The sequence below is a fragment of the Pristiophorus japonicus genome, chromosome 5, assembly GCF_044704955.1.
Source record: "Pristiophorus japonicus isolate sPriJap1 chromosome 5, sPriJap1.hap1, whole genome shotgun sequence".
In the NCBI taxonomy this organism is placed as follows: domain Eukaryota; kingdom Metazoa; phylum Chordata; class Chondrichthyes; family Pristiophoridae; genus Pristiophorus; species Pristiophorus japonicus.
This window is the reverse complement of record NC_091981.1, coordinates 305,208,235-306,361,667: the sequence shown is the minus strand read 5'-3', so window position 1 is coordinate 306,361,667 and position 1,153,433 is coordinate 305,208,235. Positions and strand designations below refer to the sequence as shown.

Here is a 1,153,433-nt window from a genome sequence, read left to right as displayed (position 1 = left end):
AACGTCTGCAATTTGTCAGTGCTCGCTCCACCATTCCACGGACAGAAGGTGTGCAGTGTGTCAGTGCTCCACCATTCCACGGACAGAAGGTGTGCAGTGTGTCAGTGCTCCACCATTCCATGGACAGAAGGTGTGCAGTGTGTCAGTGCTCCACCATTCCAGGAACAGAAGGTGTGCAGTGTGTCAGTGCTCGCTCCACCATTCCACGGAGAGAAGGTGTGCAGTGTGTCAGTGCTCACTCCACCATTCCACGGACAGAAGGTGTGCAGTGTGTCAGTGCTCACTCCACCATTCCAGGGACAGAAGGTGTGCAGTGTGTCAGTGCTCCACCATTCCACGGACAGAAGGTGTGCAGTGTGTCAGTGCTCACTCCACCATTCCACGGACAGAAGGTGTGCAGTGTGTCAGTGCTCACTCCACCATTCCACGGACAGAAGGTGTGCAGTGTGTCAGTGATCGCTCCACCATTCCACGGACAGAAGGTGTGCAGTGTGTCACTGCTCACTCCACCATTCCACGGACAGAACGTGTGCAGTGTGTCAGTGCTCACTCCACCATTCCACGGACAGAAGGTGTGCAGTGTGTCAGTGCTCGCTACACCATTCCACGGACTGAAGGTGTGCAGTGTGTCAGTGCTCCACCATTCCATGGACAGAAGGTGTGCAGTGTGTCAGTGCTCACTCCACCATTCCACGGACAGAAGGTGTGCAGTGTGTCGGTGCTCACTCCCCCATTCCACGGACAGAAGGTGTGCAGTGTGTCAGTGCTCCACCATTCCACGGACAGAAGGTGTGCAGTGTGTCAGTGCTCGACCATTCCATGGACAGAAGGTGTGCAGTATGTCATTGCTCCACCATTCCACGGACAGAAGGTGTGCAGTGTGTCAGTGCACCACCATTCCACGGATTGAAGGTGTGCAGTGTGTCAGTGCTCGCTCCACCATTCCACGGACAGACAGTGTGTCAGTGCTCCACCATTCCACGGACAGAAGGTGTGCAGTGTGTCAGTGCTCCACCATTCCACGGACAGAAGGTGTGCAGTGTGTAAGTGCTCGCTCCACCATTCCACGGACAGAAGGTGTGCAGTGTGTCAGTGCTCGCTCCACCATTCCATGGACAGAAGGTGTACAGTGTGTCAGTGCTCCACCATTCCATGGACAGAAGGTCTTCTGTGTGTCAGTACTCACTCCACCATTCCACGGACAGAAGGTGTGCAGTGTGTCAGTGCTCCACCATTCAACGGACAGAAGGTGTGCAGTGTGTCAGTGCTCACTCCACCATTCCACGGACAGAAGGTGTGCAGTGTGTCATTGCTCACTCCCACATTCCACGGACAGAAGGTGTGCAGTGTGTCAGTGCTCCACCATTCCATGGACAGAAGGTGTGCAGTGTGTCAGTGCTCCACCATTCCACGGACAGAAGGTGTGCAGTGTGTCAGTGCTCACTCCACCATTCCACGGACAAAAGGTGTGCAGTATGTCAGTACTCACTCCACCATTCGACAGACAGAAGGTGTGCAGTGTGTCAGTGCTCGCTCCACCATACCACGGATAGAAGGTGTGCGGTGTGTCAGTGCTCCACCATTCCACGGACAGAAGGTGTGCAGTGTGTCAATGCTCACTCAACCATTCCACGGACAGAAGGTGTGCAGTGTGTCAGTGATCGCTCCACCATTCCACGGACAGGAGGTGTGCAGTGTGTCAGTGCTCATCCAAGATTCCACGGACAGAAGGTGTGCAGTGTGTCAATGATCGCTCCACCATTCCATGGACAGAAGGTCTGCAGTGTGTCAGTGCTCGCTCCACCATTCCACGGACAGAAGGTGTGCAGTGTGTCAGTGCTCTACCATTCAACGGACAGATGGTGTGCAGTGTGTCAGTGCTCACTCCACCATTCCACGGACATAAGGTGTGCAGTGTGTCAGTGCTCACTCCACCATTCCACGGACAGGAGGTGTGCAGTGTGACAGTGCTCCACCATTCCACGGACAGAAGGTGTGCAGTGTGTCAGTGCTCACTCCACCATTCCACGGACAGAAGGTGTGCAGTGTGTCAGTGATCGCTCCACCATTCCACGGACAGAAGGTGTGCAGTGTGTCAGTGCTCACTCCACCATTCCACGGACAGAAGGTGTGCAGTGTGTCAGTGCTCACTCCACCATTCCACGGACAGAAGGTGTGCAGTGTGTCAGTGCTCGCTCCACCATTCCATGGACAGAAGGTGTGCAGTGTGTCAGTGCTCCACCATTCCACGGACAGAAGGTGTGCAGTGTGTCAGTGCTCGCTCCACCATTCCACGGACAGAAGGTGTGCAGTGTGTCAGTGCTCCACCATTCCACGGACAGAAGGTGTGCAGTGTGTCAGTGCTCCACCATTCCACGGACAGAAGGTGTGCAGTGTGTAAATGCTCGCTCCACCATTCCACGGACAGAAGGTGTGCAGTGTGTCAGTGCTCGCTCCACCATTCCACGGACAGAAGGTGTGCAGTGTGTAAGTGCTCGCTCCACCATTCCACGGACAGAAGGTGTGCAGTGTGTCAGTGCTCCACCATTCCATGGACAGAAGGTGTGCAGTGTGTCAGTGCTCCACCATTCCACGGACAGAAAGTGTGCAGTGTGTCAGTGTTCACTCCACCATTCCACGGACAGAAGGTGTGCAGTGTGTCAGTGCTCCACCATTCCACGGACAGAAGGTGTGCAGTGTGTCAGTGCTCCACCATTCCACGGACAGAAGGTGTGCAGTGTGTCAGTGCTCCACCATTCCATGGACAGAAGGTTTGCAGTGTGTCAGTGCTCCACCATTCCACGGACGGAAGGTGTGCAGTGTGTCAGTGCTCACTCCACCATTCCATGGACAGAAGGTGTGCAGTGTGTCAGTGCTCACTCCACCATTCCACGGACAGAAGGTGTGCAGTGTGTCAGTGCTCCACCATTCCACAGACAGAAGGTGTGCAGTGTGTCAGTGCTCACTCCACCATTCCACGGACAGAAGGTGTGCAGTGTGTCAGTGCTCACTCCCCCATTCCACGGACAGAAGGTGTGCAGTGTGTCAGTGCTCCACCATTCCATGGACAGAAGGTGTGCAGTGTGTCAGTGCTCCACCATTCCACGGACAGAAGGTGTGCAGTGTGTCAGTGCTCACTCCACCATTCCACGGACAGAAGGTGTGCAGTGTGTCAGTGCTCGCTGCAACATTCCACGGATAGAAGGTGTGCAGTGTGTCAGTGCTCACTCCACCATTCCACGGACAGAAGGTGTGCAGTGTGTCAGTGCTCCACCATTCCACGGACTGAAGGTGTGCAGTGTGTCAGTGCTCACTCCACCATTCCACGGACAGAAGGTGTGCAGTGTGTCAGTGCTCCACCATTCCAAGGACAGAAGTTGTGCAGTGTGTCAGTGCTCACTCCACCATTCCACGGACAGAAGGTGTGCAGTGTGTCAGTGCTCACTCAACCATTCCACGGACAAAAGGTGTGCAGTTTGTCAGTGCTCACTCCACCATTCCACGGACAGAAGGTGTGCAGTTTGTCAGTGCTCGCTCCACCATTCCACGGACAGAAGGTTTGCAGTGTGTCAGTGCTCGCTCGACCATTCCACGGACAGAAGGTGTGCAGTGAGTCAGTGCTCACTCAACCATTCCACGGACAGAAGGTGTGCAGTGTGTCAATGATCGCTCCACCATTCCACGCACAGGAGGTGTGCAGTGTGTCAGTGCTCGCTCCACCATTCCACGGACAGAAGGTGTGCAGTGTGTCAATGATCGCTCCACCATTCCACGGACAGAAGGTCTGCAGTTTGTCAGTGCTCGCTCCACCATTCCACGGACAGAAGGTGTGCAGTGTGTCAGTGCTCCACCATTCCACGGACAGAAGGTGTGCAGTGTGTCAGTGCTCCACCATTCCATGGACAGAAGGTGTGCAGTGTGTCAGTGCTCCACCATTCCAGGAACAGAAGGTGTGCAGTGTGTCAGTGCTCGCTCCACCATTCCACGGAGAGAAGGTGTGCAGTGTGTCAGTGCTCACTCCACCATTCCACGGACAGAAGGTGTGCAGTGTGTCAGTGCTCACTCCACCATTCCACGGACAGAAGGTGTGCAGTATGTCAGTGCTCCACCATTCCACGGACAGAAGGTGTGCAGTGTGTCAGTGCACCACCATTCCACGGACAGAAGGTGTGCAGTGTGTCAGTGCTCGCTCCACCATTCCACGGACAGACAGTGTGTCAGTGCTCCACCATTCCACGGACAGAAGGTGTGCAGTGTGTCAGTGCTCCACCATTCCACGGACAGAAGGTGTGCAGTGTGTAAGTGCTCGCTCCACCATTCCACGGACAGAAGGTGTGCAGTGTGTCAGTGCTCGCTCCACCATTCCATGGACAGAAGGTGTACAGTGTGTCAGTGCTCCACCATTCCATGGACAGAAGGTCTTCTGTGTGTCAGTGCTCACTCCACCATTCCACGGACAGAAGGTGTGCAGTGTGTCAGTGCTCCACCATTCAACGGACAGAAGGTGTGCAGTGTGTCAGTGCTCACTCCACCATTCCACGGACAGAAGGTGTGCAGTGTGTCAGTGCTCACTCCCACATTCCACGGACAGAAGGTGTGCAGTGTGTCAGTGCTCCACCATTCCATGGACAGAAGGTGTGCAGTGTGTCAGTGCTCCACCATTCCACGGACAGAAGGTGTGCAGTGTGTCAGTGCTCACTCCACCATTCCACGGACAAAAGGTGTGCAGTATGTCAGTACTCACTCCACCATTCGACAGAAAGAAGGTGTGCAGTGTGTCAGTGCTCACTTCAGCATTCCACGGACAAAAGGTGTGCAGTTTGTCAGTGCTCACTCCACCATTCCACGGACAGAAGGTGTCCAGTGTGTCAGTGCTCACTCCACCATTCCACGGACAGAAGGTGTCCAGTGTGTCAGTGCTCACTCCACCATTCCACGGACAGGAGGTGTGCAGTGTGTCAGTGCTCACCCAAGATTCCACGGACAGAAGGTGTGCAGTGTGTCAATGATCGCTCCACCATTCCACGGACAGAAGGTCTGCAGTGTGTCAGTGCTCGCTCCACCATTCCACGGACAGAAGGTGTGCAGTGTGTCAGTGCTCTACCATTCCACGGACAGAAGGTGTGCAGTGTGTCAGTGCTCACTCCACCATTCCACGGACATAAGGTGTGCAGTGTGTCAGTGCTCACTCCACCATTCCACGGACAGAAGGTGTGCAGTGTGACAGTGCTCCACCATTCCACAGACAGAAGGTGTGCAGTGTGTCAGTGCTCACTCCACCATTCCACGGACAGAAGGTGTGCAGTGTGTCAGTGCTCACTCCACCATTCGACAGACAGAAGGTGTGCAGTGTGTCAGTGCTCGCTCCACCATTCCACGGACAGAAGGTGTGCAGTGTGTCAGTGCTCCACCATTCCACGGACAGAAGGTGTGCAGTGTGTCAGTGCTCCACCATTCCACGGACAGAAGGTGTGCAGTGTGTCAGTGCTCCACCATTCCAGGAACAGAAGGTGTGCAGTGTGTCAGTGCTCGCTCCACCATTCCACGGAGAGAAGGTGTGCAGTGTGTCAGTGCTTCACCATTCCACGGACAGAAGGTGTGCAGTGTGTCAGTGATCGCTCCACCATTCCACGGACAGAAGGTGTGCAGTGTGTCAGTGCTCACTCCACCATTCCACGGACAGAAGGTGTTCAGTGTGTCGGTGCTCACTCCACCATTCCACGGACAGAAGGTGTGCAGTGTGTCAGTGCTCGCTCCACCATTCCATGGACAGAAGGTGTGCAGTGTGTCAGTGCTCCACCATTCCACGGACAGAAGGTGTGCAGTGTGTCAGTGCTCGCTCCACCATTCCACGGACAGAAGCTGTGCAGTGTGTCAGTGCTCCACCATTCCACGGACAGAAGTTGTGCAGTGTGTCAGTGCTCCACCATTCCACGGACAGAAGGTGTGCAGTGTGTAAGTGCTCGCTCCACCATTCCACGGACAGAAGGTGTGCAGTGTGTCAGTGCTCGATCCACCATTCCAATGCAGAAGGTGTGCAGTGTGTCAGTGCTCCACCATTCCATGGACAGAAGGTGTGCAGTGTGTGAGTGCTCCACCATTCCACGGACAGAAAGTGTGCAGTGTGTCAGTGCTCACTCCACCATTCCACGGACAGAAGGTGTACAGTGTGTCAGTGCTCCACCATTCCATGGACAGAAGGTCTTCTGTGTGTCAGTACTCACTCCACCATTCCATGGACAGAAGGTGTGCAGTGTGTCAGTGCTCACTCCACCATTCCACGGACAGAAGGTGTGCAGTGTGTCAGTGCTCCACCATTCAACGGACAGAAGGTGTGCAGTGTGTCAGTGCTCACTCCACCATTCCACAGACAGAATGTGTGCAGTGTGTTCGTGCTCACTCCACCATTCCACGGACAGAAGGTGTGCAGTGTGTCAGTGCTCCACCATTCCACGGACAGAAGCTGTGCAGTGTGTCAGTGCTCACTCCAGCATTCCACGGACAAAAGGTGTGCAGTGTGTCAGAACTCACTCCACCATTCGACAGACATAAGGTGTGCAGTGTGTCAGTGCTCGCTGCACCATTCCACGGATAGAAGGTATGCAGTGTGTCAGTGCTCACTCCACCATTCCACGGACAGAAGGTGTGCAGTGTGTCAGTGCTCGCTCCACCATTCCACGGACAGAAGGTGTGCAGTTGGTCAGTGCTCCACCATTCCACAGACAGAAAGTGTGCAGTGTGTCAGTGCTCACTCCAACATTCCACGGACAGAAGGTGTGCAGTGTGTCAGTGCTCGCTCCACCATACCACGGACAGAAGGTGTGCAGTTTGTCAGTGCTCCACCATTCCACGGACAGAAGGTGTGCAGTGTGTCAGTGCTCACTCCACCATTCCATGGACAGAAGGTGTGCAGTGTGTCAGTGCTCCACCATTCCACGGACAGAAGGTGTGCAGTGTGTCAGTGCTCACTCCACCATTCCACAGACAGAAGGTGTGCAGTGTGTTCGTGCTCACTCCACCATTCCACGGACAGAAGGTGTGCAGTGTGTCAGTGCTCCACCATTCCACGGACAGAAGGTGTGCAGTGTGTCAGCGCTCCACCATTCCACAGACAGAAGGTGTGCAGTGTGTCAGTGCTCCACCATTCCAGGAACAGAAGGTGTGCAGTGTGTCAGTGCTCGCTCCACCATTCCACGGAGAGAAGGTGTGCAGTTGGTCAGTGCTCCACCATTCCACGGACAGAAGGTGTGCAGTCTGTCAGTGATCGCTCCACCATTCCACGGACAGAAGGTGTGCAGTGTGTCAGTGCTCACTCCACCATTCCACGGACAGAAGGTGTGCAGTGTGTCAGTGCTCACTCCACCATTCCACGGACAGAAGGTGTGCAGTGTGTCAGTGCTCGCTCCACCATTCCATGGACAGAAGGTGTGCAGTGTGTCAGTGCTCCACCATTCCACGGACAGAAGGTGTGCAGTGTGTCAGTGCTCGCTCCACTATTCCACGGACAGAAGGTGTGCAGTGTGTCAGTGCTCCACCATTCCACGGACAGAAGGTGTGCAGTGTGTCAGTGCTCGCTCCACCATTCCACGGACAGAATGTGTGCAGTGTGTCAGTGCTCCACCATTCCACGGACAGAAGGTGTGCAGTGTGTAAGTGCTCGCTCCACCATTCCACGGACAGAAGGTGTGCAGTGTGTCAGTGCTCGCTCCACCATTCCACGGACAGAAGGTGTGCAGTGTGTCAGTGCTCCACCATTCCATGGACAGAAGGTGTGCAGTGTGTCAGTGCTCCACCATTCCACGGACAGAAAGTGTGCAGTGTGTTAGTGCTCACTCCACCATTCCACGGACAGAAGGTGTGCACTCTGTCAGTGATCGCTCCACCATTCCACGGACAGAAGGTGTGCAGTGTGTCAGTGCTCACTCCACCATTCCACAGACAGAAGCTGTGCAGTGTGTTCTTGCTCACTCCACCATTCCACGGACAGAAGGTGTGCAGTGTGTCAGTGCTCACTCCACCATTCCACGGACAGAAGGTGTGCAGTGTGTCAGTGCTCACTCCCCCATTCCACGGACAGAAGGTGTGCAGTGTGTCAGTGCTCGACCATTCCACGGACAGTAGGTGTGCAGTGTGTCAGTGCTCACTCCACCATTCCACGGACAGAAGGTGTGCAGTGTGTCAGTGCTCGCTCCACCATTCCACGGAAAGAAGGTGTGCAGTGTGTCAGTGCTCCACCATTCCACGGACAGAAGGTGTGCAGTGTGTCAGTGCACCACCATTCCAGGGACAGAAGGTGTGCAGTGTGTCAGTGCACCACCATTCCACGGACAGAAGGTGTGCAGTGTGTCAGTGCACCACCATTCCAGGGACAGAAGGTGTGCAGTGTGTAAGTGCTCGCTCCACCATTCCACGGACAGAAGGTGTGCAGTGTGTCAGTGCTCGCTCCACCATTCCACGGACAGAAGGTGCACAGTGTGTCAGTGCTCCACCATTCCATGGACAGAAGGTCTTCTGTGTGTCAGTACTCACTCCACCATTCCATGGACAGAAGGTGTGCAGTGTGTCACTGCTCACTCCACCATTCCACGGACAGAAGGTGTGCAGTGTGTCAGTGCTCACTCCACCTTTCGACAGACAGAAGGTGTGCAGTGTGTTCGTGCTCGCTGCAACATTCCACGGATAGAAGGTATGCAGTGTGTCAGTGCTCGCTCCACCATTCCACGACAGAAGGTATGCAGTTTGTCAGTGCTCCACCATTCCACGGACAGAAAGTGTGCAGTGTGTCAGTGCTCACTCCACCATTCCACGGACAGAAGGTGTGCAGTGTGTCAGTGCTCGCTCCACCATACCACGGACAGAAGGTGTGCAGTTTGTCAGTGCTCCACCATTCCACGGACAGAAGGTGTGCAGTGTGTCAGTGCTCACTCCACCATTCCATGGACAGAAGGTGTGCAGTGTGTCAGCTCTCCACCATTCCACGGACAGAAGGTGTGCAGTGTGTCAGTGCTCACTCCACCATTCCACAGACAGAAGGTGTGCAGTGTGTTCGTGCTCACTCCACCATTCCACGGACAGAAGGTGTGCAGTGTGTCAGTGCTCCACCATTCCACGGACAGAAGGTGTGCAGTGTGACAGTGCTCCACCATTCCACGGACAGAAGGTGTGCAGTGTGTCAGTGCTCCACCATTCCACGGACAGAAGGTGTGCACTGTGTCAGTGCTCGCTCCACCATTCCACGGAGAGAAGGTGTGCAGTGTGTCAGTGCTCCACCATTCCACGGACAGAAGGTGTGCAGTGTGTCAGTGATCGCTCCACCATTCCACGGACAGAAGGTGTGCAGTGTGTCAGTGCTCACTCCACCATTCCACGGACAGAAGGTGTGCAGTGTGTCAGTGCTCACTCCACCATTCCACGGACAGAAGGTGTGCAGTGTGTCAGTGCTCCACCATTCCATGGATTGAAGGTGTGCAGTGTGTCAGTGCTCCACCATTCCACGGACAGGAGGTGTGAAGTGGGTCAGTATTCACTCCACCATTCCACGGACAAAAGGTGTGCAGTGTGTCAGTGCTCACTCCACCATTCGACAGACAGAAGGTGTGCAGTGTGTTCGTGCTCGCTGCAACATTCCACGGATAGAAGGTATGCAGTGTGTCAGTGCTCACTCCACCATTCCGCGGACAGAAGGTGTGCAGTGTGTCAGTGCTCGCTCAACCATTCCACGACAGAAGGTATGCAGTTTGTCAGTGCTCCACCATTCCACGGACAGAAAGTGTGCAGTGTGTCAGTGCTCATTCCACCATTCCACGGACAGAAGGTGTGCAGTGTGTCAGTGCTCGCTCCACCATACCACGGACAGAAGGTGTGCAGTTTGTCAGTGCTCCACCATTCCACGGACAGAAGGTGTGCAGTGTGTCAGTGCTCACTCCACCATTCCATGGACAGAAGGTGTGCAGTGTGTCAGCTCTCCACCATTCCACGGACAGAAGGTGTGCAGTGTGTCAGTGCTCACTCCACCATTCCACAGACAGAAGGTGTGCAGTGTGTTCGTGCTCACTCCACCATTCCACGGACAGAAGGTGTGCAGTCTGTCAGTGCTCCACCATTCCACGGACAGAAGGTGTGCAGTGTGTCAGTGCTCCACCATTCCACGGACAGAAGGTGTGCAGTGTGTCAGTGCTCCACCATTCCACGGACAGAAGGTGTGCAGTGTGTCAGTGCTCGCTCCACCATTCCACGGAGAGAAGGTGTGCAGTGTGTCAGTGCTCCACCATTCCACGGACAGAAGGTGTGCAGTGTGTCAGTGCTCAACCAAGATTCCACGGACAGAAGGTGTGCAGTGTGTCAATGATCGCTCCACCATTCCACGGACAGAAGGTCTGCAGTGTGTCAGTGCTCGCTCCACCATTCCACGGACATGAGGTGTGCAGTGTGTCAGTGCTCTACCATTCCACGGACAGAAGGTGTGCAGTGTGTCAGTGCTCACTCCACCATTCCACGGACATAAGGTGTGCAGTGTGTCAGTGCTCACTCCACCATTCCACGGACAGAAGGTGTGCAGTGTGACAGTGCTCCACCATTCCACGGATAGAAGGTGTGCAGTGTGTCAGTGCTCACTCCACCATTCCACGGACAGAAGGTGTGCAGTGTGTCAGTTCTCACTCCACCATTCCAGGGACAGAAGGTGTGCAGTGTGTCAGTGCTCCACCATTCCACGGACAGAAGGTGTGCAGTGTGTCAGTGCTCACTCCACCATTCCACGGACAGAAGGTGTGCAGTGTGTCAGTGCTCACTCCACCATTCCACGGACAGAAGGTGTGCAGTGTGTCAGTGATCGCTCCACCATTCCACGGACAGAAGGTGTGCAGTGTGTCAGTGCTCACTCCACCATTCCACGGACAGAAGTTGTGAAGTGTGTCAGTGCTCACTCCACCATTCCACAGACAGAAGGTGTGCAGTGTGTCAGTGCTCGCTCCACCATTCCACGGACAGAAGGTGTGCAGTGTGTCAGTGCTCCACCATTCCATCGACAGAAGGTGTGCAGTGTGTCAGTGCTCACTCCACCATTCCACGGACAGAAGGTGTGCAGTGTGTCAGTGCTCGACCATTCCATGGACAGAAGGTTTGCAGTGTGTCAGTGCTCCACCATTCCACGGACAGAAGGTGTGCAGTGTGTCAGTGCTCACTCCACCATTCCACGGACAGAAGGTGTGCAGTGTGTCAGTGCTCGCTCCACCATTCCACGGACAGAAGGTGTGCAGTATGTCAGTGCTCCACCATTCCACGGACAGAAGGTGTGCAGTGTGTCAGTGCACCACCATTCCACGGACAGAAGGTGTGCAGTGTGTCAGTGCTCGCTCCACCATTCCACGGACAGACAGTGTGTCAGTGCTCCACCATTCCACGGACAGAAGGTGTGCAGTGTGTCAGTGCTCCACCATTCCACGGACAGAAGGTCTGCAGTGTGTAAGTGCTCGCTCCACCATTCCACGGACAGAAGGTGTGCAGTGTGTCAGTGCTCGCTCCACCATTCCATGGACAGAAGGTGTACAGTGTGTCAGTGCTCCACCATTCCATGGACAGAAGGTCTTCTGTGTGTCAGTGCTCACTCCACCATTCCACGGACAGAAGGTGTGCAGTGTGTCAGTGCTCCACCATTCAACGGACAGAAGGTGTGCAGTGTGTCAGTGCTCACTCCACCATTCCACGGACAGAAGGTGTGCAGTGTGTCAGTGCTCACTCCCACATTCCACGGACAGAAGGTGTGCAGTGTGTCAGTGCTCCACCATTCCATGGACAGAAGGTGTGCAGTGTGTCAGTGCTCCACCATTCCACGGACAAAAGGTGTGCAGTGTGTCAGTTCCCACTCAACCATTCCACGGACAAAAGGTGTGCAGTTTGTCAGTGCTCACTCCACCATTCCACGGACAGAAGGTGTGCAGTGTGTCAGTGCTCGCTCCACCATTCCACGGACAGAAGGTTTGCAGTTTGTCAGTGCTCGCTCCACCATTCCACGGACAGAAGGTGTGCAGTGTGTCAGTGCTCCACCATTCCACGGACAGAAGGTGTGCAGTGTGTCAGTGCTCCACCATTCCATGGACAGAAGGTGTGCAGTGTGTCAGTGCTCCACCATTCCAGGAACAGAAATGTGCAGTGTGTCAGTGTCCCTCCACCATTCCACGGAGAGAAGGTGTGCAGTGTGTCAGTGCTCACTCCACCATTCCACGGACAGAAGGTGTGCAGTGTGTCAGTGCTCACTCCACCATTCCAGGGACAGAAGGTGTGCAGTGTGTCAGTGCTCCACCATTCCACGGACAGAAGGTGTGCAGTGTGTCAGTGCTCACTCCACCATTCCACGGACAGAAGGTGTGCAGTGTGTCAGTGCTCACTCCACCATTCCACGGACAGAAGGTGTGCAGTGTGTCAGTGATCGCTCCACCATTCCACGGACAGAAGGTGTGCAGTGTGTCAGTGCTCACTCCACCATTCCACGGACAGAACGTGTGCAGTGTGTCAGTGCTCACTCCACCATTCCACGGACAGAAGGTGTGCAGTGTGTCAGTGCTCGCTCCACCATTCCACGGACAGAAGGTGTGCAGTGTGTCAGTGCTCCACCATTCCATGGACAGAAGGTGTGCAGTGTGTCAGTGCTCACTCCACCATTCCACGGACAGAAGGTGTGCAGTGTGTCGGTGCTCACTCCCCCATTCCACGGACAGAAGGTGTGCAGTGTGTCAGTGCTCCAGCATTCCACGGACAGAAGGTGTGCAGTGTGTCAGTGCTCGACCATTCCATGGACAGAAGGATTGCAGTGTGTCAGTGCTCCACCATTCCACGGACAGAAGGTGTGCAGTGTGTCAGTGCTCACTCCACCATTCCACGGACAGAAGGTGTGCAGTGTGTCAGTGCTCGCCCCACCATTCCACGGACAGAAGGTGTGCAGTATGTCAGTGCTCCACCATTCCACGGACAGAAGGTGTGCAGTGTGTCAGTGCACCACCATTCCACGGACAGAAGGTGTGCAGTGTGTCAGTGCTCGCTCCACCATTCCACGGACAGACAGTGTGTCAGTGCTCCACCATTCCACGGACAGAAGGTGTGCAGTGTGTCAGTGCTCCAGCATTCCACGGACAGAAGGTGTGCAGTGTGTCAGTGCTCGCTCCACCATTCCACGGACAGAAGGTGTGCAGTGTGTCAGTGCTCGCTCCACCATTCCACGGACAGAGGGTGTGCAGTGTGTCAGTGCTCGCTCGACCATTCCACGGACAGGAGGTGTGCAGTGTGTCAGTGCTCACTCAACCATTCCACGGACAGAAGGTGTGCAGTGTGTCAGTGCTCACTCCACCATTCCACGGACAGAAGGTGTGCAGTGTGTCAGTGCTCACTCAACCATTCCACGGACAGAAGGTGTGCAGTGTGTCAATGATCGCTCCACCATTCCACGGACAGGAGGTGTGCAGTGTGTCAGTGCTCGTTCCACCATTCCACGGACAGAAGGTGTGCAGTGTGTCAATGATCGCTCCACCATTCCACGGACAGAAGGTGTGCACTGCGTCAGTGCTCACTCCACTATTCCACGGACAGAAGGTGTGCAGTGTGTCAGTGCTCTACCATTCCACGGGCAGAAAGTGTGCAGTGTGTCAGTGCTCCACCATTCCACGGACACAAGGTGTGCAGTGTGTCAGTGCTCACTCCACCATTCCACGGACAGAAGGTGTGCAGTGTGTCAGTGCTCGCTCCACCATTCCACGGACAGAAGGTGTGCAGTGTGTCAGTGCTCGCTCCACCATTCCATGGACAGAAGGTTTGCAGTGTGTCAGTGCTCCACCATTCCACGGACAGAAGGTGTGTAGTGTGTCAGTGCTCCACCATTCCACGGACAGAATGTGTGCAGTGTGTCAGTGCTCCACCATTCCACGGACTGAAGGTGTGCAGTGTGTAAGTGCTGGCTTCACCATTCCACGGACAGAAGGTGTGCAGTGTGTCAGTGCTCGCTCCACCAGTCCACGGACAGAAGGTGTGCAGTGTGTCAGTGCTCCACCATTCCATGGACAGAAGGTGTGCAGTGTGTCAGTGCTCACTCCACCATTCCATGGAAAGAAGGTGTGCAGTGTGTAAGTGCTCGCTCCACCATTCCACGGACAGAAGGTGTGCAGTGTGTCAGTGCTCCACCATTCCATGGACAGAAGGTCTTCTGTGTGTCAGTACTCACTCCACCATTCCATGGACAGAAGGTGTGCAGTGTGTCAGTGCTCACTCCACCATTCCACGGACAGAAGGTGTGCAGTGTGTCAGTGCTCCACCATTCCACGGACAGAAGGTGTGCAGTGTGTCAGTGCTCACTCCACCATTCCACAGACAGAAGGTGTGCAGTCTGTTGGTGCTCACTCCACCATTCCACGGACAGAAGGTGTGCAGTGTGTCAGTGCTCACTCCCCCATTCCACGGACAGAAGGTGTGCAGTGTGTCAGTGCTCCACCATTCCATGGACAGAAGGTGTGCAGTGTGTCAGTGCTCCACCATTCCACGGACAGAAGGTGTGCAGTGTGTCAGTGCTCACTTCACCATTCCACGGACAAAAGGTGTGCAGTATGTCAGTGCTCACTCCACCATTCCACGGAGAGAAGGTGTGCAGTGTGTCAGTGCTCACTCCACCATTCCACGGACAGAAGGTGTGCAGTGTGTCAGTGCTCCACCATTCCACGGACTGAAGGTGTGCAGTGTGTCAGTGCTCACTCCACCATTCCACGGACAGAAGGTGTGCAGTGTGTCAGTGCTCACTCAACCATTCCACGGACAGAAGGTGTGCAGTGTGTCAGTGCTCCACCATTCCACGGACAGAAGGTGTGCAGTGTGTCAGTGCTCGCTCCACCATTCTACGGACAGAGGGTGTGCAGTGTGTCAGTGCTCGCTCGACCATTCTACGGACAGAGGGTGTGCAGTGTGTCAGTGCTCGCTCCATCATTCTACGGACAGAGGGTGTGCAGTGAGTCAGTGCTCGCTCGACCACTCCACGGACAGGAGGTGTGCAGTGTGTCAGTGCTCACTCAACCATTCCAGGGACAGAAGGTGTGCGGTGTGTCAGTGCTCCACTATTCTACGGACAGATGGTGTCAGTGTGTCAGAGCTCACTCAACCATTCCACGGACAGAAGGTGTGCAGTGTGTCAATGATCGCTCCACCATTCCACGGGACAGGATGTGTGCAGTGTGTCAGTGCTCGCTCCACCATTCCACGGACAGACGGTGTGCAGTGTGTCAATGATCGCTCCACCATTCCACGGACAGAAGGTCTGCAGTGTGTCAGTGCTCGCTCCACCATTCCACGGACAGAAGGTGTGCAGTGTGTCAGTGCTCCACCATTCCACGGACAGAAGGTGTGCAGTGTGTCAGTGCTCCACCATTTCATGGACAGAGGTGTGCAGTGTGTCAGTGCTCCACCATTCCAGGAACAGAAGGTGTGCAGTGTGTCAGTGCTCACTCCACCATTCCACGGACAGAAGGTGTGCGGTGTGTCAGTGCTCACTCCACCATTCCAGGGACAGAAGGTGTGCAGTGTGTCAGTGCTCCACCATTCCACGGACAGAAGGTGTGCAGTGTGTCAGTGCTCACTCCACCATTCCACGGACAGAAGGTGTGCAGTGTGTCAGTGATCGCTCCACCATTCCACGGACAGAAGGTGTGCAGTGTGTCAGTGCTCACTCCACCATTCCACGGACAGAAGGTGTGCAGTGTGTCAGTGCTCACTCCACCATTCCACGGACAGAAGGTGTGCAGTGTGTCAGTGCTCGCTCCACCATTCCATGGACAGAAGGTGTGCAGTGTGTCAGTGCTCCACCATTCCACGGACAGAAGGTGTGCAGTGTGTCAGTGCTCGCTCCACCATTCCACGGACAGAAGGTGTGCAGTGTGTCAGTGCTCCACCATTCCACGGACAGAAGGTGTGCAGTGTGTCAGTACTCCACCATTCCACGGACAGAAGGTGTGCAGTGTGTAAGTGCTCGCTCCACCATTCCACGGACAGAAGGTGTGCAGTGTGTCAGTGCTCGCTCCACCATTCCACGGACAGAAGGTGTGCAGTGTGTAAGTGCTCGCTCCACCATTCCACGGACAGAGGGTGAGCAGTGTGTCAGTGCTCGCTCCATCATTCTACGGACAGAGGGTGTGCAGTGAGTCAGTGCTCGCTCGACCACTCCACGGACAGGAGGTGTGCAGTGTGTCAGTGCTCACTCAACCATTCCACGGACAGAATGTGTGCGGTGTGTCAGTGCTCCACTATTCCACGGACAGAAGGTGTCAGTGTGTCAGAGCTCACTCAACCATTCCACGGACAGAAGGTGTGCAGTGTGTCAATGATCGCTCCACATTCCACGGGACAGGAGGTGTGCAGTGTGTCAGTGCTCGCTCCACCATTCCACGGACAGAAGGTGTGCAGTGTGTCAATGATCGCTCCACCATTCCACGGACAGAAGGTCTGCAGTGTGTCAGTGCTCACTCCACCATTCCAGGGACAGAAGGTTTGCAGTGTGTCAGTGCTCCACCATTCCACGGACAGAAGGTGTGCAGTGTGCCAGTGCTCACTCCACCATTCCACGGACAGAAGGTGTGCAGTGTGTCAGTGATCGCTCCACCATTCCACGGACAGAAGGTGTGCAGTGTGTCAGTGCTCACTCCACCATTCCACGGACAGAAGGTGTGCAGTGTGTCAGTGCTCACTCCACCATTCCACGGACAGAAGGTGTGCAGTGTGTCAGTGCTCGCTCCACCATTCCATGGACAGAAGGTGTACAGTGTGTCAGTGCTCCACCATTCCACGGACAGAAGGTGTGCAGTGTGTCAGTGCTCGCTCCACCATTCCACGGACAGAAGGTGTGCAGTGTGTCAGTGCTCCACCATTCCACGGACAGAAGGTGTGCAGTGTGTCAGTGCTCCACCATTCCACGGACAGAAGGTGTGCAGTGTGTAAGTGCTCGCTCCACCATTCCACGGACAGAAGGTGTGCAGTGTGTCAGTGCTCGCTCCACCATTCCACGGACAGAAGGTGTGCAGTGTGTAAGTGCTCGCTCCACCATTCCACGGACAGAAGGTGTGCAGTGTGTCAGTGCTCCACCATTCCATGGACAGAAGGTGTGCAGTGTGTCAGTGCTCCACCATTCCACGGACAGAAAGTGTGCAGTGTGTCAGTGTTCACTCCACCATTCCACGGACAGAAGGTGTGCAGTGTGTCAGTGCTCCACCATTCCACGGACAGAAGGTGTGCAGTGTGTCAGTGCTCCACCATTCCACGGACAGAAGGTGTGCAGTGTGTCAGTGCTCCACCATTCCATGGACAGAAGGTTTGCAGTGTGTCAGTGCTCCACCATTCCACGGACAGAAGGTGTGCAGTGTGTCAGTGCTCACTCCACCATTCCATGGACAGAAGGTGTGCAGTGTGTCAGTGCTCACTCCACCATTCCACGGACAGAAGGTGTGCAGTGTGTCAGTGCTCCACCATTCCACAGACAGAAGGTGTGCAGTGTGTCAGTGCTCACTCCACCATTCCACGGACAGAAGGTGTGCAGTGTGTCAGTGCTCACTCCCCCATTCCACGGACAGAAGGTGTGCAGTGTGTCAGTGCTCCACCATTCCATGGACAGAAGGTGTGCAGTGTATCAGTGCTCCACCATTCCACGGACAGAAGGTGTGCAGTGTGTCAGTGCTCACTTCACCATTCCACGGACAAAAGGTGTGCAGTGTGTCAGTGCTCACTCCACCATTCCACGGACAGAAGGTGTGCAGTGTGTCAGTGCTCACTCCACCATTCGACAGACAGAAGGTGTGCAGTGTGTCAGTGCTCGCTGCAACATTCCACGGATAGAAGGTGTGCAGTGTGTCAGTGCTCACTCCACCATTCCACGGACAGAAGGTGTGCAGTGTGTCAGTGCTCCACCATTCCACGGACTGAAGGTGTGCAGTGTGTCAGTGCTCACTCCACCATTCCACGGACAGAAGGTGTGCAGTGTGTCAGTGCTCCACCATTCCACGGACAGAAGTTGTGCAGTGTGTCAGTGCTCACTCCACCATTCCACGGACAGAAGGTGTGCAGTGTGTCAGTGCTCACTCAACCATTCCACGGACAAAAGGTGTGCAGTTTGTCAGTGCTCACTCCACCATTCCACGGACAGAAGGTGTGCAGTGTGTCAGTGATCGCTCCACCATTCCACGGACAGAAGGTTTGCAGTGTGTCAGTGCTCGCTCGACCATTCCACGGACAGGAGGTGTGCAGTGTGTCAGTGCTCACTCAACCATTCCACGGACAGAAGGTGTGCGGTGTGTCAGTGCTCCACCATTCCACGGACAGAAGGTGTGCAGTGTGTCAATGATCGCTCCACCATTCCACGGACAGGAGGTGTGCAGTGTGTCAGTGCTCGCTCCACCATTCCACGGACAGAAGGTATGCAGTGTGTCAATGATCGCTCCACCATTCCACGGACAGAACGTCTGCAATTTGTCAGTGCTCGCTCCACCATTCCACGGACAGAAGGTGTGCAGTGTGTCAGTGCTCCACCATTCCACGGACAGAAGGTGTGCAGTGTGTCAGTGCTCCACCATTCCATGGACAGAAGGTGTGCAGTGTGTCAGTGCTCCACCATTCCAGGAACAGAAGGTGTGCAGTGTGTCAGTGCTCGCTCCACCATCGCACGGACAGAAGGTGTGCAGTGTGTCAGTGATCGCTCCACCATTCCACGGACAGAAAGTGTGCAGTGTGTCAGTGCTCACTCCACCATTCCACGGACAGAAGGTGTGCAGTGTGTCAGTGCTCACTCCACCATTCCACGGACAGAAGGTGTGCAGTGTGTCAGTGCTCGCTCCACCATTCCATGGACAGTAGGTGTGCAGTGTGTCAGTGCTCCACCATTCCAGGGACAGAAGGTGTGCAGTGTGTCAGTGCTCCACCATTCCACGGACAGAAGGTGTGCAGTGTGTCAGTGCTCACTCCACCATTCCACGGACAGTAGGTGTGCAGTGTTTCAGTGATCGCTCCACTATTCCACGGACAGAAGGTGTGCAGTGTGTAAGTGCTCGCTCCACCATTCCACGGACAGAAGGTGTGCAGTGTGTCAGTGCTCGCTCCACCATTCCACGGACAGAAGGTGTGCAGTGTGTAAGTGCTCGCTCCACCATTCCACGGACAGAGGGTGTGCAGTGTGTCAGTGCTCGCTCCATCATTCTACGGACAGAGGGTGTGCAGTGAGTCAGTGCTCGCTCGACCACTCCACGGACAGGAGGTGTGCAGTGTGTCAGTGCTCACTCAACCATTCCACGGACAGAAGGTGTGCGGTGTGTCAGTGCTCCACTATTCCACGGACAGAAGGTGTCAGTGTGTCAGAGCTCACTCAACCATTCCACGGACAGAAGGTGTGCAGTGTGTCAATGATCGCTCAACCATTCCACGGGACAGGAGTTGTGCAGTGTGTCAGTGCTCGCTCCACCATTTCACGGACAGAAGGTGTGCAGTGTGTCAATGATCGTTCCACCATTCCACGGACAGAAGGTCTGCAGTGTGTCAGTGCTCGCTCCACCATTCCACGGACAGAAGGTGTGCAGTGTGTCAGTGCTCCACCATTCCACGGACTGAAGGTGTGCAGTGTGTCAGTGCTCCACCATTCCATGGACAGAAGGTGTGCAGTGTGTCAGTGCACCACCATTCCAGGAACAGAAGGTGTGCAGTGTGTCAGTGCTCACTCCACCATTCCACGGACAGAAGGTGTGCAGTGTGTCAGTGATCGCTCCACCATTCCACGGACAGAAGGTGTGCAGTGTGTCAGTGCTCACTCCACCATTCCACGGACAGAAGGTGTGCAGTGTGTCAGTGCTCACTCCACCATTCCACGGACAGAAGGTGTGCAGTGTGTCAGTGCTCGCTCCACCATTCCACGGACAGAAGGTGTGCAGTGTGTCAGTGCTCCACCATTCCACGGACAGAAGGTGTGCAGTGTGTCAGTGCTCCACCATTCCACGGACAGAAGTTGTGCAGTGTGTCAGTGCTCACTCCACCATTCCACGGACAGAAGGTGTGCAGTGTGTCAGTGCTCACTCAACCATTCCACGGACAAAAGGTGTGCAGTTTGTCAGTGCTCACTCCACCATTCCACGGACAGAAGGTGTGCAGTGTGTCAGTGCTCGCTCCACCATTCCACGGACAGAAGGTTTGCAGTGTGTCAGTGCTCGCTCGACCATTCCACGGACAGGAGGTGTGCAGTGTGTCAGTGCTCACTCAACCATTCCACGGACAGAAGGTGTGCGGTGTGTCAGTGCTCCACCATTCCACGGACAGAAGGTGTGCAGTGTGTCAGTGCTCACTCAACCATTCCACGGACAGAAGGTGTGCAGTGTGTCAATGATCGCTCCACCATTCCACGGACAGGAGGTGTGCAGTGTGTCAGTGCTCGCTCCACCATTCCACGGACAGAAGGTATGCAGTGTGTCAATGATCGCTCCACCATTCCACGGACAGAACGTCTGCAATTTGTCAGTGCTCGCTCCACCATTCCACGGACAGAAGGTGTGCAGTGTGTCAGTGCTCCACCATTCCACGGACAGAAGGTGTGCAGTGTGTCAGTGCTCCACCATTCCATGGACAGAAGGTGTGCAGTGTGTCAGTGCTCCACCATTCCAGGAACAGAAGGTGTGCAGTGTGTCAGTGCTCGCTCCACCATCGCACGGACAGAAGGTGTGCAGTGTGTCAGTGATCGCTCCACCATTCCACGGACAGAAAGTGTGCAGTGTGTCAGTGCTCACTCCACCATTCCACGGACAGAAGGTGTGCAGTGTGTCAGTGCTCACTCCACCATTCCACGGACAGAAGGTGTGCAGTGTGTCAGTGCTCGCTCCACCATTCCATGGACAGTAGGTGTGCAGTGTGTCAGTGCTCCACCATTCCAGGGACAGAAGGTGTGCAGTGTGTCAGTGCTCCACCATTCCACGGACAGAAGGTGTGCAGTGTGTCAGTGCTCACTCCACCATTCCACGGACAGAAGGTGTGCAGTGTGTCAGTGATCGCTCCACTATTCCACGGACAGAAGGTGTGCAGTGTGTAAGTGCTCGCTCCACCATTCCACGGACAGAAGGTGTGCAGTGTGTCAGTGCTCACTCCACCATTCCACGGACAGAAGGTGTGCAGTGTGTAAGTGCTCGCTCCACCATTCCACGGACAGAGGGTGTGCAGTGTGTCAGTGCTCGCTCCATCATTCTACGGACAGAGGGTGTGCAGTGAGTCAGTGCTCGCTCGACCACTCCACGGACAGGAGGTGTGCAGTGTGTCAGTGCTCACTCAACCATTCCACGGACAGAAGGTGTGCGGTGTGTCAGTGCTCCACTATTCCACGGACAGAAGGTGTCAGTGTGTCAGAGCTCACTCAACCATTCCACGGACAGAAGGTGTGCAGTGTGTCAATGATCGCTCCACCATTCCACGGGACAGGAGGTGTGCAGTGTGTCAGTGCTCGCTCCACCATTTCACGGACAGAAGGTGTGCAGTGTGTCAATGATCGTTCCACCATTCCACGGACAGAAGGTCTGCAGTGTGTCAGTGCTCGCTCCACCATTCCACGGACAGAAGGTGTGCAGTGTGTCAGTGCTCCACCATTCCACGGACAGAAGGTGTGCAGTGTGTCAGTGCTCCACCATTCCATGGACAGAAGGTGTGCAGTGTGTCAGTGCACCATCATTCCAGGAACAGAAGGTGTGCAGTGTGTCAGTGCTCACTCCACCATTCCACGGACAGAAGGTGTGCAGTGTGTCAGTGATCGCTCCACCATTCCACGGACAGAAGGTGTGCAGTGTGTCAGTGCTCACTCCACCATTCCACGGACAGAAGGTGTGCAGTGTGTCAGTGCTCACTCCACCATTCCACGGACAGAAGGTGTGCAGTGTGTCAGTGCTCGCTCCACCATTCCACGGACAGAAGGTGTGCAGTGTGTCAGTGCTCCACCATTCCACGGACAGAAGGTGTGCAGTGTGTCAGTGCTCGCTCCACCATTCCACGGACAGAAGGTGTGCAGTGTGTCAGTGCTCCACCATTCCACGGACAGAAGGTGTGCAGTGTGTCAGTGCTCCACCATTCCACGGACAGAAGGTGTGCAGTGTGTAAGTGCTCGCTCCACCATTCCACGGACAGAAGGTGTGCAGTGTGTCAGTGCTCGCTCCACCATTCCACGGACAGAAGGTGTGCAGTGTGTAAGTGCTCGCTCCACCATTCCACGGACAGAAGGTGTGCAGTGTGTCAGTGCTCCACCATTCCATGGACAGAAAGTGTGCAGTGTGTCAGTGCTCCACCATTCCACAGACAGAAGGTGTGCAGTGTGTCAGTGCTCACTCCACCATTCCACGGACAGAAGGTGTGCAGTGTGTCAGTGCTCCACCATTCCATGGACAGAAGGTTTGCAGTGTGTCAGTGCTCCACCATTCCACGGACAGAAGGTGTGCAGTGTGTCAGTGCTCACTCCACCATTCCATGGACAGAAGGTGTGCAGTGTGTCAGTGCTCACTCCACCATTCCACGGACAGAAGGTGTGCAGTGTGTCAGTGCTCCACCATTCCACAGACAGAAGGTGTGCAGTGTGTCAGTGCTCACTTCACCATTCCACGGACAGAAGGTGTGCAGTGTGTCAGTGCTCACTCCCCCATTCCACGGACAGAAGGTGTGCAGTGTGTCAGTGCTCACTTCACCATTCCACGGACAAAAGGTGTGCAGTGTGTCAGTGCTCACTCCACCATTCCACGGACAGAAGGTGTGCAGTGTGTCAGTGCTCACTCCAACATTCGACAGACAGAAGGTGTGCAGTGTGTCAGTGCTCGCTGCAACATTCCACGGATAGAAGGTGTGCAGTGTGTCAGTGCTCACTCCACCATTCCACGGACAGAAGGTGTGCAGTGTGTCAGTGCTCCACCATTCCACGGACTGAAGGTGTGCAGTGTGTCAGTGCTCACTCCACCATTCCACGGACAGAAGGTGTGCAGTGTGTCAGTGCTCCACCATTCCACGGACATAAGTTGTGCAGTGTGTCAGTGCTCACTCCACCATTCCACGGACAGAAGGTGTGCAGTGTGTCAGTGCTCACTCAACCATTCCACGGACAAAAGGTGTGCAGTTGGTCAGTGCTCACTCCACCATTCCACGGACAGAAGGTGTGCAGTGTGTCAGTGCTCGCTCCACCATTCCACGGACAGAAGGTTTGCAGTGTGTCAGTGCTCGCTCGACCATTCCACGGACAGAAGGTGTGCAGTGTGTCAGTGCTCACTCCACCATTCCACGGACATAAGGTGTGCAGTGTGTCAGTGCTCACTCCACCATTCCACGGACAGAAGGTGTGCAGTGTGACAGTGCTCCACCATTCCACGGATAGAAGGTGTGCAGTGTGTCAGTGCTCACTCCACCATTCCACGGACAGAAGGTGTGCAGTGTGTCAGTGATCGCTCCACCATTCCACGGACAGAAGGTGTGCAGTGTGTCAGTGCTCACTCCACCATTCCACGGACAGAAGGTGTGCAGTGTGTCAGTGCTCACACACCATTCCACGGACAGAAGGTGTGCAGTGTGTCAGTACTCGCTCCACCATTCCATGGACAGAAGGTGTGCAGTGTGTCAGTGCTCCACCATTCCACGGACAGGTGTGCAGTGTGTCAGTGCTCGCTCCACCATTCCACGGACAGAAGGTGTGCAGTGTGTCAGTGCTCCACCATTCCACGGACAGAAGGTGTGCAGTGTGTCAGTGCTCCACCATTCCACGGACAGAAGGTGTGCAGTGTGTCAGTGCTCGCTCCACCATTCCACGGACAGAAGGTGTGCAGTGTGTAAGTGCTCGCTCCACCATTCCACGGACAGAAGGTGTGCAGTGTGTCAGTGCTCCACCATTCCATGGACAGAAGGTGTGCAGTGTGTCAGTGCTCCACCATACCACGGACAGAAAGTGTGCAGTGTGTCAGTGTTCACTCCACCATTCCACGGACAGAAGGTGTGCAGTGTGTCAGTGCTCCACCATTCCACGGACAGAAGGTGTGCAGTGTGTCAGTGCTCCACCATTCCACGGACGGAAGGTGTGCAGTGTGTAAATGCTCACTCCACCATTCCATGGACAGAAGGTGTGCAGTGTGTCAGTGCTCACTCCACCATTCCACGGACAGAAGGTGTGCAGTGTGTCAGTGCTCCACCATTCCACAGACAGAAGGTGTGCAGTGTGTCAGTGCTCACTCCACCATTCCACGGACAGAAGGTGTGCAGTGTGTCAGTGCTCACTCCCCCATTCCACGGACAGAAGGTGTGCAGTGTGTCAGTGCTCCACCATTCCATGGACAGAAGGTGTGCAGTGTGACAGTGCTCCACCATTCCACGGACAGAAGGTGTGCAGTGTGTCAGTGCTCACTTCACCATTCCACGGACAAAAGGTGTGCAGTGTGTCAGTGCTCACTCCACCATTCCACGGACAGAAGGTGTGCAGTGTGTCAGTGCTCACTCCACCATTCGACAGACAGAAGGTGTGCAGTGTGTCAGTGCTCGCTGCAACATTCCACGGATAGAAGGTGTGCAGTGTGTCAGTGCTCACTCCACCATTCCACGGACAGAAGGTGTGCAGTGTGTCAGTGCTCCACCATTCCACGGACTGAAGGTGTGCAGTGTGTCAGTGCTCACTCAACCATTCCACGGACAAAAGGTGTGCAGTTTGTCAGTGCTCACTCCACCATTCCACGGACAGAAGGTGTGCAGTGTGTCAGTGCTCGCTCCACCATTCCACGGACAGAAGGTTTGCAGTTTGTCAGTGCTCGCTCCACCATTCCACGGACAGAAGGTGTGCAGTGTGTCAGTGCTCCACCATTCCACGGACAGAAGGTGTGCAGTGTGTCAGTGCTCCACCATTCCATGGACAGAAGGTGTGCAGTGTGTCAGTGCTCCACCATTCCAGGAACAGAAGGTGTGCAGTGTGTCAGTGCTCGCTCCACCATTCCACGGAGAGAAGGTGTGCAGTGTGTCAGTGCTCACTCCACCATTCCACGGACAGAAGGTGTGCAGTGTGTCAGTGCTCACTCCACCATTCCAGGGACAGAAGGTGTGCAGTGTGTCAGTGCTCCACCATTCCACGGACAGAAGGTGTGCAGTGTGTCAGTGCTCACTCCACCATTCCACGGACAGAAGGTGTGCAGTGTGTCAGTGCTCACTCCACCATTCCACGGACAGAAGGTGTGCAGTGTGTCAGTGATCGCTCCACCATTCCACGGACAGAAGGTGTGCAGTGTGTCAGTGCTCACTCCACCATTCCACGGACAGAACGTGTGCAGTGTGTCAGTGCTCACTCCACCATTCCACGGACAGAAGGTGTGCAGTGTGTCAGTGCTCGCTCCACCATTCCACGGACAGAAGGTGTGCAGTGTGTCAGTGCTCCACCATTCCATGGACAGAAGGTGTGCAGTGTGTCAGTGCTCACTCCACCATTCCACGGACAGAAGGTGTGCAGTGTGTCGGTGCTCACTCCCCCATTCCACGGACAGAAGGTGTGCAGTGTGTCAGTGCTCCACCATTCCACGGACAGAAGGTGTGCAGTGTGTCAGTGCTCGACCATTCCATGGACAGAAGGATTGCAGTGTGTCAGTGCTCCACCATTCCACGGACAGAAGGTGTGCAGTGTGTCAGTGCTCACTCCACCATTCCACGGACAGAAGGTGTGCAGTGTGTCAGTGCTCGCCCCACCATTCCACGGACAGAAGGTGTGCAGTATGTCAGTGCTCCACCATTCCACGGACAGAAGGTGTGCAGTGTGTCAGTGCACCACCATTCCACGGACAGAAGGTGTGCAGTGTGTCAGTGCTCGCTCCACCATTCCACGGTCAGACAGTGTGTCAGTGCTCCACCATTCCACGGACAGAAGGTGTGCAGTGTGTCAGTGCTCCAGCATTCCACGGACAGAAGGTGTGCAGTGTGTCAGTGCTCGCTCCACCATTCCACGGACAGAAGGTGTGCAGTGTGTCAGTGCTCGCTCCACCATTCCACGGACAGAGGGTGTGCAGTGTGTCAGTGCTCGCTCGACCATTCCACGGACAGGAGGTGTGCAGTGTGTCAGTGCTCACTCAACCATTCCACGGACAGAAGGTGTGCAGTGTGTCAGTGCTCACTCCACCATTCCACGGACAGAAGGTGTGCAGTGTGTCAGTGCTCACTCAACCATTCCACGGACAGAAGGTGTGCAGTGTGTCAATGATCGCTCCACCATTCCACGGACAGGAGGTGTGCAGTGTGTCAGTGCTCGTTCCACCATTCCACGGACAGAAGGTGTGCAGTGTGTCAATGATCGCTCCACCATTCCACGGACAGAAGGTGTGCACTGCGTCAGTGCTCACTCCACTATTCCACGGACAGAAGGTGTGCAGTGTGTCAGTGCTCTACCATTCCACGGACAGAAAGTGTGCAGTGTGTCAGTGCTCCACCATTCCACGGACACAAGGTGTGCAGTGTGTCAGTGCTCACTCCACCATTCCACGGACAGAAGGTGTGCAGTGTGTCAGTGCTCGCTCCACCATTCCACGGACAGAAGGTGTGCAGTGTGTCAGTGCTCGCTCCACCATTCCATGGACAGAAGGTTTGCAGTGTGTCAGTGCTCCACCATTCCACGGACAGAAGGTGTGTAGTGTGTCAGTGCTCCACCATTCCACGGACAGAATGTGTGCAGTGTGTCAGTGCTCCACCATTCCACGGACTGAAGGTGTGCAGTGTGTAAGTGCTGGCTTCACCATTCCACGGACAGAAGGTGTGCAGTGTGTCAGTGCTCGCTCCACCAGTCCACGGACAGAAGGTGTGCAGTGTGTCAGTGCTCCACCATTCCATGGACAGAAGGTGTGCAGTGTGTCAGTGCTCACTCCACCATTCCATGGAAAGAAGGTGTGCAGTGTGTCAGTGCTCACTCCACCATTCCATAGACAGAAGGTGTGCAGTGTGTCAGTGCTCCACCATTCCACGGACAGAAAGTGTGCAGTGTGTCAGTGCTCACTCCACCATTCCACAGACAGAAGCTGTGCAGTGTGTTCGTGCTCACTCCACCATTCCATGGACAGAAGGTGTGCAGTGTCAGTGCTCAATTCACCATTCCACGGACAGAAGGTGTGCAGTGTGTCAGTGCTCACTCCCCCATTCCACGGACAGAAGGTGTGCAGTGTGTAAGTGCTCGCTCCACCATTCCACGGACAGAAGGTGTGCAGTGTGTCAGTGCTCCACCATTCCATGGACAGAAGGTCTTCTGTGTGTCAGTACTCACTCCACCATTCCATGGACAGAAGGTGTGCAGTGTGTCAGTGCTCACTCCACCATTCCACGGACAGAAGGTGTGCAGTGTGTCAGTGCTCCACCATTCCACGGACAGAAGGTGTGCAGTGTGTCAGTGCTCACTCCACCATTCCACAGACAGAAGGTGTGCAGTCTGTTCGTGCTCACTCCACCATTCCACGGACAGAAGGTGTGCAGTGTGTCAGTGCTCACTCCCCCATTCCACGGACAGAAGGTGTGCAGTGTGTCAGTGCTCCACCATTCCATGGACAGAAGGTGTGCAGTGTGTCAGTGCTCCACCATTCCACGGACAGAAGGTGTGCAGTGTGTCAGTGCTCACTTCACCATTCCACGGACAAAAGGTGTGCAGTATGTCAGTGCTCACTCCACCATTCCACGGATAGAAGGTGTGCAGTGTGTCAGTGCTCACTCCACCATTCCACGGACAGAAGGTGTGCAGTGTGTCAGTGCTCCACCATTCCACGGACTGAAGGTGTGCAGTGTGTCAGTGCTCGACCATTCCATGGACAGAAGGATTGCAGTGTGTCAGTGCTCCACCATTCCACGGACAGAAGGTGTGCAGTGTGTCAGTGCTCACTCCACCATTCCACGGACAGAAGGTGTGCAGTGTGTCAGTGCTCGCCCCACCATTCCACGGACAGAAGGTGTGCAGTATGTCAGTGCTCCACCATTCCACGGACAGAAGGTGTGCAGTGTGTCAGTGCACCACCATTCCACGGACAGAAGGTGTGCAGTGTGTCAGTGCTCGCTCCACCATTCCACGGTCAGACAGTGTGTCAGTGCTCCACCATTCCACGGACAGAAGGTGTGCAGTGTGTCAGTGCTCCAGCATTCCACGGACAGAAGGTGTGCAGTGTGTCAGTGCTCGCTCCACCATTCCACGGACAGAAGGTGTGCAGTGTGTCAGTGCTCGCTCCACCATTCCACGGACAGAGGGTGTGCAGTGTGTCAGTGCTCGCTCGACCATTCCACGGACAGGAGGTGTGCAGTGTGTCAGTGCTCACTCAACCATTCCACGGACAGAAGGTGTGCAGTGTGTCAGTGCTCACTCCACCATTCCACGGACAGAAGGTGTGCAGTGTGTCAGTGCTCACTCAACCATTCCACGGACAGAAGGTGTGCAGTGTGTCAATGATCGCTCCACCATTCCACGGACAGGAGGTGTGCAGTGTGTCAGTGCTCGTTCCACCATTCCACGGACAGAAGGTGTGCAGTGTGTCAATGATCGCTCCACCATTCCACGGACAGAAGGTGTGCACTGCGTCAGTGCTCACTCCACTATTCCACGGACAGAAGGTGTGCAGTGTGTCAGTGCTCTACCATTCCACGGACAGAAAGTGTGCAGTGTGTCAGTGCTCCACCATTCCACGGACACAAGGTGTGCAGTGTGTCAGTGCTCACTCCACCATTCCACGGACAGAAGGTGTGCAGTGTGTCAGTGCTCGCTCCACCATTCCACGGACAGAAGGTGTGCAGTGTGTCAGTGCTCGCTCCACCATTCCATGGACAGAAGGTTTGCAGTGTGTCAGTGCTCCACCATTCCACGGACAGAAGGTGTGTAGTGTGTCAGTGCTCCACCATTCCACGGACAGAATGTGTGCAGTGTGTCAGTGCTCCACCATTCCACGGACTGAAGGTGTGCAGTGTGTAAGTGCTGGCTTCACCATTCCACGGACAGAAGGTGTGCAGTGTGTCAGTGCTCGCTCCACCAGTCCACGGACAGAAGGTGTGCAGTGTGTCAGTGCTCCACCATTCCATGGACAGAAGGTGTGCAGTGTGTCAGTGCTCACTCCACCATTCCATGGAAAGAAGGTGTGCAGTGTGTCAGTGCTCACTCCACCATTCCATAGACAGAAGGTGTGCAGTGTGTCAGTGCTCCACCATTCCACGGACAGAAAGTGTGCAGTGTGTCAGTGCTCACTCCACCATTCCACAGACAGAAGCTGTGCAGTGTGTTCGTGCTCACTCCACCATTCCATGGACAGAAGGTGTGCAGTGTCAGTGCTCAATTCACCATTCCACGGACAGAAGGTGTGCAGTGTGTCAGTGCTCACTCCCCCATTCCACGGACAGAAGGTGTGCAGTGTGTAAGTGCTCGCTCCACCATTCCACGGACAGAAGGTGTGCAGTGTGTCAGTGCTCCACCATTCCATGGACAGAAGGTCTTCTGTGTGTCAGTACTCACTCCACCATTCCATGGACAGAAGGTGTGCAGTGTGTCAGTGCTCACTCCACCATTCCACGGACAGAAGGTGTGCAGTGTGTCAGTGCTCCACCATTCCACGGACAGAAGGTGTGCAGTGTGTCAGTGCTCACTCCACCATTCCACAGACAGAAGGTGTGCAGTCTGTTCGTGCTCACTCCACCATTCCACGGACAGAAGGTGTGCAGTGTGTCAGTGCTCACTCCCCCATTCCACGGACAGAAGGTGTGCAGTGTGTCAGTGCTCCACCATTCCATGGACAGAAGGTGTGCAGTGTGTCAGTGCTCCACCATTCCACGGACAGAAGGTGTGCAGTGTGTCAGTGCTCACTTCACCATTCCACGGACAAAAGGTGTGCAGTATGTCAGTGCTCACTCCACCATTCCACGGATAGAAGGTGTGCAGTGTGTCAGTGCTCACTCCACCATTCCACGGACAGAAGGTGTGCAGTGTGTCAGTGCTCCACCATTCCACGGACTGAAGGTGTGCAGTGTGTCAGTGCTCACTCCACCATTCCACGGACAGAAGGTGTGCAGTGTGTCAGTGCTCACTCAACCATTCCACGGACAGAAGGTGTGCAGTGTGTCAGTGCTCCACCATTCCACGGACAGAAGGTGTGCAGTGTGTCAGTGCTCGCTCCACCATTCTACGGACAGAGGGTGTGCAGTGTGTCAGTGCTCGCTCGACCATTCTACGGACAGAGGGTGTGCAGTGTGTCAGTGCTCGCTCCATCATTCTACGGACAGAGGGTGTGCAGTGAGTCAGTGCTCGCTCGACCACTCCACGGACAGGAGGTGTGCAGTGTGTCAGTGCTCACTCAACCATTCCACGGACAGAAGGTGTGCGGTGTGTCAGTGCTCCACTATTCTACGGACAGATGGTGTCAGTGTGTCAGAGCTCACTCAACCATTCCACGGACAGAAGGTGTGCAGTGTGTCAATGATCGCTCCACCATTCCACGGGACAGGATGTGTGCAGTGTGTCAGTGCTCGCTCCACCATTCCACGGACAGACGGTGTGCAGTGTGTCAATGATCGCTCCACCATTCCACGGACAGAAGGTCTGCAGTGTGTCAGTGCTCGCTCCACCATTCCACGGACAGAAGGTGTGCAGTGTGTCAGTGCTCCACCATTCCACGGACAGAAGGTGTGCAGTGTGTCAGTGCTCCACCATTTCATGGACAGAGGTGTGCAGTGTGTCAGTGCTCCACCATTCCAGGAACAGAAGGTGTGCAGTGTGTCAGTGCTCACTCCACCATTCCACGGACAGAAGGTGTGCGGTGTGTCAGTGCTCACTCCACCATTCCAGGGACAGAAGGTGTGCAGTGTGTCAGTGCTCCACCATTCCACGGACAGAAGGTGTGCAGTGTGTCAGTGCTCACTCCACCATTCCACGGACAGAAGGTGTGCAGTGTGTCAGTGATCGCTCCACCATTCCACGGACAGAAGGTGTGCAGTGTGTCAGTGCTCACTCCACCATTCCACGGACAGAAGGTGTGCAGTGTGTCAGTGCTCACTCCACCATTCCACGGACAGAAGGTGTGCAGTGTGTCAGTGCTCGCTCCACCATTCCATGGACAGAAGGTGTGCAGTGTGTCAGTGCTCCACCATTCCACGGACAGAAGGTGTGCAGTGTGTCAGTGCTCGCTCCACCATTCCACGGACAGAAGGTGTGCAGTGTGTCAGTGCTCCACCATTCCACGGACAGAAGGTGTGCAGTGTGTCAGTACTCCACCATTCCACGGACAGAAGGTGTGCAGTGTGTAAGTGCTCGCTCCACCATTCCACGGACAGAAGGTGTGCAGTGTGTCCGTGCTCGCTCCACCATTCCACGGACAGAAGGTGTGCAGTGTGTAAGTGCTCGCTCCACCATTCCACGGACAGAGGGTGTGCAGTGTGTCAGTGCTCGCTCCATCATTCTACGGACAGAGGGTGTGCAGTGAGTCAGTGCTCGCTCGACCACTCCACGGACAGGAGGTGTGCAGTGTGTCAGTGCTCACTCAACCATTCCACGGACAGAATGTGTGCGGTGTGTCAGTGCTCCACTATTCCACGGACAGAAGGTGTCAGTGTGTCAGAGCTCACTCAACCATTCCACGGACAGAAGGTGTGCAGTGTGTCAATGATCGCTCCACATTCCACGGGACAGGAGGTGTGCAGTGTGTCAGTGCTCGCTCCACCATTCCACGGACAGAAGGTGTGCAGTGTGTCAATGATCGCTCCACCATTCCACGGACAGAAGGTCTGCAGTGTGTCAGTGCTCACTCCACCATTCCAGGGACAGAAGGTTTGCAGTGTGTCAGTGCTCCACCATTCCACGGACAGAAGGTGTGCAGTGTGCCAGTGCTCACTCCACCATTCCACGGACAGAAGGTGTGCAGTGTGTCAGTGATCGCTCCACCATTCCACGGACAGAAGGTGTGCAGTGTGTCAGTGCTCACTCCACCATTCCACGGACAGAAGGTGTGCAGTGTGTCAGTGCTCACTCCACCATTCCACGGACAGAAGGTGTGCAGTGTGTCAGTGCTCGCTCCACCATTCCATGGACAGAAGGTGTGCAGTGTGTCAGTGCTCCACCATTCCACGGACAGAAGGTGTGCAGTGTGTCAGTGCTCGCTCCACCATTCCACGGACAGAAGGTGTGCAGTGTGTCAGTGCTCCACCATTCCACGGACAGAAGGTGTGCAGTGTGTCAGTGCTCCACCATTCCACGGACAGAAGGTGTGCAGTGTGTAAGTGCTCGCTCCACCATTCCACGGACAGAAGGTGTGCAGTGTGTCAGTGCTCGCTCCACCATTCCACGGACAGAAGGTGTGCAGTGTGTAAGTGCTCGCTCCACCATTCCACGGACAGAAGGTGTGCAGTGTGTCAGTGCTCCACCATTCCATGGACAGAAGGTGTGCAGTGTGTCAGTGCTCCACCATTCCACGGACAGAAAGTGTGCAGTGTGTCAGTGTTCACTCCACCATTCCACGGACAGAAGATGTGCAGTGTGTCAGTGCTCCACCATTCCACGGACAGAAGGTGTGCAGTGTGTCAGTGCTCCACCATTCCACGGACAGAAGGTGTGCAGTGTGTCAGTGCTCCACCATTCCATGGACAGAAGGTTTGCAGTGTGTCAGTGCTCCACCATTCCACGGACAGAAGGTGTGCAGTGTGTCAGTGCTCACTCCACCATTCCATGGACAGAAGGTGTGCAGTGTGTCAGTGCTCACTCCACCATTCCACGGACAGAAGGTGTGCAGTGTGTCAGTGCTCCACCATTCCACAGACAGAAGGTGTGCAGTGTGTCAGTGCTCACTCCACCATTCCACGGACAGAAGGTGTGCAGTGTGTCAGTGCTCACTCCCCCATTCCACGGACAGAAGGTGTGCAGTGTGTCAGTGCTCCACCATTCCATGGACAGAAGGTGTGCAGTGTATCAGTGCTCCACCATTCCACGGACAGAAGGTGTGCAGTGTGTCAGTGCTCACTTCACCATTCCACGGACAAAAGGTGTGCAGTGTGTCAGTGCTCACTCCACCATTCCACGGACAGAAGGTGTGCAGTGTGTCAGTGCTCACTCCACCATTCGACAGACAGAAGGTGTGCAGTGTGTCAGTGCTCGCTGCAACATTCCACGGATAGAAGGTGTGCAGTGTGTCAGTGCTCACTCCACCATTCCACGGACAGAAGGTGTGCAGTGTGTCAGTGCTCCACCATTCCACGGACTGAAGGTGTGCAGTGTGTCAGTGCTCACTCCACCATTCCACGGACAGAAGGTGTGCAGTGTGTCAGTGCTCCACCATTCCACGGACAGAAGTTGTGCAGTGTGTCAGTGCTCACTCCACCATTCCACGGACAGAAGGTGTGCAGTGTGTCAGTGCTCACTCAACCATTCCACGGACAAAAGGTGTGCAGTTTGTCAGTGCTCACTCCACCATTCCACGGACAGAAGGTGTGCAGTGTGTCAGTGCTCGCTCCACCATTCCACGGACAGAAGGTTTGCAGTGTGTCAGTGCTCGCTCCACCATTCCACGGACAGGAGGTGTGCAGTGTGTCAGTGCTCACTCAACCATTCCACGGACAGAAGGTGTGCGGTGTGTCAGTGCTCCACCATTCCACGGACAGAAGGTGTGCAGTGTGTCAGTGCTCACTCAACCATTCCACGGACAGAAGGTGTGCAGTGTGTCAATGATCGCTCCACCATTCCACGGACAGGAGGTGTGCAGTGTGTCAGTGCTCGCTCCACCATTCCACGGACAGAAGGTATGCAGTGTGTCAATGATCGCTCCACCATTCCACGGACAGAACGTCTGCAATTTGTCAGTGCTCGCTCCACCATTCCACGGACAGAAGGTGTGCAGTGTGTCAGTGCTCCACCATTCCACGGACAGAAGGTGTGCAGTGTGTCAGTGCTCCACCATTCCATGGACAGAAGGTGTGCAGTGTGTCAGTGCTCCACCATTCCAGGAACAGAAGGTGTGCAGTGTGTCAGTGCTCGCTCCACCATTGCACGGACAGAAGGTGTGCAGTGTGTCAGTGATCGCTCCACCATTCCACGGACAGAAAGTGTGCAGTGTGTCAGTGCTCACTCCACCATTCCACGGACAGAAGGTGTGCAGTGTGTCAGTGCTCACTCCACCATTCCACGGACAGAAGGTGTGCAGTGTGTCAGTGCTCGCTCCACCATTCCATGGACAGTAGGTGTGCAGTGTGTCAGTGCTCCACCATTCCAGGGACAGAAGGTGTGCAGTGTGTCAGTGCTCCACCATTCCACGGACAGAAGGTGTGCAGTGTGTCAGTGCTCACTCCACCATTCCACGGACAGAAGGTGTGCAGTGTGTCAGTGATCGCTCCACCATTCCACGGACAGAAGGTGTGCAGTGTGTAAGTGCTCGCTCCACCATTCCACGGACAGAAGGTGTGCAGTGTGTCAGTGCTCGCTCCACCATTCCACGGACAGAAGGTGTGCAGTGTGTAAGTGCTCGCTCCACCATTCCACGGACAGAGGGTGTGCAGTGTGTCAGTGCTCGCTCCATCATTCTACGGACAGAGGGTGTGCAGTGAGTAAGTGCTCGCTCGACCACTCCACGGACAGGAGGTGTGCAGTGTGTCAGTGCTCACTCAACCATTCCACGGACAGAAGGTGTGCGGTGTGTCAGTGCTCCACTATTCCACGGACAGAAGGTGTCAGTGTGTCAGAGCTCACTCAACCATTCCACGGACAGAAGGTGTGCAGTGTGTCAATGATCGCTCCACCATTCCACGGGACAGGAGGTGTGCAGTGTGTCAGTGCTCGCTCCACCATTCCACGGACAGAAGGTGTGCAGTGTGTCAATGATCGTTCCACCATTCCACGGACAGAAGGTCTGCAGTGTGTCAGTGCTCGCTCCACCATTCCACGGACAGAAGGTGTGCAGTGTGTCAGTGCTCCACCATTCCACGGACAGAAGGTGTGCAGTGTGTCAGTGCTCCACCATTCCATGGACAGAAGGTGTGCAGTGTGTCAGTGCACCACCATTCCAGGAACAGAAGGTGTGCAGTGTGTCAGTGCTCACTCCACCATTCCACGGACAGAAGGTGTGCAGTGTGTCAGTGATCGCTCCACCATTCCACGGACAGAAGGTGTGCAGTGTGTCAGTGCTCACTCCACCATTCCACGGACAGAAGGTGTGCAGTGTGTCAGTGCTCACTCCACCATTCCACGGACAGAAGGTGTGCAGTGTGTCAGTGCTCGCTCCACCATTCCACGGACAGAAGGTGTGCAGTGTGTCAGTGCTCCACCATTCCACGGACAGAAGGTGTGCAGTGTGTCAGTGCTCGCTCCACCATTCCACGGACAGAAGGTGTGCAGTATGTCAGTGCTCCACCATTCCACGGACAGAAGGTGTGCAGTGTGTCAGTGCTCCACCATTCCACGGACAGAAGGTGTGCAGTGTGTAAGTGCTCGCTCCACCATTCCACGGACAGAAGGTGTGCAGTGTGTCAGTGCTCGCTCCACCATTCCACGGACAGAAGGTGTGCAGTGTGTAAGTGCTCGCTCCACCATTCCACGGACAGAAGGTGTGCAGTGTGTCAGTGCTCCACCATTCCATGGACAGAAAGTGTGCAGTGTGTCAGTGCTCCACCATTCCACAGACAGAAGGTGTGCAGTGTGTCAGTGCTCACTCCACCATTCCACGGACAGAAGGTGTGCAGTGTGTCAGTGCTCCACCATTCCATGGACAGAAGGTTTGCAGTGTGTCAGTGCTCCACCATTCCACGGACAGAAGGTGTGCAGTGTGTCAGTGCTCACTCCACCATTCCATGGACAGAAGGTGTGCAGTGTGTCAGTGCTCACTCCACCATTCCACGGACAGAAGGTGTGCAGTGTGTCAGTGCTCCACCATTCCACAGACAGAAGGTGTGCAGTGTGTCAGTGCTCACTCCACCATTCCACGGACAGAAGGTGTGCAGTGTGTCAGTGCTCACTCCCCCATTCCACGGACAGAAGGTGTGCAGTGTGTCAGTGCTCCACCATTCCATGGACAGAAGGTGTGCAGTGTGTCAGTGCTCCACCATTCCACGGACAGAAGGTGTGCAGTGTGTCAGTGCTCACTTCACCATTCCACGGACAAAAGGTGTGCAGTGTGTCAGTGCTCACTCCACCATTCCACGGACAGAAGGTGTGCAGTGTGTCAGTGCTCACTCCAACATTCGACAGACAGAAGGTGTGCAGTGTGTCAGTGCTCGCTGCAACATTCGACGGATAGAAGGTGTGCAGTGTGTCAGTGCTCACTCCACCATTCCACGGACAGAAGGTGTGCAGTGTGTCAGTGCTCCACCATTCCACGGACTGAAGGTGTGCAGTGTGTCAGTGCTCACTCCACCATTCCACGGACAGAAGGTGTGCAGTGTGTCAGTGCTCCACCATTCCACGGACATAAGTTGTGCAGTGTGTCAGTGCTCACTCCACCATTCCACGGACAGAAGGTGTGCAGTGTGTCAGTGCTCACTCAACCATTCCACGGACAAAAGGTGTGCAGTTGGTCAGTGCTCACTCCACCATTCCACGGACAGAAGGTGTGCAGTGTGTCAGTGCTCGCTCCACCATTCCACGGACAGAAGGTTTGCAGTGTGTCAGTGCTCGCTCGACCATTCCACGGACAGGAGGTGTGCAGTGTGTCAGTGCTCACTCAACCATTCCACGGACAGAAGGTGTGCGGTGTGTCAGTGCTCCACCATTCCACGGACAGAAGGTGTGCAGTGTGTCAGTGCTCACTCAACCATTCCACGGACAGAAGGTGTGCAGTGTGTCAATGATCGCTCCACCATTCCACGGACAGGAGGTGTGCAGTGTGTCAGTGCTCGCTCCACCATTCCACGGACAGAAGGTGTGCAGTGTGTCAGTGCTCCACCATTCCATGGACAGAAGGTGTGCAGTGTGTCAGTGCTCCACCATTCCAGGAACAGAAGGTGTGCAGTGTGTCAGTGCTCGCTCCACCATTCCACGGAGAGAAGGTGTGCAGTGTGTCAGTGCTCACTCCACCATTCCACGGACAGAAGGTGTGCAGTGTGTCAGTGCTCACTCCACCATTCCAGGGACAGAAGGTGTGCAGTGTGTCAGTGCTCCACCATTCCACGGACAGAAGGTGTGCAGTGTGTCAGTGCTCACTCCACCATTCCACGGACAGAAGGTGTGCAGTGTGTCAGTGCTCACTCCACCATTCCACGGACAGAAGGTGTGCAGTGTGTCAGTGATCGCTCCACCATTCCACGGACAGAAGGTGTGCAGTGTGTCAGTGCTCACTCCACCATTCCACGGACAGAACGTGTGCAGTGTGTCAGTGCTCACTCCACCATTCCACGGACAGAAGGTGTGCAGTGTGTCAGTGCTCGCTCCACCATTCCACGGACAGAAGGTGTGCAGTGTGTCAGTGCTCCACCATTCCATCGACAGAAGGTCTGCAGTGTGTCAGTGCTCACTCCACCATTCCACGGACAGAAGGTGTGCAGTGTGTCGGTGCTCACTCCCCCATTCCACGGACAGAAGGTGTGCAGTGTGTCAGTGCTCCACCATTCCACGGACAGAAGGTGTGCAGTGTGTCAGTGCTCGACCATTCCATGGACAGAAGGTTTGCAGTGTGTCAGTGCTCCACCATTCCACGGACAGAAGGTGTGCAGTGTGTCAGTGCTCACTCCACCATTCCACGGACAGAAGGTGTGCAGTGTGTCAGTGCTCGCTCCACCATTCCACGGACAGAAGGTGTGCAGTATGTCAGTGCTCCACCATTCCACGGACAGAAGGTGTGCAGTGTGTCAGTGCACCACCATTCCACGGACAGAAGGTGTGCAGTGTGTCAGTGCTCGCTCCACCATTCCACGGACAGACAGTGTGTCAGTGCTCCACCATTCCACGGACAGAAGGTGTGCAGTGTGTCAGTGCTCCACCATTCCACGGACAGAAGGTCTGCAGTGTGTAAGTGCTCGCTCCACCATTCCACGGACAGAAGGAGTGCAGTGTGTCAGTGCTCGCTCCACCATTCCATGGACAGAAGGTGTACAGTGTGTCAGTGCTCCACCATTCCATGGACAGAAGGTCTTCTGTGTGTCAGTGCTCACTCCACCATTCCACGGACAGAAGATGTGCAGTGTGTCAGTGCTCCACCATTCAACGGACAGAAGGTGTGCAGTGTGTCAGTGCTCACTCCACCATTCGACGGACAGAAGGTGTGCAGTGTGTCAGTGCTCACTCCCACATTCCACGGACAGAAGGTGTGCAGTGTGTCAGTGCTCCACCATTCCGTGGACAGAAGGTGTGCAGTGTGTCAGTGCTCCACCATTCCACGGACAGAAGGTGTGCAGTTTGTCAGTGCTCACTCCACCATTCCACGGACAAAAGGTGTGCAGTATGTCAGTACTCACTCCACCATTCGACAGACAGAAGGTGTGCAGTGTGTCAGTGCTCACTTCACCATTCCACGGACAAAAGGTGTGCAGTTTGTCAGTGCTCACTCCACCATTCCACGGACAGAAGGTGTCCAGTGTGTCAGTGCTCACTCCACCATTCCACGGAAAGAAGGTGTGCAGTGTGTCAGTGCTCGCTCCACCATACCACGGATAGAAGGTGTGCGGTGTGTCAGTGCTCCACCATTCCACGGACAGAAGGTGTGCAGTGTGTCAATGCTCACTCAACCATTCCACGGACAGAAGGTGTGCAGTGTGTCAATGATCGCTCCACCATTCCACGGACAGGAGGTGTGCAGTGTGTCAGTGCTCAACCAGGATTCCACGGACAGAAGGTGTGCAGTGTGTCAATGATCGCTCCACCATTCCACGGACAGAAGGTCTGCAGTGTGTCAGTGCTCGCTCCACCATTCCACGGACAGAAGGTGTGCAGTTGTGTCAGTGCTCTACCATTCCACGGACAGAAGGTGTGCAGTGTGTCAGTGCTCACTCCACCATTCCACGGACATAAGGTGTGCAGTGTGTCAGTGCTCACTCCACCATTCCACGGACAGAAGGTGTGCAGTGTGACAGTGCTCCACCATTCCACGGATAGAAGGTGTGCAGTGTGTCAGTGCTCACTCCACCATTCCATGGACAGAAGGTGTGCAGTGTGTCAGTGCTCACTCCACCATTCCATGGACAGAAGGTGTGCAGTGTGTCAGTGCTCACTCCACCATTCCACGGACAGAAGGTGTGCAGTGTGTCAGTGATCACTCCACCATTCCAGGGACAGAAGGTGTGCAGTGTGTCAGTGCTCCACCATTCCACGGACAGAAGGTGTGCAGTGTGTCAGTGCTCACTCCACCATTCCAGGGACAGAAGGTGTGCAGTGTGTCAGTGCTCACTCCACCATTCCACGGACAGAAGGTGTGCAGTGTGTCAGTGATCGCTCCACCATTCCACGGACAGAAGGTGTGCAGTGTGTCAGTGCTCACTCCACCATTCCACGGACAGAACGTGTGCAGTGTGTCAGTGCTCACTCCACCATTCCACAGACAGAAGGTGTGCAGTGTGTCAGTGCTCGCTCCACCATTCCACGGACAGAAGGTGTGCAGTGTGTCAGTGCTCCACCATTCCATCGACAGAAGGTGTGCAGTGTGTCAGTGCTCACTCCACCATTCCACGGACAGAAGGTGTGCAGTGTGTCGGTGCTCACTCCCCCATTCCACGGACAGAAGGTGTGCAGTGTGTCAGTGCTCCACCATTCCACGGACAGAAGGTGTGCAGTGTGTCAGTGCTCGACCATTCCATGGACAGAAGGTTTGCAGTGTGTCAGTGCTCCACCATTCCACGGACAGAAGGTGTGCAGTGTGTCAGTGCTCACTCCACCATTCCACGGACAGAAGGTGTGCAGTGTGTCAGTGCTCGCTCCACCATTCCACGGACAGAAGGTGTGCAGTATGTCAGTGCTCCACCATTCCACGGACAGAAGGTGTGCAGTGTGTCAGTGCACCACCATTCCACGGACAGAAGGTGTGCAGTGTGTCAGTGCTCGCTCCACCATTCCACGGACAGACAGTGTGTCAGTGCTCCACCATTCCACGGACAGAAGGTGTGCAGTGTATCAGTGCTCCACCATTCCACGGACAGAAGGTCTGCAGTGTGTAAGTGCTCGCTTCACCATTCCACGGACAGAAGGTGTGCAGTGTGTCAGTGCTCGCTCCACCATTCCATGGACAGAAGGTGTACAGTGTGTCAGTGCTCCACCATTCCATGGACAGAAGGTCTTCTGTGTGTCAGTGCTCACTCCACCATTCCACGGACAGAAGGTGTGCAGTGTGTCAGTGCTCCACCATTCAACGGACAGAAGGTGTGCAGTGTGTCAGTGCTCACTCCACCATTCCACGGACAGAAGGTGTGCAGTGTGTCAGTGCTCACTCCCACATTCCACGGACAGAAGGTGTGCAGTGTGTCAGTGCTCCACCATTCCATGGACAGAAGGTGTGCAGTGTGTCAGTGCTCCACCATTCCACGGACAGAAGGTGTGCAGTGTGTCAGTGCTCACTCCACCATTCCACGGACAAAAGGTGTGCAGTATGTCAGTACTCACTCCACCATTCGACAGACAGAAGGTGTGCAGTGTGTCAGTGCTCACTTCACCATTCCACGGACAAAAGGTGTGCAGTTTGTCAGTGCACACTCCACCATTCCACGGACAGAAGGTGTCCAGTGTGTCAGTGCTCACTCCACCATTCCACGGACAGAAGGTGGGCAGTGTGTCAGTGCTCGCTCCACCATACCACGGATAGAAGGTGTGCGGTGTGTCCGTGCTCCACCATTCCACGGACAGAAGGTGTGCAGTGTGTCAATGCTCACTCAACCATTCCACGGACAGAAGGTGTGCAGTGTGTCAATGATCGCTCCACCATTCCACGGACAGGAGGTGTGCAGTGTGTCAGTGCTCAACCAAGATTCCACGGACAGAAGGTGTGCAGTGTGTCAATGATCGCTCCACCATTCCACGGACAGAAGGTCTGCAGTGTGTCAGTGCTCGCTCCACCATTCCACGGACAGAAGGTGTGCAGTGTGTCAGTGCTCTACCATTCCACGGACAGAAGGTGTGCAGTGTGTCAGTGCTCACTCCACCATTCCACGGACATAAGGTGTGCAGTGTGTCAGTGCTCACTCCACCATTCCACGGACAGAAGGTGTGCAGTGTGACAGTGCTCCACCATTCCACGGATAGAAGGTGTGCAGTGTGTCAGTGCTCACTCCACCATTCCACGGACAGAAGGTGTGCAGTGTGTCAGTGATCGCTCCACCATTCCACGGACAGAAGGTGTGCAGTGTGTCAGTGCTCACTCCACCATTCCACGGACAGAAGGTGTGCAGTGTGTCAGTGCTCACTCCACCATTCCACGGACAGAAGGTGTGCAGTGTGTCAGTACTCGCTCCACCATTCCACGGACAGAAGGTGTGCAGTGTGTCAATGCTCACTCAACCATTCCACGGACAGAAGGTGTGCAGTGTGTCAATGATCGCTCCACCATTCCACGGACAGAAGGTATGCAGTGTGTCAGTGCTCGCTCCACCATTCCACGGACAGAAGGTGTGCAGTGTGTCAGTGCTCTACCATTCCACGGACAGAAGGTGTGCAGTGTGTCAGTGCTCACTCCACCATTCCACGGACATAAGGTGTGCAGTGTGTCAGTGCTCACTCCACCATTCCACGGACAGAAGGTGTGCAGTGTGACAGTGCTCCACCATTCCACGGATAGAAGGTGTGCAGTGTGTCAGTGCTCACTCCACCATTCCACGGACAGAAGGTGTGCAGTGTGTCAGTGATCGCTCCACCATTCCACGGACAGAAGGTGTGCAGTGTGTCAGTGCTCACTCCACCATTCCACGGACAGAAGGTGTGCAGTGTGTCAGTGCTCACTCCACCATTCCACGGACAGAAGGTGTGCAGTGTGTCAGTACTCGCTCCACCATTCCATGGACAGAAGGTGTGCAGTGTGTCAGTGCTCCACCATTCCACGGACAGAAGGTGTGCAGTGTGTCAGTGCTCGCTCCACCATTCCACGGACAGAAGGTGTGCAGTGTGTCAGTGCTCCACCATTCCACGGACAGAAGGTGTGCAGTGTGTCAGTGCTCCACCATTCCACGGACAGAAGGTGTGCAGTGTGTAAATGCTCGCTCCACCATTCCACGGACAGAAGGTGTGCAGTGTGTCAGTGCTCGCTCCATCATTCCACGGACAGAAGGTGTGCAGTGTGTAATTGCTCGCTCCACCATTCCACGGACTGAAGGTGTGCAGTGTGTCAGTGCTCCACCATTCCATGGACAGAAGGTGTGCAGTATGTCAGTGCTCCACCATTCCACGGACAGAAAGTGTGCAGTGTGTCAGTGTTCACTCCACCATTCCACGGACAGAAGGTGTGCAGTGTGTCAGTGCTCACTCCACCATTCCAGGGACAGAAGGTGTGCAGTGTGTCAGTGCTCCACCATTCCACGGACAGAAGGTGTGCAGTGTGTCAGTGCTCACTCCACCATTCCACGGACAGAAGGTGTGCAGTGTGTCAGTGCTCACTCCACCATTCCACGGACAGAAGGTGTGCAGTGTGTCAGTGATCGCTCCACCATTCCACGGACAGAAGGTGTGCAGTGTGTCAGTGCTCACTCCACCATTCCACGGACAGAACGTGTGCAGTGTGTCAGTGCTCACTCCACCATTCCACAGACAGAAGGTGTGCAGTGTGTCAGTGCTCGCTCCACCATTCCACGGACAGAAGGTGTGCAGTGTGTCAGTGCTCCACCATTCCATCGACAGAAGGTGTGCAGTGTGTCAGTGCTCACTCCACCATTCCACGGACAGAAGGTGTGCAGTGTGTCAGTGCTCGACCATTCCATGGACAGAAGGTTTGCAGTGTGTCAGTGCTCCACCATTCCACGGACAGAAGGTGTGCAGTGTGTCAGTGCTCACTCCACCATTCCACGGACAGAAGGTGTGCAGTGTGTCAGTGCTCGCTCCACCATTCCACGGACAGAAGGTGTGCAGTATGTCAGTGCTCCACCATTCCACGGACAGAAGGTGTGCAGTGTGTCAGTGCACCACCATTCCACGGACAGAAGGTGTGCAGTGTGTCAGTGCTCGCTCCACCATTCCACGGACAGAAGGTCTGCAGTGTGTAAGTGCTCGCTCCACCATTCCACGGACAGAAGGTGTGCAGTGTGTCAGTGCTCGCTCCACCATTCCATGGACAGAAGGTGTACAGTGTGTCAGTGCTCCACCATTCCATGGACAGAAGGTCTTCTGTGTGTCAGTGCTCACTCCACCATTCCACGGACAGAACGTGTGCAGTGTGTCAGTGCTCCACCATTCAACGGACAGAAGGTGTGCAGTGTGTCAGTGCTCACTCCACCATTCCACGGACAGAAGGTGTGCAGTGTGTCAGTGCTCACTCCCACATTCCACGGACAGAAGGTGTGCAGTGTGTCAGTGCTCCACCATTCCATGGACAGAAGGTGTGCAGTGTGTCAGTGCTCCACCATTCCACGGACAGAAGGTGTGCAGTGTGTCAGTGCTCACTCCACCATTCCACGGACAAAAGGTGTGCAGTATGTCAGTACTCACTCCACCATTCGACAGACAGAAGGTGTGCAGTGTGTCAGTGCTCACTTCACCATTCCACGGACAAAAGGTGTGCAGTTTGTCAGTGCACACTCCACCATTCCACGGACAGAAGGTGTCCAGTGTGTCAGTGCTCACTCCACCATTCCACGGACAGAAGGTGGGCAGTGTGTCAGTGCTCGCTCCACCATACCACGGATAGAAGGTGTGCGGTGTGTCCGTGCTCCACCATTCCACGGACAGAAGGTGTGCAGTGTGTCAATGATCCCTCCACCATTCCACGGACAGAAGGTGTGCAGTGTGTCAATGATCGCTCCACCATTCCACGGACAGAAGGTCTGCAGTGTGTCAGTGCTCGCTCCACCATTCCACGGACAGAAGGTGTGCAGTGTGTCAGTGCTCTACCATTCCACGGACAGAAGGTGTGCAGTGTGTCAGTGCTCACTCCACCATTCCACGGACATAAGGTGTGCAGTGTGTCAGTGCTCACTCCACCATTCCACGGACAGAAGGTGTGCAGTGTGACAGTGCTCCACCATTCCACGGATAGAAGGTGTGCAGTGTGTCAGTGCTCACTCCACCATTCCACGGACAGAAGGTGTGCAGTGTGTCAGTGATCGCTCCACCATTCCACGGACAGAAGGTGTGCAGTGTGTCAGTGCTCACTCCACCATTCCACGGACAGAAGGTGTGCAGTGTGTCAGTGCTCACTCCACCATTCCACGGACAGAAGGTGTGCAGTGTGTCAGTACTCGCTCCACCATTCCATGGACAGAAGGTGTGCAGTGTGTCAGTGCTCCACCATTCCACGGACAGAAGGTGTGCAGTGTGTCAGTGCTCGCTCCACCATTCCACGGACAGAAGGTGTGCAGTGTGTCAGTGCTCCACCATTCCACGGACAGAAGGTGTGCAGTGTGTCAGTGCTCCACCATTCCACGGACAGAAGGTGTGCAGTGTGTAAATGCTCGCTCCACCATTCCACGGACAGAAGGTGTGCAGTGTGTCAGTGCTCGCTCCATCATTCCACGGACAGAAGGTGTGCAGTGTGTAAGTGCTCGCTCCACCATTCCACGGACAGAAGATGTGCAGTGTGTCAGTGCTCCACCATTCCATGGACAAAAGGTGTGCAGTGTGTCAGTGCTCCACCATTCCACGGACAGAAAGTGTGCAGTGTGTCAGTGTTCACTCCACCATTCCACGGACAGAAGGTGTGCAGTGTGTCAGTGCTCCACCATTCCACGGACAGAAGGTGTGCAGTGTGTCAGTGCTCCACCATTCCACGGACGGAAGGTGTGCAGTGTGTCAGTGCTCACTCCACCATTCCATGGACAGAAGGTGTGCAGTGTGTCAGTGCTCACTCCACCATTCCACGGACAGAAGGTGTGCAGTGTGTCAGTGCTCCACCATTCCACAGACAGAAGGTGTGCAGTGTGTCAGTGCTCACTCCACCATTCCACGGACAGAAGGTGTGCAGTGTGTCAGTGCTCACTCCCCCATTCCACGGACAGAAGGTGTGCAGTGTGTCAGTGCTCCACCATTCCATGGACAGAAGGTGTGCAGTGTGTCAGTGCTCCACCATTCCACGGACAGAAGGTGTGCAGTGTGTCAGTGCTCACTTCACCATTCCACGGACAAAAGGTGTGCAGTGTGTCAGTGCTCACTCCACCATTCCACGGACAGAAGGTGTGCAGTGTGTCAGTGCTCACTCCACCATTCGACAGACAGAAGGTGTGAAGTGTGTCAGTGCTCGCTGCAACATTCCACGGATAGAAGGTGTGCAGTGTGTCAGTGCTCACTCCACCATTCCACGGACAGAAGGTGTGCAGTGTGTCAGTGCTCCACCATTCCACGGACTGAAGGTGTGCAGTGTGTCAGTGCTCACTCCACCATTCCACGGACAGAAGGTGTGCAGTGTGTCAGTGCTCCACCATTCCACGGACAGAAGTTGTGCAGTGTGTCAGTGCTCACTCCACCATTCCACGGACAGAAGTTGTGCAGTGTGTCAGTGCTCACTCAACCATTCCACGGACAAAAGGTGTGCAGTTTGTCAGTGCTCACTCCACCATTCCACGGACAGAAGGTGTGCAGTGTGTCAGTGCTCGCTCCACCATTCCACGGACAGAAGGTTTGCAGTTTGTCAGTGCTCGCTCCACCATTCCACGGACAGAAGGTGTGCAGTGTGTCAGTGCTCCACCATTCCACGGACAGAAGGTGTGCAGTGTGTCAGTGCTCCACCATTCCATGGACAGAAGGTGTGCAGTGTGTCAGTGCTCCACCATTCCAGGAACAGAAGGTGTGCAGTGTGTCAGTGCTCGCTCCACCATTCCACGGAGAGAAGGTGTGCAGTGTGTCAGTGCTCACTCCACCATTCCACGGACAGAAGGTGTGCAGTGTGTCAGTGCTCACTCCACCATTCCAGGGACAGAAGGTGTGCAGTGTGTCAGTGCTCCACCATTCCACGGACAGAAGGTGTGCAGCGTGTCAGTGCTCACTCCACCATTCCACGGACAGAAGGTGTGCAGTGTGTCAGTGCTCACTCCACCATTCCACGGACAGAAGGTGTGCAGTGTGTCAGTGATCGCTCCACCATTCCACGGACAGAAGGTGTGCAGTGTGTCAGTGCTCACTCCACCATTCCACGGACAGAACGTGTGCAGTGTGTCAGTGCTCACTCCACCATTCCACGGACAGAAGGTGTGCAGTGTGTCAGTGCTCGCTCCACCATTCCACGGACAGAAGGTGTGCAGTGTGTCAGTGCTCCACCATTCCATGGACAGAAGGTGTGCAGTGTGTCAGTGCTCACTCCACCATTCCACGGACAGAAGGTGTACAGTGTGTCGGTGCTCACTCCCCCATTCCACGGACAGAAGGTGTGCAGTGTGTCAGTGCTCCACCATTCCACGGACAGAAGGTGTGCAGTGTGTCAGTGCTCGACCATTCCATGGACAGAAGGATTGCAGTGTGTCAGTGCTCCACCATTCCACGGACAGAAGGTGTGCAGTGTGTCAGTGCTCACTCCACCATTCCACGGACAGAAGGTGTGCAGTGTGTCAGTGCTCGCCCCACCATTCCACGGACAGAAGGTGTGCAGTATGTCAGTGCTCCACCATTCCACGGACAGAAGGTGTGCAGTGTGTCAGTGCTCGCTCCACCATTCCACGGACAGACAGTGTGTCAGTGCTCCACCATTCCACGGACAGAAGGTGTGCAGTGTGTCAGTGCTCCAGCATTCCACGGACAGAAGGTGTGCAGTGTGTCAGTGCTCGCTCCACCATTCCACGGACAGAAGGTGTGCAGTGTGTCAGTGCTCGCTCCACCATTCCACGGACAGAGGGTGTGCAGTGTGTCAGTGCTCGCTCGACCATTCCACGGACAGGAGGTGTGCAGTGTGTCAGTGCTCACTCAACCATTCCACGGACAGAAGGTGTGCAGTGGGTCAGTGCTCACTCCACCATTCCACGGACAGAAGGTGTGCAGTGTGTCAGTGCTCACTCACCCATTCCACGGACAGAAGGTGTGCAGTGTGTCAATGATCGCTCCACCATTCCACGGACAGGAGGTGTGCAGTGTGTCAGTGCTCGTTCCACCATTCCACGGACAGAAGGTGTGCAGTGTGTCAATGATCGCTCCACCATTCCACGGACAGAAGGTGTGCACTGCGTCAGTGCTCACTCCACTATTCCACGGACAGAAGGTGTGCAGTGTGTCAGTGCTCTACCATTCCACGGACAGAAAGTGTGCAGTGTGTCAGTGCTCCACCATTCCACCGACACAAGGTGTGCAGTGTGTCAGTGCTCACTCCACCATTCCACGGACAGAAGGTGTGCAGTGTGTCAGTGCTCGCTCCACCATTCCACGGACAGAAGGTGTGCAGTGTGTCAGTGCTCCACCATTCCACGGACAGAAGGTGTGCAGTGTGTCAGTGCTCCGGCATTCCACGGACAGAAGGTGTGCAGTGTGTCAGTGCTCCACCATTCCAGGAACAGAAGGTGTGCAGTGTGTCAGTGCTCGCTCCACCATTCCATGGACAGAAGGTGTGCAGTGTGTCAGTGCTCACTCCACCATTCCACGGACAGAAGGTGTGCAGTGTGTCAGTGCTCACTCCACCATTCCACGGACAGAAGGTGTGCAGTGTGTCAGTGCTCGCTCCACCATTCCATGGACAGAAGGTTTGCAGTGTGTCAGTGCTCCACCATTCCACGGACAGAAGGTGTGTAGTGTGTCAGTGCTCCACCATTCCACGGACAGAATGTGTGCAGTGTGTCAGTGCTCCACCATTCCACGGACTGAAGGTGTGCAGTGTGTAAGTGCTGGCTTCACCATTCCACGGACAGAAGGTGTGCAGTGTGTCAGTGCTCGCTCCACCAGTCCACGGACAGAAGGTGTGCAGTGTGTCAGTGCTCGCTCCACCAGTCCACGGACAGAAGGTGTGCAGTGTGTCAGTGCTCCACCATTCCATGGACAGAAGGTGTGCAGTGTGTCAGTGCTCACTCCACCATTCCATGGAAAGAAGGTGTGCAGTGTGTCAGTGCTCACTCCACCATTCCATGGACAGAAGGTGTGCAGTGTGTCAGTGCTCCACCATTCCACGGACAGAAAGTGTGCAGTGTGTCAGTGCTCACTCCACCATTCCACAGACAGAAGCTGTGCAGTGTGTTCGTGCTCACTCCACCATTCCATGGACAGAAGGTGTGCAGTGTGTCAGTGCTCAATTCACCATTCCACGGACAGAAGGTGTGTAGTGTGTCAGTGCTCACTCCCCCATTCCACGGACAGAAGGTGTGCAGTGTGTAAGTGCTCGCTCCACCATTCCACGGACAGAAGGTGTGCAGTGTGTCAGTGCTCCACCATTCCATGGACAGAAGGTCTTCTGTGTGTCAGTACTCACTCCACCATTCCATGGACAGAAGGTGTGCAGTGTGTCAGTGCTCACTCCACCATTCCACGGACAGAAGGTGTGCAGTGTGTCAGTGCTCCACCATTCCACGGACAGAAGGTGTGCAGTGTGTCAGTGCTCACTCCACCATTCCACAGACAGAAGGTGTGCAGTCTGTTCGTGCTCACTCCACCATTCCACGGACAGAAGGTGTGCAGTGTGTCAGTGCTCACTCCCCCATTCCACGGACAGAAGGTGTGCAGTGTGTCAGTGCTCCACCATTCCATGGACAGAAGGTGTGCAGTGTGTCAGTGCTCCACCATTCCACGGACAGAAGGTGTGCAGTGTGTCAGTGCTCACTTCACCATTCCACGGACAAAAGGTGTGCAGTATGTCAGTGCTCACTCCACCATTCCACGGATAGAAGGTGTGCAGTGTGTCAGTGCTCACTCCACCATTTCACGGACAGAAGGTGTGCAGTGTGTCAGTGCTCCACCATTCCACGGACTGAAGGTGTGCAGTGTGTCAGTGCTCACTCCACCATTCCATGGACAGAAGGTGTGCAGTGTGTCAGTGCTCACTCAACCATTCCACGGACAGAAGGTGTGCAGTGTGTCAGTGCTCCACCATTCCACGGACAGAAGGTGTGCAGTGTGTCAGTGCTCGCTCCACCATTCTACGGACAGAGGGTGTGCAGTGTGTCAGTGCTCGCTCGACCATTCTACGGACAGAGGGTGTGCAGTGTGTCAGTGCTCGCTCCATCATTCTACGGACAGAGGGTGTGCAGTGAGTCAGTGCTCGCTCGACCACTCCACGGACAGGAGGTGTGCAGTGTGTCAGTGCTCACTCAACCATTCCACGGACAGAAGGTGTGCGGTGTGTCAGTGCTCCACTATTCTACGGACAGAAGGTGTCAGTGTGTCAGAGCTCACTCAACCATTCCACGGACAGAAGGTGTGCAGTGTGTCAATGATCGCTCCACCATTCCACGGGACAGGAGGTGTGCAGTGTGTCAGTGCTCGCTCCACCATTCCACGGACAGAAGGTGTGCAGTGTGTCAATGATCGCTCCACCATTCCACGGACAGAAGGTCTGCAGTGTGTCAGTGCTCGCTCCACCATTCCACGGACAGAAGGTGTGCAGTGTGTCAGTGCTCCACCATTCCACGGACAGAAGGTGTTCAGTGTGTCAGTGCTCCACCATTTCATGGACAGAAGGTGTGCAGTGTGTCAGTGCTCCACCATTCCAGGAACAGAAGGTGTGCAGTGTGTCAGTGCTCACTCCACCATTCCACGGACAGAAGGTGTGCAGTGTGTCAGTGCTCACTCCACCATTCCAGGGACAGAAGGTGTGCAGTGTGTCAGTGCTTCACCATTCCACGGACAGAAGGTGTGCAGTGTGTCAGTGCTCACTCCACCATTCCACGGACAGAAGGTGTGCAGTGTGTCAGTGATCGCTCCACCATTCCACGGACAGAAGGTGTGCAGTGTGTCAGTGCTCACTCCACCATTCCACGGACAGAAGGTGTGCAGTGTGTCAGTGCTCACTCCACCATTCCACGGACAGAAGGTGTGCAGTGTGTCAGTGCTCGCTCCACCATTCCATGGACAGAAGGTGTGCAGTGTGTCAGTGCTCCACCATTCCACGGACAGAAGGTGTGCAGTGTGTCAGTGCTCGCTCCACCATTCCACGGACAGAAGGTGTGCAGTGTGTCAGTGCTCCACCATTCCACGGACAGAAGGTGTGCAGTGTGTCAGTACTCCACCATTCCACGGACAGAAGGTGTGCAGTGTGTAAGTGCTCGCTCCACCATTCCACGGACAGAAGGTGTGCAGTGTGTCAGTGCTCGCTCCACCATTCCACGGACAGAAGGTGTGCAGTGTGTAAGTGCTCGCTCCACCATTCCACGGACAGAGGGTGTGCAGTGTGTCAGTGCTCGCTCCATCATTCTACGGACAGAGGGTGTGCAGTGAGTCAGTGCTCGCTCGACCACTCCACGGACAGGAGGTGTGCAGTGTGTCAGTGCTCCACCATTCCACGGACAGAAGGTGTGCAGTGTGTCAGTGCTCACTCCACCATTCCACGGACAGAAGGTGTGCGGTGTGTCAGTGCTCCACTATTCCACGGACAGAAGGTGTCAGTGTGTCAGAGCTCACTCAACCATTCCACGGACAGAAGGTGTGCAGTGTGTCAATGATCGCTCCACCATTCCACGGGACAGGAGGTGTGCAGTGTGTCAGTGCTCGCTCCACCATTCCACGGACAGAAGGTGTGCAGTGTGTCAATGATCGCTCCACCATTCCACGGACAGAAGGTCTGCAGTGTGTCAGTGCTCGCTCCACCATTCCACGGACAGAAGGTGTGCAGTGTGTCAGTGCTCCACCATTCCACGGACAGAAGGTGTGCAGTGCGTCAGTGCTCCACCATTCCATGGACAGAAGGTGTGCAGTGTGTCAGTGCTCCACCATTCCAGGAACAGAAGGTGTGCAGTGTGTCAGTGCTCACTCCACCATTCCACGGACAGAAGGTGTGCAGTGTGTCAGTGCTCACTCCACCATTCCAGGGACAGAAGGTGTGCAGTGTGTCAGTGCTCCACCATTCCACGGACAGAAGGTGTGCAGTATGCCAGTGCTCACTCCACCATTCCACGGACAGAAGGTGTGCAGTGTGTCAGTGATCGCTCCACCATTCCACGGACAGAAGGTGTGCAGTGTGTCAGTGCTCACTCCACCATTCCACGGACAGAAGGTGTGCAGTGTGTCAGTGCTCACTCCACCATTCCACGGACAGAAGGTGTGCAGTGTGTCAGTGCTCGCTCCACCATTCCATGGACAGAAGGTGTGCAGTGTGTCAGTGCTCCACCATTCCACGGACAGAAGGTGTGCATGTGTCAGTGCTCGCTCCACAATTCCACGGACAGAAGGTGTGCAGTGTGTCAGTGCTCCACCATTCCACGGACAGAAGGTGTGCAGTGTGTCAGTGCTCCACCATTCCACGGACAGAAGGTGTGCAGTGTGTAAGTGCTCGCTCCACCATTCCACGGACAGAAGGTGTGCAGTGTGTCAGTGCTCGCTCCACCATTCCACGGACAGAAGGTGTGCAGTGTGTAAGTGTTCACTCCACCATTCCACGGGCAGAAGGTGTGCAGTGTGTCAGTGCTCCACCATTCCACGGACAGAAGGTGTGCAGTGTGTCAGTGCTCCACCATTCCACGGACAGAAGGTGTGCAGTGTGTCAGTGCTCCACCATTCCATGGACAGAAGGTTTGCAGTGTGTCAGTGCTCCACCATTCCACGGACAGAAGGTGTGCAGTGTGTCAGTGCTCACTCCACCATTCCATGGACAGAAGGTGTGCTGTGTGTCAGTGCTCACTCCACCATTCCACGGACAGAAAGTGTGCAGTGTGTCAGTGCTCCACCATTCCACAGACAGAAGGTGTGCAGTGTGTCAGTGCTCACTCCACCATTCCACGGACAGAAGGTGTGCAGTGTGTCAGTGCTCACTCCCCCATTCCACGGACAGAAGGTGTGCAGTGTGTCAGTGCTCCACCATTCCATGGACAGAAGGTGTGCAGTGTATCAGTGCTCCACCATTCCACGGACAGAAGGTGTGCAGTGTGTCAGTGCTCACTTCACCATTCCACGGACAAAAGGTGTGCAGTGTGTCAGTGCTCACTCCACCATTCCACGGACAGAAGGTGTGCAGTGTGTCAGTGCTCACTCCACCATTCGACAGACAGAAGGTGTGCAGTGTGTCAGTGCTCGCTGCAACATTCCACGGATAGAAGGTGTGCAGTGTGTCAGTGCTCACTCCACCATTCCACGGACAGAAGGTGTGCAGTGTGTCAGTGCTCCACCATTCCACGGACTGAAGGTGTGCAGTGTGTCAGTGCTCACTCCACCATTCCACGGACAGAAGGTTTGCAGTGTGTCAGTGCTCGCTCGACCATTCCACGGACAGGAGGTGTGCAGTGTGTCAGTGCTCACTCAACCATTCCACGGACAGAAGGTGTGCGGTGTGTCAGTGCTTCACCATTCCACGGACAGAAGGTGTGCAGTGTGTCAGTGCTCACTCAACCATTCCACGGACAGAAGGTGTGCAGTGTGTCAATGATCGCTCCACCATTCCACGGACAGGAGGTGTGCAGTGTGTCAGTGCTCGCTCCACCATTCCACGGACAGAAGGTATGCAGTGTGTCAATGATCGCTCCACCATTCCACGGACAGAACGTCAGCAATTTGTCAGTGCTCGCTCCACCATTCCACGGACAGAAGGTGTGCAGTGTGTCAGTGCTCCACCATTCCACGGACAGAAGGTGTGCAGTGTGTCAGTGCTCCACCATTCCATGGACAGAAGGTGTGCAGTGTGTCAGTGCTCCACCATTCCAGGAACAGAAGGTGTGCAGTGTGTCAGTGCTCGCTCCACCATTCCACGGAGAGAAGGTGTGCAGTGTGTCAGTGCTCACTCCACCATTCCACGGACAGAAGGTGTGCAGTGTGTCAGTGCTCACTCCACCATTCCAGGGACAGAAGGTGTGCAGTGTGTCAGTGCTCCACCATTCCACGGACAGAAGGTGTGCAGTGTGTCAGTGCTCACTCCACCATTCCACGGACAGAAGGTGTGCAGTGTGTCAATGCTCACTCCACCATTCCACGGACAGAAGGTGTGCAGTGTGTCAGTGATCGCTCCACCATTCCACGGACAGAAGGTGTGCAGTGTGTCAGTGCTCCACCATTCCATGGACAGAAGGTGTGCAGTGTGTCAGTGCTCACTCCACCATTCCACGGACAGAAGGTGTGCAGTGTGTCGGTGCTCATTCCCCCATTCCACGGACAGAAGGTGTGCAGTGTGTCAGTGCTCCACCATTCCACGGACAGAAGGTGTGCAGTGTGTCAGTGCTCGACCATTCCATGGACAGAAGGTGTGCAGTATGTCATTGCTCCACCATTCCACGGACAGAAGGTGTGCAGTGTGTCAGTGCACCACCATTCCACGGACAGAAGGTGTGCAGTGTGTCAGTGCTCGCTCCACCATTCCACGGACAGAAGGTGTGCAGTGTGTCAGTGCTCGCTCCACCATTCCATGGACAGAAGGTGTACAGTGTGTCAGTGCTCCACCATTCCATGGACAGAAGGTCTTCTGTGTGTCACTGCTCACTCCACCATTCCACGGACAGAAGGTGTGCAGTGTGTCAGTGCTCCACCATTCCACGGACAGAAGGTGTGCAGTGTGTCAGTGCTCACTCCACCATTCCATGGACAGAAGGTGTGCAGTGTGTCAGTGCTCACTCCACCATTCCACGGACAGAAGGTGTGCAGTGTGTCAGTGCTCCACCATTCCACAGACAGAAGGTGTGCAGTGTGTCAGTGCTCACTCCACCATTCCACGGACAGAAGGTGTGCAGTGTGTCAGTGCTCACTCCCCCATTCCACGGACAGAAGGTGTGCAGTGTGTCAGTGCTCCACCATTCCATGGACAGAAGGTGTGCAGTGTATCAGTGCTCCACCATTCCACGGACAGAAGGTGTGCAGTGTGTCAGTGCTCACTTCACCATTCCACGGACAAAAGGTGTGCAGTGTGTCAGTGCTCACTCCACCATTCCACGGACAGAAGGTGTGCAGTGTGTCAGTGCTCACTCCACCATTCGACAGACAGAAGGTGTGCAGTGTGTCAGTGCTCACTCCACCATTCCACGGACAGAAGGTGTGCAGTGTGTCAGTGCTCACTCCCCCATTCCACGGACAGAAGGTGTGCAGTGTGTCAGTGCTCCACCATTCCATGGACAGAAGGTGTGCAGTGTATCAGTGCTCCACCATTCCACGGACAGAAGGTGTGCAGTGTGTCAGTGCTCACTTCACCATTCCACGGACAAAAGGTGTGCAGTGTGTCAGTGCTCACTCCACCATTCCACGGACAGAAGGTGTGCAGTGTGTCAGTGCTCACTCCACCATTCGACAGACAGAAGGTGTGCAGTGTGTCAGTGCTCGCTGCAACATTCCACGGATAGAAGGTGTGCAGTGTGTCAGTGCTCACTCCACCATTCCACGGACAGAAGGTGTGCAGTGTGTCAGTGCTCCACCATTCCACGGACTGAAGGTGTGCAGTGTGTCAGTGCTCACTCCACCATTCCACGGACAGAAGGTTTGCAGTGTGTCAGTGCTCGCTCGACCATTCCACGGACAGGAGGTGTGCAGTGTGTCAGTGCTCACTCAACCATTCCACGGACAGAAGGTGTGCGGTGTGTCAGTGCTTCACCATTCCACGGACAGAAGGTGTGCAGTGTGTCAGTGCTCACTCAACCATTCCACGGACAGAAGGTGTGCAGTGTGTCAATGATCGCTCCACCATTCCACGGACAGGAGGTGTGCAGTGTGTCAGTGCTCGCTCCACCATTCCACGGACAGAAGGTATGCAGTGTGTCAATGATCGCTCCACCATTCCACGGACAGAACGTCAGCAATTTGTCAGTGCTCGCTCCACCATTCCACGGACAGAAGGTGTGCAGTGTGTCAGTGCTCCACCATTCCACGGACAGAAGGTGTGCAGTGTGTCAGTGCTCCACCATTCCATGGACAGAAGGTGTGCAGTGTGTCAGTGCTCCACCATTCCAGGAACAGAAGGTGTGCAGTGTGTCAGTGCTCGCTCCACCATTCCACGGAGAGAAGGTGTGCAGTGTGTCAGTGCTCACTCCACCATTCCACGGACAGAAGGTGTGCAGTGTGTCAGTGCTCACTCCACCATTCCAGGGACAGAAGGTGTGCAGTGTGTCAGTGCTCCACCATTCCACGGACAGAAGGTGTGCAGTGTGTCAGTGCTCACTCCACCATTCCACGGACAGAAGGTGTGCAGTGTGTCAATGCTCACTCCACCATTCCACGGACAGAAGGTGTGCAGTGTGTCAGTGATCGCTCCACCATTCCACGGACAGAAGGTGTGCAGTGTGTCAGTGCTCCACCATTCCATGGACAGAAGGTGTGCAGTGTGTCAGTGCTCACTCCACCATTCCACGGACAGAAGGTGTGCAGTGTGTCGGTGCTCATTCCCCCATTCCACGGACAGAAGGTGTGCAGTGTGTCAGTGCTCCACCATTCCACGGACAGAAGGTGTGCAGTGTGTCAGTGCTCGACCATTCCATGGACAGAAGGTGTGCAGTATGTCATTGCTCCACCATTCCACGGACAGAAGGTGTGCAGTGTGTCAGTGCACCACCATTCCACGGACAGAAGGTGTGCAGTGTGTCAGTGCTCGCTCCACCATTCCACGGACAGAAGGTGTGCAGTGTGTCAGTGCTCGCTCCACCATTCCATGGACAGAAGGTGTACAGTGTGTCAGTGCTCCACCATTCCATGGACAGAAGGTCTTCTGTGTGTCACTGCTCACTCCACCATTCCACGGACAGAAGGTGTGCAGTGTGTCAGTGCTCCACCATTCCACGGACAGAAGGTGTGCAGTGTGTCAGTGCTCACTCCACCATTCCATGGACAGAAGGTGTGCAGTGTGTCAGTGCTCACTCCACCATTCCACGGACAGAAGGTGTGCAGTGTGTCAGTGCTCCACCATTCCACAGACAGAAGGTGTGCAGTGTGTCAGTGCTCACTCCACCATTCCACGGACAGAAGGTGTGCAGTGTGTCAGTGCTCACTCCCCCATTCCACGGACAGAAGGTGTGCAGTGTGTCAGTGCTCCACCATTCCATGGACAGAAGGTGTGCAGTGTATCAGTGCTCCACCATTCCACGGACAGAAGGTGTGCAGTGTGTCAGTGCTCACTTCACCATTCCACGGACAAAAGGTGTGCAGTGTGTCAGTGCTCACTCCACCATTCCACGGACAGAAGGTGTGCAGTGTGTCAGTGCTCACTCCACCATTCGACAGACAGAAGGTGTGCAGTGTGCCAGTGCTCGCTGCAACATTCCACGGATAGAAGGTGTGCAGTGTGTCAGTGCTCACTCCACCATTCCACGGACAGAAGGTGTGCAGTGTGTCAGTGCTCCACCATTCCACGGACTGAAGGTGTGCAGTGTGTCAGTGCTCACTCCACCATTCCACGGACAGAAGGTGTGCAGTGTGTCAGTGCTCCACCATTCCACGGACAGAAGTTGTGCAGTGTGTCAGTGCTCACTCCACCATTCCACGGACAGAAGGTGTGCAGTGTGTCAGTGCTCACTCAACCATTCCACGGACAAAAGGTGTGCAGTTTGTCAGTGCTCACTCCACCATTCCACGGACAGAAGGTGTGCAGTGTGTCAGTGCTCGCTCCACCATTCCACGGACAGAAGGTTTGCAGTGTGTCAGTGCTCGCTCGACCATTCCACGGACAGGAGGTGTGCAGTGTGTCAGTGCTCACTCAACCATTCCACGGACAGAACGTGTGCGGTGTGTCAGTGCTTCACCATTCCACGGACAGAAGGTGTGCAGTGTGTCAGTGCTCACTCAACCATTCCACGGACAGAAGGTGTGCAGTGTGTCAATGATCGCTCCACCATTCCACGGACAGGAGGTGTGCAGTTTGTCAGTGCTCGCTCCACCATTCCACGGACAGAAGGTATGCAGTGTGTCAATGATCGCTCCACCATTCCACGGACAGAACGTCTGCAATTTGTCAGTGCTCGCTCCACCATTCCACGGACAGAAGGTGTGCAGTGTGTCAGTGCTCCACCATTCCACGGACAGAAGGTGTGCAGTGTGTCAGTGCTCCACCATTCCATGGACAGAAGGTGTGCAGTGTGTCAGTGCTCCACCATTCCAGGAACAGAAGGTGTGCAGTGTGTCAGTGCTCGCTCCACCATTCCACGGAGAGAAGGTGTGCAGTGTGTCAGTGCTCACTCCACCATTCCACGGACAGAAGGTGTGCAGTGTGTCAGTGCTCACTCCACCATTCCAGGGACAGAAGGTGTGCAGTGTGTCAGTGCTCCACCATTCCACGGACAGAAGGTGTGCAGTGTGTCAGTGCTCACTCCACCATTCCACGGACAGAAGGTGTGCAGTGTGTCAGTGCTCACTCCACCATTCCACGGACAGAAGGTGTGCAGTGTGTCAGTGATCGCTCCACCATTCCACGGACAGAAGGTGTGCAGTGTGTCACTGCTCACTCCACCATTCCACGGACAGAACGTGTGCAGTGTGTCAGTGCTCACTCCACCATTCCACGGACAGAAGGTGTGCAGTGTGTCAGTGCTCGCTACACCATTCCACGGACAGAAGGTGTGCAGTGTGTCAGTGCTCCACCATTCCATGGACAGAAGGTGTGCAGTGTGTCAGTGCTCACTCCACCATTCCACGGACAGAAGGTGTGCAGTGTGTCGGTGCTCACTCCCCCATTCCACGGACAGAAGGTGTGCAGTGTGTCAGTGCTCCACCATTCCACGGACAGAAGGTGTGCAGTGTGTCAGTGCTCGACCATTCCATGGACAGAAGGTGTGCAGTATGTCATTGCTCCACCATTCCACGGACAGAAGGTGTGCAGTGTGTCAGTGCACCACCATTCCACGGATTGAAGGTGTGCAGTGTGTCAGTGCTCGCTCCACCATTCCACGGACAGACAGTGTGTCAGTGCTCCACCATTCCACGGACAGAAGGTGTGCAGTGTGTCAGTGCTCCACCATTCCACGGACAGAAGGTGTGCAGTGTGTAAGTGCTCGCTCCACCATTCCACGGACAGAAGGTGTGCAGTGTGTCAGTGCTCGCTCCACCATTCCATGGACAGAAGGTGTACAGTGTGTCAGTGCTCCACCATTCCATGGACAGAAGGTCTTCTGTGTGTCAGTGCTCACTCCACCATTCCACGGACAGAAGGTGTGCAGTGTGTCAGTGCTCCACCATTCAACGGACAGAAGGTGTGCAGTGTGTCAGTGCTCACTCCACCATTCCACGGACAGAAGGTGTGCAGTGTGTCATTGCTCACTCCCACATTCCACGGACAGAAGGTGTGCAGTGTGTCAGTGCTCCACCATTCCATGGACAGAAGGTGTGCAGTGTGTCAGTGCTCCACCATTCCACGGACAGAAGGTGTGCAGTGTGTCAGTGCTCACTCCACCATTCCACGGACAAAAGGTGTGCAGTATGTCAGTACTCACTCCACCATTCGACAGACAGAAGGTGTGCAGTGTGTCAGTGCTCACTTCACCATTCCACGGACAAAATGTGTGCAGTTTGTCAGTGCTCACTCCACCATTCCACGGACAGAAGGTGTCCAGTGTGTCAGTGCTCACTCCACCATTCCAAGGACAGAAGGTGTGCAGTGTGTCAGTGCTCGCTCCACCATACCACGGATAGAAGGTGTGCGGTGTGTCAGTGCTCCACCATTCCACGGACAGAAGGTGTGCAGTGTGTCAATGCTCACTCAACCATTCCACGGACAGAAGGTGTGCAGTGTGTCAGTGATCGCTCCACCATTCCACGGACAGGAGGTGTGCAGTGTGTCAGTGCTCATCCAAGATTCCACGGACAGAAGGTGTGCAGTGTGTCAATGATCGCTCCACCATTCCATGGACAGAAGGTCTGCAGTGTGTCAGTGCTCGCTCCACCATTCCACGGACAGAAGGTGTGCAGTGTGTCAGTGCTCTACCATTCAACGGACAGATGGTGTGCAGTGTGTCAGTGCTCACTCCACCATTCCACGGACATAAGGTGTGCAGTGTGTCAGTGCTCACTCCACCATTCCACGGACAGGAGGTGTGCAGTGTGACAGTGCTCCACCATTCCACGGACAGAAGGTGTGCAGTGTGTCAGTGCTCACTCCACCATTCCACGGACAGAAGGTGTGCAGTGTGTCAGTGATCGCTCCACCATTCCACGGACAGAAGGTGTGCAGTGTGTCAGTGCTCACTCCACCATTCCACGGACAGAAGGTGTGCAGTGTGTCAGTGCTCACTCCACCATTCCACGGACAGAAGGTGTGCAGTGTGTCAGTGCTCGCTCCACCATTCCATGGACAGAAGGTGTGCAGTGTGTCAGTGCTCCACCATTCCACGGACAGAAGGTGTGCAGTGTGTCAGTGCTCGCTCCACCATTCCACGGACAGAAGGTGTGCAGTGTGTCAGTGCTCCACCATTCCACGGACAGAAGGTGTGCAGTGTGTCAGTGCTCCACCATTCCACGGACAGAAGGTGTGCAGTGTGTAAATGCTCGCTCCACCATTCCACGGACAGAAGGTGTGCAGTGTGTCAGTGCTCGCTCCACCATTCCACGGACAGAAGGTGTGCAGTGTGTAAGTGCTCGCTCCACCATTCCACGGACAGAAGGTGTGCAGTGTGTCAGTGCTCCACCATTCCATGGACAGAAGGTGTGCAGTGTGTCAGTGCTCCACCATTCCACGGACAGAAAGTTTGCAGTGTGTCAGTGTTCACTCCACCATTCCACGGACAGAAGGTGTGCAGTGTGTCAGTGCTCCACCATTCCACGGACAGAAGGTGTGCAGTGTGTCAGTGCTCCACCATTCCACGGACAGAAGGTGTGCAGTGTGTCAGTGCTCCACCATTCCATGGACAGAAGGTTTGCAGTGTGTCAGTGCTCCACCATTCCACGGACGGAAGGTGTGCAGTGTGTCAGTGCTCACTCCACCATTCCATGGACAGAAGGTGTGCAGTGTGTCAGTGCTCACTCCACCATTCCACGGACAGAAGGTGTGCAGTGTGTCAGTGCTCCACCATTCCACAGACAGAAGGTGTGCAGTGTGTCAGTGCTCACTCCACCATTCCACGGACAGAAGGTGTGCAGTGTGTCAGTGCTCACTCCCCCATTCCACGGACAGAAGGTGTGCAGTGTGTCAGTGCTCCACCATTCCATGGACAGAAGGTGTGCAGTGTGTCAGTGCTCCACCATTCCACGGACAGAAGGTGTGCAGTGTGTCAGTGCTCACTCCACCATTCCACGGACAGAAGGTGTGCAGTGTGTCAGTGCTCGCTGCAACATTCCACGGATAGAAGGTGTGCAGTGTGTCAGTGCTCACTCCACCATTCCACGGACAGAAGGTGTGCAGTGTGTCAGTGCTCCACCATTCCACGGACTGAAGGTGTGCAGTGTGTCAGTGCTCACTCCACCATTCCACGGACAGAAGGTGTGCAGTGTGTCAGTGCTCCACCATTCCAAGGACAGAAGTTGTGCAGTGTGTCAGTGCTCACTCCACCATTCCACGGACAGAAGGTGTGCAGTGTGTCAGTGCTCACTCAACCATTCCACGGACAAAAGGTGTGCAGTTTGTCAGTGCTCACTCCACCATTCCACGGACAGAAGGTGTGCAGTGTGTCAGTGCTCGCTCCACCATTCCACGGACAGAAGGTTTGCAGTGTGTCAGTGCTCGCTCGACCATTCCACGGACAGAAGGTGTGCAGTGAGTCAGTGCTCACTCAACCATTCCACGGACAGAAGGTGTGCAGTGTGTCAATGATCGCTCCACCATTCCACGCACAGGAGGTGTGCAGTGTGTCAGTGCTCGCTCCACCATTCCACGGACAGAAGGTGTGCAGTGTGTCAATGATCGCTCCACCATTCCACGGACAGAAGGTCTGCAGTTTGTCAGTGCTCGCTCCACCATTCCACGGACAGAAGGTGTGCAGTGTGTCAGTGCTCCACCATTCCACGGACAGAAGGTGTGCAGTGTGTCAGTGCTCCACCATTCCATGGACAGAAGGTGTGCAGTGTGTCAGTGCTCCACCATTCCAGGAACAGAAGGTGTGCAGTGTGTCAGTGCTCGCTCCACCATTCCACGGAGAGAAGGTGTGCAGTGTGTCAGTGCTCACTCCACCATTCCACGGACAGAAGGTGTGCAGTGTGTCAGTGCTCACTCCACCATTCCACGGACAGAAGGTGTGCAGTATGTCAGTGCTCCACCATTCCACGGACAGAAGGTGTGCAGTGTGTCAGTGCACCACCATTCCACGGACAGAAGGTGTGCAGTGTGTCAGTGCTCGCTCCACCATTCCACGGACAGACAGTGTGTCAGTGCTCCACCATTCCACGGACAGAAGGTGTGCAGTGTGTCAGTGCTCCACCATTCCACGGACAGAAGGTGTGCAGTGTGTAAGTGCTCGCTCCACCATTCCACGGACAGAAGGTGTGCAGTGTGTCAGTGCTCGCTCCACCATTCCATGGACAGAAGGTGTACAGTGTGTCAGTGCTCCACCATTCCATGGACAGAAGGTCTTCTGTGTGTCAGTGCTCACTCCACCATTCCACGGACAGAAGGTGTGCAGTGTGTCAGTGCTCCACCATTCAACGGACAGAAGGTGTGCAGTGTGTCAGTGCTCACTCCACCATTCCACGGACAGAAGGTGTGCAGTGTGTCAGTGCTCACTCCCACATTCCACGGACAGAAGGTGTGCAGTGTGTCAGTGCTCCACCATTCCATGGACAGAAGGTGTGCAGTGTGTCAGTGCTCCACCATTCCACGGACAGAAGGTGTGCAGTGTGTCAGTGCTCACTCCACCATTCCACGGACAAAAGGTGTGCAGTATGTCAGTACTCACTCCACCATTCGACAGAAAGAAGGTGTGCAGTGTGTCAGTGCTCACTTCAGCATTCCACGGACAAAAGGTGTGCAGTTTGTCAGTGCTCACTCCACCATTCCACGGACAGAAGGTGTCCAGTGTGTCAGTGCTCACTCCACCATTCCACGGACAGAAGGTGTCCAGTGTGTCAGTGCTCACTCCACCATTCCACGGACAGGAGGTGTGCAGTGTGTCAGTGCTCACCCAAGATTCCACGGACAGAAGGTGTGCAGTGTGTCAATGATCGCTCCACCATTCCACGGACAGAAGGTCTGCAGTGTGTCAGTGCTCGCTCCACCATTCCACGGACAGAAGGTGTGCAGTGTGTCAGTGCTCTACCATTCCACGGACAGAAGGTGTGCAGTGTGTCAGTGCTCACTCCACCATTCCACGGACATAAGGTGTGCAGTGTGTCAGTGCTCACTCCACCATTCCACGGACAGAAGGTGTGCAGTGTGACAGTGCTCCACCATTCCACAGACAGAAGGTGTGCAGTGTGTCAGTGCTCACTCCACCATTCCACGGACAGAAGGTGTGCAGTGTGTCAGTGCTCACTCCACCATTCGACAGACAGAAGGTGTGCAGTGTGTCAGTGCTCGCTCCACCATTCCACGGACAGAAGGTGTGCAGTGTGTCAGTGCTCCACCATTCCACGGACAGAAGGTGTGCAGTGTGTCAGTGCTCCACCATTCCACGGACAGAAGGTGTGCAGTGTGTCAGTGCTCCACCATTCCAGGAACAGAAGGTGTGCAGTGTGTCAGTGCTCGCTCCACCATTCCACGGAGAGAAGGTGTGCAGTGTGTCAGTGCTTCACCATTCCACGGACAGAAGGTGTGCAGTGTGTCAGTGATCGCTCCACCATTCCACGGACAGAAGGTGTGCAGTGTGTCAGTGCTCACTCCACCATTCCACGGACAGAAGATGTTCAGTGTGTCGGTGCTCACTCCACCATTCCACGGACAGAAGGTGTGCAGTGTGTCAGTGCTCGCTCCACCATTCCATGGACAGAAGGTGTGCAGTGTGTCAGTGCTCCACCATTCCACGGACAGAAGGTGTGCAGTGTGTCAGTGCTCGCTCCACCATTCCACGGACAGAAGCTGTGCAGTGTGTCAGTGCTCCACCATTCCACGGACAGAAGTTGTGCAGTGTGTCAGTGCTCCACCATTCCACGGACAGAAGGTGTGCAGTGTGTAAGTGCTCGCTCCACCATTCCACGGACAGAAGGTGTGCAGTGTGTCAGTGCTCGATCCACCATTCCAATGCAGAAGGTGTGCAGTGTGTCAGTGCTCCACCATTCCATGGACAGAAGGTGTGCAGTGTGTGAGTGCTCCACCATTCCACGGACAGAAAGTGTGCAGTGTGTCAGTGCTCACTCCACCATTCCACGGACAGAAGGTGTACAGTGTGTCAGTGCTCCACCATTCCATGGACAGAAGGTCTTCTGTGTGTCAGTACTCACTCCACCATTCCATGGACAGAAGGTGTGCAGTGTGTCAGTGCTCACTCCACCATTCCACGGACAGAAGGTGTGCAGTGTGTCAGTGCTCCACCATTCAACGGACAGAAGGTGTGCAGTGTGTCAGTGCTCACTCCACCATTCCACAGACAGAATGTGTGCAGTGTGTTCGTGCTCACTCCACCATTCCACGGACAGAAGGTGTGCAGTGTGTCAGTGCTTCACCATTCCACGGACAGAAGCTGTGCAGTGTGTCAGTGCTCACTCCAGCATTCCACGGACAAAAGGTGTGCAGTGTGTCAGAACTCACTCCACCATTCGACAGACATAAGGTGTGCAGTGTGTCAGTGCTCGCTGCACCATTCCACGGATAGAAGGTATGCAGTGTGTCAGTGCTCACTCCACCATTCCACGGACAGAAGGTGTGCAGTGTGTCAGTGCTCGCTCCACCATTCCACGGACAGAAGGTGTGCAGTTGGTCAGTGCTCCACCATTCCACAGACAGAAAGTGTGCAGTGTGTCAGTGCTCACTCCAACATTCCACGGACAGAAGGTGTGCAGTGTGTCAGTGCTCGCTCCACCATACCACGGACAGAAGGTGTGCAGTTTGTCAGTGCTCCACCATTCCACGGACAGAAGGTGTGCAGTGTGTCAGTGCTCACTCCACCATTCCATGGACAGAAGGTGTGCAGTGTGTCAGTGCTCCACCATTCCACGGACAGAAGGTGTGCAGTGTGTCAGTGCTCACTCCACCATTCCACAGACAGAAGGTGTGCAGTGTGTTCGTGCTCACTCCACCATTCCACGGACAGAAGGTGTGCAGTGTGTCAGTGCTCCACCATTCCACGGACAGAAGGTGTGCAGTGTGTCAGCGCTCCACCATTCCACGGACAGAAGGTGTGCAGTGTGTCAGTGCTCCACCATTCCAGGAACAGAAGTTGTGCAGTATGTCAGTGCTCGCTCCACCATTCCATGGAGAGAAGGTGTGCAGTTGGTCAGTGCTCCACCATTCCACGGACAGAAGGTGTGCAGTCTGTCAGTGATCGCTCCACCATTCCACGGACAGAAGGTGTGCAGTGTGTCAGTGCTCACTCCACCATTCCACGGACAGAAGGTGTGCAGTGTGTCAGTGCTCACTCCACCATTCCACGGACAGAAGGTGTGCAGTGTGTCAGTGCTCGCTCCACCATTCCATGGACAGAAGGTGTGCAGTGTGTCAGTGCTCCACCATTCCACGGACAGAAGGTGTGCAGTGTGTCAGTGCTCGCTCCACTATTCCACGGACAGAAGGTGTGCAGTGTGTCAGTGCTCCACCATTCCACGGACAGAAGGTGTGCAGTGTGTCAGTGCTCGCTCCACCATTCCACGGACAGAATGTGTGCAGTGTGTCAGTGCTCCACCATTCCATGGACAGAAGGTGTGCAGTGTGTAAGTGCTCGCTCCACCATTCCACGGACAGAAGGTGTGCAGTGTGTCAGTGCTCGCTCCACCATTCCACGGACAGAAGGTGTGCAGTGTGTCAGTGCTCCACCATTCCATGGACAGAAGGTGTGCAGTGTGTCAGTGCTCCACCATTCCACGGACAGAAAGTGTGCAGTGTGTTAGTGCTCACTCCACCATTCCACGGACAGAAGGTGTGCACTCTGTCAGTGATCGCTCCACCATTCCACGGACAGAAGGTGTGCAGTGTGTCAGTGCTCACTCCACCATTCCACAGACAGAAGCTGTGCAGTGTGTTCTTGCTCACTCCACCATTCCACGGACAGAAGGTGTGCAGTGTGTCAGTGCTCACTCCACCATTCCACGGACAGAAGGTGTGCAGTGTGTCAGTGCTCACTCCCCCATTCCACGGACAGAAGGTGTGCAGTGTGTCAGTGCTCGACCATTCCACGGACAGTAGGTGTGCAGTGTGTCAGTGCTCACTCCACCATTCCACGGACAGAAGGTGTGCAGTGTGTCAGTGCTCGCTCCACCATTCCACGGAAAGAAGGTGTGCAGTGTGTCAGTGCTCCACCATTCCACGGACAGAAGGTGTGCAGTGTGTCAGTGCACCACCATTCCAGGGACAGAAGGTGTGCAGTGTGTCAGTGCACCACCATTCCACGGACAGAAGGTGTGCAGTGTGTCAGTGCACCACCATTCCAGGGACAGAAGGTGTGCAGTGTGTAAGTGCTCGCTCCACCATTCCACGGACAGAAGGTGTGCAGTGTGTCAGTGCTCGCTCCACCATTCCACGGACAGAAGGTGCACAGTGTGTCAGTGCTCCACCATTCCATGGACAGAAGGTCTTCTGTGTGTCAGTACTCACTCCACCATTCCATGGACAGAAGGTGTGCAGTGTGTCAGTGCTCACTCCACCATTCCACGGACAGAAGGTGTGCAGTGTGTCAGTGCTCCACCATTCAACGGACAGAAGGTGTGCAGTGTGTCAGTGCTCACTCCACCATTCCACGGACAGAAGGTGTGCAGTGTGTCAGTGCTCCACCATTCCACGGACAGGAGGTGTGAAGTGTGTCAGTATTCACTCCACCATTCCACGGACAGAAGGTGTGCAGTGTGTCAGTGCTCACTCCACCATTCCACGGACAAAAGGTGTGCAGTGTGTCAGTGCTCACTCCACCTTTCGACAGACAGAAGGTGTGCAGTGTGTTCGTGCTCGCTGCAACATTCCACGGATAGAAGGTATGCAGTGTGTCAGTGCTCGCTCCACCATTCCACGACAGAAGGTATGCAGTTTGTCAGTGCTCCACCATTCCACGGACAGAAAGTGTGCAGTGTGTCAGTGCTCACTCCACCATTCCACGGACAGAAGGTGTGCAGTGTGTCAGTACTCGCTCCACCATACCACGGACAGAAGGTGTGCAGTTTGTCAGTGCTCCACCATTCCACGGACAGAAGGTGTGAAGTGTGTCAGTATTCACTCCACCATTCCACGGACAGAAGGTGTGCAGTGTGTCAGTGCTCACTCCACCATTCCACGGACAAAAGGTGTGCAGTGTGTCAGTGCTCACTCCACCTTTCGACAGACAGAAGGTGTGCAGTGTGTTCGTGCTCGCTGCAACATTCCACGGATAGAAGGTATGCAGTGTGTCAGTGCTCGCTCCACCATTCCACGACAGAAGGTATGCAGTTTGTCAGTGCTCCACCATTCCACGGACAGAAAGTGTGCAGTGTGTCAGTGCTCACTCCACCATTCCACGGACAGAAGGTGTGCAGTGTGTCAGTGCTCGCTCCACCATACCACGGACAGAAGGTGTGCAGTTTGTCAGTGCTCCACCATTCCACGGACAGAAGGTGTGCAGTGTGTCAGTGCTCACTCCACCATTCCATGGACAGAAGGTGTGCAGTGTGTCAGCTCTCCACCATTCCACGGACAGAAGGTGTGCAGTGTGTCAGTGCTCACTCCACCATTCCACAGACAGAAGGTGTGCAGTGTGTTCGTGCTCACTCCACCATTCCACGGACAGAAGTTGTGCAGTGTGTCAGTGCTCCACCATTCCACGGACAGAAGGTGTGCAGTGTGTCAGTGCTCCACCATTCCACGGACAGAAGGTGTGCAGTGTGTCAGTGCTCCACCATTCCACGGACAGAAGGTGTGCACTGTGTCAGTGCTCGCTCCACCATTCCACGGAGAGAAGGTGTGCAGTGTGTCAGTGCTCCACCATTCCACGGACAGAAGGTGTGCAGTGTGTCAGTGATCGCTCCAACATTCCACGGACAGAAGGTGTGCAGTGTGTCAGTGCTCACTCCACCATTCCACGGACAGAAGGTGTGCAGTGTGTCAGTGCTCACTCCACCATTCCACGGACAGAAGGTGTGCAGTGTGTCAGTGCTCCACCATTCCATGGATTGAAGGTGTGCAGTGTGTCAGTGCTCCACCATTCCACGGACAGGAGGTGTGAAGTGGGTCAGTATTCACTCCACCATTCCACGGACAAAAGGTGTGCAGTGTGTCAGTGCTCACTCCACCATTCGACAGACAGAAGGTGTGCAGTGTGTTCGTGCTCGCTGCAACATTCCACGGATAGAAGGTATGCAGTGTGTCAGTGCTCACTCCACCATTCCGCGGACAGAAGGTGTGCAGTGTGTCAGTGCTCGCTCCACCATTCCACGACAGAAGGTATGCAGTTTGTCAGTGCTCCACCATTCCACGGACAGAAAGTGTGCAGTGTGTCAGTGCTCATTCCACCATTCCACGGACAGAAGGTGTGCAGTGTGTCAGTGCTCGCTCCACCATACCACGGACAGAAGGTGTGCAGTTTGTCAGTGCTCCACCATTCCACGGACAGAAGGTGTGCAGTGTGTCAGTGCTCACTCCACCATTCCATGGACAGAAGGTGTGCAGTGTGTCAGCTCTCCACCATTCCACGGACAGAAGGTGTGCAGTGTGTCAGTGCTCACTCCACCATTCCACAGACAGAAGGTGTGCAGTGTGTCAGTGCTCCACCATTCCACGGACAGAAGGTGTGCAGTGTGTCAGTGATCGCTCCACCATTCCACGGACAGAAGGTGTGCAGTGTGTCAGTGCTCACTCCACCATTCCACGGACAGAAGGTGTGCAGTGTGTCAGTGCTCACTCCACCATTCCACGGACAGAAGGTGTGCAGTGTGTCAGTGTTCGCTCAACCATTCCACCGATAGAAGGTGTGCAGTGTGTCAGTGCTCGCTCCACCATTCCACGGACAGAAGGTGTGCAGTGTGTCAGTGCTCCACCATTCCATGGACAGAAGGTGTGCAGTGTGTCAGTGCTCACTGCACCATTCCATGGAAAGAAGGTGTGCAGTGTGTCAGTGCTCACTCCACCATTCCATGGACAGAAGGTGTGCAGTGTGTCAGTGCTCCACCATTCCATGGACAGAAAGTGTGCAGTGTGTCAGTGCTCACTCCACCATTCCACAGACAGAAGCTGTGCAGTGTGTTCGTGCTCACTCCGCCATTCCATGGTCAGAAGGTGTGCAGTGTGTCAGTGCTCACTCCACCATTCCACGGACAGAAGGTGTGCAGTGTGTCAGTGCTCCACCATTCCACGGACAGAAGGTGTGCAGTGTGTCAGTGCTCCACCATTCCAGGAACAGAAGGTGTGCAGTGTGTCAGTGCTCGCTCCACCATTCCACGGAGAGAAGGTGTGCACTTGGTCAGTGCTCCACCATTCCACGGACAGAAGGTGTGCAGTCTGTCAGTGATCGCTCCACCATTCCACGAACAGAAGGTGTGCAGTGTGTCAGTGCTCACTCCACCATTCCACGGACAGAAGGTGTGCAGTGTGTCAGTGCTCACTCCACCATTCCACGGACAGAAGGTGTGCAGTGTGTCAGTGCTCGCTCCACCATTCCATGGACAGAAGGTGTGCAGTGTGTCAGTACTCCACCATTCCACGGACAGAAGGTGTGCAGTGAGTCAGTGCTCCACCATGCCACGGACAGAAGGTTTGCAGTGTGTCAGTGCTCCACCATTCCACGGACAGAAGGTGTGCAGTGTGTCAGTGCTCGCTCCACCATTCGACGGACAGAAGGTGTGCAGTGTGTCGGTGCTCCACCATTCCATGGACAGAAGGTGTGCAGTGTGTAAGTGCTCGCTCCACCATTCCACGGACAGAAGGTGTGCAGTGTGTGCTTGCTCACTCCACCATTCCATGGACAGAAGGTGTGCAGTGTGTCAGTGCTCACTCCACCTTTCCACAGACAGAAGCTGTGCAGTGTGTTCTTGCTCACTCCACCATTCCATGGAAAGAAGGTGTGCAATGTGTCAGTGCTCACTCCACCATTCCACGGACAGAAGGTGTGCAGTGTGTCAGTGCTCACTCCCCCATTCCACGGACAGAAGGTGTGCAGTGTGTCAGTGCTCCACCATTCCATGGACAGAAGGTGTGCAGTGTGTCAGTGCTCGACCATTCCACGGACAGAAGGTGTGCAGTGTGTGCTTGCTCACTCCACCATTCCATGGACAGAAGGTGTGCAGTGTGTCAGTGCTCACTCCACCTTTCCACAGACAGAAGCTGTGCAGTGTGTGCTTGCTCACTCCACCATTCCATGGACAGAAGGTGTGCAATGTGTCAGTGCTCACTCCACCATTCCACGGACAGAAGGTGTGCAGTGTGTCAGTGCTCACTCCCCCATTCCACGGACAGAAGGTGTGCAGTGTGTCAGTGCTCCACCATTCCATGGACAGAAGGTGTGCAGTGTGTCAGTGCTCGACCATTCCACGGACAGTAGGTGTGCAGTGTGTCAGTGCTCACTCCACCATTCCACGGACAGAAGGTGTGCAGTGTGTCAGTGCTCGCTCCACCATTCCACGGAAAGAAGGTGTGCTGTGTGTCAGTGCTCCACCATTCCACGGACAGAAGGTGTGCAGTGTGTCAGTGCACCACCATTCCACGGACAGAAGGTGTGAAGTGTGTCAGTGCTCGCTCCACCATTCCACGGACAGACAGTGTGTCAATGCTCCACGATTCCACGGACAGAAGGTGTGCAGTGTGTCAGTGCTCCACCATTCCATGGACAGAAGGTGTGCAGTATGTCAGTGCACCACCATTCCAGGGACAGAAGGTGTGCAGTGTGTCAGTGCACCACCATTCCACGGACAGAAGGTGTGCAGTGTGTCAGTGCACCACCATTCGAGGGACAGAAGGTGTGCAGTGTGTAAGTGCTCGCTCCACCATTCCACGGACAGAAGGTGTGCAGTGTGTCAGTGCTCGCTCCACCATTCCACGGACAGAAGGTGCACAGTGTGTCAGTGCTCCACCATTCCATGGACAGAAGGTCTTCTGTGTGTCAGTACTCACTCCACCATTCCATGGACAGAAGCTGTGCAGTGTGTCAGTGCTCACTCCACCATTCCACGGACAGAAGGTGTGTAGTGTGTCAGTGCTCCACCATTCAACGGACAGAAGGTGTGCAGTGTGTCAGTGCTCACTCCACCATTCCACGGACAGAAGGTGTGCAGTGTGTCAGTGCTCCACCATTCCATGGACAGAAGGTGGGCAGTGTGTCAGTGCTCCACCATTCCACGGACAGGAGGTGTGAAGTGTGTCAGTATTCACTCCACCATTCCACGGACAGAAGGTGTGCAGTGTGTCAGTGCTCACTCCACCATTCCACGGACAGAAGGTGTGCAGTGTGTTCGTGCTCGCTGCAACATTCCACGGATAGAAGGTATGCAGTGTGTCAGTGCTCACTCCACCATTCCGCGGACAGAAGGTGTGCAGTGTGTCAGTGCTCGCTCCACCATTCCACGACAGAAGGTATGCAGTTTGTCAGTGCTCCACCATTCCACGGACAGAAAGTGTGCAGTGTGTCAGTGCTCACTCCACCATTCCACGGACAGAAGGTGTGCAGTGTGTCAGTGCTCGCTCCACCATACCACGGACAGAAGGTGTGCAGTTTGTCAGTGCTCCACCATTCCACGGACAGAAGGTGTGCAGTGTGTCAGTGCTCACTCCACCATTCCATTGACAGAAGGTATGCAGTGTGTCAGCTCTCCACCATTCCACGGACAGAAGGTGTGCAGTGTGTCAGTGCTCACTCCACCATTCCACAGACAGAAGGTGTGCAGTGTGTTCGTGCTCACTCCACCATTCCACGGACAGAAGGTGTGCAGTGTGTCAGTGCTCCACCATTCCACGGACAGAAGGTGTGCTGTGTGTCAGTGCTCCACGATTCCACGGACAGAAGGTGTGCAGTGTGTCAGTGCTCCACCATTCCACGGACAGAAGGTGTGCAGTGTGTCAGTGCTCGCTCCACCATTCCACGGAGAGAAGGTGTGCAGTGTGTCAGTGCTCCACCATTCCACGGACAGAAGGTGTGCAGTTTGTCAGTGCTCCACCATTCCACGGACAGAAGGTGTGCAGTGTGTCAGTGCTCACTCCACCATTCCATGGACAGAAGGTGTGCAGTGTGTCAGCTCTCCACCATTCCACGGACAGAAGGTGTGCAGTGTGTCAGTGCTCACTCCACCATTCCACAGACAGAAGGTGTGCAGTGTGTTCGTGCTCACTCCACCATTCCACGGACAGAAGGTGTGCAGTGTGTCAGTGCTCCACCATTCCACGGACAGAAGGTGTGCAGTGTGTCAGTGCTCCACCATTCCACGGACAGAAGGTGTGCAGTGTGTCAGTGCTCCACCATTCCACGGACAGAAGCTGTGCAGTGTGTCAGTGCTCCACCATTCCACGGACAGAAGGTGTGCAGTGTGTCAGTGCTCACTCCACCATTCCACAGACAGAATGTGTGCAGTGTGTTCGTGCTCACTCCACCATTCCACGGACAGAAGGTGTGCAGTGTGTCAGTGCTTCACCATTCCACGGACAGAAGCTGTGCAGTGTGTCAGTGCTCACTCCAGCATTCCACGGACAAAAGGTGTGCAGTGTGTCAGAACTCACTCCACCATTCGACAGACATAAGGTGTGCAGTGTGTCAGTGCTCGCTGCACCATTCCACGGATAGAAGGTATGCAGTGTGTCAGTGTTCACTCCACCATTCCACGGACAGAAGGTGTGCAGTGTGTCAGTGCTCGCTCCACCATTCCACGGACAGAAGGTGTGCAGTTGGTCAGTGCTCCACCATTCCACAGACAGAAAGTGTGCAGTGTGTCAGTGCTCACTCCAACATTCCACGGACAGAAGGTGTGCAGTGTGTCAGTGCTCGCTCCACCATACCACGGACAGAAGGTGTGCAGTTTGTCAGTGCTCCACCATTCCACGGACAGAAGGTGTGCAGTGTGTCAGTGCTCACTCCACCATTCCATGGACAGAAGGTGTGCAGTGTGTCAGTGCTCCACCATTCCACGGACAGAAGGTGTGCAGTGTGTCAGTGCTCACTCCACCATTCCACAGACAGAAGGTGTGCAGTGTGTTCGTGCTCACTCCACCATTCCACGGACAGAAGGTGTGCAGTGTGTCAGTGCTCCACCATTCCACGGACAGAAGGTGTGCAGTGTGTCAGCGCTCCACCATTCCACGGACAGAAGGTGTGCAGTGTGTCAGTGCTCCACCATTCCAGGAACAGAAGTTGTGCAGTGTGTCAGTGCTCGCTCCACCATTCCACGGAGAGAAGGTGTGCAGTTGGTCAGTGCTCCACCATTCCACGGACAGAAGGTGTGCAGTCTGTCAGTGATCGCTCCACCATTCCACGGACAGAAGGTGTGCAGTGTGTCAGTGCTCACTCCACCATTCCACGGACAGAAGGTGTGCAGTGTGTCAGTGCTCACTCCACCATTCCACGGACAGAAGGTGTGCAGTGTGTCAGTGCTCGCTCCACCATTCCATGGACAGAAGGTGTGCAGTGTGTCAGTGCTCCACCATTCCACGGACAGAAGGTGTGCAGTGTGTCAGTGCTCGCTCCACTATTCCACGGACAGAAGGTGTGCAGTGTGTCAGTGCTCCACCATTCCACGGACAGAAGGTGTGCAGTGTGTCAGTGCTCGCTCCACCATTCCACGGACAGAATGTGTGCAGTGTGTCAGTGCTCCACCATTCCATGGACAGAAGGTGTGCAGTGTGTAAGTGCTCGCTCCACCATTCCACGGACAGAAGGTGTGCAGTGTGTCAGTGCTCGCTCCACCATTCCACGGACAGAAGGTGTGCAGTGTGTCAGTGCTCCACCATTCCATGGACAGAAGGTGTGCAGTGTGTCAGTGCTCCACCATTCCACGGACAGAAAGTGTGCAGTGTGTTAGTGCTCACTCCACCATTCCACGGACAGAAGGTGTGCACTCTGTCAGTGATCGCTCCACCATTCCACGGACAGAAGGTGTGCAGTGTGTCAGTGCTCACTCCACCATTCCACAGACAGAAGCTGTGCAGTGTGTTCTTGCTCACTCCACCATTCCACGGACAGAAGGTGTGCAGTGTGTCAGTGCTCACTCCACCATTCCACGGACAGAAGGTGTGCAGTGTGTCAGTGCTCACTCCCCCATTCCACGGACAGAAGGTGTGCAGTGTGTCAGTGCTCGACCATTCCACGGACAGTAGGTGTGCAGTGTGTCAGTGCTCACTCCACCATTCCACGGACAGAAGGTGTGCAGTGTGTCAGTGCTCGCTCCACCATTCCACGGAAAGAAGGTGTGCAGTGTGTCAGTGCTCCACCATTCCACGGACAGAAGGTGTGCAGTGTGTCAGTGCACCACCATTCCAGGGACAGAAGGTGTGCAGTGTGTCAGTGCACCACCATTCCACGGACAGAAGGTGTGCAGTGTGTCAGTGCACCACCATTCCAGGGACAGAAGGTGTGCAGTGTGTAAGTGCTCGCTCCACCATTCCACGGACAGAAGGTGTGCAGTGTGTCAGTGCTCGCTCCACCATTCCACGGACAGAAGGTGCACAGTGTGTCAGTGCTCCACCATTCCATGGACAGAAGGTCTTCTGTGTGTCAGTACTCACTCCACCATTCCATGGACAGAAGGTGTGCAGTGTGTCAGTGCTCACTCCACCATTCCACGGACAGAAGGTGTGCAGTGTGTCAGTGCTCCACCATTCAACGGACAGAAGGTGTGCAGTGTGTCAGTGCTCACTCCACCATTCCACGGACAGAAGGTGTGCAGTGTGTCAGTGCTCCACCATTCCACGGACAGGAGGTGTGAAGTGTGTCAGTATTCACTCCACCATTCCACGGACAGAAGGTGTGCAGTGTGTCAGTGCTCACTCCACCATTCCACGGACAAAAGGTGTGCAGTGTGTCAGTGCTCACTCCACCTTTCGACAGACAGAAGGTGTGCAGTGTGTTCGTGCTCGCTGCAACATTCCACGGATAGAAGGTATGCAGTGTGTCAGTGCTCGCTCCACCATTCCACGACAGAAGGTATGCAGTTTGTCAGTGCTCCACCATTCCACGGACAGAAAGTGTGCAGTGTGTCAGTGCTCACTCCACCATTCCACGGACAGAAGGTGTGCAGTGTGTCAGTACTCGCTCCACCATACCACGGACAGAAGGTGTGCAGTTTGTCAGTGCTCCACCATTCCACGGACAGAAGGTGTGAAGTGTGTCAGTATTCACTCCACCATTCCACGGACAGAAGGTGTGCAGTGTGTCAGTGCTCACTCCACCATTCCACGGACAAAAGGTGTGCAGTGTGTCAGTGCTCACTCCACCTTTCGACAGACAGAAGGTGTGCAGTGTGTTCGTGCTCGCTGCAACATTCCACGGATAGAAGGTATGCAGTGTGTCAGTGCTCGCTCCACCATTCCACGACAGAAGGTATGCAGTTTGTCAGTGCTCCACCATTCCACGGACAGAAAGTGTGCAGTGTGTCAGTGCTCACTCCACCATTCCACGGACAGAAGGTGTGCAGTGTGTCAGTGCTCGCTCCACCATACCACGGACAGAAGGTGTGCAGTTTGTCAGTGCTCCACCATTCCACGGACAGAAGGTGTGCAGTGTGTCAGTGCTCACTCCACCATTCCATGGACAGAAGGTGTGCAGTGTGTCAGCTCTCCACCATTCCACGGACAGAAGGTGTGCAGTGTGTCAGTGCTCACTCCACCATTCCACAGACAGAAGGTGTGCAGTGTGTTCGTGCTCACTCCACCATTCCACGGACAGAAGGTGTGCAGTGTGTCAGTGCTCCACCATTCCACGGACAGAAGGTGTGCAGTGTGTCAGTGCTCCACCATTCCACGGACAGAAGGTGTGCAGTGTGTCAGTGCTCCACCATTCCACGGACAGAAGGTGTGCACTGTGTCAGTGCTCGCTCCACCATTCCACGGAGAGAAGGTGTGCAGTGTGTCAGTGCTCCACCATTCCACGGACAGAAGGTGTGCAGTGTGTCAGTGATCGCTCCAACATTCCACGGACAGAAGGTGTGCAGTGTGTCAGTGCTCACTCCACCATTCCACGGACAGAAGGTGTGCAGTGTGTCAGTGCTCACTCCACCATTCCACGGACAGAAGGTGTGCAGTGTGTCAGTGCTCCACCATTCCATGGATTGAAGGTGTGCAGTGTGTCAGTGCTCCACCATTCCACGGACAGGAGGTGTGAAGTGGGTCAGTATTCACTCCACCATTCCACGGACAAAAGGTGTGCAGTGTGTCAGTGCTCACTCCACCATTCGACAGACAGAAGGTGTGCAGTGTGTTCGTGCTCGCTGCAACATTCCACGGATAGAAGGTATGCAGTGTGTCAGTGCTCACTCCACCATTCCGCGGACAGAAGGTGTGCAGTGTGTCAGTGCTCGCTCCACCATTCCACGACAGAAGGTATGCAGTTTGTCAGTGCTCCACCATTCCACGGACAGAAAGTGTGCAGTGTGTCAGTGCTCATTCCACCATTCCACGGACAGAAGGTGTGCAGTGTGTCAGTGCTCGCTCCACCATACCACGGACAGAAGGTGTGCAGTTTGTCAGTGCTCCACCATTCCACGGACAGAAGGTGTGCAGTGTGTCAGTGCTCACTCCACCATTCCATGGACAGAAGGTGTGCAGTGTGTCAGCTCTCCACCATTCCACGGACAGAAGGTGTGCAGTGTGTCAGTGCTCACTCCACCATTCCACAGACAGAAGGTGTGCAGTGTGTCAGTGCTCCACCATTCCACGGACAGAAGGTGTGCAGTGTGTCAGTGATCGCTCCACCATTCCACGGACAGAAGGTGTGCAGTGTGTCAGTGCTCACTCCACCATTCCACGGACAGAAGGTGTGCAGTGTGTCAGTGCTCACTCCACCATTCCACGGACAGAAGGTGTGCAGTGTGTCAGTGTTCGCTCAACCATTCCACCGATAGAAGGTGTGCAGTGTGTCAGTGCTCGCTCCACCATTCCACGGACAGAAGGTGTGCAGTGTGTCAGTGCTCCACCATTCCATGGACAGAAGGTGTGCAGTGTGTCAGTGCTCACTGCACCATTCCATGGAAAGAAGGTGTGCAGTGTGTCAGTGCTCACTCCACCATTCCATGGACAGAAGGTGTGCAGTGTGTCAGTGCTCCACAATTCCACGGACAGAAAGTGTGCAGTGTGTCAGTGCTCACTCCACCATTCCACAGACAGAAGCTGTGCAGTGTGTTCGTGCTCACTCCGCCATTCCATGGTCAGAAGGTGTGCAGTGTGTCAGTGCTCACTCCACCATTCCACGGACAGAAGGTGTGCAGTGTGTCAGTGCTCCACCATTCCACGGACAGAAGGTGTGCAGTGTGTCAGTGCTCACTCCACCATTCCACAGACAGAAGCTGTGCAGTGTGTTCGTGCTCACTCCGCCATTCCATGGTCAGAAGGTGTGCAGTGTGTCAGTGCTCACTCCACCATTCCACGGACAGAAGGTGTGCAGTGTGTCAGTGCTCCACCATTCCACGGACAGAAGGTGTGCAGTGTGTCAGTGCTCCACCATTCCAGGAACAGAAGGTGTGCAGTGTGTCAGTGCTCGCTCCACCATTCCACGGAGAGAAGGTGTGCAGTTGGTCAGTGCTCCACCATTCCACGGACAGAAGGTGTGCAGTCTGTCAGTGATCGCTCCACCATTCCACGAACAGAAGGTGTGCAGTGTGTCAGTGCTCACTCCACCATTCCACGGACAGAAGGTGTGCAGTGTGTCAGTGCTCACTCCACCATTCCACGGACAGAAGGTGTGCAGTGTGTCAGTGCTCGCTCCACCATTCCATGGACAGAAGGTGTGCAGTGTGTCAGTACTCCACCATTCCACGGACAGAAGGTGTGCAGTGAGTCAGTGCTCCACCATGCCACGGACAGAAGGTTTGCAGTGTGTCAGTGCTCCACCATTCCACGGACAGAAGGTGTGCAGTGTGTAAGTGCTCGCTCCACCATTCCACGGACAGAAGGTGTGCAGTGTGTGCTTGCTCACTCCACCATTCCATGGACAGAAGGTGTGCAGTGTGTCAGTGCTCACTCCACCTTTCCACAGACAGAAGCTGTGCAGTGTGTTCTTGCTCACTCCACCATTCCATGGAAAGAAGGTGTGCAATGTGTCAGTGCTCACTCCACCATTCCACGGACAGAAGGTGTGCAGTGTGTCAGTGCTCACTCCCCCATTCCACGGACAGAAGGTGTGCAGTGTGTCAGTGCTCCACCATTCCATGGACAGAAGGTGTGCAGTGTGTCAGTGCTCGACCATTCCACGGACAGAAGGTGTGCAGTGTGTGCTTGCTCACTCCACCATTCCATGGACAGAAGGTGTGCAGTGTGTCAGTGCTCACTCCACCTTTCCACAGACAGAAGCTGTGCAGTGTGTGCTTGCTCACTCCACCATTCCATGGACAGAAGGTGTGCAATGTGTCAGTGCTCACTCCACCATTCCACGGACAGAAGGTGTGCAGTGTGTCAGTGCTCACTCCCCCATTCCACGGACAGAAGGTGTGCAGTGTGTCAGTGCTCCACCATTCCATGGACAGAAGGTGTGCAGTGTGTCAGTGCTCATTCCACCATTCCACGGACAGAAGGTGTGCAGTGTGTCAGTGCTCGCTCCACCATACCACGGACAGAAGGTGTGCAGTTTGTCAGTGCTCCACCATTCCACGGACAGAAGGTGTGCAGTGTGTCAGTGCTCACTCCACCATTCCATGGACAGAAGGTGTGCAGTGTGTCAGCTCTCCACCATTCCACGGACAGAAGGTGTGCAGTGTGTCAGTGCTCACTCCACCATTCCACAGACAGAAGGTGTGCAGTGTGTCAGTGCTCCACCATTCCACGGACAGAAGGTGTGCAGTGTGTCAGTGATCGCTCCACCATTCCACGGACAGAAGGTGTGCAGTGTGTCAGTGCTCACTCCACCATTCCACGGACAGAAGGTGTGCAGTGTGTCAGTGCTCACTCCACCATTCCACGGACAGAAGGTGTGCAGTGTGTCAGTGTTCGCTCAACCATTCCACCGATAGAAGGTGTGCAGTGTGTCAGTGCTCGCTCCACCATTCCACGGACAGAAGGTGTGCAGTGTGTCAGTGCTCCACCATTCCATGGACAGAAGGTGTGCAGTGTGTCAGTGCTCACTGCACCATTCCATGGAAAGAAGGTGTGCAGTGTGTCAGTGCTCACTCCACCATTCCATGGACAGAAGGTGTGCAGTGTGTCAGTGCTCCACCATTCCACGGACAGAAAGTGTGCAGTGTGTCAGTGCTCACTCCACCATTCCACAGACAGAAGCTGTGCAGTGTGTTCGTGCTCACTCCGCCATTCCATGGTCAGAAGGTGTGCAGTGTGTCAGTGCTCACTCCACCATTCCACGGACAGAAGGTGTGCAGTGTGTCAGTGCTCCACCATTCCACGGACAGAAGGTGTGCAGTGTGTCAGTGCTCACTCCACCATTCCACAGACAGAAGCTGTGCAGTGTGTTCGTGCTCACTCCGCCATTCCATGGTCAGAAGGTGTGCAGTGTGTCAGTGCTCACTCCACCATTCCACGGACAGAAGGTGTGCAGTGTGTCAGTGCTCCACCATTCCACGGACAGAAGGTGTGCAGTGTGTCAGTGCTCCACCATTCCAGGAACAGAAGGTGTGCAGTGTGTCTGTGCTCGCTCCACCATTCCACGGAGAGAAGGTGTGCAGTTGGTCAGTGCTCCACCATTCCACGGACAGAAGGTGTGCAGTCTGTCAGTGATCGCTCCACCATTCCACGAACAGAAGGTGTGCAGTGTGTCAGTGCTCACTCCACCATTCCACGGACAGAAGGTGTGCAGTGTGTCAGTGCTCACTCCACCATTCCACGGACAGAAGGTGTGCAGTGTGTCAGTGCTCGCTCCACCATTCCATGGACAGAAGGTGTGCAGTGTGTCAGTACTCCACCATTCCACGGACAGAAGGTGTGCAGTGAGTCAGTGCTCCACCATGCCACGGACAGAAGGTTTGCAGTGTGTCAGTGCTCCACCATTCCACGGACAGAAGGTGTGCAGTGTGTAAGTGCTCGCTCCACCATTCCACGGACAGAAGGTGTGCAGTGTGTGCTTGCTCACTCCACCATTCCATGGACAGAAGGTGTGCAGTGTGTCAGTGCTCACTCCACCTTTCCACAGACAGAAGCTGTGCAGTGTGTTCTTGCTCACTCCACCATTCCATGGAAAGAAGGTGTGCAATGTGTCAGTGCTCACTCCACCATTCCACGGACAGAAGGTGTGCAGTGTGTCAGTGCTCACTCCCCCATTCCACGGACAGAAGGTGTGCAGTGTGTCAGTGCTCCACCATTCCATGGACAGAAGGTGTGCAGTGTGTCAGTGCTCGACCATTCCACGGACAGAAGGTGTGCAGTGTGTGCTTGCTCACTCCACCATTCCATGGACAGAAGGTGTGCAGTGTGTCAGTGCTCACTCCACCTTTCCACAGACAGAAGCTGTGCAGTGTGTGCTTGCTCACTCCACCATTCCATGGACAGAAGGTGTGCAATGTGTCAGTGCTCACTCCACCATTCCACGGACAGAAGGTGTGCAGTGTGTCAGTGCTCACTCCCCCATTCCACGGACAGAAGGTGTGCAGTGTGTCAGTGCTCCACCATTCCATGGACAGAAGGTGTGCAGTGTGTCAGTGCTCGACCATTCCACGGACAGTAGGTGTGCAGTGTGTCAGTGCTCACTCCACCATTCCACGGACAGAAGGTGTGCAGTGTGTCAGTGCTCGCTCCACCATTCCACGGAAAGAAGGTGTGCTGTGTGTCAGTGCTCCACCATTCCACGGACAGAAGGTGTGCAGTGTGTCAGTGCACCACCATTCCACGGACAGAAGGTGTGAAGTGTGTCAGTGCTCGCTCCACCATTCCACGGACAGACAGTGTGTCAATGCTCCACGATTCCACGGACAGAAGGTGTGCAGTGTGTCAGTGCTCCACCATTCCATGGACAGAAGGTGTGCAGTATGTCAGTGCACCACCATTCCAGGGACAGAAGGTGTGCAGTGTGTCAGTGCACCACCATTCCACGGACAGAAGGTGTGCAGTGTGTCAGTGCACCACCATTCGAGGGACAGAAGGTGTGCAGTGTGTAAGTGCTCGCTCCACCATTCCACGGACAGAAGGTGTGCAGTGTGTCAGTGCTCGCTCCACCATTCCACGGACAGAAGGTGCACAGTGTGTCAGTGCTCCACCATTCCATGGACAGAAGGTCTTCTGTGTGTCAGTACTCACTCCACCATTCCATGGACAGAAGCTGTGCAGTGTGTCAGTGCTCACTCCACCATTCCACGGACAGAAGGTGTGTAGTGTGTCAGTGCTCCACCATTCAACGGACAGAAGGTGTGCAGTGTGTCAGTGCTCACTCCACCATTCCACGGACAGAAGGTGTGCAGTGTGTCAGTGCTCCACCATTCCATGGACAGAAGGTGGGCAGTGTGTCAGTGCTCCACCATTCCACGGACAGGAGGTGTGAAGTGTGTCAGTATTCACTCCACCATTCCACGGACAGAAGGTGTGCAGTGTGTCAGTGCTCACTCCACCATTCCACGGACAAAAGGTGTGCAGTGTGTCAGTGCTCACTCCACCATTCGACAGACAGAAGGTGTGCAGTGTGTTCGTGCTCGCTGCAACATTCCACGGATAGAAGGTATGCAGTGTGTCAGTGCTCACTCCACCATTCCGCGGACAGAAGGTGTGCAGTGTGTCAGTGCTCGCTCCACCATTCCACGACAGAAGGTATGCAGTTTGTCAGTGCTCCACCATTCCACGGACAGAAAGTGTGCAGTGTGTCAGTGCTCACTCCACCATTCCACGGACAGAAGGTGTGCAGTGTGTCAGTGCTCGCTCCACCATACCACGGACAGAAGGTGTGCAGTTTGTCAGTGCTCCACCATTCCACGGACAGAAGGTGTGCAGTGTGTCAGTGCTCACTCCACCATTCCATTGACAGAAGGTGTGCAGTGTGTTCGTGCTCACTCCACCATTCCACGGACAGAAGGTGTGCAGTGTGTCAGTGCTCCACCATTCCACGGACAGAAGGTGTGCAGTGTGTCAGTGCTCGCTCCACCATTCCACGGAGAGAAGGTGTGCAGTGTGTCAGTGCTCCACCATTCCACGGACAGAAGGTGTGCAGTTTGTCAGTGCTCCACCATTCCACGGACAGAAGGTGTGCAGTGTGTCAGTGCTCACTCCACCATTCCATGGACAGAAGGTGTGCAGTGTGTCAGCTCTCCACCATTCCACGGACAGAAGGTGTGCAGTGTGTCAGTGCTCACTCCACCATTCCACAGACAGAAGGTGTGCAGTGTGTTCGTGCTCACTCCACCATTCCACGGACAGAAGGTGTGCAGTGTGTCAGTGCTCCACCATTCCACGGACAGAAGGTGTGCAGTGTGTCAGTGCTCCACCATTCCACGGACAGAAGGTGTGCAGTGTGTCAGTGCTCCACCATTCCACGAACAGAATGTGTGCACTGTGTCAGTGCTCGCTCCACCATTCCACGGAGAGAAGGTGTGCAGTGTGTCAGTGCTCCACCATTCCACGGACAGAAGGTGTGCAGTGTGTCAGTGATCGCTCCACCATTCCACGGACAGAAGGTGTGCAGTGTGTCAGTGCTCACTCCACCATTCGACAGACAGAAGGTGTGCAGTGTGTTCGTGCTCGCTGCAACATTCCACGGATAGAAGGTATGCAGTGTGTCAGTGCTCACTCCACCATTCCGCGGACAGAAGGTGTGCAGTGTGTCAGTGCTCGCTCCATCATTCCACGACAGAAGGTATGCAGTTTGTCAGTGCTCCACCATTCCACGGACAGAAAGTGTGCAGTGTGTCAGTGCTCATTCCACCATTCCACGGACAGAAGGTGTGCAGTGTGTCAGTGCTCGCTCCACCATACCACGGACAGAAGGTGTGCAGTTTGTCAGTGCTCCACCATTCCACGGACAGAAGGTGTGCAGTGTGTCAGTGCTCACTCCACCATTCCATGGACAGAAGGTGTGCAGTGTGTCAGCTCTCCACCATTCCACGGACAGAAGGTGTGCAGTGTGTCAGTGCTCACTCCACCATTCCACAGACAGAAGGTGTGCAGTGTGTTCGTGCTCACTCCACCATTCCACGGACAGAAGGTGTGCAGTCTGTCAGTGCTCCACCATTCCACGGACAGAAGGTGTGCAGTGTGTCAGTGCTCCACCATTCCACGGACAGAAGGTGTGCAGTGTGTCAGTGCTCCACCATTCCAAGGACAGAAGGTGTGCAGTGTGTCAGTGCTCGCTCCACCATTCCACGGAGAGAAGGTGTGCAGTGTGTCAGTGCTCCACCATTCCACGGACTGAAGGTGTGCAGTGTGTCAGTGATCGCTCCACCATTCCACGGACAGAAGGTGTGCAGTGTGTCAGTGCTCACTCCACCATTCCACGGACAGAAGGTGTGCAGTGTGTCAGTGCTCACTCCACCATTCCACGGACAGAAGGTGTGCAGTGTGTCAGTGTTCGCTCAACCATTCCACCGACAGAAGGTGTGCAGTGTGTCAGTGCTCGCTCCACCATTCCACGGACAGAAGGTGTGCAGTGTGTCAGTGCTCCACCATTCCATGGACAGAAGGTGTGCAGTGTGTCAGTGCTCACTGCACCATTCCATGGAAAGAAGGTGTGCAGTGTGTCAGTGCTCACTCCACCATTCCATGGACAGAAGGTGTGCAGTGTGTCAGTGCTCCACCATTCCACGGACAGAAAGTGTGCAGTGTGTCAGTGCTCACTCCACCGTTCCACAGACAGAAGCTGTGCAGTGTGTTCGTGCTCACTCCGCCATTCCATGGTCAGAAGGTGTGCAGTGTGTCAGTGCTCACTCCACCATTCCACGGACAGAAGGTGTGCAGTGTGTCAGTGCTCCACCATTCCACGGACAGAAGGTGTGCAGTGTGTCAGTGCTCCACCATTCCAGGAACAGAAGGTGTGCAGTGTGTCAGTGCTCGCTCCACCATTCCACGGAGAGAAGGTGTGCAGTTGGTCAGTGCTCCACCATTCCACGGACAGAAGGTGTGCAGTCTGTCAGTGATCGCTCCACCATTCCACGAACAGAAGGTGTGCAGTGTGTCAGTGCTCACTCCACCATTCCACGGACAGAAGGTGTGCAGTGTGTCAGTGCTCACTCCACCATTCCACGGACAGAAGGTGTGCAGTGTGTCAGTGCTCGCTCCACCATTCCATGGACAGAAGGTGTGCAGTGTGTCAGTACTCCACCATTCCACGGACAGAAGGTGTGCAGTGAGTCAGTGCTCCACCATGCCACGGACAGAAGGTTTGCAGTGTGTCAGTGCTCCACCATTCCACGGACAGAAGGTGTGCAGTGTGTCAGTGCTCGCTCCACCATTCGACGGACAGAAGGTGTGCAGTGTGTCAGTGCTCCACCATTCCATGGACAGAAGGTGTGCAGTGTGTAAGTGCTCGCTCCACCATTCCACGGACAGAAGGTGTGCAGTGTGTGCTTGCTCACTCCACCATTCCATGGACAGAAGGTGTGCAGTGTGTCAGTGCTCACTCCACCTTTCCACAGACAGAAGCTGTGCAGTGTGTTCTTGCTCACTCCACCATTCCATGGAAAGAAGGTGTGCAATTTGTCAGTGCTCACTCCACCATTCCACGGACAGAAGGTGTGCAGTGTGTCAGTGCTCACTCCCCCATTCCACGGACAGAAGGTGTGCAGTGTGTCAGTGCTCCACCATTCCATGGACAGAAGGTGTGCAGTGTGTCAGTGCTCGACCATTCCACGGACAGAAGGTGTGCAGTGTGTGCTTGCTCACTCCACCATTCCATGGACAGAAGGTGTGCAGTGTGTCAGTGCTCACTCCACCTTTCCACAGACAGAAGCTGTGCAGTGTGTGCTTGCTCACTCCACCATTCCATGGACAGAAGGTGTGCAATGTGTCAGTGCTCACTCCACCATTCCACGGACAGAAGGTGTGCAGTGTGTCAGTGCTCACTCCCCCATTCCACGGACAGAAGGTGTGCAGTGTGTCAGTGCTCCACCATTCCATGGACAGAAGGTGTGCAGTGTGTCAGTGCTCGACCATTCCACGGACAGTAGGTGTGCAGTGTGTCAGTGCTCACTCCACCATTCCACGGACAGAAGGTGTGCAGTGTGTCAGTGCTCGCTCCACCATTCCACGGAAAGAAGGTGTGCTGTGTGTCAGTGCTCCACCATTCCACGGACAGAAGGTGTGCAGTGTGTCAGTGCACCACCATTCCACGGACAGAAGGTGTGAAGTGTGTCAGTGCTCGCTCCACCATTCCACGGACAGACAGTGTGTCAATGCTCCACGATTCCACGGACAGAAGGTGTGCAGTGTGTCAGTGCTCCACCATTCCATGGACAGAAGGTGTGCAGTGTGTCAGTGCACCACCATTCCAGGGACAGAAGGTGTGCAGTGTGTCAGTGCACCACCATTCCACGGACAGAAGGTGTGCAGTGTGTCAGTGCACCACCATTCGAGGGACAGAAGGTGTGCAGTGTGTAAGTGCTCGCTCCACCATTCCACGGACAGAAGGTGTGCAGTGTGTCAGTGCTCGCTCCACCATTCCACGGACAGAAGGTGCACAGTGTGTCAGTGCTCCACCATTCCATGGACAGAATGTCCTCTGTGTGTCAGTACTCACTCCACCATTCCATGGACAGAAGCTGTGCAGTGTGTCAGTGCTCACTCCACCATTCCACGGACAGAAGGTGTGTAGTGTGTCAGTGCTCCACCATTCAACGGACAGAAGGTGTGCAGTGTGTCAGTGCTCACTCCACCATTCCACGGACAGAAGGTGTGCAGTGTGTCAGTGCTCCACCATTCCATGGACAGAAGGTGTGCAGTGTGTCAGTGCTCCACCATTCCACGGACAGGAGGTGTGAAGTGTGTCAGTATTCACTCCACCATTCCACGGACAGAAGGTGTGCAGTGTGTCAGTGCTCACTCCACCATTCGACAGACAGAAGGTGTGCAGTGTGTTCGTGCTCGCTGCAACATTCCACGGATAGAAGGTATGCAGTGTGTCAGTGCTCACTCCACCATTCCGCGGACAGAAGGTGTGCAGTGTGTCAGTGCTCGCTCCACCATTCCACGACAGAAGGTATGCAGTTTGTCAGTGCTCCACCATTCCACGGACAGAAAGTGTGCAGTGTGTCAGTGCTCACTCCACCATTCCACGGACAGAAGGTGTGCAGTGTGTCAGTGCTCGCTCCACCATACCACGGACAGAAGGTGTGCAGTTTGTCAGTGCTCCACCATTCCACGGACAGAAGGTGTGCAGTGTGTCAGTGCTCACTCCACCATTCCATGGACAGAAGGTATGCAGTGTGTCAGCTCTCCACCATTCCACGGACAGAAGGTGTGCAGTGTGTCAGTGCTCACTCCACCATTCCACAGACAGAAGGTGTGCAGTGTGTTCGTGCTCACTCCACCATTCCACGGACAGAAGGTGTGCAGTGTGTCAGTGCTCCACCATTCCACGGACAGAAGGTGTGCTGTGTGTCAGTGCTCCACGATTCCACGGACAGAAGGTGTGCAGTGTGTCAGTGCTCCACCATTCCACGGACAGAAGGTGTGCAGTGTGTCAGTGCTCGCTCCACCATTCCACGGAGAGAAGGTGTGCAGTGTGTCAGTGCTCCACCATTCCACGGACAGAAGGTGTGCAGTGTGTCAGTGATCGCTCCACCATTCCACGGACAGAAGGTGTGCAGTGTGTCAGTGCTCACTCCACCATTCCACGGACAGAAGGTGTGCAGTGTGTCAGTGCTCACTCCACCTTTCCACGGACAGAAGGTGTGCAGTGTGTCAGTGCTCGCTCCACCATTCCACCGACAGAAGGTGTGCAGTGTGTCAGTGCTCGCTCCACCATTCCACGGACAGAAGGTGTGCATTGTGTCAGTGCTCCACCATTCCATGGACAGAAGGTGTGCAGTGTGTCAGTGCTCACTGCACCATTCCATGGAAAGAAGGTGTGCAGTGTGTCAGTGCTCACTCCACCATTCCATGGACAGAAGGTGTGCAGTGTGTCAGTGCTCCACCATTCCACGGACAGAAAGTGTGCAGTGTGTCAGTGCTCACTCCACCATTCCACAGACAGAAGGTGTGCAGTGTGTCAGTGCTCCACCATTCCATGGACAGAAGGTGTTTGTGTGTCAGTGCTCCACCATTCCACGGACAGAAGGTGTGCAGTGTGTCAGTGATCCACCATTCCAGGAACAGAAGGTGTGCAGTGTGTCAGTGCTCGCTCCACCATTCCACGGAGAGAAGGTGTGCAGTGTGTCAGCGCTCCACCATTCCACGGACAGAAGGTTTGCAGTGTGTCAGTGATCGCTCCACCATTCCACGGACAGAAGGTGTGCAGTGTGTCAGTGCTCACTCCACCATTCCACGGACAGAAGGTATGCAGTGTGTCAGTGCTCACTCCACCATTCCATGGACAGAAGGTGTGCAGTGTGTCAGTGCTCCACCATTCCACGGACAGAAGGTGTGCAGTGTGTCAGTGCTCACTCCCCCATTCCACGGACAGAAGGTGTGCAGTGTGTCAGTGCTCCACCATTCCACGGACAGAAGGTGTGCAGTGTGTCAGTGCTCACTCCACCATTCCACGGACAGAAGATGTGCAGTGTGTCAGTGCTCACTCCACCATTCCACGGACAGAAGGTGTGCAGTGTGTCAGTGCTCGCTCAACCATTGCATGGACAGAAGGTGTGCAGTGTGTCAGTGCTCCACCATTCCACGGACAGAAGGTGTGCAGTGTGTCAGTGCTCAATCCACCATTCCACGGACAGAAGGTGTGCAGTGTGTAAGTGCTCGCTCCACCATTCCACCGACAGAAGGTGTGCAGTGTGTCACTGCTCGCTCCACCATTCCACGGACAGAAGGTGTGCAGTGTGTCAGTGCTCCACCATTCCACGGACAGAAAGTGTGCAGTTTGTCAGTGCTCACTCCACCATTCCACAGACAGAAGCTGTGCAGTGTGTTCGTGCTCACTCCACCATTCCATGAACAGAAGGTGTGCAGTGTGTCAGTGCTCACTCCACCATTCCACGGACAAAAGGTGTGCAGTGTGTCAGTGCTCCACCATTCCATGGACAGAAGGTGTGCAGTGTGTCAGTGCTCAATCCACCATTCCATGGAAAGAAGGTGTGCAGTGTGTCAGTGCTCACTCCACCATTCCATGGACAGAAGGTGTGCAGTGTGTCAGTGCTCCACCATTCCACGGACAGAAAGTGTGCAGTTTGTCAGTGCTCACTCCACCATTCCACGGACAGAAGGTGTGCAGTGTGTCAGTGCTCCACCATTCCACGGACAGAAGGTTTGCAGTGTGTGAGTGCTCCACCATTCCACGGACAGAAGGTGTGCAGTGTGTCAATGCTCACTCCACCATTCCACGGACAGAAGGTGTGCAGTGTGTCAGTGCTCGCACCACCATTCCACGGACAGACTGTGTCAGTGCTCCACCATTCCACGGACAGAAGGTGTGCAGTGTGTCAGTGCTCGCTCCACCATTCCACGGACAGAAGGTGTGCAGTGTGTCAGTGCTCGCTCCACCATTCCACGGACAGAAGGTCTACAGTGTGTCAGTGCACCACCATTCCATGGACAGAAGGTCTTCTGTGTGTCAGTACTCACTCCACCATTCCATGGACAGAAGGAGTGCAGTGTGTCATTGCTCACTCCACCATTCCACGGACAGAAGGTGTGCAGTGTGTCAGTGCTCCACCATTCCACGGACAGAAGGTGTGCAGTGTGTCATTGCTCACTCCACCATTCCACAGACAGAAGGTGTGCAGTGTGTCAGTGCTCCACCATTCCATGGACAGAAGGTGTGCAGTGTGTTTGTGCTCACTCCCCCATTCCACGGACAGAAGGTGTGCAGTGTGTCAGTGCTCCACCATTCCATGGACAGAAGGTGTGCAGTGTGTCAGTGCTCCACCATTCCACGGACAGAAGGTGTGCAGTGTGTCAGTGCTCCACCATTCCAGGAACAGAAGGTGTGCAGTGTGTCAGTGCTCGCTCCACCATTCCACGGAGAGAAGGTGTGCAGTGTGTCAGTGCTCCACCATTCCACGGACAGAAGGTGTGCAGTGTGTCAGTGATCGCTCCACCATTCCACGGACAGAAGGTGTGCAGTGTGTCAGTGCTCACTCCATCATTCCACGGACAGAAGGTGTGCAGTGTGTCAGTGCTCACTCCACCATTCCAGGAATAGAAGGTGTGCAGTGTGTCAGTGCTCGCTCCACCATTCCACGGAGAGAAGGTGTGCAGTGTGTCAGTGCTCACTCCACCATTCCATGGACAGAATGTGTGCAGTGTATCAGTGCTCACTCCAACATTCCACGGACAGCAGGTGTGCAGTGTGTCAGTGCTCGCTCCACCATTCCACGGACAGAAGGTGTGCAGTTGTCAATGATCGCTCCACCATTCCACGGACAGGAGGTGTGCTGTGTGTCAGTGCTCCACCATTCCACGGACAGAAGGTGTGCAGTGTGTCAGTGATCGCTCCACCATTCCACGGACAGAAGGTGTGCAGTGTGTCAGTGCTCACTCCACCATTCCACGGACAGAAGGTGTGCAGTGTGTCAGTGCTCACTCCACCTTTCCACGGACAGAAGGTGTGCAGTGTGTCAGTGTTCGCTCAACCATTGCATGGACAGAAGGTGTGCAGTGTGTCAGTGCTTCACCATTCCACGGACAGAAGGTGTGCAGTGTGTCAGTGCTCCACCATTCCACGGACAGAAGGTGTGCAGTGTGTAAGTGCTCGCTCCACCATTCCACCGACAGAAGGTGTGCAGTGTGTCAGTGCTCGCTCCACCATTCCACGGACAGAAGGTGTGCATTGTGTCAGTGCTCCACCATTCCATGGACAGAAGGTGTGCAGTGTGTCAGTGCTCACTGCACCATTCCATGGAAAGAAGGTGTGCAGTGTGTCAGTGCTCACTCCACCATTCCATGGACAGAAGGTGTGCAGTGTGTCAGTGCTCCACCATTCCACGGACAGAAAGTGTGCAGTGTGTCAGTGCTCACTCCACCATTCCACAGACAGAAGGTGTGCAGTGTGTCAGTGCTCCACCATTCCATGGACAGAAGGTGTTTGTGTGTCAGTGCTCCACCATTCCACGGACAGAAGGTGTGCAGTGTGTCAGTGATCCACCATTCCAGGAACAGAAGGTGTGCAGTGTGTCAGTGCTCGCTCCACCATTCCACGGAGAGAAGGTGTGCAGTGTGTCAGCGCTCCACCATTCCACGGACAGAAGGTTTGCAGTGTGTCAGTGATCGCTCCACCATTCCACGGACAGAAGGTGTGCAGTGTGTCAGTGCTCACTCCACCATTCCACGGACAGAAGGTATGCAGTGTGTCAGTGCTCACTCCACCATTCCATGGACAGAAGGTGTGCAGTGTGTCAGTGCTCCACCATTCCACGGACAGAAGGTGTGCAGTGTGTCAGTGCTCACTCCCCCATTCCACGGACAGAAGGTGTGCAGTGTGTCAGTGCTCCACCATTCCACGGACAGAAGGTGTGCAGTGTGTCAGTGCTCACTCCACCATTCCACGGACAGAAGATGTGCAGTGTGTCAGTGCTCACTCCACCATTCCACGGACAGAAGGTGTGCAGTGTGTCAGTGCTCGCTCAACCATTGCATGGACAGAAGGTGTGCAGTGTGTCAGTGCTCCACCATTCCACGGACAGAAGGTGTGCAGTGTGTCAGTGCTCAATCCACCATTCCACGGACAGAAGGTGTGCAGTGTGTAAGTGCTCGCTCCACCATTCCACCGACAGAAGGTGTGCAGTGTGTCACTGCTCGCTCCACCATTCCACGGACAGAAGGTGTGCAGTGTGTCAGTGCTCCACCATTCCACGGACAGAAAGTGTGCAGTTTGTCAGTGCTCACTCCACCATTCCACAGACAGAAGCTGTGCAGTGTGTTCGTGCTCACTCCACCATTCCATGAACAGAAGGTGTGCAGTGTGTCAGTGCTCACTCCACCATTCCACGGACAAAAGGTGTGCAGTGTGTCAGTGCTCCACCATTCCATGGACAGAAGGTGTGCAGTGTGTCAGTGCTCAATCCACCATTCCATGGAAAGAAGGTGTGCAGTGTGTCAGTGCTCACTCCACCATTCCATGGACAGAAGGTGTGCAGTGTGTCAGTGCTCCACCATTCCACGGACAGAAAGTGTGCAGTTTGTCAGTGCTCACTCCACCATTCCACGGACAGAAGGTGTGCAGTGTGTCAGTGCTCCACCATTCCACGGACAGAAGGTTTGCAGTGTGTGAGTGCTCCACCATTCCACGGACAGAAGGTGTGCAGTGTGTCAATGCTCACTCCACCATTCCACGGACAGAAGGTGTGCAGTGTGTCAGTGCTCGCACCACCATTCCACGGACAGACTGTGTCAGTGCTCCACCATTCCACGGACAGAAGGTGTGCAGTGTGTCAGTGCTCGCTCCACCATTCCACGGACAGAAGGTGTGCAGTGTGTCAGTGCTCGCTCCACCATTCCACGGACAGAAGGTCTACAGTGTGTCAGTGCACCACCATTCCATGGACAGAAGGTCTTCTGTGTGTCAGTACTCACTCCACCATTCCATGGACAGAAGGAGTGCAGTGTGTCATTGCTCACTCCACCATTCCACGGACAGAAGGTGTGCAGTGTGTCAGTGCTCCACCATTCCACGGACAGAAGGTGTGCAGTGTGTCATTGCTCACTCCACCATTCCACAGACAGAAGGTGTGCAGTGTGTCAGTGCTCCACCATTCCATGGACAGAAGGTGTGCAGTGTGTTTGTGCTCACTCCCCCATTCCACGGACAGAAGGTGTGCAGTGTGTCAGTGCTCCACCATTCCATGGACAGAAGGTGTGCAGTGTGTCAGTGCTCCACCATTCCACGGACAGAAGGTGTGCAGTGTGTCAGTGCTCCACCATTCCAGGAACAGAAGGTGTGCAGTGTGTCAGTGCTCGCTCCACCATTCCACGGAGAGAAGGTGTGCAGTGTGTCAGTGCTCCACCATTCCACGGACAGAAGGTGTGCAGTGTGTCAGTGATCGCTCCACCATTCCACGGACAGAAGGTGTGCAGTGTGTCAGTGCTCACTCCATCATTCCACGGACAGAAGGTGTGCAGTGTGTCAGTGCTCACTCCACCATTCCAGGAATAGAAGGAGTGCAGTGTGTCAGTGCTCGCTCCACCATTCCACGGAGAGAAGGTGTGCAGTGTGTCAGTGCTCACTCCACCATTCCATGGACAGAATGTGTGCAGTGTATCAGTGCTCACTCCAACATTCCACGGACAGCAGGTGTGCAGTGTGTCAGTGCTCGCTCCACCATTCCACGGACAGAAGGTGTGCAGTTGTCAATGATCGCTCCACCATTCCACGGACAGGAGGTGTGCTGTGTGTCAGTGCTCCACCATTCCACGGACAGAATGTGTGTCAGTGCTCACTCCACCATTCCACGGACAGAAGGTGTGCAGTGTGTCAGTGCTCGCTCCACCATTCCACGGACAGAAGGTGTGCAGTGTGTCAGTGCTCCACCATTCCATGGACAGAAGGTGTGCAGTGTGTCAGTGCTCACTCCACCATTCCATGGAAAGAAGGTGTGTAGTGTGTCAGTGCTCACTCCACCATTCCATGCACAGAAGGTGTGCAGTGTGTCAGTGCTCCACCATTCCACGGACAGAAAGTGTGCAGTGTGTCAATGCTCACTCCACCATTCCACAGACAGAAGCTGTGCAGTGTGTCAGTGCTCGCTCCACCATTCCACGGACAGAAGGTGTGCAGTGTGTCAGTGCTCACTCCCCCATTCCACGGACAGAAGGTGTGCAGTGTGCCAGTGCTCCACCATTCCACGGACAGAAGGTGTGCAGTGTGTCAGTGCTCCACCATTCCATGGACAGAAGGTGTGCAGTGTGTCAGTGCTCCACCATTCCACGGACAGAAGGTGTGCAGTGTGTCAGTGCTCCACCATTCCACGGACAGAAGGTGTGCAGTGTGTCAGTGCTCACTCCAACATTCCACGGACAGAAGGTGTGCAGTGTGTCAGTGCTCACTCCACCATTCCAGGGACAGAAGGTGTGCAGTGTGTCAGTGCTCGCTCAACGATTGCATGGACAGAAGGTGTGCAGTGTGTCAGTGCTCCACCATTCCACGGACAGAAGGTGTGCAGTGTGTCAGTGCTCGCTCCACCATTCCACCGACAGAAGGTGTGCAGTGTGTCAGTGCTCGCTCGACCATTCCACGGACAGAAGGTGTGCAGTGTGTCAGTGCTCCACCATTCCATGGACAGAAGGTGTGCAGTGTGTCAGTGCTCCACCATTCCACGGACAGAAGGTGTGCAGTGTGTCAGTGCTCCACCATTCCACGGACAGAAGGTGTGCAGTGTGTAAGTGCTCGCTCCACCATTCCACCGACAGAAGGTGTGCAGTGTGTCAGTGCTCGCTCCACCATTCCACGGACAGAAGGTGTGCAGTGTGTCAGTGCTCCACCATTCCATGGACAGAAGGTGTGCAGTGTGTCAGTGCTCACTCCACCATTCCATGGAAAGAAGGTGTGCAGTGTGTCAGTGCTCACTCCACCATTCCATGGACAGAAGGTGTGCAGTGTGTCAGTGCTCCACCATTCCACGGACAGAAAGTGTGCAGTGTGTCAGTGCTCACTCCACCATTCCACAGACAGAAGCTGTGCAGTGTGTTCGTGCTCACTCCACCATTCCATGGACAGAAGGTGTGCAGTGTGTCAGTGCTCACTCCACCATTCCATGGACAGAAGGTGTGCAGTGTGTCAGTGTTCACTCCCCCATTCCACGGACAGAAGGTGTGCAGTGTGTCAGTGCTCCACCATTCCACGGACAGAAGGTGTGCAGTGTGTCTGTGCTCCACCATTCCATGGACAGAACGTGTGCAGTGTGTCAGTGCTCTACCATTCCACGGACAGAAGGTTTGCAGTGTGTCAGTGCTCACTCCACCATTCCACGGACAGAAGGTGTGCAGTGTGTCAGTGCTCGCTCCACCATTCCACGGACAGAAGGGGTGCAGTGTGTCAGTGCTCCACGATTCCACGGACAGAAGGTGTGCAGTGTGCCAGTGCTCCACCATTCCACGGACAGAAGGTGTGCAGTGTGTCAGTGCACCACCATTCCACGGAAAGAAGGTGTGCAGTGTGTCAGTGCTCGCTCCACCATTCCACGGACAGACAGTGTGTCAGTGCTCCACCATTCCAAGGACAGAAGGTGTGCAGTGTGTCAGTGCTCCACCATTCCACGGACAGAAGGTGTGCAGTGTGTCAGTGCTCGCTCCACCATTCCACGGACAGAAGGTGTGCAGTGTGTCAGTGCTCGCTCCACCATTCCACGGACAGAAGGTGTACAGTGTGTCAGTGCTCCACCATTCCATGGACAGAAGGTCTTCTGTGTGTCAGTACTCACTCCACCATTCCATGGACAGAAGGTGTGCAGTGTGTCAGTGCTCACTCCACCATTCCACGGACAGAAGGTGTGCAGTGTGTCAGTGCTCCACCATTCCACGGACAGAAGGTGTGCAGTGTGTCATTGCTCACTCCACCATTCCACAGACAGAAGGTGTGCAGTGTGTTCGTGCTCACTCCACCATTCCACGAACAGAAGGTGTGCAGTGTGTCAGTGCTCACTCCCCCATTCCACGGACAGAAGGTGTGCAGTGTGTCAGTGCTCCACCATTCCATGGACAGAAGCTGTTTGTGTGTCAGTGCTCCACCATTCCACGGACAGAAGGTGTGCAGTGTGTCAGTGCTCCAACATTCCAGGAACAGCAGGTGTGCAGTATGTCAGTGCTCCACCATTCCATGGACAGAAGGTGTGCAGTGTGTCAGTGCTCCAACATTCCAGGAACAGAAGGTGTGCAGTGTGTCAGTGCTCACTCCACCATTCCATGGACAGAAGGTGTGCAGTGTGTCAGTGCTCCACCATTCCACGGACAGAAGGTGTGCAGTGTGTCAGTGCTCGCTCCACCATTCCACGGACAGAAGTTGTGCAGTGTGTCAGTGCTCCACCATTCCACGGACAGAAGGTGTGCAGTGTGTCAGTGCTCCACCATTCCACGGACAGAAGGTGTGCAGTGTTTAAGTGCTTGCTCCACCATTCCACGGACAGAAGGTGTGCAGTGTGTCAGTGCTCGCTCCACCATTCCACGGACAGAAGGTGTGCAGTGTGTCAGTGCTCCACCATTCCATGGACAGAAGGTGTGCAGTGTGTCAGTGCTCACTCCACCATTCCATGCACAGAAGGTGTGCAGTGTGTCAGTGCTCCACCATTCCACGGACAGAAAGTGTGCAGTGTGTCAGTGCTCACTCCACCATTCCACAGACAGAAGCTGTGCAGTGTGTCAGTGCTGGCTCAACCATTCCACGGACAGAAGGTGTGCAGTGTGTCAGTGCTCGCTCCACCATTCCACGGAGAGAAGGTGTGCAGTGTGTCAGTGCTCCACCATTCCACGGACAGAAGGTGTGCAGTGTGTCAGTGCTCCACCATTCCACGGACAGAAGGTGTGCAGTGTGTCAGTGCTCCACCATTCCATGGACAGAAGGTGTGCAGTGTGTCAGTGCTCCACCATTCCACGGACAGAAGGTGTACAGTGTGTCAGTGCTCCACCATTCCATGGACAGAAGGTCTTCTGTGTGTCAGTACTCACTCCACCATTCCATGGACAGAAGGTGTGCAGTGTGTCAGTGCTCACTCCACCATTCCACGGACAGAAGGTGTGCAGTGTGTCAGTGCTCCACCATTCCACGGACAGAAGGTGTGCAGTGTGTCATTGCTCACTCCACCATTCCACAGACAGAAGGTGTGCAGTGTGTTCGTGCTCACTCCACCATTCCACGAACAGAAGGTGTGCAGTGTGTCAGTGCTCACTCCCCCATTCCACGGACAGAAGGTGTGCAGTGTGTCAGTGCTCCACCATTCCATGGACAGAAGCTGTTTGTGTGTCAGTGCTCCACCATTCCACGGACAGAAGGTGTGCAGTGTGTCAGTGCTCCAACATTCCAGGAACAGAAGGTGTGCAGTGTGTCAGTGCTCCACCATTCCATGGACAGAAGGTGGGCAGTGTGTCAGTGCTCCAACATTCCAGGAACAGAAGGTGTGCAGTGTGTCAGTGCTCGCTCCACCATTCCATGGACAGAAGGTGTGCAGTGTGTCAGTGCTCCACCATTCCACGGACAGAAGGTGTGCAGTGTGTCAGTGCTCGCTCCACCATTCCACGGACAGAAGTTGTGCAGTGTGTCAGTGCTCCACCATTCCACAGACAGAAGGTGTGCAGTGTGTCAGTGCTCCACCATTCCACGGACAGAAGGTGTGCAGTGTTTAAGTGCTTGCTCCACCATTCCACGGACAGAAGGTGTGCAGTGTGTCAGTGCTCGCTCCACCATTCCACGGACAGAAGGTGTGCAGTGTGTCAGTGCTCCACCATTCCATGGACAGAAGGTGTGCAGTGTGTCAGTGCTCACTCCACCATTCCATGCACAGAAGGTGTGCAGTGTGTCAGTGCTCCACCATTCCACGGACAGAAAGTGTGCAGTGTGTCAGTGCTCACTCCACCATTCCACAGACAGAAGCTGTGCAGTGTGTCAGTGCTCGCTCAACCATTCCACGGACAGAAGGTGTGCAGTGTGTCAGTGCTCGCTCCACCATTCCACGGAGAGAAGGTGTGCAGTGTGTCAGTGCTCCACCATTCCACGGACAGAAGGTGTGCAGTGTGTCAGTGCTCCACCATTCCACGGACAGAAGGTGTGCAGTGTGTCAGTGCTCCACCATTCCATGGACAGAAGGTGTGCAGTGTGTCAGTGCTCCACCATTCCACGGACAGAAGGTGTACAGTGTGTCAGTGCTCACTCCACCATTCCACGGACAGAAGGTGTGCAGTGTGTCAGTGCTCACTCCACCATTCCACGGACAGAAGGTGCACAGTGTGTCAGTGCTCCACCATTCCATGGACAGAAGGTCTTCTGTGTGTCAGTACTCACTCCACCATTCCATGGACAGAAGATGTGCAGTGTGTCAGTGCTCACTCCACCATTCCACGGACAGAAGGTGTGTAGTGTGTCAGTGCTCCACCATTCAACGGACAGAAGGTGTGCAGTGTGTCAGTGCTCACTCCACCATTCCACGGACAGAAGGTGTGCGGTGTGTCAGTGCTCCACCATTCCATGGACAGAAGGTGTGCAGTGAGTCAGTGCTCCACCATTCCACGGACAGGAGGTGTGAAGTGTGTCAGTATTCACTCCACCATTCCACGGACAGAAGGTGTGCAGTGTGTCAGTGCTCACTCCACCATTCCACGGACAAAAGGTGTGCAGTGTGTCAGTGCTCACTCCACCATTCGACAGACAGAAGGTGTGCAGTGTGTTCGTGCTCGCTGCAACATTCCACGGATAGAAGGTATGCAGTGTGTCAGTGCTCACTCCACCATTCCGCGGACAGAAGGTGTGCAGTGTGTCAGTGCTCGCTCCACCATTCCACGACAGAAGGTATGCAGTTTGTCAGTGCTCCACCATTCCACGGACAGAAAGTGTGCAGTGTGTCAGTGCTCACTCCACCATTCCACGGACAGAAGGTGTGCAGTGTGTCAGTGCTCGCTCCACCATACCACGGACAGAAGGTGTGCAGTTTGTCAGTGCTCCACCATTCCACGGACAGAAGGTGTGCAGTGTGTCAGTGATTACTCCACCATTCCATGGACAGAAGGTGTGCAGTGTGTTAGCTCTCCACCATTCCACGGACAGAAGGTGTGCAGTGTGTCAGTGCTCACTCCACCATTCCACAGACAGAAGGTGTGCAGTGTGTTCGTGCTCACTCCACCATTCCACGGACAGAAGGTGTGCAGTGTGTCAGTGCTCCACCATTCCACGGACAGAAGGTGTGCTGTGTGTCAGTGCTCCACCATTCCACGGACAGAAGGTGTGCAGTGTGTCAGTGCTCCACCATTCCACGGACAGAAGGTGTGCAGTGTGTCAGTGCTCGCTCCACCATTCCACGGAGAGAAGGTGTGCAGTGTGTCAGTGCTCCACCATTCCACGGACAGAAGGTGTGCAGTGTGTCAGTGATCGCTCCACCATTCCACGGACAGAAGGTGTGCAGTGTGTCAGTGCTCACTCCACCATTCCACGGACAGAAGGTGTGCAGTGTGTCAGTGCTCACTCCACCATTCCACGGACAGAAGGTGTGCAGTGTGTCAGTGTTCGCTCAACCATTCCACGGACAGAAGGTGTGCAGTGTGTCAGTGCTCACTCCACCATTCCACGGACAGAAGGTGTGCAGTGTGTCAGTGCTCCACCATTCCACGGACAGAAGGTGTGCAGTGTGTCAGTGCTCCACCATTCCACGGACAGAAGGTGTGCAGTGTGTAAGTGCTCGCTCCACCATTCCACCGACAGAAGGTGTGCAGTGTGTCAGTGCTCGCTCCACCATTCCACGGACAGAAGGTGTGCAGTGTGTCAGTGCTCCACCATTCCATGGACAGAAGGTGTGCAGTGTGTCAGTGCTCACTGCACCATTCCATGGAAAGAAGGTGTGCAGTGTGTCAGTGCTCACTCCACCATTCCATGGACAGAAGGTGTGCAGTGTGTCAGTGCTCCACCATTCCACGGACAGAAAGTGTGCAGTGTGTCAGTGCTCACTCCACCATTCCACAGACAGAAGGTGTGCAGTGTGTCAGTGCTCCACCATTCCATGGACAGAAGGTGTTTGAGTGTCAGTGCTCCACAATTCCACGGACAGAAGGTGTGCAGTGTGTCAGTGCTCCACCATTCCAGGAACAGAAGGTGTGCAGTGTGTCAGTGCTCGCTCCACCATTCCACGGAGAGAAGGTGTGCAGTGTGTCAGTGCTCCACCATTCCACGGACAGAAGGTTTGCAGTGTGTCAGTGATCGCTCCACCATTCCACGGACAGAAGGTGTGCAGTGTGTCAGTGCTCACTCCACCATTCCACGGACAGTAGGTATGCAGTGTGTCAGTGCTCACTCCACTATTCCATGGACAGAAGGTGTGCAGTGTGTCAGTGCTCCACCATTCCACGGACAGAAGGTGTGCAGTGTGTCAGTGCTCACTCCCCCATTCCACGGACAGAAGGTGTGCAGTGTGTCAGTGCTCCACCATTCCACGGACAGAAGGTGTGCAGTGTGTCAGTGCTCACTCCACCATTCCACGGACAGAAGGTGTGCAGTGTGTCAGTGCTCACTCCACCATTCCACGGACAGAAGGTGTGCAGTGTGTCAGTGCTCGCTCAACCATTGCATGGACAGAAGGTGTGCAGTGTGTCAGTGCTCCACCATTCCACGGACAGAAGGTGTGCAGTGTGTCAGTGCTCAATCCACCATTCCACGGACAGAAGGTGTGCAGTGTGTAAGTGCTCGCTCCACCATTCCACCGACAGAAGGTGTGCAGTGTGTCACTGCTCGCTCCACCATTCCACGGACAGAAGGTGTGCAGTGTGTCAGTGCTCCACCATTCCACGGACAGAAAGTGTGCAGTTTGTCAGTGCTCACTCCACCATTCCACAGACAGAAGCTGTGCAGTGTGTTCGTGCTCACTCCAACATTCCATGAACAGAAGGTGTGCAGTGTGTCAGTGCTCACTCCACCATTCCACGGACAAAAGGTGTGCAGTGTGTCAGTGCTCCACCATTCCATGGACAGAAGGTGTGCAGTGTGTCAGTGCTCAATCCACCATTCCATGGAAAGAAGGTGTGCAGTGTGTCAGTGCTCACTCCACCATTCCATGGACAGAAGGTGTGCAGTGTGTCAGTGCTCCACCATTCCACGGACAGAAAGTGTGCAGTTTGTCAGTGCTCACTCCACCATTCCACGGACAGAAGGTGTGCAGTGTGTCAGTGCTCCACCATTCCACGGACAGAAGGTTTGCAGTGTGTCAGTGCTCCACCATTCCACGGACAGAAGGTGTGCAGTGTGTCAGTGCTCACTCCACCATTCCACGGACAGAAGGTGTGCAGTGTGTCAGTGCTCGCTCCACCATTCCACGGACAGACAGTGTGTCAGTGCTCCACCATTCCACGGACAGAAGGTGTGCAGTGTGTCAGTGCTCACTCCACCATTCCACGGACAGAAGGTCTACAGTGTGTCAGTGCACCACCATTCCATGGACAGAAGGTCTTCTGTGTGTCAGTACTCACTCCACCATTCCATGGACAGAAGGTGTGCAGTGTGTCATTGCTCACTCCACCATTCCACGGAAAGAAGGTGTGCAGTGTGTCAGTGCTCCACCATTCCACGGACAGAAGGTGTGCAGTGTGTCATTGCTCACTCCACCATTCCACAGACAGAAGGTGTGCAGTGTGTCAGTGCTCCACCATTCCATGGACAGAAGGTGTGCAGTGTGTTTGTGCACACTCCCCCATTCCACGGACAGAAGGTGTGCAGTGTGTCAGTGCTCCACCATTCCATGGACAGAAGGTGTGAAGTGTGTCAGTGCTCCACCATTCCACGGACAGAAGGTGTGCAGTGTGTCAGTGCTCCACCATTCCAGGAACAGAATGTGTGCAGTGTGTCAGTGCTCGCTCCACCATTCCACGGAGAGAAGGTGTGCAGATTGTCAGTGCTCCACCATTCCGCGGACAGAAGGTGTGCAGTGTGTCAGTGATCGCTCCACCATTCCACGGACAGAAGGTGTGCAGTGTGTCAGTGCTCACTCCATCATTCCACGGACAGAAGGTGTGCAGTGTGTCAGTGCTCACTCCACCATTCCAGGAACAGAAGGTGTGCAGTGTGTCAGTGCTCGCTCCACCATTCCACGGAGAGAAGGTGTGCAGTGTGTCAGTGCTCGCTCCACCATTCCACGGACAGAAGGTGTGCAGTGTGTCAGTGCTCCACCATTCCACGGACAGAAGGTGTGCAGTGTGTCAGTGCTCACTCCACCATTCCATGGACAGAATGTGTGCAGTGTATCAGTGCTCACTCCACCATTCCACGGACAGCAGGTGTGCAGTGTGTCAGTGCTCGCTCCACCATTCCACGGACAGAAGGTGTGCAGTTGTCAATGATCGCTCCACCATTCCACGGACAGGAGGTGTGCAGTGTGTCAGTGCTCCACCATTCCACGGACAGAAGGTGTGTCAGTGCTCACTCCACCATTCCACGGACAGAAGGTGTGCAGTGTGTCAGTGCTCGCTCCACCATTCCACGGACAGAAGGTGTGCAGTGTGTCAGTGCTCCACCATTCCATGGACAGAAGGTGTGCAGTGTGTCAGTGCTCACTCCACCATTCCATGGAAAGAAGGTGTGTAGTGTGTCAGTGCTCACTCCACCATTCCATGCACAGAAGGTGTGCAGTGTGTCAGTGCTCCACCATTCCACGGACAGAAAGTGTGCAGTGTGTCAATGCTCACTCCACCATTCCACAGACAGAAGCTGTGCAGTGTGTCAGTGCTCGCTCCACCATTCCACGGACAGAAGGTGTGCAGTGTGTCAGTGCTCACTCCCCCATTCCACGGACAGAAGGTGTGCAGTGTGCCAGTGCTCCACCATTCCACGGACAGAAGGTGTGCAGTGTGTCAGTGCTCCACCATTCCATGGACAGAAGGTGTGCAGTGTGTCAGTGCTCCACCATTCCACGGACAGAAGGTGTGCAGTGTGTCAGTGCTCCACCATTCCACGGACAGAAGGTGTGCAGTGTGTCAGTGCTCACTCCAACATTCCACGGACAGAAGGTGTGCAGTGTGTCAGTGCTCACTCCACCATTCCAGGGACAGAAGGTGTGCAGTGTGTCAGTGCTCGCTCAACGATTGCATGGACAGAAGGTGTGCAGTGTGTCAGTGCTCCACCATTCCACGGACAGAAGGTGTGCAGTGTGTCAGTGCTCGCTCCACCATTCCACCGACAGAAGGTGTGCAGTGTGTCAGTGCTCGCTCCACCATTCCACGGACAGAAGGTGTGCAGTGTGTCAGTGCTCCACCATTCCATGGACAGAAGGTGTGCAGTGTGTCAGTGCTCCACCATTCCACGGACAGAAGGTGTGCAGTGTGTCAGTGCTCCACCATTCCACGGACAGAAGGTGTGCAGTGTGTAAGTGCTCGCTCCACCATTCCACCGACAGAAGGTGTGCAGTGTGTCAGTGCTCGCTCCACCATTCCACGGACAGAAGGTGTGCAGTGTGTCAGTGCTCCACCATTCCATGGACAGAAGGTGTGCAGTGTGTCAGTGCTCACTCCACCATTCCATGGAAAGAAGGTGTGCAGTGTGTCAGTGCTCACTCCACCATTCCATGGACAGAAGGTGTGCAGTGTGTCAGTGCTCCACCATTCCACGGACAGAAAGTGTGCAGTGTGTCAGTGCTCACTCCACCATTCCACAGACAGAAGCTGTGCAGTGTGTTCGTGCTCACTCCACCATTCCATGGACAGAAGGTGTGCAGTGTGTCAGTGCTCACTCCACCATTCCATGGACAGAAGGTGTGCAGTGTGTCAGTGTTCACTCCCCCATTCCACGGACAGAAGGTGTGCAGTGTGTCAGTGCTCCACCATTCCACGGACAGAAGGTGTGCAGTGTGTCTGTGCTCCACCATTCCATGGACAGAACGTGTGCAGTGTGTCAGTGCTCTACCATTCCACGGACAGAAGGTTTGCAGTGTGTCAGTGCTCACTCCACCATTCCACGGACAGAAGGTGTGCAGTGTGTCAGTGCTCGCTCCACCATTCCACGGACAGAAGGGGTGCAGTGTGTCAGTGCTCCACGATTCCACGGACAGAAGGTCTGCAGTGTGCCAGTGCTCCACCATTCCACGGACAGAAGGTGTGCAGTGTGTCATTGCTCCACCATTCCACGGACAGAAGGTGTGCAGTGTGTCAGTGCTCGCTCCACCATTCCACGGACAGACAGTGTGTCAGTGCTCCACCATTCCACGGACAGAAGGTGTGCAGTGTGTCAGTGCTCCACCATTCCACGGACAGAAGGTGTGCAGTGTGTCAGTGCTCGCTCCACCATTCCACGGACAGAAGGTGTGCAGTGTGTCAGTGCTCGCTCCACCATTCCACGGACAGAAGGTGTACAGTGTGTCAGTGCTCCACCATTCCATGGACAGAAGGTCTTCTGTGTGTCAGTACTCACTCCACCATTCCATGGACAGAAGGTGTGCAGTGTGTCAGTGCTCACTCCACCATTCCACGGACAGAAGGTGTGCAGTGTGTCAGTGCTCCACCATTCCACGGACAGAAGGTGTGCAGTGTGTCATTGCTCACTCCAACATTCCACAGACAGAAGGTGTGCAGTGTGTTCGTGCTCACTCCACCATTCCACGAACAGAAGGTGTGCAGTGTGTCAGTGCTCACTCCCCCATTCCACGGACAGAAGGTGTGCAGTGTGTCAGTGCTCCACCATTCCATGGACAGAAGCTGTTTGTGTGTCAGTGCTCCACCATTCCACGGACAGAAGGTGTGCAGTGTGTCAGTGCTCCAACATTCCAGGAACAGAAGGTGTGCAGTGTGTCAGTGCTCCACCATTCCATGGACAGAAGGTGTGCAGTGTGTCAGTGCTCCAACATTCCAGGAACAGAAGGTGTGCAGTGTGTCAGTGCTCGCTCCACCATTCCATGGACAGAAGGTGTGCAGTGTGTCAGTGCTCCACCATTCCACGGACAGAAGGTGTGCAGTGTGTCAGTGCTCGCTCCACCATTCCACGGACAGAAGTTGTGCAGTGTGTCAGTGCTCCACCATTCCACGGACAGAAGGTGTGCAGTGTGTCAGTGCTCCACCATTCCACGGACAGAAGGTGTGCAGTGTTTAAGTGCTTGCTCGACCATTCCACGGACAGAAGGTGTGCAGTGTGTCAGTGCTCGCTCCACCATTCCACGGACAGAAGGTGTGCAGTGTGTCAGTGCTCCACCATTCCATGGACAGAAGGTGTGCAGTGTGTCAGTGCTCACTCCACCATTCCATGCACAGAAGGTGTGCAGTGTGTCAGTGCTCCACCATTCCACGGACAGAAAGTGTGCAGTGTGTCAGTGCTCACTCCACCATTCCACAGACAGAAGCTGTGCAGTGTGTCAGTGCTCGCTCAACCATTCCACGGACAGAAGGTGTGCAGTGTGTCAGTGCTCGCTCCACCATTCCACGGAGAGAAGGTGTGCAGTGTGTCAGTGCTCCACCATTCCACGGACAGAAGGTGTGCAGTGTGTCAGTGCTCCACCATTCCACGGACAGAAGGTGTGCAGTGTGTCAGTGCTCCACCATTCCATGGACAGAAGGTGTGCAGTGTGTCAGTGCTCCACCATTCCACGGACAGAAGGTGTACAGTGTGTCAGTGCTCACTCCACCATTCCACGGACAGAAGGTGTGCAGTGTGTCAGTGCTCACTCCACCATTCCACGGACAGAAGGTGCACAGTGTGTCAGTGCTCCACCATTCCATGGACAGAAGGTCTTCTGTGTGTCAGTACTCACTCCACCATTCCATGGACAGAAGGTGTGCAGTGTGTCAGTGCTCACTCCACCATTCCACGGACAGAAGGTGTGTAGTGTGTCAGTGCTCCACCATTCAACGGACAGAAGGTGTGCAGTGTGTCAGTGCTCACTCCACCATTCCACGGACAGAAGGTGTGCGGTGTGTCAGTGCTCCACCATTCCATGGACAGAAGGTGTGCAGTGAGTCAGTGCTCCACCATTCCACGGACAGGAGGTGTGAAGTGTGTCAGTATTCACTCCACCATTCCACGCACAGAAGGTGTGCAGTGTGTCAGTGCTCACTCCACCATTCCACGGACAAAAGGTGTGCAGTGTGTCAGTGCTCACTCCACCATTCGACAGACAGAAGGTGTGCAGTGTGTTCGTGCTCGCTGCAACATTCCACGGATAGAAGGTATGCAGTGTGTCAGTGCTCACTCCACCATTCCGCGGACAGAAGGTGTGCAGTGTGTCAGTGCTCGCTCCACCATTCCACGACAGAAGGTATGCAGTTTGTCAGTGCTCCACCATTCCACGGACAGAAAGTGTGCAGTGTGTCAGTGCTCACTCCACCATTCCACGGACAGAAGGTGTGCAGTGTGTCAGTGCTCGCTCCACCATACCACGGACAGAAGGTGTGCAGTTTGTCAGTGCTCCACCATTCCACGGACAGAAGGTGTGCAGTGTGTCAGTGCTCACTCCACCATTCCATGGACAGAAGGTGTGCAGTGTGTTAGCTCTCCACCATTCCACGGACAGAAGGTGTGCAGTGTGTCAGTGCTCACTCCACCATTCCACAGACAGAAGGTGTGCAGTGTGTTCGTGCTCACTCCACCATTCCACGGACAGAAGGTGTGCAGTGTGTCAGTGCTCCACCATTCCACGTACAGAAGGTGTGCTGTGTGTCAGTGCTCCACCATTCCACGGACAGAAGGTGTGCAGTGTGTCAGTGCTCCACCATTCCACGGACAGAAGGTGTGCAGTGTGTCAGTGCTCGCTCCACCATTCCACGGAGAGAAGGTGTGCAGTGTGTCAGTGCTCCACCATTCCACGGACAGAAGGTGTGCAGTGTGTCAGTGATCGCTCCACCATTCCACGGACAGAAGGTGTGCAGTGTGTCAGTGCTCACTCCACCATTCCACGGACAGAAGGTGTGCAGTGTGTCAGTGCTCACTCCACCATTCCACGGACAGAAGGTGTGCAGTGTGTCAGTGTTCGCTCAACCATTCCACGGACAGAAGGTGTGCAGTGTGTCAGTGCTCACTCCACCATTCCACGGACAGAAGGTGTGCAGTGTGTCAGTGCTCCACCATTCCACGGACAGAAGGTGTGCAGTGTGTCAGTGCTCCACCATTCCACGGACAGAAGGTGTGCAGTGTGTAAGTGCTCGCTCCACCATTCCACCGACAGAAGGTGTGCAGTGTGTCAGTGCTCGCTCCACCATTCCACGGACAGAAGGTGTGCAGTGTGTCATTGCTCCACCATTCCATGGACAGAAGGTGTGCAGTGTGTCAGTGCTCACTGCACCATTCCACGGAAAGAAGGTGTGCAGTGTGTCAGTGCTCACTCCACCATTCCATGGACAGAAGGTGTGCAGTGTGTCAGTGCTCCACCATTCCACGGACAGAAAGTGTGCAGTGTGTCAGTGCTCACTCCACCATTCCACAGACAGAAGGTGTGCAGTGTGTCAGTGCTCCACCATTCCATGGACAGAAGGTGTTTGAGTGTCAGTGCTCCACCATTCCACGGACAGAAGGTGTGCAGTGTGTCAGTGCTCCACCATTCCAGGAACAGAAGGTGTGCAGTGTGTCAGTGCTCGCTCCACCATTCCACGGAGAGAAGGTGTGCAGTGTGTCAGTGCTCCACCATTCCACGGACAGAAGGTTTGCAGTGTGTCAGTGATCGCTCCACCATTCCACGGACAGAAGGTGTGCAGTGTGTCAGTGCTCACTCCACCATTCCACGGACAGTAGGTATGCAGTGTGTCAGTGCTCACTCCACTATTCCATGGACAGAAGGTGTGCAGTGTGTCAGTGCTCCACCATTCCACGGACAGAAGGTGTGCAGTGTGTCAGTGCTCACTCCCCCATTCCACGGACAGAAGGTGTGCAGTGTGTCAGTGCTCCACCATTCCACGGACAGAAGGTGTGCAGTGTGTCAGTGCTCACTCCACCATTCCACGGACAGAAGGTGTGCAGTGTGTCAGTGCTCACTCCACCATTCCACGGACAGAAGGTGTGCAGTGTGTCAGTGCTCGCTCAACCATTGCATGGACAGAAGGTGTGCAGTGTGTCAGTGCTCCACCATTCCACGGACAGAAGGTGTGCAGTGTGTCAGTGCTCAATCCACCATTCCACGGACAGAAGGTGTGCAGTGTGTAAGTGCTCGCTCCACCATTCCACCGACAGAAGGTGTGCAGTGTGTCACTGCTCGCTCCACCATTCCACGGACAGAAGGTGTGCAGTGTGTCAGTGCTCCACCATTCCACGGACAGAAAGTGTGCAGATTGTCAGTGCTCACTCCACCATTCCACAGACAGAAGCTGTGCAGTGTGTTCGTGCTCACTCCATCATTCCATGAACAGAAGGTGTGCAGTGTGTCAGTGCTCACTCCACCATTCCACGGACAAAAGGTGTGCAGTGTGTCAGTGCTCCACCATTCCATGGACAGAAGGTGTGCAGTGTGTCAGTGCTCAATCCACCATTCCATGGAAAGAAGGTGTGCAGTGTGTCAGTGCTCACTCCACCATTCCATGGACAGAAGGTGTGCAGTGTGTCAGTGCTCCACCATTCCACGGACAGAAAGTGTGCAGTTTGTCAGTGCTCACTCCACCATTCCACGGACAGAAGGTGTGCAGTGTGTCAGTGCTCCACCATTCCACGGACAGAAGGTTTGCAGTGTGTCAGTGCTCCACCATTCCACGGACAGAAGGTGTGCAGTGTGTCAGTGCTCACTCCACCATTCCACGGACAGAAGGTGTGCAGTGTGTCAGTGCTCGCTCCACCATTCCACGGACAGACAGTGTGTCAGTGCTCCACCATTCCACGGACAGAAGGTGTGCAGTGTGTCAGTGCTCACTCCATCATTCCACGGACAGAAGGTCTACAGTGTGTCAGTGCACCACCATTCCATGGACAGAAGGTCTTCTGTGTGTCAGTACTCACTCCACCATTCCATGGACAGAAGGTGTGCAGTGTGTCATTGCTCACTCCACCATTCCACGGACAGAAGGTGTGCAGTGTGTCAGTGCTCCACCATTCCACGGACAGAAGGTGTGCAGTGTGTCATTGCTCACTCCACCATTCCACAGACAGAAGGTGTGCAGTGTGTCAGTGCTCCACCATTCCATGGACAGAAGGTGTGCAGTGTGTTTGTGCTCACTCCCCCATTCCACGGACAGAAGGTGTGCAGTGTGTCAGTGCTCCACCATTCCATGGACAGAAGGTGTGCAGTGTGTCAGTGCTCCACCATTCCACGGACAGAAGGTGTGCAGTGTGTCAGTGCTCCACCATTCCAGGAACAGAATGTGTGCAGTGTGTCAGTGCTCGCTCCACCATTCCACGGAGAGAAGGTGTGCAGTGTGTCAGTGCTCCACCATTCCACGGACAGAAGGTTTGCAGTGTGTCAGTGATCGCTCCACCATTCCACGGACAGAAGGTGTGCAGTGTGTCAGTGCTCACTCCACCATTCCACGGACAGTAGGTATGCAGTGTGTCAGTGCTCACTCCACTATTCCATGGACAGAAGGTGTGCAGTGTGTCAGTGCTCCACCATTCCACGGACAGAAGGTGTGCAGTGTGTCAGTGCTCACTCCCCCATTCCACGGACAGAAGGTGTGCAGTGTGTCAGTGCTCCACCATTCCACGGACAGAAGGTGTGCAGTGTGTCAGTGCTCACTCCACCATTCCACGGACAGAAGGTGTGCAGTGTGTCAGTGCTCACTCCACCATTCCACGGACAGAAGGTGTGCAGTGTGTCAGTGCTCGCTCAACCATTGCATGGACAGAAGGTGTGCAGTGTGTCAGTGCTCCACCATTCCACGGACAGAAGGTGTGCAGTGTGTCAGTGCTCAATCCACCATTCCACGGACAGAAGGTGTGCAGTGTGTAAGTGCTCGCTCCACCATTCCACCGACAGAAGGTGTGCAGTGTGTCACTGCTCGCTCCACCATTCCACGGACAGAAGGTGTGCAGTGTGTCAGTGCTCCACCATTCCACGGACAGAAAGTGTGCAGTTTGTCAGTGCTCACTCCACCATTCCACAGACAGAAGCTGTGCAGTGTGTTCGTGCTCACTCCACCATTCCATGAACAGAAGGTGTGCAGTGTGTCAGTGCTCACTCCACCATTCCACGGACAAAAGGTGTGCAGTGTGTCAGTGCTCCACCATTCCATGGACAGAAGGTGTGCAGTGTGTCAGTGCTCAATCCACCATTCCATGGAAAGAAGGTGTGCAGTGTGTCAGTGCTCACTCCACCATTCCATGGACAGAAGGTGTGCAGTGTGTCAGTGCTCCACCATTCCACGGACAGAAAGTGTGCAGTTTGTCAGTGCTCACTCCACCATTCCACGGACAGAAGGTGTGCAGTGTGTCAGTGCTCCACCATTCCACGGACAGAAGGTTTGCAGTGTGTCAGTGCTCCACCATTCCACGGACAGAAGGTGTGCAGTGTGTCAGTGCTCACTCCACCATTCCACGGACAGAAGGTGTGCAGTGTGTCAGTGCTCGCTCCACCATTCCACGGACAGACAGTGTGTCAGTGCTCCACCATTCCACGGACAGAAGGTGTGCAGTGTGTCAGTGCTCACTCCACCATTCCACGGACAGAAGGTCTACAGTGTGTCAGTGCACCACCATTCCATGGACAGAAGGTCTTCTGTGTGTCAGTACTCACTCCACCATTCCATGGACAGAAGGTGTGCAGTGTGTCATTGCTCACTCCACCATTCCACGGACAGAAGGTGTGCAGTGTGTCAGTGCTCCACCATTCCACGGACAGAAGGTGTGCAGTGTGTCATTGCTCACTCCACCATTCCACAGACAGAAGGTGTGCAGTGTGTCAGTGCTCCACCATTCCATGGACAGAAGGTGTGCAGTGTGTTTGTGCTCACTACCCCATTCCATGGACAGAAGGTGTGCAGTGTGTCAGTGCTCCACCATTCCATGGACAGAAGGTGTGCAGTGTGTCAGTGCTCCACCATTCCACGGACAGAAGGTGTGCAGTGTGTCAGTGCTCCACCATTCCAGGAACAGAATGTGTGCAGTGTGTCAGTGCTCGCTCCACCATTCCACGGAGAGAAGGTGTGCAGTGTGTCAGTGCTCCACCATTCCGCGGACAGAAGGTGTGCAGTGTGTCAGTGATCGCTCCACCATTCCACGGACAGAAGGTGTGCAGTGTGTCAGTGCTCACTCCATCATTCCACGGACAGAAGGTGTGCAGTGTGTCAGTGCTCACTCCACCATTCCAGGAACAGAAGGTGTGCAGTGTGTCAGTGCTCGCTCCACCATTCCACGGAGAGAAGGTGTGCAGTGTGTCAGTGCTCGCTCCACCATTCCACGGACAGAAGGTGTGCAGTGTGTCAGTGCTCTACCATTCCACGGACAGAAGGTGTGCAGTGTGTCAGTGCTCACTCCACCATTCCACGGACAGAAGGTGTGCAGTGTGTCAGTGCTCGCTCCACCATTCCACGGACAGAAGGTGTGCAGTGTGTCAGTGCTCCACCATTCCATGGACAGAAGGTGTGCAGTGTGTCAGTGCTCACTCCACCATTCCATGTAAAGAAGGTGTGTAGTGTGTCAGTGCTCACTCCACCATTCCATGCACAGAAGGTGTGCAGTGTGTCAGTGCTCCACAATTCCACGGACAGAAAGTGTGCAGTGTGTCAGTGCTCACTCCACCATTCCACAGACAGAAGCTGTGCAGTGTGTCAGTGCTCGCTCCACCATTCCACGGACAGAAGGTGTGCAGTGTGTCAGTGCTCCACCATTCCACGGACAGAAGGTGTGCAGTGTGTCAGTGCTCCACCATTCCACGGACAGAAGGTGTGCAGTGTGTCAGTGCTCCACCATTCCATGGACAGAAGGTGTGCAGTGTGTCAGTGCTCCACCATTCCACGGACAGAAGGTGTGCAGTGTGTCAGTGCTCACTCCAACATTCCACGGACAGAAGGTGTGCAGTGTGTCAGTGCTAACTCCACCATTCCACGGACAGAAGGTGTGCAGTGTGTCAGTGCTCGCTCAACCATTGCATGGACAGAAGGTGTGCAGTGTGTCAGTGCTCCACCATTCCACGGACAGAAGGTGTGCAGTGTGTCAGTGCTCGCTCCACCATTCCACGGACAGAAGGTGTGCAGTGTGTCAGTGCTCCACCATTCCACGGACAGAAGGTGTGCAGTGTGTCAGTGCTCCACCATTCCACGGACAGAAGGTGTGCAGTGTGTAAGTGCTCGCTCCACCATTCCACCGACAGAAGGTGTGCAGTGTGTCAGTGCTCGCTCCACCATTCCACGGACAGAAGGTGTGCAGTGTGTCAGTGCTCCACCATTCCATGGACAGAAGGTGTGCAGTGTGTCAGTGCTCACTCCACCATTCCATGGAATGAAGGTGTGCAGTGTGTCAGTGCTCACTCCACCATTCCATGGACAGAAGGTGTGCAGTGTGTCAGTGCTCCACCATTCCACGGACAGAAAGTGTCCAGTGTGTCAGTGCTCACTCCACCATTCCACAGACAGAAGCTGTGCAGTGTGTTCGTGCTCACTCCACCATTCCATGGACAGAAGGTGTGCAGTGTGTCAGTGCTCACTCCACCATTCCACGGACAGAAGGTGTGCAGTGTGTCAGTGTTCACTCCCCCATTCCACGGACAGAAGGTGTGCAGTGTGTCAGTGCTCCACCATTCCACGGACAGAAGGTGTGCAGTGTGTCAGTGCTCCACCATTCCATGGACAGAAGGTTTGCAGTGTGTCAGTGCTCTACCATTCCACGGACAGAAGGTTTGCAGTGTGTCAGTGCTCACTCCACCATTCCACGGACAGAAGGTGTGCAGTGTGTCAGTGCTCGCTCCACCATTCCACGGACAGAAGGGGTGCAGTGTGTCAGTGCTCCACGATTCCACGGACAGAAGGTGTGCAGTGTGTCAGTGCTCCACCATTCCACGGACAGAAGGTGTGCAGTGTGTCAGTGCACCACCATTCCACGGACAGAAGGTGTGCAGTGTGTCAGTGCTCGCTCCACCATTCCACGGACAGACAGTGTGTCAGTGCTCCACCATTCCATGGACAGAAGGTGTGCAGTGTGTCAGTGCTCCACCATTCCACGGACAGAAGGTGTGCAGTGTGTCAGTGCTCGCTCCACCATTCCACGGACAGAAGGTGTGCAGTGTGTCAGTGCTCGCTCCACCATTCCACGGACACAAGGTGTACAGTGTGTCAGTGCTCCACCATTCCATGGACAGAAGGTCTTCTGTGTGTCAGTACTCACTCCACCATTCCATGGACAGAAGGTGTGCAGTGTGTCAGTGCTCACTCCACCATTCCACGGACAGAAGGTGTGCAGTGTGTCAGTGCTCCACCATTCCACGGACAGAAGGTGTGCAGTGTGTCATTGCTCACTCCACCATTCCACAAACAGAAGGTGTGCAGTGTGTTCCTGCTCACTCCACCATTCCACGAACAGAAGGTGTGCAGTGTGTCAGTGCTCACTCCCTCTTTCCACGGACAGAAGGTGTGCAGTGTGTCAGTGCTCCACCATTCCATGGACAGAAGCTGTTTGTGTGTCAGTGCTCCACCATTCCACGGACAGAAGGTGTGCAGTGTGTCAGTGCTCCAACATTCCAGGAACAGAAGGTGTGCAGTGTGTCAGTGCTCCACCATTCCATGGACAGAAGGTGTGCAGTGTGTCAGTGCTCCAACATTCCAGGAACAGAAGGTGTGCAGTGTGTCAGTGCTCGCTCCACCATTCCATGGACAGAAGGTGTGCAGTGTGTCAGTGCTCCACCATTCCACGGACAGAAGGTGTGCAGTGTGTCAGTGCTCGCTTCACCATTCCACGGACAGAAGGTGTGCAGTGTGTCAGTGCTCCACCATTCCACGGACAGAAGATGTGCAGTGTGTCAGTGCTCCACCATTCCACGGACAGAAGGTGTGCAGTGTGTAAGTGCTTGCTCCACCATTCCACGGACAGAAGGTGTGCAGTGTGTCAGTGCTCGCTCCACCATTCCACGGACAGAAGGTGTGCAGTGTGTCAGTGCTCCACCATTCCATGGACAGAAGGTGTGCAGTGTGTCAGTGCTCACTCCACCATTCCATGCACAGAAGGTGTGCAGTGTGTCAGTGCTCCACCATTCCACGGACAGAAAGTGTGCAGTGTGTCAGTGCTCACTCCACCATTCCACAGACAGAAGCTGTGCAGTGTGTCAGTGCTCGCTCCACCATTCCACGGACAGAAGGTGTGCAGTGTGTCAGTGCTCGCTCCACCATTCCACGGAGAGAAGGTGTGCAGTGTGTCAGTGCTCCACCATTCCACGGACAGAAGGTGTGCAGTGTGTCAGTGCTCCACCATTCCACGGACAGAAGGTGTACAGTGTGTCAGTGCTCACTCCACCATTCCACGGACAGAAGGTGTGCAGTGTGTCAGTGCTCACTCCACCATTCCACGGACAGAAGGTGTGCAGTGTGTCAGTGCTCGCTCAACCATTGCATGGACAGAAGGTGTGCAGTGTGTCAGTGCTCCACCATTCCACGGACAGAAGGTGTGCAGTGTGTCAGTGCTAGCTCCACCATTCCACGGACAGAAGGTGTGCAGTGTGTCAGTGCTCCACCATTCCACGGACAGAAGGTCTGCAGTGTGTCAGTGTTCCACCATTCCACGGACAGCAGGTGTGCAGTGTGTAAGTGCTCGCTCCACCATTCCACCGACAGAAGGTGTGCAGTGTGTCAGTGCTCGCTCCACCATTCCACGGACGGAAGGTGTGCAGTGTGTCAGTGCTCCACCATTCCATGGACAGAAGGTGTGCAGTGTGTCAGTGCTCACTCCACCATTCCATGGAAAGAAGGTGTGCAGTGTGTCAGTGCTCACTCCACCATTCCATGGACAGAAGGTGTGCAGTGTGTCAGTGCTCCACCATTCCACAGACAGAAAGTGTGCAGTGTGTCAGTGCTCACTCCACCATTCCACAGACAGAAGCTGTGCAGTGTGTTCGTGCTCACTCCACCATTCCATGGACAGAAGGTGTGCAGTGTGTCAGTGCTCACTCCACCATTCCCCGGACAGAAGGTGTGCAGTGTGTCAGTGTTCACTCCCCCATTCCACGGACAGAAGGTGTGCAGTGTGTCAGTGCTCCACCATTCCACGGACGGAAGGTGTGCAGTGTGTCAGTGCTCCACCATTCCATGGACAGAAGGTGTGCAGTGTGTCAGTGCTCTACCATTCCACGGACAGAAGGTTTGCAGTGTGTCAGTGCTCACTCCACCATTCCACGGACAGAAGGTGCGCAGTGTGTCAGTGCTCGCTCCACCATTCCACGGACAGAAGGTGTGCAGTGTGTCAGTGCTCCACGATTCCACGGACAGAAGGTGTGCAGTGTGTCAGTGCTCCACCATTCCACGGACAGAAGGTGTGCAGTGTGTCAGTGCACCACCATTCCACGGACAGAAGGTGTGCAGTCTGTCAGTGCTCGCTCCACCATTCCACGGACAGAAGGTGTGCAGTGTGTCAGTGCTCCACCATTCCACGGACAGAAGGTGTGCAGTGTGTCAGTGCTCGCTCCACCATTCCACGGACAGAAGGTGTGCAGTGTGTCAGTGCTCGCTCCACCATTCCACGGACAGAAGGTGTACAGTGTGTCAGTGCTCCACCATTCCATGGACAGAAGGTCTTCTGTGTGTCAGTACTCACTCCACCATTCCATGGACAGAAGGTGTGCAGTGTGTCAGTGCTCACTCCACCATTCCACGGACAGAAGGTGTGCAGTGTGTCAGTGCTCCACCATTCCACGGACAGAAGGTGTGCAGTGTGTCATTGCTCACTCCACCATTCCACAGACAGAAGGTGTGCAGTGTGTTCGTGCTCACTCCACCATTCCACGGACAGAAGGTGTGAAGTGTGTCATTGCTCACTCCACCAATCCACAGACAGAAGGTGTGCAGTGTGTCATTGCTCACTCCACCATTCCACAGACAGAAGGTGTGCAGTGTGTTCGTGCTCACTCCACCATTCCACGGACAGAAGGTGTGCAGTGTGTCAGTGCTCACTCCCCCATTCCACGGACAGAAGGTGTGCAGTGTGTCAGTGCTCCACCATTCCATGGACAGAATGTGTGCAGTGTGTCAGTGCTCCACCATTCCACGGACAGAAGGTGTGCAGTGTGTCAGTGCTCCAACATTCCAGGAACAGAAGCTGTGCAGTGTGTCAGTGCTCGCTCCACCATTCCACGGACAGAAGGTGTGCAGTGTGTCAGTGCTCCACCATTCCACGGACAGAAGGTGTGCAGTGTGTCAGTGATCGCTCCACCATTCCACGGACAGAAGGTGTGCAGTGTGTCAGTGCTCTACCATTCCATGGACAGAAGGTGTGCAGTGTGTCAGTGCTCACTCCACCATTCCACGGACAGAAGGTGTGCAGTGTATCAGTGCTCACTCCACCATTCCACGGACAGAAGGTGTGCAGTGTGTCAGTGCTCGCTCCACCATTCCATGGACAGAAGGTGTGCAGTGTGTCAGTGCTCGCTCCACCATTCCATGGACAGAAGGTGTGCAGTGTGTCAGTGCTCGCTCCACCATTCCACGGAGACAAGGTGTGCAGTGTGTCAGTGCTCCACCATTCCACGGACAGAAGGTGTGCAGAGTGTCAGTGATCGCTCCACCATTCCACGGACAGAAGCTGTGCAGTGTGCCAGTGCTCACTCCACCATTCCACGGACAGAAGGTGTGCAGTGTGTCAGTGCTCACTCCACCATTCCACGGACATAAGGTGTGCAGTGTGTCAGTGCTCGCTCCACCATTCCATGGACAGAAGGTGTGCAGTGTGTCAGTGCTCCACCATTCCACGGACAGAAGGTGTGCAGTGTGTCAGTTATCGCTCCACCATTCCACGGACAGAAGGTGTGCAGTGTGTAAGTGCTCGCTCCACCATTCCACGGACAGAAGGTGTGCAGTGTGTCAGTGCTGCACCATTCCATGGACAGAAGGTGTGCAGTGTGTCAGTGCTCACTCCACCATTCCATGGAAAGAAGGTGTGTAGTGTGTCAGTGCTCACTCCACCATTCCATGGAATGAAGGTGTGTAGTGTGTCAGTGCTCACTCCACCATTCCACGGACAGAAGGTGTGCAGTGTGTCAGTGCTCCACCATTCCACGGACAGGAGGTGTGCAGTGTGTCAGTGCTCCACGATTCCACGGACAGAAGGTGTGCAGTGTGTCAGTGCTCACTCCACCATTCCACGGACAGAAGGTGTGCAGTGTGTCAGTGCTCGCTCCACCATTCCACTGACAGAAGGTGTGCAGTGTGTCAGTGCTCCACCATTCCACGGACAGAAGGTGTGCAGTGTGTCAGTGCTCCACCATTTCATGGACAGAAGGTGTGCAGTGGGTCAGTGCTCCACCATTCCACGGAAAGAAGGTGTGCAGTGTGTCAGTGCTCACTCCACCATTCCATCGAAAGAAGTTCTGCAGTGTGTCAGTGCTCACTCCACCATTCCACGGACAGAAGGTGTGCAGTGTGTCAGTGCTCACCCCACCATTCCATGGAAAGAAGGTCTGCAGTGTGTCAGTGCTCACTCCTCCATTCCATGGACAGAAGGTGTGCAGTGTGTCAGTTCTCCACCATTCCACGGACAGAAAGTGTGCAGTGTGTCAGTGCTCACTCCACCATTCCACAGACAGAAGCTGTGCAGTGTGTTCGTGCTCACTGCACCATTCCATGGACAGAAGGTGTGCAGTGTGTCAGTGCTCACTCCACCATTCCACGGACAGAAGGTGTGCAGTGTGTCAGTGTTCACTCCCCCATTCCACGGACAGAAGGTGTGGAGTGTGTCAGTGCTCCACCATTCCACGGACAGAAGGTGTGCGGTGTGTCAGTGCTCCACCATTCCATGGACAGTAGGTGTGCAGTGTGTCAGTGCTCCACCATTCCACGGACAGAAGGTGTGCAGTGTGTCAGTGCACCACCATTCCACGGACAGAAGGTGTGCAGTGTGTCAGTGCTCGCTCCACCATTCCACGGACAGACAGTGTGTCAGTGCTCCACCATTCCATGGACAGAAGGTCTTCTGTGTGTCAGTACTCACTCCACCATTCCATGGACAGAAGGTGTGCAGTGTGTCAGTGCTCACTCCACCATTCCACGGACAGAAGGTGTGCAGTGTGTCAGTGCTCCACCATTCCACGGACAGAAGGTGTGCAGTGTGTCAGTGCTCCACCATTCCACGGACAGAAGGTGTGCAGTGTGTTCGTGCTCACTCCACAATTCCACGGACAGAAGGTGTGCAGTGTGTCAGTGCTCACTCCACCATTCCACAGACAAAAGGTGTGCAGTGTGTCAGTGCTCACTCCACCATTCCACGGACAGAAGGTGTGCAGTGTGTCAGTGCTCACTCCCCTATTCCACGGACAGGAGGTGTGCAGTGTGTCAGTGCTCCACCATTCCATGGACAAAAGGTGTGCAGTGTGTCAGTGCTCCACCATTCCACGGACAGAAGGTGTGCAGTGTGTCAGTGCTCCACCATTCCAGGAACAGACGGTGTGCAGTGTGTCAGTGCTCGCTCCACCATTCCACGGAGAGAAGGTTTGCAGTGTGTCAGTGCTCCACCATTCCACGGACAGAAGGTGTGCAGTGTGTCAGTGATCGCTCCACCATTCCACGGACAGAAGGTGTGCAGTGTGTCAGTGCTCACTCCACCATTCCACGGACAGAAGGTGTGCAGTGTGTCACTGCTCACTCCACCATTCCACGGACAGAAGGTGTGCAGTGTGTCAGTGCTCGCTCCACAATTCCATGGACAGAAGGTGTGCAGTGTGTCAGTGCTCGCTCCACCATTCCATGGACAGAAGGTGTGCAGTGTGTCACTGCTCCACCATTCCACGGACAGAAGGTGTGCAGTGTGTCAGTGCTCCACCATTCCAGGAACAGAAAATGTGCAGTGTGTCAGTGCTCGCTCCACCATTCCACGGAGAGAAGGTGTGCAGTATATCAGTGCTCCACCATTTCACGGACAGAAGGTGTGCAGTGTGTCAGTGATCGCTCCACCATTCCACGGACAGAAGGTGTGCAGTGTGTCAGTGCTCACTCCACCATTCCACGGACAGAAGGTGTGCAGTGTATCAGTGCTCACTCCACCATTCCACGGACAGAAGTTGTGCAGTGTGTCAGTGCTCGCTCCACCATTCCATGGACAGAAGGTGTGCAGTGTGTCTGTGCTCCACCATTCCACGGATAGAAGGTGTGCAGTGTGTCAGTGCTCCACCATTCCATGGACAGAAGGTGTGCAGTGTGTCAGTGCTCCACCATTCCACGGACAGAAGGTGTGCAGTGTGTCAGTGCCCACTCGACCATTCCACGGACAGAAGGTGTGCAGTGTGTCAGTGCTCACTCCACCATTCGACAGACAGAAGGTGTGCAGTGTGTCAGTGCTCGCTCCACCATTCCACGGACAGAAGGTGTGCAGTGTGTCAATGATCGCTCCACCATTCCACGGACAGGAGGTGTGCAGTGTGTCAGTGCTCGCTCCACCATTCCACGGACAGAAGGTGTGCAGTGTGTCAGTGCTCACTCCACCATTCCACGGACAGAAGGTGTGCAGTGTGTCAGTGCTCACTCCACCATTGCACGGACAGAAGGTGTGCAGTGTGTCAGTGCTCCACCATTCCACGGACAGAAGGTGTGCAGTGTGTCAGTGCTCCACCATTCCACGGACAGAAGGTGTGCAGTGTGTCAGTGCTCACTCCACCATTCCATGGACAGAAGATGTGCAGTGTGTCAGTGCTCAGTCCACCATTCCACGGACAGAAGGTGTGCAGTGTGTCAGTGCACCACCATTCCACGGACAGAAGGTGTGCAGTGTGTCAGTGCTCACTCCACCATTCCACGGACAGAGGTTGTGCAGTTTGTCAGTGCTCGCTCCACCATTCCACGGACAGAAGGTGTGCAGTGTGTCAGTGATCACTCCACCATTCCACGGACAGAAGGTGTGCAGTGTGTCAGTGCTCCACCATTCCACGGACAGAACGTGTGCAGTGTGTCAGTGCTCGCTCCACCATTCCACGGACAGAAGGTGTGCAGTGTGTCAGTGCTCCACCATTCCATGGACAGAAGGTGGGCAGTGTGTCAGTGCTCACTCCACCATTCCATGAACAGAAGGTGTGCAGTGTGTCAGTGCTCACTCCACCATTCCATGGACAGAAGGTGTGCAGTGTGTCAGCGCTCCACCATTCCACGGACAGAGGGTGTGCAGTGTGTCAGTGTTCACTCCACCATTCCACAGACAGAAGGTGTGCAGTGTGTTCGTGCTCATTCCACCATTACACGGACAGAAGTTGTGCAGTGTGTCAGTGCTCACTCCCCCATTCCACGGACAGAAGGTGTGCATTGAGTCAGTGCTCCACCATTCCATGGACAGAAGGTGTGCAGTGTATCAGTGCTCACTCCACCATTCCACGGACAGAAGGTGTGCAGTGTGTCAGTGCTCGCTCCACCATTCCATGGACAGAAGGTGTGCAGTGTGTCAGTGCTCACTCCACCATTCCACGGACAGAAGGTGTGCAGTGTATCAGTGCTCACTCCACCATTCCACGGACAGAAGGTGTGCAGTGTGTCAGTGCTCGCTCCACCATTCCATGGACAGAAGGTGTGCAGTGTGTCAGTGCTCGCTCCACCATTCCATGGACAGAAGGTGTGCAGTGTGTCAGTGCTCGCTCCACCATTCCACGGAGACAAGGTGTGCAGTGTGTCAGTGCTCCACCATTCCACGGACAGAAGGTGTGCAGAGTGTCAGTGATCGCTCCACCATTCCACGGACAGAAGCTGTGCAGTGTGCCAGTGCTCACTCCACCATTCCACGGACAGAAGGTGTGCAGTGTGTCAGTGCTCACTCCACCATTCCACGGACATAAGGTGTGCAGTGTGTCAGTGCTCGCTCCACCATTCCATGGACAGAAGGTGTGCAGTGTGTCAGTGCTCCACCATTCCACGGACAGAAGGTGTGCAGTGTGTCAGTTATCGCTCCACCATTCCACGGACAGAAGGTGTGCAGTGTGTAAGTGCTCGCTCCACCATTCCACGGACAGAAGGTGTGCAGTGTGTCAGTGCTGCACCATTCCATGGACAGAAAGTGTGCAGTGTGTCAGTGCTCACTCCACCATTCCATGGAAAGAAGGTGTGTAGTGTGTCAGTGCTCACTCCACCATTCCATGGAAAGAAGGTGTGTAGTGTGTCAGTGCTCACTCCACCATTCCACGGACAGAAGGTGTGCAGTGTGTCAGTGCTCCACCATTCCACGGACAGGAGGTGTGCAGTGTGTCAGTGCTCCACGATTCCACGGACAGAAGGTGTGCAGTGTGTCAGTGCTCACTCCACCATTCCACGGACAGAAGGTGTGCAGTGTGTCAGTGCTCGCTCCACCATTCCACTGACAGAAGGTGTGCAGTGTGTCAGTGCTCCACCATTCCACGGACAGAAGGTGTGCAGTGTGTCAGTGCTCCACCATTTCATGGACAGAAGGTGTGCAGTGGGTCAGTGCTCCACCATTCCACGGAAAGAAGGTGTGCAGTGTGTCAGTGCTCACTCCACCATTCCATCGAAAGAAGTTCTGCAGTGTGTCAGTGCTCACTCCACCATTCCACGGACAGAAGGTGTGCAGTGTGTCAGTGCTCACCCCACCATTCCATGGAAAGAAGGTCTGCAGTGTGTCAGTGCTCACTCCTCCATTCCATGGACAGAAGGTGTGCAGTGTGTCAGTTCTCCACCATTCCACGGACAGAAAGTGTGCAGTGTGTCAGTGCTCACTCCACCATTCCACAGACAGAAGCTGTGCAGTGTGTTCGTGCTCACTGCACCATTCCATGGACAGAAGGTGTGCAGTGTGTCAGTGCTCACTCCACCATTCCACGGACAGAAGGTGTGCAGTGTGTCAGTGTTCACTCCCCCATTCCACGGACAGAAGGTGTGGAGTGTGTCAGTGCTCCACCATTCCACGGACAGAAGGTGTGCGGTGTGTCAGTGCTCCACCATTCCATGGACAGTAGGTGTGCAGTGTGTCAGTGCTCCACCATTCCACGGACAGAAGGTGTGCAGTGTGTCAGTGCACCACCATTCCACGGACAGAAGGTGTGCAGTGTGTCAGTGCTCGCTCCACCATTCCACGGACAGACAGTGTGTCAGTGCTCCACCATTCCATGGACAGAAGGTCTTCTGTGTGTCAGTACTCACTCCACCATTCCATGGACAGAAGGTGTGCAGTGTGTCAGTGCTCACTCCACCATTCCACGGACAGAAGGTGTGCAGTGTGTCAGTGCTCCACCATTCCACGGACAGAAGGTGTGCAGTGTGTCAGTGCTCCACCATTCCACGGACAGAAGGTGTGCAGTGTGTTCGTGCTCACTCCACAATTCCACGGACAGAAGGTGTGCAGTGTGTCAGTGCTCACTCCACCATTCCACAGACAAAAGGTGTGCAGTGTGTCAGTGCTCACTCCACCATTCCACGGACAGAAGGTGTGCAGTGTGTCAGTGCTCACTCCCCTATTCCACGGACAGGAGGTGTGCAGTGTGTCAGTGCTCCACCATTCCATGGACAAAAGGTGTGCAGTGTGTCAGTGCTCCACCATTCCACGGACAGAAGGTGTGCAGTGTGTCAGTGCTCCACCATTCCAGGAACAGACGGTGTGCAGTGTGTCAGTGCTCGCTCCACCATTCCACGGAGAGAAGGTTTGCAGTGTGTCAGTGCTCCACCATTCCACGGACAGAAGGTGTGCAGTGTGTCAGTGATCGCTCCACCATTCCACGGACAGAAGGTGTGCAGTGTGTCAGTGCTCACTCCACCATTCCACGGACAGAAGGTGTGCAGTGTGTCACTGCTCACTCCACCATTCCACGGACAGAAGGTGTGCAGTGTGTCAGTGCTCGCTCCACAATTCCATGGACAGAAGGTGTGAAGTGTGTCAGTGCTCACTCCACCATTCCACGGACAGAAGGTGTGCAGTGTGTCAGTGCTCGCTCCACCATTCCATGGACAGAAGGTGTGCAGTGTGTCACTGCTCCACCATTCCACGGACAGAAGGTGTGCAGTGTGTCAGTGCTCCACCATTCCAGGAACAGAAAATGTGCAGTGTGTCAGTGCTCGCTCCACCATTCCACGGAGAGAAGGTGTGCAGTATATCAGTGCTCCACCATTTCACGGACAGAAGGTGTGCAGTGTGTCAGTGATCGCTCCACCATTCCACGGACAGAAGGTGTGCAGTGTGTCAGTGCTCACTCCACCATTCCACGGACAGAAGGTGTGCAGTGTATCAGTGCTCACTCCACCATTCCACGGACAGAAGTTGTGCAGTGTGTCAGTGCTCGCTCCACCATTCCATGGACAGAAGGTGTGCAGTGTGTCTGTGCTCCACCATTCCACGGATAGAAGGTGTGCAGTGTGTCAGTGCTCCACCATTCCATGGACAGAAGGTGTGCAGTGTGTCAGTGCTCCACCATTCCACGGACAGAAGGTGTGCAGTGTGTCAGTGCCCACTCGACCATTCCACGGACAGAAGGTGTGCAGTGTGTCAGTGCTCACTCCACCATTCGACAGACAGAAGGTGTGCAGTGTGTCAGTGCTCGCTCCACCATTCCACGGACAGAAGGTGTGCAGTGTGTCAATGATCGCTCCACCATTCCACGGACAGGAGGTGTGCAGTGTGTCAGTGCTCGCTCCACCATTCCACGGACAGAAGGTGTGCAGTGTGTCAGTGCTCACTCCACCATTCCACGGACAGAAGGTGTGCAGTGTGTCAGTGCTCACTCCACCATTGCACGGACAGAAGGTGTGCAGTGTGTCAGTGCTCCACCATTCCACGGACAGAAGGTGTGCAGTGTGTCAGTGCTCCACCATTCCACGGACAGAAGGTGTGCAGTGTGTCAGTGCTCACTCCACCATTCCATGGACAGAAGATGTGCAGTGTGTCAGTGCTCAGTCCACCATTCCACGGACAGAAGGTGTGCAGTGTGTCAGTGCACCACCATTCCACGGACAGAAGGTGTGCAGTGTGTCAGTGCTCACTCCACCATTCCACGGACAGAGGTTGTGCAGTTTGTCAGTGCTCGCTCCACCATTCCACGGACAGAAGGTGTGCAGTGTGTCAGTGATCACTCCACCATTCCACGGACAGAAGGTGTGCAGTGTGTCAGTGCTCCACCATTCCACGGACAGAACGTGTGCAGTGTGTCAGTGCTCGCTCCACCATTCCACGGACAGAAGGTGTGCAGTGTGTCAGTGCTCCACCATTCCATGGACAGAAGGTGGGCAGTGTGTCAGTGCTCACTCCACCATTCCATGAACAGAAGGTGTGCAGTGTGTCAGTGCTCACTCCACCATTCCATGGACAGAAGGTGTGCAGTGTGTCAGCGCTCCACCATTCCACGGACAGAGGGTGTGCAGTGTGTCAGTGTTCACTCCACCATTCCACAGACAGAAGGTGTGCAGTGTGTTCGTGCTCATTCCACCATTACACGGACAGAAGTTGTGCAGTGTGTCAGTGCTCACTCCCCCATTCCACGGACAGAAGGTGTGCATTGAGTCAGTGCTCCACCATTCCATGGACAGAAGGTGTGCAGTGTGTCAGTGCTCACTCCACCATTCATTGGACAGAAGGTGTGCAGTGTGTCAGTGCTCACTCCCCCATTCCACGGACAGAAGATGTGCAGTGTGTCAGTGCTCCACCATTCCATGGACAGAAGGTGTGCAGTGTGTCAGTGCTCCACCATTCCACGGACAGAAGGTGTACAGTGTGTCAGTGCTCACTCCACCATTCGACAGACAGAAGGTAAAGTGTGTCAGTGCTCGCTCCACCATTCCACGGACAGAAGGTGTGCAGTGTGTCAGTGCTTACTCCACCATTCCACGGACAGAAGGTGTGCAGTGTGTAAGTGCTTACTCCACCATTCCACGGACAGAAGGTGTGCAGTGTGTCAGTGCTCGCTCCACCATACCATGGACAGAAGGTGTGCAGTGTGTCAGTGCTCCACCATTCCACGGACAGAAGGTTTACAGTGTGTCAGTGCTCACTCCACCATTCCATGGACAGAAGGTGTGCAGTGTGTCAGTGCTCCACCATTCCACGGACAGAAGGTGTGCAGTGTGTCAGTGCTCACTCCACCATTCCACAGACAGAAGGTGTGCAGTGTGTCAGAGCTCACTCCACCATTCCACGGACAGAAGTTGTGCAGTGTGTCAGTGCTCGCTCCACCATTCCACAGACAGAAGGTGTGCAGTGTGTCAGTGCTCGACCATTCCACGGACAGAAGGTGTGCAGTGTGTCAGTGCTCCACCATTCCATGGACAGAAGTTGTGCAGTGTGTCAGTGCTCACTCCACCATTCCATGGACAGAATGTGTGCAGTGTATCAGTGCTCACTCCACCATTCCACGGACAGCAGGTGTGCAGTGTGTCAGTGCTCGCTCCACCATTCCACGGACAGAAGGTGTGTAGTGTGTCAATGATCGCTCCACCATTCCACGGACAGGAGGTGTGCAGTGTGTCAGTGCTCGCTCCACCATTCCACGGACAGAAGGTGTGCAGTGTGTCAGTGCTCACTCCACCATTCCACGGACAGAAGGTGTGCAGTGTGTCAGTGCTCACTCCACCATTCCACGGACAGAAGATGTGCAGTGTGCCAGTGCTCCACCATTCCACGGACAGAAGGTGTGCAGTGTGTCAGTGCTCCACCATTCCACGGACAGAAGGTGTGCAGTGTGTCAGTGCTCACTCCACCATTCCATGGACAGAAGGTGTGCAGTTTGTCAGTGCTCACTCCACCATTCCACGGACAGAAGGTGTGCAGTGTGTCAGTGCTCCACCATTCCACGGACAGAAGGTGTGCAGTGTGTCAGTGCTCACTCCACCATTCCACAGACAGAAGCTGTGCAGTGTGTCAGTGCTCGCTGCACCATTCCACGGACAGAAGGTGTACAGTGTGTCAGTGATCACTCCACCATTCCACAGACAGAAGGTGTGCAGTGTGTCAGTGCTCGCTGCACCATTCCAGGGACAGAAGGTGTGCAGTGTGTCAGTGCTCCACCATTCCATGGACAGAAGGTGTGCAGTGTGTCAGTGCTCACTCCCCCATTCCACGGACAGAAGGTGTGCAGTGTGTCAGTGCTCCACCATTCCATGGACAGAAGGTGTGCAGTGTGTCACTGCTCCACCATTCCACGGACAGAATGTGTGCAGTGTGTCAGTGCTCACTCCACCATTCCACGGACAGAAGGTGTGCAGTGTGTTAGTGCTCCACCATTCCACGGACAGAAGGTGTGCAGTGTGTCAGTGATCGCTCCACCATTCCACGGACAGAAGGTGTGCAGTGTGTCAGTGCTCACTCCACCATTCCACGGACAGAAGGTGTGCAGTGTGTCAGTGCTCGCTCCACCATTCTACGGACAGAAGGTGTGCAGTGTGTCAGTGCTCACTCCCCCATTCCATGGACAGAAGGTGTGCAGTGTGTCAGTGCTCACTCCACCATTCCATGGAAAGAAGGTGTGCAGTGTGTCAGTGCTCACTCCTCCATTCCATGGACAGAAGGTGTGCATGTGTCAGTGCTCCACCATTCCACGGACAGAAAGTGTGCAGTGTGTCAGTGCTCACTCCACCATTCCACAGACAGAAGCTGTGCAGTGTGTTCGTGCTCACTCCACCATTCCACGGACAGAAGGTGTGCAGTGTGTCAGTGTTCACTCCCCCATTCCACGGACAGAAGGTGTGGAGTGTGTCAGTGCTCCACCATTCCACGGACAGAAGGTGTGCAGTGTGTCAGTGCTCCACCATTCCATGGACAGAAGGTGTGCAGTGTGTCAGTGCTCCACCATTCCACGGACAGAAGGTGTGCAGTGTGTCAGTGCTCTCTCCACCATTCCATGGAAAGAAGGTCTGCAGTGTGTCAGTGCTCGCTCCACCATTCCACGGACAGAACGTGTGCAGTGTGTCAATGCTCCACGATTCCACGGACAGAAGGTGTGCAGTGTGTCAGTGCTCCACCATTCCACGGACAGAAGGTGTGCAGTGTGTCAGTGCTCACTCCACCATTCCACGGACAGAAGGTGTGCAGTGTGTCAGTGCTCACTCCACCATTCCACGGACAGAAGGTGTGCAGTGTGTCAGTGCTCGCTCCACCATTCCATGGACAGAAGGTGTGCAGTGTGTCAGTGCTCGCTCCACCATTCCACGGAGACAAGGTGTGCAGTGTGTCAGTGCTCCACCATTCCACGGACAGAAGGTGTGCAGAGTGTCAGTGATCGCTCCACCATTCCACGGACAGAAGCTGTGCAGTGTGCCAGTGCTCACTCCACCATTCCACGGACAGAAGGTGTGCAGTGTGTCAGTGCTCACTCCACCATTCCACGGACAGAAGGTGTGCAGTGTGTCAGTGCTCGCTCCACCATTCCATGGACAGAAGGTGTGCAGTGTGTCAGTGCTCCACCATTCCACGGACAGAAGGTGTGCAGTGTGTCAGTTATCGCTCCACCATTCCACGGACAGAAGGTGTGCAGTGTGTAAGTGCTCGCTCCACCATTCCACGGACAGAAGGTGTGCAGTGTGTCAGTGCTGCACCATTCCATGGACAGAAGGTGTGCAGTGTGTCAGTGCTCACTCCACCATTCCATGGAAAGAAGGTGTGGAGTGTGTCAGTGCTCACTCCACCATTCCATGGAAAGAAGGTGTGCAGTGTGTCAGTGCTCCACCATTCCACGGACAGAAGGTGTGCAGTGTGTCAGTGCTCACTCCACCATTCCACGGACAGAAGGTGTGCAGTGTGTCAGTGCTCGCTCCACCATTCCACGGACAGAAGGTGTGCAGTGTGTCAGTGCTCCACCATTCCACGGACAGAAGGTGTGCAGTGTGTCAGTGCTCCACCATTTCATGGACAGAAGGTGTGCAGTGTGTCATTGCTCCACCATTCCACGGACAGAAGGTGTGCAGTGTGTCAGTGCTCACTCCACCATTCCATGGAAAGAAGGTCTGCAGTGTGTCAGTGCTCACTCCACCATTCCACGGACAGAAGGTGTGCAGTGTGTCAGTGCTCACTCCACCATTCCATGGAAAGAAGATCTGCAGTGTGTCAGTGCTCACTCCTCCATTCCACGGACAGAAGGTGTGCAGTGTGTCAGTGCTCCACCATTCCACGGACAGAAAGTGTGCAGTGTGTCAGTGCTCACTCCACCATTCCACAGACAGAAGCTGTGCAGTGTGTTCGTGCTCACTCCACCATTCCATGGACAGAAGGTGTGCAGTGTGTCAGTGCTCACTCCACCATTCCACGGACAGAAGGTGTGCAGTGTGTCAGTGCTCGCTCCACCATTCCACGGACAGAAGGTGTGCAGTGTGTCAGTGCTCCACCATTCCACGGACAGAAGGTGTGCAGTGTATCAGTGCTCCACCATTTCATGGACAGAAGGTGTGCAGTGGGTCAGTGCTCCACCATTCCACGGACAGAAGGTGTGCAGTGTGTCAGTGCTCACTCCACCATTCCATGGAAAGAAGGTCTGCAGTGTGTCAGTGCTCACTCCACCATTCCACGGACAGAAGGTGTGCAGTGTGTCAGTGCTCACTCCACCATTCCATGGAAAGAAGGTCTGCAGTGTGTCAGTGCTCACTCCTCCATTCCATGGACAGAAGGTGTGCAGTGTGTCAGTTCTCCACCATTCCACGGACAGAAAGTGTGCAGTGTGTCAGTGCTCACTCCACCATTCCACAGACAGAAGCTGTGCAGTGTGTTCGTGCTCACTGCACCATTCCATGGACAGAAGGTGTGCAGTGTGTCAGTGCTCACTCCACCATTCCACGGACAGAAGGTGTGCAGTGTGTCAGTGTTCACTCCCCCATTCCACGGACAGAAGGTGTGGAGTGTGTCAGTGCTCCACCATTCCACGGACAGAAGGTGTGCGGTGTGTCAGTGCTCCACCATTCCATGGACAGAAGGTGTGCAGTGTGCCAGTGCTCCACCATTCCACGGACAGAAGGTGTGCAGTGTGTCAGTGCTCCACCATTCCACGGACAGAAGGTGTGCAGTGTGTCAGTGCTCACTCCACCATTCCATGGACAGAAGGTGTGCAGTGTGTCAGTGCTCACTCCACCATTCCACGGACAGAAGGTGTGCAGTGTGTCAGTGCTCCACCATTCCACGGACAGAAGGTGTGCAGTGTGTCAGTGCTCACTCCACCATTCCACAGACAGAAGCTGTGCAGTGTGTCAGTGCTCGCTGCACCATTCCACGGACAGAAGGTGTACAGTGTGTCAGTGATCACTCCACCATTCCACGGACAGAAGGTGTGCAGTGTGTCAGTGCTCGCTGCACCATTCCAGGGACAGAAGGTGTGCAGTGTGTCAGTGCTCCACCATTCCATGGACAGAAGGTGTGCAGTGTGTCAGTGCTCACTCCCCCATTCCACGGACAGAAGGTGTGCAGTGTGTCAGTGCTCCACCATTCCATGGACAGAAGGTGTGCAGTGTGTCACTGCTCCACCATTCCACGGACAGAATGTGTGCAGTGTGTCAGTGCTCACTCCACCATTCCACGGACAGAAGGTGTGCAGTGTGTTAGTGCTCCACCATTCCACGGACAGAAGGTGTGCAGTGTGTCAGTGATCGCTCCACCATTCCACGGACAGAAGGTGTGCAGTGTGTCAGTGCTCACTCCACCATTCCACGGACAGAAGGTGTGCAGTGTGTCAGTGCTCGCTCCACCATTCTACGGACAGAAGGTGTGCAGTGTGTCAGTGCTCACTCCCCCATTCCATGGACAGAAGGTGTGCAGTGTGTCAGTGCTCACTCCACCATTCCATGGAAAGAAGGTGTGCAGTGTGTCAGTGCTCACTCCTCCATTCCATGGACAGAAGGTGTGCATGTGTCAGTGCTCCACCATTCCACGGACAGAAAGTGTGCAGTGTGTCAGTGCTCACTCCACCATTCCACAGACAGAAGCTGTGCAGTGTGTTCGTGCTCACTCCACCATTCCACGGACAGAAGGTGTGCAGTGTGTCAGTGTTCACTCCCCCATTCCACGGACAGAAGGTGTGGAGTGTGTCAGTGCTCCACCATTCCACGGACAGAAGGTGTGCAGTGTGTCAGTGCTCCACCATTCCATGGACAGAAGGTGTGCAGTGTGTCAGTGCTCCACCATTCCACGGACAGAATGTGTGCAGTGTGTCAGTGCTCTCTCCACCATTCCATGGAAAGAAGGTCTGCAGTGTGTCAGTGCTCGCTCCACCATTCCACGGACAGAACGTGTGCAGTGTGTCAGTGCTCCACGATTCCACGGACAGAAGGTGTGCAGTGTGTCAGTGCTCCACCATTCCACGGACTGAAGGTGTGCAGTGTGTCAGTGCTCACTCCACCATTCCACGGACAGAAGGTGTGCAGTGTGTCAGTGCTCACTCCACCATTCCACGGACAGAAGGTGTGCAGTGTGTCAGTGCTCGCTCCACCATTCCATGGACAGAAGGTGTGCAGTGTGTCAGTGCTCGCTCCACCATTCCACGGAGACAAGGTGTGCAGTGTGTCAGTGCTCCACCATTCCACGGACAGAAGGTGTGCAGAGAGTCAGTGATCGCTCCACCATTCCACGGACAGAAGCTGTGCAGTGTGCCAGTGCTCACTCCACCATTCCACGGACAGAAGGTGTGCAGTGTGTCAGTGCTCACGCCACCATTCCACGGACAGAAGGTGTGCAGTGTGTCAGTGCTCGCTCCACCATTCCATGGACAGAAGGTGTGCAGTGTGTCAGTGCTCCACCATTCCACGGACAGAAGGTGTGCAGTGTGTCAGTTATCGCTCCACCATTCCACGGACAGAAGGTGTGCAGTGTGTAAGTGCTCGCTCCACCATTCCACGGACAGAAGGTGTGCAGTGTGTCAGTGCTGCACCATTCCATGGACAGAAGGTGTGCAGTGTGTCAGTGCTCACTCCACCATTCCATGGAAAGAAGGTGTGTAGTGTGTCAGTGCTCACTCCACCATTCCATGGAAAGAAGGTGTGCAGTGTGTCAGTGCTCCACCATTCCACGGACAGAAGGTGTGCAGTGTGTCAGTGCTCACTCCACCATTCCACGGACAGAAGGTGTGCAGTGTGTCAGTGCTCGCTCCACCATTCCACGGACAGAAGGTGTGCAGTGTGTCAGTGCTCCACCATTCCACGGACAGAAGGTGTGCAGTGTGTCAGTGCTCCACCATTTCATGGACAGAAGGTGTGCAGTGTGTCATTGCTCCACCATTCCACGGACAGAAGGTGTGCAGTGTGTCAGTGCTCACTCCACCATTCCATGGAAAGAAGGTCTGCAGTGTGTCAGTGCTCACTCCACCATTCCACGGACAGAAGGTGTGCAGTGTGTCAGTGCTCACTCCACCATTCCATGGAAAGAAGATCTGCAGTGTGTCAGTGCTCACTCCTCCATTCCATGGACAGAAGGTGTGCAGTGTGTCAGTGCTCCACCATTCCACGGACAGAAAGTGTGCAGTGTGTCAGTGCTCACTCCACCATTCCACAGACAGAAGCTGTGCAGTGTGTTCGTGCTCACTCCACCATTCCATGGACAGAAGGTGTGCAGTGTGTCAGTGCTCACTCCACCATTCCACGGACAGAAGGTGTGCAGTGTGTCAGTGCTCGCTCCACCATTCCACGGACAGAAGGTGTGCAGTGTGTCAGTGCTCCACCATTCCACGGACAGAAGGTGTGCAGTGTGTCAGTGCTCCACCATTTCATGGACAGAAGGTGTGCAGTGGGTCAGTGCTCCACCATTCCACGGACAGAAGGTGTGCAGTGTGTCAGTGCTCACTCCACCATTCCATGGAAAGAAGGTCTGCAGTGTGTCAGTGCTCACTCCACCATTCCACGGACAGAAGGTGTGCAGTGTGTCAGTGCTCACTCCACCATTCCATGGAAAGAAGGTCTGCAGTGTGTCAGTGCTCACTCCTCCATTCCATGGACAGAAGGTGTGCAGTGTGTCAGTTCTCCACCATTCCACGGACATAAAGTGTGCAGTGTGTCAGTGCTCACTCCACCATTCCACAGACAGAAGCTGTGCAGTGTGTTCGTGCTCACTGCACCATTCCATGGACAGAAGGTGTGCAGTGTGTCAGTGCTCACTCCACCATTCCACGGACAGAAGGTGTGCAGTGTGTCAGTGTTCACTCCCCCATTCCACGGACAGAAGGTGTGGAGTGTGTCAGTGCTCCACCATTCCACGGACAGAAGGTGTGCGGTGTGTCAGTGCTCCACCATTCCATGGACAGAAGGTGTGCAGTGTGTCAGTGCTCCACCATTCCACGGACAGAAGGTGTGCAGTGTGTCAGTGCACCACCATTCCACGGACAGAAGGTGTGCAGTGTGTCAGTGCTCGCTCCACCATTCCACGGACAGACAGTGTGTCAGTGCTCCACCATTCCATGGACAGAAGGTCTTCTGTGTGTCAGTACTCACTCCACCATTCCATGGACAGAAGGTGTGCAGTGTGTCAGTGCTCACTCCACCATTCCACGGACAGAAGGTGTGCAGTGTGTCAGTGCTCCACCATTCCACGGACAGAAGGTGTGCAGTGTGTCAGTGCTCGCTCCACCATTCCATGGACAGAAGGTGTGCAGTGTGTCAGTGCTCGCTCCACCATTCCACGGAGACAAGGTGTGCAGTGTGTCAGTGCTCCACCATTCCACGGACAGAAGGTGTGCAGAGTGTCAGTGATCGCTCCACCATTCCACGGACAGAAGCTGTGCAGTGTGCCAGTGCTCACTCCACCATTCCACGGACAGAAGGTGTGCAGTGTGTCAGTGCTCACGCCACCATTCCACGGACAGTAGGTGTGCAGTGTGTCAGTGCTCGCTCCACCATTCCATGGACAGAAGGTGTGCAGTGTGTCAGTGCTCCACCATTCCACGGACAGAAGGTGTGCAGTGTGTCAGTTATCGCTCCACCATTCCACGGACAGAAGGTGTGCAGTGTGTAAGTGCTCGCTCCACCATTCCACGGACAGAAGGTGTGCAGTGTGTCAGTGCTGCACCATTCCATGGACAGAAGGTGTGCAGTGTGTCAGTGCTCACTCCACCATTCCATGGAAAGAAGGTGTGTAGTGTGTCAGTGCTCACTCCACCATTCCATGGAAAGAAGGTGTGCAGTGTGTCAGTGCTCCACCATTCCACGGACAGAAGGTGTGCAGTGTGTCAGTGCTCACTCCACCATTCCACGGACAGAAGGTGTGCAGTGTGTCAGTGCTCGCTCCACCATTCCACGGACAGAAGGTGTGCAGTGTGTCAGTGCTCCACCATTCCACGGACAGAAGGTGTGCAGTGTGTCAGTGCTCCACCATTTCATGGACAGAAGGTGTGCAGTGTGTCATTGCTCCACCATTCCACGGACAGAAGGTGTGCAGTGTGTCAGTGCTCACTCCACCATTCCATGGAAAGAAGGTCTGCAGTGTGTCAGTGCTCACTCCACCATTCCACGGACAGAAGGTGTGCAGTGTGTCAGTGCTCTCTCCACCATTCCATGGAAAGAAGATCTGCAGTGTGTCAGTGCTCACTCCTCCATTCCATGGACAGAAGGTGTGCAGTGTGTCAGTGCTCCACCATTCCACGGACAGAAAGTGTGCAGTGTGTCAGTGCTCACTCCACCATTCCACAGACAGAAGCTGTGCAGTGTGTTCTTGCTCACTCCACCATTACATGGACAGAAGGTGTGCAGTGTGTCAGTGCTCACTCCACCATTCCACGGACAGAAGGTGTGCAGTGTGTCAGTGCTCGCTCCACCATTCCACGGACAGAAGGTGTGCAGTGTGTCAGTGCTCCACCATTCCACGGACAGAAGGTGTGCAGTGTGTCAGTGCTCCACCATTTCATGGACAGAAGGTGTGCAGTGTGTCAGTGCTCACTCCACCATTCCACGGACAGAAGGTGTGCAGTGTGTCACTGCTCACTCCACCATTCCACGGACAGAAGGTGTGCAGTGTGTCAGTGCTCGCTCCACAATTCCATGGACAGAAGGTGTGAAGTGTGTCAGTGCTCACTCCACCATTCCACGGACAGAAGGTGTGCAGTGTGTCAGTGCTCGCTCCACCATTCCATGGACAGAAGGTGTGCAGTGTGTCACTGCTCCACCATTCCACGGACAGAAGGTGTGCAGTGTGTCAGTGCTCCACCATTCCAGGAACAGAAAATGTGCAGTGTGTCAGTGCTCGCTCCACCATTCCACGGAGAGAAGGTGTGCAGTATATCAGTGCTCCACCATTTCACGGACAGAAGGTGTGCAGTGTGTCAGTGATCGCTCCACCATTCCACGGACAGAAGGTGTGCAGTGTGTCAGTGCTCACTCCACCATTCCACGGACAGAAGGTGTGCAGTGTATCAGTGCTCACTCCACCATTCCACGGACAGAAGTTGTGCAGTGTGTCAGTGCTCGCTCCACCATTCCATGGACAGAAGGTGTGCAGTGTGTCTGTGCTCCACCATTCCACGGATAGAAGGTGTGCAGTGTGTCAGTGCTCCACCATTCCATGGACAGAAGGTGTGCAGTGTGTCAGTGCTCCACCATTCCACGGACAGAAGGTGTGCAGTGTGTCAGTGCCCACTCGACCATTCCACGGACAGAAGGTGTGCAGTGTGTCAGTGCTCACTCCACCATTCGACAGACAGAAGGTGTGCAGTGTGTCAGTGCTCGCTCCACCATTCCACGGACAGAAGGTGTGCAGTGTGTCAATGATCGCTCCACCATTCCACGGACAGGAGGTGTGCAGTGTGTCAGTGCTCGCTCCACCATTCCACGGACAGAAGGTGTGCAGTGTGTCAGTGCTCACTCCACCATTCCACGGACAGAAGGTGTGCAGTGTGTCAGTGCTCACTCCACCATTGCACGGACAGAAGGTGTGCAGTGTGTCAGTGCTCCACCATTCCACGGACAGAAGGTGTGCAGTGTGTCAGTGCTCCACCATTCCACGGACAGAAGGTGTGCAGTGTGTCAGTGCTCACTCCACCATTCCATGGACAGAAGATGTGCAGTGTGTCAGTGCTCAGTCCACCATTCCACGGACAGAAGGTGTGCAGTGTGTCAGTGCACCACCATTCCACGGACAGAAGGTGTGCAGTGTGTCAGTGCTCACTCCACCATTCCACGGACAGAGGTTGTGCAGTTTGTCAGTGCTCGCTCCACCATTCCACGGACAGAAGGTGTGCAGTGTGTCAGTGATCACTCCACCATTCCACGGACAGAAGGTGTGCAGTGTGTCAGTGCTCCACCATTCCACGGACAGAACGTGTGCAGTGTGTCAGTGCTCGCTCCACCATTCCACGGACAGAAGGTGTGCAGTGTGTCAGTGCTCCACCATTCCATGGACAGAAGGTGGGCAGTGTGTCAGTGCTCACTCCACCATTCCATGAACAGAAGGTGTGCAGTGTGTCAGTGCTCACTCCACCATTCCATGGACAGAAGGTGTGCAGTGTGTCAGCGCTCCACCATTCCACGGACAGAGGGTGTGCAGTGTGTCAGTGTTCACTCCACCATTCCACAGACAGAAGGTGTGCAGTGTGTTCGTGCTCATTCCACCATTACACGGACAGAAGTTGTGCAGTGTGTCAGTGCTCACTCCCCCATTCCACGGACAGAAGGTGTGCATTGAGTCAGTGCTCCACCATTCCATGGACAGAAGGTGTGCAGTGTGTCAGTGCTCACTCCACCATTCATTGGACAGAAGGTGTGCAGTGTGTCAGTGCTCACTCCCCCATTCCACGGACAGAAGATGTGCAGTGTGTCAGTGCTCCACCATTCCATGGACAGAAGGTGTGCAGTGTGTCAGTGCTCCACCATTCCACGGACAGAAGGTGTACAGTGTGTCAGTGCTCACTCCACCATTCGACAGACAGAAGGTAAAGTGTGTCAGTGCTCGCTCCACCATTCCACGGACAGAAGGTGTGCAGTGTGTCAGTGCTTACTCCACCATTCCACGGACAGAAGGTGTGCAGTGTGTAAGTGCTTACTCCACCATTCCACGGACAGAAGGTGTGCAGTGTGTCAGTGCTCGCTCCACCATACCATGGACAGAAGGTGTGCAGTGTGTCAGTGCTCCACCATTCCACGGACAGAAGGTTTACAGTGTGTCAGTGCTCACTCCACCATTCCATGGACAGAAGGTGTGCAGTGTGTCAGTGCTCCACCATTCCACGGACAGAAGGTGTGCAGTGTGTCAGTGCTCACTCCACCATTCCACAGACAGAAGGTGTGCAGTGTGTCAGAGCTCACTCCACCATTCCACGGACAGAAGTTGTGCAGTGTGTCAGTGCTCGCTCCACCATTCCACAGACAGAAGGTGTGCAGTGTGTCAGTGCTCGACCATTCCACGGACAGAAGGTGTGCAGTGTGTCAGTGCTCCACCATTCCATGGACAGAAGTTGTGCAGTGTGTCAGTGCTCACTCCACCATTCCATGGACAGAATGTGTGCAGTGTATCAGTGCTCACTCCACCATTCCACGGACAGCAGGTGTGCAGTGTGTCAGTGCTCGCTCCACCATTCCACGGACAGAAGGTGTGTAGTGTGTCAATGATCGCTCCACCATTCCACGGACAGGAGGTGTGCAGTGTGTCAGTGCTCGCTCCACCATTCCACGGACAGAAGGTGTGCAGTGTGTCAGTGCTCACTCCACCATTCCACGGACAGAAGGTGTGCAGTGTGTCAGTGCTCACTCCACCATTCCACGGACAGAAGATGTGCAGTGTGCCAGTGCTCCACCATTCCACGGACAGAAGGTGTGCAGTGTGTCAGTGCTCCACCATTCCACGGACAGAAGGTGTGCAGTGTGTCAGTGCTCACTCCACCATTCCATGGACAGAAGGTGTGCAGTTTGTCAGTGCTCACTCCACCATTCCACGGACAGAAGGTGTGCAGTGTGTCAGTGCTCCACCATTCCACGGACAGAAGGTGTGCAGTGTGTCAGTGCTCACTCCACCATTCCACAGACAGAAGCTGTGCAGTGTGTCAGTGCTCGCTGCACCATTCCACGGACAGAAGGTGTACAGTGTGTCAGTGATCACTCCACCATTCCACAGACAGAAGGTGTGCAGTGTGTCAGTGCTCGCTGCACCATTCCAGGGACAGAAGGTGTGCAGTGTGTCAGTGCTCCACCATTCCATGGACAGAAGGTGTGCAGTGTGTCAGTGCTCACTCCCCCATTCCACGGACAGAAGGTGTGCAGTGTGTCAGTGCTCCACCATTCCATGGACAGAAGGTGTGCAGTGTGTCACTGCTCCACCATTCCACGGACAGAATGTGTGCAGTGTGTCAGTGCTCACTCCACCATTCCACGGACAGAAGGTGTGCAGTGTGTTAGTGCTCCACCATTCCACGGACAGAAGGTGTGCAGTGTGTCAGTGATCGCTCCACCATTCCACGGACAGAAGGTGTGCAGTGTGTCAGTGCTCACTCCACCATTCCACGGACAGAAGGTGTGCAGTGTGTCAGTGCTCGCTCCACCATTCTACGGACAGAAGGTGTGCAGTGTGTCAGTGCTCACTCCCCCATTCCATGGACAGAAGGTGTGCAGTGTGTCAGTGCTCACTCCACCATTCCATGGAAAGAAGGTGTGCAGTGTGTCAGTGCTCACTCCTCCATTCCATGGACAGAAGGTGTGCATGTGTCAGTGCTCCACCATTCCACGGACAGAAAGTGTGCAGTGTGTCAGTGCTCACTCCACCATTCCACAGACAGAAGCTGTGCAGTGTGTTCGTGCTCACTCCACCATTCCACGGACAGAAGGTGTGCAGTGTGTCAGTGTTCACTCCCCCATTCCACGGACAGAAGGTGTGGAGTGTGTCAGTGCTCCACCATTCCACGGACAGAAGGTGTGCAGTGTGTCAGTGCTCCACCATTCCATGGACAGAAGGTGTGCAGTGTGTCAGTGCTCCACCATTCCACGGACAGAAGGTGTGCAGTGTGTCAGTGCTCTCTCCACCATTCCATGGAAAGAAGGTCTGCAGTGTGTCAGTGCTCGCTCCACCATTCCACGGACAGAACGTGTGCAGTGTGTCAATGCTCCACGATTCCACGGACAGAAGGTGTGCAGTGTGTCAGTGCTCCACCATTCCACGGACAGAAGGTGTGCAGTGTGTCAGTGCTCACTCCACCATTCCACGGACAGAAGGTGTGCAGTGTGTCAGTGCTCACTCCACCATTCCACGGACAGAAGGTGTGCAGTGTGTCAGTGCTCGCTCCACCATTCCATGGACAGAAGGTGTGCAGTGTGTCAGTGCTCGCTCCACCATTCCACGGAGACAAGGTGTGCAGTGTGTCAGTGCTCCACCATTCCACGGACAGAAGGTGTGCAGAGTGTCAGTGATCGCTCCACCATTCCACGGACAGAAGCTGTGCAGTGTGCCAGTGCTCACTCCACCATTCCACGGACAGAAGGTGTGCAGTGTGTCAGTGCTCACTCCACCATTCCACGGACAGAAGGTGTGCAGTGTGTCAGTGCTCGCTCCACCATTCCATGGACAGAAGGTGTGCAGTGTGTCAGTGCTCCACCATTCCACGGACAGAAGGTGTGCAGTGTGTCAGTTATCGCTCCACCATTCCACGGACAGAAGGTGTGCAGTGTGTAAGTGCTCGCTCCACCATTCCACGGACAGAAGGTGTGCAGTGTGTCAGTGCTGCACCATTCCATGGACAGAAGGTGTGCAGTGTGTCAGTGCTCACTCCACCATTCCATGGAAAGAAGGTGTGGAGTGTGTCAGTGCTCACTCCACCATTCCATGGAAAGAAGGTGTGCAGTGTGTCAGTGCTCCACCATTCCACGGACAGAAGGTGTGCAGTGTGTCAGTGCTCACTCCACCATTCCACGGACAGAAGGTGTGCAGTGTGTCAGTGCTCGCTCCACCATTCCACGGACAGAAGGTGTGCAGTGTGTCAGTGCTCCACCATTCCACGGACAGAAGGTGTGCAGTGTGTCAGTGCTCCACCATTTCATGGACAGAAGGTGTGCAGTGTGTCATTGCTCCACCATTCCACGGACAGAAGGTGTGCAGTGTGTCAGTGCTCACTCCACCATTCCATGGAAAGAAGGTCTGCAGTGTGTCAGTGCTCACTCCACCATTCCACGGACAGAAGGTGTGCAGTGTGTCAGTGCTCACTCCACCATTCCATGGAAAGAAGATCTGCAGTGTGTCAGTGCTCACTCCTCCATTCCACGGACAGAAGGTGTGCAGTGTGTCAGTGCTCCACCATTCCACGGACAGAAAGTGTGCAGTGTGTCAGTGCTCACTCCACCATTCCACAGACAGAAGCTGTGCAGTGTGTTCGTGCTCACTCCACCATTCCATGGACAGAAGGTGTGCAGTGTGTCAGTGCTCAATCCACCATTCCACGGACAGAAGGTGTGCAGTGTGTCAGTGCTCGCTCCACCATTCCACGGACAGAAGGTGTGCAGTGTGTCAGTGCTCCACCATTCCACGGACAGAAGGTGTGCAGTGTATCAGTGCTCCACCATTTCATGGACAGAAGGTGTGCAGTGGGTCAGTGCTCCACCATTCCACGGACAGAAGGTGTGCAGTGTGTCAGTGCTCACTCCACCATTCCATGGAAAGAAGGTCTGCAGTGTGTCAGTGCTCACTCCACCATTCCACGGACAGAAGGTGTGCAGTGTGTCAGTGCTCACTCCACCATTCCATGGAAAGAAGGTCTGCAGTGTGTCAGTGCTCACTCCTCCATTCCATGGACAGAAGGTGTGCAGTGTGTCAGTTCTCCACCATTCCACGGACAGAAAGTGTGCAGTGTGTCAGTGCTCACTCCACCATTCCACAGACAGAAGCTGTGCAGTGTGTTCGTGCTCACTGCACCATTCCATGGACAGAAGGTGTGCAGTGTGTCAGTGCTCACTCCACCATTCCACGGACAGAAGGTGTGCAGTGTGTCAGTGTTCACTCCCCCATTCCACGGACAGAAGGTGTGGAGTGTGTCAGTGCTCCACCATTCCACGGACAGAAGGTGTGCGGTGTGTCAGTGCTCCACCATTCCATGGACAGAAGGTGTGCAGTGTGCCAGTGCTCCACCATTCCACGGACAGAAGGTGTGCAGTGTGTCAGTGCTCCACCATTCCACGGACAGAAGGTGTGCAGTGTGTCAGTGCTCACTCCACCATTCCATGGACAGAAGGTGTGCAGTGTGTCAGTGCTCACTCCACCATTCCACGGACAGAAGGTGTGCAGTGTGTCAGTGCTCCACCATTCCACGGACAGAAGGTGTGCAGTGTGTCAGTGCTCACTCCACCATTCCACAGACAGAAGCTGTGCAGTGTGTCAGTGCTCGCTGCACCATTCCACGGACAGAAGGTGTACAGTGTGTCAGTGATCACTCCACCATTCCACGGACAGAAGGTGTGCAGTGTGTCAGTGCTCGCTGCACCATTCCAGGGACAGAAGGTGTGCAGTGTGTCAGTGCTCCACCATTCCATGGACAGAAGGTGTGCAGTGTGTCAGTGCTCACTCCCCCATTCCACGGACAGAAGGTGTGCAGTGTGTCAGTGCTCCACCATTCCATGGACAGAAGGTGTGCAGTGTGTCACTGCTCCACCATTCCACAGACAGAATGTGTGCAGTGTGTCAGTGCTCACTCCACCATTCCACGGACAGAAGGTGTGCAGTGTGTTAGTGCTCCACCATTCCACGGACAGAAGGTGTGCAGTGTGTCAGTGATCGCTCCACCATTCCACGGACAGAAGGTGTGCAGTGTGTCAGTGCTCACTCCACCATTCCACGGACAGAAGGTGTGCAGTGTGTCAGTGCTCGCTCCACCATTCTACGGACAGAAGGTGTGCAGTGTGTCAGTGCTCACTCCCCCATTCCATGGACAGAAGGTGTGCAGTGTGTCAGTGCTCACTCCACCATTCCATGGAAAGAAGGTGTGCAGTGTGTCAGTGCTCACTCCTCCATTCCATGGACAGAAGGTGTGCATGTGTCAGTGCTCCACCATTCCACGGACAGAAAGTGTGCAGTGTGTCAGTGCTCACTCCACCATTCCACAGACAGAAGCTGTGCAGTGTGTTCGTGCTCACTCCACCATTCCACGGACAGAAGGTGTGCAGTGTGTCAGTGTTCACTCCCCCATTCCACGGACAGAAGGTGTGGAGTGTGTCAGTGCTCCACCATTCCACGGACAGAAGGTGTGCAGTGTGTCAGTGCTCCACCATTCCATGGACAGAAGGTGTGCAGTGTGTCAGTGCTCCACCATTCCACGGACAGAATGTGTGCAGTGTGTCAGTGCTCTCTCCACCATTCCATGGAAAGAAGGTCTGCAGTGTGTCAGTGCTCGCTCCACCATTCCACGGACAGAACGTGTGCAGTGTGTCAGTGCTCCACGATTCCACGGACAGAAGGTGTGCAGTGTGTCAGTGCTCCACCATTCCACGGACTGAAGGTGTGCAGTGTGTCAGTGCTCACTCCACCATTCCACGGACAGAAGGTGTGCAGTGTGTCAGTGCTCACTCCACCATTCCACGGACAGAAGGTGTGCAGTGTGTCAGTGCTCGCTCCACCATTCCATGGACAGAAGGTGTGCAGTGTGTCAGTGCTCGCTCCACCATTCCACGGAGACAAGGTGTGCAGTGTGTCAGTGCTCCACCATTCCACGGACAGAAGGTGTGCAGAGAGTCAGTGATCGCTCCACCATTCCACGGACAGAAGCTGTGCAGTGTGCCAGTGCTCACTCCACCATTCCACGGACAGAAGGTGTGCAGTGTGTCAGTGCTCACGCCACCATTCCACGGACAGAAGGTGTGCAGTGTGTCAGTGCTCGCTCCACCATTCCATGGACAGAAGGTGTGCAGTGTGTCAGTGCTCCACCATTCCACGGACAGAAGGTGTGCAGTGTGTCAGTTATCGCTCCACCATTCCACGGACAGAAGGTGTGCAGTGTGTAAGTGCTCGCTCCACCATTCCACGGACAGAAGGTGTGCAGTGTGTCAGTGCTGCACCATTCCATGGACAGAAGGTGTGCAGTGTGTCAGTGCTCACTCCACCATTCCATGGAAAGAAGGTGTGTAGTGTGTCAGTGCTCACTCCACCATTCCATGGAAAGAAGGTGTGCAGTGTGTCAGTGCTCCACCATTCCACGGACAGAAGGTGTGCAGTGTGTCAGTGCTCACTCCACCATTCCACGGACAGAAGGTGTGCAGTGTGTCAGTGCTCGCTCCACCATTCCACGGACAGAAGGTGTGCAGTGTGTCAGTGCTCCACCATTCCACGGACAGAAGGTGTGCAGTGTGTCAGTGCTCCACCATTTCATGGACAGAAGGTGTGCAGTGTGTCATTGCTCCACCATTCCACGGACAGAAGGTGTGCAGTGTGTCAGTGCTCACTCCACCATTCCATGGAAAGAAGGTCTGCAGTGTGTCAGTGCTCACTCCACCATTCCACGGACAGAAGGTGTGCAGTGTGTCAGTGCTCACTCCACCATTCCATGGAAAGAAGATCTGCAGTGTGTCAGTGCTCACTCCTCCATTCCATGGACAGAAGGTGTGCAGTGTGTCAGTGCTCCACCATTCCACGGACAGAAAGTGTGCAGTGTGTCAGTGCTCACTCCACCATTCCACAGACAGAAGCTGTGCAGTGTGTTCGTGCTCACTCCACCATTCCATGGACAGAAGGTGTGCAGTGTGTCAGTGCTCACTCCACCATTCCACGGACAGCAGGTGTGCAGTGTGTCAGTGCTCGCTCCACCATTCCACGGACAGAAGGTGTGCAGTGTGTCAGTGCTCCACCATTCCACGGACAGAAGGTGTGCAGTGTGTCAGTGCTCCACCATTTCATGGACAGAAGGTGTGCAGTGGGTCAGTGCTCCACCATTCCACGGACAGAAGGTGTGCAGTGTGTCAGTGCTCACTCCACCATTCCATGGAAAGAAGGTCTGCAGTGTGTCAGTGCTCACTCCACCATTCCACGGACAGAAGGTGTGCAGTGTGTCAGTGCTCACTCCACCATTCCATGGAAAGAAGGTCTGCAGTGTGTCAGTGCTCACTCCTCCATTCCATGGACAGAAGGTGTGCAGTGTGTCAGTTCTCCACCATTCCACGGACATAAAGTGTGCAGTGTGTCAGTGCTCACTCCACCATTCCACAGACAGAAGCTGTGCAGTGTGTTCGTGCTCACTGCACCATTCCATGGACAGAAGGTGTGCAGTGTGTCAGTGCTCACTCCACCATTCCACGGACAGAAGGTGTGCAGTGTGTCAGTGTTCACTCCCCCATTCCACGGACAGAAGGTGTGGAGTGTGTCAGTGCTCCACCATTCCACGGACAGAAGGTGTGCGGTGTGTCAGTGCTCCACCATTCCATGGACAGAAGGTGTGCAGTGTGTCAGTGCTCCACCATTCCACGGACAGAAGGTGTGCAGTGTGTCAGTGCACCACCATTCCACGGACAGAAGGTGTGCAGTGTGTCAGTGCTCGCTCCACCATTCCACGGACAGACAGTGTGTCAGTGCTCCACCATTCCATGGACAGAAGGTCTTCTGTGTGTCAGTACTCACTCCACCATTCCATGGACAGAAGGTGTGCAGTGTGTCAGTGCTCACTCCACCATTCCACGGACAGAAGGTGTGCAGTGTGTCAGTGCTCCACCATTCCACGGACAGAAGGTGTGCAGTGTGTCAGTGCTCGCTCCACCATTCCATGGACAGAAGGTGTGCAGTGTGTCAGTGCTCGCTCCACCATTCCACGGAGACAAGGTGTGCAGTGTGTCAGTGCTCCACCATTCCACGGACAGAAGGTGTGCAGAGTGTCAGTGATCGCTCCACCATTCCACGGACAGAAGCTGTGCAGTGTGCCAGTGCTCACTCCACCATTCCACGGACAGAAGGTGTGCAGTGTGTCAGTGCTCACGCCACCATTCCACGGACAGTAGGTGTGCAGTGTGTCAGTGCTCGCTCCACCATTCCATGGACAGAAGGTGTGCAGTGTGTCAGTGCTCCACCATTCCACGGACAGAAGGTGTGCAGTGTGTCAGTTATCGCTCCACCATTCCACGGACAGAAGGTGTGCAGTGTGTAAGTGCTCGCTCCACCATTCCACGGACAGAAGGTGTGCAGTGTGTCAGTGCTGCACCATTCCATGGACAGAAGGTGTGCAGTGTGTCAGTGCTCACTCCACCATTCCATGGAAAGAAGGTGTGTAGTGTGTCAGTGCTCACTCCACCATTCCATGGAAAGAAGGTGTGCAGTGTGTCAGTGCTCCACCATTCCACGGACAGAAGGTGTGCAGTGTGTCAGTGCTCACTCCACCATTCCACGGACAGAAGGTGTGCAGTGTGTCAGTGCTCGCTCCACCATTCCACGGACAGAAGGTGTGCAGTGTGTCAGTGCTCCACCATTCCACGGACAGAAGGTGTGCAGTGTGTCAGTGCTCCACCATTTCATGGACAGAAGGTGTGCAGTGTGTCATTGCTCCACCATTCCACGGACAGAAGGTGTGCAGTGTGTCAGTGCTCACTCCACCATTCCATGGAAAGAAGGTCTGCAGTGTGTCAGTGCTCACTCCACCATTCCACGGACAGAAGGTGTGCAGTGTGTCAGTGCTCTCTCCACCATTCCATGGAAAGAAGATCTGCAGTGTGTCAGTGCTCACTCCTCCATTCCATGGACAGAAGGTGTGCAGTGTGTCAGTGCTCCACCATTCCACGGACAGAAAGTGTGCAGTGTGTCAGTGCTCACTCCACCATTCCACAGACAGAAGCTGTGCAGTGTGTTCTTGCTCACTCCACCATTACATGGACAGAAGGTGTGCAGTGTGTCAGTGCTCACTCCACCATTCCACGGACAGAAGGTGTGCAGTGTGTCAGTGCTCGCTCCACCATTCCACGGACAGAAGGTGTGCAGTGTGTCAGTGCTCCACCATTCCACGGACAGAAGGTGTGCAGTGTGTCAGTGCTCCACCATTTCATGGACAGAAGGTGTGCAGTGGGTCAGTGCTCCACCATTCCACGGACAGAAGGTGTGCAGTGTGTCAGTGCTCACTCCACCATTCCATGGAAAGAAGGTCTGCAGTGTGTCAGTGCTCACTCCACCATTCCACGGACAGAAGGTGTGCAGTGTGTCAGTGCTCACTCCACCATTCCATGGAAAGAAGGTCTGCAGTGTGTCAGTGCTCACTCCTCCATTCCATGGACAGAAGGTGTGCAGTGTGTCAGTTCTCCACCATTCCACGGACAGAAAGTGTGCAGTGTGTCAGTGCTCACTCCACCATTCCACAGACAGAAGCTGTGCAGTGTGTTCGTGCTCACTGCACCATTCCATGGACAGAAGGTGTGCAGTGTGTCAGTGCTCACTCCACCATTCCACGGACAGAAGGTGTGCAGTGTGTCAGTGTTCACTCCCCCATTCCACGGACAGAAGGTGTGGAGTGTGTCAGTGCTCCACCATTCCACGGACAGAAGGTGTGCGGTGTGTCAGTGCTCCACCATTCCATGGACAGAAGGTGTGCAGTGTGTCAGTGCTCCACCATTCCACGGACAGAAGGTGTGCAGTGTGTCAGTGCACCACCATTCCACGGACAGAAGGTGTGCAGTGTGTCAGTGCTCGCTCCACCATTCCACGGACAGACAGTGTGTCAGTGCTCCACCATTCCATGGACAGAAGGTCTTCTGTGTGTCAGTACTCACTCCACCATTCCATGGACAGAAGGTGTGCAGTGTGTCAGTGCTCACTCCACCATTCCACGGACAGAAGGTGTGCAGTGTGTCAGTGCTCCACCATTCCACGGACAGAAGGTGTGCAGTGTGTCAGTGCTCCACCATTCCACGGACAGAAGGTGTGCAGTGTGTTCGTGCTCACTCCACAATTCCACGGACAGAAGGTGTGCAGTGTGTCAGTGCTGCACCATTCCATGGACAGAAGGTGTGCAGTGTGTCAGTGCTCACTCCACCATTCCATGGAAAGAAGGTGTGTAGTGTGTCAGTGCTCACTCCACCATTCCATGGAAAGAAGGTGTGTAGTGTGTCAGTGCTCACTCCACCATTCCACGGACAGAAGGTGTGCAGTGTGTCAGTGCTCCACCATTCCACGGACAGAAGGTGTGCAGTGTGTCAGTGCTCCACCATTCCACGGACAGAAGGTGTGCAGTGTGTCAGTGCTCCACCATTCCATGGACAGAAGGTGTGCAGTGTGTCAGTGCTCCACCATTCCACGGACAGAAGGTGTGCAGTGTGTCAGTGCTCACTCCACCATTCCACGGACAGAAGGTGTGCAGTGTGTCAGTGCTCGCTCCACCATTCCACGGACAGAAGGTGTGCAGTGTGTCAGTGCTCCACCATTCCACGGACAGAAGGTGTGCAGTGTGTCAGTGCTCCACCATTTCATGGACAGAAGGTGTGCAGTGTGTCATTGCTCCACCATTCCACGGACAGAAGGTGTGCAGTGTGTCAGTGCTCACTCCACCATTCCATGGAAAGAAGGTCTGCAGTGTGTCAGTGCTCACTCCACCATTCCACGGACAGAAGGTGTGCAGTGTGTCAGTGCTCACTCCACCATTCCATGGAAAGAAGGTCTGCAGTGTGTCAGTGCTCACTCCTCCATTCCATGGACAGAAGGTGTGCAGTGTGTCAGTGCTCCACCATTCCACGGACAGAAAGTGTGCAGTGTGTCAGTGCTCACTCCACCATTCCACAGACAGAAGCTGTGCAGTGTGTTCGTGCTCACTCCACCATTCCATGGACAGAAGGTGTGCAGTGTGTCAGTGCTCACTCCACCATTCCACGGACAGAAGGTGTGCAGTGTGTCAGTGCTCGCTCCACCATTCCACGGACAGAAGGTGTGCAGTGTGTCAGTGCTCCACCATTCCACGGACAGAAGGTGTGCAGTGTGTCAGTGCTCCACCATTTCATTGACAGAAGGTGTGCAGTGGGTCAGTGCTCCACCATTCCACGGACAGAAGGTGTGCAGTGTGTCAGTGCTCACTCCACCATTCCATGGAAAGAAGGTCTGCAGTGTGTCAGTGCTCACTCCACCATTCCACGGACAGAAGGTGTGCAGTGTGTCAGTGCTCACTCCACCATTCCATGGAAAGAAGGTCTGCAGTGTGTCAGTGCTCACTCCTCCATTCCATGGACAGAAGGTGTGCAGTGTGTCAGTTCTCCACCATTCCACGGACAGAAAGTGTGCAGTGTGTCAGTGCTCACTCCACCATTCCACAGACAGAAGCTGTGCAGTGTGTTCGTGCTCACTGCACCATTCCATGGACAGAAGGTGTGCAGTGTGTCAGTGCTCACTCCACCATTCCACGGACAGAAGGTGTGCAGTGTGTCAGTGTTCACTCCCCCATTCCACGGACAGAAGGTGTGGAGTGTGTCAGTGCTCCACCATTCCACGGACAGAAGGTGTGCGGTGTGTCAGTGCTCCACCATTCCATGGACAGAAGGTGTGCAGTGTGTCAGTGCTCCACCATTCCACGGACAGAAGGTGTGCAGTGTGTCAGTGCACCACCATTCCACGGACAGAAGGTGTGCAGTGTGTCAGTGCTCGCTCCACCATTCCACGGACAGACAGTGTGTCAGTGCTCCACCATTCCATGGACAGAAGGTCTTCTGTGTGTCAGTACTCACTCCACCATTCCATGGACAGAACGTGTGCAGTGTGTCAGTGCTCACTCCACCATTCCACGGACAGAAGGTGTGCAGTGTGTCAGTGCTCCACCATTCCACGGACAGAAGGTGTGCAGTGTGTCAGTGCTCCACCATTCCACGGACAGAAGGTGTGCAGTGTGTCAGCACTCCACCATTCCACGGACAGAAGGTGTGCAGTGTGTCAGTGCTCGCTCCACCATTCCACGGACAGAAGGTGTGCAGTGTGTCAGTGCTCCACAATTCCACGGACAGAAGGTGTGCAGTGTGTCAGTGCTCCACCATTTCATGGACAGAAGGTGTGCAGTGTGTCATTGCTCCACCATTCCACGGACAGAAGGTGTGCAGTGTGTCAGTGCTCACTCCACCATTCCATGGAAAGAAGGTCTGCAGTGTGTCAGTGCTCACTCCACCATTCCACGGACAGAAGGTGTGCAGTGTGTCAGTGCTCACTCCACCATTCCATGGAAAGAAGGTCTGCAGTGTGTCAGTGCTCACTCCTCCATTCCATGGACAGAAGGTGTGCAGTGTGTCAGTGCTCCACCATTCCACGGACAGAAAGTGTGCAGTGTGTCAGTGCTCTCTCCACCATTCCACAGACAGAAGCTGTGCAGTGTGTTCGTGCTCACTCCACCATTCCATGGACAGAAGGTGTGCAGTGTGTCAGTGCTCACTCCACCATTCCACGGACAGAAGGTGTGCAGTGTGTCAGTGCTCGCTCCACCATTCCACGGACAGAAGGTGTGCAGTGTGTCAGTGCTCCACCATTCCACGGACAGAAGGTGTGCAGTGTGTCAGTGCTCCACCATTTCATGGACAGAAGGTGTGCAGTGGGTCAGTGCTCCACCATTCCACGGACAGAAGGTGTGCAGTGTGTCAGTGCTCACTCCACCATTCCATGGAAAGAAGGTCTGCAGTGTGTCAGTGCTCACTCCACCATTCCACGGACAGAAGGTGTGCAGTGTGTCAGTGCTCACTCCACCATTCAATGGAAAGAAGGTCTGCAGTGTGTCAGTGCTCACTCCTCCATTCCATGGACAGAAGGTGTGCAGTGTGTCAGTTCTCCACCATTCCACGGACAGAAAGTGTGCAGTGTGTCAGTGCTCACTCCACCATTTCACAGACAGAAGCTGTGCAGTGTGTCCGTGCTCACTGCACCATTCCATGGACAGAAGGTGTGCAGTGTGTCAGTGCTCACTCCACCATTCCACGGACAGAAGGTGTGCAGTGTGTCAGTGCTCCACCATTCCACGGACAGAAGGTGTGCAGTGTGTCAGTGCTCCACCATTCCACGGACAGAAGGTGTGCAGTGTGTTCGTGCTCACTCCACAATTCCACGGACAGAAGGTGTGCAGTGTGTCAGTGCTCACTCCACCATTCCACAGACAAAAGGTGTGCAGTGTGTCAGTGCTCACTCCACCATTCCACGGACAGAAGGTGTGCAGTGTGTCAGTGCTCACTCCCCTATTCCACGGACAGGAGGTGTGCAGTGTGTCAGTGCTCCACCATTCCATGGACAAAAGGTGTGCAGTGTGTCAGTGCTCCACCATTCCACGGACAGAAGGTGTGCAGTGTGTCAGTGCTCCACCATTCCAGGAACAGACGGTGTGCAGTGTGTCAGTGCTCGCTCCACCATTCCACGGAGAGCAGGTGTGCAGTGTGTCAGTGCTCCACCATTCCACGGACAGAAGGTGTGCAGTGTGTCAGTGATCGCTCCACCATTCCACGGACAGAAGGTGTGCAGTGTGTCAGTGCTCACTCCACCATTCCACGGACAGAAGGTGTGCAGTGTGTCACTGCTCACTCCACCATTCCACGGACAGAAGGTGTGCAGTGTGTCAGTGCTCGCTCCACAATTCCATGGACAGAAGGTGTGAAGTGTGTCAGTGCTCACTCCACCATTCCACGGACAGAAGGTGTGCAGTGTGTCAGTGCTCGCTCCACCATTCCATGGACAGAAGGTGTGCAGTGTGTCACTGCTCCACCATTCCACGGACAGAAGGTGTGCAGTGTGTCAGTGCTCCACCATTCCAGGAACAGAAGGTGTGCAGTGTGTCAGTGCTCGCTCCACCATTCCACGGAGAGAAGGTGTGCAGTATATCAGTGCTCCACCATTTCACGGACAGAAGGTGTGCAGTGTGTCAGTGATCGCTCCACCATTCCACGGACAGAAGGTGTGCAGTGTGTCAGTGCTCACTCCACCATTCCACGGACAGAAGGTGTGCAGTGTATCAGTGCTCACTCCACCATTCCACGGACAGAAGGTGTACAGTGTGTCAGTGCTCGCTCCACCATTCCATGGACAGAAGGTGTGCAGTGTGTCTGTGCTCCACCATTCCACGGACAGAAGGTGTGCAGTGTGTCAGTGCTCCACCATTCCATGGACAGAAGGTGTGCAGTGTGTCAGTGCTCCACCATTCCACGGACAGAAGGTGTGCAGTGTGTCAGTGCCCACTCGACCATTCCACGGACAGAAGGTGTGCAGTGTGTCAGTGCTCACTCCACCATTCGACAGACAGAAGGTGTGCAGTGTGTCAGTGCTCGCTCCACCATTCCACGGACAGAAGGTGTGCAGTGTGTCAATGATCGCTCCACCATTCCACGGACAGGAGGTGTGCAGTGTGTCAGTGCTCGCTCCACCATTCCACGGACAGAAGGTGTGCAGTGTGTCAGTGCTCACTCCACCATTCCACGGACAGAAGGTGTGCAGTGTGTCAGTGCTCACTCCACCATTCCACGGACAGAAGGTGTGCAGTGTGTCAGTGCTCCACCATTCCACGGACAGAAGGTGTGCAGTGTGTCAGTGCTCCACCATTCCACGGACAGAAGGTGTGCAGTGTGTCAGTGCTCACTCCACCATTCCATGGACAGAAGGTGTGCAGTGTGTCAGTGCTCAGTCCACCATTCCACGGACAGAAGGTGTGCAGTGTGTCAGTGCACCACCATTCCACGGACAGAAGGTGTGCAGTGTGTCAGTGCTCACTCCACCATTCCACGGACAGAGGTTGTGCAGTTTGTCAGTGCTCGCTCCACCATTCCACGGACAGAAGGTGTGCAGTGTGTCAGTGATCACTCCACCATTCCACGGACAGAAGGTGTGCAGTGTGTCAGTGCTCCACCATTCCACGGACAGAACGTGTGCAGTGTGTCAGTGCTCGCTCCACCATTCCACGGACAGAAGGTGTGCAGTGTGTCAGTGCTCCACCATTCCATGGACAGAAGGTGTGCAGTGTGTCAGTGCTCACTCCACCATTCCATGAACAGAAGGTGTGCAGTGTGTCAGTGCTCACTCCACCATTCCATGGACAGAAGGTGTGCAGTGTGTCAGTGCTCCACCATTCCACGGACAGAGGGTGTGCAGTGTGTCAGTGTTCACTCCACCATTCCACAGACAGAAGGTGTGCAGTGTGTTCGTGCTCATTCCACCATTACACGGACAGAAGTTGTGCAGTGTGTCAGTGCTCACTCCCCCATTCCACGGACAGAAGGTGTGCATTGAGTCAGTGCTCCACCATTCCATGGACAGAAGGTGTGCAGTGTGTCAGTGCTCCACCATTCCACGGACAGAAGATGTGCAGTGTGTCAGTGCTCACTCCACCATTCCACGGAAAGAAAGTGTGCAGTGTGTCAGTGCTCCAACATTCCACGGACAGAAGTTGTGCAGTGTGTCAGGGCTCGCTCCACCATTCCACAGACAGAAGGTGTGCAGTGTGTAAGTGCTCGCTCCACCATTCCACGGACAGAAGGTGTGCAGTGTGTCAGTGCTCGCTCCACCATTCCACGGACAGAAGGTGTGCAGTGTGTCAGTGCTCCACCATTCCATGGACAGAAGGTGTGCAGTGTGTCAGTGCTCACTCCACCATTCATTGGACAGAAGGTGTGCAGTGTGTCAGTGCTCACTCCCCCATTCCACGGACAGAAGATGTGCAGTGTGTCAGTGCTCCACCATTCCATGGACAGAAGGTGTGCAGTGTGTCAGTGCTCCACCATTCCACGGACAGAAGGTGTACAGTGTGTCAGTGCTCACTCCACCATTCGACAGACAGAAGGTAAAGTGTGTCAGTGCTCGCTCCACCATTCCACGGACAGAAGGTGTGCAGTGTGTCAGTGCTTACTCCACCATTCCACGGACAGAAGGTGTGCAGTGTGTAAGTGCTTACTCCACCATTCCACGGACAGAAGGTGTGCAGTGTGTCAGTGCTCGCTCCACCATACCATGGACAGAAGGTGTGCAGTGTGTCAGTGCTCCACCATTCCACGGACAGAAGGTTTACAGTGTGTCAGTGCTCACTCCACCATTCCATGGACAGAAGGTGTGCAGTGTGTCAGTTCTCCACCATTCCACGGACAGAAGGTGTGCAGTGTGTCAGTGCTCATTCCACCATTCCACAGACAGAAGGTGTGCAGTGTGTCAGTGCTCACTCCACCATTCCACGGACAGAAGTTGTGCAGTGTGTCAGTGCTCGCTCCACCATTCCACAGACAGAAGGTGTGCAGTGTGTCAGTGCTCCACCATTCCACGGACAGAAGGTGTGCAGTGTGTCAGTGCTCCACCATTCCATGGACAGAAGGTGTGCAGTGTGTCAGTGCTCACTCCACCATTCCATGGACAGAATGTGTGCAGTGTATCAGTGCTCACTCCACCATTCCACGGACAGCAGGTGTGCAGTGTGTCAGTGCTCGCTCCACCATTCCACGGACAGAAGGTGTGCAGTGTGTCAATGATCGCTCCACCATTCCACGGACAGGAGGTGTGCAGTGTGTCAGTGCTCGCTCCACCATTCCACGGACAGAAGGTGTGCAGTGTGTCAGTGCTCACTCCACCATTCCACGGACAGAAGGTGTGCAGTGTGTCAGTGCTCACTCCACCATTCCACGGACAGAAGGTGTGCAGTGTGTCAGTGCTCCACCATTCCACGGACAGAAGGTGTGCAGTGTGTCAGTGCTCACTCCACCATTCCATGGACAGAAGGTGTGCAGTGTGTCAGTGCTCACTCCACCATTCCACGGACAGAAGGTGTGCAGTGTGTCAGTGCTCCACCATTCCACGGACAGAAGGTGTGCAGTGTGTCAGTGCTCCACCATTCCACGGACAGAAGGTGTGCAGTGTGTCAGTGCTCACTCCACCATTCCACAGACAGAAGCTGTGCAGTGTGTCAGTGCTCAGTCCACCATTCCACGGACAGAAGGTGTACAGTGTGTCAGTGATCTCTCCACCATTCCACGGATAGAAGGTGTGCAGTGTGTCAGTGCTCGCTGCACCATTCCAGGGACAGAAGGTGTGCAGTGTGTCAGTGCTCCACCATTCCATGGACAGAAGGTGTGCAGTGTGTCAGTGCTCACTCCCCCATTCCACGGACAGAAGGTGTGCAGTGTGTCAGTGCTCCACCATTCCATGGACAGAAGGTGTGCAGTGTGTCACTGCTCCACCATTCCACGGACAGAATGTGTGCAGTGTGTCAGTGCTCACTCCACCATTCCACGGACAGAAGGTGTGCAGTGTGTCAGTGCTCCACCATTCCACGGACAGAAGGTGTGCAGTGTGTCAGTGATCGCTCCACCATTCCACGGACAGAAGGTGTGCAGTGTGTCAGTGCTCACTCCACCATTCCACGGACAGAAGGTGTGCAGTGTGTCAGTGCTCGCTCCACCATTCTACGGACAGAAGGTGTGCAGTGTGTCAGTGCTCACTCCCCCATTCCATGGACAGAAGGTGTGCAGTGTGTCAGTGCTCACTCCACCATTCCATGGAAAGAAGGTGTGCAGTGTGTAAGTGCTCACTCCTCCATTCCATGGACAGAAGGTGTGCATGTGTCAGTGCTCCACCATTCCACGGACAGAAAGTGTGCAGTGTGTCAGTGCTCACTCCACCATTCCACAGACAGAAGCTGTGCAGTGTGTTCGTGCTCACTCCACCATTCCACGGACAGAAGGTGTGCAGTGTGTCAGTGTTCACTCCCCCATTCCACGGACAGAAGGTGTGGAGTGTGTCAGTGCTCCACCATTCCACGGACAGAAGGTGTGCAGTGTGTCAGTGCTCCACCATTCCATGGACAGAAGGTGTGCAGTGTGTCAGTGCTCCACCATTCCACGGACAGAAGGTGTGCAGTGTGTCAGTGCTCTCTCCACCATTCCATGGAAAGAAGGTCTGCAGTGTGTCAGTGCTCGCTCCACCATTCCACGGACAGAACGTGTGCAGTGTGTCAGTGCTCCACGATTCCACGGACAGAAGGTGTGCAGTGTGTCAGTGCTCCACCATTCCACGGACAGAAGGTGTGCAGTGTGTCAGTGCTCACTCCACCATTCCACGGTCAGAAGGTGTGCAGTGTGTCAGTGCTCACTCCACCATTCCACGGACCAAAGGTGTGCAGTGTGTCAGTGCTCGCTCCACCATTCCATGGACAGAAGGTGTGCAGTGTGTCAGTGCTCGCTCCACCATTCCACGGAGACAAGGTGTGCAGTGTGTCAGTGCTCCACCATTCCACGGACAGAAGGTGTGCAGAGTGTCAGTGATCGCTCCACCATTCCACGGACAGAAGCTGTGCAGTGTGCCAGTGCTCACTCCACCATTCCACGGACAGAAGGTGTGCAGTGTGTCAGTGCTCACTCCACCATTCCACGGACAGAAGGTGTGCAGTGTGTCAGTGCTCGCTCCACCATTCCATGGACAGAAGGTGTGCAGTGTGTCAGTGCTCCACCATTCCACGGACAGAAGGTGTGCAGTGTGTCAGTGATCGCTCCACCATTCCACGGACAGAAGGTGTGCAGTGTGTAAGTGCTCGCTCCACCATTCCACGGACAGAAGGTGTGCAGTGTGTCAGTGCTGCACCATTCCATGGACAGAAGGTGTGCAGTGTGTCAGTGCTCACTCCACCATTCCATGGAAAGAAGGTGTGTAGTGTGTCAGTGCTCACTCCACCATTCCATGGAAAGAAGGTGTGTAGTGTGTCAGTGCTCACTCCACCATTCCACGGACAGAAGGTGTGCAGTGTGTCAGTGCTCCACCATTCCACGGACAGAAGGTGTGCAGTGTGTCAGTGCTCCACCATTCCACGGACAGAAGGTGTGCAGTGTGTCAGTGCTCCACCATTCCATGGACAGAAGGTGTGCAGTGTGTCAGTGCTCCACCATTCCACGGACAGAAGGTGTGCAGTGTGTCAGTGCTCACTCCACCATTCCACGGACAGAAGGTGTGCAGTGTGTCAGTGCTCGCTCCACCATTCCACGGACAGAAGGTGTGCAGTGTGTCAGTGATCGCTCCACCATTCCACGGACAGAAGGTGTGCAGTGTGTCAGTGCTCCACCATTTCATGGACAGAAGGTGTGCAGTGTGTCATTGCTCCACCATTCCACGGACAGAAGGTCTGCAGTGTGTCAGTGCTCACTCCACCATTCCACGGACAGAAGGTGTGCAGTGTGTCAGTGCTCACTCCACCATTCCATGGAAAGAAGGTCTGCAGTGTGTCAGTGCTCACTCCTCCATTCCATGGACAGAAGGTGTGCAGTGTGTCAGTGCTCCACCATTCCACGGACAGAAAGTGTGCAGTGTGTCAGTGCTCACTCCACCATTCCACAGACAGAAGCTGTGCAGTGTGTTCGTGCTCACTCCACCATTCCATGGACAGAAGGTGTGCAGTGTGTCAGTGCTCACTCCACCATTCCACGGACAGAAGGTGTGCAGTGTGTCAGTGTTCACTCCCCCATTCCACGGACAGAAGGTGTGGAGTGTGTCAGTGCTCCACCATTCCACGGACAGAAGGTGTGCGGTGTGTCAGTGCTCCACCATTCCATGGACAGAAGGTGTGCAGTGTGTCAGTGCTCCACCATTCCACGGACAGAAGGTGTGCAGTGTGTCAGTGCACCACCATTCCACGGACAGAAGGTGTGCAGTGTGTCAGTGCTCGCTCCACCATTCCACGGACAGACAGTGTGTCAGTGCTCCACCATTCCATGGACAGAAGGTCTTCTGTGTGTCAGTACTCACTCCACCATTCCATGGACAGAAGGTGTGCAGTGTGTCAGTGCTCACTCCACCATTCCACGGACAGAAGGTGTGCAGTGTGTCAGTGCTCCACCATTCCACGGACAGAAGGTGTGCAGTGTGTCAGTGCTCACTCCACCATTCCACAGACAAAAGGTGTGCAGTGTGTTCGTGCTCACTCCACAATTCCACGGACAGAAGGTGTGCAGTGTGTCAGTGCTCACTCCACCATTCCACAGACAAAAGGTGTGCAGTGTGTCAGTGCTCACTCCACCATTCCACGGACAGAAGGTGTGCAGTGTGTCAGTGCTCACTCCCCCATTCCACGGACAGGAGGTGTGCAGTGTGTCAGTGCTCCACCATTCCATGGACAAAAGGTGTGCAGTATGTCAGTGCTCCACCATTCCACGGACAGAAGGTGTGCAGTGTGTCAGTGCTCCACCATTCCAGGAACAGACGGTGTGCAGTGTGTCAGTGCTCGCTCCACCATTCCACGGAGAGAAGGTGTGCAGTGTGTCAGTGCTCCACCATTCCACGGACAGAAGGTGTGCAGTGTGTCAGTGATCGCTCCACCATTCCACGGACAGAAGGTGTGCAGTGTGTCAGTGCTCACTCCACCATTCCACGGACAGAAGGTGTGCAGTGTGTCAGTGCTCCACCATTCCACGGACAGAAGGTGTGCAGTGTGTCAGTGCTCCACCATTCCAGGAACAGAAGGTGTGCAGTGTGTCAGTGCTCGCTCCACCATTCCACGGAGAGAAGGTGTGCAGTATATCAGTGCTCCACCATTCCACGGACAGAAGGTGTGCAGTGTGTCAGTGATCGCTCCACCATTCCACGGACAGAAGGTGTGCAGTGTGTCAGTGCTCACTCCACCATTCCACGGACAGAAGGTGTGCAGTGTATCAGTGCTCACTCCACCATTCCACGGACAGAAGGTGTGCAGTGTGTCAGTGCTCGCTCCACCATTCCATGGACAGAAGGTGTGCAGTGTGTCTGTGCTCCACCATTCCACGGACAGAAGGTGTGCAGTGTGTCAGTGCTCCACCATTCCACGGACAGAAGGTGTACAGTGTGTCAGTGCTCACTCCACCATTCCATGGACAGAAGGTGTGCAGTGTGTCAGTGCTCCACCATTCCACGGACAGAAGGTGTGCAGTGTGTCAGTGCTCACTCCACCATTCCACAGACAGAAGGTGTGCAGTGTGTTCGTGCTCACTCCACCATTCCACGGACAGAAGGTGTGCAGTGTGTCAGTGCTCACTCCCCCATTCCACGGACAGAAGGTGTGCAGTGTGTCAGTGCTCCACCATTCCATGGACAGAAGGTGTGCAGTGTGTCAGTGCTCCACCATTCCACGGACAGAAGGTGTGCAGTGTGTCAGTGCCCACTCCACCATTCCACGGACAGAAGGTGTGCAGTGTGTCAGTGCTCACTCCACCATTCGACAGACAGAAGGTGTGCAGTGTGTCAGTGCTCGCTCCACCATTCCACGGACAGAAGGTGCGCAGTGTGTCAATGATCGCTCCACCATTCCACGGACAGGAGGTGTGCAGTGTGTCAGTGCTCGCTCCACCATTCCACGGACAGAAGGTGTGCAGTGTGTCAGTGCTCACTCCACCATTCCACGGACAGAAGGTGTGCAGTGTGTCAGTGCTCACTCCACCATTCCACGGACAGAAGGTGTGCAGTGTGTCAGTGCTCCACCATTCCACGGACAGAAGGTGTGCAGTGTGTCAGTGCTCCACCATTCCACGGACAGAAGGTGTGCAGTGTGTCAGTGCTCACTCCACCATTCCATGGACAGAAGCTGTGCAGTGTGTCAGTGCTCAGTCCACCATTCCACGGACAGAAGGTGTGCAGTGTGTCAGTGCACCACCATTCCACGGACAGAAGGTGTGCAGTGTGTCAGTGCTCACTCCACCATTCCATGGACAGAAGGTGTGCAGTGTGTCAGTGCTCAGTCCACCATTCCACGGACAGAAGGTGTGCAGTTTGTCAGTGCTCCACCATTCCACGGACAGAAGGTGTGCAGTGTGTCAGTGCTCACTCCATCATTCCATGGACAGAAGGTGTGCAGTGTGTCAGTGCTCCACCATTCCACGGACAGAAGGTGTGCAGTGTGTCAGTGCTCACTCCACCATTCCACGGACAGAGGTTGTGCAGTTTGTCAGTGCTCGCTCCACCATTCCACGGACAGAAGGTGTGCAGTGTGTCAGTGATCACTCCACCATTCCACGGACAGAAGGTGTGCAGTGTGTCAGTGCTCCACCATTCCACGGACAGAACGTGTGCAGTGTGTCAGTGCTCACTCCACCATTCCACGGACAGAAGGTGTGCAGTGTGTCAGTGCTCCACCATTCCATGGACAGAAGGTGTGCAGTGTGTCACTGCTCACTCCACCATTCCATGAACAGAAGGTGTTCAGTGTGTCAGTGCTCACTCCACCATTCCATGGACAGAAGGTGTGCAGTGTGTCAGTGCTCCACCATTCCACGGACAGAGGGTGTGCAGTATGTCAGTGTTCACTCCACCATTCCACAGACAGAAGGTGTGCAGTGTGTTCGTGCTCATTCCACCATGACACGGACAGAAGTTGTGCAGTGTGTCAGTGCTCACTCCCCCATTCCACGGACAGAAGGTGTGCATTGAGTCAGTGCTCCACCATTCCATGGACAGAAGGTGTGCAGTGTGTCAGTGCTCCACCATTCCACGGACAGAAGATGTGCAGTGTGTCAGTGCTCACTCCACCATTCCACGGACAGAAAGTGTGCAGTGTGTCAGTGCTCCAACATTCCACGGACAGAAGTTGTGCAGTGTGTCAGGGCTCGCTCCACCATTCCACAGACAGAAGGTGTGCAGTGTGTAAGTGCTTGCTCCACCATTCCACGGACAGAAGGTGTGCAGTGTGTCAGTGCTCGCTCCACCATTCCACGGACAGAAGGTGTGCAGTGTGTCAGTGCTCCACCATTCCATGGACAGAAGGTGTGCAGTGTGTCAGTGCTCACTCCACCATTCATTGGACAGAAGGTGTGCAGTGTGTCAGTGCTCACTCCCCCATTCCACGGACAGAAGATGTGCAGTGTGTCAGTGCTCCACCATTCCATGGACAGAAGGTGTGCAGTGTGTCAGTGCTCCACCATTCCACGGACAGAAGGTGTACAGTGTGTCAGTGCTCACTCCACCATTCGACAGACAGAAGGTAAAGTGTGTCAGTGCTCGCTCCACCATTCCACGGACAGAAGGTGTGCAGTGTGTCAGTGCTTACTCCACCATTCCACGGACAGAAGGTGTGCAGTGTGTAAGTGCTTACTCCACCATTCCACGGACAGAAGGTGTGCACTGTGTCAGTGCTCGCTCCACCATACCATGGACAGAAGGTGTGCAGTGTGTCAGTGCTCCACCATTCCACGGACAGAAGGTGTACAGTGTGTCAGTGCTCACTCCACCATTCCATGGACAGAAGGTGTGCAGTGTGTCAGTGCTCCACCATTCCACGGACAGAAGATGTGCAGTGTGTCAGTGCTCACTCCACCATTCCACAGACAGAAGGTGTGCAGTGTGTCAGTGCTCACTCCAACATTCCACGGACAGAAGTTGTGCAGTGTGTCAGTGCTCGCTCCACCATTCCACAGACAGAAGGTGTGCAGTGTGTCAGTGCTCCACCATTCCACGGACAGAAGGTGTGCAGTGTGTCAGTGCTCACTCCACCATTCCACGGACAGAAGGTGTGCAGTGTGTCATTGCTCACTCCACCATTCCACAGACAGAAGCTGTGCAGTGTGTCAGTGCTCGCTGCACCATTCCACGGACAGAAGTTGTACAGTGTGTCAGTGATCACTCCACCATTCCAGGGACAGAAGGTGTGCAGTGTGTCAGTGCTCCACCATTCCATGGACAGAAGGTGTGCAGTGTGTCAGTGCTCACTCCTCCATTCCACGGACAGAAGGTGTGCAGTGTGTCAGTGCTCCACCATTACATGGACAGAAGGTGTGCAGTGTGTCACTGCTCCACCATTCCACGGACAGAAGGTGTGCAGTGTGTCAGTGCTCACTCCACCATTCCATGGACAGAAGGTGTGCAGTGTGTCAGTGCTCCACCATTCCACGGACAGAAGGTGTGCAGTGTGTCAGTGATCGCTCCACCATTCCACGGACAGAAGGTGTGCAGTGTGTCAGTGCTCACTCCACCATTCCATGGACAGAAGGTGTGCAGTGTGTCAGTGCTCCACCATTCCACGGACAGAATGTGTGCAGTGTGTCAGTGATCGCTCCACCATTCCACGGACAGAAGGTGTGCAGTGTGTCAGTGCTCACTCCACCATTCCACGGACAGAAGGTGTGCAGTGTGTCAGTGCTCGCTCCACCATTCCACGGACAGAAGGTGTGCAGTGTGTCAGTGCTCACTCCCCCATTCCATGGACAGAAGGTGTGCAGTGTGTCAGTGCTCACTCCACCATTCCATGGAAAGAAGGTGTGCAGTGTGTCAGTGCTCACTCCTCCATTCCATGGACAGAAGGTGTGCATGTGTCAGTGCTCCACCATTCCACGGACAGAAAGTGTGCAGTGTGTCAGTGCTCACTCCACCATTCCACAGACAGAAGCTGTGCAGTGTGTTCGTGCTCACTCCACCATTCCACGGACAGAAGGTGTGCAGTGTGTCAGTGTTCACTCCCCCATTCCACGGACAGAAGGTGTGGAGTGTGTCAGTGCTCCACCATTCCACGGACAGAAGGTGTGCAGTGTGTCAGTGCTCCACCATTCCATGGACAGAAGGTGTGCAGTGTGTCAGTGCTCCACCATTCCACGGACAGAAGGTGTGCAGTGTGTCAGTGCTCTCTCCACCATTCCATGGAAAGAAGGTTTGCAGTGTGTCAGTGCTCGCTCCACCATTCCACGGACAGAACGTGGGCAGTGTGTCAGTGCTCCACGATTCCACGGACAGAAGGTGTGCAGTGTGTCAGTGCTCCACAATTCCACGGACAGAAGGTGTGCAGTGTGTCAGTGCTCACTCCACCATTCCACGGACAGAAGGTGTGCAGTGTGTCAGTGCTCACTCCACCATTCCACGGACAGAAGGTGTGCATTGTGTCAGTGCTCACTCCACCATTCCACGGAAAGAAGGTGTGCAGTGTGTCAGTGCTCACTCCACCATTCCACGGACAGAAGGTGTGCAGTGTGTCAGTGCTCACTCCACCATTCCACAGACAAAAGGTGTGCAGTGTGTTCGTGCTCACTCCACCATTCCACGGACAGAAGATGTGCAGTGTGTCAGTGCTCACTCCACCATTCCACAGACAGAAGGTGTGCAGTGTGTCAGTGCTCACTCCAACATTCCACGGACAGAAGTTGTGCAGTGTGTCAGTGCTCGCTCCACCATTCCACAGACAGAAGGTGTGCAGTGTGTCAGTGCTCCACCATTCCACGGACAGAAGGTGTGCAGTGTGTCAGTGCTCACTCCACCATTCCACGGACAGAAGGTGTGCAGTGTGTCATTGCTCACTCCACCATTCCACAGACAGAAGCTGTGCAGTGTGTCAGTGCTCGCTGCACCATTCCACGGACAGAAGTTGTACAGTGTGTCAGTGATCACTCCACCATTCCAGGGACAGAAGGTGTGCAGTGTGTCAGTGCTCCACCATTCCATGGACAGAAGGTGTGCAGTGTGTCAGTGCTCACTCCTCCATTCCACGGACAGAAGGTGTGCAGTGTGTCAGTGCTCCACCATTACATGGACAGAAGGTGTGCAGTGTGTCACTGCTCCACCATTCCACGGACAGAAGGTGTGCAGTGTGTCAGTGCTCACTCCACCATTCCATGGACAGAAGGTGTGCAGTGTGTCAGTGCTCCACCATTCCACGGACAGAAGGTGTGCAGTGTGTCAGTGATCGCTCCACCATTCCACGGACAGAAGGTGTGCAGTGTGTCAGTGCTCACTCCACCATTCCATGGACAGAAGGTGTGCAGTGTGTCAGTGCTCCACCATTCCACGGACAGAAGGTGTGCAGTGTGTCAGTGATCGCTCCACCATTCCACGGACAGAAGGTGTGCAGTGTGTCAGTGCTCGCTCCACCATTCCACGGACAGAAGGTGTGCAGTGTGTCAGTGCTCACTCCCCCATTCCATGGACAGAAGGTGTGCAGTGTGTCAGTGCTCACTCCACCATTCCATGGAAAGAAGGTGTGCAGTGTGTCAGTGCTCACTCCTCCATTCCATGGACAGAAGGTGTGCATGTGTCAGTGCTCCACCATTCCACGGACAGAAAGTGTGCAGTGTGTCAGTGCTCACTCCACCATTCCACAGACAGAAGCTGTGCAGTGTGTTCGTGCTCACTCCACCATTCCACGGACAGAAGGTGTGCAGTGTGTCAGTGTTCACTCCCCCATTCCACGGACAGAAGGTGTGGAGTGTGTCAGTGCTCCACCATTCCACGGACAGAAGGTGTGCAGTGTGTCAGTGCTCCACCATTCCATGGACAGAAGGTGTGCAGTGTGTCAGTGCTCCACCATTCCACGGACAGAAGGTGTGCAGTGTGTCAGTGCTCTCTCCACCATTCCATGGAAAGAAGGTTTGCAGTGTGTCAGTGCTCGCTCCACCATTCCACGGACAGAACGTGGGCAGTGTGTCAGTGCTCCACGATTCCACGGACAGAAGGTGTGCAGTGTGTCAGTGCTCCACAATTCCACGGACAGAAGGTGTGCAGTGTGTCAGTGCTCACTCCACCATTCCACGGACAGAAGGTGTGCAGTGTGTCAGTGCTCACTCCACCATTCCACGGACAGAAGGTGTGCATTGTGTCAGTGCTCACTCCACCATTCCACGGAAAGAAGGTGTGCAGTGTGTCAGTGCTCACTCCACCATTCCACGGACAGAAGGTGTGCAGTGTGTCAGTGCTCACTCCACCATTCCACAGACAAAAGGTGTGCAGTGTGTTCGTGCTCACTCCACCATTCCACGGACAGAAGATGTGCAGTGTGTCAGTGCTCACTCCACCATTCCATGGACAGAAGGTGTGCAGTGTGTCAGTGCTCACTCCACCATTCCACAGACAAAAGGTGTGCAGTGTGTTCGTGCTCACTCCACCATTCCACGGACTGAAGGTGTGCAGTGTGTCAGTGCTCACTCCACCATTCCACGGACAGAAGGTGTGCATTGTGTCAGTGCTCACTCCACCATTCCACGGAAAGAAGGTGTGCAGTGTGTCAGTGCTCACTCCACCATTCCACAGACAAAAGGTGTGCAGTGTGTCAGTGCTCACTCCACCATTCCACGGACAGAAGGTGTGCAGTGTGTCAGTGCTCCACCATTCCAGGAACAGAAGGTGTGCAGTGTGTCAGTGCTCGCTCCACCATTCCATGGAGAGAAGGTGTAAAGTGTGTCAGTGCTCCACCATTCCACGGACAGAATGTGTGCAGTGTGTCAGTGATCGCTCCACCATTCCACGGACAGAAGGTGTGCAGTGTGTCAGTGCTCACTCCACCATTCCACGGACAGAAGGTGTGCAGTGTGTCAGTGCTCGCTCCACCATTCCATGGACAGAAGGTGTGCAGTGTGTCAGTGCTCACTCCACCATTCCACGGACAGAAGGTGTGCAGTGTGTCAGTGCTCGCTCCACCATTCCATGGACAGAAGGTGTGCAGTGTGTCAGTGCTCACTCCACCATTCCACGGACAGAAGGTGTGCAGAGTGTCAGTGCTCGCTCCACCATTCCATGGACAGAAGGTGTGCAGTGTGTCAGTGCGCCACCATTCCAAGGACAGAAGGTGTGCAGTGTGTCAGTGCTCCACCATTCCAGGAACACAAGGTGTGCAGTGTGTCAGTGCTCGCTCCACCATTCCACGGAGAGAAGGTGTGCAGTATGTCAGTGCTCCACCATTCCACGGACAGAAGGTGTGCAGTGTGTCAGTGCTCGCTCCACCATTCCACGGACAGAAGGTGTGCAGTGTGTCAGTGCTCACTCCACCATTCCACGGACAGACGTTGTGCAGTGTATCAGTGCTCACTCCACCATTCCACGGACAGAAGGTGTGCAGTGTTTCAGTGCTCGCTCCACCATTCCATGGACAGAAGGTGTGCAGTGTGTCAGTGCTCCACCATTCCACGGACAGAAGGTGTGCAGTGTGTCAGTGCTCCACCATTCCACGGACAGAAGGTGTGCAGTGTGTCAGTGCTCCACCATTCCACGGACAGAAGGTGTGCAGTGTGTCAGTGCTCACTCCACCATTCCATGGACAGAAGGTGTGCAGTGTGTCAGTGCTCCACCATTCCACGGACAGAAGGTGTGCAGTGTGTCAGTGCTCACTCCACCATTCCACAGACAGAAGGTGTGCACTGTGTTCGTGCTCACTCCACCATTCCACGGACAGAAGGTGTGCAGTGTGTCAGTGTTCACTCCCCCATTCCACGGACAGAAGGTGTGCAGTGTGTCAGTGCTCCACCATTCCATGGACAGAAGGTGTGCAGTGTGTCAGTGCTCCACCATTCCACGGACAGAAGTTGTGCAGTGTGTCAGTGCTCCACCATTCCATGGACAGAAGGTGTGCAGTGTGTCAGTGCTCCACCATTCCACGGACAGAAGGTGTGCAGTGTGTCAGTGCTCACTCCACCATTCGACAGACAGAAGGTGTGCAGTGTGTCAGTGCTCACTCCACCATTCCACGGACAGAAGGTGTGCAGTGTGTCAGTGCTCACTCCACCATTCCACGGACAGAAGGTGTGCAGTGTGTCAGTGCTCGCTCCACCATTCCATGGACAGAAGGTGTGCAGTGTGTCAGTGCTCACTCCACCATTCCACGGACAGAAGGTGTGCAGAGTGTCAGTGCTCGCTCCACCATTCCATGGACAGAAGGTGTGCAGTGTGTCAGTGCTCCACCATTCCAAGGACAGAAGGTGTGCAGTGTGTCAGTGCTCCACCATTCCAGGAACACAAGGTGTGCAGTGTGTCAGTGCTCGCTCCACCATTCCACGGAGAGAAGGTGTGCAGTATGTCAGTGCTCCACCATTCCACGGACAGAAGGTGTGCAGTGTGTCAGTGCTCGCTCCACCATTCCACGGACAGAAGGTGTGCAGTGTGTCAGTGCTCACTCCACCATTCCACGGACAGAAGTTGTGCAGTGTATCAGTGCTCACTCCACCATTCCACGGACAGAAGGTGTGCAGTGTTTCAGTGCTCGCTCCACCATTCCATGGACAGAAGGTGTGCAGTGTGTCAGTGCTCCACCATTCCACGGACAGAAGGTGTGCAGTGTGTCAGTGCTCCACCATTCCACGGACAGAAGGTGTGCAGTGTGTCAGTGCTCCACCATTCCACGGACAGAAGGTGTGCAGTGTGTCAGTGCTCACTCCACCATTCCATGGACAGAAGGTGTGCAGTGTGTCAGTGCTCCACCATTCCACGGACAGAAGGGTGCAGTGTGTCAGTGCTCACTCCACCATTCCACAGACAGAAGGTGTGCACTGTGTTCGTGCTCACTCCACCATTCCACGGACAGAAGGTGTGCAGTGTGTCAGTGTTCACTCCCCCATTCCACGGACAGAAGGTGTGCAGTGTGTCAGTGCTCCACCATTCCATGGACAGAAGGTGTGCAGTGTGTCAGTGCTCCACCATTCCACGGACAGAAGTTGTGCAGTGTGTCAGTGCTCCACCATTCCATGGACAGAAGGTGTGCAGTGTGTCAGTGCTCCACCATTCCACGGACAGAAGGTGTGCAGTGTGTCAGTGCTCACTCCACCATTCGACAGACAGAAGGTGTGCAGTGTGTCAGTGCTCACTCCACCATTCCACGGACAGAAGGTGTGCAGTGTGTCAGTGCTCACTCCACCATTCCACGGATATAAGGTGTGCAGTGTGTCAGTGCTCACTCCACCATTCCACGGACAGAAGTTGTGCAGTGTGTCAGTGCTCGCTCCACCATTCCACAGACAGAAGGTGTGCAGTGTGTCAGTGCTCACTCCACCATTCCACGGACAGAAGGTGTGCAGTGTGTCAGTGCTCACTCCACCATTCCACAGACAGAAGGTGTGCAGTGTGTTCGTGCTCATTCCACCATTCCACAGACAGAAGGTGTGCAGTGTGTCAGTGCTCACTCCACCATTCCACGGATATAAGGTGTGCAGTGTGTCAGTGCTCACTCCACCATTCCACGGACAGAAGTTGTGCAGTGTGTCAGTGCTCGCTCCACCATTCCACAGACAGAAGGTGTGTAGTGTGTCAGTGCTCACTCCACCATTCCACGGACAGAAGGTGTGCAGTGTGTCAGTGCTCACTCCACCATTCCACAGACAGAAGGTGTGCAGTGTGTTCGTGCTCATTCCACCATTCCACGGACAGAAGTTCTGCAGTGTGTCAGTGCTCACTCCACCATTCCACAGACAGAAGGTGTGCAGTGTGTCAGTGCTCACTCCACCATTCCACGGACAGAGGTTGTGCAGTTTGTCAGTGCTCGCTCCACCATTCCACGGACAGAAGGTGTGCAGTGTGTCAGTGATCACTCACCATTCCACGGACAGAAGGTGTGCAGTGTGTCAGTGCTCCACCATTCCACGGACAGAACGTGTGCAGTGTGTCAGTGCTCCCTCCACCATTCCACGGACAGAAGGTGTGCAGTGTGTCAGTGCTCCACCATTCCATGGACAGAAGGTGTGCAGTGTGTCACTGCTCACTCCACCATTCCATGAACAGAAGGTGTTCAGTGTGTCAGTGCTCACTCCACCATTCCATGGACAGAAGGTGTGCAGTGTGTCAGTTCTCCACCATTCCACGGACAGAAAGTGTGCAGTGTGTCAGTGCTCACTCCACCATTCCACAGACAGAAGCTGTGCAGTGTGTTCGTGCTCGCTGCACCATTCCATGGACAGAAGGTGTGCAGTGTGTCAGTACTCCACCATTCCACGGACAGAAGGTGTGCAGTGAGTCAGTGCTCCACCATTCCACGGACAGAAAGTGTGCAGTGTGTCAGTGCTCACTCCACCATTCCACAGACAGAAGCTGTGCAGTGTGTTCGTGCTCACTCCGCCATTCCATGGTCAGAAGGTGTGCAGTGTGTCAGTGCTCACTCCACCATTCCACGGACAGAAGGTGTGCAGTGTGTCAGTGCTCCACCATTCCACGGACAGAAGGTGTGCAGTGTGTCAGTGCTCCACCATTCCAGGAACAGAAGGTGTGCAGTGTGTCAGTGCTCGCTCCACCATTCCACGGAGAGAAGGTGTATAGTTGGTCAGTGCTCCACCATTCCACGGACAGAAGGTGTGCAGTCTGTCAGTGATCGCTCCACCATTCCACGAACAGAAGGTGTGCAGTGTGTCATTGCTCACTCCACCATTCCACGGACAGAAGGTGTGCAGTGTGTCAGTGCTCACTCCACCATTCCACGGACAGAAGGTGTGCAGTGTGTCAGTGCTCGCTCCACCATTCCATGGACAGAAGGTGTGCAGTGTGTCAGTACTCCACCATTCCACGGACAGAAGGTGTGCAGTGAGTCAGTGCTCCACCATGCCACGGACAGAAGGTTTGCAGTGTGTCAGTGCTCCACCATTCCACGGACAGAAGGTGTGCAGTGTGTCAGTGCTCGCTCCACCATTCGACGGACAGAAGGTGTGCAGTGTGTCAGTGCTCCACCATTCCATGGACAGAAGGTGTGCAGTGTGTAAGTGCTCGCTCCACCATTCCACGGACAGAAGGTGTGCAGTGTGTGCTTGCTCACTCCACCATTCCATGGACAGAAGGTGTGCAGTGTGTCAGTGCTCACTCCACCTATCCACAGACAGAAGCTGTGCAGTGTGTTCTTGCTCACTCCACCATTCCATGGACAGAAGGTGTGCAATGTGTCAGTGCTCACTCCACCATTCCACGGACAGAAGGTGTGCAGTGTGTCAGTGCTCACTCCCCCATTCCACGGACAGAAGGTGTGCAGTGTGTCAGTGCTCCACCATTCCATGGACAGAAGGTGTGCAGTGTGTCAGTGCTCGACCATTCCACGGACAGAAGGTGTGCAGTGTGTGCTTGCTCACTCCACCATTCCATGGACAGAAGGTGTGCAGTGTGTCAGTGCTCACTCCACCTTTCCACAGACAGAAGCTGTGCAGTGTGTGCTTGCTCACTCCACCATTCCATGGACAGAAGGTGTGCAATGTGTCAGTGCTCACTCCACCATTCCACGGACAGAAGGTGTGCAGTGTGTCAGTGCTCACTCCCCATTCCACGGACAGAAGGTGTGCAGTGTGTCAGTGCTCCACCATTCCATGGACAGAAGGTGTGCAGTGTGTCAGTGCTCGACCATTCCACGGACAGTAGGTGTGCAGTGTGTCAGTGCTCACTCCACCATTCCACGGACAGAAGGTGTGCAGTGTGTCAGTGCTCGCTCCACCATTCCACGGAAAGAAGGTGTGCTGTGTGTCAGTGCTCCACCATTCCACGGACAGAAGGTGTGCAGTGTGTCAGTGCACCACCATTCCACGGACAGAAGGTGTGAAGTGTGTCAGTGCTCGCTCCACCATTCCACGGACAGACAGTGTGTCAATGCTCCACGATTCCACGGACAGAAGGTGTGCAGTGTGTCAGTGCTCCACCATTCCATGGACAGAAGGTGTGCAGTGTGTCAGTGCACCACCATTCCAGGGACAGAAGGTGTGCAGTGTGTCAGTGCACCACCATTCCACGGACAGAAGGTGTGCAGTGTGTCAGTGCACCACCATTCGAGGGACAGAAGGTGTGCAGTGTGTAAGTGCTCGCTCCACCATTCCACGGACAGAAGGTGTGCAGTGTGTCAGTGCTCGCTCCACCATTCCACGGACAGAAGGTGCACAGTGTGTCAGTGCTCCACCATTCCATGGACAGAAGGTCTTCTGTGTGTCAGTACTCACTCCACCATTCCATGGACAGAAGCTGTGCAGTGTGTCAGTGCTCACTCCACCATTCCACGGACAGAAGGTGTGCAGTGTGTCAGTGCTCCACCATTCCATGGACAGAAGGTGTGCAGTGTGTCAGTGCTCCACCATTCCACGGACAGAAGGTGTGAAGTGTGTCAGTATTCACTCCACCATTCCACGGACAGAAGGTGTGCAGTGTGTCAGTGCTCACTCCACCATTCCACGGACAAAAGGTGTGCAGTGTGTCAGTGCTCACTCCACCATTCGACAGACAGAAGGTGTGCAGTGTGTTCGTGCTCGCTGCAACATTCCACGGATAGAAGGTATGCAGTGTGTCAGTGCTCACTCCACCATTCCGCGGACAGAAGGTGTGCAGTGTGTCAGTGCTCGCTCCACCATTCCACGACAGAAGGTATGCAGTTTGTCAGTGCTCCACCATTCCACGGACAGAAAGTGTGCAGTGTGTCAGTGCTCACTCCACCATTCCACGGACAGAAGGTGTGCAGTGTGTCAGTGCTCGCTCCACCATACCACGGACAGAAGGTGTGCAGTTTGTCAGTGCTCCACCATTCCACGGACAGAAGGTGTGCAGTGTGTCAGTGCTCACTCCACCATTCCATGGACAGAAGGTATGCAGTGTGTCAGCTCTCCACCATTCCACGGACAGAAGGTGTGCAGTGTGTCAGTGCTCACTCCACCATTCCACAGACAGAAGGTGTGCAGTGTGTTCGTGCTCACTCCACCATTCCACGGACAGAAGGTGTGCAGTGTGTCAGTGCTCCACCATTCCACGGACAGAAGGTGTGCTGTGTGTCAGTGCTCCACGATTCCACGGACAGAAGGTGTGCAGTGTGTCAGTGCTCCACCATTCCACGGACAGAAGGTGTGCAGTGTGTCAGTGCTCGCTCCACCATTCCACGGAGAGAAGGTGTGCAGTGTGTCAGTGCTCCACCATTCCACGGACAGAAGGTGTGCAGTGTGTCAGTGATCGCTCCACCATTCCACGGACAGAAGGTGTGCAGTGTGTCAGTGCTCACTCCACCATTCCACGGACAGAAGGTGTGCAGTGTGTCAGTGCTCACTCCACCTTTCCACGGACAGAAGGTGTGCAGTGTGTCAGTGTTCGCTCAACCATTGCATGGACAGAAGGTGTGCAGTGTGTCAGTGCTCCACCATTCCACGGACAGAAGGTGTGCAGTGTGTCAGTGCTCCACGATTCCACGGACAGAAGGTGTGCAGTGTGTAAGTGCTCGCTCCACCATTCCACCGACAGAAGGTGTGCAGTGTGTCAGTGCTCGCTCCACCATTCCACGGACAGAAGGTGTGCATTGTGTCAGTGCTCCACCATTCCATGGACAGAAGGTGTGCAGTGTGTCAGTGCTCACTGCACCATTCCATGGAAAGAAGGTGTGCAGTGTGTCAGTGCTCACTCCACCATTCCATGGACAGAAGGTGTGCAGTGTGTCAGTGCTCCACCATTCCACGGACAGAAAGTGTGCAGTGTGTCAGTGCTCACTCCACCATTCCACAGACAGAAGGTGTGCAGTGTGTCAGTGCTCCACCATTCCATGGACAGAAGGTGTTTGTGTGTCAGTGCTCCACCATTCCACGGACAGAAGGTGTGCAGTGTGTCAGTAATCCACCATTCCAGGAACAGAAGGTGTGCAGTGTGTCAGTGCTCGCTCCACCATTCCACGGAGAGAAGGTGTGCAGTGTGTCAGTGCTCCACCATTCCACGGACAGAAGGTTTGCAGTGTGTCAGTGATCGCTCCACCATTCCACGGACAGAAGGTGTGCAGTGTGTCAGTGCTCACTCCACCATTCCACGGACAGAAGGTATGCAGTGTGTCAGTGCTCACTCCACCATTCCATGGACAGAAGGTGTGCAGTGTGTCAGTGCTCCACCATTCCACGGACAGAAGGTGTGCAGTGTGTCAGTGCTCACTCCCCCATTCCACGGACAGAAGGTGTGCAGTGTGTCAGTGCTCCACCATTCCACGGACAGAATGTGTGCAGTGTGTCAGTGCTCACTCCACCATTCCACGGACAGAAGATGTGCAGTGTGTCAGTGCTCACTCCACCATTCCACGGACAGAAGGTGTGCAGTGTGTCAGTGCTCGCTCAACCATTGCATGGACAGAAGGTGTGCAGTGTGTCAGTGCTCCACCATTCCACGGACAGAAGGTGTGCAGTGTGTCAGTGCTCAATCCACCATTCCACGGACAGAAGGTGTGCAGTGTGTAAGTGCTCGCTCCACCATTCCACCGACAGAAGGTGTGCAGTGTGTCACTGCTCGCTCCACCATTCCACGGACAGAAGGTGTGCAGTGTGTCAGTGCTCCACCATTCCACGGACAGAAAGTGTGCAGTTTGTCAGTGCTCACTCCACCATTCCACAGACAGAAGCTGTGCAGTGTGTTCGTGCTCACTCCACCATTCCATGAACAGAAGGTGTGCAGTGTGTCAGTGCTCACTCCACCATTCCACGGACAAAAGGTGTGCAGTGTGTCAGTGCTCCACCATTCCATGGACAGAAGGTGTGCAGTGTGTCAGTGCTCAATCCACCATTCCATGGAAAGAAGGTCTGCAGTGTGTCAGTGCTCACTCCACCATTCCATGGACAGAAGGTGTGCAGTGTGTCAGTGCTCCTCCATTCCACGGACAGAAAGTGTGCAGTTTGTCAGTGCTCACTCCACCATTCCACGGACAGAAGGTGTGCAGTGTGTCAGTGCTCCACCATTCCACGGACAGAAGGTTTGCAGTGTGTCAGTGCTCCACCATTCCACGGACAGAAGGTGTGCAGTGTGTCAGTGCTCACTCCACCATTCCACGGACAGAAGGTGTGCAGTGTGTCAGTGCTCGCACCACCATTCCACGGACAGACTGTGTCAGTGCTCCACCATTCCACGGACAGAAGGTGTGCAGTGTGTCAGTGCTCGCTCCACCATTCCACGGACAGAAGGTGTGCAGTGTGTCAGTGCTCGCTCCACCATTCCACGGACAGAAGGTCTACAGTGTGTCAGTGCACCACCATTCCATGGACAGAAGGTCTTCTGTGTGTCAGTACTCACTCCACCATTCCATGGACAGAAGGAGTGCAGTGTGTCATTGCTCACTCCACCATTCCACGGACAGAAGGTGTGCAGTGTGTCAGTGCTCCACCATTCCACGGACAGAAGGTGTGCAGTGTGTCATTGCTCACTCCACCATTCCACAGACAGAAGGTGTGCAGTGTGTCAGTGCTCCACCATTCCATGGACAGAAGGTGTGCAGTGTGTTTGTGCTCACTCCCCCATTCCACGGACAGAAGGTGTGCAGTGTGTCAGTGCTCCACCATTCCATGGACAGAAGGTGTGCAGTGTGTCAGTGCTCCACCATTCCACGGACAGAAGGTGTGCAGTGTGTCAGTGCTCCACCATTCCAGGAACAGAAGGTGTGCAGTGTGTCAGTGCTCGCTCCACCATTCCACGGAGAGAAGGTGTGCAGTGTGTCAGTGCTCCACCATTCCACGGACAGAAGGTGTGCAGTGTGTCAGTGATCGCTCCACCATTCCACGGACAGAAGGTGTGCAGTGTGTCAGTGCTCACTCCATCATTCCACGGACAGAAGGTGTGCAGTGTGTCAGTGCTCACTCCACCATTCCAGGAATAGAAGGTGTGCAGTGTGTCAGTGCTCGCTCCATCATTCCACGGAGAGAAGGTGTGCAGTGTGTCAGTGCTCACTCCACCATTCCATGGACAGAATGTGTGCAGTGTATCAGTGCTCACTCCACCATTCCACGGACAGCAGGTGTGCAGTGTGTCAGTGCTCGCTCCACCATTCCACGGACAGAAGGTGTGCAGTTGTCAATGATCGCTCCACCATTCCACGGACAGGAGGTGTGCAGTGTGTCAGTGCTCCACCATTCCACGGACAGAAGGTGTGTCAGTGCTCACTCCACCATTCCACGGACAGAAGGTGTGCAGTGTGTCAGTGCTCGCTCCACCATTCCACGGACAGAAGGTGTGCAGTGTGTCAGTGCTCCACCATTCCATGGACAGAAGGTGTGCAGTGTGTCAGTGCTCACTCCACCATTCCATGGAAAGAAGGTGTGTAGTGTGTCAGTGCTCACTCCACCATTCCATGCACAGAAGGTGTGCAGTGTGTCAGTGCTCCACCATTCCACGGACAGAAAGTGTGCAGTGTGTCAATGCTCACTCCACCATTCCACAGACAGAAGCTGTGCAGTGTGTCAGTGCTCGCTCCACCATTCCACGGACAGAAGGTGTGCAGTGTGTCAGTGCTCCACCATTCCACGGACAGAAGGTGTGCAGTGTGCCAGTGCTCCACCATTCCACGGACAGAAGGTGTGCAGTGTGTCAGTGCTCCACCATTCCATGGACAGAAGGTGTGCAGTGTGTCAGTGCTCCACCATTCCACGGACAGAAGGTGTGCAGTGTGTCAGTGCTCCACCATTCCACGGACAGAAGGTGTGCAGTGTGTCAGTGCTCACTCCAACATTCCACGGACAGAAGGTGTGCAGTGTGTCAGTGCTCACTCCACCATTCCAGGGACAGAAGGTGTGCAGTGTGTCAGTGCTCGCTCAACGATTGCATGGACAGAAGGTGTGCAGTGTGTCAGTGCTCCACCATTCCACGGACAGAAGGTGTGCAGTGTGTCAGTGCTCGCTCCACCATTCCACCGACAGAAGGTGTGCAGTGTGTCAGTGCTCGCTCCACCATTCCACGGACAGAAGGTGTGCAGTGTGTCAGTGCTCCACCATTCCATGGACAGAAGGTGTGCAGTGTGTCAGTGCTCCACCATTCCACGGACAGAAGGTGTGCAGTGTGTCAGTGCTCCACCATTCCACGGACAGAAGGTGTGCAGTGTGTAAGTGCTCGCTCCACCATTCCACCGACAGAAGGTGTGCAGTGTGTCAGTGCTCGCTCCACCATTCCACGGACAGAAGGTGTGCAGTGTGTCAGTGCTCCACCATTCCATGGACAGAAGGTGTGCAGTGTGTCAGTGCTCACTCCACCATTCCATGGAAAGAAGGTGTGCAGTGTGTCAGTGCTCACTCCACCATTCCATGGACAGAAGGTGTGCAGTGTGTCAGTGCTCCACCATTCCACGGACAGAAAGTGTGCAGTGTGTCAGTGCTCACTCCACCATTCCACAGACAGAAGCTGTGCAGTGTGTTCTTGCTCACTCCACCATTTCATGGACAGAAGGTGTGCAGTGTGTCAGTGCTCACTCCACCATTCCATGGACAGAAGGTGTGCAGTGTGTCAGTGTTCACTCCCCCATTCCACGGACAGAAGGTGTGCAGTGTGTCAGTGCTCCACCATTCCACGGACAGAAGGTGTGCAGTGTGTCAGTGCTCCACCATTCCATGGACAGAACGTGTGCAGTGTGTCAGTGCTCTACCATTCCACGGACAGAAGGTTTGCAGTGTGTCAGTGCTCACTCCACCATTCCACGGACAGAAGGTGTGCAGTGTGTCAGTGCTCGCTCCACCATTCCACGGACAGAAGGGGTGCAGTGTGTCAGTGCTCCACGATTCCACGGACAGAAGGTGTGCAGTGTGCCAGTGCTCCACCATTCCACGGACAGAAGGTGTGCAGTGTGTCAGTGCACCACCATTCCACGGACAGAAGGTGTGCAGTGTGTCAGTGCTCGCTCCACCATTCCACGGACAGACAGTGTGTCAGTGCTCCACCATTCCACGGACAGAAGGTGTGCAGTGTGTCAGTGCTCCACCATTCCACGGACAGAAGGTGTGCAGTGTGTCAGTGCTCGCTCCACCATTCCACGGACAGAAGGTGTGCAGTGTGTCAGTGCTCGCTCCACCATTCCACGGACAGAAGGTGTACAGTGTGTCAGTGCTCCACCATTCCATGGACAGAAGGTCTTCTGTGTGTCAGTACTCACTCCACCATTCCATGGACAGAAGGTGTGCAGTGTGTCAGTGCTCACTCCACCATTCCACGGACAGAAGGTGTGCAGTGTGTCAGTGCTCCACCATTCCACGGACAGAAGGTGTGCAGTGTGTCATTGCTCACTCCACCATTCCACAGACAGAAGGTGTGCAGTGTGTTCGTGCTCACTCCACCATTCCACGAACAGAAGGTGTGCAGTGTGTCAGTGCTCACTCCCCCATTCCACGGACAGAAGGTGTGCAGTGTGTCAGTGCTCCACCATTCCATGGACAGAAGCTGTTTGTGTGTCAGTGCTCCACCATTCCACGGACAGAAGGTGTGCAGTGTGTCAGTGCTCCAACATTCCAGGAACAGAAGGTGTGCAGTGTGTCAGTGCTCCACCATTCCATGGACAGAAGGTGTGCAGTGTGTCAGTGCTCCAACATTCCAGGAACAGAAGGTGTGCAGTGTGTCAGTGCTCGCTCCACCATTCCATGGACAGAAGGTGTGCAGTGTGTCAGTGCTCCACCATTCCACGGACAGAAGGTGTGCAGTGTGTCAGTGCTCGCTCCACCATTCCACGGACAGAAGTTGTGCAGTGTGTCAGTGCTCCACCATTCCACGGACAGAAGGTGTGCAGTGTGTCAGTGCTCCACCATTCCACGGACAGAAGGTGTGCAGTGTTTAAGTGCTTGCTCCACCATTCCACGGACAGAAGATGTGCAGTGTGTCAGTGCTCGCTCCACCATTCCACGGACAGAAGGTGTGCAGTGTGTCAGTGCTCCACCATTCCATGGACAGAAGGTGTGCAGTGTGTCAGTGCTCACTCCACCATTCCATGCACAGAAGGTGTGCAGTGTGTCAGTGCTCCACCATTCCACGGACAGAAAGTGTGCAGTGTGCCAGTGCTCACTCCACCATTCCACAGACAGAAGCTGTGCAGTGTGTCAGTGCTCGCTCAACCATTCCACGGACAGAAGGTGTGCAGTGTGTCAGTGCTCGCTCCACCATTACACGGAGAGAAGGTGTGCAGTGTGTCAGTGCTCCACCATTCCACGGACAGAAGGTGTGCAGTGTGTCAGTGCTCCACCATTCTACGGACAGAAGGTGTGCAGTGTGTCAGTGCTCCACCATTCCATGGACAGAAGGTGTGCAGTGTGTCAGTGCTCCACCATTCCACGGACAGAAGGTGTACAGTGTGTCAGTGCTCACTCCACCATTCCACGGACAGAAGGTGTGCAGTGTGTCAGTGCTCACTCCACCATTCCACGGACAGAAGGTGCACAGTGTGTCAGTGCTCCACCATTCCATGGACAGAAGGTCTTCTGTGTGTCAGTACTCACTCCACCATTCCATGGACAGAAGGTGTGCAGTGTGTCAGTGCTCACTCCACCATTCCACGGACAGAAGGTGTGTAGTGTGTCAGTGCTCCACCATTCAACGGACAGAAGGTGTGCAGTGTGTCAGTGCTCACTCCACCATTCCACGGACAGAAGGTGTGCGGTGTGTCAGTGCTCCACCATTCCATGGACAGAAGGTGTGCAGTGAGTCAGTGCTCCACCATTCCACGGACAGGAGGTGTGAAGTGTGTCAGTATTCACTCCACCATTCCACGGACAGAAGGTGTGCAGTGTGTCAGTGCTCACTCCACCATTCCACGGACAAAAGGTGTGCAGTGTGTCAGTGCTCACTCCACCATTCGACAGACAGAAGGTGTGCAGTGTGTTCGTGCTCGCTGCAACATTCCACTGATAGAAGGTATGCAGTGTGTCAGTGCTCACTCCACCATTCCGCGGACAGAAGGTGTGCAGTGTGTCAGTGCTCGCTCCACCATTCCACGACAGAAGGTATGCAGTTTGTCAGTGCTCCACCATTCCACGGACAGAAAGTGTGCAGTGTGTCAGTGCTCACTCCACCATTCCACGGACAGAAGGTGTGCAGTGTGTCAGTGCTCGCTCCACCATACCACGGACAGAAGGTGTGCAGTTTGTCAGTGCTCCACCATTCCACGGACAGAAGGTGTGCAGTGTGTCAGTGCTCACTCCACCATTCCATGGACAGAAGGTGTGCAGTGTGTTAGCTCTCCACCATTCCACCGACAGAAGGTGTGCAGTGTGTCAGTGCTCACTCCACCATTCCACAGACAGAAGGTGTGCAGTGTGTTCGTGCTCACTCCACCATTCCACGGACAGAAGGTGTGCAGTGTGTCAGTGCTCCACCATTCCACGGACAGAAGGTGTGCTGTGTGTCAGTGCTCCACCATTCCACGGACAGAAGGTGTGCAGTGTGTCAGTGCTCCACCATTCCACGGACAGAAGGTGTGCAGTGTGTCAGTGCTCGCTCCACCATTCCACGGAGAGAAGGTGTGCAGTGTGTCAGTGCTCCACCATTCCACGGACAGAAGGTGTGCAGTGTGTCAGTGATCGCTCCACCATTCCACGGACAGAAGGTGTGCAGTGTGTCAGTGCTCACTCCACCATTCCACGGACAGAAGGTGTGCAGTGTGTCAGTGCTCACTCCACCATTCCACGGACAGAAGGTGTGCAGTGTGTCAGTGTTCGCTCAACCATTCCACGGACAGAAGGTGTGCAGTGTGTCAGTGCTCACTCCACCATTCCACGGACAGAAGGTGTGCAGTGTGTCAGTGCTCCACCATTCCACGGACAGAAGGTGTGCAGTGTGTCAGTGCTCCACCATTCCACGGACAGAAGGTGTGCAGTGTGTAAGTGCTCGCTCCACCATTCCACCGACAGAAGGTGTGCAGTGTGTCAGTGCTCGCTCCACCATTCCACGGACAGAAGGTGTGCAGTGTGTCAGTGCTCCACCATTCCATGGACAGAAGGTGTGCAGTGTGTCAGTGCTCACTGCACCATTCCATGGAAAGAAGGTGTGCAGTGTGTCAGTGCTCACTCCACCATTCCATGGACAGAAGGTGTGCAGTGTGTCAGTGCTCCACCATTCCACGGACAGAAAGTGTGCAGTGTGTCAGTGCTCACTCCACCATTCCACAGACAGAAGGTGTGCAGTGTGTCAGTGCTCCACCATTCCATGGACAGAAGGTGTTTGAGTGTCAGTGCTCCACCATTCCACGGACAGAAGGTGTGCAGTGTGTCAGTGCTCCACCATTCCAGGAACAGAAGGTGTGCAGTGTGTCAGTGCTCGCTCCACCATTCCACGTAGAGAAGGTGTGCAGTGTGTCAGTGCTCCACCATTCCACGGACAGAAGGTGTGCAGTGTGTCAGTGCTCACTCCCCCATTCCACTGACAGAAGGTGTGCAGTGTGTCAGTGCTCCACCATTCCACGGACAGAAGGTGTGCAGTGTGTCAGTGCTCACTCCACCATTCCACGGACAGAAGGTGTGCAGTGTGTCAGTGCTCACTCCACCATTCCACGGACAGAAGGTGTGCAGTGTGTCAGTGCTCGCTCAACCATTGCATGGACAGAAGGTGTGCAGTGTGTCAGTGCTCCACCATTCCACGGACAGAAGGTGTGCAGTGTGTCAGTGCTCAATCCACCATTCCACGGACAGAAGGTGTGCAGTGTGTAAGTGCTCGCTCCACCATTCCACCGACAGAAGGTGTGCAGTGTGTCACTGCTCGCTCCACCATTCCACGGACAGAAGGTGTGCAGTGTGTCAGTGCTCCACCATTCCACGGACAGAAAGTGTGCAGTTTGTCAGTGCTCACTCCACCATTCCACAGACAGAAGCTGTGCAGTGTGTTCGTGCTCACTCCACCATTCCATGAACAGAAGGTGTGCAGTGTGTCAGTGCTCACTCCACCATTCCACGGACAAAAGGTGTGCAGTGTGTCAGTGCTCCACCATTCCATGGACAGAAAGTGTGCAGTGTGTCAGTGCTCAATCCACCATTCCGTGGAAAGAAGGTGTGCAGTGTGTCAGTGCTCACTCCACCATTCCATGGACAGAAGGTGTGCAGTGTGTCAGTGCTCCACCATTCCACGGACAGAAAGTGTGCAGTTTGTCAGTGCTCACTCCACCATTCCACGGACAGAAGGTGTGCAGTGTGTCAGTGCTCCACCATTCCACGGACAGAAGGTTTGCAGTGTGTCAGTGCTCCACCATTCCACGGACAGAAGGTGTGCAGTGTGTCAGTGCTCACTCCACCTTTCCACGGACAGAAGGTGTGCAGTGTGTCAGTGCTCGCTCCACCATTCCACGGACAGACAGTGTGTCAGTGCTCCACCATTCCACGGACAGAAGGTGTGCAGTGTGTCAGTGCTCACTCCACCATTCCACGGACAGAAGGTCTACAGTGTGTCAGTGCACCACCATTCCATGGACAGAAGGTCTTCTGTGTGTCAGTACTCACTCCACCATTCCATGGACAGAAGGTGTGCAGTGTGTCATTGCTCACTCCACCATTCCACGGACAGAAGGTGTGCAGTGTGTCAGTGCTCCACCATTCCACGGACAGAAGGTGTGCAGTGTGTCATTGCTCACTCCACCATTCCACAGACAGAAGGTGTGCAGTGTGTCAGTGCTCCACCATTCCATGGACAGAAGGTGTGCAGTGTGTTTGTGCTCACTCCCCCATTCCACGGACAGAAGGTGTGCAGTGTGTCAGTGCTCCACCATTCCATGGACAGAAGGTGTGCAGTGTGTCAGTGCTCCACCATTCCACGGACAGAAGGTGTGCAGTGTGTCAGTGCTCCACCATTCCAGGAACAGAATGTGTGCAGTGTGTCAGTGCTCGCTCCACCATTCCACGGAGAGAAGGTGTGCAGTGTGTCAGTGCTCCACCATTCCGCGGACAGAAGGTGTGCAGTGTGTCAGTTATCGCTCCACCATTCCACGGACAGAAGGTGTGCAGTGTGTCAGTGCTCACTCCATCATTCCACGGACAGAAGGTGTGCAGTGTGTCAGTGCTCACTCCACCATTCCAGGAACAGAAGGTGTGCAGTGTGTCAGTGCTCGCTCCACCATTCCACGGAGAGAAGGTGTGCAGTGTGTCAGTGCTCCACCATTCCATGGACAGAAGGTGTGCAGTGTGTCAGTGCTCCACCATTCCACGGACAGAAGGTGTGCAGTGTGTCAGTGCTCACTCCAACATTCCACGGACAGAAGGTGTGCAGTGTGTCAGTGCTAACTCCACCATTCCACGGACAGAAGGTGTGCAGTGTGTCAGTGCTCGCTCAACCATTGCATGGACAGAAGGTGTGCAGTGTGTCAGTGCTCCACCATTCCACGGACAGAAGGTGTGCAGTGTGTCAGTGCTCGCTCCACCATTCCACGGACAGAAGGTGTGCAGTGTGTCAGTGCTCCACCATTCCACGGACAGAAGGTGTGCAGTGTGTCAGTGCTCCACCATTCCACGGACAGAAGGTGTGCAGTGTGTAAGTGCTCGCTCCACCATTCCACCGACAGAAGGTGTGCAGTGTGTCAGTGCTCGCTCCACCATTCCACGGACAGAAGGTGTGCAGTGTGTCAGTGCTCCACCATTCCATGGACAGAAGGTGTGCAGTGTGTCAGTGCTCACTCCACCATTCCATGGAAAGAAGGTGTGCAGTGTGTCAGTGCTCACTCCACCATTCCATGGACAGAAGGTGTGCAGTGTGTCAGTGCTCCACCATTCCACGGACAGAAAGTGTCCAGTGTGTCAGTGCTCACTCCACCATTCCACAGACAGAAGCTGTGCAGTGTGTTCGTGCTCACTCCACCATTCCACGGACAGAAGGTGTGCAGTGTGTCAGTGTTCACTCCCCCATTCCACGGACAGAAGGTGTGCAGTGTGTCAGTGCTCCACCATTCCACGGACAGAAGGTGTGCAGTGTGTCAGTGCTCCACCATTCCATGGACAGAAGGTGTGCAGTGTGTCAGTGCTCTACCATTCCACGGACAGAAGGTTTGCAGTGTGTCAGTGCTCACTCCACCATTCCACGGACAGAAGGTGTGCAGTGTGTCAGTGCTCGCTCCACCATTCCACGGACAGAAGGGGTGCAGTGTGTCAGTGCTCCACGATTCCACGGACAGAAGGTGTGCAGTGTGTCAGTGCTCCACCATTCCACGGACAGAAGGTGTGCAGTGTGTCAGTGCACCACCATTCCACGGACAGAAGGTGTGCAGTGTGTCAGTGCTCGCTCCACCATTCCACGGACAGACAGTGTGTCAGTGCTCCACCATTCCATGGACAGAAGGTGTGCAGTGTGTCAGTGCTCCACCATTCCACGGACAGAAGGTGTGCAGTGTGTCAGTGCTCGCTCCACCATTCCACGGACAGAAGGTGTGCAGTGTGTCAGTGCTCGCTCCACCATTCCACGGACACAAGGTGTACAGTGTGTCAGTGCTCCACCATTCCATGGACAGAAGGTCTTCTGTGTGTCAGTACTCACTCCACCATTCCATGGACAGAAGGTGTGCAGTGTGTCAGTGCTCACTCCACCATTCCACGGACAGAAGGTGTGCAGTGTGTCAGTGCTCCACCATTCCACGGACAGAAGGTGTGCAGTGTGTCATTGCTCACTCCACCATTCCACAGACAGAAGGTGTGCAGTGTGTTCCTGCTCACTCCACCATTCCACGAACAGAAGGTGTGCAGTGTGTCAGTGCTCACTCCCCCATTCCACGGACAGAAGGTGTGCAGTGTGTCAGTGCTCCACCATTCCATGGACAGAAGCTGTTTGTGTGTCAGTGCTCCACCATTCCACGGACAGAAGGTGTGCAGTGTGTCAGTGCTCCAACATTCCAGGAACAGAAGGTGTGCAGTGTGTCAGTGCTCCACCATTCCATGGACAGAAGGTGTGCAGTGTGTCAGTGCTCCAACATTCCAGGAACAGAAGGTGTGCAGTGTGTCAGTGCTCGCTCCACCATTCCATGGACAGAAGGTGTGCAGTGTGTCAGTGCTCCACCATTCCACGGACAGAAGGTGTGCAGTGTGTCAGTGCTCGCTCCACCATTCCACGGACAGAAGGTGTGCAGTGTGTCAGTGCTCCACCATTCCACGGACAGAAGATGTGCAGTGTGTCAGTGCTCCACCATTCCACGGACAGAAGGTGTGCAGTGTGTAAGTGCTTGCTCCACCATTCCACGGACAGAAGGTGTGCAGTGTGTCAGTGCTCGCTCCACCATTCCACGGACAGAAGGTGTGCAGTGTGTCAGTGCTCCACCATTCCATGGACAGAAGGTGTGCAGTGTGTCAGTGCTCACTCCACCATTCCATGCACAGAAGGTGTGCAGTGTGTCAGTGCTCCACCATTCCACGGACAGAAAGTGTGCAGTGTGTCAGTGCTCACTCCACCATTCCACAGACAGAAGCTGTGCAGTGTGTCAGTGCTCGCTCCACCATTCCACGGACAGAAGGTGTGCAGTGTGTCAGTGCTCGCTCCACCATTCCACGGAGAGAAGGTGTGCAGTGTGTCAGTGCTCCACCATTCCACGGACAGAAGGTGTGCAGTGTGTCAGTGCTCCACCATTCCACGGACAGAAGGTGTGCAGTGTGTCAGTGCTCCACCATTCCATGGACAGAAGGTGTTCAGTGTGTCAGTGCTCCACCATTCCACGGACAGAAGGTGTACAGTGTGTCAGTGCTCACTCCACCATTCCACGGACAGAAGGTGTGCAGTGTGTCAGTGCTCACTCCACCATTCCACGGACAGAAGGTGTGCAGTGTGTCAGTGCTCGCTCAACCATTGCATGGACAGAAGGTGTGCAGTGTGTCAGTGCTCCACCATTCCACGGACAGAAGGTGTGCAGTGTGTCAGTGCTAGCTCCACCATTCCACGGACAGAAGGTGTGCAGTGTGTCAGTGCTCCACCATTCCACGGACAGAAGGTCTGCAGTGTGTCAGTGTTCCACCATTCCACGGACAGAAGGTGTGCAGTGTGTAAGTGCTCGCTCCACCATTCCACCGACAGAAGGTGTGCAGTGTGTCAGTGCTCGCTCCACCATTCCACGGACGGAAGGTGTGCAGTGTGTCAGTGCTCCTCCATTCCATGGACAGAAGGTGTGCAGTGTGTCAGTGCTCACTCCACCATTCCATGGAAAGAAGGTGTGCAATGTGTCAGTGCTCACTCCACCATTCCATGGACAGAAGGTGTGCAGTGTGTCAGTGCTCCACCATTCCACAGACAGAAAGTGTGCAGTGTGTCAGTGCTCACTCCACCATTCCACAGACAGAAGCTGTGCAGTGTGTTCGTGCTCACTCCACCATTCCATGGACAGAAGGTGTGCAGTGTGTCAGTGCTCACTCCACCATTCCCCGGACAGAAGGTGTGCAGTGTGTCAGTGTTCACTCCCCCATTCCACGGACAGAAGGTGTGCAGTGTGTCAGTGCTCCACCATTCCACGGACGGAAGGTGTGCAGTGTGTCAGTGCTCCACCATTCCATGGACAGAAGGTGTGCAGTGTGTCAGTGCTCTACCATTCCACGGACAGAAGGTTTGCAGTGTGTCAGTGCTCACTCCACCATTCCACGGACAGAAGGTGCGCAGTGTGTCAGTGCTCGCTCCACCATTCCACGGACAGAAGGTGTGCAGTGTGTCAGTGCTCCACGATTCCACGGACAGAAGGTGTGCAGTGTGTCAGTGCTCCACCATTCCACGGACAGAAGGTGTGCAGTGTGTCAGTGCACCACCATTCCACGGACAGAAGGTGTGCAGTCTGTCAGTGCTCGCTCCACCATTCCACGGACAGACAGTGTGTCAGTGCTCCACCATTCCACGGACAGAAGGTGTGCAGTGTGTCAGTGCTCCACCATTCCACGGACAGAAGGTGTGCAATGTGTCAGTGCTCGCTCCACCATTCCACGGACAGAAGGTGTGCAGTGTGTCAGTGCTCGCTCCACCATTCCACGGACAGAAGGTGTACAGTGTGTCAGTGCTCCACCATTCCATGGACAGAAGGTCTTCTGTGTGTCAGTACTCACTCCACCATTCCATGGACAGAAGGTGTGGAGTGTGTCAGTGCTCAATCCACCATTCCATGGAAAGAAGGTGTGCAGTGTGTCAGTGCTCACTCCACCATTCCATGGACAGAAGGTGTGCAGTGTGTCAGTGCTCCACCATTCCACGGACAGAAAGTGTGCAGTTTGTCAGTGCTCACTCCACCATTCCACGGACAGAAGGTGTGCAGTGTGTCAGTGCTCCACCATTCCACGGACAGAAGGTTTGCAGTGTGTCAGTGCTCCACCATTCCACGGACAGAAGGTGTGCAGTGTGTCAGTGCTCACTCCACCATTCCACGGACAGAAGGTGTGCAGTGTGTCAGTGCTCGCTCCACCATTCCACGGACAGACAGTGTGTCAGTGCTCCACCATTCCACGGACAGAAGGTGTGCAGTGTGTCAGTGCTCACTCCACCATTCCACGGACAGAAGGTCTACAGTGTGTCAGTGCACCACCATTCCATGGACAGAAGGTCTTCTGTGTGTCAGTACTCACTCCACCATTCCATGGACAGAAGGTGTGCAGTGTGTCATTGCTCACTCCACCATTCCACGGACAGAAGGTGTGCAGTGTGTCAGTGCTCCACCATTCCACGGACAGAAGGTGTGCAGTGTGTCATTGCTCACTCCACCATTCCACAGACAGAAGGTGTGCAGTGTGTCAGTGCTCCACCATTCCATGGACAGAAGGTGTGCAGTGTGTTTGTGCTCACTCCCCCATTCCACGGACAGAAGGTGTGCAGTGTGTCAGTGCTCCACCATTCCATGGACAGAAGGTGTGCAGTGTGTCAGTGCTCCACCATTCCACGGACAGAAGGTGTGCAGTGTGTCAGTGCTCCACCATTCCAGGAACAGAATGTGTGCAGTGTGTCAGTGCTCGCTCCACCATTCCACGGAGAGAAGGTGTGCAGTGTGTCAGTGCTCCACCATTCCGCGGACAGAAGGTGTGCAGTGTGTCAGTTATCGCTCCACCATTCCACGGACAGAAGGTGTGCAGTGTGTCAGTGCTCACTCCATCATTCCACGGACAGAAGGTGTGCAGTGTGTCAGTGCTTACTCCACTATTCCAGGAACAGAAGGTGTGCAGTGTGTCAGTGCTCGCTCCACCATTCCACGGAGAGAAGGTGTGCAGTGTGTCAGTGCTCCACCATTCCATGGACAGAAGGTGTGCAGTGTGTCAGTGCTCCACCATTCCACGGACAGAAGGTGTGCAGTGTGTCAGTGCTCACTCCAACATTCCACGGACAGAAGGTGTGCAGTGTGTCAGTGCTAACTCCACCATTCCACGGACAGAAGGTGTGCAGTGTGTCAGTGCTCGCTCAACCATTGCATGGACAGAAGGTGTGCAGTGTGTCAGTGCTCCACCATTCCACGGACAGAAGGTGTGCAGTGTGTCAGTGCTCGCTCCACCATTCCACGGACAGAAGGTGTGCAGTGTGTCAGTGCTCCACCATTCCACGGACAGAAGGTGTGCAGTGTGTCAGTGCTCCACCATTCCACGGACAGAAGGTGTGCAGTGTGTAAGTGCTCGCTCCACCATTCCACCGACAGAAGGTGTGCAGTGTGTCAGTGCTCGCTCCACCATTCCACGGACAGAAGGTGTGCAGTGTGTCAGTGCTCCACCATTCCATGGACAGAAGGTGTGCAGTGTGTCAGTGCTCACTCCACCATTCCATGGAAAGAAGGTGTGCAGTGTGTCAGTGCTCACTCCACCATTCCATGGACAGAAGGTGTGCAGTGTGTCAGTGCTCCACCATTCCACGGACAGAAAGTGTCCAGTGTGTCAGTGCTCACTCCACCATTCCACAGACAGAAGCTGTGCAGTGTGTTCGTGCTCACTCCACCATTCCATGGACAGAAGGTGTGCAGTGTGTCAGTGCTCACTCCACCATTCCACGGACAGAAGGTGTGCAGTGTGTCAGTGTTCACTCCCCCATTCCACGGACAGAAGGTGTGCAGTGTGTCAGTGCTCCACCATTCCACGGACAGAAGGTGTGCAGTGTGTCAGTGCTCCACCATTCCATGGACAGAAGGTGTGCAGTGTGTCAGTGCTCTACCATTCCACGGACAGAAGGTTTGCAGTGTGTCAGTGCTCACTCCACCATTCCACGGACAGAAGGTGTGCAGTGTGTCAGTGCTCGCTCCACCATTCCACGGACAGAAGGGGTGCAGTGTGTCAGTGCTCCACGATTCCACGGACAGAAGGTGTGCAGTGTGTCAGTGCTCCACCATTCCACGGACAGAAGGTGTGCAGTGTGTCAGTGCACCACCATTCCACGGACAGAAGGTGTGCAGTGTGTCAGTGCTCGCTCCACCATTCCACGGACAGACAGTGTGTCAGTGCTCCACCATTCCATGGACAGAAGGTGTGCAGTGTGTCAGTGCTCCACCATTCCACGGACAGAAGGTGTGCAGTGTGTCAGTGCTCGCTCCACCATTCCACGGACAGAAGGTGTGCAGTGTGTCAGTGCTCGCTCCACCATTCCACGGACACAAGGTGTACAGTGTGTCAGTGCTCCACCATTCCATGGACAGAAGGTCTTCTGTGTGTCAGTACTCACTCCACCATTCCATGGACAGAAGGTGTGCAGTGTGTCAGTGCTCACTCCACCATTCCACGGACAGAAGGTGTGCAGTGTGTCAGTGCTCCACCATTCCACGGACAGAAGGTGTGCAGTGTGTCATTGCTCACTCCACCATTCCACAGACAGAAGGTGTGCAGTGTGTTCCTGCTCACTCCACCATTCCACGAACAGAAGGTGTGCAGTGTGTCAGTGCTCACTCCCCCATTCCACGGACAGAAGGTGTGCAGTGTGTCAGTGCTCCACCATTCCATGGACAGAAGCTGTTTGTGTGTCAGTGCTCCACCATTCCACGGACAGAAGGTGTGCAGTGTGTCAGTGCTCCAACATTCCAGGAACAGAAGGTGTGCAGTGTGTCAGTGCTCCACCATTCCATGGACAGAAGGTGTGCAGTGTGTCAGTGCTCCAACATTCCAGGAACAGAAGGTGTGCAGTGTGTCAGTGCTCGCTCCACCATTCCATCGACAGAAGGTGTGCAGTGTGTCAGTGCTCCACCATTCCACGGACAGAAGGTGTGCAGTGTGTCAGTGCTCGCTCCACCATTCCACGGACAGAAGGTGTGCAGTGTGTCAGTGCTCCACCATTCCACGGACAGAAGATGTGCAGTGTGTCAGTGCTCCACCATTCCACGGACAGAAGGTGTGCAGTGTGTAAGTGCTTGCTCCACCATTCCACGGACAGAAGGTGTGCAGTGTGTCAGTGCTCGCTCCACCATTCCACGGACAGAAGGTGTGCAGTGTGTCAGTGCTCCACCATTCCATGGACAGAAGCTGTTTGTGTGTCAGTGCTCCACCATTCCACGGACAGAAGGTGTGCAGTGTGTCAGTGCTCCAACATTCCAGGAACAGAAGGTGTGCAGTGTGTCAGTGCTCCACCATTCCATGGACAGAAGGTGTGCAGTGTGTCAGTGCTCACTCCACCATTCCATGCACAGAAGGTGTGCAGTGTGTCAGTGCTCCACCATTCCACGGACAGAAAGTGTGCAGTGTGTCAGTGCTCACTCCACCATTCCACAGACAGAAGCTGTGCAGTGTGTCAGTGCTCGCTCCACCATTCCACGGACAGAAGGTGTGCAGTGTGTCAGTGCTCGCTCCACCATTCCACGGAGAGAAGGTGTGCAGTGTGTCAGTGCTCCACCATTCCACGGACAGAAGGTGTGCAGTGTGTCAGTGCTCCACCATTCCACGGACAGAAGGTGTGCAGTGTGTCAGTGCTCCACCATTCCATGGACAGAAGGTGTTCAGTGTGTCAGTGCTCCACCATTCCACGGACAGAAGGTGTACAGTGTGTCAGTGCTCACTCCACCATTCCACGGACAGAAGGTGTGCAGTGTGTCAGTGCTCACTCCACCATTCCACGGACAGAAGGTGTGCAGTGTGTCAGTGCTCGCTCAACCATTGCATGGACAGAAGGTGTGCAGTGTGTCAGTGCTCCACCATTCCACGGACAGAAGGTGTGCAGTGTGTCAGTGCTAGCTCCACCATTCCACGGACAGAAGGTGTGCAGTGTGTCAGTGCTCCACCATTCCACGGACAGAAGGTCTGCAGTGTGTCAGTGTTCCACCATTCCACGGACAGAAGGTGTGCAGTGTGTAAGTGCTCGCTCCACCATTCCACGGACAGAAGGTGTGCAGTGTGTCAGTGCTCGCTCCACCATTCCACGGACGGAAGGTGTGCAGTGTGTCAGTGGTCCTCCATTCCATGGACAGAAGGTGTGCAGTGTGTCAGTGCTCACTCCACCATTCCATGGAAAGAAGGTGTGCAGTGTGTCAGTGCTCACTCCACCATTCCATGGACAGAAGGTGTGCAGTGTGTCAGTGCTCCACCATTCCACAGACAGAAAGTGTGCAGTGTGTCAGTGCTCACTCCACCATTCCACAGACAGAAGCTGTGCAGTGTGTTCGTGCTCACTCCACCATTCCATGGACAGAAGGTGTGCAGTGTGTCAGTGCTCACTCCACCATTCCCCGGACAGAAGGTGTGCAGTGTGTCAGTGTTCACTCCCCCATTCCACGGACAGAAGGTGTGCAGTGTGTCAGTGCTCCACCATTCCACGGACGGAAGGTGTGCAGTGTGTCAGTGCTCCACCATTCCATGGACAGAAGGTGTGCAGTGTGTCAGTGCTCTACCATTCCACGGACAGAAGGTTTGCAGTGTGTCAGTGCTCACTCCACCATTCCACGGACAGAAGGTGCGCAGTGTGTCAGTGCTCGCTCCACCATTCCACGGACAGAAGGTGTGCAGTGTGTCAGTGCTCCACGATTCCACGGACAGAAGGTGTGCAGTGTGTCAGTGCTCCACCATTCCACGGACAGAAGGTGTGCAGTGTGTCAGTGCACCACCATTCCACGGACAGAAGGTGTGCAGTCTGTCATTGCTCGCTCCACCATTCCACGGACAGACAGTGTGTCAGTGCTCCACCATTCCACGGACAGAAGGTGTGCAGTGTGTCAGTGCTCCACCATTCCACGGACAGAAGGTGTGCAATGTGTCAGTGCTCGCTCCACCATTCCACGGACAGAAGGTGTGCAGTGTGTCAGTGCTCGCTCCACCATTCCACGGACAGAAGGTGTACAGTGTGTCAGTGCTCCACCATTCCATGGACAGAAGGTCTTCTGTGTGTCAGTACTCACTCCACCATTCCATGGACAGAAGGTGTGCAGTGTGTCAGTGCTCACTCCACCATTCCACGGACAGAAGGTGTGCAGTGTGTCAGTGCTCCACCATTCCACGGACAGAAGGTGTGCAGTGTGTCATTGCTCACTCCACCATTCCACAGACAGAAGGTGTGCAGTGTGTTCGTGCTCACTCCACCATTCCACGGACAGAAGGTGTGAAGTGTGTCATTGCTCACTCCACCATTCCACAGACAGAAGGTGTGCAGTGTGTCATTGCTCACTCCACCATTCCACAGACAGAAGGTGTGCAGTGTGTTCGTGCTCACTCCACCATTCCACGGACAGAAGGTGTGCAGTGTGTCAGTGCTCACTCCCCCATTCCACGTACAGAAGGTGTGCAGTGTGTCAGTGCTCCACCATTCCATGGACAGAATGTGTGCAGTGTGTCAGTGCTCCACCATTCCACGGACAGAAGGTGTGCAGTGTGTCAGTGCTCCAACATTCCAGGAACAGAAGCTGTGCAGTGTGTCAGTGCTCGCTCCACCATTCCACGGACAGAAGGTGTGCAGTGTGTCAGTGCTCCACCATTCCACGGACAGAAGGTGTGCAGTGTGTCAGTGATCGCTCCACCATTCCACGGACAGAAGGTGTGCAGTGTGTCAGTGCTCCACCATTCCATGGACAGAAGGTGTGCAGTGTGTCAGTGCTCACTCCACCATTCCACGGACAGAAGGTGTGCAGTGTATCAGTGCTCACTCCACCATTCCACGGACAGAAGGTGTGCAGTGTGTCAGTGCTCGCTCCACCATTCCATGGACAGAAGGTGTGCAGTGTGTCAGTGCTCGCTCCACCATTCCATGGACAGAAGGTGTGCAGTGTGTCAGTGCTCGCTCCACCATTCCACGGAGACAAGGTGTGCAGTGTGTCAGTGCTCCACCATTCCACGGACAGAAGGTGTGCAGAGTGTCAGTGATCGCTCCACCATTCCACGGACAGAAGCTGTGCAGTGTGCCAGTGCTCACTCCACCATTCCACGGACAGAAGGTGTGCAGTGTGTCAGTGCTCACTCCACCATTCCACGGACATAAGGTGTGCAGTGTGTCAGTGCTCGCTCCACCATTCCATGGACAGAAGGTGTGCAGTGTGTCAGTGCTCCACCATTCCACGGACAGAAGGTGTGCAGTGTGTCAGTTATCGCTCCACCATTCCACGGACAGAAGGTGTGCAGTGTGTAAGTGCTCGCTCCACCATTCCACGGACAGAAGGTGTGCAGTGTGTCAGTGCTGCACCATTCCATGGACAGAAGGTGTGCAGTGTGTCAGTGCTCGCTCCACCATCCCATGGAAAGAAGGTGTGTAGTGTGTCAGTGCTCACTCCACCATTCCATGGAAAGAAGGTGAGTAGTGTGTCAGTGCTCACTCCACCATTCCACGGACAGAAGGTGTGCAGTGTGTCAGTGTTCCACCATTCCACGGACAGGAGGTGTGCAGTGTGTCAGTGCTCCACGATTCCACGGACAGAAGGTGTGCAGTGTGTCAGTGCTCACTCCACCATTCCACGGACAGAAGGTGTGCAGTGTGTCAGTGCTCGCTCCACCATTCCACGGACAGAAGGTGTGCAGTGTGTCAGTGCTCCACCATTCCACGGACAGAAGGTGTGCAGTGTGTCAGTGCTCCACCATTTCATGGACAGAAGGTGTGCAGTGGGTCAGTGCTCCACCATTCCACGGAAAGAAGGTGTGCAGTGTGTCAGTGCTCACTCCACCATTCCATGGACAGAAGGTGTGCAGTGTGTCAGTGCTCACTCCACCAATCCACGGACAGAAGGTGTGCAGTGTGTCAGTGCTCACTCCACCATTCCATGGAAAGAAGGTCTGCAGTGTGTCAGTGCTCACTCCTCCATTCCATGGACAGAAGGTGTGCAGTGTGTCAGTTCTCCACCATTCCACGGACAGAAAGTGTGCAGTGTGTCAGTGCTCACTCCACCATTCCACAGACAGAAGCTGTGCAGTGTGTTCGTGCTCACTGCACCATTCCATGGACAGAAGGTGTGCAGTGTGTCAGTGCTCACTCCACCATTCCACGGACAGAAGGTGTGCAGTGTGTCAGTGTTCACTCCCCCATTCCACGGACAGAAGGTGTGGAGTGTGTCAGTGCTCCACCATTCCAGGGACAGAAGGTGTGCGGTGTGTCAGTGCTCCACCATTCCATGGACAGTAGGTGTGCAGTGTGTCAGTGCTCCACCATTCCACGGACAGAAGGTGTGCAGTGTGTCAGTGCACCACCATTCCACGGACAGAAGGTGTGCAGTGTGTCAGTGCTCGCTCCACCATTCCACGGACAGACAGTGTGTCAGTGCTCCACCATTCCATGGACAGAAGGTCTTCTGTGTGTCAGTACTCACTCCACCATTCCATGGACAGAAGGTGTGCAGTGTGTCAGTGCTCACTCCACCATTCCACGGACAGAAGGTGTGCAGTGTGTCAGTGCTCCACCATTCCACGGACAGAAGGTGTGCAGTGTGTCAGTGCTCCACCATTCCACGGACAGAAGGTGTGCAGTGTGTTCGTGCTCACTCCACAATTCCACGGACAGAAGGTGTGCAGTGTGTCAGTGCTCACTCCACCATTCCACAGACAAAAGGTGTGCAGTGTGTCAGTGCTCACTCCACCATTCCACGGACAGAAGGTGTGCAGTGTGTCAGTGCTCACTCCCCTATTCCACGGACAGGAGGTGTGCAGTGTGTCAGTGCTCCACCATTCCATGGACAAAAGGTGTGCAGTGTGTCAGTGCTCCACCAATCCACGGACAGAAGGTGTGCAGAGTGTCAGTGCTCCACCATTCCAGGAACAGACGGTGTGCAGTGTGTCAGTGCTCGCTCCACCATTCCACGGAGAGAAGGTGTGCAGTGTGTCAGTGCTCCACCATTCCACGGACAGAAGGTGTGCAGTGTGTCAGTGATCGCTCCACCATTCCACGGACAGAAGGTGTGCAGTGTGTCAGTGCTCACTCCACCATTCCACGGACAGAAGGTGTGCAGTGTGTCACTGCTCACTCCACCATTCCACGGACAGAAGGTGTGCAGTGTGTCAGTGCTCGCTCCACAATTCCATGGACAGAAGGTGTGAAGTGTGTCAGTGCTCACTCCACCATTCCACGGACAGAAGGTGTGCAGTGTGTCAGTGCTCGCTCCACCATTCCATGGACAGAAGGTGTGCAGTGTGTCACTGCTCCACCATTCCACGGACAGAAGGTGTGCAGTGTGTCAGTGCTCCACCATTCCAGGAACAGAAGGTGTGCAGTGTGTCAGTGCTCGCTCCACCATTCCACGGAGAGAAGGTGTGCAGTATATCAGTGCTCCACCATTTCACGGACAGAAGGTGTGCAGTGTGTCAGTGATCGCTCCACCATTCCACGGACAGAAGGTGTGCAGTGTGTCAGTGCTCACTCCACCATTCCACGGACAGAAGGTGTGCAGTGTATCAGTGCTCACTCCACCATTCCACGGACAGAAGTTGTGCAGTGTGTCAGTGCTCGCTCCACCATTCCATGGACAGAAGGTGTGCAGTGTGTCTGTGCTCCACCATTCCACGGATAGAAGGTGTGCAGTGTGTCAGTGCTCCACCATTCCATGGACAGAAGGTGTGCAGTGTGTCAGTGCTCCACCATTCCACGGACAGAAGGTGTGCAGTGTGTCAGTGCCCACTCGACCATTCCACGGACAGAAGGTGTGCAGTGTGTCAGTGCTCACTCCACCATTCGACAGACAGAAGGTGTGCAGTGTGTCAGTGCTCGCTCCACCATTCCACGGACAGAAGGTGTGCAGTGTGTCAATGATCGCTCCACCATTCCACGGACAGGAGGTGTGCAGTGTGTCAGTGCTCGCTCCACCATTCCACGGACAGAAGGTGTGCAGTGTGTCAGTGCTCACTCCACCATTCCACGGACAGAAGGTGTGCAGTGTGTCAGTGCTCACTCCACCATTGCACGGACAGAAGGTGTGCAGTGTGTCAGTGCTCCACCATTCCACGGACAGAAGGTGTGCAGTGTGTCAGTGCTCCACCATTCCACGGACAGAAGGTCTACAGTGTGTCAGTGCACCACCATTCCATGGACAGAAGGTCTTCTGTGTGTCAGTACTCACTCCACCATTCCATGGACAGAAGGTGTGCAGTGTGTCATTGCTCACTCCACCATTCCACGGACAGAAGGTGTGCAGTGTGTCAGTGCTCCACCATTCCACGGACAGAAGGTGTGCAGTGTGTCATTGCTCACTCCACCATTCCACAGACAGAAGGTGTGCAGTGTGTCAGTGCTCCACCATTCCATGGACAGAAGGTGTGCAGTGTGTTTGTGCTCACTCCCCCATTCCACGGACAGAAGGTGTGCAGTGTGTCAGTGCTCCACCATTCCATGGACAGAAGGTGTGCAGTGTGTCAGTGCTCCACCATTCCACGGACAGAAGGTGTGCAGTGTGTCAGTGCTCCACCATTCCAGGAACAGAATGTGTGCAGTGTGTCAGTGCTCGCTCCACCATTCCACGGAGAGAAGGTGTGCAGTGTGTCAGTGCTCCACCATTCCGCGGACAGAAGGTGTGCAGTGTGTCAGTTATCGCTCCACCATTCCACGGACAGAAGGTGTGCAGTGTGTCAGTGCTCACTCCATCATTCCACGGACAGAAGGTGTGCAGTGTGTCAGTGCTCACTCCACCATTCCAGGAACAGAAGGTGTGCAGTGTGTCAGTGCTCGTTCCACATTCCACGGAGAGAAGGTGTGCAGTGTGTCAGTGCTCCACCATTCCATGGACAGAAGGTGTGCAGTGTGTCAGTGCTCCACCATTCCACGGACAGAAGGTGTGCAGTGTGTCAGTGCTCACTCCAACATTCCACGGACAGAAGGTGTGCAGTGTGTCAGTGCTAACTCCACCATTCCACGGACAGAAGGTGTGCAGTGTGTCAGTGCTCGCTCAACCATTGCATGGACAGAAGGTGTGCAGTGTGTCAGTGCTCCACCATTCCACGGACAGAAGGTGTGCAGTGTGTCAGTGCTCGCTCCACCATTCCACGGACAGAAGGTGTGCAGTGTGTCAGTGCTCCACCATTCCACGGACAGAAGGTGTGCAGTGTGTCAGTGCTCCACCATTCCACGGACAGAAGGTGTGCAGTGTGTAAGTGCTCGCTCCACCATTCCACCGACAGAAGGTGTGCAGTGTGTCAGTGCTCGCTCCACCATTCCACGGACAGAAGGTGTGCAGTGTGTCAGTGCTCCACCATTCCATGGACAGAAGGTGTGCAGTGTGTCAGTGCTCACTCCACCATTCCATGGAAAGAAGGTGTGCAGTGTGTCAGTGCTCACTCCACCATTCCATGGACAGAAGGTGTGCAGTGTGTCAGTGCTCCACCATTCCACGGACAGAAAGTGTCCAGTGTGTCAGTGCTCACTCCACCATTCCACAGACAGAAGCTGTGCAGTGTGTTCGTGCTCACTCCACCATTCCATGGACAGAAGGTGTGCAGTGTGTCAGTGCTCACTCCACCATTCCACGGACAGAAGGTGTGCAGTGTGTCAGTGCTCGCTCCACCATTCCACGGACAGAAGGGGTGCAGTGTGTCAGTGCTCCACGATTCCACGGACAGAAGGTGTGCAGTGTGTCAGTGCTCCACCATTCCACGGACAGAAGGTGTGCAGTGTGTCAGTGCACCACCATTCCACGGACAGAAGGTGTGCAGTGTGTCAGTGCTCGCTCCACCATTCCACGGACAGACAGTGTGTCAGTGCTCCACCATTCCATGGACAGAAGGTGTGCAGTGTGTCAGTGCTCCACCATTCCACGGACAGAAGGTGTGCAGTGTGTCAGTGCTCGCTCCACCATTCCACGGACAGAAGGTGTGCAGTGTGTCAGTGCTCGCTCCACCATTCCACGGACACAAGGTGTACAGTGTGTCAGTGCTCCACCATTCCATGGACAGAAGGTCTTCTGTGTGTCAGTACTCACTCCACCATTCCATGGACAGAAGGTGTGCAGTGTGTCAGTGCTCACTCCACCATTCCACGGACAGAAGGTGTGCAGTGTGTCAGTGCTCCACCATTCCACGGACAGAAGGTGTGCAGTGTGTCATTGCTCACTCCACCATTCCACAGACAGAAGGTGTGCAGTGTGTTCCTGCTCACTCCACCATTCCACGAACAGAAGGTGTGCAGTGTGTCAGTGCTCACTCCCCCATTCCACGGAGAGAAGGTGTGCAGTGTGTCAGTGCTCCACCATTCCGCGGACAGAAGGTGTGCAGTGTGTCAGTTATCGCTCCACCATTCCACGGACAGAAGGTGTGCAGTGTGTCAGTGCTCACTCCATCATTCCACGGACAGAAGGTGTGCAGTGTGTCAGTGCTCACTCCACCATTCCAGGAACAGAAGGTGTGCAGTGTGTCAGTGCTCGTTCCACATTCCACGGAGAGAAGGTGTGCAGTGTGTCAGTGCTCCACCATTCCATGGACAGAAGGTGTGCAGTGTGTCAGTGCTCCACCATTCCACGGACAGAAGGTGTGCAGTGTGTCAGTGCTCACTCCAACATTCCACGGACAGAAGGTGTGCAGTGTGTCAGTGCTAACTCCACCATTCCACGGACAGAAGGTGTGCAGTGTGTCAGTGCTCGCTCAACCATTGCATGGACAGAAGGTGTGCAGTGTGTCAGTGCTCCACCATTCCACGGACAGAAGGTGTGCAGTGTGTCAGTGCTCGCTCCACCATTCCACGGACAGAAGGTGTGCAGTGTGTCAGTGCTCCACCATTCCACGGACAGAAGGTGTGCAGTGTGTCAGTGCTCCACCATTCCACGGACAGAAGGTGTGCAGTGTGTAAGTGCTCGCTCCACCATTCCACCGACAGAAGGTGTGCAGTGTGTCAGTGCTCGCTCCACCATTCCACGGACAGAAGGTGTGCAGTGTGTCAGTGCTCCACCATTCCATGGACAGAAGGTGTGCAGTGTGTCAGTGCTCACTCCACCATTCCATGGAAAGAAGGTGTGCAGTGTGTCAGTGCTCACTCCACCATTCCATGGACAGAAGGTGTGCAGTGTGTCAGTGCTCCACCATTCCACGGACAGAAAGTGTCCAGTGTGTCAGTGCTCACTCCACCATTCCACAGACAGAAGCTGTGCAGTGTGTTCGTGCTCACTCCACCATTCCATGGACAGAAGGTGTGCAGTGTGTCAGTGCTCACTCCACCATTCCACGGACAGAAGGTGTGCAGTGTGTCAGTGCTCGCTCCACCATTCCACGGACAGAAGGGGTGCAGTGTGTCAGTGCTCCACGATTCCACGGACAGAAGGTGTGCAGTGTGTCAGTGCTCCACCATTCCACGGACAGAAGGTGTGCAGTGTGTCAGTGCACCACCATTCCACGGACAGAAGGTGTGCAGTGTGTCAGTGCTCGCTCCACCATTCCACGGACAGACAGTGTGTCAGTGCTCCACCATTCCATGGACAGAAGGTGTGCAGTGTGTCAGTGCTCCACCATTCCACGGACAGAAGGTGTGCAGTGTGTCAGTGCTCGCTCCACCATTCCACGGACAGAAGGTGTGCAGTGTGTCAGTGCTCGCTCCACCATTCCACGGACACAAGGTGTACAGTGTGTCAGTGCTCCACCATTCCATGGACAGAAGGTCTTCTGTGTGTCAGTACTCACTCCACCATTCCATGGACAGAAGGTGTGCAGTGTGTCAGTGCTCACTCCACCATTCCACGGACAGAAGGTGTGCAGTGTGTCAGTGCTCCACCATTCCACGGACAGAAGGTGTGCAGTGTGTCATTGCTCACTCCACCATTCCACAGACAGAAGGTGTGCAGTGTGTTCCTGCTCACTCCACCATTCCACGAACAGAAGGTGTGCAGTGTGTCAGTGCTCACTCCCCCATTCCACGGACAGAAGGTGTGCAGTGTGTCAGTGCTCCACCATTCCATGGACAGAAGCTGTTTGTGTGTCAGTGCTCCACCATTCCACGGACAGAAGGTGTGCAGTGTGTCAGTGCTCCAACATTCCAGGAACAGAAGGTGTGCAGTGTGTCAGTGCTCCACCATTCCATGGACAGAAGGTGTGCAGTGTGTCAGTGCTCCAACATTCCAGGAACAGAAGGTGTGCAGTGTGTCAGTGCTCGCTCCACCATTCCACGGACAGAAGGTGTGCAGTGTGTCAGTGCTCGCTCCACCATTCCACGGACAGAAGGTGTGCAGTGTGTCAGTGCTCCACCATTCCACGGACAGAAGATGTGCAGTGTGTCAGTGCTCCACCATTCCACGGACAGAAGGTGTGCAGTGTGTAAGTGCTTGCTCCACCATTCCACGGACAGAAGGTGTGCAGTGTGTCAGTGCTCGCTCCACCATTCCACGGACAGAAGGTGTGCAGTGTGTCAGTGCTCCACCATTCCATGGACAGAAGGTGTGCAGTGTGTCAGTGCTCACTCCACCATTCCATGCACAGAAGGTGTGCAGTGTGTCAGTGCTCCACCATTCCACGGACAGAAAGTGTGCAGTGTGTCAGTGCTCACTCCACCATTCCACAGACAGAAGCTGTGCAGTGTGTCAGTGCTCGCTCCACCATTCCACGGACAGAAGGTGTGCAGTGTGTCAGTGCTCGCTCCACCATTCCACGGAGAGAAGGTGTGCAGTGTGTCAGTGCTCCACCATTCCACGGACAGAAGGTGTGCAGTGTGTCAGTGCTCCACCATTCCACGGACAGAAGGTGTGCAGTGTGTCAGTGCTCCACCATTCCATGGACAGAAGGTGTTCAGTGTGTCAGTGCTCCACCATTCCACGGACAGAAGGTGTACAGTGTGTCAGTGCTCACTCCACCATTCCACGGACAGAAGGTGTGCAGTGTGTCAGTGCTCACTCCACCATTCCACGGACAGAAGGTGTGCAGTGTGTCAGTGCTCGCTCAACCATTGCATGGACAGAAGGTGTGCAGTGTGTCAGTGCTCCACCATTCCACGGACAGAAGGTGTGCAGTGTGTCAGTGCTAGCTCCACCATTCCACGGACAGAAGGTGTGCAGTGTGTCAGTGCTCCACCATTCCACGGACAGAAGGTCTGCAGTGTGTCAGTGTTCCACCATTCCACGGACAGAAGGTGTGCAGTGTGTAAGTGCTCGCTCCACCATTCCACCGACAGAAGGTGTGCAGTGTGTCAGTGCTCGCTCCACCATTCCACGGACGGAAGGTGTGCAGTGTGTCAGTGGTCCTCCATTCCATGGACAGAAGGTGTGCAGTGTGTCAGTGCTCACTCCACCATTCCACAGACAGAAGCTGTGCAGTGTGTTCGTGCTCACTCCACCATTCCATGGACAGAAGGTGTGCAGTGTGTCAGTGCTCACTCCACCATTCCACGGACAGAAGGTGTGCAGTGTGTCAGTGCTCACTCCACCATTCCACGGACAGAAGGTGTGCAGTGTGTCAGTGCTCACTCCACCATTGCACGGACAGAAGGTGTGCAGTGTGTCAGTGCTCCACCATTCCACGGACAGAAGGTGTGCAGTGTGTCAGTGCTCCACCATTCCACGGACAGAAGGTCTACAGTGTGTCAGTGCACCACCATTCCATGGACAGAAGGTCTTCTGTGTGTCAGTACTCACTCCACCATTCCATGGACAGAAGGTGTGCAGTGTGTCATTGCTCACTCCACCATTCCACGGACAGAAGGTGTGCAGTGTGTCAGTGCTCCACCATTCCACGGACAGAAGGTGTGCAGTGTGTCATTGCTCACTCCACCATTCCACAGACAGAAGGTGTGCAGTGTGTCAGTGCTCCACCATTCCATGGACAGAAGGTGTGCAGTGTGTTTGTGCTCACTCCCCCATTCCACGGACAGAAGGTGTGCAGTGTGTCAGTGCTCCACCATTCCATGGACAGAAGGTGTGCAGTGTGTCAGTGCTCCACCATTCCACGGACAGAAGGTGTGCAGTGTGTCAGTGCTCCACCATTCCAGGAACAGAATGTGTGCAGTGTGTCAGTGCTCGCTCCACCATTCCACGGAGAGAAGGTGTGCAGTGTGTCAGTGCTCCACCATTCCGCGGACAGAAGGTGTGCAGTGTGTCAGTTATCGCTCCACCATTCCACGGACAGAAGGTGTGCAGTGTGTCAGTGCTCACTCCATCATTCCACGGACAGAAGGTGTGCAGTGTGTCAGTGCTCACTCCACCATTCCAGGAACAGAAGGTGTGCAGTGTGTCAGTGCTCGTTCCACATTCCACGGAGAGAAGGTGTGCAGTGTGTCAGTGCTCCACCATTCCATGGACAGAAGGTGTGCAGTGTGTCAGTGCTCCACGATTCCACGGACAGAAGGTGTGCAGTGTGTCAGTGCTCCACCATTCCACGGACAGAAGGTGTGCAGTGTGTCAGTGCACCACCATTCCACGGACAGAAGGTGTGCAGTCTGTCATTGCTCGCTCCACCATTCCACGGACAGACAGTGTGTCAGTGCTCCACCATTCCACGGACAGAAGGTGTGCAGTGTGTCAGTGCTCCACCATTCCACGGACAGAAGGTGTGCAATGTGTCAGTGCTCGCTCCACCATTCCACGGACAGAAGGTGTGCAGTGTGTCAGTGCTCGCTCCACCATTCCACGGACAGAAGGTGTACAGTGTGTCAGTGCTCCACCATTCTATGGACAGAAGGTCTTCTGTGTGTCAGTACTCACTCCACCATTCCATGGACAGAAGGTGTGCAGTGTGTCAGTGCTCACTCCACCATTCCACGGACAGAAGGTGTGCAGTGTGTCAGTGCTCCACCATTCCACGGACAGAAGGTGTGCAGTGTGTCATTGCTCACTCCACCATTCCACAGACAGAAGGTGTGCAGTGTGTTCGTGCTCACTCCACCATTCCACGGACAGAAGGTGTGAAGTGTGTCATTGCTCACTCCACCATTCCACAGACAGAAGGTGTGCAGTGTGTCATTGCTCACTCCACCATTCCACAGACAGAAGGTGTGCAGTGTGTTCGTGCTCACTCCACCATTCCACGGACAGAAGGTGTGCAGTGTGTCAGTGCTCACTCCCCCATTCCACGTACAGAAGGTGTGCAGTGTGTCAGTGCTCCACCATTCCATGGACAGAATGTGTGCAGTGTGTCAGTGCTCCACCATTCCACGGACAGAAGGTGTGCAGTGTGTCAGTGCTCCAACATTCCAGGAACAGAAGCTGTGCAGTGTGTCAGTGCTCGCTCCACCATTCCACGGACAGAAGGTGTGCAGTGTGTCAGTGCTCCACCATTCCACGGACAGAAGGTGTGCAGTGTGTCAGTGATCGCTCCACCATTCCACGGACAGAAGGTGTGCAGTGTGTCAGTGCTCCACCATTCCATGGACAGAAGGTGTGCAGTGTGTCAGTGCTCACTCCACCATTCCACGGACAGAAGGTGTGCAGTGTATCAGTGCTCACTCCACCATTCCACGGACAGAAGGTGTGCAGTGTGTCAGTGCTCGCTCCACCATTCCATGGACAGAAGGTGTGCAGTGTGTCAGTGCTCGCTCCACCATTCCATGGACAGAAGGTGTGCAGTGTGTCAGTGCTCGCTCCACCATTCCACGGAGACAAGGTGTGCAGTGTGTCAGTGCTCCACCATTCCACGGACAGAAGGTGTGCAGAGTGTCAGTGATCGCTCCACCATTCCACGGACAGAAGCTGTGCAGTGTGCCAGTGCTCACTCCACCATTCCACGGACAGAAGGTGTGCAGTGTGTCAGTGCTCACTCCACCATTCCACGGACATAAGGTGTGCAGTGTGTCAGTGCTCGCTCCACCATTCCATGGACAGAAGGTGTGCAGTGTGTCAGTGCTCCACCATTCCACGGACAGAAGGTGTGCAGTGTGTCAGTTATCGCTCCACCATTCCACGGACAGAAGGTGTGCAGTGTGTAAGTGCTCGCTCCACCATTCCACGGACAGAAGGTGTGCAGTGTGTCAGTGCTGCACCATTCCATGGACAGAAGGTGTGCAGTGTGTCAGTGCTCGCTCCACCATCCCATGGAAAGAAGGTGTGTAGTGTGTCAGTGCTCACTCCACCATTCCATGGAAAGAAGGTGAGTAGTGTGTCAGTGCTCACTCCACCATTCCACGGACAGAAGGTGTGCAGTGTGTCAGTGCTCCACCATTCCACGGACAGGAGGTGTGCAGTGTGTCAGTGCTCCACGATTCCACGGACAGAAGGTGTGCAGTGTGTCAGTGCTCACTCCACCATTCCACGGACAGAAGGTGTGCAGTGTGTCAGTGCTCGCTCCACCATTCCACGGACAGAAGGTGTGCAGTGTGTCAGTGCTCCACCATTCCACGGACAGAAGGTGTGCAGTGTGTCAGTGCTCCACCATTTCATGGACAGAAGGTGTGCAGTGGGTCAGTGCTCCACCATTCCACGGAAAGAAGGTGTGCAGTGTGTCAGTGCTCACTCCACCATTCCATGGACAGAAGGTGTGCAGTGTGTCAGTGCTCACTCCACCATTCCACGGACAGAAGGTGTGCAGTGTGTCAGTGCTCACTCCACCATTCCATGGAAAGAAGGTCTGCAGTGTGTCAGTGCTCACTCCTCCATTCCATGGACAGAAGGTGTGCAGTGTGTCAGTTCTCCACCATTCCACGGACAGAAAGTGTGCAGTGTGTCAGTGCTCACTCCACCATTCCACAGACAGAAGCTGTGCAGTGTGTTCGTGCTCACTGCACCATTCCATGGACAGAAGGTGTGCAGTGTGTCAGTGCTCACTCCACCATTCCACGGACAGAAGGTGTGCAGTGTGTCAGTGTTCACTCCCCCATTCCACGGACAGAAGGTGTGGAGTGTGTCAGTGCTCCACCATTCCAGGGACAGAAGGTGTGCGGTGTGTCAGTGCTCCACCATTCCATGGACAGTAGGTGTGCAGTGTGTCAGTGCTCCACCATTCCACGGACAGAAGGTGTGCAGTGTGTCAGTGCACCACCATTCCACGGACAGAAGGTGTGCAGTGTGTCAGTGCTCGCTCCACCATTCCACGGACAGACAGTGTGTCAGTGCTCCACCATTCCATGGACAGAAGGTCTTCTGTGTGTCAGTACTCACTCCACCATTCCATGGACAGAAGGTGTGCAGTGTGTCAGTGCTCACTCCACCATTCCACGGACAGAAGGTGTGCAGTGTGTCAGTGCTCCACCATTCCACGGACAGAAGGTGTGCAGTGTGTCAGTGCTCCACCATTCCACGGACAGAAGGTGTGCAGTGTGTTCGTGCTCACTCCACAATTCCACGGACAGAAGGTGTGCAGTGTGTCAGTGCTCACTCCACCATTCCACAGACAAAAGGTGTGCAGTGTGTCAGTGCTCACTCCACCATTCCACGGACAGAAGGTGTGCAGTGTGTCAGTGCTCACTCCCCTATTCCACGGACAGGAGGTGTGCAGTGTGTCAGTGCTCCACCATTCCATGGACAAAAGGTGTGCAGTGTGTCAGTGCTCCACCAATCCACGGACAGAAGGTGTGCAGAGTGTCAGTGCTCCACCATTCCAGGAACAGACGGTGTGCAGTGTGTCAGTGCTCGCTCCACCATTCCACGGAGAGAAGGTGTGCAGTGTGTCAGTGCTCCACCATTCCACGGACAGAAGGTGTGCAGTGTGTCAGTGATCGCTCCACCATTCCACGGACAGAAGGTGTGCAGTGTGTCAGTGCTCACTCCACCATTCCACGGACAGAAGGTGTGCAGTGTGTCACTGCTCACTCCACCATTCCACGGACAGAAGGTGTGCAGTGTGTCAGTGCTCGCTCCACAATTCCATGGACAGAAGGTGTGAAGTGTGTCAGTGCTCACTCCACCATTCCACGGACAGAAGGTGTGCAGTGTGTCAGTGCTCGCTCCACCATTCCATGGACAGAAGGTGTGCAGTGTGTCACTGCTCCACCATTCCACGGACAGAAGGTGTGCAGTGTGTCAGTGCTCCACCATTCCAGGAACAGAAGGTGTGCAGTGTGTCAGTGCTCGCTCCACCATTCCACGGAGAGAAGGTGTGCAGTATATCAGTGCTCCACCATTTCACGGACAGAAGGTGTGCAGTGTGTCAGTGATCGCTCCACCATTCCACGGACAGAAGGTGTGCAGTGTGTCAGTGCTCACTCCACCATTCCACGGACAGAAGGTGTGCAGTGTATCAGTGCTCACTCCACCATTCCACGGACAGAAGTTGTGCAGTGTGTCAGTGCTCGCTCCACCATTCCATGGACAGAAGGTGTGCAGTGTGTCTGTGCTCCACCATTCCACGGATAGAAGGTGTGCAGTGTGTCAGTGCTCCACCATTCCATGGACAGAATGTGTGCAGTGTGTCAGTGCTCCACCATTCCACGGACAGAAGGTGTGCAGTGTGTCAGTGCCCACTCGACCATTCCACGGACAGAAGGTGTGCAGTGTGTCAGTGCTCACTCCACCATTCGACAGACAGAAGGTGTGCAGTGTGTCAGTGCTCGCTCCACCATTCCACGGACAGAAGGTGTGCAGTGTGTCAATGATCGCTCCACCATTCCACGGACAGGAGGTGTGCAGTGTGTCAGTGCTCGCTCCACCATTCCACGGACAGAAGGTGTGCAGTGTGTCAGTGCTCACTCCACCATTCCACGGACAGAAGGTGTGCAGTGTGTCAGTGCTCACTCCACCATTGCACGGACAGAAGGTGTGCAGTGTGTCAGTGCTCCACCATTCCACGGACAGAAGGTGTGCAGTGTGTCAGTGCTCCACCATTCCACGGACAGAAGGTCTACAGTGTGTCAGTGCACCACCATTCCATGGACAGAAGGTCTTCTGTGTGTCAGTACTCACTCCACCATTCCATGGACAGAAGGTGTGCAGTGTGTCATTGCTCACTCCACCATTCCACGGACAGAAGGTGTGCAGTGTGTCAGTGCTCCACCATTCCACGGACAGAAGGTGTGCAGTGTGTCATTGCTCACTCCACCATTCCACAGACAGAAGGTGTGCAGTGTGTCAGTGCTCCACCATTCCATGGACAGAAGGTGTGCAGTGTGTTTGTGCTCACTCCCCCATTCCACGGACAGAAGGTGTGCAGTGTGTCAGTGCTCCACCATTCCATGGACAGAAGGTGTGCAGTGTGTCAGTGCTCCACCATTCCACGGACAGAAGGTGTGCAGTGTGTCAGTGCTCCACCATTCCAGGAACAGAATGTGTGCAGTGTGTCAGTGCTCGCTCCACCATTCCACGGAGAGAAGGTGTGCAGTGTGTCAGTGCTCCACCATTCCGCGGACAGAAGGTGTGCAGTGTGTCAGTTATCGCTCCACCATTCCACGGACAGAAGGTGTGCAGTGTGTCAGTGCTCACTCCATCATTCCACGGACAGAAGGTGTGCAGTGTGTCAGTGCTCACTCCACCATTCCAGGAACAGAAGGTGTGCAGTGTGTCAGTGCTCGTTCCACATTCCACGGAGAGAAGGTGTGCAGTGTGTCAGTGCTCCACCATTCCATGGACAGAAGGTGTGCAGTGTGTCAGTGCTCCACCATTCCACGGACAGAAGGTGTGCAGTGTGTCAGTGCTCACTCCAACATTCCACGGACAGAAGGTGTGCAGTGTGTCAGTGCTAACTCCACCATTCCACGGACAGAAGGTGTGCAGTGTGTCAGTGCTCGCTCAACCATTGCATGGACAGAAGGTGTGCAGTGTGTCAGTGCTCCACCATTCCACGGACAGAAGGTGTGCAGTGTGTCAGTGCTCACTCCACCATTCCATGGACAGAAGGTGTGCAGTGTGTCAGTGCTCCACCATTCCACGGACAGAAAGTGTCCAGTGTGTCAGTGCTCACTCCACCATTCCACAGACAGAAGCTGTGCAGTGTGTTCGTGCTCACTCCACCATTCCATGGACAGAAGGTGTGCAGTGTGTCAGTGCTCACTCCACCATTCCACGGACAGAAGGTGTGCAGTGTGTCAGTGTTCACTCCCCCATTCCACGGACAGAAGGTGTGCAGTGTGTCAGTGCTCCACCATTCCACGGACAGAAGGTGTGCAGTGTGTCAGTGCTCCACCATTCCATGGACAGAAGGTGTGCAGTGTGTCAGTGCTCTACCATTCCACGGACAGAAGGTTTGCAGTGTGTCAGTGCTCACTCCACCATTCCACGGACAGAAGGTGTGCAGTGTGTCAGTGCTCGCTCCACCATTCCACGGACAGAAGGGGTGCAGTGTGTCAGTGCTCCACGATTCCACGGACAGAAGGTGTGCAGTGTGTCAGTGCTCCACCATTCCACGGACAGAAGGTGTGCAGTGTGTCAGTGCACCACCATTCCACGGACAGAAGGTGTGCAGTGTGTCAGTGCTCGCTCCACCATTCCACGGACAGACAGTGTGTCAGTGCTCCACCATTCCATGGACAGAAGGTGTGCAGTGTGTCAGTGCTCCACCATTCCACGGACAGAAGGTGTGCAGTGTGTCAGTGCTCGCTCCACCATTCCACGGACAGAAGGTGTGCAGTGTGTCAGTGCTCGCTCCACCATTCCACGGACACAAGGTGTACAGTGTGTCAGTGCTCCACCATTCCATGGACAGAAGGTCTTCTGTGTGTCAGTACTCACTCCACCATTCCATGGACAGAAGGTGTGCAGTGTGTCAGTGCTCACTCCACCATTCCACGGACAGAAGGTGTGCAGTGTGTCAGTGCTCCACCATTCCACGGACAGAAGGTGTGCAGTGTGTCATTGCTCACTCCACCATTCCACAGACAGAAGGTGTGCAGTGTGTTCCTGCTCACTCCACCATTCCACGAACAGAAGGTGTGCAGTGTGTCAGTGCTCACTCCCCCATTCCACGGACAGAAGGTGTGCAGTGTGTCAGTGCTCCACCATTCCATGGACAGAAGCTGTTTGTGTGTCAGTGCTCCACCATTCCACGGACAGAAGGTGTGCAGTGTGTCAGTGCTCCAACATTCCAGGAACAGAAGGTGTGCAGTGTGTCAGTGCTCCACCATTCCATGGACAGAAGGTGTGCAGTGTGTCAGTGCTCCAACATTCCAGGAACAGAAGGTGTGCAGTGTGTCAGTGCTCGATCCACCATTCCATGGACAGAAGGTGTGCAGTGTGTCAGTGCTCCACCATTCCACGGACAGAAGGTGTGCAGTGTGTCAGTGCTCGCTCCACCATTCCACGGACAGAAGGTGTGCAGTGTGTCAGTGCTCCACCATTCCACGGACAGAAGATGTGCAGTGTGTCAGTGCTCCACCATTCCACGGACAGAAGGTGTGCAGTGTGTAAGTGCTTGCTCCACCATTCCACGGACAGAAGGTGTGCAGTGTGTCAGTGCTCGCTCCACCATTCCACGGACAGAAGGTGTGCAGTGTGTCAGTGCTCCACCATTCCATGGACAGAAGGTGTGCAGTGTGTCAGTGCTCACTCCACCATTCCATGCACAGAAGGTGTGCAGTGTGTCAGTGCTCCACCATTCCACGGACAGAAAGTGTGCAGTGTGTCAGTGCTCACTCCACCATTCCACAGACAGAAACTGTGCAGTGTGTCAGTGCTCGCTCCACCATTCCACGGACAGAAGGTGTGCAGTGTGTCAGTGCTCGCTCCACCATTCCACGGAGAGAAGGTGTGCAGTGTGTCAGTGCTCCACCATTCCACGGACAGAAGGTGTGCAGTGTGTCAGTGCTCCACCATTCCACGGACAGAAGGTGTGCAGTGTGTCAGTGCTCCACCATTCCATGGACAGAAGGTGTTCAGTGTGTCAGTGCTCCACCATTCCACGGACAGAAGGTGTACAGTGTGTCAGTGCTCACTCCACCATTCCACGGACAGAAGGTGTGCAGTGTGTCAGTGCTCACTCCACCATTCCACGGACAGAAGGTGTGCAGTGTGTCAGTGCTCGCTCAACCATTGCATGGACAGAAGGTGTGCAGTGTGTCAGTGCTCCACCATTCCACGGACAGAAGGTGTGCAGTGTGTCAGTGCTAGCTCCACCATTCCACGGACAGAAGGTGTGCAGTGTGTCAGTGCTCCACCATTCCACGGACAGAAGGTCTGCAGTGTGTCAGTGTTCCACCATTCCACGGACAGAAGGTGTGCAGTGTGTAAGTGCTCGCTCCACCATTCCACCGACAGAAGGTGTGCAGTGTGTCAGTGCTCGCTCCACCATTCCACGGACGGAAGGTGTGCAGTGTGTCAGTGCTCCTCCATTCCATGGACAGAAGGTGTGCAGTGTGTCAGTGCTCAATCCACCATTCCATGGAAAGAAGGTGTGCAGTGTGTCAGTGCTCACTCCACCATTCCATGGACAGAAGGTGTGCAGTGTGTCAGTGCTCCACCATTCCACAGACAGAAAGTGTGCAGTGTGTCAGTGCTCACTCCACCATTCCACAGACAGAAGCTGTGCAGTGTGTTCGTGCTCACTCCACCATTCCATGGACAGAAGGTGTGCAGTGTGTCAGTGCTCACTCCACCATTCCCCGGACAGAAGGTGTGCAGTGTGTCAGTGTTCACTCCCCCATTCCACGGACAGAAGGTGTGCAGTGTGTCAGTGCTCCACCATTCCACGGACGGAAGGTGTGCAGTGTGTCAGTGCTCCACCATTCCATGGACAGAAGGTGTGCAGTGTGTCAGTGCTCTACCATTCCACGGACAGAAGGTTTGCAGTGTGTCAGTGCTCACTCCACCATTCCACGGACAGAAGGTGCGCAGTGTGTCAGTGCTCGCTCCACCATTCCACGGACAGAAGGTGTGCAGTGTGTCAGTGCTCCACGATTCCACGGACAGAAGGTGTGCAGTGTGTCAGTGCTCCACCATTCCACGGACAGAAGGTGTGCAGTGTGTCAGTGCACCACCATTCCACGGACAGAAGGTGTGCAGTCTGTCAGTGCTCGCTCCACCATTCCACGGACAGACAGTGTGTCAGTGCTCCACCATTCCACGGACAGAAGGTGTGCAGTGTGTCAGTGCTCCACCATTCCACGGACAGAAGGTGTGCAATGTGTCAGTGCTCGCTCCACCATTCCACGGACAGAAGGTGTGCAGTGTGTCAGTGCTCGCTCCACCATTCCACGGACAGAAGGTGTACAGTGTGTCAGTGCTCCACCATTCCATGGACAGAAGGTCTTCTGTGTGTCAGTACTCACTCCACCATTCCATGGACAGAAGGTGTGCAGTGTGTCAGTGCTCACTCCACCATTCCACGGACAGAAGGTGTGCAGTGTGTCAGTGCTCCACCATTCCACGGACAGAAGGTGTGCAGTGTGTCATTGCTCACTCCACCATTCCACAGACAGAAGGTGTGCAGTGTGTTCGTGCTCACTCCACCATTCCACGGACAGAAGGTGTGAAGTGTGTCATTGCTCACTCCACCATTCCACAGACAGAAGGTGTGCAGTGTGTCATTGCTCACTCCACCATTCCACAGACAGAAGGTGTGCAGTGTGTTCGTGCTCACTCCAACATTCCACGGACAGAAGGTGTGCAGTGTGTCAGTGCTCACTCCCCCATTCCACGGACAGAAGGTGTGCAGTGTGTCAGTGCTCCACCATTCCATGGACAGAATGTGTGCAGTGTGTCAGTGCTCCACCATTCCACGGACAGAAGGTGTGCAGTGTGTCAGTGCTCCAACATTCCAGGAACAGAAGCTGTGCAGTGTGTCAGTGCTCGCTCCACCATTCCACGGACAGAAGGTGTGCAGTGTGTCAGTGCTCCACCATTCCACGGACAGAAGGTGTGCAGTGTGTCAGTGATCGCTCCACCATTCCACGGACAGAAGGTGTGCAGTGTGTCAGTGCTCCACCATTCCATGGACAGAAGGTGTGCAGTGTGTCAGTGCTCACTCCACCATTCCACGGACAGAAGGTGTGCAGTGTATCAGTGCTCACTCCACCATTCCACGGACAGAAGGTGTGCAGTGTGTCAGTGCTCGCTCCACCATTCCATGGACAGAAGGTGTGCAGTGTGTCAGTGCTCGCTCCACCATTCCATGGACAGAAGGTGTGCAGTGTGTCAGTGCTCGCTCCACCATTCCACGGAGACAAGGTGTGCAGTGTGTCAGTGCTCCACCATTCCACGGACAGAAGGTGTGCAGAGTGTCAGTGATCGCTCCACCATTCCACGGACAGAAGCTGTGCAGTGTGCCAGTGCTCACTCCACCATTCCACGGACAGAAGGTGTGCAGTGTGTCAGTGCTCACTCCACCATTCCACGGACATAAGGTGTGCAGTGTGTCAGTGCTCGCTCCACCATTCCATGGACAGAAGGTGTGCAGTGTGTCAGTGCTCCACCATTCCACGGACAGAAGGTGTGCAGTGTGTCAGTTATCGCTCCACCATTCCACGGACAGAAGGTGTGCAGTGTGTAAGTGCTCGCTCCACCATTCCACGGACAGAAGGTGTGCAGTGTGTCAGTGCTGCACCATTCCATGGACAGAAGGTGTGCAGTGTGTCAGTGCTCACTCCACCATTCCATGGAAAGAAGGTGTGTAGTGTGTCAGTGCTCACTCCACCATTCCATGGAAAGAAGGTGTGTAGTGTGTCAGTGCTCACTCCACCATTCCACGGACAGAAGGTGTGCAGTGTGTCAGTGCTCCACCATTCCACGGACAGGAGGTGTGCAGTGTGTCAGTGCTCCACGATTCCACGGACAGAAGGTGTGCAGTGTGTCAGTGCTCACTCCACCATTCCACGGACAGAAGGTGTGCAGTGTGTCAGTGCTCGCTCCACCATTCCACGGACAGAAGGTGTGCAGTGTGTCAGTGCTCCACCATTCCACGGACAGAAGGTGTGCAGTGTGTCAGTGCTCCACCATTTCATGGACAGAAGGTGTGCAGTGGGTCAGTTCTCCACCATTCCACGGACAGAAAGTGTGCAGTGTGTCAGTGCTCACTCCACCATTCCACAGACAGAAGCTGTGCAGTGTGTTCGTGCTCACTGCACCATTCCATGGACAGAAGGTGTGCAGTGTGTCAGTGCTCACTCCACCATTCCACGGACAGAAGGTGTGCAGTGTGTCAGTGTTCACTCCCCCATTCCACGGACAGAAGGTGTGGAGTGTGTCAGTGCTCCACCATTCCAGGGACAGAAGGTGTGCGGTGTGTCAGTGCTCCACCATTCCATGGACAGTAGGTGTGCAGTGTGTCAGTGCTCCACCATTCCACGGACAGAAGGTGTGCAGTGTGTCAGTGCACCACCATTCCACGGACAGAAGGTGTGCAGTGTGTCAGTGCTCGCTCCACCATTCCACGGACAGACAGTGTGTCAGTGCTCCACCATTCCATGGACAGAAGGTCTTCTGTGTGTCAGTACTCACTCCACCATTCCATGGACAGAAGGTGTGCAGTGTGTCAGTGCTCACTCCACCATTCCACGGACAGAAGGTGTGCAGTGTGTCAGTGCTCCACCATTCCACGGACAGAAGGTGTGCAGTGTGTCAGTGCTCCACCATTCCACGGACAGAAGGTGTGCAGTGTGTTCGTGCTCACTCCACAATTCCACGGACAGAAGGTGTGCAGTGTGTCAGTGCTCACTCCACCATTCCACAGACAAAAGGTGTGCAGTGTGTCAGTGCTCACTCCACCATTCCACGGACAGAAGGTGTGCAGTGTGTCAGTGCTCACTCCCCTATTCCACGGACAGGAGGTGTGCAGTGTGTCAGTGCTCCACCATTCCATGGACAAAAGGTGTGCAGTGTGTCAGTGCTCCACCATTCCACGGACAGAAGGTGTGCAGTGTGTCAGTGCTCCACCATTCCAGGAACAGACGGTGTGCAGTGTGTCAGTGCTCGCTCCACCATTCCACGGAGAGAAGGTGTGCAGTGTGTCAGTGCTCCACCATTCCACGGACAGAAGGTGTGCAGTGTGTCAGTGATCGCTCCACCATTCCACGGACAGAAGGTGTGCAGTGTGTCAGTGCTCACTCCACCATTCCACGGACAGAAGGTGTGCAGTGTGTCACTGCTCACTCCACCATTCCACGGACAGAAGGTGTGCAGTGTGTCAGTGCTCGCTCCACAATTCCATGGACAGAAGGTGTGAAGTGTGTCAGTGCTCACTCCACCATTCCACGGACAGAAGGTGTGCAGTGTGTCAGTGCTCGCTCCACCATTCCATGGACAGAAGGTGTGCAGTGTGTCACTGCTCCACCATTCCACGGACAGAAGGTGTGCAGTGTGTCAGTGCTCCGCCATTCCAGGAACAGAAGGTGTGCAGTGTGTCAGTGCTCGCTCCACCATTCCACGGAGAGAAGGTGTGCAGTATATCAGTGCTCCACCATTTCACGGACAGAAGGTGTGCAGTGTGTCAGTGATCGCTCCACCATTCCACGGACAGAAGGTGTGCAGTGTGTCAGTGCTCACTCCACCATTCCACGGACAGAAGGTGTGCAGTGTATCAGTGCTCACTCCACCATTCCACGGACAGAAGTTGTGCAGTGTGTCAGTGCTCGCTCCACCATTCCATGGACAGAAGGTGTGCAGTGTGTCTGTGCTCCACCATTCCACGGATAGAAGGTGTGCAGTGTGTCAGTGCTCCACCATTCCATGGACAGAAGGTGTGCAGTGTGTCAGTGCTCCACCATTCCACGGACAGAAGGTGTGCAGTGTGTCAGTGCCCACTCGACCATTCCACGGACAGAAGGTGTGCAGTGTGTCAGTGCTCACTCCACCATTCGACAGACAGAAGGTGTGCAGTGTGTCAGTGCTCGCTCCACCATTCCACGGACAGAAGGTGTGCAGTGTGTCAATGATCGCTCCACCATTCCACGGACAGGAGGTGTGCAGTGTGTCAGTGCTCGCTCCACCATTCCACGGACAGAAGGTGTGCAGTGTGTCAGTGCTCACTCCACCATTCCACGGACAGAAGGTGTGCAGTGTGTCAGTGCTCACTCCACCATTGCACGGACAGAAGGTGTGCAGTGTGTCAGTGCTCCACCATTCCACGGACAGAAGGTGTGCAGTGTGTCAGTGCTCCACCATTCCACGGACAGAAGGTGTGCAGTGTGTCAGTGCTCACTCCACCATTCCATGGACAGAAGGTGTGCAGTGTGTCAGTGCTCAGTCCACCATTCCACGGACAGAAGGTGTGCAGTGTGTCAGTGCACCACCATTCCACGGACAGAAGGTGTGCAGTGTGTCAGTGCTCACTCCACCATTCCACGGACAGAGGTTGTGCAGTTTGTCAGTGCTCGCTCCACCATTCCACGGACAGAAGGTGTGCAGTGTGTCAGTGATCACTCCACCATTCCACGGACAGAAGGTGTGCAGTGTGTCAGTGCTCCACCATTCCACGGACAGAACGTGTGCAGTGTGTCAGTGCTCGCTCCACCATTCCACGGACAGAAGGTGTGCAGTGTGTCAGTGCTCCACCATTCCATGGACAGAAGGTGGGCAGTGTGTCAGTGCTCACTCCACCATTCCATGAACAGAAGGTGTGCAGTGTGTCAGTGCTCACTCCACCATTCCATGGACAGAAGGTGTGCAGTGTGTCAGCGCTCCACCATTCCACGGACAGAGGGTGTGCAGTTTGTCAGTGTTCACTCCACCATTCCACAGACAGAAGGTGTGCAGTGTGTTCGTGCTCATTCCACCATTACACGGACAGAAGTTGTGCAGTGTGTCAGTGCTCACTCCCCCATTCCACGGACAGAAGTTGTGCATTGAGTCAGTGCTCCACCATTCCATGGACAGAAGGTGTGCAGTGTGTCAGTGCTCCACCATTCCACGGACAGAAGATGTGCAGTGTGTCAGTGCTCACTCCACCATTCCACGGAAAGAAAGTGTGCAGTGTGTCAGTGCTCCAACATTCCACGGACAGAAGTTGTGCAGTGTGTCAGGGCTCGCTCCACCATTCCACAGACAGAAGGTGTGCAGTGTGTAAGTGCTCGCTCCACCATTCCACGGACAGAAGGTGTGCAGTGTGTCAGTGCTCGCTCCACCATTCCACGGACAGAAGGTGTGCAGTGTGTCAGTGCTCCACCATTCCATGGACAGAAGGTGTGCAGTGTGTCAGTGCTCACTCCACCATTCATTGGACAGAAGGTGTGCAGTGTGTCAGTGCTCACTCCCCCATTCCACGGACAGAAGATGTGCAGTGTGTCAGTGCTCCACCATTCCATGGACAGAAGGTGTGCAGTGTGTCAGTGCTCCACCATTCCACGGACAGAAGGTGTACAGTGTGTCAGTGCTCACTCCACCATTCGACAGACAGAAGGTAAAGTGTGTCAGTGCTCGCTCCACCATTCCACGGACAGAAGGTGTGCAGTGTGTCAGTGCTTACGCCACCATTCCACGGACAGAAGGTGTGCAGTGTGTAAGTGCTTACTCCACCATTCCACGGACAGAAGGTGTGCAGTGTGTCAGTGCTCGCTCCACCATACCATGGACAGAAGGTGTGCAGTGTGTCAGTGCTCCACCATTCCACGGACAGAAGGTTTACAGTGTGTCAGTGCTCACTCCACCATTCCATGGACAGAAGGTGTGCAGTGTGTCAGTGCTCCACCATTCCACGGACAGAAGGTGTGCAGTGTGTCAGTGCTCACTCCACCATTCCACAGACAGAAGGTGTGCAGTGTGTCAGAGCTCACTCCACCATTCCACGGACAGAAGTTGTGCAGTGTGTCAGTGCTCGCTCCACCATTCCACAGACAGAAGGTGTGCAGTGTGTCAGTGCTCGACCATTCCACGGACAGAAGGTGTGCAGTGTGTCAGTGCTCCACCATTCCATGGACAGAAGTTGTGCAGTGTGTCAGTGCTCACTCCACCATTCCATGGACAGAATGTGTGCAGTGTATCAGTGCTCACTCCACCATTCCACGGACAGCAGGTGTGCAGTGTGTCAGTGCTCGCTCCACCATTCCACGGACAGAAGGTGTGCAGTGTGTCAATGATCGCTCCACCATTCCACGGACAGGAGGTGTGCAGTGTGTCAGTGCTCGCTCCACCATTCCACGGACAGAAGGTGTGCAGTGTGTCAGTGCTCACTCCACCATTCCACGGACAGAAGGTGTGCAGTGTGTCAGTGCTCACTCCACCATTCCACGGACAGAAGGTGTGCAGTGTGCCAGTGCTCCACCATTCCACGGACAGAAGGTGTGCAGTGTGTCAGTGCTCCACCATTCCACGGACAGAAGGTGTGCAGTGTGTCAGTGCTCACTCCACCATTCCATGGACAGAAGGTGTGCAGTGTGTCAGTGCTCACTCCACCATTCCACGGACAGAAGGTGTGCAGTGTGTCAATGCTCCACCATTCCACGGACAGAAGGTGTGCAGTGTGTCAGTGCTCACTCCAACATTCCACAGACAGAAGCTGTGCAGTGTGTCAGTGCTCGCTGCACCATTCCACGGACAGAAGGTGTGCAGTGTGTCAGTGCTCGCTGCACCATTCCAGGGACAGAAGGTGTGCAGTGTGTCAGTGCTCCACCATTCCATGGACAGAAGGTGTGCAGTGTGTCAGTGCTCACTCCCCCATTCCACGGACAGAAGGTGTGCAGTGTGTCAGTGCTCCACCATTCCATGGACAGAAGGTGTGCAGTGTGTCACTGCTCCACCATTCCACGGACAGAATGTGTGCAGTGTGTCAGTGCTCACTCCACCATTCCACGGACAGAAGGTGTGCAGTGTGTTAGTGCTCCACCATTCCACGGACAGAAGGTGTGCAGTGTGTCAGTGATCGCTCCACCATTCCACGGACAGAAGGTGTGCAGTGTGTCAGTGCTCACTCCACCATTCCACGGACAGAAGTTGTGCAGTGTGTCAGTGCTCGCTCCACCATTCTACGGACAGAAGGTGTGCAGTGTGTCAGTGCTCACTCCCCCATTCCATGGACAGAAGGTGTGCAGTGTGTCAGTGCTCACTCCACCATTCCATGGAAAGAAGGTGTGCAGTGTGTCAGTGCTCACTCCTCCATTCCATGGACAGAAGGTGTGAATGTGTCAGTGCTCCACCATTCCACGGACAGAAAGTGTGCAGTGTGTCAGTGCTCACTCCACCATTCCACAGACAGAAGCTGTGCAGTGTGTTCGTGCTCACTCCACCATTCCACGGACAGAAGGTGTGCAGTGTGTCAGTGTTCACTCCCCCATTCCACGGACAGAAGGTGTGGAGTGTGTCAGTGCTCCACCATTCCACGGACAGAAGGTGTGCAGTGTGTCAGTGCTCCACCATTCCATGGACAGAAGGTGTGCAGTGTGTCAGTGCTCCACCATTCCACGGACAGAAGGTGTGCAGTGTGTCAGTGCTCTCTCCACCATTCCATGGAAAGAAGGTCTGCAGTGTGTCAGTGCTCGCTCCACCATTCCACGGACAGAACGTGTGCAGTGTGTCAGTGCTCCACGATTCCACGGACAGAAGGTGTGCAGTGTGTCAGTGCTCCACCATTCCACGGACAGAAGGTGTGCAGTGTGTCAGTGCTCACTCCACCATTCCACGGACAGAAGGTGTGCAGTGTGTCAGTGCTCGCTCCACCATTCCACGGAGACAAGGTGTGCAGTGTGTCAGTGCTCCACCATTCCACGGACAGAAGGTGTGCAGAGTGTCAGTGATCGCTCCACCATTCCACGGACAGAAGCTGTGCAGTGTGCCAGTGCTCACTCCACCATTCCACGGACAGAAGGTGTGCAGTGTGTCAGTGCTCACTCCACCATTCCACGGACAGAAGGTGTGCAGTGTGTCAGTGCTCGCTCCACCATTCCATGGACAGAAGGTGTGCAGTGTGTCAGTGCTCCACCATTCCACGGACAGAAGGTGTGCAGTGTGTCAGTTATCGCTCCACCATTCCACGGACAGAAGGTGTGCAGTGTGTAAGTGCTCGCTCCACCATTCCACGGACAGAAGGTGTGCAGTGTGTCAGTGCTGCACCATTCCATGGACAGAAGGTGTGCAGTGTGTCAGTGCTCACTCCACCATTCCATGGAAAGAAGGTGTGTAGTGTGTCAGTGCTCACTCCACCATTCCATGGAAAGAAGGTGTGCAGTGTGTCAGTGCTCCACCATTCCACGGACAGAAGGTGTGCAGTGTGTCAGTGCTCACTCCACCATTCCACGGACAGAAGGTGTGCAGTGTGTCAGTGCTCGCTCCACCATTCCACGGACAGAAGGTGTGCAGTGTGTCAGTGCTCCACCATTCCACGGACAGAAGGTGTGCAGTGTGTCAGTGCTCCACCATTTCATGGACAGAAGGTGTGCAGTGTGTCATTGCTCCACCATTCCACGGACAGAAGGTGTGCAGTGTGTCAGTGCTCACTCCACCATTCCATGGAAAGAAGGTCTGCAGTGTGTCAGTGCTCACTCCACCATTCCACGGACAGAAGGTGTGCAGTGTGTCAGTGCTCACTCCACCATTCCATGGAAAGAAGGTCTGCAGTGTGTCAGTGCTCACTCCTCCATTCCATGGACAGAAGGTGTGCAGTGTGTAAGTGCTCGCTCCACCATTCCACGGACAGAAGGTGTGCAGTGTGTCAGTGCTGCACCATTCCATGGACAGAAGGTGTGCAGTGTGTCAGTGCTCACTCCACCATTCCATGGAAAGAAGGTGTGTAGTGTGTCAGTGCTCACTCCACCATTCCATGGAAAGAAGGTGTGCAGTGTGTCAGTGCTCCACCATTCCACGGACAGAAGGTGTGCAGTGTGTCAGTGCTCACTCCACCATTCCACGGACAGAAGGTGTGCAGTGTGTCAGTGCTCGCTCCACCATTCCACGGACAGAAGGTGTGCAGTGTGTCAGTGCTCCACCATTCCACGGACAGAAGGTGTGCAGTGTGTCAGTGCTCCACCATTTCATGGACAGAAGGTGTGCAGTGTGTCATTGCTCCACCATTCCACGGACAGAAGGTGTGCAGTGTGTCAGTGCTCACTCCACCATTCCATGGAAAGTAGGTCTGCAGTGTGTCAGTGCTCACTGCACCATTCCACGGACAGAAGGTGTGCAGTGTGTCAGTGCTCACTCCACCATTCCATGGAAAGAAGGTCTGCAGTGTGTCAGTGCTCACTCCTCCATTCCATGGACAGAAGGTGTGCAGTGTGTCAGTGCTCCACCATTCCACGGACAGAAAGTGTGCAGTGTGTCAGTGCTCACTCCACCATTCCACAGACAGAAGCTGTGCAGTGTGTTCGTGCTCACTCCACCATTCCATGGACAGAAGGTGTGCAGTGTGTCAGTGCTCAATCCACCATTCCCCGGCAGAAGGTGTGCAGTGTGTCAGTGCTCGCTCCACCATTCCACGGACAGAAGGTGTGCAGTGTGTCAGTGCTCCACCATTCCACGGACAGAAGGTGTGCAGTGTGTCAGTGCTCCACCATTTCATGGACAGAAGGTGTGCAGTGGGTCAGTGCTCCACCATTCCACGGACAGAAGGTGTGCAGTGTGTCAGTGCTCACTCCACCATTCCATGGAAAGAAGGTCTGCAGTGTGTCAGTGCTCACTCCACCATTCCACGGACAGAAGGTGTGCAGTGTGTCAGTGCTCACTCCACCATTCCATGGAAAGAAGGTCTGCAGTGTGTCAGTGCTCACTCCTCCATTCCATGGACAGAAGGTGTGCAGTGTGTCAGTTCTCCACCATTCCACGGACAGAAAGTGTGCAGTGTGTCAGTGCTCACTCCACCATTCCACAGACAGAAGCTGTGCAGTGTGTTCGTGCTCACTGCACCATTCCATGGATAGAAGGTGTGCAGTGTGTCAGTGCTCACTCCACCATTCCACGGACAGAAGGTGTGCAGTGTGTCAGTGTTCACTCCCCCATTCCACGGACAGAAGGTGTGGAGTGTGTCAGTGCTCCACCATTCCACGGACAGAAGGTGTGCGGTGTGTCAGTGCTCCACCATTCCATGGACAGAAGGTGTGCAGTGTGTCAGTGCTCCACCATTCCACGGACAGAAGGTGTGCAGTGTGTCAGTGCACCACCATTCCACGGACAGAAGGTGTGCAGTGTGTCAGTGCTCGCTCCACCATTCCACGGACAGACAGTGTGTCAGTGCTCCACCATTCCATGGACAGAAGGTCTTCTGTGTGTCAGTACTCACTCCACCATTCCATGGACAGAAGGTGTGCAGTGTGTCAGTGCTCACTCCACCATTCCACGGACAGAAGGTGTGCAGTGTGTCAGTGCTCCACCATTCCACGGACAGAAGTTGTGCAGTGTGTCAGTGCTCCACCATTCCACGGACAGAAGGTGTGCAGTGTGTTCGTGCTCACTCCACAATTCCACGGACAGAAGGTGTGCAGTGTGTCAGTGCTGCACCATTCCATGGACAGAAGGTGTGCAGTGTGTCAGTGCTCACTCCACCATTCCATGGAAAGAAGGTGTGTAGTGTGTCAGTGCTCACTCCACCATTCCATGGAAAGAAGGTGTGTAGTGTGTCAGTGCTCACTCCACCATTCCACGGACAGAAGGTGTGCAGTGTGTCAGTGCTCCACCATTCCACGGACAGAAGGTGTGCAGTGTGTCAGTGCTCCACCATTCCACGGACAGAAGGTGTGCAGTGTGTCAGTGCTCCACCATTCCATGGACAGAAGGTGTGCAGTGTGTCAGTGCTCCACCATTCCACGGACAGAAGGTGTGCAGTGTGTCAGTGCTCACTCCACCATTCCACGGACAGAAGGTGTGCAGTGTGTCAGTGCTCGCTCCACCATTCCACGGACAGAAGGTGTGCAGTGTGTCAGTGCTCCACCATTCCACGGACAGAAGGTGTGCAGTGTGTCAGTGCTCCACCATTTCATGGACAGAAGGTGTGCAGTGTGTCATTGCTCCACCATTCCACGGACAGAAGGTGTGCAGTGTGTCAGTGCTCACTCCACCATTCCATGGAAAGAAGGTCTGCAGTGTGTCAGTGCTCACTGCACCATTCCACGGACAGAAGGTGTGCAGTGTGTCAGTGCTCACTCCACCATTCCATGGAAAGAAGGTCTGCAGTGTGTCAGTGCTCACTCCTCCATTCCATGGACAGAAGGTGTGCAGTGTGTCAGTGCTCCACCATTCCACGGACAGAAAGTGTGCAGTGTGTCAGTGCTCACTCCACCATTCCACAGACAGAAGCTGTGCAGTGTGTTCGTGCTCACTCCACCATTCCATGGACAGAAGGTGTGCAGTGTGTCAGTGCTCACTCCACCATTCCCCGGCAGAAGGTGTGCAGTGTGTCAGTGCTCGCTCCACCATTCCACGGACAGAAGGTGTGCAGTGTGTCAGTGCTCCACCATTCCACGGACAGAAGGTGTGCAGTGTGTCAGTGCTCCACCATTTCATGGACAGAAGGTGTGCAGTGGGTCAGTGCTCCACCATTCCACGGACAGAAGGTGTGCAGTGTGTCAGTGCTCACTCCACCATTCCATGGAAAGAAGGTCTGCAGTGTGTCAGTGCTCACTCCACCATTCTACGGACAGAAGGTGTGCAGTGTGTCAGTGCTCACTCCACCATTCCATGGAAAGAAGGTCTGCAGTGTGTCAGTGCTCACTCCTCCATTCCATGGACAGAAGGTGTGCAGTGTGTCAGTTCTCCACCATTCCACGGACAGAAAGTGTGCAGTGTGTCAGTGCTCACTCCACCATTCCACAGACAGAAGCTGTGCAGTGTGTTCGTGCTCACTGCACCATTCCATGGACAGAAGGTGTGCAGTGTGTCAGTGCTCACTCCACCATTCCACGGACAGAAGGTGTGCAGTGTGTCAGTGTTCACTCCCCCATTCCACGGACAGAAGGTGTGGAGTGTGTCAGTGCTCCACCATTCCACGGACAGAAGGTGTGCGGTGTGTCAGTGCTCCACCATTCCATGGACAGAAGGTGTGCAGTGTGTCAGTGCTCCACCATTCCACGGACAGAAGGTGTGCAGTTTGTCAGTGCACCACCATTCCACGGACAGAAGGTGTGCAGTGTGTCAGTGCTCGCTCCACCATTCCACGGACAGACAGTGTGTCAGTGCTCCACCATTCCATGGACAGAAGGTCTTCTGTGTGTCAGTACTCACTCCACCATTCCATGGACAGAAGGTGTGCAGTGTGTCAGTGCTCACTCCACCATTCCACGGACAGAAGGTGTGCAGTGTGTCAGTGCTCCACCATTCCACGGACAGAAGGTGTGCAGTGTGTCAGTGCTCCACCATTCCACGGACAGAAGGTGTGCAGTGTGTTCGTGCTCACTCCACAATTCCACGGACAGAAGGTGTGCAGTGTGTCAGTGCTGCACCATTCCATGGACAGAAGGTGTGCAGTGTGTCAGTGCTCACTCCACCATTCCATGGAAAGAAGGTGTGTAGTGTGTCAGTGCTCACTCCACCATTCCATGGAAAGAAGGTGTGTAGTGTGTCAGTGCTCACTCCACCATTCCACGGACAGAAGGTGTGCAGTGTGTCAGTGCTCCACCATTCCACGGACAGAAGGTGTGCAGTGTGTCAGTGCTCCACCATTCCACGGACAGAAGGTGTGCAGTGTGTCAGTGCTCCACCATTCCATGGACAGAAGGTGTGCAGTGTGTCAGTGCTCCACCATTCCACGGACAGAAGGTGTGCAGTGTGTCAGTGCTCACTCCACCATTCCACGGACAGAAGGTGTGCAGTGTGTCAGTGCTCGCTCCACCATTCCACGGACAGAAGGTGTGCAGTGTGTCAGTGCTCCACCATTCCACGGACAGAAGGTGTGCAGTGTGTCAGTGCTCCACCATTTCATGGACAGAAGGTGTGCAGTGTGTCATTGCTCCACCATTCCACGGACAGAAGGTGTGCAGTGTGTCAGTGCTCACTCCACCATTCCATGGAAAGAAGGTCTGCAGTGTGTCAGTGCTCACTCCACCATTCCACGGACAGAAGGTGTGCAGTGTGTCAGTGCTCACTCCACCATTCCATGGAAAGAAGGTCTGCAGTGTGTCAGTGCTCACTCCTCCATTCCATGGACAGAAGGTGTGCAGTGTGTCAGTGCTCCACCATTCCACGGACAGAAAATGTGCAGTGTGTCAGTGCTCACTCCACCATTCCACAGACAGAAGCTGTGCAGTGTGTTCGTGCTCACTCCACCATTCCATGGACAGAAGGTGTGCAGTGTGTCAGTGCTCACTCCACCATTCCACGGACAGAAGGTGTGCAGTGTGTCAGTGCTCGCTCCACCATTCCACGGACAGAAGGTGTGCAGTGCGTCAGTGCTCCACCATTCCACGGACAGAAGGTGTGCAGTGTGTCAGTGCTCCACCATTTCATGGACAGAAGGTGTGCAGTGGGTCAGTGCTCCACCATTCCACGGACAGAAGGTGTGCAGTGTGTCAGTGCTCACTCCACCATTCCATGGAAAGAAGGTCTGCAGTGTGTCAGTGCTCACTCCACCATTCCACGGACAGAAGGTGTGCAGTGTGTCAGTGCTCACTCCACCATTCCATGGAAAGAAGGTCTGCAGTGTGTCAGTGCTCACTCCTCCATTCCATGGACAGAAGGTGTGCAGTGTGTCAGTTCTCCACCATTCCATGGACAGAAAGTGTGCAGTGTGTCAGTGCTCACTCCACCATTCCACAGACAGAAGCTGTGCAGTGTGTTCGTGCTCACTGCACCATTCCATGGACAGAAGGTGTGCAGTGTGTCAGTGCTCACTCCACCATTCCACGGACAGAAGGTGTGCAGTGTGTCAGTGTTCACTCCCCCATTCCACGGACAGAAGGTGTGGAGTGTGTCAGTGCTCCACCATTCCACGGACAGAAGGTGTGCGGTGTGTCAGTGCTCCACCATTCCATGGACAGAAGGTGTGCAGTGTGTCAGTGCTCCACCATTCCACGGACAGAAGGTGTGCAGTGTGTCAGTGCACCACCATTCCACGGACAGAAGGTGTGCAGTGTGTCAGTGCTCGCTCCACCATTCCACGGACAGACAGTGTGTCAGTGCTCCACCATTCCATGGACAGAAGGTCTTCTGTGTGTCAGTACTCACTCCACCATTCCATGGACAGAAGGTGTGCAGTGTGTCAGTGCTCACTCCACCATTCCACGGACAGAAGGTGTGCAGTGTGTCAGTGCTCCACCATTCCACGGACAGAAGGTGTGCAGTGTGTCAGTGCTCCACCATTCCACGGACAGAAGGTGTGCAGTGTGTCAACACTCCACCATTCCACGGACAGAAGGTGTGCAGTGTGTCAGTGCTCGCTCCACCATTCCACGGACAGAAGGTGTGCAGTGTGTCAGTGCTCCACCATTCCATGGACAGAAGGTGTGCAGTGTGTCAGTGCTCCACCATTTCATGGACAGAAGGTGTGCAGTGTGTCATTGCTCCACCATTCCACGGACAGAAGGTTTGCAGTGTGTCAGTGCTCACTCCACCATTCCATGGAAAGAAGGTCTGCAGTGTGTCAGTGCTCACTCCACCATTCCACGGACAGAAGGTGTGCAGTGTGTCAGTGCTCACTCCACCATTCCATGGAAAGAAGGTCTGCAGTGTGTCAGTGCTCACTCCTCCATTCCATGGACAGAAGGTGTGCAGTGTGTCAGTGCTCCACCATTCCACGGACAGAAAGTGTGCAGTGTGTCAGTGCTCACTCCACCATTCCACAGACAGAAGCTGTGCAGTGTGTTCGTGCTCACTCCACCATTCCATGGACAGAAGGTGTGCAGTGTGTCAGTGCTCACTCCACCATTCCACGGACAGAAGGTGTGCAGTGTGTCAGTGCTCGCTCCACCATTCCACGGACAGAAGGTGTGCAGTGTGTCAGTGCTCCACCATTCCACGGACAGAAGGTGTGCAGTGTGTCAGTGCTCCACCATTTCATGGACAGAAGGTGTGCAGTGGGTCAGTGCTCCACCATTCCACGGACAGAAGGTGTGCAGTGTGTCAGTGCTCACTCCACCATTCCATGGAAAGAAGGTCTGCAGTGTGTCAGTGCTCACTCCACCATTCCACGGACAGAAGGTGTGCAGTGTGTCAGTGCTCACTCCACCATTCAATGGAAAGAAGGTCTGCAGTGTGTCAGTGCTCACTCCTCCATTCCATGGACAGAAGGTGTGCAGTGTGTCAGTTCTCCACCATTCCACGGACAGAAAGTGTGCAGTGTGTCAGTGCTCACTCCACCATTTCACAGACAGAAGCTGTGCAGTGTGTCCGTGCTCACTGCACCATTCCATGGACAGAAGGTGTGCAGTGTGTCAGTGCTCACTCCACCATTCCACGGACAGAAGGTGTGCAGTGTGTCAGTGCTCCACCATTCCACGGACAGAAGGTGTGCAGTGTGTCAGTGCTCCACCATTCCACGGACAGAAGGTGTGCAGTGTGTTCGTGCTCACTCCACAATTCCACGGACAGAAGGTGTGCAGTGTGTCAGTGCTCACTCCACCATTCCACAGACAAAAGGTGTGCAGTGTGTCAGTGCTCACTCCACCATTCCACGGACAGAAGGTGTGCAGTGTGTCAGTGCTCACTCCCCTATTCCACGGACAGGAGGTGTGCAGTGTGTCAGTGCTCCACCATTCCATGGACAAAAGGTGTGCAGTGTGTCAGTGCTCCACCATTCCACGGACAGAAGGTGTGCAGTGTGTCAGTGCTCCACCATTCCAGGAACAGACGGTGTGCAGTGTGTCAGTGCTCGCTCCACCATTCCACGGAGAGAAGGTGTGCAGTGTGTCAGTGCTCCACCATTCCACGGACAGAAGGTGTGCAGTGTGTCAGTGATCGCTCCACCATTCCACGGACAGAAGGTGTGCAGTGTGTCAGTGCTCACTCCACCATTCCACGGACAGAAGGTGTGCAGTGTGTCACTGCTCACTCCACCATTCCACGGACAGAAGGTGTGCAGTGTGTCAGTGCTCGCTCCACAATTCCATGGACAGAAGGTGTGAAGTGTGTCAGTGCTCACTCCACCATTCCACGGACAGAAGGTGTGCAGTGTGTCAGTGCTCCACCATTCCAGGAACAGAAGGTGTGCAGTGTGTCAGTGCTCGCTCCACCATTCCACGGAGAGAAGGTGTGCAGTATATCAGTGCTCCACCATTTCACGGACAGAAGGTGTGCAGTGTGTCAGTGATCGCTCCACCATTCCACGGACAGAAGGTGTGCCGTGTGTCAGTGCTCACTCCACCATTCCACGGACAGAAGGTGTGCAGTGTATCAGTGCTCACTCCACCATTCCACGGACAGAAGGTGTGCAGTGTGTCAGTGCTCGCTCCACCATTCCATGGACAGAAGGTGTGCAGTGTGTCTGTGCTCCACCATTCCACGGACAGAAGGTGTGCAGTGTGTCAGTGCTCCACCATTCCATGGACAGAAGGTGTGCAGTGTGTCAGTGCTCCACCATTCCACGGACAGAAGGTGTGCAGTGTGTCAGTGCCCACTCGACCATTCCACGGACAGAAGGTGTGCAGTGTGTCAGTGCTCACTCCACCATTCGACAGACAGAAGGTGTGCAGTGTGTCAGTGCTCGCTCCACCATTCCACGGACAGAAGGTGTGCAGTGTGTCAATGATCGCTCCACCATTCCACGGACAGGAGGTGTGCAGTGTGTCAGTGCTCGCTCCACCATTCCACGGACAGAAGGTGTGCAGTGTGTCAGTGCTCACTCCACCATTCCACGGACAGAAGGTGTGCAGTGTGTCAGTGCTCACTCCACCATTCCACGGACAGAAGGTGTGCAGTGTGTCAGTGCTCCACCATTCCACGGACAGAAGGTGTGCAGTGTGTCAGTGCTCCACCATTCCACGGACAGAAGGTGTGCAGTGTGTCAGTGCTCACTCCACCATTCCATGGACAGAAGGTGTGCAGTGTGTCAGTGCTCAGTCCACCATTCCACGGACAGAAGGTGTGCAGTGTGTCAGTGCACCACCATTCCACGGACAGAAGGTGTGCAGTGTGTCAGTGCTCACTCCACCATTCCACGGACAGAGGTTGTGCAGTTTGTCAGTGCTCGCTCCACCATTCCACGGACAGAAGGTGTGCAGTGTGTCAGTGATCACTCCACCATTCCACGGACAGAAGGTGTGCAGTGTGTCAGTGCTCCACCATTCCACGGACAGAACGTGTGCAGTGTGTCAGTGCTCGCTCCACCATTCCACGGACAGAAGGTGTGCAGTGTGTCAGTGCTCCACCATTCCATGGACAGAAGGTGTGCAGTGTGTCAGTGCTCACTCCACCATTCCATGAACAGAAGGTGTGCAGTGTGTCAGTGCTCACTCCACCATTCCATGGACAGAAGGTGTGCAGTGTGTCAGTGCTCCACCATTCCACGGACAGAGGGTGTGCAGTGTGTCAGTGTTCACTCCACCATTCCACAGACAGAAGGTGTGCAGTGTGTTCGTGCTCATTCCACCATTACACGGACAGAAGTTGTGCAGTGTGTCAGTGCTCACTCCCCCATTCCACGGACAGAAGGTGTGCATTGAGTCAGTGCTCCACCATTCCATGGACAGAAGGTGTGCAGTGTGTCAGTGCTCCACCATTCCACGGACAGAAGATGTGCAGTGTGTCAGTGCTCACTCCACCATTCCACGGAAAGAAAGTGTGCAGTGTGTCAGTGCTCCAACATTCCACGGACAGTTGTTGTGCAGTGTGTCAGGGCTCGCTCCACCATTCCACAGACAGAAGGTGTGCAGTGTGTAAGTGCTCGCTCCACCATTCCACGGACAGAAGGTGTGCAGTGTGTCAGTGCTCGCTCCACCATTCCACGGACAGAAGGTGTGCAGTGTGTCAGTGCTCCACCATTCCATGGACAGAAGGTGTGCAGTGTGTCAGTGCTCACTCCACCATTCATTGGACAGAAGGTGTGCAGTGTGTCAGTGCTCACTCCCCCATTCCACGGACAGAAGATGTGCAGTGTGTCAGTGCTCCACCATTCCATGGACAGAAGGTGTGCAGTGTGTCAGTGCTCCACCATTCCACGGACAGAAGGTGTACAGTGTGTCAGTGCTCACTCCACCATTCGACAGACAGAAGGTAAAGTGTGTCACTGCTCGCTCCACCATTCCACGGACAGAAGGTGTGCAGTGTGTCAGTGCTTACTCCACCATTCCACGGACAGAAGGTGTGCAGTGTGTAAGTGCTTACTCCACCATTCCACGGACAGAAGGTGTATAGTGTGTCAGTGCTCGCTCCACCATACCATGGACAGAAGGTGTGCAGTGTGTCAGTGCTCCACCATTCCACGGACAGAAGGTTTACAGTGTGTCAGTGCTCACTCCACCATTCCATGGACAGAAGGTGTGCAGTGTGTCAGTTCTCCACCATTCCACGGACAGAAGGTGTGCAGTGTGTCAGTGCTCACTCCACCATTCCACAGACAGAAGGTCTGCAGTGTGTCAGTGCTCACTCCACCATTCCACGGACAGAAGTTGTGCAGTGTGTCAGTGCTCGCTCCACCATTCCACAGACAGAAGGTGTGCAGTGTGTCAGTGCTCCACCATTCCACGGACAGAAGGTGTGCAGTGTGTCAGTGCTCCACCATTCCATGGACAGAAGGTGTGCAGTGTGTCAGTGCTCACTCCACCATTCCATGGACAGAATGTGTGCAGTGTATCAGTGCTCACTCCACCATTCCACGGACAGCAGGTGTGCAGTGTGTCAGTGCTCGCTCCACCATTCCACGGACAGAAGGTGTGCAGTGTGTCAATGATCGCTCCACCATTCCACGGACAGGAGGTGTGCAGTGTGTCAGTGCTCGCTCCACCATTCCACGGACAGAAGGTGTGCAGTGTGTCAGTGCTCACTCCACCATTCCACGGACAGAAGGTGTGCAGTGTGTCAGTGCTCACTCCACCATTCCACGGACAGAAGGTGTGCAGTGTGTCAGTGCTCCACCATTCCACGGACAGAAGGTGTGCAGTGTGTCAGTGCTCCACCATTCCACGGACAGAAGGTGTGCAGTGTGTCAGTGCTCACTCCACCATTCCATGGACAGAAGGTGTGCAGTGTGTCAGTGCTCACTCCACCATTCCACGGACAGAAGGTGTGCAGTGTGTCAGTGCTCCACCATTCCACGGACAGAAGGTGTGCAGTGTGTCAGTGCTCCACCATTCCACGGACAGAAGGTGTGCAGTGTGTAAGTGCTCGCTCTACCATTCCACGGACAGAAGGTGTGCAGTGTGTCAGTGCTCGCTCCACCATTCCACGGACAGAAGGTGTGCAGTGTGTCAGTGCTCCACCATTCCACGGACAGAAGGTGTGCAGTGTGTCAGTGCTCACTCCACCATTCCATGGAAAGAAGGTGTGCAGTGTGTCAGTGCTCACTCCACCATTCCACAGACAGAAGCTGTGCAGTGTGTCAGTGCTCGCTGCACCATTCCACGGACAGAAGGTGTACAGTGTGTCAGTGATCACTCCACCATTCCACGGACAGAAGGTGTGCAGTGTGTCAGTGCTCGCTGCACCATTCCAGGGACAGAAGGTGTGCAGTGTGTCAGTGCTCCACCATTCCATGGACAGAAGGTGTGCAGTGGGTCAGTGCTCACTCCCCCATTCCACGGACAGAAGGTGTGCAGTGTGTCAGTGCTCCACCATTCCATGGACAGAAGGTGTGCAGTGTGTCACTGCTCCACCATTCCACGGACAGAAGGTGTGCAGTGTGTCAGTGCTCACTCCACCATTCCACGGACAGAAAGTGTGCAGTGTGTCAGTGCTCGCTCCACCATTCCACGGACAGAAGGTGTGCAGTGTGTCAGTGCTCACTCCCCCATTCCATGGACAGAAGGTGTGCAGTGTGTCAGTGCTCACTCCACCATTCCATGGAAAGAAGGTGTGCAGTGTGTCAGTGCTCACTCCTCCATTCCATGGACAGAAGGTGTGCATGTGTCAGTGCTCCACCATTCCACGGACAGAAAGTGTGCAGTGTGTCAGTGCTCACTCCACCATTCCACAGACAGAAACTGTGCAGTGTGTTCGTGCTCACTCCACCATTCCACGGACAGAAGGTGTGCAGTGTGTCAGTGTTCACTCCCCCATTCCACGGACAGAAGGTGTGGAGAGTGTCAGTGCTCCACCATTCCACGGACAGAAGGTGTGCAGTGTGTCAGTGCTCCACCATTCCATGGACAGAAGGTGTGCAGTGTGTCAGTGCTCCACCATTCCACGGACATAAGGTGTGCAGTGTGTCAGTGCTCTCTCCACCATTCCATGGAAAGAAGGTTTGCAGTGTGTCAGTGCTCGCTCCACCATTCCACGGACAGAACGTGGGCAGTGTGTCAGTGCTCCACGATTCCACGGACAGAAGGTGTGCAGTGTGTCAGTGCTCCACAATTCCACGGACAGAAGGTGTGCAGTGTGTCAGTGCTCACTCCACCATTCCACGGACAGAAGGTGTGCAGTGTGTCAGTGCTCACTCCACCATTCCACGGACAGAAGGTGTGCATTGTGTCAGTGCTCACTCCACCATTCCACGGAAAGAAGGTGTGCAGTGTGCCAGTGCTCACTCCACCATTCCACGGACAGAAGGTGTGCAGTGTGTCAGTGCTCACTCCACCATTCCACAGACAAAAGGTGTGCAGTGTGTTCGTGCTCACTCCACCATTCCACGGACAGAAGATGTGCAGTGTGTCAGTGCTCACTCCACCATTCCATGGACAGAAGGTGTGCAGTGTGTCAGTGCTCACTCCACCATTCCACAGACAAAAGGTGTGCAGTGTGTTCGTGCTCACTCCACCATTCCACGGACTGAAGGTGTGCAGTGTGTCAGTGCTCACTCCACCATTCCACGGACAGAAGGTGTGCATTGTGTCAGTGCTCACTCCACCATTCCACGGAAAGAAGGTGTGCAGTGTGTCAGTGCTCACTCCACCATTCCACGGACAGAAGGTGTGCAGTGTGTCAGTGCTCGCTCCACCATTCCATGGACAGAAGGTGTGCAGTGTGTCAGTGCTCGCTCCACCATTCCACGGAGACAAGGTGTGCAGTGTGTCAGTGCTCCACCATTCCACGGACAGAAGGTGTGCAGAGTGTCAGTGATCGCTCCACCATTCCACGGACAGAAGGTGTGCAGTGTGTCAGTGCTCACTCCACCATTCCACGGACAGAAGGTGTGCAGTGTGTCAGTGCTCGCTCCACCATTCCACGGACAGAAGGTGTGCAGTGTGTCAGTGCTCCACCATTCCACGGACAGAAGGTGTGCAGTGTGTCAGTGCTCCACCATTTCATGGACAGAAGGTGTGCAGTGTGTCATTGCTCCACCATTCCACGGACAGAAGGTCTGCAGTGTGTCAGTGCTCACTCCACCATTCCACGGACAGAAGGTGTGCAGTGTGTCAGTGCTCACTCCACCATTCCATGGAAAGAAGGTCTGCAGTGTGTCAGTGCTCACTCCTCCATTCCATGGACAGAAGGTGTGCAGTGTGTCAGTGCTCCACCATTCCACGGACAGAAAGTGTGCAGTGTGTCAGTGCTCACTCCACCATTCCACAGACAGAAGCTGTGCAGTGTGTTCGTGCTCACTCCACCATTCCATGGACAGAAGGTGTGCAGTGTGTCAGTGCTCACTCCACCATTCCACGGACAGAAGGTGTGCAGTGTGTCAGTGTTCACTCCCCCATTCCACGGACAGAAGGTGTGGAGTGTGTCAGTGCTCCACCATTCCACGGACAGAAGGTGTGCGGTGTGTCAGTGCTCCACCATTCCATGGACAGAAGGTGTGCAGTGTGTCAGTGCTCCACCATTCCACGGACAGAAGGTGTGCAGTGTGTCAGTGCACCACCATTCCACGGACAGAAGGTGTGCAGTGTGTCAGTGCTCGCTCCACCATTCCACGGACAGACAGTGTGTCAGTGCTCCACCATTCCATGGACAGAAGGTCTTCTGTGTGTCAGTACTCACTCCACCATTCCATGGACAGAAGGTGTGCAGTGTGTCAGTGCTCACTCCACCATTCCACGGACAGAAGGTGTGCAGTGTGTCAGTGCTCCACCATTCCACGGACAGAAGGTGTGCAGTGTGTCAGTGCTCACTCCACGATTCCACAGACAAAAGGTGTGCAGTGTGTTCGTGCTCACTCCACAATTCCACGGACAGAAGGTGTGCAGTGTGTCAGTGCTCACTCCACCATTCCACAGACAAAAGGTGTGCAGTGTGTCAGTGCTCACTCCACCATTCCACGGACAGAAGGTGTGCAGTGTGTCAGTGCTCACTCCCCCATTCCACGGACAGGAGGTGTGCAGTGTGTCAGTGCTCCACCATTCCATGGACAAAAGGTGTGCAGTGTGTCAGTGCTCCACCATTCCACGGACAGAAGGTGTGCAGGTTGTCAGTGCTCCACCATTCCAGGAACAGACGGTGTGCAGTGTGTCAGTGCTCGCTCCACCATTCCACGGAGAGAAGGTGTGCAGTGTGTCAGTGCTCCACCATTCCACGGACAGAAGGTGTGCAGTGTGTCAGTGATCGCTCCACCATTCCACGGACAGAAGGTGTGCAGTGTGTCAGTGCTCACTCCACCATTCCACGGACAGAAGGTGTGCAGTGTGTCAGTGCTCCACCATTCCACGGACAGAAGGTGTGCAGTGTGTCAGTGCTCCACCATTCCAGGAACAGAAGGTGTGCAGTGTGTCAGTGCTGGCTCCACCATTCCACGGAGAGAAGGTGTGCAGTATATCAGTGCTCCACCATTCCACGGACAGAAGGTGTGCAGTGTGTCAGTGATCGCTCCACCATTCCACGGACAGAAGGTGTGCAGTGTGTCAGTGCTCACTCCACCATTCCACGGACAGAAGGTGTGCAGTGTATCAGTGCTCACTCCACCATTCCACGGACAGAAGGTGTGCAGTGTGTCAGTGCTCGCTCCACCATTCCATGGACAGAAGGTGTGCAGTGTGTCTGTGCTCCACCATTCCACGGACAGAAGGTGTGCAGTGTGTCAGTGCTCCACCATTCCACGGACAGAAGAAGTACAGTGTGTCAGTGCTCACTCCACCATTCCATGGACAGAAGGTGTGCAGTGTGTCAGTGCTCCACCATTCCACGGACAGAAGGTGTGCAGTGTGTCAGTGCTCACTCCACCATTCCACAGACAGAAGGTGTGCAGTGTGTTCGTGCTCACTCCACCATTCCACGGACAGAAGGTGTGCAGTGTGTCAGTGCTCACTCCCCCATTCCACGGACAGAAGGTGTGCAGTGTGTCAGTGCTCCACCATTCCATGGACAGAAGGTGTGCAGTGTGTCAGTGCTCCACCATTCCACGGACAGAAGGTGTGCAGTGTGTCAGTGCCCACTCCACCATTCCACGGACAGAAGGTGTGCAGTGTGTCAGTGCTCACTCCACCATTCGACAGACAGAAGGTGTGCAGTGTGTCAGTGCTCGCTCCACCATTCCACGGACAGAAGGTGCGCAGTGTGTCAATGATCGCTCCACCATTCCACGGACAGGAGGTGTGCAGTGTGTCAGTGCTCGCTCCACCATTCCACGGACAGAAGGTGTGCAGTGTGTCAGTGCTCACTCCACCATTCCACGGACAGAAGGTGTGCAGTGTGTCAGTGCTCACTCCACCATTCCACGGACAGAAGGTGTGCAGTGTGTCAGTGCTCCACCATTCCACGGACAGAAGGTGTGCAGTGTGTCAGTGCTCCACCATTCCACGGACAGAAGGTGTGCAGTGTGTCAGTGCTCACTCCACCATTCCATGGACAGAAGCTGTGCAGTGTGTCAGTGCTCAGTCCACCATTCCACGGACAGAAGGTGTGCAGTGTGTCAGTGCACCACCATTCCACGGACAGAAGGTGTGCAGTGTGTCAGTGCTCACTCCACCATTCCATGGACAGAAGGTGTGCAGTGTGTCAGTGCTCAGTCCACCATTCCACGGACAGAAGGTGTTCAGTTTGTCAGTGCTCCACCATTCCACGGACAGAAGGTGTGCAGTGTGTCAGTGCTCACTCCATCATTCCATGGACAGAAGGTGTGCAGTGTGTCAGTGCTCCACCATTCCACGGACAGAAGGTGTGCAGTGTGTCAGTGCTCACTCCACCATTCCACGGACAGAGGTTGTGCAGTTTGTCAGTGCTCGCTCCACCATTCCACGGACAGAAGGTGTGCAGTGTGTCAGTGATCACTCCACCATTCCACGGACAGAAGGTGTGCAGTGTGTCAGTGCTCCACCATTCCACGGACAGAACGTGTGCAGTGTGTCAGTGCTCACTCCACCATTCCACGGACAGAAGGTGTGCAGTGTGTCAGTGCTCCACCATTCCATGGACAGAAGGTGTGCAGTGTGTCACTGCTCACTCCACCATTCCATGAACAGAAGGTGTTCAGTGTGTCAGTGCTCACTCCACCATTCCATGGACAGAAGGTGTGCAGTGTGTCAGTGCTCCACCATTCCACGGACAGAGGGTGTGCAGTATGTCAGTGTTCACTCCACCATTCCACAGACAGAAGGTGTGCAGTGTGTTCGTGCTCATTCCACCATGACACGGACAGAAGTTGTGCAGTGTGTCAGTGCTCACTCCCCCATTCCACGGACAGAAGGTGTGCATTGAGTCAGTGCTCCACCATTCCATGGACAGAAGGTGTGCAGTGTGTCAGTGCTCCACCATTCCACGGACAGAAGATGTGCAGTGTGTCAGTGCTCACTCCACCATTCCACGGACAGAAAGTGTGCAGTGTGTCAGTGCTCCAACATTCCACGGACAGAAGTTGTGCAGTGTGTCAGGGCTCGCTCCACCATTCCACAGACAGAAGGTGTGCAGTGTGTAAGTGCTCGCTCCACCATTCCACGGACAGAAGGTGTGCAGTGTGTCAGTGCTCGCTCCACCATTCCACGGACAGAAGGTGTGCAGTGTGTCAGTGCTCCACCATTCCATGGACAGAAGGTGTGCAGTGTGTCAGTGCTCACTCCACCATTCATTGGACAGAAGGTGTGCAGTGTGTCAGTGCTCACTCCCCCATTCCACGGACAGAAGATGTGCAGTGTGTCAGTGCTCCACCATTCCATGGACAGAAGGTGTGCAGTCTGTCAGTGCTCCACCATTCCACGGACAGAAGGTGTACAGTGTGTCAGTGCTCACTCCACCATTCGACAGACAGAAGGTAAAGTGTGTCAGTGCTCGCTCCACCATTCCACGGACAGAAGGTGTGCAGTGTGTCAGTGCTTACTCCACCATTCCACGGACAGAAGGTGTGCAGTGTGTAAGTGCTTACTCCACCATTCCACGGACAGAAGGTGTGCAGTGTGTCAGTGCTCGCTCCACCATACCATGGACAGAAGGTGTGCAGTGTGTCAGTGCTCCACCATTCCACGGACAGAAGGTGTACAGTGTGTCAGTGCTCACTCCACCATTCCATGGACAGAAGGTGTGCAGTGTGTCAGTGCTCCACCATTCCACGGACAGAAGATGTGCAGTGTGTCAGTGCTCACTCCACCATTCCACAGAGAAGGTGTGCAGTGTGTCAGTGCTCACTCCAACATTCCACGGACAGAAGTTGTGCAGTGTGTCAGTGCTCGCTCCACCATTCCACAGACAGAAGGTGTGCAGTGTGTCAGTGCTCCACCATTCCACGGACAGAAGGTGTGCAGTGTGTCAGTGCTCACTCCACCATTCCACGGACAGAAGGTGTGCAGTGTGTCATTGCTCACTCCACCATTCCACAGACAGAAGCTGTGCAGTGTGTCAGTGCTCGCTGCACCATTCCACGGACAGAAGGTGTACAGTGTGTCAGTGATCACTCCACCATTCCAGGGACAGAAGGTGTGCAGTGTGTCAGTGCTCCACCATTCCATGGACAGAAGGTGTGCAGTGTGTCAGTGCTCACTCCCCCATTCCACGGACAGAAGGTGTGCAGTGTGTCAGTGCTCCACCATTCCATGGACAGAAGGTGTGCAGTGTGTCACTGCTCCACCATTCCACGGACAGAAGGTGTGCAGTGTGTCAGTGCTCACTCCACCATTCCATGGACAGAAGGTGTGCAGTGTGTCAGTGCTCCACCATTCCACGGACAGAAGGTGTGCAGTGTGTCAGTGATCGCTCCACCATTCCACGGACAGAAGGTGTGCAGTGTGTCAGTGCTCACTCCACCATTCCATGGACAGAATGTGTGCAGTGTGTCAGTGCTCCACCATTCCACGGACAGAAGGTGTGCAGTGTGTCAGTGATCGCTCCACCATTCCACGGACAGAAGGTGTGCAGTGTGTCAGTGCTCACTCCACCATTCCACGGACAGAAGGTGTGCAGTGTGTCAGTGCTCGCTCCACCATTCCACGGACAGAAGGTGTGCAGTGTGTCAGTGCTCACTCCCCCATTCCATGGACAGAAGGTGTGCAGTGTGTCAGTGCTCACTCCACCATTCCATGGAAAGAAGGTGTGCAGTGTGTCAGTGCTCACTCCTCCATTCCATGGACAGAAGGTGTGCATGTGTCAGTGCTCCACCATTCCACGGACAGAAAGTGTGCAGTGTGTCAGTGCTCACTCCACCATTCCACAGACAGAAACTGTGCAGTGTGTTCGTGCTCACTCCACCATTCCACGGACAGAAGGTGTGCAGTGTGTCAGTGTTCACTGCCCCATTCCACGGACAGAAGGTGTGGAGTGTGTCAGTGCTCCACCATTCCACGGACAGAAGGTGTGCAGTGTGTCAGTGCTCCACCATTCCATGGACAGAAGGTGTGCAGTGTGTCAGTGCTCCACCATTCCACGGACAGAAGGTGTGCAGTGTGTCAGTGCTCTCTCCACCATTCCATGGAAAGAAGGTTTGCAGTGTGTCAGTGCTCGCTCCACCATTCCACGGACAGAACGTGGGCAGTGTGTCAGTGCTCCACGATTCCACGGACAGAAGGTGTGCAGTGTGTCAGTGCTCCACAATTCCACGGACAGAAGGTGTGCAGTGTGTCAGTGCTCACTCCACCATTCCACGGACAGAAGGTGTGCAGTGTGTCAGTGCTCACTCCACCATTCCACGGACAGAAGGTGTGCATTGTGTCAGTGCTCACTCCACCATTCCACGGAAAGAAGGTGTGCAGTGTGCCAGTGCTCACTCCACCATTCCACGGACAGAAGGTGTGCAGTGTGTCAGTGCTCACTCCACCATTCCACAGACAAAAGGTGTGCAGTGTGTTCGTGCTCACTCCACCATTCCACGGACAGAAGATGTGCAGTGTGTCAGTGCTCACTCCACCATTCCATGGACAGAAGGTGTGCAGTGTGTCAGTGCTCACTCCACCATTCCACAGACAAAAGGTGTGCAGTGTGTTCGTGCTCACTCCACCATTCCACGGACTGAAGGTGTGCAGTGTGTCAGTGCTCACTCCACCATTCCACGGACAGAAGGTGTGCATTGTGTCAGTGCTCACTCCACCATTCCACGGACAGAAGGTGTGCAGTGTGTCAGTGCTCACTCCACCATTCCACGGACAGAAGGTGTGCAGTGTGTCAGTGCTCACTCCACCATTCCACAGACAGAAGGTGTGCAGTGTGTCAGTGCTCACTCCACCATTCCACAGACAAAAGGTGTGCAGTGTGTCAGTGCTCACTCCACCATTCCACGGACAGAAGGTGTGCAGTGTGTCAGTGCTCCACCATTCCAGGAACAGAAGGTGTGCAGTGTGTCAGTGCTCGCTCCACCATTCCACGGAGAGAAGGTGTAAAGTGTGTCAGTGCTCCACCATTCCACGGACAGAATGTGTGCAGTGTGTCAGTGATCGCTCCACCATTCCACGGACAGAAGGTGTGCAGTGTGTCAGTGCTCACTCCACCATTCCACGGACAGAAGGTGTGCAGTGTGTCAGTGCTCGCTCCACCATTCCATGGACAGAAGGTGTGCAGTGTGTCAGTGCTCACTCCACCATTCCACGGACAGAAGGTGTGCAGTGTGTCAGTGCTCGCTCCACCATTCCATGGACAGAAGGTGTGCAGTGTGTCAGTGCTCACTCCACCATTCCACGGACAGAAGGTGTGCAGAGTGTCAGTGCTCGCTCCACCATTCCATGGACACAGTGTGTCAGTGCTCCACCATTCCAAGGACAGAAGGTGTGCAGTGTGTCAGTGCTCCACCATTCCAGGAACACAAGGTGTGCAGTGTGTCAGTGCTCGCTCCACCATTCCACGGAGAGAATGTGTGCAGTATGTCAGTGCTCCACCATTCCACGGACAGAAGGTGTGCAGTGTGTCAGTGCTCGCTCCACCATTCCACGGACAGAAGGTGTGCAGTGTGTCAGTGCTCACTCCACCATTCCACGGACAGAAGTTGTGCAGTGTATCAGTGCTCACTCCACCATTCCACGGACAGAAGGTGTGCAGTGTTTCAGTGCTCGCTCCACCATTCCATGGACAGAAGGTGTGCAGTGTGTCAGTGCTCCACCATTCCACGGACAGAAGGTGTGCAGTGTGTCAGTGCTCCACCATTCCACGGACAGAAGGTGTGCAGTGTGTCAGTGCTCCACCATTCCACGGACAGAAGGTGTGCAGTGTGTCAGTGCTCACTCCACCATTCCATGGACAGAAGGTGTGCAGTGTGTCAGTGCTCCACCATTCCACGGAAAGAAGGTGTGCAGTGTGTCAGTGCTCACTCCACCATTCCACAGACAGAAGGTGTGCACTGTGTTCGTGCTCACTCCACCATTCCACGGACAGAAAGTGTGCAGTGTGTCAGTGTTCACTCCCCCATTCCACGGACAGAAGGTGTGCAGTGTGTCAGTGCTCCACCATTCCATGGACAGAAGGTGTGCAGTGTGTCAGTGCTCCACCATTCCACGGACAGAAGTTGTGCAGTGTGTCAGTGCTCCACCATTCCATGGACAGAAGGTGTGCAGTGTGTCAGTGCTCCACCATTCCACGGACAGAAGGTGTGCAGTGTGTCAGTGCTCACTCCACCATTCGACAGACAGAAGGTGTGCAGTGTGTCAGTGCTCACTCCACCATTCCACGGACAGAAGGTGTGCAGTGTGTCAGTGCTCACTCCACCATTCCACGGATATAAGGTGTGCAGTGTGTCAGTGCTCACTCCACCATTCCACGGACAGAAGTTGTGCAGTGTGTCAGTGCTCGCTCCACCATTCCACAGACAGAAGGTGTGCAGTGTGTCAGTGCTCACTCCACCATTCCACGGACAGAAGGTGTGCAGTGTGCCAGTGCTCACTCCACCATTCCACAGACAGAAGGTGTGCAGTGTGTTCGTGCTCATTCCACCATTCCACGGACAGAAGTTCTGCAGTGTGTCAGTGCTCACTCCACCATTCCACAGACAGAAGGTGTGCAGTGTGTCAGTGCTCACTCCACCATTCCACGGACAGAAGGTGTGCAGTGTGTCAGTGCTCACTCCACCATTCCACGGATATAAGGTGTGCAGTGTGTCAGTGCTCACTCCACCATTCCACGGACAGAAGTTGTGCAGTGTGTCAGTGCTCGCTCCACCATTCCACAGACAGAAGGTGTGTAGTGTGTCAGTGCTCACTCCACCATTCCACGGACAGAAGGTGTGCAGTGTGTCAGTGCTCACTCCACCATTCCACAGACAGAAGGTGTGCAGTGTGTTCGTGCTCATTCCACCATTCCACGGACAGAAGTTCTGCAGTGTGTCAGTGCTCACTCCACCATTCCACAGACAGAAGGTGTGCAGTGTGTCAGTGCTCACTCCACCATTCCACGGACAGAGGTTGTGCAGTTTGTCAGTGCTCGCTCCACCATTCCACGGACAGAAGGTGTGCAGTGTGTCAGTGATCACTCCACCATTCCACGGACAGAAGGTGTGCAGTGTGTCAGTGCTCCACCATTCCACGGACAGAACGTGTGCAGTGTGTCAGTGCTCACTCCACCATTCCACGGACAGAAGGTGTGCAGTGTGTCAGTGCTCCACCATTCCATGGACAGAAGGTGTGCAGTGTGTCACTGCTCACTCCACCATTCCATGAACAGAAGGTGTTCAGTGTGTCAGTGCTCACTCCTACATTCCATGGACAGAAGGTGTGCAGTGTGTCAGTGCTCCACCATTCCACGGACAGAGGGTGTGCAGTATGTCAGTGTTCACTCCACCATTCCACAGACAGAAGGTGTGCAGTGTGTTCGTGCTCATTCCACCATGACACGGACAGAAGTTGTGCAGTGTGTCAGTACTCACTCCCCCATTCCACGGACAGAAGGTGTGCATTGAGTCAGTGCTCCACCATTCCATGGACAGAAGGTGTGCAGTGTGTCAGTGCTCCACCATTCCACGGACAGAAGATGTGCAGTGTGTCAGTGCTCACTCCACCATTCCACGGACAGAAAGTGTGCAGTGTGTCAGTGCTCCAACATTCCACGGACAGAAGTTGTGCAGTGTGTCAGGGCTCGCTCCACCATTCCACAGACAGAAGGTGTGCAGTGTGTAAGTGCTCGCTCCACCATTCCACGGACAGAAGGTGTGCAGTGTGTCAGTGCTCGCTCCACCATTCCACGGACAGAAGGTGTGCAGTGTGTCAGTGCTCCACCATTCCATGGACAGAAGGTGTGCAGTGTGTCAGTGCTCACTCCACCATTCATTGGACAGAAGGTGTGCAGTGTGTCAGTGCTCACTCCCCCATTCCACGGACAGAAGATGTGCAGTGTGTCAGTGCTCCACCATTCCATGGACAGAAGGTGTGCAGTGTGTCAGTGCTCCACCATTCCACGGACAGAAGGTGTACAGTGTGTCAGTGCTCACTCCACCATTCGACAGACAGAAGGTAAAGTGTGTCAGTGCTCGCTCCACCATTCCATGGACAGAAGGTGTGCAGTGTGTCAGTGCTCCACCATTCCACGGACAGAAGTTGTGCAGTGTGTCAGTGCTCCACCATTCCATGGACAGAAGGTGTGCAGTGTGTCAGTGCTCCACCATTCCACGGACAGAAGGTGTGCAGTGTGTCAGTGCTCACTCCACCATTCGACAGACAGAAGGTGTGCAGTGTGTCAGTGCTCACTCCACCATTCCACGGACAGAAGGTGTGCAGTGTGTCAGTGCTCACTCCACCATTCCACGGATATAAGGTGTGCAGTGTGTCAGTGCTCACTCCACCATTCCACGGACAGAAGTTGTGCAGTGTGTCAGTGCTCGCTCCACCATTCCACAGACAGAAGGTGTGCAGTGTGTCAGTGCTCACTCCACCATTCCACGGACAGAAGGTGTGCAGTGTGTCAGTGCTCACTCCACCATTCCACAGATAGAAGGTGTGCAGTGTGTTCGTGCTCATTCCACCATTCCACGGACAGAAGTTCTGCAGTGTGTCAGTGCTCACTCCACCATTCCACAGACAGAAGGTGTGCAGTGTGTCAGTGCTCACTCCACCATTCCACGGACAGAAGGTGTGCAGTGTGTCAGTGCTCACTCCCCCATTCCACGGACAGAAGGTGTGCATTGTGTCAGTGCTCCACCATTCCATGGACAGAAGGTGTGCAGTGTGTCAGTGCTCCACGATTCCACGGACAGAAGATGTGCAGTGTGTCAGTGCTCCAACATTCCACGGACAGAAGTTGTGCAGTGTGTCAGGGCTCGCTCCACCATTCCACAGACAGATGGTGTGCAGTGTGTAATTGCTCGCTCCACCATTCCACGGACAGAAGGTGTGCAGTGTGTCAGTGCTCGCTCCACTATTCCACGGACAGAAGGTGTGCAGTATGTCAGTGCTCCACCATTCCATGGACAGAAGGTGTGCAGTGTGTCAGTGCTCACTCCACCATTCCACGGACAGAGGTTGTGCAGTTTGTCAGTGCTCGCTCCACCATTCCACGGACAGAAGGTGTGCAGTGTGTCAGTGATCACTCCACCATTCCACGGACAGAAGGTGTGCAGTGTGTCAGTGCTCCACCATTCCACGGACAGAACGTGTGCAGTGTGTCAGTGCTCACTCCACCATTCCACGGACAGAAGGTGTGCAGTGTGTCAGTGCTCCACCATTCCATGGACAGAAGGTGTGCAGTGTGTCACTGCTCACTCCACCATTCCATGAACAGAAGGTGTTCAGTGTGTCAGTGCTCACTCCACCATTCCATGGACAGAAGGTGTGCAGTGTGTCAGTGCTCCACCATTCCACGGACAGAGGGTGTGCAGTATGTAAGTGTTCACTCCACCATTCCACAGACAGAAGGTGTGCAGTGTGTTCGTGCTCATTCCACCATGACACGGACAGAAGTTGTGCAGTGTGTCAGTGCTCACTCCCCCATTCCACGGACAGAAGGTGTGCATTGAGTCAGTGCTCCACCATTCCATGGACAGAAGGTGTGCAGTGTGTCAGTGCTCCACCATTCCACGGACAGAAGATGTGCAGTGTGTCAGTGCTCACTCCACCATTCCACGGACAGAAAGTGTGCAGTGTGTCAGTGCTCCAACATTCCACGGACAGAAGTTGTGCAGTGTGTCAGGGCTCGCTCCACCATTCCACAGACAGAAGGTGTGCAGTGTGTAAGTGCTCGCTCCACCATTCCACGGACAGAAGGTGTGCAGTGTGTCAGTGCTCGCTCCACCATTCCACGGACAGAAGGTGTGCAGTGTGTCAGTGCTCCACCATTCCATGGACAGAAGGTGTGCAGTGTGTCAGTGCTCACTCCACCATTCATTGGACAGAAGGTGTGCAGTGTGTCAGTGCTCACTCCCCCATTCCACGGACAGAAGATGTGCAGTGTGTCAGTGCTCCACCATTCCATGGACAGAAGGTGTGCAGTGTGTCAGTGCTCCACCATTCCACGGACAGAAGGTGTACAGTGTGTCAGTGCTCACTCCACCATTCGACAGACAGAAGGTAAAGTGTGTCAGTGCTCGCTCCACCATTCCACGGACAGAAGGTGTGCAGTGTGTCAGTGCTTACTCCACCATTCCACGGACAGAAGGTGTGCAGTGTGTAAGTGCTTACTCCACCATTCCACGGACAGAAGGTGTGCAGTGTGTCAGTGCTCGCTCCACCATACCATGGACAGAAGGTGTGCAGTGTGTCAGTGCTCCACCATTCCACGGACAGAAGGTGTACAGTGTGTCAGTGCTCACTCCACCATTCCATGGACAGAAGGTGTGCAGTGTGTCAGTGCTCCACCATTCCACGGACAGAAGATGTGCAGTGTGTCAGTGCTCACTCCACCATTCCACAGACAGAAGGTGTGCAGTGTGTCAGTGCTCACTCCACCATTCCACGGACAGAAGTTGTGCAGTGTGTCAGTGCTCGCTCCACCATTCCACAGACAGAAGGTGTGCAGTGTGTCAGTGCTCCACCATTCCACGGACAGAAGGTGTGCAGTGTGTCAGTGCTCCACCATTCCACGGACAGAAGGTGTGCAGTGTGTCAGTGCTCCACCATTCCATGGACAGAAGGTGTGCAGTGTGTCAGTGCTCACTCCACCATTCCATGGACAGAAGGTGTGCAGTGTGTCAGTGCTCACTCCACCATTCCACGGACAGAAGGTGTGCAGTGTGTCAGTGCTCCACCATTCCACGGACAGAAGGTGTGCAGTGTGTCAGTGCTCCACCATTCCACGGACAGAAGGTGTGCAGTGTGTCAGTGCTCCACCATTCCACGGACAGAAGGTGTGCAATATGTCAGTGCTCAGTCCACCATTTCACGGACAGAAGGTGCGCAGTGTGTCAGTGCTCACTCCACCATTCCACGGACATAAGGTGTGCAGTGTGTCAGTGCTCCACCATTCCACGGACAGAAGGTGTGCAGTGTGTCAGTGCTCCACCATTCCACGGACAGAAGGTGTGCAGTGTGTAAGTGCTCACTCCACCATTCCATGGACAGAAGGTGTGCAGTGTGTCAGTGCTCTGTCCACCATTTCACGGACAGAAGGTGTGCAGTGTGTCAGTGCTCACTCCACCATTCCACGGACATAAGGTGTGCAGTGTGTCAGTGCTCCATCATTCCACGGACAGAAGGTGTGCAGTGTGTCAGTGCTCCACCATTCCACGGACAGAAGGTGTGCAGTGTGTAAGTGCTCGCTCTACCATTCCACGGACAGAAGGTGTGCAGTGTGTCAGTGCTCGCTCCACCATTCCACGGACAGAAGGTGTGCAGTGTGTCAGTGCTCCACCATTCCACGGACAGAAGGTGTGCAGTGTGTCAGTGCTCACTCCACCATTCCATGGAAAGAAGGTGTGCAGTGTGTCAGTGCTCACTCCACCATTCCAGAGACAGAAGCTGTGCAGTGTGTCAGTGCTCGCTGCACCATTCCACGGACAGAAAGTGTACAGTGTGTCAGTGATCACTCCACCATTCCAGGGACAGAAGGTGTGCAGTGTGTCAGTGCTCCACCATTCCATGGACAGAAGGTGTGCAGTGTGTCAGTGCTCACTCCCCCATTCCACGGACAGAAGGTGTGCAGTGTGTCAGTGCTCCACCATTCCATGGACAGAAGGTGTGCAGTGTGTCAGTGCTCACTCCACCATTCCACGGACAGAAGGTGTGCAGTGTGTCAGTGCTCACTCCACCATTCCACGGATATAAGGTGTGCAGTGTGTCAGTGCTCACTCCACCATTCCACGGACAGAAGTTGTGCAGTGTGTCAGTGCTCGCTCCACCATTCCACAGACAGAAGGTGTGCAGTGTGTCAGTGCTCACTCCACCATTCCACGGACAGAAGGTGTGCAGTGTGTCAGTGCTCACTCCACCATTCCACAGACAGAAGGTGTGCAGTGTGTTCGTGCTCATTCCACCATTCCACGGACAGAAGTTCTGCAGTGTGTCAGTGCTCACTCCACCATTCCACAGACAGAAGGTGTGCAGTGTGTCAGTGCTCACTCCACCATTCCACGGACAGAAGGTGTGCAGTGTGTCAGTGCTCACTCCACCATTCCACGGATATAAGGTGTGCAGTGTGTCAGTGCTCACTCCACCATTCCACGGACAGAAGTTGTGCAGTGTGTCAGTGCTCGCTCCACCATTCCACAGACAGAAGGTGTGTAGTGTGTCAGTGCTCACTCCACCATTCCACGGACAGAAGGTGTGCAGTGTGTCAGTGCTCACTCCACCATTCCACAGACAGAAGGTGTGCAGTGTGTTCGTGCTCATTCCACCATTCCACGGACAGAAGTTCTGCAGTGTGTCAGTGCTCACTCCACCATTCCACAGACAGAAGGTGTGCAGTGTGTCAGTGCTCACTCCACCATTCCACGGACAGAGGTTGTGCAGTTTGTCAGTGCTCGCTCCACCATTCCACGGACAGAAGGTGTGCAGTGTGTCAGTGATCACTCCACCATTCCACGGACAGAAGGTGTGCAGTGTGTCAGTGCTCCACCATTCCACGGACAGAACGTGTGCAGTGTGTCAGTGCTCACTCCACCATTCCACGGACAGAAGGTGTGCAGTGTGTCAGTGCTCCACCATTCCATGGACAGAAGGTGTGCAGTGTGTCACTGCTCACTCCACCATTCCATGAACAGAAGGTGTTCAGTGTGTCAGTGCTCACTCCAACATTCCATGGACAGAAGGTGTGCAGTGTGTCAGTGCTCCACCATTCCACGGACAGAGGGTGTGCAGTATGTCAGTGTTCACTCCACCATTCCACAGACAGAAGGTGTGCAGTGTGTTCGTGCTCATTCCACCATGACACGGACAGAAGTTGTGCAGTGTGTCAGTGCTCACTCCCCCATTCCACGGACAGAAGGTGTGCATTGAGTCAGTGCTCCACCATTCCATGGACAGAAGGTGTGCAGTGTGTCAGTGTTCCACCATTCCACGGACAGAAGATGTGCAGTGTGTCAGTGCTCACTCCACCATTCCACGGACAGAAAGTGTGCAGTGTGTCAGTGCTCCAACATTCCACGGACAGAAGTTGTGCAGTGTGTCAGGGCTCGCTCCACCATTCCACAGACAGAAGGTGTGCAGTGTGTAAGTGCTCGCTCCACCATTCCACGGACAGAAGGTGTGCAGTGTGTTAGTGCTCGCTCCACCATTCCACGGACAGAAGGTGTGCAGTGTGTCAGTGCTCCACCATTCCATGGACAGAAGGTGTGCAGTGTGTCAGTGCTCACTCCACCATTCATTGGACAGAAGGTGTGCAGTGTGTCAGTGCTCACTCCCCCATTCCACGGACAGAAGATGTGCAGTGTGTCAGTGCTCCACCATTCCATGGACAGAAGGTGTGCAGTGTGTCAGTGCTCCACCATTCCACGGACAGAAGGTGTACAGTGTGTCAGTGCTCACTCCACCATTCGACAGACAGAAGGTAAAGTGTGTCAGTGCTCGCTCCACCATTCCATGGACAGAAGGTGTGCAGTGTGTCAGTGCTCCACCATTCCACGGACAGAAGTTGTGCAGTGTGTCAGTGCTCCACCATTCCATGGACAGAAGGTGTGCAGTGTGTCAGTGCTCCACCATTCCACGGACAGAAGGTGTGCAGTGTGTCAGTGCTCACTCCACCATTCGACAGACAGAAGGTGTGCAGTGTGTCAGTGCTCACTCCACCATTCCACGGACAGAAGGTGTGCAGTGTGTCAGTGCTCACTCCACCATTCCACGGATATAAGGTGTGCAGTGTGTCAGTGCTCACTCCACCATTCCACGGACAGAAGTTGTGCAGTGTGTCAGTGCTCGCTCCACCATTCCACAGACAGAAGGTGTGCAGTGTGTCAGTGCTCACTCCACCATTCCACGGACAGAAGGTGTGCAGTGTGTCAGTGCTCACTCCACCATTCCACAGATAGAAGGTGTGCAGTGTGTTCGTGCTCATTCCACCATTCCACGGACAGAAGTTCTGCAGTGTGTCAGTGCTCACTCCACCATTCCACAGACAGAAGGTGTGCAGTGTGTCAGTGCTCACTCCACCATTCCACGGACAGAAGGTGTGCAGTGTGTCAGTGCTCACTCCCCCATTCCACGGACAGAAGGTGTGCATTGTGTCAGTGCTCCACCATTCCATGGACAGAAGGTGTGCAGTGTGTCAGTGCTCCACGATTCCACGGACAGAAGATGTGCAGTGTGTCAGTGCTCCAACATTCCACGGACAGAATTTGTGCAGTGTGTCAGGGCTCGCTCCACCATTCCACAGACAGATGGTGTGCAGTGTGTAATTGCTCGCTCCACCATTCCACGGACAGAAGGTGTGCAGTGTGTCAGTGCTCGCTCCACTATTCCACGGACAGAAGGTGTGCAGTATGTCAGTGCTCCACCATTCCATGGACAGAAGGTGTGCAGTGTGTCAGTGCTCACTCCACCATTCCACGGACAGAGGTTGTGCAGTTTGTCAGTGCTCGCTCCACCATTCCACGGACAGAAGGTGTGCAGTGTGTCAGTGATCACTCCACCATTCCACGGACAGAAGGTGTGCAGTGTGTCAGTGCTCCACCATTCCAGGGACAGAACGTGTGCAGTGTGTCAGTGCTCACTCCACCATTCCACGGACAGAAGGTGTGCAGTGTGTCAGTGCTCCACCATTCCATGGACAGAAGGTGTGCAGTGTGTCACTGCTCACTCCACCATTCCATGAACAGAAGGTGTTCAGTGTGTCAGTGCTCACTCCACCATTCCATGGACAGAAGGTGTGCAGTGTGTCAGTGCTCCACCATTCCACGGACAGAGGGTGTGCAGTATGTCAGTGTTCACTCCACCATTCCACAGACAGAAGGTGTGCAGTGTGTTCGTGCTCATTCCACCATGACACGGACAGAAGTTGTGCAGTGTGTCAGTGCTCACTCCCCCATTCCACGGACAGAAGGTGTGCATTGAGTCAGTGCTCCACCATTCCATGGACAGAAGGTGTGCAGTGTGTCAGTGCTCCACCATTCCACGGACAGAAGATGTGCAGTGTGTCAGTGCTCACTCCACCATTCCACGGACAGAAAGTGTGCAGTGTGTCAGTGCTCCAACATTCCACGGACAGAAGTTGTGCAGTGTGTCAGGGCTCGCTCCACCATTCCACAGACAGAAGGTGTGCAGTGTGTAAGTGCTCGCTCCACCATTCCACGGACAGAAGGTGTGCAGTGTGTCAGTGCTCGCTCCACCATTCCACGGACAGAAGGTGTGCAGTGTGTCAGTGCTCCACCATTCCATGGACAGAAGGTGTGCAGTGTGTCAGTGCTCACTCCACCATTCATTGGACAGAAGGTGTGCAGTGTGTCAGTGCTCACTCCCCCATTCCACGGACAGAAGATGTGCAGTGTGTCAGTGCTCCACCATTCCATGGACAGAAGGTGTGCAGTGTGTCAGTGCTCCACCATTCCACGGACAGAAGGTGTACAGTGTGTCAGTGCTCACTCCACCATTCGACAGACAGAAGGTAAAGTGTGTCAGTGCTCGCTCCACCATTCCACGGACAGAAGGTGTGCAGTGTGTCAGTGCTTACTCCACCATTCCACGGACAGAAGGTGTGCAGTGTGTAAGTGCTTACTCCACCATTCCACGGACAGAAGGTGTGCAGTGTGTCAGTGCTCGCTCCACCATACCATGGACAGAAGGTGTGCAGTGTGTCAGTGCTCCACCATTCCACGGACAGAAGGTGTACAGTGTGTCAGTGCTCACTCCACCATTCCATGGACAGAAGGTGTGCAGTGTGTCAGTGCTCCACCATTCCACGGACAGAAGATGTGCAGTGTGTCAGTGCTCACTCCACCATTCCACAGACAGAAGGTGTGCAGTGTGTCAGTGCTCACTCCACCATTCCACGGACAGAAGTTGTGCAGTGTGTCAGTGCTCGCTCCACCATTCCACAGACAGAAGGTGTGCAGTGTGTCAGTGCTCCACCATTCCACGGACAGAAGGTGTGCAGTGTGTCAGTGCTCCACCATTCCACGGACAGAAGGTGTGCAGTGTGTCAGTGCTCCACCATTCCATGGACAGAAGGTGTGCAGTGTGTCAGTGCTCACTCCACCATTCCATGTACAGAAGGTGTGCAGTGTGTCAGTGCTCACTCCACCATTCCACGGACAGAAGGTGTGCAGTGTGTCAGTGCTCCACCATTCCACGGACAGAAGGTGTGCAGTGTGTCAGTGCTCCACCATTCCACGGACAGAAGGTGTGCAGTGTGTCAGTGCTCCACCATTCCACGGACAGAAGGTGTGCAATGTGTCAGTGCTCAGTCCACCATTTCACGGACAGAAGGTGTGCAGTGTGTCAGTGCTCACTCCACCATTCCACGGACATAAGGTGTGCAGTGTGTCAGTGCTCCACCATTCCACGGACAGAAGGTGTGCAGTGTGTCAGTGCTCCACCATTCCACGGACAGAAGGTGTGCAGTGTGTAAGTGCTCACTCCACCATTCCATGGACAGAAGGTGTGCAGTGTGTCAGTGCTCAGTCCACCATTTCACGGACAGAAGGTGTGCAGTGTGTCAGTGCTCACTCCACCATTCCACGGACATAAGGTGTGCAGTGTGTCAGTGCTCCACCATTCCACGGACAGAAGGTGTGCAGTGTGTCAGTGCTCCACCATTCCACGGACAGAAGGTGTGCAGTGTGTAAGTGCTCGCTCTACCATTCCACGGACAGAAGGTGTGCAGTGTGTCAGTGCTCGCTCCACCATTCCACGGACAGAAGGTGTGCAGTGTGTCAGTGCTCCACCATTCCACGGACAGAAGGTGTGCAGTGTGTCAGTGCTCACTCCACCATTCCATGGAAAGAAGGTGTGCAGTGTGTCAGTGCTCACTCCACCATTCCAGAGACAGAAGCTGTGCAGTGTGTCAGTGCTCGCTGCACCATTCCACGGACAGAAAGTGTACAGTGTGTCAGTGATCACTCCACCATTCCAGGGACAGAAGGTGTGCAGTGTGTCAGTGCTCCACCATTCCATGGACAGAAGGTGTGCAGTGTGTCAGTGCTCACTCCCCCATTCCACGGACAGAAGGTGTGCAGTGTGTCAGTGCTCCACCATTCCATGGACAGAAGGTGTGCAGTGTGTCACTGCTCCACCATTCCACGGACAGAAGGTGTGCAGTGTGTCAGTGCTCACTCCACCATTCCATGGACAGAAGGTGTGCAGTGTGTCAGTGCTCCACCATTCCACGGACAGAAGGTGTGCAGTGTGTCAGTGATCGCTCCACCATTCCACGGACAGAAGGTGTGCAGTGTGTCAGTGCTCACTCCACCATTCCATGGACAGAAGGTGTGCAGTGTGTCAGTGCTCCACCATTCCACGGACAGAAGGTGTGCAGTGTGTCAGTGATCGCTCCACCATTCCACGGACAGTAGGTGTGCAGTGTGTCAGTGCTCACTCCACCATTCCACGGACAGAAGGTGTGCAGTGTGTCAGTGCTCGCTCCACCATTCCACGGACAGAAGGTGTGCAGTGTGTCAGTGCTCACTCCCCCATTCCATGGACAGAAGGTGTGCAGTGTGTCAGTGCTCACTCCACCATTCCATGGAAAGAAGGTGTGCAGTGTGTCAGTGCTCACTCCTCCATTCCATGGACAGAAGGTGTGCATGTGTCAGTGCTCCACCATTCCACGGCCAGAAAGTGTGCAGTGTGTCAGTGCTCACTCCACCATTCCACAGACAGAAGCTGTGCAGTGTGTTCGTGCTCACTCCACCATTCCACGGACAGAAGGTGTGCAGTGTGTAAGTGTTCACTCCCCCATTCCACGGACAGAAGGTGTGGAGTGTGTCAGTGCTCCACCATTCCACGGACAGAAGGTGTGCAGTGTGTCAGTGCTCCACCATTCCATGGACAGAAGGTGTGCAGTGTGTCAGTGCTCCACCATTCCACGGACAGAAGGTGTGCAGTGTGTCAGTGCTCTCTCCACCATTCCATGGAAAGAAGGTGTGCAGTGTGTCAGTGCTCCACCATTCCACGGACAGAAGATGTGCAGTGTGTCAGTGCTCCAACATTCCACGGACAGAAGTTGTGCAGTGTGTCAGGGCTCGCTCCACCATTCCACAGACAGAAGGTGTGCAGTGTGTAATTGCTCGCTCCACCATTCCACGGACAGAAGGTGTGCAGTGTGTCAGTGCTCGCTCCACTATTCCACGGACAGAAGGTGTGCAGTATGTCAGTGCTCCACCATTCCATGGACAGAAGGTGTGCAGTGTGTCAGTGCTCACTCCACCATTCATTGGACAGAAGGTGTGCAGTGTGTCAGTGCTCACTCCCCCATTCCACGGACAGAAGATGTGCAGTGTGTCAGTGCTCCACCATTCCATGGACAGAAGGTGTGCAGTGTGTCAGTGCTCCACCATTCCACGGACAGAAGGTGTACAGTGTGTCAGTGCTCACTCCACCATTCGACAGACAGAAGGTGTGCAGTGTGGCAGTGCTCGCTCCACCATTCCACGGACAGAAGGTGTGCAGTGTGTCAGTGCTTACTCCACCATTCCACGGACAGAAGGTGTGCAGTGTGTCAGTGCTTACTCCACCATCCCACGGACAGAAGGTGTGCAGTGTGTCAGTGCTCGCTCCACCATACCATGGACAGAAGGTATGCAGTGTGTCAGTGCTCCACCATTCCACGGACAGAAGGTGTACAGTGTGTCAGTGCTCACTCCACCATTCCATGGACAGAAGGTGTGCAGTGTGTCAGTGCTCCACCATTCCACGGACAGAAGGTGTGCAGTGTGTCAGTGCTCCCTCCACCATTCCACAGACAGAAGGTGTGCAGTGTGTCATTGCTCACTCCACCATTCCACGGACAGAAGTTGTGCAGTGTGTCAGTGCTCGCTCCACCATTCCACAGACAGAAGGTGTGCAGTGTGTCAGTGCTCCACCATTCCACGGACAGAAGGTGTGCAGTGTGTCAGTGCTCCACCATTCCACGGACAGAAGGTGTGCAGTGTGTCAGTGCTCCACCATTCCATGGACAGAAGGTGTGCAGTGTGTCAGTGCTCACTCCACCATTCCATGGACAGAATGTGTGCAGTGTATCAGTTTTCACTCCACCATTCCACGGACAGCAGGTGTGCAGTGTGTCAGTGCTCGCTCCACCATTCCACGGACAGAAGGTGTGCAGTGTGTCAATGATCGCTCCACCATTCCACGGACAGGAGTTGTGCAGTGTGTCAGTGCTCGCTCCACCATTCCACGGACAGAAGGTATGCAGTGTGTCAGTGCTCAGTCCACCATTTCACGGACAGAAGGTGTGCAGTGTGTCAGTGCTCACTCCACCATTCCACGGACAGAAGGTGTGCAGTGTGTCAGTGCTCCACCATTCCACGGACAGAAGGTGTGCAGTGTGTCAGTGCTCCACCATTCCACGGACAGAAGGTGTGCAGTGTGTAAGTGCTCGCTCCACCATTCCACGGACAGAAGGTGAGCAGTGTGTCAGTGCTCGCTCCACCATTCCACGGACAGAAGGTGTGCAGTGTGTCAGTGCTCCACCATTCCATGGACAGAAGGTATGCAGTGTGTCAGTGCTCACTGCACCATTCCACGGACAGAAGGTGTGCAGTGTGTCAGTGCTCACTCCACCATTCCACGGACAGAAGGTGTGCAGTGTGTCAGTGCTCCACCATTCCACGGACAGAAGGTGTGCAGTGTGTCACTGCTCCACCATTCCACGGACAGAAGGTGTGCAGTGTGTCAGTGCTCCACCATTCCACGGACAGAAGGTGTGCAGTGTGTCAGTGCACCACCATTCCACGGACAGAAGGTGTGCAGCGTGTCAGTGCTCACTCCACCATTCCACGGACAGAAGGTGTGCAGTGTGTCAGTGCTCGCTCCACCATTCCACGGACAGAAGGTGCGCAGTGTGTCAGTGCTCCACCATTCCACGGACAGAAGGTGTGCAGTGTGTCAGTGCTCGCTCCACCATTCCACGGACAGAAGGTGTGCAGTGTGTCAGTGCTCCACCATTCCACGGACAGAAGGTGTGCAGTGTGTCAGTGCTCACTCCACCATTCCAGAGACAGAAGGTGGGCAGTGTGTTCGTGCTCACTCCACCATTCCACGGACAGAAGGTGTGCAGTGTGTCAGTGCTCACTCCCCCATTCCACGGACAGAAGGTGTGCAGTGTGTCAGTGCTCCACCATTCCATGGACAGAAGGTGTGCAGTGTGTCAGTGCTCACTCCACCATTCCACGGACAAAAGGTGTGCAGTGTGTCAGTGCTCACTCCACCATTCGACAGACAGAAGGTGTGCAGTGTGTCAGTGCTCGCTCCACCATACCACGGACAGAAGGTGTGCAGTGTGTCAGTGCACCACCATTCCACGGACAGAAGGTGTGCAGCGTGTCAGTGCTCACTCCACCATTCCACGGACAGAAGGTGTGCAGTGTGTCAGTGCTCACTCCACCATTCCACGGACAGAAGGTGTGCAGTGTGTCAGTGCTCCACCATTCCACGGACAGAAGGTGTGCAGTGTGTCAGTGCTCCACCATTCCACGGACAGAAGGTGTGCAGTGTGTCAGTGCTCCACCATTCCACGGACAGAAGGTGTGCAGTGTGTCAGTGCACCACCATTCCACGGACAGAAGGTGTGCAGCGTGTCAGTGCTCACTCCACCATTCCACGGACAGAAGGTGTGCAGTGTGTCAGTGCTCGCTCCACCATTCCACGGACAGAAGGTGCGCAGTGTGTCAGTGCTCCACCATTCCACGGACAGAAGGTGTGCAGTGTGTCAGTGCTCGCTCCACCATTCCACGGACAGAAGGTGTGCAGTGTGTCAGTGCTCCACCATTCCACGGACAGAAGGTGTGCAGTGTGTCAGTGCTCACTCCACCATTCCAGAGACAGAAGGTGGGCAGTGTGTTCGTGCTCACTCCACCATTCCACGGACAGAAGGTGTGCAGTGTGTCAGTGCTCACTCCCCCATTCCACGGACAGAAGGTGTGCAGTGTGTCAGTGCTCCACCATTCCATGGACAGAAGGTGTGCAGTGTGTCAGTGCTCACTCCACCATTCCACGGACAAAAGGTGTGCAGTGTGTCAGTGCTCACTCCACCATTCGACAGACAGAAGGTGTGCAGTGTGTCAGTGCTCGCTCCACCATACCACGGACAGAAGGTGTGCAGTTTGTCAGTGCTCCACCATTCCACGGACAGAAGGTGTGAAGTGTGTCAGTGCTCACTCCACCATTCCATGGACAGAAGGTGTGCAGTGTGTCAGTGCTCCACCATTCCACGGACAGAAGGTGTGCAGTGTGTCAGTGCTCACTCCACCATTCCACGGACAGAAGGTGTGCAGTTTGTCAGTGCTCGCTCCACCATTCCACGGACAGAAGGTGTGCCGTGTGTCAGTGATCACTCCACCATTCCACGGACAGAAGGTGTGCAGTGTGTCAGTGCTCCACCATTCCATGGACAGAAGGTGTGCAGTGTGTCACTGCTCCACCATTCCACGGACAGAATGTGTGCAGTGTGTCAGTGCTCACTCCACCATTCCACGGACAGAAGGTGTGCAGTGTGTCAGTGCTCGCTCCACCATTCCACGGACAGAAGGTGTGCAGTGTGTCAGTGCTCCACGATTCCACGGACAGAAGGTGTGCAGTGTGTCAGTGCTCACTCCACCATTCCACGGACAGAAGGTGTGCAGTGTGTCAGTGCACCACCATTCCACGGACAGAAGGTGTGCAGTGTGTCAGTGCTCGCTCCACCATTCCACGGACAGAAGGTGTGCAGTGTGTCAGTGCTCGCTCCACCATTCCACGGACAGAAGGTGTGCAGTGTGTAAATGCTCGCTCCACCATTCCACGGACAGAAGGTGTGCAGTGTGTCAGTACTCCACCATTCCACGGACAGAAGGTGTGCAGTGTGTCAGTGCTCACTCCACCATTCCACAGACAGAAGGTGGGCAGTGTGTTCGTGCTCACTCCACCATTCCACGGACAGAAGGTGTGCAGTGTGTCAGTGCTCACTCCCCCGTTCCACGGACAGAAGTTGTGCAGTGTGTCAGTGCTCCACCATTCCATGGACAGAAGGTGTGCAGTGTGTCAGTGCTCCACCGTTCCACGGACAGAAGGTGTGCAGTGTGTCAGTGCTCACTCCACCATTCCACGGACAAAAGGTGTGCAGTGTGTCAGTGCTCACTCCACCATTCGACAGACAGAAGGTGTGCAGTGTGTCAGTGCTCACTCCACCATTCGACAGACAGAAGGTGTGCAGTGTGTCAGTGCTCGCTGCACCATTCCACGGATAGAAGGTATGCAGTGTGTCAGTGCTCACTCCACCATTCCACGGACAGAAGGTGTGCAGTGTGTCAGTGCTCGCTCCACCATACCACGGACAGAAGGTGTGCAGTTTGTCAGTGCTCCACCATTCCACGGACAGAAGGTGTGATGTGTGTCAGTGCTCACGCCACCATTCCATGGACCGAAGGTGTGCAGTGTGTCAGTGCTCCACCATTCCACGGACAGAAGGTGTGCAGTGTGTAAGTGCTCGCTCCACCATTCCACGGACAGAAGGTGTGCAGTTTGTCAGTGCTCGCTCCACCATTCCACGGACAGAAGGTGTGCCGTGTGTCAGTGATCACTCCACCATTCCACGGACAGAAGGTGTGCAGTGTGTCAGTGCTCCACCATTCCACGGAAAAAGGTGTGCAGTGTGTCAGTGCCCCCTCCACCATTCCACGGACACAAGGTGTAGAGTGTGTAAGTGCTCGCTCCACCATTCCACGGACAGAACGTGTACAGTGTGTCAGTGCTCGCTCCACCATTCCACGGACAGAAGGTGTGCATTGTGTCAGTCCTCCACCATTCCATGAACAGAAGGTGTGCAGTGTGTCAGTGCTCACTTCACCATTCCATGGACAGAAGGTGTGCAGTGTGTCAGTGCTCCACCATTCCACGGAGAGAAGGTGTGCAGTGTGTCAGTGCTCACTCCACCATTCCACAGACAGAAGGTGTGCAGTGTGTTCGTGCTCATTCCACCATTCCACGGACAGAAGGTGTGCAGTGTGTCAGTGCTCACTCCCCCATTCCACGGACAGAAGGTGTGCAGTGTGTCAGTGCTCCACCATTCCACGGACAGAAGATGTGCAGTGTGTCAGTGCTCACTCCACCATTCCACGGACAGAAAGTGTGCAGTGTGTCAGTGCTCCAACATTCCACGGACAGAAGGTGTGCAGTGTGTCAGTGCTCACTCCACCATTCCACGGACAGAAGGTGTGCAGTGTGTCAGTGCTCCACCATTCCACGGACAGAAGATGTGCAGTGTGTCAGTGCTCACTCCACCACTCCACGGACAGAAAGTGTGCAGTGTGTCAGTGTTCCACCATTCCACGGACAGAAGGTGTGCAGTGTGTCAGTGCTCCACCATTCCACAGACAGAAGGTGTGCAGTGTGTAAGTGCTCGCTCCACCATTCCACGGACAGAAGGTGTGCAGTGTGTCAGTGCTCGCTCCACCATTCCAAGGACAGAAGGTGTGCAGTGTGTCAGTGCTCCATGATTCCAAGGACAGAAGGTGTGCAGTGTGTAAGTGCTCACTCCACCATTCATTGGAAAGAAGGTGTGCAGTGTGTCAGTGCTCACTCCACCATTCCATGGACAGAAGGTGTGCAGTGTGTCAGTGCTCACTCCCCCATTCCACGGACAGAAGGTGTGCAGTGTGTCAGTTCTCCACCATTCCACGGACAGAAGGTGTGCAGTGTGTCAGTGCTCCACCATTCCATGGACAGAAGGTGTGCAGTGTGTCAGTGCTCACTCCACCATTCCACGGACAGAAGGTCTGCAGTGTGTCAGTGCTCCACCATTCCAAGGACAGAAGGTGTGCAGTGTGTCAGTGCTCGCTCCAACATTCCACGGACAGAAGGTGTGTAGTGTGTAAGTGCTTACTCCACCATTCCACGGACAGAAGGTGTGCAGTGTGTCAGTGCTCGCTCCACCATACCACGGACAGAAGGTGTGCAGTGTGTCAGTGCTCCACCATTCCACGGACAGAAGGTGTACAGTGTGTCAGTGCTCACTCCACCATTCCATGGACAGAAGGTGTGCAGTGTGTCAGTGCTCCACCATTCCACGGACAGAAGGTGTGCAGTGTGTCAGTGCTCCACCATTCCACGGACAGAAGGTGTGCAGTGTGTCAGTGCTCCACCATTCCACGGACAGAAGGTGTGCAGTGTGTCAGTGCTCACTCCACCTTTCCACCGACAGAAGGTGTGCAGTGTGTTCGTGCTCACTCCACCATTCCACGGACAGAAGGTGTGCAGTGTGTTCGTGCTCGCTCCACCATTCCACGGACAGAAGGTGTGCAGTGTGTCAGTGCTCCACCATTCCACGGACAGAAGTTGTGCAGTGTGTTCGTGCTCACTCCACCATTCCACGGACAGAAGGTGTGCTGTGTGTCAGTGCTCACTCCGCTATTCCACGGACAGAAGGTGTGCAGCGTGTCAGTGCTCCAGCATTCCATGGACAGAAGGTGTGCAGTGTGTCAGTGCTCCACCATTCCACGGACAGAAGGTGTGCAGTGTGTCAGTTCTCACTCCACCATTCCACGGACAGAAGGTGTGCAGTGTGTCAGTGCTCACTCCACCATTCGACAGACAGAAGGTGTGCAGTGTGTCAGTGCTCGCTGCACCATTCCACGGACAGAAGTTGTGCAGTGTGTGAGTGCTCACTCCCCCATTCCACGGACAGAAGGTGTGCATTGTGTCAGTGCTCCACCATTCCATGGACAGAAGGTGTGCAGTGTGTCAGTGCTTACTCCACCATTCCACGGACAGAAGGTGTGCAGTTTGTCAGTGCTTACTCCACCATTCCACGGACAGAAGGTGTGCAGTGTGTCAGTGCTCGCTCCACCATTCCATGGACAGAAGGTGTGCAGTTTGTCAGTGCTCCACCATTCCACGGACAGAAGGTGTACAGTGTGTCAGTGCTCACTCCACCATTCCATGGACAGAAGGTGTGCAGTGTGTCAGTGCTCCACCATTCCATGGACAGAAGGTGTGCAGTGTGTCAGTGCTCACTCCACCATTCCATGGACAGAATGTGTGCAGTGTATCAGTGCTCACTCCACCATTCCACGGACAGCAGGTGTGCAGTGTGTCAGTGCTCGCTCCACCATTCCACGGACAGAAGGTGTGCAGTTGTCAATGATCGCTCCACCATTCCACGGACAGGAGGTGTGCAGTGTGTCAGTGCTCGCTCCACCATTCCACGGACAGAAGATGTGCAGTGTGTCCGTGCTCACTCCACCATTCCACGGACAGAAGGTGTGCAGTGTGTCAGTGCTCCACCATTCCACGGACAGAAGGTGTGCAGTGTGTCAGTGCTCCACCATTCCACGGACAGAAGGTGTGCAGTGTGTCAGTGCTCACTCCACCATTCCATGGACAGAAGGTGTGCAGTGTGTCAGTGCTCAGTCCACCATTTCACGGACAGAAGGTGTGCAGTGTGTCAGTGCTCACTCCACCATTCCACGGACAGAAGATGTGCAGTATGTCAGTGCTCCACCATTCCACGGACAGAAGGTGTGCAGTGTGTCAGTGCTCCACCATTTCACGGAGAGAAGGTGTGCATTGTGTAAGTGCTCGCTCCACCATTTCACGGACAGAAGGTGTGCAGTGTGTCAGTGCTCGCTCCACCATTCCACGGACAGAAGGTGTGCAGTGTGTCAGTGCTCCACCATTCCATGGACAGAAGGTGTGCAGTGTGTCAGTGCTCACTCCACCATTCCACAGACAGAAGCTGTGCAGTGTGTCAGTGCTCGCTCCACCATTCCACGGACAGAAGGTGTGCAGTGTGTTCGTGCTCACTCCCCCATTCCATGGACAGAAGGTGTGCAGTGTGTCAGTGCTCACTCCCCCATTCCACGGACAGAAGGTGTGCAGTGTGTCAGTGCTCCACCTTTCCATGGACAGAAGGTGTGCAGTGTGTCACTGCTCCACCATTCCACGGACAGAATGTGTGCAGTGTGTCAGTGCTCCTCCACCATTCCACGGACAGAAGGTGTGCAGTGTGTCAGTGCTCTCTCCACCATTCCACGGACAGAAGGTGTGCAGTGTGTCAGTGCTCGCTCCACCATTCCACGGACAGAAGGTGCGCAGTGTGTCAGTGCTCCACCATTCCACGGACAGAAGGTGTGCAGTGTGTAAGTGCTCGCTCCACCATTCCACGGACAGAAGGTGTGCAGTGTGTCAGTGCTCGCTCCACCATTCCACGGACAGAAGGTGTACAGTGTGTCAGTGCTCCACCATTCCATTGACAGAAGGTATTCTGTGTGTCAGTACTCACTCCACCATTCCATGGACAGAAGGTGTGCAGTGTGTCAGTGCTCACTCCACCATTCCACGGACAGAAGGTGTGCAGTGTGTCAGTGCTCCACCATTCCACGGACAGAAGGTGTGCAGTGTGTCAGTGCTCACTCCACCATTCCACAGACAGAAGGTGGGCAGTGTGTTCGTGCTCACTCCACCATTCCACGGACAGAAGGTGTGCAGTGTGTCAGTGCTCACTCCCCCATTCCACGGACAGAAGGTGTGCAGTGTGTCAGTGCTCCACCATTCCATGGACAGAAGGTGTGCAGTGTGTCAGTGCTCCACCGTTCCACGGACAGAAGTTGTGCAGTGTGTCAGTGCTCACTCCACCATTCCACGGACAAAAGGTGTGCAGTGTGTCAGTGCTCACTCCACCATTCGACAGACAGAAGGTGTGCAGTGTGTCAGTGCTCGCTGCACCATTCCACGGATAGAAGGTATGCAGTGTGTCAGTGCTCACTCCACCATTCCACGGACAGAAGGTGTGCAGTGTGTCAGTGCTCGCTCCACCATACCACGGACAGAAGGTGTGCAGTTTGTCAGTGCTCCACCATTCCACGGACAGAAGGTGTGAAGTGTGTCAGTGCTCACTCCACCATTCCATGGACAGAAGGTGTGCAGTGTGTCAGTGCTCCACCATTCCACGGACAGAAGGTGTGCAGTGTGTCAGTGCTCACTCCACCATTCCACGGACAGAAGGTGTGCAGTTTGTCAGTGCTCGCTCCACCATTCCACGGACAGAAGGTGTGCCGTGTGTCAGTGATCACTCCACCATTCCACGGACAGAAGGTGTGCAGTGTGTCAGTGCTCCACCATTCCACGGACAGAAGGTGTGCAGTGTGTCAGTACTCACTCCACCATTCCACGGACACAAGGTGTGGAGTGTGTAAGTGCTCGCTCCACCATTCCACGGACAGAAGGTGTGCAGTGTGTCGGTGCTCGCTCCACCATTCCACGGACAGAATGTGTGCATTGTGTCAGTGCTCCACCATTCCATGGACAGAAGGTGTGCAGTGTGTCAGTGCTCACTCCACCATTCCACGGACAAAAGGTGTGCAGTGTGTCAGTGCTCACTCCACGATTCGACAGACAGAAGGTGTGCAGTGTGTCAGTGCTCGCTGCACCATTCCACGGATAGAAGGTATGCAGTGTGTCAGTGCTCACTCCATCATTCCACGGACAAAAGGTGTGCAGTGTGTCAGTGCTCCACCATTCCACGGACAGAAGGTGTGAAGTGTGCCAGTGCTCACGCCACCATTCCATGGACCGAAGGTGTGCAGTGTGTCAGTGCTCCACCATTCCACGGACAGAAGGTGTGCAGTGTGTAAGTGCTCGCTCCACCATTCCACGGACAGAAGGTGTGCAGTTTGTCAGTGCTCGCTCCACCATTCCACGGACAGAAGGTGTGCAGTGTGTCAGTGCTCACTCCACCATTCCACGGACAGAAGGTGTGCCGTGTGTCAGTGATCACTCCACCATTCCACGGACAGAAGGTGTGCAGTGTGTCAGTGCTCCACCATTCCACGGAAAAAGGTGTGCAGTGTGTCAGTGCTCACTCCACCATTCCACGGACACAAGGTGTGGAGTGTGTAAGTGCTCGCTCCACCATTCCACGGACAGAACGTGTGCAGTGTGTCAGTGCTCGCTCCACCATTCCACGGACAGAAGGTGTGCATTGTGTCAGTCCTCCACCATTCCATGGACAGACGGTGTGCAGTGTGTCAGTGCTCACTCCACCATTCCATGAACAGAAGCTGTGCAGTGTGTCAGTGCTCACTTCACCATTCCATGGACAGAAGGTGTGCAGTGTTTCAGTGCTCCACCATTCCACGGACAGAAGGTGTGCAGTGTGTCAGTGCTCACTCCACCATTCCACAGACAGAAGGTGTGCAGTGTGTTCGTGATCATTCCACCATTCCACGGACAGAAGGTGTGCAGTGTGTCAGTGCTCACTCCCCCATTCCACGGACAGAAGGTTTGCAGTGTGTCAGTGCTCCACCATTCCATGGACAGAAGGTGTGCAGTGTGTCAGTGCTCCACCATTCCACGGACAGAAGATGTGCAGTGTGTCAGTGCTCACTCCACCATTCCACGGACAGAAAGTGTGCAGTGTGTCAGTGCTCCAACATTCCACGGACAGAAGGTGTGCAGTGTGTCAGTGCTCACTCCACCATTCCACGGACAGAAGGTGTGCAGTGTGTCAGTGCTCCACCATTCCACGGACAGAAGATGTGCAGTGTGTCAGTGCTCACTATACCATTCCACGGACAGAAAGTGTGCAGTGTGTCAGTGTTCCACCATTCCACGGACAGAAGGTGTGCAGTGTGTCAGTGCTCCACCATTCCACAGACAGAAGGTGTGCAGTGTGTAAGTGCTCGCTCCACCATTCCACGGACAGAATGTGTGCAGTGTGTCAGTGCTCGCTCCACCATTCCACGGACAGAAGGTGTGCAGTGTTTCAGTGCTCCATGATTCCAAGGACAGAAGGTGTGCAGTGTGTCAGTGCTCACTCCACCATTCATTGGAAAGAAGGTGTGCAGTGTGTCAGTGCTCACTCCACCATTCCATGGACAGAAGGTGTGCAGTGTGTCAGTGCTCACTCCCCCATTCCACGGACAGAAGGTGTGCAGTTTGTCAGTGCTCCACCATTCCACGGACAGAGGTGTGCAGTGTGTCAGTGCTCCACCATTCCATGGATAGAAGGTGTGCAGTGTGTCAGTGCTCACTCCACCATTCCACGGACAGAAGGTCTGCAGTGTGTCAGTGCTCCACCATTCCAAGGACAGAAGGTGTGCAGTGTGTCAGTGCTCGCTCCACCATTCCACGGACAGAAGGTGTGTAGTGTGTAAGTGCTTACTCCACCATTCCACGGACAGAAGGTGTGCAGTGTGTCAGTGCTCGCTCCACCATACCACGGACAGAAGGTGTGCAGTGTGTCAGTGCTCCACCATTCCACAGACAGAAGGTGTACAGTGTGTCAGTGCTCACTCCACCATTCCATGGACAGAAGGTGTGCAGTGTGTCAGTGCTCCACCATTCCACGGACAGAAGGTGTGCAGTGTGTCAGTGCTCCACCATTCCACGGACAGAAGGTGTGCAGTGTGTCAGTGCTCCACCATTCCACGGACAGAAGGTGTGCAGTGTGTCAGTGCTCACTCCCCCATTCCACGGACAGAAGCTGTGCAGTGTGTCAGTGCTCACTCCACCATTCCATGGACAGAAGGTGTGCAGTGTGTCAGTGCTAGACCATTCCACGGACAGAAGGTGTGCAGTGTGTCAGTGCTCGCTCCACCATTCCACGGACAGAAGGTGTGCAGTGTGTCAGTGCTCCAGCATTCCATGGACAGAAGGTGTGCAGTGTGTCAGTGCTCACTCCACCATTCCACAGACAGAAGCTGTGCAGTGTGTCAGTGCTCGCTCCACCATTCCACGGACAGAAGGTGTGCAGTGTGTTCGTGCTCACTCCCCCATTCCATGGACAGAAGGTGTGCAGTGTGTCAGTGCTCACTCCCCCATTTAACGGACAGAAGGTGTGCAGTGTGTCAGTGCTCCACCTTTCCATGGACAGAAGGTGTGCAGTGTTTCACTGCTCCACCATTCCACGGACAGAATGTGTGCAGTGTGTCAGTGCTCACTCCACCATTCCACGGACAGAAGGTGTGCAGTGTGTCAGTGCTCGCTCCACCATTCCACGGACAGAAGGTGTGCAGTGTGTCAGTGCTCGCTCCACCATTCCACGGACAGAAGGTGTGTAGTGTGTAAGTGCTTACTCCACCATTCCACGGACAGAAGGTGTGCAGTGTGTCAGTGCTCGCTCCACCATTCCACGGACAGAAGGTGTGTAGTGTGTAAGTGCTTACTCCACCATTCCACGGACAGAAGGTGTGCAGTGTGTCAGTGCTCGCTCCACCATACCACGGACAGAAGGTGTGCAGTGTGTCAGTGCTCCACCATTCCACAGACAGAAGGTGTACAGTGTGTCAGTGCTCACTCCACCATTCCATGGACAGAAGGTGTGCAGTGTGTCAGTGCTCCACCATTCCACGGACAGAAGGTGTGCAGTGTGTCAGTGCTCCACCATTCCACGGACAGAAGGTGTGCAGTGTGTCAGTGCTCCACCATTCCACGGACAGAAGGTGTGCAGTGTGTCAGTGCTCACTCCCCCATTCCACGGACAGAAGCTGTGCAGTGTGTCAGTGCTCACTCCACCATTCCATGGACAGAAGGTGTGCAGTGTGTCAGTGCTAGACCATTCCACGGACAGAAGGTGTGCAGTGTGTCAGTGCTCGCTCCACCATTCCACGGACAGAAGGTGTGCAGTGTGTCAGTGCTCCACCATTCCATGGACAGAAGGTGTGCAGTGTGTCAGTGCTCACTCCACCATTCCACAGACAGAAGCTGTGCAGTGTGTCAGTGCTCGCTCCACCATTCCACGGACAAAAGGTGTGCAGTGTGTTCGTGCTCACTCCCCCATTCCATGGACAGAAGGTGTGCAGTGTGTCAGTGCTCACTCCCCCATTCCACGGACAGAAGGTGTGCAGTGTGTCAGTGCTCCACCTTTCCATGGACAGAAGGTGTGCAGTGTTTCACTGCTCCACCATTCCACGGACAGAATGTGTGCAGTGTGTCAGTGCTCACTCCACCATTCCACGGACAGAAGGTGTGCAGTGTGTCAGTGCTCGCTCCACCATTCCACGGACAGAAGGTGTGCAGTGTGTCAGTGCTCGCTCCACCATTCCACGGACAGAAGGTGCGCAGTGTGTCAGTGCTCCACCATTCCACGGACAGAAGGTGTGCAGTGTGTAAGTGCTCGCTCCACCATTCCACGGACAGAAGGTGTGCAGTGTGTCAGTGCTCACTCCACCATTCCACGGACAGAAGGTGTGCAGTTTGTCAGTGCTCGCTCCACCATTCCACGGACAGAAGGTGTGCCGTGTGTCAGTGATCACTCCACCATTCCACGGACAGAAGGTGTGCAGTGTGTCAGTGCTCCACCATTCCACGGACAGAAGGTGTGCAGTGTGTCAGTACTCACTCCACCATTCCACGGACACAAGGTGTGGAGTGTGTAAGTGCTCGCTCCACCATTCCACGGACAGAAGGTGTGCAGTGTGTCGGTGCTCGCTCCACCATTCCACGGACAGAATGTGTGCATTGTGTCAGTGCTCCACCATTCCATGGACAGAAGGTGTGCAGTGTGTCAGTGCTCACTCCACCATTCCACGGACAAAAGGTGTGCAGTGTGTCAGTGCTCACTCCACCATTCGACAGACAGAAGGTGTGCAGTGTGTCAGTGCTCGCTGCACCATTCCACGGGTAGAAGGTGTGCAGTGTGTCAGTGCTCCACCATTCCACGGACAGAAGGTGTGAAGTGTGCCAGTGCTCACGCCACCATTCCATGGACCGAAGGTGTGCAGTGTGTCAGTGCTCCACCATTCCACGGACAGAAGGTGTGCAGTGTGTAAGTGCTCGCTCCACCATTTCACGGACAGAAGGTGTGCAGTTTGTCAGTGCTCGCTCCACCATTCCACGGACAGAAACTGTGCCGTGTGTCAGTGATCACTCCACCATTCCACGGACAGAAGGTGTGCAGTGTGTCAGTGCTCCACCATTCCACGGAAAAAGGTGTGCAGTGTGTCAGTGCTCACTCCACCATTCCACGGACACAAGGTGTGGAGTGTGTAAGTGCTCGCTCCACCATTCCACGGACAGAACGTGTGCAGTGTGTCAGTGCTCGCTGCACCATTCCACGGACAGAAGGTGTGCATTGTGTCAGTCCTCCACCATTCCATGGACAGAAGGTGTGCAGTGTGTCAGTGCTCACTCCACCATTCCATGAACAGAAGCTGTGCAGTGTGTCAGTGCTCACTTCACCATTCCATGGACAGAAGGTGTGCAGTGTGTCAGTGCTCCACCATTCCACGGACAGAAGGTGTGCAGTGTGTCAGTGCTCACTCCACCATTCCACAGACAGAAGGTGTGCAGTGTGTTCGTGATCATTCCACCATTCCACGGACAGAAGGTGTGCAGTGTGTCAGTGCTCACTCCCCCATTCCACGGACAGAAGGTTTGCAGTGTGTCAGTGCTCCACCATTCCATGGACAGAAGGTGTGCAGTGTGTCAGTGCTCCACCATTCCACGGACAGAAGATGTGCAGTGTGCCAGTGCTCACTCCACCATTCCACGGACAGAAAGTGTGCAGTGTGTCAGTGCTCCAACATTCCACGGACAGAAGGTGTGCAGTGTGTCAGTGCTCACTCCACCATTCCACGGACAGAAGGTGTGCAGTGTGTCAGTGCTCCACCATTCCACGGACAGAAGATGTGCAGTGTGTCAGTGCTCACTCCACCATTCCACGGACAGAAAGTGTGCAGTGTGTCAGTGTTCCACCATTCCACGGACAGAAGGTGTGCAGTGTGTCAGTGCTGAACCATTCCACAGACAGAAGGTGTGCAGTGTGTAAGTGCTCGCTCCACCATTCCACGGACAGAAGGTGTGCAGTGTGTCAGTGCTCGCTCCACCATTCCACGGACAGAAGGTGTGCAGTGTGTCAGTGCTCCATGATTCCAAGGACAGAAGGTGTGCAGTGTGTCAGTGCTCACTCCACCATTCATTGGAAAGAAGGTGTGCAGTGTGTCAGTGCTCACTCCACCATTCCATGGACAGAAGGTGTGCAGTGTGTCAGTGCTCACTCCCCCATTCCACGGACAGAAGGTGTGCAGTTTGTCAGTGCTCCACCATTCCACGGACAGAAGGTGTGCAGTGTGTCAGTGCTCCACCATTCCATGGACAGAAGGTGTGCAGTGTGTCAGTGCTCACTCCACCATTCCACGGACAGAAGGTCTGCAGTGTGTCAGTGCTCCACCATTCCAAGGACAGAAGGTGTGCAGTGTGTCAGTGCTCGCTCCACCATTCCACGGACAGAAGGTGTGTAGTGTGTAAGTGCTTACTCCACCATTCCACGGACAGAAGGTGTGCAGTGTGTCAGTGCTCGCTCCACCATACCACGGACAGAAGGTGTGCAGTGTGTCAGTGCTCCACCATTCCACGGACAGAAGGTGTACAGTGTGTCAGTGCTCACTCCACCATTCCATGGACAGAAGGTGTGCAGTGTGTCAGTGCTCCACCATTCCACGGACAGAAGGTGTGCAGTGTGTCAGTGCTCCACCATTCCACGGACGGAAGGTGTGCAGTGTGTCAGTGCTCCACCATTCCACGGACAGAAGGTGTGCAGTGTGTCAGTGCTCACTCCCCCATTCCACGGACAGAAGCTGTGCAGTGTGTCAGTGCTCACTCCACCATTCCATGGACAGAAGGTGTGCAGTGTGTCAGTGCTCCACCATTCCACGGACAGAATGTGTGCAGTGTGTCAGTGCTCGCTCCACCATTCCACGGACAGAAGGTGTGCAGTGTGTCAGTGCTACCTCCACCATTCCACAGACAGAAGCTGTGCAGTGTGTCAGTGCTCGCTCCACCATTCCACGGACAGAAGGTGTGCAGTGTGTTCGTGCTCACTCCCCCATTCCATGGACAGAAGGTGTGCAGTGTGTCAGTGCTCACTCCCCCATTCCACGGACAGAAGGTGTGCAGTGTGTCAGTGCTCCACCTTTCCATGGACAGAAGGTGTGCAGTGCTTCACTGCTCCACCATTCCACGGACAGAATGTGTGCAGTGTGTCAGTGCTCACTCCACCATTCCACGGACAGAAGGTGTGCAGTGTGTCAGTGCTCGCTCCACCATTCCACGGACAGAAGGTGTGCAGTGTGTCAGTGCTCGCTCCACCATTCCACGGACAGAAGGTGCGCAGTGTGTCAGTGCTCCGCCATTCCACGGACAGAAGGTGTGCAGTGTGTAAGTGCTCGCTCCACCATTCCACGGACAGAAGGTGTGCAGTGTGTCAGTGCTCGCTCCACCATTCCACGGACAGAAGGTGTACAGTGTGTCAGTGCTCCACCATTCCATTGACAGAAGGTATTCTATGTGTCAGTACTCACTCCACCATTCCATGGACAGAAGGTGTGCAGTGTGTCAGTGCTCCACCATTCCATGGACAGAAGGTGTGCAGTGTGTCAGTGCTCCACCGTTCCACGGACAGAAGGTGTGCAGTGTGTCAGTGCTCACTCCACCATTCCACGGACAAAAGGTGTGCAGTGTGTCAGTGCTCACTCCACCATTCGACAGACAGAAGGTGTGCAGTGTGTCAGTGCTCGCTGCACCATTCCACGGATAGAAGGTATGCAGTGTGTCAGTGCTCACTCCACCATTCCACGGACAGAAGGTGTGCAGTGTGTCAGTGCTCGCTCCACCATACCACGGACAGAAGGTGTGCAGTTTGTCAGTGCTCCACCATTCCACGGACAGAAGGTGTGAAGTGTGTCAGTGCTCACTCCACCATTCCATGGACAGAAGGTGTGCAGTGTGTCAGTGCTCCACCATTCCACGGACAGAAAGTGTGCAGTGTGTCAGTGCTCACTCCACCATTCCACGGACAGAAGGTGTGCAGTTTGTCAGTGCTCGCTCCACCATTCCACGGACAGAAGGTGTGCCGTGTGTCAGTGATCACTCCACCATTCCACGGACAGAAGGTGTGCAGTGTGTCAGTGCTCCACCATTCCACGGACAGAAGGTGTGCAGTGTGTCAGTACTCACTCCACCATTCCACGGACACAAGGTGTGGAGTGTGTAAGTGCTCGCTCCACCATTCCACGGACAGAAGGTGTGCAGTGTGTCGGTGCTCGCTCCACCATTCCACGGACAGAATGTGTGCATTGTGTCAGTGCTCCACCATTCCATGGACAGAAGGTGTGCAGTGTGTCAGTGCTCACTCCACCATTCCACGGACAAAAGGTGTGCAGTGTGTCAGTGCTCACTCCACCATTCGACAGACAGAAGGTGTGCAGTGTGTCAGTGCTCGCTGCACCATTCCACGGATAGAAGGTATGCAGTGTGTCAGTGCTCACTCCACCATTCCACGGACAGAAGGTGTGCAGTGTGTCAGTGCTCCACCATTCCACGGACAGAAGGTGTGAAGTGTGCCAGTGCTCACGCCACCATTCCATGGACCGAAGGTGTGCAGTGTGTCAGTGCTCCACCATTCCACGGACAGAAGGTGTGCAGTGTGTAAGTGCTCGCCCCACCATTCCACGGACAGAAGGTGTGCAGTTTGTCAGTGCTCGCTCCACCATTCCACGGACAGAAGGTGTGCCGTGTGTCAGTGATCACTCCACCATTCCACGGACAGAAGGTGTGCAGTGTGTCAGTGCTCCACCATTCCACGGAAAAAGGTGTGCAGTGTGTCAGTGCTCACTCCACCATTCCACGGACACAAGGTGTGGAGTGTGTAAGTGCTCGCGCCACCATTCCACGGACAGAACGTGTGCAGTGTGTCAGTGCTCGCTCCACCATTCCACGGACAGAAGGTGTGCATTGTGTCAGTCCTCCACCATTCCATGGACAGAAGGTGTGCAGTGTGTCAGTGCTCACTCCACCATTCCATGAACAGAAGTTGTGCAGTGTGTCAGTGCTCACTTCACCATTCCATGGACAGAAGGTGTGCAGTGTGTCAGTGCTCCACCATTCCACGGACAGAAGGTGTGCAGTGTGTCAGTGCTCACTCCACCATTCCACAGACAGAAGGTGTGCAGTGTGTTCGTGATCATTCCACCATTCCACGGACAGAAGGTGTGCAGTGTGTCAGTGCTCACTCCCCCATTCCACGGACAGAAGGTGTGCAGTGTGTCAGTGCTCCACCATTCCATGGACAGAAGGTGTGCAGTGTGTCAGTGCTCCACCATTCCACGGACAGAAGATCTGCAGTGTGTCAGTGCTCACTCCACCATTCCACGGACAGAAAGTGTGCAGTGTGTCAGTGCTCCAACATTCCACGGACAGAAGGTGTGCAGTGTGTCAGTGCTCACTCCACCATTCCACGGACAGAAGGTGTGCAGTGTGTCAGTGCTCCACCATTCCACGGACAGAAGATGTGCAGTGTGTCAGTGCTCACTCCACCATTCCACGGACAGAAAGTGTGCAGTGTGTCAGTGTTCCACCATTCCACGGACAGAAGGTGTGCAGTGTGTCAGTGCTCCACCATTCCACAGGCAGAAGGTGTGCAGTGTGTAAGTGCTCGCTCCACCATTCCACGGACAGAAGGTGTGCAGTGTGTCAGTGCTCCATGATTCTAAGGACAGAAGGTGTGCAGTGTGTCAGTGCTCACTCCACCATTCATTGGAAAGAAGGTGTGCAGTGTGTCAGTGCTCACTCCACCATTCCATGGACAGAAGGTGTGCAGTGTGTCAGTGCTCACTCCCCCATTCCACGGACAGAAGGTGTGCAGTTTGTCAGTGCTCCACCATTCCACGGACAGAAGGTGTGCAGTGTGTCAGTGCTCCACCATTCCATGGACAGAAGGTGTGCAGTGTGCCAGTGCTCACTCCACCATTCCACGGACAGAAGGTCTGCAGTGTGTCAGTGCTCCACCATTCCAAGGACAGAAGGTGTGCAGTATGTCAGTGCTCGCTCCACCATTCCACGGACAGAAGGTGTGTAGTGTGTAAGTGCTTACTCCACCATTCCACGGACAGAAGGTGTGCAGTGTGTCAGTGCTCGCTCCACCATACCACGGACAGAAGGTGTGCAGTGTGTCAGTGCTCCACCATTCCACGGACAGAAGGTGTACAGTGCGTCAGTGCTCACTCCACCATTCCATGGACAGAAGGTGTGCAGTGTGTCAGTGCTCCACCATTCCACGGACAGAAGGTGTGCAGTGTGTCAGTGCTCCACCATTCCACGGACAGAAGGTGTGCAGTGTGTCAGTGCTCCACCATTCCACGGACAGAAGGTGTGCAGTGTGTCAGTGCTCACTCCACCTTTCCACAGACAGAAGGTGTGCAGTGTGTTCGTGCTCACTCCACCATTCCACGGACAGAAGGTGTGCAGTGTGTTCGTGCTCGCTCCACCATTCCACGGACAGAAGGTGTGCAGTGTGTCAGTGCTCCACCATTCCACGGACAGAAGGTGTGCAGTGTGTTCGTGCTCACTCCACCATTCCACGGACAGAAGGTGTGCAGTGTGTCAGTGCTCACTCCCCTATTCCACGGACAGAAGGTGTGCAGTGTGTCAGTGCTCCACCATTCCATGGACAGAAGGTGTGCAGTGTGTCAGTGCTCCACCATTCCACGGACAGAAGGTGTGCAGTGTGTCAGTTCTCACTCCACCATTCCACGGACAGAAGGTGTGCAGTGTGTCAGTGCTCACTCCACCATTCGACAGACAGAAGGTGTGCAGTGTGTCAGTGCTCGCTGCACCATTCCACGGACAGAAGTTGTGCATTGTGTCAGTGCTCCACCATTCCATGGACAGAAGGTGTGCAGTATGTCAGTGCTCACTCCACCATTCCACGGACAGAAGGTGTGCAGTGTGTCAGTGCTCACTCCACCATTCGACAGACAGAAGGTGTGCAGTGTGTCAGTGCTCGCTGCACCATTCCACGGACAGAAGGTGTGCAGTTTGTCAGTGCTCACTCCACCATTCCACGGACAGAAGTTGTGCAGTGTGTCAGTGCTCGCTCCACCATTCCACAGACAGAAGGTGTGCAGTGTGTCAGTGCTCCACCATTCCACGGACAGAAGGTGTGCAGTGTGTCAGTGCTCCATCATTCCACGGACAGAAGGTGTGCAGTGTGTCAGTGCTCCACCATTCCATGGACAGAAGGTGTGCAGTGTGTCAGTGCTCACTCCACCATTCCATGGACAGAATGTGTGCAGTGTATCAGTGCTCACTCCACCATTCCACGGACAGCAGGTGTGCAGTGTGTCAGTGCTCGCTCCACCATTCCACGGACAGAAGGTGTGCAGTGTGTCAATGATCGCTCCACCATTCCACGGACAGGAGGTGTGTAGTGTGTCAGTGCTCGCTCCACCATTCCACGGACAGAAGGTGTGCAGTCTGTCCGTGCTCACTCCACCATTCCACGGACAGAAGTTGTGCAGTGTGTCAGTGCTCCACCATTCCACGGACAGAAGGTGTGCAGTGTGTCAGTGCTCCACCATTCCACGGACAGAAGGTGTGCAGTGTGTCAGTGCTCACTCCACCATTCCATGGACAGAAGGTGTGCAGTGTGTCAGTGCTCAGTCCACCATTTCACGGACAGAAGGTGTGCAGTGTGTCAGTGCTCACTCCACCATTCCACGGACAGAAGATGTGCAGTGTGTCAGTGCTCCACCATTCCACGGACAGAAGGTGTGCAGTGTGTCAGTGCTCCACCATTCCACGGACAGAAGGTGTGCAGTGTGTAAGTGCTCGCTCCACCATTCCACGGACAGAAGGTGTGCAGTGTGTCAGTGCTCGCTCCACCATTCCACGGACAGAAGGTGTGCAGTGTGTCAGTGCTCCACCATTCCATGGACAGAAGGTGTGCACTGTGTCAGTGCTCACTCCACCATTCCACAGACAGAAGCTGTGCAGTGTGTCAGTACTCGCTCCACCATTCCACGGACAGAAGGTGTGCAGTGTGTTCGTGCTCACTCCCCCATTCCATGGACAGAAGGTGTGCAGTGTGTCAGTGCTCACTCCCCCATTCCACGGACAGAAGGTGTGCAGTGTGTCAGTGCTTCACCTTTCCATGGACAGAAGGTGTGCAGTGTGTCACTGCTCCACCATTTCACGGACAGAATGTGTGCAGTGTGTCAGTGCTCACTCCACCATTCCACGGACAGAAGGTGTGCAGTGTGTCAGTGCTCGCTCCACCATTCCACGGACAGAAGGTGTGCAGTGTGTCAGTGCTCGCTCCACCATTCCACGGACAGAAGGTGTGCAGTGTGTCAGTGCTCCACGATTCCACGGACAGAAGGTGTGCAGTGTGTCAGTGCTCCACCATTCCACGGACAGAAGGTGTGCAGTGTGTCAGTGCACCACCATTCCACGGACAGAAGGTGTGCAGTGTGTCAGTGCTCGCTCCACCATTCCACGGACAGAAGGTGCGCAGTGTGTCAGTGCTCCACCATTCCACGGACAGAAGGTGTGCAGTGTGTAAGTGCTCGCTCCACCATTCCACGGACAGAAGGTGTGCAGTGTGTCAGTGCTCGCTCCACCATTCCACGGACAGAAGGTGTACAGTGTGTCAGTGCTCCACCATTCCATTGACAGAAGGTATTCTGTGTGTCAGTACTCACTCCACCATTCCATGGACAGAAGGTGTGCAGTGTGTCAGTGCTCACTCCACCATTCCACGGACAGAAGGTGTGCAGTGTGTCAGTGCTCCACCATTCCACGGACAGAAGGTGTGCAGTGTGTCAGTGCTCACTCCACCATTCCACAGACAGAAGGTGGGCAGTGTGTTCGTGCTCACTCCACCATTCCACGGACAGAAGGTGTGCAGTGTGTCAGTGCTCACTCCCCCATTCCACGGACAGAAGATGTGCAGTGTGTCAGTGCTCCACCATTCCATGGACAGAAGGTGTGCAGTGTGTCAGTGCTCCACCGTTCCACGGACAGAAGGTGTGCAGTGTGTCATTGCTCACTCCACCATTCCACGGACAAAAGGTGTGCAGTGTGTCAGTGCTCACTCCACCATTCGACAGACCGAAGGTGTGCAGTGTGTCAGTGCTCGCTGCACCATTCCACGGATAGAAGGTATGCAGTGTGTCAGTGCTCACTCCACCATTCCACGGACAGAAGGTGTGCAGTGTGTCAGTGCTCGCTCCACCATACCACGGACAGAAGGTGTGCAGTGTGTCAGTGCTCACTCCACCATTCCATGGACAGAAGGTGTGCAGTGTGTCAGTGCTCCACCATTCCACGGACAGAAGGTGTGCAGTGTGTCAGTGCTCACTCCACCATTCCACGGACAGAAGGTGTGCAGTGTTTAAGTGCTTGCTCCACCATTCCACGGACAGAAGGTGTGCCGTGTGTCAGTGATCACTTCACCATTCCACGGACAGAAGGTGTGCAGTGTGTCAGTGCTCCACCATTCCACGGACAGAAGGTGTGCAGTGTGTCAGTACTCACTCCACCATTCCACGGACACAAGGTGTGGAGTGTGTAAGTGCTCGCTCCACCATTCCACGGACAGAAGGTGTGCAGTGTATCGGTGCTCGCTCCACCATTCCACGGACAGAATATGTGCATTGTGTCAGTGCTCCACCATTCCATGGACAGAAGGTGTGCAGTGTGTCAGTGCTCACTCCACCATTCCACGGACAAAAGGTGTGCAGTGTGTCAGTGCTCACTCCACCATTCGACAGACAGAAGGTGTGCAGTGTGTCAGTGCTCGCTGCACCATTCCACGGATAGAAGGTATGCAGTGTGTCAGTGCTCACACCACCATTCCACGGACAGAAGGTGTGCAGTGTGTCAGTGCTCGCTCCACCATACCACGGACAGAAGGTGTGCAGTTTGTCAGTGCTCCACCATTCCACGGACAGAAGGTGTGAAGTGTGTCAGTGCTCACTCCACCATTCCATGGACAGAAGGTGTGCAGTGTGTCAGTGCTCCACCATTCCACGGACAGAAGGTGTGCAGTGTGTCAGTGCTCACTCCACCATTCCACGGACAGAAGGTGTGCAGTTTGTCAGTGCTCGCTCCACCATTCCACGGACAGAAGGTGTGCCGTGTGTCAGTGATCACTCCACCATTCCACGGACAGAAGGTGTGCAGTGTGTCAGTGCTCCACCATTCCACGGACAGAAGGTGTGCAGTGTGTCAGTGCTCACTCCACCATTCCACGGACACAAGGTGTGGAGTGTGTAAGTGCTCGCTCCACCATTCCACGGACAGAAGGTGTGCAGTGTGTCAGTGCTCGCTCCACCATTCCACGGACAGAAGGTGTGCATTGTGTCAGTGCTCCACCATTCCATGGATAGAAGGTGTGCAGTGTGTCAGTGCTCCAACATTCCACGGACAGAAGGTGTGCAGTGTGTTCGTGCTCATTCCACCATTCCACGGACAGAAGGTGTGCAGTGTGTCAGTGCTCACTCCACCATTGCATGGACAGAAGGTGTGCAGTGTGTCAGTGCTCCACCATTCCACGGACAGAAGGTGTGCAGTGTGTTCGTGCTCATTCCACCATTCCACGGACAGAAGGTGTGCAGTGTGTCAGTGCTCACTCCCCCATTCCACGGACAGAAGGTGTGCAGTGTGTCAGTGCTCCACCATTCCATGGACAGAAGGTGTGCAGTGTGTCAGTGCTCACTCCACCATTCGACAGACAGAAGGTGTGCAGTGTGTCAGTGCTCGCTGCACCATTCCACGGATGTAAGGTGTGCAGTGTGTCAGTGCTCCAACATTCCACGGACAGAAGGTGTGCAGTGTGTAAGTGCTCCACCATTCCATGGACAGAAGGTGTGCAGTGTGTCAGTGCTCACTCCACCATTCCATGGACAGAAGGTGTGCAGTGTGTCAGTGCTCACTCCACCATTCCACGGACAGCAGGTGTGCAGTGTGTCAGTGCTCGCTCCACCATTCCACGGACAGAAGGTGTGCAGTGTGTCAGTGCTCACTCCACCATTCCACGGACAGAAGGTGTGCAGTGTGTCAGTGTTCCACCATTCCACGGACAGAAGGTGTGCAGTGTGTCAGTGCTCACTCCACCATTCCATGGACAGAAGGTGTGCAGTGTGTCAGTGCTCAGTCCACCATTCCACGGACAGAAGGTGTGCAGTGTGTCAGTGCTCACTCCACCATTCCACGGACAGAAGGTGTGCAGTGTGTCAGTGATCGCTCCACCATTCCACGGACAGAAGGTGTGCAGTGTGTCAGTGCACGCTCCACCATTCCACGGACAGACAGTGTGACAGTGCTCCACCATTCCACGGACAGAAGTTGTGCAGTGTGTCAGTGCTCCACCATTCCACGGACAGAAGGTGTGCAGTGTGCAAGTGCTCGCTCCACCATTCCACGGACAGAAGGTGTGCAGTGTGTCAGTGCTCACTCCACCATTCCATGGACAGAAGGTGTGCAGTGTGTCAGTGCTCCACCCTTCCACGGACAGAAGGTGTGCAGTGTGTCAGTGCTCACTCCACCATTCCACAGACAGAAGGTGTGCACTGTGTTCGTGCTCACTCCACCATTCCACGGACAGAAGGTGTGCAGTGTGTCAGTGCTCGCTCCACCATTCCATGGACAGAAGGTGTGCAGTGTGTTAGTGCTCACTCCACCATTCCACGGACAGAAGGTGTGCAGTGTGTCAGTGCTCCACCATTCCACGGACAGAAGGTGTGCAGTGTGTCAGTGCTCCACCATTCCTCGGACAGAAGGTGTGCAGTGTGTCAGTGCTCACTCCACCATTCCACGGACAGAAGGTGTGCAGTGTGTCAGTGCTCCACCATTCCACGGACAGAAGGTGTGCAGTGTGTCAGTGCTCACTCCACCATTCCATGGACAGAAGGTGTGCAGGTATACAGGGCAGGGGGCATCAGTGCAGGGCTGCACTGTGCCCAGGCGATACCCCAACACAGGGTATACAGGGCAGGGGGCATCAGTGCAGGGCCTCACCGTGCCCAGGCGATACCCCAACACAGGATATACAGGGCAGGGGTCATCAGTGCAGGGCTAAACTGTGCCCAGGCGATACCCCAACACAGGGTATACAGGGCAGGGGGCATCAGTGCAGGGCTGCACTGTGCCCAGGCGATACCCCAACACAGGGTACACAGGGCAGAGGGCATCAGTGCAGGGCTGCACTGTGCCCAGGCGATACCCCAACACACGGTATACAGGGCAGAGGGCATCAGTGCAGGGCTGCACTGTGTCCAGGCGATACCCCAACACAGGGTACACAGGGCAGAGGGCATCAGTGCAGGGCTGCACTGTGCCCAGGCGATACACCAACACAGGTATAAGAAATCGTGGATTGGAAGAAATAACTGGAGACCAAAAATCCTCATCAGAGGGTGTTAGAATTGAAGGATTCATTCCATGGGACATTAGCTAAAGCTACTTGAACAGCGTGAACATCAATAACTGCTAACAGGCAGCTCCAAACATCTGAAGGCCAAGAATGGCCTGTCTGACTCCAACCGTGGGAGAAGGTTTCACCAAAGAGTTGAGACAACGAAACTGACATATTATCCGTTAAATAGTCCTGCCAATATCCTACAGCAGGCCCACCCCTAAAAGAGAATAAAAGAAAGACCCAGAAGGGTATCAGGGCAGACGGTGAAGTTAAGAACTGTTCGTACCACCAGCCGTGTGTCCGATCGGGACAATAAAAGCTAATTGTCACAGTTGTATGTCTACTAAGTGGGAGAATATGTTGGTGCTCGTGATCACAATTCAGTTTTATTTAGGGTAGTTATAGAAAAGGACAAAGATAAACCAGGAATAAAAGTTCACAATTGGGGAAAAGCCAACTTTGCTAAGCTGAGAGGTGATTTAGCCCACAGTGGTCTGTAAAGGGCTACTGGGAGGTAAATGAGTGTCAGAGTAGTGGGAGGCATCCAAGGAGGAGATTTGAAGGGCTCAGGCCAAACATGTGCCCTTAGAGAAAAAGGGTGGGACTAACAAATCTAGAGCCCCCGGGATGTCAAGCAACATGCAAGGTAGGAGAGAGAAAACAAGGAAGGTTTATGACAGATACCATGGGCTCAATAGGGCAGAAAATCTCGAGGAGTACAGAAAGTGCAGGGGTGCAATTAAAAAGGACATTGAGAAAACAAAGAGAGACCATGGAAACATTTTGGCGAGTAAAATCAAGGAAAACTCAAAGATGTTTTATAAATACATTCAGAGCAAGAGGATAACTGGAGAAAGAGTGGGGCCAATTAGAGACCAAAAAGGTCATCTCTGTGTAGAGCTGGAAGACCCAGGTATGCTTCTGAATAAATACTTTGCATCTGTTTTCACAAATGTGAGGGCGATGCAGATATTGCAATCAGGGAGGAGTAGTGTGAAATATTAGATGAAATAAACAAAGTGAGAGAGGAAGTATTAAGGGGCTTAGCAGCTTTGAAACTGGATAAATCCCCAGGCCTGGATGAAATGTATCCCAGGCTGTTAAGAGAAGCAAAGGAGGAAATAGCAGAGGCTCTGAGCATTATTTTCCAATCCTCTCTGCCTACAGGTGTGGTGCCAGAGGACTGGAGAACTGCTAATGTTGCACCTTTCTTTAAAAATGGAGAAAGGGATAGACCGAGTAATTACAGGCCAGTCAGCCTAACCTCGATGGTGGGAAAATTATCGGAATAAATTCTGAGGGACAGGATAAATCTTAATTTAGAAAAACACGGATTAATCAAGGACAGTCAGCATGGATTTGTTCAGGGAAGATTGTGTCTGACTAACTTGATTGAATTTTTCGAAGAGGTAACCAGGAGGGTCGATGAGGGCAGTGTGTATGATGTAGTGTATATGGCTTTTAGCAAAGCTTTTGATAAGGTCCCACATGGCAGACTGGTCACGAAAGTAAAAGCCCATGGGATCCAGAGCAAAGTGGCAAGTTGGGTACAAAATTGGCTCAGAGGCAGGAAGCAAAGGGTAATGGTTGATGGGTGTTTTTATGTCTGTAAGGCTATTTCCAGTTGGGTTCTGCAGGGATCAGTAGTAGGTATCTTGCTTTTTGTGGTATATATATCAATGATTTGGACTTGAATGTAGTGGGTATGATTAAGAAGTTTGTAGATGTTACAAAAATAGGCTGTGTGTTTGATAATGAAGAAGAAAGCTGTAGACTGCAGGAAGTTATCAATGTACTGGTCAGGTGGGCAGGACAGTGGCAAATTAATTCAATCTAGAGAAGTTTGAGCTAATGCATTTGGGGAGGGCTAACAAGGCAAGGGAATACCCATTAAATGGCAGGACACTGAGAAGTATAGAGGAACAAAGGGACTTTGGAGTGCATGTCCACAGATCCCTGAAGGTAGCAAGCTAGGTAGATAATGTGGTTAAGAAGGCATATGGAATACCTGCCTTTATTAGCTGAGGCAAAGAATACAAGAGCAGGGAGGTTATGTTTGAACTGTATAAAACACGAGTTAGGCCACAGCTAGAGTACTGTGCGCAGTTGTGGTCACATCATTACAGGAAGGATGTGATTGCACTGGAGAGGGTACAGAGGAGATTTATGAGGATGTTGCCTTGTCTGTAAAATTTTAGCTATGAGGAAAGGTCGAATAGGCTGGGTTTGTTTTCCTTGGAACAGAGGAGGCTGAGGGGGACCTTATTGAGGTGTATAAAATTATGAGGGGCCTAGACAGATTGGATAGGAAGGACCTGTTTCCCTTAGCAGAGGGGTCAACAACCAGAGGACATAGATTTAAAATAATTGGTGAGAGATTTAGAGATATGAGGGGAAGTTTCTTCACCCAGAGGGTGGTGGGGGTCTGGAACTCACTGCCTGAAAGGGTGGTAGAGGCAGAAACCCTCACCACATTTAAGGAGTGCTTGGATGTGCACTTGAAGTGCTGTAACCTGCAGGGCTACAGACCGAGAGCTGCAAAGTGGGATTAGGCTGGAGAGCTGTTTGTCAGCTGGTGCTGACACGGTGGGCTGAAATGGCCTCCTTCCGTGCCGTAAATTTTTTTGATTCTGTGAAAGGTTGGGCCTGTACTCATTGGCATTTAGAAGAATGGGAGGTGATCTGATTGCAATTTGTAAGATTCTGAAGGGGCTTGACAGGGTAGATGCTGGGAGGATGTTTCCCCTCGTGGGGGAATCGAGAACTAAGGGGCATAATTCCAGAATAAGGGGTCGCCCATTTAAAACGGAAATGAGGAGGAATTTCTTCTCTGAGGGTCGTGAGTCTTTGGAATTCTCTGCCTCAGAGAACTGCCCAGGCTGGGTCATTGAATATATTGAAAGTGGAGATAGACAGATTCTTGAATGGTCAGGGAGTCAAGGGTCACGGAGATCGGGCAGGGAAGTGGAGTTGAGACTAAGATCAGATCAGCCATGATCTTATTGAATGGCGGAGCAGGCTCGAAAACCAAATGGCCTACTCCTGCTCCTATTTCTTATGTCCTTATGTATTTAACATCTTTGCAAGGGTAGGACTGAACCCAGCCAGAGTCAGTACCTTCAGGGGAGGGGAACCAGTGAGTGTAGAACTGAACCCAGCCAGAGTCAGTACCTTCAGGGGAGGAGAGAGAGGGGAACCAGAGAATGTAGAACTGAACCCAGACAGAGTCAGTACCTTCAGGGTAGGGGAACCAGTGAGTGTAGAACTGAACCCAGCCAGAGTCAGTACCTTCAGGGGAGGAGAGAGAGGGGAACCAGAGAATGTAGAACTGAACCCAGACAGAGTCAGTACCTTCAGGGGAGGAGAGGGAGGGGAACCAGAGAATGTAGAACTGAACCCAGCCAGAGTCAGCACCTTCAGGAGAGGAGAGGGAGGGGAACCAGCGAGTGTAGAACTGAACCCAGTGTGGGAAGGGATTCACTCAGTCATCCAAACTGCAGACACACCAGAGAGTTCACACTGGGGAGAGGCCGTTCACCTGCTCCATGTGTGGGAAGGGATTGAATCGATCATCCCTCCTGCTGAAACACCAGTTAGTTCACAAGTGACTACAGTGGTTGGTTCGACTGTATTTGCTGCTGTTAATCACATCCAGGACTGCACCATGTTCATTCTGCTAGTTGGGGTTTGTTTCTGCTGATGATACTAACATGTATAACTGGGCTGGTGTTTATTATTCTGGAAAAGTTGCTAATGGTGTTCTCAGGGCTCAGTGTCTTTTTAAGAAACACTGTCTGAGATCTTTCCCTTAATTCAGTGACTCTCATCAGAAATGAGTTTACAATAAAGTTATGAAATATTACTTCAATCCTGAAATGGTCTTTGATACAAAATCTACAATTCAATGTCTGAAAGTTTCCACTGATTAATATCTCCATTTAGAAAGTGCTGAGTAATCCTTGCTGACAATTCCCACTGACTTGCACATTACACACAATGGCCCCTCCATTATCCACCAGAAAGGGGAATGAGAATTGGTGGGAAATCGAGAAACACTAAATGTTGCCCCTCCAATCTGGTATAGCAATCCCCTCGGCCCAGGAATAGAGACAAGTACTGTCCAAGTAACGGGCTGAGTTTAATCTTTCTGGGCCTCTGGGGTAGGTTTATATCAGACAGGAGGTGATTGGTGTCAGTGACTGTGGGGTGGGTTTATATCAGACAGGAGGAGATTGGTGTCAGTGACTGTGGGGTGGGTTTATATCAGACAGGAGGGGATTGGTGTCAGTGACTGTGGGGTGGGTTTATATCAGACAGGAGGAGATTGGTGTCAGTGACTGTGGGGTGGGTTTATATCAGACAGGAGGGGATTGGTGTCAGTGACTGTGGGGTGGGTTTATATCAGACAGGAGATTGGTGTCAGTGACTGTGGGGTGGGTTTATATCAGACAGGAGGGGATTGGTGTCAGTGACTGTGGGATGGGTTTATATCAGACAGGAGGGATTGGTGTCAGTGATTGTGGGGTGGGTTTTATATCAGACAGGAGGGGATTGGTGTCAGTGATTGTGGGGTGGGTTTTATATCAGACAGGAGGGGATTGGTGTCAGTGACTATGGGGTGGGTTTATATCAGACAGGAGGAGATTGGTGTCAGTGACTGTGGGGTGGGTTTATTTCAGACAGGAGATTGGTGTCAGTGACTGTGGGGTGGGTTTATATCAGACAGGAGGAGATTGGTGTCAGTGACTGTGGGGTGGGTTTATATCAGACAGGAGGAGATTGGTGTCAATGACTGTGGGGTGGGTTTATATCAGACAGGAGATTGGTGTCAGTGACTGTGGGGTGGGTTTATATCAGACAGGAGGGGATTGGTGTCAGTGACTGTGGGGTGGGTTTATATCAGACAGGAGGAGATTGGTGTCAGTGACTGTGGGGTGGGTTTATATCAGACAGGAGATTGGTGTCAGTGACTGTGGGATGGGTTTATATCAGACAGGAGGAGATTAGTGTCAGTGACTGTGGGGTGGGTTTATATCAGACAGGAGGAGATTGGTGTCAGTGACTGTGGGGTGGGTTTATATCAGACAGGAGATTGGTGTCAGTGACTGTGGGGTGGGTTTATATCAGACAGGAGGAGATTGGTGTCAGTGACTGTGGGGTGGGTTTATATCAGACAGGAGATTGGTGTCAGTGACTGTGGGGTGGGTTTATATCAGACAGGAGGAGATTGGTGTCAGTGACTGTGGGGTGGGTTTATATCAGACAGGAAGAGATTGGTGTCAGTGACTGTGGGGTGGGTTTATATCAGACAGGAGGAGATTGGTGTCAGTGACTGTGGGGTGGGTTTATATCAGACAGGAGATTGGTGTCAGTGACTGTGGGGTGTGTTTATATCAGACAGGAGGAGATTGGTGTCAGTGACTGTGGGGTGGGTTTATATCAGACAGGAGATTGGTGTCAGTGACTGTGGGGTGGGTTTATATCAGACAGGAGGAGATTGGTGTCAGTGACTGTGGGGTGGGTTTATATCAGACAGGAAGAGATTGGTGTCAGTGACTGTGGGGTGGGTTTATATCAGACAGGAGGAGATTGGTTTCAGTGACTGTGGGGTGGGTTTATATCAGACAGGAGATTGGTGTCAGTGACTGTGGGGTGGGTTTATATCAGACAGGAGGAGATTGGTGTAGGTGACTGTTGTCTTGGTTTATATCAGGCAGCAGGGGATTGGTGTCATGGAAGCATAGCAGTTTACAACACAGAACAAGGCCATTAGGCCCGTCATGTCTGTGCGGCCGAAAAAGAGCTATCCAGTCTTATCCAATTTCCAGCTCTTGGTCCGTAGCCCTCTAGGTTACGGCACTTCCAGTGCATATCCAAGTACTTTTATAAATGCGATGAGGGTGTCTGCCTCTACTGCTCTTTCAGTAAGTTCCAGACTCGCTCCTTCCTCTGGAGCTTATGCTAAAACTGTGTAAAACAGTAGTTCAGCCACAGCTCAAGTACTCACACAGTTCTGTTCACCACATCACCCCATTTGGCCAGCACGGGCGTCTCACCCTCTTGAGCCAGCCCGCGCTCACCCTATTGGTCCATCCCAGGCTCAACTTATTGGGCCAGCACAGTCTCATGCTATTGGACCAACCCGGGCTCACCCTATTGGCCCCACCTGGGTTCACCCGATTGGACCAGCCCACGCTCACCCTATTGGGCCAGCTCGGGTGCATCGTTATGGGCCAGCACAGACTCACCCTATTGGGCCAGCACAAAAGGCCCAGTGACCAGCAGAGAGGATCAGCAGCTCATTGATTTTGTTCTCACTCTGCGCATAGCGGGTGTAAAACTGAACCAAACCATGTAAGGTGAAAATGCATTGTCACAGTCACACTGGGGGAGGCCGTTCACCTGCTCTGAGTGTGGGAAGGGATGCACTCAGTCAGGTAAAGGTTACACAGGCAGATAGGGCAGAACAGTGGAAAGGTGGAGCAGGGGTTCCCTGCGGTCATCTCACTCTAAGACAGATACACCATTTTGGGTACAGTTGGGGGAGATGCCTCATCAGCGGAAGGCAGCAGCAGCCAAGTTCATGAAAGCATGGCTGGCTCTGCTGCACAGGAGGGCAGGAAAAAGAGTGGTATATATAGTGGTTGGGGATTCTGTTATTAGGGGAATAGATAGACGTTTCTGCAGCCACAACCGAGACTCCAGGATGGTCTGTTGCCTCCCTGGTGCAAGGGTCAAGGATGTTACGGAGCGGGTGGAGGACATTCTGAAGGGGAAGAGTGAACAGCCAGTTGTCATGGTGCATAGAGATACCAACGATATAAGTAAAAAACGGGACGAGGTCCTACAAGCTGAATTTATGGAGCGAGGAGTTAAATTAAAAAGTAGGACCTCAAAGGTAGTAATCTCAGGATTGCTACCAGTGCCACGTGCTAATCAGAGTAGGAATCGCAGGATAGCTCAGATGAATACTTGGCTTGAAGAATGGTGCAAAGAGGCAGGGATTCAAATTCCTGGGACATTGGAACCGGTTCTGGGGGAGGTGGGACCAGTACTTGACAAATTTTCTGGAATTTTTTGAGGATGTTTCCAGTAGAGTGGACAAGGGAGAACCAGTTGATGTGGTATATTTGGACTTTCAGAAGGCATTCGACAAGGTCCCACACAAGAGATTGATGTGCAAAGTTAGAGCACATGGGATTGGGGGTAGTGTGCTGACATGGATTGAGAACTGGTTGGCAGACAGGAAGCAAAGAGTAGGAGTAAATGGGTACTTTTCAGAATGGGAGGCAGTGACTAGTGGGGTACCGCAAGGTTCTGTGCTGGGGCCCCAGCTGTTTACACTGTACATTAATGATTTAGATGAGGGGATTAAATGTAGTATCTCCAAATTTGCGGATGACAGTAAGTTGGGTGGCAGTGTGAGCTGCGAGGAGAATGCTGTGAGGCTGCAGAGCGACTTGGATAGGTTAGGTGAGTGGGCAAATGCATGGCAGATGAAGTATAATGTGGATAAATGTGAGGTTATCCACTTTGGTGGTAAAAACAGAGAGACAGACTATTATCTGAATGGTGACAGATTAGGAAAAGGGGAGGTGCAAAGAGACCTGGGTGTCATGGTACATCAGTCATTGAAGGTTGGCATGCAGGTATAGCAGGCGGTTAAGAAAGCAAATGGCATGTTGGCCTTCATAGCAAGGGGATTTGAGTACAGGGGCAGGGAGGTGTTGCTACAGTTGTACAGGGCATTGGTGAGGCCACACCTGGAGTATTGTGTACAGTTTTGGTGTCCTAACCTGAGGAAGGACATTCTTGCTATTGAGGGAGTGCAGCGAAGGTTCACCAGACTGATCCCCGGGATGGCGGGACTGACCTATCAAGAAAGACTGGATCAACTGGTCTTGTATTCACTGGAGTTCAGAAGAATGAGAGGGGACCTCATAGAAACATTTAAAATTCTGACGGGGTTAGACAGGTTAGATGCAGGAAGAATGTTCCCAATGTTGGGGAAGTCCAGAACCAAAGGTCACAGTCTAAGGATAAGGGGTAAGCCATTTAGGACCGAGATGCGGAGGAACGTCTTCACCCAGAGAGTGGTGAACCTGTGGAATTCTCTACCACAGAAAGTTGTTGAGGCCAATTCACTAAATATATTCAAAAAGGAGTTAGATGAGGTCCTTACTACTAGGGGGATCAAGGGGTATGGCGAGAAAGCAGGAATGGGGTACTGAAGTTGAATGTTCAGCCATGAACTCATTGAATGGCGGTGCAGGCTAGAAGGGCCGAATGGCCTGCTCCTGCACCTATTTTCTATGTTTCTATGTTTCTAAACCGGACGGTCTGCACTTCGGCAGGACCGGAATCCATGTCCTAGTGGGAGTGTTTGCTAGTGCTGTTGGGGAGCGTTTAAACTAATATGGCAGGGGAATGGGAATCTATGCAGGGAGTCAGAGGGAAGGAAAATGGGGGCAGAAGCAAAAGGTAGCAAGGAGATAAGGAAAAATGGAGGGCAGAGAAATCAAGGGCAAAAATCAAAAACGGCTACATTGAAACATAATTCTAAAAGGATAAAGAGTGTTAAAAAAACAAGCCTGAAGTCTCTGTGTCTCAATGCGAGGAGTATTCATAATAAGGTGGACAAATTAACTGTGCAGATAGCTGTTAACGGATATGATATAACTGGGATTACGGAGACATAGCTCCAGGGTGACCAAGGCTGGGAACTCAACATCCAGGGGTATTCAATATTCAGGAAGGATAGACAGAAAGGAAGGGGTGGGATAGTGTTGCTGGTTAAAGAGGAGATTAACGTAATAGTAAGGAAGGACATTAGCTTGGATGATGTGGAATCTGTATGGATAGAGTTGCGAAACACCAAAGAGCAGAAAACACTAGTGGGAGTTGTGTACAGACAACCAAACAGCAGTCGTGAGGTTGGGGATGGCATCAAACAGGAAATGACGGATGCGTGCACTAAAGGTACAGCAGTTATCATGGGTGACTTTAATCTACATATAGATTGGGCTAATCAAACTGGTAGCAATACGGTGGAGGAGGATTTCCTGGAGTGTATAAGAGATGGTTTTCAAGACCAATATATCAAGGAACCAACTAGAGGGCTGGCCATCCTGGACTGGCTGTAACAAGCGAGGACTAATTAGCAATCTTGTTGTGCAAGGCCCCTTGGGGAAGAGTGACCATAATATGGTAGAATTTTTCATTAAGGTGGAAAGTGACACAGTTAATTCAAAGACTAGTGTCCTGAACTTAAGGAAAGGTAACTTTGATGGCATGAGACGTCAATTGGCTAGAATAGACTGGCAAATGATACTTAAAGGGTTGACGGTGGATAAGCAATGGCAAACATTTAAAGATCACATGGATGAACTTCAACAATTGTACATCCCTGTCTGGAGTAAAAATAAAATGGGGAAGGCGGCTCAACCGTGGCTAACAAGGGAAATTAGGGATAGTGTTAAATCCAAGGAAGAGGCATATAAATTGGCCAGAAAAAGCAGCAAACCTGAGGACTGGGAGAAATTTAGAATTCAGCAGAGGAACACAAAGTGTTTAATTAGGAGGGGGAAATAGAGTATGAGAGTAAGCTTGCAGGGAACATATAAACTGACTGCAAAAACTTCTATAGATATGTGAAGAGAAAAAGATTAGTGAAGACAAATGTAGGACCCTTGCAGTCAGAGTCAGGTGAATTTATAAATGGGGAAAAAAGACATGGCAGACCAATTGAACAAATACTTTGGTTCTGTCTTCACGAAGCAAGGCACAAATAACCTTCAGGAAATACTAGGGGACCGAGGGTCTGGGAGAAAGAGGAACAGAAGGAAATCCTTATAAATCAGGAAATTGTCTTAGGGAAATTGATGGGATTGAAGGCCGATAAATCCCCAGGGCCTGATAGTCTGCATCCCAGAGTACTTAAGGAAGTGGACCTATAAATAGTGGATGCATTGGTGGTCATTCCCCAACATTCTATAGACTCTGGAACAGTTACTGTAGATTGGAGGGTAGCTAATGTAACCCCACTTTTTAAAAAATGAGGGAGAGAAGAAACAGGGAATTATAGACCAGTTAACCTGACATCAGTAGTGGGGAAAATGTTGGAATCAATTATTAAAGATATAATAGCAGCGCATTTGGAAAGCAGTGACAGGATCGGTCAAAGTCAGCATGGATTTATGAAAGGGATATCATGCTTGACAAATCTTCTAGAATTTTTTGAGGATGTAACTAGTAGAGTGGACAAGGGAGAACCAGTGGATGTGGTGAATTTGAGCTTTCAAAACGCTTTAGACAAGGTCCCACACAAGAGATTGGTGTGCAAAATTAAAGCACATGGTATTGGGGGTAGTATACTGACGTGGATAGAGAACTGCTTGGCAGACAGGAAGCAGAGAGTCGCAATAAACGGGTCCTTTTCAGAATGGCAGGCAGTGACTAGTGTGATACCGCAAGGTTCTGTGCTGGGACCCCAGCTATTTACAATTTACATTAATAATTTGGATGAAGGAATTGAGGGTAATATCTCCAAGTTTGCAGATGACACTAAGCTGGGTGGCAGTGTGAGCTGTGAGGAGGATGCTGTGAGGCTGCAAGATGACTTGGACAGGTTAGGTGAGTGGGCAAATGCATGGCAGATGCACGATAGTGTAGGTAAATGTGAGGTTATCCAATTTGTTGGTAAAAACCGGAAGGCAAAATATTATCTGAACGGTGACAGATTAGAAAAAGGGGAGGTGCAACGAGACCTGGGTGTCATGGTACATCAGTCATTGAAAGTTGACATGCAGGTACAGCAGGAGGTGAAGAATGCAAATGGCATTTTGGCCTTCATAGCGAGGGGATTTGAGTATAGGAGCAGGGAGGTGTTGCTACAGTTGTACAGGGCCTTGGTGAGACCACACCTGAAATATTGTGTTCAGTTTTGGTCTCCTAATCTGAGGAAGGATATTCTTGCTATTGAGGGAGTGCAGCGAAGGTTCACCAGACTGATTCCCGGGATGACAGGACTGACATATGAAAAAAAACTGGATCGACTAGGCTTATATCTACTGGAATTTAGAAGAATGAGAGGGGATCTCATAGAAACATATACAATTCTGACGGGATTGGACAGGTTAGATGCAGGAAGAATGTTCCCGATGTTGGGGAAGTCCAGAACCAGGGGTCACAGTCTAAGGATAAGGGGTAAGCCATTTAGGACCGAGATGAGGAGAAACGTCATCACTCAGAGAATTGTGAACTTGTGGAATTATCTACCACAGAAAGTTGTTGAGGCCTGCTGGTGAGATATATTCAAAAGGCAGTTAGATGTGGCCCTTACGGCTAAAGGGATCAAGGGGTATGGAGCGAAACCAGGAATGGGGTACTGAAGTTGCATGATCAGCCATGATCATATTGAATGGTGGTGCAGGCTCGAAGGACCGAATGGCCTACTCCTGCACCAATATTCTATGGTTCAATGTTTCTGCTGAGACACCAGCGAGTTCACAAGTGACTGCAGGGGTTGGATTCTGCTGTTATTGCTGCTGTTAATAGCATCCTGACTGAACCATGTTCATTCTGTCAGTTGGGGTTTGTTTCTGCTGACGTTAATAACCCTATAGCTGTGCTGGAGTTTAATATTTTGATATTTCAAATAACAGTATGTCGATATTTGATGTCTCCAAGATAAGATGAGACTAATTGATGTCCTGTTATCGACTGCACCATTTTGGGACTTTTCTCCTTTCTAACTCTGGATTATTTCAGTTCTACCTTCAGTTACTCTCAGCGACAAGTCCCAGTTCCCCCTTACCTTCCGGAGTCCTTGTCTTAGTATCGAGGGAAGGTATCAGTAACGCACCCGGGATCATCAAACACAAACCCCAGTCTGTTAATCACTTTCAGATACTGGACTTAGCGTGTGTCCCACAGCATCCCTCACCTTCGATGTGTGAATGGAGCAGCACGCCTGCAAACCTGGTTTCAATTTAAATTTGAATCCACTCAGCAAACATATTTTTTAAAATATGTACATGTAAACCGATCACATCAAATAATTGGCAAAGGTTTAGAGTCACCAAGATGAAGAAGTAAACACATCACGACCCAATAACCCAGCTCTATATTCACAGGAGAAAGTCTGTTATCTAACTCCTCGAAGGTCAGTTGGTGAGATGAGACTGAATCACTTTCTATACACAACAGCATCCATTCCCACTGTCCCCACAGTTACAGAGTTGAGTCAGGTGGGATCCCCAGGCTCAGGCTGAACGATTGGTTGAAGGTGTATCCACACAACATGTTCCTGTTTCTCCTCGCTGTGATTGGTCTTTTTACAAAGGCTGACGATCAGGTGATCCTGATCAATCCGGGAATCTGGCAAATCTTGACGCAATGTTTGGTTTGAGTTTCCCAGCTGCAGATCCTCCCCTTCTAATACCTGCAATAAATGATGGTTACAAATGTTGTCACTGTAAGTACTGGATAGAAACACAGAACAGACAATTCTAGGTTCGATCGAACATCCTGTTCCCTCCTGTCCATCCTAAGCTGTAAATTCCTTATTCTAGACACTCTCCCTCCATCCTCACTGTCTAAGATCAACATTCCTTTCAGCGTCTGAGTTTTTTACCTCCAGAAAGTGCTGAATCTGGCTGGGTGCAATTCCACAGACATTAGTTAACCTCGAGTGCCTCACCGTCAGTCGACTCAGTGAGTGCCAGCAGGATTTCCACTGTGGTAGGCATCGCAGCCTCACATCTTGTCCTGAAATGGTGTGTAATGGTGTGTGTGTGGGGGGGAAGGGTGGGGGTTGTGTGTGTGGGGAGCATTGTGTGGGGGGGGAATGTGTGTGGGGGGTTGCTTGTGGGGGGGTTGTGTGTGCGGGGTGTGTGTGTGTGCGGGGTGTGTGTGTGTGCGGGGTGCGTGTGTGGGAGGTTGCATGTGGGGGGGTTGCGTGTCGGTGTGTGTGTGTGTGCAGGGTGTGTGTGGGGGGGGTGTGTGGGCGGGGGGGGGGGTGTGAGGGGGGTTGTGTGGGTGTGTGTGTGGGTGTGTGTGTGGGTGTGTGTGTGGGGGTGTGTGTGGGGGGGTTGTGTGTGGGGGGGGTTGTGTGTGGGGGGGTTGTGTGCGCGGGGTGTGTGTGTGTGCAGGGTGTGTGTGGGGGGGGGTGTGTGGGCGGGGGGGTGTGGGGGCGGTGTGTGGGGGGTGTGTGTGTGGGGGTGTGTGTGGGTGTGTGTGTGGGGGTGTGTGTGGGGGGGTTGTGTGTGGGGGGGTTGTGTGCGGGGTGTGTGTGTGTGCGGGGTGTGTGTGTGGGGGGTTGTGTTTGTGGGGAATGTTTTGTGGGGGGGATTGTGTGTGGGAGGTTGCGTGTGGGGGGGTTGCGTGTCGGTGTGTGCAGGGTGTGTGTGCGGGGTGTGTGTAGGGGGTTGTGTGTAGGGGTGCGTGGGTGTGTGTGTGTGTGGGTGTAGTGTGTTGGGGGGTTGTGTGTGGGGGGGGTGAGTTGGGTGTCTGTGTGTCTGGTGGGGGGGTGGGGGTGAGTTTGTGGATTGTGAGGGGTGTGGTGTATGTTGGGTGGTGCTTGTGAGTGGGGGTGTGTGTGGGGGCTGTACATGGGGATGGGGGGAGGGGGTGTATGTGGGGGAGAGGGAATGTGTGTGGGGATGGGGGGAGTGTGGGGGAGGGGTGTGTGGGGGAGGGTGTGCGTGGGGGAGGGGTGTGTGTGTGTGTGTGGGGGAGGGGTGTGTGTGGGGGAGGGGATATGTGGGGGAGGGGGGGTGTGGGGGGAGGGTGTGTGTGGGGGAGGGGGTGTGGGGGATGGGTTTGTGGGGGAGGGAGTGTGTGGGGGAGGGGGGGTGTGGGGGAGGGAGGATGTGTGGGGGGGGGTGTGGTGGAGGGGTGTGTGGGGGAGGGAGGGAGTGTGGGGAGGGTTTGTGTGGGGGAGGGGGTGTGGGGGGGAGGGGGATGTGTGGGGGAGGTGAGTGTGTGGGGGAGGGGGTGTGGTGAAGGGGGTGTGGGGGGAGGGTGGTGTGGGGGAGGGGGTGTGGGGGAGGGGGTGTGTGTGGGGGAGGGGGTGTGTGGGGGAGGGTGTGTGGGGGGAGGGGGTGTGAGGGAGGGGATGTGGGGGGGGAGGGAGGGTGTGTGGGGGATGGGGGGGTGTGGGGGATGGGGGGTGTGGCGGAGTGGAGTGTGTGGGGGAGGGGGGTGTAGGGGAGGGGGGTGGGGGGGGGGGTGTGTGGGGGAGGGGGGATGTGGTGGGGAGGGGGTATGGGGGAGGGTATGTGGAGGGGAGGGGGAGTGTGGGGGATGGGGGTGTAGGGGAGGGGGGTGTGGGGAGGGGGTGTGTGGGGGAGGGGGGATGTGGTGGGGGAGGGGGGTATGGGGAGGGTGTGTGGAGGGGAGGGGGAGTGTGGGGGAGGGGGGTGTGGGGAAGGGGTGTGTGGGGGAAGTGTGTGTGGTGGGGGAGGGGGGGTGTGGGGGAGGGGTGTGTGGGGGAGGGGGTGTGTGGGGAGGGGGGTGTGGGGGAGGGGGGGTGGGGACAGTTGTGTGTGGTGGGGAGGGGGGGTGTGGGGGAGGGTGTGTGTGGGGAGGGGGTGTGTGGGGGAGGGGGGAGTTTGGGAGAGGGGGGGTGTGGGGAGGGGGGAGTTTGGGAGAGGAGGTGTGTGTGGGGGAGGGGGGGTGTGGGGGAGGGGGATGTGGGGGAGGGGGGGTGTGGGGGAGCGGGGAGTGTGGGGAGGGGGTGTGGAGGGAAGTGTGTGTGGTGGGGGAGGGATTGTGTGGGGGAGGGGTGTGTGGGGGAGGAGGTGTGTGGGGGAGGGGGGGTGTGGGGGAGGGGGTGTGTGGGGGAGGGGAGTGGGGGGAGGGGTGCTGTGGGGGAGGGGGGGTGTGGGGGAGGAGGGGTGTGTGGGGGAGGGGGGAGTGGGGGAGAGGGGGTGGGGAAGTGTGTGTGGTGGGGGAGGGGAGTGTGCTGGGGGAGGGGGGATGTGGTCGGGGAGGGGGGGTGTGGGGGAGGGGGGGTGGGGGAGGAGGGGGGGTGTGGGGGAGGGGGTGTGTGGGGGAGGGGGGTGTGGGGGAGGGGGGTGTGGTGGGGGAGGGGGGATGTGGGGGAGGGGGGGTGGGGGAGGAGGGGCGGTGTGGGGGAGGGGATGTGTGGTGGAGGGGCTGTGGGAGAGGGGTGTGTGGGAGGGGCGGTGTGGGGGAGGAGGTGTGTGGGGGAAGTGTGTGTTTGTGGGAGGGTGTGTGGGGGGGAGGGGGGTGTGGGGGAGGGGGTGGTGGGGGAGGGGTGTGTGTGGGGGAGGGGTGGTGTGGGGGAAGTGTGTGTGGTGGGGGAGGGTGTGTGTGGGGGAGGGGTGTGTGGGGGAGGGGGTGTGTGGGGGAGGGGGTGTGTGGGGGAGGGGTGTGTGGGGGAAGTGTTTGTGGTGGGGGAGGGGTGTGTGTGGGGGAGGGGTGTGTGGGGGAGCGGAGTTTGGGGGAGGGGAGTGTGGGGGAGCGGGGGTGGGGGAGGGGTGTGTGTGGGGGAGGGGAGTGTGGGGCAGGGGTTGTGTGAGGGAGGGGTGTGTGGGGGAGGGGAGTGTGGGGGAGGGGGGTGTGGGGGAGGGGTGTGTGTGGGGGAGGTGTGTGTGTGGGGGGTTGGAGTGTGGGGGAGGGGTGGGTGTGAGGGAGGGGAGTGTGGGGGAGGGGGGGTGTGGGGGAGGGGTGTGTGGGGGAGGAGTGTGTGGGGGAGGGGGGGGTGTGGGGGAGGGGTGTGTGTCGGGGAGGGGAGTGTGGGGGAGGGGGTGTGTGGGGGAGGGGTGTGTGTGGGGGAGGGGGGGTGTGGTGGTGGGGTGTGTGGGGGAGGGGTGTGTGTGGGGGAGGGGTGTGTGGGGGAGGGGGTGTGTGTGGGGGAGGGGGTGTGGGGGGGAGGGGGGGTGTGGGGGGGGAGGGGTGTGTGGGGGAGGGGTGTGTGGGGAAGGGTGTGTGTGAGGAAGGGGGTGTGTGGGGGAGGGGGTGTGTGTGGGAGAGGGGGGGTGTGGAGGAGGGGTGTGTGGGGGAGGGGGTGTGTGGGGAAGGGGTGTGTGGGGGAAGGGGTTGTGGGGGAGAGGTGTGGGGGGGAGGGGAATGTGGGGGAGGGGAGTGTGGGGGAGGAGTGTGTGGGGGAGGGGTGTGGGGGAGGTGAGTGTGTCTCGTTCATCCCACCTGCTGGTACACGGGTGAATTCACACTCGGGGGGGAGGCCGTTCAACTGTCCTGTGTGTCGTTTCTTTGTCTGCCTTACCCACAATCTACTAAAGAGAGCACCATCGGAGCAGGCCGGGGAGCGGTAAGAGCAGTGTGGAGGCCTGGCCCAGTAGTCTGAGTGGCCCCCGGCCTGTGACCACCATCGGGGCAGGCCGGGGAGCGGTAGGAGCAGTGTGGAGGCCTGGCCCAGCAGTCTGAGTGGCCCCCGGCCTGTGACCACCATCGGGGCAGGCCGGGGAGCGGAAGGAACAGCGTGGAGGCCTGGCCCAGCAGTCTGAGTGGCCCCCGGCCTGTGACCACCATCGGAGCAGGCCGGGGAGCGGAAGGAACAGCGTGGAGGCCTGGCCCAGCAGTCTGAGTGGCCCCCGGCCTGCGACCACCACCGGGGCAGGCCGGGGAGCGGACGCAGGACCTGGCGATGTACCACTCCAGGGAGCAGCACGTGCTGGGGCAGGAGAGTAACGGCACTGAAAAGGGACATCACCAAGGTCCAGGTCGGTGATTGGAGTGTGGGCAGGTACAGCAGGAGCGGCGAGGTCGGGGCGAAGGAGCGGCGAGAGATTGTAGAGGGATGTGATCAGGGCCCAGGAGAGGTGAGGGCCCAGGGGCAGCACGGACCAGCCCACACTGCGATATGTGGGCGCACTAGGTCCGTGCAGCAGAGCAGGTCTCCAGTGGTCCTGGTTAACCCTTGCCCCTGGACCGAGGCCTCGCTCTGTCAAGCCCGTGTGGTGGCTGGTGTGCAACGGTCACCCCACGTTAAAACAATCCACCCACAGGCATCTTCCACCCTTCAGGATGTAGTTCGGGATCTGGAAATTTAGGTCCTTCACTGAAACACCTGTGAACGTTTTGACGTGGAGGCAAGTCATCCTCGCCTCGAGGGACTGCCTATGATGATGATGATGATCTTCTGCCAATCATCATAAATCCGTCTCCTCTGGTTCTCGACCCTTCCGCCTGTGGGAACAGTCTCTCTCTATCGACTCTGTCTGGATCCCTCATGATTTTGAACACCTCGATCAATTCTGCTCCAAGGAGAACCACCCCAGCTTCTCCAGTCAATCCACGGAACTGAAGTCCCTCATCTCGTCAATCATTCTTGTAAATCTTTTCTGCACCCTCTCTCAGGCATCACATCCTAATGTGTGGAGCCCAGAATTGGACACACTGCTCCAGTTGAGGTTGAACCAGTGTTTTACAAAGGTTCATCATAACCTCTGTGCTTTTGTACGCCATGCCTCTGTGATGTCCAGGATCCTGTAAGTTTTTTAACCGCTTTACCAACCTGTCCTGCCACGTTCAGTGATTTGTGTACATATACCCGCAGGTCTCACTGTTCATGCACCCCCTTTAGGATTGTACCCTTTAGTTTATTTTGCCTCTCCTTGTTCAGTTAATCATGCTTCTCTCATATTATTTCTTAACCCAGATTCACGGCCTCATTTTATTACTTCCTCTGAGCCCCTCAACTTCATCTGGCAGCGTAATGTTGGCGAGTGGTGATTGATTGCCCTGGGAACCAACAGGAAGAGAGCTCAGAGATCGGTGGTGTTATGCTCATAATAAAGTAATGTAACTGAGTACTGCAGACAATGAGTAAGTGTGACCTTAGCTCCTTTATTCAGACTCCAGAGTCCAGTACAGCGTGGGAGGCCTGCTTTTATACAGTGCTCCCAAGGGATGCTGGGATCCAACAGGTAAGCCCTCTGGTGCAGTATGATACAGGTTGCTTGGGGTTGCATGCATGACATCACTCCCTCCCAAAGTCAATAATACTTTTATTTACAGTGTGAGACGATCTGGGGCTTTTCGCTCTCTTGTCGGTCGTCTCGGTACAAATGCAGGTGTGGGTGAGTTGCTTGGTTCTTCGCTGGGCCGCTGGGCAGCTGGCCTTGCCTGGCTGTTGGGGATGGTGAGTTCAGTTTTGTGGTCAACCGTGATGTCGGTTGCCACTTGTGTGTGTGTTGGAGGGTCGAAGTTGGTGGTGTCCTCTTCGGGTTGCTCGTGGTTGTTTGTGAATCGCAGTTAGGTTTGGTCCAAATGCTTTCTGCAAGTTAGTCCATTGACAAGTTTGACCTGAAACACCCTACTCCCTGCTTTGGCTATGGCAGTGCCAGCCAGGTATTTGGGACCATGTCCACAGTTGAGTACAAATACAGGCTCATTGCACAAACTTGTCATGCGATATTGAAGTCAATCATGGTACACACTTTGTTGATGCCGCCTGCCCTCGACGTGATCATGGAGATCAGGATGGACAAGAGAGAGCTTTATTTTGAGCGCCCTTTTCATGAGCAGCTCGGCTGGGGATCCCCGGTGAGTGAGTGAGGTCTGGTGCGGTTGCTGAGCAGGACTCGGGACAGGTGGGTCTGCAAGAAACCTTCCGACATGCGTTTCAAGCTTTGCTATATGGTTTGGACTGCCCGTTCTGCCTGATCGTTGGATGCGGGCTTGAATGGGGCAGATGTGACGTGCTTGATCCCATTGCGGGTCATGAATTCCTTGAATTCAGCGCTGGTGAAGCACGGCCCATTGTTCGCTGACAAGGACATCAGGCAGGCCATGCGTGGCAACCATGGCTTGTAGGCTTTCGATGGTGACAGTGGACGTGCTTACAGACATTATTACACATTCAATCCATTTTGAATAAGCATCCACAACAACCAAAAACATTTTGCCTAGGAACGGGCCAGCAAAGTCAACATGGATCCTCGACCACAGTTTGGAGGGCCATGACCACAAACTTAGCGGTGCCTCCCTGGGTGCATTGCTCAGTTGAGAGCAAGTGTTGCATTGGCGCACGCATGACTCTAAGTCTGCGTCGATGCCGGCCCACCACACATGGGATCTGGTTATAGCTTTCATCATTACTATGCCTGGATGGGTACTGTGTAGTTCACGTATGAACATTTCCCTGCCTTTCTTAGGCAAAAGCACGCAATTACCCCACAAAAAACAGTCTGCCTGTGTGGACATTTCATCTTTGTGCTGCTGGAATGGCTTGATCTCTTCATGCATCTCCGCTGGGATGCTGGACCAGCTCCCATGGAGGACACAGTTTTTTCCAGGGACAGTAAAGAGTCCTGGCTGGTCCAGGTCCTGATCTGGTGGGCCGTAACGGGTGACTTTTCATTTTCAAATGCATCCATCACCAAGAGAAAGTCTGCAGGCTGTGCCATTTCCACCCCGATGGTGGGCAATGGTAGCCGACTGAGAGCATCAGCGCAGTTCTCTGTGCATGGTCTGTGGCAGATTATATAGTTATATGCAGCCAGCATGAGCGTCCATCTTTGGATGCGGGCAGAGGCATTGATGTTAATCCCTTTGCTCTCTGAGAATAGCGATATGAGCGGCTTATGGTCAGTTTCGAGCTCAAACTTGAGACCAAACAGATACTGGTGCATTTTCTCACCCCGTAAACGCATGCCAGAGCTTCTTTTTCAATCATGCTGCAGGTCCTTTCAACCTTGGACAAACTCCTCGATGAATAGGCGACCGGTTGCAATGTTCCCGATTCATTAGCTTGTTGTAACACACACCCGACCCCGTATAAAAACACATCGCAAGCTAGCACGAAACATTTAGATGGGTTATACAAGACAAGCAGTTTGTTGGAACATAACAGATTTCTGGCTTTCTCAAATGCAGCCTCTTGTGATTTCCCCCATACCCAGTTGTCTCCCTTGCATAGCAGCACATGTAGGGGTTCTAGCAAGGTGCTTAACCCGGTTTGGAAATTCCCAAAATAATTGAGGAGTCCCCGGAATGACCGCAGCTCCGTCATGTTCTGTGGTCTCAACACGTTCTTGATGGCCTTCGTCTCGGCGTCGGTGGGTCTGTTGCCATCTGCCATGATTCTTCTCCCTAATAACTCAAGCTCTGTGCCAGGAAAACACACTTCGAGCGTTTAAACCTGAGTCCCACGTGATCTAGCCGACTTAGAACCTCTTCCACATTCTTCAAGTGTTCGATGGTGTCCCGACCTGTGACCAGTATGTCGTCTTGGAAAACCACGGTGCGCGGAAATGACTTTAGCAGACTCATGTTCCTTTGGTAAATTGCCGCAGCCAATCGAATCCCAAACAGGCACCGGCTATAGATGAACAGACCTTTGTGCATGTTGATGCAGGTGAGGCCTTTCGAAGATTCCACCAGCTCCTGCGTCATGTAGGCCGAGGTCAGGTCCAACTTGGTGAACGTCTTTCCTCCAGCCAGTGTCGCAAATAGGTCGTCTGCCTTGGGTAGTGAGTACTGGTCCTGTAGTGACAAATGGTTAATCGTTACTTTATAGACCCCACAAATTCTGACTGTGCCGTCGCCTTTGAGAACCGGAACAATCGGACTGGCTCACTCATTGAACTCCACCGGCGCGATGATGCCTTCTCGCTGCAGCCTGTCCAGCTCAATTTCCACTTTCTCTCGCATCATATATGGTACCGCCAGTGCCTTGTGGTGGATGGGTCATGTACTGGGAACCAAGTGGACCTGTACCGTTGACCCTGAGAAACTTCCGATGCCTGGCTCAAACAATGCCGGGAACTTGCTCACAACCTGGGCACATGAGGCGTTGTCGAAGGACGAGAGCGCTCAGATGTTGTCCCAGTTCCAGCGGATTTTTCCCAGCCAGCTTCTGCCGAACAGTGTGGGGCCATCTCCTGGTACAATCCATAGTGGGAGCTCGTGCACCCCTCCATCATAGGAGACTTTTACTGCTGCACTGCCAATTACAGGGATCAGCTCTTTAGTGTAAGTTCTCAGCTTGGTGTGAATGGGGCTAAGCACGGGCATGCGTGCCTTGTTGCACCATAGCCTGTCGAAGGCCTTTTTGCTCATGATAGACTGACTCACACCCATGTCCAGTTCCATGGATATTGGAATTCCATCCAGTTCGACTTTTAACATGATCGGTGGACATTTCGTGGTGAAGGTGTGTACCCCGTACACTTCTGCCTCCTCGGTTCGAGTCTCTAGTTCAGCCTGATCTGCCATGGATCTGTTCTCCTCTGGAACGTGGTGGTTTGCAGGGTTTGCAGCTCATCTGCACATTCGCTGGAGGTGTCCCATTGTTCCAGAGCCTTTGCACACATAGTGTTTGAAGCGGCATTGATGGGCTCGATGATCACCTCCACAGCGCTAACAAGGTGTTAACTGCCTCGCATTAACACTTGATGGTGGACTCTGGGTCATCTGAGGTCGTGCAGCTGCAGGTGTGCATGTTCTGCCATATGCATTCCTGCCTGAAAACGACGTTACTTTGTGTACAGTACTTGCTGAAACTTCTTTATGCAGGAAAATGTGTTTGTTGTTATCGCTGGTGGATATAAATGCCTGGGCTATCACTATGGCTTTGCTCAGATTTGGTGTTTCAACAGTCAATAGTTTGCGAAGGATAACCTCATAGTCAATGCCAAGCACAAAAAAGTATTTTAGCATTTGCTCAAGGAATCCATCGAATTCATAATGTCCTGCAAGGCGCCTTAGTCCGGCGACGTAGCTGGCCACATCCTGGCCTTCAGACCGCTGAAACATGTAGAATAGATACCTTGCCATCAGAACGCTTTCCTTCGGATTGAGCTGCTCCCAGACCAGTGTACACAGTTCTTCATTGGATTTGGTTGTTGGTTTCACCAGAGCGAGAAGATTCTTCATGATGCCATAGGTTGTTGCCCCGCAGACGGTGAGGAGGATCGCACTTTGTTTGGCAGCGTTCTCATCCCCCTCCAGCTCGTTGGTTACGAAGTACTGGACGAGTCGCTCCATGAAGACCTCCCAATCATCCCCTTCTGAGAATTTCTCCAGGATACCAACAGTTCTCTGCATTTTTGCGTGGTTGTTCGTTATCTCGTCGCCAATTGTTACACTTATAATAAAGTAATGTAACTGAGTACTGTAGACAATGAGTAAGTGTGACCTTAGCTCCTTTATTCAGACTCCAGAGTGCTGGTACAGCGTGGGAGGCCTGCTTATATAGTACTCCCAAGGGATGCTGGGATCCCTTGGGACTCCAACAGGTACGCCCTCTGGTGGCGGTATTATACAGGTTGCCTGGGGTTGCATACATGACAAGTGGGCCAAGGCAGCAGTGTGTTCTGCAACCAATTGCGGTGCTTGAGGTTTGGACCCCGAGTCGGCCTGTCAGGTGAGTCAGTGTGAACCCCTCTTAAAGAATTTATCTTTTAACAGTTAAATCGAGGTTTCTTTTGTCAACAAAACAGTTTAACATTTGTCAGTATTTTGTTTCCCTGGAGTTCCTATTATGAGTTTCAGACACTTCAGTGCCAAGTGGGCCAAGTGTTTAAAGGTCATTCATTTCCCTCTTACCATGTCGCTGTTAGTTAAAGGGACAGAGATTGATTTCCACTCATTATGCATTCGTAGTAGTTAAAGTAACATCCTTCCTGTTGGTAGTGAGTCACATTCTGTGCTGGAGATGGCTGGTGGCATCAACCTTTAAAATACTCCTCCACTTGTTGAAATCCCTCCAAAGTCTTACCCCTGCCTATCTCTGTAACCACCTCCAGCCCAGCAACCCTCTTAATAGGTTGGGTTTGTTTGCCTTGGAACAGAGGAGGCTGAGGGGAGACCTTATTGAGGTGAATAAAATTATGAGGGGCCGAGATAGAGTGGATAGGAAGGACTTATTTCCGTTCGCAGAGGGGTCACCAACCAAGGGACATAGATTTAAAGTAATGGTAGGGGGTTTAGAGAGGATTTGAGGGGAAATTTCTTCACCCAGAGGGGTGGATGACTGGAACTCACGGCCTGAAAGGTTGGTGGAGGCAGAAACCCTCACCACATTTAAAAAGTACCTAGATGTGTACTTGAAGTACTGTAACCTACAGGGCTACGGACTAAGAGCTGGAAAGTGGGATTAGGCTGGATAGCTCTCTGTCGGCCTGCGCAGACACGATGGGCCGAAATGGCCTCCTTCCGTGCTGTAAATTTCCATGCTTCTATAATGAGAAACAATTTACAGTGTCGGGGGTCGTCAACCAGGTGTTTAAAGGTCATTCATTTCCCTCTTTCCATGTTGCTGTTAGTTAAAGGGACAGAGATTGATTTACCCTCATTATGCATCTTTAGTCGTTAAACAAAAATCTTTCCTGTTCGCAGTGGGTCACATTCTGCACTGGGAGAGACAGCTGGTGGCTTCAGCCTTTACAATACTCCTCTTGTCCAAATCCCACCGAGGCCACGCCGCTCACTATCTCTGTAACCTCCTCCAGCCTACCAACTCTCTTAATAAGGAGAAACAATTTTCAGTGTCAGAAGGCTCAGTAACCCATTTAAGGTGATTGGCAAATAAACCGGATGCTACACAAGGGAAAAATTAAACAGCCAGATGTTGTGGCCTGGAGGCACTGCCTGTAAGGGTGATGGAAGCACATTCACATGTTACTTTCAAAAGAGATAAATATTTGAGTTGGAAAGATTTTCAGGGTTATGAGGCAAGAGCAGTGGAGTGGCCTGCATCCTCGGGTCTTGAGAAGTAGCGGCAGGGATTGTGGATACACTGGTTGTAATTTACTAAAATTCCCTGGATTCTGGGGAGGTCCCAGCAGATTGGAAAACTGCAAATGTAACGGCCCTATTTAAAAAAGGAGGCAGACAAAAATCGGGAGACAAGTTAGCCTAACATCTGTCATTGGGAAAATGTTGGGAGTCCATGATTAAAGTAGTAGCAGGACATTTGGAAAAGGAAAATTCGGTCAGAGTCAGCATGGATTTATGAAGGGGGAGGTCATGTTTGACAAATTTGCTGGAATTCTTTGAGGGTGTGACGAACAGAGTGGATAAAGGGGAACCAGTGGATGTGGAGTATTTGGACTTCCAGAAGGCATTTGACAAGGTGCCACATAAAAGGTTACTGCACAAAGTAAAAGTTCACGGGGTTGGGGGTAATATATTAGCATGGATAGAGGATTGGCTAACTACGAGAGAACAGAGAGTCGGGATAAATGGGTCATTCTCGGGTTGGCAATCAGTAACTAGTGGGGTGCCACAGAGATCAGTGCTGGGGCCTCAACTATTTACAATCTATATTAATGACTTGGATGAAGGGACCGAGTGTAATGCAGCCAAATTTGCTGATGATACAAAGATAGGTGGGAAAGCAAGTTGTAAGGAGGACACAAATAATCTGCAAAGGGATATAGATAGACTCTGTGAGTGGGCAAAAATCTGTCAGATGGACTATAATGTGGTAAAATGTCAGGTTATACCCTTTGGTAGGAAAAATACAAAGTAAATTATTATTTAAATGTGACTATTACAAAGTGCTGCAGTACAGAGGGATCTGGGGATCCTTGTACATGAAACTCAAAAAGTTAGCATGCAAGTACAGCAAGTAATCAGGAAGGCAAATGCAATGCTGGTCTTTATTGCAAGGGGGATGGAGTATAAAAGTAGGGAAGTCCTGCTACAACTGGACGGGGGTTGGTAAGACCACACCTGGAGTACTGCGCACAGTTTGGGTCTGGAATTGTCTCTATTCCCGTGCCGAAGGGATTGCGACACCAGACGGGAGGGGCAACATTTGGGGAGACAGATTCCCCATCAATTCCCATTCCCCTTCTTTCTGGTGGATAATGGTGGGGCCACTGTGTGTAATGTGCCAGTCAGCAAGAATTGTCAGCAAGCTTTCCAATTGGAGATTTTATTCAGTGGAAACTTTCACACTATTGCAGATTTTGTACCAAAGATCAATTTAGAATGAAAGTAAAAATTCATAATTTTATTGCAAACTAAATTTCTGTTGAGAGTCGCTGAATTAAGGGGAAAGATAACACACAGCGTTTCTTAAATGGACACTGCAGCCCCGAGAACACAATCAGCAATATATCCAGAATATTAAAGTCCAGCCCAGTTATAGGGTTATCAGCAGAAACAAACCTCAACTGTCAGAATGAACATGGTTCAGTTGGGATGTGATTAACAGCAGATTCCAACCCCTGCAGTCACTTGTGAACTCGCTGGTGTCTCAGCAGGTGGGATGACTGAGTGAATCCCTTCCCACACTCAGAGCAGGTGAACGGCCTTTCCCCAGTGTGAACTCGCTGGTGTGTCAGCATGTTGGATGACTGAGTGAATCCCTTCCCACACTCAGAGCAGGTGAACGGCCTCTCCCCAGTGTGAACTCGCTGGTGTCTCAGCAGTTCGGATGACTGAGTGAATCGCTTCGCACAGTAAGAGCAGGTGAATGGTCTCTCCCCAGTGTGAACTCGCTGGTGTATCAGCAGGTCAGATGACCGAGTGAATCCCTTCCCACACTCAGAGCAGGTGAACGGCCTCTCCCCAATGTGAACTCGCTGGTGTATCAGCAGGGTGGATGACAGAGTGAATCCCTTCCCACACTCTGAGCAGGTGAACGGCCTCTCTCCAGTGTGAACTCGCTGGTGTGTCAGCAGGTGGGATGAACAAGTGTATCCCTTCCCACACTCAGAGCAGGTGAACAGCCTCTCCCCAGTGTGAATTCGCTGGTGTGCCAGCAGGGTGGAAGACTGAGTGAATCCCTTCCCACAGTAAGAACAGGTGAATGGCATCTCCCCAGTGTGAACTCGCTGGTGTATCAGCAGGTTGGATGACTGAGTGAATCCCTTCCCACACTCTGCACAGGTGAACGGCCTGTCCCCAGTGTGAACTCGCTGGTGTCTAAGCAGGGTGGATGAATGTGTGTATCCCTTCCCACACTCAGAGCAGGTGAACGGCCTCTCCCCAGTGTGAACTCGCTGGTGTGTCAGCAGGTTGAATGATGTAGTGAATCCCTTCCCACACACGGGGCATGTGAACGGCCTCTCCCCAGTGTGATTGCGCCGATGAATTTCCAGCTCAGACGGATAACTGAATCCCTTCCCACAGTCCCTACATTCCCACAGTTTCTCCATGGTGCTGGTGTCCTTGTGACTCTCCAGGTTGGATGATCAGTTGAAGCCTCGTCCACACATATAAGACGTTTACAGTTTCTCCGAACTGTGAATGGTGCGATGTTTTTTCAGGCTGTGTAGCTGGTTAAAGCTCTTTCCACAGGCAGTGTACTGGAACACTCACTCGGGTGTGTGTCTCGGTGCTTTTCCAGTCACACTGATGTTTGAAATCTATTCCCACAAGCAGAAGAGACAAACATTTCTCCTTTCACTTTCAAAGGCCGATGATATTCAGGTCCTGATGAATCGATTGACTCTGTCAGATCTTGACGCGATGTTTGGTTTGTGTTTCCTGTCTGAAAATCTCCCCTTCTAATACGCTGTAAAAGGAGATAACAAAACTCTTTACTGTCAGTACAAGACACAAATTCAGGATCGACACATCCAGTTTCCAGGGAACATTCTTTCCTCTCGTTCTTCAAAGCTGTAAATCCCTGTCCCACACATTGTCCCTCCTGCTGGGCTGAAATCCAAATCAACACACATTTCGAGACAGTTTCTCCTCCACTCCCAGGTTTCACCACCAATTCTGGCTGGGTTCAGTTCTACACTCACTGGTTCCCCTCCCCTGAAGGTGCTGACTCTGGCTGGGTTCAGTTCTACACTCACTGCTACACCTCCCCTGAAGGTGCTGACTCTGGCTGGGTTCAGTTCTACACTCACTGGTTCCCCTCCCCTGAAGCTACTGACTGTGGCTGGGTTCAGTTCTACACTCACTGGTTCCCCTCCCCTGAAGCTACTGACTCTGGCTGGGTTCAGTTCTACACTCACTGGTTCCCCTCCCCTGGAGGTACTGACTCTGGCTGGGTTCAGTTCTATACTCACTGGTTCCCCTCCCCTGAACGTACTGACTCTGGCTGGGTTCAGTTCTACACTCACTGGTTCCCCTCCCCTGGAGGTACTGACTCTGGCTGGGTTCAGTTCTACACTCACTGGTTCCCCTCCCCTGGAGGTACTGACTCTGGCTGGGTTCAGTTCTACACTCACTGGTTCTCCTCTCCTGAGGGTACTGACTCTGTCTGGGTTCAGTTCTACACTCACTGGTTCCCCTCCCCTGGAGGTGCTGACTCTGGCTGGGTACCGTTCCTGCACCAAGATGGCCACGCATGCGCCGTGCTACTCAATGGACCAAGATGGCCGAGCGCTGAATCTGCCTTCCTGCACCAAGATGGCCGCCGTTAGCCTGGGCCTGTGACCGGGAGAAAGCCCCGAATCTGCAGCCGCCGATATTCCGGTTATTATTCCGGGCTGGCGGCGGGCGCGGGTTGTTGATGAATCCTCCCCGGCTCCCCTCTGGTCCATTGCTCCCCTCCGTCCAACTGAAACCGTCACTTTTGAGCAGCCTGTTTAAAACGTATCGTATCCGCCATTACATGCACCGCGCATTCTCCAAACATAGCCAGGGCCCGCGCCTGCGCACTGAGCTCCTGTAGTCTGGGTGAGATACATTCCCTCCCGCAGTGCATCCTGGAGACAAGCCCCGGCATTGAAAGCCTGAATTTGTGAATTGAACAGCATTTACTGTGATTGCATTGGGCACTGAACTGTGTTCATTCTGGCAGTTATTGTCTTTTTTTGATAATCTTTATAACCCCTATATATGGGCTGGAGATTAATATTGTGTATAAATATTGAATAAATCAGCTTTGTTTCAAACACAGTGTGTCGAATATTTGATTTCTCCATGATCAGAGAAGAGACATTAGCTTGGATGATGTGGAATCGGTATGGGTGGAGCTGCGGAATACCAAAGGGCAGAAAACGCAAGTGGGAGTTGTGTACAGACCGCCAAACAGTAGTAGTGAGGTTGGGGACAGCATCAAACAAGAAATAGGGATGCGTGCAATAAAAGTACACCAGTTATCATGGGAGACTTTAATCTATATATAGATTGGGCTAACCAAACTGGCAGTAATACGGTGGAGGAGGATTTACTGGAGTGTATTAGGGATGGTTTTCGAGACCAATATGTCGAGGAATCAACTAGAGGGCTGGCCATCCTAGACTGGGTGATGTGTAATGAGAATGGATTAATTAACAATCTTGTTGTGTGAGGCCCCTTGGGGAAGAGTGACCACAATATGGTAGAATTAAGATGGAGAGTGACACAGTTAATTCAGAGACGAGGGTCCTGAACTTAAGGAAATGTAACTCCGATGGTATGAGACGTGAATTGGCGAAAATAGACTGGCGAAAGATACTTAAAGGGTTGACGGTGGATAGGCAATGGCAAACATTTAAAGATCACATGGATGAACTTCAACAATTGTACATCCTTGTCCGGAGTAAAACTAAAACGGGGAAGGTGGCTCAACCGTGGCTAACAAGGGAAATTAAGGAGAGTGTTAAGTCCAAGGAAGAGGCATATAAATTGGCCAGAAAAAGCAGCAAACCTGAGGACTGGGAGAAATTTAGAATTCAGCAGAAGAGGACAAAGGGTTTAATTAGGAGGGGGAAAGTAGAATATGAGAGGAAGCTTGCTGGGAACATAAAAAGTGACTACAAAATCTTCTATAGATATGTGAAGAGAAAAAGATTAATGAAGACAAACGTAGGTCTCTTGCAGTCGGATTCAGGTGAATTTATAATGGGGAACAAAGAAATGCCAGAGCAGTTGAACAAATACTTTGGTTTTGTCTTCATGAAGGAAGACACAAATAACCTTCTGTAAATGCTAGAGGACCGAGGGTCTCGTGAAAAGGAGGAACTGAAGGATATCCTTATTAGGCGGGAAATTGTGTTAGGGAAATTGATGAGACTGAAGGCCGATAAATCCCCGGGGCCTGATAGTCTGCATCCCAGAGTACTTAAGGAAGTAGCCCTAGAAATAGTGGATGCATTGGTGGTTATTTTACAACAGTCTATCGACTCTGGATCAGTTCCTATGGATTGTAGGGTAGCTAATGTAACACCACTTTTTAAAGAAGGAGGGAGAGAGAAAAAGGGGAATTATAGATCGGTTAGCCTGACATCAGTAGTGGGGAAATTGTTGGAATCAGTTATTAAAGATGAAATAGCAGCGCATTTGGAAAGCAGTGACAGGATCGGTCCAAGTCAGCATGGATTTATGAAAGGGAAATTATGCTTGACAAATTTTGTAGAATTTTTTGAGGATGTAACTAGTAGAGAGGGCAATGGAGAACGAGTGGATGTGGTGTATTTGGACTTTCAAAAGGCTTTTGACAAGGTCCCACACAAGAGATTAGTGTGAAAAATTAAAGCACACGTTATTGGGGGTAATGTATTGACGTGGATAGAGAACTCGTTGGCAGACAGGAAGCAGAGAGTAGGGATAAACAGGTCCTCCTCAGAATGGCCGGCAGTGACCAGTGGGGTTCCGCAGGGTTCAGTGCTGGGACCCCAGCTATTTACAATATACATCAATGATTTAGATGAAGGAATTGAGTGTAATATCTCCAAGTTTGCAGATGACACTAAGCTGGGTGGCAGTGTGAGCTGTGAGGAGGATGCTAAAGGCTGCAAGGTGACTTGGACAGGTTAGGTGATTGGGCAAATGCATGGCAGATGCAGTATAATGTGGATAAATGTGAGGTTATCCACTTTGGTGGCAAAAACATGGAGGCAGAATATTATCTGAATGGCGTAAGATTCGGAAAAAGGGAGGTGTAACGTGACCTGGGTGTCATGATACATCAGTCATTGAAAGTTGTCATGCAGGTACAGCAGGTGGTGAAGAAGGCAAATGGCATTTTGGCCTTCATAGCTAGGGGATTTGAGTATAGGAGCAGGGAGGTCTTGCTGCAGCTGTACAAGGCCTTGGTGAGGCCTCACCTGGAATATTGTGTTCAGTTTGGTCTCCTAATCTGAGGAAGGACATTCTTGCTGTTGAGGGAGTGCAGCGATGGTTCACCAGACTGATTCCCAGGATGGCAGGACTGACATATGAGGAGAGACTGGATCGGCTTGGTCTGTATTCACTGGAGTTTAGAAAAATGAGAGGAGATCTCTTGGAAAGATATACATTTCTGACGGGACTGGGCAGGTTAGATGCAGGAAGAATGTTCCCGATGTTGGGGAAGTCCAGAATCAGGGGACATAGTCTTAGGATAAGGGGTAAGCCATTTAGGGTTGAGATGAGGAGAAACTTCTTCACTCACAGAGTTTCTGGAATTCTCTACTGCAGAGAGTTGTTGATGCCAGTTCGTTGGATATATTCAAGAGGGAGTTAGATATGACCTTGACGGCTAAAGGGATCAAGAGGTATGGAGAGAAAGGAGACAAGGGGTACTGAGGTGAATGATCAGCCATAATCTTCTTGAATGGTGGTGCAGGCTCGAAGGGCCGAATAGCCTACTCCTGCACCTATGTTTCTATGTTTCTATGACCTAATGGATGGGTTCCCTCTGTTTAAATTGCAGAACTGACTAACACTGGGCGGCTGTTTCTGTGTTCTACAAAGTGATCTAAGGCTGTAAAGCATAGCCGAAGGTCATGAAAGGTGCTATATAAATGCAAGTCTCATTTTTCATAGTCATGCCCACTAACTTTATTAATTTGAGACAGTTGTGTTTGCGCAAATGTACCCTCCAAGAATCACTAGTCACGCAGGGTCGGTCCATACATCAAAACGGTTTATTACACCGGCGGGGAGATGAAGCAACTGCTGGGTCCAGGTACCTCTCTCCGCCAAACAAAGGCTTTCATGGATTTTTATATGTTTTACAACAGTTTACTACAGTTACATCAGCCCATTTCGGCCGGACACTATCCAATCATATTGATTATAGATTACATATAGATTCAAATATATGTAATAGAAGTAGTCTCTAACCATTGTGTGACTGTGGTTGTCTCATGTGTTACTAAGGGTTATTCATGGTCTTGTGACATGGTCCAAGCCCTCCTTATCTTACTGTCCTTGGGTGCTGTCTTTGGGTAGTCTCCTTATCTTAGTCCTGTTACAGAGTCGTAATGATCTATCATGGGCCAGGATGTCTCGTCTGGGAACATCTGCAGAGCTGTAGTGTGTTTCTGCGTGAGAACACAGCCGTTATCAGTAACTAAGAATGCAGTCTCTTTTCTGCTGGCTGACGTCCCTTGGGGCTTTGCTAAACCATGAACAGCTCTTTATACATTTTACTCACACATTTAATTCTAACATTGTGCTACAGGTGCCTTTGCTCTAGGGGAGAATTTCCCTCTCTAACATTCTCCCCTTTCAGTCCTAGCCCCCTGAAACTGACACTAATTTAATGCTATGTGATTTATGGATTTGTATCACCTGGTACTCCCTGCTTCAACATGCTGGCCAGTCATACGATTTCAGGAGTCCCAGTTGCTTAGATCAAATTAATATAGTTCGAATCGTCCCTTTCGCCTGTCACACCGACTTTCTTGATTGCTAAATCATCATTGTTGTGTATAATGTCTGCAAGACCAGCAAGCCATGACACCCCATGCCAATGCTAAAACTAGCTGTACTCCGACAAATATGTGTGATATAATTCACATCCAGGGGTGGATGTTGACATTCATCCCCCATTTCCAAACTCTTCTCCACCAACTCTCATCCTGTAGCTCTGTATCGCTGTCTTTTTCCAGTATCTCAATCTTTGTCCGTAATTGGTAGTAGAGTTTGACAGACTGTCCAACTCTGAGTCTTAATTCCCTTAGTACTTCTGCTAAATGGGGAATAGGGGCTTGTTCTGGCTCGTCATAGTCCTGCAGGTGATTATGGAGCTGATTGGTGGCGTTGATGATCTCAGTATCTCGCCGTCTAACTTGGATAATGCGGGCTTGACCTATAGTAACGGGTCGTAGGGGTGTAAAGCAGAAATTTGGTTGTGGGATCTGGCATTGCAGACCGTTATACTGGTATGAGGGTTCCATGGTGGAGACACAGTATCTCCCTTTGCCTCCGTACCCGGCCCGGGTGGGGGCCGGTGCTATTTCCAGAACGCATCCATCGGTTTGGTTAAAACCACATTCGTCTAATTCTCCCTGTCGCACCGGGTGGGGGCATACTGTGATTTCGCCCCTTTGTTTGCACCCTGTCAGGGAGACACCATATAGGGTGTTATCTCTTTGGATAGCAGAGTCTGTGGTTAAGTAGTAACGGAGGGAGGCATTGTCGCGCACGACCCCGAAATTCTCCTGTTGATAAAGGGGAAATGAACCTGAGTCTCGTGTGACTATGGGGATCATCAAGACAATCCCCACTCCCGCAGCTATGCCCATTTGGCAGTTTGGGATCGCTGGGTATACTCTGATTAGTCCCTTCAGAGTGCAGTTATCCAGTGTCCTCTCCAGCTTGGCTAGCTGAGCCAGATGTGAGCTTTCTATCCAGTCTGGTACCTGTCCCCTTTGGATCTGATCGAGGTTGTGTCGTATCTGTCCCATCATAAGCGTGACAGAGTTGCAGAGTTGCCCTTGTCGGAGCTTTCCGGCATCTTCCTTTTCTCTGTCAATTAGACGGTTAATTGTTTTGGCATGTGTCTCGATTATTGAAATTCCATCTAACTGTATCTCTATGCCTTCCCTTCCTAAGTCGGCTTGGTCTTTCTGATTCTGCTCTGCCCGCTCTAACAATTCCTTCATTACCTCTTTACATTGTTCCACCTTTTCATTCAGCCCTTGTATATCCAGTGACTTTACTATGGTGGTCCTGTATTAAAGCTGGTATCAGCGTCATTAATTATTCCCCTCTTATGCCTATGTACCTGCTCTTGTCCTCGGAACCTACTGGCACCCATGGCATCGGCAGCCTGCTGCATTACAACCTTACTTACTACACTATACATCTTCCTTGCCTGTTCTGTACAATACTCCAGCATTTGTATGCCTGAAATATTGATCAGAACAGACACAATTCCATGCTTAACATTATGTGTTAAAATAAGTTCTGTCCGTGCTCCAGCCCTTGGCTGCTGGGATACATATTCCATCAGTTAAATTAAACACGATCCCATAGTTCGGGTAAGTATGTCTTTCCTGCATTTGCTGCATCTCTCGTAGCCCATCTGAGTTATCTGATGCTTGTATGAGTGTCGAGATCTCTAGTATCATGCTGCAGAGCTGAAGTGGCCACTGTGATTCCATCTCGGTGGGTGTTTTATCTGCAAATTTTAAACAGATCCTGGTCGTCACCAGGTGTTCGGTTCTGCTCTACTCATCTTTTATCCATGCCTGTCGAGGTCACTGTGAAATCGGAGGTAAGGGTTAGATTGGGTTTGTGGACTCCACTTACCCACCATGGGATACATTGGCCCTATTGCCATAGGTGATGGTGCTATGGCTGTGCACTATCTGTCCCGTGTTTTTTTAAATTTAAAACGAGACCACACATTTTTAATAGCTATTTTGTTTACTGGAATCCAATTTTAAAATTTAGTAAGATTTTCTAAATCCCAGTTTTTTTTTCTGTGCTGAGTTCGCATAGCTTAGATCTTTTCTCCTCATTATTTTAAAAACCTTCCTGCTTGTTTAGACTGTTCGGGACTTTTCTTGATAAACTACGTTCATTTTGGAAATCTTTTCAAACTGCAGTGAAACTTTCTCATAACTTAAAATCATTATCAATGGAGAGTGTCTTTTACCTCTTCCAATTCTTTTTTTTTCAATTAAACCAATATCTTTTTCAGCCAACATCAACTAATATCTTTTTCCATCGCAAACACTTTTTTCAGCACATATTTAGTACGTTACGTTTTTTTTTTCAGATCTCTTCTTCAAATTAGGTTTTGTATTTTACACAAAGGGCTCGTGTCTCCGTAAATTTGTTAATTTAAAATCAACAGACAATCGAAGAAACCTTTTCTTTCAAATTCATTCAATTTGTTTTCTTTCAAGTTGGCATCTTTATCTTTTTTCTTTTCCATAACTAGAACAGAGTCTGGCACGTAAGCTTTGAGAGCTGATTTTCGTTATCTCAAATGTTCCAGTTTCAAGGCCGTTACAATGTCCCTTTTTTCTAAACTGCTAAAGCTGCCGTTTTAACATCTTATTATTTTTTAGTTTGAATCTATCTCACTATTTTGCTGTGCCTTCTCTTAATATCTCAAAATCCCAATTCAAATTTTGTAATGCCAATCTTTTATTTAAAACTCTTTTTACTGAGCTAGAAGCTTTTGCGTCAAGGTTTTACACAAAGGAAAATGGGAGCGTACTTCCTTGGCCTGCAACCTCGAGAGACCCACGCAGGGCTTTTTTAAAGACATTCTTTATCTCATTCCTAGACTAAATTTATGTCTTTCAACCCAATCTAATCAATGAATGCATGTTTTCTTTCGACAAGTAAGTGAGCATGTCAAATAATGTTTTTTTTTAAACCACCGGGACCATGTATTTTTTATCTTTTGCTCAACAAACCTATATCCTTTGGGCATTTCCGAGCTCCGTAACTTATCATCCGAATAAATCCACACCTGCGTTTCTAACTTAAAACTTCCTACATACAGGACAACACTACAAAGGGTTAAAAAAACTTTCACTCTGCTTGAAAAAATGGGCGGAACTAAAACAAACAGACCACTCCACCACTTTTCAGACACATGACAAATTCATTCCGCAGTCAAAAATCACACAAATGCTCTCATTCAAAGACAGACATTCACAAAAGTCTCTCTTCATTCAACAAGGCTTATTATTTGGCTGGCTCTATTTTTTAAAATAAATTAATACATGATGATAGATTAATACATGATTGATTTACTTACTCCGTTAATTTAATGTGGTCTCGAAGAATTAGAACCCAGGCCTTTTCTATTACTTTCTTTTGTTTCTCCGCCAGGTAGTGGGTAAGGGACCTTTTGGGTCCCCACTCGAGTTCTGTTGTTATATTGGCCATTTTTTTAGTATTGGGGCTAGTTAGAGGTCTAACTCTCAGCGGTCCGCCTGCACCAGCATGATTTGCAGGAGGCTGTTTCTAACTCAGATATAGTTTGGGTAGCTCGCTAAAGATCCACTCTCAGCGGCCCACCTGCACCAGCGTGACTTGTAGTAGGCCGCTTCTAGCTACTTCAGGTTACGAATCTGCTATTACACAAACTCGCGCAATTCTTAAAACATGTTTAAGCAATTCCCGCAGTGCTCTACACCTCCTTAACGACTACCTACCACCGTTTTGCCGGTTGGTCCGACCCTCCTTACAGGTTGGATATTGCGTTGGCCTCCAAAAACCATTGTGCTGACGTGGATTGAGAACTGGTTAGCAGACAGGAAGCAAAGAGTAGAAGTAAATGGGTACTTTTCAGAATTGCAGGCAGTGACTAGTGGGGTTCCGCAAGGTTCTGTGCTGGGGCCCCAGCTGTTTACACTGTACATTAATAATTTAGACGAGGGGATTAAATGTAGTATCTCCAAATTTGCGGATGACACTAAGTTGGGTGGCAGTGTGAGCTGCGAGGAGGATGCTATGAGGCTGCAGAGTGACTTGGATAGCTTAGGTGAGTAGGCAAATGCATGGCAGATGGAGTATAATGTGGATAAATGTGAGGTTATCCACTTTGGTGGTAAAAAGAGAGACAGACTATTATCTGAATGGTGACAGATTAGAAAAAGGGGAGGTGCAACGAGACCTGGCTGTCATAGTACATCAGTCATTGAAGGTTGGCATGCAGGTACAGCAGGCGGTTAAGCAAGCAAGTGGCATGTTGGCCTTCATAGCGAGGAGATTTGAATACAGGGGCAGGGAGGTGTTACTACAGTTGTACCGGGCCTTGGTGAGGCCACACCTGGAGTATTGTGTACAGTTTTGGTTTCCTAACTAAAGGAAGGACATTCTTGCTATTGAGGGAGTGCAGCGAAGGTTCACCAGACTGATTCCTGGGATGGCGGGACTGACATATCAAGAAAGACTGGATCAACTGGGCTTGTATTCACTGGAGTTCAGAAGAATGAGAGGGGATCTCATAGAAACGTTTAAAATACTGACGGGCTTAGACAGGTTAGATGCAGGAAGAATGTTCCCAATGTTGGGGAAGTCCAGAACCAGGGTTCACAGTCTAAGGATAAGGGGTAAGCCATTTAGGACAGAGATGAGGAGAAACTTCTTCACCCAGAAAGTGGTGAACTTGTGGAATTCTCTACCACAGAAAGTTGTTGAGGCCAATTCACTAAATATATTCAAAAAGGAGTTAGATGTAGTCCTGACTACTAGGGGATCAAGGGGTATGGCGAGAAAGCAGGAATGGGGTACTGAAGTTGCATGTTCAGCCATGAACTCATTGAATGGCGGTACAGGCTCGAAGGGCTGAATCGCCTACTCCTGCACCTATTTTCTATGTTTCTAAACCCACCCCACAGTCACTGACACCAATCGCCTCCTGTCTGATATTAACCCACCCCACAGTCACTGATACAAATCTCCTGTCTGATATAAACCCACCCCACAGTCACTGACACCAATCCCCCTCCTGTCTGATATAAACCCACCCCACAGTCACTGACACCAATTTCCTGTCTGATATAAACCCACCACACAGTCACTGACACCAATTTCCTGTCTGATATAAACCCACCCCACAGTCACTGACACCAATCTCCTGTCTGATATAAACCCACCCCACAGTCACTGACACCGATCTCCTCCCATGTGATATAAACCAACCCTTATCACTGACACCAAGTGGACTGGGAAAATATGTTAAAGGGTAAGACTGTAGAAACGCAGTGGCAAACATTTAAGGAGATATTCCATAACTCTCAGCAAAGATTTATTCCAGTGAGAAATAAGATGCTAAGAGAAGGATGAACCATCCCTGGCTAACTGAGGAAGTAAAGGATGGTATCAAATTGAAAAAAAGCATAAAATGCCGCTTCGGACAGTGGAAGGCCAGAGAACTGGGAAATTTTGAGAAACCAGGAAAGGACAACTAAAAAAATGATAAAGACAGAGAAGATAATATCTGAGAGCAAACTAGCAAGAAATATAAAAACAGACAGTAAAAGTTTCTACAGGTATATAAAAAGGAAACGAGTAGCTAAAGTAACCATTGGTCCTTTAGAAGATGAGATTGGGAATTAATAACGGGAAAGACGGAACTGGCAGAGACTTTGAACAAATGTTTTTTATCGGACTTTATGGTAGAGAATACTTGCAACATCCCAATAGTTGATCATCAAGTACTTATTGCAGGGGAGGAGGGGGATCACTTCACACAGTGACTATCACTAGAGATAAAGTACTGATCAAACTGATGGGACTAAAGGTGGACAAGTCCCCTGGACCTGATGACATGCATCCTCGGGTATTAAAAGTGGCTGCAGAGATAGTGGGTGCATTGCTTGTAATCTACTAAAATTCCCTGAATTCTGGAGAGGTCCCAGCAGACTGGAAAACTGCAAATGTAACACCCCTATTCAAATAAGGAGGGAGACAGAGAGCAGGAAACTATAGACCAGTTAGCCTACCATCTATCATTGGAAAAATACTGGAGTAAATCATTAAGGAAGTAGTAGCAGGACATTTAGAAAATCAGATTGCAGTCAGGCAGAGTCAGCATGGCTTTATTAAAGGGAAATCATGTTTGACAAATTGGCTGGAGTTGTTTGAGGATGTAACGAGCAGAGTGGATAAAGGAGAACCAGTTGATGTTGTATATTTGCATTTCCAGAAAACATTCAATAAGGTGGCACACAAAAGGTTACTGCAGAAGGTAAGGGCTCATGGGGTTGGGGGTAATATATCAGCATGGATAGAGGATTGGCTCCCGACCGGAAAAGAGTCGGGATAAATGGGTCATTTTCAGATGGCAAACTATAACTAGTCGGGTGCTGCAGGGATCAGTGCTGGGGCCTCAAATATTTACAAGTTTATATTACTGACTTGGATGAAGGGACCGAGTGTAACGCAGCCAAATTTACTGATGATACAAAGATAGGTGGGAAAGCAAGTTGTGAAGAGGACACAAAGAATCTACAAAGGGATATAGATCGGCTCAGTGAGTGGGCAAAAATCTGGCAGATGGACTATAATGTGGTAAAATGTCAGGTTATCTCCTGACAGGAAAAATAGAAAAGTAAATTATTATTTAAATGGGGTCGATTACAAAATGCTGCAGTACAGAGGGATCTGGGGGTCCTTGTACATGAAACTCAAAAAGTTAGTATGCAGGTACAGCAAGTAATCAGGAAGGCAAATGCAATGCTGGCCTTTATTGCAAGGGGGATGGAGTATAAAAGTAGGGAAGTCCTGCTACAACTGTACAGGGTGTTAGTAAGACCACACCTGGAGTACTGTGCACAGTTTTGGTCTGGACTTGTCTCCATTCCCGTGCCGAGGGGATTGCTACACCAGACGGAGGGGCAACATTTGGGGACACTGATTTCCCATCAATTCCCATTCCCCTTCTTTCTGGTGGATGATGGAGGGGCCACTGTGTGTAATGTGCAAGTCAGTAAGAATTGTCAGCAAGCTTTCCAATTGGAGATTTTATTCAGTGGAAACTTTCACACACTATTGCAGATTTTGTACCAAAGATCAGTTTAGGATTGAAGTAAAAGTTGATAATTTTATTCCAAACTGAATTTCTGTTGTGAGTCGCTGAATTAAGGGGAAAGATAACACACAGCGTTTCTTAAATGGACACTGCAGCCCCGAGAACACAATCAGCAATATATCCAGAATATTAAAGTCCAGCCCAGTTATTGGGTTATCAGCAGAAACAAACCTCAACTGTCAGAACTCGTGTCACTTGTGAACTCGCTGGTGTCTCAGCAGGGTGGATGACCGAGTGAATCCCTTCCCACACTCCGAGCAGGTGAATGGCCTCTCCCCACTGTGAAGTCGCTGGTGTGTCAGCAGGGTGGATGACAGAGTGAATCCCTTCCCACACTCTGAGCAGGTGAATGGCCTCTCCCCAGTGTGAACTCGCTGGTGTGTCAGCAGGGTGGATGACAGAGTGAATCCCTTCCCACACTCAGAGCAGGTGAACGGCCTCTCTCCAGTGTGAACTCGCTGGTGTGTCAGCAGGTGGGATGACCGAGTGAATCCCTTCCCACACTCTGAGCAGGTGAATGGCCTCTCCCCAGTGTGAACTCGCTGGTGTGTCAGCAGGGTGGATGACAGAGTGAATCCCTTCCCACACTCTGAGCAGGTGAATGGCCTCTCCCCAGTGTGAACTCGCTGGTGTGTCAGCAGGGTGGATGACAGAGTGAATCCCTTCCCACACTCTGAGCATGTGAATGGCCTCTCTCCAGTGTGAATTCGCTGGTGTATCAGCAGGTGGGATGATGTAGTGAATCCCTTCCCACACTCTGAGCAGGTGAATGGCCTCTCCCCAGTGTGAAGTCGCTGGTGTGTCAGCAGGGTGGATGACCGAGTGAATCCCTTCCCACACTCTGAGCAGGTGAATGGTCTCTCCCCAGTGTGAACTTGCTGGTGTTTCAGCAGGGTGGATGACAGAGTGAATCCCTTGCCACACTCTGAGCAGGTGAATGGTCTCTCCCCAGTGTGAATTCGCTGGTGTGTCAGCAGATGGGACGATGTAGTGAATCCCTTCCCACACACGGAGCAGGTGAATGGCCTCTCCCCAGTGTGACTGCGTCGATGAATTTCCAGCTCAGATGGTGATCTGAATCCCTTGCCACAGTCCCCACATTCCCACGGTTTCTCCATGGTGCGGGTGTCCTTGTGTCTCTCCAGATTGGATGATCAGTTGAAGCCTCGCCCACACACACAACACGTTTACAGTTTATTCGCACAGTGAATGGTGTGATGTTTTTTCAGGCTGTGTAACTGGTTAAAGCTCTTTCCACAGGCAGTGTACTGGAACACTCACTCGGGTGTGTGTCTCGGTGCTTTTCCAGTCACACTGATGTTTGAAATCTTTTCCCACAGGCAGAACAGACAAACATTTCTCCTTTCACTTTCAAAGGCCGATGACATTCAGGTCCTGATGAATCGATTGACTCTGTCAGATCTTGACGCGATGTTTGGTTTGTGTTTCCTGTTTGAAAATCTGCCCGTCTAATACACTGTAAAAGGAGATAACAAAACTCATTACTGTCAGTACAAGACACAAATTCAGGATCGACACATCCAGTTTCCAGGGAACATTCTTTCCTCTCGTTCTTCAAAGCTGTAAATCCCTGTCCCACACATTGTTGCTCCGGCTGGGCTGAAATCAAAATCAACACACAATTCTAGACAGTTTCTCCTCCACTCCCAGTTATAACCATCAATTCTGGCTGGGTTCAGTTCTTCACTCACTGGTTCCCCTCCCCTGGAGGTACTGACTCTGGCTGGGTTCAGTTCTGCACTCACTGGTTCCCCTCCCCTGGAGGTACTGACTCTGGCTGGGTTCAGTTCTACACTCACTGGTTCCCCTCCCCTGGAGGTACTGACTCTGGCTGGGTTCAGTGGTTCACTCTGACCCTGAAGCCCCGCCCACACATTGGTCTTTCAAAGATGGCCACGCATGCGCTCTATTTGTGGATGAATCACGATGCACGTGACCATCCTGCAGCTGCCCTTTACAAAGATGGCGGCCGTCAGCCTGGGCCTGTTCGCGGGAAGCCGCCGCGGAGCGGGAGCTGGAGACCTTTGTTCCTCAGTCCGGGGCGGCGACCTGCAGCAGGTGTTTATGAAGCCCACCTGTCCAGTCGGATGCTCCCCTGAGTCCGGCAGATGGAAGTTAGACCCCAGACTGCAATGTCCGCCCTCCGCCCGCTCACAGCCCGTGTCCGCTCTGAGCAAAGTGACACTGCGCATGCTCCACCCATAGTGCACGCCTGCGCACTGGGCTCCCCCACTCAGTGCGCAGCCGCCAGGTTTAACGTTAAGATCAACAATCTGATGATTTATTTTACGATCAGATGATGGAGAGAATTGTCTCATTAAAACCAAGCGGCCGCTGCTCACCGTTGCTGCATTCATGGCGCTTATCGAGAGGTGGGCACCGGAGGGACTGGAGTGCATCATCACGCCCGGCAGCCAAATTTTAATTTGATTTTACGTTTTAAAGTTAATTTGTTTTAATTGCCGGTGCTTTTAGTGTCCCCTTCCCTTTTATAGGGGGCACTGGGGAAAAATTGTGATTTTAGTGCCCAAAAAAAAACCAAAAAAAGAAAAACACAAAAAAAAAAGGGGGGGAAAAAAAGGGCCTTGTAAATGTCTGGAGTGTCACCCAGGTTGGGTGGCACCGTTATTGTTTTATGTTTTCACAGGTAGACTCTAAAAGAGTTTCATGGCGCTTATCGAGAGGTGGGCACCGGAGGGACTGGAGTGCATCATCACGCCCGGCAGCCAAATTTTAATTTGATTTTGCGTTTTTTAGGTTTGGTTTGTTTTGGTTGCCGGTGCTTTTGGTGTCCCCCTCTCCTTTTGTGGGGGGCACTGGAGAAAAGGAAAGGTTTGATTTTGGTGCCCCAAAAAAAAAGAACACAGAGAAGGAAAGGACCAAAAAAGACAAGGGAGGGCCTTGTGGGTGTCTTGTGTGTGTCATCCAGGTCGGGTGGCACGGATACATGTTTTATGTTTTCGCAGGTAAACTCAAAAGAGTTTCATGGCGCTTATCGAGAGGTGGGCACCGGAGGGACTGGAGTGCATCATCATGCCCGGCAACCAAATTTTAATTTGATTTTACGTTTTAAAGTTTAATTTGTTTTAATTGCCGGTGCTTTTAGTGTCCCCTTCCCTTTTATAGGGGGCACTGGGGAAAAATTGTGATTTTAGTGCCCAAAAAAAAAAAGAAAAAAAAAGAAAAACACAAAAAAAAACAAAAAAAGGGGGGAAAAAAAGGGCCTTGTAAATGTCTGGAGTGTCACCCAGGTCGGGTGGCACCGTTTAATGTTTTATGTTTTTCAGGTGAACTCCAAAAAGAGTTTCATGGCGCTTATCGAGAGGTGGGCACCGGAGGGACTGGAGTGCATCATCACGCCCGGCAACCAAATTTTAATTTGATTTTACGTTTTAAAGTTTAATTTGTTTTCATTGCCGGTGCTTTTAGTGTCCCCCTCCCCTTCTATAGGGGGCACTGGGGAAAATTGATTTTAGCGCCCCAAAAAAACCAAAAAAAAAGAAAAAAAAAAAAAAGGGGCCTTGAAAATGTCTGCTGTGTCACCCAGGTCGGGTGGCATGGTTTTAATGTTTATGTTTTTGCAGGTAAACTCAAAAGAGTTTGATGGCGCTTTTTAAACTTCTCTCCCCAGTTGCCAGGGAGACACGTCAGGGCCGCCAGCCGCCCACCGGAAGTAACGCACAGACGCCGGAAGTGGGGTTGCACTAGTGACGGCGAGGCGGACAATGTGGGAGCGTTCCTTCCGCTTCCTGCGCTGGGTCTGTACTTCCTCCCCTAAGGGCGGCACTGGGCGCAGGGAGTCCCAGGTGGGGGGGTGGGGCATGGTGCACTTTATCAGGAGGCTTTGGGCCCGGAACGTTCGCTGGCCGGACAGAGCGCTTGCTCTGGGAGCCTGGTGTGGGGCCTGCCCAGCGGGGCTGCTGCAGTGTGCTCAGTGCTTCAGGCTGGGGATGTTGGCCTGGTCCAGGGCACTCACCTCGGTGCGTCTGTCCTCCCGGGGGGGGGGGGTGCTCGTAGGGTCTGAGGGGCATCGCTGGCCACGGTCCGTGTCTCTGCGCCATACAGGAGGGTGGGTATTACAACAGCCCTGTAGACCATGAGCTGGGGGTGAGGTACATATAGTACATGATCAGTGTCTCTGGGTCATACAGGAGGGTGGGTATTACTACAGCCCTGTAGACCATGAGCTGGGGGTGAGGTAAATATAGTACATGATCAGTGTCTCTGGGTCATACAGGAGGGTGGGTATTACTACAGCCCTGTAGACCATGAGCTGGGGGTGAGGTACATACTGTACATGGTCCATGTCTCTGGGCCACACAGGAGGGTGGGTATTACTACAGCCCTGTAGACGATGAGCTGGGTGTGAGGTACATACTGTACATGGTCAATGTCTCTGGGCCATACAGGAGGGTGGGTATTACTACAGCCCTGTAGACCATGAGCTGGGGGTGAGGTACCTACTGTACATGGTCCATGTCTCTGGGTCATACAGGAGGGTGGGTATTACTACAGCCCTGTAGACCATGAGCTGGGGGTGAGGTACCTACTGTACATGGTCCATGTCTCTGGGTCATACAGGAGGGTGGGTATTACTACAGCCCTGTAGACCATGAGCTGGGGGTGAGGTTCCTACTGTACATGGTCCATGTCTCTGAGCCATACAGGAGGGTGGGTATTACCACAGCCCTGTAGACCATGAGCTGGGGGTGAGGTACATACTGTACATGGTCCATGTCTCTGGGCCATACAGGAGGGTGGGTATTACTACAGCCCTGTAGACCATGAGCTGGGGGTGAGATACATACTGTACATGACCAGTGCCTCTGGGTCATACAGGAGGGTGGGTATTACTACAGCCCTGTAGACCCTGAGCTGCGGGTGATGTACGTACTGTACATGGTCCATGTCTCTGGGTCATACAGGAGAGTGGGTATTACTACAGCCCTGTAGACCATGAGCTGGGGGTGAGGTACCTTCTGCACATGGTCATTGTATTTGGGTCATACAGGAGGGTGGGTATTACTACAGCCCTGCAGACCATGAGCTGGGGGTGAGGTACATACTGTACATGGTCCGTGTCTCTGGGCCATACAGGAGGGTGGGTATTACTACAGCCCTATAGACCATGAGCTGGGGGTGAGGTACCTACTGTACATGGTCCATGTCTCTGGGCCATACAGGAAGGTGGGTATTACTACAGCCCTGTAGACCATGAGCTGGGGGTGAGGTACATACTGTACATGGTCCGCGTCTCTGGGCCATACAGTAGGGTGGGTATTACGACAGCCCTGTAGACCATGAGCTGGGGGTGAGGTACCTACTGTACACGGTCCATGTCTCTGGGCCATAGAGGAGGGTGGGTATTACCACAGCCCTGTAGAACATGAGCTGGGGGTGAGGTACCTACTGTACATGGTCCATGTCTCTGGGTCATACAGGAGGGTGGGTATTACTACAGCCCTGTAGACCATGAGCTGGGGGTGAGGTGTTTACTGTACATGGTCCATGTATCTGGGTCATACAGGAGGGTGGGTATTACTACAGCCCTGTAGACCATGAGCTGGAGGTGAGGTACCTACTGTACATGGTCCATGTCTCTGGGCCATACAGGAGGGTGGGTATTACTACTGTAGACCATGAGCTGGGGGTGAGGTACCGACTGTACATGGTCCATGTTTCTGGGCTATACAGGAGGGTGGGTATTATTACAGCCCTGTAGACCATCAGCTGGGGGTGAGGTGTTTACTGTACATGGTCCATGTCTCTGGGCCATACAGGAGGGTGGATATTACGACAGCCCTGTAGACCATGAGCTGGGGGTGAGGTACATACTGTACACGGTCCATGTCTCTGGGCCATACAGGAGGGTGGGTATTACTACAGCCCTGTAGACCATGAGCTGCGGATGATGTACGTACTGTACATGGTCCATGTCTCTGGGTCATACAGGAGAGTGGCTATTACTACAGCCCTGTAGACCGTGAGCTGGGGGTGAGCTACCTTCTGTACATGGTCCATGTATCTGGGTCATTCAGGAGGGTGGGTATTACTACAGCCCTGTAGACCATGAGCTGGGGGAGAGGTACATTCTGTACATGGTCCATTTCTCTGGGTCATACAGGAGGGTGGGTATTACTACAGCGCTGTAGACCATGAGCTGGGGGTGAGGTACCTTCTGTACATGGTCCATGTATCTGGGTCATACAGGAGGGTGGGTATTACTACAGCCCTGTAGACCATGAGCTGGGGGTGAGGTATCTACTGTACATGGTCCATGTCTCTGAGCCATACAGGAGGGTGGGTATTACTACAGACCTGTAGACCATGAGCTGGGGGTGAGGTACATACTGTACATGGTCCGTGTCTCTGGGCCATACAGGAGGGTGGGTATTACTACAGCCCTGTAGACCATGAGCTGGGGGTGATGTTCGTACTGTGCATGGTCCATGTCTCTGAGTCATACAGGCGGGTGGGTATTACTACAGCCCTGTAGACCATGAGCTGGGGGTGAGGTACATACTGTACATGGTCCGCGTCTCTGGGCCATACAGTAGGGTGGGTATTACTACAGCCCTGTAGTCCATGAGCTGGGGGTGAGGTACCTACTGTACATGGTCCATGTGTCTGGGCCATACAGGAGGGTGGGTATTACTACAGCCCTGTAGACCATGAGCTGGGGGTGAGGTGTCTACTGTACACGGTCCATGTCTCTGGGCCATACGGGAGGGTGGGTATTACTACAGCCCTGTACACCATGAGCTGGGGGTGAGGTACCTACTGTACATGGTCCATGTCTCTGGGCCATACAGGAGGGTGGGTATTACTACAGCCCTGTGGACCATGAGCTGGGGGTGAGGTACCGACTGAACATGGTCCATGTTTCTGGGCTATACAGGAGTGTGCGTATTACTACAGCCCTGCAGACCATCAGCTGAGGGTGAGGTGTCTACTGTACATGGCCCATGTCTCTGGGCCATACAGGAGAGTGGGTATTACTACAGCCCTGTAGACCATGAGCTGGGGGTGAGGTGTCTACTGTGCACGGTCCATGTCTCTGGGCCATACAGGAGGGTGGGTATTACTACAGCCCTGTAGACCATGAGCTGGGGGTGAGGTACATACTGTACATGATCAGTGTCTCTGGATCATACAGGAGGGAGGGTATTACTACAGCCCTGTAGACCATGAGCTGCGGGTGATGTACGTACTGTACATGGTCCATGTCTCTGGGTCATACAGGAGAGTGGGTATTACTACAGCCCTGTAGACCATGAGCTGGGGGTGAGGTACCTTTTGTACATGGTCCATGTATCTGGGTCATACAGGAGGGTGGATATTACTACAGCCCTGTAGACCATGAGCTGGGGGTGAGGTACCTACTGTACATGGTCCATGTCTCTGAGCCATACAGGAGGGGGGGTATTACTACAGCCCTGTAGACCATGAGCTGGGGGTGAGGTACATTCTGTACATGGTCCATTTCTCTGGGTCATACAGGAGGGTGGGTATTACTGCAGCCCTGTAGACCATGAGCTGGGGGTGAGGTACCTTCTGTACATGGTCCATGTATCTGGGTCATACAGGAGGGTGGGTATTACTACAGCCCTGTAGACCATGAGCTGGGGGTGAGGTACCTACTGTACATGGTCCATGTCTCTGGGCCATACAGGAGGCTGGGTATTTTTACAGCCCTGTAGACCATGAGCTGGGGGTGAGGTACATACTGTACATGGTCCGCGTCTCTGGGCCATGCAGGAGGGTGGGTATTACTACAGCCCTGTAGACCATGAGCTGGGGGTAAGGTACCTACTGTACATGGACCATGTCTCTGGGTCATAGAGGGGGGTGGCTATTACTACAGCCCTGTAGACCATGAGCTGGGGGTGAGGTACATACAGTGCATGATCAGTGTCTCTGGTTCATACAGGAGGGTGGGTATTACTACAGCCCTGTAGACCATGAGCTGCGGGTGATGTACGTACTGTACATGGTCCATGTCTCTGGGTCATACAGGAGAGTAGGTATTACTACAGCCCTGTAGACCATGAGCTGGGGGTGAGGTACCTTCTGTACATGGTCCATGTATCTGGGTCATACAGGAGGGTGGGTATTACTACAGCCCTGTAGACCATGAGCTGGGGGTGAGGTACCGACTGTACATGGTCCATGTCTCTGAGCCATACAGGAGGGTGGGTATTACTACAGCCCTGTAGACCATGAGCTGGGGGTGAGGTACCGACTGTACATGGTCCATGTTTCTGAGCCATACAGGAGGGTGGGTATTACTACAGCCCAGTAGACCATGAGCTGGGGGTGAGGTACATACTGTACATGGTCCGTGTCTCTGGGCCATACAGGAGGGTGGGTATTACTACAGCCCTGTAGACCATGAGCTGGGGGTGAGGTACCTACTGTACATGGTCCATGTCTCTGGGCCATACAGGAAGGTGGGTATTACTACAGCCCTGTAGACCATGAGCTGGGGGTGAGGTACATACTGTACATGGTCCATGTCTCTGGGCCATACAGGAGGGTGGGTATTACTACTGTAGACCATGAGCTGGGGGTGAGGTACCGACTGTACATGGTCCATGTTTCTGGGCTATACAGGAGGGTGGGTATTATTACAGCCCTGTAGACCATCAGCTGGGGGTGAGGTGTTTACTGTACATGGTCCATGTCTCTGGGCCATACAGGAGGGTGGATATTACGACAGCCCTGTAGACCATGAGCTGGGGGTGAGGTACATACTGTACACGGTCCATGTCTCTGGGCCATACAGGAGGGTGGGTATTACTACAGCCCTGTAGACCATGAGCTGCGGATGATGTACGTACTGTACATGGTCCATGTCTCTGGGTCATACAGGAGAGTGGCTATTACTACAGCCCTGTAGACCGTGAGCTGGGGGTGAGCTACCTTCTGTACATGGTCCATGTATCTGGGTCATTCAGGAGGGTGGGTATTACTACAGCCCTGTAGACCATGAGCTGGGGGTGAGGTACATTCTGTACATGGTCCATTTCTCTGGGTCATACAGGAGGGTGGGTATTACTACAGCGCTGTAGACCATGAGCTGGGGGTGAGGTACCTTCTGTACATGGTCCATGTATCTGGGTCATACAGGAGGGTGGGTATTACTACAGCCCTGTAGACCATGAGCTGGGGGTGAGGTATCTACTGTACATGGTCCATGTCTCTGAGCCATACAGGAGGGTGGGTATTACTACAGACCTGTAGACCATGAGCTGGGGGTGAGGTACATACTGTACATGGTCCGTGTCTCTGGGCCATACAGGAGGGTGGGTATTACTACAGCCCTGTAGACCATGAGCTGGGGGTGATGTTCGTACTGTGCATGGTCCATGTCTCTGAGTCATACAGGCGGGTGGGTATTACTACAGCCCTGTAGACCATGAGCTGGGGGTGAGGTACATACTGTACATGGTCCGCGTCTCTGGGCCATACAGTAGGGTGGGTATTACTAAAGCCCTGTAGTCCATGAGCTGGGGGTGAGGTACCTACTGTACATGGTCCATGTGTCTGGGCCATACAGGAGGGTGGGTATTACTACAGCCCTGTAGACCATGAGCTGGGGGTGAGGTGTCTACTGTACACGGTCCATGTCTCTGGGCCATACGGGAGGGTGGGTATTACTACAGCCCTGTACACCATGAGCTGGGGGTGAGGTACCTACTGTACATGGTCCATGTCTCTGGGCCATACAGGAGGGTGGGTATTACTACAGCCCTGTGGACCATGAGCTGGGGGTGAGGTACCGACTGAACATGGTCCATGTTTCTGGGCTATACAGGAGTGTGCGTATTACTACAGCCCTGCAGACCATCAGCTGAGGGTGAGGTGTCTACTGTACATGGCCCATGTCTCTGGGCCATACAGGAGAGTGGGTATTACTACAGCCCTGTAGACCATGAGCTGGGGGTGAGGTGTCACTGTGCACGGTCCATGTCTCTGGGCCATACAGGAGGGTGGGTATTACTACAGCCCTGTAGACCATGAGCTGGGGGTGAGGTACATACTGTACATGATCAGTGTCTCTGGATCATACAGGAGGGAGGGTATTACTACAGCCCTGTAGACCATGAGCTGCGGGTGATGTACGTACTGTACATGGTCCATGTCTCTGGGTCATACAGGAGAGTGGGTATTACTACAGCCCTGTAGACCATGAGCTGGGGGTGAGGTACCTTTTGTACATGGTCCATGTATCTGGGTCATACAGGAGGGTGGATATTACTACAGCCCTGTAGACCATGAGCTGGGGGTGAGGTACCTACTGTACATGGTCCATGTCTCTGAGCCATACAGGAGGGGGGGGTATTACTACAGCCCTGTAGACCATGAGCTGGGGGTGAGGTACATTCTGTACATGGTCCATTTCTCTGGGTCATACAGGAGGGTGGGTATTACTGCAGCCCTGTAGACCATGAGCTGGGGGTGAGGTACCTTCTGTACATGGTCCATGTATCTGGGTCATACAGGAGGGTGGGTATTACTACAGCCCTGTAGACCATGAGCTGGGGGTGAGGTACCTACTGTACATGGTCCATGTCTCTGGGCCATACAGGAGGCTGGGTATTTTTACAGCCCTGTAGACCATGAGCTGGGGGTGAGGTACATACTGTACATGGTCCGCGTCTCTGGGCCATGCAGGAGGGTGGGTATTACTACAGCCCTGTAGACCATGAGCTGGGGGTAAGGTACCTACTGTACATGGACCATGTCTCTGGGTCATAGAGGGGGGTGGGTATTACTACAGCCCTGTAGACCATGAGCTGGGGGTGAGGTACATACAGTGCATGATCAGTGTCTCTGGTTCATACAGGAGGGTGGGTATTACTACAGCCCTGTAGACCATGAGCTGCGGGTGATGTACGTACTGTACATGGTCCATGTCTCTGGGTCATACAGGAGAGTAGGTATTACTACAGCCCTGTAGACCATGAGCTGGGGGTGAGGTACGTTCTGTACATGGTCCATGTATCTGGGTCATACAGGAGGGTGGGTATTACTACAGCCCTGTAGACCATGAGCTGGGGGTGAGGTACCGACTGTACATGGTCCATGTCTCTGAGCCATACAGGAGGGTGGGTATTACTACAGCCCTGTAGACCATGAGCTGGGGGTGAGGTACCGACTGTACATGGTCCATGTTTCTGAGCCATACAGGAGGGTGGGTATTACTACAGCCCAGTAGACCATGAGCTGGGGGTGAGGTACAAACTGTACATGGTCCGTGTCTCTGGGCCATACAGGAGGGTGGGTATTACTACAGCCCTGTAGACCATGAGCTGGGGGTGAGGTACCTACTGTACATGGTCCCTGTCTCTGGGCCATACAGGAAGGTGGGTATTACTACAGCCCTGTAGACCATGAGCTGGGGGTGAGGTACATACTGTACATGGTCCGCGTCTCTGGGCCATACAGGAGGCTGGGTATTACTACAGCTTTGTAGACCATGAGCTGGGGTGAGGTACCGACTGTACATGGTCCATGTCACTGGGACATACAGGAGGGTGGGTATTACTACAGCCCTGTAGAGCATGAGCTGGGGGTGAGGTACCTACCGTACATGGTCCATGTCTCGGGGCCATACAGGAGGGTGGGTATTACTACAGCCCTGTAGACCATGAGCTGGGGGTGAGGTACCTCCTGTACACGGTTAATGTCTCTGGGCCATACAGGAGGGTGGGTATTACTACAGCCCTGTAGACCATGAGCTGGGGGTTAGGTACCGACTGTACATGGTCCATGTTTCTGGGCTATACAGGAGGGTGGGTATTACTACAGCCCTGTAGACCATCAGCTGGGGGTGAGGTGTCTACTGTACATGGTCCATGTCTCTGGGCCATACAGGAGAGTGGGTATTACGACAGCCCTGTAGACCATGAGCTGGGGGTGAGGTGTCTACTGTACATGGTCCATGTCTCTGGGCCATACAAGAGGGTGGCTATTACTACAGCCCTGTAGACCATGAGCTGGGGGTGAGGTACCTACAGTACATGGTCCATGTCTCTGGGCCATACAGGAGGGTGGGTATTACTACAGCCCTGTAGACCATGAGCTGGGTGTGAGGTACCTACTATACATGGTCAGTGTCTCTGGGCCATACAGGAGGGTGGGTATTACTACAGCCCTGTCGAGCATGAGCTGGGGGTGAGGTACCTACCGTACATGGTCCATGTCTCTGGGTCATACAGGAGGGTGGGTATTACTACAGCCCTGTAGACCATGAGCTGGGGGTGAGGTACATACTGTACATGGTCCATGTCTCTGAGCATACAGGAGGGTGGGTATAACTACAGCCCTGTTGACCATAAGCTGGGGGTGAGGTACCTACTGTACATGGTCCATGTCTCTGGGTCATACAGGAGGTTGGGTATTACTACAGCCCTACAGACCATGAGCTGGGGGTGATGTACGTACTGTACATGGTCCATGTCACTGGGTCATACAGGAGGGTAGGTATTACTACAGCCCTGTAGACCATGAGCTGTGGGTGAGGTACCTACTGTACATGGTCCATGTCTCTGGGTCATACAGGTGGGTGGGTATTACGATAGACCTGTAGACCATGAGCTGGTGGTGAAGTGTCTACTGTACACGGTCCATGTCTCTGGGCCATACAGGAGGGTGGGTATTACTACAGCCCTGTAGACCATGAGCTGGGGGTGAGGTACCTACTGTACATGGTCCATGTGTCTGGGTCATACAGGAGGGTGGGTATTACTACAACCCTGTAGACCATGAGCTGGGGGTGAGGTACCTACAGTACATGGTCCATGTCTCTGGGCCATACAGGAGGGTGGGTATTACTACAGCCCTGTAGACCATGAGCTGGGGGTGAGGTACCGACTGTACATGGTCCATGTCTCTGGGCCATACAGGAGGGTGGGTATTACTACAGCCCTGTAGACCATGAGCTGGGGGTGAGGTACCTACTGTACATGGTCCATGTGTCTGGGCCATACAGGAGGGTGGGTATTACTACAGCCCTGTAGACCATGAGCTGGGGGTGAGGTACCGACTGTACATGGTCCATGTCTCTGGGCCATACAGGAGGGTGGGTATTACTACAGCCCTGTAGACCATGAGCTGGGGGTGAGGTACCTACTGTACACGGTCCATGTCTCGGCCATACAGGAGGGTGGGTATTACTACAGCCCTGAAGAGCATGAGCTGGGGGTGAGGTACCTACAGTACATAGTCCATGTCTCTGGGCCACACAGGAGGATGGGTATTATTACAGCCCTGCAGACCATGAGCTGGGGGTGAGATACCTACTGTACATGGTCCATGTCTCTGGGCTATACAGGAGGCTGGGTATGATTACAGCCCTGTCGACCATGAGCTGGGGGTGAGGTGTCCACTGTAGACGGTCCATGTCTCTGGGCAATACAGGAGGGTGGGTATTACTACAGCCCTGCAGACCATGAGCTGGGGGTGAGGTACCTCCTGTACACGGTTAATGTCTCTGGGCCATACATGAGGGTAGGTATTACTACAGCCCTGTAGACCATCAGCTGGGGGTGAGGTGTCTACTGTACATGGTCCATGTCTCTGGGCCATACAGGAGAGTGGGTATTACGACAGCCCTGCAGACCATGAGCTGGGGGTGAGGTGTCTACTGTACATGGTCCATGTCTCTGGGCCATACAAGAGGGTGGCTATGACTACAGCCCTGTAGACCATGAGCTGGGGGTGAGGTACCTACAGTACATGGTCCATGTTTCTGGGCCATACAGGAGGATGGGTATTACTACAGCCCTGTAGACCATGAGCTGGGTGTGAGGTACCTACTGTACATGGTCAGTGTCTCTGGGCCATACAGGAGGGTGGGTATTACTATAGCCCTGTCGAGCATGAGCTGGGGGTGAGGTACCTACTGTACATGGTCCATGTCTCTGGGTCAGACAGGAGGGTGGGTATTACTACAGCCCTGTAGACCATGAGCTGGGGGTGAGGTACCTACTGTACATGGTCCATGTCTCTGGGTCATACAGGAGGGTGGATATTACTACAGCCCTGTAGACCATGAGCTGGGGGTGATGTACGTACTGTACATGGTCCATGTCTCTGAGCCATACAGGAGGGTGGGTATTACTACAGCCCTGTAGACCATGAGCTGGGGTTGAGGTACATACTGTACATGGTCCATGTCTCTGAGCATACAGGAGGGTGGGTATTACTACAGCCCTGTTGACCATGAGCTGGGGGTGAGGTACCTACTGTACATGGTCCATGTCTCTGGGTCATACAGGAGGTTGGGTATTACTACAGCCCTGCAGACCATGAGCTGGGGGTGATGTACGTACTGTACATGGTCCATGTCTCTGGGTCATACAGGAGGGTGGGTATTACTACAGCCCTGTAGACCATGAGCTGGGAGTGAGGTACCTACTGTACATGGTCCATGTCTCTGGGTCATACAGGAGGGTGGGTATTAGTACAGCCCTGTAGACCATGAGCTGGGGGTGAGGTACCTACTGTACATGGTCCATGTGTCTGGGCCATACAGGAGGGTGGGTATTACTACAGCCCTGTAGACCATGAGCTGGGGGTGAGGTACCGACTGTACATGGTCCATGTCTCTGGGCCATACAGGAGGGTGGGTATTACTACAGCCCTGTAGACCATGAGCTGGGGGTGAGGTACCTACTGTACACGGTCCATGTCTCGGCCATACAGGAGGGTGGGTATTACTACAGCCCTGAAGAGCATGAGCTGGGGGTGAGGTACCTACTGTACATAGTCCATGTCTCTGGGACACAAAGGAGGGTGGGTATTATTGCAGACCTGCAGACCATGAGCTGGGGGTGAGATACCTACTGCACATGGTCCATGTCTCTGGGCCATACAGGAGGCTGGGTATGACTACAGCCCTGTCGACCATGAGCTGGGGGTGACGTGTCTACTGTAGACGGTCCATGTCTCTGGGCTATACAGGAGGGTGGGTATTACAACAGCCCTGCAGACCATGAGCTGGGGGTGAGGTACCGACTGTACATGGTCCATGTTTCTGGGCTATACAGGAGGGTGGGTATTACTACAGCCCTGTAGACCATGAGCTGGGGGTGAGGTACCTACTGTACATGGTCCATGTTTCTGGGCCATACAGGAGGATGGGTATTACTACAGCCCTGTAGACCATGAGCTGGGTGTGAGGTACCTACTGTACATGGTCAGTGTCTCTGGGCCATACAGGAGGGTGGGTATTACTACAGCCCTGTCGACCATGAGCTGGGGGTGAGGTACCTACTGTACATGGTCCATGTCTCTGGTTCATACAGGAGGGTGGGTATTACTACAGCCCTGTAGACCATGAGCTGGGGGTGAGGTACCTACTGTACATCGTCCATATCTCTGGGTCATACAGGAGGGTGGATATTACTACAGCCCTGTAGACCATGAGCTGGAGGTGAGGTACCTATTGTATATGGTCCATGTCACTGGGTCATACAGGAGGGTGGGTATTACTACAGCCCTGCAGACCATGAGCTGGGGCTCAGGTACCTACTGTACATGGTCCATGTCTCTGAGCCATACAGGAGGGTGGGTATTACTAAAGCCCTGTAGACCATGAGCTGGGGTTGAGGTACATACTGTACATGGTCCATGTCTCTGAGCCATACAGGAGGGTGGGTACTACTACAGCCCTGTTGACCATGAGCTGGGGGTGAGGTACCTACTGTACATGGTCCATGTCTCTGGGTCATACAGGAGGTTGGGTATTACTACAGCCCTGTAGACCATGAGCTGGGGGTGATGTACGTACTGCACATGGTCCATGTCTCTGGGTCATACAGGAGGGTGGGTATTACTACAGCCCTGTAGACCATGAGCTGGGGGTGAGGTACCTACTGTACATGGTCCATGTCTCTGGGTCATACAGGAGGGTGGGTATTACTACAGCCCTGTAGACCATGAGCTGGGGGTGAGGTACCTACTGTACATGGTCCATGTCTCTGGGTCATACAGGAGAGTGGCTATTACTACAGCCCTGTAGACCGTGAGCTGGGGGTGAGGTACCTTCTGTACATGGTCCATGTATCTGGGTCATACAGGAGGGTGGGTATTACTACAGCCCTGTAGACCATGAGCTGGGGGTGAGGTTCATACTGTACATGGTCCGTGTCTCTGGGCCATACAGGAGGGTGGGTATTACTACAGCCCTGTAGACCATGAGCTGGGGGTGATGTTCGTACTGTACATGGTCCATGTGTCTGGGCCATACAGGAGGGTGGGTATTACGACAGCCCTGTAGACCATGAGCTGGGGGTGAGGTGTCTACTGTACACGGTCCATGTCTCTGGGCCATACGGGAGGGTGGGTATTACTACAGCCCTGTAGACCATGAGCTGGGGGTGAGGTACCTACTGTACATGGTCCATGTCTCTGGGCCATACAGGAGGGTGGGTATTACTGCAGCCCTGTGGAACATGAGCTGGGGGTGAGGTACCTACTGTACATGGTCCATGTCTCTGGGCCATACAGGAGTGTGCGTATTACTACAGCCCTGCAGACCATCAGCTGTGGGTGAGGTGTCTACTGTACATGGTCCATGTCTCTGGGCCATACAGGAGAGTGGGTATTACTACAGCCCTGTAGACCATGAGCTGGGGGTGAGGTGTCTACTGTGCACGGTCCATGTCTCTGGGTCATACAGGAGGGTGGGTATTACTGCAGCCCTGTAGACCATGAGCTGGGGGTGAGGTACCTTCTGTACATGGTCCATGTATCTGGGTCATACAGGAGGGTGGGTATTACTACAGCCCTGTCGACCATGAGCTGGGGGTGAGGTACCTACTGTACATGGTCCATGTCTCTGGGCCATACAGGAGGCTGGGTATTTTTACAGCCCTGTAGACCATGAGCTGGGGGTGAGGTACATACTGTACATGGTCCGCGTCTCTGGGCCATGCAGGAGGGTGGGTATTACTACAGCCCTGTAGACCATGAGCTGGGGGTGAGGTACCTACTGTACATGGTCCATGTCTCTGGGTCATAGAGGGGGGTGGGTATTACTACAGCCCTGTAGACCATGAGCTGGGGATGAGGTGTCTACTGTACACAGTCCATATCTCTAGGTCATACAGGAGAGTGGGTATTACTACAGCCCTGTAGACCATGAGCTGGGGGTGAGGTACCTTCTGTACATGGTCCATGTATCTGGGTCATACAGGAGGGTGGGTATTACTACAGCCCTGTAGACCATGAGCTGGGGGTGAGGTACCGACTGTACATGGTCCATGTCTCTGAGACATACAGGAGGGTGCGTATTACTACAGCCCTGCAGACCATGAGCTGGGGGTGAGGTACCGACTGTACATGGTCCATGTCTCTGAGCCATACAGGAGGGTGGGTATTACTACAGCCCTGTAGACCATGAGCTGGGGGTGAGGTACATACTGTACATGGTCCGTGTCTCTGGGCCATACAGGAGGGTGGGTATTACTACAGCCCTGTAGACCATGAGCTGGGGGTGAGGTACCTACTGTACATGGTCCATGTCTCTGGGCCATACAGGAAGGTGGGTATTACTACAGCCCTGTAGACCAAGAGCTGGGGGTGAGGTACATACTGTACATGGTCCGCGTCTCTGGGCCATACAGGAGGGTGGGTATTACTACAGCCCTGTAGACCATGAGCTGGGTGTGAGGTACCGACTGTACATGGTCCATGTCACTGGGCCATACAGGAGGGTGGGTATTACTACAGCCCTGTAGACCATGAGCTGGGGGTGAGGTACCTACTGTACACGGTCCATGGCTCGGCCATACAGGAGGGTGGGTATTACTACAGCCCTGTAGAGCATGAGCTGGGGGTGAGGTACCTACTGTACATAGTCCATGTCTCTGGGCCATACAGGAGGGTGGGTATTATTACAGCCCTGCAGACCATGAGCTGGGGGTGAGATACCTATTGTACATGGTCCATGTCTCTGGGCCATACAGGAGGCTGGGTATTACTACAGCCCTGTCGACCATGAGCTGGGGGTGAGGTGTCCACTGTAGACGGTCCATGTCTCTGGGCAATACAGGAGGGTGGGTATTACTACAGCCCTGCAGACCATGAGCTGGGGATGAGGTACCTCCTGTACACGGTTAATGTCTCTGGGCCATACAGGAGGGTGGGTATTACTACAGCCCTGTTGACCATCAGCTGGGGGTGAGGTGTCTACTGTACATGGTCCATGTCTCTGGGCCATACAGGAGAGTGGGTATTACGACATCCCTGCAGACCATGAGCTGGGGGTGAGGTGTCTACTGTACATGGTCCATGTCTCTGGGCCATACAAGAGGGTGGCTATTACTACAGCCCTGGTAACCATGAGCTGGGGGTGAGGTACCTACAGTACATGGTTCATGTTTCTGGGCCATACAGGAGGATGGGTATTACTACAGCCCTGTAGACCATGAGCTGGGTGTGAGGTACCTACTGTACATGGTCAGTGTCTCTGGGCCATACAGGAGGGTGGGTATTACTACAGCCCTGTCGAGCATGAGCTGGGGGTGAGGTACCTACTGTACATGGTCCATGTCTCTGGGTCATACAGGAGGGTGGGTATTACTACAGCCCTGTAGAACATGAGCTGGGGGTGAGGTACCTACTGTACATGGTCCATGTCTCTGGGTCATACAGGAGGGTAGATATTACTACAGCCCTGTAGACCATGAGCTGGGGGTGATGTACGTACTGTACATGGTCCATGTCTCTGAGCCATACAGGAGGGTGGGTATTACTACAGCCCTGTAGAGCATGAGCTGGGGGTGAGGTACCTTCTGTACATGGTCCATGTCTCTGGGTCATACAGGAGGGTGGGTATTAGTACAGCCCTGTAGACCATGAGCTGGGGGTGAGGTACCTACTGTACATGGTCCATGTCTCTGGGTCATACAGGTGGGTGGGTATTACGATAGACCTGTAGACCATGAGCTGGTGGTGAAGTGTCTACTGTACACGGTCCATGTCTCTGAGCCATACAGGAGGGTGGGGATTACTACAGCCCTGCAGACCATGAGCTGGGGCTCAGGTACCTACTGTACATGGTCCATGTCTCTGAGCCATACAGGAGGGTGGGTATTACTAAAGCCCTGTAGACCATGAGCTGGGGTTGAGGTACATACTGTACATGGTCCATGTCTCTGAGCCATACAGGAGGGTGGGTACTACTACAGCCCTGTTGACCATGAGCTGGGGGTGAGGTACCTACTGTACATGGTCCATGTCTCTGGGTCATACAGGAGGTTGGGTATTACTACAGCCCTGTAGACCATGAGCTGGGGGTGATGTACGTACTGCACATGGTCCATGTCTCTGGGTCATACAGGAGGGTGGGTATTACTACAGCCCTGAAGAGCATGAGCTGGGGGTGAGGTACCTACTGTACATAGTCCATGTCTCTGGGCCAAAAGGAGGGTGGGTATTATTACAGCCCTGCAGACCATGAGCTGGTGGTGAGATACCTACTGTACTTGGTCCATGTCTCTGGGCCATACAGGAGGCTGGGTATGACTACAGCCCTGTCGACCATGAGCTGGGGGTGAGGTGTCTACTGTAGACGGTCCATGTCTCTGGGCAATACAGGAGGTTGGGTATTACTACAGCCCTGCAGACCATGAGCTGGGGGTGAGGTACCTACCGTACATGGTCCATGTCTCGGGGCCATACAGGAGGGTGGGTATTACTACAGCCCTGTAGACCATGAGCTGGGGGTGAGGTACCTCCTGTACACGGTTAATGTCTCTGGGCCATACAGGAGGGTGGGTATTACTACAGCCCTGTAGACCATGAGCCTGGGGTCAGGTACCGACTGTACATGGTCCATGTTTCTGGGCTATACAGGAGGGTGGGTATTACTACAGACCTGTAGACCATCAGCTGGGGGTGAGGTGTCTACTGTACATGGTCCATGTCTCTGGGCCATACAGGAGAGTGAGTATTTCTACAGCCCTGTAGACCATGAGCTGTGGGTGAGGTGTCTACTGTACATGGTCCATGTCTCTGGGCCATACAGGAGGGTGGGTATTACTACAGCCATGCAGACCATGAGCTGGGGCTGAGGTACCTACTGTACATGGTCCATGTCTCTGAGCCATACAGGAGGGTGGGTATTACCACAGCCCTGTAGACCATGAGCTGGGGGTGAGGTACATACTGAACATGATCAGTGTCTCTGGGTCATACAGGAGGGTGGGTATTACTACAGCCCTGTAGACCATGAGCTGGGGGTGATGTTCGTACTGTACATGGTCCATGTCTCTGGGTCATACAGGCGGGTGGGTATTACTACAGCCCTGTCGACCATGAGCTGGGGGTGAGTTACATACTGTACATGGTCCGCGTCTCTGGGCCATACAGTAGGGTGGGTATTACTACAGCCCTGTAGTCCATGAGCTGGGGGTGAGGTACCTACTGTACATGGTCCATGTGTCTGGGCCATACAGGAGCGTGGGTATTACTACAGCCCTGTAGACTATGAGCTGGGGGTGAGGTGTCTACTGTACACGGTCCATGTCTCTGGGCCATACGGGAGGGTGGGTATTACGACAGCCCTGTAGACCATGAGCTGGGGGTGAGGTACCTACTGTACATGGTCCATGTCTCTGGGCCATACAGGAGGGTGGGTATTATTGCAGCCCTGTGGAACATGAGCTGGGGGTGAGGTACCTACTGTACATGGTCCATGTCTCTGGGCCATACAGGAGTGTCCGTATTACTACAGCCCTGCAGACCATCAGCTGGGGGTGAGGTGTCTACTGTACATGGTCCATGTCTCTGGGCCATACAGGAGAGTGGGTATTACTACAGCCCTGTAGACCATGAGCTGGGGGTGAGGTGTCTACTGTGCACGGTCCATGTCTCTGGGCCATACAGGAGGGGGGGTATTACTACAGCCCTGTAGACCATGAGCTGGGGGTGAGGTACATTATGTACATGGTCCATTTCTCTGGGTCATACAGGAGGGTGGGTATTACTGCAGCCCTGTAGACCATGAGCTGGGGGTGAGGTACCTTCTGTACATGGTCCATGTATCTGGGTCATACAGGAGGGTGGGTATTACTACAGCCCTGTAGACCATGAGCTGGGGGTGAGGTACCTACTGTACATGGTCCGCATCTCTGGGCCATGCAGGAGGGTGGGTATTACTACAGCCCTGTAGACCATGAGCTGCGGGTGACATACCTACTGTACATGGTCCATGTCTCTGGGTCATAGAGGGGGGTGGGTATTACTACAGCCCTGTAGACCATGAGCTGGGGGTGAGGTGTCTACTGTACACGGTCCATATCTCTGGGCCATACAGGAGGGTGGGTATTACTACAGCCCTGTAGACCATGAGCTGGGGGTGAGGTACATACTGTGCATGATCAGTGTCTCTGGTTCATACAGGAGGGTGGGTATTACTACAGCCCTGTAGACCATGAGCTGCGGGTGATGTACGTACTGTACATGGTCCATGTCTCTGGGTCATACAGGAGAGTGGGTATTACTACAGCCCTGTAGACCATGAGCTGGGGGTGAGGTACCTTCTGTACATGGTCCATGTATCTGGGTCATACAGGAGGGTGGGTATTACTACAGCCCTGTAGACCATGAGCTGGGGGTGAGGTACCCACTGTACATGGTCCATGTCTCTGAGCCATACAGGAGGGTGGGTATTACTACAGCCCTGTAGACCATGAGCTAGGGGTGAGGTACCGACTGTACATGGTCCATGTCTCTGAGCCATACAGGAGGGTGGGTATTACTACAGCCCTGTAGACCATGAGCTGGGGGTGAGGTACATACTGTACATGGTCCGTGTCTCTGGGCCATACAGGAGGGTGGGTATTACGACAGCCCTGTAGACCATGAGCTGGGGGTGAGGTACCTACTGTACATGGTCCATGTCTCTGGGCCATACAGGAAGGTGGGTTTTACTACAGCCCTGTAGACCATGAGCTGGGGGTGAGGTACATACTGTACATGGGCCGCGTCTCTGGGCCATACAGGAGGGTGGGTATTACTACAGCCCTGTAGACCATGAGCTGGGTGTGAGGTACCGACTGTACAAGGTCTATGTTACTGGGCCTTACAGGAGGGTGGGTATTACTACAGCCCTGTAGACCATGAGCTGGGGGTGAGGTACCTACTGTACACGGTCCATGTCTCGGCCATACAGGAGGCTGGGTATTACTACAGCCCTGTAGAGCATGAGCTGGGGGTGAGGTACCTACTGTACATAGTCCATGTCTCTGGGCCATACAGGAGGGTGGGTATTATTACAGCCCTGCAGACCATGAGCTGGGGGTGAGTTACCTACTGTACATGGTCCATGTCTCTGGGCCATACAGGAGGCTGGGTATTACTACAGCCCTGTCGACCATGAGCTGGGGGTGAGGTGTCCACTGTAGAAGGTCCATGTCTCTGGGCAATACAGGAGCGTGGATATTACTGCAGCCCTGCAGACCATGAGCTGAGGGTGAGGTACCTCCTGTACACGGTTAATGTCTCTGGGCCATACATGAGGGTGGGTATTACTACAGCCCTGTAGACCATCAGCTGGGGGTGAGGTGTCTACTGTACATGGTCCATGTCTCTGGGCCATACAGGAGAGTGGGTATTACGACAGCCCTGCAGACCATGAGCTGGGGGTGAGGTGTCTACTGTACATGGTCCATGTCTCTGGGCCATACAAGAGGGTGGCTATTACTACAGCCCTGTAGACCATGAGCTGGGGGTGAGGTACCTACAGTACATGGTCCATGTTTCTGGGCCATACAGGAGGATGGGTATTACTACAGCCCTGTAGACCATGAGCTGGGTGTGAGGTACCTACTGTACATGGTCAGTGTCTCTGGGCCATACAGGAGTGTGGGTATTACTATAGCCCTGTCGAGCATGAGCTGGGGGTGAGGTACCTACTGTACATGGTCCATGTCTCTGGGTCATACAGGAGGGTGGGTATTACTACAGCCCTGTAGACCATGAGCTGGGGGTGAGGTACATACTGTACATGGTCCGTGTCTCTGGGCCATACAGGAGGGTGGGTATTACTACATCCCTGTAGACCATGAGCTGGGGGTGAGGTACCTACTGTACATGGTCCATGTCTCTGGGCCATACAGGAAGGTGGGTTTTAGTACAGCCCTGTAGACCATGAGCTGGGGGTGAGGTACATACTGTACATGGTCCGCGTCTCTGGGCCATACAGGAGGTTGGGTATTACTACAGCCCTGTAGACCATGAGCTGGGTGTGAGGTACCGACTGTACATGGTCTATGTCACTGGGCCATACAGGAGGGTTGGCATTACTACAGCCCTGTAGACCATGAGCTGGGGGTGAGGTACCTAGTGTACACGGTCCATGTCTCGGCCATACAGGAGGGTGGGTATTACTACAGCCCTGCAGAGCATGAGCTGGGGGTGAGGTACCTACTGTACATAGTCCATGTCTCTGGGCCATACAGGAGGGTGGGTATTATTACAGCCCTGCAGACCATGAGCTGGGGGTGAGATACCTACTGTACATGGTCCATGTCTCTGGGCCATACAGGAGGCTGGGTATTACTACAGCCCTGTCGACCATGAGCTGGGGGTGAGGTGTCCACTGTAGACGGTCCATGTCTCTGGGCAATACAGGATGGTGGGTATTACTACAGCCCTGCAGACCATGAGCTGGGGGTGAGGTACCTCCTGTACACGGTTAATGTCTCTGGGCCATACATGAGGGTGGGTATTACTACAGCCCTGTAGACCATCAGCTGGGGGTGAGGTGTCTACTGTACATGGTCCATGTCTCTGGGCCATACAGGAGAGTGGGTATTACGACAGCCCTGCAGACCATGAGCTGGGGGTGAGGTGTCTACTGTACATGGTCCATGTCTCTGGGCCATACAAGAGGGTGGCTATTACTACAGCCCTGTAGACCATGAGCTGGGGGTGAGGTACCTACAGTACATGGTCCATGTTTCTGGGCCATACAGGAGGATGGGTATTACTACAGCCCTGTAGACCATGAGCTGGGTGTGAGGTACCTACTGTACATGGTCAGTGTCTCTGGGCCATAAAGGAGGGTGGGTATTACTATAGCCCTGTCGAGCATGAGCTGGGGGTGAGGTACCTACTGTACATGGTCCATGTCTCTGGGTCATACAGGAGGGTGGGTATTACTACAGCCCTGTAGACCATGAGCTGGGGGTGAGGTACCTACTGTACATGGTCCATGTCTCTGGGTCATACAGGAAGGTGGATATTACTACAGCCCTGTAGACCATGAGCTGGGGGTGATGTACGTACTGTACATGGTCCATGTCTCTGAGCCATACAGGAGGGTGTGTATTACTACAGCCCTGTAGACCATGAGCTGGGGTTGAGGTACATACTGTACATGGTCCATGTCTCTGAGCATACAGGAGGGTGGGTATTACTACAGCCCTGTTGACCATGAACTGGGGGTGAGGTACCTACTGTACATGGTCCATGTCTCTGGGTCATACAGGAGGTTGGGTATTACTACAGCCCTGCAGACCATGAGCTGGGGGTGATGTACGTACTGTACATGGTCCATGTCTCTGGGTCATACAGGAGGGTGGGTATTACTACAGCCCTGTAGACCATGAGCTGGGGGTGAGGTACCTACTGTACATGGTCCATGTCTCTGGGTCATACAGGAGGGTGGGTATTAGTACAGCCCTGTAGACCATGAGCTGGGGGTGAGGTACCTACTGTACATGGTCCATGTGTCTGGGCCATACAGGAGGGTGGGTATTACTACAGCCCTGTAGACCATGAGCTGGGGGTGAGGTACCGACTGTACATGGTCCATGTCTCTGGGCCATACAGGAGGGTGGGTATTACTACAGCCCTGTAGACCATGAGCTGGGGGTGAGGTACCTACTGTACACGGTCCATGTCTCGGCCATACAGGAGGGTGGGTATTACTACAGCCCTGAAGAGCATGAGCTGGGGGTGAGGTACCTACTGTACATAGTCCATGTCTCTGGGCCACAAAGGAGGGTGGGTATTATTACAGCCCTGCAGACCATGAGCTGGGGGTGAGATACCTACTGCACATGGTCCATGTCTCTGGGCCATACAGGAGGCTGGGTATGACTACAGCCCTGTCGACCATGAGCTGGGGCTGAGGTGTCTACTGTAGACGGTCCATGTCTCTGGGCTATACAGGAGGGTGGGTATTACAACAGCCCTGCAGACAATGAGCTGGGGGTGAGGTACCTACCGTACATCGTCCATGTCTCGGGGCCATACAGGAGGGTGGGTATTACTACAGCCCTGTAGACCATGAGCTGGGGGTGAGGTACCTCCTGTACACGGTTAATGTCTCTGGGCCATACAGGAGGGTGGGTATTACTACAGCCCTGTAGACCATGAGCTGGGGGTGAGGTACCGACTGTACATGGTCCATGTTTCTGGGCTATACAGGAGGGTGGGTATTACTACAGCACTGTAGACCATCAGCTGGGGGTGAGGTACCTACTGTACATGGTCCATGTCTCTGGTTCATACAGGAGGGTGGGTATTACTACAGCCCTGTAGACCATGAGCTGGGGGTGAGGTACCTACTGTACATGGTCCATATCTCTGGGTCATACAGGAGGGTGGATATTACTACAGCCCTGTAGACCATGAGCTGGAGGTGAGGTACCTATTGTATATGGTCCATGTCTCTGGGTCATACAGGAGGGTGGGTATTACTACAACCCTGCAGACCATGAGCTGGGGCTCAGATACCTACTGTACATGGTCCATGTCTCTGAGCCATACAGGAGGGTGGGTATTACTAAAGCCCTGTAGACCATGAGCTGGGGGTGAGGTACATACTGTACATGGTCCATGTTTCTGGGCCATACAGGAGGATGGGTATTACTACAGCCCTGTAGACCATGAGCTGGGTGTGAGGTACCTACTGTACATGGTCAGTGTCTCTGGGCCATACAGGAGGGTGGGTATTACTATAGCCCTGTCGAGCATGAGCTGGGGGTGAGGTACCTACTGTACATGGTCCATGTCTCTGGGTCATACAGGAGGGTGGGTATTACTACAGCCCTGTAGACCATGAGCTGGGGGTGAGGTACATACTGTACATGGTCCGTGTCTCTGGGCCATACAGGAGGGTGGGTATTACTACAGCCCTGTAGACCATGAGCTGGGGGTGAGGTACCTACTGTACATGGTCCATGTCTCTGGGCCATACAGGAAGGTGGGTTTTACTACAGCCCTGTAGACCATGAGCTGGGGGTGAGGTACATACTGTACATGGTCCGCGTCTCTGGGCCATACAGGAGGGTGGGTATTACTACAGCCCTGTAGACCATGAGCTGGGTGTGAGGTACCGACTGTACATGGTCTATGTCACTGGGCCATACAGGAGGGTGGGTATTACTACAGCCCTGTAGACCATGAGCTGGGGGTGAGGTACCTACTGTACACGGTCCATGTCTCGGCCATACAGGAGGGTGGGTATTACTACAGCCCTGTAGAGCATGAGCTGGGGGTGAGATACCTCCTGTACATGGTCCATGTCTCTGGGACATACAGGAGGCTGGGTATTACTACAGCCCTGTCGACCATGAGCTGGGGGTGAGGTGTCCACTGTAGACGGTCCATGTCTCTGGGCAATACAGGAGGGTGGGTATTACGACAGCCCTGCAGACCATGAGCTGGGGGTGAGGTACCTCCTGTACACGGTTAATGTCTCTGGGCCATACATGAGGGTGGGTATTATTACAGCCCTGTAGACCATCAGCTGGGGGTGAGGTGTCTACTGTACATGTTCCATGTCTCTGGGCCATACAGGAGAGTGGGTATTACGACAGCCCTGCAGACCATGAGCTGGGGGTGAGGTGTCTACTGTACATGGTCCATGTCTCTGGGCCATACAAGAGGGTGGATATGACTACAGCCCTGTAGACCATGAGCTGGGGGTGAGGTACCTACAGTACATGGTCCATGTTTCTGGGCCATACAGGAGGATGGGTATTACTACAGCCCTGTAGACCATGAGCTGGGTGTGAGGTACCTACTGTACATGGTCAGTGTCTCTGGGCCATACAGGAGGGTGGGTATTACTATAGCCCTGTCGAGCATGAGCTGGGGGTGAGGTACCTACTGTACATGGTCCATGTCTCTGGGTCAGACAGGAGGGTGGGTATTACTACAGCCCTGTAGACCATGAGCTGGGGGTGAGGTACCTACTGTACATGGTCCATGTCTCTGGGTCATACAGGAGGGTGGATATTACTACAGCCCTGTAGACCATGAGCTGGGGGTGATGTACGTACTGTACATGGTCCATGTCTCTGAGCCATACAGGAGGGTGGGTATTACTACAGCCCTGTAGACCATGAGCTGGGGTTGAGGTACATACTGTACATGGTCCATGTATCTGAGCATACAGGAGGGTGGGTATTACTACAGCCCTGTTGACCATGAGCTGGGGGTGAGGTACCTACTGTACATGGTCCATGTCTCTGGGTCATACAGGAGGTTGGGTATTACTACAGCCCTGCAGACCATGAGCTGGGGGTGATGTACGTACTGTACATGGTCCATGTCTCTGGGTCATACAGGAGGGTGGGTATTACTACAGCCCTGTAGACCATGAGCTGGGAGTGAGGTACCTACTGTACATGGTCCATGTCTCTGGGTCATACAGGAGGGTGGGTATTAGTACAGCCCTGTAGACCATGAGCTGGGGGTGAGGTACCTACTGTACATGGTCCATGTGTCTGGGCCAGACAGGAGGGTGGGTATTACTACAGCCCTGTAGACCATGAGCTGGGGGTGAGGTACCGACTGTACATGGTCCATGTCTCTGGGCCATACAGGAGGGTGGGTATTACTACAGCCCTGTAGACCATGAGCTGGGGGTGAGGTACCTACTGTACACGGTCCATGTCTCGGCCATACAGGAGGGTGGGTATTACTACAGCCCTGAAGATCATGAGCTGGGGGTGAGGTACCTACTGTACATAGTCCATGTCTCTGGGCCACAAAGGAGGGTGGGTATTATTGCAGCCCTGCAGACCATGAGCTGGGGCTGAGATACCTACTGCACATGGTCCATGTCTCTGGGCCATACAGGAGGCTGGGTATGACTACAGCCCTGTCGACCATGAGCTGGGGGTGAGGTGTCTACTGTAGACGGTCCATGTCTCTGGGCTATACAGGAGGGTGGGTATTACAACAGCCCTGCAGACCATGAGCTGGGGGTGAGGTACCGACTGTACATGGTCCATGTTTCTGGGCTATACAGGAGGGTGGGTATTACTACAGACCTGTAGACCATCAGCTGGGGGTGAGGTGTCTACTGTACATGGTCCATGTCTCTGGGTCATACAGGAGGGTGGGTATTACCACAGCCCTGTAGACCATGAGCTGGGGGTGAGGTACCTACAGTACATGTTCCATGTTTCTGGGCCATACAGGAGGATGGGTATTACTACAGCCCTGTAGACCATGAGCTGGGTGTGAGGTACCTACTGTACATGGTCAGTGTCTCTGGGCCATACAGGAGGGTGGGTATTACTACAGCCCTGTCGACCATGAGCTGGGGGTGAGGTACCTACTGTACATGGTCCATGTCTCTGGTTCATACAGGAGGGTGGGTATTACTACAGCCCTGTAGACCATGAGCTGGGGGTGAGGTACCTACTGTACATGGTCCATATCTCTGGGTCATACAGGAGGGTGGATATTACTACAGCCCTGTAGACCATGAGCTGGAGGTGAGGTACCTATTGTATATGGTCCATGTCACTGGGTCATACAGGAGGGTGGGTATTACTACAGCCCTGCAGACCATGAGCTGGGGCTCAGGTACCTACTGTACATGGTCCATGTCTCTGAGCCATACAGGAGGGTGGGTATTACTAAAGCCCTGTAGACCATGAGCTGGGGGTGAGGTACATACTGTACATGGTCCATGTCTCTGAGCCATACAGGAGGGTGGGTACTACTACAGCCCTGTTGACCATGAGCTGGGGGTGAGGTACCTCCTGTACATGGTCCATGTCTCTGGGTCATACAGGAGGTTGGGTATTACTACAGCCCTGTAGACCATGAGCTGGGGGTGATGTACGTACTGCACATGGTCCATGTCTCTGGGTCATACAGGAGGGTGGGTATTACTACAGCCCTGCAGACCATGAGCTGGGGGTGAGGTACCTACTGTACATGGTCCATGTCTCTGGGTCATACAGGAGGGTGGGTATTACTACAGCCCTGTAGACCATGAGCTGGGGGTGAGGTACCTACTGTACATGGTCCATGTCTCTGGGTCATACAGGAGAGTGGCTATTACTACAGCCCTGTAGACCGTGAGCTGGGGGTGAGGTACCTTCTGTACATGGTCCGTGTCTCTGGGCCATACAGGAGGGTGGGTATTACTACAGCCCTGTAGACCATGAGCTGGGGGTGAGGTTCATACTGTACATGGTCCGTGTCTCTGGGCCATACAGGAGGGTGGGTATTACTACAGCCCTGTAGACCATGAGCTGGGGGTGATGTTCGTACTGTACATGGTCCATGTGTCTGGGCCATACAGGAGGGTGGGTATTACGACAGCCCTGTAGACCATGAGCTGGGGGTGAGGTGTCTACTGTACACGGTCCATGTCTCTGGGCCATACGGGAGAGTGGGTATTACTACAGCCCTGTAGACCATGAGCTGGGGGTGAGGTACCTACTGTACATGGTCCATGTCTCTGGGCCATACAGGAGGGTGGGTATTACTGCAGCCCTGTGGAACATGAGCTGGGGGTGAGGTACCTACTGTACATGGTCCATGTCTCTGGGCCATACAGGAGTGTGCGTATTACTACAGCCCTGCAGACCATCAGCTGTGGGTGAGGTGTCTACTGTACATGGTCCATGTCTCTGGGCCATACAGGAGAGTGGGTATTACTACAGCCCTGTAGACCATGAGCTGGGGGTGAGGTGTCTACTGTGCACGGTCCATGTCTCTGGGTCATACAGGAGGGTGGGTATTACTGCAGCCCTGTAGACCATGAGCTGGGGGTGAGGTACCTTCTGTACATGGTCCATGTATCTGGGTCATACAGGAGGGTGGGTATTACTACAGCCCTGTCGACCATGAGCTGGGGGTGAGGTACCTACTGTACATGGTCCATGTCTCTGGGCCATACAGGAGGCTGGGTATTTTTACAGCCCTGTAGACCATGAGCTGGGGGTGAGGTACATACTGTACATGGTCCGCGTCTCTGGGCCATGCAGGAGGGTGGGTATTACTACAGCCCTGTAGACCATGAGCTGGGGGTGAGGTCCCTACTGTACATGGTCCATGTCTCTGGGTCATAGAGGGGGGTGGGTATTACTACAGCCCTGTAGACCATGAGCTGGGGATGAGGTGTCAACTGTACACAGTCCATATCTCTGGGCCATACAGGAGGGTGGGTATTACTACAGCCCTGTAGACCATGAGCTGGGGGTGAGGTTCATACTGTGCATGATCAGTGTCTCTGGTTCATACAGGAGGGTGGGTATTACTACAGCCCTGTAGACCATGAGCTGCGGGTGATGTACGTACTGTACATGGTCCATGTCTCTGGGTCATACAGGAGAGTGGGTATTACTACAGCCCTGTAGACCATGAGCTGGGGGTGAGGTACCTTCTGTACATGGTCCATGTATCTGGGTCATACAGGAGGGTGGGTATTACTACAGCCCTGTAGACCATGAGCTGGGGGTGAGGTACCGACTGTACATGGTCCATGTCTCTGAGACATACAGGAGGGTGCGTATTACTACAGCCCTGTAGACCATGAGCTGGGGGTGAGGTACCGACTGTACATGGTCCATGTCTCTGAGCCATACAGGAGGGTGGGTATTACTACAGTCCTGTAGACCATGAGCTGGGGGTGAGGTACATACTGTACATGGTCCGTGTCTCTGGGCCATACAGGAGGGTGGGTATTACTACAGCCCTGTAGACCATGAGCTGGGGGTGAGGTACCTACTGTACATGGTCCATGTCTCTGGGCCATACAGGAAGGTGGGTATTACTACAGCCCTGTAGACCATGAGCTGGTGGTGAGGTACATACTGTACATGGTCCGCGTCTCTGGGCCATACAGGAGGGTGGGTATTACTACAGCCCTGTAGACCATGAGCTGGGTGTGAGGTACCGACTGTACATGGTCCATGTCACTGGGCCATACAGGAGGGTGGGTATTACTACAGCCCTGTAGACCATGAGCTGGGGGTGAGGTACCTACTGTACACGGTCCATGGCTCGGCCATACAGTAGGGTGGGTATTACTACAGCCCTGTAGAGCATGAGCTGGGGCTGAGGTACCTACTGTACATAGTCCATGTCTCTGGGCCATACAGGAGGGTGGGTATTATTACAGCCCTGCAGACCATGAGCTGGGGGTGAGATACCTACTGTACATGGTCCATGTCTCTGGGCCATACAGGAGGCTGGGTATTACTACAGCCCTGTCGACCATGAGCTGGGGGTGAGGTGTCCACTGTAGACGGTCCATGTCTCTTGGCAATACAGGAGGGTGGGTATTACTACAGCCCTGCAGACCATGAGCTGGGGGTGAGGTACCTCCTGTACACGGTTAATGTCTCTGGGCCATACAGGAGGGTGGGTATTACTACAGCCCTGTAGACCATCAGCTGGGGGTGAGGTGTCTACTGTACATGGTCCATGTCTCTGGGCCATACAGGAGAGTGGGTATTACGACATCCCTGCAGACCATGAGCTGGGGGTGAGGTGTCTACTGTACATGGTCCATGTCTCTGGGCCATACAAGAGGGTGGCTATTACTACAGCCCTGTAGACCATGAGCTGGGGGTGAGGTACCTACAGTACATGATCCATGTTTCTGGGCCATACAGGAGGATGGGTATTACTACAGCCCTGTAGACCATGAGCTGCGGGTGAGGTACCTACTGTACATGGTCAGTGTCTCTGGGCCATACAGGAGGGTGGGTATTACTACAGCCCTGTCGAGCATGAGCTGGGGGTGAGGTACCTACTGTACATGGTCCATGTCTCTGGGTCATACAGGAGGGTGGGTATTACTACAGCCCTGTAGAACATGAGCTGGGGGTGAGGTACCTACTGTACATGGTCCATGTCTCTGGGTCATACAGGAGGGTAGATATTACTACAGCCCTGTAGACAATGAGCTGGGGGTGATGTACGTACTGTACATGGTCCATTTCTCTGAGCCATACAGGAGGGTGGGTATTACTACAGCCCTGTAGAGCATGAGCTGGGGGTGAGGTACCTACTGTACATGGTCCATGTCTCTGGGTCATACAGGAGGGTGGGTATTAGTACAGCCCTGTAGACCATGAGCTGGGGGTGAGGTACCTACTGTACATGGTCCATGTCTCTGGGTCATACAGGTGGGTGGGTATTACGATAGACCTGTAGACCATGAGCTGGTGGTGAAGTGTCTACTGTACACGGTCCATGTCTCTGAGCCATACAGGAGGGTGGGGATTACTACAGCCCTGTAGACCATGAGCTGGGGGTGAGGTACATAGTGTACATGGTCCGTGTCTCTGGGCCATACAGGAAGGTGGGTATTACTAAAGCCCTGTAGACCATGAGCTGGGGGTGAGGTACCTCCTATACATGGTCCATGTGTCTGGGCCATACAGGAGGGTGGGTATTACTACAGCCCTGTAGACCATGAGCTGGGGGTGAGGTACCGACTGTACATGGTCCATGTCTCTGGGCCATACAGGAGGGTGGGTATTACTACAGCCCTGTAGACCATGAGCTGGGGGTGAGGTACCTACTGCACACAGTCCATGTCTCGGCCATACAGGAGGGTGGGTATTACTACAGCCCTGAAGAGCATGAGCTGGGGGTGAGGTACCTACTGTACATAGTCCATGTCTCTGGGCCACAAAGGAGGGTGGGTATTATTACAGCCCTGCAGACCATGAGCTGGTGGTGAGATACCTACTGTACATGGTCCATGTCTCTGGGCCATACAGGAGGCTGGGTATGACTACAGCCCTGTCGACCATGAGCTGGGGGTGAGGTGTCTACTGTAGACGGTCCATGTCTCTGGGCAATACAGGAGGTTGGGTATTACTACAGCCCTGCAGACCATGAGCTGGGGGTGAGGTACCTACCGTACATGGGCCATGTCTCGGGGCCATACAGGAGGGTGGGTATTACGACAGCCCTGTAGACCATGAGCTGGGGGTGAGGTACCTCCTGTACACGGTTAATGTCTCTGGGCCATACAGGAGGGTGGGTATTACTACAGCCCTGTAGACCATGAGCTGGGGGTCAGGTACCGACTGTACATGGTCCGTGTTTCTGGGCTATACAGGAGGGTGGGTATTACTACAGACCTGTAGACCATCAGCTGGGGGTGAGGTGTCTACTGTACAGGGTCCATGTCTCTGGGCCATACAGGAGAGTGAGTATTTCTACAGCCCTGTAAACCATGAGCTGTGGGTGAGGTGTCTACTGTACATGGTCCATGTCTCTGGGCCATACAGGAGGGTGGGTATTACTACAGACCTGTAGACCATCAGCTGGGGGTGAGGTGTCTACTGTACATGGTCCATGTCTCTGGGTCATACAGGAGGGTGGGTATTACTACAGCCATGCAGACCATGAGCTGGGGCTGAGGTACCTACTGTACATGGTCCATGTCTCTGAGCCATACAGGAGGGTGGGTATTACTACAGCCCTGTCGACCATGAGCTGGGGGTGAGGTACATACTGTACATGGTCCATGTCTCTGAGCCATACAGGAGGGTGGGTATTACTACAGCCCTGTTGACCATGAGCTGGGGGTGAGGTACCTACTGTACATGGTCCATGTCTCTGGGTCATACAGGAGGTTGGGTATTACTACAGCCCTGTAGACCATGAGCTGGGGGTGAGGTACCTACTGTACATGGTCCGTGTCTCTGAGTCATACAGGAGGGTGGGTATTACTACAGCCTTGTAGACAATGAGCGGGGGGTGAGGTACCTACTGTACATGGTCCATGTCTCTGGGTCATAAAGGAGGGTGGGTATTACTGCAGCCCTGTAGACATTGAGCTGGGGGTGAGGTGTCTGCTGTGCATGGTCCGTGTCTCTGGGCCATACGGGAGGGTGGGTATTACTGCAGCCCTGTAGACCATGAACTGGGGGTGAGGTAACTACTGTACACGGTCCATGTCTCTGGGCCATACAGGAGGGTGGGTATTACTCCAGCCCTGTAGACCATGAGCTGGGTGTGAGGTACCTACTGTACATGGTCAGTGTCTCTGGGCCATACAGGAGGGTGGGTATTACTACAGCCCTGTAGACCATGAGCTGGGGGTGAGGTACCTACTGTACATGATCCATGTCTCTGGGTCATACAGGAGGGTGGGTATTACTACAGCCCTGTCGACCATGAGCTGGGGGTGAGGTACCTACTGCACATGGTCCATGTCTCTGAGCCATACAGGAGGGTGGGTATTACTAAAGCCCTGTAGACCATGAGCTTGGGGTGAGGGACCGACTGCACATGGTCCATGTCTCTGAGCCATACAGGAGGGTTGGTATTACTACAGCCCTGTAGACCATGAGCTGGGGGTGAGGTACCTACTGTACATGGTCCATGTCTCTGGGCCATACAGGAGGGTGGGTATTACTACAGCCCTGTAGACCATGAGCTGGGGGTGAGGTACCGACTGTACATGGTCCATGTTTCTGGGCTTTACAGGAGGGTGGGTATTATTACAGCCCTGTAGACCATCAGCTGGGGGTGAGGTGTCTACTGTACATGGTCCATGTCTCTGGGCCATACAGGAGAGTGGGTATTACTACAGCCCTGTAGACCATGAGCTGGGGGTGAGGTGTCTACAGTACACGGTCCATGTCTATGGGCCATACAGGAGGGTGGATATTACTACAGCCCTGTAGACCATGAGCTGGGGGTGAGGTACATACTGTACATGATCAGTGTCTCTGGGTCATACAGGAGGGTGGGTATTACTACAGCCCTGTAGACCATGAGCTGCGGATGATGTACGTACTGTACATGGTCCATGTCTCTGAGACATACAGGAGGGTGGTTATTACTACAGCCCTGTCGACCATGAGCTGGGGGTGAGGTACCTTCTGTACATGGTCCATGTATCTGAGCCATACAGGAGGGTGGGTATTACTACAGCCCTGCAGACCATGAGCTGGTGGTGAGGTACCTACTGTACATGGTCCATGTCTCTGAGCCATACAGGAGGGTGGGTATTACTACAGCCCTGTAGACCATGAGCTGGGGGTGAGGTACATACTGTACATGGTCCGTGTCTCTGGGCCATACAAGAGGGTGGGTATTACTACAGCCCTGTAGACCATGAGCTGGGGGTGATGTACGTACTGTACATGGTCCATGTCTCTGGGTCATACAGGAGGGTGGGTATTACTACAGCCCTGTAGTGCATGAGCTGGCGGTGAGGTACATACTGTACATGGTCCGCGTCTCTGGGCCATACAGTAGGGTGGGTATTACTACAGACCTGTAGACCATGAGCTGGGGGTGAGGTACCTACTGTACATGGTCCTATTGTCTGGGCCATACAGGAGGATGGGTATTACTACAGCCCTGCAGACCATGAACTGGGTGTGAGGTGTCTACTGTACACGGTCCATGTCTCTGGGCCATACGGGAGGGTGGGTATTACTACAGCCCTGTGGACCATGATCTGGGGGTGAGGTACCTACTGTACATGGTCCATGTCTCTGGGCCATACGGGAGGGTGGGTATTACTACAGCCCTGTAGACCATGAGCTGGGGGTGAGGAACATACTGTACATGATCAGTGTCTCTGGGTCATATAGGAGGGTGGGTATTACTACAGCCCTGTAGACCATGAGCTGCGGGTGATGTACGTGCTGTACATGGTCCATGTCTCTGGGTCATACAGGAGAGTGGGTATTACTACAGCCCTGTAGACCATGAGCTGGGGGTGAGGTACCTTCTGTACATGGTCCATGTATCTGGGTCATACAGGAGGATGGGTATTACTACAGCCCTGTAGACCATGAGCTGGGGGTGAGGTACCCACTGTACATGGTCCATGTCTCTGAGCCATACAGGAGGGTGGGTATTACTACAGCCCTGTAGACCATGAGCTGGGGGTGAGGTACATTCTGTGCATGGTCCATTTCTCTGGGTCATACAGGAGGGTGGGTATTACTGCAGCCCTGTAGACCTTGAGCTGGGGGTGAGGTACCTTGTGTACATGGTCCATGTATCTGGGTCACACAGGAGGGTGGGTATTACTACAGCCCTGTAGACCATGAGCTGGGGGTGAGGTACCTACTGTACATGGTCCATGTTTCTGAGCCATACAGGAGGGTGGGTATTACTACAGCCCTGTAGACCATGACCTGGGGGTGAGGTACATACTGTACATGATCCGTGTCTCTGGGCCATACAGGAGCGTGGGTATTACTACAGCCCTGTAGACCATGAGCTGGGGGTGATGTACGTACTGTACATGGTCCATGTCTCTGGGCCATACAGGAGGGTGGGTATTACTACAGCCCTGTAGACCATGAGCTGGGGATGAGGTACATACTGTACATGGTCCGCGTCTCTGGGCCATGCAGGAGGGTGGGTATTACTACAGCCCTGTAGACCATGAGCTGGGGGTGAGGTACCTACTGTACATGGTCCGTGTCTTTGGGCCATACAGGAGGGTGGGTATTACTACAGCCCTGTAGAACATGAGCTGGGGGTGAGGTACCTACTGTACATGGTCCGTGTCTTTGGGTCATACAGGAGGGTGGGTATTACTACAGCCCTGAAGAGCATGAGCTGGGGGTGAGGTACCTACTGTACATAGTCCATGTCTCTGGGCCACACAGGAGGGTGGGTATTATTACAGCCCTGCAGACCATGAGCTGGGGGTGAGATACCTACTGTACATGGTCCATGTCTCTGGGCCATACAGGAGGCTGTGTATGACTACAGCCCTGTCGACCATGAGCTGGGGGTGAGGTGTCTACTGTAGACGGTCCATGTCTCTGGGCAATACAGGAGGGTGGGTATTACTACAGCCCTGCAGACCATGAGCTGGGGGTGAGGTACCTACCGTACATGGTCCATGTCTCGGGGCCATACAGGAGGGTGGGTATTACTACAGCCCTGTAGACCATGAGCTGGGGGTGAGGGACCTCCTGTACACGGTTAATGTCTCTGGGCCATACAGGAGGGTGGGTATTACTACAGCCCTGTAGACCATGAGCTGGGGGTGAGGTGTCTACTGTACACGGTCCATGTCTCTGGGCCATACAGGAGGGTAGATATTACTACAGCCCTGCAGACCATGAGCTGGGGGTGCGGTACATACTGTACATGATCAGTGTCTCTGGGTCATACAGGATGGTGGATATTACTACAGCCCTGTAGACCATGAGCTGGGGGTGAGGTACCTTCTGTACATGGTCCATGTATCTGGGTCATACAGGAGGGTGGGTATTACTACAGCCCTGTAGACCATGAGCTGGGGGTGAGGTACCTACTGTACATGGTCCATGTCTCTGAGCCATACAGGAGGGTGGGTATTACTACAGCCCTGTAGACCATGAGCTGGGGGTGAGGTACATACTGTACATGGTCCGTGTCTCTGGGCCATACAGGAGGGTGGGTATTACGACAGCCCTGTAGACCATGAGCTGGGGGTGATGTACCTTCTGTACATGGTCCATGTCTCTGGGTCATACAGGAGGGTGCGTATTACTACAGCCCTGTAGACCATGAGCAGGGGGTGAGGTACATACTGTACATGGTCCGCGTCTCTGGGCCATACAGTAGGGTGGGTATTACTACAGCCCTGTAGACCATGAGCTGGGGGTGAGGTACATTCTGTGCATGATCTATTTCTCTGGGTCATACAGGAAGGTGGGTATTACTGCAGCCCTGTAGACCATGAGCTGGGGGTGAGGTACCTTGTGTACATAGTCCATGTATCTGGGTCATACAGGAGGGTGGGTATTACTACAGCCCTGTAGACCATGAGCTGGGGGTGAGGTATCTACTGTACATGGTCCATGTTTCTGAGCCATACGGAGGGTGGGTATTAGTACAGCCCTTTAGACCATGAGCTGGGAGTGAGGTACATACTGTACATGGTCCGTGTCTCTGGGCCATACAGGAGCGTGGGTATTACTACAGCCCTGTAGATCATGAGCTGGGGGTGATGTACGTACTGTACATGGTCCGTGACTTTGGGTCATACAGGAGGGTGGGTATTACTACAGCCCTGTAGACCATGAGCGGTGGGTGAGGTACCTACTGTACATAGTCCATGTCTCTGGGTCATACAGGAGGGTGGGTATTATTACAGCCCTGCAGACCATGAGCTGGGGGTGAGATACCTACTGTACATGGTCCATGTCTCTGGGCCATACCGGAGGCTGTGTATGACTACAGCCCTGTCGACCATGAGCTGGGGGTGAGGTGTCTACTGTAGACGGTCCATGTCTCTGGGCAATACAGGAGGGTGGGTATTACTACAGCCCTGCAGACCATGAGCTGGGGGTGAGGTACCTACCGTACATGGTCCATGTCTCGGGGCCATACAGGAGGGTGGGTATTACTACAGCCCTGTAGACCATGAGCTGGGGGTGAGGTACCTCCTGTACACGGTTAATGTCTCTGGGCCATACAGGAGGGTGGCTATTACTACAGCCCTGTAGACCATGAGCTGGGGGTGAGGTGTCTACTGTACACGGTCCATGTCTCTGGGCCATACAGGAGGGTGGATATTACTACAGCCCTGCAGACCATGAGCTGGGGGTGAGCTACATACTGTACATGATCAGTGTCTCTGGGTCATACAGGAGGGTGGGTATTACTACAGCCCTGTAGACCATGAGCTGCGGATGATGTACGTACTGTACATGGTCCATGTCTCTGGATCATACAGGAGAGTGGCTATTACTACAGCCCTGTAGACCATGAGCTGGGGGTGAGGTACCTACTGTACATGGTCCATGTCTCTGAGCCATACAGGAGGGTGGGTATTACGACAGCCCTGTAGACCATGAGCTGGGGGTGAGGTACATTCTGTACATGGTCCATTTCTCTGGGTCATACAGGAGGGTGGGTATTACTACAGCCCTGTAGACCATGAGCTGGGGTGAGGTACCTTCTGTACATGGTCCATGTATCTGGGTCATACAGGAGGGTGGGTATTACTACAGCCCTGTAGACCTTGAGCTGGGGGTGAGGTACCTACTGTACATGGTCCATGTCTCTGAGCCATACAGGAGGGTGGGTATTACTACAGCCCTGTAGACCATGAGCTGGGGGTGAGGTACATACTGTACATGGTCCGTGTCTCTGGGCCATACAGGAGGGTGGGTATTACTACAGCCCTGTAGACCATGAGCTGGGGGTGATGTACGTACTGTACATGGTCCATGTCTCTGGGTCATACAGGAGGGTGGGTATTACTACAGCCCTGTAGATCATGAGCTGGGGGTGAGGTACATACTGTACATGGTCCGCGTCTCTGGGCCATACAGTAGGGTGGGTCTTACTGCAGCCCTGTAGACCATGAGCTGGGGGTGAGGTACCTACTGTACATGGTCCATGTGTCTGGGCCATACAGGAGGGTGGGTATTACTACAGCCCTGTAGACCATGAGCTGGGGGTGAGGTGTCTACTGTACACGGTCCACGTCTCTGGGCCATACGGGAGGGTGGGTATTAATGCAGCCCTGTGGACCATGAGCTGGGGGTGAGATGTCTCCTGTACATGGTCCATGTCTCTGGGCCATACAGGAGGGTGGGTATTACTACAGCCCTGCAGACCATCAGCTGGGGGTGAGGTGTCTACTGTACATGGTCCATGTCTCTGGGCCATACAGGAGAGTGGGTATTACTACAGCCCTGTAGACCATGAGCTGGGGGTGAGGTGTCTACTGTGCATGGTCCATGTCTCTGGGCCATACAGGAGGTTGGGTATTACTACAGCCCTGTAGACCATGAGCTGGGGGTGATGTACGTACTGTACATGGTCCATCTCTCTGGGTCATACAGGAGAGTGGGTATTACTAAAGCCCTGTAGACCATGAGCTGGGGGTGAGGTACCTTCTGTACATGGTCCATGTATCTGTGTCATACAGGAGGGTGGGTATTACTACAGCCCTGTAGACCATGAGCTGGGGGTGAGGTACCTACTGTACATGGTCCATGTCTCTGAGCCATACAGGAGGGTGGGTATTATTACAGCCCTGTAGACCATGAGCTGGGGGTGAGGTACATTCTGTGCATGGTCCATTTCTCTGGGTCATACAGGAGGGTGGGTATTACTGCAGCCCTGTAGACCATGAGCTGGGGGTGAGGTACCTTGTGTACATGGTCCATGTATCTGGGTCATACAGGAGGGTGGGTATTACTACAGCCCTGCAGACCATGAGCTGGGGGTGAGGTACCTACTGTACATGGTCCATGTTTCTGAGCCATACAGGAGGGTGGGTATTACTACAGCCCTGTAGACCATGAGCTGGGGGTGAGGTACATACTGTACATGGTCCGTGTCTCTGGGCCATACAGGAGCGTGGGTATTACTACAGCCCTGTAGACCATGAGCTGGGGGTGATGTACGTACTGTACATGGTCCATGTCTCTGGGCCATACAGGAGGGTGGGTATTACTACAGCCCTGTAGACCATGAGCTGGGGATGAGTTACCTACTGTACATGGTCCGCGTCTCTGGGCCATGCAGGAGGGTGGGTATTACTACAGCCCTGTAGACCATGAGCTGGGGGTGAGGTGTCTACTGTACACGGTCCATGCCTCTGGGCCATACACGAGGGTGGGTATTACTACAGCCCTGGAGAGCATGAGCTGGGGGTGAGGTACCTACTGTACATAGTCCATGTCTTTGGGCCACACAGGAGGGTGGGTATTACTACAGCCCTGTAGAACATGAGCTGGGGGTGAGGTACCTACTGTACATGGTCCGTGTCTTTGGGTCATACAGGAGTGTGGGTATTACTACAGCCCTGTAGACTATGAGCGGTGGGTGAGGTACCTACTGTACATGGTCCAAGTCTCTGGGTCATACAGGAGGGTGGGTATTACTGCAGCCCTGTACACCTTGAGCTGGGGGTGAGGTAACTACTGTACACGGTCCATGTCTCGGCCATACAGGAAGGTGGGTATTACTACAGCCCTGAAGAGCATGAGCTGGGGGTGAGGTACCTACTGTACATAGTACATGTCTCTGGGCCACACAGGAGGGTGGGTATTATTACAGCCCTGCAGACCATGAGCTGGGGGTGAGATACCTACTGTACATGGTCCATGTCTCTGGGCCATACAGGAGGCTGGGTATGACTACAGCCCTGTCGACCATGAGCTGGGGATGAGGTGTCTACTGTAGACCGTCCATGTCTCTGGGCAATACAGGAGGGTGGGTATTACTACAGCCCTGCAGACCATGAGCTGGGGGTGAGGTACCTACCGTACATGGTCCATGTCTCGGGGCCATACAGGAGGGTGGGTATTACTACAGCCCTGTAGACCATGAGCTGGGGGTGAGGTACCTCCTGTACACGGTTAATGTCTCTGGGCCATACAGGAGGGTGGGTATTACTACAGCCCTGTAGACCATGAGCTGGGGGTGAGGTACCGACTGTACATGGTCCATGTTTCTGGGCTATACAGGAGGGTGGGTATTACTACAGCCCTGTAAACCATCAGCTGGGGGTGAGGTGTCTACTGTACATGGTCCATGTCTCTGGGCCATACAGGAGAGTGGGTATTTCTACAGCCCTGTAGACCATGAGCTGGGGCTGAGGTGTCTACTTTACATGGTCCATGTCTCTGGGCCATACAGGAGGGTGGGTATTACTACAGCCCTGTAGACCATGAGCTGGGGGTGAGGTACCTACAGTACATGGTCCATGTTTAAGGGCCATACAGGAGGATGGGTATTACTACAGCCCTGTAGACCATGAGCTGGGTGTGAGTTACCTACTGTACATGGTCAGTGTCTCTGGGCCATACAGGAGGGTGGGTATTACTACAGCCCTGTCGACCATGAGCTGGGGGTGAGGTACCTACTGTACATGGTCCATGTCTCTGGGTCATACAGGAGGGTGGGTATTACTACAGCCCTGTAGACCATGAGCTGGGGGTGAGGTACCTTCTGTACATGGTCCATGTATCTGGGTCATACAGGAGGGTGGGTATTACTACAGCCCTGTAGACCATGAGCTGGGGGTGAGGTACCTACTGTACATGGTCCATGTCTCTGAGCCATACAGGAGGGTGGGTATTACTACAGCCCTGTAGACCATGAGCTGGGGGTGAGGTACATACTGTACATGGTCCGTGTCTCTGGGCCATACAGGAGGGTGGGTATTACGACAGCCCTGTAGACCATGAGCTGGGGGTGATGTACCTTCTGTACATGGTCCATGTCTCTGGGTCATACAGGAGGGTGCGTATTACTACAGCCCTGTAGACCATGAGCAGGGGGTGAGGTACATACTGTACATGGTCCGCGTCTCTGGGCCATACAGTAGGGTGGGTATTACTACAGCCCTGTAGACCATGAGCTGGGGGTGAGGTACATTCTGTGCATGATCCATTTCTCTGGGTCATACAGGAAGGTGGGTATTACTGCAGCCCTGTAGACCATGAGCTGGGGGTGAGGTACCTTGTGTACATAGTCCATGTATCTGGGTCATACAGGAGGGTGGGTATTACTACAGCCCTGTAGACCATGAGCTGGGGGTGAGGTATCTACTGTACATGGTCCATGTTTCTGAGCCATACGGAGGGTGGGTATTAGTACAGCCCTTTAGACCATGAGCTGGGAGTGAGGTACATACTGTACATGGTCCGTGTCTCTGGGCCATACAGGAGCGTGGGTATTACTACAGCCCTGTAGATCATGAGCTGGGGGTGATGTACGTACTGTACATGGTCCGTGTCTTTGGGTCATACAGGAGGGTGGGTATTACTACAGCCCTGTAGACCATGAGCGGTGGGTGAGGTACCTACTGTACATAGTCCATGTCTCTGGGTCATACAGGAGGGTGGGTATTATTACAGCCCTGCAGACCATGAGCTGGGGGTGAGATACCTACTGTACATGGTCCATGTCTCTGGGCCATACCGGAGGCTGTGTATGACTACAGCCCTGTCGACCATGAGCTGGGGGTGAGGTGTCTACTGTAGACGGTCCATGTCTCTGGGCAATACAGGAGGGTGGGTATTACTACAGCCCTGCAGACCATGAGCTGGGGGTGAGGTACCTACCGTACATGGTCCATGTCTCGGGGCCATACAGGAGGGTGGGTATTACTACAGCCCTGTAGACCATGAGCTGGGGGTGAGGTACCTCCTGTACACGGTTAATGTCTCTGGGCCATACAGGAGGGTGGCTATTACTACAGCCCTGTAGACCATGAGCTGGGGGTGAGGTGTCTACTGTACACGGTCCATGTCTCTGGGCCATACAGGAGGGTGGATATTACTACAGCCCTGCAGACCATGAGCTGGGGGTGAGCTACATACTGTACATGATCAGTGTCTCTGGGTCATACAGGAGGGTGGGTATTACTACAGCCCTGTAGACCATGAGCTGCGGATGATGTACGTACTGTACATGGTCCATGTCTCTGGATCATACAGGAGAGTGGCTATTACTACAGCCCTGTAGACCATGAGCTGGGGGTGAGGTACCTTCTGTACATGGTCCATGTATCTGGGTCATACAGGAGGGTGGGTATTACTACAGCCCTGTAGACCATGAGCTGGGGGTGAGGTACCTACTGTACATGGTCCATGTCTCTGAGCCATACAGGAGGGTGGGTATTACGACAGCCCTGTAGACCATGAGCTGGGGGTGAGGTACATTCTGTACATGGTCCATTTCTCTGGGTCATACAGGAGGGTGGGTATTACTACAGCCCTGTAGACCATGAGCTGGGGTGAGGTACCTTCTGTACATGGTCCATGTATCTGGGTCATACAGGAGGGTGGGTATTACTACAGCCCTGTAGACCTTGAGCTGGGGGTGAGGTACCTACTGTACATGGTCCATGTCTCTGAGCCATACAGGAGGGTGGGTATTACTACAGCCCTGTAGACCATGAGCTGGGGGTGAGGTACATACTGTACATGGTCCGTGTCTCTGGGCCATACAGGAGGGTGGGTATTACTACAGCCCTGTAGACCATGAGCTGGGGGTGATGTACGTACTGTACATGGTCCATGTCTCTGGGTCATACAGGAGGGTGGGTATTACTACAGCCCTGTAGATCATGAGCTGGGGGTGAGGTACATACTGTACATGGTCCGCGTCTCTGGGCCATACAGTAGGGTGGGTCTTACTGCAGCCCTGTAGACCATGAGCTGGGGGTGAGGTACCTACTGTACATGGTCCATGTGTCTGGGCCATACAGGAGGGTGGGTATTACTACAGCCCTGTAGACCATGAGCTGGGGGTGAGGTGTCTACTGTACACGGTCCACGTCTCTGGGCCATACGGGAGGGTGGGTATTAATGCAGCCCTGTGGACCATGAGCTGGGGGTGAGATGTCTCCTGTACATGGTCCATGTCTCTGGGCCATACAGGAGGGTGGGTATTACTACAGCCCTGCAGACCATCAGCTGGGGGTGAGGTGTCTACTGTACATGGTCCATGTCTCTGGGCCATACAGGAGAGTGGGTATTACTACAGCCCTGTAGACCATGAGCTGGGGGTGAGGTGTCTACTGTGCATGGTCCATGTCTCTGGGCCATACAGGAGGTTGGGTATTACTACAGCCCTGTAGACCATGAGCTGGGGGTGATGTACGTACTGTACATGGTCCATCTCTCTGGGTCATACAGGAGAGTGGGTATTACTAAAGCCCTGTAGACCATGAGCTGGGGGTGAGGTACCTTCTGTACATGGTCCATGTATCTGTGTCATACAGGAGGGTGGGTATTACTACAGCCCTGTAGACCATGAGCTGGGGGTGAGGTACCTACTGTACATGGTCCATGTCTCTGAGCCATACAGGAGGGTGGGTATTATTACAGCCCTGTAGACCATGAGCTGGGGGTGAGGTACATTCTGTGCATGGTCCATTTCTCTGGGTCATACAGGAGGGTGGGTATTACTGCAGCCCTGTAGACCATGAGCTGGGGGTGAGGTACCTTGTGTACATGGTCCATGTATCTGGGTCATACAGGAGGGTGGGTATTACTACAGCCCTGCAGACCATGAGCTGGGGGTGAGGTACCTACTGTACATGGTCCATGTTTCTGAGCCATACAGGAGGGTGGGTATTACTACAGCCCTGTAGACCATGAGCTGGGGGTGAGGTACATACTGTACATGGTCCGTGTCTCTGGGCCATACAGGAGCGTGGGTATTACTACAGCCCTGTAGACCATGAGCTGGGGGTGATGTACGTACTGTACATGGTCCATGTCTCTGGGCCATACAGGAGGGTGGGTATTACTACAGCCCTGTAGACCATGAGCTGGGGATGAGTTACCTACTGTACATGGTCCGCGTCTCTGGGCCATGCAGGAGGGTGGGTATTACTACAGCCCTGTAGACCATGAGCTGGGGGTGAGGTGTCTACTGTACACGGTCCATGTCTCTGGGCCATACACGAGGGTGGGTATTACTACAGCCCTGGAGAGCATGAGCTGGGGGTGAGGTACCTACTGTACATAGTCCATGTCTTTGGGCCACACAGGAGGGTGGGTATTACTACAGCCCTGTAGAACATGAGCTGGGGGTGAGGTACCTACTGTACATGGTCCGTGTCTTTGGGTCATACAGGAGTGTGGGTATTACTACAGCCCTGTAGACTATGAGCGGTGGGTGAGGTACCTACTGTACATGGTCCAAGTCTCTGGGTCATACAGGAGGGTGGGTATTACTGCAGCCCTGTACACCTTGAGCTGGGGGTGAGGTAACTACTGTACACGGTCCATGTCTCGGCCATACAGGAAGGTGGGTATTACTACAGCCCTGAAGAGCATGAGCTGGGGGTGAGGTACCTACTGTACATAGTACATGTCTCTGGGCCACACAGGAGGGTGGGTATTATTACAGCCCTGCAGACCATGAGCTGGGGGTGAGATACCTACTGTACATGGTCCATGTCTCTGGGCCATACAGGAGGCTGGGTATGACTACAGCCCTGTCAACCATGAGCTGGGGATGAGGTGTCTACTGTAGACCGTCCATGTCTCTGGGCAATACGGGAGGGTGGGTATTACTACAGCCCTGCAGACCATGAGCTGGGGGTGAGGTACCTACCGTACATGGTCCATGTCTCGGGGCCATACAGGAGGGTGGGTATTACTACAGCCCTGTAGACCATGAGCTGGGGGTGAGGTACCTCCTGTACACGGTTAATGTCTCTGGGCCATACAGGAGGGTGGGTATTACTACAGCCCTGTAGACCATGAGCTGGGGGTGAGGTACCGACTGTACATGGTCCATGTTTCTGGGCTATACAGGAGGGTGGGTATTACTACAGCCCTGTAAACCATCAGCTGGGGGTGAGGTGTCTACTGTACATGGTCCATGTCTCTGGGCCATACAGGAGAGTGGGTATTTCTACAGCCCTGTAGACCATGAGCTGGGGCTGAGGTGTCTACTTTACATGGTCCATGTCTCTGGGCCATACAGGAGGGTGGGTATTACTACAGCCCTGTAGACCATGAGCTGGGGGTGAGGTACCTACAGTACATGGTCCATGTTTATGGGCCATACAGGAGGATGGGTATTACTACAGCCCTGTAGACCATGAGCTGGGTGTGAGGTACCTACTGTACATGGTCAGTGTCTCTGGGCCATACAGGAGGGTGGGTATTACTACAGCCCTGTCGACCATGAGCTGGGGGTGAGGTACCTACTGTACATGGTCCATGTCTCTGGGTCATACAGGAGGGTGGGTATTACTACAGCCCTGTAGCCCATGAGCTGGGGGTGAGGTACCTATTGCACATGGTCCATGTCTATGGGTCATACAGGAGGGTGGATATTACTACAGCCCTGTAGACCATGAGCTGGGGGTGATGTACGTACTGTACATGGTCCATGTCTCTGGGTCATACAGGAGGGTGGGTATTACTACAGCCCTGCAGACCATGAGCTGGGGCTGAGGTACCTACTGTACATGGTCCATGTCTCTGAGCCATACAGGAGGGTGGATATTACTACAGCCCTGTAGACCATGAGCTGGTGGTGAGGTACATACTGTACATGGTCCATGTCTCTGAGCGATACAGGAGGGTGGGTATTACTACAGCCCTGTTGACCATGAGCTGGGGGTGAGGTACCTATTGTACATGGTCCATGTCTCTGGGTCATACAGGAGGTTGGGTATTACTACAGCCCTGTAGACCATGAGCTGGGGGTGATGTACGTACTGTACATGGTCCATGTCTCTGGGTCATACAGGAGGGTGGGTATTACTACAGCCCTGTAGACCATGAGCTGGGGGTGAGGTACCTACTGCACATGGTCCATGTCTCTGGGTCATACAGGAGGGTGGGTATTACTACAGCCCTGTAGTGCATGAGCTGGGGGTGAGGTGTCTACTGTACGCGGTCCATGTCTCTGGGCCATACAGAGGATGGGTATTACTACAGCCCTGTAGAGCATGAGCTGGGGGTGAGGTACCTACTGTACATAGTCCATATCTCTGGGCCATACAGGAGGGTGGGTATTACTACAGCCATGTAGACCATGAGCTGGGGGTGAGGTACCTACTGTACATGGTCCGTGTCTCTGAGTCATACAGGAGGGTGGGTATTACTACAGCCCTGTAGACCATGAACTGGGGGTGAGGTAACTACTGTACACGGTCCATGTCTCTGGGCCATACAGGAGGGTGGGTATTACTCCAGCCCTGTAGACCATGAGCTGGGTGTGAGGTACCTACTGTACATGGTCAGTGTCTCTGGGCCATACAGGAGGGTGGGTATTACTACAGCCCTGTGGACCATGAGCTGGGGGTGAGGTGTCCACTGTACAGGGTCCATGTCTCTGGGCCATACAGGAGAGTGGGTATTACTGCAGCCCTGTAGACCATGAGCTGGGGGTGAGGTGTCTACTGTACACGGTCCATGTCTCTGGGCCATACAGGAGGGTGGATATTACTACAGCCCTGCAGACCATGAGCTGGGGGTGAGGTACATACTGTACATGATCAGTGTCTCTGGGTCATACAGGAGGGTGGGTATTACTACAGCCCTGTAGACCATGAGCTGCGGATGATGTACGTACTGTACATGGTCCATGTCTCTGGATCATACAGGAGAGTGGCTATTACTACAGCCCTGTAGACCATGAGCTGGGGGTGAGGTACCTTCTGTACATGGTCCATGTATCTGGGTCATACAGGAGGGTGGGTATTACTACAGCCCTGTAGACCATGAGCTGGGGGTGAGGTACATACTGTACATGGTCCGTGTCTCTGGGCCATACAGGAGTGTGGGTATTACTACAGCCCTGTAGACCATCAGCTCGGGGTGATGTACGTACTGTACATGGTCCATGTCTCTGGGTCATACAGGAGGGTGGGTATTACTACAGCCCTGTAGACCATGAGCTGGGGGTGACGTACATACTGTACATGGTCCGCGTCTCTGGGCCATACAGTAGGGTGGGTATTACTACAGCCCTGTAGACCATGAGCTGGGGGTGAGGTACCTACTGTACATGGTCCATGTGTCTGGGCCATACAGGAGGGTGAGTATTACTACAGCCCTGTAGACCATGAGCTGGGTTGAGGTGTCTACTGTACACGGTCCATGTCTCTGGGCCATACGGGAGGGTGGGTATTACTACAGCCCTGTGGACCATGAGCTGGAGGTGAGGTACCTACTGTACATGGTCCATGTCTCTGGGCCATACAGGAGGGTGGGTATTACTACAGCCCTGCAGACCATCAGCTGGGGGTGAGGTGTCTACTGTACATGGTCCATGTCTCTGGGCCATACAGGAGAGTGGGTATTACTACAGCCCTGTAGACCATGAGCTGGGGGTGAGGTGTCTACTGTGCACGGTCCATGTCTCTGGGCCATACAGGAGGGTGGGTATTACTACAGCCCTGTAGACCATGAGCTGGAGGTGAGGTACATACTGTACATGGTCCATGTCTCTGGGTCATACAGGAGAGTGGGTATTACTACAGCCCTGTAGACCATGAGCTGGGGGTGAGGTACCTTCTGTACATGGTCCATGTATCTGGGTCATACAGGAGGGTGGGCATTACTACAGCCCTGTAGACCATGAGCTGGGGGTGAAGTACCTACTGTACATGGTCCATGTCTCTGAGCCATACAGGAGGGTGGGTATTACGACAGCCCTGTAGACCATGAGCTGGGGGTGAGGTACATTCTGTGCATGGTCCATTTCTCTGGGTCATACAGGAGGGTGGGTATTACTGCAGCCCTGTAGACCATGAGCTGGGGGTGAGGTACCTTGTGTACATGGTCCATGTATCTGGGTCATACAGGAGGGTGGGTATTACTACAGCCCTGTAGACCATGAGCTGGGGGTGAGGTACCTACTGTACATGGTCCATGTTTCTGAGCCATACAGGAGCGTGGTTATTACTACAGCCCTGTAGACCATGAGCTGGGGGTGATGTACGTACTGTACATGGTCCATGTCTCTGGGCCATACAGGAAGTTGGGTATTACTACAGCCCTGTAGACCATGAGCTGGGGGTGAGGTGTCTACTGTACACGGTCCATGTCTCTCGGCCATACACGAGGGTGGGTATTACTACAGCCTTGTAGAGCATGAGCTGGGGGTGAGGTACCTACTGTACATAGTCCATGTCTTTGGGCCATACAGGAGGGTGGGTATTACTACAGCCCTGTAGAACATGAGCTGGGGGTGAGGTACCTACTGTACATGGTCCGTGTCTTTGGGTCATACAGGAGGGTGGGTATTACTACAGCCCTGTAGACCATGAGCGGTGGGTGAGGTACCTACTGTACATGGTCCATGTCTCTGGGTCATACAGGAGGGTGGGTATTACTGCAGCCCTGTACACCTTGAGCTGGGGGTCAGGTACCTACTGTACAAGGTCGATGTCTCTGGGCCATACAGGAGGGTGGGTATTATTACAGCCCTGTAGACCATGAGCTGGGGGTGAGGAACCTACTGTACATGGTCCATGTCTCTGGGCCACACAGGAGGGTGGGTATTTCTATAGCCCTGTAGACCATGAGCTGGGGGTGAGGTGTCGACTGGAGACGGTCCATGTCTCTGGGCAATACAGGAGGGTGGATATTACTACAGCCCTGCAGACCATGAACTGGGGGTGAGGCACCTCCTGTACATGGTCCATGTCTCTGGGCCATACAGGAGGGTGGGTATTACTACAGCCCTGTAGACCATGAGCTGGGGGTGAGGTGTCTACTGTACACGGTTCATGTCTCTGGGCCATACAGGAGGGTGGGTATTACTACAGCCCTGTAGACCATGAGCTGGGGGTGAGGTACCTACTGTACATGGTCCATGTTTCTGGGCTATACAGGAGGGTGTGTATTACTACAGTCCTGTAGACCATCAGCTGGCGGTGAGGTGTCTACTGTACATGGTCCATGTCTCTGGGCCATACAGGAGGGTGGGTATTACTACTGCCCTGTAGACCATGAGCTGGGGGTGAGGTGTCTACTGTACATGGTCCATGTCTCTGGGCCATACAGGAGGGTGGGTATAACTACAGCCCTGTAGACCATGAGCTGGGGGTGAGGTACCTGCAGTACATGGTCCATGTTTCTGGGCCATACAGGAGGATGGGTATTTCTACAGCCCTGTAGACCATGAGCTGGGTGTGAGGTACATACTGCACATGGTCAGTGTCTCTGGGCCATACAGGAGGGTGGGTATTACTACAGCCCTGTAGACCATGAGCTGGGGGTGAGGTACCTTCTGTACATGGTCGATGTCTCTGGGTCATACAGGAGGGTGGGTATTACTACAGCCCTGTAGACCATGAGCTGAGGGTGAGGTACCTACTGTACATGGTCCATGTCTCTGGGTCATACAGGAGGGTGGGTATTACTACAGCCCTGTAGACCATGAGCTGGGGGTGAGGTACATTCTGTGCATGGTCCATTTCTCTGGGTCATACAGGAGGGTGGGTATTACTGCAGCCCTGTAGACCATGAGCTGGGGGTGAGGTACCTTGTGTACATGGTCCATGTATCTGGGTCATACAGGAGGGTGGGTATTACTACAGCCCTGTAGACCATGAGCTGGGGGTGAGGTACCTACTGTACATGGTCCATGTTTCTGAGCCATACAGGAGGGTGGTTATTACTACAGCCCTGTAGACCATGAGCTGGGGGTGATGTACGTACTGTACATGGTCCATGTCTCTGGGCCATACAGGAAGTTGGGTATTACTACAGCCCTGTAGACCATGAGCTGGGGGTGAGGTGTCTACTGTACACGGTCCATGTCTCTCGGCCATACACGAGGGTGGGTATTACTACAGCCTTGTAGAGCATGAGCTGGGGGTGAGGTACCTACTGTACATAGTCCATGTCTTTGGGCCATACAGGAGGGTGGGTATTACTACAGCCCTGTAGAACATGAGCTGGGGGTGAGGTACCTACTGTACATGGTCCGTGTCTTTGGGTCATACAGGAGGGTGGGTATTACTACAGCCCTGTAGACCATGAGCGGTGGGTGAGGTACCTACTGTACATGGTCCATGTCTCTGGGTCATACAGGAGGGTGGGTATTACTGCAGCCCTGTACACCTTGAGCTGGGGGTCAGGTACCTACTGTACAAGGTCGATGTCTCTGGGCCATACAGGAGGGTGGGTATTATTACAGCCCTGTAGACCATGAGCTGGGGGTGAGGAACCTACTGTACATGGTCCATGTCTCTGGGCCATACAGGAGGCTGGGTATTACTATAGCCCTGTAGACCATGAGCTGGGGGTGAGGTGTCGACTGGAGACGGTCCATGTCTCTGGGCAATACAGGAGGGTGGGTATTACTACAGCCCTGCAGACCATGAACTGGGGGTGAGGCACCTCCTGTACAAGGTCCATGTCTCTGGGCCATACAGGAGGGTGGGTATTACTACAGCCCTGTAGACCATGAGCTGGGGGTGAGGTGTCTACTGTACACGGTTCATGTCTCTGGGCCATACAGGAGGGTGGGTATTACTACAGCCCTGTAGACCATGAGCTGGGGGTGAGGTACCTACTGTACATGGTCCATGTTTCTGGGCTATACAGGAGGGTGTGTATTACTACAGTCCTGTAGACCATCAGCTGGCGGTGAGGTGTCTACTGTACATGGTCCATGTCTCTGGGCCATACAGGAGGGTGGGTATTACTACTGCCCTGTAGACCATGAGCTGGGGGTGAGGTGTCTACTGTACATGGTCCATGTCTCTGGGCCATACAGGAGGGTGGGTATAACTACAGCCCTGTAGACCATGAGCTGGGGGTGAGGTACCTGCAGTACATGGTCCATGTTTCTGGGCCATACAGGAGGATGGGTATTTCTACAGCCCTGTAGACCATGAGCTGGGTGTGAGGTACATACTGCACATGGTCAGTGTCTCTGGGCCATACAGGAGGGTGGGTATTACTACAGCCCTGTAGACCATGAGCTGGGGGTGAGGTACCTTCTGTACATGGTCGATGTCTCTGGGTCATACAGGAGGGTGGGTATTACTACAGCCCTGTAGACCATGAGCTGAGGGTGAGGTACCTACTGTACATGGTCCATGTCTCTGGGTCATACAGGAGGGTGGGTATTACTACAGCCCTGTAGACCATGAGCTGGGGGTGAGGTACATACTGTACATGGTCCGCATCTCTAGGCCATACAGTAGGGTGGGTATTACTACAGCCCTGTAGACCATGAGCTGGGGGTGAGGTACCTACTGTACATGGTCCATGTGTCTGGGCCATACAGGATGGTGGGTATTACTACAGCCCTGTAGTCCATGAGCTGGGTTGAGGTGTCTACTGTACACGGTCCATGTCTCTGGGCCATACGGGAGGGTGGGTATTACTACAGCCCTGTGGACCATGAGCTGGGGGTGAGGTACCTACTGTACATGGTCCATGTCTCTTGGCCATACAGGAGGGTGGGTATTACTACAGCCCTGTGGACCATGAGCTGGGGGTGAGGTACATACTGTACATGATCAGTGTCTCTGGGTCATATAGGAGGGTGGGTATTACTACAGCCCTGTAGACCATGAGCTGCGGGTGATGTACGTACTGTACATGGTCCATGTCTCTGGGTCATACAGGAGAGTGGATATTACTACAGCCCTGTAGACCATGAGATGGGGGTGAGGTACCTTCTGTACATGGTCCATGTATCTGGGTCATACAGGAGGGTGGGTATTACTACAGCCCTGTAGACCATCAGCTGGCGGTGAGGTGTCTACTGTACATGGTCCATGTCTCTGGGCCATACAGGAGGGTGGGTATTACTACAGCCCTGTAGACCATGAGCTGGGGGTGAGGTGTCTACTGTACATGGTCCATGTCTCTGGGCCATACAGGAGGGTGGGTATTACTACAGCCCTGTAGACCATGAGCTTGGGGTGAGGTACCTACAGTACATGGTCCATGTTTCTGGGCCATACAGGAGGATGGGTATTCCTGCAGCCCTGTAGACCATGAGCTAGGTGTGAGGTACATAGTTTACATGGTCAGTGTCTCTGGGCCATACAGGAGGGTGGGTATTACTACAGCCCTGTAGACCATCAGCTGGGGGTGTGGTGTCTACTGTACATGGTCCATGTCTCTGGGCCATACAGGAGGGTGGGTATTACTACAGCCCTGTAGACCATGAGCTGGGGGTGAGGTGTCTACAGTACATGGTCCATGTCTCTGGGCCATACAGGAGGGTGGGTATAACTACAGCCCTGTAGACCATGAGCTGGGGGTGAGGTACCTGCAGTACATGGTCCATGTTTCTGGGCCATACAGGAGGATGGGTATTTCTACAGCCCTGTAGACCATGAGCTGGGTGTGAGGTACATACTGCACATGGTCAGTGTCTCTGGGCCATACAGGAGGGTGGGTATTACTACAGCCCTGTAGACCATGAGCTGGGGGTGAGGTACCTTCTGTACATGGTCGATGTCTCTGGGTCATACAGGAGGGTGGGTATTACTACAGCCCTGTAGACCATGAGCTGAGGGTGAGGTACCTACTGTACATGGTCCATGTCTCTGTGTCATACAGGAGGGTGGGTATTACTACAGCCCTGTAGACCATGAGCTGGGGGTGAGGTACATACTGTACATGGTCCGCGTCTCTGGGCCATACAGTAGGGTGGGTATTACTACAGCCCTGTAGACCATGAGCTGGGGGTGAGGTACCTGCTGTACATGGTCCATGTGTCTGGGCCATACAGGAGGGTGGGTATTACTACAGCCCTGTAGACCATGAGCTGGGGGTGAGGTGTCTACTGTACACGGTCCATGTCTCTGGGCCATACGGGAGGGTGGGTATTACTACAGCCCTGTGGACCATGAGCTGGGGGTGAGGTACCTACTGTACATGGTCCATGTCTCTGGGCCATACAGGAGGGTGGGTATTACTACAGCCCTGTGGACCATGAGCTGGGGGTGAGGTACATACTGTACATGATCAGTGTCTCTGGGTCATATAGGAGGGTGGGTATTACTACAGCCCTGTAGACCATGAGCTGCGGGTGATGTACGTACTGTACATGGTCCATGTCTCTGGGTCATACAGGAGAGTGGGTATTACTACAGCCCTGTAGACCATGAGCTGGGGGTGAGGTACCTTCTGTACATGGTCCATGTATCTGGGTCATACAGGAGGGTGGGTATTACTACAGCCCTGTAGACCATGAGCTGGGGGTGAGGTACCTACTGTACATGGTCCATGTCTCTGAGCCATACAGGAGGGTGGGTATTACTACATCCCTGTAGACCATGAGCTGGGGGTGAGGTACATTCTGTGCATGGTCCGTGTCTCTGGGCCATACAGGAGCGTGGGTATTACTACAGCCCTGTAGACCATGAGCTGGGGGTGATGTACGTACTGTACATGATCCATGTGTCTGGGCCATACAGGAGGGTGGGTATTACTACAGCCCTGTAGACCATGAGCTGGGGATGAGGTACATACTGTACATGGTCCGCGTCTCTGGGCCATGCAGGAAGGTGGGTATTACTACAGCCCTGTAGACCATGAGCTGGGGGTGAGGTGTTTACTGTACACGGTCCATGTCTCTGGGCCATACGGGAGGGTGGGTATTACTACAGCCCTGTAGAGCATGAGCTGGGTGTGAGGTGTCTACTGTACACGGTCCATGTCTCTGGGCCATACACGAGGGTGGGTATTACTACAGCCTTGTAGAGCATGAGCTGGGGGTGAGGTACCTACTGTACATAGTCCATGTCTTTGGGCCATACAGGAGGGTGGGTATTACTACAGCCCTGTAGAACATTAGCTGGGGGTGACGTACCTACTGTACATGGTCCGTGTCTTTGGGTCATACAGGAAGGTGGGTATTACTACAGCCCTGTAGACCATGAGCGGTGGATGAGGTACCTACTATACATGGTCCATGTCTCTGGGTCACACAGGAGGGTGGGTATTACTGCAGCCCTGTACACCTTGAGCTGGGGGTCAGGTACCTACTGTACAAGGTCGATGTCTCTGGGCCATAGAGGAGGCTGGGTATTATTACAGCCCTGTAGACCATGAGCTGGGGGTGAGGTACCTCCTGTACATGGTCCATGTCTCTGGGCCATACAGGAGGCTGGGTATTACTATAGCCCTGTAGACCATGAGCTGGGGGTGAGGTGTCGACTGGAGACGGTCCATGTCTCTGGGCAATACAGGAGGGTGGGTATTACTACAGCCCTGCAGACCATGAGCTGGGGGTGAGGCACCTCCTGTACATGGTCCATGTCTCTGGGCCATACAGGAGGGTGGGTATTACTACAGCCCTGTAGACCATGAGCTGGGGGTGAGGTGTCTACTGTACACGGTTCATGTCTCTGGGCCATACAGGAGGGTGGGTATTACTACAGCCCTGTTGACCATGAGCTGGGGGTGAGGTACCTACTGTACATGGTCCATGTTTCTGGGCTATACAGGAAGGTGGGTATTACTACAGCCCTGTAGACCATCAGAGGGCGGTGAGGTGTCTACTGTACATGGTCCATGTCTCTGGGCCATACAGGAGGGTGGGTATTACTACAGCCCTGTAGACCATGAGCTGGGGGTGAGGTGTCTACTGTACATGGTCCATGTCTATGGGCCATACAGGAGGGTGGGTATTACTACAGCCCTGTAGACCATGAGCTTGGGGTGAGGTACCTACAGTACATGCTCCATGTTTCTGGGCCATACAGGAGGATGGGTATTACTGCAGCCCTGTAGACCATGAGCTGGGTGTGAGGGACATACTGTACATGGTCAGTTTCTCTGGGCCGTACAGGAGTGTGTGTATTACTACAGCCCTGTAGACCATGAGCTGGGGGTGAGGTACCTTCTGTACATGGTCCATGTCTCTGGGTCATACAGGAGGGTGGGTATTACAACAGCCCTGTAGACCATGAGCTGGGGGTGAGGTGTCTACTGTACACGGTTCATGTCTCTGGGCCATACAGGAGGGTGGGTATTACTACAGCCCTGTAGACCATGAGCTGGGGCTGAGGTACCGACTGTACATGGTCCATGTTTCTGGGCTATACAGGAGGGTGGGTATTACTACAGCCCTGTAGACCATCAGCTGGGGGTGAGGTGTCTACTGTACATGGTCCATGTCTCTGGGCCATACAGGAGGGTGGGTATTACTACAGCCCTGTAGACCATGAGCTGGGGGTGAGGTGTCTACTGTACATGGTCCATGTCTCTGGGCCATACAGGAGGGTGGGTATAACTACAGCCCTGTAGACCATGAGCTGGGGGTGAGGTACCTGCAGTACATGGTCCATGTTTCTGGGCCATACAGGAGGATGGGTATTTCTACAGCCCTGTAGACCATGAGCTGGGTGTGAGGTACATACTGCACATGGTCAGTGTCTCTGGGCCATACAGGAGGGTGGGTATTACTACAGCCATGTAGACCATGAGCTGGGGGTGAGGTACCTTCTGTACATGGTCGATGTCTCTGGGTCATACAGGAGGGTGGGTATTACTACAGCCCTGTAGACCATGAGCTGGGGGTGAGGTTCCTGCTGTACATGGTCCATGTTTCTGGGTCATACAGGAGGGTGGGTATTACAACAGCCCTGTAGACCATGAGCTGGGGGTGAGGTGTCTACTGTACACGGTTCATGTCTCTGGGCCATACAGGAAGGTGGGTATTACTACAGCCCTGTAGACCATGAGCTGGGGGTGAGGTACCGACTGTACATGGTCCATGTTTCTGGGCTATACAGGAGGGTGGGTATTACTACAGCCCTGTAGACCATCAGCTGGGGGTGAGGTGTCTACTGTACATGGTCCATGTCTCTGGGCCATACAGGAGGGTCGGTATTACTACAGCCCTGTAGATCATGAGCTGGGGGTGAGGTGTCTACTGTACATGGTCCATGTCTCTGGGCCAGACAGGAGGGTGGGTATAACTACAGCCCTGTAGACCATGAGCTGGGGGTGAGGTACCTACTGTACATGGTCCATGTCTCTGGGTCATACAGGAGGGTGGGTATTACAACAGCCCTGTAGACCATGAGCTGGGGGTGAGGTACCTGCAGTACATGGTCCATGTTTCTGGGCCATACAGGAGGATGGGTATTTCTACAGCCCTGTAGACCATGAGCTGGGTGTGAGGTACATACTGCACATGGTCAGTGTCTTTGGGCCATACAGGAGGGTGGGTATTACTACAGCCCTGTAGACCATGTGCTGGGGGAGAGGTACCTTCTGTACATGGTCGATGTCTCTGGGTCATACAGGAGGGTGGGTATTACTACAGCCCTGTAGACCATGAGCTGGGGGTGAGGTACCTACTGTACATGGTCGATGTCTCTGGGTCATACAGGAGGGTGGGTATTACTACAGCCCTGTAGACCATGAGCTGGGGGTGAGGTGTCTACTGTACATGGTCCATGTCTCTGGGCCATACAGGAGGGTGGGTATAACTACAGCCCTGTAGACCATGAGCTGGGGGTGAGGTACCTGCAGTACATGGTCCATGTTTCTGGGCCATACAGGAGGATGGGTATTTCTACAGCCCTGTAGACCATGAGCTGGGTGTGAGGTACATACTGCACATGGTCAGTGTCTCTGGGCCATTCAGGAGGGTGGGTATTACTACAGCCATGTAGACCATGAGCTGGGGGTGAGGTACCTTCTGTACATGGTCGATGTCTCTGGGTCATACAGGAGGGTGGGTATTACTACAGCCCTGTAGACCATGAGCGGTGGGTGAGGTACCTACTGTACATGGTCCATGTCTCTGGGTCATACAGGAGGGTGGGTATTACTGCAGCCCTGTACACCTTGAGCTGGGGGTCAGGTACCTACTGTACAAGGTCGATGTCTCTGGGCCATACAGGAGGGTGGGTATTATTACAGCCCTGTAGACCATGAGCTGGGGGTGAGGAACCTACTGTACATGGTCCATGTCTCTGGGCCATACAGGAGGCTGGGTATTACTATAGCCCTGTAGACCATGAGCTGGGGGTGAGGTGTCGACTGGAGACGGTCCATGTCTCTGGGCAATACAGGAGGGTGGGTATTACTACAGCCCTGCAGACCATGAACTGGGGGTGAGGCACCTCCTGTACAAGGTCCATGTCTCTGGGCCATACAGGAGGGTGGGTATTACTACAGCCCTGTAGACCATGAGCTGGGGGTGAGGTGTCTACTGTACACGGTTCATGTCTCTGGGCCATACAGGAGGGTGGGTATTACTACAGCCCTGTAGACCATGAGCTGGGGGTGAGGTACCTACTGTACATGGTCCATGTTTCTGGGCTATACAGGAGGGTGTGTATTACTACAGTCCTGTAGACCATCAGCTGGCGGTGAGGTGTCTACTGTACATGGTCCATGTCTCTGGGCCATACAGGAGGGTGGGTATTACTACTGCCCTGTAGACCATGAGCTGGGGGTGAGGTGTCTACTGTACATGGTCCATGTCTCTGGGCCATACAGGAGGGTGGGTATAACTACAGCCCTGTAGACCATGAGCTGGGGGTGAGGTACCTGCAGTACATGGTCCATGTTTCTGGGCCATACAGGAGGATGGGTATTTCTACAGCCCTGTAGACCATGAGCTGGGTGTGAGGTACATACTGCACATGGTCAGTGTCTCTGGGCCATACAGGAGGGTGGGTATTACTACAGCCCTGTAGACCATGAGCTGGGGGTGAGGTACCTTCTCTACATGGTCGATGTCTCTGGGTCATACAGGAGGGTGGGTATTACTACAGCCCTGTAGACCATGAGCTGAGGGTGAGGTACCTACTGTACATGGTCCATGTCTCTGGGTCATACAGGAGGGTGGGTATTACTACAGCCCTGTAGACCATGAGCTGGGGGTGAGGTACATACTGTACATGGTCCGCATCTCTAGGCCATACAGTAGGGTGGGTATTACTACAGCCCTGTAGACCATGAGCTGGGGGTGAGGTACCTACTGTACATGGTCCATGTGTCTGGGCCATACAGGATGGTGGGTATTACTACAGCCCTGTAGTCCATGAGCTGGGTTGAGGTGTCTACTGTACACGGTCCATGTCTCTGGGCCATACGGGAGGGTGGGTATTACTACAGCCCTGTGGACCATGAGCTGGGGGTGAGGTACCTACTGTACATGGTCCATGTCTCTTGGCCATACAGGAGGGTGGGTATTACTACAGCCCTGTGGACCATGAGCTGGGGGTGAGGTACATACTGTACATGATCAGTGTCTCTGGGTCATATAGGAGGGTGGGTATTACTACAGCCCTGTAGACCATGAGCTGCGGGTGATGTACGTACTGTACATGGTCCATGTCTCTGGGTCATACAGGAGAGTGGATATTACTACAGCCCTGTAGACCATGAGATGGGGGTGAGGTACCTTCTGTACATGGTCCATGTATCTGGGTCATACAGGAGGGTGGGTATTACTACAGCCCTGTAGACCATCAGCTGGCGGTGAGGTGTCTACTGTACATGGTCCATGTCTCTGGGCCATACAGGAGGGTGGGTATTACTACAGCCCTGTAGACCATGAGCTGGGGGTGAGGTGTCTACTGTACATGGTCCATGTCTCTGGGCCATACAGGAGGGTGGGTATTACTACAGCCCTGTAGACCATGAGCTTGGGGTGAGGTACCTACAGTACATGGTCCATGTTTCTGGGCCATACAGGAGGATGGGTATTCCTGCAGCCCTGTAGACCATGAGCTAGGTGTGAGGTACATAGTTTACATGGTCAGTGTCTCTGGGCCATACAGGAGGGTGGGTATTACTACAGCCCTGTAGACCATCAGCTGGGGGTGTGGTGTCTACTGTACATGGTCCATGTCTCTGGGCCATACAGGAGGGTGGGTATTACTACAGCCCTGTAGACCATGAGCTGGGGGTGAGGTGTCTACAGTACATGGTCCATGTCTCTGGGCCATACAGGAGGGTGGGTATAACTACAGCCCTGTAGACCATGAGCTGGGGGTGAGGTACCTGCAGTACATGGTCCATGTTTCTGGGCCATACAGGAGGATGGGTATTTCTACAGCCCTGTAGACCATGAGCTGGGTGTGAGGTACATACTGCACATGGTCAGTGTCTCTGGGCCATACAGGAGGGTGGGTATTACTACAGCCCTGTAGACCATGAGCTGGGGGTGAGGTACCTTCTGTACATGGTCGATGTCTCTGGGTCATACAGGAGGGTGGGTATTACTACAGCCCTGTAGACCATGAGCTGAGGGTGAGGTACCTACTGTACATGGTCCATGTCTCTGTGTCATACAGGAGGGTGGGTATTACTACAGCCCTGTAGACCATGAGCTGGGGGTGAGGTACATACTGTACATGGTCCGCGTCTCTGGGCCATACAGTAGGGTGGGTATTACTACAGCCCTGTAGACCATGAGCTGGGGGTGAGGTACCTGCTGTACATGGTCCATGTGTCTGGGCCATACAGGAGGGTGGGTATTACTACAGCCCTGTAGACCATGAGCTGGGGGTGAGGTGTCTACTGTACACGGTCCATGTCTCTGGGCCATACGGGAGGGTGGGTATTACTACAGCCCTGTGGACCATGAGCTGGGGGTGAGGTACCTACTGTACATGGTCCATGTCTCTGGGCCATACAGGAGGGTGGGTATTACTACAGCCCTGTGGACCATGAGCTGGGGGTGAGGTACATACTGTACATGATCAGTGTCTCTGGGTCATATAGGAGGGTGGGTATTACTACAGCCCTGTAGACCATGAGCTGCGGGTGATGTACGTACTGTACATGGTCCATGTCTCTGGGTCATACAGGAGAGTGGGTATTACTACAGCCCTGTAGACCATGAGCTGGGGGTGAGGTACCTTCTGTACATGGTCCATGTATCTGGGTCATACAGGAGGGTGGGTATTACTACAGCCCTGTAGACCATGAGCTGGGGGTGAGGTACCTACTGTACATGGTCCATGTCTCTGAGCCATACAGGAGGGTGGGTATTACTACATCCCTGTAGACCATGAGCTGGGGGTGAGGTACATTCTGTGCATGGTCCGTGTCTCTGGGCCATACAGGAGCGTGGGTATTACTACAGCCCTGTAGACCATGAGCTGGGGGTGATGTACGTACTGTACATGATCCATGTGTCTGGGCCATACAGGAGGGTGGGTATTACTACAGCCCTGTAGACCATGAGCTGGGGATGAGGTACATACTGTACATGGTCCGCGTCTCTGGGCCATGCAGGAAGGTGGGTATTACTACAGCCCTGTAGACCATGAGCTGGGGGTGAGGTGTTTACTGTACACGGTCCATGTCTCTGGGCCATACGGGGGGGTGGGTATTACTACAGCCCTGTAGAGCATGAGCTGGGTGTGAGGTGTCTACTGTACACGGTCCATGTCTCTGGGCCATACACGAGGGTGGGTATTACTACAGCCTTGTAGAGCATGAGCTGGGGGTGAGGTACCTACTGTACATAGTCCATGTCTTTGGGCCATACAGGAGGGTGGGTATTACTACAGCCCTGTAGAACATTAGCTGGGGGTGACGTACCTACTGTACATGGTCCGTGTCTTTGGGTCATACAGGAAGGTGGGTATTACTACAGCCCTGTAGACCATGAGCGGTGGATGAGGTACCTACTATACATGGTCCATGTCTCTGGGTCACACAGGAGGGTGGGTATTACTGCAGCCCTGTACACCTTGAGCTGGGGGTCAGGTACCTACTGTACAAGGTCGATGTCTCTGGGCCATAGAGGAGGCTGGGTATTATTACAGCCCTGTAGACCATGAGCTGGGGGTGAGGTACCTCCTGTACATGGTCCATGTCTCTGGGCCATACAGGAGGCTGGGTATTACTATAGCCCTGTAGACCATGAGCTGGGGGTGAGGTGTCGACTGGAGACGGTCCATGTCTCTGGGCAATACAGGAGGGTGGGTATTACTACAGCCCTGCAGACCATGAGCTGGGGGTGAGGCACCTCCTGTACATGGTCCATGTTTCTGGGCTATACAGGAAGGTGGGTATTACTACAGCCCTGTAGACCATCAGAGGGCGGTGAGGTGTCTACTGTACATGGTCCATGTCTCTGGGCCATACAGGAGGGTGGGTATTACTACAGCCCTGTAGACCATGAGCTGGGGGTGAGGTGTCTACTGTACATGGTCCATGTCTATGGGCCATACAGGAGGGTGGGTATTACTACAGCCCTGTAGACCATGAGCTTGGGGTGAGGTACCTACAGTACATGCTCCATGTTTCTGGGCCATACAGGAGGATGGGTATTACTGCAGCCCTGTAGACCATGAGCTGGGTGTGAGGGACATACTGTACATGGTCAGTTTCTCTGGGCCGTACAGGAGTGTGTGTATTACTACAGCCCTGTAGACCATGAGCTGGGGGTGAGGTACCTTCTGTACATGGTCCATGTCTCTGGGTCATACAGGAGGGTGGGTATTACAACAGCCCTGTAGACCATGAGCTGGGGGTGAGGTGTCTACTGTACACGGTTCATGTCTCTGGGCCATACAGGAGGGTGGGTATTACTACAGCCCTGTAGACCATGAGCTGGGGCTGAGGTACCGACTGTACATGGTCCATGTTTCTGGGCTATACAGGAGGGTGGGTATTACTACAGCCCTGTAGACCATCAGCTGGGGGTGAGGTGTCTACTGTACATGGTCCATGTCTCTGGGCCATACAGGAGGGTGGGTATTACTACAGCCCTGTAGACCATGAGCTGGGGGTGAGGTGTCTACTGTACATGGTCCATGTCTCTGGGCCATACAGGAGGGTGGGTATAACTACAGCCCTGTAGACCATGAGCTGGGGGTGAGGTACCTGCAGTACATGGTCCATGTTTCTGGGCCATACAGGAGGATGGGTATTTCTACAGCCCTGTAGACCATGAGCTGGGTGTGAGGTACATACTGCACATGGTCAGTGTCTCTGGGCCATACAGGAGGGTGGGTATTACTACAGCCATGTAGACCATGAGCTGGGGGTGAGGTACCTTCTGTACATGGTCGATGTCTCTGGGTCATACAGGAGGGTGGGTATTACTACAGCCCTGTAGACCATGAGCTGGGGGTGAGGTTCCTGCTGTACATGGTCCATGTTTCTGGGTCATACAGGAGGGTGGGTATTACAACAGCCCTGTAGACCATGAGCTGGGGGTGAGGTGTCTACTGTACACGGTTCATGTCTCTGGGCCATACAGGAAGGTGGGTATTACTACAGCCCTGTAGACCATGAGCTGGGGGTGAGGTACCGACTGTACATGGTCCATGTTTCTGGGCTATACAGGAGGGTGGGTATTACTACAGCCCTGTAGACCATCAGCTGGGGGTGAGGTGTCTACTGTACATGGTCCATGTCTCTGGGCCATACAGGAGGGTCGGTATTACTACAGCCCTGTAGATCATGAGCTGGGGGTGAGGTGTCTACTGTACATGGTCCATGTCTCTGGGCCAGACAGGAGGGTGGGTATAACTACAGCCCTGTAGACCATGAGCTGGGGGTGAGGTACCTACTGTACATGGTCCATGTCTCTGGGTCATACAGGAGGGTGGGTATTACAACAGCCCTGTAGACCATGAGCTGGGGGTGAGGTACCTGCAGTACATGGTCCATGTTTCTGGGCCATACAGGAGGATGGGTATTTCTACAGCCCTGTAGACCATGAGCTGGGTGTGAGGTACATACTGCACATGGTCAGTGTCTTTGGGCCATACAGGAGGGTGGGTATTACTACAGCCCTGTAGACCATGTGCTGGGGGAGAGGTACCTTCTGTACATGGTCGATGTCTCTGGGTCATACAGGAGGGTGGGTATTACTACAGCCCTGTAGACCATGAGCTGGGGGTGAGGTACCTACTGTACATGGTCGATGTCTCTGGGTCATACAGGAGGGTGGGTATTACTACAGCCCTGTAGACCATGAGCTGGGGGTGAGGTGTCTACTGTACATGGTCCATGTCTCTGGGCCATACAGGAGGGTGGGTATAACTACAGCCCTGTAGACCATGAGCTGGGGGTGAGGTACCTGCAGTACATGGTCCATGTTTCTGGGCCATACAGGAGGATGGGTATTTCTACAGCCCTGTAGACCATGAGCTGGGTGTGAGGTACATACTGCACATGGTCAGTGTCTCTGGGCCATACAGGAGGGTGGGTATTACTACAGCCATGTAGACCATGAGCTGGGGTGAGGTACCTTCTGTACATGGTCGATGTCTCTGGGTCATACAGGAGGGTGGGTATTACTACAGCCCTGTAGACCATGAGCTGGGGGTGAGGTTCCTGCTGTACATGGTCCATGTTTCTGGGTCATACAGGAGGGTGGGTATTACAACAGACCTGTAGACCATGAGCTGGGGGTGAGGTGTCTACTGTACACGGTTCATGTCTCTGGGCCATACAGGAAGGTGGGTATTACTACAGCCCTGTAGACCATGAGCTGGGGGTGAGGTACCGACTGTACATGGTCCATGTTTCTGGGCTATACAGGAGGGTGGGTATTACTACAGCCCTGTAGACCATCAGCTGGGGGTGAGGTGTCTACTGTACATGGTCCATGTCTCTGGGCCATACAGGAGGGTCGGTATTACTACAGCCCTGTAGATCATGAGCTGGGGGTGAGGTGTCTACTGTACATGGTCCATGTCTCTGGGCCAGACAGGAGGGTGGGTATAACTACAGCCCTGTAGACCATGAGCTGGGGGTGAGGTACCTACTGTACATGGTCCATGTCTCTGGGTCATACAGGAGGGTGGGTATTACAACAGCCCTGTAGACCATGAGCTGGGGGTGAGGTACCTGCAGTACATGGTCCATGTTTCTGGGCCATACAGGAGGATGGGTATTTCTACAGCCCTGTAGACCATGAGCTGGGTGTGAGGTACATACTGCACATGGTCAGTGTCTTTGGGCCATACAGGAGGGTGGGTATTACTACAGCCCTGTAGACCATGTGCTGGGGGAGAGGTACCTTCTGTACATGGTCGATGTCTCTGGGTCATACAGGAGGGTGGGTATTACTACAGCCCTGTAGACCATGAGCTGGGGGTGAGGTACCTACTGTACATGGTCCATGTCTCTGAGCCATACAGGAGGGTGGGTATCACTACAGCCCTGTAGACCATGAGCTGGGGGTGAGGTACATACTGTACATGGTCCGTGTCTCTGGGCCATACAGGAAGTTGGGTATTACTACAGCCCTGTAGACCATGAGCTGGGGGTGAGGTACCTACTGTACATGGTCCATGTCTCTGTGCCATACAGGAAGGTGGGTATTACTACAGCCCTGTAGACCATGAGCTGGGGGTGAGATACATACTGTACATGGTCCGAGACTCTGGCCAAACAGTAGGGCGGGTATGACTACAGCCCTGTAGACCATGAGCTGGGGGTGAGGTACCTACTGTACATGGTCCATGTGTCTGGGCCATACAGGAGGGTGGGTATTACTACAGCCCTGTAGACCATGAGCTGGGGGTGAGGTGTCCACTGTACACGGTCCATGTCTCTGGGCCATACAGGAGGGTGGGTATTACTACAGCCCTGTAGACCATGAGCTGGGGGTGAGGTACCTACTGTACACGGACCATGTCTCTGGGCCATACAGGAGGGTGGGTATTACTCCAGCCCTGTAGAGCATGAGCTGGTGGTGAGGTACCTTCTGTACACGGTCCATGTCTCTGAGCCATTCAGGAGGGTGGATATTACTTCAGCCCTGTAGACCATGAGCTGGGGGTGAGGTACCTACTGTACATGGTCCATGTCTCTGGGCCATACAGGAGGCTGGGTATTACTACAGCCCTGGAGACCATGAGCTGGGGGTGAGGTGTCTACTGTACACGGTCCATGTCTCTGGGTCATACAGGAGGGTGGGAATTACTACAGCCCTGTAGACCATGAGCTGGGGGTGAGGTACCTACTGTACATGGTCCATGTGTCTGGGCCATACAGGAGGGTGGGTATTACAACAAATGTCGATCATGAGCAAGGGGTGAGGTGTCTACTGTAAATGGTTCGTGTCTCTGGGTCATACAGGAGGGTGGGTAATACTGCAGCCCTGTACACCTTGAGCTGGGGGTGAGGTGTCTACTGTACATGGTCCGTGTCTCTGGGCCATACAGGAGGGTGGGTATTACGACAGCCCTGTAGAACATGAGCTGGGTGTGAGGTACCTACTGTACACGGTCCATGTCTCTGAGCCATTCAGGAGGGTGCGTATTACTACAGCCCTGTAGACCATGAGCTGGGGGTGAGGTGTCTACCGTACATGGTCCATGTCTCTGGGTCATACAGGAGGGGGGGTATTATTACAGCCCTGTAGACCATGAGCGGGGGGTGAGGTACCTACTGTACATGGTCCATGTCTCTGGGTCATACAGGAGGGTGGGTATAACTGCAGCCCTGTACACCTTGAGCTGGGGGGGAGGTGTCTACTGTACATGGTCCGTGTCTCTGGGCCATACAGGAGGGTGGGTATGACTACAGCCCTGTAGACCATGAGATGGGGGTGAGATGTCTACTGTGCATGGTCCATGTCTCTGGGCCATACAGGAGGGTGGGTATTACTGCAGCCCTGTAGACCATGAGCTGGGGGTGAGGTACCTACTGCACATGGTCCGTGTCTCTGGGCCATACAGGAGGGTGGGTATTACTACAGCCCTGTAGACCATGAGCTGGGGGTGAGGTACCTACTGTACATGGTTCGTGTCTCTGGGTCATACAGGAGGGTGGGTATTACTGCAGCCCTGTACACCTTGAGCTGGGGGTGAGGTGTCTACTGTACATGGTCCGTGTCTCTGGGCCATATTGGAGGGTGGGTATTACGACAGCCCTGTAGAGCATGAGCTGGGTGTGAGGTACCTACTGTACATGGTCCGTGTCTCTGGGCCATACAGGAGGGTCGGTATTACTACAGCCCTGTAGACCATCAGCTGGGGGTGAGGTGTCTACTGTACATGGTCCATGTCTCTGGGCCATACAGGAGGGTCGGTATTACTACAGCCCTGTAGATCATGAACTGGGGGTGAGGTGTCTACTGTACATGGTCCATGTCTCTGGGCCATACAGGAGGGTGGGTATAACTACAGCCCTGTAGACCATGAGCTGGGGGTGAGGTACCTACTGTACATGGTCCATGTCTCTGGGTCATACAGGAGGGTGGGTATTACAACAGCCCTGTAGACCATGAGCTGGGGGTGAGGTACCTGCAGTACATGGTCCATGTTTCTGGGCCATACAGGAGGATGGGTATTTCTACAGCCCTGTAGACCATGAGCTGGGTGTGAGGTACATACTGCACATGGTCAGTGTCTTTGGGCCATACAGGAGGGTGGGTATTACTACAGCCCTGTAGACCATGTGCTGGGGGAGAGGTACCTTCTGTACATGGTCGATGTCTCTGGGTCATACAGGAGGGTGGGTATTACTACAGCCCTGTAGACCATGAGCTGGGGGTGAGGTACCTACTGTACATGGTCCATGTCTCTGAGCCATACAGGAGGGTGGGTATTACTACAGCCCTGTAGACCATGAGCTGGGGGTGAGGTACATACTGTACATGGTCCGTGTCTCTGGGCCATACAGGAAGTTGGGTATTACTACAGCCCTGTAGACCATGAGCTGGGGGTGAGGTACCTACTGTACATGGTCCATGTCTCTGTGCCATACAGGAAGGTGGGTATTACTACAGCCCTGTAGACCATGAGCTGGGGGTGAGGTACCTACTGTACATGGTCCATGTGTCTGGGCCATACAGGAGGGTGGGTATTACTACAGCCCTGTAGACCATGAGCTGGGGGTGAGGTACCTACTGTACACGGTCCATGTCTCTGGGCCATACAGGAGGGTGGGTATTACTCCAGCCCTGTAGAGCATGAGCTGGTGGTGAGGTACCTTCTGTACACGGTCCATGTCTCTGAGCCATTCAGGAGGGTGGATATTACTTCAGCCCTGTAGACCATGAGCTGGGGGTGAGGTACCTACTGTACATGGTCCATGTCTCTGGGCCATACAGGAGGCTGGGTATTACTACAGCCCTGGAGACCATGAGCTGGGGGTGAGGTGTCTACTGTACACGGTCCATGTCTCTGGGTCATACAGGAGGGTGGGAATTACTACAGCCCTGTAGACCATGAGCTGGGGGTGAGGTACCTACTGTACATGGTCCATGTGTCTGAGCCATTCAGGAGGGTGGATATTACTTCAGCCCTGTAGACCATGAGCTGGGGGTGAGGTACCTACTGTACATGGTCCATGTCTCTGGGCCATACAGGAGGCTGGGTATTACTACAGCCCTGGAGACCATGAGCTGGGGGTGAGGTGTCTACTGTACACGGTCCATGTCTCTGGGTCATACAGGAGGGTGGGAATTACTACAGCCCTGTAGACCATGAGCTGGGGGTGAGGTACCTACTGTACATGGTCCATGTGTCTGGGCCATACAGGAAGGTGGGTATTACTACAGCCCTGTAGACCATGAGCTGGGGGTGAGGTACCTACTGTACATGGTCCATGTGTCTGGGCCATACAGGAGGGTGGGTATTACTACAGCCCTGTAGACCATGAGCTGGGGGTGAGGTACCTACTGTACACGGTCCATGTCTCTGGGCCATACAGGAGGGTGGGTATTACTCCAGCCCTGTAGAGCATGAGCTGGTGGTGAGGTACCTTCTGTACACGGTCCATGTCTCTGAGCCATTCAGGAGGGTGGATATTACTTCAGCCCTGTAGACCATGAGCTGGGGGTGAGGTACCTACTGTACATGGTCCATGTCTCTGGGCCATACAGGAGGCTGGGTATTACTACAGCCCTGGAGACCATGAGCTGGGGGTGAGGTGTCTACTGTACACGGTCCATGTCTCTGGGTCATACAGGAGGGTGGGAATTACTACAGCCCTGTAGACCATGAGCTGGGGGTGAGGTACCTACTGTACATGGTCCATGTGTCTGAGCCATTCAGGAGGGTGGATATTACTTCAGCCCTGTAGACCATGAGCTGGGGGTGAGGTACCTACTGTACATGGTCCATGTCTCTGGGCCATACAGGAGGCTGGGTATTACTACAGCCCTGGAGACCATGAGCTGGGGGTGAGGTGTCTACTGTACACGGTCCATGTCTCTGGGTCATACAGGAGGGTGGGAATTACTACAGCCCTGTAGACCATGAGCTGGGGGTGAGGTACCTACTGTACATGGTCCATGTGTCTGGGCCATACAGGAGGGTGGGTATTACTACAGCCATGTCGATCATGAGCAAGGGGTGAGGTGTCTACTGTAAATGGTTCGTGTCTCTGGGTCATACAGGAGGGTGGGTAATACTGCAGCCCTGTACACCTTGAGCTGGGGGTGAGGTGTCTACTGTACATGGTCCGTGTCTCTGGGCCATACAGGAGGGTGGGTATTAAGACAGCCCTGTAGAACATGAGCTGGGTGTGAGGTACCTACTGTACACGGTCCATGTCTCTGAGCCATTCAGGAGGGTGCGTATTACTACAGCCCTGTAGACCATGAGCTGGGGGTGAGGTGTCTACCGTACATGGTCCATGTCTCTGGGTCATACAGGAGGGGGGGTATTATTACAGCCCTGTAGACCATGAGCGGGGGGTGAGGTACCTACTGTACATGGTCCATGTCTCTGGGTCATACAGGAGGGTGGGTATAACTGCAGCCCTGTACACCTTGAGCTGGGGGGGAGGTGTCTACTGTACATGGTCCGTGTCTCTGGGCCATACAGGAGGGTGGGTATGACTACAGCCCTGTAGACCATGAGATGGGGGTGAGATGTCTACTGTGCATGGTCCATGTCTCTGGGCCATACAGGAGGGTGGGTATTACTGCAGCCCTGTAGACCATGAGCTGGGGGTGAGGTACCTACTGCACATGGTCCGTGTCTCTGGGCCATACAGGAGGGTGGGTATTACTACAGCCCTGCAGACCATGAGCTGGGGGTGAGGTACCTACTGTACATGGTTCGTGTCTCTGGGTCATACAGGAGGGTGGGTATTACTGCAGCCCTGTACACCTTAAGCTGGGGGTGAGGTGTCTACTGTACATGGTCCGTGTCTCTGGGCCATATTGGAGGGTGGGTATTACGACAGCCCTGTAGAGCATGAGCTGGGTGTGAGGTACCTACTGTACACGGTCCATGTCTCTGAGCCATTCATTAGGGTGGGTATTACTGCAGCCCTGTAGACCATGAGCTGGGGGTGAGGTGTCTACCGTACATGGTCCATGTCTCTGGGTCATACAGGAGCGTGGGTATTACTACAGCCCTGTAGACCATGAGCTGGGGGTGAGGTACCTACTGTACATGGTCCGTGACTCTGTGTCATACAGGAGGGTGGGTATTATTACAGCCCTTTAGACCATGAGCGGGGGGTGAGGTACCTACTGTACATGGTACATGTCTCTGGGTCATACAGGAGGGTGGGTATAACTGCAGCCCTGTACACCTTGAGTCGGGGGGAAGGTGTCTACTGTACATGGTCCGTGTCTCTGGGCCATACAGGAGGGTGGGTATTACTACAGCCCTGTAGACCATAAGCTGGGGGTGAGGTGTCTACTGTGCATGGTCCATGTCTCTGTGCCATACAGGAGGGTGGGTATTACTGCAGCCCTGTAGACCATGAGCTGGGGGTGAGGTACATACTGTACATGGTCCGAGTCTCTGGGCCATACAGTCGGGCGGGTATGACTACAGCCCTGTAGACCATGAGCTGGGGGTGAGGTACCTACTGTACATGGTCCATGTGTCTGGGCCATACAGGAGGGTGGGTATTACTGCAGCCCTGTAGACCATGAGCTGGGGGTGAGGTACCGACTGTACATGGTACATGTCTCTGGGCCATACAGGAGGGTGGGAATTACTACAGCCCTGTAGACCATGAGCTGGGGGTGAGGTATCTACTGTACACGGTCCATGTCTCTGGGCCATACAGAAGGGTGGGTATTACTCCAGCCCTGTAGAGCATGAGCTGGTGGTGATGTACCTGCTGTACGCGGTCCATGTCTCTGGGTCATACAGGAGGGTGGGTATTATTACAGCCCTGCAGACCATGAGCGGGGGGTGAGGTACCTACTGTACATGGTCCATGTCTCTGGGTCATACAGGAGGGTGGGTATAACTGCAGCCCTGTACACCTTGAGCTGGGGGGGAGGTGTCTACTGTACATGGTCCGTGTCTCTGGGCCATACAGGAGGGTGGGTATGACTACAGCCCTGTAGACCATGAGCTGGGGGTGAGGTGTCTACTGTGCATGGTCCATGTCTCTGGGCCATACAGGAGGGTGGGTATTACTGCAGCCCTGTAGACCATGAGCTGGGGGTGAGGTACCTACTGCACATGGTCCGTGTCTCTGGGCAATACAGGAGGGTGGGTATTACTACAGCCCTGTAGACCATGAGCTGGGGGTGAGGTACCTACTGTACATGGTTCGTGTCTCTGGGTCATACAGGAGGGTGGGTATTATTGCAGCCCTGTACAACTTGAGCTGGGGGTGAGGTGTCTACTGTACATGGTCCGTGTCTCTGGGCCATACAGGAGGGTGGGTATTACGACAGCCCTGTAGAGCATGAGCTGGGTGTGAGGTACCTACTGTACACGGTCCATGTCTCTGAGCCATTCATTAGGGTGGGTATTACTACAGCCCTGTAGACCATGAGCTGGGGGTGAGGTGTCTACCGTACATGGTCCATGTCTCTGGGTCATACAGGAGGGTGGGTATTACTACAGCCCTGTAGAGCATGAGCTGGGGGAGAGGTACCTACTGTACACGGTCCATGTCTCTGGGCCATACAGGAGGGTGGGTATTATTACAGCCCTTTAGAATATGAGCGGGGGGTGAGGTACCTACTGTACATGGTCCATATCTCTGGGTCATACAGGAGGGTGGGTATAACTGCAGCCCTGTACACCTTGAGTTGGGGGGAAGGTGTCTACTGTACATGGTCCGTGTCTCTGGGCCATACAGGAGGGTGGGTATTACTACAGCCCTGTAGACCATAAGCTGGGGGTGAGGTGTCTACTGTGCATGGTCCATGTCTCTGGGCCATACAGGAGGGTGGGTATTACTGCAGCCCTGTAGACCATGAGCTGTGGGTGAGGTACCTACTGCACATGGTCCGTGTCTCTGGGCCATACAGGAGGGTGGGTATTACTGCAGCCCTGAAGACCATGAGCTGGGGGTGAGGTGCCTACTGTACATGGTCCATGTCTCTGGGTCATACAGGAGGGTGGGTATTACTACAGCCCTGTAGACCATCAGCTGGGGGTGAGGTACCTACTGTACATGGTCCATGTCTCTGGGTCATACAGGAGGGTGCTTTTTTCTACAGACCTGTCGATCATGAGCTGGGTGTGAGGTACCTACTGTACATGGTCCATGTCTCTGGGCCAGACAGGAGGGTGGGTATTACTACAGCTCTGTAGTCCATGAGCTGGGTGTGAGGTGTCTACTGTACATGGTCCATGTCTCTGGGCCATACAGGAGGGTGGGTATTACTACAGCCCTTTAGACCATGAGCTGGGGGTGAGGTGTCTACTGTACACGGTTCATGTCTCTGGGCCATACAGGAGGGTGGGTATTACTACAGCCCTGTAGACCATGAGCTGGGGGTGAGGTACCTACTGTACATGGTCCATGTTTCTGGGCTATACAGGAGGGTGGGTATTACTACAGCCCTGTAGACTATCAGAGGGCGATGAGGTGTCTACTGTACATGGTCCATGTCTCAGGGCCATACAGGAGGGTGGGTATTACTACAGCCCTGTAGACCATGAGCTGGGGGTGAGGTGTCTACTGTACTTGGTCCATGTCTCTGGGCCATACAGGAGGGTGGGTATTACTACAGCCCTGTAGACCATGAGCTTGGGGTGAGGTACCTACAGTACATGCTCCATGTTTCTGGGCCATACAGGAGGATGGGTATTACTACAGCCCTGTAGACCATGAGCTGGGGGCGAGGTACCTTCTGTACATGGTCCATGTCTCTGGGCCATACAGGAGGGTGGGTATTACTAAAGCCCTGTAGACCATGAGCTGGGGGTGAGGTGTCTACTGTACATGGTCCATGTCTCTGGGCCATACAGGAGGGTGGGTATTACTACAGCCCAGTAGACCATGAGCTGGGGGTGAGGTACCTACTGTACATGGTCCATGTCTCTGAGCCATACAGGAGGGTGGGTATTTATACAGCCCTGCAGACCATGAGCTGGGGATGAGATACCTACTGTACATGGGCCATGTCTCTGGGCCATACAGGAGGCTGGGTATTACTACAGCCCTGTCGACCATGAGCTGGGGGTGAGGTGTCTACTGTACACGGTCCATGTCTCTGGGTCATACAGGAGGGTGGGAATTACTACAGCCCTGTAGACCATGAGCTGGGGGTGAGGTAACTACTGTACATGGTCCATGTCTCTGAGCCATTCAGGAGGGTGGGTATTACTACAGCCCTGTAGACCATGTGCTGGGGGAGAGGTACCTTCTGTACATGGTCGATGTCTCTGGGTCATACAGGAGGGTGGGTATTACTACAGCCCTGTAGACCATGAGCTGGGGGTGAGGTACCTACTGTACATGGTCCATGTCTCTGAGCCATACAGGAGGGTGGGTATTACTACAGCCCTGTAGACCATGAGCTGGGGGTGAGGTACATACTGTACATGGTCCGTGTCTCTGGGCCATACAGGAAGTTGGGTATTACTACAGCCCTGTAGACCATGAGCTGGGGGTGAGGTACCTACTGTACATGGTCCATGTCTCTGTGCCATACAGGAAGGTGGGTATTACTACAGCCCTGTAGACCATGAGCTGGGGGTGAGGTACCTACTGTACATGGTCCATGTGTCTGGGCCATACAGGAGGGTGGGTATTACTACAGCCCTGTAGACCATGAGCTGGGGGTGAGGTACCTACTGTACACGGTCCATGTCTCTGGGCCATACAGGAGGGTGGGTATTACTCCAGCCCTGTAGAGCATGAGCTGGTGGTGAGGTACCTTCTGTACACGGTCCATGTCTCTGAGCCATTCAGGAGGGTGGATATTACTTCAGCCCTGTAGACCATGAGCTGGGGGTGAGGTACCTACTGTACATGGTCCATGTCTCTGGGCCATACAGGAGGCTGGGTATTACTACAGCCCTGGAGACCATGAGCTGGGGGTGAGGTGTCTACTGTACACGGTCCATGTCTCTGGGTCATACAGGAGGGTGGGAATTACTACAGCCCTGTAGACCATGAGCTGGGGGTGAGGTACCTACTGTACATGGTCCATGTGTCTGAGCCATTCAGGAGGGTGGATATTACTTCAGCCCTGTAGACCATGAGCTGGGGGTGAGGTACCTACTGTACATGGTCCATGTCTCTGGGCCATACAGGAGGCTGGGTATTACTACAGCCCTGGAGACCATGAGCTGGGGGTGAGGTGTCTACTGTACACGGTCCATGTCTCTGGGTCATACAGGAGGGTGGGAATTACTACAGCCCTGTAGACCATGAGCTGGGGGTGAGGTACCTACTGTACATGGTCCATGTGTCTGGGCCATACAGGAAGGTGGGTATTACTACAGCCCTGTAGACCATGAGCTGGGGGTGAGGTACCTACTGTACATGGTCCATGTGTCTGGGCCATACAGGAGGGTGGGTATTACTACAGCCCTGTAGACCATGAGCTGGGGGTGAGGTACCTACTGTACACGGTCCATGTCTCTGGGCCATACAGGAGGGTGGGTATTACTCCAGCCCTGTAGAGCATGAGCTGGTGGTGAGGTACCTTCTGTACACGGTCCATGTCTCTGAGCCATTCAGGAGGGTGGATATTACTTCAGCCCTGTAGACCATGAGCTGGGGGTGAGGTACCTACTGTACATGGTCCATGTCTCTGGGCCATACAGGAGGCTGGGTATTACTACAGCCCTGGAGACCATGAGCTGGGGGTGAGGTGTCTACTGTACACGGTCCATGTCTCTGGGTCATACAGGAGGGTGGGAATTACTACAGCCCTGTAGACCATGAGCTGGGGGTGAGGTACCTACTGTACATGGTCCATGTGTCTGAGCCATTCAGGAGGGTGGATATTACTTCAGCCCTGTAGACCATGAGCTGGGGGTGAGGTACCTACTGTACATGGTCCATGTCTCTGGGCCATACAGGAGGCTGGGTATTACTACAGCCCTGGAGACCATGAGCTGGGGGTGAGGTGTCTACTGTACACGGTCCATGTCTCTGGGTCATACAGGAGGGTGGGAATTACTACAGCCCTGTAGACCATGAGCTGGGGGTGAGGTACCTACTGTACATGGTCCATGTGTCTGGGCCATACAGGAGGGTGGGTATTACTACAGCCATGTCGATCATGAGCAAGGGGTGAGGTGTCTACTGTAAATGGTTCGTGTCTCTGGGTCATACAGGAGGGTGGGTAATACTGCAGCCCTGTACACCTTGAGCTGGGGGTGAGGTGTCTACTGTACATGGTCCGTGTCTCTGGGCCATACAGGAGGGTGGGTATTACGACAGACCTGTAGACCATGAGATGGGGGTGAGATGTCTACTGTGCATGGTCCATGTCTCTGGGCCATACAGGAGGGTGGGTATTACTGCAGCCCTGTAGACCATGAGCTGGGGGTGAGGTACCTACTGCACATGGTCCGTGTCTCTGGGCCATACAGGAGGGTGGGTATTACTACAGCCCTGTAGACCATGAGCTGGGGGTGAGGTACCTACTGTACATGGTTCGTGTCTCTGGGTCATACAGGAGGGTGGGTATTACTGCAGCCCTGTACACCTTGAGCTGGGGGTGAGGTGTCTACTGTACATGGTCCGTGTCTCTGGGCCATATTGGAGGGTGGGTATTACGACTGCCCTGTAGAGCATGAGCTGGGTGTGAGGTACCTACTGTACACGGTCCATGTCTCTGAGCCATTCATTAGGGTGGGTATTACTGCAGCCCTGTAGACCATGAGCTGGGGGTGAGGTGTCTACCGTACATGGTCCATGTCTCTGGGTCATACAGGAGGTTGGGTATTACTACAGCCCTGTAGAGCATGAGCTGGGGGTGAGGTACCTACTGTACACGGTCCATGTCTCTGGGCCATACAGGAGGGTGGGTATTACTACAGCCCTGTAGAGCATGAGCTGGGGGTGAGGTACCTACTGTACATAGTCCATGTCTCTGGGCCATACAGGAGGGTGGGTATTACTACAGCCCTGTAGACCATGAGCTGGGGGTGAGGTACCTACTGTACATGGTCCGTGACTCTGTGTCATACAGGAGGGTGGGTATTATTACAGCCCTTTAGACCATGAGCGGGGGGTGAGGTACCTACTGTACATGGTACATGTCTCTGGGTCATACAGGAGGGTGGGTATAACTGCAGCCCTGTACACCTTGAGTCGGGGGGAAGGTGTCTACTGTACATGGTCCGTGTCTCTGGGCCATACAGGAGGGTGGGTATTACTACAGCCCTGTAGACCATAAGCTGGGGGTGAGGTGTCTACTGTGCATGGTCCATGTCTCTGTGCCATACAGGAGGGTGGGTATTACTGCAGCCCTGTAGACCATGAGCTGGGGGTGAGGTACATACTGTACATGGTCCGAGTCTCTGGGCCATACAGTCGGGCGGGTATGACTACAGCCCTGTAGACCATGAGCTGGGGGTGAGGTACCTACTGTACATGGTCCATGTGTCTGGGCCATACAGGAGGGTGGGTATTACTGCAGCCCTGTAGACCATGAGCTGGGGGTGAGGTACCGACTGTACATGGTACATGTCTCTGGGCCATACAGGAGGGTGGGAATTACTACAGCCCTGTAGACCATGAGCTGGGGGTGAGGTATCTACTGTACACGGTCCATGTCTCTGGGCCATACAGAAGGGTGGGTATTACTCCAGCCCTGTAGAGCATGAGCTGGTGGTGAGGTACCTGCTGTACGCGGTCCATGTCTCTGGGTCATACAGGAGGGTGAGTATTATTACAGCCCTGCAGACCATGAGCGGGGGGTGAGGTACCTACTGTACATGGTCCATGTCTCTGGGTCATACAGGAGGGTGGGTATAACTGCAGCCCTGTACACCTTGAGCTGGGGGGGAGGTGTCTACTGTACATGGTCCGTGTCTCTGGGCCATACAGGAGGGTGGGTATGACTACAGCCCTGTAGACCATGAGCTGGGGGTGAGGTGTCTACTGTGCATGGTCCATGTCTCTGGGCCATACAGGAGGGTGGGTATTACTGCAGCCCTGTAGACCATGAGCTGGGGGTGAGGTACCTACTGCACATGGTCCGTGTCTCTGGGCAATACAGGAGGGTGGGTATTACTACAGCCCTGTAGACCATGAGCTGGGGGTGAGGTACCTACTGTACATGGTTCGTGTCTCTGGGTCATACAGGAGGGTGGGTATTATTGCAGCCCTGTACAACTTGAGCTGGGGGTGAGGTGTCTACTGTACATGGTCCGTGTCTCTGGGCCATACAGGAGGGTGGGTATTACGACAGCCCTGTAGAGCATGAGCTGGGTGTGAGGTACCTACTGTACACGGTCCATGTCTCTGAGCCATTCATTAGGGTGGGTATTACTACAGCCCTGTAGACCATGAGCTGGGGGTGAGGTGTCTACCGTACATGGTCCATGTCTCTGGGTCATACAGGAGGGTGGGTATTACTACAGCCCTGTAGAGCATGAGCTGGGGGAGAGGTACCTACTGTACACGGTCCATGTCTCTGGGCCATACAGGAGGGTGGGTATTATTACAGCCCTTTAGACCATGAGCGGGGGGTGAGGTACCTACTGTACATGGTCCATATCTCTGGGTCATACAGGAGGGTGGGTATAACTGCAGCCCTGTACACCTTGAGTTGGGGGGAAGGTGTCTACTGTACATGGTCCGTGTCTCTGGGCCATACAGGAGGGTGGGTATTACTACAGCCCTGTAGACCATAAGCTGGGGGTGAGGTGTCTACTGTGCATGGTCCATGTCTCTGGGCCATACAGGAGGGTGGGTATTACTGCAGCCCTGTAGACCATGAGCTGGGGGTGAGGTACCTACTGCACATGGTCCGTGTCTCTGGGCCATACAGGAGGGTGGGTATTACTGCAGCCCTGAAGACCATGAGCTGGGGGTGAGGTGCCTACTGTACATGGTCCATGTCTCTGGGTCATACAGGAGGGTGGGTATTACTACAGCCCTGTAGACCATCAGCTGGGGGTGAGGTACCTACTGTACATGGTCCATATCTCTGGGTCATACAGGAGGGTGCTTTTTTCTACAGACCTGTCGATCATGAGCTGGGTGTGAGGTACCTACTGTACATGGTCCATGTCTCTGGGCCAGACAGGAGGGTGGGTATTACTACAGCTCTGTAGTCCATGAGCTGGGGGTGAGGTGTCTACTGTACATGGTCCATATCTCTGGGCCATACAGGAGAGTGGGTATTACTACAGCCCTTTAGACCATGAGCTGGGGGTGAGGTGTCTACTGTACACGGTTCATGTCTCTGGGCCATACAGGAGGGTGGGTATTACTACAGCCCTGTAGACCATGAGCTGGGGGTGAGGTACCTACTGTACATGGTCCATGTTTCTGGGCTATACAGGAGGGTGGGTATTACCACAGCCCTGTAGACTATCAGAGGGCGGTGAGGTGTCTACTGTACATGGTCCATGTCTCAGGGCCATACAGGAGGGTGGGTATTACTACAGCCCTGTAGACCATGAGCTGGGGGTGAGGTGTCTACTGTACATGGTCCATGTCTCTGGGCCATACAGGAGGGTGGGTATTACTACAGCCCTGTAGACCATGAGCTTGGGGTGAGGTACCTACAGTACATGCTCCATGTTTCTGGGCCATACAGGAGGATGGGTATTACTACAGCCCTGTAGACCATGAGCTGGGGGCGAGGTACCTTCTGTACATGGTCCATGTCTCTGGGCCATACAGGAGGGTGGGTATTACTAAAGCCCTGTAGACCATGAGCTGGGGGTGAGGTGTCTACTGTACATGGTCCATGTCTCTGGGCCATACAGGAGGGTGGGTATTACTACAGCCCAGTAGACCATGAGCTGGGGGTGAGGTACCTACTGTACATGGTCCATGTCTCTGAGCCATACAGGAGGGTGGGTATTTATACAGCCCTGCAGACCATGAGCTGGGGATGAGATACCTACTGTACATGGGCCATGTCTCTGGGCCATACAGGAGGCTGGGTATTACTACAGCCCTGTCGACCATGAGCTGGGGGTGAGGTGTCTACTGTACACGGTCCATGTCTCTGGGTCATACAGGAGGGTGGGAATTACTACAGCCCTGTAAACCATGAGCTGGGGGTGAGGTACCTACTGTACATGGTCCATGTGTCTGGGCCATACAGGAGGGTGGGTATTACTACAGCCATGTCGATCATGAGCAAGGGGTGAGGTGTCTACTGTAAATGGTTCGTGTCTCTGGGTCATACAGGAGGGTGGGTATTACTGCAGCCCTGTAGACCATGAGCTGGTGGTGAGGTACCTGCTGTACACGGTCCATGTCTCTGGGTCATACAGGAGGGTGGGTATAACTGCAGCCCTGTACACCTTGAGTCGGGGGGAAGGTGTCTACTGTACATGGTCCGTGTCTCTGGGCCATACAGGAGGGTGGGTATTACTACAGCCCTGTAGACCATAAGCTGGGGGTGAGGTGTCTACTGTGCATGGTCCATGTCTCTGTGCCATACAGGAGGGTGGGTATTACTGCAGCCCTGTAGACCATGAGCTGGGGGTGAGGTACATACTGTACATGGTCCGAGTCTCTGGGCCATACAGTCGGGCGGGTATGACTACAGCCCTGTAGACCATGAGCTGGGGGTGAGGTACCTACTGTACATGGTCCATGTGTCTGGGCCATACAGGAGGGTGGGTATTACTGCAGCCCTGTAGACCATGAGCTGGGGGTGAGGTACCGACTGTACATGGTACATGTCTCTGGGCCATACAGGAGGGTGGGAATTACTACAGCCCTGTAGACCATGAGCTGGGGGTGAGGTATCTACTGTACACGGTCCATGTCTCTGGGCCATACAGAAGGGTGGGTATTACTCCAGCCCTGTAGAGCATGAGCTGGTGGTGAGGTACCTGCTGTACACGGTCCATGTCTCTGGGTCATACAGGAGGGTGGGTATTATTACAGCCCTGCAGACCATGAGCGGGGGGTGAGGTACCTACTGTACATGGTCCATGTCTCTGGGTCATACAGGAGGGTGGGTATAACTGCAGCCCTGTACACCTTGAGCTGGGGGGGAGGTGTCTACTGTACATGGTCCGTGTCTCTGGGCCATACTGGAGGGTGGGTATGACTACAGCCCTGTAGACCATGAGCTGGGGGTGAGGTGTCTACTGTGCATGGTCCATGTCTCTGGGCCATACAGGAGGGTGGGTATTACTGCAGCCCTGTAGACCATGAGCTGGGGGTGAGGTACCTACTGCACATGGTCCGTGTCTCTGGGCAATACAGGAGGGTGGGTATTACTACAGCCCTGTAGACCATGAGCTGGGGGTGAGGTACCTACTGTACATGGTTCGTGTCTCTGGGTCATACAGGAGGGTGGGTATTATTGCAGCCCTGTACACCTTGAGCTGGGGGTGAGGTGTCTACTGTACATGGTCCGTGTCTCTGGGCCATACAGGAGGGTGGGTATTACGACAGCCCTGTAGAGCATGAGCTGGGTATGAGGTACCTACTGTACACGGTCCATGTCTCTGAGCCATTCATTAGGGTGGGTATTACTACAGCCCTGTAGACCATGAGCTGGGGGTGAGGTGTCTACCGTACATGGTCCATGTCTCTGGGTCATACAGGAGGGTGGGTATTACTACAGCCCTGTAGAGCATGAGCTGGGGGAGAGGTACCTACTGTACACGGTCCATGTCTCTGGGCCATACAGGAGGGTGGGCATTATTACAGCCCTTTAGACCATGAGCTGGGGGTGAGGTACCTACTGCACATGGTCCGTGTCTCTGGGCCATACAGGAGGGTGGGTATTACTGCAGCCCTGAAGACCATGAGCTGGGGGTGAGGTGCCTACTGTACATGGTCCATGTCTCTGGGTCATACAGGAGGGTGGGTATTACTACAGCCCTGTAGACCATCAGCTGGGGGTGAGTTACCTACTGTACATGGTCCATGTCTCTGGGTCATACAGGAGGGTGCTTTTTTCTACAGACGTGTCGATCATGAGCTGGGTGTGAGGTACCTACTGTACATGGTCCATGTCTCTGGGCCAGACAGGAGGGTGGGTATTACTACAGCTCTGTAGTCCATGAGCTGGGGGTGAGGTGTCTACTGTACATGGTCCATGTCTCTGAGCCATACAGGAGGGTGGGTATTATTACAGCCCTGCAGAGCATGAGCTGGGGATGAGATACCTACTGTACATGGGCCATGTCTCTGGGCCATACAGGAGGCTGGGTATTACTACAGCCCTGTAGACCATGAGCTGGGGGTGAGGTGTCTACTGTACACGGTCCATGTCTCTGGGTCATACAGGAGGGTGGGAATAACTAGAGCCCTGTAGACCATGAGCTGGGGGTGAGGTACCTACTATACATGGTCCATGTCTCTCGACCATACAGGAGAGTGGGTATTACTACAGCCCTGTAGACCATGAGCTGGGGGTGAGGTGTCTACTGTACATGGTCCATGTCTCTGGGTCATACAGGAGGGTGGGTATTACTACAGCCCTGTAGGCCATGAGCTGGGGGTGATGTACGTACTGTACATGGTCCATGTCTCTGGGTCATACAGGAGTGTGGGTATTACTACAGCCCTGTAGACCATGAGCTGGGGGTGAGGTACCTACTGTACATGGTCCATGTATCTGAGACGTACAGGTGGGTGGGTATTACTACAGCCCTGTAGACCATGAGCTGGGTGTGAGGTACATACTGTACATGGTCCATGTCTCTGAGCCATACAGGAGGGTGGGTATTACTACAGCCCTGTAGACCATGAGCTGGGGGTGAGGTACCTACTGTACATGGTCCATGTCTCTGGGTCATACAGGAGGGTGGGTATTACTGCAGCCCTGTAGACCATGAGCTGCGGGTGATGTACGAACTGTACATCGTCCATGTCTCTGGGTCATACAGGAGGGTGGGTATTACTACAGCCCTGTAGACCACGAGCTGGGGGTGAGTTGTCTATTGTACACGGTCGATGTCTCTGGGTCATACAGGAGGGTGGGTATTACTACAGCCCTGTAGAGCATGAGCTGGGGGTGAGGTGTCTACTGTACACGGTCCATGTCTCTGGGCCATTCACGAGGGTAGGTATTACTACAGACCTGTGGAGCATGAGCTGGGGGTGAGGTACCTACTGAACATAGTCCATGTCTCTGGGCCATACAGGAGGGTGGGTATTACTACAGCCCTGTAGAACATGAGCTGGGGGTGAGGTACCTACTGTACATGGTCCGTGTCTTTGGGTCATACAGGAGGGTGGGTATTACTACAGCCCTGTAGACCATGAGCGGTGGGTGTGGTACCTATTGTACATGGTCCATGTCTCTGGGTCATACAGGAGGGTGGATATTACTGCAGCCCTGTACACCTTGAGCTGGGGGTCAGGTACCTACTGTACAAGGTCGATGTCTCTGGGCCATACAGGAGGGTGGGTATTATTACAGCCCTGTAGACCATGAGCTGGGGATGAGGTACCTACTGTACATGGTCCATGTCTCTGGGCCATACAGGAGGCTGGGTATTACTATAGCCCTGTAGACCATGAGCTGGGGGTGAGGTGTCGACTGGAGACGGTCCATGTCTCTGGGCAATACAGGAGGGTGGGTATTACTACAGCCCTGCAGACCATGAGCTGGGGGTGAGGCACCTCCTGTACATGGTCCATGTCTCTGGGCCATACAGGAGGGTGGGTATTACTACAGCCCTTTAGACCATGAGCTGGGGGTGAGGTGTCTACTGTACACGGTTCATGTCTCTGGGCCATACAGGAGGGTGGGTATTACTACAGCCCTGTAGACCATGAGCTGGGGGTGAGGTACCTACTGTACATGGTCCATGTTTCTGGGCTATACAGGAGGGTGGGTATTACTACAGCCCTGTAGACTATCAGAGGGCGGTGAGGTGTCTACTGTACATGGTCCATGTCTCAGGGCCATACAGGAGGGTGGGTATTACTACAGCCCTGTAGACCATGAGCTGGGGGTGAGGTGTCTACTGTACATGGTCCATGTCTCTGGGCCATACAGGAGGGTGGGTATTACTACAGCCCTGTAGACCATGAGCTTGGGGTGAGGTACCTACAGTACATGCTCCATGTTTCTGGGCCATACAGGAGGATGGGTATTACTACAGCCCTGTAGACCATGAGCTGGGGGCGAGGTACCTTCTGTACATGGTCCATGTCTCTGGGCCATACAGGAGGGTGGGTATTACTAAAGCCCTGTAGACCATGAGCTGGGGGTGAGGTGTCTACTGTACATGGTCCATGTCTCTGGGCCATACAGGAGGGTGGGTATTACTACAGCCCAGTAGACCATGAGCTGGGGGTGAGGTACCTACTGTACATGGTCCATGTCTCTGAGCCATACAGGAGGGTGGGTATTTATACAGCCCTGCAGACCATGAGCTGGGGATGAGATACCTACTGTACATGGGCCATGTCTCTGGGCCATACAGGAGGCTGGGTATTACTACAGCCCTGTCGACCATGAGCTGGGGGTGAGGTGTCTACTGTACACGGTCCATGTCTCTGGGTCATACAGGAGGGTGGGAATTACTACAGCCCTGTAGACCATGAGCTGGGGGTGAGGTACCTACTGTACATGGTCCATGTGTCTGGGCCATACAGGAGGGTGGGTATTACTACAGCCATGTCGATCATGAGCAAGGGGTGAGGTGTCTGCTGTAAATGGTTCGTGTCTCTGTGTCATACAGGAGGGTGGGTATTACTGCAGCCCTGTACACCTTGAGCTGGGGGTGAGGTGTCTACTGTACATGGTCCGTGTCTCTGGGCCATACAGGAGGGTGGGTATTACGACAGCCCTGTAGAACATGGGCTGGGTGTGAGGTACCTACTGTACACGGTCCATGTCTCTGAGCCATTCAGGAGGGTGCGTATTACTACAGCCCTGTAGACCATGAGCTGGGGGTGAGGTACCTACTGTACACGGTCCATGTCTCTGGGTCATACAGGAGGGTGGTTATTACTACAACCCTGTAGACCATGAGCTGGGGGTGAGGTGTCTACCGTACATGGTCCATGTCTCTGGGTCATACAGGAGGGTGGGTATTATTACAGCCCTGTAGACCATGAGCGGGGGGTGAGGTACCTACTGTACATGGTCCATGTCTCTGGGTCATACAGGAGGGTGGGTATAACTGCAGCCCTGTACACCTTGAGCTGGGGGGGAGGTGTCTACTGTACATGGTCCGTGTCTCTGGGCCATACAGGAGGGTGGGTATGACTACAGCCCTGTAGACCATGAGCTGGGGGTGAGGTGTCTACTGTGCATGGTCCATGTCACTGGGCCATACAGGAGGGTGGGTATTACTGCAGCCCTGTAGACCATGAGCTGGGGGTGAGGTACCTACTGCACATGGTCCGTGTTTCTGGGCCATACAGGAGGGTGGGTATTACTACAGCCCTGTAGAACATGAGCTGGGGGTGAGGTACCTACTGTACATGGTTCGTGTCTCTGGGTCATACAGGAGGGTGGGTATTACTGCAGCCCTGTACACCTTGTGCTGGGGGTGAGGTGTCTACTGTACATGGTCCGTGTCTCTGGGCCATACAGGAGGGTGGGTATTACGACAGCCCTGTAGAGCATGAGCTGGATGTGAGGTACCTACTGTACATGGTCCATGTCTCTGAGCCATTCATTAGGGTGGGTATTACTACAGCCCTGTAGACCATGAGCTGGGGGTGAGGTGTCTACCGTACATGGTCCATGTCTGTGGGTCATACAGGAGGGTGGGTATTACTACAGCCCTGCAGAGCATGAGCTGGGGGTGAGGTACCTACTGTACACGGTCCATGTCTCTGGGCCATACAGGAGGGTGGGTATTACTACAGCCCTGTAGAGCATGAGCTGGGGGTGAGGTAGCTACTGTACATCGTCCATGTCTCTGGGCCATACAGGAGGGTGGGTATTACTACAGCCCTGTAGACCATGAGCTGGGGGTTAGGTACGTACTCTACATGGTCCGTGACTCTGGGTCATACAGGAGGGTGGGTATTATTACAGCCCTTTAGACCATGAGCGGCGGGTGAGGTACCTACTGTACATGGTCCATGTCTCTGGGTCATACAGGAGGGTGGGTATAACTGCAGCCCTGTACACCTTGAGTTGGGGGGAAGGTGTCTACTGTACATGGTCCGTGTCTCTGGGCCATACAGGAGGGTGGGTATTACTACAGCCCTGTAGACCAGAAGCTGGGGGTGAGGTGTCTACTGTGCATGGTCCATGTCTCTGGGCCATACAGGAGGGTGGGTATTACTGCAGCCCTGTAGACCATGAGCTGGGGGTGAGGTACCTACTGCACATGGTCCATGTCTCTGGGCCATACAGGAAGGTGGGTATTACTACAGCCCTGTAGACCATGAGCTGGGGGTGAGGTACATACTGTACATGGTCCGAGTCTCTGGGCCATACAGTAGGGCGGGTATGACTACAGCCCTGTAGACCATGAGCTGGGGGTGAGGTACCTACTGTACATGGGCCATGTCTCTGGGCCATACAGGAGGCTGGGTATTACTACAGCCCTGTAGACCATGAGCTGGTGGTGAGGTGTCTACTGTACACGGTCCATGTCTCTGGGTCATACAGGAGGGTGGGAATTACTACAGCCCTGTAGACCATGAGCTGGGGGTGAGGTACCTACTGTACATGGTCCATGTGTCTGGGCCATACAGGAGGGTGGGTATTACTACAGCCATGTCGATCATGAGCTGGGGGTGAGGTGTCTACTGTACATGGTTCGTGTCTCTGGGTCCTACAGGAGGGTGGGTATTACTGCAGCCCTGTACACCTTGAGCTGGGGGTGAGGTGTCTACTGTACATGGTCCGTGTCTCTGGGCCATACAGGAGGGTGGGTATTACGACAGCCCTGTAGAACATGAGCTGGGTGTGAGGTACCTACTGTACACGGTCCATGTCTCTGAGCCATTCAGGAGGGTGCGTTTTACTACAGCCCTGTAGACCATGAGCTGGGGGTGAGGTACCTACTGTACACGGTCCATGTCTCTGGGTCATACAGGAGGGTGGTTATTACTACAGCCCTTTAGACCATGAGCTGGGGGTGAGGTACCTACTGTACACGGTCCATGTCTCTGGGTCATACAGGAGGGTGGGTATTATTACAGCCCTGTAGACCATGAGCGGGGGGTGAGGTACGTACTGTACATGGTCCATGTCTCAGGGTCATACAGGAGGGTGGGTATAACTAGCAGCCCTGTACACCTTGAGCTGGGGGGGAGGTGTCTACTGTACATGGTCCGTGTCTCTGGGCCATACAGGAGGGTGGGTATGACTACAGCCCTGTAGACCATGAGCTGGGGGTGAGGTGTCTACTGTGCATGGTCCATGTCTCTGGGCCATACAGGAGGGTGGGTATTACTGCAGCCCTGTAGACCATGAGCTGGGGATGAGGTACCTACTGTACATAGTCCATGTCTCTGGGCCATACAGGAGGGTGGGTATTACTACAGCCCTGTAGACCATGAGCTGGGGGTGAGGTACCTACTGTACATGGTCCGTGACTCTGGGTCATACAGGAGGGTGGGTATTATTACAGCCCTTTAGACCATGAGCGGGGGGTGAGGTACCAACTGTACATGGTCCATATCTCTGGGTCATACAGGAGGGTGGGTATAACTGCAGCCCTGTACACCTTGAGTTGGGGGGAAGGTGTCTACTGTACATGGTCCGTGTCTCTGGGCCATACAGGAGGGTGGGTATTACTACAGCCCTGTAGACCATAAGCTGGGGGTGAGGTGTCTACTGTGCATGGTCCATGTCTCTGGGCCATACAGGAGGGTGGGTATTACTGCAGCCCTGTAGACCATGAGCTGGGGGTGAGGTACCTACTGCACATGGTCCGTGTCTCTGGGCCATACAGGAGGGTGGGTATTACTGCAGCCCTGTAGACCATGAGCTGGGGGCGAAGTGCCTAATGTACATGGTCCATGTCTCTGGGTCATACAGGAGGGTGGGTATTACTACAGCCCTGTAGACCATCAGCTGGGGGTGAGGTACCTACTGTACATGGTCCATGTCTCTGGGTCATGCAGGAGGGTGCTTATTTCTACAGACCTGTCGATCATGAGCTGGGTGTGAGGTACCTACTGTACATGGTCCATGTCTCTGGGCCAGACAGGAGGGTGGGTATTACTACAGCTCTGTAGTCCATGGGCTGGGGGTGAGGTGTCTACTGTACATGGTCCATGTCTCTGAGCCATACAGGAGGGTGGGTATTATTACAGCCCTGCAGACCATGAGCTGGGGATGAGATACCTACTGTACATGGGCCATGTCTCTGGGCCATACAGGAGGCTGGGGATTACTACAGCCCTGTAGACCATGAGCTGGGGGTGAGGTGTCTACTGTACACGGTCCATGTCTCTGGGTCATACAGGAGGGTGGGAATTACTACAGCCCTGTAGACCATGAGCTGGGGGCGAGGTACCTACTATACATGGTCCATGTCTCTCGGCCATACAGGAGAGTGGGTATTACTACAGCCCTGTAGACCATGAGCTGGGGGTGAGGTGTCTACTGTACATGGTCCATGTCTCTGGGTCATACAGGAGGGTGGGTATTACTACAGCCCTGTAGGCCATGAGCTGGGGGTGATGTACGTACTGTACATGGTCCATGTCTCTGGGTCATACAGGAGTGTGGGTATTACTACAGCCCTGTAGACCATGAGCTGGGGGTGAGGTACCTACTGTAAATGGTCCATGTCTCTGAGCCGTACAGGAGGGTGGGTATTACTACAGCCCTGTAGACCATGAGCTGGGTGTGAGGTACATACTGTACATGGCCCATGTCTCTGAGCCATACAGGAGGGTGGGTATTACTACAGCCCTGTAGACCATGAGCTGGGGGTGAGGTACCTACTGTACATGGTCCATGTCTCTGGGTCATACAGGAGGGTGGGTATTACTACAGCCCTGTAGACCATGAGCTGCGGGTGATGTACGAACTGTACATCGTCCATGTCTCTGGGTCATACAGGAGTGTGGGTATTACTACAGCCCTGTAGACCACGAGCTGGGGGTGAGTTGTCTATTGTACACGGTCGATGTCTCTGGGTCATACAGGAGGGTGGGTATTACTACAGCCCTGTAGAGCATGAGCTGGGGGTGAGGTGTCTACTGTTCACGGTCCATGTCTCTGGGCCATTCACGAGGGTGGGTATTACTACAGACCTGTGGAGCATGAGCTGGGGGTGAGGTACCTACTGAACATAGTCCATGTCTCTGGGCCATACAGGAGGGTGGGTATTACTACAGCCCTGTAGACCATGAGCTGGGGGTGAGGTACCTACTGTAAATGGTCCGTGTCTTTGGGTCATACAGGAGGGTGGGTATTACTACAGCCCTGTAGACCATGAGCGGGGGGTGAGTTACCTACTGTACATGGTCCATGTCTCTGGGTCATACAGGAGGGTGGGTATTACTGCAGCCCTGTACACCTTGAGCTGGGAGTGAGGTGTCTACTGTACATGGTCCGTGTCTCTGGGCCATACACGAGGGTGGGTATTACGACAGCCCTGTAGAACATGAGCTGGGTGTGAGGTACCTACTGTACACGGTCCATGTCTCTGAGCCATTCAGGAGGGTGCGTATTACTACAGCCCTGTAGACCATGAGCTGGGGGTGAGGTACCTACTGTACACGGTCCATGTCTCTGGGTCATACAGGAGGGTGGTTATTACTACAGCCCTGTAGACCATGAGCTGGGGGTGAGGTACCTACTGTACACGGTCCATGTCTCTGGGTCATACAGGAGGGTGGGTATTTTTACAGCCCTGTAGACCATGAGCGGGGGGTGAGGTACCTACTGTACATGGTCCATGTCTCAGGGTCATACAGGAGGGTGGGTATAACTGCAGCCCTGTACACCTTGAGCTGGGGGGGAGGTGTCTACTGTACATGGTCCGTGTCTCTGGGCCATACTGGAGGGTGGGTATGACTACAGCCCTGTAGACCATGAGCTGGGGGTGAGGTGTCTACTGTGCATGGTCCATGTCTCTGGGCCATACAGGAGGGTGGGTATTACTGCAGCCCTGTAGACCATGAGCTGGGGATGAGGTACCTACTGTACATAGTCCATGTCTCTGGGCCATACAGGAGGGTGGGTATTACTACAGCCCTCTAGACCATGAGCTGGGGGTGAGGTACCTACTGTACATGGTCCGTGACTCTGGGTCATACAGGAGGGTGGGTATTATTACAGCCCTTTAGACCATGAGCGGGGGGTGAGGTACCTACTGTACATGGTCCATATCTCTGGGTCATACAGGAGGGTGGGTATAACTGCAGCCCTGTACACCTTGAGTTGGGGGGAAGGTGTCTACTGTACATGGTCCGTGTCTCTGGGCCATACAGGAGGGTGGGTATTACTACAGCCCTGTAGACCATAAGCTGGGGGTGAGGTGTCTACTGTGCATGGTCCATGTCTCTGGGCCATACAGGAGGGTGGGTATTACTGCAGCCCTGTAGACCATGAGCTGGGTGTGAGGTACCTACTGTACATGGTCCATGTCTCTGGGCCAGACAGGTGGGTGGGTATTACTACAGCTCTGTAGTCCATGGGCTGGGGGTGAGGTGTCTACTGTACACGGTCCATGTCTCTGGGTCATACAGGAGGGTGGGAATTACTACAGCCCTGTAGACCATGAGCTGGGGGTGAGGTACCTACTATACATGGTCCATGTCTCTCGGCCATACAGGAGAGTGGGTATTACTACAGCCCTGTAGACCATGAGCTGGGGGTGAGGTGTCTACTGTACATGGTCCATGTCTCTGGGTCATACAGGAGTGTGGGTATTACTACAGCCCTGTAGACCATGAGCTGGGGGTGAGGTACCTACTGTAAATGGTCCATGTCTCTGAGCCGTACAGGAGGGTGGGTATTACTGCAGCCCTGTAGACCATGAGCTGGGTGTGAGGTACATACTGTACATGGCCCATGTCTCTGAGCCATACAGGAGGGTGGGTATTACTACAGCCCTGTAGACCATGAGCTGGGGGTGAGGTACCTACTGTACATGGTCCATGTCTCTGAGCCGTACAGGAGGGTGGGTATTACTACAGCCCTGTAGACCATGAGCTGGGTGTGAGGTACATACTGTACATGGCCCATGTCTCTGAGCCATACAGGAGGGTGGGTATTACTACAGCCCTGTAGACCATGAGCTGGGGGTGAGGTACCTACTGTACATGGTCCATGTCTCTGGTTCATACAGGAGGGTGGGTATTACTACAGCCCTGCAGACCATGAGCTGCGGGTGATGTACGAACTGTACATCGTCCATGTCTCTGGGTCATACAGGAGGGTGGGTATTACTACAGCCCTGTAGACCACGAGCTGGGGGTGAGTTGTCTATTGTACACGGTCGATGTCTCTGGGTCATACAGGAGGGTGGGTATTACTACAGCCCTGTAGAGCATGAGCTGGGGGTGAGGTGTCTACTGTTCACGGTCCATGTCTCTGGGCCATTCACGAGGGTGGGTATTACTACAGACCTGTGGAGCATGAGCTGGGGATGAGGTACCTACTGAACATAGTCCATGTCTCTGGGCCATACAGGAGGGTGGGTATTACTACAGCCCTGTAGACCATGAGCTGGGGGTGAGGTACCTACTGTAAATGGTCCGTGTCTTTGGGTCATACAGGAGGGTGGGTATTACTACAGCCCTGTAGACCATGAGCGGGGGGTGAGTTACCTACTGTACATGGTCCATGTCTCTGGGTCATACAGGAGGGTGGGTATTACTGCAGCCCTGTACACCTTGAGCTGGGAGTGAGGTACCTACTGTACAAGGTCGATGTCTCTGGGCCATGCAGGAGGGTGGGTATTACTACAGCCCTGTAGACCATGAGCTGGGGGTGAGGTACCTACTGTACATGGTCCATATCTCTGGGTCATACAGGAGGGTGGGTATTACTGCAGCCCTGTACACCTTGAGCTGGGGGTGAGGTACCTACTGTACAAGGTCGATGTCTCTGGGCCATACAGGAGGGTGGGTATTATTACAGCCCTGCAGACCATGAGCTGGGGTTGAGATACCTTCTGTACATGGTCCATGTCTCTGGGCCATACAGGAGGCTGGGTATTACTATAGCCCTGTAGACCATGAGCTGGGGGTGAGGTGTCTACTGGAGACGGTCCATGTCTCTGGGCCATACAGGAGGGTGGGTATAACTACAGCCCTGTAGACCATGAGCTGGGGGTGAGGTACCTGCAGTACATGGTCCATGTTTCTGGGCCATACAGGAGGATTGGTATTTCTACAGCCCTGTAGACCATGAGCTGGGTGTGAGGTACATACTGCACATGGTCAGTGTCTCTGGGCCATACAGGAGGGTGGGTATTACTACAGCCCTGTAGACCATGAGCTGGGGGTGAGGTACCTTCTGTACATAGTCGATGTCTCTGGGTCATACAGGAGGGTGGGTATTACTACAGCCCTGTAGACCATGAGCTGGGGGTGAGGTACCTACTGTACATGGTCCATGTCTCTGGGTCATACAGGAGGGTGGGTATTACTACAGACCTGCAGACCATGAGCTGAGGGTGAGGTGTCTACTGTACATGGTCCATGTCTCTGGGCCATACAGGAGAGTGGGTATAACTACAGCCCTGTAGACCATGAGCTGCGGGTGAGGTACCTGCAGTACATGGTCCATGTTTCTGGGCCATACAGGAGGATGGGTATTTCTACAGCCCTGTAGACCATGAGCTTGGTGTGAGGTACATACTGCACATGGTCAGTGTCTCTGGGCCAGACAGGCGGGTGGGTATTACTACAGCCCTGTAGACCATGAGCTAGGGGGTGAGGTACCTTCTGTACATGGTCGATGTCTCTGGGTCATACAGGAGGGTGGGTATTACTACAGCCCTGTAGACCATGAGCTGGGGGTGAGGTACCTACTGTACATGGTCCATGTCTCTGGGTCATACAGGAGGGTGGGTATTACTACAGCCCTGTAGACCATGAGCTGGGGGTGAGGTACATAGTGTCCATGGTCCATGTCTCTGAGCCATACAGGAGGGTGGGTATTACTACAGCGCTGTAGACCATGAGCTGGGGGTGAGGTACCAACTGTACATGGTCCATGTCTCTGGGCCATACAGGAGGGTGGGTATTACTGCAGCCCTGTAGACCATGAGCTGGGGGTGAGGTACCTACTGCACATGGTCCGTGTCTCTGGGCCATACAGGAGGGTGGGTATTACTGCAGCCCTGTCGACCATGAGCTGGGGGTGAGGTGCCTACTGTACATGGTCCATGTCTCTGGGTCATACAGGAGGGTGGGTATTACTACAGCCCTGTAGACCATCAGCTGGCGGTGAGGTACCTACTGTACATGGTCCATATCTCTGGGTCATACAGGAGGGTGCTTATTTCTACAGACCTGTCGATCATGAGCTGGGTGTGAGGTACCTACTGTACATGGTCCATGTCTCTGGGCCAGACAGGAGGGTGGGTATTACTACAGCTCTGTAGTCCATGAGCTGGGGGTGAGGTGTCTACTGTACATGGTCCATGTCTCTGAGCCATGCAGGAGGGTGGGTATTATTACAGCCCTGCAGACCATGAGCTGGGGATGAGATACCTACTGTACTTGGGCCATGTCTCTGGGCCATACAGGAGGCTGGGTATTACTGCAGCCCTGTACACCTTGAGCTGGGGGTCAGGTACCTACTGTACAAGGTCGATGTCTCTGGGCCATACAGGAGGGTGGGTATTATTACAGCCCTGTAGACTATCAGAGGGCGGTGAGGTGTCTACTGTACATGGTCCATGTCTCTGGGCCATACAGGAGGGTGGGTATTACTACAGCCCTGTAGACTATCAGAGGGCGGTGAGGTGTCTACTGTACATGGTCCATGTCTCTGGGCCATACAGGAGGGTGGGTATTACTACAGCCCTGTAGACCATGAGCTGGGGGTGAGGTGTCTACTGTACATGGTCCATGTCTCTGGGCCATACAGGAGGGTGGGTATTACTACAGCCCTGTAGACCATGAGCTTGGGGTGAGGTACCTACATTACATGCTCCATGTTTCGGGGCCATACAGGAGGATGGGTATTACTACAGCCCTGTAGACCATGAGCTGTGGGCGAGGTACCTTCTGTACATGGTCCATGTCTCTGGGCCATACAGGAGGGTGGGTATTACAACAGCCCTGTAGACCATGAGCTGGGGGTGAGGTGTCGACTGTACATGGTCCATGTCTCTGGGCCATACAGGAGGGTGGGTATTACTACAGCCCAGTAGACCATGAGCTGGGGGTGAGGTACCTACTGTACATGGTCCATGTCTCTGAGCCATACAGGAGGGTGGGTATTATTACAGCCCTGCAGACCATGAGCTGGGGATGAGATACCTACTGTACATGGGCCATGTCTCTGGGCCATACAGGAGGCTGGGTATTACTACAGCCCTGTCGACCATGAGCTGGGGGTGAGGTGTCTACTGTACACGGTCCATGTCTCTGGGTCATACAGGAGGGTGGGAATTACTACAGCCCTGTAGACCATGAGCTGGGGGTGAGGTACCTACTGTACATGGTCCATGTGTCTGGGCCATGCAGGAGGGTGGGTATTACTACAGCCATGTCGATCATGAGCAAGGGGTGAGGTGTCTACTGTAAATGGTTCGTGTCTCTGGGTCATACAGGAGGGTGGGTATTACTGCAGCCCTGTACACCTTGAGCTGGGGGTGAGGTGACTACTGTACATGGTCCGTGTCTCTGGGCCATACAGGAGGTTGGGTATTACGACAGCCCTGTAGAACATGAGCTGGGTGTGAGGTACCTACTGTACACGGTCCATGTCTCTGAGCCATTCAGGAGGGTGGTTATTACTACAACCCTGTAGACCATGAGCTGGGGGTGAGGTGTCTACCGTACATGGTCCATGTCTCTGGGTCATACAGGAGGGTGGGTATTATTACAGCCCTGTAGACCATGAGCGGGGGGTGAGGTACCTACTGTACATGGTCCATGTCTCTGGGTCATACAGGAGGGTGGGTATAACTGCAGCCCTGTACACCTTGAGCTGGGGGGGAGGTGTCTACTGTACATGGTCCGTGTCTCTGGGCCATACAGGAGGGTGGGTATGACTACAGCCCTGCAGACCATGAGCTGGGGGTGAGGTGTCTACTGTGCATGGTCCATGTCTCTGGGCCATACAGGAGGGTGGGTATTACTGCAGCCCTGTAGACCATGAGCTGGGGGTGAGGTACCTACTGCACATGGTCCGTGTCTCTGGGCCATACAGGAGGGTGGGTATTACTACAGCCCTGTAGAACATGAGCTGGGGTTGAGATACCTTCTGTACATGGTCCATGTCTCTGGGCCATACAGGAGGCTGGGTATTACTATAGCCCTGTAGACCATGAGCTGGGGGTGAGGTGTCTACTGAAGACGGTCCATGTCTCTGGGCAATACAGGAGGGTGGGTATTACTACAGCCCTGTAGACCATGACCTGGGGGTGAGGCACCTCCTGTGCATGGTCCATATCTCTGGGCCATAAAGGAGGGTGGGTATTACGACAGCCCTGTAGACCATGAGCAGGGGGTGAGGTGTCTACTGTACACGGTTCATGTCTCTGGGCCATACAGGAGGGTGGGTATTACTACAGCCCTGTAGACCATGAGCTGGGGGTAAGGTACCGACTGTACATGGTCCATGTCTCTGGGCCACACAGGAGTGTGGGTATAACTACAGCCCTGTAGACCATGAGCTGGGGGTGAGGTACCTGCAGTACATGGTCCATGTTTCTGGGCCATACAGGAGGATTGGTATTTCTACAGCCCTGTAGACCATGAGCTGGGTGTGAGGTACATACTGCACATGGTCAGTGTCTCTGGGCCATACAGGAGGGTGGGTATTACTACAGCCCTGTAGACCATGAGCTGGGGGTGAGGTACCTTCTGTACATAGTCGATGTCTCTGGGTCATACAGGAGGGTGGGTATTACTACAGCCCTGTAGACCATGAGCTGGGGGTGAGGTACCTACTGTACATGGTCCATGTCTCTGGGTCATACAGGAGGGTGGGTATTACTACAGACCTGCAGACCATGAGCTGAGGGTGAGGTGTCTACTGTACATGGTCCATGTTTCTGGGCCATACAGGAGAGTGGGTATAACTACAGCCCTGTAGACCATGAGCTGCGGGTGAGGTACCTGCAGTACATGGTCCATGTTTCTGGGCCATACAGGAGGATGGGTATTTCTACAGCCCTGTAGACCATGAGCTTGGTGTGAGGTACATACTGCACATGGTCAGTGTCTCTGGGCCAGACAGGCGGGTGGGTATTACTACAGCCCTGTAGACCATGAGCTAGGGGGTGAGGTACCTTCTGTACATGGTCGATGTCTCTGGGTCATACAGGAGGGTGGGTATTACTACAGCCCTGTAGACCATGAGCTGGGGGTGAGGTACCTACTGTACATGGTCCATGTCTCTGGGTCATACAGGAGGGTGGGTATTACTACAGCCCTGTAGACCATGAGCTGGGGGTGAGGTACATAGTGTCCATGGTCCATGTCTCTGAGCCATACAGGAGGGTGGGTATTACTACAGCGCTGTAGACCATGAGCTGGGGGTGAGGTACCTACTGTACATGGTCCATGTCTCTGGGCCATACAGGAGGGTGGGTATTACTGCAGCCCTGTAGACCATGAGCTGGGGGTGAGGTACCTACTGCACATGGTCCGTGTCTCTGGGCCATACAGGAGGGTGGGTATTACTGCAGCCCTGTAGACCATGAGCTGGGGGTGAGGTGCCTACTGTACATGGTCCATGTCTCTGGGTCATACAGGAGGGTGGGTATTACTACAGCCCTGTAGACCATCAGCTGGCGGTGAGGTACCTACTGTACATGGTCCATATCTCTGGGTCATACAGGAGGGTGCTTATTTCTACAGACCTGTCGATCATGAGCTGGGTGTGAGGTACCTACTGTACATGGTCCATGTCTCTGGGCCAGACAGGAGGGTGGGTATTACTACAGCTCTGTAGTCCATGAGCTGGGGGTGAGGTGTCTACTGTACATGGTCCATGTCTCTGAGCCATGCAGGAGGGTGGGTATTATTACAGCCCTGCAGACCATGAGCTGGGGATGAGATACCTACTGTACTTGGGCCATGTCTCTGGGCCATACAGGAGGCTGGGTATTACTGCAGCCCTGTACACCTTGAGCTGGGGGTCAGGTACCTACTGTACAAGGTCGATGTCTCTGGGCCATACAGGAGGGTGGGTATTATTACAGCCCTGTAGACTATCAGAGGGCGGTGAGGTGTCTACTGTACATGGTCCATGTCTCTGGGCCATACAGGAGGGTGGGTATTACTACAGCCCTGTAGACTATCAGAGGGCGGTGAGGTGTCTACTGTACATGGTCCATGTCTCTGGGCCATACAGGAGGGTGGGTATTACTACAGCCCTGTAGACCATGAGCTGGGGGTGAGGTGTCTACTGTACATGGTCCATGTCTCTGGGCCATACAGGAGGGTGGGTATTACTACAGCCCTGTAGACCATGAGCTTGGGGTGAGGTACCTACATTACATGCTCCATGTTTCGGGGCCATACAGGAGGATGGGTATTACTACAGCCCTGTAGACCATGAGCTGTGGGCGAGGTACCTTCTGTACTTGGTCCATGTCTCTGGGCCATACAGGAGGGTGGGTATTACAACAGCCCTGTAGACCATGAGCTGGGGGTGAGGTGTCGACTGTACATGGTCCATGTCTCTGGGCCATACAGGAGGGTGGGTATTACTACAGCCCAGTAGACCATGAGCTGGGGGTGAGGTACCTACTGTACATGGTCCATGTCTCTGAGCCATACAGGAGGGTGGGTATTATTACAGCCCTGCAGACCATGAGCTGGGGATGAGATACCTACTGTACATGGGCCATGTCTCTGGGCCATACAGGAGGCTGGGTATTACTACAGCCCTGTCGACCATGAGCTGGGGGTGAGGTGTCTACTGTACACGGTCCATGTCTCTGGGTCATACAGGAGGGTGGGAATTACTGCAGCCCTGTAGACCATGAGCTGGGGGTGAGGTACCTACTGTACATGGTCCATGTGTCTGGGCCATGCAGGAGGGTGGGTATTACTACAGCCATGTCGATCATGAGCAAGGGGTGAGGTGTCTACTGTAAATGGTTCGTGTCTCTGGGTCATACAGGAGGGTGGGTATTACTGCAGCCCTGTACACCTTGAGCTGGGGGTGAGGTGTCTACTGTACATGGTCCGTGTCTCTGGGCCATACAGGAGGTTGGGTATTACGACAGCCCTGTAGAACATGAGCTGGGTGTGAGGTACCTACTGTACACGGTCCATGTCTCTGAGCCATTCAGGAGGGTGGTTATTACTACAACCCTGTAGACCATGAGCTGGGGGTGAAGTGTCTACCGTACATGGTCCATGTCTCTGGGTCATACAGGAGGGTGGGTATTATTACAGCCCTGTAGACCATGAGCGGGGGGTGAGGTACCTACTGTACATGGTCCATGTCTCTGGGTCATACAGGAGGGTGGGTATAACTGCAGCCCTGTACACCTTGAGCTGGGGGGGAGGTGTCTACTGTACATGGTCCGTGTCTCTGGGCCATACAGGAGGGTGGGTATGACTACAGCCCTGCAGACCATGAGCTGGGGGTGAGGTGTCTACTGTGCATGGTCCATGTCTCTGGGCCATACAGGAGGGTGGGTATTACTGCAGCCCTGTAGACCATGAGCTGGGGGTGAGGTACCTACTGCACATGGTCCGTGTCTCTGGGCCATACAGGAGGGTGGGTATTACTACAGCCCTGTAGAACATGAGCTGTGGGTGAGGTACCTACTGTACATGGTTCGTGTCTCTGGGTCATACAGGAGGGTGGGTATTACTGCAGCCCTGTACACCTTGTGCTGGGGGTGAGGTGTCTACTGTACATGGTCCGTGTCTCCGGGCCATACAGGAGGGTGGGTATTACGACAGCCCTGTAGAGCATGAGCTGGGTGTGAGGTACCTACTGTACATGGTCCATGTCTCTGAGCCATTCATTAGGGTGGGTATTACTACAGCCCTGTAGACCATGAGCTGGGGGTGAGGTGTCTACCGTACATGGTCCATGTCTGTGGGTCATACAGGAGGGTGGGTATTACTACAGCCCTGTAGAGCATGAGCTGCGGGTGAGGTACCTACTGTACACGGTCCATGTCTCTGGGCCATACAGGAGGGTGGGTATTACTACAGCCCTGTAGAGCATGAGTTGGGGGTGAGGTAGCTACTGTACATAGTCCATGTCTCTGGGCCATACAGGAGGATGGGTATTACTACAGCCCTGTAGACCATGAGCTGTGGGCGAGGTACCTTCTGTACTTGGTCCATGTCTCTGGGCCATACAGGAGGGTGGGTATTACAACAGCCCTGTAGACCATGAGCTGGGGGTGAGGTGTCGACTGTACATGGTCCATGTCTCTGGGCCATACAGGAGGGTGGGTATTACTACAGCCCAGTAGACCATGAGCTGGGGGTGAGGTACCTACTGTACATGGTCCATGTCTCTGAGCCATACAGGAGGGTGGGTATTATTACAGCCCTGCAGACCATGAGCTGGGGATGAGATACCTACTGTACATGGGCCATGTCTCTGGGCCATACAGGAGGCTGGGTATTACTACAGCCCTGTCGACCATGAGCTGGGGGTGAGGTGTCTACTGTACACGGTCCATGTCTCTGGGTCATACAGGAGGGTGGGAATTACTGCAGCCCTGTAGACCATGAGCTGGGGGTGAGGTACCTACTGTACATGGTCCATGTGTCTGGGCCATGCAGGAGGGTGGGTATTACTACAGCCATGTCGATCATGAGCAAGGGGTGAGGTGTCTACTGTAAATGGTTCGTGTCTCTGGGTCATACAGGAGGGTGGGTATTACTGCAGCCCTGTACACCTTGAGCTGGGGGTGAGGTGTCTACTGTACATGGTCCGTGTCTCTGGGCCATACAGGAGGTTGGGTATTACGACAGCCCTGTAGAACATGAGCTGGGTGTGAGGTACCTACTGTACACGGTCCATGTCTCTGAGCCATTCAGGAGGGTGGTTATTACTACAACCCTGTAGACCATGAGCTGGGGGTGAGGTGTCTACCGTACATGGTCCATGTCTCTGGGTCATACAGGAGGGTGGGTATTATTACAGCCCTGTAGACCATGAGCGGGGGGTGAGGTACCTACTGTACATGGTCCATGTCTCTGGGTCATACAGGAGGGTGGGTATAACTGCAGCCCTGTAGACCATGAGCTGGGGGTGAGGTACCTACTGCACATGGTCCGTGTCTCTGGGCCATACAGGAGGGTGGGTATTACTACAGCCCTGTAGAACATGAGCTGTGGGTGAGGTACCTACTGTACATGGTTCGTGTCTCTGGGTCATACAGGAGGGTGGGTATTACTGCAGCCCTGTACACCTTGTGCTGGGGGTGAGGTGTCTACTGTACATGGTCCGTGTCTCCGGGCCATACAGGAGGGTGGGTATTACGACAGCCCTGTAGAGCATGAGCTGGGTGTGAGGTACCTACTGTACATGGTCCATGTCTCTGAGCCATTCATTAGGGTGGGTATTACTACAGCCCTGTAGACCATGAGCTGGGGGTGAGGTGTCTACCGTACATGGTCCATGTCTGTGGGTCATACAGGAGGGTGGGTATTACTACAGCCCTGTAGAGCATGAGCTGGGGGTGAGGTACCTACTGTACACGGTCCATGTCTCTGGGCCATACAGGAGGGTGGGTATTACTACAGCCCTGTAGAGCATGAGTTGGGGGTGAGGTAGCTACTGTACATAGTCCATGTCTCTGGGCCATACAGGAGGGTGGGTATTACTACAGCCCTGTAGACCATGAGCTGGGGGTGAGGTACCTGCTGTACATGGTCCGTGACTCTGGGTCATACAGGAGGGTGGGTATTATTACAGCCCTTTAGACCATGAGCGGGGGGTGAGGTACCTACTGTACATGGTCCATGTCTCTGGGTCATACAGGAGGGTGGGTATAACTGCAGCCCTGTACACCTTGAGTTGGGGGGAAGGTGTCTACTGTACATGGTCCGTGTCTCTGGGCCATACAGGAGGGTGGGTATTACTACAGCCCTGTAGACCAGAAGCTGGGGGTGAGGTGTCTACTGTGCATGGTCCATGTCTCTGGGCCATACAGGAGGGTGGGTATTACTGCAGCCCTGCAGACCATGAGCTGGGGGTGAGGTACCTACTGCACATGGTCCATGTCTCTGGGCCATACAGGAAGGTGGGTATTACTACAGCCCTGTAGACCATGAGCTGGGGGTGAATACATACTGTACATGGTCCGAGTCTCTGGGCCATACAGTAGGGCGGGTATGACTACAGCCCTGTAGACCATGAGCTGGGGGTGAGGTACCTACTGTACATGGTCCATGTGTCTGGGCCATACAGGAGGGTGGGTATTACTGCAGCCCTGTAGACCATGAGCTGGGGGTGAGGTACCGACTGTACATGGTACATGTCTCTGGGCCATACAGGAGGGTGGGTATTATTACAGCCCTGCAGACCATGAGCTGGGGATGAGATACCTACTGTACATGGGCCATGTCTCTGGGCCATACAGGAGGCTGGGTATTACTACAGCCCTGTAGACCATGAGCTGGGGGTGAGGTGTCTACTGTACACGGTCCATGTCTCTGGGTCATACAGGAGGGTGGGAATTACTACAGCCCTGTAGACCATGAGCTGGGAGCGAGGTGCCTACTGTACATGGTCCATGTCTCTGGGTCATACAGGAGGGTGGGTATTACTACAGCCCTGTAGACCATCAGCTGGGGGTGAGGTACCTACTGTACACGGTCCATGTCTCTGGGTCATACAGGAGGGTGGTTATTACTACAGCCCTGTAGACCATGAGCTGGGGGTGAGGTACCTACTGTACACGGTCCATGTCTCTGGGTCATACAGGAGGGTGGGTATTTTTACAGCCCTGTAGACCATGAGCGGGGGGTGAGGTACCTACTGTACATGGTCCATGTCTCAGGGTCATACAGGAGGGTGGGTATAACTGCAGCCCTGTACACCTTGAGCTGGGGGGGAGGTGTCTACTGTACATGGTCCGTGTCTCTGGGCCATACTGGAGGGTGGGTATGACTACAGCCCTGTAGACCATGAGCTGGGGGTGAGGTGTCTACTGTGCATGGTCCATGTCTCTGGGCCATACAGGAGGGTGGGTATTACTGCAGCCCTGTAGACCATGAGCTGGGGATGAGGTACCTACTGTACATAGTCCATGTCTCTGGGCCATACAGGAGGGTGGGTATTACTACAGCCCTCTAGACCATGAGCTGGGGGTGAGGTACCTACTGTACATGGTCCGTGACTCTGGGTCATACAGGAGGGTGGGTATTATTACAGCCCTTTAGACCATGAGCGGGGGGTGAGGTACCTACTGTACATGGTCCATATCTCTGGGTCATACAGGAGGGTGGGTATAACTGCAGCCCTGTACACCTTGAGTTGGGGGGAAGGTGTCTACTGTACATGGTCCGTGTCTCTGGGCCATACAGGAGGGTGGGTATTACTACAGCCCTGTAGACCATAAGCTGGGGGTGAGGTGTCTACTGTGCATGGTCCATGTCTCTGGGCCATACAGGAGGGTGGGTATTACTGCAGCCCTGTAGACCATGAGCTGGGTGTGAGGTACCTACTGTACATGGTCCATGTCTCTGGGCCAGACAGGTGGGTGGGTATTACTACAGCTCTGTAGTCCATGGGCTGGGGGTGAGGTGTCTACTGTACACGGTCCATGTCTCTGGGTCATACAGGAGGGTGGGAATTACTACAGCCCTGTAGACCATGAGCTGGGGGTGAGGTACCTACTATACATGGTCCATGTCTCTCGGCCATACAGGAGAGTGGGTATTACTACAGCCCTGTAGACCATGAGCTGGGGGTGAGGTGTCTACTGTACATGGTCCATGTCTCTGGGTCATACAGGAGTGTGGGTATTACTACAGCCCTGTAGACCATGAGCTGGGGGTGAGGTACCTACTGTAAATGGTCCATGTCTCTGAGCCGTACAGGAGGGTGGGTATTACTGCAGCCCTGTAGACCATGAGCTGGGTGTGAGGTACATACTGTACATGGCCCATGTCTCTGAGCCATACAGGAGGGTGGGTATTACTACAGCCCTGTAGACCATGAGCTGGGGGTGAGGTACCTACTGTACATGGTCCATGTCTCTGAGCCGTACAGGAGGGTGGGTATTACTACAGCCCTGTAGACCATGAGCTGGGTGTGAGGTACATACTGTACATGGCCCATGTCTCTGAGCCATACAGGAGGGTGGGTATTACTACAGCCCTGTAGACCATGAGCTGGGGGTGAGGTACCTACTGTACATGGTCCATGTCTCTGGTTCATACAGGAGGGTGGGTATTACTACAGCCCTGCAGACCATGAGCTGCGGGTGATGTACGAACTGTACATCGTCCATGTCTCTGGGTCATACAGGAGGGTGGGTATTACTACAGCCCTGTAGACCACGAGCTGGGGGTGAGTTGTCTATTGTACACGGTCGATGTCTCTGGGTCATACAGGAGGGTGGGTATTACTACAGCCCTGTAGAGCATGAGCTGGGGGTGAGGTGTCTACTGTTCACGGTCCATGTCTCTGGGCCATTCACGAGGGTGGGTATTACTACAGACCTGTGGAGCATGAGCTGGGGATGAGGTACCTACTGAACATAGTCCATGTCTCTGGGCCATACAGGAGGGTGGGTATTACTACAGCCCTGTAGACCATGAGCTGGGGGTGAGGTACCTACTGTAAATGGTCCGTGTCTTTGGGTCATACAGGAGGGTGGGTATTACTACAGCCCTGTAGACCATGAGCGGGGGGTGAGTTACCTACTGTACATGGTCCATGTCTCTGGGTCATACAGGAGGGTGGGTATTACTGCAGCCCTGTACACCTTGAGCTGGGAGTGAGGTACCTACTGTACAAGGTCGATGTCTCTGGGCCATGCAGGAGGGTGGGTATTACTACAGCCCTGTAGACCATGAGCTGGGGGTGAGGTACCTACTGTACATGGTCCATATCTCTGGGTCATACAGGAGGGTGGGTATTACTGCAGCCCTGTACACCTTGAGCTGGGGGTGAGGTACCTACTGTACAAGGTCGATGTCTCTGGGCCATACAGGAGGGTGGGTATTATTACAGCCCTGCAGACCATGAGCTGGGGTTGAGATACCTTCTGTACATGGTCCATGTCTCTGGGCCATACAGGAGGCTGGGTATTACTATAGCCCTGTAGACCATGAGCTGGGGGTGAGGTGTCTACTGGAGACGGTCCATGTCTCTGGGCCATACAGGAGGGTGGGTATAACTACAGCCCTGTAGACCATGAGCTGGGGGTGAGGTACCTGCAGTACATGGTCCATGTTTCTGGGCCATACAGGAGGATTGGTATTTCTACAGCCCTGTAGACCATGAGCTGGGTGTGAGGTACATACTGCACATGGTCAGTGTCTCTGGGCCATACAGGAGGGTGGGTATTACTACAGCCCTGTAGACCATGAGCTGGGGGTGAGGTACCTTCTGTACATAGTCGATGTCTCTGGGTCATACAGGAGGGTGGGTATTACTACAGCCCTGTAGACCATGAGCTGGGGGTGAGGTACCTACTGTACATGGTCCATGTCTCTGGGTCATACAGGAGGGTGGGTATTACTACAGACCTGCAGACCATGAGCTGAGGGTGAGGTGTCTACTGTACATGGTCCATGTCTCTGGGCCATACAGGAGAGTGGGTATAACTACAGCCCTGTAGACCATGAGCTGCGGGTGAGGTACCTGCAGTACATGGTCCATGTTTCTGGGCCATACAGGAGGATGGGTATTTCTACAGCCCTGTAGACCATGAGCTTGGTGTGAGGTACATACTGCACATGGTCAGTGTCTCTGGGCCAGACAGGCGGGTGGGTATTACTACAGCCCTGTAGACCATGAGCTAGGGGGTGAGGTACCTTCTGTACATGGTCGATGTCTCTGGGTCATACAGGAGGGTGGGTATTACTACAGCCCTGTAGACCATGAGCTGGGGGTGAGGTACCTACTGTACATGGTCCATGTCTCTGGGTCATACAGGAGGGTGGGTATTACTACAGCCCTGTAGACCATGAGCTGGGGGTGAGGTACATAGTGTCCATGGTCCATGTCTCTGAGCCATACAGGAGGGTGGGTATTACTACAGCGCTGTAGACCATGAGCTGGGGGTGAGGTACCAACTGTACATGGTCCATGTCTCTGGGCCATACAGGAGGGTGGGTATTACTGCAGCCCTGTAGACCATGAGCTGGGGGTGAGGTACCTACTGCACATGGTCCGTGTCTCTGGGCCATACAGGAGGGTGGGTATTACTGCAGCCCTGTCGACCATGAGCTGGGGGTGAGGTGCCTACTGTACATGGTCCATGTCTCTGGGTCATACAGGAGGGTGGGTATTACTACAGCCCTGTAGACCATCAGCTGGCGGTGAGGTACCTACTGTACATGGTCCATATCTCTGGGTCATACAGGAGGGTGCTTATTTCTACAGACCTGTCGATCATGAGCTGGGTGTGAGGTACCTACTGTACATGGTCCATGTCTCTGGGCCAGACAGGAGGGTGGGTATTACTACAGCTCTGTAGTCCATGAGCTGGGGGTGAGGTGTCTACTGTACATGGTCCATGTCTCTGAGCCATGCAGGAGGGTGGGTATTATTACAGCCCTGCAGACCATGAGCTGGGGATGAGATACCTACTGTACTTGGGCCATGTCTCTGGGCCATACAGGAGGCTGGGTATTACTGCAGCCCTGTACACCTTGAGCTGGGGGTCAGGTACCTACTGTACAAGGTCGATGTCTCTGGGCCATACAGGAGGGTGGGTATTATTACAGCCCTGTAGACTATCAGAGGGCGGTGAGGTGTCTACTGTACATGGTCCATGTCTCTGGGCCATACAGGAGGGTGGGTATTACTACAGCCCTGTAGACTATCAGAGGGCGGTGAGGTGTCTACTGTACATGGTCCATGTCTCTGGGCCATACAGGAGGGTGGGTATTACTACAGCCCTGTAGACCATGAGCTGGGGGTGAGGTGTCTACTGTACATGGTCCATGTCTCTGGGCCATACAGGAGGGTGGGTATTACTACAGCCCTGTAGACCATGAGCTTGGGGTGAGGTACCTACATTACATGCTCCATGTTTCGGGGCCATACAGGAGGATGGGTATTACTACAGCCCTGTAGACCATGAGCTGTGGGCGAGGTACCTTCTGTACATGGTCCATGTCTCTGGGCCATACAGGAGGGTGGGTATTACAACAGCCCTGTAGACCATGAGCTGGGGGTGAGGTGTCGACTGTACATGGTCCATGTCTCTGGGCCATACAGGAGGGTGGGTATTACTACAGCCCAGTAGACCATGAGCTGGGGGTGAGGTACCTACTGTACATGGTCCATGTCTCTGAGCCATACAGGAGGGTGGGTATTATTACAGCCCTGCAGACCATGAGCTGGGGATGAGATACCTACTGTACATGGGCCATGTCTCTGGGCCATACAGGAGGCTGGGTATTACTACAGCCCTGTCGACCATGAGCTGGGGGTGAGGTGTCTACTGTACACGGTCCATGTCTCTGGGTCATACAGGAGGGTGGGAATTACTACAGCCCTGTAGACCATGAGCTGGGGGTGAGGTACCTACTGTACATGGTCCATGTGTCTGGGCCATGCAGGAGGGTGGGTATTACTACAGCCATGTCGATCATGAGCAAGGGGTGAGGTGTCTACTGTAAATGGTTCGTGTCTCTGGGTCATACAGGAGGGTGGGTATTACTGCAGCCCTGTACACCTTGAGCTGGGGGTGAGGTGACTACTGTACATGGTCCGTGTCTCTGGGCCATACAGGAGGTTGGGTATTACGACAGCCCTGTAGAACATGAGCTGGGTGTGAGGTACCTACTGTACACGGTCCATGTCTCTGAGCCATTCAGGAGGGTGGTTATTACTACAACCCTGTAGACCATGAGCTGGGGGTGAGGTGTCTACCGTACATGGTCCATGTCTCTGGGTCATACAGGAGGGTGGGTATTATTACAGCCCTGTAGACCATGAGCGGGGGGTGAGGTACCTACTGTACATGGTCCATGTCTCTGGGTCATACAGGAGGGTGGGTATAACTGCAGCCCTGTACACCTTGAGCTGGGGGGGAGGTGTCTACTGTACATGGTCCGTGTCTCTGGGCCATACAGGAGGGTGGGTATGACTACAGCCCTGCAGACCATGAGCTGGGGGTGAGGTGTCTACTGTGCATGGTCCATGTCTCTGGGCCATACAGGAGGGTGGGTATTACTGCAGCCCTGTAGACCATGAGCTGGGGGTGAGGTACCTACTGCACATGGTCCGTGTCTCTGGGCCATACAGGAGGGTGGGTATTACTACAGCCCTGTAGAACATGAGCTGGGGTTGAGATACCTTCTGTACATGGTCCATGTCTCTGGGCCATACAGGAGGCTGGGTATTACTATAGCCCTGTAGACCATGAGCTGGGGGTGAGGTGTCTACTGAAGACGGTCCATGTCTCTGGGCAATACAGGAGGGTGGGTATTACTACAGCCCTGTAGACCATGACCTGGGGGTGAGGCACCTCCTGTGCATGGTCCATATCTCTGGGCCATAAAGGAGGGTGGGTATTACGACAGCCCTGTAGACCATGAGCAGGGGGTGAGGTGTCTACTGTACACGGTTCATGTCTCTGGGCCATACAGGAGGGTGGGTATTACTACAGCCCTGTAGACCATGAGCTGGGGGTAAGGTACCGACTGTACATGGTCCATGTCTCTGGGCCACACAGGAGTGTGGGTATAACTACAGCCCTGTAGACCATGAGCTGGGGGTGAGGTACCTGCAGTACATGGTCCATGTTTCTGGGCCATACAGGAGGATTGGTATTTCTACAGCCCTGTAGACCATGAGCTGGGTGTGAGGTACATACTGCACATGGTCAGTGTCTCTGGGCCATACAGGAGGGTGGGTATTACTACAGCCCTGTAGACCATGAGCTGGGGGTGAGGTACCTTCTGTACATAGACGATGTCTCTGGGTCATACAGGAGGGTGGGTATTACTACAGCCCTGTAGACCATGAGCTGGGGGTGAGGTACCTACTGTACATGGTCCATGTCTCTGGGTCATACAGGAGGGTGGGTATTACTACAGACCTGCAGACCATGAGCTGAGGGTGAGGTGTCTACTGTACATGGTCCATGTTTCTGGGCCATACAGGAGAGTGGGTATAACTACAGCCCTGTAGACCATGAGCTGCGGGTGAGGTACCTGCAGTACATGGTCCATGTTTCTGGGCCATACAGGAGGATGGGTATTTCTACAGCCCTGTAGACCATGAGCTTGGTGTGAGGTACATACTGCACATGGTCAGTGTCTCTGGGCCAGACAGGCGGGTGGGTATTACTACAGCCCTGTAGACCATGAGCTAGGGGGTGAGGTACCTTCTGTACATGGTCGATGTCTCTGGGTCATACAGGAGGGTGGGTATTACTACAGCCCTGTAGACCATGAGCTGGGGGTGAGGTACCTACTGTACATGGTCCATGTCTCTGGGTCATACAGGAGGGTGGGTATTACTACAGCCCTGTAGACCATGAGCTGGGGGTGAGGTACATAGTGTCCATGGTCCATGTCTCTGAGCCATACAGGAGGGTGGGTATTACTACAGCGCTGTAGACCATGAGCTGGGGGTGAGGTACCTACTGTACATGGTCCATGTCTCTGGGCCATACAGGAGGGTGGGTATTACTGCAGCCCTGTAGACCATGAGCTGGGGGTGAGGTACCTACTGCACATGGTCCGTGTCTCTGGGCCATACAGGAGGGTGGGTATTACTGCAGCCCTGTAGACCATGAGCTGGGGGTGAGGTGCCTACTGTACATGGTCCATGTCTCTGGGTCATACAGGAGGGTGGGTATTACTACAGCCCTGTAGACCATCAGCTGGCGGTGAGGTACCTACTGTACATGGTCCATATCTCTGGGTCATACAGGAGGGTGCTTATTTCTACAGACCTGTCGATCATGAGCTGGGTGTGAGGTACCTACTGTACATGGTCCATGTCTCTGGGCCAGACAGGAGGGTGGGTATTACTACAGCTCTGTAGTCCATGAGCTGGGGGTGAGGTGTCTACTGTACATGGTCCATGTCTCTGAGCCATGCAGGAGGGTGGGTATTATTACAGCCCTGCAGACCATGAGCTGGGGATGAGATACCTACTGTACTTGGGCCATGTCTCTGGGCCATACAGGAGGCTGGGTATTACTGCAGCCCTGTACACCTTGAGCTGGGGGTCAGGTACCTACTGTACAAGGTCGATGTCTCTGGGCCATACAGGAGGGTGGGTATTATTACAGCCCTGTAGACTATCAGAGGGCGGTGAGGTGTCTACTGTACATGGTCCATGTCTCTGGGCCATACAGGAGGGTGGGTATTACTACAGCCCTGTAGACTATCAGAGGGCGGTGAGGTGTCTACTGTACATGGTCCATGTCTCTGGGCCATACAGGAGGGTGGGTATTACTACAGCCCTGTAGACCATGAGCTGGGGGTGAGGTGTCTTCTGTACATGGTCCATGTCTCTGGGCCATACAGGAGGGTGGGTATTACTACAGCCCTGTAGACCATGAGCTTGGGGTGAGGTACCTACATTACATGCTCCATGTTTCGGGGCCATACAGGAGGATGGGTATTACTACAGCCCTGTAGACCATGAGCTGTGGGCGAGGTACCTTCTGTACTTGGTCCATGTCTCTGGGCCATACAGGAGGGTGGGTATTACAACAGCCCTGTAGACCATGAGCTGGGGGTGAGGTGTCGACTGTACATGGTCCATGTCTCTGGGCCATACAGGAGGGTGGGTATTACTACAGCCCAGTAGACCATGAGCTGGGGGTGAGGTACCTACTGTACATGGTCCATGTCTCTGAGCCATACAGGAGGGTGGGTATTATTACAGCCCTGCAGACCATGAGCTGGGGATGAGATACCTACTGTACATGGGCCATGTCTCTGGGCCATACAGGAGGCTGGGTATTACTACAGCCCTGTCGACCATGAGCTGGGGGTGAGGTGTCTACTGTACACGGTCCATGTCTCTGGGTCATACAGGAGGGTGGGAATTACTGCAGCCCTGTAGACCATGAGCTGGGGGTGAGGTACCTACTGTACATGGTCCATGTGTCTGGGCCATGCAGGAGGGTGGGTATTACTACAGCCATGTCGATCATGAGCAAGGGGTGAGGTGTCTACTGTAAATGGTTCGTGTCTCTGGGTCATACAGGAGGGTGGGTATTACTGCAGCCCTGTACACCTTGAGCTGGGGGTGAGGTGTCTACTGTACATGGTCCGTGTCTCTGGGCCATACAGGAGGTTGGGTATTACGACAGCCCTGTAGAACATGAGCTGGGTGTGAGGTACCTACTGTACACGGTCCATGTCTCTGAGCCATTCAGGAGGGTGGTTATTACTACAACCCTGTAGACCATGAGCTGGGGGTGAAGTGTCTACCGTACATGGTCCATGTCTCTGGGTCATACAGGAGGGTGGGTATTATTACAGCCCTGTAGACCATGAGCGGGGGGTGAGGTACCTACTGTACATGGTCCATGTCTCTGGGTCATACAGGAGGGTGGGTATAACTGCAGCCCTGTACACCTTGAGCTGGGGGGGAGGTGTCTACTGTACATGGTCCGTGTCTCTGGGCCATACAGGAGGGTGGGTATGACTACAGCCCTGCAGACCATGAGCTGGGGGTGAGGTGTCTACTGTGCATGGTCCATGTCTCTGGGCCATACAGGAGGGTGGGTATTACTGCAGCCCTGTAGACCATGAGCTGGGGGTGAGGTACCTACTGCACATGGTCCGTGTCTCTGGGCCATACAGGAGGGTGGGTATTACTACAGCCCTGTAGAACATGAGCTGTGGGTGAGGTACCTACTGTACATGGTTCGTGTCTCTGGGTCATACAGGAGGGTGGGTATTACTGCAGCCCTGTACACCTTGTGCTGGGGGTGAGGTGTCTACTGTACATGGTCCGTGTCTCCGGGCCATACAGGAGGGTGGGTATTACGACAGCCCTGTAGAGCATGAGCTGGGTGTGAGGTACCTACTGTACATGGTCCATGTCTCTGAGCCATTCATTAGGGTGGGTATTACTACAGCCCTGTAGACCATGAGCTGGGGGTGAGGTGTCTACCGTACATGGTCCATGTCTGTGGTTCATACAGGAGGGTGGGTATTACTACAGCCCTGTAGAGCATGAGCTGGGGGTGAGGTACCTACTGTACACGGTCCATGTCTCTGGGCCATACAGGAGGGTGGGTATTACTACAGCCCTGTAGAGCATGAGTTGGGGGTGAGGTAGCTACTGTACATAGTCCATGTCTCTGGGCCATACAGGAGGATGGGTATTACTACAGCCCTGTAGACCATGAGCTGTGGGCGAGGTACCTTCTGTACTTGGTCCATGTCTCTGGGCCATACAGGAGGGTGGGTATTACAACAGCCCTGTAGACCATGAGCTGGGGGTGAGGTGTCGACTGTACATGGTCCATGTCTCTGGGCCATACAGGAGGGTGGGTATTACTACAGCCCAGTAGACCATGAGCTGGGGGTGAGGTACCTACTGTACATGGTCCATGTCTCTGAGCCATACAGGAGGGTGGGTATTACTACAGCCCTGTAGACCATGAGCTGGGGGTGAGGTGTCTACTGTACACGGTCCATGTCTCTGGGCCATACAGGAGGGTGGGTATTACTACAGCCCTGTAGACCATGAGCTTGGGGTGAGGTACCTACATTACATGCTCCATGTTTCGGGGCCATACAGGAGGATGGGTATTACTACAGCCCTGTAGACCATGAGCTGTGGGCGAGGTACCTTCTGTACTTGGTCCATGTCTCTGGGCCATACAGGAGGGTGGGTATTACAACAGCCCTGTAGACCATGAGCTGGGGGTGAGGTGTCGACTGTACATGGTCCATGTCTCTGGGCCATACAGGAGGGTGGGTATTACTACAGCCCAGTAGACCATGAGCTGGGGGTGAGGTACCTACTGTACATGGTCCATGTCTCTGAGCCATACAGGAGGGTGGGTATTATTACAGCCCTGCAGACCATGAGCTGGGGATGAGATACCTACTGTACATGGGCCATGTCTCTGGGCCATACAGGAGGCTGGGTATTACTACAGCCCTGTCGACCATGAGCTGGGGGTGAGGTGTCTACTGTACACGGTCCATGTCTCTGGGTCATACAGGAGGGTGGGAATTACTGCAGCCCTGTAGACCATGAGCTGGGGGTGAGGTACCTACTGTACATGGTCCATGTGTCTGGGCCATGCAGGAGGGTGGGTATTACTACAGCCATGTCGATCATGAGCAAGGGGTGAGGTGTCTACTGTAAATGGTTCGTGTCTCTGGGTCATACAGGAGGGTGGGTATTACTGCAGCCCTGTACACCTTGAGCTGGGGGTGAGGTGTCTACTGTACATGGTCCGTGTCTCTGGGCCATACAGGAGGTTGGGTATTACGACAGCCCTGTAGAACATGAGCTGGGTGTGAGGTACCTACTGTACACGGTCCATGTCTCTGAGCCATTCAGGAGGGTGGTTATTACTACAACCCTGTAGACCATGAGCTGGGGGTGAGGTGTCTACCGTACATGGTCCATGTCTCTGGGTCATACAGGAGGGTGGGTATTATTACAGCCCTGTAGACCATGAGCGGGGGGTGAGGTACCTACTGTACATGGTCCATGTCTCTGGGTCATACAGGAGGGTGGGTATAACTGCAGCCCTGTAGACCATGAGCTGGGGGTGAGGTACCTACTGCACATGGTCCGTGTCTCTGGGCCATACAGGAGGGTGGGTATTACTACAGCCCTGTAGAACATGAGCTGTGGGTGAGGTACCTACTGTACATGGTTCGTGTCTCTGGGTCATACAGGAGGGTGGGTATTACTGCAGCCCTGTACACCTTGTGCTGGGGGTGAGGTGTCTACTGTACATGGTCCGTGTCTCCGGGCCATACAGGAGGGTGGGTATTACGACAGCCCTGTAGAGCATGAGCTGGGTGTGAGGTACCTACTGTACATGGTCCATGTCTCTGAGCCATTCATTAGGGTGGGTATTACTACAGCCCTGTAGACCATGAGCTGGGGGTGAGGTGTCTACCGTACATGGTCCATGTCTGTGGGTCATACAGGAGGGTGGGTATTACTACAGCCCTGTAGAGCATGAGCTGGGGGTGAGGTACCTACTGTACACGGTCCATGTCTCTGGGCCATACAGGAGGGTGGGTATTACTACAGCCCTGTAGAGCATGAGTTGGGGGTGAGGTAGCTACTGTACATAGTCCATGTCTCTGGGCCATACAGGAGGGTGGGTATTACTACAGCCCTGTAGACCATGAGCTGGGGGTGAGGTACCTGCTGTACATGGTCCGTGACTCTGGGTCATACAGGAGGGTGGGTATTATTACAGCCCTTTAGACCATGAGCGGGGGGTGAGGTACCTACTGTACATGGTCCATGTCTCTGGGTCATACAGGAGGGTGGGTATAACTGCAGCCCTGTACACCTTGAGTTGGGGGGAAGGTGTCTACTGTACATGGTCCGTGTCTCTGGGCCATACAGGAGGGTGGGTATTACTACAGCCCTGTAGACCAGAAGCTGGGGGTGAGGTGTCTACTGTGCATGGTCCATGTCTCTGGGCCATACAGGAGGGTGGGTATTACTGCAGCCCTGCAGACCATGAGCTGGGGGTGAGGTACCTACTGCACATGGTCCATGTCTCTGGGCCATACAGGAAGGTGGGTATTACTACAGCCCTGTAGACCATGAGCTGGGGGTGAATACATACTGTACATGGTCCGAGTCTCTGGGCCATACAGTAGGGCGGGTATGACTACAGCCCTGTAGACCATGAGCTGGGGGTGAGGTACCTACTGTACATGGTCCATGTGTCTGGGCCATACAGGAGGGTGGGTATTACTGCAGCCCTGTAGACCATGAGCTGGGGGTGAGGTACCGACTGTACATGGTACATGTCTCTGGGCCATACAGGAGGGTGGGTATTATTACAGCCCTGCAGACCATGAGCTGGGGATGAGATACCTACTGTACATGGGCCATGTCTCTGGGCCATACAGGAGGCTGGGTATTACTACAGCCCTGTAGACCATGAGCTGGGGGTGAGGTGTCTACTGTACACGGTCCATGTCTCTGGGTCATACAGGAGGGTGGGAATTACTACAGCCCTGTAGACCATGAGCTGGGAGCGAGGTGCCTACTGTACATGGTCCATGTCTCTGGGTCATACAGGAGGGTGGGTATTACTACAGCCCTGTAGACCATCAGCTGGGGGTGAGGTACCTACTGTACATGGTCCATGTCTCTGGGTCATGCAGGAGGGTGCTTATTTCTACAGACCTGTCGATCATGAGCTGGGTGTGAGGTACCTACTGTACATGGTCCATGTCTCTGGGCCAGACAGGAGGGTGGGTATTACTACAGCCCTGTAGACCATGAGCTGGGGGTGAGGTACCTACTGTACATGGTCCATGTCTCTGGGTCATACAGGAGGGTGGGTATTACTACAGCCCTGTAGACCATGAGCTGCGGGTGATGTACGAACTGTACATCGTCCATGTCTCTGTGTCATACAGGAGGGTGGGTATTACTACAGCCCTGTAGACCACGAGCTGGGGGTGAGTTGTCTATTGTACACGGTCGATGTCTCTGGGTCATACAGGAGGGTGGGTATTACTACAGCCCTGTAGAGCATGAGCTGGGGGTGAGGTGTCTACTGTTCACGGTCCATGTCTCTGGGCCATTCACGAGGGTGGGTATTACTACAGACCTGTGGAGCATGAGCTGGGGGTGAGGTACCTACTGAACATAGTCCATGTCTCTGGGCCATACAGGAGGGTGGGTATTACTACAGCCCTGTAGACCATGAGCTGGGGGTGAGGTACCTACTGTAAATGGTCCGTGTCTTTGGGTCATACAGGAGGATGGGTATTACTACAGCCCTGTAGACCATGAGCGGGGGTTGAGTTACCTACTGTACAAGGTCGATGTCTCTGGCCCATACAGGAGGGTGGGTATTACTACAGCCCTGTAGACCATGAGCTGGGGGTGAGGTACCTACTGTACATGGTCCATATCTCTGGGTCATACAGGAGGGTGGGTATTACTGCAGCCCTGTACACCTTGAGCTGGGGGTGAGGTACCTACTGTACAAGGTCGATGTCTCTGGGCCATACAGGAGGGTGGGTATTATTACAGCCCTGCAGACCATGAGCTGGGGGTGAGATACCTTCTGTACATGGTCCATGTCTCTGGGCCATACAGGAGGCTGGGTATTACTATAGCCCTGTAGACCATGAGCTGGGGGTGAGGTGTCTACTGGAGACGGTCCATGTCTCTGGGCAATACAGGAGGGTGGGTATTACTACAGCCCTGTAGACCATGACCTGGGGGTGAGGCACCTCCTGTGCATGGTCCATATCTCTGGGCCATACAGGAGGGTGGGTATAACTACAGCCCTGTAGACCATGAGCTGGGGGTGAGGTACCTGCAGTACATGGTCCATGTTTCTGGGCCATACAGGAGGATGGGTATTTCTACAGCCCTGTAGACCATGAGCTGGGTGTGAGGTACATACTGCACATGGTCAGTGTCTCTGGGCCATACAGGAGGGTGGGTATTACTACAGCCCTGTAGACCATGAGCTGGGGGTGAGGTACCTTCTGTACATGGTCGATGTCTCTGGGTCATACAGGAGGGTGGGTATTACTACAGCCCTGTAGACCATGAGCTGGGGGTGAGGTACCTACTGTACATGGTCCATGTCTCTGGGTCATACAGGAGGGTGGGTATTACTACAGACCTGCAGACCATGAGCTGAGGGTGAGGTGTCTACTGTACATGGTCCATGTCTCTGGGCCATACAGGAGGGTGGGTATAACTACAGCCCTGTAGACCATGAGCTGCGGGTGAGGTACCTGCAGTACATGGTCCATGTTTCTGGGCCATACAGGAGGATGGGTATTTCTACAGCCCTGTAGACCATGAGCTTGGTGTGAGGTACATACTGCACATGGTCAGTGTCTCTGGGCCATACAGGCGGGTGGGTATTACTACAGCCCTGTAGACCATGAGCTAGGGGGTGAGGTACCTTCTGTACATGGTCGATGTCTCTGGGTCATACAGGAGGGTGGGTATTACTACAGCCCTGTAGACCATGAGCTGGGGGTGAGGTACCTACTGTACATGGTCCATGTCTCTGGATCATACAGGAGGGTGGGTATTACTACAGCCCTGTAGACCATGAGCTGGGGGTGAGGTACATAGTGTCCATGGTCCATGTCTCTGAGCCATACAGGAGGGTGGGTATTACTACAGCGCTGTAGACCATGAGCTGGGGGTGAGGTACCTACTGTACATGGTCCATGTCTCTGGGCCATACAGGAGGGTGGGTATTACTGCAGCCCTGTAGACCATGAGCTGGGGGTGAGGTACCTACTGCACATGGTCCGTGTCTCTGGGCCATACAGGAGGGTGGGTATTACTGCAGCCCTGTAGACCATGAGCTGGGGGTGAGGTGCCTACTGTACATGGTCCATGTCTCTGGGTCATACAGGAGGGTGGGTATTACTACAGCCCTGATGACCATCAGCTGGGGGTGAGGTACCTACTGTACATGGTCCATATCTCTGGGTCATACAGGAGAGTGCTTATTTCTACAGACCTGTCGATCATGAGCTGGGTGTGAGGTACCTACTGTACATGGTCCATGTCTCTGGGCCTGACAGGAGGGTGGGTATTACTACAGCTCTGTAGTCCATGAGCTGGGGGTGAGGTGTCTACTGTACATGGTCCATGTATCTGAGCCATGCAGGAGGGTGGGTATTATTACAGCCCTGCAGACCATGAGCTGGGGATGAGATACCTACTGTACATGGGCCATGTCTCTGGGCCATACAGGAGGCTGGGTATTACTGCAGCCCTGTACACCTTGAGCTGGGGGTCAGGTACCTACTGTACAAGGTCGATGTCTCTGGGCCATACAGGAGGGTGGGTATTATTACAGCCCTGTAGACCATGAGCTGGGGGTGAGGTACCTACTGTACATGGTCCATGTCTCTGGGCCATACAGGAGGCTGGGTATTACTATAGCCCTGTAGACCATGAGCTGGGGGTGAGGTGTCGACTGGAGACGGTCCATGTCTCTGGGCAATACAGGAGGGTGGGTATTACTACAGCCCTGCAGACCATGAGCTGGGGGTGAGGCACCTCCTGTACATGGTCCATGTCTCTGGGCCATACAGGAGGGTGGGTATTACTACAGCCCTTTAGACCATGAGCTGGGGGTGAGGTGTCTACTGTACACGGTTCATGTCTCTGGACCATACAGGAGGGTGGGTATTACTACAGCCCTGTAGACCATGAGCTGGGTGTGAGGTACCTACTGTACATGGTCCATGTTTCTGGGCTATACAGGAGGGTGGGTATTACTACAGCCCTGTAGACTATCAGAGGGCGGTGAGGTGTCTACTGTACATGGTCCATGTCTCTGGGCCATACAGGAGGGTGGGTATTACTACAGCCCTGTAGACCAGAAGCTGGGGGTGAGGTGTCTACTGTGCATGGTCCATGTCTCTGGGACATACAGGAGGGTGGGTATTACTGCAGCCCTGTAGACCATGAGCTGGGGGTGAGGTACCTACTGCACATGGTCCATGTCTCTGGGCCATACAGGAAGGTGGGTATTACTACAGCCCTGTAGACCATGAGCTGGGGGTGAGGTACATACTGTACATGGTCCGAGTCTCTGGGCCATACAGTAGGGCGGGTATGACTACAGCCCTGTAGACCATGAGCTGGGGGTGAGGTACCTACTGTACATGGTCCATGTGTCTGGGCCATACAGGAGGGTGGGTATTACTGCAGCCCTGTAGACCATGAGCTGGGGGTGAGGTACAGACTGTACATGGTACATGTCTCTGGGCCATACAGGAGGGTGGGTATTATTACAGCCCTGCAGACCATGAGCTGGGGATGAGATACCTACTGTACATGGGCCATGTCTCTGGGCCATACAGGAGGCTGGGTATTACTACAGCCCTGTAGACCATGAGCTGGGGGTGAGGTGTCTACTGTACACGGTCCATGTCTCTGGGTCATACAGGAGGTTGGGAATTACTACAGCCCTGTAGACCATGAGCTGGGGGCGAGGTGCCTACTGTACATGGTCCATGTCTCTGGGTCATACAGGAGGGTGGGTATTACTACAGCCCTGTAGACCATCAGCTGGGGGTGAGGTACCTACTGTACATGGTCCATGTCTCTGGGTCATGCAGGAGGGTGCTTATTTCTACAGACCTGTCGATCATGAGCTGGGTGTGAGGTACCTACTGTACATGGTCCATGTCTCTGGGCCAGACAGGAGGGTGGGTATTACTACAGCCCTGTAGACCATGAGCTGGGGGTGAGGTACCTACTGTACATGGTCCATGTCTCTGGGTCATACAGGAGGGTGGGTATTACTACAGCCCTGTAGATCATGAGCTGCGGGTGATGTACGACTGTACATCGTCCATGTCTCTGGGTCATACAGGAGGGTGGGTATTACTACAGCCCTGTAGACCACGAGCTGGGGGTGAGTTGTCTATTGTACACGGTCGATGTCTCTGGGTCATACAGGAGGGTGGGTATTACTACAGCCCTGTAGAGCATGAGCTGGGGGTGAGGTGTCTGCTGTTCACGGTCCATGTCTCTGGGCCATTCACGAGGGTGGGTATTACTGCAGCCCTGTACACCTTGAGCTGGGGGTGAGGTACCTACTGTACAAGGTCGATGTCTCTGGGCCATACGGGAGGGTGGGTATTATTACAGCCCTGCAGACCATGAGCTGGGGGTGAGGTACCTGCAGTACATGGTCCATGTTTCTGGGCCATACAGGAGGATGGGTATTTCTACAGCCCTGTAGACCATGAGCTGGGTGTGAGGTACATACTGCACATGGTCAGTGTCTCTGGGCCATACAGGAGGGTGGGTATTACTACAGCCCTGTAGACCATGAGCTGGGGGTGAGGTACCTTCTGTACATGGTTGATGTCTCTGGGTCATACAGGAGGGTGGGTATTACTACAGCCCTGTAGACCATGAGCTGGGGGTGAGGTACCTACTGTACATGGTCCATGTCTCTGGGTCATACAGGAGGGTGGGTATTACTACAGACCTGCAGACCATGAGCTGAGGGTGAGGTGTCTACTGTACATGGTCCATGTCTCTGGGCCATACAGGAGGGTGGGTATAACTACAGCCCTGTAGACCATGAGCTGCGGGTGAGGTACCTGCAGTACATGGTCCATGTTTCTGGGCCATACAGGAGGATGGGTATTTCTACAGCCCTGTAGACCATGAGCTTGGTGTGAGGTACATACTGCACATGGTCAGTGTCTCTGGGCCATACAGGCGGGTGGGTATTACTACAGCCCTGTAGACCATGAGCTAGCGGGTGAGGTACCTTCTGTACATGGTCGATGTCTCTGGGTCATACAGGAGGGTGGGTATTACTACAGCCCTGTAGACCATGAGCTGGGGGTGAGGTACCTACTGTACATGGTCCATGTCTCTGGGTCATACAGGAGGGTGGGTATTACTACAGCCCTGTAGACCATGAGCTGGGGGTGAGGTACATAGTGTCCATGGTCCATGTCTCTGAGCCATACAGGAGGGTGGGTATTACTACAGCGCTGTAGACCATGAGCTGGGGGTGAGGTACCTACTGTACATGGTCCATGTCTCTGGGCCATACAGGAGGGTGGGTATTACTGCAGCCCTGTAGACCATGAGCTGGGGGTGAGGTACCTACTGCACATGGTCCGTGTCTCTGGGCCATACAGGAGGGTGGGTATTACTGCAGCCCTGTAGACCATGAGCTGGGGGTGATGTGCCTACTGTACATGGTCCATGTCTCTGGGTCATACAGGAGGGTGGGTATTACTACAGCCCTGTAGACCATCAGCTGGGGGTGAGGTACCTACTGTACATGGTCCATATCTCTGGGTCATACAGGAGAGTGCTTATTTCTACAGACCTGTCGATCATGAGCTGGGTGTGAGGTACCTACTGTACATGGTCCATGTCTCTGGGCCAGACAGGAGGGTGGGTATTACTACAGCTCTGTAGTCCATGAGCTGGGGGTGAGGTGTCTACTGTACATGGTCCATGTATCTGAGCCATGCAGGAGGGTGGGTATTATTACAGCCCTGCAGACCATGAGCTGGGGATGAGATACCTACTGTACATGGGCCATGTCTCTGGGCCATACAGGAGGCTGGGTATTACTGCAGCCCTGTACACCTTGAGCTGGGGGTCAGGTACCTACTGTACAAGGTCGATGTCTCTGGGCCATACAGGAGGGTGGGTATTATTACAGCCCTGTAGACCATGAGCTGGGGGTGAGGTACCTACTGTACATGGTCCATGTCTCTGGGCCATACAGGAGGCTGGGTATTACTATAGCCCTGTAGACCATGAGCTGGGGGTGAGGTGTCGACTGGAGACGGTCCATGTCTCTGGGCAATACAGGAGGGTGGGTATTACTACAGCCCTGCAGACCATGAGCTGGGGGTGAGGCACCTCCTGTACATGGTCCATGTCTCTGGGCCATACAGGAGGGTGGGTATTACTACAGCCCTTTAGACCATGAGCTGGGGGTGAGGTGTCTACTGTACACGGTTCATGTCTCTGGACCATACAGGAGGGTGGGTATTACTACAGCCCTGTAGACCATGAGCTGGGTGTGAGGTACCTACTGTACATGGTCCATGTTTCTGGGCTATACAGGAGGGTGGGTATTACTACAGCCCTGTAGACTATCAGAGGGCGGTGAGGTGTCTACTGTACATGGTCCATGTCTCTGGGCCATACAGGAGGGTGGGTATTACTACAGCCCTGTAGACCAGAAGCTGGGGGTGAGGTGTCTACTGTGCATGGTCCATGTCTCTGGGACATACAGGAGGGTGGGTATTACTGCAGCCCTGTAGACCATGAGCTGGGGGTGAGGTACCTACTGCACATGGTCCATGTCTCTGGGCCATACAGGAAGGTGGGTATTACTACAGCCCTGTAGACCATGAGCTGGGGGTGAGGTACATACTGTACATGGTCCGAGTCTCTGGGCCATACAGTAGGGCGGGTATGACTACAGCCCTGTAGACCATGAGCTGGGGGTGAGGTACCTACTGTACATGGTCCATGTGTCTGGGCCATACAGGAGGGTGGGTATTACTGCAGCCCTGTAGACCATGAGCTGGGGGTGAGGTACAGACTGTACATGGTACATGTCTCTGGGCCATACAGGAGGGTGGGTATTATTACAGCCCTGCAGACCATGAGCTGGGGATGAGATACCTACTGTACATGGGCCATGTCTCTGGGCCATACAGGAGGCTGGGTATTACTACAGCCCTGTAGACCATGAGCTGGGGGTGAGGTGTCTACTGTACACGGTCCATGTCTCTGGGTCATACAGGAGGTTGGGAATTACTACAGCCCTGTAGACCATGAGCTGGGGGCGAGGTGCCTACTGTACATGGTCCATGTCTCTGGGTCATACAGGAGGGTGGGTATTACTACAGCCCTGTAGACCATCAGCTGGGGGTGAGGTACCTACTGTACATGGTCCATGTCTCTGGGTCATGCAGGAGGGTGCTTATTTCTACAGACCTGTCGATCATGAGCTGGGTGTGAGGTACCTACTGTACATGGTCCATGTCTCTGGGCCAGACAGGAGGGTGGGTATTACTACAGCCCTGTAGACCATGAGCTGGGGGTGAGGTACCTACTGTACATGGTCCATGTCTCTGGGTCATACAGGAGGGTGGGTATTACTACAGCCCTGTAGATCATGAGCTGCGGGTGATGTACGACTGTACATCGTCCATGTCTCTGGGTCATACAGGAGGGTGGGTATTACTACAGCCCTGTAGACCACGAGCTGGGGGTGAGTTGTCTATTGTACACGGTCGATGTCTCTGGGTCATACAGGAGGGTGGGTATTACTACAGCCCTGTAGAGCATGAGCTGGGGGTGAGGTGTCTGCTGTTCACGGTCCATGTCTCTGGGCCATTCACGAGGGTGGGTATTACTGCAGCCCTGTACACCTTGAGCTGGGGGTGAGGTACCTACTGTACAAGGTCGATGTCTCTGGGCCATACGGGAGGGTGGGTATTATTACAGCCCTGCAGACCATGAGCTGGGGGTGAGGTACCTGCAGTACATGGTCCATGTTTCTGGGCCATACAGGAGGATGGGTATTTCTACAGCCCTGTAGACCATGAGCTGGGTGTGAGGTACATACTGCACATGGTCAGTGTCTCTGGGCCATACAGGAGGGTGGGTATTACTACAGCCCTGTAGACCATGAGCTGGGGGTGAGGTACCTTCTGTACATGGTTGATGTCTCTGGGTCATACAGGAGGGTGGGTATTACTACAGCCCTGTAGACCATGAGCTGGGGGTGAGGTACCTACTGTACATGGTCCATGTCTCTGGGTCATACAGGAGGGTGGGTATTACTACAGACCTGCAGACCATGAGCTGAGGGTGAGGTGTCTACTGTACATGGTCCATGTCTCTGGGCCATACAGGAGGGTGGGTATAACTACAGCCCTGTAGACCATGAGCTGCGGGTGAGGTACCTGCAGTACATGGTCCATGTTTCTGGGCCATACAGGAGGATGGGTATTTCTACAGCCCTGTAGACCATGAGCTTGGTGTGAGGTACATACTGCACATGGTCAGTGTCTCTGGGCCATACAGGCGGGTGGGTATTACTACAGCCCTGTAGACCATGAGCTAGCGGGTGAGGTACCTTCTGTACATGGTCGATGTCTCTGGGTCATACAGGAGGGTGGGTATTACTACAGCCCTGTAGACCATGAGCTGGGGGTGAGGTACCTACTGTACATGGTCCATGTCTCTGGGTCATACAGGAGGGTGGGTATTACTACAGCCCTGTAGACCATGAGCTGGGGGTGAGGTACATAGTGTCCATGGTCCATGTCTCTGAGCCATACAGGAGGGTGGGTATTACTACAGCGCTGTAGACCATGAGCTGGGGGTGAGGTACCTACTGTACATGGTCCATGTCTCTGGGCCATACAGGAGGGTGGGTATTACTGCAGCCCTGTAGACCATGAGCTGGGGGTGAGGTACCTACTGCACATGGTCCGTGTCTCTGGGCCATACAGGAGGGTGGGTATTACTGCAGCCCTGTAGACCATGAGCTGGGGGTGATGTGCCTACTGTACATGGTCCATGTCTCTGGGTCATACAGGAGGGTGGGTATTACTACAGCCCTGTAGACCATCAGCTGGGGGTGAGGTACCTACTGTACATGGTCCATATCTCTGGGTCATACAGGAGAGTGCTTATTTCTACAGACCTGTCGATCATGAGCTGGGTGTGAGGTACCTACTGTACATGGTCCATGTCTCTGGGCCAGACAGGAGGGTGGGTATTACTACAGCTCTGTAGTCCATGAGCTGGGGGTGAGGTGTCTACTGTACATGGTCCATATCTCTGAGCCATGCAGGAGGTTGGGTATTATTACAGCCCGGCAGACCATGAGCTGGGGATGAGATACCTACTGTACATGGGCCATGTCTCTGGGCCATACAGGAGGCTGGGTATTACTGCAGCCCTGTACACCTTGAGCTGGGGGTCAGGTACCCACTGTACAAGGTCGATGTCTCTGGGCCATACAGGAGCGTGGGTATTATTACAGCCCTGTAGACCATGAGCTGGGGGTCAGGTACCCACTGTACAAGGTCGATGTCTCTGGGCCATACAGGAGGCTGGGTATTACTATAGCCCGGTAGACCATGAGCTGGGGGTGAGGTGTCGACTGGAGACGGTCCATGTCTCTGGGCAATACAGGAGGGTGGGTATTACTACAGCCCTGCAGACCATGAGCTGGGGGTGAGGCACCTCCTGTACATGGTCCATGTCTCTGGGCCATACAGGAGGGTGGGTATTACTACAGCCCTTTAGACCATGAGCTGGGGGTGAGGTGTCTACTGTACACGGTTCATGTCTCTGGGCCATACAGGAGGGTGGGTATTACTACAGCCCTGTAGACCATGAGCTGGGGGTGAGGTACCTACTGTACATGGTCCATGATTCTGGGCTATACAGGAGGGTGTGTATTACTACAGCCCTGTAGACTATCAGAGGGCGGTGAGGTGTCTACTGTACATGGTCCATGTCTCTGGGCCATACAGGAGGGTGGGTATTACTACAGCCCTGTAGACCATGAGCTGGGGGTGAGGTGTCTACTGTACATGGTCCATGTCCCTGGGCCATACAGGAGGGTGGGTATTACTACAGCCCTGTAGACCATGAGCTTGGGGTGAGGTACCTACAGTACATGCTCCATGTATCTGGGCCATACAGGAGGATGGGTATTACTACAGCCCTGTAGACCATGAGCTGGGGGCGAGGTACCTTCTGTACATGGTCCATGTCTCTGGGCCATACAGGAGGGTGGGTATTACAACAGCCCTGTAGACCATGAGCTGGGGGTGAGGTGTCTACTGTACATGGTCCATGTCTCTGGGCCATACAGGAGGGTGGGTATTACTACAGCCCAGTAGACCATGAGCTGGGGGTGAGGTACCTACTGTACATGGTCCATGTCTCTGAGCCATACAGGAGGGTGGGTATTATTACAGCCCTGCAGACCATGAGCTGGGGATGAGATACCTACTGTACATGGGCCATGTCTCTGGGCCATACAGGAGGCTGGGTATTACTACAGCCCTGTCGACCATGAGCTGGGGGTGAGGTGTCTACTGTACACGGTCCATGTCTCTGGGTCATACAGGAGGGTGGGAATTACTACAGCCCTGTAGACCATGAGCTGGGGGTGAGGTACCTACTGTACATGGTCCATGTGTCTGGGCCATACAGGAGGGTGGGTATTACTACAGCCATGTCGATCATGAGCAAGGGGTGAGGTGTCTACTGTAAATGGTTCGTGTCTCTGGGTCATACAGGAGGGTGGGTATTACTGCAGCCCTGTACACCTTGAGCTGGGGGTGAGGTGTCTACTGTACATGGTCCGTGTCTCTGGGCCATACAGGAGGGTGGGTATTACGACAGCCCTGTAGAACATGAGCTGGGTGTGAGGTACCTACTGTACACGGTCCATGTCTCTGAGCCATTCAGGAGGGTGCGTATTACTACAGCCCTGTAGACCATGATCTGTGGGTGAGGTACCTACTGTACACGGTCCATGTCTCTGGGTCATGCAGGAGGTTGGTTATTACTACAACCCTGTAGACCATGAGCTGGGGGTGAGGTGTCTACCGTACATGGTCCATGTCTCTGGGTCATACAGGAGGGTGGGTATTATTACAGCCCTGTAGACCATGAGCGGGGGGTGAGGTACCTACTGTACATGGTCCATGTCTCTGGGTCATACAGGAGGGTGGGTATAACTGCAGCCCTGTACACCTTGAGCTGGGGGGGAGGTGTCTACTGTACATGGTCCGTGTCTCTGGGCCATACAGGAGGGTGGGTATGACTACAGCCCTGTAGACCATGAGCTGGGGGTGAGGTGTCTACTGTGCATGGTCCATGTCTCTGGGCCATACAGGAGGGTGGGTATTACTGCAGCCCTGTAGACCATGAGCTGGGGGTGAGGTACCTACTGCACATGGTCCGTGTCTCTGGGCCATACAGGAGGGTGGGTATTACTACAGCCCTGTAGAACATGAGCTGGGGGTGAGGTACCTACTGTACATGGTTCGTGTCTCTGGGTCATACAGGAGGGTGGGTATTACTGCAGCCCTGTACACCTTGTGCTGGGGCTGAGGTGTTTACTGTACATGGTCCGTGTCTCTGGGCCATACAGGAGGGTGGGTATTACGACAGCCCTGTAGAGCATGAGCTGGGTGTGAGGTACCTACTGTACATGGTCCATGTCTCTGAGCCATTCGTTAGGGTTGATATTACTACAGCCCTGTAGACCATGAGCTGGGGGTGAGGTGTCAACCGTACATGGTCCATGTCTGTGGGTCATACAGGAGGGTGGGTATTACTACAGCCCTGTAGAGCATGAGCTGGGGGTGAGGTACCTACTGTACACGGTCCATGTCTCTGGGCCATACAGGAGGGTGGGTATTACTACAGCCCTGTAGAGCATGAGCTGGAGGTGAGGTAGCTACTGTACATAGTCCATGTCTCTGGGCCATACAGGAGGGTGGGTATTACTACAGCCCTGTAGACCATGAGCTGGGGGTGAGGTACCTAGTGTACATGGTCCGTGACTCTGGGTCATACAGGAGGGTGGGTATTATTACAGCCCTTTAGACCATGAGCGGGGGGTGAGGTACCTACTGTACATGGTCCATGTCTCTGGGTCATACAGGAGGGTGGGTATAACTGCAGCCCTGTACACCTTGAGTTGGGGGGAAGGTGTCTACTGTCCATGGTCCGTGTCTCTGGGCCATACAGGAGGGTGGGTATTACTACAGCCCTGTAGACCAGAAGCTGGGGGTGAGGTGTCTACTGTGCATGGTCCATGTCTCTGGGCCATACAGGAGGGTGGGTATTACTGCAGCCCTGTAGACCATGAATTGGGGGTGAGGTACCTACTGCACATGGTCCATGTCTCTGGGCCATACAGGAAGGTGGGTATTACTACAGCCCTGTAGACCATGAGCTGGGGGTGAGGTACATACTGTACATGGTCCGAGTCTCTGGGCCATACAGTAGGGCGGGTATGACTACAGCCCTGTAGACCATGAGCTGGGGGTGAGGTACCTACTGTACATGGTCCATGTGTCTGGGCCATACAGGAGGGTGGGTATTACTGCAGCCCTGTAGACCATGAGCTGGGGGTGAGGTACCGACTGTACATGGTACATGTCTCTGGGCCATACAGGAGGGTGGGTATTATTACAGCCCTGCAGACCATGAGCTGGGGATGAGATACCTACTGTACATGGGCCATGTCTCTGGGCCATACAGGAGGCTGGGTATTACTACAGCCCTGTAGACCATGAGCTGGGGGTGAGGTGTCTACTGTACACGGTCCATGTCTCTGGTTCATACAGGAGGGTGGGAATTACTACAGCCCTGTAGACCATGAGCTGGGGGTGAGGTACCTACTGTACATGGTCCATGTGTCTGGGCCATACAGGAGGGTGGGTATTACTACAGCCATGTCGATCATGATCTGGGGGTGAGGTGTCTACTGTACATGGTTCGTGTCTCTGGGTCATACAGGAGGGTGGGTATTACTGCAGCCCTGTACACCTTGAGCTGGGGGTGAGGTGTCTACTGTACATGGTCCGTGTCTCTGGGCCATACAGGAGGGTGGGTATTACGACAGCCCTGTAGAACATGAGCTGGGTGTGAGGTACCTACTGTACACGGTCCATGTCTCTGAGCCATTCAGGAGGGTGCGTATTACTACAGCCCTGTAGACCATGAGCTGGGGGTGAGGTACCTACTGTACACGGTCCATGTCTCTGGGTCATACAGGAGGGTGGTTATTACTACAGCCCTGTAGACCATGAGCTGGGGGTGAGGTACCTACTGTACACGTCCATGTCTCTGGGTCATACAGGAGGGTGGGTATTATTACAGCCCTGTAGACCATGAGCGGGGGGTGAGGTACCTACTGTACATGGTCCATGTCTCAGGGTCATACAGGAGGGTGGGTATAACTGCAGCCCTGTACACCTTGAGCTGGGGGGGAGGTGTCTACTGTACATGGTCCGTGTCTCTGGGCCATACAGGAGGGTGGGTATGACTACAGCCCTGTAGACCATGAGCTGGGGGTGAGGTGTCTACTGTGCATGGTCCATGTCTCTGGGCCATACAGGAGGGTGGGTATTACTGCAGCCCTGTAGACCATGAGCTGGGGATGAGGTACCTACTGTACATAGTCCATGTCTCTGGGCCATACAGGAGGGTGGGTATTACTACAGCCCTGTAGACCATGAGCTGGGGGTGAGGTACCTACTGTACATGGTCCGTGACCCTGGGTCATACAGGAGGGTGGGTATTATTACAGCCCTTTAGACCATGAGCGGGGGGTGAGGTACCTACTGTACATGGTCCATATCTCTGGGTCATACAGGAGGGTGGGTATAACTGCAGCCCTGTACACCTTGAGTTGGGGGGAAGGTGTCTACTGTACATGGTCCGTGTCTCTGGGCCATACAGGAGGGTGGGTATTACTACAGCCCTGTAGACCATAAGCTGGCGGTGAGGTGTCTACTGTGCATGGTCCATGTCTCTGGGCCATACAGGAGGGTGGGTATTACTGCAGCCCTGTAGACCATGAGCTGGGGGTGAGGTACCTACTGCACATGGTCCGTGTCTCTGGGCCATACAGGAGGGTGGGTATTACTGCAGCCCTGTAGACCATGAGCTGGGGGCGAGGTGCCTACTGTACATGGTCCATGTCTCTGGGTCATACAGGAGGGTGGGTATTACTACAGCCCTGTAGACCATCAGCTGGGGGTGAGGTACCTAATGTACATGGTCCATGTCTCTGGGTCATGCAGGAGGGTGCTTATTTCTACAGACCTGTCGATCATGAGCTGGGTGTGAGGTACCTACTGTACATGGTCCATGTCTCTGGGCCATACAGGAGGGTGGGTATTATTACAGCCCTGCAGACCATGAGCTGGGGATGAGATACCTACTGTACATGGGCCATGTCTCTGGGCCATACAGGAGGCTGGGTATTACTACAGCCCTGTAGACCATGAGCTGGGGGTGAGGTGTCTACTGTACACGGTCCATGTCTCTGGTTCATACAGGAGGGTGGGAATTACTACAGCCCTGTAGACCATGAGCTGGGGGTGAGGTACCTACTGTACATGGTCCATGTGTCTGGGCCATACAGGAGGGTGGGTATTACTACAGCCATGTCGATCATGATCTGGGGGTGAGGTGTCTACTGTACATGGTTCGTGTCTCTGGGTCATACAGGAGGGTGGGTATTACTGCAGCCCTGTACACCTTGAGCTGGGGGTGAGGTGTCTACTGTACATGGTCCGTGTCTCTGGGCCATACAGGAGGGTGGGTATTACGACAGCCCTGTAGAACATGAGCTGGGTGTGAGGTACCTACTGTACACGGTCCATGTCTCTGAGCCATTCAGGAGGGTGTGTATTACTACAGCCCTGTAGACCATGAGCTGGGGGTGAGGTACCTACTGTACACGGTCCATGTCTCTGGGTCATACAGGAGGGTGGTTATTACTACAGCCCTGTAGACCATGAGCTGGGGGTGAGGTACCTACTGTACACGTCCATGTCTCTGGGTCATACAGGAGGGTGGGTATTACTGCAGCCCTGTAGACCATGAGCTGGGGATGAGGTACCTACTGCACATGGTCCGTGTCTCTGGGCCATACAGGAGGGTGGGTATTACTGCAGCCCTGTAGACCATCAGCTGGGGGTGAGGTACCTAATGTACATGGTCCATGTCTCTGGGTCATGCAGGAGGGTGCTTATTTCTACAGACCTGTCGATCATGAGCTGGGTGTGAGGTACCTACTGTACATGGTCCATGTCTCTGGGCCAGACAGGAGGGTGGGTATTACTACAGCTCTGTAGTCCATGGGCTGGGGGTGAGGTGTCTACTGTACATGGTCCATGTCTCTGAGCCATACAGGAGGGTGGGTATTATTACAGCCCTGCAGACCATGAGCTGGGGATGAGATACCTACTGTACATGGGCCATGTCTCTGGGCCATACAGGAGGCTGGGTATTACTACAGCCCTGTAGACCATGAGCTGGGGGTGAGGTGTCTACTGTACACGGTCCATGTCTCTGGGTCATACAGGAGGGTGGGAATTACTACAGCCCTGTAGACCATGAGCTGGGGGTGAGGTACCTACTATACATGGTCCATGTCTCTCGGCCATACAGGAGAGTGGGTATTACTACAGCCCTGTAGACCATGAGCTGGGGGTGAGGTGTCTACTGTACATGGTCCATGTCTCTGGGTCATACAGGAGGGTGGGTATTACTACAGCCCTGTAGGCCATGAGCTGGGGGTGATGTACGTACTGTACATGGTCCATGTCTCTGGGTCATACAGGAGTGTGGGTATTACTACAGCCCTGTAGACCATGAGCTGGGGGTGAGGTACCTACTGTACATGGTCCATGTCTCTGGGTCATACAGGAGGGTGGTTATTACTACAGCCCTGTAGACCATGAGCTGGGGGTGAGGTACCTACTGTACACGTCCATGTCTCTGGGTCATACAGGAGAGTGGGTATTACTACAGCCCTGTAGACCATGAGCTGGGGGTGAGGTGTCTACTGTACATGGTCCATGTCTCTGGGTCATACAGGAGGGTGGGTATTACTACAGCCCTGTAGGCCATGAGCTGGGGGTGATGTACGTACTGTACACGGTCCATGTCTCTGAGCCATTCAGGAGGGTGCGTATTACTACAGCCCTGTAGACCATGAGCTGGGGGTGAGGTACCTACTGTACACGGTCCATGTCTCTGGGTCATACAGGAGGGTGGTTATTACTACAGCCCTGTAGACCATGAGCTGGGGGTGAGGTACCTACTGTCCACGTCCATGTCTCTGGGTCATACAGGAGGGTGGGTATTATTACAGCCCTGTAGACCATGAGCGGGGGGTGAGGTACCTACTGTACATGGTCCATGTCTCAGGGTCACACAGGAGGGTGGGTATAACAGCAGCCCTGTACACCTTGAGCTGGGGGGGAGGTGTCTACTGTACATGGTCCGTGTCTCTGGGCCATACAGCAGGGTGGGTATGACTACAGCCCTGTAGACCATAAGCTGGGGGTGAGGTGTCTACTGTGCATGGTCCATGTCTCTGGGCCATACAGGAGGGTGGGTATTACTGCAGCCCTGTAGACCATGAGCTGGGGGCGAGGTGCCTACTGTACATGGTCCATGTCTCTGGGTCATACAGGAGGGTGGGTATTACTACAGCCCTGTAGACCATCAGCTGGGGGTGAGGTACCTAATGTACATGGTCCATGTCTCTGGGTCATGCAGGAGGGTGCTTATTTCTACAGACCTGTCGATCATGAGCTGGGTGTGAGGTACCTACTGTACATGGTCCATGTCTCTGGGCCATACAGGAGGGTGGGTATTATTACAGCCCTGCAGACCATGAGCTGGGGATGAGATACCTACTGTACATGGGCCATGTCTCTGGGCCATACAGGAGGCTGGGTATTACTACAGCCCTGTAGACCATGAGCTGGGGGTGAGGTGTCTACTGTACACGGTCCATGTCTCTGGTTCATACAGGAGGGTGGGAATTACTACAGCCCTGTAGACCATGAGCTGGGGGTGAGGTACCTACTGTACATGGTCCATGTGTCTGGGCCATACAGGAGGGTGGGTATTACTACAGCCATGTCGATCATGATCTGGGGGTGAGGTGTCTACTGTACATGGTTCGTGTCTCTGGGTCATACAGGAGGGTGGGTATTACTGCAGCCCTGTACACCTTGAGCTGGGGGTGAGGTGTCTACTGTACATGGTCCGTGTCTCTGGGCCATACAGGAGGGTGGGTATTACGACAGCCCTGTAGAACATGAGCTGGGTGTGAGGTACCTACTGTACACGGTCCATGTCTCTGAGCCATTCAGGAGGGTGTGTATTACTACAGCCCTGTAGACCATGAGCTGGGGGTGAGGTACCTACTGTACACGGTCCATGTCTCTGGGTCATACAGGAGGGTGGTTATTACTACAGCCCTGTAGACCATGAGCTGGGGGTGAGGTACCTACTGTACACGTCCATGTCTCTGGGTCATACAGGAGGGTGGGTATTACTGCAGCCCTGTAGACCATGAGCTGGGGATGAGGTACCTACTGCACATGGTCCGTGTCTCTGGGCCATACAGGAGGGTGGGTATTACTGCAGCCCTGTAGACCATCAGCTGGGGGTGAGGTACCTAATGTACATGGTCCATGTCTCTGGGTCATGCAGGAGGGTGCTTATTTCTACAGACCTGTCGATCATGAGCTGGGTGTGAGGTACCTACTGTACATGGTCCATGTCTCTGGGCCAGACAGGAGGGTGGGTATTACTACAGCTCTGTAGTCCATGGGCTGGGGGTGAGGTGTCTACTGTACATGGTCCATGTCTCTGAGCCATACAGGAGGGTGGGTATTATTACAGCCCTGCAGACCATGAGCTGGGGATGAGATACCTACTGTACATGGGCCATGTCTCTGGGCCATACAGGAGGCTGGGTATTACTACAGCCCTGTAGACCATGAGCTGGGGGTGAGGTGTCTACTGTACACGGTCCATGTCTCTGGGTCATACAGGAGGGTGGGAATTACTACAGCCCTGTAGACCATGAGCTGGGGGTGAGGTACCTACTATACATGGTCCATGTCTCTCGGCCATACAGGAGAGTGGGTATTACTACAGCCCTGTAGACCATGAGCTGGGGGTGAGGTGTCTACTGTACATGGTCCATGTCTCTGGGTCATACAGGAGGGTGGGTATTACTACAGCCCTGTAGGCCATGAGCTGGGGGTGATGTACGTACTGTACATGGTCCATGTCTCTGGGTCATACAGGAGTGTGGGTATTACTACAGCCCTGTAGACCATGAGCTGGGGGTGAGGTACCTACTGTACATGGTCCATGTCTCTGGGTCATACAGGAGGGTGGTTATTACTACAGCCCTGTAGACCATGAGCTGGGGGTGAGGTACCTACTGTACACGTCCATGTCTCTGGGTCATACAGGAGAGTGGGTATTACTACAGCCCTGTAGACCATGAGCTGGGGGTGAGGTGTCTACTGTACATGGTCCATGTCTCTGGGTCATACAGGAGGGTGGGTATTACTACAGCCCTGTAGGCCATGAGCTGGGGGTGATGTACGTACTGTACACGGTCCATGTCTCTGAGCCATTCAGGAGGGTGCGTATTACTACAGCCCTGTAGACCATGAGCTGGGGGTGAGGTACCTACTGTACACGGTCCATGTCTCTGGGTCATACAGGAGGGTGGTTATTACTACAGCCCTGTAGACCATGAGCTGGGGGTGAGGTACCTACTGTCCACGTCCATGTCTCTGGGTCATACAGGAGGGTGGGTATTATTACAGCCCTGTAGACCATGAGCGGGGGGTGAGGTACCTACTGTACATGGTCCATGTCTCAGGGTCACACAGGAGGGTGGGTATAACAGCAGCCCTGTACACCTTGAGCTGGGGGGGAGGTGTCTACTGTACATGGTCCGTGTCTCTGGGCCATACAGCAGGGTGGGTATGACTACAGCCCTGTAGACCATAAGCTGGGGGTGAGGTGTCTACTGTGCATGGTCCATGTCTCTGGGCCATACAGGAGGGTGGGTATTACTGCAGCCCTGTAGACCATGAGCTGGGGATGAGGTACCTACTGTACATAGTCCATGTCTCTGGGCCATACAGGAGGGTGGGTATTACTACAGCCCTGTAGACCATGAGCTGGGGGTGAGGTACCTACTGTACATGGTCCGTGACTCTGGGTCATACAGGAGGGTGGGTATTATTACAGCCCTTTAGACCATGAGCGGGGGGGTGAGGTACCTACTGTACATGGTCCATATCTCTGGGTCATACAGGAGGGTGGGTATAACTGCAGCCCTGTACACCTTGAGTTGGGGGGAAGGTGTCTACTGTACATGGTCCGTGTCTCTGGGCCATACAGGAGGGTGGGTATTACTACAGCCCTGTAGACCATAAGCTGGGGGTGAGGTGTCTACTGTGCATGGTCCATGTCTCTGGGCCATACAGGTGGTGGGTATTACTGCAGCCCTGTAGACCATGAGCTGGGGGTGAGGTACCTACTGCACATGGTCCGTGTCTCTGGGCCATACAGGAGGGTGGGTATTACTGCAGCCCTGTAGACCATGAGCTGGGGGCGAGGTACCTACTGTACACGGTCCATGTCTCTGGGTCATACAGGAGGGTGGTTATTACTACAGCCCTGTAGACCATGAGCTGGGGGTGAGGTACCTACTGTCCACGTCCATGTCTCTGGGTCATACAGGAGGGTGGGTATTATTACAGCCCTGTAGACCATGAGCGGATGGTGAGGTACCTACTGTACATGGTCCATGTCTCAGGGTCACACAGGAGGGTGGATATAACAGCAGCCCTGTACACCTTGAGCTGGGGGGGAGGTGTCTACTGTACATGGTCCGTGTCTCTGGGCCATACAGCAGGGTGGGTATGACTACAGCCCTGTAGACCATAAGCTGGGGGTGAGGTGTCTACTGTGCATGGTCCATGTCTCTGGGCCATACAGGAGGGTGGGTATTACTGCAGCCCTGTAGACCATGAGCTGGGGATGAGGTACCTACTGTACATAGTCCATGTCTCTGGGCCATACAGGAGGGTGGGTATTACTACAGCCCTGTAGACCATGAGCTGGGGGTGAGGTACCTACTGTACATGGTCCGTGACTCTGGGTCATACAGGAGGGTGGGTATTATTACAGCCCTTTAGACCATGAGCGGGGGGGTGAGGTACCTACTGTACATGGTCCATATCTCTGGGTCATACAGGAGGGTGGGTATAACTGCAGCCCTGTACACCTTGAGTTGGGGGGAAGGTGTCTACTGTACATGGTCCGTGTCTCTGGGCCATACAGGAGGGTGGGTATTACTACAGCCCTGTAGACCATAAGCTGGGGGTGAGGGGTCTACTGTGCATGGTCCATGTCTCTGGGCCATACAGGTGGTGGGTATTACTGCAGCCCTGTAGACCATGAGCTGGGGGTGAGGTACCTACTGCACATGGTCCGTGTCTCTGGGCCATACAGGAGGGTGGGTATTACTGCAGCCCTGTAGACCATGAGCTGGGGGCGAGGTGCCTACTGTACATGGTCCATGTCTCTGGGTCATACAGGAGGGTGGGTATTACTACAGCCCTGTAGACCATCAGCTAGGGGTGAGGTACCTACTGTACATGGTCCATGTCTCTGGGTCATGCAGGAGGGTGCTTATTTCTACAGACCTGTCGATCATGAGCTGGGTGTGAGGTACCTACTGTACATGGTCCATGTCTCTGGGCCAGACAGGAGGGTGGGTATTACTACAGCTCTGTAGTCCATGGGCTGGGGGTGAGGTGTCTACTGTACATGGTCCATGTCTCTGAGCCATACAGGAGGGTGGGTATTATTACAGCCCTGCAGACCATGAGCTGGGGATGAAATACCTACTGTACATGGGCCATGTCTCTGGGCCATACAGGAGTGTGGGTATTACTACAGCCCTGTAGACCATGAGCTGGGGGTGAGGTGTCTACTGTACACGGTCCATGTCTCTGGGTCATACAGGAGGGTGGGAATTACTACAGCCCTGTAGACCATGAGCTGGGGGTGAGGTACCTACTATACATGGTCCATGTCTCTCGGCCATACAGGAGAGTGGGTATTACTACAGCCCTGTAGACCATGAGCTGGGGGTGAGGTGTCTACTGTACATGGTCCATGTCTCTGGGTCATACAGGAGGGTGGATATTACTACAGCCCTGTAGGCCATGAGCTGGGGGTGATGTACGTACTGTACATGGTCCATGTCTCTGGGTCATACAGGAGTGTGGGTATTACTACAGCCCTGTAGACCATGAGCTGGGGGTGAGGTACCTACTGTACATGGTCCATGTCTCTGGGTCATACAGGAGGGTGGTTATTACTACAGCCCTGTAGACCATGAGCTGGGGGTGAGGTACCTACTGTACACGTCCATGTCTCTGGGTCATACAGGAGAGTGGGTATTACTACAGCCCTGTAGACCATGAGCTGGGGGTGAGGTGTCTACTGTACATGGTCCATGTCTCTGGGTCATACAGGAGGGTGGGTATTACTACAGCCCTGTAGGCCATGAGCTGGGGGTGATGTACGTACTGTACACGGTCCATGTCTCTGAGCCATTCAGGAGGGTGCGTATTACTACAGCCCTGTAGACCATGAGCTGGGGGTGAGGTACCTACTGTACACGGTCCATGTCTCTGGGTCATACAGGAGGGTGGTTATTACTACAGCCCTGTAGACCATGAGCTGGGGGTGAGGTACCTACTGTCCACGTCCATGTCTCTGGGTCATACAGGAGGGTGGGTATTATTACAGCCCTGTAGACCATGAGCGGGGGGTGAGGTACCTACTGTACATGGTCCATGTCTCAGGGTCACACAGGAGGGTGGGTATAACAGCAGCCCTGTACACCTTGAGCTGGGGGGGAGGTATCTACTGTACATGGTCCGTGTCTCTGGGCCTACAGCAGGGTGGGTATGACTACAGCCCTGTAGACCATGAGCTGGGGGTGAGGTGTCTACTGTGCATGGTCCATGTCTCTGGGCCATACAGGAGGGTGGGTATTACTGCAGCCCTGTAGACCATGAGCTGGGGATGAGGTACCTACTGTACATAGTCCATGTCTCTGGGCCATACAGGAGGGTGGGTATTACTACAGCCCTGTAGACCATGAGCTGGGGGTGAGGTACCTACTGTACATGGTCCGTGACTCTGGGTCATACAAGAGGGTGGGTATTATTACAGCCCTTTAGACCATGAGCGGGGGGGTGAGGTACCTACTGTACATGGTCCATATCTCTGGGTCATACAGGAGGGTGGGTATAACTGCAGCCCTGTACACCTTGAGTTGGGGGGAAGGTGTCTACTGTACATGGTCCGTGTCTCTGGGCCATACAGGAGGGTGGGTATTACTACAGCCCTGTAGACCATAAGCTGGGGGTGAGGTGTCTACTGTGTATGGTCCATGTCTCTGGGCCATACAGGTGGTGGGTATTACTGCAGCCCTGTAGACCATGAGCTGGGGGTGAGGTACCTACTGCACATGGTCCGTGTCTCTGGGCCATACAGGAGGGTGGGTATTACTGCAGCCCTGTAGACCATGAGCTGGGGGCGAGGTGCCTACTGTACATGGTCCATGTCTCTGGGTCATACAGGAGGGTGGGTATTACTACAGCCCTGTAGACCATCAGCTGGGGGTGAGGTACCTACTGTACATGGTCCATGTCTCTGGGTCATGCAGGAGGGTGCTTATTTCTACAGACCTGTCGATCATGAGCTGGGTGTGAGGTACCTACTGTACATGGTCCATGTCTCTGGGCCAGACAGGAGGGTGGGTATTACTACAGCTCTGTAGTCCATGGGCTGGGGGTGAGGTGTCTACTGTACATGGTCCATGTCTCTGAGCCATACAGGAGGGTGGGTATTATTACAGCCCTGCAGACCATGAGCTGGGGATGAAATACCTACTGTACATGGGCCATGTCTCTGGGCCATACAGGAGGCTGGGTATTACTACAGCCCTGTAGACCATGAGCTGGGGGTGAGGTGTCTACTGTACACGGTCCATGTCTCTGGGTCATACAGGAGGGTGGGAATTACTACAGCCCTGTAGACCATGAGCTGGGGGTGAGGTACCTACGATACATGGTCCATGTCTCTCGGCCATACAGGAGAGTGGGTATTACTACAGCCCTGTAGACCATGAGCTGGGGGTGAGGTGTCTACTGTACATGGTCCATGTCTCTGGGTCATACAGGAGGGTGGGTATTACTACAGCCCTGTAGACCATGAGCTGGGTGTGAGGTACATACCGTACATGGCCCATGTCTCTGAGCCATACAGGAGGGTGGGTATTACTACAGCCCTGTAGACCATGAGCTGGGGGTGAGGTACCTACTGTACATGGTCCATGTCTCTGGGTCATACAGGAGGGTGGGTATTACTACAGCCCTGTAGACCATGAGCTGCGGGTGATGTACGAACTGTACATCGTCCATGTCTCTGGGTCATACAGGAGGGTGGGTATTACTACAGCCCTGCAGACCACGAGCTGGGGGTGAGTTGTCTATTGTACACGGTCGATGTCTCTGGGTCATACAGGAGGGTGGGTATTACTACAGCCCTGTAGACCATGAGCGGGGGGTGAGTTACCTACTGTACATGGTCCATGTCTCTGGGTCATACAGGAGGGTGGGTATTACTGCAGCCCTGTGCACCTTGAGCTGGGAGTGAGGTACCTACTGTACAAGGTCGATGTCTCTGGGCCATACAAGAGGGTGGGTATTACTACAGCCCTGTAGACCATGAGCTGGGGGTGAGGTACCTACTGTACATGGTCCATGTCTCTGGGCAATACAGGAGGGTGGGTATTACTACAGCCCTGTACACCTTGAGCTGGGGGTGAGGTACCTACTGTGCATGGTCCATTTCTCTGGGCCATACAGGAGGGTGGGTATTACGACAGCCCTGTAGACCATGAGCAGGGGGTGAGGTGTCTACTGTACACGGTTCATGTCTCTGGGCCATACAGGAGGGTGGGTATTACTACAGCCCTGTAGACCATGAGCTGGGGGTGAGGTACCGACTGTACATGGTCCATGTCTCTGGGCCATACAGGAGGGTGGGTATAACTACAGCCCTGTAGACCATGAGCTGGGGGTGAGGTACCTGCAGTACATGGTCCATGTTTCTGGGCCATACAGGAGGATGGGTATTTCTACAGCCCTGTAGACCATGAGCTGGGTGTGAGGTACATACTGCACATGGTCAGTGTCTCTGGGCCATACAGGAGGGTGGGTATTACTACAGCCCTGTAGACCATGAGCTGGGGGTGAGGTACCTTCTGTACTTGGTCGATGTCTCTGGGTCATACAGGAGGGTGGGTATTACTACAGCCCTGTAGACCATGAGCTGGGGGTGAGGTACCTACTGTACATGGTCCATGTCTCTGGGTCATACAGGAGGGTGGGTATTACTACAGACCTGCAGACCATGAGCTGAGGTTGAGGTGTCTACTGTACATGGTCCATGTCTCTGGGCCATACAGGAGGGTGGGTATAACTACAGCCCTGTAGACCATGAGCTGCGGGTGAGGTACCTGCAGTACATGGTCCATGTTTCTGGGCCATACAGGAGGATGGGTATTTCTACAGCCCTGTAGACCATGAGCTTGGTGTGAGGTACATACTGCACATGGTCAGTGTCTCTGGGCCATACAGGCGGGTGGGTATTACGACAGCCCTGTAGACCATGAGCTAGGGGGTGAGGTACCTTCTGTACATGGTCGATGTCTCTGGGTCATACAGGAGGGTGGGTATTACTACAGCCCTGTAGACCATGAGCTGGGGGTGAGGTACCTACTGTACATGGTCCATGTCTCTGGGTCATACAGGAGGGTGGGTATTACTACAGCCCTGTAGACCATGAGCTGGGGGTGAGGTACATAGTGTCCATGGTCCATGTCTCTGAGCCATACAGGAGTGTGGGTATTACTACAGCGCTGTAGACCATGAGCTGAGGGTGAGGTACCTACTGTACATGGTCCATGTCTCTGGGCCATACAGGAGGGTGGGTATTACTGCAGCCCTGTAGACCATGAGCTGGGGGTGAGGTACCTATTGCACATGGTACGTGTCTCTGGGCCATACAGGAGGGTGGGTATTACTGCAGCCCTGTAGACCATGAGCTGGGGGTGAGGTGCCTACTGTACATGGTCCATGTCTCTGGGTCATACAGGAGGGTGGGTATTACTACAGCCCTGTAGACCATCAGCTGGGGGTGAGGTACTTACTGTACATGGTCCATATCTCTGGGTCATACAGGAGGGTGCTTATTTCTACAGACCTGTCGATCATGAGCTGGGTGTGAGGTACCTACTCTACATGGTCCATTTCTCTGGGCCAGACAGGAGGGTGGGTATTACTACAGCTCTGTAGTCCATGAGCTGGGGGTGAGGTGTCTACTGTACATGGTCCATGTCTCTGAGCCATGCAGGAGGGTGGGTATTATTACAGCCCTGCAGACCATGAGCTGGGGATGAGATACCTACTGTACATGGGCCATGTCTCTGGGCCATACAGGAGGCTGGGTATTACTACAGCCCTGTAGACCATGAGCTGGTGGTGAGGTGTCTACTGTACATGGTCCATGTCTCTGGGTCATACAGGAGGGTGGGAATTACTACAGCCCTGTAGACCATGAGCTGGGGGTGAGGTACCTACTATACATGGTCCATGTCTCTCGGCCATACAGGAGAGTGGGTATTACTACAGCCCTGTAGACCATGAGCTGGGGGTGAGGTGTCTACTGTACATGGTCCATGTCTCTGGGCCATACAGGAGGGTGGGTATTACTACAGCCCTGTAGACCATGAGCTGGGGGTGAGGTACCTACTGTACATGGTCCATGTTCATGGGCCATACAGGAGGGTGGGTATTACTACAGCCCTGTAGGCCATGAGCTGGGGGTGATGTACGTACTGTACATGGTCCATGTCTCTGGGTCATACAGGAGGGTGGGTATTACTACAGCCCTGTAGACCATGAGCTGGGTGTGAGGTACATACTGTACATGGTCCATGTCTCTGAGCCATACAAGAGGGTGGGTATTACTACAGCCCTGTAGACCATGAGCTGGGGGTGAGGTACCTACTGTACATGGTCCATGTCTCTGGGTCATCCAGGAGGGTGGGTATTACTACAGCCCTGTAGACCATGAGCTGGGGGTGATGTACGAACTGTACATGGTCCATGTCTCTGGGTCATACAGGAGGGTGGGTATTACTACAGCCCTGTAGACCATGAGCTGGGGGTAAGTTGTCTATTGTACACGGTCGATGTCTCTGGGTCATACAGGAGGGTGGGTAATACTACAGCCCTGTAGAGCATGAACTGGGGGTGAGGTGTCTACTGTACACGGTCCATGTCTCTGGGCCATTCACGAGGGTGGGTATAACTACAGACCTGTGGAGCATGAGCTGGGGGTGAGGTACCTACTGAACATAGTCCATATCTCTGGGCCATACAGGAGGGTGGGTATTACTATAGCTCTGTAGACCATGAGCTGGGGGTGAGGTACCTACTGTAAATGGTCCGTGTCTTTGGGTCATACAGGAGGGTGGGTATTACTCCAGCCCTGTAGACCATGAGCGGGGGGTGAGGTACCTACTGTACATGGTCCATGTCTCTGGGTCATACAGGAGGGTGGGTATTACTGCAGCCCTGTACACCTTGAGCTGGGAGTGACGTACCTACTGTACAAGGTCGATGTCTCTGGGCCATACAAGAGGGTGGTTATTACTACAGCCCTGTAGACCATGAGCTGTGGGTGAGGTACCTACTGTACATGGTCCATATCTCTGGGTCATACAGGAGGGTGGGTATTACTGCAGCCCTGTACACCTTGAGCTGGGGGTGAGGTACCTACTGTACAAGGTCGATGTCTCTGGGCCATACAGGAGGGTGGGTATCATTACAGCCCTGCAGACCATGAGCTGGGGGTGAGATACCTTGTGTACATGGTCCATGTCTCTGGGCCATACAGGAGGCTGGGTATTACTATAGCCCTGTAGACCATGAGCTGGGGGTGAGGTGTCTACTGGAGACGGTCCATGTCTCTGGGCAATACAGGAGGGTGGGTATTACTACAGCCCTGTAGACCATGACCTGGGGGTGAGGCACCTCCTGTGCATGGTCCATATCTGTGGGCCATACAGGAGGGTGGGTATTACGACAGCCCTGTAGACCATGAGCTGGGGGTGAGGTGTCTACTGTACACGGTTCATGTCTCTGGGCCATACAGGAGGGTGGGTATTACTACAGCCCTGTAGACCATGAGCTGGGGGTGAGGTACCGAATGTACGTGGTCCATGTTTCTGGGCTATACAGGAGCGTGGGTATTACTACAGCCCTGTAGACCATCAGCTGGGGGTGAGGTGTCTACTGTACATGGTCCATGTCTCTGGGCCATACAGGAGGGTGGGTATTACTGCAGCCCTGTAGACCATGAGCTGGGGGTGAGGTACCTACTGTACATGGTCAATGTCTCTGGGTCATACAGGAGGGTGGGTATTACTACAGACCTGCAGACCATGAGCTGGGGGTAATGTACTACTGTACATGGTCCATGTCTCTGGATCATTCAGGAGGGTGGGTATTACTACAGCCCTGTGGACCATGAGCTGGGGGTGAGGTACCTACTGTACATTGTCCATGTCTCTGAGCCATACAGGAGGGTGGGTATTACTACAGCCCTTTAGACCATGAGCTGGGGGTGAGGTACATAGTGTCCATGGTGCATGTCTCTGAGCCATACAGGAGGGTGGGTATTACTACAGCGCTGTCGACCATGAGCTGGGGGTGAGGTACCTACTGTACATGGTCCATGTCTCTGGGTCATACAGGAGGGTGGCTATTACTACAGCCCTGTAGACCATGAGCTGGGGGTGATGCACGTACTGTACATGGTCCATGTCACTGGGTCATACAGGAGGGTGGTTATTACTACAGCCCTGTAGACCATGAGCTGGGGTGAGGTGTCTACTGTACACGGTCCATGTCTCTGGGCCATACAGGAGGGTGGGTATTACTACAGCCCTGTAGACCATGAGCTGGGGGTGAGGTACATACTGTACATGGTCCGCGTCTCTGAGCCATACAGTAGGGTGGGTATGACTACAGCCCTGTAGACCATGAGCTGGGGGTGATGTACCTACTGTACATGGTCCATGTGTCTGGGCCATACAGGAGGTTGGGTATTACTACAGCCCTGTAGACCATGAGCTGGGGGTGAGGTGTCTACTGTACACGGTCCATGTCTCTGGGCCATAGAGGAGGGTGGGTATTACTACAGCCCTGTAGACCATGAGCTGGGGGTGAGGTACATACTGTACATGATCAGTGTCTCTGGGCCATACAGGAGGGTGGGTATCACTACAGCCCTGCAGACCATGAGCTGGCGGTGAGTTACCTTCTGTACATGGTCCATGTATCTGGGTCATACAGGAGGGTGGGTATTCCTACAGCCCTGTAGACCATGAGCTGCGGGTGATGTACGTACTGTACATGGTCCATGTCTCTGAGCCATACAGGAGGGTGGGTATCACTACAGCACTGTAGACCATGAGCTGGGGGTGAGGTACATACTGTACATGGTCCGTGTCTCTGGGCCATACAGGAGGGTGGGTATTACTACAGCCCTGTAGACAATGAGCTGGGGGTGAGGTACCTACTGTACATGGTCCATGTCTCTGGGCCATACAGGAAGGTGGGTATTACTACAGCCCTGTAGACCATGAGCTGGGGGTGAGGTACATACTGTACATGGTCCGTGTCTCTGGGCCATACAGGAGGGTGGGTATTACTACAGCCCTGTTGACCATGAGCTGGGGGTGAGGTACCTACTGTACATGGTCCATGTGTCTGGGCCATACAGGAGGGTGGGTATTACTGCAGACCTGTAGTGCATGAGCTGGGGGTGAGGTCTCTACTTACACGGTCCATGTCTCTGGGCCATACAGGAGGGTGGGTATTACTGCAGACCTGTAGAGCATGAGCTGGGGGTGAGGTACCTACTGTACATAGTCCATGTCTCTGGGCCATACAGGAGGGTGGGTATTACTACAGCCCTGTAGACCATGAGCTGGGGGTGAGGTACCTACTGTACATGGTTCGTGTCTCTGGGTCATACAGGAGGGTGGGTATTACTGCAGCCCTGTACACCTTGAGCTGGGGGTGAGGTACCTACTGTACATGGTTCGTGTCTCTGGGTCATACAGGAGGGTGGGTATTACTGCAGCCCTGTACACCTTGAGCTGGGGGTGAGGTGTCTACTGTACATGGTCCATGTCTCTGGGCCATACAGGAGGGTGGGTATTACGACAGCCCTGTGGAGCATGAGCTGGGTGTGAGGTACCTACTGTACACGGTCCATGTCTCTGAGCCATTCATTCGGGTGGGTATTACTACAGCCCTGTAGACCATGAGCTGGGGGTGAGGTACCTACTGTACACGGTCCATGTCTCTGGGTCATACAGGAGGGTGGTTATTACTACAGCCCTGTGGACCATGAGCTGGGGGTGAGGTGTCTACCGTACATGGTCCATGTCTCTGGGTCATACAGGAGGGTGGGTATTACTACAGCCCTGTAGAGCATGAGCTGGGGGTGAGGTACCTACTGTACATAGTCCATGTCTCTGGGCCATACAGGAGGGTGGGTATTACTACAGCCCTGTAGACCATGAGCTGGGGGTGAGGTACATAGTGTACATGGTCCATGTCTCTGAGCCATACAGGAGGGTGGGTATTACTACAGCGCTGTAGACCACGAGCTGGGGGTGAGGTACCTACTGTACATGGTTATGTCTCTGGGCCATACAGGAGGGTGGGTATTACTGCAGCCCTGTAGACCATGAGCTGGGGGTGAGGTACCTACTGCACATGGTACGTGTCTCTGGGCCATACAGGAGGGTGGGTATTACTGCAGCCCTGTAGACCATGAGCTGGGGGTGAGGTGCCTACTGTACATGGTCCATATCTCTGGGTCATACAGGAGGGTGCTTATTTCTACAGACCTGTCGATCATGAGCTGGGTGTGAGGTACCTACTGTACATGGTCCATGTCACTGGGCCAGACAGGAGGGTGGGTATTACTACAGCTCTGTAGTCCATGAGCTGGGGGTGAGGTGTCTACTGTACATGGTCCATGTCTCTGGGCCATACAGGAGGGTGGGTATTACTACAGCCCTGTAGACCATGAGCTGGGGGTGAGGTGTCTACTGTACATGGTCCGTGTCTCTGGGCCATACAGGAGGGTGGGTATTACGACAGCCCTGTAGAACATGAGCTGGGAGTGAGGTACCTACTGTACACTGTCCAGGTCTCTGAGCCATTCAGGAGGGTGCGTATTACTACAGCCCTGTAGAGCATGAGCTGGGGGTGAGGTACCTACTGTACATGGTCCATGTCTCTGGGCCATACAGGAGGATGGGTATTACTACAGCCCTGTAGACCATGAGCTGGGGGTGAGGTACCTACTGTACATGGTCCATGTCTCTGAGCCATACAGGAGGGTGGGTATTACTACAGCCCTGTAGACCATGTGCTGGGGGTGAGATGTCCACAAAGCATGGTCCGTGTCTCTGGGCCATACAGGAGGGTGGGTATTACTGCAGCCCTGTAGACCATGAGCTGGGGTTGAGGTGCCTACTGTACATGGTCCATGTCTCTGGGTGATACAGGAGGGTGGGTATTACTACAGCCCTGTAGACCATCAGCTGGAGGTGAGGTACCTACTGTACATGGTCCATGTCTCTGGGTCATACAGGAGGGTGCTTATTTCTACAGACCTGTCGATCATGAGCTGGGTGGAGGTACCAACTGTACATGGTCCATGTCACTGGGCCAGACAGGAGGGTGGGTATTACGACAGCTCTGTAGTCCATGAGCTGGGGGTGAGATGTCTACTGTACATGGTCCATGTCTCTGAGCCATACAGGAGGGTGGGTATTATTACAGCCCTGCAGACCATGAGCAGGGGATGAGATACCTACTGTAGATGGGCCATGTCTCTGGGCCATACAGGAGGCTGGGTATTACTACAGCCCTGTAGACCATGAGCTGGGGGTGAGGTGTCTACTGTACACGGTCCATGTTTCTGGGTCATACAGGAGGGTGGGAATTACTACAGCCCTGTAGACCATGAGCTGGGGGTGAGGTGCCTACAAAACATGGTCCATGTCTCTCGGCTATACAGGAGGGTGGGTATTACTACAGCCCTGTAGACCATGAGCTGGGGGTGAGGTGTCTACTGTACATGGTCCATGTCTCTGGGCCATACAGGAGGGTGGGTATTACTACAGCCCTGTAGACCATGAGCTGGGGGTGAGGTGTCTACTGTACATGGTCCATGTCTCTGAGCCATACAGGAGGGTGGGTATTACTACAGCCCTGTAGACCATGAGCTGGGGGTGAAGTACCTACTGTGCATGGTCCATGTTCCTGGGCCATACAGGAGGGTGGGTATTACTACAGCCCTGTAGGCCATGAGCTGGGGGTGATGTACGTACTGTACATGGTCCATGTCTCTGGGTCATACAGGAGGGTGGGTATTACTACAGCCCTGTAGACCATGAGCTGGGGGTGAGGTACCTACTGTACATGGTCCATGTCTCTGAGCCGTACAGGAGGGTGGGTATTACTACAGCCCTGTAGACCATGAGCTGGGTGTGAGGTACATACTGTACATGGTCCATGTCTCTGAGCCAAACAGGAGGGTGGGTATTACTACAGCCCTGTAGACCATGAGCTGGGGGTGAGGTACCTACTGTACATGGTCCATGTCTCTGGGTCATACAGGAGGGTGGGTATTACTACAGCCCTGTAGACCATGAGCTGGGGGTGATGTACGAACTGTACATGGTCCATGTCTCTGGGTCATACAGGAGGGTGGGTATTACTACAGCCCTGTAGACCGTGAGCTGGGGGTGAGTTGTCTATTGTACACGGTCGATGTCTCTGGGTCATACAGGAGGGTGGGTATTACTACAGCCCTGTAGAGCATGAGCTGGGGGTGAGGTGTCTACTGTACACGGTCCATGTCTCTGGGCCATTCACGAGGGTTGGTATTACTACAGCCCTGTAGACCATGAGCTGGGGGTGAGGTACCTACTGTAAATGGTCCGTGTCTTTGGGTCATACAGGAGGGTGGGTATTACTGCAGCCCTGAACACCTTGAGCTGGGGGTGAGGTACCTACTGTACAAGGTCGATGTCTCTGGGCCATACAGGAGGGTGGGTATTATTACAGCCCTGCAGACCATGAGCTGGGGGTGAGATACCTACTGTACATGGTCCATGTCTCTGGGCCATAAAGGAGGCAGGGTATTACTATAGCCCTGTAGACCATCAGCTGGGGGTGATGTGTCTACTGGAGACGGTCCATGTCTCTGGGCAATACAGGAGCGTGGGTATTACTACAGCCCTGTAGACCATGAGCTGGGGGTGAGGCACCTCCTGTACATGATCAATGTCTCTGGGCCATACAGGAGGGTGGGTATTACTACAGCCCTGTAGACCATGAGCTGGGGGTGAGGTGTCTACTGTACGTGGTTCACGTCTCTGGGCCATATAGGAGGGTGGGTATGACTACAGCCCTGTAGACCATGAGCTGGGGGTGAGGTACCTACTGTACATGGTCCAAACTTCTGGGCTATACAGGAGGGTGGGTATTACTACAGCCCTGTAGACCATCAGCTGGAGGTGAGGTGTCTACTGTACATGGTCCATGTCTCTGGGCCATACAGGAGGGTGTGTATTACTACAGCCCTGTAGACCATGAGTTGGGGGTGAGGTGTCTACTGTACATGGTCCATGTCTCTGGGCCATACAGGAGGGTGGGTATTACTACAGCCCTGTAGACCATGAGCTGGGGGTGAGGTACCTACAGTACATGGTCCATGTTTCTGGGCCATACAGGAGGATGGGTATTACTACAGCCCTGTAGACCATGAGCTGGGTGTGAGGTACATACTGTAGATGGTCAATGTCTCTGGGCCATGCACGAGGGTGGGTATTACTACAGCCCTGTAGACCATGAGCTGGGGGTGAGGTACCTTCTGTACATGGTCCATGTCTCTGGGTCATAGAGGAGGGTGGGTGTTACTACAGCACTGTAGACCATGAGCTGGGGGTGAGGTACCTACTGTACATGGTCCATGTCTCTGAGCCATACAGGAGGTTGGGTATTACTACAGCCCTGTAGACCATGAGCTGGGGGTGAGGTACCTACTGTACATGGTCCATGTCTCTGGGCCATACAGGAGGCTGGGTATTACTATAGCCCTGTAGACCATGAGCTGGGGGTGAGGTGTCTACTGGAGACGGTCCATGTCTCTGGGCAATACAGGAGGGTGGGTATTACTACAGCCCTGTAGACCATGAGCTGGGGGTGAGGTGTCTACTGGAGACGGTCCATGTCTCTGGGCAATACAGGAGGGTGGGTATTACTACAGCCCTGTAGACCATCAGCTGGGGGTGAGGTGTCTACTGTACATGGTCCACGTCTCTGGGCTCTACAGGAGGGTGTGTATTACTACAGCCCTGTAGACCATGAGTTGGGGGTGAGGTGTCTACTGTACATGGTCCATATCTCTGGGCCATACAGGAGGGTGGGTATTACTACAGCCCTGAAGACCATGAGCTGGGGGTGAGGTACCTACAGTACATGGTCCATGTTTCTGGGCCATACAGGAGGCTGGGTATTACTATAGCCCTGTAGACCATGAGCTGGGGGTGAAGTGTCTACTGGAGACGGTCCATGTCTCTGGGCAATACAGGAGGGTGGGTATTACTACAGCCCTGTATATCATGAGCTGGGGGTGAGGCACATCCTGTACATGATCAATGTCTCTGGGCCATACAGGAGGGTGGGTATTACTACAGCCCTGTAGACCATGAGCTGGGGGTGAGGTGTCTACTGTACGTGGTTCACGTCTCTGGGCCATGCAGGAGGGTGGGTATTACTACAGCCCTGTAGACCATGAGCTGGGGGTGAGGTACCGACTGTACATGGTCCATGTCTCTAAGCCATACATGAGGGTGGGTATTACTACAGCCCTGTAGACCATGAGCTGGGGGTGAGGTACCTACTGTACATGCTCCATGTCTCTGGGTCATACAGGAGGGTGGGTATTACTACAGCCCTGTAGACCATGAGCTGGGGGTGATGTACGAACTGTACATGGTCCATGTCTCTGGGTCATACAGGAGGGTGGATATTACTACAGCCCTGTAGACCATGAGCTGGGGGTGAGGTACCTACTGAACATAGTCCATGTCTCTGGGCCATACAGGAGGGTGGGTATTACTACAGCCCTGTAGACCATGAGCGGGGGGTGAGGTACCTACTGTAAATGGTCCGTGTCTTTGGGTCATATAGGAGGGTGGGTATTACTACAGCCCTGTAGACCATGAGCGGGGGGTGAGGTACCTACTGTAAATGGTCCATGTCTCTGGGTCATACAGGAGGGTGGGTATTACTGCAGCCCTGAACACCTTGAGCTGGGGGTGAGGTACCTACTGTACAAGGTCGATGTCTCTGGGCCATACAGGAGGGTGGGTATTATTACAGCCCTGCAGACCATGAGCTGGGGGTGAGATACCTACTGTACATGGTCCATGTCTCTGGGCCATAAAGGAGGCAGGGTATTACTATAGCCCTGTAGACCATGAACTGGGGGTGAGGTGTCTACTGGAGACGGTCCATGTCTCTGGGCAATACAGGAGGGTGGGTATTACTGCAGCCCTGTAGACCATGAGCTGGGGGTGAGGCACCTCCTGTACATGATCAATGTCTCTGGGCCATACAGGAGGGTGGGTATTACTACGGCCCTGTAGACCATGAGCTGGGGGTGAGGTGTCTACTGTACATGGTTCATGTCTCTGGGCCATATAGGAGGGTGGGTATTATTACAGCCCTGTAGACCATGAGCTGGGGGTGAGGTACCTACTGTACATGGTCCATGTCTCTGGGCCATACAGGAGGGTGGGTATTACTACAGCCCTGTAGACCATGAGCTGGGGGTGAGGTACCTACAGTACATGATCCATGTTTCTGGGCCATACAGGAGGATGGGTATTACTACAGCCCTGTAGACCATGAGCTGGGCGTGAGGTACATACTGTACATGGTCAATGTCTCTGGGCCATACAGGAGGGTGGGTATTACTACAGCCCTGTAGACCATGAGCTGGGGGTGAGGTACCTTCTGTACATGGTCCATGTCTCTGGGTCATACATGAGGGTGGGTATTACTACAGCCCTGTAGACCATGAGCTGGGGGTGAGGTACCTACTGTACATGGTCAATGTCTCTGGGTCATACAGGATGGTGCGTATTACTACAGCCCTGTAGACCATGAGCTGGGGGTAATGTACGTACTGTACATGGTCCATGTCTCTGGGTCATACAGGAGGGTGGGTATTCCTACAGCCCTGTAGACCATGAGCTGGGGGTGATGTACCTACTGTACATGGTCCATGTTTTTGGGCCATACAGGAGGCTGGGTATTACTATAGCCCTGTAGACCATGAGCTGGGGGTGAGGTGTCTACAGGAGACGGTCCATGTCTCTGGGCAATACAGGAGGGTGGGTATTACTACAGCCCTGTAGACCATGAGCTGGGGGTGAGGTACCTACTGTACATGGTCCATGTCTCTGAGCCATACAGGAGGGTGGGTATTACTACAGCCCTGTAGACCATGAGCTGGGTGTGAGGTACTTACTGTACATGGTCCATGTCTCTGGGTCATACAGGAGGGTGGGTATTACTACAGCCCTGTAGACCATGAGCTGGGGGTGAGGTACCTACAGTACATGGTCCATGTTTCTGGGCCATACAGGAGGATGGGTATTACTACAGCCCTGTAGACCATGAGCTGGGGGTGAGGGGTCTACTGTACGTGGTTCACGTCTCTGGGCCATGCAGGAGGGTGGGTATTACTACAGCCCTGTAGACCATGAGCTGGGGGTGAGGTACCTACTGTACATGGTCCATGTCTCTAAGCCATACATGAGGGTGGGTATTACTACAGCCCTGTAGACCATGAGCTGGGGGTGAGGTACCTACTGTACATGGTCCATGTCTCTGGGTCATACAGGAGGGTGGGTATTACTACAGCCCTGTAGACCATGAGCTGGGGGTGATGTACGAACTGTACATGGTCCATGTCTCTGGGTCATACAGGAGGGTGGATATTACTACAGCCCTGTAGACCATGAGCTGGGGGTGAGGTACCTACTGAACATAGTCCATGTCTCTGGGCCATACAGGAGGGTGGGTATTACTACAGCCCTGTAGACCATGAGCGGGGGGTGAGGTACCTACTGTAAATGGTCCGTGTCTTTGGGTCATATAGGAGGGTGGGTATTACTACAGCCCTGTAGACCATGAGCGGGGGGTGAGGTACCTACTGTAAATGGTCCATGTCTCTGGGTCATACAGGAGGGTGGGTATTACTGCAGCCCTGAACACCTTGAGCTGGGGGTGAGGTACCTACTGTACAAGGTCGATGTCTCTGGGCCATACAGGAGGGTGGGTATTATTACAGCCCTGCAGACCATGAGCTGGGGATGAGATACCTACTGTACATGGTCCATGTCTCTGGGCCATAAAGGAGGCAGGGTATTACTATAGCCCTGTAGACCATGAACTGGGGGTGAGGTGTCTACTGGAGACGGTCCATGTCTCTGGGCAATACAGGAGGGTGGGTATTACTACAGCCCTGTAGACCATGAGCTGGGGGTGAGGCACCTCCTGTACATGATCAATGTCTCTGGGCCATACAGGAGGGTGGGTATTACTACGGCCCTGTAGACCATGAGCTGGGGGTGAGGTGTCTACTGTACATGGTTCATGTCTCTGGGCCATATAGGAGGGTGGGTATTATTACAGCCCTGTAGACCATGAGCTGGGGGTGAGGTACCTACTGTACATGGTCCATGTCTCTGGGCCATACAGGAGGGTGGGTATTACTACAGCCCTGTAGACCATGAGCTGGGGGTGAGGTACCTACAGTACATGATCCATGTTTCTGGGCCATACAGGAGGATGGGTATTACTACAGCCCTGTAGACCATGAGCTGGGCGTGAGGTACATACTGTACATGGTCAATGTCTCTGGGCCATACAGGAGGGTGGGTATTACTACAGCCCTGTAGACCATGAGCTGGGGGTGAGGTACCTTCTGTACATGGTCCATGTCTCTGGGTCATACATGAGGGTGGGTATTACTACAGCCCTGTAGACCATGAGCTGGGGGTGAGGTACCTACTGTACATGGTCAATGTCTCTGGGTCATACAGGATGGTGCGTATTACTACAGCCCTGTAGACCATGAGCTGGGGGTAATGTACGTACTGTACATGGTCCATGTCTCTGGGTCATACAGGAGGGTGGGTATTCCTACAGCCCTGTAGACCATGAGCTGGGGGTGATGTACCTACTGTACATGGTCCATGTTTTTGGGCCATACAGGAGGCTGGGTATTACTATAGCCCTGTAGACCATGAGCTGGGGGTGAGGTGTCTACAGGAGACGGTCCATGTCTCTGGGCAATACAGGAGGGTGGGTATTACTACAGCCCTGTAGACCATGAGCTGGGGGTGAGGTACCTACTGTACATGGTCCATGTCTCTGAGCCATACAGGAGGGTGGGTATTACTACAGCCCTGTAGACCATGAGCTGGGTGTGAGGTACTTACTGTACATGGTCAATGTCTCTGGGCCATACAGGAGGGTGGGTATTACTACAGCCCTGTAGACCATGAGCTGGGGGTGAGGTACCGTCTGTACATGGTCCATGTCTCTGGGTCATACAGGAGGGTGGGTATTACTACAGCCCTGTAGACCATGAGCTGGGGGTGAGGTACCTACAGTACATGGTCCATGTTTCTGGGCCATACAGGAGGATGGGTATTACTACAGCCCTGTAGACCATGAGCTGGGGGTGAGGTACCTACTGTACATGGTCCATGTCTCTGAGCCATACAGGAGGTTGGGTATTACTACAGCCCTGTAGACCATAAGCTGGGGGTGAGGTACCTACTGTACATGGTCCATGTCTCTGGGCCATACAGGAGGGTGGGTATTATTACAGCCCTGCAGACCATGAGCTGGGGGTGAGATACCTACTGTACATGGTCCATGTCTCTGGGCCATAAAGGAGGCTGGGTATTACTATAGCCCTGTAGACCATGAGCTGGGGGTGAGGTGTCTACTGGAGACGGTCCTTGTCTCTGGGCATTACAGGAACGTGGGTATTACTACAGCCCTGTAGACCATCAGCTGGGGGTGAGGTGTCTACTGTACATGGTCCACGTCTCTGGGCCATACAGGAGGGTGGGTATTACTACAGCCCTGTAGACCATGAGCTGGGGGTGAGGTGTCTACTGTACGTGGTTCACGTCTCTGGGCCATACAGGAGGGTGGGTATTACTACAGCCCTGTAGACCATGAGCTGGGGGTGAGGTACCTACTGTACATGGTCCATGTCTCTGAGCCATACAGGAGGGTGGGTATTACTACAGCCCTGTAGACCATGAGCTGGGGGTGAGGTACCTACTGTACATGGTCCATGTCTCTGGGTCATACAGGAGGGTGGGTATTACTACAGCCCTGTAGACCATGAGCTGGGGGTGATGTACGAACTGTACATGGTCCATGTCTCTGGGTCATACAGGAGGGTGCATATTACTACAGCCCTGTAGACCATGAGCTGGGGGTGAGGTACCTACTGAACATAGTCCATGTCTCTGGGCCATACAGGAGGGTTGGAATTACTACAGCCCTGTAGACCATGAGCTGGGGGTGAGGTACCTACTGTAAATGGTCCGTGTCTTTGGGTCATACAGGAGGGTGGGTATTACTACAGCCCTGCAGACCATGAGCGGGGGGTGAGGTACCTACTGTAAATGGTCCATGTCTCTGGGTCATACAGGAGGGTGGGTATTACTGCAGCCCTGTACACCTTGAGCTGGGGGTGAGGTACCTACTGTACAAGGTCGATGTCTCTGGGCCATACAGGAGGGTGGGTATTATTACAGCCCTGCAGACCATGAGCTGGGGGTGAGATACCTACTGTACATGGTCCATGTCTCTGGGCCATAAAGGAGGCTGGGTATTACTATAGCCCTGTAGACCATGAGCTGGGGGTGAGATGTCTACTGGAGACGGTCCATGTCTCTGGGCAATACAGGAGGGTGGGTATTACTACAGCCCTGTAGACCATGAGCTGGGGGTGAGGCACCTCCTGTACATGATCAATGTCTCTGGGCCATACAGGAGCGTGGGTATTACTACAGCCCTGTAGACCATGAGCTGGGGGTGAGGTGTCTACTGTACATGGTTCATGTCTCTGGGCCATATAGGAGGGTGTGTATTATTACAGCCCTGTAGACCATGAGCTGGGGGTGAGGTACCTACTGTACATGGTCCATGCTTCTGAGCTATACAGGAGGGTGGGTATTACTACAGCCCTGTAGACCATCAGCTGGGGGTGAGGTGTCTATGTACATGGTCCATGTCTCTGGGCCATACAGCAGGGTGTGTATTACTACAGCCCTGTAGACCATGAGTTGGGGCTGAGGTGTCTACTGTACATGGTCCATGTCTCTGGGCCATACAGGAGGGTGGGTATTACTACAGCCCTGTAGACCATGAGCTGGGGGTGAGGTACCTGCAGTACATGATCCATGTTTCTGGGCCATACAGGAGGATGGGTATTACTACAGCCCTGTAGACCATGAGCTGGGCGTGAGGTACATACTGTACATGGTCAATGTCTCTGGGCCATAAAGGAGGGTGGGTATTACTACAGCCCTGTAGACCATGAGCTGGGGGTGAGGTACCTTCTGTACATGGTCCATGTCTCTGGGTCATACAGGAGGGTGGGTATTACTACAGCCCTGTAGACCATGAGCTGGGGGTGAGGTACCTACTGTACATGGTCAATGTCTCTGGGTCATAGAGGATGGTGCGTATTACTACAGCCCTGTAGACCATGAGCTGGGGGTAATGTACGTACTGTACATGGTCCATGTCTCTGGGTCATACAGGAGGGTGGGTATTACTACAGCCCTGTAGACCATGAGCTGGGGATGATGTACCTACTGTACATGGTCCATGTTTCTGGGCCATACAGGAGGCTGGGTATTACTACAGCACTGTAGACCATGAGCTGGGGGTGAGGTACCTACTGTACATGGTCCATGTCTCTGAGCCATACAGGAGGGTGGGTATTACTACAGCCCTGTAGACCATGAGCTGGGTGTGAGGTACATACTGTACATGGTCAATGTCTCTGGGCCATACAGGAGGGTGGGTATTACTACAGCCCTGTAGACCATGAGCTGGGGGTGAGGTACCGTCTGTACATGGTCCATGTCTCTGGGTCATACAGGAGGGTGGGTATTACTACAGCCCTGTAGACCATGAGCTGGGGGTGAGGTACCTACAGTACATGGTCCATGTTTCTGGGCCATACAGGAGGATGGGTATTACTACAGCCCTGTAGACCATGAGCTGGGGGTGAGGTACCTACTGTACATGGTCCATGTCTCTGAGCCATACAGGAGGGTGGGTATTACTACAGCCCTGTAGACCATGAGCTGGGGGTGAGGTACCTACTGTACATGGTCCATGTCTCTGGTCCATAAAGGAGGGTGGGTATTATTACAGCCCTGCAGACCATGAGCTGGGGGTGAGATACCTACTGTACATGGTCCATGTCTCTGGGCCATAAAGGAGGCTGGGTATTACTAAAGCCCTGTAGACCATGAGCTGGGGGTGAGGTGTCGACTGGAGACGGTCCATGTCTCTGGGCATTACAGGAGGGTGGGTATTACTACAGCCCTGTGGACCATGAGCTGGGGGTGAGGTGTCTACTGGAGACGGTCCATGTCTCTGGGCCATACAGGAGGGTGGGTATTACTACAGCCCTGTAGACCATTAGCTGGGGGTGAGGTGTCTACTGTACATGGTCCACTTCTCTGGGCCCTACAGGAGGGTGTGTATTACTACAGCCCTGTAGACCATGGGTTGGGGGTGAGGTGTCTTCTGTACATGGTCCATGTCTCTGGGCCATACAAAAGGTTGGGTATTACTACAGCCCTGTAGACCATGAGCTGGGGGTGAGGTACCTACAGTACATGGTCCATGTTTCTGGGCCATACAGGAGGCTGGGTATTACTATAGCCCTGTCGACCATGAGCTGGGGGTGAGGTGTCTACTGGAGACGGTCCATGTCTCTGGGCAATACAGGAGGATGGGTATTACTACAGCCCTGTAGACCATGAGCAGGGGGTGAGGCACCTCCTGTACATGATCAATGTCTCTGGGCCATACAGGAGGGTGGGTATTACTACAGCCCTGTAGACCATGAGCTGGGGGTGAGGTGTCTACTGTACGTGGTTCACGTCTCTGGGCCATACAGGAGGGTGGGTATTACTACAGCCCTGTAGACCATGAGCTGGGGGTGAGGTACCTACTGTACATGGTCCATGTCTCTGAGCCATACAGGAGGGTGGGTATTACTACAGCCCTGTAGACCATGAGCTGGGGGTGAGGTACCTACTGTACATGGTCCATGTCACTGGGTCATACAGGAGGGTGGGTATTACTACAGCCCTGTAGACCATGAGCTGGGGGTGATGTACGAACTGTACATGGTCCATGTCTCTGGGTCATACAGGAGGGTGGGTATTACTACAGCCCTGTAGACCATGAGCTGGGGGTGAGGTACCTACTGTAAATGGTCCGTGTCTTTGTGTCATACAGGAGGGTGGGTATTACTACAGCCCTGTAGACCATGTGCGGGGGGTGAGGTACCTACTGTAAATGGTCCATGTCTCTGGGTCATACAGGAGGGTGGGTATTACTGCAGCCCTGTACACCTTGAGCTGGGGGTGAGGTACCTACTGTACAAGGTCGATGTCTCTGGGCCATACAGGAGGGTGGGTATTATTACAGCCCTGTAGACCATGAGCTGGGGATGAGGTGTCTACTGTACATGATCAATGTCTCTGGGCCATACAGGAGGGTGGGTATTACTACAGCCCTGTAGACCATGAGCTGGGGGTGAGGTGTCTACTGTACATGGTTCATGTCTCTGGGCCATATAGGAGGGTGGGTATTATTACAGCCCTGTAGACCATGAGCTGGGGGTGAGGTACCGACTGTACATGGTCCATGCTTCTGATCTATACAGGAGGGTGGGTATTACTACAGCCCTGTAGACCATCAGCTGGGGGTGAGGTGTCTACTGTACATAGTCCATGTCTCTGGGCCATACAGGAGGGTGGGTATTACTACAGCCCTGTAGACCATGAGCTGGGGGTGAGGTACCTTCTGTACATGGTCCATGTCTCTGGGTCATACAGGAGGGTGGGTATTACTACAGCCCTGTAGACCATGAGCTGGGGGTGAGGTACCTACTGTACATGGTCAATGTCTCTGGGTCATACAGGATGGTGCGTATTACTACAGCCCTGTAGACCATGAGCTGGGGGTAATGTACGTACTGTACATGGTCCATGTCTCTGGGTCATACAGGAGGGTGGGTATTACTACAGCCCTGTAGACCATGAGCTGGGGGTAATGTACGTACTGTACATGGTCCATGTCTCTGGGTCATACAGGAGGGTGGGTATCACTACAGCCCTGTAGACCATGAGCTGGGGATGATGTACCTACTGTACATGGTCCATGTTTCTGGGCCATACAGGAGGCTGGTTATTACTATAGCCCTGTAGACCATGAGCTGGGGGTGAGGTGTCTACTGGAGACAGTCCATGTCTCTGGGCAATACAGGAGGGTGGGTATTACTACAGCCCTGTAGACCATGAGCTGGGGGTGAGGCACCTCCTGTACATGATCAATGTCTCTGGGCCATACAGGAGGCTAGGTATTACTACAGCCCTGTAGACCATGAGCTGGGGGTGAGGTGTCTACTGTACGTGGTTCACGTCTCTGGGCCATATAGCAGGGTGGGTATTACTACAGCCCTGTAGACCATGAGCTGGGGGTGAGGTACCTACTGTACATGGTCCATGCTTCTGGGCTATACAGGAGGGTGGGTATTACTATAGCCCTGTAGACCATCAGCTGGGGGTGAGGTGTCTACTGTACATGGTCCATGTCTCTGGGCCATACAGGAGGGTGGGTATTACTACAGCCCTGTAGACCATGAGCTGGGGGTGAGGTACCTACAGTACATGGTCCATGTTTCTGGGCCATACAGGAGGATGGGTATTACTACAGCCCTGTAGACCATGAGCTGGGTGTGAGGTACATACTGTACATGGTCAATGTCTCTGGGCCATACACGAGGGTGGGTATTACTACAGCCCTGTAGACCATGAGCTGGGGGTGAGGTACCTTCTGTACATGGTCCATGTCTCTGGGTCATACAGGAGGGTGGGTATTACTACAGCCCTGTAGACCATGAGCTGGAGGTGAGGTACCTACTGTACATGGTCCATGTCTCTGAGCCATACTGGAGGGTGGGTATTACTACAGCCCTGTAGACCATGAGCTGGGGGTGAGGTACCTACTGTACATGGTCCATGTCTCTGGGTCATACAGGAGGGTGGGTATTACTACAGCCCTGTAGACCATGAGCTAGGGGTGATGTACGAACTGTACATGGTCCATGTCTCTGGGTCATGCAGGAGGGTGGATATTACTACAGCCCTGTAGACCATGAGCTGGGGGTGAGGTACCTACTGAACATAGTCCATGTCTCTGGGCCATACAGGAGGGTGGGTATTACTACAGCCCTGTAGACCATGAGCTGGGGGTGAGGTACCTACTGTAAATGGTCCGTGTCTTTGGGTCATACAGGAGGGTGGGTATTACTACAGCCCTGCAGACCATTAGCGGGGGGTGAGGTACCTACTGTAAATGGTCCATGTCTCTGGGTCATACAGGAGGGTGGGTATTACTGCAGCCCTGTACACCTTGAGCTGGGGGTGAGGTACCTACTGTACAAGGTCGATGTCTCTGGGCCATACAGGAGGGTGGGTATTATTACAGCCCTGCAGACCATGAGCTGGGGGTGAGATACCTACTGTACATGGTCCATGTCTCTGGGCCATAAAGGAGGCTGGGTATTACTATAGCCCTGTAGACCATGAGCTGGGGGTGAGGTGTCTACTGGAGACGGTCCATGTCTCTGGGCAATACAGGAGGGTGGGTATTACTACAGCCCTGTAGACCATGAGCTGGGGGTGAGGTACCTGCAGTACATGATCCATGTTTCTGGGCCATACAGGAGGATGGGTATTACTACAGCCCTGTAGACCATGAGCTGGGCGTGAGGTACATACTGTACATGGTCAATGTCTCTGGGCCATAAAGGAGGGTGGGTATTACTACAGCCCTGTAGACCATGAGCTGGGGGTGAGGTACCTTCTGTACATGGTCCATGTCTCTGGGTCATACAGGAGGGTGGGTATTACTACAGCCCTGTAGACCATGAGCTGGGGGTGAGGTACCTACTGTACATGGTCAATGTCTCTGGGTCATAGAGGATGGTGCGTATTACTACAGCCCTGTAGACCATGAGCTGGGGGTAATGTACGTACTGTACATGGTCCATGTCTCTGGGTCATACAGGAGGGTGGGTATTACTACAGCCCTGTAGACCATGAGCTGGGGATGATGTACCTACTGTACATGGTCCATGTTTCTGGGCCATACAGGAGGCTGGGTATTACTACAGCACTGTAGACCATGAGCTGGGGGTGAGGTACCTACTGTACATGGTCCATGTCTCTGAGCCATACAGGAGGGTGGGTATTACTACAGCCCTGTAGACCATGAGCTGGGTGTGAGGTACATACTGTACATGGTCAATGTCTCTGGGCCATACAGGAGGGTGGGTATTACTACAGCCCTGTAGACCATGAGCTGGGGGTGAGGTACCGTCTGTACATGGTCCATGTCTCTGGGTCATACAGGAGGGTGGGTATTACTACAGCCCTGTAGACCATGAGCTGGGGGTGAGGTACCTACAGTACATGGTCCATGTTTCTGGGCCATACAGGAGGATGGGTATTACTACAGCCCTGTAGACCATGAGCTGGGGGTGAGGTACCTACTGTACATGGTCCATGTCTCTGAGCCATACAGGAGGGTGGGTATTACTACAGCCCTGTAGACCATGAGCTGGGGGTGAGGTACCTACTGTACATGGTCCATGTCTCTGGTCCATAAAGGAGGGTGGGTATTATTACAGCCCTGCAGACCATGAGCTGGGGGTGAGATACCTACTGTACATGGTCCATGTCTCTGGGCCATAAAGGAGGCTGGGTATTACTAAAGCCCTGTAGACCATGAGCTGGGGGTGAGGTGTCGACTGGAGACGGTCCATGTCTCTGGGCATTACAGGAGGGTGGGTATTACTACAGCCCTGTGGACCATGAGCTGGGGGTGAGGTGTCTACTGGAGACGGTCCATGTCTCTGGGCCATACAGGAGGGTGGGTATTACTACAGCCCTGTAGACCATTAGCTGGGGGTGAGGTGTCTACTGTACATGGTCCACTTCTCTGGGCCCTACAGGAGGGTGTGTATTACTACAGCCCTGTAGACCATGGGTTGGGGGTGAGGTGTCTTCTGTACATGGTCCATGTCTCTGGGCCATACAAAAGGTTGGGTATTACTACAGCCCTGTAGACCATGAGCTGGGGGTGAGGTACCTACAGTACATGGTCCATGTTTCTGGGCCATACAGGAGGCTGGGTATTACTATAGCCCTGTCGACCATGAGCTGGGGGTGAGGTGTCTACTGGAGACGGTCCATGTCTCTGGGCAATACAGGAGGATGGGTATTACTACAGCCCTGTAGACCATGAGCAGGGGGTGAGGCACCTCCTGTACATGATCAATGTCTCTGGGCCATACAGGAGGGTGGGTATTACTACAGCCCTGTAGACCATGAGCTGGGGGTGAGGTGTCTACTGTACGTGGTTCACGTCTCTGGGCCATACAGGAGGGTGGGTATTACTACAGCCCTGTAGACCATGAGCTGGGGGTGAGGTACCTACTGTACATGGTCCATGTCTCTGAGCCATACAGGAGGGTGGGTATTACTACAGCCCTGTAGACCATGAGCTGGGGGTGAGGTACCTACTGTACATGGTCCATGTCACTGGGTCATACAGGAGGGTGGGTATTACTACAGCCCTGTAGACCATGAGCTGGGGGTGATGTACGAACTGTACATGGTCCATGTCTCTGGGTCATACAGGAGGGTGGGTATTACTACAGCCCTGTAGACCATGAGCTGGGGGTGAGGTACCTACTGTAAATGGTCCGTGTCTTTGTGTCATACAGGAGGGTGGGTATTACTACAGCCCTGTAGACCATGTGCGGGGGGTGAGGTACCTACTGTAAATGGTCCATGTCTCTGGGTCATACAGGAGGGTGGGTATTACTGCAGCCCTGTACACCTTGAGCTGGGGGTGAGGTACCTACTGTACAAGGTCGATGTCTCTGGGCCATACAGGAGGGTGGGTATTATTACAGCCCTGTAGACCATGAGCTGGGGGTGAGGTGTCTACTGTACATGATCAATGTCTCTGGGCCATACAGGAGGGTGGGTATTACTACAGCCCTGTAGACCATGAGCTGGGGGTGAGGTGTCTACTGTACATGGTTCATGTCTCTGGGCCATATAGGAGGGTGGGTATTATTACAGCCCTGTAGACCATGAGCTGGGGGTGAGGTACCGACTGTACATGGTCCATGCTTCTGATCTATACAGGAGGGTGGGTATTACTACAGCCCTGTAGACCATCAGCTGGGGGTGAGGTGTCTACTGTACATAGTCCATGTCTCTGGGCCATACAGGAGGGTGGGTATTACTACAGCCCTGTAGACCATGAGCTGGGGGTGAGGTACCTTCTGTACATGGTCCATGTCTCTGGGTCATACAGGAGGGTGGGTATTACTACAGCCCTGTAGACCATGAGCTGGGGGTGAGGTACCTACTGTACATGGTCAATGTCTCTGGGTCATACAGGATGGTGCGTATTACTACAGCCCTGTAGACCATGAGCTGGGGGTAATGTACGTACTGTACATGGTCCATGTCTCTGGGTCATACAGGAGGGTGGGTATTACTACAGCCCTGTAGACCATGAGCTGGGGGTAATGTACGTACTGTACATGGTCCATGTCTCTGGGTCATACAGGAGGGTGGGTATCACTACAGCCCTGTAGACCATGAGCTGGGGATGATGTACCTACTGTACATGGTCCATGTTTCTGGGCCATACAGGAGGCTGGTTATTACTATAGCCCTGTAGACCATGAGCTGGGGGTGAGGTGTCTACTGGAGACAGTCCATGTCTCTGGGCAATACAGGAGGGTGGGTATTACTACAGCCCTGTAGACCATGAGCTGGGGGTGAGGCACCTCCTGTACATGATCAATGTCTCTGGGCCATACAGGAGGCTAGGTATTACTACAGCCCTGTAGACCATGAGCTGGGGGTGAGGTGTCTACTGTACGTGGTTCACGTCTCTGGGCCATATAGCAGGGTGGGTATTACTACAGCCCTGTAGACCATGAGCTGGGGGTGAGGTACCTACTGTACATGGTCCATGCTTCTGGGCTATACAGGAGGGTGGGTATTACTATAGCCCTGTAGACCATCAGCTGGGGGTGAGGTGTCTACTGTACATGGTCCATGTCTCTGGGCCATACAGGAGGGTGGGTATTACTACAGCCCTGTAGACCATGAGCTGGGGGTGAGGTACCTACAGTACATGGTCCATGTTTCTGGGCCATACAGGAGGATGGGTATTACTACAGCCCTGTAGACCATGAGCTGGGTGTGAGGTACATACTGTACATGGTCAATGTCTCTGGGCCATACACGAGGGTGGGTATTACTACAGCCCTGTAGACCATGAGCTGGGGGTGAGGTACCTTCTGTACATGGTCCATGTCTCTGGGTCATACAGGAGGGTGGGTATTACTACAGCCCTGTAGACCATGAGCTGGAGGTGAGGTACCTACTGTACATGGTCCATGTCTCTGAGCCATACTGGAGGGTGGGTATTACTACAGCCCTGTAGACCATGAGCTGGGGGTGAGGTACCTACTGTACATGGTCCATGTCTCTGGGTCATACAGGAGGGTGGGTATTACTACAGCCCTGTAGACCATGAGCTAGGGGTGATGTACGAACTGTACATGGTCCATGTCTCTGGGTCATGCAGGAGGGTGGATATTACTACAGCCCTGTAGACCATGAGCTGGGGGTGAGGTACCTACTGAACATAGTCCATGTCTCTGGGCCATACAGGAGGGTGGGTATTACTACAGCCCTGTAGACCATGAGCTGGGGGTGAGGTACCTACTGTAAATGGTCCGTGTCTTTGGGTCATACAGGAGGGTGGGTATTACTACAGCCCTGCAGACCATTAGCGGGGGGTGAGGTACCTACTGTAAATGGTCCATGTCTCTGGGTCATACAGGAGGGTGGGTATTACTGCAGCCCTGTACACCTTGAGCTGGGGGTGATGTACCTACTGTACAAGGTCGATGTCTCTGGGCCATACAGGAGGGTGGGTATTATTACAGCCCTGCAGACCATGAGCTGGGGGTGAGATACCTACTGTACATGGTCCATGTCTCTGGGCCATAAAGGAGGCTGGGTATTACTATAGCCCTGTAGACCATGAGCTGGGGGTGAGGTGTCTACTGGAGACGGTCCATGTCTCTGGGCAATACAGGAGGGTGGGTATTACTACAGCCCTGTAGACCATGAGCTGGGGGTGAGGCACCTCCTGTACATGATCAATGTCTCTGGGCCATACAGGAGTGTGGGTATTACTACAGCCCTGTAGACCATGAGCTGGGGGTGAGGTGTCTACTGTACATGGTTCATGTCTCTGGGCCATATAGGAGGGTGGGTATTATTACAGCCCTGTAGACCATGAGCTGGGGGTGAGGTACCTACTGTACATGGTCCATGCTTCTGGGCTATACAGGAGGGTGGGTATTACTACAGCCCTGTAGACCATCATCTGGGGGTGAGGTGTCTACTGTACATGGTCCATGTCTCTGGGCCATACAGCAGGGTGTGTATTACTACAGCCCTGTAGACCATGAGTTGGGGCTGAGGTGTCTACTGTACATGGTCCATGTCTCTGGGCCATACAGGAGGGTGGGTATTACTACAGCCCTGTAGACCATGAGCTGGGGGTGAGGTACCTACAGTACATGATCCATGTTTCTGGGCCATACAGGAGGATGGGTATTACTACAGCCCTGTAGACCATGAGCTGAGCGTGAGGTACATACTGTACATGGTCAATGTCTCTGGGCCATAAATGAGGGTGGGTATTACTACAGCCCTGTAGACCATGAGCTGGGGGTGAGGTACCTTCTGTACATGGTCCATGTCTCTGGGTCATACAGGAGGGTGGGTATTACTACAGCCCTGTAGACCATGAGCTGGGGGTGAGGTACCTACTGTACATGGTCAATGTCTCTGGGTCATACAGGATGGTGCGTATTACTACAGCCCTGTAGACCATGAGCTGGGGGTAATGTACGTACTGTACATGGTCCATGTCTCTGGGTCATACAGGAGGGTGGGTATTACTACAGCACTGTAGACCATGAGCTGGGGGTGATGTACCTACTGTACATGGTCCATGTTTCTGGGCCATACAGGAGGCTGGGTATTACTACAGCCCTGTAGACCATGAGCTGGGGGTGAGGTACCTACTGTACATGGTCCATGTCTCTGAGCCATACAGGAGGGTGGGTATTACTACAGCCCTGTAGTCCATGAGCTGGGTGTGAGGTACATACTGTACATGGTCAATGTCTCTGGGCCATACAGGAGGGTGGGTATTACTACAGCCCTGTAGACCATGAGCTGGGGGTGAGGTACCGTCTGTACATGGTCCATGTCTCTGGGTCATACAGGAGGGTGGGTATTACTACAGCCCTGTAGACCATGAGCTGGGGGTGAGGTACCTACAGTACATGGTCCATGTTTCTGGGCCATACAGGAGGATGGGTATTACTACAGCCCTGTAGACCATGAGCTGGGGGTGAGGTACCTACTGTACATGGTCCATGACTCTGGGCCATACAGGAGGGTGGGTATTATTACAGCCCTGCAGACCATGAGCTGGGGGTGAGATACCTACTGTACATGGTCCATGTCTCTGGGCCATAAAGGAGGCTGGGTATTACTATAGCCCTGTAGACCATGAGCTGGGGGTGAGGTGTCTACTGGAGACGGTCCATGTCTCTGGGCATTACAGGAGGGTGGGTATTACTACAGCCCTGTAGACCATGAGCTGGGGGTGAGGTGTCTACTGGAGACGGTCCATGTCTCTGGGCCATACAGGAGGGTGGGTATTACTACAGCCCTGTAGACCATCAGCTGGGGGTGAGGTGTCTACTGTACATGGTCCACTTCTCTGGGCCCTACAGGAGGGTGTGTATTACTACAGCCCTGTAGACCATGAGTTGGGGGTGAGGTGTCTACTGTACATGGTCCATGTCTCTGGGCCATACAAAAGGGTGGGTATTACTACAGCCCTGTAGACCATGAGCTGGGGGTGAGGTACCTACAGTACATGGTCCATGTTTCTGGGCCATACAGGAGGCTGGGTATTACTATAGCCTTGTAGACCATGAGCTGGGGTTGAGGTGTCTACTGGAGACGGTCCATGTCTCTGGGCAATACAGGAGGGTGGGTATTACTACAGCCCTGTAGACCATGAGCTGGGGGTGAGGCACCTCCTGTACATGATCAATATCTCTGGGCCATACAGGAGGGTGGGTATTACTACAGCCCTGTAGACCATGAGCTGGGGGTGAGGTGTCTACTGTACGTGGTTCACGTCTCTGGGCCATACAGGAGAGTGGGTATTACTACAGCCCTGTAGACCATGAGCTGGGGGTGAGGTACCTACTGTACATGGTCCATGTCTCTGAGCCATACAGGAGGGTGGGTATTACTACAGCCCTGTAGACCATGAGCTGGGGGTGAGGTACCTACTGTACATGGTCCATGTCTCTGGGTCATACAGGAGGGTGGGTATTACTACAGCCCTGTAGACCATGAGCTGGGGGTGATGTACGAACTGTACATGGTCCATGTCTCTGGGTCATACAGGAGGGTGGATATTACTACAGCCCTGTAGACCATGAGCTGGTGGTGAGGTACCTACTGAACATAGTCCATGTCTCTGGGCCATACAGGAGGGTGGGTATTACTACAGCCCTGTAGACCATGAGCTGGGGGTGAGGTACCTACTGTAAATGGTCCGTGTCTTTGGGTCATACAGGAGGGTGGGTATTACTACAGCCCTGTAGACCATGAGCGGGGGGTGAGGTACCTACTGTAAATGGTCCATGTCTCTGGGTCATACAGGAGGGTGGGTATTACTGCAGACCTGTACACCTTGAGCTGGGGTTGAGGTACCTACTGTACAAGGTCGATGTCTCTGGGCCATACAGGAGGGTGGGTATTATTACAGCCCTGCAGACCATGAGCTGGGGGTGAGATACCTACTGTACATGGTCCATGTCTCTGGGCCATAAAGGAGGCTGGGTATTACTATAGCCCTGTAGACCATGAGCTGGGTGTGAGGTGTCTACTGGAGACGGTCCATGTCTCTGGGCAATACAGGAGGGTGGGTATTACTACAGCCCTGTAGACCATGAGCTGGGGGTGAGGCACCTCCTGTACATGATCAATGTCTCTGGGCCATACAGGAGGGTGGGTATTACTACAGCCCTGTAGACCATGAGCTGGGGGTGAGGTGTCTACTGTACATGGTTCATGTCTCTGGGCCATATAGGAGGGTGGGTATTATTACAGCCCTGTAGACCATGAGCTGGGTGTGAGGTACCTACTGTACATGGTCCATGCTTCTGGGCTATACAGGAGGGTGGGTATTACTACAGCCCTGTAGACCATCAGCTGGGGGTGAGGTGTCTACTGTACATGGTCCATGTCTCTGGGCCATACAGCAGGGTGTGTATTACTACAGCCCTGTAGACCATGAGTTGGGGCTGAGGTGTCTACTGTACATGGTCCATGTCTCTGGGCCATACAGGAGGGTGGGTATTACTACAGCCCTGTAGACCATGAGCTGGTGGTGAGGTACCTACAGTACATGATCCATGTTTCTTGGCCATACAGGAGGATGGGTATTACTACAGCCCTGTAGACCATGAGCTGGGCGTGAGGTACATACTGTACATGGTGAATGTCTCTGGGCCATAAAGGAGGGTGTGTATTACTACAGCCCTGCAGACCATGAGCGGGGGGTGAGGTACCTACTGTAAATGGTCCATGTCTCTGGGTCATACAGGAGGGTGGGTATTACTGCAGCCCTGTACACCTTGAGCTGGGGGTGAGGTACCTACTGTACAAGGTCGATGTCTCTGGGCCATACAGGAGGGTGGGTATTATTACAGCCCTGCAGACCATGAGCTGGGGGTGAGATACCTACTGTACATGGTCCATGTCTCTGGGCCATAAAGTAGGCTGGGTATTACTCTAGCCCTGTAGACCATGAGCTGGGGGTGAGGTGTCTACTGGAGACGGTCCATGTCTCTGGGCAATACAGGAGGGTGGGTATTACTACAGCCCTGTAGACCATGAGCTGAGGGTGAGGCACCTCCTGTACATGATCAATGTCTCTGGGCCATACAGGAGGGTGGGTATTACTACAGCCCTGTAGACCATGAGCTGGGGGTGAGGTGTCTACTGTACATGGTTCATGTCTCTGGGCCATATAGGAGGGTGGGTATTATTACAGCCCTGTAGACCATGAGCTGGGGGTGAGGTACCTACTGTACATGGTCCATGCTTCTGGGCTATACAGGAGGGTGGGTATTACTACAGCCCTGTCGACCATCAGCTGGAGGTGAGGTGTCTACTGTACATGGTCCATGTCTCTGGGCCATACAGCAGGGTGTGTATTACTACAGCCCTGTAGACCATGAGTTGGGGCTGAGGTGTCTACTGTACATGGTCCATGTCTCTGGGCCATACAGGAGGGTGGGTATTACTACAGCCCTGTAGACCATGAGCTGGGGGTGAGGTACCTACAGTACATGATCCATGTTTCTGGGCCATACAGGAGGATGGGTATTACTACAGCCCTGTAGACCATGAGCTGGGGGTGAGGTACCTTCTGTACATGGTCCATGTCTCTGGGTCATACAGGAGGGTGGGTATTACTGCAGCCCTGTAGACCATGAGCTGGGGGTGAGGTACCTACTGTACATGGTCAATGTCTCTGGGTCATACAGGATGGTGCGTATTACTACAGCCCTGTAGACCATGAGCTGGGGGTAATGTACGTACTGTACATGGTCCATGTCTCTGGGTCATACAGGAGGGTGGGTATTACTACAGCACTGTAGACCATGAGCTGGGGGTGATGTACCTACTGTACATGGTCCATGTTTCTGGGCCATACAGGAGGCTGGGTATTACTACAGCCCTGTAGACCATGAGCTGGGGGTGAGGTACCTACTGTACATGGTCCATGTCTCTGAGCCATACAGGAGGGTGGGTATTACTACAGCCCTGTAGACCATGAGCTGGGTGTGAGGTACATACTGTACATGGTCAATGTCTCTGGGCCATACAGGAGGGTGGGTATTACTACAGCCCTGTAGACCATGAGCTCGGGGTGAGGTACCGTCTGTACATGGTCCATGTCTCTGGGTCATACAGGAGGGTGGGTATTACTACAGCCCTGTAGACCATGAGCTGGGGGTGAGGTACCTACAGTACATGGTCCATGTTTCTGGGCCATACAGGAGGATGGGTATTACTACAGCCCTGTAGACCATGAGCTGGGGGTGAGGTACCTACTGTACATGGTCCATGTCTCTGAGCCATACAGGAGGGTGGGTATTACTACAGCCCTGTAGACCATGAGCTGGGGGTGAGGTACCTACTGTACATGGTCCATGTCTCTGGGCCATACAGGAGGGTGGGTATTATTACAGCCCTGCAGACCATGAGCTGGGGGTGAGATACCTACTGTACATGGTCCATGTCTCTGGGCCATAAAGGAGGCTGGGTATTACTATAGCCCTGTAGACCATGAGCTGGGGGTGAGGTGTCTACTGGAGACGGTCCATGTCTCTGGGCAATACAGGAGGGTGGGTATTACTACAGCCCTGTAGACCATGAGCTGGGGGTGAGGCACCTCCTGTACATGATCAATGTCTCTGGGCCATACAGGAGGGTGGGTATTACTACAGCCCTGTAGACCATGAGCTGGGGGTGAGGTACCTACAGTACATGGTCCATGTTTCTGGGCCATACAGGAGGATGGGTATTACTACAGCCCTGTAGACCATGAGCTGGGGGTGAGGTACCTACTGTACATGGTCCATGTCTCTGAGCCATACAGGAGGGTGGGTATTACTACAGCCCTGTAGACCATGAGCTGGGGGTGAGGTACCTACTGTACATGGTCCATGTCTCTGGGCCATACAGGAGGGTGGGTATTATTACAGCCCTGCAGACCATGAGCTGGGGGTGAGATACCTACTGTACATGGTCCATGTCTCTGGGCCATAAAGGAGGCTGGGTATTACTATAGCCCTGTAGACCATGAGCTGGGGGTGAGGTGTCTACTGGAGACGGTCCATGTCTCTGGGCATTACAGGAGGGTGGGTATTACTACAGCCCTGTAGACCATGAGCTGGGGGTGAGGTGTCTACTGGAGACGGTCCATGTCTCTGGGCCATACAGGAGGGTGGGTATTACTACAGCCCTGTAGACCATCAGCTGGGGGTGAGGTGTCTACTGTACATGATCCACTTCTCTGGGCCCTACAGGAGGGTGTGTATTACTACAGCCCTGTAGACCATGAGTTGGGGGTGAGGTGTCTACTGTACATGGTCCATGTCTCTGGGCCATACAAAAGGGTGGGTATTACTACAGCCCTGTAGACCATGAGCTGGGGGTGAGGTACCTACAGTACATGGTCCATGTTTCTGGGCCATACAGGAGGCTGGGTATTACTATAGCCCTGTAGACCATGAGCTGGGGGTGAGGTGTCTACTGGAGACGGTCCATGTCTCTGGGCAATACAGGAGGGTGGGTATTACTACAGCCCTGTAGACCATGAGCTGGGGGTGAGGCACCTCCTGTACATGATCAATATCTCTGGGCCATACAGGAGGGTGGGTATTACTACAGCCCTGTAGACCATGAGCTGGGGGTGAGGTGTCTACTGTACGTGGTTCACGTCTCTGGGCCATACAGGAGGGTGGGTATTACTACAGCCCTGTAGACCATGAGCTGGGGGTGAGGTACCTACTGTACATGGTCCATGTCTCTGAGCCATACAGGAGGGTGGGTATTACTACAGCCCTGTAGACCATGAGCTGGGGGTGAGGTACCTACTGTACATGGTCCATGTCTCTGGGTCATACAGGAGGGTGGGTATTACTACAGCCCTGTAGACCATGAGCTGGGGGTGATGTACGAACTGTACATGGTCCATGTCTCTGGGTCATACAGGAGGGTGGATATTACTACAGCCCTGTAGACCATGAGCTGGTGGTGAGGTACCTACTGAACATAGTCCATGTCTCTGGGCCATACAGGAGGGTGGGTATTACTACAGCCCTGTAGACCATGAGCTGGGGGTGAGGTACCTACTGTAAATGGTCGGTGTCTTTGGGTCATACAGGAGGGTGGGTATTACTACAGCCCTGTAGACCATGAGCGGGGGGTGAGGTAGCTACTGTAAATGGTCCATGTCTCTGGGTCATACAGGAGGGTGGGTATTACTGCAGACCTGTACACCTTGAGCTGGGGTTGAGGTACCTACTGTACAAGGTCGATGTCTCTGGGCCATACAGGAGGGTGGGTATTATTACAGCCCTGCAGACCATGAGCTGGGGGTGAGATACCTACTGTACATGGTCCATGTCTCTGGGCCATAAAGGAGGCTGGGTATTACTATAGCCCTGTAGACCATGAGCTGGGGGTGAGGTGTCTACTGGAGACGGTCCATGTCTCTGGGCAATACAGGAGGGTGGGTATTACTACAGCCCTGTAGACCATGAGCTGGGGGTGAGGCACCTCCTGTACATGATCAATGTCTCTGGGCCATACAGGAGGGTGGGTATTACTACAGCCCTGTAGACCATGAGCTGGGGGTGAGGTGTCTACTGTACATGGTTCATGTCTCTGGGCCATATAGGAGGGTGGGTATTATTACAGCCCTGTAGACCATGAGCTGGGGGTGAGGTACCTACTGTACATGGTCCATGCTTCTGGGCTATACAGGAGGGTGGGTATTACTACAGCCCTGTAGACCATCAGCTGGGGGTGAGGTGTCTACTGTACATGGTCCATGTCTCTGGGTCATACAGCAGGGTGTGTATTACTACAGCCCTGTAGACCATGAGTTGGGGCTGAGGTGTCTACTGTACATGGTCCATGTCTCTGGGCCATACAGGAGGGTGGGTATTACTACAGCCCTGTAGACCATGAGCTGGTGGTGAGGTACCTACAGTACATGATCCATGTTTCTGGGCCATACAGGAGGATGGGTATTACTACAGCCCTGTAGACCATGAGCTGGGCGTGAGGTACATACTGTACATGGTCAATGTCTCTGGGCCATAAAGGAGGGTGTGTATTACTACAGCCCTGTAGACCATGAGCTGGGGGTGAGGTACCTTCTGTACATGGTCCATGTCTCTGGGTCATACAGGAGGGTGGGTATTACTACAGCCCTGTAGACCATGAGCTGGGGGTGAGGTACCTACTGTACATGGTCAATGTCTCTGGGTCATACAGGATGGTGCGTATTACTACAGCCCTGTAGACCATTAGCTGGGGGTAATGTACGTACTGTACATGGTCCACGTCTCTGGGTCATACAGGAGGGTGGGTATTACTACAGCCCTGTAGACCATGAGCTGGGGGTGATGTACCTACTGTACATGGTCCATGTTTCTGGGCCATACAGGAGGCTGGGTATTACTATAGCCCTGTAGACCATGAGCTGGGGGTGAGGTGTCTACTGGAGACGGTCCATGTCTCTGGGCAATACAGGAGGGTGGGTATTACTACAGCCCTGTAGACCATGAGCTGGGGGTGAGGCACCTCCTGTACATGATCAATGTCGCTGGGCCATACAGGAGGCTGGGTATTACTACAGCCCTGTAGACCATGAGCTGGGGGTGAGGTGTCTACTGTACGTGGTTCACGTCTCTGGGCCATACAGGAGGGTGGGAATTACTACAGCCCTGTAGACCATGAGCTGGGGGTGAGGTGTCTACTGTACGTGGTTCACGTCTCTGGGCCATACAGGAGGGTGGGTATTACTACAGCCCTGTAGACCATGAGCTGGGGGTGAGGTACCTACTTTACATGGTCCATGTCTCTGAGCCATACAGGAGGGTGGGTATTACTACAGCCCTGTAGACCATGAGCTGGGGGTGAGGTACCTACTGTACATGGTCCATGTCTCTGGGTCATACAGGAGGGTGGGTATTACTACAGCCCTGTAGACCATGAGCTGGGGGTGATGTACGAACTGTACATGGTCCATGTCTCTGGGTCATACAGGAGGGTGGATATTACTACAGCCCTGTAGACCATGAGCTGCTGGTGAGGTACCTACTGAACATAGTCCATGTCTCTGGGCCATACAGGAGGGTGGGTATTACTACAGCCCTGTAGACCATGAGCTGGGGGTGAGGTACCTACTGTAAATGGTCCGTGTCTTTGGGTCATACAGGAGGGTGGGTATTACTACAGCCCTGTAGACCATGAGCTGGGTGTGAGGTACATACTGTACATGGTCAATGTCTCTGGGCCGTACACGAGGGTGGGTATTACTACAGCCCTGTAGACCATGAGCTGCGGGTGAGGTACCTTCTGTACATGGTCCATGTCTCTGGGTCATACAGGAGGGTGGGTATTACTACAGCCCTGCAGATCATGAGCTGGAGGTGAGGTACCTACTGTACATGGTCCATGTCTCTGAGCCATACAGGAGGGTGGGTATTACGACAGCCCTGTAGACCATGAGCTGGGGGTGAGGTACCTACTGTACATGGTCCATGTCTCTGGGTCATACAGGAGGGTGGGTATTACTACAGCCCTGTAGACCATGAGCTGGGGGTGATGTACGAACTGTACATGGTCCATGTCTCTGGGTCATACAGGAGGGTGGATATTACTACAGCCCTGTAGACCATGAGCTGGGGGTGAGTTGTCTATTGTACAGGGTCCATGTCTCTGGGTCATACAGGAGGGTGGGTATTACTACAGCCCTGTAGAGCATGAGCTGGGGGTGAGGTGTCTACTGTACACGGTCCATGTCTCTGGGCCATTCACGAGGGTGGGTATTACTACAGACCTGTGGAGCATGAGCTGGGGGTGAGGTACCTACTGAACATAGTCCATGTCTCTGGGCCATACAGGAGGGTGGGTATTACTACAGCCCTGTAGACCATGAGCTGGGGGTGAGGTACCTACTGTAAATGGTCCGTGTCTTTGGGTCATACAGGAGGGTGGGTATTACTACAGCCCTGTAGACCATGAGCGGGGGGTGAGGTACCTACTGTAAATGGTCCATGTCTCTGGGTCTTACAGGAGGGTGGGTATTACTGCAGCCCTGTACACCTTGAGCTGGTGGTGAGGTACCTACCGTACAAGGTCGATGTCTCTGGACCATACAGGAGGGTGGGTATTATTACAGCCCTGCAGACCATGAGCTGGGGGTGAGATACCTACTGTACATGGTCCATGTCTCTGGGCCATAAAGGAGGCTGGGTATTACTATAGCCCTGCAGACCATGAGCTGGGGGTGAGGTGTCTACTGGAGACGGTCCATGTCTCTGGGCCATACAGGAGGGTGGGTATTATTACAGCCCTGCAGACCATGAGCTGGGGGTGAGATACCTACTGTACATGGTCAATGTCTCTGGGTCATACAGGATGGTGCGTATTACTACAGCCCTGTAGACCATGAGCTGGGGGTAATGTACGTACTGTACATGGTCCATGTCTCTGGGTCATACAGGAGGGTGGGTATTACTACAGCCCTGTAGACCATGAGCTGGGGGTAATGTACGTACTGTACATGGTCCATGTCTCTGGGTCATACAGGAGGGTGGGTATCACTACAGCCCTGTAGACCATGAGCTGGGGATGATGTACCTACTGTACATGGTCCATGTTTCTGGGCCATACAGGAGGCTGGTTATTACTATAGCCCTGTAGACCATGAGCTGGGGGTGAGGTGTCTACTGGAGACAGTCCATGTCTCTGGGCAATACAGGAGGGTGGGTATTACTACAGCCCTGTAGACCATGAGCTGGGGGTGAGGCACCTCCTGTACATGATCAATGTCTCTGGGCCATACAGGAGGCTAGGTATTACTACAGCCCTGTAGACCATGAGCTGGGGGTGAGGTGTCTACTGTACGTGGTTCACGTCTCTGGGCCATATAGCAGGGTGGGTATTACTACAGCCCTGTAGACCATGAGCTGGGGGTGAGGTACCTACTGTACATGGTCCATGCTTCTGGGCTATACAGGAGGGTGGGTATTACTATAGCCCTGTAGACCATCAGCTGGGGGTGAGGTGTCTACTGTACATGGTCCATGTCTCTGGGCCATACAGGAGGGTGGGTATTACTACAGCCCTGTAGACCATGAGCTGGGGGTGAGGTACCTACAGTACATGGTCCATGTTTCTGGGCCATACAGGAGGATGGGTATTACTACAGCCCTGTAGACCATGAGCTGGGTGTGAGGTACATACTGTACATGGTCAATGTCTCTGGGCCATACACGAGGGTGGGTATTACTACAGCCCTGTAGACCATGAGCTGGGGGTGAGGTACCTTCTGTACATGGTCCATGTCTCTGGGTCATACAGGAGGGTGGGTATTACTACAGCCCTGTAGACCATGAGCTGGAGGTGAGGTACCTACTGTACATGGTCCATGTCTCTGAGCCATACTGGAGGGTGGGTATTACTACAGCCCTGTAGACCATGAGCTGGGGGTGAGGTACCTACTGTACATGGTCCATGTCTCTGGGTCATACAGGAGGGTGGGTATTACTACAGCCCTGTAGACCATGAGCTAGGGGTGATGTACGAACTGTACATGGTCCATGTCTCTGGGTCATGCAGGAGGGTGGATATTACTACAGCCCTGTAGACCATGAGCTGGGGGTGAGGTACCTACTGAACATAGTCCATGTCTCTGGGCCATACAGGAGGGTGGGTATTACTACAGCCCTGTAGACCATGAGCTGGGGGTGAGGTACCTACTGTAAATGGTCCGTGTCTTTGGGTCATACAGGAGGGTGGGTATTACTACAGCCCTGCAGACCATTAGCGGGGGGTGAGGTACCTACTGTAAATGGTCCATGTCTCTGGGTCATACAGGAGGGTGGGTATTACTGCAGCCCTGTACACCTTGAGCTGGGGGTGAGGTACCTACTGTACAAGGTCGATGTCTCTGGGCCATACAGGAGGGTGGGTATTATTACAGCCCTGCAGACCATGAGCTGGGGGTGAGATACCTACTGTACATGGTCCATGTCTCTGGGCCATAAAGGAGGCTGGGTATTACTATAGCCCTGTAGACCATGAGCTGGGGGTGAGGTGTCTACTGGAGACGGTCCATGTCTCTGGGCAATACAGGAGGGTGGGTATTACTACAGCCCTGTAGACCATGAGCTGGGGGTGAGGCACCTCCTGTACATGATCAATGTCTCTGGGCCATACAGGAGTGTGGGTATTACTACAGCCCTGTAGACCATGAGCTGGGGGTGAGGTGTCTACTGTACATGGTTCATGTCTCTGGGCCATATAGGAGGGTGGGTATTATTACAGCCCTGTAGACCATGAGCTGGGGGTGAGGTACCTACTGTACATGGTCCATGCTTCTGGGCCATACAGGAGGGTGGGTATTACTACAGCCCTGTAGACCATGAGCTGGGGGTGAGGTACCGTCTGTACATGGTCCATGTCTCTGGGTCATACAGGAGGGTGGGTATTACTACAGCCCTGTAGACCATGAGCTGGGGGTGAGGTACCTACAGTACATGGTCCATGTTTCTGGGCCATACAGGAGGATGGGTATTACTACAGCCCTGTAGACCATGAGCTGGGGGTGAGGTACCTACTGTACATGGTCCATGACTCTGGGCCATACAGGAGGGTGGGTATTATTACAGCCCTGCAGACCATGAGCTGGGGGTGAGATACCTACTGTACATGGTCCATGTCTCTGGGCCATAAAGGAGGCTGGGTATTACTATAGCCCTGTAGACCATGAGCTGGGGGTGAGGTGTCTACTGGAGACGGTCCATGTCTCTGGGCATTACAGGAGGGTGGGTATTACTACAGCCCTGTAGACCATGAGCTGGGGGTGAGGTGTCTACTGGAGACGGTCCATGTCTCTGGGCCATACAGGAGGGTGGGTATTACTACAGCCCTGTAGACCATCAGCTGGGGGTGAGGTGTCTACTGTACATGGTCCACTTCTCTGGGCCCTACAGGAGGGTGTGTATTACTACAGCCCTGTAGACCATGAGTTGGGGGTGAGGTGTCTACTGTACATGGTCCATGTCTCTGGGCCATACAAAAGGGTGGGTATTACTACAGCCCTGTAGACCATGAGCTGGGGGTGAGGTACCTACAGTACATGGTCCATGTTTCTGGGCCATACAGGAGGCTGGGTATTACTATAGCCTTGCAGACCATGAGCTGGGGGTGAGGTGTCTACTGGAGACGGTCCATGTCTCTGGGCAATACAGGAGGGTGGGTATTACTACAGCCCTGTAGACCATGAGCTGGGGGTGAGGCACCTCCTGTACATGATCAATATCTCTGGGCCATACAGGAGGGTGGGTATTACTACAGCCCTGTAGACCATGAGCTGGGGGTGAGGTGTCTACTGTACGTGGTTCACGTCTCTGGGCCATACAGGAGAGTGGGTATTACTACAGCCCTGTAGACCATGAGCTGGGGGTGAGGTACCTACTGTACATGGTCCATGTCTCTGAGCCATACAGGAGGGTGGGTATTACTACAGCCCTGTAGACCATGAGCTGGGGGTGAGGTACCTACTGTACATGGTCCATGTCTCTGGGTCATACAGGAGGGTGGGTATTACTACAGCCCTGTAGACCATGAGCTGGGGGTGATGTACGAACTGTACATGGTCCATGTCTCTGGGTCATACAGGAGGGTGGATATTACTACAGCCCTGTAGACCATGAGCTGGTGGTGAGGTACCTACTGAACATAGTCCATGTCTCTGGGCCATACAGGAGGGTGGGTATTACTACAGCCCTGTAGACCATGAGCTGGGGGTGAGGTACCTACTGTAAATGGTCCGTGTCTTTGGGTCATACAGGAGGGTGGGTATTACTACAGCCCTGTAGACCATGAGCGGGGGGTGAGGTACCTACTGTAAATGGTCCATGTCTCTGGGTCATACAGGAGGGTGGGTATTACTGCAGACCTGTACACCTTGAGCTGGGGTTGAGGTACCTACTGTACAAGGTCGATGTCTCTGGGCCATACAGGAGGGTGGGTATTATTACAGCCCTGCAGACCATGAGCTGGGGGTGAGATACCTACTGTACATGGTCCATGTCTCTGGGCCATAAAGGAGGCTGGGTATTACTATAGCCCTGTAGACCATGAGCTGGGTGTGAGGTGTCTACTGGAGACGGTCCATGTCTCTGGGCAATACAGGAGGGTGGGTATTACTACAGCCCTGTAGACCATGAGCTGGGGGTGAGGCACCTCCTGTACATGATCAATGTCTCTGGGCCATACAGGAGGGTGGGTATTACTACAGCCCTGTAGACCATGAGCTGGGGGTGAGGTGTCTACTGTACATGGTTCATGTCTCTGGGCCATATAGGAGGGTGGGTATTATTACAGCCCTGTAGACCATGAGCTGGGTGTGAGGTACCTACTGTACATGGTCCATGCTTCTGGGCTATACAGGAGGGTGGGTATTACTACAGCCCTGTAGACCATCAGCTGGGGGTGAGGTGTCTACTGTACATGGTCCATGTCTCTGGGCCATACAGCAGGGTGTGTATTACTACAGCCCTGTAGACCATGAGTTGGGGCTGAGGTGTCTACTGTACATGGTCCATGTCTCTGGGCCATACAGGAGGGTGGGTATTACTACAGCCCTGTAGACCATGAGCTGGTGGTGAGGTACCTACAGTACATGATCCATGTTTCTTGGCCATACAGGAGGATGGGTATTACTACAGCCCTGTAGACCATGAGCTGGGCGTGAGGTACATACTGTACATGGTGAATGTCTCTGGGCCATAAAGGAGGGTGTGTATTACTACAGCCCTGCAGACCATGAGCGGGGGGTGAGGTACCTACTGTAAATGGTCCATGTCTCTGGGTCATACAGGAGGGTGGGTATTACTGCAGCCCTGTACACCTTGAGCTGGGGGTGAGGTACCTACTGTACAAGGTCGATGTCTCTGGGCCATACAGGAGGGTGGGTATTATTACAGCCCTGCAGACCATGAGCTGGGGGTGAGATACCTACTGTACATGGTCCATGTCTCTGGGCCATAAAGTAGGCTGGGTATTACTCTAGCCCTGTAGACCATGAGCTGGGGGTGAGGTGTCTACTGGAGACGGTCCATGTCTCTGGGCAATACAGGAGGGTTGGTATTACTACAGCCCTGTAGACCATGAGCTGAGGGTGAGGCACCTCCTGTACATGATCAATGTCTCTGGGCCATACAGGAGGGTGGGTATTACTACAGCCCTGTAGACCATGAGCTGGGGGTGAGGTGTCTACTGTACATGGTTCATGTCTCTGGGCCATATAGGAGGGTGGGTATTATTACAGCCCTGTAGACCATGAGCTGGGGGTGAGGTACCTACTGTACATGGTCCATGCTTCTGGGCTATACAGGAGGGTGGGTATTACTACAGCCCTGTAGACCATCAGCTGGAGGTGAGGTGTCTACTGTACATGGTCCATGTCTCTGGGCCATACAGCAGGGTGTGTATTACTACAGCCCTGTAGACCATGAGTTGGGGCTGAGGTGTCAACTGTACATGGTCCATGTCTCTGGGCCATACAGGAGGGTGGGTATTACTACAGCCCTGTAGACCATGAGCTGGGGGTGAGGTACCTACAGTACATGATCCATGTTTCTGGGCCATACAGGAGGATGGGTATTACTACAGCCCTGTAGACCATGAGCTGGGGGTGAGGTACCTTCTGTACATGGTCCATGTCTCTGGGTCATACAGGAGGGTGGGTATTACTGCAGCCCTGTAGACCATGAGCTGGGGGTGAGGTACCTACTGTACATGGTCAATGTCTCTGGGTCATACAGGATGGTGCGTATTACTACAGCCCTGTAGACCATGAGCTGGGGGTAATGTACGTACTGTACATGGTCCATGTCTCTGGGTCATACAGGAGGGTGGGTATTACTACAGCACTGTAGACCATGAGCTGGGGGTGATGTACCTACTGTACATGGTCCATGTTTCTGGGCCATACAGGAGGCTGGGTATTACTACAGCCCTGTAGACCATGAGCTGGGGGTGAGGTACCTACTGTACATGGTCCATGTCTCTGAGCCATACAGGAGGGTGGGTATTACTACAGCCCTGTAGACCATGAGCTGGGTGTGAGGTACATACTGTACATGGTCAATGTCTCTGGGCCATACAGGAGGGTGGGTATTACTACAGCCCTGTAGACCATGAGCTCGGGGTGAGGTACCGTCTGTACATGGTCCATGTCTCTGGGTCATACAGGAGGGTGGGTATTACTACAGCCCTGTAGACCATGAGCTGGGGGTGAGGTACCTACAGTACATGGTCCATGTTTCTGGGCCATACAGGAGGATGGGTATTACTACAGCCCTGTAGACCATGAGCTGGGGGTGAGGTACCTACTGTACATGGTCCATGTCTCTGAGCCACACAGGAGGGTGGGTATTACTACAGCCCTGTAGACCATGAGCTGGGGGTGAGGTACCTACTGTACATGGTCCATGTCTCTGGGCCATACAGGAGGGTGGGTATTATTACAGCCCTGCAGACCATGAGCTGGGGGTGAGATACCTACTGTACATGGTCCATGTCTCTGGGCCATAAAGGAGGCTGGGTATTACTATAGCCCTGTAGACCATGAGCTGGGGGTGAGGTGTCTACTGGAGACGGTCCATGTCTCTGGGCAATACAGGAGGGTGGGTATTACTACAGCCCTGTAGACCATGAGCTGGGGGTGAGGCACCTCCTGTACATGATCAATGTCTCTGGGCCATACAGGAGGGTGGGTATTACTACAGCCCTGTAGACCATGAGCTGGGGGTGAGGTACCTACAGTACATGGTCCATGTTTCTGGGCCATACAGGAGGATGGGTATTACTACAGCCCTGTAGACCATGAGCTGGGGGTGAGGTACCTACTGTACATGGTCCATGTCTCTGAGCCATACAGGAGGGTGGGTATTACTACAGCCCTGTAGACCATGAGCTGGGGGTGAGGTACCTACTGTACATGGTCCATGTCTCTGGGCCATACAGGAGGGTGGGTATTATTACAGCCCTGCAGACCATGAGCTGGGGGTGAGATACCTACTGTACATGGTCCATGTCTCTGGGCCATAAAGGAGGCTGGGTATTACTATAGCCCTGTAGACCATGAGCTGGGGGTGAGGTGTCTACTGGAGACGGTCCATGTCTCTGGGCATTACAGGAGGGTGGGTATTACTACAGCCCTGTAGACCATGAGCTGGGGGTGAGGTGTCTACTGGAGACGGTCCATGTCTCTGGGCCATACAGGAGGGTGGGTATTACTACAGCCCTGTAGACCATCAGCTGGGGGTGAGGTGTCTACTGTACATGATCCACTTCTCTGGGCCCTACAGGAGGGTGTGTATTACTACAGCCCTGTAGACCATGAGTTGGGGGTGAGGTGTCTACTGTACATGGTCCATGTCTCTGGGCCATACAAAAGGGTGGGTATTACTACAGCCCTGTAGACCATGAGCTGGGGGTGAGGTACCTACAGTACATGGTCCATGTTTCTGGGCCATACAGGAGGCTGGGTATTACTATAGCCCTGTAGACCATGAGCTGGGGGTGAGGTGTCTACTGGAGACGGTCCATGTCTCTGGGCAATACAGGAGGGTGGGTATTACTACAGCCCTGTAGACCATGAGCTGGGGGTGAGGCACCTCCTGTACATGATCAATATCTCTGGGCCATACAGGAGGGTGGGTATTACTACAGCCCTGTAGACCATGAGCTGGGGGTGAGGTGTCTACTGTACGTGGTTCACGTCTCTGGGCCATACAGGAGGGTGGGTATTACTACAGCCCTGTAGACCATGAGCTGGGGGTGAGGTACCTACTGTACATGGTCCATGTCTCTGAGCCATACAGGAGGGTGGGTATTACTACAGCCCTGTAGACCATGAGCTGGGGGTGAGGTACCTACTGTACATGGTCCATGTCTCTGGGTCATACAGGAGGGTGGGTATTACTACAGCCCTGTAGACCATGAGCTGGGGGTGATGTACGAACTGTACATGGTCCATGTCTCTGGGTCATACAGGAGGGTGGATATTACTACAGCCCTGTAGACCATGAGCTGGTGGTGAGGTACCTACTGAACATAGTCCATGTCTCTGGGCCATACAGGAGGGTGGGTATTACTACAGCCCTGTAGACCATGAGCTGGGGGTGAGGTACCTACTGTAAATGGTCGGTGTCTTTGGGTCATACAGGAGGGTGGGTATTACTACAGCCCTGTAGACCATGAGCGGGGGGTGAGGTAGCTACTGTAAATGGTCCATGTCTCTGGGTCATACAGGAGGGTGGGTATTACTGCAGACCTGTACACCTTGAGCTGGGGTTGAGGTACCTACTGTACAAGGTCGATGTCTCTGGGCCATACAGGAGGGTGGGTATTATTACAGCCCTGCAGACCATGAGCTGGGGGTGAGATACCTACTGTACATGGTCCATGTCTCTGGGCCATAAAGGAGGCTGGGTATTACTATAGCCCTGTAGACCATGAGCTGGGGGTGAGGTGTCTACTGGAGACGGTCCATGTCTCTGGGCAATACAGGAGGGTGGGTATTACTACAGCCCTGTAGACCATGAGCTGGGGGTGAGGCACCTCCTGTACATGATCAATGTCTCTGGGCCATACAGGAGGGTGGGTATTACTACAGCCCTGTAGACCATGAGCTGGGGGTGAGGTGTCTACTGTACATGGTTCATGTCTCTGGGCCATATAGGAGGGTGGGTATTATTACAGCCCTGTAGACCATGAGCTGGGGGTGAGGTACCTACTGTACATGGTCCATGCTTCTGGGCTATACAGGAGGGTGGGTATTACTACAGCCCTGTAGACCATCAGCTGGGGGTGAGGTGTCTACTGTACATGGTCCATGTCTCTGGGTCATACAGCAGGGTGTGTATTACTACAGCCCTGTAGACCATGAGTTGGGGCTGAGGTGTCTACTGTACATGGTCCATGTCTCTGGGCCATACAGGAGGGTGGGTATTACTACAGCCCTGTAGACCATGAGCTGGTGGTGAGGTACCTACAGTACATGATCCATGTTTCTGGGCCATACAGGAGGATGGGTATTACTACAGCCCTGTAGACCATGAGCTGGGCGTGAGGTACATACTGTACATGGTCAATGTCTCTGGGCCATAAAGGAGGGTGTGTATTACTACAGCCCTGTAGACCATGAGCTGGGGGTGAGGTACCTTCTGTACATGGTCCATGTCTCTGGGTCATACAGGAGGGTGGGTATTACTACAGCCCTGTAGACCATGAGCTGGGGGTGAGGTACCTACTGTACATGGTCAATGTCTCTGGGTCATACAGGATGGTGCGTATTACTACAGCCCTGTAGACCATTAGCTGGGGGTAATGTACGTACTGTACATGGTCCACGTCTCTGGGTCATACAGGAGGGTGGGTATTACTACAGCCCTGTAGACCATGAGCTGGGGGTGATGTACCTACTGTACATGGTCCATGTTTCTGGGCCATACAGGAGGCTGGGTATTACTATAGCCCTGTAGACCATGAGCTGGGGGTGAGGTGTCTACTGGAGACGGTCCATGTCTCTGGGCAATACAGGAGGGTGGGTATTACTACAGCCCTGTAGACCATGAGCTGGGGGTGAGGCACCTCCTGTACATGATCAATGTCGCTGGGCCATACAGGAGGCTGGGTATTACTACAGCCCTGTAGACCATGAGCTGGGGGTGAGGTGTCTACTGTACGTGGTTCACGTCTCTGGGCCATACAGGAGGGTGGGAATTACTACAGCCCTGTAGACCATGAGCTGGGGGTGAGGTGTCTACTGTACGTGGTTCACGTCTCTGGGCCATACAGGAGGGTGGGTATTACTACAGCCCTGTAGACCATGAGCTGGGGGTGAGGTACCTACTTTACATGGTCCATGTCTCTGAGCCATACAGGAGGGTGGGTATTACTACAGCCCTGTAGACCATGAGCTGGGGGTGAGGTACCTACTGTACATGGTCCATGTCTCTGGGTCATACAGGAGGGTGGGTATTACTACAGCCCTGTAGACCATGAGCTGGGGGTGATGTACGAACTGTACATGGTCCATGTCTCTGGGTCATACAGGAGGGTGGATATTACTACAGCCCTGTAGACCATGAGCTGCTGGTGAGGTACCTACTGAACATAGTCCATGTCTCTGGGCCATACAGGAGGGTGGGTATTACTACAGCCCTGTAGACCATGAGCTGGGGGTGAGGTACCTACTGTAAATGGTCCGTGTCTTTGGGTCATACAGGAGGGTGGGTATTACTACAGCCCTGTAGACCATGAGCTGGGTGTGAGGTACATACTGTACATGGTCAATGTCTCTGGGCCGTACACGAGGGTGGGTATTACTACAGCCCTGTAGACCATGAGCTGCGGGTGAGGTACCTTCTGTACATGGTCCATGTCTCTGGGTCATACAGGAGGGTGGGTATTACTACAGCCCTGCAGATCATGAGCTGGAGGTGAGGTACCTACTGTACATGGTCCATGTCTCTGAGCCATACAGGAGGGTGGGTATTACGACAGCCCTGTAGACCATGAGCTGGGGGTGAGGTACCTACTGTACATGGTCCATGTCTCTGGGTCATACAGGAGGGTGGGTATTACTACAGCCCTGTAGACCATGAGCTGGGGGTGATGTACGAACTGTACATGGTCCATGTCTCTGGGTCATACAGGAGGGTGGATATTACTACAGCCCTGTAGACCATGAGCTGGGGGTGAGTTGTCTATTGTACAGGGTCCATGTCTCTGGGTCATACAGGAGGGTGGGTATTACTACAGCCCTGTAGAGCATGAGCTGGGGGTGAGGTGTCTACTGTACACGGTCCATGTCTCTGGGCCATTCACGAGGGTGGGTATTACTACAGACCTGTGGAGCATGAGCTGGGGGTGAGGTACCTACTGAACATAGTCCATGTCTCTGGGCCATACAGGAGGGTGGGTATTACTACAGCCCTGTAGACCATGAGCTGGGGGTGAGGTACCTACTGTAAATGGTCCGTGTCTTTGGGTCATACAGGAGGGTGGGTATTACTACAGCCCTGTAGACCATGAGCGGGGGGTGAGGTACCTACTGTAAATGGTCCATGTCTCTGGGTCTTACAGGAGGGTGGGTATTACTGCAGCCCTGTACACCTTGAGCTGGTGGTGAGGTACCTACCGTACAAGGTCGATGTCTCTGGACCATACAGGAGGGTGGGTATTATTACAGCCCTGCAGACCATGAGCTGGGGGTGAGATACCTACTGTACATGGTCCATGTCTCTGGGCCATAAAGGAGGCTGGGTATTACTATAGCCCTGCAGACCATGAGCTGGGGGTGAGGTGTCTACTGGAGACGGTCCATGTCTCTGGGCAATACAGGAGGGTGGGTATTACTACAGCCCTGTAGACCATGAGTTGGGGGTGAGGCACCTCCTGTACATGATCAATGTCTCTGGGCCATACAGGAGGGTGGGTATTACTACAGCCCTGTAGACCATGAGCTGGGGGTGAGGTGTCTACTGTACATGGTTCATGTCTCTGGGCCATATAGGAGGGTGGGTATTATTACAGCCCTGTAGACCATGAGCTGGGGGTGAGGTACCTACTGTACATGGTCCATGCTTCTGGGCTATACAGGAGGGTGGGTATTACTACAGCCCTGTAGATCATCAGCTGGAGGTGAGGTGTCTACTGTACATGGTCCATGTCTCTGGGCCATACAGGAGGGTGTGTATTACTACAGCCCTGTAGACCATGAGTTGGGGGTGAGGTGTCTACTGTACATGGTCCATGTCTCTGGGCCATACAGGAGGGTGGGTATTACTACAGCCCTATAGACCATGAGAAGGGGGTGAGGTACCTACAGTACATGATCCATATTTCTGGGCCATACAGGAGGATGGGTATTACTACAGCCCTGTAGACCATGAGCTGGGCGTGAGGTACATACTGTACATGGTCAATGTCTCTGGGCCATACTGGAGGGTGGGTATTACGACAGCCCTGTAGACCATGAGCTGGGGTTGAGGTACCTTCTGTACATGGTCCATGTCTCTGGGTCATACAGGAGGGTGGGTATTACTACAGCCCTGTAGACCATGAGCTGGGGGTGAGGTACCTACTGTACTTGGTCAATGTCTCTGGGTCATACAGGATGGTGCGTATTACTAGAGCCCTGTAGACCATGAGCTCGGGGTAATGTACGTACTGTACATGGTCCATGTCTCTGGGTCATACAGGAGGGTGGGTATTACTACAGCCCTGTAGAGCATGAACTGGGGGTGATGTACCTACTGTACATGGTCCATGTCTCTGAGCCATACAGGAGGGTGGGTATTACTACAGCCCTGTAGAGCATGAGCTGGGGGTGAGGTGTCTACTGAACGCGGTCCATGTCTGTGGGCCAGACAGGAGGGTGGGTATTACTACAGCCCTGTAGAGCATGAGCTGGGGGTGAGGTACCTACTGTACATAGTCCATGTCTCTGGGCCATACAGGAGGGTGGGTATTACTACAGCCCTGTAGACCATGAGCTATAGTGAGGTACCTACTGTACATGGTCCGTGTCTCTGGGTCATAAAGGAGGGTGGGTATTACTCCAGCCCTGTCGACCATGAACGGGGGGTGAGGTACCTACTGTACATGGTCCATGTCTCTGGGTCATACAGGAGGGTGGGTATTACTGCAGCCCTGTAGACCATGAGCTGGGGGTGAGGTGTCTACTGTACGTGGTTCACGTCTCTGGGCCATATAGGAGGGTGGGTATTACTACAGCCCTGTAGACCATGAGCTGGGGGTGAGGTACCTACAGTACATGGTCCATGTTTCTGGGCCATACAGGAGGCTTGGTATTACTATAGCCCTGTAGACCATGAGCTGGGGGTGAGGTGTCTACTGGAGACGGTCCAGGTCTCTGGGCAATACAGGAGGGTGGGTATTACTACAGCCCTGTAGACCATGAGCTGGGGGTGAGGCACCTCCTGTACATGATCAATGTCTCTGGGCCATACAGGAGGGTGGGTATTACTACAGCCCTGTAGACCATGAGCTGGGGGTGAGGTGTCTACTGTACGTGGTTCACGTCTCTGGGCCATATAGGAGGGTGGGTATTACTACAGCCCTGTAGACCATGAGCTGGGGGTGAGGTACCTACTGTACATGGTCCATGCTTCTGGGCTATACAGGAGGGTGGGTATTACTACAGCCCTGTAGACCATCATCTGGGGGTGAGGTGTATACTGTACATGGTCCATGTCTCTGGGCCATGCAGGAGGGTGTGTATTACTACAGCCCTGTAGACCATGAGTTGGGGGTGAGGTGTCTACTGTACATGGTCCATGTCTCTGGGCCATACAGGAGGGTGGGTATTACTACAGCCCTGTAGACCATGAGCTGGGGGTGAAGTACCTACAGTACATGGTCCATGTTTCTGGGCCATACAGGAGGATGGGTATTACTACAGCCCTGTAGACCATGAGCTGGGTGTGAGGTACATACTGTACATGTTCAATGTCTCTGGGCCATACACGAGAGTGGGTATTACTACAGCCCTGTAGACCATGAGCTGGGGGTGAGGTACCTTCTGTACATGGTCCATGTCTCTGGGTCATACAGGAGGGTGGGTATTACTACAGACCTGTGGAGCATGAGCTGGGGGTGAGGTACCTACTGATCTTAGTCCATGTCTCTGGGCCATACAGGAGGGTGGGTATTACTACAGCCCTGTAGACCATGAGCTGGGGGTGAGGTACCTACTGTAAATGGTCCGTGTCTCTGGGTCATACAGGAGGGTGGGTATTACTGCAGCCCTGTAGACCATGAGCTGGGGGTGAGGTACCTACTGTACAAGGTCGATGTCTCTGGGCCATACAGGAGGGTGGGTATTATTACAGCCCCGCAGACCATGAGCTGGGGGTGAGATACCTACTGTACATGGTCCATGTCTCTGGGCCATAAAGGAGGCTGGGTATTACTATAGCCCTGTAGACCATGAGCTGGGGGTGAGGTGTCTACTGGAGACGGTCCATGTCTCTGGGCAATACAGGAGGGTGGCTATTACTACAGCCCTGTAGACCATGAGCTGGGGGTGAGGCACCTCCTGTACATGATCAATGTCTCTGGGCCATACAGGAGGGTGGGTATTACTACAGCCCTGTAGACCATGAGCTGGGGGTGAGGTGTCTACTGTACATGGTCCATGTCTCTGGGCCATGCAGGAGGGTGTGTATTACTATAGCCCTGTAGACCATGAGTTGGGGGTGAGGTGTCTACTGTACATGGTCCATGTCTCTGGGCCATACAGGAGGGTGGGTATTACTACAGCCCTGTAGACCATGAGCTGGGGGTGAGGTACCTACAGTACATGGAAATAGCGGATGCATTGACAGTCATTTTCCAACATTCCATTGACTCTGGATCAGTTCCTATGGAGTGGAGGTTAGCCAATGTAACCCCACTTTTTAAAAAAGGAGGGAGAGAGAAAACAGGGAATTATAGACCGGTCAGCCTGACCTCAGTAGTGGGTAAAGTGATGGAATCAATTATTAAGGATGTCATAGCAGTGTATCTGGAAAATGGTGACATGATAGGTCCAAGTCAGCATGGATTTGTGAAAGGGAAATCATGCTTGACAAATCTTCTGGAATTTTTTGAGGATGTTTCCAGTAAAGTGGACAAGGGAGAACCAGTTGATGTGGTATATTTGGACTTTCAGAAGGCTTTCGACAAGGTCCCACACAAGAGATTAATGTGCAAAGTTAAAGCACATGGGATTGGGGGTAGTGTGCTGACGTGGATTGAGAACTGGTTGTCAGACAGGAAGCAAAGAGTAGGAGTAAACGGGTACTTTTCAGAATGGCAGGCAGTGACTAGTGGAGTGCCGCAAGGTTCTGTGCTGGGGCCCCAGCTGTTTACATTGTACATTAATGATTTAGACGAGGGGATTAAATGCAGTATCTCCAAATTTGCGGATGATACTAAGTTGGGTGGCAGTGTGAGCTGCGAGGAGGATGCTATTAGGCTGCAGAGTGACTTGGATAGGTTAGGTGAGTGGGCAAATGCATGGCAGATGAAGTATAATGTGGATAAATGTGAGGTTATCCACTTTGGTGGTAAAAACAGAGAGACAGACTATTATCTGAATGGTGACAGATTAGGAAAAGGGAAGGTGCAACGAGACCTGGGTGTCATGGTACATCAGTCATTGAAGGTTGGCATGCAGGTACAGCAGGCGGTTAAGAAAGCAAATGGCATGTTGGCCTTCATAGCGAGGGGATTTGAATACAGGGGCAGGGAGGTGTTGCTACAGTTGTACAGGGCCTTGGTGAGGCCACACCTGGAGTATTGTGTACAGTTTTGGTCTCCTAACTTGAGGAAGGACATTCTTGCTATTGAGGGAGTGCAGCGAAGGTTCACCAGACTGATTCCCGGGATGGCGGGACTGACCTATCAAGAAAGATTGGATCAGTTGGGATTGTATTCACTGGAGTTCAGAAGAATGAGAGGGGACCTCATAGAAACGTTTAAAATTCTGACGGGTTTAGACAGGTTAGATGCAGAAAGAATGTTCCCAATGTTGGGGAAGTCCAGAACCAGGGGTCACAGTCTGAGGATAAGGGGTAAGCCATTTAGGACCGAGATGAGGAGAAACTTCTTCACCCAGAGAGTGGTGAACCTGTGGAATTCTCTACCACAGAAAGTAGTTGAGGCCAATTCACTAAATATATTCAAAAGGGAGTTAGATGAAGTCCTTACTACTCGGGGGATCAAGGGTTATGGCGAGAAAGCAGGAAGGGGGTACTGAAGTTTCATGTTCAGCCATGAACTCATTGAATGGCGGTGCACGCTAGAAGGGCTGAATGGCCTGCTCCTGCACCTATTTTCTATGTTTCTATGTTTCTATGGTCCATGTTTCTGGGCCATACAGGAGGATGGGTATTACTACAGCCCTGTAGACCATGAGCTGGGTGTGATGTACATACTGTACATGGTCAATGTCTCTGGGCCATACAGGAGGGTGGGTATTACTACAGCCCTGTAGACCATGAGCTGGGGGTGAGGTACCTTCTGTACATGGTCCATGTCTCTGGGTCATACAGGAGGGTGGGTATTACTACAGCCCTGTAGACCATGAGCTGGGGGTGAGGTACCTACTGTACATGGTCCATGTCTCTGGGTCATACAGGATGGTGCGTATTACTACAGCCCTGTAGACCATGAGCTGGGGGTAATGTACGTACTGTACATGGTCCATGTCTCTGGGTCATACAGGAGGGTGGGTATTACTACAGCCCTGTAGACCATGAGCTGGGGGTGATGTACCTACTGTACATGGTCCATGTCTCTGAGCCATACAGGAGGGTGGGTATTACTACAGCCCTGTAGATCATGAGCTGGGGGTGATGTACGTACTATACATGGTCCATGTCTCTGGGTCATACAGGAGGGTGGGTATTACTACAGCCCTGGAGACCATGAGCTGGGGGTGATGTAACTACTGTACATGGTCCATGTCTCTGAGCCATACAGGAGGGTGTGTATTACTACAGCCCTGTAGAGCATGAGCTATAGTGAGGTACCTAATGTACATGGTCCGTGTCTCCAGGTCATACAGGAGGGTGGGTATTACTACAGCCCTGTCGACCATGAACGGGGGGTGAGGTACCTACTGTACATGGTCCATGTCTCTGGATCATACAGGAGGGTGGGTATTACTGCAGCCCTGTAGACCATGAGCTGAGGGTAAGGTACCTACTGTACATGGTCCATGCTTCTGGGCTATACAGGAGGGTGGGTATTACTACAGCCCTGTAGACCATCAGCTGGGGGTGAGGTGTCTACTGTACATGGTCAATGTCTCTGGGCCATACACGAGGGTGGGTATTACTACAGCCCTGTGGACCATGAGCTGGGGGTGAGGTACCTTCTGTACATGGTCCATGTTTCTGGGTCATACAGGAGGGTGGGTATTACTACAGCCCTGTAGACCATGAGCTGGGGGTGAGGTACCTACTGCACATGGTCCATGTCTCTGAGCCATACAGGAGGGTGGGTATTACTACAGCCCTGTAGACCATGAGCTGGGGGTGAGGTACCTACTGTACATGGTCCATGTCTCTGGGTCATACAGGAGGGTGGGTATTACTACAGCCCTGTAGACCATGAGCTGGGGGTGATGTACGAACTGTACATGGTCCATGTCTCTGGGTCATACAGGAGGGTGGATATTACTACAGCCCTGTAGACCATGAGCTGGGGGTGAGTTGTCTATTGTACAGGGTCCATGTCTCTGGGTCATACAGGAGGGTGGGTATTACTACAACCCTGTAGAGCATGAGCTGGGGATGAGGTGTCTACTGTACACGGTCCAAGTCTCTGGGCCATTCACGAGTGTGGGTATTACTACAGACCTGTGGAGCATGAGCTGTGGGTGAGGTACCTACTGAACATAGTCCATGTCTCTGGGCCATACAGGAGGGTGGGTATTACTACAGCCCTGTAGACCATGAGCTGGGGGTGAGGTACCTACTGTAAATGGTCCGTGTCTTTGGGTCATACAGGAGGGTGGGTGTTACTACAGCCCTGTAGACCATGAGCTGGGGGTGAGGTACCTACTGTAAATGGTCCATGTCCCTGGGTCATACAGGAGGGTGGGTATTACTGCAGCCCTGTACACCTTGAGCTGGGGGTGAGGTACCTACTGTACAAGGTCGATGTCTCTGGGCCATACAGGAGGGTGGGTATTATTACAGCCCTGCAGACCATGAGCTGGAGGTGAGATACCTACTGTACATGGTCCATGTCTCTGGGCCATAAAGGAGGCTGGGTATTACTATAGCCCTGTAGACCATGAGCTGGGGGTGAGGTGTCTACTGGAGACGGTCCATGTCTCTGGGCAATACAGGAGGATGGGTATTACTACAGCCCTGTAGACCATGAGCTGGGGGTGAGGCACCTCCTGTACATGATCAATGTCTCTGGGCCATACAGGAGGGTGGGTATTACTACAGCCCTGTAGACCATCAGCTGGGGGTGAGGTGTCTACTGTACATGGTCCATGTCTCTGGGCCATACAGGAGGGTGTGTATTACTACAGCCCTGTAGACCATGAGTTGGGGGTGAGGTGTCTACTGTACATGGTCCATGTCTCTGGGCCATACAGGAGGGTGGGTATTACTACAGCCCTGTAGAGCATGAGCTGGGGGTGAGGTACCTACAGTACATGATCCATGTTTCTGGGCCATACAGGAGGATGGGTATTACTACAGCCCTGTAGACCATGAGCTGGGCGTGAGGTACATACTGTACATGGTCAATGTATCTGGGCCATACAGGAGGGTGGGTATTACTACAGCCCTGTAGACCATGATCTGGGGGTGAGGTACCTTCTGTACGTGGTCCATGTCTCTGGGTCATACAGGAGGGTGGGTATTACGACAGCCCTGTAGACCATGAGCTGGGGGTGAGGTACCTACTGTACATGGTCAATGTCTCTGGGTCATACAGGATGGTGCGTATTACTACAGCCCTGTAGACCATGAGCTGGGGGTAATGTACGTACTGTACATGGTCCATGTCTCTGGGTCATACAGGAGGGTGGGTATTACTACAGCCCTGTAGACCATGAGCTGGGGGTGATGTACCTACTGTACATGGTCCATGTCTCTGAGCCGTACAGGAGGGTGGGTATTACTACAGCCCTGTAGAGCATGAGCTGGGGGTGAGGTGTCTACTGTACGCGGTCCATGTCTGTGGGCCAGACAGGAGGGTGGGTATTACTACAGCCCTGTAGAGCATGAGCTGGGGGTGAGGTACCTACTGTACATAGTCCATGTCTCTGGGCCATACAGGAGGGTGGGTATTACTACAGCCCTGTAGACCATGAGCTATAGTGAGGTACCTACTGTACATGGTCCGTGTCTCTGGGTCATAAAGGAGGGTAGGTATTACTACAGCCCTGTCGACCATGAACGGGGGGTGAGGTACCTACTGTACATGGTCCATGTCTCTGGGTCATACAGGAGTGTGGGTATTACTACAGCCCTGTAGACCATGAGCTGGGAGTGAGGTGTCTACTGTACGTGGTTCACGTCTCTTGGCCATATAGGAGGGTGGGTATTACTACAGCCCTGTAGATTATGAGCTGGGGGTGAGGTACCTACTGTACATGGTCCATGCTTCTGGGCTATACAGGAGGGTGGGTATTACTACAGCCCTGTAGACCATGAGCTGGGGGTGAGGTACCTACTGTACATGGTCCATGCTTCTGGGCCATACAGGAGGGTGGGTATTACTACAGCCCTGTAGACCATGAGCTGGGGGTGAGGTACCGACAGTACATGGTCCATGTTTCTGGGCCATACAGGAGGCTGGGTATTACTATAGCGCTGTAGACCATGAGCTGGGGGTGAGGTGTCTACTGGAGACGGTCCATGTCTCTGGGCAATACAGGAGGGTGGGTATTACTACAGCCGTGTAGACCATGAGCTGGGGGTGAGGCACCTCCTGTACATGACCAATGTCTCTGGGCCATACAGGAGGGTGGGTATTACTACAGCCCTGTAGACCATGAGCTGGGGGTGAGGTGTCTACTGTACGTGGTTCACGTCTCTGGGCCATATCGGAGGGTGGGTATTACTACAGCCCTGTAGACCATGAGCTGGGTGTGAGGTACATACTGTACATGTTCAATGTCTCTGGGCCATACACGAGGGTGGGTATTACTACAGCCCTGTAGACCATGAGCTGGGGGTGAGGTACCTTCTGTACATGGTCCATGTCTCTGGGCCATACAGGAGGGTGGGTATTACTACAGCCCTGTAGACCATGAGCTGGGGGTGAAGTACCTACTGTACATGGTCCATGTCTCTGAGCCATACAGGAGGGTGGGAAGTACTACAGCCCTGTAGACCATGAGCTGGGGGTGAGGTACCTACTGTACATGGTCCATGTCTCTGGTTCATACAGGAGGGTGGGTATTACTACAGCCCTGTAGACCATGAGCTGGGGGTGATGTACGAAGTGTACATGGTCCATGTCTCTGGGTCATACAGGAGGGTGGATATTACTACAGCCCTGTAGACCATGAGCTGGGGGTGAGTTGTCTACTGTACACGGTCCATGTCTCTGGGCCAATCACGAGGGTGGGTATTACTACAGACCTGTGGAGCATGAGCTGGGGGTGAGGTACCTACTGTAAATGGTCCATGTCTCTGGGTCATACAGGAGGGTGGGTATTACTGCAGCCCTGTACACCTTGAGCTGGGGGTGAGGTACCTACTGTACAAGGTCGATGTCTCTGGGCCATACAGGAGGGTGGGTATTACTACAGCCCTGTAGATCATGAGCTGGGGGTGATGTACGTACTATACATGGTCCATGTCTCTGAGTCATACAGGAGGGTGGGTATTACTACAGCCCTGTAGACCATGAGCTGGGGGTGATGTACCTACTGTACATGGTCCATGTCTCTGAGCCATACAGGAGGGTGGGAAGTACTACAGCCCTGTAGACCATGAGCTGGGGGTGAGGTACCTACTGTACATGGTCCATGTCTCTGGTTCATACAGGAGGGTGGGTATTACTACAGCCCTGTAGACCATGAGCTGGGGGTGATGTACGAAGTGTACACGGTCCATGTCTCTGGGCCATACAGGAGGGTGGGTCTTACTACAGCCCTGTAGACCATGAGCTGGGGGTGAGGTACCTACTGTAAATGGTCCGTGTCTTTGGGTCATACAGGAGGGTGGTTATTACTACAGGCCTGTAGACCATGAGCGGGGGGTGAGGTACCTACTGTAAATGGTCCATGTCTCTGGGTCATACAGGAGGGTGGGTATTACTGCAGCCCTGTACACCTTGAGCTGGGGGTGAGGTACCTACTGTACAAGGTCGATGTCTCTGGGCCATACAGGAGGGTGGGTATTATTACAGCCCTGCAGGCCATGAGCTGGGGGTGAGATACCTACTGTACATGGTCCATGTCTCTGGGCCATAAAGGAGGCTGGGTATTACTATAGCCCTGTAGACCATGAGCTGGGGGTGAGGTGTCTACTGTACATAGTCCATGTCTCTGGGCAATACAGGAGGGTGGGTATTACTAGAGCCCTGTAGACCATGAGCTGGGGGTGAGGCACCTCCTGTACATGATCAATGTCTCTGGGCCATACAGGAGGGTGGGTATTCCTCCAGCCCTGTAGACCATGAGCTGGGGGTGAGGTGTCTACTGTACATGGTTCATGTCTCTGGGCCATATAGGAGGGTGGGTATTATTACAGCCCTGTAGACCATGAGCTGGGGGTGAGGTACCTACTGTACATGGTCCATGTCTCTGAGCTATACAGGAGGGTGGGTATTACTACAGCCCTGTAGACCATCAGCTGGGGGTGACGTGTCTACTGTACATGGTCCATATCTCTGGGCCATACAGGAGGGTGGGTATTACTACAGCCCTGTAGACCATGAGCTGGGGGTGAGGTATCTACAGTACATGGTCCATGTTTCTGGGCCATACAGGAGGATGGGTATTACTACAGCCCTGTAGACCATGAGCTGGGTGTGAGGTACATACTGTACATGGTCAATGTCTCTGGGCCATACAGGAGGGTGGATATTACTACAGCCCTGTGGACCATGAGCTTGGGGTGAGGTACCTTCTGTACATGGTCCATGTCTCTGGGTCATACAGGAGGGTGGGTATTACTACAGCCCTGTAGACCATGAGCTGGGGGTGATGTACCTACTGTACATGGTCCATGTCTCTGAGCCATACAGGAGGGTGGGTATTACTACAGCCCTGTAGATCATGAGCTGGGGGTGATGTACGTACTATACATGGTCCATGTCTCTGGGTCATACAGGAGGGTGGGTATTACTACAGCCCTGTAGACCATGAGCTGGGGGTGATGTACCTGTTGTACATGGTCCATGTCTCTGAGCCATACAGGAGGGTGGGTATTACTACAGCCCTGTAGACCATGAGCTGGGGGTGAGGTACCTACTGTACATGGTCCATGTCTCTGAGCCATACAGGAGGGTGGGTATTACTACAGCCCTGTAGATCATGAGCTGGGGGTGATGTACGTACTATACATGGTCCATGTCTCTGAGTCATACAGGAGGGTGGGTATTACTACAGCCCTGTAGACCATGAGCTGGGGGTGATGTACCTACTGTACATGGTCCATGTCTCTGAGCCATACAGGAGGGTGGGTATTACTACAGCCCTGTAGACCATGAGCTATAGTGAGGTACCTACTGTACATGGTCCGTGTCTCTGGGTCATACAGGAGGGTGGGTATTACTACAGCCCTGTCGACCATGAACGAGGGGTGAGGTACCTACTGTACATGGTCCATGTCTCTGGGTCATACAGGAGGGTGGGTATTACTACAGCCCTGCAGACCATGAGCTGGGGGTGAGGTACCTTCTGTACATGGTCCATGTCTCTGGGTCATACAGGAGTGTGGGTATTACTACAGCCCTGTAGACCATGAGCTGGGGGTGAGGTACCTTCTGTACATGGTCCATGTATCTGGGTCATACAGGAGGCTGGTTATTACTACAGCCCTGTAGACCATGAGCTGGGGGTGAGGTACCTACTGTACATGGTCCATGTCTCTGAGCCATACAGTAGGGTGGGTATTACTATAGCCCTGTAGACCATGAGCTGGGGGTAAGGTACATACTGTACATGGTCCGCGTCTCTGGGCCATACAGTAGGGTGGGTATTACTACAGCCCTGTAGATCATGAGCTGGGGGTGGATTTGAGGGCCTGGTCTTCGAACACTCTCTTCCTCAGGCGGCCGAGGACTGCACTGGTGCACTGGAGGCGGTGTTGGATCTCGTCGTCAATGTCTGCTTTTGTTGATAAGGTGCTCCCGAGGTATGCGAAATGGTCCACGTTGTCGAGGGTCGCGCCGTGGATCTTGATGACTGGGGGTTAGTGCTGTGTGGCGAGGACAGGCTGGTGGAGGACCTTTGTCTTACAGATGTTTAGCGTAAGGCCCATGCTTTAATTTGCCTTAGTAAATACATGGACTATATCCTAGAGTTCAGCCTCAGAATGTGCGCAGACGCAGGTGTCATCCGTATACTGTAGCTCGACGACAGAGGTTGGGGTGATCTTGGACCTGGCCTGGAGATGGCGAAGGTTAATCAGCTTCCCACTGGTTCTGGAGTTTAGTTCCACTCCAGAAGCTTATCAACTGTGAGGGTTACTGGAGGAGAGGTTACGTGGGGGAAGGGGGAATAGAGTGGGGGAGATTACAGGACGAGGGGGAGAGAGGGATACAGGGGAGGGGCATAAGGGACAGGGCTACATTTTGATGATCGAAATGCAACTCCTTGTTAATACCACACCCTTTAGTCCCCCCATTCTCCTGCCTAGTAAAGCATGGAGTTGACCGACCTGGGGAGGCCTCACATTTTTATGCCTGCTCTGTGCTGAGTTTAAGAGGAGAAGGCTGCAATTAGCCGAGACCGATTGGGCCGAATGGTCTGTTTGTGCTGTGAAATGATACGGGAAGGTGGGTAAATGGAGCTGAGGGCGCGCTCTGATTGCAGAATCTTTCAATGCTTGCGTTTCAGAACATTAAAAAGCGGGACAGATCGAGGCCGCGGGCTACAGGAGGGACCAGAGGTCACATCTCACTCCTGCCTCCGGCTGGTAGAAAGGTCACCACCCCTGACCCATCGGTGAGCAGCTCGGGTCACGCCCAGCACGACAGCAACACAGGTACTGGGGGAGGTGGAGGAGGGGATGTGCGTGGAACCTGACCACACACTGCTTGCAGGGAAGGCCCAGCCTCCATCCCTGGCTCTGGCCCTGTGAATTAACCTGATCTTGGCCGTTGTGCAGGAATCGGGTCATAGAAACATAGAAAATAGGTGCAGGAGTAGGCCATTCAGCCCTTCGAGCCTGCACCACCATTCAATGAGTTCATGGCTGATCATGATGTCCCTGGGCTGGGAGGTGGTGGGGTTTGTAAATCAGCCAGGATCGCTGCTCCTACTCGCTATCCAATGGCCCAAGAATTGAAGAACAGAGAGGTTTTGCTTGAACTGTATAAAACACGAGTTAGGCCACAGCTAGAGTACTGCGTGCAGTTCTGGTCACCACGTTACAGGAAAGATGTGAGTGCACTGGAGAGGGCACAGAAGAGATTTACGTGGATGTTGCCCTGGACTGGAGAATTTTCGCTATGAGGAAAGATTGGACAGGCTGGGTTTGTTTTTTTTGGAACAGAGGAGGCTGAGGGGAGACTTTTCTGAGGTGTATAAAATTATGAGGGGCCTGGATAGAGTGAATAGGATGGACCTATTTCCCTCAGCAGAGGGGTCAACAACCATTCGGCATAGATTGAAAGTAATTGGTAAGAGGGTTAGAGGAGATTTGAGGGGAAATGTCTTCACCCAGAGAGTGGAGGGGGTTTGGAACTCACGGCCTGAAAGGGTGATAGAGGCAGAAACCCTCATCACATTTAAAAAGTACTTGGATGTACACCTGAAGTACCGTAACCTACAGGGCTACGGACCGAGAGCTGGAAAGTGGGATTAGGCTGGGTAGCTCTTTGTCGGCCGGCACGGACATGGTGGGCCGAAATGAATTCCTTCTGTGTTGTAAATTTCTATGATCCTGTGACCCTTGTGAGATGGAGCGTGTGCGTAGAGCCTGTGTGCAGGAGAGGCAGTGTTTAGGGTTGGTTGTGAACAGCTCACGGGCGAATAGCTCGTCAGCAAAACTTTACATCTCAGTGTGGGTGTCATTGCCTCGATGAGGAGGAGATCTTGGGGCGGTATTGGAGAACACCGGGGGTTCGTTGAAGGAAGAAATTTATTGCTGACTCTTCTGTGACCCCACTCTCTGTCCAATCTTTTACAGATGTCAACCTCGATGTCACTCCCGTGTCCTAGGGCCCAACCCGGGCTCACAGCCAGCAGAGGGTTCCCCCAACATCTGGGGCGAGTTCACCTCAGTCACCAAGTAAGTAAATACCGACACATTCCCGGGGACCCCCTGTAAATACTGACACACTCCCGGGGACCCCCTGTAAATACTGACACACTCCAGGGGAACCCCTGTAAATACTGACACACTCCCGGGGACTCCCTGTAAATACTGACACACTCCCGGGGACTCCCTGTAAATACTGACACACTCCCGGGGACACCCTGTAAATACTAACACACACCTGGAGACCACCTGTGATTACTGACACACTCCCGGGGACCACCTGTAATTACTGACACACTCCTCGGGGACTCCCTGCAAATACTAACACTCTCCCGGGACCCCCTTTAAATACTGACACACTCCACAGGGACTCCCTGTAAATACTGACAGACCCCCAGGGACCCCCTGTAAATACTGACACACTCCCGGGGATCCCCTGTAAATACTGACACACTCCCGGGGACCCCTGTAAATACTGACACACTCCCGGGGACTCCCTGTAAATACTGACACTCTCCTGGGGACCCCCTGTAAATACTGACACACTCCCGGAGACCTCCTGTAAATACTGACACACTCCCGGGGACTCCCTGTAAATACTGACGCACTCCCGGGGACTCCCTGTAAACACTGATACACAGCTGGGGACCCCCTGTAAATACTGACACACTCCCGTGTACCCCCTGTAAATACTGACACACTCCCGTGTACCCCCTGTAAATACTGACATACTCCCGGGGACTCCCTGTAAATACTGACACACTCCCAGGTACTCCCTGTAAATACTGACACACTCCCAGGGACTCCCTGTAAATACTGACAAACTCCTGGGGACCCCCTGTAAATACTGACACACTCCCAGAGACTCCCTGTAAATACTGACATACTCCCGGGGACTCCCTGTAAATACTGACACACTCCCCGGGGACCCCCTGTAAATACTGACACACAGCTGGGGACCCCCTGTCAATACTGACACACTCCCGGGGACCCCCTGTAATTACTGACACACTCCCGGGGACCCCCTGTCAATACTGACACACTCCCGGGGACTCCCTGTAAATACTGACACACTCCCGGGGACCCGCTGTAAATACTGACACACTCCCGGGGACCCCCTGTAAATACTGACACGCTCCCGCGGACTCCCTGTAAAAACTGACACACTGCCGGGGATTCCCTGTAAATACTGACACACTGGCGGGGACCCCCTGTAATTACTGACACACTCCTGGTATCCCTGTAAATACTGACACACTCCAGGGGACCCCCTGTAATTACTGACACACTCCCAGGGACTCCCTGTAAATACTGACACACTCCAGGGGACGCCCTGTAATTACTGACACACTCCCGGGGACCCCCTGTCAATACTGACACACTCCCGGGGACTCCATGTAAATACTGACACACTCCCGGGGACCCCCTGTAAATACTGACACACAGCTGGGGACCCGCTGGAAATACTGACACACTCCCCAGAGACTCCCTGTAAATACTGACACACTCCCGGGCACTCCCTGTAAATACTGACACACTCCCGGGGACTCCCTGTAAATACTGACACACTCCTGGGGACTCCCTGTAAATACTGACACACTCCTCGGGGACCCCCTGTAAATACTGACACACTCCTGGGGACCCCCTGTAAATACTGACACACTCCCGGGGACCCCCTGGAAATACTGACACTCTCCCAGGGACCCCCTGTAAATACTGCCACACTCACGGGGACTCCCTGTAAATACTGACACACTCCCCGGGGACTCCCTGTAAATACTGACACACAGCTGGGGACCCCCTGTAAATACTGACACACACCCGGGGACCCCCTGTCAATACTGACACACTCACGGGGACCCCCTGTCAATACTGACACACTCCCGGGTACCCCCTATAAATACTGACACACTCCCCAGGGACTCCCTGTAAATACTGACACACTCCCGGAGATTCCCTGTAAATACTGACACACTCCCGGGGACCCCCTGTAAATACTGACACACTCCCACTGACTCCCTGTACATACTGACACACTGCCGGGGATTCCCTGTAAAGACTGACACACTGGCGGGGATCCCCTGTAATTACTGACACACTCCTGGGAGCCCCTGTAAATACTGACACACTCCAGGGGACCCCCTGTAATTACTGACACACGCCCAGGGACTCCCTGTAAATACTGACACACTCCAGGGGACGCCCTGTAATTACTGACACACTCCCGGGGACCCCCTGTCAATACTGACACACTCCCGGGGACTCCCTGTAAATACTGACACACTCCAGGGGAGCCCCTGTAAATACTGACACACTCCCGGGGACCCCCTGTAAATACTGACACACAGCTGGGGACCCGCTGTAAATACTGACACACTCCCCGGAGACTCCCTGTAAATACTGACACACTCCCGGGCACTCCCTGTAAATACTGACACACTCCCGGGGACTCCCTGTAAATACTGACACACTCCTGGGGACTCCCTGTAAATACTGACACACTCCTCGGGGACCCCCTGTAAATACTGACACACTCCCGGGGACCCCCTGTAAATACTGACACACTCCCGGGGACCCCCTGTAAATACTGACACTCTCCCGGGGACCCCCTGTAAATACTGCCACACTCCCGGGGACTCCCTGTAAATACTGACACACTCCCCGGGGACTCCCTGTAAATACTGACACACTCCTCGGGGACCCCTGTAAATACTGACACACTCCCGGGGACCCCCTGTAAATACTGACACACTCCCGGGGACCCCCTGTAAATACTGACACTCTCCCGGGGACCCCCTGTAAATACTGCCACACTCCCGGGGACTCCCTGTAAATACTGACACACACCCCGGGGACTCCCTGTAAATACTGACACACAGCTGGGGACCCCCTGTAAATACTGACACACACCCGGGGACCCTCTGTCAATACTGACACACTCACGGGGACCCCCTGTAAATACTGACACACTCCCGGGGACTCCCTGTAAATACTGACACACTCCTGGGGACTCCCTGTAAATACTGACACACTCCTCGGGGACCCCCTGTAAATACTGACACACTCCCGGGGACCCCCTGTAAATACTGACACACTCCCGGGGACCCCCTGTAAATACTGACACTCTCCCGGGGACCCCCTGTAAATACTGCCACACTCCCGGGGACTCCCTGTAAATACTGACACACTCCCCGGGGACTCCCTGTAAATACTGACACACTCCTCGGGGACCCCTGTAAATACTGACACACTCCCGGGGACCCCCTGTAAATACTGACACACTCCCGGGGACCCCCTGTAAATACTGACACTCTCCCGGGGACCCCCTGTAAATACTGCCACACTCCCGGGGACTCCCTGTAAATACTGACACACACCCCGGGGACTCCCTGTAAATACTGACACACAGCTGGGGACCCCCTGTAAATACTGACACACACCCGGGGACCCTCTGTCAATACTGACACACTCACGGGGACCCCCTGTCAATACTGACACTCTTGCGGGGACCCCCTGTAAATACTGATACACTACACAGGGACTCCCTGTAAATACTGACACACTCCCGGGTACCCCCTATAAATACTGACACACTCCCCAGGGACTCCCTGTAAATACTGACACACTCCCGGAGATTCCCTGTAAATACTGACACACTCCCGGGGACCCCCTGTAAATACTGACACACTCCCACTGACTCCCTGTACATACTGACACACTGCCGGGGATTCCCTGTAAAGACTGACACACTGGCGGGGATCCCCTGTAATTACTGACACACTCCTGGGAGCCCCTGTAAATACTGACACACTCCAGGGGACCCCCTGTAATTACTGACACACGCCCAGGGACTCCCTGTAAATACTGACACACTCCAGGGGACGCCCTGTAATTACTGACACACTCCCGGGGACCCCCTGTCAATACTGACACACTCCCGGGGACTCCCTGTAAATACTGACACACTCCAGGGGAGCCCCTGTAAATACTGACACACTCCCGGGGACCCCCTGTAAATACTGACACACAGCTGGGGACCCGCTGTAAATACTGACACACTCCCCGGAGACTCCCTGTAAATACTGACACACTCCCGGGCACTCCCTGTAAATACTGACACACTCCCGGGGACTCCCTGTAAATACTGACACACTCCTGGGGACTCCCTGTAAATACTGACACACTCCTCGGGGACCCCCTGTAAATACTGACACACTCCCGGGGACCCCCTGTAAATACTGACACACTCCCGGGGACCCCCTGTAAATACTGACACTCTCCCGGGGACCCCCTGTAAATACTGCCACACTCCCGGGGACTCCCTGTAAATACTGACACACTCCCCGGGGACTCCCTGTAAATACTGACACACTCCTCGGGGACCCCTGTAAATACTGACACACTCCCGGGGACCCCCTGTAAATACTGACACACTCCCGGGGACCCCCTGTAAATACTGACACTCTCCCGGGGACCCCCTGTAAATACTGCCACACTCCCGGGGACTCCCTGTAAATACTGACACACACCCCGGGGACTCCCTGTAAATACTGACACACAGCTGGGGACCCCCTGTAAATACTGACACACACCCGGGGACCCTCTGTCAATACTGACACACTCACGGGGACCCCCTGTCAATACTGACACTCTTGCGGGGACCCCCTGTAAATACTGATACACTACACAGGGACTCCCTGTAAATACTGACATACTCCCGGGGACTCCCTGTAAATACTGACACACTCCCAGGGACTCCCTGTAAATACTGACACGCTCCCCGGGGATGCCCAGTAAATAATGACACACTCCCGGGGACCCCCTGTAAATACTGACACACTCCCCGGGGACCCCCTGTAAATACTGACACACTCCCCAGGGACCCCCTGTAAATACTGACACACTCCCGGGGACCCCCTGTAAATACTGACACTCTCCTGGGGACCCGCTGTAAATACTGACACACTCCCGGGTACCCCCTGTAAATAATGACACACCCGGGGATCCCCTGTAAATACTGACACAATCCCGGGGACCCCTGTAAATACTTACACACTCCCGGGGACCCCCTGTCAATACTGACACACTCCCGGGGACCCCCTGTAAATACTGACACTCTCCCGGGGAGCCCCTGTAAATACTGACACAATCCCGGGTACCCCCAGTCAATACTGACACACTCCCGGGGACCCCCTGTCAATACTGACACACTCCTGGGGACTCCCTGTAAATACTGACACACTCCTCGGGGACCCCCTGTAAATACTGACACACTCCTGGGGACCCCCTGTAAATACTGACACACTCCCGGGGACCCCCTGGAAATACTGACACTCTCCCAGGGACCCCCTGTAAATACTGCCACACTCACGGGGACTCCCTGTAAATACTGACACACTCCCCGGGGACTCCCTGTAAATACTGACACACAGCTGGGGACCCCCTGTAAATACTGACACACACCCGGGGACCCCCTGTCAATACTGACACACTCACGGGGACCCCCTGTCAATACTGACACACTCCCGGGTACCCCCTATAAATACTGACACACTCCCCAGGGACTCCCTGTAAATACTGACACACTCCCGGAGATTCCCTGTAAATACTGACACACTCCCGGGGACCCCCTGTAAATACTGACACACTCCCACTGACTCCCTGTACATACTGACACACTGCCGGGGATTCCCTGTAAAGACTGACACACTGGCGGGGATCCCCTGTAATTACTGACACACTCCTGGGAGCCCCTGTAAATACTGACACACTCCAGGGGACCCCCTGTAATTACTGACACACGCCCAGGGACTCCCTGTAAATACTGACACACTCCAGGGGACGCCCTGTAATTACTGACACACTCCCGGGGACCCCCTGTCAATACTGACACACTCCCGGGGACTCCCTGTAAATACTGACACACTCCAGGGGAGCCCCTGTAAATACTGACACACTCCCGGGGACCCCCTGTAAATACTGACACACAGCTGGGGACCCGCTGTAAATACTGACACACTCCCCGGAGACTCCCTGTAAATACTGACACACTCCCGGGCACTCCCTGTAAATACTGACACACTCCCGGGGACTCCCTGTAAATACTGACACACTCCTGGGGACTCCCTGTAAATACTGACACACTCCTCGGGGACCCCCTGTAAATACTGACACACTCCCGGGGACCCCCTGTAAATACTGACACACTCCCGGGGACCCCCTGTAAATACTGACACTCTCCCGGGGACCCCCTGTAAATACTGCCACACTCCCGGGGACTCCCTGTAAATACTGACACACTCCCCGGGGACTCCCTGTAAATACTGACACACTCCTCGGGGACCCCTGTAAATACTGACACACTCCCGGGGACCCCCTGTAAATACTGACACACTCCCGGGGACCCCCTGTAAATACTGACACTCTCCCGGGGACCCCCTGTAAATACTGCCACACTCCCGGGGACTCCCTGTAAATACTGACACACTCCCCGGGGACTCCCTGTAAATACTGACACACAGCTGGGGACCCCCTGTAAATACTGACACACACCCGGGGACCCTCTGTCAATACTGACACACTCACGGGGACCCCCTGTCAATACTGACACTCTTGCGGGGACCCCCTGTAAATACTGATACACTACACAGGGACTCCCTGTAAATACTGACATACTCCCGGGGACTCCCTGTAAATACTGACACACTCCCAGGGACTCCCTGTAAATACTGACACGCTCCCCGGGGATGCCCAGTAAATAATGACACACTCCCGGGGACCCCCTGTAAATACTGACACACTCCCCGGGGACCCCCTGTAAATACTGACACACTCCCCAGGGACCCCCTGTAAATACTGACACACTCCCGGGGACCGCCTGTAAATACTGACACTCTCCTGGGGACCCGCTGTAAATACTGACACACTCTCGGGTACCCCCTGTAAATAATGACACACCCGGGGATCCCCTGTAAATACTGACACAATCCCGGGGACCCCTGTAAATACTTACACACTCCCGGGGACCCCCTGTCAATACTGACACACTCCCGGGGACCCCCTGTAAATACTGACACTCTCCCGGGGAGCCCCTGTAAATACTGACACAATCCCGGGTACCCCCAGTCAATACTGACACACTCCCGGGGACCCCCTGTCAATACTGACACACTCCCGGGGACTCCCTGTAAATACTGACACACTCCCGGGGACCCCCTGTAAATACTGACACACTCCCCAGCACTCCCTGTAAATGCTGACACACTCCAGGGGATTCCCTGTAAATACTGACACACTGCTGGGGACCCCCTGTAAATACTGACACACTCCCGGGGACCCCTGTAAATACTGATACACACCCGGGTATCCCCTGTAAATACTGACACACTCCCGGGGACCCCTGTAATTACTGACGCACTCCCGGGGACCCCCTGTAAATACTGACACACTCCCGGGGACCTCCTGTAAATACTGATACACTCTCGGTGACCTCCTGTAAACCCTGACACACTCCCGGGGACCCCCTGTAAAGACTGACACACTCCCGGGGACCCCCTGTAAATACTGACACACTCCCGGGGACACCCTGTAAATACTGACACACTCCCGGGGACCACCTGTAATTACTGACACACTCCCGGGGACACCCTGCAAATACTGACACACTCCCGGGGACTCCCTGTAAATACTAACACTCTCCCAGGGACCCCCTTTAAATACTGACACACTCCACAGGAACTCCCTGTAAATACTGACAGACCCCCAGGGACCCCCTGTAAATACTGACACACTTGCGGGGATCCCCTGTAAATACTGACACACTCCCGGGGACCCCTGTAAATACTGACACACTCCCGGGTATCCCCTGTAAATACTGACACACTCCTGGGGACCCCTGTAAATACTGACACACTCCCGGGGACTCCCTGTAAATACTGGCACACTCCCGGGGACCAACTGTAATTAATGACACACTCCCGGGGACTCCCTGTAATTACTAACACTCTCCCGGGGACCCCGTTTAAATACTGACACACTCCACAGGAACTCCCTGTAAATACTGACAGACCCCCAGGGACCCCCTGTAAATACTGACACACTCCCGGGGATCCCCTGTAAATACTGACACACTCCCGGGGACCCCTGTAAATACTGACACACTCCCGGGTAACCCCTGTAAATACTGACACACTCTCGGGGACCCCTGTAAATACTGACACACTCCCGGGGACTCCCTGTAAATACTGGCACACTCCCGGGGACCCCCTGTCAATACTGACACACTGCCGGGGACACCCTGTAAATACTGACACACTCCCGGGGACCCCCTATAAATACTGACACACTCCCCAGGGACTCCCTGTAAATACTGACAAACTCCCGGGGATGCCCTGTAAATACTGACACACTCCCGGGACCTCCTGTAAATACTGACACACTCCCAGGGACTCCATGTAAATACTGACACACTCCAGGGGACCCCCTGTAATTACTGACACACTCCCGGGGATTCCCTGTAAATACTGACACACTCCCGGGGAAACCCTGTAAATACTGACACACTCCCGGGGACACCCTGTAAATACTGACACACTCCCGGGGACCACCTGTAAAGACTGACACACTCCCGGGAACCCCCTGTAAATACTGACACACTCCTGGGCCCCCATGTAAATACTGACACACTCCCGGGGACTCCCTGTAAATACTGACACACTCCCGGGGATTCCCTGTAAATACTGACACACTCCCGGGGACCCCCTGTAAATACTGACACACTCCAGGGGACCCCCTGTAATTACTGACACACTCCCGGGGACCCCCTGTAAATACTGACACACTCCCGGGGACACCCTGTAAATACTAACACACACCCGGGGACACCCTGTAAATACTGACACACTCCCGGGGACACCCTGTAAATACTGACACACTCCCGGGGAGCTCCTGTAAATACTGACACACTCCTCGGGCCACCATGTAAATACTGACACACTCCCGGGGACTCCCTGTAAATACTAACACACACCCGGAGACATCCTGTAAATACTGACACACTCCCGGGGACACCCTGTAAATACTGACACACTCCAAGGGACCCGCTGTAATTACTGACACACTCCCGGGGACACCCTGTAAATACTGACACACTCCCGGGGACCACCTGTAAAGACTGACACACTCCCGGGAACCCCCTGTAAATACTGACACACTCCTGGGCCCCCATGTAAATACTGACACACTCCCGGGGACTCCCTGTAAATACTGACACACTCCCGGGGATTCCCTGTAAATACTGACACACTCCCGGGGACCCCCTGTAAATACTGACACACTCCAGGGGACCCCCTGTAATTACTGACACACTCCCGGGGACCCCCTGTAAATACTGACACACTCCCGGGGACACCCTGTAAATACTAACACACACCCGGGGACATCCTGTAAATACTGACACACTCCCGGGGACACCCTGTAAATACTGACACACTCCCGGGGACCTCCTGTAAATACTGACACACTCCTCGGGCCACCATGTAAATACTGACACACTCCCGGGGACTCCCTGTAAATACTGACACACTCCCGGGGATTCCCTGTAAATACTGACACACTCCCGGGGACCCCCTGTAAATACTGACACACTCCCGGGTATCCCCTGTAAATACTGACACACTCCCGGGGACCCCTGTAATTACTGACGCACTCCCGGGGACCCCCTGTAAATACTGACACACTCCCGGGGACCTCCTGTAAATACTGTTACACTCTCGGTGACCTCCTGTAAACCCTGACACACTCCCGGGGACCCCCTGTAAAGACTGACACACTCCCGGGGACCCCCTGTAAATACTGACACACTCCCGGGGACACCCTGTAAATACTGACACACTCCCGGGGACCACCTGTAATTACTGACACACTCCCGGGGACACCCTGCAAATACTGACACACTCCCGGGGACTCCCTGTAAATACTAACACTCTCCCAGGGACCCCCTTTAAATACTGACACACTCCACAGGAACTCCCTGTAAATACTGACAGACCCCCAGGGACCCCCTGTAAATACTGACACACTTGCGGGGATCCCCTGTAAATACTGACACACTCCCGGGGACCCCTGTAAATACTGACACACTCCCGGGTATCCCCTGTAAATACTGACACACTCCTGGGGACCCCTGTAAATACTGACACACTCCCGGGGACTCCCTGTAAATACTGGCACACTCCCGGGGACCAACTGTAATTAATGACACACTCCCGGGGACTCCCTGTAATTACTAACACTCTCCCGGGGACCCCGTTTAAATACTGACACACTCCACAGGAACTCCCTGTAAATACTGACAGACCCCCAGGGACCCCCTGTAAATACTGACACACTCCCGGGGATCCCCTGTAAATACTGACACACTCCCGGGGACCCCTGTAAATACTGACACACTTCCGGGTAACCCCTGTAAATACTGACACACTCCCGGGGACCCCTGTAAATACTGACACACTCCCGGGGACTCCCTGTAAATACTGGCACACTCCCGGGGACCCCCTGTCAATACTGACACACTGCCGGGGACACCCTGTAAATACTGACACACTCCCGGGGACCCCCTGTAAATACTGACACACTCCCCAGGGACTCCCTGTAAATACTGACAAACTCCCGGGGATGCCCTGTAAATACTGACACACTCCCGGGGACCCCCTGTAAATACTGACACACTCCCACTGACTCCCTGTACATACTGACACACTGCCGGGGATTCCCTGTAAAGACTGACACACTGGCGGGGATCCCCTGTAATTACTGACACACTCCTGGGAGCCCCTGTAAATACTGACACACTCCAGGGGACCCCCTGTAATTACTGACACACGCCCAGGGACTCCCTGTAAATACTGACACACTCCCGGGGACCCCCTGTCAATACTGACACACTCCCGGGGACTCCCTGTAAATACTGACACACTCCAGGGGAGCCCCTGTAAATACTAACACACTCCCGGGGACCCCCTGTAAATACTGACACACAGCTGGGGACCCGCTGTAAATACTGACACACTCCCCGGAGACTCCCTGTAAATACTGACACACTCCCGGGCACTCCCTGTAAATACTGACACACTCCCGGGGACTCCCTGTAAATACTGACACACTCCTGGGGACTCCCTGTAAATACTGACACACTCCTCGGGGACCCCCTGTAAATACTGACACACTCACGGGGACCCCCTGTCAATACTGACACTCTTGCGGGGACCCCCTGTAAATACTGATACACTCCACAGGGACTCCCTGTAAATACTGACATACTCCCGGGGACTCCCTGTAAATACTGACACACTCCCAGGGACTCCCTGTAAATACTGACACGCTCCCCGGGGATGCCCAGTAAATAATGACACACTCCCGGGGACCCCCTGTAAATACTGACACACTCCCCGGGGACCCCCTGTAAATACTGACACACTCCCCAGGGACCCGCTGTAAATACTGACACACTCCCGGGGACCCCCTGTAAATACTGACACTCTCCTGGGGACCCGCTGTAAATACTGACACACTCCCGGGTACCCCCTGTAAATAATGACACACCCGGGGATCCCCTGTAAATACTGACACAATCCCGGGGACCCCTGTAAATACTTACACACTCCCGGGGACCCCCTGTCAATACTGACACACTCCCGGGGACCCCCTGTAAATACTGACACTCTCCCGGGGAGCCCCTGTAAATACTGACACAATCCCGGGTACCCCCAGTCAATACTGACACACTCCCGGGGACCCCCTGTCAATACTGACACACTCCCGGGGACTCCCTGTAAATACTGACACACTCCCGGGGACCCCCTGTAAATACTGACACACTCCCCAGCACTCCCTGTAAATGCTGACACACTCCCGGGGATTCCCTGTAAATACTGACACACTGCTGGGGACCCCCTGTAAATACTGACACACTCCCGGGGACCCCTGTAAATACTGATACACTCCCGGGTATCCCCTGTAAATACTGACACACTCCCGGGGACCCCTGTAATTACTGACGCACTCCCGGGGACCCCCTGTAAATACTGACACACTCCCGGGGACCTCCTGTAAATACTGATACACTCTCGGTGACCTCCTGTAAACCCTGACACACTCCCGGGGACCCCCTGTAAAGACTGACACACTCCCGGGGACCCCCTGTAAATACTGACACACTCCCGGGGACACCCTGTAAATACTGACACACTCCCGGGGACCACCTGTAATTACTGACACACTCCCGGGGACACCCTGCAAATACTGACACACTCCCGGGGACTCCCTGTAAATACTAACACTCTCCCAGGGACCCCCTTTAAATACTGACACACTCCACAGGAACTCCCTGTAAATACTGACAGACCCCCAGGGACCCCCTGTAAATACTGACACACTTGCGGGGATCCCCTGTAAATACTGACACACTCCCGGGGACCCCTGTAAATACTGACACACTCCCGGGTATCCCCTGTAAATACTGACACACTCCTGGGGACCCCTGTAAATACTGACACACTCCCTGGGACTCCCTGTAAATACTGGCACACTCCCGGGGACCAACTGTAATTAATGACACACTCCCGGGGACTCCCTGTAATTACTAACACTCTCCCGGGGACCCCGTTTAAATACTGACACACTCCACAGGAACTCCCTGTAAATACTGACAGACCCCCAGGGACCCCCTGTAAATACTGACACACTCCCGGGGATCCCCTGTAAATACTGACACACTCCCGGGGACCCCTGTAAATACTGACACACTCCCGGGTAACCCCTGTAAATACTGACACACTCCCGGGGACCCCTGTAAATACTGACACACTCCCGGGGACTCCCTGTAAATACTGGCACACTCCCGGGGACCCCCTGTCAATACTGACACACTGCCGGGGACACCCTGTAAATACTGACACACTCCCGGGGACCCCCTGTAAATACTGACACACTCCCCAGGGACTCCCTGTAAATACTGACAAACTCCCGGGGATGCCCTGTAAATACTGACACACTCCCGGGACCTCCTGTAAATACTGACACACTCCCAGGGACTCCCTGTAAATACTGACACACTCCAGGGGACCCCCTGTAATTACTGACACACTCCCGGGGATTCCCTGTAAATACTGACACACTCCCGGGGAAACCCTGTAAATACTGACACACTCCCGGGGACACCCTGTAAATACTGACACACTCCCGGGGACCACCTGTAAAGACTGACACACTCCCGGGAACCCCCTGTAAATACTGACACACTCCTGGGCCCCCATGTAAATACTGACACACTCCCGGGGACTCCCTGTAAATACTGACACACTCCCGGGGATTCCCTGTAAATACTGACACACTCCCGGGGACCCCCTGTAAATACTGACACACTCCAGGGGACCCCCTGTAATTACTGACACACTCCCGGGGACCCCCTGTAAATACTGACACACTCCCGGGGACACCCTGTAAATACTAACACACACCCGGGGACACCCTGTAAATACTGACACACTCCCGGGGACACCCTGTAAATACTGACACACTCCCGGGGAGCTCCTGTAAATACTGACACACTCCTCGGGCCACCATGTAAATACTGACACACTCCCGGGGACTCCCTGTAAATACTAACACACACCCGGGGACATCCTGTAAATACTGACACACTCCCGGGGACACCCTGTAAATACTGACACACTCCAAGGGACCCGCTGTAATTACTGACACACTCCCGGGGACACCCTGTAAATACTGACACACTCCCGGGGACCACCTGTAAAGACTGACACACTCCCGGGAACCCCCTGTAAATACTGACACACTCCTGGGCCCCCATGTAAATACTGACACACTCCCGGGGACTCCCTGTAAATACTGACACACTCCCGGGGATTCCCTGTAAATACTGACACACTCCCGGGGACCCCCTGTAAATACTGACACACTCCAGGGGACCCCCTGTAATTACTGACACACTCCCGGGGACACCCTGTAAATACTGACACACTCCCGGGGACACCCTGTAAATACTAACACACACCCGGGGACATCCTGTAAATACTGACACACTCCCGGGGACACCCTGTAAATACTGACACACTCCCGGGGACCTCCTGTAAATACTGACACACTCCTCGGGCCACCATGTAAATACTGACACACTCCCGGGGACTCCCTGTAAATACTGACACACTCCCGGGGATTCCCTGTAAATACTGACACACTCCCGGGGACCCCCTGTAAATACTGACACACTCCCGGGTATCCCCTGTAAATACTGACACACTCCCGGGGACCCCTGTAATTACTGACGCACTCCCGGGGACCCCCTGTAAATACTGACACACTCCCGGGGACCTCCTGTAAATACTGATACACTCTCGGTGACCTCCTGTAAACCCTGACACACTCCCGGGGACCCCCTGTAAAGACTGACACACTCCCGGGGACCCCCTGTAAATACTGACACACTCCCGGGGACACCCTGTAAATACTGACACACTCCCGGGGACCACCTGTAATTACTGACACACTCCCGGGGACACCCTGCAAATACTGACACACTCCCGGGGACTCCCTGTAAATACTAACACTCTCCCAGGGACCCCCTTTAAATACTGACACACTCCACAGGAACTCCCTGTAAATACTGACAGACCCCCAGGGACCCCCTGTAAATACTGACACACTTGCGGGGATCCCCTGTAAATACTGACACACTCCCGGGGACCCCTGTAAATACTGACACACTCCCGGGTATCCCCTGTAAATACTGACACACTCCTGGGGACCCCTGTAAATACTGACACACTCCCGGGGACTCCCTGTAAATACTGGCACACTCCCGGGGACCAACTGTAATTAATGACACACTCCCGGGGACTCCCTGTAATTACTAACACTCTCCCGGGGACCCCGTTTAAATACTGACACACTCCACAGGAACTCCCTGTAAATACTGACAGACCCCCAGGGACCCCCTGTAAATACTGACACACTCCCGGGGATCCCCTGTAAATACTGACACACTCCCGGGGACCCCTGTAAATACTGACACACTCCCGGGTAACCCCTGTAAATACTGACACACTCCCGGGGACCCCTGTAAATACTGACACACTCCCGGGGACTCCCTGTAAATACTGGCACACTCCCGGGGACCCCCTGTCAATACTGACACACTGCCGGGGACACCCTGTAAATACTGACACACTCCCGGGGACCCCCTGTAAATACTGACACACTCCCCAGGGACTCCCTGTAAATACTGACAAACTCCCGGGGATGCCCTGTAAATACTGACACACTCCCGGGACCTCCTGTAAATACTGACACACTCCCAGGGACTCCCTGTAAATACTGACACACTCCAGGGGACCCCCTGTAATTACTGACACACTCCCGGGGATTCCCTGTAAATACTGACACACTCCCGGGGAAACCCTGTAAATACTGACACACTCCCGGGGACACCCTGTAAATACTGACACACTCCCGGGGACCACCTGTAAAGACTGACACACTCCCGGGAACCCCCTGTAAATACTGACACACTCCTGGGCCCCCATGTAAATACTGACACACTCCCGGGGACTCCCTGTAAATACTGACACACTCCCGGGGATTCCCTGTAAATACTGACACACTCCCGGGGACCCCCTGTAAATACTGACACACTCCAGGGGACCCCCTGTAATTACTGACACACTCCCGGGGACCCCCTGTAAATACTGACACACTCCCGGGGACACCCTGTAAATACTAACACACACCCGGGGACACCCTGTAAATACTGACACACTCCCGGGGACACACTGTAAATACTGACACACTCCCGGGGAGCTCCTGTAAATACTGACACACTCCTCGGGCCACCATGTAAATACTGACACACTCCCGGGGACTCCCTGTAAATACTAACACACACCCGGGGACATCCTGTAAATACTGACACACTCCCGGGGACACCCTGTAAATACTGACACACTCCAAGGGACCCGCTGTAATTACTGACACACTCCCGGGGACTCCCTGTAAAGACTGACACACTCCCGGGGACCCCCTGTAAATACTGACACACTCCCGGGGACACCCTGTAAATACTGACACACTCCCGGGGACCACCTGTAAAGACTGACACACTCCCGGGAACCCCCTGTAAATACTGACACACTCCTGGGCCCCCATGTAAATACTGACACACTCCCGGGGACTCCCTGTAAATACTGACACACTCCCGGGGATTCCCTGTAAATACTGACACACTCCCGGGGACCCCCTGTAAATACTGACACACTCCAGGGGACCCCCTGTAATTACTGACACACTCCCGGGGACCCCCTGTAAATACTGACACACTCCCGGGGACACCCTGTAAATACTAACACACACCCGGGGACATCCTGTAAATACTGACACACTCCCGGGGACACCCTGTAAATACTGACACACTCCCGGGGACCTCCTGTAAATACTGACACACTCCTCGGGCCACCATGTAAATACTGACACACTCCCGGGGACTCCCTGTAAATACTGACACACTCCCGGGGATTCCCTGTAAATACTGACACACTCCCGGGGACCCCCTGTAAATACTGACACACTCCAAGGGACCCCCTGTAATTACTGACACACTCCCGGGGACTCCCTGTAAATACTGACAAACTCCCGGGGACCCCCTGTAAATACTGACACACTCCCGGGGACCCCCTGTAAATACTGACACACTCCCGGGGACCACCTGTAAACACTGACACACTCCCGGGGACCCCCTGTAAATACTGACACACTCCTGGGGCCCCCATGTAAATACTGACACACTGCCGGGGACTCCCTGTAAATACTAACACACTCCCGGGGATTCCCTGTAAATACTGACACACTCCCGGGGACCCCCTGTAAATACTGACACAGTCCAGGGGACCCCCTGTAATTACTGACACACTCCCGGGGACTCCCTGTAAATACTGACACACTCCCGGGGACCCCCTGTAAATACTGACACACTCCCGGGGACCCCCTGTAAATACTGACACACTCCCGGGGATTCCCTGTAAATACTGACACACTCCCGGGGATTCCCTGTAAATACTGACACACTCCCGGGGACCCCCTGTAAATACTGACACACTCCCGGGGATTCCCTGTAAATACTGACACACTCCCGGGGACCCCCTTTAAATACTGACACACTCCCGGGGACCCCCTGTAAATACTGACACACTCCCGGGGATTCCCTGTAAATACTGACACATTCCACAGGGACTCCCTGTAAATACTGACAAACTCCCGGGGATGCCCTGTAAATACTGACACACTCCCGGGACCTCCTGTAAATACTGACACACTCCCAGGGACTCCCTGTAAATACTGACACACTCCAGGGGACCCCCTGTAATTACTGACACACTCCCGGGGATTCCCTGTAAATACTGACACACTCCCGGGGACAACCTGTAAATACTGACACACTCCCGGGGACACCCTGTAAATACTGACACACTCCCGGGGACCACCTGTAAAGACTGACACACTCCCGGGGACCCCCTGTAAATACAGACACACTCCTGGGGCCCCCATGTAAATACTGACACACTCCCAGGGACTCCCTGTAAATACTGACACACTCCCGGGAATTCCCTGTAAATACTGACACACTCCCGGGGACCCCCTGTAAATACTGACACACTCCAGGGGACCCCCTGTAATTACTGACACACTCCCGGGGACCCCCTGTAAATACTGACACACTCCCGGGGACACCGTGTAAATACTAACACACACCCGGGGACACCCTGTAAATACTGACACACTCCCGGGGACACCCTGTAAATACTGACACACTCCCGGGGACCTCCTGTAAATACTGACACACTCCTCGGGCCCCCATGTAAATACTGACACACTCCCGGGGACTCCCTGTAAATACTGACACACTCCCGGGGATTCCCTGTAAATACTGACACACTCCCGGGGACCCCCTGTAAATACTGACACACTCCAAGGGACCCCCTGTAATTACTGACACACTCCCGGGGACCCCCTGTAAATGCTGACACACTCCCGGGGACCACCTGTAAACACTGACACACTCCCGGGGACCCCCTGTAAATACTGACACACTCCTGGGGCCCCCATGTAAATACTGACACACTGCCGGGGACTCCCTGTAAATAATAACACACTCCCGGGGATTCCCTGTAAATACTGACACACTCCCGGGGACCCCCTGTAAATACTGACACACTCCCGGGGACCCCCTGTAAATACTGACGCACTCCCGGGGATTCCCTGTAAATACTGACACACTCCCGGGGACCCCCTGTAAATACTGACACACTCCCGGGGACCCCCTGTAAATACTGACGCACTCCCGGGGATTCCCTGTAAATACTGACACACTCCCGGGGATTCCCTGTAAATACTGACACACTCCCGGGGACCCCCTGTAAATACTGACACACTCCCGGGGATTCCCTGTAAATACTGACACACTCCCGGGGACTCCCTGTAAATACTGACACACTCCCCAGGACCCCCTGTAAATACTGACACACTCCCGGGGACCCCCTGTAAATACTGACACACTCCAAGGGACCCCCTGTAATTACTGACACACTCCCGGGGACCCCCTGTAAATGCTGACACACTCCCGGGGACCACCTGTAAACACTGACACACTCCCGGGGACCCCCTGTAAATACTGACACACTCCTGGGGCCCCCATGTAAATACTGACACACTGCCGGGGACTCCCTGTAAATAATAACACACTCCCGGGGATTCCCTGTAAATACTGACACACTCCCGGGGACCCCCTGTAAATACTGACACACTCCCGGGGACCCCCTGTAAATACTGACGCACTCCCGGGGATTCCCTGTAAATACTGACACACTCCCGGGGACCCCCTGTAAATACTGACACACTCCCGGGGACCCCCTGTAAATACTGACGCACTCCCGGGGATTCCCTGTAAATACTGACACACTCCCGGGGATTCCCTGTAAATACTGACACACTCCCGGGGACCCCCTGTAAATACTGACACACTCCCGGGGATTCCCTGTAAATACTGACACACTCCCGGGGACTCCCTGTAAATACTGACACACTCCCCAGGACCCCCTGTAAATACTGACACACTTCCAGGGACCCAATCATTTGACACTGAGCGTTCCTTACCGGAAAAACATCAGCTTTTCCTGATCACGTGATTTAGCCATTCCTCCAAGATCAATAAGCTTCTTGAAACGTTCAGGTTAAGCATTCGATGATTTATTGAGCGTACAGATCATGCAGTCGCATTTAAAAATACATTCAAAAAATGTGCTTACAAACACACCCAATGGTCAGGAGCTGAAAGGCGTTCCAGTTCTGGCCTCCGTATTCAGGCCCTGCAAACCCTTGCCATCCAAATCCTCATTCCCGTCTGCCACTTTCTGAGCTGCAGGTTTCCTTGTCCAAATGTCCATTAATGGAAGGTACAACTGTCCTGATTATGTCTCGTGCTCATCTCTGCAGGTCTCCACCTTCGGCTTTCCACTTCCTCCGGAATAAACCTCCGTATCAGGGGAATCTCATTGGAACCGCCCCTTACCTGTAACTTGGGTTAATAAAGCTGGTGCCCTTATTTATTTACACTGGGCTCATGAGCTCGATATAACTCCTTTACGTCCTCGTCTAATCAAAACTGCTTAGCTTTTGTTTCACATAATTGCTGTTCTACCAAAGAAAAACTTGACTTTTAATGCTATGTTTGATTCCACAACCGACTAATTCTCCCCACTCTAGAGAAACCCTAATTAAAATGATATCTGGCCAGAGGTTGTCCTTTTGCCAGGACTACCTGTTGCCCTTGTGCCCGTTATCAGCACTGACTGCTCCCTGAAGCTCAGGAGCCTCTGCACAATTCGTTCCCGGGATGTGGGCGTCGCTGGCAAGACCGGCATTTATTGCCCATCCCTAATTGCCCCTTGAGAAGGTGGTGGTGAGCTGTTTTCTTGAACCGCTGCAGTCCGTGTGGTGAAGGTGCTCCCACAGTGCTGTTAGGGAGGAAGTTCCATGATTTTCACCCTGCGACAATGAAGGAACAGCCGATATATTTCCAAATCAGGATGTTGTGTGACTGGGAGGGGAACGTGGAGGTGGTGGTGTCCTCATGCACCTGCTGCCCTTGTCCTTCTAGGTGGTAGAGGTCGTGGGTTTGGGAGGTGCTGCCGAAGAAGCCTTGGTGAGTTGCTGCAGTGCATCTTGTAGATGGTACACACTGCAGCCAGGGGGCGCCGGTGGTGGAGGGAGTGAGTGTTGAAGGTGGTGGATGGGGGGCCAATCAAGTGGCTGTTTTGCCCTGGATGGTGTCGAGCTTCTCGAGTGTTGGAGCTGCACCATCCAGGCAAGTGGGGAGTATTCCATCACACTCCTGACTTGTGCCTTGTAGATGGTGGATAGGCTTTGGGGAGTCAGGAGGTGAGACACTCACCGCAGAATACCCAGCCTCTGACCTGCTCATGTGGCCCCAGTATTTATGTGCCTGGTCCAGTTAAGTTTCAGGTCAATGGTGACCCCCAGGATGTTGATGGTGGGGGATTCGGCGATGGTAATGCTATTGAATAGCAAGAGGCGGTGGTTAGACTCTCGCTTGTTGGAAATGGTCATTGCCTGGTGGCACGAATGTTACTTGCCATTTATCAGCCCAAGCCTGAATGTTGTCCAGGTCTTGCTGTATGTGGGCATGGACTGCTTCATTATCTGAGGAGTTGTGAATGGAACTGAACACTGTGCAGTCATCAGTGAACATCCCCACTTCTGACCTTATGATGGAGGGAAGGTCATTGATGAAGCAGCTGAAGATGGTTGGGCCTAGGACACTGCCCTGAGGAACTCCTGCAGCGATGTTCTGGGGCTGAGATGATTGACCTCCAACCACCGCAACCATCTTCCTTTGTGCTGGGTCTGACTCCAGCCAGTGGAGAGTTTTCCCCTGATTCCCATTGACCAGTTTTACTCGGGCTCCTTGATACCACACTGGGTCAAATGCTGCCTTGATGTCGAGGGCAGTCACTCCCACCTCACCTCTGGAATTCAGCTCTTTTGTCCATGTTTGGACCAAGGCTGTAATGAGGCCTGGAGCGGAGAGGTCCTGGGGAACTCAAACTGAGAATCAGTGAGCAGGTTATTGGTGAGTAAATGCCACTGGATAGCACTGTCGGTGACACCTTCCATCACTTTGCTGATGATTGAGAATAGACTTATGGGTGATAATTGGCCGGATTGGATTGTCCTGCTTTTTGTGGACAGGACATACCTGGGCAGTTTTCCACATTGTCGGATAGATGCCAGTGTTGTAGCTGTACTGGAACAGCTTGGCTAGAGGCACGGCTAGTTCAGGAGCACAAGTCTTCAGCATTACAGCTGGGATGTTGTCGGGGCCCATAGCCTTTGCTGTATCCAGTGCGCTCAGCCGTTTCTTGATATCACGTGGAGTGAATCGAATTGGCTGAAGACTGGCTTCTGTGATGGTGGGGACCTCAGGAGGATCATCCACTCGACACTTCTAACTGAAGATGGGTGTAAACACTTCAGCCTTTTCTTTTGCACTCAAGTGCTGGGCTCCGCAATCATTGAGGATGGGGATATTCATGGACCCTCCTCCTCCCGCTAATAATTTAATGGTCCACCGCCATTCACCACTGGATGTGGCAGGACTGCAGAGCTTTGATCTGATCCGTTGATTGTGGGATCACTTAGCTCTGTTTATAGCATGCTGCTTCTGCTAGTTAGCATGTATGTAGTCCTGTGTTGCAGCTTCCCCAGGTTGGCACCTCATTTTCAGGTACGCCTGGTGCTGCTCCTGGCATGTTCTTCTGCACTCCTCATTGAACCAGGGTTGGTCCACTGGCTTGATGGTAATGGTAGAGTGAGGGATATGCCGGGCCATGAGGTTACAGATTGAGGTGGAATACAATTTTGCTGCTGCTGATGGCCCACAGCGCCTCATGGATGCCCAGTTTTGAGCTGCTAGTTCTGTTCTGAATCGATCCCATTTAGCACGGTGGTAGTGTCACACAACACGATGGAGGGTGTACTCAGTGTGAAGACGGGACTTTGTCTCCACAATGACTGTGCGATGGTCACTGCTACAAATGCTGTCATGGACAGATGTATCTGCAACAGGTAGATTGGTGAGGACCAGGTCAAGTCGGTTTTTACCTCGTGTTGGTTCTCTCACCACCTGCTGCAGGCCCAGTCTGGCAGCTATGTCCTTCAGTAATGGTGCCACCGAGCCACTCTTGGTGATGGACATTGAAGTCCCTCTCCCAGAGTACATTCTGTGCCCTTGCTACTCTCAGTGATACTTCCAAGTGGTGTGTAACATGGAGGAGTACTGATTCATCAGCTGATGGAGGGCGGGAGGTGGTAATCGGCAGGAGTTTTCTTACTCATGCTTGACCTGAAGCCATGAGACTACATGGTGTCCAGAGTCAATGTTGAGGACTCCCAGGGCCATTCCCTCCCGACTGTGTACCATTGTGCCACCCCTGGTGGGTCTGTCCTGCCGGTGGGACAGGACATACCCAGGGATGTTGATGGAGGAGTCTGGGACACTGGCTGAAAGGTATGATTCTGTGAGTATGACTATGTCAGGCTGTTGCTTGACCAGTCTGTGGGACAGCTTTCCCAATTTTGGCACAAGTCCCCAGATGTTGGTGAGAAGGACTTTGCCGGGTTGCCTGGGTTGGGTGTGCCGTTGTTGTGTCCACAGCTAGTGCCGAGGTCAATGGCGGGAGGTCCATCCAGTTTTAATCTTATTGTTTTTCGTAGCAGTTGTGTACAACTGAGTGTCTCGCTGGGCCATTCCAGAGGGCAGTTAAGAGTCAACCACATTGCTGTGGTCTGGAGTCACATATAGGCCAGACCGGGTAAGGACCACACATTTTCTTCCCTGAAGGACATTAATGAACCTCAGTTCCAGTGAAGAAGTGCTGTTGAAACACACATCCGCCGGAGATTTAAACCCTGTGGTACAATCTCTCAGTGACATCACTGTGGCGGGGGAAAGATTCCTTCTGGTCTGCCCAGGGCCACTTACACTGAGACACCAAACCCAAACCCAGGGACCACTTACACTGAGACACAAAATACAGGGAACACTTACACTGCGACACCAAATCTAGGGACGACGTACATGGAGCCTATAAAATGGGAATGGGAGAGCCTCAGTGTGGGGAATGGTTATGGTGCTGAATCCAGCTGTAGTGAGGGTGGAAGGTGGGTCATGGATGAAGTTCTGATGGTGGAATTAGATGGGGACTGGTGGGGCCTGGTGACAGGTTATAGTCAGAAGCCCTTTTCAAACAGGCCGATAATTGGATGTAACCAGCGCAACACCTGGATCCGCCTGTTCTTGTCCCAAATTCCCAACGTTTAATGTCCCTGATGTTTTTTTTCTGTGGGAAATGTCAAGATGTGAAAGAAGGGAAGAAATCAGACTCGGTCAGAGAGAAAGTTCCTGGAATGAACAACTCATGGGGCTGTTTTGTGACTCGTCTGTGTGAGGTTTAAAAAACATGAACTTAAAATCGACACATCTAGTGACACTGTGTTGTCAATCATGGTTTTTAACCCTAATCACTAACTTGTAAGATGAACATCGTATCGACTATCCACAACCAATAACCCCGAAACCTACACCCAAACCCCAGCCCGTAACCAAAGGTTATTGACAGGGATCAATGGAGGATCTAATGACATGATAAAGGAAGTATTTGGAACAATGATCTCGATTAAAGAAATAGTGCAAGGTATGATAGTAACAAGAGATTCAATCAACGAGACCATCAAAGTCACCAGTGACAATTACAAAGATCAGAACATTTCAAAGGCTGTCACGTGCAACATGTGTGCAGGAGTTAAAAAAATCAGATTCAAAAAAGATTAACTGGTACAGAAAATAACAGATTTAAAATCTTATGCAAGGTAGGTCTATAAAGGATGGGTCAACAGAACGTCAGAGGACTGTAAAGTGAGACACTAGAGATCAGTCATCACACCCACAAGCCATGTACACAAACGGAACAAGCTTGGGATTTGCTGTAGTAGAATGCGTACTAGATGAGAACTGAAATAATCTAGAGTAAGAAAAGGCCCAAAAGTGGAACAGTCGATAACAGCACATCAATTAGTCTCTTATTATGGAGAAATCAAATATTCAACAGTGTGAAAAAAAGCTGATTTATTTAATATTTATCGAGAATATTAAACTCAAGCCCAGTTATATGGGTTATTAATATCAGCAGAAATAAAGCACGATTGCCATAGTGAACATGATTCAGTCCCGGATGTGATTAACAGCAGAATCTGAACCATTGCAGTTAGTTGTGAACTCGCTGGTGTCTGAGCAGAAAGCATGACTGAGCAAATCCCTTCCCACACACGGAGCAGGTGAATGGTCTCCTCAGAGTGAGTATGTGGTGCATCAGCAGACCCTTTGTGCTTTTAAAGCTCTTCTCACAAAACATTGAAATAATCTCAACAGTGTGAACAAGTCGGTGTGTCAGAAGATGGAATGAGTGAAGTCATCCCTTCCCACACTCAATGCATGTGAATGGTCTCTCCCCCGTGTGAATTTGCTTGTCTGTCTGGAGCTTGGATAACAGAGTGAATCACTTCCCGCACACAGAGCAAGTGAATGGCCTCTCCCCGATGTGAATGTGTCACTGAATATCCAGCTGAGTTGTGTTATTGAATCCCTTCCCACATTTCCATGGTTTCTCTGTGGTGGGGGTGCCCTTGTGTCTCCCCAGATTGGACAATCAATTGAAGCCTTGTTTTTTTCAGCCTGTGTAACTGATTAAAGCTCTTTCCACAGTCAGTGCACTGGAACACTCACTCGGGTGTGTGTGTCTCGGTGCTTTTCCAGTCACACTGATGTTTGAAATCTTTTCCCACAGGCAGAACAGGCAAACATTTCTCCTTCCATATTCAACGACTGATGATATTCAGCTCCTGAGGAATGGAGTGACTCTGTCAGATCTTGATGTGATGTTTGCTTTGATTCGACTAATGCCACGTCTAATTAATTAGCAGGTTTGAGAGTCTAGTGTCAGCAACTTTAATATCTTATTAAGAAAGATAAGATGAACAGTTTCTCTGTCCTCTACTGTACCTTATATTAATCCATCAATCAGAGTAAACATGCAAGTCCCATGTGTTCACAGTAACTGACACCAGGTCAGCCCGCTGGATGGAACCTCGGGCACCCTGAGCTTGATCTCCGGTGTCTCCAGTCCCGACTGCCCCCTTACATCAGTCTCCCCTCACTTTTATACCCTGCACTGATCCACCTCTGGCCCCGGACTCTGCTTTGTCTTCTCTGCTGGGTTTGGGCAGGAAGTGAGGAAAAGACAGTTGGAACTTCTCTGATCTGTGATTTACACGGACACTTTCCCTGGTTCCCAGCACTTACTTTTCTTCAGTGATTTTCTCATTAACCCTAAACTCCCCTGCCTGCTGTTAGTTGTTATTTCTTATAGTTTCACAATTATAGGTCTAAACATCACACATTCTAACCTAATCTATTCCTCCCACTGTTTTAAGCTTATATTGTGGTCAATAACAGACAAACCCTGTTCTTTCCCCTGATCTGATTACAGATTCTAACAGTGGGTTCAGTGAATGGAATGTCTCAGTGTTGCCACGGCGACCTGTCTGCAGTGAATCGATTGTTTGAGTTTCTAACTCAGACTAAACTTCTCTTTCCCATGATGCACATTTAAGTCAATGTATTTAAGCCATTTTATGTTGGTAAAATGGTTAAAAAAGCACATGGGATCCTAGGTTTTATATATAAGGGTGTAGTGTACAAATGGGCAGAGGACATGTAAAGCTGCACAAATCATTGGTTAGGCTGCAATTCGAATATTGTCAGGTTTTGGGGATCTTACACCAGGAAGGCCATGGAGAGTGCAGAGAGATTCACTGAGATGATACCAGGGAAGAGAGACTTTAGTTATCGGGGGAGATTGAAGAAACTGGGGCTCTTTTCATTAGAACAAAAGTTACTCTCATGGACAAATCCCAGCTCCCCATACCTTCCCAGAGTGCTTCTCCTAGCCTTGGTATCCAGGAAAGGTATTGGTAAAAAGTCCATGATAACTAAATAAATTAATTTGTGATCTGAGGGAGAACATAAGAAATAGGAGCAGGAGTGGGCCATTCGGTCCCTCGAGCCTGCTCCACCATTCAATACGATCATGGCTGATCTGATCATGGACTCAGCTCCACTTCCCCACCCGCTCCCCATAACCCCTTATCCTCTTATTGTTTTAGAAACTGTCTATTTCTGTCTTAAATATATTCAATGTCCCAACTTCCACAGCTCTCTGAGGCAGCGAATTCCACAGATTTACAGCCCTCAGAGAAGGAATTTCTTCTCATCTCAGTTTTAAATGGGCGGCTCCTTATTCTAAGACCATGCCCCCTAGTTCTAGTCTCCCCCATCAGTGGAAACATCCTCTCTGCATCCACCTTGTCAAGCCCCCTCATAATCTGATATGTTTCAATAAGATCACCTCTCATTCTTCTGAATTCCAATGCGCAGAGGCCCAATCTACTCAACCTTTCCTCATAAGTCAACCCCCTCATCCCCAGAATCAACCGAGTGAACCTTCTCTGAACTGCCTCCAAAGCAAGTATATCCTTTCATAAATATGGAAACCAAAACTGCACGCAGTACTCCAGGTGTGGCCTCACCAATACCCTGTATAACTGGAGCAAGACTTCCCTGCTTTTATACTCCATCCCCTTTGCAATAAAGGCCAAGATACCATTGGCCTTCCTGATCACTTGCTGTACCTGCATACTATCCTTTTGTGTTTCATGTACAAGTATCCCCAGGTCCCGCTGTACTGCAGCACTTTGGAATCTTTCTCCATTTAAATAATAACTTGCTCTATGATTTTTTCCTGCCAAAGTGCATGACCTCACACTTCCCAACATTATACTCCATCTGTCAAATTTTTTCCCACTCACTTAGCCTGTCTATGTCCTTTTGCAGGTTTTTTGTGTCCTCCTCACACATTGCGTTTCCTCCCATCTTTGTATCGGCAGCAAACTTGGCTACGTTACACTCAGTCCCTTCTTCCAAGTCATTAATATAGATTGTTAATAGTTGGGGTCCCAGCACTGATCCCTGCGGCACCCCACAAAATGTGATCAGGTAAATGAGGAAAAACTATTTCCACCTGTTGGTGAGTCAGTAACTCGAGGGCATTAAATTCAAATCATCATCAAAAGTTTCAGACACAGGGAGGAACTATTGGGCACTCTGTACAACAATGTTCAGGACATTCACTGTCCCTCCAGATCTGTGTCCGGGAGAGAAACTGATTGGTTTCTCTTATTTTGGGTTAAATGATGTTCTCATCGATGTGATGGATATCAGCATCGGGGAATGGGTCAGTCTAAGCACCTAGTGTCTGCCTGAGGCACTCTCCAGTCAGATGCAGCACGGGTTAGATACAGAGTAAAGCTCCCTTCACACTGTCTCATCAAACACTCCCAGGGCAGGTACAGCACGGGTTAGATACAGAGTAAAGCTCCCTCTACACTGTCCCATCAAACACTCCCAGGGCAGGTACAGGGGGTTAGATACAGAGTAAATCTCCCTCTACACTGTCCCATCAAACACTTCCAGGCAGGTACATGGATGTGTTACCGATACCTTCCCTGGATACCAAGACTAGGAGAGGCACTCTGGAAGGTACGGGGAGCTGGGATTTGTCCATGAGAGTAACCGAAGGAATGAGAACTGAAATAATGGTGAGTAATGATTGGGTGTCAGTGGTAGCACTCTCGGCTCTGAGTCAGTTGGTTGTGGGTTCAAGTGCACCTATAGAGACTTGAGCATAAAATCTAGGCTGACATTCCAATGCAGTACTGAGGGATTGCTGCCCTGTCAGTGTTGCCATCTTTCGGATGAATTGCTGAACCAAGGCCCCATCAGCCCTCAAACAATATCACTAAAACAGATTATCTGGCCAGTATCACATTGCTGTTTGTGGCAGTTTGCTGTGTGCAAATTGTCTGCCGCATTTCCGGCATTGCAACAGTGAATGCACTTCAAATGTACTTTGATGTTGTTGTACTTCATTGGCTGTACAGCACTTTGGGACATCCTGAGGTCAGGTAAGGACAAGTCTTTATTGAACAAAAGGAGAAAAGGCCCAAAAATGGAACAGTTGGTAACAGGATATCAATTAGTCTCCCCTTATATTGGAGACATCAAGGAATCGACACACTGTGTTTGAACCAAAGCTGATTTATTTGTCAGATATCCAGAAAATTAAACTCCAGCCCAGTTACAGCGGAAACAAACCCCAACTGTCAGAATGAACACGGTTCAGGCCTGAATGTGATTAACAGCAGCAATAACAGCAAAATCCATCCCCTGCAGTCACTTGTGAACTCGCTGGTGTCTTAGCAGGTGGGATGACTGAGTGAATCCCTTCCCACACATGGAGCAGGTGAACGGCCTCTCCCCAGTGTGAACTCGCTGGTGATCAGTGAGGTGGAATGATCGAGTGAATTCCTTCCCACACACGGAGCAGGTGAACGGCCTCTCCCCAGTGTGAACACGCTGGTGATCAGTGAGGTGGGATGACTGACTGAATCCCTTCCCACACATGGAGCAGGTGAACGGCCTCTCCCCAGTGTGAGTGTGTTGGTGCACCATCAGACCACTTCTGCTTTTAAAGCTCTTCTCACAGTCAGAACATTTAAACGGTCTCTTACTGATGTGAACAAGTTGGTGTGCACTGAGGTGGGATGACTTGAGTGAATCCCTTCCCACACTCAGAGCAGGTAAATGGCCTCTTGTCATTGCGAGAACGCTGGTGGCTCAGATGGTGAGATGATTTCATGAATCCTTTCCCACACACAGAGCAGATGAACAGTCTCTCGAGTGTGAACTCGCTGGTGATCAGTGAGGTGAGATGAACAAGTGAATCCCTTCCCACACACTGAGCAGGTGAACGGCCTCTCCCCAGTGTGAACTCGCTGGTGATCAGTGAGGTGGAATGATCGAGTGAATCCCTTCCCACACACTGAGCAGGTGAACGGCCTCTCCCCAGTGTGAACTCGCTGATGTGTCAGCAGGTGGAATGATCGAGTGAATCCCTTCCCACACTCAGAGCAGGTGAACGGCCTCTCCCCAGTGTGAACTCGCTGGTGATCAGTGAGGTGGAATGATCGAGTGAATCCCTTCCCACACACGGAGCAGGTGAACGGCCTCTCCCCAGTGTGAACTCGCTGATGTGTCAGCAGGTGGAATGATCGAGTGAATCCCTTCCCACACTCAGAGCAGGTGAACGGCCTCTCCCCAGTGTGAACTCGCTGGTGATCAGTGAGGTGGAATGATCGAGTGAATCCCTTCCCACACACGGAGCAGGTGAACGGCCTCTCCCCAGTGTGAACTCGCTGGTGATCAGTGAGGTGGAATGATCGAGTGAATCCCTTCCCACACACGGAGCAGGTGAACGGCCTCTCCCCAGTGTGAACTCGCTGGTGATCAGTGAGGTGGAATGATCGAGTGAATCCCTTCCCACACACGGAGCAGGTGAACGGCCTCTCCCCAGTGTGAACTCGCTGGTGATCAGTGAGGTGGAATGATCGAGTGAATCCCTTCCCACACACGGAGCAGGTGAACGGCCTCTCCCCAGTGTGAACTCGCTGATGTGTCAGCAAGTGGAATGATCGAGTGGATACCTTCCCACACACGGAGCAGGTGAACGGCCTCTCCCCAGTGTGACTGTGTCGATGAATTTCCAGCTCAGACGGGTAACTGAATCCCTTCCCACAGTCACCACATTCCCACAGTTTCTCCATGGTGTGAGTCTCTCCAGGTTGGACGATCAGTTGAAGCCTGGTTCATAGACAGAACACGTGTACAGTTTCACCCCGCTGTGAATGGTGCGATGTTTTTTCAGCCTGTGTAACTGGCTAAACCTCTTTCCACAGGCAGTGTACTGGAACACTCACTCGGGTGTGTGTGTCTCGGTGCTTTTCCAGTCACACTGATGTTTGAAATCCTTTCTCACAGACAGAACAGACAAACATTTCTCCTTCCACTTTCAAAGGCCGATGATATTCAGGTTGTAATGAATCTAGTGACTATCACATCTTGATGTGATGTTTGGTTCGAGTTTCCCGTCTGCAAATCCTCCCGTTCTAATACCCTGTAAAAGGAGTTTACAAAATCATCACTGTAAGGACAGGATAGAAATTCAGATCAGATATTCTAGTTTCTATGGTACATACATTCCTCTCTGGTTTCCCCACAGCTGTAAATCCCTGTCCCACACACTCTCCCTACTCCCTGTGCTAAAATTCAAACCCATTATACCACCTCCAACATTTTTTCCTTCTCTGACTCTGGTTGGGTTCAGTTCTGCACTCACTGGTTCCCCTCCCCTGAAGGTACTGATTCTGGCTGGGTTCAGTTCTACACTCACTGGTTCCCCTCCCCTGAAGGTACTGATTCTGGCTGGGTTCAGTTCTACACTCACTGGTTCCCCTCCACTGAAGGTGCTGACTCTGGCTGGGTTCAGTTCTGCACTCACTGGTTCCCCTCCCCTGGAGGTACTGACTCTGGCTGGGTTCAGTTCTGCACTCACTGGTTCCCCTCCCCTGGAGGTACTGATTCTGGCTGGGTTCAGTTCTACATTCATTGGTTCCCCTCCACTGAAGGTGCTGACTCTGGCTGGGTTCAGTTCTACACTCAATGGTTCCCCTCCAATACGTGACCCATGTGCCCAATCTCCATGTGTGAACTTCGACAGTGAGTGTCGATGGACTATTCCACTCACCTGAGGCCTCACACTTGCATTTTCCAGCAGGGTCACTGGACCCTCCTCCCGATGGCTCAGTGTGACTGAGTCAAAGGAACAGGAGGAACCCAGGTTTAATCGTGTCTTCATATCCTCCCCTTCTAATCCCCTGTAAAAGCTGTTTACAAAAGGCATCACTAAGTAGGAACATAGGAACAGGAAAAGGCCATTCAGCCCTTGGAGCCTTTCCCGCCATTCAATTAGATGGTGGCTGATCAGTATTTTAACTCCGTCTACCTGCCTTGGTTCCATCGCCATTGATACCCTTGCCTAAGAACAATCTATCTATCTCAGTTTTGGAATTTTCAATTGGCCCCCAGCCTCAGTTTTATGGGGAACAGAGTTCCCGATTTACACTATGCTTTAAGAGCATAAGAAATAGGGGAAGAGTGGGCCATACAGCCCCTCGAGCCTGCTCTGCCATTCAATGAGATCAAGGCTGATCTTCAACTCTACTTCCCCGCACTATTCCCATAACCCTCAATTCCTTTAAAATCATAGAAGTTTACAGCACGGAAGGAGGCCATTTTGGCCCATCATGTTTGTGCCGGCCAACAAGAGGCTATCCAGCCTAATCCCACTTTCCAGTTCTAGGTCTGTTACAGCACTTCAAGTGCACATCCAAGTACTTTTTAAATGTGGTGAGGGTTTCTGCCTCTACCACCCTTTCAGGCCGTGAGTTCCAGACTCCCAAAACCCTCTGGGTGAAGACATTTCCCCTCAAATCCCCTCTCAACCTCCCCCCAATTACTTTAAATGTATGCCCCCTGTTTGCTGATCCCTCTGCTGAGGGAAATAGGCCCTTTCTATCCACTATATCTAGGCCCCTCATAATCTTATACACCTCAATGAGGTCTTCCCTCAGCCTCCTCTGTTCCACGGAAAACAAATCCAGCCTACCCAATCTTTCCTCAAAGCCAAGATTCTCCACTCTCGGCAACATCCTCGTAAATCTCCTCTGCACCCTCTCCACTGCAATCACATCCTATATGTGATGACCAGAATTGCACGCAGCACTCCAGCTGTGGCCTAACTAGTGTTTTATACAGTTGAAGCATAACCTCCCTGCTCTTGTATTCTGTATCTCGGCTAATAAAGGCAAGTATTCCGTATGCCTTTTTAACCACCTTATCTACCTGGCTTGCTACTTTCAGGGATCTGTGGACATGCACTCCAAGGTCCCTCTGTTCCTCTACACTTCTCAGTGTCCTACCATTTAACGTGTATTCTCTTTCATTGTTAGCCCTCCCCAAAAGTATTACCTTACACTTCTCCGGATTGAATTCCATTTGCCACTGTTCTGCCCACCTGACCAGTTCATTGATATCTTCCTGTAGTCCACAGCTTTCTTCTTCATTGTCAACCACACAACCAATTTTAGTATCATCTGCAAACTTCTTAATCATACCCCGAACATTCAAGTCTCGATCATTGATGTATATCACAAAAAGCAAGGGACTTAGTACTGAGCCCTGAGAACCCCACTGGAAACATCCTTCCAGTCACAAAAACTCCCATCAACCATTACTCTTTGCTTCCTGCCTCTGAACCAATTTGGATCCAATTTGCCACTTTGCCCTGGATCCCATGGGCTTTTACTTTCGTGACCAGTCTGCCATGTGGACCTTATCAAAAGTGTCAAAATGTCTCTCGATCTCAGCCTTGAATATACTCAAAGACTGAGCATCCTCAGCCCTCTGGAATGGGAAATCCCAAAGATTCACAGTGAAGAAATTCCTCCTTATCCCAGTCTTAAATGGCCAACTCCTTATCCTGAGACTATGAGCCCCTAGTTCTAGACTCTTCAGCCAGGGGAAACATTAGTGTGAGGAAGTGCTTCTTGACATCACCCTTGAACGGCCTAGCTCTAATTTTAAGGTTCTGTCCCCTTCACCAAAGGAAATTGTTTCTAGCTATCTCAATTTAACTTTAAAAAATAAATTGTTTAACAAGGGTTCTCACTGACTCACCTGATAGGCCGACTCAGGATCCACCCCTCAAGCACCGCGATTGGTTGCAGAACACGCTGCTCCCTTGGCCCTCCGACCTCTGAGCTCTCTTCCTGTTGGTTCCCAGGGCAATCAATCACCACTCACCAACATTACGCTGCCAGATGAAGTTGAGGGGCTCAGAGGAAGAAATAAAATGAGGCCGTGAATCTGAGTTAAAAAATAAAATTAGAGAAGCATGATTAAATTTATAAATACAACTATTTAAAGTCAAGTCAAATCAATTGATACAATTAATATATTCCTTTTGGGCCAAGTGGGAAAGAAGTGATGTGTGAGCTGTGCAGAGTGTCTGTGCCCGGTTACACAGCGTGTCCCTGGCTCTCCGCTCCAAGTGAACATGTTTCAGCTCACATCCAACTGACTGGATAAACCTCGCCCGTCTAAACCCATCACACAGATATCAGCATTCGATGTAAGTTATGCTAAACCTTTATAAACACTGGTTAGGCCTCAGCTGACACATTGTGTTCAATTCTGGGCACCACACTTTCAGAAGGATGTCTACACCTCAGAGAGGGTGTAGAAGAGATTTACTAGAATGGTACCAAGGATGAGGGACTTCAATTATGTGGAGATACTGGAGAAGCTGCGGTAATTCTCCTTGGAGCAGAAAAGGTTAAGAGGAGATTTCATCGAGGTGTTCAAAATCATGAACGGTTTTAATAGACTAAATAAGGAGGAACTCTTTCCAGAGGCAGAAGTGTCGGTAACCAGAGGACACAGAATAAGGTGATTGACAAAAGAAGCAGAGGTGACATGAGGAAAAACATTTTATGAGCGAGTTGTTGCAATCTGGAACGCACTGCCTGATAGGGCGGTGGAAGCAGATTCAACAGTAACTTTCAAAAGTGAATTGGATAAATACTGAAGGGAAGATATTGGGAAAGTGCAGGAGAGTGGAACTGACTGGATAGCTTTAACATAGAGGTAACAAGGAAGGTCGATGAGGGGAGTGCATTTGATGTCGTGGATATGGATTTTAGCAAGGCTTCTGATAAGGTCCCACATGGTAGACAAAAGTAAAAGCCCATGGGATCCAAGTCAAAGTGGCAAGTTGGATCCAAAATTGGTTCAGACTCAGGAAGCAAAGGGTAATGTTCGATAGGTGTTTTTGTGACTGGAAGGCTGTTTCCAGTGGGGTTCCACAGGGCTCAGTACTAGGTCCCTTGCTTTTTGTGGTATATATCAATGATTTGAACTTGAATGTAGGTGGTATGACTAAGAAGTTTGCAGATGATACAAAAATTGGTCGTGTGGTTGAAAATGAAGAAAAAAGCTGTAGACTGCAGGAAGGTATCAATGGACTGGCCAGAACAGTGGCAAATGGAACTTAATCTGGAGAAGTGTGAGGTAATGCATTTGAGGAGGGCCAACAAGACAAGGGAATACATGTTAAATGGTCGGACACTGAGAAGTGTAGAGGAACAAAGGGACTTTGGAGTGCATGTCCACAGATCCCTGAAGGTAGCAGCACAAGTGGATTAGGTTAAGAAGACATACGGAATGCTTGCCTTTATTAGCCGAGGCACAGAATATAAGAGCAGGGAGGTTATGCGTGAACTGTATAAAATACTATTTAGGCCACAGCTAGAGTACTGCATGCAGTTCTGGTCACATTACAGGAACGATATGATTGCACCAGAGAGGGTACAAAGATTTACAGGGATGTTGCCTGGACTGGAGAATTGTAGCTATGAGGAAAGATTGGGAAGGCTGGGGTTGTTTTCTTTGGAACAGAGGAGGCAGAGGGGAGACCTCATTGAGGCGTATAAAATTATGAGGGGCCTAGATATAGTGGATAGAAAGGACCTATTTTCCTTCTTGGAGGGGTCAATAACTGGGGGGCATAGATTTAAAGTAATTGGTAGAAGGATTAGAGGGGGGACCTAATTGAGGTGTATAACTTATGAGGGGCCTGGATAGAGTGGATAGCAAGGACCTATTTCCCTTAACAGAGGGATCAGCCATGGCTCAGTGGGTAGCACTCTCACCTCTGAGTCAGAAGGTTGTGGGTTCAAGTGCTGCTCCAGGGACTTGAGCACAAAAATCTCGGCTGACACTCCAAGTGCAGTGCTGAGGGAGTGCGGACTGTCAGAGATGCCGTCTTTCGGATGAGACGATAAATTGAGGCCCCATCTGCTATCTCTGGTGGATATAAAAGATCCCATGGCACTATTTTGAAGAAGAGCAGGGGAGTTATCCTGGTGTCCTGGCAATATTTATCCCTCAATCAACGTAACAAAAACAGTTTATCTGGTCATTATCATGTAAAGAACATAGGAGCATGAGTAGGCCATTCGGCCCCTCGAGCCTGCTCCGCCATTTAATAAGATCATGGCTTATCTGATCATGGACTCAGCTCCACTTCCCTGCCCGCTCCCCATAACCCTTTACTCCCTTATCAATCAAAAATCTGTCTATCTCCGCCTTAAATATACTCAATGACCCAGCCTCCACAGCTCTCTGGGGCAGAGAATTCAACAGATTTACGACTCAGAAAAATTCCACTTCATTTCAGTTTTAAATGGACGACCCTTTATTTGGAGACTATGTCCCCTAGTTCTAGTTTCCTCTATGAGTGGAAATATCCTCTCTGCATCCACTGTGTCAAGCCCCTTCATTATCTTATCTGTTTCAATAAGATCACCTCTCATGCTTCTGAACTCCAATGTGTACAGGCCCAACCTACTCAACTTATCTTCATAAGTCAACCCCCTCATCTCCAGAATCAACTGAGTGAACCTTCTCTGACAGCCTCCAATGCAAGTATATCCTTCCTTAAATACGGAGACCAAAACTGAACGCAATACTCCAGGTGTGGCCTCACCAATACCCTGTACAGTTGTAGCAGGACTTCTCTGCTTTTATACTCTATCCCCCTTGCAATAAAGGCCAACATTCCATTTGCCTTCCTGATCACTTGCTGTACCTGCATACTAACGTTTTGTGTTTCATGCACAAGGACCCCCAGGTCCCTCTGTACTGCAGCACTTTGCAATTTCTCTCCATTTAAATTATAACTTGCTTTTCTATTACTTCTGCCAAAGTGGATAACCTCATATTTTCCCACATTATACTCCATCTGCTAAATTTTTGCCCACTCACTTAGCCTGTCTATATCCCTTTGCAGATTTTGTGTGTCCTCCTCACAATTTGCTTTCTCACCATCTTTGTATCATCAGCAAACTTGCCGACATTACACTCGGTCCCTTCATCCAAGTCATTAATATAGATTGTAAATAGTTGAGTGTGGGATTAATCATGCTTTAGTCGTTATTTGCCACATAATATAAGTGTTGAATTTGTTTAATTTCTGTCAGATTCTGGTACAGTTTATTAACGTGGGCTCATTCTATAACTCTCAGTCTCTGGTACTGTGAGAGTCTGGGATTCATTTTGTAACTCTCAGTCTCCGGTACTGTGTGAGGGTCTGGGATTCATTCTGTAACTCTCAGTCTCCGGTACGGTGTGTGAGAGTCTGGGATTCATTCTGTAACTCTCAGTCTCCGGTACTGTGTGTGAGAGTCTGGGATTCATTCTATAACTCTCAGTCTCCGGTACGGTGTGAGAGTCTGGGATTCATTCTGTAACTCTCAGTCTCTGGTACTGTGTGTGAGAGTCTGGGATTCATTCTGTAACTCTCAGTCTCCGGTACTGTGTGTGAGTATGGGATTCATTCTGTAACTCTCAGTCTCCGGTACTGTGTGAGAGTCTGGGATTCATTCTGTAACTCTCAGTCTCCGGTACGGTGTGAGAGTCTGGGATTCATTCTGTAATTCTCAGTCTCCGGTACGGTGTGAGAGTCTGGGATTCATTCTGTAACTCTCAGTCTCCGGTACGGTGTGTGAGAGTCTGGGATTCATTCTGTAACTCTTAGCCTCTGGTACTGTGAGAGTCTGGGATTCATTCTGTAACTCTCAGTCTCTGGTACGGTGTGAGAGTCTGGGATTCATTCTGTAACTCTTAGCCTCTGGTACTGTGAGAGTCTGGGATTCATTCTCTAACTCTTAGCCTCTGGTACTGTGTGTGAGTATGGGATTCATTGAGTATCTTTCAGTCTCCAGTATTGTGTGAGTGTAGGATTGATTTTGTCTCTATCCATCTGTGGTACTGTGTGAGTGTGGGATACATTCTGCATTTTTCAATCTCTGGTACGGTTCGTGATTATGGGATTCATTCTGTATCTCAGTCTGAATCTTAATGAGACTTTTGGACAGGTATGTAATATGTAGATAAGTCTGCAATCTGGGGTATATGATGTGGTTTTATTCTATACCTTTCAGATACTATTTGTCTATTCTCTCTGATATTTGATTTGTCACTAAGGCTGCACAATTGTGAGATTAGCACAGTGCCTTCCCAGCTGATAATGGGTGTGTTTTTGGACTGGGATTGATAGATCTACCTGTAAACCTGTAAACTGAGCTGTGGTGAAATGTTCACAACTTCTGTCTCTCCTGCTCTGTTTGATTGCTGGATTGAAAATGTATATCTGCACATTGGGATCATTACGGGACTGACTACTTCTGCTGTCTGTGAGTGTGGAATTGATAATCAGCAAAGAATGACTAAAAAAATGATTAAGAGAGGGAAGATAGACAATGAAAGTAAACTAGCACAAAATATAAAAACAGGTAGCAAAAGTTTCTATAGGTATATAAAAAGGAAAAGAATGGCTAAAGTAAATGTTGGTCCCTTAGAGGACAAGACCGGGGAATTAGTAATGGGCAACATGGAGATGGCAGAAACTCTGAACAAATATTTTGTATCAGTCTTTACGGTAGAGGACACTAACAATATCCCGATAGTGAATAGTTAAGGGGCTATAGGGGGGGGAGGAACTTAACACAATCACTAAGGAGCTGGTACTCAGTAAGATAATGGGATTAAAGGCAGATAAATCCCCTGGACCTGGTGGCTTGCATCCTAGGGTCTTAAGAGAAGTAGCGGCAGGGATTGTGGATGCATTGATTGTAATTGACCAAAATTTCCTGGATTCTGGGGAGGTCCCAGCAGATTGGAAAACTGCAAATGTAATGCCCCTATTTAAAAAAGGAGGCAGACAAAATGCAGGAAACTATAGACCAGTTAGCCTAACATCTGTGGTTGGGAAAATGTTGGAGTCCATTATTAAAGAAGCAGTAGCAGGACATTTGGAAAAGCATAATTCGGTCAGATAGAGTCAGCATGGATTTATGAAGGGGAAGTCATGATTGACAAATTTGTTGGAATTCTTTGAGGATGTAATGAAGAAGGTGTAGATCCCGTGGATGTGGTGTATTTGGACTTCCAGAAGGCATTTGATAAGGTGCCACATAAAAGGTTACTGCACAAGATAAAAGTTCACGGGTTTGGGGTAATATATTAGCATGGATAGAGGATTGACTAACTAACAGAAAACAGAGAATCGGGATAAATGGTTCATTCTCGGGTTGGCAATCAGTAACTAGTGGGGTGCCGCAGGGGTCAGTGCTGGGACCCCAGCTATTATTTTGCTCAAGTTATACAGAGTATTGCTGAGACAACACCTGGAATACTGCATGCAGTTTGGGTTTCCATATTTACAAAAGGGTACACTTGTTTTGGAGGCAGTTCAGAGAAGGTTCACTTGGTTGATTCCGGAGATGAGGCAGTTGACTTATGAGTCTTTTGAAGCTTTTACCGATATATAAAACGGAAAAGAGTGACTAAAGTAAATGTTGGTCCCTTAGAAGATGAGAAGGGGGATTTAATAATGGGAAATGTGGAAATGGCTGAGACCTTAAACAATTATTTTGCTTCGGTCTTCACAGTGGAAGACACAAAAACCATGCCAAAAATTGCTGGTCACAAGAATGTGGGAAGGGAGGACCTTGAGACAATCACTATCACTCGGGGGGTAGTGCTGGACAGGCTAATGGGACTGAAGGTAGACAAGTCCCCTGGTCCAGATGAAATGCATCCCAGGGTATTAAAAGAGATGGCGGAAGTTATAGCAGATGCATTTGTTATAATCTACCAAAATTCTCTGGACTCTGGGGAGGTACCAGCGATTGGAAAGCAGCTAATGTAATGCCTCTGTTTAAAAAAGGGGGCAGACAAAAGGCAGGTAACTATAGGCCGGTTCGTTTAACATCTGTAGTGGGGAAAATGCTTGAAGCTATCATTAAGGAAGTAATAGCGGGACATCTAGATAGGAATAGTGCAATCAAGCAGACGCAGCATGGATTCATGAAGTGGAAATCATGTTTAACTAACTTACTAGAATTTTTGAGGATATAACGAGCATGGTGGACAGAGGTGTACCGATGGATGTAGTGTATTTAGATTTCCAAAAGGCATTCGATAAGGTGCCACACAAAAGGTTACTGCAGAAGATAGAGGTACGCGGAGTCAGAGGAAATGTATTAGCATGGATCGAGAATTGGCTGGCTAACAGAAAGCAGAGAGTCGGGATAAATGGGTCCTTTTCGCGTTGGAAATCAGTGGTTAGTGGTGTGCTACAGGGATCGGTGCTGGGACCACAACTGTTTACAATATACATAGATGAGCTGGAAGAGGGGACAGAGTGTAGTGTAACAAAATTTGCAGATGACACTAAGATTAGAGGGAAAGCGGGTTGTGTAGAGGACACAGAGAGACTGCAAAGAGATTTAGATAGGTTAAGCGAATGGGCGAAGGTTTGGCAGATGGAATACAATGTCGGAAAGTGTGAGGTCATCCACCTTGGGGGAAAAAAAACAGTAAAAGGGAATATTATTTGAATGGGGAGAAATTACAACATGCTGAGGTGCAGAGGGACCTGGGGGTCCTTGTGCATGAAACTCTTTTAGAGTCCTTGTGCATGAATCCCAAAAAGTTAGTTTGCAGGTGCAGCAGATAATCAGGAAGGCGAATGGAATGTTGGCCTTCATTGCGAGAGGGATGGAGTACAAAAGCAGGGAGGTCCTGCTGCAACTGTACAGGGTATTGGTGAGGCCGCATCTGGAGTACTGCGTGCAGTTTTGGTCACCTTACTTAAGGAAGGATATACTAGCTTTGGAAGGGGTACAGAGACGATTCACTAGGCTGATTCCGGAGATGAGGGGGTTGCCTTATGATGATAGATTGAGTAGACTGGGTCTTTACTCGTTGGAGTTCAGAAGGATGAGGGGTGATCTTATAGAAACATTTAAAATCATGAAAGGGATAGACAAGATAGAGGCGGAGAGGTTGTTTCCACTGGTAGGGGAGACTAGAACTAGGGGGCACAGCTTCAAAATATGGGGGAGCCAATTTAAAACCGAGTTGAGAAGGAATTTCTTCTCCCAAAAAGTTGTGAATCTGTGGAATTCTCTGCCCAAGGAAGCAGTTGAGACTAGCTCATTGAATGTATTCAAGTCACAGATAGATAGATTTTTAACCAATAAGGGAATTAAGGGTTACGGGGAGAGGGCGGGTAAGTGGAGCTGAGTCCACGGCCAGATCAGCCATGATCTTATTGAATGGCGGAGCAGGCTCGAGGGGCTAGATGGCCTACTCCTGTTCCTAATTCTTATGTTCTTATGAGGAAAGGTTGAGTCGGTTGGGCCTCTACTCATTGGAATTCAGAAGATTGAGAAGTGATCTTATCGAAATATAGATTATGAGGGGGCTTGACAAGGTGGATGCAGAGAGGATGTTTCCACTGATGGGGGAGACTCGAACTAGGGGACATGATCTTAGAATAAGGGGCCGCCCATTTAAAACTGAGATGAGGAGAAATTTATTTTCTCAGAGGGTTGTAAATCTGTGGAATTCGCTGCCTCAGAGAGCTGTGGAAGCTGGGACATTGAATAAATTTAAGACAGAGCTAGTTCCTTCACCGATAAGGGAATTAGGGGTTATGGGGAACGGGCAGGGAAATGGACCTGAGTCCATGATTAGATCAGCCAAGATCGTATTAAACGATGGAGCAGGCTCGAGGGGCCATATGGCCAACTCCTGCTCATAGTTCTGATGTTCTTATCCCTCTGTGTATTTGCACTCTGTGAGTGATACCATACCTACTGTATTTGACAAGGAGTCGCTTGCACTGTTCCTTATGTCTCAGGTGGAGGAAACTTCACATTTGTTCCATTTCCTTCAATTAGTTACCTGTAGGAAGAAAATGTATCTCTGATCATTCAAGAACAGGAGAAGTAGAAAAGACTAAAGTGATGAATTTAGTCGTTCAATTAATATAGAAACATAGGAAATAGGTGCAGGAGTAGGCCATTCAGCCCTTCGAACCTGCACCGCCATTCAATAAGATCATGGCTGATCATTCCTTCAGTATCCCGTTCCTGCTTTCTCTCCATACCCCTTGATCCCTTTAGCCGCAAGGGCCATATCTAACTCCCTCTTGAATATATCCAATGAACTGATATCAACAACTCTCTGAGTGAAGAAGTTTCTCCTCATCTTGGTCCTAAATGGCTTACCCCTTATCCTAAGACTATGTCCCCTGGTTCTGGACTTTCCCAACATCGGGAACATTCTTCCTGCATCTAACCTGTCCAGTCCCGTCAGAATTTTATATGTTTCTATGAGAGCCCCTGTCATCTTTCAAAACTCCAGTGAATACAGGCCCAGTTGATCCAGTCTCTCCTCATATGTCGGTCCTGCCATCCCAGGAATCGGTCTGGTGAACCTTCGTTGCACTCCCTCAATAGCAAGAACGTCCTTCCTCAAATTAGGAGACCAAAACTGAACACAATATTCCAGGTGGGGCCTCACCAAGGCTCTGTACAACTGCAGTAAGACCTCCCTGCTCCTATATTCAAATCCCCTAGCTATGAAGGCCAACATACCATTTGCCGCCTTAACCGCCTGCTGTACCTGCATGCCTACTTTCAATGCCTGATGAATCATGACACCCAGGTCTCATTGCACCTCCCCTTTTCCTAATCTGCCATTATTCAGATTATATTCTGCGTTCGTGTTTTTGCCCCATAGTGGATAACCTCACATTTATCCACATTATACTGCATCTGCCATGTATTTGCCCACTCGCCTAACCTGTCCAAATCACCCTGCAGCCTCTTAGCGTCCTCCTCACAGCTCACACCGCCACCCAGTTTAGTGTCATCTGCAAACTTGGAGATATTACACTCAATTCTATCATCTAAATCATTAATGTATATTGTAAAGAGCTGGGGTCCCAGCACTGAGCCCTGCGGCACTCCACTGGTCAATGCCTGCCATTCTGAAAAGGACCCGTTAATCCCGACTCTCTGCTTCCTATCTGCCAATCAGTTCTCTATCCACGTCAGTACATTACCCCGAATACCATGTGCTTTGATTTTGCACACCAATCTCTTGTGTGGGACCTTGTCAAAAGCCTATTGAAAGTCCAAATACACCACATCCACTGGTTCTCCCTTGTCCACTCTATTAGTTACATCCTCAAAAAATTCCAGAAGATTTGTCAAGCATGATTTCCCCTTCATAAATCCATGCTGACTTGGACCAATCCTATCACTGCTTTCCAAATGTGCTGCTATTTCATCCTAAATGATTGATTCCAACATTTTCCCCACTACTGATGTCAGGCGAACTGGTCTATAATCACCCGTTTTCTCCCTCCCTCCTTTTTAAAAAAGTGGTGTTACATTAGCAACTTTCCAGTCCATATGAACTGATCCAGAGTCGATAGACTGTTGGAAAATTATCACCAATGCATCCACTATTTCTAGGGCCACTTCTTTAAGTACTTTGGAATGTAGACTATCAGGCCCTGGGGATTTATCGGTCTTCAATCCCGTCAATTTCCCCAACACAATTTCCCGCCTAATAAGGATATTCTTCAATTCCTCCTTCTCACTAGACTTTCGAACCCCTAGTACATCCGGAAGGTTATTTGTGTCTTCCTTTGTGAAGACAGAACCAAAGTATTTGTTCAATTGGTCTGCCATTTCTTTGTTCCCCATTATAAATTCACCCGAATCCGACTGCAAGGGACCTATATTTGTCTTCACTAATCTTTTTCTCTTCACATATCTATAGAAGCTTTTGCAGTCATTTTTTGTATGTTTCCGGCAAACTTCCTCTCATACTCTATTTTCCCCCTCCTAATTAAACCCTTTGTCCTCCTCTGCTGTATTCTAAATGTCTCCCAGTCCTCTGGCTTGCTGCTTTTTCTGGCTAATTTGTATGCCTCTTCCTTGGATTTAACACTATCCTTAATTTCCCTTGTTAGCCACGGTTGAGCCACCTTCCCCGTTTTATTTTTACTCCAGACAGGGATGTACAATTGTTGAAGTTCGTCCATATGATCTTTAAATGTTTGCCATTGCCTATCCACCGTCAACCCTTGAAATATCATTTGCCATGTCTAATCTAGCCAATTCGCGCCTCATACCATCAAAGTTACCTTTCCTTAAGTTCAGGACCCTAGTTTCTGAATTAACTTTGTCACTCTCCACCTTAGTAAATAATTCTACCATATTATGGTCACTCTTCCCCAAGGGGCCTCGCACAACAAGATTGCTAATCAGTCCCTTCTCATTACACATCACCCAGTCTAGGATGGCCAGCTCTCTGATTGATTCCTCGACATATTGGTCTAGCAAACCATCCATAACACACTACAGGAAATCCTCCTCCACTGCATTGCTACCAGTTTGGTTAGCCCAATCTATATGTAGATTAAAGTTGCCCATGATAACTGCTGTACCTTTATTGCACACAACCCTAATTTCTTGTTTGATGCTGTCCCCAAACTCACTACTACTATTTGGTGGTCTGTACACAACTCTCACTAGCGTTTTCTGCCCTTTTGGTATTCCACAGCTCCACCGATACCGATTCCACATCATCCAGGCTAATGTCCCTCCTTATTTTGCATTAATTTCCTCTTTAACCAGCAATGCCACCCCACCTCCTTTTCCTCTCTGTCTATCCTTCCTAAATGTTAAATACCCCTGGATGTTGAGTTCCCAGCCTTGGTCACCCTGGAGCCATGTCTCTGTGATGTCAATCACATCGTATCCATTAACTGCTATCTTCACAATTAATTCATCCACCTTATTACGAATACTCCTCGCATTGAGGCACAGAGCCTTCAGCCTTGTCTTTTTAATACACTTTGACCCTTTAGAATTCTGCTGTAAAGTGGCCCTTTTTGTTTTTTGCCTTGAGTTTCTCTGCCCTCCACTTTTACTATTCTCCTTTCTATCTTTTGCTTCTGTCTCCATTTTATTCCCCTCTGTCTCCCTGCATAGGTTCCCATCCCCCTGCCATATTAGTTTAACTCCTCCCAAACAGCACTAGCAAACACTCCCCCTAGGACATTGGTTCCGGTCCTGCCCAGGTGCAGACCGTCCGGTTTGTACTGGTCCCACCTCCCCCAGAACTGGTTCCAATGTCCCAGGAATTTGAATCCCTCCCTTCTGCACCACTGCTCAAGCCACGAATTCATCTGAGCTATCCTGCGATTCCTACTCTGACTAGCACGTGGCACTGGTAGCAATCCTGAGATTACTACTTTTGAGGTCTGACTTTTTAATTTAGCTCCTAGCTCCCTAAATTCGTCTCATAGGACTTCATCCCTTTTTTTACCTATGTCGTTGGTACCAATGTGCACCATGACAACTGGCTGTTCACCCTCCCTTTTCAGAATGTCCTGCACCCGCTCCGGGACATCCTTGACCCTTGCACTAGGGAGACAACATACCATCCTGGAGTCTCGGTTGCGGCCGCAGAAACGCCTACCTATTCCCCTCACCATTGAATCCCCTATCACTATCGCTCTCCCACTCTTTTTCCTGCCCTCCTGTGCAGCAGAGCCAGCCACGGTGCCATGAACTTGGCTGCTGCTGCCCTCCCCTGATGTGTCATCCCCCTCAACAGTACTCAAAGCAGAGTATCTGTTTTGCAGGGGGATGACCGCAGGAGATCCCTGCATTACCTTCCTTGCACTGCTCTTCCTGTTAGTCTTCCATTCCCTATCTGGCTGTGGACCCTTTGCCTGCGGTAAGACCAACTCGCTACACGTGCTATTCACATCATTCTCAGCATCGTGGATGTTCCAGACTGAATCCACCCTCAGCTCCAGTGCCGCAGTGCGGACCGTCAGGAGCTGGAGGTGGATACACTTCCCGCACACGTAGTCGTCAGTGACACTGGAGATGTCCCTGAGTTCCCACATGGTACAGGAGGAGCATAACACGTGTCCGAGCTCTCCTGCAATGACCTAACCCTTGGATAATCTTAATTTGGCAACAGCAATGCTAAGGGTTACTTACTGATATAGTGAAGAAAAAGAAAAGCTACTCACTAATCACTTACCCCCTTGGCTGTGACATCACCTTTTGATTTCCATCTACTTGTGTTTTGCCTTCTCTCCCAGCTGCAGAAGCCGTGCCTCTCGCTGACATTCACCAAGGGAAGCCAGCGATACAAACAGTGTCAGCGTCTGACTGTACTGCAGTACTCAGCTTCTACACACCAAGTGTGTTGGGCAGATTTACAACAATTTACTGACATCCAGACACAACCCAACCCCTGCCCTGCTTGAGGAATGGGACGACCCGATGGAGCATGGACTTTTACACAGCTCAGATTGGTGCTCCCCTCCCCCAGGGCACTAACCATTCAACCAGAAACAAAGAGCTGCTGTTTAAAACATGTCCTTCACATTTCTCACCAGCTCCCTGCAATCGATGCTTTGTATAAACCCTCAGTGTCCGGCTCTGCTTCCGCTGTTCGCTGTCCAATGACAACAAACAGCGTGAGACTGGAACTAAACCAGGAATGTTCACTACTGGTTTGGAGAGAGAAAGCAGCAGATTGTAAATAGCAGATTGTGCCCATTCTGTCTCCCTTACCCTGGACCCACTCTGCCTCTTACACAGCCCCCGACTCCCCCTGAACTCCCCCCGGACTCAGCGCCGATCTCTGAGCCCATCTGCGGACACGCTCCCCGAGCGCTGCTGCTGTAAGGAGGCTGCTGCTCGCTGCCTTACCCCGGGGCCGTGGTGTCTCCATTCCCGGCTGTTTTAAACCATCTTCTTCCGCTCACTGAGTGAATAGCGATCAGAGGTAGGGCTGGGGGAGGGGAGGGCACATGCGCTCTTCTGCTCACTGGGAATCGACACCGGGGGCGGGGCTGAACCGCGTATGCCCAGCTCTCTGCAATAATTCAGCCTGTAAAAATCAAAGTGCACTTTTCCCAATTTACTTTTATCAGAATCTGAGCAAAGGAACTGGGCCTGGGGGGAAAGGATAGAGAATGTTTAAAGCTGGGAGCCTTGTCCCTTGGAGATGTTCAATGTGGGATCATTCTGTGCACATTGTTTTACAATTCATGAGCCCGTCTTCACAAAGCAACCCTCCAGAAACATCGGAGGTTCGGAGGATTAGGAGTGTTTGCTGAGACTGTGCAGGAGTTAATATCTGACAGAAACTGTCCCAGTTTAATTTAGTTAGAGTGAAGCACTCGCTCACTGAGAATAATACCGAGCAGCCCTGAGCTGCAAGATTGCAGCGAGTACAAGAGGCAAGCGAGGGTTAAATGTGGGACATTGTTTCTCTCACTCTCTGACACTGTCCCACAGTCTGGGATTAATAATGTGTCTGTCTCTGGTACAATATCAGTGAGAGGGGGGCTTTAACTTCTCTCTCTCCAATGGGATCTTTCAGGATAAAACGGGACCTCACAGGTAAGTCTGGAACTGATACTGTGCATGTTTCTGTGTCTCACTGCCCTGTCTCGCACTCCCGTCTCTCGCTCAGCCCTCTCTCCCCTTCCCCATCTCTCGCTCTCTGTTGCGATCTCCTTTCTCATGTACTGTCTGTGAAGACGGGATACTGTTATTTCACATGATGTGGAAACACCGTTGGAAGTGCAACACTGAGTATGTCTCTCTCTGGTGCTATACATGACAGTGTGGCACTGTTACTGAGCGTAATATGGAGACACTGATACCAAGCGTAAGACTTGCTTTTGTATAAGTGTAAGATTGATATTGTCTCTCTCTCTCTCTCTCTTTTCCACTGGTGCTGTACATTAATGTGTGATACTACTATAGAGCGTAATATGCAGACAAAGTTAGGCAGTTTAAGACTGATTCTGTGTTTGTCTCTCTGTCACTATCTCTGATGGCTAATATTTAAAGGACGAATGCATGAATTGCAACAGTTATACATTCCTTTCTGGCTTAAAAACACAAAAGGAAAAGTGGCCCAACCATGGCTAACAAAAGAAATTAAGGATAGTATTAGATCCAAAGAGGAGTTACATAAAGTTACCAGAAAAAATAGCAAGCCTGAGGACTGGGAGCAGTTTAGAATTCAGCAAAAAAGAACCAAGAGATTGATTAAGAGGGAAAAAATAGAGTATGACAATAAACTTGCCCTCAAGCAATCTCACTAAAACAGATTATCTGGCCAGTATCACATGGCTGTTTGTGGCAGCTTGCTGTGTGCAAATTGTCTGCCGCATTTCCGGCATTGCAACAGTGAATGCACTTCAAATGTACTTTGATGTTGTTGTACTTCATTGGCACTTTGGGACATCCTGAGGTCAGGTAAGGTGCTACATAAGGACAGGTCTTTGTTTCTCCAATCTCCCGATAACTAAAGCCTCTCTTCCCTGGTATCATCTCAGTGAATCTCTCTGCAACCTCTCCATGGTGTTGCACCAAATTCGCTCGATGTTCGAAAGGACGAACAAATAGGTTCACAATTTTCCTTTGAGGGTTCCCACAGTAAGTTTAACCTGAACAAAAGACTATGACACTAGATTCACAAGCCAACTTATCTCTAATAAATGCTTTAACAAACACTGCTCATTAGTTACTACAGAATATAGGACTCACAACCTATATAGATATTACCCGATTCGATACGAGGTGATCAGTTTCCATCTGACTTCAGCTGAGGGATTCTACCTGAGGTTCCTGCTCCTGCTATCGAGTGTTGTTCCAAGGTTCTCACTAACCTCCTTCAAAACCGTGTCTAGTTATACCCTTTCTTCTCTCAGCTAAACACGTGTCGAATTCGACAGATTCTGCTGACATTTCACCTTTGTACATATACATCCTTCTGTTATCGTAACCCTGTCTTGCCTCCATGACTTATTACCAAATTGGTGTCTTCGTTATTGTGTATGTCCCATATCTTGATCAGTTAGGTCTTTTCATCTCTTCCCACCCCCTGCTGTTTCCTACAGCGTGTTTCTGCTAACGTAACTTCCCCATGCCATTTGGCCTCCATCTATTATTCCTGCAACTGACCTTTTGTTCGTTCACTAGTGTATATAGGGACCCTGTTAACGGATAATTCCTTATTCACACACACTATTACATGGTGACTCCTTTGAATGTGGCTTTACTATTCGGCAGCTTTTATCCTCATCTCCTTTGAAGTGCCTGTTGTTTTCAGTTCAAGAGACACTGAGTCTACTGGTTTAACCCTCAAGCATGAATTAAATTCTTATTAACCGTGAATTCTTTCTGATATTTCCACAATGGCCTCGACAGCCTTCCTAGTGTAAGATCCCCAAAACCTGACAATATTGGAACTGCAGCATAACCAATGATTTGTACAGGTTTACATGACCTCTGCCCTTTTGTACACCACACCTATTCATAAAACCTAGGATCCCATGTGTTTCTTTAACCACTTTATCAACATAAAATGGCTAAAATACATTGATTTTGACTTAAATGTGCATCATGGGAAAGAGAAGTTTAGCCTGAGTTAGAAACTCAAACAATCGATTCACTGCAGACAGGTCGCCGTGGCAACACAGGCATTCCATTCACTGAACCCACTGTTAGAATCTGTAATCAGATCAGGGGAAAGAACAGGGTTTGTCTGTTAGTAACCACAATGTAAGCTCAGACCAGAGTGAGTAACACAATAGATTAGATTATAATGTGTGATGTTTATATCTATAATTGTGAAACTATAAGAAATAACAACTAACAGCAGGTAGGGGAGTTTAGGGTTAATGAGAAAATCACTGAAAAAAAGTAACTGCTGGGAACCAGGGAAAGTGTCCGTGTAAATCACACATTAGAGAAGTTCCAGCTGTCTTTTCCTCACTTCCTGCCCAAACCCAGCAGAGAAGACAAAGCAGAGTCCGGGGCCAGAGATGGATCAGTGCAGGGTATAAAAGTGAGGGGAGACTGATGTAAGGGGGCAGTCGGGACTGCAGACACCGGAGATCAAGCTCAGAGTGTCCGAGGTTCCATCCAGCGGGCTGACCTGGTGTCAGTTACTGTGGACACGTGAGACTTGCATGTTTACTCTGACATGGTAGAGCACAGAGAATCTGCTCAAATTATATTTAAGAGATTAAAGTTGCTAATAATAATAATTGAATATATTTAAGGTGAAGATAGAGTTTTGAAATATAAGGGAGTGAAGGGTTATGGGGAGTGAGCAGGGAAGTGGAGTTGAGGCCAGGATCAGATCAGCCAGGATCTTATTGAATGACGGAGCAGGCTCAAGGAGCCAGATGGCCTACTCCTGCTCCTATTTCTTATGTTCTTGTGTTCCAACACTAGACACTCGATCCTTAATACAAGGAATTAGCTAGAATTTTACAACCCTAAATCTCTCTGTTCCTCTACTCCATTGAGAGTTTTACCATTTAATGTCCATTTCCTCCCTTTTTCTTCCTCCCAAAATCTACCACAGCACATTTCTCTGCATTAAATTTCATTTCACATCTACCTGCCCCAATTACTAACCTGTGTATTGACAATGAAGGCACTTAAAGTCCTCTTCACAGTTCCCCCCACTCCCCATTTTTGGCGTTCCCTGGAGGTTTTGATCGTGTGCCCCATATACCCAAGCCCAGATCATTTCTCTATTCAGCAGAGCAATGGTCCCAACACTGACCCTGGGGACACCACTGTTTACATCCCTCCAGTCTGAAGAACCTCCATTAACCGCAACTCTCTGTTTTCTGCCCTTTACCCAACTTCCTATCCACGCTGCCCCACTCCCTTTAACACCGTGAGCCTTAATTTGATCAACAAGCCTCCTGTCCGGCACCTTATCAAACACCTTCTGACAATCCATCTACACAACATCCCCTGCATTTCCTTTCTCACTGCACTGTGTTACTTCCTGAAATAATCCCTGCTGTGTGTCCTGAATGGATCCATTTCACTCCCAAACCTTGCAATGTTTGCTCCAGCCCACAGGGTTCACCTGTTTAAAGCCACAACAGAAAGGCCCAGTTTCCTCCTGGGGTTTGAGAGAAATCAGCTTCAACAATGGGGCAGAGTGTCAGCCAATGAGGGAGATCTGGGCTCAGCCCCGCCCACTGGCTGCCGCAAGCCCCACCCCTCTCACTGATTGGTTGGAGGTCCAACCGACGACTACCTCCGGACCCGCCCCGCTCTTCCTAACCCCTGGGGGGTCTTCAGACACACTGAGTGTGAGCCCAGGCCCAGGCCCAGGAGACAACACTCCGCATTATCCGCCTCCCCACAACTACCCGCCAGTTTCAGACACAAACTCCGGGACAACCCGGAAGTGCGGGAAATCCCCAGTGAGTCAGGGAGCGTCTGTAAATGGAGGAGAAATGGGAACCGGTCAGGGAGTGTCTGTAAATGGAGAAATGGGGATTGGTCAGGGAGTGTCTGTAAATGGAGAAATGGGGATTGGTCAGGGAGTGTCTGTAAATGGAGAAATGGGGACCGGTCAGGGAGTGTCTGTAAATGGAGAAATGGGGACTGGTCAGGGAGTGTCTGTAAATGGAGAAATGGGGGACTGGTCAGGGAGCGTCTGTAAATGGAGAAATGGGGATTGGTCAGGGAGTGTCTGTAAATGGAGAAATGGGGACCGGTCAGGGAGTGTCTGTAAATGGAGAAATGGGGACTGGTCAGGGAGCGTCTGTAAATGGAGAAATGGGGATTGGTCAGGGAGTGTCTGTAAATGGAGAAATGGGGACCGGTCAGGGAGTGTCTGTAAATGGAGAAATGGGGACTGGTCAGGGAGCGTCTGTAAATGGAGAAATGGGGATTGGTCAGGGAGTGTCTGTAAATGGAGAAATGGGGACCGGTCAGGGAGTGTCTGTAAATGGAGAAATGGGGACTGGTCAGGGAGTGTCTGTAAATGGAGAAATGGGGACTGGTCAGGGAGCGTCTGTAAATGGAGAAATGGGGATTGGTCAGGGAGTGTCTGTAAATGGAGAAATGGGGACCGGTCAGGGAGTGTCTGTAAATGGAGAAATGGGGACTGGTCAGGGAGTGTCTGTAAATGGAGAAATGGGGACTGGTCAGGGAGCGTCTGTAAATGGAGAAATGGGGACTGGTCAGGGAGCGTCTGTAAATGGAGAAATGGGGACTGGTCAGGGAGCGTCTGTAAATGGAGGAGAAATGACTAATTTTAGTTAACAAATGTATCAGTGATTTTAATGGGACTCTTCCCGTGTCCCAGCTCCTGTAAATACTGGCTGTAATGGGACCAGACTCTCAGGAGGCTCCACACCGCTGACTGCTTGTGTGTCAGTGATCTCCCATCACATTAATGTGATTCTGCTGAGTCTGTTTAATAAAGTGTCACAAAAAGTGGCGAACCAGTGAGTGTAGAACTGAACCCAGCCAGAGTCAGTACCTCCAGGGGAGGGGAACCAGTGAGTGTAGAACTGAACCCAGCCAGAGTCAGTACCTCCAGGGGAGGGGAACCAGTGAGTGTAGAACTGAACCCAGACAGAGTCAGTACCTCCAGGGGAGGGGAACCAGTGAGTGTAGAACTGAACCCAGCCAGAGTCAGTACCTCCAGGGGAGGGAAACCAGTGAGTGTAGAACTGAACCCAGCCAGAGTCAGTACCTCCAGGGGAGGGGAACCAGTGAGTGTAGAACTGAACCCAGCCAGAGTCAGTACCTCCAGGGGAGGGAAACCAGTGAGTGTAGAACTGAACCCAGCCAGAGTCAGTACCTCCAGGGGAGGGGAACCAGTGAGTGTAGAACTGAACCCAGCCAGAGTCAGTACCTCCAGGGGAGGAGAGGAAAGGGAAACAAAAATTGAGGAGCACCCCTTCAGGTAACTATACAGGGACTGCAACCTCTCACATTGAATATATACATGGGCCATGGATTCCTCTAGGCTACAAAAAACAAAACCAGCCTTCAAGTCTGGAAGGGCGTTAAGAACAGCTCTCCTACTGCTGAAACCCTCATTCATGCCTTTGTTACCTCTAGACTTGACTACTCCAATTCACTCCTGGCCGGCCTCCCACATTCTACACTACGTAAACTTGAGGTCATCGAAAACTCAGCAGCCCGTGTCCTAACTTGCACCAAGTCACAATCACCCACCACCCCTGTGCTCACTGACCTACACTGGCTCCCGGTTAAACAACGCCTCGATTTCAAAATTCTCCTCCTTGTTTACAAATCCCTCCATGGCCTGGCCCCTCCCTGTCTTTTTCAGCCTCACAACACCACAAGACGTCTGCGCTCCTCAAATTCTGCCCTCTTGAACATCCCTCATTATATCTGCTCAACCATCGGTGGCCGTGCCTTCAGCTGTTTGGACCCGAAGCTCTGGAACTCCCTCCCTAAACCTCCCTCTCCACCTGTCCTTCCTCCTTTCAGACGCTCCTTAAAACCTACCTCTTTAACTGAGCTTTCGGTCAGCTGCCTTAATTTCTTCTTTTGTGGCTCGGTGTCAAATTTATCTGTTTTGTCTCGTTAACACCGCTGTGAAGCACCTTGGGAGGTTTTACTACGTTAAAGGTGTAATATAAATAAAAGTTATAATAAAAACCGTTGCACACGACTGCTCCGTGCAACACTCTCCACCCCAGATCCCCAATGGTGCAGGGAAGGACCCCTGCATAGAGAGCCCTCCAATGGGGACCCCCGCCTCACTGGACAGCAAGGTGACCCACCATTGCGACTGAGACTGGGCAATGAACAAAATCCATCAATCAATGTCACAGAAACCTGAGTGCCCTGGTTCTCAGCCCTGGGGCCAAGTACACTGGCCGCCAGTGTTCCATCACTAACTCACACCTTAGGCCCGGCCCAGTCTGGCTCAGCCACTAAATACTTTCTAAAGTGATTCTAACTCTGGTGGAAAGCTATGAGGCCTCATTTTATTGTGCGACCCGAGAGGCTTTTAATGGCTTTAGTAAACTGGCAATAAGATTTTTATCTAAAAACTGGAAAGTGGTGAAAAATGCCACTAGCGCTGCCTCAAAACTCAGAGAAATCCACTTCATCAGCGCCCTGCCACAGGACTCGATATTCACCTCCTCCACCTCTGGTGCACGGTGTCGGCAGTATGTACCGTCTCACAGAATGACCACGGTGGAGTCAAAGGTCAGGTAACAGAATGGGTGGAAATATGGCAACAAACTTCCTTCAACTCCAACAAATGATTCCTGTTTTGCAGCCATCTCTCCATCCACTCTGCTGCCTGGCCCTTCACTCCACAGGCCTGACCTTGGTCATCCTGTAGATCTTACTACTGTTGTGGGTAGCAAGCTGGTTACAAAACAGGAAACAGAGAGTAGGGGTTAAGAGTAGCTACTCAGACTGGCAATAGGTGAGAGGTGGTGTTCCCCAGGGATCGGTGCTGGGAACACTGTTCTGGCAATAGGTGAGAGGTGGTGTTCCCCAGGGATCGGTGCTGGGAACACTGTTCTGGCAATAGGTGAGAGGTGGCGATCCCACAGGGATCGGTGCTGGGAACACTGTTCTGGCAATAGGTGGGTGGTGTTCCCACAGGGATCGGTGTTGGGACCACTGTTCTGGCAATAGGTGGGTGGTGTTCCCCAGGGATCGGTGTTGGGACCACTGTTCTGGCAATAGGTGGGTGGTGTTCCCACAGGGATCAGTGCTGGGACCACTGTTCTGGCAATAGGTGAGAGGTGGTGTTCCCCAGGGATCGGTGCTGGGACCACTGTTCTGGCAATAGGTGGGTGGTGTTCCCACAGGGATCAGTGCTGGGACCACTGTTCTGGCAATAGGTGAGAGGTGGTGTTCCCCAGGGATCGGTGCTGGGACCACTGTTCTGGCAATAGGTGGGTGGTGTTCCCACAGGGATCAGTGCTGGGACCACTGTTCTGGCAATAGGTGGGAGGTGGTGTTCCCCAGGGATCGGTGCTGGGACCACTGTTCTGGCAATAGGTGGGAGATGGTGTTCCCCAGGGATCGGTGCTGGGACCACTGTTCTGGCAATAGGTGGGAGGTGGTGTTCCCCAGGGATCGGTGCTGGGACCACTGTTCTGGCAATAGGTGGGAGGCGGTGTCCCACAGGGATCAGTGCTGGGCCCACTGTTCTGGCAATAGGTGGGAGGTGGTGTTCCCCAGGGATCGGTGCTGGGACCACTGTTCTGGCAATAGGTGGGAGGCGGTGTCCCACAGGGATCAGTGCTGGGCCCACTGTTCTGGCAATAGGTGGGAGATGGTGTTCCCCAGGGATCGGTGCTGGGACCACTGTTCTGGCAATAGGTGGGTAATGGTGTTCCCCAGGGATTGGCGCTGGGACCGCTGTTCTGGCAATAGGTGGGAAATGGTGTTCCCCAGGGATCGGTGCTGGGAACGCTGTTGTTCACCATTTACATAAAGGATTGCACTCGGGAATCAGAAGTACAATTTCCACATTTTTAGATGGCACAAATTGGGAGGTAGAGTTAATACTGAGGAAGACTGTGACACAATGCAAGACATTAATAAGTTGCAGAATGCGTGTGTAATTGGGAGATGAATTTCAGTATAGATCAGTGAGAGGTGGTGTGTTTTGGTCGGAAGAATAAGGAGGCCACATTCTATTTGGAAAATAAGAGTCTAAACAGTGCAGAGGAGCGAAGGGATCGAGGGGTACAGATACACAAATCACTAAAAGTAGCGATGTGGGTTAATGCGGCCATTTAAAAAAGCAAACAAAGCCCTGGGGTTAATTTCTAAAGGAGCCTTCTGTTCCGTGTCCAGGAGCCTGAACCATGGGGGAGAGCGACTGGAACACATTTCTTACATACCTCAAGGTTAACCCACACGGCGAGTTTGCTGTCAGTGCAGAGGGACGAGAGAGACCAAAGTGCTGTTTGGCCCTCTCAGTGTAGCCCTGAAGGACTGTGTCCAGGCTGAAATTCTGTTCCCACCGTACGATACACCCCCAGATTGTCCTCTCTGAGCTCCAGCCGGGTGATGCTAAACACTCCGGTGGGAAAGACAAAAATCCAAAGCAATGTGTTAAAAGCAAAGCTGATTTATTTCCCATTGATCCAGAATATTAAACTTCAGCCTAGTTACAGGAGTTATCAGCAGAAACAAACCCTAACTGTCAGAATGAACATGGTTCAGTCCTGGATGTGATTAACAGCAGCAAAAACAGCAGAATCCATGCCCGACAGTCACTTGTGAACTCGCTGGTGTGTCAACAGGTTGCATGACTGAGTGAATCCCTTCCCACACTCTGAGCAGGTGAACGGCCTCTCCCCAGTGTGAACTCGCTGGTGTACAGTGAGTCCAGATGATCATGTGAATCCAGTCCTGCAGCGAGCACACCTGAACGGTCTCTCCCCAGTGTGAACATGTTGATGGCACATCAGTTGCCTGGGACTTTTATAGCACTTCCTGCAGTCCGGGTATTTAAAAAGTCTCTCGTCAGTGTGAACTCGCTGGTGTGTCAGCAGGCTGGATGACTGAGTGAATCCCTTCCCACACTCAGAGCAGGTGAACGGCCTCTCCCCAGTGTGAACTCGCTGGTGTGTCAGAAGGTGGGATGACTGAATGAATCCCTTCCACACTTGGAACAGGTAAACGGCCTCTCCCCAGTGTGACTGTGCTTGAGTCTCGATAGGCCAGAGATTCGGCAGAAGCCTTGTCCACACAAACACGTGTACACTTTCTCCCCACTGTCAACGGCGCTTTTTGCTTCCACATTGAGAGGCCGATGATATACCGGTCCCAATGAATTGAGTGACGCGGTCAGATCTTGATGCGGCGTGCAATTTGAGTTTCCCGTCTGCAAATCCTCCCCTTCTAATACCCTGTAGAATTAATTTGTAACAGGAAAAAGGGAGTGTGAGAGAGAACCCACAAAGAGGCAGGTTAGTAATAGACAAGACAAATTTGTGAAACATGACTCTGCCTGACTGAATTCTGCTTTTCCAAATGTCCTGCTACTGATTCTTTAATAAGAGGCAGGTTAGTAATTTGAACTTAATGAATCTGCTAAATTGTGGGGCTGGAATTATAACAAAGTGACCATAACAGCAACTGGATTGTCATAAAAACCCAACTGGTTCACTAATGTCAGACTCTGGTTGGGTTCAGTTCTACACTCACTGGTTCCCCTCCCTCTCCTCCCCTGAAGGTGCTGACTCTGGCTGGGTTCAGTTCTACACTCACTGGTTCCCCTCCCTCTCCTTCCCTGAAGGTGCTGACTCTGGCTCGGTTCAGTTCTACACTCACTGGTTCCCCTCCCTCTCCTTCCCTGAAGGTGCTGACTCTGGCTGGGTGTCTCTGCTCTCGTCACCCCTTTATACACTCTGACCCTCCCTATCTATCTGTAATATCTCCCTGTTTTGGTGATGGGCTCTCCCTGACCACTCACCATTTCACCTTCTGAGACAGATGCTCCCAGACTGTCACCATTTCAGGGAACCATACAGCACAGAAGACCCATCGGCCCATCAATCCTGTGCGACTCACGGAAAGAGCCGCTCCCTGCACCGACCCAAAGCACTGGAACATTTTCCCTTTGAAGCATTCATCGTTGTGACAGTTATTATTGATGTCCTTTTGCCCAGAATGGAGCCCGAGCCTCACTATGTGAGGGGTAACTAGTGACTGATGAAGGTTGACCATAATCAGCTTGTTGTTGTACTCTATACTGCTATTAATGCTGGAACAGATTGATCAGTGTGGAAGAAAGAATCTATGAATCTATGGCTTATGGAAAAGGGAAGGGTTAAATTCTGTTTTTGCTATGCTTAAAGAAATAATAGGACTAGAAAAATTTGCTTGTACAAGCAGAGTTTTCTGCCTTGGTACGGTCCAAGCAGGCTCTCCGAGATATCTCGCTTTTTAAATAAAACTCTCTCGAAGCACGATTCTGAAAGTCTCCGCCTGAGTTAATTTAAGCTAAATTTCCTCGACAATCAGCTGACCCTGCCCCTGGACTCACCTTTACATTGGACCATTTGGTTTAGAATGCCTCCCATTTGTCTTCCTTCCAGAATACATGTAGTGTGGGTGTCCCCGCGGGCCTCGGGCCTCGGGCCTCGGGCCTGTTACTGGGCCCTGGGCCCTGGGCCCGACACCAGCCCCACTCGCCGCTCCAATTCCTGCCCCGCCCCCACATCATCCGGGCTCCACCTCCCGCGCATGCTCAGTGCGGAGATCCGGGCTCAGCCCCGCCCACTGGGGGGCCGCAAGCCCCGCCCCTCACACACTCCGATTGGTTGGAGGACCAACCGCCCGCTCGGGTTCTCGGGCCCTCGCTCTTCCTATTGGCCCGGAGCCGCCGTCAATCACCCGGGCAGTGTGAATGGAGGGACAGGATGTTGTATAGAGTCTAGAATGGTCTGTTCTGTGTTTCTATCCTGTACTCACAGTAACAATGTTTGTCAGCACCATTTATTACAGCTATTAGAAGGGGAGGGTCTGCAGGGAAACTCAATCCAAACATCGTGTCCAGATTTGTAAAAAGACCAATCACAGCGGGGTGAAACAGGAACATGTGTGGATACACCTTCAACCAATCGTTCAGCCTGAGCCTGGGGATCCCACCTGACTCAACTCTGTAACTGTGGGGACAGTGGGAATGGATGCTGTTGTGTATAGAAAGTGATTCAGTCTCATCTCACCAACTGACCTTCGAGGAGTTGATAACAGACTTTCTCCTGTGAATATAGAGCTGGGTTATTGGGCCGTGATGTGTTTACTTCTTCATCTTGGTGACTCTAAACCTTTGCCAATTATTTGATGTGATCAGTTTTCTTCTACATATTGTTAAAACACAGTTGCTGAGTGGATTCAAATTTAAATTGAAGCTAGTTTGCAGACGTGATGCTCCATTCACACATCGAAGGTGAGGGATGCTGTGGGACACATGCTAAGTCCAGTATCTGAGAGTGATTAACAGACTGGGTTTTGTGTTTAGTGATCCCGGGCGTGTTACCGACACCTTCCCTCGATATCAAGGCTAGGAGAGGCACTGTGGAAGGTAAGGGGGAACTGGGACTTGTCCATGAGAGTAACAGAAGGTAGGAGAACTGAAATAATCCAGAGTTAGAAAGGAGAAAAGGCCCAAAATGGAGCATTCAGTAACAGGACATCAATTAGTCTCCTCTTATAGTCGAGACATCAAATATCGACACACTCTGTTATTTGAAATATCAAAATATTGAACTCCAGCCCAGTTATTATCAGCAGAAACAAACCCCAACTGACAGAACAAACACAATTCAGTCAGGATGTGATTAAGAGCAACAATAACAGTAGAATCCAACCCCTGCAGTCACTTGTGAACTCGTTGGTGTCTCAGCAGGTCAGATGACCGAGTGAATCCCTTCCCACACTCTGAGTGGGTGAACAGCCTCTCCCCAGTGTGACTGCGATGATGCATTTTCAGCTTTTCAGGTTTGGTTCAGTTTTACACCCGCTGTGCGCAGAGTGAGAATAAAATCAATGAGCTGCTGATTTTCTCTGGTGGATACTGGGCCTTTTGTGCTGGCCCAATAGGGTGAGTCCGGTCTGGCCCAATAGGGTGAGCCAGGGCTGGCCCAATAGGGTGAGGCCGAGCTGGCCCAATAGGGTGAGCCCATGCTGGCCCAATAGGGTGAGCCCGGGCTGGCCCAATAGGGTGAGCCCAGGCTGGCCCAATAGCGTGAGCCCGGGCTGGTCCAGGGTCACCAGACAACAATCAGCACAACAAGGCTCCCTTTCAGGGGCCACTGACCTGTAACAAACATGTGTCCAATCAAACTGACAGACACCCTGAAGCCCCGCCCACCCATTGTCCCTGCTGTGTCGAAGCTCCGAGTAGAGCGCTTGCTTTGGGAGTCTCGTGTCGGGAATATGGACAGCCGAATGTGTAGAGTACACTCCACAATCCCTCACGGTTGACAATGTCAAAGGTCTTGGTCAGGTCAATGAAGGTTGAACCAACCCCACAGTCACTGACACCGATCTCCTCCCATGTGATATAAACCCACCCTTATCACTGACACCGAGTGGTGTCGAAATCTCGACCTCCGAAAAGAATGACTCCGACACTTACAGCTCCGGTAGAAGTTTCTTTAATTTACTTGCTCGCAAGGGGTAGGTCACACTCAGTCAAGGGCTAAGTGAACACCTCCGAAATGGTTCAGTTTAACAAGATATTTATACAGTAAAACCAAAGTTCTGGCCTCTCCCTGTGTATTGCTCTGTCTCACAGTCAGTGAATACAGATAAAGAGTTAATTACTATATCCTGGTCCTGACATGGTATCCAGATATTTCCTTTTGTCAGGGTTATCAGTTGGCCAGCCGGCCATTACTCCATGAGTCATAGGTAATGGGCTATCACCTGTCTTGTATTGTGTCAGGATTGTTCCAATTTCCTGGTCAGTTTATCTGTTTGCATCAAATGGATGAGGTCTCGGAAAGAGATAATGGCTAGAAGATAAGGGTGGGGTGACATGGAACTCCTGTAGTGTAGACAATAGGAGAGCACCATGGGGGGTTACTTGTCTCAGCATGACTTGTCTCCTAGCTGTCTGATGGCCATCAGCCATCTCAAACCAGGTTTAGCTGTTTATGCAAGCTGACTGCTAAAATGCAGAAAGTTCTGGAAGAGCCAGGACTCCATTTTAATCAAAAGGCACACAAATACCGTATGGTATCAGCTTAGATAAAAATACTTTCCACATTCCCCCATTTTGTCCTTCACAAGGACAACTCAATCCATTCTGATCTTGTACAGTCTCTCCATTTCCATTTCCACACAAGAGCCTTCAGCAGTTGTTGCTACCATAACTCTAGCAGTGGTCTCGGTAGGTAACATAGTTTCTCCCACCCTGGCACAGCAACACTTAATGACGACAAATAATAGATACAGGGCGAAGACTATCAGCAGGAATATGATCAAACCCTGTACCACAGATTTCCCCAGGGCTCCCAACCATCCTGATGCCCAACCCTACAAGGATATACCGTCCTGGCCAACTGTCTGTTTATACTCTATTACCTTTCCTGATGTTTTCAGCTAGACTGCCGATATCTTCTGATTTATCTGGGATATACGGACAGCATTCTTCACCTATTAATGCGCATGTTCCTCCCTCCTTGGCTAGGAGATAATCTAAGGCCATACGATTTTGGAGAGCCACTGTTCGAATAGCTACCATTTCGTCATTTATCCCTTCAAAGGCTTGGGAAATTGCGTTGGCTACTGATTCTACTAAGTTAGCCAGTTCCCGTAACTGCCATTCGCTCGATGCTATTCCATAGGGTGGCACCATTACCTTGAATATTCCGTTTAGCCACGTCAAATCCCGTTTAAATCTGTGGCTTCCATAGGCCTCCCTTAGAGTCCTTACTGATCTGATAAGGGGTACCACATATCCTAAGTAACAGGACCCTGTCCAGTTGGCTGGTAACCATGGGTAGGCTTTATGGCCACAAATAAAGTAGGTGCAATTATAGGACGTCAGCTCCTGGTCCTTTCGCACTATCCCTACTCGAGTGGTCTCACCTTCCCACCCTTTACCTGGGGCTTTGTTATGGACCATTGTCCAGCCAACGGTTGCTATCTTTCTCTCAGTGGGATTAGTTGTGGCTTGCCATTTAGTCATTTGGGAACACTTGCTGCGTCCCATTTCTGGTCCTTTAGTTTCATTACTCACTAGGCATATTATACCTTCAGGATTTCCTATTCTGGGAGTAATGCTTAGGAAGGGAGGCTGATGGTTATTATCATAATTGGGCTGGTACCATCCCTGGAAGGCTGTAAGTTTATACCCTGCCGACCTCCATTCTGTTTGCTCCTTCGTTTCTGGCCCCTTAGTTAGTTTTGTCCTGTTTTGCACTGTCAACCATTCTACCATTTCTGATTCGTTAAAGGAGACAGATCTCAGGGGAATACCCCCCCTGGAGTGGACAGGTACATGGGAACATATCCAACAACTCGACAAGTTTCTTTCTTGAGCATACCTATGACTCAGTGCCATAAATACATTTACGTGCAATTCCCTTCGGTGGCGGGTCTGTACCCCTGGTGTAATCAATAATGTGAAGTAAAACCCTGTCAAGCCCAGCACCATCAGTCCCCATAGTCCATACAGTTCCTTATTCAGTCTTCCTTTTTCTGTTCCTCTGGTTCCTTCGTCCCTTCCTCCTGGTCGGGTGCCCGTTTGCAATGGGATGCGTGGATCCATGTTGGTCTTTCCTTTACCTTGATTGCAGTATTGGTCGCCAGCAAGACCTGGTATGGTCCTTCGAATCTTGGCTGTAGACTGCTTTTCCTTTTAAAAATCTTGATGTAAACGAATTCCCCTGGCTCCAGGTTATGACACTTCCCTTCCGCTGGCTTGACTTGGGCTTCCTTTACCTGTGAATGAAAGCTGGAAATACATTTGGTTAGTGCAATACAATAATTCAACATATTTTCCTCCATTTTGTGGATGTCCATTTGTTTTGCAGTAAATAGTGCTGTAAAAGGTAGTCGTTGGGGACGTCCCATAACTATCTCATGCGGTGACAGGCCTGTTGTTCTGTTGGTTGCAGATCGCATTACCATCAAAGCTAAGGGCAGCAGTTCTGTCCATTTCAGTCCAGTGTCATTGCATAGTTTTGCCAGCTTATTTTTAAGCATTCCATTATATCTTTCAACAAGTCCAGCTGATTGTGGATGATAACTGCAATGAAAATGTTGATTAATCTGTAAAGCTTTACACATTTCTCTTATAACAGTTCCCGTGAAATGTGACCCGTTATCACTAGAAAGCTTAGCAGGGATTCCGAAGCGCGGTACAATTTCTTTTAACAAACATTTAGCAACAGTAGTGGCATCGGCCTTTTTACATGGAAAGGCTTCAATCCATCTAGAGAACACATCTACAATAACTAATACATACTTGAAGCCATACACATAGGTAATTCAATAAAATCCATTTGTAAATGTACAAAAGGCCCGACTGGATTTGGGTGGGAGGCAGATTCTACTTTTTCCGTCTTACCCGGATTCATTGTCTGACAGGTAACACAATTTTCACAGATTTGTTTTGCAATTGCCGAAATACCTGGTGCATACCAAGTTGCCAAAATATAATCTGCCAATCCCCCTTTGCCTGCATGTGTGAATGTATGAACACATCGGGCAATCCATGGAAGTAAGGATCTAGGGGCCACCACGCGGCCGTCATGGTGAACCCATATTCCTTCTGGATTTTTATAACATTGATCCTTCGTCCAGGTCACCACCTCCTCCGTACTGGCCTGTGTCTGGAAGGCCAGCACGTCATTAATAGTGGGTGGCGGGTCTGAGCAATTATTTTTCTTTAGTGGGAACAATGACACCTGCATCCCCCCTTTCGACAGAGCTGCTGACTTAGCTGCATTATCAGCTCTGGCATTCCCAAGTGCCACCTCATTCGACTGGCCTGTATGTGCTTGGCATTTGATAATGGCAAGTTTCAAAGGGCATTGAATGGCTCACAGGAGATTTTCCACTTGTTCTGCATTTTTGATAGGGGTTCCTGAAGAAGTCAGGTACCCGCGAATCTTCCAAATTTGTCCATAGTCATGTGATACCCCAAAAGCATACCTGGAGTCAGTGTAGATATTAACTGTGTGTCCTTCAGCCAGAATACAGGCTCGAGTTAACGCAAACAATTCGGCTTGTTGGGCTGAAAAGGAGTCTGGAAGAGAGGCTGTTTCGACAACATTAAACTGAGTTACAATTGCATAAGCCGCTCTAGGTTGGCCCCTATCATTTCGTAAGGCTGATCCGTCAACATAGTACACTAGCTCAGGGTTACACATTGGTACATCTGTTAGATTGATACGTGGTTTAGTCACTAATTCGGTTACCATTTCACATGAATGGGGTTCGCCGTCGTCTTCCGTGGGGAGTAGAGTGGCTGGATTTAAGGTAGTACATCTTTTGATGATAAGGTTCGGATTTGATAACAGTTCGACCTCGTATTTAGTGGTTCTTGCGGAGGTTAGGTGTTGGGTGGCACATTTAGTAAGTAAAATCTCGACAGAGTGTGGGATATACAAAATGGTTATTGTCTGAGCCTGTTGCATAGCATAATAAGCTGCTGCCAACGAAGGAAGACATCCTGGTAGTCCGCGTGCCACTGGGTCTAGTTGGACACTGATACGCTACCGGTCGCTGCCTGTCCCCATGTAACTGAGTCAAAACAGATTGTGCAAAACCCGACTTGTGATGCACAAATAAGTTGAATAGCTTAGTGTAATCTGGTAATCCCAAGGCGGGTGCTGAAGTGAGGGACTGTTTAAGGTTCTGAAAAGCATTCCGGGATACCTCATTCCAAATCAACTTCTCTGGTAGTGCGGGCATGGACATGTCTAACAGTGGTCTAACAATCTCGGAATAACTCGTAACCCATTGCCGGCAGTATCCTGTCATGCCGAGGAGGTGTTTCATTTCTCTCTTGGTTACTGGTAGTGGGGCAGAGCAGATTGCTTTTACTCGGTCTTGTGTCAATTGTCTCGTATCTCTGACCAATTCGTACCCGAGATACCGAACCTTTTCTGAGACAAATTGTAACTTTGCCTTTGACACCTTGTGTCCTTTCGAGGCCAGAGCTTTTAATAACACAAGGGAGTCCATTTCGCAGGCCAATTTGGAGGGTGAGGCGAGCAATAAGTCGTCAACATACTGCACAAGTGTAGAACCTGCTGGTAAAATTACATCTTCCAGATCCCTCTTTAGGCATTGTGAGAATATGGTAGGGCTCTCGGTAAATCCCTGCGGGAGTCTTGTCCACGTATATTGGCGTCCTTTATACGTGAAGGCAAACAGGAATTGGGACTCTGGGTGAATGGGTATTGAGAAAAATGCTGAACACAGATCAACTACTGTGTAATACGTTGATGATGCTGGAATACTGGCAAGTATAATTGCCGGGTTGGGTACCACTGGATAAGTTGGGAATACCGAATGATTCACGGCTCGTAGGTCTTGGACAAATCTCCATTTGTCACTATTGGGCTTCTGCACCGGAAAGATCGGTGTGTTACATGGACTTCTAGTTGGAACGATTACTCCCTGGGCCAGCAGGGACTTAATGACTGGCTCAATACCTTGTTCTGCGGCTGGGGACAAGGGGTATTGGGGCTTCTTGGGGAGCGGGGCGGTTGAATTGATCGCTACCTTATAGGGTTGTGCGGTGAGCATCCTTCCTACTTCATTAGCGTGTGTAGACCATAGTTGTTCTGGAACTTTAGCAAGAAGCTCTGCTGTGCTTTGTCGTACTGGGAAGCTAGTGACTGAGAGCATCCTTTCTTCTAAGACAGCATCAAAGTATATTTTCCCATTCAACTTGACAGAATAGCCTCCCCCCCTTTCATGTTGCCCCAAAGTTCCATTACGTGTGTGCCATTCCTCTTGTACTGGGGATCCTTGCATTCTTTTAACCATTCGTCCTAAATCCTGGGGTTTATGTGTGCCTGCAACCGCAAGGGTGCAGTGTGGAATGCTCCCTTTAACCCTAAACAAGCTCTGACTGTGGGAGGATAATTCAACCCCTGCCGCTATCCCTTCGGGTCCGATAAAGATTTTTTTGATCATCAATTGATGTTTCTGGTGCAAGAATGGTTGATAAAAGATTTGTGCTATAGCGTCTGATCCCGTGTTGTCACAATATTCTGTGCAGTGTAATGTTTCGTACCAATTTCCCAAGGTTTGAGATTTGAGGTAGTCTGTGATTAACCTTGTTACACACCAATATGAACCAACCAAATAGGATAGGGTTTTGCTTAGTGTGGGGTCCAAATTTTTCCAGGCATACAATATGGGAGTTGTGGGTTGAAGTAGTGGATATGCGCCACATTTATCTATGGGGACTCGAACCTCCAGACCAGCTGGGGAACAGAGGATCGTGGCATTCATTTTACATAACAGGTCACGTCCACACAGATTCACTGGAACCTCCTTAGACAGTAGGAATGAATGATTATCTTCGTAATCCTCTAATTGTACATTGATAGGGTTGGAGAAAAACATTTGCTGTGCGTGTCCAGATAGTCCAATCACTGAGGTTTGATTAGTGGAAGTGGGAATTCCCCTCATATCCTCCCTTGAAAGGACCGAATAGGTGGCACCAGTATCCACTAGGAATGGGACATCCTTTCCTTGTATTCGTATTTTTACTTCAGGTTCTCTTATGGCATTTAACGAAACGACGGGTAGCTGTTTGTTCGCAGCACTCGGGTCTGGGATTGGGCGTCATTGATCATTATACGGGCAATTTGGTGGTTGGCCCAATTGCTTTTGATTCTGTGATCCAAATGGATCTTGCACAGAGAAATTAGTCTGAGGTCTAGCATGTACCTGGACTTGGGTCGCATACGGGTTGGGTCCTGAAGGGGGAGGGTGTGCTCTATTACCTGCCTGTTGAGTCCAATCATGATTTGGTTGTTGCTGTTTTGCCCGGCAAGTTCTAGCCCAGTGTCCAATCTGACCACAATTGTGACAGGTATCATATTGTTCCTGCCCTGCACCTCCTCTCCCTCTTCGCCTGTAATATCCTCCTCTGGCTCGCCCTCTTCCTCTACCCTGGGGGGGGGCGTAGGACGGTGTCACCGGGGTGGGTGTTATTGGAGCTGCTTGTCCTACAAACATGGTGACCTTGCTTCTAGATTCTCTATTTCGCTCTTGTATGTCCTTTAACATAGATACAACCTTGGATAGCGATTCCTGTCGCCATCCGAGACAAACTAGTTTAAAGGGATCTCTGAGTTCGGGCCGTAGCCCGTTTACCACGGCGCTGATCATAGGAGCATCTACCTCCTCCATTTTCATGCCTGAACATTGGTTCATGATCTCTCGCACTCTTTCTACATAATCCTCAACATCCTCCTCCTTTCTTTGTGTAGTTTCCATAATTTTGGACCAATTCGTTTTCCTCGGGAACACCGAATGTAAGGCTTCCCAACATCTTCCCCAGAACCCCTCTCCTGGCTTCGTGCTGGGATCTGCATCCGGAGCCTCTCGATGGGTTTTAAAATCTTTGAATTTTATCTCAAGTTCGGCAAATTTTGTGTCCTTTAACCATGCTTTCAGTAAGATTTGACCATCTAATATACTGGGTTCGTGGCACAAGATGATTACTTTTAACTGGTCTATGGCCTTTTCAATATTGGTTTTGGGGTCTGCCAATCCTTCCACAATTATTCTTAATTCACTTGGTGACCATGGTCGATAAATAGGGACCGGAGCCCCCCCAGAGAGTGGACTGGGAAAAAGTCTTACTGGGTATGCAGATGATGATGGCTCCAGGGCAACGGGCTCTGGTCCACGGGTAAGACTTACTGGGTCTGCAGATGATGATGAATCCAGGGCACCGGGCCCTGGTCCACGGGTAAGACTTACTGGGTATGCAGATGATGATGGCTCCAGGGCACTGGGCCCTGGTCCTGGTCCACAGGTAAGACTTACTGGGTATGCAGATGATGATGGCTCCAGGGCAACGGGCTCTGGTCCACGGGTAAGACTTCGTGTACCCCCTGCAGGGCCATCACGGTATTGATTCCCTTGTGACTGACTTATATTTCCTGCAGCCGCACCTGTATTGTTGGGAGCGGGTGTTACCCCGTTTCCCTGTACTCCGGTCCGAGGATCGTCTCCTCCTTGGCCTGGAGCACCCCCCAGGGATGGAACATACGGCGGTGGTCGATGGCTGTAGGGAGTCCAATCCTCATCCCAGTCCTCATCCTCATCCTTATCCCAACCCTCAGGGGCCCTAGTTGAGTGTGCCTTTGTCTCTTTAGCAACCATAACGGATGGGTGTTTGTTATGTCGAGGGCGATTCACCTGCTCTACCCGTTCATCCCCCTGCTTTCTCCCTCTAGTACACTGCTTGCTAACTCTTAGGCTCTTCTCGTGTCGTTCCTCAGCTTCCCTTTTCCAATCTCCAAACGCTGACCAATTCACTTTCTTTTTCCTCTTCTACCTGGGTCTCTGTCTATAAGGCATTCTTCTAGACAGGTTATTCTCTCTAAATTGAATGAACCATCGGGTGGAAATGGCCTGTTTTCACCCTTAGTCCATTTTACCCATTCTCTTAGGTGGTCAATTGAAGACTGACCACAATTCTGGAGCATAAAATGGGCTGGGGTCCCTTTTGGTGGTGGTTTACTTGCTCCAGCCCCCATTCTGGATGATTTAAGATTTTTCCACAGTTTCTGATCTCACAATCCTTTCGGCCAACCGAGTTCTCTACGCCCACTTCTCCTGGCCGTTACGTGGCCTGAAAAGGCTCTTAATTCGGGCTCAGTCTGGGTGTGTGAGATATGTTGGCACGAACCAATCGTAGTTGATCAATCAGTTACTGTTTCTTTTCCTAATCAATCCTTGTTTTTTTTTTTTCCCGAATCACAACTTTCCCTAGTGACTCTTCCCGTTTCTCTAATGGCAATGACTCACAAAGGTATTGCACACGACAGTAATACAAGGACAACAAACAATATTCCCGCGAGTACACAAATCATAACCTCTAAACAAATTCTCAGTCTGCGTTGTACGCCACTACAGACCGAGTCCTTAACTTATCCTAATAAAAACTGATAAAACTTAAGGTTCCGTACCCAAACTCTTTGATCGATTGCGCTTTCTTTTTTTTTTATAGTCTTATCACATAAGAACCCCTTCCGAATTAAAAACAATAAAAATCTTATCACATAAGAACCTTCGATCGATTAGCGCTTTCTTTTTTCTCTTTTTTTTAATAGTCTTATCACATAAGAACCCCTTCCGAATTAAAAACAATAAAAATCTTATCACATAAGAACCTGGAACCCTTTTCGATCGACTAGCGCTCCCTTACCTACTGAAACCTTCCCCGGGCTGTCTCGAGATTTTTTCCAGAACCTGTTCTCTTCTGCTGGCGAGCTGAGAAAGAAATGGTTATAAAAAAAATACCTTTAACTTTTAAATGCCGAGTCTTGTAGATGCAGTACCTCAGCTGTGGACAACAGATTACATATGCGATTCAACAGTGAAGAAACCTCTTGTGAGCAAAAGGCTCACCTTGTTTGGCCACTGAAGCCTTTCACTGGAGAGGCACTATGCCCATATCCGTTTTACTCACAGGACAGAGAGTATGCATCTCGGTGGAACCTCCAATAACTGTCGAAATCTCGACCTCCGAAAAGAATGACTCCGACACTTACAGCTCCGGTAGAAGTTTCTTTAATTTACTTGCTCGCAAGGGGTAGGTCACACTCAGTCAAGGGCTAAGTGAACACCTCCGAAATGGTTCAGTTTAACAAGATATTTATACAGTAAACCCAAAGTTCTGGCCTCTCCCTGTGTATTGCTCTGTCTCACAGTCAGTGAATACAGATAAAGAGTTAATTACTATATCCTGGTCCTGACATGGTATCCAGATATTTCCTTTTGTCAGGGTTATCAGTTGGCCAGCCGGCCATTACTCCATGAGTCATAGGTAATGGGCTATCACCTGTCTTGTATTGTGTCAGGATTGTTCCAATTTCCTGGTCAGTTTATCTGTTTGCATCAAATGGATGAGGTCTCGGAAAGAGATAATGGCTAGAAGATAAGGGTGGGGTGACATGGAACTCCTGTAGTGTAGACAATAGGAGAGCACCATGGGGGGTTACTTGTCTCAGTATGACTTGTCTCCTAGCTGTCTGATGGCCATCAGCCATCTCAAACCAGGTTTAGCTGTTTATGCAAGCTGACTGCTAAAATGCAGAAAGTTCTGGAAGGGCCAGGACTCCATTTTAATCAAAAGGCACACAAATACCGTATGGTATCAGCTTAGATAAAAATAATTTCCACATTGGACTGGGAAAATATGTTGAAGGGTAAGACTGTAGAAACGCAGTGGCAAACATTTAAGGAGATATTTCATAACTCTCAGCAAACATTTATTGAAGTGAGAAATAAAGATGCTAAGAGAAGGATGAACCATCCCTGGCTAACTAACGAAGTAAAGGATGGTATCAAATTGAAAAAAAGGCATATAATGTTGCAAAGGACAGAGGATTGGGATATTTTCAGAAACCAGCAAAGGACGACTAAAAAATGATAAAGACAGAAAAGATAGCAGATGAGAACAAACTAGCAAGAAATAAAAAACAGACAGTAAAAGCTTCTACAGGTATATAAAAAGGAAAGGAGTAGCTAAAGTAAACGTTGGTCCCTTAGAGGATCAGACAGGAGAATTAATAACGGGAAAGATGGAAATGGCAGAGACTTTGAACAAATATTTTGTATTGGTCTTCACAGTAGAGGATACTAAAAACATCCCATAGTTGATAATCAAGGAGCTATTGCACGGGGTGGGGGAGGGGGGGGTGGGGGAACTTAAAACAGTCACGATCACTCGAGATAAAATACTAAGCAAACTAATGGGACTAAAGGTGGACAAGTCCCCTGGACATGATGACATGCATCCTCGGGTATTAAAAGTGGCTGCAGAGATAGTGGATGCATTGGTTGTAATCTACTAAAATTCCCTGAATTCTGGAGACTGGAAAACTGCAAATGTAACACCCCTATTCAAGTAAGGAGGGAGACAGAGAGCAGGAAACTATATTCTGTCATTGGGAAAATACTGAAGTCCATCATTAAGGAAGTAGTAGCAGGACATTTAGAAAATCAGATTGCAGTCAGGCAGAGTCAGCATGGTTTTATGAAAGGGAATTCATGTTTGACAAATTTCCTGGAGTTTGAGGATGTAACGAGCAGAGTGGATAAAGGAGAACCAGTTGATGTCATATATTTGGATTAACAGAAAGCATTCCATATGGTGACACACAAAAGGTTACTGCACAAACTAAGAGCTCACTGGGTTGGGGGTAATATATCAGCATCGATAGAGGATTGGCAAACTAACAGAAAACCGAGTCAGGATAAATGGATAATTTTCAGGTTGGCAAACTAACTAGTGGGGTGCCGCAGGGATCAGTGCTGGGGCTTCAACTATTTACCATTTATATTAATAACTTAGATGAAGGGACTGAGTATAACACAGCCCAATTTGCTGATGATACAAAGATAGTTGGAAAAGCAAGTTGTGAGGAGGATGCAAAGAATCTACAAAGGGATTTGGATAGGCTCAGTGAGTGGGCAAAAGTCTGGCAGATGGACTATAATGTGAGAACACGTCAGGTTATCTCCTTTGGTAGGAAAAATAAAAAACAATTTATTACTTAAATGGGGACAATTACAAAATGCTGCAGTACAGATGGATCTGGGGGTTCGTGTACATGTAGTTCAAAAAGTTAGTATGCAGGTACAGCAAGTAATCAGGAAGGCAAATGGAATGCTGGTCTTTATTGCAAGGGGGATGGAGTAAAAAAGTAGGGAAGTCCTGCTACAACTGTACCGGGCATTGGTAAGACCACACCTGGAGTACTGCACACAGTTTTGTTCTGGAATTGTCTCCATTCCTGTGCCGAGGGGATTGCTACACCAGGCGGGAGGGGCAACATTTGGGAACACTGATTCCCAACCAATTCCCATTCCCCTTCTTTCTGGTGGATAATGGAGGGGGCCATTGTGTGTAATGTGCAAGTCAGTAACAATTGTCAGCAAGTGCTTTCTAATTGGTGATTTTATTCAGTGGAAACTTTCACAAACTATTGTAGATTTTGTACCAAAGATCAAATTACGATTAAAGTAAAAGTTCATAATTTTATTGCAAATCAAATTTCTGTTGCGAGTTACTGAATTAAGGGGAAAGATAAGACACAGCGTTTCTTAAATGGACACTGCAGCCCCGAGAACACAATCAGCAATATATCCAGAATATTAAAGTCCAGCCCAGTTATAGGGTTATTAACATCAGCAGAAACGGACTCGAACTGTCAGAATGAACATGGTTCAGTCGGGATGTGATTAACAACAGCAATAATAGCAGGTTCCAACCCCTGCAGTCACTTGTGAACTCGCTGGTGTATCAGCAGGCTCGATGACTGAGTGAATCCCTTCCCACACACTGGGCAGATGAATGGCCTCTCCCCAGTGTGAACTCGCTGGTGAGCTACAAGTTGGGATGACCCAGGGAATCGCTTCCCACACACAGAGCAGGTGAACGGCTTTTCCCTAGTGTGAACTCGCTGGTGTATCAGCAGGTCGGATGACTGAGTGAATCCCTTCCCACACACTGGGCAGATGAATGGCCTCTCCCCAGTGTGAACTCGCTGGTGAGCTACAAGTTGGGATGACCCAGGGAATCGCTTCCCACACACGGGACAGGTGAACGGCCTCTCCCCAGTGTGACTGCGTCGATGAGTTTCCAGCTCAGATGGTGATCTGAATCCCTTTCCACAGTCCCCATATTTCCACAGTTTCTCCGTGATGCAGGTGTCCTTGTGTCTCTCCAGGTGGAATGATCAGTTGAAGCCTCGTCCACACACACAGAACATGTGTGCGGTTTCTCCCCGCTGTGAATGGTGCAATGTTTTTTCAGGCTGTGTAACTGGTTAAAGCTCTTTCGTAAGAACATAAGAACATAAAAATTAGGAACAGGAGTAGGCCATCTAGCCCCTCGAGCCTGCTCCGCCATTCAATAAGATCATGGCTGATCTGGCCATGGACTCAGCTCCACTTACCCGCCCTCTCCCCGTAACCCTTAATTCCCTTATTGGTTAAAAATCTATCTATCTGTGACTTGAATACATTCAATGAGCTAGCCTCAACTGCTTCCTTGGGCAGAGAATTCCACAGATTCACAACCCTCTGGGAGAAGAAATTCCTTCTCAACTCGGTTTTAAATTGGCTCCCCCATATTTTGAGGCTGTGCCCCCTAGTTCTAGCCTCCCCGACCAGTGGAAACAACCTCTCTGCCTCTATCTTGTCTATCCCTTTCATGATTTTAAATGTTTCTATAAGATCATCCCTCATCCTTCTGAACTCAAACGAGTAAAGACCCAGTCTACTCAATCTATCATCATAAGGTAACCCCCTCATTCCGGAATCAGCCTATGAATTGTCTCTGTGCCCCCTCCAAAGCCAGTACATCCTTCCTTAAGTAAAGTGACCAAAACTGCACGCAGTACTCCAGGTGCGGCCTCACCAATACCCTATACAGTTGCAGCAGGACCTCCCTGCTTTTGTACTCCATCCCTCTCGCAATGAAGGCCAACATTCCATTCGCCTTCCTGATTACCTGCTGCACCTGCAAACTAACTTTTTGGGATTCGTGCACAAGGGCCCCAGGTCCCTCTGCATCTCAGCATGTTGTAATTTCTCCCCATTCAAATAATATTCCCTTTTACTGTTTTTTTTCCCAAGGTGGATGACCTCACACTTTCCGACATTGTATTCCATCCGCCAAACCTTAGCCCATTCACTTAACCTATCCAAATCTCTTTGCAGCCTCTCTGTGTCCTCTACACAACCCGCTTTCCCTCTAATCTTTGTGTCATCTGCAAATTTTGTTACACTACACTCTGTCCCCTCTTTCAGGTCATCTATGTATATTGTAAACAGTTGTGGTCCCAGCACTGATCCCTGTGGCACACCACTAACCACCGATTTCCAACCCGAAAAGGACCCATTTATCCTGACTCTTTGCTTTCTGTTCGCCAGCCAATTCTCTATCCATGCTAATACATTTCCTCTGACTCCGCGTACCTTTATCTTCTGCAGTAACCTTTTGTGTGGCACCTTATCGAATGCCTTTTGGAAATCTAAATACACCACATCCATCGGTACACCTCTATCCACCATGCTCGTTATATCCTCAAAGAATTCCAGTAAATTAGTTAAACATGATTTCCCCTTCATGAATCCATGCTGCGTCTGCTTGATTGCACTATTCCTATCTCGATGTCCCGCTATTTCTTCCTCAATGATAGCTTCAAGCATTTTCCCCACTACAGATGTTAAACTAACCAGCCTATAGTTACCTGCCTTTTGTCTGCCCCCTTTTTTAAACAGAGGCGTTACATTAGCTGCGTTCCAATCCGCTGGTACCTCCCCAGTGTCCAGAGAATTTTGGTAGATTATAATGAATGCATCTGCTATAACTTCCGCCATCTCTTTTAATACCCTGGGATGCATTTCATCAGGACCAGGGGACTTGTCTACCTTGAGTCCCATTAGCCTGTCCAGCACTACCCCCCTAGTGATAGTGATTGTCTCAAGGTCCTCCCTTCCCACATTCCTGTGACCAGCAATTTTTGGCATGGTTTTTGTGTCTTCCACTGTGAAGACCGAAGCAAAATAATTGTTTAAGGTCTCAGCCATTTCCACATTTCCCATTATTAAATCCCCCTTCTCATCTTCTAAGGGACAAACATTTACTTTAGTCACTCTTTTCCGTTTTATATATCTGTAAAAGCTTTTACTCTCTGTTTTTATGTTTTGCGCAAGTTTACCTTCGTAATCTATCTTTCCTTTCTTTAATGCTTTTTTAGTCATTCTTTGCTGTTGTTTAAAATTTTCCCAATCCTCTAGTTTCCCACTAACCTTGGCCACCTTATACGCATTGGTCTTTATTTGATACTCTCCTTTCTTTCCTTGGTTATCCATGGCTGGTTATCCCTTCTCTTATCGCCCTTTTTGACTGGAATATAGTTTTGTTGCGCACTATGAAAGAGCTCCTTAAAAGTCCTCCACTGTTCCTCAATTGTGCCACCGTTTAGCCTGTGTTTCCAGTCTACTTTAGCCAACTCTGCCCTCATCCCACTGTAGTCCCCTTTCTTTAAGCATAGTACGCTTGTTTGAGACACTACTTCCTCACCCTCAATCTGTATTACAAATTCAACCATACTGTGATCACTCATTCCGGGAGGATCTTTTACGAGGTGATCGTTTATTTTTCCTGTCTCATTACACAGGACCAGATCTAAGATAGCTTGCTCCCTTGTAGGTTCTGTAACATAGTTCTAAGAAACAATCCCGTATGCATTCTATGAATTCCTCCTCCAGGCTACCCCATGCGATTTGAGTTGACCAATCGATATGAAGGTTAAAATCCCCCATGACTACTGCCATTCCTTTTTCACATGCCTCTATTATTGCCCGCCCCACCATGAAGTTATTATTTGGGGGCCTATAAACTACGCCCACCAGTGACTTTTTCCCCTTACTATCTCCAATCTCCACCCACAATGATGCAACATTTTGTTCATTAGAGCCAATATCGTCTCTCACAACTGCCCTGATATCATCCTTTATTAACAGAGCTACCCCACCTCCTTTCCCTTCTCGTCTATCTTTCCGAATCGTCAGATATCCCTGTATGTTTAATTCCCAGTCTTGGCCACCCTGCAACCACGTTTCTGTGATGGCCACCAAATCATACCCATTTGTAATGATTTGTGCCGTCAACTCATTTACTTTATTTCAAATGCTGCATGCATTTAGGTAGAGTGTTTTAATCCTAGTTTTTAAACCATGATTTTTAGTTTTGACCCCTGCTGCAGGCCCTTTATATTCAGTGGCCCTTTTTGTTTTTTGCCTTGGGTTTCTCTGCCCTCCACTTTTACTCATCTCCTTTCTGTCTTTTGCTTTTGCCTCCTTTTTGTTTCCCTCTGTCTCCCTGCATTGGTTCCCATCCCCCTGCCATATTAGTTTAACTCCTCCCCAACAACACTCCCCCTAGGACATTGGTTCCGGTCCTGCCCAGGTGCAGACCGTCCGGTTTGTACTGGTCCCACCTCCCCCAGAACCGGTTCCAATGCCCCAGGAATTTGAATCCCTCCCTGCTGCACCACTGCTCAAGCCACGTATTCATCTGCGCTATCCTGCGATTCCTACTCTGACTAGCACGTGGCACTAGTAGCAATCCCAAGATTACTACTTTTGAAGTCCTACTTTTTAATTTAGCTCCTAGCTCCTTAAATTCGTCTCGTAGGACCTCATCCCTTTTTTTTTTACCTATGTCGTTGGTACCAATGTGCACCACGACAACTGGCTGTTCTCCCTCCCTTTTTAGAATGTCCTGCACCCGCTCAGAGACATCCTTGACCCTTGCACCAGGGAGGCAACATACCACCTGGAGTCTCGGTTGCGGCCGCAGAAACACCTATCTATTCCACTTACAATTGAATCCCCTATCACTATCGCTCTCCCACTCTTTTTCCTGCCCTCCTGTGCAACAGAGCCAGCCATGGTGCCATGAACTTGGATGCTGCTGCCCTCCCCTGATGAGTCATCCTCCTCAACAGTACTCAAAGCAGTGTATCTGTTTTGCAGGGGGATGACCGCAGGGGACCCCTGCACTACCTTCCTTGCACTACTCTTCCTGCTGGTCTTCCATTCCCTATCTGGCTGTGGACCCTTCACCTGTAAAAGGGAATATTATTTGAATGGGGAGAAATTACAACATGCTGCGGTGCAGAGGGACCTGGGGGTCCTTGTGCATGAAACTCTTTTAGAGTCTACCTGCAAAACATAAAACATTAAACCGTGCCACCCGACCTGGGTGACACACCAGACATTTACAAGGCCCTTTTTTTCCTTTTTTTTTTTTGGGGCACTAAAATCACAATTTTCCCAGTGCCCCCTATAAAAGGGAAGAAAATATGGAACGCTTCACGAATTTGCGTGTCATCCTTGCGCAGGGGCCATGCTAATCTTCTCTGTATCGTTCCAAATCCCAAAAAGTTAGTTTGCAGGTGCAGCAGGTAATCAGGAAGGCGAATGGAATGTTGGCCTTCATTGCGAGAGGGATGGAGTACAAAAGCAGGGAGGTCCTGCTGCAACTGTACAGGGTATTGGTGAGGCTGCACCTGGAGTACTGCGTGCAGTTTTGGTCACCTTACTTAAGGAAGGATATACTAGCTTTGGAGGGGGTGCAGAGACGATTCACTAGGCTGATTCCAGAGATGAGGGGGTTACCTTATGATGATAGATTGAGTAGACTGGGTCTTTACTCGTTGGAGTTCAGGAGGATGAGGGATGATCTTATAGATTTAAAATAATGAAAGGGATAGACAAGATAGAGGCAGAGAGATTGTTTCCACTGGTCGGGGAGACTAGAACTAGGGGGCACAGCCTCAAAATACGGGGGAGCCAATTTAAAACCGAGTTGAGAACGAATTTCTTCTCCCAGAGGGTTGTGAATCTGTGGAATTCTCTGCCCAAGGAAGCAGTTGAGGCTAGCTCATTGAATGTATTCAAGTCACAGATAGATAGATTTTTAACCAATAAGGGAATTAAGGGTTGCGGGGAGCGGGCGGGTAAGTGGAGCTGAGTCTACGGCCAGATCAGCCATGATCTTGTTGAATGGCAGAGCAGGCTCGAGGGGCTAGATGGCCTACTCCTGTTCCGAATTCTTATGTTCTTATGAGAGGCACAGGCTGGGACAGTGGGGTGCTCGGTGTTCCAGACAGCAGCACTCGAGTGCGAGTCTTGGGCTGGGATTTTGGGTGAATGGGTGTAAACTGCTCCATGATATCAGCAGCACCACTGGAACCCGCAACGTCGCAATCAAAACCATGGAAGGTGGAACCAGAAACTATGCAAGGGGTTGAAACTCTGATGCACCCTCATGTGGCTTATAAACATTAATTTGGAAGGTCTCCCCTGTCGACATTTCAGTCATTGCTGCCTGCAGCCAGTCTGGATCATCCACAGCTGGTTGTATTGCTTCTTGTTCTGGATCTTCAGGATCCTCAGGGTTGGCCTCACCATCATCATCATCATGTTCTGCAAAATACATCAGAACAGTCAAATGTTTAACAGCAAGGGAGGGGGCCGGATGGGTGGCACGAGTACTCTCACACATAGCAGGCCAGGCAGCAGGTTGATTTAAAGGGTCACGATGCATTTTCAGGACTTGCCCTCTTCCTCGCGTGCGGGCCCAGCTTGTGCTGTACCGATTGCTTTTCTCCATGTACGACTCATCATAGCAGCTACCCTTTGTTCCAAGGGTGTCAGTGGATGCAGATTGGACATTCCTCCTCCTGTCCGAGTTGCCTCCCTTTTGTTGTGGGCCAATTTCTTCTGCAAAGAGTAAAATATAACTTTTAACAGAGTGCGTCTTTCTGCAGGGTGGGACATACAGATAGCCAGGTTACAATTGCGATTAAATTAAAAATGGGAAATATTACTTACACTAACTACTTGACCAAGGTCATGCCATTTCTTTTTACACTGGCTTCCAGATCTCCTGGTATGCACCACGGTGCAGTAATCTTCTGCAACATGGTTCTATCGTTTCTTCATTTCTTTTGGTGGCACTTTTATGCGATCTCTGTTGCTGGTATCTAGCTCCTGCCATCTCTGCTCAATGACGTTTACTAATATCGCCACTTCCTCATGCAATAAATTCTTTGTTCTTGGCGGACGTTGTTCCATTGCTGTACTGAATTGACCATTCTTATTTTGCATGCACCTATGCAGCACTGGTTCTGGAAATTTAGCAGCAAAAAGCAGCACTCACTGATTTCAGCAGGTGATTTCTTCAACAGTGCTGCTAAAAGCACTCCTTCAGACACAAAAACATCACCAAGATTCAATCCCAAGCCTTTCCAGAGGTCCACGAAACAAATCAGCACTTTTCTTCAAGTTCCTTTAAAAATGGCCGAGTGCCAATGTTTATGGCCTACTGCGCGTGCGTGCGCGCTCCAACGCACGCGCGCAGGGCTGCCGGCACGACGTTCTCTCATTTAACTTAGCCCCGCCCCCCTGAACTTGCAGAATCGGCGCGACTCTGTGGCCCCGCCCCCCGCTGATGTCTGTGCGCCGCGCTGAGCTCTGAGGAACATGCAGAGAGCCCAAGAAATGCAAGGGACATTTGACCCCTGTGTTCCAGCAGCAAGATGGCGGCCCGTAACCCGGGCCTGTCACCGATAAAAAACCTCACGGGCGCCGTCCTGTGGAACATAGGCTGGGCCACTGGATCACTTTCGGGCCCTGAGGCTGTTCTCCAACTTTATTAACCTTGCTGCGCAGCCTACCCACAGTTTATTAAGCTCCCGCTCCCACCCACCCGTAGTGTTTTGCTTGTGTTTTATTGCCCGCGTTACTCAAGTCCCAAATCTGGAAACACAGATTGAACAATTCACAGAGGTGATCTCACTGAAATATAATTGATTCTGAGGGGGATTGCCAGGGTAGATGCTGAGAGGTTGTTTCCCCGGCTGGAGAGTCCAGAACTAGAGGGCACAGTTTCAGGGAAAGGGGTGGGCCATTTAAGACAGAGAAGAGAATGAAGTCCATCACTCAGAGCGTTGTGAATCTTTGAAAGTCTCAATCCAAAGGATTGTGGATGCTGAGTCATTGAATATATTCAAGGCTGAGATCGATAGATTTTTGGACTGTAGGAGAATCAAGGGATATGGGGATAATGCAGGAAAGTGGAGTTGAGGCCGATGATTAGCTATGGTCTTATTGAATGGTGGAGCAGTCCCGAGGGGCAGTATAGCCTACTCCTGCTCCTAATTCTTATGTTCTTATATAAATTCACGCCTTCCCATGAAAACCTCCTCAGAATTGATAACAATAATTGTGTCCTTTCTCCATTAACCCCTCCTGATCACTTGGCCCTCCTGTGGTTAGCTTTGAGAAACTCCTCTGGGTGAACCAATGTCCTAGGGGGAGTGTTTGCTAGTGCTGTTGGGGAGGATTTAAACTAATATGGCAGGGGGATGGGAACCAATGCAGGGAGATAGAGGGAAACAAAAAGGAGGCAAAAACAAAAGACAGAAAGGAGATGAGGAAAAGTGGAGGGCAGAGAAACCCAAGGCAAAGAACAAAAAGGGCCACTGTACAGCAAAATTCGAAAAGGACAAAGGGTGTTAAAAAAAAAGCCTAAAGGCTTTGTGTCTTAATGAAAGGAGTATCCGCAATAAGGTGGATGAATTAACTGTGCAAATAGATGTTAACAAATATGATGTGATTGGGATTACGGAGACGTGGCTCCAGGATGATCAGGGCTGGGAACTCAACATCCAGGGGTATTCAACATTCAGGAAGGATAGAATAAAAGGAAAAGGAGGTGGGGTAGCATTGCTGGTTAAGGAGCAAATTAAGGCAATCGTTAGGAAGGACATTAGCTTGGATGATGTGGAATCTATATGGGTAGAGCTGCAGAACACCAAAGGGCAAAAAACGTTAGTGGGAGTTGTGTACAGACCTCCAAACAGTAGTAGTGATGTTGGGGAGGGCATCAAACATGAAATTAGGGGTGTGTGCAATAAAGGTGCAGCAGTTATAATGGGTGACTTTAATATGCACATAGATTGGGCTAACCAAACTGGAAGCAATACGGTGGAGGAGGATTTTCTGGAGTGCATAAGGGATGGTTTTTTAGACTAATATGTCGAGGAACCAACTAGGGGGGAGGCCATCTTAGACTGGGTGTTATGTAATGAGAGAGGATTAATTAGCAATCTCGTTGTGAGAGGCCCCTTGGGGAAGAGTGACCATAATATGGTGGAATTCTGCATTGGGATGGAGAATGAAACAGTTAATTCAGAGACCATGGTCCAGAACTTAAAGAAGGCTAACTTTGAAGGTATGAGGCGTGAATTGGCTGGGATGGATTGGCGAATGATACTTGGCGGGTTGACTGTGGATGGGCAATGGCAGACATTTAGAGACCGCATGGATGAACTACAACAATTGTACATTCCTGTCTGGCATAAAAATAAAAAAGGGAAGGTGGCTCAACCGTGGCTATCAAGGGAAATCAGGGATAGTATTAAAGCCAAGGAAGTGGCATACAAATTGGCTAGAAATAGCAGCGAACCTGGGGACTGGGAGAAATTTAGAACTCAGCAGAGGAGGACAAAGGGTTTGATTGGGGCAGGGAAAATGGAGTATGAGAAGAAGCTTGCAGGGAACATTAAGACGGATTGCAAAAGTTTCTACAGATATGTAAAGAGAAAAAAGTTAGTAAAGACAAACGTAGGTCCCCTGCAGTCAGAATCAGGGGAAGTCATAACGGGGAACAAAGAAATGGCGGACCAATTGAACAAGTACTTTGGTTCGGTGTTCACGAAGGAGGACACGAACAACCTTCCGGTTATAAAAGGGGTCGGGGGGGTCTAGTAAGGAGGAGGAACTGAGGGAAATCCTTATTAGCCGGGAAATTGTGTTGGGGAAATTGATGGGATTGAAGGCCGATAAATCCCCAGGGCCTGATGGACTGCATCCCAGAGTACTTAAGGAGGTGGCCTTGGAAATAGTGGATGCGTTGACAGTCATTTTCCAACATTCCATTGACTCTGGATCAGTTCCTATGGAGTGGAGGGTAGCCAATGTAACCCCACTTTTTAAAAAAGGAGGGAGAGAGAAAACAGGGAATTACAGACCGGTCAGCCTGACATCGGTAGTGGGTAAAATGATGGAATCAATTATTAAGAATGTCATAGCAGTGCATTTGGAAAGAGATGACATGATAGGTCCAAGTCAGCATGGATTTGTGAAAGGGAAATCATGCTTGACAAATCTTCTGGAATTTTTTGAGGATGTTTCCAGTAGAGTGGATAAGGGAGAACCAGTTGATGTGGTATATTTGGACTTTCAGAAGGCGTTCGACAAGGTCCCACACAAGAGATTGATGTGCAAAGTTAGAGCACATGGGATTGGGGGTAGTGTACTGACATGGATTGAGAACTGGTTGTCAGACAGGAAGCAAAGAGTAGGAGTAAATGGGTACTTTTCAGAATAACAGGCAGTGACTAGTGGGGTACCGCAAGGTTCTGTGCTGGGGCCCCAGCTGTTTACACTGTACATTAATGATTTAGATGAGGGGATTAAATGTAGTATCTCCAAATTTGCGGATGACACTAAGTTGGGTGGCAGTGTGAGCTGCAAGGAGGATGCTGTGAGGCTGCAGAGCGACTTGGATAGGTTAGGTGAGTGGGCAAATGCATGGCATATGAAATATAATGTGGATAAATGTGAGGTTATCCACTTTGGTGGTAAAAACAGAGAGACAGACTATTATCTGAATGGTGACAGATTAGGAAAAGAGGAGGTGCAAAGAGACCTGGGTGTCATGGTACATCAGTCATTGAAGGTTGGCATGCAGGTGCAGCAGGCGGTTAAGAAAGCAAATGGCATGTTGGCCTTCATAGCAAGGAGATTTGAGTACAGGGGCAGGGAGGTGTTGCTACAGTTGTACAGGGCCTTGGTGAGGCCACACCTGGAGTATTGTGTACAGTTTTGGTCTCCTAACCTGAGGAAGGACATTCTTGCTATTGAGGGAGTGCAGCGAAGGTTCACCAGACTGATTCCTGGGATGGCAGGACTGACCTATCAAGAAAGACTGGATCAACTGGGCTTGTATTCACTGGAGTTCAGAAGAATGAGAGGGGATCTCATAGAAACATTTAAAATTCTGACGGGGTTAGACAGGTTAGATGCAGGAAGAATGTTCCCAATGTTGGGGAAGTCCAGAACCAGAGGTCACAGTCTAAGGATAAGGGGTAAGCCATTTAGGACCGAGATGCGGAGAAACTTCTTCACCCAGAGGGTGGTGAACCTGTGGAATTCTCTACCACAGAAAGTTGTTGAGGCCAATTCACTAAATATATTCAAAAAGGAGTTAGATGAGGTCCTTACTACTCGGGGGATCAAGGGGTATGGCGAGAAAGCAGGAATGGGGTACTGAAGTTGAATGTTCAGCCATGAACTCATTGAATGGCGATGCAGGCTAGAAGGGCCGAATGGCCTTCTCCTGCACCTATTTTCTATGTTTCTATGTTTCTATGTTAACGTCACTGAGGAAAATGCAAGGTATGTGTGGAATTAAATAATCTTGTTCAAAAAACTCTGGTGCCTGCAGTAGATGTTTATGAGCAGCAGGTGGCGACAGTGACCGTATTGAAACAGGAACCATGCAGAGGCTGCTGTTGCTGAGCAGATCAGTCACTGTCTGCATTGTTAGAACAAGTTATATCGTCGTTATCACTCAATAATTACTGATACTCACATTACTGCTCAGTCCAATTTTAAGAGAGCATTCATCCTTCGAATTAATCTGCCGGAACAATAGAGATTGAATGAATTTCAATCAGACTTTGGGAAGTATGTCAAGACCTTGAAGATGGTGCAGAAGAGATTTACTAGGTTCTATCAGGAATGAGGTATTTCAGTTATACAGAGACGGGAGAAACTGGGATTGAGCAGAGAAGGTTAAAGGATGATTTAATAGAGGTGATTAGAATGATGAAAGGTTGTGATAGAATCCTAGAGGTTTACGACACAGAGGGAGGCCATTGTGCCCATCGTGTCTGTGGGTGCCTAATCCCACTTTCCAGCTCTCGGTCCACAGCCCTGTAGGTTACGGCACCTCAAGTGTATATCCAGGTACTCTTTCAATGAGATGGGGGTTTCTGCCTGTATCTCCCTTTCAGGCAGTGAGTTCCAGACCCCCAGCACCCTCTGGATGAAAAGGATTTCGCCTCAATCCCCTCTAATCCTTCTACCAATTACTTTACATCTATACTCCCTGGTTATTGACCACTCTGCTCCGGGAAATAGCTCCTCCCTATCCACTCTATCTAGGCCCCTTATAATCTTATACACGTCAATGAAATCTCCCCTCAGCCTCCTCTGTTCCAACAAAAACAACTCCAGCCTATCCAATCTTTCCTGATAACTAAAATTCTCCAGTCCTGGCAACATCCTCGTCAATCTCCTCTGTACCCTCTCCAGTGCAATCGCATCTTTCCTGTAATGTGGTGACCAGAACTGCATGCAGTACTCCAGCTGTGGCCTAACTAGTGTTTTATAGAGTTAATACATAACCTCGCTGCTCCTATATTCTACGTCACGACTAATAAAGATATGTATTCCATATGCCTTTTTAACCACCTTATCTACCTGTCCTGCTACCTTCAGGGATCTGTGGACCTGCCCTCCAAGGTCCTGGAGTACTGGGGCAGTTAGTGTCTCCTTATCTAAGGAAGGATATATTTGCCTTGGTGGTGGTGTACCCGAGGTTCACCAGATTGATTCCTGGGATGAGAGAGCTGACTTATGGTGAGAGATTGTGTCGAATGCTCTCTGCAGTTTAGAAGAACGAGAGATGCTATCATTGAAAGATACAAGATTCTGAAGGGGATTGACAGGGTAGATGCTGAGAGGTTTCCCCGGCTGGAGAGTCTCGAACTAGAGGGCATCGTTTCAGGATAAGGGGTGGGCCATTTAAGACAGAGAAGAGGATAACGTCCATCACTCAGAGCATTGTGAATCTTTGAAATTCTCAATCCAAAGGACGGTGTATGCTGAGTCGTTGAATATATTCAAGGCTGAGATAGATAGATTTTTGGACTGTAGGAGAATCAAGGGATATGGGGATAATGCAGGAAAGTGGAGTTGAGGCCGATGATCAGCTATGGTCTTATTGATTGGTGGAGCAGGCTCGAGGGGCAGTATAGCCCACTCCTGCTCCTAATTCTTATGTTCTTATATAACTTCACACCCTCCCATGAAAACCTCCTCAGAATTGATAACACTAATTGTATCCTTTCTCCATTAACCCCTCCTGATCTCTTGGCCCTCTTGTGGTTTGTTCTGAGAAACTCCTCTGGGTGAATATCACTGGGGAAATAAGGTGTTGTGTGTGGAATTAAATAATCATGTTCAAAAAACTCTGGCGCCTGCAGTATGTTCAGGGGAGGGCAGCAGCAGCCAAGTTCATGGCACCGTGGCTGGCTCTGTTGCACAGGAGGGCAGGAAAAAGAGTGGGAGAGCGACAGTGATAGGGGATTCAATTGTAAGGGGAATAGATAGGCGTTTCTGCGGCCGCAACCGAGACTCCAGGATGGTATGTTGCCTCCCTGGTGCAAGGGTCAAGGATGTCTCGGAGCGGGTGCAGGACATTCTAAAAATGGAGGGAGAACAGCCAGTTGTCGTGGTGCACATTGGTACCAACGACATAGGTAAAAACAGGGATGAGGTCCGACGAAACTAATTTAAGGAGCTAGGAGCTAAATTAAAAAGTAGGACCTCAAAAGTAGTAATCTCATGATTGCTACCAGTGCCACGTGATAGTCAGAGTAGGAATCGCAGGATAGCGCAGATGAATACGTGGCTTGAGCAGTGGTGCAGCAGGGAGGGATTCAAATTCCTGGGGCATTGGAACCGGTTCTGGGGGAGGTGGGACCAGTACAAACCGGACGGTCTGCACCTGGGCAGGACCGGAACCAATGTACTAGGGGGAGTGTTTGCTAGTGCTGTTGGGGAGGAGTTAAACTAATATGGCAGGGGGATGGGAACCAATGCAGGGAGACAGAGGGAAACAAAAAGGAGGCAAAAGCAAAAGACAGAAAGGAGATGAGGAAAAGTGGAGGGCAGAGAAACCCAAGGCAAAGAACAAAAAGGGCCACTGTACAGCAAAATTCTAAAAGGACAAAGGGTGTTAAAAGAACAAGCCTGAAGGCTTTGTGTCTTAATGCAAGGAGTATCCGCAATAAGGTGGATGAATTAACTGTGCAAATAGATGTTAACAAATATGATGTGATTGGGATTACGGAGACGTGGCTCCAGGATGATCAGGGCTGGGAACTCAACATCCAGGGGTATTCAACATTCAGGAAGGATAGAATAAAAGGAAAAGGAGGTGGGGTAGCATTGCTAGTTAAGGAGGAAATTAAGGCAATAGTTCGGAAGGACATTAGCTTGGATGATGTGGAATCTATATGGGTAGAGCTGCAGAACACATAAAGGGCAAAAAACGTTAGTGGGCATTGTGTACAGACCTCCAAACAGTAGTAGTGATGTTGGGGAGGGCATCAAACAGGAAATTAGGGGTGCGTGCAATAAAGGTGCAGCAGTTATAATGGGTGATTTTAATATGCACATAGATTGGGTTAACCAAACTGGAAGCAATACGGTGGAGGAGGATTTCCTGCAGTGCATAAGGGATGTTTTTTTAGACTAATATGTCGAGGAACCAACTAGGGGGGAGGCCATCTTAGACTGGGTGTTGTGTAATGAGAGAGGATTAATTAGCAGTCTCGTTGTGCGAGGCCCCTTGGGGAAGAGTGACCATAATATGGTGGAATTCTACATTAGGACGGAGAATGAAACAGTTAATTCAGAGACCATGGTCCAGAACTTAAAGAAGGGTAACTTTGAAGGTATGAGGCGTGAATTGGCTAGGATAGATTGGCGAATGATACTTAAGGGGTTGACTGTGGATGGGCAATGGCAGACATTTAGAGACCGCATGGATGAACTACAACAATTGTACATTCCTGTCTGGCGTAAAAATAAAAAAGGGAAGGTGGCTCAACCGTGGCTATCAAGGGAAATCAGGGATAGTATTAAAGCCAAGGAAGTGGCATACAAATTGGCCAGAAATAGCAGCGAACCCGGGGACTGGGAGAGGAGGACAAAGGGTTTGATTAGGGCAGGGAAAATGGAGTATGAGAAGAAGCTTGCAGGGAACATTAAGACGGATTGCAAAAGTTTCTATAGATATGTAAAGAGAAAAAGGTTAGTAAAGACAAACGTAGGTCCCCTGCAGTCAGAATCAGGGGACGTCATAACGGGGAACAAAGAAATGGCAGACCAATTGAACAAGTACTTTGGTTCGGTATTCACTAAGGAGGACACAAACAACCTTCCGGATATAAAAGGGGTCGGAGGGTCTAGTAAGGAGGAGGAACTGAGGGAAATCCTTATTAGTCGGGAAATTGTGTTGGGGAAATTGATGGGATTGAAGGCTGATAAATCCCCAGGGCCTGATGGACTGCATCCCAGAGTACTTAAGGAGGTGGCCTTGGAAATAGCGGATGCATTGACAGTCATTTTCCAACATTCCATTGACTCTGGATCAGTTCCTATCGAGTGGAGGGTAGCCAATGTAACCCCACTTTTTAAAAAAGGAGGGAGAGAGATAACAGGGAATTATAGACCGGTCAGCCTGACTTCAGTAGTGGGTAAAATGATGGAATCAATTATTAAGGATGTCATAGCAGTGCATTTGGAAAGAGGTAATATGATAGGTCCAAGTCAGCATGGATTTGTGAAAGGGAAATCATGCTTGACAAATCTTCTGGAATTTTTTGAGGATGTTTCCAGTAGAGTGGATAAGGGAGAACCAGTTGATGTGGTATATTTGGACTTTCAGAAGGCTTTCGACAAGGTCCCACACAAGAGATTAATGTGCAAAGTTAAAGCACATGGGATTGGGGGTAGTGTGCTGACATGGATTGAGAACTGGTTGTCAGACAGGAAGCAAAGAGTAGGAGTAAATGGGGACTTTTCAGAATGGCAGGCAGTGACTAATGGGGTACCGCAAGGTTCTGTGCTGGGGCCCCAGCTGTTTACACTGTATATTAATGATTTAGACGAGGGGATTAAATGTAGTATCTCCAAATTTGTGGATGACACTAAGTTGGGTGGCAGTGTGAGCTGCGAGGAGGATGCTATGGGGCTGCAGAGCGACTTGGATAGGTTAGGTGAGTGGGCAAATGCATGGCAGATGAAGTATAATGTGGATAAATGTGAGGTTATCCACTTTGGTGGTAAAAACAGAGAGACAGACTATTATCTGAATGGTGACAGATTAGGAAAAGGGGAGGTGCAAAGAGACCTGGGTGTCATGGTACATCAGTCATTGAAGGTTAGCATGCAGATACAGCAGGCGGTTAAGAAAGCAAATGGTATGTTGGCCTTCATAGCGAGGGGCAGGGAGGTGTTGCTACAGTTGTTCAGGGCCTTAGTGAGGCCATACCTGGAGTATTGTGTACAGTTTTGGTCTCCTAACTTGAGGAAGGACATTCTTGCTATTGAGGGAGTGCAGCGAAGGTTCACCAGACTGATTCCTGGGATGGCGGGACTGACCTATCAAGAAAGGCTGGATCAACTGGGCTTGTATTCACTGGAGTTCAGAAGAATGAGAGGGGACTTCATTGAAACATATAAAATTCTGATGGGGTTAGACAGGTTAGATGCAGGAAGAATGTTCCCAATGTTGGGGAAGTCCAGAACCAGGGGACACAGTCTAAGGATAAGGGGTAAGCCATTTAGGACCGAGATGAGGAGGAATTTCTTCACCCAGAGAGTTGTTGAGGCCAATTCATTAAATATATTCAAAAAGGAGTTAGATGAAGTCCTTACTACTCGGGGGATCAAGGGGTATGGTGAGAAAGCAGGAATGGGGTACTGAAGTTGCATGTTCAGCCATGAACTCATTGAATGGCGGTGCAGGCTAGAAGGGCCGAATGGCCTACTCCTGCACCTATTTTCTATGTTTCTATGATACTCAGAATACTGCTCAGTCCAATTTGAAGAGAGCATTCATCTTTAGAATTAAATGACGGAACAATAGAGATTGAATGAATTTCAATCCAGATTTTGGGAGGTATGTCAAGGCCTTGAAGATGGTGCAGAAGAGATTTACTAGAATTCTACCAAGAATGAGGTATTTCAGTTATACAGAGACGGGAGAAACTGGGATTGAGCAGAGAAGGTTAAAGGATGATTTAATAGAGGTGATTAAAATGATGAAAGGTTGTGATAGAATCCTAGAGGTTTATATTACACTAGACCCTGTCTCTGTTTATATTACACTAGACCCTATCTCTGTTTATATTACACTAGACCCTGTCTCTGTTTATATTACACTCGACCCTGTCTCTGTTTATATTACACTAGACCATATCTCTGTTTATATTACACTAGACCCTATCTCTGTTTATATTACATTAGACCCTGTCTCTGTTTATATTACACTAGACCCTGTCTCTGTTTATATTGCATTGGACCTTTTCTTCGTTATTACTCGACTAGACCACGCATGTATTTTTATTATGGAAGGCTTTGTCTTAGTTACATTTCCTTAGACCCTGTCTCTGTTTACATTACACCAAACCCTCTCTGATTATATTGCACGAGAACCTGTCTCAGGTATTACTGCACGACAACATGTCTCTGTTTATACAGGGTACGGTAGCACAATGGTTATGTCACTGGACTAAGCCACAGATCTGGAAGAATAATCCAGAGACGTGAATTGAAATCCCACCACAACAGCTGGGGGAACTTAAATTCAGTTTATTGAATAGAAAATTGGAATTAAAAAGCTAGTATCAGTAATGGAGACCATGAAACGACTGGATTGTCCTTTAGGGAAGGACATCTGCCATCCTTACCCGGTCTAGAAACATAGAAACATAGAAAATAGGTGCAGGAGTAGGCCATTCGGCCCTTCGAGCCTGCACCACCATTCAATAAGATCATGGCTGATCATTCCTTCAGGACCCCTTTCCTGCTATCTCTCCATACCCCTTGATCCCTTTAGCCGTAAGGGCCATATCTAACTCCCTCTTGAATATATCCAATGAACTGGAATCAACAACTCTCTGTGGCAGGGAATTCCACACGTTAACAACTCTCTGAGTGAAGAAGTTTCTCCGCATCTCAGTTCTAAATGGCCTGCCCCTTATCCTAAGACTGGGTCCCCTGGTTCTGGACTTCCCCAACATCGGGAACATTCTGCCCGCATCTAACCTGTCCAGTCCCGTCAGAATCTTATACGTTTCTATGAGATACCCTCTCATCCTTCTAAATTCCAGTGTATAAAGGCCCAGTTGATCGAGTCTCTCCTCATACGTCAGTCCTGCCATAGAAACATAGAAACATAGAAAATAGGTGCAGGAGTAGGCCATTCGGCCCTTCTAGCCTGCACCGCCATTCAATGAGTTCATGGCTGAACATTCAACTTCAGTACCCCATTCCTGCTTTCTCGCCATACCCCTTGATCCCCCTAGTAGTAAGGACCTCATCTAACTCCTTTTTGAATATATTTAGTGAATTGGCCTCAACAACTTTTTGTGGTAGAGAATTCCACAGGTTCACCACTCTCTGGGTGAAGAAGTTCCTCCGCATCTCGGTCCTAAATGGCTTACCCCTTATCCTTAGACTGTGACCTCTGGTTCTGGACTTCCCCAACATTGGGAACATTCTTCCTGCATCTAACCTGTCTAACCCCGTCAGAATTTTAAATGTTTCTATGAGGTCCCCTCTCATTCTTCTGAACTCCAGTGAATACAAGTCCAGTTGATCCAGTCTTTCTTGATAGGTCAGTCCCGCCATCCCGGGAATCAGTCTGGTGAACCTTCGCTGCACTCCCTCAATAGCAAGAATGTCCTTCCTCAGGTTAGGAGACCAAAACTGTACACAATACTCCAGGTGTGGCCTCACCAATGCCCTGTACAACTGTAGCAATACCTCCCTGCCCCTGTACTCAAATCCCCTTGCTATGAAGGCCAACATGCCATTTGCTTTCTTAACCGCCTGCTGCACCTGCATGCCAACCTTCAATGACTGATGTACCATGACACCCAGGTCTCTTTGCACCTCCCCTTTTCCTAATCTGTCACCATTCAGATAATAGTCTGTCTCTCTGTTTTTACCACCAAAGTGGATAACCTCACATTTATCCACATTATACTTCATCTGCCATGCATTTGCCCACTCACCTAACCTATCCAAGTCGCTCTGCAGCCTCACAGCATCCTCCTCGCAGCTCACACTGCCACCCAACTTAGTGTCATCCGCAAATTTGGAGATACTACATTTAATCCCCTCATCTAAATCATTAATGTACAGTGTAAACAGCTGGGGCCCCAGCACAGAACCTTGTGGTACCCCACTAGTCACTGCCTGCCATTCTGAAAAGTACCCATTTACTCCTACTCTTTGCTTCCTGTCTGACAACCAGTTCTCAATCCATGTCAGTACACTACCCCCAATCCCATGTGCTCTAACTTTGCACATCAATCTCTTGTGTGGGACCTTGTCGAACGCCTTCTGAAAGTCCAAATATACCACATCAACTGGTTCTCCCTTATCCACTCTACTGGAAGCATCCTCAAAAAATTCCAGAAGATTTGTCAAGCATGATTTCCCTTTCACAAATCCATGCTGACTTGGACCTATCATGTCACCTCTTTCCAAATGCACTGCTATGACATCCTTAATAATTGATTCCATCATTTTACCCACTACCGATGTCAGGCTGACCGGTCTATAATTCCCTGTTTTCTCTCTCCCTCCTTTTTTAAAAAGTGGTGTTACATTGGCTACCCTCCACTCCATAGGAACTGATCCAGAGTCAATGGAATGTTGGAAAATGACTGTCAACGCATCCACTATTTCCAAGGCCACCTCCTTAAGTACTCTGGGATGCAGTCCATCAGGCCCTGGGGATTTATCGGCCTTCAATCCCATCAATTTCCCCAACACAATTTCCCGGCTAATAAGGATTTCCCTCAGTTCCTCCTCCTTACTAGACCCCCCGACCCCTTTTATAACCGGAAGGTTGTTCGTGTCCTCCTTCGTGAATACCGAACCAAAGTACTTGTTCAATTGATCCGCCATTTCTTTGTTCCCCGTTATGACTTCCCCTGATTATGACTGCAGGGGACCTACGTTTGTCTTTACTAACCTTTTTCTCTTTACATATCTATAGAAACTTTTGCAATCCGTCTTAATGTTCCCTGCAAGCTTCTTCTCATACTCCATTTTCCCTGCCCTAATCAAACCCTTTGTCCTCCTCTGCTGAGTTCTAAATTTCTCCCAGTCCCCAGGTTCGCTGCTACTTCTGGCCAATTTGTATGCCACTTCCTTGGCTTTAATACTATCCCTGATTTCCCTTGATAGCCACGGTTGAGCCACCTTCCCTTTTTTATTTCTATGCCAGACAGGAATGTACAATTATTGTAGTTCATCCATGCGGTCTCTAAATGTCTGCCATTGCCCATCCACAGTCAACCCCTTAAGTATCATTCGCCAATCCATCCCAGCCAATTCACACCTCATACCTTCAAAGTTACCCTTCTTTAAGTTCTGGACCATGGTCTCTGAATTAACTGTTTCATTCTCCATCCCAATGCAGAATTCCACCATATTATGGTCACTCTTCCCCAAGGGGCCTCGCACAACGAGATTGCTAATTAATCCTCTCTCATTACACAATACCCAGTCTAAGATGGCCTCCTCCCTAGTTGGTTCCTCGACATATTGGTCTAAAAAACCATCCCTTATGCACTCCAGAAAATCCTCCTCCACCGTATTGCTTCCAGTTTGGTTAGCCCAATCTATGTGCATATTAAAGTCACCCATTATAACTGCTGCACCTTTATTGCATGCACCCCTAATTTCCTGTTTGATGCCCTCCCCAACATCACTACTACTGTTTGGAGGTCTGTACACAACTCCCACTAACGTTTTTTGCCCTTTGGTGTTCTGCAGCTCTACCCATATAGATTCCACATCATCCAAGCTAATGTCCTTCCTAACTATTGCCTTAATCTCCTCCTTAACCAGCAATGCTACCCCACCTCCTTTTCCTTTTATTCTATCCTTCCTGAATGTTGAATACCCCTGGATGTTGAGTTCCCAGCCCTGCTCATCCTGGAGCCACGTCTCCGTAATCCAAATCACATCATATTTGTTAACATCTATTTGCACAGTTAATTCATCCACCTTATTGCGGATACTCCTTGCATTAAGACACAAAGCCTTTCGGCTTGTTTTTTTAACACCCTCTGTCCTTTTAGAATTTTGCTGTACAATGGCCCTTTTTGTTCTTTGCCTTGGGTTTCTCTGCCCTCCACTTTTCCTCATCTCCTTTCTGTCTTTTGTTTTTGCCTCCTTTTTGTTTCCCTCTATCTCCCTGCATTGGTTCCCATCCCCCTGCCATATTAGTTTAACTCCTCCCCAACAGCACGAGCAAACACTCCCCCTAGGACTTTGGTTCCGGTCCTGCCCAGGTGCAGACCGTCCGGTTTGTACTGGTCCCACCTCCCCCAGAACCGGTTCCAATGCCCCAGGAATTTGAATCCCTCCCTGCTGCACCACTGCTCAAGCCACGTATTCATCTGAGCTATCCTGCGATTCCTACTCTGACTAGCACGTGGCACTGCTAGCAATCCCGAGATTACTACTTTTGAGGTCCTACTTTTTAATTTAGCTCCAAGCTCCTTAAAATCATTTTGTAGGAACTCATCCCTTTTTTTACCTATGTCATTGGTACCAACGTGCACCACGACAACTGGCTGTTCTCCCTCCCTTTTTAGAATGTCCTGCACCCGCTCCGAGACATCCTTGACCCTTGCACCAGGGAGGCAACATACCATCCTGGAGTCTCGGTTGCGGCCGCAGAAACGCCTATCTATTCCCCTTACAATTGAATCCCCTATCACTATCGCTCGCCCACTCTTTTTCCTGCCCTCCTGTGCAACAGAGCCAGCCACGGTGCCATGAACTTGGCTGCTGCTGCCCGCTTCTGATGAGTCATCCCTCTCAACAGCACTCAAAGCAGTGTATCTGTTTTGCAGTGGGATGACCACAGGGGATCCCTGCACTACCTTCCTTGCACTACTCTTCCTGCTGGTCTTCCATTCCCTATCTGGCTGTGGACCCTTCTCCTGCGGTAAGACCAACTCGCTACACGTGATACTCACGTCATTCTCAGCATCGTGGATGGTCCAGAGTGAATCCACCTTCAGCTCCAACTCCGCAACGCGGACCATCAGTAGCCGGAGGTGGACACACTTCCCGCACATGTAGTCGTCAGGGACACTGGTGTTGTCCCCGTGTTCCCACATGGTACAGGAGGAGCATATCACGTGACCGAGCTGTCCTGCCATGACTTAACCCTTAGATACACTTAAATTGCCGACAACAATGTTAAAAGTTACTGACTAATAAAGAAAAAGAAAAACTACTCACCAATCAGCAGCCAATCACTTACCACGTTGGCTGTGACGTCACCTTTTGATTTCTTTCTACTTCTTTTTTGACTTCTCTCAGCTGGAGCTGCACCGGTACGCCTCTCTCGACTCCCGCCTCTCTCGACGCTCCCCGGACTGCTGAGCCTTTTATAGGCCGCTGCCTCTCTCGACTCCCGCCTCTCTCAACGCTCCCCGGACTGCTGAGCCTTTTATAGGCCGCTGCCTCTCTCGACTCCCGCCTCTCTCGACGCTCCCCGGACTGCTGAGCCTTTTATAGGCCGCTGCCTCTCTCGACGCTCCCCGGACTGCTGAGCCTTTTATAGGCCGCTGCCTCTCTCGACTCCCGCCTCTCTCGACGCTCCCCGGACTGCTGAGCCTTTTATAGGCCGCTGCCTCTCTCGACGCTCCCCGGACTGCTGAGCCTTTTATAGGCCGCTGCCTCTCTCGACTCCCGCCTCTCTCGACGCTCCCCGGACTGCTGAGCCTTTTATAGGCCGCTGCCTCTCTCGACTATATGTCTGGGCTATATGTGACTCCTGAGCCACAGCAAGGGTCTCTGAACTGCCCTCTGAAATGACCCAGCAAGCCACTCACTTGTATCAAACCGCAACAATAAAGTCAGGACTGAGCACCTTCACCAAACGGACTGCAGCGGTTCAAGAAGGCGGCTCACCACCACCTTATCACGGGCAATTAGGGATGGGCAACAAATGCCGGCCTTACCAGTGAAAGCCACATTCTATGAACAAATACATTTAAAAAATGACATTAGGCATTGCCTCAGTTATTACAGCAAAAGAATATTTATTATACAGCAGAACATGTCTCAGTTATTACTACACTAGGCCCTGTCTCAGTTTATATTACACTAGACCCTCTCTCTGTTTATATTACACTAGACCCTGTCTCTGTTTATATTACACTAGACCCTGTCTCAGTTTATATTACACTAGACCCTGTCTCAGTTTATATTACACGAGACCCTGTCTCTGTTTAGATTACACGAGACCCTGTCTCTGTTTATATTACACTAGACCCTATCCCTGTTTCTATTATACTAGACCCTGTCTCTGTTTATATTACACGAGGCCCTATCTCTGTTTATATTACACTAGACCCTATCTCTGTTTATATTACACTAGACCCTGTCTCTGTTTATATCATACGAGGCCCTGTCTCTGTTTATATTACACTGCACCCTGTCTCTGTTTATATTACAGTAGACCCTGTCTCTGAATATTACACTAGACCCTGTCTCTGTTTATATTACACTGGACCCTGTCTCTGTTTATATTACACTAGACCCTGTCTCTGTTTATATTACACTAGATCCTGTCTCTGTTTATATTACACTAGACCCTGTCTCTGTTTATATTACACTAGACCCTGTCTCTGTTTATATTACACTAGACCCTGTCTCTGTTTATATTACACTAGACCCTATCCCTGTTTATATTACACTAGACCCTGTCTCTGTTTATATTACACTAGACCCTGTCTCTGTTTATATTACACTAGACCCTATCCCTGTTTATATTACACTAGGCCCTGTCTCTGTTTATATTACACTAGACCCTGTCTCTGTTTAGATTACATTAGACCCTGTCTCTGTTTATATTACACTAGACCCTGTCCCTGTTTATATTACACCAGACCCTGTCTCTGTTTATATTACACCAGACCCTGTCTCTGTTTATGTTACACTGGACCCTGTCTCTGTTTATATTACACTAGGCCCTGTCTCTGTTTATATTACACTAGGCCCTGTCTCTGTTTATATTACACCAGACCCTGTATCTGTTTATGTTACACTGGACCCTGTCTCTGTTTATATTACACTAGACCCTGTCTCTGTTTATGTTACACTGGACCCTGTCTCTGTTTATATTACACTAGCCCTGTCCCTGTTTATATTACACTATACCCTGTCTCTGTTTATATTACACTAGACCCTGTCTCTGTTTATATTACACTAGACCCTGTCTCTGTTTATATTACACTGGACCCTGCCTCTGTTTATATTACACTAGACCCTGTCTCTGTTTATATTACACTAGATCCTGTCTCTGTTTATATTACACTAGACCCTGTCTCTGTTTATATTACACTAGACCCTGTCTCTGTTTATATTACACTAGACCCTGTCTCTGTTTATATTACACTAGACCCTGTCTCTGTTTATATTACACTGGACCCTGCCTCTGTTTATATTGCACTAGACCCTGTCTCTGTTTATATTACACTAGACCCTGTCTCTGTTTATATTACACTAGACCCTGTCTCTGTTTATATTACACAGGATCCTGTCTCTGTATATATTACACTAGACCCTGTCTCTGTTTATATTACACTAGACCCTGTCTCTGTTTATATTACACTAGACCCTGTCTCTGTTTAGATTACATTAGACCCTGTCTCTGTTTATATTGCACTAGACCCTGTCCCTGTTTATATTACACCAGACCCTGTCTCTGTTTATATTACACCAGACCCTGTCTCTGTTTATGTTACACTGGACCCTGTCTCTGTTTATATTACACTAGACCCTGCCTCTGTTTATATTACACCAGAACCTGTCTCTGTTTATGTTACACTGGACCCTGTCTCTGTTTATATTACACTAGGCCCTGTCCCTGTTTATATTACACTATACCCTGTCTCTGTTTATATTACACTAGACCCTGTCTCTGTTTATATTACACTAGACCCTGTCTCTGTTTATATTACACTGGACCCTGCCTTTGTTTATATTACACTAGACCCTGTCTCTGTTTATATTACACTAGACCCTGTCTCTGTTTATATTACACTAGACCCTGTCTCTGTTTATATTACACTGGACCCTGCCTCTGTTTATATTACACTAGACCCTGTCTCTGTTTATATTACACTAGACCCTGTCTCTGTTTATATTACACTGGACCCTGCCTCTGTTTATATTACACTAGACCCTGTCTCTGTTTATATTACACTAGACCCTGTCTCTGTTTATATTACACTAGACCCTGTCTCTGTATATTCTGCATTAGGATGGAGAATGAAACAGTTAATTCAGAGACCATGGTCCAGAACTTAAAGAAGGCTAACTTTGAAGGTATGAGGCGTGAATTGGCTGAGATGGATTGGCGAATGATACTTAAGGGGTTGACTGTGGATGGGCAATGGCAGACATTTAGAGACCGCATGGATGAACTACAACAATTGTACATTCCTGTCTGGCATAGAAATAAAAAAGGGAAGGTGGCTCAACCGTGGCTATCAAGGGAAATCAGGGATAGTATTAAAGCCAAGGAAGTGGCATACAAATTGGCCAGAAATAGCAGCGAACCTGGGGACTGGGAGAAATTTAGAACTCAGCAGAGGAGGACAAAGGGTTTGATTAGGGCAGGGAAAATGGAGTATGAGAAGAAGCTTGCAGGGAACATTAAGACGGATTGCAAAAGTTTCTATAGATATGTAAAGAGAAAAAGGTTAGTAAAGACAAACGTAGGTCCCCTGCAGTCAAAATCAGGGGAAGTCATAAAGGGGAACAAAGAAATGGCGGACCAATTGAACAAGTACTTTGGTTCGGTATTCACGAAGGAGGACACGAACAACCTTCCGGTTATAAAAGGGGTCGGGGGGTCTCGTAAGGAGGAGGAACTGAGGGAAATCCTTATTAGCCGGGAAATTGTGTTGGGGAAATTGATGGGATTGAAGGCCGATAAATCCCCAGGGCCTGATGGACTGCATCCCAGAGTACTTAAGGAGGTGGCCTTGGAAATAGTGGATGCGTTGACAGTCATTTTCCAACATTCCATTGACTCTGGATCAGTTCCTATGGAGTGGAGGGTAGCCAATGTAACCCCACTTTTTAAAAAAGGAGGGAGAGAGAAAACAGGGAATTATAGACCGGTCAGCCTGACATCGGTAGTGGGTAAAATTATGGAATCAATTATTAAGGATGTCATAGCAGTGCATTTGGAAAGAGGTGACATGATAGGTCCAAGTCAGCATGGATTTGTGAAAGGGAAATCATGCTTGACAAATCTTCTGGAATTTTTTGAGGATGTTTCCAGTAGAGTGGATAAGGGAGAACCAGTTGATGTGGTATATTTGGACTTTCAGAAGGCGTTCGACAAGGTCCCACACAAGAGATTGATGTGCAAAGTTAGAGCACATGGGATTGGGGGTAGTGTACTGACATGGATTGAGAACTGGTTGTCAGACAGGAAGCAAAGAGTAGGAGTAAATGGGTACTTTTCAGAATGGCAGGCAGTGACTAGTGGGGTACCGCAAGGTTCTGTGCTGGGGCCCCAGCTGTTTACACTGTACATTAATGATTTAGATGAGGGGATTAAATGTAGTATCTCCAAATTTGCGGATGACACTAAGTTGGGTGGCAGTGTGAGCTGCGAGTAGGATGCTGTGAGGCTGCAGAGCGACTTGGATAGGTTAGGTGAGTGGGCAAATGCATGGCAGATGAAGTATAATGTGGATAAATGTGAGGTTATCCACTTTGGTGGTAAAAACAGAGAGACAGACTATTATCTGAATGGTGACAGATTAGGAAAAGGGGAGGTGCAAAGAGACCTGGGTGTCATGGTACATCAGTCATTGAAGGTTGACATGCAGGTGCAGCAGGCGGTTAAGAAAGCAAATAGCATGTTGGCCTTCATAGCAAGGGGATTTGAGTACAGGGGCAGGGAGGTGTTGCTACAGTTGTACAGGGCATTGGTGAGGCCACACCTGGAGTATTGTGTACAGTTTTGGTCTCCTAACCTGAGGAAGGACATTCTTGCTATTGAGGGAGTGCAGCGAAGGTTCACCAGACTGATTCCCGGGATGGCGGGACTGACCTATCAAGAAAGACTGGATCAACTGGGCTTGTATTCACTGGAGTTCAGAAGAATGAGAGGGGACCTCATAGAAACATATAAAATTCTGACGGGGTTAGACAGGTTAGATGCAGGAAGAATGTTCCCAATGTTGGGGAAGTCCAGAACCAGGGGTCACAGTCCAAGGATAAGGGGTAAGCCATTTAGGACCGAGATGCGGAGGAACTTCTTCACCCAGAGAGTGGTGAACCTGTGGAATTCTCTACCACAGAAAATTCCAAAGATTCACTACCCTCCGATAGAAGAAATTCCTGCTCATCTCTGTCTTAAATGGGTGACCCCTTATTCTGAAACTATGCTCTGTAATTCTCGATTTCCCCATGAGGGGGAATATCCTCTCGGCATCTATCCTGTCGAGCCCCCTCAGAATCTTATATGCATCAATAAGATCACCTCTTATTCTTCTAAACACCAAAAGTACAGGCCCAACCTGCTCAACCTTTCCTCATGAGACAACCCATTCATTTCAGGAATCATCCTCGTGAAACTTCTCTGAACTGCCTCCAGTGCAAGTATATCCTTCCTTAAATACGGAGACCAAAACAGCACGCAGTACTCCAGGTGAGGCCTCACCAATACCCTGTACAGTTTTAGCAAGACTTCCCTGCTTTTATACTCCATCCCCCTTGCAATAAAAGCCAACATTTCATTTGCCTTCCTAATTACTTGCTGTACCTACATGCTAACTTTTTGTGTTTCATGTACAGGAGCCCCACCCCCAGGTCCCCCTGTACCACAGCATTCTGTAGTATCTCTCCATTTAAATAATACTTTGCTTTTTTATTCTTCCCACCGAAGTTACTAACCTCACATTTTCTCACATTATACTCCATCTGCCAAATTTTTACCCACTCACTTAACCTATCTATATCCCTTTGCAGACTCTTTGTGTCTTCCTATCAATTTCATTCCCACCCATCTTTGTATCCAGCAAATTTGTCTAAAATACACTCAGTCCCTTCATCCAAGTCATTAATATAGATTGTAAATATTTGAGGTCCCAGCACTGATCCCTGTGGCATCCCACTACAGTTTGCCAACCTGAAAATGACCCATTTATCCTGACTCTGTTTTCTGTTAGTTAGCCAATCCTCCATCCATATTATCCCCAACACCATGAGCTCTTATCTTGTGTAGTAACCTTTTACGTGACACCTTATCGAATGCCTTTTGGAAATCCAAATACACTAAATCTACCAGTTTCCCTTTATCCACCCTGCTCGTTACATCCTCAAAGAGCTCTAAGAAATTTGTCAAACATGATTTCCCTTTCACAAAACCATATTTATGCTGCTTGATTGTATTATGATTTTCTAAATGTTCTGCTACTACTTAATATATTTAAGGTGGAGATACACAGATTTTTGAACGATAAGTGTGTGAAGGGATATGGGGAGTGGGCAGGGAAACATAGAAACATAGAAACATAGAAAATAGGTGCAGGAGTAGGCCATTCAGCCCTTCTAGCCTGCACCGCCATTCAATGAGTTCATGGCTGAACATGCAACTTCAGTACCCCCTTCCTGCTTTCTCACCATACCCCTTGATCCCCCGAGTAGTAAGGACTACATCGAACTCTCTTTTTGAATATATTTAGTGAATTGGCCTCAACAACTTTCTGTGGAAGAGAATTCCACAGGTTCACCACTCTCTGGGTGAAGAAGTTTCTCCTCATCTCGGTCCTAAATGGCTTACCCCTTATCCTTAGACTGTGACCTCTGGTTCTGGACTTCCCCAACATTGGGAACATTCTTCCTGCATCTAACCTGTCTAAACCCATCAGAATTTTAAATGTTTCTATGAGGTCCCCTCTCATTCTTCTGAACTCCAGTGAATACAAGCCCAGTTGATCCAGCCTTTCTTGATAGGTCAGTCCCGCCATCCCGGGAATCAGTCTGGTGAACCTTCGCTACACTCCCTCAATAGCAAGAATGTCCTTCCTCAAGTTAGGAGACCAAAACTGTACACAATACTCCAGGTGTGGCCTCACCAAGGCCCTGAACAACTGTAGCAATACCTCCCTGCCCCTGTACTCAAATCCCTTCGCTATGAAGGCCAACATACCATTTGCTTTCTTAACCGCCTGCTGTACCTGCATGCCAACTTTCAATGACTGATGTACCATGACACCCAAGTCTTGTTGCACCTCCCCTTTTCCTAATCTGTCACCATTCAGATAATAGTCTGTCTCTCTGTTTTTACCACCAAAGTGGATAACCTCACATTTATCCACATTATACTTCATCTGCCATGCATTTGCCCATTCACCTAACCTATCCAAGTCACTCTGCAGCCTCATAGCATCCTCCTCGCAGCTCACACTGCCACCCAACTTAGTGTCATCCGCAAATTTGGAGATACTACATTTAATCCCCTCGTCTAAATCATTAATGTACAATGTAAACAGCTGGGGCCCTAGCACAGAACCTTGCGGTACCCCACTAGTCACTGCCTGCCATTCTGAAAAGTCCCCATTTACTCCTACTCTTTGCTTCCTGTCTGACAACCAGTTCTCAATCCACGTCAGCACACTACCCCCAATCCCATGTGCTTTAACTTTGCACATTAATCTCTTGTGTGGGACCTTGTCGAAAGCCTTCTGAAAGTCCAAATATACCACATGAACTGGTTCTCCCTTGTCCACTCTACTGGAAACATCCTCAAAAAATTCCAGAAGATTTGTCAAGCATGATTTCCGTTTCACAAATCCATGCTGACTTGGACCTATCATGTCACCTTTTTCCAAATGCGCTGCTATGACATCCTTAATAAATTGATTCCATCATTTTACCCACTACTGAGGTCAGGCTGACCGGTCTATAATTGCCTGTTTTATCTCTCCCTCCTTTTTTAAAAAGTGGGGTTACATTGGCTACCCTCCACTTGATAGGAACTGATCCAGAGTCAATGGAATATTGGAAAATGACTGTCAATGCATTCGCTATTTCCAAGACCACCTCTTTAAGTACTCTGTGATGCAGTCCATCAGGCCCTGGGGATTTATCGGCCTTCAATCCCATCAATTTTCCCAACACAATTTCCCGACTAATAAGGATTTCCCTCAGTTCCTCCTCCTTACTAGACCCTCTGACCCCTTTTATATCTGGAAGGTTGTTTGTGTCCTCCTTCGTGAATACCGAACCAAAGTACTTGTTCAATTGATCCGCCATTTCTTTGTTCCCCGTTATGACTTCCCCTGATTCTGACTGCATGGGACCTACGTTTGTCTTTACTAACCTTTTTCTCTTTACATATCTATAGAAACTTTTGCAATCCGCCTTAATGTTCCCTGCAAGCTTCTTCTCGTACTCCATCTTCCCTGCCCTAATCAAACCCTTTGTCCTCCTCTGCTGAGTTCTAAATCTCTCCCAGTCCCCGGGTTCGCTGCTATTTCTGGCCAATTTGTATGCCACTTCCTTGGCTTTAATACTATCCCTGATTTCCCTTGATAGCCACGGTTGAGCCACCTTCCCTTTTTTATTTTTATGCCAGACAGGAATGTACAATTGTTGTAGTTCATCCATGCGGTCTCTAAATGTCTGCCATTGCCCATCCACAGTAAACCCCTTAAGTATCATTCGCCAATCTATCCTAGCCAATTCACACCTCATACCTTCAAAGTTAGCCTTCTTTAAGTTCTGGACCATGGTCTCTGAATTAACTGTTTCATTGTCCATCCTAATGCAGAATTCCACCATATTATGGTCACTCTTCCCCAAGGGGCCTCGCACAATGAGATTGTTAATTAATCCTCTCTCATTACACAACACCCAGTCTAAGATGGCCTCCCCCCTAGTTGGTTCCTCGACATATTGGTCCAGAAAACCATCCCTTATGCACTCCAGGAAATCCTCCTCTACTGTATTGCTTCCAGTTTGGCTAGCCCAATCTATGTGCATATTAAAGTCACCCATTATAACTGCTGCACCTTTATTGCATGCACCCCTAATTTCCTGTTTGATGCCCTCCCCAACATTACTATTACTGTTTGGAGGTCTGTACACAACTCCCACTAACGTTTTTTGCCCTTTGGTGTTCTGCAGCTCTACCCATATAGATTCCACATCATCCAAGCTAATGTCTTTCCTAACTATTGCATTAATCTCCTCTTTAACCAGCAATGCTCCCCCACCTGGAGCTGAGCCCAGGATCAGATCAGCCATGATCTTATTAAATGGTGGAGTCGGCTCGAGGGGCCAAATAGACTGCTCATGTCCCTATTTCTTATGTTCTAATGTGTCCGTACTGGCTGACAAAGAGCTATCCAGCCTAATCCCACTTTTCAGATCTTGTCGGTTACGGCACTTCAAGTGCACATCCAAATACTTTTTAAAGTGGTGAGTGTTTCTGCCTCTACCACCCTTTCAGGCAGTGAGTTCCAGATCCCTACCACCCTCTGGGCACGAAGATTTCCCCTCAAATCCCCTCTAAACCTCCTACTAATGACTTTAAATCTCTGCCCCCTGGTTGTTGACCCCTCTGCTAAGGGAAATAGGTCCTTTCACACTTCTCTTCCCTTATTGCAATGTCAGCATCACCCCTCTCTTTTGTGAAAACAGATGCAAAGTATGCATTAAGAACCATAGCCACTTAAACATAAGAACATAAGAACATAAGAAACAGGAGCAGGAGTGGCCCATACGGCCCCTCGAGCCTGCTCCACCTTTTAACATGATCATGGCCGATCCGATCATGGACTCAGGTCCACTTCCCTGCCCACTCCCCATCACCCCTTATCCCCTTATCTTCTTCTGCCTCCACACACAGATTACCTTTATGGTCTCTAATAGGCCCCACACTTTCTTTAGTTATCCTCTTGCACCTAATGTATTTGTAAAACATTTTTGGGTTTTCCTTGATTTTTTTCATGCTCTCTCTTTGCTTTCCTAATTTATTTTTTTAATTTCACCCCTGCACTTTCTACACTCCTCTCGGGTTTCTGCAATATTGGGCCCTCGCTATCTGCCATAAGTCTCCCTTTTTTCGTTATCCTACCCTGTATGTCCCTTGACATCCAGGGGGCTCTAGATTTGTTAGTCCCACCCTTTTTCTTTAAGGGAACATATTTAGTCTGAACCCTCACCATCTCCTCCTTCAATGCCTCCCACTGCTCTGACACTGATTCACCTTCCAGCAGCTGTTTCCAGTCCACCTTGGCTAAATCACATCTCAGTTTCAAAAAATTGCCTTTCCCCCGATTGAGAACTTTTATCAAAGCAAAATACTGCAGATGCTGGAATCTGAAGTAAAAACAGAAAATGCTGGAAATCTAAGTGGGTCAGGCAGCATCTGTGGAGAGAGACAGTGTTAACATTTCAGGTCAATACTCCCCCGCGAGGATATTGGGCCTGGCCCTGTCAAGGTGTAACCCTTCCAGCTTGTACAGGGCCCACCTCCCCGGAAAAGGTCCCAATGCCTCAAAAATCTAAAGCCCTCCCACCTGCACCATCTCTCCAGCCACGTATCCATCTGCTCTCCCCTCCTCGTTCTCTCCTCACCTGCACGTGGCACCGACAGTAATCTTTGAGGTCCTGCTTTTTAATCTCTCTCCTAGCTCCCTAAAATCTGCCTGCAGGACCTCATCCCTTTTTCTACCTCTGTCATGAGTAGCGATATGGACCACGACCGCTGGCTGTTTACCCTCTCCCCCCAGAATATCTTGCAGTCACTCGGTGACATCCTTGACCCTGGCACCAGGGAGGTAACATACCATCCTGGAATCACGCCTGCTCCCTGAGAGAAACACCTGTCTGTCCCTGAACTATCGAATCCCTGACCACTATTGCCTCTCCACTGTCCCTCCCCCACAGTGCAGCTGAGCCACGTATTTCCCTGGTTTGGAAAAGGATGGAACACTTGCTAATCTCCGGGGAAATTGACTGCGACCTTCACTGTTTTGTATCCAACCTCTTCCAACATGTTTGGGAATGGTGTGGTGCAGTAATAACTGAGGCCGGACCGAGGGTAAAACTAGCAGCAACCAGTCTTTGGGTAATAATAGAAATATATTTTGCAATAATAACTGAAAGGGGTGACAGTGTCACGCTAACAGAAGCCAGGTCACTTTAACAATACCAGAAACATACGCTACTGAATACAACAGAGACAAGGTCTGGAGTAATCATAACAGAGGTGTGCACTAGAACTGGAATAACAGGAGCAGGTTATTTTCTAATTACAGCAGAGGCCGGGTCTAGTGTAACAATTCCAGAGACAGGGTCTCATACAGTAAGAGTGGAGATAGGGTCCAGAGTAATAACAGCAAATGCATGGCCCACTGTGAGAGTAACAAAGGCAGTGTTTGATCCAATAATAACAGAGGCAGACTCTAGTGTTATACTGAACACAATGCTGGATCGAGTGTGATGATTACACAGGCAGTATCTAATGCAGAAAAACAAAGATTGGGTCTCATATAACAGTGTGTGCAAGTCAGGGCCTACAAATACTTTGCCTAATGTGTAATAACAGTGTCAAGGCCCACTGCAGTATGAAATGTTTAAAATTCTGACGGGTTTAGACAGGTTAGATGCAGGAAGAATGTTCCCAATGTTGGGGAAGTCCAGAACCAGGGGCCACAATCTAAGGATAAGGGGTAAGCCATTTAGGACCAAGATGAGGAGAAACTTCTTCACTCAGAGAGTGGTGAACCTGTGGAATTCTCTACCACAGAAAGTTGTTGAGGCCAATTCACTAAATATATTCAAAAAGGGAGTTAGATGTAGTCCTTACTACTTGGGGGATCAAGGGGTATGGCGAGAAAGCAGGAATGGGTTACTGAAGTTGCATGTTCAGCCATGAACTCATTGAATGGCGGTGCAGGCTCGAAGGGCCGAATGGCCTACTCCTGCACCTATTTTCTATGTTTTTCTATGTTTCTATGAGGTGGGATTAGTGTAATATCACAGGCACAGACTAGTGTAATGGGAACACAGAGTCGATCATGTCAGCCTTGGCTCAGTGGTAACACTCTCACCCCTGAGTCAGAAGATCGTTGCTTCAGTTCTCACTCCCGAGACTCGAGCTCACAATCTAGGCCGACACACCCGGTGTCAGTACTGATGTAGTGCCGTCTTTCTGATGAGATGTTAAACCGAGGCCCCCACCTGCCCTTTCAGGTGGCGATAAAAGATCCCACGGCCACTATCAGAGAAAGAGCAGGGTAGTTCTTCCCGGGTGTCCTGAGGCAATATTTGTCCTGCACCAAACTTCACTAAAACAGAGTATCTTGTTCTTATAACATTGCTGTTTGTTGGATCTTGCTATGCAAACAATATCTACTGAGTTTCCTACATCATCATCATCATTATAGGCAGTTCCTCAAAATCGGGGAAGACTTGCTTCCACTCTTAACATGAGTTCTTAGGTGGCCAATACGGGAACCACAGTCCCTGTCACAGGTGGGACAGACAGTGGTTGAGGGAAGGGGAGGGTGGGACTGGTTTGCCGCACGCTCCTTCCGATACCTGCGCTTGATTTCTGCACGCCCTCGCCAATGAGACTCGAGATGCTCAGCGCCCTCCCGGATACACTTCCTCCACTTAGCGCGGTCTTTGGCCAGGGACTCCCAGGTGTCGGTGGGGATGTTGCACTTTATCAGGGAGGCTTTGAGGGTGGTCCCTGTAACGTTTCCTCTGCCCACCTTTGGCTTGTTTGCTGTTTTCCTACATTACAGCAGTGACTACACTTCAGTAAGTACTTCACTGGCTGTAAAGGTGCTAAGGGAGTGAAAGGTGTACAAATCCAAGTCTTTCTGTTTGTCCAATAACTATAGACACGTGGTTGGCTTGTATTCTCTGGGATAGAGAAGGTTCAGGGGTAATTTGACTGAGATTTTTAGGATTTTGAAAGGAATCGATCGGGCAAAGAGAGAGAGAACCCTTTTCCGCCGGTGGGGGAGTCGAGAAAAAAGGGAGCTACCCTTAAAATCAGAGCCAGGTCATTCAGGAGAGAAGTTAGGAAAGATCTTCACACCAAGGGTGGTGGAAGTGTGGGACTCTCCCACAACCAGCAGTAGATGCTGGGTCAATTCATCATTTTCAATCTGAGACAGATAGACTTTTGGTAACTAAGGGTATTAATGGAGCCAAGAAGGGTAGATGGAGTGATGATGCAGGTCGGCCATTATCTCTTTAATTAAAAGGTTAGTGTACAGGTACAGCTAGTGATCAGGAAGGCCAATGGAATCTTGGCCTTTATTGCAAAGGGGATGGAGTATAAAAGCAGGGAATTCTTGCTACAGTTATACAGGGTATTGATGAGACCACACCTGGAATACTGCGTGCAGTTTTGGTCTCCATATTTAAGAAAGGATACACTTGCTTTGGGGGCAGTTCAGAGAAGGTTCACTCGGTTGATTCTGGAGATGAGGGGGGTCACTTGTCAGGAAAGATTGAGGAGTTTGGGCCTCTACCCATTGGAACTCAAAAGAATGAGAGGTGATCTTATCAAAATGTCTAAGATTATGAGCGGGCTTGACAAGGTGGATGCAGAGAGGATGTTTCCACTGATGGGGGAGACTAGAACTAGGGGGCATGGTCTTAGAATAAAGGGCCACACATTTAAAACTGAGATGAGGAGGAATTTCTTCTCTCGGGGTTGTAAATCTGTGGAATTCGCTGCCTCAGAGAGCTGTGGAAGCCGGGACATTGAATAAATTTAAGACAGAGATAGACAGTTTCTTAACCAGTAAGGGAATAAGGGGTTATGGGGAGCGGGCGGGGAAGTGGACCTGAATCCATGATCGGATCAGCCATGATCGTATTAAATGGCGGAGCAGGCTCGAGGGGCCATATGGCTGACTCCTGCTGCTATTTCTTATGTTCTTATGTAATTGGCTATAGATACAGGATCGAGGGGCAGAACAGCCCCCTCGTGTTCCTATGTTGCAGTGTAATAGATGCGGGGTGTTACGAGAGCAGTAATGGGATCTGGTTTAAGAATAACATAGGGAAGTGACAACAACAGAAGCGAGGTCTGGTGTAACAATAAAGGGGTGGGAGAGGACTGAAAGCTGAAGGTTGCCGTGAGCCCCTTTGAGACAGGCTGGGCCCCAGCTGCAGTATTCTGTCCACTTTAGTCTCAACTTTCATCTATGAAGGCGAGAAAGACTGAGAAAGAGAAAAAGAGACTTAGAAAGAGGAGACACGAGTTGATGAGAGATAAAAGCTGAGAAATAGAGTCACGGAATGATACAGCACAGATAGAGGCCGTTCAGCCCATAGTCCCTGTGCCGGCTCTGAAAGAGTGATCCAAATAGTGCCCCCCCCCCTGCTCTTTCCCCATAGCCCTGTAATGTTCTCCCTTCATGTATCTATACAATTAATCCCCCCCTCCCTGCTCTTTCCCCATAGCCCTGTAATGTTCTCCCTTCATGTATCGATACTATTCCCATTGGAAAGTAATAATTGAATCTGATCCCACCACCCTTTCAGGCAGTGCATTCCATTTCACAACAACTCGCTGTGTAAAGAAAAACATCACCATATAAAATGAAAGGGATCGAGCGACCATCTCCCGGCTTCAGAGAGCAGAGGGAGCTCAGTGACTGATCCACACACACTGCCCGTCATTTCCAGAATGTAGACTCGGAACAACAGGCTCAGTTGCAAATGTCACCACAATGTGTGGCTCTGCACTGACTCCCTGGCCAGATATAGGTCTCCCCTGTCAGATGTTTCCACCAGATTGCGGCCCCTGGGTTTATTTTCTGCTCAGAAGCGAGATGTGTGGTTTGAAGCTGGCAGCAGAGAAACAGGAAGTTGTGTTTCCTGAGAATGAAATAGCATCAGTTCGATGTTATCGCCATGAACAGGCTTCCTGTCTGTGAGGGTGGTCTCACCCTGACATCACCCAGACCCACACACTGTCCTCACCCTGACATCACCCAGACCCACACACACAGGCCTCACCCTGACATCACCCAGACCCACACACAGGCCTCACCCTGACATCACCCAGACCCACACACAGACCTCACCCTGACATCACCCAGACCCACACACAGGCCTCACCCTGACATCACCCAGTTCCACAAACTGTCCTCACCCTGACATCACCCAGACCCACACACTGTCCTCACCCTGACATCACCCAGACCCACACACACAGGCCTCACCCTGACATCACCCAGACCCACACACACAGACCTCACCCTGACATCACCCAGACCCACACACACAGACCTCACCCTGACATCACCCAGACCCACACACACAGACCTCACCCTGACATCACCCAGACCCACACACACAGACCTCACCCTGACATCACCCAGACACACACACACAGGCCTCACCCTGACATCACCCAGACCCACACACACAGACCTCACCCTGACATCACCCAGACCCACACACACAGGCCTCACCCTGACATCACCCAGACCCACACACAGACCTCACCCTGACATTACCCAGACCCACACACTGTCCTCACCCTGACATCACCCAGACCCACACACGCAGTCCTCACCCTGACATCACCCAGACCCACACACACAGGCCTCACCCTGACATCACCCAGACCCACACACTGACCTCACCCTGACATCACCCAGACCCACACACACAGGCCTCACCCTGACATCACCCAGACCCACACACTGTCCTCACCCTGACATCACCCAGACCCACACACAGACCTCACCCTGACATCACCCAGACCCACACACACAGACCTCACCCTGACATCACCCAGACCCACACACACAGACCTCACCCTGACATCACCCAGACCCACACACACAGGCCTCACACTGACATCACCCAGATCCACACACTGACCTCACCCTGACATCACCCAGACCCACACACACAGGCCTCACCCTGACATCACCCAGACCCACACACAGACCTCACACTGACATCACCCAGACCCACACACACAGACCTCACCCTGACATCACCCAGACCCACACACACAGACCTCACCCTGACATCACCCAGATCCACACACTGACTTTCACCCTGACATCACCCAGACCCACACACACAGGCCTCACCCTGACATCACCCAGACCCACACACAGACCTCACCCTGACATCACCCAGACCCACACACACAGACCTCACCCTGACAGCACCCAGACCCACACACTGTCCTCACCCTGACATCACCCAGACCCACACACAGACCTCACCCTGACATCACCCAGACCCACACACACAGACCTCACCCTGACAGCACCCAGACCCACACACACAGACCTCACCCTGACATCACCCAGACCCACACACACAGACCTCACCCTGACAGCACCCAGACCCACACACACAGACCTCACCCTGACATCACCCAGACCCACACACACAGACCTCACCCTGACAGCACCCAGACCCACACACTGTCTTCACCCTGACATCACCCAGAACCACACACTGTCCTCACCCTGACATCACCCAGACCCACACACAGACCTCACCCTGACATCACCCAGACCCACACACACAGACCTCACCCTGATATCACCCAGAGCCACACACACAGACCTCACCCTGACATCACCCAGACCCACACACACAGACCTCACCCTGACATCACCCAGACCCACACACTGTCCTCACCCTGACATCACCCAGACCCACACACACAGACCTCACCCTGACAGCACCCAGACCCACACACTGTCCTCACCCTGACATCACCCAGACCCACACACTGTCCTCACCCTGACATCACCCAGACCCACACACAGACCTCACCCTGACATCACCCAGACCCACACACACAGGCCTCACCCTGACATCACCCAGACCCACACACACAGGCCTCACCCTGACATCACCCAGACCCACACACACAGACCTCACCCTGACATCACCCAGACCCACACACACAGGCCTCACCCTGACATCACCCAGACCCACACACACAGGCCTCACCCTGACATCACCCAGACCCACACACACAGGCTTCACCCTGACATCACCCAGACCCACACACTGACCTCACCCTGACATCACCCAGACCCACACACACAGACCTCACCCTGACATCACCCAGACCCACACACACAGACCTCACCCTGACATCACCCAGACCCACACACACAGACCTCACCCTGACATCACCCAGACCCACACACAGACCTCACCCTGACATCACCCAGACCCACACACACAGACCTCACCCTGACATCACCCAGACCCACACACACAGACCTCACCCTGACATCACCCAGACCCACACACAGACCTCACCCTGACATCACCCAGACCCACACACTGTCCTCACCCTGACATCACCCAGACCCACACACAGACCTCACCCTGACATCACCCAGACCCACACACACAGACCTCACCCTGACAGCACCCAGACCCACACACTGTCCTCACCCTGACATCACCCAGACCCACACACAGACCTCACCCTGACATCACCCAGACCCACACACACAGACCTCACCCTGACAGCACCCAGACCCACACACACAGACCTCACCCTGACATCACCCAGACCCACACACACAGACCTCACCCTGACAGCACCCAGACCCACGCACTGTCCTCACCCTGACATCACCCAGACCCACACACAGACCTCACCCTGACATCACCCAGACCCACACACTGTCCTCACCCTGACATCACCCAGACCCACACACACAGACCTCACCCTGACATCACCCAGACCCACACACACAGACCTCACCCTGACAGCACCCAGACCCACACACACAGACCTCACCCTGACATCACCCAGACCCACACACACAGACCTCACCCTGACAGCACCCAGACCCACACACTGTCCTCACCCTGACATCATCCAGACCCACACAGTGTCCTCACCCTGACATCACCCAGACCCACACACAGACCTCACCCTGACATCACCCAGACCCACACACACAGACCTCACCCTGACATCACCCAGACCCACACACACAGGCCTCACCCTGACATCACCCAGACCCACACACACAGACCTCACCCTGACATCACCCAGAACCACACACTGTCCTCACCCTGACATCACCCAGACCCACACACACAGACCTCACCCTGACATCACCCAGACCCACACACACAGACCTCACCCTGACATCACCCAGACCCACACACACAGGCCTCACCCTGACATCACCCAGACCCACACACACAGTCCTCACCCTGACATCACCCAGACCCACACACACAGACCTCACCCTGACATCACTCAGACCCACACACACAGACCTCACCCTGACATCACCCAGACCCACACACACAGGCCTCACCCTGACATCACCCGGACCCACACACACAGACCTCACCCTGACAGCACCCAGACTCACACACACAGACCTCACCCTGACATCACCCAGACCCACACACACAGACCTCACCCTGACAGCACCCAGACCCACACACAGACCTCACCCTGACATCACCCAGACCCACACACACAGACCTCACCCTGACATCACCCAGACCCACACACACAGGCCTCACCCTGACATCACCCAGACCCACACATTGTCCTCACCCTGACATCACCCAGACCCACACACAGACCTCACCCTGACATCACCCAGACCCAAACACTGTCCTCACCCTGACATCACCCAGACCCACACACTGACCTCACCCTGACATCACCCAGACCCACACACACAGACCTCACCCTGACATCACCCAGACCCACACACTGTCCTCACCCTGACATCACCCAGACCCACACACAGACCTCACCCTTACAGCACCCAGACCCACACACACAGACCTCACCCTGACATCACCCAGACCCACACACACAGACCTCACCCTGACATCACCCAGACCCACACACACAGGCCTCACCCTGACATCACCCAGACCCACACACACAGTCCTCACCCTGACATCACCCAGCACAGATTGCCCCTCGTCTCAACATTGCATTCACCTCCATTCTCACAAACTTATTTGAAGTTAAACACATTCACGAAAGAGCGAGATGGACTGAAGGTGATCACTGGGATAAAAGAGGCAGAGTTAAAAATGAATTTCCCCCAAAGAGCGTTATTAGAAAACAGGGAGGAGAGAGGTTATGTGCGTTAGGTGCTGTCTGAGAGAGAGAGGAGAGAGAGACAGAGAGGAGATTTGTTAAGTCTGAGGCAGGGAGAGAGGTTATGTGTGTTAGGTGCTGTCTGAGAGAGAGAGAGAGACAGAGAGGAGATTTGTTAAGTCTGAGGCAGGGAGAGAGGTTATGTGTGTTAGGTGCTGTCTGAGAGAGAGAGAGGAGAGAGACAGAGAGGAGATCTGTTAAGTCTGAGGCAGGGAGGAGAGAGATTATGTGTGTTAGGTGCTGTCTGAGAGAGAGAGAGGAGAGAGACAGAGAGGAGATCTGTTAAGTCTGAGGCAGGGAGGAGAGAGGTTGTGTGTGTTAGGTGCTGTCTGAGAGAGAGAGAGGAGAGAGACAGAGAGGAGATCTGTTAAGTCTGAGGCAGGGAGAGAGGTTATGTGCGTTAGGTGCTGCCCAAGACAAAGGCAGCTACATCTTTTAAGGGACAAAATAAAAAGAGACAATGCTGGAAATCTCAGCGGGTCAGGCAGCAGCTGTGGAGAGAGAAACAGAGTTAACATTTCAGGTCAATGACCCTTTGTCAGAACATCTTTTAAGGGAACGATGGAACAATTATCTCAAGCAATGATGATATCACACTATGCAGAGAGAGCGGACCAGCATAATTAACTTTGGGTTATTCCAGGACAGGTCCAGCACAGACACGATGGTCCAAATGGCCTCTTTCTGTGCAGTGAACTACTAAGGTTCTATGCTACAAGATGAGGAAGGGAACGGAATTATTCAGACATCCCGATTAACACCATTCACTCACCCACCGCAAAATAATTTATTTCACTGCCCCGTGAATAACTAGACTTCCGCTTTTGTTAATTAGCAACATTTTAAGACTGTTACGTCTTGAATAAAGAATCTAACCAGATACTGTGAGCTCAAAGTAAGGTGTGACCGCAGTCCTTTATTACAAGTCTCCAGAGTGCCTCTCCAGCCTGTGAGGCCACCTTATGTACAGGTGCTCCCAAGGGATTGTGGGATCCCTTGGACTCCAAGGGATGAGCCCTTTGGTGGCTCAACAAGGTATTTACAGGTTTACATATATAACAACACTCCCCCCGACAAAGTCAATAGTGTAACTATTTACAATGTGAGTCGATCTGGGGCCTTCCTTTCCCTGGTTGATCGTCTCGGTGCAAATGCTGGTTTTGGTGAGTCGTTTGTTGGGCTGCTGTGCAGCTGGCCTTGCTGGGCTGCTGGGGGTGGTGAGTCCTGCTGGGCTTCTGCGGGTGATGGGTTCTGCTTCGTGGTCAACCGCTGGGTCGGTTGCCACTTGTGTGTGTGTTGGGGGGTTGAAAAAGGTAGAGTCTATTGTGGGTTGTTCTGGATAGTCTGTAAATCTGAGTTTGGTTTGGTCCAAGTGTTTCCTGCAGGTGAGTCCATTTGAAAGTATAACCAGAAACACTCTACTCCCCTCTTTGGCTACGACAGTGCCGGAAAGCCACTTGGGACCTTGTCCATAGTTCAACACAAATACAGGATCATTAATGTCGATTTTGCGTGACACATTTGCGCGATCATGATATGTATTCTGTTGAAGCTGCCTGCTCTCTACCTGTTCGTGTAGATCAGGGTGGACTAACGAGAGCCTTGTCTGAAGTGCCCTTTTCATGAGCAGTTCAGCGGGAGGGATCCCAGTGAGTGAGTGGGGACTTGTGTGGTAACTAAGCAGGACTCGGGATAGGCGAGTCTGTAGTGAGCCTTCAGTTACCCTCTTCAAGCTCTGCTTGATTGTTTGCACTGCTCGCTCTGCCTGACCATTGGATGCTGGTTTAAACGGGGCAGAAGTGACATGTTTGATCCCATTGCGGGTCATGAACTCTTTGAACTCAGCACTGGTGAAGCACGGTCCATTGTCACTCACAAGGACGTCAGGCAGGCCGTGCGTGGCAAACATGGCCCGCAGGCTTTCAACAGTGGCAGCGGATGTGCTTGCTGACATTATCTCACGTTAAATCCATTTGCAGTACGCACCTACTACCACGAGGAGCATTTTTCCCAAGAATGGGCCTGCGTAGTCGACATGGACCCTGGACCACGGTTTGGAGGGCCAGGACCATAAACTTAGTGGCGCCTGCCTGGGTGCTTTGCTTACCTGGGAACATGTGTTACATTTGTGCCGGCAGGGCTCTAAGTCTGCATCGATACCGGGCCACCACACGTGGGATCTGGCTATCGCTTTCATCATTACGATGCCTGGATGGGTACTGTGGAGGTCACTAATGAAGGTGTCCCTGTCCTTTTTTGGCACCACTACCCGATTACCCCACAGGAGGCAGTCTGCCTGTATAGACATTTCATCTCTGACCGCTGGTACGGCTTTATTTCTTCCTGCATCTCTAAAGGGATGCAAGACCAACTCCCGTGGAGCACACAGTTTTTTTTACTAAGGACAGGAAGGGGTCCTGGCTCATCCAGGTTCTAATCTGTCGGCCGGTAACAGGTGATTGCTCACTCTCGAATGCTTCCATCACCATAACTAAATCTGCGGGCTGTGCCATCTCCACCCCTGTGGTGGGCAATGGCAGCCCACTGAGAGCATCGGCACAGTTTTCTGTGCCTGGCCTGTGGCGGATGGCGTAGTTGTATGCGGACAACGTGAGCGCCCATCTTTAGATGTGGGCCGATGCATTCGTATTTATCCCCTTACTTTCAGAAAAGAGGGATATAAGTGGCTTATTGTTGGTTTCAAATTCAAATTTGAGCCCAAACTGATATTGATGCATTTTCTTTATGTTCACACAATGGGAGCAGTGATGGTCAAAGAATGAAATGTTCACAGAATGGGAGCAGTGATGGTCATACAGTGAAATGTTCACACAATGAGAGCAGTGATTGTCAGAGAGTGAAATTTTCGCACAATGAGAGCAGTGTGGGTCACACCGTGAAATGTTCACACAATGAGAGCAGTGATGGTCACACAGTGAAATGTTCACACAATGAGAGCAGTGAAGGTCATAAAATGAAATGTTCACACAATGAGAGCAGTTATGGTCATGCAGTGAAATGTTCACACAATGAGAGCAGTGATGGTCATGCAGTGAAATCTTTCACAATGGGAGCAGTGATGGTCATACAGTGAAATGTTCACACAATGAGAGCAGTGATGGTCATAAAGTGAAATGTTCACACAATGGGAGCAGTGATGGTCATGCAGTGAAATCTTTCACAATGGGAGCAGTGATGGGCATACAGTGAAATGTTAACACAATGAGAGCAGTGATGGTCATACAGTGAAATGTTCACATAATGAGAGCATTGATGGTCATAAAATGAAATATTCGCACAATGGGAGCAGTGAAGGTCATACAATGAAATGTTCGCACAATGGGAGCACTTATGGTCATACAGTGAAATGTTCGCACAATGAGAGCAGTGATTGTCAGAGAGTGAAATATTCGCACAATGAGAGCAGTGTTGGTCACACCGTGAAATCTTCACAAAATGAGAGCAGTGAAGGTCATACAGTGAAATGTTCACACAATGGGAGCAGTTATGGTCACACAGTGAAATGTTCGCACAATGAGAGTAGTGATGGTCATTAAGTGAAATGTTCACACAATGTGAGCAGTGTTGGACGCACCGTGAAATATTCACACAATGAGAGCAGTGAAGGTCATACAGTGAAATGTTCACACAATGAGAGCAGTGATGGTCATGGAGTGAAATGTTCACACAATTGGAGCAGTGATGATCATGCAGTGAAATGTTCATGCAATTGGAGCAGTGATGATCATACAATGAAATGTTCACACAATGAGAGCAGTGATGGTCATACAGTTAAATGTTCACACAGTGAGAGCAGTGAAGGTCATATAGTGAAATGTTCACACAATGAGAGCAGTGATGGTCATGGAGTGAAATTTTCACACAATTGGAGCAGTGATGATCATCCAGTGAAATGTTCACACAATATGAGCAGTGATGGTCATAAAATGAAATATTCACACAATGGGAGCAGTGATGGTCATACAGTGAAATGTTCACACAATGAGAGCAGTGATGGTCACATGTGAAATGTTCACACAATGAGAGCAGTGAAGGTCATACAGTGAAATGTTCACACAATGGGAGCAGTTATGGTCATACAGTGAAATTTTCGCACAATGAGAGCAGTGATGGTCATACAGTTAAATGTTCACACAGTGAGAGCAGTTATGGTCACACAGTGAAATGTTCACACAATGAGAGCAGTGATGGTCACAATGAAATGTTCACACAATGGGAGCAGTGATGGTCAAAGAATGGAATGTCCACACAATGGGAGCAGTGATGGTCATACAGTGAAATGTTCGCATAATGAGAGCAGTGAAGGTCATAAAGTGAAATTATCACAGAATGGGAGCAATGATGGTCATACAGTGAAATGTTCACACAATGAGAGCAGTGATTGTCAGAGAGTGAAATTTTCACACAATGAGAGCAGTGTTGGTCACACCGTGAAATGTTCACACAATGAGAGCAGTGATGGTCATAAAATGAAATGTTCACACAATGAGAGCAGTTATGGTCATGCAGTGAAATGTTCACACAATGAGAGCAGTGATGGTCATGCAGTGAAATATTTCACAATGGGAGCAGTGATGGTCATACAGTGAAATGTTCACACAATGAGAGCAGTGCTGGTCATACAGTGAAATGTTCACGCAATGGGAGCAGTGATGGTCATGCAGTGAAATCTTTCACAATGGGAGCAGTGATGGTCATAGAGTGAAATGTTCACACAATGAGAGCAGTGATGGTCATACAGTGAAATGTTCACATAATGAGAGCATTGATGGTCATGAAATGAAATATTCGCACAATGGGAGCAGTGAAGGTCATACAATGAAATGTTCGCACAATGGGAGCACTTATGGTCATACAGTGAAATGTTCGCACAATGAGATCAGTGATTGTCAGAGAGTGAAATGTTCGCACAATGAGAGCAGTGTTGGTCACACCGTGAAATGTTCACAAAATGAGAGCAGTAAAGGTCATACAGTGAAATGTTCACACAATGGGAGCAGTTATGCTCACACAGTGAAATGTTCGCACAATGAGAGCAGCGATGGTCATACAGTGAAATGTTCACACAATGAGAGCAGCGTTGGACACACCGTGAAATATTCACACAATGAGAGCAGTGACGGTCATACAGTGAAATGTTCACACAATGAGAGCAGTGAAGGTCATACAGTGAAATGTTCACACAATGAGAGCAGTGATGGTCATGGAGTAAAATGTTCACACAATGTGAGCAGTTTGGGACACACCGTGAAATATTCACACAATGGGAGCAGTGATGGTCATACAGTGAAATGTTCACACAATGAGAGCAGTGATGGTCACATGTGAAATGTTCACACAATGAGAGCAGTGAAGGTCATACAGTGAAATGTTCACACAATGGGAGCAGTTATGGTCAGACAGTGAAATTTTCACACAATGGGAGCAGTAATGGTCAAAGAATGAAATGTTCACACAATGGGAGCAGTGATGGTCATACAGTGAAATGTTCGCATAATGAGAGCAGTGAAGGTCATAAAGTGAAATGTTCACAGAATGGGAGCAGTGATGGACATACAGTGAAATGTTCACACAATGAGAGCAGTGTTGGACACAACGTGATATGTTCACACAATGAGAGCAGTGAAGGTCATACAGTGAAATGTTCACAATGAGAGCAGTGATGGTCATCGAGTCAAATGTTCACACAATGAGAGCAGTGAAGGTCATAAAGTGAAATGTTCACAGAATGGGAGCAGTGATGGTCATGCAGTGAAATGTTCACACAATGAGAGCAGTGTGGGACACACCGTGAAATGTTCACACAATGAGAGCAGTGAAGGTCATACAGTGAAATGTTCACACAATGAGAGCAGTGATGGTCATAGAGTCAAATGTTCACATAATGAGCGCAGTGATGGTCATGGAGTGAAATGTTCACACAATGGGAGCAGTGATGGTCAACAGTGAAATCTTCGCACAATGTGAGCAGTGATGTTCATCCAGTGAAATGTTCACACAATATGAGCAGTGATGGTCATAAAATGAAATATGCACTCAATGGGAGCAGTGATGGTCATACAGTGAAATGTTCACGCAATGAGAGCAGTGATGGTCACACCGTGAAATGTTCACACATTGAGAGCAGTGAAGGTCATACAGTGAAATGTTCACACAATGGGAGCAGTTATGGTCATACAGTGAAATCTTCACACAATGAGAGCAGTGATGGTCATACAGTTAAATGTTCACACAGTGAGAGCTGTGATGGTCATATTGTGAAATGTTCACACAATGAGAGCAGTGATGGTCACAGTGAAATGTTCACACAATGAGAGCAGTGATGGTCACACCGTGAAATGTTCACAAAATGAGAGCAGTGTTGGTCATACAGATAAATGTTCACACAGTGAGCGCAGTGACGGTCAAACTGTGAAATGTTCACACAATGAGAGCAGTGAAGGTCATACAGTGAAATGTTCACACAGTGAGAGCAGTGAAGGTCAGATAGTGAAATTTTCACACAATGAGAGCAGTGATGGTCATGGAGTGAAATGTTCACACAATTGGAGCAGTGATGGTCATACAGTGACATCTTCGCACAATGTGAGCAGTGATGTTCATCCAGTGAAATGTTCACACAATATGAGCAGTGATGGTCATAAAATGAAATATTCACACAATGGGAGCAGTGATGGTCATACAGTGAAATGTTCACACAGTGAGAGCAGTGATGGTCACACCGTGAAATGTTCACACAATGAGAGCAGTGATGGTCACACCGCGAAATGTTCATACAATGACAGCAGTGAAGGTCACACAGTGAAATGTTCACACAATGGGAGCAGTTATGGTCATACAGTGAAATGTTCGCACAATGAGAGCAGTGATGGTCATACAGTTAAATGTTCACACAGAGAGAGCAGTGAAGGTCATATTGTGAAATGTTCACACAATGAGAGCAGTGATGGTCATGGAGTGAAATGTTCACACAATTGGAGCAGTGATGGTCATACAGTGACATCTTCGCACAATGTGAGCAGTGATGTTCATCCAGTGAAATGTTCACACAATATGAGCAGTGATGGTCATAAAATGAAATATTCACAGAATGGGAGCAGTGATGGTCATGCAGTGAAATGTTCACGCAATGAGAGCAGTGATGGTCACATGTGAAATGTTCACACAATGAGAGCAGTGAAGGTCATACAGTGAAATGTTCACACAATGGGAGCAGTTATGGTCATACAGTGAAATTTTCGCACAATGAGAGCAGTGATGGTCATACAGTTAAATGTTCACACAATATGAGCAGTGATGGTCATAAAATGAAATAGGCACACAATGGGAGCAGTGATGGTCATATAGTGAAATGTTCACACAATGAGAGTAGTGATGGTCACACCATGAAATGTTCACACATTGAGAGCAGTGAAGGTCATACAGTGAAATGTTCACACAATGGGAGCAGTGATGGTCATACAGTGAAATGTTCGCATAATGAGAGCAGTGAAGGTCATAAAGTGAAATGTTCACACAGTGAGAGCAGTGACGGTCAAACTGTGAAATGTTCACACAATGAGAGCAGTGATGGTCACACAGTGAAATGTTCACACAATGACAGCAGTGAAGGTCACACAGTGAAATGTTCACACAATGAGAGCAGTGATGGTCATACAGTGAAATGTTCGCATAATGAGAGCAGTGAAGTTCAGAATGTGAAATGTTCACACAATGAGAGCAGTGATGGTCATGGAGAGAAATGTTCACACAATTGGAGCAGTGATGGTCACACAGTGAAATGTTCACACAATGAGAGCAGTGATGGTCAGAGTGAAATTTTCGCACAATAAGAGCAGTGATGGTCATACAGATAAATGTTCACACAGTGAGCGCAGTGACGGTCAAACTGTGAAATGTTCACACAATGAGAGCAGTGAAGGTCATACAGTTAAATGTTCACACAGTGAGAGCAGTGAAGGTCATATCGTGAAATGTTCTCACAATGAGAGCAGTGATGGTCATGGAGTGAAATGTTCACACAATGGGAGCAGTTATGGTCATACAGCAAAATGTTCGCACAATGAGAGCAGTGATGGTCATACAGTTAAATGTTCACACAGTGAGAGCAGTGAAGGTCATATAGTGAAATGTTCACACAATGAGAGCAGTGATGGTCATGGAGTGAAATGTTCACACAATTGGAGCAGTGATGGTCATACAGTGACATCTTCGCACAATGTGAGCAGTGATGTTCATCCAGTGAAATGTTCACACAATATGAGCAGTGATGGTCATAAAATGAAATATTCACACAATGGGAGCAGTGATGGTCATACAGTGAAATGTTCACACAATGAGAGCAGTGATGGTCACATGTGAAATGTTCACACAATGAGAGCAGTGAAGGTCACACCGTGAAATGTTCACACAATGAGAGCATTGATGGTCACACAGTGAAACGTTTACACACTGAGAGCAGTTATGGTCATAAAGTGAAATGTTCGCAGAATGGGAGCAGTGATGGTCATACAGTGAAGTGTTCACACAATGAGAGCAGTGATGGTCACACAGTGAAATGTTCACACAATGAGAGCAGTGAAGGTCATAAAATGAAATGTTCACACAATGAGAGCAGTTATGGTCATGCAGTGAAATGTTCACACAATGAGAGCAGTGATTGTCATGCAGTGAAATCTTTCACAATGCGAGCAGTGATGGTCATACAGTGAAATGTTCACACAATGAGAGCAGTGATGGTCATACAGTGAAATGTTCACACAATGGGAGCAGTGATGGTCATGCAGTGAAAACTTTCACAATGGGAGCAGTGATGGTCATACAGTGAAATGTTCACACAATGAGAGCAGTGATTGTCAGAGAGTGAAATGTTCGCACAATGAGAGCAGTGTTGGTCACACCATGAAATGTTCACAAAATGAGAGCAGTGAAGGTCATACAGTGAAATGTTCACACAATGGGAGCAGTTATGGGTCACACAGTGAAATGTTCGCACAATGAGAGCAGTGATGGTCATATAGTGAAATGTTCACACAATGAGAGCAGTGTTGGACACACCGTGAAATGTTCACACAATGAGAGCAGTGAAGGTCATACAGTGAAATGTTCACACAATGACAGCAGTGATGGTCATGGAGTGAAATGTTCACACAATTGGAGCAGTGATGATCATGCAGTGAAATGTTCATGCAATTGGAGCAGTGATGATCATACAATGAAATGTTCACGCAATGGGCGCTGTGATGGTCATAGAGTGAAATGTTCACACAATGGGAGCAGTGATGGTCATACAATGAAATGTTCACACAATGAGAGCAGTGATGGTCACACCGCGAAATGTTCACACAATGAGAGCAGTGATGGCCATACAGTGAAATGTTCACACAATGAGAGCAGTGATGGTCACATGTGAAATCTTTCACAATGGGAGCAGTGATGGGCACACAGTGAAATGTTAACACAATGAGAGCAGTGATGGTCATACAGTGAAATGTTCACATAATGAGAGCATTGATGGTCATAAAATGAAATATTCGCACAATGGGAGCAGTGAAGGTCATACAATAAAATGTTCGCACAATGGGAGCACTTATGGTCATACAGTGAAATTTTCGCACAATGAGAGCAGTGATTGTCAGAGAGTGAAATATTCGCACAATGAGAGCAGTGTTGGTCACACCGTGAAATCTTCACAAAATGAGAGCAGTGAAGGTCATACAGTGAAATGTTCACACAATGGGAGCAGTTATGGTCACACAGTGAAATGTTCGCACAATGAGAGTAGTGATGGTCATTAAGTGAAATGTTCACACAATGAGAGCAGTGTTGGACACACCGTGAAATATTCACACAATGAGAGCAGTGACGGTCATACAGTGAAATGTTCACACAATGAGAGCAGTGAAGGTCATACAGTGAAATGTTCACACAATGAGAGCAGTGATGGTCATGGAGTAAAATGTTCACACAATGTGAGCAGTGTTGGAAGCACCGTGAAATATTCACACAATGAGAGCAGTGAAGGTCATACAGTGAAATGTTCACACAATTGGAGCAGTGATGATCATGCAGTGAAATGTTCATGCAATTGGAGCAGTGATGATCATACAATGAAATGTTCACACAATGAGAGCAGTGATGGTCATACAGTTAAATGTTCACACAGTGAGAGCAGTGAAGGTCATATAGTGAAATGTTCACACAATGAGAGCAGTGATGGTCATGGAGTGAAATTTTCACACAATTGGAGCAGTGATGATCATCCAGTGAAATGTTCACACAATATGAGCAGTGATGGTCATAAAATGAAATATTCACACAATGGGAGCAGTGATGGTCATACAGTGAAATGTTCACACAATGAGAGCAGTGATGGTCACATGTGAAATGTTCACACAATGAGAGCAGTGAAGGTCATACAGTGAAATGTTCACACAATGGGAGCAGTTATGGTCATACAGTGAAATTTTCGCACAATGAGAGCAGTGATGGTCATACAGTTAAATGTTCACACAGTGAGAGCAGTTATGGTCACACAGTGAAATGTTCACACAATGAGAGCAGTGATGGTCACAATGAAATGTTCACACAATGGGAGCAGTGATGGTCAAAGAATGGAATGTCCACACAATGGGAGCAGTGATGGTCATACAGTGAAATGTTCGCATAATGAGAGCAGTGAAGGTCATAAAGTGAAATTATCACAGAATGGGAGCAGTGATGATCATACAGTGAAATGTTCACACAATGAGAGCAGTGATTGTCAGAGAGTGAAATTTTCACACAATGAGAGCAGTGTTGGTCACACCGTGAAATGTTCACACAATGAGAGCAGTGATGGTCATAAAATGAAATGTTCACACAATGAGAGCAGTTATGGTCATGCAGTGAAATGTTCACACAATGAGAGCAGTGATGGTCATGCAGTGAAATCTTTCACAATGGGAGCAGTGATGGTCATACAGTGAAATGTTCACACAATGAGAGCAGTGATGGTCATACAGTGAAATGTTCACACAATGGGAGCAGTGATGGTCATACAGTGAAATGTTCACATAATGAGAGCATTGATGGTCATGAAATGAAATATTCGCACAATGTGAGCAGTGAAGGTCATACAATGAAATGTTCGCACAATGGGAGCACTTATGGTCATACAGTGAAATGTTCGCACAATGAGATCAGTGATTGTCAGAGAGTGAAATGTTCGCACAATGAGAGCAGTGTTGGTCACACCGTGAAATGTTCACAAAATGAGAGCAGTAAAGGTCATACAGTGAAATGTTCACACAATGGGAGCAGTTATGCTCACACAGTGAAATGTTCGCACAATGAGAGCAGCGATGGTCATACAGTGAAATGTTCACACAATGAGAGCAGCGTTGGACACACCGTGAAATATTCACACAATGAGAGCAGTGACGGTCATACAGTGAAATGTTCACACAATGAGAGCAGTGAAGGTCATACAGTGAAATGTTCACACAATGAGAGCAGTGATGGTCATGGAGTAAAATGTTCACACAATGTGAGCAGTGTGGGACACACCGTGAAATATTCACACAATGGGAGCAGTGATGGTCATACAGTGAAATGTTCACGCAATGAGAGCAGTGATGGTCACATGTGAAATGTTCACACAATGAGAGCAGTGAAGGTCATACAGTGAAATGTTCACACAATGGGAGCAGTTATGGTCAGACAGTGAAATTTTCGCACAATGAGAGCAGGGATGGTCATACAGTTAAATGTTCACACAGTGAGAGCAATGATGGTCACACCATGAACTGTTCACACAATGAGAGCAGTGATGGTCACACAGTGAAATGTTCACACAATGAGAGCAGTGATGGTCACGGTGAAATGTTCACACAATGGGAGCAGTAATGGTCAAAGAATGAAATGTTCACACAATGGGAGCAGTGATGGTCATACAGTGAAATGTTCGCATAATGAGAGCAGTGAAGGTCATAAAGTGAAATGTTCACAGAATGGGAGCAGTGATGGACATACAGTGAAATGTTCACACAATGAGAGCAGTGTTGGACACAACGTGATATGTTCACACAATGAGAGCAGTGAAGGTCATACAGTGAAATGTTCACAATGAGAGCAGTGATGGTCATCGAGTCAAATGTTCACACAATGAGAGCAGTGAAGGTCATAAAGTGAAATGTTCACAGAATGGGAGCAGTGATGTCATGCAGTGAAATGTTCACACAATGAGAGCAGTGTGGGACACACCGTGAAATGTTCACACAATGAGAGCAGTGAAGGTCATACAGTGAAATGTTCACACAATGAGAGCAGTGATGGTCATAGAGTCAAATGTTCACATAATGAGCGCAGTGATGGTCATGGAGTGAAATGTTCACACAATGGGAGCAGTGATGGTCAACAGTGAAATCTTCGCACAATGTGAGCAGTGATGTTCATCCAGTGAAATGTTCACACAATATGAGCAGTGATGGTCATAAAATGAAATATGCACTCAATGGGAGCAGTGATGGTCATACAGTGAAATGTTCACGCAATGAGAGCAGTGATGGTCACACCGTGAAATGTTCACACATTGAGAGCAGTGAAGGTCATACAGTGAAATGTTCACACAATGGGAGCAGTTATGGTCATACAGTGAAATCTTCACACAATGAGAGCAGTGATGGTCATACAGTTAAATGTTCACACAGTGAGAGCTGTGATGGTCATATTGTGAAATGTTCACACAATGAGAGCAGTGATGGTCACAGTGAAATGTTCACACAATGAGAGCAGTGATGGTCACACCGTGAAATGTTCACACAATGAGAGCAGTGTTGGTCATACAGATAAATGTTTACACAGTGAGCGCAGTGACGGTCAAACTGTGAAATGTTCACACAATGAGAGCAGTGAAGGTCATACAGTGAAATGTTCACACAATGAGAGCAGTGAAGGTCAGATAGTGAAATTTTCACACAATGAGAGCAGTGATGGTCATGGAGTGAAATGTTCACACAATTGGAGCAGTGATGGTCATACAGTGACATCTTCGCACAATGTGAGCAGTGATGTTCATCCAGTGAAATGTTCACACAATATGAGCAGTGATGGTCATAAAATGAAATATTCACACAATGGGAGCAGTGATGGTCATACAGTGAAATGTTCACACAATGAGAGCAGTGATGGTCACATGTGAAATGTTCACACAATGAGAGCAGTGAAGGTCATACAGTGAAATGTTCACACAATGGGAGCAGTTATGGTCATACAGTGAAATCTTCGCACAATAAGAGCAGTGATGGTCATACAGATAAATGTTCACACAGTGAGAGCAGTGATGGTCACACCGTGAAATGTTCACACAATGAGAGCAGTGATGGTCACACCGCGAAATGTTCATACAATGACAGCAGTGAAGGTCACACAGTGAAATGTTCACACAATGGGAGCAGTTATGGTCATGCAGTGAAATGTTCGCACAATGAGAGCAGTGATGGTCATACAGTTAAATGTTCACACAGAGAGAGCAGTGAAGGTCATATTGTGAAATGTTCACACAATGAGAGCAGTGATGGTCATGGATGAAATGTTCACACAATTGGAGCAGTGATGGTCATACAGTGACATCTTCGCACAATGTGAGCAGTGATGTTCATCCAGTGAAATGTTCACACAATATGAGCAGTGATGGTCATAAAATGAAATATTCACACAATGGGAGCAGTGATGGTCATACAGTGAAATGTTCACACAATGAGAGCAGTGATGGTCACATGTGAAATGTTCACACAATGAGAGCAGTGAAGGTCATACAGTGAAATGTTCACACAATGGGAGCAGTTATGGTCATACAGTGAAATTTTCGCACAATGAGAGCAGTGATGGTCATACAGTTAAATGTTCACACAATATGAGCAGTGATGGTCATAAAATGAAATAGGCACACAATGGGAGCAGTGATGGTCATATAGTGAAATGTTCACACAATGAGAGTAGTGATGGTCACACCATGAAATGTTCACACATTGAGAGCATTGAAGGTCATACAGTGAAATGTTCACACAATGGGAGCAGTGATGGTCATACAGTGAAATGTTCGCATAATGAGAGCAGTGAAGGTCATAAAGTGAAATGTTCACACAGTGAGAGCAGTGACGGTCAAACTGTGAAATGTTCACACAATGAGAGCAGTGATGGTCACACAGTGAAATGTTCACACAATGACAGCAGTGAAGGTCACACAGTGAAATGTTCACACAATGAGAGCAGTGATGGTCATACAGTGAAATGTTCGCATAATGAGAGCAGTGAAGTTCAGAAAGTGAAATGTTCACACAATGAGAGCAGTGATGGTCATGGAGTGAAATGTTCACACAATTTGAGCAGTGATGGTCACACAGTGAAATGTTCACACAATGAGAGCAGTGATGGTCATACAGTTAAATGTTCACACAGTGAGAGCAGTGAAGGTCATATAGTGAAATGTTCACACAATGAGAGCAGTGATGGTCATGGAGTGAAATGTTCACACAATTGGAGCAGTGATGGTCATACAGTGACATCTTCGCACAATGTGAGCAGTGATGTTCATCCAGTGAAATGTTCACACAATATGAGCAGTGATGGTCATAAAATGAAATATTCACACAATGGGAGCAGTGATGGTCATACAGTGAAATGTTCACACAATGAGAGCAGTGATGGTCACATGTGAAATGTTCACACAATGAGAGCAGTGAAGGTCACACCGTGAAATGTTCACACAATGAGAGCATTGATGGTCACACAGTGAAACGTTTACACACTGAGAGCAGTTATGGTCATAAAGTGAAATGTTCGCAGAATGGGAGCAGTGATGGTCATACAGTGAAGTGTTCACACAATGAGAGCAGTGATGGTCACACAGTGAAATGTTCACACAATGAGAGCAGTGAAGGTCATAAAATGAAATGTTCACACAATGAGAGCAGTTATGGTCATGCAGTGAAATGTTCACACAATGAGAGCAGTGATTGTCATGCAGTGAAATCTTTCACAATGGGAGCAGTGATGGTCATACAGTGAAATGTTCACACAATGAGAGCAGTGATGGTCATACAGTGAAATGTTCACACAATGGGAGCAGTGATGGTCATGCAGTGAAAACTTTCACAATGGGAGCAGTGATGGTCATACAGTGAAATGTTCACACAATGAGAGCAGTGATTGTCAGAGAGTGAAATGTTCGCACAATGAGAGCAGTGTTGGTCACACCGTGAAATGTTCACAAAATGAGAGCAGTGAAGGTCATACAGTGAAATGTTCACACAATGGGAGCAGTTATGGGTCACACAGTGAAATGTTCGCACAATGAGAGCAGTGATGGTCATATAGTGAAATGTTCACACAATGAGAGCAGTGTTGGACACACCGTGAAATGTTCACACAATGAGAGCAGTGAAGGTCATACAGTGAAATGTTCACACAATGAGAGCAGTGATGGTCATGGAGTGAAATGTTCACACAATTGGAGCAGTGATGATCATGCAGTGAAATGTTCATGCAATTGGAGCAGTGATGATCATACAATGAAATGTTCACGCAATGGGCGCTGTGATGGTCATAGAGTGAAATGTTCACACAATGGGAGCAGTGATGGTCATAAAATGAAATGTTCACACAATGAGAGCAGTGATGGTCACACCGCGAAATGTTCACACAATGAGAGCAGTGAAGGTCATGCAGTGAAATGTTCACACAATGGGAGCAGTTATGGTCATAAAGTGAAATGTTCGCACAATGAGAGCAGTGATGGTCATACAGTTAAATGTTCACAAAGTGAGAGCAGTGAAGGTCATGGAGTGAAATGTTCACACAATTGGAGCAGTGATGGTCATACAGTGACATCTTCTCACAATGTGAGCTGTGATGATCATACAATGAAATGTTCACACAATGAGAGCAGTGATGGTCATACAGTTAAATGTTCACACAGTGAGAGCAGTGAAGGTCACATAGTGAAATGTTCACACAATGAGAGCAGTGATGGTCATGGAGTGAAATTTTCACACAATTGGAGCAGTGATGATCATCCAGTGAAATGTTCACACAATATGAGCAGTGATGGTCATAAAATGAAATATTCACACAATGGGAGCAGTGATGGTCATACAGTGAAATGTTCACACAATGAGAGCAGTGATGGTCACATGTGAAATGTTCACACAATGAGAGCAGTGAAGGTCATACAGTGAAATGTTCACACAATGGGAGCAGTTATGGTCACACAGTGAAATGTTCACACAATGAGAGCAGTGATGGTCACAATGAAATGTTCACACAATGGGAGCAGTGATGGTCAAAGAATGGAATGTCCACACAATGGGAGCAGTGATGGTCATACAGTGAAATGTTCGCATAATGAGAGCAGTGAAGGTCATAAAGTGAAATTATCACAGAATGGGAGCAGTGATGGTCATACAGTGAAATGTTCACACAATGAGAGCAGAGATTGTCAGAGAGTGAAATTTTCACACAATGAGAACAGTGTTGGTCACACCGTGAAATGTTCACACAATGAGAGCAGTGATGGTCATAAAATGAAATGTTCACACAATGAGAGCAGTTATGGTCATGCAGTGAAATGTTCACACAATGAGAGCAGTGATGGTCATGCAGTGAAATCTTTCACAATGGGAGCAGTGATGGTCATACAGTGAAATGTTCACACAATGAGAGCAGTGATGGTCATGCAGTGAAATGTTCACACAATGAGAGCAGTGATGTTCATGCAGTGAAATCTTTCACAATGGGAGCAGTGATGGTCATACAGTGAAATGTTCACACAATGAGAGCAGTGATGGTCATACAGTGAAATGTTCACACAATGGGAGCAGTGATGGTCATGCAGTGAAATCTTTCACAATGGGAGCAGTGATGGTCATAGAGTGAAATGTTCACACAATGAGAGCAGTGATGGTCATACAGTGAAATGTTCACATAATGAGAGCATTGATGGTCATGAAATGAAATATTCGCACAATGGGAGCAGTGAAGGTCATACAATGAAATGTTCGCACAATGGGAGCACTTATGGTCATACAGTGAAATGTTCGCACAATGAGATCAGTGATTGTCAGAGAGTGAAATGTTCGCACAATGAGAGCAGTGTTGGTCACACCGTGAAATGTTCACAAAATGAGAGCAGTAAAGGTCATACAGTGAAATGTTCACACAATGGGAGCAGTTATGCTCACACAGTGAAATGTTCGCACAATGAGAGCAGCGATGGTCATACAGTGAAATGTTCACACAATGAGAGCAGCGTTGGACACACCGTGAAATATTCACACAATGAGAGCAGTGACGGTCATACAGTGAAATGTTCACACAATGAGAGCAGTGAAGGTCATACAGTGAAATGTTCACACAATGAGAGCAGTGATGGTCATGGAGTAAAATGTTCACACAATGAGAGCAGTGATGGTCATACAGTGAAATGTTCACACAATGGGAGCAGTGATGGTCATGCAGTGAAAACTTTCACAATGGGAGCAGTGATGGTCATACAGTGAAATGTTCACACAATGAGAGCAGTGATTGTCAGAGAGTGAAATGTTCGCACAATGAGAGCAGTGTTGGTCACACCGTGAAATGTTCACAAAATGAGAGCAGTGAAGGTCATACAGTGAAATGTTCACACAATGGGAGCAGTTATGGGTCACACAGTGAAATGTTCGCACAATGAGAGCAGTGATGGTCATATAGTGAAATGTTCACACAATGAGAGCAGTGTTGGACACACCGTGAAATGTTCACACAATGAGAGCAGTGAAGGTCATACAGTGAAATGTTCACACAATGAGAGCAGTGATGGTCATGGAGTGAAATGTTCACACAATTGGAGCAGTGATGATCATGCAGTGAAATGTTCATGCAATTGGAGCAGTGATGATCATACAATGAAATGTTCACGCAATGGGCGCTGTGATGGTCATAGAGTGAAATGTTCACACAATGGGAGCAGTGATGGTCATACAATGAAATGTTCACACAATGAGAGCAGTGATGGTCACACCGCGAAATGTTCACACAATGAGAGCAGTGAAGGTCATACAGTGAAATGTTCACACAATGGGAGCAGTTATGGTCATACAGTGAAATGTTCGCACAATGAGAGCAGTGATGGTCATACAGTTAAATGTTCACAAAGTGAGAGCAGTGAAGGTCATGGAGTGAAATGTTCACACAATTGGAGCAGTGATGGTCATACAGTGATATCTTCTCACAATGTGAGCTGTGATGTTCATCCAGTGAAATGTTCACACAATATGAGCAGTGATGGTCATAAAATGAAATGTTCACACAATGAGAGCAGTGATGGTCACATGTGAAATGTTCACACAATGAGAGCAGTGAAGGTCATACAGTGAAATGTTCACACAATGGGAGCAGTTATGGTCATACAGTGAAATTTTCGCACAATGAGAGCAGTGATCGTCATACAGTTAAATGTTCACACAGTGAGAGCAGTTATGGTCACACAGTGAAATGTTCACACAATGAGAGCAGTGATGGTCACAGTGAAATGTTCACACAATGGGAGCAGTGATGGTCAAAGAATGAAATGTCCACACAATGGGAGCAGTGATGGTCATACAGTGAAATGTTCGCATAATGAGAGCAGTGAAGGTCATAAAGTGAAATTATCACAGAATGGGAGCAGTGATGGTCATGGAGTAAAATGTTCACACAATGTGAGCAGTGTTGGACACGCCGTGAAATATTCACACAATTGGAGCAGTGATGGTCATACAGTGAAATGTTCACACAATGGGAGCAGTGATGGTCATGCAGTGAAATCTTTCACAATGGGAGCAGTGATGGTCATACAGTGAAATGTTCACACAATGAGAGCAGTGATGGTCATACAGTGAAAAGTTCACATAATGAGAGCATTGATGGTTATAAAATGAAATATTCGCACAATGGGAGCAGTGAAGGTCATACAATGAAATGTTCGCACAATGGGAGCACTTATGGTCATAGAGTGAAATGTTCGCACAATGAGAGCAGTGTTGGTCACATCGTGAAATGTTCACAAAATGAGAGCAGTGACGGTCATACAGTGAAATGTTCACACAATGAGAGCAGTGAAGGTCATACAGTGAAATGTTCACACAATGAGAGCAGTGATGGTCATGGAGTAAAATGTTCACACAATGTGAGCAGTGTTGGACACACCGTGAAATATTCACACAATGGGAGCAGTGATGGCCATACAGTGAAATGTTCACACAATGAGAGCAGTGATGGTCATACAGTGAAATGTTCACATAATGAGAGCATTGATGGTCATAAAATGAAATATTCGCACAATGGGAGCAGTGAAGGTCATACAATGAAATGTTCGCACAATGGGAGCACTTATGGTCATACAGTGAAATGTTCGCACAATGAGAGCAGTGATTGTCAGAGAGTGAAATATTCGCACAATGAGAGCAGTGTTGGTCACACCGTGAAATCTTCACAAAATGAGAGCAGTGAAGGTCATACAGTGAAATGTTCACACAATGGGAGCAGTTATGGTCACACAGTGAAATTTTCGCACAATGAGAGTAGTGATGGTCATTAAGTGAAATGTTCACACAATGAAGCAGTGTTGGACACACCGTGAAATATTCACACAATGAGAGCAGTGACGGTCATACAGTGAAATGTTCACACAATGAGAGCAGTGAAGGTCATACAGTGAAATGTTCACACAATGAGAGCAGTGATGGTCATGGAGTAAAATGTTCACACAATGTGAGCAGTGTTAGACGCACCGTGAAATATTCACACAATGAGAGCAGTGAAGGTCATACAGTGAAATGTTCACACAATGAGAGCAGTGATGGTCATGGAGTGAAATGTTCACACAATTGGAGCAGTGATGATCATGCAGTGAAATGTTCATGCAATTGGAGCAGTGATGATCATACAATGAAATGTTCACACAATGAGAGCAGTGATGGTCATACAGTTAAATGTTCACACAGTGAGAGCAGTGAAGGTCATACAGTGAAATTTTCGCACAATGAGAGCAGTGATGGTCATACAGTTAAATGTTCACACAGTGAGAGCAGTTATGGTCACACAGTGAAATGTTCACACAATGAGAGCAGTGATGGTCACAATGAAATGTTCACACAATGGGAGCAGTGATGGTCAAATAATGGAATGTCCACACAATGGGAGCAATGATGGTCATACAGTGAAATGTTCACACAATGAGAGCAGTGATTGTCAGAGAGTGAAATTTTCACACAATGAGAGCAGTGTTGGTCACACCGTGAAATGTTCACACAATGAGAGCAGTGATGGTCATAAAATGAAATGTTCACACAATGAGAGCAGTTATGTTCATGCAGTGAAATGTTCACACAATGAGAGCAGTGATGGTCATGCAGTGAAATCTTTCACAATGGGAGCAGTGATGGTCATACAGTGAAATGTTCACACAATGAGAGCAGTGATGGTCATACAGTGAAATGTTCACACAATGGGAGCAGTGATGGTCATGCAGTGAAATGTTCGCACAATGAGATCAGTGATTGTCAGAGAGTGAAATGTTCGCACAATGAGAGCAGTGTTGGTCACACCGTGAAATGTTCACAAAATGAGAGCAGTAAAGGTCATACAGTGAAATGTTCACACAATGGGAGCAGTTATGCTCACACAGTGAAATGTTCGCACAATGAGAGCAGCGATGGTCATACAGTGAAATGTTCACACAATGAGAGCAGCGTTGGACACACCGTGAAATATTCGCACAATGAGAGCAGTGACGGTCATACAGTGAAATGTTCACACAATGAGAGCAGTGAAGATCATACAGTGAAATGTTCACACAATGAGAGCAGTGATGGTCATGGAGTAAAATGTTCACACAATGTGAGCAGTGTGGGACACACCGTGAAATATTCACACAATGGGAGCAGTGATGGTCATACAGTGAAATGTTCACACAATGAGAGCAGTGATGGTCACATGTGAAATGTTCACACAATGAGAGCAGTGAAGGTCATACAGTGAAATGTTCACACAATGGGAGCAGTTATGGTCAAAGAATGAAATGTTCACACAATGGGAGCAGTGATGGTCATTCAGTGAAATGTTCGCATAATGAGAGCAGTGAAGGTCATAAAGTGAAATGTTCACAGAATGGGAGCAGTGATGGACATACAGTGAAATGTTCACACAATGAGAGCAGTGTTGGACACAACGTGATATGTTCACACAATGAGAGCAGTGAAGGTCATACAGTGAAATGTTCACAATGAGAGCAGTGATGGTCATCGAGTCAAATGTTCACACAATGAGAGCAGTGAAGGTCATAAAGTGAAATGTTCACAGAATGGGAGCAGTGATGGTCATGCAGTGAAATGTTCACACAATGAGAGCAGTGTGGGACACACCGTGAAATGTTCACACAATGAGAGCAGTGAAGGTCATACAGTGAAATGTTCACACAATGAGAGCAGTGATGGTCATAGAGTCAAATGTTCACATAATGAGCGCAGTGATGGTCATGGAGTGAACTGTTCACACAATGGGAGCAGTGATGGCCAACAGTGAAATCTTCGCACAATGTGAGCAGTGATGTTCATCCAGTGAAATGTTCACACAATATGAGCAGTAATGGTCAAAGAATGAAATGTTCACACAATGGGAGCAGTGATGGTCATACAGTGAAATTTTCGCACAATGAGAGCAGGGATGGTCATACAGTTAAATGTTCACACAGTGAGAGCAATGATGGTCACACCATGAACTGTTCACACAATGAGAGCAGTGATGGTCACACAGTGAAATGTTCACACAATGGGAGCAGTAATGGTCAAAGAATGAAATGTTCACACAATGGGAGCAGTGATGGACATACAGTGAAATGTTCACACAATGAGAGCAGTGTTGGACACAACGTGATATGTTCACACAATGAGAGCAGTGAAGGTCATACAGTGAAATGTTCACAATGAGAGCAGTGATGGTCATCGAGTCAAATGTTCACACAATGAGAGCAGTGAAGGTCATAAAGTGAAATGTTCACAGAATGGGAGCAGTGATGGTCATGCAGTGAAATGTTCACACAATGAGAGCAGTGTGGGACACACCGTGAAATGTTCACACAATGAGAGCAGTGAAGGTCATACAGTGAAATGTTCACACAATGAGAGCAGTGATGGTCAACAGTGAAATCTTCGCACAATGTGAGCAGTGATGTTCATCCAGTGAAATGTTCACACAATATGAGCAGTGATGGTCATAAAATGAAATATGCACTCAATGGGAGCAGTGATGGTCATACAGTGAAATGTTCACGCAATGAGAGCAGTGATGGTCACACCGTGAAATGTTCACACATTGAGAGCAGTGAAGGTCATACAGTGAAATGTTCACACAATGGGAGCAGTTATGGTCATACAGTGAAATCTTCACACAATGAGAGCAGTGATGGTCATACAGTTAAATGTTCACACAGTGAGAGCTGTGATGGTCATATTGTGAAATGTTCACACAATGAGAGCAGTGATGGTCACAGTGAAATGTTCACACAATGAGAGCAGTGATGGTCACACCGTGAAATGTTCACACAATGAGAGCAGTGTTGGTCATACAGATAAATGTTCACACAGTGAGCGCAGTGACGGTCAAACTGTGAAATGTTCACACAATGAGAGCAGTGAAGGTCATACAGTGAAATGTTCACACAGTGAGAGCAGTGAAGGTCAGATAGTGAAATTTTCACACAATGAGAGCAGTGATGGTCATGGAGTGAAATGTTCACACAATTGGAGCAGTGATGGTCATACAGTGACATCTTCGCACAATGTGAGCAGTGATGTTCATCCAGTGAAATGTTCACACAATATGAGCAGTGATGGTCATAAAATGAAATATTCACACAATGGGAGCAGTGATGGTCATACAGTGAAATGTTCACACAATGAGAGCAGTGATGGTCACATGTGAAATGTTCACACAATGAGAGCAGTGAAGGTCATACAGTGAAATGTTCACACAATGGGAGCAGTTATGGTCATACAGTGAAATCTTCGCACAATAAGAGCAGTGATGGTCATACAGATAAATGTTCACACAGTGAGAGCAGTGATGGTCACACCGTGAAATGTTCACACAATGAGAGCAGTGATGGTCACACCGCGAAATGTTCATACAATGACAGCAGTGAAGGTCACAAAGTGAAATGTTCACACAATGAGAGCAGTGAAGGTCATACAGTGAAATGTTCACACAATGAGAGCAGTGATGGTCATAGAGTCAAATGTTCACATAATGAGCGCAGTGATGGTCATGGAGTGAAATGTTCACACAATGGGAGCAGTGATGGCCAACAGTGAAATCTTCGCACAATGTGAGCAGTGATGTTCATCCAGTGAAATGTTCACACAATATGAGCAGTAATGGTCAAAGAATGAAATGTTCACACAATGGGAGCAGTGATGGTCATACAGTGAAATTTTCGCACAATGAGAGCAGGGATGGTCATACAGTTAAATGTTCACACAGTGAGAGCAATGATGGTCACACCATGAACTGTTCACACAATGAGAGCAGTGATGGTCACACAGTGAAATGTTCACACAATGGGAGCAGTAATGGTCAAAGAATGAAATGTTCACACAATGGGAGCAGTGATGGACATACAGTGAAATGTTCACACAATGAGAGCAGTGTTGGACACAACGTGATATGTTCACACAATGAGAGCAGTGAAGGTCATACAGTGAAATGTTCACAATGAGAGCAGTGATGGTCATCGAGTCAAATGTTCACACAATGAGAGCAGTGAAGGTCATAAAGTGAAATGTTCACAGAATGGGAGCAGTGATGGTCATGCAGTGAAATGTTCACACAATGAGAGCAGTGTGGGACACACCGTGAAATGTTCACACAATGAGAGCAGTGAAGGTCATACAGTGAAATGTTCACACAATGAGAGCAGTGATGGTCAACAGTGAAATCTTCGCACAATGTGAGCAGTGATGTTCATCCAGTGAAATGTTCACACAATATGAGCAGTGATGGTCATAAAATGAAATATGCACTCAATGGGAGCAGTGATGGTCATACAGTGAAATGTTCACGCAATGAGAGCAGTGATGGTCACACCGTGAAATGTTCACACATTGAGAGCAGTGAAGGTCATACAGTGAAATGTTCACACAATGGGAGCAGTTATGGTCATACAGTGAAATCTTCACACAATGAGAGCAGTGATGGTCATACAGTTAAATGTTCACACAGTGAGAGCTGTGATGGTCATATTGTGAAATGTTCACACAATGAGAGCAGTGATGGTCACAGTGAAATGTTCACACAATGAGAGCAGTGATGGTCACACCGTGAAATGTTCACACAATGAGAGCAGTGTTGGTCATACAGATAAATGTTCACACAGTGAGCGCAGTGACGGTCAAACTGTGAAATGTTCACACAATGAGAGCAGTGAAGGTCATACAGTGAAATGTTCACACAGTGAGAGCAGTGAAGGTCAGATAGTGAAATTTTCACACAATGAGAGCAGTGATGGTCATGGAGTGAAATGTTCACACAATTGGAGCAGTGATGGTCATACAGTGACATCTTCGCACAATGTGAGCAGTGATGTTCATCCAGTGAAATGTTCACACAATATGAGCAGTGATGGTCATAAAATGAAATATTCACACAATGGGAGCAGTGATGGTCATACAGTGAAATGTTCACACAATGAGAGCAGTGATGGTCACATGTGAAATGTTCACACAATGAGAGCAGTGAAGGTCATACAGTGAAATGTTCACACAATGGGAGCAGTTATGGTCATACAGTGAAATCTTCGCACAATAAGAGCAGTGATGGTCATACAGATAAATGTTCACACAGTGAGAGCAGTGATGGTCACACCGTGAAATGTTCACACAATGAGAGCAGTGATGGTCACACCGCGAAATGTTCATACAATGACAGCAGTGAAGGTCACAAAGTGAAATGTTCACACAATGGGAGCAGTTATGGTCATACAGTGAAATGTTCGCACAATGAGAGCAGTGATGGTCATACAGTTAAATGTTCACACAGAGAGAGCAGTGAAGCTCATATTGTGAAATGTTCACACAATGAGAGCAGTGATGGTCATGGAGTGAAATGTTCACACAATTGGAGCAGTGATGGTCATACAGTGACATCTTCGTACAATGTGAGCAGTGATGGTCACATGTGAAATGTTCACACAATGAGAGCAGTGAAGGTCATACAGTGAAATGTTCACACAATGGGAGCAGTTATGGTCATACAGTGAAATTTTCGCACAATGAGAGCAGTGATGGTCATACAGTTAAATGTTCACACAATATGAGCAGTGATGGTCATAAAATGAAATAGGCACACAATGGGAGCAGTGATGGTCATATAGTGAAATGTTCACACAATGAGAGTAGTGATGGTCACACCATGAAATGTTCACACATTGAGAGCAGTGAAGGTCATACAGTGAAATGTTCACACAATGGGAGCAGTGATGGTCATACAGTGAAATGTTCGCATAATGAGAGCAGTGAAGGTCATAAAGTGAAATGTTCACACAGTGAGAGCAGTGACGGTCAAACTGTGAAATGTTCACACAATGAGAGCAGTGATGGTCACACAGTGAAATGTTCACACAATGACAGCAGTGAAGGTCACACAGTGAAATGTTCACACAATGAGAGCAGTGATGGTCATACAGTGAAATGTTCGCATAATGAGAGCAGTGAAGTTCAGAAAGTGAAATGTTCACACAATGAGAGCAGTGATGGTCATGGAGTGAAATGTTCACATAATTGGAGCAGTGATGGTCACACAGTGAAATGTTCACACAATGAGAGCAGTGATGGTCAGAGTGAAATTTTCGCACAATAAGAGCAGTGATGGTCATACAGATAAATGTTCACACAGTGAGCGCAGTGACGGTCAAACTGTGAAATGTTCACACAATGAGAGCAGTGAAGGTCATACAGTTAAATGTTCACACAGTGAGAGCAGTGAAGGTCATATAGTGAAATGTTCTCACAATGAGAGCAGTGATGGTCATGGAGTGAAATGTTCACACAATGGGAGCAGTTATGGTCATACAGTGACATCTTCGCACAATGTGAGCAGTGATGTTCATCCAGTGAAATGTTCACACAATATGAGCAGTGATGGTCATAAAATGAAATATTCACACAATGGGAGCAGTGATGGTCATACAGTGAAATGTTCACACAATGAGAGCAGTGATGGTCACATGTGAAATGTTCACACAATGAGAGCAGTGATGGTAACACAGTGAAATTTTCACACAATGAGAGCAGTGAAGGTCATAAAATGAAATGTTCACACTATGAGAGCAGTTATGGTCATGCAGTGAAATGTTCACACAATGAGAGCAGTGATTGTCATGCAGTGAAATCTTTCACAATGGGAGCAGTGATGGTCATACAGTGAAATGTTCACACAATGAGAGCAGTGATGGTCATACAGTGAAATGTTCGCACAATGAGAGCAGTGTTGGTCACACCGTGAAATGTTCACAAAATGAGAGCAGTGAAGGTCATACAGTGAAATGTTCACACAATGGGAGCAGTTATGGTCATACAGTAAAATGTTCGCACAATGAGAGCAGTGATGGTCATACGGTTAAATGTTCACAAAGTGAGAGCAGTGAAGGTCATGGAGTGAAATGTTCACACAATTGGAGCAGTGATGGTCATAAAATGAAATATTCCCACAATGGGAGCAGTGATGGTCATACAGTGAAATGTTCACACAATGAGAGCAGTGATGGTCACATGTGAAATGTTCACACAATGAGAGCAGTGAAGGTCATACAGTGAAATGTTCACACAATGGGAGCAGTTATGGTCATACAGTGAAATTTTCGCACAATGAGAGCAGTGTACATTAATGATTTAGATGAGGGGATTAAATGTAGTATCTCCAAATTTGCGGATGACACTCAGTTGGGTGGCACTGTGAGCTGCGAGGAGGATGCTGTGAGGCTGCAGAGCGACTTGGATAGGTTAGGTGAGTGGTCAAATGCATGGCAGATGAAGTATAATGTGGATAAATGTGAGGTTATCCACTTTGGTGGTAAAAACAGAGAGACAGACTATTATCTGAATGGTGACAGATTAGGAAAAGGGGAGGTGCAAAGAGACCTGGGTGTCATGGTACATCAGTCATTGAAGGTTGGCATGCAGGTGCAGCAGGCGGTTAAGAAAGCAAATGGCATGTTGGCCTTCATAGCAAGGGGATTTGAGTACAGGGGCAGGGAGGTGTTGCTACAGTTGTACAGGGCATTGGTGAGGCCACACCTGGAGTATTGTGTACAGTTTTGGTCTCCTAACCTGAGGAAGGACATTCTTGCTATTGAGGGAGTGCAGCGAAGGTTCACCAGACTGATTCCCGGGATGGCGGGACTGACCTATCAAGAAAGACTGGATCAACTGGGCTTGTATTCACTGGAGTTCAGAGGAATGAGAGGGGACCTCATAGAAACATATAAAATTCTGACGGGGTTAGACAGGTTAGATGCAGGAAGAATGTTCCCAATGTTGGGGAAGTCCAGAACCAGGGGTCACAGTCTAAGGATAAGGGGTAAGCCATTTAGGACCGAGATGCGGAGGAACTTCTTCACCCAGAGAGTGGTGAACCTGTGGAATTCTCTACCACAGAAAGTTGTTGAGGCCAATTCACTAAATATATTCAAAAAGGAGTTAGATGAGGTCCTTACTGCAAGGGGGATCAAGGGGTATGGCGAGAAAGCAGGAATGGGGTACTGAAGTTGAATGTTCAGCCATGAACTCATTGAATGGCGGTGCAGGCTAGAAGGGCCGAATGGCCTACTCCTGCACCTATTTTCTATGTTTCTATGTTTCTATGTGATCGTCATACAGTTAAATGTTCACACAGTGAGAGCAGTTATGGTCACACAGTGAAATGTTCACACAATGAGAGCAGTGATGGTCACAGTGAAATGTTCACACAATGGGAGCAGTGATGGTCAAAGAATGAAATGTCCACACAATGGGAGCAGTGATGGTCATACAGTGAAATGTTCGCATAATGAGAGCAGTGAAGGTCATAAAGTGAAATTATCACAGAATGGGAGCAGTGATGGTCATACAGTGAAATGTTCAAACAATGAGAGCAGTGAAGGTCATAAAATGAAATGTTCACACAATGAGAGCAGTGACAGTCATACAGTGAAATGTTCACACAATGAGAGCAGTGAAGGTCATACAGTGAAATGTTTACACAATGAGAGCAGTGATGGTCATGGAGTAAAATGTTCACACAATGTGAGCAGTGTTGGACACGCCGTGAAATATTCACACAATTGGAGCAGTAATGGCCATACAGTGAAATGTTCACACAATGGGAGCAGTGATGGTCATGCAGTGCAATCTTTCACAATGGGAGCAGTGATGGTCATACAGTGAAATGTTCACACAATGAGAGCAGTGATGGTCATACAGTGAAATGTTCACATAATGAGAGCATTGATGGTTATAAAATGAAATATTCGCACAATGGGAGCAGTGAAGGTCATACAATGAAATGTTCGCACAATGGGAGCACTTATGGTCATAGAGTGAAATGTTCGCACAATGAGAGCAGTGTTGGTCACATCGTGAAATGTTCACAAAATGAGAGCAGTGACGGTGATACAGTGAAATGTTCACACAATGAGAGCAGTGAAGGTCATACAGTGAAATGTTCACACAATGAGAGCAGTGATGGTCATGGAGTAAAATGTTCACACAATGTGAGCAGTGGTGGACACACCGTGAAATATTCACACAATGGGAGCAGTGATGGCCATACAGTGAAATGTTCACACAATGAGAGCAGTGATGGTCACATGTGAAATGTTCAGACAATGGGAGCAGTGAAGGTCATACAGTGAAATGTTCACACAATGGGAGCAGTTATGGTCATACAGTGATATTTTCGCACAATGAGAGCAGGGATGGTCATACAGTTAAATGTTCACACAGTGAGAGCAATGATGGTCACACCATGAAATGTTCACACAATGAGAGCAGTGATGGTCACGGAGTAAAATGTTCACACAATGTGAGCAGTGTTGGACACATCGTGAAATATTCACACAATGGGAGCAGTGATGGTCATACAGTGAAATGTTCACACAATGAGAGCAGTGATGGTCACATGTGAAATGTTCACACAATGAGAGCAGTGAAGGTCATACAGTGAAATGTTCACACAATGGGAGCAGTTATGGTCATACAGTGAAATTTTCGCACAATGAGAGCAGTGATGGTCATTCAGTTAAATGTTCACACAGTGAGAGCAATGATGGTCACACCGTGAAATGTTCACACAATGAGAGCAGTGATGGTCACACAGTGAAATGTTCACACAATGAGAGCAGTTATGGTCACACAGTGAAATGTTCACACAATGAGAGCAGTGATGGTCACAGTGAAATGTTCACACAATTGGAGCAGTGATGGTCAAAGAATGAAATGTTCACACAATGGGAGCAGTGATGGTCATACAGTGAAATGTTCGCATAATGAGAGCAGTGAAGGTCATAAAGTGAAATGTTCACAGAATGGGAGCAGTGATGGTCATACAGTGAAATGTTCACACAATGTGAGCAGTGTTGGACACAACGTGATATGTTCACACAATGAGAGCAGTGAAGGTCATACAGTGAAATGTTCACACAATGAGAGCAGTGTTGGTCATCGAGTCAAATGTTCACACAATGAGAGCAGTGAAGGTCATAAATTGAAATGTTCACAGAATGGGAGCAGTGATGGTCATGCAGTGAAATGTTCACACAATGAGAGCACTGTTGGACACACCTTGAAATGTTCACACAATGAGAGCAGTGATGGTCATACAGTTAAATGTTCACACAGTGAGAGCAGTGATGGTCATATAGTGAAATGTTCACACAATGAGAGCAGTGATGGTCACAGTGAAATGTTCACACAATGAGAGCAGTGATGGTCACACCGTGAAATGTTCACACAATGAGAGCAGTGAAGGTCATACAGTGAAATGTTCACACAATGGGAGCAGTTATGGTCATACAGTGAAATGTTCGCAAAATGAGAGCAGTGATGGTCACACAGATAAATGTTCACACAGTGAGAGCAGTGATGGTCACACCGTGAAATGTTCACACAATGAGAGCAGTGATTGTCACACCGTGAAATGTTCACACAATGACAGCAGTGAAGGTCATACAGTGAAATGTTCACACAATGGGAGCAGTTATGGTCATACAGTGAAATGTTCGCACAATGAGAGCAGTGATGGTCATACAGTTAAATGTTCACACAGAGAGAGCAATGATGGTCACACCGTGAAATGTTCACACAATGAGTGCAGTGATGGTCACACAGTGAAATGTTCACACAATGAGAGCAGTGATGGTCACACAGTGAAATGTTCACACAATGACAGCAGTGATGGTCACAGTGAAATGTTCACACAATGGGAGCAGTGATGGTCAAAGAATGAAATGTTCACACAATTGGAGCAGTGATGGTCATAAAGTGAAATGTTCGCATAATGAGAGCAGTGAAGGTCATAAAGTGAAATGTTCACAGAATGGGAGCAGTGATGGTCATACAGTGAAATGTTCACACAATGAGAGCAGTGTTGGACACAACGTGATATGTTCACACAATGAGAGCAGTGAAGGTCATACAGTGAAATGTTCACACAATGAGAGCAGTGTTGGTCATCGAGTCAAATGTTCACACAATGAGCGCAGTGAAGGTCATAAAGTGAAATGTTCACAGAATGGGAGCAGTGATGGTCATGCAGTGAAATGTTCACACAATGAGAGCAGTGTTGGACACACCGTGAAATGTTCACACAATAAGAGCAGTGATGGTCATACAGTTAAATGTTCGCACAGTGAGAGCAGTGATGGTCATATAGTGAAATGTTCACACAATGAGAGCAGTGATGGTCATGGAGTAAAATGTTCACACAATGTGAGCAGTGTTGGACACACCGTGAAATATTCACACAATGGGAGCAGTGAAGGTCATACATGGAAATGTTCACACAATGGGAGCAGTTATGGTCAGACAGTGAAATTTTCGCACAATGAGAGCAGGGATGGTCATACAGTTAAATGTTCACACAGTGAGAGCAATGATGGTCACACCATGAACTGTTCACACAATGAGAGCAGTGATGGTCACACAGTGAAATGTTCACACAATGAGAGCAGTGATGGTCACAGTGAAATGTTCACACAATGGGAGCAGTAATGGTCAAAGAATGAAATGTTCACACAATGGGAGCAGTGATGGTCATCCAGTGAAATGTTCGCATAATGAGAGCAGTGAAGGTCATAAAGTGAAATGTTCACAGAATGGGAGCAGTGATGGACATACAGTGAAATGTTCACACAATGAGAGCAGTGTAGGACACAACGTGATATGTTCACACAATGAGAGCAGTGAAGGTCATAGAGTGAAATGTTCACAATGAGAGCAGTGATGGTCATCGAGTCAAATGTTCACACAATGAGAGCAGTGAAGGTCATAAAGTGAAATGTTCACAGAATGGGAGCAGTGATGGTCATGCAGTGAAATGTTCACACAATGAGAGCAGTGTGGGACACACCGTGAAATGTTCACACAATGAGAGCAGTGAAGGTCATACAGTGAAATGTTCACACAATGAGAACAGTGATGGTCATAGAGTCAAATGTTCACATAATGAGCGCAGTGATGGTCACACAATGAAATGTTCACACAATGGGAGCAGTGATGGTCAACAGTGAAATCTTCGCACAATGTGAGCAGTGATGTTCATCCAGTGAAATGTTCACACAATATGAGCAGTGATGGTCATAAAATGAAATATGCACTCAATGGGAGCAGTGATGGTCAGACAGTGAAATGTTCACGCAATGAGAGCAGTGATGGTCACACCGTGAAATGTTCACACATTGAGAGCAGTGAAGGTCATACAGTGAAATGTTCACACAATGAGAGCAGTTATGGTCATACAGTGAAATCTTCACACAATGAGAGCAGTGATGGTCACAGTGAAATGTTCACACAATTGGAGCAGTGATGGTCATAACATGAAATATGCACTCAATGGGAGCAGTGATGGTCATATTGTGAAATGTTCACACAATGAGAGCAGTGATGGTCACAGTGAAATGTTCACACAATGAGAGCAGTGATGGTCACACCGTGAAATGTTCACACAATGAGAGCAGTGTTGGTCATACAGATAAATGTTCACACAGTGAGCGCAGTGACGGTCAAACTATGAAATGTTCACACAATGAGAGCAGTGAAGGTCATACAGTGAAATGTTCACACAGTGAGAGCAGTGAAGGTCAGATAGTGAAATGTTCACACAATGAGAGCAGTGATGGTCATGGAGTGAAATGTTCACACAATTCGAGCAGTGATGGTCATACAGTGACATCTTCGCACAATGTGAGCAGTGATGTTCATCCAGTGAAATGTTCACACAATATGAGCAGTGATGGTCATAAAATGAAATATTCACACAATGGGAGCAGTGATGGTCATACAGATAAATGTTCACACAGTGAGAGCAGTGATGGTCACACCGTGAAATGTTCACACAATGAGAGCAGTGATGGTCACACCGCGAAATGTTCATACAATGACAGCCGTGAAGGTCACACAGTGAAATGTTCACACAATGGGAGCAGTTATGGTCATACAGTGAAATGTTCGCACAATGAGAGCAGTGATGGTCATACAGTGAAATGTTCACACAATGGGAGCAGTTATGGTCATACAGTGAAATCTTCACACAATAAGAGCAGTGATGGTCATACAGATAAATGTTCACACAGTGAGAGCAGTGATGGTCACACCGTGAAATGTTCACACAATGAGAGCAGTGATGGTCACACCGCGAAATGTTCATACAATGACAGCAGTGAAGGTCACACAGTGAAATGTTCACACAATGGGAGCAGTTATGGTCATACAGTGAAATGTTCGCACAATGAGAGCAGTGATGGTCATACAGTTAAATGTTCACACAGTGAGAGCAATGATGGTCACACCGTGAAATGTTCACACAATGAGAGCAGTGATGGTCAAAGAATGAAATGTTCACACAATGGGAGCAGTGATGGTCATACAGTGAAATGTTCGCATAATGAGAGCAGTGAAGGTCATAAAGTGAAATGTTCACAGAATGGGAGCAGTGATGGTCATACAGTGAAATGTTCACACAATGAGAGCAGTGTTGGACACAACTTGATATGTTCACACAATGAGAGCAGTGAAGGTCATACAGTGAAATGTTCACACAATGAGAGCAGTGTTGGTCATCGAGTCAAATGTTCACACAATGAGAGCAGTGAAGGTCATAAATTGAAATGTTCACAGAATGGGAGCAGTGATGGTCATGCAGTGAAATGTTCACACAATGAGAGCAGTGTTGGACACACCGTGAAATGTTCACACAATGAGAGCAGTGATGGTCATACAGTTAAATGTTCACACAGTGAGAGCAGTGATGGTCATACAGTGAACTGTTCACACAATGAGAGCAGTGATGGTCACAGTGAAATGTTCACACAATGAGAGCAGTGATGGTCACACCGTGAAATGTTCACAGAATGAGAGCAGTGAAGGTCATACAGTGAAATGTTCACACAATGGGAGCAGTTATGGTCATACAGTGAAATGTTCGCACAAAAGAGCAGTGATGGTCATACAGATAAATGTTCACACAGTGAGAGCAGTGATGGTCACACCGTGAAATGTTCACACAATGAGAGCAGTGATGGTCACAGTGAAATGTTCACACAATGGGAGCAGTGATGGTCAAAGAATGAAATGTCCACACAATGGGAGCAGTGATGGTCATACAGTGAAATGTTCGCATAATGAGAGCAGTGAAGGTCATAAAGTGAAATTATCACAGAATGGGAGCAGTGATGGTCATACAGTGAAATGTTCACACAATGAGAGCAGTGAAGGTCATAAAATGAAATGTTCACACAATGAGAGCAGTGACAGTCATACAGTGAAATGTTCACACAATGAGAGCAGTGAAGGTCATACAGTGAAATGTTTACACAATGAGAGCAGTGATGGTCATGGAGTAAAATGTTCACACAATGTGAGCAGTGTTGGACACGCCGTGAAATATTCACACAATGAGAGCAGTGATTGTCACACCGCGAAATGTTCACACAATGACAGCAGTGAAGGTCATACAGTGAAATGTTCACACAATGGGAGCAGTTATGGTCATACAGTGAAATGTTCGCACAATGAGAGCAGTGATGGTCATACAGTTAAATGTTCACACAGAGAGAGCAGTGATGGTCACACCGTGAAATGTTCACACAATGAGAGCAGTGATGGTCACACCGCGAAATGTTCATACAATGACAGCCGTGAAGGTCACACAGTGAAATGTTCACACAATGGGAGCAGTTATGGTCATACAGTGAAATGTTCGCACAATGAGAGCAGTGATGGTCATACAGTGAAATGTTCACACAATGGGAGCAGTTATGGTCATACAGTGAAATCTTCACACAATAAGAGCAGTGATGGTCATACAGATAAATGTTCACACAGTGAGAGCAGTGATGGTCACACCGTGAAATGTTCACACAATGAGAGCAGTGATGGTCACACCGCGAAATGTTCATACAATGACAGCAGTGAAGGTCACACAGTGAAATGTTCACACAATGGGAGCAGTTATGGTCATACAGTGAAATGTTCGCACAATGAGAGCAGTGATGGTCATACAGTTAAATGTTCACACAGTGAGAGCAATGATGGTCACACCGTGAAATGTTCACACAATGAGAGCAGTGATGGTCAAAGAATGAAATGTTCACACAATGGGAGCAGTGATGGTCATACAGTGAAATGTTCGCATAATGAGAGCAGTGAAGGTCATAAAGTGAAGTGTTCACAGAATGGGAGCAGTGATGGTCATACAGTGAAATGTTCACACAATGAGAGCAGTGTTGGACACAACTTGATATGTTCACACAATGAGAGCAGTGAAGGTCATACAGTGAAATGTTCACACAATGAGAGCAGTGTTGGTCATCGAGTCAAATGTTCACACAATGAGAGCAGTGAAGGTCATAAATTGAAATGTTCACAGAATGGGAGCAGTGATGGTCATGCAGTGAAATGTTCACACAATGAGAGCAGTGTTGGACACACCGTGAAATGTTCACACAATGAGAGCAGTGATGGTCATACAGTTAAATGTTCACACAGTGAGAGCAGTGATGGTCATACAGTGAACTGTTCACACAATGAGAGCAGTGATGGTCACAGTGAAATGTTCACACAATGAGAGCAGTGATGGTCACACCGTGAAATGTTCACAGAATGAGAGCAGTGAAGGTCATACAGTGAAATGTTCACACAATGGGAGCAGTTATGGTCATACAGTGAAATGTTCGCACAAAAGAGCAGTGATGGTCATACAGATAAATGTTCACACAGTGAGAGCAGTGATGGTCACACCGTGAAATGTTCACACAATGAGAGCAGTGATGGTCACAGTGAAATGTTCACACAATGGGAGCAGTGATGGTCAAAGAATGAAAATTCCACACAATGGGAGCAGTGATGGTCATACAGTGAAATGTTCGCATAATGAGAGCAGTGAAGGTCATAAAGTGAAATTATCACAGAATGGGAGCAGTGATGGTCATACAGTGAAATGTTCACACAATGAGAGCAGTGAAGGTCATAAAATGAAATGTTCACACAATGAGAGCAGTGACAGTCATACAGTGAAATGTTCACACAATGAGAGCAGTGAAGGTCATACAGTGAAATGTTTACACAATGAGAGCAGTGATGGTCATGGAGTAAAATGTTCACACAATGTGAGCAGTGTTGGAATCGCCGTGAAATATTCACACAATGAGAGCAGTGATTGTCACACCGCGAAATGTTCACACAATGACAGCAGTGAAGGTCATACAGTGAAATGTTCACACAATGGGAGCAGTTATGGTCATACAGTGAAATGTTCGCACAATGAGAGCAGTGATGGTCATACAGTTAAATGTTCACACAGAGAGAGCAGTGATGGTCACACAGTGAAATGTTCACACAATGAGAGCAGTTATGGTCACACAGTGAAATGTTCACACAATGACAGCAGTGATGGTCACAGTGAAATGTTCACACAATGGGAGCAGTGATGGTCAAAGAATGAAATGTTCACACAATTGGAGCAGTGATGGTCATACAGTTAAATATTCGCATAATGAGAGCAGTGAAGGTCATAAAGTGAAATGTTCACAGAATGGGAGCAGTGATGGTCATACAGTGAAATGTTCACACAATGAGAGCAGTGTTGGACACAACGTGATATGTTCACACAATGAGAGCAGTGAAGGTCATACAGTGAAATGTTCACACAATGAGAGCAGTGTTGGTCATCGAGTCAAATGTTCACACAATGAGCGCAGTGAAGGTCATAAAGTGAAATGTTCACAGAATGGGAGCAGTGATGGTCATGCAGTGAAATGTTCACACAATGAGAGCAGTGTTGGACACACCGTGAAATGTTCACACAATAAGAGCAGTGATGGTCATACAGTTAAATGTTCACACAGTGAGAGCAGTGATGGTCATTTAGTGAAATGTTAACAGAATGGGAGCAGTGATGGACATACAGTGAAATGTTCACACAAAGAGAGCAGTGTTGGACACAACGTGATATGTTCACACAATGAGACCAGTGAAGGTCATACAGTGAAATGTTCACAATGAGAGCAGTGATGGTCATCGAGTCAAATGTTCACACAATGAGAGCAGTGAAGGTCATACAGTGAAATGTTCACACAATGAGAGCAGTGATGGTCATAGAGTCAAATGTTCACATAATGAGCGCAGTGATGGTCATGGAGTGAAATGTTCACACAATGGGAGCAGTGATGGTCAACAGTGAAATCTTCGCACAATGTGAGCAGTGATGTTCATCCAGTGAAATGTTCACACAATATGAGCAGTGATGGTCATAAAATGAAATATGCACTCAATGGGAGCAGTGATGGTCATACAGTGAAATGTTCACACAATGAGAGCAGTGATGGTCACACCGTGAAATGTTCACACATTGAGAGCAGTGAAGGTCATACAGTGAAATGTTCACACAATGGGAGCAGTTATGGTCATACAGTGAAATCTTCACACAATGAGAGCAGTGATGGTCATACAGTTAAATGTTCACACAGTGAGAGCAGTGATGGTCATATTGTGAAATGTTCACACAATGAGAGCAGTGATGGTCACAGTGAAATGTTCACACAATGAGAGCAGTGATGGTCACACCGTGAAATGTTCACACAATGAGAGCAGTGTTGGTCATACACATAAATGTTCACACAGTGAGCGCAGTGACGGTCAAACTGTGAAATGTTCACACAATGAGAGCAGTGAAGGTCATACAGTGAAATGTTCACACAGTGAGAGCAGTGAAGGTCAGATAGTGAAATATTCACACAATGAGAGCAGTGATGGTCATGGAGTGAAATGTTCACACAATTGGAGCAGTGATGGTCATACAGTGACATCTTCGCACAATGTGAGCAGTGATGTTCATCCAGTGAAATGTTCACACAATATGAGCAGTGATGGTCATAAAATGAAATATTCACACAATGGGAGCAGTGATGGTCATACAGTGAAATGTTCACACAATGAGAGCAGTGATGGTCACATGTGAAATGTTCACACAATGAGAGCAGTGAAGGTCATACAGTGAAATGTTCACACAATGGGAGCAGTTATAGTCATACAGTGAAATCTTCGCACAATAAGAGCAGTGATGTTCATCCAGTGAAATGTTCACACAATATGAGCAGTGATGGTCATAAAATGAAATATTCACACAATGAGAGCAGTGATGGTCATGGAGTGAAATGTTCACACAATGGGAGCAGTGATGGTCAACAGTGAAATCTTCGCACAATGTGAGCAGTGATGTTCATCCAGTGAAATGTTCACACAATATGAGCAGTGATGGTCATAAAATGAAATATGCACTCAATGGGAGCAGTGATGGTCATACAGTGAAATGTTCACGCAATGAGAGCAGTGATGGTCACACCGTGAAATGTTCACACATTGAGAGCAGTGAAGGTCATACCGTGAAATGTTCACACAATGGGAGCAGTTATGGTCATACAGTGAAATCTTCACACAATGAGAGCAGTGATGGTCATACAGTTAAATGTTCACACAGTGAGAGCAGTGATGGTCATATTGTGAAATGTTCACACAATGAGAGCAGTGATGGTCACAGTGAAATGTTCACACAATGAGAGCAGTGATGGTCACACCGTGAAATGTTCACACAATGAGAGCAGTGAAGGTCATACAGTGAAATGTTTACACAATGAGAGCAGTGATGGTCATGGAGTAAAATGTTCACACAATGTGAGCAGTGTTGGACACGCCGTGAAATATTCACACAATGAGAGCAGTGATTGTCACACCGCGAAATGTTCACACAATGACAGCAGTGAAGGTCATACAGTGAAATGTTCACACAATGGGAGCAGTTATGGTCATACAGTGAAATGTTCGCACAATGAGAGCAGTGATGGTCATACAGTTAAATGTTCACACAGAGAGAGCATTGATGGTCACACAGTGAAATGTTCACACAATGAGAGCAGTTATGGTCACACAGTGAAATGTTCACACAATGACAGCAGTGATGGTCACAGTGAAATGTTCACACAATGGGAGCAGTGATGGTCAAAGAATGAAATGTTCACACAATTGGAGCAGTGATGGTCATACAGTTAAATATTCGCATAATGAGAGCAGTGAAGGTCATAAAGTGAAATGTTCACAGAATGGGAGCAGTGATGGTCATACAGTGAAATGTTCACACAATGAGAGCAGTGTTGGACACAACGTGATATGTTCACACAATGAGAGCAGTGAAGGTCATACAGTGAAATGTTCACACAATGAGAGCAGTGTTGGTCATCGAGTCAAATGTTCACACAATGAGCGCAGTGAAGGTCATAAAGTGAAATGTTCACAGAATGGGAGCAGTGATGGTCATGCAGTGAAATGTTCACACAATGAGAGCAGTGTTGGACACACCGTGAAATGTTCACACAATAAGAGCAGTGATGGTCATACAGTTAAATGTTCACACAGTGAGAGCAGTGATGGTCATTTAGTGAAATGTTCACACAATGAGAGCAGTGATGGTCATGGAGTAAAATGTTCACACAATGTGAGCAGTGTTGGACACACCGTGAAATATTCACACAATGGGAGCAGTGAAGGTCATACAGTGAAATGTTCACACAATGAGAGCAGTTATGGTCAGACAGTGAAATTTTCGCACAATGAGAGCAGGGATGGTCATACAGTTAAATGTTCACACAGTGAGAGCAATGATGGTCACACCATGAACTGTTCACACAATGAGAGCAGTGATGGTCACACAGTGAAATGTTCACACAATGAGAGCAGTGATGGTCACAGTGAAATGTTCACACAATGGGAGCAGTAATGGTCAAAGAATGAAATGTTCACACAATGGGAGCAGTGATGGTCATACAGTGAAATTTTCGCATAATGAGAGCAGTGAAGGTCATAAAGTGAAATGTTAACAGAATGGGAGCAGTGATGGACATACAGTGAAATGTTCACACAATGAGAGCAGTGTTGGACACAACGTGATATGTTCACACAATGAGAGCAGTGAAGGTCATACAGTGAAATGTTCACAATGAGAGCAGTGATGGTCATCGAGTCAAATGTTCACACAATGAGAGCAGTGAAGGTCATAAAGTGAAATGTTCACAGAATGGGAGCAGTGATGGTCATGCAGTGAAATGTTCACACAATGAGAGCAGTGTGGGACACACCGTGAAATGTTCACACAATGAGAGCAGTGAAGGTCATACAGTGAAATGTTCACACAATGAGAGCAGTGATGGTCATAGAGTCAAATGTTCACATAATGAACGCAGTGATGGTCATGGAGTGAAATGTTCACACAATGGGAGCAGTGATGGTCAACAGTGAAATCTTCGCACAATGTGAGCAGTGATGTTCATCCAGTGAAATGTTCACACAATATGAGCAGTGATGGTCATAAAATGAAATATGCACTCAATGGGAGCAGTGATGGTCATACAGTGAAATGTTCACACAATGAGAGCAGTGATGGTCACACCGTGAAATGTTCACACATTGAGAGCAGTGAAGGTCATACAGTGAAATGTTCACACAATGGGAGCAGTTATGGTCATACAGTGAAATCTTCACACAATGAGAGCAGTGATGGTCATACAGTTAAATGTTCACACAGTGAGAGCAGTGATGGTCATATTGTGAAATGTTCACACAATGAGAGCAGTGATGGTCACAGTGAAATGTTCACACAATGAGAGCAGTGATGGTCACACCGTGAAATGTTCACACAATGAGAGCAGTGTTGGTCATACACATAAATGTTCACACAGTGAGCGCAGTGACGGTCAAACTGTGAAATGTTCACACAATGAGAGCAATGAAGGTCATACAGTGAAATGTTCACACAGTGAGAGCAGTGAAGGTCAGATAGTGAAATGTTCACACAATGAGAGCAGTGATGGTCATGGAGTGAAATGTTCACACAATTGGAGCAGTGATGGTCATACAGTGACATCTTCGCACAATGTGAGCAGTGATGTTCATCCAGTGAAATGTTCACACAATATGAGCAGTGATGGTCATAAAATGAAATATTCACATAATGGGAGCAGTGATGGTCATACAGTGAAATGTTCACACAATGAGAGCAGTGATGGTCACATGTGAAATGTTCACACAATGAGAGCAGTGAAGGTCATACAGTGAAATGTTCACACAATGGGAGCAGTTATAGTCATACAGTGAAATCTTCGCACAATAAGAGCAGTGATGTTCATCCAGTGAAATGTTCACACAATATGAGCAGTGATGGTCATAAAATGAAATATTCACACAATGAGAGCAGTGATGGTCATGGAGTGAAATGTTCACACAATGGGAGCAGTGATGGTCAACAGTGAAATCTTCGCACAATGTGAGCAGTGATGTTCATCCAGTGAAATGTTCACACAATATGAGCAGTGATGGTCATAAAATGAAATATGCACTCAATGGGAGCAGTGATGGTCACACCGTGAAATGTTCACACATTGAGAGCAGTGAAGGTCATACAGTGAAATGTTCACACAATGGGAGCAGTTATGGTCATACAGTGAAATCTTCACACAATGAGAGCAGTGATGGTCATACAGTTAAATGTTCACACAGTGAGAGCAGTGATGGTCATATTGTGAAATGTTCACACAATGAGAGCAGTGATGGTCACAGTGAAATGTTCACACAATGAGAGCAGTGATGGTCACACCGTGAAATGTTCACACAATGAGAGCAGTGTTGGTCATACACATAAATGTTCACACAGTGAGCGCAGTGACGGTCAAACTGTGAAATGTTCACACAATGAGAGCAGTGATGGTCATACAGTGAAATGTTCACACAGTGAGAGCAGTGAAGGTCAGATAGTGAAATGTTCACACAATGAGAGCAGTGATGGTCATGGAGTGAAATGTTCACACAATTGGAGCAGTGATGGTCATACAGTGACATCTTCGCACAATGTGAGCAGTGATGTTCATCCAGTGAAATGTTCACACAATATGAGCAGTGATGGTCATAAAATGAAATATTCACACAATGGGAGCAGTGATGGTCATACAGTGAAATGTTCACACAATGAGAGCAGTGATGGTCACATGTGAAATGTTCACACTATGAGAGCAGTGAAGGTCATACAGTGAAATGTTCACACAATGGGAGCAGCTATAGTCATACAGTGAAATCTTCGCACAATAAGAGCAGTGATGGTCATACAGATAAATGTTCACACAGTGAGAGCAGTGATGGTCATACAGTTAAATGTTCACACAGAGAGAGCAGTGAAGGTCATATAGTGAAATGTTCACACAATGAGAGCAGTGATGGTCATGGAGTGAAATGTTCACACAATTGGAGCAGTGATGGTCATACAGTGACATATTCGCACAATGTGAGCAGTGATGTTCATCCAGTGAAATGTTCACACAATATGAGCAGTGATGGTCATAAAATGAAATATTCACAGAATGGGAGCAGTGATGGTCATTCAGTGAAATGTTCACACAATGAGAGCAGTGATGGTCACATGTGAAATGTTCACACAATGAGAGCAGTGAAGGTCATACAGTGAAATGTTCACACAATGGGAGCAGTTATGGTCACACAGTGAAATTTTCGCACAATGAGAGCAGTGATGGTCATACAGTTAAATGTTCACACAATATGAGCAGTGATGGTCATAAAATGAAATAGGCACACAATGGGAGCAGTGATGGTCATATAGTGAAATGTTCACACAATGAGAGTAGTGATGGTCATACAGTGAAATGTTCACACATTGAGAGCAGTGAAGGTCATAAAGTGAAATGTTCACACAGTGAGAGCAGTGACGGTCAAACTGTGAAATGTTCACACAATGAGAGCATTGATGGTCACACAGTGAAATGTTCACACAATGACAGCAGTGAAGGTCACACAGTGAATTGTTCACACAATGAGAGCAGTGATGGTCATGGAGTGAAATGTTCACACAATTGGAGCAGTGATGGTCACACAGTGAAATGTTCACACAATGAGAGCAGTGATGGTCAGAGTGAAATTTTCGCACAATAAGAGCAGTGATGGTCATACAGATAAATGTTCACACAGTGAGCGCAGTGACGGTCAAACTGTGAAATGTTCACACAATGAGAGCAGTGAAGGTCATACAGTTAAATGTTCACACAGTAAGAGCAGTGAAGGTCATATAGTGAAATGTTCTCACAATGAGAGCAGTGATGGTCATGGAGTGAAATGTTCACACAATGGGAGCAGTTATGGTCATACAGTAAAATGTTCGCACAATGAGAGCAGTGATGGTCATACAGTTAAATGTTCACACAGTGAGAGCAGTGAAGGTCAGATAGTGAAATGTTCACACAATGAGAGCAGTGATGGTCATGGAGTGAAATGTTCACACAATTGGAGCAGTGATGGTCATACAGTGACATCTTCGCACAATGTGAGCAGTGATGTTCATCCAGTGAAATGTTCACACAATATGAGCAGTGATGGTCATAAAATGAAATATTCACACAATGGGAGCAGTGATGGTCATACAGTGAAATGTTCACACAATGAGAGCAGTGATTGTCACATGTGAAATGTTCACACAATGAGAGCAGTGAAGGTCATACAGTGAAATGTTCACACAATGGGAGCAGTTATAGTCATACAGTGAAATCTTCGCACAATAAGAGCAGTGATGTTCATCCAGTGAAATGTTCACACAATATGAGCAGTGATGGTCATAAAATGAAATATTCACACAATGAGAGCAGTGATGGTCATGGAGTGAAATGTTCACACAATGGGAGCAGTGATGGTCAACAGTGAAATCTTCGCACAATGTGAGCAGTGATGTTCATCCAGTGAAATGTTCACACAATATGAGCAGTGATGGTCATAAAATGAAATATGCACTCAATGGGAGCAGTGATGGTCATACAGTGAAATGTTCACGCAATGAGAGCAGTGATGGTCACACCGTGAAATGTTCACACATTGAGAGCAGTGAAGGTCATACAGTGAAATGTTCACACAATGGGAGCAGTTATGGTCATACAGTGAAATCTTCACACAATGAGAGCAGTGATGGTCATACAGTTAAATGTTCACACAGTGAGAGCAGTGATGGTCATATTGTGAAATGTTCACACAATGAGAGCAGTGATGGTCACAGTGAAATGTTCACACAATGAGAGCAGTGATGGTCACACCGTGAAATGTTCACACAATGAGAGCAGTGTTGGTCATACACATAAATGTTCACACAGTGAGCGCAGTGACGGTCAAACTGTGAAATGTTCACACAATGAGAGCAGTGATGGTCATACAGTGAAATGTTCACACAGTGAGAGCAGTGAAGGTCAGATAGTGAAATGTTCACACAATGAGAGCAGTGATGGTCATGGAGTGAAATGTTCACACAATTGGAGCAGTGATGGTCATACAGTGACATCTTCGCACAATGTGAGCAGTGATGTTCATCCAGTGAAATGTTCACACAATATGAGCAGTGATGGTCATAAAATGAAATATTCACACAATGGGAGCAGTGATGGTCATACAGTGAAATGTTCACACAATGAGAGCAGTGATGGTCACATGTGAAATGTTCACACTATGAGAGCAGTGAAGGTCATACAGTGAAATGTTCACACAATGGGAGCAGTTATAGTCATACAGTGAAATCTTCGCACAATAAGAGCAGTGATGGTCATACAGATAAATGTTCACACAGTGAGAGCAGTGATGGTCATACAGTTAAATGTTCACACAGAGAGAGCAGTGAAGGTCATATAGTGAAATGTTCACACAATGAGAGCAGTGATGGTCATGGAGTGAAATGTTCACACAATTGGAGCAGTGATGGTCATACAGTGACATATTCGCACAATGTGAGCAGTGATGTTCATCCAGTGAAATGTTCACACAATGAGAGCAGTGATGGTCACATGTGAAATGTTCACACAATGAGAGCAGTGAAGGTCATACAGTGAAATGTTCACACAATGGGAGCAGTTATGGTCACACAGTGAAATTTTCGCACAATGAGAGCAGTGATGGTCATACAGTTAAATGTTCACACAATATGAGCAGTGATGGTCATAAAATGAAATAGGCACACAATGGGAGCAGTGATGGTCATATAGTGAAATGTTCACACAATGAGAGTAGTGATGGTCATACAGTGAAATGTTCACACATTGAGAGCAGTGAAGGTCATAAAGTGAAATGTTCACACAGTGAGAGCAGTGACGGTCAAACTGTGAAATGTTCACACAATGAGAGCATTGATGGTCACACAGTGAAATGTTCACACAATGACAGCAGTGAAGGTCACACAGTGAATTGTTCACACAATGAGAGCAGTGATGGTCATGGAGTGAAATGTTCACACAATTGGAGCAGTGATGGTCACACAGTGAAATGTTCACACAATGAGAGCAGTGATGGTCAGAGTGAAATTTTCGCACAATAAGAGCAGTGATGGTCATACAGATAAATGTTCACACAGTGAGCGCAGTGACGGTCAAACTGTGAAATGTTCACACAATGAGAGCAGTGAAGGTCATACAGTTAAATGTTCACACAGTGAGAGCAGTGAAGGTCATATAGTGAAATGTTCTCACAATGAGAGCAGTGATGGTCATGGAGTGAAATGTTCACACAATGGGAGCAGTTATGGTCATACAGTAAAATGTTCGCACAATGAGAGCAGTGATGGTCATACAGTTAAATGTTCACACAGTGAGAGCAGTGAAGGTCATATAGTGAAATGTTCACACAATGAGAGCAGTGATGGTCATGGAGTGAAATGTTCACACAATTGGAGCAGTGATGGTCATACAGTGACATCTTCGCACAATGTGAGCAGTGATGTTCATCCAGTGAAATGTTCACACAATATGAGCAGTGATGGTCATAAAATGAAATATTCACATAATGGGAGCAGTGATGGTCATACAGTGAAATGTTCACAAAATTAGAGCAGTGATGGTCACACCATGAAATGTTCACACAATGAGAGCAGTGATTGTCATACAGTGAAATGTTCACACAATGAGAGCAGTGATGGTCATATAGTGGAATGTTCACACAATGAGAGCAGTGATGGTCATACAGTGAAATGTTCACAAAATGAGAGCAGTTATGGTCATACAGTAAAATGTTCACACAATGAGAGCAGTGATGTTCATACAGAGAAATTTTAACACAATGGGATAAGTGATGGTCGTACAGTGAAATGTTCACACAATGAGAGCAGTGATGGTAATACAGTGAAATGTTCACATAATGGGAGCTGTGATGGTCATACAGAGAAAGGTTCACGCAATGAGAGCAGTGATGGTCATATAGTGGAATGTTCACACAATGAGAGCAGTGATGGTCATATAGTGGAATGTTCACACAATGAGAGCAGTGATGGTCATATCGTGGAAGGTTCACGCAATGAGAGCAGTGATGGTCATACAGTGAAATGTACACAAAATGAGAGCAGTTATGGTCATATCGTGGAATTATCACACAATGAGAGCAGTGATGTTCATACAGTGAAATTTTCACACAATGGGAGCAGTGATAGTCATACAGTGAAATGTTCACAGAATGGGAGCAGTGATGGTCAAACAGTGAAATGTTCACACAACGAGAGCAGTGATGGTCATACAGTAAAATGTTCACACAATGAGAGCAGTGATGGTCATACAGTGAAATTTTAACACAATGGGATAAGTGATGGTCGTACAGTGAAATGTTCACACAATGAGAGCAGTGATGGTCATACAGTGAAATGTTCACATAATGGGAGCTGTGATGGTCATACAGTGAAAGGTTCACACAATGGGAGCAGTGATGGTCATACAGTGAAATGTTCACACAATGAGAGCAGTGTTGGACACACCGTGAAATGTTCACACAATGAGAGCAGTGATGGTCATACAGTGAAATGTTCACACAATGGGAGCAGTGATGGTCATGCAGTGAAAACTTTCACAATGGAAGCAGTGATGGTCATACAGTGAAATGTTCACACAATGAGAGCAGTGATTGTCAGAGAGTGAAATGTTCGCACAATGAGAGCAGTGTTGGTCACAACGTGAAATGTTCACAAAATGAGAGCAGTGAAGGTCATACAGTGAAATGTTCACACAATGGGAGCAGTTATGGGTCACACAGTGAAATGTTCGCACAATGAGAGCAGTGATGGTCATATAGTGAAATATTCACACAATGAGAGCAGTGTTGGACACACCGTGAAATGTTCACACAATGAGAGCAGTGAAGGTCAAACAGTGAAATGTTCACACAATGAGAGCAGTGATGGTCATGGAGTGAAATGTTCACACAATTGGAGCAGTGATGATCATGCAGTGAAATGTTCATGCAATTGGAGCAGTGATGATCATACAATGAAATGTTCACGCAATGGGCGCTGTGATGGTCATAGAGTGAAATGTTCACACAATGGGAGCAGTAATGGTCATACAATGAAATGTTCACACAATGAGAGCAGTGATGGTCACACCGCGAAATGTTCACACAATGAGAGCAGTGAAGGTCATACAGTGAAATGTTCAAACAATGGGAGCAGTTATGGTCATACAGTGAAATGTTCGCACAATGAGAGCAGTGATGGTCATACAGTTAAATGTTCACAAAGTGAGAGCAGTGAAGGTCATGGAGTGAAATGTTCACACAATTGGAGCAGTGATGGTCATACAGTGACATCTTCTCACAATGTGAGCTGTGATGTTCATCCAGTGAAATGTTCACACAATATGAGCAGTGATGGTCATAAAATGAAATATTCACACAATGGGAGCAGTGATGGTCATACAGTGAAATGTTCACACAATGAGAGCAGTGATGGTCACATGTGAAATGTTCACACAATGAGAGCAGTGAAGGTCATACAGTGAAATGTTCACACAATGAGAGCAGTGATTGTCAGAGAGTGAAATGTTCGCACAATGAGAGCAGGGTTGGTCACACCGTGAAATGTTCACAAAATGAGAGCAGTGAAGGTCATACAGTGAAATGTTCACACAATGGGAGCAGTTATGGGTCACACAGTGAAATGTTCGCACAATGAGAGCAGTGATGGTCATATAGTGAAATGTTCACACAATGAGAGCAGTGTTGGACACACCGTGAAATGTTCACACAATGAGAGCAGTGAAGGTCATACAGTGAAATGTTCACACAATGAGAGCAGTGATGGTCATGGAGTGAAATGTTCACACAATTGGAGCAGTGATGATCATGCAGTGAAATGTTCATGCAATTGGAGCAGTGATGATCATACAATGAAATGTTCACGCAATGGGCGCTGTGATGGTCATAGAGTGAAATGTTCACACAATGGGAGCAGTGATGGTCATACAATGAAATGTTCACACAATGAGAGCAGTGATGGTCACACCGCGAAATGTTCACACAATGAGAGCAGTGAAGGTCATACAGTGAAATGTTCACACAATGGGAGCAGTTATGGTCATACAGTGAAATGTTCGCACAATGAGAGCAGTGATGGTCATACAGTTAAATGTTCACAAAGTGAGAGCAGTGAAGGTCATGGAGTGAAATGTTCACACAATTGGAGCAGTGATGGTCATACAGTGACATCTTCTCACAATGTGAGCTGTGATGTTCATCCAGTGAAATGTTCACACAATATGAGCAGTGATGGTCATAAAATGAAATATTCACACAATGGGAGCAGTGATGGTCATACAGTGAAATGTTCACACAATGAGAGCAGTGATGGTCACATGTGAAATCTTTCACAATGGGAGCAGTGATGGTCATACAGTGAAATGTTCACACAATGAGAGCAGTGATGGTCATACAGTGAAATGTTCACATAATGAGAGCATTGATGGTTATAAAATGAAATATTCGCACAATGGGAGCAGTGAAGGTCATACAATGAAATGTTCGCACAAAGGGAGCACTTATGGTCATAGAGTGAAATGTTCGCACAATGAGAGCAGTGTTGGTCACATCGTGAAATGTTCACACAATGAGAGCAGTGATGGTCATGGAGTGAAATGTTCACACAATTGGAGCAGTGATGATCATGCAGTGAAATGTTCATGCAATTGGAGCAGTGATGATCATACAATGAAATGTTCACGCAATGGGCGCTGTGATGGTCATAGAGTGAAATGTTCACACAATGGGAGCAGTGATGGTCATACAATGAAATGTTCACACAATGAGAGCAGTGATGGTCACACCGCGAAATGTTCACACAATGAGAGCAGTGAAGGTCATACAGTGAAATGTTCACACAATGGGAGCAGTTATGGTCATACAGTGAAATGTTCGCACAATGAGAGCAGTGATGGTCATACAGTTAAATGTTCACAAAGTGAGAGCAGTGAAGGTCATGGAGTGAAATGTTCACACAATTGGAGCAGTGATGGTCATACAGTGACATCTTCTCACAATGTGAGCTGTGATGTTCATCCAGTGAAATGTTCACACAATATGAGCAGTGATGGTCATAAAATGAAATATTCACACAATGGGAGCAGTGATGGTCATACAGTGAAATGTTCACACAATGAGAGCAGTGATGGTCACATGTGAAATGTTCACACAATGAGAGCAGTGAAGGTCATACAGTGAAATGTTCACACAATGAGAGCAGTGATTGTCAGAGAGTGAAATGTTCGCACAATGAGAGCAGCGTTGGTCACACCGTGAAATGTTCACAAAATGAGAGCAGTGAAGGTCATACAGTGAAATGTTCACACAATGAGAGCAGTGATGGTCATATAGTGAAATGTTCACACAATGAGAGCAGTGTTGGACACACCGTGAAATGTTCACACAATGAGAGCAGTGAAGGTCATACAGTGAAATGTTCACACAATGAGAGCAGTGATGGTCATGGAGTGAAATGTTCACACAATTGGAGCAGTGATGATCATGCAGTGAAATGTTCATGCAATTGGAGCAGTGATGATCATACAATGAAATGTTCACGCAATGGGCGCTGTGATGGTCATAGAGTGAAATGTTCACACAATGGGAGCAGTGATGGTCATACAATGAAATGTTCACACAATGAGAGCAGTGATGGTCACACCGCGAAATGTTCACACAATGAGAGCAGTGAAGGTCATACAGTGAAATGTTCACACAATGGGAGCAGTTATGGTCATACAGTGAAATGTTCGCACAATGAGAGCAGTGATGGTCATACAGTTAAATGTTCACAAAGTGAGAGCAGTGAAGGTCATGGAGTGAAATGTTCACACAATTGGAGCAGTGATGGTCATACAGTGACATCTTCTCACAATGTGAGCTGTGATGTTCATCCAGTGAAATGTTCACACAATATGAGCAGTGATGGTCATATAGTGAAATATTCACACAATGGGAGCAGTGATGGTCATACAGTGAAATGTTCACACAATGAGAGCAGTGATGGTCACATGTGAAATGTTCACACAATGAGAGCAGTGAAGGTCATACAGTGAAATGTTCACACAATGGGAGCAGTTATGGTCATACAGTGAACTTTTCGCACAATGAGAGCAGTGATCGTCATACAGTTAAATGTTCACACAGTGAGAGCAGTTATGGTCACACAGTGAAATGTTCACACAATGAGAGCAGTGATGGTCACAGTGAAATGTTCACACAATGGGAGCAGTGATGGTCAAAGAATGAAATGTCCACACAATGGGAGCAGTGATGGTCATACAGTGAAATGTTCGCATAATGAGAGCAGTGAAGGTCATAAAGTGAAATTATCACAGAATGGGAGCAGTGATGGTCATGGAGTAAAATGTTCACACAATGTGAGCAGTGTTGGACACGCCGTGAAATATTCACACAATTGGAGCAGTGATGGTCATACAGTGAAATGTTCACACAATGGGAGCAGTGATGGTCATGCAGTGAAATCTTTCACAATGGGAGCAGTGATGGTCATACAGTGAAATGTTCACACAATGAGAGCAGTGATGGTCATACAGTGAAATGTTCACATAATGAGAGCATTGATGGTTATAAAATGAAATATTCGCACAATGGGAGCAGTGAAGGTCATACAATGAAATGTTCGCACAATGGGAGCACTTATGGTCATAGAGTGAAATGTTCGCACAATGAGAGCAGTGTTGGTCACATCGTGAAATGTTCACAAAATGAGAGCAGTACGGTCATACAGTGAAATGTTCACACAATGAGAGCAGTGAAGGTCATACAGTGAAATGTTCACACAATGAGAGCAGTGATGGTCATGGAGTAAAATGTTCACACAATGTGAGCAGTGTTGGACACACCGTGAAATATTCACACAATGGGAGCAGTGATGGCCATACAGTGAAATGTTCACACAATGAGAGCAGTGATGGTCACATGTGAAATGTTCACACAATGGGAGCAGTGAAGGTCATACAGTGAAATGTTCACACAATGGGATCAGTTATGGTCATACAGTGAAATTTTCGCACAATGAGAGCAGGGATGGTCATACAGTTAAATGTTCACACAGTGAGAGCAATGATGGTCACACCATGAAATGTTCACACAATGAGAGCAGTGATGGTCACGGAGTAAAATGTTCACACAATGTGAGCAGTGTTGGACACACCGTGAAATATTCACACAATGGGAGCAGTGATGGTCATACACTGAAATGTTCACACAATGAGAGCAGTGATGGTCACATGTGAAATGTTCACACAATGAGAGTAGTGAAGGTCATACAGTGAAATGTTCACACAATGGGAGCAGTTATGGTCATACAGTGAAATTTTCGCACAATGAGAGCAGTGATGGTCATTCAGTTAAATGTTCACACAGTGAGAGCAATGATGGTCACACCGTGAAATGTTCACACAATGAGAGCAGTGATGGTCACACAGTGAAATGTTCACACAATGAGAGCAGTGATGGTCACAGTGAAATGTTCACACAATTGGAGCAGTGATGGTCAAAGAATGAAATGTTCACACAATGTGAGCAGTGATGGTCATACAGTGAAATGTTCGCATAATGAGAGCAGTGAAGGTCATAAAGTGAAATGTTCACACAATGAGAGCAGTGATGGTCATACAGTTAAATGTTCACACAGTGAGAGCAGTTATGGTCACACAGTGAAATGTTCACACAATGAGAGCAGTGATGGTCACAGTGAAATGTTCACACAATGGGAGCAGTGATGGTCAAAGAATGAAATGTCCACACAATGGGAGCAGTGATGGTCATACAGTGAAATGTTCGCATAATGAGAGCAGTGAAGGTCATAAAGTGAAATTATCACAGAATGGGAGCAGTGATGGTCATGGAGTAAAATGTTCACACAATGTGAGCAGTGTTGGACACGCCGTGAAATATTCACACAATTGGAGCAGTGATGGTCATACAGTGAAATGTTCACACAATGGGAGCAGTGATGGTCATGCAGTGAAATCTTTCACAATGGGAGCAGTGATGGTCATACAGTGAAATGTTCACACAATGAGAGCAGTGATGGTCATACAGTGAAATGTTCACATAATGAGAGCATTGATGGTTATAAAATGAAATATTCGCACAATGGGAGCAGTGAAGGTCATACAATGAAATGTTCGCACAATGGGAGCACTTATGGTCATAGAGTGAAATGTTCGCACAATGAGAGCAGTGTTGGTCACATCGTGAAATGTTCACAAAATGAGAGCAGTACGGTCATACAGTGAAATGTTCACACAATGAGAGCAGTGAATGTCATACAGTGAAATGTTCACACAATGAGAGCAGTGATGGTCATGGAGTAAAATGTTCACACAATGTGAGCAGTGTTGGACACACCGTGAAATATTCACACAATGGGAGCAGTGATGGCCATACAGTGAAATGTTCACACAATGAGAGCAGTGATGGTCACATGTGAAATGTTCACACAATGGGAGCAGTGAAGGTCATACAGTGAAATGTTCACACAATGGGAGCAGTTATGGTCATACAGTGAAATTTTCGCACAATGAGAGCAGGGATGGTCATACAGTTAAATGTTCACACAGTGAGAGCAATGATGGTCACACCATGAAATGTTCACACAATGAGAGCAGTGATGGTCACGGAGTAAAATGTTCACACAATGTGAGCAGTGTTGGACACACCGTGAAATATTCACACAATGGGAGCAGTGATGGTCATACACTGAAATGTTCACACAATGAGAGCAGTGATGGTCACATGTGAAATGTTCACACAATGAGAGCAGTGAAGGTCATACAGTGAAATGTTCACACAATGGGAGCAGTTATGGTCATACAGTGAAATTTTCGCACAATGAGAGCAGTGATGGTCATTCAGTTAAATGTTCACACAGTGAGAGCAATGATGGTCACACCGTGAAATGTTCACACAATGAGAGCAGTGATGGTCACACAGTGAAATGTTCACACAATGAGAGCAGTGATGGTCACAGTGAAATGTTCACACAATTGGAGCAGTGATGGTCAAAGAATGAAATGTTCACACAATGTGAGCAGTGATGGTCATACAGTGAAATGTTCGCATAATGAGAGCAGTGAAGGTCATAAAGTGAAATGTTCACACAATGAGAGCAGTGATGGTCATACAGTTAAATGTTCACACAGTGAGAGCAGTTATGGTCACACAGTGAAATGTTCACACAATGAGAGCAGTGATGGTCACAGTGAAATGTTCACACAATGGGAGCAGTGATGGTCAAAGAATGAAATGTCCACACAATGGGAGCAGTGATGGTCATACAGTGAAATGTTCGCATAATGAGAGCAGTGAAGGTCATAAAGTGAAATTATCACAGAATGGGAGCAGTGATGGTCATGGAGTAAAATGTTCACACAATGTGAGCAGTGTTGGACACGCCGTGAAATATTCACACAATTGGAGCAGTGATGGTCATACAGTGAAATGTTCACACAATGGGAGCAGTGATGGTCATGCAGTGAAATCTTTCACAATGGGAGCAGTGATGGTCATACAGTGAAATGTTCACACAATGAGAGCAGTGATGGTCATACAGTGAAATGTTCACATAATGAGAGCATTGATGGTTATAAAATGAAATATTCGCACAATGGGAGCAGTGAAGGTCATACAATGAAATGTTCGCACAATGGGAGCACTTATGGTCATAGAGTGAAATGTTCGCACAATGAGAGCAGTGTTGGTCACATCGTGAAATGTTCACAAAATGAGAGCAGTGACGGTCATACAGTGAAATGTTCACACAATGAGAGCAGTGAAGGTCATACAGTGAAATGTTCACACAATGAGAGCAGTGATGGTCATGGAGTAAAATGTTCACACAATGTGAGCAGTGTTGGACACACCGTGAAATATTCACACAATGGGAGCAGTGATGGCCATACAGTGAAATGTTCACACAATGAGAGCAGTGATGGTCACATGTGAAATGTTCACACAATGGGAGCAGTGAAGGTCATACAGTGAAATGTTCACACAATGGGAGCAGTTATGGTCATACAGTGAAATTTGCGCACAATGAGAGCAGGGATGGTCATACAGTTAAATGTTCACACAGTGAGAGCAATGATGGTCACACCATGAAATGTTCACACAATGAGAGCAGTGATGGTCACGGAGTAAAATGTTCACACAATGTGAGCAGTGTTGGACACACCGTGAAATATTCACACAATGGGAGCAGTGATGGTCATACAGTGAAATGTTCACACAATGAGAGCAGTGATGGTCACACCGCGAAATGTTCACACAATGAGAGCAGTGAAGGTCATACAGTGAAATGTTCACACAATGGGAGCAGTTATGGTCATACAGTGAAATCTTCGCACAATGAGAGCAGTGATGGTCATTCAGTTAAATGTTCACACAGTGAGAGCAATGATGGTCACACCGTGAAATGTTCACACAATGAGAGCAGTGATGGTCACACAGTGAAATGTTCACACAATGAGAGCAGTGATGGTCACAGTGAAATGTTCACACAATTGGAGCAGTGATGGTCAAAGAATGAAATGTTCACACAATGGGAGCAGTGATGGTCATACAGTGAAATGTTCGCATAATGAGAGCAGTGAAGGTCATAAAGTGAAATGTTCACAGAATGGGAGCAGTGAAGGTCATACAGTGAAATGTTCACACAATGAGAGCAGTGTTGGTCATCGAGTCAAATGTTCACACAATGAGCGCAGTGAAGGTCATAAAGTGAAATGTTCACAGAATTGGAGCAGTGATGGTCATGCAGTGAAATGTTCACACAATGAGAGCAGTGTTGGACACACCGTGAAATGTTCACACAATGAGAGCAGTGATGGTCATGCAGTTAAATGTTCACACAGTGAGCGCAGTGATGGTCATTTCGTGAAATGTTCACACAATGAGAGCAGTGATGGTCACAGTGAAATGTTCACACAATGGGAGCAGTGATGGTCACACCTTGAAATGTTCACACAATGAGAGCAGTGAATGTCATACAGTGAAATGTTCACACAATGGGAGCAGTTATGGTCATACAGTGAAATGTTCGCACAATGAGAGCAGTGATGGTCATACAGATAAATGTTCACACAGTGAGAGCAGTGATGGTCACACCGTGAAATGTTCACACAATGAGAGCAGTGATGGTCACACCGCGAAATGTTCACACAATGAAAGCAGCGAAGGTCATACAGTGAAATGTTCACACAATGGGAGCAGTTATGGTCATACAGTGAAATGTTCGCACAATGAGAGCAGTGATGGTCATACAGTTAAATGTTCACACATAGAGAGCAGTGAAGGTCATATAGTGAAATGTTCACACAATGAGAGCAGTGATGGTCATGGAGTGAAATGTTCACACAATTGGAGCAGTGATGGTCATACAGTGACATCTTCGCACAATGTGAGCAGTGATGTTCATCCAGTGAAATGTTCACACAATATGAGCAGTGATGGTCATAAAATGAAATATTCACACAATGGTAGCAGTGATGGTCATACAGTGAAATGTTCACACAATGAGAGCAGTGATGGTCACATGTGAAATGTTCACACTATGAGAGCAGTGAAGGTCATAAAGTGAAATGTTCACACAATGAGAGCAGTGATGGTCATACAGTTAAATGTTCACACAGTGAGAGCAGTTATGGTCATACAGTGAAATGTTCACACAATGAGAGCAGTGATGGTCACAGTGAAATGTTCACACAATGGGAGCAGTGATGGTCAAAGAATGAAATGTCCACACAATGGGAGCAGTGATGGTCATACAGTGAAATGTTCGCATAATGAGAGCAGTGAAGGTCATAAAGTGAAATTATCACAGAATGGGAGCAGTGATGGTCATGGAGTAAAATGTTCACACAATGTGAGCAGTGTTGGACACGCCGTGAAATATTCACACAATTGGAGCAGTGATGGTCATACAGTGAAATGTTCACACAATGGGAGCAGTGATGGTCATGCAGTGAAATCTTTCACAATGGGAGCAGTGATGGTCATACAGTGAAATGTTCACACAATGAGAGCAGTGATGGTCATACAGTGAAATGTTCACATAATGAGAGCATTGATGGGTATAAAATGAAATATTCGCACAATGGGAGCAGTGAAGGTCATACAATGAAATGTTCGCACAATGGGAGCACTTATGGTCATAGAGTGAAATGTTCGCACAATGAGAGCAGTGTTGGTCACATCGTGAAATGTTCACAAAATGAGAGCAGTGACGGTCATACAGTGAAATGTTCACACAATGAGAGCAGTGAAGGTCATACAGTGAAATGTTCACACAATGAGAGCAGTGATGGTCATGGAGTAAAATGTTCACACAATGTGAGCAGTGTTGGACACACCGTGAAATATTCACACAATGGGAGCAGTGATGGCCATACAGTGAAATGTTCACACAATGAGAGCAGTGATGGTCACATGTGAAATGTTCACACAATGGGAGCAGTGAAGGTCATACAGTGAAATGTTCACACAATGGGAGCAGTTATGGTCATACAGTGAAATTTGCGCACAATGAGAGCAGGGATGGTCATACAGTTAAATGTTCACACAGTGAGAGCAATGATGGTCACACCATGAAATGTTCACACAATGAGAGCAGTGATGGTCACGGAGTAAAATGTTCACACAATGTGAGCAGTGTTGGACACACCGTGAAATATTCACACAATGGGAGCAGTGATGGTCATACAGTGAAATGTTCACACAATGAGAGCAGTGATGGTCACACCGCGAAATGTTCACACAATGAGAGCAGTGAAGGTCATACAGTGAAATGTTCACACAATGGGAGCAGTTATGGTCATACAGTGAAATTTTCGCACAATGAGAGCAGTGATGGTCATTCAGTTAAATGTTCACACAGTGAGAGCAATGATGGTCACACCGTGAAATGTTCACACAATGAGAGCAGTGATGGTCACACAGTGAAATGTTCACACAATGAGAGCAGTGATGGTCACAGTGAAATGTTCACACAATTGGAGCAGTGATGGTCAAAGAATGAAATGTTCACACAATGGGAGCAGTGATGGTCATACAGTGAAATGTTCGCATAATGAGAGCAGTGAAGGTCATAAAGTGAAATGTTCACAGAATGGGAGCAGTGAAGGTCATACAGTGAAATGTTCACACAATGAGAGCAGTGTTGGTCATCGAGTCAAATGTTCACACAATGAGCGCAGTGAAGGTCATAAAGTGAAATGTTCACAGAATTGGAGCAGTGATGGTCATGCAGTGAAATGTTCACACAATGAGAGCAGTGTTGGACACACCGTGAAATGTTCACACAATGAGAGCAGTGATGGTCATGCAGTTAAATGTTCACACAGTGAGCGCAGTGATGGTCATTTCGTGAAATGTTCACACAATGAGAGCAGTGATGGTCACAGTGAAATGTTCACACAATGGGAGCAGTGATGGTCACACCTTGAAATGTTCACACAATGAGAGCAGTGAATGTCATACAGTGAAATGTTCACACAATGGGAGCAGTTATGGTCATACAGTGAAATGTTCGCACAATGAGAGCAGTGATGGTCATACAGATAAATGTTCACACAGTGAGAGCAGTGATGGTCACACCGTGAAATGTTCACACAATGAGAGCAGTGATGGTCACACCGCGAAATGTTCACACAATGAAAGCAGCGAAGGTCATACAGTGAAATGTTCACACAATGGGAGCAGTTATGGTCATACAGTGAAATGTTCGCACAATGAGAGCAGTGATGGTCATACAGTTAAATGTTCACACAGAGAGAGCAGTGAAGGTCATATAGTGAAATGTTCACACAATGAGAGCAGTGATGGTCATGGAGTGAAATGTTCACACAATTGGAGCAGTGATGGTCATACAGTGACATCTTCGCACAATGTGAGCAGTGATGTTCATCCAGTGAAATGTTCACACAATATGAGCAGTGATGGTCATAAAATGAAATATTCACACAATGGTAGCAGTGATGGTCATACAGTGAAATGTTCACACAATGAGAGCAGTGATGGTCACATGTGAAATGTTCACACTATGAGAGCAGTGAAGGTCATAAAGTGAAATGTTCACACAATGAGAGCAGTGATGGTCATACAGTTAAATGTTCACACAGTGAGAGCAGTTATGGTCATACAGTGAAATGTTCACACAATGAGAGCAGTGATGGTCACAGTGAAATGTTCACACAATGGGAGCAGTGATGGTCAAAGAATGAAATGTCCACACAATGGGAGCAGTGATGGTCATACAGTGAAATGTTCGCATAATGAGAGCAGTGAAGGTCATAAAGTGAAATTATCACAGAATGGGAGCAGTGATGGTCATGGAGTAAAATGTTCACACAATGTGAGCAGTGTTGGACACGCCGTGAAATATTCACACAATTGGAGCAGTGATGGTCATACAGTGAAATGTTCACACAATGGGAGCAGTGATGGTCATGCAGTGAAATCTTTCACAATGGGAGCAGTGATGGTCATACAGTGAAATGTTCACACAATGAGAGCAGTGATGGTCATACAGTGAAATGTTCACATAATGAGAGCATTGATGGTTATAAAATGAAATATTCGCACAATGGGAGCAGTGAAGGTCATACAATGAAATGTTCGCACAATGGGAGCACTTATGGTCATAGAGTGAAATGTTCGCACAATGAGAGCAGTGTTGGTCACATCGTGAAATGTTCACAAAATGAGAGCAGTGACGGTCATACAGTGAAATGTTCACACAATGAGAGCAGTGAAGGTCATACAGTGAAATGTTCACACAATGAGAGCAGTGATGGTCATGGAGTAAAATGTTCACACAATGTGAGCAGTGTTGGACACACCGTGAAATATTCACACAATGGGAGCAGTGATGGCCATACAGTGAAATGTTCACACAATGAGAGCAGTGATGGTCACATGTGAAATGTTCACACAATGGGAGCAGTGAAGGTCATACAGTGAAATGTTCACACAATGGGAGCAGTTATGGTCATACAGTGAAATTTGCGCACAATGAGAGCAGGGATGGTCATACAGTTAAATGTTCACACAGTGAGAGCAATGATGGTCACACCATGAAATGTTCACACAATGAGAGCAGTGATGGTCACGGAGTAAAATGTTCACACAATGTGAGCAGTGTTGGACACACCGTGAAATATTCACACAATGGGAGCAGTGATGGTCATACAGTGAAATGTTCACACAATGAGAGCAGTGATGGTCACACCGCGAAATGTTCACACAATGAGAGCAGTGAAGGTCATACAGTGAAATGTTCACACAATGGGAGCAGTTATGGTCATACAGTGAAATCTTCGCACAATGAGAGCAGTGATGGTCATTCAGTTAAATGTTCACACAGTGAGAGCAATGATGGTCACACCGTGAAATGTTCACACAATGAGAGCAGTGATGGTCACACAGTGAAATGTTCACACAATGAGAGCAGTGATGGTCACAGTGAAATGTTCACACAATTGGAGCAGTGATGGTCAAAGAATGAAATGTTCACACAATGGGAGCAGTGATGGTCATACAGTGAAATGTTCGCATAATGAGAGCAGTGAAGGTCATAAAGTGAAATGTTCACAGAATGGGAGCAGTGAAGGTCATACAGTGAAATGTTCACACAATGAGAGCAGTGTTGGTCATCGAGTCAAATGTTCACACAATGAGCGCAGTGAAGGTCATAAAGTGAAATGTTCACAGAATTGGAGCAGTGATGGTCATGCAGTGAAATGTTCACACAATGAGAGCAGTGTTGGACACACCGTGAAATGTTCACACAATGAGAGCAGTGATGGTCATGCAGTTAAATGTTAACACAGTGAGCGCAGTGATGGTCATTTCGTGAAATGTTCACACAATGAGAGCAGTGATGGTCACAGTGAAATGTTCACACAATGGGAGCAGTGATGGTCACACCTTGAAATGTTCACACAATGAGAGCAGTGAATGTCATACAGTGAAATGTTCACACAATGGGAGCAGTTATGGTCATACAGTGAAATGTTCGCACAATGAGAGCAGTGATGGTCATACAGATAAATGTTCACACAGTGAGAGCAGTGATGGTCACACCGTGAAATGTTCACACAATGAGAGCAGTGTTGGTCACACCGCGAAATGTTCACACAATGACAGCAGCGAAGGTCATACAGTGAAATGTTCACACAATGGGAGCAGTTATGGTCATACAGTGAAATGTTCGCACAATGAGAGCAGTGATGGTCATACAGTTAAATGTTCACAGAGAGAGCAGTGAAGGTCATATAGTGAAATGTTCACACAATGAGAGCAGTGATGGTCATGGAGTGAAATGTTCACACAATTGGAGCAGTGATGGTCATACAGTGACATCTTCGCACAATGTGAGCAGTGATGTTCATCCAGTGAAATGTTCACACAATATGAGCAGTGATGGTCACAATGAAATGTTCACACAATGAGAGCAGTGATGGTCACACAGTGAAATGTTCACACAATGAGAGCAGTGAAGGTCATAAAATGAAATGTTCACACAATGAGAGCAGTGACGGTCATACAGTGAAATGTTCACACAATGAGAGCAGTGAAGGTCATACAGTGAAATGTTTACACAATGAGAGCAGTGATGGTCATGGAGTAAAATGTTCACACAATGTGAGCAGTGTTGGACACACCGTGAAATATTCACACAATTGGAGCAGTGATGGTCATACAGTGAAATGTTCACACAATGGGAGCAGTGATGGTCATGCAGTGAAATCTTTCACAATGGGAGCAGTGATGGTCATACAGTGAAATGTTCACACAATGAGAGCAGTGATGGTCATACAGTGAAATGTTCACATCATGAGAGCATTGATAGTTATAAAATGAAATATTCGCACAAAGGGAGCAGTGAAGGTCATACAATGAAATGTTCACACAATGGGAGCAGTTATGGTCACACAGTGAAATGTTCGCACAATGAGAGCAGTGATGGTCATATAGTGAAATGTTCACACAATGAGAGCAGTGTTGGACACACCGTGAAATATTCACACAATGAGAGCAGTGACGGTCATACAGTGAAATGTTCACACAATGAGAGCAGTGAAGGTCATACAGTGAAATGTTCACACAATGAGAGCAGTGATGGTCATACAGTGAAATGTTCACACAATGAGAGCAGTGATGGTCACATGTGAAATGTTCACACTATGAGAGCAGTGAAGGTCATACAGTGAAATGTTCACACAATGGGAGCAGTTATGGTCATACAGTGAAATTTTCGCACAATGAGAGCAGTGATGGTCATACAGTTAAATGTTCACATAATATGAGCAGTGATGGTCATAAAATGAAATATGCACACAATGGGAGCAGTGATGGTCATATAGTGAAATGTTCACACAATGAGAGCAGTGATCGTCACACCATGACATGTTCACACATTGAGAGCAGTGAAGGTCATACAGTGATATGTTCACACAATGAGAGCAGTGATGGTCACAATGAAATGTTCACACAATGAGAGCAGTGATGGTCACACAGTGAAATGTTCACACAATGAGAGCAGTGAAGGTCATAAAATGAAATGTTCACACAATGAGAGCAGTGACGGTCATACAGTGAAATGTTCACACAATGAGAGCAGTGAAGGTCATACAGTGAAATGTTTACACAATGAGAGCAGTGATGGTCATGGAGTAAAATGTTCACACAATGTGAGCAGTGTTGGACACACCGTGAAATATTCACACAATTGGAGCAGTGATGGTCATACAGTGAAATGTTCACACAATGGGAGCAGTGATGGTCATGCAGTGAAATCTTTCACAATGGGAGCAGTGATGCTCATACAGTGAAATGTTCACACAATGAGAGCAGTGATGGTCATACAGTGAAATGTTCACATCATGAGAGCATTGATGGTTATAAAATGAAATATTCGCTCAAAGGGAGCAGTGAAGGTCATACAATGAAATGTTCACACAATGGGAGCAGTTATGGTCACACAGTGAAATGTTCGCACAATGAGAGCAGTGATGGTCATATAGTGAAATGTTCACACAATGAGAGCAGCGTTGGACACACCGTGAAATATTCACACAATGAGAGCAGTGACGGTCATACAGTGAAATGTTCACACAATGAGAGCAGTGAAGGTCATACAGTGAAATGTTCACACAATGAGAGCAGTGATGGTCATGGAGTAAAATGTTCACACAACGTGAGCAGTGTTGGACACACCGTGAAATATTCACACAATGGGAGCAGTGATGGTCATACAGTGAAATGTTCACACAATGAGAGCAGTGATGGTCACATGTGAAATGTTCACACAATGGGAGCAGTGAAGGTCATACAGTGAAATGTTCACACAATGGGAGCAGTTATGGTCATACAGTGAAATTTTCGCACAATGAGAGCAGGGACGGTCATACAGTTAAATGTTCACACAGTGAGAGCAATGATGGTCACACCATGAAATGTTCACACAATGAGAGCAGTGATGGTCACGGAGTAAAATGTTCACACAATGTGAGCAGTGTTGGACACACCGTGAAATATTCACACAATGGGAGCAGTGATGGTCATACAGTGAAATGTTCACACAATGAGAGCAGTGATGGTCAAATGTGAAATGTTCACACAATGAGAGCAGTGAATGTCATACAGTGAAATGTCCACACAATGGGAGCAGTTATGGTCATACAGTGAAATTTTCGCACAATGAGAGCAGTGATGGTCATTCAGTTAAATGTTCACACAGTGAGAGCAATGATGGTCACACCGTGAAATGTTCACACAATGAGAGCAGTGATGGTCACACAGTGAAATGTTCACACAATGAGAGCAGTTATGGTCATACAGTGAAATGTTCGCACAATGAGAGCAGTGATGGTCATACAGATAAATGTTCACACAGTGAGAGCAGTGATGGTCACACCGTGAAATGTTCACACAATGAGAGCAGTGATGGTCACACCGCGAAATGTTCACACAATGACAGCAGTGAAGGTCATACAGTGAAATGTTCACACAATGGGAGCAGTTATGGTCATACAGTGAAATGTTCGCACAATGAGAGCAGTGATGGTCATACAGTTAAATGTTCACACAATGACAGCAGTGATGGTCACAGTGAAATGTTCACACAATGGGAGCAGTGATGGTCAAAGAATGAAATGTTCACACAATGGGAGCAGTGATGGTCATACAGTGAAATGTTCGCATAATGAGAGCAGTGAAGGTCATAAAGTGAAATGTTCACAGAATGGGAGCAGTGATGGTCATACAGTGAAATGTTCACACAATGAGAGCAGTGTTGGACACAACGTGATATGTTCACACAATGAGAGCAGTGAAGGTCATACAGTGAAATGTTCACACAATAAGAGCAGTGATGGTCATACAGTTAAATGTTCACACAGTGAGAGCAGTGATGGTCATATAGTGAAATGTTCACACAATGAGATCAGTGATGGTCATGGAGTAAAATGTTCACACAATGAGAGCAGTGATGGTCACATGTGAAATGTTCACACAATGGGAGCAATGAAGTTCATACAGTGAAATGTTCACACAATGGTAGCAGTTATGGTCATACAGTGAAATTTTCGCACAATGAGAGCAGGGATGGTCATACAGTTAAATGTTCACACAGTGAGAGCAATGATGGTCACACCATGAAATGTTCACACAATGAGAGCAGTGATGGTCACGGAGTAAAATGTTCACACAATGTGAGCAGTGTTGGACACACCGTGAAATATTCACACAATGGGAGCAGTGATGGTCATACACTGAAATGTTCACACAATGAGAGCAGTGATGGTCACATGTGAAATGTTCACACAATGAGAGCAGTGAAGGTCATACAGTGAAATGTTCACACAATGGGAGCAGTTATGGTCATACAGTGAAATTTTCGCACAATGAGAGCAGTGATGGTCATTCAGTTAAATGTTCACACAAAGAGAGCAATGATGGTCACACCGTGAAATGTTCACACAATGAGAGCAGTGATGGTCACACAGTGAAATGTTCACACAATGAGAGCAGTTATGGTCACACAGTGAAATGTTCACACAATGAGAGCAGTGATGGTCAGAGTGAAATGTTCACACAATTGGAGCAGTGATGGTCAAAGAATGAAATGTTCACACAATGGGAGCAGTGATGGTCATACAGTGAAATGTTCGCATAATGAGAGCAGTGAAGGTCATAAAGTGAAATGTTCACAGAATGGGAGCAGTGATGGTCATACAGTGAAATGTTCACACAATGAGAGCAGTGTTGGACACAACGTGATATGTTCACACAATGAGAGCAGTGATGGTCATACAGTGAAATGTTCACACAATGAGAGCAGTGTTGGTCATCGAGTCAAATGTTCACACAATGAGAGCAGTGAAGGTCATAAAGTGAAATGTTCACAGAATGGGAGCAGTGATGTTCATGCAGTGAAATGTTCACACAATGAGAGCAGTGTTAGACACACCGTGAAATGTTCACACAATGAGAGCAGTGATGGTCATACAGTTAAATGTTCACACAGTGAGAGCAGTGATGGTCATATAGTGAAATGTTCACACAATGAGAGCAGTGATGGTCACAGTGAAATGTTCACACAATGAGAGCAGTGATGGTCACACCGTGAAATGTTCACACAATGAGAGCAGTGAAGGTCATACAGTGAAATGTTCACATAATGGGAGCAGTTATGGTCATACAGTGAAATGTTCGCACAATGAGAGCAGTGATGGTCATACAGATAAATGTTCACACAGTGAGAGCAGTGATGGTCACACCGTGAAATGTTCACACAATGAGAGCAGTGATGGTCACACCGCGAAATGTTCACACAATGACAGCAGTGAAGGTCATACAGTGAAATGTTCACACAATGGGAGCAGTTATGGTCATACAGTGAAATGTTCGCACAATGAGAGCAGTGATGGTCATACAGTTAAATGTTCACACAGAGAGAGCAATGATGGTCACACCGTGAAATGTTCACACAATGAGAGCAGTGATGGTCACACAGTGAAATGTTCACACAATGAGAGCAGTTATGGTCACACAGTGAAATGTTCACACAATGACAGCAGTGATGGTCACAGTGAAATGTTCACACAATGGGAGCAGTGATGGTCAAAGAATGAAATGTTCACACAATGGGAGCAGTGATGGTCATACAGTGAAATGTTCGCATAATGAGAGCAGTGAAGGTCAGAAAGTGAAATGTTCACAGAATGGGAGCAGTGAAGGTCATACAGTGAAATGTTCACACAATGAGAGCAGTGTTGGTCATCGAGTCAAATGTTCACACAATGAGCGCAGTGAAGGTCATAAAGTGAAATGTTCACAGAATTGGAGCAGTGATGGTCATGCAGTGAAATGTTCACACAATGAGAGCAGTGTTGGACACACCGTGAAATGTTCACACAATGAGAGCAGTGATGGTCATACAGTTAAATGTTCACACAGTGAGCGCAGTGATGGTCATTTCGTGAAATCTTCACACAATGAGAGCAGTGATGGTCACAGTGAAATGTTCACACAATGGGAGCAGTGATGGGCACACCTTGAAATGTTCACACAATGAGAGCAGTGAATGTCATACAGTGAAATGTTCACACAATGGGAGCAGTTATGGTCATACAGTGAAATGTTCGCACAATGAGAGCAGTGATGGTCATACAGATAAATGTTCACACAGTGAGAGCAGTGATGGTCACACCGTGAAATGTTCACACAATGAGAGCAGTGATGGTCACACCGCGAAATGTTCACACAATGACAGCAGTGAAGGTCATACAGTGAAATGTTCACACAATGGGAGCAGTTATGGTCATACAGTGAAATGTTCGCACAATGAGAGCAGTGATGGTCATACAGTTAAATGTTCACACAGAGAGAGCAGTGAAGGTCATATAGTGAAATGTTCACACAATGAGAGCAGTGATGGTCATGGAGTGAAATGTTCACACAATTGGAGCAGTGATGGTCATACAGTGAAATATTTACACAATGGTAGCAGTGATGGTCATACAGTGAAATGTTCACACAATGAGAGCAGTGATGGTCACCAGTGAAATGTTCACACTATGAGAGCAGTGAAGGTCATACAGTGAAATGTTCACACAATGGGAGCAGTTATGGTCATACAGTGAAATTTTCACACAATGAGAGCAGTGATGGTCATACAGTTAAATGTTCACACAATATGAGCAGTGATGGTCATAAAATGAAATATGCACACAATGGGAGCAGTGATGGTCATATAGTGAAATGTTCACACAATGAGAGCAGTGATGGTCACACCATGAAATGTTCACACATTGAGAGCAGTGAAGGTCATACAGTGAAATGTTCACACAATGAGAGCAGTGATGGTCACAGTGAAATGTTCACACAATGAGAGCAGTGATGGTCACACAGTGAAATGTTCACACAATGAGAGCAGTGAAGGTCATAAAATGAAATGTTCACACAATGAGAGCAGTGACGGTCATACAGTGAAATGTTCACACAATGAGAGCAGTGAAGGTCATACAGTGAAATGTTTACACAATGAGAGCAGTGATGGTCATGGAGTAAAATGTTCACACAATGTGAGCAGTTTTGGACACACCGTGAAATATTCACACAATTGGAGCAGTGATGGTCATACAGTGAAATGTTCACACAATGGGAGCAGTGATGGTCATGTAGTGAAATCTTTCACAATGGGAGCAGTGATGGTCATACAGTGAAATGTTCACACAATGAGAGCAGTGATGGTCATACAGTGAAATGTTCACATCATGAGAGCATTGATGGTTATAAAATGAAATATTCGCACAAAGGGAGCAGTGAAGGTCATACAATGAAATGTTCACACAATGGGAGCAGTTATGGTCACACAGTGAAATGTTCGCACAATGAGAGCAGTGATGGTCATATAGTGAAATGTTCACACAATGAGAGCAGCGTTGGACACACCGTGAAATATTCACACAATGAGAGCAGTGACGGTCATACATTGAAATGTTCACACAATGAGAGCAGTGAAGGTCATACAGTGAAATGTTCACACAATGAGAGCAGTGATGGTCATACAGTGAAATGTTCACACAATGAGAGCAGTGATGGTCACATGTGAAATGTTCACACTATGAGAGCAGTGAAGGTCATACAGTGAAATGTTCACACAATGGGAGCAGTTATGGTCATACAGTGAAATTTTCGCACAATGAGAGCAGTGATGGTCATACAGTTAAATGTTCACATAATATGAGCAGTGATGGTCATAAAATGAAATATGCACACAATGGGAGCAGTGATGGTCATATAGTGAAATGTTCACACAATGAGAGCAGTGATCGTCACACCATGACATGTTCACACATTGAGAGCAGTGAAGGTCATACAGTGAAATGTTCACACAATGAGAGCAGTGATGGTCACAATGAAATGTTCACACAATGAGAGCAGTGATGGTCACACAGTGAAATGTTCACACAATGAGAGCAGTGAAGGTCATACAGTGAAATGTTCACACAATGGGAGCAGTTATGGTCATACAGTGAAATTTTCGCACAATGAGAGCAGTGATGGTCATTCAGTTAAATGTTCACACAGTGAGAGCAGTGATGGTCATATAGTGAAATGTTCACACAATGAGAGCAGTGATGGTCACAGTGAAATGTTCACACAATGAGAGCAGTGATGGTCACACAGTGAAATGTTCACAGAATGACAGCAGTGATGGTCACAGTGAAATGTTCACACAATGGGAGCAGTGATGGTCAAAGAATGAAATGTTCACACAATGGGAGCAGTGATGGTCATACAGTGAAATGTTCGCATAATGAGAGCAGTGAAGGTCATAAAGTGAAATGTTCACAGAATGGGAGCAGTGATGGTCACATGTGAAATGTTCACACAATGAGAGCAGTGAAGGTCATACAGTGAAATGTTCACACAATGGGAGCAGTTATGGTCATACAGTGAAATTTTCGCACAATGAGAGCAGTGATGGTCATTCAGTTAAATGTTCACACAGTGAGAGCAGTGATGGTCATATAGTGAAATGTTCACACAATGAGAGCAGTGATGGTCACAGTGAAATGTTCACACAATGAGAGCAGTGATGGTCACACAGTGAAATGTTCACACAATGACAGCAGTGATGGTCACAGTGAAATGTTCACACAATGGGAGCAGTGATGGTCAAAGAATGAAATGTTCACACAATGGGAGCAGTGATGGTCATACAGTGAAATGTTCGCATAATGAGAGCAGTGAAGGTCATAAAGTGAAATGTTCACAGAATGGGAGCAGTGATGGTCATACAGTGAAATGTTCACACAATGAGAGCAGTGTTGGACACAGTGAAATGTTCACACAATGAAAGCAGTGATGGTCACACCGTGAAATGTTCACACAATGAGAGCAGTGAAGGTCATACAGTGAAATGTTCACACAATGGGAGCAGTGATGGTCATGGAGTAAAATGTTCACACAATGTGAGCAGTGTTGGACACACCGTGAAATATTCACACAATGGGAGCAGTGATGGTCATACAGTGAAATGTTCACACAATGAGAGCAGTGATGGTCACATGTGAAATGTTCACACAATGAGAGCAGTGAAGGTCATACAGTGAAATGTTCACACAATGGGAGCAGTTATGGTCATACAGTGAAATTTTCGCACAATGAGAGCAGTGATGGTCATTCAGTTAAATGTTCACACAGTGAGAGCAATGATGGTGACACCGTGAAATGTTCACACAATGAGAGCAGTGATGGTCACACAGTGAAATGTTCACACAATGAGAGCAGTTATGGTCACACAGTGAAATGTTCACACAATGAGAGCAGTGATGGTCACAGTGAAAAGTTCACACAATTGGTGCAGTGATGGTCAAAGAATGAAATGTTCACACAAAGGGAGCAGTTATGGTACTACAGTGAAATTTTCGCACAATGAGAGCAGTGATGGTCATTCAGTTAAATGTTCACACAGTGAGAGCAATGATGGTCACACCGTGAAATGTTCACACAATGAGAGCAGTGATGGTCACACAGTGAAATGTTCACACAATGAGAGCAGTTATGGTCATACAGTGAAATGTTCGCACAATGAGAGCAGTGATGGTCATACAGATAAATGTTCACACAGTGAGAGCAGTGATGGTCACACCGTGAAATATTCACACAATGAGAGCAGTGATGGTCACACCGCGAAATGTTCACACAATGACAGCAGTGAAGGTCATACAGTGAAATGTTCACACAATGGGAGCAGTTATGGTCATACAGTGAAATGTTCGCAGAATGAGAGCAGTGATGGTCATACAGTTAAATGTTCACACAGAGAGAGCAATGATGGTCACACCGTGAAATGTTCACACAATGAGAGCAGTGATGGTCACACAGTGAAATGTTCACACAATGAGAGCAGTTATGGTCACACAGTGAAATGTTCACACAATGACAGCAGTGATGGTCACAGTGAAATGTTCACACAATGGGAGCAGTGATGGTCAAAGAATGAAATGTTCACACAATGGGAGCAGTGATGGTCATACAGTGAAATGTTCGCATAATGAGAGCAGTGAAGGTCATAAAGTGAAATGTTCACAGAATGGGAGCAGTGAAGGTCATACAGTGAAATGTTCACACAATGAGAGCAGTGTTGGACACAACGTGATATGTTCACACAATGAGAGCAGTGAAGGTCATACAGTGAAATGTTCACACAATGAGAGCAGTGTTGGTCATCGAGTCAAATGTTCATACAATGAGCGCAGTGAAGGTCATAAAGTGAAATGTTCACAGAATGGGAGCAGTGATGGTCATGCAGTGAAATGTTCACACAATGAGAGCAGTGTTGGACACACCGTGAAATGTTCACACAATAAGAGCAGTGATGGTCATACAGTTAAATGTTCACAAAGTGAGAGCAGTGATGGTCATATAGTGAAATGTTCACACAATGAGAGCAGTGATGGTCATGGAGTAAAATGTTCACACAATGAGAGCAGTGATGGTCACATGTGAAATGTTCACACAATGGGAGCAATGAAGGTCATACAGTGAAATGTTCACACAATGGTAGCAGTTATGGTCATACAGTGAAATTTTCGCACAATGAGAGCAGGGATGGTCATACAGTTAAATGTTCACACAGTGAGAGCAATGATGGTCACACCATGAAATGTTCACACAATGAGAGCAGTGATGGTCACGGAGTAAAATGTTCACACAATGTGAGCAGTGTTGGACACACCGTGAAATATTCACACAATGGGAGCAGTGATGGTCATACACTGAAATGTTCACACAATGAGAGCAGTGATGGTCACATGTGAAATGTTCACACAATGAGAGCAGTGAAGGTCATACAGTGAAATGTTCACACAATGGGAGCAGTTATGGTCATACAGTGAAATTTTCGCACAATGAGAGCAGTGATGGTCATTCAGTTAAATGTTCACACAAAGAGAGCAATGATGGTCACACCGTGAAATGTTCACACAATGAGAGCAGTGATGGTCACACAGTGAAATGTTCACACAATGAGAGCAGTTATGGTCACACAGTGAAATGTTCACACAATGAGAGCAGTGATGGTCAGAGTGAAATGTTCACACAATTGGAGCAGTGATGGTCAAAGAATGAAATGTTCACACAATGGGAGCAGTGATGGTCATACAGTGAAATGTTCGCATAATGAGAGCAGTGAAGGTCATAAAGTGAAATGTTCACAGAATGGGAGCAGTGATGGTCATACAGTGAAATGTTCACACAATGAGAGCAGTGTTGGACACAACGTGATATGTTCACACAATGAGAGCAGTGAAGGTCATACAGTGAAATGTTCACACAATGAGAGCAGTGTTGGTCATCGAGTCAAATGTTCACACAATGAGAGCAGTGAAGGTCATAAAGTGAAATGTTCACAGAATGGGAGCAGTGATGGTCATGCAGTGAAATGTTCACACAATGAGAGCAGTGTTAGACACACCGTGAAATGTTCACACAATGAGGGCAGTGATGGTCATACAGTTAAATGTTCACACAATGGGAGCAGTGATGTTCATACAGTGAAATGTTCACAGAATGGGAGCAGTGATGGTCATGCAGTGAAATGTTCACACAATGGGAGCAGTTATGGTCATACAGTGAAATGTTCGCACAATGAGAGCAGTGATGGTCATACAGTTAAATGTTCACACAGAGAGAGCAATGATGGTCACACCGTGAAATGTTCACACAATGAGAGCAGTGATGGTCACACAGTGAAATGTTCACACAATGAGAGCAGTTATGGTCACACAGTGAAATGTTCACACAATGACAGCAGTGATGGTCACAGTGAAATGTTCACACAATGGGAGCAGTGATGGTCAAAGAATGAAATGTTCACACAATGGGAGCAGTGATGGTCATACAGTGAAATGTTCGCATAATGAGAGCAGTGAAGGTCAGAAAGTGAAATGTTCACAGAATGGGAGCAGTGAAGGTCATACAGTGAAATGTTCACACAATGAGAGCAGTGTTGGTCATCGAGTCAAATGTTCACACAATGAGCGCAGTGAAGGTCATAAAGTGAAATGTTCACAGAATTGGAGCAGTGATGGTCATGCAGTGAAATGTTCACACAATGAGAGCAGTGTTGGACACACCGTGAAATGTTCACACAATGAGAGCAGTGATGGTCATACAGTTAAATGTTCACTCAGTGAGCGCAGTGATGGTCATTTCGTGAAATGTTCACACAATGAGAGCAGTGATGGTCACAGTGAAATGTTCACACAATGGGAGCAGTGATGGGCACACCTTGAAATGTTCACACAATGAGAGCAGTGAACGTCATACAGTGAAATGTTCACACAATGGGAGCAGTTATGGTCATACAGTGAAATGTTCGCACAATGAGAGCAGTGATGGTCATACAGATAAATGTTCACACAGTGAGAGCAGTGATGGTCACACCGTGAAATGTTCACACAATGAGAGCAGTGATGGTCACACCGCGAAATGTTCACACAATGACAGCAGTGAAGGTCATACAGTGAAATGTTCACACAATGGGAGCAGTTATGGTCATACAGTGAAATGTTCGCACAATGAGAGCAGTGATGGTCATACAGTTAAATGTTCACACAGAGAGAGCAGTGAAGGTCATATAGTGAAATGTTCACACAATGAGAGCAGTGATGGTCATGGAGTGAAATGTTCACACAATTGGAGCAGTGATGGTCATACAGTGAAATCTTCGCACAATGTGAGCAGTGATGTTCATCCAGTGAAATGTTCACACAATATGAGCAGTGATGGTCATAAAATGAAATATTCACACAATGGTAGCAGTGATGGTCATACAGTGAAATGTTCACACAATGAGAGCAGTGATGGTCACATGTGAAATGTTCACACTATGAGAGCAGTGAAGGTCATACAGTGAAATGTTCACACAATGGGAGCAGTTATGGTCATACAGTGAAATTTTCACACAATGAGAGCAGTGATGGTCATACAGTTAAATGTTCACACAATATGAGCAGTGATGGTCATAAAATGAAATATGCACACAATGGGAGCAGTGATGGTCATATAGTGAAATGTTCACACAATGAGAGCAGTGATGGTCACACCATGAAATGTTCACACATTGAGATCAGTGAAGGTCATACAGTGAAATGTTCACACAATGAGAGCAGTGATGGTCACAGTGAAATGTTCACACAATGAGAGCAGTGATGGTCACACAGTGAAATGTTCACACAATGAGAGCAGTGAAGGTCATAAAATGAAATGTTCACACAATGAGAGCAGTGACGGTCATACAGTGAAATGTTCACACAATGAGAGCAGTGAAGGTCATACAGTGAAATGTTTACACAATGAGAGCAGTGATGCCCATGGAGTAAAATGTTCACACAATGTGAGCAGTGTTGGACACACCGTGAAATATTCACACAATTGGAGCAGTGATGGTCATACAGTGAAATGTTCACACAATGGGAGCAGTGATGGTCATGCAGTGAAATCTTTCACAATGGGAGCAGTGATGGTCATACAGTGAAATGTTCACACAATGAGAGCAGTGATGGTCATACAGTGAAATGTTCACATCATGAGAGCATTGATGGTTATAAAATGAAATATTCGCACAAAGGGAGCAGTGAAGGTCATACAATGAAATGTTCACACAATGGGAGCAGTTATGGTCACACAGTGAAATGTTCGCACAATGAGAGCAGTGATGGTCATATAGTGAAATGTTCACACAATGAGAGCAGCGTTGGACACACCGTGAAATATTCACACAATGAGAGCAGTGACGGTCATACAGTGAAATGTTCACACAATGAGAGCAGTGAAGGTCATACAGTGAAATGTTCACACAATGAGAGCAGTGATGGTCATGGAGTAAAATGTTCACACAACGTGAGCAGTGTTGGACATACCGTGAAATATTCACACAATGGGAGCAGTGATGGTCATACAGTGAAATGTTCACACAATGAGAGAAGTGATGGTCACATGTGAAATGTTCACACAATGGGAGCAGTGAAGGTCATACAGTGAAATGTTCACACAATGGGAGCAATTATGGTCATACAGTGAAATTTTCGCACAATGAGAGCAGTGACGGTCATACAGTTAAATGTTCACACAGTGAGAGCAATGATGGTCACACCATGAAATGTTCACACAATGAGAGCAGTGATGGTCACGGAGTAAAATGTTCACACAATGTGAGCAGTGTTGGACACACCGTGAAATATTCACACAATGGGAGCAATGATGGTCATACAGTGAAATGTTCACACAATGAGAGCAGTGATGGTCACATGTGAAATGTTCACACAATGAGAGCAGTGAAGGTCATACAGTGAAATGTTCACACAATGGGAGCAGTTATGGTCATACAGTGAAATTTTCGCACAATGAGAGCAGTGATGGTCATTCAGTTAAATGTTCACACAGTGAGAGCAGTGATGGTCATATAGTGAAATGTTCACACAATGAGAGCAGTGATGGTCACAGTGAAATGTTCACACAATGAGAGCAGTGATGGTCACACAGTGAAATGTTCACACAATGACAGCAGTGATGGTCACAGTGAAATGTTCACACAATGGGAGCAGTGATGGTCAAAGAATGAAATGTTCACACAATGGGAGCAGTGATGGTCATACAGTGAAATGTTCGCATAATGAGAGCAGTGAAGGTCATAAAGTGAAATGTTCACAGAATGGGAGCAGTGATGGTCACATGTGAAATGTTCACACAATGAGAGCAGTGAAGGTCATACAGTGAAATGTTCACACAATGGGAGCAGTTATCGTCATACAGTGAAATTTTCGCACAATGAGAGCAGTGATGGTCATTCAGTTAAATGTTCACACAGTGAGAGCAGTGATGGTCATATAGTGAAATGTTCACACAATGAGAGCAGTGATGGTCACAGTGAAATGTTCACACAATGAGAGCAGTGATGGTCACACAGTGAAATGTTCACACAATGACAGCAGTGATGGTCACAGTGAAATGTTCACACAATGGGAGCAGTGATGGTCAAAGAATGAAATGTTCACACAATGGGAGCAGTGATGGTCATACAGTGAAATGTTCGCATAATGAGAGCAGTGAAGGTCATAAAGTGAAATGTTCACAGAATGGGAGCAGTGATGGTCATACAGTGAAATGTTCACACAATGAGAGCAGTGTTGGAAACAGTGAAATGTTCACACAATGAAAGCAGTGATGGTCACACCGTGAAATGTTCACACAATGAGAGCAGTGAAGGTCATACAGTGAAATGTTCACACAATGGGAGCAGTGATGGTCATGGAGTAAAATGTTCACACAATGTGAGCAGTGTTGGACACACCGTGAAATATTCACACAATGGGAGCAGTGATGGTCATACAGTGAAATGTTCACACAATGAGAGCAGTGATGGTCACATGTGAAATGTTCACACAATGAGAGCAGTGAAGGTCATCCAGTGAAATGTTCACACAATGGGAGCAGTTATGGTCATACAGTGAAATTTTCGCACAATGAGAGCAGTGATGGTCATTCAGTTAAATGTTCACACAGTGAGAGCAATGATGGTGACACCGTGAAATGTTCACACAATGAGAGCAGTGATGGTCACACAGTGAAATGTTCACACAATGAGAGCAGTTATGGTCACACAGTGAAATGTTCACACAATGAGAGCAGTGATGGTCACAGTGAAAAGTTCACACAATTGGTGCAGTGATGGTCAAAGAATGAAATGTTCACACAATGGGAGCAGTGATGGTCATACAGTGAAATGTTCGCATAATGAGAGCAGTGAAGGTCATAAAGTGAAATGTTCACAGAATGAGAGCAGTGATGGTCATACAGTGAAATGTTCACACAATGAGAGCAGTGTTGGACACAACGTGATATGTTCACACAATGAGAGCAGTGATGGTCATACAGTGAAATGTTCACACAATGAGAGCAGTGTTGGTCATCGAGTCAAATGTTCACACAATGAGAGCAGTTATGGTCACACATTGAAATGTTCACACAATGAGAGCAGTGATGGTCACAGTGAAATGTTCACACAATGGGAGCAGTGATGGTCAAAGAATGAAATGTTCACAGAATGGGAGCAGTGATGGTCATACAGTGAAATGTTCACACAATGAGAGCAGTGATGGTCACACCATGAAATGTTCACACATTGAGAGCAGTGAAGGTCATACAGTTAAATGTTCACACAATGAGAGCAGTGTTGGTCACACCGTGAAATGTTCACACAATGAGAGCAGTGATGGTCATACAGTTAAATGTTCACACAATATGAGCAGTGATAGTCATAAAATGAAATATGCACACAATGGGAGCAGTGATGGTCATATAGTGAAATGTTCACACAATGAGAGCAGTGATGGTCACACCATGAAATGTTCACACATTGAGAGCAGTGAAGGTCATACAGTGAAATGTTCACACAATGAGAGCAGTGATGGTCACAGTGAAATGTTCACACAATGAGAGCAGTGATGGTCACACCGTGAAATGTTCACACAATGAGAGCAGTGATGGTCACAGTGAAATTTTCGCACAATAAGAGCAGTGATGGTCATACAGATAAATGTTCACACAGTGAGAGCAGTGACGGTCAAACTGTGAAATGTTCACACAATGAGAGCAGTGTTGGTCATCGAGTCAAATGTTCACACAATGAGCGCAGTGAAGGTCATAAAGTGAAATGTTCACAGAATGGGAGCAGTGATGGTCATGCAGTGAAATGTTCACACAATGAGAGCAGTGTTGGACACACCGTGAAATGTTCACACAATGAGAGCAGTGATGGTCATACAGTTAAATGTTCACACAGTGAGAGCAGTGATGGTCATATAGTGAAATGTTCACACAATGAGAGCAGTGATGGTCACAGTGAAATGTTCACACAATGAGAGCAGTGAAGGTCATACAGTGAAATGTTCACACAATGGGACCAGTTATGGTCATATAGTGAAATGTTCGCACAATGAGAGCAGTGATGGTCATACAGATAAATGTTCACACAGTGAGAGCAGTGATGGTCAAACCGTGAAATGTTCACACAATGAGAGCAGTGATGGTCACACCGCGAAATGTTCACACAATGACAGCAGTGAAGGTCATACTGTGAAATGTTCACACAATGGGAGCAGTTATGGTCATACAGTGAAATGTTCGCACAATGAGAGCAGTGATGGTCATACAGTTAAATGTTCACACAGAGAGAGCAGTGAAGGTCATATAGTGAAATGTTCACACAATGAGAGCAGTGATGGTCATGGAGTGAAATGTTCACACAATTGGAGCAGTGATGGTCATACAGTGACATCTTCGCACAATGTGAGCATTGATGTTCATCCAGTGAAATGTTCACACAATATGAGCAGTGATGGTCTTAAAATGAAATAATCACACAATGGGAGCAGTGATGCTCATACAGTGAAATGTTCACACAATGAGAGCAGTGATGGTAACATGTGAAATGTTCACACAATGAGAGCAGTGAAGGTCATACAGTGAAATGTTCACACAATGGGAGCAGTTATGGTCATACATTGAAATTTTCGCACAATGAGAGCAGTGATGGTCATACAGTTAAATGTTCACACAATATGAGCAGTGATGGTCATAAAATGAAATATGCACACAATGGGAGCAGTGATGGTCATATAGTGAAATGTTCACACAATGAGAGGAGTGATGGTCACACCATGAAATGTTCACACATTGAGAGCAGTGAAGGTCATACAGTGAAATGTTCACACAATGAGAGTAGTGATGGTCACAGTGAAATGTTCACACAATTGGAGCAGTGATGGTCAAAGAATGAAATGTTCAGACAATGGGAGCAGTGATGGTCATACAGTGAAATGTTCGCATAATGAGAGCAGTGAAGGTCATAAAGTGAAATGTTCACAGAATGGGAGCAGTGATGGTCATACAGTGAAATGTTCACACAATGAGAGCAGTGTTGGACACAACGTGATATGTTCACACAATGAGAGCAGTGAAGGTCACACAGTGAAATGTTCGCACAATGAGAGCAGTGTTGGTCATCGAGTCAAATGTTCACACAATGAGAGCAGTGAAGGTCATAAAGTGAAATGTTCACAGAATGGGAGCAGTGATGGTCATGCAGTGAAATGTTCACACAATGGGAGCAGTGATGGTCAAAGAATGAAATGTTCACAGAATGGGAGCAGTGATGGTCATACAGTGAAATGTTCACACAATGAGAGCAGTGATGGTCACACCATGAAATGTTCACACATTGAGAGCAGTGAAGGTCATACAGTGAAATGTTCACACAATGAGAGCAGTGTTGGTCACACCGTGAAATGTTCACACAATGAGAGCAGTGATGGTCATACAGTTAAATGTTCACACAATATGAGCAGTGATGGTCATAAAATGAAATATGCACACAATGGGAGCAGTGATGGTCATATAGTGAAATGTTCACACAATGAGAGCAGTGATGGTCACACCATGAAATGTTCACACATTGAGAGCAGTGAATGTCATACAGTGAAATGTTCACACAATGAGAGCAGTGATGGTCACAGTGATATGTTCACACAATTGGAGCAGTGATGGTCAAAGAATGAAATGTTCAGACAATGGGAGCAGTGATGGTCATACAGTGTAATGTTCGCATAATGAGAGCAGTGATGGTCATACAGTTAAATGTTCACAGAATATGAGCAGTGATGGTCATAAAATGAAATATGCACACAATTGGAGCAGTGATGGTCATATAGTGAAATGTTCACACAATGAGAGCAGTGATGGTCACACCATGAAATGTTCACACATTGAGAGCAGTGAAGGTCATACAGTGAAATGTTCATACAATGAGAGCAGTGATGGTCACAGTGAAATGTTCACACAATTGGAGCAGTGATGGTCAAAGAATGAAATGTTCAGACAATGGGAGCAGTGATGGTCATACAGTGAAATGTTCGCATAATGAGAGCAGTGAAGGTCATAAAGTGAAATGTTCACAGAATGGGAGCAGTGATGGTCATACAGTGAAATGTTCACACAATGAGAGCAGTGTTGGACACAACGTGATATGTTCACACAATGAGAGCAGTGAAGGTCATACAGTGAAATGTTCACACAATGAGAGCAGTGATGGTCACACCGAGAAATGTTCACACAATGAGAGCGAGAGCAGTGAAGGTCATACAGTGAAATGTTCACACAATGGGAGCAGTTATGGTCATACATTGAAATTTTCGCACAATGAGAGCAGTGATGGTCATACAGTTAAATGTTCACACAATATGAGCAGTGATGGTCATAAAATGAAATATGCACACAATGGGAGCAGTGATGGTCATATAGTGAAATGTTCACACAATGAGAGGAGTGATGGTCACACCATGAAATGTTCACACATTGAGAGCAGTGAAGGTCATACAGTGAAATGTTCACACAATGAGAGTAGTGATGGTCACAGTGAAATGTTCACACAATTGGAGCAGTGATGGTCAAAGAATGAAATGTTCAGACAATGGGAGCAGTGATGGTCATACAGTGAAATGTTCGCATAATGAGAGCAGTGAAGGTCATAAAGTGAAATGTTCACAGAATGGGAGCAGTGATGGTCATACAGTGAAATGTTCACACAATGAGAGCAGTGTTGGACACAACGTGATATGTTCACACAATGAGAGCAGTGAAGGTCACACAGTGAAATGTTCGCACAATGAGAGCAGTGTTGGTCATCGAGTCAAATGTTCACACAATGAGAGCAGTGAAGGTCATAAAGTGAAATGTTCACAGAATGGGAGCAGTGATGGTCATGCAGTGAAATGTTCACACAATGGGAGCAGTGATGGTCAAAGAATGAAATGTTCACAGAATGGGAGCAGTGATGGTCATACAGTGAAATGTTCACACAATGAGAGCAGTGATGGTCACACCATGAAATGTTCACACATTGAGAGCAGTGAAGGTCATACAGTGAAATGTTCACACAATGAGAGCAGTGTTGGTCACACCGTGAAATGTTCACACAATGAGAGCAGTGATGGTCATACAGTTAAATGTTCACACAATATGAGCAGTGATGGTCATAAAATGAAATATGCACACAATGGGAGCAGTGATGGTCATATAGTGAAATGTTCACACAATGAGAGCAGTGATGGTCACACCATGAAATGTTCACACATTGAGAGCAGTGAATGTCATACAGTGAAATGTTCACACAATGAGAGCAGTGATGGTCACAGTGATATGTTCACACAATTGGAGCAGTGATGGTCAAAGAATGAAATGTTCAGACAATGGGAGCAGTGATGGTCATACAGTGTAATGTTCGCATAATGAGAGCAGTGATGGTCATACAGTTAAATGTTCACAGAATATGAGCAGTGATGGTCATAAAATGAAATATGCACACAATTGGAGCAGTGATGGTCATATAGTGAAATGTTCACACAATGAGAGCAGTGATGGTCACACCATGAAATGTTCACACATTGAGAGCAGTGAAGGTCATACAGTGAAATGTTCACACAATGAGAGCAGTGATGGTCACAGTGAAATGTTCACACAATTGGAGCAGTGATGGTCAAAGAATGAAATGTTCAGACAATGGGAGCAGTGATGGTCATACAGTGAAATGTTCGCATAATGAGAGCAGTGAAGGTCATAAAGTGAAATGTTCACAGAATGGGAGCAGTGATGGTCATACAGTGAAATGTTCACACAATGAGAGCAGTGTTGGACACAACGTGATATGTTCACACAATGAGAGCAGTGAAGGTCATACAGTGAAATGTTCACACAATGAGAGCAGTGATGGTCACACCGAGAAATGTTCACACAATGAGAGCGAGAGCAGTGAAGGTCATACAGTGAAATGTTCACACAATGGGAGCAGTTATGGTCATACATTGAAATTTTCGCACAATGAGAGCAGTGATGGTCATACAGTTAAATGTTCACACAATATGAGCAGTGATGGTCATAAAATGAAATATGCACACAATGGGAGCAGTGATGGTCATATAGTGAAATGTTCACACAATGAGAGGAGTGATGGTCACACCATGAAATGTTCACACATTGAGAGCAGTGAAGGTCATACAGTGAAATGTTCACACAATGAGAGTAGTGATGGTCACAGTGAAATGTTCACACAATTGGAGCAGTGATGGTCAAAGAATGAAATGTTCAGACAATGGGAGCAGTGATGGTCATACAGTGAAATGTTCGCATAATGAGAGCAGTGAAGGTCATAAAGTGAAATGTTCACAGAATGGGAGCAGTGATGGTCATACAGTGAAATGTTCACACAATGAGAGCAGTGTTGGACACAACGTGATATGTTCACACAATGAGAGCAGTGAAGGTCACACAGTGAAATGTTCACACAATGAGAGCAGTGTTGGTCATCGAGTCAAATGTTCACACAATGAGAGCAGTGAAGGTCATAAAGTGAAATGTTCACAGAATGGGAGCAGTGATGGTCATGCAGTGAAATGTTCACACAATGGAAGCAGTGATGGTCAAAGAATGAAATGTTCACAGAATGGGAGCAGTGATGGTCATACAGTGAAATGTTCACACAATGAGAGCAGTGATGGTCACACCATGAAATGTTCACACATTGAGAGCAGTGAAGGTCATACAGTGAAATGTTCACACAATGAGAGCAGTGTTGGTCACACCGTGAAATGTTCACACAATGAGAGCAGTGATGGTCATACAGTTAAATGTTCACACAATATGAGCAGTGATGGTCATAAAATGAAATATGCACACAATGGGAGCAGTGATGGTCATATAGTGAAATGTTCACACAATGAGAGGAGTGATGGTCACACCATGAAATGTTCACACATTGAGAGCAGTGAAGGTCATACAGTGAAATGTTCACACAATGACAGCAGTGATGGTCACAGTGAAATGTTCACACAATGGGAGCAGTGATGGTCAAAGAGTGAAATGTTCACACAATGGGAGCAGTGATGGTCATACAGTGAAATGTTCGCATAATGAGAGCAGTGAAGGTCATAAAGTGAAATGTTCACAGAATGGGAGCAGTGATGGTCATACAGTGAAATGTTCACACAATGAAAGCAGTGATGGTCACACCGTGAAATGTTCACACAATGAGAGCAGTGAAGGTCATACAGTGAAATGTTCACACAATGGGAGCAGTGATGGTCATGGAGTAAAATGTTCACACAATGTGAGCAGTGTTGGACACACCGTGAAATATTCACACAATGGGAGCAGTGATGGTCATACAGTGAAATGTTCACACAATGAGAGCAGTGATGGTCACATGTGAAATGTTCACACAATGAGAGCAGTGAAGGTCATCCAGTGAAATGTTCACACAATGGGAGCAGTTATGGTCATACAGTGAAATTTTCGCACAATGAGAGCAGTGATGGTCATTCAGTTAAATGTTCACACAGTGAGAGCAATGATGGTGACACCGTGAAATGTTCACACAATGAGAGCAGTGATGGTCACACAGTGAAATGTTCACACAATGAGAGCAGTTATGGTCACACAGTGAAATGTTCACACAATGAGAGCAGTGATGGTCACAGTGAAAAGTTCACACAATTGGTGCAGTGATGGTCAAAGAATGAAATGTTCACACAATGGGAGCAGTGATGGTCATACAGTGAAATGTTCGCATAATGAGAGCAGTGAAGGTCATAAAGTGAAATGTTCACAGAATGAGAGCAGTGATGGTCATACAGTGAAATGTTCACACAATGAGAGCAGTGTTGGACACAACGTGATATGTTCACACAATGAGAGCAGTGATGGTCATACAGTGAAATGTTCACACAATGAGAGCAGTGTTGGTCATCGAGTCAAATGTTCACACAATGAGAGCAGTTATGGTCACACATTGAAATGTTCACACAATGAGAGCAGTGATGGTCACAGTGAAATGTTCACACAATGGGAGCAGTGATGGTCAAAGAATGAAATGTTCACAGAATGGGAGCAGTGATGGTCATACAGTGAAATGTTCACACAATGAGAGCAGTGATGGTCACACCATGAAATGTTCACACATTGAGAGCAGTGAAGGTCATACAGTTAAATGTTCACACAATGAGAGCAGTGTTGGTCACACCGTGAAATGTTCACACAATGAGAGCAGTGATGGTCATACAGTTAAATGTTCACACAATATGAGCAGTGATAGTCATAAAATGAAATATGCACACAATGGGAGCAGTGATGGTCATATAGTGAAATGTTCACACAATGAGAGCAGTGATGGTCACACCATGAAATGTTCACACATTGAGAGCAGTGAAGGTCATACAGTGAAATGTTCACACAATGAGAGCAGTGATGGTCACAGTGAAATGTTCACACAATGAGAGCAGTGATGGTCACACCGTGAAATGTTCACACAATGAGAGCAGTGATGGTCACAGTGAAATTTTCGCACAATAAGAGCAGTGATGGTCATACAGATAAATGTTCACACAGTGAGAGCAGTGACGGTCAAACTGTGAAATGTTCACACAATGAGAGCAGTGTTGGTCATCGAGTCAAATGTTCACACAATGAGCGCAGTGAAGGTCATAAAGTGAAATGTTCACAGAATGGGAGCAGTGATGGTCATGCAGTGAAATGTTCACACAATGAGAGCAGTGTTGGACACACCGTGAAATGTTCACACAATGAGAGCAGTGATGGTCATACAGTTAAATATTCACACAGTGAGAGCAGTGATGGTCATATAGTGAATTGTTCACACAATGAGAGCAGTGATGGTCACAGTGAAATGTTCACACAATGAGAGCAGTGAAGGTCATACAGTGAAATGTTCACACAATGGGACCAGTTATGGTCATATAGTGAAATGTTCGCACAATGAGAGCAGTGATGGTCATACAGATAAATGTTCACACAGTGAGAGCAGTGATGGTCAAACCGTGAAATGTTCACACAATGAGAGCAGTGATGGTCACACCGCGAAATGTTCACACAATGACAGCAGTGAAGGTCATACTGTGAAATGTTCACACAATGGGAGCAGTTATGGTCATACAGTGAAATGTTCGCACAATGAGAGCAGTGATGGTCATACAGTTAAATGTTCACACAGAGAGAGCAGTGAAGGTCATATAGTGAAATGTTCACACAATGAGAGCAGTGATGGTCATGGAGTGAAATGTTCACACAATTGGAGCAGTGATGGTCATACAGTGACATCTTCGCACAATGTGAGCATTGATGTTCATCCAGTGAAATGTTCACACAATATGAGCAGTGATGGTCTTAAAATGAAATAATCACACAATGGGAGCAGTGATGCTCATACAGTGAAATGTTCACACAATGAGAGCAGTGATGGTAACATGTGAAATCTTCACACAATGAGAGCAGTGAAGGTCATACAGTGAAATGTTCACACAATGGGAGCAGTTATGGTCATACATTGAAATTTTCGCACAATGAGAGCAGTGATGGTCATACAGTTAAATGTTCACACAATATGAGCAGTGATGGTCATAAAATGAAATATGCACACAATGGGAGCAGTGATGGTCATATAGTGAAATGTTCACACAATGAGAGGAGTGATGGTCACACCATGAAATGTTCACACATTGAGAGCAGTGAAGGTCATACAGTGAAATGTTCACACAATGAGAGTAGTGATGGTCACAGTGAAATGTTCACACAATTGGAGCAGTGATGGTCAAAGAATGAAATGTTCAGACAATGGGAGCAGTGATGGTCATACAGTGAAATGTTCGCATAATGAGAGCAGTGAAGGTCATAAAGTGAAATGTTCACAGAATGGGAGCAGTGATGGTCATACAGTGAAATGTTCACACAATGAGAGCAGTGTTGGACACAACGTGATATGTTCACACAATGAGAGCAGTGAAGGTCACACAGTGAAATGTTCGCACAATGAGAGCAGTGTTGGTCATCGAGTCAAATGTTCACACAATGAGAGCAGTGAATGTCATAAAGTGAAATGTTCACAGAATGGGAGCAGTGATGGTCATGCAGTGAAATGTTCACACAATGGGAGCAGTGATGGTCAAAGAATGAAATGTTCACAGAATGGGAGCACTGATGGTCATACAGTGAAATGTTCACACAATGAGAGCAGTGATGGTCACACCATGAAATGTTCACACATTGAGAGCAGTGAAGGTCATACAGTGAAATGTTCAGACAATGAGAGCAGTGTTGGTCACACCGTGAAATGTTCACACAATGAGAGCAGTGATGGTCATACAGTTAAATGTTCACACAATATGAGCAGTGATGGTCATAAAATGAAATATGCACACAATGGGAGCAGTGATGGTCATATAGTGAAATGTTCACACAATGAGAGCAGTGATGGTCACACCATGAAATGTTCACACATTGAGAGCAGTGAAGGTCATACAGTGAAATGTTCACACAATGAGAGCAGTGATGGTCACAGTGATATGTTCACACAATTGGAGCAGTGATGGTCAAAGAATGAAATGTTCAGACAATGGGAGCAGTGATGGTCATACAGTGTAATGTTCGCATAATGAGAGCAGTGATGGTCATACAGTTAAATGTTCACAGAATATGAGCAGTGATGGTCATAAAATGAAATATGCACACAATGGGAGCAGTGATGGTCATATAGTGAAATGTTCACACAATGAGAGCAGTGATGGTCACACCATGAAATGTTCACACATTGAGAGCAGTGAAGGTCATACAGTGAAATGTTCACACAATGAGAGCAGTGATGGTCACAGTGAAATGTTCACACAATTGGAGCAGTGATGGTCAAAGAATGAAATGTTCAGACAATGGGAGCAGTGATGGTCATACAGTGAAATGTTCGCATAATGAGAGCAGTGAAGGTCATAAAGTGAAATGTTCACAGAATGGGAGCAGTGATGGTCATACAGTGAAATGTTCACACAATGAGAGCAGTGTTGGACACAACGTGATATGTTCACACAATGAGAGCAGTGAAGGTCATACAGTGAAATGTTCACACAATGAGAGCAGTGATGGTCACACCGAGAAATGTTCACACAATGAGAGCGAGAGCAGTGAAGATCATACAGTGAAATGTTCACACAATGGGAGCAGTTATGGTCATACATTGAAATTTTCGCACAATGAGAGCAGTGATGGTCATACAGTTAAATGTTCACACAATATGAGCAGTGATGGTCATAAAATGAAATATGCACACAATGGGAGCAGTGATGGTCATATAGTGAAATGTTCACACAATGAGAGGAGTGATGGTCACACCATGAAATGTTCACACATTGAGAGCAGTGAAGGTCATACAGTGAAATGTTCACACAATGAGAGTAGTGATGGTCACAGTGAAATGTTCACACAATTGGAGCAGTGATGGTCAAAGAATGAAATGTTCAGACAATGGGAGCAGTGATGGTCATACAGTGAAATGTTCGCATAATGAGAGCAGTGAAGGTCATAAAGTGAAATGTTCACAGAATGGGAGCAGTGATGGTCATACAGTGAAATGTTCACACAATGAGAGCAGTGTTGGACACAACGTGATATGTTCACACAATGAGAGCAGTGAAGGTCACACAGTGAAATGTTCACACAATGAGAGCAGTGTTGGTCATCGAGTCAAATGTTCACACAATGAGAGCAGTGAAGGTCATAAAGTGAAATGTTCACAGAATGGGAGCAGTGATGGTCATGCAGTGAAATGTTCACACAATGGGAGCAGTGATGGTCAAAGAATGAAATGTTCACAGAATGGGAGCAGTGATGGTCATACAGTGAAATGTTCACACAATGAGAGCAGTGATGGTCACACCATGAAATGTTCACACATTGAGAGCAGTGAAGGTCATACAGTGAAATGTTCACACAATGAGAGCAGTGTTGGTCACACCGTGAAATGTTCACACAATGAGAGCAGTGATGGTCATACAGTTAAATGTTCACACAATATGAGCAGTGATGGTCATAAAATGAATTATGCACACAATGGGAGCAGTGATGGTCATATAGTGAAATGTTCACACAATGAGAGCAGTGATGGTCACACCATGAAATGTTCACACATTGAGAGCAGTGAAGGTCATACAGTGAAATGTTCACACAATGAGAGCAGTGATGGTCACAGTGAAATGTTCACACAATTGGAGCAGTGATGGTCAAAGAATGAAATGTTCAGACAATGGGAGCAGTGATGGTCATACAGTGTAATGTTCGCATAATGAGAGCAGTGATGGTCATACAGTTAAATGTTCACAGAATATGAGCAGTGATGGTCATAAAATGAAATATGCACACAATGGGAGCAGTGATGGTCATATAGTGAAATGTTCACACAATGAGAGCAGTGATGGTCACACCATGAAATGTTCACACATTGAGAGCAGTGAAGGTCATACAGTGAAATGTTCACACAATGAGAGCAGTGATGGTCACAGTGAAATGTTCACACAATTGGAGCAGTGATGGTCAAAGAATGAAATGTTCAGACAATGGGAGCAGTGATGGTCATACAGTGAAATGTTCGCATAATGAGAGCAGTGAAGGTCATAAAGTGAAATGTTCACAGAATGGGAGCAGTGATGGTCATACAGTGAAATGTTCACACAATGAGAGCAGTGTTGGACACAACGTGATATGTTCACACAATGAGAGCAGTGAAGGTCATACAGTGAAATGTTCACACAATGAGAGCAGTGTTGGTCATCGAGTCAAATGTTCACACAATGAGAGCAGTTATGGTCACACAGTGAAATGTTCACACAATGAGAGCAGTGAAGGTCATAAAGTGAAATGTTCACAGAATGGGAGCAGTGATGGTCATACAGTGAAATGTTCACACAATGAGAGCAGTTTTGGACACATCGCGAAATGTTCACACATTGAGAGCAGTGAAGGTCATACAGTGAAATGTTCACACAATGAGAGCAGTGTTGGTCACACCGTGAAATGTTCACACAATGAGAGCAGTGAAGGTCATACAGTGAAATGTTCACACAATGAGAGCAGTGTTGGTCACACCGTGAAATGTTCACACAATGAGAGCAGTGGTGGTCATACAGTTAAATGTTCACACAATGAGAGCAGTGATGGTCACACCATGAAATGTTCACACATTGAGAGCAGTGAAGGTCATACAGTGAAATGTTCACACAATGAGAGCAGTGATGGTCACAGTGAAATGTTCACACAATTGGAGCAGTGATGGTCAAAGAATGAAATGTTCAGACAATGGGAGCAGTGATGGTCATACAGTGTAATGTTCGCATAATGAGAGCAGTGATGGTCATACAGTTAAATGTTCACAGAATATGAGCAGTGATGGTCATAAAATGAAATATGCACACAATGGGAGCAGTGATGGTCATATAGTGAAATGTTCACACAATGAGAGCAGTGATGGTCACACCATGAAATGTTCACACATTGAGAGCAGTGAAGGTCATACAGTGAAATGTTCACACAATGAGAGCAGTGATGGTCACAGTGAAATGTTCACACAATTGGAGCAGTGATGGTCAAAGAATGAAATGTTCAGACAATGGGAGCAGTGATGGTCATACAGTGAAATGTTCGCATAATGAGAGCAGTGAAGGTCATAAAGTGAAATGTTCACAGAATGGGAGCAGTGATGGTCATACAGTGAAATGTTCACACAATGAGAGCAGTGTTGGACACAACGTGATATGTTCACACAATGAGAGCAGTGAAGGTCATACAGTGAAATGTTCACACAATGAGAGCAGTGTTGGTCATCGAGTCAAATGTTCACACAATGAGAGCAGTTATGGTCACACAGTGAAATGTTCACACAATGAGAGCAGTGAAGGTCATAAAGTGAAATGTTCACAGAATGGGAGCAGTGATGGTCATACAGTGAAATGTTCACACAATGAGAGCAGTTTTGGACACATCGCGAAATGTTCACACATTGAGAGCAGTGAAGGTCATACAGTGAAATGTTCACACAATGAGAGCAGTGTTGGTCACACCGTGAAATGTTCACACAATGAGAGCAGTGAAGGTCATACAGTGAAATGTTCACACAATGAGAGCAGTGTTGGTCACACCGTGAAATGTTCACACAATGAGAGCAGTGGTGGTCATACAGTTAAATGTTCACACAATATGAGCAGTGATGGTCATAAAATGAAATATGCACACAATGGGAGCAGTGATGGTCATATAGTGAAATGTTCACACAATGAGAGCAGTGATGGTCACACCATGAAATGTTCACACATTGAGAGCAGTGAAGGTCATACAGTGAAATGTTCACACAATGAGAGCAGTGATGGTCACAGTGAAATGTTCACACAATGAGAGCAGTGATGGTCACACCATGAAATGTTCACACAATGAGAGCAGTGATGGTCACAGTGAAATTTTCGCACAATAAGAGCAGTGATGGTCATACAGATAAATGTTCACACAGTGAGAGCAGTGACGGTCAAACTGTGAAATGTTCACACAATGAGAGCAGTGTTGGTCATCGAGTCAAATGTTCACACAATGAGCGCAGTGAAAGTCATAAAGTGAAATGTTCACAGAATGGGAGCAGTGATGGTCATGCAGTGAAATGTTCACACAATGAGAGCAGTGTTGGACACACCGTGAAATGTTCGCACAATGAGAGCAGTGATGGTCATACAGATAAATGTTCACACAGTGAGAGCAGTGATGGTCACACCGTGAAATGTTCACACAATGAGAGCAGTGATGGTCACACCGCGAAATGTTCACACAATGACAGCAGCGAAGGTCATACAGTGAAATGTTCACACAATGGGAGCAGTTATGGTCATACAGTGAAATGTTCGCACAATGAGAGCAGTGATGGTCATACAGTTAAATGTTCACACAGAGAGAGCAGTGAAGGTCATATAGTGAAATGTTCACACAATGAGAGCAGTGATGGTCATGGAGTGAAATGTTCACACAATTGGAGCAGTGATGGTCATACAGTGACATCTTCGCACAATGTGAGCAGTGATGTTCATCCAGTGAAATGTTCACACAATATGAGCAGTGATGGTCACAGTGAAATATTCTCACAATGGGAGCAGTGATGGTCATACAGTGAAATGTTCACACAATGAGAGCAGTGATGGTCACATGTGAAATGTTCACACAATGAGAGCAGTGAAGGTCATACAGTGAAATGTTCACACAATGGGAGCAGTTATGGTCATACAGTGAAATTTTCGCACAATGAGAGCAGTGATGGTCATAAAGTGAAATGTTCACACAGTGAGAGCAGTGATGGTCATACAGTGAAATGTTCACACAATGGGAGCAGTTATGGTCATACAGTGAAATGTTCGCACAATGAGAGCAGTGATGGTCATACAGATAAATTTTCACACAGTGAGAGCAGTGATGGTCACACCGTGAAATGTTCACACAATGAGAGCAGTGATGGTAACACCGCGAAATGTTCACACAATGACAGCAGTGAAGGTCATACAGTGAAATGTTCATACAATGGGAGCAGTTATGGTCATACAGTGAAATGTTCGCACAATGAGAGCAGTGATGGTCATACAGTTAAATGTTCACACAGAGAGATCAGTGAAGGTCATATAGTGAAATGTTCACACAATGAGAGCAGTGATGGTCATGGAGTGAAATGTTCACACAATTGGAGCAGTGATGGTCATACAGTGACATCTTCGCACAATGTGAGCAGTGATGTTCATCCAGTGAAATGTTCACACAATATGAGCAGTGATGGTCATAAAATGAAATATTCACACAATGGGAGCAGTGATGGTTATACAGTGAAATGTTCACACAATGAGAGCAGTGATGGTCACATGTGAAATGTTCACACAATGAGAGCAGTGAAGGTCATACAGTGAAATGTTCACACAATGGGAGCAGTTATGGTCATACAGTGACATTTTCGCACAATGAGAGCAGTTATGGTCACACAGTGAAATGTTCACACAATGAGAGCAGTGATGGTCACAGTGAAATGTTCACACAATGGGAGCAGTGATGGTCAAAGAATGAAATGTTCACAGAATGGGAGCAGTGTTGGTCACACCGTGAAATGTTCACACAATGAGAGCAGTGATGGTCACACAGTGAAATGTTCACACAATGAGAACAGTGAAGGTCATAAAATGAAATGTTCACACAATGAGAGCAGTTATGGTCATGCAGTGAAATGTTCACACAATGAGAGCAGTGATGGTCATGCAGTGAAATCTTTCACAATGGGAGCAGTGATGGTCATACAGTGAAATGTTCACACAATGAGAGCAGTGTTGGTCATACAGAGAAATTTTCGCACAATGAGAGCAGTGATGGTCATACAGTTAAATGTTCACACAGTGAGAGCAATGATGGTCACACCGTGAAATGTTCACACAATGAGAGCATTGATGGTCACACAGTGAAACGTTTACACAATGAGAGCAGTTATGGTCACACAGTGAAATGTTCACACAATGAGAGCAGTGATGGTCACAGTGAAATATTCTCACAATGGGAGCAGTGATGGTCATACAGTGAAATGTTCACACAATGAGAGCAGTGATGGTCACATGTGAAATGTTCACACAATGAGAGCAGTGAAGGTCATACAGTGAAATGTTCACACAATGGGAGCAGTTATGGTCATACAGTGAAATTTTCGCACAATGAGAGCAGTGATGGTCATAAAGTGAAATGTTCACACAGTGAGAGCAGTGATGGTCATACAGTGAAATGTTCACACAATATGAGCAGTTATGGTCATACAGTGAAATGTTCGCACAATGAGAGCAGTGATGGTCATACAGATAAATTTTCACACAGTGAGAGCAGTGATGGTCACACCGTGAAATGTTCACACAATGCGAGCAGTGATGGTAACACCGCGAAATGTTCACACAATGACAGCAGTGAAGGTCATACAGTGAAATGTTCATACAATGGGAGCAGTTATGGTCATACAGTGAAATGTTCGCACAATGAGAGCAGTGATGGTCATACAGTTAAATGTTCACACAGAGAGATCAGTGAAGGTCATATAGTGAAATGTTCACACAATGAGAGCAGTGATGGTCATGGAGTGAAATGTTCACACAATTGGAGCAGTGATGGTCATACAGTGACATCTTCGCACAATGTGAGCAGTGATGTTCATCCAGTGAAATGTTCACACAATATGAGCAGTGATGGTCATAAAATGAAATATTCACACAATGGGAGCAGTGATGGTTATACAGTGAAATGTTCACACAATGAGAGCAGTGATGGTCACATGTGAAATGTTCACACAATGAGAGCAGTGAAGGTCATACAGTGAAATGTTCACACAATGGGAGCAGTTATGGTCATACAGTGACATTTTCGCACAATGAGAGCAGTTATGGTCACACAGTGAAATGTTCACACAATGAGAGCAGTGATGGTCACAGTGAAATGTTCACACAATGGGAGCAGTGATGGTCAAAGAATGAAATGTTCACAGAATGGGAGCAGTGTTGGTCACACCGTGAAATGTTCACACAATGAGAGCAGTGATGGTCACACAGTGAAATGTTCACACAATGAGAACAGTGAAGGTCATAAAATGAAATGTTCACACAATGAGAGCAGTTATGGTCATGCAGTGAAATGTTCACACAATGAGAGCAGTGATGGTCATGCAGTGAAATCTTTCACAATGGGAGCAGTGATGGTCATACAGTGAAATGTTCACACAATGAGAGCAGTGTTGGTCATACAGAGAAATTTTCGCACAATGAGAGCAGTGATGGTCATACAGTTAAATGTTCACACAGTGAGAGCAATGATGGTCACACCGTGAAATGTTCACACAATGAGAGCATTGATGGTCACACAGTGAAACGTTTACACAATGAGAGCAGTTATGGTCACACAGTGAAATGTTCACACAATGAGAGCAGTGATGGTCACAGTGAAATGTTCACACAATGGGAGCAGTGATGGTCAAAGAATGAAATGTTCACAGAATGGGAGCAGTGATGGTCATACAGTGAAATGTTCACACAATGAGAGCAGTGTTGGTCATACAGATAAATGTTCACACAATATGAGCAGTGATGGTCATAAAATGAAATATGCACACAATGGGAGCAGTGATGGTCATATAGTGAAATGTTCACACAATGAGAGCAGTGATGGTCACACCATGAAATGTTCACACATTGAGAGCAGTGAAGGTCATACAGTGAAATGTTCACACAATGAGAGCAGTGATGGTCACAGTGAAATGTTCACACAATGAGAGCAGTGATGGTCACACCGTGAAATGTTCACACAATGAGAGCAGTGATAGTCACAGTGAAATTTTCGCACAATAAGAGCAGTGATGGTCATACAGATAAATGTTCACACAGTGAGAGCAGTGACGGTCAAACTGTGAAATGTTCACACAATGAGAGCAGTGTTGGTCATCGAGTCAAATGTTCACACAATGAGCGCAGTGAAGGTCATAAAGTGAAATGTTCACAGAATGGGAGCAGTGATGGTCATGCAGTGAAATGTTCACACAATGAGAGCAGTGTTGGACACACCGTGAAATGTTCACACAATGAGAGCAGTGATGGTCATACAGTTAAATGTTCACACAGTGAGAGCAGTGATGGTCATATAGTGAAATGTTCACACAATGAGAGCAGTGATGGTCACACCGTGAAATGTTCACACATTGAGAGCAGTGAAGGTCATACAGTGAAATGTTCACACAATGAGAGCAGTGATGGTCACAGTGAAATGTTCATACAATGAGAGCAGTGATGGTCACACCGTGAAATGTTCACACAATGAGAGCAGTGACGGTCAAACTGTGAAATGTTCACACAATGAGAGCAGTGAAGGTCATACAGTGAAATGTTCACACAATGGGAGCAGATATGGTCATACAGTAAAATGTTCGCACAATGAGAGCAGTGATGGTCACACCGTGAAATGTTCACACAATGAGAGCAGTGACGGTCAAACTGTGAAATGTTCACACAATGAGAGCAGTGAAGGTCATACAGTGAAATGTTCACACAATGGGAGCAGATATGGTCATACAGTAAAATGTTCGCACAATGAGAGCAGTGATGGTCATACAGTTAAATGTTCACACAGTGAGAGCAGTGAAGGTCATATAGTGAAATGTTCACACAATGAGAGCAGTGATGGTCATGGAGTGAAATGTTCACACAATTGGAGCAGTGATGGTCATACAGTGACATCTTCGCACAATGTGAGCAGTGATGTTCATCCAGTGAAATGTTCACACAATATGAGCAGTGATGGTCATAAAATGAAATATTCACACAATGGGAGCAGTGATGGTCATACAGTGAAATGTTCACACAATGAGAGCAGTGATGGTCACATGTGAAATGTTCACACAATAAGAGCAGTGAAAGTCATACAGTGAAATGTTCACACAATGGGAGCAGTTATGGTCATACAGTGAAATTTTCGCACAATGAGAGCAGTTATGGTCACACAGTGAAATGTTCACACAATGAGAGCAGTGATGGTCACAGTGAAATGTTCACACAATGGGAGCAGTGATGGTCAAAGAATGAAATGTTCACAGAATGGGAGCAGTGATGGTCATACAGTGAAATGTTCACACAATGAGAGCAGTGATTGTCAGAGAGTGAAATTTTCGCACAATGAGAGCAGAGTTGGTCACACCGTGAAATGTTCACACAATGGGAGCAGTGATGGTCAAAGAATGAAATGTTCACAGAATGGGAGCAGTGATGGTCACACAGTGAAATGTTCACACCATGAGAGCAGTGAAGGTCATAAAATGAAATGTTCACACAATGAGAGCAGTTATGGTCATGCAGTGAAATGTTCACACAATGAGAGCAGTGATGGTCATGCAGTGAAATCTTTCACAATGGGAGTAGTGATGGTCATACAGTGAAATGTTCACACAATGGGAGCAGTTATGGTCATACAGTGAAATTCTCGCACAATGAGAGCAGTGATAGTAACATAGAAACATAGAAAATAGGTGCAGGAGCAGGCCATTCAGCCCTTCTAGCCTGCACCGCCATTCAATGAGTTCATGGCTGAACATGAAACTTCAGTACCCCCTTCCTGCTTTCTCGCCATAACCCTTGATCCCCCGAGTAGTAAGGACTTCATCTAACTCCCTTTTGAATATATTTAGTGAATTGGCCTCAACTACTTTCTGTGGCAGAGAATTCCACAGGTTCACCACTCTCTGGGTGAAGAAGTTTCTCCTCATCTCGGTCCTAAATGGCTTACCCCTTATCCTCAGACTGTGACCCCTGGTTCTGGACTTCCCCAACATTGGGAACATTCTTTCTGCATCTAACCTGTCTAAACCTGTCAGAATTTTAAACGTTTCTAAGAGGTCCCCTCTCATTCTTCTGAACTCCAGTGAATACAAGCCCAGTTGATCCAATCTTTCTTGATAGGTCAGTCCCGCCATCGGAATCAGTCTGGTGAACCTTCGCTGCACTCCCTCAATAGCAAGAATGTCCTTCCTCAAGTTAGGAGACCAAAACTGTACACAATACTCCAGGTGTGGCCTCACCAAGGCCCTGTACAACTGTAGCAACACCTCCCTGCCCCTGTATTCAAATCCCCTCGCTATGAAGGCCAACATGCCATTTGCTTTCTTAACCGCCTGCTGTACCTGCATGCCAACCTTCAATGACTGATGTACCATGACACCCAGGTCTCGTTGCACCTTCCCTTTTCCTAATCTGTCACCATTCAGATAATAGTCTGTCTCTCTGTTTTTACCACCAAAGTGGATAACCTCACATTTATCCACATTATACTTCATCTGCCATGCATTTGCCCACTCACCTAACCTATCCAAGTCACTCTGCAGCCTAATAGCATCCTCCTCGCAGCTCACACTGCCACCCAACTTAGTATCATCCGCAAATTTGGAGATACTGCATTTAATCCCCTCGTCTAAATCATTAATGTACAATGTAAACAGCTGGGGCCCCAGCACAGAACCTTGCGGTACCCCACTAGTCACTGCCTGCCATTCTGAAAAGTACCCATTTACTCCTACTCTTTGCTTCCTGTCTGACAACCAGTTCTCAATCCACGTCAGCACACTACCCCCAATCCCATGTGCTTTAACTTTGCACATTAATCTCTTGTGTGAGACCTTGTCGAAAGCCTTCTGAAAGTCCAAATATACCACATCAACTGGTTCTCCTTTGTCCACTTTACTGGAAACATCCTCAAAAAATTCCAGAAGATTTGTCAAGCATGATTTCCCTTTCACAAATCCATGCTGACTTGGACCTATCATGTCACCATTTTCCAGATGCACTGCTATGACATCCTTAATAATTGATTCCATCATTTTACCCACTACTGAGGTCAGGCTGACCGGTCTATAATTCCCTGTTTTCTCTCTCTCTCCTTTTTTAAAAAGTGGGGTTACATTGGCTACCCTCCACTCCATAGGAACTGATCCAGAGTCAATGGAATGTTGGAAAATGACTGTCAATGCATCCACTATTTCCAAGACCACCTCCTTAAGTACACTACGATGCAGTCCATCAGGCCCTGGGGATTTATCGGCCTTCAATCCCATCAATTTCCCCAACACAATTTCCCAATTAATAAAGATTTCCCTCAGTTCCCCCTCCTTACTAGACCCTCTGACCCCTTTTATATCCGGAAGGTTGTTTGTATCCTCCGTAGTGAATACCGAACCAAAGTACTTGTTCAATTGGCCTGCCATTTCTTTGTTCCCCGTTATGACTTCCCCTGATTCTGACTGCAGGGGACCTACGTTTGTCTTCACCAACCTTTTTCTCTTTACATACCGATAGAAACTTTTGCAATCCGCCTTAATGTTCCCTGCAAGCTTCTTCTCGTACTCCATTTTCCCTGCCCTAATCAAACCCTTTGTCCTCCTCTGCTGAGTTCTAAATTTCTCCCAGTCCCCAGGTTCGCTGCTATTTCTGGCCAATTTGTATGCCACTTCCTTGGCTTTAATACTATCCCTGATTTCCCTAGATAGCCACGGTTGAGCCACCTTCCCTTTTTTATTTTTACGCCAGACAGGAATGTACAATTGTTGTAATTCATCCATGCGGTCTCTAAATGTCTGCCATTGCCCATCCACAGTCAACCCCTTAAGTATCATTCGCCAATCTATCCTAGCCAATTCACGCCTCATAACTTCAAAGTTAACCTTCTTTAAGTTCTGGACCATGGTCTCTGAAATTACTGTTTCATTCTCCATCCTAATGCAGAATTCCACCATATTATGGTCACTCTTCCCCAAGGGGCCTCGCACAATGAGATTGCTAATTAATCCTCTCTCATTACAAAACACCCAGTCTAAGATGGCCTCCCCCCTAGTTGGTTCCTCAACATATTGGTCTAGAAAAACATCCCTTATGCACTCCAGGAAATCCTCCTCCACCGTATTGCTTCCAGTTTGGCTAGCCCAATCTATGTGCATATTAAAGTCACCCATTATAACTGCTACACCTTTATTGCATGCACCCCTAATTTCCTGTTTGATGCCCTCCCCAACATCCCTATTACTGTTTGGAGGTCTGTACACAACTCCTACTAACGTTTTTTGCCCTTTGGTGTTCTGCAGCTCTACCCATATAGATTCCACATCATCCAAGCTAGTGTCTTTCCTAACTATTGCATTAATCTCCTCTTTAACCAGCAATGCTACCCCACCTCCTTTTCCTTTTATTCTATCCTTCCTGAATGTTGAATACCCCTGAATGTTGAGTTCCCAGCCCTGATCATCCTGGAGCCACGTCTCCGTAATCCCAATCACATCATATTTGTTAACATCTATTTGCACAATTAATTCATCCACCTTAATGCGGATACTCCTTGCATTAAGACACAAAGCCTTCAGGCTTGTTTTATTAACACCCTTTGTCCTTTTAGAATTTTGCTGTACAGTGGCCCTTTTTGTTCTTTGCCTTGGGTTTCTCTGCCCTCCACTTTTACTCATCTCCTTTCTGTCTTTTGCTTTTGCCTCCTTTTTGTTTCCCTCTGTCTCCCTGCATTGGTTCCCATCCCCCTGCCATATTAGTTTAAATCCTCCCCAACAGCACTAGCAAACACTCCACCTAGGACATTGGTTCCGGTCCTGCCGAGGTGCAGACCGTCCGGTTTGTACTGGTCCCACCTCCCCCAGAAGTCATACAGTTAAATGTTCACACAGTGAGAGCAATGATGGTCACACCGTGAAATGTTCACACAATGAGAGCATTGATGGTCCCACAGTGAAACGTTTACACAATGAGAGCAGTTATGGTCACACAGTGAAATGCTCACACAATGAGAGCAGTGATGGTCACAGTGAAATGTTCACACAATGGGAGCAGTGATGGTCAAAGAATGAAATGTTCACACAATGAGAGCAGTGATGGTCATACAGTGAAATGTTCACACAATGGGAGCAGTGATGGTCGTGCAGTGAAATCTTTCACAATGGGAGCAGTGATGGTCATACAGTGAAATGTTCACACAATGGGAGCAGTGATGGTCATACAGTGAAATGTTCGCATAATGAGAGCAGTGAAGGTCATAAAGTGAAATGTTCACAGAATGGGAGCAGTGATGGTCATACAGTGAAATGTTCACACAATGAGAGCAGTGAAGGTCATAAAATGAAATGTTCACACAATGAGAGCAGTTATGGTCATGAAGTGAAATGTTCACACAATGAGAGCAGTGATGATCATGCAGTGAAATCTTTCACAATGGGAGCAGTGATGGTCATACAGTGAAATGTTCACACAATGAGAGTAGTGACGGTCATACAGTGAAATGTTCAAATAATGAGAGCAGTGTTGGACACAACGTGATATGTTCACACAATGGGAGCAGTGATGGTCAAAGAATGAAATGTTCACACAATGGGAGCAGTGATGGTCATACAGTGAAATGTTCGCATAATGAGAGCAGTGAAGGTCATAAAGTGAAATGTTCACAGAATGGGAGCAGTGATGGTCATACAGTGAAATGTTCACACAATGAGAGCAGTGTTGGACACAACGTGATATGTTCACACAATGAGAGCAGTGAAGGTCATACAGTGAAATGTTCACACAATGAGAGCAGTGATGGTCATCGAGTCAAATGTTCACACAATGAGAGCAGTGAAGGTCATAAAGTGAAATGTTCACAGAATGGGAGCAGTGATGGTCATGCACTGAAATGTTCATACAATGAGAGCAGTGTTGGACACACCGTGAAATGTTCACACAATGAGAGCAGTGAAGGTCATACAGTGAAATGTTCACACAATGAGAGCAGTGATGGTCATAGAGTCAAATGTTCACATAATGAGCGCAGTGATGGTCATGGAGTGAAATGTTCACACAATGGGAGCAGTGATGGTCAACAGTGAAATCTTCGCACAATGTGAGCAGTGATGTTCATCCAGTGAAATGTTCACACAATATGAGCAGTGATCGTCATAAAATGAAATATGCACACAATGGGAGCAGTGATGGTCATACAGTGAAATGTTCGCATAATGAGAGCAGTGAAGGTCATAAAGTGAAATGTTCACAGAATGGGAGCAGTGATGGTCATACAGTGAAATGTTCACACAATGAGAGCAGTGAAGGTCATAAAATGAAATGTTCACACAATTAGAGCAGTTATGGTCATGCAGTGAAATGTTCACACAATGAGAGCAGTGATGGTCATGCAGTGAAATCTTTCACAATGGGAGCAGTGATGGTCATAGAAACATAGAAAATAGGTGCAGGAGCAGGCCATTCAGCCCTTCTAGCCTGCACCGCCATTCAATGAGTTCATGGCTGAACATGAAACTTCAGTACCCCCTTCCTGCTTTCTCGCCATAACCCTTGATCCCCCGAGTAGTAAGGACTTCATCTAACTCCCTTTTGAATATATTTAGTGAATTGGCCTCAACTACTTTCTGTGGTAGAGAATTCCACAGGTTCACCACTCTCTGGGTGAAGAAGTTTCTCCTCATCTCGGTCCTAAATGGCTTACCCCTTATCCTCAGACTGTGACCCCTGGTTCTGGACTTCCCCAACATTGGGAACATTCTTTCTGCATCTAACCTGTCTAAACCCGTCAGAATTTTAAACGTTTCTATGAGGTCCCCTCTCATTCTTCTGAACTCCAGTGAATACAATCCCAGTTGATCCAATCTTTCTTGATAGGTCAGTCCCGCCATCCCGGGAATCAGTCTGGTGAACCTTCGCTGCACTCCCTCAATAGCAAGAATGTCCTTCCTCAAGTTAGGAGACCAAAACTGTACACAATACTCCAGGTGTGGCCTCACCAAGGCCCTGTACAACTGTAGCAACACCTCCCTGCCCCTGTATTCAAATCCTCTCGCTATGAAGGCCAACATGCCATTTGCTTTCTTAACCGCCTGCTGTACCTGCATGCTAACCTTCAATGACTGATGTACCATGACACCCAGGTCTCGTTGCACCTTCCCTTTTCCTAATCTGTCACCATTCAGATAATAGTCTGTCTCTCTGTTTTTACCACCAAAGTGGATAACCTCACATTTATCCACATTATACTTCATCTGCCATGCATTTGCCCACTCACCTAACCTATCCAAGTCACTCTGCAGCCTAATAGCATCCTCCTCGCAGCTCACACTGCCACCCAACTTAGTATCATCCGCAAATTTGGAGATACTGCATTTAATCCCCTCGTCTAAATCATTAATGTACAATGTAAACAGCTGGGGCCCCAGCACAGAACCTTGCGGCACTCCACTAGTCACTGCCTGCCATTCTGAAAAGTACCCGTTTACTCCTACTCTTTGCTTCCTGTCTGACAACCAGTTCTCAATCCACGTCAGCACACTACCCCCAATCCCATGTGCTTTAACTTTGCACATTAATCTCTTGTGTGGGACCTTGTCGAAAGCCTTCTGAAAGTCCAAATATACCACATCAACTGGTTCTCCTTTGTCCACTTTACTGGAAACATCCTCAAAAAATTCCAGAAGATTTGTCAAGCATGATTTCCCTTTCACAAATCCATGCTGACTTGGACCTATCATGTCACCATTTTCCAGATGCACTGCTATGACATCCTTAATAATTGATTCCATCATTTTACCCACTACTGAGGTCAAGCTGACCGGTCTATAATTCCCTGTTTTCTCTCTCCCTCCTTTTTTAAAAAGTGGGGTTACATTGGCTACCCTCCACTCCATAGGAACTGATCCAGAGTCAATGGAATGTTGGAAAATGACTGTCAATGCATCCGCTATTTCCAAGGCCACCTCCTTAAGTACTCTAGGATGCAGTCCATCAGGCCCTGGGGATTTATCGGCCTTCAATCCCATCAATTTCCGCAACACAATTTCCCGACTAATAAAGGTTTCCCTCAGTTCCCCCTCCTTACTAGACCCTTTGACACATTGAGAGCATTGAAGGTCATACAGTGAAATGTTCACACAATGAGAGCAGTGATGGTCATGCAGTGAAATGTTCACACAATGGGAGCAGTGATGGTCATGCAGTGAAATCTTTCACAATGGGAGCAGTGATGGTCATACAGTGAAATGTTCACACAATGACAGCAGTGATGGTCATACAGTGAAATGTTCACATAATGAGAGCATTGATGGTCATAAAATGAAATATTCGCACAATGGGAGCAGTGAAGGTCATACAATGAAATGTTCGCACAATGGGAGCAGTGATGGTCATACAGTGAAATGTTCGCACAATGAGAGCAGTGTTGGTCACACCGTGAAATATTCACACAATGAGAGCAGTGACGGTCATACAGTGAAATGTTCACACAATGAGAGCAGTGAAGATCATACAGTGAAATGTTCACACAATGAGAGCAGTGATGGTCATGGAGTAAATGTTCACACAATGTGAGCAGTGTTGGACACACCGTGAAATATTCACACAATGAGCGCAGTGCAGGTCATACAGTGAAATGTTCACACAATGAGAGCAGTGATGGTCATGGAGTGATAAGTTCACACAATTGGAGCAGTGATGATCATGCAGTGAAATGTTCATGCAATTGGAGCAGTGATGATCATACAATGAAATGTTCACGCAATGGGCGCTATGATGGTCATAGAGTTAAATGTTCACACAATATGAGCAGTGATGGTCATTAAATGAAATCTGCACACAATGGGAGCAGTGATGGTCATACAGTGAAATGTTCACACAATGAGAGCAGTTATGGTCATACAGTGAAATGTTCACACAATGAGAGCAGTGATGGTCACAGTGAAATGTTCACACAATGAGAGCAGTGATGGTCATGGAGTGAAATGTTCACACAATTGGAGCAGTGATGATCATGCAGTGAAATGTTCATGCAATTGGAGCAGTGATGATCATACAATGAAATGTTCACGCAATGGGCGCTATGATGGTCATAGAGTTAAATGTTCACACAATGAGAGCAGTGACGGTCAAACTGTGAAATGTTCACACAATGAGAGCAGTGATGGTCACACAGTGAAATGTTCACACAATGAGAGCAGTTATGGTCATACAGTGAAATGTTCACACAATGAGAGCAGTGATGGTCACAGTGAAATGTTCACACAATGGGAGCAGTGATGGTCATACAGTGAAATGTTGGCATAATGAGAGCAGTGAAGGTCATAAAGTGAAATGTTCACAGAATGGAAGCAGTGATGGTCATACAGTGAAATGTTCACACAATGAGAGCAGTGAAGGTCATAAAATTAAATGTTCACACAAGTAGAGCAGTTATGGTCATGCAGTGAAATGTTCACACAATGAGAGCAGTGATGGTCATGCAGTGAAATCTTTCACAATGGGAGCAGTGATGGTCATACAGTGAAATGTTCACACAATGAGAGCAGTGATGGTCATACAGTGAAATGTTCAAACAATGGGAGCAGTGATGGTCATGCAGTGAAATCTTTCACAATGGGAGCAGTGATGGTCATACAGTGAAATGTTCACACAATGACAGCAGTGATGGTCATACAGTGAAATGTTCACATAATGAGAGCATTGATGGTCATAAAATGAAATATTCGCACAATGGGAGCAGTGAAGGTCATACAATGAAATGTTCGCACAATGGAAGCAGTGATGGTCATACAGTGAAATGTTCGCACAATGAGAGCAGTGTTGGTCACACCGTGAAATATTCACACAATGAGAGCAGTGACGGTCATACAGTGAAATGTTCACACAATGAGAGCAGTGATGGTCATGGAATAAATATTCACACAATGTGAGCAGTGTTGGACACACCGTGAAATATTCACACAATGAGAGCAGTGCAGGTCATACAGTGAAATGTTCACACAATGAGAGCAGTGATGGTCATGGAGTGAAATGTTCACACAATTGGAGCAGTGATGATCATGCAGTGAAATGTTCATGCAATTGGAGCAGTGATGATCACACAATGAAATGTTCATGCAATGGGCGCTGTGATGGTCATAGAGTTAAATGTTCACACAATGGGAGCAGTGATGGTCATACAATGAAATGTTCACACAATGAGAGCAGTGATGGTCACACCGAGAAATGTTCACACAATGAGAGCAGTGAAGGTCATACAGTGAAATGTTCACACAATGAGAGCAGTGAAGATCATACAGTGAAATGTTCACACAATGAGAGCAGTGATGGTCATGGAGTAAATGTTCACACAATGTGAGCAGTGTTGGACACACCGTGAAATATTCACACAATGAGCGCAGTGCAGGTCATACAGTGAAATGTTCACACAATGAGAGCAGTGATGGTCATGGAGTGATAAGTTCACACAATTGGAGCAGTGATGATCATGCAGTGAAATGTTCATGCAATTGGAGCAGTGATGATCATACAATGAAATGTTCACGCAATGGGCGCTATGATGGTCATAGAGTTAAATGTTCACACAATATGAGCAGTGATGGTCATTAAATGAAATCTGCACACAATGGGAGCAGTGATGGTCATACAGTGAAATGTTCACACAATGAGAGCAGTTATGGTCATACAGTGAAATGTTCACACAATGAGAGCAGTGATGGTCACAGTGAAATGTTCACACAATGAGAGCAGTGATGGTCATGGAGTGAAATGTTCACACAATTGGAGCAGTGATGATCATGCAGTGAAATGTTCATGCAATTGGAGCAGTGATGATCATACAATGAAATGTTCACGCAATGGGCGCTATGATGGTCATAGAGTTAAATGTTCACACAATGAGAGCAGTGACGGTCAAACTGTGAAATGTTCACACAATGAGAGCAGTGATGGTCACACAGTGAAATGTTCACACAATGAGAGCAGTTATGGTCATACAGTGAAATGTTCACACAATGAGAGCAGTGATGGTCACAGTGAAATGTTCACACAATGGGAGCAGTGATGGTCATACAGTGAAATGTTGGCATAATGAGAGCAGTGAAGGTCATAAAGTGAAATGTTCACAGAATGGAAGCAGTGATGGTCATACAGTGAAATGTTCACACAATGAGAGCAGTGAAGGTCATAAAATTAAATGTTCACACAAGTAGAGCAGTTATGGTCATGCAGTGAAATGTTCACACAATGAGAGCAGTGATGGTCATGCAGTGAAATCTTTCACAATGGGAGCAGTGATGGTCATACAGTGAAATGTTCACACAATGAGAGCAGTGATGGTCATACAGTGAAATGTTCAAACAATGGGAGCAGTGATGGTCATGCAGTGAAATCTTTCACAATGGGAGCAGTGATGGTCATACAGTGAAATGTTCACACAATGACAGCAGTGATGGTCATACAGTGAAATGTTCACATAATGAGAGCATTGATGGTCATAAAATGAAATATTCGCACAATGGGAGCAGTGAAGGTCTTACAATGAAATGTTCGCACAATGGAAGCAGTGATGGTCATACAGTGAAATGTTCGCACAATGAGAGCAGTGTTGGTCACACCGTGAAATATTCACACAATGAGAGCAGTGACGGTCATACAGTGAAATGTTCACACAATGAGAGCAGTGATGGTCATGGAGTAAATATTCACACAATGTGAGCAGTGTTGGACACACCGTGAAATATTCACACAATGAGAGCAGTGCAGGTCATACAGTGAAATGTTCACACAATGAGAGCAGTGATGGTCATGGAGTGAAATGTTCACACAATTGGAGCAGTGATGATCATGCAGTGAAATGTTCATGCAATTGGAGCAGTGATGATCACACAATGAAATGTTCATGCAATGGGCGCTGTGATGGTCATAGAGTTAAATGTTCACACAATGGGAGCAGTGATGGTCATACAATGAAATGTTCACACAATGAGAGCAGTGATGGTCACACCGAGAAATGTTCACACAATGAGAGCAGTGAAGGTCATACAGTGAAATGTTCACACAATGGGAGCAGTTATGGTCATACAGTAAAATGTTCGCACAATGAGAGCAGTGATGGTCATACAGTTAAATGTTCACACAGTGAGAGCAGTGAAGGTCATATAGTGAAATGTTCACACAATGTGAGCAGTAATGTTCATAAAATGAAATATTCACACAATGGGAGCAGTGATGGTCATACAGTGAAATGTTCACACAATGAGAGCAGTGATGGTCACATGTGAAATGTTCACACAATGAGAGCAGTGAAGGTCATACAGTGAAATGTTCACACAATGGGAGCAGTTATGGTCATACAGTGAAATTTTCGCATCATGAGAACAGTGAAGGTCATAAAGTGAAATTATCACAGAATGGGAGCAGTGATGGTCATACAGTGAAATGTTCACACAATGAGAGCAGTGATTGTCAGAGAGTGAAATTTTCGCACAATGAGAGCAGTGTTGGTCACAACGTGAAATGTTCACACAATGAGAGCAGTGATGGTCACACAGTGAAATGTTCACACAATGAGAGCAGTGAAGGTCATAAAATGAAATGTTCACACAATGAGAGCAGTGTTGGTCATGCACTGAAATCTTTCACAATGGGAGCAGTGATGGTCTACAGTGAAATGTTGACACAATGAGAGCAGTGATGGTCATACAGTCAAATGTTCACATAATGAGAGCATTGATGGTCATAAAATGAAATATTCGCACAATGGGAGCAGTGAAGGTCATACAATGAAATGTTCGCACAATGGGAGCACTTATGGTCATACAGTGAAATGTTCGCACAATGAGAGCAGTGATTGTCAGAGAGTGAAATGTTCGCACAATGAGAGCAGTGTTGGTCACACCGCGAAATGTTCACACAATGACAGCAGTGAAGGTCATACAGTGAAATGTTCACACAATGGGAGCAGTGATGGTCATATAGTGAAATGTTCACACAATGAGAGCAGCGTTGGACTCACCGTGAAATATTCACACAATGAGAGCAGTGACGGTCATACAGTGAAATGTTCGCACAATGAGAGCAGTGATTGTCAGAGAGTGAAATGTTCGCACAATGAGAGCAGTGTTGGTCACACCGCGAAATGTTCACACAATGACAGCAGTGAAGGTCATACAGTGAAATGTTCGCACAATGAGAGCAGTGATGGTCATATAGTGAAATGTTCACACAATGAGAGCAGCGTTGGACTCACCGTGAAATATTCACACAATGAGAGCAGTGACGGTCATACAGTGAAATGTTCACACAATGAGAGCAGTGAAGGTCATACAGTGAAATGTTCACACAATGAGAGCAGTGATGGTCATAGAGTAAAATGTATACACAATGTGAGCAGTGTTGGACACACCGTGAAATATTCACACAATGGGAGCAGTGATGGTCATACAGTGAAATGTTCACACAATGAGAGCAGTGATGGTCTCATGTGAAATGTTCACACAATGAGAGCAGTGAAGGTCATACAGTGAAATGTTCACACAATGGGAGCAGTTATGGTCATAGAGTGAAATTTTCGCACAATGAGAGCAGTGATGGTCATGGAGTTAAATGTTCACACAGTGAGAGCAATGATGGTCACACCGTGAAATGTTCACACAATGAGAGCAGTGATGGTCACACAGTGAAATGTTCACACAATGAGAGCAGTTATGGTCACACAGTGAAATGTTCACACAATGAGAGCAGTGATGGTCACAGTGAAATGTTCACACAATGGGAGCAGTGATGGTCAAAGAATAAAATGTTCACACAATGGGAGCAGTGATGGTCATACAGTGAAATGTTCGCATAATGAGAGCAGTGAAGGTCATAAAGTGAAATGTTCACAGAATGGGAGCAGTGATGGTCATACAGTGAAATGTTCACACAATGAGAGCAGTGTTGGACACAACGTGATATGTTCACACAATGAGAGCAGTGAAGGTCATACAGTGAAATGTTCACACAATGAATGCAGTGATGGTCACAGAGTCAAATGTTCACATAATGAGAGCAGTGATGGTCATACAGTGAAAAGTTCACACAATGAGAGCAGTGATTGTCACACCGTGAAATGTTCACACAATGCGAGCAGTGATGGTCATACAGTGAAATGTTCACACAATGAGAGCAGTGATGGTCACACAGTGAAATGTTCACACAATGAGAGCAGTTATGGTCACACGGTGAAATGTTCACACAATGAGAGCAGTGATGGTCACACAGTGAAATGTTCACACAATGAGAGCAGTGAAGGTCATAAAATGAAATGTTCACACAATGAGAGCAGTGTTGGTCACACCGCGAAATGTTCACACAATGACAGCAGTGAAGGTCATACAGTGAAATGTTCACACAATGGGAGCAGTTATGGTCACACAGTGAAATGTTCGCGCAATGAGAGCAGTGATGGTCATATAGTGAAATGTTCACACAATGAGAGCAGCGTTGGACTCACCATGAAATATTCACACAATGTGAGCAGTGTTGGACACACCGTGAAATATTCACACAATGGGAGCAGTGATGGTCATACAGTGAAATGTTCACACAATGAGAGCAGTGATGGTCTCATGTGAAATGTTCACACAATGAGAGCAGTGAAGGTCATACAGTGAAAATTCACACAATGGGAGCAGTTATGGTCATACAGTGAAATTTTCGCACAATGAGAGCAGTGTTGGTCATGGAGTTAAATGTTCACACAGTGAGAGCAATGATGGTCACACCGTGAAATGTTCACACAATGAGAGCAGTGTTGGACACAACGTGATATGTTCACACAATGAGAGCAGTGAAGGTCATACAGTGAAATGTTCACACAATGAATGCAGTGATGGTCATAGAGTCAAATGTTCACATAATGAGAGCAGTGATGGTCATACAGTGAAATGTTCACACAATGAGAGCAGTGATTGTCACACCGTGAAATGTTCACACAATGCGAGCAGTGAAGGTCATACAGTGAAATGTTCACACAATGAGAGCAGTGATGGTCATCGAGTCAAATGTTCACACAATGAGAGCAGTGAAGGTCATAAAGTGAAATGTTCACAGAATGGGAGCAGTGATGGTCATGCAGTGAAATGTTCATACAATGAGAGCAGTGTTGGACACACCGTGAAATGTTCACACAATGAGAGCAGTGAAGGTCATACAGTGAAATGCTCACACAATGAATGCAGTGATGGTCATAGAGTCAAATGTTCACATAATGAGAGCAGTGATGGTCATACAGTGAAATGTTCACACAATGAGAGCAGTGATTGTCACACCGTGAAATGTTCACACAATGCGAGCAGTGATGGTCATACAGTGAAATGTTCACACAATGAGAGCAGTGATGGTCACACCGTGAAATGTTCACACAATGAGAGCAGTGAAGGTCATACAGTGAAATGTTCACACAATGGGAGCAGTTATGGTCATACAGTTAAATGTTCACACAGTGAGAGCAGTGATGGTCACACAATGAAATGTTCACACAATGAGAGCAGTGATGGTCACACAGTGAAATGTTCACACAATGAGAGCATTTATGGTCACACAGTGAAATGTTCACACAATGAGAGCAGTGATGGTCACAGTGAAATGTTCACACAATGGGAGCAGTGATGGTCAAATAATGAAATGTTCACACAATGAGAGCAGTGTTGGTCACACCGCGAAATGTTCACACAATGACAGCAGTGAAGGTCATACAGTGAAATGTTCATACAATGGGAGCAGTTATGGTCACACAGTGAAATGTTCGCACAATGAGAGCAGTGATGGTCATATAGTGAAATGTTCACACAATGAGAGCAGCGTTGGACACACTGTGAAATATTCACACAATGAGAGCAGTGACGGTCATACAGTGAAAGGTTCACACAATGAGAGCAGTTAAGGTCATACAGTGAAATGTTAACACAATGAGAGCAGTGATGGTCATGGAGTAAAATGTTCACACAATGTGAGCAGTGTTGGACACACCTTGAAATATTCACACAATGGGAGCAGTGATGGTCATGGAGTGAAATGTTCACACAATTGGAGCAGTGATGATCATGCAGTGAAATGTTCATGCAATTGGAGCGGTGATGATCAGACAATGAAATGTTCACGCAATGGGCGCTGTGATGGTCATAGAGTGAAATGTTCACACAATGGGAGCAGTGATGGTCATACAATGAAATGTTCACACAATGAGAGCAGTGATGGTCACACCGAGAAATGTTCACACAATGAGAGCGAGAGCAGTGAAGGTCATACAGTGAAATGTTCACACAATGGGAGCAGTTATGGTCATACAGTAAAATGTTCGCACAATGAGAGCAGTGATGGTCATACAGTTAAATGTTCACACAGTGAAAGCAGTGAAAGTCATATAGTGAAATGTTCACACAATGAGAGCAGTGATGGTCATGGAGTGAAATGTTCACACAATTGGAGCAGTGATGGTCATACAGTGACATCTTCGCACAATGTGAGCAGTGATGTTCATCCAGTGAAATGTTCACACAATATGAGCAGTGATGGTCATAAAATAAAATATTCACACAATGGGAGCAGTGATGGTCATACAGTGAAATGTTCACACAATGAGAGCAGTGATGGTCACATGTGAAATGTTCACACAATGAGAGCAGTGAAGGTCATACAGTGAAATGTTCACACAATGGGAGCAGTTATGGTTATACAGTGAAATTTTAGCACAATGAGAGCAGTGATGGTCATACAGTTAAATGTTCACACAGTGAGAGCAGTTATGGTCACACAGTGAAATGTTCACACAATGAGAGCAGTGAAGGTCATAAAAGGAGATGTTCACACAATGAGAGCAGTTATGGTCACGCAGTGAAATGTTCACACAATGAGAGCAGTGATGGTCATGCAGTGAAATGTTCACACAATGAGAGCAGTGTTGGACACACCGTGAAATGTTCATGCAATTGGAGCAGTGATGGTCACACAGTGAAATGTTCTCACAATGAGAGCAGTTATGGTCACACAGTGAAATGTTCACACAATGAGAGCAGTGATGGTCACAGTGAAATGTTCACACAATGGGAGCAGTGATGGTCAAAGAATGAAATGTTCACACAATGGGAGCAGTGATGGTCATACAGTGAAATGTTTGCATAATGAGAGCAGTGAAGGTCATAAAGTGAAATGTTCACAGAATGGGAGCAGTGATGGTCATACAGTGAAATGTTCACACAATGAGAGCAGTGTTGGACACAACGTGATATGTTCACACAATGAGAGCAGTGAAGGTCATACAGTGAAATGTTCACACAATGAGAGCAGTGATGGTCATCGAGTCAAATGTTCACACAATGAGAGCAGTGAAGGTCATAAAGTGAAATGTTCACAGAATGGGAGCAGTGATGGTCATGCAGTGAAATGTTCACACAATGAGAGCAGTGTTGGACACACCGTGAAATGTTCACTCAATGAGAGCGAGAGCAGTGAAGGTCATACAGTGAAATGTTCACACAATGGGAGCAGTTATGGTCATACAGTAAAATGTTCGCACAATGAGAGCAGTGATGGTCATACAGTTAAATGTTCACACAGTGAATGCAGTGAAGGTCATATAGTGAAATGTTCACACAATGAGAGCAGTGATGGTCATGGAGTGAAATGTTCACACAATTGGAGCAGTGATGGTCATACAGTGACATCTTCGCACAATGTGAGCAGTGATGTTCATCCAGTGAAATGTTCACACAATATGAGCAGTGATGGTCATAAAATGAAATATTCACACAATGGGAGCAGTGATGGTCATGCAGTGAAATGTTCACCCAATGAGAGCAGTGATGGTCACATGTGAAATGTTCACAAAATGAGAGCAGTGAAGGTCATACAGTGAAATGTTCACACAATGGGAGCAGTTATGGTCATACAGTGAAATTTTCGCACAATGAGAGCAGTGACGGTCATACAGTTAAATGTTCACACAGTGAGAGCAGTTATGGTCACACAGTGAAATGTTCACACAATGAGAGCAGTGAAGGTCATAAAAGGAAATGTTCACACAATGAGAGCAGTTATGGTCATGCAGTGAAATGTTCACACAATGAGAGCAGTGATGGTCATGCAGTGAAATCTCTCACAATGGGAGCAGTGATGGTCATACAGTGAAATGTTCACACAATGAGAGCAGTGATGGTCATACAGTGAAATGTTCACACAATGAGAGCAGTGATGGTCATGGAGTGAAATGTTCACACAATTGGAGCAGTGATGGTCATACAGTGACATCTTCGCACAATGTGAGCAGTGATGTCCATCCTGTGAAATGTTCACACAATATGAGCAGTGATGGTCATAAAATGAAATATTCACACAATGGGAGCAGTGATGGTCATACAGTGAAATGTTCACACAATGAGAGCAGTGATGGTCACATGTGAATGTTCACAAAATGAGAGCAGTGAAGGTCATACAGTGAAATGTTCACACAATGGGAGCAGTTATGGTCATACAGTGAAATTTTCGCACAATGAGAGCAGTGACGGTCATACAGTTAAATGTTCACACAGTGAGAGCAGTTATGGTCACACAGTGAAATGTTCACACAATGAGAGCAGTGAAGGTCATAAAAGGAAATGTTCACACAATGAGAGCAGTTATGGTCATGCAGTGAAATGTTCACACAATGAGAGCAGTGATGGTCATGCAGTGAAATCTCTCACAATGGGAGCAGTGATGGTCATACAGTGAAATGTTCACACAATGAGAGCAGTGATGGTCATACAGTGAAATGTTCACACAATGGGAGCAGTGATGGTCATACAGTGAAATGTTCACACAATGAGAGCTGTGATGGTCACATGTGAATTGTTCACACAATGAGAGCAGTGATGGTCATACAGTGAAATGTTCGCATAATGGGAGCAGTGAAGGTCATAAAGTGAAATGTTCACAGAATGGGAGCAGTGATGGTTATGCAGTGAAATGTTCACACAATGAGAGCAGTGTTGGACACACCGTGAAATGTTCATGCAATTGGAGCAGTGATGGTCGCACAGTGAAATGTTCACACAATGAGAGCAGTTATGGTCACACAGTGAAATGTTCACACAATGAGAGCAGTGATGGTCACAGTGAAATGTTCACACAATGGGAGCAGTGATGGTCAAAGAATGAAATGTTCACACAATGGGAGCAGTGATGGTCATACAGTGAAATGTTCGCATAATGAGAGCAGTGAAGGTCATAAAGTGAAATGTTCACAGAATGGGAGCAGTGATGGTCATACAGTGAAATGTTCACTCAATGAGAGCAGTGTTGGACACAACGTGATATGTTCACACAATGAGAGCAGTGAAGGTCATACAGTGAAATGTTCACACAATGAGAGCAGTAATGGTCATCGAGTCAAATGTACACACAATGAGAGCAGTGAAGGTCATAAAGTGAAATGTTCACAGAATGGGAGCAGTGATGGTCATGCAGTGAAATGTTCACACAATGAGAGCAGTGTTGGACACACCGTGAAATGTTCACTCAATGAGAGCAGTGAATGTCATACAGTGAAATGTTCACACAATGAGAGCAGTGATGGTCATAGAGTCAAATGTTCACATAATGAGCGCAGTGATGGTCATGGAGTGAAATGTTCACACAATGGGAGCAGTGATGGTCAACAGTGAAATCTTCGCACAATGTGAGCAGTGATGTTCATCCAGTGAAATGTTCACACAATATGAGCAGTGATGGTCATAAAATGAAATATGCACACAATGGGAGCAGTGATGGTCATACAGTGAAATGTTCACACAATCGGAGCAGTAATGGTCATACAGTGAAATGTTCACACAATGAGAGCAGTGATGGTCATACAGTTAAATGTTCACACAGTGAGAGCAGTGATGGTCATATAGTGAAATGTTCACACAATGAGAGCAGCGTTGGACACACTGTGAAATATTCACACAATGAGAGCAGTGACGGTCATACAGTGAAATGTTCACACAATGAGATCAGTGAAGGTCATACAGTGAAATGTTAACACAATGAGAGCAGTGATGGTCATGGAGTAAAATGTTCACACAATGTGAGCAGTGTTGGACACACCGTGAAATATTCACACAATGGGAGCAGTGATGGTCATACAGTGAAATGTTCACACAATGGGAGCAGTTATGGTCATACAGTGAAATTTTCGCACAATGAGAGCAGTGATGGTCATACAGTTAAATGTTCACACAATGAGAGCAATGATGGTCACACCGTGAAATGTTCACACAATGAGAGCAGTGATGGTCACACAGTGAAATGTTCACACAATGAGAGCAGTGATGGTCATAGAGTCAAATGTTCACATAATGAGGGCAGTGATGGTCATGGAGTGAAATGTTCACACAATGGGAGCAGTGATGGTCAACAGTGAAATCTTCGCACAATGTGAGCAGTGATGTTCATCCAGTGAAATGTTCACACAATATGAGCAGTGATGGTCATAAAATGAAATATGCACACAATGGGAGCAGTGATGGTCATACAGTGAAATGTTCACGCAATGAGAGCAGTGATGGTCACACCGTGAAATGTTCACACATTGAGAGCAGTGAAGGTCATACAGTGAAATGTTCACACAATGGGAGCAGTTATGGTCATACAGTGAAATGTTCACACAATGAGAGCAGTGATGGTCATACAGTTAAATGTTCACACAATGAGAGCTGTGATGGTCACATGTGAAATGTTCACACAATGAGAGCAGTGATGGTCATACGGTGAAATGTTCGCATAATGGGAGCAGTTATGGTCATACAGTGAAATGTTCACACAATGAGAGCAGTGATGGTCATACAGTTAAATTTTCGCACAATAAGAGCAGTGATGGTCACACCGTGAAATGTTCACACAATGAGAGCAGTGATGGTCACACCGCGAAATGTTCACACAATGACAGCAGTGAAGGTCATACAGTGAAATGTTCACACAATGGGAGCAGTTATGGTCATACAGTGAAATGTTCGCACAATGAGAGCAGTTATGGTCATACAGTTAAATGTTCACACAGAGAGAGCAGTGAAGGTCATATAGTGAAATGTTCACACAATGAGAGCAGTGATGATCATGGAGTGAAATGTTCACACAATTGGAGCAGTGATGGTCATACAGTGACATCTTCGCACAATGTGAGCAGTGATGTTCATCCAGTGAAATGTTCACACAATATGAACAGTGATGGTCATAAATTGAAATATGCACACAATGGGAGCAGTGATGGTCATATAGTGAAATGTTCACACAATGAGAGCAGTGAAGGTCATAGAGTGAAATGTTCACACAATGGGAGCAGTTATGGTCATACAGTGAAATGTTCACACAATGAGAGCAGTGATGGTCATACAGTGAAATGTTCACACAATGGGAGCAGTGATGGTCATACAGTGAAATGTTCGCATAATGAGAGCAGTGAAGGTCATAAAGTGAAATGTTCACAGAATGGGAGCAGTGATGGTCACACAGTGAAATGTTCACACAATGGGAGCAGTGATGGTCATACAGTGAAATGTTCGCATAATGAGAGCAGTGAAGGTCATAAAGTGAAATGTTCACAGAATGGGAGCAGTGATGGTCATACAGTGAAATGTTCACACAATGAGAGCAGTTTTGGACACATCGCGAAATGTTCACACAATGAGAGCAGTGAAGGTCATACAGTGAAATGTTCACACAATGAATGCAGTGATGGTCATAGAGTCAAATGTTCACACAATGAGAGCAGTGATGGTCATACAGTAAAATGTTCACACAATGAGAGCAGTGATTGTCACACCGTGAAATGTTCACACAATGCGAGCAGTGATGTTCATACAGTGAAATGTTCACACAATGAGAGCAGTGATGGTCACACCATGAAATGTTCGCATAATGAGAGCAGTGAAGGTCATAAAGTGAAATGTTCACAGAATGGGAACAGTGATGGTCATACAGTGAAATGTTCACGCAACGAGAGCAGTGTTGGACACACCGTGAAATGTTCACACAATGAGAGCAGTGATGGTCATGCAGTGAAATCTTTCACAATGGGAGCAGTGATGGTCATACAGTGAAATGTTCACACAATGGGAGCAGTGATGGTCATACAGTGAAATGTTCACACAATGGGAGCAGTGATGGTCATACAGTGAAATGTTCACACAATGAGAGCTGTGATGGTCACATGTGAAATGTTCACACAATGAGAGCAGTGATGGTCATACAGTGAAATGTTCGCATAATGGGAGCAGTGATGGTTATGCAGTGAAATGTTCACACAATCAGAGCAGTGTTGGACACACCGTGAAATGTTCATGCAATTGGAGCAGTGATGGTCACACAGTGAATTGTTCACACAATGAGAGCAGTTATGGTCACACAGTGAAATGTTCACACAATGAGAGCAGTGATGGTCACAGTGAAATGTTCACACAATGGGAGCAGTGATGGTCAAAGAATGAAATGTTCACACAATGGGAGCAGTGATGGTCATACAGTGAAATGTTCGCATAATGAGAGCAGTGAAGGTCATAAAGTGAAATGTTCACACAATGAGAGCAGTGAAGGTCATACAGTGAAATGTTCACACAATGAGAGCAGTGATGGTCATCGAGTCAAATGTTCACACAATGAGAGCAGTGAAGGTCATAAAGTGAAATGTTCACAGAATGGGAGCAGTGATGGTGATGCAGTGAAATGTTCACACAATGAGAGCAGTGTTGGACACACCGTGAAATGTTCACTCAATGAGAGCAGTGAATGTCATACAGTGAAATGTTCACACAATGAGAGCAGTGATGGTCATAGAGTCAAATGTTCACATAATGAGCGCAGTGATGGTCATGGAGTGAAATGATCACACAATGGGAGCAGTGATGGTCAACAGTGAAATCTTCGCACAATGTGAGCAGTGATGTTCATCCAGTGAAATGTTCACACAATATGAGCAGTGATGGTCATAAAATGAAATATGCACACAATGGGAGCAGTGATGGTCATACAGTGAAATGTTCACACAATGGGAGCAGTTATGGTCATACAGTGAAATGTTCACACAATGAGAGCAGTGATGGTCATACAGTTAAATGTTCACACAGTGAGAGCAGTGATGGTCATATAGTGAAATGTTCACACAATGAGAGCAGCGTTGGACACACTGTGAAATATTCACACAATGAGAGCAGTGACGGTCATCCAGTGAAATGTTCACACAATGAGAGCAGTGAAGGTCATACAGTGAAATGTTAACACAATGAGAGCAGTGATGGTCATGGAGTAAAATGTTCACACAATGTGAGCAGTGTTGGACACACCGTGAAATATTCACACAATGGGAGCAGTGATGGTCATACAGTGAAATGTTCACACAATGGGAGCAGTTATGGTCATACAGTTAAATGTTCACACAGTGAGAGAAATGATGGTCACACCGTGAAATGTTCACACAATGAGAGCAGTGATGGTCAAACAGTGAAATGTTCACACAATGAGAGCAGTGATGGTCATAGAGTCAAATGTTCACATAATGAGGGCAGTGATGGTCATGGAGTGAAATGTTCACACAATGGGAGCAGTGATGGTCAACAGTGAAATCTTCGCACAATGTGAGCAGTGATGTTCATCCAGTGAAATGTTCACACAATATGAGCAGTGATGGTCATAAAATGAAATATGCACACAATGGGAGCAGTGATGGTCATACAGTGAAATGTTCACGCAATGAGAGCAGTGATGGTCACACCGTGAAATGTTCACACATTGAGAGCAGTGAAGGTCATACAGTGAAATGTTCGCACAATGGGAGCAGTTATGGTCATACAGTGAAATATTCACACAATGAGAGCAGTGATGGTCATACAGTTAAATGTTCACACAGTGAGAGCAGTGATGGTCATATAGTGAAATGCTCGCACAATGAGAGCATTGATGGTCACAGTGAAATGTTCACACAATGAGAGCAGTGAAGGTCATACAGTGAAATGTTCACACAGTGGGAGCAGTTATGGTCATACAGTGAAATTTTCGCACAATAAGAGCAGTGATGGTCATACAGATAAATGTTCACACAGTGAGAGCAGTGATGGTCACACCGTGAAATGTTCACAAAATGAGAGCAGTGATGGTCACACCGCGAAATGTTCACACAATGAGAGCAGTGATGGTCATACAGTGAAATGTTCACACAATGGGAGCAGTTATGATCATACAGTGAAATGTTCGCACAATGAGAGCAGTGATGGTCATACAGTTAAATGTTCACACAGAGAGAGCAGTGAAGGTCATATAGTGAAATGTTCACACAATGAGAGCAGTGATGATCATGGAGTGAAATGTTCACACAATTGGAGCAGTGATGGTCATACAGTGACATCTTCGCACAATGTGAGCACTGATGTTCATCCAGTGAAATGTTCACACAATATGAGCAGTGATGGTCATAAAATGAAATATGCACACAATGGGAGCAGTGATGGTCATATAGTGAAATGTTCACACAATGAGAGCAGTGATGGTCACACCATGAAATGTTCACACATTGAGAGCAGTGAAGGTCATACAGTGAAATGTTCACACAATGGGAGCAGTTATGGTCATACAGTGAAATGTTCACACAATGAGAGCAGTGATGGTCATACAGTTAAATGTTCACACAATGAGAGGAGTGATGGTCACAGTGAAATGTTCACACAATGAGAGCAGTGATGGTCACACCGTGAAATGTTCACACAATGAGAGCAGTGAAGGTCATACAGTGAAATGTTCACACAATGGGAGCAGTTATGGTCATACAGTGAAATTTTCGCACAAAAAGAGCAGTGATGGTCATCCAGATAAATGTTCACACAGTGAGAGCAGTGATGGTCACACAGTGAAATGTTCACACAATGAGAGCAGTGATGGTCACACAGTGAAATGTTCACACAATGAGAGCAGTTATGGTCACACAGTGAAATGTTCACACAATGGGAGCAGTGATGGTCATACAGTGAAATGTTTGCATAATGAGAGCAGTGAAGGTCATAAAGTGAAATGTTCACAGAATGGGAGCAGTGATGGTCATACAGTGAAATGTTCACACAATGAGAGAAGTTTTGGACACACCGCGAAATGTTCACACAATGAGAGCAGTGAAGGTCATACAGTGAAATGTTCACACAATGAATGCAGTGATGGTCATAGAGTCAAATGTTCACACAATGAGAGCAGTGATGGTCATACAGTAAAATGTTCACACAATGAGAGCAGTGATTGTCACACCGTGAAATGTTCACACAATGCGAGCAGTGATGTTCATACAGTGAAATGTTCACACAATGAGAGCAGTGATGGTCACACCATGAAATGTTCGCATAATGAGAGCAGTGAAGGTCATAAAGTGAAATGTTCACAGAATGGGAACAGTGATGGTCATACAGTGAAATGTTCACGCAATGAGAGCAGTGTTGGACACACCGTGAAATGTTCACACAATGAGAGCAGTGATGGTCATGCAGTGAAATCTTTCACAATGGGAGCAGTGATGGTCATACAGTGAAATGTTCACACAATGAGAGCAGTGATGGTCACACAGTGAAATGTTCACACAATGGGAGCAGTGATGGTCATACAGTGAAATGTTCACACAATGAGAGCTGTGATGGTCACATGTGAAATGTTCACACAATGAGAGCAGTGATGGTCATACAGTGAAATGTTCGCATAATGGGAGCAGTGAAGGTCATAAAGTGAAATGTTCACAGAATGGGAGCAGTGATGGTTATGCAGTGAAATGTTCACACAATGAGAGCAGTGTTGGACACACCGTGAAATGTTCATGCAATTGGAGCAGTGATGGTCACACAGTGAATTGTTCACACAATGAGAGCAGTTATGGTCACACAGTGAAATGTTCACACAATGAGAGCAGTGATGGTCACAGTGAAATGTTCACACAATGGGAGCAGTGATGGTCAAAGAATGAAATGTTCACACAATGGGAGCAGTGATGGTCATACAGTGAAATGTTCGCATAATGAGAGCAGTGAAGGTCATAAAGTGAAATGTTCACAGAATGGGAGCAGTGATGGTCATACAGTGAAATGTTCACACAATGAGAGCAGTGTTGGACACACCGTGAAATGTTCACTCAATGAGAGCAGTGAATGTCATACAGTGAAATGTTCACACAATGAGAGCAGTGATGGTCATAGAGTCAAATGTTCACATAATGAGCGCAGTGATGGTCATGGAGTGAAATGTTCACACAATGGGAGCAGTGATGGTCAACAGTGAAATCTTCGCACAATGTGAGCAGTGATGTTCACCCAGTGAAATGTTCACACAATATGAGCAGTGATGGTCATAAAATGAAATATGCACACAATGGGAGCAGTGATGGTCATACAGTGAAATGTTCACACAATGGGAGCAGTTATGGTCATACAGTGAAATGTTCACACAATGAGAGCAGTGATGGTCATACAGTTAAATGTTCACACAGTGAGAGCAGTGATGGTCATATAGTGAAATGTTCACACAATGAGAGCAGCGTTGGACACACTGTGAAATATTCACACAATGAGAGCAGTGACGGTCTTCCAGTGAAATGTTCACACAATGAGAGCAGTGAAGGTCATACAGTGAAATGTTAACACAATGAGAGCAGTGATGGTCATGGAGTAAAATGTTCACACAATGTGAGCAGTGTTGGACACACCGTGAAATATTCACACAATGGGAGCAGTGATGGTCATACAGTGAAATGTTCACACAATGGGAGCAGTTATGGTCATACAGTTAAATGTTCACACAGTGAGAGAAATGATGGTCACACCGTGAAATGTTCACACAATGAGAGCAGTGATGGTCAAACAGTGAAATGTTCACACAATGAGAGCAGTGATGGTCATAGAGTCAAATGTTCACATAATGAGGGCAGTGATGGTCATGGAGTGAAATGTTCACACAATGGGAGCAGTGATGGTCAACAGTGAAATCTTCGCACAATGTGAGCAGTGATGTTCATCCAGTGAAATGTTCACACAATATGAGCAGTGATGGTCATAAAATGAAATATGCACACAATGGGAGCAGTGATGGTCATACAGTGAAATGTTCACGCAATGAGAGCAGTGATGGTCACACCGTGAAATGTTCACACATTGAGAGCAGTGAAGGTCATACAGTGAAATGTTCACACAATGGGAGCAGTTATGGTCATACAGTGAAATATTCACACAATGAGAGCAGTGATGTTCATACAGTTAAATGTTCACACAGTGAGAGCAGTGATGGTCATATAGTGAAATGCTCGCACAATGAGAGCATTGATGGTCACAGTGAAATGTTCACACAATGAGAGCAGTGAAGGTCATACAGTGAAATGTTCACACAGTGGGAGCAGTTATGGTCATACAGTGAAATTTTCGCACAATAAGAGCAGTGATGGTCATACAGATAAATGTTCACACAGTGAGAGCAGTGATGGTCACACCGTGAAATGTTCACACAATGAGAGCAGTGATGGTCACACCGCGAAATGTTCACACAATGACAGCAGTGAAGGTCATACAGTGAAATGTTCACACAATGGGAGCAGTTATGATCATACAGTGAAATGTTCGCACAATGAGAGCAGTGATGGTCATACAGTTAAATGTTCACACAGAGAGAGCAGTGAAGGTCATATAGTGAAATGTTCACACAATGAGAGCAGTGATGATCATGGAGTGAAATGTTCACACAATTGGAGCAGTGATGGTCATACAGTGACATCTTCGCACAATGTGAGCACTGATGTTCATCCAGTGAAATGTTCACACAATATGAGCAGTGATGGTCATAAAATGAAATATGCACACAATGGGAGCAGTGATGGTCATATAGTGAAATGTTCACACAATGAGAGCAGTGATGGTCACACCATGAAATGTTCACACATTGAGAGCAGTGAAGGTCATACAGTGAAATGTTCACACAATGGGAGCAGTTATGGTCATACAGTGAAATGTTCACACAATGAGAGCAGTGATGGTCATACAGTTAAATGTTCACACAATGAGAGGAGTGATGGTCACAGTGAAATGTTCACACAATGAGAGCAGTGATGGTCACACCGTGAAATGTTCACACAATGAGAGCAATGAAGGTCATACAGTGAAATGTTCACACAATGGGAGCAGTTATGGTCATACAGTGAAATTTTCGCACAAAAAGAGCAGTGATGGTCATCCAGATAAATGTTCACACAGTGAGAGCAGTGATGGTCACACAGTGAAATGTTCACACAATGAGAGCAGTGATGGTCACACAGTGAAATGTTCACACAATGAGAGCAGTGATGGTCACACAGTGAAATGTTCACACAATGAGAGCATTTATGGTCACACAGTGAAATGTTCACACAATGAGAGCAGTGATGGTCACAGTGAAATGTTCACACAATGGGAGCAGTGATGGTCAAATAATAAAATGTTCACACAATGAGAGCAGTGTTGGTCACACCGCGAAATGTTCACACAATGACAGCAGTGAAGGTCATACAGTGAAATGTTCACACAATGAGAGCAGTGATGGTCATCGAGTCAAATGTTCACACAATGAGAGCAGTGAAGGTCATAAAGTGAAATGTTCACAGAATGGGAGCAGTGATGGTGATGCAGTGAAATGTTCACACAATGAGAGCAGTGATGGTCACAGTGAAATGTTCACACAATGGGAGCAGTGATGGTCATACAGTGAAATGTTCACACAATGAGAGCAGTGTTGGACACAACGTGATATGTTCACACAATGAGAGCAGTGAAGGTCATACAGTGAAATGTTCACACAATGAGAGCAGTGATGGTCATCGAGTCAAATGTTCACACAATGAGAGCAGTGAAGGTCATAAAGTGAAATGTTCACAGAATGGGAGCAGTGATGGTGATGCAGTGAAATGTTCACACAATGAGAGCAGTGTTGGACACACCGTGAAATGTTCACTCAATGAGAGCAGTGAATGTCATACAGTGAAATGTTCACACAATGAGAGCAGTGATGGTCATAGAGTCAAATGTTCACATAATGAGCGCAGTGATGGTCATGGAGTGAAATGTTCACACAATGGGAGCAGTGATGGTCATAAAATGAAATATGCACACAATGGGAGCAGTAATGGTCATACAGTGAAATGTTCACACAATGGGAGCAGTTATGGTCATACAGTGAAATGTTCACACAATGAGAGCAGTGATGGTCATACAGTTAAATGTTCACACAGTGAGAGCAGTGATGGTCATATAATGAAATGTTCACACAATGAGAGCAGCGTTGGACACATTGTGAAATATTCACACAATGAGAGCAGTGACGGTCATCCAGTGAAATGTTCACACAATGAGAGCAGTGAAGGTCATGCAGTGAAATGTTAACACAATGAGAGCAGTGATGGTCATGGAGTAAAATGTTCACACAATGTGAGCAGTGTTGGACACACCGTGAAATATTCACACAATGGGAGCAGTGATGGTCATACAGTGAAATGTTCACACAATGGGAGCAGTTATGGTCATACAGTTAAATGTTCACACAGTGAGCGAAATGATGGTCACACCGTGAAATGTTCACACAATGAGAGCAGTGATGGTCAAACAGTGAAATGTTCACACAATGAGAGCAGTGATGGTCATAGAGTCAAATGTTCACATAATGAGGGCAGTGATGGTCATGGAGTGAAATGTTCGCACAATGAGAGCAGTGTTGGACACACCGTGAAATGTTCACACAATGAGAGCAGTGAAGGTCATACAGTGAAAAGTTCACGCAATGAGAGCAGTGATGGTCACACAGTGAAATGTTCGCACAATGAGAGCAGTGTTGGACACACCGTGAAATGTTCACACAATGAAAGCAGTGAAGGTCATACAGTGAAATGTTCACACAATGAGAGCTGTGATGATCACAGTGAAATGTTCACATAATTAGAGCAGTGATGGTCACAGAGTGAAATGTTCACAAAATGAGAGCAGTGATGGTCACACCGTGAAATGTTCACACAATGAGAGCAGTGAAGGTCATACAGTGAAATGTTCACACAATGGGAGCAGTTATGGTCATACAGATAAATGTTCACACAATGGGAGCAGTTATGGGCATACAGTGAAATGTTCGCACAATGAGAGCAGTGATGGTCATACAGTTAAATGTTCACACAGAGAGAGCAGTGAAGGTCATATAGTGAAATGTACACACAGTGAGAGCAGTGATGGTCACACCGTGAAATGTTCACACAATGAGAGCAGTGATGGTCACACCGCGAAATGTTCACACAATGACAGCAGTGATGGTCATACAGTGACATCTTCGCACAATGTGAGCAGTGATGTTCATCCAGTGAAATGTTCACACAATATGAGCAGTGATGGTCATAAAATGAAATATTCACACAATGGGAGCAGTGATGGTCATACAGTGAAATGTTCACACAATGAGAGCAGTGATGGTCACACCGCGAAATGTTCACACAATGACAGCAGTGAAGGTCATACAGTGAAATGTTCACACAATGGGAGCAGTGATGGTCACACAGTGAAATGTTCACACAATGAGAGCAGTGAAGGTCATACAGTGAAATGTTCACACAATGGGAGAAGTTATGGTCATACAGTGAAATTTTCGCACAATGAGAGCAGTGATGGTCATACAGTTAAATGTTCACACAATATGAGCAGTGATGGTCATAAAATGAAATATGCACACAATGGGAGCAGTGATGGTCATATAGTGAAATGTTCACACAATGAGAGCAGTGATGGTCACACCGCGAAATGTTCACACAATGACAGCAGTGAAGGTCATACAGTGAAATGTTCACACAATGAGAGCAGTGATGGTCACACAGTGAAATGTTCACACAATGAGAGCAGTTATGGTCACACAGTGAAATGTTCACACAATGGGAGCAGTGATGGTCATACAGTGAAATGTTTGCATAATGAGAGCAGTGAAGGTCATAAAGTGAAATGTTCACAGAATGGGAGCAGTGATGGTCATACAGTGAAATGTTCACACAATGAGAGAAGTTTTGGACACACCGCGAAATGTTCACACAATGAGAGCAGTGAAGGTCATACAGTGAAATGTTCACACAATGAATGCAGTGATGGTCATAGAGTCAAATGTTCACACAATGAGAGCAGTGATGGTCATACAGTAAAATGTTCACACAATGAGAGCAGTGATTGTCACACCGTGAAATGTTCACACAATGCGAGCAGTGATGTTCATACAGTGAAATGTTCACACAATGAGAGCAGTGATGGTCACACCATGAAATGTTCGCATAATGAGAGCAGTGAAGGTCATAAAGTGAAATGTTCACAGAATGGGAACAGTGATGGTCATACAGTGAAATGTTCACGCAATGAGAGCAGTGTTGGACACACCGTGAAATGTTCACACAATGAGAGCAGTGATGGTCATGCAGTGAAATCTTTCACAATGGGAGCAGTGATGGTCATACAGTGAAATGTTCACACAATGAGAGCAGTGATGGTCACACAGTGAAATGTTCACACAATGGGAGCAGTGATGGTCATACAGTGAAATGTTCACACAATGAGAGCTGTGATGGTCACATGTGAAATGTTCACACAATGAGAGCAGTGATGGTCATACAGTGAAATGTTCGCATAATGGGAGCAGTGAAGGTCATAAAGTGAAATGTTCACAGAATGGGAGCAGTGATGGTTATGCAGTGAAATGTTCACACAATGAGAGCAGTGTTGGACACACCGTGAAATGTTCATGCAATTGGAGCAGTGATGGTCACACAGTGAATTGTTCACACAATGAGAGCAGTTATGGTCACACAGTGAAATGTTCACACAATGAGAGCAGTGATGGTCACAGTGAAATGTTCACACAATGGGAGCAGTGATGGTCAAAGAATGAAATGTTCACACAATGGGAGCAGTGATGGTCATACAGTGAAATGTTCGCATAATGAGAGCAGTGAAGGTCATAAAGTGAAATGTTCACAGAATGGGAGCAGTGATGGTCATACAGTGAAATGTTCACACAATGAGAGCAGTGTTGGACACACCGTGAAATGTTCACTCAATGAGAGCAGTGAATGTCATACAGTGAAATGTTCACACAATGAGAGCAGTGATGGTCATAGAGTCAAATGTTCACATAATGAGCGCAGTGATGGTCATGGAGTGAAATGTTCACACAATGGGAGCAGTGATGGTCAACAGTGAAATCTTCGCACAATGTGAGCAGTGATGTTCACCCAGTGAAATGTTCACACAATATGAGCAGTGATGGTCATAAAATGAAATATGCACACAATGGGAGCAGTGATGGTCATACAGTGAAATGTTCACACAATGGGAGCAGTTATGGTCATACAGTGAAATGTTCACACAATGAGAGCAGTGATGGTCATACAGTTAAATGTTCACACAGTGAGAGCAGTGATGGTCATATAGTGAAATGTTCACACAATGAGAGCAGCGTTGGACACACTGTGAAATATTCACACAATGAGAGCAGTGACGGTCTTCCAGTGAAATGTTCACACAATGAGAGCAGTGAAGGTCATACAGTGAAATGTTAACACAATGAGAGCAGTGATGGTCATGGAGTAAAATGTTCACACAATGTGAGCAGTGTTGGACACACCGTGAAATATTCACACAATGGGAGCAGTGATGGTCATACAGTGAAATGTTCACACAATGGGAGCAGTTATGGTCATACAGTTAAATGTTCACACAGTGAGAGAAATGATGGTCACACCGTGAAATGTTCACACAATGAGAGCAGTGATGGTCAAACAGTGAAATGTTCACACAATGAGAGCAGTGATGGTCATAGAGTCAAATGTTCACATAATGAGGGCAGTGATGGTCATGGAGTGAAATGTTCACACAATGGGAGCAGTGATGGTCAACAGTGAAATCTTCGCACAATGTGAGCAGTGATGTTCATCCAGTGAAATGTTCACACAATATGAGCAGTGATGGTCATAAAATGAAATATGCACACAATGGGAGCAGTGATGGTCATACAGTGAAATGTTCACGCAATGAGAGCAGTGATGGTCACACCGTGAAATGTTCACACATTGAGAGCAGTGAAGGTCATACAGTGAAATGTTCACACAATGGGAGCAGTTATGGTCATACAGTGAAATATTCACACAATGAGAGCAGTGATGTTCATACAGTTAAATGTTCACACAGTGAGAGCAGTGATGGTCATATAGTGAAATGCTCGCACAATGAGAGCATTGATGGTCACAGTGAAATGTTCACACAATGAGAGCAGTGAAGGTCATACAGTGAAATGTTCACACAGTGGGAGCAGTTATGGTCATACAGTGAAATTTTCGCACAATAAGAGCAGTGATGGTCATACAGATAAATGTTCACACAGTGAGAGCAGTGATGGTCACACCGTGAAATGTTCACACAATGAGAGCAGTGATGGTCACACCGCGAAATGTTCACACAATGACAGCAGTGAAGGTCATACAGTGAAATGTTCACACAATGGGAGCAGTTATGATCATACAGTGAAATGTTCGCACAATGAGAGCAGTGATGGTCATACAGTTAAATGTTCACACAGAGAGAGCAGTGAAGGTCATATAGTGAAATGTTCACACAATGAGAGCAGTGATGATCATGGAGTGAAATGTTCACACAATTGGAGCAGTGATGGTCATACAGTGACATCTTCGCACAATGTGAGCACTGATGTTCATCCAGTGAAATGTTCACACAATATGAGCAGTGATGGTCATAAAATGAAATATGCACACAATGGGAGCAGTGATGGTCATATAGTGAAATGTTCACACAATGAGAGCAGTGATGGTCACACCATGAAATGTTCACACATTGAGAGCAGTGAAGGTCATACAGTGAAATGTTCACACAATGGGAGCAGTTATGGTCATACAGTGAAATGTTCACACAATGAGAGCAGTGATGGTCATACAGTTAAATGTTCACACAATGAGAGGAGTGATGGTCACAGTGAAATGTTCACACAATGAGAGCAGTGATGGTCACACCGTGAAATGTTCACACAATGAGAGCAATGAAGGTCATACAGTGAAATGTTCACACAATGGGAGCAGTTATGGTCATACAGTGAAATTTTCGCACAAAAAGAGCAGTGATGGTCATCCAGATAAATGTTCACACAGTGAGAGCAGTGATGGTCACACAGTGAAATGTTCACACAATGAGAGCAGTGATGGTCACACAGTGAAATGTTCACACAATGAGAGCAGTGATGGTCACACAGTGAAATGTTCACACAATGAGAGCATTTATGGTCACACAGTGAAATGTTCACACAATGAGAGCAGTGATGGTCACAGTGAAATGTTCACACAATGGGAGCAGTGATGGTCAAATAATAAAATGTTCACACAATGAGAGCAGTGTTGGTCACACCGCGAAATGTTCACACAATGACAGCAGTGAAGGTCATACAGTGAAATGTTCACACAATGAGAGCAGTGATGGTCATCGAGTCAAATGTTCACACAATGAGAGCAGTGAAGGTCATAAAGTGAAATGTTCACAGAATGGGAGCAGTGATGGTGATGCAGTGAAATGTTCACACAATGAGAGCAGTGATGGTCACAGTGAAATGTTCACACAATGGGAGCAGTGATGGTCATACAGTGAAATGTTCACACAATGAGAGCAGTGTTGGACACAACGTGATATGTTCACACAATGAGAGCAGTGAAGGTCATACAGTGAAATGTTCACACAATGAGAGCAGTGATGGTCATCGAGTCAAATGTTCACACAATGAGAGCAGTGAAGGTCATAAAGTGAAATGTTCACAGAATGGGAGCAGTGATGGTGATGCAGTGAAATGTTCACACAATGAGAGCAGTGTTGGACACACCGTGAAATGTTCACTCAATGAGAGCAGTGAATGTCATACAGTGAAATGTTCACACAATGAGAGCAGTGATGGTCATAGAGTCAAATGTTCACATAATGAGCGCAGTGATGGTCATGGAGTGAAATGTTCACACAATGGGAGCAGTGATGGTCATAAAATGAAATATGCACACAATGGGAGCAGTAATGGTCATACAGTGAAATGTTCACACAATGGGAGCAGTTATGGTCATACAGTGAAATGTTCACACAATGAGAGCAGTGATGGTCATACAGTTAAATGTTCACACAGTGAGAGCAGTGATGGTCATATAATGAAATGTTCACACAATGAGAGCAGCGTTGGACACATTGTGAAATATTCACACAATGAGAGCAGTGACGGTCATCCAGTGAAATGTTCACACAATGAGAGCAGTGAAGGTCATGCAGTGAAATGTTAACACAATGAGAGCAGTGATGGTCATGGAGTAAAATGTTCACACAATGTGAGCAGTGTTGGACACACCGTGAAATATTCACACAATGGGAGCAGTGATGGTCATACAGTGAAATGTTCACACAATGGGAGCAGTTATGGTCATACAGTTAAATGTTCACACAGTGAGCGAAATGATGGTCACACCGTGAAATGTTCACACAATGAGAGCAGTGATGGTCAAACAGTGAAATGTTCACACAATGAGAGCAGTGATGGTCATAGAGTCAAATGTTCACATAATGAGGGCAGTGATGGTCATGGAGTGAAATGTTCGCACAATGAGAGCAGTGTTGGACACACCGTGAAATGTTCACACAATGAGAGCAGTGAAGGTCATACAGTGAAAAGTTCACGCAATGAGAGCAGTGATGGTCACACAGTGAAATGTTCGCACAATGAGAGCAGTGTTGGACACACCGTGAAATGTTCACACAATGAAAGCAGTGAAGGTCATACAGTGAAATGTTCACACAATGAGAGCTGTGATGATCACAGTGAAATGTTCACATAATTAGAGCAGTGATGGTCACAGAGTGAAATGTTCACAAAATGAGAGCAGTGATGGTCACACCGTGAAATGTTCACACAATGAGAGCAGTGAAGGTCATACAGTGAAATGTTCACACAATGGGAGCAGTTATGGTCATACAGATAAATGTTCACACAATGGGAGCAGTTATGGGCATACAGTGAAATGTTCGCACAATGAGAGCAGTGATGGTCATACAGTTAAATGTTCACACAGAGAGAGCAGTGAAGGTCATATAGTGAAATGTACACACAGTGAGAGCAGTGATGGTCACACCGTGAAATGTTCACACAATGAGAGCAGTGAAGGTCACACCGCGAAATGTTCACACAATGACAGCAGTGATGGTCATACAGTGACATCTTCGCACAATGTGAGCAGTGATGTTCATCCAGTGAAATGTTCACACAATATGAGCAGTGATGGTCATAAAATGAAATATTCACACAATGGGAGCAGTGATGGTCATACAGTGAAATGTTCACACAATGAGAGCAGTGATGGTCACACCGCGAAATGTTCACACAATGACAGCAGTGAAGGTCATACAGTGAAATGTTCACACAATGGGAGCAGTGATGGTCACACAGTGAAATGTTCACACAATGAGAGCAGTGAAGGTCATACAGTGAAATGTTCACACAATGGGAGAAGTTATGGTCATACAGTGAAATTTTCGCACAATGAGAGCAGTGATGGTCATACAGTTAAATGTTCACACAATATGAGCAGTGATGGTCATAAAATGAAATATGCACACAATGGGAGCAGTGATGGTCATATAGTGAAATGTTCACACAATGAGAGCAGTGATGGTCACACCGCGAAATGTTCACACAATGACAGCAGTGAAGGTCATACAGTGAAATGTTCACACAATGGTAGCAGTTATGGTGACACAGTGAAATGTTCGCACAATGAGAGCAGTGATGGTCACACCGTGAAATGTTCACACAATGAGAGCAGTGAAGGTCATACAGTGAAATGTTCGCATAATGAGAGCAGTGAAGGTCATAAAGTGAAATGTTCACAGAATTCGAGCAGTGATGGTCACACAGTGAAATGTTCACACAATGAGAGCAGTGTTGGACACACCGTGAAATGTTCACACAATGAGAGCAGTGAAGGTCATACAGTGAAATGTTCACACAATGAATGCAGTGATGGTCATAGAGTCAAATGTTCACACAATGAGAACAGTGATTGTCACACCGTGAAATGTTCACACAATGCGAGCAGTGATGGTCATACAGTGAAATGTTCACACAATGAGAGCAGTGATGGTCACACCGTGAAATGTTCACACAATGAGAGCAGTGAAGGTCATACAGTGAAATGTTCACACAATGGGAGCAGTTATGGTCATACAGAGAAAATTTCGCACAATGAGATCAGCGATGGTGATACAGTTAAATGTTCACACAGTGAGAGCAGTGATGGTCACACAGTGGAATGTTCACACAATGAGAGCAGTTATGGTAACACAGTGAATTGTTCACACAATGAGAGCAGTGATGGTCACAGTGAAATGTTCACAAAATGGGAGCAGTGATGGTAAAGAATGAAATGTTCACACAATGAGAGCAGTGAAGGTCATACAGTGAAATGTTCACACAATGGGAGCAGTTATGGTCATACAGTGAAAATTTCGCACAATGAGATCAGCGATGGTCATACAGTTAAATGTTCACACAGTGAGAGCAGTGATGGTCACACCATGAAATGTTCGCATAATGAAAGCAGTGAAGGTCATACAGTGAAATGTTCACGTAATGGGAGCTGTGATGGTCATACAGTGAAAGGTTCACACAATGGGAGCAGTGATGTTCATACAGTGAAATGTTCACAGAATGGGAGCAGTGATGGTCATGCAGTGAAATGTTCACACAATGAGAGCAGTGTTGGACACACCGTGAAATGTTCACACAATGAGAGCAGTGAAGGTCATACAGTGAAATGTTCACACAATGAGAGCAGTGATGCTCACAGTGAAATGTTCACACAATGGGAGCAGTGATGGTCAAAGAATAAAATGTTCACACAATGGGAGCAGTGATGGTCATACAGTGAAATGTTCACATAATGGGAGCAGTGATGGTCATACAGTGAAATGTTCACACAATGAGAGCAGTGATGGTCATACAGTGAAATTTTCACACAATGTGAGCAGTGATGGTCATACAGTGAAATGGTCACACAATGAGTGCAGTGATGGTCATATAGTGAAATGTTCACACAATGGGAACAGTGATGGTCATACAGTGAAATGTTCACACAATGAGAGCAGTGATGGTCATACAGTAAAATGTTCACACAATGAGAGCAGTGATGGTCACACAGAGAAATGTTCACACAATGAGAGCTTGAAGGTCATACAGTGAAATGTTCACACAATAGGAGCAGTGATGGTCATACATTGAAATGTTCACACAATGAGAGCAGTGATGGTCATACAGTGAAATGTTCACACAATGAGAGCAGTGATGGTCACAGTGAAATGTTCACATATTGGGAGTTGTGATGGTCATACAGAGAAATGTTCACACAATGAGAGCAGTGATGGTCATAAAGTGATATGTTCACACAATGAGAGCAGTGAAGGTCATACAGTGAAATGTTCACACAATGAGAGCAGTGATGGTCACAGTGAAATGTTCACGGAATGGAAGCTGTGATGGTCATACAGTGAAAGGATCACACAATGGGAGCAGTGATGTTCATACAGTGAAATGTTCACATAATGGGAGCTGTGATGGTCATACAGAGAAATGTTCACACAATGAGAGCAGTGATGGTCATCAAGTGATATGTTCACACAATGAGAGCAGTGATGGTCAAACAGTGAAATGTTCACACAATGAGAGCAGTGATGGTCACAGTGAAATGTTCACGTGATGGGAGCTGTGATGGTCATACAGTGAAAGGTTCACACAATGGGAGCAGTGATGTTCATACAGTGAAATGTTCACATAATGAGAGACAGTGATGGTCATACAGTGAAATGTTCACACAATAAGAACATTGAAGGTCATAAAATGAAATGTTCACACAATGAGAGCAGTGATGGTCATACAGTGAAATGTTCACACAATGATAGCAGCGAAGTTCATACAGTGAAATTTTCACACAATGGGAGCAGTGATGGTCATACAGTGAAATGTTCACACAATGAGTGCAGTGTTGGTCATACAGTGAAATGCTCACACAATGGGAGCAGTGATGGTCATACAGTGAAAGGTTCACACAATGAGAGCAGTGATGGTCTTACAGTAAAATGTTCACACAATGAGAGTAGTGACGGTCACACAGAGAAATGTTCAAACAATATGAGCAGTGATGGTCATAAAATGAAATCTGCACACAATGGGAGCAGTGATGGTCATATAGTGAAATGTTCACACAATGAGAGCAGTGATGGTCACACCATGAAATGTTCACACATTGAGAGCAGTGAAGGTCATACAGTGAAATGTTCACACAATGAGAGCAGTGATGGTCACACTGTGAAATGTTCACACAATGAGAGCAGTGAAGGTCATACAGTGAAATGTTCACACAATGGGAGCAGTTATGCTCATACAGTGAAAATTTCGCACAATGAGATCAGCGATGGTCATACAGTTAAATGTTCACACAGTGAGAGCAGTGATGGTCACACCATGAAATGTTCACACAATGAGAGCAGTGATGGTCACACAGTGAAATATTCACACAATGAGAGCAGTTATGGTCACACAGTGAAATGTTCACACAATGAGAGCAGTGATGGTCACAGTGAAATGTTCACACAATGGGAGCAGTGATGGTAAAGAATGAAATGTTCACACAATGAGAGCAGTGAAGGTCATACAGTGAAATGTTCACACAATGGGAGCAGTTATGGTCATACAGTGAAAATTTCGCACAATGAGATCAGCGATGGTCATACAGTTAAATGTTCACACAGTGAGAGCAGTGATGGTCACACCATGAAATGATCGAATAATGAGAGCAGTGAAGGTCATAAAGTGAAATGTTCACAGAATGGGAGTAGTGATGGTCATGCAGTGAAATGTTCACACAATGAGAGCAGTGTTGGACACACCGTGAAATGTTCACACAATGAGAGCAGTGAAGGTCATACAGTGAAATGTTCACACAATGAGAGCAGTGATGGTCACAGTGAAATGTTCACACAATGGGAGCAGTGATGGTCAAAGAATGAAATGTTCACACAATGGGAGCAGTGATGGTCACAGTGAAATGTTCACATAATGGGAGTTGTGATGGTCATACAGAGAAATGTTCACACAATGAGAGCAGTGATGGTCATAAAGTGATATGTTCACACAATGAGAGCTGTGAAGGTCATACAGTGAAATGTTCACATAATGGGAGCAGTGATGGTCATACAGTGAAATGTGCACACAATGAGAGCAGTGATGGTCATACAGTGAAATTTTCACACAATGTGAGCAGTGATGGTCATACAGTGAAATGATCACACAATGAGTGCAGTGATGGTCATACAGTGAAATGTTCACACAATGGGAACACTGATGGTCATACAGTGAAATGTTCACACAATGAGAGCAGTGATGGTCATACAGTAAAATGTTCACACAATGAGAGCAGTGATGGTCACACAGAGAAATGTTCACACAATGAGAGCTTGAAGGTCATACAGTGAAATGTTCACACAATGGGAGCAGTGATGGTCATACATTGAAATGTTCACACAATGAGAGCAGTGATGGTCATACAGTGAAATGTTCACACAATGAGAGCAGTGATGGTCACAGTGAAATGTTCACAAAATGGGAGTTGTGATGGTCGTACAGAGAAATGTTCACACAATGAGAGCAGTGATGGTCAGAAAGTGATATGTTCACACAATGAGAGCAGTGATGGTCATACAGTGAAATGTTCACACAATGAGAGCAGTGATGGTCACAGTGAAATGTTCACGGAATGGGAGCTGTGATGGTCATACAGTGAAAGGATCACACAATGGGAGCAGTGATGTTCATACAGTGAAATGTTCACATAATGAGAGACAGTGATGGTCATACGGTGAAATGTTCACACAATGAGAACAGTGAAGGTCATAAAATGAAATGTTCACACAATGAGAGCAGTCATGGTCATACAGTGAAATGTTCACACAATGATAGCAGCGATTTTCATACAGTGAAATTTTCACACAATGGGAGCAGTGATGGTCATATAGTGAAATGATCACACAATGAGTGCAGTGATGGTCATACAGTGAAATGTTCACACAATGGGAGCAGTGATGGTCATACAGTGAAATGTTCACACAATGAGAGCAGTGATGGTCACAGTGAAATGTTCACATAATGGGAGCTGTGATGGTCATACAGAGAAATGTTCACACAATGAGAGCAGTGATGGTCATAAAGTGATATGTTCACACAATGAGAGCAGTGATGGTCACACTGTGAAATGTTCACACAATGAGAGCAGTGAAGGTCATACAGTGAAATGTTCACACAATGGGAGCAGTTATGCTCATACAGTGAAAATTTCGCACAATGAGATCAGCGATGGTCATACAGTTAAATGTTCACACAGTGAGAGCAGTGATGGTCACACCATGAAATGTTCACACAATGAGAGCAGTGATGGTCACACAGTGAAATGTTCACACAATGAGAGCAGTTATGGTCACACAGTGAAATGTTCACACAATGAGAGCAGTGATGGTCACAGTGAAATGTTCACACAATGGGAGCAGTGATGGTAAAGAATGAAATGTTCACACAATGAGAGCAGTGAAGGTCATACAGTGAAATGTTCACACAATGGGAGCAGTTATGGTCATACAGTGAAAATTTCGCACAATGAGATCAGCGATGGTCATACAGTTAAATGTTCACACAGTGAGAGCAGTGATGGTCACACCATGAAATGATCGAATAATGAGAGCAGTGAAGGTCATAAAGTGAAATGTTCACAGAATGGGAGCAGTGATGGTCATGCAGTGAAATGTTCACACAATGAGAGCAGTGTTGGACACACCGTGAAATGTTCACACAATGAGAGCAGTGAAGGTCATACAGTGAAATGTTCACACAATGAGAGCAGTGATGGTCACAGTGAAATGTTCACACAATGGGAGCAGTGATGGTCAAAGAATGAAATGTTCACACAATGGGAGCAGTGATGGTCACAGTGAAATGTTCACATAATGGGAGTTGTGATGGTCATACAGAGAAATGTTCACACAATGAGAGCAGTGATGGTCATAAAGTGATATGTTCACACAATGAGAGCAGTGAAGGTCATACAGTGAAATGTTCACATAATGGGAGCAGTGATGGTCATACAGTGAAATGTGCACACAATGAGAGCAGTGATGGTCATACAGTGAAATTTTCACACAATGTGAGCAGTGATGGTCATACAGTGAAATGATCACACAATGAGTGCAGTGATGGTCATACAGTGAAATGTTCACACAATGGGAACAGTGATGGTCATACAGTGAAATGTTCACACAATGAGAGCAGTGATGGTCATACAGTAAAATGTTCACACAATGAGAGTAGTGATGGTCACACAGAGAAATGTTCACACAATGAGAGCTTGAAGGTCATACAGTGAAATGTTCACACAATGGGAGCAGTGATGGTCATACATTGAAATGTTCACACAATGAGAGCAGTGATGGTCATACAGTGAAATGTTCACACAATGAGAGCAGTGATGGTCACAGTGAAATGTTCACAAAATGGGAGTTGTGATGGTCGTACAGAGAAATGTTCACACAATGAGAGCAGTGATGGTCATAAAGTGATATGTTCACACAATGAGAGCAGTGATGGTCATACAGTGAAATGTTCACACAATGAGAGCAGTGATGGTCACAGTGAAATGTTCACGGAATGGGAGCTGTGATGGTCATACAGTGAAAGGATCACACAATGGGAGCAGTGATGTTCATACAGTGAAATGTTCACATAATGAGAGACAGTAATGGTCATACGGTGAAATGTTCACACAATGAGAACAGTGAAGGTCATAAAATGAAATGTTCACACAATGAGAGCAGTCATGGTCATACAGTGAAATGTTCACACAATGATAGCAGCGATTTTCATACAGTGAAATTTTCACACAATGGGAGCAGTGATGGTCATATAGTGAAATGATCACACAATGAGTGCAGTGATGGTCATACAGTGAAATGTTCACACAATGGGAGCAGTGATGGTCATACAGTGAAATGTTCACACAATGAGAGCAGTGATGGTCACAGTGAAATGTTCACATAATGGGAGCTGTGATGGTCATACAGAGAAATGTTCACACAATGAGAGCAGTGATGGTCATAAAGTGATATGTTCACACAATGAGAGCAGTGATGGTCAAACAGTGAAATGTTCACACAATGAGAGCAGTGATGGTCACAGTGAAATGTTCACGTTATGGGAGCTGTGATGGTCAAACAGTGAAAGGTTCACACAATGGGAGCAGTGATGTTCATACAGTGAAATGTTCACATAATGAGAGACAGTGATGGTCATACAGTGAAATGTTCACACAATAAGAACAGTGAAGGTCATAAAATGAAATGTTCACACAATGAGAACAGTGAAGGTCATAAAATGAAATGTTCACACAATGAGAGCAGTGATGGTCATACAGTGAAATGTTCACACAATGATAGCAGCGAAGTTCATACAGTGAAACTTTCACACAATGGGAGCAGTGATGGTCATATAGTGAAATGTTCACACAATGATAGCAGCGATGTTCATACAGTGAAATTTTCACACAATGGGAGCAGTGATAGTCATACAGTGAAATGATCACACAATGAGTGCAGTGATGGTCATACAGTGAAATGCTCACACAATGGGAGCAGTGATGGTCATACAGTGAAAGGTTCACACAATGAGAGCAGTGATGGTCATACAGTAAAATGTTCACACAATGAGAGCAGTGATGGTCACACAGAGAAATGTTCAAACAATATGAGCAGTGATGGTCATAAAATGAAATATGCACACAATGGGAGCAGTGATGGTCATATAGTGAAATGTTCGCACAATGAGAGCAGTGTTGGACACACCGTGAAATGTTCACACAATGAGAGCAGTGAAGGTCATACAGTGAAAAGTTCACGCAATGAGAGCAGTTATGGTCACACAGTGAAATGTTCACACAATGAGAGCAGTGATGGTCACAGTGAAATGTTCACACAATGGGAGCAGTGATGGTCATACAGTGAAATGTTCGCATAATGAGAGCAGTGAAGGTCATAAAGTGAAATGTTCACAGAATTCGAGCAGTGCTGGTCATACAGTGAAATGTTCACACAATGAGAGCAGTGTTGGACACACCGTGAAATGTTCACACAATGAGAGCAGTGAAGGTCATACAGTGAAATGTTCACACAATGAATGCAGTGATGGTCATAGAGTCAAATGTTCACACAATGAGAGCAGTGATTGTCACACCGTGAAATGTTCACACAATGCGAGCAGTGATGGTCATACAGTGAAATGTTCACACAATGAGAGCAGTGATGGTCACACCGTGAAATGTTCACACAATGAGAGCAGTGAAGGTCATACAGTGAAATGTTCACACAATGGGAGCAGTTATGGTCATACAGTGAAAATTTCGCACAATGAGATCAGCGATGGTCATACAGTTAAATGTTCACACAGTGAGAGCAGTGATGGTCACACCATGAAATGTTCACACAATGAGAGCAGTGATGGTCACACAGTGAAATGTTCACACAATGAGAGCAGTTATGGTCACACAGTGAAATGTTCACACAATGAGAGCAGTGATGGTCACAGTGAAATGTTCACACAATGGGAGCAGTGATGGTAAAGAATGAAATGTTCACACAATGAGAGCATTTAAGGTCATACAGTGAAATGTTCACACAATGGGAGCAGTTATGGTCATACAGTGAAAATTTCGCACAATGAGATCAGCGATGGTCATACAGTTAAATGTTCACACAGTGAGAGCAGTGATGGTCACACCATGAAATGTTCGCATAATGAGAGCAGTGAAGGTCATAAAGTGAAATGTTCACAGAATGGGAGCAGTGATGGTCATGCAGTGAAATGTTCACACAATGAGAGCAGTGATGGTCACACAGAGAAATGTTCACACAATGAGAGCTTGAAGGTCATACAGTGAAATGTTCGCACAATGGGAGCAGTGATGGTCATACAGTGAAATGTTCACACAAAGAGAGCAGTGATGGTCACAGTGAAATGTTCACATAATGGGAGTTGTGATGGTGATACAGAGAAATGTTCACACAATGAGAGCAGTGATGGTCATAAAGTGATATGTTCACACAATGAGAGCAGTGATGGTCATACAGTGAAATGTTCACACAATGAGAGCAGTGATGTTCATACAGTGAAATGTTCACATAATGAGAGACAGTGATGGTCATACGGTGAAATGTTCACACAATGAGAACAGTGAAGGTCATAAAGTGAAATGTTCACACAATGAGAGCAGTGATGGTCACAGGGAAATGTTCACGTAATGGGAGCTGTGATGGTCATACAGTGAAAGGTTCACACAATGGGAGCAGTGATGTTCATACAGTGAAATGTTCACATAATGAGAGACAGTGATGGTCATACAGTGAAATGTTCACACAATAAGAACAGTGAAGGTCATAAAGTGAATGTTCACACAATGAGAGCAGTGATGGTCATACAGTGAAATGTTCACACAATGATAGCAGCGATGTTCATACAGTGAAATTTTCACACAATGGGAGCAGTGATGGTCATACAGTGAAATGTTCACACAATGACAGCAGTGATGGTCATACAGAAAATGATCACACAATGAGAGCAGTGATGGTCAAACAGAGAAATGTTCACACAATATGAGCAGTGATGGTCATAAAATGAAATATGCACACAATGAGAGGAGTGATGGTCACAGTGAAATGTTCACACAATGAGAGCAGTGATGGTCACACCGTGAAATGTTCACACAATGAGAGCAGTGAAGGTCATACAGTGAAATGTTCACACAATGGGAGCAGTTATGGTCATACAGTGAAATTTTCGCACAATAAGAGCAGTGATGGTCATACAGATAAATGTTCACACAGTGAGAGCAGTGACGGTCAAATTGTGAAATGTTCACACAATGAGAGCAGAGATGGTCACACAGTGAAATGTTCACACAATGACAGCAGTGAAGATCACACAGTGAAATGTTCACACAATGAGATCAGTGATGGTCACAGTGACATGTTCACACAATGAGAGCAGTGAAGGTCATACAGTGAAATGTTCACACAATGGGAGCAGTTATGGTCATACAGTGAAATGTTCGCATAATGAGAGCAGTGAAGGTCATAAAGTGAAATGTTCACAGAATTCGAGCAGTGATGGTCAAACAGTGAAATGTTCACACAATGAGAGCAGTGTTGGACACACCGTGAAATGTTCACACAATGAGAGCAGTGAAGGTCATACAGTGAAATGTTCACACAATGAATGCAGTAATGGTCATAGAGTCAAATGTTCACACAATGAGAGCAGTGATTGTCACACCGTGAAATGTTCACACAATGCGAGCAGTGATGTTCATACAGTGAAATTTTCACACAATGAGAGCAGTGATGGTCACACCGTGAAATGTTCACACAATGAGAGCAGTGAAGGTCATACAGTGAAATGTTCACACAATGGGAGCAGTTAGGGTCGTACAGTGAAAATTCCGCAGAATGAGATCAGCGATGGTCATACAATTAAATGTTCACACAGTGAGAGCAGTGATGGTCGCACCATGAAATGTTCACACAATGAGAGCAGTGATGGTCACACAGTGAAATGTTCACACAATGAGAGCAGTTATGGTCACACAGTGAAATGTTCACACAATGAGAGCAGTGATGGTCACAATGAAATGTTCACACAATGGGAGCAGTGATGGTCAAAGAATGAAATGTTCACACAATGAGAGCAGTGAAGGTCATACAGTGAAATGTTCACACAATGGGAGCAGTTATGGTCATACAGTGAAAATTTCGCACAATGAGATCAGCGATGGTCATGCAGTTAAATGTTCACACAGTGAGAGCAGTGATGGTCACACCTTGAAATGTTCGCATAATGAGAGCAGTGAAGGTCATAAAGTGAAATGTTCACAGAATGGGAGCAGTGATGGTCATGCAGTGAAATGTTCACACAATGAGAGCAGTGTTGGACACATCGTGAAATGTTCACACAATGAGAGCAGTGAAGGTCATACAGTGAAATGTTCACACAATGAGAGCAGTGATGGTCACAGTGAAATGTTCACACAATGGGAGCAGTGATGGTCAAAGAATGAAATGTTCACACAATGGGAGCAGTGATGGTCACAGTGAAATGTTCACATAATGGGAGTTGTGATGGTCATAAAGTGATATGTTCACACAATGAGAGCAGTGATGGTCATACAGTGAAATGTTCACATAATGGGAGCAGTGATGGTCATACAGTGAAATGTTCACACAATGAGAGCAGTGATGGTCATAAAGTGATATGTTCACACAATGAGAGCAGTGAAGGTCATACAGTGAAATGTTCACATAATGGGAGCAGTGATGGTCATACAGTGAAATGTTCACACAATGAGAGCAGTGATGGTCATACAGTGAAATTTTCACACAATGTGAGCAGTGATGGTCATACAGTGAAATGATCACACAATGAGTGCAGTGATGGTCATACAGTGAAATGTTCACACAATGGGAACAGTGATGGTCATACAGTGAAATGTTCACACAATGAGAGCAGTGATGCTCACACAGAGAAATGTTCACACAATGAGAGCTTGAAGGTCATACAGTGAAATGTTCACACAATGGGAGCACTGATGGTCATACATTGAAATGTTCACACAACGAGAGCAGTGATGGTCATACAGTGAAATGTTCGCACAATGAGAGCAGTGATGGTCACAGTGAAATGTTCACATAATGGGAGTTGTGATGGTCATACAGTGAAATTTTCACACAATGGGAGCAGTGATGGTCATACAGTGAAATGATCACACAATGAGTGCAGTGATGGTCATACAGTGAAATGTTCACACAATGAGAGCAGTGATGGTCATACAGTGAAATGTTCACATAATGGGAGCTGTGATGGTCATACAGAGAAATGTTCACACAATGAGAGCAGTGATGGTCATAAAGTGAAATGTTCACAGAATGAGAGCAGTGATGGTCACACCGTGAAATGTTCACACAATGGGAGCAGTGATGGTCATGCAGTGAAATGTTGACACAATGAGAGCAGTGATGGTCATAGAGTGAAATGTTCACACAATGACAGCAGTGATGGTCATGGAGTGAAATGTTCACACAATGAGAGCAGTGAAGGTCATACAGTGAAATGTTCACACAATGGGAGCAGTTATGGTCAGAGAGTGAACTTTTCGCACAATGAGAGCAGCGATGGTCATACAGTTAAATGTTCACACAGTGAGAGCAGTGATGGTCACACCATGAAATGTTCACACAATGAGAGCAGTGATGGTCACACAGTGAAATGTTCACACAATGAGAGCAGTGATGGTCACAGTGAAATGTTCACACAATGGGAGCAGTGATGGTCATACAGTGAAATGTTCGCACAATGAGAGCAGCGATGGTCATACAGTTAAATGTTCACACAGTGAGAGCAGTGATGGTCACACCATGAAATGTTCACACAATGAGAGCAGTGATGGTTACACAGTGAAATGTTCACACAATGAGAGCAGTTATGGTCACAGAGTGAAATGTTCACACAATGAGAGCAGTGATGGTCACAGTGAAATGTTCACACAATGGGAGCAGTGATGGTCAAAGAATGAAATGTTCACACAATGGGAGCAGTGATGGTCATACATTGAAATGTTCACACAATGAGATCAGTGATGGTCACACCGTGAAATGTTCACACATTGAGTGCAGTGAAGATCATACAGTAAAATGTTCACACAATGGGAGCAGTTATGGTCATACAGTGAAATGTTCACACAATGAGAGCAGTGATGGTCATACAGTTAAATGTTCAGACAGTGACAGCAGTGATGGTCATATAGTGAAATGTTCACACAATGAGACCAGTGATGGTCACAGTGAAATGTTCACACAATGGGAGCAGTGATGGTCAAATATTGAAATGTTAACACATTGGGAGCAGTGATGGTCATACAGTGAAATGTTCGCACAATGAGAGCAGTGTTGGACACACCGTGAAATGTTCACACAATGAGAGCAGTGAAGGTCATACAGTGAAATGTTCACGCAATGAGACAGTGATGGTCACACAGTGAAATGTTCACACAATGCGAGCTGTGATCGTCATTCAGTGAGATGTTCGCACAATGAGAGCAGTGTTGGACACACCGTGAAATGTTCACACAATGAGAGCAGTGAAGGTCATACAGTGAAAAGTTCACGCAATGAGAGCAGTGATGGTCACACAGTGAAATGTTCACACAATGCGAGCTGTGATCGTCATTCAGTGAAATGTTCACATAATGAGAGCCATGATGGTCATAAAATGAAATATTCACACAATGGGTGCAGTGATGGTCATACAGATAAATGTTTACACAATGAGAGCAGTGATGGTCACACAGAAAAATGTTCACACAATGAGAGCAGTGATGGTCATAAAGTGATATGTTCACACAATGAGAGCAGTGATGGTCATAGAGTGAAATGTTCACACAATGAGAGCAGTGATGGTCACAGTGAAATGTTCACGTAATGGGAGCTGTGATGGTTATACAGTGAAAGGTTCACACAATGGGAGCAGTGATGTTCATACAGTGAAATGTTCACAGAATGGGAGCAGTGATGGTCATGCAGTGAAATGTTCACACAATGAGAGCAGTGTTGGACACACCGTGAAATGTTCACACAATGAGAGCAGTGATGGTCATGGAGTGAAATGTTCACACAATGGGAGCAGTGATGGTCATACTATGAAATCTTTGCACAATGTGAGCAGTGATGTTCATCCAGTGAAATGTTCACACAATATGAGCAGTGATGGTCATAAAATGTAATATGCACACAATGGGAGCAGTGATGGTCATACAGTGAAATGTCCACACAATGAGAGCAGTGATGGTCACACCGTGAAATGTTCACACATTGAGAGCAGTGAAGGTCATACAGTAAAATGTTCACACAATGGGAGCAGTTATGGTCATACAGTGAAATGTCCACACAATGAGAGCAGTGATGGTCATGCAGTTAAATGTTCAGACAGTGAGAGCAGTGATGGTCAAATCATGAAATGTTCACACATTGGGAGCAGTGATGGTCATACAGTGAAATGTTCGCACAATGAGAGCAGTGTTGGACACACCGTGAAATGTTCACACAATGAGAGCAGTGAAGGTCATACAGTGAAAAGTTCACGCAATGAGAGCAGCGATGGTCACACAGTGAAATGTTCACATAATGAGAGCCATGATGGTCATAAAGTGAAATATACACACAATGGGTGCAGTGATGGCCACACAGAGAAATGTTCACACAATGAGAGCAGTGATGGTCACAAAGTGATATGTTCACACAATGAGAGCAGTGATGGTCATACAGTGAAATGTTCACAGAATGAGAGCAGTGATGGTCACACAGAGAAATGTTCACACAATGAGAGCAGTGATGGTCATAAAGTGATATGTTCACACAATGAGAGCAGTGAAGGTCATACAGTGAAATGTTCACACAATGAGAGCAGTAATGGTCACAGTGAAATGTTCACGTAATGGGAGCTGTGATGGTCATACAGTGAAAGGTTCACACAATGGGAGCAGTGATGTTCATACAGTGAAATGTTCACAGAATGGGAGCAGTGATGGTCATGCAGTGAAATGTTCACACAATGAGAGCAGTGTTGGACACACCGTGAAATGTTCACACAATGAGAGCAGTGAAGGTCATACAGTGAAATGTTCACACAATGAGAGCAGTGATGGCCATAGAGTCAAATGTTCACATAATGAGAGCAGTGATGGTCATGGAGTGAAATGTTCACACAATGGGAGCAGTGATGGTCATACAATGAAATCTTTGCACAATGTGAGCAGTGATGTTCATCCAGTGAAATGTTCACACAATATGAGCAGTGATGGTCATAAAATGTAATATGCACACATTGAGAGCAGTGAAGGTCATACAGTAAAATGTTCACACAATGGGAGCAGTTATGGTCATACAGTGAAATGTTCACACAATGAGAGCAGTGAACGTCATACAGTTAAATGTTCAGACAGTGAGAGCAGTGATGGTCAAATCATGAAATGTTCACACATTGGGAGCAGTGATGGTCATACAGTGATATGTTCGCACAATGAGAGCAGTGTTGGACACACCGTGAAATGTTCACACAATGAGAGCAGTGAAGTTCATACAGTGAAAAGTTCACGCAATGAGAGCAGTGATGGTCACACAGTGAAATGTTCACAGAATGCGAGCTGTGATCGTCATTAAGTGAGATGTTCACACAATGGGAGCAGTTATGGTCATACAGTGAAATGTTCACATAATGAGAGCCATGATGGTCATAAAGTGAAATTTTCACACAATGGGTGCAGTGATGGTCACACAGAGAAATGTTCACACAATGAGAGCAGTGATGGTCACAAAGTGATATGTTCACACAATGAGAGCAGTGATGGTCAAAGTGAAATGTTCACATCATGGGAGCTGTGATGGTCATACAGTGAAAGGTTCCCACAATGGGAGCAGTGATGTTCATACAGTGAAATGTTCACATAATGAGAGACAGTGATGGTCATACAGTGAAATGTTCACACAATGAGAACAGTGAAGGTCATAAAATGAAATGTTCACACAATGAGAGCAGTGATGGTCATACAGTGAAATGTTCACACAATGATAGCAGCGATGTTCATACAGTGAAATTTTCACACAATGGGAGCAGTGAGGGTCATACAGTGAAATGATCACACAATGAGTGCAGTGATGGTCATACAGTGAAAGGTTCACACAATGGGAGCAGTGATGTTCATACAGTGAAATGTTCACAGAATGGGAGCAGTGATGGTCATGCAGTGAAATGTTCACACAATGAGAGCAGTGTTGGACACACCGTGAAATGTTCACACAATGAGAGCAGTGAAGGTCATACAGTGAAATGTTCACACAATGAGAGCAGTGATGGCCATAGAGTCAAATGTTCACATAATGAGAGCAGTGATGGTCATGGAGTGAAATGTTCACACAATGGGAGCAGTGATGGTCATACAATGAAATATTTGCACAATGTGAGCAGTGATGTTCATCCAGTGAAATGTTCACACAATATGAGCAGTGATGGTCATAAAATGTAATATGCACACATTGAGAGCAGTGAAGGTCATACAGTAAAATGTTCACACAATGGGAGCAGTTATGGTCATACAGTGAAATGTTCACACAATGAGAGCAGTGAACGTCATACAGTTAAATGTTCAGACAGTGAGAGCAGTGATGGTCAAATCATGAAATGTTCACACATTGGGAGCAGTGATGGTCATACAGTGATATGTTCGCACAATGAGAGCAGTGTTGGACACACCGTGAAATGTTCACACAATGAGAGCAGTGAAGTTCATACAGTGAAAAGTTCACGCAATGAGAGCAGTGATGGTCACACAGTGAAATGTTCACAGAATGCGAGCTGTGATCGTCATTAAGTGAGATGTTCACACAATGGGAGCAGTTATGGTCATACAGTGAAATGTTCACATAATGAGAGCCATGATGGTCATAAAGTGAAATTTTCACACAATGGGTGCAGTGATGGTCACACAGAGAAATGTTCACACAATGAGAGCAGTGATGGTCACAAAGTGATATGTTCACACAATGAGAGCAGTGATGGTCAAAGTGAAATGTTCACATCATGGGAGCTGTGATGGTCATACAGTGAAAGGTTCCCACAATGGGAGCAGTGATGTTCATACAGTGAAATGTTCACATAATGAGAGACAGTGATGGTCATACAGTGAAATGTTCACACAATGAGAACAGTGAAGGTCATAAAATGAAATGTTCACACAATGAGAGCAGTGATGGTCATACAGTGAAATGTTCACACAATGATAACAGCGATGTTCATACAGTGAAATTTTCACACAATGGGAGCAGTGATGGTCATACAGTGAAATGATCACACAATGAGTGCAGTGATGGTCATACAGTGAAATGTTCACACAATGGGAGCAGTGATGGTCATACAGTGAAATGTTCACACAATGAGAGCAGTGATGGTCATACAATAAAATGTTCACACAATGAGAGCAGTGATGGTCACACAGAGAAATGTTCACACAATGAGAGCTTGAAGGTCATACAGTGAAATGTTCACACAATGGGAGCAGTGATGGCCATAGAGTCAAATGTTCACATAATGAGAGCAGTGATGGTCATGGAGTGAAATGTTCACACAATGGGAGCAGTGATGGTCATAGAATGAAATCTTTGCACAATGTGAGCAGTGATGTTCATCCAGTGAAATGTTCACACAATATGAGCAGTGATGGTCATAAAATGTAATATGCACACATTGAGAGCAGTGAAGGTCATACAGTAAAATGTTCACACAATGGGAGCAGTTATGGTCAAAGAATGAAATGTTCACACAATGTGAGCAGTGATGGTCACACCGTGAAATGTTCACACAATGAGAGCAGTGAAGGCCATGCAGTGAAATGTTCACACAATGGGAGCAGTTATGCTCATACAGTGAAATGTTCGCACAATGAGAGCAATGATGGTCGTACAGTTAAATGTTCACACAGTGAGAGCAGTGATGGTCATAAAGTGAAATGTTCGCACAATGAGAGCAGTGATGGTCACAGTGAAATGTTCACACAATGAGAGCAGTGAAGGTCATACAGTGAAATGTTCACACAATGAGAGCAGTGATGGCCATAGAGTCAAATGTTCACATAATGAGAGCAGTGATGGTCATGGAGTGAAATGTTCACACAATGGGAGCAGTGATGGTCATACAATGAAATCTTTGCACAATGTGAGCAGTGATGTTCATCCAGTGAAATGTTCACACAATATGAGCAGTGATGGTCATAAAATGTAATATGCACACATTGAGAGCAGTGAAGGTCATACAGTAAAATGTTCACACAATGGGAGCAGTTATGGTCATACAGTGAAATGTTCACACAATGAGAGCAGTGAACGTCATACAGTTAAATGTTCAGACAGTGAGAGCAGTGATGGTCAAATCATGAAATGTTCACACATTGGGAGCAGTGATGGTCATACAGTGATATGTTCGCACAATGAGAGCAGTGTTGGACACACCGTGAAATGTTCACACAATGAGAGCAGTGAAGTTCATACAGTGAAAAGTTCACGCAATGAGAGCAGTGATGGTCACACAGTGAAATGTTCACAGAATGCGAGCTGTGATCGTCATTAAGTGAGATGTTCACACAATGGGAGCAGTTATGGTCATACAGTGAAATGTTCACATAATGAGAGCCATGATGGTCATAAAGTGAAATTTTCACACAATGGGTGCAGTGATGGTCACACAGAGAAATGTTCACACAATGAGAGCAGTGATGGTCACAAAGTGATATGTTCACACAATGAGAGCAGTGATGGTCAAAGTGAAATGTTCACATCATGGGAGCTGTGATGGTCATACAGTGAAAGGTTCCCACAATGGGAGCAGTGATGTTCATACAGTGAAATGTTCACATAATGAGAGACAGTGATGGTCATACAGTGAAATGTTCACACAATGAGAACAGTGAAGGTCATAAAATGAAATGTTCACACAATGAGAGCAGTGATGGTCATACAGTGAAATGTTCACACAATGATAGCAGCGATGTTCATACAGTGAAATTTTCACACAATGGGAGCAGTGAGGGTCATACAGTGAAATGATCACACAATGAGTGCAGTGATGGTCATACAGTGAAAGGTTCACACAATGGGAGCAGTGATGTGCATACAGTGAAATGTTCACAGAATGGGAGCAGTGATGGTCATGCAGTGAAATGTTCACACAATGAGAGCAGTGTTGGACACACCGTGAAATGTTCACACAATGAGAGCAGTGAAGGTCATACAGTGAAATGTTCACACAATGAGAGCAGTGATGGCCATAGAGTCAAATGTTCACATAATGAGAGCAGTGATGGTCATGGAGTGAAATGTTCACACAATGGGAGCAGTGATGGTCATACAATGAAATCTTTGCACAATGTGAGCAGTGATGTTCATCCAGTGAAATGTTCACACAATATGAGCAGTGATGGTCATAAAATGTAATATGCACACATTGAGAGCAGTGAAGGTCATACAGTAAAATGTTCACACAATGGGAGCAGTTATGGTCATACAGTGAAATGTTCACACAATGAGAGCAGTGAACGTCATACAGTTAAATGTTCAGACAGTGAGAGCAGTGATGGTCAAATCATGAAATGTTCACACATTGGGAGCAGTGATGGTCATACAGTGATATGTTCGCACAATGAGAGCAGTGTTGGACACACCGTGAAATGTTCACACAATGAGAGCAGTGAAGTTCATACAGTGAAAAGTTCACGCAATGAGAGCAGTGATGGTCACACAGTGAAATGTTCACAGAATGCGAGCTGTGATCGTCATTAAGTGAGATGTTCACACAATGGGAGCAGTTATGGTCATACAGTGAAATGTTCACATAATGAGAGCCATGATGGTCATAAAGTGAAATTTTCACACAATGGGTGCAGTGATGGTCACACAGAGAAATGTTCACACAATGAGAGCAGTGATGGTCACAAAGTGATATGTTCACACAATGAGAGCAGTGATGGTCAAAGTGAAATGTTCACATCATGGGAGCTGTGATGGTCATACAGTGAAAGGTTCCCACAATGGGAGCAGTGATGTTCATACAGTGAAATGTTCACATAATGAGAGACAGTGATGGTCATACAGTGAAATGTTCACACAATGAGAACAGTGAAGGTCATAAAATGAAATGTTCACACAATGAGAGCAGTGATGGTCATACAGTGAAATGTTCACACAATGATAACAGCGATGTTCATACAGTGAAATTTTCACACAATGGGAGCAGTGATGGTCATACAGTGAAATGATCACACAATGAGTGCAGTGATGGTCATACAGTGAAATGTTCACACAATGGGAGCAGTGATGGTCATACAGTGAAATGTTCACACAATGAGAGCAGTGATGGTCATACAATAAAATGTTCACACAATGAGAGCAGTGATGGTCACACAGAGAAATGTTCACACAATGAGAGCTTGAAGGTCATACAGTGAAATGTTCACACAATGGGAGCAGTGATGGCCATAGAGTCAAATGTTCACATAATGAGAGCAGTGATGGTCATGGAGTGAAATGTTCACACAATGGGAGCAGTGATGGTCATAGAATGAAATCTTTGCACAATGTGAGCAGTGATGTTCATCCAGTGAAATGTTCACACAATATGAGCAGTGATGGTCATAAAATGTAATATGCACACATTGAGAGCAGTGAAGGTCATACAGTAAAATGTTCACACAATGGGAGCAGTTATGGTCAAAGAATGAAATGTTCACACAATGTGAGCAGTGATGGTCACACCGTGAAATGTTCACACAATGAGAGCAGTGAAGGCCATGCAGTGAAATGTTCACACAATGGGAGCAGTTATGCTCATACAGTGAAATGTTCGCACAATGAGAGCAATGATGGTCGTACAGTTAAATGTTCACACAGTGAGAGCAGTGATGGTCATAAAGTGAAATGTTCGCACAATGAGAGCAGTGATGGTCACAGTGAAATGTTCACACAATGGGAGCAGTAATGGTCAAAGAATGAAATGTTCACACAATGTGAGCAGTGATGGTCATACAGTGAAATGTTCGCATCATGAGAGAAGTGACGGTCATAAAGTGAAATGTTCACACAATGGGAGCAGTGATGATCATACAGTGAATTGTTCACACAATGAGAGCAGTGATGGTCACAGAGTGAAATGTTCACACAATGGGACCAGTGATGGTCAAACCGTGAAATGTTCATGCAATGGGAGCAGTGACGTTCATCCAGTGAAATGTTCACACAATATGAGCAGTGATGGTCATAAAGTGAAATGTTCGCACAATGAGAGCAGTGTTGGACACACCATGAAATGTTCACACAATGAGAGCAGTGAAGGTCATACAGTGAAAAGTTCACGCAATGAGAGCAGTGATGGTCACACAGTGAAATGTTCACACAATGCGAGCTGTGATCGTCATTCAGTGAGATGTTCACACAATGGGAGCAGTGATGGTCACAGTGAAATGTTCACGTAATGGGAGCCATGATGGTCATAAAATGAAATATTCACACAATGGGTGGAGTGATGGTCATACAGAGAAATGTTCACACAATGAGAGCAGTGATGGTCACACAGAGAAATGTTCACACAATGAGAGCAGTGATGGTCATAAAGTGATATGTTCACACAATGAGAGCAGTGATGGTCATACAGTGAAATGTTCACACAATGAGAGCAGTGATGGTCACAGTGAAATGTTCACGTAATGGGAGCTGTGATGGTCATACAGTGAAAGGTTCACACAATGGGAGCAGTGATGTTCATACAGTGAAATGTTCACAGAATGGGAGCAGTGATGGTCATGCAGTGAAATGTTCACACAATGAGAGCAGTGTTGGACACACCATGAAATGTTCACACAATGAGAGCAGTGAAGGTCAGACAGTGAAATGTTCACACAATGGAAGCAGTTATGGTCAGACAGTGAAATTTTCGCACAATGAGAGCAGCGATGGTCATACAGTTAAATGTTCACACAGTGAGAGCAGTGATGGTCACACCATGAAATGTTCACACAATGAGAGCAGTGATGGTCACACAGTGAAATGTTCACACAATGAGAGCAGTTATGGTCACACAGTGAAATGTTCACACAATGAGAGCAGTGAAGGTCATACAGTGAAATGTTCACACAATGGGAGCAGTTATGGTCATACAGTGAAATGTTCACACAATGAGAGCAGTGATGGTCATACAGTTAAATGTTCAGACAGTGAGAGCAGTGATGGTCATATAGTGAAATGTTCACACAATGAGTGCAGTGATGGTCATACAGTGAAATGTTCACACAATGGGAGCAGTGATGGTCATACAGTGAAATGTTCACACAATGAGAGCAGTGATGGTCATACAATAAAATGTTCACACAATGAGAGCAGTGATGGTCACACAGAGAAATGTTCACACAATGAGAGCTTGAAGGTCATACAGTGAAATGTTCACACAATGGGAGCAGTGATGGTCATACAGTGAAATGTTCACACAATGAGAGCAGTCATGGTCACACCGTGAAATGTTCACACAATGAGAGCAGTGAAGGTCATGCAGTGAAATGTTCACACAATGGGAGCAGTTATGGTCATATAGTGAAATGTTCGCACAATGAGAGCAGTGATGGTCGTACAGTTAAATGTTCACACAGTGAGAGCAGTGATGGGCATAAAGTGAAATGTTCGCACAATGAGAGCAGTGATGGTCACAGTGAAATGTTCACACAATGGGAGCAGTAATGGTCAAAGAATGAAATGTTCACACAATGTGAGCAGTGATGGTCATACAGTGAAATGTTCGCATTATGAGAGCAGTGAAGGTCATAAAGTGAAATGTTCACACAATGGGAGCAGTGATGATCATACAGTGAATTGTTCACACTATGAGTGCAGTGATGGTCACAGAGTGAAATGTTCACACAATGAGAGCAGTGATGGTCATGGAGTGAAATGTTCACACAATGGGACCAGTGATGGTCAAACAGTGAAATGTTCATTTAATGGGAGCAGTGACGTTCATCCAGTGAAATGTTCACACAATATGAGCAGTGATGGTCATAAAATGAAATATTCACACAATGTGAGCAGTGATGGTCATAAAGTGAAATGTTCGCACAATGAGAGCAGTGTTGGACACACCGTGAAATGTTCACACAATGAGAGCAGTGAAGGTCATACAGTGAAAAGTTCACGCAATGAGAGCAGTGATGGTCACACAGTGAAATGTTCACACAATGCGAGCTGTGATCGTCATTCAGTGAGATGTTCACACAATGGGAGCAGTTATGGTCATACAGTGAAATGTTCACATAATGAGAGCCATGATGGTCATAAAATGAAATATTCACACAATGGGTGCAGTGATGGTCATACAGAGAAATGTTCACACAATGAGAGCAGTGATGGTCATACAGTGAAATGTTCACACACTGAGAGCAGTGATGGTCTCAGTGAAATGTTCACGTAATGGGAGCTGTGATGGTCATACAGTGAAAGGTTCACAGAATGGGAGCAGTGATGTTCATACAGTGAAATGTTCACAGAATGGGAGCAGTGATGGTCATGCAGTGAAATGTTCACACAATGAGAGCAGTATTGGACACACCGTGAAATGTTCACACAATGAGAGCAGTGAAGGTCATACAGTGAAATGTTCACACAGTGAGAGCAGTGATGGTCACACCATGAAATGTTCACACAATGAGAGCAGTGATGGTCACACAGTGAAATGTTCACACAATGAGAGCAGTTATGGTCACACAGTGAAATGTTCACACAATGAGAGCAGTGATGGTCACAGTGAAATGTTCACACAATGGGAGCAGTGATGGTCAAAGAATGAAATGTTCACACAATGGGAGCAGTGATGGTCATACAGTGAAATGTTCGCACAATGAGAGCAGCGATGGTCATACAGTTAAATGTTCACACACTGAGAGCAGTGATGGTCACACCATGAAATGTTCACACAATGAGAGCAGTGATGGTTACACAGTGAAATGTTCACACAATGAGAGCAGTTATGGTCACACAGTGAAATGTTCACACAATGAGAGCAGTGATGGTCACAGTGAAATGTTCACACAATGGGAGCAGTGATGGTCAAAGAATGAAATGTTCACACAATGGGAGCAGTGATGGTCATACAGTGAAATGTTCACACAATGAGATCAGTGATGGTCACACCGTGAAATGTTCACACATTGAGAGCAGTGAAGATCATACAGTAAAATGTTCACACAATGGGAGCAGTTATGGTCATACAGTGAAATGTTTACACATTGAGAGCAGTGATGGTCATACAGTTAAATGTTCAGACAGTGAGAGCAGTGATGGTCATATAGTGAAATGTTCACACAATGAGACCAGTGATGGTCACAGTGAAATGTTCACACAATGGGAGCAGTGATGGTCAAATAATGAAATGTTAACACATTGGGAGCAGTGATGGTCATACAGTGAAATGTTCGCACAATGAGAGCAGTGTTGGACACACCATGAAATGTTCACACAATGAGAGCAGTGAAGGTCATACAGTGAAAAGTTCACGCAATGAGAGCAGTGATGGTCACACAGTGAAATGTTCACACAATGCGAGCTGTGATCGTCATTCAGTGAGATGTTCACACAATGGGAGCAGTTATGGTCATACAGTGAAATGTTCACATAATGAGAGCCATGATGGTCATAAAATGAAATATTCACACAATGGGTGTAGTGATGGTCATACAGAGAAATGTTCACACAATGAGAGCAGTGATGGTCACACAGAGAAATGTTCACACAATGAGAGCAGTGATGGTCATAAAGTGATATGTTCACACAATGAGAGCAGTGATGGTCATACAGTGAAATGTTCACACAATGAGAGCAGTGATGGTCACAGTGAAATGTTCACGTAATGGGAGCTGTGATGGTCATACAGTGAAAGGTCCACACAATGGGAGCAGTGATGTTCATACAGTGAAATGTTCACAGAATGGGAGCAGTGATGGTCATGCAGTGAAATGTTCACACAATGAGAGCAGTGTTGGACACACCGTGAAATGTTCACACAATGAGAGCAGTGAAGGTCATACAGTGAAATGTTCACACAATGAGAGCAGTGATGGCCATAGAGTCAAATGTTCACATAATGAGAGCAGTGATGGTCATGGAGTGAAATGTTCACACAATGGGAGCAGTGATGGTCATACAATGAAATCTTTGCACAATGTGAGCAGTGATGTTCATTCAGTGACATGTTCACACAATATGAGCAGTGATGGTCATAAAATGTAATATGCACACAATGGGAGCAGTGATGTTCATACAGTGAAATGTTCACACAATGAGAGCAGTGATGGTCATACCGTGAAATGTTCACACATATAGAGCAGTGAAGGTCATACAGTAAAATGTTCAACAATGGGAGCAGTTATGGTCATACAGTGAAATGTTCACACAATGAGAGCAGTGATGGTCATACAGTTAAATGTTCAGACAGTGAGAGCAGTGATGGTCAAATCATGAAATGTTCACACATTGGGAGCAGTGATGGTCATACAGTGAAATGTTCGCACAATGAGAGCAGTGTTGGACACACCGCGAAATGTTCACACAATGAGAGCAGTGAAGGTCATACAGTGAAAAGTTCACGCAATGAGAGCAGTGATGGTCACACAGTGAAATGTTCACACAATGCGAGCTGTGATCGTCATTCAGTGAGATGTTCACACAATGGGAGCAGTTATGGTCATACAGTGAAATGTTCACATAATGAGAGCCATGATGGTCATAAAATGAAATATTCACACAATGGGTGCAGTGATGGTCATACAGAGAAATGTTCACACAATGAGAGCAGTGATGGTCACACAGAGAAATGTTCACACAATGAGAGCAGTGATGGTCATAAAGTGATATGTTCACACAATGAGAGCAGTGATGGTCATACAGTGAAATGTTCACACAATGAGAGCAGTGATGGTCACAGTGAAATGTTCACGTAATGGGAGCTGTGATGGTCATACAGTGAAAGGTTCACACAATGGGAGCAGTGATGTTCATACAGTGAAATGTTCACAGAATGGGAGCAGTGATGGTCATGCAGTGAAATGTTCACACAATGAGAGCAGTGTTGGACACACCGTGAAATGTTCACACAATGAGAGCAGTGAAGGTCATACAGTGAAATGTGCACACAATGAGAGCAGTGATGGCCATAGAGTCAAATGTTCACATAATGAGAGCAGTGATGGTCATGGAGTGAAATGTTCACACAATGGGAGCAGTGATGGTCATACAATGAAATCTTTGCACAATGTGAGCAGTGATGTTCATCCAGTGACATGTTCACACAATATGAGCAGTGATGGTCATAAAATGTAATATGCACACAATGGGAGCAGTGATGGTCATACAGTGAAATGTTCACACAATGAGAGCAGTGATGGTCATACCGTGAAATGTTCACACATATAGAGCAGTGAAGGTCATACAGTAAAATGTTCACACAATTGGAGCAGTTATGGTCATACAGTGAAATGTTCACACAATGAGAGCAGTGATGGTCATACAGTTAAATGTTCAGACAGTGAGAGCAGTGATGGTCAAATCATGAAATGTTCACACATTGGGAGCAGTGATGGTCATACAGTGAAATGTTCGCACAATGAGAGCAGTGTTGGACACACCGCAAAATGTTCACACAATGAGAGCAGTGAAGGTCATACAGTGAAAAGTTCACGCAATGAGAGCAGTGATGGTCACACAGTGAAATGTTCACACAATGCGAGCTGTGATCGTCATCCAGTGAGATGTTCACACAATGGGAGCAGTTATGGGTCATACAGTGAAATGTTCACATAATGAGAGCCATGATGGTCATAAAGTGAAATATTCACACAATGGGTGCAGTGATGGTCACACAGAGAAATGTTCACACAATGAGAGCAGTGATGGTCACAAAGTGATATGTTCACAAAATGAGAGCAGTGATGGTCATACAGTGAAATGTTCACAGAATGAGAGCAGTGATGGTCACACAGAGAAATGTTCACACAATGAGAGCAGTGATGGTCATAAAGTGATATGTTCACACAATGAGAGCAGTGATGGTCATACAGTGAAATGTTCACACAATGAGAGCAGTGATGGTCACAGTGAAATGTTCACGTAATGGGAGCTGTGATGGTCATACAGTGAAAGGTTCACACAATGGGAGCAGTGATGTTCATACAGTGAAATGTTCACAGAATGGGAGCAGTGATGGTCATGCAGTGAAATGTTCACACAATGAGAGCAGTGTTAGACACACCGTGAAATGTTCACACAATGAGAGCAGTGAAGGTCATACAGTGAAATGTTCACACAATGAGAGCAGTGATGGCCATAGAGTCAAATGTTCACATAATGAGAGCAGTGATGGTCATGGAGTGAAATGTTCACACAATGGGAGCAGTGATGGTCATACAATGAAATCTTTGCACAATGTGAGCAGTGATGTTCATCCAGTGAAATGTTCACACAATATGAGCAGTGATGGTCATAAAATGTAATATGCACACATTGAGAGCAGTGAAGGTCATACAGTAAAATGTTCACACAATGGGAGCAGTGATGGTCAAATCATGAAATGTTCACACATTGGGAGCAGTGATGGTCATACAGTGAAATGTTCGCACAATGAGAGCAGTGTTGGACACACCGTGAAATGTTCACACAATGAGAGCAGTGAAGGTCATACAGTGAAAAGTTCACGCAATGAGAGCAGTGATGGTCACACAGTGAAATGTTCACACAATGCGAACTGTGATCGTCATTCAGTGAGATGTTCACACAATGGGAGCAGTTATGGTCATACAGTGAAATGTTCACATAATGAGAGCCATGATGGTCATAAAGTGAAATATTCACACAATGGGTGCAGTGATGGTCACACAGAGAAATGTTCACACAATGAGAGCAGTGATGGTCACAAAGTGATATGTTCACACAATGAGAGAAGTGATGGTCAAAGTGAAATGTTCACATCATGGGAGCTGTGATGGTCATACAGTGAAAGGTTCCCACAATGGGAGCAGTGATGTTCATACAGTGAAATGTTCACATAATGAGAGACAGTGATGGTTATACAGTGAAATGTTCACGCAATGAGAACAGTGAAGGTCATAAAATGAAATGTTCACACAATGAGAGCAGTGATGGTCATACAGTGAAATGTTCACACAATGATAGCAGCGATGTTCATACAGTGAAATTTTCACACAATGGGAGCAGTGATGGTCATACAGTGAAATGATCACACAATGAGTGCAGTGATGGTCATACAGTGAAATGTTCACACAATGAGACCAGTGATGGTCACAGAGAAATGTTCACACAATGGGAGCAGTGATGGTCAAATAATGAAATGTTAACACATTGGGAGCAGTGATGGTCATACAGTGAAATGTTCGCACAATGAGAGCAGTGTTGGACACACCATGAAATGTTCACACAATGAGAGCAGTGAAGGTCATACAGTGAAAAGTTCACACAATGAGAGCAGTGATGGTCACACAGTGAAATGTTCACAGAATGCGAGCTGTGATCGTCATTAAGTGAGATGTTCACACAATGGGAGCAGTTATGGTCATACAGTGAAATGTTCACATAATGAGAGCCATGATGGTCATAAAGTGAAATTTTCACACAATGGGTGCAGTGATGGTCACACAGAGAAATGTTCACACAATGAGAGCAGTGATGGTCACAAAGTGATATGTTCACACAATGAGAGCAGTGATGGTCAAAGTGAAATGTTCACATCATGGGAGCTGTGATGGTCATACAGTGAAAGGTTCCCACAATGGGAGCAGTGATGTTCATACAGTGAAATGTTCACATAATGAGAGACAGTGATGGTCATACAGTGAAATGTTCACACAATGAGAACAGTGAAGGTCATAAAATGAAATGTTCACACAATGAGAGCAGTGATGGTCATACAGTGAAATGTTCACACAATGATAGCAGCGATGTTCATACAGTGAAATTTTCACACAATGGGAGCAGTGAGGGTCATACAGTGAAATGATCACACAATGAGTGCAGTGATGGTCATACAGTGAAAGGTTCACACAATGGGAGCAGTGATGTTCATACAGTGAAATGTTCACAGAATGGGAGCAGTGATGGTCATGCAGTGAAATGTTCACACAATGAGAGCAGTGTTGGACACACCGTGAAATGTTCACACAATGAGAGCAGTGAAGGTCATACAGTGAAATGTTCACACAATGAGAGCAGTGATGGCCATAGAGTCAAATGTTCACATAATGAGAGCAGTGATGGTCATGGAGTGAAATGTTCACACAATGGGAGCAGTGATGGTCATACAATGAAATCTTTGCACAATGTGAGCAGTGATGTTCATCCAGTGAAATGTTCACACAATATGAGCAGTGATGGTCATAAAATGTAATATGCACACATTGAGAGCAGTGAAGGTCATACAGTAAAATGTTCACACAATGGGAGCAGTTATGGTCATACAGTGAAATGTTCACACAATGAGAGCAGTGAACGTCATACAGTTAAATGTTCAGACAGTGAGAGCAGTGATGGTCAAATCATGAAATGTTCACACATTGGGAGCAGTGATGGTCATACAGTGATATGTTCGCACAATGAGAGCAGTGTTGGACACACCGTGAAATGTTCACACAATGAGAGCAGTGAAGTTCATACAGTGAAAAGTTCACGCAATGAGAGCAGTGATGGTCACACTGTGAAATGTTCACAGAATGCGAGCTGTGATCGTCATTAAGTGAGATGTTCACACAATGGGAGCAGTTATGGTCATACAGTGAAATGTTCACATAATGAGAGCCATGATGGTCATAAAGTGAAATTTTCACACAATGGGTGCAGTGATGGTCACACAGAGAAATGTTCACACAATGAGAGCAGTGATGGTCACAAAGTGATATGTTCACACAATGAGAGCAGTGATGGTCAAAGTGAAATGTTCACATCATGGGAGCTGTGATGGTCATACAGTGAAAGGTTCCCACAATGGGAGCAGTGATGTTCATACAGTGAAATGTTCACATAATGAGAGACAGTGATGGTCATACAGTGAAATGTTCACACAATGAGAACAGTGAAGGTCATAAAATGAAATGTTCACACAATGAGAGCAGTGATGGTCATACAGTGAAATGTTCACACAATGATAACAGCGATGTTCATACAGTGAAATTTTCACACAATGGGAGCAGTGATGGTCATACAGTGAAATGATCACACAATGAGTGCAGTGATGGTCATACAGTGAAATGTTCACACAATGGGAGCAGTGATGGTCATACAGTGAAATGTTCACACAATGAGAGCAGTGATGGTCATACAATAAAATGTTCACACAATGAGAGCAGTGATGGTCACACAGAGAAATGTTCACACAATGAGAGCTTGAAGGTCATACAGTGAAATGTTCACACAATGGGAGCAGTGATGGCCATAGAGTCAAATGTTCACATAATGAGAGCAGTGATGGTCATGGAGTGAAATGTTCACACAATGGGAGCAGTGATGGTCATAGAATGAAATCTTTGCACAATGTGAGCAGTGATGTTCATCCAGTGAAATGTTCACACAATATGAGCAGTGATGGTCATAAAATGTAATATGCACACATTGAGAGCAGTGAAGGTCATACAGTAAAATGTTCACACAATGGGAGCAGTTATGGTCAAAGAATGAAATGTTCACACAATGTGAGCAGTGATGGTCACACCGTGAAATGTTCACACAATGAGAGCAGTGAAGGCCATGCAGTGAAATGTTCACACAATGGGAGCAGTTATGCTCATACAGTGAAATGTTCGCACAATGAGAGCAATGATGGTCGTACAGTTAAATGTTCACACAGTGAGAGCAGTGATGGTCATAAAGTGAAATGTTCGCACAATGAGAGCAGTGATGGTCACAGTGAAATGTTCACACAATGGGAGCAGTAATGGTCAAAGAATGAAATGTTCACACAATGTGAGCAGTGATGGTCATACAGTGAAATGTTCGCATCATGAGAGAAGTGACGGTCATAAAGTGAAATGTTCACACAATGGGAGCAGTGATGATCATACAGTGAATTGTTCACACAATGAGAGCAGTGATGGTCACAGAGTGAAATGTTCACACAATGGGACCAGTGATGGTCAAACCGTGAAATGTTCATGCAATGGGAGCAGTGACGTTCATCCAGTGAAATGTTCACACAATATGAGCAGTGATGGTCATAAAGTGAAATGTTCGCACAATGAGAGCAGTGTTGGACACACCATGAAATGTTCACACAATGAGAGCAGTGAAGGTCATACAGTGAAAAGTTCACGCAATGAGAGCAGTGATGGTCACACAGTGAAATGTTCACACAATGCGAGCTGTGATCGTCATTCAGTGAGATGTTCACACAATGGGAGCAGTGATGGTCACAGTGAAATGTTCACGTAATGGGAGCCATGATGGTCATAAAATGAAATATTCACACAATGGGTGGAGTGATGGTCATACAGAGAAATGTTCACACAATGAGAGCAGTGATGGTCACACAGAGAAATGTTCACACAATGAGAGCAGTGATGGTCATAAAGTGATATGTTCACACAATGAGAGCAGTGATGGTCATACAGTGAAATGTTCACACAATGAGAGCAGTGATGGTCACAGTGAAATGTTCACGTAATGGGAGCTGTGATGGTCATACAGTGAAAGGTTCACACAATGGGAGCAGTGATGTTCATACAGTGAAATGTTCACAGAATGGGAGCAGTGATGGTCATGCAGTGAAATGTTCACACAATGAGAGCAGTGTTGGACACACCATGAAATGTTCACACAATGAGAGCAGTGAAGGTCAGACAGTGAAATGTTCACACAATGGAAGCAGTTATGGTCAGACAGTGAAATTTTCGCACAATGAGAGCAGCGATGGTCATACAGTTAAATGTTCACACAGTGAGAGCAGTGATGGTCACACCATGAAATGTTCACACAATGAGAGCAGTGATGGTCACACAGTGAAATGTTCACACAATGAGAGCAGTTATGGTCACACAGTGAAATGTTCACACAATGAGAGCAGTGAAGGTCATACAGTGAAATGTTCACACAATGGGAGCAGTTATGGTCATACAGTGAAATGTTCACACAATGAGAGCAGTGATGGTCATACAGTTAAATGTTCAGACAGTGAGAGCAGTGATGGTCATATAGTGAAATGTTCACACAATGAGTGCAGTGATGGTCATACAGTGAAATGTTCACACAATGGGAGCAGTGATGGTCATACAGTGAAATGTTCACACAATGAGAGCAGTGATGGTCATACAATAAAATGTTCACACAATGAGAGCAGTGATGGTCACACAGAGAAATGTTCACACAATGAGAGCTTGAAGGTCATACAGTGAAATGTTCACACAATGAGAGCAGTCATGGTCACACCGTGAAATGTTCACACAATGAGAGCAGTGAAGGTCATGCAGTGAAATGTTCACACAATGGGAGCAGTTATGGTCATATAGTGAAATGTTCGCACAATGAGAGCAGTGATGGTCGTACAGTTAAATGTTCACACAGTGAGAGCAGTGATGGGCATAAAGTGAAATGTTCGCACAATGAGAGCAGTGATGGTCACAGTGAAATGTTCACACAATGGGAGCAGTAATGGTCAAAGAATGAAATGTTCACACAATGTGAGCAGTGATGGTCATACAGTGAAATGTTCGCATTATGAGAGCAGTGAAGGTCATAAAGTGAAATGTTCACACAATGGGAGCAGTGATGATCATACAGTGAATTGTTCACACTATGAGTGCAGTGATGGTCACAGAGTGAAATGTTCACACAATGAGAGCAGTGATGGTCATGGAGTGAAATGTTCACACAATGGGACCAGTGATGGTCAAACAGTGAAATGTTCATTTAATGGGAGCAGTGACGTTCATCCAGTGAAATGTTCACACAATATGAGCAGTGATGGTCATAAAATGAAATATTCACACAATGTGAGCAGTGATGGTCATAAAGTGAAATGTTCGCACAATGAGAGCAGTGTTGGACACACCGTGAAATGTTCACACAATGAGAGCAGTGAAGGTCATACAGTGAAAAGTTCACGCAATGAGAGCAGTGATGGTCACACAGTGAAATGTTCACACAATGCGAGCTGTGATCGTCATTCAGTGAGATGTTCACACAATGGGAGCAGTTATGGTCATACAGTGAAATGTTCACATAATGAGAGCCATGATGGTCATAAAATGAAATATTCACACAATGGGTGCAGTGATGGTCATACAGAGAAATGTTCACACAATGAGAGCAGTGATGGTCATACAGTGAAATGTTCACACACTGAGAGCAGTGATGGTCTCAGTGAAATGTTCACGTAATGGGAGCTGTGATGGTCATACAGTGAAAGGTTCACACAATGGGAGCAGTGATGTTCATACAGTGAAATGTTCACAGAATGGGAGCAGTGATGGTCATGCAGTGAAATGTTCACACAATGAGAGCAGTATTGGACACACCGTGAAATGTTCACACAATGAGAGCAGTGAAGGTCATACAGTGAAATGTTCACACAATGGGAGCAGTTATGGTCAGACAGTGAAATTTTCGCACAATGAGAGCAGCGATGGTCATACAGTTAAATGTTCACACAGTGAGAGCAGTGATGGTCACACCATGAAATGTTCACACAATGAGAGCAGTGATGGTCACACAGTGAAATGTTCACACAATGAGAGCAGTTATGGTCACACAGTGAAATGTTCACACAATGAGAGCAGTGATGGTCACAGTGAAATGTTCACACAATGGGAGCAGTGATGGTCAAAGAATGAAATGTTCACACAATGGGAGCAGTGATGGTCATACAGTGAAATGTTCGCACAATGAGAGCAGCGATGGTCATACAGTTAAATGTTCACACACTGAGAGCAGTGATGGTCACACCATGAAATGTTCACACAATGAGAGCAGTGATGGTTACACAGTGAAATGTTCACACAATGAGAGCAGTTATGGTCACACAGTGAAATGTTCACACAATGAGAGCAGTGATGGTCACAGTGAAATGTTCACACAATGGGAGCAGTGATGGTCAAAGAATGAAATGTTCACACAATGGGAGCAGTGATGGTCATACAGTGAAATGTTCACACAATGAGATCAGTGATGGTCACACCGTGAAATGTTCACACATTGAGAGCAGTGAAGATCATACAGTAAAATGTTCACACAATGGGAGCAGTTATGGTCATACAGTGAAATGTTTACACATTGAGAGCAGTGATGGTCATACAGTTAAATGTTCAGACAGTGAGAGCAGTGATGGTCATATAGTGAAATGTTCACACAATGAGACCAGTGATGGTCACAGTGAAATGTTCACACAATGGGAGCAGTGATGGTCAAATAATGAAATGTTAACACATTGGGAGCAGTGATGGTCATACAGTGAAATGTTCGCACAATGAGAGCAGTGTTGGACACACCATGAAATGTTCACACAATGAGAGCAGTGAAGGTCATACAGTGAAAAGTTCACGCAATGAGAGCAGTGATGGTCACACAGTGAAATGTTCACACAATGCGAGCTGTGATCGTCATTCAGTGAGATGTTCACACAATGGGAGCAGTTATGGTCATACAGTGAAATGTTCACATAATGAGAGCCATGATGGTCATAAAATGAAATATTCACACAATGGGTGTAGTGATGGTCATACAGAGAAATGTTCACACAATGAGAGCAGTGATGGTCACACAGAGAAATGTTCACACAATGAGAGCAGTGATGGTCATAAAGTGATATGTTCACACAATGAGAGCAGTGATGGTCATACAGTGAAATGTTCACACAATGAGAGCAGTGATGGTCACAGTGAAATGTTCACGTAATGGGAGCTGTGATGGTCATACAGTGAAAGGTCCACACAATGGGAGCAGTGATGTTCATACAGTGAAATGTTCACAGAATGGGAGCAGTGATGGTCATGCAGTGAAATGTTCACACAATGAGAGCAGTGTTGGACACACCGTGAAATGTTCACACAATGAGAGCAGTGAAGGTCATACAGTGAAATGTTCACACAATGAGAGCAGTGATGGCCATAGAGTCAAATGTTCACATAATGAGAGCAGTGATGGTCATGGAGTGAAATGTTCACACAATGGGAGCAGTGATGGTCATACAATGAAATCTTTGCACAATGTGAGCAGTGATGTTCATTCAGTGACATGTTCACACAATATGAGCAGTGATGGTCATAAAATGTAATATGCACACAATGGGAGCAGTGATGTTCATACAGTGAAATGTTCACACAATGAGAGCAGTGATGGTCATACCGTGAAATGTTCACACATATAGAGCAGTGAAGGTCATACAGTAAAATGTTCAACAATGGGAGCAGTTATGGTCATACAGTGAAATGTTCACACAATGAGAGCAGTGATGGTCATACAGTTAAATGTTCAGACAGTGAGAGCAGTGATGGTCAAATCATGAAATGTTCACACATTGGGAGCAGTGATGGTCATACAGTGAAATGTTCGCACAATGAGAGCAGTGTTGGACACACCGCGAAATGTTCACACAATGAGAGCAGTGAAGGTCATACAGTGAAAAGTTCACGCAATGAGAGCAGTGATGGTCACACAGTGAAATGTTCACACAATGCGAGCTGTGATCGTCATTCAGTGAGATGTTCACACAATGGGAGCAGTTATGGTCATACAGTGAAATGTTCACATAATGAGAGCCATGATGGTCATAAAATGAAATATTCACACAATGGGTGCAGTGATGGTCATACAGAGAAATGTTCACACAATGAGAGCAGTGATGGTCACACAGAGAAATGTTCACACAATGAGAGCAGTGATGGTCATAAAGTGATATGTTCACACAATGAGAGCAGTGATGGTCATACAGTGAAATGTTCACACAATGAGAGCAGTGATGGTCACAGTGAAATGTTCACGTAATGGGAGCTGTGATGGTCATACAGTGAAAGGTTCACACAATGGGAGCAGTGATGTTCATACAGTGAAATGTTCACAGAATGGGAGCAGTGATGGTCATGCAGTGAAATGTTCACACAATGAGAGCAGTGTTGGACACACCGTGAAATGTTCACACAATGAGAGCAGTGAAGGTCATACAGTGAAATGTGCACACAATGAGAGCAGTGATGGCCATAGAGTCAAATGTTCACATAATGAGAGCAGTGATGGTCATGGAGTGAAATGTTCACACAATGGGAGCAGTGATGGTCATACAATGAAATCTTTGCACAATGTGAGCAGTGATGTTCATCCAGTGACATGTTCACACAATATGAGCAGTGATGGTCATAAAATGTAATATGCACACAATGGGAGCAGTGATGGTCATACAGTGAAATGTTCACACAATGAGAGCAGTGATGGTCATACCGTGAAATGTTCACACATATAGAGCAGTGAAGGTCATACAGTAAAATGTTCACACAATTGGAGCAGTTATGGTCATACAGTGAAATGTTCACACAATGAGAGCAGTGATGGTCATACAGTTAAATGTTCAGACAGTGAGAGCAGTGATGGTCAAATCATGAAATGTTCACACATTGGGAGCAGTGATGGTCATACAGTGAAATGTTCGCACAATGAGAGCAGTGTTGGACACACCGCAAAATGTTCACACAATGAGAGCAGTGAAGGTCATACAGTGAAAAGTTCACGCAATGAGAGCAGTGATGGTCACACAGTGAAATGTTCACACAATGCGAGCTGTGATCGTCATCCAGTGAGATGTTCACACAATGGGAGCAGTTATGGGTCATACAGTGAAATGTTCACATAATGAGAGCCATGATGGTCATAAAGTGAAATATTCACACAATGGGTGCAGTGATGGTCACACAGAGAAATGTTCACACAATGAGAGCAGTGATGGTCACAAAGTGATATGTTCACACAATGAGAGCAGTGATGGTCATACAGTGAAATGTTCACAGAATGAGAGCAGTGATGGTCACACAGAGAAATGTTCACACAATGAGAGCAGTGATGGTCATAAAGTGATATGTTCACACAATGAGAGCAGTGATGGTCATACAGTGAAATGTTCACACAATGAGAGCAGTGATGGTCACAGTGAAATGTTCACGTAATGGGAGCTGTGATGGTCATACAGTGAAAGGTTCACACAATGGGAGCAGTGATGTTCATACAGTGAAATGTTCACAGAATGGGAGCAGTGATGGTCATGCAGTGAAATGTTCACACAATGAGAGCAGTGTTAGACACACCGTGAAATGTTCACACAATGAGAGCAGTGAAGGTCATACAGTGAAATGTTCACACAATGAGAGCAGTGATGGCCATAGAGTCAAATGTTCACATAATGAGAGCAGTGATGGTCATGGAGTGAAATGTTCACACAATGGGAGCAGTGATGGTCATACAATGAAATCTTTGCACAATGTGAGCAGTGATGTTCATCCAGTGAAATGTTCACACAATATGAGCAGTGATGGTCATAAAATGTAATATGCACACATTGAGAGCAGTGAAGGTCATACAGTAAAATGTTCACACAATGGGAGCAGTTATGGTCATACAGTGAAATGTTCACACAATGAGAGCAGTGATGGTCATACAGTTAAATGTTCAGACAGTGAGAGCAGTGATGGTCAAATCATGAAATGTTCACACATTGGGAGCAGTGATGGTCATACAGTGAAATGTTCGCACAATGAGAGCAGTGTTGGACACACCGTGAAATGTTCACACAATGAGAGCAGTGAAGGTCATACAGTGAAAAGTTCACGCAATGAGAGCAGTGATGGTCACACAGTGAAATGTTCACACAATGCGAACTGTGATCGTCATTCAGTGAGATGTTCACACAATGGGAGCAGTTATGGTCATACAGTGAAATGTTCACATAATGAGAGCCATGATGGTCATAAAGTGAAATATTCACACAATGGGTGCAGTGATGGTCACACAGAGAAATGTTCACACAATGAGAGCAGTGATGGTCACAAAGTGATATGTTCACACAATGAGAGAAGTGATGGTCAAAGTGAAATGTTCACATCATGGGAGCTGTGATGGTCATACAGTGAAAGGTTCCCACAATGGGAGCAGTGATGTTCATACAGTGAAATGTTCACATAATGAGAGACAGTGATGGTTATACAGTGAAATGTTCACGCAATGAGAACAGTGAAGGTCATAAAATGAAATGTTCACACAATGAGAGCAGTGATGGTCATACAGTGAAATGTTCACACAATGATAGCAGCGATGTTCATACAGTGAAATTTTCACACAATGGGAGCAGTGATGGTCATACAGTGAAATGATCACACAATGAGTGCAGTGATGGTCATACAGTGAAATGTTCACACAATGAGACCAGTGATGGTCACAGAGAAATGTTCACACAATGGGAGCAGTGATGGTCAAATAATGAAATGTTAACACATTGGGAGCAGTGATGGTCACACAGTGAAATGTTCGCACAATGAGAGCAGTGTTGGACACACCATGAAATGTTCACACAATGAGAGCAGTGAAGGTCATACAGTGAAAAGTTCACACAATGAGAGCAGTGATGGTCACACAGTGAAATGTTCACACAATGCGAGCTGTGATCGTCATCCAGTGAGATGTTCACACAATGGGAGCAGTTATGGTCATACAGTGAAATGTTCACATAATGAGAGCCATGATGGTCATAAAGTGAAATATTCACACAATGGGTGCAGTGATGGTCACACAGAGAAATGTTCACACAATGAGAGCAGTGATGGTCACAAAGTGATATGTTCACACAATGAGAGCAGTGATGGTCATACAGTGAAATGTTCACAGAATGAGAGCAGTGATGGTCACACAGAGAAATGTTCACACAATGAGAGCAGTGATGGTCATAAAGTGATATGTTCACACAATGAGAGCAGTGATGGTCATACAGTGAAATGTTCACACAATGAGAGCAGTGATGGTCACAGTGAAATGTTCACGTAATGGGAGCAGTGATGGCCATAGAGTCAAATGTTCACATAATGAGAGCAGTGATGGTCATGGAGTGAAATGTTCACACAATGGGAGCAGTGATGGTCATACAATGAAATGTTCACACAATGGGAGCAGTGATGGTCATACAATGAAATCTTTGCACAATGTGAGCAGTGATGTTCATCCAGTGACATGTTCACACAATATGAGCAGTGATGGTCATAAAATGTAATATGCACACAATGGGAGCAGTGATGTTCATACAGTGAAATGTTCACACAATGAGAGCAGTGATGGTCATACCGTGAAATGTTCACACATATAGAGCAGTGAAGGTCATACAGTAAAATGTTCACACAATGGGAGCAGTTATGGTCATACAGTGAAATGTTCACACAATGAGAGCAGTGATGGTCATACAGTTAAATGTTCAGACAGTGAGAGCAGTGATGGTCAAATCATGAAATGTTCACACATTGGGAGCAGTGATGGTCATACAGTGAAATGTTCGCACAATGAGAGCAGTGTTGGACACACCGCGAAATGTTCACACAATGAGAGCAGTGAAGGTCATACAGTGAAAAGTTCACGCAATGAGAGCAGTGATGGTCACACTGTGAAATGTTCACACAATGCGAGCTGTGATTGTCATCCAGTGAGATGTTCACACAATGGGAGCAGTTATGGTCATACAGTGAAATGTTCACACAATGAGAGCCATGATGGTCATAAAGTGAAATATTCACACAATGGGTGCAGTGATGGTCACGCAGAGAAATGTTCACACAATGAGAGCAGTGATGGTCACAAAGTGATATGTTCACACAATGAGAGCAGTGATGGTCATACAGTGAAATGTTCACACAGTGAGAGCAGTGATGGTCACACCATGAAATGTTCACACAATGAGAGCAGTGATGGTCACACAGTGAAATGTTCAAACAATGAGGGCAGTTATGGTCACACAGTGAAATGTTCACACAATGAGAGCAGTGATGGTCACAGTGAAATGTTCACACAATGGGAGCAGTGATGGTCAAAGAATGAAATGTTCACACAATGGGAGCAGTGATGGTCATACAGTGAAATGTTCGCACAATGAGAGCAGCGATGGTCATACAGTTAAATGTTCACACAGTGAGAGCAGTGATGGTCACACCATGAAATGTTCACACAATGAGAGCAGTGATGGTTACACAGTGAAGTGTTCACACAATGAGAGCAGTTATGGTCACACAGTGAAATGTTCACACAATGAGAGCAGTGATGGTCACAGTGAAATGTTCACACAATGGGAGCAGTGATGGTCAAAGAATGAAATGTTCACACAATGGGAGCAGTGATGGTCATACAGTGAAATGTTCACACAATGAGATCAGTGATGGTCACACCGTGAAATGTTCACACATTGGGAGCAGTGAAGATCATACAGTAAAATGTTCACACAATGGGAGCAGTTATGGTCATACAGTGAAATGTTCACACAATGAGAGCAGTGATGGTCATACAGTTAAATGTTCAGACAGTGAGAGCAGTGATGGTCATATAGTGAAATGTTCACACAATGAGACCAGTGATGGTCACAGTGAAATGTTCACACAATGGGAGCAGTGATGGTCAAATAATGAAATGTTAACACATTGGGAGCAGTGATGGTCATACAGTGAAATGTTCGCACAATTAGAGCAGTGTTGGACACACCATGAAATGTTCACACAATGAGAGCAGTGAAGGTCATACAGTGAAAAGTTCACGCAATGAGAGCAGTGATGGTCACACAGTGAAATGTTCACACAATGCGAGCTGTGATCGTCATTCAGTGAGATGTTCACACAATGGGAGCAGTTATGGTCATACAGTGAAATGTTCACATAATGAGAGCCATGATGGTCATAAAATGAAATATTCACACAATGGGTGCAGTGATGGTCATACAGAGAAATGTTCACACAATGAGAGCAGTGATGGTCACACAGAGAAATGTTCACACAATGAGAGCAGTGATGGTCATAAAGTGATATGTTCACACAATGAGAGCAGTGATGGTCATACAGTGAAATGTTCACACAATGAGAGCAGTGATGGTCACAGTGAAATGTTCACGTAATGGGAGCTGTGATGGTCATACAGTGAAAGGTTCACACAATGGGAGCTGTGATGTTCATACAGTGAAATGTTCACAGAATGGGAGCAGTGATGGTCATGCAGTGAAATGTTCACACAATGAGAGCAGTGTTGGACACACCGTGAAATGTTCACACAATGAGAGCAGTGAAGGTCATACAGTGAAATGTGCACACAATGAGAGCAGTGATGGCCATAGAGTCAAATGTTCACATAATGAGAGCAGTGATGGTCATGGAGTGAAATGTTCACACAATGGGAGCAGTGATGGTCATACAATGAAATCTTTGCACAATGTGAGCAGTGATGTTCATCCAGTGACATGTTCACACAATATGAGCAGTGATGGTCATAAAATGTAATATGCACACAATGGGAGCAGTGATGGTCATACAGTGAAATGTTCACACAATGAGAGCAGTGATGGTCATACCGTGAAATGTTCACACATATAGAGCAGTGAAGGTCATACAGTAAAATGTTCACACAATTGGAGCAGTTATGGTCATACAGTGAAATGTTCACACAATGAGAGCAGTGATGGTCATACAGTTAAATGTTCAGACAGTGAGAGCAGTGATGGTCAAATCATGAAATGTTCACACATTGGGAGCAGTGAAGGTCATACAGTGAAAAGTTCACGCAATGAGAGCAGTGATGGTCACACAGTGAAATGTTCACACAATGCGAGCTGTGATCGTCATCCAGTGAGATGTTCACACAATGGGAGCAGTTATGGTCATACAGTGATATGTTCACATAATGAGAGCCATGATGGTCATAAATTGAAATATTCACACAATGGGTGCAGTGATGGTCACACAGAGAAATGTTCACACAATGAGAGCAGTGATGGTCACAAAGTGATATGTTCACACAATGAGAGCAGTGATGGTCATACAGTGAAATGTTCACAGAATGAGAGCAGTGATGGTCACACAGAGAAATGTTCACACAATGAGAGCAGTGATGGTCATAAAGTGATATGTTCACACAATGAGAGCAGTGATGGTCATACAGTGAAATGTTCACACAATGAGAGCAGTGATGGTCACAGTGAAATGTTCACGTAATGGGAGCTGTGATGGTCATACAGTGAAAGGTTCACACAATGGGAGCAGTGATGTTCATACAGTGAAATGTTCACAGAATGGGAGCAGTGATGGTCATGCAGTGAAATGTTCACACAATGAGAGCAGTGTTAGACACACCGTGAAATGTTCACACAATGAGAGCAGTGAAGGTCATACAGTGAAATGTTCACACAATGAGAGCAGTGATGGCCATAGAGTCAAATGTTCACATAATGAGAGCAGTGATGGTCATGGAGTGAAATGTTCACACAATGGGAGCAGTGATGGTCATACAATGAAATCTTTGCACAATGTGAGCAGTGATGTTCATCCAGTGAAATGTTCACACAATATGAGCAGTGATGGTCATAAAATGTAATATGCACACATTGAGAGCAGTGAAGGTCATACAGTAAAATGTTCACACAATGGGAGCAGTTATGGTCATACAGTGAAATGTTCACACAATGAGAGCAGTGATGGTCATACAGTTAAATGTTCAGACAGTGAGAGCAGTGATGGTCAAATCATGAAATGTTCACACATTGGGAGCAGTGATGGTCATACAGTGAAATGTTCGCACAATGAGAGCAGTGTTGGACACACCGTGAAATGTTCACACAATGAGAGCAGTGAAGGTCATACAGTGAAAAGTTCACGCAATGAGAGCAGTGATGGTCACACAGTGAAATGTTCACACAATGCGAACTGTGATCGTCATTCAGTGAGATGTTCACACAATGGGAGCAGTTATGGTCATACAGTGAAATGTTCACATAATGAGAGCCATGATGGTCATAAAGTGAAATATTCACACAATGGGTGCAGTGATGGTCACACAGAGAAATGTTCACACAATGAGAACAGTGATGGTCACAAAGTGATATGTTCACACAATGAGAGAAGTGATGGTCAAAGTGAAATGTTCACATCATGGGAGCTGTGATGGTCATACAGTGAAAGGTTCCCACAATGGGAGCAGTGATGTTCATACAGTGAAATGTTCACATAATGAGAGACAGTGATGGTTATACAGTGAAATGTTCACGCAATCAGAACAGTGAAGGTCATAAAATGAAATGTTCACACAATGAGAGCAGTGATGGTCATACAGTGAAATGTTCACACAATGATAGCAGCGATGTTCATACAGTGAAATTTTCACACAATGGGAGCAGTGATGGTCATACAGTGAAATGATCACACAATGAGTGCAGTGATGGTCATACAGTGAAATGTTCACACAATGAGACCAGTGATGGTCACAGAGAAATGTTCACACAATGGGAGCAGTGATGGTCAAATAATGAAATGTTAACACATTGGGAGCAGTGATGGTCATACAGTGAAATGTTCGCACAATGAGAGCAGTGTTGGACACACCATGAAATGTTCACACAATGAGAGCAGTGAAGGTCATACAGTGAAAAGTTCACACAATGAGAGCAGTGATGGTCACACAGTGAAATGTTCACACAATGCGAGCTGTGATCGTCATCCAGTGAGATGTTCACACAATGGGAGCAGTTATGGTCATACAGTGAAATGTTCACATAATGAGAGCCATGATGGTCATAAAGTGAAATATTCACACAATGGGTGCAGTGATGGTCACACAGAGAAATGTTCACACAATGACAGCAGTGATGGTCACAAAGTGATATGTTCACACAATGAGAGCAGTGATGGTCATACAGTGAAATGTTCACAGAATGAGAGCAGTGATGGTCACTCAGAGAAATGTTCACACAATGAGAGCAGTGATGGTCATAAAGTGATATGTTCACACAATGAGAGCAGTGATGGTCATACAGTGAAATGTTCACACAATGAGAGCAGTGATGGTCACAGTGAAATGTTCACGTAATGGGAGCAGTGATGGCCATAGAGTCAAATGTTCACATAATGAGAGCATTGATGGTCATGGAGTGAAATGTTCACACAATGGGAGCAGTGATGGTCATACAATGAAATCTTTGCACAATGTGAGCAGTGATGTTCATTAAGTGAAATGTTCACACAATATGAGCAGTGATGGTCATAAAATGTAATATGCACACATTGAGAGCAGTGAAGGTCATACAGTAAAATGTTCACACAATGGGAGCAGTTATGGTCATACAGTGAAATGTTCACACAATGAGAGCAGTGATGGTCATACAGTTAAATGTTCAGACAGTGAGAGCAGTGATGTTCAAATCATGAAATGTTCACACATTGGGAGCAGTGATGGTCATACAGTGAAATGTTCGCACAATGAGAGCAGTGTTGGACACACCGTGAAATGTTCACACAATGAGAGCAGTGAAGGTCATACAGTGAAAAGTTCACGCAATGAGAGCAGTGATGGTCACACAGTGAAATGTTCACACAATGCGAACTGTGATCGTCATTCAGTGAGATGTTCACACAATGGGAGCAGTTATGGTCATACAGTGAAATGTTCACATAATGAGAGCCATGATGGTCATAAAGTGAAATATTCACACAATGGGTGCAGTGATAGTCACACAGAGAAATGTTCACACAATGAGAGCAGTGATGGTCACAAAGTGATATGTTCACACAATGAGAGAAGTGATGGTCAAAGTGAAATGTTCACATCATGGGAGCTGTGATGGTCATACAGTGAAAGGTTCCCACAATGGGAGCAGTGATGTTCATACAGTGAAATGTTCACATAATGAGAGACAGTGATGGTTATACAGTGAAATGTTCACGCAATGAGAACAGTGAATGTCATAAAATGAAATGTTCACACAATGAGAGCAGTGATGGTCATACAGTGAAATGTTCACACAATGATAGCAGCGATGTTCATACAGTGAAATTTTCACACAATGGGAGCAGTGATGGTCATACAGTGAAATGATCACACAATGAGTGCAGTGATGGTCATACAGTGAAATGTTCACACAATGGGAGCAGTGATGGTCATACAGTGAAATGTTCACACAATGAGACCAGTGATGGTCACAGTGAAATGTTCACACAATGGGAGCAGTGATGGTCAAATAATGAAATGTTAACACATTGGGAGCAGTGATGATCATACAGTGAAATGTTCGCACAATGAGAGCAGTGTTGGACACACCATGAAATGTTCACACAATGAGAGCAGTGAAGGTCATACAATGAAAAGTTCACGCAATGAGAGCAGTGATGGTCATACAGTGAAATGTTCACACAATGAGAGCAGTGATGGTCACACAGAAAAATGTTCACACAATGAGAGCTTGAAGGTCATACAGTGAAATGTTCACACAATGGGAGCAGTGATGGTCATACAGTGAAATGTTCACACAATGAGAGCAGTGATGGTCACACGGTGAAATGTTCACACAATGAGAGCAGTGAAGGCCATGCAGTGAAATGTTCACACAATGGGAGCAGTTATGGTCATACAGTGAAATGTTCGCACAATGAGAGCAATGATGGTCGTACAGTTAAATGTTCACACAGTGAGAGCAGTGATGGTCATAAAGGGAAATGTTCGCACAATGAGAGCAGTGATGGTCACAGTGAAATGTTCACACAATGGGAGCAGTAATGGTCAAAGAATGAAATGTTCAAACAATGTGAGCAGTGATGGTCATACAGTGAAATGTTCGCATTATGAGAGCAGTGACGGTCATAAAGTGAAATGTTCACACAATGGGAGCAGTGATGATCATACAGTGAATTGTTCACACAATGAGAGCAGTGATGGTCACAGAGTGAAATGTTCACACAATGAGAGTAGTGATGGTCATGGAGTGAAATGTTCACACAATGGGACCAGTGATGGTCAAACAGTGAAATGATCATGCAATGGGAGCAGTGACGTTCATCCAGTGAAATGTTCACACAATATGAGCAGTGATGGTCATAAAATGAAATATTCACACAATGTGAGCAGTGATGGTCATAAAGTGAAATGTTCGCACAATGAGAGCAGTGTTGGACACACCGTGAAATGTTCACACAATGAGAGCAGTGAAGGTCATACAGTGAAAAGTTCACGCAATGAGAGCAGTGATGGTCACACAGTGAAATGTTCACACAATGCGAGCTGTGATCGTCATTCAGTGAAAGGTTCACACAATGGGAGCAGTGATGTTCATACAGTGAAATGTTCACAGAATGGGAGCAGTGATGATCATGCAGTGAAATGTTCACACAATGAGAGCAGTGTTGGACACACCATGAAATGTTCACACAATGAGAGCAGTGAAGGTCATACAGTGAAATGTTCACACAATGGGAGCAGTTATGGTCAGACAGTGAAATTTTCGCACAATGACAGCAGCGATGGTCATACAGTTAAATGTTCACACAGTGAGAGCAGTGATGGTCACACAGTGAAATGTTCACACAATGAGAGCAGTTATGGTTACACAGTGAAATGTTCACACAATGAGAGCAGTTATGGTCACACAGTGAAATGTTCACACAATGAGAGCAGTGATGGTCACAGTGAAATGTTCACACAATGGGAGCAGTGATGGTCAAAGAATGAAATGTTCACACAATGGGAGCAGTGATGGTCATACAGTGAAATGTTCACACAATGAGATCAGTGATGGTCACACCGTGAAATGTTCACACATTGAGAGCAGTGAAGATCATACAGTAAAATGTTCACACAATGAGAGCAGTGATGGTCATACAGTGAAATGTTCACACAATGGGAGCAGTGATGGCCATACAGTGAAATGATCACACAATGAGTGCAGTGATGGTCATACATTGAAATGTTCACACAATGGGTGCAGTGATGGTCATACAGTGAAATGTTCACACAATGAGAGCAGTGATGGTCATACAATAAAATGTTCACACAATGAGAGCAGTGATGGTCACACAGAGAAATGTTCACACAATGAGAGCTTGAAGGTCATACAGTGAAATGTTCACACAATGGGAGCAGTGATGGTCATACAGTGAAATGTTCACACAATGAGAGCAGTGATGGTCACAGTGAAATGTTCACACAATGGGAGCAGTGATGGTCAAAGAATGAAATGTTCACACAATGGGAGCAGTGATGGTCATACAGTGAAATGTTCACACAATGAGATCAGTGATGGTCACACCGTGAAATGTTCACACATTGAGAGCAGTGAAGATCATACAGTAAAATGTTCACACAATGAGAGCAGTGATGGTCATACAGTGAAATGTTCACACAATGGGAGCAGTGATGGCCATACAGTGAAATGATCACACAATGAGTGCAGTGATGGTCATACATTGAAATGTTCACACAATGGGAGCAGTGATGGTCATACAGTGAAATCTTCACACAATGAGAGCAGTGATGGTCATACAATAAAATGTTCACACAATGAGAGCAGTGATGGTCACACAGAGAAATGTTCACACAATGAGAGCTTGAAGGTCATACAGTGAAATGTTCACACAATGGGAGCAGTGATGGTCATACAGTGAAATGTTCACACAATGAGAGCAGTGATGGTCACACCGTGAAATGTTCACACAATGAGAGCAGTGAAGGTCATGCAGTGAAATCTTCACACAATGGGAGCAGTTATGGTCATACAGTGAAATGTTCGCACAATGAGAGCAGTGATGGTCGTACAGTTAAATGTTCACACAGTGAGAACAGTGATGGTCACAGTGAAATGTTCACACAATGGGAGCAGTGATGGTCAAATAATGAAATGTTAACACATTGGGAGCAGTGATGGTCATACAGTGAAATGTTCGCACAATTAGAGCAGTGTTGGACACACCATGAAATGTTCACACAATGAGAGCAGTGAAGGTCATACAGTGAAAAGTTCACGCAATGAGAGCAGTGATGGTCACACAGTGAAATGTTCACACAATGCGAGCTGTGATCGTCATTCAGTGAGATGTTCACACAATGGGAGCAGTTATGGTCATACAGTGAAATGTTCACATAATGAGAGCCATGATGGTCATAAAATGAAATATTCACACAATGGGTGCAGTGATGGTCATACAGAGAAATGTTCACACAATGAGAGCAGTGATGGTCACACAGAGAAATGTTCACACAATGAGAGCAGTGATGGTCATAAAGTGATATGTTCACACAATGAGAGCAGTGATGGTCATACAGTGAAATGTTCACACAATGAGAGCAGTGATGGTCACAGTGAAATGTTCACGTAATGGGAGCTGTGATGGTCATACAGTGAAAGGTTCACACAATGGGAGCTGTGATGTTCATACAGTGAAATGTTCACAGAATGGGAGCAGTGATGGTCATGCAGTGAAATGTTCACACAATGAGAGCAGTGTTGGACACACCGTGAAATGTTCACACAATGAGAGCAGTGAAGGTCATACAGTGAAATGTGCACACAATGAGAGCAGTGATGGCCATAGAGTCAAATGTTCACATAATGAGAGCAGTGATGGTCATGGAGTGAAATGTTCACACAATGGGAGCAGTGATGGTCATACAATGAAATCTTTGCACAATGTGAGCAGTGATGTTCATCCAGTGACATGTTCACACAATATGAGCAGTGATGGTCATAAAATGTAATATGCACACAATGGGAGCAGTGATGGTCATACAGTGAAATGTTCACACAATGAGAGCAGTGATGGTCATACCGTGAAATGTTCACACATATAGAGCAGTGAAGGTCATACAGTAAAATGTTCACACAATTGGAGCAGTTATGGTCATACAGTGAAATGTTCACACAATGAGAGCAGTGATGGTCATACAGTTAAATGTTCAGACAGTGAGAGCAGTGATGGTCAAATCATGAAATGTTCACACATTGGGAGCAGTGAAGGTCATACAGTGAAAAGTTCACGCAATGAGAGCAGTGATGGTCACACAGTGAAATGTTCACACAATGCGAGCTGTGATCGTCATCCAGTGAGATGTTCACACAATGGGAGCAGTTATGGTCATACAGTGATATGTTCACATAATGAGAGCCATGATGGTCATAAAGTGAAATATTCACACAATGGGTGCAGTGATGGTCACACAGAGAAATGTTCACACAATGAGAGCAGTGATGGTCACAAAGTGATATGTTCACACAATGAGAGCAGTGATGGTCATACAGTGAAATGTTCACAGAATGAGAGCAGTGATGGTCACACAGAGAAATGTTCACACAATGAGAGCAGTGATGGTCATAAAGTGATATGTTCACACAATGAGAGCAGTGATGGTCATACAGTGAAATGTTCACACAATGAGAGCAGTGATGGTCACAGTGAAATGTTCACGTAATGGGAGCTGTGATGGTCATACAGTGAAAGGTTCACACAATGGGAGCAGTGATGTTCATACAGTGAAATGTTCACAGAATGGGAGCAGTGATGGTCATGCAGTGAAATGTTCACACAATGAGAGCAGTGTTAGACACACCGTGAAATGTTCACACAATGAGAGCAGTGAAGGTCATACAGTGAAATGTTCACACAATGAGAGCAGTGATGGCCATAGAGTCAAATGTTCACATAATGAGAGCAGTGATGGTCATGGAGTGAAATGTTCACACAATGGGAGCAGTGATGGTCATACAATGAAATCTTTGCACAATGTGAGCAGTGATGTTCATCCAGTGAAATGTTCACACAATATGAGCAGTGATGGTCATAAAATGTAATATGCACACATTGAGAGCAGTGAAGGTCATACAGTAAAATGTTCACACAATGGGAGCAGTTATGGTCATACAGTGAAATGTTCACACAATGAGAGCAGTGATGGTCATACAGTTAAATGTTCAGACAGTGAGAGCAGTGATGGTCAAATCATGAAATGTTCACACATTGGGAGCAGTGATGGTCATACAGTGAAATGTTCGCACAATGAGAGCAGTGTTGGACACACCGTGAAATGTTCACACAATGAGAGCAGTGAAGGTCATACAGTGAAAAGTTCACGCAATGAGAGCAGTGATGGTCACACAGTGAAATGTTCACACAATGCGAACTGTGATCGTCATTCAGTGAGATGTTCACACAATGGGAGCAGTTATGGTCATACAGTGAAATGTTCACATAATGAGAGCCATGATGGTCATAAAGTGAAATATTCACACAATGGGTGCAGTGATGGTCACACAGAGAAATGTTCACACAATGAGAACAGTGATGGTCACAAAGTGATATGTTCACACAATGAGAGAAGTGATGGTCAAAGTGAAATGTTCACATCATGGGAGCTGTGATGGTCATACAGTGAAAGGTTCCCACAATGGGAGCAGTGATGTTCATACAGTGAAATGTTCACATAATGAGAGACAGTGATGGTTATACAGTGAAATGTTCACGCAATCAGAACAGTGAAGGTCATAAAATGAAATGTTCACACAATGAGAGCAGTGATGGTCATACAGTGAAATGTTCACACAATGATAGCAGCGATGTTCATACAGTGAAATTTTCACACAATGGGAGCAGTGATGGTCATACAGTGAAATGATCACACAATGAGTACAGTGATGGTCATACAGTGAAATGTTCACACAATGAGACCAGTGATGGTCACAGAGAAATGTTCACACAATGGGAGCAGTGATGGTCAAATAATGAAATGTTAACACATTGGGAGCAGTGATGGTCATACAGTGAAATGTTCGCACAATGAGAGCAGTGTTGGACACACCATGAAATGTTCACACAATGAGAGCAGTGAAGGTCATACAGTGAAAAGTTCACACAATGAGAGCAGTGATGGTCACACAGTGAAATGTTCACACAATGCGAGCTGTGATCGTCATCCAGTGAGATGTTCACACAATGGGAGCAGTTATGGTCATACAGTGAAATGTTCACATAATGAGAGCCATGATGGTCATAAAGTGAAATATTCACACAATGGGTGCAGTGATGGTCACACAGAGAAATGTTCACACAATGACAGCAGTGATGGTCACAAAGTGATATGTTCACACAATGAGAGCAGTGATGGTCATACAGTGAAATGTTCACAGAATGAGAGCAGTGATGGTCACTCAGAGAAATGTTCACACAATGAGAGCAGTGATGGTCATAAAGTGATATGTTCACACAATGAGAGCAGTGATGGTCATACAGTGAAATGTTCACACAATGAGAGCAGTGATGGTCACAGTGAAATGTTCACGTAATGGGAGCAGTGATGGCCATAGAGTCAAATGTTCACATAATGAGAGCAGTGATGGTCATGGAGTGAAATGTTCACACAATGGGAGCAGTGATGGTCATACAATGAAATCTTTGCACAATGTGAGCAGTGATGTTCATCCAGTGAAATTTTCACACAATATGAGCAGTGATGGTCATAAAATGTAATATGCACACATTGAGAGCAGTGAAGGTCATACAGTAAAATGTTCACACAATGGGAGCAGTTATGGTCATACAGTGAAATGTTCACACAATGAGAGCAGTGATGGTCATACAGTTAAATGTTCAGACAGTGAGAGCAGTGATGTTCAAATCATGAAGTGTTCACACATTGGGAGCAGTGATGGTCATACAGTGAAATGTTCGCACAATGAGAGCAGTGTTGGACACACCGTGAAATGTTCACACAATGAGAGCAGTGAAGGTCATACAGTGAAAAGTTCACGCAATGAGAGCAGTGATGGTCACACAGTGAAATGTTCACACAATGCGAACTGTGATCGTCATTCAGTGAGATGTTCACACAATGGGAGCAGTTATGGTCATACAGTGAAATGTTCACATAATGAGAGCCATGATGGTCATAAAGTGAAATATTCACACAATGGGTGCAGTGATAGTCACACAGAGAAATGTTCACACAATGAGAGCAGTGATGGTCACAAAGTGATATGTTCACACAATGAGAGAAGTGATGGTCAAAGTGAAATGTTCACATCATGGGAGCTGTGATGGTCATACAGTGAAAGGTTCCCACAATGGGAGCAGTGATGTTCATACAGTGAAATGTTCACATAATGAGAGACAGTGATGGTTATACAGTGAAATGTTCACGCAATGAGAACAGTGAACGTCATAAAATGAAATGTTCACACAATGAGAGCAGTGATGGTCATACAGTGAAATGTTCACACAATGATAGCAGCGATGTTCATACAGTGAAATTTTCACACAATGGGAGCAGTGATGGTCATACAGTGAAATGATCACACAATGAGTGCAGTGATGGTCATACAGTGAAATGTTCACACAATGGGAGCAGTGATGGTCATACAGTGAAATGTTCACACAATGAGACCAGTGATGGTCACAGTGAAATGTTCACACAATGGGAGCAGTGATGGTCAAATAATGAAATGTTAACACATTGGGAGCAGTGATGATCATACAGTGAAATGTTCGCACAATGAGAGCAGTGTTGGACACACCATGAAATGTTCACACAATGAGAGCAGTGAAGGTCATACAATGAAAAGTTCACGCAATGAGAGCAGTGATGGTCATACAGTGAAATGTTCACACAATGAGAGCAGTGATGGTCACACAGAGAAATGTTCACACAATGAGAGCTTGAAGGTCATACAGTGAAATGTTCACACAATGGGAGCAGTGATGGTCATACAGTGAAATGTTCACACAATGAGAGCAGTGATGGTCACACGGTGAAATGTTCACACAATGAGAGCAGTGAAGGCCATGCAGTGAAATGTTCACACAATGGGAGCAGTTATGGTCATACAGTGAAATGTTCGCACAATGAGAGCAATGATGGTCGTACAGTTAAATGTTCACACAGTGAGAGCAGTGATGGTCATAAAGGGAAATGTTCGCACAATGAGAGCAGTGATGGTCACAGTGAAATGTTCACACAATGGGAGCAGTAATGGTCAAAGAATGAAATGTTCAAACAATGTGAGCAGTGATGGTCATACAGTGAAATGTTCGCATTATGAGAGCAGTGACGGTCATAAAGTGAAATGTTCACACAATGGGAGCAGTGATGATCATACAGTGAATTGTTCACACAATGAGAGCAGTGATGGTCACAGAGTGAAATGTTCACACAATGAGAGTAGTGATGGTCATGGAGTGAAATGTTCACACAATGGGACCAGTGATGGTCAAACAGTGAAATGATCATGCAATGGGAGCAGTGACGTTCATCCAGTGAAATGTTCACACAATATGAGCAGTGATGGTCATAAAATGAAATATTCACACAATGTGAGCAGTGATGGTCATAAAGTGAAATGTTCGCACAATGAGAGCAGTGTTGGACACACCGTGAAATGTTCACACAATGAGAGCAGTGAAGGTCATACAGTGAAAAGTTCACGCAATGAGAGCAGTGATGGTCACACAGTGAAATGTTCACACAATGCGAGCTGTGATCGTCATTCAGTGAAAGGTTCACACAATGGGAGCAGTGATGTTCATACAGTGAAATGTTCACAGAATGGGAGCAGTGATGATCATGCAGTGAAATGTTCACACAATGAGAGCAGTGTTGGACACACCATGAAATGTTCACACAATGAGAGCAGTGAAGGTCATACAGTGAAATGTTCACACAATGGGATCAGTTATGGTCAGACAGTGAAATTTTCGCACAATGACAGCAGCGATGGTCATACAGTTAAATGTTCACACAGTGAGAGCAGTGATGGTCACACAGTGAAATGTTCACACAATGAGAGCAGTTATGGTTACACAGTGAAATGTTCACACAATGAGAGCAGTTATGGTCACACAGTGAAATGTTCACACAATGAGAGCAGTGATGGTCACAGTGAAATGTTCACACAATGGGAGCAGTGATGGTCAAAGAATGAAATGTTCACACAATGGGAGCAGTGATGGTCATACAGTGAAATGTTCACACAATGAGATCAGTGATGGTCACACCGTGAAATGTTCACACATTGAGAGCAGTGAAGATCATACAGTAAAATGTTCACACAATGAGAGCAGTGATTGTCATACAGTGAAATGTTCACACAATGGGAGCAGTGATGGCCATACAGTGAAATGATCACACAATGAGTGCAGTGATGGTCATACATTGAAATGTTCACACAATGGGAGCAGTGATGGTCATACAGTGAAATCTTCACACAATGAGAGCAGTGATGGTCATACAATAAAATGTTCACACAATGAGAGCAGTGATGGTCACACAGAGAAATGTTCACACAATGAGAGCTTGAAGGTCATACAGTGAAATGTTCACACAATGGGAGCAGTGATGGTCATACAGTGAAATGTTCGCACAATGAGAGCAGTGATGGTCGTACAGTTAAATGTTCACACAGTGAGAACAGTGATGGTCATAAAGTGAAATGTTCGCACCATGAGAGCAGTGATGGTCACAGTGAAATGTTCACACAATGGGAGCAGTAATGGTCAAAGAATGAAATGTTCACACAATGTGAGCAGTGATGGTCATACAGTGAAATGTTCGCATTATGAGAGCAGTGACGGTCATAAAGTGAAATGTTCACACAATGGGAGCAGTGATGATCATAAAATGAAATATTCACACAATGTGAGCAGTGATGGTCATAAAGTGAAATGTTCGCACAATGAGAGCAGTGTTGGACACACCATGAAATGTTCACACAATGAGAGCAGTGAAGGTCATACAGTGAAAAGTTCACGCAATGAGAGCAGTGATGGTCACACAGTGAAATGTTCACACAATGCGAGCTGTGATCGTCATTCAGTGAGATGTTCACACAATGGGAGCAGTTATGGTCATACAGTGAAATGTTCACAGAATGAGAGCAGTGATGGTCACACAGAGAAATGTTCACACAATGAGAGCAGTGATGGTCATAAAGTGATATGTTCACACAATGAGAGCAGTGATGGTCATACAGTGAAATGTTCACACAATGAGAGCAGTGATGGCCATAGAGTCAAATGTTCACACAATGAGAGCAGTGATGGTCAGACAGTGAAATGTTCACACAATGAGAGCAGTGATGGTCACAGTGAAATGTTCACGTAATGGGAGCTGTGATGGTCATACAGTGAAAGGTTCACACAATGGGAGCAGTGATGTTCATACAGTGAAATGTTCACAGAATGGGAGCAGTGATGGTCATGCAGTGAAATGTTCACACAATGAGAGCAGTGTTGGAAACACCGTGAAATGATCACACAATGAGAGCAGTGAAGGTCATACAGTGAAATGTTCACACAATGAGAGCAGTGATGGCCATAGAGTCAAATGTTCACATAATGAGAGCAGTGATGGTCACGGAGTGAAATGTTCACACAATGGGAGCAGTGATGGTCATACAATGAAATTTTTGCACAATGTGAGCAGTGATGTTCATCCAGTGAAATGTTCACACAATATGAGCAGTGATGGTCATAAAATGTAATATGCACACAATGGGAGCAGTGATGGTCAAACAGTGAAATGTTCACACAATGAGAGCAGTGATGGTCACACCGTGAAATGTTCACACATTGAGAGCAGTGAAGGTCATACAGTAAAATGTTCACACAATGGGAGCAGTTATGGTCATACAGTGAAATGTTCACACAATGAGAGCAGTGATGGTCATACAGTTAAATGTTCAGACAGTGAGAGCAGTGATGGTCAAATCATGAAATGTTCACACATTGGGAGCAGTGATGGTCATACAGTGAAATGTTCGCACAATGAGAGCAGTGTTGGACACACCGTGAAATGTTCACACAATGAGAGCAGTGAAGGTCATACAGTGAAAAGTTCACGCAATGAGAGCAGTGATGGTCACACAGTGAAATGTTCACACAATGCGAGCTGTGATCGTCATCCAGTGAGATGTTCACACAATGGGAGCAGTTATGGTCATACAGTGAAATGTTCACATAATGAGAGCCATGATGGTCATAAAGTGAAATATTCACACAATGGGTGCAGTGATGGTCACACAGAGAAATGTTCACACAATGAGAGCAGTGATGGTCACAAAGTGATATGTTCACACAATGAGAGCAGTGATGGTCATACAGTGAAATGTTCACAGAATGAGAGCATTGATGGTCACACAGAGAAATGTTCACACAATGAGAGCAGTGATGGTCATAAAGTGATATGTTCACACAATGAGAGCAGTGATGGTCATACAGTGAAATGTTCACACAATGAGAGCAGTGTTGGACACACCGTGAAATGTTCACACAATGAGAGCAGTGAAGGTCATACAGTGAAATGTTCACACAATGAGAGCAGTGATGGCCATAGAGTCAAATGTTCACATAATGAGAGCAGTGATGGTCATGGAGTGAAATGTTCACACAATGAGAGCAGTGATGGTCATACAATTAAATCTTTGCACAATGTGAGCAGTGATGTTCATCCGGTGAAATGTTCACACAATATGAGCAGTGATGGTCATAAAATGTAATATGCACACATTGAGAGCAGTGAAGGTCATACAGTAAAATGTTCACACAATGGGAGCAGTTATGGTCATACAGTGAAATGTTCACACAATGAGAGCAGTGATGGTCATACAGTGAAATGTTCGCACAATGAGAGCAGTGTTGGACACACCGTGAAATGTTCACACAATGAGAGCAGTGATGGTCACACAGTGAAATGTTCACACAATGCGAGCTGTGATCGTCATTCAGTGAGATGTTCACACAATGGGAGCAGTTGTGGTCATACAGTGAAATGTTCACATAATGAGAGCCATGATGGTCATAAAGTGAAATATTCACACAATGGGTGCAGTGATGGTCACACAGAGAAATGTTCACACAATGAGAGCAGTGATGGTCACAAAGTGATATGTTCACACAATGAGAGCAGTGATGGTCATACAGTGAAATGTTCACACAATGAGAGCAGTGATGGTCAAAGTGAAATGTTCACATCATGGGAGCTGTGATGGTCATACAGTGAAAGGTTCCCACAATGGGAGCAGTGATGTTCATACAGTGAAATGTTCACATAATGAGAGACAGTGATGGTCATACAGTGAAATGTTCACACAATGAGAACAGTGAAGGTCATAAAATGAAATGTTCACACAATGAGAGCAGTGATGGTCATACAGTGAAATGTTCACACAATCATAGCAGCGATGTTCATACAGTGAAATTTACACACAATGGGAGCAGTTATGGTCATACAGTGAAATGTTCGCACAATGAGAGCAGTGATGGTCATACAATAAAATGTTCACACAATGAGAGCAGTGATGGTCACACAGAGAAATGTTCACACAATGAGAGCTTGAAGGTTATACAGTGAAATGTTCACACAATGGGAGCAGTGATGGTCATACAGTGAAATGTTCACACAATGAGAGCAGTGATGGTCACACCGTGAAATGTTCACACAATGAGAGCAGTGAAGGTCATGCAGTGAAATGTTCACACAATGGGAGCAGTTATGGTCATACAGTGAAATGTTCGCACAATGAGAGCAGTGATGGTCGTACAGTTAAATGTTCACACAGTGAGAGCAGTGATGGTCACAAAGTGAAATGTTCGCACAATGGGAGCAGTAATGGTCAAAGAATGAAATGTTCACACAATGTGAGCAGTGATGGTCATACAGTGAAATGTTCGCATTATGAGAGCAGTGACGGTCATAAAGTGAAATGTTCACACAATGGGAGCAGTGATGATCATACAGTGAATTGTTCACACAATGAGAGCAGTGATGGTCACAGAGTGAAATGTTCACACAATGAGAGCAGTGATGGTCATGGAGTGAAATGTTCACACAATGGGACCAGTGATGGTCAAACAGTGAAATGTTCATGCAATGGGAGCAGTGACGTTCATCCAGTGAAATGTTCACACAATATGAGCAGTGATGGTCATAAAATGAAATATTCACACAATGAGAGCAGTGAAGATCACACCGTGAAATGTTCTCACAATGAGAGCAGTGTTGGACACACCGTGAAATGTTCACACAATGAGATCAGTGAAGGCCATAGAGTGAAATGTACACACAATGGGAGCAGTGATGGTCAAAGAATGAAATGTTCACACAATGAGAGCAGTGATGGTCACAGTGAAATGTTCACACAATGGGAGCAGTGATGGTCAAAGAATGAAATGTTCATACAATGGGAGCAGTGATGGTCATACAGTGAAATGTTCACACAATGAGAGCAGTGATGGTCACAGTGAAATGTTCACACAATGGAAGCAGTGATGGTCAAAGAATGAAATGTTCACACAATGGGAGCAGTGATGGTCATACAGTGAAATGTTCACACAATGAGAGCAGTGATGGTCACAGTGAAATGTTCACACAATGGGAGCAGTGATGGTCAAAGAATGAAATGTTCACACAATGGGAGCATTGAAGGTCATAAAGTGAAATGTTCACACAATGGGAGCAGTGATGGTCATACAATGAAATGTTCACACAATGAGAGCAGTGATGGTCATAGTGTGAAATGTTCACACAATTGGAGCAGTGATAGTCATGGAGTGAAATGTTCACACAATGGGAGCTGTGATGGTCAAACAGTGAAATGTTCATGCAATGGGAGCAGTGATGTTCATCCAGTGAAATGTTCACACAATATGAGCAGTGATGGTCATAAAATGAAATGTTCACACAATGGGAGCAGTGATGGTCATACAGTGAAATGTTCACGCAATGAGAGCAGTGATGGTCACAGTGAAATGTTCACACAATGGGAGCAGTGATGGTCAAAGAATGAAATGTTCACACAATGAGAGCAGTGATGGTCATGGAGTGAAATGTTCACACAATGGGAGCAGTGATAGTCAAACAGTGAAATTTTCATGCAATGGGAGCAGTGATGTTCATCCAGTGAAATGTTCACACAATATGAGCAGTGATGGTCATAAAATGAAATATTCACATAATGGGAGCAGTGATGGTCATACAGTGAAATGTTCACAAAATTAGAGCAGTGATGGTCACACCGTGAAATGTTCACACAATGAGAGCAGTGATTGTCATACAGTGAAATGTTCACACAATGAGAGCAGTGATGGTCATATAGTGGAATGTTCACACAATGAGAGCAGTGATGGTAATACAGTGAAATGTTCACAAAATGGGAGCAGTTCTGGTCATATAGTGGAATGTTCACACAATGAGAGCAGTGATGTTCATACAGTGAAATTTTCACACAATGGGAGCAGTGATAGTCATACAGTGAAATGATCACACAATGAGTGCAGTGATGGTCATACAGTGAAATGTTCACAGAATGGGAGCAGTGATGGTCATACAGTAAAATGTTCACACAATGAGAGCAGTGATGGTCATACAGTGATATATTAATACAATGGGATAAATGATGGTCGTACAGTGAAATGTTCACACAATGAGAGCAGTGATGATCATACAGTGAAATGTTCACATAATGGGAGCTGTGATGGTCATACAGAGAAATGTTCACACAATGAGAGCAGTGACGGTCATAAAGTGATATGTTCACACAATGAGAGCAGTGATGGTGATACAGTGAAATGTTCACACAATGAGAGCAGTGATGTTCACAGTGAAATGTTCACGTAATGGGAGCTGCGATGGTCATACACTGAAAGTTTCACACAATGGGAGCAGTGATGTTCATACAGTGAAATGTTCACATAATGAGAGACAGTGATGGTCACACATTGAAATTTTCACACAATGAGAACAGTGAAGGTCATAAAATGAAATGTTCACACAATGGGAGCAGTGATGGTCATACAGTGAAATGATCACACAATGAGTGCAGTGATGGTCATACAGTGAAATGTTCACACAATGGGAGCAGTGACGGTCATACAATGAAATGTTCACACAATGAGAGCAGTGATGGTCACACAGTAAAATGTTCACACAATGAGAGCAGTGATGGTCAAAGAAAGAAATGTTCACACACTGGGAGCAGTGATGGTCATACAGTGAAATGTTCACACAATGGGAGCAGTTATGGTCATACAGTGAAATGTTCGCACAATGAGAGCAGTAATGGTCGTACAGTTAAATGTTCAAACAGTGAGAGCAGTGATGGTCATGAAGTGAAATGTTCACACAATGAGAGCAGTGATGGTCACAGTGAAATGTTCACACAATGGGAGCAGTGATGGTCAAAGAATGAAATGTTCACACAATGTGAGCAGTGATGGTCATACAGAGAAATGTTCACACAATGTGAGCAGTGATGGTCATACAGTGAAATGTTCACACAATGTGAGCAGTGATGGTCATACAGTGAAATGTTCGCATTATGAGAGCAGTGTTGGACACACCGTGAAATGTTCACACAATGAGAGCACTGAAGGTCATACAGTGAAAAGTTCACGCAATGAGAGCAATGATGGTCACACAGTGAAATGTTCACACAATGCGAGCTGTGATCGTCATTCAGTGAGATGTGCACACAATGGGAGCAGTTATGGTCATACAGTGAAATGTTCACATAATGAGAGCCATGATGGTCATAAAATGAAATATTCACACAATGGGTGCAGTGATGGTCATACAGAGAAATGTTCACACAATGAGAGCAGTGATGGTCACACAGAGAAATGTTCACACAATGAGAGCAGTGATGGTCATAAAGTGATATGTTCACACAATGAGAGCAGTGATGGTCATACAGTGAAATGTTCACACATTGAGAGCAGTGATGGTCACAGTGAAATGTTCACGTAATGGGAGCTGTGATGGTCATACAGTGAAAGGTTCACACAATGGGAGCAGTGACGTTCATACAGTGAAATGTTCACAGAATGGGAGCAGTGATGGTCATGCAGTGAAATGTTCACACAATGAGAGCGGTGTTGGACACACCGTGAAATGTTCACACAATGAGAGCAGTGAAGGTTATACAGTGAAATGTTCACACAATGAGAGCAGTGATGGCCATAGAGTCAAATGTTCACATGATGAGAGCAGTGATGGTCATGGAGTGAAATGTTCACACAATGGGAGCAGTGATGGTCATACAATGAAATGTTTGCACAATGTGAGCAGTGATGTTCATCCAGTGAAATGTTCACACAATATGAGCAGTGATGGTCATAAAATGTAATATGCACACAATGGGAGCAGTGATGGTCATACAGTGAAATGTTCACACAATGAGAGCAGTGATGGTCACACCGTGAAATGTTCACACATTGAGAGCAGTAAAGGTCATACAGTAAAATGTTCACACAATGGGAGCAGTTATGGTCATACAATGAAATGTTCACACAATAAGAGCAGTGATGGTCATACAGTTAAATGTTCAGACAGTGAGAGCAGTGATGGTCAAATCATGAAATGTTCACACATTGGGAGCAGTGATGGTCATACAGTGAAATGTTCGCACAATGAGAGCAGTGTTGGACACACCGTGAAATGTTCACACAATGAGAGCAGTGAAGGTCATACAGTGAAAAGTTCACGCAATGAGAGCAGTGATGGTCACACAGTGAAATGTTCACACAATGCGAGTTGTGATCGTCATCCAGTGAGATGTTCACACAATGGGAACAGTTATGGTCATACAGTGAAATGTTCTCATAATGAGAGCCATGATGGTCACAAAGTGAAATATTCACACAATGGGTGCAGTGATGGTCACACAGAGAAATGTTCACACAATGAGAGCAGTGATGGTCACAAAGTGATATGTTCACACAATGAGAGCAGTGATGGTCATACAGTGAAATGTTCACAGAATGAGAGCAGTGATGGTCACACAGAGAAATGTTCACACAATGAGAGCAGTGATGGTCATAAAGTGATATGTTCACACAATGAGAGCAGTGATGGTCATACAGTGAAATGTTCACACAATGAGTGCAGTGATGGTCACAGTGAAATGTTCACGTAATGGGAGCTGTGATGGCCATACAGTGAAAGGTTCACACAAAGGGAGCAGTGATGTTCATACAGTGAAATGTTCACAGAATGGGAGCAGTGATGGTCATGCAGTGAAATGTTCACACAATGAGAGCAGTGTTGGACACACCGTGAAATGTTCACACAATGAGAGCAGTGAAGGTCATACAGTGAAATGTTCACACAATGAGAGCAGTGATGGCCATAGAGTCAAATGTTCACATAATGAGAGCAGTGATGGTCATGGAGTGAAATGTTCACACAATGGGAGCAGTGATGGTCATACAATTAAATCTTTGCACAATGTGAGCAGTGATGTTCATCCAGTGAAATGTTCACACAATATGAGCAGTGATGGTCATAAAATGTAATATGCACACATTGAGAGCAGTGAAGGTCATACAGTAAAATGTTCACACAATGGGAGCAGTTATGGTCATACAGTGAAATGTTCACACAATGAGAGCAGTGATGGTCATACAGTTAAATGTTCAGACAGTGAGAGCAGTGATGGTCAAATCATGAAATGTTCACACATTGGGAGCAGTGATGGTCATACAGTGAAATGTTCGCACAATGAGAGCAGTGTTGGACACACCGTGAAATGTTCACACAATGAGAGCAGTGAAGGTCATACAGTGAAAAGTTCACGCAATGAGAGCAGTGATGGTCACACAGTGAAATGTTCACACAATGCGAGCTGTGATCGTCATCCAGTGAGATGTTCACACAATGGGAACAGTTATGGTCATACAGTGAAATGTTCTCATAATGAGAGCCATGATGGTCACAAAGTGAAATATTCACACAATGGGTGCAGTGATGGTCACACAGAGAAATGTTCACACAATGAGAGCAGTGATGGTCACAAAGTGATATGTTCACACAATGAGAGCAGTGATGGTCATACAGTGAAATGTTCACAGAACGAGAGCAGTGATGGTCACACAGAGAAATGTTCACACAATGAGAGCAGTGATGGTCATAAAGTGATATGTTCACACAATGAGAGCAGTGATGGTCATACAGTGAAATGTTCACACAATGAGAGCAGTGATGGTCACAGTGAAATGTTCACGTAATGGGAGCTGTGATGGCGATACAGTGAAAGGTTCACACAATGGGAGCAGTGATGTTCATACAGTGAAATGTTCACAGAATGGGAGCAGTGATGGTCATGCAGTGAAATGTTCACACAATGAGAGCAGTGTTGGACACACCGTGAAATGTTCACACAATGAGAGCAGTGAAGGTCATACAGTGAAATGTTCACACAATGAGAGCAGTGATGGCCATAGAGTCAAATGTTCACATAATGAGAGCAGTGATGGTCATGGAGTGAAATGTTCACACAATGGGAGCAGTGATGGTCATACAATTAAATCTTTGCACAATGTGAGCAGTGATGTTCATCCAGTGAAATGTTCACACAATATGAGCAGTGATGGTCATAAAATGTAATATGCACACATTGAGAGCAGTGAAGGTCATACAGTAAAATGTTCACACAATGGGAGCAGTTATGGTCATACAGTGAAATGTTCACACAATGAGAGCAGTCATGGTCATACAGTGAAATGTTCGCACAATGAGAGCAGTGTTGGACACACCGTGAAATGTTCACACAATGAGAGCAGTGATGGTCACACAGTGAAATGTTCACACAATGCGAGCTGTGATCGTCATTCAGTGAGATGTTCACACAATGGGAGCAGTTATGGTCATACAGTGAAATGTTCACATAATGAGAGCCATGATGGTCATAAACTGAAATATTCACACAATGGGTGCAGTGATGGTCACACAGAGAAATGTTCACACAATGAGAGCAGTGATGGTCACAAAGTGATATGTTCACACAATGAGAGCAGTGATGGTCATACAGTGAAATGTTCACACAATGAGAGCAGTGATGGTCAAAGTGAAATGTTCACATCATGGGAGCTGTGATGGTCATACAGTGAAACGTTCACATAATGAGAGACAGTGATGGTCATACAGTGAAATGTTCACACAATGAGAACAGTGAAGGTCATAAAATGAAATGTTCACACAATGAGAGCAGTGATGGTCATACAGTGAAATGTTCACACAATGATAGCAGCGATGTTCATACAGTGAAACTTTCACACAATGGGAGCAGTGATGGTCATACAGTGAAATGATCACACAATGAGTGCAGTGATGGTCATACAGTGAAATGTTCACACAATGGGAGCAGTGATGGTCATACAGTGAAATGTTCACACAATGAGAGCAGTGATGGTCATACAATAAAATGTTCACACAATGAGAGCAGTGATGGTCACACAGAGAAATGTTCACACAATGAGAGCTTGAAGGTCATACAGTGAAATGTTCACACAATGGGAGCAGTGATGGTCATAAAGTGATATGTTCACACAATGAGAGCAGTGATGGTCGTTCAGTTAAATGTTCACACAGTGAGAGCAGTGATGGTCATACAGTGAAATGTTCGCATTATGAGAGCAGTGACGGTCATAAAGTGAAATGTTCACACAATGGGAGCAGTGATGATCATACAGTGAATTGTTCACACAATGAGAGCAGTGATGGTCATGGAGTGAAATGTTCTCACAATGAGAGCAGTGTTGGACACACCGTGAAATGTTCACACAATGAGATCAGTGAAGGCCATAGAGTGAAATGTATACACAATGGGATCAGTGATGGTCAAAGAATGAAATGTTCACACAATGAGAGCAGTGATGGTCACAGTGAAATGTTCACACAATGGGAGCAGTGATGGTCAAAGAATGAAATGTTCACAAAATGGGAGCAGTGATGGTCAAAGAATGAAATGTTCACACAATGGGAGCAGTGATGGTCATACAGTGAAATGTTCACACAATGAGAGCAGTGATGGTCACAGTGAAATGTTCACACAATGGGAGCAGTGATGGTCAAAGAATGAAATGTTCACACAATGGGAGCAGTGAAGGTCATAAAGTGAAATGTTCACACAATGGGAGCAGTGATGGTCAAAGAATGAAATGTTCACACAATGGGAGCAGTGAAGGTCATAAAGTGAAATGTTCACACAATGGGAGCAGTGATGGTCATACAATGAAATGTTCACACAATGAGAGCAGTGATGGTCACAGAGTGAAATGTTCACACAATTGGAGCTGTGATAGTCATGGAGTGAAATGTTCACACAATGGGAGCTGTGATGGTCAAACAGTGAAATGTTCATGCAATGGGAGCAGTGATGTTCATCCAGTGAAATGTTCACACAATATGAGCAATGATGGTCATAAAATGAAATATTCACACAATGTGAACAGTGATGGTCATACAGTGAAATGTTCACACAATATGAGCAGTGATGGTCATAAAATGAAATATTCACATAATGGTAGCAGTGATGGTCATATAGTGGAATGTTCACACAATGAGAGCAGTGATGGTAATACAGTGAAATGTTCACAAAATGGGAGCAGTTCTGGTCATATAGTGGAATGTTCACACAATGAGAGCAGTAATGTTCATACAGTGAAATTTTCACACAATGGGAGCAGTGATAGTCATACAGTGAAATGATCACACAATGAGTGCAGTGATGGTCATACAGTGAAATGTTCACAGAATGGGAGCAGTGATGGTCATACAGTAAAATGTTCACACAATGAGAGCAGTGATGGTCATACAGTGATATTTTAACACAATGGGATAAATGATGGTCGTACAGTGAAATGTTCACACAATGAGAGCAGTGATGGTCATACAGTGAAATGTTCACATAATGGCAGCTGTGATGGTCATACAGAGAAATGTTCACACAATGAGAGCAGTGACGGTCATAAAGTGATATGTTCACACAATGAGAGCAGTGATGGTGATACAGTGAAATGTTCACACAATGAGAGCAGTGATGGTCACAGTGAAATGTTCACGTAATGGGAGCTGTGATGGTCATACAGTGAAATGTTCACACAATGGGAGCAGTTATGGTCATACAGTGAAATGTTCGCACAATGAGAGCAGTAATGGTCGTACAGTTAAATGTTCAAACAGTGAGAGCAGTGATGGTCATAAAGTGAAATGTTCACACAATGAGAGCAGTGATGGTCACAGTGAAATGTTCACACAATGGGAGCAGTGATGGTCAAAGAATGAAATGTTCACACAATGTGAGCAGTGATGGTCATACAGTGAAATGTTCGCATTATGAGAGCAGTGACGGTCATAAAGTGAAATGTTCACACAATGGGAGCAGTGATGATCATACAGTGAATTGTTCACACAATGAGAGCAGTGATGGTCACAGAGTGAAATGTTCACACAATGAGAGCAGTGATGGTCATGGAGTGAAATGTTCACACAATGGCAGCAGTGAAGGTCAAACAGTGAAATGTTCATGCAATGGGAGCAGTGATGTTCATCCAGTGAAATGTTCACACAATATGAGCAATGATGGTCATAAAATGAAATATTCACACAATGTGAACAGTGATGGTCATACAGTGAAATGTTCACACAATGAGAGCAGTGTTGGACACACCGTGAAATGTTCACACAATGAGATCAGTGAAGGCCATAGAGTGAAATGTTCACACAATGGGAGCAGTGATGGTCAAAGAATGAAATGTTCACACAATGGGAGCAGTGATGGTCATACAGTGAAATGTTCAGACAATGAGAGCAGAGATGGTCACAGTGAAATGTTCACACAATGGGAGCAGTGATGGTCAAAGAATGAAATGTTCACACAATGGGAGCAGTGATGGTCAAAGAATGAAATATTCATACAATGGGAGCAGTGATGGTCATACAGTGAAATGGTCACATAATGAGAGCAGTGATGGTCACACCGTGAAATGTTCTCACAATGAGAGCAGTGTTGGACACACCGTGAAATGTTCACACAATGAGATCATTGAAGGTCATACAGTGAAATGTACACGCAATTGGAGCAGTGATGGTCAAAGAATGAAATGTTCACACAATGAGAGCAGTGATGGTCACAGTGAAATGTTCACACAATGGCAGCAGTGATGGTCAAAGAATGAAATGTTCACACAATGGGAGCAGTGAGTGTCATAAAATGAAATATTCACACAATGGGTGCAGTGATGGTCATAAAGTGATATGTTCTCACAATGAGAGCAGTGATGGTCACAGTGAAATGTTCACGCAATGAGAGCAGTGATGGTCATAAAGTGATATGTTCACACAATGAGAGCAGTGATGGTCATACAGTGAAATGTTCACGCAATGAAAGCAGTGATGGTCACAGTGAAATGTTCACGCAATGGGAGCTGTGATGGTCATACAGTGAAAGGTTCACACAATGGGAGCAGTGATGTTCATACAGTGAAATGTTCACAGAATGGGAGCAGTGATGGTCATGCAGTGAAATGTTCACACAATGAGAGCAGTGTTGGACACACCGTGAAATGTTCACACAATGAGAGCAGTGAAGGTCATACCGTGAAATGTTCACATAATGAGAGCAGTGATGGCCATAGAGTCAAATGTTCACATAATGAGAGCAGTGATGGTCATGGATTGAAATGTTCACACAATATGAGCAGTGATTGTCATAAAATGTAATATGCACACAATGGGAGCAGTGATGGTCATGCAGTGAAATGTTCACAAAATGAGAGCAGTGATGGTCACACCGTGAAATGTTCACACATTGAGAGCAGTGAAGGTCATACAGTAAAATGTTCACACAATGGGAGCAGTTATGGTCATGCAGTGAAATGTTCACACAATGAGAGCAGTGATGGTCATACAGTTAAATGTTCAGACAGTGAGAGCAGTGATGGTCAAATCATGAAATGTTCACACTTTGGGAGCAGTGATGGTCATGCAGTGAAATGTTTGCACAATGAGAGCAGTGTTGGACACACCGTGAAATGTTCACACAATGAGAGCAGTGAAGGTCATACAGTGAAAGGTTCACGCAATGAGAGCAGTGATGGTCAAACAGTGAAATGTTCATGCAATGGGAGCAGTGATGTTCATCCAGTGAAATGTTCACACAATATGAGCAGTGATGGTCATAAAATGAAATATTCACACAATGGGAGCAGTGATGGTCATACAGTGAAATGATCACAAAATTGGAGCAGTGATGGTCACACCGTGAAATGTTCTCACAATGGGAGCAGTGATGGTCACAGTGAAATGTTCACACAATGGGAGCAGTGATGGTCAAAGAATGAAATGTTCACACAATGAGAGCAGTGATGGTCATGGAGTGAAATGTTCACACAATGGCAGCAGTGATGGTCAAACAGTGAAATGTTCATGCAATGGGAGCAGTGATGTTCATCCAGTGAAATGTTCACACAATATGAGCAGTGATGGTCATAAAATGAAATATTCACATAATGGGAGCAGTGATGGTCATACAGTGAAATGTTCACACAATGAGAGCAGTGATTGTCATACAGTGAAATGTTCACACAATGAGAGCAGTGATGGTCATATAGTGGAATGTTCACACAATGAGAGCAGTGATGGTAATACAGTGAAATGTTCACAAAATGGGAGCAGTTCTGGTCATATAGTGGAATGTTCACACAATGAGAGCAGTGATGTTCATACAGTGAAATTTTCACACAATGGGAGCAGTGATGGTCATACAGTGAAATGTTCACACAATGAGAGCAGTGATGGTCACAGTGAAATGTTCACGTAATGGGAGCTGTGATGGTCATACAGTGAAAGGTTCACACAATGGGAGCAGTGATGTTCATACAGTGAAATGTTCACAGAATGGGAGCAGTGATGGTCATGCAGTGAAATGTTCACACAGTGAGAGCAGTGATGGTCATACAGTGAAATGTTCACACAATGAGAGCAGTGATGGCCATAGAGTCAAATGTTCACATAATGAGAGCAGTGATGGTCATGGAGTGAAATGTTCACACAATGGGAGCAGTGATGGTCATACAATGAAATTTTTGCACAATGTGAGCAGTGATGTTCATCCAGTGAAATGTTCACACAATATGAGCAGTGATGGTCATAAAATGTAATATGCACACAATGGGAGCAGTGATGGTCATGCAGTGAAATGTTCACACAATGAGAGCAGTGATGGTCACACCGTGAAATGTTCACACATTGAGAGCAGTGAAGGTCATACAGTAAAATGTTCACACAATGGGAGCAGTTATGGTCATACAGTGAAATGTTCACACAATGAGCGCAGTTATGGTCATACAGTGAAATATTCACACAATGGGAGCAGTGATGGTCATACAGTGAAATGTTCACAAAATTAGAGCAGTGATGGTCACACCGTGAAATGTTCTCACAATGGGAGCAGTGATGGTAATACAGTGAAATGTTCACACAATGAGAGCAGTGATGGTCATATAGTGGAATGTTCACACAATGAGAGCAGTGATGGTCATACAGTGAAATGTTCACAAAATGAGAGCAGTTATGGTCATATAGTGGAATGTTCACACAATGAGAGCAGTGATGTTCATACAGTGAAATTTGCACACAATGGGAGCAGTGATAGTCATACAGTGAAATGATCACACAATGAGTGCAGTGATGGTCATACAGTGAAATGTTCACACAATGGGAGCAGTGATTGTCATACAGTAAAATGTTCACACAATGAGAGCAGTGATGGTCATACAGTGAAATGTTCACACAATGGGAGCAGTGATTGTCATACAGTGAAATGTTCACACAATGAGAGCAGTGATGGTCACAGTGAAATGTTCACACAATGGGAGCAGTGATGGTCAACGAATGAAATGTTCACACAATGGGAGCAGTGATGGTCATACAGTGAAATGTTCACACAATGAGAGCAGTGATGGTCACAGTGAAATGTTCACACAATGGGAGCAGTGATGGTCAAAGAATGAAATGTTCACACAATGAGAGCAGTGATGGTCATGGAGTGAAATGTTCACACAATGGGAGCAGTGATGGTCAAACAGTGAAATTTTCATGCAATGGGAGCAGTGATGTTCATCCAGTGAAATGTTCACACAATATTAGCAGTGATGGTCATAAAATGAAATATTCACATAATGGGAGCAGTGATGGTCATACAGTGAAATGTTCACAAAATTAGAGCAGTGATGGTCACACCGTGAAATGTTCACACAATGAGAGCAGTGATTGTCATACAGTGAAATGTTCACACAATGAGAGCAGTGATGGTCATATAGTGGAATGTTCACACAATGAGAGCAGTAAAGTTCATATAGTGAAATTTTCACACAATGGGAGCAGTGATAGTCATACAGTGAAATGATCACACAATGAGTGCAGTGATGGTCATACAGTGAAATGTTCACAGAATGGGAGCAGTGATGGTCATACAGTAAAATGTTCACACAATGGGAGCAGTGATGGTCATACAATGAAATTTTTGCACAATGTGAGCAGTGATGTTCATCCAGTGAAATGTTCACACAATATGAGCAGTGATGGTCATAAAATGTAATATGCACACAATGGGAGCAGTGATGGTCATACAGTGAAATGTTCACACAATGAGAGCAGTGATGGTCACACCGTGAAATGTTCACACATTGAGAGCAGTGATGGTCATACAGTGAAATGTTCACACAATGAGAGCAGTGATGGTCATATAGTGGAATGTTCACACAATGAGAGCAGTGATGGTCATACAGTGAAATGTTCACAAAATGAGAGCAGTTATGGTCATATAGTGGAATGTTCACACAATGAGAGCAGTGATGTTCATACAGTGAAATTTGCACACAATGGGAGCAGTGATAGTCATACAGTGAAATGATCACACAATGAGTGCAGTGATGGTCATACAGTGAAATGTTCACACAATGGGAGCAGTGATGGTCATACAGTAAAATGTTCACACAATGAGAGCAGTGATGGTCATACAGTGAAATGTTCACAAAATGGGAGCAGTTCTGGTCATATAGTGGAATGTTCACACAATGAGAGCAGTAATGTTCATACAGTGAAATTTTCACACAATGGGAGCAGTGATAGTCATACAGTGAAATGATCACACAATGAGTGCAGTGATGGTCATACAGTGAAATGTTCACAGAATGGGAGCAGTGATGGTCATACAGTAAAATGTTCACACAATGGGAGCAGTGATGGTCATACAATGAAATTTTTGCGCAATGTGAGCAGTGATGTTCATCCAGTGAAATGTTCACACAATATGAGCAGTGATGGTCATAAAATGTAATATGCACACAATGGGAGCAGTGATGGTCATACAGTGAAATGTTCACACAATGAGAGCAGTGATGGTCACACCGTGAAATGTTCACACATTGAGAACAGTGAAGGTCATACAGTAAAATGTTCACACAATGGGAGCATTTATGGTCATACAGTGAAATGTTCACACAATGAGAGCAGTTATGGTCATACAGTGAAATGTTCACACAATGGGAGCAGTGATGGTCATACAGTGAAATGTTCACAAAATTAGAGCAGTGATGGTTACACCGTGAAATGTTCTCACAATGGGAGCAGTGATGGTCATACAGTGAAATGTTCACACAATGAGAGCAGTGATGGTCATATAGTGGAATGTTCACACAATGAGAGCAGTGATGGTCATACAGTGAAATGTTCACAAAATGAGAGCAGTTATGGTCATATAGTGGAATGTTCACACAATGAGAGCAGTGATGTTCATACAGTGAAATTTGCACACAATGGGAGCAGTGATAGTCATACAGTGAAATGATCACACAATGAGTGCAGTGATGTTCATACAGTGAAATGTTCACACAATGGGAGCAGTGATGGTCATACAGTAAAATGTTCACACAATGAGAGCAGTGATGGTCATACAGTGAAATGTTCACACAATGGGAGCAGTGATTGTCATACAGTGAAATGTTCACACAATGAGAGCAGTGATGGTCACAGTGAAATGTTCACACAATGGGAGCAGTGATGGTCAACGAATGAAATGTTCACACAATGGGAGCAGTGATGGTCATACAGTGAAATGTTCACACAATGAGAGCAGTGATGGTCACAGTGAAATGTTCACACAATGGGAGCAGTGATGGTCAAAGAATGAAATGTTCACACAATGAGAGCAGTGATGGTCAAACAGTGAAATTTTCATGCAATGGGAGCAGTGATGTTCATCCAGTGAAATGTTCACACAATATGAGCAGTGATGGTCATAAAATGAAATATTCACATAATGGGAGCAGTGATGGTCATACAGTGAAATGTTCACAAAATTAGAGCAGTGATGGTCACACCGTGAAATGTTCACACAATGAGAGCAGTGATTGTCATACAGTGAAATGTTCACACAATGAGAGCAGTGATGGTCATATAGTGGAATGTTCACACAATGAGAGCAGTGATGGTAATACAGTGAAATGTTCACAAAATGGGAGCAGTTCTGGTCATATAGTGGAATGTTCACACAATGAGAGCAGTAATGTTCATACAGTGAAATTTTCACACAATGGGAGCAGTGATAGTCATACAGTGAAATGATCACACAATGAGTGCAGTGATGGTCATACAGTGAAATGTTCACAGAATGGGAGCAGTGATGGTCATACAGTAAAATGTTCACACAATGAGAGCAGTGATGGTCATACAGTGATATTTTAACACAATGGGATAAATGATGGTCGTACAGTGAAATGTTCACACAATGAGAGCAGTGATGGTCATACAGTGAAATGTTCACATAATGGGAGCTGTGATGGTCATACAGAGAAATGTTCACACAATGAGAGCAGTGACGGTCATAAAGTGATATGTTCACACAATGAGAGCAGTGATGGTGATACAGTGAAATGTTCACACAATGAGAGCAGTGATGGTCACAGTGAAATGTTCACGTAATGGGAGCTGTGATGGTCATACAGTGAAAGTTTCACACAATGGGAGCAGTGATGTTCATACAGTGAAATGTTCACATAATGAGAGATAGTGATGGTCATACAGTGAAATGTTCACACAATGAGAACAGTGAAGGTCATAAAATGAAATGTTCACACAATGAGAGTAGTGATGGTCATACAGTGAAATATTCACACAATGATAGCGGCGATGTTCATACAGTGAAATTTTCACACAATGGGAGCAGTGATGGTCATACAGTGAAATGATCACACAATGAGTGCATTGATGGTCATACAGTGAAATGTTCACACAATGAGATCAGTGATGGTCACACAGTAAAATGTTCACACAATGGGAGCAGTGATGTTCATACAGTGAAATGTTCACATAATGAGAGATAGTGATGGTCATACAGTGAAATGTTCACACAATGAGAACAGTGAAGGTCATAAAATGAAATGTTCACACAATGAGAGTAGTGATGGTCATACAGTGAAATGTTCACACAATGGGAGCAGTGATGGTCATACAGTGAAATGTTCACACAATGAGAGCAGTGATGGTCACACAGTAAAATGTTCACACAATGAGAGCAGTGATGGTCAAAGAAAGAAATGTTCACACAATGGGAGCAGTGATGGTCATACAGTGAAATGTTCACACAATGGGAGCAGTTATGGTCATACAGTGAAATGTTCGCACAATGAGAGCAGTAATGGTCGTACAGTTAAATGTTCAAACAGTGAGAGCAGTGATGGTCATAAAGTGAAATGTTCACACAATGAGAGCAGTGATGGTCACAGTGAAATGTTCACACAATGGGAGCAGTGATGGTCATACAGTGAAATGTTCGCATTATGAGAGCAGTGACGGTCATAAAGTGAAATGTTCACACAATGGGAGCAGTGATGATCATACAGTGAATTGTTCACACAATGAGAGCAGTGATGGTCACAGAGTGAAATGTTCACACAATGAGAGCAGTGATGGTCATGGAGTGAAATGTTCACACAATGGCAGCAGTGATGGTCAAACAATGAAATGTTCATGCAATGGGAGCAGTGATGTTCATCCAGTGAAATGTTCACACAATATGAGCAATGATGTTCATAAAATGACATATTCACACAATGTGAACAGTGATGGTCATACAGTGAAATGTTCACACAATGAGAGCAGTGTTGGACACACCGTGAAATGTTCACACAATGAGATCAGTGAAGGCCATAGAGTGAAATGTTCACACAATGGGAGCAGTGATGGTCAAAGAATGAAATGTTCACACAATGGGAGCAGTGATGGTCATACAGTGAAATGTTCACACAATGAGAGCAGAGATGGTCACAGTGAAATGTTCACACAATGGGAGCAGTGATGGTCAAAGAATGAAATGTTCACACAATGGGAGCAGTGATGGTCAAAGAATGAAATATTCACACAATGGGAGCAGTGATGGTCATACAGTGAAATGGTCACATAATGAGAGCAGTGATGGTCACACCGTGAAATGTTCTCACAATGAGAGCAGTGTTGGACACACCGTGAAATGTTCACACAATGAGATCAGTGAAGGTCATACAGTGAAATGTACACGCAATTGGAGCAGTGATGGTCAAAGAATGAAATGTTCACACAATGAGAGCAGTGATGGTCACAGTGAAATGTTCACACAATGGGAGCAGTGATGGTCAAAGAATGAAATGTTCACACAATGGGAGCAGTGATGGTCATACAGTGAAATGTTCACACATTGAGAGCAGTGATGGTCACAGTGAAATGTTAACACAATGGGAGCAGTGATGGTCATACAGTGAAATGTTCACACAATGGGAGCAGTTATGGTCAGACAGTGAAATTTTCGCACAATGAGAGCAGCGATGGTCATACAGTTAAATGTTCACACAATGAGAGCAGTTATGGTCACACAGTGAAATGTTCACACAATGAGAGCAGTGATGGTCACAGTGAAATGTTCACACAATGGGAGCAGTGATGGTCAAAGAATGAAATGTTCACACAATGGGAGCAGTGATGGTCATACAGTAAATGTTCGCACAATGAGAGCAGAGATGGTCAGACAGTTAAATGTTCACACAGTGAGAGCAGTGATGGTCACACCATAAAATGTTCACACAATGAGAACAGTGATGGTCACACAGTGAAATGTTCACACAATGAGAGCAGTTATGGTCACACAGTGAAATGTTCACACAATGAGAGCAGTGATGGTCACAGTGAAATGTTCACACAATGGGAGCAGTGATGGTCAAAGAATGAAATGTTCACACAATGGGAGCAGTGATGGTCATACAGTGAAATGTTCACACAATGAGATCAGTGATGGTCACACCGTGAAATGTTCACACATTGAGAGCAGTGAAGATCATACAGTAAAATGATCACACAATGGGAGCAGTTATGGTCATACAGTGAAATGTTCACACAAAGAGAGCAGTGATGGTCATACAGTTAAATGTTCAGACAGTGAGAGCAGTGATGGTCATATAGTGAAATGTTCACACAATGAGACCAGTGATGGTCACAGTGAAATGTTCACACATGGGAGCAGTGATGGTCAAAGAATGAAATGTTCACACAATGGGAGCAGTGATGGTCATACAGTAAATGTTCGCACAATGAGAGCAGAGATGGTCAGACAGTTAAATGTTCACACAGTGAGAGCAGTGATGGTCACACCATAAAATGTTCACACAATGAGAACAGTGATGGTCACACAGTGAAATGTTCACACAATGAGAGCAGTTATGGTCACACAGTGAAATGTTCACACAATGAGAGCAGTGATGGTCACAGTGAAATGTTCACACAATGGGAGCAGTGATGGTCAAAGAATGAAATGTTCACACAATGGGAGCAGTGATGGTCATACAGTGAAATGTTCACACAATGAGATCAGTGATGGTCACACCGTGAAATGTTCACACATTGAGAGCAGTGAAGATCATACAGTAAAATGATCACACAATGGGAGCAGTTATGGTCATACAGTGAAATGATCACACAATGAGCGCAGTTATGGTCATACAGTGAAATATTCACACAATGGGAGCAGTGATGGTCATACAGTGAAATGTTCACAAAATTAGAGCAGTGATGGTCACACCGTGAAATGTTCTCACAATGGGAGCAGTGATGGTAATACAGTGAAATGTTCACACAATGAGAGCAGTGATGGTCATATAGTGGAATGTTCACACAATGAGAGCAGTGATGGTCATACAGTGAAATGTTCACAAAATGAGAGCAGTTATGGTCATATAGTGGAATGTTCACACAATGAGAGCAGTGATGTTCATACAGTGAAATGTTCACACAATGAGAGCAGTGATGGTCACAGTGAAATGTTCACACAATGGGAGCAGTGATGGTCAACGAATGAAATGTTCACACAATGGGAGCAGTGATGGTCATACAGTGAAATGTTCACACAATGAGAGCAGTGATGGTCACAGTGAAATGTTCACACAATGGGAGCAGTGATGGTCAAAGAATGAAATGTTCACACAATGAGAGCAGTGATGGTCATGGAGTGAAATGTTCACACAATGGGAGCAGTGATGGTCAAACAGTGAAATTTTCATGCAATGGGAGCAGTGATGTTCATCCAGTGAAATGTTCACACAATATGAGCAGTGATGGTCATAAAATGAAATATTCACATAATGGGAGCAGTGATGGTCATACAGTGAAATGTTCACAAAATTAGAGCAGTGATGGTCACACCGTGAAATGTTCACACAATGAGAGCAGTGATTGTCATACAGTGAAATGTTCACACAATGAGAGCAGTGATGGTCATATAGTGGAATGTTCACACAATGAGAGCAGTGATGGTAATAGAGTGAAATGTTCACAAAATGGGAGCAGTTCTGGTCATATAGTGGAATGTTCACACAATGAGAGCAGTAAAGTTCATATAGTGAAATTTTCACACAATGGGAGCAGTGATAGTCATACAGTGAAATGATCACACAATGAGTGCAGTGATGGTCATACAGTGAAATGTTCACAGAATGGGAGCAGTGATGGTCATACAGTAAAATGTTCACACAATGGGAGCAGTGATGGTCATACAATGAAATTTTTGCACAATGTGAGCAGTGATGTTCATCCAGTGAAATGTTCACACAATATGAGCAGTGATGGTCATAAAATGTAATATGCACACAATGGGAGCAGTGATGGTCATACAGTGAAATGTTCACACAATGAGAGCAGTGATGGTCACACCGTGAAATGTTCACACATTGAGAGCAGTGATGGTCATACAGTGAAATGTTCACACAATGAGAGCAGTGATGGTCATATAGTGGAATGTTCACACAATGAGAGCAGTGATGGTCATACAGTGAAATGTTCACAAAATGAGAGCAGTTATGGTCATATAGTGGAATGTTCACACAATGAGAGCAGTGATGTTCATACAGTGAAATTTGCACACAATGGGAGCAGTGATAGTCATACAGTGAAATGATCACACAATGAGTGCAGTGATGGTCATACAGTGAAATGTTCACACAATGGGAGCAGTGATGGTCATACAGTAAAATGTTCACACAATGAGAGCAGTGATGGTCATACAGTGAAATGTTCACAAAATGGGAGCAGTTCTGGTCATATAGTGGAATGTTCACACAATGAGAGCAGTAATGTTCATACAGTGAAATTTTCACACAATGGGAGCAGTGATAGTCATACAGTGAAATGATCACACAATGAGTGCAGTGATGGTCATACAGTGAAATGTTCACAGAATGGGAGCAGTGATGGTCATACAGTAAAATGTTCACACAATGGGAGCAGTGATGGTCATACAATGAAATTTTTGCGCAATGTGAGCAGTGATGTTCATCCAGTGAAATGTTCACACAATATGAGCAGTGATGGTCATAAAATGTAATATGCACACAATGGGAGCAGTGATGGTCATACAGTGAAATGTTCACACAATGAGAGCAGTGATGGTCACACCGTGAAATGTTCACACATTGAGAGCAGTGAAGGTCATACAGTAAAATGTTCACACAATGGGAGCAGTTATGGTCATACAGTGAAATGTTCACACAATGAGAGCAGTTATGGTCATACAGTGAAATGTTCACACAATGGGAGCAGTGATGGTCATACAGTGAAATGTTCACAAAATTAGAGCAGTGATGGTTACACCGTGAAATGTTCTCACAATGGGAGCAGTGATGGTCATACAGTGAAATGTTCACACAATGAGAGCAGTGATGGTCATATAGTGGAATGTTCACACAATGAGAGCAGTGATGGTCATACAGTGAAATGTTCACAAAATGAGAGCAGTTATGGTCATATAGTGGAATGTTCACACAATGAGAGCAGTGATGTTCATACAGTGAAATTTGCACACAATGGGAGCAGTGATAGTCATACAGTGAAATGATCACACAATGAGTGCAGTGATGTTCATACAGTGAAATGTTCACACAATGGGAGCAGTGATGGTCATACAGTAAAATGTTCACACAATGAGAGTAGTGATGGTCATACAGTGAAATGTTCACACAATGGGAGCAGTGATGGTCATACAGTGAAATGTTCACACAATGAGAGCAGTGATGGTCACACAGTAAAATGTTCACACAATGAGAGCAGTGATGGTCAAAGAAAGAAATGTTCACACAATGGGAGCAGTGATGGTCATACAGTGAAATGTTCACACAATGGGAGCAGTTATGGTCATACAGTGAAATGTTCGCACAATGAGAGCAGTAATGGTCGTACAGTTAAATGTTCAAACAGTGAGAGCAGTGATGGTCATAAAGTGAAATGTTCACACAATGAGAGCAGTGATGGTCACAGTGAAATGTTCACACAATGGGAGCAGTGATGGTCATACAGTGAAATGTTCGCATTATGAGAGCAGTGACGGTCATAAAGTGAAATGTTCACACAATGGGAGCAGTGATGATCATACAGTGAATTGTTCACACAATGAGAGCAGTGATGGTCACAGAGTGAAATGTTCACACAATGAGAGCAGTGATGGTCATGGAGTGAAATGTTCACACAATGGCAGCAGTGATGGTCAAACAATGAAATGTTCATGCAATGGGAGCAGTGATGTTCATCCAGTGAAATGTTCACACAATATGAGCAATGATGTTCATAAAATGACATATTCACACAATGTGAACAGTGATGGTCATACAGTGAAATGTTCACACAATGAGAGCAGTGTTGGACACACCGTGAAATGTTCACACAATGAGATCAGTGAAGGCCATAGAGTGAAATGTTCACACAATGGGAGCAGTGATGGTCAAAGAATGAAATGTTCACACAATGGGAGCAGTGATGGTCATACAGTGAAATGTTCACACAATGAGAGCAGAGATGGTCACAGTGAAATGTTCACACAATGGGAGCAGTGATGGTCAAAGAATGAAATGTTCACACAATGGGAGCAGTGATGGTCAAAGAATGAAATATTCACACAATGGGAGCAGTGATGGTCATACAGTGAAATGGTCACATAATGAGAGCAGTGATGGTCACACCGTGAAATGTTCTCACAATGAGAGCAGTGTTGGACACACCGTGAAATGTTCACACAATGAGATCAGTGAAGGTCATACAGTGAAATGTACACGCAATTGGAGCAGTGATGGTCAAAGAATGAAATGTTCACACAATGAGAGCAGTGATGGTCACAGTGAAATGTTCACACAATGGGAGCAGTGATGGTCAAAGAATGAAATGTTCACACAATGGGAGCAGTGATGGTCATACAGTGAAATGTTCACACATTGAGAGCAGTGATGGTCACAGTGAAATGTTAACACAATGGGAGCAGTGATGGTCATACAGTGAAATGTTCACACAATGGGAGCAGTTATGGTCAGACAGTGAAATTTTCGCACAATGAGAGCAGCGATGGTCATACAGTTAAATGTTCACACAATGAGAGCAGTTATGGTCACACAGTGAAATGTTTACACAATGAGAGCAGTGATGGTCACAGTGAAATGTTCACACAATGGGAGCAGTGATGGTCAAAGAATGAAATGTTCACACAATGGGAGCAGTGATGGTCATACAGTAAATGTTCGCACAATGAGAGCAGAGATGGTCAGACAGTTAAATGTTCACACAGTGAGAGCAGTGAAGGTCACACCATAAAATGTTCACACAATGAGAACAGTGATGGTCACACAGTGAAATGTTCACACAATGAGAGCAGTTATGGTCACACAGTGAAATGTTCACACAATGAGAGCAGTGATGGTCACAGTGAAATGTTCACACAATGGGAGCAGTGATGGTCAAAGAATGAAATGTTCACACAATGGGAGCAGTGATGGTCATACAGTGAAATGTTCACACAATGAGATCAGTGATGGTCACACCGTGAAATGTTCACACATTGAGAGCAGTGAAGATCATACAGTAAAATGATCACACAATGGGAGCAGTTATGGTCATACAGTGAAATGTTCACACAAAGAGAGCAGTGATGGTCATACAGTTAAATGTTCAGACAGTGAGAGCAGTGATGGTCATATAGTGAAATGTTCACACAATGAGACCAGTGATGGTCACAGTGAAATGTTCACACAATGGGAGCAGTGATGGTCAAAGAATGAAATGTTCACACAATGGGAGCAGTGATGGTCATACAGTAAATGTTCGCACAATGAGAGCAGAGATGGTCAGACAGTTAAATGTTCACACAGTGAGAGCAGTGATGGTCACACCATAAAATGTTCACACAATGAGAACAGTGATGGTCACACAGTGAAATGTTCACACAATGAGAGCAGTTATGGTCACACAGTGAAATGTTCACACAATGAGAGCAGTGATGGTCACAGTGAAATGTTCACACAATGGGAGCAGTGATGGTCAAAGAATGAAATGTTCACACAATGGGAGCAGTGATGGTCATACAGTGAAATGTTCACACAATGAGATCAGTGATGGTCACACCGTGAAATGTTCACACATTGAGAGCAGTGAAGATCATACAGTAAAATGATCACACAATGGGAGCAGTTATGGTCATACAGTGAAATGATCACACAATGAGCGCAGTTATGGTCATACAGTGAAATATTCACACAATGGGAGCAGTGATGGTCATACAGTGAAATGTTCACAAAATTAGAGCAGTGATGGTCACACCGTGAAATGTTCTCACAATGGGAGCAGTGATGGTAATACAGTGAAATGTTCACACAATGAGAGCAGTGATGGTCATATAGTGGAATGTTCACACAATGAGAGCAGTGATGGTCATACAGTGAAATGTTCACAAAATGAGAGCAGTTATGGTCATATAGTGGAATGTTCACACAATGAGAGCAGTGATGTTCATACAGTGAAATTTGCACACAATGGGAGCAGTGATAGTCATACAGTGAAATGATCACACAATGAGTGCAGTGATGGTCATACAGTGAAATGTTCACACAATGGGAGCAGTGATGGTCATACAGTAAAATGTTCACACAATGAGAGCAGTGATGGTCATACAGTGAAATGTTCACACAATGGGAGCAGTGATTGTCATACAGTGAAATGTTCACACAATGAGAGCAGTGATGGTCACAGTGAAATGTTCACACAATGGGAGCAGTGATGGTCAACGAATGAAATGTTCACACAATGGGAGCAGTGATGGTCATACAGTGAAATGTTCACACAATGAGAGCAGTGATGGTCACAGTGAAATGTTCACACAATGGGAGCAGTGATGGTCAAAGAATGAAATGTTCACACAATGAGAGCAGTGATGGTCATGGAGTGAAATGTTCACACAATGGGAGCAGTGATGGTCAAACAGTGAAATTTTCATGCAATGGGAGCAGTGATGTTCATCCAGTGAAATGTTCACACAATATGAGCAGTGATGGTCATAAAATGAAATATTCACATAATGGGAGCAGTGATGGTCATACAGTGAAATGTTCACAAAATTAGAGCAGTGATGGTCACACCGTGAAATGTTCACACAATGAGAGCAGTGATTGTCATACAGTGAAATGTTCACACAATGAGAGCAGTGATGGTCATATAGTGGAATGTTCACACAATGAGAGCAGTGATGGTAATATAGTGAAATGTTCACAAAATGGGAGCAGTTCTGGTCATATAGTGGAATGTTCACACAATGAGAGCAGTAAAGTTCATATAGTGAAATTTTCACACAATGGGAGCAGTGATAGTCATACAGTGAAATGATCACACAATGAGTGCAGTGATGGTCATACAGTGAAATGTTCACAGAATGGGAGCAGTGATGGTCATACAGTAAAATGTTCACACAATGGGAGCAGTGATGGTCATACAATGAAATTTTTGCACAATGTGAGCAGTGATGTTCATCCAGTGAAATGTTCACACAATATGAGCAGTGATGGTCATAAAATGTAATATGCACACAATGGGAGCAGTGATGGTCATACAGTGAAATGTTCACACAATGAGAGCAGTGATGGTCACACCGTGAAATGTTCACACATTGAGAGCAGTGATGGTCATACAGTGAAATGTTCACACAATGAGAGCAGTGATGGTCATATAGTGGAATGTTCACACAATGAGAGCAGTGATGGTCATACAGTGAAATGTTCACAAAATGAGAGCAGTTATGGTCATATAGTGGAATGTTCACACAATGAGAGCAGTGATGTTCATACAGTGAAATTTGCACACAATGGGAGCAGTGATAGTCATACAGTGAAATGATCACACAATGAGTGCAGTGATGGTCATACAGTGAAATGTTCACACAATGGGAGCAGTGATGGTCATACAGTAAAATGTTCACACAATGAGAGCAGTGATGGTCATACAGTGAAATGTTCACAAAATGGGAGCAGTTCTGGTCATATAGTGGAATGTTCACACAATGAGAGCAGTAATGTTCAGACAGTGAAATTTTCACACAATGGGAGCAGTGATAGTCATACAGTGAAATGATCACACAATGAGTGCAGTGATGGTCATACAGTGAAATGTTCACAGAATGGGAGCAGTGATGGTCATACAGTAAAATGTTCACACAATGGGAGCAGTGATGGTCATACAATGAAATTTTTGCGCAATGTGAGCAGTGATGTTCATCCAGTGAAATGTTCACACAATATGAGCAGTGATGGTCATAAAATGTAATATGCACACAATGGGAGCAGTGATGGTCATACAGTGAAATGTTCACACAATGAGAGCAGTGATGGTCACACCGTGAAATGTTCACACATTGAGAGCAGTGAAGGTCATACAGTAAAATGTTCACACAATGGGAGCAGTTATGGTCATACAGTGAAATGTTCACACAATGAGAGCAGTTATGGTCATACAGTGAAATGTTCACACAATGGGAGCAGTGATGGTCATACAGTGAAATGTTCACAAAATTAGAGCAGTGATGGTTACACCGTGAAATGTTCTCACAATGGGAGCAGTGATGGTCATACAGTGAAATGTTCACACAATGAGAGCAGTGATGGTCATATAGTGGAATGTTCACACAATGAGAGCAGTGATGGTCATACAGTGAAATGTTCACAAAATGAGAGCAGTTATGGTCATATAGTGGAATGTTCACACAATGAGAGCAGTGATGTTCATACAGTGAAATTTGCACACAATGGGAGCAGTGATAGTCATACAGTGAAATGATCACACAATGAGTGCAGTGATGTTCATACAGTGAAATGTTCACACAATGGGAGCAGTGATGGTCATACAGTAAAATGTTCACACAATGAGAGCAGTGATGGTCATACAGTGAAATGTTCACACAATGGGAGCAGTGATTGTCATACAGTGAAATGTTCACACAATGAGAGCAGTGATGGTCACAGTGAAATGTTCACACAATGGGAGCAGTGATGGTCAACGAATGAAATGTTCACACAATGGGAGCAGTGATGGTCATACAGTGAAATGTTCACACAATGAGAGCAGTGATGGTCACAGTGAAATGTTCACACAATGGGAGCAGTGATGGTCAAAGAATGAAATGTTCACACAATGAGAGCAGTGATGGTCATGGAGTGAAATGTTCACACAATGGGAGCAGTGATGGTCAAACAGTGAAATTTTCATGCAATGGGAGCAGTGATGTTCATCCAGTGAAATGTTCACACAATATGAGCAGTGATGGTCATAAAATGAAATATTCACATAATGGGAGCAGTGATGGTCATACAGTGAAATGTTCACAAAATTAGAGCAGTGATGGTCACACCGTGAAATGTTCACACAATGAGAGCAGTGATTGTCACACAGTGAAATGTTCACACAATGAGAGCAGTGATGGTCATATAGTGGAATGTTCACACAATGAGAGCAGTGATGGTAATACAGTGAAATGTTCACAAAATGGGAGCAGTTCTGGTCATATAGTGGAATGTTCACACAATGAGAGCAGTAATGTTCATACAGTGAAATTTTCACACAATGGGAGCAGTGATAGTCATACAGTGAAATGATCACACAATGAGTGCAGTGATGGTCATACAGTGAAATGTTCACAGAATGGGAGCAGTGATGGTCATACAGTAAAATGTTCACACAATGAGAGCAGTGATGGTCATACAGTGATATTTTAACACAATGGGATAAATGATGGTCGTACAGTGAAATGTTCACACAATGAGAGCAGTGATGGTCATACAGTGAAATGTTCACATAATGGGAGCTGTGATGGTCATACAGAGAAATGTTCACACAATGAGAGCAGTGACGGTCATAAAGTGATATGTTCACACAATGAGAGCAGTGATGGTGATACAGTGAAATGTTCACACAATGAGAGCAGTGATGGTCACAGTGAAATGTTCACGTAATGGGAGCTGTGATGGTCATACAATGAAAGTTTCACACAATGGGAGCAGTGATGTTCATACAGTGAAATGTTCACATAATGAGAGATAGTGATGGTCATACAGTGAAATGTTCACACAATGAGAACAGTGAAGGTCATAAAATGAAATGTTCACACAATGAGAGTAGTGATGGTCATACAGTGAAATATTCACACAATGATAGCGGCGATGTTCATACAGTGAAATTTTCACACAATGGGAGCAGTGATGGTCATACAGTGAAATGATCACACAATGAGTGCATTGATGGTCATACAGTGAAATGTTCACACAATGAGAGCAGTGATGGTCACACAGTAAAATGTTCACACAATGGGAGCAGTGATGTTCATACAGTGAAATGTTCACATAATGAGAGATAGTGATGGTCATACAGTGAAATGTTCACACAATGAGAACAGTGAAGGTCATAAAATGAAATGTTCACACAATGAGAGTAGTGATGGTCATACAGTGAAATGTTCACACAATGGGAGCAGTGATGGTCATACAGTGAAATGTTCACACAATGAGAGCAGTGATGGTCACACAGTAAAATGTTCACACAATGAGAGCAGTGATGGTCAAAGAAAGAAATGTTCACACAATGGGAGCAGTGATGGTCATACAGTGAAATGTTCACACAATGGGAGCAGTTATGGTCATACAGTGAAATGTTCGCACAATGAGAGCAGTAATGGTCGTACAGTTAAATGTTCAAACAGTGAGAGCAGTGATGGTCATAAAGTGAAATGTTCACACAATGAGAGCAGTGATGGTCACAGTGAAATGTTCACACAATGGGAGCAGTGATGGTCATACAGTGAAATGTTCGCATTATGAGAGCAGTGACGGTCATAAAGTGAAATGTTCACACAATGGGAGCAGTGATGATCATACAGTGAATTGTTCACACAATGAGAGCAGTGATGGTCACAGAGTGAAATGTTCACACAATGAGAGCAGTGATGGTCATGGAGTGAAATGTTCACACAATGGCAGCAGTGATGGTCAAACAATGAAATGTTCATGCAATGGGAGCAGTGATGTTCATCCAGTGAAATGTTCACACAATATGAGCAATGATGTTCATAAAATGACATATTCACACAATGTGAACAGTGATGGTCATACAGTGAAATGTTCACACAATGAGAGCAGTGTTGGACACACCGTGAAATGTTCACACAATGAGATCAGTGAAGGCCATAGAGTGAAATGTTCACACAATGGGAGCAGTGATGGTCAAAGAATGAAATGTTCACACAATGGGAGCAGTGATGGTCATACAGTGAAATGTTCACACAATGAGAGCAGAGATGGTCACAGTGAAATGTTCACACAATGGGAGCAGTGATGGTCAAAGAATGAAATGTTCACACAATGGGAGCAGTGATGGTCAAAGAATGAAATATTCACACAATGGGAGCAGTGATGGTCATACAGTGAAATGGTCACATAATGAGAGCAGTGATGGTCACACCGTGAAATGTTCTCACAATGAGAGCAGTGTTGGACACACCGTGAAATGTTCACACAATGAGATCAGTGAAGGTCATACAGTGAAATGTACACGCAATTGGAGCAGTGATGGTCAAAGAATGAAATGTTCACACAATGAGAGCAGTGATGGTCACAGTGAAATGTTCACACAATGGGAGCAGTGATGGTCCAAGAATGAAATGTTCACACAATGGGAGCAGTGATGGTCATACAGTGAAATGTTCACACATTGAGAGCAGTGATGGTCACAGTGAAATGTTAACACAATGGGAGCAGTGATGGTCATACAGTGAAATGTTCACACAATGGGAGCAGTTATGGTCAGACAGTGAAATTTTCGCACAATGAGAGCAGCGATGGTCATACAGTTAAATGTTCACACAATGAGAGCAGTTATGGTCACACAGTGAAATGTTCACACAATGAGAGCAGTGATGGTCACAGTGAAATGTTCACACAATGGGAGCAGTGATGGTCAAAGAATGAAATGTTCACACAATGGGAGCAGTGATGGTCATACAGTAAATGTTCGCACAATGAGAGCAGAGATGGTCAGACAGTTAAATGTTCACACAGTGAGAGCAGTGATGGTCACACCATAAAATGTTCACACAATGAGAACAGTGATGGTCACACAGTGAAATGTTCACACAATGAGAGCAGTTATGGTCACACAGTGAAATGTTCACACAATGAGAGCAGTGATGGTCACAGTGAAATGTTCACACAATGGGAGCAGTGATGGTCAAAGAATGAAATGTTCACACAATGGGAGCAGTGATGGTCATACAGTGAAATGTTCACACAATGAGATCAGTGATGGTCACACCGTGAAATGTTCACACATTGAGAGCAGTGAAGATCATACAGTAAAATGATCACACAATGGGAGCAGTTATGGTCATACAGTGAAATGTTCACACAAAGAGAGCAGTGATGGTCATACAGTTAAATGTTCAGACAGTGAGAGCAGTGATGGTCATATAGTGAAATGTTCACACAATGAGACCAGTGATGGTCACAGTGAAATGTTCACACAATGGGAGCAGTGATGGTCAAATAATGAAATGTTAACACATTGGGAGCAGTGATGGTCATACAGTGAAATGATCGCACAATGAGAGCAGTGTTGGACACACCGTGAAATTTTAACACAATGGGATAAGTGATGGTCGTACAGTGAAATGTTCACACAATGAGAGCAGTGAAGGTCATACAGTGAAAAGTTCACGCAATGAGAGCAGTGATGGTCATACATTGAAATGTTCACACAATGCGAGCTGTGATCGTCATTCAGTGAATGTTCACACAATGGGAGCAGTTATGGTCATACAGTGAAATGTTCACATAATGAGAGCCATGATGGTCATAAAATGAAATATTCACACAATGGGTGCAGTGATGGTCATAAAGTGATATGTTCACACAATGAGAGCAGTGATGGTCACAGTGAAATGTTCACGCAATGAGAGCAGTGATGGTCATAAAGTGATATGTTCACACAATGAGAGCAGTGATGGTCATACAGTGAAATGTTCACACAATGAAAGCAGTGATGGTCACAGTGAAATGTTCACGTAATGGGAGCTGTGATGGTCATACAGTGAAAGGTTCACACAATGGGAGCAGTGATGTTCATACAGTGAAATGTTCACAGAATGGGAGCAGTGATGGTCATGCAGTGAAATGTTCACACAATGAGAGCAGTGTTGGACACACCGTGAAATTTTCACACAATGAGAGCAGTGAAGGTCATACAGTGAAATGTTCACACAATGAGAGCAGTGATGGCCATAGAGTCAAATGTTCACATAATGAGAGCAGTGATGGTCATGGATTGAAATGTTCACACAATATGAGCAGTGATTGTCATAAAATGTAATATGCACACAATGGGAGCAGTGATGGTCATGCAGTGAAATGTTCACACAATGAGAGCAGTGATGGTCACACCGTGAAATGTTCACACACTGAGAGCAGTGAAGGTCATACAGCAAAATGTTCACACAATGGGAGCAGTTATGGTCATGCAGTGAAATGTTCACACAATGAGAGCAGTGATGGTCATACAGTTAAATGTTCAGACAGTGAGAGCAGTGATGGTCAAATCATGAAATGTTCACACTTTGGGAGCAGTGATGGTCATGCAGTGAAATGTTTGCACAATGAGAGCAGTGTTGGACACACCGTGAAATGTTCACACAATGAGAGCAGTGAAGGTCATACAGTGAAAAGTTCACGCAATGAGAGCAGTGATGGTCAAACAGTGAAATGTTCATGCAATGGGAGCAGTGATGTTCATCCAGTGAAATGTTCACACAATATGAGCAGTGATGGTCATAAAATGAAATATTCACACAATGGGAGCAGTGATGGTCATACAGTGAAATGTTCACAAAATTGGAGCAGTGATGGTCACACCGTGAAATGTTCTCACAGTGGGAACAGTGATGGTCACAGTGAAATGTTCACACAATGGGAGCAGTGATGGTCAACGAATGAAATGTTCACACAATGGGAGCAGTGATGGTCATACAGTGAAATGTTCACACAATGAGAGCAGTGATGGTCACAGTGAAATGTTCACACAATGGGAGCAGTGATGGTCAAAGAATGAAATGTTCACACAATGAGAGCAGTGATGGTCATGGAGTGAAATGTTCACACAATGTAAGCAGTGATGGTCAAACAGTGAAATTTTCATGCAATGGGAGCAGTGATGTTCATCCAGTGAAATGTTCACACAATATGAGCAGTGATGGTCATAAAATGAAATATTCACATAATGGGAGCAGTGATGGTCATACAGTGAAATGTTCACACAATGAGAGCAGTGATTGTCATACAGTGAAATGTTCACACAATGAGAGCAGTGATGGTCATATAGTGGAATGTTCACACAATGAGAGCAGTGATGGTAATACAGTGAAATGTTCACAAAATGGGAGCAGTTCTGGTCATATAGTGGAATGTTCACACAATGAGAGCAGTGATGTTCATACAGTGAAATTTTCACACAATGGGAGCAGTGATAGTCATACAGTGAAATGATCACACAATGAGAGCAGTGATTGTCATAAAGTGATATGTTCACACAATGAGAGCAGTGATGGTCATACAGTGAAATGTTCACACAATGAGAGCAGTGATGGTCACAGTGAAATGTTCACGTAATGGGAGCTGTGATGGTCATACAGTGAAAGGTTCACACAATGGGAGCAGTGATGTTCATACAGTGAAATGTTCACAGAATGGGAGCAGTGATGGTCATGCAGTGAAATGTTCACACAGTGAGAGCAGTGTTGGACACACCGTGAAATGTTCACACAATGAGAGCAGTGATGGTCATACAGTGAAATGTTCACACAATGAGAGCAGTGATGGCCATAGAGTCAAATGTTCACATAATGAGAGCAGTGATGGTCATGGAGTGAAAGGTTCACACAATGGGAGCAGTGATGGTCATACAATGAAATTTTTGCACAATGTGAGCAGTGATGTTCATCCAGTGAAATGTTCACACAATATGAGCAGTGATGGTCATAAAATGTAATATGCACACAATGGGAGCAGTGATGGTCATACAGTGAAATGTTCACACAATGAGAGCAGTGATGGTCACACCGTGAAATGTTCACACATTGAGAGCAGTGAAGGTCATACAGTAAAATGTTCACACAATGGGAGCAGTTATGGTCATACAGTGAAATGTTCACACAATGAGAGCAGTGATGGTCATACAGTTAAATGTTCAGACAGTGAGAGCAGTGATGGTCAAATCATGAAATGTTCACACATTGGGAGCAGTGATGGTCATACAGTGAAATGTTCGCACAATGAGAGCAGTGTTGGACACACCGTGAAATGTTCACACAATGAGAGCAGTGAAGTCATACAGTGAAAAGTTCACGCAATGAGAGCAGTGATGGTCACACAGTGAAATGTTCACACAATGCGAGCTGTGATCGTCATCCAGTGAGATGTTCACACAATGGGAGCAGTTATGGTCATACAGTGAAATGTTCACAGAATGAGAGCCATGATGGTCATAAAGTGAAATATTCACACAATGGGTGCAGTGATGGTCACACAGAGAAATGTTCACACAATGAGAGCAGTGATGGTCATAAAGTGATATGTTCACACAATGAGAGCAGTGATGGTCATACAGTGAAATGCTCACACAGAGAGCAGTGATGGTCACAGTGAAATGTTCACGTAATGGGAGCTGTGATGGCCATACAGTGAAAGGTTCACACAATGGGAGCAGTGATGTTCATAAAGTGAAATATTCACAGAATGGGAGCAGTGATGGTCATGCAGTGAAATGTTCACACAATGAGAGCAGTGTTGGACACACCGTGAAATGTTCACACAATGAGAGCAGTGAAGGTCATACAGTGAAATGTTCACACAATGAGAGCAGTGATGGCCATAGAGTCAAATGTTCACATTATGAGAGCAGTGATGGTCATGGAGTGAAATGTTCACACAATGGGAGCAGTGATGGTCATACAATTAAATCTTTGCACAATGTGAGCAGTGATGTTCATCCAGTGAAATGTTCACACACTATGAGCAGTGATGGTCATAAAATGTAATATGCACACATTGAGAGCAGTGAAGGTCATACAGTAAAATGTTCACACAATGGGAGCAGTTATGGTCACACAGTGAAATGTTCACACAATGAGAGCAGTGATGGTCATACAGTGAAATGTTCGCACAATGAGAGCAGTGTTGGACACACCGTGAAATGTTCACACAATGAGAGCAGTGATGGTCACACAGTGAAATGTTCACACAATGCGAGCTGTGATCGTCATTCAGTGAGATGTTCACACAATGGGAGCAGTTATGGTCATACAGTGAAATGTTCACATAATGAGAGCCATGATGGTCATCAACTGAAATATTCACACAATGGGTGCAGTGATGGTCACAGAGAGAAATGTTCACACAATGAGAGCAGTGATGGTCACAAGTGAAATGTTCACACAATGAGAGCAGTGATGGTCAAAGTGAAATGTTCACATCATGGGAGCTGTGATGGTCATACAGTGAAAGGTTCCCACAATGGGAGCAGTGATGTTCATACAGTGAAATGTTCACATAATGAGGGACAGTGATGGTCATACAGTGAAATGTTCACACAATGAGAACAGTGAAGGTCATAAAATGAAATGTTCACACAATGAGAGCAGTGATGGTCATACAGTGAAATGTTCACACAATGATAGCAGCGATGTTCATACAGTGAAATTTTCACACAATGGGAGCAGTGATGGTCATACAGTGAAATGATCACACAATGAGTGCAGTGATGGTCATACAGTGAAATGTTCACACAATGAGAGCAGTGATGGCCATATAATAAAATGTTCACACAATGAGAGCAGTGATGGTCACACAGAGAAATGTTCACACAGTGAGAGCTTGAAGGTCATACAGTGAAATGTTCGCACAATGGGAGCAGTAATGGTCAAAGAATGAAATGTTCACACAATGTGAGCAGTGACGGTCATAAAGTGAAATGTTCACACAATGGGAGCAGTGATGATCATACAGTGAATTGTTCACACAATGAGAGCAGTGATGGTGACAGAGTGAAATGTTCACACAATGAGAGCAGTGATGGTCATGGAGTGAAATGTTCACACAATGGGACCAGTGATGGTCAAACAGTGAAATGTTCATGCAATGGGAGCAGTGACGTTCATCCAGTGAAATGTTCACACAATATGAGCAGTGATGGTCATAAAATGAAATATTCACACAATGTGAGCAGTGATGGTCATAAAGTGAAATGTTCACACAATGAGAGCAGTGATGATCACACCGTGAAATGTTCTCACAATGAGAGCAGTGTTGGACACACCGTGAAATGTTCACACAATGAGACCAGTGAAGGCCATAGAGTGAAATGTACACACAATGGGAGCAGTGATGGTCAAAGAATGAAATGTTCACACAATGAGAGCAGTGATGGTCACAGTGAAATGTTCACACAATGGGAGCAGTGATGGTCAAAGAATGAAATGTTCACACATTGGGAGCAGTGAGGGTCATACAGTGAAATGTTCACACAATGAGAGCAGTGATGGTCACAGTGAAATGTTCAATCAATGGAAGCAGTGATGGTCAAAGAATGAAATGTTCACACAATGGGAGCAGTGATGGTCATACAGTGAAATGTTCACACAATGAGAGCAGTGATGGTCACAGTGAAATGTTCACACAATGGGAGCAGTGATGGTCAAAGAATGAAATGTTCACACAATGGGAGCAGTGAAGGTCATAAAGTGAAATGTTCACACAATGGGAGCAGTGATGGTCATACAATGAAATGTTCACACAATGAGAGCAGTGATGGTCATAGAGTGAAATGTTCACACAATTGGAGCAGTGATAGTCATGGAGTGAAATGTTCACACAATGGGAGCTGTGATGGTCAAACAGTGAAATGTTCATGCAATGGGAGCAGTGATGTTCATCCAGTGAAATGTTCACACAATATGAGCAGTGATGGTCATAAAATGAAATATTCACACAATGGGAGCAGTGATGGTCATACAGTGAAATGTTCACAAAATTAGAGCAGTGATGGTCACACCGTGAAATGTTCTCACAATGGGAGCAGTGATGGTCATACAGTGAAATGTTCACACAATGAGAGCAGTGATGGTCATATAGTGGAATGTTCACACAATGAGAGCAGTGATGGTCATACAGTGAAATGTTCACAAAATGAGAGCAGTTATGGTCATATAGTGGAATGTTCACACAATGAGAGCAGTGATGTTCATACAGTGAAATTTGCACACAATGGGAGCAGTGATAGTCATACAGTGAAATGATCACACAATGAGTGCAGTGATGGTCATACAGTGAAATGTTCACACAATGGGAGCAGTGATGGTCATGCAGTAAAATGTTCACACAATGAGAGCAGTGATGGTCATACAGTGAAATGTTCACACAATGGGAGCAGTGATTGTCATACAGTGAAATGTTCACACAATGAGAGCAGTGATGGTCACAGTGAAATGTTCACACAATGGGAGCAGTGATGGTCAACGAATGAAATGTTCACACAATGGGAGCAGTGATGTTCATACAGTGAAATTTTCACACAATGGGAGCAGTGATAGTCATACAGTGAAATGATCACACAATGAGTGCAGTGATGGTCATACAGTGAAATGTTCACAGAATGGGAGCAGTGATGGTCATACAGTAAAATGTTCACACAATGAGAGCAGTGATGGTCATACAGTGATATTTTAACACAATGGGATAAATGATGGTCGTACAGTGAAATGTTCACACAATGAGAGCAGTGATGGTCATACAGTGAAATGTTCACATAATGGGAGCTGTGATGGTCATACAGAGAAATGTTCACACAATGAGAGCAGTGACGGTCATAAAGTGATATGTTCACACAATGAGAGCAGTGATGGTGATACAGTGAAATGTTCACACAATGAGAGCAGTGATGGTCACAGTGAAATGTTCATGTAATGGGAGCTGTGATGGTCATACAGTGAAAGTTTCACACAATGGGAGCAGTGATGTTAATACAGTGAAATGTTCACATAATGAGAGACAGTGATGGTCATACAGTGAAATGTTCACACAATGAGAACAGTGAAGGTCATAAAATGAAATGTTCACACAATGAGAGTAGTGATGGTCATACAGTGAAATATTCACACAATGATAGCGGCGATGTTCATACAGTGAAATTTTCACACAATGGGAGCAGTGATGGTCATACAGTGAAATGATCACACAATGAGTGCATTGATGGTCATACAGTGAAATGTTCACACAATGAGAGCAGTGATGGTCACACAGTAAAATGTTCACACAATGGGAGCAGTGATGGTCATACAGTGAAATGTTCACACAATGGGAGCAATTATGGTCATACAGTGAAATGTTCGCACAATAAGAGCAGTAATGGTCGTACAGTTAAATGTTCAAACAGTGAGAGCAGTGATGGTCATAAAGTGAAATGTTCACACAATGAGAGCAGTGATGGTCACAGTGAAATGTTCACACAATGGGAGCAGTGATGGTCAAATAATGAAATGTTCACACAATGTGAGCAGTGATGGTCATACAGTGAAATGTTCGCATTATGAGAGCAGTGACGGTCATAAAGTGAAATGTTCACACAATGGGAGCAGTGATGATCATACAGTGAATTGTTCACACAATGAGAGCAGTGATGGTCACAGAGTGAAATGTTCACACAATGAGAGCAGTGATGGTCATGGAGTGAAATGTTCACACAATGGCAGCAGTGATGGTCAAACAGTGAAATGTTCATGCAATGGGAGCAATGATGTTCATCCAGTGAAATGTTCACACAATATGAGCAATGATGGTCATAAAATGAAATATTCACACAATGTGAACAGTGATGGTCATACAGTGAAATGTTCACACAATGAGAGCAGTGTTGGACACACCGTGAAATGTTCACACAATGAGATCAGTGAAGGCCATAGAGTGAAATGTTCACACAATGGGAGCAGTGATGGTCAAAGAATGAAATGTTCACACAATGGGAGCAGTGATGGTCATACAGTGAAATGATCACACAATGAGAGCAGAGATGGTCACAGTGAAATGTTCACACAATGGGAGCAGTGATGGTGAAAGAATGAAATGTTCACACAATGGGAGCAGTGATGGTCAAAGAATGAAATATTCACACAATGGGAGCAGTGATGGTCATACAGTGAAATGGTCACATAATGAGAGCAGTGATGGTCACACCGTGAAATGTTCTCACAATGAGAGCAGTGTTGGACACACCGTGAAATGTTCACACAATGGGATCAGTGAAGGTCATACAGTGAAATTTACACGCAATTGGAGCAGTGATGGTCAAAGAATGAAATGTTCATACAATGAGAGCAGTGATGGTCACAGTGAAATGTTCACACAATGGGAGCAGTGATGGTCAAAGAATGAAATGTTCACACAATGGGAGCAGTGATGGTCATACAGTGAAATGTTCACACAATGAGAGCAGTGATGGTCACAGTGAAATGTTAACACAATGGGAGCAGTGATGGTCAAAGAATGAAATATTCACACAATGGGAGCAGTGATGGTCATACAGTGAAATGTTCACACGTTGGGAGCAGTTATGTTCAGACAGTGAAATTTTCGCACAATGAGAGCAGCGATGGTCATACAGTTAAATGTTCACACAATGAGAGCAGTTATGCTCACACAGTGAAATGTTCACACAATGAGAGCAGTGATGGTCACAGTGAAATGTTCACACAATGGGAGCAGTGATGGTCAAAGAATGAAATGTTCACACATTGGGAGCAGTGATGGTCATACAGTAAATATTCGCACAATGAGAGCAGCGATGGTCAGACAGTTAAATGTTCACACAGTGAGAGCAGTGATGGTCACACCATAAAATGTTCACACAATGAGAGCAGTGATGGTCACACAGTGAAATGTTCACACAATGAGAGCAGTTATGGTCACACAGTGAAATGTTCACACAATGAGAGCAGTGATGGTCACAGTGAAATGTTCACACAATGGGAGCAGTGATGGTCAAAGAATGAAATGTTCACACAATGGGAGCAGTGATGGTCATACAGTGAAATGTTCACACAATGAGATCAGTGATGGTCACACCGTGAAATGTTCACACATTGAGAGCAGTGAAGATCATACAGTAAAATGTTCACACAATGGGAGCAGTTATGGTCATACAGTGAAATGTTCACACAAAGAGAGCAGTGATGGTCATACAGTTAAATGTTCAGACAGTGAGAGCAGTGATGGTCATAGAGTGAAATGTTCACACAATGTGACCAGTGATGGTCACAGTGAAATGTTCACACAATGGGAGCAGTGATGGTCAAATAATGAAATGTTAACACATTGGGAGCAGTGATGGTCGTACAGTGAAATGTTCACACAATGAGAGCAGTGAAGGTCATACAGTGAAAAGTTCACGCAATGAGAGCAGTGATGGTCACACAGTGAAATGTTCACACAATGCGAGCTGTGATCGTCATTCAGTGAATGTTCACACAATGGGAGCAATTATGGACATACAGTGAAATGTTCACATAATGAGAGCCATGATGGTCATAAAATGAAATATTCACACAATGGGTGCAGTGATGGTCATAAAGTGATATGTTCACAAAATGAGAGCAGTGATGGTCACAGTGAAATGTTCACGCAATGAGAGCAGTGATGGTCATAAAGTGATATGTTCACACAATGAGAGCAGTGATGGTCATACAGTGAAATGTTCACACAATGAAAGCAGTGATGGTCACAGTGAAATGTTCACGTAATGGGAGCTGTGATGGTCATACAGTGAAAGGTTCACACAATGGGAGCAGTGATGTTCATAAAGTGAAATGTTCACAGAATGGGAGCAGTGATGGTCATGCAGTGAAATGTTCACACAATGAGAGCAGTGTTGGACACACCGTGAAATGTTCACACAATGAGAGCAGTGAAGGTCATACAGTGAAATGTTCACACAATGAGAGCAGTGATGGCCATGGAGTCAAATGTTCACATAATGAGAGCAGTGATGGTCATGGATTGAAATGTTCACACAATATGAGCAGTGATTGTCATAAAATGTAATATGCACACAATGGGAGCAGTGATGGTCATGCAGTGAAATGTTCACACATTGAGAGCAGTGAAGGTCATACAGTAAAATGTTCACACAATGGGAGCAGTTCTGGTCATGCAGTGAAAAGTTCACGCAATGAGAGCAGTGATGGTCATACAGTTAAATGTTCAGACAGTGAGAGCAGTGAACGTCATTCAGTGAGATGTTCACACAATGGGAGCAGTTATGGTCATACAGTGAAATGTTCACATAATGAGAGCCATGATGGTCATAAAGTGAAATATTCACACAATGGGTGCAGTGATGGTCACACCGAGAAATGTTCACACAATGAGAGCAGTGATGGTCACAAATTGAAATGTTCACACAATGAGAGCAGTGATGGTCATACAGTGAAATGTTCACACAATGAGAGCAGTGATGGTCAAAGTGAAATGTTCACATCATGGGAGCTGTGATGGTCATACAGTGAAAGGTTCACACAATCGGAGCAGTGATGTTCATACAGTGAAATGTTCACACAATGAGAACAGTGAAGGTCATAAAATGAAATGTTCACACAATGAGAGCAGTGATGGTCATACAGTGAAATGTTCACACAATGATAGCAGCGATGTTCATACAGTGAAATTTTCACGCAATGGGAGCAGTGATGGTCATACAGTGAAATGATCACACAATGAGTGCAGTGATGGTCATACAGCGAAATGTTCACACAATGGGAGCAGTGATGGTCATACAGTGAAATGTTCACACAATGAGAGCAGTGATGGTCATACAATAAAATGTTCACACAATGAGAGCAGTGATGGCCACACAGAGAAATGTTCACACAATGAGAGCTTGAAGGTCATACAGTGAAATGTTCACACAATGGGAGCAGTGATGGTCATACAGTGAAATGTTCACACAATGAGAGCAGTGATGGTCACACCGTGAAATGTTCACACAATGAGAGCAGTGAAGGTCATACAGTGAAATGTTCACACAATGGGAGCAGTTATGGTCATACAGTGAAATGTTCGCACAATGAGAGCAGTGATGGTCGTACAGTTAAATGTTCACACAGTGAGAGCAGTGATAGTCATAAAGTGAAATGTTCACACAATGAGAGCAGTGATGGACACAGTGAAATGTTCACAAAATGGGAGCAGTGATGGTCATACAGTGAAATGTTCGCATTCTGAGAGCAGTGACGGTCATAAAGTGAAATATTCACACAATGTGAGCAGTGATGGTCATAAAGTGAAATGTTCACACAATGAGAGCAGTGATGATCACACCGTGAAATGTTCTCACAATGAGAGCAGTGTTGGACACACCGTGAAATGTTCACACAATGAGATCAGTGAAGGCCATAGAGTGAAATGTACACACAATGGGAGCAGTGATGGTCAAAGAATGAAATGTTCACACAATGAGAGCAGTGATGGTCACAGTGAAATGTTCACACAGTGAGAGCAGTGATGGTGACACCATAAAATGTTCACACAATGAGAGCAGTGATGGTCACACAGTGAAATGTTCACACAATGAGAGCAGTTATGGTCACACAGTGAAATGTTCACACAATGAGAGCAGTGATGGTCACAGTGAAATGTTCACACAATGGGAGCAGTGATGGTCAAAGAATGAAATGTTCACACAATGGGAGCAGTGATGGTCATACAGTGAAATGTTCACACAATGAGATCAGTGATGGTCACACCGTGAAATGTTCACACATTGAGAGCAGTGAAGATCATACAGTAAAATGTTCACACAATGGGAGCAGTTATGGTCATACAGTGAAATGTTCACACAAAGAGAGCAGTGATGGTCATACAGTTAAATGTTCAGACAGTGACAGCAGTGATGGTCATATAGTGAAATGTTCACACAATGAGACCAGTGATGGTCACAGTGAAATGTTCACAAAATGGGAGCAGTGATGGTCAAATAATGAAATGTTAACACATTGGGAGCAGTGATGGTCATACAGTGAAATGTTCGCACAATGAGAGCAGTGTTGGACACACCGTGAAATTTTAACACAATGGGATAAGTGATGGTCGTACAGTGAAATATTCACACAATGAGAGCAGTGAAGGTCATACAGTGAAAAGTTCACGCAATGAGAGCAGTGATGGTCACACAGTGAAATGTTCACACAATGCGAGCTGTGATCGTCATTCAGTGAATGTTCACACAATGGGAGCAGTTATGGTCATACAGTGAAATGTTCACATAATGAGAGCCATGATGGTCATAAAATGAAATGTTCACACAATGAGAGCAGTGATGGTCACACAGAGAAATGTTCACACAATGAGAGCAGTGATGGTCATAAAGTGATATGTTCACACAATGAGAGCAGTGATGGTCATACAGTGAAATGTTCACACAATGAGAGCAGTGATGGTCACAGTGAAATGTTCACGTAATGGGAGCTGTGATGGTCATACAGTGAAAGGTTCACACAATGGGAGCAGTGATGTTCATACAGTGAAATGTTCACAGAATGGGAGCAGTGATGGTCATGCAGTGAAATGTTCACACAATGAGAGCAGTGTTGGACACACCGTGAAATATTCACACAATGAGAGCAGTGAAGGTCATACAGTGAAATGTTCACACAATGAGAGCAGTGATGGCCATAGAGTCAAATGTGCACATAATGAGAGCAGTGATGGTCATGGATTGAAATGTTCACACAATATGAGCAGTGATTGTCATAAAATGTAATACGCACACAATGGGAGCAGTGATGGTCATGCAGTGAAATGTTCACACAATGAGAGCAGTGATGGTCACACCGTGAAATGTTCACACATTGAGAGCAGTGAAGGTCATACATTAAATGTTCACACAATGGGAGCAGTTATAGTCATGCAGTGAAATGTTCACACAATGAGAGCAGTGATGGTCATACAGTTAAATGTTCAGACAGTGAGAGCAGTGATGGTCAAATCATGAAATGTTCACACATTGGGAGCAGTGATGGTCATACAGTGAAATGTTTGCACAATGAGAGCAGTGTTGGACACACCGTGAAATGTTCACACAATGAGAGCAGTGAAGGTCATACAGTGAAAAGTTCACGCAATGAGAGCAGTGATGGTCACACAGTGAAATGTTCACACAATGCGAGCTGTGAACGTCATTCAGTGAGATGTTCACACAATGGGAGCAGTTATGGTCATACAGTGAAATGTTCACATAATGAGAGCCATGATGGTCATAAAGTGAAATATTCACACAATGGGTGCAGTGATGGTCACACAGAGAAATATTCACACAATGAGAGCAGTGATGGTCACAAATTGATATGTTCACACAATGAGAGCAGTGATGGTCATACAGTGAAATGTTCACACAATGAGAGCAGTGATGGTCAAAGTGAAATGTTCACATCATGGGAGCTGTGATGGTCATTCAGTGAAAGGTTCACACAATCGGAGCAGTGATGGTCATACAATAACATGTTCACACAATGAGAGCAGTGATGGTCACACAGAGAAATGTTCACACAATGAGAGCTTGAAGGTCATACAGTGAAATGTTCACATAATGAGAGCCAGTGATGGTCATACAGTGAAATGTTCACACAATGATAGCAGCGATGTTCATACAGTGAAATTTTCACACAATGGGAGCAGTGATGGTCATACAGTGAAATGATCACACAGTGAGTGCAGTGATGGTCATACAGCGAAATGTTCACACAATGGGAGCAGTGATGGTCATACAGTGAAATGTTCACACAATGAGAGCAGTGATGGTCATACAATAACATGTTCACACAATGAGAGCAGTGATGGTCACACAGAGAAATGTTCACACAATGAGAGCTTGAAGGTCATACAGTGAAATGTTCACACAATGGGAGCAGTGATGGTCATACAGTGAAATGTTCACACAATGAGAGCAGTGATGGTCACACCGTGAAATGTTCACACAATGAGAGCAGTGAAGGTCATAAAGTGAAATGTTCACACAATGAGAGCAGTGATGGACACAGTGAAATGTTCACACAATGGGAGCAGTGATGGTCAAAGAATGAAATGTTCACACAATGTGAGCAGTGATGGTCATACAGTGAAATGTTCGCATTATGAGAGCAGTGACGGTCATAAAGTGAAATGTTCACACAATGGGAGCAGTGATGATCATACAGTGAATTGTTCACACAATGAGAGCAGTGATGGTCACAGAGTGAAATGTTCACACAATGAGAGCAGTGATGGTCATGGAGTGAAATGTTCACACAATGGGAGCAGTGATGGTCAAACAGTGAAATGTTCATGCAATGGGAGCAGTGATGTTCATCCAGTGAAATGTTCACACAATATGAGCAGTGATGGTCATAAAATGAAATATTCACACAATGTGAGCAGTGATGGTCATAAAGTGAAATGTTCACACAATGAGAGCAGTGATGATCACACCGTGAAATGTTCTCACAATGAGAGCAGTGTTGGACACACCATGAAATGTTCACACAATGAGATCAGTGAAGGCCATAGAGTGAAATGTACACACAATGGGAGCAGTGATGGTCAAAGAATGAAATGTTCACACAATGAGAGCAGTGATGGTCACAGTGAAATGTTCACACAATGGGAGCAGTGATGGTCAAAGAATGAAATGTTCACACAATGGGAGCAGTGATGGTCATACATTGAAATCTTCACACAATGAGAGCAGTGATGGTCACAGTGAAATGTTCACACAATGGGAGCAGTGATGGTCAAAGAATGAAATGTTCACACAATGGGAGCAGTGATGGTCATACAGTGAAATGTTCACACAATGAGAGCAGTGATGGTCACAGTGAAATGTTCACACAATGCGAGCAGTGTTGGTCAAAGAATGAAATGTTCACACAATGGGAGCAGTGAAGGTCATAAAGTGAAATGTTCACACAATGGGAGCAGTGATGGTCATACAGTGAAATGTTCACACAATGAGAGCAGTGATGGTCATAGAGTGAAATGTTCACACAATGAGAGCAGTGATGGTCAAACAGTGAAATGTTCATGCAATGGGAGCAGTGATGTTCATCCAGTGAAATGTTCACGCAATATGAGCAGTGATGGTCATAAAATGAAATATTCACACAATGGGAGCAGTGATGGTCATACAGTGAAATGTTCACAAAATTAGAGCAGTGATGGTCACACCGTGAAATGTTCACACAATCAGAGCAGTGATGGTCATATAGTGGAATGTTCACACAATGAGTGCAGTGATGGTCATACAGTGAAATGTTCACAAAATGAGAGCACTGATGGTCATATAGTAGAATATTCACACAATGAGAGCAGTGATGGTCATACAGTGAAATGTTCACAAAATGAGAGCAGTTATGGTCATATAGTGGAATGTTCACACAATGAGAGCAGTGATGTTCATACAGTGAAATTTGCACACAATGGGAGCAGTGATAGTCAGACAGTGAAATGATCACACAATGAGTGCAGTGATGGTCATACAGTGAAATTTTCACACAATGGGAGCAGTGATGGTCATACAGTAAAATGTTCACACAATGAGAGCAGTGATGGTCATAAAGTGAAATCTTAACACAATGGGATAAGTGATGGTCATACAATGAAATGTTCACACAATGAGAGCAGTGATGGTCATACAGTGAAATGTTCACACAATTGGAGCAGTGATGGTCACAGTCAAATGTTCACACAATGGGAGCAGTGATGGTCAAAGAATGAAATGTTCACACAATGGGAGCAGTGATGGTCACAGTCAAATGTTCACACAATGGGAGCAGTGATGGTCAAAGAATGAAATGTTCACACAATGAGAGCAGTGATGGTCATGGAGTGAAATGTTCACACAATTGGAGTAGTGATGGTCAAACAGTGAAATTTTCATGCAATGGGAGCAGGGATGTTCATCCAGTGAAATGTTCACACAATATGAGCAGTGATGGTCATAAAATGAAATATTCACACAATGTGAGCAGTGATGGTCATAAAGTGAAATGTTCACACAATGAGAGCAGTGATGATCACACCGTGAAATGTTCTCACAATGAGAGCAGTGTTGGACACAACCGTGAAATGTTCACACAATGAGATCAGTGAAGGCCATAGAGTGAAATGTACACACAATGGGAGCAGTGATCGTCAAAGAATGAAATGTTCACACAATGAGAGCAGTGATGGTCACAGTGAAATGTTCACACAGTGAGAGCAGTGAAGGTCACACCATAAAATGTTCACACAATGAGAGCAGTGATGGTCACACAGTGAAATGTTCACACAATGAGAGCAGTTATGGTCACACAGTGAAATGTTCACACAATGAGAGCAGTGATGGTCACAGTGAAATGTACACAATGGGAGCAGTGATGGTCAAAGAATGAAATGTTCACACAATGGGAGCAGTGATGGTCATACAGTGAAATGTTCACACATTGAGAGCAGTGAAGATCATACAGTAAAATGTTCACACAATGGGAGCAGTTATGGTCATACAGTGAAATGTTCACACAAAGAGAGCAGTGATGGTCATACAGTTAAATGTTCAGACAGTGAGAGCAGTGATGGTCATATAGTGAAATGTTCATGCAATGGGAGCAGTGATGTTCATCCAGTGAAATGTTCACACAATATGAGCAGTGATGGTCATAAAATGAAATATTCACACAATGGGAGCAGTGATGGTCATACAGTGAAATGTTCACAAAATGAGAGCAGTGATGGTCACAGTGAAATGTTCACACAATGGGAGCAGTGATGGTCAAAGAATGAAATGTTCACACAATGGGAGCAGTGATGGTCATACATTGAAATCTTCACACAATGAGAGCAGTGATGGTCACAGTGAAATGTTCACACAATGGGAGCAGTGATGGTCAAAGAATGAAATGTTCACACAATGGGAGCAGTGATGGTCATACAGTGAAATGTTCACACAATGAGAGCAGTGATGGTCACAGTGAAATGTTCACACAATGGGAGCAGTGATGGTCAAAGAATGAAATGTTCACACAATGGGAGCAGTGAAGGTCATAAAGTGAAATGTTCACACAATGGGAGCAGTGATGGGCATACAGTGAAATGTTCACACAATGAGAGCAGTGATGGTCATAGAGTGAAATGTTCACACGATGAGAGCAGTGATGGTCAAACAGTGAAATGTTCATGCAATGGGAGCAGTGATGTTCATCCAGTGAAATGTTCACACAATATGAGCAGTGATGGTCATAAAATGAAATATTCACACAATGGGAGCAGTGATGGTCACACCGTGAAATGTTCACAAAATTAGAGCAGTGATGGTCACACCGTGAAATGTTCAAACAATCAGAGCAGTGATGGTCATATAGTAGAATATTCACACAATGAGAGCAGTGATGGTCATACAGTGAAATGTTCACAAAATGAGAGCAATTATGGTCATATAGTGGAATGTTCACACAATGAGAGCAGTGATGTTCATACAGTGAAATTTGCACACAATGGGAGCAGTGATAGTCATACAGTGAAATGATCACACAATGAGTGCAGTGATGGTCATACAGTGAAATTTTCACACAATGGGAGCAGTGATGGTCATACAGTAAAATGTTCACACAATGAGAGCAGTGATGGTCATAAAGTGAAATTTTAACACAATGGGATAAGTGATGGTCATACAATGAAATGTTCACACAATGAGAGCAGTGATGGTCATACAGTGAAATGTTCACACAATTGGAGCAGTGATGGTCATACAGTGAAATGTTCACACAATGAGAGCAGTTTTGGACACACCGTGAAATGTTCACACAATGAGAGCAGTGAAGGTCATACAGTGAAATGTTCACACAATTAGAGCAGTGATGGTCATAGAGTCAAATGTTCACACAATGAGAGCAGTGATGGTCATGGAGTGAAATGTTCACACAATGGGAGCAGTGATGGTCATACAGTGAAATCTTCGCACAATGTGAGCAGTGATGTTCATCCAGTGAAATGTTCACACAATATGAGCGGTGATGGTCATAAAATGAATTATGCACACAGTGGGAGCAGTGATGGTCATACAGTGAAATGTTCACACAATGAGAGCAGTGATGGTCACACCGTGAAATGTTCACACATTGAGAGCAGTGAAGGTCATACAGTGAAATGTTCACACAATGGGAGACGTTATGGTCAAACAGTGAAATGTTCGCACAATGAGAGCAGTGATGGTCAAAGAATGAAATGTTCACGCAATGGGAGCAGTGATGGTCATACAGTGAAATGTTCGCACAATGAGAGCAGTGAAGTTCATGAAGTGAAATGTTCACACAATGAGAGCAGTGTTGGACACATCGTGAAATGTTCACACAATGAGATCAGTGAAGGTCAGACAGTGAAAGGTTCACGCAATGAGAGCAGTGTTGGTCACACAGTGAAATGTTCACATAATGCGAGCTGTGATCGTCATTCAGTGAGATGTTCACACAATGAGAGCAGTGATGGTCATACAGTGAAATGTTCACACAATGAGAGCAGTGATGGTCATATAGTAGAATGTTCACACAATGAGAGCAGTGATGTTCATACAGTGAAATGTTCACAAAATGAGAGCAGTTATGGTCATATAGTGGAATGTTCACACAATGAGAGCAGTGATGTTCATACAGTGAAATTTTCACACAATGGGAGCAGTGATAGTCATACAGTGAAATGATCACACAATGAGTGCAGTGATGGTCATACAGTGAAATGTTCACACAATGGGAGCAGTGATATTCAAACAGTGAAATGTTCACACAATGAGAGCAGTGATGGTCATACAGTAAAATGTTCACACAATGAGAGCAGTGATGGTCATACAGTGAAATTTTAACACAATGGGATAAGTGATGGTCATACAGTGAAATGTTCACACAATGAGAGCAGTGATGGTCATACAGTGAAATGTTCACATAATGGGAGCAGTGATGGTCATACAGTGAAAGGTTCACACAATGGGAGCAGTGATGGTCATACAGTGAAATGTTCACACAATGAGAGCAGTGATGGTCACAGTGAAATGTTCACACAATGGGAGCAGTGATGGTCAAAGAATGAAATGTTCACACAATGGGTGCAGTGATGGTCATGCAGTGAAATGTTCATACAATGAGAGCAGTGATGGTCACAGTGAAATGTTCACACAATGGGAGCAGTGATGATCAAAGAATGAAATGTTCACACAATGAGAGCAGTGATGGTCATGGAGTGAAATGTTCACACAATGGGAGCAGTGATGGTCAAACAGTGAAATGTTCATGCAATGGGAGCAGTGATGTTCATCCAGTGAAATGTTCACACAATATGAGCAGTGATGGTCATAAAATGAAATATTCACATAATGGGAGCACTGATGGTCATACAGTGAAATGTTCACAAAATTAGAGCAGTGATGGTCACACCGTGAAATGTTCACACAATGAGAGCAGTGATTGTCATACAGTGAAATGTTCACACAATGAGAGCAGTGATGGTCATATAGTGGAATGTTCACACAATGAGAGCAGTGATGGTCATACAGTGAAATGTTCACAAAATGAGAGCAGTTATGGTCATATAGTGGAATGTTCACACAATGAGAGCAGTGATGTTCATACAGTGAAATTTTCACACAATGGGAGCAGTGATAGTCATACAGTGAAATGATCACACAATGAGTGCAGTGATGGTCATACAGTGAAATGATCACAGAATGGGAGCAGTGATGGTCAAACAGTGAAATGTTCACAAAATGAGAGCAGTGATGGTCATACAGTAAAATGTTCACACAATGAGAGCAGTGATGTTCATACAGTGAAATTTTAACACAATGGGATCAGTGATGGTCGTACAGTGAAATGTTCACACAATGAGAGCAGTGATGGTCATACAGTGAAATGTTCACATAATGGGAGCTGTGATGGTCATACAGTGAAAGGTTCACGAAATGAGAGCAGTGTTGGACACATCGTGAAATGTTCACACAATGAGATCAGTGAAGGTCAGACAGTGAAAAGTTCACGCAATGAGAGCAGTTTTGGTCACACAGTGAAATGTTCACACAATGCGAGCTGTGATCGTCATTCAGTGAGATGTTCACACAATGGGAGCAGTGATGGTCATACAGTGAAATGTTCACACAATGAGAGCAGTGATGGTCATTTCGTGGAATGTTCACACAATGAGAGCAGTGATGGTCATACAGTGAAATGTTCACACAATGAGAGCAGTGATGGTCATATAGTAGAATGTTCACACAATGAGAGCAGTGATGGTCATGCAGTGAAATGTTCACAAAATGAGAGCAGTTATGGTCATATAGTGGAATGTTCACACAATGAGAGCAGTGATGTTCATACAGTGAAATTTTCACACAATGGGAGCAGTGATAGTCATACAGTGAAATGATCACACAATGAGTGCAGTGATGGTCATACAGTGAAATGTTCACACAATGGGAGCAGTGATGGTCAAACAGTGAAATGTTCACACAATGAGAGCAGTGATGGTCATACAGTAAAATGTTCACACAATGAGAGCAGTGATGGTCATACAGTGAAATGTTAACACAATGGGATAAGTGATGGTCATACAGTGAAATGTTCACACAATGAGAGCAGTGATGGTCATACAGTGAAATGTTCACACAATGGGAGCAGTGATGGTCAAAGAATGAAATGTTCACACAATGGCAGCAGTGATGGTCATGCAGTGAAACGTTCATACAATGAGAGCAGTGATGGTCACAGTGAAATGTTCACACAATGGGTGCAGTGATGATCAAAGAATGAAATGTTCACACAATGAGAGCAGTGATGGTCATGGAGTGAAATGTTCACACAATGGGAGCAGTGATGGTCAAACAGTGAAATGTTCATGTAATGGGAGCAGTGATGTTCATCCAGTGAAATGTTCACACAATATGAGCAGTGATGGTCATAAAATGAAATATTCACATAATGGGAGCAGTGATGGTCATACAGTGAAATGTTCACAAAATTAGAGCAGTGATGGTCACACCGTGAAATGTTCACACAATGAGAGCAGTGATTGTCATACAGTGAAATGTTCACACAATGAGAGCAGTGATGGTCATATAGTGGAATGTTCACACAATGAGAGCAGAGATGGTCATACAGTGAAATGTTCACAAAATGAGTGCAGTTATGGTCATATAGTGGAATGTTCACACAATGAGAGCAGTGATGTTCATACAGTGAAATTTTCACACAATGGGAGCAGTGATAGTCATACAGTGAAATGATCACACAATGAGTGCAGTGATGGTCATACAGTGAAATGTTCACACAATGGGAGCAGTGATGGTCAAACAGTGAAATGTTCACACAATGAGAGCAGTGATGGTCATACAGTAAAATGTTCACACAATGAGAGCAGTGATGGTCATACAGTGAAATTTTAACACAATGGGATAAGTGATGGTCATACAGTGAAATGTTCACACAATGAGAGCAGTGATGGTCATACAGTGAAATGTTCACATAATGGGAGCAGTGATGGTCATACAGTGAAAGGTTCACACAATGGGAGCAGTGATGGTCAAAGAATGAAATGTTCACACAATGGGAGCATAGATGGTCATGCAGTGAAATGTTCATACAATGAGAGCAGTGATGGTCACAGTGAAATGTTCACACAATGGGAGCAGTGATGATCAAAGAATGAAATGTTCATACAATGAGAGCAGCGATGGTCACAGTGAAATGTTCACACAATGGGAGCAGTGATGATCAAAGAATGAAATGTTCACACAATGAGAGCAGTGATGGTCATGGAGTGAAATGTTCACACAATGGGAGCAGTGATGGTCAAACAGTGAAATGTTCATGCAATGGGAGCAGTGATGTTCATCCAGTGAAATGTTCACACAATATGAGCAGTGATGGTCATAAAATGAAATATTCACATAATGGGAGCAGTGATGGTCATACAGTGAAATGTTCACAAAATTAGAGCAGTGATGGTCACACCGTGAAATGTTCACACAATGAGAGCAGTGAAGTTCATGAAGTGAAATGTTCACACAATGAGAGCAGTGTTGGACACATCGTGAAATGTTCACACAATGAGATCAGTGAAGGTCAGACAGTGAAAAGTTCACGCAATGAGTGCAGTGTTGGTCACACAGTGAAATGTTCACATAATGCGAGCTGTGATCGTCATTCAGTGAGATGTTCACACAATGAGAGCAGTGATGGTCATACAGTGAAATGTTCACACAATGAGAGCAGTGATGGTCATATAGTAGAATGTTCACACAATGAGAGCAGTGATGTTCATACAGTGAAATGTTCACAAAATGAGAGCAGTTATGGTCATATAGTGGAATGTTCACACAATGAGAGCAGTGATGTTCATACAGTGAAATTTTCACACAATGGGAGCAGTGATAGTCATATGTGAAATGATCACACAATGAGTGCAGTGATGGTCATACAGTGAAATGTTCACACAATGGGAGCAGTGATATTCAAACAGTGAAATGTTCACACAATGAGAGCAGTGATGGTCATACAGTAAAATGTTCACACAATGAGAGCAGTGATGGTCATACAGTGAAATTTTAACACAATGGGATAAGTGATGGTCATACAGTGAAATGTTCACACAATGAGAGCAGTGATGGTCATACAGTGAAATGTTCACATAATGGGAGCAGTGATGGTCATACAGTGAAAGGTTCACACAATGGGAGCAGTGATGGTCATACAGTGAAATGTTCACACAATGAGAGCAGTGATGGTCACAGTGAAATGTTCACACAATGGGAGCAGTGATGGTCAAAGAATGAAATGTTCACACAATGGGTGCAGTGATGGTCATGCAGTGAAATGTTCATACAATGAGAGCAGTGATGGTCACAGTGAAATGTTCACACAATGGGAGCAGTGATGATCAAAGAATGAAATGTTCACACAATGAGAGCAGTGATGGTCATGGAGTGAAATGTTCACACAATGGGAGCAGTGATGGTCAAACAGTGAAATGTTCATGCAATGGGAGCAGTGATGTTCATCCAGTGAAATGTTCACACAATATGAGCAGTGATGGTCATAAAATGAAATATTCACATAATGGGAGCACTGATGGTCATACAGTGAAATGTTCACAAAATTAGAGCAGTGATGGTCACACCGTGAAATGTTCACACAATGAGAGCAGTGATTATCATACAGTGAAATGTTCACACAATGAGAGCAGTGATGGTCATATAGTGGAATGTTCACACAATGAGAGCAGTGATGGTCATACAGTGAAATGTTCACAAAATGAGAGCAGTTATGGTCATATAGTGGAATGTTCACACAATGAGAGCAGTGATGTTCATACAGTGAAATTTTCACACAATGGGAGCAGTGATAGTCATACAGTGAAATGATCACACAATGAGTGCAGTGATGGTCATACAGTGAAATGATCACAGAATGGGAGCAGTGATGGTCAAACAGTGAAATGTTCACAAAATGAGAGCAGTGATGGTCATACAGTAAAATGTTCACACAATGAGAGCAGTGATGTTCATACAGTGAAATTTTAACACAATGGGATAAGTGATGGTCGTACAGTGAAATGTTCACACAATGAGAGCAGTGATGGTCATACAGTGAAATGTTCACATAATGGGAGCTGTGATGGTCATACAGTGAAAGGTTCACGAAATGAGAGCAGTGTTGGACACATCGTGAAATGTTCACACAATGAGATCAGTGAAGGTCAGACAGTGAAAAGTTCACGCAATGAGAGCAGTTTTGGTCACACAGTGAAATGTTCACACAATGCGAGCTGTGATCGTCATTCAGTGAGATGTTCACACAATGGGAGCAGTGATGGTCATACAGTGAAATGTTCACACAATGAGAGCAGTGATGGTCATTTCGTGGAATGTTCACACAATGAGAGCAGTGATGGTCATACAGTGAAATGTTCACACAATGAGAGCAGTGATGGTCATATAGTAGAATGTTCACACAATGAGAGCAGTGATGGTCATGCAGTGAAATGTTCACAAAATGAGAGCAGTTATGGTCATATAGTGGAATGTTCACACAATGAGAGCAGTGATGTTCATACAGTGAAATTTTCACACAATGGGAGCAGTGATAGTCATACAGTGAAATGATCACACAATGAGTGCAGTGATGGTCATACAGTGAAATGTTCACACAATGGGAGCAGTGATGGTCAAACAGTGAAATGTTCACACAATGGGATAAGTGATGGTCATACAGTGAAATGATCACACAATGGGAGCAGTGATGTTCAAACAGTGAAATGTTCACACAATGAGAGCAGTGATGGTCATACAGTAAAATGTTCACACAATGAGAGCAGTGATGGTCATACAGTGAAATTTTAACACAATGGGATAAGTGATGGTCATACAGTGAAATGTTCACACAATGAGAGCAGTGATGGTCATACAGTGAAATGTTCACATAATGGGAGCAGTGATGGTCATACAGTGAAAGGTTCACACAATGGGAGCAGTGATGGTCATACAGTGAAATGTTCACACAATGAGAGCAGTGATGGTCACAGTGAAATGTTCACACAATGGGAGCAGTGATGGTCAAAGAATGAAATGTTCACACAATGGGAGCAGTGATGGTCATGCAGTGAAATGTTCACACAATGAGAGCAGTGATGGTCACAGTGAAATGTTCACACAATGGGAGCAGTGATGATCAAAGAATGAAATTGTTCACACAATGAGAGCAGTGATGGTCATTCAGTGAGATGTTCACACAATGGGACCAGTGATGGTCATACAGTGAAATGTTCACACAATGAGAGCAGTGATGGTCATATAGTGGAATGTTCACACAATGAGAGCAGTGATGGTCATACAGTGAAATGTTCACACAATGAGAGCAGTGATGGTCATATAGTAGAATGTTCACACAATGAGAGCAGTGATGGTCATACAGTGAAATGTTCACAAAATGAGAGCAGTTATGGTCATATAGTGGAATGTTCACACGATGAGAGCAGTGATGTTCATACAGTGAAATTTTCACACAATGGGAGCAGTGATAGTCATACAGTGAAATGATCACACAATGAGTGCAGTGATGGTCATACAGTGAAATGTTCACACAATGGGAGCAGTGATGGTCAAACAGTGAAATGTTCACACAATGAGAGCAGTGATGGTCATACAGTAAAATGTTCACACAATGAGAGCAGTGATGGTCATACAGTGAAATTTTATCACAATGGGATAAGTGATGGTCATACAGTGAAAGGTTCACTCAATGGGAGCAGTGATGGTCATACAGTGAAATGTTCACACAATGAGAGCAGTGATGGTCACAGTGAAATGTTCACACAATGGGAGCAGTGATGACCAAAGAATGAAATGTTCACACAATGAGAGCAGTGATGGTCATGGAGTGAAATATTCACATAATGGGAGCAGTGATGGTCATACAGTGAAATGTTCACAAAATGAGAGCAGTTATGGTCATATAGTGGAATGTTCACACAATGAGAGCAGTGATGTCCATACAGTGAAATTTTCACACAATGGGAGCAGTGATAGTCATACAGTGAAATGATCACACAATGAGTGCAGTGATGGTCATACAGTGAAATGTTCACACAATGGGAGCAGTGATGGTCAAACAGTGAAATGTTCACACAATGAGAGCAGTGATGGTCATACAGTAAAATGTTCACACAATGAGAGCAGTGATGGTCATACAGTGAAATTTTATCACAATGGGATAAGTGATGGTCGTACAGTGAAATGTTCACACAATGAGAGCAGTGATGGTCATACAGTGAAATGTTCACATAATGGGAGCAGTGAAGGTCATACAGTGAAAGGTTCACACAATGGGAGCAGTGATGGTCATACAGTGAAATGTTCACACAATGAGAGCAGTGATGGTCACAGTGAAATGTTCACACAATGGGAGCAGTGATGACCAAAGAATGAAATGTTCACACAATGAGAGCAGTGATGGTCATGTAGTGAAATGTTCACACAATATGAGCAGTGATGGTCATAAAATGAAATATTCACATAATGGGAGCAGTGATGGTCATACAGTGAAATGTTCACAAAATTAGAGCAGTGATGGTCACACCGTGAAATGTTCACACAATGAGAGCAGTGATTGTCATACAGTGAAATGTTCACACAATGAGAGCAGTGATGGTCATACAGTGAAATGTTCCACAAAATGAGAGCAGTTATGGTCATATAGTGGAATGTTCACACAATGAGAGCAGTGATGGTCATACAATAAAATGTTCACACAATGAGAGCAGTGATGGTCACACAGAGAAATGTTCACACAATGAGAGCTTGAAGGTCATACAGTGAAATGTTCACAGAATGGGAGCAGTGATGGTCAAACAGTAAAATGTTCACACAATGAGAGCAGTGATGGTCACACAGTAAAATGTTCACACAATGAGAGCAGTGATGGTCATACAGTGAAATGTTCACATAATGGGAGCAGTGATGGTCATTGAGTGAAAGGTTCACACAATGGGAGCAGTGATGGTCATACAGTGAAATGTTCACACAATGAGAGCAGTGATGGTCACAGTGAAATGTTCACACAATGGGAGCAGAGATGATCAAAGAATGAAATGTTCACACAATGAGAGCAGTGATGGTCATGGAGTGAAATGTTCACACAATGGTAGCAGTGATGGTCAAACAGTGAAATGTTCATGCAATGGGAGCAGTGATGTTCATCCAGTGAAATGTTCACACAATATGAGCAGTGATGGTCATAAAATGAAATATTCACATAATGGGAGCAGTGATGGTCATACAGTGAAATGTTCACAAAATTAGAGCAGTGATGGTCACACCGTGAAATGTTCACACAATGAGAGCAGTGATTGTCATACAGTGAAATGTTCACACAATGAGAGCAGTGATGGTCATATAGTGGAATGTTCACACAATGAGAGCAGTGATGGTCATACAGTGAAATGTTCACAAAATGAGAGCAGTTATGGTCATATAGTGGAATGTTCACACAATGAGAGCAGTGATGTTCATACAGTGAAATTTTCACACAATGGGAGCAGTGATAGTCATACAGTGAAATGATCACACAATGAGTGCAGTGATGGTCATACAGTGAAATGTTCACAGAATGGGAGCAGTGAAGGTCAAACAGTGAAATGTTCACACAATGAGAGCAGTGATGTTCATACAGTGAAATTTTAACACAATGGGATAAGTGATGGTCGTACAGTGAAATGTTCACACAATGAGAGCAGTGATGGTCAAACAGTGAAATGTTCACATAATGGGAGCTGTGATGGTCATACAGTGAAAGGTTCACGCAATGAGAGCAGTGATGGTCATATAGTGGAATGTTCACACAATGAGAGCAGTGATGGTCATATAGTGAAATGTTCACACAATGAGAGCAGTGATGGTCATATCGTGGAAGTTTCACGCAATGAGAGCAGTGATGGTCATACAGTGAAATGTTCACAAAATGAGAGCAGTTATGGTCATATAGTGGAATGTTCACACAATGAGAGCAGTGATGTTCATACAGTGAAATTTTCACACAATGGGAGCAGTGATAGTTATACAGTGAAATGATCACACAATGAGTGCAGTGATGGTCATACAGTGAAATGTTCACAGAATGGGAGCAGTGATGGTCAAACAGTGAAATGTTCACACAATGAGAGCAGTGATGGTCATACAGTAAAATGTTCACACAATGAGAGCAGTGATGGTCATACAGTGAAATTTTAACACAATGGGATAAGTGATGGTCGTACAGTGAAATGTTCACACAATGAGAGCAGTGATGGTCATACAGTGAAATGTTCACACAATGCGAGCAGTGATGGTCATACAGTGAAATCTTCGCAAAATGTGAGCCGTGATGTTCATCCAGTGAAATGTTCACACAATATGAGCAGTGAAGGTCATGAAATGAAATATGCACACAATGAGAGCAGTGATGGTCATACAGTAAAATGTTCACACAATGAGAGCAGTGATGGTCATACAGTGAAATTTTAACACAATGGGATAAGTGATGGTCATACAGTGAAATGTTCACACAATGAGAGCAGTGATGGTCATACAGTGAAATGTTCACATAATGGGAGCTGTGATGGTCATACAGTGAAAGGTTCACACAATGGGAGCATTGATGGTCATACAGTGAAATGTTCACACAATAAGAGCAGTGATGGTCACAGTGAAATGTTCACACAATGGGAGCAGTGATGGTCAAAGAATGAAATGTTCACACAATGGGAGCAGTGATGGTAAACAGTGAAATGTTCACACAATGAGAGCAGTGAAGGTCACACAGTAAAATGTTCACACAATGAGAGCAGTGATGGTCATACAGTGAAATTTTAACACAATGGGATAAGTGATGGTCATACAGTGAAATGTTCACACAATGAGAGCAGTGATGGTCATACAGTGAAATGTTCACATAATGGGAGCAGTGATGGTCATACAGTGAAAGGTTCACACAATGGGAGCAGTGATGGTCAAAGAATGAAATGTTCACACAATGAGAGCAGTGATGGTCACAGTGAAATGTTCACACAATGGGAGCAGTGATGATCAAAGAATGAAATGTTCACACAATGAGAGCAGTGATGGTCATGGAGTGAAATGTTCACACAATGGGAGCAGTGATGGTCAAACAGTGAAATGTTCATGCAATGGGAGCAGTGATGTTCATCCAGTGAAATGTTCACACAATATGAGCAGTGATGGTCATAAAATGAAATATTCACATAATGGGAGCACTGATGGTCATACAGTGAAATGTTCACAAAATTAGAGCAGTGATGGTCATATAGTGAAATGTTCACACAATGAGAGCAGTGATGGTCATACAGTGAAATGTTCACAAAATGAGAGCAGTTATGGTCATATAGTGGAATGTTCACACAAATGAGAGCAGTGATAGTCACAGTGAAATGTTCACACAATGGGAGCAGTGATGGTCAAAGAATGAAATGTTCACACAATGGGAGCAGTGATGGTCAAACAGTGAAATATTCACACAATGAGAGCAGTGAAGGTCACACAGTAAAATGTTCACACAATGAGAGCAGTGATGGTCATACAGTGAAATTTTAACACAATGGGATAAGTGATGGTCATACAGTGAAATGTTCACACAATGAGAGCAGTGATGGTCATACAGTGAAATGTTCACATAATGGGAGCAGTGATGGTCATACAGTGAAAGGTTCACACAATGGGAGCAGTGATGGTCAAAGAATGAAATGTTCACACAATGAGAGCAGTGATGGTCACAGTGAAATGTTCACACAATGGGAGCAGTGATGATCAAAGAATGAAATGTTCACACAATGAGAGCAGTGATGGTCATGGAGTGAAATGTTCACACAATGGGAGCAGTGATGGTCAAACAGTGAAATGTTCATGCAATGGGAGCAGTGATGTTCATCCAGTGAAATGTTCACACAATATGAGCAGTGATGGTCATAAAATGAAATATTCACATAATGGGAGCACTGATGGTCATACAGTGAAATGTTCACAAAATTAGAGCAGTGATGGTCATATAGTGAAATGTTCACACAATGAGAGCAGTGATGGTCATACAGTGAAATGTTCACAAAATGAGAGCAGTTATGGTCATATAGTGGAATGTTCACACAATGAGAGCAGTGATCGTCATACAGTGAAATGATCACACAATGAGTGCAGTGATGGTCATACAGTAAAATGTTCACACAATGAGAGCAGTGATGTTCATACAGTGAAATTTTCACACAATGGGAGCAGTGATAGTCATACAGTGAAATGATCACACAATGAGTGCAGTGATGGTCATACAGTGAAATGTTCACACAATGGGAGCAGTGATGGTCAAACAGTGAAATGTTCACATAATGGGAGCAGTGATGGTCATACAGTGAAAGGTTCACACAATGGGATAAGTGATGGTCATACAGTGAAATGTTCACACAATGAGAGCAGTGATGGTCATACAGTGAAATGTTCACATAATGGGAGCTGTGATGGTCATACAGTGAAAGGTTCACACAATGGGAGCATTGATGGTCATACAGTGAAATGTTCACACAATAAGAGCAGTGATGGTCACAGTGAAATGTTCACACAATGGGAGCAGTGATGGTCAAAGAATGAAATGTTCACACAATGGGAGCAGTGATGGTAAACAGTGAAATGTTCACACAATGAGAGCAGTGAAGGTCACACAGTAAAATGTTCACACAATGAGAGCAGTGATGGTCATACAGTGAAATTTTAACACAATGGGATAAGTGATGGTCATACAGTGAAATGTTCACACAATGAGAGCAGTGATGGTCATACAGTGAAATGTTCACATAATGGGAGCAGTGATGGTCATACAGTGAAAGGTTCACACAATGGGAGCAGTGATGGTCAAAGAATGAAATGTTCACACAATGAGAGCAGTGATGGTCACAGTGAAATGTTCACACAATGGGAGCAGTGATGATCAAAGAATGAAATGTTCACACAATGAGAGCAGTGATGGTCATGGAGTGAAATGTTCACACAATGGGAGCAGTGATGGTCAAACAGTGAAATGTTCATGCAATGGGAGCAGTGATGTTCATCCAGTGAAATGTTCACACAATATGAGCAGTGATGGTCATAAAATGAAATATTCACATAATGGGAGCACTGATGGTCATACAGTGAAATGTTCACAAAATTAGAGCAGTGATGGTCATATAGTGAAATGTTCACACAATGAGAGCAGTGATGGTCATACAGTGAAATGTTCACAAAATGAGAGCAGTTATGGTCATATAGTGGAATGTTCACACAAATGAGAGCAGTGATAGTCACAGTGAAATGTTCACACAATGGGAGCAGTGATGGTCAAAGAATGAAATGTTCACACAATGGGAGCAGTGATGGTCAAACAGTGAAATATTCACACAATGAGAGCAGTGAAGGTCACACAGTAAAATGTTCACACAATGAGAGCAGTGATGGTCATACAGTGAAATTTTAACACAATGGGATAAGTGATGGTCATACAGTGAAATGTTCACACAATGAGAGCAGTGATGGTCATACAGTGAAATGTTCACATAATGGGAGCAGTGATGGTCATACAGTGAAAGGTTCACACAATGGGAGCAGTGATGGTCAAAGAATGAAATGTTCACACAATGAGAGCAGTGATGGTCACAGTGAAATGTTCACACAATGGGAGCAGTGATGATCAAAGAATGAAATGTTCACACAATGAGAGCAGTGATGGTCATGGAGTGAAATGTTCACACAATGGGAGCAGTGATGGTCAAACAGTGAAATGTTCATGCAATGGGAGCAGTGATGTTCATCCAGTGAAATGTTCACACAATATGAGCAGTGATGGTCATAAAATGAAATATTCACATAATGGGAGCACTGATGGTCATACAGTGAAATGTTCACAAAATTAGAGCAGTGATGGTCATATAGTGAAATGTTCACACAATGAGAGCAGTGATGGTCATACAGTGAAATGTTCACAAAATGAGAGCAGTTATGGTCATATAGTGGAATGTTCACACAATGAGAGCAGTGATCGTCATACAGTGAAATGATCACACAATGAGTGCAGTGATGGTCATACAGTAAAATGTTCACACAATGAGAGCAGTGATGTTCATACAGTGAAATTTTCACACAATGGGAGCAGTGATAGTCATACAGTGAAATGATCACACAATGAGTGCAGTGATGGTCATACAGTGAAATGTTCACACAATGGGAGCAGTGATGGTCAAACAGTGAAATGTTCACATAATGGGAGCAGTGATGGTCATACAGTGAAAGGTTCACACAATGGGAGCAGTGATGGTCATACAGTGAAATGTTCACACAATGAGAGCAGTGATGGTCACAGTGAAATGTTCACACAATGGGAGCAGTGATGACCAAAGAATGAAATGTTCACACAATGAGAGCAGTGATGGTCATGGAGTGAAATGTTCACACAATGGGAGCAGTGATGGTCAAACAGTGAAATGTTCATGCAATGGGAGCAGTGATGTTCATCCAGTGAAATGTTCACACAATATGAGCAGTGATGGTCATAAAATGAAATATTCACATAATGGGAGCAGTGATGGTCATACAGTGAAATGTTCACAAAATGAGAGCAGTTATGATCATATAGTGGAATGTTCACACAATGAGAGCAGTGATGTTCATACAGTGAAATTTTCACACAATGGGAGCAGTGATAGTCATACAGTGAAATGATCACACAATGAGTGCAGTGATGGTCATACAGTGAAATGTTCACACAATGGGAGCAGTGATGGTCAAACAGTGAAATGTTCACACAATGAGAGCAGTGATGGTCATACAGTAAAATGTTCACACAATGAGAGCAGTGATGGTCACACAGTGAAATTTTATCACAATGGGATAAGTGATGGTCATACAGTGAAATGTTCACACAATGAGAGCAGTGATGGTCATACAGTGAAATGTTCACATAATGGGAGCAGTGATGGACATACAGTGAAAGGTTCACACAATGGGAGCAGTGATGGTCATACAGTGAAATGTTCACACAATGAGAGCAGTGATGGTCACAGTGAAATGTTCACACAATGGGAGCAGTGATGATCAAAGAATGAAATGTTCACACAATGAGAGCAGTGATGGTCATGGAGTGAAATGTTCACACAATGGGAGCAGTGATGGTCAAACAGTGAAATGTTCATGCAATGGGAGCAGTGATGTTCATCCAGTGAAATGTTCACACAATATGAGCAGTGATGGTCATAAAATGAAATATTCACATAATGGGAGCACTGATGGTCATACAGTGAAATGTTCACAAAATTAGAGCAGTGATGGTCATATAGTGAAATGTTCACACAATGAGAGCAGTGATGGTCATACAGTGAAATGTTCACAAAATGAGAGCAGTTATGGTCATATAGTGGAATGTTCACACAATGAGAGCAGTGATCGTCATACAGTGAAATGATCACACAATGAGTGCAGTGATGGTCATACAGTAAAATGTTCACACAATGAGAGCAGTGATGTTCATACAGTGAAATTTTCACACAATGGGAGCAGTGATAGTCATACAGTGAAATGATCACACAATGAGTGCAGTGATGGTCATACAGTGAAATGTTCACACAATGGGAGCAGTGATGGTCAAACAGTGAAATGTTCACATAATGGGAGCAGTGATGGTCATACAGTGAAAGGTTCACACAATGGGAGCAGTGATGGTCATACAGTGAAATGTTCACACAATGAGAGCAGTGATGGTCACAGTGAAATGTTCACACAATGGGAGCAGTGATGACCAAAGAATGAAATGTTCACACAATGAGAGCAGTGATGGTCATGGAGTGAAATGTTCACACAATGGGAGCAGTGATGGTCAAACAGTGAAATGTTCATGCAATGGGAGCAGTGATGTTCATCCAGTGAAATGTTCACACAATATGAGCAGTGATGGTCATAAAATGAAATATTCACATAATGGGAGCAGTGATGGTCATACAGTGAAATGTTCACACAATGGGAGCAGTGATGGTCAAACAGTGAAATGTTCATGCAATGGGAGCAGTGATGTTCATCCAGTGAAATGTTCACACAATATGAGCACTGATGGTCATATAGTGAAATGTTCACACAATGAGAGCAGTGATGGTCATATCGTGGAAGGTTCACGCAATGAGAGCAGTGATGGTCATACAGTGAAATGTTCACAAAATGAGAGCAGTTATGGTCATATAGTGGAATGTTCACACAATGAGAGCAGTGATGTTCATACAGTGAAATTTTCACACAATGGGAGCAGTGATAGTTATACAGTGAAATGATCACACAATGAGTGCAGTGATGGTCATACAGTGAAATGTTCACAGAATGGGAGCAGTGATGGTCAAACAGTGAAATGTTCACACAATGAGAGCAGTGATGGTCTTACAGTGAAATTTTAACACAATGGGATAAGTGATGGTCGTACAGTGAAATGTTCACACAATGAGAGCAGTGATGGTCATACAGTGAAATGTTCACATAATGGGAGCTGTGATGGTCATACAGTGAAAGGTTCACACAATGGGAGCAGTGATGGTCATACAGTGAAATGTTCACACAATGAGAGCAGTGTTGGACACACCGTGAAATGTTCACACAATGAGAGCAGTGATGGTCATAGAGTCAAATGTTCACATAATGAGAGCAGTGATGGTCATGGAGTGAAATGTTCACACAATGCGAGCAGTGATGGTCATACAGTGAAATCTTCGCAAAATGTGAGCCGTGATGTTCATCCAGTGAAATGTTCACACAATATGAGCAGTGAAGGTCATGAAATGAAATATGCACACAATGAGAGCAGTGATGGTCATACAGTAAAATGTTCACACAATGAGAGCAGTGATGGTCATACAGTGAAATTTTAACACATTGGGATAAGTGAAGGTCATACAGTGAAATTTTCACACAATGAGAGCAGTGATGGTCATACAGTGAAATGTTCACATAATGGGAGCTGTGATGGTCATACTGTGAAATGTTCACACAATGAGAGCAGTGATGGTCACAGTGAAATGTTCGCACAATGGGAGCAGTGATGGTCAAAGAATGAAATGTTCACACAATGGGAGCAGTGATGGTCAAACAGTGAAATGTTCACACAATGAGAGCAGTGATGGTCATACAGTAAAATGTTCACACAATGAGAGCAGTGATGGTCATACAGTGAAATTTTAACACAATGGGATCAGTGATGGTCATACAGTGAAATGTTCACACAATGAGAGCAGTGATGGTCATACAGTGAAAGTTTCACACAATGGGAGCAGTGATGGTCATACAGTGAAATGTTCACACAATGAGAGCAGTGATGGTCACAGTGAAATGTTCACACAATGGGAGCGGTGATGGTCAAAGAATGAAATGTTCACACAATGGGTGCAGTGATGGTCATGCAGTGAAATGTTCATACAATGAGAGCAGTGATGGTCATACAGTGAAATGTTCACAAAATTAGAGCAGTGATGGTCACACCGTGAAATGTTCACACAATGAGAGCAGTGATTGTCATACAGTGAAATGTTCACACAATGAGAGCAGTGATGGTCATATAGTGGAATGTTCACACAATGAGAGCAGTGATGGTCATACAGTGAAATGTTCACAAATTGAGAGCAGTTATGGTCATATAGTGGAATGTTCACACAATGAGAGCAGTGATGTTCATACAGTGAAATTTTCACACAATGGGAGCAGTGATAGTCATACAGAGAAATGATCACACAATGAGTGCAGTGATGGTCATACAGTGAAATGATCACAGAATGGGAGCAGTGATGGTCAAACAGTGAAATGTTCACAAAATGAGAGCAGTGATGGTCATACAGTAAAATGTTCACACAATGAGAGCAGTGATGTTCATACTGTGAAATTTTAACACAATGGGATAAGTGATGGTCGTACAGTGAAATGTTCACACAATGAGAGCAGTGATGGTCATACAGTGAAATGTTCACATAATGGGAGTTGTGATGGTCATACAGTGAAAGGTTCACGCAATGAGAGCAGTGTTGGACACATCGTGAAATGTTCACACAATGAGATCAGTGAAGGTCAGACAGTGAAAAGTTCACGCAATGAGAGCAGTGTTGGTCACACAGTGAAATGTTCACACAATGCGAGCTGTGATCGTCATTCAGTGAGATGTTCACACAATGGGAGCAGTGATGGTCATACAGTGAAATGTTCACACAATGAGAGCAGTGAATGTCATATCGTGGAATGTTCACACAATGAGAGCAGTGATGGTCATACAGTGAAATGTTCACACAATGAGAGCAGTGATGGTCATATAGTAGAATGTTCACACAATGAGAGCAGTGATGGTCATGCAGTGAAATGTTCACAAAATGAGAGCAGTTATGGTCATATAGTGGAATGTTCACACAATGAGAGCAGTGATGTTCATGCAGTGAAATTTTCACACAATGGGAGCAGTGATGGTCATACAGTGAAATGTTCACACAATGAGAGCAGTGATGGTCATACAGTGAAATGTTCACACAATGAGAGCAGTGATGGTCACAGTGAAATGTTCACACAATGGGAGCAGTGATGATCAAAGAATGAAATGTTCACACAATGAGAGCAGTGATGGTCATGGAGTGAAATGTTCACACAATGGGAGCAGTGATGGTCAAACAGTGAAATGTTCATGCAATGGGAGCAGTAATGTTCATCCAGTGAAATGTTCACACAATATGAGCAGTGATGGTCATAAAATGAAATATTCACATAATGGGAGCAGTGATGGTCACACCGTGAAATGTTCACACAATGAGAGCAGTGATTGTCATACAGTGAAATGTTCACACAATGAGAGCAGTGATGGTCATATAGTGGAATGTTCACACAATGAGAGCAGTGATGGTCATACAGTGAAATGTTCACAAAATGAGAGCAGTTATGGTCATATAGTGGAATGTTCACACAATGAGAGCAGTGATGTTCATACAGTGAAATTTTCACACAATGGGAGCAGTGATAGTCATACAGTGAAATGATCACACAATGAGTGCAGTGATGGTCATACAGTGAAATGTTCACACAATGCGAGCAGTGATGGTCAAACAGTGAAATGTTCACACAATGAGAGCAGTGATGGTCATACAGTAAAATGTTCACACAATGAGAGCAGTGATGGTCATACAGTGAAATTTTATCACAATGGGATAAGTGATGGTCATACAGTGAAATGTTCACACAATGAGAGCAGTGATGGTCATACAGTGAAATGTTCACATAATGGGAGCAGTGATGGTCATACAGTGAAAGGTTCACACAATGGGAGCAGTGATGGTCATACAGTGAAATGTTCACACAATGAGAGCAGTGATGGTCACAGTGAAATGTTCACACAATGGGAGCATTGATGACCAAAGAATGAAATATTCACACAATGAGAGCAGTGATGGTCATGGAGTGAAATGTTCACACAATGGGAGCAGTGATGGTCAAACAGTGAAATGTTCATGCAATGGGAGCAGTGATGTTCATCCAGTGAAATGTTCACACAATATGAGCAGTGATGGTCATAAAATGAAATATTCACATAATGGGAGCAGTGATGGTCATACAGTGAAATGTTCACAAAATGAGAGCAGTTATGGTCATATAGTGGAATGTTCACACAATGAGAGCAGTGATGTTCATACAGTGAAATTTTCACACAATGGGAGCAGTGATAGTCATACAGTGAAATGATCACACAATGAGTGCAGCGATGGTCATACAGTGAAATGTTCACACAATGGGAGCAGTGATGGTCAAACAGTGAAATGTTCACACAATGAGAGCAGTGATGGTCATACAGTAAAATGTTCACACAATGGGAGCTGTGATGGTCATACAGTGAAAGGTTCACGCAATGAGAGCAGTGTTGGACACATCGTGAAATGTTCACACAATGAGATCAGTGAAGGTCACACAGTGAAATGTTCACACAATGCGAGCTGTGATCGTCATTCAGTGAGATGTTCACACAATGGGAGCAGTGATGGTCATACAGTGAAATGTTCACACAATGAGAGCAGTGATGGTCATATAGTGGAATGTTCACACAATGAGAGCAGTGATGGTCATACAGTGAAATGTTCACACAATGAGAGCAGTGATGGTCATAGAGAAGAATGTTCACACAATGAGAGCAGTGATGGTCATGCAGTGAAATGTTCACAAAATGAGAGCAGTTATGGTCATATCGTGGAATGTTCACACAATGAGAGTAGTGATGTTCATACAGTGAAATTTTCACACAATGGGAGCAGTGATAGTCATACAGTGAAATGATCACACAATGGGTGCAGTGATGGTCATACAGTGAAATGTTCACACAATGGGAGCAGTGATGGTCAAACAGTGAAATGTTCACACAATGAGAGCAGTGATGGTCATACAGTAAAATGTTCACACAATGAGAGCAGTGATGGTCATACAGTGACATTTTAACACAATGGGATAAGTGATGGTCATACAGTGAAATGTTCACACAATGAGAGCAGTGATGGTCATACAGTGAAATGTTCACACAATGGGAGCAGTGATGGTCAAAGAATGAAATGTTCACACAATGGCAGCAGTGATGGTCATGCAGTGAAATGTTCATACAATGAGAGCAGTGATGGTCACAGTGAAATGTTCACACAATGGGAGCAGTGATGATCAAAGAATGAAATGTTCACACAATGAGAGCAGTGATGGTCATGGAGTGAAATGTTCACACAATGGGAGCAGTGATGGTCAAACAGTGAAATGTTCATGCACTGGGAGCAGTGATGTTCATCCAGTGAAATGTTCACACAATATGAGCAGTGATGGTCATAAAATGAAATATTCACATAATGGGAGCAGTGATGGTCATAAAGTGAAATGTTCACAAAATTAGAGCAGTGATGGTCACACCGTGAAATGTTCACACAATGAGAGCAGTGATTGTCATACAGTGAAATGCTCACACAATGAGAGCAGTGATGGTCATATAGTGGAATGTTCACACAATGAGAGCAGTGATGGTCATACAGTGAAATGTTCACAAAATGAGAGCAGTTATGGTCATATAGTGGAATGTTCACACAATGAGAGCAGTGATGTTCATACAGTGAAATTTTCACACAATGGGAGCAGTGATAGTCATACAGTGAAATGATCACACAATGAGTGCAGTGATGGTCATACAGTGAAATGTTCACACAATGGGAGCAGTGATGGTCAAACAGTGAAATGTTCACACAATGAGAGCAGTGATGGTCATACAGTAAAATGTTCACACAATGAGAGCAGTGATGGTCATACAGTGAAATTTTAACACAATGGGATAAGTGATGGTCATACAGTGAAATGTTCACACAATGAGAGCAGTGATGGTCATACAGTGAAATGTTCACATAATTGGAGCAGTGATGGTCATACAGTGAAAGGTTCACACAATGGGAGCAGTGATGGTCATGCAGTGAAATGTTCACACAATGAGAGCAGTGATGGTCACAGTGAAATGTTCACACGATGGGAGCAGTGATGGTCAAAGAATGAAATGTTCACACAATGGGAGCAGTGATGGTCATGCAGTGAAATGTTCACACAATGAGAGCAGTGAAGGTCACAGTGAAATGTTCACACAATGGGAGCAGTGATGATCAAAGAATGAAATGTTCACACAATGAGAGCAGTGATTGTCATTCAGTGAGATGTTCACACAATGGGAGCAGTGATGGTCATACAGTGAAATGTTCACACAATGAGAGCAGTGATGGTCATATAGTGGAATGTTCACACAATGAGAGCAGTGATGGTCATACAGTGAAATGTTCACACAATGAGAGCAGTGATGGTCATATAGTGGAATGTTCACACAATGAGAGCAGTGATGTTCATACAGTGAAATGTTCACACAATGAGAGCAGTGATGGTCATAGAGAAGAATGTTCACACAATGAGAGCAGTGATGGTCATGCAGTGAAATGTTCACAAAATGAGAGCAGTTATGGTCATATAGTGGAATGTTCACACAATGAGAGTAGTGATGTTCATACAGTGAAATTTGCACACAATGGGAGCAGTGATAGTCATACAGTGAAATGATCACACAATGGGTGCAGTGATGGTCATACAGTGAAATGTTCACACAATGGGAGCAGTGATGGTCAAAGAATGAAATGTTCACACAATGGCAGCAGTGATGGTCATGGAGTGAAATGTTCACACAATGGGAGCAGTGATGGTCAAACAGTGAAATGTTCATGCACTGGGAGCAGTGATGTTCATCCAGTGAAATGTTCACACAATATGAGCAGTGATGGTCATAAAATGAAATATTCACATATTGGGAGCAGTGATGGTCATACAGTGAAATGTTCACAAAATTAGAGCAGTGATGGTCACACCGTGAAATGTTCACACAATGAGAGCAGTGATGGTCATACAGTGACATTTTAACACAATGGGATAAGTGATGGTCATACAGTGAAATGTTCACACAATGAGAGCAGTGATGGTCATACAGTGAAATGTTCACACAATGGGAGCAGTGATGGTCAAAGAATGAAATGTTCACACAATGGCAGCAGTGATGGTCATGCAGTGAAATGTTCATACAATGAGAGCAGTGATGGTCACAGTGAAATGTTCACACAATGGGAGCAGTGATGATCAAAGAATGAAATGTTCACACAATGAGAGCAGTGATGGTCATGGAGTGAAATGTTCACACAATGGGAGCAGTGATGGTCAAACAGTGAAATGTTCATGCACTGGGAGCAGTGATGTTCATCCAGTGAAATGTTCACACAATATGAGCAGTGATGGTCATAAAATGAAATATTCACATAATGGGAGCAGTGATGGTCATAAAGTGAAATGTTCACAAAATTAGAGCAGTGATGGTCACACCGTGAAATGTTCACACAATGAGAGCAGTGATTGTCATACAGTGAAATGCTCACACAATGAGAGCAGTGATGGTCATATAGTGGAATGTTCACACAATGAGAGCAGTGATGGTCATACAGTGAAATGTTCACAAAATGAGAGCAGTTATGGTCATATAGTGGAATGTTCACACAATGAGAGCAGTGATGTTCATACAGTGAAATTTTCACACAATGGGAGCAGTGATAGTCATACAGTGAAATGATCACACAATGAGTGCAGTGATGGTCATACAGTGAAATGTTCACACAATGGGAGCAGTGATGGTCAAACAGTGAAATGTTCACACAATGAGAGCAGTGATGGTCATACAGTAAAATGTTCACACAATGAGAGCAGTGATGGTCATACAGTGAAATTTTAACACAATGGGATAAGTGATGGTCATACAGTGAAATGTTCACACAATGAGAGCAGTGATGGTCATACAGTGAAATGTTCACATAATGGGAGCAGTGATGGTCATACAGTGAAAGGTTCACACAATGGGAGCAGTGATGGTCATGCAGTGAAATGTTCACACAATGAGAGCAGTGATGGTCACAGTGAAATGTTCACACGATGGGAGCAGTGATGGTCAAAGAATGAAATGTTCACACAATGGGAGCAGTGATGGTCATGCAGTGAAATGTTCACACAATGAGAGCAGTGAAGGTCACAGTGAAATGTTCACACAATGGGAGCAGTGATGATCAAAGAATGAAATGTTCACACAATGAGAGCAGTGATGGTCATTCAGTGAGATGTTCACACAATGGGAGCAGTGATGGTCATACAGTGAAATGTTCACACAATGAGAGCAGTGATGGTCATATGGTGGAATGTTCACACAATGAGAGCAGTGATGGTCATACAGTGAAATGTTCACACAATGAGAGCAGTGATGGTCATATAGCGGAATGTTCACACAATGAGAGCAGTGATGTTCATACAGTGAAATGTTCACACAATGAGAGCAGTGATGGTCATAGAGAAGAATGTTCACACAATGAGAGCAGTGATGGTCATGCAGTGAAATGTTCACAAAATGAGAGCAGTTACGGTCATGTAGTGGAATGTTCACACAATGAGAGTAGTGATGTTCATACAGTGAAATTTGCACACAATGGGAGCAGTGATAGTCATACAGTGAAATGATCACACAATGGGTGCAGTGATGGTCATACAGTGAAAGGTTCACACAATGGGAGCAGTGATGGTCAAAGAATGAAATGTTCACACAATGGCAGCAGTGATGGTCATGCAGTGAAATGTTCATACAATGAGAGCAGTGATGGTCACAGTGAAATGTTCACACAATGGGAGCAGTGATGATCAAAGAATGAAATGTTCACACAATGAGAGCAGTGATGGTCATGGAGTGAAATGTTCACACAATGGGAGCAGTGATGGTCAAACAGTGAAATGTTCATGCACTGGGAGCAGTGATGTTCATCCAGTGAAATGTTCACACAATATGAGCAGTGATGGTCATAAAATGAAATATTCACATATTGGGAGCAGTGATGGTCATACAGTGAAATGTTCACAAAATTAGAGCAGTGATGGTCACACCGTGAAATGTTCGCACAATGAGAGCAGTGATTGTCATACAGTGAAATGCTCACACAATGAGAGCAGTGATGGTCATATAGTGGAATGTTCACACAATGAGAGCAGTGATGGTCATACAGTGAAATGTTCACAAAATGAGAGCAGTTATGGTCATATAGTGGAATGTTCACACAATGAGAGCAGTGATGTTCATACAGTGAAATTTTCACACAATGGGAGCAGTGATAGTCATACAGTGAAATGATCACACAATGAGTGCAGTGATGGTCATACAGTGAAATGTTCACACAATGGGAGCAGTGATGGTCATACAGTAAAATGTTCAACAATGAGAGCAGTGATGGTCATACAGTGAAATTTTAACACAATGGGATAAGTGATGGTCATACAGTGAAATGTTCACACAATGAGAGCAGTGATGGTCATACAGTGAAATGTTCACACAATGGGAGCAGTGATGGTCATGCAGTGAAATGTTCACACAATGAGAGCAGTGATGGTCACAGTGAAATGTTCACACGATGGGAGCAGTGATGGTCAAAGAATGAAATGTTCACACAATGGGAGCAGTGATGGTCATGCAGTGAAATGTTCACACAATGAGAGCAGTGAAGGTCACAGTGAAATGTTCACACAATGGGAGCAGTGATGATCAAAGAATGAAATGTTCACACAATGAGAGCAGTGATTGTCATTCAGTGAGATGTTCACACAATGGGAGCAGTGATGGTCATACAGTGAAATGTTCACACAATGAGAGCAGTGATGGTCATATAGTGGAATGTTCACACAATGAGAGCAGTGATGGTCATACAGTGAAATGTTCACACAATGAGAGCAGTGATGGTCATATAGTGGAATGTTCACACAATGAGAGCAGTGATGTTCATACAGTGAAATGTTCACACAATGAGAGCAGTGATGGTCATAGAGAAGAATGTTCACACAATGAGAGCAGTGATGGTCATGCAGTGAAATGTTCACAAAATGAGAGCAGTTATGGTCATATAGTGGAATGTTCACACAATGAGAGTAGTGATGTTCATACAGTGAAATTTGCACACAATGGGAGCAGTGATAGTCATACAGTGAAATGATCACACAATGGGTGCAGTGATGGTCATACAGTGAAATGTTCACACAATGGGAGCAGTGATGGTCAAAGAATGAAATGTTCACACAATGGCAGCAGTGATGGTCATGGAGTGAAATGTTCACACAATGGGAGCAGTGATGGTCAAACAGTGAAATGTTCATGCACTGGGAGCAGTGATGTTCATCCAGTGAAATGTTCACACAATATGAGCAGTGATGGTCATAAAATGAAATATTCACATATTGGGAGCAGTGATGGTCATACAGTGAAATGTTCACAAAATTAGAGCAGTGATGGTCACACCGTGAAATGTTCACACAATGAGAGCAGTGATGGTCATACAGTGACATTTTAACACAATGGGATAAGTGATGGTCATACAGTGAAATGTTCACACAATGAGAGCAGTGATGGTCATACAGTGAAATGTTCACACAATGGGAGCAGTGATGGTCAAAGAATGAAATGTTCACACAATGGCAGCAGTGATGGTCATGCAGTGAAATGTTCATACAATGAGAGCAGTGATGGTCACAGTGAAATGTTCACACAATGGGAGCAGTGATGATCAAAGAATGAAATGTTCACACAATGAGAGCAGTGATGGTCATGGAGTGAAATGTTCACACAATGGGAGCAGTGATGGTCAAACAGTGAAATGTTCATGCACTGGGAGCAGTGATGTTCATCCAGTGAAATGTTCACACAATATGAGCAGTGATGGTCATAAAATGAAATATTCACATAATGGGAGCAGTGATGGTCATAAAGTGAAATGTTCACAAAATTAGAGCAGTGATGGTCACACCGTGAAATGTTCACACAATGAGAGCAGTGATTGTCATACAGTGAAATGCTCACACAATGAGAGCAGTGATGGTCATATAGTGGAATGTTCACACAATGAGAGCAGTGATGGTCATACAGTGAAATGTTCACAAAATGAGAGCAGTTATGGTCATATAGTGGAATGTTCACACAATGAGAGCAGTGATGTTCATACAGTGAAATTTTCACACAATGGGAGCAGTGATAGTCATACAGTGAAATGATCACACAATGAGTGCAGTGATGGTCATACAGTGAAATGTTCACACAATGGGAGCAGTGATGGTCAAACAGTGAAATGTTCACACAATGAGAGCAGTGATGGTCATACAGTAAAATGTTCACACAATGAGAGCAGTGATGGTCATACAGTGAAATTTTAACACAATGGGATAAGTGATGGTCATACAGTGAAATGTTCACACAATGAGAGCAGTGATGGTCATACAGTGAAATGTTCACATAATGGGAGCAGTGATGGTCATACAGTGAAAGGTTCACACAATGGGAGCAGTGATGGTCATGCAGTGAAATGTTCACACAATGAGAGCAGTGATGGTCACAGTGAAATGTTCACACGATGGGAGCAGTGATGGTCAAAGAATGAAATGTTCACACAATGGGAGCAGTGATGGTCATGCAGTGAAATGTTCACACAATGAGAGCAGTGAAGGTCACAGTGAAATGTTCACACAATGGGAGCAGTGATGATCAAAGAATGAAATGTTCACACAATGAGAGCAGTGATGGTCATTCAGTGAGATGTTCACACAATGGGAGCAGTGATGGTCATACAGTGAAATGTTCACACAATGAGAGCAGTGATGGTCATATGGTGGAATGTTCACACAATGAGAGCAGTGATGGTCATACAGTGAAATGTTCACACAATGAGAGCAGTGATGGTCATATAGCGGAATGTTCACACAATGAGAGCAGTGATGTTCATACAGTGAAATGTTCACACAATGAGAGCAGTGATGGTCATAGAGAAGAATGTTCACACAATGAGAGCAGTGATGGTCATGCAGTGAAATGTTCACAAAATGAGAGCAGTTACGGTCATGTAGTGGAATGTTCACACAATGAGAGTAGTGATGTTCATACAGTGAAATTTGCACACAATGGGAGCAGTGATAGTCATACAGTGAAATGATCACACAATGGGTGCAGTGATGGTCATACAGTGAAAGGTTCACACAATGGGAGCAGTGATGGTCAAAGAATGAAATGTTCACACAATGGCAGCAGTGATGGTCATGCAGTGAAATGTTCATACAATGAGAGCAGTGATGGTCACAGTGAAATGTTCACACAATGGGAGCAGTGATGATCAAAGAATGAAATGTTCACACAATGAGAGCAGTGATGGTCATGGAGTGAAATGTTCACACAATGGGAGCAGTGATGGTCAAACAGTGAAATGTTCATGCACTGGGAGCAGTGATGTTCATCCAGTGAAATGTTCACACAATATGAGCAGTGATGGTCATAAAATGAAATATTCACATATTGGGAGCAGTGATGGTCATACAGTGAAATGTTCACAAAATTAGAGCAGTGATGGTCACACCGTGAAATGTTCGCACAATGAGAGCAGTGATTGTCATACAGTGAAATGCTCACACAATGAGAGCAGTGATGGTCATATAGTGGAATGTTCACACAATGAGAGCAGTGATGGTCATACAGTGAAATGTTCACAAAATGAGAGCAGTTATGGTCATATAGTGGAATGTTCACACAATGAGAGCAGTGATGTTCATACAGTGAAATTTTCACACAATGGGAGCAGTGATAGTCATACAGTGAAATGATCACACAATGAGTGCAGTGATGGTCATACAGTGAAATGTTCACACAATGGGAGCAGTGATGGTCATACAGTAAAATGTTCAACAATGAGAGCAGTGATGGTCATACAGTGAAATTTTAACACAATGGGATAAGTGATGGTCATACAGTGAAATGTTCACACAATGAGAGCAGTGATGGTCATACAGTGAAATGTTCACACAATGGGAGCAGTGATGGTCATGCAGTGAAATGTTCACACAATGAGAGCAGTGATGGTCACAGTGAAATGTTCACACGATGGGAGCAGTGATGGTCAAAGAATGAAATGTTCACACAATGGGAGCAGTGATGGTCATGCAGTGAAATGTTCACACAATGAGAGCAGTGAAGGTCACAGTGAAATGTTCACACAATGGGAGCAGTGATGATCAAAGAATGAAATGTTCACACAATGAGAGCAGTGATGGTCATTCAGTGAGATGTTCACACAATGGGAGCAGTGATGGTCATACAGTGAAATGTTCACACAATGAGAGCAGTGATGGTCATATAGTGGAATGTTCACACAATGAGAGCAGTGATGGTCATACAGTGAAATGTTCACACAATGAGAGCAGTGATGGTCATATAGTGAAATGTTCACAAAATGAGAGCAGTTATGGTCATATAGTGGAATGTTCACACAATGAGAGCAGTCATGTTCATACAGTGAAATTTTCACACAATGGGAGCAGTGATAGTCATACAGTGAAATGATCACACAATGAGTGCAGTGATGGTCATACAGTGAAATGTTCACAGAATGGGAACAGTGATGGTCAAACAGTGAAATGTTCACACTATGAGAGCAGTGATGGTCATACAGTAAAATGTTCACACAATGAGAGCAGTGATGGTAATACAGTGAAATTTTATCACAATGGGATAAGTGATGGTCATACAGTGAAATGTTCACACAATGAGAGCAGTGATGGTCATACAGTGAAATGTTCACATAATGGGAGCAGTGATGGTCATACAGTGAAAGGTTCACACAATGGGAGCAGTGATGGTCATACAGTGAAATGTTCACACAATGAGAGCAGTGATGGTCACTGTGAAATGTTCACACAATGGGAGCAGTGATGACCAAAGAATGAAATGTTCACACAATGAGAGCAGTGATGGTCATGGAGTGAAATGTTCACACAATGGGAGCAGTGATGGTCAAACAGTGAAATGTTCATGCAATGGAAGCAGTGATGTTCATCCAGTGAAATGTTCACACAATATGAGCAGTGATGGTCATAAAATGAAATATTCACATAATGGGAGCAGTGATGGTCATACAGTGAAATGTTCACAAAATGAGAGCAGTTATGGTCATATAGTGGAATGTTCACACAATGAGAGCAGTGATGTTCATACAGTGAAATTTTCACACAATGGGAGCAGTGATAGTCATACAGTGAAATGATCACACAATGAGTGCAGTGATGGTCATACAGTGAAATGTTCACACAATGGGAGCAGTGATGGTCAAACAGTGAAATGTTCACACAATGAGAGCAGTGATGGTCATACAGTAAAATGTTCACACAATGAGAGCAGTGATGGTCATACAGTGAAATTTTATCACAATGGGATAAGTGATGGTCATACAGTGAAATGTTCACACAATGAGAGCAGTGATGGTCATACAGTGAAATGTTCACATAATGGGAGCAGTGATGGTCATACAGTGAAAGGTTCACACAATGGGAGCAGTGATGGTCATACAGTGAAATGTTCACACAATGAGAGCAGTGATGGTCATGGAGTGAAATGTTCACACAATGGGAGCAGTGATGGTCAAACAGTGAAATGTTCATGCAATGGGAGCAGTGATGTTCATCCAGTGAAATGTTCACACAATATGAGCAGTGATGATCATAAAATGAAATATTCACATAATGGGAGCAGTGATGGTCATGCAGTGAAATGTTCACAAAATTAGAGCAGTGATGGTCACACCGTGAAATGTTCACACAATGAGAGCAGTGATTGTCATACAGTGAAATGTTCACACAATGAGAGCAGTGATAGTCATATAGTGGAATGTTCACACAATGAGAGCAGTGAAGGTCATACAGTGAAATGTTCACAAAATGAGAGCAGTTATGGTCATATAGTGGAATGTTCACACAATGAGAGCAGTGATGGTCATACAATAAAATGTTCACACAATGAGAGCAGTGATGGTCACACAGAGAAAAGTTCACACAATGAGAGCTTGAAAGTCATACAGTGAAATGTTCACAGAATGGGAGCAGTGATGGTCAAACAGTGAAATGTTCACACAATGAGTGCAGTGATGGTCATACAGTGAAATGTTCACACAATGGGAGCAGTGATGGTCAAACAGTGAAATGTTCACACAATGAGAGCAGTGATGGTCATACAGTAAAATGTTCACACAATGAGAGCAGTGATGGTCATACAGTGAAATTTTATCACAATGGGATAAGTGATGGTCATACAGTGAAATGTTCACACAATGAGAGCAGTGATGGTCATACAGTGAAATGTTCACATAATGGGAGCAGTGATGGTCATACAGTGAAAGGTTCACACAATGGGAGCAGTGATGGTCATACAGTGAAATGTTCACACAATGAGAGCAGTGATGGTCACAGTGAAATGTTCACACAATGGGACCAGTGATGATCAAAGAATGAAAAGTTCACACAATGAGAGCAGTGATGGTCATGGAGTGAAATGTTCACACAATGGGAGCAGTGATGGTCAAACAGTGAAATGTTCATGCAATGGGAGCAGTGATGTTCATCCAGTGAAATGTTCACACAATATGAGCAGTGATGGTCATAAAATGAAATATTCACATAATGGGAGCAGTGATGGTCATACAGTGAAATGTTCACAAAATTAGAGCAGTGATGGTCACACCGTGAAATGTTCACACAATGAGAGCAGTGATTGTCATACAGTGAAATGTTCACACAATGAGAGCAGTGATGGTCATATAGTGGAATGTTCAGAAGAATGAGAGGGGATCTCATAGAAACGTTTAAAATTCTGACGGGTTTAGACAGGTTAGATGCAGAAAGAATGTTCCCAATGTTGGGGAAGTCCAGAACCAGGGGTCACAGTCTGAGGATAAGGGGTAAGCCATTTAGGACCGAGATGAGGAGAAACTTCTTCACCCAGAGAGTGGTGAACCTGTGGAATTCTCTACCACAGAAAGTAGTTGAGGCCAATTCACTAAATATATTCAAAAGGGAGTTAGATGAAGTCCTTACTATCGGGGGATCAAGGGTTATGGCGAGAAAGCAGGAAGGGGGTACTGAAGTTTCATGTTCAGCCATGAACTCATTGAATGGCGGTGCAGGCTAGAAGGGCTGAATGGCCTACTCCTGCACCTATTTTCTATGTTTCTATGTTTCTATGTTTCTATGAGAGCAGTGATGGTAATACAGTGAAATGTTCACAAAATGAGAGCAGTTATGGTCATATAGTGGAATGTTCACACAATGAGAGCAGTGATGTTCATACAGTGAAATTTTCACACAATGGGAGCAGTGATAGTCATACAGTGAAATGATCACACAATGAGTGCAGTGATGGTCATACAGTGAAATGATCACAGAATGGGAGCAGTGATGGTCAAACAGTGAAATGTTCACAAAATGAGAGCAGTGATGATCATACAGTAAAATGTTCACACAATGAGAGCAGTGATGTTCATACAGTGAAATTTTAACACGATGGGATAAGTGATGGTCGTACAGTGAAATGTTCACACATTGAGAGCAGTGATGGTCATACAGTGAAATGTTCACATAATGGGAGCTGTGATGGTCATACAGTGAAAGGTTCACGCAATGAGAGCAGTGTTGGACACATCGTGAAATGTTCACACAATGCGATCAGTGAAGGTCAGACAGTGAAAAGTTCACGCAATGAGAGCAGTGTTGGTCACACAGTGAAATGTTCACACAATGCGAGCTGTGATCGTCATTCAGTGAGATGTTCACACAATGGGAGCAGTGATGGTCATACAGTGAAATGTTCACACAATGAGAGCAGTGATGGTCATATAGTAGAATGTTCACACAATGAGAGCAGTGATGGTCATACAGTGAAATGTTCACAAAATGAGAGCAGTTATGGTCATATAGTGGAATGTTCACACAATGAGAGCAGTGATAGTCATACAGTGAAATGATCACACAATGAGTGCAGTGATGGTCATACAGTAAAATGTTCACACAATGAGAGCAGTGATGGTCATATAGTGGAATGTTCACACAATGAGAGCAGTGATGGTCATACAGTGAAATGTTCACACAATGAGAGCAGTGATGGTCATATAGTAGAATGTTCACACAATGAGAGCAGTGATGGTCATACAGTGAAATGTTCACAAAATGAGAGCTTGAAGGTCATACAGTGAAATGTTCACAGAATGGGAGCAGTGATGGTCAAACAGTGAAATGTTCACACAATGAGTGCAGTGATGGTCATACAGGGAAATGTTCACACAATTGGAGCAGTGATGGTCAAACAGTGAAATGTTCACACAATGAGAGCAGTGATGGTCATACAGTAAAATGTTCACACAATGAGAGCAGTGATGGTCATACAGTGAAATTTTATCACAATGGGATAAGTGATGGTCATACAGTGAAATGTTCACACAATGAGAGCAGTGATGGTCATACAGTGAAATGTTCACATAATGGGAGCAGTGATGGTCAAACAGTGAAATGTTCACACAATGAGAGCAGTGATGGTCATACAGTAAAATGTTCACACAATGAGAGCAGTGATGGTCATACAGTGAAATTTTATCACAATGGGATAAGTGATGGTCATACAGTGAAATGTTCACACAATGAGAGCAGTGATGGTCATACAGTGAAATGTTCACATAATGGGAGCAGTGATGGTCATACAGTGAAAGGTTCACACAATGGGAGCAGTGATGGTCATACAGTGAAATGTTCACACAATGAGAGCAGTGATGGTCACAGTGAAATGTTCACACAATGGGAGCAGTGATGAACAAAGAATTAAAAGTTCACACAATGAGAGCAGTGATGGTCATGGAGTGAAATGTTCACACAATGGGAGCAGTGATGGTCAAACAGTGAAATGTTCATGCAATGGGAGCAGTGATGTTCATCCAGTGAAATGTTCACACAATATGAGCAGTGATGGTCATAAAATGAAATATTCACATAATGGGAGCAGTGATGGTCATACAGTGAAATGTTCACAAAATTAGAGCAGTGATTGTCACACCGTGAAATGTTCACACAATGAGACCAGTGATTGTCATGCAGTGAAATGTTCACACAATGAGAGCAGTGATGGTCATATAGTGGAATGTTCACACAATGAGAGCAGTGATGGTAATACAGTGAAATGTTCACAAAATGAGAGCAGTTATGGTCATATAGTGGAATGTTCACACAATGAGAGCAGTGATGTTCATACAGTGAAATTTGCACACAATGGGAGCAGTGATAGTCATACAGTGAAATGATCACACAATGAGAGCAGTGATGGTCAAACAGTGAAATGTTCACAAAATGAGAGCAGTGATGATCATACAGTAAAATGTTCACACAATGAGAGCAGTGATGTTCATACAGTGAAATTTTAACACGATGGGATAAGTGATGGTCGTACAGTGAAATGTTCACACATTGAGAGCAGTGATGGTCATACAGTGAAATGTTCACATAATGGGAGCTGTGATGGTCATACAGTGAAAGGTTCACGCAATGAGAGCAGTGTTGGACACATCGTGAAATGTTCACACAATGAGATCAGTGAAGGTCAGACAGTGAAAAGTTCACGCAATGAGAGCAGTGTTGGTCACACAGTGAAATGATCACACAATGCGAGCTGTGATCGTCATTCAGTGAGATGTTCACACAATGGGAGCAGTGATGGTCATACAGTGAAATGTTCACACAATGAGAGCAGTGATGGTCATATAGTAGAATGTTCACACAATGAGAGCAGTGATGGTCATACAGTGAAATGTTCACAAAATGAGACCAGTTATGGTCATATAGTGGAATGTTCACACAATGAGAGCAGTGATAGTCATACAGTGAAATGATCACACAATGAGTGCAGTGATGGTCATACAGTAAAATGTTCACACAATGAGAGCAGTGATGGTCATATAGTGGAATGTTCACACAATGAGAGCAGTGATGGTCATACAGTGAAATGTTCACACAATGAGAGCAGTGATGGTCATACAGTAAAATGTTCACACAATGAGAGCAGTGATGGTCGTACAGTGAAATTTTAACACAATGGGATAAGTGATGGTCATACAGTGAAATGTTCACACAATGAGAGCAGTGATGGTCATACAGTGAAATGTTCACATAATGGGAGCAGTGATGGTCATACAGTGAAAGGTTCACACAATGGGAGCAGTGATGGTCATACAGTGAAATGTTCACACAATGAGAGCAGTGATGGTCACAGTGAAATGTTCACACAATGGGAGCAGTGATGGTCAAAGAATGAAATGTTCACACAATGGGAGCAGTGATGGTCATGCAGTGAAATGTTCACACAATGAGAGCAGTGATGGTCACAGTGAAATGTTCACACAATGGGAGCAGTGATGATCAAAGAATGAAATGTTCACACAATGAGAGCAGTGATGGTCATTCAGTGAGATGTTCACACAATGGGAGCAGTGATGGTCATACAGTGAAATGTTCACACAATGAGAGCAGTGATGGTCATATAGTGGAATGTTCACACAATGAGAGCAGTGATGGTCATACAGTGAAATGTTCACACAATGAGAGCAGTGATGGTCATATAGTGGAATGTTCACACAATGAGAGCAGTGATGGTCATACAGTGAAATGTTCACAAAATGAGAGCAGTTATGGTCATATCGTGGAATGTTCACACAATGAGAGCAGTGATGTTCATACAGTGAAATTTTCACACAATGGGAGCAGTGATAGTCATACAGTGAAATGATCACACAATGAGTGCAGTGATGGTCATACAGTGAAATGTTCACAGAATGGGAGCAGTGATGGTCAAATAGTGAAATGTTCACACAATGAGAGCAGTGATAGTCATACAGTAAAATGTTCACACAATGAGAGCAGTGATGGTCATACAGTGAAAATTTATCACAATGGGATAAGTGATGGTCATACAGTGAAATGTTCACACAATGAGAGCAGTGATGGTCATACAGTGAAATGTTCACATAATGGGAGCAGTGATGGTCATACAGTGAAAGGTTCACACAATGGGAGCAGTGATGGTCATACAGTGAAATGTTGACACAATGAGAGCAGTGATGGTCACAGTGAAATGTTCACACAATGGGAGCAGTGATGACCAAAGAATGAAATGTTCACACAATGAGAGCAGTGATGTTCATACAGTGAAATTTTAACACGATGGGATAAGTGATGGTCGTACAGTGAAATGTTCACACATTGAGAGCAGTGATGGTCATACAGTGAAATGTTCACATAATGGGAGCTGTGATGGTCATACAGTGAAAGGTTCACGCAATGAGAGCAGTGTTGGACACATCGTGAAATGTTCACACAATGAGATCAGTGAAGGTCAGACAGTGAAAAGTTCACGCAATGAGAGCAGTGTTGGTCACACAGTGAAATGTTCACACAATGCGAGCTGTGATCGTCATTCAGTGAGATGTTCACACAATGGGAGCAGTGATGGTCATACAGTGAAATGTTCACACAATGAGAGCAGTGATGGTCATATAGTAGAATGTTCACACAATGAGAGCAGTGATGGTCATACAGTGAAATGTTCACAAAATGAGAGCAGTTATGATCATATAGTGGAATGTTCACACAATGAGAGCAGTGATAGTCATACAGTGAAATGATCACACAATGAGTGCAGTGATGGTCATACAGTAAAATGTTCACACAATGAGAGCAGTGATGGTCATATAGTGGAATGTTCACACAATGAGAGCAGTGATGGTCATACAGTGAAATGTTCACACAATGAGAGCAGTGATGGTCATATAGTAGAATGTTCACACAATGAGAGCAGTGATGGTCATACAGTGAAATGTTCACAAAATGAGAGCTTGAAGGTCATACAGTGAAATGTTCACAGAATGGGAGCAGTGATGGTCAAACAGTGAAATGTTCACACAATGAGAGCAGTGATGGTCATACAGTAAAATGTTCACACAATGAGAGCAGTGATGGTCATACAGTGAAATTTTATCACAATGGGATAAGTGATGGTCATACAGTGAAATGTTCACACAATGAGAGCAGTGATGGTCATACAGTGAAATGTTCACATAATGGGAGCAGTGATGGTCAAACAGTGAAATGTTCACACAATGAGAGCAGTGATGGTCATACAGTAAAATGTTCACACAATGAGAGCAGTGATGGTCATACAGTGAAATTTTATCACAATGGGATAAGTGATGGTCATACAGTGAAATGTTCACACAATGAGAGCAGTGATGGTCATACAGTGAAATGTTCACATAATGGGAGCAGTGATGGTCATACAGTGAAAGGTTCACACAATGGGAGCAGTGATGGTCATACAGTGAAATGTTCACACAATGAGAGCAGTGATGGTCACAGTGAAATGTTCACACAATGGGAGCAGTGATGAACAAAGAATTAAAAGTTCACACAATGAGAGCAGTGATGGTCATGGAGTGAAATGTTCACACAATGGGAGCAGTGATGGTCAAACAGTGAAATGTTCATGCAATGGGAGCAGTGATGTTCATCCAGTGAAATGTTCACACAATATGAGCAGTGATGGTCATAAAATGAAATATTCACATAATGGGAGCAGTGATGGTCATACAGTGAAATGTTCACAAAATTAGAGCAGTGATGGTCACACCGTGAAATGTTCACACAATGAGACCAGTGATTGTCATGCAGTGAAATGTTCACACAATGAGAGCAGTGATGGTCATATAGTGGAATGTTCACACAATGAGAGCAATGATGGTAATACAGTGAAATGTTCACAAAATGAGAGCAGTTATGGTCATATAGTGGAATGTTCACACAATGAGAGCAGTGATGTTCATACAGTGAAATTTTCACACAATGGGAGCAGTGATAGTCATACAGTGAAATGATCACACAATGAGAGCAGTGATGGTCAAACAGTGAAATGTTCACAAAATGAGAGCAGTGATGATCATACAGTAAAATGTTCACACAATGAGAGCAGTGATGTTCATACAGTGAAATTTTAACACGATGGGATAAGTGATGGTCGTACAGTGAAATGTTCACACATTGAGAGCAGTGATGGTCATACAGTGAAATGTTCACATAATGGGAGCTGTGATGGTCATACAGTGAAAGGTTCACGCAATGAGAGCAGTGTTGGACACATCGTGAAATGTTCACACAATGAGATCAGTGAAGGTCAGACAGTGAAAAGTTCACGCAATGAGAGCAGTGTTGGTCACACAGTGAAATGATCACACAATGCGAGCTGTGATCGTCATTCAGTGAGATGTTCACACAATGGGAGCAGTGATGGTCATACAGTGAAATGTTCACACAATGAGAGCAGTGATGGTCATATAGTAGAATGTTCACACAATGAGAGCAGTGATGGTCATACAGTGAAATGTTCACAAAATGAGACCAGTTATGGTCATATAGTGGAATGTTCAGACAATGAGAGCAGTGATAGTCATACAGTGAAATGATCACACAATGAGTGCAGTGATGGTCATACAGTAAAATGTTCACACAATGAGAGCAGTGATGGTCATATAGTGGAATGTTCACACAATGAGAGCAGTGATGGTCATACAGTGAAATGTTCACACAATGAGAGCAGTGATGGTCATACAGTAAAATGTTCACACAATGAGAGCAGTGATGGTCGTACAGTGAAATTTTAACACAATGGGATAAGTGATGGTCATACAGTGAAATGTTCACACAATGAGAGCAGTGATGGTCATACAGTGAAATGATCACATAATGGGAGCAGTGATGGTCATACAGTGAAAGGTTCACACAATGGGAGCAGTGATGGTCATACAGTGAAATGTTCACACAATGAGAGCAGTGATGGTCACAGTGAAATGTTCACACAATGGGAGCAGTGATGGTCAAAGAATGAAATGTTCACACAATGGGAGCAGTGATGGTCATGCAGTGAAATGTTCACACAATGAGAGCAGTGATGGTCACAGTGAAATGTTCACACAATGGGAGCAGTGATGGTCATACAGTGAAATGTTCACACAATGAGAGCAGTGATGGTCATATAGTGGAATGTTCACACAATGAGAGCAGTGATGGTCATACAGTGAAATGTTCACACAATGAGAGCAGTGATGGTCATACAGTGAAATGTTCACAAAATGAGAGCAGTTATGGTCATATCGTGGAATGTTCACACAATGAGAGCAGTGATGTTCATACAGTGAAATTTTCACACAATGGGAGCAGTGATAGTCATACAGTGAAATGATCACACAATGAGTGCAGTGATGGTCATACAGTGAAATGTTCACAGAATGGGAGCAGTGATGGTCAAACAGTGAAATGTTCACACAATGAGAGCAGTGATAGTCATACAGTAAAATGTTCACACAATGAGAGCAGTGATGGTCATACAGTGAAAATTTATCACAATGGGATAAGTGATGGTCATACAGTGAAATGTTCACACAATGAGAGCAGTGATGGTCATACAGTGAAATGTTCACATAATGGGAGCAGTGATGGTCATACAGTGAAAGGTTCACACAATGGGAGCAGTGATGGTCATACAGTGAAATGTTGACACAATGAGAGCAGTGATGGTCACAGTGAAATGTTCACACAATGGGAGCAGTGATGACCAAAGAATGAAATGTTCACACAATGAGAGCAATGATGGTCATGGAGTGAAATGTTCACACAATGAGAGCAGTGATGGTCATACAGTGAAATGTTCACAAAATGAGAGCAGTTATGGTCATATAGTGGAATGTTCACACAATGAGAGCTTGAAGGTCATACAGTGAAATGTTCACAGAATGGGAGCAGTGATGGTCAAACAGTGAAATGTTCACACAATGAGTGCAGTGATGGTCATACAGTGAAATGTTCACAGAATGGGAGCAGTGATGGTCAAACAGTGAAATGTTCACACAATGAGAGCAGTGATGGTCATACAGTAAAATGTTCACACAATGAGAGCAGTGATGGTCATACAGTGAAATGTTCACATAATGGGAGCAGTGATGGTCATACAGTGAAAGGTTCACACAATGGGAGCAGTGATGGTCATACAGTGAAATGTTCACACAATGAGAGCAGTGATGGTCACAGTGAAATGTTCACACAATGGGAGCAGTGATGACCAAAGAATGAAATGTTCACACAATGAGAGCAGTGATGGTCATGGAGGGAAATGTTCACACAATGGTAGCAGTGATGGTCAAACAGTGAAATGTTCATGCAATGGGAGCAGTGATGTTCATCCAGTGAAATGTTCACACAATATGAGCAGTGATGGTCATAAAATGAAATATTCACATAAAGGGAGCAGTGATGGTCATACAGTGAAATGTTCACAAAATGAGAGCAGTTATGGTCATATAGTGGAATGTTCACACAATGAGAGCAGTGATGTTCATACAGTGAAATTTTCACACAATGGGAGCAGTGATAGTCATACAGTGAAATGATCACACAATGAGTGCAGTGATGGTCATACAGTGAAATGTTCACACAATGGGAGCAGTGATGGTCAAACAGTGAAATGTTCACACAATGAGAGCAGTGATGGTCATACAGTAAAATGTTCACACAATGGGATAAGTGATGGTCATACAGTGAAATGTTCACATAATGGGAGCAGTGATGGTCATACAGTGAAAGGTTCACACAATGGGAGCAGTGATGGTCATACAGTGAAATGTTCACACAATGAGAGCAGTGATGGTCACAGTGAAATGTTCACACAATGGGAGCAGTGATGACCAAAGAATGAAATGTTCACACAATGAGAGCAGTGATGGTCATGGAGTGAAATGTTCACACAATGGGAGCAGTGATGGTCAAACAGTGAAATGTTCATGCAATGGGAGCAGTGATGTTCATCCAGTGAAATGTTCACACAATATGAGCAGTGATGGTCATAAAATGAAATATTCACATAATGGGAGCAGTGATGGTCATACAGTGAAATGTTCACAAAATTAGAGCAGTGATGGTCACACCGTGAAATGTTCACACAATGAGAGCAGTGATTGTCATACAGTGAAATGTTCACACAATGAGAGCAGTGATGGTCATATAGTGGAATGTTCACACAATCAGAGCAGTGATGGTCATACAGTGAAATGTTCACAAAATGAGAGCAGTTATGGTCATATAGTGGAATGTTCACACAATGAGAGCAGTGATGGTCATACAATAAAATGTTCACACAATGAGAGCAGTGATGGTCACACAGAGAAATGTTCACACAATGAGAGCTTGAAGGTCATACAGTGAAATGTTCACAGAATGGGAGCAGTGATGGTCAAACAGTGAAATGTTCACACAATGAGTGCAGTGATGGTCATACAGTGAAATGTTCACACAATGGGAGCAGTGATGGTCAAACAGTGAAATGTTCACACAATGAGAGCAGTGATGGTCATACAGTAAAATGTTCACACAATGAGAGCAGTGATGGTCATACAGTGAAATTTTATCACAATGGGATAAGTGATGGTCATACAGTGAAATGTTCACACAATGAGAGCAGTGATGGTCATACAGTGAAATGTTCACATAATGGGAGCAGTGATGGTCATACAGTGAAAGGTTCACACAATGGGAGCAGTGATGGTCATACAGTGAAATGTTCACACAATGAGAGCAGTGATGGTCACAGTGAAATGTTCACACAATGGGAGCAGTGATGATCAAAGAATGAAATGTTCACACAATGAGAGCAGTGATGGTCATGGAGTGAAATGTTCACACAATGGGAGCAGTGATGGTCAAACAGTGAAATGTTCATGCAATGGGAGCAGTGATGTTCATCCAGTGAAATGTTCACACAATATGAGCAGTGATGGTCATAAAATAAAATATTCACATAATGGGAGCAGTGATGGTCATACAGTGAAATGTTCACAAAATTAGAGCAGTGATGGTCACACCGTGAAATGTTCACACAATGAGAGCAGTGATTGTCATACAGTGAAATGTTCACACAATGAGAGCAGTAATGGTCATATAGTGGAATGTTCACACAATGAGAGCAGTGATGGTCATGCAGTGAAATGTTCACAAAATGAGAGCAGTTATGGTCATATAGTGGAATGTTCACACAATGAGAGCAGTGATGTTCATACAGTGAAATTTTCACACAATGGGAGCAGTGATAGTCATACAGTGAAATGATCACACAATGAGAGCAGTGATGGTCAAACAGTGAAATGTTCACAAAATGAGAGCAGTGATGATCATACAGTAAAATGTTCACACAATGAGAGCAGTGATGTTCATACAGTGAAATTTTAACACGATGGGATAAGTGATGGTCGTACAGTGAAATGTTCACACATTGAGAGCAGTGATGGTCATACAGTGAAATGTTCACATAATGGGAGCTGTGATGGTCATACAGTGAAAGGTTCACGCAATGAGAGCAGTGTTGGACACATCGTGAAATGTTCACACAATGAGATCAGTGAAGGTCAGACAGTGAAAAGTTCACGCAATGAGAGCAGTGTTGGTCACACAGTGAAATGATCACACAATGCGAGCTGTGATCGTCATTCAGTGAGATGTTCACACAATGGGAGCAGTGATGGTCATACAGTGAAATGTTCACACAATGAGAGCAGTGATGGTCATATAGTAGAATGTTCACACAATGAGAGCAGTGATGGTCATACAGTGAAATGTTCACAAAATGAGACCAGTTATGGTCATATAGTGGAATGTTCAGACAATGAGAGCAGTGATAGTCATACAGTGAAATGATCACACAATGAGTGCAGTGATGGTCATACAGTAAAATGTTCACACAATGAGAGCAGTGATGGTCATATAGTGGAATGTTCACACAATGAGAGCAGTGATGGTCATACAGTGAAATGTTCACACAATGAGAGCAGTGATGGTCATACAGTAAAATGTTCACACAATGAGAGCAGTGATGGTCGTACAGTGAAATTTTAACACAATGGGATAAGTGATGGTCATACAGTGAAATGTTCACACAATGAGAGCAGTGATGGTCATACAGTGAAATGATCACATAATGGGAGCAGTGATGGTCATACAGTGAAAGGTTCACACAATGGGAGCAGTGATGGTCATACAGTGAAATGTTCACACAATGAGAGCAGTGATGGTCACAGTGAAATGTTCACACAATGGGAGCAGTGATGGTCAAAGAATGAAATGTTCACACAATGGGAGCAGTGATGGTCATGCAGTGAAATGTTCACACAATGAGAGCAGTGATGGTCACAGTGAAATGTTCACACAATGGGAGCAGTGATGATCAAAGAATGAAATGTTCACACAATGAGAGCAGTGATGGTCATTCAGTGAGATGTTCACACAATGGGAGCAGTGATGGTCATACAGTGAAATGTTCACACAATGAGAGCAGTGATGGTCATATAGTGGAATGTTCACACAATGAGAGCAGTGATGGTCATACAGTGAAATGTTCACACAATGAGAGCAGTGATGGTCATACAGTGAAATGTTCACAAAATGAGAGCAGTTATGGTCATATCGTGGAATGTTCACACAATGAGAGCAGTGATGTTCATACAGTGAAATTTTCACACAATGGGAGCAGTGATAGTCATACAGTGAAATGATCACACAATGAGTGCAGTGATGGTCATACAGTGAAATGTTCACAGAATGGGAGCAGTGATGGTCAAACAGTGAAATGTTCACACAATGAGAGCAGTGATAGTCATACAGTAAAATGTTCACACAATGAGAGCAGTGATGGTCATACAGTGAAAATTTATCACAATGGGATAAGTGATGGTCATACAGTGAAATGTTCACACAATGAGAGCAGTGATGGTCATACAGTGAAATGTTCACATAATGGGAGCAGTGATGGTCATACAGTGAAAGGTTCACACAATGGGAGCAGTGATGGTCATACAGTGAAATGTTGACACAATGAGAGCAGTGATGGTCACAGTGAAATGTTCACACAATGGGAGCAGTGATGACCAAAGAATGAAATGTTCACACAATGAGAGCAATGATGGTCATGGAGTGAAATGTTCACACAATGAGAGCAGTGATGGTCATACAGTGAAATGTTCACAAAATGAGAGCAGTTATGGTCATATAGTGGAATGTTCACACAATGAGAGCTTGAAGGTCATACAGTGAAATGTTCACAGAATGGGAGCAGTGATGGTCAAACAGTGAAATGTTCACACAATGAGTGCAGTGATGGTCATACAGTGAAATGTTCACAGAATGGGAGCAGTGATGGTCAAACAGTGAAATGTTCACACAATGAGAGCAGTGATGGTCATACAGTAAAATGTTCACACAATGAGAGCAGTGATGGTCATACAGTGAAATGTTCACATAATGGGAGCAGTGATGGTCATACAGTGAAAGGTTCACACAATGGGAGCAGTGATGGTCATACAGTGAAATGTTCACACAATGAGAGCAGTGATGGTCACAGTGAAATGTTCACACAATGGGAGCAGTGATGACCAAAGAATGAAATGTTCACACAATGAGAGCAGTGATGGTCATGGAGGGAAATGTTCACACAATGGTAGCAGTGATGGTCAAACAGTGAAATGTTCATGCAATGGGAGCAGTGATGTTCATCCAGTGAAATGTTCACACAATATGAGCAGTGATGGTCATAAAATGAAATATTCACATAAAGGGAGCAGTGATGGTCATACAGTGAAATGTTCACAAAATGAGAGCAGTTATGGTCATATAGTGGAATGTTCACACAATGAGAGCAGTGATGTTCATACAGTGAAATTTTCACACAATGGGAGCAGTGATAGTCATACAGTGAAATGATCACACAATGAGTGCAGTGATGGTCATACAGTGAAATGTTCACACAATGGGAGCAGTGATGGTCAAACAGTGAAATGTTCACACAATGAGAGCAGTGATGGTCATACAGTAAAATGTTCACACAATGGGATAAGTGATGGTCATACAGTGAAATGTTCACATAATGGGAGCAGTGATGGTCATACAGTGAAAGGTTCACACAATGGGAGCAGTGATGGTCATACAGTGAAATGTTCACACAATGAGAGCAGTGATGGTCACAGTGAAATGTTCACACAATGGGAGCAGTGATGACCAAAGAATGAAATGTTCACACAATGAGAGCAGTGATGGTCATGGAGTGAAATGTTCACACAATGGGAGCAGTGATGGTCAAACAGTGAAATGTTCATGCAATGGGAGCAGTGATGTTCATCCAGTGAAATGTTCACACAATATGAGCAGTGATGGTCATAAAATGAAATATTCACATAATGGGAGCAGTGATGGTCATACAGTGAAATGTTCACAAAATTAGAGCAGTGATGGTCACACCGTGAAATGTTCACACAATGAGAGCAGTGATTGTCATACAGTGAAATGTTCACACAATGAGAGCAGTGATGGTCATATAGTGGAATGTTCACACAATCAGAGCAGTGATGGTCATACAGTGAAATGTTCACAAAATGAGAGCAGTTATGGTCATATAGTGGAATGTTCACACAATGAGAGCAGTGATGGTCATACAATAAAATGTTCACACAATGAGAGCAGTGATGGTCACACAGAGAAATGTTCACACAATGAGAGCTTGAAGGTCATACAGTGAAATGTTCACAGAATGGGAGCAGTGATGGTCAAACAGTGAAATGTTCACACAATGAGTGCAGTGATGGTCATACAGTGAAATGTTCACACAATGGGAGCAGTGATGGTCAAACAGTGAAATGTTCACACAATGAGAGCAGTGATGGTCATACAGTAAAATGTTCACACAATGAGAGCAGTGATGGTCATACAGTGAAATTTTATCACAATGGGATAAGTGATGGTCATACAGTGAAATGTTCACACAATGAGAGCAGTGATGGTCATACAGTGAAATGTTCACATAATGGGAGCAGTGATGGTCATACAGTGAAAGGTTCACACAATGGGAGCAGTGATGGTCATACAGTGAAATGTTCACACAATGAGAGCAGTGATGGTCACAGTGAAATGTTCACACAATGGGAGCAGTGATGATCAAAGAATGAAATGTTCACACAATGAGAGCAGTGATGGTCATGGAGTGAAATGTTCACACAATGGGAGCAGTGATGGTCAAACAGTGAAATGTTCATGCAATGGGAGCAGTGATGTTCATCCAGTGAAATGTTCACACAATATGAGCAGTGATGGTCATAAAATAAAATATTCACATAATGGGAGCAGTGATGGTCATACAGTGAAATGTTCACAAAATTAGAGCAGTGATGGTCACACCGTGAAATGTTCACACAATGAGAGCAGTGATTGTCATACAGTGAAATGTTCACACAATGAGAGCAGTAATGGTCATATAGTGGAATGTTCACACAATGAGAGCAGTGATGGTCATGCAGTGAAATGTTCACAAAATGAGAGCAGTTATGGTCATATAGTGGAATGTTCACACAATGAGAGCAGTGATGTTCATACAGTGAAATTTTCACACAATGGGAGCAGTGATAGTCATACAGTGAAATGATCACACAATGAGTGCAGTGATGGTCATACAGTGAAACGTTCACAGAATGGGAGCAGTGATGGTCAAACAGTGAAATGTTCACACAATGAGAGCAGTGATGGTCATACAGTAAAATGTTCACACAATGAGAGCAGTGATGTTCATACAGTGAAATTTTAACACAATGGGATAAGTGATGGTCGTACAGTGAAATGTTCACACAATGAGAGCAGTGATGGTCATACAGTGAAATGTTCACATAATGGGAGCTGTGATGGTCATACAGTGAAAGGTTCACGCAATGAGAGCAGTGATGGTCATATAGTGGAATGTTCACACAATGAGAGCAGTGATGGTCATATAGTGAAATGTTCACACAATGAGAGCAGTGATGGTCATATCGTGGAAGGTTCACGCAATGAGAGCAGTGATGGTCATACAGTGAAGTGTTCACAAAATGAGAGCAGTTATGGTCATATAGTGGAATGTTCACACAATGAGAGCAGTGATGTTCATACAGTGAAATTTTCACACAATGGGAGCAGTGATAGTCATACAGTGAAATGATCACACAATGAGTGCAGTGATGGTCATACAGTGAAATGTTCACAGAATGGGAGCAGTGATGGTCAAACAGTTAAATGTTCACACAATGAGAGCCGTGATGGTCATACAGTAAAATGTTCACACAATGAGAGCAGTGATGGTCATACAGTGAAATTTTAACACAATGGGATAAGTGATGGTCGTACAGTGAAATGTTCCCACAATGAGAGCAGTGATGGTCATACAGTGAAATGTTCACATAATGGGAGCTGTGATGGTCATACAGTGAAAGGTTCACACAATGGGAGCAGTGATGGTCATACAGTCAAATGTTCACACAATGAGAGCAGTGTTGGACACACCGTGACATGTTCACACAATGAGAGCAGTGATGGTCATAGAGTCAAATGTTCACACAATGAGAGCAGTGATGGTCATGGAGTGAAATGTTCACACAATGCGAGCAGTGATGGTCATACAGTGAAATCTTCGCAAAATGCGAGCCGTGATGTTCATCCAGTGAAATGTTCACACAATATGAGCAGTGAAGGTCATGAAATGAAATATGCACACAATGAGAGCAGTGATGGTCATACAGTAAAATGTTCACACAATGAGAGCAGTGATGGTCATACAGTGAAATTTTAACACAATGGGATAAGTGATGGTCATACAGTGAAATGTTCACACAATGAGAGCAGTGATGGTCATACAGTGAAATGTTCACATAATGGGAGCTGTGATGGTCATACAGTGAAAGGTTCACACAATGGGAGCATTGATGGTCATACAGTGAAATGTTCACACAATGAGAGCAGTGATGGATACAGTGAAATATTCACACAATGGGAGCAGTGATGGTCAAAGAATGAAATGTTCACACAATGGGAGCAGTGATGGTCAAACAGTGAAATGTTCACACAATGAGAGCAGTGATGGTCATGCAGTAAAATGTTCACACAATGAGAGCAGTGATGGTCATACAGTGAAATTTTAACACAATGGGATAAGTGATGGTCATACAGTGAAATGTTCACACAATGAGAGCAGTGATGGTCATACAGTGAAATGTTCACATAATGGGAGCAGTGATGGTCATACAGTGAAAGGTTCACACAATGGGAGCAGTGATGGTCATACAGTGAAATGTTCACACAATGAGAGCAGTGATGGTCACAGTGAAATGTTCACACAATGGGAGCAGTGATGGTCAAAGAATGAAATGTTCACACAATGGGTGCAGTGATGGTCATGCAGTGAAATGTTCATACAATGAGAGCAGTGATGGTCACAGTGAAACGTTCACACAATGGGAGCAGTGATGATCAAAGAATGAAATGTTCACACAATGAGAGCAGTGATGGTCATGGAGTGAAATGTTCACACAATGGGAGCAGTGATGGTCAAACAGTGAAATGTTCATGCAATGGGAGCAGTGATGTTCATCCAGTGAAATGTTCACACAATATGAGCAGTGATGGTCATAAAATGAAATATTCACATAATGGGAGCAGTGATGGTCATACAGTGAAATGTTCACAAAATTAGAGCAGTGATGGTCACACCGTGAAATGTTCACACAATGAGAGCAGTGATTGTCATACAGTGAAATGTTCACACAATGAGAGCAGTGATGGTCATATAGTGGAATGTTCACACAATGAGAGCAGTGATGGTCATACAGTGAAATGTTCACAAAATGAGAGCAGTTATGGTCATATAGTGGAATGTTCACACAATGAGAGCAGTGATGTTCATCCAGTGAAATTTTCACACAATGGGAGCAGTGATAGTCATACAGTGAAATGATCACACAATGAGTGCAGTGATGGTCATACAGTGAAAAGTTCACATAATGGGAGCTGTGATGGTCATACAGTGAAAGGTTCACGCAATGAGAGCAGTGTTGGACACATCGTGAAATGTTCACACAATGAGATCAGTGAAGATCAGACAGTGAAAAGTTCACGCAATGAGAGCAGTGTTGGTCAAACAGTGAAATGTTCACACAATGAGAGCAGTGATGGTCATACAGTAAAATGTTCACACAATGAGAGCAGTGATGGTCATACAGTGAAATTTTAACACAATGGGATAAGTGATGGTCGTACAGTGAAATGTTCACACAATGAGAGCAGTGATGGTCATACAGTGAAATGTTCACATATTGGGAGCTGTGATGGTCATACAGTGAAAGGTTCACACAATGGGAGTAGTGATGGTCATTTAGTGAAATGTTCACATAATGAGAGCAGTGATGGTCATGAAGTGAAATGTTCACACAATGAGAGCAGTGATGGTCATACAGTGAAATGTTCACACAATGACAGCAGTAATGGTCATACAGTGAAATGTTCACACAATGAGAGCAGTGATGTTCATACAGTGAAATTTTCACACAATGGGAGCAGTGATGGTCATACAGTGAAATGTTCACACAATGAAAGCAGTGATGGCCATACAGTGAAATGTTAACACAATGGGATAAGTGATGGTCATACAGTGAAAAGTTCACACAATAAGAGCAGTGATGGCCAAAGAATGAAATGTTCACACAATGAGAGCAGTGATGGTCATACAGTGAAATGTTCACACAATGAGAGCAGTGTTGGACACACCGTGAAATGTTCACACAATGAGAGCAGTGATGGTCATAGAGTCAAATGTTCACACAATGAGAGCAGTGATGGTCATGGAGTGAAATGTTCACACAATGGGAGCAGTGATGGTCATACAGTGAAATCTTCGCACAATGTGAGCAGTGATGTTCATCCAGTAAAATGTTCACACAATGAGAGCAGTGATGGTCATACAGTGAAATTTTAACACAATGGGATAAGTGATGGTCATACAGTGAAATGTTCACACAATGAGAGCAGTGATGGTCATACAGTGAAATGTTCACATAATGGGAGCTGTGATGGTCATACAGTGAAAGGTTCACACAATGGGAGCATTGATGGTCATACAGTGAAATGTTCACACAATGAGAGCAGTGATGGTCACAGTGAAATGTTCACACAATGGGAGCAGTGATGGTCAAAGAATGAAATGTTCACACAATGGGAGCAGTGATGGTCAAACAGTGAAATGTTCACACAATGAGAGCAGTGATGGTCATGCAGTAAAATGTTCACACAATGAGAGCAGTGATGGTCATACAGTGAAATTTTAACACAATGGGATAAGTGATGGTCATACAGTGAAATGTTCACACAATGAGAGCAGTGATGGTCATACAGTGAAATGTTCACATAATGGGAGCAGTGATGGTCATACAGTGAAAGGTTCACACAATGGGAGCAGTGATGGTCATACAGTGAAATGTTCACACAATGAGAGCAGTGATGGTCACAGTGAAATGTTCACACAATGGGAGCAGTGATGGTCAAAGAATGAAATGTTCACACAATGGGTGCAGTGATGGTCATGCAGTGAAATGTTCATACAATGAGAGCAGTGATGGTCACAGTGAAATGTTCACACAATGGGAGCAGTGATGATCAAAGAATGAAATGTTCACACAATGAGAGCAGTGATGGTCATGGAGTGAAATGTTCACACAATGGGAGCAGTGATGGTCAAACAGTGAAATGTTCATGCAATGGGAGCAGTGATGTTCATCCAGTGAAATGTTCACACAATATGAGCAGTGATGGACATAAAATGAAATATTCACATAATGGGAGCAGTGATGGTCATACAGTGAAATGTTCACATAATGGGAGCAGTGATGGTCATACACTGAAAGGTTCACACAATGAGAGCAGTGATTGTCATACAGTGAAATGTTCACACAATGAGAGCAGTGATGGTCATATAGTGGAATGCTCACACAATGAGAGCAGTGATGGTCACACAGTGAAATGTTCACAAAATGAGAGCAGTTATGGTCATATAGTGGAATGTTCACACAATGAGAGCAGTGATGTTCATACAGTGAAATTTTCACACAATGGGAGCAGTGATAGTCATACAGTGAAATGATCACACAATGAGTGCAGTGATGGTCATACAGTGAAATGATCACAGAATGGGAGCAGTGATGGTCAAACAGTGAAATGTTCACAAAATGAGAGCAGTGATGGTCATACAGTAAAATGTTCACACAATGAGAGCAATGATGTTCATACAGTGAAATGTTAACACAATGGGATAATTGATGGTCGTACAGTGAAATGTTCACACAATGAGAGCAGTGATGGTCATACAGTGAAATGTTCACATAATGGGAGCTGTGATGGTCATACAGTGAAAGGTTCACGCAATGAGAGCAGTGTTGGACACATCGTGAAATGTTCACACAATGAGATCCGTGAAGATCAGACAGTGAAAAGTTCACGCAATGAGAGCAGTGTTGGTCACACAGTGAAATGTTCACACAATGCGAGCTGTGATCGTCATTCAGTGAGATGTTCACGCAATGGGAGCAGTGATGGTCATACAGTGAAATGTTCACACAATGAGAGCAGTGATAGTCATACAGTGAAATGTTCACACAATGAGAGCAGTGATGGTCATATAGTAGAATGTTCACACAATGAGAGCAGTGATGGTCATGCAGTGAAATGTTCACAAAATGAGAGCAGTTATGGTCATATAGTGGAATGTTCACACAATGAGAGCAGTGATGTTCATACAGTGAAATTTTCACACAATGGGAGCAGTGATAGTCATACAGTGAAATGATCACACAATGAGTGCAGTGATGGTCATACAGTGAAATGTTCACAGAATGGGAGCAGTGATGGTCAAACAGTGAAATGTTCACACAATGAGAGCAGTGATGGTCATACAGTAAAATGTTCACACAATGAGAGCAGTGATGGTCATACAGTGAAATTTTAACACAATGGGATAAGTGAAGGTCATACAGTGAAATGTTCACACAATGAGAGCAGTGATGGTCATACAGTGAAATGTTGACATAATGGGAGCAGTGATGGTCATACAGTGAAAGGTTCACACAATGGGATAAGTGATGGTCATACAGTGAAATGTTCACACAATGAGAGCAGTGATGGTCATACAGTGAAATGTTCACATAATGGGAGCAGTGATGGTCATACAGTGAAAGGTTCACACAATGGGAGCAGTGATGGTCATACAGTGAAATGTTCACACAATGAGAGCAGTGATGGTCACAGTGAAATGTTCACACAATGGGAGCAGTGATGGTCAAAGAATGAAATGTTCACACAATGGGAGCAGTGATGGTCATACAGTGAAATGTTCACACAATGAGAGCAGTGATGCTCACAGTGAAATGTTCACACAATGGGAGCAGTGATGATCAAAGAATGAAATGTTCACACAATGAGAGCAGTGATGGTCATGGAGTGAAATGTTCACACAATGGGAGCAGTGATGGTCAAACAGTGAAATATTCATGCAATGGGAGCAGTGATGTTCATCCAGTGAAATGTTCACAAAATGAGAGCAGTTATGGTCACACCATGAAATGTTCACACAATGAGAGCAGTGATTGTCATACAGTGAAATGTTCACACAATGAGAGCAGTGATGGTCATATAGTGGATTGTTCACACAATGAGAGCAGTGATGGTCATACAGTGAAATGTTCACAAAATGAGAGCAGTTATGGTCATACAGTAAAATGTTCACACAATGAGAGCAGTGATGTTCATACAGAGAAATTTTAACACAATGGGATAAGTGATGGTCGTACAGTGAAATGTTCACACAATGAGAGCAGTGATGGTCATACAGTGAAATGTTCACATAATGGGAGCTGTGATGGTCATACAGAGAAAGGTTCACGCAATGAGAGCAGTGATGGTCATATCGTGGAATGTTCACACAATGAGAGCAGTGATGGTCATATAGTGGAATGTTCACACAATGAGAGCAGTGATGGTCATATCGTGGAAGGTTCACGCAATGAGAGCAGTGATGGTCATACAGTGAAATGTACACAAAATGAGAGCAGTTATGGTCATATCGTGGAATTATCACACAATGAGAGCAGTGATGTTCATACAGTGAAATTTTCACACAATGGGAGCAGTGATAGTCATACAGTGAAATGATCACACAATGAGTGCAGTGATGGTCATACAGTGAAATGTTCACAGAATGGGAGCAGTGATGGTCAAACAGTGAAATGTTCACACAACGAGAGCAGTGATGGTCATACAGTAAAATGTTCACACAATGAGAGCAGTGATGGTCATACAGTGAAATTTTAACACAATGGGATAAGTGATGGTCGTACAGTGAAATGTTCACACAATGAGAGCAGTGATGGTCATACAGTGAAATGTTCACATAATGGGAGCTGTGATGGTCATACAGTGAAAGGTTCACACAATGGGAGCAGTGATGGTCATACAGTGAAATGTTCACACAATGAGAGCAGTGTTGGACACACCGTGAAATGTTCACACAATGAGAGCAGTGATGGTCATAGAGTCAAATGTTCACACAATGAGAGCAGTGATGGTTATGGAGTGAAATGTTCACACAATGCGAGCAGTGATGGTCATACAGTGAAATCTTCGCAAAATGTGAGCCGTGATGTTCATCCAGTGAAATGTTCACACAATATGAGCAGTGAAGGTCATGAAATGAAATATGCACACAATGAGAGCAGTGATGGTCATACAGTAAAATGTTCACACAATGAGAGCAGTGATGGTCATACAGTGAAATTTTAACACAATGGGATAAGTGATGGTCATCCAGTGAAATGTTCACACAATGAGAGCAGTGATGGTCATACAGTGAAATGTTCACATAATGGGAGCTGTGATGGTCATACAGTGAAAGGTTCACACAATGGGAGCATTGATGGTCATACAGTGAAATGTTCACACAATGAGAGCAGTGATGGTCACAGTGAAATGTTCACACAATGGGAGCAGTGATGATCAAAGAATGAAATGTTCACACAATGGGAGCAGTGATGGTCATACAGTGAAATGTTCACACAATGAGAGCAGTGATGGTCACAGTGAAATGTTCACACAATGGGAGCAGTGATGGTCATGGAGTGAAATGTTCACACAATGGGAGCAGTGATGGTCAAACAGTGAAATGTTCATGCAATGGGAGCAGTGATGTTCATCCAGTGAAATGTTCACACAATATGAGCAGTGATGGTCATAAAATGAAATATTCACATAATGGGAGCAGTGATGGTCATACAGTGAAATGTTCACAAAATTAGAGCAGTGATGGTCACACCGTGAAATGTTCACACAATGAGAGCAGTGATTGTCATACAATGAAATGTTCACACAATGAGAGCAGTGATGGTCATATAGTGGAATGTTCACACAATGAGAGCAGTGATGGTCATACAGTGAAATGTTCACAAAATGAGAGCAGTTATGGTCATATAGTGGAATGTTCACACAATGAGAGCAGTGATGGTCATACAGTGAAATGTTCACACAATGGGAGCAGTGATGTTCATACAGTGAAATTTTCACACAATGGGAGCAGTGATAGTCATACAGTGAAATGATCACACAATGAGTGCAGTCATGGTCATACATTGAAATGTTCGCAGAATGGGAGCAGTGATGGTCAAACAGTGAAATGTTCATACCATGAGAGCAGTGATGGTCATACAGTAAAATGTTCACACAATGAGAGCAGTGATGGTCATACAGTGAAATTTTAACACAATGGGATAAGTGATGGTCGTACAGTGAAATGTTCACACAATGAGAGCAGTGATGGTCATACAGTGAAATGTTCACATAATGGGAGCTGTGATGGTCATACAGTGAAATGTTCACACAATGAGAGCAGTGATGGTCACACCGTGAAATGTTCACACATTGAGAGCAGTGAAGGTCATACAGTGAAATGTTCGCACAATGAGAGCAGTGAAGTTCATGAAGTGAAATGTTCACACAATGAGAGCAGTGTTGGACACATCGTGAAATGTTCACACAATGAGAGCAGTGAAGGTCATACAGTGAAATTTTAACACAATGGGATAAGTGATGGTCGTACAGTGAAATGTTCACAGAATGGGAGCAGTGATGGTCAAACAGTGAAATGTTCACACAATGAGAGCAGTGATGGTCATACAGTAAAATGTTCACACAATGAGAGCAGTGATGTTCATACAGTGAAATGATCACACAATGAGTGCAGTTATGGTCATACAGTGAAATGTTCACAGAATGGGAGCAGTGATGGTCGAACAGTGAAATGATCACACAATGAGAGCAGTGATGGTCATACAGTAAAATGTTCACACAATGAGAGCAGTGATGTTCATACAGTGAAATTTTAACACAATGGGATAAGTGATGGTCGTACAGTGAAATCTTCACACAATGAGAGCAGTGATGGTCATACAGTGAAATGTTCACATAATGGGAGCTGTGATGGTCATACAGTGAAAGGTTCACGCAATGAGAGCAGTGTTGGACACATCGTGAAATGTTCACACAATGAGATCAGTGAAGGTCAGACAGTGAAAAGTTCACGCAATGAGAGCAGTGTTGGTCACACAGTGAAATGTTCACACAATGCGAGCTGTGATCGTCATTCAGTGAGATGTTCACACAATGGGAGCAGTGATGGTCATACAGTGAAATGTTCACACAATGAGAGCAGTGATGGTCATATAGTGGAATGTTCACACAATGAGAGCAGTGATGGTCATAAAGTGAAATGTTCACACAATGAGAGCAGTGATGGTCATATAGTAGAATGTTCACACAATGAGAGCAGTGATGTTCATACAGTGAAATTTTCACACAATGGGAGCAGTTATGGTCATATAGTGGAATGTTCACACAATGAGAGCAGTGATGTTCATACATTGAAATTTTCACACAATGGGAGCAGTGATAGTCATACAGTGAAATGATCACACAATGAGTGCAGTGATGGTCATACAGTGAAATGTTCACACAATGGGAGCAGTGATGGTCAAACAGTGAAATGTTCACACAATGAGAGCAGTGATGGTCATACAGTAAAATGTTCACACAATGAGAGCAGTGATGGTCATACAGTGAAATTTTAACGCAATGGGATAAGTGATGGTCATACAGTGAAATGTTCACACAATGAGAGCAGTGATGGTCATACAGTGAAATGTTCACATAATGGGAGCAGTGATGGTCATACAGTTAAAGGTTCACACAATGGGAGCAGTGATGGTCATACAGTGAAATGTTCACACAATGAGAGCAGTGATGGTCACAGTGAAATGTTCACACAATGAGAGCAGTGATGGTCACAGTGAAATGTTCACACAATGGGAGCAGTGATGATCAAAGAATGAAATGTTCACACAATGAGAGCAGTGATGGTCATTCAGTGAGATGTTCACACAATGGGAGCAGTGATGATCATACAGTGAAATGTTCACACAATGAGAGCAGTGATGGTCATATAGTAGAATGTTCACACAATGAGAGCAGTGATGGTCATTCAGTGAAATGTTCACAAAATGAGAGCAGTTATGGTCATATAGTGGAATGTTCACACAATGAGAGCAGTGATGTTCATACAGTGAAATTTTCACACAATGGGAGCAGTGATAGTCATACAGTGAAATGTTCACACAATGAGAGCAGTGATGGTCACAGTGAACTGTTCACACAATGGGAGCAGTGATGACCAAAGAATGAAATGTTCACACAATGAGAGCAGTGATGGTCATGGAGTGAAATGTTCACACAATGGGAGCAGTGATGGTCAAACAGTGAAATGTTCATGCAATGGGAGCAGTGATGTTCATCCAGTGAAATGTTCACACAATATGAGCAGTGATGGTCATAAAATGAAATATTCACATAATGGGAGCAGTGATGGTCATACAGTGAAATGTTCACAAAATTAGAGCAGTGATGGTCACACCGTGAAATGTTCACACAATGAGAGCAGTGATTGTCATACAGTGAAATGTTCACACAATGAGAGCAGTGATGGTCATATAGTGGAATGTTCACACAATGAGAGCAGTTGATGGTCATACAGTGAAATGTTCACTAAAATGAGAGCAGTTATGGTCATATAGTGGAATGTTCACACAATGAGAGCAGTGATGGTCATACAATAAAATGTTCACACAATGAGAGCAGTGATGGTCACACAGAGAAATGTTCACACAATGAGTGCAGTGATGGTCATACAGTGAAATGTTCACACAATGGGAGCAGTGATGGTCAAACAGTGAAATGTTCACACAATGAGAGCAGTGATGGTCATACAGTAAAATGTTCACACAATGAGAGCAGTGATGGTCATACAGTGAAATTTTATCACAATGGGATAAGTGATGGTCATACAGTGAAATGTTCACACAATGAGAGCAGTGATGATCATACAGTGAAATGTTCACATAATGGGAGCAGTGATGGTCATACAGTGAAAGGTTCACACAATGGGAGCAGTGATGGTCATACAGTGAAATGTTCACACAATGAGAGCAGTGATGGTCACAGTGAAATGTTCACACAATGGGAGCAGTGATGATCAAAGAATGAAATGTTCACACAATGAGAGCAGTGATGGTCATGGAGTGAAATGTTCACACAATGGGAGCAGTGATGGTCAAACAGTGAAATGTTCATGCAATGGGAGCAGTGATTTTCATCCAGTGAAATGTTCACACAATATGAGCAGTGATGGTCATAAAATGAAATATTCACATAATGGGAGCAGTGATGGTCATATCTTGAAATGTTCACAAAATTAGAGCAGTGATGGTCACACCGTGAAATGTTCACACAATGAGAGCAGTGATTGTCATACAGTGAAATGTTCACAGAATGGGAGCAGTGATGGTCAAACAGTGAAATGTTCACACAATGAGAGCAGTGATGGTCATACAGTAAAATGTTCACACAATGAGAGCAGTGATGTTCATACAGTGAAATTTTAACACAATGGGATAAGTGATGGTCGTACAGTGAAATGTTCACACAATGAGAGCAGTGATGGTCATACAGTGAAATGTTCACATAATGGGAGCTGTGATGGCCATACAGTGAAAGGTTCACGCAATGAGAGCAGTGATGGTCATATAGTGGAATGTTCACACAATGAGAGCAGCGATGGTCATATAGTGAAATGTTCACACAATGAGAGCAGTGATGGTCATATCGTGGAAGGTTCACACAATGGGAGCAGTGATGGTCATACAGTGAAATGTTCACAAAATGAGAGCAGTTATGGTCATATAGTGGAATGTTCACACAATGAGAGCAGTGATGTTCATACAGTGAAATTTTCACACAATGGGAGCAGTGATAGTCATACAGTGAAATGATCACACAATGAGTGCAGTGATGGTCATACAGTGAAATGTTCACAGAATGGGAGCAATAATGGTCAAACAGTGAAATGTTCACACAATGAGAGCAGTGATGGTCATACAGTAAAATGTTCGCACAATGAGAGCAGTGATGGTCATACAGTGAAATTTTAACACAATGGGATAATTGATGGTCGTACAGTGAAATGTTCACACAATGAGAGCAGTGATGGTCATACAGTGAAATGTTCACATAATGGGAGCTGTGATGGTCTACAGTGAAAGGTTCACACAATGGGAGCAGTGATGGTCATACAGTGAAATGTTCACACAATGAGAGCAGTGTTGGACACACCGTGAAATGTTCACACAATGAGAGCAGTGATGGTCATACAGTGAAATTTTAACACAATGGGATAAGTGATGGTCGTACAGTGAAATGTTCACACAATGAGAGCAGTGATGGTCATACAGTGAAATGTTCACATAATGGGAGCTGTGATGGTCATACAGTGAAAGGTTCACACAATATGAGCAGTGAAGGTCATGAAATGAAATATGCACAAAATGGGAGCAGTGTTGGACACACCGTGAAATGTTCACACAATGAGAGCAGTGATGGTCATAAAGTCAAATGTTCACACAATGAGAGCAGTGATGGTCATACAGTGAAATGTTCACACAATGCGAGCAGTGATGGTCATACAGTGAAATCTTCGCAAAATGTGAGCCGTGATATTCATCCAGTGAAATGTTCACACAATATGAGCAGTGAAGTTCATGAAATGAAATATGCACACAATGAGAGCAGTGATGGTCATACAGTGAAATTTTAACACAATGGGATAAGTGATGGTCATACAGTGAAATGTTCACACAATGAGAGCAGTGATGGTCTTACAGTGAAATGTTCACATAATGGGAGCTGTGATGGTCATACAGTGAAAGGTTCACACAATGGGAGCATTGATGGTCATACAGTGAAATGTTCACACAATGAGAGCAGTGATGGTCACAGTGAAATGTTCACACAATGGGAGCAGTGATGATCAAAGAATGAAATGTTCACACAATGGGAGCAGTGATAGTCATACAGTGAAATGTTCACACAATGAGAGCAGTGATGGTCACAGTGAAATGTTCACACAATGGGAGCAGTGATGGTCAAAGAATGAAATGTTCACACAATGAGAGCAGTGATGGTCATGGAGTGAAATGTTCACACAATGGGAGCAGTGATGGTCAAACAGTGAAATGTTCAGGCAATGGGAGCAGTGATGTTCATCCAGTGAAATGTTCACACAATATGAGCAGTGATGGTCATAAAATGAAATATTCACATAATGGGAGCAGTGATGGTCATACAGTGAAATGTTCACAAAATTAGAGCAGTGATGGTCACACCGTGAAATGTTCACACAATCAGAGCAGTGATTGTCATACAGTGAAATGTTCACACAATGAGAGCAGTGATGGTCATATAGTGGAATGTTCACACAATGAGAGCAGTGATGGTCATACAGTGAAATGTTCACAAAATGAGAGCAGTTATGGTCATATAGTGGAATGTTCACACAATGAGAGCAGTGATGTTCATACAGTGAAATTTTCACACAATGGGAGCAGTGATAGTCATACAGTGAAATGATCACACAATGAGTGCAGTCATGGTCATACATTGAAATGTTCAGAGAATGGGAGCAGTGATGGTCAAAGAGTGAAATGTTCACACCATGAGAGCAGTGATGGTCATACAGTAAAATGTTCACACAATGAGAGCAGTGATGGTCAAACAGTGAAATGTTCACAAAATGAGAGCAGTGATGGTCATACAGTAAAATGTTCACACAATGAGAGCAGTGATGTTCATACAGTGAAATTTTAACACAATGGGATAAGTGATGGTCGTACAGTGAAATGTTCACACAATGAGAGCAGTGATGATCATACAGTGAAATGTTCACGCAATGAGAGCAGTGTTGGACACATCGTGAAATGTTCACACAATGAGATCAGTGAAGGTCAGACAGTGAAAAGTTCACGCAATGAGAGCAGTGTTGGTCACACAGTGAAATGTTCACACAATGCGAGCTGTGATCGTCATTCAGTGAGATGTTCACACAATGGGAGCAGTGATGGTCATACAGTGAAATGTTCACACAATGAGAGCAGTGATGGTCATATAGTGGAATGTTCACACAATGAGAGCAGTGATGGTCATATAGTAGAATGTTCACACAATGAGAGCAGTGATGGTCATGCAGTGAAATGTTCACAAAATGAGAGCAGTTATGGTCATATAATGGAATGTTCACACAATGAGAGCACTGATGTTCATACAGTGAAATTTTCACACAATGGGAGCAGTGATAGTCATACAGTGAAATGATAACACAATGAGTGCATTGATGGTCATACAGTGAAATGTTCACACAATGGGAGCAGTGATGGTCAAACAGTGAAATGTTCACACAATGAGAGCAGAGATGGTCATACAGTAAAATGTTCACACAATGAGAGCAGTGATGGTCATTCAGTGAAATTTTAACACAATGGGATAAGTGATGGTCATACAGTGAAATGTTCACACAATGAGAGCAGTGATGGTCATACAGTGAAATGTTCACACAATGAGAGCAGTGATGGTCACAGTGAAATGTTCACACAATGGTAGCAGTGATGGTCAAAGAATGAAATGTTCACACAATGGGAGCAGTGATGGTCATGCAGTGAAATGTTCACACAATGAGAGCAGTGATGGTCACAGTGAAATGTTCACACAATGGGAGCAGTGATGATCAAAGAATGAAATGTTCACACAATGAGAGCAGTGATGGTCATGGAGTGAACTGTTCACACAATGGGAGCAGTGATGGTCAAACAGTGAAATGTTCATGCAATGGGAGCAGTGATGTTCATCCAGTGAAATGTTCACACAATATGAGCAGTGATGGTCATAAAATGAAATATTCACATAATGGGAGCAGTGATGGTCATACAGTGAAATGTTCACACAATGTGAGCAGTGATGGTCACACCTTGAAATGTTCACACAATGAGAGCAGTGATTGTCATACAGTGAAATGTTCACACAATGAGAGCAGTGATGGTCATATAGTGGAATGTTCACACAATGAGAGCAGTGATGGTCATACAGTGAAATATTCACAAAATGAGAGCAGTTATGGTCATACAGTAAAATGTTCACACAATGAGAGCAGTGATGTTCATACAGTGAAATTTTAACACAATGGGATAAGTGATGGTCGTACAGTGAAATGTTCACACAATGAGAGCAGTGATGGTCATACAGTGAAATGTTCACATAATGGGAGCTGTGATGGTCATACAGTGAAAGGTTCACGCAATGAGAGCAGTGATGGTCATATAGTGGAATGTTCACACAATGAGAGCAGTGATGGTCATATAGTGGAATGTTCACACAATGAGAGCAGTGATGGTCATATCGTGGAAGGTTCACGCAATGAGAGCAGTGATGGTCATACAGTGAAATGTTCACAAAATGAGAGCAGTTATGGTCATATCGTGGAATGTTCACACAATGAGAGCAGTGATGTTCATACAGTGAAATTTTCACACAATGGGAGCAGTGATAGTCATACAGTGAAATGATCACACAATGAGTGCAGTGATGGTCATACAGTGAAATGTTCACAGAATGGGAGCAGTGATGGTCAAACAGTGAAATGTTCACACAATGAGAGCAGTGATGGTCATACAGTAAAATGTTCACACAATGAGAGCAGTGATGGTCATACAGTGAAATTTTAACACAATGGGATAAGTGATGGTCGTACAGTGAAATGTTCACACAATGAGAGCAGTGATGGTCATACAGTGAAATGTTCACATAATGGGAGCTGTGATGGTCATACAGTGAAAGGTTCACAAAATGGGATCAGTGATGGTCATACAGTGAAATGTTCACACAATGAGAGCAGTGTTGGACACACCGTGAAATGTTCACACAATGAGAGCAGTGATGGTCATAGAGTCAAATGTTCACACAATGAGAGCAGTGATGGTCATGGAGTGAAATGTTCACACAATGCGAGCAGTGATGGTCATACAGTGAAATCTTCGCAAAATGTGAGCCGTGATGTTCATCCAGTGAAATGTTCACACAATATGAGCAGTGAAGGTCATGAAATGAAATATGCACACAATGAGAGCAGTGATGGTCATGCAGTGAAATGTTCACATAATGGGAGCTGTGATGGTCATACAGTGAAAGGTTCACACAATGGGCGCATTGATGGTCATACAGTGAAATGTTCACACAATGAGAGCAGTGATGGTCACAGTGAAATGTTCACACAATGGGAGCAGTGATGATCAAAGAATGAAATGTTCACACAATGGGAGCAGTGATGGTCATACAGTGAAATGTTCACACAATGAGAGCAGTGATGGTCACAGTGAAATGTTCACACAATGGGAGCAGTGATGGTCAAAGAATGAAATGTTCACACAATGAGAGCAGTGATGGTCATGGAGTGAAATGTTCACACAATGGGAGCAGTGATGGTCAAACAGTGAAATGTTCAGGCAATGGGAGCAGTGATGTTCATCCAGTGAAATGTTCACACAATATGAGCAGTGATGGTCATAAAATGAAATATTCACATAATGGGAGCAGTGATGGTCATACAGTGAAATGTTCACAAAATTAGAGCAGTGATGGTCACACCGTGAAATGTTCACACAATCAGAGCAGTGATTGTCATACAGTGAAATGTTCACACAATGAGAGCAGTGATGGTCATATAGTGGAATGTTCACACAATGAGAGCAGTGATGGTCATACAGTGAAATGTTCACAAAATGAGAGCAGTTATGGTCATATAGTGGAATGTTCACACAATGAGAGCAGTGATGTTCATACAGTGAAATTTTCACACAATGAGAGCAGTGATAGTCAAACAGTGAAATGATCACACAATGAGTGCAGTCATGGTCATACATTGAAATGTTCACAGAATGGGAGCAGTGATGGTCAAACAGTGAAATGTTCACACCATGAGAGCAGTGATGGTCATACAGTAAAATGTTCACACAATGAGAGCAGTGATGGTCATACAGTGAAATTTTAACACAATGGGATAAGTGATGGTCGTACAGTGAAATGTTCACACAATGAGAGCAGTGATGGTCATACAGTGAAATGTTCACATAATGGGAGCTGTGATGGTCATACAGTGAAATGTTCACACAATGAGAGCAGTGATGGTCACACCGTGAAATGTTCACACATTGAGAGCAGTGAAGGTCATACAGTGAAATGTTCGCACAATGAGAGCAGTGAAGTTCATGAAGTGAAATGTTCACACAATGAGAGCAGTGTTGGACACATCATGAAATGTTCACACAATGAGAGCAGTGAATGTCATACAGTGAAATTTTCACACAATGGGAGCAGTGATGGTCATACAGTGAAATGTTCACACAATGAGAGCAGTGATGGTCATACAGTAAAATGTTCACACAATGAGAGCAGTGATGGTCATACAGTGAAATTTTAACACAATGGGATAAGTGATGGTCGTACAGTGAAAGGTTCACACAATGGGAGCAGTGATGGTCATACAGTGAAATGTTCACACAATGAGAGCAGTGATGGTCACAGAGTGAAATGTTCAAACAATGAGAGCAGTGATGGTCATGGAGTGAAATGTTCACACAATGGGAGCAGTGGTGGTCATACAGTGAAATGTTCACAAAATTAGAGCAGTGATGGTCACACCGAGAAATGTTCTCACAATGAGAGCAATGATGGTCATACAGTGAAAAGTTCACACAATAAGAGCAGTGATGGCCAAAGAATGGAATGTTCACACAATGGGAGCAGTGATGGTCATACAGTGAAATGTTCGCATAATGAGAGCAGTGAAGGTCAAAAAGTGAAATGTTCACAGAATGGGAGCAGTGATGGTCATACAGTGAAATGTTCACACAATGAGAGCAGTTTTGGACACACCGTGAAATGTTCACGCAATGAGAGCAGTGAAGGTCATACAGTGAAATGTTCACACAATGAGAGCAGTGATGGTCATAGAGTCAAATGTTCACACAATGAGAGCAGTGATGGTCATGGAGTGAAATGTTCACACAATGGGAGCAGTGATGGTCATACAGTGAAATAATCGCACAATGTGAGCAGTGATGTTCATCCAGTGAAATGTTCACACAATATGAGCAGTGATGGTCATAAAATGAAATATGCACACAGTGGGAGCAGTGATGGTCATACAGTGAAATGTTCACACAAAGAGAGCAGTGATGGTCACACCGTGAAATGTTCACACATTGAGAGCAGTGAATGTCATACAGTGAAATGTTCACACAATGGGAGACGTTCTGGTCATACAGTGAAATGTTCACACAATGAGAGCAGTGATGGTCAAAGAATGAAATGTTCACACAATGGGAGCAGTTATGGTCATACAGTGAAATGTTCGCACAATGAGAGCAGTGAAGTTCATAAAGTGAAATGTTCACACAATGAGAGCAGTGTTGGACACATCGTGAAATGTTCACACAATGAGAGCAGTGAAGGTCATACGGTGAAAAGTTCACGCAATGAGAGCAGTGATGGTCACACAGTGAAATGTTCACACAATGAGAGCAGTGATGGTCTTACAGTGAAATGTTCACATAATGGGAGCTGTGATGGTCATACAGTGAAAGGTTCACACAATGGGAGCATTGATGGTCATACAGTGAAATGTTCACACAATGAGAGCAGTGATGGTCACAGTGAAATGTTCACACAATGGGAGCAGTGATGATCAAAGAATGAAATGTTCACACAATGGGAGCAGTGATGGTCATACAGTGAAATGTTCACACAATGAGAGCAGTGATGGTCACAGTGAAATGTTCACACAATGGGAGCAGTGATGGTCAAAGAATGAAATGTTCACACAATGAGAGCAGTGATGGTCATGGAGTGAAATGTTCACACAATGGGAGCAGTGATGGTCAAACAGTGAAATGTTCAGGCAATGGGAGCAGTGATGTTCATCCAGTGAAATGTTCACACAATATGAGCAGTGATGGTCATAAAATGAAATATTCACATAATGGGAGCAGTGATGGTCATACAGTGAAATGTTCACAAAATTAGAGCAGTGATGGTCACACCGTGAAATGTTCACACAATCAGAGCAGTGATTGTCATACAGTGAAATGTTCACACAATGAGAGCAGTGATGGTCATATAGTGGAATGTTCACACAATGAGAGCAGTGATGGTCATACAGTGAAATGTTCACAAAATGAGAGCAGTTATGGTCATATAGTGGAATGTTCACACAATGAGAGCAGTGATGTTCATACAGTGAAATTTTCACACAATGGGAGCAGTGATAGTCATACAGTGAAATGATCACACAATGAGTGCAGTCATGGTCATACATTGAAATGTTCAGAGAATGGGAGCAGTGATGGTCAAACAGTGAAATGTTCACACCATGAGAGCAGTGATGGTCATACAGTAAAATGTTCACACAATGAGAGCAGTGATGGTCAAACAGTGAAATGTTCACAAAATGAGAGCAGTGATGGTCATACAGTAAAATGTTCACACAATGAGAGCAGTGATGTTCATACAGTGAAATTTTAACACAATGGGATAAGTGATGGTCGTACAGTGAAATGTTCTCACAATGAGAGCAGTGATGATCATACAGTGAAATGTTCACGCAATGAGAGCAGTGTTGGACACATCGTGAAATGTTCACACAATGAGATCAGTGAAGGTCAGACAGTGAAAAGTTCACGCAATGAGAGCAGTGTTGGTCACACAGTGAAATGTTCACACAATGCGAGCTGTGATCGTCATTCAGTGAGATGTTCACACAATGGGAGCAGTGATGGTCATACAGTGAAATGTTCACACAATGAGAGCAGTGATGGTCATTTCGTGGAATGTTCACACAATGAGAGCAGTGATGGTCATATAGTAGAATGTTCACACAATGAGAGCAGTGATGGTCATGCAGTGAAATGTTCACAAAATGAGAGCAGTTATGGTCATATAATGGAATGTTCACACAATGAGAGCACTGATGTTCATACAGTGAAATTTTCACACAATGGGAGCAGTGATAGTCATACAGTGAAATGATAACACAATGAGTGCATTGATGGTCATACAGTGAAATGTTCACACAATGGGAGCAGTGATGGTCAAACAGTGAAATGTTCACACAATGAGAGCAGTGATGGTCATACAGTAAAATGTTCACACAATGAGAGCAGTGATGGTCATACAGTGAAATTTTAAAACAATGGGATAAGTGATGGTCATACAGTGAAATGTTCACACAATGAGAGCAGTGATGGTCACACAGTGAAATGTTCACACAATGGGAGCAGTGATGGTCATACAGTGAAAGGTTCACACAATGGGAGCAGTGATGGTCATACAGTGAAATGTTCACACAATGAGAGCAGTGATGGTCACAGTGAAATGTTCACACAATGGGAGCAGTGATGGTCAAAGAATGAAATGTTCACACAATGGGAGCAGTGATGGTCATGCAGTGAAATGTTCACACAATGAGAGCAGTGATGGTCACAGTGAAATGTTCACACAATGGGAGCAGTGATGATCAAAGAATGAACTGTTCACACAATGAGAGCAGTGATGGTCATGGAGTGAAATGTTCACACAATGGGAGCAGTGATGGTCAAACAGTGAAATGTTCATGCAATGGGAGCAGTGATGTTCATCCAGTGAAATGTTCACACAATATGAGCAGTGATGGTCATAAAATGAAATATTCACATAATGGGAGCAGTGATGGTCATACAGTGAAATGTTCACACAATGTGAGCAGTGATGGTCACACCTTGAAATGTTCACACAATGAGAGCAGTGATTGTCATACAGTGAAATGTTCACACAATGAGAGCAGTCTTGGTCATATAGTGGAATGCTCACACAATGAGAGCAGTGATGGTCATACAGTGAAATATTCACAAAATGAGAGCAGTTATGGTCATACAGTAAAATGTTCACACAATGAGAGCAGTGATGTTCATACAGTGAAATTTTAACACAATGGAATAAGTGATGGTCGTACAGTGAAATGTTCACACAATGAGAGCAGTGATGGTCATACAGTGAAATGTTCACATAATGGGAGCTGTGATGGTCATACAGTGAAAGGTTCACGCAATGAGAGCAGTGATGGTCATATAGTGGAATGTTCACACAATGAGAGCAGTGATGGTCATATAGTGGAATGTTCACACAATGAGAGCAGTGATGGTCATATCGTGGAAGGTTCACGCAATGAGAGCAGTGATGGTCATACAGTGAAATGTTCACAAAATGAGAGCAGTTATGGTCATATCGTGGAATGTTCACACAATGAGAGCAGTGATGTTCATACAGTGAAATTTTCACACAATGGGAGCAGTGATAGTCATACAGTGAAATGATCACACAATGAGTGCAGTGATGGTCATACAGTGAAATGTTCACAGAATGGGAGCAGTGATGGTCAAACAGTGAAATGTTCACACAATGAGAGCAGTGATGGTCATACAGTAAAATGTTCACACAATGAGAGCAGTGATGGTCATACAGTGAAATTTTAAAACAATGGGATAAGTGATGGTCATACAGTGAAATGTTCACACAATGAGAGCAGTGATGGTCACACAGTGAAATGTTCACACAATGGGAGCAGTGATGGTCATACAGTGAAAGGTTCACACAATGGGAGCAGTGATGGTCATACAGTGAAATGTTCACACAATGAGAGCAGTGATGGTCACAGTGAAATGTTCACACAATGGGAGCAGTGATGGTCAAAGAATGAAATGTTCACACAATGGGAGCAGTGATGGTCATGCAGTGAAATGTTCACACAATGAGAGCAGTGATGGTCACAGTGAAATGTTCACACAATGGGAGCAGTGATGATCAAAGAATGAACTGTTCACACAATGAGAGCAGTGATGGTCATGGAGTGAAATGTTCACACAATGGGAGCAGTGATGGTCAAACAGTGAAATGTTCATGCAATGGGAGCAGTGATGTTCATCCAGTGAAATGTTCACACAATATGAGCAGTGATGGTCATAAAATGAAATATTCACATAATGGGAGCAGTGATGGTCATACAGTGAAATGTTCACACAATGTGAGCAGTGATGGTCACACCTTGAAATGTTCACACAATGAGAGCAGTGATTGTCATACAGTGAAATGTTCACACAATGAGAGCAGTCTTGGTCATATAGTGGAATGCTCACACAATGAGAGCAGTGATGGTCATACAGTGAAATATTCACAAAATGAGAGCAGTTATGGTCATACAGTAAAATGTTCACACAATGAGAGCAGTGATGTTCATACAGTGAAATTTTAACACAATGGGATAAGTGATGGTCGTACAGTGAAATGTTCACACAATGAGAGCAGTGATGGTCATACAGTGAAATGTTCACATAATGGGAGCTGTGATGGTCATACAGTGAAAGGTTCACGCAATGAGAGCAGTGATGGTCATATAGTGGAATGTTCACACAATGAGAGCAGTGATGGTCATATAGTGGAATGTTCACACAATGAGAGCAGTGATGGTCATATCGTGGAAGGTTCACGCAATGAGAGCAGTGATGGTCATACAGTGAAATGTTCACAAAATGAGAGCAGTTATGGTCATATCGTGGAATGTTCACACAATGAGAGCAGTGATGTTCATACAGTGAAATTTTCACACAATGGGAGCAGTGATAGTCATACAGTGAAATGATCACACAATGAGTGCAGTGATGGTCATACAGTGAAATGTTCACAGAATGGGAGCAGTGATGGTCAAACAGTGAAATGTTCACACAATGAGAGCAGTGATGGTCATACAGTAAAATGTTCACACAATGAGAGCAGTGATGGTCATACAGTGAAATTTTAACACAATGGGATAAGTGATGGTCGTACAGTGAAATGTTCACACAATGAGAGCAGTGATGGTCATACAGTGAAATGTTCACATAATGGGAGCTGTGATGGTCATACAGTGAAAGGTTCACAAAATGGGATCAGTGATGGTCATACAGTGAAATGTTCACACAATGAGAGCAGTGTTGGACACACCGTGAAATGTTCACACAATGAGAGCAGTGATGGTCATAGAGTCAAATGTTCACACAATGAGAGCAGTGATGGTCATGGAGTGAAATGTTCACACAATGCGAGCAGTGATGGTCATACAGTGAAATCTTCGCAAAATGTGAGCCGTGATGTTCATCCAGTGAAATGTTCACACAATATGAGCAGTGAAGGTCATGAAATGAAATATGCACACAATGAGAGCAGTGATGGTCATACAGTAAAATGTTCACACAATGAGAGCAGTGATGGTCATACAGTGAAATTTTAACACAATGGGATAAGTGATGGTCATACAGTGAAATGTTCACACAATGAGAGCAGTGATGGTCATACAGTGAAATGTTCACATAATGGGAGCTGTGATGGTCATACAGTGAAAGGTTCACACAATGGGCGCATTGATGGTCATACAGTGAAATGTTCACACAATGAGAGCAGTGATGGTCACAGGGAAATGTTCACACAATGGGAGCAGTGATGATCAAAGAATGAAATGTTCACACAATGGGAGCAGTGATGGTCATACAGTGAAATGTTCACACAATGAGAGCAGTGATGGTCACAGTGAAATGTTCACACAATGGGAGCAGTGATGGTCAAAGAATGAAATGTTCACACAATGAGAGCAGTGATGGTCATGGAGTGAAATGTTCACACAATGGGAGCAGTGATGGTCAAACAGTGAAATGTTCAGGCAATGGGAGCAGTGATGTTCATCCAGTGAAATGTTCACACAATATGAGCAGTGATGGTCATAAAATGAAATATTCACATAATTGGAGCAGTGATGGTCATACAGTGAAATGTTCACAAAATTAGAGCAGTGATGGTCACACCGTGAAATGTTCACACAATCAGAGCAGTGATTGTCATACAGTGAAATGTTCACACAATGAGAGCAGTGATGGTCATATAGTGGAATGTTCACACAATGAGAGCAGTGATGGTCATACAGTGAAATGTTCACAAAATGAGAGCAGTTATGGTCATATAGTGGAATGTTCACACAATGAGAGCAGTGATGTTCATACAGTGAAATTTTCACACAATGGGAGCAGTGATAGTCAAACAGTGAAATGATCACACAATGAGTGCAGTCATGGTCATACATTGAAATGTTCACAGAATGGGAGCAGTGATGGTCAAACAGTGAAATGTTCACACCATGAGAGCAGTGATGGTCATACAGTAAAATGTTCACACAATGAGAGCAGTGATGGTCATACAGTGAAATTTTAACACAATGGGATAAGTGATGGTCGTACAGTGAAATGTTCACACAATGAGAGCAGTGATGGTCATACAGTGAAATGTTCACATAATGGGAGCTGTGATGGTCATACAGTGAAATGTTCACACAATGAGAGCAGTGATGGTCACACCGTGAAATGTTCACACATTGAGAGCAGTGAAGGTCATACAGTGAAATGTTCGCACAATGAGAGCAGTGAAGTTCATGAAGTGAAATGTTCACACAATGAGAGCAGTGTTGGACACATCATGAAATGTTCACACAATGAGAGCAGTGAATGTCATACAGTGAAATTTTCACACAATGGGAGCAGTGATGGTCATACAGTGAAATGTTCACACAATGAGAGCAGTGATGGTCATACAGTAAAATGTTCACACAATGAGAGCAGTGATGGTCATACAGTGAAATTTTAACACAATGGGATAAGTGATGGTCGTACAGTGAAAGGTTCACACAATGGGAGCAGTGATGGTCATACAGTGAAATGTTCACACAATGAGAGCAGTGATGGTCACAGAGTGAAATGTTCAAAAAATGAGAGCAGTGATGGTCATGGAGTGAAATGTTCACACAATGGGAGCAGTGGTGGTCATACAGTGAAATGTTCACAAAATTAGAGCAGTGATGGTCACACCGTGAAATGTTCTCACAATGAGAGCAATGATGGTCATACAGTGAAAAGTTCACACAATAAGAGCAGTGATGGCCAAAGAATGGAATGTTCACACAATGGGAGCAGTGATGGTCATACAGTGAAATGTTCGCATAATGAGAGCAGTGAAGGTCATAAAGTGAAATGTTCACAGAATGGGAGCAGTGATGGTCATACAGTGAAATGTTCACACAATGAGAGCAGTTTTGGACACACCGTGAAATGTTCACGCAATGAGAGCAGTGAAGGTCATACAGTGAAATGTTCACACAATGAGAGCAGTGATGGTCATAGAGTCAAATGTTCACACAATGAGAGCAGTGATGGTCATGGAGTGAAATGTTCACACAATGGGAGCAGTGATGGTCATACAGTGAAATCATCGCACAATGTGAGCAGTGATGTTCATCCAGTGAAATGTTCACACAATATGAGCAGTGATGGTCATAAAATGAAATATGCACACAGTGGGAGCAGTGATGGTCATACAGTGAAATGTTCACACAAAGAGAGCAGTGATGGTCACACCGTGAAATGTTCACACATTGAGAGCAGTGAAGGTCATACAGTGAAATGTTCACACAATGGGAGACGTTCTGGTCATACAGTGAAATGTTCACACAATGAGAGCAGTGATGGTCAAAGAATGAAATGTTCACACAATGGGAGCAGTTATGGTCATACAGTGAAATGTTCGCACAATGAGAGCAGTGAAGTTCATAAAGTGAAATGTTCACACAATGAGAGCAGTGTTGGACACATCGTGAAATGTTCACACAATGAGAGCAGTGAAGGTCATCCGGTGAAAAGTTCACGCAATGAGAGCAGTGATGGTCACACAGTGAAATGTTCACACAATGCGAGCTGTGATCGTCATTCAGTGAGATGTTCACACAATGGGAGCAGTGATGGTCATACAGTGAAATGTTCACACAATGAGTGCAGTGGTGGTCACACAGACAAATGTTCACACAATGAGAGCTGTGAAGGTCATACAGTGAAATGTTAACACAATGGCATAAGTGATGGTCATTGTTGTAGGAGGTAGGCACCTTTAGAATATACCAGAATACTAGGCATTAGGCACCTGCTGGATATATCAAAACTCACATAAGCTTAAAATGGACACACACATAAAATGGCTGCCCAGGCATGATGGGAAATCAGGTAGTCAAGCTGTGAACTGTTGAACGTTCAATGACCAAGCAATAACCCTGTGAGGCCCACTGTAGGAATGCCTGGGATGCGGGAAGACAGAGATAAGAAGGAAACCATCTCCTGTGAACAAGGTCATAAACCAATTAATTCCCCAGGAAGAAAGATAAGAGGGAAACCATCTCCTGTAAACAAGGTTATAAACCAATTATTTCTCCCAGATGAAAGAACTAGGGAGAGAACCTATAAAGTCATCGATCAGCCCAAGCTGACAATAACCGAACATATGGTTCCCTGGATACTAGGGGAATTCTATTGGGTTAAAAGAAGCTATATGTAATCTATAATCATTGTGATTGGTTTGTGTCCAGCCGTGATGGGCTGTGTAGCTGTAGTAAACTGTTTTGTAACTGTTGTGAAACATATAAAGGTGCATGTAACCCTTTGTTCTGTGGAGAGAAACCTGGATACGGTCCTGAGTTTTTCCTCCCCGCTGAGCGTAATTAAAGCTGCATCAGCATTGGAACCGACTCTGAGTGTTGAGTGATTCTTCTAAGAAAACACTAACGCTATCAATGGCGTAGTCGGCAGGATTTCCCGGAGTCGCTGGATGCCCTTGGAAAAAACCCGGGTGAGTATAAAAAACAATTTTTAAGTATAAAGGGTGCGGAAGGTGGAAGCTGGTTGATCGACATGAGGAGACGGTCTAATATCTCAAACGCCTAGCCTGAGCCTGAATTAAGAGGACTTTTGTCCCACGTGACGGCCAGGAACCAAGTAGGCGTAGGGAACACATTTAGACCGTGGGATCGTGATACCGAGAGACATCTTCCGGACCCAGTAGTGTAATTTGAAATACCCCGGGGTAGAACCAAGCGGTGTACAGCGGCTAACGGAATCCAAACCTGTGAACAGGGTCGGACCAACGGGCTGAGCGGTGGTAGGTAGTCGTTAAGGATACGTAGAGCACTGCGGGAATTACTTAAACACTTTTTTAAGAATTGTATAAGTTTGTGTAACAGCAGAACTTGTGACCTGACAGTAGCCAAGAGACAGTTTACTACAAGTCGCACTAGAAAGAAAGCGGACCTCTGAGAGTAGATTCCTAACGATACTAGTCCTACCCAGGAATGGCCATGAAAACAAGTAAACTCGAGTGGGGACCAGAAGGGTCGCTTACCCGCCACCTGGCGGAAAAACAAAAGAAGCTAATTGAAAAAATGATTAAAGCAGGGTGGAATCCTCAGGAACTAGTTACGTGAGGAATTATTTAGATAAAACTACGAATTCCCTGAAAGGTCATGGATCCAAAAATAGAGCCGGCAAAAACAAGAAGAGAGACTGTTGTAAATGTCTGATCGTTGAGTGAGAAGTGTCTGTGTGATTTTTGACTGCAGAATGAATTTTTTTATGTTTTCATGTTCCGAAAGCCTGGTTGGAAGAGGAATGCAAGTGTCTGTTTATTTTAGAAACAGAGTGAAAGTCTTTTTTTAACCCTTTGTAATGTTGTCCTGTATGTGGGAAGTTTTAAGACATTTAAGTTAGAAACGCAGGTGTGGATTTATTCGGATGATAAGTTACGGAGCTAGGAAAATAAACAAATAAAGAATAGGTTTGTTGAGCAAAATATTTATTTGACATGCTCACTTACTTGCCGAAAGAAAACATGCAATGATTGATTGGGTTGAAAGACATAAACTTAGTCTCGGATTGAGATAAAGAATGCTTTAAAAAAAAAAGAGCTTCTAAAAAAAAAGTTTTAAATAAAGATTGAAATTACAAAGTTTGAATTGGGATTTTGAGATATTCAGAGAAGGCACAGGAAATACTGAGGTGGATTTAAAAAAAAAAGAAAAAGATTAAATTAAATCTGATCAGGTCAAACTCCTGGGCAAGTGGCGAGCTATCTGCGAAGGTGTAAAAGGAAAAATGTTAAAAAAACAGCAAGCTTTAGTAACGACTTTGAAACTGGAGCATTTTGAGATAACGAAAGGCAGCACTCAAACTCTCAAAGCTGGACTCCATTCCAGTTATGGAGAAAAAGAAAAAGATAAAGACGCCACTTTGAAAGTAAACAAATGATTTTAAATTAACAACTTTATGGAGTTACGAACCCTCCGTGTAAAATACAAAACCTAATTTGAAGAAAGGAAAAAAAGATGTAACGGACTAAATGGAAAAAGACATAACTTACTAAATACTAGTTGATGTTTGCTGTGAAAAAGATATTGGTTTAATTAGAAGAGAAAAAAAAAATTGGAATAAGTAAAAAACACTCTACATGGATTCGAATTTTCAATTATGAAAAAGTTTCAATGCAGTTTGAAAAGATTTCCAAAATGGACAGTGTTTATCAAAAATGTCCCGAACAGTCTAAACAAGCAGGAGGGTTTTGAAGATAACGGGGAGAAAGAGAGAAATTAAAAAAAAACAGAATTGAATTTCAGTAAACAAAATTGCTATTGTATGTGTGGTCTTGTTTTAAAACAATTAAAAAAAAAATTCTTTGGCAAGTACTTGAATTAGAAGTTAAGAAAACATTGGAGTTTACTCTAATGATTTATGCTGTTTTTAACGGATTCCTAATTTCGAAGCCAGTTTTGAAGGCACAAAGACTTTTTTTTCAGATGATTATGTGAAGTCACGTAATGACATCAGGTCTTCTTACAAACCTGGAAAGGAGTTAACCCTTTCCATTGACAGCCGTTTTATACTGAACATTATTAATTTGGATTTCTTAATAGGAAAAAAAAGACTCACCTAACAGAGGAAACAAAAATAAAAACAGAACTAGCTTATGTAATAATACTTGCCTGATACAATAAAGAAATAGATATTCAATAAAACAAATTGAAGAGTTAAAAGCTAAGATAAACAGGCTGGAAGAGATAACGGGACTAGACGGATAGTGCAGTGCGCATTCATAGCACCATCACCTCTGGCAATAGAGCCAATGTACGCCACGGTGGGTAGGTATAGTCCACAAACCCAACCTAACGGTAAAGCAGACAGCGATGTTTGGAGGAATAGCTTTGGCCTTGGTCATAGGAGTTTGGGTAATATTTAAGTGGGTAAAGACACGGGCGCACGCCCTACAGATTCAGCTCAAAATGGTTCGATTATAACCTTGTGCTTCTGATTTTGCAGGGTGACAGGGACACTCGTAGAGCAAAAAACTTAACCCCTGGTGACGACCAGGCCGTCTGTTTAAAATTACAGATAATACTTACCGGAATGGGAATACGAAAGGCGCTACTCGTAATATGGATAGCCCTGCGACATGCACGTACCCTGGGCAACACTGACGGACAGCAGAGCACGCTGGAAATAAACAACTACCTGAACTATGGAGTCTTGTTTAATTTAACAGACGGAATGTGCATCCCAGCAGCCAAGGACTGGAGCAAGGACAGGACTTATTTTAATGCATGGTTACAAGTGAATCCTAATAAGAATCCTAATAAGAATAAGAGTATGTGTACAGTGCTCCACGGGTATAAGGAGCAGATGCATTAAACGGAGGGATGTCAAAGGGCCTGATGAATGTACTTTCGGCATAATTTGCGCGCCTCCGGGACAATCCCAGCAATCAGTCATCCGCAAGAAGGGAATGGGGCTGTGTGGGTATTACGAGGAGGCGGGGGCGGCTGCAATATCATTGTATGTATGTTTCTCACCCCCTCTGACATCGCACCCCATAAGAATCACTACATTGCCCGAGGAACTGTCTTGCCCCATAACTACGAAGGGACCAGAGAATTTGATTGTAATGTACAGCGAGGGGGAACTGTTGTATGATAATGTTAGACATGAAATTGTGCCTGTTCTGATCAATATTTCAGGCATCCAGATGCCGGAATACTGTACAGAACAGTCAAGGAAGATGTACAATGTATTAAGTAAAGTTGTAATGCAGCAGGCTGCCGATGCAATGGATGCCAGTAGATTCCGGGGACAGGGGTTAGCCCCCAGGATGAAGAGGGAAATAGTTAATGATGTTGCTACCGTTTTCAATACAGGGATCTCCGTAGTGAACTCGATAGACATACAAGGATTAAATGAGAGGGTGGAACAACTTAGAGGGGTGATGAAGGGGTTATTGGAGAGGGTGGAGCTAAACCAGGAAGACCAAGCCAACCTAGGAAAGGAGGGTGCCAAAATCCAGCTGGATGGCATCTCAGTCCTGGAAGCTCACGCCAGAACCATCAATCACCTCATTGATAGAGAACAGGAAGATTTAGCTCAGTTGGCTAACCAAAGGGGGACACTGGATAATTGTACTCTGAAGGGACTGACCAGAGTATACCCAGCAATTCCAGATTGCCAGATGGGTAGGACTACCGGGATAGGGACAGTCCTGATGATCCCTATAGTCACGCCGGACTCAGGGCCGTTCCCCCTATACCAACGAGAGAATATCGGAATAATACGGGAAAATGTCTCCATACGCTACTACCTGACCACCACCTCTGCCGTTCGTCGAAACAACATACTTACCGGGATTTCCCTAGCAGATTGCAAGCAAAAGGGGGAAATCACAGTATGTCCTCACCCGGTGGGCAGAGGGGAGCGAGACGAGTGCGGGTTTAACCGAACCGACGGGTGTGTACTAGAAATAGTGCCCGCACACATGCACTTCGCGAGGGCAGGCTACGGAGGGAGGGGAAGATACTGCGTCTCTACCACAGAGCGTTCATACCGGTATAATGACCTGCAGTGCCCTATACCGCAGCCAAACTTTTGCTTTACACCACTACGACCTGTCGCGATCGGGCAAGCGCATATCACCCAGGTTAGGCGCCGGAAGTCCGAAGTTATCGAGGTAACCGATCAGCTCCATGATCATTTACAGGATTATGACGAGCCAGAGCAGGTCCCTATCCCACATCTAACCGAAGTATTACGAGAGTTGAGGCTCAGAGTGGGTCAATCTGTAAAACTATATCACCAACTGCAAACTAAAATCAAAGTACTGGAAGAAGATACCGAGGTAGACTTACAAAGTCAGAGTTGGTGGAGAAAGGTCTGGGACTGGGGAATAAATGTGAACATCCACCCATGGATTCGAATAATTTCACATATACTGGTCGGGATACAATTGATCTTAGCAATAACATGGGGCGTAATGGCCTGCCAGGCATGCAGACACCACGCACAACGAAGACGGACAAATCACCGTTCCCCGGATACTAAACAAGCCTGTTTTATAAGGGGGCAGGAGGATTTGGCTTTTGTCAATTCGATTTAAGCAACCGGGACTCCTGAAACCGCGTGACTGGCCAGCACGTTGAGGCAGGGAGTACCGGGCCGTGCACAAAATATAATAAAGGTCGAATGGTCGGTTAAAAGGGGACTAGGACTAGTCCCTTTACCGAAAGGGGGAGTTGTTGTAGGAGGTAGGCACCTTTAGAATATACCAGAATACTAGGCATTAGGCACCTGCTAGATATATCAAAACTCACATAAGCTTAAAATGGACACACACATAAAATGGCTGCCCAGGCATGATGGGAAATCAGGTAGTCAAGCTGTGAACTGTTGAACGTTCAATGACCAAGCAATAACCCTGTGAGGCCCACTGTAGGAATGCCTGGGATGCGGGAAGACAGAGATAAGAAGGAAACCATCTCCTGTGAACAAGGTCATAAACCTATTAATTCCCCAGGAAGAAAGTGTTAGCGTTAGTGTTTTCTTAGAAGGATCACTCAACACTCAGAGTCGGTTCCAATGCTGATGCAGCTTTTATTACGCTCAGCGGGGAGGAAAAACTCAGGACCGTATCCAGGTTTCTCTCCACAGAACAAAGGGTTACATGCACCTTTATATGTTTCACAACAGTTACAAAACAGTTTACTACAGCTACACAACCCATCACGGCTGGACACAAGCCAATCACAACGATTATAGATTACATATAGGTTCTTTTAACCCAATAGAATTCCCCTATTATCCCGGGAACCATATGTTCGGTTATTGTCAGCTTGGGCTGATCGATGACTTTATAGGTTCTCTCCCTAGTTCTTTCATCTGGGAGAAATAATTGGTTTATAACCTTGTTTACAGGAGATGGTTTCCCTCTTATCTTTCTTCCTGGGGAATTAATTGGTTTATGACCTTGTTCACAGGAGATGGTTTCCTTCTTATCTCTGTCTTCCCACATCCCAGGCATTCCTACAGTGGGCCTCACAGGGTTATTGCTTGGTCATTGAACGTTCAACAGTTCACAGCTTGACTACCTGATTTCCCATCATGCCTGGGCAGCCATTTTATGTGTGTGTCCACTTTAAACATATATGCGTTTAGATATATCCAGCAGGTGCCTAATGCCTAGTATTCTGGTATGTTCTAAAGGTGCCTACCTCCTACAACAGAAAGATAAGAGGGAAACCATCTCCTGTAAACAAGGTTATAAACCAATTATTTCTCCCAGATGAAAGAACTAGGGAGAGAACCTATAAAGTCATCGATCAGCCCAAGCTGACAATAACCGAACATATGGTTCCCTGGATACTAGGGGAATTCTATTGGGTTAAAAGAAGCTATATGTAATCTATAATCATTGTGATTGGCTTGTGTCCAGCCGTGATGGGCTGTGTAGCTGTAGTAAACTGTTTTGTAACTGTTGTGAAACATATAAAGGTGCATGTAACCCTTTGTTCTGTGCAGAGAAACCTGGATACGGTCCTGAGTTTTTCCTCCCCGCTGAGCGTAATAAAAGCTGCATCAGCATTGGAACCGACTCTGAGTGTTGAGTGATTCTTCTAAGAAAACACTAATGCTAACAGTCATACAGTGAAATATTCACCAAATGAGAGCAGTGATGGTCAGACAGTGAAATGTTCACATAATGAGAGCAGTGATGGTCATAAAGTGATATGTTCACACAATGAGAGCAGTGATGGTCATACAGTGAAATGTTCACACAATGAGAGCAGTGATGGTCAGAGTGAAATGTTCACGTAATGGGAGCTGTGATGGTCATGCAGTGAAAGGTTCACACAATGGGAGCAGTGATGGTCATACAGTGAAATGTTCACATAATGAAAGCAGTGATGGTCATGAAGTGAAATGTTCACACAATGAGAGCAGTGATGGTCATACAGTGAAATGTTCACACAATGACAGCAGTAATGGTCATACAGTGAAATGTTCACACAATGAGAGCAGTGATGTTCATACAGTGAAATTTTCACACAATGGGAGCAGTGATGGTCATACAGTGAAATGTTCACACAATGAAAGCAGTGATGGCCATACAGTGAAATGTTAACACAATGGGATAAGTGATGGTCATACAGTGAAAAGTTCACACAATAAGAGCAGTGATGGCCAAAGAATGAAATGTTCACACAATGGGAGCAGTGATGGTCATACAGTGAAATGTTCACACAATGAGAGCAGTGATGGTCATACAGTGAAATGTTCACACAATGAGAGCAGTGTTGGACACACCGTGAAATGTTCACACAATGAGAGCAGTGATGGTCATAGAGTCAAATGTTCACACAATGAGAGCAGTGATGGTCATGGAGTGAAATGTTCACACAATGGGAGCAGTGATGGTCATACAGTGAAATCTTCGCACAATGTGAGCAGTGATGTTCATCCAGTAAAATGTTCACACAAAGAGAGCAGTGATGGTCATACAGTGAAATTTTAACACAATGGGATAAGTGATGGTCATACAGTGAAATGTTCACACAATGAGAGCAGTGATGGTCATACAGTGAAATGTTCACATAATGGGAGCTGTGATGGTCATACAGTGAAAGGTTCACACAATGGGAGCATTGATGGTCATACAGTGAAATGTTCACACAATGAGAGCAGTGATGGTCACAGTGAAATGTTCACACAATGGGAGCAGTGATGGTCAAAGAATGAAATGTTCACACAATGGGAGCAGTGATGGTCATACAGTGAAATGTTCACACAATGAGAGCAGTGATGGTCACAGTGAAATGTTCACACAATGGGAGCAGTGATGGTCAAAGAATGAAATGTTCACACAATGAGAGCAGTGATGGTCATGGAGTGAAATGTTCACACAATGGGAGCAGTGATGGTCAAACAGTGAAATGTTCATGCAATGGGAGCAGTGATGTTCATCCAGTGAAATGTTCACACAATATGAGCAGTGATGATCATAAAATGAAATATTCACATAATGGGAGCAGTGATGGTCATACAGTGAAATGTTCACAAAATTAGAGCAGTGAAGGTCACACCGTGAAATGTTCACACAATGAAAGCAGTGATTGTCATACAGTGAAATGTTCACACAATGAGAGCAGTGATGGTCATATAGTGGAATGTTCACACAATGAGAGCAGTGATGGTCATACAGTGAAATGTTCACAAAATGAGAGCAGTTATGGTCATATAGTGGAATGTTCACACAATGAGAGCAGTGATGTTCATACAGTGAAATTTTCACACAATGGGAGCAGTGATAGTCATACAGTAAAATGATCACACAATGAGTGCAGTCATGGTCATACAGTGAAATGTTCACAGAATGGGAGCAGTGATGGTCAAACAGTGAAATGTTCACACAATGAGAGCAGTGATGGTCATACAGTAAAATGTTCACACAATGAGAGCAGTGATGGTCATACAGTGAAATTTTAACACAATGGGATAAGTGATGGTCGTACAGTGAAATGTTCACACAATGAGAGCAGTGATGGTCATACAGTAAAATGTTCACATAATGGGAGCTGTGATGGTCATACAGTGAAAGGTTCACACAATGGGAGCAGTGATGGTCATACAGTGAAATGTTCACACAATGTGAGCAGTGATGGTCATCGAGTGAAATGTTCACACAATGAGAGCAGTGATGGTCATGGAGTGAAATGTTCACACAATGGGAGCAGTGATGGTCAAACAGTGAAATGTTCATGCAATGGGAGCAGTGATGTTCATCCAGTGAAATGTTCACACAATATGAGCAGTGATGGTCATAAAATGAAATATTCACACAATGGGAGCAGTGATGGTCATACAGTGAAATGTTCGCATAATGAGAGCAGTGAAGGTCATAAAGTGAAATGTTCACAGAATGGGAGCAGTGATGGTCATACAGTGAAATGTTCACACAATGAGAGCAGTTTTGGACACACCGTGAAATGTTCACACAATGAGAGCAGTGAAGGTCATACAGTGAAATGTTCACACAATGAGAGCAGTGATGGTCATGGAGTGAAATGTTCACACAATGGGAGCAGTGATGGTCATACAGTGAAATCTTCGCACAATGTGAGCAGTGATGTTCATCCAGTGAAATGTTCACACAATATGAGCAGTGATGGTCATAAAATGAAATATGCACACAGTGGGAGCAGTGATGGTCATACAGTGAAATGTTCACACAATGAGAGCAGTGATGGTCACACCGTGAAATGTTCACACATTGAGAGCAGTGAAGGTCATACAGTGAAATGTTCACACAATGGGAGACGTTATGGTCATACAGTGAAATGTTCACACAATGAGAGCAGTGATGGTCAAAGAATGAAATGTTCACATAATGGGAGCAGTGATGGTCATACAATGAAATGTTCGCACAATGAGAGCAGTGAAGTTCATGAAGTGAAATGTTCACACAATGAGAGCAGTGTTGCACACATCGTGAAATGTTCACACAATGAGAGCAGTGAAGGTCATACAGTGAAAAGTTCACGCAATGAGAGCAGTGATGGTCACACAGTGAAGTGTTCACACAATGCGAGCTGTGATGGTCATACAGTGAAATGTTCACACAATGAGTGCAGTGGTGGTCACACAGACAAATGTACACACAATGAGAGCTGTGAAGGTCATACATAGAAATGTTAACACAATGGCATAAGTGATGGTCATAAAGTGAAATATTCACCCAATGAGAGCAGTGATGGTCAGACAGTGAAATGTTCACATAATGAGACCAGTGATGGTCATAAAGTGATATGTTCACACAATGAGAGCAGTGATGGTCATACAGTGAAATGTTAACACAATGAGAGCAGTGATGCTCATAAAGTGATATGTTTACACAATGAGAGAAGTGATGGTCATACAGTGAAATGTTCACACAATGAAAGCAGTGATGGTCACACAGTGAAATGTTCACACAATGAGAGCAGTTATGGTCATAGAGTGAAATGTTCACACAATGAGAGCAGTGATGCTCATAAAGTGATATGTTTACACAATGAGAGCAGTGATGGTCATATTGTGAAATGTTCACACAATGAGAGCAGTGATGGTCATGGAGTGAAATGTTCACAAAATGGGAGCAGTGATGGTCATACAGTGAAATCTTCGCATAATGTGAGCAATGATGGTCACACAGTAAAATGTTCACACAATGGGAGCAGTGATGGTCACACAGTGAAATGTGCAAACAATGAGAGCAGTGATGATCACACAGTGAAATGTTCACACAATGAGAGCAGTTATGGTCACACAGTGAAATTGTCACACAATGAGAGCAGTGATGGTCACACAGTGAAATGTTCACACAATGAGAGCAGTTATGGTCATACAGTGAATTGTTAACACAATGAGAGCAGTGATGCTCATAAAGTGATATGTTTACACAATGAGAGATGTGATGGTCATACAGTGAAATGTTCACATAATGAGAGCAGTGATGGTCATGAAATGAAATATTCACACAATGGGAGCAGTGATGGTCACACAGTGAAATGTTCACACAATGAAAGCAGTGATGGTCACACAGTGAAATGTTCACACAATGAGAGCAGTTATGGTCATAGAGTGAAATGTTCACACAATGAGAGCAGTGATTGTCATACAGTGAAATGTTCACACAATGAGAGCAGTGATGGTCATATAGTGAAATGTTCATACAATGAGTGCAGTGATGTTCATATATTAAAAAGTTCACAATATGAGAGCAGTGATGGTCACACAGTGAAATGTTCACACAATGAGAGCTGTAATGGTCATTCAGTGAAATGTTCACACAATGAGAGCAGTGATCGTCATACAGTGAAATTTTCACACGATGAGAGCAGCAATTGTCATACAGTGAAATGTTCACACAATGAGAGCAGTGATGGTCATATTGTGAAATGTTCACACAATGAGAGCAGTGATGGTCATGGAGTGAAATGTTCATAAAATGGGAGCAGTGATGGTCATAAAGTGAAATCTTCGCATAATGTGAGCAATGATGGTCACACAGTAAAATGTTCACACAATGAGAGCTGTGATGGTCATTCAGTGAAATGTTCACACAATGGGAGCAGTGATGGTCACACAGTGAAATGTTCACACAATGAGAGCTGTGAACGTCATTCAGTGAAATGTTAACACAATGGGATAAGTGATGGTCACACAGTCAAATGTTCACACAATGAGAGCAGTGATGGTCATACAGTGAAATGTTCACACAATGAGAGCAGTGATGTTCATACAGTGAAATGTTCACACAATGGGAGCAGTGATGGTCACAAAGTGAAATGTTCACACAATGTGTGCAGTGATGGTCATACAGTGAAATGTTCACCAAATGAGAGCAGTGATGGTCAAACAGTGAAATGTTCACACAATGAGAGCTGTGATGTTTATACAGTGAAATGTTCACACAATGGGAGCAGTGATGGTCATAAAGTGAAATGTTCACACAATGTGTGCAGTGATGGTCATCCAGTGAAATGTTCTCTCAATGGGAGCATTGATTGTCAGACAGTGAAATGTTCACACAATGAGAGCAGTGATGGTCATACAGTGAATTGTTCACACAATGAGAGCAGTGATGTTCATCCAGTGAAATGTTCACACAATAAGGGCAGTGATGGTCACACGGTGAAATTTTCACACAATGGGAGCAGTGATGGACATACAGTGAAATGTTCACACAATGAGAGCATTGATTGTCAGACAGTGAAATGTTCACACAATGAGTGCAGTGATGTTCATACAGTAAAAAGTTCACACAATGAGAGCAGTGATGGTCACACAGTGAAATGTTCACACAATGAGAGGAGTGATGGTCATACAGTGAAATCTTCACAAAATGTGAGCAGTGATGGTCACACAGTGAAATGTTCACACAATGGGAGCAGTGATGGTCATAGTGAAATGTTCACACAATGGGAGCAGTGATGGTCATCCAGTGAAATGTTCACACAATAAGAGCAGTGATGGTCACACAGTGAAATGTTCACACAATGGGTGCAGTGATGGTCATCCAGTGAAATGTTCACACAATAAGAGCAGTGATGGTCATACAGTGAAATGTTCACACAATGGGAGCAGTGATGGTCATACAGTGAAATGTTCACACAATGGGAGCAGTGATGGTCACACAGTGAAATGTTCACACAATGGGAGCAGTGATGGTCACACAGTGAAATGTTCACACAATGGGTGCAGTATTCCTGCATTGATTCCAGGCATTTCACTTCGGTTAAACTGAACGGATTCTCCAAAATGAAACAGAGTAAATATTAAGCAGGGATAAAAAGATTGCACAACAGTGTACATTACACCGAGACGAGGTCGCTGTATCAATAAAATGATATTATCCCATTTACAGGCAGGACATGTTTAAGATGATGGGTTAATTCGGGTTAACTATTTGCAGTGACGGGATCAGGGAGGGGTCACTGTGGGGTCAGCGTGGGGTGGCGCTGTCAGTGTGGGTTGACAGGGTCAGGATAGTGTGACGGGGTCATTTGTGGTGATGGGTCATGGTTAGGACACGGGGTCAGTGGGCTGTGATGGGTTCAGGTGGGGTGACAGGTTCAGTGTGGGGTGAGAGGGTCAGTGTGGGGTGAGAGGGTCAGTGTGGGGTGACGGGGTCAGGGTGGGGTGACGGGGTCGGGGTGGGGTGAGAGGGTCAGTGTGGGGTGACGGGGTCAGGGTGGGGTGACGGGGTCGGGGTGGGGTGACGGGGTCAGAGTCGGGTGACGGGGTCGAGGTGGGGTGACACGGTCAGTGGTGTGTGACGGGTTCAGGGTGGGGTGTCGGGGTCAGGGTGCAGTGAATGGTTAGGTTGGGGTGACGGGGTCGGGGTGGTGTGAAGGGTCAGTGTGGGGTGACGGGGTCAGGGTGGGGTGACGGGATCAGGGTGGGGTGATGGGGTCAAGGTGGGGTGACGGGCTCAAGGTGGGGTGAAGGGGTCATGGTGGGGTGACGGGGTCAGGGTTCGGTGAAGGGGTCAGTGTGGGTTGACGGGTTCAAGGTGGGGTGACGGGGTCAAGTTGCGGTGACGGGGTCAGGTTGGAGGGACAGGGTAAGGGTGGGGTGACGGGTCAGTGTTGGGTGACGGGGTCAAGGTGCCATGACAGAGTCAGGTTGGGGTGACGGGGACAATGTGCACTGATGGTGTCAGGGTGCGATGACGGGGTCAGGTTGGGGTGATGGGTTCAGGGTGCAGTGAAGGGGTCAGGCTGCGGTGACGGGGTCAGGGTGGGATGACGGGGTCAGTGTGGTGACGGGGTCTGGGTGATGTGACAGGGTCAGTGGGGTGACGGGGTCAGTGAGGTGACGGAGTCAGTGGGGTGATGGGGTAAGTGAGGTGACGGTGTCAGTGGGGTGACTGGGTCAGGGTGGGGCTACAGGGTCAGTGGGGTGACGGGGTCAGTGGGGTGACGGGGTCGGGTGGGGCTACAGGGTCAGTGGGGTGACGGGGTCAGTGGGGTGACGGGGTCAGGGTGGGGTTACAGGGTCAGTGGAGTGACGGGGTCAGGGTGAGGTTACGGACTCAGTGGGGTGACGGTGTCAGGGTGGGCTGAAGGGTTCAGTGGGGTGACGGGGACATTGGGGTGACAGCGTCAGTGGGGTGTCAGGGTCAGGGTGAGGTGACGGGGTCAGTGGGGTGACGGGGTCATGGTGGGGTGACGGGGTCAGGGTGGGAGGACAGGGTCAGGGTGGGGTGACAGGGTCAGTGTGGTGACAGGGTCAGTGGGGTGACAGGGTCAGTGGGTTGACGGGGTCAGTGGGGTGACGGGGTCAGTGGGCTGACAGGGTCATTGGGGTGACGGGGTCAGTGGGTTGACAGAGTCAGTGGGGTGACAGGGTCAGTGGGGTGACAGGGTCAGTGGGTTGACGGGGTCAGTGGGATGACGGGGTCAGTGGTGTGACAGGGTCATTGGGGTGACGGGGTCAGTGGGGTGACAGGGTCCGTGGTTTGACGGGGTCAGTGGGTTGAAAGGTTCAGTAGGGTGACAGGGTCAGTGGGGTGACGGGGTCAGTGGGGTGATGGGGTCAGTGGGTGACAGGGTCAGTGGGGTGACAGGGTCAGTGTGGTGAAGGGGTTAGAGTGGGGTGACAAAATCAGTGAGGTGACGGGGTCAGGGTTGGGTGACAGGGTCAGTGGGGTGACGGGCTCAGGGTGGGGTGACAGCTGATCTGATCATGGACTCAGCTCCACATCCCTGCACTCTCCAGAACCCTTTATTCCCTAATTGCTCAAATATCTGTCTATTTCCAGCTGAACTATATTGAATGACGCAGCCTGCACAGCTCACTGAGGCAGAGAATTTCATAGATTTACAACCTTCTGAGAGAACAAATTACTCCTCATTTCAGTTTTAAATGGGCGCCCCCTTATTCTGATACTATGACCTCTTGTTTTAGTTTCCCCAATGAGTGGATCCACATTGTCGAGCCCCCTCATTTTCTTATATGTTTCGACAAGATCACCCCTCATTTTTCTGAAATCCAATGAGTACAGACCCAACCTACTCAACCTATCTTCAAACTTCAACCCTCTCATCTCCGGAATCAACCTAGAGAATCTTCTCTGAACAACTGCAAAGCAAGTATATTCTTCCTTAAATAAAGAGACCAAAACAGAATGCAGTACTCTCGGTGTGGCCTCACTAATACCCTGTACAATTGTAGCAGGTTCCCCCTAATCCACCCTGCTCGTTTCATCCTCAAAGAACTCTAGCAAATTTGTCAAACATGATTTTCCTTTCATAAATCCATGCTGACTCTGCTTGACTGAATCATGCTTTTCCAAATGTCCTGCTACTGCTTCCTTAATAATGTACTCCAGCATTTTCCCAACGACAGATGTTATGCTAACTGGTCTATAGTTTCCTGCTTTTTTCTGTCTCCTTTTTTAAATAGGCGTGTTACATTTGTGCTTTTCCAATCCATTGGGAACAGCATCCAGGGAATTTTGGTAGATTACAAACAATGCATCCACGATCTCTGCAGCCACTTCTTTTAAGACTCTAGGATGTAAGCCATCGTGTCCACGGGACTTGGCCGCCTTTAGTCCCATTATTTTACCGAGTACTACTTCATTAGTACTAGTGATTGTATTAAGTTCCTCACTCCCTATAGCCCTTTGAATCCCCACTATTGGGATATTTTTAGTGTCTTCTACCATGAAGACTGATACAAAATATTTGTTCAATGTCTCTGCCGTTTCCCTGTTCTCCATTATTAATTCCCCAGTCTCATCCTGTATGGGACCAACATTTACTTTAGCCACTCTTTTCAATTTTATGTACCTGTAGAAATTCTTACTATCTGTTTTTCTATTTTGTGCTAGTTTACTCTCATAATCGAATAACTCTCTTCTCTTTTGTTAATTATCCTTTGCTGGCTTTTAAAATGTTCACAATCTCTGGCTTCCCGCTGGTCTTGGCCACATTCCATGCCTTTGTTTTCAATTTGATACCATCCCATATTCCCTTCGGTATCCATGGATGGTTATCCCTTCTCTTACAGTCTTTCTTTCTCATTGGGATATATTTTTGTTGCGAGTTATGAAATATCTCCTTAAATGTCTGCCACTGCTCACCAACCGTTCCATACTTTTATCTAGTTTCCCAGTCCACTTTGGCCAACTCTGTCCTCATACATTTGTAGTCTCCTTTATTTATGTCCAAGAACCAACTTTCTCACCCTCAAACTGAATTTGAAATTCAACCATGTAGTTGTCACTCATTACTAGAGGATCCTTTACTCGGAGATCATTTATTAATCCTGCCTCATTACACAGTACCAGATCTAAGATAGCCTGCTCCCTGGTTGGTTCCACAACGTACTGTTCAAGGAAACTATCCCAGATACACTGTATGAGTTCTTCCCCTAGGCTACCCTGGCCAATTTGCTTGTCCAATCAATATGAAGGTTAAAATCGCTTATTTACACGCCTCCATTATTTCTTGATTTATACTTCATCCAACAGTGCAGCTACTGTTAGGGGACTACACCCACCAGCGACTTCCCCCCTTATTATTCCTTATCTTCACCCAAACTGATTCAACATCTTGTTCTTCTGAGCCAATATCATTTCTCACTAATGCACTGATCTCATCCTTTATTAACAGAGCTATCCCACCTCCTTTTCCTTTCTTTCTGACCTTCCGAATTGTCAAATCCCCCTGAATATTCAGTTCCTAGCATTGTTCGCCTTGCAATCACGTCTCACGTCTCCGTAATGGCTGACAGATTATATCCATTTGTAGCTATTTGTGCCGTCAACTCATCTTTTTTATTACGAATGCTGTGTGCATTCAGAGAAAAAGCTTATAAATGTGTTTTTTTAACATTTTTCCTGTTTTGACCCAACTTTCTGATACACTTTTACATGTATACATTCTGTCCCTTCCTGTCACACTCTGGTTTTCATTTCCCCAGTGCTAACCTACTGACTGCTCACCGACCTACATTGGCTGATGGTTAAGCAACGACTCTATTTCAAAATTCTCATCTTTATTTTCAAATCCCTCCATGGCCTCACCGCTCAATATCATTGAAATCTCCTCCAGCCCCAAAACCCCGAGATGTCTACGCTCCTCTAACTCTGCCCTCTTGCACTTCCCTGATTATAATCGCTCCACCATCGGTGGCCGTGCCTTCTGTTGCCTGGGTCCCAAGTTCTGGAACTCCCTCCCTAAACCTCTCCACCTCTTTTTCCTCCTTTAAGACGTGCCTTAAAACTGACCTCTTTGATCAAGCTTTTGGTTACCTGCGCTAATTTTTGCTTGTGAGGCTCGGTGTCAGTGATTTTTTTGTCTTATAAAATGCCTGTGAAGCACCTTGGGGCATTTTGCTACATTAAAGGCGCTATCTAAATACAAGTTGTTGTTGTTGTTGAACGGGACATGTTGCAAAATACCAGGTGGCATCTGAGAAAAAAACAAATAGTTCCCGGCATCGCCTTGGACTGTGGCAATAGTTGCAGCTGGTTCCATGGTCTGTAGCAGTATTGGCAGAGGTCGCTGGTGAATGGATCAATATATACCGGGTATACAAGGCACTGTACAAATATTAGTAGCACTTGGGGTCTGAGTCACTGCCAATATTCACAGTGGTATCCATCAACTGTACCAGCATTTACAGGCTTACCCATCGATTGTATCCATATTTATAGGCCATGCAGATAATTTACAATAATTGGAATCACATCTCAAACTGGCTCGTTAGATTATGTCGAAGTATAAAGCCCACTTCTGAGAAATAGGCTGTAGTTCTCTGAAATTACATGGTTGCATCACAGCGAGCAAATAAAGGGCAATCTATAAATTAAGCTAATCTCACTTCACATCACCCTCACAGTCTCTGCTCTTCCCAACAGTTACTTAATACACTGGTCACTGTGTTCTTCATCAGTGTAACATCTGGTTAATATATTGAGTCATATTAAAAAGTGTTGGTCAGAAAGGGGTTAACTAAATCTGTTTGTTCAGTGACTGTAACTAATGTCGCTCTCCATGGGACCTAATTGTGTCACTGGAGGGTTCTCCTTTGCTGTTAATAAGGGCCTCCTTCCAACATGTTATCCCATGGTATCAGTGACAGCGTCACCCTCTGCAGTAACAGTGATCAACGCCTGTATAGAGAGCGACCAGAGTCTGAGAACAATAGATGTGAATGTTTCAAGAATGGATCAAAAACAGAGAACAATAGACTGCAATGGTTCAACAATGCACCAGAATCTGAGAGCGATATATTGTAATATTTCAACCATGGATCAGAAACTGAGAATAACAGGTCGGAACATTGCAACCATGCAGCGGAGCCAACCAATAACAATTCAGATATTAATGGCAATGTGGGATATGCAAATGGTTTATTATCCTCTCCTCGCTGTTGTTGGTGTCCCTGGTAAGTATCTGTAGCCAGCTAATTGTTCTATTAACCATGTACTGTTCTTGTCAAACGATGATGCAATCACTTGGATATAATTGTTTAAGCCAGGACAAATGCTGGCCCATTCTCACTAATATTTCTGGTAAGTCTCTGTATCCAGATATTTATTCTATGTACCATGTTTAAGTGTATTACTGTTCCTGTCATGCTCCATCTCCTCCTTGCTACTGATGATGGTTCTGGTCAGTGTCTGCATCCAGCTATTCATTCTATCAACCATATTGAACTGACTTTTAATATCCCAAGGGATCTTGAGTTGTTATATACTGTTACAGATTTTCCCCAGGATCGCAGATGCACATACAGGTAAGTACCAACATACGAGATGGTATGTTACAACCTTCATTGTGGGAGTAAGTCTCTATTTATGAAGTAGCTGCATGTGTACTATTGCTACAGGGTCTAAGGTGTGTCAGTCTTTTGCTGGGTGGGAGGCTATGACATCTTCCCAATATCTATAGAGTTACAAAGGATGCACAGCACAGAAACACTATATTTGGCATAACTGCTCTGTGCCGGCGTGTATTTGTTTTTATTTGTTCATGGGATGTGGGCATCATTTGCAAGGCCAGCATTTATTGTCCATCCCTAATTGTCCTTGAGAGGTTGGTGGTGAGACGCCTTTGTGAAGCGCAGAGGGCAGTTCAGAGTTGTGGGTCTGGAGTCACATGTTGGCCAGACAAGGATGGCAGAATTCATTCCCTGAAGGATATCAGTGAGACTGATGGGTTTTTACAACAGTCCAGTAGTTCCATCGTGTCTATTACTGATACCCGCTTTAAACACCAGAATTATTTAAATAACGAAACTTAAATTCCCCAGTTGCAATGGTGGGATTTCAACTCATATCCCTGGAAATCAGCCCAGGCCTCGGGATTATTATTCCAGTTACATAACCACTATGCTACCATAACTCCAACCACCTCCCACTCTAACCTTATCAGCATGACCTTCTTTTCTCTCTCATGTGTTTATCCAGCTTCACATTAAATGCATCAAAGCGATTGATGCAAATACTCCTTATTGCAGCGAGTTCCACATAATTTGGACTTACAGAAGGCCTTGTGGTAAGGTGCCACATAAAAGGTTATTGCACAAGATAAAAGTTCACGGGGCTGGGGGTAATATATTAGCATGGATAGAAGATTGGCTAACTAACAGAAAACAGAGAGTCGCGATAAATAGTTCATTCTCGGCTTGGCAATCAGTAACCAGTGGGGTGCCGCAGGGATCAGTGCTGGGACCTCAACTATTTACAATCTATATTAACGATTTGGAAGAAGGGAGTGAGTGTAACGTAGCCAAGTTTGCTGATGATACAAATATGGCAGGAAAAGCAATGTGTGAGGAGGAAACAAAAAACCCGCAAAAGGACATAGACAGGCTAAAAGTGAGTGGGCAAAAATTTGGCAGATGGGGTATAATGTTGGAAAGTATCAGGAAAACATGCACTTTGGCAGAAAAAAATCAAAGAGCAAGTTATTTTTTAAATGGAGAAAGATTGCAAAGTGCTGCAGTACAGCGGGACCTGGGGGTTACTTGTGCATGAAACACAAAAGGTTAGTATGCAGGTACAGCAAGTGATCAGGAAGGCCAATGGAATCATGGCCTTTATTGCAAGGGGGATGGAGTATAAAAGCATGGGAGTCTTGCTATAGTTATACAGGGTATTGATGAGGCCACACCTGGAATACTGCGTACAGTTTTGGTTTACATATTTACAAAAGGATATACTTGCTTTGGAGGCAGTTCAGAGAAGGTTCACTAGGTTGATTCCGGAGATGAGGGGGTTGACATGAGGAAAGGTTGAGTAGGTTGGGCCTCTACTCATTGGAATTCAGAAGATTGAGAGGTGATCTTATTGAAACGTATAAGATTATGAGGGGGCTCAACAAGGTGGGTGCAGAGAGGATGTTTCCACTGATGGGGGAGACTAGAACTAGGGGGCATGATCTTAGAATAAGGGGCTGCCCATTTAAAACTGAGATGAGGAGAAATTTCCTCTCTCAGAACGTTGTGGATCTGTGGAAGCTGGGACATTGAATAAATTTAAGACAGCAGCAGACAGTTTCTTAAATGATAAGGGAATAAGGGGTTATGGAGAGCGGGAAGGGAAGTAGACCTGAGTCCATGATCGGATCAGACATGATGGTACTAAATGACGGAGCAGGCTCGAGGGGCCATATGGCTTACTCGTGTCCTATTTTTTATGTGCTTATGTACCACTCTTCAGGTAAATAAGTCTCTCCTGATTTGTTGCAGTCCCCAGACTATGTTAGAATTTACAGGGGGTACAAGGGTGTGAAAACTTTCAAGAAGTCCCCAGTCTGTGTCAGTATGTACAGGGTTCTGGCGTGTGTGTGGGTCAATATTTACAGGGGTCCCAGGGTGTGTACACATTGAGACATTCCTCAGTCTCTCAGTATGTACAGGGGTCTGGAGTGTGAGAGTGTCAATATTTACAGGATTCCCAGGGTGTGTACACATTGAGATATTCACCAGTCTCTCAGTATGTACAGGGGTCTGGAGTGTGAGTGAATCAATATTTACAGGATTCCCAGGGTGTGTACACATTGAGACATTCCCCAGTCTCTCAGTATTTACAGGGGTCTCTGGAATAAATTAATGATGTGGATTTTGTGGTGAATATTGCTGCATTCTCTCAGTGCACGCTGTCATACTGCCTTTGAAACTGCACCAGAAATGAGGGATTTCACATGCGCATGCGCTATATCCCGAACTTGCGGTCTGTCAATGTACACATTGACAGACCATCCGCACGGCCACCAAAAACCTCAATGGTGACGCAGAGTTGGGCTAATTGCCGACCAAGAGCCCAACAATTGCATATGGGAATTGCTCCTGATTCCAGATCCTGTTTCTGCATCGTAAGGGGTACCCAAAATGGTGTTTTCTTAAAATTAAATGACAATCAGGAACATAAAAAGCTTTAATGAGAAGCAATCATCGTACATGTTAAAACTACCTGTTTTTTTTTAATTGCCCCGAACATTGCAGCCTCTCCGGGGCAGACGAAGTGGGCACGGACCCGGCGAGACCTCGCAAAAGCCGGTTTTCAGGGCGTGATGCGCATGCACCGAGATCTGGCTTTTCCGCTCTGTCAAAATTATCCGCAGCCCCGGGAGAAGAACATCAGCGCAGGAGAGATTGAACTATTTGCCCATCTCATGCCCAGCGAATCCTTCAAACTTTTATGCCTGATGAAAGTAGGTGCATAGCTTGCTTTTAGAAGCATAGAAAAAAAAAAGTAGTTGTAGGAGTAGGCCATTCGGCCCTTCGAGCCTGCACCACCATTCAATATGATCATGGCTGATCATGCAACTTCAATAGCCCATTCCTGCTTTCTCTCCATTCCCTGTGATCCTTTTAGCTGTAAGGGCCACATCTAACTCCCTTTTGAATATATCTAACGAACTGCCCTCAACAACTTTCTGTGGTAGAGAATTCCACAGGTTCACAATTCTCTGAGTGAAGAGATTTCTCCTCATCTCGGTCCTAAATGGCTTAACCCTTATCCTTAGACTGTGACCCCTGGTTCTGGACTTCCCCAATATCAGGAACATTCTTCCTGCATCTAATCTGTCCAATCCTGTCAGAATTTTATATATTTCTATGAGATCCCCTCTCATTCTTCTAAATTCCAGTGAATATAAGCCGAGTCGATCCAGTCTTCATATGTCAGTCCTGCCATCCCGGGAATCAGTCTGGTGAACCTTCGCTGCACTCCCTCAATAGAAAGAATGTCCTTCCTCAGATTAGGAGATCAAAACTGTACACAATATCCAAGGTGAGGCCTCACTAAGGCCCTGTACAAATGCAGTAGTACCTCCTTGCTCCTTTACTCAAATCCTCTCGCTTTGAAGGCCAACATGCCATTTGCCTTCTTCACCGCCTGCTGAACCTGCATGCCAACTTTCAATGACTGATGTACCATGACACCCATGTCTCGCTGCACCTCCCCTTTTCCTAATCTGTCACCATTCAGAGAATAATCTGCCTCCCTGTTTTTGCCACCAAAGTGGATAACCTCACATTTATATACAATATACTGCATCTTCCATGCATTTGCCCACTCACCTAATCTGTCCAAGTCACCCTGCAGCCTCTTAGCATCCTCCTCACAGCTCACACCGCCACCCAACTTAATGTCAGCTGCAAACTTCATCTAAATCATTCATGTATATTATAAATAGCTGGGGTGCATTGTACCTTGTGGTACACCATTAATCATTGTCTGCCATTCTGAAAAGGACCCGTTTATTCCTAGTCTTTGCTTCCTGTCTGCCAACCAGTTCTCTATCCACGTCAATACATTACTCCCAATACCATGTGCATTAATTTTGTACACTAATCTCTTTGTGTGCGACCTTGTCAAAAGCCTTTTGAAAGTCCAAAAACACAACATCCACTGGTTCTCCCTCATCCACTCTACTAGTTACAGCCTAAAAAATTCTAGAAAATTTGTCAAGATTTGTCAAGCATCTTTAATAATTGATTCCAATATTTCCCCAACTACCAATGTCAGGCTAACCGGTCTATAATTCCCTGTTTTCTCTCTCGATCCTTTTTTAAAAAGTGGCGTTACATTAGCTACCCTCCAATCCATAGGAACTGGTCCAGAGTCGATAGACTGTTGGAAAATGACCACCAATGCATCCATTATTTCTAGGGCCACTTCCTTAATTACTCTGGGATGCAGACTATCAGGCCCTGGGGATTTTTAAGCATTCAATCCCATCAAATTCCCTAACAGAATTTCCTGACAAGTAAGGATTTCCTTCAGTTCATTCTTCAAGCTAGACCCTCGGTTCCCTAGTATTTCTGGATGGTTTGTGTATTCCTTAGTGAAGACAGAACCAAATTATTTGTTCAATTGGTTTGCTATTTCTTTGTTCCCCATTATAAATTCACCTGATTCTGACTGCAAGAGACCTACGTTTGTCTTCACTAATCTTTTTTTCTTCACATATCTATAGAAGTCTTGGCAGTCAGTTTTTATGTTCCCTGCAAGCTTACTCTCATATTCTATTTTCCCCCTCTTAATTAAACCCTTTGTCCTCATCTGCTGAATTCTAAATTTCACCCAGTCCTCAGGTTTGCTACTTTTTCTGGCCAATTTATATGCCTCTTACTTGAATTTAATACTATGCCTAATTTCCCTTGTTAGCCACAGTTGAGCCACCTTCCCCGTTTTATTTTTATGCCAGACAGGGATGTACAATTGTTGAAGTTCATCCATGTGATCTTTAAATGTTTGCCATTGTCTATCCACTGTCAACCCTTTAAGTATCATTCGCCAGTCTATTCTAGCCAATTCACGTCTCATACCATCGAAGTTACTTTTCTTTAAATTCAGGACCCTAGTCTCTCTCCATCTTAATAAAGAATTCTACCATATTATGGTCACTCTTCCCCAAGGGGCCTCACACAACAAGATTGCTAATAATCCTCTCTCATTACACAACACCCAGTCTAGGATGGCCAGCTCTCTAGTTGGTTCCTCGACATATTGGTCCAGAAAATCATCCCTTAAACATTACAGGAAATCCTCCTCCACCGTATTGCTACCAGTTTGGTTAGCCCAATCTATATGTGCATTAAAGTCACCCATGATAACTGCTGTACCTTTATTGCACGCATCCCTAATTTCCTGTTTGATGCCAACCCCAACCTCATTGCTACTGTTTGGTGGTCTGTACACAGCTCGCACGAGCGCTTTCTGCCCTTTGGTTTTCCGCAGCTCTACCCATACAAATTCCAGATCATCCTAGCTAATGTCCTTCCTTACTATTGCATTGAGCTCCTCTTTAACCAGTAACGTTACCCCACCTCCTATTCATTTCTGTCGATCCTTCCTGAATATTGAATACCCCTGGAGGTTGAGTTCCCAGCCTTGGTCACCCTGGAGCCATGTCTCTGTAATCCCAATTACATCATATCCGTTAACAGGTATAGAAACATAGAAAATAGACACAGGAATAGACCATTCGGCCCTGCGAGTTTGCACCACCATTCAATATGTTCATGGCTGATCAATTTTTCAATATTAGTACTCCATTCCTACTTTTGCTCCATAACCCTTGATCCCTTCAGCCGTAAGGGCCACATATCTAACAAACTGGCCTCAACAACTTTTTATGGTAGAGAATTCCACAGGTTCACCACTCTCTGGGTGAAGAAGTTTCTCCTCATCTCATTCCTCAATGGCTTACCCCTTATCTTTAGACTATGGCCCCTGGTTCTGGGCTTCCCCAACATCGGGAACATTCTTCCTGCAACTAACCTGTCCAATCCTGTCAGAATTATATATGTTTCTATGAGATCCCCTCTCATTCTTCTAAATTCCAGTGAATATAAGCCTAGTCGATCCAATGTTTCTTCATATGTCAGTCCTGCCATCCAGGGAATCAGTCTGGTGAACTTTCGCTGCACTCCCTCAATAGCAAGAATGTCCTTTCTCAGATTAGGAGACCAAAACTGTACATAATATTCAAGGTGTGGCCTCACCAAGGCATTGTGCAAATGCAGTAAGACTTCCCTGCTCCTATACTCAAATCCATTCTCTATGATGGCCAACATGCAATTTGCCTTCTTCACAGCCTGCTGTATCTGCATGCCAACTTTCAATGACTGATGAACCATGACACACATGTCTCGTTGCCCATTCCCTTTTCCTAATCTGCCACCATTCAAATAATATTCTGCCTTCCAGTTTTTGCCACCAAAGTGGATAACTTCACATTTCTATATATTATATTGCATCTGCCATGCATTTGCCCACTCACCTAACCTGTCGAAGTCACTCTGCAGCCTCTTAGTAAACTCCTCACAGCTCACACTGCCACCCAGCTTAGTGTCATCTGCAAATTTGGAGATATTTCAATTAATTCATCTAAATCATGAATGCATATTGTAAATAGCTGGGGTCCCAGTACTGGACTTTGCGGTACCCCACTAGTCACTGTCTGCCATTCTGAAAAGGACACGTTTATACCTACTCTTTGCTTCCTGTCTCCCAACCAATTCTCTTTCCACGTCAATAAATTACCACCAATACTATGTGCTTTCATTTTGCACACTAATCTCTTATCTGGGAGCCATGTCTTCGTAATCCGAATTCCATCATATCCGTTAACAGCTATCTGCGCGCAGTTAATTCATCCACCTTATTACGAATGTTCCTCTCATTGAGACACAGAGCCTTCAGGCTTGTCTTTCTTTCACACTCTTTGTCCTTTTAGAATTATGTTGTAATGTGGGCCGTTTTGATTTTTGCCTTGGGTTTCTCTGCCCTCCACTTTTCCTTATCCCCTTTCAACCTTTTGCTTCTGCCCCCATTTTATTTCCCTCTCTCTCCCTGCATAGATTCCCATCCCCCTGCCATATTCATTTAACCCCTCCCTAACAGCACTAGCAAACATTCCCCCCTAGGACATTGGTTCCGGTCCTGCCCAGGTGCAGACCGTCCGGTTTGTACTGGTCCCACCTCCCTCAGAACCGGTTCCAATGTCGCAGGAATTTGAATCCCTCCCTCTTGCACCACTCCTCAAGCCACGTATTCATCTTAACTATCCTGCTATTTCTACTCTGGTTAGCACATGGCACTGGTAGCAATCCTGAGATTACTACCTTTGAGGTCCTACTTTTCAATTTAACTCCTAGCTCCCTAAATTCATCTTGAAGGACCTCATCCAATTTTCTACCTATATCATTGGCACCACGACAACTGGCTGTTTACCCTCCCCCTCCAGAATGCCCTGCAGTCGCTCCGAGACATCCTTGACCCTTGCACCAGCGAGGCAACATACCATCCTGGAGTCTTGATTCCGACCACAGAAACGCCTATTTATTCCCCTTACAGTGGAATCCCCTGCCACTATAGATCGCCCACTGTCTGCGCAGTTAATTCATCCACCTTATTACGAATGCTCCTCGCATTGAGAAACAACGCCTTCATGTAAAAATTAAAATGAATCATTCATTTCTATATTGAAAACCCTGTCCATTAGGTACATTTATTTTTAACCCTATTAAATCTCAAAAATATGTTTCCAAAAAATATTTTTTTCAGAAAACATTTAATAATATATCATTTCCATTAATTATAAATATGTTGTTGTTTTATTATTGTGTTTTGTTTCTTGTTTTAGGAGGGTTTTCTCATTGATGGTAATGGGAGTTCGTATATTTATCAATGAGAATATCACTTAGTGATTGGTGGGCCAGCCCATGTGACTCCAGCATTTCTTTATGTACGGGGAAGTCATCTTTCGGTTCCTGCGCAGCGAATCAAGGCCTTCGAGCTAAATCCTACATTCCTCCCAACCACCAGATACTTTCGTAGATTTTTTCAGGTCAGACGCGTTCGTCCGAAGCAAGCATCTGAACGCAATTTCTGCTCCATATAGAAACATAGAAAATAGGTGCAGGAGTAGGCTATTCGGCCCTTCGAGCCTGCACCGCCATTCAATGAGTTCATGGCTGATCATTCTCTCAGTACCCCTTTCCTGCTTTCTCTCCATACCCCTTGATCCCTTTAGCAGTAAGGGCCACATCTAACTCCCTCTTGAATATATCCAATGAACTGGCATCAACAACTCTCTGTGGCAGGGAATTCCACAGGTTAACAACTCTCTGAGTGAAGAAGTTTCTCCTCATCTCAGTCACAAATGGCCTGCCCCTTATCATGAGACTGTGTCCCCTGGTTCTGGACTTCCCCAACATCGGGAACATTCTTCCCGCTTCAAACCTGTCCAATCCCATCAGAATCTTATAAGTTTCTATGAGATGCAAATATAATGTTTACATTTCTTCATAACTTTCCGCACAGAGCACAGTATTTGTCTCGGAGTGGGAATTATGAGTAAAGAATTAAATCCAACGATAAAAGATAAATCAGTAAGTATTTTAAAGCTGTAGTATTGAAGTAATGCAGTGATTTCACTGAATGAAAGACAATGGCCCTGAAATTCTGACGTCCCGGGTCTGTACGAAGTTTGTACGGACCCGGGAATGCATCGATAAAGCCGGTCTTCAGTGTGCAATGCGCATGCGCTGTACATCTGCTTTTCCGATCTGTCAAGCTTCTGGCTTGACACATCATCCGCAGATCGTGAGCGAGGACATTTGCAAATGCAAATTTCAGATATTTACGCATACAAATGTCCTCAAAAATCCTGCGCCTGAAAAAGCAGGCGCAAAGCTTACTTTTACAAGTGCAAATGTTTCAAAAAACACAAAACCATATAAAAATAAAGTTATGAAAACATATTTTATCATTAAAAGCTCTCCCAACAACGGTTAGTTTATTTTTAAAAACATTTTTTTTAAATCGGGAAAATATATATTTTTTAAAGTCATGAATAGCTTTAATTTAAATGAATGTAGTGTATATTTTCTATTTTTTATTAGTGTTTTGGGTGTTTGGGGCTGTTTCACAATCACTCTTATAGGAGTTTAGGATCTTACGGACCTCCTATTACTATGACACTTTACCTGATTGGCTGCCCCGGGCCATATGACTCCAGCTCCAGGCCTGCACACGTCCCGATGTGCATGTGCTGCGATTCGCAGTCAGGAGAGACCTCAGCATCCGAAAATCGAACGTGGGCAGCAGCTTAAGATAGGTAAGTATTTCTTCTCTGAAATGCCTCCGGGAAGGACAAAATGGAATTTCAGGCCCAATCTGTTATCTGATTGGAGGATCAGACCAAATGTGATCCCAGATGCGCTTCCACCAAGGCTGCGTACGTGGGAGCTGTGGGCCATTAAGCTACTGTCTCGCTTGCCGCATCGGAGAGAAAGTTCACGACGGAGGACCCCCAGCAGTAGCTGCATATGGTTTTGCAGGTCTGTGGTGTAGTCCGGAGGGATGCTGCAGACCACCATTGTTTACAGGGGGTACACACATTGGGAAAATGCCCAGACTGTGTTAGTACTGACAGGGGTCTGTGGGAGCTACTTTTCAGGGGTTCCCAGGGAGGGTGCACATTCAGGAAATCCCCAGACTGTCAGAAATTACAAGAAATATCCAGAGACTGAGAATATATAACGGAAAAGTCAGAGACTGCAACAAAAAAGAAAGACTTGCATTAATATAATGCCGTTCACGACCACCGGATGTCTCAGTGCGCATTACAGCCAATGAAGGGATTTTTCAGGAGTGTATTCACTGTTGTAATGTGGGAAAGTCGGCAACCAATTTGTGCACAGCAACCTCCCACAAATTGCATATGATAGTGCCCAGATCATCTGGTTTAGTGATGTTGATTTAGGGATAATTAATATTGGCCAGGACACGGAGGATAACTCCCCTGCTCTTCTTCGAAATAGTGTCATGGGATCTTTTACATCCACCTGAGAGAGCGGTCGGGGCCTCGGTTTAACATCTCATCCGAAAGACAGATACACTTATATTAAAGAAGGGTAAATTTGAAGGTATGAGGCGTGAATTGGCTAGGATAGATTGGCGAATGATACTTAAGGGGTTGACTGTGGATGGGCAATGGCAGACATTTAGAGACCGCATGGATGAACTACAACAAATGTACATCCCTGTCTGGCGTAAAAATAAAAAAGGGAAGGTGGCTCAACCGTGGCTATCAAGGGAAATCAGGGATAGTATTAAAGCAAAGGAAGTGGCATACAAATTGGCCAGAAATAGCAGTGAACCTGGGGACTGGGAGAAATTTAGAACTCAGCAGAGGAGGACAAAGGGTTTGATTAGGGCAGTGAAAATGGAGTACGAGAAGAAGCTTGCAGGGAACATTAAGATGGACTGCAAAAGTTTCTATAGATATGTAAAGAGAAAAAGGTTAGTAAATACAAACGTAGGTCCCCTGCAGTCAGAATCAGGAGAAGTCATAACGGGGAACAAAGAAATGGCAGACCAATTGAACAAATACTTTGCTTCGGTATTCACTAAGGAGGCCACAAACAACCTTCCGGATATAAAAGGGGTCAGAGGGTCTAGTAAGAAGGAGGAACTGAGGGAAATCCTTATTAGTCGGGAAATTGTGTTGGAGAAATTGATGGGATTGAAGGCCAATAAATCCCCAGGGCCTGATGGACTGCATCCCAGAGTACTTAAGGAGGTGGCCTTGGAAATAGCGGATGCATTGACAGTCATTTTCCAACATTCCATAGACTCTGGATCAGTTCCTATCGAGTGGAGGGTAGCCAATGTAACCCCACTTTTTAAAAAAGGAGGGAGAGTGCAAACAGGGAATTATAGACCGGTCAGCCTGACATCAGTAGTGGGTAAAATGATGGAATCAATTATTAAGGATGTTATAGCAGCGCATTTGGAAAGAGGTTACATGATAGGTCCAAGTCAGCATGGATTTGTGAAAGGGAAATCATGCTTGACAAATCTTCTGGAATTTTTTGAGGATGTTTCCGGTGGAGAGGACAAGGGAGAACCAGTTGATGTGGTATATTTGGACTTTCATAAGGCTTTCGATAAGGTCTCACACAAGAGATTATTGTGCAAAGTTAAAGCACATGGGATCGGGGGTAGTGTGCTGAAGTGGATTGAGAACTGGTTGTCAGACAGGAAGCAAAGAGTAGGAGTAAATGGGTACTTTTCAGAATGGCAGGCAGTAACTAGTGGGGTACCGCAAGGTTCTGTGCTGGGGCCCCAGCTGTTTACACTGTACATTAATGATTTAGACGAGGGGATTAAATGTAATATCTCCAAATTTGCGGATGACACTAAGTTGGGTGGCAGTGTGAGCTGCGAGGAGGATGCTATGAGGCTGCAGAGTGACTTCGATAGGTTAGGTGAGTGGGCAAATGCATGGCAGATGAAGTATAATGTGGATAAATGTGAGGTTATCCACTTTGGTGGTAAAAACAGAGAGGCAGACTATTATCTGAATTGTGACAGATTAGGAAAAGGGGAGGTGCAACGAGACCTGGGTGTCATGGTACATCAGTCATTGAAGATTGTCATGCAGGTACAGCAGGCGGTTAAGAAAGCAAATGGCATGTTGGCCTCCATAGCGAGGGGATTTGAGTACAGGGGCAGGGAGGTGTTGCTACAGTTGTACAGGGCCTTGGTGAGGCCACACCTGGAGTATTGTGTACAGTTTTGGTCTCCTAACTTGAGGAAGGACATTCTTGCTATTGAGGGAGTGCAGCGAAGGTTCACCAGACTGATTCCCGGGATGGCGGGACTGACATATCAAGAAAGACTGGATCAACTGGTGTTTAGAAGAATGAGAGGGGGTCTCATAGAAACGTTTAAAATTCTGACGGGTTTAGACAGGTTAGATGCAGGAAGAATGTTCCCAATGTTGGGGAAGTCCAGAACCAGGGGTCACAGTCTAAGGATAAGGGGTAAGCCATTTAGGACCGAGAGAGGCGGGAGTCGAGAGAGTCAGCGGCTTATAAAAGGCTCAGCAGTCCGGGGAGCGTCGAGAGAGGCGGGAGTCGAGAGAGGCAGCGGCCTATAAAAGGCTCAGCAGTCCGGGGAGCGTCGAGAGAGGCGGGAGTCGAGAGAGGCAGCGGCCTATAAAAGGCTCAGCAGTCCGGGGAGCGTCGAGAGAGGCGGGAGTCGAGAGAGGCAGCGGCCTATAAAAGGCTCAGCAGTCCGGGGAGCGTCGAGAGAGGCGGGAGTCGAGAGAGGCAGCGGCCTATAAAAGGCTCAGCAGTCCGGGGAGCGTCGAGAGAGGCGGGAGTCGAGAGAGGCAGCGGCCTATAAAAGGCTCAGCAGTCCGGGGAGCGTCGAGAGAGGCAGCGGCCTATAAAAGGCTCAGCAGTCCGGGGAGCATCGAGAGAGGCGGGAGTCGAGAGAGACAGCGGCCTATAAAAGGCTCAGCAGTCCGGGGAGCGTCGAGAGAGGCGTACCGGTGCAGCTCCAGCTGGGAGAGAAGGTAAAAAAGAAGTAGAAAGAAATCAAAAGGTGACGTCACAGCCAACGTGGTAAGTGATTGGCTGCTGATTGGTGAGTAGTTTTTCTTTTTCTTTATTAGTCAGTAACTTTTAACATTGTTGTCGGCAATTTAAGTGTATCTAAGGGTTAAGTCATGGCAGGACAGCTCGGTCACGTGATATGCTCCTCCTGTACCATGTGGGAACACGGGGACAACACCAGTGTCCCTGACGACTACATGTGCGGGAAGTGTGTCCACCTCCGGCTACTGACGGTCCGCGTTGCGGAGTTGGAGCTGAAGGTGGATTCACTCTGGAGCATCCACGATGCTGAGAATGACGTGAGTATCACGTGTAGCGAGTTGGTCTTACTGCAGGAGAAGGGTCCACAGCCAGCGAGGGAATGGAAGACCAGCAGGAAGAGTAGTGCAAGGAAGGTAGTGCAGGGGTCCCCTGTGGTCATCCCCCTGCAAAACAGATACACCGCTTTGAGTACTGTTGAGGGGGATGACTCATCAGGGGAGGGCAGCAGCAGCCAACTTCATGGCACCGTGGCTGGCTCTGTTGCACAGGAGGGCAGGAAAAAGAGTGGAAGAGCGATAGTGATAGGGGATTCAATTGTAAGGGGAATAGATAGGCGTTTCTGCGGTCACAACCGAGACTCCAGGATGGTATGTTGCCTCCCTGGTGCAAGGGTCAAGGATGTCTCGGAGCGGGTGGAGGACATTCTAAAAAGGGAGGGAGAACAGCCAGTTGTCGTGGTGCACGTTGGTACCAATGACATAGGTAAAAAAAGGGATGAGTTCCTACGAAATGAATTTAAGGAGCTAGGAGCTAAATTAAAAAGTAGGACCTCAAAAGTAGTAATCTCGGGATTGCTACCAGTGCCACGTGCTAGTCAGAGTAGGAATCGCAGGATAGCTCAGATGAATACGTGGCTTGAGCAATGGTGCAGCAGGGAGGGATTCAAATTCCTGGGGCATTGGAACCGGTTCTGGGGGAGGTGGGACCAGTACAATCCGGACGGTCTGCACCTGGGCAGAATCGGAACCAATGTCCTCGGGGGAGTGTTTGCTAGTGCTGTTGGGGAGGAGTTAAACTAATATGGCAGGGGGATGGGAACCAATGCAGGGAGATAGAGGGAAACAAAAAGGAGGCAAAAACAAAAGACAGAAAGGAGATGAGGAAAAGTGGAGGGCAGAGATACCCAAGGCAAAGAACAAAAAGGGCCATTGTACAGCAAAATTCTAAAAGGACAGAGGGTGTTAAAAAAACAAGCCTAAAGGCTTTGTGTCTTAATGCAAGGAGTATCCGCAATAAGGTGGATGAATTAACTGTGCAAATAGATGTTAACAAATATGATGTGATTGGGATTACGGAGACGTGGCTCCAGGATGAGCAGGGCTGGGAACTCAATATCCAGGGAAGGATAGAATAAAAGGAAAAGGAGGTGGGGTAGCATTGCTGGTTAAGGAGGAGATTAAGGCAATAGTTAGGAAGGACATTAGCTTGGATGATGTGGAATCTATATGGGTAGAGCTGCAGAACACCAAAGGGCAAAAAACGTTAGTGGGAGTTGTGTACAGACCTCCAAACAGTAGTAGTGATGTTGGGGAGGGCATCAAACAGGAAATTAGGGGTGCGTGCAATAAAGGTGCAGCAGTTATAATGGGTGACTTTAATATGCACATAGATTGGGCTAACCAAACTGGAAGCAATACGGTGGAGGAGGATTTTCTGGAGTGCATAAGGGATGGTTTTTTAGACCAATATGTCGAGGAACCAACTAGGGGGGAGGCCATCTTAGACTGGGTGTTATGTAATGAGAAAGGATTAATTAGCAATCTCGTTGTGCGAGGCCCCTTGGGGAAGAGTGACCATAATATGGTGGAATTCTGCATTAGGATGGAGAATGAAACAGTTAATTCAGAGACCATGGTCCAGAACTTAAAGAAGGCTAACTTTGAAGGTATGAGGCGTGAATTGGCTGAGATGGATTGGCGAATGATACTTAAGGGGTTGACTGTGGATGGGCAATGGCAGACATTTAGAGACCGCATGGATGAACTACAACAATTGTACATTCCTGTCTGGCATAGAAATAAAAAAGGGAAGGTGGCTCAACCGTGGCTATCAAGGGAAATCAGGGATAGTATTAAAGCCAAGGAAGTGGCATACAAATTGGCCAGAAGTAGCAGCGAACCTGGGGACTGGGAGAAATTTAGAACTCAGCAGAGGAGGACAAAGGGTTTGATTAGGGCAGGGAAAATGGAGTATGAGAAGAAGCTTGCAGGGAACATTAAGACGGATTGCAAAAGTTTCTATAGATATGTAAAGAGAAAAAGGTTAGTAAAGACAAATGTAGGTCCCCTGCAGTCAGAATCAGGGGAAGTCATAACGGGGAACAAAGAAATGGCGGACCAATTGAACAAGTACTTTGGTTCGGTATTCACGAAGGAGGACACGAACAACCTTCCGGTTATAAAAGAGGTCGGGGGGTCTAGTAAGGAGGAGGAACTGAGGGAAATCCTTATTAGCCGGGAAATTGTGTTGGGGAAATTGATGGGATTGAAGGCCAATAAATCCCCAGGGCCTGATGGACTGCATCCCAGAGTACTTAAGGAGGTGGCCTTGGAAATAGTGGATGCGTTGACAGTCATTTTCCAACATTCCATTGACTCTGGATCAGTTCCTATGGAGTGGAGGGTAGCCAATGTAACCCCACTTTTTAAAAAAGGAGGGAGAGAGAAAACAGGGAATTATAGACCGGTCAGCCTGACATCGGTAGTGGGTAAAATGATGGAATCAATTATTAAGGATGTCATAGCAGTGCATTTGGAAAGAGGTGACATGATAGGTCCAAGTCAGCATGGATTTGTGAAAGGGAAATCATGCTTGACAAATCTTCTGGAATTTTTTGAGGATGTTTCCAGTAGAGTGGATAAGGGAGAACCAGTTGATGTGGTATATTTGGACTTTCAGAAGGCGTTCGACAAGGTCCCACACAAGAGATTGATGTGCAAAGTTAGAGCACATGGGATTGGGGGTAGTGTACTGACATGGATTGAGAACTGGTTGTCAGACAGGAAGCAAAGAGTAGGAGTAAATGGGTACTTTTCAGAATGGCAGGCAGTGACTAGTGGGGTACCGCAAGGTTCTGTGCTGGGGCCCCAGCTGTTTACACTAAGTTGGGTGGCAGTGTGAGCTGCGAGGAGGATGCTGTGAGGCTGCAGAGCGACTTGGATAGGTTAGGTGAGTGGGCAAATGCATGGCAGATGAAGTATAATGTGGATAAATGTGAGGTTATCCACTTTGGTGGTAAAAACAGAGAGACAGACTATTATCTGAATGGTGACAGATTAGGAAAAGGGGAGGTGCAAAGAGACCTGGGTGTCATGGTACATCAGTCATTGAAGGTTGGCATGCAGGTGCAGCAGGCGGTTAAGAAAGCAAATGGCATGTTGGCCTTCATAGCAAGGGGATTTGAGTACAGGGGCAGGGAGGTGTTGCTACAGTTGTACAGGGCATTGGTGAGGCCACACCTGGAGTATTGTGTACAGTTTTGGTCTCCTAACCTGAGGAAGGACATTCTTGCTATTGAGGGAGTGCAGCGAAGGTTCACCAGACTGATTCCCGGGATGGCGGGACTGACCTATCAAGAAAGACTGGATCAACTGGGCTTGTATTCACTGGAGTCCAGAAGAATGAGAGGGGACCTCATAGAAACATATAAAATTCTGACGGGGTTAGACAGGTTAGATGCAGGAAGAATGTTCCCAATGTTGGGGAAGTCCAGAACCAGGGGTCACAGTCTAAGGATAAGGGGTAAGCCAATTAGGACCGAGATGCGGAGGAACTTCTTCACCCAGAGAGTGGTGAACCTGTGGAATTCTCTACTACAGAAAGTTGTTGAGGCCAATTCACTAAATATATTCAAAAAGGAGTTAGATGAGATCCTTACTGCTAGGGGGATCAAGGGGTATGGCGAGAAAGCAGGAATGGGGTACTGAAGTTGAATGTTCAGCCATGAACTCATTGAATGGCGGTGCAGGCTAGAAGGGCCGAATGGCCTACTCCTGCACCTATTTTCTATGTTTCTATGTTTCTATGAGGAGAAACTTCTTCACCCAGAGAGTGGTGAACCTGTGGAATTATCTGCCACAGAATGTTGTTGAGGCCAATTCACTAAATATATTCAAAAAGGAGTTAGATGTAGTCCTTACTACTAGGTGGATCAAGGGGTATGGCGAGAAAGCAGGAATGGGGTACTGAAGTTGCATGTTCAGCCATGAACTCATTGAATGGCGGTGCAGGCTCGAAGGGCCGAATGGCCTACTCCTGCACCTATTTTCTATGTTTCTATGTTTCTATGTATTTCCATTGGGATCTATAAACTGTAACAATATAGAGAGTTAGATTCAGAGACTGTCAATCTTCACAGGGAGATCCAAAACTATCCAAATATTTGCAGTGGATCCGATTTGTTAGAAACCTATTATGATAGTTTATTTTATTGCACCAATTTATTTATTATATTTCCAAAATCATCCCTGATTATCTTTTAATTCAATAGCAGAATAATCAGATGCTTCGGATTCATTTAAGGAGGGATATACTTGCACTGGAGGCAGTTCAGCGAAGTTTCACGAGGTTGATTCCTGCGATGAAGGAGTTGTCTTTTGAAGAAAGCTTGAACAGGTTGGGCATATACTCATTGGAGTTTAGAATAATGAGATGTGATCTTATTGAAAGATATGATACTGAGGGGGCACAACAAGTGGATGCAGAGAGAATGTTTCTGCTCATGGGGGGAATCTCAAACTAAGGAGCATGTTTTAAGGATAAGGGGCCACCCATTTAGAACTGAGCTGAGAAGAAATTTCTTCTCTCAGAGGGCTGTAAATCTGTGGAATTCTCTGCCCCAGAGAGCTGTGGAGGCTGGGTCATTGAATATATTTAAGGGGGAGATAGACAGATTTTTGAGCGATAAGGGAGTAAACGGTTATGGGGAGCGGGCGGGGAAGTGGAGCTGAGTCCATGATCGGATCAGCCATGATCGTATTGAATGGCAGAGCAAGCTCGAAGAACCGAATGGCCTGCTCCTGCTCCTATTTCTTATGTTCTTATCGCTAGATACAGTAAAGGAGCTGAATTTTCACCGAACGCTATCAAACTGTTGCTCATGCTCCTAGCCTGATGTATAATTGTCCGGTTTCTTTCCCTTCCTCACAGTTAATGTAGTGACGATTGTGATCCTATCCCAGGGAAAGTGTGGTCTCTCCAAATGTGTCACTCGCTACCTGGTTACCATGGCAGCGGCGGATCTGCAGGTCGTTATCCTCGATGTGATACTGCGGCAGCTTCCTATAATTTACCAGTTTCAATTCCTGGAATCAATCCCGGTGTGCAACATCCACGCTGTGCTGCTTTATGCAGCCACAGACTGTTCTGTCTGGTTCACCGTCACTTTCACCTTTGATCGATTTGTGGCCATTTCTTGCCGGAAGCTGAAAACTAAATACTGCACCGAGAAAACGGCAGTTGTGGTTCTCGGCACAGTGACTGTGCTGAGCGGCTTAAAGAACATCACTTGGTATTTTATGCTGACAGGTCGATATTGGCTCAATAGCACACCCTGGTTTTGTGATGCAACTTTTAGTGTTCAGTTCTCAATGACCTGGGCGGCAATCGAATTCCTGCATAATATTATCACCCCTTTTCTCCCGTTTGTACTGATCCTGCTGCTCAACGCTCTCACTGTCAGACACATATTACTGGCCAGCAAAGGCCGCAGAAGACTTCGGGGTCCCTGCAGTGGAGAGAGTCCCAGAGACCCCGAGATGGAGAGCCGGAGGAAATCCATCATTTTACTGTTTGTTATCTCGGCAAATTTCATCCTGTTATGGGCAATGTTTATGATCTATTCTATATGGAGAAGGATGGAGTATTTGCGATATTATTCTGTGTATATGCCCACTTTTGTACTGGAAATGGGAATGATGCTCCAACTCCTGGGTTGCTGCACCAACACTTGTATTTATGCCGTGCTACAGACTAAATTCAGAGAGCAGCTGAAGAATACCGTGACATATCCCTTTACGCTGATTGTTCAATTCATTAAACGTTGAGAAGAACTGAGGATGTTCCAGCATGAGAACTTAATGCAGTCTCATATTCTGTCCAAACTGTTCTCTGCGGGGGTCTATTTTATACAGGGGGGTGGGGAGGGGGTGTGGGGGCGGGGGTCTGTGATACAGACACAGTGGGCCCGGTCTGCTCTCCCTGGGTTCTGTGATACAGACACAGTGGGCCTGGTCTGCTCTCCCCGAGGTCTGTGATACAGACACAGTGGGCCCGGTCTGCTCTCCCCGAGGTCTGTGATACAGACACAGTGGGCCCGGTCTGTTCTCCCCGAGGTCTGTGATACAGACACAGTGGGCCCGGTCTGTTCTCCCCGGGTTCTGTGATACAGACACAGTGGGCCCGGTCTGTTCCCCCCGGGGTCTGTGATACAGACGCAGTGGGCCCGGTCTGCTCTCCCCGGGGTCTGTGATACAGACACAGTGGGCCCGGTCTGTTCTCCCCGGGTTCTGTGATACAGACACAGTGGGCCCGGTCTGCTCTCTCCCCGGGGTCTATGATACAGGCACAGTGGGCCTGGTCTGCTCTCCCCGAGGTCTGTGATACAGACACAGTGGGCCCGGTCTGTTCTCCCCGGGGTCTGTGATACAGACACAGTGGGCCCGGTCTGCTCTCTCCCCGGGGTCTGTGATACAGACACAGTGGGCCCGGTCTGTTCCCCCCGGGGTCTGTGATACAGACACAGTGGGCCCGGTCTGCTCTCTCCCCGGGGTCTATGATACAGGCACAGTGGGCCCGGTCTGCTCTCACCCCGGGGTCTGTGATACAGACACAGTGGGCCCTGTAAAGTCCTATCCCCTCAGTACAGTTTCACATGAGGCATGTAGTGAAGTCAAGCTCTCTCTGGACCTGCACCTTTATTTCACAGCTCTGGAATGCTGCACTTGCCTGAGACCTGTCCTTATATACCTTTCTCTTGCAAGTGCACCCCTGGTGGTAAGGTATGCTGGTGGTTACAGGTCATATCTTATTACAGTCATGTATAGCATGTTAGGATACAGTTATATATAATAATGTAAGATACATGACATCACCCTCCCCCAAGGTCTTATTGTCTTTATAGGTTCAATCTCTCAGATGGTCTACACTCTCGCGTGGAGCGTCTGAGTTGTGGTTCAGTTGTTTGCCTTGGTGTCTGTTTTTCTTTGGGTGTGGTTGCTGGTATCTCGCCTGGGCTGTCTGTTTCGATTGGTGTGATTGTTGTTGACTCGCCTGGGCTGTCTGTTGGGATTGCCCTTTCCTCAGGTTGTTCCCTCTGTCTGTCCACCATGTGTGGTGCGAGTTCCACATTGCCTCTGGTTCCGCAGTGTTGTTGGTAAATCTGCTTTTGACTTGGTCTACATGCCTCCGGCAGGTTTTGCCATTGTCCATTTGTACTACCAGTAGCCTGTTTCCTTCCTTGCTCGTTACTGTCCCTGCAAACCATTTGGGACCCCTGCCATAATTTAGTACAAACACTTTGTCCCCTATCACATTCCATCTCCCCCTCCAATTTCTGTCATGGTACTCAGTTAGCTTACGGTGCTTTGCCTGAACGATTTCGTGCATGTCTGGGAGGATTAATGAGAGCCTTGTTTTTAAAGTCCTTTTCATCAACAGTTGCGCGGGGGGGATCCCAGTCAGTGAGAGCGAACGAGATCTGTATGCCAGCAGCAGTCATGACAGGCGACCCTGCAGCGTGGGACCTTGGATTTTAAGCATGCCTTGTTTAATGATTTGCACTGCTCTCTCCGCCTGGCCTTTGGAGGCCGGCTTGAATGGTGCAGTCTTGACGCAATTATAAAGTCTTGGAATTCTGCACTGGTAAAGCATGGACGATTGTCACTGACCAATATGTCAGGGATTCCGTGCATTGCAAACATGGTTGCGAGGCTCTCCACAGTGGTGGAGGTTATGTCGAGTTTAAAATGGTGCATTCGATCCATTTTCAAAATGCATCTACAACTACGAAAAACATTTTGCCCATGAATGGGCCCGCATAGTCTACGTGCACCTGCGACCACGGTTTGGTAGGCCAGGGCCAGGGGCTCAGTGGAGCCTCCCTGGGGGCATTGCTGAGTTGGGCACAAATGTTGTACCTTCCGACACAGAGCTCCAAGTTCGCATCAATACCAGGCCACCAGACGTGGGATCTGACTATGGCCTTCATGAGAATGATCCCCAGGTGCTCACGGCGGAGCTCCTGGACAAATGCCTCTCTGCCTCGCGGAGGCATGACTACTCGGCTGCCCCACATCAGGCAGTCTGCTTGTAGTGATAGCTCATGCATGCGCCTGTGAAAGGGTTTTAATTCCTCGGGGCAGGCATCGCGAGCCTCTGCCCAGTCACCGGTTAGGACACATCTTTTTACTAAGGATAACGTGGGGTCGCAGGCCGTCCAGGCTCTGATTTGGTGAGCCGTCATGGGCGAACCTGTGGACTCAAAGGCATTGATTGCCATGACTATCTCACAGTCCTGCTCGTCAGACCCTTCCGTTGTCGCCAGGGCTTGCCTGCTGAGCGCGTCGGCACAGTTGTCTATGCCTGGTCTGTGCCTTATGGTATAGTCATAGGATGCCAGCATGAGTGCCCACAGTTGAATTCGCACCGAGGTGTTGCCGTTTATTGCCTTGCTCTCGGATAGGAGGGACGCAAGGGGATTGTGGTCGGTTTCTAACGCGAACTTGGCCCCGAAACGTAGTGGTGCATCTTTTTGACACCGTACATGCACGCGAGCGCCTCCTTCTCTAGCATTCCGTACCCGCGCTCCGCGGGTGACCTGGAGGCATAAGCTATGGGTTGTAATTTGCCCGCACTATTGACATGTTGCAAAACGCACCCGACCCCATACGCTGACGCATCGCATGTGAGAACTAGCTTTTTACCTCAAAGAAAGTCAAAACACTGTTGGAACACAGAAGGTTGCATGCCTTATTGAAGATGCGTTCCTGGGCATCCCCCCAAAATCAATCGCACCCCTTCCTGAGCAGCACGTGGAGAGGCTCCAGCAGCGTGCTTAAGTTCTGCATAAAGTTCCCAAAGTAATTGAGTAGCCCAAGAAAGGCGGCAGTTCTGAGACATTCCAGGGCCTGGGTGCCAGGCAAAGTGCTTCTGTTTTGGACTCTGTTGGGCAGATTCCATCAGCGGCAATCCTTCTGCCCAAAAATTCAACCTCGGGTGCGAGAAACATGCACTTGGATTTCTTGACTCGTAGGCCTACCCGATCCAACCACTTTAGTACTTCCTCCAAATTACGGAGATGGGAGTGGTGTCCCTGCCCGTGATAAGTATGTACGTGTTGAAATACAACCATCCCCGGGATGGACTTGAGCAGACTCTCCATGTTGCGCTGGAATATGGCAGCTGCCGACCTGATGCCGAATGGGCATCAATTGTACATGAAAAGGCCTCGATGTGTGTTGATGGTGGTGAGTAGCTTGGATTCCTCGGTCAATTCTTGCATCATATATGCAGATGTGAGGTCTAGTTTTGAGAAAAGTTTATCTCCAGCCAATGTGGCAAATAAGTCCTCCACTCTGGGCAGCGGGTACTGGTCCTGTAGGGAGACTCTGTTTATGGTAGATTTGTAGTCCCCACAGATTCGTACGGATCCATCAGGCTTCATGACTGGGACGATGGGACTTGCCCAGTCACTAAATTCCACAGGTGATATAATGCCTTCCCGCAGAAGCCTGTCTAGTTCGTGTTCAATCTTTTCCTTCATCACATAGGGTACAGCTCTGGCCTTGTGATGGACCGGTCTAGCATCCTGTGTGATGTAGATTTTGACTTTGGCCCCTTTGAAAGTGCCCACACCTGGCTGAAAGAGATGTTCAAGTCGCTTTATAACTGTTGAGCAGGAGGTCCGTTCCTCTAATGACATGGCATGGACATCATCCCATTTCCAGTTTAGTTTTGCCAGCCAGCTTCTCCCCAGCAGTGCTGGGGGGTCTCCAGGGACAATCCACAGGGGAAGTCGGTTCACTGTCCCTTTGTGTGTGACAGAGAGCATGGCGCTGCCGAGGACTGGTCCGATTTCTTTGGTACAGATCCTTAGTTTGGTGTTGACCCTTGTGAGTTTTGTGCGGCCACAGTTGTTCAAATTGTTGAGCGCCCATGAGAGATTGACTCGCTCCCGTATCCAGCTCCATGTTGACAGATATCCCGTTGAGTAGGACCCTCATCATTAAAGGAGGTGTCCTGTTGTAGGAGCAGCAGCATTGATCGTGTTGACCAGCTGTACATCGGTGTCCCGGGTACTGTCCCTACCGTCTTCTGGTCCGCTTTTCGACCCATCCGATTCGTATACCAGCCGAGCTGCCGTTTTTTTGCACATGCGGGCCAAATGCCCTGTATATTCACAATTTCTGCAAACAGCCTGCTGAAATAGACATCCCCTTGACGAGTGCCCACCCCCACACCTCCAGCACAGACCTGTTCCATTGTTCAAAGTGTTTCCAAAGAATGAGCTGCGTCTGGCTGATCTCTCTTGAGCTTCTCTCAGTTTGTAGTTGATTGCTCGCATTGTGGGTTGATGAGGTGTGAACGGCCATTCCTGTGGCCCTTGATGGCTTCTGCCTGCTGTTGAGAGCCTGTTCTCCCGGTTTTGTCTGTGTGTGGGGGTAGCAGCTTGTTTAGTGCTGTGAACTTCTTGTTCCGATATTTCGTTAGTTATCGTACCTGCATTGTAAATCAACCTTGTTTCTTCTTCCCCGACCAAGAATGTCTGTGCAACCAGTGCTGCTGCCTCTAAGGTCAGGTTCTTGGTCTCTATGAGCTTTCGGAATATGCCTGCGTGGCCTATTCCTTCAATGAAAAAGTCTCTCAGCATTTCTCTCCTCAGTTCATCGGAGAACTCACATAAACTAGCCAACCTCTGAAGTTCCGCCACGAAGTCGGGTATGCTCTGGCCCACACAGCGTCTGTAGTTGTAGAACCTGTGTCTGGCCATGTGTAGGCTGCTCGCTGGCTTCAGGTGGTCTCTTACCAGTGTGCTCAATTCTTCAAACGACTTGCTTGCTGGTTTCTCAGGTGCCAACAGATCCTTCATTAAAGCGTATGTTTTCGAGCCACAGCTGGTCAAGAGATGGGCTCTTCTCTTGTCTGCCTTATCATCGCCTAACCAGTCTTTGGTTACAAAGCTTTGCTGGAGCCTTTCTATAAAGTCCTCCCAATTGTCTCCCGCATTGTACTTTTCATCTGATCCGTTGTTCGCCATTCTGTGGATTCTGTAATCCCGTAACTCGTCGCCACTGTAAAGTCCTGTCCCCTCAGCACAGATTCACACGAGGCATGTAGTGAAGTCAAGGTCACTCTGGACCAGCAACTTTATTTCACAGCTCTGGAATGCTGCACTTGCCTGAGACCTGTCCTTATATACCTGTCTCTTGCAAGTGCACCCCTGGTGGTAAGGTATGCTGGTGGTTACAGGTCATATCTTATTACCGTCATGTATAGCATGTTAGGATACAGTTATATATAATAATGTAAGATACATGACAGGCCCAGTCTGCTCTCCCCCCGGGGTCTGTGATACAGACACAGTGGGCCCGGTCTGCTCTCCCCGCAGGGTCTGTGATACAGACACAGTGGGCCCGGCCTGCTCTCCCCGGGGTCTGTGATACAGGCACAGTGGGCCCGGCCTGCTCTCCCCGGGGTCTGTGATACAGACACAGTGGGCCCGGTCTGCTCTCCCCGGGGTCTGTGATACAGACACAATGGGCCCGGTCTGCTCTCCCCCCGGGGTCTGTGATACAGACACAGTGGGCCCGGCCTGCTCTCCCCGGGGTTTGTGATACAGGCACAGTGGGCCCGGCCTGCTCTCCCCGCAGGGTCTGTGATACAGACACAGTGGGCCCGGCCTGCTCTCCCCGGGGTCTGTGATACAGACACAGTGGGCCCGGTCTGCTCTCCCCGCAGGGTCTGTGATACAGACACAGTGGGCCCGGTCTGCTCTCCCCGGGGTCTGTGATACAGACACAGTGGGCCCGGTCTGCTCTCCCCGCAGGGTCTGTGATACAGACACAATGGGCCCGGTCTGCTCTCCCCCCGGGGTCTGTGATACAGACACAGTGGGCCCGGTCTGCTCTCCCCGGGGTCTGTGATACAGACACAGTGGGCCCGGTCTGCTCTCCCCGGGGTCTGTGATACAGACACAGTGGGCCCGGTCTGCTCTCCCCGGGGTCTGTGATACAGACACATAGAAACATAGAAACATAGAAACATAGAAAATAGGTGCAGGAGTAGGCCATTCGGCCCTTCTAGCCTGCACCGCCATTCAATGAGTTCATGGCTGAACATTCAACTTCAGTACCCCATTCCTGCTTACTCGCCATACCCCTTGATCCCCCTAGCAGTAAGGACCTCATCTAACTCCTTTTTGAATATATTTAGTGAATTGGCCTCAACAACTTTCTGTGGTAGAGAATTCCACAGGTTCACCACTCTCTGGGTGAAGAAGTTCCTCCGCATCTCGGTCCTAAATGGCTTACCCCTTATCCTTAGACTGTGACCCCTGGTTCTGGACTTCCCCAACATTGGGAACATTCTTCCTGCATCTAACCTGTCTAACCCCGTCAGAATTTTATATGTTTCTATGAGGTCCCCTCTCATTCTTCTGAACTCCAGTGAATACAAGCCCAGTTGATCCAGTCTTTCTTGATAGGTCAGTCCCGCCATCCCGGGAATCAGTCTGGTGAACCTTCGCTGCACTCCCTCAATAGCAAGAATGTCCTTCCTCAGGTTAGGAGACCAAAACTGTACACAATACTCCAGGTGTGGCCTCACCAATGCCCTGTACAACTGTAGCAACACCTCCCTGCCCCTGTACTCAAATCCCCTTGCTATGAAGGCCAACATGCCATTTGCTTTCTTAACCGCCTGCTGCACCTGCATGCCAACCTTCAATGACTGATGTACCATGACACCCAGGTCTCTTTGCACCTCCCCTTTTCCTAATCTGTCACCATTCAGATAATAGTCTGTCTCTCTGTTTTTACCACCAAAGTGGATAACCTCACATTTATCCACATTATACTTCATCTGCCATGCATTTGCCCACTCACCTAACCTATCCAAGTCGCTCTGCAGCCTCACAGCATCCTCCTCGCAGCTCACACTGCCACCCAACTTAGTGTCATCCGCAAATTTGGAGATACTACATTTAATCCCCTCATCTAAATCATTAATGTACAGTGTAAACAGCTGGGGCCCCAGCACAGAACCTTGCGGTACCCCACTAGTCACTGCCTGCCATTCTGAAAAGTACCCATTTACTCCTACTCTTTGCTTCCTGTCTGACAACCAGTTCTCAATCCATGTCAGTACACTACCCCCAATCCCATGTGCTCTAACTTTGCACATCAATCTCTTGTGTGGGACCTTGTCGAACGCCTTCTGAAAGTCCAAATATACCACATCAACTGGTTCTCCCTTATCCACTCTACTGGAAACATCCTCAAAAAATTCCAGAAGATTTGTCAAGCATGATTTCCCTTTCACAAATCCATGCTGACTTGGACCTATCATGTCACCTCTTTCCAAATGCACTGCTATGACATCCTTAATAATTGATTCCATCATTTTACCCACTACCGATGTCAGGCTGACCGGTCTATAATTCCCTGTTTTCTCTCTCCCTCCTTTTTTAAAAAGTGGGGTTACATTGGCTACCCTCCACTCCATAGGAACTGATCCAGAGTCAATGGAATGTTGAAAAATGACTGTCAACGCATCCACTATTTCCAAGGCCACCTCCTTAAGTACTCTGGGATGCAGTCCATCAGGCCCTGGGGATTTATCGGCCTTCAATCCCATCAATTTCCCCAACACAATTTCCCGGCTAATAAGGATTTCCCTCAGTTCCTCCTCCTTACTAGACCCCCCGACCCCTTTTATAACCGGAAGGTTGTTCGTGTCCTCCTTCGTGAATACCGAACCAAAGTACTTGTTCAATTGGTCCGCCATTTCTTTGTGGGCCCGGCCTGCTCTCCCCGGGGTCTGTGATACAGACACAGTGGGCCCGGCCTGCTCTCCCCGGGGTCTGTGATACAGACACAGTGGGCCCGGTCTGCTCTCCCCGGGGTCTGTGATACAGACACAGTGGGCCCGGTCTGCTCTCCCCCCGGGGTCTGTGATACAGACACAGTGGGCCCGGCCTGCTCTCCCCGGGGTCTGTGATACAGACACAGTGGGCCCGGTCTGCTCTCCCCGCAGGATCTGTGATACAGACACAGTGGGCCCGGCCTGCTCTCCCCGCAGGGTCTGTGATACAGACACAGTGGGCCCGGCCTGCTCTCCCTGGGGTCTGTGATACAGACACAGTGGGCCCGGTCTGCTCTCTCCCCGGGGTGTGTGATATTATAAGGGGATGGGGGTGGGGGTGGTGTTCTCTATGAGGAGATCAGGTTCCCTTATGACCAAGTTGAGAGGTTTTGAATTGCTCTCCCTCCCTTGGGCTCTTTACTCTAAGCCCTGTCTCTGTGTGGCTATGCAGCTGTCTGTCTCAGTGCTGAGTGCTTTGAAGTGTTGCTGCTCAATGGCACTCTCTGCTGGTGCTTTTTATGCATTCTCGCTTCTCGGCCTTTTGGTGAAGATTAAGTGTAGTATCTGTTGATTCAGCATTCATATGCAAATTGACTGATTGCAGAAACGCGTTTTTCCAGTTTTGCTGAGTCTGGCCTTTGGCTTCGGCCAAGCGCCAATTGGAGAGAAGAGGAAGATCTGCATGTCGACCGAGTATTCGGCGGGCCTGGAGACCCGCCAAGGGGCGGGCCCGGAGCCCTCCCCAGGTGCCGGACTGGCACCACAACAGATTGAAGGCTTCGGCCAAAATACACATCGAAAGGAGGAATCTGCCACCCGGATGACGGCCAACCGAGCGGCGAACCAGGGCGTCCGAAACACCATCCGAGTGACGGTGAAGAAAATGGAAGGACAGGCAACGATCAACTGGGACCTGTTCGTGAAGAAAATCCTGCTTGGAACTTGCGGCATGAATGTCGCCGACATCTTTGCCTTGCAGGACGTACCGAAGAGAGGTTACTTCGATGGCACCTTCAGAACCGTCGCCCTCTGCCTGAAGTTCCCAAAGGGTTTGAAGGAGGCGAGTGACTCGCTGTACTCAGTGCTAACTTGGGAGCCCGCTGTTCACCCTCCCATCGCAGGGAAGATGTACTATCACAGTGCAAATGTACAACCCTCACATCCCGGTCATTGATGTGCTGACTTTCCTCGCCAGGTATGTCGATGGGGCAGGAAACAGCAGCGACGTGAAAGACTTGCACGGGATTTGGACCAGCAAGCACCAGATCCAGGTCACCATGAAGGTGGACGCCAGCGGAACCATCCTGCACCCCCCCTCCAGCTTCGCCATCGGAGGAAGTCGGGGCTACATGGTGTACACTGGCCAGCCCAACGTGTGCCGGACCTGCGGGAAGGCAGGCCATGTGGCGGCAAGCTTCAAAACTCTCATTAGCCGAAACTGCAAGAACCAGGGCCACCAGACAAAGGAATGTAAGGAGACCAAGTGCTGCAACCTCTGTGGTCTGGCTGGGCACCTTTATAAAACTGCCCCAAACTCAACTTCAGCTGTGCGCAGGGGGCAAAGAACATTGCACCAGAAGAGGAGAAAGCTGAGGAACACAACACTCCAGAGGAGAGCCACACCCTCCCCCCGACCAACGCCCCCGTGGACTCGGAACAAGTCGCTGAGGAAGAGAAGCCTGCCATGGCGAGCTGCGAGACACCAGCAGCCAGCAGCGAAGCTCTCCCCCAGCGCACCGAGTCCAGGAACGAGGAGACAGCAGACGATGAAGCGGGATGGGAGACCGTCAAGAAAAAGGCCCACAAGTGTAAGGAGAACAGGCGAGCAAGGGCCCCTGCGGGAACGACAGGGAAGAGACAGCTTACAACCACGACAGACAGACAGCAGCAGCGGCAGCTCGTCTGATGAGGAAAGGAGAGAAAAAGCCTCTCACCACCGACACCAAAACAAGAGTCAATACGCCAACCCACAGCCACAGACGACCGGGAGCAGTGAAGTGACCAGTGCACCCCACCTCCGGAACACCGAGAGCGAAGAAGTGACCAACGCAGGCCAGCTCCGGGATAACGGGAGAAGCGAAGTGCCCAGTGCACCCCACCTCCGGAATACCGGGAGCGACGCAGCGATCAAAGCACACCAGCTCGAGACCGCCGCGACTGAGGAAAAGAGGGAACCACCAACACCAGGTGAGGACAGTGCAGAGGACATATCGGACTTAATGACAGAACTGCAGCAGTCCCCAGGTTGAAACACCCCCACGGTAGAGGACGATGACCAGGCCAGCCCAGGTGCAGCAGACTTTCATAGTAATAACCTACGCATGCTGGAACTGGCCATTGAGCAGTTCTCGGCCTTAAAGAATGATTTATCTGGTGTAATGTTTGTATCTGTAAAAAACAGCTTTAAAATGGATTTTAAAATTGCTAGTATTAACGTGCGTAGCGTAAAATCGACTATGCGATGTGTTTCCACCTTGGGGTACCTCGCCAAGGTCAAAGCGGACCTGCTGTTCTTGCAGGAGTGCGGCCTGCCGCACTACAGCAGTTACCGGCAGTGGTCCCGATGGTGGGCCCATGCACCATCCATATGGTCAGGGGGCAACGACAGCCGAGCTTCCGGCCTGGGCATTCTGCTGCGGGGAGGCACTTCACCATCACCGAAGTTAAGGAGGTGGTGGGCGGCCGCCTCCTCGTAGCAGACGTAATGTACAAAAACTCCCCTCTAAGGCTAATTAACGTTTACGCCCCAGCTCTCAGAAGCGAGCGGCTGGCCCTCTTCCAGCAGCTCCCACTGCTACTGGCAACGTCCAGGCCGGTCATTCTGGGCGGTGACTTCAACTGCATCATCGATGTGGCTGGACGATCCAGCAGAGCCGACAGCAAACTGGACACCACGTCCAGACTCCTGATGGACGCGGTAAAAGACGCCAAGCTGTGCGACGTCTTCAGCAACCCTGCAGACGGAGCACCGCTCAGATACACCTGGTCGAGACCAGACGGGTCCGTCCGTTCCAGAATAGACTTCCTGTTTGTGTCCCACACGCTCAAGGTCAGATCCACTGACGTCACGCCGGTGTTCTTCTCTGACCACTGCCTCCTACTGGCCGACTGTCACACGCAGGACAACCAGAAAGTTGGCAGGGGGATATGGAAGCTGAACGTGAAACTGTTGACTCCGGAAAACATTGAGGAACTCAAGAGGGATTACAAAGGTTGGAGAACCGGAAAACCCCTCTGCGATTCCCTGAGGCACTGGTGGGAAACAATCAAGACAAACATCAAGAGGTTCTTCATCCTCAAAGGTGTTCAGAAGGCGAGAGGGAGACAGAGGGAATTGTCCCAACTCCAGGAGAGCATGCAAAACCTGCTCCTGCAGTCGATGGGGGTCGATGTCGCGGAAGAACTCGAAGAGGTGAAGGGCCAGCAAGCCTCGCTCTTTGCCTCAGAGTCCTCCAAGATCATCTTCCGCTCCAGAGTCCGCTCCGTCGAGCAGGATGAGACGTGTTCGCGTTTCTTCTTCCAAAAGGTACACAGGGGGAGCTCTGTGATCACCAGCCTAAAGGAAGAAGACGGTTCTGTGATGTCTTCGCAGCCTGACATGCAGAGGATCAGCGAATCCTTCGATGCCAGGATGTACGACGTCAAGCCCACAAACCGCGTGGCCTCCCAGTCTTTCCTTTCTTCTATTTCGGAGGTCTTAGACGACAGCAAGCGGGAGAGTCTGGACCACCCGCTAACTCTGGACGAGCTGACAAAGGCCGTCCGGTCCTTCGAGACGAATAAAACTCCCGGAAGCGACGGCTTACCGGTCGAGTTGTATTCGGCTCTGTGGGACTGGATGGGCCCAGACCTGCTGGAAGTGTACGGGGGTATGCTTCTGGCCGGCAGTATGTCAGAATCGATGAGGAAAGGCATCATCTCCCTCATCGACAAGCAGAAGGGGGAGAGGGAGGAAATCAAAAACTGGCGGCCCATTTCGCTGCTAAATGTGGACGACAAGATCATAGAAACATAGAAAATAGGTGCAGGAGCAGGCCATTCGGCCCTTCTAGCCTGCACCGCCATTCAATGAGTTCATGGCTGAACATGAAACTTCAGTACCCCCTTCCTGCTTTCTCACCATACCCCTTGATCCCCCGAGTAGTAAGGACGACATCTAACTCATTTTTAAATATATTCAGTGAATTGGCCTCAACAACTTTCTGTGGTAGAGAATTCCACAGGTTCACCACTCTCTGGGTGAAGAAGTTTCTCCTCATCTCGGTCCTAAATGGCTTACCCCTTATCCTTAGACTGTGACCCCTGGTTCTGGATTTCCCCAACATTGGGAACATTCTTCCTGCATCTAACCTGTCTAAACCTGTCAGAATTTTAAACGTTTCTATGAGGTCCCCTCTCATTCTTCTGAACTCCAGTGAATACAAGCCCAGTTGATCCAGTCTTTCTTGATAGGTCAGTCCCGCCATCCCGGGAATCAGTCTGGTGAACCTTCGCTGCACTCCCTCAATAGCAAGAATGTCCTTCCTCAGGTTAGGAGACCAAAACTGTACACAATACTCCAGGTGTGGCCTCACCAAGGCCCTGTACAACTGTAGCAACACCTCCCTGCCCCTGTACTCAAATCCCCTCGCTATGAAGGTCAACATGCCATTTGCTTTCTGAACCGCCTGCTGTACCTTCAATGACTGATGTACCATGACACCCAGGTCTCGTTGCACCTCCCCTTTTCCTAATCTGTCACCATTCAGATAATAGTCTGTCTCTCTGTTTTTACCACCAAAGTGGATAACCTCACATTTATCCACATTATACTTCATCTGTCATGCATTTGCCCACTCACCTAACCTGTCCAAGTCGCTCTGCAGCCTCTTAGCATCCTCCTCACAGCTCACACTGCCACCTAACTTAGTGTCGTCCACAAATTTGGAGATACTACATTTAATCCCCTCGTCTAAATCATTAATGTACAGTGTAAACAGCTGGGGCCCCAGCACAGAACCTTGCGGTACCCCACTAGTCACCGCCTGCCATTCTGAAAAGTCCCCATTTACTCCTACTCTTTGCTTCCTGTCTGACAACCAGTTCTCAATCCACGTCAGCACACTAGCCCCAATCCCATGTGCTTTAACTTTGCACATCAATCTCTTGTGTGGGACCTTATCGAAACCCTTCTGAAAGTCCAAATACACCACATCAACTGGTTCTCCCTTGTCCACTCTACTGGGGACATCCTCAAAAAATTCCAGAAGATTTGTCAAGCATGATTTCCCTTTCACAAATCCATGCTGACTTGGACCTATCATGTCACCTCTTTCCAAATGCACTGCTATGACATCCTTAATAATTGATTCCATCATCTTACCCACTACCGATGTCAAGCTGACCGGTCTGTAATTCCCTGTTTTTTTAAAAAGTGGGGTTACATTGGCTACCCTCCACTCGATAGGAACTGATCCAGAGTCAATGGAATGTTGTAAAATGACTGTTAATGAATCCGCTATTTCCAAGGCCACCTCCTTAAGTACTCTGGGATGCAGTCCATCAGGCCCTGGGGATTTATCGGCCTTCAATCCCATCAATTTCCCCGACACAATTTCCCGACTAATAAGGATTTCCCTCAGTTCCTCCTCCTTATTGGACGCTCTGACACCTCTTATATCCGGAAGGTTGTTAGTGTCCTCCTTAGTGAATACCGAACCAAAGTACTTGTTCAATTGGTCCGCCATTTCTTTGTTCCCCGTTATGACTTCCCCTGATTCTGACTGCAGGGGACCTACATTTGTCTTTACTAACCCTTTTCTCTTTACATATCTATAGAAACTTTTGCAATCCGTCTTAATGTTCCCTGCAAGCTTCTTCTCGTACTCCATCTTCTCTGCCCTATTCAAACCCTTTGTCCTCCTCTGCTGAGTACTAAATTTCTCCCAGTCTCCGCCTTCGCTGGTATTTCTGGCCAATTTGTATGCCACTTCCTTGGCTTTAATACTATCCCTGATTTCCCTTGATAGCCACGGTTGAGCCACCTTCCCTTTTTTATTTTTACGCCAGACAGGAATGTACAATTGTTGTTAGTTCATCCATGCGGTCTCTAAATGTCTGCCATTGCCCATCCACAGTCAACCCCTTAAGTATCATTCGCCAATCAATCCTAGCCAATTCACGCCTCATACCTTCAAAGTTACCCTTCTTTAAGTTCTGGACTATAGTCTCTGAATTAACTGTTTCATTTTCCATCCTAATGCAGAATTCCACCATATTATGGTCACTCTTCCCGAAGGGGCCTCGCACAACGAGATTGCTAATTAATCCTCTCTCATTACACAACACCCAGTCTAAGATGGCCTCCCCCCTAGTTGGTTCCTTGACATATTGGTCTAGAAAACCATCCCTTATGCACTCCAGGAAATCCTCCTCCACCGTATTGCTTCCAGTTTGGTTAGCCCAATCTATGTGCATATTAAAGTCAACCATTATAACTGCTGCACCCTTATTGCATGCACCCCTAATTTCCTGTTTGATGCCCTCCCCAACATCACTACTACTGTTTGGAGGTCTGTACACAACTCCCACTAACGTTTTTTGCCCTTTGGTGTTCTGCAGCTCTACCCATATAGATTCCACATCATCCAAGCTAATGTCCTTCCTAACTATTGCATTAATCTCCTCTTTAACCAGCAATGCTACCCCACCTCCTTTTCCTTTTATTCTATCTTTCCTGAATATTGAATACCCCTGGATGTTGAGTTCCCAGCCCTGATCATCCTGGAGCCACGTCTCCGTAATCCCAATCACATCATATTTGTCAACATCTATTTTGCACAGTTAATTCATCCACTTTATTACGGATACTCCTTGCATTAAGACACAAAGTCTTCAGGCTTGTCTTTTTCACACCCTTTGTCCTTTGAGAATTTTGCTGTACAGTGGCCCTTTTTATTCTTTGTCTTGGGTTTCTCTGCCCTCCACTTTTCCTCATCTCCTTTCTGTCTTTTGCTTTTGTCTCCTTTTTGTTTCCCTCTGTCTCCCTGCATTGGTTCCCATCCCCCTGCAATATTAGTTTAACTCCTCCCCAACAGCACTAGCAAACACTCCCCCTAGGACATTGGTTCCGGTCCTGCCCAGGTGCAGACCGTCCGGTTTGTACTGGTCCCACCTCCCCCAGAACCGGTTCCAATGCCCCAGGAATTTGAATCCCTCCCTGCTGCACCACTGCTCAAGCCACGTATTCATCTGAGCTATCCTGCGATTCCTACTCTGACTAGCATGTGGCACTGGTAGCAATCCCGAGATTACTACTTTTGAGGTCCTACTTTTTAATTTAGCTCCTAGCTCCTTAAATTCGTTTCGTAGGACCTCATCCCTTTTTTTTACCTATGTCGTTGGTACCAATGTGCACCACGACAACTGGCTGTTCTCCCTCCCTTTTTAGAATGTCCTGCACCCGCTCCGAGACATCCTTGACCCTTGCACCAGGGAGGCAACATACCATCCTGGAGTCTCGGTTGCGGCCGCAGAAACGCCTATCTATTCCCCTTACAATTGAATCCCCTATCACTATCGCTCTCCCACTCTTTTTCCTGCCCTCCTGTGCAGCAGAGCCAGCCACGGTGCCATGAACTTGGCTGCTGCTGCCCTCTCCTGATGAGTCATCCCCCTCAACAGTACTCAAAGCAGAGTATCTGTTTTGCAGGGGGATGACCACAGGGGACCCCTGCACTACCTTCCTTGCACTGCTCTTCCTGCTGGTCTTCCATTCCCTATTTGGCTGTGGACCCTTCACCTGCGGTATGACCAACTCACTAAACGTGCTACTCACGTCATTCTCAGCATCGTGGATGCTCCAGAGTGAATCCACCCTCAGCTCCAACTCCGCAACGCGGTCCGTCAGGAGCTGGAGGTGATACACATCCCGCACACATCGTCGTCAGGGACACTGGAGTCGTCCCTGAGTTCCCACATGGTACAGGAGGAGCATAACACGTGATCGAGCTCTCCTGCCATGACTTAACCCTTAGATAGGCAACAACAATGTTAAAGTTTACTCACTGTTATAGAAGAGAAGAAAGAAAAACTACTCACCAATCACCAGTCAATCACTTACCCCCTTGGCTGTGACGTCACCTTTCTGTTTCTTTCTACTTCTTTTCTGCCTTCTCCCTGTAGCTGCACAAGACACGCCTCTCGCTGCCACTGGCCCTTTTATAGGCCGATCCGACACCACGCACTCCCGCCTCTCGGACTGCCGCCGCCTCTCGCTGCCGCTGATCCTGGCAAAGGTCATCGCCAACTGGGTCAATTCTGCTCTTGAGCTGGTGATTCACCCGGACCAGACCAGGGCGGACGAGACAGTCATCCATCTTCTTCAGGATTGCGCCTTCGCAAGGCAGGTTTGGAAAGGGATGCAGTGGTTGCTGTCGAGGTTCATCCCGAGCAGCTCCATAACACAGGACTCTGTGCTCTACGGGCTGTTCCCAGAGACACACACCGAGACAGACATCACCTGCTGCTGGAGGGCCATCAACTCGGTCAAAGACGCTCTTTGGTCTTGCCGAAACTTGCTGGTCTTCCAGAGCAAGGAGATGTCCACGTCTGCGTGTTACAGACTGGTGCAATCCAAGATCCAGGATTACGTGCTGAGGGACGCACTTAAAATTGGTGCAGTCACCGCAAAGGCACGGTGGGGAAGGGCCACAGTTTAAAGTCCTTCTGCCACTGTAAACCCGGGGGATGGAATCAGTACAAAATTCCCATCGGGCCGTACTTGTAACTTCTTTTTTGTGTACATGGAGCACCATGATCTGTAAACACCTATGTAGTGCCATGTACAATGCAAGGTCTGTTTCGTAATGCACGTTGAAAAGAAAAATGTACATGTACCGTCACCCATTCAGTGTACTGTATAGTGACACATGTAATGTAATTTGTCGAATGTACTACAATGTATCCCGTATTGTACCGAATTGTACTTGAACTGAAAAGCAAGGAAATGTATCGAACGGAACTGCCGTCAACACCCAAATGTAGTGTATGGGATTGCTGACCGCAGCTAAATGTACTGAACTGCTTTTGAATGTACTGTACAAATTTTTACTTGAATAAAGTATATTTTGAAACAAAAACTTTCGATTTATTTGGGGCGTGTGACAAAAGTGCATAGGACACTGGTTTGATGCAAAGAACTTTGGTTTTATTATAGTCAAAGTAATACAGGCTTATTACTCGAGTAAAAAATAAACGGTCAAAATTATAATCACTCCAATAAACGACCATACACGACACATTCACAGGGGGTTGCAGTAAAATGATATCTCCCACCTCCCAATACATAATTCTAGCTAGGTTAGACTCCAGGGCAGGCAGGGACTAATGCTTACCAATCCTTTTGATAGTTAATGGTAGATGGTGATGTTCTTCCTTCCTTAAGGACTTCAAGACTTCGAGGCTGGAGAAGTTAGTTTTACAACTGACACGTTGGTCTCTCTCACCTTATCTAACCTCTGTTCAAAACAGTGACCTGTTATACGATTTCAGTGTTCGAATCTTGCCGCCTAATCTGTTCGCAATCCTTTGTATAATTTTGGCAGGCTTGGTTCTTCTTTGTAATATTTTGTCGGGCTCGTTAAAGTTGATATGTCTTGGGTTGGCTGATCTTCGAAAAACTGTTTCCTGATGGAAATATTAGTTTGGTAATTGCAATGTCCTTTTGTGCTTAGTCTTTCGCATACAGGCTGGATTGGACCTCTTTGTGATGTATATGCTGAAAATGGTTTGTTCAGACCCATGTTGATGGGGAGCTACCTCTGGGTGATACTGTGACGGTAATGTCTCTTGTGGAGGAAGATTTCCAAATACTCATCCTTCCAGACAGGTTACTCAGTACTCAAAACCAGACAGTTCCAAGAATCAAGTGGGCTTCTTTTGTTTCCTAGGTACGCCCACAGGCTTGAATTTGTCTTGTAAAAGTTCATAATTCTATTCAAGTTCGTAATTTCTTCCACAAGCACATTAGAGTTCTAAACAATTTGGTAGTTAGTCCCAAATTAAATTTCATTTCGAATGAGCCAAAACACAAGGGGTTTCTGGTGAATTTTGCTCTCTGCACGGATGGGTACTGTACATGTACAGGGGCTGACACTGAGACACACACGGTCCATACTGTACCAGACGGGAGTGAATCATTCACTTTTACCCATTGGGTACTGTATATGTACTGGGGCTGACACTGAGACACACAATGTCCATACTGTACCAAATGGGAGTGAATCATTCACTTTTACCCACTGGGTACTGTACATGTACAGGGGCTGACACTGAGACACACACAGTCCATACTGTACCAGACGGGAGTGAATCATTCACTTTTACCCATTGGGTACTGTATATGTACTGGGGCTGACACTGAGACACACAATGTCCATACTGTACCAAATGGGAGTGAATCATTCACTTTTACCCATTGGGTACTGTACATGTACTGGGGCTGACACTGAGACACACATGGTCCATACAGTCCAGATGGGAGTGAATCATTCAATTTTACCCACTGGGTACTGTACATGTACAGGGGCTGACACTGAGACACACACGATCAATACTGTACCAGACGGGAGTGAATCATTCACTTTTACCCACTGGGTACTGTACATGTACAGGGGCTGATACTGAGACAAACACTGATATGTCCTTCCTATACAGTATAAATGCACATGAGGCCCATGCTTGAGAGAAGGTCAGTCTGTTCCCTGTCCTTTCTTCCTAAGCACTCAAGTGATGGAAGTGGGTGGAGCTTCCCCTTTTTTCTCTGAAGGTCCAGGTTATGATTGTCTCCCACAAGTTCACCACCTAGTGGTCATTGTTACACAGTGTGCAACTTAGGTCAGATTATACATGGGTTGCAATGCTGGTTGAATACATGACATCACCTCCCCCCGCAAAGTCTTATTGGGATCACAGGTTGAGTCTCTTTGGTAGTTTACACTCTCTTGTAGAGCGCCTGAGTTGGGGCTCCGGTTGTTGGGCGCTGGCCTGAGTGTCTGCTGTTTGCGGTGCCTCAGGCCTATCCGGACTGCCCACAGTGACTGGGCTCTCCTCCCTTTGGTTCCTGTGTTCGGTCACCGATGGAGGAGTGAACTCTATATCGTGTTCTTCCTCTGCTTCTTCTATGGGTTTCCTGAACCTCCTTTTTGTTTGATCCACATGTTTGCGGCAGATTTTTCCATTGGTAAGTTTAACTATCAGAATCCTATTTCCCTCTTTGGCAATCACAGTGCCTGCGAGCCATTTGGGCCCTGCAGCGTAGTTGAGGACAAAAACAGGATCATTTACATCAATACATCGCGCCCTCACATTCCTGTCATGGTCGTCATATTGTGAGTGGCGCCTGCTCTCGACAATTTCTTTCATGGTGAGGTGTATAAGTGATAACCGGGTTTTGAGCGTCCTTTTCATTAGTAGCTCTGCGGGTGGATACTCCTGTGAGTGAGCGTGGTCGGGATCTATAGGCCAACAGGAGGCGTGATAAGCGGCTTTGTAGGGAACCCCCTTGTATTCTGAGCATCCCCTGTTTGATTATCTGCACTGCTCGTTCTGCCTGGCCATTTGAGGCCGGCTTGAACGGTGCCGTTCTAACATGGTTAATTCCATTGCCTGCCATGAAGTCCGGGAATTCAGTGCTTGTGAAGCACGGGCCATTGTCGCTGACCAAGATGTCCGGTAGACCGTTGGTGGCGAACATTGCCCGTAGACTTTCTACCGTGGCAAAGCCTGTGCTTGAATTTAAAATGTCACACTCGCTCCATTTGGAGTAGGCGTCTACTGCAACCAAAAACCATTTTTCCCATGAAAGGACCTGCATAGTCCACATGGATGCGTGACTAAGGCTTGGCAGGCCATGGCCAGGGGCTAAGGGGGGCTTCCCTGGGCGCATGGCCCAGCTGGGCACACGTGTTGCACCTGCGAACACAAAGTTCCAGATCTGCGTTAATCCCTGGCCACCAAACGTGTGACCTGGCAAATGCCTTCATCATAACAATGCCCGGGTGCCCATTGTGGAGTTTTCTGATGAACACCTCTCTGCCCATCTGGGGCATGACTACGCGGTTTCCCCACAGTAGGCAATCGGCCTCAATCGAGAGTTCATCCCTGCGCCTGTGAAATGGTTTAAATTCCTCAGGGCATGCCCTGTACGTGGCTGCCCAGTCCCCATTCAGGACACATTTCTTGACTAAAGACAGTAGCGGGTCTCTATTTGTCCAGACTTCAATCTGACGGACTGTCACGGGTGAGCCTTCGCTTCCGAAAGCTTCAACAGCCATGACCATCTCAGCACCATACTCGGTAGCCCCCTCAGTGGTGGCTAGTGGGAGCCTGCTGAGTGCATCGGCGCAGTTTTCGGTGCCCGGTCTGTGCCGAATTGCGTAGTCATAGGCGGCTAACGTAAGTGCCCACTTCTGTATGTGGGCTGATGCGTTTGCATTTATGGCCTTGTTGTCGGCCAAAAGGGACGTTAGGGGTTTGTGATCTGTCTCCAGCTCAAATTTCCTGCCGAACAGGTACTGGTGCATTTTCTTTATCACATATACACATGCGAGCGCCTCCTTTTCTACCATCCCGTAGCCCCTTTCTGCCTGGGACAGACTTCTGGATGCATAAGCTACCGGCTCTAACTGACCCTTGGCATTGACATGCTGCAACATACACTCGACACCATAGGATGACGCATCGCACGTTAACACAAGTTTCTTACATGGGTCATATAGCGTTAACAGAGTGTTGGAACATAACAAATTGCGTGCTCTATTAAAAGCCCTTTCCTGGCTGTCCCCCCAGAACCATCCACGACCTCTGCATAGGAGCACGTGTAGCGGCTCTAGCAGCGTGCTCAATTTGGGAAGAAAGTTCCCAAAATAGTTCAGGAGCCCCAGGAATGAACACAGCTCCGTCGTGTTACGGGGTCTGGGTGCTCTCTGAATCGCTTCCGTCTTGGACACAGTCGGGCTGATCTCGTCTCTGCTACCCTCATCCCCGGGAATTCTACCTCTGGAGCGAGTAAGATGCACTTTGCCTTTTTCAGTCGCAGCCCTACACGGTCCAGTCTGCGTAGCACCTCCTCCAGGTTGTGGAGGTGTTCTTGAGTATCGTAACCCGTAATGAGGATGTTGTCCTGAAAAACCACCGTCCCTGGAATCGACTTGAGGAGGCTTTCCATATTTCGTTGGAAGATCGCGGCGGCCGAGCGAATCCCGAACGGACATCTTTGGACTCAAACAACCCCTTGTGTGTCATGATGGTGGTCAGCTTCTTCGACTCACTCGCCAGCTCCTGGGTCATGTAAGCTGAGGTCAGGTCCAATTTTGAAAAAAGTTTGCCACCGGATAGCGTCGCAAAGAGGTCCTCCGCTCTCGGTAGCGGGTACTGGTCTTGCAGTGACACCCGATTGATGGTGGCCTTGTAATCACCACATATCCTGACCGAACCATCCGCCTTGAGCACCGGCACAATCGGGCTCGCCCAGTCACTGAATTCGACTGGCGAGATGATGCCTTTCTCAGCAGGTGGTCAAATTCGCCTTCTATCTTTTCCCGCATCACGTACGGCATCGCTCTGGCCTTGTGGTGTACTGGCCTGGCGTCCGGGTTTATGTGAATCACTACCTTGGCCCCCATGAAAGTGCCAATGCCGGGTTGAAATAATGAGTCAAATTTATTCAGGATCTGTGAGCATAATACTCGCTCCACAGAGGAAATTGCATTGACATCGCTCCATTTCCATTTCATGACAGCAAGCCAACTCCTCCCCAGTAGTGCGGGACTGTCCCCCGGGACAACCCAGAGTGGCAACCTGTTCTCCGAATCTTTGTGGGTCACAACTACGGTGGCACTGCCAAGCACTGGAATGATCTGCTTTGTATATGTCCGCAGCTGTGCGTCAATCGGCGATAATTTTGGTCTCCTGGCCTTGGACGCCCACAACTTTTCGAACTGTTTGATACCCATCAGGGACTGGCTGGCCCCCGTGTCTAGCTCCATTGATACTCGAATGCCATTGAGGAGCACTTTCATCATTATCGGTGGCGTCCTGGTGTATGAAATGTATACGTGCTCCACATGAACTCGCTGAACTTCAGCTTCCAGCGATTTCCCCCAGTGTCCATTTCTGCAATTTCTGCAGGTATTTTGCTCATCTCTGCAAACTTCGGCTGAGTGTGTGCCTCCACACCTCCAACATGAGCTGCTGTTGGAAACAAAAGGTCCCTTGCCAGTCGATCGTCCCTGACTGCCCCTGTTATTGTCCTTGAGTGCACCATTAACAGGTGTTGATGGCCCCATTACTGGCCGCATTGTCCCTTGCAATGGCGTGAATCGCCGTTCAGCTTGCCATTGTCTCTGTCGAACTCCCCCTCTGGGTTCGACTACATGTTGGGGCATGCCCGATTGCCCTTGTCTGCCTGGTGAACTGTGTGCTGCTTTAACAATGTTGAATCTCTGTCCCAACCATTGCTTAACACAGTACCTCTCGTCTGTTCTGCTAGTGGCCATGCTCGCGTGGTTTAAATCCCAGCTTCTCGTCGCCATTGATAAGTCCTTACTATACAGTATAAATGTACACGAGGCCCATGCTTGAGAGAAGGTCAGTCTGTGACCTGTACTTTATTCCTTAGCAAGTGATGGAAGTGGGTGGACTTCCCCCTTTGCACCTGAAGGTCCAGGTTAGGAGTGTCTCCAACAAGTTCACCGCATAGTGGTCATTGTTCTCACAGTGCACAACTGAGGTCAGATTATACATGGGTTACAATGCTGGTTAAATACATGACAGACATGGTCTATACTGTACCAGACGGGAGTGAATCATTCACTTTTACCAACTGGGTACTGTACATGTACAGGGACTGACACTGAGACACACACGGTCCATACTGTACCAGACGGCAGTGAATCATTGACTTTTACCCACTGGGTACTGTATATGTACAGGGGCTGACACTGAGACACACACGGTCCATACTGTCCCAGACGGGAGTGAATCATTCATTTTACCCACTGGGTACTGTACATGTACAGGGGCTGACACTGAGACACACACAGTCCATACTGTACCAGACGGGAGTGAATCATTCACTTTTACCGACTGGTTACTGTACATGTACAGGGGCTGATACTGAGACACACACGGTCCATAGTGTACCAGACAGGAGTGAATCATTCACTTTTACCCACTGAGTACTGTACATATACAGGTGTTGATACTGAGACACACGCACTCCACACTGTACCAGATGAAAATGAATCATTCACTTTTACCCACTGTGCACTTTACATGTACAGGGACTGACACTGAGGCACAAACGGTCCATACTGTACCAGTCGGGTGTGAATCATTCACTTTTACCCACTGGGTACTGTAGGTATACCGGGGCTGACACTGAGACACACACGGTCCATACTGTACCAGACAGAAGTGTATCATTCACTTTTACCTACTGGGTGTTGTACATGTACAGGGGCTGACACTGAGACACACACAGTCCATACTGTACCAGACGGGAGTGAATCATTCCGTTTTCCCCACTGGGTACTGTACATGTACAGGGACTGATACTGAGACACACACGGTCCATACTGTACCAGACAGAAGTGAATCATTCACTTTTACCCACTGGGAACTGTATATGTACAGGGGCTGACACTGTGACACACATGGTCCATACTGCACCAGATGGGAGTGAATCATTCACTTTTACCCACTGGGTACTGAACATGTACAGATGTTGATACTGAGACACACACGCTCCACACTGTACTACACGAAAATGAATCATTCACTTTTACCCACTGTGCACTTTACATATACAGGTGTTGATACTGAGACACACACGGTCCATACGGTACCAGACGGCAGTGAATCATTCCGTTTTCCCCACTGGGTAATGTACATGGAGAGGGGCTGACACTGAGAGACACACGGTCCATACTGTCCCAGACGCAAGTGAATCATTCATTTTACCCACTGGGTACTGTACATGTACAGGGGCTGGCACTGAGAGACACAGAGTCCATACTGTACCAGACGGGTGTGAATCATTCACTTTTACCCACTGGATACTCTACAGGTACAGGGACTGACACTGAGACATACACGGTCCATACTGTACCAGACGGGAGTGAATCATTCACTTTTACCTACTCGGTACTGTACATGTACAGGGACTGACACTGAGACACACACGATCCATACTGTACCAGACGGGAGTGAATCATTCACTTTTACCCACTGAGTACTGTACATGTACAGGGGCTGACACTGAGACACACACGATCAATACTGTACAAATTTGCGGATGACACTAAGTTGGGTGGCAATGTGAGCTGCGAGGAGGATGCTATGAGGCTGCAGAGTGACTTGGATAGGTTAGGTGAGTGGGCAAATGCATGGCAGATGAAGTATAATGTGGATAAATGTGAGTTATCCACTTTGGTGGTAAAAACAGAGAGACAGAGTATTATCAGAATGGTGACAGATTAGGAAAAGGGAAGGTGCAACGAGACCTGGGTGTCATGGTACATCAGTCATTGAAGGTTGGCATGCAGGTACAGCAGGCGGTTAAGAAAGCAAATGGCATGTTGGCCTTCATAGCGAGGGGATTTGAGTACAAGGGCAGGGAGGTGTTGCTACAGTTGTACGGGGCCTTGGTGAGGCCACACCTGGAGTATTGTGTACAGTTTTGGTCTCCTAACTTGAGGAAGGACATTCTTGCTATTGAGGGAGTGCAGCGAAGATTCACCTGACTGATTCCCGGGATGGTGGGACTGACCTATCAAGAAAGACTGGATCAACTGGGCTTGTATTCACTGGAGTTCAGAAGAATGAGAGAGGACCTCATCGAAACGTTTAAAATTCTGACAGGTTTAGACAGGTTAGATGCAGGAAGAATGTTCCCAATGTTGGGGAAGTCCAGAACCAGGGGTCACAGTCTAAGGATAAGGGGTAAGCCATTTAGGACCGAGATGAGGAGAAACTTCTTCACCAGAGAGTGGGGAACCTGTGGAATTCTCTACCACAGAAAGTAGTTGAGGCCAATTCACTAAATATATTCAAATGGGAGTGAAATGAAGTCCTTACTACTCCGGGGATCAAGGGGTATGGCGAGAAAGAAGGAAGGGGGTACTGAAGTTTCATGTTCAGCCATGAACTCATTGAATGGCGGTGCAGGCTCGAAGGGCTGAATGGCCTGCTCCTGCACCTATTTTCTATGTTTCTATGTTTCTAAGATGGGAGTGAATCATTCTGTTTTACCCACTGTGTACTGTACATGTACAGGGGTGACACTGAGACACACACGGTCCATACTGTACCAGACAGAAGTGTATCATTCACTTTTACCCACTGGGAACTGTATATGTACAGGGGCTGACACTGAGACACACACGGTCCATACTGCACCAGACGGCAGTGAATCATTCACTTTTACCCTCTGAGTACTGTACATGTACAGGTGTTGACACTGAGACACACACGCTCCACACTGTACTGGACGAAAATGAAATCATTCACTTTTACCCACTGTGCACTTTACATGTACAGGGGCTGACACTGAGGCACAAACGGTCCATACTGTACCAGTCGGGTGTGAATCATTCACTTTTACCCACTGGGTACTGTAGGTATACCGGGGCTGACACTGAGACACACACAGTCCATGCTGTACCAGACAGAAGTGTATCATTCACTTCTACCCACTGGGAACTGTATATGTACAGGGGCTGACACTGAGACACACATGGTCCATACTGCACCAGATGGGTGTGAATCATTCACTTTTACCCACTGGGTACTGTACATGTACAGGTGTTGATACATAGAAACATAGAAACATAGAAAATAGGTGCAGGAGCAGGCCATTCAGCCCTTCTAGCCTGCACCGCCATTCAATGAGTTCATGGCTGAACATGAAACTTCAGTACCCCCTTCCTGCTTTCTCGCCATAACCCTTGATCCCCCGAGTAGTAAGGACTTCATCTAACTCCCTTTTGAATATATTTAGTGAATTGGCCTCAACTACTTTCTGTGGTAGAGAATTCCACAGGTTCACCACTCTCTGGGTGAAGAAGTTTCTCCTCATCTCGGTCCTAAATGGCTTACCCCTTATCCTCAGACTGTGACCCCTGGTTCTGGACTTCCCCAACATTGGGAACATTCTTTCTGCATCTAACCTGTCTAAACCCGTCAGAATTTTAAACGTTTCTATGAGGTCCCCTCTCATTCTTCTGAACTCCAGTGAATACAAGCCCAGTTGATCCAATCTTTCTTGATAGGTCAGTCCCGCCATCCCGGGAATCAGTCTGGTTACTTTTACTTTTACCCACTGGGTACTGTACATGTACAGGGCTGACACTGAGACACACACGGTCCATACGGTACCAGACGGCAGTGAATCATTCCGTTTTCCCCACTGGGTAATGTACATGGAGAGGGGCTGACACTGAGAGACACACGGTCCATACTGTCCCAGACGCAAGTGAATCATTCATTTTACCCACTGGGTACTGTACATGTATAGGGGCTGGCACTGAGACATACACGATCAATACTGTACAAGACGGGAGCGAATCATTCACTTTTACCCACTGGGTACTGTACATGTACAGGGGCTGACACTGAGACATACACGGTCCATACTGTACCAGACGGGTGTGAATCATTCATTTTACCCACATGGGTACTGTACATTTACAGGGTCTGACACTGAGACACACACGGTCCATACTGTACCAGACGGGAGCGAATCATTCACTTTTACCCACTGGGTACTGTACATGTACAGGGGCTGACACTGAAACACACACGGTCCATACTGTACAAATTTGCGGATGACACTAAGTTGGGTGGCAGTGTGAGCTGCGAGGAGGATGCTTTGAGGCTGCAGAATGACTTGGATAGGTTAGGTGAGTGGGCAAATGCATGGCAGATGAAGTATAATGTGGATAAATGTGAGTTATCCACTTTGGTGGTAAAAACAGAGAGACAGACTATTATCAGAATGGTGACAGATTAGGAAAAGGGAAGGTGCAACGAGACCTGGGTGTCATGGTACATCAGTCATTGAAGGTTGGCATGCAGGTACAGCAGGCGGTTAAGAAAGCAAATGGCATGTTGGCCTTCATAGCGAGGGGATTTGAGTACAGGGGCAGGGAGGTGTTGCTACAGTTGTACGGGGCCTTGGTGAGGCCAGACCTGGAGTATTGTGTACAGTTTTGGTCTCCTAACTTGAGGAAGGACATTCTTGCTATTGAGGGAGTGCAGCGAAGATTCACCTGACTGATTCCCGGGATGGTGGGACTGACCTATCAAGAAAGACTGGATCAACTGGGCTTGTATTCACTGGAGTTCAGAAGAATGAGAGAGGACCTCATAGAAACGTTTAAAATTCTGACAGGTTTAGACAGGTTAGAAGCAGGAAGAATGTTCCCAATGTTGGGGAAGTCCAGAACCAGGGGTCACAGTCTAAGGATAAGGGGTAAGCCATTTAGGACCGAAATGAGGAGAAACATCTTCACCAGAGAGTGGTGAACCTGTGGAATTCTCTACCACAGAAAGTAGTTGAGGCCAATTCACTAAATATATTCAAATGGGAGTTAGATGAAGTCCTTACTACTCCGGGGATCAAGGGGTATGGCGAGAAAGAAGGAAGGGGGTACTGAAGTTTCATGTTCAGCCATGAACTCATTGAATGGCGGTGGAGACTAGAAGGGCTGAATGGCCTGCTCCTGCACCTATTTTCTATGTTTCTATGTTTCTAAGACGGGAGTGAATCATTCAGTTTTACCCACTGGGTACTGCACATGTACAGGGGCTGACACTGAGACACACACAGTCCATACTGTACCAGACGGGAGAGAATCATTCAATTTTACCTACTGGTTGCTGCACATGTACAGGGGCTGACACTGAGACACACACAGTCCATACTGTACCAGACGGGAGAGAATCATTCCCTTTTCCCCACTGGGTACTGTACATGTACAGGAGCTAACACTAAGGGACACACGGTCCATACTGTATCAGACGGAGGTGAATGATTCACTTTTAGTCACTGGGTACTGTACATGTACAGGGGTGACACTGAGACACACACGGTCCATACTGTAACAGACGGAGGTGAATCATTCACTTTTAGTCACTGTGTACTGTACATGTACAGGGGTGACACTGAGACACACACGGTGCATACTGTACCAGACGGGAGTGAATGATTCACTTTTACCCACTGAGTACTGTACATGTACAGGGGCTGACACTGCAACACACACGATCAATACTGTACAAGACGGGAGTGAATCATTCAATTTTACCCACTGGCTACTGTAGGTATACCGGGGCTGACACTGAGACACACACGGTCCAGACTGTACCAGACGGGAGTGAATCATTCCGTTTTCCCCACTGGGTACTGTACATGTACAGAGGCTAACACTGAGGGACACACGGTCCATACTGTACCAGACGGGGGTGAATCATTCACTTTTAGTCACTGGGTACTGCATATGTACAGGGGTGACACTGAGACCAACAATGTCCATACTGTACCAGACGGGAGTGAATGATTCACTTTTACCCACTGGGTACTGTACATGTACAGGGGCTGACACTGAGACATAAACAGTCCATACTGTACCAGACAGAAGTGAATCATTCACTTTTACCCATTGGGTACTGTATATGTACAGGGGCTGACACTGAGACACGCACGGTCCAGACTGTACCAGATGGGATTGAATCATTCACATTTACCCACTGGGTATTGTACATGTACAGGGGCTAACACTAAGGGACACACGGTCCATACTGTACCAGATGGGGGTGAATCATTCACTTTTAGTCACTGGGTCCTGTACATGTACAGGAGTGACACTGAGACACACACAGTCCATACTGTACTAGACAGGAGAGAATCATTCCCTTTTCCCCACTGGGTACTGTACATGTACAGGGGTTAACACTAAGGGACACACGGTCCATACTGTACCAGACGGAGGTGAATGATTCACTTTTAGTCACTGTGTACTGTACATGTACAGGGGTGACACTGAGACACACACGGTCCATACTGTACCAGACAGAAGTGTATCATTCACTTTTACCTACTGGGTACTGTACATGTACAGGGGCAAACACTGAGACACACACGGTCCATACTGCACCAGATGGGAGTGAATCATTCACTTTTACCCACTGAGTACTGTACATATACAGGGGTTGATACTGAGACAGACACGCTCCACACTGTACCAGATGAAAATGAATCATTCACTTTTACCCACTGTGCACTTTACATGTACAGGGGCTGACACTGAGGCACAAACGGTCCATACTGTACCAGTCGGGTGTGAATCATTCACTTTTACCCACTGAGTACTGTAGGTATACCGGGGCTGACACTGAGACACACACGGTCCATACTGTACCAGACAGAAGTGTATCATTCACTTTTACACACTGGGAACTGTATATGTACAGGGGCTGACACTGAGACACACACGGTCCATACTGTACCAGACAGAAGTGTATCATTCACTTTTACACACTGGGAACTGTACAGGGGCTGACACTGAGACACACATGGTCCATACTGCACCAGATGGGAGTGAATCATTCACTTTTACCCACTGGGTACTGTACATGTACAGGGGCTGATACTGAGACACACATGGTCCATACTGCACCAGATGGGAGTGAATCATTCACTTTTACCCACTGGCTACTGTACATATACAGGTGTTGATACTGAGACACACGCGGTCCATACTGTACCAGATGGGAGTGAATCATTCACTTTTACCCACTGGGTACTGTACATGTACAGCGGCTGACACTGAGACACACACGGTCCATACGGTACCAGACGGCAGTGAATCATTCCGTTTTCCCCACTGGGTAATGTACATGGAGAGGGGCTGACACTGAGAGACACACGGACCATACTGTCCCAGACGCAAGTGAATCATTCATTTTACCCACTGGGTACTGTACATGTACAGGGGCTGGCACTGAGACATACACGATCAATACTGTACAAGACGGGAGTGAATCATTCACTTTTACCCACTGGGTACTGTACATGTACAGGGGCTGACACTGAGACTTACACGGTCCATACTGTACCAGATGGTAGTGAATGATTCACTTTTACCTACTGGGTACTGTACATGTACAGGGACTGACACTGAGACACACACGATCCATACTGTACCAGACGGGTGTGAATCATTCATTTTACCCACTGGGTACTGTACATGTACAGGGTCTGACACTGAGACACACACGATCCATACTGTACCAGACGGGTGTGAATCATTCATTTTACCCACTGGGTACTGTATATGTACAGGGGCTGACACTGAGACACACACGGTCCATACTGTACCAGACGGGAGTGAATTATTCACTTTTACCCACTGAGTACTCTACATGTACAGGGACTGACACTGAGACACACACGGTCCATACTGTACAAATTTGCGGATGACACTAAGTTGGGTGGCAGTGTGAGCTGCGAGGGGGATGCTATGAGGCTGCAGAGTGACTTGGATAGGTTAGGTGAGTGGGCAAATGCATGGCAGATGAAGTATAATGTGGATAAATGTGAGTTATCCACTTTGGTGGTAAAAACAGAGAGACAGACTATTATCTGAATGGTGACAGATTAGGAAAAGGGAAGGTGCAACGAGACCTGGGTGTCATGGTACATCAGTCATTGAAGGTTGGCATGCAGGTACAGCAGGCGGTTAAGAAAGCAAATGGCATGTTGGCCTTCATAGCGAGGGGATTTGAGTACAGGGGCAGGGAGGTGTTGCTACAGTTGTACAGGGCCTTGGTGAGGCCACACCTGGAGTATTGTGTACAGTTTTGGTCTCCTAACTTGAGGAAGGACATTCTTGCTATTGAGGGAGTGCAGCGAAGATTCACCTGACTGATTGCCGGGATGGTGGGACTGACCTATCAAGAAAGACTGGATCAACTGGGCTTGTATTCACTGGAGTTCAGAAGAATGAGAGAGGACCTCATAGAAATGTTTAAAATTCTGACAGGTTTAGACAGGTTAGATGCAGGAAGAATGTTCCCAATGTTGGGGAAGTCCAGAACCAGGGGGCACAGTCTAAGGGTAAGGGGTAAGCCATTTAGGATCGAGATGAGGAGAAACTTCTTCACCAGAGAGTGGTGAACCTGTGGAATTCTCTACCACAGAAAGTAGTTGAGGCCAATTCACTAAATATATTCAAATGGGAGTGAAATGAAGTCCTTACTACTCCGGGGATCAAGGGGTATGGCGAGAAAGAAGGAAGGGTGTACTGAAGTTTCATGTTCAGCCATGAACTCATTGAATGGCGGTGGAGGCTAGAAGGGCTGAATGGCCTGCTCCTGCACCTATTTTCTATGTTTCTATGTTTCTAAGACGGGAGAGAATCATTCACTTTTACCCACTGGGTACTGTACATGTACAGGGGCTGACACTGAGACTTACACGGTCCATACTGTACCAGATGGTAGTGAATGATTCACTTTTACCTACTGGGTACTGTACATGTACAGGGACTGACACTGAGACACACACGATCCATACTGTACCAGACGGGTGTGAATCATTCATTTTACCCACTGGGTACTGTACATGTACAGGGTCTGACACTGAGACACACACGATCCATACTGTACCAGACGGGTGTGAATCATTCATTTTACCCACTGGGTACTGTATATGTACAGGGGCTGACACTGAGACACACACGGTCCATACTGTACCAGACGGGAGTGAATTATTCACTTTTACCCACTGAGTACTCTACATGTACAGGGACTGACACTGAGACACACACGGTCCATACTGTACAAATTTGCGGATGACACTAAGTTGGGTGGCAGTGTGAGCTGCGAGGGGGATGCTATGAGGCTGCAGAGTGACTTGGATAGGTTAGGTGAGTGGGCAAATGCATGGCAGATGAAGTATAATGTGGATAAATGTGAGTTATCCACTTTGGTGGTAAAAACAGAGAGACAGACTATTATCTGAATGGTGACAGATTAGGAAAAGGGAAGGTGCAACGAGACCTGGGAGTCATGCTACATCAGTCATTGAAGGTTGGCATGCAGGTACAGCAGGCGGTTAAGAAAGCAAATGGCATGTTGGCCTTAATAGCGAGGGGATTTGAGTACAGGGGCAGGGAGGTGTTGCTACAGTTGTACAGGGCCTTGGTGAGGCCACACCTGGAGTATTGTGTACAGTTTTGGTCTCCTAACTTGAGGAAGGACATTCTTGCTATTGAGGGAGTGCAGCGAAGATTCACCTGACTGATTCCCGGGATGGTGGGACTGACCTATCAAGAAAGACTGGATCAACTGGGCTTGTATTCACTGGAGTTCAGAAGAATGAGAGGACCTCATAGAAACGTTTAAAATTCTGACAGGTTTAGACAGGTTAGATGCAGGAAGAATGTTCCCAATGTTGGGGAAGTCCAGAACCAGGGGTCACAGTCTAAGGATAATGGGTAAGCCATTTAGGACCGAAATGAGGAGAAACTTCTTCACCAGAGAGTGGGGAACCTGTGGAATTCTCTACCACAGAAAGTAGTTGAGGCCAATTCACTAAATATATTCAAATGGGAGTTAGATGAAGTCCTTACTACTCCGGGGATCAAGGGGTATGGCGAGAAAGAAGGAAGGGGGTACTGAAGTTTCATGTTCAGCCATGAACTCATTGAATGGTGGTGGAGGCTAGAAGGGCTGAATGGCCTGCTCCTGCACCTATTTTCTATGTTTCTATGTTTCTAAGACGGGAGTGAATCATTCCCTTTTCCCCACTGGGTACTGCACATGTACAGGGGCTAACACTAAGGGACACACGGCCCATACTGTACCAGACGGAGGTGAATGATTCACTTTTAGTCACTGGGTACTGTACATGTACAGGGGTGACACTGAGACACACACGGTCCATACTGTACCAGACGGAGGTGAATCATTCACTTTTAGTCACTGGGCACTGTACATGTACAGGGGTGACACTGAGACACACACGGTCCATACTGTACCAGACGGAGGTGAATCATTCACTTTTACCCACTGGGTACTGTATATGTACAGGGGCTGACACTGCAACACACACGATCAATACTGTACAAGACGGGAGAGAATCATTCAATTTTACCCACTGGCTACTGTAGGTATACCGGGGCTGACACTGAGACACACACGGTCCATACTGTACCAGACGGGAGTGAATCATTCCGTTTTCCCCACTGGGTACTGTACATGTACAGAGGCTAACACTGCGACACGCACGGTCCATACTGTACCAGATGGGATTGAATCATTCACTTTTACCCACTGGGTATTGTACATGTACAGGGGCTGAAACTGAGACACGCACGGTCCATACTGTACCAGATGGGATTGAATCATTCACTTTTACCCACTGGGTATTGTACATGTACAGAGGCTAACACTAAGGGACACACGGTCCATACTGTACCAGGTGGGGGTGAATCATTCACTTTTAGTCACTGGGTACTGTACATGTACAGGGGTGACACTGAGACAAACAATGTCCATACTGTACCAGATGGGAGTGAATGATTCACTTTTACCCACTGGGTACTGTACATGTACAGAGGCTGACACTGAGACACACACGGTCCATACTTACCAGATGGGAGTGAATCATTCACTTTTACCCACTGGGTACTGTACATGTACAGGGGTGACACTGAGACACACACAGTCCATACTGTACCAGACAGGAGTGAATCATTCACTTTTACCCACTGGGTACTGTACATGTACAGGGGCTGACACTGAGACACACACGGTCCATACTGTACCAGACAGGAGTGAATGATTCAGTTTTACCCACTGGGTCATGTACATGTACAGGGGCTGACACTGAGACACACACGGTCTATACTGTACCAGACAGGAGTGAATGATTCAGTTTTACCCACTGGGTCATGTACATGTACAGGGGCTGACACTGAGACACACACGATCCATACTGTGCCAAACGGGAGTGAATCATTCACTTTTACCGACTGGGTACTGTACATGTACAGGGGCTGACACTGAGACACACAGAGTCCATAGTGTACCAGACAGGAGTGAATCATTCACTTTTACCGACTGGGTACTGCACATGTACAGGGGCTGACACTGAGACACACACGGTCCATACTGTACCAAACGGGAGTGAATCATTCACTTTTACCGACTGGGTACTGTACATGTACAGGGGCTGACACTGAGACACACACGGTCCATACTGTACCAGACAGAAGTGAATCATTCATTTTTACCCACTGCGTATTGTACATGTACAGGGGCTGAAACTGAGACAGGCACGGTCCATACTGTACCAGATGGGATTGAATCATTCACATTTACCCACTGGGTATTGTACATGTACAGAGGCTGACACTGAGATACACACAGTTCCTACTGTACCAGACGGGAGTTAATCATTCACTTTTACCCACTGGGTACTGTACATGTACAGGGACTGACACTGAGACACACATGATCAATACTGTACAAGACGGCAGTGAATCATTGACTTTTACCCACTGGGTGCTGTACATGTACAGGGGCTGACACTGAGACACACACAGTCCATACTGTACCAGACGGGAGTGAATCATTCCGTTTTCCCCACTGGGTACTGTACATGTACAGGGGCTGCCACTGAGACACACACGGTCCATACTGTACCAGACGGGAGCGAATCATTCATTTTTACGCACTGGGTACTGTACATGTACAGGGGCTGACACTGAGACACACACGGTCCATACTGTACCAGACAGAATTGCATCATTCACTTTTACCTACTGGGTGCTGTACATGTACAGGGGCTGACACTGAGACACACACAGTCCATACTGTACCAGACGGGAGTGAATCATTCCGTTTTCCCCACTGGGTACTGTACATGTACAGGGACTGACACTGCGACACACACGGTCCATACTGTACCAAACGGGAGTGAATCATTCACTTTTACCCACTGGGTACTGTATATGTACAGGGGCTGACACTGAGACACACACGGTCCATACTGTACCAGACGGGAGTGAATCATTCACTTTTACCCACTGAGTACTTAACATGTACAGGGGCTGACACTGAGACACACACGGTCCATACGGTACCACACGGCAGTGAATCATTCCGTTTTCCCCACTGGGTAATGTACATGGAGAGGGGCTGACACTGAGAGACACACGGTCCATACTGTCCCAGACGCAAGTGAATCATTCATTTTACCCACTGTGTACAGTACATGTACAGAGGCTGGCACTGAGAGACACAGAGTCCATACTGTACCAGACGGGTGTGAATCATTCATTTTTACCCACTGAGTACACTACAGGTACAGGGACTGACACTGAGACATACACGGTCCATACTGTACCAGACAGAAGTGAATCATTCACTTTTAACCACTGGGTGCTGTATATGTACAGGGACTGACAGTGAGACACATACGGTCCATACTGTACCAGACTGGAGTGAATCATTCACTTTTAACCACTGGGTACTGTACATGTACAGGGGCTGACACTGTGACACACACGATCAATACTGTACAAATTTGCGGATGACACTAAGTTGGGTGGCAGTGTGAGCTGCGAGGAGGATGCTATGAGGCTGCAGAGTGACTTGGATAGGTTAGGTGACTGGACAAATGCAAGGCAGATGAAGTATAATGTGGATAAATGTGAGTTATCCACTTTGGTGGTAAAAACAGAGAGACAGACTATTATCTGAATGGTGACAGATTAGGAAAAGGGAAGGTGCAACGAGACCTGGGTGTCATGCTACATCAGTCATTGAAGGTTGGCATGCAGGTACAGCAGGCGGTTAAGAAAGCAAATGGCATGTTGGCCTTCATAGCGAGGGGATTTGAGTACAGGGGCAGGGAGGTGTTGCTGCAGTTGTACAGGGCCTTGGTGAGGCCACACCTGGAGTATTGTGTACAGTTTTGGTCTCCTAACTTGAGGAAGGACATTCTTGCTATTGAGGGAGTGCAGTGAAGATTCACCAGTGATTCCCGGGATGGTGGGACTGACCTATCAAGAAAGACTGGATCAACTGGGCTTGTATTCACTGGAGTTCAGAAGAATGAGAGAGGACCTCATCGAAACGTTTAAAATTCTGACAGGTTTCGACAGGTTAGATGCAGGAAGAATGTTCCCAATGTTGGGGAAGTCCAGAACCAGGGGTCACAGTCTAAGGATAAGGGGTAAGCCATTTAGGACCGAGATGAGGAGAAACTTCTTCACCAGAGAGTGGTGAACCTGTGGAATTCTCTACCACAGAAAGTCGTTGAGGCCAATTCACTAAATATATTCAAATGGGAGTTAGATGAAGTCCTTACTACTCCGGGGATCAAGGGGTATGGCGAGAAAGAAGGAAGGGGGTACTGAAGTTTCATGTTCAGCCATGAACTCATTGAATGGCGGTGGAGGCTAGAAGGGCTGAATGGCCTACTCCTGCACCTATTTTCTATGTTTCTATGTTTCTAAGACGGGAGTGAATCATTCAGTTTTACCAAACTGGGTACTGTACATGTACAGGGGCTGACACTGAGACACACACAGTTCATACTGTACCAGACGGGAGAGAATCATTCCCTTTTCCCCACTGGGTACTGTACATGTACAGGGGCTGACACTGCGACACACACGATCAATACTGTACAAGACGGGAGTGAATCATTCAGTTTTACCCACTGGGTCCTGTACATGTACAGGGGCTGACACTGAGACACACACGATCCATACTGTGCCAGTCGGGTGTGAATCATTCACTTTAACCCACTAGGTACTGTAGGTATACCGGGGCTGACACTGAGACACACACGGTCTATACTGTACCAGACAGGAGTGAATGATTCACTTTTACCCACTGGGTACTGTACATGTACAGGGGCTGACACTGCGACACACACGATCAATACTGTACAAGACGGGAGTGAATCATTCAGTTTTACCCACTGGGTCCTGTACATGTACAGGGGCTGACACTGAGACACACACGATCCATACTGTGCCAGTCGGGTGTGAATCATTCACTTTAACCCACTAGGTACTGTAGGTATACCGGGGCTGACACTGAGACACACACGGTCTATACTGTACCAGACAGGAGTGAATGATTCACTTTTACCCACTGGGTACTGTACATGTACAGGGGCTGACACTGCGACACACACGATCAATACTGTACAAGACGGGAGTGAATCATTCAGTTTTACCCACTGGGTCCTGTACATGTACAGGGGCTGACACTGAGACACACACGATCCATACTGTGCCAGTCGGGTGTGAATCATTCACTTTAACCCACTAGGTACTGTAGGTATACCGGGGCTGACACTGAGACACACACGGTCCATACTGTACCAGACAGAAGTGAATCATTCACTTTTACCCACTGGGTACTGTACATGTACAGGGGCTGACACTGAGACACACACGGTCCATACTGTACCAGACAGAAGTGAATCATTCACTTTTACCCAATGGGTACTGTACATGTACAGGGACTGACACTGAGACACACACGGTCCATACTGTACCAGATGGGATTGAATCATTCATTTTACCCACTGGGTACTGTACATGTACAGAGGCTGACACTGAGATACACACAGTTCCTACTGTACCAGACGGGAGTTAATCATTCACTTTTACCCACTGGGTACTGTACATGTACAGGGGCTGACACTGAGACACACATGATCAATACTGTACAAGACGGCAGTGAATCATTGACTTTTACCCACTGGGTGCTGTACATGTACAGGGGCTAACACTGAGACACACACGGTCCATACTGTACCAGACAGGAGCGAATCATTCATTTTTACCCACTGGGTACTGTACATGTACAGGGGCTAACACTGAGACACACACGGTCCATACTGTGCTGGACGAAAATGAATCATTCACTTTTACCCACTGTGCACTTTACATGTACAGGGGCTGACACTGAGACACAAACGGCTCATACTGTACCAGTCGGCAGTGAATCATTCACTTTTACCTACTGGCTACTGTACATATACAGGTGTTGATACTGAGACACACACGCTCCACATTGTACCAGATGAAAATGAATCATTCACTTTTAACCACTGTGCACTTTACATGTACAGGGACTGACACTGAGACACACACGGTCCATACGGTACCACACGGCAGTGAATCATTCCGTTTTCCCCACTGGGTAATGTACATGGAGAGGGGCTGACACTGAGAGACACATGGTCCGTACTGTCCCAGACGCAAGTGAATCATTCATTTTACCCACTGTGTACTGTACATGTACAGAGGCTGGCACTGAGAGACACAGAGTCCATACTGTACCAGACGGGTGTGAATCATTCACTTTTAACCACTGGGTACTGTACATGTACAGGGGCTGACACTGAGACATACACGGTGCATACTGTACGAGATGGTAGTGAATCATTCACTTTTAACCACTGGGTACTGTATATGTACAGGGACTGACACTGAGACACATACGGTCCATACTCTACCAGACTGGAGTGAATCATTCACTTTTAACCACTGGGTACTGTACATGTACAGGGGCTGACACTGCGACACACACGATCAATACTGTACAAATTTGCGGATGACACTAAGTTGGGTGGCAGTGTGAGCTGCGAGGAGGATGCTATGAGGCTGCAGAGTGACTTGGATAGGTTAGGTGACTGGACAAATGCATGGCAGATGAAGTATAATGTGGATAAATGTGAGTTATCCACTTTGGTGGTAAAAACAGAGAGACAGACTATTATCTGAATGGTGACAGATTAGGAAAAGGGAAGGTGCAACGAGACCTGGGAGTCATGCTACATCAGTCATTGAAGGTTGGCATGCAGGTACAGCAGGCGGTTAAGAAAGCAAATGGCATGTTGGCCTTCATAGCGAGGGGATTTGAGTACAGGGGCAGGGAGGTGTTGCTGCAGTTGTACAGGGCTTGGTGAGGCCACACCTGGAGTATTGTGTACAGTTTTGGTCTCCTAACTTGAGGAAGGACATTCTTGCTATTGAGGGAGTGCAGCGAAGATTCACCTGACTGATTCCCGGGATGGTGGGACTGACCTATCAAGAAAGACTGGATCAACTGGGCTTGTATTCACTGGAGTTCAGAAGAATGAGAGAGGACCTCATAGAAACGTTTAAAATTCTGACAGGTTTCGACAGATTAGATGCAGGAAGAATGTTCCCAATGTTGGGGAAGTCCAGAACCAGGAGTCACAGTCTAAGGATAAGGGGTAAGCCATTTAGGACCGAGATGTGGAGAAACTTCTTCACCAGAGAGTGGTGAACCTGTGGAATTCTCTACCACAGAAAGTCGTTGAGGCCAATTCACTAAATATATTCAAATGGGAGTGAAATGAAGTCCTTACTACTCCGGGGATCAAGGGGTATGGCGAGAAAGAAGGAAGGGGGTACTGAAGTTTCATGTTCAGCCATGAACTCATTGAATGGCGGTGGAGGCTAGAAGGGCTGAATGGCCTGCTCCTGCACCTATTTTCTATGTTTCTATGTTTCTAAGACGGGAGTGAATCATTCAGTTTTACCCACTGGTTGCTGGACATGTACAGGGGCTGACACTGAGACACGCACGGTCCATACTGTACCAGATGGGATTGAATCATTCACATTTACCCACTGGATATTGTACATGTACAGAGGCTAACACTAAGGGACACACGGTCCATACTGTACCAGATGGGGGTGAATCATTCACTTTTAGTCACTGGGTACTGTACATGTACAGGGGTGATACTGAGACAAACAATGTCCATACTTACCAGATGGGAGTGAATCATTCACTTTTACCCACTGGGTACTGTACATGTACAGGGGTGACACTGAGACACACACAGTCCATGCTGTACCAGACAGAAGTGAATCATTCACTTTTACCCACTGGGTACTGTATGTGTACAGGGGCTGACACTGAGACACGCATGGTCTATACTGTACCATACAGGAGTGAATGATTCACTTTTACCCACTGAGTACTGTACATGTACAGGGGCTGACACTGAGACACACACGATCAATACTGTACCAGTCGGGTGTGAATCATTCACTTTTACCCATTGGGTACTGTAGGTATACCGGGGCTGACACTGAGACACACACGGTCCATACTGTACCAGACAAAAGTGAATCATTCACTTTTACCCACTGGGTACTGTACATGTACAGGGGCTGACACTGAGACACGCACGGTCCATACTGTACCAGATGGGATTGAATCATTCACATTTACCCACTGGGTATTGTACATGTACAGAGGCTGACACTGAGATACACACAGTCCATACTGTACCAGACGGGAGTGAATCATTCACTTTTACCGACTGGGTAATGTACATGTACAGGGATTTACACTGAGACACACACGGTCCATACTGTACCAGACGGGAGCGAATCATTCATTTTTACCCACTGGGTACTGTACATGTACAGGGGCTGACACTGAGACACACACGGTCCATACTGTACCAGTCGGGTGTGAATCATTCACTTTTACCCACTGGGTACTGTAGATATACCGGGGCTGACACTGAGACACACACGGTCCATACTGTACCAGACAGAAGTGTATCATTCACTTTTACCTACTGGGTACTGTACATGTACAGGGGCTGACACTGAGACACACATGGTCCATACTGTACCAGACAGAAGTGAATCATTCACTTTTACCCACTGGATACTGTACATGTACAGGGGCTGACACTGAGACACACATGGTCCATACTGCACCAGATGGAAGTGAATCATTCACTTTTACCCACTGAGTACTGTACATATACAGGTGTTGATACTGAGACACACACGCTCCACACTGTACTGGACGAAAATGAATCATTCACTTTTACCCACTGGGTACTGTAGGTATACCGGGGCTGACACTGAGACACACACGGTCCATACTGTACCAGTCGGGAGTGAATCATTCACTTTTACCCACTGGCTACTGTACATGTACAGGGGCTGATACTGAGACACACACGGTCCATACTGTACCAGTCGGGTGTGAATCATTCACTTTTACCCACTGGGTACTGTAGGTATACCGGGGCTGACACTGAGACACACACGGTCCATACTGTACCAGCCGGGAGTGAATCATTCACTTTTACCCACTGGGTACTGTATATGTACAGGGACTGACACTGAGACCCACACGGTGCATACTGTCCCAGACGGGTGTGAATAATTCACTTTTAACCACTGGGTGCTGTACATGTACAGGGGCTGACACTGAGACACACATAGTCCATACTGTACCAGACGGGAGTGAATCATTCCGTTTTCCCCACTGGGTACTGTACATGTACAGGGGCTGATACTGAGACACACACGGTCCATACTGTACCAGATGGGAGTGAATCATTCATTTTTACGCACTGGGTACTGTACATGTACAGAGGCTGACACTGAGACACACGGTCCATACTGTACCAGACGGGGGTGAATCATTCACTTTTAGTCACTGGGTACTGCATATGTACAGGGGTGACACGGAGACAAACAATGTCCATACTGTACCAGACGGGAGTGAATGATTCACTTTTACCCACTGGGTACTGTACCTGTACAGGGGCTGACACTGAGACACACACGGTCCATACTGTACCAGACAGAAGTGAATCATTCACTTTTACCCACTGTGCACTTTACATGTACAAGGGCTGACACTGAGACACACACAGTCCATACTGTACCAGACGGGAGTGAATCATTCCGTTTTCCCACTGGGTACTGTACATGTACAGGGGCTGATACTGAGACACACACGGTCCATACTGTACCAGATGGGAGTGAATCATTCATTTTTACGCACTGGGTACTGTACATGTACAGAGACTGACACTGAGACACACACGGTCCATACTGTACCAGACGGGTGTGAATAATTCACTTTTCCCCACTGGGTACTGTACATTTACAGGGTCTGACACTGAGACACACACGGTCCATACTGTACCAGACGGGAGTGAATCATTCACTTTTACCTACTGGGTACTGTACATGTACAGGGGCTGACACTGCGACACACACGATCAATACTGTACAAATTTGCGGATGACACTAAGTTGGGTGGCAGTGTGAGCTGCGAGGAGGATGCTATGAGGCTGCAGAGTGACTTGGATAGGTTAGGTGAGTGGGCAAATGCATGGCAGATGAAGTATAATGTGGATAAATGTGAGTTATCCACTTTGGTGGTAAAAACAGAGAGACAGACTATTATCTGAATGGTGATAGATTAGGAAAAGGGAAGGTGCAACGAGACCTGGGTGTCATGCTACATCAGTCATTGAAGGTTGGCATGCAGGTACAGCAGGCGGTTAAGAAAGCAAATGGCATGTTGGCCTTCATAGCGAGGGGATTTGAGTACAGGGGCAGGGAGGTGTTGCTACAGTTGTAAAGGGCCTTGGTGAGGCCACACCTGGAGTATTGTGCAGTTTTGGTCTCCTAATTTGAGGAAGGACATTCTTGCTATTGAGGGAGTGCAGCGAAGATTCACCTGACTGATTCCCGGGATGGTGGGACTGACCTATCAAGAAAGACTGGATCAACTGGGCTTGTATTCACTGGAGTTCAGAAGAATGAGAGAGGACCTCATAGAAACGTTTAAAATTCTGACAGGTTTAGACAGGTTAGATGCAGGAAGAATGTTCCCAATGTTGGGGAAGTCCAGAACCAGGGGTCACAGTCTAAGGATAAGGGGTAAGCCATTTCGGACCGAGATGAGGAGAAACTTCTTTACCAGAGAGTGGTGAACCTGTGGAATTCTCTACCACAGAAAGTAGTTGAGGCCAATTCACTAAATATATTCAAATGGGAGTGAAATTAAGTCCTTACTACTCCGGGGATCAAGGGGTATAGCGAGAAAGAAGGAAGGGGGTACTGAAGTTTCATGTTCAGCCATGAACTCATTGAATGGCGGTGGAGGCTAGAAGGGCTGAATGGCCTACTCCTGCACCTATTTTCTATGTTTCTATGTTTCTAAGACGGGAGAGAATCATTCACTTTTACCCACTGGGTACTGTACCTGTACAGGGGCTGACACTGAGACACACACGGTCCATACTGTACCAGACAGAAGTGAATGATTCACTTTTACCCACTGGGTACTGTATATGTACAGGGGCTGACACTGTGACACACACGGTCTATACTGTACCATACAGGAGTGAATGATTCACTTTTACCCACTGAGTACTATATATGAACAGGGGCTGACACTGCAACACACACGATCAATACTGTACAAGACGGGAGTGAATCATTCAATTTTACCCACTGGGTACTGTACATGTACAGGGGCTGACACTGAGACACACACGGTCCATACTGTACCAGACAGAAGTGAATCATTCACTTTTACCTGCTGTGTACTGTACATGTACAGGGGCTGACACTGAGACACACACAGTCCATACTGTACCAGACGGGAGTGAATCATTCCGTTTTCCCCACTGGGTACTGTACATGTACAGAGGCTAACACTAAGGGACACACGGTCCATACTGTACCAGACGGGGTTGAATCATTCACTTTTAGTCACTGGGTACTGCATATGTACAGGGGTGACACGGAGACAAACAATGTCCATACTGTACCAGACGGGAGTGAATGATTCACTTTTACCCACTGGGTACTGTACATGTACAGGGGCTGACATTGAGACACACACGGTCCATACTTACCAGACGGGAGTGAATCATTCACTTTTACCCACTGGGTACTGTACATGTACAGGGGTGACACTGAGACACACACAGTTCATACTGTACTAGACAGGAGTGAATGATTCACTTTTACCCACTGAGTACTTAACATGTCCAGGGGCTGACACTGAGACACACACGGTCCATACTGTACCAGACAGAAGTGAATCATTCACTTTTGCCAACTGGGTACTGTATATGTACAGGGGCTGACAGTGAGACACGCATGGTCTATACTGTACCATACAGAAGTGAATCATTCACTTTTACCCACTGGGTACTGTATATGTACAGGGGCTGACACTGAGACACACACGGTCTATACTGTACCATACAGGAGTGAATGATTCACTTTTACCCACTGAGTACTGTACATGTACAGGGGCCGACACTGAGACATAAACAGTCCATACTGTACCAGACAGAAGTGAATCATTCACTTTTACCCACTGGGTACTGTATATGTACAGGGGCTGACACTGAGACACGCACGGTCCATACTGTACCAGATGGGATTGAATCATTCACATTTACCCACTGGATATTGTACATGTACAGAGGCTAACACTAAGGGACACACGGTCCATACTGTTCCAGATGGGGGTGAATCATTCACTTTTAGTCACTGGGTACTGTACAAGTACAGGGGTGATACTGAGACAAACAATGTCCATACTTACCAGATGGGAGTGAATCATTCACTTTTACCCACTGGGTACTGTACATGTACAGGGGCTGACACTGAGACACACACGATCCATACTGTGCCAGTCGGGTGTGAATCATTCACCTTTACCCACTGGGTACTGTAGGTATACCGGGTCTGACACTGAGACACACACGGTCCATACTGTACCAGACAGGAGTGAATCATTCACTTTTACCCACTGGCTATTGCACATGTACAGGGGCTGACACTGAGACACACACGGTCCATACTGTACCAGACGGGAGTGAATCATTCACTTTTACCCACTGGGTACTGAACATGTACAGGGGCTGACACTGAGACACACACGGTCCATACTGTACCAGACGGGAGTGAATCATTCACTTTTACCCACTGGGTACTGTACATGTACAGGGGCTGACACTGAGACACACATGGTCCATACTGCACCAGATGGGAGTGAATCATTCACTTTTACCCACTGGGTACTGTACATATACAGGTGTTGATACTGAGACACACACGCTCCACACTGTACCAGATGAAAATGAATCATTCACTTTTACCCACTGTGCACTTTACATGTACAGGGACTGACACTGAGGCACAAATGGTCCATACTGTACCAGTCGGGTGTGAATCATTCACTTTTACCCACTGGGTACTGTAGGTATACCGGGGCTGACACTGAGACACACACGGTCCATGCTGTACCAGACAGAAGTGTATCATTCACTTTTACCTACTGGGTGCTGTACATGTACAGGGGCTGACACTGAGACACACACAGTCCATACTGTACCAGACGGGAGTGAATCATTCCGTTTTCCCCACTGGGTACTGTACATGTACAGGGGCTGATACTGAGACACACACGGTCCATAGTGTACCAGACAGAAGTGAATCATTCACTTTTACCCACTGGGAACTGTACATGTACAGGGGCTGACACTGCGACACACACGGTCCATACTGTACAAATTTGCGGATGACACTAAGTTGGGTGGCAGTGTGAGCTGCGAGGAGGATGCTATGAGGCTGCAGAGTGACTTGGATAGGTTAGGTGAGTGGGCAAATGCATGGCAGATGAAGTATAATGTGGATAAATGTGAGTTATCCACTTTGGTGGTAAAAACAGAGAGACAGACTATTATCTGAATGGTGACAGATTAGGAAAAGGGAAGGTGCAACGAGACCTGGGTGTCATGCTACATCAGTCATTGAAGGTTGGCATGCAGGTACAGCAGGCGGTTAAGAAAGCAAATGGCATGTTGGCCTTCATAGCGAGGGGATTTGAGTACAGGGACAGGGAGGTGCTGCTACAGTTGTACAGGGCCTTGGTGAGGCCACACCTGGAGTATTGTGTACAGTTTTGGTCTCCTAACTTGAGGAAGGACATTCTTGCTATTGAGGGAGTGCAGCGAAGATTCACCTGACTGATTCCCGGGATGGTGGGACTGACCTATCAAGAAAGACTGGATCAACTGGGCTTGTATTCACTGGAGTTCAGAAGAATGAGAGAGGACCTCATAGAAACGTTTAAAATTCTGACAGGTTTAGACAGGTTAGATGCAGGAAGAATGTTCCCAATGTTGGGGAAGTCCAGAACCAGGGGTCACAGTCTAAGGATAAGGGGTAAGCCATTTAGGACCGAGATGAGGAGAAACTTCTTCACCAGAGAGTGGGGAACCTGTGGAATTCTCTACCACAGGAAGTCGTTGAGGCCAATTCACTAAATATATTCAAATGGGAGTGAAATGAAGTCCTTACTACTCCGGGGATCAAGGGGTATGGCGAGAAAGAAGGAAGGGGGTACTGAAGTTTCATGTTCAGCCATGAACTCATTGAATGGTGGTGGAGGCTAGAAGGGCTGAATGGCCTGCTCCTGCACCTATTTTCTATGTTTCTATGTTTCTAAGACGGGAGAGAATCATTCCCTTTTCCCCACTGGGTACTGTACATGTACAGGGGCTAACACTAAGGAACACACGGTCCATACTGTACCAGACGGGAGTGAATGATTCACTTTTACCCACTGGGTACTGTACATGTACAGGGGCTGACACTGAGACATACACGGTCCATACTGTACCAGACAGAAGTGAATCATTCACTTTTACCTACTGGGTACTGTACATGTACAGGGGCTGACACTGAGACATGCAGGGTCTATACTGTACCATACAGGAGTGAATGATTCACTTTTACCCACTGAGTACTATATATGTACAGGGGCTGACACTGCAACACACACGATCAATACTGTACAAGACGGGAGTGAATCATTCAATTTTACCCACTGGGTACTGTACATGTACAGGGGCTGACACTGAGACACACACGGTCCATACTGTACCAGACAGAAGTGTATCATTCACTTTTACCGACTGGGTGCTGTACATGTACAGGGGCTGACACTGAGACACACACGGTCCATACTGTACCAGACAGAAGTGAATCATTCACTTTTACCCAATGGGAACTGTATATGTACAGGGGCTGACACTGAGACACACATGGTCCATACTGCACTAGATGGGAGTGAATCATTCACTTTTACCCACTGGGTACTGTACATGTACAGATGTTGATACTGAGACACACACGCTCCACACTGTACTACACGAAAATGAATCATTCACTTTTACCCACTGTGCACTTTACATGTACAGGGGCTGACACTGAGACACAAACGGTCCATACTGTACCAGACGGGAGTGAATCATTCCGTTTTCCCCACTGGGTACTGTACATGTACAGGGACTGACTATGAGACACACACGGTCCATACTGTACCAGCCGGGAGTGAATCATTCACTTTTACCCACTGGGTACTGTATATGTACAGGGACTGACACTGAGACCCACACGGTGCATACTGTCCCAGACGGGTGTGAATAATTCACTTTTAACCACTGGGTGCTGTACATGTACAGGGGCTGACACTGAGACACACATAGTCCATACTGTACCAGACGGGAGTGAATCATTCCGTTTTCCCCACTGGGTACTGTACATGTACAGGGGCTGATACTGAGACACACACGGTCCATACTGTACCAGATGGGAGTGAATCATTCATTTTTACGCACTGGGTACTGTACATGTACAGAGGCTGACACTGAGACACACGGTCCATACTGTACCAGACGGGGGTGAATCATTCACTTTTAGTCACTGGGTACTGCATATGTACAGGGGTGACACGGAGACAAACAATGTCCATACTGTACCAGACGGGAGTGAATGATTCACTTTTACCCACTGGGTACTGTACCTGTACAGGGGCTGACACTGAGACACACACGGTCCATACTGTACCAGACAGAAGTGAATCATTCACTTTTACCCACTGTGCACTTTACATGTACAAGGGCTGACACTGAGACACACACAGTCCATACTGTACCAGACGGGAGTGAATCATTCCGTTTTCCCACTGGGTACTGTACATGTACAGGGGCTGATACTGAGACACACACGGTCCATACTGTACCAGATGGGAGTGAATCATTCATTTTTACGCACTGGGTACTGTACATGTACAGAGACTGACACTGAGACACACACGGTCCATACTGTACCAGACGGGTGTGAATAATTCACTTTTCCCCACTGGGTACTGTACATTTACAGGGTCTGACACTGAGACACACACGGTCCATACTGTACCAGACGGGAGTGAATCATTCACTTTTACCTACTGGGTACTGTACATGTACAGGGGCTGACACTGCGACACACACGATCAATACTGTACAAATTTGCGGATGACACTAAGTTGGGTGGCAGTGTGAGCTGCGAGGAGGATGCTATGAGGCTGCAGAGTGACTTGGATAGGTTAGGTGAGTGGGCAAATGCATGGCAGATGAAGTATAATGTGGATAAATGTGAGTTATCCACTTTGGTGGTAAAAACAGAGAGACAGACTATTATCTGAATGGTGATAGATTAGGAAAAGGGAAGGTGCAACGAGACCTGGGAGTCATGCTACATCAGTCATTGAAGGTTGGCATGCAGGTACAGCAGGCGGTTAAGAAAGCAAATGGCATGTTGGCCTTCATAGCGAGGGGATTTGAGTACAGGGGCAGGGAGGTGTTGCTACAGTTGTAAAGGGCCTTGGTGAGGCCACACCTGGAGTATTGTGCAGTTTTGGTCTCCTAATTTGAGGAAGGACATTCTTGCTATTGAGGGAGTGCAGCGAAGATTCACCTGACTGATTCCCGGGATGGTGGGACTGACCTATCAAGAAAGACTGGATCAACTGGGCTTGTATTCACTGGAGTTCAGAAGAATGAGAGAGGACCTCATAGAAACGTTTAAAATTCTGACAGGTTTAGACAGGTTAGATGCAGGAAGAATGTTCCCAATGTTGGGGAAGTCCAGAACCAGGGGTCACAGTCTAAGGATAAGGGGTAAGCCATTTCGGACCGAGATGAGGAGAAACTTCTTTACCAGAGAGTGGTGAACCTGTGGAATTCTCTACCACAGAAAGTAGTTGAGGCCAATTCACTAAATATATTCAAATGGGAGTGAAATTAAGTCCTTACTACTCCGGGGATCAAGGGGTATGGCGAGAAAGAAGGAAGGGGGTACTGAAGTTTCATGTTCAGCCATGAACTCATTGAATGGCGGTGGAGGCTAGAAGGGCTGAATGGCCTACTCCTGCACCTATTTTCTATGTTTCTATGTTTCTAAGACGGGAGAGAATCATTCACTTTTACCCACTGGGTACTGTACCTGTACAGGGGCTGACACTGAGACACACACGGTCCATACTGTACCAGACAGAAGTGAATGATTCACTTTTACCCACTGGGTACTGTATATGTACAGGGGCTGACACTGAGACACACACGGTCTATACTGTACCATACAGGAGTGAATGATTCACTTTTACCCACTGAGTACTATATATGAACAGGGGCTGACACTGCAACACACACGATCAATACTGTACAAGACGGGAGTGAATCATTCAATTTTACCCACTGGGTACTGTACATGTACAGGGGCTGACACTGAGACACACACGGTCCATACTGTACCAGACAGAAGTGAATCATTCACTTTTACCTGCTGTGTACTGTACATGTACAGGGGCTGACACTGAGACACACACAGTCCATACTGTACCAGACGGGAGTGAATCATTCCGTTTTCCCCACTGGGTACTGTACATGTACAGAGGCTAACACTAAGGGACACACGGTCCATACTGTACCAGACGGGGGTGAATCATTCACTTTTAGTCACTGGGTACTGCATATGTACAGGGGTGACATGGAGACAAACAATGTCCATACTGTACCAGACGGGAGTGAATGATTCACTTTTACCCACTGGGTACTGTACATGTACAGGGGCTGACACTGAGACACACACGGTCCATACTTACCAGACGGGAGTGAATCATTCACTTTTACCCACTGGGTACTGTACATGTCCAGGGGCTGACACTGAGACACACACGGTCCATACTGTACCAGACAGAAGTGAATCATTCACTTTTGCCAACTGGGTACTGTATATGTACAGGGGCTGACAGTGAGACACGCATGGTCTATACTGTACCATACAGGAGTGAATCATTCACTTTTACCCACTGGGTACTGTATATGTACAGGGGCTGACACTGAGACACGCACGGTCCATACTGTACCAGATGGGATTGAATCATTCACATTTACCCACTGGATATTGTACATGTACAGAGGCTAACACTAAGGGACACACGGTCCATACTGTACCAGATGGGGGTGAATCATTCACTTTTAGTCACTGGGTACTGTACAAGTACAGGGGTGATACTGAGACAAACAATGTCCATACTTACCAGATGGGAGTGAATCATTCACTTTTACCCACTGGGTACTGTACACGTACAGGGGTGACACTGAGACACACACAGTCCATACTGTACCAGACAGAAGTGAATCATTCACTTTTACCCACTGGGTACTGTATGTGTACAGGGGCTGACACTGAGACACACACGGTCTATACTGTACCATACAGGAGTGAATGATTCACTTTAACCCACTGAGTACTGTACATGTACAGGGGCTGACACTGAGACACACACGATCCATACTGTGCCAGTCGGGTGTGAATCATTCACTTTTACCCACTGGGTACTGTAGGTATACCGGGTCTGACACTGAGACACACACGTTCCATACTGTACCAGACAGGAGTGAATCATTCACTTTTACCCACTGGCTACTGCACATGTACAGGGGCTGACACTGAGACACACACGGTCCATACTGTACCAGACGGGAGTGAATCATTCACTTTTACCCACTGGGTACTGAACATGTACAGGGGCTGACACTGAGACACACACGGTCCATACTGTACCAGACGGGAGTGAATCATTCACTTTTACCCACTGGGTACTGTACATGTACAGGGGCTGACACTGAGACACACATGGTCCATACTGCACCAGATGGGAGTGAATCATTCATTTTTACCCACTGGGTACTGTACATATACAGGTGTTGATACTGAGACACACACGCTCCACACTGTACCAGATGAAAATGAATCATTCACTTTTACCCACTGTGCACTTTACATGTACAGGGACTGACACTGAGGCACAAATGGTCCATACTGTACCAGTCGGGTGTGAATCATTCACTTTTACCCACTGGGTACTGTAGGTATACCGGGGCTGACACTGAGACACACACGGTCCATGCTGTACCAGACAGAAGTGTATCATTCACTTTTACCTACTGGGTGCTGTACATGTACAGGGGCTGACACTGAGACACACACAGTCCATACTGTACCAGACGGGAGTGAATCATTCCGTTTTCCCCACTGGGTACTGTACATGTACAGGGGCTGATACTGAGACACACACGGTCCATAGTGTACCAGACAGAAGTGAATCATTCACTTTTACCCACTGGGAACTGTATATGTACAGGGGCTGACACTGAGACACACATGGTCCATACTGCACCAGATGGGAGTGAATCATTCACTTTTACCCACTGGGTACTGTACATGTACAGGTGTTGATACTGAGACACACACGCTCCACACTGTACTACACGAAAATGAATCATTCACTTTTACCCACTGTGCACTTTACATGTACAGGGGCTGACACTGAGACACACAGTTCATACTGTACCAGACGGGAGTGAATCATTCCGTTTTCCCCACTGGGTACTGTACATGTACAGGGACTGACTATGAGACACACACGGTCCATAGTGTACCAGACAGAAGTGAATCATTCACTTTTACCCACTGAGTACTGTACATGTACAGGGGCTGACACTGCGACACACACGGTCCATACTGTACAAATTTGCGGATGACACTAAGTTGGGTGGCAGTGTGAGCTGCGAGGAGGATGCTATGAGGCTGCAGAGTGACTTGGATAGGTTAGGTGAGTGGGCAAATGCATGGCAGATGAAGTATAATGTGGATAAATGTGAGTTATCCCCTTTGGTGGTAAAAACAGAGAGACAGACTATTATCTGAATGGTGACAGATTAGGAAAAGGGAAGGTGCAACGAGACCTGGGTGTCATGCTACATCAGTCATTGAAGGTTGGCATGCAGGTACAGCAGGCGGTTAAGAAAGCAAATGGCATGTTGGCCTTCATAGCGAGGGGATTTGAGTACAGGGACAGGGAGGTGCTGCTACAGTTGTACAGGGCCTTGGTGAGGCCACACCTGGAGTATTGTGTACAGTTTTGGTCTCCTAACTTGAGGAAGGACATTCTTGCTATTGAGGGAGTGCAGCGAAGATTCACCTGACTGATTCCCGGGATGGTGGGACTGACCTATCAAGAAAGACTGGATCAACTGGGCTTGTATTCACTGGAGTTCAGAAGAATGAGAGAGGACCTCATAGAAACGTTTAAAATTCTGACAGGTTTAGACAGGTTAGATGCAGGAAGAATGTTCCCAATGTTGGGGAAGTCCAGAACCAGGGGTCACAGTCTAAGGATAAGGGGTAAGCCATTTAGGACCGAGATGAGGAGAAACTTCTTCACCAGAGAGTGGGGAACCTGTGGAATTCTCTACCACAGGAAGTCGTTGAGGCCAATTCACTAAATATATTCAAATGGGAGTGAAATGAAGTCCTTACTACTCCGGGGATCAAGGGGTATGGCGAGAAAGAAGGAAGGGGGTACTGAAGTTTCATGTTCAGCCATGAACTCATTGAATGGCGGTGGAGGCTAGAAGGGCTGAATGGCCTGCTCCTGCACCTATTTTCTATGTTTCTATGTTTCTAAGACGGGAGAGAATCATTCCCTTTTCCCCACTGGGTACTGTACATGTACAGGGGCTAACACTAAGGAACACACGGTCCATACTGTACCAGACGGGAGTGAATGATTCACTTTTACCCACTGGTTACTGTACATGTACAGGGGCTGACACTGAGACACACACGGTCCATACTGTACCAGACAGAAGTGAATCATTCACTTTTACCTACTGGGTACTGTACATGTACAGGGGCTGACACTGAGACATGCAGGGTCTATACTGTACCATACAGGAGTGAATGATTCACTTTTACCCACTGAGTACTATATATGTACAGGGGCTGACACTGCAACACACACGATCAATACTGTACAAGACGGGAGTGAATCATTCAATTTTACCCACTGGGTACTGTACATGTACAGGGGCTGACACTGAGACACACACGGTCCATACTGTACCAGACAGAAGTGTATCATTTACTTTTACCGACTGGGTGCTGTACATGTACAGGGGCTGACACTGAGACACACACGGTCCATACTGTACCAGACAGAAGTGAATCATTCACTTTTACCCACTGGGAACTGTATATGTACAGGGGCTGACACTGAGACACACATGGTCCATACTGCACCAGATGGGAGTGAATCATTCACTTTTACCCACTGGGTACTGTACATGTACAGATGTTGATACTGAGACATACACGCTCCACACTGTACTACACGAAAATGAATCATTCACTTTTACCCACTGTGCACTTTACATGTACAGGGGCTGACACTGAGACACAAACGGTCCATACTGTACCAGACGGGAGTGAATCATTCCGTTTTCCCCACTGGGTACTGTACATGTACAGGGACTGACTATGAGACACACACGGTCCATACTGTACCAGCCGGGAGTGAATCATTCACTTTTACCCACTGGGTACTGTATATGTACAGGGACTGACACTGAGACCCACACGGTGCATACTGTCCCAGACGGGTGTGAATAATTCACTTTTAACCACTGGGTGCTGTACATGTACAGGGGCTGACACTGAGACACACATAGTCCATACTGTACCAGACGGGAGTGAATCATTCCGTTTTCCCCACTGGGTACTGTACATGTACAGGGGCTGATACTGAGACACACACGGTCCATACTGTACCAGATGGGAGTGAATCATTCATTTTTACGCACTGGGTACTGTACATGTACAGAGGCTAACACTAAGGGACACACGGTCCATACTGTACCAGACGGGGGTGAATCATTCACTTTTAGTCACTGGGTACTGCATATGTACAGGGGTGACACGGAGACAAACAATGTCCATACTGTACCAGACGGGAGTGAATGATTCACTTTTACCCACTGGGTACTGTACCTGTACAGGGGCTGACACTGAGACACACACGGTACATACTGTACCAGACAGAAGTGAATCATTCACTTTTACCCACTGGGTACTGTATATGTACAGGGGCTGACACTGAGACACACACGGTCTATACTGTACCATACAGGAGTGAATGATTCACTTTTACCCACTGAGTACTGTACATGTACAGGGGCCGACACTGAGACATAAACAGTCCATACTGTACCAGACAGAAGTGAATCATTTACTTTTACCCACTGGGTACTGTATATGTATAGGGGCTGACACTGAGGCACGCACGGTCCATACTGTACCAGATGGGATTGAATCATTCACATTTACCCACTGGATATTGTACATGTACAGAGGCTAACACTAAGGGACACACGGTCCATACTGTACCAGATGGGGGTGAATCATTCACTTTTAGTCACTGGGTACTGTACAAGTACAGGGGTGATACTGAGACAAACAATGTCCATACTTACCAGATGGGAGTGAATCATTCACTTTTACCCACTGGGTACTGTACATGTACAGGGGTGACACTGAGACACACACAGTCCATACTGTACCAGACAGAAGTGAATCATTCACTTTTACCCACTGGGTACTGTATGTGTACAGGGGCTGACACTGAGACACACACGATCCATACTGTGCCAGTCGGGTGTGAATCATTCACTTTTACCCACTGGGTACTGTAGGTATACCGGGTCTGACACTGAGACACACACGGTCCATACTGTACCAGACAGAAGTGAATCATTCACTTTTACCCACTGGGTACTGTGCATGTACAGGGGCTGACACTGAGACACGCACGGTCCATACTGTACCAGATGGGATTGAATCATTCACATTTACCCACTGGGTATTGTACATGTACAGAGGCTGACACTGAGATACACACAGTCCATACTGTACCAGACGGGAGTGAATCATTCACTTTTACCGACTGGGTAATGTACATGTACAGGGGCTGACACTGAGACACACACGGTCCATACTGTACCAGACGGGAGCGAATCATTCATTTTTACCCACTGGGTACTGTATATGTACAGGGGCTGACACTGAGACACACAGAGTCCATAGTGTACCAGACAGGAGTGAATCATTCACTTTTACCCACTGGGTACTGCACATGTACAGGGGCTGACACTGAGACACACACGGTCCATACTGTACCAGACGGGAGTGAATCATTCACTTTTACCCACTGGGTACTGTACATGTACAGGGGCTGACACTGAGACACACACGGTCCATACTGTACCAGACGGGAGTGAATCATTCACTTTTACCCACTGGGAACTGTACATATACAGCTGTTGATACTGAGACACACGCGCTCCACACTGTACTGGACGAAAATGAATCATTCACTTTTACCCACTGTGCACTGTGCATGTACAGGGGCTGACACTGAGACACAAACGGCTCATACTGTCCCAGACGGCAGTGAATCATTCACTTTTACCCACTGGCTACTGTACATATACAGGTGTTGATACTGAGACACACACGCTCCACACTGTACCAGATGAAAATGAATCATTCACTTTTACCCACTGTGCACTTTACATGTACAGGGACTGACACTGAGGCACAAATGGTCCATACTGTACCAGTCGGGTGTGAATCATTCACTTTTACCCATTGGGTACTGTAGGTATACCGGGGCTGACACTGAGACACACACGGTCCATGCTGTACCAGACAGAAGTGAATCATTCACTTTTACCCACTGGGAACTGTATATGTCCAGGGGCTGACACTGAGACACACATGGTCCATACTGCACCAGATGGGAGTGAATCATTCACTTTTACCCACTGGGTACTGTACATGTACAGGGGTGACAATGAGACACACACAGTCCATACTGTACCAGACAGAAGTGAATCATTCACTTTTACCCACTGGGTACTTTATGTGTACAGGGGCTGACACTGAGACACGCATGGTCTATACTGTACCATACAGGAGTGAATGATTCACTTTAACCCACTGAGTACTGTACATGTACAGGGGCTGACACTGAGACACACACGATACATACTGTGCCAGTCGGGTGTGAATCATTCACTTTTACCCACTGGGTACTGTAGGTATACCGGGGCTGACACTGAGACACACACGGTCCATACTGTACCAGACAGAAGTGAATCATTCACTTTTACCCACTGGGTACTGTACATGTACAGTGCCTGACACTGAGACACGCACGGTCCATACTGTACCAGATGGGATTGAATCATTCACATTTACCCACTGGGTATTGCACATGTACAGAGGCTGACACTGAGATACACACAGTCCATACTGTACCAGACGGGAGTGAATCATTCACTTTTACCGACTGGGTAATGTACATGTACAGGGGCTGACACTGAGACACACACGGTCCATACTGTACCAGACGGGAGTGAATCATTCACTTTTACCCACTGGGAACTGTATATGTACAGGGGCTGACACTGAGACACACATGGTCCATACTGCACCAGATGGGAGTGAATCATTCACTTTTACCCACTGAGTACTGTACATATACAGGTGTTGATACTGAGACACACGCGCTCCACACTGTACTGGACGAAAATGAATCATTCACTTTTACCCACTGTGCACTGTACATGTACAGGGGCTGACACTGAGACACAAACGGCTCATACTGTCCCAGACGGCAGTGAATCATTCACTTTTACCCACTGGCTACTGTACATATACAGGTGTTGATACTGAGACACACACGCTCCACACTGTACCAGATGAAAATGAATCATTCACTTTTACCCACTGTGCACTTTACATGTACAGGGACTGACACTGAGGCACAAATGGTCCATACTGTACCAGTCGGGTGTGAATCATTCACTTTTACCCACTGGGTACTGTAGGTATACCGGGGCTGACACTGAGACACACACGGTCCATGCTGTACCAGACAGAAGTGTATCATTCACTTTTACCTACTGGGTGCTGTACATATACAGGGGCTGACACTGAGACACACACGGTCCATACTGTACCAGACAGAAGTGAATCATTCACTTTTACCCACTGGGAACTGTATATGTACAGGGGCTGACACTGAGACACACATGGTCCATACTGCACCAGATGGGAGTGAATCATTCACTTTTACCCACTGGGTACTGTACATGTACAGGTGTTTATACTGAGACACACACGCTCCACACTGTACTACACGAAAATGAATCATTCACTTTTACCCACTGTGCACTTTACATGTACAGGTGCTGACACTGAGACACACACAGTCCATACTGTACAAGACGGGAGTGAATCATTCCGTTTTCCCCACTGGGTACTGTACATGTACAGGGACTGACTATGAGACACACACGGTCCATACTGTACCAGACGGGAGTGAATCATTCACTTTTACCCACTGGGTACTGTATATGTACAGGGACTGACACTGAGACACACACGGTGCATACTGTCCCAGACGGGTGTGAATAATTCACTTTTAACCACTGGGTACTGTATATGTACAGGGACTGACACTGAGACACACACGGTCCATACTGTACCAGACGGGAGTGAATCATTCACTTTTACCCACTGAGTACTGTACATGTACAGGGGCTGACACTGAGACACACACGATCAATACTGTACAAATTTGCGGATGACACTAAGTTGGGTGGCAGTGTGAGCTGCGAGGAGGATGCTATGAGGCTGCAGAGTGACTTGGATAGGTTAGGTGAGTGGGCAAATGCATGGCAGATGAAGTATAATGTGGATAAATCTGAGTTATCCACTTTGGTGGTAAAAACAGAGAGACAGACTATTATCTGAATGGTGACAGATTAGGAAAAGGGAAGGTGCAACGAGACCTGGGTGTCATGCTACATCAGTCATTGAAGGTTGGCATGCAGGTACAGCAGGCGGTTAAGAAAGCAAATGGCATGTTGGCCTTCATAGCGAGGGGATTTGAGTACAGGGGCAGGGAGGTGTTGCTACAGTTGTACAGGGCCTTGGTGAGGCCACACCTGGAGTATTGTGTACAGTTTTGGTCTCCTAACTTGAGGAAGGACATTCTTGCTATTGAGGGAGTGCAGCGAAGATTCACCTGACTGATTGCCGGGATGGTGGGACTGACCTATCAAGAAAGACTGGATCAACTGGGCTTGTATTCACTGGAGTTCAGAAGAATGAGAGAGGACCTCATAGAAATGTTTAAAATTCTGACAGGTTTAGACAGGTTAGATGCAGGAAGAATGTTCCCAATGTTGGGGAAGTCCAGAACCAGGGGGCACAGTCTAAGGATAAGGGGTAAGCCATTTAGGATCGAGATGAGGAGAAACTTCTTCACCAGAGAGTGGTGAACCTGTGGAATTCTCTACCACAGAAAGTAGTTGAGGCCAATTCACTAAATATATTCAAATGGGAGTGAAATGAAGTCCTTACTACTCCGGGGATCAAGGGGTATGGCGAGAAAGAAGGAAGGGTGTACTGAAGTTTCATGTTCAGCCATGAACTCATTGAATGGCGGTGGAGGCTAGAAGGGCTGAATGGCCTGCTCCTGCACCTATTTTCTATGTTTCTATGTTTCTAAGACGGGAGAGAATCATTCCCTTTTCCCCACTGGGTACTGTACATGTACAGGGGCTGATACTGAGACACACACGATCCATACTGTACAAGACGGCAGTGAATCATTCAGTTTTACCCACTGGGTACTGTACATGTACAGGGGCTGATACTGAGACACACACAGTCCATACTGTACCAGACGGGAGAGAATCATTCCCTTTTCCCCACTGGGTACTGTACATGTACAGGGGCTAACACTAAGGGACACAAGGTCCATACTGTACCAGACGGAGGTGAATGATTCACTTTTAGTCACTGGGTACTGTACATGTACAGGGGCTGACACTGAGACACACACGGTCCATACTTACCAGACGGCAGTGAATCATTCACTTTTACCCACTGGGTACTGTACATGTACAGGGGTGACACTGAGACACACACAGTCCATACTGTACTAGACAGGAGTGAATGATTCATTTTTACCCACTGAGTACTTAACATGTCCAGGGGCTGACACTGAGACATACACGGTCCATACTGTACCAGACAGAAGTGAATCATTCACTTTTACCCACTGGGTACTGTATATGTACAGGGGCCGACACTGAGACATAAACAGTCCATACTGTACCAGACAGAAGTGAATCATTCACTTTTACCCACTGGGTGCTGTATATGTACAGGGGCTGACACTGAGACACGCACGGTCCATACTGTACCAGATGGGATTGAATCATTCACATTTACCCACTGGGTATTGTACATGTACAGAGGCTAACACTAAGGGACACACGGTCCATACTGTACCAGATTCGGGTGAATCATTCACTTTTAGTCACTGGGTACTGTACATGTACAGGGGTGACACTGAGACAAACAATGTCCATACTTACCAGATGGGAGTGAATCATTCACTTTTACCCACTGGGTACTGTGCATGTACAGGGGTGACACTGAGATACACACAGTCCATACTGTACCAGACGGGAGTGAATCATTCACTTTTACCGACTGGGTAATGTACATGTACAGGGGCTGACACTGAGACACACACGGTCCATACTGTACCAGACGGGAGCGAATCATTCATTTTTACCCACTGGGTACTGTATATGTACAGGGGCTGACACTGAGACACACAGAGTCCATAGTGTACCAGACAGGAGTGAATCATTCACTTTTACCCACTGGGTACTGCACATTTACAGGGTCTGACACTGAGACACACACGGTCCATACTGTACCAGACGGGAGGGAATCATTCACTTTTACCCACTGGGAACTGTATATGTACAGGGGCTGACACTGAGACACACATGGTCCATACTGCACCAGATGGGAGTGAATCATTCACTTTTACCCACTGGGTACTGTACATATACAGGGGCTGACACTGAGGCACACACGCTCCACACTGTACTGGACGAAAATGAATCATTCACTTTTACCCACTGTGCACTTTACATGTACAGGGGCTGACACTGAGACACAAACGGCTCATACTGTACCAGTCGGGTGTGAATCATTCACTTTTACCCACTGGGTACTGTAGGTATACCGGGTCTGACACTGAGACACACACGGTCCATGCTGTACCAGACAGAAGTGTATCATTCACTTTTACCTACTGGGTGCTGTACATGTACAGGGGCTGACACTGAGACACACACGGTCCATACTGTACCAGACAGAAGTGAATCATTCACTTTTACCCACTGGGAACTGTATATGTACAGGGGCTGACACTGAGACACACATGGTCCATACTGTACCAGATGGGAGTGAATCATTCACTTTTACCCACTGGGTACTGTACATGTACAGGTGTTGATACTGAGACACACACGCTCCACACTGTACTACACGAAAATGAATCATTCACTTTTACCCACTGTGCACTTTACATGTACAGGGGCTGACACTGAGACACACACTGTCCATACTGTACCAGACGGGAGTTAATCATTCCGTTTTCCCCACTGGGTACTGTACATGTACAGGGACTGACTATGAGACACACACGGTCCATACTGTACAAGACGGGAGTGAATCATTCACTTTTACCCACTGGGTACTGTATATGTACAGGGACTGACACTGAGACACACACGGTGCACACTGTCCCAGACGGGTGTGAATAATTCACTTTTAACCACTGGGTACTGTATATGTACAGGGACTGACACTGAGACACACACGGTCCATACTATACCAGACGGGAGTGAATCATTCACTTTTACCCACTGGGTACTGTACATGTACAGGGGCTGACACTGAGACACACACGGTCCATACTGTACCAGACAGAAGTGAATCATTCACTTTTAACCACTGGGTACTGTACATGTACAGGGGCTGACACTGCGACACACACGATCAATACTGTACAAATTTGCGGATGACACTAAGTTGGGTGGCAGTGTGAGCTGCGAGGAGGATGCTATGAGGCTGCAGAGTGACTTGGATAGGTTAGGTGAGTGGGCAAATGCATGGCAGATGAAGTATAATGTGGATAAATGTGAGTTATCCACTTTGGTGGTAAAAACAGAGAGACAGACTATTATCTGAATGGTGACAGATTAGGAAAAGGGAAGGTGCAACGAGACCTGGGTGTCATGCTACATCAGTCATTGAAGGTTGGCATGCAGGTACAGCAGGCGGTTAAGAAAGCAAATGGCATGTTGGCCTTCATAGCGAGGGGATTTGAGTACAGGGGCAGGGAGGTGTTGCTACAGTTGTACAGGGCCTTGGTGAGGCCACACCTGGAGTATTGTGTACAGTTTTGGTCTCCTAACTTGAGGAAGGACATTCTTGCTATTGATGGAGTGCAGCGAAGATTCACCTGACTGATTCCCGGGATGGTGGGACTGACCTATCAAGAAAGACTGGATCAACTGGGCTTGTATTCACTGGAGTTCAGAAGAATGAGAGAGGACCTCATAGAAACGTTTAAAATTCTGACAGGTTTAGACAGGTTAGATGCAGGAAGAATGTTCCCAATGTTGGGGAAGTCCAGAACCAGGGGTCACAGTCTAAGGATAAGGGGTAAGCCATTTAGGACCGAGATGAGGAGAAACTTCTTCACCAGAGAGTGGTGAACCTGTGGAATTCTCTACCACAGAAAGTAGTTGAGGCCAATTCACTAAATATATTCAAATGGGAGTGAAATGAAGTTCTTACTACTCCGGGGATCAAGGGGTATGGCGAGAAAGAAGGAAGGGTGTACTGAAGTTTCATGTTCAGCCATGAACTCATTGAATGGCGGTGGAGGCTAGAAGGGCTGAATGGCCTGCTCCTGCACCTATTTTCTATGTTTCTATGTATCTAAGACGGGAGAGAATCATTCAGTTTTACCCACTGGGTACTGCACATGTACAGGGGCTGACACTGAGACACACAGTCCATACTGTACCAGACGGGAGTGAATCATTAACTTTTACCTACTGGGTACTGCACATGTACAGGGGCTAACACTAAGGGACACACGGTCCATACTGTACCAGACGGGAGAGAATCATTCCTTTTTCCCCACTGGGTACTGTACATGTACAGGGGCTAACACTCAGGGACACAAGGTCCATACTGTACCAGACGGAGGTGAATGATTCACTTTTAGTCACTGGGTACTGCATATGTACAGGGGTGACACGGAGACAAACAATGTCCATACTGTACCAGACGGGAGTGAATGATTCACTTTTACCCACTGGGTACTGTACATGTACAGGGGCTGACACTGAGACACACACGGTCCATACTTACCAGACGGGAGTGAATCATTCACTTTTACCCACTGGGTACTGTACATGTACAGGGGTGACACTGAGACACACACGGTCCATACTGTACCAGACAGAAGTGAATCATTCACTTTTACCCATTGGGGACTGTATATGTACAGGGGCTGACAGTGAGACACGCATGGTCTATACTGTACCATACAGGAGTGAATGATTCACTTTTACCCACTGAGTACTGTACATGTACAGGGGCCGACACTGAGACATAAACAGTCCATACTGTACCAGATAGAAGTGAATCATTCATTTTTACCCACTGGGTACTGTATATGTACAGGGGCTGACACTGAGAATGGCCTACTCCTGTACCTATATTCTATGTTTCTATGTTTCTATGTTACTCTGGGATGCAGACTATCAGGGCCCGGGGATTTATCGGCCTTCAATCCCATCAATTTCCTGAACACTAGTTCCCCCCCAGTAAGGATAACCGTCAGTTCCTCCTTCTCACTAGACCCTCAGTCCCCTAGTACTTCCAGAAGGTTCTTTGTGTCTTCCTTCATGAAAACAGAACTAAAATATTTGTTCAACTGGTCTGCCATTTCTTTGTTCCCTATTATGAATCTGACTGCAAGAGACCTATGTTTGTCTTCACTAATCTTTTTCTCTTCACATATCTATAGAAGCTTTTGCAGTCAGTTTTTATGTTCCTGGCAAGCTTCCTCTCATACTCTATTTTCCCGCTCCTCATTAAACCCTTTGTCCTCCTCTGCTGAATTCAAAATTTCTCCAAGTCCTCAGGTTTGCTGCTTTTTCTGGCCAATTTATATGCTTCTTCCTTGGATTTAACACTATCCTTGATTTCCCTTGTTAGCCACGGTTGAGCCACCTTCCCCATTTTATTTTTATTTCAGACAGGGATGTACAATTGTTGAAGTTCATCCATGTGATCTTTAAATGTTTTCCATTGCCTATCCACCGTCAACCCTTTAAGTATCATTTGCTAGTCTATTCTAGCCAATTCACGTTTCATACCATTGAAGTTACCTTTCCTTAAGTTCAGGACCCTAGTCTCTGAATTAACTTTGTCACTCTCCATCTTAATAAAGAATTCTACCATATTATGGTCACTCTTCCCCAAGGGGCCTCGCACAACCAGATTGCAATTAGTCCTTTCTCATTACACATCACCCAGTCGAGGATGGTCAGCTCTCTAGTTGGTTCCTCGACATATTTGTCCAGAAAACCATCCCTAATACACTCCAGGAAATCCTCTTCCACCGTATTGCTACCAGTTTGGTTAGCCCAATCTATATGTAGATTAAAGTTGCCCATGATAACTGCTGTACCTTTATTGCACGCATCCCTAATTTCTTGTTTGATGCTGTCCCCAACCTCACTACTACTGTTTGGTGGTCTGTACACAACTCCCATTAGCGTTTTCTGCCCTTTGGTATTCCGCAGCTCCACCCATACAGATTCCACATCATCCAAGCTAATGTCCTTCCTTACTATTGCATTAATTTCCACTTTAACCAGCAACGCCACCCCACCTCCTTTTTCTTTCTGTCTATCCTTCCTGAATGTTGAACACGTCTGGATGTTGAGTTCCCAGCCTTGAACACCCTGGTGCCTTGTCTCCGTGTTGCCAATTTTATCATATTCATTAATTGCTGCCTGTGCAGTTAATTCGTCCACCTTATTATGAATACTCCTTGCATTGAGGCACAGAGCCTTCAGGTTTGTCTTTTTAACACACTTTGACCTTTTAGAATTTTGCTGTAATATGGCCCTTTTTGATTTTTGCCTTGTGTTTCTCTGCCCTCCACTTTTACTTTTCTTCTTTTTATCTTTTGCTTCTGCCCCATTCTATTTCCCTCTGTCTCCCTGCATAGGTTCCCATCCCCCTGCCATATTAGTTTAACCCCTCCCCAACAGCACTATCAAACACTCCCCGTACCACATTGGTTCCGGTCCTGCCCAGGTGCAGACCGTCCGGTTTGTACTGGTCCCACCTCCCCCAGAACCAGTTCCAATGTAGTCACGTATTCATCAGAGCTAACCAGTGATTCCTCCTCTGACGAGCACGTGGCACTGGTAGCAATCCTGAGATTACTACCTTTGGTGTCCTACTTTTTAATTTAACTCCGAGCTCCCTAAATTCAGCTTATAGGACCTCATAACGTTTTTTTTTACCTATATCGTTGGTATCTATATGCACCACGACAACTGGCTGTACTCCCTCCCCCTCCCAAATGTCCTGCAACCGCTCTGAGACATCCTTGACCCTTGCACCAGGGACGCAACATACCATCTGAAGTCTCAATTGCAGCCACAGAAATGTCTATCTATTCCCCTTACAATAGAATCCCCTACCACTATCGCTCTCCCACTCTTTTTCCTGCCCTCCTGTGCAGCAGAGCCACCCACGGTGCCATGGACTTGGCTGCTGCTGCCCAGCCCTGATGACTCATCCCCCACAACAATACCCAAAGCCGTGTATCTGTTTTGGAAGGGGATGACCTGCAGGGGACCTCTGCACTACCTTCCTTCCACTGCTCTTCATGTTGGTCATCCATTCTCTATCTGTCTGTGTAACCTTCACCTGCGGTATGACCAACTCACTAAATGTGCTATTCATGGCATCCTCAGCATCACGGGTGCTCCAGTGTGGATCCACCCGCAGCTCCAGTGCCACAATGCGGTCTGTCAGGAGCTGCAGCAGGATACACTTCCTGCACATGTAGTCGTCAGGGACAATGGAAGCGTCCCTGACTTCCCACATAGCACAGGAGGAGCATGACACAATGCCGAGCTCTCCTGCCATGACTTAACCTTTAAATTAACTTAATTTGGTGACAACAATGATAAAGGTTACCTACTGATAAAGGAAAAGAAAAAGAAAAACTACTCACCAATCACCAGCAAATCACTTACCCCCTTGGCTGCGACGTTACCTTTCGATTTCTTTCTGCTTCTTAGCTTACCTTCTGCCCCAGCAGCTGCACCAGCTGGCCTCCCCGATCTCCCCGGACTCCCACCTCCTCCGACTGCTGCCCGAACTCCTGGACTCGTGGGCCTTTTATAGGTCTCCTCGCTCTCCACGGACTCCCACCTCCTCCGACTGCTGCCCGAACTCCTGGACTCGTGGGCCTTTTATAGGCCTCCTCGATCTCCCCGGACTCCCACCTCCTCTGACGGCCGCCTGAACTCCTAGACTCGTGGGCCTTTTATAGCCCCCTCGATCTCCCCGGACTCCCACCTCCTCCGACTGCTGCCCGAACTCCTGGACTCGTGGGCCTTTTATAGGCCTCCCCGATCTCCCCGGACTCCCACCTCCTCCGACTGCTGCCCGAACTCCTGGACTCGTGGGCCTTTTATAGGTCTCCTCGATCTCCCCGGACTCCCACCTCCTCTGACTGCTGCCCGAACTCCTAGACTCGTGGGCCTTTTATAGGCCTCCTCGATCTCCCCGGACTCCCACCTCCTCTGACTGCTGCCCGAACTCCTGGACTCGTGGGCCTTTTATAGGCCCCCTCGATCTCCCCGGACTCCCGCTTCCTCTGACTGCTGCCCGAACTCCTGGACTCGTGGGCCTTTTATAGGCCTCCTCGATCTCCCCGGACTCCCACCTCCTCTGACTGCTGCCCGAACTCCTAGACTCGTGGGCCTTTTATAGGCCTCCTCGATCTCCCCGGACTCCCACCTCCTCTGACTGCTAACATGGATTTTGATAATCGGGGAGGGGAGGGATGCTGTGCTGTGTGGTGGGGGCAGGTTGATAGAACACCTTTGTTTTATGCGTGTTTAGTTTAATGCCTATGCTCTCAGACGCTACGGTAAACGTGATGATGATAGTTTAGAGTTCATCCTCCGAGTGAGCGCAGACGCAAGCATCATCTGCATATTGTAATTCGAGGACAGAGGATGGCGCGAACTTGGATCTGGTCTGAAGGTGATGGAGGTTGAACAGTTTCCTGTTTGTTCTGTAGATTATCCCTACTCCAGCGGGAAGCTTACTGACGGTGAGATGTAGCATTGCAGCAAGGAAGATCGAGAAGAGCGTTGGTGCAATGACACAGCCTTGCTTCTCCCCGGTCCGTACATGAACTGGGTCTGTGGTGGATCCATTGGTCAGGATGACAGTTTGCAAGTTATCATGAAGCAAGCAGAGGATGCTGACAAATTTGAGGACAGCCGAATTTGAAGAGTACGCTCCATAATCCCTCACGGTTGACAGTGTCAAAGGCCTTGGTCAGGTCAAAGAAGGTTGAACCGACCCCACAGTCATTGACACCGATCTCCTCCCATGTGATATAAACCTACCCTCGTCACTGACACCAAGTGCACTGGGAAAATATGTTAAAGGGTAGGACTGTAGAAATGCAGTGGCAAACATTTAAGGAGATATTTCATAACTTGTCATGAATGATTTATTCAAGTGAGAAATAAAGATGATAAGAGAAGGATGAACCATCCCTGACTAACTAAGGAAGTAAAGGATGGGATCAAATTGACAATAAAGGCATACAATGTTGTGAAGGACAGTGGAAGGCCAGTGGATTGGGAAATTTTTAGAAACCAGCAAAGGACGACTAAAAAAAATTATAAAGACAGAGAAGATAGCAGATGAGAGCAAACTAGCAAGAAATATAAAAACAGACAGTAGGAGTTTCTACAGGTATATAAAAAGGAAACAAGTAGCTAAAGTAAACATTGGTCCCTTAGAAGATGAGACTGGAGAATTAATAATGGGAAACATGGAAATAGCAGAGATTTGAACAAATATTTTGCATCGGTCTTCACGGTAGAGGACACTAAAAACATCTCAACAGTTGATAATCAAGGAGCTATTGCAGAGGGGGACACTTTAAAACAGTCACTATCACTAGAGATAAAGTACTAATCAAACTAATGGGACTAAAGATGGACAAGTCCCCTGGACCTGATGACATGCATCCTAGGGTCTTAAAAGAAGTGGCTGGAGAGATAGTGGATGCATTGGTTGTAATCTGCCAAAATTTCCTTAATTCTGGAGAGGTCCCAGCGGACTGGAAAACTGCAAATGTAACACTCCTATTCAAGTATGGAGAGAGACAGAGAGCAGGAAACTATCGACCAGTTAGCCTACCATCTGTCATTGAGGAAATACTGGAGTAAATCATTAACGAAGTAGTAGCAGGACATAAAGAAAATCATACTGCAGTCAAGCAGAGTCAGCATGGTTTTATGAAAGGGAAATCATGATTAGCAAATTTGCTGGAGTTGTTAGGGGATCTAACGTGCAGAGTGGATGAAGGAGAACCAGTTGATGTTGTATATTTGCATTTCCAGACAGGATTTACTAAGATGCCACACAAAAGGTTACTGCACAAGCTAAGAGCTCACAGGGTTGGGGGTAATATATCAGCATGAATAGAGGATTGGCTCACTGACATAAAACAGAGTCAGGATGAATGGGTGATTTTCAGGTTGGCAAACTGTAAATAGTGGGGTGCCACAGGGATCAGTGCTGGGGCTTCAACTATTTACAATTTTTATTAATGACTTGGATGAAGGGACCGAGTGTAACGCAGCCAAATTTGCTGATGATACAAAGGTAGGTGGGAAAGCAAGTTGTGAGAAGGACGCAAAGAATCTGTAAAGGGATATACATAGGCTCAGTGAGTGGGCAGAAATCTGGCAGATGGATGAAAATGAGATAAAATGTCAGGTTATCTCCTTTGGTGGGTAAAATAAAAAAGTAAATTATTTAAATGGGGACAATTACAAAATGCTGTAGTACAGAGGGATCTGAGGGTTCTTGTACATGAAACACAAAAAGTCAGCATGCAGGTACATCAAGTAATCAGGAAGGCAAATGGAATGCTGGCCTTTATTGCAAGGGGGATGGAGTATAAAAGTCGGGAAGTCCTGCTACAACTGTACAGGGTATTGGTGAGACCACACCTGGAGTACTGCACAGAGTTTTGGTCTGGACTTATCTCCATTCCCGTGCCGAGGGGATTGCTACACCAGACGGGAGGGGCAACATTTGGGAACACTGATTCCCCACCAATTCCCATTCCCCTTCTTTCTGCTGGATAATGGAGGGGCCACTGTGTGCAATGTGCAAGTCAGTAAGAATTGTCAGCAAGCTTTCCAATTGGTGATTTTATTCAGTGGAAACTTTCACACACTATTGTAGATTTTGTAGCAAAGATCAATTTAGGATTAAAGTAAAAGTTCTTAATTTTATTGCAAACTGAATTTCTGTTGAGAGTCACTGAATTAAGGGGAAAGATAACACACAGCATTTCTTAAATGGACACTACAGTCCTGAGAACACAATCAGCAATATATTCAGAATATTAAAGTCCAGCCCAGTTATAGGGTTATTAACATCAGTAGAAACAAACCCCAACTGTCAGCATGAACATGGTTCAGAGGGGATGTGATTAACAGCAGCAATAACAGCAGATTCAAACCTCTGCAGTCACTTGTGAACTCGGTGGTGTTTCAGCAGGTCGGATGAACAAGTGAATCCCTTCCCACACACCGAGCAGGTGAACGGCCTCTCCCCAGTGTAAACTCGCTGGTGTATCAGCAGGTTGGATGACCGAGTGAATCCTTTCCCACACTCATAGCAGGTGAATGGCTTTTCCCCAGTGTGAACTCGCTGGTGAGTTGCAAGTTGGGATGACCCAGTGAATCCCTTCCCACACATGGGGCAAGTGAATGGCCTCTCCCCAGTGTGACTGCGTCGATGAATTTCCAGCTCAGACGGTGACCTGAATACCTTCTCACAGTCCCCACATTCCCACGGTTTCTCCATAGTGCGGGTAACCTTGTGACTCTCCATGGTTCGACGATCAGTTGGATCCTCGCCCATGCACACAACATGTTTACAGTTTCTCCCCGCTGTGAATGGTGCGATGTTTTTTCAGGCTGTGTAACTGGTTAAAGCTCTTTCCACAGGCAGTGCACAGGAACACTCACTCAGGTGTGTATGTCTCGGTGCTTTTCCAGTCACACTGATATTTGAAATCTTTTCCCACAGACAGAACAGACAAACATTTCTCCTTCCACATTCAAAGGCCGATGATATTCAGGTCCTGATGAATCGATTGACTCCGTCAGATCTTCACGTGATGTTAAGTTTGTGTTTCCTGTCTGAAAATCTCCCCTTCTAATACGCTGTAAAAGGAGATAACAAGACTCATCACTGTCAGTACAAGACAGAAATTCAGAATGGACACATCTAGTTTCCATGGAACATTCTTTCCTCTCTTGTTCTTCCAAAGCTGTAAATCCCTGTCCCACATATTGTCCCTTCTACTGTGCTGAAATCCAAACCCATCGCACAGTTCTCGACAGTTTCTCCTCCACTTCCAGTTTTCACCACCAATTCTGGCTGGGTTCCGTTCTACACTCACTGGTTCCCCTCCCTATCCTCCCCTGTAGGTGCTGACTCTGGCTGGGTTCAGTTCTACACTCACTGGTTCCCCTCCCCTGAAGGTGCTGACTCTGGCTGGGCTCAGCTCAACACTCACTGGTTCCTCTCCCCCTCTTCCTCTGAAAGTGTAGACTGACTGGGTTCAGTTCTACACTCACTGATTCCCCTCCCTCCCGTCACCAAAAGGTACTGACTCTGGCTGGTTTATCTTCAACACACTGCCATCGCTCATTTTGTTCCTGCACCAAGGTGGGCGCACATGCACCGTGTTACTCAATGAAGATGGCGGAACGCTGAACCTGACTGCCTATATACCAAGATGGCTACTGTTAGCCTGCGCCTGTGACAAAGCCCCGAAGCTGCAACCGCCGATATTCCGGTTATTATTCCGGGCTTGCGGCGGGCACCGGTTGTTTATAAAGCCTCCCCGGCTCCCCGCTGGTACATTATTCCGCTGAAAATGACACTTCTGTGGAGCCTGTGCGAACCCAATGTTGCCTCCGTCATTATACGCACCGCACATGCCACAAACACAGCCAGGGCCTGCGCTTGCGCACTGAGCTCCTGTAGTCTGGATGCGGCACATTCTCCTCCGCCGGGCACGCTGGGTACATAAGACCATGAGTAATAGGAACAGGAGTGGGCCACCCGGCCCCCCCGAGCTTGCTCCACATTCAATAAGATCATGACTCATAGGCTCAGCTCCACTTCCCTGCCCGCTCCCCATAACCTTTTACTCTGTTACCACACCTGCAGTGCTGTGCACAGTTTTGCCCTCTTTATCTAAGGAAGGATATACTTGCCTTGCTTAGATACAGAGTAAAGCTTCCTCAACACTGTCCCACCAGACATTCCAAAGGCAGTTACAACACAGGTTAGATACGAAGTATATCTCCCTCTGCCCTGTCCCAAGCATTCCAGAGTAGATATTGCATTGGTTAGATGCAGAATAAAGCACCCTTTACACTGTTCCATCAAACACTCCCAGGGCAACTACAGCACAGGATAAGATACAGAGAAAGCTTACTCTACACTGTTCTGAACAATCACAGGGCAGGTATAGCACGGTTTATATACAGAGTAAAGCTCTCTCTACACTGTCCTAAAGAATCCCAGGGCAGGTACAGCAAGGGTTACAATTTAAAGCTCGCTTTACGCTGACCCATCAAACACTCCCAGGGCAGGTACAGCACAGATTAAATAAACAGTAAGGATCCCTCAACATTGTCCCATCAAACACTGCCAGGGCCGGTACAACACATGTTAGACATGGAGTACATCTCCCCCAAACACTCCAGGGCAGGAACAGCACGGGATAAATACAGAATAATTTCTCCCTCTACCCTGTCGCAACAAACAATCCCAGGGCAGGTACAGCACGGGGTTAGATACAGAGTAAAGCTTCCTCGACACTGACCCATCAAACACTCCCAGGGCAAGTGCAGCATAATTTAGACGCAGCGTAAACCTCTCTCAAATTAGCCAATCCAAAAATGCCCAGGACAGGCACAACACAGGTTAGATACAGAATAAAGCTCCCTGTACACTGTCCCATCAAACTTTCCCAGGGCAGGTACAACATGGGTTAAATACAGAGTAAAGCTCCCTCTATACTGTACCACCAGACGTTTCCAGGGCAGGTACAGCACAGGTTAGACACAGAGTACATCTCCCTCTACACTGAAACTATCATTAAGGAAGAAATAGCGGGACATCTAGATCGGAATAGTGCAATCAAGCAGACGCAGCATGGATTCATGAAGGGGAAATCATGTTTAACTAATTTACTGGAATTCTTTGAGGATATAATGAGCATGGTGGATAGAGGTGTACCGATGGATGTGGTGTATTTAGATTTCCAAAAGGCATTCGATAAGGTGCCACACAAAAGGTTACTGCAGAAGATCCAGGTACGCGGAGTCAGAGGAAATGTATTAGCATGGATAGAGAATTGGCTGGCGAACAGAAAGCAGAGAGTCGGGATAAATGGATCCTTTTTGGGTTGGAAATCGGTGGTTAGTGGTGTGCCACGGGGATCAGTGCTAGGACCACTATACATAGATGACCTGGAAGAGGGGACAGTGTGTAATGTAACAAAATTTGCAGATGACACAAAGATTAGTGGGAAAGCGGGTTGTGTAGAGGACACAGAGAGGCTGCAAAGAGATTTGGATAGGTTAAGCCAATGGGCTAAGGTTTGGCAGATGGAATACAATGTCGGAAAATGTGAGGTCATCCACTTTGGGAAAAAAAACAGTAAAAGGGAGTATTATTTGAATGGGGAGAAATTACAACATGCTGAGGTGCAGAGGGACCTGGGAGTCCTTGTGCATGTGTGAATGTTTAAAAATGTATAAAGTCGAGAAGTTGAGAACGTGGGAATTATATATGGACAGTATAAGCTAACAAAGATTGACGTGAACTGCGGGCCGACGCGATTGCGCAGCAACGTGAACCGCAGGCCGACGCGATTGCGAGGTGACGTGAACCGCAGGCCGACGCGATCGCGCAGCGACGTGAACCGCGGGCCGACGCGATTGTGAGGTGACGTGAACCGCGGGCCGACGCGATCGCGCAGCGACGTGAACCGCGGGCCGACGCGATTGCGAGGTGACGTGAACCGTGGGCCGACGCGGAGGTTAGAGTTAGTTTAAATCGCGCGGCGACGCGGAAGTTAGAATTAGTTTAAATCGCGCGGTGACGCGAACCGCGGGGCGACGCGGGAATTAGAGTTAGTTTAAATACGAGGGACGGCGTGAAAATGGGTAATCAGTTGGATAAAACAACGGATGCGGGTAGTCCGCTACAAAAGTTATGTGAGGAATTCCCTGAAAGAGCTGAAGAATTTAGAAAATTATCAGGAGCCCTGAACAAATTATTAGGCGATGACCAATGGCCTCTAGGTGGCACTAGAAGCGTGGAGGTAGCAAAAAAAGCACAGGGATTAATTTGGAGAAGGGGACGAGGGAAAGGGGACAAAAACTTAAACATGGCGACACTATTGTCAAAAATTAAAAGATGCATCACTTCTGTAAAGTTGGCAAATAAATGCTATTAAATTAGGACTCCCATTGACAGAGGGAGGACATGTTAAAACTGTAGACGTCTTAAAAAAAGAATGCGCGCACGAGAAACGTACTAAGAGATCCGCTGGGACCTCTGAGAAAGGTATTGACCGACTACGTAGTCAAATGGCTGGCTTTGTGTTAACCGAGGCTGATGATGAAATTGATGAATGGTCACTGACTCAGCGCCCAACGGCGCCTCCCGCACCCCCTGGCCTCTTGCTCCAGTCCCCTTCCCATCACCCTCCACCTTACACTCCGGCGAGAGGAGTTAAAGATAAATGTAACCCCATACCAACGAAGCAACAAGCCCAAACTGACTCTTCATCCTCTATTAGCGATTCGGATCCCCAGTTCACAAGCAATATAGCCGAGAGGACCAGATCTCACACTCGAAAGGGCAGAACTATATCTCGATATCACAGATAGTCCCGTAAATCTTCTAGTCAATCTACCAGTCCCAGTTGTGAAAGGCATAGCAAACACTCCCGCCGATCGAGACGCGGAATTGTCGAGCAGTCAGACAGCTCCGAACCTTCCTCCGACCTAGAAATGCCTTCCAAGATCCCAAAGTCCCGACACCAATTCCCAGTCCGACCAATGCCAAACTCTGATGCACAACAAGCTGCAAACCACCCCACCATAGATGTCTATGTGCCCTGGAAACCGAACAAAATTATGGCCCTTATGGCCAGCATACCAGATCGAAAAAAGGAACCTATCAAATTTATAGATCATCTTCGAACTACTATTTCAGTTTATAATGCAGAATCAAGGGACCTGTGGGCCTTGGTAAAGCAAACCCTGAGCCCAACTGAACATACCCGATTTCTAACTCACCTAGGACGTGCTACTCATGATGCATTGGTGGTTGCTCACCCGAACGATGTCCAGGATCGCCTAAACGCTATCTTTAATGCCCTCGGCACGACCCTTCAGAAGCCCATCAGTGTGGCCACAGTATTAGAAACTAAACCCAAGCGAGAAAAAACTGCTGATGAATTTATGGAAAGTTTTATTGAAATATACGGGAGTCAATCAGGAGATAATGCCTTCAGGGAGGGAGAGGATTCTCCTCAATTCTGCGCTATCCTACTTCAGTGCCTGCCCTATTCGATTGCTCACGCTATCCGGACAAATAATATGAATTGGACAGATAACAGTAAAGCCCAGATGGAAAGGGCGGTGAGATATTATTGGCAGGAAAAGAAAGGAGAGGGGGGAGGTGCGCCCCCACCCCGGGTCAAGTCTGAATACGTGACTAGAAAGGAAGAGCCGTCTCGGGTGGAAGGACCAAAACCCGACCCAAGGGGATACCAGATGGAACCGCAGTGTTGCGTGCCGGATTGGGTGGATAAACAGGGATACGGTGATACTAAACACCCAAACGGCCCGGGCCCTGCTAATTACAGACCGCCCTACTGTCCCTGGCATGGTGTGGGAAGAGGTCGGGACTGGATAAGAGGAAATGAATGTTTTATTTGTGGGCAAGAAGGACATTGGAATAAAAATTGCCCCTACCGTCAGCATGAAAAAGGAAGAGGAAGAGGAGGGGGGCAAGGGGGGAGAGAACGGGGATCTTACACTAACTTCTCCCAGAACAACCCCTTTGTCCCCCGATTATTCGTATTGACTACATAGCTCGATTGTGCAGGACCCTCCCCGGATGACGAACCAATGATATTGTTAAAAATTCTGAATAAGTGGCAACCCTTCTTGATAGATACGGGAGCCTTCATGTCTTCTGTACAATCAAAGCTTAAACTCCCTGCCTCCACTGAAACACAGGAACTTTCAGGATTTCTGGGATGAGTCTCTACATTCCCGGTGTCAGAACCGGTTAAAGTGGGTTACCAGGAAGAATCGGTAGATCATCGATTTGTCATCACTACCAATCTGGACTGTAACTTGATGGCTAGAGACCTCCTCTGCAAATTCCAGTTGCATTTGGAGTGTGGAGATGATGGGATTATTGTAAAACAGGAAACCCTTAAGCGGCAGTATACCACTAGAACCCCTCAGTGGTGGTCTCTGGACCTGCCGCAGGCACCCTATCACGTGACCCTAGCATACGATCCCAGTGGGAAGAATCAGGACCTGCAGAACTTTTATCAGGATCACGAAGGGGAAGTGAAGGGAATTCTATTAAGGGCTAGAGTGACTGGACCGGAAGGAGAGGCAGATTTTGTGGAAATGGATAAAAATCTGTGGAGACAGCCCCGAACGGTGGCACCACATATTGCTCGTGAAGTATTAGCTCCTCACCACGCTAAAGATTTGGGAGTTATGGTGCGCCAGGCCATAGACGAGGCTGACCCTACCAGCCGGGATGTGCAAATTGTAAAACATGGCCGAACAGTCCAATTTCACGGGGACCCCGAGAAGGTCTTAACGACTCTGCAGCATCATACTGGCTCTGACATACCTGACTATGTGGATCCTCATGTATGGGCAGAGGACCCCTCCCAAGTGGGTTATACTCCCATTGATCCGATTGAGATCCCAGTGCAGGGCAATGTGGACTGGCCCTCTATCCGACAGTACCCACTGAAATCACAGGCAATACCGAGTATCCACCGACTGATTAAGGGGCTAATGGAACAGGGGATTTTGGTCCGATGCCAGTCCTCGCAGTCCCGAAGCCAGGCAAGCCCAACGAATACCGTTTAGTCCAAGACCTTCGAGCTGTCAATGCTATTATCCAGCCCCTGCACGCTCTGGTTCCCAACCCAGCACAGATACTGTCTTTAATCCCAGCAAACGCCAAGATCTTCGCAATAATAGACCTCCAATCTGCCTTCTTCGCCTTGCCGCTAGCCCAGGCGAGTCAGTACCTGTTCGCCTTCACTTACCAGGGACAGCAATATACCTGGACTAGACTTCCCCAAGGGTTCATCCACTCCCCGACCTTATTCTCAAGGTGCCTGCAGAGACAGTTACAGTCCCTCACGCTGACTAAGGGATCTACTTTAATTCAGTATGTGGACGATTTACTGGTATCCAGCACAGAGGAACCAAGTAATAGAGAGGATGCTAATCAGTTATTGAATTACTTGTCCTCCCTGGGATACATAGTTTCCCCGTCAAAGGTCAAAATTGGCCAGTCTCAAGTCAAATTTCTTGGGATCATTTTATCAGGCACCCACCGAGCTTTGGAGACGAGCCGAGTCGAACCGATTTGCCAGTTTCCAGTCCCTAGCACGGCTAGACAAATGCGACAGTGGTTGGGGATGATAAATTACTGTAGATCCTGGATCCCTAATGTTGCCCTGATGACTAAGCACCTCACACCGTATACAAATAAGGAAGGCAGCTTTGAAATAGAAACCACAGACGTCCAAGCCTTTAAGGAACTAAAGACAGCCCTGCTGCAAGCTCCGGCTTTGGGCCGGCCCCTCTATGACCGACCCTTTCAACTGTATTGTACGATCCTGAAAGATTGTGCTACCGCTGTCTTAACTCAGAAACACAGGGATAAACATAGGCCTGTTGCTTACTACTCCTCTAAAATAGACCCCGTTGCCTTGGGACATCCCGTATGTACTCAAATATTAACTGCTATCTACAATAGCCTTCAATCTGCCGCCAACCTGACCCTCCAGCAGGATATTGTTGTATATACCTCTCACTCCATAGCTGCCCTCTTGGGTCATCTGCAGACTCAACATCTTACAATGGCCAGGCAAAGTAGATATGAGATCTACTTACTAAATAATCCAAGACTGACCTTTCGGCACTGTACTGCCATTAAGCCGGCCTGTTTTCTTACCGAGCCACCCCAAGATGAGGAAGAACCGAGTCATGACTGTTTATCTTTAATTCAAGAAGCTAACTCGGTCAGGGAGGATTTAGTTGATGTTCCAATAGAGGACCCTGACTGTACTATGTATGTTGACGGAAGCTCTTCCATTGACCCAGAAGGCAGACGAAATTCGAGATACGCCATAGTAGACCAGGAGAATCAGGTCGCGGAATCTGCCGCCTTTGAGACCGCCTATTCCGCCCAACAAGCTGAACTATTCGCCCTCACCCGAGCCTGTATCTTGGCTAAAGACCTCAAGGTCAACATCTATACCGACTCTGGGTATGCCTTTGGAGTAGCCCATGATTTCGGACAACTATGGAAAAATAGGGGATTCCTAACTTCAAATGGGAATGAGATATCCCATAAGCAGCTCGTATCTGACTTGTTGCAGGCCCTCATGCTCCCCAAGCGCATTGCCATTGTCAAATGTACCGCCCACACTACCGGAAACTCTCCGGTTGATATAGGAAACCGCTGTGCTGACCAAGAGGCCAAACAGGCCTCGCGTGGACAACAAATGGTAGTGCCCAGAATGATGAGTCAAACTTAAAATCCTGCATAGGATAAGTTAGCCTCGGAAAAACCAATGCCAACCATCCAAGATGTTATAAAAGCACAGGAGGACGCTCCTAAAAAAGATAAACTGTTGTGGAAAGATTATGGATGTAACTATGACAATGTCTCTAAACTCTGGACCACTCCCGTGGAACAGACTTGCATGTCTGACGAGTTGGCTCTATGGGTTATTGAATGTATGCATTTTGCTACTCATTGTGGAGCAAGGGCAACAAGTGACACGCTTTTGGCTACTTGGTGGCACCCTATACTACAGGCATTGGCCCAGAACACCAGTAGTCGTTGCCTTGTTTGCCAACAGCATAATCCAGGGAAGGGAGTCCCCTGTGATTGGGGTAAGACGCCCCGACCAGAAGGTCCCTTTGAGACCTTGCAGTTGGATTACATTGAGTTGCAAAGGGTTCAGTGTTACAAATATGTGTTAGTAATAGTGGATGTGTTTAGCAGATGGATCGAAGCTTACCCTACCCTGGACAATAAGGCTCAAACTGTTGTTAAGGTGTTAATGAGGGAAATTGTTCCTAGATATGGTATCTCAGCTCGACTGATGACCACCTATGTTCTTTCTCTGACTCAGGCTCTGCGACTAGCTCACAACCAGGTTCGAGAGGCTCACCTCGACCTCCCAGTTTTACCCGAATTGTCCCTCGTGGCACCAGGGAAGTATGGATTCGGAAGGGATCAGAGCCACGATGGGAGGGGCCTTTTCAGGTGTTACTCACTACCCCCACTGCAGCCAAGGTTGAGGGGGAAAGTGCCTGGGTTCACCTGCACCACTGCAAGCTCATCACCCTCTAACGAACCTATTTTACTGGTTATTCTAATTCCTGTTTCTGTTCCAGATTTCCTCTTCTCCATAGCTGAACAAGGCCGTTGGCATCCTAATTGGAACATGGACCAGTTTGAACTTTTACCCATAGTGATAGACAGCCAGCTACACCGACGGTGACCGAAAAAGAGAGACGGGAAAACTGAACTCTTTTAATCAGCAAAATAATTGGACTATTTATCTGAATCCTGAGACATAAGATAAAACTGTCTGTATGCCACAGTCTGTATAATTGTGTTGATATATGACAGTTTCGGCGCATGGGAGGGGAGACAGAGACGAGAGCTCCATGTAAACACCTTTTTGTACATGTCTTATGTTTATGAGCAAAATGGGAACTTTTCTAGATGTTGGGTGTGTTCACATTCCCTATACATTCCCTATACATATCCCAATACATTCCAAAGGAGGAATTCCTTTGCGCCCCGTTCCACTAACCCTAACTGAGACTGTCAGATGGATTCAGAGCCAGACTATCACGAGAGGAGGGGGGCCAATACAAATACGAGAGAGGAAAGGCGGGTCAAAAGAGGGATCACAGAGATCAGGAGGAGTATCATACCGTTACCACATGAACGACCACGGGGAGGTCACCAAGTGGGAGAGTGCTGGAGACCTCATTAGTCAGACGTCCCTACGGCTGTGGAAAGGAATCCCCATTCTTAGCCCTGACCAATACCTCGGGGATTGGGAGGCCAACCGGGGACATGTGTCCAACCCGAAATGACACCAGTAAGAAGGGACATAGCATACGGTACAGCAATTGCCCACACAGTCTCAACCTCACCACAGGTGCACGAGTCACCATCCTCTCTCACCATCCGAATAACACAAGTGCAGGGTTGTGGGCCCAGTCCTGGGACCCGGAAGCAATATATCAGAAAGCAGCTTTTAACGGCACGTATTTCGTGTGCGGTCATAAGGCATATCCTTGGTTGCCTAGGCGATGGACAGGGTCCTGCTATCTGGGATATGTGGTGCCATTTGTGCGGCAAGTACGTACCCTGGTGGAAGCACATGCCTCCAGCCGATACAAGCGAGCCATCACCCCCGCCGACAAGTTCTTTGGGGTCATGATGTTCCCAATCGGGATAGGACGTCTCATGGATGAAGTACAGAACCTAGAGACGATATTGGAACAGATAGCTAACTATACTGCTGAAGCTCTGGAGGGCATCACAGCTGAAATGGTAGCAATAAGGACCGTAGCATTACAAAACCGAATGGCCCTCGATTACCTGTCAGCTGAGAAAGGGGGAACGTGTGCCCTGATAGGATCTGAATGTTGCACTTACATTCCTGATAGTTCAGAAAACATAACCAATCTCGCTGATCACATAAGAAGGGAGGTGAAGAAGTTATCCACACCAGCAGAAGGATCTAGCTGGGTTGATGGGCTATCAGATGGATCTTGGAGATCCTATCTAATGCATGGGGCAATTATTCTCATCGTAGTAATAATTACCTGTTGTTTGATTGTTGGTTGCCTTAACCTTTGTTGTAAAGTAATGATGGCAAGGTTAACAAACCCTCTTGTGGTCAAGGGCTCCCGAGTTATGATCCAACGAACTAAAGAACTACTCGACACTAACAACAATATGATTCAGGAAATCGAGTGTGAACGGATGAATGCGATACTCCGAGAAAGATCCTAAGTGTTATCATGGAATGATAAAAGGGGGGAATGTGAATGTTTAAAAATGTATAAAGTCGAGAAGTTGAGAACGTGGGAATTATATATGGACAGTATAAGCTAACAAAGAATTCATGGAGGAATAGCCATGACATCTCAGACTCGAGACTGCAAAATGTTACAACACTAACACATATTGAAACAAAACCCACAGCTTGCAGAAAAACCTCAAGGTCTTATTAAATCATGTTATTAACCTGAAACATTAACAGAAGGTCTTTGTTTAAAATCAGACCATACTTAGGTCAGCTTATGAGTGGACAAAGGGAAAGAGGGATCAAAAGGGATAGGCTGAACTAGGATGTCACTCTAGCCCTATCTTGTTATCTTTTGCCGAAAATGTATAACCGTCGTCCCTTTACAATGTAACGTCACCTTGTCCGTAGGAAGTGTGTACGCTCTGTCAAGAGAGTATTCCTTCTGTCTGATAAGGTCCCCGATCGGGATTTGCTTTTGAAATAAAAGCTTGCTTTGTTTAAAGCACAATCGGTATTCGACTCAGTGATTTCACTGAACCAGACTGAAGGAAAAGAATCCAGGAATCAACACATGAAACTCTTTTGAGTTCCAGGAATCAACACATGAATCCCAAAAAGTTAGTTTGCAGGTGCAGCAGGTAATCAGGAAGGCGAATGGAATGTTGGCCTTCATTGCGAGAGGGATGGAGTACAAAAGCAGGGAGATCCTGCTGCAACTGTACAGGGTATTGGTAAGGCCGCACCTGGAGTACTGCGTGCAGTTTTGGTCACCTTACTTAAGAAAGGATATACTAGCTTTGGAGGGGGTACAGAGACGATTTACTAGGCTGATTCCGGAGATGAGGGGGTTACCTTATGATGATAGATTGAGTAGACTGGGTCTTTACTCGATGGAGTTCAGAAGGATGAGGGGTGATCTTATAGAAACATTTAAAATCATGAAAGGGATAGACAAGATAGAGGCAGAGAGGTTGTTTCCACTGGTAGGGGAGGCTAGAACTAGTGGGCACAGCCTCAAAATATGGGGGAGCCAATTTAAAACTGAGTTGAGAAGGAATTTCTTCTCCAAGAGGGTTGTGAATCTGTGGAATTCTCTGCCCAAGGAAGCAGTTGAGGCTAGCTCATTGAATGTATTCAAGTCACAGATAGATAGATTTTTAACCAATAAGGGAATTAAGGGTTACGGGGAGAGGGCGGATAAGTGGAGCTGAGTCCACGGCCAGATCAGCCATGATCTTACTGAATGGCGGAGCAGGCTCGAGGGGCTAGATGGCCTACTCCTGTTCCTAATTCTCATGTTCTTATGTTATGTTCTTATGTTCACTGTCTCACCAGACATTCCCAGGCAGGTACAGCGCGGGTTACTTAAAGATTAAATCTCCCTCTAGTCTGTCCCAAACACTCCCAGGGTAGGTACAGCATTGGTAAGATACAGAGTAAAGCTCCCTCTACACTGTCCCATCAAACACTCCAGAACAAGTACAGTGTGGGTTAGATACAGAATAAAGCTGTCCCATCAAACAGTCCCACACCACAACAGGCACAGCACGGGTTAATCAGAGAGTAAAGCTCCCCATAAACTGATCCATCAAACACTCGCATCGCAGGTACAGCACGGGTTAGATACAGAGTAAAACTCACTGTACACTGTCCATCAGCACTCCCAGGGCAGGTACAGCACAGGTGAGACAGAAAGATTTAGGCTAGGTGTTCCAGAACTTGGGGTCTTGGCAACAGAAGGCACAGCCACCAACGGTTGAACAATTACAATCAGGGATGCTCAGGAAGACAGATATCCCATGGGGCAGGGGGTGGGGGGGGCGGTTGTGGGGCTGGAGGAGTTTACAGAGCTAGGGAGGGGCGGGGCCATGGAGGGATTTGCAAATAATTATTAGAATTTTGAAATCAAGACGTTGCTTAACCAGAAACCAATGTAGGTCAGTGAGCACAGGGGTGATGGGTGAGCTGGACTTGGTGCGAGTTAGGAAATGGGCAGCCGACTTTTGGATCAACTCTAGTTTATGTCGGTAGAATGTGGAAGGAGTGCATTGGAATAGACAAGTTCAGAAGTAACAAAGGCATGGATGAGGGCTTCAGCAGTGGATGAGCTGAGGCAAGACCGTAGATGGGCGATGTTACAGAGGTGGAAATAGGCAATCTTTGTTATGCTGTGGATATGTGGTCAAAAACTTATTTCAGGGTCAAGTATGACACCAAGGTGACGAACAGTCTAGTTCAGCCTCAGACAGAAGGTGGGAAGAGGGATGGAGTCAATGGCTAGGGAATGGAGTTTGTGGCAATGACAATTACAAATATCAGAATATTTCACAGGTAAATGTGTGGATGAGATTTTTTTAATTAAATCGGTTCCAAAAATGGGTTAACTGATACATAAGATTTGAAATCCGTTATTTTTGTAAGACAGTTCAATAAAGGGGTGGTTCAAAGGATTTCAGCTGAGTTTAAAGTGAGGCACTACAGTTCAGTCCACTTCAACCACAACTCATGTACTCAAACGGAACAAGTTTGGGGTTTGATATGATAGAAGGCAAACTGGGAGAGAAGTGATGAAGAAAAAGCTCTAAAATGGAACAGTCAGTAACAGAATATCAGTCAGTCTCCTCTGATCATGGAGGGATCAAATATTCAACACACAGTGTTTGAAACAAAGATAATTTGTTCAACATTTATGCACAATATTAATCTCCAGCTCAGGTATAGGGGTTATTAAGATCATGAGAAACAAACAAGAGCTGCCAGAATGAACATGGTTCCATGCCCAATGTAATCACAGTAAATCCTGTTCTATTCACAAATGCAGCCTTTCTCCTCAGCCCATTTAAAACTGAAATGAGGAGGAATTTCTTCTCTGAGGGATGTAAATCTGTGGAATTCGCTGCCTCAGAGAGCTGTGGAAGCTGGGTTATTGAATAAATTTAAGACAGAAATAGACAGTTTTTTAATCGATAAGGGATTAAGGGGTTATGGGGAGCGGACATAGAAGTGGAGCTGAGTCGATGATCAGACCAGCCATGATCTTATTGAATGGGGAATAATAACCGGAATATCGGCGATTGCAGCTATGGGGCTTTCTCCCGATCCCAGGCCCAGGCTAATGGTGGCCATTTTGGTACAGGAAGGCAGGTTCAGCGCTCCGCTATCTTGATTCAGTGAGCAGCACAGCGCATGCGCGGCCATCTTGGTGCAGGGACAAAGTGCGTGATGTTAGGGTCTGTGACGAATCGAACCCAGCCAAAGTCAGCACATTCAAGGAACGAGAGGGAGTGAGTGTTGAACTGAACCCAGTCAGAATCAGCATCTGGAGGACAGGGAGTATTGAACTGAACACAGCCAGAGTCAGCACCTTCAGGGGAACCTTTAGGTGTAGAACTGAATCCAACCAGTCAGCACCTTTAGGGAATGAGAGGGAGGGGAACCAGTGAGTGTTGAACTGAACCCAGCCAGAGTCAGTACCCTCAGGGGAGGGAAACCAGTGAGTGTAGAACTGAACCCAGCCAGAGTCAGTACCCTCAGGGGAGGGAAACCAGTGAGTGTAGAACTGAACCCAGCCAGAGTCAGCACCTTCAGGGGAGGGGAACCAGTGAGTGTAGAACTGAACCCAGCCAGAGTCAGTACCCTCAGGGGAGGGAAACCAATGAGTGTAGAACTGAACCCAGCCAGAGTCAGTACCATCAGGGGAGGGGAACCAGTGAGTGTAGAACTGAACCCAGCCAGAGTCAGTACCTTCAGGGGAGGGGAACCAGTGAGTGTAGAACTGAACCCAGCCATAGTATGTACCTACAGGGGAGGAGAGGGAGGGGAACCAGTGAGTGTAGAACTGAACCCAGCCATAGTCTGTACCTTCAGGGGAGGTGTAGCAGTGAGTGTAGAACTGAACCCAGCCAGAGTCAGTACCCTCAGGGGAGGGAAACCAGTGAGTGTAGAACTGAACCCAGCCAGAGTCAGCACCTTCAGGGGAGGGGAACCAGTGAGTGTAGAACTGAACCCAGCCAGAGTCAGTACCCTCAGGGGAGGGAAACCAATGAGTGTAGAACTGAACCCAGCCAGAGTCAGTACCCTCAGGGGAGGGGAACCAGTGAGTGTAGAACTGAACCCAGCCAGAGTCGGTACCCTCAGGGGAGGGGAACCAGTGAGTGTAGAACTGAACCCAGCCAGAGTCAGTACCCTCAGGGGAGGGGAACCAGTGAGTGTAGAACTGAACCCAGCCAGAGTCAGTACCTTCAGGGGAGGGGAACCAATGAGTGTAGAACTGAACCCAGCCAGAGTCAGCACCTTCAGGGGAGGGGAACCAGTGAGTGTAGAACTGAACCCAGCCAGAGTCAGTACCTTCAGGGGAGGGGAACCAGTGAGTGTAGAACTGAACCCAGCCATAGTATGTACCTACAGGGGAGGAGAGGGAGGGGAACCAGTGAGTGTAGAACTGAACCCAGCCATAGTCTGTACCTTCAGGGGAGGTGTAGCAGTGAGTGTAGAACTGAACCCAGCCAGAGTCAGTACCTCCAGGGCAGGGAAGGGATAGGAACCAGCGAGTGTATTTCTGAACCAAGTCAGAATTGGTGGTGAAAACTGGGAGTGGAGGAGAAACAGTCTGGAGATGTGAGATGGGTTTGGATTTCAGCACAGCAGGAGGTACAATGTGTGGGACAGGGATTTACAGCTTTGGAAGAACAAGAGAGGAAAGAATGTTCCATGGAAACTAGATGTGTCCATTCTGAATTTCTGTCTTGTACTGACAGTGATGAGTTTTGTTATCTCCTTTTACAGAGTATTAGAAGGGGAGATTTTCAGACAGGAAACACAAACCAATCATCGTGTCAAGATCTGACGGAGTCAGTCGATTCATCAGGACCTGAATATCATCGGCCTTTGAAAGTGGAAGGAGAAATGTTTGTCTGTTCTGCCTGTGGGAAAAGATTTCAAATATCATGGTGCTTGGAAAGACACCGAGACACACACACCTGAATGAGTATTCCTGTGCACTACCTGTGGAAAGAGCTTTAGCCAGTTTAGCCAGAAAAAACATCACACTATTCATAGCGGGGAGAAACTGTAAACGTGTTGTGTGTGTGGGTGAGGCTTCAACTGATCATCCAACCTGGAGAGTCACAAGGACACCCGCACCATGGAGAAACCGTGGGAATGTGGTGACTGTGGGAAGGTATTCAGATCACCATCTGAGCTGGAAATTCATCGACGCAGTCACACTGGGGAGAGGCCGTTCACCTGCTCTGAGTGTGGGAAGGGATTCACTGCGTCATTCAACCTGCTGACACATCAGCGAGTTCACAAGTGACTGCAGGGTTTGGACCCTGCTGTTATTGCTGCTGTTAATCACATCCCGACTGAACCATGTTCATTCTGACAGTTGGGGTTTGTTTCTGTTGATGATAATAACCCTATAACTGGGCTGGACTTTAATATTCTGGATATATTGCTGATTGTGTTCTCGGGGCTGCAGTGTCCATTTAAGAAATGCTGTGTCTTATCTTTCCCCTTAATTCAGCGACTCTCAACAGAAATTTAGTTTGCAATAAAATTAAGAACTTTTACTTTAATCCGAAATTGATCTTTGGTACAAAATCTACAATAGTGTCTGAATAAAATCTCCAATTAGAAAGAGCTTGCTGACAATTCTTACTGACTTGCACATTACACTTAGTGGCCCCTCCATTATCCACCAGAAAGAAGGGGAATGGGAATTGGTGGGGAATCAGTGTCCCCAAATGCTGCCCCTCCGTCTGGTGTAGCAATCCCCTCGGCACGGGAATGGAGACAAGTCCAGACCCAAATTGTGCGCAGTACTCCAGGTGTGGTCTCACTAACACCCTGTACAGTTGTAGCAGGACTTCCCTACTTTTATAATCCATCCCCCTTGCAATAAAGGCCAGCATTCCATTTGCTTTCCTGATTACTTGCTGTACATGCACGCTAACTTTTTGTGTTTCATGTTCAAGAACCCCCACATCGCTCTGTATTTTGTAATTGTCCCCATTTAAATAATAAATTGCTTTTTTATTTTTCCTACCAAAAACATAGAAAATAGGTGCAGGAGTAGGCCATTCAGCCCTTCTAGCCTGCACCGCCATTCAATGAGTTCATGGCTGAACATGAAACTTCAGTACCCCATTCCTGCTTTCTCGCCATACCCCTTGATCCCCCGAGTAGTAAGGACTTCATCTAACTCCCTTTTGAATATATTTAGTGAATTGGCCTCAACTACTTTCTGTGGTAGAGAATTCCACAGGTTCACCACTCTTTGGGTGAAGAAGTTTCTCCTCATCTCGGTCCTAAATGGCTTACCCCTTATCCTTAGACTGTGACCCCTGGTTCTGGACTTCCCCAACATTGGGAACATTCTTCCTGCATCTAACCTGTCTAAACCCATCAGAATTTTAAACGTTTCTATGAGGTCCCCTCTCATTCTTCTGAACTCCAGTGAATAAAAGCCCAGTTGATCCAGTCTTTCTTTGATAGGTCAGTCCCACCATCCCGGGAATCAGTCTGGTGAATCTTCGCTGCACTCCCTCAATAGGAGATAACCAGACATTTTGCCACATTATAGTCCATCTGCCAAATTTCTGCCCACTCACTGAGCCTATCCAAATCCCTTTACAGATTCTTCACATCCTCCTCACAGATTGCTTTCCCACCTATCTTTGTATCATCAGCAAATTGGGCTGTGTTACACTCAGTCCCTTCATCCAAGTCATTAATATAAATTGTAAATAGTTGAGGCCCCAGCACTGATCCCTGCGGCACTCCACTAGTTACAGTTTGCCAACCTGAAAATGACCCATTTATCCCAACTCTCTGTTTTCTGTTAGTTCGCTAATCCTCTATCCATGTTAATATATTACCCCCATCCCCGTGAGCTCTTAGCTTGTGCAGTAATCTTTTGTGTGGCAACTTATCGAATGCTTTCTGGAAATCCAAATATACGACATCAACTGGTTCTCCCTTATCCACTCTGCTTGTTACATCCTCAAACAACTCCAGCAAATTTGTCAAACATGATTTCCCTTTCATAAAACCATGCTGACTCTGCTTGACTGCAATATGATTTTCTAAATGTCCTGCTACTACTTCCTTAATGATGGACTTCAGTATTTTCCCAATGGCAGAATGTAGGGTAACTGGTCGATAGTTTCCTGCTTTCAAGTCTCCCTCCTTTCTTAAATAGGAGTGTCACATTTGCAGTTTTCCAGTCCGCTGGGACGTCTCCAGAATTCAGGGAATTTTGGTAGAACACAACCAATGCATCCACTATCTGAGCAGCCACTTCTTTTAAGACCCTAGGATGCATGTCATCAGGTCCAGGGGACTTGTCCACCTTTAGTCCCATTAGTTTGATTAGTACTTTATCTCTAGTGACAGTGACTGTTTTAAAGTGTCCCCCTCTGCAATAGCACCTTGATTATCCACTATTGGGATGTTTTTAGTATCCTCTACCGTGAAGACCGATACAAAATATTTGTTCAAATCTCTGCCATTTCCGTGTTTCCCATTATTAATTCTCCAGTCTCATCTTCTAAGGGACCAATGTTTACTTTAGCTACTCGTTTCCTTTTTATGGCCCCAAGTTTCCGGCCGTGCCGAAAATGGCGCAGCCCCGAGCTGCATGCCTGTTCTTCGCGCCTAAAAGTGCGCAGGAAAAAAACTGTTTAATTCTCTGGCTCCTCGGAGCTCGAACTCAGCTTGGCGCGGCGCGCACTTCACAGCGGAGGGCGGAGCCAAACACTCGCGCCAATTCTCTAAGCAGTGGGGGGCGGGTCTAATTTAAAGGAGCCAATGTCGTGCCAGCAACCCTGCGCGTGCGCGTTGGAGCGTGCGCGCACGCGCAGTGTCAAGCAAACATTGGCACTCGGCCATTTTTAAAGGGACTGGAGAAAAAGTGAAGATTTGTCTCTTGGACCCCTGGAAAGGCTTGTAATTTAATTTTTGTGATATTTTTGTGTGTGAGTGAGTGCTTTTAGCAGCACTGTTGAATAAATCACCTGCTGAAATCAGTGAGTTCAGGTTTTCACTGCTAAACTTGCAGAACCGATGCTGCATTGGTGCATGCAAATTAAGGACTGTGTGTTTTGAGAAATAAGAGTGCCAATTCAACTTTGCAATGGATCAACGTCCACCAAGAACAAAGAATTTCTTGCATGAGGAAGTAGAGATATTCGTCAACGTAACTGAGCAGAGATGACAGGAGCTAGATACCAGCAACAGAGGTCGCATAAAAGTGCCACCAAAAGAAATGAAGAAACGATGGAACCATGTTGCAGAAGATTACTGCGCCGTGGTGCATACCATGGGATCTAGAAGCCAGTGTAAAAAGAAATGGCATGACCTTGGTCAAGTAGTTAGTGTAAGTAATATTTCCCATTTTTAATTTAATCGTAATTGTAACCTGGCTATCTGTATGTCCCACCCTGCAGAAAGACGCACTCTGTTAAAAGTTATATTTTACTCTTTGCAGAAGAAATTGGCCCACAACAAAAGGGAGGCAACTCGTACAGGAGGAGGCACGCCCAATCTGCATCCACTGACACCCTTGGAACAAAGGGTAGCTGCTATGATGAGTCATACATGGAGAAAAGCAATCAGTACAGCACAAACTGGGCCCACATGCGAGGAAGAGGGCAAGTCCTGAAAATGCACCGTGACCCTTTAAATCAACCTGCTGCCTAACCTGCTATGTGTGAGAGTACTCGTGCCACCCATCCGGCTCCCTTGCTGTTAAACATTTGACTGTTCTGATGTATTTTGCAGAACATGATGATGAAGATGAAGAACATGATGATGAAGATCATGAGGAAGAACATGAAGAACAAGAAGAACATGATGAAGAAGAAAAATATGAAGAAGAACATGATGAAGAAGAACATGAAGAACACGATGAAGAAGAACATGAAGAACACGATGAAGAAGAAGATGATGAAGAAGAAGAACATGATGAAGAAGAAGAACATGAAGAACAAGAAGAACATGAAGAACATGAAGAACAAGAAGAACAAGAAGAACATGAAGAACATGAAGAACAAGAAGAACATGAAGAACAAGAAGAACAAGAAGAAGATCCAGTCCAACCAGCTGTGGACGAACCAGACTGGATGATGGCAGCGATGACTGAAATATTTGCAGGGAAGAGCTTCCAAATTAATGTTTATGAGCCCCCATCAAGGGGCACCAGAGTTTCAACCCCTAGCATAGGTCTTGGTTCCACCTTCCATGGTTTTGCTTCCGATGTTGCGGGTCCCAGTGGTGCTGCTGGTATAATGCAGCATTCTACAGTCAGTGCACTACCGTCCCAGCCTGCGCCTCCCTCTCGCATAGGTCTTGGTTCCACCTTCCATGGTTTTGCTTCCGATGTTGTGGGTCCCAGTGGTGCTGCTGATATCATGGAGCAGTTTACACCCATTCGTCCAACATCCTAGCCCATGGCTCGCACTCGAGTGCTGTCGTCTGGAACACCGGGCGCCCCACCATCCCAGCCCGAGCCTCTCTCTCTAGTACTGTCGTCTGGAACACAGAGCGTCCCACAGTCCCAGCCCGCGCCTCCCTGTGTAGTGGTGCCGCTTGCAACACCGAGCATCCCACCGTCCGTGCCCGCGCCTCCCAGTGTAGTGGTGCCACGAGGCAGACCCAGGCAGAGGAGAAGGAGATTGGAGACACGCTCTCCTGAGATGCAGCGTGCAACAGATGCGACTCAGGTTGTGGCATTGGGTATGGAGACCAATGAGCTTACCCGATCACTCATCGGTGGCGTCAGTGCAGTGGGTGAAGAGTTGACGGTCTGACGGGAGAAATAGCAGTAATGTCACGGGAACTTAGGGAGGGAATGTCCGAGGGAGTGCAATCGACGGCACAGGCCGTCAGGGAGGGCATGCAAATGACGGCACAGGCCGTCAGGGAGGGCCTGGTTGGGGTAGCTGCTGCAATAAGGGCACACAGCCAAGCCAATCAAATGACACCCCCATGAAGAAGTGAACATTCACTGAGATGTGGATGAGACATGGTTGCAGCCTTTCTTTGCTGCTTTTGTTCTTGTTCTTGGTGTAACTGTAGTAGCGTTTTTCAAATTGAAATTGTTTTGTAAGTTTTGTAACTTTACAACTTATAAGGGATCTTATGGTTTTTAAGTGATCTTATAGTGTAAATGCTCTCACATTCTGTAACTTATTTAATTTTGCATCTAAAAAGTGATCTTAGAGTGTAAAATTTTTCACATAGAAATTGGTTTGTAACTTTACAAGTTTATAAGTGATCTTCAAGTCATATTAAAAAGTATAGTTTGATACAACAAATATTTTATTACAGTGACGTTAACTTTTCAATAAAATATATTTTCATTAAAACTGTTTCATGTTCACAACACAACACAATTGCAAAGAATAAACATGTCCATGCGCAACAGTGGTCGCAGAGCCCTCAGGCATCAGTAGTTGAAGCGTTCACGGATGAGCTGCTGGCGCAAGGCTCGAGCAATCGTTAAAGGGGCACGATGGACGGCCCTCCTCCGACCTCGTGCTCCGGCATCAGGCACTTGCATGCTTTCCTGATCATCGTCATCATCCACATCCTGCTGTTCCGTAATATTATCATGCACTGGACCCTCACGGAGGTCTTCTGGTTCCACTACCAGCTCCTGATGCCTCATGACGGCTAAGTTATGAAGCATGCAGCACACAACAGTGAAGTGACCGACAATCTGAGAGTATAGCAACTGTCCTCCAGAATGGTCCAAGCATCGGAATCGCTGTTTCAATATGCCAATGGTCCTCTCAATGATGCTGCGTGTCGCAATGTGCGCCATGTTGTATTGCCAGTCAGCTTCTGTCCGTGTCACGCGTAAGGGCGTCATGAGCCAGTTAGTCAGGCCGTACCCTTTGTCTCCCAGTAGCCAGTTCTGCCCTTCTGGCTGCTGCTCAAACATGTCAGATATAACGCTGTCGGGTAGGATGAACGCATCATGGGTGCTGCCAGGGTATCTCACATCGACTGACATGATGCGCTGCTTGTTGTCACACACGAGCTGCACATTGATAGAGTGGAAACCTTTCCTATTTCGGTACTGCTCAGATTCCTCCACAGGTGCTCGCAAGGCTATGTGGGTACAATCAATGCAGCCCTGTACCTTTGGGAAGCCGGCAATCCTGAAGAAGCCCACGGCCCTCTCATGGATCGCTTGTGCGGTCATTGGGAAATTGATGAAGTCATTCCTTCGCGCATACAGTGCAGCCGTGACCTGGTAAATGTAGGCATGTATTGCACGTTGAGAGATGGCACACACATCTCAAGTTGTAGCCTGAAACGATCCCGAGGCATAGAAAGAAAGTGCAGCTGTTACCTTCACTGCAACAGACAGGGCAGTTGGCGTTCTGCTTCTGGGCTGCAAACCTGCTCTCAGAATATCACAGGTCTCAGTGACAACTTCTCTGCAAAAACGCAGCCTTTTCACACAATCAGCCTCACTCATGTCCAGGTACGAGCGCCTGGCTCGATATTGTCGACGTGGGTAAGGTCTCCTGCCCATCAACCTACGGGCTACGACGTTCCTGGTGCGGTGAGCTCCAATCAATTCTCTCCCATGCAGTGAATTGATGGCGAACCATTGCATAATACGTGCTGTTGACAATGCAGCACCCATTATGCAAATTTAAGTATAATACTGTCTATGTGGCTGCCTCTCCCTGTCCAAATGGCCTCAGTCCCCCTCACAGCTCGAAGGCTGCTGCTGTATCTTCGGCTGCCATCGAGCCACTGACGTCGCTCCTATCCCATTCGGCCTCAACCCCTTTGGAAAGTTGCGTGCGTCCGGTGTTGATTCATCGTCTGCCGGCCAGCCACTAACAGAATGAAGGCCTGCCTGAAGCACCGCAGCTCAGCTCGAAGGCTGCTTGCTGCCGCTGTTGGGGTTGCCGTCGAGACACTGACGCCACACCCCTGCCTGTCTCCAACATGAAAGGCCTGCCTGAAGCACAGCAGCTCGAAGGCTGCTGCTGTTTCACACAGGTAGCAACATGGTTTATTTAATCTTTTCTTTGCTTTTAAATTTTTATTCAGGTTGGATTTATTTGTATAATATTTGTATAAGACTAAGGATTGATTGTAGAATTTAATGACTTCCCCCCCTCCCCCCCCCCCACCTCGTTCCCTGCGCCTAATTTGTAACCTACGCCTGATTTTCTAAAGTGTAGACAAGGTTTTTTCGAACGTACAAAAATCTTCACTTACTCCATTCTAAGTTAGTTTGGAGTAAGTTTTCACTGCCTAAACTTTGAAAACAGGCGTAAGTGGCCGGACACGCCCCTTTTTGAAAAAAAAATTCTGTTCCAAAGTGAAACTGTTCTAACTGCCTAGAACTGGAGCAAACTAAATGCCGAGAATTCAAATTTCTAAGATACTCCGTTCTAAACCAGTTGCTCTAAAAAAAAGGAGCAACTCAGGCCGAAACTTGGCCCCTATATACCTGTAGAAGCTCTTACTGTCTGCTTTTATATTTCTTGCTAGTTTGCTCTCATCTGCTATCTTCCCTGTCTTTATCATTTTTTTTTAGTCGTCCTTTGCTGGTTTCTTAAAAATGTCCCAATCTCTGACCTTCCACTGTCCTTTGCAACATTATATGCCTTTTTTTTCAATTTGATACCATCCTTTACTTCCTCAGTTAGCCAGGGATGGTTCATCCTTCTCTTAGCATCTTATTTCTCATTTGAATAAATCTTTGCTGAGAGTTATGAAATATCTCCTTAAATGTTTGCCACTGCGTTTCTACAGTCTTACCCTTCAACATATTTTCCCAGTGCACTTGGTGTCAGTGACGAGGGTAGGTTTATATCACATGGGAGGAGATCGGTGTCAATGACTGTGGGGTTGGTTTAATCTTCTTTGACCTGACCAAGGCTTTTGACACTGTCAACTGTGAGGGATTATGGAGTGTACTCTACAAATTCAGCTGTCCTCAAATTTGTCAGCATCCTCTGCTTGCTTCGTGATAACAATGGATCCACCACAGACCCAGTTCATGTACGGACCGGGGAGAAGCAAGTCTGTGTCATTGCACCAACGCTCTTCTCGATCTTCCTTGCTGCAATGCTACATCTCACCGTCAGTAAGCTTCCCGCTGGAGTGGAGATAATCTATAGAACAAACGGGAAACTGTTCAACCTCCATCACCTTCAGAACAGATCCAAGGTGATGCCATCCTCTGTCCTCGAATTACAATATGCAGATGATGCTTGCGTCTGCGCTCACTCGGAGGACGAACTCCAAACCATCGTCAACATGTTCACCGTAGTGTCCGAGAGCATAGGCCTTACACTAAACATCCGTTAATCAAAGGTGCTCTGTCAACCTGCCCCCGCCACACAGCACAGCAACCCTCCCTCCACCCGATTATCAAAATCCATGATGAGGCCTTGGACAATGTGGATCATTCTTCATACCTCGGGAGCCTACTGTAAACAAGGGCAAATATCGATGACGTGGTGTAACACCGCCTTCAGTTCCCAGCACAGCCTTTGGTCACCGAAGGAATAGAGTGTTTGAAGACCAGAACCTTAAAACTAGCACAAAGCTTATGGTCTATTGAGCAGTAGTGATATCTGCCCTCATAAGTGCTTCTCAGACATTGACTATGTACAGCAGGCACATCAAAGCACTGGAGAAGTACCATCAACACTGCCTCCGGAAGATCCTGCAAATCCATTGGGAGGATAGACGCACCAACGTCTGTTCTCACGCAGACCAACATCCTCAGCATTGAAGCACTGACCACGTTCGATCAGCTACCATGGACGGGCCACATCGTCCATATGCTCAATACAAGATTCCCAAAGCAAGTGCTCTACTCGACAGCCTCAACACGGTAAATGAACCCCAGGGGGGCAGAGGAAATGCTTCAAGGACACCCTCAAGGCCTCCTTGAAGATGTTCAACACCCCCACCGACACCTGGGAATCCCTGGCGCAAGATCGCTCAAAATGGAAGAGAATAATCTGTGAGGGCGTCGAACACTTCGAGTCTCTCCATCTGGAGCAAGTGGAGACCAAACGCATACAGCGGGAGGAGCGCACGACAACCCAAGCACTTCAACAAACCGGCACTTCAACCAACGTACTTTCAACCAACGTCTGTCCAACCTACGATAGAGACTGTAGCTCCCGCATTGGACTTAACAGACATCTGAGATCTCGTTTTTAATGTGGAAGCAAGTCATCCTCGACTCCGAGGGACTGCCTATGATAATAATTTTTGGTTTATATCAGACAGGAGGGGATTGGTGTCAGTGACTGTGGGGTGGGTTTATATCAGACAGGAGGTGATTGGTGTCAGTGACTGTGGGGTGGGTTTATATCAGACAGGAGATTGGTGTCAGTGACTGTGGGGTGGGTTTATATCAGACAGGAGGAGATTGGTGTCAGTGACTGTGGGGTTGGTTTATATCCGACAGGAGATTGGTGTCAGTGACTGTGGGGTGGGTTTATATCAGACAGGAGATTGGTGTCAGTGACTGTGGGGTTGGTTTATATCAGACAGGAGGGGATTGGTGTCGGTGACTGTGGGGTTGGTTTATATCAGACAGGAGGGGATTGGTGTCAGTGACTGTGGGGTGGGTTTATATCAGACAGGAGGAGATTGGTGTCCGTGACTGTGGGGTGGGTTTATATCAGACAGGAGGAGATTGGTGTCAGTGACTGTGGGGTGGGTTTATATCAGACAGGAGGGGATTGGTGTCGGTGACTGTGGGGTGGGTTTATATCAGACAGGAGGGGATTGGTGTCAGTGACTGTGGGGTGGGTTTATATCAGACAGGAGGGGATTGGTGTCAGTGACTGTGGGGTGGGTTTATATCAGACAGGAGGAGATTGGTGTCAGTGACTGTGGGGTGGGTTTATATCAGACAGGAGGAGATTGGTGTCAGTGACTGTGGGGTGGGTTTATATCAGACAGGAGGAGATTGGTGTCAGTGACTGTGGGGTGGGTTTATATCAGACAGGAGAGGATTGGTGTCGGTGACTGTGCAGGAGGTGTCTCCAGATTCAACTACTCGAGCTCCACGTTTCGGAGGTTGAGTGGCGGCTGGAGTCAATACGGTGTATCTGCGAGACGGAGAGCTACGTGGATAGCACATTTCAGGAGGTGGTCACCCCACAGCTTAAAAGCGTGCAGGCAGAGGGGAAGTGGGTGACCACCAGACAGAGTAAGAACGCTAGGCAGGTCGTGCAGGAGTCCCCCCGTGAATCCATCTCGCTTTGAAACCAGTATTCACTTCGGAGCATCAGTGAGGGCGATGGTGCCTCTGGGGAGTGCAGCCAGAGCCAATTCCAAGGCACCACGAGTGGCTCAGCTGCACAGGGGGGAGGGACAAAAATAAAAGAGCTGTAGTGATAGGGGATTCTATAGTTAGGGGAACTGAGAGGCGTTTTTGCAGCCACAGACGTGACTCCAGAATGGTATGGTGCCTCCCTGGTGCCAGGGTCAAGGATGTCACAGAGCGGACGCAGGGAATTCTGTAGCTGGAGGTCGTGGTCCATATTGGGACCAACGACATAGGTAGAAAGAGGGATCAGGTCCTACAGGCAGAATTTAGGAAGATTGGAAGAAAATTAAAGGGTAGGACCTCAGAGGTAGTAATCTCCAGATTACTCCCGGTGCCACGTGCTAATGAGTACAAGAATAAGAGAGGATGAACGTGTGGCTGGAGAGTTGGTGTAGGAGGGAGCGCTTTAAATTCTTGAGGCATTGGGACCATTTCTGGGGGAGATGGGACCTGTACAAACCGGACAGGTTGCACCTCAACAGCATCGGGACCAATAGCCTCGCGGGGAGCTTTGCTAGTGCTGTTGGGGAGAGTTTAAACTAGTTTGGCAGGGGGATGGGAACCTGAGAACACATTCAGTAGGAAAGGAAGTAAAGCAGAAATTGGATAGCAAGAATTCAAAAAGGAGTTAGATGAGGTCCTTACTACTAGGGGGATCAAGGGGTATGGCGAGAAAGCAGGAATGGGGTACTGAAGTTGAATGTTCAGCCATGAACTCATTTCATGGCGGTGCAGGCTAGAAGGGCCGAATGGCCTACTCCTGCACCTATTTTCTATGTTTCTATGAATCTGTAAAACAGAGGAAACAAGGGTTAGCAAGTAGTAATCAAGGAGGTCTTCCTGTGCTAAATGGTATTTACTTTAATGCAAGGAGTATAGCGAATAAGGGGGATGAGCTAAGAGCACAGGTAGATACTTGGGAGTATGACATTATAGCCATTACAGAGACATGGCTGAAAGAGGGGCAGGTTTGGCAGATCAATATTCCTAGTAACAGGATTTTTAGACAAGACAGAGCGGGGGGTAAAAAGGGTGTCACGGTATTGATTAAAGAAACTATTACAGCAGTGAGGAGGGATGATATTTTAGAGCGATCATCAAATGAGGCCATATGGGTCGAATTGAAAAATTAAAAAGGGGCGATCACACTGCTGGGCGTGTATTATAGACCCCCAAACAGTGGGAGCGAGATAGAGGAGCAAATGTGTCGGCAAATTGCTGTGAAGTCCAAAAACCATAGGGCAGTAATAGGGGATTTTAACTATCCTAATACTGATTGGGACAAATATAGTGTGAAGGGTAGAGAGGGTGCGGAATTCTTAAAATGCATTGAAGAGAATTGTTTTAGTCAGTATGTAACAAGCCCAACACGAGAGGGGGCGGTTCTGGATTTAGTTTTGGGGGAATGAAGCTGGGCAGGTTGAAGGGGTATTAGTGGGAGAGCACTTGGGTGCCAGTGACCATAATTTAGTCAGAGTCAAGTTAGTTATGGATAAGGACAAGGATAGATAGGCCTGGAATAAAAGTTCCAAATTGGGGAAAAGCTAACTTTGCTAAGTTGAGGAGTGATTTGGCCACAGTGGACTGGAAACAGCCACTTGTAGGTAAATCAGTGTCAGAACAGTGGGAGGCATTCAAGGAGGAGATCTGGAAGACTCAGGCCAAACATGTGTCCTTAAAGAAAAAGGTTGGGAATAACAATTCTAGAACCCTCTGGATGTCTAAGGCCTTACAGGGGAGGATGAAGAAAAAACGGGAAGCTTATGTCATATACCAACAGCTAAATATTGTAGAATCTTTGGAGGAATATAGAAAGTTAAGAGGTAAAATTACAAAAGATATTAGGAATGTTAAGAGAGAGCATGAAAAATACTTGGCTAGTAAAATTAAGGAAAACCCAAAGATGTTCTATAAATATATTAAGAGCAAGAGGATAACTAAAGAAAGGGTAGGACCTATTAGAGAATATGAGGGTAATCTTTGTGTGGAGGCGGAAGATGTTGTTATGATGTTTAATGAATACTTTGCTTCTGTTTTCACAAAGGAAAGGGGCAATGCAGATACTGCTATCGAGGAGGGGTGTGATATTCTGAATAAAATAAACAGTGAGAAAGGAGGGATTAAGGGGTTTAGCAGCTTTAAAAGTAGATAAGTCCCCAGGCCCAGATGAAATGCATCCCAGGCGGTTGAGCGAAGTAAAAGAGGAAATAACAGATCCCTTGACCATCATTTTCCAGTCTTATTTGGATTTGGGCATGGTGCCTCAGGATTGGAGGGCTGCTAATATGGTACCTTTGTTTAAGAAGGGAGAAAGGGATAGGCCGAGTAATTACAGGCCTGCCAGCCCAACCTCAGTGGTGAAAAATTATTGGAAAAAATCCTGTAAGACAGGATAAAATCTACATTTGGAAAGGCAAGGATTAATTAGGGACAGTCAGCACAGATTTGATAAGGTATGATGATGTTTGACGAACCTGATTGAATATTTTGAGGAGGTAACCAGTGGGGTCGATGAGGGTAGTGCATACAAAACAGTATATATGGACTTTAGCAAAGCTTTTAATAAGGTCCCACATGGTAAACTGGTCATGAAGGTTAAAGCCCATGGGATGCAGAGCAAAGTGGCAAGTCTAAGATTGGCTTAGAGGTAGGAAGCAAAGGGTAATGGTTGATGGATGCTTTTGTGACTGGAAGGTTGTTTCCAGTGGGGTTCCGCAGGGCTCAGGACTGGGTCCCTTGCTTTTTGTGGTATACATCAACGATCTAGATTTGAATGTAGGGAGTATGATTAAGACGTTTGCAGGTGACACTAAAATTGGTTGTCTGGTTGATAATGAAGAGGAAAGTCATGGGCTGCAGGAGGATATCAATCTACTGGTCAGGTGGGTAGAGCAGTGGCAAATAGAATTTAATTCGGAGAAGTGTGAGGTAATGCACTTTGGGAGGGCTAATAAAGAAAGGATATACACATTAAGCGGTAGATGATCAAAGGGACCTTGGAGTGCTTGTCCACAGATCCCTGAAAGTAGGTCATGTGGATAAGGTGGTTAAGAAGGCATAAGGAATGCTTGCCTTTATTGGCCGAAACATAGAATACAAGAGCAGGGAAGTTATGTTTAAATTGTATAATACTCTAGTTAGGCCACAGCTGGAGTTCTGGTTGCTGTATTATAGGAAGGATGTGATTGCACTAGAGAGGGTGCAGAGGAGATTTACTAGGATGCTGCCTGGAATGGAGAATCTTAGTTATGGTGACAGATTGGAGAGGCCGGGTTTGTTCTCATTGGAACAAAGGAGGCTGAGAGGAGACCGCATTGAAGTGCCAAAATTTTGAGGGGCCCGAGTAGATAGCAAGGGTCTATTCCCCTTGGTGGAAGGGTCAATTACGAAGGGGCATAGTTTTAAGGTGGTTGGTGGAAAGCTCGGAAGGGATTTGAGGGGAGGCTTCTTCATGCAGAGGGTTGTGGGGGTCTGGAACTCAATGCCTGGAAGGGTGGTGGATGCATAAACCCTCACCACATTTAAAAGGTGCTTGGATGGGCACATGAAGTGCTGTAATCTGTAGGGTTATGGACCTAGAGCTGGTAATTAAGATGGAGTGACACAGTTAATTCAGAAACTAGGGTCCTAAACTTAAGGAAAGGTAACTTCGACGGCATGAGGCATGAATTGGCTAGCATAGACTGGCAAACGTTATTTAAAGGGTTGACGGTGGATAAGCAATGGCAAACATTTATAGATCACATGGATGAACTTCAACAATTGTACATCCCTGTCTGGAGTAAAAATAAAATGGAGAAGATGGCTCAACCATGGCTAACAAGGGAAATTAAGGATAGTGTTAAATCCAAGGAAGAGGCATATAAATTGGCTAGAAAAAGCAGCAAGCCTGAGGACTGGGAGAAATTTAAAATTCAGCAGAGGAGGACAAAGGGTTTAATTAGGAGGGGGAAAATAGAGTACAAGAGGAAGCTTGCCAGGAACGTAAAAACTGACTGCAAAAGCTTCGATAGATATGTGAAGAGAAAAAGATTAGTGAAGACAAACGTAGGTCCCTTGCAGTCGGACTCAGATGAATTAATAATGGGGAACAAAGAAATGGCAAACCAATTGAACAAATACTTTGGTTCTGTCTTCACGAAGGAAGACACAAATAACCTTCCGGATGTACTAGGGGACAGTGGGTCTAGTGAGAAGGAGGAACTGACGGATATCCTTATTAGGCGGGAAATTGTGTTGGGGAAATTGATGGGATTGAAGGCGATAAATCCACGGGGCCTGATTGTCTGCATCCCAGAGTACTTAAGGAGGTGGCCCAAGAAATAGTAGATGCATTGGTGATCATTTTCCAACAGTCTATCGACTCTGGATCAGTTCCGATGGACTGGCGGGTAGCAAATGTAACACCACTTTTTAAAAAAGGAGGGAGAGAGAAAATGGGTAATTATAGGCCGGTTAGCCTGACATCAGTAGTGGGGAAAATGTTGGAATCAATTATTAAAGATGAACTAGCAGCGCAATTGGAGAGCAGTGACAGGATCAGTCCAAGTCAGCATGGATTTATGAAAGGGAAAACATGCTTGACAAATCTTCTGGAATTTTTTGAGGATGTAACTAGTAGAGTGGACAAGGGAGAACCAGTGGATGTGGTGTATTTGGACTTTCAAAAGGCCTTTGACAAGGTCCCACACAAGAGATTGGTGTGCAAAATCAAAGCACATGGTATTGGGGGAAATGTACTGACGTGGATAGAGAACTGGTTGGCAGACAGGAAGCAGAGAGTCGGGATAAATGGGTCCTTTTCGGAATGGGAGGCAGTGACTAGTGGAGTGCCACAGGGCTCAGTGCTGGGAGCCCAGCTCTTTACATTATACATTAATGATTTGGATGAAGGAATTGAGTGTAATATCTCGAAGTTTGCAGATGACACTAAACTGGGTGGTGGTGTGAACTGTGAGGAGGATGCTTAGAGGCTGCAGGGTGATTTGGACAGGTTAGGTGAGTGGGCAAATGCATGGCAGATGCAGTATAATGTGGATAAATGTGAGGTTATCCACTTTGGTGGCAGAAACACGAGGGCAGAGTATTATTTGAATGGTGGCAGATTAGGAAAAGGGGAAGTGCAATGAGACCTGGGTGTCATGGTACATCAGTCATTGAAAGGTGGCATGCAGGTACAGCAGGCGGTGAAGAAGGCAAATGGCATGTTGGCCTTCATAGCTAGGGGATTTGAGTATAGGAGCAGGGAGGTCTTATTGCAATTGTACAGGGCCTTAGTGAGGCCTCACCTGAAATACTGTGTTCAGTTTTGGTCTCCTAATCTGAGGAAGGACGTTCTTGCTGTTGAGGGAGTGCAGCGAAGGTTCACCAGACTGATTCTAGGGATGGCTGGACTGACATATGAGGAGAGACTGGATCAACTGGGCCTTTATACACTGGAGTTTAGAAGGATGAGAGGGGATTTCATAGAAACGTATAAGATTCTTACAGGGCCGGAACAGGTTAGATGCAGGAAGAATGTTCTCGATGTTGGGGCAGTCCAGAACCAGGGCTCACAGTCTTAGGATAAGGGGTAGGCCATATAGGACTGAGATGAGGAGAAACTTCTTCACTCAGAGAGTTGTTAACCTGTGGAATTCCCTACCGCAGAGAGTTGTTGATGCCAGTTCATTGGATATATTCAAGAGGGAGTTAGATATGGCCCTTATGGCTAAAGGGATCAAGGGGTATGGAGAGAAAGCAGGAAAGGGGTACTGAGGTGAATGATCAGCCATGATCACATTGAATGGTGGTGCAGGTTCGAAGGGCCGAATGGCCTACTCCTGCACATATTTTCTATGTTTCTATGTTTCTAATTGGAATTAGACAGGATAACCTCGTGTTGTCTGCCGCAGATACAATGGTAAAGACTGCAGGGAATTGAATACGGCCAGGGTGATCTCCTGGACTAGTTTCGATCGCCTGGGTGGGTCAGAGAGGAATTTTCCCAGATTTTTTTTCCCCCCAATTGGCCTGGGTTTAAAATCTGGTTTTTGCCTCTCCCAGGAGATCACATGGCTCCGGTTGGGGTGGAGTGTAGAATGTTTCAGTATAAGGGGTGTCACAGTTGTGGGGGAGGACTGGTTGGGCTGGGTGCTCTTTATCTTTCCGTCATTGTTCATAGGTTTATATGTAACCTTCAGGGCTGCTGACCGAGGGCCGTGTGGCTCTTTGTCGGCCGGCGTGGATATGATGGGTCGAAATGGCCTCCTCCTGTGCTGTGGATTTCTGTTTCTACCAAAATTACTTTAAATCTATGCCCCTAGTTATTGACCTGTCTGCTAAGGGGAATAGGTCCTTCCTATCCACTCTATCTAGGCCCCTCAGAATTTTATAAACCTCAATAAGGTCTCCCCTCAGCCTCCTCTGTTCCAAAAAAAACAACCGCAGCCTGGCCAATCTTTCCTCATCGCTAAAATTCTCCAGTCTAACCTCGTAAATCTCTTCTGTCCCCTCTCTTTCCTGTAATGTGGTGACCAGAATTGCCTGCAGCATTCTAACTCGTGTTTTATACAGTTCAAGCATAATCTCCCTGCTCTTGTATTCTATGCCTTGGCTAATAAAGTCTAGTATCCCGTATGCCTTCGTAACCACTTTATCCACCTGTCCTGCTACCTTCAGGGATCTGTGGACGTACACTCCAAGGTCCCTCTGTTCCTCTACACTTCTCAGTGTCCTACCGTCTATTGTGTATTCCCTTTCCTTGTTGGCCCTCACCAGATGCATTACCTCACACTTCTGCGGATTGAATTCCATTTGCCCCAGTTCTGCCACCTGACAGGTCCACTGATACCTTCCTGCAGTCTACAGCTTTCTTCTACATTATCAACCACACGGCCAATTTTCATATCATCTGCAAACTTCGTAGTCAAACCCACTACATTCAATCCTAAATCACTGATGTATACCAGAAAAAGCAAGGGATCTAGTACTGAGCCCTGTGGAACCCCACTGGAAACAGCCTTCCAGTCACAAACACCCATTGACCATTAACCTTTGCTTCCTACCTCAGCCAATTTTGGATCCAAGTTGCCACTTTGCCCTGGATCCATGGGCTATTACTTTCATGACCTATGTGGGATCTTATCAAAGGCTTGCTAAAATCCATATACACGACATCAAACACAACACCGTCATTGATCCTCTGTGCGACCTCCTCAAAAACATCAATCAGGTTAGTCAGACACGACCTTCCATTAACCAATCCGTGCTGACTGTCCCTGATTAATCCCAGTCTTTCTGAATGAAGATTTATCCTGTCCCTCAGAATTGTTTCCAATAATTGAAAGTCCAAATTGGGGAAACTGAATCTTATTTTGTCATCCCATCGAGATTGGGGCCAGAGGGACAATAAATAATATTAATAAATAAATTATTTTAAAATGATCAGACCTGCAGTATGTACAATATACAGCTGACCAAAATCAGGCCTTTGGATTGGATTTGGAGACTAAAACCGAACAAACCCTCAGTGGAGACTCGCCCCCCATTTAGTAAACTCCGGAAGATATTTTCTAATAATTTCCATTAATTGAATGTTGTAACTGACGGGTTCAATTAATGTTTATTTTCCAAATGCAGCTCTGGACCCTCAGACTGAGCATTAATCTGGCCCGGGTGATTGACAACAGCTCCGGACCAATAGGAAAAGCGGGGGCGGGGCTGGAGGACCGAGCATGTGGTTGGTCCTCCAATCAAAGTGTGAGGGTGCGTGGCTTGTGGCAGCCAGTGGGCGGGGCTGATCCCAGATCTCCCTCATTGGCTGACACTCTGCCCCATTGTTGAAGCTGATTTCTCTCAAACCCCAGGAGGAAACTGGGCCTTTCTGTTGTGGCTTTAAACAGGTGAACCCTGTGGGGTGGAGCAAACATTGCAAGGTTTGGGAGTGAAATGGATTTTTCAGGACAGACAGCAGGGATTATTTCAGGAAGTAACACAGTGCAGTAAGAAAGGAAATACAGTGGATGTATTATCAAAAGGTTTTGATAAGGTGCCGGACAGGAGGCTTGTTGATGAAATTAAGGCTCACGGTGTCAAAGGGAATGGGGCAGCGTGGAGAGGAAGTTGGGTATAGGGCAGAAAACAGAGAGTTGTGGTTAATGGAGGTTCTTCAGACTGGAAGGATGTAAACAGTGGTGTCCCCAGGGTCATGTTGGGTGCTCTGCTCAATATAGAGAAATTATCTGGACTTGGGTATAAAAACATAGAAAATAGGTGCAGGAGTAGGCCATTTGGCCCTTCGAGCCTGCACTACCATTCAATGAGTTCATGACTGAACATGCAACTTCAGTACCCCATTCCTGCTTTCTCGCCATACCCCTTGATCCCCCTGGTAGTAAGGACTACATCTAACTCCTTTTTGAATATATTTAGTGAATTGGCCTCAACAACTTTCTGTGGTAGAGAATTCCACAGTTCACCACTCTCTGGGCGAAGAAGTTTCTCCTCATCTCGGTCCTAAATGGCTTACCCCTTATCCTTAGACTGTGACCCCTGGTTTTGGACTTCCCCAACATTGGGAACATTCTTCCTGCATCTAATCTGACGAAACCCGTCAGAATTTTAAACGTTTCGATGAGATCCCCTCTCATCCTTCTGAACTCCAGTGAATACAAGCCCAGCAAGAATGTCCTTCCTCAAGTTAGGAGACCAAAACTGTACACAATACTACAGGTGTGGCCTCACCAAGGCCCTGTACAACTGTAGTAACACCTCCCTGCCCCTGTTTTTAAATCCCCTCGCTATGAAGGCCAACATGCCATTTGCTTTCTCAACCGCCTGCTGTACCTGCATGCCAACCTTCAATGACTGATGTACCATGACACCCAGGTCTCGTTGCACCTCCCCTTTTCCTAATCTGTCACCATTCAGATAATAGTCTGTTTCTCTGTTTTTACCACCAAAGTGGATAACCTCACATTTATCCACATTATACTTCTTCTGCCATGCACTTGTCCACTCACCTAACCTATCCAAGTCACTCTGCAGCCTCATAGCATCCTCCTCGCAGCTCACACTGCCACCCAACTTAGTGTCATCCGCAAATTTGGAGATACTACATTTAATCCCCTCGTCTAAATCATTAATGTACAATGTAAACAGCTGGGGCCCCAGCACAGAACCTTGCGGTACCCTACTAGTCACTGCCTGCCATTCTGAAAAGTACCCATTTACTCCTACTCTTTGCTTCCTGTCTGCCAACCAGTTCTCGATCCACGTCAGCACACTACCCCCAATCCCGTGTGCTTTAACTTTGCACATTAATCTCTTGTGTGGGACCTTGTCGAAAGCCTTCTGAAAGTCCAAATATACCACGTCAACTGGTTCTCCCTTATCCACTCTACTGGAAACATCCTCAAAATATTCCAAAAGATTTGTCAAGCATGATTTCCCTTTCACAAATCCATGCTGACTTGGACCTATCATGTCACCTCTTTCCAAATGCGCTGCTAAGACATCCTTAATAATTGATCCTTCATTTTACCTACTAAGGTTCACCAGACTGATTCCCGGGATAGCGGGACTGACATATCAAGAAAGACTGGATCAACTGGGCTTGTAGTCACTGGAGTTCAGAAGAATGAGAGGGGATCTCATAGAAACGTTTAAAATTCTGATGGGTTTAGACAGGTTAGATGCAGGAAGAATGTTTCCAAGTTGGAGAAGTCCAGAACCAGGGGTCACAGTCTAAGGATAAGGGGTAAGCCATTTAGGACCGAGATTTTAGGAGAGACTTCTTCACCCAGAGAGTGGTGAACCTGTGGAATTCTCTACCACAGAAAGTTGTTGAGGCCAATTCACTAAATATATTCAAAAAGGAGTTCGATGTAGTCCTTACTACCAGGGGGATCAAGGGGTATGGCGAGAAAGCAGGAGCGGGGTACTGAAGTTGCATGTTCAGCCATGAACTCATTGAATGGCGGTGCAGGCTCGAAGGGCCGAATGGCCTACTCCTGCACCTATTTTCTATGTTTCTATGTCTCTATTACCGATGTCAGGTTGACCAGTCTATAATTCCCTGTTTTCTCTCTCCTTTTTTAAAAAGTGGGGTTACGTTGGCTACCCTCCACTCCATAGGAACTGATCCAAAGTCTATGGAATGTTGGAAAATTACTGTCAATGCATCCGCTATTTCCAAGGCCACCTCCTTAAGTACTCTGGGATGCTGTCCATCAGGCCCTGGGGATTTATCGTCCTTCAATCCCATCAATTTCCCCAACACAATTTCCCGACTAATAAGAACTTCCCTCAGTTCCTCCTTCTTACTGGACCCTCTGACCCCTTTTATATCCGGAAGGTTGTTTGTGTCCTCCTTAGTGAATACCGAACCAAAGTACTTGTTCAATTGGTCTGCCATTTCTTTGTTCCCCCTTATGACTTCCCCTGATTCTGACTGCAGGGTACCTACGTTTGTCTTTACTAACCTTTTTCTCTTTACATATCTATAGAAGCTTTTGCAGTCTGTCTTCATGTTCCCTGCAAGATTCCTCTCGTACTCTATTTTCCCTGCCCTAATCAAACCCTTTGTCCTCCTCTGCTGAGTTCTAATTTTCTCCCAGTCCCCGGGTTCGCTGCTATTTCTGGCCAATTTGTATGCCACTTGCTTGGCTTTAATACTATCCCCGATTTCCCTGGATAGCCACGGTTGAGCCACCTTCCCTTTTTTATTTTTACGCCAGACAGGGATGTACAATTGTTGTAGTTCATCCATGCGGTCTCCAAATGTCTGCCATCCACTGTCAACCCCTTAAGTATCATTCGGCAATCTATCCTAGCCAATTCACGTCTCATACCTTCAAAGTTACCCTTCTTTAAGTTCTGGACCATAGTCTCTGAATTAACTGTGTCATTCTCCATCCTAATGTAGAATTCCACCATATTATGGTCACTCTTCCCTAAGGGGCCTCGCACAACAAGATTGCTAATTAATCTTCTCTCATTACACAACACCCAGTCTCAGATGGCCTCCCCCCAGTTGGTTCCTCGAAATATTGGTCTAGAAAACCATCCCTTATGCACTCCAGGAAATCCTCCTCCACCGTATTGCTTCCCGTTTGGTTAGCCCAATCTATATGCATATTAAAGTCACCCATGATAACTGCTGCACCTTTACTGCATGCACTCCTAATTTCCCGTTTGATGCCCTCCCCAACATCACTATTTTTGTTTGGAGGTCTGTACACAACTCCCACGAACGTTTTTTGCCCCTTGGTGTTCTGCAGCTCTCCCATATAGATTCCACATCATCCAAGCTAACCTAACTATTGCATTAATTTACTCTTTAACCAGCAATGCTACCCCACCTCCTTTTCCTTTTATTCTATCCTTCCTGAATGTTGAATACCTTTGGATGTTGAGTTCCCAGCCCTGATCATCCTGAAGCCACGTCTCTGTAATCCCAATCACATCATATCACATCACATCATATGGGGCACAATATCAAAATCTCCAGATGACGCCAAAAATGGAGAGCGTGGGGAACTGTGAAGAGGACGATAAGTGAGTTCAGTCTGAATGCACAGGTTTGTAAATGAGACAGGTAGATGTCAGATGAAATTTACTGCAGTGAAATGTGATGCAATACATTTTTGGAGGAAGAAAAAGGGAGAAATGTATATTAAATGGTAAAATTTTAAAAAAGAGTGGAGGGGTAGAGAGATTTGGGGGTGTAAGATTCTAGCTAATGCCTTGTCTTATTAATTAGCAGGTTCGAGAGTCCAGTGTCAACAACTTTAATATCTTAATAAGAAATATAAGATGAGCAGTTCCTCAGTCGACTGCCGTACCTTATACTGATCCACCAATCAGAGTAAAGATGCAAGTCCCATGTGTTCACAGTAACTGACACCAGGTCAGCCCGCTGGATGGAACCTCGGGCGCCCTGAGCTTGATCTCCGGTGTCTCCAGTCCCGACTGCCCCCTTACATCAGTCTCCCCTCACTTTTATACTCTGCACTGATCCACCTCTGGCACCGGACTCTGCTTTGTCTTCTCTGCTGGGTTTGGCCAGGAAGTGAGGAAAAGACAGCGGGAACTTCTCTGATCTGTGATTTACAAGGACACTTTCCCTGGTTCCCAGCAGTTACTTTTCTTCAGTAATTTTCTCATTATTCCTAAACTACCTGCCTGCTGTTAATTCTTATAGTTTCACAATTATAGGTATAAACATCTCACATTATAATCTAATCTATTCTATTACTCACACTGGTTTAAGCTTGGAAGAAGCACTGAGGGTAGCAAGGGCACAGAATGTACTCTGGGTGGGGAACTTCAATGTCCATCACCAAGAGTGACTCAGTAGTACCACTACTGACTGAGCTGGCCGAGTCCTGAAGGACATATCTGCCAGACTGGGCCTGCAGCAGATGGTGAGAGAACCAACACGAGGAAAAAACTTACCTGACCTGGTCCTCACCAATCTACCTGTCGCAGATACGAACAATGAGGGACAGGTAAAGACCATCTGGTGCATCGAGTCTGTCCCACATGGAGATACATCTGTCTATGACAGCACTGGTCGCAGTGACCACCACACACAGTCATTGTGGAGACAAAGTCACACCGAACACACTCTCAAATGTGTTGTGTGACACTATCACCGTGCTAAATGGGATAGATGCAGAACAGATCTAGCAGCTCAAAACTGGGCATCCTTAGGGTGCTGTGGGCCATCAGCAGCAGCAGCATTGTATCCACCACAATCTGTAACCTCATGGCCCGGCATATCCCTCACTCTAACATTACCATCAAGCCTGGTTCAATTAGGAGTGTAAAAGAGCATGCCAGGAGCAGCACCAGGCGTACCGAGAAATGAGGTACCAGCCTGGGGAAGCTGCAACACAGGACTACATGCATACTAAGCAGTGGAAGCAGCATGGTATAAACAGGGCTAAGCAATCCCACAATCAATGAATCAGATCAAAGCTCTACAGTCCCACCACATCCAGTCGTTAATGAACACAAGAACATACATAAGAACTCGGAGCAGGAGTAGATCATTCGGCCCCTCGAGCCTGCTCCGCCATTCAATAAGATCATCGCTGATTTTCTACCACAACTCCACTTTCCTGCACTGTCCCCATATCCCTTGACTCCCGTAATATCCTATGCTGGGTTCAGTTCTACACTCACTGGTTCCCCTCCCTCTCCTGAAGGTGCTGACTCTGGCTGGGTTCAGTTCTACACTCACTGGTTTCCCTCCCCTGAAGGTACTGACTCTGGCTGGGTTCAGTTCTACATTCACTGGTTTCCCTCCCCTGAAGGTACTGACTCTGGCTGGGTTCAGTTCTACACTCACTGGTTTCCCTCCCATGAAGGTACTGACTCTGGCTGGGTTCAGTTCTACACTCACTGGTTTCCCTCCCCTGAAGGTACTGACTCTGGCTGGGTTCAGTTCTACACTCACTTGTTCCCCTCCCTCTCCTGAAGGTACTGACTCTGGCTGGGTTCAGTTCTACACTCACTGGGTCCCCTCCCTCTCCTCCCCTGAAGGTGCTGACTCTGGCTGGGTTCAGTATATACTCACCAGTTTCTCTCCAATATGTGACCCATGTGTCCACACTCCATGTGTGAACCTCGACAGTGAGTGTCGACAGGCTATTCCACTGTCCTCACCCGAGGCCTCACACGTTCATTTTCCAGCAGGGTCACTGGACCCTCCTCCCAATGGCTCAGTGGGTAAAGGAATGTAGGGTCTGTTCCGCACCCCCCCCAAACACTGTAAAACGGACTGCAGAATGGAATATAAAACCCACGGACGGTGGGATTGGTTAATAAAAACCAAAGCTCAGTACAAACACCCAGAGGGTGGGCTATACAGTAAGGGGTTCATTCAAACATTGCAGTGAAACGATGACTCATTGAGAGACTGGAAGGACATCCTCAGAGACAATGATACAGGATACCTGCCATCGATCTAATCAACACAGGCAATAGGACCAGACGCCGGTCATGCACACCTTCAATGGTCCCTGGTCTCAGTCAAGAAGGAAGAGGGACATTCACACATTCCTCAACTGTGGAGCCAGACCTGTTCCCAAGGAGGGTTTGCATTGTACTACACAGCAGGAGAGCTGATCATGCCCCTGTCTGGGCCAGGAGGTGGAATACACTGATGATCGAAAAGGTAATTAACCATCGAAAGAGTTACCAGAGAAACAGCAGGAAATATGTTTGATGCTGTGATTATGAAGCCCCAGAAAAAGAGGACCACTTTGGAGCGAGGGCAGTGCAGTGAAGGAGGATGCAGGGTGGTCACCTGGTTCTGGCCTACAATCGACACCGGAACAACCAGCTGTGTGGGTGATTATAAGTTTCAGTCAAACCATCAGGGAATTTGTCCAAGTAGTTTTGTAATCGCAGTCGGATCGCGGAAGGGTTTTAAACTGTGATATTTCGTGTTAGGTTTCAGGTAACCTCGTGTAGGGAGTTTGTATTGTGGGTTCTGTGTTATTCCGATCGAATCTCAGGGAGGTTGTATACTGGGGAATAACGCAAGTTCAATAAACGTACAAGTTTTAAGGTTTAGCCAAAACCCTGTGCCAAATGTATTTTGTTCTTATAAATCCTGAAATCAAGAACTGTTGGTTAGGAGTTACAGAATCTCTTACAGGCACCACCCAGTGTGACTGAGTCATAGTTCCACCATTCAATTAGATCGTGACTGATCTGTATCTTAACTCCGTCTACCTTGGCTCCATCGCCCTTAATACCCTTGCCTAAGAAGAATCTATCAATCACAGTTTTGGAATTTTCAATTGGCCCCCAGCCTGAGTTTTATGGGGAACAAAGTTCTGGATTTCCACAACACTTTAAGAACATAAGAAACAGGAGCAGGAGTAGGCCATACAGCCCCTCGAGCCTGCTGCGCCATTCAATAAGATCCAGGATGATCTTGAACTTCAGCTCCACTTTCCCGCACTATCCCCATATCCCTCGATTCCTTTAGTGTCCAAACAGCGTTCTATCTCAGCCCTCAATATACTCAACGACTCAGCATCCACAGTCCTCTGGGGTAGAGAATTCTAAAGATTCACGACCCTCTGAGTGCAGAAATTTCTCCTCAGCTCAGTCCTAACTGGCCGAGCCCATATCCTGAGACTATAACCCTTAGTTCTAGACTCTCGAGCCAAGAGAAACAGATTCTCACCATTTGTGTGAGGAAGTGCTTCCTGACATCACCCCAGAACCTCAGTGGTGGGAAAATTATTGGGAAAAAATCCTGAGGGACAGGATAAATCTTCATTTGGAAAGATATGGATTAATCAAGGACAGTCAGCATGGATTTGTTAAGGGAAGGTTGTGTCTGACTAACTTCATTGAATTTTTCGAGCAGGTAACAAGGACGGTCGATAAGGGTAGTGCATATGATGTAGTGTATATGGATTTTAGCAAAGCTTTTGATAAGGTCCCACATGACAGACTGGTCACAAAAGTAAAAGCCCATGGGATCCAGGGCAAAGTCGCAAGTTGGATCCAAAACTGGCTCAGGCTGGAAGCAAAGGGTAATGGTTGATGGGTGTTTTTGTGACTGGAAGGCTATATCCAGTGAGGTTCTGCAGGGCTCAGTGCTGGGTCCCTTGTTTTTTGTGGTATATATCAATGACTTGGACTTTAATGTTGGGGGTATGATTAAGAAGTTTCCAGGTGACACTAAAATAGGTTGTGTGGTTGAGAATTAAGAAGAAAGCTGCAGACTGCAGGAAGATATCAAGGTACTAGTCAGGGGGGCAGAACAGTGGCAAATGGAATTCAATCTGGATAAGTGTGAGGTAATGTATTTGGGGAGGTCTAACAAGGCAAGGGAATACACATTAAGTGGTACGACAGTGAAAAATGTACAGGAACAGAGGGGCTTTGGAGTGCAGGTCCACAGATCCCTGAAGGCGGCAGGCCAGGTAGCTAAGGTGGTTAAGAAGGCATATGGAATACTTGCCTTTATTAGTCGAGGCATAGAATACAAGACCAGGGAGGTTATGCTTGAACTAGTTAGGCTGCAGCTGGAATACTGTGTGCAGTTCAGGTCACCACATTACAGGAAAGATGTGATTGCACTGGAAAGGGTGCAGAGGAGATTTACAAGAATGTTGTCTGGACTGGAGAATTTTGGCTACGAAGAAAGATTGGAGATACTGGGTCTGTTTTCTTTGGAAGCGAGAAGGCTGAGGGGAGACCTGATTGAGATATATAAAATTATGAGGGGCCTGGATAGAGTGGATAGGAAGGACCCATTTCCCTTGGCAGAGGGGTCAGCAACCAGGGGACATAGATTTAAAATAATTGGTTCAGAGGAGATAGAAAGCGAAATTTCTTCACCCAGAGGATGGTGGTGGTCTGGAACTCACTGCCTGAAGGGTGGTAGAGGCAGAAACCCTCACCACATTTAAAACATACTTGGATGTGCACTTAAAGTGCCGTCACCGACAGGGCTATGGACTAAGAGCTTGAAAGTGGGATTAGGCTGGATAGCTCTTTGTCGGCCGGCACGGACACGGAGGGCTGAAATGGCTCCTTCCATGCTGTAACTTTCGATGATTTTATGATCAATGACCTGGATGAAGGGACCGAGTGTAATGTATCCAAATTGCTGATGATACAAAACTAGGTGGGACAGTAAGCTGTGAGAACACAAGATATATCGATAGACTATGTGAGTGGGCAGTAAGGTGGCAGATGGAGTATAATGTAGGGAAACGTGAGGTTATTCGGTAGGAACAATAGAAAAACAGAATATCTTTTAAATGGTGAGAAACTTTTAAATGTTGGTGTTGAGAAAGATTTGGGTGTCCTCGTGCAAGAAACACAGAAAGTGAGCGTGAGATACGCAAGCAATAAGGAAGGCAAATGTTGTCCTTTATTGCAAAGGGTTGGCGTACAAGAGTAATGAGGTCTTGCTACAATTGTACAGGGCCTTGATGAGACCACACCTGGAGTACTGCGCGCAGTTTTGGTCTCCTTATCTAAGGAAGGAAATACTTGCCTTGGAGACGGTACAACAAAGGTTCACAAGATTGATTCCTGGGATGAGAGGGCTGTCTTATGATGAGAGATTGTGTAAAATGGGCCAATACACTCTCGAGTTTAGAATAATAATGTGTGATCTCATTGAAACATACATGAAGGGGACTGACAGGTTAGATACTGAGAGGTTGATTCCCCTGGCTAGAATGTCTAGAACTAGAGGGCACTGTCTCAGGATAAGGCGTAGGCCATTTAAGGCAGAGATGAGGAATTTCTTCACTCAGAGGGTTGTGAATGTTGGAATTCTCTGCCCCAGAGGGCTGTGGATGCTCAGTCTATTCAAGGCGGAGACAGGTAGATTGTTGGACTCTCGGTGAATCAAGGGATATGGGGATAATGCAGGAAAGTGGAGTTGAGGTCGATGATCAGCCATGATCTTATTGAATGGTGGAGCAGGCTCGAGGGGCCTTATGGCCTACTCCTGCTCCTATTTCTTATGTTGACATCCAGGGGGCTCTAGATTTATTAGTCCCACCCTTTTTCTTTAAGGTAACGTACTTCCTCTGATCCCTCATTATCTCCTCCTTAAATGCCCCCCACTGCTCGAGACTGATTTACCTTCAACACAAGAATTAGGAGCAGGAGTCGGCCATTTGGCCCCTCGAGCCTGCTCCGCCATTCAATGAGATCATGGCTGATCTTCGACCTCAACTCTACTTTTCTGCACTATTCCCATATCCCTTGATTCCCTTTATATTCAAAAATCTAGCGATCTCTACCTTGAATATACTCAACCATTGAGCTTCCACAGCTCTCTGAGGTAGAGAATTCCAAAGATTCGCCACCCTCTGAGTGAAGAGGCTTCTCCTAAATGGCCGACCCCTGATTTTAAGAATGTGACCCCTGGTTGTAGACTCCCCAGCCAGAGGAAACATCCTACCTGCATCTACCCTGTCAAGCCCTGTAAGAATTTTGTATGTTTGAATGAGATCGCCTCTCATTCTTCTAAACGCTAGAGGATATAGGCCTAGTCTGCTCAATCTCTCCTCATAGGACAATCCCCCCACCCCAGGAATTCAGTCTGGTGAACCTTCCTTGCCATCCTCAATGTCAAGTACACCCTTCCTTCGGTAAGCAACCAAAACTGTGCACAATACTCAGCTGCAGTCTCACCAGGGCCCTATATAATTGCAGTAAGACATCTTTACTCTTATACTCAAATCCTCTTGTAATAAAGGCCAACATACCATTTGTTTTCTTAATTACTTGCTGTGTCTGAATATTAACTTTGTGATTCTTGTACAAGGACGCCAAGGTCCCTCTGAACACCAACATTTCCCAATCTCTCACCATTTCAAGTAGCTGGTTCCAGTCCACTTTGGCTAAATCACATCTCAGCTTAGTAAAATTGGCTTTTACCCAATTGAGAACTTTTATTCCTAATCTAGCTTTGTCCTTTTCCATAACTACCCTAAATCTAACTGAATTATGATCACTAGCACCAACATGCTGTCCCACGGATACCCCTTCCACCTGCCCAGCTTCAGTCACGAATACTAAGTCCAGAACTGTCCCCTTTCTTGTTGGGCTTGCTACGTACTGGCTAAAAAGTTCTGCTGGTTGCTGACCCCTCTGCGAAGGGAAATAGGTCCTTTCTATCCACTCTATCTAGGCCCCTCATAATTTTATACACCTCATTAAGGTCTCCCCTCAGCCTCCTCTGTTCCAAAGAAAACAAACTATTAAGAGGGTTGATGGGTTGGAGGAAGTTACAGAGATAGGGAGGGGTGAGGCCCTGGAGAGATTTGAACAAGAAGATTGAGTATTTTAAAGGCTGATACCACCAGCCATCGCGCCCAGCACAGAATGTGACTCACTACCATCAGGAAGGATGTTACTTTAACTACTACGAATGCATAATGAGGGGAAATCAATCTCTGTCCCTTTAACTAACAGCGACATGGAAAGAGGGAAATGAATGACCTTTAAACACTTGGCACTGAAATGTCTGAAACTCATAATAGGAACTCCAGGGAAATAAAATACTGACGGATGTTAAACTGTTTTGTTAACAAAAGAAATCTCGATTTAACTTCAAATAAATAGTTTATCAGGGTTCACACAGACTCACCCGATAGGCCGACTCAGGATCCACCCCTCAAGCACCGCGATTGGTTGCAGAACACGCTGCGCCCTTGGCCCTCCGGCCTTTGAGCTCTCTTCCTTTTGGTTCCCAGGGCAATAATTCACCACTCGCCAACATTACGCTGCCAGATGAAGTAATAAAATGAGGCTGTGAATCTGAATTAAGAAATAAAATTAGAGAAGCATGATTAAATGAACGATGAGGGACAATATAAACTAAAGGGTACAATCCTAAAGGGGGTGCATGAACAGTGAGACCTGCGGGTATATGTGCACAAATCACTGAAGGTGGCAGGACAGGGTGAGAAAGCAGTTAAAAAAGCTTACAGAATCCTGGACATCACAGAGTACAAAAGCAAGGAGGTTATGATGAACCTTTGTAAAACACTGGTTCGGTCTCAACTGGAGCATTGTGTCCAATTCTGGGCACCACACATTAGGATGTGATGGCCATAGAGGCAGAAAAGATTGACAAGAATGATTCACGAGCTGAGGGACTGACTGGAGAAGCTGGTGTTATTCTCCTTTTACGCAGCGAGTGGTTAGGATCTGGAATGCACGGCCTGAAAGGGAGGTGGAGGCAGACTCAATCACAGCTTTCAAAAGGGAGTTGGATAAGTATCTGAAAGAAAACATTTGCAGGGCCGGGGGAAAGGGCGGGGCAGTGGGACTAGCTGGGAGCAGGCAAGGGCTCGACGGGCCGAATGGCCTTCCGTGCTGTAACCATTCTCTGATTGTGTGAGCAGAACCACTCTGTTCCCTGACTCAATCTAAAGCCTTCCTGACTGTAAGCACCTGTTAAACCTGCCCTGCACCTTCACTGCTCCAAGGAGAACCACCCCAGATGCTGCAGCCATCATCTTATTGAATGGTGGCAGGCTCGAGGGACCAAATGGCCGACTCACCTCCTATTTATGATGTTCTTAAGTATTCATGTCACTGGTCTCCATCCTGCACCTGATGGCCTCCCTGCAGTAAGATGGCCGCCGCGCATGCTCCCTGCCCTGCAGCGGGACAACAGAAAGCATGTGACGTCGAGGAAGCCCCGCCCCTGTCGCTCCCCGCGGCGGGCGAACCGTGCTACCCAAAGATGGCGGCCGAACTTCCCGCAACCCCCGACAGTAACCAAGGCCCGTCCCCGCCTGGAGGTGTCCCATAGCTGCCACCGACCCGGGGGCCAAATCTCGCTGCCCGCCCGTGTCTGTGAGTATGTGAGTCGACAGGGAGGCTGGGCCCGCTGCCCGGGCCACTCCTCCATCCCCCGCGGCAGCTGTGAAATGTCGTCCGTCCGCGGGCAATCTCTCAATAGGCTGGCCCCACGCCTGCACACAACTCCGCCCCACCTCACCCCCAACTCCGCCCCACCTCACCCGGGCCCCGAGCCTGCACACAACTCCGCCCCACCTCACCCCCAACTCCGCCCCACCTCACCCCCAACTCCGCCCCACCTCACCCCCAACTCCGCCCCACCTCACCCGGGCCCCGAGCCTGCACACAACTCCGCCCCACCTCACCCCCAACTCCGCCCCACCTCACCCGGGCCCCGAGCCTGCACACAACTCCGCCCCACCTCACCCCCAACTCCGCCCCACCTCACCCCCCAACTCCGCCCCACCTCACCCCCCAACTCCGCCCCACCTCACCCCCCCAACTCCGCCCCACCTCACCCGGGCCCCGAGCCTGCACACAACTCCGCCCCACCTCACCCCCAACTCACCCCCAACTCCTCCCCCACCTCACCCGGGCCCCGCGCCTGCACACAACTCCGCCCCACCTCACCCGGGCCCCGCGCCTGCACACAACTCCGCCCCACCTCACCCCCAACTCCGCCCCACCTCACCCCCCAACTCCTCCCCACCTCACCCCCAACTCCGCCCCACCTCACCCCCAACTCCTCCCCCACCTCACCCCCAACTCCTCCCCCACCTCACCCCCAACTCCGCCCCACCTCACCCCCAACTCCGCCCCACCTCACCCGGGCCCCGCGCCTGCACACAACTCCTCCCCACCTCACCCCCCAACTCCGCCCCCACCTCACCCCCCAACTCCGCCCCACCTCACCCCCCAACTCCTCCCCACCTCACCCCCCAACTCCTCCCCACCTCACCCCCCAACTCCGCCCCACCTCACCCCCCAACTCCGCCCCACCTCACCCCCCAACTCCGCCCCACCTCACCCCCCAACTCCGCCCCACCTCACCCCCCAACTCCGCCCCACCTCACCCCCCAACTCCGCCCCACCTCACCCCCAACTCCGCCCCACCTCACCCCCCAACTCCGCCCCACCTCACCCGGGCCCCACGCCTGCACACAACTCCGCCCCACCTCACCCCCCACCTCACCCCCCAACTCCGCCCCAACTCCGCCCCACCTCACCCCCAACTCCGCCCCACCTCACCCGGGCCCCACGCCTGCACACAACTCCGCCCCACCTCACCCCCCAACTCCGCCCCACCTCACCCCCCAACTCCGCCCCACCTCACCCCCCAACTCCTCCCCCACCTCACCCCCCAACTCCGCCCCCACCTCACCCCCCAACTCCGCCCCACGCCTGCACACAACTCCGCCCCACCTCACCCCCCCACTCCGTCCCAACTCCGCCCCACCTCACCCGGGCCCCACCTCACCCCCAACTCCGCCCCACCTCACCCCCCAACTCCTCCCCACCTCACCCCCCAACTCCTCCCCACCTCACCCCCCAACTCCGCCCCACCTCACCCCGCAACTCCGCCCCACCTCACCCCCAACTCCGCCCCACCTCACCCCCCAACTCCGCCCCACCTCACCCCCCAACTCCGCCCCACCTCACCCCCCAACTCCACCCCACCTCACCCCCCAACTCCGCCCCACCTCACCCCCAACTCCGCCCCACCTCACCCGGGCCCCGAGCCTGCACACAACTCCGCCCCACCTCACCCCCAACTCCGCCCCACCTCACCCCCCAACTCCGCCCCACCTCACCCCCCAACTCCGCCCCACCTCACCCCCCAACTCCGCCCCACCTCACCCCCCAACTCCGCCCCACCTCACCCCCCAACTCCGCCCCACCTCACCCCCCAACTCCGCCCCACCTCACCCCCAACTCCGCCCCACCTCACCCCCAACTCCGCCCCACCTCACCCCCAACTCCGCCCCACCTCACCCCCCAACTCCGCCCCACCTCACCCCCCAACTCCGCCCCACCTCACCCCCCAACTCCGCCCCACCTCACCCCCCAACTCCGCCCCACCTCACCCCCCAACTCCGCCCCACCTCACCCCCCAACTCCGCCCCACCTCACCCCCCAACTCCGCCCCACCTCACCCCCCAACTCCGCCCCACCTCACCCCCCAACTCCGCCCCACCTCACCCCCCAACTCCGCCCCACCTCACCCCCCCAACTCCGCCCCACCTCACCCCCCCAACTCCGCCCCACCTCACCCCCCAACTCCGCCCCACCTCACCCGGGCCCCGAGCTCAAAGGCCACGAGCGGAGCCCGGCAACAAACCGCCAACCGCCCACGCGCGGCGCACTCAGCCCGCAGCCAATGGCGAGACGGCGCGGGGCACCAGCCCACCCAGCGCGCGCTGCTCCGCACCAATCAGCGACAGGGGGCGGGGCTCTGGCACCAATCATTCAAATTTTCCTTTTTCCAGTGCCCCCTATAAAAGGAGAGGGGGACACTAAAAGCACCGGCAATTAAAACAAATTAAACTTTAAAACGTAAAATCAAATTAAAATTTGGTTGCCGGGCGTGATGATGCACTCCAGTCCCTCCGGTGCCCCAATCACTCAATCAATCAGCAAACAATGCAAGGTGCGCAATGCTCAAAGGAAAGTGTCTCTGACGTCACAAACAGATGATGTTGTTAGTGTCCGCGGGTCAGGCAGCATCTGTGGGCACAAACAGAGTTAACGGTTCAGGTCGGCGACCTTTCCTCAGAACTGGAGAGTGTTGGGAAAGAACAGATCCTGAAGGATCATAGAAACATAGAAACTTAGAAAATAGGTGCAGGAGTAGGCCATTCGGCCCTTCTAGCCTGCACCGCCATTCAATGAGTTCATGGCTGAACATGCAACTTCAGTCCCCCCTTCCTGCTTTCTCGCCATACCCCTTGATCCCCCGAGTAGTAAGGACTTCATCTAACTCCCTTTTGAATATACTTAGTGAATTGGCCTCAACTTCTTTCTGTGGTCGAGAATTCCACAGGTTCACCACTCTCTGGGTGAAGAAGTTTCTCCTCATCTCGGTCCTAAATGGCTTACCCCTTATCCTTAGACTGTGACCCCTGGTTCTGGACTTCCCCAACATCGGGAACATTCTTCCTGCATCTAACCTGTCTAAACCCGTCAGAATTTTAGACGTTTCTATGAGGTCCCCTCTCATTCTTCTGAACTCCAGTGAATACAAGCCCAGTTGATCCAGTCTTTCTTGATAGGTCAGTCCCACCATCCCAGGAATCAGTCTGGTGAATCTTCGCTGCACTCCCTCAATAGCAAGAATGTCCTTCCTCAAGTTAGGAGACCAAAACTATACACAATACTCCAGGTGTGGCCTCACCAAGGCCCTGTACAACTGTAGCAACACCTCCCTGCCCCTGTACTCAAATCCCCTCGCTATGAAGGCCAACATGCCATTTGCTTTCTTAACCGCCTGCTGTACCTGCATGCCAACCTTCAATGACTGATGTACCATGACACCCAGGTCTCGTTGCACCTCCCCTTTTCCTAATCTGTCACCATTCAGATAATAGTCTGTCTCTCTGTTTTTACCACCAAAGTGGACAACCTCACATTTATCCACATTATACTTCATCTGCCATGCATTTGCCCACTCACCTAACCTATCCAAGTCACTCTGCAGCCTCATAGCATCCTCCTCGCAGCTCACACTGCCACCCAACTTAGTGTCATCCGCAAATTTGGAGATACTACATTTAATCCTCTCGTCTAAATCATTAATGTACAATGTAAACAGCTGGGTCCCCAGCACAGAACCTTGCGGTACCCCACTAGTCACTGCCTGCCATTCTGAAAAGTACCCATTTACTCCGACTCTTTGCTTCCTGTCTGACAACCAGTTCTCAATCCACGTCAGCACACTACTCCCAATCCCATATGCTTTAACTTTGCACATTAATCTCTTGTGTGGGACCTTGTCGAAAGCCTTCTGAAAGTCCAAATATACCACATCAACTGGTTCTCCCCTGTCCACTTTACTGGAAACATCCTCAAAAAATTCCAGAAGGTTTGTCAAGCATGATTTCCCCTTCACAAATCCATGCTGACTTGGACCTATCATGTCACCATTTTCCAAATGCACTGCGATAACATCCTTAATAATTGATTCCATCATTTTACCCACTACCGATGTCAGGCTGACCGGTCTATAATTCCCTGTTTTCTCTCTCCCTCCTTTTTTAAAAAGTGGGGTTACATTGGCTACCCTCCACTCGATAGGAACTGATCCAGAGTCAATGGAATGTTGGAAAATGACTGTCAATGCATCCACTATTTCCAAGGCCACCTCCTTAAGTACTCTGGGATGCAGTCCATCAGGCCCTGGGGATTTATCGGCCTTCAATCCCATCAATTTCCCCAACACAATTTCTCGACTAATAAAGATTTCCCTCAGTTCCTCCTCCTTACTAGACCCTCTGACCCCTTTTATATCCGGAAGGTTGGTGTCCTCCTTCGTGAATACCGAACCAAAGTACTTGTTCAATTGGTCTGCCATTTCTTTGTTCCCAGTTATGACTTCCCCTGATTCTGACTGCAGGGGACCTACGTTTGTCTTTACTAACCTTTTTCTCTTTACATACCTCTCGAAACTTTTGCAATCCGCCTTAATGTTCCCTGCAAGCTTCTTCTCGTACTCCATTTTCCCTGCCCTAATCAAGCCCTTTGTCCTCCTCTGCTGAGTTCTAAATTTCTCCCAGTCCCCGGGTTCAGTGCTATTTCTGGCCAATTTGTCTGCCACTTCCTTGGCTTTAATACTATCCCTGATTTCCCTTGATAGCCACGGTTGAGCCACCTTCCCTTTTTTATTTTTACGCCAGACAGGAATGTACAATTGTTGTAGTTCATCCATGCGGTCTCTAAATGTCTGCCATTGCCCATCCACAGTCAACCCCTTTAGTATCATTCGTCAATCTATCCTAGCCAATTCACGCCTCATACCTTCAAAGTTACTCTTCTTTAAGTTCTGGACCATGGTCTTTGAATTAACTGTTTCATTCTCCATCCTAATGCAGAATTCCACCATATTATGGTCACTCTTCCCCAAGGGGCCTCGCACAACGAGATTGCTAATTAATCCTCTCTCATTACACAACACCCAGTCGAAGATGGCCTCCCCACTAGTTGGTTCCTCGACATATTGGTCTAAAAAACCATCCCTTATGCACTCCAGGAAATCCTCCTCCACCGTATTGCTTCCAGTTTGGTTAGTCCAATCTATGTGCATATTAAAGTCACCCATTATAACTGCTGCACCTTTATTGCATGCACCCCTAATTTCCTGTTTGATGCCCTCCCCAACATCACTTCTACTGTTTGGAGGTCTGTACACATCTCCCACTAACGTTTTTTGTCCTTTGGTGTTCTGCAGCTCGATCCATATACATTCCACATCATCCAAGCTAATGTCTTTCCTAACTATTGCATTAATCTCCTCTTTAACCAGCAATGCTACCCCACCTGCTTTTCCTTTTATTCTATTCTTCCTGAATGTTGAATACCCCTGGATGTTGAGTTCCCAGCCCTGATCATCCTGGAGCCATGTCTCTGTAATCCCAATCACATCATATTTGTTAACATCTATTTGCACAGTTAATTCATTCACCTTATTACGGACACTCCTTGCATTAAGACACAAAGCCTTCAGGCTTGTTTTTTTGACATCCTTTGTACTTTTAGAATTTTGCTGTACAGTGGCCCTTTTTGTTCTTTGCCTTGGGTTTCTCTGCCCTCCACTTTTCCTCATCTCCTTTCTGTCTTTTGCTTTTGTCTCCTTTTTGTTTCCCTCTGTCTCCCTGCATTGGTTCCCATCCCCCTGCCATATTAGTTTAAAACTCCTCCCCAACAGCACGAGCAAACACTCCCCCTAGGACATTGTTTCCGGTCCTGCCCAGGTGCAGACCGTCCGGTTTGTACAAGTCCCACCTCCCCCAGTATCAGTAACCCTGGGACTTTACATGGGGATTCTAACCCTGGGACTTTACATGGGGATTCTAACCCTGAGACTTTACATGGGGATTCTAGCTCTGGGACTTTGCATGGGGATTCTAACCCTGGGACTTTACATGGGGATTCTAACCCTGGGACTTCACATGGGGATTCTAACCCTGGGACTTTAGATGGGGATTCTAACCCTGGGACTTTACATGGGGATTCTAACCCTGAGACTTTACATGGGGATTCTAACCCTGGGACTTCACATGGGGATTCTAACCCTGGGACTTTAGATGGGGATTCTAACCCTGGGACTTTACATGGGGATTCTAGCTCTGGGACTTTGCATGGGGATTCTAACCCTGGGACTTTACATGGGGATTCTAACCCTGGGACTTTACATGGGGATTCTAACCCTGGGACTTAACATGGGGATTCTAACCCTGGGACTTTGCATGGGGATTCTAACCCTGTGACTTTACATGGGGATTCTAACCCTGGGACTTTACATGGGGATTCTAACACTGGGACTTTACATGGGGATTCTAACCCTGGGATTGTACATCACTAGACCCTGTCTCCATTTATATTACACTAGACCCTGTCTCTGATTTTAATACACTAGACCCTGTCTCTGTTTATTTTACACGAGTCCCTGTCTCTGTTTATATTACACAATGCCCAGTCTCTGTTTATAATACACTGGACCCCATCTTTGTTTATATGACACTGGACCCTGTCTCTGATACATATATATATTACACCAGACCCTGTCTCTGTTTACATTACACTAGACCCTGTCTCTGTTTACATTACACTAGACCCTGTCTCTGTTTATATTACACTAGACCCTGTCTCTGTTCATATATCACTAGACCCTGTCGCTGTTTATATTACACGAGACCCTGTCTCCATTTATATTACACTAGACCCTGTCCCTGTTTATATTGCACTAAGACCCTGTCTCTGTTTATATTACACTAGGCCCTGTCTCTGTTTATATTACACAGGGCCCTATCTCTCTTTATATTTCACTAGACCCTGTCCCTCTTTATATTACACGAGACCCTGTCTCTGTTTATATTACACTCGACCCTGTCTCTGTTTATATCACACTGGACCCTGTCTCTGTTTATATTACACTCACCCTGTCTCTGTTTATATTACACTGGGCCCTGTCTCTGTTTATATTGCACAAGACCCTGTCTCTGTTTATATTACACTGGACCCTGTCTCTGTTTATATTACACTAGACCCAGTCTCTGTTTATATTACACAAGGCTCAGTCTCTGTTCATATATCACTAGACCCTGTCTCTGTTTATATTACACGAGACCCTGTCTCCATTTATATTACACTAGACCCTGTCCCTGTTTATATTGCACTAAGACCCTGTCTCTGTTTATATTACACTAGACCCTGTCTCAGATTATATTACACTGGACCCTGTCTCTGATATATATATTACAGCAGACCGTGTCTCTGTTTATATTACACTAGATCCTGTCTCTCTTTATATTGCACAAGACCCAGTCTGTTTATATTACACTGGACCCTGTGTCTGTTTATATTACACTAGACCCTGTCACTGTTTATATTACACTGGGCCCTGTCTCTGTTTATTTTGCACAAGACCCTGTCTCTGTTTATATTACTCAAGGCCCAGTCTCTGTTTATATTACACTGGACCCTGTCTCTGTTTATATCACACTGTGCCCTGTCTCTGTTCATATTACACTGGGCCCTGTCTCATTTTATATTACACTCGACCCTGTCTCTGTTTATATTACACGAGACCCTTTCTCTGTTTATATTACACTCAACGCTGTCCCTGTTTATATTACACTAAAACCCTGTCTCTGTTTATATTACACTAGGCCCTGTCTCTGTTTATATTACACAGGGCCTTGTCTCTCTTTATATTTCACTAGACCCTGTCTCTGTTTATATTACACTAGACGCTGTCTCTGTTTATATTACACTGGACCCTGTCTCTGATATATATATTACAGCGGACCCTGTCTCTGTTGACATTACACAAGACCCTGTCTCTGTTTATATTACACTAGACCCTGTCTCTGTTTATATTACACTAGATCCTGTCTTTGTTTATATTGCACAAGACCCAGTCTGTTTATATTACACTGGACCCTGTGTCTGTTTATATTACACTTGACCCTGTCACTGTTTATATTACACTGGGCCCTGTCTCTGTTTACATTACACTAGACCCTGTCTCTGTTTATATTACACCAGACCCTGTCTCTGTTTATATTACACTAGACCCTGTCTCTGTTTATATTACACTCGACCCTGTCTCTGTTTATATTACACCGGGTCCTGTCTCTGTTTATATTACACTAGACCCTGTCTCTGTTTATATTACACAGGAGCCTGTCTCTGTTTATATTACACTAGACCCTGTCTCTGTTTATATTGCACGAGACCCTGTCTCTGCTTATATTACACTAGACCCTGTCCCAATTTATATTACACGAAGACCCTGTCTCTGTTTATATAACACTAGGCCCCGTCCCTGTTTATATTACACTGGACCCTGTCTCTGTTTATATTACACTGGACCCTGTCTCTGTTTATATTAAACTGGACCCTGTCTCTGTTTATATTACACTAAAACCCTGTCTCTGTTTATATTACACTATGCCCTGTCTCTGTTTATATTAAACTGGACCCTGTCTCTGTTTATATTACACTAAAACCCTGTCTCTGTTTATATTACACTATGCCCTGTCTCTGTTTATATTACACAGGGCCCTGTCTCTCTTTATATTTCACTAGACCCTGTCCCTGTTTATATTACACTAGATCCTGTCTCTGTTTATATTACACTCGACCCTATCCCTGTTTATATTACACTAGACCCTGTCTCTGTTTATATTGCACAAGACCCAGTCTGTTTATATTACACTGGACCCTGTGTCTGTTTATATTACCCTTGGCCCTGTCTCTGTTTACATTACATTAGACCCTGTCCCTGTTTATATTACACCAGACCCTGTCTCTGTTTATATTACACTCGACCCTGTCTCTGTTTATATTACACCGGGCCCTGTCTCTGTTTATATTACACTAGACCCTGTCTCTGTTTATATTACACAGGAGCCTGTCTCTGTTTATATTACACGAGACTTTGTCTCTGTTTATATTACACGAGACCCTGTCTCTGTTTATATTACACTAGACCCTGTCTCTGTTTATATTACACTGGATCCTGCCTCTGTTTACATTACACTAGACCCTGTCTCAGTTTATATTACACGAGACCCTCTCTCTGTTTATATTACACTGGACCCTGTCTCTGTTTATATTACACTGGACCCTGTCCCTGTTGAAATTACACTGGAACATGTCTCTTTTTAAATTACACAAGACCCTGTCTCTCTATATATTACACTAGACCCTGTCCCTGTTTATATTACACTAGACCTAGTCTCTGTTCATATTACACTAGACCCTGTCTCTGTTTATATTACACTAGACCCTGTCCCTGTTCAAATTACACTCGACTCTGTCTCTTTTTATATTACACGAGACCCTGACTCTGTTTATATTACACTAGACACTGTCTCTGTTTATATTACACTAGACCTAGTCTCTGTTCATATTACACTAGACCCTGTCTCTGTTTATATTACACTAGACCCTGTCTCTGTTTATATTACACTAGATCCTGTCTCTGTTTATATTGCACAAGACCCAGTCTGTTTATATTACACTGGACCCTGTGTCTGTTTATATTACACTAGACCCTGTCACTGTTTATATTATACTGGGCCCTGTCTCTGTTTACATTACACTAGACCCTGTCTCTGTTTATATTACACCAGACCCTGTCTCTGTTTATATTACACTAGACCCTGTCTCTGTTTATATTACACCAGACCCTGTCTCTGTTTATATTACACTAGACCCTGTCACTGTTTATATTATACTGGGCCCTGTCTCTGTTTATATTACACTAGACCCTGTCTCTGTTTAGATTACACAGGAGCCTGTCTCTGTTTATATTACACTAGACCCTGTCTCTGTTTACATTACACTAGACCCTGTCTCTGTTTATATTACACTACACCCTGTCTCTGTTTATATTACACGAGACCCTGTCTCTGTTTATATTACACTAGACCCTGTCCCTGTTTATATTACACGAAGACCCTGTCTCTGTATATATAACACTAGGCCCCGTCCCTGTTTATATTACAATAAGACCCTGTCTCTGTTTATATTACACTAGATCCTGTCTCTGTTTATATTACACTAGACCCTGTCTCTGTTTACATTACACTAGACCCTGTCTCTGTTTATATTACACTAGACCCTGTCTCTGTTTATATTACACGAGACCCTGTCTCTGTTTATATTACACTAGACCCTGTCCCTGTTTATATTACACGAAGACCCTGTCTCTGTTTATATAACACTAGGCCCTGTCTCTGTTTATATTACACAGGGCCCTGTCTCTCTTTATATTTCCCTAGACCCTGTCCCTGTTTATATTACACTAGACCCTGCCTCTGTTTATATTACACGAGACCCTGTCTCTGTTTATATTACACTCACCCTGTCTCTGTTTATATTACACTAGACCCTGTCTCTGTTTATATTACACTGGAACCTGTCTCTGTTTATATCGTACCAGACCCTGTCTCTGTTTATATTCCACTGGGCCCTGTCTCTGTTTATATTGCACAAGACCCTGTCTCTGTTTATATTACACTGGACCCTGTATCTGTTTTTATTACACTAGACGCAGTCTCTGTTTATATTACACAAGGCTCAGTCTCTGTTTATCTTACACTAGACCCTGTCTCTGTTTATATTACACTGGATCCTGCCTCTGTTTACATTACACTAGACCCTGTCTCTGTTTATATTACACGAGACCCTCTCTCTGTTTATATTACACTGGACCCTGTTTCTGTTTATATTACACTGGACCCTGTCCCTGTTGAAATTGCACTGGAACATGTCTCTGTTTAAATTACACAAGACCCTGTCTCTGTATATATTACACTAGACCCTGTCCCTGTTTATATTACACTAGACCCTGTCCCTGTTCAAATTACACTCGACCCTGTCTCTTTTTATATTACACGAGACCCTGACTCTGTTTGTATTGCACTAGACCCTGTCTCTGATTTTAATACACTAGACCCTGTCTCTGTTTATTTTACACGAGTCCCTGTCTCTGTTTATATTACACAATGCCCAGTCTCTGTTTATAATACACTGGACCCCATCTTTGTTTATATGACACTGGACCCTGTCTCTGATATATATATTACACCAGACCCTATCTCTGTTTACATTGCACTAGACCCTGTCTCTGTTTATATTACACTAGACCCTGTCTCTGTTCATATATCACTAGACCCTGTCTCTGTTTATATTACACGAGACCCTGTCTCCATTTATATTACACTAGACCCTGTCCCTGTTTATATTGCACGAGGCCCTGTCTCTGTTTATATTACACAGGGCCCTGTCTCTCTTTATAGTTTACTAGACCCTGTCCCTGTTTATATTACACGAGACCCTGTCTCTGTTTATATTACACTAGACCCTGTTTCTGTTTCTATCACACTGGACCCTGTCTCTGTTTATATTACACTCACCCTATCTCTGTTTATATTACACTGGGAACTGTCTCTGTTTATATTACACAAGACCCTGTCTCTGTTTATATTACACTGGACCCTGTCTCTGTTTATATTACACAAGACCCAGTCTCTCTTTACATTTCACTAGACCCTGTCCCTGTTTATATTACACGAGACCCTCTCTCTGTTTATATTAGACTGGACCCTGTTTCTGTTTATATTACACTGGACCCTGTCCCTGTTTTAATTACACTGGAACATGTCTCTGTTTAAATTACACAAGACCCTGTCTCTCTATATATTACACTCGACCTTGTCCCTGTTTATATTACACTGGACCTTGTCTCTGTTCATATTACACTAGACCCTGTCTCTGTTTATATTACACTAGACCCTGTCCCTGTTCAAATTACACTCGCCCATGTCTCTTTTTATATTACACGAGACCCTGACTCTGTTTATATTACACTAGACACTGTCTCTGATTTTAATACGCTAGACCCTGTCTCTGTTTATTTTACACGAGTCCCTGTCTCTGTTTATATTACACAATGCCCAGTCTCTGTTTATAATACACTGGACCCCATCTTTGTTTATATGACACTGGACCCTGTCTCTGATATATATATATATATATTACACCAGACCCTGTCTCTGTTTACATCACACTAGAACCTGTCTCTGTTTATATTACACAAGGCTCAGTCTCTGTTTATATTACACGAGACCCTGTCCCTGTTTATATTGCACTAAGACCCTGTCTCTGTTTATATTACACTAGGCCCTGTCCCTGTTTATATTGCACTAAGACCCTGTCTCTGTTTATATTACACTAGGCCCTGTCTCTGTTTATATTACACAGGGCCCTGTCTCTCTTTATATTTCACTAGACCCTGTCCCTCTTTATATTACACGAGACCCTGTCTCTGTTTATATTACACTAGACACTGTCTCTGTTTATATCACACTGGACCCTGTCTCTGTTTATATTACACTCACCCTGTCTCTGTTTATATTACACTGGGCCCTGTCTCTGTTTATATTGCACAAGACCCTGTCTCTGTTTATATTACACTGCACCCTGTCTCTGTTTATATTACACTAGACCCTGTCTCTGTTTATATTACATGAGACCCTGTCTCTGTTTATATTACACTAGATCCTGTCTCTGTTTATATTGCACAAGGCCCAGTCTGTTTATATTACACTGGACCCTGTGTCTGTTTATATTACACTAGACCCTGTCACTGTTTATATTACACTGGGCCCTGTCTCTGTTTATATTACACTAGACCCTGTCTCTGTTTATATTACACCAGACCCTGTCTCTGTTTATATTACACTAGACCCTGTCTCTGTTTATATTACACTCGACCCTGTCTCTGTTTATATTACACCGGGCCCTGTCTCTGTTTATATTACACTAGACCCTGTCTCTGTTTATATTGCACAGGAGCCTGTCTCTGTTTATATTACACAGGGCCCTGTCTCTCTTTATATTACATTAGACCCTGTCCCTGTTTATATTACACTGGACCCTGTCCCTGTTTATATTACACTCGACCCTATCTCTGTTTATATTACACTCGACCCTGTCTCTGTTTAAATTACACTGGACCCTGTCGCTGTTTATATTGCACTGGACCATGTCTCTGTTTATATTACACTCACCGTGTCTCAGCTTATATTACACTGGGCCCTGTCTCTGTTTATATTGCACAAGACCCTGTCTCTGTTTATATTACACTGGACCCTGTCTCTGTTTATATTACACTAGAACCAGTCTCTGTTTATATTACACAAGGCTCAGTCTCTGTTCATATCACACTAGACCCTGTCTCTGTTTATATTACACTGGGCCCTGTCACTGTTTATATTACACTGGGCCCTGTCTCTCTTTATATTACACTCACCGTGTCTCTGTTTATATTACACTCGACCCTGTCTCTGTTTATATTACACTGGAACCCGTCTCTGTTTATATCACACTAGACCCTGTCCCTGTTTATATTACACTCGACCCTGTCTCTGTTTATATTACATTTGACCCTGACTCTGTTTATATTACACTTGACCCTGTCTCTGTTTGTATCACACTCGACCATGTCTCTGTTTATATTACACGAGACCCTGTCTCTGTTTATATTACACTAGACCCTGTCTCTGTTTATATTACACTGGACCCTGTCTATGTTTATATTACACTGGGCACTGTCTCTGTTTATATTGCACAAGACCCTGTCTCTGTTTATATTACACTGAACCCTGTCTCTGTTTATATTACACTAGAACCAGTCTCTGTTTATATTACACAAAGCTCAGTCTCTGTTTATATTACACTAGACCCTGTCTCTGTTTATATTACACTAGACCCTGTCTCTGTTTATATTGCACTCGACCCTGTCTCTGTTTATATTACACTGGACTCTGTCGCTGTTGAAATTACACTGGATCATGTCTCTGTTTATATTAGACTAGACCATGTCTCTGTTTCTATTACACGAGACCCTGTCCCTGTTTATATTACGCTCGACTCTGTCTCTGCTTATATTACACTGTAACCCGTCTCTGTTTATATCACACGAGACCCTGTCTCTGTTTATATTACACTGGGCCCTGTCTCTGTTTATATTGCACAAGACCCTGTCTCTGTTTATATTTCCCTGGACCCTGTCCCTGTTGATATTACACGAGACCTTGTCTCTGTTTATATTACACTAGATCCTGTCTCTGTTTATATTACACTAGATCCTGTCTCTGTTTATATTGCACAAGGCCCTGTCTCTGTTTATGTTACACTGGTCCCTCTGTCTGTTTATATTTCACTGGTCCGTGTCTCTGTTTATATTACACTGGACCGTTTGTCTGTTTATATTAACTGGACCCTGTCTCTGTTTATATTACATTCGGCCCTGTCTCTGTTTATATTATACTAGGCCCTGTTCCTGTTTATATTACATTGGACCCTGTCTCTGTTTATATTACACTGGGCCCTGTCTCTGTTTATATTACATCAGACCCTGTCTCTGTTTACATTGCACTAGACCCTGTCTCTGTTTATTTCACACTAGACCCTTTCTCTGTTTATATTACACTAGACCCTGTCTCTGTTTATATTACACTGGACCCTGTCTCTGTTTATATTACACGGGACCCTATCCCTGTTTATATTACGGTAGACCCTGTCTCTGTTTATATTAGACGAGACCCTGTCTCTGCTTATATTACACGAGACACTGTCCCTGTTTATATTACACTGGACCCTGTCCCTGTTTATATTACACTGGATCCTGTCCCTGTTTATATTACACCAGACCCCTTCTCTGTTTATGTTACACTCTACCCTGTCTCTGTTTATATTACTCGAGACCCTGTCTCTGTTTATATTACATTGGAACATGTCTCTGTTTATATTACACTGGAACATGTCTCTGTTTATATTGCACTGGACCCTGTGTCTTTTTATATTACACTCGACCCTGTCTCTGTTTATATTACACTGGGCCCTTTGTATGTTTATATTGCACTGGACCCTGTCCCTGTTTATATTACACTAGGCCCTGTCTCTGTTTATATTATACTAGGCCCAGTTCCTGATCATATTACATTGGACCCTGTCTCTGTTTAGATTACACAAGACCCTGTCCCTGTTTATATTACACTGGAACATGTCTCTGTTTATATTACACTGGAACATGTCTCTGTTTATATTACAGTAAACCCTGTCTCTGTTTATATTACACTGGAACATGTCTCCGTTTATATTACACTGAATTTGTCTCTGTTTATATAACACCAGACCCTGTCTCTTTTTATATTACACTAGACCCTGTCCCTGTTTATATTACACTCGACCATGTCTCTGTTTATATTACACTAGACCCTGTCTCTCTTTATATTACACGAGACCCTGTCTCTGTTTATATTAGACTGGAACATGTCTCTGTTTATATTACACTGGACTTTGTGTCTGTTTATATTACACTAGACCCTGACTCTGTTTATATTACACTGGACGCTGTCTCTGTTTATATTACACTGGACCCTTTATCTCTTTATATTACACTGGATCCTGTCCCTGTTTATATTGCACTGGACCATGCCTCTGTTTATATTACACCAGACACTGTCTCTGTTTATATTACATTAGACCCTGTCCCTGTTTATATTGCACTGGACCCTGTCCCTGTTTATATTACGCGCGACCCTATCTCTGTTAAGATTAAACTAGACCTTGTCCCTGTTTATATTACACTGGACCCTGTCCCTGTTTATATTACACTAGGCCCTGTCTCTGTTTATATTATACTGGGCCCTGTTCCTGATTATATTACATTGGACCCTGTCTCTGTTTATATTACAACAGGCCCTGTCCCTGTTTATATTACACTGGACCCTGTCCCTGTTTATATTACACTAGGCCCTGTCTCTGTTTATATTATACTAGGCCCTGTTCCTGATTATATTACATTGGACCCTGTCTCTGTTTATATTACAACAGGCCCTGTCTCTGTTTATATTACACTGGGCCCTGTCTCTGTTTATATTGCACTTGTCCCTGACCCTGTTTATATTACACTGGAACATGTCTCTGTTTATATTACACTAGACACTGTTTCTGTTTATATTACACTAGGCCCTGTCTCTGTTTATATTATACTAGGCCCTGTTCCTGAGTATATTACATTGGACCCTGTCTCTGTTTATATTACACCAGGCCCTGTCTCTGTTTATATTACACTGGGCCCTGTCTCTGTTTATATTGCACTTGTCCCTGACCCTGTTTATATTACACTGGAACATGTCTCTGTTTATATTACACTAGACCCTGTTTCTGTTTATATTACACAAACCCCGTCCCTGTTTAGATTACATTAGACCCTGTCCATGTTTATATTACACTGGAACATGTCTCTGTTTATATTACACTGGAACATGTCTCTGTTAATATTACAGTAAACCCTGTCTCTGTTTATATTACACTGGAACATGTCTCCGTTTATATTACACTGGAACATGTCTCTGTTTATATTACACTCGACCCTGTGTCTGTTTAAATTACACTAGACCCTGTCTCTGTTGATATTACACTGGACCCTGTCTCTGTTTATATTACATTGGACTCTTTGTCTGTTTATATTACACTGGACTCTGTCCCTGTTTATATTGCACTGGACCATGTCTCTGTTTATGTTACACCAGACCCTGTCTCTTTTTATATTACACTCGACCCTGTCCCTGTTCATATTACACTAGACCCTGTCTCTGTTTATATTACACTAGACCCTGTCTCTCTTTATATTACACGAGACCCTGTCTTTGTTTATATTACACTGAAACATGTCTCTGTTTATATTACACTGGACTTTGTGTCTGTTTATATTACACTAGACCCTGACTCTGTTTATATTACACCAGACCCTGTCTCTGTTTATATTACACTGGACCCTGTCCCTGTTTATATTACACTCGACCCTATCTCTGTTAAGATTACACTAGACCTTGTCCCTGTTTATATTACACTGGACCCTGCCCCTGTTAAGTTTACGCTAGACCCTGTCCCTGTTTATATTTCACTGGAACATGTCTCTGTTTATATTACACTAGACCCTGTCTCTCTTTATATTACACGAGACCCTGTCTCTGTTTATATTACACTGGAACATGTCTCTGTTTATATTACACTGAAACATGTCTCTGTTTATATTACATTGGACTTTGTGTCTGTTTATATTACACTAGACCCTGACTCTGTTTATATTACACTGGACCCTGTCTCTGTTTATATTACACTGGACCCTTTATCCCTTTATATTACACTGGACCCTGTCCCTGTTTATATTACACTAGAACCTGTCTCTGTTTATATTACACTCGACCCTGTCTCTGTTTATATCACTCGAGACCCTGTCTCTGTTTATATTACATTGGAACATGTCTCTGTTTATATTACACTGGAACATGTCTCTGTTTATATTACACTGGACCCTGTGTCTTTTTATATTACACTCGACCCTATCTCTGTTTATTTTACACTGGTCCCTGTCTCTGTTTATATTACACTGGACCCTGTCCCTGTTTATATTACACTAGGCCCTGTCTCTGTTTATATTACACTGGACTCTGTCCCTGTTTATATTGCACTGGACCATGTCTCTGTTTATATTACACCAGACCCTGTCTCTTTTTATATTACACTAGACCCTGTCCCTGTTTATATTACACTGGAACATGTCTCTGTTTATATTACACTGGAACATGTCTCTGTTTATATTACACTGGAACATGTCTCTGTTTATATTACACTGGACTTTGTGTCTGTTTATATTACACTAGACCCTGACTCTGTTTATATTACACTGGACTCTGTCTCTGTTTATATTACACTGGACCCTTTATCTCTTTATATTACACTGGACCCTGTCCCTGTTTATATTGCACTGGACCATGTCTCTGTTTATATTACACCAGACACTGTCTCTGTTTATATTACTTTCGACCCTGTCCCTGTTTATATTGCACTGGACCCTGTCCCTGTTTATATTACGCTCGACCCTATCTCTGTTAAGATTACACGAGACCTTGTCCCTGTTTATATGACACTAGGCCCTGTCTCTGTTTATATTATACTAGGCCCTGTTCCTGATTATATTACATTGGACCCTGTCTCTGTTTATATTACACCAGGCCCTGTCTCTGTTTATATTACACTGGGCCCTGTCTCTGTTTATATTGCACTTGTCCCTGACACTGTTTATATTACACTGGAACATGTCTCTGTTTATATTACACTAGACCCTGTTTCTGTTTATATTACACTAGACCCTGTCCCTGTTTAGATTACACTAGACCCTGTCCCTGTTTATATTACACTGGAACATGTCTCTGTTTATATTACACTGGAACATGTGTCTGTTTATATTACAGTAAACCCTGTCTCTGTTTATATTACACTGGAACATGTCTCAGTTTATATTACACTGGAACATGTCTCTGTTTATATTACACTGGACCCTGTGTCTGTTTAAATTACATTAGACCCTGTCTCTGTTTATATTACACTGGACCCTGTCTCTGTTTATATTACACTGGACCCTTTGTCTCTTTATATTACACTGGACCCTGTCCCTGTTTATATTGCACTGGACCATGTCTCTGTTTATATTACACCAGACCCTGTCTCTGTTTATATTACACTAGACCCTGTCCCTGTTTATATTGCACTGGACCCTGTCCCTGTTTATATTGCACTCGACCCTATCTCTGTTAAGATTACACTAGACCTTGTCCCTGTTTATATTACACTGGACCCTGTCCCTGTTAAGTTTACGCTAGACCCTGTCCCTGTTTATATTTCACTGGAACATGTCTCTGTTTATATTACACTCGACCCTGACTCTGCTTATATTACACTAGACCCTGTCTCTTTTTATATTACACTCGATCCTGTCTCGTTTATATTACACTAGACCCTGTCTCTGTTTATATTACACTGGACCCTGTCTCTGTTTATATTACACTGGACCCTATCCCTGTTTAGATTACGCTCAACCCTGTATCTGTTTATATTACACTGGAACATGTCTCTGTTTATATTACACTAGACCCTGTCTCTGTTTATATTACACTAGACCCTGTCTCTGTTTATATCACACTGGACCCTGTCCCTCTTTATATTACACTAGACCCTGACTCTGTTTATATGACACAGGACCCTGTCTCTGTTTATATTACACTCGACCCTGTCCCTGTTTATTTTGCACTGGACCCTGTCCCTGTTTATATTACACTAGACCCTGTCTCTGGTTATATTACACTAGACCCTGTCTCTGTTTATATTATAGTAGACCCTTTCCCTGTTTATATTGCACTGGACCCTGTCTCTGTTTATATTACACTAGTCCCTGTCTCTGTTTATATTACACTAGACCCTGTCTCTGTTTATATTACACTAGACCGTGTCTCTGTTTATATTACACTGGACCCTTTCTCTGGACAATGTCTGTGTTTATATTACACTGGGCCCTGTCTCTGTTTATATTACAGTAGACCCTGTCTCTGTTTATATTGCACTAGACAGTATCTCTGTTTATAAATAGATGTATAGAGTACTAAAGTGTATATATTATGATAAACCTTTACAAAGCACTGGTTCGGCCTCAACTTCTCAGTCATATACTGAACCTAAGTGCATCGATACTGGAAACACAGAGCGACCAATCCAGAACCGCTCTGTATCAAGGTGGGCACTGGATGCGGAAGTCACTCCCTGGCCTGTGTGGGTCTGTTTGTTGCATCAGTTTGAGCTGGAGTGGAGAGTGGGGAGAAGCTGCTGGGTTTCACCCCTCGTACCTCTGAGCCCAGTCGGGCCCAACAATTTCCGATGAGAGACTGTCAACGGTGGTGCATTCTCGGGGAGATTAGCTTGCTAAACACACACTGCCCTCACAATGTAGAAGAATATTGTGTTAGGAACAAGTATTTCTGAAGAGGCTTTTATAGATTTGTTTTAATCCATTCTTGGGATGTGGGTGTCGCTAGTAAGGCCAGAATATATTTCCAATTTCCATTTGGCCCTTGACAAGGTGATGGTGGGCCTTCTCGAACTGCTGCAGTCCGTGTGGTGAAGGCCCTCCCCACAATGCTGTTAGGTGAGGAGTTCCAGGAATTTCACCCAGTGACGATGTAGGAACGTCGATATATGCCCAAGTCAGGATGGTGTGAGACTTGTAGGGGAACTTGGAGGTGATGGATTTCCCATGCACCTGCTGCCCTGGTCCATCTAGGTGGTAGATGTTGCGGGTTTGGGAGGTTCTGGCAAAGTTCTGGTCGAGTTGCAGATGTATAAAGTCCCTCACCTTCGCCCTGGCCACCTCTCCCTCCTCCCATAGAGGCCAGAGTCTTGTGTAGGCCCAGACCGGGTGGTGGGTTCCCTTCCCTGCAGGACATTATTGACCAGTTGGGTTATTACCACAATCCGGCAGCTTTCATGGTCACTTTTTTTCTGCTAGCGGCTGCACAAATAACCAGGTTCATTCAGCTCAATTTCACAACCTGCCTTTGTGTTTTTGTGGGTTCTCTCTCACCCACCCTTTTATCTGTTTGAAATTCACTTTACAGGGTATTAAAAGCAGAGGATTTGTCGACCGGAGGCTCACAACAAACATCACATTAAGATCTGACGGAGTCACTCGATTCATCGGGAACGGAATATCATCGGCCTCTGACCATGGAAGCAAAAAGCACCGTTCGCAGCGGGGAGAAACCGTACACGTGCTCTGTGTGTGGACAAGGCTTCAGCCGATCATCCAACCTGGAGAGACACAAGTGCAGTCACGCTGGGGAGAAACTGTAAATGTGGGGACTGTGGGAAACGTTTCAACTCCCCGTCCCAGCTGGAAACACATCGGCGAGTTCACACTGGATAGAGGCCGTTCACCTGCTCTGTGTGTGGGAAGGGATTCACTCAGTCATCCAGCCTCTATACACACTAGCGAGTTCACACTGGGGAGAGACCTGCTCTGAGCTTGGGAAGGGATTCACTCCGTCATCCAACCTTCTGACACACCAGCGAGTTCACAAGTAACTGCAGGGGTGGGATTCTGCTGTTATTGCTGCTGTTAATCACATCCCGACTGAACCATGTTCATTCTGACAGTTGGGGTTTGTTTCCGCTGATGTTAATAACTCCTGTAACTGGACTGGAGTTTAATATTTGGGATATTTACAAATAAATTAGTATTGCTTTCAACACATTGCTGTAGATTTTTGACTTTCCCACCCGAATGTTTAGCATCATCTGGCTGGAGCTCAGAGAGGACAATCTGGGGGGAGGATTGTATGGGGGGAGAACTTCAGCCTGGACATAGTCCTTCAGGGTCACACTGAGAGGGGCAAACGGGACTTTGGTCTTTCTTATCTCTCTTCACTGACAGCAAAGTCGCCGTGTGGGTTAATCTTGACGTGTAAGGTGCGGATGATATCCACCCAAGGGTGTTTAAAGAGATGGGATGGGTACTCTGTCAGCCCCTTGCCCATATCTCCAACAGCTCAGTAGAGTCATGGGTTGTTCCCCGAGATTGGAAGGTAGCACACGTAGTTCCTATTTTTGAAATTGGGCACAAGTCAGAGCTCGGGAACTGAAGGCCCATCAACGTGACCTCGATCACCGGGAAGGTGCTCGAAGGGATCCTGAAAGATGCTGTTTTCCATCATGGGGAAAGGGAAGGGGCCATTAGAGATACTGAACACAGATTCCGGTAAACAAGGCAACAACTTACTAATTAGCTTGAGTTTGTAAAGAAGTTCTTAAGTTGGTGGATGGGGGAATCCGGTTAACATTGTCTACCTCAAGGTGTCAAACTCATTTTCTATGGTGGGCCTGATCCAATATCCTGGCACTTGGCATGGGCTACATTCAGCAAAAGCTATTAAAATAGGAATAAATGAAGATAAGCTATATTAGAATTTACATTTAGATTTTATTTACTGCCACTGCTCCCGATCCCTGGCACCTCTTAGCTTGAGCATTCATGAACTTACCCTGCTCAAACTATAACCACAAGGATATCGGGGCATGGTTCTGCCTGTGACCACAAGACTGTGTCACTGCCACACACAGATACCGTTTCCTTTTTTCACATCTCCATACAAACATCAACTCTTCACACATCCCCTTTCTACACAATTGCAGCAGACATGAGCAAGGACATGAGGCTTATTAAAAGTCACATTTCATTACAGCAAAGGTTGCACTGGGAGAAATGTTCAATTATTTCCCATTACAGGCAAAATGCCAGACAAACCAGCAGCACACTGGCACCTGAACAGTGTCTCATCGGCCTACAGGCTTTTCTTAAATAGATTTGCTGTGTGGATTCCTGGGATGGCAGGACTGACATATGAAGAAAGACTGGATTGAGTAAGCTTATATTCACTGGAATTTAGAAGAATGAGAGGGGATCTCAGAAACATATAATTCTGATGGAATTGGACAGGTTAGATTCAGGAAGAATGTTCCGGATGTTGGGGAAGTCCAGAACCAGGGGTCACAGTCTAAGGATAAGGGGTAGGCCTTTTAGGACCGAGATGAGGAGAAACTTCTTCACTCAGAGAATTGTGAACCTGTGGAATTCTTTACCACAGAAAATTGTTGAGGCCAGTTCGTTAGATATATTCAAGAGGGAGTGGCCCTTACGGCTAAAGGGATCAGTGGGTATGGAGAGAAAGCAGGAATGGGGTACTGAAGTTGCATGATTAGCCATGATCATATTGAATGGTGGTGCAGGCTCGAAGGGCCCAATGGCCTATTCCTGCACCTATTTTCTGTGTTTCTATGTTTCAATGAGCACCAACATTTCCCAATCTCTCGCCATTTAAAAAAATACTCCACCTTTCTATTTTTACTATCTGTGTATAACTTAACAATTATTCACATTATATTCCATTTGCCATGTTTTTGCCCACTCACTAAGCTGTATATATCCTCTTGAAACCTCTTCATCCTCCTCACAACTTACATTCCCACCTAGCTTTGTATCATCAGCAAACTTGGACATATTACATTTGGTCCCCTCATCCCAATCATTGATACAGATTGTGAATAGCTAGACCCAAGCACCGATCCTTGCTTACCCCACTAGTTACAACCTGCCACCCCGAAAATGACCAGTTTATTCCTACTCTCTGTTTTCTGTCCATTAACCAATCCTTAATCCATGCTAGTATATTACCCCAATCCCATGAGCCCTAATTTTATTTAATAACCTCTTGTGTGACACCTCATCGAATCCATCTGTAAATCTAAATACATCACATCCAGTGGTTCCCCCTTATCTATCCTGCTAGTGACAGCCTCAAAAAACACTAACAGATTTGTCAACTACAATTTTCCTTTCATAAATCCGTATTGATTTTGCCCAATCCTGTTATTATTTCCGAAATGCCCTGTTACCACGTGCTTAATAATAGATTCTAGCATTTTCCCTACTACTGATGTCAGGACTACCGGTACTGCACGGGTTAGAGACAGAGTAAATCTCAGTCCATCCTGTCCCAAACACTACCAGGGTTAATGCAGAGTAAATCTAAGTCTACAATATCCCAAACACTCCCAGGGCGGGTACAACACGGGATAGATACAAAGTAAATGTTCCACCTCACAGTCAACAAGCTCCCCGCAGGAGTGGAACTGTAGAACCAGTGGGAACCTGTTCAACCTGCGCTGTCTCCAGGCCAGGACCAAGACCACCCCAACCTCTGTCGTCGAGTACGCGGATGACGCCTGCGTCTGCGCACATACAGAGGCTGAACTCCAAGTCATAGTCAATGTATTCACTGAGGCGTACGAAAGCATGGGCCTTACACTAAACATCTGTAAGACAAAGGTCCTCCACCAGCCTGTCTTCACCGCACAGCACTGGCCCCCAGTCATCAAGATCCACGGCGCGGCCCTGGACAACGTGGACCACTTCCCATATCTTGGGAGCCTCCTATCAACAAGAAGAGCAAGCATCGATGACGAGATCCAACACCGCCTCCAGTGCGCCAGTGCAGCCTTCGGCCACCTGAGGAAAAGAATGTTTGAAGACTAGGCCCTCAAAACTGCCAGAAAGGTCATGGTCTACAGAGCTGTAGTAATACCCGCCCTCCTGTATGGCTCAGAAACATGGATCATGTACAGCAGACACCTCAAATCACTGGAGAAATACCACCAACGATGTCTCCGCAAGATCCTACAAATCCCCTGGGAGGACAGACACACCAACGTTAGCATCCTCGTCCAGGCCAACATCCCCAGCATTGAAGCACTGGCCACACTTGATCAGCTGCACTGGGCAGGCCACATAGTTCGCATGCCAGACACGAAACTCCCAAAACAAGTGCTCTACTCAGAACTCCTTCATGGCAAACGAGCCAAAGGTGGGCAGCGGAAACGTTACAAGGACACCCTCAAAGCCTCCCTGATAACGTGCAATATCCCCACTGACACCTGGGAGTCCCTGGCCCAAGACCACCCAAAGTGGAGGAAGTGATCCGGGAGGGCCCTGAGCACCTTGAGTCTCATCGCCAAGAGCATGCAGAAACCAAGCACAGGCAGTGGAAAGAGCATGCGGCAAATCTTATCTGTTTCGATAAGATCACCTCTCATTCTTCTGAACTCCAATGGGTATAGGCCCAACCGCTCTTCATAAGTCAACCCCCTCATCTCCGGAATCAACCTAGTGAACCTTCTCTGAACAGCCTCCAATGTAAGTATATCCTTCTTTAAATACAGAGACCAAAACTGTATGCTGTACTCCAGGTGTGACCTCACCAATACCCTATACAGTTGTAGCAGGACTTCTCTGCTTTTATACTTTATCCCCCTTGCAATAAAGACCAACATTCAATTTGTCTTCCTGATTACTTGCTGTACCTGCATACTAACTTTTTGTGTTTCATGCACAAGGACCCCCAGATTCCACTGTACTGCAGCACTTTGTAATTTTTCTCCATTTAAATTATAATGTGCTTTTCTAATTTTTCTACCAAAGTGGATAACCATCATATTTTCCAACATTATATTCCATCTGTTAAATTTTTGCCCATTCACTTAGCCTGTCTATCCCTTTGCAGATTTTGTGTGAACTCTTCACAATTTACTTTCCCACCTATCTTTGTATCATCAGCAATCTTGGCTACATTACACTCGGTCCCTTCATCCAAGTCATTAATATATTATAAATAGTTGAGGACCCAGCACTGATCCCTGCGGCACCCCTCTAGCTATTGCTTGCCAAATGGAAAATTACCCCTTTATCCCGACTCACATACAAAGTAAAGCTCACTCTATACTGTCCCATCAAACACTCCCAGGGCAGGTACTGTATTGGTTAGATACTAAGTAAAGCTCCCTCTACACTTTCCAAATAAACACTCCTAGGGCAGTACAGCATAATTTAGATACAGGGTAATCCTCTCTCAAATCTTGCTCTACAATTATACAGGGCCTTGGTGAGACCACACCTGCAGTGCTGTGCACAGTTTTGCCCTCCTTATCTAAGTAAGGATATACTTGTCTTGCTTAGATACAGAGTAAAGCTTCCTCAACACACTCCCACCAGACATTCCAAGGGCAGTTACAACACAGGTTAGATATGGAGTATATCTCCTTCTACCCTATCCCAAGCATTCCAGAGTAGATACTGCATTGGTTAGATACAGAGTAAAGCTCCCTCTACAATGTCGCATCAAACACTCCCAAGGCAGGTACAGGGGGTTAGACACAGACTAAAGCTCCCTCTACACTGTCCCATAAAACACTCCCAGGGCAGGTACAGCATGGGCTAGATACAGAATAAAGCTCCCTCTACACTGTCCCATCAAACACTCCCAGGGCAGCTACAGCATGGGTTAGATACAGAATAAAGCTCCCTCTACACTGTCCCATCAAACACTCCCAGGTCAGGTACAGCACGGGGTTAGATACAGAGTAAAGCTCCCTCTACACTGTTCCATCAAATTCTCCCAGGGCAGGTACAGCACGGGGTTAGATACAGAGTAAAGCTCCCTCTACACTGTCCCAGCAAGCACTCCCAGGGCAGGTACAGCATGGGGTTAGACACAGACTAAAGCTCCCTCTGCACTGTCTCACCAGACATTCCAAGGCAGTTACAGCATGGTTTACTTAAAGATTAAATCTCTCTCTAGCCTGTCCCAAACACTCCCTGGTTAGGTACTGCATTGGTTTCTAGTGGTAAGCGGTGGCCCGGGAGCAGCGTGAAGGACCGGCCCGCGTGAGAACACCAGCGGCAGGTCGGGGCCATAAAAGAAGTGTGAGAGGTGGTCTGGGAGCAGCGTGGAGGTGTACCACTTCAGGATGCAGCGCGAACTGGTGCAGGAGGGAGATGGCAGCGAAGAGTGATGTCATCAATGTCCAGCTCGGTGATTGGAGCATGGGCAGATACAGCAGGAGCAGTGAGAGATTGTGGAGGGATGTGATCGGGGCCCAGGGGCAGCACGGGCCAGCCCACACTGCAATATGTGTGCGCACTTGGTCCGTGCAGCAGAGCAGGTCTCCAGTCATCTTGGATAACCCTTGCTACTGAACCAAGACCTGGCTCTGTCAATGGTGGCTGGTGTGCAATGGCCACTACACGTTAAAAAAATCCATGAACAGGCATCTTCCACCCTTCTGGATGTCGTTCAGGACCTGGAATATTATGTCCACCATTAAAATACCTGAGAACTCATTCTTTTTGGTGTGGAAGCAAGTCATCCTCATTTCGAGGGACAGCCTATGATGATGATAACTGCATTGGTTAGATACAGAGTTAATCTCCCTGTACACTGTCCCATCAAACACTGCAGAACAGGTAGAGCATGGGTTCGATACAGAGGAAAGCTCTCCCGAGACTGTGCCATCAAATCTTATTGAATGGGGAGGAGGCCCGGGGTGGCCCACTGCTGCTGTACCCAGCATGCCCCGCGGGGGAGAATGTGCCGCACTCAGACTGCAGGAGCTCGGTGCGCAGGCGCGGGCCCGGCTGTGTTTGGAGCATGCGCGGTGCGTGTAATGGCGGATGCGATACGGTTCGCAAAGGCTCCACAGAGGTGTTATTTTCAGCGGGACGAAGGGGAGTAATGGACCAGCGAGGAGCCAGGGAGCCTTCATAAACAACTGGCGCCCACCGCAAGCCCTGAATAATAACCAGAATATCGGCGGTTGCAGATTCGGGGCTTCCTCCCGGTCACAGGCCCAGGCTAACGGTGGCCATCTTGGTGCAGGAAGGCAGGTTCAGCTCTCCGCCATCTTGATTCAGCGAGCACCAAAGCACATGCACGACCATCTTGGTGCAGGAACAAAGTGAGTGATGTCAGTGTCTGGAATTAAACCCAGCCAGACTCAGCACCTTCAGTGGAGGAGAGGGAGGGGAACCAGTGAGTGTGGAACTGAACCAAGCCAGAGTCAGCATAAGAAGATAAGAAATAGGAGCAGGAGTAGGCCATATGGCCCCTCAAGTCTGCTCCACCATTCAATACGATCATGGCTGATCTGATGATTGACTCAGGTCCACTTCTCTGCCTGCTCCCCATAACCTCTTCCTTATCGGTTAAGAAACTGTCTATCTCTGTCATAAATTTATTCAATGACCCAGCTTCCACAGCTCTCTGAGGCAGCAAATTCCACAGATTTACAATCGAGAGAAGAAATTCCTTCTCATATCCGTTTTAAATGGACGGCCCCTTATTCTAAGATTATGCTCCTTAGTTCTAGTCTCCCCTATCAGTGGAAATATCCTCTCTGCATCCAACTTGTCAAGCCCCCTCATAATCTTATATGTTTCGATAAGATCTCCTCTCATTCTTCTGAATTCCAGTGAGTAGAGGCCCAAGCTTTTCAACCTTTCCTCATAAGCCAACCCCCTCATCTCTAGAATCAACTGAATGAACCTTCTCTGAACTGCCTCCAAAGCAAGTATATCCTTTCTTAGATATGGAAACCAAAACTGTACGCAGTATTCCAGGTATGGCCTTAGCAATACCCTGTATAACTGTAGCAAGACTTCCTGCTTTTATACTCCATCCCCTTTGCAGTAAAGGCCAAGATTCCATTGGCCTTCCTGATCACTTGCTGCACCTAACATAAGAACATAAGAATTAGGAACAGGAGTAAGCCATCTAGCCCCTCGAGCCTGCTCCGCCATTCAACAAGATCATGGCTGATCTGGCCGTGGACTCACCTCCACTTACCCGCCCTCTCCCCGTAACCTTTAATTCCCTTATTGCTTAAAAATCTATCTATCTGTGACTTGAATACATTCAATGAGCTAGCCTCAACTGCTTCCTTGGGCAGAGAATTCCACAGATTCACAACCCTCTGGGAGAAGAAATTCCTTCTCAACTCGGTTTTAAATTGGCTCCCCCGTATTTTGAGACTGTGCCCCCTAGTTCTAGTCTCCCCGACCAGTGGAAACAACCTCTCTGCCTCTATCTTGTCTATCCCTTTCATTATTTTAAATGTTTCTATAAGATCACCCCTCATCCTTCTGAACTCCAACGAGTAAAGACCCAGTCTACTCAATCTATCATCATAAGGTAACCCTCTCATCTCCGGAATCAGCCTCGTGAATCGTCTCTGTACCCCCTCCAAAGCTAGTATACAAACCTTTTGTGTTGCATGCACCAGACCCCCAGATCCCGCTGAACTGCAGCACTTTGCAATTTTTCTCCATTTAAATAATAACTTGCTCTTCAATTTTTTTTCTGTCAAATTTTTGCCCACTCACTTAGCCTGTCTATGTCCTTTTGCAAGTTTTTTGTGTCCTCCTCACACATTGCTTTTCCTCCCATCTTTGTATCATCAGAAAACTTGGCTACGTTACACTCAGTCCCTTCATCCAAGTCGTTAATATAGATTGTAAATAGTTGGGTCCCAGCACTAATTTCTGCAGCAGCCACTAGTTACTGATTGCCAACCCGAGACTGAACCATTTATCCTGACTCTCTCTTTTCTGTTAGTTATTACCTCCAACCCCGTGAACTTTTATCTTGAGCAGTAACCTTTTATGTAGCACCTTGTCAAATGTCTTCTGGAAGTTCCCCTTTATCCACCCTGTTTGTTACATCTTCAAAGAATTCCAGCAAATTTGTCAAACATGACTTCCCCTTCATAAATCCATGCTGACTCTGCCTGGCTGAATTATGCTTCTCCGAATGTCCTGCTACTGCTTCTTTAATAATGGACTCCAACATTTTCCCAACCACAGATGTTAGGCTAACTGGTCTATAGTTTCCTGCTTTTGTCTGCTTCCTTTTTTAAATAGATGCTTTACATTTGCAGTTTCCAATCTGCTGGGACCGCCCCAGAATCCAGGGAATTTTGGTAAATTACAACCAATGCATCCACAATCCCTGCCGCTACTTCTCTGAATACCCTAGGATGCGAGCCATCAGGTCCAGGGGATTTATCTGCCTTTAGTCCCATTATCTTACTGAGTACCACCTCCTTAGTGATTGTGATTGTGTTAACTTCCTCCTCCCCTGATAGCCCCTTGACGATTCACTGTTGGGATATTTTTAGTGTCCTCAACCATAAAGACTGATACAAAATATTTGTTCAGAGTTTCTGCCATCTCCATGTTCCCCATTACTAATTCCACGGTCTCGTCCTCTAAGTGACCAACATTTACTTTAGCCACTCGTTTCCTTTTTATATACCTATAGAAACTCTTGCTATCTTTATATTTCGTGCTAGTTTACTTGCATAGTCTATCTTCTGTTTCTTAATCATTTATTTAGTCATTCTTTGCTGGCTTTTAAAAGCTTCCCAACCTTGTTTTTAAATGGATACCGTCCTTTATTTCTTTAGTTAGCCATGGATGGCTATCTTTTCTCTTGCACCCTTTCCTCCTCACTAGAATATATTTTTCTTGAGAGTTATGAAATATCTCCTTAAATGTACGCCACTGTTCATCAACTGTCCTACACTTTAATCTATTTTCTCAGTCCACTTTAGCCAACTCTGTCCTCATAGCTTTATAGTCTACATTATTTAAGCTTAGTATGCTGGTTTGAGATCCAACTTCCTCGCCCTCCATCTGAATTTGAAATTCAACCATGCTATGGTCATTCACTCCAAGGGGATCCTTTACTAGGAGATTGTTTATTAATCCTGTCTCATTACACAGGACCAGATCTAAGATAGCCAGCACTTCAGAGGAGGAGAGGGAGAGGAAACCAGTGATTGTAGAATTAAACCCAGCCAGAGTCAGCACCTTCATGGGAGGGAGGGGCACAAGTGAGTGTCAAACTGAACCCAGACAGAGTCAGCACATTCAGGAAAGGAGAGGGAAGGTGACCAGTTAGCGTAGAACTGAACCCAGCCAGAGTCAGCATCTTCAGGGGAGGAGAGGAGAACCAGGGAGTGCGGAACTGATCCCAGCCACAGTCAGCACCTTCAGAGGAGGGGAGGGAGGGGAAATTGGGATTGCAGAACTGAATACACCCAGAGTCAGCACCATCAGGGGAGGAGAGGGAGGGGAACCAGTGAGTGTAGATCTGAACCCAGCCAGAGTCAGCACCTTCAGAGGAGGGGAACCAGTGAGTGTAGAACTGAACCCAGCCAGAGTCAGTACCTGTAGGGGAGGATAGGAAGGGGGACCAGTGAGTGTAGAACTGAACCCAGCCAGAATTGGTGGTGAAAACTGGAAGTGGAGGAGAAACAGTCTAGAAGTATGTGTTGATTTGGATTTCAGCACAGCAGGAGGGACAATGTGTGGGACAGGGATTTACAGCTTTGGAAGAACAAGAGAGGAAATAATGTTCCATGGAAACTAGATTTGTCCATTCTGAAGTTCTGTCTTGGACTGACAGTGGTGAGTTTTGTTATCTCCTTTTACAGCGTATTAGAAGGGCAGATTTTCAGACAGGAAACACAAACCAAACATCGCGTCAAGATCTGACAGAGTCAATCGATTCACCAGGACCTGAATATCATCGGCCTTTGAAAGTGGAAGGAGAAATGTTTGTCTGTTCTGTCTGTGGGACAAGATATCAAATATCTGTGTGACTGGAAAAGCACCGAGGCACACACACCCAAGTGAGAGTGTTCCAGTGCACTGCCTGTGGAAAGGGCTTTAGCCAGTTACACAGCCTGAAAAAACATCGCACCATTCACAGTGTTGTAGAGAGTAGAAATATATATATAGACTTAGGCATTAGGCACCTGCTGGATATTTAAAACTCACATAAGCTTAAATGGACACACACATAAAATGGCTGCCCAGGCATGATGGGAAACCAGGTAGTCAAGCTGTGAACTGTTGAACGTTCACTGACCGAGCAATAACCCTGTGAGGCCCACTGTAGGAATGCCTGGGAAGACAGAGATAAGAAGGAAACCATCTCCTGTGAACAAGGCCATAAACCAATTAATTCCCCAGGAAGAAAGATAAGAGGGAAGCCATTTACTGTAAACAAGGCTACAAACCAATTATTTCTCCCAGATGAAAGAACTAGGGAGAGAACATATAAAGTCATCGATCAGCCCAAGTTGACAATGGTTCCCTTGATACTAGGAGAATTCTATTGGGTTAAAAGAACCTATATCATTGTGATTGGCTTGTGTCCAGCCGTGATGGGCTGTGTAACTGTAGTAAACTGTTTTGTAACTGTTGTGAAACATATAAAGGTACATGTAACTCTTTGTTCTGTGAAGAAAAACCTGGATACGGTCCTGAGTTTTTCCTTCCCGCTGAGCGTAATAAAAGCTGCTTCAGCATTGGAACCGACCCTGAGTGTTGAGTGATTCTTCTAAGAAAACACTAACGCTAACAATGGCGTAGTCGACGGGATTTCCCGGAGTCGCTGGACGCCCTTGGAAAAAACCCGGGTGAGTATAAAAAACAATTTTTAAGTATAAAGGGTGCGGAAGGTGGAAGCTGGTTGATCGACATGAGGAGACGGTCTAATATCTCAAACGCCTAGCCTGAGCCTGAATTAAGAGGACTTTTGTCCCACGTGACGGCCAGGAACCAAGTAGGCGTAGGGAACACACTTAGACCGTGGGATCGTGATACCGAGAGACATCTTCCGGACTCAGTAGTGTAATTTGAAATACCCCGGGATAGAACCAAGCGGTGTACAGCGGCTAACGGAATCCAAACCTGTGAACAGGGTCGGACCAACAGGCTGAGCGGTGGTAGGTAGTCGTTAAGGATACGTAGAGCACTGCGGGAATTGCTTAAACGCGTTTTTAAGAATTGTATAAGTTTGTGCAACAGCAGAACTTGTGACCTGACAGTAGCCAAGAGACAGTTTACTACAAGTCGCGCTAGAAAGAAAGCGGACCTCTGAGAGTAGATTCCTAACGGTAGTAGTCCTACCCAGGAATGGCCATGAAAACAAGTAAACTCGAGTGGGGACCAGAAGGGTCGCTTACCCGCCACCTGGCGGAAAAACAAAAGAAGCTAATTGAAAAAATGATTAAAGCAGGGTGGAATCCTCAGGAATTAGTTATGTGAGGAATTATTTAGATAAAACTACGAATTCCCTGAAAGGTCATGGATCCAAAAATAGAGCCGGCCAAAACAAGAAGAGAGACTGTTGTAAATGTCTGATCGTTGAGTGAGAAGTGTCTGTGTGATTTTTGACTGCAGAATGAATTTTTTATGTTTTCATGTTCCGAAAGCCTGGTTGGAAGAGGAATGCAAGTGTCTGTTTATTTTAGAAACAGAGTGAAAGTCTTTTTTTAAACCCTTTGTAATGTTGTCCTGTATGTGGGAAGTTTTAAGACATTTAAGTTAGAAACGCAGGTGTGGATTTATTCGGATGATAAGTTACGGAGCTAGGAAAATAAACAAATAAAGAATAGGTTTGTTGAGCAAAATATTTATTTGACATGCTCACTTACTTGCCGAAAGAAAACATGCAATGATTGATTGGGTTGAAAGACATAAATTTAGTCTCGGAATGAGATAAAGAATGCTTTAAAAAAAAAGAGCTTCTAAAAAAAAAGTTTTAAATAAAGATTGAAATTACAACGTTTGAATTGGGATTTTGAGATATTCAGAGAAGGCACAGGAAATACTGAGGTGGATTTAAAAAAAAAAGAGAAAGATTAAATTAAATCTGATCAGGTCAAACTCCTGGGCAAGTGGCGAGCTATCTGCGAAGGTGTAAAAGGAACTTTTGGAAAATGTTAAAAAACAGCAAGCTTTAGTAACGACTTTGAAACTGGAGCATTTTGAGATAACGAAAGGCAGCACTCAAAAGCTGGACTCCATTCCAGTTATGGAGAAAAAGAAAAAGATAAAGACGCCACTTTGAAAGTAAACAAATGATTTTAAATTAACAACTTTATGGAGTTACGAACCCTCCGTGTAAAATACAAAACCTAATTTGAAGAAAGAAAAAAAAGATGTAACAGACTAAATGGAAAAAGACATAACTTACTAAATACTAGTTGATGTTTGCTGTGAAAAAGATATTGGTTTAATTAGAAGAGAAAAAAAAAATTGGAATAAGTAAAAAAACACTCTACATGGATTCGAATTTTCAATTATGAAAAAGTTTCAATGCAGTTTGAAAAGATTTCCAAAATGTCCCGAACAGTCTAAACAAGCACGAGGGTTTTGAAGATAACGAGGAGAAAGAGAGAAATAAAAAAAAAACAGAATTGAATTTCAGTAAACAAAATTGCTATTGTATGTGTGGTCTTGTTTTAAAACAATTTAAAAAAAAAATTCTTTGGCAAGTACTTGAATTAGAAGTTAAGAAAACATTGGAGTTTACTCTAATGATTTATGCTGTTTAACGGATTCCTAATTTCGAAGCCAGTTTTGAAGGCACAAAGACTTTTTTTTTTCAGATGATTACGTGAAGTCACGTAATGACATCAGGTCTTCTTACAAACCTGGAAAGGAGTTAACCCTTTCCATTGACAGCCGTTTTATACTGAACATTATTAATTTGGATTTCTTAATAGGGAAAAAAAAAGACTCACCTAACAGAGGAAACAAAAATAAAAACAGAACTAGCTTATGTAATAATACTTGCCTGATACAATAAAGAAATAGATATTCAATAAAACAAATTGAAGAGTTAAAAGCTAAGATAAACAGGCTGGAAGAGATAACGGGACTAGACGGATAGTGCAGTGCGCAGTCATAGCACCATCACCTCTGGCAATAGAGCCAATGTACCCCACGGTGGGTAGGTGTAGTCCACAAACCCAACCTAACGGTAAAGCAGACAGCGATGTTTGGAGGAATAGCTTTGGCCTTGGTCATAATAGGAGTTTGGGTAATATTTAAGTGGGTAAAGACACGGGCGCACGCCCTACAGATTCAGCTCGAAATGGTTCGATTATAACCTTGTCCTTCTGATTTTGCAGGGTGACAGGGACACTCGTAGAGCAAAAAAACTTAACCCCTGGTGACGAGCAGGCCGTCTGTTTAAAATTACAGATAATACTTACCGGAATGGGAATACGAAAGGCGCTACTCGTAATATGGATAGCCCTGCGACATGCACGTACCCTGGGCAACACCGACGGACAGCAGAGCACGCTGGAAATAAACAACTATATGAACTATGGAGTCTTGTTTAATTTAACGGACGGAATGTGCATCCCAGCAGCCAAGGACTGGAGCAAGGACAGGACTTATTTTAATGCATGGTTACAAGTGAATCCTAATAAGAATCCTAATAAGAATAAGAGTATGTGTACAGTGCTCCACGGGTATAAGGAGCAGATGCATTAAACGGAGGGATGTCATAGGGCCTGATGAATGTACTTTCGGCATAATTTGCGCGCCTCCGGGACAATCCCAGCAATCAGTCATCCGCAAGAAGGGAATGGGGCTGTGTGGGTATTACGAGGAGGCGGGGGCGGCTGCAATATAATTGTATGTATGTTTCTCACCCCCTCCGACACCGCGCCCCATAAGAATCACTACATTGCCCGAAGAACTGCCTTGTCCCATAACTACTAAGGGACCAGAAAATGGGATTGCAATGTACAACGAAGGGGAATTATTGTATGATAATGTTAAACATGAAATTGTGCCTGTTCTGATCAATATTTCAGGCATCCAGATGCCGGAATATTGTACCGAACAGTCAAGGAAGATGTACAATGTATTAAGTAAAGTCGTAATGCAGCAGGCTGCCGATGCCATGGGTGCCAGTAAGTTCCGGGGACAGGGGTTAGCACCCAGGGTGAAGAGGGAAATAGTAAATGATGTTGCTACCGTTTTCAATACAGGAACCTCCGTAGTGAACTCGATAGACATACAAGGGCTAAATGAGAGGGTAGAACAGCTTAAAGGGGTGATGAAGGGGTTATTGGAGAGGGTGGAGCAAAACCAGGAAGACCAGGCCAACCTAGGAAAGGAGGGTGCCGAAATCCAGTTGGATGGCATCTCAGTCCTGGAAGCTCACGCTAAAACCATCAATCACCTCATTGATAGAGAACAAGAAGATACAATAAAGCAAAGACAGGGGCAACTCTGTCATGCTTATGGTCTGTGGATGGTGGGACAGATCCGCCACAACCTCGACCAGATCCAACGCGGGGAAGTACCCGATTGGATAGACAGTTCACATTTGGCTCAGTTGGCGAACCAAAGGGGGACACTGGATAATTGTACTCTGAAGGGACTGACCCGAGTATACCCCGCAATTCCAGATTGCCAGATGGGTAGGACTACCGGGATAGGGATAGTCCTGTTGATCCCCATAGCAACGCCGGACTCAGGGCCGTTCCCCTTATACCAACTAGAGAATATCGGAGTAATACGGGAAAATGTCTCCATACGCTACTACCTAACCACCACCTCTGCCGTTCGTCGAAACAACATACTTACTGGGATTTCCCTAGTAGATTGCAAGCAAAGGGGGGAAATCACAGTATGCCCTCACCCGGTGGGCCAAGGGGAACTAGACGAGTGCGGGTTTAACCGAACCAACGGGTGTGTACTAGAAATAGTGCCCGCACACATGCACTTCGCGAGGGCAGGCTACGGAGGGAGGGGAAGATACTGCGTCTCTACTACTGAGCGTTCATACCAGTATAATGACCTGCAGTGCCCTATACCGCAGCCAAACTTTTGCTTTACACCACTACGACCTGTCGCGATCGGGCAAGCGCATATCACCCAGGTTAGGCGGCGGAAGTCCGAAGTTATTGAAGTAACTGATCAGCTCCATGATCATTTGCAGGATTATGACGAGCCAGAGCAGGTCCCTATCCCACATCTAACCGAAGTATTATGGGAGTTGAGGCTCAGAGTGGGTCAATCTGTAAAACTCTATCACCAGCTACAAACTAAAATCAAAGAAGATACCGAGGTAGACTTACAAAGTCAGAGTTGGTGGAGAAAAGTCTGGGACTGGGGAATAAATGTGAACATCCACCCATGGATCCGAATTATTTCACACACACTGGTCGGAATACAATTAATCTTAGCAATAACATGGGGCGTGATGGCCTGCCAGGTATGCAGGCGCCACAAACGGCGGAAACGGACTAATCACCGTTCCCTGGATATTAAACAGGCCTGTTTGATAAGGGGACGGGAGGAGCTAGCCTTTGTTAATTTGATTTAAGCAACCGGAACTCCTGAAACCGCGTGACTGGCCAGCACGTTGAGGCAAGGAGTACCGGGCCGTGCACAAATATCAGATAAAGGCAGTATTTCGGTTAAAAGGGGACTAGGACTAGTCCCTTTACCGAAAGGGGGAATTGTTGTAGAGAGTAGAAATATATATATAGACTTAGGCATTAGGCACCTGCTGGATATTTAAAACTCACATAAGCTTAAATGGACACACACATAAAATGGCTGCCCAGGCATGATGGGAAACCAGGTAGTCAAGCTGTGAACTGTTGAACGTTCACTGACCGAGCAATAACCCTGTGAGGCCCACTGTAGGAATGCCTGGGAAGACAGAGATAAGAAGGAAACCATCTCCTGTGAACAAGGCCATAAACCAATTAATTCCCCAGGAAGAAAGATAAGAGGGAAGCCATTTGCTGTAAACAAGGCTACAAACCAATTATTTCTCCCAGATGAAAGAACTAGGGAGAGAACATATAAAGTCATCGATCAGCCCAAGTTGACAATGGTTCCCTGGATACTAGGAGAATTCTATTGGGTTAAAAGAACCTATATCGTTGTGATTGGCTTGTGTCCAGCCGTGATGGGCTGTGTAACTGTAGTAAACTGTTTTGTAACTGTTGTGAAACATATAAAGGTACATGTAACTCTTTGTTCTGTGAAGAGAAACCTGGATACGGTCCTGAGTTTTTCCTTCCCGCTGAGCGTAATAAAAGCTGCTTCAGCATTGGAACCGACCCTGAGTGTTGAGTGATTCTTCTAAGAAAACACTAACGCTAACAACAGCATGGAGAAACCATAAACGTGTTGTGTGCGTGGGCGAGGCTTCAACTGATCGTCCAACCTGGAGAGTCACACCATGGAGGAACCGTGGAAATGTGGTGACTGTGGGAAGGTATTCAGATCATCATCTGTGCTGGAAATTCATTGTCGCAGTCACACAATTCACTGCTCAGAGTGTGGGAAGGGATTCACTCGGTCATCCAAACTGCTGACACACCAGCGAGTTCACAAGTGACTGCAGGGGTTGGAATCTGCTGTTATTGCTGCTCTTAATCACATCCCGACTGAACCATGTTCATTCTGACAGTTGGGGTTTGTTTCTGCTGTTAATAACCCGATAACTGGGCTGGACTTTAATATTCTGGATATATTGCTGATTGTGTTCTCGGGGCTGCAGTGTCCATTTAAGAAATGCTGTGTCTTATCTTTCCCCTTAATTCAGCGACACTCAACAGAAATTTAGTTTGCAATAACATTATGAACTTTTACTTTAATCCTAAATTGATCTTTGCTACAAAATCTACAATAGTGTGTGAAAGTTTCCACTGAATAAAATCTCCAATTAGAAAGCTTGCTGACAATTCTTACTGACTTGCACATTACACACAGTGGCCCCTCCATTATCCACCAGAAAGAAGGGGAATGATAATTGGTGGTGAATAAGTGTCCCCAAATGTTGCCCCTCCGTCTGGTGTAGTAATCCCCTCGGCACGGGAATGGAGATAAGTCCAGACCAAAACTCTGTGCAGTACTCCAGGTGTGGTCTCACCAATACCCTGTACAGTTGTAGCAGGACTTACCTACTTTTATACTCCATCCCCTTTGCAATAAAGGCCAGCATTCCATTTGCCTTCCTGAGTACTTGCTGTACTTGCGTGCTAACTTTCATGTACAAGGACCCCCAGATCCCTCTATACTACAACATTCTGTAATCATCCCCATTTAAATAATTATTTGTTTTTTTATTTTTCTTACTCAAAGGGGATAACCTGACATTTTCCCACATTATAGTCCATCTGCCGGATTTTTGCCCACTCACTGAGCCTGTCTATATCCCTTTGTAGATTCCTTACGTCCTCCTCACAACTTGCTTTCCCACTTATCTTTGTATCATCAGTAAATTTGGCTGCGTTACACTGGCTCCCTTCATCCAAGTCATTAATATAAATTGTAAATTGTTGAGGCCCCAGCACTGATCACTGCGGTGTCCCATTAGATACTGTTTGCCAACCTGAAAATGACCCATTTATCCCGACTCTCTGTTTTCTGTTAGTTAGCCAATCCTCTATCCGTGCTGATATATTACCCCGACCCCATGAACTCTTAGCTTATACAATAACCTTTTGTGTGGCAACTAAGCACATGCTTTCTGGAAATCCAAATTATACGACATCAACTGGTTCTCAAACAAATTTGTCAAACATGATTTCCCTTTCATAAAACCAAGCTGACTCTGCTTGACTGCAATATGATTTTCTATATGTCCTGCTACTACTTCCTTAATGATCGAATCCAGTATTTCCCCAATGACAGATGGTAGGCTAACTGGTCTATAGTTTCCTGCTCTCTGTCTCCCTCCTTACTTGAATAGGGGTGTTACATTTGTAGTTTTCCAGTCCGCCGGGACCTCTCCAGAATTCAGGAAATTTTGGTAGATTACAACCAATGCATCCATTACCTCTGCAGCCACTTCTTAAGACTCTAGGATGCATGCCATCAGGTCCAGGGGTCTTGTCCACCTTTAGTCCCAGTTGTTTGATTAGTATATTATCTCTAGTGATAGTGACTGTTTTAAGGTCCACGCCCCTCCCTGCAATAGCTCCTTGATTATCAACTATTTGGATATTTTTAGTGTCCTCTACCAATACAAAATATGTGTTTTATATTTCTTGCTAGTTTGCTCTCATATGCTATCTTCTCTGTCTTTATCATTTTTTTTTAATCGTCCTTTGCTGGTTCTGAAAAATTTCCCAATTCTCTGACCTTCCACTGTCCTTTGCAACACTGTATGCTTTTTTTTTCAATTTGATACCATCCTTTACTTCCTTAGTTAGCCAGGGATGGTTCAGCCTTCTCTTAGCATCTTTATTTCTCACTGCAATAAATCTTTGCTGAGAGTTATGAAATATCTCATTAAATGTTTGCCACTGCGTTTCTACAGTCTTACCCTTTAACATATTTTCCCAGTGCACTTGGTGTCTGTGACAAGGGTTGGTTTATATCACATGGGAGGAGATCGGTGTCAGTGACTGTGGGGTTGGTTCAACCTTCATTGACCTGACCAAGGCCTTTGACACTGTCAACTGTGAGGTATTATGGAGTGTACTCTACAAATTCGGCTGTCCATATGCCCGATTCGTGACTCCCAAAGCAAGCGCTCTACTCGGAGCTTCGGCACGGAAAGCGAGCCCCAGGGCGGCAGATTAGCAGAAAATTCAGTGTTCATCACCGGTAACCCTGCACTTTGTGCGAAAACCAGCCTGGTGAAAATTCCACCCGGTTGTCCTGTGCGTGTCTGTGTCTTGCGACATAATCGGAAAATAGAGGAGCTTTGAGGTTTAAAACAATAACAGCATTCTATATTTAATTAACAGGATTGGGAATAATTTGCAATAATTAGACATGAAGATGTCGCTTTACATCATTTTCTAAATCCAAGACATGTTGCCCTCCATTTGATCATGCATCCCAATATATGACTTATTTCCCCTCGTTGTTTGTATACAGTTTACAATTGATGTTTCTAGCAGCAAGTCTCTCTAGTCACAACCTCCTTGTTAAAGAGGGAGCAGCGTGCAGCGGTCCAGCCTGGAAATCAGCACACTCCCAGCCTGCAAGACCATCAGCAGGTCGGGGCCATTAGAGGGAGCAGCGTGCAGTGGCAGTATACCACTGCAGGGTGCAGCGTGTGCTGCTGCAGGAGGGTGACGGCAGGTACAGCAGGAGCAGTGAGGTCGGGGCGAAGGAGCGGCACGAGTTCATAGAGGGATGTGATCGGGGCCCACCCAGAAGAGGTGAGGGCCCAGCGGCAGCACAGGCCAGCCTACACTGCGATATGTGTGTTCACTAGGTCTGTGCAGCAGAGCAGGTCTCCAGTCGTCTTGGTTAATCCCTTGCCACTGGACCAAGACCTAACTCTGTCAAGCCCGTGTGGTGGCTGGTGTACAATGGCCACCACACATTAAAAAAATCCATGCACAGGCATCGTCCACTCTTCAACATGTAGTTCAGGATCCGGAATATTATGTCTTCATTGAAACATCTGTGAACTCATCCCTTTTCGGCGTGGAAGCAAGTCACCCTCGTTCCGTGGGACTGCCTATGATGATGATGATGATGGTTTATATCAGACAGGAGATTAGTGTAAATGCAGTGAAATCTCTTGCAAGGTTTTGCCCTGTGAAAATTCTGATGGGTAGTTGGGAATGTGGGTAATGGAGATCTCTTGTGTAAATAATTACAGAATCACAGCTGCCTTATCATGCAAAGAGGGATCTTTACTCAGTCTCTGATCTGTGCTGCACCTGCCCTGGGAGTGTTTGATGGGAAAATGTAGAGGGAGCTTTACTCTGTATCTAACCCCCTGTACCTGCCCTGGGAATGTTTGATGGGACAGTGTAGAGGGAGCTTTACTCTGTATCTAACCCCGTGCTGTACCTGCCCTGGAAATGTTTGATGGGACAGTGTAGAGGGAGCTTTACTCTGTATCTAACCCCATGCTGTACCTGCCCTGGGAGTGTTTGATGGGACAGTGCAGAGGGAGCTTTACTCTGTATCTAACCCCGTGCTGTACCTGCCCTGGGAATGTTTGATGGGGCTATGTAGAGGGAGCTTTATTCTGTATCTAACCCCGTGCTGTACCTGCCCTGGGAATCTTTGATGGGACAGTGTAGAGGGAGCTTTATTCTGTATCTAACCCCGTGTTGCTGCCCTGGGAGTGTTTGATGGGACAGTGTAGAGGGAGCTTTACTCTGTATCTAACCCCGTGCTGTACCTGCCCTGGGAATGTTTGATGGGGCTATGTAGAGGGAGCTTTATTCTGTATCTAACCCCGTGCTGTACCTGCCCTGGGAGTGTTTGATGGGACAGTGTAGAGGGAGCTTTATTCTGTATCTAACCCCGTGTACCTGCCCTGGGAGTGTTTGATGGGACAGTGTAGAGGGAGCTTTACTCTGTATCTAACCCCGTGCTGTACCTGCCCTGGGAATGTTTGTTGGGACTATGTAGAGGGAGCTTTATTCTGTATCTAACTCCGTGCTGTACCTGCCCTGGGAGTGTTTGATGGGACAGTGTAGAGGGAGCTTTGCTCTGTATCTAACCCCGTGCTGTACCTGCCCTGGGAGTGTTTGATGGGACAGTGTAGAGGGAGCTTTATCCTGTATCGAACATTATCCACCCCTTACTCAGTGGTTCCTGGTTTCTCCTGCATCGTTCCAGCCCGAAGCGTAACAAAGCAGCCCCATGGCAAATTCCAGGACAGGAAGTGAGTCAGGGAGAGTCTGCAAATAAAGGCAAATTGGTGACTAGTTGAGGAGAGCCCCTCACCAAAATTAGAGGGAAGGATTATAGCGAAGGGCAGAGTATTGGGAAGGAGGAATAGAGCCAGAGTCAGTACCTTCAGGGGAGGAGAGGGAGGGGAACCAGTGAGTGTAGAACTGAACCCAGCCAGAGACAGCACCTTCAGGGGAGGAGAGGGAGGGGAACGTATGTGTAGAACTGAACCCAGCCAGAGACAGCACCTTCAGGGGAGGAGAGGGAGGGGAACCAGTGAGTGCAGATCTGAACCCAGCCAGCGTCAGGGAAGAAAACTGGGAGAAGAGGAAAATCCTTTGGGAGATGGTGCAATGGATTTTGATTTCAGTGCAGGGAGAAGGGAGAGTGTGTTGGACGGGGAGTTACAACTTTCAGAGAAGTATAGGAGATAATAGTCCATAAAAACGAAAATTGTTTGTTCTCAATTTCTATCCTGTACTTATAGTGATGGCTTTTGTAAACTCCTTTTACAGGGTGTTAGAAGCATAGGATTTACAGACAGGAAACTCAAACCAAACAGTGCACTGGAACACTCACTCGGGTGTGTGTGTCTCGGTGCTTTTCCAGTCACACTGATGTTTGAAATCTTTTCCCACAGACAGAACAGACAAACATTTCTCCTTCCACATTCAAAGGCTGATGATGTTCAGGTCCTGATGAATCGAGGGACTCTGTCAGATTTTGACTATATGTAAGGTTTGAGTTTCCCGTCTGTAAATCCTCCCCTTCTAATACCATGTAAAAGGAGTTTACAAAAACCATCACTAAGTCCAGGGTAGAAAATCAAAACAGACAATTCCAGCTTACACGGAATATTCTAACCTCTCTTGTTCCCACAAACATGAGATCCAATCGAACTAAAAGGCGGCAAAATAAGCAACAAAAGCAAAGGGCATCTTCCTAACTAAACCAGAATGTAGTTCCCAGTGTGTATGAGACACTCCGTACCCTCAGGTGCCACCGGTCACGGAAGGCATCAAGGAACCAGTGCACATCGCATGCTCCCTCTCCAGGGCCATCCGGGCACCGACAAGACAAAAGACCACAAGAATTAGGTGCAGGAATAGGCCACATGGTCCCTCGAGCCTGCTCCGCCATTCAATAAGATCATGGCTGATCATCAAACACAGCTCCACTTCCCTGCCCGATCTCCATATCCCGTGATTCCCCCAGAGTCTTGAATATATTCAACACCTCAACACCCACAGTCCTTTGGTGTGGAGAATTCCAAAGATTTACAACCCTCTGAGTGAAGAAATTCCTCACCTCAGTCTTCTACGGCCGACCTCCTTATCCTGAGACTATGGGCCCTATTCCTAGACTCTTCAACCGGGGGAAACAACCTCTCAGCAACGACTCTGGATCAGTTCCTATGGACTGGAGGGTAGCTAATGTAACACCACTTTTTAAGAAAGGAGGGAGAGAGAAAACAGGTAATTATAGACCGGTTAGCCTGACATCAATAGTGGGGAAAATGTTAGAATCAATTATTAAAGAGGAAATAGCAGCGCTTTGGAAAGCAGTGACAGGATCAGTCCAAGTCAGCATGGATTTATGAAAGGGAAATCATGCTTGACAAATCTTCTAGAATTTTTTGAGGATGTAACTGGTAGAGTGGACAAGGGAGAACCAATGGATGTGATGTATTTGGACTTTCAAAATGCTTTTGACAAGGTCCCACACAAGAGATTGGTGTGCAAAATTAAAGCACGTGGTATTGGGTTAATGTACTGACGTGGATAGAGAATTGGTTGGCAGACAGGAAGCAGAGAGCCGGGATGAATGGGTCCTTTTCAGAATGGCAGGCAGTGATTAGTGGGGTGCTGCAGGGCTCAGTGCTGGGACCTCAGCTATTTACAATATACATTAATGATTTAGGTGAAAGAATTGAGTGTAATATCTCCAGGTTTGTAGATGACACTAAGCTGGGTGGCGGTGTGAGCTGTGAGGAGGACGCTAAGAGGCTGTAGGGTGACTTGGACAGGTTAGGTGAGTGGGCAAATGCATGGCAGATGCAGTATAGTGTGGATAAATGTGAGGTTATCCACTTTGGTGGCAAAAACACGAAGGCAGAATATTATCTGAATGACGGCAGATTAGGAAAAGGGGAGGTGCAACGAGACCTGGGTGTCATGGTACATCAGTCACTGAAAGTTGGCATGCAGGTACAGCAGGCGGTGAAGAAGGCAAATGGTATGTTGGCCTTCATAGCGAGGGGATTTGAGTATAGGAGCAGGGAGGTCTTACTGCAGTTGTACAGAGCCTTAGTGAGGCCTCACCTGGAATATTGTGTTCAGTTTTGTTCTCCTAATCTGAGGAAGGACATTCTTGCTATTGAGGGAGTGCAGCGAAGGTTCACCAGACTGATTTCCGGGATGGCAGGACTGACATATGAGGAGAGATTGGATCGACTGGGCCTTTATTCACTGGAGTTTAGAAGGATGAGAGGGGATCTCATAGAAACATATAAAATTCTGATGGGACTGGACAGGTTAGATTCAAGTAGAATGTTCCCGATGTTGGGGAAGTCCAGAACCAGGGGACATAGTCGAAGGATAAGGGGTAGGCCATTTAGGACCGAGATGAGGAGAAACTTCTTCACTCAGAGAATTGTTAACCTGTGGAATTCCCTGCCACAGAGAGTTGTTGATGCCAGTTCATTGGATATATTCAAGAGGGAGTTAGATATGGCCCTTACGACTAAAGGGATCAAGGGGTATGGAAAGAAAGCAGGAAAGGGGTACTGAGGGATTGATCAGCCATGAACTTATTGAATGGTGGTGCAGACTCGAAGGGCCGAATGGCCTACTCCTGCACCTATTTTCTGTTTCTATGCTTCTATCCTGTCATTCCCTCTCAGAATTTTACGTTTTGGAAATCCTGCAATATTACAGCCACTGGTTCCCCTTCATCCACCCTGCTAGTTGCATCCTCAAAAAGCTTAATAAATTTGTTAAACACGATTTCCCTTCCACAAAATCATATTGACTCTAAATAATCAAACCATGATTTTCTAAGTACTCTGTTACCACGTCTGTGGTAATGGATTCCAGCATTTTCCCAACTACTGTTGTCAGGCTAACTGGCCCGTAGTTCCCCGTTTTCTCTCTCCCTCCTTTCCTGACCATGGAAGAGAGGCAGGCAGCCAGAGTGACCCACCCCTGGGGCCCGCCCATCCCGGACCTACAACTTGCTGTTTGTGCCAGGCCCAAGAGCAGGTCCAGGAGAAGATCCTCCGTCTTACCCACCCCCTCCGCACCGGGCGACCAAAGATTAGGAGCGTGGGGCTAAAGTGTAACCAAGAGTTGAGGAGCAGCCCCTTCAGATAACTATCCAGGTGCTGCAACCTCTCACACTGAATATATACATGGCCCATGGACTCCTCTAGGCCGCAAACATACAAGTGGCCTGGGAGTAGGAGGAAGCAGAAAAAGAGTGCATATGACAGATGTCAGGTCGAGAATACATCTGAGAGATCTAACGATTTATGTGCACAAATCGTTAAAGGTGAAAGGGCAGGTTATAAAAGCAGTTAAAAAAACTTACGGGATCCAGGGCTTTATGGTTAGAGGTTTAGAGTCTAAAAGCATGGAAATTATGATGAACCTGTATAAAATACTGGTTCAGCGTCAACTGGAGTAGTGTGTCCCAATCTGGGCACCGCACTTGAGGAAGGATGTGAAGGGCTTAGTGAGGGGGCAAAAAAGATATACGAGAATGATTCCAGAGATGAGGGACTTCAGTAACGTGGATAAACTGGAGAAGTTGTTCTCCTTAGAGCAGAGAAGATTTGATAGAGGTGTTCAAAATCATGAGGGGTCTGGACAGAGTAGATAGAGAGAAACTGTTCCCATTGGTGGAAGGGTCGAGAACCAGAGGAGACAGATTTAAAGTGATTGGCAGAAGAACCACAGGCAACATGAGAAAAAACTTTTTTACACAACGAGTGGTTAGGATCTGGAATGCACTGCCTGAAGGCATGGTGGAGGCAGACTCAATCACTGCTTTCAAAAGAGAGTTGGATATGTATCTGAAGGAGAGAAATTTTAAGGGCTGCGGGGAAAAGGAAGGTGAGTGGGACCAGCTGAGGTACTCTTGCAGAGAGCCGGCAAGCATTCAACAGGCCGAATGGCCTCTTTCTGTGCTGTAACCATTCTATGATTTTAACGACACCCAGCTCTACCTCACCACCACTTCTCTCGACCCCTCCACAGTTTCTGAATTGTCAGACTGCTTGTATGACATCCAGTACCAGGTGAGCAGAAATTTTCCCCAATTAAATATTGGGACGACTGAAGCCATTGTCTTTTGTCCCTGTCCCAAACTCCGTTCCCTAGTCACTAACTCCATCTTTCTCCCTAGCATCTGTCCGAGGCTGAACCAGACTGTTCACAAACATGGTGTCATATTTGACCCTGAAATGAGCTTCCGAGCACATATTCCCACCTTAACCAAACCCGCCTATTTCCACCACTATAACATCGCCCGTCTCCGCCCCTGTCTCAGTTCATCTGCTGCAGAAACCCTCAACCGTGCCTTTGTTACCTCTAGACTTGACTATTCCTGGCTGGCCCCCCACGTTCTACCCTATGTAAACCCGAGGTCATCCAAAACTCAGCAGCCTGTGTCCTAACTCGCACCAAGTCCCGTTCATCCATCACCCCTGTACTCGCTGACCTACACTGGCTCCATTTTCCAACACCTCCAACAAAATTTTCATCCTTGTTTACAAATCCCTCCCTGGCCTCGCCCCTCCCTATCTCTGTAAGTTCATTCAGCCTCACATGCCGCACCTCACCATATATCTGATCTCCTCAAATTCTGCCCTCTTGAGGGTCCCTAATTATAAACACTTAACCATCGGTGGTCCTGCCTTCTGTTGCCTCGGCCCCAAACTCTGAAACTCCCTCACTCTGCAGGTAGGGGGTTTAGAGGGTAAATTTCTTCACCGAGAGGGTGGTGGGGGTGTGGAACTCACTGCCTGAAAGTTTCTGCCTCGACCACCCTTTCACCACATTTAAACAGTACCTGGATGTGCACTTGAAGTGCCGGAACCCACAGGCTGCGGACCTAGAGCTGGACAGTGGCATTAGGCTGACTAGCTCTGTGTCGGCCGGCGCGGACACTGGCTGAATGGTCTCCTTCTGTGCTGTAAGTTTCTGTGATTCTAAATCTCTCCGCCTTGGTGTCAAATTATTCTCTTATAACATCCTGAGATATCCAAAGTTGATTTGGATATTTTACTAGGTTGAAGGCGCGATATAAATCCAGGATGGTGTGTGAGGTGATGATGCGCCTGTTGCCCAGGTTACTGTTGTGAGGTGATGATGCGCCTGTTGCCAGGGTTACTGGGACCCTGAAGCCCCACCCACTCATGGTTCCTGGCCATGGTAGCTGCGCATGCGCCGTGACCCCGCCCTGTGCAAGATGGCAGCCAGTGACCCCGCTGACCCGGGCCTGTTAGCGCGGGGCAAACCCGGGGCCTGTGGGCTCTAATTCTGCACCTGAGCCCTACAGCGGGTGTGTGTGAAGCTCCCCGGCCCACCCGCGGGTCCACAATCTCCTACTGGCTCTAATGAACAAAATGTTGAATCATTGTGGGTGGAGATTAGAGATAGTAAGAGGAAAAAGTCACTGGTGGGCGTAGTTTATAGGCCCCTAAATAATAACTTCACAGTGGGGCGGACAATAATCAAGGGAATAATGGAGGCATGTGAAAAAGGAACGACAGTAATCATGGGGGATTTTAACCTACATATCGATTGGTCAAATCAAATCGCACGGGGTAGCCTGGAGGAGGAATTCATAGAATGCATACGGGATTGTTTCTTAGAACTATGTTACAGAACCTACAAGGGAGCAAGCTATCTTAGATCTGGTCCTGTGTAATGAGACAGGAATAATAAACGATCTCCTAGTAAAAGATCGGAATGAGTGATCACAGTATGGTTGAATTTGTAATACAGATTGAGGGTGAGGAAGTAGTGTCTCAAACGAGCGTACTATGCTTAAACAAAGGGGACTACAGTGGAATGAGGGCAGAGTTGGCTAAAGTAGACTGGGAACACAGACTAAACGGTGGCACAATTGAGGAACGGTGGAGGACTTTTAAGAAGCTCTTTCGCAGAGCTCAACAAAAATATATTCCAGTGAAAAAGAAGGGCAGTAAGAGAAGGGATAACCAGCCGTGGATAACCAAGGAAATAAAGGAGAGTATCAAATTAAAAACCAATGCGTATAAGGTGGCCAAGGTTAGTGGGAAACTAGAAGATTGGGAAAATTTTAAACGACAGCAAAGAATGGCTAAGAAAGCAATAAAGAAGGAGAAGATAGATTACGAATGTAAACTTGCGCAAAACATAAAAACAGATAGTAAAAGCTTTTACCGATATATAAAACGCAAAAGAGTGACTAAAGTAAATGTTGGTCCCTTAGAAGATGAGAAAGGGGATTTAATAATGGGAAATGTGGAAATGGCTGAGACCTTAAACAATTATTTTGCTTTGGTCTTCACAGTGGAAGACACAAAAACCATGCCAAAAATTGCTGGTCACAGGAATGTGGGAAGGGAGGACCTTGAGACAATCACTATCACTAGGGCGGTAGTGTTGGACAGGCTAATGGGACTCAAGGTAGACAAGTCCTCTGGTCCTGATGAAATACATCCCAGGGTATTAAAAGAGATGGCGAAAGTTATAGCAGATGCATTCATTATAATCTACCAAAATTCTCTGGACTCTGGAGAGGTGCCATCGGATTGGAAAGCAGCTAATGTAACACCTCTGTTTAAAAAAGGGGGCAGACAAAAGGCAGGTAACTATAGGCCGGTTCGTTTAACATCTGTAGTGGGGAAAATGCTTGAAGCTATCATTAAGGAAGAAATAGCGGGACATCGAGATAGGAATAGTGCAATCAAGCAGACGCAACATGGATTCATGAAGGGGAAATCATGTTTAACTAATTTACTGGACTTTGAGGATATAACGAGCATGGTAGATAGAGGTGTACCGATGGATGTGGTGTATTTAGATTTCCAAAAGGCATTCGATAAGGTGTCACACAAAAGGTTACTGCAGAAGATAAAGGTACGCGGAGTCAGAGGAAATGTATTCGCATGGATCGAGAATTGGCTGGCTAACAGAAAGCAGAGAGTCGGGACAAATGAGTCCTTTTCGGGTTTGAAATCGGTGGTTAGTGGTGTGCCACAGGGATCGGTGCTGGGACCACAACTATTTACAATATACATAGATGACCTGGAAGAGGGGACAGAGTGTAGTGTAACAAAATTTGCAGATGACACAAAGATTAGTGGGAAAGTGGGTTGTGTAGAGGACACAGAGAGACTGCAAAGATATTTAGATAGGTTAAGCGAATGGGATAAGGTTTGGCAGTTCGTTTACAATATCGGAAAATGTGAGGTCATCCACCTTGGGAAAAAAACAGTAAAAGGGAATATTATTTGAATGGGGAGAAATTACAACATGCTGCGGTGCAGAGGGACCTGGGGGTCCTTGTGCATGAAAATGTTCAAAGTCACAGGCCTTAATGGTCTTAAAGAGGCCTCGTTATATGTTTGAGCAGAGGGAGCTCTTAATGAGGCACACCTCTCCCCTAGTTGGTGATTGGGGAGGGACCTTGCTCCCTCTGCACATTTGTCTTAATGGTTTTTAATTAAGGTGAAAGGGGCTCTCAGAGAGAGAGGGGAGAGACAGAGGGAGTGGGGGGGTGGGAAAGAGGGAAGCTGTGAGGGCAGCTCTCCCCTCACAGTGCTGGGTGGGTGTTTGTTGGGTGCACTCCCCAGATGGTGAAACAAAACAAAGTCTTCCTTGTGCATGAAACTCTTTTTGGAGTTTATCTGAAAAACATAAAACATTAATCTGTGCCACCCAACCTGGATGACACACCAGACATTTACAAGGCCCATTTTTTTTTCTTTTTTGTGGCTTTTTTTTGTGTGTTTTTCTTTTTTTTTTGGTTTTTTTTGGGCACTAAAATCAAATTATTTTCCTCCAGTGCCCCCTATAAAAGGGGAGGGGGACACTAAAAGCACCGGCAATTAAAACAAATTAAACTTTAAAATGTAAAATCAAATAAAAATGTGGTTGCCGGGCGTGATGATGCACTCCAGTCCCTCCGGTGCCCACCTCTCGCGGAAGGCCACGAGCGTACCGGTGGACACCGCGTGTTCCATCTCCAAGGACACCCTGGACCAGATGTAAGAGCGGAAGAGAGGCAGGCAGTCAGGTTGAACGACCCCCTCGACCGCCCGCTGCCTGGACCGGCTGATGGCACCCTTGGCCGTGCCCAGGAGCAGTCCTACGAGGAGGCCCTCGGACCTACCTGCTCCCCTCCAGACAGGGTGCCCAAAGATCAGGAGAGTGGGACTGAAGTGCAGCCGGAATTTCAGGAGCAGCCCCTTTAAATAATGAAACAGGGGCTGCAACCTCGTGCACTCAATAAAAACATGGAACACGGACTCCTCCAGACCGCAGAAATTGCAGGTGGCCTGGGAGTCCGTGAACCAGCTTAAAAATTTGTTGCACGGCACTGCTCTGTGCACCACCCTCCAGGCCAAGTCCCCGATGAATAGTGGGAGGACTCCCGCATAGAGTGCCCTCCATCGGGGACCCCCGCCTCCTCTGGACGGCAAGATGGTACGCCATGGCGTGTCCGGACGGCCGGCGAGGATGGCAAAGTTGAGGGTGTGCAGGAGCAGCCCGTACAGGAAACCCCTCCGCGCGGAACTGAAAGGCACGAAGGGGATTTCCCCGAGGCAGCTCAAGTTGTGAAGCGCCGGCCCCCGAGGGATGTTCCGGGGTTTGGCGTCAATGAGGAATTCCGTCCGGACGGGGGTCAGTTCGGACGGGATTTCCCCACGTGCTTGAGCCTCCTCGATGCACCTAACAGAGTCAGGGCCCAAAGCTGATTTTAGCGACTCGATGGCTTCGGCCGCGTGGCGGACGTTGGCTGAATTTAGGCGCCGCGCCAGCGTGCCTGGCGCCATTCAGCCCGCTCCTCCGCCATCGAGCAGGTCCCTGATCCTGGTCAACTCACCAGCCACAGCCCTCCCAAAAAGTTAGTTTGCAGGTGCAGCAGGTAATCAGGAATGCAAATGGAATGTTGGCCTTCATTGCGAGAGGGATGGAGTACAAAAGCAGGGAGGTCCTACTGCAACTGTATAGGGTATTGGTGAGGCCGCACCTGGAGTACTGCGTGCAGTTTTGGTCACCTTACTTAAGGAAGGATATACTAGGTTTGGAGGGGGTACAGAGACGATTTACTAGGCTGATTCCGGAGATGAGGGGGTTACCTTATGATGATAGATTTAGTAGACTGGGTCTATACTCATTGGAGTTCAGAAGGATGAGGGGTGATCTTATAGAAACATTTAAAATCATGAAAGGGATAGACAAGATAGAGGCAGAGAGGTTGTTTCCACTGGTCGGGGAGACTAGAACTAGGGGGCACAGCCTCAAAATACGGGGGAGCCAATTTAAAACCGAGTTGAGAAGGAATTTCTTCTCCCAGAGGGTTGTGAATCTGTGGAATTCTCTGCCCAAGGAAGCAGTTGAGGCTAGCTCATTGAATGTATTCAAGTCACAGATAGATAGATTTTTAACCAATAAGGTAATTAATGGTTATGGAGAGCGGGCGGGTAAGTGGAGCTGAGTCCACGGCCAGATCAGCCATGATCTTATTGAATGGCGGAGCAGGCTCGAGGGGCTAGATGGCCTACTCCTGTTCCTAATTCTCATGTTTTTATGTTCTTATTAATGTTGGGGAAGTCCAGAACCAGGGGTCACAGTCTAAGGATAAGGGGTAAGCCATTTAGGACCGAGATGAGGAGAAACTTCTTCACCCAGAGAGTGGTGAACCTGTGGAATTCTCTACCACAGAAAGTTGTTGAGGCCAATTCACTAAATATATTCAAAAAGGAGTTAGATGAGGTCCTTACTGCTAGGGGGATCAAGGGGTATGGCGAGAAAGCAGGAATGGGGTACTGAAGTTGCATGTTCAGCCATGAACTCATTGAATGGCGGTGCAGGCTCGAAGGGCCAAATGGCCTGCTCCTGCACCTATTTTCCTTGTTTCGATGTTTACCGAAGGGTCCGGTCGACTGACGTCCGCCTTCCCCTCCCGCGCATGCTCAGTGCGGGAGATCCGGGCTCAGCCCCGCCCATTGGGGGCCGCAAGCCCCGCCCCTCACACACTCCAATTGGTTGGAGGACCAACCGTCACTGGATCCTCCAGTCCCGCCCCCGCTCTTCCTATTGGTCCGGAGCTGCCGTCAATCTCCCGGGCAGTGTGAGCTGAGCATGCGCAGTGTGAGTACTGGAGACGCACGGACGCTGAAAGGAGCTCAGGCTGGAGCCGGACTCTGCGCCGGGTGAGAATCAGCGGGGCGCAGGGGAGTCACCGATCGGCAAGTGGGCGGGAGGCTTCATAAACAACTGGTGTAGGCCGCAAGCCCCGAGTAATAACCCGAAACTCCCGCGTTTGCAGCGACGGGTTTTTCTCCCGGTCACAGGCCCGGATTCACCGCCATCTTTGTACAGGAAGGCGGGAAGGTTCAGAGTGCTGCCCGCTGGCTTCATGGCGTGACAGCGCATGCGCAGCCATCTTAGCGCGGGAACAGAGTGGGCGGGGCTTCAGTGTCTGTTCCCAACCGGGTCCCAGTGTCCGGGAGTGAAAATAATAGCCTCATTTATTTTATTCTCAGTCTCCACCATTGGATTTTGCACCATATCTCCTGAAGGCGTTGGTCAGTGCCGAGCTTACGGTTTACATCACACACAATTCTAATAGAAGAGCCTCAGAGCTGGACCCCCTTCTACAGCCCCAGGGTTAGAATCCCCATGTACAGTCCCAGGTTAGAATCCCCATGTACACTCCCAGGGTTAGAATCCCCATGTACAGTCCCAGGTTAGAATCCCCATGTACACTCCCAGGGTTAGAATCCCCATGTACAGCCCCAGGGTTAGAATCCCCATGTACAGCCCCAGGGTTAGAATCCCCATGTACACTCCCAGGGTTAGAATCCCCATGTACAGCCCCAGGGTTAGAATCCCCATGTACACTCCCAGGGTTAGAATCCCCATGTACAGCCCCAGGGTTAGAATCCCCATGTACAGCCCCAGGGTTAGAATCCCCATGTACACTCCCAGGGTTAGAATCCCCATGTACAGTCCCAGGTTAGAATCCCCATGTACACTCCCAGGGTTAGAATCCCCATGTACAGCCCCAGGGTTAGAATCCCCATGTACAGTCCCAGAGTTAGAATCCCCATGTACAGTCCCAGAGTTAGAATCCCCATGTAAAGTCCCAGGTTAGAATCCCCATGTACAATCCCAGGGTTAGAATCCCCATATACAGCCCCAGGGTTAGAATCCCCATGTACAGTCCCAGGGTTAGAATCCCCATGTACAGTCCCAGGGTTAGAATCCCCATGTAAAGTCCCAGGTTAGAATCCCCATGTACAGTCCCAGAGTTAGAATCCCCATGTACAGCCCCAGGGTTAGAATCCCCATGTATAGTCCCAGAGTTAGAATCCCCATGTAAAGTCCCAGGTTAGAATCCCCATGTACAATCCCAGGGTTAGAATCCCCATGTACAGCCCCAGGGTTAGAATCCCCATGTACAGTCCCAGGGTTAGAATCCCCATGTACAGTCCCAGGGTTAGAATCCCCATGTAAAGTCCCAGGTTAGAATCCCCATGTACAGTCCCAGAGTTAGAATCCCCATGTAAAGTCCCAGAGTTAGAATCCCCATGTAAAGTCCCAGAGTTAGAATCCCCATGTAAAGTCCCAGGGTTAGAATCCCCATGTACAATCCCAGGGTTACAATCCCCATGTAATGTCCCAGAGTTAGAATCCCCATGTACAATCCCAGGGTTAGAATCCCCATGTAAAGTCCCAGAGTTAGAATCCCCATGTAATGTCCCAGGTTAGAATCCCCATGTACAATCCCAGGATTAGAATCCCCATGTAAAGTCACAGGATTAGAATCCCCATGTAAAGTCCCAGGGTTAGAATCCCCATGTAAAGTCCCAGGGTTAGAATCCCCATGTAAAGTCCCAGGGTTAGAATCCCCATGTAAAGTCCCAGGGCTAGAATCCCCATGTAAAGTCCCAGGGTTAGAATCCCCATGTACAGTCCCAGGGTTAGAATCCCCATGCAAAGTCCCAGGTTAGAATCCCCATGTAAAGTCCCAGAGTTAGAATCCCCATGTAAAGTCCCAGGGTTAGAATCCCCATGTAAAGTCCCAGGGTTAGAATCCACATGTAAAGTCCCAGGGTTAGAATCCCCATGTAAAGTCCCAGGTTAGAATCCCCATGTACAGTCCCAGAGTTAGAATCCCCATGTAAAGTCCCAGAGTTAGAATCCCCATGTAAAGTCCCAGAGTTAGAATCCCCATGTAAAGTCCCAGGGTTAGAATCCCCATGTACAATCCCAGGGTTACAATCCCCATGTAATGTCCCAGAGTTAGAATCCCCATGTACAATCCCAGGGTTAGAATCCCCATGTAAAGTCCCAGAGTTAGAATCCCCATGTAATGTCCCAGGTTAGAATCCCCATGTACAATCCCAGGATTAGAATCCCCATGTAAAGTCACAGGATTAGAATCCCCATGTAAAGTCCCAGGGTTAGAATCCCCATGTAAAGTCCCAGGGTTAGAATCCCCATGTAAAGTCCCAGGGTTAGAATCCCCATGTAAAGTCCCAGGGTTAGAATCCCCATGTAAAGTCCCAGGGTTAGAATCCCCATGTACAGTCCCAGGGTTAGAATCCCCATGCAAAGTCCCAGGTTAGAATCCCCATGTAAAGTCCCAGAGTTAGAATCCCCATGTAAAGTCCCAGGGTTAGAATCCCCATGTACAATCCCAGGGTTAGAATCCCCATGTAAAGTCCCAGAGTTAGAATCCCCATGTCAAGTCCCAGGTTAGAATCCCCATGCACAATCCCAGGGTTAGAATCCCCATGTAAAGTCACAGGGTTAGAATCCCCATGCAAAGTCCCAGAGCTAGAATCCCCATGTAAAGTCCCAGGGTTAGAATCCCCATGTAAAGTCCCAGGGTTAGAATCCCCATGTAAAGTCACAGGGTTAGAATCCCCATGCAAAGTCCCAGAGCTAGAATCCCCATGTAAAGTCCCAGGGTTAGAATCCCCATGTAAAGTCCCAGGGTTAGAATCCCCATGTACAGTCCCAGGGTTAGAATCCCCATGTAAAGTCCCAGGGTTAGAATCCCCATGTAAAGTCCCAGGGTTAGAATCCCCATGTAAAGTCACAGGGTTAGAATCCCCATGCAAAGTCCCAGAGCTAGAATCCCCATGTAAAGTCCCAGGGTTAGAATCCCCATGTAAAGTCCCAGGGTTAGAATCCCCATGTAAAGTCCCAGAGTTAGAATCCCCATGTCAAGTCCCAGGTTAGAATCCCCATGCACAATCCCAGGGTTAGAATCCCCATGTAAAGTCACAGGGTTAGAATCCCCATGCAAAGTCCCAGAGCTAGAATCCCCATGTAAAGTCCCAGGGTTAGAATCCCCATGTAAAGTCCCAGGGTTAGAATCCCCATGTAAAGTCACAGGGTTAGAATCCCCATGCAAAGTCCCAGAGCTAGAATCCCCATGTAAAGTCCCAGGGTTAGAATCCCCATGTAAAGTCCCAGGGTTAGAATCCCCATGTACAGTCCCAGGGTTAGAATCCCCATGTAAAGTCCCAGGGTTAGAATCCCCATGTAAAGTCCCAGGGTTAGAATCCCCATGTAAAGTCACAGGGTTAGAATCCCCATGCAAAGTCCCAGAGCTAGAATCCCCATGTAAAGTCCCAGGGTTAGAATCCCCATGTAAAGTCCCAGGGTTAGAATCCCCATGTAAAGTCCCAGGGTTAGAATCCCCATGTAAAGTCCCAGAGCTAGAATCCCCATGTAAAGTCTCAGGGTTAGAATCCCCATGTAAAGTCCCAGGGTTAGAATCCCCATGTAAAGTCCCAGGGTTACTGATACTGGGGGAGGTGGGACTTGTACAAACCGGACGGTCTGTACCTGGGCAGGACCGAAAACAATGTCCTAGGGGGAGTGTTTGCTCGTGCTGTTGGGGAGGAGTTTTAAACTAATATGGCAGGGGGATTGGAACCAATGCAGGGAGACAGAGGGAAACAAAAAGGAGACAAAAGCAAAAGACAGAAAGGAGATGAGGAAAAGTGGAGGGCAGAGAAACCCAAGGCAAAGAACAAAAAGGGCCACTGTACAGCAAAATTCTAAAAGGACAAAGGATGTTAAAAAAACAAGCCTGAAGGCTTTGTGTCTTAATGCAAGGAGTGTCCGTAATAAGGTGAATGAATTAACTGTGCAAATAGATGTTAACAAATATGATGTGATTGGGATTACAGAGACATGGCTCCAGGATGATCAGGGCTGGGAACTCAACATCCAGGGGTATTCAACATTCAGGATGAATAGAATAAAAGGAAAAGCAGGTGGGGTAGCATTGCTGGTTAAAGAGGAGATTAATGCAATAGTTAGGAAAGACATTAGCTTGGATGATGTGGAATGTATATGGATCGAGCTGCAGAACACCAAAGGACAAAAATCGTGAGTGGGAGTTGTGTACAGACCTCCAAACAGTAGAAGTGATGCTGGGGAGGGCATCAAACAGGAAATTAGGGGTGCATGCAATAAAGGTGCAGCAGTTATAATGGGTGACTTTAATATGCACATAGATTGGACTAACCAAACTGGAAGCAATACGGTGGAGGAGGATTTCCTGGAGTGCATAAGGGATGGTTTTCGAGACCAATATGTCGAGGAACCAACTAGTGGGGAGGCCATCTTCGACTGGGTGTTGTGTAATGAGAGAGGATTAATTAGCAATCTCGTTGTGCGAGGCCCCTTGGGGAAGAGTGACCATAATATGGTGGAATTCTGCATTAGGATGGAGAATGAAACAGTTAATTCAAAGACCATGGTCCAGAACTTAAAGAAGGGTAACTTTGAAGGTTTGAGGCGTGAATTGGCTAGGATAGATTGACGAATTATACTAAAGGGGTTGACTGTGGATGGGCAATGGCAGGCATTTAGAGACCGCATGGATGAACTACAACAATTGTACATTCTTGTCTGGCGTAAAAATAAAAAAGGGAAGGTGGCTCAACCGTGGCTATCAAGGGAAATCAGAGATAGTATTAAAGCCAAGGAAGTGGCATACAAATTGGCCAGAAATAGCAGTGAACCCGGGGACTGGGAGAAATTTAGAACTCAGCAGAGGAGGACAAAGGGTTTGATTAGGGCAGGGAAAATGGAGTACGAGAAGAAGCTTGCAGGGAACATTAAGGCAGTGTGCAAAAGTTTCGAGAGGTATGTAAAGAGAAAAAGGTTAGTAAAGACAAACGTAGGTCCCCTGCAGTCAGAATCAGGGGAAGTCATAACTGGGAACAAAGAAATGGCAGACCAATTGAACAAGTACTTTGGTTCGGTATTCACTAAGAAGGACACCAACAACCTTCCGGATATAAAAGGGGTCAGAGGGTCTAGTAAGGAGGAGGAACTGAGGGAAATCTTTATTAGTCGGGAAATTGTGTTGGGGAAATTGATGGGATTGAAGGCCGATAAATCCCCAGGGCCTGATGGACTGCATCCCAGAGTACTTAAGGAGGTGGCCTTGGAAATAGTGGATGCATTGACAGTCATTTTCCAACATTCCATTGACTCTGGAGGGTAGCCAATGTAACCCCACTTTTTAAAAAAGGAGGGAGAGAGAAAACAGGGAATTATAGACCGGTCAGCCTGACATCCGTAGTGGGTAAAATGATGGAATCAATTATTAAGGATGTTATCGCAGTGCATTTGGAAAATGGTGACATGATAGGTCCAAGTCAGCATGGATTTGTGAAGGGGAAAATCATGCTTGACAAACCTTCTGGAATTTTTTGAGGATGTTTCCAGTAAAGTGGACAGGGGAGAACCAGTTGATGTGGTATATTTGGACTTTCAGAAGGCTTTCGACAAGGTCCCACACAAGAGATTAATGTCCAAAGTTAAAGCACATGGGATTGGGGGTAGTGTGCTGACGTGGATTGAGAACTGGTTGTCAGACAGGAAGCAAAGAGTCGGAGTAAATGGGTACTTTTCAGAATGGCAGGCAGTAACTAGTGGGGTACCGCAAGGTTCTGTGCTGGGGACCCAGCTGTTTACATTGTACATTAATGATTTAGATGAGGGGATTAAATGTAGTATCTCCAAATTTGCGGATGACACTAAGTTGGGTGGAAGTGTGAGCTGCGAGGAGGATGCTATGAGGCTGCAGAGTGACTTGGATAGGTTAGGTGAGTGGGCAAATGCATGGCAGATGAAGTATAATGTGGATAAATGTGAGGTTGTCCACTTTGGTGGTAAAAACAAAGAGACAGACTATTATCTGAATGGTGACAGATTAGGAAAAGGGGAGGTGCAACGAGACCTGGGTGTCATGGTACATCAGTCATTGAAGGTTGGCATGCAGCTACAGCAGGCGGTTAAGAAAGCAAATGGCATGTTGGCCTTCATAGCGAGGGGATTTGAGTACAGGGGCAGGGAGGTGTTGCTACAGTTGTACAGGCCCTTGGTGAGGCCACACCTGGAGTATTGTGTACAGTTTTGGTCTCCTAACTTGAGGAAGGACATTCTTGCTATTGAGGGAGTGCAGCGAAGATTCACCAGACTGATTCCCGGGATGGTAGGACTGACCTATCAAGAAAGACTGGATCAACTGGGCTTGTATTCACTGGAGTTTAGAAGAATGAATGAGAGGGGACCTCATAGAAACATTTAAAATTCTGACGGGTTTAGACAGGTTAGATGCAGGAAGAATGTTCCCAATGTTAGGGAAGTCCAGAACCAGGGGTCACAGTCTAAGGATAAGGGGTAAGCCATTTAGGACCGAGATGAGGAGAAACTTCTTCACCCAGAGAGTGGTGAACCTGTGGAATTCTCTACCACAGAAAGTAGTTGAGGCCAATTCACTAAATATATTTAAAAGGGAGTTAGATGAAGTCCTTACTACTCCGGGGATCAAGGTGTATGGCGAGAAAGCAGGAAGGGGGTACGGAAGTGCATGTTCAGCCATGAACTCATTGAATGGCGGTGCAGGCTAGAGGGGATGAATGGCCTACTCCTGCACTTATTTTCTATGTTTCTATGAGATAGGGTCGAGTGTAATATAAACAGAGACAGAGTCCAGTGTAATATAAACAGAGACAGGGCCTCGTGTAATATAAACAGAGACAGGGCCTCGTGTAATATAAACAGAGACAGGGCCTAGTGTAATATAAACAGAGACAGGGCCTCATGTAATATAAACAGAGACAGGGTACAGTTTAATATAAACAGAGACAGGGTCTCATGTAATATAAACAGAGACAGGGTCTCGTGTAATATAAACAGAGACAGCTAGTGTAATATAAACAGAGACAGGGTCTACTGTCATACATCCAGAGACAGCGTCTAGTGTAATATAAACAGAGACAGGGTCTACTGTCATACATCCAGAGACAGGGTCTATTGTACTATAAACAGAGACAGTGTCTGGTGTAATATAAACAGAGATAGGCTCGAGTGTAATATAAACAGAGAAACGGTCTAGTGTAATCTAAACAGAGACCCAGGCCAGTGTAATATAAAAAGATACAGGGTCTCATGTGATATAAACAGAGACAGGATCTGGTGTAATATAAACAGAGCCAGGACCTAGTGTAATATAAACAGAGACAGGGCCGAGTGTAATATAAACAGAGACAGGGCCTACTGTAATATAAACAGACACAGGGCCTTGTGTAATATAAACAGAGACCGGGCCTAGCGTAATATAAATAGAGACAAGGTCTAGTGTAATATAAAAAGGTACAGGACATAGTGTAATATAAACAGAGACAGGGTCCAGTATAATATAAACAGGGACAGGTCCCAGTGTAATATAAACAGGGACAAGGTCTAGTGTAATATAAACAGGGACAGGGTCTGGTATAATATAAACAGAGACAGGGTCTAATGTAATATAAACAGAGACAGGGCCTTGTGTATGTAAACAGAGACGGGGTCTAGTGTAATATAAACAGAGACAGAGTCTAGTGTAATATAAACAGAGACAGGGTCTAGTGTAATATAAACAGAGACAGGGTTAGGGTTAGGGTTCGTGCGGTAGCCCACACTAGTGACTAGTGGGCTACCGCAAGGTTCTGTGCTGGGGCTCGTTAATGATTTAGACGAGGGGATTAAATGTAGTATCTCCAAATTTACGGATGACACAAATTTGGGTGGCAGTTTGAGCTGCGAGGAGGATGCTATGAGGCTGCAGAGTGACTTGGATAGGTTAGGTGAGTAGGCAAATGCATGGCAGATGAAGTATAATATGGATAAATGTGAGGTTATCCACTTTGGTGGTAAAAACAGAGAGACAGACAATTATCTGAATGGTGACAGATTAGGAAAAGGGGAGGTGCAACGAGACCTGGGTATAGGGGCAGGGCGGTGTTGCTACAGTTGTACAGGGCCTTGGTGAGGCCACACCTGGAGTATTGTGTACAGTTTTGGTCTCCTAGCCTGAGGAAGGACATTCTTGCTATTGAGGGAGTGCAGCGAAGGTTCACCAGACTGATCCCCGGGATGGTGGGACTGACCTATCAAGAAAGACTGGATCAACTGGGCTTGTATTCACTGGAGTTCAGAAGAATGAGAGGGGACCGCATAGAAACGATTAAAATTCTGATGGGTTGAGACAGGTTAGATGCAGGAAGAATGTTCCCAATGTTGGGGAAGTCCAGATCCAGGGGTCACAGTCTAAGGATAAGGGGTAAGTCATTTAGGATCGAGATGAGGAGAAACTTCTTCACCCAGAGAGTGGTGAACCTGTGAAATTCTCTACCACAGAAAGTTGTTGAGGACAATTCACTAAATATATTCAAAAAAGAGTTAGATGAAGTCCTTACTACTCGGGGGATCAAGGTGTATGGCGAGAAAGCAGGAATGGGGTACTGAAGTTTCATGTTCAGCCATGAACTCATTGAATGGCGGTGCAGTCTAGAAGGGCCGAATGGCCTACTCCTGCACATATTTTCTATGTTTCTATGTTAGAAGCCCCATGTAAAGTCCCAGGGTTAGACTCCCCATGTAAAGTCCCAGAGTTAGAATCTCCATGTACAATCCCAGAGTTAGAATCCCCATGCAAAGTCCCAGAGTTAGAATCCCCATGTAAAGTCCCAGGGTTAGAATCCCCATGTAAAGTCCCAGGGATAGAATCTCCATGTGCAGTCCCAGGGTTAGAATCCCCATGTAAAGTCCCAGGGTTAGAATCCCCGTGTACAGTCCCAGGGTTAGAATCCCCATGTACAGTCCCAGAGTTAGAATCCCCATGTACAATCCCAGGGTTAGAATCCCCATGTAAAGTCCCAGGGTTAGAATCTCCATGTACAGTCCCAGGGTTAGAATCCCCATGTACAGCCCCAGAGTTAGAATCCCCATGTACAGCCCCAGAGTTAGAATCCCCATGTAAAATCCCAGGGTTAGAATCCCCATGTACAGTCCCAGAGTTAGAATCTCCATGTACAGTCCCAGGGTTAGAATCCTCATGTACAGTCCCAGGGTTAGAATCCCCATGTCTTGTCCCAGAGTTGGAATCCCCATGTACAGTCCCAGGGTTAGGATCCCCAATGTACAGACCCAGGGTTAGAATCCCCATGTCCAGCGTTGGAATCGCCATATACAGTCCCAGGCTTGGAATCCAGCGCACGGAAGTGGAAATTCAGCTTTGGTGTTACAAGTTTCATTGGTTCCAGGCTGGAGAGTGGAATAATTCACTGACAGGCCGTTTTAAATTTGTGTGGTTGTGTATTCAATTTCCCGGTAACTGTGATCCTGGATTTAAAGGAGGGGAGAGCTGTGTTTAAATCAAATCGTCTCTTTGGAGATTCTCTGAGTGAAGGATCTGGTCAGCTTGAAACAACATAAAAGTAGATTAAAAATGTACAATTGGTAGTTTTTGACCAAATTCGACTCCTACAGGGAAGGGGAAATTCTCCAATAAGGAAAGAACTGTGCAAGATTTGAAATGTTTTAACAAAGGATTCAAGGGACTCTTACATTTGGGATCTTTATTTTGTTCAGTCTAGAAGTTAGATAACAGACTTTCTCTTGTGAATATAGAGCTGTATTATTAGGCTATGATCTGTTTACTTGTTTATCTTCTGTTCAATACATTTGCTGAGTAAATTGAACCCAGGTTTGCAGGCGTGATGCTCTGTTCACACATCGAAGGTGAGAGAGATGTTGTGGGACACATGTTAAGTCCAGGAGCTGAAATTTACAGACAGGGTTCAATGATCCCGGGCGTGTGAAGGAATGTTATATAGAAGCTAAAATAGTTTGTTCTGAATTTCTATCCTTACTTACAGTGATGTCTTTTGTAAACTCCTCTTACAGGGTATTAGAAGGGGAGGATTTACAGACGGGAAACTCAAACCAAACAGCACATCAATTCGATTCCTCCGGACCTGTACATCATCAGCCTTTGAATGTGGAAGGAGAAATATTTGTTTGTTCTGTCTGTGGGAAAGGATTTCAAACATCAGTGTGACTGGAAAAGCACCGAGACACAAGCACCTGAGTGAGAGTGTCCCAGTGCGCTGACTGGAAAGAGCTTTAACCAGTTACATAGCCTGAAAAAACAGTGCACCATTCAGGCGGGGAGAAACTGTACACGTGTTCTGTGTGTGGACGAGGCTTTAACTGATCGCCTAACCTGGAGAGACACAAGGACACCCCCACCATGGAGAAACCGTGGAAATGTGAGGACTGTGGGAAGGGATTCAGTTTCCCGTCCCAGCTGGAAGCTCATCGCCGATTTCACACTGGGGAGAGGCCGTTCAACTGCCCCGTGTGTGGAAAGGGATTCACTCATTCATCCAACCTTCAGAGACACCAGCTAATTCACACAGGGGCGAGGTCATTCACCTGTTCTATGTGTGAGAAGGGATTTGCTCAGTTATCCAACCTGCTGACACACAAACGAGTTCATACTGGGGAGAGGCCGTTCATCTGCTCCATCTGCGGGAAGGGATTCACTCAGTTAGCCATTCTCCAGAAACACCAGCGAGTCCACACTGGGGAGAGGCTGTTCACCTGCTCTGTGTGTGGAAAAGGATTCACTGAGTCATCCGGTCTGTTGGCACACAACAAGCTAGTTCACACTGAAGGGAGGCCGTTCATTTGCTCTGTGTGTGAGAAGGGATTCACTCGGTTATCCAACCTGCTGACACACAAGCGAGTTCACACTGGGGAGAGGCCGTTCACTTGCTCTGTGTGTGGGAAGGGATTCACTGTGCTTGCCGGTCTCCAGAAACACCAGCGAGTCCACACTGGGGAGAGGCCATTCACCTGCTCTGTGTGTGGAAAAGGATTCACTCAGTCATCCGGTCTGTTGGCACACAACAAGCTAGTTCACACTGAGGGGAGGCCATTCACTTGCTCCGAATGTGGGAAGGGATTCGCTTTGTCATCCACCCTTCTGATACACCAGCGAGTTCACACTGGAGAGAGGCCGTTCAGCTGCTCTGTCTGTGGGAAGAGATTCACTCAGTTATCCAACCTCCAGACACACCAGCGAGTTCACACTGGGGAGAGGCCGTTCAACTGCTCGGTCTGTGAGAAGGGATTCGCTCTGTTAGTCTGTCTTCAGAAACACCAGCGAGTTCACACAGGGGAGAGGCCATTCAATTGCTCCAAATGTGGGAAGAGATTCACTCAGTCATCCCACCTGCTGGTACACAACAAGCGAGTTCACACGAAGGAGAGGCCGTTCCCATGCTCCGTGTGTGGGAAGGGATTCGCTGTGTCATCTGACCTCCTGAAACACCAACAAGTTCACAATTGACTGCAGGGGTTGGATTCTGCTGTTAATTACACCCAAGACAGAACTTTGTTCATTCTGGAAGTTGGGATTTGTTTCTCCCTATAACTGGGCTACAGTTTAATAATCTGTAAAAATGTCAAATAAATCAGCTTTCTTTTAAACACCGTGTGCCTAGTCCTTGATATCTCAATGATAAGACAAGCTGATTGGCGATTTGTTATGAACTGGGTGGAATCTATCTTAGAACGGAGTTCCCACAACTTTTAAAAAGAAGTCTGATATTCGATTTCACCCAATGGGGAATATTCTGATAATCTGTTACTGTCACGGGACAAAGCAGCATTGTTACTTTTAACATCAGTTTCATCAAACTCAATGGGCAATCCGATCTCCAAAGGGAAACGTCTCCTTCAAGCTGACGGTGCCGGCAGTTCTACAGCTCATTTCTCACTGTGTTTGTTCTTTATTTATTCATTCTCGGGATGTGGTTAAACCTGTCTGCATTTATTGCCCATCCTTAATTACCCCTTTAGAAGGTGTTGGTGAGCTGCTGCCGCCTTGAACCGTGCAGCAGTCGATGTGGTGAAGGTGCTCCCACAGTGCTGAGGTCAGGATGCTGCGTGACTTGGAGGGGAACCTGGAGGTGCCGGTATTCCCATGCACCTGCTGTCCTTGTCCTTCGACACGGAGGAGATTGTGGGTTTGGAAGGTGCTGTCGAAGAAACCTTGGTGACCTGCTGCTGTAGATGGTGCACACTACAGACACAGTGGTCCTCATGTTTTTATCCAAGACAGGCCTCAGCCCAGTTCATTTGTTCCCAATGTTGATGCAGTGGTTCAAGAGGTGCCGGGTATCAGGAACAGTATCGAGGGATGGGTGGGACAGTACGCTGCGAGGAGAACACAAAGCATCTGCAAAGGAATATGGACAGGTTAAGAGAGTGGGCAATAAGCTGGTAGGTGGAGCATAATGTGGGGAACTGTGAGGTTAATCACTTTATTAGCAAGGTCAGAAAAACACAATATTTCAAATTGTGAGAAAATGTTAAATGTTGGGTGTTCAGAGAGGCTTGGGTTTCCTTGAACAGGAAACACAAAGTTAGCATGCAGGTACAGCAAGCAATTAGGAAGGTGAATGGCATGTTGGCCTTTATTGCAAGGGGGTTGGAATACAAGAGTAAGGAAGTCTTACTACAATTGTACAGGGCTTTGGTGAGACCACAGAGGCGGTCCAACGAAAGTTCACTAGATTGATCGCTGGGATGAGAGGGTTCGATGAGGAGAGATTGAGTAGATTATACTCTGGAGTTTAGAAGAATGAGAGGGGATCTCATTGAAAAATATAAGATTCTGAGGGGCATTGACAGAGGTTGTTTCCCCTGGCTGGAGAGTTTAGAAATAGAGGTAGACCATTTCAGACCGAGTTGAGGAGGAATGTCTTCACTCAGAGGGTTGTGAATCTTTGGAATTCTCTACCTGAAAGGACTGTGGATGTCGAGTCGTTGAGTATATTCAAGGTTAAGATAGATAGATTTATGGACTCTAGGGGAATCACGGGAATATGGGGAACAGGCGGGAACGTGGAGTTGAGATCAATAATTAGCCACGATCTTATTGAGTGACGCAGCAGTCTCGAAGTGCTGTATGGCCGACAACTGCTTCCAATTCTTATGCTCTTATGTTCTTAAATTGTTTCCACAGACTGAAGGGTTTGTAACCAGAAGACACAGATTTAACTAGCACAAGCATCAGAAGCGAAATGAAATAAATACGCAATCAGCTGTTGTGATCTGAAATACACTGTCTGAAAGGGTGCTGGGAGCAGATTCAGGAATAAGTTACAGCAGAGAATTGGGTCGATACTTGAATTGGAAAAAAAATGCAGAGATATTGGGAAAGAGCAGGGGGAGTGGGACTGATTGGGATATTGGGAAAGAGCAGGGAGAGTGGGACAAATTGGGATATTGGGAAAGGGCAGGGGAAGTGGGACTGATTGGGACATTGGGAAAGAGCAGGGAGAGTGGGACAAATTGGGATATTGGGAAAGGGCAGGAGGAGTGGGACTGATTGGGATATTGGGAATGAGCAGGGGGAGTGGGACTGATTGGAATATTGGGAAAGGGCAGGGGGAGTGGGACTGATTGGGATATTGGGAAAGAGCAGGGGGAGTGGGACTCATTGGTTAGATCTTTCAAATGAGTGCGGCACAGGCACCAGTGGGCTAAATGTACACGTTCTGTGCTGTATCATTCTTCAATTCTGTGATTCTACAACTACATCATGTCTCTGTTTATATTACACTAGACTCTGTCTCTGTTTATATTACACTAGACTCTGTCTCTGTTTATATTACACGAGGCCCTGTCTCTGTTAATATTACACGAGGCCCTGTCTCTGTTTATATTACACGAGGACCTGGCTCTGTTTATATTAAACTAGACCCTGTCTCTGTTTATATTACACTAGACTCTGTCTCTGTTTATATTACACTAGACCCTATCTCTGTTCATATGACACGAGACCCTGTCTCTGTTTATATTACACTAGGCCATATCTCTGTTCATATTACAATAGACCCTGTCTCTGTTTATATGACACGAGACCCTGTCTCTGATTATATTACATTAGACCCTGTCTCAGTTTATATTACACGAGACCCTGTCTCTGTTTATATTACACTAGACCCTGTCCCTGTTTATATTACACTAGACCCTGTCTCTGTTTATATTACACTAGACCCTGTCTCTGTTTATATTACACTGGACTCTGTCTCTGTTTATATTACACTAGACCCTATCTCTGTTCATATTACACTAGACACTGCCTCTGTTTATATTACACGAGACCCTGTCCCTGTTTATTTTACACGAGACCCTGTCCCTGTTTATATTACACTGGACCCTGTCTTTGTTTATATTACACTAAACACTGACCCTGTTTATATTACACTCGACACTGTCCCTGTTTATATTACACCAGGCCCTCTCTCTGTTTATATTACACTAGGCCCTGTCTCTGTTTATATTACACTAGGCCCTGTCTCTGTTTATATTACACTAGGCCCTGTCTCTGTTTATATTACACAGGGCCCTGTCTCTATTTATATTACACTAGACTCTGTCTCTGTTCATATGACACTAGACCCTGTCTCCGTTCATATTACACTAGACCCTGTCTCTGTTTATATTACACAAGACTCTGTCTCTATTCATATTACACTAGACCCTGTCCCTGTTTATAATACACTAGACCCTGTCCCTGTTTATATTACACAAGACCCTGTCCCTGTTTATATTACACTGGACCCTGTCTTTGTTTACATTACACTAGACCCTGTCCCTGTTTATATTACACTAGACCCTGTCCCTGTTTATATTACACTAGACCCTGTCTCTGCTTATATTACACTCGACGCAGTCTCTGTTTATATTACACTAGACCCTGTCCCTGTTTATATGACACTAGACCCTGTCCCTGTTTATATTACACTAGACCCTGTCTCTGTTTATATTACACTAGACCTTGTCCCTGTTTATATTACATGAGACCCTGTCTCTGTTTATATTACACTAGACGCTGTCTCTGCTTATATTACACTCGACCTAGTCTCTGTTTATATTATACTGGACCCTGTCCCTGTTTATATTACACAAGACCCTGTCCCTGTTTATATTGCACTCGACCCAGTCTCTGTTTATATTACACTGGACCCTGTCTCTGTTTATATTACACAAGACCGTGTCCCTGTTTATATTACACTGGACCCTGTCTTTGTTTATATTACACTGTACCCTGTCTCTGTTTATATTACACAAGGCCCAGTCTCTGTTTATATTACATGAGGCCCTGTCTCTGTTTATATTACACGAGGCCCTGTCTCTGTTTATATTACACTAGACCTGTCCCTGTTTATATTACATTAGACTCCGACCCTGTTTATAGTACACTAGACACTGTCTCTGTTTATATTACACAAGACCCTGTCCCTGTTAAGATTACACTGGACCCTGTCTTTGTTTATATTACATGACACCCTGTCTCTGTTTATATTACACTAGACCCAGTCTCTGTTTATATTACACTAGACCCTGTCCGTGTTCATATTACACTGGACCCTGTCTCTGTTTATATTACACAAGACCATGTCCCTGTTTATATTACACGAGACCTTGTCTCTGTTTATATTACACTAGACCCTGTCTCTGTTTATATTACACTAGGCCCTGTCCCTGTTTATATTACACTGGACCCTGTCTCTGTTTATATTACACTAGACCTGTCCCTGTTTATATTACACTAGACTCTGTCCCTGTATATAGTACACTAGACCCTGTCTCTGTTTATATTACACAAGACCCTGTCCCTGTTAAGATTACACTGGACCCTGTCTTTGTTTATATTACATGACACCCTGTCTCTGTTTATATTACACTAGACCCAGTCTCTGTTTATATTACACTAGACCCTGTCCCTGTTTATATTACACTGGACCCTGTCTCTGTTTATATTACACAAGACCATGTCCCTGTTTATATTACACGAGACCTTGTCTCTGTTTATATTACACTAGACCCTGTCTCTGTTTATATTACACTAGGCCCTGTGTCTGTTTATATTGCACTAGACCCTGTCTCTGTTTATATTACACTAGTCCCTGTCTCTGTTTATATTACACTAGGTCCTGGCTCTGTTTATATTACACTAGTTCCTGTCTCTGTTTATATCACATGAGACCCTGTCTCTTTTTATATTACACTGGCCTGGGTCTTTGTTTAGATTACACTAGACCCATTCTCTGTTTATATTACACTCGAGCCTGTCTCTTTTTATATTACAAAAGTCCATGTCTCTGTTTATATTACACCAGACGCTGTCTCTGGATGTATGACAGTAGACTCTGTCTCTGTATATATTACACGAGATGCTGTCTCTGATTATATTACACTCGACCCTGTCTCTGTTTATATTACACTAGGCCATATCTCTGTTTATATTACAATAAGACCCTGTCTCTGTTTATATTACACTAGATCCTGTCTCTGTTTATATTACACTAGACCCTGTCTCTGTTTATATTACACGAGATCCTGTCTCTGTTTATATTACACTCGGCCCTGTCTCTGTTTACATTACACGAGGCCCTGTCTCTGTTTATATTACACGAGGCCCTGTCTCTGTTTATATTACACTAGACCTTGTCTCTGTTTATATTACACTAGGCCCTGTCTCTGTTTATATTACACGAGGCCCTGTCTCTGTTTATATTACACTAGACCCTGTCTCTGTTCATATTACACTAGACCCTGTCTCTGTTTATATTACACTAGGCCACATCTCTGTTTATATTACACTAGACCTTGTCTCTGTTTATATTACACTAGATCCTGTCTCTGTTTATATCACATGAGACCCTGTCTCTTTTTATATTACACTGGCCTGGGTCTCTGTTTAGATTACACTAGACCCTTTCTCTGTTTATATTACACTCGAGCCTGTCTCTGTTTATATTACACCAGACCCTGTCTCTGTTTATATTACAGTAGACCCTGTCTCTGTTTATATTACATAAGACCCTGTCTCTGTTTATATTACACTAGACGCTGTCTCTGGATGTATGACAGTAGACTCTGTCTCTGTATATATTACACTAGACGCTGTCTCTGTTTATATTACACTCGATCCTCTCTCTGTTTATATTACACGAGACCCTGTCTCGTTTATATTACACTGTACCCTGTCTCTCTTTATATTACACGATGCCCTGTCTCTGTTTATATTACTAACTAGGCCCTGTCTCTGCTTATATTACACTCGACCCAGTCTCTGTTTATATTACACTAGACCCTGTCCCTGTTTATATTACACTAGACCCTGTCCATGTTTATATTACACTAGACCCTGTCTCTGCTTATATTTCACTCGACCCAGTCTCTGTTTATATTACACGAGACCCTGTCCCTGTTTATATGAAACTAGACCCTGTCCCTGTTTATATTGCACTAGACCCTGTCTCTGTTTATATTACACTAGACGCTGTCCCTGTTTATATTACATGAGACCCTGTCTCTGTTTATTTTACACTAGACCCTGTCTCTGCTTATATTACACTCGACCTAGTCTCTGTTTATATTACACTGGACCCTGTCCCTGTTTATATTACACTACAACCTGTCCCTGTTTATATTACACTCGAACCAGTCTCTGTTTATATTGCACTGGACCCTGTCTCTGTTTATATTGCACAAGACCGTGTGCCTGTTTATATTACACTGGACCCTGTCTTTTTTTATATTACACTGTACCCTGTCTCTGTTTACATTACACGAGGCCCTGCCTCTGTTTATATTACACGAGGCCCTGTCTCTGTTTATATTACACGAGGCCCTGTCTCTGTTTATATTACACTAGACGTGTCCCTGTTTATATTACACTACACTCTGTCCCTGTTTATAGTACACTAGACCCTGTCTCTGTTTATATTACACAAGACCCTGTCCCTGTTAAGATTATACCGGACCCTGTCTTTGTTTATATTACATGAGACCCTGTCTCTGTTTATATTACACTAGACCCAGTCTCTGTTTATATTACACTAGACCCTGTCCCTGTTTATATTACACTGGACCCTGTCTCTGTTTATATTACACAAGACCATGTCCCTGTTTATATTACACAAGACCTTGTCTCTGTTTATATTGCACTAGAGCCTGTCTCTGTTTATATTACACTAGGCCCTGTCTCTGTTTATATTACACAAGGCCCTGTGTCTGTTTATATTACACTAGACCCTGTCTCTGTTTATATTACACTAGTCCCTGTCTCTGTTTATATTACACTAGATCCTGTCTCTGTTGATATCACATGAGACCCTGTCTCTGTTTATATCACATGAGACCCTGTCTCTTTTTATATTACACTGGCCTGGGTCTCTGTTTAGATTACACTAGACCCTTTCTCTGTTTATATTACACTAGTCCCTGTCTCTGTTTATATTACACTAGATCCTGTCTCTGTTGATATCACATGAGACCCTGTCTCTGTTTATATCACATGAGACCCTGTCTCTTTTTATATTACACTGGCCTGGGTCTCTGTTTAGATTACACTAGACCCTTTCTCTGTTTATATTACACTAGACGCTGTCTCTGTTTATATTACACTCGACCCTCTCTCTGTTTATATTACACGAGACCCTGTCTCGTTTATATTACACTGTACCCTGTCTCTGTTTATATTACACGATGCCCTGTCTCTGTTTATATTACACTAGACGTGTCCCTGTTTATATTACACTACACTCTGTCCCTGTTTATAGTACACTAGACCCTGTCTCTGTTTATATTACACAAGACACTGTCCCTGTTAAGATTATACCGGACCCTGTCTTTGTTTATATTACATGAGACCCTGTCTCTGTTTATATTACACTAGACCCAGTCTCTGTTTATATTACACTAGACCCTGTCCCTGTTTATATTACACTGGACCCTGTCTCTGTTTATATTACACAAGACCATGTCCCTGTTTATATTACACAAGACCTTGTCTCTGTTTATATTGCACTAGAGCCTGTCTCTGTTTATATTACACTAGGCCCTTTCTCTGTTTATATTACACAAGGCCCTGTGTCTGTTTATATTGTACTAGACCCTGTCTCTGTTTATATTACACTAGTCCCTGTCTCTGTTTATATTACACTAGATCCTGTCTCTGTTTATATCACATGAGACCCTGTCTCTGTTTATATCACATGAGACCCTGTCTCTTTTTATATTACACTGGCCTGGGTCTCTGTTTAGATTACACTAGACCCTTTCTCTGTTTATATTACACTCGAGCCTGTCTCTGTTTATATTACAGTAGACCCTGTCTCTGTTTATATTACACTAGACGCTGTCTCTGGATGTATGACAGCAGACTCTGTCTCTGTATATATTACACTAGACGCTGTCTCTGTTTATATTACACTCGACCCTCTCTCTGTTTATATTACACGAGACCCTGTCTCGTTTATATTACACTGTACCATGTCTCTGTTTATATTACACGATGCCCTGTCTCTGTTTATATTACACTAGACCTGTCCCTGTTTATATTACACTAGACTCTGTCCCTGTATATAGTACACTAGACCCTGTCTCTGTTTATATTACACAAGACCCTGTCCCTGTTAAGATTACACTGGACCCTGTCTTTGTTTATATTACATGACACCCTGTCTCTGTTTATATTACACTAGACCCAGTCTCTGTTTATATTACACTAGACCCTGTCCCTGTTTATATTACACTGGACCCTGTCTCTGTTTATATTACACAAGACCATGTCCCTGTTTATATTACACGAGACCTTGTCTCTGTTTATATTACACTAGACCCTGTCTCTGTTTATATTACACTAGGCCCTGTGTCTGTTTATATTGCACTAGACCCTGTCTCTGTTTATATTACACTAGTCCCTGTCTCTGTTTATATTACACTAGGTCCTGGCTCTGTTTATATTACACTAGTTCCTGTCTCTGTTTATATCACATGAGACCCTGTCTCTTTTTATATTACACTGGCCTGGGTCTTTGTTTAGATTACACTAGACCCATTCTCTGTTTATATTACACTCGAGCCTGTCTCTTTTTATATTACAAAAGTCCATGTCTCTGTTTATATTACACCAGACGCTGTCTCTGGATGTATGACAGTAGACTCTGTCTCTGTATATATTACACGAGATGCTGTCTCTGATTATATTACACTCGACCCTCTCTCTGTTTATATTACACGAGACCCTGTCTCGTTTATATTACACTGTACCCTGTCTCTGTTTATATTACACGAGATCCTGTCTCTGTTTATATTACACTCGGCCCTGTCTCTGTTTACATTACACGAGGCCCTGTCTCTGTTTATATTACACGAAGCCCTGTCTCTGTTTATATTACACTAGACCTTGTCTCTGTTTATATTACACTAGGCCCTGTCTCTGTTTATATTACACTAGACCCTGTCCATGTTCATATTACACTAGACCCTGTCTCTGTTTATATTACACTAGGCCATATCTCTGTTTATATTATACAAGTCCCTGTCTCTGTTTATATTACACTAGGTCCTGGCTCTGTTTATATTACACTAGGCCCTGTCTCTGTTTATGTCACATGAGACCCTGTCTCTTTTTATATTACACTGGCCTGGGTCTCTGTTTAGATTACACTAGACCCTTTCTCTGTTTATATTACACTCGAGCCTGTCTCTGTTCATATTACACTAGACCCTGTCTCTGTTTATATTACACTAGGCCATATCTCTGTTTATATTACAATAAGACCCTGTCTCTGTTTATATTACACTAGATACTGTCTCTGTTTATATTACACTAGACCCTGTCTCTGTTTATATTACACGAGATCCTGTCTCTGTTTATATTACACTCGGCCCTGTCTCTGTTTACATTACACGAGGCCCTGTCTCTGTTTATATTACACGAGGCCCTGTCTCTGTTTATATTACACTAGAACTTGTCTCTGTTTATATTACACTAGGCCCTGTCTCTGTTTATATTACACGAGGCCCTGTCTCTGTTTATATTACACGAGGCCCTGTCTCTGTTTATATTACACTAGACCCTGTCTCTGTTCATATTACACTAGACCCTGTCTCTGTTTATATTACACTAGGCCACATCTCTGTTTATATTACACTAGACCTTGTCTCTGTTTATATTACACTAGATCCTGTCTCTGTTTATATCACATGAGACCCTGTCTCTTTTTATATTACACTGGCCTGGGGCTCTGTTTAGATTACACTAGACCCTTTCTCTGTTTATATTACACTCGAGCCTGTCTCTGTTTATATTACACCAGACCCTGTCTCTGTTTATATTACAGTAGACCCTGTCTCTGTTTATATTACATAAGACCCTGTCTCTGTTTATATTACACTAGACGCTGTCTCTGGATGTATGACAGTAGACTCTGTCTCTGTATATATTACACTAGACGCTGTCTCTGTTTATATTACACTCGACCCTCTCTCTGTTTATATTACACGAGACCCTGTCTCGTTTATATTACACTGTACCCTGTCTCTCTTTATATTACACGATGCCCTGTCTCTGTTTATATTACTAACTAGGCCCTGTCTCTGCTTATATTACACTCGACCCAGTCTCTGTTTATATTACACTAGACCCTGTCCCTGTTTATATTACACTAGACCCTGTCCATGTTTATATTACACTAGACCCTGTCTCTGCTTATATTTCACTCGACCCAGTCTCTGTTTATATTACACGAGACCCTGTCCCTGTTTATATGAAACTAGACCCTGTCCCTGTTTATATTGCACTAGACCCTGTCTCTGTTTATATTACACTAGACGCTGTCCCTGTTTATATTACATGAGACCCTGTCTCTGTTTATTTTACACTAGACCCTGTCTCTGCTTATATTACACTCGACCTAGTCTCTGTTTATATTACACTGGACCCTGTCCCTGTTTATATTACACTACAACCTGTCCCTGTTTATATTACACTCGAACCAGTCTCTGTTTATATTGCACTGGACCCTGTCTCTGTTTATATTGCACAAGACCGTGTGCCTGTTTATATTACACTGGACCCTGTCTTTTTTTATATTACACTGTACCCTGTCTCTGTTTACATTACACGAGGCCCTGCCTCTGTTTATATTACACGAGGCCCTGTCTCTGTTTATATTACACGAGGCCCTGTCTCTGTTTATATTACACTAGACGTGTCCCTGTTTATATTACACTACACTCTGTCCCTGTTTATAGTACACTAGACCCTGTCTCTGTTTATATTACACAAGACCCTGTCCCTGTTAAGATTATACCGGACCCTGTCTTTGTTTATATTACATGAGACCCTGTCTCTGTTTATATTACACTAGACCCAGTCTCTGTTTATATTACACTAGACCCTGTCCCTGTTTATATTACACTGGACCCTGTCTCTGTTTATATTACACAAGACCATGTCCCTGTTTATATTACACAAGACCTTGTCTCTGTTTATATTGCACTAGAGCCTGTCTCTGTTTATATTACACTAGGCCCTGTCTCTGTTTATATTACACAAGGCCCTGTGTCTGTTTATATTACACTAGACCCTGTCTCTGTTTATATTACACTAGTCCCTGTCTCTGTTTATATTACACTAGATCCTGTCTCTGTTGATATCACATGAGACCCTGTCTCTGTTTATATCACATGAGACCCTGTCTCTTTTTATATTACACTGGCCTGGGTCTCTGTTTAGATTACACTAGACCCTTTCTCTGTTTATATTACACTCGAGCCTGTCTCTGTTTATATTACATTAGACCCTGTCTCTGTTTATATTACACTAGACGCTGTCTCTGGATGTATGACAGCAGACTCTGTCTCTGTATATATTACACTAGACGCTGTCTCTGTTTATATTACACTCGACCCTCTCTCTGTTTATATTACACGAGACCCTGTCTCGTTTATATTACACTGTACCCTGTCTCTGTTTATATTACACGATGCCCTGTCTCTGTTTATATTACACTAGACGTGTCCCTGTTTATATTACACTACACTCTGTCCCTGTTTATAGTACACTAGACCCTGTCTCTGTTTATATTACACAAGACACTGTCCCTGTTAAGATTATACCGGACCCTGTCTTTGTTTATATTACATGAGACCCTGTCTCTGTTTATATTACACTAGACCCAGTCTCTGTTTATATTACACTAGACCCTGTCCCTGTTTATATTACACTGGACCCTGTCTCTGTTTATATTACACAAGACCATGTCCCTGTTTATATTACACAAGACCTTGTCTCTGTTTATATTGCACTAGAGCCTGTCTCTGTTTATATTACACTAGGCCCTTTCTCTGTTTATATTACACAAGGCCCTGTGTCTGTTTATATTGTACTAGACCCTGTCTCTGTTTATATTACACTAGTCCCTGTCTCTGTTTATATTACACTAGATCCTGTCTCTGTTTATATCACATGAGACCCTGTCTCTGTTTATATCACATGAGACCCTGTCTCTTTTTATATTACACTGGCCTGGGTCTCTGTTTAGATTACACTAGACCCTTTCTCTGTTTATATTACACTCGAGCCTGTCTCTGTTTATATTACAGTAGACCCTGTCTCTGTTTATATTACACTAGACGCTGTCTCTGGATGTATGACAGCAGACTCTGTCTCTGTATATATTACACTAGACGCTGTCTCTGTTTATATTACACTCGACCCTCTCTCTGTTTATATTACACGAGACCCTGTCTCGTTTATATTACACTGTACCATGTCTCTGTTTATATTACACGATGCCCTGTCTCTGTTTATATTACACTAGGCCCTGTCTCTGCTTATATTACACTCGACCCAGTCTCTGTTTATATTACACTAGACCCTGTCCCTGTTTATATTACACTAGACCATGTCCATGTTTAGATTACACTGAACCCTGTCTCTGCTTATATTTCACTCGACCCAGTCTCTGTTTATATTACACGAGACCCTGTCCCTGTTTATATGACACTAGACC

At 48.5% G+C, this 1,153,433-nt stretch overlaps 4 protein-coding genes, 1 long non-coding RNA gene, 1 other non-coding gene and 1 pseudogene across 13 annotated transcripts; 3 read left to right on the top strand and 4 right to left on the bottom strand.

Moving 5' to 3' along the window:
* Positions 1 to 296,229: 296,229 nt before the first annotated feature.
* Positions 296,230 to 311,751, bottom strand: LOC139264048 (zinc finger protein 850-like; the record flags this gene model as incomplete). The annotated part of the gene is made up of 3 exons (XM_070880148.1): positions 311,666 to 311,751; positions 309,773 to 311,046; positions 296,230 to 297,015 (listed from the first exon to the last, which is right to left on the bottom strand). Coding segments are annotated over exons 2-3 (1,701 nt in total), but the record flags the coding sequence as incomplete, so codon positions are not given.
* Positions 311,752 to 535,934: 224,183 nt separating this feature from the next.
* Positions 535,935 to 1,076,810, bottom strand: LOC139264794 (zinc finger protein 180-like). Of its 7 annotated transcripts, none has more exons than XM_070881936.1 (5): positions 553,473 to 553,553; positions 548,532 to 548,622; positions 542,520 to 542,700; positions 540,487 to 540,675; positions 535,935 to 537,865 (listed from the first exon to the last, which is right to left on the bottom strand). In XM_070881936.1, the coding sequence occupies exon 5, from the start codon at positions 537,513 to 537,515 to the stop codon at positions 536,508 to 536,510; it is 1,008 nt and encodes a 335-aa protein (XP_070738037.1). In that variant the 5' UTR covers positions 537,516 to 537,865; positions 540,487 to 540,675; positions 542,520 to 542,700; positions 548,532 to 548,622; positions 553,473 to 553,553; the 3' UTR covers positions 535,935 to 536,507. The 7 variants fall into 7 exon arrangements, 6 of the variants coding, with proteins under 6 accessions (XP_070738037.1, XP_070738038.1, XP_070738036.1 ...); XM_070881937.1 differs by having other exon boundaries at positions 548,536 to 548,622; XM_070881935.1 differs by lacking the exon at positions 542,520 to 542,700.
* Positions 562,832 to 578,902, bottom strand: LOC139264197 (zinc finger protein 239-like; annotated as a pseudogene).
* On the bottom strand, positions 583,157 to 583,268 carry LOC139264952 (U6 spliceosomal RNA). Its single transcript, XR_011593434.1, has one exon. It is a non-coding gene; the product is annotated as a U6 spliceosomal RNA (small nuclear RNA).
* On the top strand, positions 942,170 to 961,492 carry LOC139264196 (probable G-protein coupled receptor 139). Its single transcript, XM_070880282.1, has 2 exons — positions 942,170 to 942,425; positions 960,597 to 961,492. Exons 1-2 carry the CDS (start codon positions 942,203 to 942,205, stop codon positions 961,490 to 961,492), a joined length of 1,119 nt encoding a protein of 372 aa, XP_070736383.1. The 5' UTR covers positions 942,170 to 942,202.
* A 38-nt stretch (positions 1,076,811 to 1,076,848) lies between the features above and the next one.
* On the top strand, positions 1,076,849 to 1,098,333 carry LOC139264047 (uncharacterized). Its single transcript, XR_011593289.1, has 2 exons — positions 1,076,849 to 1,077,012; positions 1,097,703 to 1,098,333. It is a non-coding gene; the product is annotated as an uncharacterized lncRNA (long non-coding RNA).
* Positions 1,098,334 to 1,129,325: 30,992 nt separating this feature from the next.
* LOC139264046 (zinc finger protein 229-like) lies at positions 1,129,326 to 1,141,035 on the top strand. Of its 2 annotated transcripts, none has more exons than XM_070880146.1 (2): positions 1,129,326 to 1,129,388; positions 1,139,446 to 1,141,035. In XM_070880146.1, exon 2 carries the CDS (start codon positions 1,139,792 to 1,139,794, stop codon positions 1,140,893 to 1,140,895), a length of 1,104 nt encoding a protein of 367 aa, XP_070736247.1. In that variant the 5' UTR covers positions 1,129,326 to 1,129,388; positions 1,139,446 to 1,139,791; the 3' UTR covers positions 1,140,896 to 1,141,035. The 2 variants fall into 2 exon arrangements, with proteins under 2 accessions (XP_070736247.1, XP_070736248.1); XM_070880147.1 differs by lacking the exon at positions 1,129,326 to 1,129,388 and adding an exon at positions 1,133,275 to 1,133,329.
* Positions 1,141,036 to 1,153,433: the final 12,398 nt, after the last annotated feature.

What these genes read in the sequence shown, in the direction of transcription:
- LOC139264794 (XM_070881939.1), bottom strand. Translation starts at nt 537,515, where the DNA reads ATGGAGAAACTGTGGGAATGTGGTGACTGTGGGAAGGGATTCAGTTAC.
- LOC139264196 (XM_070880282.1), top strand. Translation starts at nt 942,203, where the DNA reads ATGGATCAAAAACAGAGAACAATAGACTGCAATGGTTCAACAATGCAC. An exon ending in CGCTGTTGTTGGTGTCCCTG is followed by an intron (nt 942,426 to 960,596) that starts GTAAGTATCTGT and finishes CCTTCCTCACAG; the next exon opens with TTAATGTAGTGACGATTGTG.
- LOC139264046 (XM_070880146.1), top strand. Translation starts at nt 1,139,792, where the DNA reads ATGGAGAAACCGTGGAAATGTGAGGACTGTGGGAAGGGATTCAGTTTC.